The sequence below is a fragment of the Marmota monax genome, unplaced genomic scaffold, assembly GCF_021218885.2.
Source record: "Marmota monax isolate L192 unplaced genomic scaffold, Marmota_monax_Labrador192_F-V1.1 WCK01_AAM20220418_F8-fsc00017, whole genome shotgun sequence".
Classification (NCBI taxonomy): domain Eukaryota; kingdom Metazoa; phylum Chordata; class Mammalia; order Rodentia; family Sciuridae; genus Marmota; species Marmota monax.
Window position 1 is genome coordinate 22,010,357 of NW_026695241.1, and position 1,082,163 is coordinate 23,092,519.

The 1,082,163-nt window shown below is 42.9% G+C and overlaps 2 protein-coding genes and 1 non-coding gene across 13 annotated transcripts; 1 reads left to right on the plus strand and 2 right to left on the minus strand.

Annotated features, from left to right (window-relative positions):
• The first annotated feature begins 10,167 nt into the window (after window positions 1–10,167).
• Window positions 10,168–270,100, plus strand: Dpf3 (double PHD fingers 3). 3 transcript variants are annotated; one of them, XR_006851067.2, is made up of 11 exons: window positions 10,168–10,250; window positions 117,927–118,087; window positions 133,902–134,009; window positions 152,254–152,381; window positions 159,345–159,440; window positions 169,306–169,384; window positions 188,718–188,855; window positions 207,585–207,713; window positions 210,626–212,020; window positions 212,961–213,039; window positions 219,212–220,979. XR_006851067.2 is itself a non-coding variant. In XM_046440970.2 (11 exons), exons 1-11 carry the CDS (start codon window positions 10,219–10,221, stop codon window positions 260,111–260,113), a joined length of 1,137 nt encoding a protein of 378 aa, XP_046296926.1. In that variant the 5' UTR covers window positions 10,168–10,218; the 3' UTR covers window positions 260,114–270,100. The 3 variants fall into 3 exon arrangements, 1 of the variants encoding a protein (XP_046296926.1); XM_046440970.2 differs by lacking the exons at window positions 210,626–212,020; window positions 212,961–213,039; window positions 219,212–220,979 and adding exons at window positions 249,394–249,506; window positions 259,446–259,527; window positions 260,043–270,100; XR_006851066.2 differs by lacking the exon at window positions 212,961–213,039.
• Trnav-cac (transfer RNA valine (anticodon CAC)) lies at window positions 39,673–39,746 on the minus strand. Its single transcript has one exon. It is a non-coding gene; the product is annotated as a tRNA-Val (tRNA).
• A 53,792-nt stretch (window positions 270,101–323,892) lies between the features above and the next one.
• Window positions 323,893–932,468, minus strand: Rgs6 (regulator of G protein signaling 6). Of its 9 annotated transcripts, none has more exons than XM_046440972.2 (20): window positions 932,317–932,468; window positions 908,843–908,946; window positions 512,281–512,380; window positions 423,971–424,021; window positions 419,826–419,932; window positions 418,196–418,247; window positions 411,616–411,680; window positions 408,525–408,601; window positions 406,093–406,174; window positions 404,834–404,908; window positions 403,235–403,333; window positions 401,881–401,942; window positions 390,467–390,577; window positions 388,330–388,410; window positions 377,115–377,240; window positions 370,202–370,388; window positions 355,221–355,310; window positions 351,354–351,407; window positions 339,014–339,080; window positions 323,893–330,569 (listed from the first exon to the last, which is right to left on the minus strand). In XM_046440972.2, exons 2-20 carry the CDS (start codon window positions 908,924–908,926, stop codon window positions 330,397–330,399), a joined length of 1,743 nt encoding a protein of 580 aa, XP_046296928.1. In that variant the 5' UTR covers window positions 908,927–908,946; window positions 932,317–932,468; the 3' UTR covers window positions 323,893–330,396. The 9 variants fall into 9 exon arrangements, with proteins under 9 accessions (XP_046296928.1, XP_046296927.1, XP_046296929.1 ...); XM_046440971.2 differs by lacking the exon at window positions 932,317–932,468 and adding an exon at window positions 931,619–932,105; XM_046440973.2 differs by lacking the exon at window positions 932,317–932,468 and adding an exon at window positions 931,306–931,435.
• Window positions 932,469–1,082,163: the final 149,695 nt, after the last annotated feature.

Genomic DNA, 1,082,163 nt, shown 5'->3' on the forward strand with positions numbered 1-1,082,163 from the left:
CCACATGGTGTCCATGTGGATGGGCCAAGGCAAGACTTGGCCGATGCAGACTTGGCAGGTAGAGGAGGGTAAAGAGAGAGAGGTTAGCTATTTTTAAAAAATAGTCACCGTGAGAGCTCGGGAGCAAGTGGCTAGCTCTATCAGGAAGAAGAACCAAGGCCACTTGTGATAGTCTGGCCCGGCTGGCCTTTGTGAGGCAGTAAAGGGGTTGGGCCGGTCCTCAGAGGAGACAGGGATAACTTGGTGTGATTTGAGTGGAGAAAGCTCCTGGGTAAAAATATCCCATCTAATGCCTTTTCTGGTGCCTGAGATTTTAGTCAAATCACTGCTTATGTTCAAAGTGTGTGTTTGTGTGTATATCTCATGATCTCTTCCTTGGGAAAGTTTTGGGGTGTCCTAGAATCCCCTCTTAAGATACAGCTATCTAGGAGGAAGCATCACAGGCCCTTTCAGAGCATGTCTTGAGGGAAAGGGTGGGGATTAGCAGGAGGGGATTTGGAAAAGGGCTTCCATAAAAGTGGAGTCCTTCTAGAAACAGAAAGGCTGGGGGTAGAATGGAGTTCAGTTGAATCCCCACCCAGGTCACCATTGCCCCAGGGAAAGCTCCTCTCCAGCCCTCAGCCTTGGCTTTGACTTCATATTTCTTTAGTCAAGTGGAGCTAACTAATGTCCATTCCTTGAAGCATTGTCCTGGACCCTTTTAGCCCACAGCCACATGTGACCAAGTCCCACAAGTTCTACTTCCCCAGAAATCACCCCTTATGGTCACCCTCAGGCCTTAGCTTTGGTTGCTGTGGCCTCCGGGCCAGCCTCCCCCAATCCGGGATGCTGCTGCTTCTGTAATGAACTTTCAAAAAAAGCAAATCTTTTCATTTTCACACCTCGATTAAAATCTTTCAGTGTTGGCTGATTGTCTCCCAGATAAAATCCCAGATAAAATGTCTCTTAGTGTTGACATCACCTCCATGTCTCTCCAGCTTTTTCTGTCTCAGGTAACTCCTGCAATTACCTTCCCATCAGAAGGATCCCTTAAAATCACAATGTCCTTTCCCACTTCTCTGAAGGGGCTGCTATCTCTGTAGCAACAGAGGTCATTTGGGATTCAGCTCTGGGGACAACCCTGACCTTCTGGTGTGGTTGCTGCTTCACAGTGCGGAAGCTCTGCATGGTAACTGCCTGCTTACCCCTCCCTCACTTTTTGAATACAATCCCTTTAAAGGTGAGGATCATCTTAGTTCTCTTGGTGTCCTCAAGGCCCAGCAGTAGGGAATCTACAAATATTTGCTGTATGAATTAGCTGTTGCTAGGTTATCATTTTGGTCTGGAAGGCCTCTTACCCCTTGGCTTATTTCTAAGGTCTCCCCACGCAAGGCCCAAACTAAATGTGATTTTCTCCATAAAACCTTTCCTGTTCCCAGTGTTTGAACTACTCCCTCCCTCCACCGAGGTTCTTTGACATATATCACTTCTCCTTTGTTTTATTCTAATGTGTGAAAATCTCAATACCTTGAAACCTTGAGAACTCAAAGGAGTAGATGCATCCAACAAATGCTCAAGGATGTATCTGTTGGGATTGTGGGCACCAGGCTTGGCAGAAGACCTGCTGGGGGACTGTTCATTCCTTCTAAGTCTCAACAACTAATTCCTGTACTCACTTGGAGGGCTGGGCCTACTATCTTTATTCTCCCTCCAGATGGACGGAAATTGCTTTTTTGAGGGTTGTTTCCATGTCTGGTTTGTTTTTATTTCGCCACCTGTGCCTAGCACAATGCTTCCCTCCAAGAGACCCTCCAGTGGTTGAATGAATGAATGAACTGTTAGTGGGAAGCCGGGAGCATCGTTTCCATTTGATTCTCACCTGAAATAGAAGGTGTCATAGGCCTGACCCTAAGAGCATCTCCTGTACCTAGAAATTGGGGGTGGAGTGTGCTTTTGAATACTGTGAAGGGAGTGACAAACCTCTCTGCCCACATCCCCCAACGTGAGAGAAAACCAGGTTGCAGTTTGTTGTTGTTGGAGGTGCTGGAGATCAAACCCAGGGCCTGATACATGCTAAGCCAGTGTTTTACCACTGAGCTGCATCCCAAGCCTCAAGTCATGGTTTTGATGATCCATTTTCTCCTCCTCCTCCTTCTTTTTGTGGCAGGACTGGGAATTGAACCCAGTAAGGTTCTACTGCTAGGATACATCCCCATTCCTTTTATTTATTTATTTTTAAATTTTGAGACAGGGTCTCACTAAGTTGCCCAGGCTGGACTTGAACTTGTGATTCTCCTGCCTCAGCCTCCTGGGATTACGGCATGCACCACCATTTCCAGCTGATGCCTCACTTTCTTCAAAACGTTCCTTTTCAGTTTAGTACCTAGAACATAGCAGAGCTGGTTCTGGATCGTGGGGAATCAGCCGTGACCAACAAACTGCTGGCTATGCTGTGGCTGAGCAAGGGGTTAAGGGTAAGCTCGTTCTTGTTTTTAAAACCCAAAACTTTTAAAAACCTAAAACTTCTAGAGTTCCTGGAGCCCTTTAGGAAATGCATTTATTTTGGATGGCTTTTGTGGCACTCTTCCTCTTTCAGACAAACCCTTTGGCTCTCTGGGAGGCCTGTGCCTCCTTCTGTCTCTGCTTCCTCACACTTAGTTTTGCTTTTAAAAAGATGTGCTAGAGGCACTGGGGCTATATAGCTCAGTGGCAGAGCGTTTGCCTCACATGTGTGAGGCAGTGGGTTTGATCCTTAGCACCACATAAAAGTAAATAAATAAAGGCATTCTGTTCATCTACACTATAAAAAATTAAAATAAATAAATAGTAGTGGCACATGCCTGTATTCACAGACATTTGGGAGGCTGAGGCAGGAGGATTGTGAGTTCAAAACCAGTCTCAGCAAAAGTGAGGCACTAAGCAACTCAGTGAGACCCTATTTCTAAATAAAATACAAAATAGGGCTGGGGATGTGGCTCAGTGGTCCAGTGCCCATGAGTTCAATCCCCCGCAAAAAAGATGGGTACTTCCTATGGAAACACATCTTCCTTGCTCATGAGTGGGCATTTCCTCATACCTTTGACTTTGTCTATTGAAACAGCCTCTGAACAAAGTGAGTAATGAAGATGGGTCCCCCTTGTGGTTTTGATTCTTGGGTCCCTGGTCGCCCCTCAACGTTCCTTTAGATGGGTGTCATTGGGCACACTTGAGCTGGGCCAGTGAGTTTTGTTACCTGTTATCATGGCTGAATTAGAGAAAGCAACAAAGGATGAATTGATGTGATTGAGAATGGCCCTTACCCTTTTTTCCTCTGGTCACACACACTGTCTAGTGTACTGTATATAATAGAAATACAATCAGAGCCATGTGTATAATTTGAAATTTCCTAGTAGTCACAGTAAAATAAAAAAAAAAAGGATATAGGTGAAATTAGTTTTAAAAGCATTTTATTTAATCCAGTAAGTGTAAAATATCATAGTTTCAGGGACAAAAGGTAGAGTGCTTGTCTAGCATGTAGAAGGCCCTGGATTCAATCCCTAGCACTGCCAACGCCAAAAAACAAAGCAAAAAGAGGTAAAAAGACTTATTATTAAAATATGAGGGCTGGGGATGTGGCTCAAGTGGTAGCGCGCTTGCCTAGCATGCGAGCGGCCCGGGTTCGATCCTCAGCACCACATACAAACAAAGATGTTGTGTCCGCCGAAAACTTAAAAATAAATATTAAAATTCTCTCTCTCTAAAAAAAATATGACAAGGTATTTGTCTTTTTTTTTTTTTCTTGGTACTAAGCCTGTGAAATCAGGTGTGTAGTTTACACTGACAGCATCTTTCCATTAGAATTAGTCACATTTCAGTGCTCAGCAGCTACCTGTGGCTCATGGCTCCTATATTGGATAGTGAAGCTCAACACCCTTTAGGTGAGGTGGAGAAGTGATTTTTTTTTTTTTTTCCCTGGGTCCATTCTGCCCTCCAAATTAGGCTGCCTAATCAGAAAAACCAAGATGAAAGCAATGGAGTTCAATGGAGTATATTCAAACATACAAGTATCAATAGAGCTTTAGAAGATGCTTCTATTCATTCATTCATTGTGGTGCTGGGAATTGAACCCAGAACCCAGAACCTCACATAGGCTATAGGCAAGTACTCTACCACTGAGAACATCCCTAGTCCCACAAATATGATTTATGAATCTTTTTTTTTATACCAGGGATTGAACTCAGGGGCACTCAACACCGAGTCACATCTCCAGCTCTATTTTGTATTTTATTTAGAGACAGGGTCTCACTGAGTGCTTAGTGCCTCGCTTTTGCTGAGGCAGGCTTTGAACTTATAATCTTCCTGCCTCAGCCTCCCAAGCTTCTGGGATTAGAAGTGTGCACACCAACCTGGCCCATTAATATGATTTAAAAAGTGTTTTTAAAAACAATTTTTTTAGTTGTAGATGGACACACATATCTTTGTTTATTAATTTATTTTTCATGTTGTGCTGAGGATTGAAACCAGTGCCTCACACATGTGATGTAAATGCTCTACCACTGAGCTACAGCCCCATCCCTTAAAAAGTGTTTTTTAATTTTTTAAAAAAAATATTGTTAGGGCTGGGGATGTGGCTCAAGTGGTAGTGCGCTCGCCTGGCATGCGTGCGGCCCGGGTTCGATCCTCAGCACCACATACAAACAAAGATGTTGTGTCCGCTGAAAACTAAAAAATAAATATTAAAAAATTCTCTCTCTCTCTCTCTCTCTCTTAAAAAAAAAAGAGCATTTAAAAAATATTGTTTAGTTGTTAATGGACCTTTATTTTACTTATTTATATATGGTGCTGAGAATCGAACCCTGTGCCTCACACATGCCAGGCAAGCGCTCTACCACTGAGCCACAAACCCAGCCCCCAAAAGTGTTTTGATATCACAATCAGCAAGAGGAAAAATGAAACTGGGTAGATAATTTCATCTTTTGTGTGTCCTCTTTTTCAGATTCCCTACATTCTTTATGCCATCAGGAAATTAAGTTTTTCTATAAAAAATAATAATCAATTTGTATTGAGAACTTGCTACATATTGGACACTTGATGTATTACCTCACTCAATCCTGCAATAGCCCTATGAAGTAGGGTTTATTATTATTGCCCTTTTTTTTTACATTTTTAAAATTTGTTCTATTTAGTTATACATGACAGCAGAATGCATTTCAATTCATTGTACACAAATAGAGCACAACATTTCAATTCTCTGGTTGTAATGATGTAGAGTTGTACCATTTGTGCAATCATATATGTACCTAGGATACTGATGTCCATCTCATTCCACCATCTTTCCTTCCCCTTACCTTTTCCCCTCCTTCCCCTCCCCTTTGCCTAATCCAAAGTTCCTCTATTCTTTTCATGTCTCCCTGCATTATGGATCAGCATCCACAAATCAGAGAAAATATTCAGCCTTTGTTTTTTTTTTTTTTTTTTGGTTGACTTATTTCACTTAGCACGGTATTCTTCAACTCCATCCATTTACCTGCAGATGCCATAATTTTGTTCTCTTTTAATGCCGGGTAATATTCCATTGTGTATATAAACCACAGTTTCTTTATCCATTCATCTATTGAAGGGCACCTAGGTTGTTTCCACAGTTTAGCTATTGTGAATTGAGCTGCTATAAACATTGATGTGGCTGCATCACTATAGTGTGCTGATTTTAAGTCTTTTGGGTATAAACCAAGGAGTGGGGTAGCTGGGTAAAATGGTGGTTCCATTCCAAGTTTTTTTTGAGGTATCTCCTTACTGCTTTCCACAGTAGTTGCACCAATTTGCAGTACCACCAGCAATGTATTTCTTCCTTCCTTCCTTCCTTCCTTCCTTCCTTCCTTCCTTCCTTCCTTCCTTCCTTTCTTTTTCTTTTTTTTTTTACTATGGATTGTGGATTGAACTCAGGGACACTCAACCACTGAGCCATATCCCCAGCCCTATTTTGTATTTTATTTAGAGACAGGGCCTCACTGAGTTCCTTAGTGCCTCACCATTGCTGAGGCTGGCTTTCAACTCACAATTCTCCTGCCTCAGCCTCCCAAACTGCTGGGATTACAGGTGTGCTCCACTGAGCCTGGCTGCTTGTATTCTTTTTTTTTTTTTTAAGCACTCTACTGACTAAGCTATATTCTCAGCCCTGATCTGTAATCTTTTTTTAAAAAATATTTTATTTACATTTTAGTTTTCGGCAGACACAACACCTTTGTTTGTATGTGGTGCTGAGGATTGAACCCAGGCTGCACCCATGCCAGGCGAGCGCGCTACCGCTTGAGCCAGGCCCTGCTTGTATTCTTGATAGTTCCCATTCTGACTGGAGTGAGGTGAAATCTTAGAATAGTTTTGATTTGCATTTCTCTAATTACTAGAGATCTTGAACATTTTTTTCATATATTTGTTGACTGCTTTTATATCTTTTTCTGACAAGTGTCTGTTCTGTTCCTTAGCCCATTTATTGATTGGGCTGTTTGTTTTTTTCGTGTTAAGTTTCTCGAGTTCTTTATATATCCTGGAGATTACTGCTTTATCTGATATGCGTGTAGTAGAGATCTTCTCCCACTCTGTAGGCTCTCTGTTCACATCATTGATTGTTTCTTTTGCTGAGAAGAAGCTTTTCAGTTTGAATCCATCCCATTTATTGATTCTTGATTTTACTTCTTGTGCTTTAGGAGTTTTGTTAAGGAAGTTGGGGCCTAATCTGACATGATGAAGATTTGGGCCTACTTTTTCTTCTGTTGGGTCTCTAGTCTCATTCCTAAGTCCTTGATCCACTTTGACTTAAGCTTTGTGCACGGTGAGAGACAGGGGTTTAATTTCATTTAGCTGCATATGGATTTCCAGTTTTCCCAGCACAATTTGTTGAAAAAGCTATTTTTTCTCCAATGTATGTTTTTGGCATTTTGTCTAGTATGAGATAACTGTTTTTATGTGGGTTTTTCTCTGTGTCTTCTATTTTGTACCATTGGTCTACATGTCTATTTTGGTGCCAATACCATGCTGTTTTTGTAACTGTTGCTCTGTAGTATAGATTATTATCGTTTTTTAAAAATATTTTTTAAGTTGTAGATGGACACAATACTTTTATTTTATTTATTTTTATGTGGTGCTGGGGATCAAACCCAGAGCCTCATATGTGCTAGGCTAGTGCTCTCCCACTGAGCTACAACCCCGACTCCATTATTGCCATTTTTCAGAGGAGGAAATGGAGACATTCAAATTGATAAGGAAACTTGTCCCACAGTAACCCAGTTGGTAAGTGGTGGGCTCAGGCAGGTAGATACTAGAGTCCATCCTTCTACCATAGACAGCGCTGTTAAATTTTAGAATCTAATATTCTCTAAAACTCTGTTCAAAGTTCCTGTATTCTTTAAATATATTTACTCTTTTGAGCATTCTGGCAAGAAAATTTGGATCCTTTTTATCTATCACATAAAACCCAATGTTAAATAGTAACCTTTATGTCTCAGAATTGACAAAGGATGTATTTAAATGTCATTCTTATATTGACAGTTAAAATGATATTCTATCCTCAGTCCTTTTTAGGAGTAATAAGAACTAAATTGCTAAGGCTAACCTCAAATTTGCAATCCTCCTGCCTGAGCCTCTGGAGTTGTTGGGATTATAGATTCATGCCATTGCACCTGGCAAAATTTACTATCTTTAATTCATTATTTTTCAATTCATATTGAAATTATTTTACAGTTAAATGTTTTAAGTTCTACATTAACATTTCTCAAGGTGATCTTTTTTTTTTTTTTTTTTTTTTGGTTGCTGGATTGGGTGCTGGTACATACTAGGCTTGTGTTTTACCATCCACCTGTCATTTAAGTGTGCCAGGTAGTTGGGGATTATGTTAGTTTCTTCATCAGGATCTTAATACTAAAAGTTATGAACATTCTTAAAGTATGTATTTTTTGTTTAAGATGTAATATAATTTTTTTCTCTTCTCCGATTAAATTATAACCTCATTCAGTCATTCAGGGTAGCTTGTACATTTACTACTTCCTTTGTATTTAAAAAAAATTTTTGTAGTTGTAGATGGACAGCATGTCTTTATTTTATTTGTTTATTTTTATGTGGTGCTGAGGATTGAACCCAGTGCTCCACTCTGCCACTGAGCTATAGCTCCAGCCCACTTGCCCCAACCCACTTCCCTTTGTATTTTAATGTTTTTAAGACATGTACATGTTGTCATCTTCCTATCTGAGTTTCTGTGCCTTAATATCTTTCAGAAGTTGGTGGGAGTTCTGACTGATGCTTTAAACTCATATTTTCTTTTCTTTTTTTTTTTGGGTGGTGCTGGGGATTGAACCCAGGGCCTTGTGCATGCCAGGCAAGCACTCTACCAACTGAGATATATCCCCAGCCCTAGTGCTTGCTTTTTAAATTGATGTCAGGTCCTTCCCAGCCAAAGTACAGGCTTTTGAACCAATCCCTTGACAATTAATGAGGAAGGAGTTTTTCAAACCTTAATTTTAGAAAAGAAGATAACTTTCCAAACTAATCTCTGTGAAGGTATACAGAGAATTTACAAAGAAGTCTATTGAACCTGGGGCTGGGGTTGTGGCTCAGTGGTAGAGTGCTCGCCTAGCATGCATGAGGCACTGGGTTCAATCCTTAGCACCACATAAATGTAAAATAAAGATATTGTGTCCACCTAAAACTTAAAAGTAAATATTAAAAGAAAAGAAATCTGTTGAACATGGCTCTACTACTAACTAGGCAGAGAGAAAGAGTGATAAATTTCAAGTCTGTTATAAACATACTGACTCAAGTCTCATTTTGCTAATGTATCTAATGTACCTGACTCCATACATTAACCCTAATGTATGGAGTTGAAATTTGAAAGTTCTGGGATTTTTCTTTTTATTCATTGCCTTGGGAGGAACAAAAGGAAGCTAGAGTGCAGAGATGTGAAGAACTGGCAATTTGGCAACTCTTCTTTTTACCCCTCCCCCTACGATCTTAGCTGTTTGACCCAATTAAACAGCTTTGGGATGGTAGCCAGACTTCTATATGCTAAGGAGTCTCCTGCACAGTGATTTAGTGCGATTTCATCCACTTGGGGCTTCTTGGGGGCATCTTTGCCCCTGGGAGCCTGACTTCGCAGAAGTCTTCCAATTTTGTCAAGGGGTCGCCAGTGAAGAGTTGTCACTGACTTGAAGCAGACAGACTCTCTGGATGCCTGGAGTCACGTAGGATTATTCATTGGCAAATTCTTTTCACCTTCTATCTAAGTAGTGAAAGGTGACGCCAGAATCTCGAGTGCCACTCCCCGAAAGGGACTCTGGCAACACCCAGTCCAGGTTCTACAACTTCTGCCTAGTTCCTCGCTTTCTTAGTAGCACAGACCGTTTTCAGAAGTTGCCTTAAATCTTCCTTGTCCCTAAACCTAAAGGTCAGATCGCCACTTCGCAGCCAGCTCTCCAGCGGGCCGGAGTCTGATCTTTTCGGAAGTTTCTGGTGAGGCTGGGGAACTGAAGCGGAGGTAGCTGGGGACCACGCCGAGTGACCACCGTGAATTACGTAACGAAATCTCTGGCTGCGGAAGAGACAGAACCTGACACTGAGACATTCCAGGGGGAGGGGAGTTGCTGTTCTGGAGTCGCCAGGGTCAGTGGCTGCAATTCCAAGAAATCCAGAGAGGAAGGTGGCTGAGAGAAAGAAAACACTTCGGGAACAAGAATATTTAAAAACCGCTGGACCCAGAGCACTAGCAAACGGCAGGACACGTGTAGTAATTTGTCAGAGGAAACGGCAAACTTGCAACTTTTGCACTGGAACACGGGGGTTTACCCTTCGGGGGATTAAAAGTAGTGATATGCAAAGCCAAAAGCAAATGAATGGGATTCAGTGGTTTGTTAGCAATATGTAAATATTTCTATACAGGAGCGCAAACTCTCCGCAGTTATTTTAAAAAGTAGGGACTCAAACCAAGCTAGAATACTCTCCCGTGCATTTCCACTAGTCCCAATCGGAAAAGGAGCTGCTAGCGCGGTACTTCCCCTTTAAGACCTGCTAGCTCTCGGGCTCTACAAAAGGGAGTGACCTCTGGGCTTTGACAGCTCCCCTAATAACTACCACCGCGAAGGCCCCGCCCACCTGGCGACCAGCCGTGCCGATTGGCTGGCGGGCCGGTATCCCGTGCTCTGATTGGTCCGCCGCTTCCCCTGAGCGAACCTTTAGAACTCTGAGACAGACAATATTCTGTTACATTGTAGCAAAATGGCGACTGTCATTCACAACCCCCTGAAAGCGTAAGTAAGACTAAAAAATGTACATATTCCGCGTGGTTTCAATATGAAAAAAAAGGCGCCTTCTGCGTGCCGAGCGCTGCCAATGCTCGGCGCTTGCAGGCGCCTCCAGCCGCGGCGGGGCTTCTCTCTTTTCTTTCTGCTCTTACTTCTTCATCTTCTTTTTTTTTTTTTCTCCCAGAGCGCAGAAATGTCAGGAGATGCAATTAACAAAAAGAAAATTGTTACATTTGTGTTCTACTTAATTGGCGGACCAAGACTGCGAGCGAGAGAGGGGTTACCAGCAGGGGAGCCAGGCGCTCCAGCGCTTTACAGCTCAGGGGGTCTTGGGCAGCTCTGGGATTGCACGGTCCCCCGAGTCCCCTACCTCGCCGGGCGACGAGTGCCGCGCGGGCGACGGCCAAGCGGGGACCGAGCGCCGGGCAGGGGCTGCCTCGGTGCACTTGGATGAGCCCTGGCCTCCGGAGCCCGAGGCCCCCGCCCCGCTGCTCGGACTGCCGGGGCGAGCGGACAAACCGCGGCGGCTCCGGAGTTTGCAGGGCGCTCTCTGCCTTCAGATCTCTGGCGGGGAGTTTGTGCAAACCTTCCGGAGTTGGAGGACCGCGGGGGGAGCAGCGGGTCCCGGGAGCCCCGGGGCCCAGGTGGTTGCCCCGGGCTTTTCTGCCCTGGCGTCCCTGGATCGTGAAGGCGCTCCGGGCGGTCGCCGGTGTGTCTGCGTATTTGTGGACAAACTGGCTGTAGTAAATTAACGACTCGGGTTAACTTGGGGTTGATTTGGAGGCTGGGTAGCTGCAGGTCTTATGAGTGGTGTTCTTTCCTCCTCTAGGTGAAAAGCCGAGGCGGGCGGGGAGGCGGTTTGGGGCTCCCCATCCGAGCCGGCTGCGTCTGCTCGCGGCCAGAACTAGGGGCAGGTGCCTCCGGCCGCCTCGGGGAGACTTTGAGAGGACGCCCAGATCCCGGACAGAGGGAGGCGGGCTGGGCGAGGACTCGCAGGGGCCAGTCCCCGGGCCCGGTAGCCAATTCCTGCTTGCTTTCCTTCCTTCCAGTCGGGGGAACTGTTAAGCCGCCAAGTCCGCTTGCGATCGCGGAGCCGGGGGCGGCCTCGGAAAACTAGTGTCGCTGTGAAAGGGGTGCTATTGGCAGGAACGTTGGCGGAGGGTGGCTCCTACTGAAACGCGGCGCGACGTGGGCTCCGGGGTCAGCACCCCTTGGACCAGGACTTCCCCGCCGGATGAAAGCCCTCTGGCGAGGCGAGGGGGAGGTGCGGATGGGTGTTTGGTGCCGAATTCTCCCCGGTGTGTGGCGGTCGTTGACCCCGCTTCTTTTAACTCTGCACATTCGCGTCCTAAGCCCGGGCTCCTACTGGAGTTGAAAACCAGGTTCGCACCGGGGCGGCGGTAGGGGGCATTCCTAACGCGAAGGAACGCTTAGAGAGAATCGGACGTGTTTACACCAGCTTATCTCCCACTGGTGATAAGGAAGGGGGTAGGAATGTCCCAGGTTTCCGAGGAGATTGGAAGCTGAGGCTGATCAGAGGGGGTTCTGATCCTGGCTTCTGTTCTCGCTCGAAGCTCAGATACATTGCACTTGAACGCCACAGCGTTTCACCCAAGAAAGAAAATGTTTTATGGCAGAATAAATGGGCGTAACTTCGCCGCATCCTAGCTCCAGGTCGCTCGCGCCGCCTCACCGCTGATGCTGGGAGTTTCTACCGAATCCACAACTGATTTGCAATTCCCTTATTTCCAGCCGAAATCACATATTCGGGCTAGTGCCACCTGGTAAACTCAAGTTAGAAAGATCTATTTCGCATGTGCGCAGGGTTTCCTACTGGGAAAGCCATACCCTTGTTGCCGGGGAGCCGGCTTTACGCGCGGGCGGGCGCAATATCTCTACGCTCCAGTGTTCCCTTGCTCACTCCACTTTTTTTTTTTTTTTTTTTTTTAAACCACGGAAGGCTGCGTGTTTGGGGAGGATGGGGTAAGTAAGGAACAGAGAAGCGGGAAGAAGAGGGCCAAATCTTGGCTGGTTAGTGGAATTAGTTCTGAATTATACTTGCACTTTGTATAATTAGAAACAGTTGCAGTGTGATGTATTTGTAATTCTGTATTGACACACGCTAGCACACATGCAACACGCCTGCCTGCTTTTTTCCAGGTGGGAGTTGAGTGGTCATTTATAATTAGCTGTCCCTTTTTGCATCCCAAACCCTCTCCCCTGGGGGTGAGGGGTGTAAACAATACCACCCCCGCCACAGCCGAGCTTTTTGCGCCCTGATCGGTTTTTAAACTCCTTACGCAGGAGTACACACGTTGTTACTGGGAGAGCAACACCATCTGCCTTTATTTTATAGAAACAACTTGTTTAATAAAACATCTTATATATTTCATTTGTTTTTAGAAGTTGCTGATCAGGAAACAAAACACACGTGAATAAATTATGCATGGGATAAATTAGAACAAAGCGCAGAGACACATCAAGCCGAAGGGATGGATGGTGGTGCAGGGAGGAGGGGGAGCCCGGAGGATGGTTTGGAGCGCTATGTTTTTATCCTCATGTGTCCCTCCTGACAATGAAACGGAGCTCAACGACATTAGCATTTTCTCTGTGTGCGTTCTGAATCTCCCCCTCCTTTAAAAAAAAAAAAAAAAAAAAAAAAAGCCATCACCACGGTCGCCCCCTACAGAAACTGGTCGCACAAAGGTTTTCTCTAGGATTGGGATAAAGTAGCTTTAGTTACTGTGCCGCTCAGGTTTCATGCAACACCTATGTAGAGCTCTGTCTACTTTAAGTATGGACTATTTTTCATCAGACTAGCTTTTCCCATGCGGCACATTCAATAATATAATGTAGCGATTTGGGCGCAATTGGATGGCACAATTTGACCCTCTTAGCTTTAGGGGTCTTCCTTAGGGCCCCAAGCTCCCGAAGCGCTCTCTCTCTCTCTCTCTCTCTCTCTCTCTCTCTCTCTTTAGCAGTTTGGTTTTTTTCCTGGTTGTCTTTGATCTCCCCTCAACTCCCTTTCTTTTTCCTCCTTGTTGTACCCCGCACCCACTTCCTCTCTGAAGCTGACAGCCTAGCTTCTCTTTCTGTTGTGCCTTTAACATCTTATTACTGCCCAACAGGGTGTTAGAGGCAGAAAAAGGAGCTGCCTGGACTGATCAGATCACAAAGGGGACGCAGCAGGTGGCCCCATAACCAGGCAGTCACATCTGGACAAATAGAATTTAAAAGCACCAATGGACATGTATGATGTGTAAATGTGTATGATGTGTTATTTAATTTAGCAACTACATTATCTGAGCAAAGATGTGTGAGTCAACCTCATTTCTTACATACATAAGCAGGCAAGGGATATATGGAGAAATATGAATTTGACAAAGGTCTGTGTATAAATACAGGTAGGTAACATAAATATGAATTTGAGGTCTGAGTGTAAATTAGTGGCATAGCGTGTTGTATTCTGGTTGATTTCTGCATACCAAGGAACAATGCTTTCCATGTAAGTTCTAATCTTAGTATTCTAGTATAGGTAAATCATCTTCCCCCAAATCTGCAAACAACACTTTAAACAATTTACTCTATTAGTAAGTTATCAAAATTCTGGTTTGTCTGCACTTAACTGGGAATGTCTGCCACCTTCTGCCAGATTTGATTATGCACATATGTATCTATTATTATAACTGCCTGCTTAGGAAAAGAATAACTGTGATTATGATTTAATTATTCTGTATGAACCAATAGGGGTTTACTTCAAGTTAACTGTTTCTTTATAAAGAATGAGACAAATAAGCTATTTGAGCAGGTTTATAACTGTGAAATACATATACATAATTGTATCAAAACTTTCTTTTGTAAGGAGTTACCCTTGCTTGGAGGTATGTGTTGATATGCATGTTTTATTATTGAGGATACAACTTTGAGAGGTGTAAATACACTTACTTAGCCAAGGTCATGTTTCAGCTGGATCTTAACTCTTCATTTCTTTGTCCATGCTCTCATCTGGATACAGTGTATTCTAAGCTAGAGTGTTTTTTATGCCTATGAAAGTTAGAAGTCAGACCTCATTCTTGTTGTGGCAACCAGTTTAGCTGTCAGAGAGGAAGGGGTAGGGGACCACATTCCTGGTCCTAATCTCTTGGCTGTTTCTGTGGGGTGGGGATTGTGGGTAGGTACTAAATGGAGAGCAATGGGGTTAGGACTCTGTGAACTTGTAGCCTTTTATGGACAGTATTTTAGCCTTTTATGGAAAAGGACCCTCAGATATTTCAAGCCAGCAGATGCCTGAGAACCACCTTCTCCATCCGCCTCAGGTTTGATACAGTAAAAAAGCTCCAGATTCTCCAAACTTCATTAGCGCACATTATTTTCCGGTGGGATGAATGTCTTGTTTTGATGAGATGCTTGTGAAGGAGATTAATTTCTGGCAGGACACAAGTGGAGGCATTGTCATAGAGTAAACCTCTGAAAATAGCCTGGCTTGCAGACCTCCTAGGGGACATGTGAGATTGCCAGTGGAATGAATGGGAGCTGCCCAGTCCCAAAAGGTGGGCTGGAATTCAGAGGTGACTTTGTTGGACATTTCTCATCCTCCTCTGACTTTTCATGGCAAGGGGGCTAGAATTTTGGATACATCTGAGAAAGTCCATCATGTTTCCAGCTGTTTTGGAGATGTCTGCTCAGATCAATGCAAGAACTACAATGTCACCGTCAGCATGTTTTGTTTTAAGAATGGAAACTGAGGCTGATGTTCCATATTTTGAAGCGCTGTCATGCTGAATGCAGTGGCAGTGGGGGCTGGGTCATATAAAGGCTCCAGAATCCAGGTCTGTTTATTATCCCAACCTCTGCAAAGTAACTTTTGTGGTTTTTGAGTGTTTTGAAAGTCACTAGAAGACAGAAATGGAGCCAAATGTGGCAAACCTCTGGCCAAAAAAATCCCACAACCACTGAAATATTTTTTACCCAGCCGCGATTTTCCATCAGGAGTCTTATGTAAGCATGACCCTAGTTTTAAATAGTCTTTAAATATGAAGATATTTAACAAGGGAAGATAAAGAGTAGCCTGGGGGTGGGGAGGGAGAGAAGATGGATGAGTGCATAAAATCACTGTGTGGCCTGAAACTCTGAAAAGTTGATTGTTTAACTGCAGAAGAGGCTGATCCATGGCAAGTTCCAAAGTTTTCTAGTGGTCAGAGTGATTGGGGAAGGATGAGGTGTTGTAGTGTTTTTGTGATTTGTTTTTCTTAGTGGTCCAGTTCCTGGTGTTTCACAGTCTGTCAAACCATATGGATGAATGGAGCTAGCATCATAAAACTGTCACCCAGGGAAGGTTTTTGAAGCCTGTGATTTGCATTAGAGTTTGAAAAGCAGTGGTTAAGAGGTGTTGGTGGGGGAGGGGGAGGGAAAGACATCTAGAGTGTGGAGAATTTCTCGGGTGTGTGTTTGTGAATAGTGGTAGTGGCTGGTGAGTGGCAAGGGAGGAGACGGGGAGGCTTGAGGTGGCTTGGGAAGGCTAAGCTTCAGGGGCTGTGTTTGGAAGCAGGGAGGGACAAGGGGATTAGGCTCAGAGCTCCTAATAATGGGGTTCAAATAGCCCACATTGAGTCCTCTACCACCCAGGCCTTGATTCTGAGCCTGGGGAACAATAATGGCACATGTCCAATCTCCCTTTTACCCCCTCTCCTCCCTCCCTGAATCTGGGGACTGTGGTCATCTCAGGTTGCTATGAAATGATGAGTTTTTTGTTGTTATTCACCTTGAAAATCTGCTGTTTGTATTATCTGCGATTGAAAGCTCCACCAGAAAGTTTTTTCCATTCTTAAACTTTCACCTGCCACCAGCGTGTTCCAATCTCAAACCCTGTTCCCTTTGGTGTCCATTTCTCACCAGCAGCTGGTCTCTTGTAGCTTTGGTGACTCGGGGGTAATGGAGGAGAACCAATTCAGGGAGAGAAGTCCAGAGCCTCAAGATCTGCCCTATTTCCAACTTGCTCTGTGATTTTGGACAGTCTGAGCTTTGTATATTCCTTGTTTTTAAGATGAGGAGAATGAGCCAGGTACAGTAGTACACACCAGTGATCCCAGCAAATGACTCAGAAGGCTGAGGCAAGAGGATTGTAAGTTCGAGGCTAGCCTCAGCAACTTAGAGATCCTGTCTCAAAATAGAAAAGAAAAGGGTTGGGGTGTAGTTTAGTAGTAGAGTGCCTCTGGGTTTAATTCCTAGTACTATGTATGTGTATGGTGGAGTGGATAGATGAAGAGGATATACTTTGACTGTCAAAATTCCTTTCAAGTCAAAAACTTCCTGGTTCTTTTTGTGGTTGATTAGAACAGGGAGGAGAGGTAGCCGCCAGAGTTCCCATTTTTTTCTTTCTTTTTTTTTATGGTGCTGGGGATTGAATCCAGGATCTTGTGCATGCTAGGCAAGTGCTGCACCACCAAGCTGCATCTCCAGCCCCTTTATTCTTCTTATTAAAATGTGGTTTTCAAGGGAAGTTATAAGACTGGGAGACTCTTGCAGTTTCCTCTTTTTTGGCTCAGTCTTGACACAGGATTCTCCCACTTGGGGTTCTAACCTGGATGGAAATTCCTGAACCAGAGGGCAGGTTTTTAAGAATGTGGGCTTTTCTTCTGGTTCTTTCTTTCTCATTAGCACCCCAACCAGAGTCTGTTGAGAGAAGAGAGAGGAGCTGGAAGACCAGTTGGCTTATTTTGATGTTTAAAAGTGCTCAGATAGTGTTTTTAGTTGTGAAAAAGACTGGAATTACCAAGAACATTTATCTTCCTCCTCCTCTTCCTTCTTCTTCAGGCATTTGGGGAGAGAACTGGGGATGTAGCTCCCTGGTAGACCACTTGCTTAGCATGTGCGAGGCTCTGGATTTGATCACCAGCACTGAAGATTAAAAAAAAAAAAAAAAGCTTGGAGGGAGACTTGCTTCTTCATCATGGCACCTATTCTAGTTAACACAGAAAGGAAGTGCTCATTTATCTTCTGTGTGGGAAGCTGCATGATCCTGGCTGTTGAGGGAGCTGAAGTTAGTGAGCCTGTACTGATGTCTCGCTGAGTGTCCTCTAGGGTTCCTTATGTTATTGTTGAAGAAATGGAGGCACCATAACAGACACACAGGGGCTCACTAGCACTGTGTATCTGTAGTGTCTAGGTTGGAATTTACTGCCTCCCCTTCATTGACATGCCTCCAGAACATTCCCAGATTCCACTGAGGGATTATTATCAGGCTTTTCTTTGGTTGAAAACTCCCTTGGCAATTTTATGCAAGTCTAAAGAAGGAAAGCAGGGTTTGCAAAAATCCATCAGAGAATGCACAGAAGCCAGTTTGTAAATTCTGAGACTTAAACTGAGAGAAAACCCATATCGAGAGAAAAAACCCATAATGGTCACCCTGTCCTTTGGCAGAGAGAGGCATCTCCTTCATTTTAAAAAACTGTGGTAAGATATGCATAACATAGAAGGGACCATTTTAGCCATTTTAAGTGTACAGTTCAGTAGCATTAAATAAACTTGTAATGTGGTGTAACCATCACCACAATTTCTAGAACTTTTATTTATTTGTTTATTTTTTTGTGGTATTGGGGATCCAACCCAGGGCCTTGTATGTGCAGTGCAAGTGCTCTATCATTGCTACACCTCCAGTTCACCCATCTTTTTAAATGTTATTTTTGAGACAGGGTCTTCATAAGTTGCCAGGGCTGGCCTTGAACTTGAGATCCTCCTACCTCAGTCTCCCCAGCAGTCAGGATTACAGATGTGCACCCAGTTCATTTCTAAAACTTTTTCATCATTTTAAACAGGAACTCTATATATACTCATTAAATAATAACTCTCTGGGCTGAGAGTATAGTTCAGTGGAAGATGCAAGTGCTTAGCATATGTGAGGCTCTACATTTGATCCCTAGTCCCTAAAACAAGTAAGTAAACAACTAAAAGCTTCCCCATTCTCTATTTCCCACAGCCTCCTAGTAGTACACACCATTTTGCTTTCTGTCTCTGTGAATTTCCAAGTATTTCACGTTAGTGGAATCCTACAATATTTATCCTTTGGGGTCTGGCTTATTTCATTTAGCACAATATCTTCAAGAGTCATCCATGTTGTAGCACATATCAGAACTTCATTTCTTTTTAGTGTGTGTGTGCGCACATATGCTCATACCATGTTTTGTTTATCTATTAATGGACACTTGGGTCAATTCCACCTTTTTAGCTATTGTGAATTAAGTTGCTATGAATATCGACGTACAAGTATCTGAGTCTGTTTTCAATTCTTTTGGGTAGAGGTATAGGTTCATTTTTGGACTCTAAAATTAAAACACTTAAAAGAGTGCTAATAGCATTATAAAATTCAACCTTTTCACCATTCCTTCTGTTGATGTATCACTGTTTTTTGGGGATAAATACACCATGAACTGGGAACCCAGAGACTCCCTTCTTCCATTTCCAGACATGCCTTCCCCCTTGACCTGCCTTTCCATGAGGGTGAGGACTTCTTGTGGGTTCAGGGCTTGAGCTGGGGAGGTTCCAAGGACTGAGCATGGGTTGTTTACCTGGTGAGCTTGGAGTGAAGGTTCCCTGGCCAGATGGAGGTGTGTTACCTGGCAACAGGGGAGGGAGGACCACCTGGGATGTCTGGACAGCTGGAGAGTCCAGAGTGAGGGGGAATGCTTGCCCGTCTTTTGACACAGTGAGGAGAGTTGCATTGCCTTTCTTCTCCCTTGCCCTGCCCTAGCCCTGTTTACTCAAGGCCCAAATGAAATAATAAATGCAAAAGCATTTCAAAAGGAGGAAAACTACAAATATGAGGTGTTACTGGGAAAACTAAAAAAGTTTTCTGTAGCTGACTGAGACCTTTTTGGAGAGTCACTGAAACCTAATCTACTAAACATTTTAAAGATTGAAACAAAAATAAGTGAAACATTTCTGGCATCACGTAGCAGGTCCAGTCATGGTTTCTCAAGAAACACAGAACTGCTCTCCCAGCCACATGCCAGTAGCTCTGGGATTTCAGTAGGATTTTCCCACTGTCTGGGTTGGAAATAGGTGAGCAGACAAGCTCAAGGGAAAATCCCTCATTTTACTTCCCAGGTCACGCTGAGCTGAGTCCATAAGGAGAGGCTCACGCGGTAGAGAGGAACGCTTTTCTGTGAACTTGAACTTGAATCCACTGCCAGTCTCTGGCTTGTCCTTCCACCAAGATGACCAAGGTGAACTGGAGTTTGGATCTGCTAATGAATGAGGAGGGTGAACTGTTGACTACAGGAAGCTGGTGGTGGGAATGGAGTCTTTAAAGAATGTCACGGTAGGGCTCAGACCTCAGAGTTACCGGGCTATGTCTTGGTTGCCAGCTTTGTAAAAGCTTCAGATTCAATCTTGCTGCCAAGTTCCAATACTCCTTTACAGAGGCAGATGAAGCAAAAAAAAAAGCCATCTCTACTCTCTTATCCTCAACCAACAACTTCTCTCACCTCTTTATTTGCTGGCATTTGAGGCCACTTTGGAACTTCCTGCCCCTCAGAACCCAGAAGTAACCTTCCTCCCTGCATCTAGAAAGGCCACCAGTCTATTTCTCTTTTTAGACCCCTGCTCTTTGGTAGGGCAAAGCAAGTGCTTGTAAACCAGGGAGGGGGACTGCTCCCCTAGGCCTCTCCCAGGGAAACCACTGTTGGGAGGGGAGGGGAGAGGGGAGGCACTGGAGATGGGGGAGGGCAGGGTAGATGGGGCAGTGGGAGTGGAGAGAATATATTCTCTCCTGCTAATTATTTTCCCTGAGGACTTAGCCAATGCAGAACCATCTATTATCGTGGGAGCGCTCTATGGTGGTTCTGCCTGTGATGAATGCTAAGTGGAAAACAAGCAAGAAAAATTAACAGGCGGCTGCTTCTGTCCACCTAATTAAAATGCATATCCAAATGCATAATTCCTTATGTTTCCCCATGCACACACTCCCCTTCCAATCCCAATTCTATAGAGGAGGGAAAAAAAAAAAAAACACTTTCCCCCAAACATTTCTCTTGATTATGTTTTCATCAAGGAAGAACTGAGGGTTTCCCTTAGAATAGAGAAGGACCCACTCTTTGACCATTTCTAAAAAAATATTTTTTCCCTATTTTCTTAGATGGGATCCCCAAATTCTGATCTGCTTTCTCATTTAAAATAAAAATCAAAACTTTATCTGATTGTAGAAAAAAGGAGGAAACAAGAAAAAGAAAAAAAAAAAAAGTGTCCACCATTTTTGCTGACCTTTCAGTTTTGTGTTAAAAGTCTGGTGTGAATCAGTGATGAAAATGTTGAGGGTCTTCTCTGTTCCTTTCCCTGATTGGCACTGTTTTTCCCAGCTCCCTTACCCTTTTCCCCACAATAAAATGCAAGCTTTTGTAGAGAGATTTTAGAAGTCAAGGATGCATCTAGCTTTGCAGATCAGGTACAGAGGAAAAACCCAGAAGCGTCTCGTCTGGGGGTGATATCAGAGATGCCAGACATGGAGTATGTAAGGAATCAAACACGATACCTCTTCATCCTTATTCTTCCCTGCTCTTCCATCTGCCCAGCTGATCATTTTCTCCCTCTCCAAAGAACAACTTTATTCAGCAGTCATAAAATATTTAATAAAACACGAAACTTAAGTCACTGTGTTCAATTCACTGTCACAGCCATCTCTGTGGCACAACCCCCTCCCCTGGCCAGCCCACCCCCTCCCGGAGCCCCTTGCCTGCCCTCCACAGCAGCCCCAGCTGTTGATTTATCAGGGCTGGCCGCTCAGCAGTGCATGGAGATTGCTTTTAATTAACTCTCTTCATTTTTCCCAATCTTCAGGGAGCAGCAGCCATTTAATGATTTTAATATTTTATCTGGATTTATATCCGCCTTATTTGTTGTTTGACTTCCGCATTTGTTCTTCCTGAATTGCTTCCACATTGATATATTTATTTGCCCCTTTCCCTGTCCCCAAGACCTTTCCAGAGAAGGGGTGATGGATTCCAAAGAAGGCCATCTCCCCAAGCTTCCTGACCTGCCCAGTGTTGGCCTGTGTGATGGTTTGGGTTGGAAACTTTGGCATAGGAAGCCCATTCTCATCTGACTCTTGGCTGAAGGAGTTTCTGAGCTTTTCACTAAAAAAAAAAAAAAAAAAAAATTCTGAATTTTAGAAACAGGGGCCTCTTTTTGTGTTTGTAGCCTCCAAGGAAGTGAGCTGCCCTGAGAGTTGGTTAAAAACTGCTTCCTGGGGTTGTAGTTTGAGGTCTACCATTCGGCTCACCCCAGCCTTACAGAGTTGAATGGTTTTGTCTATTTATTTATTTAGTTACATATTTATTTATTGGGGTGCTGGGGATTGAATGCAGGGCCTCATGCTATCTATTTATTTATGTTATCTATCTATTAATTTGTTTATTTGATGTGCCTTGCTATGTTGCCCAAGGTGGCCTCAAACCAGCAAGGCTCAAGTGATCCTCCTTCCTCAGCCTCCTGAGTATCAGCTGGGACTATGTGCAGTACCACTATGTTAGGCATAGTGGGATTTTTGGAGCTGCTGCCAAAGGATGGCTTTCATCTTAATGCTGCTGTAAGTGCCTTTAGGTAGGACTGCGGTCTGCTCAGCAACTACTTGGAAGTGTCATTGTTGGCATGACCTGAAAGAGGAAGTGAAGAAGCTCCCTGAAGCTGCCTCCTCCTTCAGCCCTCAGCTCCCCTTCTCCTGCCTACTCCTCAGTAACGGGCATATGGCACACCTGCTCAGTTTCCCCTCCTGGCCTCCTTTGGTTTGCCAAGTCTGCTCTTTTCCCCAGCAGTTCCAGAGAGGTCCAGCAGACAGGCTTACGTGGGAGCTAGTTCTCAGAGCCAACGTGTCCACAAAATGCCCTTTTGGCATCTTGGTTTGGTGATGTGTCTTCAGGGTTACCCGTTGCTAGGCAACTGCCAACTAAAGTTTGAGCCTGATCTGGGGACTGCAGTGAATTGCCCTCAGTGACTTGTAGCCACATTTAAGAACTTCAATTTGCAGTATTGGCTCTGGGAACAGGAGGCAGGGAAGATGTTCTTCTCTGTGCCCTAGGGAGAGAGGTATTGGTCTTTAAAGTCTGGCCCAGCGCCTGGCACACAGTCAGTACACACAGATGTTTGTTGGGGTGACGAAGATGACAATCCTGAAAACCTACATGCCCTATCTTGTGTTGGTACTGAGTTATATGCAGGAGACTAGGGATTTGCAGGGGTTGGAGGAGGTGGCTTCTATAGTGCACTCCAGCGTCCAGGGTGCTATTGGATATTTCGTTTTCACCTTTCCTTAAAATCACAGACCCCTTCATGAATCCTATGAAAGTCATGGATCATCTCCCAGAACAAAAAAATGTACCTAGGGCTGGGTGCAGTGGTGCATTACTATATCCCAGTGGCTTGGGAGGCTGAGGCAGGAGGATTGTGAATTCAAAGCTAGCCTCAGCAATCTAGCAAGACCCTAAGCGACTCTGTCTCTAAATAAAATTCAAAAAAGGGATGGGGATGTGGCTCAGTGGTTAAGTGCCCCTGGGTCCAATCTCTGGTGCCAAAAACAAACAAACAACCCCCCCTCAAAACAAAACAAAACAAAACAAAAAAACAAAAACACTTAGGTACGAACCTCTACAAACCCTTAAGGAGCCCCTCTGTGGATCCAGGCAGATACACCAGCTCGAGGGCAAGCATATGAGCATGAGAGATGGGGGTGAATTTATTATTCCGACCAAAGGATGCTTTGTACCCCCCACTCAGAGATAGTCCCCTCATCCCTTCCCTGCTGTCTCACCAAAGTGCCTGTGGCTCCTATAGGCAGGCCATTTGAGTATCCTGCGGCCCCAGCCTGACCTATGGATACACAACTGCCTACTCATCTCTAGATAGTTCAAATGGTCTACTCTCCGGTGCAACCCTTGCTGACCCTCAGGTAGTACTGGTCACAGCTGCCCTCGGCCCTGCAGTCTGTGCAAACCCTTCTCTCAAGTATAGAAATGCTTGATTGTGGTTGGTTGCAGCATAAGGCTCTGGAAAGCAGGGCAGTGGCTGCCTGTGCCTTTCTCTCCCCAGGGCCTAACCTAGGAGACATTTAATAAATATGTGTGGAGTGACTGAGTGAATGAAGCCAGCAGGCAGCATGCTGTTCTGCGCACCTAAATTTGCCCTTAGGGTTGACATGTTTCTCATTCTCTCCTTTAATGGCAAGAGTTTGGAAAAAGGCAGCAAAGATTTCTCCCCAAAGATTCTTCAATTTCAGGTGTCAGGAAACTTGCCTGCATTTAGGAGGCCCAGCTGTGGGACAGGGCAATGTCACTCATTCTAACCCCTTGTTTCTTTGTCTGTTTTTTTTTTAGGTACCAGGCATTAGACCTAGGGGCGCTTAACCACTGAGCCACATCCCCAGCTCCTTTTATATTTTATTTAGAGATAGGGTCTCGCCAAGTTGCTTAGGGCCTTGCTTAGTTGCTGAGGCTGGCTCTGAGTTTTTGGTCTTCCTGCCTCAGTCTCCCAAGTTGCTGGGATTACAGGCATGCACCACTGGGCCCAGCCTAACCCCTTGTTTCTTGACCACAACATCCTTGTAGATCTGAACAGCTTGACTTTCCCCCTTTGGTCCTGAGAAGTAAAGACAAACCCTTTTTCTTTTTTTTTAAATTTTTTTTTTATATTTATTTTTTAGTTTTTGGTGGACACAACATCTTTGTTTGTATGTGGTGCTGAGGATCGAACCCGGGCCGCACGCATGCCAGGCGAGCGCGCTACCGCTTGAGCCACATCCCCAGCCCCGACAAACCCTTTTTCTTTGCTTTCTTTTAGGGAATAAGTAACCTAGGGTTTGTGAATAGCTCTCCACAAATTAACCACATTTATTTATTTTTTATAATGCTGGGGATCAAACCCAGGGCCTCATGCATGCTAGGCAAGCACTCTACTACTGAGCTTTATCCCCAGCCCTGTTTTTGGTTTTCAAGACAGAGAAGACCAGCATGTCCAATGCTGATAGCTTCATTGGACAAGGAAACCAAAAGAATGTCCTGAGGTCACAACAGTACCTTTGTTTCTCATTTTGGGAGGGACACTGGCCTGTCATTATGATCTTTTCATGTCCTCTTACTGTGCTAACACCCTCCAACCCTCTCTGTGTGATGGGCTATTTGGAAGAAAGTACCACTCTGGAAAGACCCTGCTCTGTGTCTGGAGGAAAATGAGCCCCTGAGAAGGAGATGGATTCCAGAGTCAAATTTTAGTCCAGATCTGCTAGATCTCCTTCAATGTGGAAAGCCAAAGGGAAAAAAAGAAACTGCTGATGGAGCCCCCATAGAGGCTGGAGTAGCAGAATTGTACAAAAATATCTGTCAATTCAGAAAGGTCAAGTTGCTTGAGCACCTATTCTCAGAGGTAACTCTCCCCCGGTCCCAGCACATAATCCTTTAGTGTGGAGGGTGCTCCCAGGGCTGTCCGGTTCCTGGTGCTCATTTCCTTTCTGGGCAGCCATCCCAGTATAACAGATACTTGTACATATTCTGTCCTCATTTCGTCTAATTACACACATCTCTGGGGGGATGGGAAACAGGTTTGGACCATTCGATTTTAGGTCAGTTACGCACAGGGTAGCTGAGATGAACACTGGTCTATGGAGTTCTGTGAAATTTGGGAAGTTCCCAGAGTTCCCTGGCCCAGTGCACACCAGGGGACAGGACTGGCCATCTTGGGGGCTAGAGATCCCAGACAGTGTCAGGAGAGCGATGGAACCTGGCTGGTGTGTGAGTCTGAATTTTGGAACCTTTCTGAGACCTAGCTACCCTTGAAGCAATAAGACTCTAGTTCTATTATTTTATGTTCTGCCAAACTGAGAGGACCCAATAGTATCGATCTCTCTGGACATCATTCTTTCTCACTCTTTACCTGCCTAGAATTTCTCTTTACTGAGAAATACAGAACCAAAGCAGCTCTGATTGATGGAACAATTGCCCCCAGTGCCTGTCTCTTTTGCTACGTGGATAAACTGGTATGGACAACATAAAGTTTTTCTTTCCCCCTTTTCTTTTTTTTGTGGTACTGGGGATGGAACCCAGGTGTACTCTACCACTGTGCTACATCCCCAGCCATTTTTATGTTTTCTTTTGAGACATGGTCTCACTAAGTTGCCAAGACTGACTTTGAGCTCGCAATCCTCCTGCCTTGGCCTCTCAGGTGGCTGGGATTACAGGCAGTACCATCACGTCCTGCACATTCTAGAACATCTCCCCCTCTCTCGGAGACTCTGGCCAGCAGTCTTGGGCAGCCTTGCTTGGCATCTCTCGTCTGGGCTCTACTGTAGCCTTTCAAATTCCCAAGAAGAAAAAGTCCGTGGTAACCCTTTTATTTTGCTTTTGCTTTCTGTTTCTTATTTATTCAGAGATAAGCTGCCCCAAGGCGCTCTGAGCCCTGGATAGAGGAATAATCCACTTAATGCTTCATGTTGAGGTTTACACCTCCAGCCTGGGTTGCCTTCTGACCCCTCATCCCCCTGTCCCCTTCATCTAGTTCCCATGTACGTCTTTCTTCTTTCCTCCATGGAGAGCCTATCGATCGAAAAGCACCGAAGGGACACAAAAGGACAAAAAGAGTGTTCTGCTTCCCCCCACGAAGGGCCCACTGGATCTCATAAATATGGGAGTGGGGAGGGGAGGAGGAAAAAAGAGAAAACTTACAGCATCCGTGAGAGAAGAAACAGGGTGCCTGACATTCCCCAGTGCTCCATAACTGCTCTGCATGATTGGCCCAGGCCAAGAGGGGGCCGTGTGTCAGAAGGTGGATGCAGTGGTTTCTGGGAGGAGGTGGTCTCAGGACACTGGGAACTGGGCATGTTCAGTAGAGGCGAGGCCGGGCAAGTTCACACAGGAAAGGCAAGTGAACGAACTTGGAAAGCATTTGGGTGACTCCTTAGAGAACCCCCTTCTTTACTCTGGAAAGGAAACTCAGGTGGGAAGAAGTGTGAGGAGGACAGATCGGTTTGGCTGGAAGGTCCATGAACTGTGCCCAGGGCCATGTTGCTCTGAGTGGTGCCCCAGTTTGGCAACCAATTCCTGGGAAGTACTCAGCACACCTCAGGGACCAAAAGAGCGTCTGAGGGGAGGGTGGTTTGTGGGGCTGTGGTCCTCTGTCCTCCACTAAGGAGGGTTTCCACCTTCAGTCCCTCCCCCTCACTGAGGGGCACACTGAATCCTGGTGTTTGGTTTCCATTGTCACGTGTCCTGGGTACTTTCTTAGGTACCTTACAGAGGCGGTAGGGGTGAGGGGGATAAACCATGGGGCTGGCCTTGCGTAGACCTGACATCAATCCTGTCCGGTCACCTGGGTGGCTTTGTTATGGAGGGCACACTTGTGGGGTAGAGCCATCCAGGTGGGCAGATCCCTATGTCGTCTTCCCCTTTTTCTTCAATGACAATAACAACTCAGAAGTGGTAAATATATGAATACACACAGAAATGAATACAGTATACGAATCTCACCCAGGGAGGAAGACACAAGTATTGATCTTGGCGGTTCAAAGCCTGGTGTCCCAAGGACTAGGTTCATGGTTCAAATGGGAAATAGTGGGTTTATAGGGTTCTAAGACAGTGTGTTTCCTCCCAGGGGAACTGAGGTTTATTCTGAAGGTGCTGTTTCCGACACCCACCTAGGCACACAGGTGACCTTATCACCTAGCCAGCTGTTCAGCTGCCTGCTGGCCACATCCTCCTACAGAGAGCTAGTTTTCAGAGAGAGACTGAACCCAAGTCCTTGGGTTCCTTGGAGCCTCACAGTCTTTGTAAGCTCAGATCACCCGTCCCTGGGGGGAGCAGGAGTGTGGTGAGCAGCTGCCGTGTGACCTGCAGCTTGGGTGCAGGCTCTGGAGCCGGAGAGTCTGGGCTCCAATCCAAGACCTATGACCTTGGGCAAGATTCCCAACCTCTGTGCCTCAGTTTTCTCATCCGTAAAGTTGGAATGATCGTTTTTGCCTGTATGGGTTGTTGGAAGAATTAAATAAGTTAATGTTAGTAAAGCCCTTGGGAAAGTTAGTGCCTATCACTCTCTTAGTAGATGTTTGCAGTGACCCTGTTTTTCCATCTGTAAAATGGGAAGGCATATTAGCTGACCCTCCCATGATGACATCTTAAAGAAAATGAGAAATTCTAGTTTTTGTAGAAGAAAGAAATTCAGGAAATATAATAAAAATATGGCATTATTGTTATGATGATGATGATGATGATTTTTTATATTTATTTTTTAGTTGTAGTTGGACTCAATATCTTTATTTATTTTTATGTGGTGCTGAGGATCGAACCCAGGGTCTCGCACATGCTAGGCGAGCGCGCTACCGCTTGAGCCACATCCCCAGGCCCCCATATTATTTTTAATTCTTAGAATAAATGTGTTAAAAAAGACTGAGAAAGATTTATCTATGGGATGCTTTGTCTGGGAGCAGATGATTACCTGCTGACATTAGGTCTTGCTGAAAAAGAGCAAGAATGTGTTTCTCAGGCACAAAGTGCTGCACTGAGGGAAGTGGGGCTTTGCCACAGCCGGACTCCTGGCTCATGCTTCCATGTCCTGCGGTCTGTTGCAAGGGGAAGGAGAAGCTTTCCTGCACCGCTGAGCTCTGCCCTTCCTTCCTAGAGCCAGAGAAGGGCGGGAAGGCCTTCAGACCAAGAGGAGTGTGGGCTGAGAATTGGTTGGAGTGTGTGTCTCCAAGTTGACCCACGTGCCATGGTCAGGAGGGTAGGGGACAGGCTGGGGTGCTTCACTCACCCTCAGCCCTGTGCTGGCTGGTGTGTGTGTGTGAGTTCCCAGAAAACACTTTGGGTAGGCAGGGCTCTGTGCTTGACAAGCTGGCATTCCAAACTCCAGATCTTCCAAACACCAGACCCCTGTGTTATTTTTAACTGTCCAAAGTTTTTTCCACGTGGTGTAATTGATGGGACTCAATAGCCTCGTCAGAGAATCTAAACTTCAGCTTGTTTTACATCCCTTGAATGGGCATGTGTCTGATAATCCAGCAGAAAGATACCCTGCTTTCTGAATCTACTGTTCTAAATCTTCCCGCCCACCCCACCCCCCACTCATCTCCAGGGAGAGAGGGAGCTCAGAGATAACCCCAGCTCCCTGTTTCTGCGGCTCCAGATAGTGGGAGGAAGATCATTGCTGTCTGTGACCTTCTCCTCCCTACCTCTCTCAGTCCCGATAGCGAGGGACAAAGCTGCATTTTCAGGGAGATAAAAGAAAGGCATTGAGAAGGTTGGTGTTCTCTCTCCCACTCTCCCTCTTTCCCCATGAGGGAAAGCCACTTTCTCATTGTCCTCTGGGGACAGTTCCAGAGAGATGCACTTTTGCAAGAGAGCATGAGAGATCTGGGGTGTCCAGGGACTGCCCTCCTTGTGACAATCGAGAGGATTTTCAGTTGCCCACATCCAGGAGAAAGTGTCCCATCTCTCACTGGCTGTCACGGGCATCATGAATTTCTGTAGCTTGGGTCTCACTTTTCTTTTTCCACCCACAGTGTGGAAACATAGTGCAGGAGGCCTTTTTTTCCTACATTTGTTGAGCATGTACCATGTGCCAGCTACTGGGGCTCTGTAGCACAGCCAACATGGGTCCTATCTCCATGGGACTTATGAACCCACTTGGAGAGATAGACATTAATCACATAACCACACAAACGCACAAATAAAAGTGAGATCCACATTATGTTGAAAAACTCAAGGAGAAACGAGAGAATACTGGAAGGAAACTTTTGGTCTAGTGTGTTGAGGGAACGTTTCCTTGAAGAGGAAACATTTCATGCCAGGCAGATGGAAAAGCATGTGCAGAGGGCCTGTGGTCTGTTGGAGGACCTAAGGAAGGCCACGGTGGCTGGAGTACTAGAAAGGGAGGCTAATGACATGGTAAGAGAGGACAGGAGAGGCCGGAACACTCAGGGACTTGGTGGATTGTTTTAAGGATTGTGTGCTTTATCCTCAAAGCAATAAACAGCCATGGAAAGGTTTAAGTTAGGAAGTGACTGGATCCAGTTCTTATTCCACAAATTCCACCCCTGACTATGGGGAGATTTAACAATGGGGCCTGAAAGGACAAGGTTAGTGAGTTCTGGGGAGGCCTTTCCAGGCTGTGTGGAAAATACAAATGAGACACAAACGCAAGCACAAAGGACAAAGTATTAGCTAAGAAAAGCTTCGATGCTAGAACTTTCCCCTCAACTGCTTCCTTCTTCTGGATCTTGGTGGTTGGGATAAACTGAGACCCCCTTCCCCATCTTTGGGAATTTTGGCTGCTGTGGATTGATTTATTTTCCTCCTACATGGAGTTATGCAGTTTGCCTTCCCCTACTGTCCCTATAGGTTGGGTCTCACGGGCCAACTGCCTGCTTTACCTGTTCTTTTAGGTTCCCGAGTTATGGTCTGAGGTATCTGAGATTGAAGGAAAAGTAGATTCCCTGGCTTCACCCTAGACTCCCAGAATGATGCTCTCTGGGCAGGAGGCCATGCAACCCTATTCTTATATCCTGGAAAGGTTGAGAACACAGCTCTCAGACCTGTGTATGCAACAAATATAAAGATATTTTACGTGTGTGTGTGTGTGTGTGTGTGTGTGTGTGTGTGTGTTGGTAGTAAAGGGTGCCAAGTGCTTTTGAGACCCAGGTAGTCTCTTCTGGACCATTTAGTAATACAGCTGAATAGTCTAGGGTCCTGGGAACCTGAGTGTCCCAAGTCAAAAGTGACAAAGTGTCTGAGTTTGTGGAGGAGAGAGTTCAAAGTCAGATGTCTGACTCCAAGTACAGCTTGACCTTCATCTCCAAGGTTTTGCATTCATGGATTCAACCAATTGTGGCTAGAAAATATTCAGAAGATTATTATTTATATTGAACATGTGCCGACTTTTTTCTTGCCATTATTTTCTAAACAGTTCAGCCTAAGAACTATTTACATAGCATTTACACTGTCTTTGGTATTGCAAGTAAACTAGAGATGATTTAAAGCACCTAGGAAGATGTGTGTAGGTTTGCACAAATACCATGCCATCTTATATAAGGTACTTGGCATCCATAGGTTTTGGTATCCATGAGGATCATGGAACAAATGCTCTGCAGATACTGAGGATACCCTTATTTCTTCACTTCTCTTTTCTCCCAAGTGCAAGTTAAAAAGTATTGAATTCTTACGATTTCCAGATATAGTTTTTCTTCTTTAAAAAAGATGGGTAACTTTTTGAGGGCTCATGAGACCCATCAAAAATGGGTATCCAGTTAGTACATAAAAGGGTAGAATTAGGTGAGTTTATTGTTATTATCATTGTTATAATTTTAGATTAGAGAAGACAGCCAGCCTGTATAAAAAGTAGGTGAAATATATCAAGAACTCCGCCGTATCCATCACCAACTTCAACAGCCATACTTGGGGCATCTTTTCAATGGTTTAGATTTTGCACTGTGATGCTCTTGTTATTTTTGTCTTTTGATTGAAATAGCTAAGAGGAGAGTGGGCAGAGGGCACAGGGAAGTTTCAAACTCTTCCTACCAGCTGTCGACCAGAGAGGGAGGAAATCCTCTGACACATCTGTTTCTCAAGGTAGAGTTGGGATGGTAGATCTAGGAAATGCCCTAGAGACACACCACTCTCATCTCCTCACCAACTGGACCCCACATAGGCCTGGCAAGATCTGGGATAGCCTTGGGTTGGGGATCTGGGTCCTCCATGACTTGAGACCCGACTCCCTTACCCATCCCCATCCCCGAGGTTCTGGACCTTTTGGGCTCTGGCATTTCCTAGCAAGAAGTTGAAGGAGACAGAACTATGAAAAGCTGTCTCGGGCTGTAGCAGCCAAAGTTCCAGTATTTAGTCACAAAATGAGACCTGGTGGAGTTAAAATGGGTCATGTACTTATCCCTTTTAGTTCTGCCTGCCCTGAAAGTCTAGAAGCTCCAAGGCAGCAGGTGACATAGGGCTGGTTCAGTGAATGCCATGGAATTCCAGGGGAGGAAGAGGTGGATTTCACGGGCTACCTGTCTGGGGAGGCTGGGCTGAAGGGGCCTTGACCATGGACAGGAGTTAGGGAGCATTCCCTCTGAAGGGAGGGGACCAATCTCTCAGCAGCCTACCACCCAGAAACTCCCTAGCACCTCAGCAAGTAGAAGACTCTGTCCATCACGCTGTGGGGGATGCTCAAGGGTAGAGGATACCATTTCTGTTCTCCAGGAACTTTCTTTCTGGTTGAGGGAAAAGACATACGTTGAATATTAATATAAATTGAAGACTATAAGACTAAAGATGTAAGTTCTGTGTGTGTGGCCCTATGCTGGGTTGTAATGCGTGCATCAGTACACAGCAGTCTTTTGTTTTCTTTAATTTTTGATTTGTTCTTCTTAGTTATATGTGACAGTAGAATGTATTTTGACACATTATATCTACATGGAGTATAGTTTCCCATTCTTGTGGTTGTACGTGATGTGAAGTTACCCTTGTCGCATATTCATCTGAACATTGGAAAGTGATGTCTGATTCATTCTACTGTCTTTCCCATTCCCATCCCCCCTCCCTTCCTCCCACTCCCCTCTGTCCAATCTGGTGAACTTCCACTCCCCCGCACCCCTACCATCCGCATATCAGAGAGAATATTTGCCTTTGTTTTTTTGGGGGGATTGGATTATTTCACTTAGCAAGATTGTCTCCAGTTCTATCCACTTACTGGCAAACGCCATAATTTGATTCTTCTTTATGGCTGAATGATATTCCATTGTGTATACAGACCACATTTTCTTTTTCCATTCATCTGTTGAAGGGCACCTGGGTTGATAGCTTAGCTAGTACATAGTGATCTTTTTTTTGCTGGGGGGTGGGGGCATCTGGGGATCCAGCCCAGGGCTTTGCGCATGCTAAGCAAGCACTTTACCACTGAGTCACACCCCAGCCACAACAGCCTTGTAGACGAATAATCACACTGGTTCCAGCTCTGACACCTGTACACCTATACTTTGCTCAGTGGCCCTGGGCTGTCCACTATACCCTGAACTCATTCAATCCCTAGGGAGCAATGGGATTCACTTTATCATAGATATGAAAACTCTAAGTTTAAGTCACTTGCTGGAGACCCCACAGCTGGCAGAAGTGGACCTGAGGAGGGAACCTGCCTCTCTGTTCAAGTGAGCTTAGGTTCAAAAAAGGAAGTGAGAGTACCAGCCAGTCGGGGAGTGGGAGGGAGGGAGGGGGCTGGGCAGTAGCAAAGGACCTGGTGAAAAGTCTGGCCTTGGTCCTGTAGCTGCTGGGGAGTTATTTAAGGAATGGTGGGGTGGACGTTGGGGTGATTAGTTTGCAGGATGGCTTGAGTGGGGAGACTGTTGCTGAAACATGGATGAAGTGATTGGGGTCTCTGGGAAAAGGAGGTGGGACCGAGCCTGGTCGAACCAAGTAATGAAAGCCTGCACAGCCCATCACACTTAATTAAAATCAAATAAACACTGCAACTAACCCATATCATACCAAGTAGGGATTAAGACTCCAGATCAGTACCAGGGCATCAGTGCTGGCTTCTATCTAGCTGCAGGGACAGAAGGCTTCATCAATAAGTAATATTTGTAAAATATGCATGTGCTCTGCTTTGATTGGGTCCCTACACAGGCATGGCTTTGGCCCTCAGTGTGGTACCCCATCCTCATCTCTTCTCTCCACCCCTTTATTCCTTCCCTATGGCGCAGTTGCTCCAATATTTTCCCCGAGAACTGTCTCCATCGCCCTGCTCTCAGCAGATGACTTCATCCCAGACAGCTTCAAGAAAAAATCCAAGTTGTGTTCCAGAAAAACCAGAAACTTCCTTTTCAGCCCTGTCCTCTGCCTCACTGGGGCAAAAGCCACCTCTTCAAGGGAGGTCCTCCTTGTCCACCCCATCTGATGATATTGTCCCTGCCTCATGTTCCCGTTATCCTGCCTTACGTTCTTCACACAATGTCAGAAGTCATATTTATGTGTTTGTTCATGTGTCCTTTGTCTGCCTTTCCTTTTGGAATTAAGTTCCATCAGGGTACAGACCTGGCCTGGTCCTCAGTGCATAGTAAGTGCCTGGGACATGGTAGGTGATCAGTAAGATAAATGAATGAGTGAATTCCCCTGGCTTCAGCCAGTGCCCACGAGTCCATCTTGCTCTTTTCTCCTGACTGTCCTACTGCCAGGATGTCCCTTTCCAAACTGATATCCTGAAAGCTGCTTCTTCCCCTGGGGTTCACCAAACAAAGATCTTAGGGTCATCTTTGATTCCTCTCTCCCCTCAACCCTACTTACACTTAGCCCCTAGTCCTACTGACTAAACTTTGACCATGTCTCTGGATTCTGTCCCAAACTCTGCTCTCTCATTGGGGCCATAGTGTGGTTCATGGGGACACTGCATTGTCTCTCCTCCATCAGGCCACCCCCATCCACAGGGAAAGCTTGACACCGTTCAGTTTCTGTGTACCTTTGATGGCGTCTCCTGATTATAGAATCTGTCTGTCTGTCCTTCCATCCATCTACCCACCCACCCATCTGATATTTACTGAGTGCAAACCTTGTGCAGCCATGTGCAAGGTGCTGGGGTAGAGAGAGCTGAAAGCACAATCTTTGCTCTCATATCAATTTTTAATCTTGAAGGAGGGACAGAAATAAACAACCCAAACCACTCAAGCATTACAGGTACTTTTTATTCGTTTATCCCTCAATTATTTATTGAACTCCCACTATGTGCCGAGCATCGTAGGTGCTGGGTGTAGAGCAGTCCATAAAACATCGTCCCTGCCCTGGAACTCACATTTTAGTGGGGGAGACCAACAATGGTCAAGTACACAGAATAAATGCTATGGAGAAAAATAAAGCAAGGTAAGAGGCAGGGTGTGCGTGTGTGTGTGTGTGTGTGTATCCCCTTATTGATGGAGGGTGCTCAGAGATGCTTCCCTGAGATGGCGATGATTGAACAGAGACCTGCACATGGGAGGGACTGGCGTGTCCAGATATCTGGGGAAGAAGCATTTAAAGCAGAGGGGACAACTGATGGCCTTTACCAAGACTCCTGGCTGAGAGCACAGTATGGGGTGTGTGTGCAGGGATGCAAGGAGGAGAGGGATCATTTCTACCCAGAGGGACCAGGGGACACTTCTCAGAGGAGGACACCAAACTCCCTCGCCCAACATCACAGTTCATCCTCTCAGGTCACCACCTCTCCCAGGATGCTGAACTTGAACCATGCCTGACCATGGACTTCCCGCCTTCAGACCTTTACTTCAGGACCCTGCCAGGACTTCCTCCTTGGATCCCTGCACCTCTCTCTACCTGATGAACTCTGTGTTCCTGCTCGTCCTTCAGGACCCCAGCCTTCTCCAGGCAGAACCAGCTGCCCTCTCTGCGGGTCTCGCAGGCTTAGTTCACACCAGTCCAACACTTAGCATAGTGACTTCTGGTGACCCATACCTGTACCTGTGCTGGTCACTTCCGCCTGTTGGAGCTCCTGGAGAGAAGGAATCTCCTGGTCTTGGGGCACACAGTAGGTACACATTCCTAGCAATTTCCTAGTTGACTGGAGGTGCATATCTGTGATCCCAGCAACCGGTAGCTGAGGCAGGAAAATTGCAAGTTCAAGGGCAGACTCAGCAATTTAGAGACCCTCAATAGCTTAGCAAGACCCTGTCTCAAAATAAAAAATAAAATGGGCTGGGGTGTGGCTCAGGGGTGAAGCACCCCCGGGTACAATCCTCAGGACCCCAAACAAAGCAATTTCCTCTGTTGCCAGGTCACCCCATCTAGATATGCGGGCACGTACACATGCCCTTTTCCTACATATCAGTTGATTTTTTTTTTAAAAAAAGTGCTCCAGCTCCCAGTGAAAGCCGCAGGGTCATGAAATTAATTTGTCACTCTGTTGCCAGCTTCACTTAGCTGACTCATGTCCTGAGAAGGAGTTTTTAAACATATGTTTCTCATCTATGTGCTAATTTCTCTTCCCTTTCTCAGTTCTCTTCCCCTCCAACTTGTGGGTGGTAATGGCCTTCAGGTGGTGGGCAGCACCTCCTCCTGTGTCCACTGAGCAGGTGTTTTCCAGCTCTGGGCCTGGGAGGAGGAAGGTGGAGCCTGACTCCGGATAGGCAAGAGCAAGTAAAAATGAAGTGAGAGTTCCATCCCTCTCGAAATTTATTATAGCTTACCAGTTTGTTTGAGAAAAGCCTAAGAACATACACACATTTGCTATTAACTAAATCATATATATATATTTACACACATATATACACATATATAAATTATAAATATATAATATGTGTGTATATGTGTATATATATATATATATATATGTATATGTGTGCACACACACACATTTATTTATTTTGTGGTATTGGGCATTGGTCCTAGGGATTCATTGAGCTATATCCTTATCCCTTTCTAAAACTCTTATTTTGAACCAGGCACAGTGGCACACTCCTGTAATCCCAGCAGCTTTGGAGGCTGAGGCAGGAGGATCGCAAGTTAAAAGCCAGCCTCAGCAACTTAGTGAGACCCTGAGCAACTTAGTGAGACACTGTCTCAGAATTAAAAAAATATGAAAAAGGGTTGGGGGACATGGCTTAATGAGTGAGGGCCCATGGGTTCAATTCTTGATACCAAAAAAAAATTTTTTTTTGAAATAGGATATTGCTAAATTGCTGAGTCTGGCCTCTAATTTATGATCCTTCTGCCTTGGCCTCCTGAGTAGCTAGGATTACAGGTGTGTACCACAGCAGTTGGCTCTGAATCATATATCTTTAAGAGGATTCTGCAATTTCCTTCCCAATGGGAATACAAAAATATTCCCAGAAGTCTTGAGATTAATTTAAGACACTTTGAGCACCCAGGGGTATTCTGAGTGCTGCACATAGAGCCATGAACAAAATGGTCAAGATTCTTGCCTTATTGGAGCTTACAATCTAGTGGGGCTCTCAGAAGAGAATCTAAGTAAGTAAATACTTGAGGTGGTGGAAAGATAAAGGAGGTAATTAGAGCAGGGAGTTGGGACAGGAAGTGTTAGGGAAGGACAAGTTGAAATAAGGTGGCCAGGGAGGACCCAACTGACAATGACCTTTGAGGGTCATCTGCCGGAAGAGGAGCCAAGGCAGAGGGAACAGCTGGCACAAAGGTCCTGAGGTGGAAGTATGCCTGATGTTTTGAAGAATAGCAAGGAGAGGCCAGTGTGGCTGGAAGAGAGGGAGAGAGAGGGAGAGGAGCTTGTCTTTGGAGAGGGGAAGCCCCTGGAGGGTCTTAACAGCCCTGCCAACCTGGCTGCTGAATAGAGAGTAGATGGACGAGGCAGAAAACAAAGCAGGAGGTCAGGAAGGGGATGGCGGGGAGGTCAGTGGCAGTAAAGTTCAGAGAAGTGGCTGGGTTTTGAAGGAATTGGATGAAGAGTGCAACAAGAGAAGAGGCGTCGCGATGACCCTAAAGCATTTGGCCAGAGCAAGTGGAAGACGAGCTGGTGGATTGCTGAGATGGTGAGGACCGAGGGGGCAGCAGGTGTGTGTGGGCTCAGCGTCGCACTTGGAAAGCTTGAGATGCCAGTTCCATATCTGGGTGGAAATGTCCCCTAGGCTGGTTTGTTGTCAGGCCCATCTCTCCACCTAAGGAGATTAGGGCCTTGTCTAGTGGGTCTCACCGGGACCTGCATGCAAACTGGTTGCCATAAAGGCACAGGGGACTGACTCTGGGCATGTGCCACTGAGCTGTAGTGAAACAAATTTATTAAAGCATTTGGGAATCAGGCCAAGAAATGTCTACTAGCACCAACTATGTGCATGATGAATGTATGCCAATTATATGCCAGCATGTGCCAGGTGCTGAAGAGAGATCGCAATGGCAGGGCTGAAACGGTTTGCCTTCCTGGAGCTTACAATCTACAGGCAAAAGCATGCGAAGTATATATTTGCACTGGAACAAATGATAATGCACAACTAATAGAAAACAGACCCTTTATGGATGAATAAATTAGAATATTTATTCACATATTCTATTTCCAATGTTTTAATAAAGTAAGAAAATTTGAAAAGTGTTTTTTTTTTCCCAAAGTAATTTATTTTTCTTTTGCTGAAAAATGAGATTTGGAAGCGCTGTGCACTGAGTATAGGCATTATCAAGATTCACCAAGGGCTGGGGTTGTGGCTCAGTGGTAGAGCGCTTGTGTAGCACATGTGAGGCACTGGGTTCGATCCTCAGCACCATAAAAATAAATGCATCGTGTCCATCTACAACTAAAAAAAAAAAAAAGATTTACCAAAGAAGGCTCAGTGGTTCTCCCATCATCAAGAATTCATATAGGTGACTGATTATGTCATCAAGATTGTATAAGTTTTCCCGGGTAGGGAAACTGCTATAGTCATGCATACTAGTACAAGTTTATCTAATGCATGCTCAAAGATGGGTGAGAAATATATTCTGAACATTTTGAGGGAGGATATGTACAACTAGAGCCAGGAGTTTGAATTAGTGTTGAGTACATATAATTCCAGGCAAATGAATAAGACAATTATTAATTCCAGGGAATACAAGTTAACCAGGGGAGGAAATGTAATCAGAAAATACTACACATATCAGCTCTGAGTAGTTTACATAATCACACTTACACAAACAGCAATCATTGAGAAAATAAACATATCTATTCAAAAATATACCCACGCACAGAGGTAGGGGGAGGAAGGAAGATAGACCGGGAGATGGCAGATTTCAGACAGGCAAATGGAAAAGAGGGGAACGGAGAGAAAGGAGGTGCAGGTGTGTGGCACAGACAGGTGAGGGAGAAAGCAGAGGTAAGAGAATGGTAAATCCCCCCTTTCTCCTGGGATGATAATAAAGTAGAACTGAAAAGTTAAGAAATAACAGTTAAAAACATAGTTAATGTAAATGATAAAATCACCAATTAAAATAACTAAGATTTACTTAGTTATTTTAAAGTAGGGGACCCCCACTTTGTACGACAAGCCTTTTAACACTAAATAAAAATGTTTTATTATTTCTAGGTTTTTAGTTGCAGATCGACACAAGTGATTCAAGTTTATTTATTTATTTTTATGTGGTGCTGAGGATTGAACCCAGTGCCTCACACGTGCCAGGCAAGTGCTCTGCCATTGAGCTACAGCCCCAGCCCCCACCCCCACCCCCACCAAAATGTTAATGAAAATCAAGTTAAAGCAATTGAAAAAAAAATGACAGCAAAGGCTGTAGAAAGTCTGGGGAGCCCAGCACCTGGGGGCCTGAACAGGCGAGGCCTGGGTTCCCTCTCCTCTGCCAAGTTAACTTACATGGTGGGCTTCCATCATTTTGGTCTTTGTGTCCCAGGACATGGGGAACTGGATTGGGGTGGGTAGTTGGGTGTTATTCTAACTCTTGGCATCAGATTAAGTTGTTCAGGTTAAAATTCTTTAATTTGGCCAAGATCCCAGGTGATTCAGGGGTGTCTTGGAAAACACCCCCTCCACCCTAAATCTCGAAGGGCTGGGAAGATGGCATTTACAGAATCTCCTTCTCTAGCATGAAAATTCTCAAGGTGGCAATTTTTAAATTTTTTGGGGGGTATTGGGGATTGAACTTGGGGGCACTCAACCACTGATCCACATCTCCAGCCCTATTTTGTATTTTATTTAGAGACACTGAGGTCTTATTTAGGTCTCACTGAGCAGCTTAGCGCCTCTAGGTTGCTGAGGCTGGCTTTCAATTCTTGATTCTCCTGCCTCAGCCTCCTGAGCCACTGGGATTACAGGTGTGTGTCACTGCACCTGGCTCCAAGGTGGCAATTTTGTCTTGTTCGTCTCTGGCTTCCCAGCACCTGGCTCAGTGCCTTCCACAAAGTGGGTGACTGGCAGGTAAGTTGAGGGCAAGGGTGGTGTGTTTCCCCTTCCCCCTGTCCGCCAAAAAAGTTCTGTCTCTGATGGTGGCTGACTTTGAATGAGCTGTGTGTGGGAGTATTGCTCAGGTCATCCCCCCACCCCCACACCTGCCCAGGGCATGGGTTAGGTGGAATGGGAATGGCTTGGGCACCAGAATGTACCAACAAGATGTGACATGTGATTCTAGCAGGTTTGGGGGGATGGTGTGGGTATGGGTGGAAGCCGCAGACAACAAATGCAGTTCATGATAGTCAAAGGGGAAAGGAAGCCAAAGGTCACGAGAGGCTCAGGTACAAAAGCTGCCAGCAGGGTGCTTGGCTCAGCTTTGGGAAAATATAGCTTACCAGGCGGCCCTGAAAGGGGGTCCTTTTTAAAATTTCATAGTATGATAAGTTTCAAACATATTGTATAACAGATCCTCGCATACCCATCATCCGGTTTCAACAGTTAGCAACTCATAGCCAGCCTTGCCTCATCTATAGCCTCCCCCTACCTTCCTACACTGGGATGATTTATTATTATTTATTTTATTTTATTTTAATTTTTTTGTGGTGCTGGGGATCGAACCCAGGGCCTTGTGCATGTGAGTCAAACACTCTACCAACTGAGCTATATCCACAGCCCTACACTGGGATTATTTCAAAGTAAATCTCAGGCATAATTTGGTCTGTAAATATTTCACTTTGTGTCTTCAAAAAAAAAAAAAAGGATTCTTTTAAAAAAATGTGATCATACTTTCATCTGAGTTCCTTAGTATTAGAAAATTCCTTAAAATATATATATGTGTCTGAATACATACACATGTACATACACACATACTGTTTGCAGAATATCAAAATGCCTTTGTTTTTATAGAAATGATGTGTATTTGTGACTAAGAATTTGAGCCACCCAGCAGTGAAAGGATGTCAGTGAACACATCATCCCATGTCTATCAGAGTAAGTCCACATAGAATAGATAGAAGATGAACATAAATGCTGTCAGAAATACTAATGTTCAAAAGGAATCTCCTAGTAGGATTTTAGAGTGGAGAGGGCTGAGGTCCTTTAGCTTTTGCTTCAGGCAGATAGACAGTCAACTCCTGGAGGGGAGGACTATGCCATAGGTACTTTTATTTACCTCCCACGCCACCATCGTGTCTGCCACTCTGGGGGCTGGTCAAATGGTATGGTTTGACTGGAAAGGGCCCTTAGGAAGCCAATTAATCTTAACTACTTAATCCAGGGGTACTTAACTACTAAGCCATACCCCCAGCCCTTTTTATTTTTGAGACAGAGTCTCTCTAAAAGTTGCTTAGGGTCTCACTATGTAGCTGAGGCTGGCTTCAAACTTGCAGTACTCCTGCCTTAGCCTTCCCAGTGCTGATTAAATCATCTTAAGGTTCAGGAGTTGAAATTCCTCATTGAGATCCTCCAGCTAGGCAGAGCCATCTCTCCTGAGTCTTCCTCATTTCAGTGTTCTCCCTGTAGCCCATGGGATATAGCCATGTCACAGAGTGGTGAACTGCACGAGCTTGAAGTCACACCCACCTTGGCTGGATTCTGTGACTTAGCAACTGTGTGATTTCTTTTCCCCACAGTTTACCCGCCATGAAGAGTGGATGAGATCATGCATACAGAGTTCACTGTACATTTCCTGGCATGTACCAGGTGCCCAAGAAATGTTAATTGTAGTTACTATTACTATTTGTCCTAATGACAGCAGGGGTGGTAACACTATCAGTATTTTCTTATTTTGTAGCGGTGGTCAACTAAAACACAAAGAAAGTTTAACACCCCTCCCCCACTCAAGTTCTAATTGCAGATAGCACCAAGTTTATGACTTTGACTTTTGCTTCCTTCCTGCCAAGACAAGATTATTTTATGTGGGAATCCTTTTCCTGCATTGCATCGTCTTCTGATTGGCCATTTATGTGCAGTGGTCAAGGTTCACGGATCTTCTCCCTATATGTGGTGGAGTGAAGCTGCCTGACGAGAGCTTAGCAAATAGTTATTCTAAGCTCTTCAAACAGAAACCCTGGGCAAAGGGCTGGGTGCAAGATGTCTGGCCTTCCCTGTCGCCCCTTCCATTTGCTGACTCAGCAGCTCTTCCAGGGCCCTCCTCCAGGTCCTGGGTCTGTCAGGTCACTAATGGAATCTGCTGGAAGTAAATTAACTCCTGAAAAAATGGCTCACAAATCACTCCAGTTGCTGGTGTCTTTCCCAGGATGGCTGGCACTTCCAATCCACTCTCGAGTCCTCTCCCCACGTTTCATACCTTTCCTGGGGAGACTCACTTTCTCTTGTGTGGTTACTGAGGAGCACAGAGGCCAAACTGCAATCTTAGCTCTTCCAGGGCAAAGCGGTGGCCCATGGGTGAAAAGTCCTGCTCGGTGGCCTGCTGCACCCTCCAGAGTGGGAGGCCGGGAGCCAACCTCATGCATTATTCACCTTGCTGGGTTTGGGTTGGCTTAACCACTTACTCCAAGTCAGGGCTGGGAGAGGGCGGCAGGGAGAAGAGGAAACAGCTCTGCTCTTAGCCTGGGCAAGGGCACTTCTTCCTCCCTGGTTAAAGGTGTGCTCTTTCCAAGAGACTATCTGCCGCAGTGTGGGATGTACACTCTTCCAGCTCTGTCAGGACTCCTCCTGTCTCCCTGGTTTTATTTCTTATTTTTTGGTACCAGGGATTGAACTCAGGGGCACTTGACCACTGAGCCGCATCCCCAGCCCTGTTTTGTATTTTATTTAGAGACAGGGTCTCACTGAGTTGCTTAGCGCCTCTATGTTGCTGAGGCTGGCTTTGAACTTGTGAGCCTCCTGTCTCAGCCCCCCCCCACCCCCCAGCCACTGGGATTACAGGTGTGCACTACCAGGTGTGCCTGGCCGGAAAGCAGTTTTGTTCTCTAGACCTGTGCAGGGTTTGGGGATCATCCCTGAATGATATTGGGAAATGATTTGCTTCCAGAAGTGCCAGGATTTGCCTCAGCCTTCCTCTTCCTTTTTTCCCCTGACCCCTCCTGTCTACCCCAAAAGGCGCCTCCTGTATCCCTGAGTAAATTCAGAGTGTTCTGGCTAAGGTCCTTCAGACTGCAGTAGAGGTGATCACAGAAGAGGGAGAGAAGTGATTCTGCTTCATAGGAGAGGGTCCAGGAGAAAAGATTTTGTGGGGTCAGATCCTGTGTTCCCTGGGAACCGCAGACAGCATCCTCCCTGTTTTCTAGATGAAAAAAGTCCAGAGCAGTCATGCCTTGCCCAAAGCCAGCACATGGGACAAACTCTGTGAAGGCCTGAAGTTTGGATCAGTGATGGAAGGATTTAGTGAGGCCACCTATCCCCATTAAACACTTAATTATTTTTTCTTTCCAATTCATGCAACTCTTTGGTAGCAGTAGTTGAGAAAGACTCTAGAATTTGTTTCCTGACATTCTTTGCCCAAGGGTAGAAATAACACCTGAATATAGGGATCATGACATGGGGCTCTTGCTGATCTGCAGTAAATCTCTAAAGACCCCTGAGGTATGAGGTCTCTGCTACCAGCACCCTGGTGTTATCCCTTCTCCTGTCCCAGCAAACCAGGACTGTACAATTTTTTGGGGGGCTAGATTTATATGAGTTATGTGCTGGCTCAGTAGAGCTTCTCCTCTTCCCAACCCTGACCCCCCTTGGCCAGTGAGTTTCTGAGATCGGCTTAGTTCAAAGGCTCCCTGCTAAACTAAGCTGCATAGAGGCAGGCTGGTATGAGGTCAGTGTTCTGTCTCCTACCATGTGCTGAGATTTCTAGCCACAACCCAGGGAGGTCTTCGCAGACCAACATCCTAGAATACATTGCAATGTACTAAACAGACCAACACAGCTGCCTTGTCAGATCACCACTCAGTTATTTTTTCTGTAAAATGGGGCCAATAAGAATAGTCTACTGTCCCCCCAGGGAGTCTCTTTGAAGAGAGGATAAGGGGTGGGCTGATTTCCTACCTTCCCCATTCTTATCTATTTTTTAAAAATCAGCAGGGTAAATAGACTATTCCGGATTTCATTCTGTTCTTCTCATAGATAAACGATAAGAGAGGCAAGCGGAGACCATCCCGGCTTATAAATAGGAGACATGGTCCCTGTAAGCCAGGGATGGCACTGGCAGAAGCCGGGCCCTAGGCCTCCCAGTTTGGTCTCTCCACCCCTCTTGCTTGTAATTTTTTTCATATTCCATATCAAAGTCTCAATCGTTCTTTCAAGTCCTATGTAGTCTGGGCTCTGATCATCCGGGGACTGCATGATTCTTATTAATATTAAAGGTGAGCGTTTTCTTAGCCTACTTTTTTTCGTTTCTAAATCAGTCTTGGAAAGGAGAGGGCAAAAGTAGAACCGGAAGGACATCTGTGCCCCAAAAGGAGTGCATTCTGGGTTGTTGTAAATTTGGGCTTCCCTGGTGACTTTAAGGACAGTGACTACCAGTGGGAACAGGGGCTGATCAGCTGAACAACTCCTGCAACTATTAGAAGGTTTTGATTTGGGGGTCAGGCTGAAATCGACAATTTGATCTTGCTGTCTATCTTTGCCAGGTACCAGGAATCCAAGAGACCCAATATGCACGTTTACCTTCATTTCAGATTCCAAATCACTGATTGGCTTATAATGACTCTAGCTGAGAACTAGAGTTTCTATGCAAGGGAAAAATAGTTGCTAAGTGCAAACTTTGTAAAAAATTGGATTTTCTTATTGGCCTCATCACTTCAACCTTGTTTCTACTTAATTGCCTTGCATTGATAAGGAGGTTAGGTCTCCATTTCTCAAGCTTCCAACTGAAATGTTCTGTAAATAAACACGAAAATAACCAAAGAGGTTGGTGTCTCTTGAAAAGTCTTTTTTTAAAAAATTTAAATTTATTATTTTGAGACAGGGTCTCTCTAAGTTGCTTAGGGTCTTGCTAAATTGCTGAGGCTAGCCTCAAACTTGTGATCCTCTGCCTTAGCCTCCCGAGTGATGGGGATTACAGCCATCCCTAACCAGCTCAGCCTTCTCTCTATAGGGGGGTTTGAAGATATTGTCCTTCTTAGTGTGACACATTCCAGGTGAAGCAGCCAAATGTTGATGGTATTGGGATGAAAGTTTACAGTTTATGTGTCTGTAAAAGAGCCAGGTGTCCCCAAGTATACTGGCTTATTTTGCATGGGATAGGAACACAAAAATGCCATAAGTGTTAGGAAATAAATGATCCTAGAGTTTTTTTTTTTTTCATTTTGTGATTTTAAATACTTAAAAGAGCAACACATTGTAAAAAAAATGCAGATTACAGAGGGGAATAAAACAAATGGGGAAAAAAAGGAGAAAGAAGAGACGTTCACTTTGTGCGCCCATTCTGGTCCCCACAGTTGAGGACAGTTTCTATTTATGTATGTATGTATGTATGTATGTATTTATTTATTTTTGTGTGTATCCTTCCAGATATTTTCTGTGCCTCTGCAAGAATGTGTATGTGTTTGCAAGGCTATGCCAGGATAGCTGTTGGTAATTGAAGTAAACAACAATCAGTTGTAAGGCAATTTCTCTTAGTTCTTCGACTACTGGTAAATTGAGGGAAATTCCATTCAGATCCTTTAGAAAAACCCTTCCCAATAAACGCTTCAATATCTCCAATAAGGTTACAGTGGGGCACATGGCATGGTCTCTGTGTAACGGTGCAAACAGTATCCAGCGTGTGACAAAGTTATTCTAAGTGTTAAACAAAACGCAGACTAAAAACATTCAACTCTGCAATCTGTGTAAGGGAGAAACCCTGCCTGTGTAAGCCGAGATGAGATTATGGGCTGTTTTTATAATATTTGACCAGTGGTGTACGCAACACTTTTCCAGGAATCTCAGAGCAAAATAAATGTGTAACGTGAGAATGTGTGACATTTATGGTCACACACAGTGACAGGCAGTGATCTTCCTGAGCCTGAGCTCTAGGAATCTCTGGATCAGTTCTCTTAAGATGCAAAGATTGGCCAGGCAGGGGGCACTGCCTCTGTTTACAATGGACAAATCCATCCTCTCCCCAGTTGAGGGAGGGGGTGCGTCCAGATTTCAGGGTTTCCTCCTCTCACCGACTTGGTGGTCACAGTGCTAAAGAAGGGTTTTTGAGCTCAAGCCCAGTCATTGGAACTCTTTCTCTGATTCTGGGCTTGGTGCACACAGAGCCGTGTCTTCTGACCCTGTTTTGCTCTGTGACCTCCTTGGCGCTCTAGGAAGAAGCCTTGAGGGACGCCCACACTTGCAGTGACTTCGCGGCCACCTCCTCCTTTGTACCACTTCTGTAGTTTCATTCTTCTGCAACTTGACTGTCTCCGGAGAACCAGATCTGGGGCCCCGAGCTGCTTTTATCCCCTGCTCTGTCGTCCCTTCGGCTACCTGCAACACCTCTTAGCTTCCGAGTCTCCAAAAGGGATAATGTTCTTCTTGAAAGCATCTTTTGAGGATTAATTGATGTCTGCTCTGTGCTTTGAAGAGAGAGAGAGAAAGGGAGAGAATCCTGTCAAATTGCTCTGCTGTCCTCAAAGCTTGCCCTGGTTCCAACTGGTGCCAGGCCTGGCCAATGGGGACACAGGAGAGCTGTCCTCTCCTGGCCGCCTTTCTGGGCATATCGTGTGCCTCCTCATTACCCAGTGTAGAAGGGCAACTGCCCCCAAAGGGAGGAGCAAATCCTCAGGTGGACATTTTGTACATTGTACTTTTTTTTTTTTTTTTAAACTAGGAAAAGGAGTATTTGCATCAAAATGATCCTCCCCGCCATGGGAAGTTAGTTTGTTGGCCATCTGTGACATTTTCTCATTTGGAAAATTGTTCTTTCCTTTCTCAAAGCTTTGTAGGTGGAGGGGCAAGAGTAGTTATGATCTGCCACCTCTCAAAGAAGTCCCTTTGCCAGGCCATTGATATGTTAATTTTGTGTGGTTTGGGGAGGAAAAGGATGATAACTACTTCAAGATAAACCCTTTCATCTCAATGAATTCTTTGTGAGCATTAAGAAATGGAACTGGCAACCTACTTACTGGAAAGATCCAGATAACGCAGTGTGAGTTCAGAACCTGAGGGTTCTAAGGAGAAGATGGATGAGAAAAAGAAAGGTCTATTTTGGGGACCAACCAAACAGAATTAAAAAAAAAATCGGTCAAGACATTCTGCCTTGTCATCATCGGGCGCAAGGCTGGAGTGCCAAGCCCACCAAGCACAGGGGAGTCCTCCTCCAGGGTCTTGGCTGGGCGTCAGGATGTGAGGAGAGATGGAGGGCCCAGGCTGACCTTTGCAATGGGGCAGCCTTCACTTCCTGGCATCTGATCTTCATAGAGTCTCTCAAGCATTTAGGGGCTTGTTTCCCGGCACAGGTCTTATTAATAGAGACCATGTTCCTCTCTTCTAAATTATATTCCCGGCTTCTTGAAAAATGGAAAGATTTGGCAACCCTGAATCTTCATTCCACCAAGGGGACCATCAGTGGCTACTGCCCACTTATATAGCGTGGTGGGATGGCCACTTTCTGATTCCCCAATTTGGACAAATATTGGCTTCTCACCTATCTGGGGAGGTAATGAGAAGAAAGAGTGTTGATTTTGAAGCACATGTGGGAGTCTAAGCATGAGTGAGCGGTGCCCGGATCCAGGCCCAGAGGGGATTAACCTTACAGAAAGGTCACCCCTCAGCAGGTTGAGGGTATGTAATCTGAACAACAGATTTGAGAAGAGTTAATCTGGGGGTGAGGCGAGGAGAATCAGATTATCATGGTGTGCAATAAAAGATGTTTGTGACCTGTGTGTTTAAAAAATGAAGGGCCTCTCTGGCATGCCCGTGGCTTTGGAGCTGCGATCGTGGATGAGTGTGTCACTGCGGAGAGACTGAGTGGAGGGACCAGTATTTCAGCCCCTGGGATGCCCACCACAGGGTGTGTGACATCCAGGAGCTTGATAAATATTACCTAAGAATAGCCAGCATGGACTTGCTCATGAACTTAACATTGAGATCTGGGCCAATTTCTCTCCTTCCTTTCTCAGTTTGCTTATCAGCCAAATGGAGACCATATAGGAGGTGTTGCAAACTCAAATCTCCAGAGGGTCAGGCAGGCCAGGTACATAAAGGAAAGCATGTCTGGATGGGAGGAGAAGAGGGAATGGAGGGGGCTTTGGTGGACTAGAAGTTCCTGTTGGCCCAGGGAGATGGCCAAATTCATCTCCTGTCATTTTTTCACATGGGCAGGGGGAGCTCAGTGTGGTCAGAGCTCCTGAGTTTCCAACAGAGGTTTGAAATTGGAATTTATAGATGAACTCTAGCAACTTTAAATGCAACTAATTTACTTTTCAAAAAACACAGTACAGACTAAAGAAAGCAAATCCTGGGACCATATTTGACCTAGCCCTAGGTTTGGATAAGGCTTCCCTACCTGGCCTCTGCCTCTGCTTTGGGCATGAGGACAAAGGAGCTGTTGTGACTGAAGGATGGCTCTGAGGATGAAGTCAGGGTGAAGGTGGGACGTGAAACTCGGACTACCTCGCCATGCCGAATGGGCAGGTCTAGACCCTGTGGGCTGCAGTGAGGGTAGCTGCAGGTATCGTGCATGGGGATAGGTAGGAAAGTCCAGGGAGGGGAAAGTGTGTAGGCCGTGGGTGGCAGCTGCGTGGGCAGGTTGGTGCAGAGGTCGGTGAGGCAGCAAGAACAGGCCAGGGAGCAGGAGAGGGCAAGAGCAAGCTGGCACGGACCTTGAAGTTGAGGCGTTTGCCCTCTGCCCTCATGAGCCTGTTAGATGCGCGCACCCCCTCACCAACTCTTCACAGAGGAAAAGCGCCACAGTCACCAGGAGAAGCCCTGTGCGTGGGTATCTCCTGGGATAAGTGCAAGACTTGGTCCAACCCTCCAAGGGTGCCCTGATAGCATATCAGCCTGCCACACAGGGAGAGAAGCGGAGCAGCATAGTGATTTAAGAAAAGGATAAGTTTGGGCTCAGACAGTTTTGGTGTGACTTTTAACCTTTGTCATGTACTAGCTGTGAGGCTGGGTCAACTTACTTACCTTTTTAGGAGGCCTGATTGGCTCCTTTGGGGATAATAATGCCTATCTTGTGGGGTTATGGTAAGGATTAAGTGAAAAGGAATGCCATACGGTATGGGAAGTGCTTAGTTCAGAACCTGGCACATAGAAAGTGCTCAGACTGAGCTCATATGAGACAAGCAGTGGCTTCAGTTAACGCATGGTTAAACACAAAATCCATTGTCTCTGCTGAGAGCTGACAGCAGATGCAGTTGAAGTCCCTTCCCCCAATGGCAAACACTTTCCTAAAACTTTCTGGCCCCAGTTCCTGTTTGCCAGGAGAGCAGGAGACATTGTATTCACCTGAATAAGGGTCATTTACAGAGTTTGGGTAAGTTAGTTTGTTTGGCCCAGGTTCCACCTGTATTGCATAATCACACCTTTCATTCAGCTAACAAATATTTACTGAACAACTACTATGTTCCAAGCCCTAAGAAAGGTTTTGGAGATGTGGAACACAGTAAGGTGTTGAATCAAGCATATAGGCTAAGCTGCTGTAACACAGATCCCCAGAGAGAATAGCTAAATAAGACAGGGGTTTATTTAGCTGTCAAGTTAAGCCCTAGGTCTAGTGCACCAGGTTGGTAAACAGGTTTTTTTTTTTTTCCCCTCCTTTTTTTTCTCTTTGCATCCCTAGGTCTGTGTTTCAGGATGTGAGAATTAGGAGGGAAGATGTCCAAGGCAAGAGGACATTATTAAAGAGCTCTACTCATATCCTATTGGCTAGAATTTAGACCACACCTAGCCACAGGGATTCTGGGAAATGTAGTCTGGAGCAGATGCCCATGCATTTGAAACTGGAGCTAGGAGTTATGATGAAAGGAAACAGGATTTTGAATACTGAGGCACAGTTAGCAGATTATGCTTTGGAAGATAGAGAAGCAATTCGACACTTATAATATAGCTAAGTAAATATTCCTCTCAAGAATACCAGCTGAACTGTTAAGCAGAGAAATTTGTAGTGGCTCTTATGAAAGCTTGGGCTTTGGAATCAAACTTTTGGGTTCAAATCCCAGCTCCGACATTTATGTTTGGTACCTTCCCCACAGGTTTGGCATGAGGATTAGGTGAGTTACACCTGGCTCAGAGCAAATGGTTGTGAAATGTAAGCTATTGTTACTGTTCGGGAGAGAGGGTAGGATGTGTTCAAGAAAGTGAACTGACTCAAGGAGATCTGGGGAGTCCCTCTGGGGTTACCCCAAGAGATCGTGGCTCACCACCTTCAGTTTTCAGTTTCCCACAGGCCTCTTTTCCTTGAATGCAGCAGAGGGGTGCTGGACCCTTGGCCCCTCTTATCATTGGGAAATATTAAAGAAGATGAATCAGGCCATCTGTAGGAGCTAGTGTCCTGAAAACAAAACAACAAAACAAAACAGAATCCATTTGTATTTGCTTAGATTGGAACTAGGGAAAGAATTGAGAGAGGATGTTTTAAGATCCTGCTCAGCTTTCCATAGCTTCAGTCAGAGCAAATGAATTTAGTTGGTGGTCTACAGATCTCTGTGGGAAGAGTCAGAACCTCTTTTCTTGGGTGTGTCCCCCAGATAAAGGGATCTAGAGATTATTTAAAAACTCTGCCATTTAGCTAAATATAAGGAACGGTGGGCAGTGAGGCCTCACGGGGAGCTCAGGAGAACTTCGCCCATGGGGAAAGACTCGGTTGCCTTTCTAGGGTCCCTTCAGCAAGGGGAGAAACTTGAAAAGGCTGCTCACACCGGGCGCTGTGCTGGCAGGAGTTACGGTGTCCTCTTACAGGGAGCCAGGTGTCCTGTGATATGCAGAAAGTATCACATTCTCCATCTTCTGCTGGTGTCACGTGGACAGAGAACCTTCCTTGCTTCTGAACAAGAACTTCTTTAGCTTTCCTGGGAGCTAACACAGTGGATAGGTTTTAGTAGAAAAAGAAACATATGTTGGAAATGGTTTCCACAGCTCTTGGCCCCATCTTGCTTCCTCTTAACACTTAGAATTGGACTTCATACTACTCGGGCAAATGGCATTGGGGGCTGTGTTGCAATGGGTGCCATTTTAGGCTCCCTAAGACCATCTAACATCTAATTGACTTCTAGGAAATGGGATGGACATAAAAGAAGGCAGCATGTGCTAGAAGATTTGTTGTGTTTGGGACCCTGCCCCCCACTCCATGCCTATGGAGAGGACATCAGAGATCCACCAGGCATGGGCATAGCACCTGGGGCCTGGGTAGGATGAGCTCATGGGCAAGGAGGAAGCCACTTTTGTTCTTGCCTGCCTCTTGACCTCTAGATGTCACAAAGATCCACACCCACCAGTCTGGGTCTGTTGGTGGCCATGGTCCAGGGTTGTCACCCACATCTCCAGCTCATGCACCTCATAATCTTCTATATCATAATTTCCAACTGGACCTTTATTGCCCCTTCCTTACCACTGGGCTCAATCTTTTATTCTTCCACTGAGGAAGGCATCTCATGGGAGTTTGGTGGCTGAGGGGGCTGATTATACTTAAGCTTCCCATCCAGGAAGGCATCAAATGAGATTATTTATTTATTTATTTTTGTTGGTACTGGGCATTGAATCCAGGGGAACTCTACCACTGAGCCACATCTCCAGCCCCCGCCGCCCCCCTGTTTTTTTTTTTTTTTTAAATTTTATTTTTTATTTTGAGACAGGGCCTTGTGAAGTTGCCCACACTGGCCTTGAACTTGTGATCCTCCTGCCTCAGCCACCAAATGGCTGGGATTATAGGCATGCATCACAGTACCCAGTTTTAAATGAAATTTTGACATTATCTTTGCATTATATTTTGTTGGTATTCACCAAATTGCCCGTCACAAAATGTTAAACTTATGTATAGTCAGTGACTGGACCACACCAGCTATGGGGCACACTGAATTCATATGCAACAAAAATAGATCCTCTAACTCTTTTGAGATCATAATTGCTTTTCACTGTTGTTGAGTTTGTGTGTGTGAAAAGTGTGAATTTGTTAAATGTGAACATCTCTCACCTGCTGTAAATGTTATAATCGTGTTCTGTATTACTTTATTTTTTAAAATAATTTTTTGGTGGTCAATGGACCTTTATTTTATTTATTTATATGTGATGCTGAGACTTGAACTCAAGGCCTCACACATGCTAGACAAGTGCTGTACCACTGAGCCACAACCCCAGCTCTATTACTTCATTTTTAAGTAACCAGGACACCTGGGCCTCCCTCATCCTGAGAGAGAATCTGGGTTCAAGCTTGCTGGATCTGTGGTGAACAATCTTTTTTACACAAGAGGACGATTTAGGGAAGATAAGTGCACATATTTATAGGACATCATTTCCCTCCAGTCACAATGAAGGAAGCTTTACTGAGTCTTATGACCCAGGCTGGGCAGGGTATCAAGGATGTTTGGTGTCTAATTTACCCTGTTCAGTGACTAAATGACACCGTCTTTTAGTCACTGAAAATTCAACCTGGAGTAGTTAGAGACCGTTCCCTAACTTTTCATTCTGTGATCAGACCTCTGGATGCCTGTGTGGTCCTCATCCCTACATGGACTATAACCTATGATCCACAGACGAGTGCTTTATAAATCTCTGTACCTTTTTTGTTTAACATAGTGCCTGGCACATAGCAGGGAATTAATACCTATTTATTAGGAAGCAATATGGTATAACTTGTTAAGGGTTCAGACTTTGGAGTCAGATTACTTAGTTCTTTCACTTATTAGCTGTGTGACTTTGGGTGATTTACTCTCTTTGGGCCTCAGTCCTACTATACACTAAGGATTGTATCCTTACTTCATAGATGGGGGGGTGAGCTCTTAGAGAAATTTCTCTAAGAAATGCAAACCCTACATAAGCAATAATTATTACTAAATTATTAATAAACCAAATGGAAACCCAGGTTTACCTGAGGTGCTAGAGCCTAAGAGTGATTCTTTTCCATCTCTACCTTCTATTTTGTCACCAATGGTCAGAGCTCTTCTCCAGTTTTTCTTGGTGAAAATAGATTTGATTTCCATGTAAAATAATTAGGCCTCTATTTTTCTCATTCCAAACAATTTTTAAAAAAGGGAAACAAAAGGACCCCCCCCCCAAAAAAAAAAAAAAAAACCAACTCAAACAATAACCCCGGCTGTTTGTGAACTGAACCTGGGGTCCATTTGTAATAGATAGCGGGAGGGATTAATTATCCTGCATGGAGACTGCATATCTAGATCTTGGAAACTGCTCTTTTCTAAAGTAAGTGTCGGTTTCTCTGTTCTTTTTCATTTCTTCTCACAGAATGTTCTTCCTCCATGCTCAACTAATCTCTGGATGACAAGGGAGAGCTCCCTGGAATGACATACACCAGACAAAATCTGGCCCCAAGACTTATCCACTCGATGACTTCATTCTCAATTGTGTTTGCTTATTTTTTGTTGGCTTTTAAGTTTAAAAAGTTGGAGTACATTCAGAAAAGTACACATATGTTCAGCCAATACATGTTCACAAGTTGAACAGGTTTGTGTCACCAACACTCAGGTTAAGGCACAAAACTTGCAGACTATGGAAGTCCAGCTAGGTCCCTTCCAGTTGCTCCAACACCCTCTGCCCAATCTCCAGTCCCACTCAGGGCAGCTCTCCTGCTTCTACCCCATCTGGTGGAACATTCTAGTATGTCTGGATTTCCTCTTCAATGTTGCATTTGTGAGGCTCTCCCAACATTTTGGCTATATTAGCCTTTCATTCTAGCTATTGTGTAATATTCTGTTACTATTCTATATTCTATTTTCTACTATATTCTATAGTACTCTATACTAGTCTGATATACCATGATTTGTTTGCCCATCTTACTTTTGATGGACAGGCAGTAGTTTTCGATTTGGGAAGTCTGTGAGCTGTGCTGCTTTGGATGTGCTGGTGCATGTCTCTTGGAGACCTTCAGTGTATATAGTCACAGTGAAATTGCTGGGTGCATGGAGTAGGCTTTTGTTTGGTAGATGTTGCCAAACATTTTTCCAATGTAAGAGTGTCTATCATCATCTTGATTTTAATGAAGAAAATTATTCTATATCTAGATTTCACTTGAGGTTTAAAAGAACACCAACACTAATTCTGTTGGTGTTTCCTTGTCTCAAACTCTCCTTTCATGCTTATGAGCTCCATGGTAAACAGATACATTCATTCAAATTGCTAAAATTACTTCTTTTGGGGGGGGGGCTCTTGAAAGATTTCTAGAATTATCCTTGAAATGGAAACTTTTGGATCTTCTTCTCCCACCCTGGCCAAATCCCACCCTTTCCCGCCCCAAGAATGGAAAATACAGTCGCCACACTACCTGCAAAAAGAAGAAGAAGAAAAAAAAAAAAGTCCTTGCACCCTTCCTACACACATCTTTTTCAAATGAAAGTTACAGCTTAGGGGGCTTTTGAGTGAAAATCAAACACCTGTGAGATTGCTGATTTTCTAAAATTCAATGATTGGATCATTCTGCTCACAACTTCAATTATAGTTTGCCCCTCTTTGAAACTGGATGAAGTTGGGTAAATAGAGAGTCAAAAGCTCCTCTGTCCAGCTCTTAACTTTCCCTCATAAATGACCACAGAGCAAGGTGCTTCAGAAATGCAGAGAGATGAAAGGCCTTCCCAAACTAGCCCAAGTACCTTGTAATTAGGGACCCCTGAGTCTCAGAGGGAATTTAATCCAATCTAATAGTTTTGGCCTGCTTCTCTTCTCTGATCCCCAAACAACAAGCTCAAAGTAAAACATTCTACAGAAAAACAGCAAAACTGTTATTTCAAATGCTGCTCCCTTGTAAAAATCTCTTGCCAAAGCGCTCTCGACTTCTGCAGCCTGGGGCAGTTATTATTTTATTTTACAGATGGGAAATGAAGACCTGTAGGGTTGGCTTGACCCAGGACGACCCTGTGAGAATTTAGAAGGCAGACCCGTGCCTGGGGATTGGTACCTTGAGGAGCAGAGGGTTCCTATTCTAAGGAACATTTTAAGGACTTGGGGCCATATTACCTTTTCATGAGGTCCTTTTGATAGGTGACATTTGCATCCCAGCCTTTGGCTTTTTGTCTGGCTAGGAAATGGTCTTTGATAAGGACATATTATAGAGGAATTTATTGCTTTTTTTGTTTGCAGTAGCCAAAAATTGAAACTGAATGAATCCGTAGGAGAATGTCCAATAGCTGCCGCACCTTGTTACCATGACCCCGTAAAAGAACCATTGAAAGGATTTTGGCAAAGTATAACAAAATTCAAAAAAGAAAGATGGAGAAGAGTATGTATAATATATCATTCCATTTTTGTTAAACAACAATAGCCAAGCTCAGAAAACCCCACTATTCATGTGTGTTTGTGTGTGAAATTGCATGAACATGGAGAAAAATTTGAAGGATTTGAGCTAAGATGTTTACGTGAGTGTGTTAGTAAGGTTTCCATGACTGTTACAAATACCTGAGATAAATCTACTCATAAAGAGGAAAGTTTTATTTGGCTCACAGCTTTGGAGGTTTCAGCCCATGACTGATTGGCCCTGTTGCTTTGGGCCTGTGGCTGCTGGGTGCCTCATGGTGGGAGCACTTAGTAGAGGCCGCCTGTTGACCTTGTGGTGTCTGGGAATGAAAAGAGGAAGAGGAAGGGCTGGGGTCTCAATGTCCCCTTCAAGGGCACACCTCTAGTGACCTAACTTCCTCCAACTAGGACCTGTTCTTACAAGTTTTATCACTTCTCAGTAGCACCACAGGCAGGGGACCAAGCCTTTTTAATAAATGGGCCATTGGGTGACATTGCAGATCTGAACTTGGGGAAACTTATGTGGGAGGGTGGGGTACAGGAAAATAGCATATGTGACCTAATGCCACTTGAATAAATTATATAGTTGCACATATGTAAACATGTATGCATAAAATAATACATACAACTTTAATAAGAATAAAACTCTGAGCCCCATGTGGGTCAGATAACTTGGTGAGGGCAAGTGCTCAGTGTACCCCTGAAGACTTTACTCTCCAGGTTAGTCATGTTGCCAGCAAAGGACATGGGTCAGAAGTGGGTGGCTGAGCACAGTAAACCAATAACCACAGCTACCATCTCTGAAGTGCAGACTAAAGCTGGCATTCTCATAATTTCTCAGAGTTAGATATTTTAATCTCCATTTTATGGATGGGTAAAAACAGGTGCCAGTGACTTAAAGGCCACACCGTGAGTGAGTGGTGCCAAGATTCAAGCCCATGTCTGTTGGATTGCAGAGCTTCTGCCCTTTGGGTCTGCCTTGACTGCCTGGTCACAGCTCAGAGCTGGCCTCTGGGGGGAGTGGGACTGGCCAGCTTGAGTCTGAGCTGAGACTTCTGCAGGGTGCTCACAGGTGTGAGTTTTGTTATTAAAACTAACTGAGCCACCACCCAGGGACTGTTTCCTGTGTCTACTTGCTGGCCTTGTTTTGGGTTTTGGATGGCAAAGCTTCTGACCTGTGTGAGGAGAGAGAAGCCTATTCAGTCCCCTGTGCCCAGGGGACCAGGGCTGCACAGCAAAGTAGGGCATCTTGTTGTCCTGCCTCAGGACAGGTGACAGACAGACGGCCTGTTAAAAAGGAGGACAGTTTTACTGACTCTGACATCTGGCCCCAGAGCTGTCTCATCGGCCACTTGGGGAGTAAGTTCCTGGGCTTTCTTGGGGTTCTCTATTCCTCCTCTGCTTGCAACACTCCTGGTCCCGCTAAACATAGAACAACTAATAATAGTGGCTTGTTTGGGGGACCTGGTAGTGTGACATCCACACAGATCACTGAATGCCTCTGCCGTCACCCAAAGTATTCCAAAGTGAGTAATTAATATAAAAATCACAATTCTGAAAATTGATGTGGCTTGGGACAATTCCTTCAATTTTCTTTACCTTGTTTTCCTCATTCATAAAATGGAATTTTTTTCCTTCTTGCTGCTTGAAGATATATATATATATATATCTATATCTATAGACTTGTTATATACCAGAAAGTCAAGGCCAGTTCCTCGTGTAAGATTTTGGCTGAAAACAACAGTGCTGCTATCACCAAGGGTAATCACCCTTTTTATTTAATGAATCTGGGTGTTTGCAGTGTGGCCGGACCACTCTTATAGGATTCTGTGTTTTAACAATGGCATTGATGACTTCCAGGAGCACGTCTGCTTCATAAGGGTTCCATTGACGGCAGAGGTCAGCTGGCTGCAGGGCTGGCCTTCCCTGGCTCCCCCTGCCCTCTCCGTGGCAGATGGGCCACCATTCCCTTGGTGGGGTTGTGGCAGCTGGCACTGGAGCCACCGCCGGCTGCCTTCCTGTAGAAGTCACCACAGATCCTGGGAACAGAATGAGGACAACTCGTGCAGCCAGCTGTGGTCCCCATTTGAGGATTTGTGACAATAGCCAGCACTGTTGCTCTCTGCCCACAGATTGTAGACTGAGCCTCTTGGCCATAGACACACTGCCTGGGTTCCCAGAGCCTCAGTTTACCTTGAAGTTCCTTTGGGTGACATTGTAAACCTGAACTATAGCAATGAACTACTTGGGGAAACTTATGTGGGAGGGTAGGGTATAGGAAAATAGCGTATGTGAGATATATATATTTTTTGTGCTGGGGATTGAACCCAGGGCCTTGTGCACGCTAGGCAAGCACTCTACCAACTGAGCTATATCCCCAGCCCTGTGAAGTTCTTTTTAATAAGTCAGTGTAGATGTCATGATTGTGAGCAGGGATCTTATTATTAGGTCCTTAAAGGCTGGTGCTAAGTCTTTAGTACCTGGCACAGTGCCCAGTGTGTCGGAGGACCCCAAAGAGATGCTTTGGAACCTTCTAAAGCTCTATGTCTGGATGGCATGAAAACTAGTCAGGTAGTCAGTAGGAATTATTTTCCTTTCTTCCTTTGCAGTTCTCTATGTATGATAAAGTGTGGGGTCTGTACAATTTCCCACCCCAATCCTTATTCCTCTTGGCACTTATTTTTCTTTCTTTTTTTAAAATTTTTTTTTTATTATTAGTTGTTCAAAACATTACAGAGCTCTTGACATATCATATTTCATACATTTGATTCAAGCGGATTATGAACTCCCATTTTCACCCCGTATACGGCATTTATTTTTCTTAAAAAGCGATTTCCTTCTGGCCAGGTGAGTAGAGCTGATGGGCCCTACTACACACCCCCCTCCTGGGGAAATGGGTTTTGTTTGGTTCTTCTTCAATCTAGTAGGTTGACCAGCTTTGGAGGAGAGCTTTCCTAGACATTCTGGGAGTCATTCCCGTGAGGATTGTTGAGTCTTCTGAGGTCCATGACAGTGTAGTGTACCCAGATTCAGGGACATCGAGGCCTGGAGCTCCCAGTGGACTCCTAGGCAGGGATAGGAGCATGTCCTTCAAATAAAATAAAATAAGTCCATCCAGGTGGAATGATAAAAGGAGCGAGATCACAATAGGCACAGCTATCAGGGTATCCAGAGTCTCCCCTTGAGGTGGTCAGACCCCTCAGGGAGACTACAATACTTTTTCCTTTGGGGCCAGAGCTGGGAGGCCTACAGGTATGGCGGCTCACACAATGGCCAGAGCAGGCAGGGGGCTCAGGCTTTCACTCTGACAATCTCCCCCAGCTGTGGAGTGCCACCTGGAAGCATTTGTCTCCGGTCACCTAGTATCCAGGATGGCCTGGGGAATGTGGCATGAGAGAGGGAGCAAAAAGCAGGGAGGAGATAGGAGATGGTCTTCTGGAAGTTCCACAGAATCCCTGAGCTCCGTCCTTCAGTTCCTTCTCCCCTGAGGACTCTGACCCCCTCTGATAAATGCCAGCCTCCTGTCCCACACCATCTTCTCTGGGCCTGGAGTTCTGCTGCAGATGGTGTCGAGCTTGGTGTAAACTATATAAGTTGTGCTAATTCCAAAGCCAAAGGAGACCAAAGTTTCTGAACAACTTCCTGAGGCACCTACAGGTACCTAAAGAAGCCGAGGGGAGAATGCCAACAGGGGGCAGCTGGGAATTTGTCTCAGGCAGGTGTATCTTGAACACAGTGCAGGAGTTTAGGAGTTGAAGAGTTGGATAAGGGGCATGAACTGTGGGGTTGGTGTTCTGGGACTTCCAGGTACTCTGGGCCCAGAAATCATTTCTCTTTCCTATCAGTATGGGTGATGGGGCCAGAAATCATTTCTCTTTCCTATCAGTATGGGTGATGGGGCTGGGGATATAGCTCAGTTGGTTGAGTGCTTGCCTAGCATGCACAAGGCCCTGGGTTCAATCCCCAGCACCACCCCCCCCCCCTCAAAATATGGGTGACTATGCTTGAGGCAAGCCTGGTTGCTGTCTCTTTGTGGGTTTGCTTGTCTGTCTCCCTGCCACCCTGGCATTTTGCTGTCTTAGAAGTGGGCAAATTGGCCTTAGAATGAGGAGTGGTCATGAGACTGACCATCCAGCTGCTACCCTTGGGCAGAGGCCCTCCTGCCCGCCACTGTGGTATGGGAAGACAGTTCAGGGTCTCCTGAGAAGCATGCCCTTTGGCTTCTGTATTCAGTGCACAGAGCCCCTGCTGCCAGCTGGAGAAACTGCTCCCCAGCTCCTCTTGGCCATGGATAACTCTGTCAAGTGAATTTATTTATTTTAGAGATGGCACTTTGCTATGTTGTCCAGGTTGGTCTCTAATTTTCTGGGCTCAGGGGCTCATTCCGCTTCAGCCTCCCCAGTAGCTGGGACTATCGGCATATGCCACTGCGTCTGTTTAATTTTTTTTTTTATTGAGATAATTTTCACACAACGTAAGACATACCATTTAAATGATTTTAAAGTGTAAAAGTCAGTGAGTTTTTGTATGATATTGTACAACCATCATCACCATCTAATTCCTGGACATATCCATCACCCCCCCCCCCCCCCCCCCCCCCCCCCCAAATCCCATACTCTTTAAACAGACACTCCTCATTTTCTTACCCTCAACCCCTGGCAACTACTAATTCACTTCCTGGATCTAAGGATTTTCCTTATTCTGAATATTTCAGAAGGATGGAACCATACAACATAGGTGGCCTTTTGTGTTTGACTTCTTTTTTTTTTTTTCCTGAATTTTTGCATGTCTTGTAATTTTTATTTATTTATTTTTTCCTTTTTTTTATTGGTTGTTCAAAACATTACAAAGCTCTTGACATATTATATTTCATACATTAGATTCAAGTGGGTTATGAACTCCCATTTTTACCCCAAATATAGATTGCAGAATCACATCGGTTACACATCCACATTTTAACATAATGCCATATTAGTAACTGTTGTGTGTTTGACTTCTTTAACAGCCTGACGTTTTCAATGTTCAGCTATGCGACAGCATGTGCCAGTACTCCATTCCTATTTATGGCCGAATAATATTCCACTGGGTAGATATGCTACATTTTATTTATCCATTCATTGGTTGGTGGAGACTTGGGTTATTTTTACTTGTTGGCTATTATGGATAATACTAACAACAACTTTCATGTATGCACCTTTGTGAAGACGTATGTTTACAAGTCTCTTGGGTCATACCTAGGTGTCAAATTGCTGACTCATATGATAGCTCTATATTTTATTTTTGGAGGAACTGCCAAACTATTTTCCACAGTGGCTGCACCATTTTAAAATGTGCACAAAGGTCTAATTTGTCCATACCCTTGCCGATAACTTGTGATTATTTTTTTGAAGTGGTATCTCATTGTGGTTTTGATTTGCATTTATTTAATGAGCAATAATGCAGAATATCTTTTCATGGGTCTATTGGCTATTTGTATATCTTCTTTGGATAAATGCCTATTCAAATACTTTACCCATTTTTCATTTTTTTCAATTGGGTTGTTTGCTAACACATTTTTGTTCCTTCCCCTATTCCAGCATAGCATGATGAACTTGTAGAGATGGAGGTGATTAGTGGGTGACTTAAAAGTAGGCTTAAGTCTTTGCCTTTTAGGCTGCTCCTAGTTGTTCTTGGGGGTTTCCTCTTCCTTGTCTACCCTTAAATATTTTCCTCCCAGTTTCTGTTCTTGATCCAATTCTTTTTTTATTCTCAGTTTGTCCCCAGCTAACCTCATCTGCATTCATGACAGCCATCACCAAATGTATGTTGATTATTCCTAAATACATATAACCAACTGGACTTCTCTCTGAAGCTCCATATTTATAGACCCAATTGGAACACTGACATGTTTAAAACTTAGCACATTCCTTTGCTAAGCCTTCCCTGCCTCCTGGATTTCCCATCTGGATGAGCATCAACATCCACTTGATTAGTCAAAGGAAGTCAACCTGGACTCCTTTCTCTTTCTCAGGCACATCTGCTCTCTTCCCACCAGATCCTATCCATTTGTTATTTTTCATCAGCCCTTTCTAATTTGTTTCTTCCCACTCTGACTGCCTTAGTTCAGGTCCTTGTCATTTTAACTAGACTCTTCCTGGTGTTGGGTTACTCTCATCCATTCATACTCTTGACAAAATGATCCAATGATAATGCTGCCATCTTAAAACCCTTCAGTGACTCCCTGTTGCCTGAAGAGTAAATTTCAACTATTGTGAGCCTTCAGACCCTCCTGCATTGGACCTCTACCAATCTCTTATATTTCCCTGATCTCTCTCCCCTCAGCCATCGGAATTCCCTGAGGTTTCTTGACTGGGTTGTGCTCCATCAACTGCCATATCTTAAATGCCATGCCTTGGTATAAATTTTATATACATGGCCAAGAATAGATTTCCACTGGATTATGGACCCAATAAGTACTACTGTGAATAGAGAACATGGTAAATATAAATTGGATATGGATTTTCTTTCAATAATTTGTTTATGTGAAGCAACGTCAAACTGAATAGAAATTAAGTTGCATTTTATTGCATTAACTGCCTTGCAAAAGTGATGGATTCTTTTGGAAACATTCTGACATTTTCCCCATGTATAACATGCAGTTACTTTGTTACCTTCTGAACCAATAACAGGATGTATGGTGTGACCAGCATATGTGTATTTGGGGAGCTGATGGGACAAAATATTTGAAAGCAGATTTGGATCCCAGGGTTGTCATAGCTACTGACTACTGTGAACATCAGCATCACACACTCATTTGGAATCCTACACCCTTAACCTCTAGGATATCTTATAACTTTTTATAAGGATGTTAGTCCTTAGAGAAAATAAATGAAACTAAAGAAGTGAAGTGATTCCCTTTATATATATATATATATATATAAATGTATGTATATATACAAATCCTTTAAAAATATACATGTATATTTTTAAATGTATAAATAGGTATACATATGCATACATATATGTATACATATATGTATACATATGCATATATGTATCTATATCTATCTATCTATTTTTTTAAGGATTCTTTTTTTTTTTTTTAAAAGAATCCATCCTGTGGGCTGGAGTTGTGGCCCAGTGGTAGAGCATTTGCCTAGCAGGGGTGAGGCACTGGGTTCGATCCTTAGCACCACATAAAAATAAAATAAAGTATGTTATTCATCTACATCTACAAAAAAAAAGTAAAAGAAAAAGAAAATAAAAAGAGTCCCTCCTCCATTTCCTGAAACTTAATTTTTTTTTTTTTAAGTCGTAGGTGGACATAATACCTTGGTTTTATTTATTTATTTTTATGTGGTGCTGAGGATGGAACCCAGTGCCTCACATGCGCTAGGCAAGTGCTCTGCCACTGAGCCATAACCCCAGCCCCTATATATTTTAACAAATTTAATTTGCCTCAGATTGTTATCTAGTGCTTTCTCTTTCTCCCTCAAATTTTTACTTAGAAAAATATCAGATCTTCTGAATAGTTGTGAGAATAGTGTAATGAACTCCCCGTCCACTTTGCTTAGACTCACCATTTACTAGCACTTTGCTGTGTCATTTTGATCTCTCACCCTTTATTCACACGTGCTTCTGTGTAAGTGCGTGCATGTGTGTATGTGTGTGCACACGTGTGTGCATGTGTATACTCCCTACCCCCGCAGAGCCCCCAAATGGTCTTAATGGTTCTCCTTATATTTAGGTCCTTGTATCAAATAGTCCAGAGAAGACAGGTGACATGGATGGGTCAGAGAAAGAAGTTGCTTAATTCTCCTGTGAAAGGTGATTTATTCTCTTACAGTTTCCAAATGGATGGAGAAGCCATGGGACTAGATCCGTGGCCCTTCTGAGAACTTGTTCATCCTCTCCTCTTTGGAGGCTGCCAATGTGATCACCTCTGTTTTCAGGAAGGGTGAGATTTAGTTCACAGTACATCTTCCTCTTCTTGGTATGTTTTTAATCCTCTGGCAAAACTCAGTGCCAAAACTGGAGGTTTGAGTTCTTGGCTCCGTGCTGACCTGAATGAGCACAGTTGATGATCCTGAGTAGGTTCCTCCCTCTTTCCAAGCCTCTGTTTCCCCATCTATACAGCGAGGGCTTGGACCACCTGCTCTTTAAGCCCCTCCTTATACTGAACGTCCCATAGTCCTGAGATGGCCAGAAAAACCTCAGTCCTTTGGGAAATTGTCAGAAGATACTTAATGTACTTGTGAGATGAACCCAGAAATTTATTGCCTGCTGGGCTTTGGCCAGGACTGCATCTGGTTTATAACAAGGATCGTTTTTTTTCCCTTCTATGAGCTACCAGCACTTTGTCTGCAGAGGCGGGGAGGTGGGCTTGAAACTCTGACCTGCTGGCTGCCAAGTCAACAGCACGGAGAGGCTCATGTCCCCCTCCCCCACCACGTTTCTTTGAGTCACCAGCTGGTTTGCCTGGCTCCCCCCCCCCCCCACGCCCTTTTGTGGCTACTTTTGTTCAAGGATTTTGCCACCTCCTTTTTCTGTCCCTGGCCCACCTCCAGGTTAAATATCTAGGACAGACAGCAGCAACCTGAAGATACTGAGGTCACTAGCGACTTTCATGTCTGGACTTAAGACCAGGCTACATTTTCACAGATGGGAATAAGAATTAGTCAAAGTCCAGGCAGGGACTTGGGTACTGATACTGCCTATAGGAGATTTCCACAATGTCCCACCCAGAGCACCCAGTGCAGAGGTCCTGAACTGGCCAGACTCATGTTATGGGTTTATTTTCCATGAGTATAATTTGAGAACCTTCTGGTAAAGGCGAAAAGGACTTTGGTGTATCAGGATTGAGGAAAGGAACTTTTGAGAGCAGGGTGATTGGGGATTCATTTATTCATTTAATAATTGTTTATTGAAGACCCATCACAATACGTTCAAGGTTCTTTTATCTATAAAGTCTTAAATTTGAGTAGCCGTCATTAATATGTACTGGGTGCTGTGCTGTGTGTTGTAGAAGTGGAAATGATACTAGTAGTTGGTGAACCTCCTCCAACATCACATGCCAAGCATGTTATGGCTATTCCATATTACGTTCCCAATAGGATGACGAGGCTGTGTTGTCCTCATTCTGCAGGAAAGAGAAGGGTTCCTTCGAGAAGTCACTCAACCCAATGTCAGGCAATGAGTAAAGGCAGAGATCAAGTGTGATTTCAAATCTCACATTCCGCACCTCTGGGTCTGTTGCTTCCAAAGGCTTGTCTCTGGACTGATACCAGTTGGTGATCATTTCTATTGTTTCAAAGTATAAGGGTGCTATAACTGGATATCTAATAAAGATCATTTTATTTTGTACAGTGGTCCTCAACTGGGCCAACTTTATGCCTGGAGGACATTTGGAAATATCAGGAGATATTTTTTTGGGTTATTACAAGCAATGAATGTTACTGACATATAATGACTAGTGGCTGGGAATCCTGCTAAACCTACCTCCTACAGTGCATAGGTCCCTTACCCATTTCCCCACCCAAATCCCCAGGAATGATCTGGTTCAGAAGTTGAGGAACTCTGATTTAATTTGAAAGATTACCTTTCATCTTAAAATAATATTATTCTGACTTTGAGGACATGTATTAAAAGTTCTTTTTTTTGTTAACATTTAATAGTTGTACATGTATTTATGGGGCACAGTATGATAATTTGATACATGCATATAATTTGTAATGCTCAAATCAGGGTAATTAATATGTCTACCTTCTTAAACACTTATCATTTCCTTGTATTGGGAAACCCTGAACTCTTTTCTTTCAGTGCTTTATAGGATGATAATAGAGACGCCTTCTTTTGCAATAGAACATTAGACCTATTTGTCTTAACTTAATTGTAGTACTTGATCTCACCTCCATCTGTCCTCTCTCCCCATTATCCTTCTTAATGTCTAGTGCCCACTGTTCTATGCTCAACTGTGAGTTAGACTTTTTTAGCTTTCACCTATGAGCAGGAACACATGGCATTTGTCTTTCTGTGCCTGGCTTATTTCATTTAACACATGTCCTCCAAGATCGTCCATGATGCTGCAAATGTAAATGTCCTCTTTTAAAGAAACAATGACATTAAAAAAAAAAGTTAGCAAGACTGCTGTTGATTTCTCAAATTTTTTGTTGCTATCATTAGAAATTTCTTGTATGCTGTAATCCAAACTCTAGGAATTACTTGATCTGAGAATTACATAAAAAATGCAGTTTAGTAGGAATTAAAGAAGGAAGGTCTCATGTTGCAATGACCATGGTGACCTTACTTGGTTCTCCTGGAGTCTGCGTTAATGATAATCATTGGTCACTTATTGCCTAGTACTTGTGCGTACTAGGCCAATATTGCCAGGGCTTGTTGAGAGGTCAAAAGGAATTTCCCCTGATGATATGATCTGAATGAACTCCATAGGATGAAAAGTGAATCATCATGAAGTCGGGAGCAAGGAAACCTGGTAAAAGATGGTGAAATTGTCCCATAGGGTGGTGCATACCTGTGATCTTGGCCACTTGGGAAGCTGAGGCAGGAGAATCACAAGTTGGAGGCCAACCTTGGCAGTTTAGTGAGACCCTATCTCAAAGTAAATAAAATAAAACAAAATAAAAAAAAAAAAAACAGGGGATGTAACTCAGTGGTAAAGCACCTCTGAGTTTAGTTCCCAGTACAAAAAAAAAAAAAAAAAAAGAAAAAGAAAATAAAGAAAAAGATGTTAAATTTATTCACTGGTAGATGAAAATGAGGCAAAACAAGGGGTTTCTATTGGAAAGAATTTAAGTTCTTGCCTAGAGTCTGTCATTAGGGAACTTATACGACCTTAGGTAAGGCACTTAATTTTTCTGACTTTTTCTGGATTTCCCATCTTGGACGAGGGCCCCACAAGTCCAATGAGACAGCTGTCTCTGATGCTGCCCTTTCCTCTTCCCTCCATTGGGCTACCCAGTCCTGTCGATTCAATTTTGGAAATGCTTCTGGAGTCAGCCAGTCTCTTCCCATTCCAGTGCACTCTTCACCCAGTGGCTGGAATAATCTTGCTAAAACATAAATCTGATCATGTCGCCTACTTCTGTGAAAACACCTTCAGTGGCTTCCTCATTGCCCAGAGGGTGAAGTCCGAAGGCCTTGGCAAGGCGTTCTTGGCTGGATCCTGGGGCCCTGCCTCTCTTCTCAGTCTCTGCCCTTCACCGCCACTCACCCCGTGGCTGGGACACTCGGGATGGCTCATTCTTCTCTGAGCACAAACTGCTGACCCACCTCCCTGGAATTTTCTTTCTTTCCTGTTCCACCTGGCAAAATCAAACGGATCTTTTAAGGCTTCTCTGAATCATCTCTGGAAGCTTGTCCAGGCTCTAGAGAAAGTCCACTCCCCCCTCTCTCTTCCTCACTGTTCTGTGGATCTGTTGAAGGCAGGGCCTGTGCTTGGTCTGTCTTGGAGCCCTCACACCCAGCATGGGGCTTAGCACATGGCATGAGCTCAACCGTTTTTTGTTGAGTTAAAAAAAAAGGTTGAAAGAGGGAAAATTTAAAGCAGAGGTGTTTTACTCAGCTTTTTCGCTGCGGTGACTAAAAGACCTGACCAGAATAATTTTAAGGGAGAAAAAATTTATATAGGGGCTCACAGTTTCAGAGGTCTCAGTCCATACAAGGCTGACTCCATTCCTTGGGGCTTGAGGTGAGGCAGAACATCATGGTGGAAGAGTGTGGCAGAGGGAAGCAGCTTACATGATGATCAGGAAGCAGAGACTCCACTCACCAGATACAAAAGATGTACCCCAAAGCCACGCCCCCAATGCCCCCCTCTCCAGCCACACCCTACCTACCTTCAGTTACCACTCAATCCCATCAGAGGATTAATTGAGTGATTGGGTGAAGACTCTCACAACCCAACCATTTTTCCTCTAAACCTTCTTGCATTGTTTCACACAAGAGCTTTCGGGGGACACTTCACATCCAAACCGTAACAGGAGGTAATTCTGTTCATCCTTTTTACTATCCAAGTTTGCCTGGGGCAGGAACATGAGATGTTGTTTATTGAAGAACTTTGAAAAAATGTGAGGTCCCACAGATGCAAGGTCTCCATCATTGTTTCCCAAGTAGAGGTTACTAACCTTTGAACTATGGATGAAAAATGGTAGAATCTCCTCCATTTTATCACCAGTACACACTCTATTTCTAAAAATAAGGGAAATGATTGTTGAGTACTGGGAGTACCAAGTGGAAAAGCCTAGGTGGCCAGAATTTTGCACAATTTGGCATAAACAAGACTTGTCGGTGCAGGAAGCAAACGCGAGGGAATTGCGACTCAATGGCCTCAGCCTGCCCAAGGGCCTGTAGTGAAAAGGCATCTTTTTGTTTTCCAGAAATAGGGCTGAAGGTAGAGAGAGCTGAGGCAGGAGCCTTGGGTTTCTTTATCTTGTGTGTTTCATCTTTTTGATTATTTTCTGAATATTGCCTTCCCTGATCATCCCAAATAGAACATGGTACATGAAAGACAGAAGAAATGAAATAGAAAAAGACAATGAGACTTGTGCAGTCCTTTGCAAGGACTATCTGTGTTAACATTTATGATTGGCAGCTCTGAAGGTATCTTTTCTTTGTCTTTTTTTGTGGTGTTGTGAGTTGAACCCAGACCCCCATGCTAAGTATATGCTCTACAAGTGAGTTGCGTCCCCAGTCCCTGTGTCTTACTCCCAACACCACCCCCAGGCTCTGATTCCACTGAGGGCCGGTGATTTCTCTGTAATCTTCTGCACCCTCTGAAGTGTCTGTACATAGCATGAATGTTTGTCAAATGAATGCATGAGCTCATTGCGTAAGAATGAACTTTACCTCTTGCACCAATTCCTTGGTGCGCCATGCTCTTTTCTGTCTCTCTCTTTTTCTCAAAGTCCTTCTTCCTCCTTATACCTAGATCATGGCAAAGACCATTCTTCCTGGACATTCCCTCTGGGGAACCCTCCCTATTACCCCATGGATTTCATTCTCTGGACACCTGAGGACTCAGAGGCAATGAGACTTGGGGTTAGATCCCTTTGCTTCTCAGACCTCTGAAAGTTACCCTGGCACAGAAGGGGGTGGTGGAGCAGCAGACGGCTGGGATGAAGCCTAAAGGATTAATTGGCTAAACTTTATTACAGAGGCTGGTGCTATTGTTTACAGGCCATTAAAACCCATTATCATCTTCCCAGGCTGGGCAGACGGCAGCAAGCTGCTTTGATGCATGTCTTAGATAAAGAAAATTTATCCCTTGTTTTGACTTCAGAATTTCTTCTGGGTTTATTATCTGACATGCCATTCAACTTTCTCTCCAAATGTCGCCCAATCTCAGACAACTTTTTCAAGTTCTTGGCTGGGGAGGTTCAGATTAGAATCCTACAATTTTGGAGTGGGAAGAGACCTCTGAGATAAATGACTGTCCTGCTCCTGTCCCCTTCCTCTCCTACCCCGCCGCCTCCATCTGTAGTTTTGCTTCATAACAGAGCAGTTCCTGGACACACTAGCTTCCCAAGTAATTTGCACTTATTGATCTCCTAGTAGGGGCAGACTTTTCTCACAACCTTCAGCTAATTCTCCTGCTTCCATGACCACATCTTCTACTCTGCTGAGAAGACTTCTCAGGAGCTCCCTTCACCCAACTCTAAGTTACTAGCTCTTTATTTAGTATATTCCCCAAGTACTGTGCATGTAGGATGAGAGAGTTATGTTAACCCTGCCTTCTCTGTGAGGGGATATTTCAGGCTCCCCTGCTAGGTGGGCTGGCAGAGCCCTTGGAGACCTTCACTCACACCCCAGAAAATTTGTCTCCCCCAGGCGCCTTCTTGAGGGCGTGACCCTCCATCTGGACAGGTACAGACAAAGGGGTGGAGGCTGTACCCAGTCTGCTGCGGTCATATTTTTATGTAATAGAAGTCCTTGGTTGACACTGAACTTACTTTTAGGTGAATGACTGAAGAGTTCAGAGTGTGCCGTGCAGTGAGCCAGCTTGGCAGGTATTAGGCTCTTACACATTCCATGAACAAATGAATGAATGAATGAATGGACATAGGAATCAGGAATGTCAGTCAGTAGTGTCCTCCTTGTGTATTCAACTTCTATGTTTTATTTACTGAGTGTCTGCCCTGGAGAAGAGCTGGGGTGCAGTGAGTTGTGGAATGGTGTTCGAAAGCCAGGTAAGACCTGGTTCTGCACATCTGAGAGGCGAGTGAGCCTAATTACAAGATAAGGCAGGAAGGCATAAATGGAAATAGAGACAGGAGGAACTTGTTGAAGGAGCTCAAGGAACATTGAGTGAATTCAAAATGAGGGGATCAGGAGAGCTTCATGGAGATGATTTTTGAGGATTTCAGTGAACAGGGGTCAAGGAGGGGGAGGAGAACTGTTGGTGAATAGCAAGGCCAAAAGTATTTAGACCTGAAAGAGCCCTTAGCTTGCCACAGACCAGTCCTGGCAGCCCTAGACCAAAGCCACATTGCTCTTCCAGTCTGGGTGGCTCCAAATCCATCTTAGACAACACCAAATAATCCCAGGAATTTTTTTCCAGGCGTCTGACCCTGGGGCAAGGCTTGGGGCAGACATTCTTTTCTTTCAGACTTTGCTGTTGCCCCATGTGGTGAGGGTGGATTTTGCTCTTCTTGGAGGGTACATAGGCAAATGTAGGGGTGACTTGGAGTTGGAAAGGTAGATAAGCTTCCAGCACCGGATCCCTCAGCTTCTCTAAGACATTTCTTTGTCTCTCCCTCAGCTTTCCTCATTCATTGCCAGGAGAAAGAATCCTCCTTCCTACTCACACTGCTTCCCCCCCCCCCCCCCCCCCCCCCCCCCCCCCGCCTTCTAGAAGGCCTTCCTCCCATTTTGATTATCCAAATGCATCCCTCTTCCCTCCAGTTGGAAGGAGGCTCACTGTTTTCTGAGCATCCAAAGCATGTCCCCTGCTGAGGGCACAGCTGGAGATTGGCCCTTCCTATCTCTCACAATGCATACACTGGGTGGCTGTCCCAGAACTAAAAAAGAACGAAAATTCCCTCCTCTTTGTTTTAGTACAAACAAGTATCCAGAGTCAAGGTGATTTTAAAATGTTACCTTAAAAAAAAAAATCATACCTCCCCAACCCTTGTTTTTTTCATGTTCTCAAGGTAACTGCTTAGTTACAGTCCAGGGAGTGGGAGGAAGCCAAGAAAGAGGATTCTTAATCTTGGGGAGCAGGATGGAGTGCAGAAAATGCCTTGGAAATGGAAGATTCCCCTGACTCCTCACCACAGCAGCGCTGCAGCCCATATATAACTGCGGGCGAGCTCCCCCTTGCCGCCTGGCTTATCTCTGTCTCACATTCACAGACTCACCAGCCTGGAGTCTCTCTGGATGTTGGCCAAGCCAGTTGGGAATGCAGAATAGCTGAGATAGGGGCTGGGGCTAGCCCGCCATGTCCTTGCCTGCTGCAGCCAAGGTCTGTCTCCCCCTCTTTACTTTCTCTTAACTTTTTCTCTGGCATTGGGGGGGGTGAATCTTTCTGGTTCTCACCTCCCTAATTGTTGAAAAAAGGAAGGCCCCAATTCCACATTTGCAGGTGTCTGTGCTAGTGATTATGGACACCCCTTGGGGAGCAGGAGGGAGGTTTGAGTGAGCAGGTTTAGACCAAAAGGTGTTTACCCAGCTGCCATTTTGAAAGCTCAGCTACAGGGTCTGGTGAGCTTAAAACCTTTCCTCCATGCTCTGTTTCCTCCTAGCTGACTTGGTTTTTATGACCAAGACTTTAATGTTGCTTTTTTGTCCTGGTAACAGTAAGGATGAGAAAAGGAAAGGCCTCTAGGAGGGAGCTTCTAGCCTGATGGGAGTAAGGGATTCTGGGAAATTGGGTGAGGTCTTCTGGAGATCTGGAGTCTGTGCTGGAGGAGTAGATGGAGGTGGTGTTGAATCCTTCTCTCATTGCTCTGATAGTTAGGAACGCCACAGAATCCCTAATGGTTGAGGGAAATACAGAACAGGTGTACCACAAACTAGGTGGCTTAAACAAAAGAAAAACATTGCCTCCTGATTCTGGAGGCCAGAAGTCTAAATCAAGTCTAATATTTCAGTAGGGTGGGTTTGTTTTGAGGGCAATGAGGAAGTCTGTCCAGGGCTCTCTCCCAGCTTCTAGCGGTTGCTGGCCGTCTTTGGCGTTCATTGGCTTGCAGAAGCATTGCTATAATCTTTTCTTCATCTGCACATGGTGTTTGTGTCTGTGTCCAAATTTCCCCTATTTATAAGGACACTAGACATATTGGATTGGGACTTACTCTAATGGCCTCATCTTAACTAATTACATCTACAATGATCCTATTTCTAAACAAAATCATATTATGATGTACTAGATGTTAGCATTTCAACATAAGAGTTTTTGGAGGACAAAATTCAACCTGTAATCTTTCAAAAACATGCGTGTGATTTTTTTTTTTTTTTGGTGTTGTTTTTTTTGAAAAAGAAGGTCCTGGATATGGAAAGAAATTCACACATTTAGCAAAGAGTACATTGGGAGAGAAGAGTAAATCTAAGTTCACCTCACACCTCTGTTCCCATGACCTCAGACCCTGATCTTTCAAAGCAGTGTACCGGTTTTGTTTATTCCTTGAATCTTTCTGGTGATAGTCTATGGACACAAATATGTATCTATCCTTTTATTCTTTTCTCTCTTCAAAGAGCTGCATTCCAAAGCCTTGTTCTGCACCTTGCTTTTTAAAATTTAAATATAGCTCAGAGATTATTTCATAGCAACAGGTATACATCTGTCCTATTTTTAACAGATACACAGTATCCATTGTTTGGATATGCCATGGTTTATTTAATCTCACCTCTCTTGATGTATAATTAGATAATTTCCAATTTTTGCTACAATGAAGGATTTATATTGCTGGATGTGATGGTGCATGCATGTAATCCCAGTGATTTAGGAAACTGAGGCAGGAGGAGTGCAAGTTCAAGGTTAGCTTCAGCAACAGAGAGATCCTAAGCAATTTAGTGAGACCCTGTCTCAAATAAAAAATTGGGAAAGAAAAATAAAGGGACTGGGGGTATTACTCAGTGGTTAAGTGACTTGGGTTTAATCCCTAGTATTAAAAAAATTGCATATACCTTTGTCTAGCTGTGAATATAAATCATCTAGCCATTCCACTCTTTCTTACAGTTCTTATAGCGTATATAAATTACATGCAGTAAAGAATATTTGCTAAGTTCTTACCATGGACAAATATTTGATATTTCATCATATTGATCTCTCAGTGTTTGCTCTGCTCAGTGGTTCATCCTGGATTATTTCTTATTGGTATAAACAAGTCAGTAACAAAAATTCTTGTACATTAATCTCTACTTTTGATTGTTCATCTTTGATCATTCCTTACCATAGCTTCCTAGAAATGGGTTAAATAAGGCTCTGGACCTTATTACTTAATTGTATTTCAGAAGTATATAAATTGTCAGCAGAAAGCCCACCTTTCCCTACAATGTTTAATTTCATTAAAACAAAAACACATTAAAAAAAACTGTGCTCATTTGGTATTGAAATATGGTATTTCATTGTTGTAATTTTTTTTCTTGTATAACTATTTTACTTGTTTTATTCAGCTTTTTCATCACTGTGATCCAAAGACATGACAAGAACAACATAGAGGAGGAAAAGTTTATTTGGACTCATGGTTTCAGAGGTCTCAGTCCATAGACAGCCAACTCCATTGCTTTGGGCCAGAGGGGAGGCAGAACATCAAGGCAGAGGGGGTGACAGAGAAAATAGCTCTGGATAGAGCATTTACAGAGACAGCATTTACTTATCAGGGACAAAATATAAACCCCAAAGGCACGCCCCCAAGGGACCCATCTCCTCCAACCACATTCTACCTTACCTGCCCACAGTTACCACTCAGTTAATCCATTTAAGTGAATTAATGCTCTGCTTAGATTAGGGCTGTCACAACCCCATCATTTCACCTCTGGACATTTTTGCATGGCCTCACACGTGAGCTTTTGGGGAGAGCTCATACCTAAACCCTACACTTATTTAACTCTTCTTTTTTCTTCTTTGTGGCTTGTGTGTATCCTTTGGCCATTTATTTATTAAGGTCTTATTGTTTTTTATTTAAATTTGTATAATTTGTCATATGTCTCATACATAAGGCAGACATTTTCACCAGTTTGTGTTTGACTTTAAAAAGTTCTTTCGAAACCAACTTTAATATAGTATAACATACATTCAACAGAAGACACTCATTTTAAGTACACAATTCTAAGAGTTTTGACAAATGTACACACCTATGTTACCTACATAACCACAACAGAATACTTTTGTTATCCTCAAAAGTTCCCCTGTGCCTCTTTGCAGCCAACTCCATCTGTGGCTTCAGGCAACCATTTATCTGCTTTCTGTCACCATAGATTAGTTTTGCTGGCTTGAAAATTTCATATAAACAGAACCACACAATATATACTTTTTTGAATCTAACTTATTTTACTCAACCTCTTTTCTTTTTTTTTAAAGACTTATCCTTGCTGTGTGTATTAGTAGCTTGTTCTTTTTTTATTGCTGAGAGTATTCCATTTTATGAATGAATTGCAATTTACTCTCTGTGCATCAGTTGATAGACATGTGAGTTGTTTCCAGTTTTGGAATATTATGTGTAAGGTAGTATTAGCATTTGTGTATAAGTATTTTTTTTGGGGGGAATACTTATAGGGAAATTTCTCAATGGACCTTTATTTTATTTATTTATATGCGATGCTGAGAATCAAACCCAGTGCCTCACACATGGTAGGCAAGCGCTCTACCACTGAGCCCCAGCTCCAGCCCAAGAGCATGATTCTTTATAAGCAATTGCCATACATTTTTCCAAAGTGGTTGTTCCTTTTTGTGTCCTCATCAACAATGTATGAGTGTTTTAGATGTTATACATCCTTACTAGCAGTTGGTCTTTTCAGTCTTTTTAATTTTAGCGGGTGTGAATGGTATCTCATGGCAGTTTTAATTTACATTTTGCTAATGCCTAATGATACTGAGCATATTTTGTCATGCTCATTGACGGTCTTCTTTCGTGAAGCATCTGTTCAAAGTTTTGCCCATTATTTTTTACTGTTTTTTTTTGTCTGCTTATTGTGAGTTGCTAGGGTTCTTAATATATTCTGGATGTAGGTCTTTTGTCATATATGTGGGTACAGATATGTATCACACATGTACCATATACATGTGTATGTTTATGTATTATATGTGTGTTCCATGAGTATATGTACTATGTACATAGATACACTATGAATACTTTCTCTCTTTCTGTGCTTTGCCTGTTAATCTTTACAGTTCCTTAAAAAATTATGGTTAAAAAATATATATAGTATGAAAGATGCCATTTTTGGGCTCTGATGTGGCTCAGAGGTAGACATTTACCTAGCTTTTCAGGGCACTCTATTCAATCCCCAGCACCATTTAAAAAAAGCCATTTTAACTGTTTTAATTATATAATTTAATGGCATTAACTCTGCCCACATTATTGTGCAATCATTATCCTATCTCTATCAGTATCTTTGAAGGAGCAGAAATTTCAAATTTCGGTGATGTCTGAATTTTTTTTCCTCTTTTGTGGTTCTTTATTTTTGTGTCCTGAGAATTTGTGCCTGCACCCCAGATCATCCTCCATATGCTTTCTTTTGGAAGTCTTATGATTTTAGCCCTCAGTTTAACTCCAGGATCCATTTTGAGTTGGTTTTTTGGATATGGCATGAAATAAAGGTTGAGGCTGTTTATTTTGTAATACGGATATCTGTTTAAAATAAATAAATAAATAAGTAAATAGTTAAAATACATACGTAAGCATTAACTATAGACATTATTATTATTATTATCATAATCATCCTCTGATTTATTCTCTTGTCATGTACCTTAGAAATTCCAACCCCTAATCAGCTATCAGATTAGTATTCACCTATACAATCCACTAATTTTTAAAGTTTCCAGTGTTGGGGATGGAACCAGCATGTTATGAATGCCAGGCAAGCACTCTACCACTGAGCTACACCCCCAACTCTCTCTACTAGGTTGTTTAAAAGTTTTTTTTTTTTCTTTTTAAACCTCATTTCTTTAATTCCCTTGGAATATGATTAGGTTTGTGTGAGAGTTGAGAGTATAATTTGATGCACCCCCAACCCACCAGCTCATTTAATAATGGGAAAGAAAGTTCCCAGATATAACGGGGGATAAAAGTGGGAAGAGGGTAGAACTATTAAGAAATGAGCTGCTTGGGCTTGCCTGGGGTAGGGGAGTCCTAGGAGGAGAGCTGGAGAGTCCAGCTGGGGCAGCGGTTGGAGGAGCCCAGCCTGTGTCCACTGAGGAGGTCCTGAGGATCCCATTGGAGCGGTGCTTCAGGATCATGCAGTTGCTTCTGATTGGGGAGCCACCAGAGGGCTGAGGAGTGACAGTGGGTACTGGCAATTTTGAGCTTTAAAGAGGGACTGATTGTAGAGAGACTGGAATGGGGTAGGAGTGAGGTGAGGTGGGGAGTTCACAGTTCTTGATTTCAAAAAGCTGAAAGGAGGAATTAAAGTAAAGATTGACCTTGAGTTCAGGTTGAAGTGCTGGGTAGAACATCTCTACTTTAACCAGAAAGAAAGGCAATAGGAGGTGAGACTGACTTTCAAAGAGATGAAGTTTAAAAGAAATAAAAAAGTATACACTTTTGGAGAAAATTTTTTGCCATTCCTTGAGAGTATAATCAGAGCAATTTCTCATGTTTTGGTAAAGCATTTAAAAGTTTCCAAAATGCTTATATACATACTGCTTCTTTTCTCTTTTAATTTACTGATGTGACAGGCAGGGCAGATTTTCCACACTGCCCATCTTACAGATGAGGAAGGTGAGGCACTGCTAGGGTGGGGTGGCCCGGTTCTGTTTTCTTAGTTAATAGGTACTGTGGTGTAAGGGTTGAGATGGGGGTAAGATTCTGATCTGCCCCCCTAGCCTGAGACCTCCAAGGTCAAGCCAGGGAAATCGGAGGGCTCTCATGTACTAGGAAAAACTCTGGATTTGGACTCAGAGGCCTTGGGGTTGAACACAACTTCACATGTCTTGGACCTGAGGTGAGATACTTGATTTTCTTGAATCTCAGTTTATTTTACCTTTGAAATGTCACTTTATACACCCTGGAAATATGGAACTACTTGTAAATTTCTTAAACCCAGCATGCCTCTGTGCCTTTGACCAAACTTCTGCTCCTTCAAGCAGAGGTTAAGGGAGAGAAAGACTGGAAGATGCAGCATTGCTGGCCTTTGGAGAGGGGGACCATCAACTAAGGAACGCAGGTCACCTCTAGATAAGGAAACACATTTTCTCCTCAGAAGAAACCAGACCTGCCAACACCTTGACTTTATTCCAGTGAGACTGACTGTGGACTTGTAGCCTCCAGAACTGTAAGAAAATACCGTTTGTATTGTTTTAAGCCACTCAATTTGGGGCAATTTGTTATAGCAGTAATAAGAAACTAATACAATGAAATTGCCTTTAAGATTCACCTGTATTATTGCATGTATGAATGTCTTCTGCTGTATGGATATATCACAACTTGCTTATTCATTTAGCGACTGATGAAAGTTTGGGTTGTTTCCCAGTTTTGGCCATTATGAATAAAGCTGTTATGAACATTCACATATAGGTCTTTGTGTGGACATATGTTTTCATTTCTTTGGGCAGATGCCTGGGGGTGGGATCGCTGGGTCATGAGTGCATATTTAACTTTGTAAGAAACTGTCAGATTGCTTTCCAAAGTGGCTGTCCCATTTAACATTCCTACCAGCCGTGTATGAGAGTTATAGTTACTCTATATCCTTGCCAGTGCTTGGGATTGTCAGTCTTTTTAATTTTAGCCATTATAATAGATGTTTAATGGTATTGCATTGTGATTTTAATTGCATTTCCCTAATGACTAATGATGTTGAACATTTTTTTTTCACATGCTTTTTGGCCATCTGTAGCTCTTCCTTTGTGAAATGTCTGCTTAATTCTTTTGCCCATTTAAAAAAATTGGGTCATTTGTCTTATTATTGAGTTTTTGGAGTTCTTTATATATTCTGACTAGACACCCATTATCAGTTAGATATTTTGCAAATATTTTCTTGCAGTCTGTGGCTTGTGTTTTTATTTTTGTATTAGGGCCTTTCAAAGAGCAGATGTCTTAAATATTGATGAAGCCCAACACATCAATTTCTTTTCTTTTATGATTCATGCTTTCTGGGGTCCTAGATCAGACATTTTTGCTTAACCTAAGGTCAAAAGGATTTTCTTCCAAGTTTTCTTCTAGAAGTTTTACAGTTTTAGCTCTTACGTTTAGCTCTATGGTCCATTTTGAGATAAGGGTTAAGGTTTTTAAAATGGAAAAAGCTGTTTTCTTTTTGGTAATTCCTTTAACTGGGTAATACCAGCTTCATAAAACAAATTAGCATTGTCCTAGGTAGTGTAGAAAATAGAAAGGTAAGAGCCAATCCCTGGCTGGATGCGGTGGCCCACGCCTGTTGTCCCAATGGCTTGGGAGGCTGAGGCAGGAGGATGGAGAGTTCAAAGCCAGGCTCAGCAACAGTGAGGCACTTAGCAACTCAGTGAGACCCTGTCTCTAAATAAAATACAAAATAGGGCTGGGTATGTGGCTCAGTGCCTCATTGCCCCTGAGTTCAATCCTCGGTACCAAAAAAAAAAAAAAAAAAAAAAGAAAAAGAAAGAAAGAAAGAAAAAGAAAAAAAAATCCAATCCCTGAAATTTTACATAGAAAGGTGGACACCTACTCTAAGTAAAATGGAGTCCAAATTTGATGAGGTCATGAAAGAAGTGCAGATGAACTATTGTGGGCTTCCAAAGAAGGGAGAAGCCCTGGGAAGCCTCAGAAAAGTCTAAATGAAAGAGATAACAGTAAAGGAAGGCTTTAGAGGGGCTTCAGTGCCCATTGCTGGGGATGTCATTCCTATAAGAGTCTATTGAGTGGTGCTTCCTCCAGGGCACATGAAATGAAGCATGAGTAGCGCCCACCTGGAGTGGTAAAACAAAGTGGCCCTGTAAACAAGGGTCTGTCAGCAGAGACAGTATCAGCTGGTAGAGGTGAGGGAAGTTGGGCAGGGTGGGCAGCAACCCATGTCGTGGTTAGAGGGGATTCTGTGAACCTCAGCGCTGGCTGCTGTATACAGATGCGCCCATGTCTCTCCAAATTCTTAACTAAACTCCCATGGTCTGCATCCTCCCTGAATTGATATGGTGCTGGAGAACCACAGAGAGGACAGCAGGTGGGGACCAGCCCTTGTGGAGCCCCTGTCTTTGTACCCAGGATCGGCATCCATCATCTCATTTAATCTTCCTAGCAACTCTTTATTATTTCTATCTTGGCAGATTAGAACACGAGACTCAAAAAGGATAAACACGAGTAGCCAAGTTGGGATTATCATCCGGGCCGCTGGTCCCACATGCCCATGCGCACAGAGGCAGGAGAGGGCAGTGCCAGGGGCAGGGTGAGGACTAGATATTCGTCAGTGGGTTTGTTCTGATGCAGCAGAAGCGCACTCAGCGAGGGGCCGGGAGGTGGCTGGCTGGCTGCGTGGTCAGGGTTTGCAAAGCTTCCAAAGATCCTGTCACTAGAGGGGCCTTAAAAGCTGCAAGCTCTCAGCAATTTCTATCAGTTGCCCCACCCCCTCTTCCAGATTGAATCCCGCCAGGGTTTTACAGGCTCATGTGTTCCCAGAATGACCCCGCTTCCCCCTCACCTGAGCAGCATCACTGTCACCATACTTACTGTCACCAAATGGCTCATGGAAGGAATCTTCCCCATCCTTCCTTTTGGCCTGCAGTCCCCCTCGGCCCCTCCTGCAGCCTTCCGGTCCCTAAGATGTGTGGGGTTGAGCCCATCGGGGACAAGGGAACACCAGGACCTTGTTTGATCTCGGACTGGGGCGTTGTTCCCTTCCTGGTCTCATGTTTTAAAACATTGTTCAAAGGGCCTCTGAAAAACCAGGATACTGTGGAAGGGCTCATGCTGTGAGGAGATGGAGCACGGCTGGGGAACAAGAGGGCACAAGAGTTCCCATGGTCTCCCACCCTACTCCCATCCCTCTGAGTCTCCCGACCCCTCACTCATACCCTTCTCCTTAGTCCCCTTTGAGGGACAGGGGGAGTGTTGCCTGCTCGCCTCTGGGCATTTGGCTTCTAGTCCTGCATTTGGTCACTGCGGGCCCTGCCCTGGCCAACTCATGTGAACAGAGCCAGGGCCAAGTCCTGGCAGCCCAGCCTCCCGGACAGCATTACATACTGCTCTGTGTCAGCAGAAAAACTATCCCCCACAAGTGACATTCTAGAGTGCCCTCTGCCCCCGGCCCCCGGCCCCCAGCCTGCCGGCCTCTCTGCCCTGCTGAGCCCCGTCTGCCAGGCTGAGCTTGCTCTCTGTCCACCAGCAGAGCAGCGCTTTAGGAATCCCGAAAGGCAGCGCGGGTGGCTCTCCGTGACTTCATGGGAAATGTTCTGGGTTGGTTCTCTTTGCCTCCACCTCCTTCCCAGACTTGCCAGGGATGACGCTTCCAAGCCCCTCCCAACTCCTAAAATACCAGCCCTGCCTCCCAGCCCTGCCAGAAAAATGCTTAGCACATTAGCGGGTTTAGTGGCCACAGTGGCAGGCATTTAGGAGGCTGCAGAGGCACATAGATTTCATTCTAGAATTCTTTCCAGCTCCTCACTATTTTGACAACACTGGGTAGCACTGTTACCAGGAACCTGCCCTGCATATGAGATGGGAGGGGCTGGGGACCGAGGGTGGGGGATGGGCAGAGGGCAAGGAGGGGTGCTGGGAGCAACAGCAGGTAAGGGACCTGAGAGAGGGTGGGCTGCCATGCCAGTCTCTGATTCTGCTGCAACCGTGTTCCTCTTTAGCAGACCTACCTGGCGGGCCTCCTTGGCCTTCTGGAGCTTACTTGGAACTGAACTTGGACACCAGCAACTTTTTTCCATAGTTGCCTGGGTGCAGCAGCAGCTTCGATGCTTGCAGGGAAGACAGAAGCTCTGAGATTGCCAGAGAGGCAGCGAGGCAGGCAGAAGAAAACAGCCCATCCAACAGCCCTGGACTTGGAGGACTTTGCTGTGTCACTTTGTAGCTGGAGGCCCTGGAGCAAGTCACCAACTCTCTGAAACTCAGTGTGCTCATCTGCAGGCTGGGAATAAGATTGCCTCTCCTTCATATCTTTACATCAGACCTACAAGAGATAATGCGTGTGCAAGTGTTTGGTTAAATCATAAAGTGACAAATATTAGTATACCTGTCAGCTCCCGGAGGGCGGGGACGGTCTTGTTTATCTGCAAATTCCTCTGCGATGTCTGGTTTATTGGACAGGAAAGTAAATGTGGTGACTTTCTGGAAGTTTCCATTTTGCCCCACTGGTGATCTGTGTGATGAAGTATATACTAAGGCTCTGGTGTGATAGTTTGTTAGGACTACCATGACAAAGTACCAGATTGCGTGTTTTACACAACAGAAGTATATTCAGGGGCTGGGGTTGTGGCTCAGTGGCAGAGCGCTTGCCTAGCATGTGTGAGGCACTGGGTTCGATCCTCAGTACCACGTATCAATAAATAAAATAAAGGTTCATTGGCAACTAAAAAAGAAAAAGAAAAAAGAAGTATATTCAGTCATGTTCTGTAAGCTAGGAGTCCAAGTTCAAGGTATTGGCAGTGGGGATTCCTTCTGAGGGCTGAGGGAGAACCTGCTTCATGCCTCTCTCCCAGCCTCCAGTACTTGCCGGCAATCTGCCCCTCCTTGGCTTATAGAAGCATTGCCAGGACCTCCATCTTTTTAGGTGTTCTCCCTGTGTTCATCTCTGTGTCCAAATTTCCCTTTTTTATAAGGACACCAGGTTCACCCTACTCCAGAATGACCTCATCTTTACTAAATGTATCTGCAATGATTATATTTCCAAAAATGATGGACAGGGGTCTTCTGACCTCAGGGGTCATCAGCTCTAGTGGGGGGAAGGTCAAGACAGGGAGTCAGACCTGTCTGGGGTAAGAGGGTTCTTCTGATCCAACACTGTGTTTGTTGAGGGATGGACCATATTTTCTACTCCCGTCTTTGGATTTTTTTTTTTTTTTCTTGGAGGGCCTTTCTCTTTGGAAAGTTAGTTTTATTTATTTATTTTTTCCTGAGTATTTTCCATGAGACGGAATCACTGTTTGTATTTGAGATCCCTGGATCCCAGGACATTATCTATCTTACTCTTTCCCCACTGTTACTTGCCCTCTTTTCTCTTAAGTTTTCCTTTGTAGCTCTGAAACTTGGTACCCAGTTGCTAAAGTAGGATGCCCTCTGGCACGAGTACAATGGTTGTTCTCCCTTGTGTGTATGTGTTCCCATTTGACCTGGGCCCTGGGCACATCAGTAAGCATGTTCTGGGTTGGAGGGATCCAGAGCAGGTGATTGCTGGGCCACGGCACCAGTGATGTCATGGGAGGGCATGGAAGTGCCTCTGTATTGGAGGTGTCGTCATTGTCTGTTTTCATCTTCCCATTATATGCTTCAGTTTAGTAAGGGATGGATCTGGAAGACAGCCTCTGTATGTCACCTCTGAATGATAAGAGGGGATCTACTGAATTCGTACTGTACCAGGAACAATGCTAAGTGCTTTCCATCCATTTTCTCAAAAGTCTTAAGAAGAAGGCATTTCATTATCTCGTTATCCTCATTTTATGAACAGTTGGTTTTCTTTTCTTTTTTTTGGTATCAGGGATTGAACCCAAAGGTGCTTAACCACTGAGCCACATCCCCAGCCTTTTTAAAAGTTTTTCTTTTGAGACAGGGTCTTGCTTAGTTGCTTAGGACCTCACTAAGTTGCTGAGGCTGGCTTTGACCTTGCAATCCTCCCGCCTCAGTCTCTAGAGCCAAAGAGATTATTGGCATGTGACACCATGCCCCATCGGTTGAGGTTTTCAACAGAAAGGTAAGCTGTCTGAAGTCACTCAGTTAGTGAGGGACTTAAACTTATTTCTAGAACTTTTCGTTCCCCTCCTCTATCCTCAGGGTTCCTCAAAGCATGAGCAGTGGCTCACTGGCATCGGAGTTTCCTGGAGAGCTATGTGTAAAAAGTCCGATTCCCAGGTCTCCTCCCTGATCTACTGAGTCACAAGAGTAGGGTGGGGCCCAGGAATTTATATTTTGATCCATTTGCCCAGTGACTCACACAAAAGCAGGAGAAATCACTGCCCATCTAGCCCATTACCCAGGGGATGGGCTCCTTCCAATGCCACTTTCCTTTCCAGTTCTACCCAGGTTGCTGAAAACCTGCCATTTGCTGCCGATGTGGTTCTGAAACAAAGGGCACCTGTGACTGGCTCTCCACCTTTTCCAGACCTCCCTGTGGCCCCTTTTTCTATCTGGTGTAGTGGCCCTGGGAGATCTGGTGGAGGGAGGGTGATCAGGCCCACACATGGTGGAAGAGGGTAGCATGTATGGCTGTGCTGGCCTGCTGACTGCTCACCCTTTCCCTAGAGCCCTGGCCCTTCCCTGCCCTGCTTGCCCTTAGGTCCTGGGGGAGGGACCTGGCCTGGTGCCAGTAGGCCCTGGCCAGGGCAGGGTGGGGCTGGGCGGGGCAGGTCTGACTTCCAGGTGAAGGCAAGGTGGAAGTGTCCCCGTGACTTCATGGCAGTAAGTATTCCAGAATGAAAGCTGGGTGATCCCAGCAGAAGCATGGCTCCTCCCTGAGGGCCGCCACTGGGAACCTCGCCCTCTTCCCTGCTCTGGGGGCCTCTGCCTCACCCTGCCTGCCTCTCCTTGGTTCTTTCCTGTTCCTACAGTTCCATTTTGAACCCTCTCATCTGGGAAAACACACAGACAAAGAAACAAAAACAACGCCAAACCCATACCCCAAACCAAACAAATAACCTCCCTCTTCCTAAAAACCCAGTCCATTCCGGCAAGTAAAAAACAAAACCAAAAAAGCCCAAATCAAAAGCAAAAAAACTCTGAAGGAACAAGTACTGTTGTCCTATGTCCTATTTCTTGACTGGGCAATAAGGTTACTTATTCAACCATAAGCTTTCAATTCTGCCGGACCAAGCCCCTGCCCATCTCTTTTACGAGCTCTGCGAGCGCATTCTGAGGGCCTGGTATCATGGGCTCTCAGGAGCCTTAGAACCCTGGATCTAGAATGTTAGCCTAGAGAAGGCAGAAACCTGCTTCCCCTCGGTGTCTAGAATGGTGTAGGCATGCCGTAGGTGATCAGTATCTGAAGGGCACTGCCAAGTGAGTCTTTTTTTTTTTTAATTTAAATTTATTGGTGCACTCTAATTATAAATAATAGTAGGATTCTTTGAGATATATTTATATATGCACATAACATAGCAAGTCAGTCTTGTTTGGAAGGACCAGACAGAGGCATAAAGAGGTCAGATCACTCAGTGTCTTTTGGTTCACAATACCAAAGACTGGGTAAATTATGAAGAAAAATGTTTTTTTTTTTTTCTGTTTTTTTGTTTTGGACTCATTCATGGTCTGGTCCAAGGTCAAGGGGATGGAGGCATCTATCTGGTCAAGGCTTTCTTGCTGGCAGAATCCCAAGAAGGCCCAGGGCATCACATGGCAGAAGACTAGGAGAACGTGTGTGTGTGTGTGTGTGTGTGTGTGTATTCTGTGGCCTTCCTCCCTCTTCTTATAAAGACACCGGTATTCATTCATGGAGCTCCACCCCATGACTATTCTAATCCTAATAACCTCCTAATGGCCTCACCTCTAAACACAGTCGTTGGATTAAACTTCTATCTTCTTTTAATCCTTCACAAAGGAGAGTGTACTCCAGTATGAATTTCAGAGGGGACATGCCACATTCAAACCCTAACACTGAGTTTCCCAGCAGGTAGCGGGTGTGTTTGTGGCCGGCACCCACATCAGTAGAATTATCAGACACCCACGTGTGCTAAAATCTAAGCCGAGGCTTCAGAAAATGCAGGACGACTTTTCAAGTCTGGTTTTCTGGTAGAGGAAGCTGTTCAGACTCCTCTTTTTCTGTGTCCTTGTTCTAGGTGGGTCTGGATAGAAGTCACCAGCTGTTTATTTCCCCTGAAAATACTGGCTTTGGTTTCCAGACTGACCTTCTGAACACTACCTCATCCTAAGAGTAAATGGTGAACTATTCTCACATGCTGTTAACGTTTCAACTTGGAAAACTCTGTCCTCGGAGTGCAAAATCCACAGGCGTTTTATAGCTTGTGTGATGAGCTGGAGTTTAGAACCTTCTTGCTGGTCCCATTGTGAAACCTGCTTAGAAGACTGTAGCAAGGCCTGGTGCGATTTGGTCAGAATTGTGCCTTTACCATTCAAGTTCAAAAATACCTTGTTTGTTTTAAAATACTCAGTTTTCTTCTTCCTCTTCTTTTCTCTCTCTCTCCCAGGACTTCACAGAGCATTTTGATGCTGTAGCGGGGGACGGTAGAGAAAAATTAAAATTCTTAATGTGATCATCAATCAGATAGTCCTAAATTTCACCTCCTTCTGCCACCTTCAACCCTTAGTCCATTTCCGAGCTTCCGCCTTCCGGACCTTGAATCCATCTTTGATCCTCCCCTTTCCCGATTCTTACTCCATCCCTGACCTTTACCCCTTTCCTGTCTCCCACCACATCCCTTAGCCCATCTCAGAGCTTATCTTTTTCCCTCCCTGAGGTCAGGGCAAGGGTGACCCTTAGTAAAGGAATGAAGGCATTTGCTTCTTTCATTACTTGGTGGTTTTTGAAAGCTGAACATTTCATAGTTTGTTTTCAAGGTGTTGTTAAAAGGCCCTTCTGTCAAATTAGCCAAGTCGAAGGGGCAGTGTTGAAATCGAGCTGTAGAGAATATCATGCACACTTTGTAACCTGTCATAATAATATAATAAAAAAATGATGACGTTGATGATGATGAAGAAATCATTGGGCTCTTCTACATATTGGACACAGCACTAGGCATTTTTCCTAGTGCTCATTTGTGAAACTTCGTAATAATCTCAAGAGAAAAGTATTTCAATTCTTATTTCATTGATGGGAAAATGGGGACAAATATCTGAAAGAGTTTGCCCTACGGCATCCAGTGACGAAGGCAATTGCAGAATGACTAAGTGACACAAGCTTATTTAGATTGTGTCCTGAATAGGTGAAGGGTTTGCTTTGAGGTCTCTGGACGTCCAGCCTGTGAGTCTGCTCAGATGTTTCAGTGTGGGCTGATGGTGGCCTTTGAAATGCCAAACGTCAGAGAAAGCTCACCTCCTTGACCCCAGAGTGGGTGAGCCCTTCCTCGGGCCATGGGGAAAACAAACTGGAGAACAATTTTCAGAAGGCTACTGTCCTGGGCAGAGGGAAGGGGTCAGAGATGAGGTTCCCTGGAGCAACAAGGCGTGCTGAATGCCTCCCTGATCTTTCTGCATTTCAACCAATATTTGAGCTCTGAGAAGCCTCCCAAGCTCTTTAGCAGCTCACAACTTGGGGAGACTGACAGAGTGAACCCTGTCCTATGTGGAGAAGCAAAGTTCCAAGGGAGAACCAGGCAGTGAGGGGAGAATTTAGGGAAGAGAATGACGCAAAAGCTTGTCAAATTCTAGGCGTCTTTGATCTTACTTCCGTCGGAGTTCTTCCACAATTTCAGGATAGTTCGAACGGTTGTAAGAATAGGCTCTCTTCTTCCCCACTGGAAAAAAATACTACAATGTAAAGTGTTTTCCCAAAGTGTGCAGGAATGAATCTTGTTATTACAAGAGGTAATGAGTGTGGAGGTACTATTTTTTTTTTTGGATTGAGCCCAGGGATGCTTAACCATTGAACTACATCCTTAGCCCTTTTTATGTTTTCTTTTAAGACAGGGTCTCACTGAGTTGCTTAGGGCCAAACTAATCTGCTGAGGCTGGCTTTGAACTCAGGATCCTCCTGCCTCAGCTTCCCTAGTCGCTGAGATTATAGGCGTGCTGGGCTTTGAGTCTTTAATGCCTTTAGCTGACATCAGATGGGAATTGGAGCCGTGGCAGTAGGTGTGGTAAGGAGAGAGGGGCAGGGACCAGATCTTGCTTATGGCTCAATCCCCACCAGCCAGCACTGGCTCAGGGGACTTTTGTTGAACAGAACTAAATGTGTGAGTGGTCAAGGTTTGGAAGGGCTCAAGAAGGGCCTGGAAGACTATCAGACATTGGTCGAGCCGCATGACCACCCTGAGTGGCCAATGGATTTGGCAAGAAGGAAAAAATGAGTAACCATGGCAGAGTGGCTTCCAAGGAAGGATGGTTAAGTGCTAGAGGGAAGGGGCAGAGGGGAGGGAGGATCATGTATTTGAGGAGTGTTCAGTAGTAGACGTAAGGAGTGAGTTTGGATCATCATAGACAGGTTCTCCGACAACTTAAAGGAACTGTGTTAGCATGTGGGCAGTGGGAAGGAAGCGAGGTGGGGAGTGTAGAGGTATAAGGAGGCTGGGAAGGAAGGAAGAGGCCCTGACTTGCTTCCGGAAGAGGTAGAACCCATGATTCAAGAGGAGGGAACTCTTTTCCTTAGACACTAGAGACACGTTGGCAAATATAATCCAGTGTTCACCCCTCAACATTGCCAGTTCACACAGAGACGGCCCTGTGTGTGCCTGTTGGATGTTCCTGTCCCCCTGCCCTGCCTGGGAGTTTGGGGCTTCAGTTCAGTTTTAGGAGCAGCAGGTTTTCCCTGTCCTGGGTCATGGCCTCGACAGATCCCAGGTGAGGCTGGGCTGCACCTCAAATTTAGAAGCAGCGAGTGCACACGTGCTTGTGTGTGTGTGTGTGTGTGTGTGTGTGTGTCCAGGGCTGGTGGCATCCCCTCATTTTGCCTTCAAGGAAGCTAAGGCTCAGAGAGAAAAGTGGCTGCTGCATTATTTTTCTTCGTTGCCAGCTCGGGTGCCTCTCCATGGCAGGGAGAGAGCGCACATCTCTTGAATCAATCAAGGGGACAGCTAGTTAGTGGTGGTGATACCAGCACTCAGATATTCTGATTCCTTGTCACTGTCTTTTCCGTGACACCAGCCAGACTTCTGCATATTTTATACCACAGTCCGTGGAAACTCGTTCCACTGTGTAGCGAATAGGAATCTCTATATTAAATGGGATGCATATACCCGGTGGGATCAGATTGGAGGGCTTCCTAGGTGCCATACCCTGGCCTTGCACTCCTTCTTCTCCTACTTTCTGCCTCTTATTTAAAACAAAACAAAACAAAAAAGAAAAAAAAAAAACAACAAACTCCCAACCCCTTCCCCCAATACTCCATCAATTCCAATGAAAGCTGGCCTTGTGCTTAAATAATCACGAGCAGGGGAGAAAGCCCACCCTCCTATTCATGTGGAAGGGGACTGGCTTGGGCAGCTTTCCGTCTTCATTTAAATGAGCGATTTCGTGGCTTGTTGTTGTTTTTGTTGTTGTTTTGCTGCTTGTGGGATGGTCTCAGTGTTCCGATGTTCACCAATGCCTTGACTTCGCTCTCGCTTCTCCTCTGGTAATTATAGGTTGGCATAATGTACCTATTGTTCTGCTCCACAAAGAGGCACTATCATAGAATGATGGGCAGGGGCTGAGGGGAGCGTGCAGTGAGGATCTGGAAGGGGAATCTTTGTCTCTGTGTGTCCTGGGCAGCTATGCTGCATCTGGAATTCTTTCTTGTCCCCTCTTTGCGTCCCTACCCACTCCCCCAGTTGTTTGATCCTCACTATCTTCTCGAAGTTACTGTTTTTGGCTTCTCTGTACCCTTCCTTTCCGGGGTTACCACCAAGGGCTGGGCACAGTGACTTCAACCTCAGAGGCTGAGCTAGGGTGTTGGAGGAAGTGTTTAAAATTCTTTGAGTGAAGTTATTTGCCTGGTATGACAGGCTCAAGGGCTCATGTATTGCAGATGACCTCAGAGGTCATCCAGGTCAACCCCTTTCCCTTGACATGCTGTGTTTCTTGTTGGAGTTGTTCAGAGCCCTTTGAGCTATAAAGCTCATGATAGTTTCGGGGACTGGATAACCTAGGCATGCATTCATTCATTCATTCATTCATTCACACACACATTCATTCACCATAAGCTCATTGAGTGCTCACTAGGAAACTAGATAGTGAATCAATAGTAATTAGGGGGGAAGAAAAGACAGCATTCTTGTCCTTGTGGATCTTCCACTTCAGTTATCCGCTCAGCAGGACAAAGATTTACAGGTATTAGAAGATCTACTTGTGCCTGCGGAATCCAGGGCTGGGAGACATGCTAGGCTTAGGTCTGGTAGCTAGAAATCAGAACTAGGTCTTCATGTCACGAGGCAGCATCTTTGTTTTTATTTTATTTTATTTTTTTTGTGGTGAGATTTCTTAGACTGAGATCTCTCTGGTCTCTTATTTCCCATCTTCCCAGACTCTCTGCACTGGGGCTGGTTGTCATGCTTAGAAATATTTTTGACTCCAGCCATAAGCAGCTTTTTCCCACGCAGCACCATTGGCATCTGAACGAGTTGATGCCTGTGTTACCCCTGGCCTTGGAGGCTGTGGCCTTCATTCCTCACTCTGAGGTGTTGGGTTTCATCAAAGCCAGGGGACACAAAAGCTACTCGATGGAGGCTCTATGGGACATCTTTTCAGTCCTTGGGAAGGGCCTGCCTCCTGGGCTGCAGATGTTGTACTGGAAAATCATTTGTTCCTTGGTGCTCACATTTCCCTAGGAGGCTGTGTTTGCTCTGTCTGCTTTCCTTAGTGTGGCTGGGTAGGGAGGTGTGTGGAGGGGCAGGGACCCTGCACCCGACAGGGGTGGTGATGGCGGAATGTGGTAATTAGAGTGCCGAGGTCCTGAAGTGTGGTCTGAGAAATATCCATGTCCAGGGTGTCAAACCGAGTTGGCCTAGAAGACCAGAGATCAAAAATCTCTCTCCTTTGTGATCTTTGGAGAAATCGGCACGTAGGACTCACACCCGTCTGAACTTAGGGAAGAGAATGGTCTATAGCCTTGCTGTCTGTCACCCAGTCTGTATCTGAAAATACCTTCTGTAAAATAAGCAGACGCATCCCTTTGTGTATACATTTTAAAGGAATCCAAATTCTTTCCTCCTGTTAAGTTAAAACAAATACCCAGAACAGAAAATCCATATATTCAGAGACAGAGTGTGCCTCAGGTCTGGGGCAGTCTGGGGGCATGTGCCTGAGGTGTGCACTCACTTGGGCACTTGGGGGCTCAGAATCTTCCTCCTTCGCCCAGGAGCTGACGCTGAGCATTGGATATCTGGGTGACTCCCAAGGGCACATGGGGCGAGTGCCAGGCAGAGCTCTGTAGATCAGCCAGTCTGAAAAGCAGGGATTCAGAATTTACGAGTGGTCAGGGGTCCCACTTTACGGATGAGGAAAATGGAGCCCAGGAAACTTACTGGTGGGCTTCAAAGTCCCTAAGTGACAGTAGGGCGGGACTCCAGGTTCCCTGGCTCCCAGGTTGTACCAATGACGTGCACTCATTCAATGGTCTTGCTGCCTCTCTCAAGTAGAGGCATGTTGAGGGCAAAGACCAGGAGTCCCATCTGTTCTGTGGTGTCCTGGGGACAGGTGACGACCCTACACACCCAGCTGTCCCTCCGTTGGCATTTGCGTCTGGCATTCACATGCTGCCATTTGTTGGAGCCACTCTCTTTGCTACTCAGCAGGAATTTATTTTCCACTGTTCACCCTGTGCTTGTGTTTCCTTGGCTCTGAGACTGAGTCACCCTGAAGGTGGATGCCTTGCAGGACTGGCAGCAGCCGTGAAGGATGATCAGCTAAGGAGCTGGTGGGATTGGCCCTCCACACTTGTGGGTTCCTCATCTCTGGACTCAACCAACTGTGCATGGAAAATTCTGGAAAAAAACCAAAAATGATTATATCTATATGGAACATGTACAGACATTTTGGCTTGGTATTTTCCCCCCAGCAATATAGTGGAACAGCTATTTACACAGCACTTACACTGTTTTAGGTGTTATCAGTCATTTAGAGGTGATTTACACATATTGAGAGACTCTATGCAAATACTAAGCCATTGGATATAAGGCATTTTAAATTTTGGTATCCAAAGAGGACATCCTGGAACCAGTTCCCCGTGGACACTGAGGGATGGCTGTGCTTCTCACCGCTTGGCAGAAGCACCCTTCTTTGATGTCCTTGGAAAATTTGTGTGTGCAACTTTATTTTCTCCTACTGTCACATGACTTCAGTCCCTGGCTGCAGGGAGACATGAGATGCAGATCTGGATTTGTGCCTTGGGTCCAGGGCCACATTCCCGAGCCTGTTGGGCTGTGTCCAGGCACCACTCACCATAGGGCTGCTTTCCTGATCTGTCCCCGTTAGACACCACATACCGAACAGAGAGACAGTTGAGCCCACCTGGCTGTGGTCTGGCTCCTTGGCAATCCCCAGAAGGATTCTTTCGCTCGGGATTTTGGGATGCTTCACAAAGGGAACAAGAGCAGGGGAGATGATTCATAGTGGAGAGAAGGATACACAGTTTTCTAAGCAACTGGCTGAACCAAGGGCTGACATGACCTCAGGAAGAGTTCAGCATGTTTCTGGGTGAATCACCGGTTACTCCCCAAGGCCCGTGGTGATCTGCAACCCCCCGGGGTTGAGGGGCAGGCCTCGTCTTGACGCTGACCCAGGTCTCTATTGCTGCTGTCTTTTATTTTATTTTTTTTTCTCAGTTCTTTGAGTGACTTGGTGTTTCTTACCGGCCACCTTGGACTCCTCACATCTTTGTTTTGTGGCCAGAATCTCCTGGATACCTTTGTGGCTGTCTCCTTGCAATTATTCCAAGTCTAGACAGGAACACACAGCACCTGCATCTTCTGTAGCTGGTTTTTGATTCCCGTGGCTGCCACCCAGGTCTGAGTGGATGCTGGGGAGGACAGAAGGCTGCTTTCTAGGGCCTGCTACTCATCTGAGGTAGCTCCCTGTGAATGCCCGGAACAGTTTCTCCTGTGCTGTCTCATCAGTGAGATTGAGTTAACTACCCTGGTTTGGGAGGGAAGAGAGAAGCTTGGGGGTAAGTACTACCCAGAGACTTGGCCCCATGCAGAAATAGGTCGTCTGTTGTCCTGTATTATTAAATGGTCCCCTGACTGCGGTGGTCTGAGGCTTTAATTCTTTAGACGTGTCATGCCTGTTTGTGAGTAGGCTCAACTTGCAAATACATAATCACTTGCCTCTCTGCCCATTCCATCCATCCATTAATTCGTCCATCCATCCATCCATTAGTTTATCTATCATCTATGCATCCAATAAGGAATGGTAAGCAAATATTTAAAGGGACCAGGGAGGTAAAGTGAATGAGGAAATCGAGCTTAGTAAGTACATTAGGGAGTGGTGGAGACTGGGGCAAGCTGGAGACAGCAATTCCCTGAGCTTCCAACTATAGCATTCCCTGCCCCAGTTTCCTTTCAGGTTTGATGTCTGACAGCTACGGTGAACCATCTTGTTTCAAAAGTGTTTGGGTCCAAGCAGCCTCGATGTTTTGGAGGGGTCCTCTGGGCTCTTCCTTAGCCCAGGTAGACTCTATTGGTAAAATCAAACTTTGGAATGTTCATCAATCGGGATGTTTAAGGCTGCCAATGGCAGGAGATTCAAATCGCTTCAGCACACAGAGGAATGTATGGGCTCATGTACTAAAATCTTAGGAGTGCATCCCCTTTACTCTCGACTAGGTCAAGGTTATCCTTTGACTTCATTTCCTTTATGTTGGCTTCCTCTACAGAGAGGCCTGATGTAGAGGTGCCTCCCAGCTGCTTCTAGTGTACGTTTACTCAACTTTTCTAGACCAACAGAAAGAAAGTGCCTCTTTCCTCCAGAAGTTCCAGGATTGACTCATTTGCCTGCCCTAGATCACAGGTTTACCCTTGAACTGACTGTTAAGGCCGGGGAGGTGGTTTGCTCATTGGCCAGGGCTGGTTATAAGCCTGTCTCTGAAGTTGGGGGCAGATTGGGGCCAACTTTGCATAACTGATGGTGAGGGAGAGGTGTTTCCCAGAAGAAGGTGGAGGTATTATTATTATCAATAATGGCAGCTGGGCAGGCCGACCACCCATGTGGACCTCAGGGAGGGTGGGCTCATGTGAGGACAGGGCTCTTAGAGTTGCACTGTGAAGCAAGACCCAGAACTCTGAGCAGGGCCAGAGCTGCCTATCCTTTTAGCCCCATTCCATGCCCCCAGCTTGAGTAGTGGCCTCCCTTGACATGTTCTGTCCAGCTCCATCATCTGTGGGGTGAGGAGAGCACTCTGCCTGGTGGGCCCAGCTTCTTATGCACTCTAATCACTTGGATATGTTACCTGATGGTCACTCCAGAACTGTGACTTTCAAATGCCTTGGAGTTTTTAATTTTTTAATTTTTTGCAAGAGGACAGAAATCCAATAGGGTCCTGATGTACTTGGGGAAGGCAGTGAGTTTCCAACCTGTTCTACCGTGGGGGAGTGGCCAAAATGAAGGGTTTCCTTTTAGCAATGCCTGACCTGAGCTCCCAACTCAGTTCCGCTGATCCCATGACTTGCCTGAGGCAGGAACGGAGGACGTGGAAGAGCCATACTTGGAATTTGGAGCCTCTGACTTCCCATCTGAGCAGAAGCTGCTGGAAGGGGAGAGGGACCAGGCTGCATCCTCAGCAGTCCCTGGTGCACCCTTGTGGGGACCCAGAATTCTCTGCAGGAACTCTGGTCCCAGAGAGTAAATGTGCAGTGATCAGGTCTGACCTTAGCCATTGTGTCCCCCTCAGTCCCACACGCTCTTCAGATTGAGCAACAATTTTCTATGCTATTGAGGATGATTTTACTTGCTTCCTACCTTTGTTTGCTTTTGATATTATTGTTGAAAACATGGCTACCCGGATGCAGAATACTAAAAGGAAGATAGCAAAAGGGGAAAAGTGGAGCTTAGAGGAGAATATATTATTAAAAAAATACACTAGAAACTATCTAAAAGTAAAACTCTGCTTATAGAGGATAGAATTATTGTTGGTGGAAAGCACCTATGAGTCTTCTCATCTATCTTATTTGTTACAACAACCCAGTAAGATTGAGAGAGGGAAGGGTATTTTTCTTTTAGTATTTATTTTAGAAAGGTAAAAATGGTAATTATGAGACTAGCAAAAGCAATGGAACCAACCTAGGTGTCCTTCAACAGATGAATGGATAAAGAAAATGTGTATATATATATACAATGGAATATTACTCAGACATAAAAAGAATGACTTTATGACTCTTGCCACTAAATGGATGGAACTGGAGACTATCATGCTAAGTGAAATAAGCCAATCCCCCCAAAATCAAAGGTCAAATGTTCTTTCTGATAGGTGGATGCTAACACACAATAAGGTGGTGGGGGAGAAGGAAGAATAGAAGTTTACTGGATTAGATAAAGGGGAATATAAAAGGAAGGGAGGGAGGAGGAGAATAGGAAAGACAGTAGAATGAATTGGACATAAATTTCCTAGTTTCATATATGAATAAGTGATCTTTGAAACTCCACATCATGTACAACTGAAAGAATGGGAAGATATACTCCATGTATGTATAATATGTCAAAATACACTCTACTGTCATGTACATCTAAAAAGAACAAATGAAAAAGAGAAGAAAAATTAAAAAAAAAAAGAGAGAATAGAATAGCAAGGTCTCCCAGTTAACGGGAGAGTTGAATCTAGAACTCAGATCTCTAAACAGCTAGTCAAATTTCAATGATTGCGCCTTACATCACAAATTTGCTGAAACTTTCTTTTTTACCTAATGAAACTTGGTGAGAAAGAAGGTTCACTAGGAAAAGAGAATAAAATGAGTTTTTTAAATTAGGTGTCTGGTAATTGATCTAAAATATCCTTAAACCAAAGAATCTCATTAGAACAATGCAATCTTACATAATTTCAGCTTTCTGGCCTTTACTATTCATTAGTTCAGTTTTATTGATTCATTGATTCCATAGTTTATTCATGAAACATTTATTGTGTAACTATTACATACCAGATCTTTACTGGGAGTTGAAGATATAAAGATGAAAGAGATGCTGATACCTGCTTCTTATCTGTTAGTTCTGTTTCCCCCTCCCCGCCCCTGCCCTTGTACTGGGGATTGAACCTGGGGACACTCTATTATTGAGCTACATCCCAAGCCCTTTTTAATTTTTTCATTTTGAGATAGGGTCTTGCTAAGTTGTTCAGGCCAAAACTTTTGATCCTCTGCCTCAGCCTCCCAAGAAGCTGGGATTACACTGTGTGCCACTGTTCCCAGCTGTTCCTCCTCCTCCTCCTCCTCCTCCTCCTCCTCCTCTTCCTCTTCCTCCTCCTCCTTCTTCTTTTTAAATTAGGTTTATATGACAACAGAATGCATTTTGATTCATTGTACATAATTGCAGCACAACTTTTCATTTCTCTGATTGTCCCCAATGTAGCCCCCTATGTGCAGACATACATGTACCTAGGGTAATAATGTCCATCACATTCTACTGTCTTTCTTGTCCCCATATGCCCTCCCCTTCCCCTGACTCTTTGCCTAATCAAAGTTCCTTCATTTTTCCCATGCCCTCCCCCATTATCAGCATCCACAAATCAGAGAAAACATTCGACCTTTGGTTTTTTGGGATTGACTACTTACTTTGCTTAGCATGATATTCTCCAACTCTATTCATTTACCTGCAAATGCCATAATTGTGTTCTATTTTAGCTGAGTAATATTCCATTGTGTATATATACCACAGTTTCTTTATCCATTCATCTATTGATAGGCATCTAGGTTGTTTCCACAGTTTAGCTATTGTGAATTGAGCTGCTATAAACATTGAAGTGGCTGCGTTACTGTAGTATGCTGATTTTAAGTCCTTTGGGTATAGACCAAGGAGTCGGGTAGCTGGTCAATGGTGGTTCCATTCCAAGTTTTCTAAGGAATCTCCATACTGTTTTCTATAGTGGTTGCACCAATTTGCAGTCCCACCAGCAATGTATGAGTGTACCTTTTCCCCCACATCCTTGCCAACACTTATTGTTGTTTGTATTCTTGATAACTGCCATTCTGACTGGAGTGAGATGAAATCTTAGAGAAATTTTGATTTGCATTTCTCTAATTACTAGAGATGTTGAACATTTTTTCATGTATTTGTTGATCAGTTTTATATCTTCTTCTGAGAAGTATCTCTTTAGCTCCTTAGTCCATTTATTGATTGGGTTTTTTTTTTTTTTCCTGTTTTTTGAGTTCTTCATATATCCTGGAGTTTAGTGCTCTATCTGATATGTGTGTGGCTCCCACTCTGTAGGCTCTCTCTTCACCTCATTGATTGTTTCTTTTGCTGAGAAGAAGCTTTTTAGTTTGAATCCAATCCAATTTATTAATTCTCGATTTTATTTCTTATGCTTTAGGAGTCTTGTTAAGGAAGCCGGGGCCTAATCTGACATGATGATGTTCCCAGCTTCTCTCTGTTAGTTTTACTGCTCACCCAAACACACCAAAGCGTGGTGGCTGCAGACATTTATTTTTTCTTACTCTGCTGTGGGCTAGTGATGGGATCTGGGCTATGCAGGGTGGCTCTTCTGATCTTAGCTGGGCTCACTTAGGAGTCTGCAGTCAGCTGCTGGGCAGGGTGTGGACTGGCAGGACAGCTGGCCTCTGCTCCCTGCGTCTACGCATTGTCCAGCAGGCTAGCGCACGCTTGTCCACACGCCAGACAAACAGGCGCTGGGTTCCGGGACAGCAGAGTGGAAGCTGCAGTGTCTTTGGAGGCCTGGGCTTGGAACTGGCATAACCTGATTTCTGCTCTGTTCTATTGGCCAGAGCAAGTCAGTGAGTGTATTCTGGTACTTAGTGACAGGAAGGCAGTTGTGCAGTCTCCTATCTATGTGTAGGACTTAGTCCTACCGTCTAGGACCTACTTCTCCTGTCACCTCTCCATGTCCCACCTTACCACACTGAGGAGAACTGCCTGCCCTTGCCTTCCTTTTCTCTAAACCCATGTCTCTTGTAGGTTCCACCTTTATAAAACCTTCTGAGGTGATTCCTGACTCAACTGAACTCTCAGTTCTTTTTTTCTGGTGGTAATAGTTGTCAATTGCATTTACCAGAATCAAGATACTTGAATTAGGACCTGAAGATGCAAATATTATTCCTATCCTCAAAATGACTACTTTCAAGAAAAATAGAAATAATAAACAGGGCCTACTTCATGGAGTTGTTAGAATTAAATGAATTAATACACATATAATACTTGACTTTGTGTCTGAGTCACAGTGTATACCATATAAATCCAACATGCCAAGAGTTTTATGTGGTTTAACCTATGCTATCTTCTTGAGAGGCGATTTTTTCCCATCCCTGTTTACAGATGAGAGAACCAATGTTCAGATAAGTTATGTAATTTCCTGAAGTCACTCAACTAATTAGCTGAAGGTCTGAGATCCAAATTCTAAATTACCTATTTTTTTTAAACATCCCCTGAGATACTTTGGTGATGAAATCCAATGACTCATGGTATTGTTGCAGTAAGATAAAAATCCCTGTTCCTTTGCTCCCTGCCTCAGTTTCCTTATCTACAAAATGGGAGGGCAGAAAAATTCATGAGGGGAATTGTTGACTGTAACTGTTAGCCCAAAGTTATCACAATTACATTACAACAACTTGGAATTGTTTGTAAGAGAAAGATATGCAGGGGAATGCTGTCTGAGTGTGTGGAGGGAAAGAATGCTTGGGTCTCAGTTGGTCTCCTTTCTACAGAAACTGAGATCTTAGTTTCTGGATCATATCCTGACCGGGAAATTTTGATCATTTTGCTGAATCTCTGGCTTTTCTCTGCTGGGATCCCTTAGACTTCAGGATGAAGGGGTCAATCTGCATTGGGCCAAACGGCTCCTTTGGTCCTGGGGTTTGGCAGGGTACCATGGTATTTACTGCTGACTAAGTGGTTCATATCAAGCAGGTTGATTTAGGGACTGGACCTGACAGAACAAGGTAACAGACCACAGAGCAGCGGTGGTTCACGAGGTGCCCTTTCCTAACATTTACCACGCGCCAGGCATGGAGCAAAGGGTTTTGTGTGTATTTTATTCTGTATTCTGTCTGGAACCTGCAGAGTTAGTACTTCTAGTTGGGGAAATGGATGCTTCTACAGATCCTAAGTGGTGGAGCTGAGATTGGAACCTAGAGGGGTGTGGCTTCAAAGCTCATGGGTGCTCTGAGGCACCATATGCTGTATACATTTTTGTCACAAAGTAGGTCTGCTTCCAAATCCTTGAGCTGTAGAGTGGAATCCTATTTCCCCCAACCCCTCACCCTGACTTGGACAGTGTTTACATATACTTTGCAACAGAACCCACCTTTGGTGGAGAGAAGGCACCCCCAAAGATGCCTAGATCCTCATCTTCCAAACCTATGGTATGTTACAAGATGTGGTAAAAGGGATTTTTCAGATGTGATTATGTTAGAGATTTTGAGATGGGGAGATGATCCAGGATTATGTGGGTGGCCCAATGTAATGACAAGGGTCCTTGTAAGAGGGAGGCAGGAGGTACAAGTGAGATGATGTCGGAGGCAGAGGCAGAAAGGATGCAGTGGAGGAGGCGGCCACACCAAGAAACACAGAAGTTTCTGGAAGCTGGAAAGGGCACAGGAGTGGGTTCCTCTTAGGGCTTCCAGAAGGAATGCAGCTGGGCCCAAACCTTGATTTTAGCCCTGCTAGACTCATTATGGACTTTTGACCTCCAGAACCATAAGCCAATAAATTTGTGTTGTCTTACGCTGTTATGTTGGGGGTTATTTGTTACAGCAGCTATAGGAAACCAATACACCACCTCTCCACCTACAGGTACTGTTGAGTCTTCCAGATTTTCAACTTGTAAAGACTCCTCCTTCTTTCAACAAAGGCAGCAGATGTCCTTGACTCACTGCTGGGAGGGTCTGTGTTGTGCCTTAGGTCTCTGATGGTGGGGATGCTTCACACTGAATCATCCACGCTCTCAAGGCTGTGCTTCTGACCCCTGACCATCCTGGCTAGCTAGCTGACTGGTTGACGGGGATGGTGATGGTGGGACAATCTGAACCAACATCATTGAGCTCTTCCATTTTTTAGTACGTTCTGCTCCTGCTTGTCCTTGTGGACAGAGAGGTCCCTGAAGCATACAGCACTGTCCGGGATTAACTCACCAGCTGCCATTTTCTGCCATGGCTGGCGGCTAGTAATAGCTGCTGATATTTGTTGTTCCCTCACAGTGAGATCATCTCATTTGCTCTTGTCACTGACCCTAAGAGGAGGGTTCCCTGTCACGGGGATATAAAATCATCCCCATTTTACAGATGAGAAAAGTGAGGCTCACGGAGGCCAACAGGTCAGGCAGAAAGAAAATGAGGAGTCAGGACTCTAACCTGGTTTCCCAATGCCAGCACCCCGCCCTTCCCTGAAGTGCTTTGCTGTCCTCTGCATGGGGCTGAGCAGTATGGAGTTGGCAGTCCTTAAACATTTACTAGAGAGGTGAAGAATGACTCAGAGGCCAGGCAAAGCCATATGAACCTCCATCCAGATGAGGCAGGGTGCTGAAGGGAACCCAGCTGGAGAGCAAGGCCTTGGCTCCTGTGGGTATGAGACCTGGTCCCCGCACCTGGACTCACGGGCAGGTTCAGCTACATTCCTGTTGAATTTGCCTGCGTTTTCCTTGCCACAAGTGTGTGTGCGTGTGTGCGTGTGTGTGTGTGTGCGTGCATGTGTGTGCATGCGTTGCATGCGCGCTTGTGATGAGGCTCTCTCAATGTGTCTCTTTCCTGGGGGGCTTCTCTCACTCCTCTTTGATGCTCTGAAGGGCCCAGCTGGGGACCTAGGACAGATACTAGGTGCAGGCTTGTTCATTTCCTCTCTTCCTCCCTGGGCTTCATGGGAGAGAGATTGGGGTAGAGTGTGAGGAAGGAGATAAAATTAGTGTGAAGCCGCAGGGGGAGCCCATATGGCCTTGGCCTGCCTGGAAATCACTAGTGTCCTCAATGCGCTGGCAGCTCCGGAGCGTCCTGCCCTGAGCTTTCCTTTCTGACTTGCTTTTGCAAGAGACGAGAATTTACCACCGAGGAGCCTCATGCCATATAATGAATAGAAAGCAAGTGACCTCAGCCGTCTCTCCCCTCCCTCCTCCGTCCCTCTGTCCCCAGGAGTGTCTTGTCAGCTTTAGTGATCTTCTTCACCCAGCCAGTCCATATGGGATGATGCTGCCTTATTAAATTGCCTCACGGCTGCCGTGTGACACTTTTGGTTTCCTGCCTTCTGAAATCGCCCTCAAGTTATGACTTCATTTGCAGCACCGGTCAGAGCAGGGCAATTCTATTGATTTCCCTTCTTTTGTTCTTGGTTTCTCTATAAATTAATTGGGTCTAATCATGTCCACCATCCTATATTTGGGGGAGGGGATTAAACTTTCAGTGTTTAAAGGGAGGGAAAGACGGTTTTTGGTTGGAGTGCTCAGAGACTTTGAGCTGACACCCAGGTCTGGTATTTATATAATCATATTCTAAAGAATATTCTCTGTTCTGTTTTCCCCACACTCTATACCATAGTGTGGGAGCTCTTCCCCTACAGAAGTTCCCTCGGGGATCTAAGATCTGGAGGGGCTCAGGGGTGGGAGGTTGTGGGCAGCTCTGGGGTCTGACACCATCTCCCACGGGGTCACTGGAAATGGCCTCTGCTGATTTGCCTTGTCCTTTCAGGACACAGCAGACAGGGCCGCTGGGTGGGGTGGAATGATCTGTGGGATCAGACTTTGCCGCTGCTGGGGCCTGGAAGTGCTTGGTTACCCTGGGGAACCGGAGCTAGCCAGCGGTCATGTGGGCCAAGGTCAGGAGTCTGTGCTGAGCTGGGTTCTCCAGGAGCCCACGAGAGCCAGGGCTGAAGTATGGACTATTTTGGGCTGTGTGGTGGCAATGCTATGCTGTGGGGGGGGGGGAGAGAGAGAGAGAGAGAGAGAGAGTGTGTGTGTGTGTGTACATACTCACAAGTACCTCCAAGGATCACTCTCAACACTACAAATGTCTCATTTTTGCCATTCCCTTCTAAAAAAGCAGAAGCCAAAGGTTTTGGGCCTTGACTGGTGCTAACTGAGGAAATCACTTTTGGCTTTGGGGAGGACTTGGGAAAACAGTCTGGCTCCAAGTCCTTTTGTGTCACCCTATCCCTTACCTCCCTTTCAGTTTCCCTGTGACTATCCTGGGCATGACGGAGGGGTTCATGGCTGCAGGCATGTTTTGTTGAAATGCTGGTGTGGGCCCAAGGACAAGCATGTGGCCCTGGCTGGCTCCGCAGGAAGGAGCGGTGGGGGCATACCAGCTGGTCAGCACTCCCTGTGGCCAAACAATACGTGCCCCATGGACAGTGTGACTCTCTTGGCAGCACAGAGCCCCCCACCTTCCTTTCCTCACCTTCACCCTGCTCCACCTGACTTCCTCCTGGTTGTGGGTGGTGGCATCTCGGAGGTGCCTGCCTGCATTGGGTTCCAGGCTGTGGCCTTCCAGCAGAATGAAGGGAACTGGCCACAATGCAGCATGCAATGGTGGGACATGAAGGTCTGTGGACCCAGCTGGCCTGTGTTCTAATCCCACTTCTGCTACTCTGTTGGCTTTGTGACTTTGGTAAAATTTCTTCACCTCTTTGAGCCTCGTTTCCTCGTCTGTTAAGATATGCAAATGGCGGCCCAGGATGGAAATGCCGTATGGTAGTTGCTCAACAGATGGTACTTCTATTATTGGAGTTGTGATGTTAACTTTTTGTGAGAAGCTGGTACACCCTCTGAGGGGTCCCCCAACACCCTGCATAGAAGAAGTCTGACCCCAGCATAGGAGATCCTGCATCAGACATGAAAACCTCTTCTTCCATTCGGGTCATGAGCAGATAGGTTGATATGGTCCATGCAGGCTTCCATAGAACACTCCCATAGAACCTAGGCCCTCCTTGGGGTTTGGTAGAGCATGGGCAAAGAGCAGAGGCTGCCAGGGCAAACCTTTAAGCCAGCAAATCAGCATTTATTTATGGGTTTTGGAGGGAGACGGCAGCCCCAGGCAGCAAAGAAGGACCCAATGCAGTGAGCTGCAGTGAGTAGAGGCCAGCGGTGGCAGTGGGGGGACTGGAGAGGGGAAGAGGCCTGGTGACTTTAGCATATTGGAGAGTCAGGGTGTCAGCAAAAAACGGCAGGTTCAGATGGAATGAATGGAGGAGTGTTGAATAACGGCACTATTATAACTGGGGCAGGGAAACAGACAAGTGGGCGGTGTAGAACCTGAGGGCCAGGTCAAGGGGAGTGGGAAGGTCACTACGGGCACCGCACAGGCAGCTGCACGGAGAGGGGCTGCCCAATGAATGTCAGTAGATGGGTACAGCTACCCACAGTGACCTAGCAAGGAGGGGCTGGGAATAATGCCCCATCCCCCTCTTCCTCCTCTCTGATCTGCTGCTGCCATCTGCCCTTGGCCCAGGTCGCCAGAAGCAGAGGGAAAGGCACAGGTGGCTGAACCTGCAGGCAGACTGCTGTGACGTTGCACAGGGAGAGGAATGATGGAGGACAGTCTGAAGGGACCCGGGGACGAGAGCTGGCAAAGAGGCAGGGGGAAGAGGTGAGGGGATCAGAGGGGAGAACAGAGGCTGGGGACGTTTTAGGGATTCATGGGCGAAGGGAGTTGAGTTGCGGAGAGGACCCGGCCTGAGGCAAGGAGGCAGAATCATTACTATCACGGACTTGGGAGGGAGCATGGGGGTGGGAGCTTTCTCTGTTCTGTACAGTTCTACAGAAAGCTGCAGAACCTCCTGAGCCCCAATTTCCTTGCCTACAAAATGATGAAGACAACTCTGTACCTCCTAGCAGGGTACAATGAAATCCACAACTACTCCTCAAGATTTCTGGTACACGGCGAAGGCCTAGTAAATAACTAAAGAACAGATGGGAGGGTTTACATGAAAGAAACTGTCTGAGGAGCCAGCTTGTATTGGGGAAGGCTCAGTGGGGACATCAAACAATTCATTTATCCAACTATTACTTCTCGAGGGCCTATTGTAGAGCCAGGGATTGGTTCTGGGAACACAGTTTTAGGTCCTGAGAATACAAGGTTGGACAAACTAGACTGGTCTTTTTCCCAGGAAGCTTATGTATTTATGGGGAAAGACAAATAGTAAGGAAATAGGCAAATAAAATAGTTTTTGTTAGTTGGAAGACTTCTAAAAAAACCATCAAGCAGTTTGCTGTAGGCAGAGGGTGGAGAGAGAGTGAGCAGAGCTCTAAAGAGTAGAAGCAGCCAGCCCTGTACAGATGAGAAAGAGCATGCCTGCTCCAGGGAGCTGCAGGTGCAAAGGCCCTGTGCAAGAAGGAGGCTGGTGTTTGTGGGACCAAGAAGTGGTTCAGGGGGTGCAGCACAGAGCTAATGATGTCTTCTCCCCCTGGAGTGGGTGCCATTACTAAGTGGAAAGCTGTTAACACCACAACTGGTACCTGTACCAGCCCAATGACCATTAGCTGTGGGCTATTTTGTTATTACTTTAATAAAAGTTATTGTAGCAAAAGGACCCACAGTGAGGCGACTTGAGTGGCTCATTATCTGAGACTTTACCGTGGATGTGCTCTGACACAGAGATGCCCCTGCTCCCAAGGGGCACATGGCCATGCCTGGGAGAGGTGTGTAGAGATCTCAGCATGAGAGGCATCCTCTGACTACTCCAGAGGACTGGGGTGGGATGGAGGGCACTTTGAGGAGGGACGGGGAGACAAGAAACTAAAATTAGTGCCAACCAGATCTGATGGCATTAGTTAGGCAATGCCAGCAAGAATCCAATTTGTGTGCCCCAAAGTGTTGCTTCCACCCTTCCCACACAGCCTTTGAGACAACCTGTACTTGCCCAGGCCTGTCCTCAACTTTGGGGAGGTTTTTACCTCTCAGGCCTATCCCTATAGCCACCTCCCCCCCTAACTGCTTTGTCAGCACCTGCAGAAACCTTCGCCCTGCTAGAAGTTGTCGAGACCCTTCTGCTTGCTCTGAGCCCCCTAGGTTAGAAGTCAGAGGCAGGCAGAGGGCAGGAGTCAGGGTCTGGTAGAGGAAAGGAGCCGGTTAGCTGGGGGCACAGGCAGAGGCAGAGGGCGGCGTTGATGGAATTAACTAGAACCCTGCGTGTCTGGCAACTGGCAGATTCTTCGGGTAAGATAAGTGGAACCCTCTGCAAGGTAATTATTAGAGAGCATAAATTCCCCAGATAACCTGTCCTCGGAAGGGAGATTGATGGCTGGGGCATGGGCTGGAGGCTGCTCTCCTCCACCGATATTGACTCCTGTCTCCCAGCCTCCTCCTGCCCCTCCTCTTCCTCAGCTGCCCAGCCCAGCCCTCCCTGCTGCACAGACCATGGCCTCCCCCTCACAGTAGCTCTTCTGGGGCTTTCTGTTTGCTTGTTCCATGGCGCTGACATTAATCGAGGTCCAGAACACAGTGTGGCTCTTTAGCATCCCTGTGTCCTGCAGGTTGGGTGGTAGAGGGGGAGCCCCTACGGGGAGGAGTGTCTTGAAGACAGGAGGCCTGATGGCGCTTGGCCCAAGTCCCCAGAAGGAACACTTTCCACGTGTGTGTCAGTCTGGGTCAGGCACTGTGGAGTCGGGGGTGGCCCCGCTTTCAGAGATGGAGGGAATGTAGGTCACCTGCTCAGCACGGGCAGGCAGATGGTAGGCGCCTGTTGGCACTACTTTCTCTGCTTCCAGTCCTTTCTGAAGGCTTCTCCTCTCTCCAGAGCCTCTCACCCTCCTAGGGAGCCCACACTTGTGCTGATATTCTCTAAATGTTTGGTTCCCAAGTAGAAGAAGGGTCAGAGGGCTTCATGTGGGCAAATGGAGGGCCACCATAGGCCACTTTTCCTATCTTGTCCTGAAAAATTCAATCTGGCTCTGGCTCTGCACCCCAGCTCTTGATCAAATTGGACCTGTCTTCCTTAGAAGCCCACTTATGGCCAGTCTGTGTGTCCCCTTACTGTGACCCTGAACAGCATACCAATGGTGTGACCTTATTGTTTATAAGTCAAGCAAGGGCACTTTTCAGAGGGGAAAGGTGGAATCATAATTATGTTGGCACCTATTTTTTTCATTGTGAACATGTGCTGACATTTTTTTTTTTTTTTTTGGTACTGGGGATTGAACTCAGGGGCACTTGACTGCTGAACCACACCCCCAGCCCTATTTTGTATTTGATTTAGGGACAGGGTCTCACTGATTTGCTTAATGCCTTGCTTTTTTTTGCTGAGGATGGCTTTGAACTCGTGATCCTCCTGCCTCAGCCTCCCAAGCCGCTGGGATTAGGCATGCATCACCGCGCCCGGCTATGCTGATTTTTATTCAACCAGTTTCCTATTAATGACCATTTAGATTTCTCCAGTCTTTTTTTGTTAAACACATTGTTTACCATATGTGAAAATATATTGATAGCTAAATTCCCAGAGAGGGAGCTTATTCTAAACTAACTCATTTTACCTGCTGGGTTTTATTTTTGGCACATTCTAAGCAACAAAACAACCAGGCTGTGCGGCTGCTACTTTTTTTTTTTTAATTTATCTGTTGTTTTTAAATATACATGACAGTAGAGTGTATTTTGACATATTATACATATATGGAGTATAACCCATTCCAATTTTGATCCCATTCTTGTGGTTGTACATGATGTGGAATTATATAGTTGTGTATTCATATATGAGCATAAGAAAGTTATGTCGGATTCATTCTGTCTTTCCTATTCCCATGCCCCCTCCCTTCCCTTCATTCCCCTTTGTCTAATCCAGTGAATTTCTATTCTTGCCCTCTTCACCCTCCCTTGTTGTGTGTTAGTATCCACATATCAGAGAGCACATTCAGCCTTTGGTTTTTGGAAAAAAAAATTTTCACTTAGCATGATATTCTCCAGTTCCATCCATTTACCGGCAAATGCGACAATTAATTCTTTTTTATGGCTGAACAATATTCTATTGTGTATGTATACCACATATTATTTATCCATTCATCTGTTGAAGGACAGATGGTTGGTTCCATAACTTGGCTATTGTGAATTAAGCTGCTATAAACATTGATGTGGTTGCATCACTGTAGTATGTTGATTGTAAGTCCTTTGGATATCTGCCAAGAAGTGGGATAACTGGGTCAAATGGTGGTTCCATTCCAAGTTTTCTGAGGAATCTGCTTTCCGGAGTGGTTGCACCAGTTTGCAGTCCCACCAGGCTGGCACCTTGGTATGAACCAGGATGCAAATGAATCCTGTTTATTAAAGTTCCAGCTTGAGTGATGCTGAGAGATATGAGGCTCCCCAGCTGTTTGAATTCCTGGTTCAGTGTAACTGGCCCTGGGCTGGCCTGCCCCACCCCTCGATTTGACTTTGTGAGCCTTCCTTCACTTGAAACAAGTGAGACTAAGTCTCTTCCCTTGACAGATGGGATCCCGGGGCCCAGCAGGGTTGAGAGAGTTGCTGAGGACCAGAGTGACAAAGCTCTGACTTCAACCTGGAACCCAGGTCTTTTATTTCTACCCGGCTGACGGGGGACCAGCCCCTGAGCTCCGATGCACATGGTGAAAGAATAATGAGCAGGCTGGAGCTTCTGTGGGGCCTCCTCTGCCAGGTTGTGCCCCAGGACTCTGTTTGGAGAAGTGGGGGCATGGAGGGTTTGGGCAGCACCTTGACAGAGGGCACCAGCTCTCAGAGGACACCCTGGGGAGAGGGCAGAGCACTCTATCCTCCAGCCGCCTCAGGAAGAGCCTTTAACTCAACAGGGGGAAATTAGGGCTGTGCGACTGTGGGAAGCCTCGTCTTACGCACTGGCCGACAGCATTTCCTAAATGAAAAAGGGCTTTCCGGGGAGCCTTGGAAAAAATTAATTTTCAGTGATGAGTTTTGCTTGCTGTAGTTAACAATAATTATTAAATAGGTAGGGTAAGCTCGTGCTTGTTTTCCTTATTATTCGCTGTATTTATGGGTTTTTATTAAGTTGTACCAAGCTGAGATAATTGTAAAACTATCTGCTTAAGCTGTGTGACTCTTAGGTCTCCTTTTTTTTTTTTTTCCTTTCATTCCAAAGGTGGAGTGTTTTCATTATTCAAGGCTTATGCTATTAACTGGGAGTTGGCCAACTTTTTCTGTAAAAGTCCAAATGGTGAATATTTTAAGCTTTGCAGGCCGTGTGGTCTCTGTTGGAGCTATAGTAATCCCCCCTTATTCTTGGGGTTGTATTCCAAGACCCCCCATTGGTTGCCTGAAACTATGGCTAGTACTGAACCCCACGTATGTTTGTTTCTATATGTACATACAATAAAGATTGATTTTTAAATTAGGCACAGTAAGAGATTAGGAACAGTAATTAATAATAATATAGAACAATAATAACAATATTTGGAAACTGTGCCTGTCTATCAGATATTTGAGATGGCTAGGAAGTGATGCTGGTGGCATGTACAGAGGGGATACTCTAGACAAAGGGGTGATTGGAGCAGGTCAGCCTGAGATTTCATCTTGGTGTGAAATTTAAAATATGGGCCTTGATCACTCTTGGAATTTTCATTGAATATTTTTAACCATCGTTGACCATTGAAAGCAGAACCATAGAGCAGCGGGGCTGTTGTACTCAATTTTGCCACTGAATCATGAAAGCAGCCGCAGACAAAATGTGAATCAATGGGTAGGGCTATCTTCCAATAAAACTTTATTGACAAAAATTTGTGGTGGGTCAAATTTTGGTTCAAGACCCAGTTTGCAGGTATCTGCCACACATGGTAGAGAAACCCCTGAACGAGGATCTGGACTGAGGATCTAATTCCAGCTCTGCCTTTGTGTGACTGGGGGACATCCCATCACCTCTCTGATAATTGATTTTCTTTGCAATAAAACCAGGCATCAGATTAGACAGTCGCTAAATGCTGGGACACTTCAGTCTGACTCTTCAGTGTATGACAGTCTGACATTTCTCTTCTCTCTTGAGTAGAGGTTCAGAGAGGCAGGGCCCCTCGAGCCTGATGCCCCTTGCTCACTCTTGGGATGGAACTGGTTTCTGAACTACATTTTGTGTTCCAAATACATTTTGTTTTTCTCTGATGGCATCTTCTCAGGAAGTGCCATCCTCTACCCTCTTTTTGATTTACTGAGAGGTGGTGCTGAGATTGGAAAGTTTGTCTCTGGGCTGTTTGTCAGCATGGGAAACCGAGGCCCAAAGAGGAGAAATAGCTAATATTATCCAGCGGATCTGTGATGTTTCAGAAAGAAACCTCATGCCTCCAAGAAAAGTAGTGTTGTTCAGGTTATTTTAATTCTTTTGTCTGGATTTACATCTTAACAGTGACTTGTAAATCTCTAGGCAAATCACTTGAAACTCTGGGCCTCATTTTGCAGATCTGTATAATGGTGTGGAATCGTATGAGAATAAATCAGATCATGCATGCATAGTGCTTAGAACAGAGCCTGGCAGAGTAAGTGCTAAATCAATGTTAGCTATGCCACTATTATTATCACCGCCACCTGCCTGTCATCCTTCCAAAACTGTGTTGGGTCTGTCTCTACCTCATTTTTTTTTTCCAGATTAATGTTCAGCTTTTGGATGGCGACTTGGAGTGAAGGATCCTGACCTGTATGCTAAGTGATTCTCGATAAGGTGGAAGGCTTGGGAAAGGAGATGGTGGCAGGAAAAGGCAGGGGAGGGAGTCCAGAAACTTGGGAGAATAGGTCCCTGGGGTGATAGAACCATGAGCATGCATCCCCCTTTGTCGGTCCTCACACCCCATTATTTACTGGGGAGGAAAGAGTCAGATTCTGAATTCAACTGAGCTCCCTGGTAGGTTTTGAGATTTACATGTTCATGCATCAAAAGGAGAAGGCCAGAGACATTTTTCTTAGAGGCCTTGCAGGAGAAATGTGGGGTGATGCTCAACCTAGTAGCAGGTTAAATAAGACTCTGCGCTGCTTTGTTCGGCCGGATGTCCCTGAGAAGGGTGGCCTGGAGATCAGTGGGTGTGCAGGGCATTTGCTTCTGCAGGCTGATCTTAACCAACTCTGACAGGAGGGCAGAGGCCCCCAAGCGAGGTCAGGACCACAAATCCCATCCCAGCAGGTGCCTGATGGGGAGACAGTGCCCTCCGGATGACCTTCAAGTTCCCATTGATTTCCTGTCAAGCAGCTTCCCCACCCCCAGCCTGCTGCTGCCCCTGGCACTACCCATAGGTTCAGGACTCAGAGAGAGGACACGGATCAGCTCTCTGGGAAAGAACCTGCGGAGGAGGTTAATTTGGTGAGAGGCCCTTGAAAGGGAAACGGAACGGGTCACATTGGAGACCGTCTTTCTTCTGGCACGGCTAGTTGACGGTGCCAATGTCAGGCCTAGAGTGTTCCTTTTTTTTGGGGCAGAGAAAGGAGTGACTGAGGACAGGTGTTCATTGTTTAGTCTACTTGACCTCACCTCCTTCCAGGCTTTGGGGTGCATGGGTGGCATTGTGGGGCCATGGCAAGACTCCCACATGGACTGTGGGGTGAGCCACCGACCTGCTGATCTGGGTGTGCTGGGCAGGGAGGGTCAGAAGAGAGGAGGCAGCCGTGAATTCCTCCCTTGGCTGGGGGCCTCCCAGGGGCTCTGACTTCTGGTCCTCCTGAAGGTCAGGCTCCTGCACCGTTCAAACCTTCTGTTGTGGGCAGAGCTGTCCAGACCTTTCGGATATTTTTTCAGTGATATCTGTTGAGCATTTCTTAGACAAATCTTGGGTCCAGTGGAGGGGATCTGGTGAGACAAGGACACAAATGTCATGGAGTACACAACCTCGTTGTATACAGACAATCATCAGGCAAAGAGAAAATTTTTCCTAGGGGTAAGTATTATAAAAAAATGAAATAGGATACGAGGTAGGAAGGGATAGGGCAGGAGTTGGCTCCTGGAGACTGGAATAGAAGAATTCCCTGGCATGTCAGCCAGAAGATGATCCTGGAGGCGTGTGTAGGTAGAGGAGATGGCATATGCCAAGGTCCTGTGGAGAGGTCACCTTGGGGTAGGAGAGGAATGGAAAGAAGTGCAGTGAGGATGGAACTCGGGGGACAAGATAGAGGAGGAAAGGTGTCCTTGGGCTTTCCATGGAAAGAGTTCGGGTTTTATTCTGAGAAGATATTGGAGGGATTTAAGGAAAAGAGAATGCCATGGTCCAATATTTTTGTTTTTAAAAGATCACCTGGGCTGCTGTGTAGAGAACTGACTATAGAAGAACGTGTTCTTTGTGGCTGTGTTGAATGCCAGCCCGATATTCCCTTTACAGGGAGGACAGCACAGAGGCCCATGTATTCCAGCAGCAAAGATGGGGGCTGAGGCGGTTTGTCTGAGAATCTTCTCGAATCAGTGGTCTGTTCCTATGGTGATCACACCCAGGGGACAGCATCTGGGTGCCCATGGCTCGGAATTTAGAGAGACCTGGTCTATGAACCAGGGAAACGAAAAATATTTTCTCAGTTGGTGAAGTTTCTGTGGTAGATGGGTGTTTTCCTTCTAGGTATGAGTCACCTTAGACAAAGCGGCAAGTCTAGTTTTTCTTTTGTTTTCATTTTTTGAAAGTTTGCTTCATTCTCTATATCTCCTAGCCTCCACAGGACAGATTTATTTTGTCATGCCTGGGTGCCATTGGAAAGGCAAACCTTGAATACAAGAGAAGCCGCAGTTGTGCTTCCTCCCTGGTGCATCCCCCTTTGCCGGTCCTCACACCCCATTATTTACTGGAAGGAATCACACTGCTTTTCTCCTGCCTCCAGTCGCCTGTCCTTGGCAGCCCCCTTGACTTCAACCCCGAGATGCGTATGTCATGAGAACACCCAGTGGCAGCTCGGAAATCATGACCAGGTTCCATCTAAATTCTGTCCTGCTCAGGCAGCTTTGCATAATAAGTCCCTGAAAAGTCTTCACCAGAGTAGGTGCCGGGAGAGGGATTTATTGGGTCTAGAGGGACTGAACGTCAGACCGAGTGGCATTGAAGTCATGAAGTTTCAGGGTTCAAATTCTTTGTCTGACGTGGCTTTCACAAGGGATAACCCCACGTGCCCTTCCTGGGATGTTATGAGAGTCGGAGTTACGGACAGAATGAGCACTCGAAGGATATCAGGTCCTGCTCCATACTCGGGCCTTGACCAGGCCCCTTGGACCTTTGGTTAGAGATGAGAACTTTGAATAGTCTGCTACAGGTTAGTGTTGCCCGTTGAATCCATGCCAGCTGCCTGACGGTTTTCCAACAGGAAGAGAAACAGCTGCATTAAACAAAGCCAGCTAACTGGACTTTCCAGCTCTGCCATTAAAACATGGCAGCCGCAGAGCATGGAAGGACCTCTTGCCGAGGCCCTGTTGTAGAGGTTGGGGAGTTCTCCTTGGAGCAGTGAGTCACTGAGGCCTCTCATGTCTGGATCAGATTCTCAACCTCCAGAACCCGAATCTCATAGCTGCCCAACCCCTGTTGATTTCTCTCCAAAGCCCAAGTTTGAGAGCCACTGCCTAGATCAGTCTTTGGGAGAGTGGGGTAATGGCTTTCTCGACAAACTCAGAGGAGTGTTTCCTGCATCAACAGAGGAGGAGCTGGCTCTCAGAGAAGGGGAACTGGTTGTTCTGTAACACCTTTGGGGGTGCCATGAATTTTGTAGATGGAGAAAGAAAAATTGTGAGAGCTATAGTGACATTTCAAAATTATTTTTTAAAATTTTATTTATTTTTTTGGTATCAGGAATTGAACCCAGGGGTGCTTAACCACTGAGCCACACCTCAGCACCCCTCCTGCCCCATTTCTTTCTTTTTTTTTAAAAGAGAGAGAGAGAGAGAGAGAGAGAGAATTTTTTAATATTTATTTTTCAGTTTTCAGTGGACACAACATCTTTATTTTATTTTTAGGTGGTGCTGAGGATCGAACCCAGTGCTCCGTGCATGCCAGGCGAGCGCGTTACCGCTTGAGCCACATCCCCAGCCCCTGCCCCATTTCTTTTAAGACAGGATCTCACTGAGTTGCTTAGGCCCTTGCTAACCTGCTGAGGTTGGCCCTGAACTTGTGATCCTCCAGCCTCAGCTTCCTCAGCTACTGGGATTATAGGCATGTGCCACCAGGTTCAGCTGAAGTGGCCTTTTTTAGGGAGTTGGGGAAGTTCAGTGGAATGTGATCTGTAGGGCATCTGGAGAAGCCCGATACCTTTGGACACACTGCGTGCTCTTATGGAGGAAGTTTCTCATGTGTCTCTCGACAGCGACTCTTCCGTTGGTTTGCTAGGGATGGTGTGACGTGCCAATCAGTCATGTTTATCATAGGACTCTATTCTCAGCACTGTGTGGTTGGGGAGCACGTAGGTATATAAATTTCAGTTCCTGTCTTCCAGACACTCACAATCTAACTGACTGGGGAGAGATGGGGAAGGTGGCAGAGCCTGGCAAAGCATAGGAGCTAGGAAGACAGAGAGCAGAAGACAGAGGGCAAATTCCCCTGGCAGGAAAAGTCCAGGAGGCTCTTTGGAAGAGGCAGGACTTTAGCTAGGCTTGAACCAGCTAAGATCAGCTAGGCTCAGGACAGAAGTCAGGGATTCCAGGTGGGAGGATGGACATGGGAAAGGTATTTTTTGTGGGGGGGGTCCAAGGGCAGGACCGTCTGCTTCATATATATGGGAAGTCAAATGAGAAATGATTGATTGATTCATTCGCTCACTCACCACTCAACTCAACATGGCAAGCTCTCTGCTGGATTTTGGGGTAGAGCAGCAAATGAGCCAAATGCAGTCTCTGCACTTAGGGAAGGCTTCAGGGGGACTGCTGGGGTCATCATGCACGAGCCACTGTGCTCTCTGATGCCTAAAGTTCAGCCCTGGTGACCTGGGACAGAGGTTTGAGTGAGGTTTCTGATAAGCCTTGGGTCAGAGGTTTGAGTGGGGTTTCTGCTAGCCTCAAAGTCACTGCCATGGTGAATGTTTCATGTATGTGTGTCACAGTGAGAGGACCAGCTTGCTCGGATAGAGTCATCGCTACAAGTGACAGAAAATACTGCTCTCTGTGGAAAGGAGAAAGGAATGGCTGTTGATGTAGGCATTCATGTCTGAGTGCCAGAGGTTCTATCTCATTAAATCCTTGTACAGATCTGAAGTGGAGGCGATGTTACCCAAGGACTTTGCTCAGGGTTGTGTAGTCAGACTAATAACTGGGTTTGAGGGAGATTTCTTTTTGCCAGGGTGGATAAAAGGAGAGCTACAGTGATCACCGACAAGAGATTGCTGCTGCAATGCAGGTGCTGGGTGATGAGGATTAAATGAGATTGCAGACATTCCCTGTACCCTCAACGCCCCAGAGTTGCCAGCAGACAGTCATGTGCTCTAAATCACCAATGTTCATAAGCAATGGATGCCGAAGACTGCACATGCGTGTTGTATATGCTCTATGGCTCTGGTTGAAATGCCTACCTTTTGGGGAGTGAGTTATGAGTTGCTGTCAAGTGTAATGCAACAAAACTTATTTGATATCAGCTGTGTGCTAGGCTCTGTGCTGGATGCTGGGGCGAATCAGTAAAAAGCCCAGGTATGCAGGGCTGCTGGGCTACACCACCCCAGGCAGTGCCATTCACATTGGAGTTGATGTGCGTGGCACCCCTAGAAATGTTTGGTGCCCAGCCTGAGTGGGTATGTGCAGTGGCCTAGCAGATGTGGTCTCTGCCCTCATGGGCCTTAGAGTCTAGTAAGGAAGACACATATTAACCATTGAATTGAGTTGAAATTGACATTTGTAGTAGCAGTATTGCTTTGTTGGAAGAAGATAAGATAGCAGAGGAATCTCTCACCTATCCTTCTTAGTCTTACCTGGTTGAAACATCCAGAAACACTGAGTGTGGATGCTGCAAAAAGATATCATAGTCTGGGTGGATTAAATAACATTTATTTTTCACAGTTCTGGGATCTGGGAAGTTCAAGATCAGGGTGGCAGCATGGTCATGTTCCTGGTGAGAGCTCTCTCTCTCTCTCTCTCTCTCTCAGCCAAGTGAGGGAGGGAGGAAGGGAGGGAGGGAGGGGGAGAGAGAGAGAGAGAGAGAGAGAGAGAGAGAGAGAGAGAGATTCTTATTATATGAACCCTCATCCTATCATGAGGGTACATCCTCAAACCCTCATGACCTAATTACTTCCCAAAGCCTCCATCTGCAAATAACCATCACATTGGGGGTTAGGGTTTCAACACTGTGTGTGTGCGCGTGTGCGCACGCGTGCACAATTTAGTCTATAATGAACACTAAACTTAGTTTTCTTTTCAAGGGCCACTTTAGGAACAGTGCAACTTCAAGAAAGTAAAAAGGTCCCCCCATCTTGCCATATATCTAGCTTGCCAGTTATAAAAATATAAACAAGACACAGAACCTTCCATGCCACAGTTAACAGTCAACTGTGTTTAAATGCAAATAGCAGGAAGTCAGCATCTTGGTGTAGATGAGCTTTAATGTGTGTCTGTGGGCGGCTGTGGAGTGTGGGCAGGTGGACGAGACGGCAGGAAAGCCAGGTGCCCACAGAGAAGAAGAGTCACCACCAGGGGAGGGAGGGACCAGAAATCCTGCCATGGGCCAGGGCTTCTCTTTATCTCTGCTTATCTCCGTTCATGGGCACAAATAGCAGGTCAAGGTTCTGTTTTTACAGCCAAAGGGGACTTATGACTTCCAGTGGGAATGGAGAGAAAAAAAACAATTCCCTGAGAAATGAAAGAGTTCAGTGTCAGATGGGAAGAAGTCAAAGGGAGGGTCAGGGACAGCTTGCTGGGCTGATGGGGAGCTCATTTCCCCAGGTGCTCCACCTCCACCCTAGAGGAGTAGAGTCTGGGGGGGCAGGGACAGGCTGCTGGCAGGAGATGAGGAATTTGCTATTTGAAATGTCCAGGACACCTGTCTTTGGGTCTGGACATAGAACAAAAGGGCTGTGAAAGGGAGGATCCCAGGTGTCTAGTTGGCTAGTTGGGCCTGAGAATCTCAGGGTAGTGGACTCGGAAGCTGAGCGGACAGGTGTCTCCAGGGCAGAAAGCGGGAAGAGCAGAGGGTCCTGGAGGGGATTGTGCTGGGCTCTGAAAATCATATTGGAGCCTAGTTGTCAATCATGTTGGAGAAATCTCTCTCTCTTTTTCCCACTCTGAGTCATCTCTGGCTCAGTGGAATCCATCTCCCGACAGGTATGCTCAAGGATGGTCACTGGAAATGTCTCGCAGGAACGTCCAACTCTCAGGGCTAGGATGCATCCCTCACCCCAGATGGGATTATGAAGGGACCTTCACCCCTAGCAAAGCCTGCTAGATCCAGGCAGCCGGTGCTGCTCCAACCAGCAGGCCGTGCAGTGCCTAGCAATTTGTCCCCTTGCCTTTCACATTTCTGATTGCAGCCTTGAGTAGCCTGCAGTCAGTTGTTGATGAGGACATCATTCTACCCTGCCTTGTGCCAGCTTCCTCAAGCCCAGGACATCCATCACCCCCTGGTAATCTGGCCCCCTCGATTTCATGCCGACAGGTGATGGCTGGGGTTGGTTCATGCCTGACCCAGCCTGGGGCATGCTGGCCACAACTCCACAAAATGAGTCATTTGCTGCCAGCCTGTCCCTGCTCCTTGTGCCCCTTGCAACTTTAATGCAAATGTCACCCTGGGATCCTATCCTTGTGGGATTCTTTTTTTTTTTCTCCTTAAAGAAATACCATATTAGAAAGGACATTTGTCCTCTCTCCTGTTTAAATTGCTTTCCACGGGTTCAGGAGACCTGGCCATTGATTTTCTTCTAGAGAGTGCAGTAAGCCCTGTGAAGATTTTGGCTAATTAACTTTTAGAGAAGTGCTTGGATTTATCAAGGAGGTTGAAGTCTTTTTTTTTTTTTTTTCTCCTCCCACATCTTGAAAAAGGCTTTTAACTTTTGTTTCCGAATTTCTGCCAACACTCGATCTGTTCAAAAGGGACTTCCCTGGAGACGATACAAGAGGGGCTGTTGGATGTCACCTTTTTGCAGCCTCAATCTTTAAGACAGTTGTTTCAGTGTGCAGAAAATCTTTTCTGTTTATCTAAGGGAGGAATCATTCACACAAAGATTACATTTAAACATATACATCTACCCTGGCATGCCCTGTTACTAATAATACTGCATATTATGAAAGTGGAAAGTATTTAAGATGAAATTAATTTTTGCCTCGTGTGCCACTTTGTTTGACTTTCTTGTTCCATTTGGTGTGAGGCACAAATATTGGCCAGCCTCACTTTTCCTTTTTTGCAAGTTTGCTTTCTTGTTCCTCTCATCTGGGCCAAAGCTGTTGGAAATGAGTTACTAGCATATCAGGAAAAGTCCAGCAAATGGAAACCCTTTGTTCTCCAGGAGTTTTGGTGGACAATTTCTCTCTCTCTCTCTCTCTCTCTCTCTCTCTCAGCAGACTTTCTGAGGGTAACATCTTTTTAGTGGTCTGTCCATCCGGTGCTCTCGCCAGTTCTCATCAATGTGATGTGGCTGGTGTGGCTGGCTGCAGGAGCATCCTGGAAACCCTGGATGAGCCGTGTCACTTTGCCTGGGCAGAGCTGCCTGTAAAAGTTCTGTACCATGAGCTATATCACCTTGGCAGAAGGAGGCATTCAACCTGGTGTGACATAGGCGAACACTTTGTTGAAAAGAGTTTTTCATTTTTGGTTACTCTTGTGATACTTGTTACCAATTTAGATTATACCAGTTTATGTGCCATTCCATTTTATAGCATATTTTTTTGGGGGGGGTACTGGGGATTGAATTCAGGGGCACTTAACCACTAAGCTACATCCCAAGCCCTTTTTTGGTGGGGTACCCAGAATTGAACTCAGGGGCAGTTGACCACTGAACCATAACCCCAGTCCTAATTATATTTTATTTAGAGACACGGTGTCACTGAGCTGCTTAGGGTCTTGCTAAGTTGGTGAGGCTGGCTTTGGACTTGTGATCCTCCTGACTCAGCCTCCTGAGGCTCTGGGATTATAGGCGTGTTCCACTGAGCCTGGACCGTTTTATAGCATCTTCATGGGCTTCATCTCCCCTCACCAGCTGATTTCCAGTTGTGTGACTATTATATGTTGATGATAGTTTAATTTTGTAAGGATACTTTCTGAGCATGCTCTGCTGTCCCTATGAGGGTGACCATCTTCAGAGGGTTTTTTTTTTTTAAGACGCAATAATAAATTTCCAAATCATGTCTCAGAAGTGTCCATGGTCATATTCTCCCATTATAACATATTTTCTTTGAATTCTTTGTTAGAATCTGACTCATGACTTAAAAAAAATAGTATAAAAAGGACTGTTACAAATTTTGATTTCTAAAAAGTGGTGGTGGAGATGTGCAACCAGTTGGGACTCTAGTGCCCAGTTGGTGGGATTGTAATATGGTGCTGGCCCTATGAACAACAGTACAGGTGTTCTTCAAAAACTTTAGAATAGAAATTACCCTATGACCTAGCAATTCCACTCCTGGGTCTATACCCCATAGAACCAAAAGCAGGGTCTTGAAGAGACATTTGTGCACTCAAGTTCGTTGTAATGTTATTCATGATGGTTAAAATATGGAAGCAATCCAGGGGTCCATTGACCAACGAATACACACACACACACACACACCAGACACAGGAATATTATTCAGCTTTAAGAGGAAGGAAATTCTGACATATGCTATGACATGATGAACCTTGAAGATATTACACTAAGTGAAACAAATACTGTAAACCTGTTATGTAGACGACTTCTATGAGGTACTTAGAGTAGTTAAAATCATAGAGACAGAAAGTAGGGTGGTGTCTGCTAGGGCTGAGGAAAAGGGAGGTTAAGGAAGTTATTGTTTAATGGGAATATAGTTTCAGTTCTGCAAAAAAGAAAAAAGTTCTGGCGATGGAGGGACTATGAATGTCCTTGATACCACTGAGCTGTGCACTTAAAAATGGTTAAGATGGTGAAGTTTATGTGTTTGGTGCCACAATTTAAAAAATTGGCAAAAAAACCCTTGTATTAGTCAGCATTTCATCACTGTGACAAAATACTTGGGAAAATCAACTGAGAGGAGGAAAGATTTATTTGGCTCACAGTTTCAGAGGTTTCAGTTCATGGTTGGCTGGCGGCACTGTTTCAGGGTCTGTGCTGAGGTAGTACATCATGGTGGAAGGGTGTGGCAGAGAGAAGCTGTCACCTCAAGGCCAGGAAGGAGGGAGAGGGTGGGGGAAGGGGGAGACTGAGGGATAAGATAAACCCTTCTAAGGCATCCCTAGCCTGTAACCCATTTCCTCCAACTAGGCCCCACCTCTTATTATTGCCATCAAATTATGAATCTATCAGTGGATTAGTCCACTGGTGAGGTCAGAGCTCTCATGATCCAATTTCTTCCCCAAAGCCCCACCTCTGAACATGAGTGCCTGACACATGAACCTTTTGGGGACATGACAGATCCAAACCAGCCCAACCTTCAACTTTACTTTCTTTATTTCTCTGAATATTTTGGTGAAGAAATATATTATTTTTAACTCAAAGACTTTCTCTCCAAGATTTTGGCTTCCTCAAATCTACAAACAACCACAACAAAGGGACATTCATAATGTTGCTTCCAAATGAGTTACTGGATTCTCCCTCTGCCCCTGCAATTCCTGTGACTCCTCTCCTTTCTGCCCCTCTCCCCCTCCCAGAGGCTCAAGTTGACTTGGCAGAGGTCATGTTATTACATTTGCATTTCTTTGGGACATTTATTAATTTCTACTGCATGTCTGTGTTTTATTTGTTAGGTATTTGATTTCACCGATTGTTTTACATTTGGTCAGTTATATCAGTGTTATATTTTGGGTCTTTGAAAAGGACACTATCTTTAAGTTAGCAGCATTACCATGTGTCCAAGGGTAATATTCAGGAATGTAAAATTTACTGTGCTTTATCAGATAACCACTCCTGCAAACCATAAAGGTCTTCTACTTGTGTCTCCAACTCTGGGGGTTGAATTATTTTGAGTTCAAGTACTATTTAAAATGCTTCTTTTGTTTTCTATCAGGAAAAGTGATTTAACTATGTAGTTTAAAAAGATCGGTGCTTGTCTCTTTCCACCTCCTTCTCCTTATAATAATAAATACTCCTTACTTTTACAGGCTGTTTTCTCTGTCCCTCTGGTTTTTGTTTATGTAGAGCATTTCTCTTCTATTGCAATAGGAATCTGGGTATCTTTGCTGGAGGTTTGGGTTCACCTAGAGTACCTTTGTTGGGGACTCCTGAGAACGAAATATGGCTAATGGGAGACTTTAGAGAGAAGGCTCTAGAAGCTAGAGGTCCTATAGGCCTCATACAGAAGGTAGTTCCAGAGCTACCTCCATCTGGAGCTGCATCTCATGCCTGCTACAGCAAGGGGTTTCTAAATTACCTGGTAGATTTGGGATGGGAAGTAGAACAGAGTCGATGCTGTTACCTTCTTTGCCTTGATCATCAAAACAGCAGATGCTTCCCAGAGAGGGAAGTGGGGGACACCCGTTTCCCTCGGGGTGTGTTTCTTGGCTTCACTCCTTTGTTTACTATCTCCCCACAGGCTCGGGGACCAATTCTACAAGGAAGCCATCGAGCACTGCCGGAGTTATAACTCGCGGCTGTGTGCGGAGCGCAGCGTGCGTCTCCCCTTCCTGGACTCGCAGACGGGGGTGGCCCAGAACAACTGCTACATCTGGATGGAGAAGAGGCATCGAGGCCCAGGTGAGCTGTGCCACTTCTGGGACGTGCTTGCACGTGGGTTCCCAGGCTGGAGGGAGGAAGACCAGAGCTTCTGGGAGTCCAGAGACAAGCTGCACCGGCTTTCAAGACACTCAGCGGCTTTCGTAGCTCTTGGAAGGTGTTCCAAGGAAGGGGACAAGGGTGGTGTGGGCCATGGAGGCTGGGGGGCTGGGGGGCGAAAGAAGGCAAGACTAGTACACAAGAACAGCCCTCGTCATTGAAAATCTACAGTCAGATATGGATGGGAGGCTTCGCTTGTCACCAACTCTCTGACCCTCAAGTTCCTTATCTGTAAAAGGTGGATAATGTTAATATTTACTGCTCAGGGTTTTGTCAGGATTCAATGAAAAGGTTCAAGAAAACTCATGACATGGTATGTGTTCCAGAAGTGCAGGATATTATTGTTGATATTACTGTATTATTATTACCATGACACTAGTCTTCAGGCTCCAGAGAACAGAAGAAAGACCCATTTTTGGAGATTAGGGAGGCAATACAGGAATGCAATTTTCTGGCTTTATATGGGTACATCTAAAAAAACCTTTTTATTTTGAAAAATTTTACACCCATATAAAAATGAAGGGAATGGTAAAATGGATCTCCATGTATCCCAAAGATCAACCAGTGGCCAATTTCATTTCATTTATACACACCTGCCACTTTCTTCTCCGACTTCAGATTATTTTGAAGCAAATGTAGGACATTATTATTTCATCCACAATCTTTTTTTTTTTAATGCATCTCTAAATGTTAAGGACTTAAAAACCTCAAACCAACCTACAATTGCTTTCAAATTTCAATGATACCTTAAGATCATCAATTATTTGGTCAACATTCATTTCCCTTCTCTATTTAAATCAGGATCCAAGTAGAATCCCTATGCTGCGATTGGTTGACATGTCTTTTAAATTTCTTAAAATGTGAGGGTTTCTGTTTCTGTCTCTTCTTCCTCTTTGCATGTTATTTGTTGAAGAAACTGGGTTGTTTGCACTGTAGGGTTTCCCAGAACCTGGGTTTGCTGATGGCATCCCTATGGTGTTCTTCCCATGAATTGGTAATTAGGTCCAGAGTCTTATTCAAGCTCAATTTTTTCTTCCTTTTTTTTTTTTTTTTTGGCAAGAACAATTCCTAAGTGGGTATTGTGTACTTTCATCAGGAGGCTCATATGGTCTGGTTATCTCTCTTTTCTGATGTTAGCAGCCCTCGGTGATGATTGTCTAGATTCCTTATCCCATTAAGAGTTGCAAAAAGGTGACATTTGATTCGAGGCCATTGTTATTTCTTCATTTATTAGCACTACAGCTTCTATAAAGAAAAAACATCCCCTCATTAAAATTTTTTGGCTATTAGGAAGTATAGTTGACATAAGAAAATCAGAATAACTGATTTTCCCTTTATTTACCTGTATTCAGAATAATGAGTAGGCTCCCTGGTAGTCTCCAAAGGTGATCAATAAAGTTATTTTGAGCACCTCCGAGAACTCAGACTTTCCTATATTTGATGTGCTTGAATCCACCGCTGCCTTTCTTCTGATTGATGCTTATGGTGTCCCATCTTTGCCCAATAGGGGTTTGGGCCAGTGCTGGTATTTTGACACATTCCCAGTAGTTTCTGATAGCCTCCTAGCTCCCCTAGTATCTGGACAAAATGTTTCCAGGTCACCTGTGTACTTCCTGCCACAGACCTGAATCAACAATTTCTCTAAGAAACGCCAGTTCCTTTGTGTAGGAAGTGTTATTAGAGACCAAGGACTGTGGTATTCGTTCATTGCTTCTGAGATGGTCATTGTTTCTAGGTCTTCTGAGTCAGCAGAATTAAGAAATATTTTTCTTTTCTGAAGCAGGGAAACGTGATGAAATTATACTGATATTTCCCATTCAATTCAGTTTTACACAGTTTATACTTAGCAATTTTCATTTTGGGCCTCCTTTCTCCCACATCCAAAAACTCCTGAATAGCTGGGTGTGGTGGTGCATGCATGTCATCCCAAATGACTCAGGAGGCTGAGGCAGGAGGATGGGAAGTTCAAAGCCAGTCTTAGCAATTTAGTGAGGCCCTAAAGCAGCTTAGTGAAACCGTCTCTCAAAGTATTAAAAAAAGGTGGGCTGGGAATGGGGCTCAGTGGCTAAGTACCCCCGGGTTCAATGCTTGGTACCCCCTGCCAAAAAAAAGAAAGGGTTAAGGTAACCACAGGGATTCAGGAGGTTGAACTGAGTTAGGGCAAAAAGCAGACAAATACCAAATGCAAAGGGTCACTGTGGTCAGATAAGATTATAAACCAGCTGAAGAATTTGTTGAGGGCCTAGAACTGTCAGAGCGTGGGAACTTATTCTAGGACAGGGTTGAGACAGATGGTGGTAGTTTCAGAGTGTCAGCTTGGAGTGGGCTGTACATGGTCATCATGGGTAGTTCTTCTGCCCATTGCTTAGGCTGTGCTTTGCTGAGGTTTAAGGATAGAGATTTGGAGGTTCATCCTTGTGGTGATTTTCCTTGGCGAGGCTCCTGATGACTGACCAGGTGATGGGGTCAGTGTCACCATGTTCAGTATTGGGGTGCTCCTCCTTTTATGGACCTGAGGTGAGGGATTGGCTTCATTTGGTGATCTGGGGTGTTAGATAACTCATGGGCCTAACATATTTCTGATATGAGTCTGATAAGCTCATGCAGCCATGTGCTTCTGATTCATTTGGCAAGTTCACAGGTGGTCATTTTTATTAGCACAATTAATTCATGTATCAGTTTGTGCCTTATGGTTGTGCTAGGCAGATGGTGATTGTTTACTTGTACAAAGTGTAGAGTCATTCGACCTCAGCACTTGGATTCAAAATGGAGTAAATCATGACAAACTACTGTGTTATAAAATGGAATAACCCAGAGTTAGGCATAGCCTAAAAACTACCGTTCTATTCATCATAGAGTAACTCAGAGCAGGGCACAGCCTGCTCTCCACAATTCTTCTCATTGTGTTCAATATTTCCTGGGGATTTAACTCAGCACTTGTCTACATTCTAGCCCTTTTTATTTTTATTTTGAGACAGGGCCTCACAAAATTGCTTAGACTGGCCTCAAACTTGCCATCCTCCTACCTCAGCCTCCTGAGTATCTGGCATTATAGGTATGTGCCACCTGCTTGGCTCACAAATTTGATTTTGATGTGTCTTGGCACAGATTTTTTTTGGGTTTACCCTATTTGAAATTTATTCAGCTTTGTGAACACACACACACATACACACACACACACGTACGTATATATGATATATATCTATTTGCCACATTTGGGAAATCTTTACTGAATATTTCCTTGTATATGTCTTCAAAGCTATCCTATTTTTCCTCTCCTTCTGGGACTTGAACACAACAAACGTCAGAGCTTTTATTGTATTTATTTTTTGTTACTATTTTTCAGTTCCTGAATTTCCATTTGGTTCTTCTTTCTGTCTTCTATTTCTTTTCTTTCTTTTTAATATTTTTAGTTGTAGATGGACACAATACCTTTATTTTATTTATTTATTTTTATGTGGTGCTGAGGATGGAACCCAGTGCCTTCCACGTGCTAGGTGAGCCACGACCCCAGCCTTTTGTCTGTTCTATATCTTTGTGGAGACTTTATATATTTCACTTTTGTTTCGTGTGTTCACAATCGTTTGTTGGAACATTTTTATGACGACTGTTGTAAAATTTTTAGGAGCTAGTTCTAGCATTGGCATCGTTTTGTGGTTGGTGTCTGTGTCTTTCCTCGGTCTTCATCTGATGAGTGATTTTGATTGAGTCCTGGCCGTTGTGCTGTGAGACTCTAGAAGTTCTTTAAATCTTCTGTTTTAGTCGGCCTCCTCTGATGCTGTGCTAGTGGGGGAAGAGGAGGTGCTCCTTGTTCTGTAGATGGGTGTGGAATTGCAGGTTCTTCACTGAGTCTCTGTTGACTCTCCCCCCACTGGGGCAGGAGTGACTGTCATTGCTGGTTCAGTCTTCCCTCTAGGCCCTAACGAACACCTCGGGGTGTCAGCTTCTCTCTTGGCCTTTGCTGACATTGACCCAGCAAAGGTTTGAGATCCCTGGTTATCTGGTTGACGTGGTCTCATTCCTGGGCCTTTAGTTAGAGAGAGAGAACGAGCAGGATTTTCTCGGGGCACTTTTTGGCCTGCAGTTGTGTTTCCAGGACCCAGCCCTAGATACATGATGCAAAAAGAATATTCAGGGAACCTCCCACTCTGTTGTCCCTCAGGTCCCAGGGCCCCCAGCTGGACTGCTGGTTTCCTTTACTTCAGTATTTTCTGGTGTTTGTTGTATGAATAATGTCCGGGATATTTAGCTGTACTTAGTGGGAGGGAATATGGGAAAGTTTATCTACTCTTTGTTTTCAGAAGCAAAAGTTCCTGAAATTGATTTTTTATTTAAAAAAATTATTCAAACTTTTGAGTTTCAAATTTCAGAGCCTTTTGGATTTTTGGATTAGTGATTCTCAACTGATAAAGTCCACATAAATAATAAAAGAATCTGAAAAACTCAGGCCTGAAACACCTCTGGTCCCAAGAATTTCAGACAAAGGATACTCAACCTGGATAATTATATACGATAAACAGTATGTATTTAATATGTATGGTTTGATAAGTTTTGAAATGTATATACCTGGGAAACTATCACTACAACCAAGATAATGAACATAGCCACATACCCAAGGCAGTTTCTTTTATCTCTTGCAATCATCTCCCTCTCTTACTTCTTCCCCTGAGGCAATTACTGACCTGATCTCTGTGCTGGAATCATACACTATATAGTCCTTTTTGAGGGGGCAAAAGAGCATCTGGCTTCTTTCACTTAGTCTAATTATATTGAGATTCTTCCAGGTTCTAGCATGTATCAATAATTTATTTCTTTTTACGCTGAGTGCTCTTTTACTGTACGACTGTATCTTGGCTTATCCATTCACCTGTTGATGGGCATTTAGATCGTTTCTGGGCTTTGGCTGTTGTAAATAAAGTTACTGGGCTTGTGTATAAGTCTTTTTTATGGACTTTGCTTTCATTTCTACAAGAACAACTTAGAGGAGGAAGAGTTTATTTTGGGTTCACTGTTTCAGAGGTCAGTCCATGGTTGGCTGACTCCATTGCTCTAGACCAGAGGATAGCAGAACATCATGGTGGGAGGGTGTGCTGTGTGAGGGGTGGGGGGGGTGGGGGGTGGGGGTGGAGCACACACGTGGGCACCAAGGACAAAATACAAAGATCCCAAAGCACACCCATGCTGACCACTTCCTTCAGTCACACCCCACCTGCTTACACTTATACCCAATAATCCATTCAAATTAATCCATCAAATGAGTTAACCCGCTGATTAGGTTACTACTCTCATAATCTCATCATTTTACCTCCTGCATTAATACATGACCTTTTTTTTTGGTGAACCGCATATTTAAACCAAATACCATCTATTCATATATACTCAGATAAAGGGCTCAGTTCTTTTGTCCATTTTTAAATTGAGCTGTTTCTCTTATTATTAAATTTCAGTAGTTCTTTGTATATTCTAGGTATCAGACCTTTATCTGACATATGCTTTGCAAATATTTCCCCCCAGTTTGTCTGGGTCTTATAGTTTCATTACCTTTACATTCTCTTTTAAGGAGCAGAATTTTCAATTTTGATGACATCCTATTTATTAATTTGTTATTTTATGAAGTGTGCTTTTGGTATATCTTAAAAATTACTGTCCTAACACAAGGTAAGAGTTTTCTCTTACTTTTGTTTTTCCTAGAAGTTTTATAATTTAGCCTTTATTTAGGTTTGTATTTTCAATTAATTTTTATATATGGTGTGAGGTAGGAGTTAGTTTTTTTTATTTGTTTTTACAGATGGGTATTCATAAATTGTTGAAAAGACTAGCCTTTCTCCACTGAACTTCCTTTATCAAAAATTAGATGTCCATATGTATGTAGGTCTGTTTCTGGATTCTTAGTTTTCTTTCATTGATATATTGTTCATACTTACACTCTTATCAAAGTATCTTTATTATTATAGTTTTATAATGCATCTTAAATCAGGTGATGTTATACCTCCAAATTTGTTCTTGTTCCTATAAGTTATTTTGACTATTCTAAGGCTTCACACATCTAGATGTATTTTACAAATTATTATTTCCTACAAAAAAATCTGCTGGCAGTTTGATTGGGAGTGTGTTGAATCTACAGATCCGTCTGGGGAAAATTGACAAGGGATTGAACTCAGGGCTTTGCATATGCTAGGCATGTGCTCTAGTACTGAGCTCTACCCATTACTTAATGTTTTTTAGTAAATAAATTTTACAAATTTCAATTTCTAATTTTTGTTTGCTTGTATACAGAAATGCAATTGATTTTGTATATTTATCTCATATCCTCCAACCCTGTTGATCTCTTTTAATTCTGATAGCTTTCTGTAGATTCCATAGATCAAGTGGATAAAGAAAACTTACTTATTTGTAATATGGATGGCTTTTATTTACTTTCCTTGTCTATTTCACTGTTTAGACCATCCAGTATAATACTAGGCAAAAATGGAGAGAGTGGACATCCTTATGCTGTTCCTGATCTTTAGGGGTGAAGCAGTCTTTCTTTTATTAAGTATGAGGTTATCTATAGGTTGTTTATCTATATGTTATTTTCTTATCAAATTGAGGAATATCCCTTCTATTTCTAGTTTTAGAGTTTTTATCAGGCATAGATATTAGATTTTCTATTTCTATTGAGGTGATCCTGTGGGTTTTTTGGTGGTTTGTTAATATGATGAGTTACATCGATTGGGTTTTGGATGTTAAACTAACATTGCATTCTTAGGAATAAACCCCATTTTGTCATGATGTATTATCCTTTGTCTATATTGCTGAGTTCATGTTGCCGAAGTTTTATTAGGGCCTCATGCAAACAAGTACTCCACCCCTGAACTATCGTTTTTTTTCCCCTCTAGTACTACAGATCAAACCTAGGGCCTTTTGTAGGCTGGGCAAGTGCTTTACCCCTGAATTATAACTCTCAGCCTTTTAAATTTTATTTTGAGACAGGATCTTGTTAAATTGCCCAGGCTGGCTCCTAACTTGGGGTTCTCCTGCCTCAGCCTCTTCAGTAGCTGGGATTGCAGGCATGCGCCACCATGCCTACCTGGGGGTTTGCCTTTGAAGGTTATATTTTGTCCCTTCCTCTCTTTCTTTCTGTCTGCTTTCTGCTCCACCACACACTTCCTGTCACGATGTTCTGACTCACCACAAACCCACAGTGACGGGGCTAAGCAGCTGTGAACTGGAACCAATGAAACCATGAATCACAATAGGATGCAATTTTTTTTTTTTTTTGCAGGCTATAGTTCTGCCTTGCCACTTTTTTTCCTTTCTTTCCTTCCTTTTTTTGGGGAGTGGGTGGGTAACCAGGGATTAAACCCAGGGGCACTTAATCACTGAGCTACATCCCCGACCCTTTTTATTTTTATTTTGAGACAAGGTCTTGCTAAGTTGCTTAGAGGCCTTGCTAAGTTGCCGAGGCTGGCTTTGAACTTGTGAACCTCTTGCCTCAGCTTCCTGGGTTGTTAGGATTACCAGTGTATGCCACCATGCCCAGCTGTGTCTTGCTTTTTAAATGTAATCTCACAGTCTATTTTTAATTGGTTATTTAGACCATTTACATTTAATGTAATTATTATTATAATTAGGTTTAAATCCATAATTTTTTGTTTTCTATTTATTCTATTTGTTCTCCTTTTCATGTGTTTCTGCTTTCTAGTCAGTTGAATTTATTATTCCATTTTATCTCAAGGAAACTCTCGTTTCATTATTCAAGTGATTGCTTAGTGCTTATAGGATACACCTTTAACTACTCACAGTTAACCTTTGCGTGATATTATTTTACTTCATGAACAGTATTAACAACTGTGCAATGGTATCATTGAAACTGGAGTTGAGATGAAACTCCATTCTCTACTTCTGTTGGAGGGTGGAGTCTGTGTAAACTGCAAGCTTCTGCATCTCACAAAATGGGGAAAGCCGAGTTTAGCAGCTAATCAGAGCAGGGTACTGGCCCCAGCTCTGAGGGCTGAGCAAAGCCTGATTCTTCTCCACTATCACTGAGTGGCATGTTGTAGCTCTCAGTGTTGCAGCTCTTACCGCGAGCTGTGCCCTGCAGTATTGCAATAGACTCCAGCAGCTTACTAACGACTTCTTTCCATGTTCTTGCAAATCCAAAGAATGAAATTCATAGGACAATGGAAGGCAAGAGTGAAAAGTTGTGTTTTATTCTTATGTGAAGAGTAGAAACAGAACTTTTGCAAGAGCAAGAGGGGTCCCTAATAGGAGTTGCCAAGTGAGTGTGCTAGTCTAGGGATTTATAAAGCACTTGGGTCAATGCTATTGGTCTACATTTATGCTCAGGGTTTGGAAAAGCACCAACACTATTGGTTAGCTCTGTGATCCTATTCAGTCTGTGCCACTTTAATTTTCCTGCCATGTGTGGGTCACTGGGAGGCTGAGGTCTTTAGGTCTTAAGATTGAGGATGCTCAGAGGTTCGGGTTTGCAGTGCTCAGCATCCTTGGCCCTGGCTTGCCCTGCAATAGGCCCCCACTGGCATGGCAGGCTTCACAGCTGCCGTCTGTGCTTGCCACCAGTGCTCCAACCTGCCCAGGCCACTGCTTTGCTTCTCTGGACAAGGGCTTGGCTTCATCATGTTCTCCCTTCCTGACATTTGCATTCTAATCCATATGTTACATCATATAAAAAGGAACCTTGCAGATATGATTCAATTAACAATCTCAAGATGGTGAGGTTATACTGGATTATCTAGGTGCCCCAATGTAATCACAAGGGTCCTCATAAGAGGGAGTGGGAGTGGGAAGTCAGGGTCAGACAGGATATGTAGTGATGGAAGCAGAGGTCAATGTGATACAATAGATGTAGAAGCTTTCTATGCATTAGTTTGTTTTTTGTTGCTATAATAAAATACCCAAGATTGGGTATTTATAAGCAAAAGAAGTCTATTTAGCTCACAGTTCTGGAGATTCAAGAAAATGGTGTCAGCATCTACTCAGCTCTGGTGAGGACCTTCTGGCTTCATCACAACATAGCTGAGGACATCATTGTGGGAGAGTGTGGGAGAGGAAGAGATGACATGGCAAGTCAGAAAGTGAGATTTAGAAGTGCTTTTTATAAGAACCTGTTCCTGTAGGAACTAACTGGGGTCCCATGAGAACTATGTCATATCTTTCTGAGGGTGACCCCAGTGACCTAACCACCTTCCACTAGACCCCGGCTCTTAACGGTTCTACCACTTCTCAACCTCACCTCACTGAGGACCAAGCTTCTAACACATGAAACTTTAGAGAAGACACTGACACATATCCAAATCACAGCAGCCCATAATCCAAAGAATGTAGGTGCCCACCTGAGCGCCACCTGCCTCCCTTCCTCTCCCTCCCTCCTTCCCATGGGCTTGCCTGCCTTCCTTAATCCCTCCCTCCCTCCCTTCTCTCTCTCAACAGCTTCTTAGTAGTCCATCGTGTGTATACCCTGTTGCTTATTTAATCAGCCTCCTATAGATGGATATTTGGATTGTTTCCAGTCTTTTTGGAGTATAAAATAGGCTACAGTGAATACATACTTTCATATTTTTGCATGTGAATCTGTGATAGAGATTCCCAGAAGTGGAATTGCTAGATCTAAGAGGGAAATACTTATGTAGTTTTGCTAGGTATGCCAAATTCTTCCTCATGGTACCGTGCCCTTTGCATTCCCACCAGCAGCAGATGAGACTGGTAGGCATATTTCTAACATCAGAATCTTTCAACCTCATAGTAGGCTGCTTCATGTCAAAGTGAAAACCAGGATTATTGAAACAGAAAAACCAGGTGGGGTGCACTTGCCGGGGATATTATAGAGGTGATTCTTGTATGGGGTAGGGGTCAGACCCAATAACTTTTAAGCTCATATTGTAATCCTATTATCCTTTAAAAAATTCTTCTGATGAATTTAGAAAGTGTGTCCTGGAGGTTTTCCTGCTTTTCCATACACATTATATGCCTTATTACAATGCTTCTGTATTACCAAGGTGCATTTTTCTCGGAGTAATTATAGTTGGTGAATTGGGTGATGTGATGTGATGTGTTGTGAGAGGAAAAATGAGTTCCGTGAGAAGTGGTTTGGTGGGGGTGGGTGTGTAGGTTGGAGACTTTTCCTGGTGGCTTTGGTGTGGGGAACTGTTTTCCCACAAGGGCAGGATTCTGAGTTTCAATCCTGTCATTTTTAGGCAAACAATGGGATGGGCTCAGTGAGGACTTAGGTTGGGGAGTGGATAGGTTCTGTGCATGGGCTGTGGACTAGACCCCTCTTAGGAGCTGTGTGACTTGGTCACCATTAGCTCCCCTGTTCTCAGCCTTTAAAGGTCTCGTGGGATTCCACCATGATGAGATAAGAACGAATGTGAGGTGCTAACCTTGCACAGAGTAAGAGCTCAGTAAATGTCAGCCATTGTTGCTGTGTTGGCTTTGGGTGTGATGGGACCATTGAAGGTTTGAGAACCCCTGGACCAGAAGGGGCAGAGGTCCATCTCGCCAGGGCCGTTTTGACACAAGAGACACTGGAATTGAATTGTAGAGCAAGACAGCTACTCAGGGGGAGTGGAGGGCGGGCAGGCAGGAAGGGCAGATGGGTGGAGAGCCAGACAGAGAGGCAGCTGAGTCCTGGACTGGGCTGTCATGGGTCTAGAGTTCAGTCATTCTGGGGATGGTTCTGGAAGGCTACACTGAAGAGATGGCCCTTGAAGTCAGGGCAAGTCTTAGATAAGGCAAGAGAAGGGGAGAGGACAGAGCTCCGTGGAAATGCCCCTAGTGTGAATGCTCGTGAAATAATCTTGCCCACTCTTCAAGCCCTACCTGTGACTCATCCCTTCAGCTCTGTAGAGTTGGTTCAAATTGGTGTTTTCAGTCACAGTCACCGACAGCACCTATTATGTGCTGGGCAAGCCCCGAGAATATAAATATAAGTAAGATCTGATCTGGTACAAAGTTCCCTATGTAGGCGTTTTCTCCACGACAACTGGCGTCTCTGATATTCTGGTTCAATGGTTTGAAGTTAGGTAACTACATATGCAGTTCTCATGTCCCGTCTTGGTGAAGAATCCCCAGCTTAGGTTATTATCTGTTTATAAACATGGAGGCTGTTAATGACCCATTGTGGTGACACACGGTGGGAGTGAGACACGGAGGAGGTCTTAAAATGGCACTGATGGCCTGGAGAGGAGTTTTCTATGCCACCCTATTCCTGTATGGAATGGGCTGGATTTGGGGACAGATGATGAAGGGTAGCAGCATTTGGATTCTTAATTTGGATTCTTAATTTGTCACCTGGCTCTAAGCAGGTGGAGCCACTACCTCTCTGCCCCATTCCCGTTCCTTTCTAGTTCTGAAGCTTCTTGTTTAGGCTCCTCTTCAAATTCAAGAGTGTATATATGGGATGGAGAGTTGGGGTGCTGAGGATTCCTGTGTGCTCTTGGGACACAGGGTGGACAAATTGGCCTACGTTCAGGAAGGTAGATTTTGATTCATAATGAGGGCCGAGCGAATCTCTATCATCAGTGTTGGCCAACAGGGGCACAGGCTGACCTGTGAGTACTGAGTTGTCCATTGTAGGGAAGGTTCTGTGGCGGCCGTGGACTCACCTCTCTGGGATGCTACAGGGAGAGCCCTTCCCTCGAGTGGACTTGAACTTCCACAGTCCACTCTGGTTGGGGGTAGAGGAAGCCATCTCAGGATTTTTTTTTTTTTAAACTTTACTTGCTGTTCTTCTTCCATAGATCATTCTTCCTTCTCTTTCCTTTGCCATTTCATCTTCCGAATCTTTCATGGCTCATGCTTTGCCTGTCACAGATGCTCAGAACTCAGGACCCACCTGCTGAACTTGACCAACGTGTATCACAAGATATTTGTCTGGAGTCTGCTGACCATTTAGGAATCAAGCCCAAATTTTCAAACCAAAATTTTCTGTGGAACTAGTTCTCTTAGCGGGGGTGCACATTTCTGTCCCTCTCCCCACCTCTCTGTCCCTGTCGTCCCTGTGCTTTTGCACGGGCAGTGGAGTTGCGGCTGAAGGCAACAGAAAAGCAGTTTGCTCAGTGGGGTGTGTGAAAGGAAGGGTAGCCGTGGCCTTGGTTACCAGGGAGGACTGGTCCCCCCTCTTGTCTCCTGCCTCCTGCTTCCCCTCCTCCATATCCACCCCTAGCCTCAGGCTCACTCCTCAAGGTTAATTTCCCTGACAGCAGCTGTGACTCCATCCTCCTCCTCCTCCTCCCTCCTCCATCTTCCACACACCCGGGCTTTTGAGTTATGTGCCTCCTGTTCTAATGAGATAAACAACATAAGTCTCATGAGGCTCTGCTCTTCCCTCCATAAGTGGAGCTCCAGAGCTGAATGTGTTGGCCCTAGAACGGGACCCTGGTGCCTGTCAGCTTAGTGAGGAGGGCAAGGAGGTGGGGGAGGAGCCCCGAGGGAGCTCCTGGGGGCATTTGCTTGTTGAGACAAGGTGGATTCCAAACGGACATCAAAGAGAAGCCTATTTCCACCCTCATGGCTGGAGGGACAAAGAGGGACCTGGACTGCTAAGGTGGGTGCCTTGTCATACCTTTGGCATCAGGTTCAGGACTCATCTGAGTCAGCTAACTTATAATAACCAACAACTGACGTTTGCCAAGTTGACTTAGGTACAGAGAGCTTCCTCTTGAGTACCTGTGACTCCCCAGGACAGTCCCCTAAGGTAGGTGTTATCCATGCTTTTATCTTTTGGTGAGGAGCAGGCTCAGACAGGTGTTGGGACATCTTCCGGGAGGCATGGGCCCTTCCTCTGCATCATGGGGCTTCTCCAATCTACCAGAGAAAGAATGAAGCAAAACCAGTCCCTCTTGTCGGCATTCAAACTCCTTACTAAAATTGGCTGTCCAGGAGAGGGGGCCTACGGCTACAGGCAGAGTGGCTGAGGCTGTTCCTGTGCTGTCGATCTACCTGTGCTGTCGATCTACCAGTGCAGCGACTACAGTCTCAGGAAGGCTGTAGGCCCCGGACACATGTTGGCATTTTTGAACTCTTGCCATTTAGACCTTGGGCAGACCTGGTCTGAACCCGTCTCTTCTTACTCACCTGCTTTTGGTCAGGGTGGAAATGGCAAGAAGGGTACCCTAGGCACAGAGACCACCATAGTGGGGTGGATATGGTGGGCTCTGGGCTCAGTTCCGAGTCCACCTTCTGGAGTGCCTCTTACATGGTTTATCTTGGTGAATGCATCTCTGGAACCAGGAACAGCAGCAACAATGGTCATTATCTTCTTGTATTTCTGAGTGTGGTTCAGTTCTGGATGAATATACTTGGTAACTACTCCTTGATATGCCTGCTAAGCCCTGTGTGCTAAGTGTTGGAGATACTAGAAATGGGTATGATTCCTGCCATCCTGGGTCTTATAAAGCCAGTAGGGGAGACTGTCAGGTAAGCTGGCAATTAATTAAATACCTGGGGGAAATACAAGAATCCTTGAGAGCCTACAGGAAAGGGATTAAACCAGTCTTGGCACAACAGAGAAAACATGCAGGCAGCTAACTAGATAGATATTGCCTAGACATCCAAAGGTTCTGTCAGACATCGGAGCAGTCTAAAAAGTTCTTTAAAAAATCATTTCCTAATTTCCTTGCTTACCTACATTCCGATTAGATAGGTCTGGCTTGAATTTGGGGCATTAGCATTTTGAGAGGTTCTCCAGATGTGTCTGGTTTCAACCTGGGTTAAGAATCACTAATCTGAAATGAAAGGGGAATTGGTATGACCAATTCTGGGATGTGGAATAGTCAGTACTTGGTCTTCCTTGAGATCCTGTGGGTTACCACCTTAGTGATGGCCTGAACATCTGGAAGGGACCCAGAATCAATGCATCCATTCAGGCATGATAGGATCAGAAGTGACATGGTCCTCAAGTGAGTCAGGAAACATTGAGCTATTTCTCAGTGTTCGATCATGCTTTCCCTCAAAGAGAGGTCACAGTGGGACCCTCCCCAATGGTAGGGAGAGCTTTCTTACTTTGATCTGTTTGGTCTTCTGTACAATTGACTTGAGTCTGGTGCTCATGAGCTTGTGTTCAGGGAGCTCTGAGCTGCAGGATCCTCTCTCTGTGGAGAGGCCCCTGAAGCAGGAGCCCCCTATGAGCTATCCTTAATAGCTTCAGAGAATCAAATGGGGAGGGATCAAAACCTCCAACTTTCTCACAGTCTTGCCACCTGTGGGAACTACTGTGTAATTAAAATGATCCTTTGCACATAAAGGCATGGAGCATTTTGGCTCTTTTAATACTGAGATAGTTGCCTCTGCTTTGGACCCAACCTAGTGAGTGGGTAAAGATGACTGGTCAAAATGAAAAAAAGAATGGATGGATATTTGGCAATGCAACTTTTATAGATTTTTCTCTGTAAAGGCAAAAAATGAAGGTGGTTTCCCCTCTTAACTTTCAAGGGCCCTAAAATGAAGATGGCAGATGGGAATGGGGTCCTGATGTTTTCTGAGCCCTGTGGTCCTAATTGTAGGCAGAGACAGTCTCCTGTGGGGTTGCCTGCTGCCATTGCCACATTTATCCCTAGAAGACAGAGTTGTGACTTTAAGGTGAAGCTGGGACATGTTCATTCATTCATTCATTCATTCATTCAACAAATACTTACTTGGATTTTTCTGTGTGTCAGGCACAGTTTGGTTGTCAGGGGATTCTAACAAGAGCAAGTCAGAGAAGTCCTGTCCTTACTGGGATTTTTGTGGGAGTAGGCTGCCTGGCTTGCTGGTTTGTTTGGAGGACACCAGGTGATCTTTTTAGACTGCAAAAAGCAGTCTGAATCACCCGTCTTAAGCACCTTCCTCTGCTTGCCTCCCCCTACCTTTTCTCCAGGAATAGATTTCATTGGTCTAATATGGAACATTTGTGCCCCCTAAGGCTTCTAGTTGCCACATTGTGTGCCCAGGAGTCACAGTAGTGTTATCTGACAACAAGAAGGCTCCTGATAGGGTGCTCGGCATGACAATGATTCTGGGGGTGTCAGGGATCAATATAAATGGAGGCTTCCATTGGGAGACAGTGTGGTACATGATTCTACCCATGGACTCCTGCCTGTTTCTTTCTTTAGGCCCAGGCAGGTGGGCAGGGGCATGTAGGAATGCTGCCTGTGCAGGCCATGGAGCCTGGGCTCCAGAGCAGGGTATATTCCTGTGGAGGTTGCCCAGGGCTCCCTTGGCTTCTGTGAGCCTCCATTACCTTACAGTGGGTAGGAGAAGCCAGTAAGTAGCTCTGGATCTTTTGATCCTGTTTCTTTGAAATGCTCCTCAATCCAGGCTGTTCCCAAGGGAGGCCCACTGACTCTTGCCGCTCCACTTGCTTCATCGGGACCTGGGCAGAGCAGCAGTTGCTGCAGAGCTATTGCCTTGTAAGCACTTGATGAAACTGGCTCTGGAAAGGCTCTTCTGGTGGCCGAAAGGTTCCTCTGATGTTCTCCTTGGGTCAGCAAGCAGAACTGGTTTTGGTAAAGGTGATAGCTCTTTCTGGCCTAGGCTTCCTGAACAGCGTGGTGGAGCAGATGGAGCAAAGGTCTGGGATCCTATGACCTTGATTCAGCCTTGGCTCTGGCTTCAACCTGCTGTGTGACCTTGACAAATCACTTCACCTTTCTGGGCTTGAATTTCCTCTCACTGTAAATGACAGGGCTAGTCAGGGTAATTTCCAAGGCCCCTGACAGCCTGAAGCCTTTAATCTTGACATCATCTCTGTCCACAGGCCTTGCTCCAGGCCAGCTGTACACATACCCTGCCCGCTGCTGGCGCAAAAAGAGACGATTGCACCCGCCTGAGGACCCAAAGCTGCGGCTGCTGGAAATAAAACCCGGTGAGTGCCCTCTGGAGCTCAGGTGGGCCCATCTGGGGAGAGGTGATGGTGGAAGGGATCTGGGCTGGGCCCCAGGCAAGGCTGGTTGGCTCCTTGGTCCACAGAGCTGGGTTCCCTGGGAGAGCAAAGGTGCCCATGTGGTGCTCAGAGCTGTCTCTGTGCCCGCTCTGGGTCTAAACAGACAGTGTCCTCCTGAGCTTCTGGGGCCTTGTGCCCTCTTCTTTGTCTTCATCTTGCCACCTGAAGGAAGTAAAGCAAACGGACACGGGTCCCACCCTGGGTGACCATCCTTGTGGCCTCAAGTAGAGACACCTCATTCCAGTTGCTTGTTTCTGAGACGCCCCGTGGATCCTGTCCCCTCATACCTACACAGCATCCTGGGCGTCTTACTTGGAAGGGGACGGGTCATTAAAAATAGAACATGCCTCGACACTTTGGGAGAGTTGGGGTTCAAAACTTACCCCAAGGGTTTGCAGATTGCTTTGGGCCTGCAGGAGGACTCAGTTGGGAATATCTTGATGCAATTCTTATGACGCTGCAGACCGTCTGCCATCCCCAGAGCCATGTCTGTCTGGGTCGTGCAGCAAGGGCAAGTGATTGTTGGGGCCCTTGGTGTTAAGGGGACCTCTGTTTTGGGAGGTGGGGGTGGGGATGTGACTCAGGGTGGTGGGAACAGCACTGTCCAGTGGTACAGAGTTGACAAGATGGCTTCTGCTGTCACCAAATCATTGCCAGCCACCTGGCAGCGACCATACTCCTTCCTTTCCACACTGAGCCCTTACACTGCATTTGTACTGCAAGGTCCCCGCCTATTTTTTTTTTTTGTGTGTGTGTGTTTCCACTCCTGGTTCTGTGGGTATGACAGCTGTGATTATTTGCTTTAACCCTGATTTCACTTGTGGAGCAGTTTTATTTGTGAGGGGTGGGTGGGTGAGATTCATTGTGCTCCGTCCAAATCAGATCTCCCTTACATCATTTCCAGACATTTGAAAATACTACAGGGTGATGGCTGAAGCTGTCCCAAGTGTCTCCCTCCCTTGATGCAGGCAGTAGGAGACTCAAGTTTCCTAGAGTGATAACCCCATGGAGATATAATGTTGTCATTTTGCTTTTTCTAGTAGCCACATGAAGAAAAAGGAAAAAGAAACAGGGGAAATGGATTTTAATAATATATAGCATTTAACCCAACATGTCAAAAAATTTGATAATTTCACCATGTCATCAATATAAAGATGATGAATGAGATCTTTTACATTCTTTTTTAAAAATATTTTTTTAGTTTATTTATTTCATTTATTTGTTTATTTTTGTGTGGTGCTAAGGATCGAACCCAGTGCTTTACACATGCAAGGCAAGCGCTCAACCACTGAGCTATAATCCCAGCCCCTTTTACATTCTTTTTTGATACTGTGTTTGAATTCTAGTGTGCATTTGCCACTTCTCCACATCTCATTTTGAACTAGCCACACTTTAAGTGCTCAGTGGCACATGGGCTAGGGTGCCATATTGGTCAGCATGGTTCTACGGTCAACGTGTGGTCCTGATCATCATCATCAGTAGCAGCAGCAGTAGCAACAGCAACCTGGGAGCTTGTCACAGATACAGAATCTTGGGCCTCTCAGATCTACTGAGCAGAATTTGCATCTCCTGAATGGATGCTGATGTCTGAGAAACTGTGTCAAAGACTTATAGGTAGATGGACCATAAGCCAGTAGCGTATGAGTCCATGTTGCTTTACTAGGCATAAATAATTGTTGATATAAACAGTTCCTTTTGGAGGCAAGGGCTCACTCCTTCCTTGCCGTAGCTCCATTGGTCCTGATCTTGTGGGGTGTCATGGAAGAATGGTAAAGAAACCCCTGGTTTAATCCTTACCTGGACCAATTTAATTCTATCCCTTTCATAGCTGATTTGGCTGAGACAACTATGAAGTATTATTTAGGTATCTGCCACTCGTTGGATGTGTCTCTTTGTTTGAGTGAGTAAACCTTCTGGTATACTTCTCTATCTGTAGAACAGGCCCAGCAGGACCTGATTTTCCTAGGTAGTCTTCAGGCTCACCATGGGTCAAACAAGTCATATGCAATTCTTTTCAATTAAAATTTTTTTGTTTGATTTTGAGTGGGTAAAACAGTCACATGTTTTGACATTCAAAAGATAAAAGGAGGCCAGGCTTGGTAGCACATGCCTGTAATCCCAGTGGCTGGGGAGACTGAGACAGGAGGATCATAAGTTCAAATCCAGCCTCAGCAACTTAGCAAGGCCCTAAGCAACTAAGTGAGGCCCTGTCTCTAAATAAAATATAAAAAAGGGCTGGGAATGTGTTTCAATGGTTAAGCACCCCTAGGTTCAATTCCTAGTACCACCAAAGGAAAAAAAAAAAAGATAAAAGGGTATGTTATATGGTGGAAATTAAGAGCAAGTCTCTCCAGAGACAATCAGTGGCACCAGAATTTCCTTAAAGAGATGGTCTGTCTATGCCCAGGAACTGCATTGATGTGATTTTCTCCTCCTTTTACAGAGCATAACCACCTTGGATTTTGCCATTTTCACTTAAATAAGTGCTCGAGATATCTCAACGTACAAAAAGTTTCATTTTTTAATGATTACATAATATTCCATTGATGAATATACCACAATTTATTTAAACAGGCTATTCCCAATTTTGTTTCTAACTTTTCCAATTTAGTGATTCAATGAATGTTTTGAATGTATATGAAAATATCTCTGTAATTTGCTAATTTAAATAATTTTATTAAAAATACATGATAATAATTTTAACTAATTTAAAATTATTAGTCTTGATTCTCAATATTTACACTTTATCTTTCTATCAGATAAATTGGATCTTCTTTCATACAATCAAAGAATTTAACACTGTGGTGTACCTTAGATACTATTAACTCCAAGTTCTTATTTTATTGAGGTCCAGATAGATTAAGAAACTTTTTCAAAGTCACGCAAAGTCCTGTGGATCCAGCGGAGAATCCAGGTTGTTTGAAGTTCTCTTTAAATGGTTTTCTGCTTCTTCATGCTGCTGATAGGGATACTAACTTAAAAAAAATAATTAAAAAAAAAAAACTTTAACAAGGACTTTTCCCTTAATGACTGTTTTAGGATTATAAAATTAACATATTAATTAATTATTAAAATGCAGCAAGAGATTGTTGGAATTCCTTCAGTCATAAATGCTGGAAGCTCAACTCCAACTAAGCCTAAGCAAAAGAAGGTCCAGTAACAGTCAACCCCAGGGTTCAGCTGGCTTCAGGCCCTGTCCTCCTCCTGGGGCAGGAAGAGAGGCCACTAGCAGCCTCAGACTCAACTCGACCATACCCAACAGAAAGGCGGTCCCTTTCCACAGCTTTGTGTCTGTCCCCTTCCGTGGGTTTATGTCTGCCCCACCAATCCCCATTCCCCAGGGGATAGGACACTGAATAAATCATCCTCGTCCTCAGAAGCAGTCTCTCAACAGCACACCAGTTTACAAAGCCCTTATAAAGCCTTTCCATCCATATCATTTAGTTGACTCTACTGTGGCTATGGGGACCAAAGAGGACAGGAAGGGATACAGTGTTATAAACCCATTTGATAGGTGAGAGAAATCGGGCTGTGGACAGAGCCAGGGAGAGTTTACCACGTGGCTCATGCATCTGACAATGAGCACTCCACTGCTTGGGAGGCAAGAAGCTATTTTCTGAGCATTTGGTCCTTCCAGAGCCTGCTGTGGACTTGCCCCAACCTTGGGCCTGCTGTGACATGCAAGGGCAGAGAAAAGCGGGAAGCCCAGGGCTGGTGGTTTTCTACCGCCATGTCCCCTCCAGCACACAGTGGCTGTATCGGTGATCATTTGAAATGCTCGCTCGGCCTGTGCCCCCTAGGCTCAGCTGACTGTCTCAGGTTGCAGGTGGCTCTTCCCCAGAAGAGACAAGCACCAGTCCTGAAGATGGACCCTTGGCCATATTCCCAGATGGGAAGAGCTGAGCCCCCAGGCTGGCTTATCCTCCTCACCAACACCCAGGTACACAATACACAATATACCAATAGCCCACGGCTAGGATAAGTAACTTTTCATATGACAGGGCCTCTTCTCAGAAGAACTTCTCTTTGTGTAATCAGGCTGACCACTAAGCCTACTTTTGTTTTTACAAAACCCCACAGCAGAATGCCTGTCATTTCTCCATCCTGTTCTGAATCTGCACCTCTGGGTCCAGGCCTAGCACTGAGCATGGAACCCCCACACCATCCTGCAATGGCGGGTGAACAAAGATGCCCTGGGCCCTGTGACAAGGAGGCACGACACAATACTTAGAAGCAGCCAGGGCCCATCTAGGGAATGTGAAACAGCGTGACCAAAGAAGCATACCATTCCTTTCCCAGAGGTGACAGATTTGCTTTAGGATTCTTCACACTAGCCAAAGTTTCAGGAAAACAACTTCGTCCATAGCCCCAGCTTGTCCATATGGCACCTTTGTGCAAATCAGAAGGTGGCGCCCCCTCTGGGTGGACACTTGTCAGTGAGGCCCTTCTGTTGAGTTGTGGAGCACGCAGGCTGGTGCTGGGCCCCTCTGCTGTGTCCTTGGCAGGTGGCCCCGTGAGGGTGGGTGCCACCTGCACATTTTTCAGCAGCTCTGCCTTTGTTATTCCTAAAATGCAGCTTCCACCTGAGGGAACCTCTTCCCTTTTTTGGGTTATGTCCTTCCTAGCATGGGGTTGACTTGGACGGTATTTTTAAATGACTATATCTCTTATTTTTATTCCATTTGATTTGGACTCAAGGAAGGCTCATTTTTTTTTTTTTTTTGGTTGATACTGTTGAGGGTGACTCAGGGTAGAGTCACTGCACAGTCCCTGGAGAAATTGCTGCGAGTTTCTACTAGGTGGGGGCAGTCAGTCAGGAGGCTGAGGCGGAACTTCCTCATGGGGATAGAGGAGCCATGAGGGACACTGGGAAGGAAAGCGTAGGGGTGTGTTCCCTTTTACCATGGCAATGAAACGGGCAGGAAAGCACATGACCTTTGACCTGGAAATTTATCATGTATATGATCTATAATTTTGGGGAAGTACCCAGGATTGAACTCAGGGGCACTTGACCATTGAGCCACATCCCCAGCCCTTTTTTTGGTGGGGTACCCAGGGTTGAACTCAGGGGCAGTTGACCACTGAGCCACATCCCCAGCCATGTTTTGTATTTTTTTAAAAAAATAGGATCTTACTGAGTTGCTCAGTGCCTCGATTTTGCTGAGGCTGGCTTTGAACTCACGATCCTCCTGCCGCAGCCTCCCCAGCTGCTGGGATTACAGGCGTGTGCCACTGTGCCTGTCTTTATCTATAGTTAAATATAGCTTAATACAGTTTAAATACATACATCTAAAATATAAACAAACACATTTATACATTGTGGCATTGTTTATAGTAACAACAAAGAAGGTTCATCCATGGGGAACAAGTTAAATACATAGAACATCATAAAATAAATTACTCTTTTGTCTTTTAAAAGAGTGAATAGAAAAAAAAAGTGAAAAGATGTCTAAGATATATTGCTAAGTGGGGGGGAAAAGCATATTGTACAACATTATATATAGTTCTCTTTGGATAAAACTTGCAGAAAATCAATAATCAATTTGTCTATCCTGGGATGAATCTTTAAAATTTATGGAGATTAGACAACTGAGTTCATGTTGGAAGAAAGCCAAACAAAACCCCCACCTGCCCACCCACACCTGGCACCCTCCACTACCCAGCCCCTTAGGATACCCACCTTTCTTCTAACCCTTCCCTCCCAAAATCTGGGATGAGCTCCTCTGAACTCCCTTTGACACGTTCTAGGACTCTTGAAGGCCCCCTCTGTCCACCATCAGTACTACCTGGAGATGTCCTCATCTCCCTGGGAAGAGGGCAGAGGGGTTCTAACCCTTGCCAGTGGGAGACTGGCCTGTGGGAGACTGAGTGACACCATCTGGAGCCAAGTGGCCTCAAGGTGAGAGTGTCCTGCAGATCAGGTCTTCTGTGGGTAGGAAGGAGATGCCACAGGAGTGTATCACACCAACACACAACTTGTCCTTCCTGTCTTCCTTTTCATCCCTGCTTGAGTCCGGCAGTGATGGACAGCTTCCACCGACAAAGACCAGGGTGTGGCAAGGGTTAGAATTATCCCTGGCCCTGGGCCAGCAGTGCTGTGTCAGGAAACCAGGTCAGGGCAAAGAGAGGAGGGGTTTTGCGGGACATTGGACAGAGCTGTGGAACCCTCATTTCTGGTTTAGCACCTGGAGCACAGAGCATCCCAGGGTGGAGACAGCGGAGGTGGATCTTGGTTGGCATTAAGTCTTTGGTTCCTGGGCTAAATTATATCCTGATGGAGGGACTCCCCAGTCCTGCTGTCCCCAACCCTTCTCCCTCACTGTGAATACTCCATTCCTCCTCTGTTTCTTTACTACCCGCTGGAAAGAAAAACGTGTATGCGTGGGGGGGAAAGGGCTGGGAGCTGGGGAGCGCTCTTAGGAGTCTGAAAGCATTCTCAGTGTCCCTGGACCTATGCGTTTCTCACGCCAAACATCACCCCTCCAATCAGTCTTGAATAAACATCTCACAACCTCCTACTTGCCTGGGCGTCTGAAGGACAACACATACAACATTATTTCTCTCGGCTGACTAACAATTGAGTTCAGTGTTCGCTGCAGCTTGCACTTGGCCGCAGAGGCGACGCAAGGTGTTTCACAGTGCAGATATCATGATCCCTACAATGTGAGGACCGGAGCAGGGGCCTGGGGCTAGTGAGGGGGCCACCCTGGGGACACCTCCCCGAGAATCAAGTTCTGTCCTTGAGAAGGGGAGCCAAGCTGGCAGGGGAGAAAGGTGATAGTAAATATCCACTAGAAGGCCCTGAAACAAGCAGATGTTGGGCAAAAGCAGCTGATTAAAAAAAACGGGGCTTTTACGCTTGCTTTTTTTTTTGGGAATGAAGCAAAGAAAAAGTCTGGGAACAAACTTTTGCTTATGTCCCTTTGGATTAAATGCTCAGATAATCTGCTTAGATCAATTTAGCATCTTTCAACCCCAGACCTTTGGTCCCTGTGGTCTCAGGCAGATATTGTCTTCGTTTTAGAGGTTTGGAAACTGTGTGCAGAGTAGGAAGTTAATTTCCCAGGGGTGTCAATGGTGCAGCCAAGGAAAGAACCCTAAGGGGAGCCAGTCAGAACTGGCACTGTTTGCTCCAAGCCCCAACACAGACGCCAGTCCTGGTGCTATCATATCAAAGCTATCAGACTGCAAGGGGCATGGTCCTACTTACTGAAGTCCAGGGGATGGGAGAGAAGGCACTTGGGAATAGGGTTCTGGTTCTTTCTCTTGTTTTTTCCCCCCTGTTTTGGCCGTCCTTCAATGACTGGGGATGAATGACCAGGATAACCCCTGATTCCTTGTTGGGGAAAATGACAGGAGGGCAGGGCCCCTGCAGGAGACCATAGATTGTGATGTCCCAGGGCAGAGGGGACCATAAGTCAGTCATAAGGGAGCCTCTGAGGGGTGTCTGATGAGAGGGCGGGGTGTCCGACCAGGGGCCCGTGCAGGCAGAGGGGCCTGAGTTCTGCCTGCCTCGCCGCCTAGGGTGCTGGCCCTGCTGCGGAACTGCCAGAACTCTACAGATGGGAGCAGGCCGCGGCCAACTTCCCCAGCTTTTGAAAATCCTGCATCTTAATTAGTTCCCCACTGCTTTTGTACATGGCCCACATTTTAATAGTCTCCAGGCTTCTTCCACCATTTGCTCTCTGATGTTCGGTGCGATTTCTCTTCTCCCCAAGACAGTCCCCCCGGCTCCTCCGACACCCTCCCGTCCGGGAACAACTTAAGGAACGCCGATGTGCCAAGCATGTAGCCTGAGATTGATGAGGCTGTCAGCGGGCTCTCGTGCCCCCCAGCCCTCCCCCTCTGCCATGCGCTGCTCAGATGGATGAGCCGGGCGGGGGTGGGCACGATGGGGGAGGCAAAGGCAGGGACCCGCGGAGCCTCGAGCCAGGTGTGAGCCGGTGGACAGCGTGACCTTCTGCGGGCCTGCAGAGGAGTCTGGCTGTGTCCTTCCGAGGGGGAAGGACGCTCTGGCTCCCACCCGCGTCTGTCAGTGCTTATCTGTCTCTGTGCGGGGGCTGGGGGGTGGATTGCCTGAGCTTGGTACAGCTGGGAGAATGGATGCCTTCAAGTGCATCAGGGGGAAATGACCAGTCATTTATCTCTTTCCTGCAGTGTCAGAGCCTGCAGCCATCCATCCTGGAGCCCGAGAGCCAGGGAGAGTGCGCAGGCCCCTTCCGTCAGGCTTCATGCCACAAAGGCCTGTGCTCCAGGGGCCTCTTCTTTGGTCTCCTGGAGTCTCAGGGAAGGAGCTAGGGCTGGGTGGCTGAGTCCCGGTGTCCTTGGCACTGCTGGCGACCTATAGGGCTCTGGGAGCTTGGGCTGTTGCAGTTTCCGCAGCTGCATTCTGCGGTCAGGCCTGGCATAACCATGTTTAGAGCAGGCGTTGTGAGCCTGAGGGTTCACTCAGTTATGCCCTTGGCCTTCCCCTGTGTCCCTCCCAGCTGAGGGTACAGGCTTCCAGGGCTTCTTCTCATCAGCGTTTCTAGCATGAGGCTTAGCACATGGTAGATGGACAGTAAAGATTATTATTAAAGGGATGAAGGAAAGAAATGTGTTTGATCTCAAGCTTAGAGAGTGCAACTCAGCTCACATCATTCCTGTTTTGCAGACGAGGAAGACTTGAGCCAGAGAGGAGAAGCCTCGAATAGGAGCGGGGCTTCCCATCCAGTTCCAGGCCTGGCCCATGGGACCTGAGTTCTGCCCTCTTGCTTGTCTTTGGCTGCAGAGGCCTTCCCTGTGCCAAACAGCTGCCCTCTACAGGAGAAAAGGCACCAAACAGGGATCACAAAGGCCTGGGGTCAAGTCCAGACCCTTCCACCTGTGATTTGGGGCAATTTCCTAAGGGCTCCAGTCTTGATTCTTCATTTGTAAAATGTGGATCATGGTTGTTTCAGGGGATTATTCTAAGGGCCATATGGGATGAGGGATGGGGGACTTGTGTGAGAAGGCACCATGATGCCACCTCCACATTGCACGGTAGGGTAGGCCTCGGGAGTCTCAGCGAAGGTTGCTGCAGTCCTTGTATCAGCATGGAGTGTGCTACAGACAGCTGGCTGCCCCGTGGGAAAAGTGTGCTGTCTGGCCCAGAATGGAACAGATTCTGCCTTAAGACTCTTTTGAAAGCCTCTAGATGTCCTCTGTGCTTTTACTACACCTGTTATCCTGTGGTATGTGAGGCCAGGCCCCTGGCCTGGTGTCTTTTCTCCTTTGCTTGCTGTAGGCTGGTTCTAGGAGAACAAGTCCTGCATGGATGTGCTTTGGTACAGTACATGCCTTGGCCCCCTTAGCATTGGACCCTTGGTCTTGACACCTGGTATCTACCCTGAATCCCTGGGGGTGGAAGCCCCCTGCTCAGGGACCAGAGGACTGCTCCCCCCAGTGCACACCGCTGCACTGTGTATCTGATAATGAGGATGCCACAGGGACACAGTGCTGTCCGTGTTGCGCACAGTTCCCTCCCAAGCTCCGGGTTCATTTGTGGAGCTCCATACATATTGCAATAACTTCTACCTGGTCCTCCTCTTTCTGCCCTCACCCTCCTTCAGAGTGCTCCTGTTGCTCTGTAGGCGTCATCAGGCCACTCTTGGCTCTGGTGGCTTGCCATTGCATTCAGGATGGAAGCCGGCTTTCTCCAGCTGCCTTCAGTGCTGTGCCGTCCCTGTAACTCTCTGAACCGACCTCCGGTTAGTTCCCGGCTCAGTGTGCTCCAGGGCAGACTGGCCAGCTTCAGGGCTCTTGTAAGGATGGCACCTTGCCTGGAATGTCCTCGCTTGGATATCATTGAGGTCCCCTCTTCCTCCTTTTCCAGGTTTGGGCTTTCCTGGCCACATTAAAAAAATGTAGCCACTCTCTTGTCACCCCCATATTCCAGATTCCCTGCCTCTGTGCTGTTTTTTTTTTTTTCTCCAAAGCACTGAATACCAAATGTCAGACCGTAGGTTTTTACCTGTTTATTTCCTGCATGGGTTATTTCTGATGAGCTAGAATGTAAGTTCTAGGAGGGCACCAAGGGCACAGATTTCTCTTTTGTTCACTGCGGCTTCCCTAGCGCCTAGAACAGAGCCCGCTACATAATAAGTGCTCAATAATTATTTGTTAAGGAAATAAAAAAATAAAAAAAGCAGGGCATCTTCCACTGTGGTTCTGCCATGGCTTTCAGGAGCTGTGCCCACCCTGGCATTGAAACAGGGCCAGCATCCCGGCTTCCAGCTGTGTCTCGGGCTCTGTCTCTTCTGTCTCCTTAACTGCTCCAGGTTCTGCCTTGTTGCTGCCGTTCCCCTGGGCCATGCCCATCTGGAGAAAGCTGGGCTCCCCATGTCCGGTGGCCTGAGAATGCCAGAAGGTCAGGAGTTTGGCTGAGCAGCGTAAGAAGGTGGAAAAGACGGACCTCACATTTATTGAGCACCCTGCTTGTGCCAAACATTTTATAGTCGTTGTCTCATTCGGCCTCATAACAACAGTGGGAAGTGGGTTTTGTTCTCCCAGTTTTATAGATAAGGAGGTGAAGGCCAAGTGTGTGGTTTAGGGTAGAAGAGCTGAGATTTCACCCCAGAGAAGCTTCTTATACTTTCTAGTTGTCTGTATTCCCTTGAACTACTTATTTTTATTTTTTTCTCTTGCTTTATGAAAGTATAATTGATAAAAATGACATATACATACATATGTCCCTATATATGCATATGTACATACTATGATATTGTGACATATGTATACATGGTGAAATGATTAAGTGAAGCTAACGAACACATCTATCACCTCACATACTTATCATTTTTTTTGTGTGTGCAGTGAAAACATTTAAGATCTACTCTTTCAGCAACTTTCAGGCATCCAGTACCTTGTTAATAATTGCAGCCACCACGCTGTACAGTAGATCTCCAGAATGTATTCACCCCAACTGAAACTTTGTACCCTCCACCAACACCCCCTTCCCACCTGCCTCTGTAAATATTTTATTCCTTCGGTCCATCCCCACTGTCCTCCCCTGATCTCTCCATCCTACTGAGCTAGGTTTACTTGGTCTGCGGGTCAGCCCTGTGGTGACATTTTTTTTTTGCAATGTGGGGGTTTTTCTGTGTCTTGGGGCTGGGGAACTGACTATCTGTGGTTCTGAGTTTGGATTCTGGAACCCACCCTTGCTTGGCTACTTAGTGGGGAGTGGGCAGGCACAGCACGGGCCATGTGAGGGAATGATCGCCCTCCTGTTGTGTGAATATCTGGGAATTCTCAAACAAGTGTTAGGGGCCCTACTGGGTGGTGGGTCTTCAATATGAACCTCATCTATTTTGAGTTTTATGAGTCAAAAAAAATCAGGGAGTCAACATAGCGCCCTCCTGTTGTGTGAATATCTGGGAATTCTCAAACAAGTGTTAGGGGCCCTACTGGGTGATGGGTCTTCAATATGAACCTCATCTATTTTGAGTTTTATGAGTCAAAAAAAATCAGGGAGTCAACGTAGCCAAGAAAACAGCTCCCCTAGGGAACGAACAGACGGGATTCCTGAGCCTGCCATCATGGAGGAAATCAGGTCTCTGGTCCCCGCCATTCTTTTCCCCGGTGAGGTGAGCGATAACAGTCCCCCTCCCTTCTCCCTCCATGAGTCTGAGAGTCTGATGGGGATAAATGAAATCATGATTCTTAAGCCCCTTGCTCCTCGGTGTAAGTTGATGTATAAATCCAAGGACATATGATGAGCTTATCTCCTCAAAATAATAAGCACCCAGAAGAGAAAACTGCACATTTGTATTTTTAAAGAAAAACTGGAGGCAGGTAAAAAAAAAAAATCTGAGCACTTACGATGTCGCAGGAGGATTCTTTCCATTGTGTGCCGGGCCGCTCCCTCCCATTTGGACCATAACTCTATCTCCAGGACCCTGCGTCAGAGGGAGCCCGTGATGGATGGACGGATGGATGCGCCCTGTCGGGGTGTTTCACCACAATTTCCCTTGGGGCAGGCTGCTGTTGGCAGAACCCAGCCTCCCGAAAGATGGTATCTCTTGCAAACTCGACAGCTAACAGACACCTCCTCTCTTTGTATATTTCCCCAAAGAAGAACAGTCTTAATCTCTTTTATATGGCATATTTTATTATAATCCATATATGACTTGCAGGTTCCCAGTCCTCCATCTGAGCCTAATAATGAAAGAGTAGGAGTCAGAGGCTCTGTGAGCCTGTGACATCCACGGCGTTTGCATTTTTAAATGACCTGGGATTTAATTACTCACTCTGCTCCCCTGTTACACTTTCAGACTCATCTCGTCCGCATCCTGTTAATGAGCTCGGTGGCTCCAACAGCCCAGTGGAAGCTTTTCTTTCAGTGCATTGGGTGGCAGACTTGGGGCACCTGTGTCAAAAGCTTGTGGCTTTGATCTGTACCCAAGAGGATGGCTGCCCTGTCCGGAGCCTGGGGAAAAGCCATTGCTCCTCATTGGAAAAAAATTAAAATTTTTTTTTTTTTTTTAAATTTGTGCTTTTTTTTTTTTTTTAAAGAAGACTTTCTATGCTTCAATCCTTGTTTGTCTAAGAGGTTTTTTCTTGTTTGGAGACCGATTTGCTTCGGTTTGCACAGAAGCTGTCGCTGGTGTGATGGATCGTGCTGGAACTCACCCAAGGAGTATCTCTGTTCCCAATTAGAAGTGGAGGCAGAGCTGCTTACGGGGGCCTAGGGAGGCTGCTGGCTTGGGTGACAGCTGCTGCCGCTCTGGAGAAAGTAACGATCCGTAGGTTTATATCCATGTGTATAAAATCAGGCTAATTTAAAGATGAATTATGTGTGTGTGTGTGTGTATGTGTGTGTTTTGGACCATTTTCTTTTAATGTGTAATATGTCATGGCTTCTGTCAGGTTATGTGGACTCCAAATTTGTGTGAAGTGCAAAATGAGTGTATTTTTAAAGAATTACTAAATCCTATTAAGAACCATATATATCCCGATGAGCTATATTAGAATAAAATCGAGTCGGTGACATCCCTAAGGAGAGTGTCTAGGATGTACACTGTGCAAAGGGATCTGTTCCCTTTTATCCCCCCTCACTCTGGGACCCCCTATGGTCAGGAGGTAGAGAATGGACCCTCTGCTGGATTTTTGGAAAGGGTGGTTACTCTTTCATTCTGACCTTCCAAGCCTTACCCATGGTGCTTTGCAACCAGGGTTTGCCAGAGGACATCTAGAACATTGCTCATGGAGTGGCACTCCGTGGGGTATTAAGTAGGCAACATTAAGAACCACGTTTAAATTCCTTCCATTTCTCAGAAGCAAAATCACAATAAGCATTTCTTTTAATGTTATACACCTGTATTGTTCAATGCAGCAGCCACTAGCTATATGTAGCCATGGAACTCTTGAAATATGGCTAGTCTGAATTGAGATGTGACATAAGTGTAAATAAACTACATGCCAGATGTAGAATCCTTTATTTTTTTCTATGATATTTTGCCCCACTCCCTTCTTTTTTAGTGCTGGGCCCACAGATCTCAGGGCCTCTAGAACACTAAGCATGTAATTTACCACTGAGCTACAAATTAGGCTTTTTAAAAAAAAATTTTTTTTTTTTTAGTTGTAGATGGACACAACACCTTTATTTTATTCATTCATTTTTATGTGGTGCTGAGAATCAAACCCAGTGTCTCACACATTCTAGGCAAGTGCTCTACCACTGAGCCATAACCCCAGCCCAGATTTAGAAGTCTTGATGTGAATGAATCAACTATCACATCAATGGTTTTCTTATATAAATTTCATGTTGGAATGATTATGCTTTGGAAATATTGGGGTTTGAGAAAACATAAAATAAATTGTACCTGCTTCTCTTTGCTTTTTAAAATGTGGCTACTGGAAAGTTTAAAACGTACAAGTGGCTTGCATTATATGTCTACGGGACAGTGTAGCTATGCCATGAAAATCAGAATGCTTAGAATCAATACATTAATTTAAAAAAAATCAGAATATTTTAAACTTTGGTAGCAATAACATCCAGCATTTGTAGGGCACTTCCAATATCCCAGGTTCTTTGCATGAGTGATCTGATTTTGAATCCAAGATTTGAATAGAATAAAACAAATAAAAGTTGATAAGCCTAATTTTCCTCCCCAGGTCTCGTAGGGTTTTTTTGGTGGGTCCCTTTGGAGTTTCTTCAGGCTGCATCACTCTGATTCTCACACCAACACTGTGAAGTAGACACTGTGGTCACCCCCATTTGCGTAAGGAAATAGAGGCTTAGGTGAAGTGACTAGCCCACAGCTCCCCTACTAATAAATGGCAAGGTTAGGGTCTGACTCCAGGGCTGTCTGAAAGCAGAACCTCTATGAGCCAGTTAAATATTTTGGTGATCAAGGAAGAATGCTGTCACTGTGTTTCACAGTGATCCTGGGAAAGGCTCTCTGTCTTTCTGTGCTTCACTTTCCTCCTTAAGGGACTGGACTCTGCCTGCCATTAGAGACCCCTCTGAGCTCTTTGCAGGCAGGAGAACCCACAGAAGTTTTCCTATCGTGGGATCTATTTTCCCTCCGGATTCTTACACTGTGCTTGGCTCTGGTTCAGTATCTGGTAAAGTCTGGTTCTGGGGGACTAAGAGAATAGTCTGAAATATGGCAAAGCAGGATAGAGGTATTTTCAGCAGGAGTGGAAGAAGGAGCAGGAGGAGGAAGTTCACAGCTGATGGAAAATCCTGTATAGTGTCAAGAGTGCCGTGGGAGGGGAGTACCATACAAGGATGTTCATCCAGAGTGGAGCCCAGTACCCTGCTGCAAACTACCCTCAGCTCATCATAGATGAGCCTTTTATCTTGAAATGCAAAAACTGTGGAGAGAGTTGAAGCGCGCACTGGAAATGCAAAAACTGGAAAAAGACCTTTCAAGGGTGGACCAGAGACAGTCAGGTGGAGACCTTCGGCCCAGTGAAGTGGTGGCTTCTGCAGGCAGATTGAATTGAAGGGCAGATTTTGCCCCTTACCAGTTGTGTGATATTAAGCAAGTTATAAGCGTCCCAAGCTGCACTGTCCTCATCTGTAAAATGGGATAATGACTGTGCCTCTTGGGTGTGGTGGGGATTAAGTGACACATAGCAATAACAGCTGCTGCATTGTGAAGCCTTCTTCAGGTATACAAGTGCACCAAATCCCAGTCAGGGCTCAGCTTGGCTTGGGAACTACTAATAAGATTATAATGAATGAGGGTCTTGTCGTGATCTCAAAGGTGTGTTGGGAAGATCATTCAGCTGCATTCTTGTCCTGATGTGTCGCTTTGGTAAAATTACATACTTTCTCTGAGCTTAGGGTGACTCATTTGTAAAGTATAATGATTGACTTTTATGTTCCATAAGGCCATCTCTTGTTCAAAATGCTGTGCAGTTCTGGACATTGGATTTATTTAGTGTTGGGAAGACTAGGAAATGAACTTCAAATATGTACATATGATTATTATGAATTTGAGTGATTGCGACCAGCTGTTCTTTTTTGACGGAGGACAGGACATGAGGCAACCCACTTTAATTGTTTGAGATTAGACATTTGGAAGACTTTTCTGACTTGGGAGAGAAAGAAATATGTCATCAGAGCAGGCTATGGAGCTGCATGCCCTGAAGTCATTAAAGCAGACAGTTGACTCTTTCTCTGACACTCACAGGCATTCCCTGACTCTCTGATCTGATCTCCTCCTTTATTCTTTCATGTTTCATAGTTGTTTTCCTCTATAGCACTCAGGACAGTTCATAATTGCATTTTTATTTTGTATTTAACATTTTTATGTCTGTCTCTTTAGACTATAAACCACCCAGGGGCCAGACCTAACTTGATTTGGTCAACTCCTATGTCCCTAGTCCCAGCACAGCAGTTGTCACATGGCAGGCGCTCCGTAAACAGCTGTTGGACGGATAGATTGATGGATGCAATCCAGAGGTGGCAGGTTTTGTGGTAGTGCTTGTTGATGGAGGTGGGTCCTCTATTTTTTTTTTTTTTGGTTAAAAAAAAAATCCCAGAGACCTTGCTTCTCAAGAGACTTCAGGTACCGTTCCTCCTTCCACCTTCTTTTTTCTGGGAGCTGGTCACCCATGGTGCCTTTCTTTCATGGGATTGGCCGGCCTGTGCTCTTCTGGGTGGCCGAGGAGATGGAGCAGGCAGGTAAGGTTCCATTGGGGTGGGAAGGAAGCCTGGTGGAGTAGGGCTCGATGGTGCTGCTGATCTCCATTCACCCTTCCAGATCCACTCTTTGCCCTTCACACTGCTCTGTGTCCCAGGAAGTTGACCTCGGTGGGCTGCATTGACCAGGCTCCCTGCCCTCTGGCTTCCGGTCAAGGTTGGCCAATGAGAGGGGACACGGCAGGAAGATGGAGGATGCAACAAAGCGTGCTTGGGTCATGTGTTGGTTCCCTTGTTTCCTGGCCTCTGGGATCCAGCCAGAGCTCCTGTCTGGCCCTGTCTCCAGGTTCTTGCAAACACTCCTCTGTCTCCCTAGGAGTAGCAGTGGAAATGCTCCCCTGGGGGCACCTCACCATTGATTTTTGGTTCCCTTTCTCCCATACACACCTCCTAGTACCTACACTAAACCTTCAATTCTCTGATATGAGTGGGCCATTTGTTTCCCACACATACCACTGTATTGTGTTCTTGCATCCATGAGACCTGAGAGAGTGGTAGTGTGTGTGTGTGTGTGTGTGTGTGTGTGCGCGCGCGCGTGTGTAGGTGGGGGTGGGGTATGAAGTCCAGGATCAGAGGAGGGGTTGGAGGAAAATTTTACAGTAAATCAAAATATAATCACTTGGACCTTAGGTTTCTGTTTTTACTTATTATTATTATTATTATTATTATTATTTGGATTTTAAAAATTTCTTTCATACATGACAATAGTGGAATGCATTACATTCATAATTATCCATTCACAGCACAATTTTTCATAACTCTGTATTATTTTTAAAAACCCTCTGTAAAAATGGGATTTTGAAGGGCATCTTGAGGAAGGGGTTCAGTTCCTCTCTGTTCTTTCTCAGCAGCGGGGTTGTCTCTAGCTGCCTTTTTTTTTAATTTTATTTTTATTTTTTTTTACTTAGCTAGCCCAGTGGGTTGGTTTTTCATCACTGTAACAAAATTCCTGAGATAAGTACCTTATAAAGAGAAAAGGTTTAGGGGTTCCTGTCCATGATCAGGCAGACTCGCTGTTTTGGGCTTCTGGTGATGGCCATGCAGAGAGTGGGTGGCAGAGCAAACTGTTTACCTCATGGCCAGGAAGCCAGAGAGCAAGAGGAAGAGACTGAGGTACAGTTCCCTTCAAGGGAATGCCCCTAAGGACCTCCCAGTAGTCCTCACCTCCTAAAGGTTCCGCCACCTCCTCTTAGGATTACCCTGGGGGCCGGTCTTTACCAGTGGGCCTTTGGGAGATGCTCAGCATCAGAACTCTAGCACCCAGTGACCTACCTGTCCAGCAGCTGCTCAAACTCCCCACGTCTTCAGAGCCTGTGCCCTCAGCTCCCACCCTGCTCTCTGGGGCCTGCTGGGCATCTGTCCTGGCTCCTCCTTTTCCCCTGGCTTTCAAGGCTCCGCATCCCCTACGAGCGCATGGGAACAGCCTCTCGGAGGCCGAATTAGCTTTTCATGGAGCCAAGCAGAGCTGGGCAGCCAGCCTGGCTGAGGAGAGGTCATGAGTTGCCTGACCAGAGCTGGGGTCGAGGCAGGGGACAGTCGTAGCAACTGCCAAGCCGGTGTGCTGCGTGAGAGTTTCAAAACGCTTTCCTGTAAATCAGAACTTCTCTGATCCCACCCACCCTGTGGTGTTGGACATCATTGTGCCCCTCTGTAGAAGAACAGGCTTGAGCCTCCTCCAGCGCCTTGTCCAGTCACACTACCAGAGAGAGGTGGAAGCAAGACCCAGGCCCAGGCGGAGTGGTCCCATGTCCCACCTGACACCCTTTCTGCCCGGCCTCAGCTGTCCGAGAGGGTCGTGATCTACCTCTGGAATTATGAGACAAGCTGGAAAAGCTGCCCTCAACTCCCATGTTCCTGTCCCCCCCGGAGGAGAGAGCGCCGGCCACTCTGAGTTCTACCCAGGAGCTCTGGTGGAACGTGTCCTTAGGGGCCATCCTTCCTGCCCCAGCTCTTCTGGTGGCCTGACCCGCCTTTCTGTGTGTGTTTCAGAAGTGGAGCTGCCCCTGAAGAAAGATGGCTTCACCTCGGAAAGCACCACGCTAGAAGCCTTGCTCCGCGGAGAGGGGGTGGAGAAGAAGGTGGATGCCCGGGAGGAGGAGAGCATCCAGGAGATACAGGTACTCACTCCTGGGGCTGCAGGCCCCCACCCCGCAGCACTCCGGGGCTTTTCCAATTCCCTGCACCAACCCCTCTCCCAGGTTTCTTCATTTGTTTGTTCTAAATGTATTTACGGAGCCTGTTGAGCACTGGGTTCCTGCTAGGTCCTGGGGCCATGTTAGGAAGCAAAGCAGACTGAGCCTTCCTCCCTGTGAAATAAACAGCCCACAGTCCAGGGGTGTAGACTCCTGGGTGTTGGCTTTGCCGAGCGAGTCCCTGACTCGCCCTTGCCCCCTTCCTCACCATGCAGCCTCAGCTCCTGCTCCTCAGACTTCTGGTTCTTTTCTCCCACTTCTCTGGGCCTGGGGGAGAGAGGATCTGGTGGAGTTAATGAGGATTAACTCACTCATCCTTCAAGGCCTGCCCAGTAGTCCCCTCCCTTCAGGATGGTTCATCTGTTCCCCCAGCTCCGGATTTTAATGGTGTGCACCCACCATTTCCTGTCACTTGCCTCGAATCCTGTTTATCCAGTACAATGCTCGACACAGAGTATTGTAATAATATTAACTACTGCTAATATAAATAGTGGTGTTAATAATTAAATATAATTAAATTATATTTTATTGAATTTATATCCTGTATTAAAATTTTATATTTTTGTTACCTACATTGTATATGCATAATTTTATACTCCATTCACTCACTATTTTAATTATTAATTCATTAATTTACTGAAGTGATAGTTAAAGGAATGATAATAATAATAATACCTCTCTGGTTTGTTTAATCGGTCTCACTGGCCTGTGAGTTCCATAGAGTCGGGACCCATGCTTGTTGTCACCCCTGGGTCCTCTGTACCTGGTGCATGCAGGTGCAGAGTTGGGTCTCAGTAAAGGCACTGGCCTCCTTCACGGCCACTCCTGTGCTAAGATGAACGGTCGAGTCTTTTCGACTTAGTTCCTGCTCCCCGACTTGTTTGTTCCCTCCTCTGCTTTCCACGAGCTCCAGTCCTACTGGAGATTTCCATTCACTTTAGCCTTTAGTTGTCGAATGGAACTTGGAGTCCCCTTTGTTTTTCTCTCAAGTACAACGTCCATGCATCCGGAATCCAGTTGGCTGTGCGTTCAACACAAATCCAGAGCACGGCCCTTCTCCCCGTATCCTCTGTGGCCACCCTGGTCCAGGCCACACTTATCACTTGTCTAAAGGACTGTGATGGTCTTCCCTGCTAGCACCTCAGAGGGAGTCTTTAAAAGGCCACTAAAAAATAGCAACTTTTGGTCTATAGCAAAATTGTGAGGCAGGTACAGAGATTTCCTAAATACCCTGTGCCCACGTACATGCATAGGCTCCCCCATGAGCACAGGCTCCTACCACATTGGTTACAATCAAGGCACCTACACTGATAGGCCACTATCACCCAGAGCCCATGCTTTAGTGTCCACTTTTGATGGTCTACGGACACATGGGTAATGACAGGCAACCACACTTATGGTAGTATGCACTAAAATCCTCTGTGCTTGGGCGTGACCCTCCCTCATAACCCCTGGCAACCACTGGGCTTTACTGTGTGCACAGTTTTTCCCTCTCCAGGACGTTCTTCAGTTGGGGTCCTACAGCAGCCTTTTCCGAGGGACTGCTTTCCCTTAGCAATCCACGTGTAAGCTTCCTTCATGTCTTGAGAGCTAATTTCTTTTTAGTGCTGAATAATATTCCGTTGATTGGATGGACCATAGGAGAAGGAGCTTTTTCAAGTTCAGTTGGTGCCTGTCATTCTTGAGCACAAAGCCTGCTGTGGCCACTGTTGTCTGGAGTGAAACAGGGCCCTCCCACCTCTCTGAGCAGCTCCTTCCTATTTTCCTCGCTCACTCTGTCAAGTCTTGCAGCAACCTGGTTTTGCTGCTCCTAGATCACACCAGGCCTGCTCCTCCTGCCTCGGGGCTTTTGCTCTGGCCATTTCCTCTGCCTGAGAAGTCCCAGGCTTTTGCCCCACGCCTTCTGCTCACAGTGGCGTGGCCTGACCTCTGCATTTCATACCACGTCCTGTGCCCTTCCTGCCCTGCATCTCTTGTTCCCTCACTCTGTTTTCTTCTTCTTCTCCCCTTTTCTCTAATGTAATTTGAAATCTGTTTATTTATTATGTATTGTTTATTATCTGTTTTCTCCCGATAGAGTGTAAACTCCCCAGGGTAGGAGACTTTGTTCTGCTCACGAATCCATCTCAAGTCCCCCAATAGTGCTGGGCGCGTAGGAGACCCACAGCACTTATGTGCTGAGTAGGTGCACAAGTGACCAGATTCTGATGAGTGACCCGATCCCGGTCTTTCCCCCTCCCACATGTCCTACTTTGCTAGTTACCTTTTGTCCTGAAGCACAGCTCTGTTTGTGCCACCCCGGCGTCTTGCTTAAAAAAAAAAAAATTGTGCTTCTCACTAAATAAATCCAGAGTGGTGGTGTGACCTTCCTGGGCCTCCCCTTTCTGCTCCTCAGCTAGTTTTCAGGCTTATTTTGCTGTGACTTCTTTCCTCCCTGCTCCTCAGCCTTCTTCCCTCTCTGCCTTTGGTCCTGCTGGGCCCTCTATCTGGCACATGCCTTTTCTTCCACCTCTGCAGGCACAGGTTCCATTCGGCTCTGAGGCTCAGCCTCAGTGCCACTCCCTGTCCAGCCTTTCTTGGTCTCCCCGTAGCCACAGGGCTCTCTTCTTACCTCAAGTGTCTAGGGCACCTGCTGCTTTCCTCCTTGTGAGTTTGGCCAGCCGCCTATCCCCCCCCATTGTTGGACTTTTGGATTTTGAAGGCCAGGTTTGTCACCTCTCTGTGACCCCTTAGTGTAGTGTTTGGTTACATAGTGGACTTTGACAGAATCAGCGAATGGGACAGACCCATTGCCCAGAAGCCTTGATATTGGCTTTTTTTCCTGTGTGGCCCTTTTCCTGCAGAACTGGAGGTGGGTTTGAGTTCTTCTCCTGAAACTCTGGTCTATTATAGACCAGAATATTTATATTCATAAAACTAAATGGCTGCCATGTGCAGAGCCAGGGGCTGTTCTACTGTGCTCAAAGCTGAGGCAGCATCCGGAGCCAAACAGATTCACTTGTGTTCGTTGGCTTCACGTTACCAAAATACCTAGGTAGTCAATGGTCTACAGTTTTTTTCTTTTATTTTCATTCATTTGACCAAAGTTTCATGAAGGCTTCCCTTGAGGAGGAACTGTGTCAGGTGCTGCAGAGAGGGGCCAAGGGAGACCTGCCCTCTCCACCTGTAGTCTGGTGACACACAGACAGAAAACAAGTAAGACATAAAATATTGTGTTCTTGGAAAAGTGCTATGAGATGAACACACAAGATGAAGCTTCAGTAGAAGAAGGGTCGGGGCAGATTCTAGGTAAGTGTTCTAAGGAATACAAGGGGTTTAACCTCAGTTAAAGAGCTTTCTGGGCAGAGGAACAGTGTGCTGAAGGCCCCGAGGTAGGTCAGAGCTTGTGTTGCTGGAACAGACGGAAGGCCCATGTGGCTCGAGTGTGGTGCCAGGGAGAAGAGCCCAGGGTGGAGCTGGACAGGTGGCCAGGAGCCAGACCTGTCAGCCTCAAGGGACGTGGAAGTGGCTTTCAGTTTCATGTAAAATAAAAGAGGAAGCCAATTGGAGGATTTTAATCAGGGCCGTGAATTTATATTTTATAAAGATCCCTCTGGTTCTGCATGGAGAGGAGATTGGATGTAGGGCCAACATAGTGACATTTGTTAGATTTTGTAGTATTCCTGGCTGGAGATAATGGAATCTTTGAAAAGGAATTTTTTCTTTTTTTTCCTCTTTGTTTTTTTTTTTTTTTCGATACAACCACAAACCACTATTATCATCACTGTAAAGACTGTTTAGAGTAACAGAGAGAAAAGTTATTTTAAAATGTGTTTATTTTGCAGACAATGTCCTTGGACAGGGACTGTTGGTATGTTACTGGGGATAAGCTGATTCTATAGTTGGACCACCTCTGCCCTTCACTTCTTGGACAGGACTCTCCCACTTTGCTTCCTGAGGCCTGAAATGAGCTTTGTTTTTTAGGATGTCCTGGTTCCTTCTGAGTTAAGAATCACATAGAGAGACTTCTGGTGTCAGGGCCACATTGAGAGAAATGCAGACACTGTTATGGGGCATAGCCTGGAGATTCCAGAGTCACAAGGGAGCTGGTGGGGAGAAGAGGGACAGAATCTCAGCGGGAGGAGACGTCAGTTCACTCTTGGACATTGAGGCTGCGTGACCCTCTGGGGACCAGCTCATCTGCCTCCACCCGTCTTTCACCTTCCAACCCAGAGTCTGTATTATGGACAGTAAATACCCTTATCATGAAAAATGACAGTGGAGTCAGAATTGTACTGAGATGCCAGAGGCAATGACCTTTAAATTCCAGACACTTGGAACTTACCATGATTAAATGACCTCAAGACTCAGAAGCTTTGCAAGACAGCTGTGTGATCAGCAACCGCAGTCCTAATAACTACACTGTATATTTATGCTACATCTTTTCACTGAAGACTGCACAGCATTTGTCATTGTTTTGCTTGGATTTCACTAGTGGTCCCACCTGCAGGTCAGGAAGCCAAGGGCCTGCTCCAGACCCGAGCCGACATTTCCTAGTTGTGAGCCAGAGGTCACATCCAGCAGACTCGGCTGTGTCTTTAGATGGTGAAGGCTGACCCAGAGATCCATAAGTACCATCTGCCGGTGGGTTCCTAAATAAAACCGGGAGGGAAATTGGAGAAGAATTCACTAGAACTCTTTGGAGCTCTTTGGAAGGATGGGGTTACAGGGGTATCCTGGTTGCTATGATTGCAGCAGAGCACTCTGGCAGGAAGGCAGGAGCAGAAGATCACTAGTAACCCTCTCCAGGGCTTCCTTCTTTGAGGACAGGTCAGCGGTGTGTCCGGGAGGCTATTTGAATAGCAATGGTAACATCAGATGTCCATGTGTTGTGTGCTACTTTCTAAGACTTTCCATAGTTTTTTTTATTTTTTAATTTTTGCACTATTCCCTCAAGGATTGGGATGTCATCCTATATAAGTGTGTTTCCTGCACACTTTTCTGGCTGCATCTTAGCCATCTCTCTCCTGGAGCCACCAAACTTTGGTCACACCAGCCCTTTCTGCTACTTGGACAAGCCACGGTCCTCTCCCCTTTGCTCATGCTGGTCTCCCTGCCTAGAAGCTCTTTCCTCTCTTCCTCCCTCTTCCATACCCAAGGCTAGTCTTTGCTCATTCTCCATATCTCATCTCCCTTTGTCCTCAGAAAGCCTCCCCCAACCTTCTGATGAGGTAAAATTCCCTTTTGTCATTTTGCCCTCTCATGTACCCTGAACTTGACTTTATAACAACTGGCCTTATGTGTTTATGCATGTTCTTTAAATCTGTCCTCTCTTCTCTGCAGACTGTGGGGTTGATTTGAGGCCAAGACTCCGCTATGTTGCATCTTGCCTTAGTGCAGTACCTGCCTTGGAGTCGGTACTAGATATGAATGAAGATTGAATTGATTTTTGTTTTATAAATGGGGGAACTGAGTCACACAGTGAGCCCATATAGAAGTTCCCAGGGCCCTGATATGGAGTTCAGTGAGCTCCAAGCCCCTTCCCTCTTTTCCTACTCCCATGGTGAAGGCCTGGGTCTCCTGCCATGATCTTTGAACCTTCCCTTGAACCTGGGGGTATATACTCCACTTCTTCCCTCCCCTCTTCTAAGGGGAGTGAAGTGCTCAGGTCCCTACAGGAAGAGTGCACTGTGATGAACCTGGAGTCCTCGTTCCTGAGGTCTGAGAAACCAACGGGAAGCGGAGCTCATGAACCTGACCTTATTCTACTCATGCCCTCCCTCTGTGATCTTGAACCATCAAAATGGCTTTCAGCCTCAGTTTTATTCACCTGTAAAATGGAAATTGGATTCTCTGTGACTCCCAGGGCTACCGGAGAGAGATCATTTGAATGCATGATCTTTAAACTCTATGACAAGTCATGAACTATCATGAAAATCTTTTTTTTTTTTTTTAAAGTGGATTCTTACGAGCAGCACGTTAACGTTACATTCTGGTCAGATGAGCAGGAAGTTGCTTGTTTTTTTTTTTAGGGCAGGTTTCAGAATGACAAGGAAAGGACAAACACATTTTCATGGTTCTGAGGTGGCCTTTGATAGGTACAAAAGGAAAGATTACATTAAAGAAAGTAAGTTTTGATAAAAATGACTTGGCTCCATAGAAAAGCATTTCTGCCTGTTTTAATCAGCTTTGTCATGGCTATGACTAAAAGATCTGACCAGAACAACCGTAGAGGCAGAAAAGTTTATTTGGGGGCTCATGGTTTCAGAGGTCTCAGTCCATAGATGGCCGGCTCCATTCTCTGGGGCTCCAGGTGAGGCAGGAGATCATGGTGGAAGAGTGTGGTGAAGGGAAACAGCTCACATGATCATCAGGAAGCAGAGAGAGCGTCCACTCACCAGATGCAAAATATATATCAAAGGCTCACCCCCAGGTACCCTTCTCCAGCCACACCCTACCCACCTTCAGTTACCACACAGTTAATCCCATTAGGGGATTAAGCCACTGATTGGTCTAAGACTTTCCTAACCCAATCATTTCTCCTCTAAACCTTCTTGCATTGTCTCACACATGAGCTTTTGGGGGACACCTCACATCCAAATCATAGCACTGCCAGAGTATTCTCAGAAAACTCTTCTTGGGCTCAAAGAGTGGAGAAGTTTGGTGTTCTGGGAGGTCTTGGCTGGAAGGGGCTTGGGCTTGGGCTCGGGGAGTGTCAAACTCCTGGGCAGCATCTCAGAAGCTCAACTTCCCAAGCATCAGGAACAGCAGCCTCACTTTGCAAAACAAAACGAAAGCAAAAAACAAAACAAAACAAAAAACATGGAACACCTTAAGAATGACCCTCTGGCAATTTTCTCCTTTGCATTTAATTTCTCAAATCTTCTACTGATTTTCTTGTCATTCCAGAGGGTTTTGGAAAATGATGAGAATGTAGAAGAAGGGAATGAAGAAGAGGATTTAGAAGAGGATATTCCCAAGCGAAAGAATAGGACCAGAGGACGGGTAAGTGGGGGATGCCACAAGGGAGGAAAGAGCAGAGCTGAGGTCAGGCCCAATAATCGATCCCTGGACTTATTCCAGGTCCCACTGAAGCGAGATGATCTCACACCCGTGGTCTGGCTTGGAGAATACTCAGAGAGGAACACTCCAGAGGGGCTCTGATCCGGTCAGAGCCTGGAGGAGTTCCATGCTGGCAAGAGGGATGAGAGGAGGCAGAAGGCACTCTGCGGGGGAGGAGGAGGAGGAGGAGAGGGTGTCTGTTGGGCCCATCACTCAGTCATGAAAAAAGGCTGAAAGTTTCCTGAGGTCATCCCAGAATGACAGGGTCAGGACACAAACTTTGGGGGTGCGCTTCCCTAGGCTGGGAGCAGGAGCCTGCTGGGGAAGAAGGGGGAATGCAGCTGATGGTCCCCAAGTGGGTTTGGCATGAGCTTTGGAGTCTGGATGGGGCAAGGAAGGGGTCAGAGCTGGGATGAGCAGAGGGAAACCCCTGGTAGAAGGGATGAAAACAAGGTAGTGGTTGGTCCCCGGCGGGGAGAGAGCCAAGCCAGGGTGGTGCTTTCAGGCCCCAGGTTGGTTCTCCAGAGGCCTCATGTACAAGCCCAGAGGGGCTTTCTGTGGTTAACCTTCTGTGGTCTGCAAGGGCATTGGATAGTAATGAGATGGAGAGGACCCTCCAGGGGTAAACTGAGGCTCCCCACTGGAGAATTCACTCTCTTAGGCCGGAGGGTCTGGCTCCTACAGGCTGCAGGCAGGACCCTTCCCCTCAAGATAAGAAGTTTGCCCTGTGGGTTTGGGTCCAATAATAATTCTCGCAAGCCTCCCTACTCTCACAGCCCCTATGCTTTAGTGGACAACAATATCTCTGAGAGAGCTTTTAAATGCAGATTCCTAGGGACCTGTGATCAGCAGTCCTGATTCAGCAGATCTGGGATAGGGTCTTGAACTGTATATCACTAGCAAGTTCTCAGTCGACAGTTGCTTGTAGTTTAGCACTGCCCGCACCATGGGCTCAGATGCTCGGACCTGCTGACAGGAGCAGGGATCTCTCAGTGCGGGCAGGCCAGCTGTCTGATGGTGCATTCTTATATCACTGTCACCAGCTTCATCAGTTGCCAGTGTTTTGACTGTTTTGTCTCATCTGTTCTTTTCTCCCACTTTTCATTGGTTTATCTGTTTGATTATTTCCTCATGAGCAGGAGTGGGTAGGAAGCAAATCCTAGACATTAGAGTGTATCTCTAATAGATTTCATTTTCATACTCAGTAAAAATGACTATTATTTTAATAGCTACTATCCAGCCTCTGTTCATTTCCCCTTGATTTCTCAAAAAATGTCCAGTGCTGGTTGGTTGGTTTGCAGCCTACATCTCCTTTATTCCACACATACCTCTTTCTCATGACTCTCTACCACACACATTTTTGTGTTAAACCCCTGTGCCATTGATTTGTTGAAGAACTTGGCTTATCTTGTAGAATTTCTCACATTCAGGATTTGGTGGCGTAGTGGTGCTTTTATGTCTTCCTCTTTCCATTGTATTTCCTGGAAACTGGTATAGTTGTCTTTTCTTTCTATGGTTTTGGTTTCCATGGTTTTAGTTACCTGTGGTCAACCCTGGTCTGAAAATATTGAATGGAAATTCCAGAAACTTCTGATTCATAAATTTAAGATCATGCACCATTCTGAGTAGAGTGATGAAATCTTGGGTTGTCTAGCTCTGTCATGCGAATCGCCCCTTTGATCAGCGCATCCACACTGTATATGCCACCCTCCCATTAGTCACAATAGGGTTGTCTAGGTTACCAGATAGACTGTGCCAGTTTTGTAGCACTGTGTTCAAGTAACTCTTATTTTACCTAATAGTGGCCCCACAGCACAAGAGTAGTGATGCCTGCGATTTGGATACGCCAAAGAGAAGCCATAAAGTATTCCCTTTAAATGAACAGGTGAAAGTTCTTAAAGAAAGAAAAAACATATCAGATGTTGAGGTTGCTAAGATCAACAGCGAGAATCTTTTATCTGTGACATGGTAAGGAAGAAAAAAGAAATTCCTACTACCTTTGCTGTTGCACCTCAAACTGCAGAAGTTATGGCCGTAATGCATGATAAGTGCTTAGTTAAGATGGAAAAGGCATTCAATTATAGGATTTGGTACTATCTAGGGTTCAGTGCTCCATGGGGAGTCTCGAAACATATTTCCTGTGGACAAACGAACTACTATTGTTTGATTAGAGACTTAAATAGATTGAGGTTATTTGTGTGTGTGTGTGTGTGTGTGTGTGTATCTATAAATATTTATTTTGAGGTAGGCAAGAATCTTTCCTTGGTGGTGAGATGTACCTTTTATTGGAGGCACATGGTGTCCAGTTCTTTTGCTTTTAGTGGTCTTTGAATTGGTCAGTAGATTTATTGCCAGCTTGATTCCTCCCTTATAAATTTCCTCAACAAATTTTCACCTAGTGATTTTCATAGCCACCGACGAACTTGCCTAGACTCATTACTTCATTCAGCAGGTGGGGTTGCCTACAAAATAATTGATGTCTGATTCCATCTTGGAGGAAGGCTTTGGAGCTTGAAATTCCTGTGAACCTCAAGGCCTGTGTAACTCCTGACCTGCTTCCTGTCTCCTGAACCAAACCTACTAGAGTAGACTGTAGAAAATGGTCCTCTTAACATTTTCTGCACTCTCAATATAAATCTAGAAGATTGGACTCGCAGTCAATGAATAGGAATTAGGTGTCTGCTCTGTGAGATTGTCAATAGCAATAGCAGCAGCCACAGCCATTTATACTTACAATGTACTTACTCTAAACCAGGCAATGCGACGGGCACTTTACAATGAAGTTACTATGCAGACAGTGATGACTTGTGTCAGGTGCTTTACACTACATTCTATATTTCTGACTGTCCATTGCAGAGGCTGCTGGCCACATGGAGCAACTGGTCCAAACTGAGAAGTGCTATAAATGGAAAACACACACCAGATTTCAAAGACTTAGCATGAAGACAGGAGCATAGAACATCTCGTTATCAATCTTAGTATTTATCAGATTTTGAAATTATAATATTTCGGATAGATGGGTTAAATAAATAAATTATTAAAATAAATTATGTTTTAGTAAAATTAAATGTACATTTAAAAAATTTTTTGCCTTATTTTCATTTATTTTTTTGAGTGCTAGGGATTGAATCCGGGTCTTTGAGCATGCTAAAAATGCCCTATACCACAGAGCTACACCCTAGCCCAGATCCTCTGTCTTATTTTAAATGTAGCTACTGGAAAATTTGAAATGACAAGTGTGGTTCCTGGTATATTTCTATTGATTGGAACTTTTTCCTTCGTTCCTTTAAGTTGGTATTATTACTCCCCCAAAGGTTAAATACTTGGGCAAGATCACTCAGCCTTGTCAGGAAGAAGCCAGGATTTGAAGACAGCTCTGTGCTTTTTCCATGGAGTTGTGCCTGCTCAATGCTCAGCATGTAGCCAGGACCCAGCTTGCTGAATGAATGACTGAATCATGGAAAACAGAAAGTGTTTTAGTCAGCTTTTTTTGCTGCTGTGACTAAAGGACCCAACCAGAACAACTGTAGAGGAGGAAAAGTTTATTTAGGGACTCATGGTTTCAGAGGTCTCAGTCCATACAAGGCTGACTCCATTCCTCTGGGCTCAAGGTGAGGCTGAACATCAGGGTGGAAGAAGGTGGCCGAGGGAAGCAGCTCACATGATGATCAGGAAGTAGAGAGAGACTCTACTGGCCAGATACAAATATATACCCAAAGCCACGCCCCAATTCCCACCTCCTCCAGCTACACCTACCCACCTTCAGTTACCACTCAGTTAATCCCTGTCAAGGGATTAATTCACTGATTGGGTTAAGACTCTCGCCACCCCATCATTTCTCCTCTGAATCTTTTTGCATTGTTTTACATGTGAGCTTTTGGGGGCCACCTCACATCCAAACTATGACAGAAATAATAGTTGTACCCCAACTTCAGGGGAGCCTAGAGAAGGCCTGAAACAGCAAGGATAGGGCTGAGACTAGCTTGGGGTTCAGCCAGTGCTCGCCGATTAGCAGCTACTGGTTCCATGTTGTACAATGACATTATGGACATACCATCCACGGTGGGAGCTATGGAAGAACCCAGAAAGGTATGGGTGGGCCTCTTTGTGCTTCAATAGCATGTGACACTACTTCCCCCACAGCCTCAGTTAAGCTGATGGCTACTGGTCAATAACTCCTCCCATTTCCGTGGGTAGTCTAGGCCTGGCTCCTCCATGTGTAGTCCTGGATTGTGGTTTCAGTATTACCTTGGAGCAAGCGAGCTCATTAGTAAGGCAGAAGCCCAGCCTCTGCCCTACATGGACTGGATCAGGGTCTGCAGGTTGACAAGATGTTCAGGTGCTCTGTGTACACATGAGGAAGTCAGGGCTCAGGTAGAGTTTACAAGATGGGTTCTGCCTTATTTGAACTTCAAACCCACGAGTTCAAACCCCAGCTTCATCACCTTCTACTCCTTGGATAAATTATATAAACTCTGTGACCGTGACCACATTGTAAAAGTACTCTGGGCCTCAGTTTCTTCTTCAGTAAAATGGAAATAAGAATACACAGCCAATTTTGAGTGCTTAATAAAGGCGAGGCATTAGAAGGGAGGGTACAAGCAAAGGGAATAGCTCTGGGAGTTCTGATAATGTAAGTTCCCTGAGGGGTGAGAGCAGTTCAAATCTAACAATTAACAAGTATGTTTATGATAACTTTAGCCCTAGAAATCACAGCTTGTTAAGGTTCATAAAATGATTGTTAAGTCATCCACCTGAGTATTATCAGTGAATCTATTAATCAGTATTTTTTGATGCACTATGGTGCAGTCTGGTGCTTCTCAAACTTAAGAGTGCATACGAAGCACCCAAAGGTCTTGGAAAAGTACAGATTCTGAGGCATCAGGTCTGGGATGTGTGGGCTGAGCTCCTGCCTTGTTAACAGGACCCTGGGTGCTGTTGGCCCTGCAGGTCTGAGGACCACACTTTCAGTAGCAAAGGTTTTGGGCAATGGTCCTTAATTTTCTTTTTTTCCATCTGAGCAATTCCTTACACTCTTAAAAATCACGGTGAGCCCCCTGCAAAGGTATTGTTCTGATTATAACCAGTGAGACTTATTTCACTAGTGACTTGCTACATTAGAAATTAAAACAAAAATTTTAAGCTTAAGAATACCTAAGCTCACAGTGAAAGCATCATCACGTGTCATGTAGCTTCTGGAAAACTCCATTATCCACTTTTGAGAAAATGAGAGGGAAAAAGCAAATAGTGTTTTAGTATTATTATGAAAATAGTTTTGACACGGATCCCGGGACCACTGTTTGAGAACAACTGTTATAGAAGAACTAGCCCTTGGCTTGGACCGTCTGCCCTAGTTAAGGGTCTTTTAGTTGCAGGAAACTTGATGGCTTAAGCAAAAATGGGGAGGATTTGAAAAATTGCTGGGCCATTGCCCCAAATTTGAGCAATCTTTGAAGATCCAAACCACAGGAAAGGCGGGAAAGAGACAGGGAATTTAGAACTGGGGAAGAGTAAGAAACCCGGGCCTCTTCTGGCCCTTGTGTTTTTTTTTTTTCTCTCCGCCTTATTCTTCTTGTTTTATTTATTTTTTTTAATTGCAGATGGATACAATACCTTTATTATTTATTTATTTATTTTTATGTGGTGCTGAGGATCGAACTCAGGGCCTCACAGCGCCAGGCAAGCTCTCTACCACTGAGCCACAACCCCAGACCCTTCCTTCATTCTTCCTTTCCTCTAACTTTCCTTTCCTCTCTCTGCCCCATAGCTCCAGAATTTATGGGTTCCCATAGTTCAAGTGGCTTATACTAATTGTGGGTCATTGTTTCCCCATTCCAAGTCCCTTAGAGGTAGAATCGGATTGGCCCAGCTTGGAGGTAGGCTCTGATTAGCTCCAAAATCATGTGACGAATCCTAAACCAGCCAATCAGCCGTGGCCTATGGGGCAGGGTCCTATGGTACAATCATGGCTGCCATGGCCCACCAGTATGTGAATGGGAGGTGGGGTGGGGCGGAGTGCAATGAGGTGGGCAGCTCTCAGAGAGTGTAGACAGGTTCTTTTTTGGCAAATCAATTTCAAAGGTTTCATAACAGTGTCTGAAAACCTAGGGTTCTGCTCCTTTTACTGGTCCTGTGACTGTGGACAGTCATGAACCCTCTCAGAGCCTGCTTCATCAAATGATAAATAGGAATAATACTACTCCTCGGTCTAATTCAAAGGTTATTTTAAGAATTAACTGAACTAATACACAGGAAAGAGCTCTGCATGCTGTGAGCCCCGCAGAACGCTAAGTGTTAGTGATTCATAATAAAGTACGAAGTGCCATCTCTGCCCTCAAGGACCTCAGAATCAGATTAAGGAGAAGATGCTAAAACTTAAGATGCAATGAGAACACAGCAGGTTTCTGACAGTGCATTAACCAGGGGCAAACAGAGCCAGAGGATCCGAGCAACTCTGGAGGCTAAAGTAGGAGGATCACGAGTTCAAAGCCAGCCTCAGCAACTTAGTGAGGTCCTAAGCAACTTATCGAGAACCTGTCTCAAAAGAAAAGAAAAAAGAAAAAATAAATAAAAGAAAGAAAAGGAATGGGGTTCAGTGGTTAAGTGCCACTGGGTTCAATTCCTGGTACCAAAAACAAAACAAAACAAAATAAACAAACAAACAAACAAACAACAACAACAGCAGCAATGAAAAAAGACAGAGTTCAATGTAGGTAAGGAGGGAAAAATAATTTATCAAGCACTTCCTATAGACTTAGCACTGTCCCTGTGGGGTCATATCCTTAGGTCTAACCCTCTCAACAACTTGCTCTGGAGGTGTTGCTGTTCCTGTTTTACAGAGGAGAAAACCCAAGCTTTGAGAAGTAACTAGTACAAGTCTCATGGCTGATGCTACAGTTTGATTGTCCTCCTGGCTCCGTGTGTTGGAATTTAATCCCAATTGGGTGTTCAGAGGCGAAAACTTAATCTGACTATGGAATTTGGAGCGATTAGGATTAGATAAGGTCATTAGATAAGGGTGGCACTCCCATGAATGATACATACACATGCTCCTTAACACTTGCCCTATAATGCTCTGGGGTACCTCAAGCTTGCAAGCAAGAAGACCATTGCCAGATGAGGCTCCTAGACCTTACATCTTCAGAACCATAAGTCAAAATGAACTTCTTTTCTTTATAAAGCAGCTTGCCTCAGGTATTTTGTTATAGTAACCAAAGACTGGCTAATATAGCTGGTGTTCAAATCTATGTCCACATGGCTCTTTTTACTTTTCAGTGCGGCAAGGGGAAGATTTTTGGAAGAATGGGATGATAGCAGGGCTAAAGCATAGATTGGATGTGGCTGGGTAGAGGAGAGACTAGCCATGACAGGGACCACTGAAAACAAAAACGTGGATGTAGCTGAGTTGGGGTAAACCCGATGAGATCTGCACTAGGCTGCCGTTGGATGTGTAAGCAGGTCATAGGTGGCAATGAAAGAATGTGTGAATGCATGAATGACCATGGGCTCCTGTCCCTTCTCCCTTGTGTCCACATGGTTTGGCAGTCCTGCAGGAAGGACTGGCTGAACAGCCCAGCTGGTGGGTTCTTTGAGCAGTTGAGGAGCTCCTGGTTCAGGGTGTGGAATAGAAAGGAATTGCGAAGGCTGCAACGATCTCTGAAGGAAGAATCAGTAGCGTGTGGATACAGAGAGTGAAGGAGACCACCAATAATTGACTTTCCAGCCAGATTGATGGATTCATTTTTTTTTTTTTTTGGCAAACATTTAAGGGCTGCCCTGCGCCTAGTTCTGAGAATAGTGATGGACTAGATAGACTGATCTCCACCTCATGTGGCACAGACAGAAAGTGAGCAAGTAAAGCAACACATGTACACATTATATGCCAGCCAGCGCAAGAGCTGTGAGAAAGCATGATCGGACAGAGGAAAGGCTATCCAGCGGACAGAAGGTGGTCAGGGAGGGCTTCTTAGAGGAGGTGACTTTTGAGCAGGGCAGGTAGATTCCAAGTGGCCAAGCTCGAGATCTTTCAGGGGTCTCTGGTGCTGCTGCCTTAGAAGAATACCTCACCCGTCCCCCCCAGGTGCCATGCGACCCAGATCCCCATCCTGCAGCTGGAGGAAACTGAGGCCCAGGGAGTCAGCCCTGCAGCCCTGCGAGCCTGGCTCTCTGCAGAGCTGCTCCTGGAAGCCCTGGCGCTTCCAGTTCTCTGCTGACCCCTCCTCTTCCCTGGAGGTATTTCTCCTCTCCGAGCCCCTTCCCAGCTGCTGTTCTTCGTCATTCCGCTTGACTTGCCTTCACCTGCTCTTGGCGGCTGTGACAGGGCTGTGGGCTGTACACGTCAAGCTGTCCCTGGCTTCACTGAGGTGGCGTGGGGGGGTGGGTGTGCAGGCAACGAGGGCGACCACCCTTGGCATCCTGGGCATGGGTGCCTGTCAGTGCCCTGGGGCGACTGCCAGCGCCTGGCAGCTCCCTCTTGGGGTCAACTCTGAGTAATGAGGGCGAGGGGAGGAGGGAGGCTGGCTGTCACTCGTGCAGGGCTGGGGGGTGGGGAGGCAGAGAAGAGACTGGAGGGAGGGAGGAGGAGTTTGTTTTGGAGAGAGACAAGCTGAGGAGGTGGCAGAGGCGGCAGCTTGGCTGGTGGGGTTGATCGTGCAGTGTGGGTGTTTTGTGAGTGTGCGAGGGCCCGGGGCCTGGGGTACGGGCCTCGCCACGGTGAGCCCCCAGCGCCATTTTGCAGGCCAGGCCCTGAGACGGCTGCATCTCCCCCACACCCCAGGCTGCTGTTGTGTCTCATTTCTCATCTGCTGCCCCTTCCTCTCTGTCCCCAAAGACCTCAGCCGGCCTTTTTCCTTGGCTGGGAGTTTACTGCTACTCATTACCAAAGAATGACCTGGAGGAGGTAGGGTGCTATCCACGTGACCAGTGTGGGACTTACAGAGATTTAAAAATAAACCTCCCGCATTCCTGTAGCCACTGTCCTGGACGGCAGAGCTGCCAGCGACCTCTTGGGCTGGTTTTCTCCTGAAGGTAGAGTCATCCCCCCCACTTCTCATGCGGTCCCCCCTGGGAGATGCACACAGCAGGGCCACGTCAGGAGACTGTGAGGGTCAAGGTTTAAGTCACTGGCTGGAGGCCCGAGGCAGACCACACAGGGAGACCTGACCCGAAACCATCCCAACTCAAGGTCAAGCGTCAAGGGGACAGAAGCTCCCCTGTGTCTGGGCTTGTGTCCTGGGCCTGGATACTAGGCCTGGCTGTCTCTTGGGACACTTGGGGAGTGGGCAGTGGAGTGACAACTGCAGTTGCATTTCCTCTCCTACCGGGATTTGCTCCCAATAATGCCAGTCAGATGATTAGCACAGGGATCAGGGCTGGCATCTTCCTGCTGGGTCACTGAAGCCCCAGGAGGAGGCCCTAGTGGGATGGAAGCCCCAGTACCCGGTAGGAATTCGATCGCCGTGGGCTTCTCACTCAGCCTGAGTTTGTGTCCTGGCTCTGTTCTTTTTGACCTTGGGCTCCTTGCTCTCTGCTGCCTCAGTCCTGTCATCCATTAAATGTAGATGATAGTGCTCCCTCCTTGGAGTTGCTTAAGGAGATGACCCAGGCAAGTAGCCGCGGGATTCGGGGCAAGTTCCCTGACCTCTCTGGGACTCAGTTTCCTCCCCTGTAAAACTGGGTTGGCGTTGGTGCTGCGGCGAAGGTGTGGGAGAGATGGAGGCGAGGCACGCAGGGCCTCACAGGGCGCATGCTCTTGAGCCGTGTGACCATCATAATAACGAGCATCCCCATACCCCCCCTGTCTTCCCAGGCTCGCGGCTCTGCGGGTGGCAGGAGGAGGCACGACGCTGCCTCTCAGGAAGACCACGACAAGCCTTACGTCTGTGACAGTAAGTATGGGCGCCTCGGCTCCTGCCCCAGCCCCACCCTGCCCTCTGCTTCCGTGGCAGCCAGGCCACTGCTCCTGGGCCTGCACCCTGCCTGCCCACCTGCTCCTCCACCAGTGTCCCCTCCTCCTGATGCAGCCAGGGTGTCTGCACAGGGGAGCCCGTCGGGGAGGCCTCCTGTGCCTCTCTGTCTGGCAGTGCCTTCTTGGTGGCCTTCCTCAGGCTCTCTCTCTCTCTCTCTCTCTCTCTCTCTCTCTCTCTCTCTCTCTCTCTCCCTCCACCTCTTTTAAGATTCATCCTCTATTTCTTTCTCCATTTCAGAGAGTCACAAACAAAAGCATAACTCACCCCCCAACAAAGGCGCTTGTGGCTTTTCATTTGTTTCTCTTTAATTGCCTTCTCTCTCCCTGTCCTCGGTAGGACAACCTAGGAATCTCTCTGGGACGATGACTCACTTTAATAAACACCCCTCCATCCATCTCCAGACTTTTCTTGCTGCTTCAGAAACCTCTGCTGGACAAGCGACTGCCTGGTCCTGGGTTGGGGTCTGCAGACGTGGGGCTGGGAGAGAGGGGTGGCAGGGAGCCCCTGTCACTGTGCTGTTTCTCTAGAGACCTTCAGCTTGAGGAGCGACTGTGGTCAGCAGCTTTTGTCCTTTTGCACTTTCCAGAGCAGGGGGCGGTGGGTTTAGCATCCTGCCCTGTCGTCTTCTCCCTGTATCTGCCACCATCTGTTCATTCCATGGCAAGGACAGCCCTCAAATCCACCCTCCTGAAGATCTTCCTTCCTGCCTTCTCCTCTGATCTCCCAGACCCCTGTCCTAGGGGAGAAGGGGCTTCAGGGAAGCAGCTGCGGCAGGACTGGGCATGGGGCTTCCCCGGGTGCCCCATCCGTCTTCCCCAAGGCAGGGGGTGAGCCAGGGGAAAGAGGGCCCAGGGAGGACCCTGGAGGTGGGGCCTTTTCCTTCCTCCTTCACTGGCCTCTTGTGATTTTCAAAAACTCATTCCGGGCCTGGTGGGGTGACAGCTGTTTGGAGAACATTTTGCTAGAAGAACTCAAACTCTATGACCCCCATTTGGCTGTTTAACACACCGTGCAAGGAAATTCCTGAGATGACTCCCGCAGGTGACATCCCACCCCAGGCAGTTGCCGTCCAGAATGAGGAGGAAGCAGGGCACAGCCCCGATGCCTCTGGGCAATGCCACTGGGTGCCTGCTTTGGCCTGGGTCTTGCTTCCTGGATGGGGATCAGTTTTGTTGTCCTGGGTAGACTGGTTCTGGGCTTCGGGCTGGGAAGGGTCCACAGACCCGCCACGGAGCAGGCTTTCCAGCTGTGTCTGGCTGCCGCAGACACAAGGCTGCCAATAGCTGTTGTGGACCTGGGGCATTGCCACTCATCTTCTTTTAAAAAGCTTTTTTTTTTTTTTTTCATTTTGGTGATTTTCTGCTATCATAGATCCTGGGGTTAGCTTTTCACTCACTCTAGTAGTTGGTGGAAGCCCTGCCAATAGTATTCCTGTATATTCCCGGCCACACCCTGTGCGCCCTTTCTCACGTTCCACTCACTTTCCAGTCCCCTTTCTTCGACATTTGCGCCCCCTTGTAGATATCTCCACCAAGCCTGCTGTCTCTGCACAAAGTACTAGGGTCGAACCCTCTCCTCCAAAGTGCCTGTCTTTTTTTAGGGGCTCTTAGTGCCATTTGCTGTGTTCCGGTTCCCTGTCCACAGGGTCTCTCCTTCCTGCCTACCCTGCAGTGCTTGGGGGGGACCTAAGTACAGGCTGCTGTTGCCTTTCTGGAAATCTCAGTGGCCGCTTCCTTGGCTCTTCCCAGATGTGCACAGCCTCCCTCTTCCTTCCTCAGTGGAGTGAGGTCCACTGTAGATTGCCCTTCTCTATTCTGGCTCTCCTAGGACATTGTGTGGCAGCTCCGTGATTAATAGACTTTATTTTTATCCAGTGCCCTTCAGACATGTGATCCTTTGGGATAGAAATGACCTTTGGAGAGGTCAGGAGGCCCACCCCCCCACCCCTGAACTGGGCAAGGAATGCTTTTAATAATCTCTAATGCATCCTAAGTAGAGAGGTGTCTGGTCGCCTTTCTAGAACATCCCCAGGGATGGAGTTACCATAAGCTGCCCTTTTTTTCATGATTCCCGCTGTGCTTTGAATGATCGTTTCTTCCTAAGAGGAGTGGAAAATGTTCTCTCCTACAGGCCCCTTTTGTCTTTTGTGCACCTTTGTCCGACATCTAGGCACAGTCAGCATTTCCTAACATCCTTGTAGTCTTGGTCCACCCAGGGTTCCACCTCACCATCTCTGTGCAGTCCTACTCTGAATTCCAATCCAGGTCTGCATTTAAGCACTGCATCCTCACTGGAAGTAGCATCCAGAGCAAGTGGTTCCAACAGCCACACACATTTCCTTGTTGGTTTTACACACCAGCTCCTAGCACAACTCACACCAGCAGAGAACATTCTGGTTGCCTGGTACACCATCTCAGCCACTCCCCCATCAGTGCCACCATCCTGGCTGGTGCCAGGGTCTCTCCAGGTGTGTGTACTTTTCTACTTATACATTGGATTATCTCTCCTTCCATAAATCACTCTACATTTGGCCCCATTGAGTCTCAATAAACAGATACGATAATGTGTGACTTCAATATACAAGATTCAATCAAGGCAAATTTAAAGACATTGCCCACTAGTTAAATGTCATTCTTCACAGATTTGCAGTCCCTGCCATTTTTGTATCATCTGTGGCTTGATTTGCATAATTCCCACTCCATCTTTCGAGTTATTTATGAAAATATTAGGTCACCTTGGACCCCAACCCCTCTCTCTGGGTTTCTGTGGAGTGATAATAAGCCATTTTTTTCCCAGATGCAATTGTATTTAACCCTTCCTGGGTCCAGCCATCCTGTTGTGTTGTTGGTCCAAGCGTCCCTTTCACAATGGGTGGTTGAAATATTATCTTGGCTGCTAACTTCAGGTGATAGATAGTTTGCTTCTTGCCTTTCACTTAGCCATTGAATTTATTCCATCTCAGAAATATTAAATCACCTGAATGTAATTTATTTTTTTTTACCCAATCTATGGCATGTGTATGAATACTTCATTTTTCCAGCAAGTAACCCATCTCTATTAATTATCTTGCAAGTTTCCAAGCTTGAGGATTAAAGTTCTGTTTCTTCTCTTTTGGTCTCTTGCTGAAGGAGATGCGTTTGTTGCCCACAAACAAAGCAATGGAATAGGACTTGGTGGAGAAGGCTGTTGGTGACTGTCAGAGGTGTGGACCTGGACCACCTGCCCAGAAATGACCTAGCTGCTTATCAAAATGCAGATTCCTGGGCCTCTTGCCAGAATCACAGGGGCAGTCCCACAACGTGCATTTTCTGAGTGTTTCTTAGGGGGCAGTCTTATGTCTCTTGGTGTTGGAGACTGACTGGTCCCCTTCATTCAAACTCCAAGGCTCCTGGCCTGTGGATGCCCAGCCTCTACTTTTAGTCTAAAGTTCTTCATGCTCCAAGATTCTCCAGGCAGGTGGCCACTGGCTGGCATCCGGTGGTTTAGTTGGCCTCTTAGACTCTTTCCTCTCGAGTTCTTTCAGCAGTGATAAAACTCAGCAATCTAGCACGTGATGTCAATGCACTTCCTCATCGTCTCATTAGCCCATTTTACAGGTGGGATGATAACTGGAGACAGACATGTGAAAGGAATCCTTGGGTTTGGGCTCCTGAAGTCATTTCAAGAGTTCGCCTCTCCTCTTCCTGGCTCCTCCCGGGAGGAGGAATTGTTCTGTCAGGGTCACCAGGCAGACTCCTGGTGAGAGACCCACTTTTCTGTTTTGTTTGTTCAAGGAACATGATAGAAAAGATGGTGGTGATGGGGTAGATGGGGTGATGTTCATGGAAAAATTTCTGTCTCTGAGACTTAGCCATTCAGGGAGGCGCAGAGCAAGGCCTGCACTTTCACTGGGCAGAGTGGAAGTGACTGGTGAAGCTTTATCCAGCCCTCCCCTGGTTTTTTATTTTTTTATTTTTTTAACTGTAATAGTAATTCCTGTTAATTGGTGCTCACAGCATGTATTGCACTCTGCCTAACATACAAGGACAGACGATCTCACTTTATGTGAAGAAATGGAAGATTCAGAGAGGTGAAGGGACTTGTCTAAGGTCACACAGATGGTTAATGCTAACACTGGGATACGAGCACCTCTTTCTTCAGCTCCAGAACTGACATACCCCAGAACATCTCCTGAATAAACTGCTGGTTCAATGTGCTCTGAGAGTTGAAGGAAAAAAAAAATGTGTTTTAAAAGTTAATTAATGAGCACATGTACCTAATTTATGAAGTGAAGTCCTGTCCACTATTGACAGATGACTTCTCGGTGTCAGGTTGACAAGCCGGAGTCAGGTAGTAATTATAATTGAAGTGGAATGGGAAAGATTATATGATTTTTGAGTCTTTTAAATTTAAATCTCTTAAAATCACTCCCTCCACTCCCCAAACTAGGGCATTGGGGTGGATCAGTGACCAAAGACAGACAGACGTGATGGAGGGTGTCCTAGGAGCCTGACTCACCTGTGAGTCCTGTCCAGGGTTCACACATCGGGGGGGTTGTCTGAGCCCCACCTGTTTCAGTGACATCCTTGTCTCCACCACCCTCGCCCCTTACACGTGTATTTCAGTTGTGTGGCCTGTGATCCTAGATGAGACAAGGCATCAGGCTGTTCTCCTGTCCAGAAACCCAGCAGCAAGGGCTTAACTCTGTCCAGTGGGGGGAGTGTCAGAGCAGGGTCTGGTATCCCTTCCTGCCCTGGAATCTGGCCTCCTGGTGATGTACTGGAGGAGAAGGGTGTCCAGCTAATGCAGGGTCTAGCCCCTGGTTCTGCACTCATGGGCGGTGGCACCTGCTTGTGCATTTGCCCTTGCGGAGATGGCCCCTATCTTGAGCTCTGGGCCTCCCTGTTCGGCACCTCTCCTCTGCACTTTGGGCTCCTTCCCTCCCAGGCAGCAGCTTAACAATGAGCCTTTTAACTCGGGAGACATGAAGTCTCAAGGACAGGAACCAGAAGCAGGAGCAGATCTTGAGACATCACAGAAACTGTGTCACGGGCCCAGAGGAGCCTTGGGACAAGTGGATCAGTCGACGGGGCAGACACAGCCCCCACCCACTGCAGTCCCAGGAAATCTGCTTGACCTCAACCTCCTTCAAACCGCCCTGGTTTCACCTATACCTGAGTGCAGCAAAGGCAATCAGAGGAGTATTGTGGCCTGAGTGGAAAAAAAAAATTTTTTTTTGGAGGGCATTAAGGCCCATGTTCTCTAAGGCTCTGGTGCTTTGAACTTCGAACTGCAGACAAAAAGCCAATATTGTGGCCTTCAGGCTCGCTGCCCTTGTTGCTGCAGGGAGGCCAGGCTCATCACTCAGTCCCCTCTGCTATTATCCTGCAGGTCCTTGGATGGGCTGCGGGGGGTGTGGGGAAGGCTCAGTGCCCCAGAAACTTGATTTGTGGAGCAGGGCCTGTGGCATGGGATTGATCCCCCGAGGATGAGTGCCTCTGTTCTGGCCAAGCAGAGCCCGTTTAAATGTTTAAAGGCCATTGCCCCACCCCTCTAGCGCTCTGTCTTGCTCCTTCCCCTCCAGACCTACCACCAAACGCAGCCTGGACTGTGACCCGTGCTCTCTGGAATCATTTTCTCACCCAGTTGAAGCCTTGCTCTCACTAGACGCTACTTATTGGGAACTTTGTGACACATAATTCCTATTGAGATATGGATGACCTGATGGGTGTGGTGGCACAAGCCTGTAATCCCAGTGGCTTGGGAGGCTGAGGCAGGAGGATGGCAAGTTCAAAGCCAGCCTCAACAAAAGTGAGGTGCTTAGCAACTCTGAAACCCTGTCTCTAAATAAAATACAAAATAGGGGTGGGGGATATGGCTCAGTGGTCCAGTGCCCCTGAATTCAACTCCTGTTATCCACCCCCTGCTCCCCGAAAAGACACAGATGACCCATAATGGGGTAGGTGTTAACTTTGGCAGAGGTTCTTTTTATTTTTTAAAATAACTTTTTTCCCTATGGAAATAATATTTGTTCCTGTAGAAAAAGTGTATTTTTATTTATTTATTAATATTTTTAAAGTTGTGGATGGACACAATATCATATATATATATATATATATATATATATATATATATATATATATATACACACACACACACTCATGTGGTGCTGAGGATCGAACCCAGTGCCTCACAAGTGCAAGGTAAGTGTTCTAACACTGAGCTATTGCCCCCAGCCCGAAAAAGTGCTTTTAAAATGTGTGTAAAAAGTCTAAAAAAGATAATGTTGTATAGACATACAAAGAAGGAAAAATAAAAATTACCCGTATTCTTACTCCTCAAAGATAACTTACTTTGTGCTTTTTGTATACATTTCTAGGATTCATCCCTTCCCAAGAATACATGAGGAATATCTTTCCATGTCAATAGATACATTATTATTTTTTTTTTTTGAGATGGGGTCTTGCTAGATTTAGGTTGCCCAGGCTAACCTTGAACTCATGATCCACTTGCTTCACCCTCCTGAGTCATTGGGATTACAGGTGTGCACCACCTCGCCCAGCAATAAATACATTTTTACAACATCCTTTTTAGGGCTATATAGCATTTCATCATGGGGCCATGCCACAGTTTATGGCTGTGACCCAGATTTGCAATCAGTATATTACTTGGTACATGTTTAGCCAGTTTAAAATATGTTACTATTAAAAATTCTGTTCACTATTAACAACAATATTGTAGTTATATCTTTGCATAAGGTCCTGCTATTTCCAAGAAGCAGAATTGAGAGGTCCGTGGGCCTGGCACAAGTCTGGTGAGGGGTGTAGGTCCTGGCAGGTGAGAGGGAGCTGAGGAAGAAGAATGTGCTCTGATCTGGCTAAGGTCAGATTGTGGCTCTGCTGCTTGTTATCTGGGACTTGAGGTCATTTTGCTCCTAGAGTCTCTATTTCCTGGGGTGTGCAGTTGGGACGGTGCTCGTGGGGAAGGCTAACTGTGATCATGTATATAAAACGTCTGCACGGTCTACCTGCCTGAGGAATGTTTCTCCCACCTTTACGTTTCCTTGTTTCCTCTTTCTCCAGTGTACTTGGAAAGACCAGGCTGTTGTCACCCAGGAGGTGACACACTACTGGGTGGTATTTAATTGAGTAGGCAGTGAGCTCTGTAAGGAACAGGCAGGAGTGGACTTGGGAGGCCGGCCTGTCAGATGATGCTTCTCCCGAGACCAGGGGCGACCCTCAGTGAGCACAGATTGAACTGATTGCAGTCTTCATGAATGGAGGGGTATGCATGGGGGTGGGGGAAGAGTAGTAATGGCTGAAGTTTGTCAGGTTATGTGATGGGAGTGCAATGGTTGATGGACTTCATCTGTATTAGCACTTTTAAAAAAATGTTCTTTCTAGATAGACATGACCATAGAGTGTATTGTGATATATTATACATACATGGAGTATAACTTATTCTAATGAGGATCCCATTCTTGTGGTTGTACATAATGTGGAGTTTTACTAGTTGTGTATCCATAAGGAACATAGGAAAGTTACCTGATTCATTCTACTGTCCTTTCTATTCCCGTCCCCACTCCCTTCCCTTCATTCCCCTTTGTCCAATCCAATGGACTTCTTTTCTTCCCCCACCCCCATTATTATGTGTTAGCATCCACATATCAGAGAGAACATTTAGCCTTTGTTTTGGGGGACTGGCTTATTTTACTTCGCATGACAGTCTCCAGTTCCATCCATTTACTGGCCAAATGCCATAGTTTCACTCTTCTTTATGGCTTTGTAATACTCCATTGTGTATATATATATATATATATATATATATATACACCATATTTTCTTTATCCATTCCTCTATTGAAGGGCACCTAGGTTGGTTCCGTAGCTTAGCTATTGTGAGTTGAGCTGCTGAAAACATTGATGTGGCTGTGTCACTACAATATGCTGATTTTAAGTCCTTTGGTTATAAACCCGGGAGTGGGATAACTGGGTCAAATGGTGACCCTCATGGAAGTGCCATGAGACAAATGCTGTGGTCATCTCCACCTTACAAATAAGGAGAATGGAGAGGGAAGGGGTTAATTAGCTTCCCCCAGACCACACAGTGAATGAATAGCTGGTAAAGCCAGGATTTGGTTCTATTTGTCAGTCTCTCTCCCAACCCTTGACAAACGCCACCACTCATTCCTTTCTGGACTCCGCGGGTACCTGTGTGTCTCCCTCGAGGCTCCCTCTCACACTTTGGAGACAGGGTCTCACTGAGTTGCTTAGCGCCTCACTGTTGATAACAGTTGGTCCACTTGCCTATCTTCTCAAACTGTACAGTGAGCCTTCTGAGGGCAGGACCTTGTCACAGGCCACTGGCACCCCCTCCCCAGCACAGCAGCAATCCCAAATTGTCGATGAATGTCTGGAGAGGGGGATGCGGAGTCCGTGCCGGGGCTTAAGACAGACCCCCTTGGCCAGAGTCGCGTGTCTGTGACACAAGGGTTGTGGGGATGCCAGTTGAGGTGTTCCGAGGGGGACGGTGGTCAGTGCTGAAGCCTGGCGCTCCCACAGACTTGTCTAGAAAGGTCAATCTGTACGATTAGGTGTCAGGGAAGAGTGTGAAGCCTGATGAAGGAGAGGAGCTTTCTGCAGCCAGCCAGGAGAAGACTGGAGGCCTGGAGCTTGGTGACGGCAGGAATAAAACAGACAAGGCCAATAACAAAGTCCTTGTGGAACCTGGCGGGTGACAGAGAGGAGGGTAGGGCACAGGAGACAAAAGACAGGGGGTGGCCACGGTGACTCTTGGCATCTGGGCTCTTGTAGTGAGACAGGAAGAGAGGCTTACCTGGCACATTCTGAAGGGGGAGGTGGTTTTAGGGAAGCAGTGAGGCTTTGACATGTGGAAATGACAGGACACCCAGACAGGAAAGTCTGACAGATGATAACGGGCATTTGTTTCCTTAAAGGAACCAAAGATCTCGCCCTGTCATAGGTGGAAGGGGACTGCCTCAGGTAAGGACCCATGAATCACCCAAATGACCTGGGACTCACTGATCAAGTCTGCTCTGCCTCCAAGGTCATCCAGGTCATCCGCAGCAGCAGCATTTGTGTCAGATATTCATCTAGGCCCCAGAGGTGTATCAAGATCTTGAGGGAGGGGACACCAGGAAGGTCCCCAAGCCTGTGGGGACTGCCATACCTTATGGTGACTGAGTCTGAGTTTTTATTTTCCTTTGTTTAGCTTCCTCAGAATGTTGGCAATGACATTTGTTATTCAAACATTTTTCTTGTATAATAGAAAAGAATTATATTTTACTCTTTCCACTAATTAAAGACATGCAAATGTAGGACACAGTAGAGGACAAAGTCAAAGATGCTGCCTTTGGAGGGATGGTGGTCAGAAGTACTTGGTTCTGGGGCTGGGGACATAGCTCAGTTGGTAGAGTGCTTGCCTTGCATGCACAAGACCCTGGGTTCAATCCCCAGCGCCACCAAAAAAAAAAAAAAGAAATCCAGAATAAGTTGGTTCCTGGAATCAGGAGCTCCTGGTTTGAATCTTTGTGCCATTTCCTAGCCATGACCTTGGGCACAACCTCTTTGAGCCTTTGTTTCTTTGCCAAGTGAGGACAATAATGTGAACTTTTGAGTGTTTCTAAGAGGACTAAGGGAGACAGCATGTTAGAACAATTAGTTCACTGCTTTGTTCGTAAATGTACTCAAGAACTTGCTAAGGCTGACCTTGAACTTGTGATCCTCCTGCCTCAGCCTCCTGAGTCACTGGCAGTATAAGAGTGCACCACCATGCCCCATAAATGTTCTCAACAAATATTTTCTTTGTACCAAATCAAAAAAGGGCACTTATTGAACACTTCGGCTGAATCTCAATTGTGTCCTGTGCCCTCGATGTTGGGGTTGTTGGGGTCCAGGGAAGGAGTCCTATAAAGTGAAATGAATTAGCAAAAATCGCCCGTGTTTTCTGAACTTGTGCCTTGTGCCAGGCACTCTGCAGGGATGAATTCATTCAGTTCTCACTATTCCTGTATGATGTGCCCATGATTATTACCTACACTTTATAGACAATAAAAACTAAGGCTTGGAGAGATTAAGTCATTTGCCCAAGATGACATAATTAGCTGGCCCAGGAAGGCTGACCCCAGAGTTCGCCAACAAAGTTACCCTGCTTCTTAGCAGGGTGGGAAACATCCTGCCAATGTATTTAATGCCTGGATTTGGGAGGTTTCTGCATTTTTCTGCTGGAGATACAGAAGCAGGTTCTATGATATTTTGAAAGGAAGGGCTTTTTGCACATCTCCATTATTCTTACAGGGAATTGTTAAGGGGGAGTCTCATTCACAAAGAGCAAATTTGTAAACTGAGTAGAACACTGGTCACTGGAGTCTGGCAGATCCTGATCTGGGCTCACTGCTAACACAAGGGTCAATGCTAGGCCTAAGGAATGTGGCTGTTAAAAATCAGAATGCGACACACCCCACACCTCCCCAGTCCCCGTGTTTCTATCCAAAAGAACCTAGAAAGGTATGGGAACATAAAGGGTTAACACCAGACCCAAGTCTCCCAAAGGTCACCCACCCCCTAGGCTGATGTCCAGGCTCTGAAGGCAGGGGAGGGGAAACCACCTGGCGTGAGAACCCTGGGCTTGCCTGAGAGGAGCATCTTGTCTCCCAAGAAGGAGCAGGCCTAAACACCGCAGGACCTGGGCCAATCCTTGAATCCATGACTTTTATCACTTTAACCTCTGCGGAGCCATCTTGAGAAAAGTGTGTCTGTTTAAGATGGTCTCAGGGATTCACGACCCCACCTTGAGAACACAAGTCTGGGCTGGTGGCTTTTGAAGTCTCTCTTGGGTTTGGTCCCAATGTGAGTGTGAGCCTGAGAGTCACACGGAGCTTTTCTCGCTTGGAGCTGCTCTCCTCTCGGGGGAACTGGTCATAGGCATTCCTCCTCTCCCAGATAGCTCTGCAGAGAGAAAGAGGGGTGTCAGGAAGGCGTGGAGAGCCCCGAAGGTCCACAGCCCGTGAACCAGCCTGGGGGCGTGTGATTCTGTTGGGCTCTGCAGGACCCAGGCAGGGTTCCATTCAGGAGGGTTGAATGGAAGAGAACTTGATGACAGAATGATTATGGAGGTGCAGGCAGGATAAAGGTAGGCCAAGGGCGAGCAGGATGCCCTCCCCGTCCGCACATGACTCCCAGAGCCGGGAGGAGGGGCAGCGCCTGCACCAACAGCGTCCACCAACTGGGAAGGGCAGAGTGGGCCAGGCGTGAACCTCACCTCTTCTGTCCCTCACCTCCGTTTCCCTGTTGCTGCCTCCTCCTGGCCAAACCCCACCAGAGGCAGAGAGCGAGCTCCAGCGTGGACAGGCCAAAGGGAGGCACTGAGAGGTGTGAGTGGGGGAGGTGGCAGGCAGAGACCATCCACCCCATACCTCTCTTTGTCGTGAGCTTCAAAGTCAGACAGCCTTGGGTTCCAAACTCCCTCATGCTCAGTCTCCTCATGTGCAAAATGGGGTCCTGCCTCATGAGCTGTGGTGAGATTCTGTGTAGGGGTGTCTGGCTGCCTGTCTGTCTGCAGGTGTGATGCCCCAGAGGCACCAGTCGGTGATGGGTGCTGCTGGTCCATGTCACAGACGATCGAGGGGGTGGAGCTTCAGAGAGAAGGGGGTGATGCTTGCTGTCTCTCAGGGTTGCATGGAAGTGCCACTGGGCAGAGCTGGGAATGAGATGCGGCAGGTGATCCCCAAGCCCAGGCTTTGTCTCTTGGACGCTCATTCCCTAATAGCTTTCAGTTGTTGCTTTCAGTCTCTGGGAAACCACTGGCTCAGATACCCACTGCGTGCTCCAAGTTGGGCTGATGAAAATGTGCCAGAGTCATTAAGTTATCAGTGGGGAAGGAGGCTGCTTCTCCCCGGCAGGAAGGATTCTGCTGTCTGCTGCTGCTTTGTTCACACAAACTGCCCGAGGCCCCCTCCTCCTCCTCCTCCTCCTCCTCCTCCTCCTCCTCCTCCTCCTCCTCCTCCTCCTCCTCCTCCTCTTCTTCCCCACCCCCGCCCCAGACAAGGAGTGAGCGCAGCCGGGTTAAGGGGGGCAGGGGACATGCTGTAAATATTCTGGGGCAACAGCGAAGGCATTTGTAACTCCAGCCGGGAGGTCCTGCATGGAGAATCCGGCTCTGGATGGGGATGTGGGCAAATGCTATTTCTGCAGCTTGACAGATGGATCCGCCCCAGGGGGAAGGAGAGAGAGAGGGAGGCAAGCTGGACGTCCCTTATTGTCACAGCCGTTGTTCTCCAAGCACACCGTGCCAGGAACACAAAATCCAGGTGCTCACTTGCCAAGGTGAAAGGAAGGACCTTAGGCTGTGCACAGGCAGGGCTGACTGGTCCCAGGGGTGATGGCTTCAGAGGTGTGTGATGCAAAGGAGCCAGGTCCCGGGGAAGGAGGCTGGAGTGGGAAGATGGGGGCATGGCCCTCTCTGCATGCTTCAGCAGTCTTGGGGCTCAGTCTGATTCCACATGACAGATATTTCTGACATGGTGAAAGGATAGCAGATGCTTCCAATACTTTATTTTCAGAATGCCCCCCCCCCTTTTCCTTGCTATTCTCTATCCTGGACTTCAGAGGAGAAATGACTAGATTTTTCCCCCCTTTTGGGTTTATTCTCTTTGCTGAGGCCTTTGATGGCAGTGGTGATGATGACGGCTGATGGTGGCTGTGACTCACCACGAGCCCTGTTTTCAATGCATTCTGTCATGTCACTCCCACCACCGTGAGGTAGGTGTACTGTCACCGTCAGCGCAGAGAGAACGCCTGGGCACAGAGAGGTTTAGCAAGTCACATAAGATCACACAGGGAGTCAGCAGCAGAGCAGGGATGGGACCCAGCTGTTCCAGAAGGAACCCACTACTTGCCTGCTACAGATCCTGCCTCTCTGAAGGTAGGGCTGATCAGAAGCAGGGCCAGAGCAGTAGATGGTACTGGAATCATGACTGAGTGGCTAACTCCTGCAGCCGGCCTTTCAAGTTCATCTCAGAAGGGAACTACATCACCAACTGCTAGGGACCTGGGTTTACCTTGATAGTCTCAGGCTATCAGTTGGAGCAACTTAGTTCCAGATTTCTACTCCCAGTCCCAGGAGATTTCTAGGACCAGCTATAGGATTTGTGGGGTGCAGAGAAAAAGGCAACGGAGGGGACCCCTGATCAAGGTGGTATCAATGTGAGGCTCAACAGGACATGGGAGGGTGTCTGAAAGCCCAGGCCACATGCCCGAGAAGCCAGCCCCTGGTGACTGGAGTGACAGGAAGATAGGATTAAATACAGGAGGTGAAGCTGTGCCGGTGTTTCTAGCTTTTCCAAGCCAGTTAAAGCAAGATTGCCAAAGCATTTCTTTTCATCAAAATATAGCAGTTAAAAAAAAAAAAAAAAGACAACAACATAGCAGTTTGATCCTGATGCAATTCAACCAGAATAAATCTTGGAAGTCTCGACTCTGTTTTCTTGCCCCTGTGATGAAGTCATTCCAAAACTAGGTCTTGGGGTTAGAAGGTTCATATGGGGGTTGGCATCCGCTCCATTAACTCCAGTCCTCCTAATCCTGTCTTTCCAACTGCCCTTCCTCCCCCCAGCCCCCGCCTTGCCTCCAACCTGAGAACTTGCTTGCAGATCCCCTGATAAAGCACAGGCTGTGCCCTGCCTCTGCGGTCCCTCCGTCTTCCAGCTCCCCCTCTTCTCCCACAACCAGCCATGCTGGAGGGAGTAGCCCTGGGTCTCATCACTGCTTCCTCATTTCTGGGAGAACTCTAGCCCTTTGCAGAATTGTCTTGACCTCCACGAGGTCTCAGGTCCTCTTCTTGCCAAGGTAACCTACTAACTGCTACAGGCTGTGGTCTCCCCCCCTCCCCATCCCTCTTGGCCCTACTGCCTCTGTGACTGCCAGCTCTGCTCATCCTTAAGGTGGGGATGTGGCTGCCATGAGTATGTCTCCTAGGCGCACTTGGACATGTCCTGGCACGTGGTAAAGACTCAGTAGCCGTTGGCAGGAGCTGTGACTGGTGGCATCATGGTGGCCATCTTGAAATCTACTCCCTTGGCTTATGCTGCTTTCTCTCATGTGAGTCTTTCTTCACCATTTTTTAAAAAATCCCTTTTTCTTTCTTCACTGGTCTCTTAAGATACGGACGTTTTCTTAGTTCTCTCCTATGCCACACCTCTCTCTCCTCTCTCTCCACAATCGCTCCTGGCACATCTCTCTATAACTTCCAGGCCAATTCCCAAGTCCACATCTCTTTCCCAAACTCCAGGAGAATAAAGCCAACCCCAGACTGAACTCCTTCTCTCTTTTTTTTTAATATTTATTTTTTAGTTATAGGTGGATACAACGTCTTTATTTTATTTTTATGTGGTGCTGAGGATCGAACCTAGTGCCTCACGCATGCTAGGCGAGCGCTCTACCTCTGAACCACAATCCCAGCCCCTCAACTCCTTCTCTTCGTTCCTTAAACCTTATTTTTCCCCTACATTCTTCTAGCCCGTCACCTAAGTCAGGAAGGTGGCACCGTCCTTGCTTCCCTTAGCTGACCTCAGATGCCTGTCACAAGTCAGGCCCTGTGCAGGTCCCTGGAGATACAACTTGTGCGCACACACACACACCAGGGACCTGCCGTGCCTGCCGCTGGCGGGAGAGACTCGCATACTGATGCATGATTAGTCCGAGGAAGGTAAAAAATCAGAGTCCTGATTTTGATTGGAAAGACGTCCTGGGGAAGAACATTTGAACCAAGATCTGAAGGATGATTAGATGTTTGCAGGCAAATTGCGGATGGTCACCATGCCAGGCAGAGGGAAGACCTGGCGTGCAGGATCTGTGGTGGGAGGCAAACTGTTGAAGAAATGGAAAGGCCAGGAGGGCTGAGGAGGAGCTGGCCATGGTCAGAAGAGGCCGGGCTGATGGGTGAATGCCTGGGAAGTCCATGATTAGTCTTTCTCGGTTCCTTCTTGTTTTCCTATACACACCCCTTTCCACCAGATTCTCTCGAACCTCTCTCCCCATTCTTCTTCTCCATCCCTACATCCTCATTGTTTTGCCCATGGATGAAGCCAACAGCCTCTTGCTACCTTCAAATTCATGCCTTTTAAATTTAAGCAGTATTCTAACTAACATAAGTCTGATTAAGTTAGTCCTTGGGTAAAATCCTCTCTGACTCCTCCATTGTCAAGATAAAGTCCTACCCAGGGATTTCTCTTTTTTTAGTCCACCTCCCACCCACTTCAATGCCTCTTTGCTCGGGCTTTCTCCAAATTCTCCTGTCCCCTGGGCTGCCACCTGGCTGTGTGCTGGTGCCTGGGGACCCTGACTTCCTTTGTCCACTGGTGAAGTCTTTCTCGTATCATGCACCACAGTGCAGGGGCAGTTTCTCTGTCTGGGAAGCCAGCTCCCTCATCTCAAGCCATTTGCGGACCCCTTCTTCCCCACTGTATTTCCCTCTTGGCTCAGGTGCTGCCCCCCTGTGCCCCCCACTGTTATTTACAGGCACATCTGCTCTGCTAGACTGTGAGAGAAGAATCTGGGGCTCATTTATCTGTGTTCTTCTGCGGTCACAGGGCTGGGCACATATTAGGTGCTTGATACACGTTTTGTTGAGTTGAAGGTCTAGTGAGGAAGGAATGACTTTACATCAGCAGGAGGCAAAAGATGAAGCTCCATCTAGAGGACTCTTCATAAGGGCATCTGGCTTCCAGGACCTGCCTGGGCCATCTGAGTCTGATTCTTCCATTGACCCATCACAAGTCTCAGAGCTGCGCCTCCACCTGCCACGCACACCCAGCGAGAGGACAGGTGGACACAGTGGAGACAGGCCTAGGTAGATTCACCCTTCCAGCATAGTAGTTCTCAAACTTCAGCAGACATCAGAGTCATCTGGGTTACCTGGTTAGTTAGACTTTAGTTATAAATAGTATTTGTAAAGCCCCTCACTTAGAACCCAGCGTATAATAGATGACTAATAAATAGTGAGGGTAAGTGGTACGGGCTGTTTGTCACTTTGTTTATATTATTTATGAGTGTCCACATCTGGAGTTTCTGATTCAGTAGGTTTGGGGTGGAGCCTGAGAATTTGCTTCAGTAACAAGTGCCCAGGTGATGTTGATGGTGGTAGTCTGGGGACCACACTTTGAGAATCTCCATTCTAACCAAAGGATATGCTCCAAAAATTATTGCTCTTTACAGTGCTGGGGAAGGAGATCGGGGGAGCTTTTTGCTTGGGTTTGGCTTTGTAGGCTTTAAGAACGATTAGTATGAGGTTAATGTGGATAGATGGATCAGATTCTACAAGCCTACCTCCACCCTGTCCCCGGGCTTTCCCGCAAGGTGTTTCTGCGTCCATTCATCAGCCACTCAACAAATACATTTTGTAGTAGGTGCATGGCAACAGAGTGAGGTGAAGTTGTTGATGTCAAGATGAAATCGATACAAAACTGTCCTTAAGGGAGGCCTCTGGTGCAGACATAACCATAACTCAAGGAGTCCAAAGGAGAGATGTCTGCTCCGATGGGCAGTGAGTTCCCCATCTCTAGAGCTGTCCCAGAACAGGCTTCTAGATGGTTAGTGGGAACAAAACAGTTGGATACATGGTTACCAAGTGACTGTTAAGATCTTGAAATTCTGTGATTAGGGAAAACAGTGATGATTGACATATCAAATGGGACAAATGAAACGCTGTGGGGTTTATAATGGGTTGATCTGCAGAGGCAGCTGAGGCTGCTGGTGTAAATACTGATAATATGACTACTTTTAATAGATACTTAGTCCTCATCAACATTGTGCTTGGGGTGTAAATGGATTTATATCCAATGACCTGATAATTCACTGCTTATTGACCTCATATCATTTAAAAGGTTAAATGGAGAAAGCCACAAGCAGGCCCAGAGTGTACCTCAGGGGCCTCTTTGGGCCCAGCTTCCTGAATCACATGGAATTGAGATGCATGGTGCCATTTTACTTTGTTTTGCAATATTTATGAGAGAGAGAGAGAGCGAGGGCGAGAGAGCGCAAAACTTAAATTTACAGTTTCTAGGGCACCAACTTGAATTTCAGACTCTCATCTTAACCTTATCAAGAGAATTCAACCAATTGCCAGACTGCATAGAATGAACCAAAAATCCTCTTTCGGAGGGTCTTGCGCCTAAGATGTGACAAACACAGCCAATGCCCCTTGCCCATCTCTTGCCATTTATTAAGCATCTATTACATGCTGGGTACTGAGTGAGATGCTTTGCAAATACTGCTTATAATCCCTTTAACCATCCTTCAAAGGAAGTATCATTATCCTCATTTTCTAGGAAAAGGCATAGAGAGATTTTTGTGTCTTGTCCAATTTCATAGCAAAACTCTTAGATTTATTTTGGAAGTTGACATAACCATAAAATTGAAAGCTGATAAAACAGCCCCCAAATTATAGATCTATGTCAAGTCTGAGTACAGCTGCATTATTAGCAAATTGAATGCAGCAGTATATCAATGAATAACCAACTCTGACCAGAATGCAGTGTATTCTAGGAATGCAAGAATGATTCAATAATAGGAAATATTAGGAAATCAATATAATTCACCATATCGATGAACTAAAGGAGGGCCATACACTAGTAGATGCTGAAAGGACTTTTGATAAAATTCTTCCACATTTAAAACTCTAAAACAGGAACCAGAGAAACCATGTAAATTTGATAAAGACTGAAAATCAGCTACATGTCATTCTAAACAGTGAAACATTAAATCCAATTTCATTAACCTAGGAAATACTTGATTTTGCTATTTAAAAATATTGTCTTGGTGATTATTCAAAATGAAATCAAGCCAACATAAAATGGTTTATATAAATATGGGAAAGAAGGCATGATGTTATTCAGTTTTGCCACGATTGTTGACCAAAACAAAACAGCAAAAGAATCTAGAAGGAAAAGGAACCCTAAGAGAAGTCATGAGGGTATTGGGTCCGATGGCTGGCTAACAGCCCTTCTCTGTACAGTTAGGGTCACACAGCTGCTGAACGTGGGCCACTGAAACTGGATTTGAACCAGTTGTGCTCTCCGTACCTTGGGAAGCCTTTATGCTCACTGGTATAAACCATCAGTGTCAGAACCAGTAGGAGAGAGAGGCCCTAAGAGCTTGTAACCCTCAGGCTGAACAGGGCAGTCCCATCCCCCAGAGGCTGGGACATTGGGCTGAATGTTGGGGAGTCCGAAGGTGGTGGTTTGGTCTGGGGCCATTCAGCCAGACTTCTGCTTCCCAGGCACTGAGAGCCAGCTGGTGACACCACCTCTTTTCTGCTTGGCTCTGAGAAGCCATCTTCCTGTCGCCTGCTGTCTTCATCTCAAGCTGTCCATTAGAGAGATAGTGCTTCCCAGAACACCTTCCGTGGGTGTGGGGCATCAGCAGATGCCTGGGGCATTGAGGTCCAGGCTTCGGTCACCACATCCACCAAGGAGGCTTCAGCTTCCTGGTTTTCATGGTGAAAGTGAAACATGTTTTTCTGCCCCCAAATCACAGGGTGATAGATGATGTATTAAGGTGCATTCTATTATCATGTGTCATGGATTAAAACAAATAAAAAAAATAAAAAAAATTCACAGAGTGCTGATACGTCCAATATATTGTCCCTATGCTGGCAGTGGGAGGAGCACTGTGAAGAATCCAGGAGGCCTGGGTTCTAGTGGCTTTGTCCCAACCAGCTGTGTGTTCCTAGGCAAGTCACTTGGTGTTCCTGGGCCTCACTTGCCTGATCAGTATCCTGGGATATTGGACTGGAGAGGTACCAGTTCCCTTTGAATTCAAAGTTTCGGTAACAGTCACGCTTAATGTGTGACCCCCAGTGTGCTCAGTGCTTTGAGCAGGGGTCTACCCGTCACAGCAGCCCGTGAGGTAAGTACTGCTATTATCCCCATGTTGTGTCTCTCTCTGAAGCAGCTGAGGCACAGAGTGGTTAAGTGACTTGCCCGGGCTCTCACTGCTAGGGAGTGGTGGGGCGCTCACACAGCTCTCGATCTCTCTGTTGTCCTTGGATGGTTTTTCTTCACTGACTGCCTTGTTGGAGTGGTATGGGTTCTGTCAGGAGCTGGGGAGTGACGCTGGGAACGGAGATCACTTTCTAAGGGAAGGCTGGCTCTGGGGTGGATGGCCGGTGTTGCCACCTGGGGGAAGGAGAGCAGTGGCCGCCGGAGGTGCTGATGTCACTGATGTCGCCTTTCCCCCTCTTCCTCTCTTCCTCTCTAGTCTGCGGCAAGCGCTACAAGAACCGACCGGGACTGAGCTACCACTACGCTCACACCCACCTGGCCAGTGAGGAGGGGGACGAAGCCCAAGATCAGGAGACCCGGTCCCCACCTAACCACAGAAATGAGAACCACAGACGTGAGTCCCCACTCGTGAGGTTGGGGCAGGGAGGCGTGGGGAGGGCAGGGATGGGGGACACTCCTTTCCTCCACCGCTGGCTGGCATCTTCTGGCAACACTGGTGGGTCTCAGTGTTCGTTGGGGGTGGGCTCCTTCAGCTTCCAGCCTTGAGTGACCTGGGCAGGGCCAGCACAGCCAGCTCTGGAAGGAAGGCCATTCAGCAGAAGGGGCGGGCCTTTACGAGGTCACTGCAAATGCCACTCTCCGCTCAGCGGCAGATGACCCACTCGCAGCTGTGAGACTGGGCTGGGCATAGCCCTTGGGGGTGTTAGATATCCCCACTGTCTGCTTGACCCCTAAGAATCTTTGTATTTTCTTTTTTTTTTAAAAAAAAATTTATGTTTTAGTTGTAGATGGACAGCATGCCTTTATTTCACTTATTTATTTTTATGTGGTGCTGAGGATCGAACCCAGTGCCTCAAGTATGAGAGGCAAGCACCCTACCACTTGAGTCACATCTCCAGCCCAGTCTTTGTATTTTCTTTTTAACTGACACATAATATATATGTTAATCTATTGCTGTGGCTTTGTTATAGGGAGTCATGATTACAGGGGGTAATAGGGATATGGTTGGAACTCCGTGTTACCTTGGAGCATTCAAATGGCCAATGGGATCTGGGTGGATTTGCCATTTGGGATAATCAGTCCTGAAGGCCCAGCATGACCCTGAAGATTTTGTGTTTCCATTTTCTTCCTCAATTTCTGTTTACGAATTAGGGAATCAAAAGGGATCTTAGCATCTCCCACCTGACTTCCCTCTGTGACATCCATTATGGCCTCTGGGTCTGCAGCACCTTGAAATGGGATGGGGTTGTGGAATCTCTAGAGCTTGCTTCAAAATATGGGTGGGGGAAGCTGAGATCACTTGGTGGGGAGAATTTGTGGACGTGCAATGTGTTTTTAATTTTGTTCATAAGATTTGGTGGCAGGTGCTGTTCGAGTGAACAATTGAATGCAATTAAAGGCAGCAGAACTTGAAGAATATTCAGAGTCTGGGATTTAAAGATGATGCTAGTGTGTTTTAGTCAGTCAGCGTAGTTGACTGATGTCAGCTGGGCACCTTTACTGAGTATTTGAATAATTAACACACCCGTGGCTAAGACCAGCCTTTATATTTATGTGTGGCTTCCTCTCACTCTACTCCACTTCTTAGTTCACTGGGCCACCCTAACAAAATACCACAGACGGGGGTGTTTCAACAACAGAAGCTTATTCTCTCACAGTTCTGGAGGTTAGAGGTCCAAAATCAAGGTGTTGGCAGGACTGGTCACCTCTGACGCCTCTCTCCTCGACATGCAGATGGCTACCCTCTCTCTGCACACCTGCTCTGGAGTCACCAGTCAGATTGGATTAGGGCTCATGGCCTCCTCTGACCTCCTTTGACCTCACCTTTTTACCTCTTCAACCCTGTCTCCATATATATTTACATTCTGAGGTGTCCTGGGGTGAAGCTTCCACACAAGAATTGGAGTGGGGGACCCAATTCAGCCTATAACACCTTCTTTAATTCTTACTTTCAGGGTTCAACCCTTGTTTTCTCACCCCCATTGTCATCTGTGCAGAACCTGAAGAGCAGGGCAGGAGGTCTCTGATGGCTTTGTGCCCTCTCCCTGCCCGCTCCCGAGCGGCTCCAGCCCCAAGGCCTCTGTCTTCCCTCTGGGAGAGGTCTCCTTGGTCCTGTCTTTAGGAAAGGAAAATTCCTTGACCTGTACCCAGGCAGCCGATGCTTGGTTTCCCTGTCTCTCTCTTTTCCCTTCTCTGGTCTAAGTGATCAAGAGGTCACAGGAGCTGTCACCTCCTACCAGCAAGAGGCTGAGAATAATCCACTTTGATTTGGGGTGCTATCTGGAAAGTGGTTATTAGTGATTGCTGCTCTCTCTCGAGTGTTTATTAGCGTGGTGTTATTTCTCCATCTCCCAGGGCTGGCTTATACCCTCATCTCTCCTCCGTGCTGGCCATTTTGGTGTGAAGGTGCAGTCCTCATGTTATGGGGTTTGGCCTGCTTCTGTTTTGTTTGTGTCTGTATTTCCCTAGTTCTCTGGAAGCTTCACTACCGTAGTGGTGTGCACGTCTGTGCGTGTGCACGTGTGTACTCCTGTGTTCACGCATGCACAGTCTTGGCCACAGCAGAGGAGGGCATACTGCAGACCTTAGGTGAAGGAGCCTTCCTCTCCATTGTTCCTGTGGTCCCCACCAGCTTGGCTGTTGCCTCCTGAGGCTCTGCTCTCACAGGCACATTTCACTTGGTCCCCTAGGACCTCTTCATCCTCTTTCATTGGTGGGTGTCCTCCTTGTGAGGCCCATGATCTTGCTTAGTAAGGAAGTGGTGTCTGTCTTTCTTTTTTCTACCTAGAGGTGCCTCCCTGAGAAATGTCCCTATCTCTCCATGGGCCTGTGGGTTGGCACATGCATTCCGACCTTTTCTGCTGCTTGTTGTTTTTCACCCTGTGGATGAGAAACCTGACTCTTCACAATTGATCATTTGACTGACCAAAGATTTTAAACCTCATACAAAAGAATAGCCATACCTGGGCTGATCTGGGGCCTCCTCACATGAAGAAGGTTCCAGAACCCTCACAAACATCTTTTTTGGGGGGCATTTTCTCATTTGCTCTGAGAAAATGAGAACTCTGTGATTAACCCCAATTTTAGGAAGGTGCCGCAGAAAGGTTCTTAGTGTCTGGAGAAGACGTCCTTCCCCACTGTCCCCAATTTCTTTGGACAAACCCCAAGGTGGCTGCTGTCCCTGGGTTCTGTGCCCCACACAGACCACCGATTTGCTTGCTGCTCTGAATGTGTGCTCTGTCTCCTCCCGCGTTCCCCTGGTGAGCAGCCCCCCACCATTTTCCTGTGAGTACTAATTGCCAGCATCATTAATACCCAGTCATTAGCTGCTCCCACTGTTTGGGGCTTGGGGTGGGATCCCATTCATCCTGCCCCTAAATGCCACTGGGACTGTGTGGTGAATTGAATGTGACAGCTCAGCAGCCTTCTGAGGTCTCTGCCTCACCATCCTCCCATGCAAGGCTTTGGGAGTGGGGGAGGGGGCAGGAGCACTTAATCCAGGAGGCTAATCTGGGGCTCCCCCCACCTACCCCCCGCCCCTCTGGAAGGTCTGAACACTAACGCTAGCGCAGTGGCAGTGGAAATGCTGACTTCCCCCGCTTAGCAGAGCTGCAGGGTGACCTGAGTCTGCAGGGCCGTAGGCAGCTGGTTTGTACCACCTGCAGCAGTAGAGACCTTTCGACTTTGGTCCCCCCCGCTGTCCCTTGCTCCATCCTCTCCAGCTGTGTCTTCAGAGCTCAGTGCTTGGCCCTGCTCCTACTGCTGTTGCTGCGGAAAGGGCAGAGTGACCAGCTGGAGCCAGCATTGACCTTCCTCCCCCAGCCCCCACTGCCCTGAGCTGCTAGCTCAGCAGTTGCCAGCCCCTCCCCCGCCCGCCTGCCCCTCCCAGCAGATACACTGTCACTCTCTCACCTTTGTTTCTGTCCCAGTCTCTCAGTTTCTGTGTTTCCTGTAGACTTGGCCCCTGTCCTTGGTGCTCCAGCTTCTCTGCCTCAGCCATAGGCAGCCCAGGGTGCAGACCTTCCCCTTTGGGATAGCCCTTCTGCTGTCAGCTCCCTTCCTTGGCCTGCTGTCCTTCCTCCCCTGTGCTGAGGCTGGATTCTTCTTTCTCCCTCCATTTCTCCTTCATCTACCTTCTATGAATGAAATTACCATGTGTAACCTGTACAGTTACACACACATGTAGATGTGCATATACATCAATAAAAGGAGGGAGGGCTTGGGTGGGGGTCAAGAATCGGAGAGGTGCCACTCTGAAGCATTCTGCATGACTCCCACGAAGTGTGACTAGTAAACAGGGTTAGAATTCAACACCCCAACCACACAGGCTCACTGTGTCAGAACTCTTCTTGGATTTCTTTTTACTTTCTCTGCACAGGGATCATCTATTATAGATGATGTTTTCAAGATACTTTTTGGGGTAGGACTGGGCCTTTGCTAAGTCTTAGAGTAGGATGAAACAAGTGTATAAATAAAGTCAGGGCCATCCATGCATCTATGGTTTTGCTAACCATGTATTAAATACTGACCACATATTGGACCTGGGAAGTACAACATGCATAAGACTTGGCTTCATCCCGGAGGAGCTCACACTGTCGAGTAGGGCTGTGGAGAGAGGTGTGTACAGAAGGGTGAAAGGGCCAAGGGCTCAAGGGTGCATTCTCTCTGTCTCTGGGCAGTGGTGCTGAGTGCAACCACAGCATCTCCTGGGGGAACTCACTGGACATGCAGATTCTCAGGCTCCATCAGACCCTTTGGAACAGAGACTCCAAGAGTGGGGATGAGCATGCTATGCTCCAGTGCACTGTGGTACACAGTAAAACTCAAGGACCACTGCATTGGAAGATTTGCACAGGCTTCACGGAGGAGGGGACATTCAAATTAGCTCTTGGAGATCAAGGAGGAATTTCTAGGAGGGAGGAGGTTTCCTGGATCCCAGGAGGGAGCCCTCTGTAGAAGGCGGGGAAATACAAAATTTTAGTGGAAGGATGGAAATGTAGGTGGGGGTCACAGTTAGAGTCATATTTCTTGCATATTGTGTAATCTTTACTGTAGGAAATGGAGAGACCTCATAGCCATTACTAGAAGGCAAGAACAAATGATTTATAAAGAAATTCATTTAGAGCCTTATTAAATCTTAAATGGCATATCTCTTTTATTTAATAGTGTAAATAAATAGAACATGCTTCTCAATAACATACTTGGAGCTCCTAAGAGGGAAGTGTTTTTGAAAATAGGGTTCTATGAAATTTATCTCAACCTTATTTCTCAGGTGGATGGAATTGAAATTGGGGGATTGTCCTAGGTCCCTGGAGGTTTCATTCAGTCTTATATGCAGTGGTGGTATGCCTAGCACAAAGTTAGGCTTCCTATTGCTAGAGAGAGAGAGAGAAAATTAAAAAAGGCCCAGCCCTTGGAGGGCACATGTATTCTGCAGAACTGAAAGGGGAGAACCAAATTGATTAAGGGTAATGTCTGCTGATTAGATAATCTGAAAATTAGTCTGATAATGTGAAAATTATCTAAAAGCAGCATATGATGTCATTGCCACCCTGATGGGGAAGATCTAACAGATGTTAGTCTTCTGACATCTCTTGTCCTCTAACATATGGTCCAGGGGCAGCTAGGGCACTTTTAGGAGATAGAGTGACAATTATCTTTGAAATGTGTTTAAGAAACTTAGATCACTCTTAAAAGTCATGAAGCCCACTTAACCATCTACTTACCCAGCCTTGACACCAGTAATTCAGGCTTGGTCATAGGGGAGAGAGGAAAATTCAGATTCAGGGCTCTTTTTGGAGAAGTGAGTTGCTTCTGGCCTCTCAAAAAGAAAATCTGGATACTAGCAACAGATGTTTTTTTACATGAGTTATTATTTAACTAAATAGTTTATAGATTACCAAGTAAAGAACCTGAGGGGTTGTTCTGGTCCTTGGAGGTATACAGTCCTTGGAGGTAATTTTCTTGTACCCCCTACTCCCATCATCCATGCCCTTCACTTAGAAGCTCAGAGAGTGGCTTTGGAATTGTTCAGTCCAGGGTGACACAGACCCTGCTGCCCTCCCATGTTCTGGCTGTGAAAATGTGGGTTAGTTACTTAAACATCTCTGCTCCTTAGTTGCTTCTTCTGTAAAAGGGAGATAATAATCTTACTGACCACATGAGGTTGCCCTGAGTCTTAAATGAGACAAAGGATTGGCACCATGCCTATACATTTTGAGTGTTGATACGTCATCTCTGTCCCATTTAGACTAACATACTGTGTAGGTGACCACAGATGGCTAATCTGAGTCAGGGGCTCCACCTGAGGCAACATGAAGGGATTTTTCTGTCACCCTGAAATTAACTGCACCCGAAGACTCATTGGCCTCAGTTATTAATGATCGGAGTCTGATCTGGCCCTAGCACATACTTTGTTAAATCTTAGATGTGGGACACTGATCCTTCTGTACAGGCTAACTTTGAGCATTTGTTGAGCACTTACTGTATGTATGCCTAGTGTAGGGATGAGTGTCACTGAGCCTTCAAAAAGATATAACATGTGCCCATTACCCTTGGAGGATTTCTGGGGTAATGGGGAAGTGCGATGGATACATAAAACCCAGCAAGAGAAAATCCAGCTGTGGGACAGAGTCTGGCAAGTGCAGCTGTCCCTTATTTATCACACCATTTCCCCAGTCAGAATCCATGTCTCTTGGCTTTCTCTATACCACTTTGATTTCATTTTATGACCTAGAATATTCAGGATTGACGAGTTCTGCCTACAGAGAATAATGGTGATGGCAGTAATATTCTCCAGCCTTTCTAGAATGTGTCAGCATTGCCGTGTCCCCTAGAGGAGACCAAGGTGCACAAGGATCCTGTGATGTACCATGGGCATGAGACCTGGATGCAGATGCTTAAGCTATGTGCCACTTCTTGGAAAGCTTATTGACTCAGCCCTTGACTTTTTCCTGCTGTGTCAGATGCACAAGCATTTTTCATACAGGAGAAGAAAGAGTGAAAGACATGATGGAACACCTATGGAGTGCCAGGCACTTTTCACACATCATCTTAAGTAACGTTCACGAGTCCATGAGACCTATGCTAGTATTTTCATTTTATGGATGAGGAAACTGAGGCTTAGAGAAGTTTGAGTAATTTGTCCCAAGTTGCACAGTGAGATGGGAAGCTGAGAGGTGAATGGGCTTGAGTTGGCTCTATTGGGACACTGGAATCCCAGGTGCCATCCTAGGCCTAGGTTTGGATCTTTTTCATGGTCATACTGATGTCCCTTAATTTTTGTCTGTCAGCCAATTGTCAATGCATCATATCACATAGTGACTTTTCAAAAAAAAGATGAATGCATTAACAGGCTCTTAGCTTGGGCTACTGTAACAAAATTCCAGGATGGGTGGCTTAAACAGTGGAAATTTATTTTTTATAGTTCTAGAGATGGAAGTCCAAGATCAAGGTGCCAGCGGAGTTGATGTCTAGTGAGGGCTCTACCCTTGGGTTGAAGGCAGTCACCTTATTGTGTCCTTACATGGCCTTTACTCAGTGTGTGTGGGTAGAGAAAAAGAGAACCAAGCTCTCTGGTGACTCATGAGGACACTAATCCCATCCTGGTGGCCCCACCCTTGTGATCTCACCAAACCTAATTACGTCCCAAAGGTCTCATTTCAAATAACATCACATTGGGGCTTAGGACTTCAATATATGAATTTTGGGGATGTGGGGATACACTTCAATGGATAGTGGGTACATTTACCCTTCAAAACTTGTTTTCATTGCTGTGACTAAAATACCTGACAAGAACAATTGGAGGAGGAAAAGTTTATCCGGGGGTCATGGTTTTAGAGGTTCAGTCTATAGATGGCCAACTTTATTCTTTGGGGCCTGAGGTGAGGCAGAATATCATGGTGGTAGTGTGAGCTCAGGACATGGCACCTGGAAGGAGGGTGGGAGAGGGTGGGGGGGGGGGAGAGAGAGAGAGAGAGAGAGAGAGAGAGAGAGAGAGAGAGAGAGAGTTTTTTGCTCAACAAGGACAAAATATATACCCCAAAGGCACAACCCCAATGACCCTTCTCCCCCAGCCATACCCTACCTATCTACAGTTACCTACAGTTAATCTTTATGAGGGCCTGAATGTACTGATTAGGTTAAAACCCATAATCCACATCACTTGTAAACTTTCTTGCATTGTCTTACATGAACTTTTGGGGGACACCTTCTATCTAAACAGACTTTTGTTATTTGTGATGGTTTATATGGACCATTCCCAACATTGCAAATTCTCACTGAGATTTCAATTGGCAAATCAATTTTACTATAGAAAAAAATTTCACGTTACTCTATTCAATAATTTCCCTGCATCTTTCTCTCTGTGTCCCATCTTTTCTAGCTCTCCTCTCTCCTCTCTCTTTTTTTATATATCTATATATTTTTAAAAATGCTTTTTTTATGCCTGAATTGAAAATCCTAGGGTTCATTCTTGGCTCTTTGTTTTCCTTTACCACTGCATCAGCGCTCCTTCCCAAATAGACTGCAGGTCTATCTACCTTCCTCTCTCTGCCTCCTAGTTTCTGCCTGGGTCACTACCACCTCGGATTGGCCTTCCTGCCTCTATTCTTGCCTCTTACAGTGTGTTTTCCATGGAGAGGCTGAAGTGGTCTTTTTAAAGGTCTAAAATAGGTCATAACACACCTGTATTGACAATGCTTTTATCACATGGGTACACCCCACACTTGTCACCACGAAGCCCTGCATTTTTGCTTCTCAGAGTGTGGTCATCAATATCAGCATCACCTAGGGGCCAGGTGACCAGCTTGTTCACATCTACCTAGTAGAGTGCTGAAAGTCTTGCTCCTAACAACCTCTTAGTGACAGGCAAATCTGAGTGCTTGGCTGACTTAACTGGGAGCTTATAAGACATGTGGAATCTCAAAGCCTACCTCTGATTTATTAATTTCAATCTGAATTTTAATGAGATCCATAAATGGTTTGCACAGCAAGAGTTGGGAAGCCTTGACCTGTAAGGTCCTGCATGCTTAGGCCCAGCCAGCCTCTTGGACTTGACTTTTCTCAGGTGCATGGTTGCATGTGCCCATGGTGAAGTAACATCCAGTGGGCTGGCTAAGCAGAACACTGCCCAGGTTCAGAACCAAGACCACCACTTACTAATGTTTGACCTTAGACAGATTGCTTAGCCTCCTTGTACCTAAAGTATCATCTATATACAACCAAAAGATGAATGGCATCTCTTAGGTTATGGAAAAGATTAAATTAGTTAATTTATATAAAGCACAGCACCAACAGAAAACATGTATAATATGAGGTGATTTGACAGTCACATGTCCTATTAGAGCCACGAGTTATAGTTTAGATCTAGATGTCCCCCAAAGGCCTCCATGTTGAGTCTCAGCTCATGGTACTGTTGGGATGTGGTATTACTTTAGGAGGTGGGGTCTAATGGAAGGAATTTAGGTCACTGGAGATGTGCCCCGGAGGGGGATATTGGAACCCCATCCCCTACTCTTCCTCTCTTTCATACCTGGTCAACATGAGGTGAACAGGTTTTCTCTGCTAATCTTTCCTACCATGAGATACTGTGTCATGGGGGGTCCAAAGCAATAAGGCCAGCTAATCATGGACCGGAACCTCTGAAACTGTAAGCCAATATAAACCTTTCATCTTTTTAAGTTGATTATTTGTCACAGCAATGGAAACCTGATTAACACATTTTGGTTTCAAGCTTGAGGGCACATCAGACTCTCCAGGAGGGTTTGTTATAACAGATTACTGGATCCATTCTCAGAGCTTCTGATTCTGTAGGTCTGAAATGGGCCTTGAGTTTATGTTCTTAACAAGTTCCCAGGTGAACCACTATCTTAGAGAAAGTTAGCTTTTGAAGACTGATGTAGATATATTTCTTCTTCTTCTTTTTTTCTTTTGGATATACTGAATCAGGTAACTGGCCAGGAATCAGGCTGTACTGTTAAAATATAAGGAGGCAGACTCAATTTTCACTCTTTTTTCCCCCAATGTTTTTATTTTTAGAAAATTGACACAATAATTTTACATATTTATGATGTTTTGATAATATATATACATTGCATAATATACACGTCAGGGTAGGCCTATCTATCTCCTCAAACAGTCATAATTTCTTTGTGGTGAGATCATTAAAAAGTCCTTTTTACAAGATTTTCTTGAAATACACAATACATTTGTCATCTATGGTCATGCTGCATGCAAATAATGCACTAGAACACATTTCTCCCATCTAACTATAACTTGGTACATGTTGATCAACCTCTTCCATTACCCACTCCCCAACATTTGCTAATCACCATTTTTACTCTTACCTTCTACGAGATCAACTTCTCTCAATGCTCTGTCCAATGTAGGACAGATCTCCTACTCCAAGCACCTGCCACCTGGCCTGCCCTTTGGGTGTGTCCCTCTGCCTGGGCTCTCATCCCTATCTGTGCTGCCCCTCAGCCCCATGATCTCTTGACTCTTTCCTAATCTTCAGGTGTTCAGCATGAGACTCAGCCTTTTTCTTTTCTTAAATACACTTTCAGTCTGAAGGGCCCAGAGAATATGGGACCATCTGTGGACTGAGTTTAGAGGAGGTGGTGAGGAGAGGTGAAGAGAAGCAGAGTCAGGCAAACCAGGTGGCAACTTCTGAATCTAAATCATTATGGTAGTGACATCCTGACAGCTTCAGGAGACCGAGATGACACAACAAGATGTCCTGCAATCCTTGAAGGGAAATGAGACCATTTTGTTCAGAGCCCTATTGATACAGTTATTCTCAAATTAATGTTTTCTCCTTCAATGGACTCACTGGGTGCCAATCACAAGTGGCAGCTCCAGGTCATGACCCTCATTCGTGAGCTTTTATTTGGTCTTTTCTGAGGCATCAATGAAAGACTGAGGTTGTTGCTTAAGTTTGGAGCACAAAGAACTTAATTGTAGTCTCTCTAGTCCCCAAACTGGAGACATGGTGTTCAAACTCCTGGAAAACAGTTGAAACATTTTGTCCAACTGCAAATTGGCACTCTAACCAGATACAGGCTGTGCATCCCTTACTAGAATTGCTTGGACGAGAAGTGTTTTGGATTTTGGAATATTTGCATATAGATGAAGAGATATCTTGGGAATGGGATCCAAGTCCAAACATGAAATTCATTTGTTTCTTATACACCTACCTGACAGTTACTTTAGAGACAGCATTTTAGTGGACCTATATTTTGAATGTGACCTGTCACATGAGGTCAGGTGTGGAATTTTCTACTTGTGGCATTATGTCAATGCCTAAAAACTTTTGGATTTTGGAGCAATTCAGATTTTGGATTGTTGGATGAGAGATGCTCAACCTGTGTGTCCGTTGAGATGGAGACATCAAGGTAAGTGGATGTGTGTTGCCTGTTTTTATAGCATAGTTTTTAGGAGTGAATACAAAGTTTGTATCTAGAGGTATGAGTTGTGTATTTGATAAAGGTGGAAGAAGAGAAGGCAGGCATGGGGAGTGGGGGACTGACACCATAGCAAAACACATAGCAAAATGGGACCTACCTTCTCACTGGCTATCACTGCCCCAAGACCCTGCGGCCACTGAGTCTGGGAGTCTGATTCCTTCCATTCTGGTTTTCCAAGAAATGCTTCCTTGCAGGAGACCCCAGGTCTTACACATCACTGCTTTCTTCTCTCCATTGAGCCCATTGCTTCTCCCCCTCACTGTGTCCTTCATATGAAAGGACTGGGCTCTTGTGATACAATATGGCGGAGTCACTCTGGACTCAGGGGATTTTACATTCACTCAGTTCCCAGTCTTTCCTTTGTCTGGCTATTTTTGTTTGTTTGTTTGTTTTAAATCCCTCTGTGAAAGGTTTATCCATCCTTTCATTAAATATTTATTCCTAGCTCTGTGTCAATCCATGTGCCAGTGCCAGGGACACAGAGATGAAGGACATGGCTCTTGCCCTCCAGGAGCTCATAGCTAACAGGGAAAGAGACTCCAACACAAACATAAAGCAACCATGAAAGGCTGAGTTCCTTTGGGTTTGGAAAACTTTGCTTTTCTGCTTTTTCTTTTACCCTGTTATAGTCCTCAAATAATAGACCTAAAAGGGACCTTAAGTTACCATGTTGCATATTCCTTTTTTCGGGGGGAGTGGTGGTGCCAGGGATTGAACTCAGGGACACTCGACCACTGAGCCACATCCCCAGCCCTATTTTATATTTTATTTGGAGTCAGGGTCTCACTGAGTTGCTTAGCACCTCTCTTTTGCTGAGGCTGGCTTTGAACTCTTGATCCTCTTGCCTCAGCCTCCCGAGCCACTGAGATTACAGGTGTGCTCCATTTAGCATATTCTAGCATATTCTCTTGCCTCTAGATAGACATGAACTCAAACAACCAGGCCTAGGAGACCCTTCCCTGTGTGCAGAGGGTTCCTCAGAGAAGCCCGCCCTGCAGCCAGGTCCACTTGCTCCCTTCTAGCTTTCTTGCGGCATGTGCTTCCATTTCTACTCATCTTGTCTCATGTCGTCCTTGACAATACAGAGTGTGGCAATTTATCAGGCTCATCCACAAACTTGGAAGACTTATGAAATCAGCCCTCGGCCTTCCTCAGCGACTTATCTCAGTCCCTGGAATCATTCTGCACCGGCACCCTCCCATCCTATCCCACATTCACATTGTCCTCAGTGCTGGGTGGCCCAATGACACGGGAGAAGGAGCGAGTTCTCTGCCATTGAGGATTCCCCCGATGGTCTGAAGTGGGTGGGTCCTGGTGTTCATTCTATGGGGCTCCCACCTCCCCTGCTTCTCCACATTGGGGGTGGAGTCGTCCTTCACCTTCCTCTTACAGCCCTGGGGCAGGCCCTGATCCCTAGGATAGGACCAAGAACCAGCCGGAATGGAGTCCCAGCACTTTTATTCCCTGGAGATCTGTGGGATTTATTTTTTCATCAGTTCTAGGGAAGCAGTGAAAAAAGGTGTCAGGCCTTGGGGATAATTTATATGAGTAAACACGTAAGGAGTAGGGTGAGCCAGAGCATGAGAATTAAGGCCATTTATCCAGGCTTTGATGCTGCTTGCCCTCTGGTCCAGCCTTCCCCACAGTCTCGATCACGCCACTTTTAACCCTCTGCTCCACCTCAGGCAGGCTTGGGTCCCTGCCCAGCTGCCTTCTCTTCCCCAGCCTACTGCCTGGCTCTCCGCCCCTCCCACGTCCCTCATTAAAGGCCAGGGAGAAGGTAGCAGGATGTGGCGGTGGCCTCCAGCTGAGGCCTGCTGGCTGATTCTGAAGGGAAGGCACGTGGGTTTACGCCCTCCCTCCTCACCCTCCCTGTCTCTGAAGCTGCCTTCTCCAGCCTGGTCTCTGTCCAGTGTGTCTTATATGGCCAGCCCGGGGCTGCCTTTCCATGTGGACTCTTTTCCTCTCCCCTTCTCTTTACTCCGTCTTCTAAAGATGCGCTCCGCCCAGCCAAGTGGCACCAGGCTAAGGATGCTTTACACTTGAGAGATGAAGTAATAACAGGTGGCAAGAGCAGAGACTGCTGGAGCCCAGGATTTCAGTTGCCATGGAAACGTGTCAGACCTGTGGAGGGACACAGGGACTGTCAGCCATGGAAGGTGTTGGGGGAACAATTCAGAGGGGTGAAGAGAGGCACATCTCTTTCTGGAAGGCTCTACTCATGGCCCCTGAATTCCCCAAAGGCCGCATGCCCCCCATCTAGCAGGCCCCAGAGAAATAGCTGTGGACCTGGGGCTGGCAGGCAGGCGGATGCTGAGCATGGCCGCAGGCTTGTGCACACCAGGCCCTGGCAGGCAGTCCAAGCATCTGCTCAGAATGGGAGGCCATGCCTCTGTGTGTGTGCCAAGGAGGAGCGTCGACTTCTGGCCTGCTTCCTGTTTCCCCAGGACTCCTGGGATGCAGCTCTAGTCTCCACAGAACCCAGGTGAGGGGCTGTTGCTGGTGGCCAGACTGTCCCCACCATTAATTGTTTTCATGAGTGGCAGCAGAGATTGGACTGAAAGTGGGAAAGACAGCGCTGTCTGTGTGATCATTTTATGGACAATTTGGGGACTTTTGCTATCGACACAAAGCCTATTGAACTAGAAAACCTGAGAGCGTGCACTCATGCCCTTTTAGGATGCCTGCACTCCCTTGCCTGAGCCTGGTGCAAGCTTGAGGCTTAGCTTCCCTTTCTTTTTTTTTGCATTGAGTTATGTCAATACTCCCCCATGCCTTATGTTATTTTTTTTCCTGCATTTCTTTATGAACTTTGCCCCTGATTTCCATTTTAGTTTTTTCCTTTGAGCTTCTTGAGAGTTACCACTCTCAGGTAAATTCCTAAACCTTTAAGGCCCACTTTATTTTCTCCACAGTTTGCTTGCATTTCTTCTATGATCTCAACCCATGAACATTAATCAAGAGTAAGCCAAATCCATCACTGTGGACACTGCCATCAACATCCCTCAGGTCTTTACCCTCCCTGTCATCTTATTCTATAAAGTGAGACTCAATTTCCCATCAGCAGAAGCAGAATCTCTATTTAAATCCCACTTGTAAGGTTTGGGTGAGCTTCCTATTTATAGTAAAATCCTTTTTTATAATGATCTCATATACAGTACCAGGAAATTGCTCACGGCTGGGTCAGGCCATAGGCCAATCTGGCTGTGGTGTGAGCTTGTCTTAAAAACATCCCTTCATGAGCCTCTGGAATCCTCTAGAGAAGTGTTTTCACAGAGTATATGACAATAAACAGGGTCACCCAGGATGGATTACTGTGGTAAGGACGTTAAATTTAAGTTCAAAAGGAATTTCTGCTTTTATTAGGCCAATCTCAATAATTTTTATGGCTTTGGGCTTCGTAAATAACATATGGGGTGAATCAAGTTGACACTAAAGAAATTTATGAAATACTTGATATGCAGGGTATGGCTAGGAAGTGTTTGCCTCTAGACTTCCCAGGAGGCAGGGGAGTGAGATTAGACCCAGGATCTTGGGACACAGACAAACTGGGGTTGCACCCTGCTTTTCTCTTCTTTGTAACTGGGATCTGGAGCCAGCACCTCGGTTTCTTTGGATTTCAGTTATCTCATCTGTTAAATAATCCTACTTTACAAAGACTCTGCAAGAATCAATGAAATAGTGTATGTAAAGCATCCAGTGTAAGCTCCACCTCAGTTTTGTAGTGTACTAAATTGCTTCTTTTTCTTCTCAGTAAGCAGTTGAGCAAAAGGGAGGCTGACTGGGTAGGTGTGACTTGGCATCCACTTCTCAAGGGTCAGTGAATTATGACCTTATATTTTCCTGTGTGATTGTGTACAGTGTTATTCTTCCAGCAACACAGGGCCCTTAGGGCCCTGTACTTGGGGAGCTGGCCGCCATTAGTCCAAGTCAAATGACCCACCCATCCATTTGGATGATACAGATTAGTACTTTTCTTTGAGGAGTTGGGAAATAAACCAAGGGCAGTGAGTGATATTCAGAGGGATAGATAACTCTGCCACAGGGAAAGCAAACACAGTGCTATGTCCCCATAAGGAGGAGATCCCAGGGGAATCACAGTGACACCTGTTTACATCTCTGCCATCCCCTTCTAAGCCATTCATCCCACAGATTGCTGTCAACTCTTTCTGGTGTGCAAGGCACGTAGATGCTCCAGCAATGAGTTACACATGGTCCTGGACCTGAAGGAGTAGATCATTTAGCATGAGGAGATGAGGTGGGTGTGCACATAAATCAACAGGAGAAGGGTCACAATGGTGATGCCAACAGAATGCCCTCCCCAGTGCGTGACCGGTCATTTCTAACTGGGAATTGGGAGAGCTCCATGGGAGAAGCCTCACTCTGAAACCAATCTTAAATACTAAAAAATGGAAGCAAACCAGAAGCTTAAGGTATTAGTCTGTCCCGTGCCATTTCACCATGAAGGATGCTTTGGGCTCAGTGTTGTAAGAAGAGAGTAGGAACGGAAGCAAAAGGGATTTGTTTGAAAATAAAGCATAGCTGTTCACTGTCACTTTCTATATTGGACTCATTAGAGGACCAAAAATACACACCTTATCCCTGCTGGCTTGGTATACACCGGGGCCTGGGAGTGAGATTTTAGCACCTCTCTCCCTCCCTTGAACAGGTACTTTGTATGACTAACAGATAGCACACACACATACACACATGCATACACATATGCATACACATATGCATACATAAATACATATATGGGGACTTTGCTCTGACTCCATCTCATTGGAAACTTCTCTTTAGATGAATTAAATTCAGTTCCTTTGGTCTTTTTATATAGGATTATTCCCTCCATCACTATCTGCTTTGCTCTATTAGGTCATTCTGATTTTTTTTTAAATTTCTTACAGCATTGGAGTTCTTGATTCAGTAGGGTATTCTACCAGTGATCTGTTAGTAGCAAACACTGTAAAGAATAATCTGTAAGTTCTTATACTCTATATTTTACTTCTTTATCCTCATATATCACAGGGGATACAGTGTGTTGGAGACAATCAGATTGTCTGGTTGCTTAAAGATTTTGTAAATGGGGAGGAAATCTGACATTTATGGGAAGTTCTTTTTTTTTAAACTTTTTTAAAAAATTTTTTATTGTTGGTTGTTCAAAACATTACATAGTTCTTGATATATCATATTTCACACTTTGATTCAAGTGGGTTATGAACTCCCATTTTTACCCCGTATATAGATTGCAGAATCATATCAGTTACACATCCATTGATTTACATGTTGCCATACTAGTGTCTGTTGTATTCTGCTGCCTTTCCTATCCTCTACTATCCCCCCTCCCCTCCCCTCCCCTCCCCTCTACTGTCATTCATTTCTCCCCCTTGTATTATTTTTCCCTTTCCCCTCACTTCCTCTTGTATGTAATTTTGTGTAACCCTGAGGGTCTCCTTCCATTTTATGGGAAGTTCTTAAGACTATAAGAAAGACAGATGAGGAGATTGGGCCTTTTGAGAGTTATTTTGTTTTGGGGGGGGATAATAATACATTGGATTCTTTGACTGCCTTTCTATAGGAAGTTACCTAAGTTGTGATTGGCATTTGTACATTTTGTATCCAGTTCATATCCATCATGAAACTTATCTTTGATGTACCTTTGGCCCCTACGTTTTATATGCCCTACCTCAATTTATGTTTACCACTTGATGGATTTCCATCTATTTCTTGATGAGAAAAAAAGTTGATTTGCTTTCTAGACATTCTTGGATTTTCTTAGGAGAGTTCTAAAAATGGAAAGACGGAATTGAAGGGGAATGAAGAAAGGGATGCTGGTACTTCTGGATTTGGGCCAAGCACATTTTATAGGCAGAGTAATATTTTTGCAGATGTACTGGATTTTGGAGCATATTTGCAAAACCATTCAGTATGCCATGTGGATGTCTTAGAGATCCAGTGGCTGAGGGAAAAGCCCATACTCAACAGACCACAGAGGGCAACCAACTCCTCTGCCTCCCCCAAAGGCCAACACTTTCCTAGCAGAGAATTGTCTGCCTCCCCGAAGATGGAAATCAATGACTTAGAAACTGATTAAACCATCCAAATAGCAACTGATAAATGGATTAACCCTCTGTAATATAATTCTGCTAGCTTTTGTCTTCCGCCTTCCCCAGGTAAGTTTTCTATTCCTGGAGGCAAAGCAGAGGCACGGACGAAGTGAAGGCCAGAGGGAATCATATTAAAGCGGGTGAATCCGTTTATCACTTACTGTCTGGCTGGTATTTCTGCTCACATATCTTCTTCCTTTTACTGATTTGTACCCTACGGGACCCTGATTAATGCTAGCCAGTAAATAATGAAGATAGCAGCAGGCATTGGGGATACCGAGGGGGAAGATACCCTGTGGTTAAGGCTGATCCCACAAAGAGCAAAGAGAGAGAGAGAGAGAGAGAGAGAGAGAGAGAGAGAGAGAGACTGACTTTTCTTCTTAGTTGCAAAATGGAGAGTGTGAATGTGATAAAGAAATCCCTCCAAATAGGAAGAGGGAAACAGAGGAAAATTGAAGCATTTATCTCATGTAAAAAACCTGCCGAAGACTTTTCAACCAGTTCCTAGAAATTGAGAATGATTTCTGTTCGCAAAGATGTGAGGTTCTCATGAAGTTTTGTTTTCGAGGTCATGTCCCATGATTTTTTTTTGCTTTTGTTTAAGGACTTCCAGTTACGTGTGAAGGTCTCAGGCTTAAACACATGCTCACTGAGTCACCCATTGGCCCATCCCTGGTGTGAGGTTAAGCTTAGCACCTGGTAAACTTGTGTCCAGTGTGATTCTAGGCATTTAGGGTCTGCAGATTAGCTTGTCCTGAGTGCTTCTATGATCAATGAGTCTGGGCTTCAGGGAGATGAAGCTGAAGAAGAACAGATATCTGTGTACCTGCCAAGATGTTACTCAAAGTCCCCAAGAGCATCTCTAGTTGCCTCCTGGTAATGACCAGCTGCTGATGTTTCTTTTGCAGGGACAGGAGGGATCTCTCCTAAGTAAGAACATCTTTCTCAAAAGCAAGGCCCAGGCACTGACCATTTCTCCTCCTCTAGTCATGAGTGTTTATGGTTTCCATCTGATGTTTGGGGCCTTGACTTGGAAAACTGGTCGCTCAGGGTTAAGAGAAGTTCACTTGACTAATCATCCTTCTGGATGGTTTCTTCATCCAGAGGAGCAAGGTGGTTTCTGTAGAACTGGAAACTATTGCGAAAACTTGCAGGCCTTTGTACCACTGAACCAAGAAGGATCAAAAAGAACACCTAGGGCTGGGGATGTGGCTCAAGCAGTAAGCGTGCTCGCCTGGCATGCGTGCTGCCCGGGTTCGATCCTCAGCACCACATACAAACAAAGATGTTGTGTCCGCCGAAAACTAAAAAATAAATATTAAAAAAATTCTCTCTCTCTCTCACTCTCTCTTTAAAACAACAACAACAACAAAAACCAAAACAAACAAACAAACAAACAAAAAACACCTAGCCCAGTATCACAACTGGGTTGTAACAAAACTTGACATTCCAAACTTCATATTCTTTCTGGAGTAGATTCCACCATACTGTGGGAGGAAAAGGTAGGAACACATCTCAGCCTAAAATTGGAATTTTTCAATGTTTCCACAGCCCAGAAAGGACCAGATGGGACAGTAATTCCCAACAACTACTGTGACTTCTGCTTGGGGGGTTCCAACATGAACAAGAAGAGCGGGCGGCCTGAAGAGCTGGTGTCCTGTGCAGACTGTGGACGCTCTGGTGAGTGTGGCCCCTTCCTGCATCCTGTGCCCGTAGATCAGGACTCTTCCACCTCCATTTCTCTGCCATCTTTTGGTGGTGGTGGGTGGGAGAGGGCAGCAGAGATGTGATGCTGGTGGTGATTTTGAGTCAAGGGGGGTTTTCAGGTCATTTTGAAATTTTTCTTCTTTGGGTCTTAAGAACCAAAAGTTATGTTCTGGTTCTGGGGAGAAGAGAAAGGAGGAAGTTTTGACTTGGGTCTGGCTTTTCCATGAGGAAAGGGAATGTAAACTTTCCATGACGTTATTTTGTGTCATGGATGATGGTGAGGTAGAGTGGAATACTTGGAGACACAGGCAACATGCTTTCTTGTACTGGATGATGCACATGTAATAGAGAGATGTGTTTGTTATGTGGAAATACCTGGATGACCCTGGAGAGACAGGTACATGAACCTTGGGAAAGCAGTCACTTTATGAATCGCGGGAATCAGAGATTCAAGGGCTCCTGGGTAGCTACATAAACACTTCACCTCCATTGGCCACTCATCCCATTTTCTCATATGGAATAGAAAAAATAAACCCTTATAAATCAAGGAGGCAAAAGGGCAGGCATCTTGGGGCTGATCTGGAGTTGATGTGTGTTTGTTGTTGTTATTGGTTTCTTCGTTGTTGTTGTTTTGTTTTTATCTTTAACCTAACCAAAGACTAAAATACCAGAAAGAGACTTTTGGTCTTATTCCTTCATTCTTAAAATGAGTTCAGGTTCTTTGCTCTTATTTTCAGTTCTAACCAAACCATTATTTTGGGCTGATTATGGTTGGTTGGTGCTATCTATTTTTCCTATTGTTTTATATCATAACTAGACTGATGCACAAGGTAGGGAGGAAAGAGGATCGTAGACCATCTTTAGTCTTATCAATGGCTCCCTAGCAGGTGAAGCAGTTGGGGTGGGTGGTTGGTTTCAGCATGGGAGTCATTTCTCCCTACTACCTTTCCGCCCAGTATTGTTTCCACCCCCAGTCCCAAGAGAAGGACTGAGGTGACCACATCTTAGTTTACCACTCAGTTCCTCCTTGCTGTGTCTGCAAATCTTAGCTTTAGATCTTTTATATTTTGATGTCTGGGTTGTTTAGGGCTCAAGATTGCCTTGAATGACAAATCAGTCATTGGAAAAGGACTGGTTTCTGTTGCACACAACCTTCAACATTTAACTCCCAGGGGACCTGCCAGGGTGGCCCTTTTATGCAATTCTGTCAATTCATTTATGATCCAAACGATGCCATATGTTGTATTTTTTTATTCTACTCATGCTAGCTTAGGAGACAGGGCCCTGTGATACTTTATTCTGGCTTTTAGACACTTAAAAAGAAAAAAAAAATAAAATTCAACTCTGTGGTTTTTTTTTTTTTTTTTTTTTTTGAGAGCAAGCAATCAGACAAAATCTCTACTGCCAGAAGCAAGGTCACTTGGTGGAGTAATGCTCTAAGCAGGATATTATGGACTGCTCTAGGTTTGGACAGGTTAGAGAGGGCAGCTTCAGAGCTCTCATTGCAAACTGCTATCATTTCTCCCTTTTCTTTCCTACAAAAATTGGGTTACTTGAATTGGATCCATGGGGGCATCAGAGGTGGGAAGTTGACTGTATCCACACCAAGTCCTCTCTTTCCACAACCTTCATGCAGTTTTTCGCTCCCAAGTTCTGTCTGCTACGTGACTCAGGGGACCATTTATAACAACCTAGATATTCTCATTGCAATTGCCTAGGATTAATTTTGGTGGATCATTTAGTCAAGGTCTGACTCTGATTTTCCTGAAATAGTTGATACCTTGGGAATACAAAGGCTGCGTCAGCCCATGGGATGTGCCTGTTAAGGCAGGTGGGCTGGAACTTCTCTGGAGCCTCCCCAGGGGAGGAGTATGAAGTCTGGAGGAGTTGCCTTTCCCTGCCCACCTCTCCCACTACTGTTTCCTGGGAGAAAGTGGGATGCCTGAGACTGGCACTGTAAGAGGGGCATTGCCACCATATCCGGGGCATTCCTGGGACCCAGAATAATGTGAAGAAGTTTCAAAACGAGTTTTGCAGATTTCAGGATACTGTGTTTTATTAGGCTGATTCACCCCTACTTTTCACCTTCTTAGTGTTCTGATTTAGTGCTCACAATCTGAACTTTCTGGAGCAACTAAGACCTGGGCATGTTCAGTGGCTGGAGCGTGTGGGTTTGTGTGCGCGCGCGCACGCGCTCCTATGCCTGAGTGTGGGTACGGATCCCAGGAATTTCTTCCAGGGGTTCAAGAAAACGAGAAGCTGTTTTTATTACCTACCACTTATCGGAATTTCTAACCTCTTTTCCCTTTCAGTGCAAATGAACTACATGGTGTAAGGGTAGAATTGAAAGGGTTCCGAAAGAATGGGATTAGAAGCAGGTGAAAATCAAAATAGAGTGGACAGAGGATTAACCACACTGAATGGGTTATCTGACAGTAATACCTTTGTAAAGCTGACTGTCAAAGTGACGGACAAACATTGTTCCAAGAAACATCAACCGAAAACACCAAAGAAATACCAACCAGGCTTAAAAACCACCAGGAGAAAAATCATGGTCTGGGGCAGGGTGGAGGGAGCACACGCGCGCGTGTGTGCGTGCGGGAGGGGAGAGATGGCGCTGCATCTCTCGCTGTCAGAAGCTGTGGACGTGTGTCTGATGGTAGGGACTATGCCTTTTCGGGGGAGGTGGGAATCCTCTTCCCTGGAAGCGTGTGCTTTGTCCCAGATCCCCGTCAGCAGGTGATGTACCCGGTTAATTCTTTTTTTGGTGTGACAATGGTTCACTATCTTGCTATTAAGAGTAACACGGTCATAACGTAATGAGAATATTAATAATGCTGTCTGTTGCTTAACCCATGTGCTGATATATTCATCATACGTGTCAGCTCATTTGGGAGGAGAAGGCAGGAAGGAGAAGGAGGCAGCGGCCGCAGCACGCACCACGGAGGACTTATTCGGTTCCACGTCAGAAAGTGACACCTCAACTTTCCACGGCTTTGATGAGGACGATTTGGAAGAGCCTCGCTCCTGTCGAGGACGCCGCAGTGGCCGGGGCTCGCCCACAGCAGATAAAAAGGGCAGTTGCTAAAGCCCGCGGAGCGGACTGGGCGCTTGGCCATCCCCCTCTGACTCTGGTCATTGTTCTGGTTCTGATATATATATATATATATATATTTTTAAATGAAAGACAACTTAGTTTTTTCCCTTGATCCTTTTGCTTCTTCCTCCCACCTTCCATGAGTCCTTTCCCCTCGCCATCCCTCTGTTTTTGGGTGTGTACAACAGAAGCACAAACTACTGAAAACAAAACAAAAAAGACAAGAGAGCAGAGCGAGCGTTCTTCAGAGCGATGGCACCGTGATGTGTTATTTATGTTCCCTAGAAATAGGAAGTTAGATGGTTTCTCTCTTTTTTTTTGGGGGGGGGAGGGGATCTTTTTGACATGAGCAGAGTTGATTTCCGCAGTTTTCATATTTATTGGTAAAGATGAAGAGAAGAGGAACACTAGGTTTGGAAACAAAGAGCCAATAACATTAAAATTATTATTTATATATGCTAGCTATTATTGGAGTCGGACTTTTTTATTTTTATTTTTGTTTTTGAGAGAGTGAGAAAAGGGAAATCAAAGGCATCCCAGTAATACCCTGTTTAGAAGCAAGCCGCTGGGGGGAGTTTCCTCAATGGGAGAGGATGGCACCTCCCTGTGCCCCACAGAGTCTGTGGCTCCCCATGGCAAACCCCCTCCCCATGTCTCCTCCCTTGACCTTTCCATCCTCCTCTCTGCTTGCGGGGGGGAAAATGGCAGCAGTCCCAGAGAAGGCCAGGCACCTGGCCTCCCTCCAACGTCAGCCCTGACCAGCAGCCGCCTCCTGGGCTCCTCCTTGGTTCAGCAGAGCTGCCGTTTCTGTGATGCTGGCTTTTCCTCACTTTCTTCCTGGTGAAGAGCAACTTCCAAACGCAGGAATGGAATATAAGCAAAAGTCATGGGCTCGGCAGTGACAAAGCGACCTGAGGCCACCCTCGTGGAAGAAGGACACCTCACAGTATATCTCCCTTCCCCTTCCCCCTGTTTAAAACAGTTAACTGCTCATTGGATGATCCAGTCGCCTGTATTATTTCTATTTTTTTTTTATAGTGCCTGCCGGGCACTTTGTTTTATGTTTCTAATAGCACCTCCTGAAACAAACCAAAGCAACACTTGCTCAAGGCCTGGATGGAGAAGACCCGTTCACCTCATTGGCCGTCCCAAGCATGACCAGTTACAAGGCCCTTCTCAAAAGGTACGTCTTGGCTGATCTGTCTTACCACCCGGGCAAAACCATCATAGTTTTTTTTTTTTTTTTTTTTTTTTTTTAGTTTTCTTTGTCTTTCTTTTTTCCTTTTTGTCCCCTTGGCTTGCTCTTTCGCTTTTCAGGGTTCCCCCTTCTTAGTGTGGGAGTGGCTCCTGGAGTGTCTTTCACCTGGTGGTCTGTGTGTGCATGTGGACTCTGCGGGCCTGGGTGCAGGCGTGGGGCTGAGCTTGCTTGGACTGTGTGGGAGGGGCTGTATGTGGAGAATGGGGGGGCTTCTGGCTTTAACTGCAAGAGAAGGTGGCTGGGGAAATGCTTGGCAGACTCTGCCTCTCTTGGCTGTGGTGAGAGTGGAGTTCAGGGCACTGAGGCTGGAGTTGGTGGCTGGACTTGGGTAGGAATGAAGAGTGCAGCTTCAGGGCCCTGCATGTCTGGGTGATTTTCTTAGCTCTGGGTACCAGTTTCACTGCACAGGGGATGAGTCCAAATTAAAGAAGATCCTTGATTAGGCACAACAAACAACAGGGCTGTTTGAAGATTTTTGAACTCCCACGACAGGTGTTCTCTGTGAGACATGGGCAGTGCCATTTGACTTGGGTTGGGAGATCCAAGTAGCTGCCTAGTTAAAAGGTTGCTTGTCGGTGTCTGAGGAGATCTACTTTGATGATCCAGCCTTTGCAGATCCTCCTGAATTAGACCACTCCTTAAAATAACAAATCAACCCAACAAGTGCCAGGTCAAACAGACAGACCCACAAATGGACACTTTGGTGCTTCCTTGGTAGCCTGACTCGGAGAGGGCTTCCACTTTCCTCCTGTTTCAAGTGGGTATATGCTTGCCTGGGCATTTGTTCTGTTTTGAGAGATCAAAAGTAACAACCCCACCCACTTTTGGGATGTTCTGCCTAATCTGTATGTGGTTCTGTCCCTAGGGAGCCATGGCCTAAACCTCCACGGTTGTAATATTCCTGCATGCTCACATCTGTGAATACGCCAACATAGTTGACTCTGGTAGGTTTCTGCTAAGAGGATACAGCTAGCCTTGCTGTCAGTTTCCACCTCTGTCCTTTATTCCTGTGACTCAGATGTTGGATTCATAGCCTTATGATGTGCCTGACTGATGAAATGTGAGCTTCCATGTTAATAAAAGTATATGTTCAATCCACACTCTCATTTGAGAGCTGTCTAGTTGTTCTCGGTCCTAGCATTATCAGTGGCATCTTGGCTTTGAACTTGAGATTTAAAAAAGATCCACATAATTAAAACACATTATGAACTTGTTGTTCTAATGGGGGAACCAATGGTTTAGAACTGTCTAACAAGACAAATTCCTAGGAAAATATCTGTTTGAGGATAAGTCTTATCTAATTTATTTTTACTAGTACAACTTGATTCCGATTTCTCTTAGTAGGGAATAGCAGACATCCTCGCCTTTCTTAGCCAACGTGAGCATAACAGTGTTGCTTAGCATTGCCTGAGCATCTTGTCTCACCTTGATTATAGCATCTCTCAACAGACTCAGAATTTATATTCTTAAGAAAGAAAGAAAGAAAGGAAAATGACAAGACAAGAAAAAAGAACTGGAAGAAAAGATGATCAAGTTCAAATTTTTCACTTTTTAGTTGAGAAAGTTCAAGTTAAGCTTGAGAGAGTGGAATAGATGTTGCTTTGGAGGCAAACGTCTTAAGGCAAAGCAAGGAAACTCAGAGAAAAGCCAGAGGAGTCCTGGAGGTTGCTGTTGCCCCCACCCGCTTCTCTAGATAACAAGTCTCAATGTTTATGCATTCAGTACTGTTCTGGGTGCTTTCCTTGGAATGGTTCATTTAATCCTCATAAACACCCTTTGAGATAAATGCTTATATTATCCCCATTTTATAGATGAAGACACTGAGGCTTAGTAATAAGGTTAAAAGGATATCTAAGCCCCCCCTCCCGCCACACACACAGTAAGGGGCTAGGTTCTGATTCCCAGAAACCTAGAATGTATATATTCTACCATGATCTAGCGGACACTTGGATGGTTTTTGGTTAGGGAATAGATATGTATGTGCATTCATGTAAACCTTACTCAGTTTCAGCTAAGAAAAAGAGTATTTATAATGCGTATAGCTTTAAACATCAACCTTCTTAAAAGCAATTTCAACCACCAGAGAGTAAACAAACTATTAGATCCTAGAAAAGAAAATTTTAATCAAGGTTCTATGCAGAATATTAAAGATAACTCATTTTCTTTCCTTTCTATTTTTTTTTTTTTAGTTTTAGATGAACACACTGTATCTTTATTTATTTTTATGTGATGCTAAAGATCGAACCCAGTACCTCACATATGTGAAGCAAGTGCTTTACCAATGAGCTACAGCCCCATCCCAGATACCTAATTTTCTAAACCATCATTTCTGGATATTCTCTCCCAATGCCTCTTGGGGACAAAGAGATCTCCTTTCATTGTCGCCTCAGGAATTGCAGGAGCTGTGTGACCCATGGACACACATAACTTTTTGTGGTTGCTTTTGTTAAATAAGGATCACGATTCAAATTTTAAAATAAAAAGGAAATTAGGATTATGAAGATGAAAACAATCTGACCCATTTCCTTTGTCCTTAGCTCAGTAAAGTTCCAGCATGTTTCAGAAATGTCACTAGTTTTCTGAGTCCTTGTCCAAACATAGGGGAACCAAAGGTATGGAACTTTCTAAATTTGTTACAACATTCAAATCCTCCAGGGGGAATTGTTGATGTAGAGGTGACTATTGTTGCTGTGAAAGGTGACTATCTGGTGTTTTATTTTTCAATCCAGAATAATCTAATTCTTTGTATCTGTGACTGAGACTATGTAGAGATCAGATACTATAATCACTACAACACAGGGGATGAGAAATATGCATTTAATTTTTTAAAGGTACTTTAAAGCCAGTAATCCAATTTGCTGCTGCTATTTTAGAGAGCAGGATTTAATAAAAAATATGATGTTCACATCGATAGTATCCCTTTAAGTCTTCCTGCTCTCCATGCACCTAATGGGCTGCAGCCTGATATGGCCTTTATATAGCACTTGAGGGAACACAAGATCATTACTCGGGGAAAGAACTAAAGGCTGTTTGGAGGTTCTTACTTCATGGTGGAATAAAATTAATTAATTTTATCCCAATATGCCTCCTGTTGCAACTGATGAATATGATCTTGAATATGTACTTAAAGTTTGAGCAGACTCATGAATTAGGAATTTTTCCACAGGGGATTTTGTTTACTGCTGGAAGTGGAGTTGCTTAGGTGGGTTCTTGGAGTGAGGCATTTTTGATCTGGTGAGTAGAACCTAGGGTAGAAATGAGAAGCTCCGGTGTCTAGTTTTGTTGCCATGAGGCTCTGCCTCAGTTTACCTATTTTTAGGATGTGGACATCTCTTTCCTAGTCATAGTATATAATCTTTATTATCTCATAATGAATATTAAAATAACTCTGAGGTGGGATGGATGTCATTTATTCCCACTTTACTGGTGAGGAAACCGAGGTTCAGTCAGGTTAGATGTTTGGTCCAAAGTTCCAGTGTTAGTAGTTGGCGTCTGCGTCTTCTAATTTTCTTTCCTAAGTCTATACTAATTTCCCCAAAGATCACATTTCACAGATTTCTGGAGTAAAATCAGTAAAGGGCTTTGAGTCTTTTGTTTAAGACCTTTTTGGGTCAAGAGGAGGTATTTGATTCTGTAAAACACAAACAAAAACAGAATAAAACCAACTCATTGCAGAGTATAATCCTGCAGAAACACAGCTGGGTCTGAGACTTCAGGAACTTTCTGACAGAACCAAGATTGAGCTTCCTGAAGGGCAGTGTCTTGGTGGTGAGGTGGGGGGTGGTAAGGTGGCAGGGAGTAGACACTTGGGGCCCTGTTTTGGTCACACACCCAAGTGTTTCTCACATGAAACATTGACTTATGTGACTCAAATGTGCTTAATAAAAGTGATTTCTGACCATCTACTCAAAATAACAGTATAGGAAAAACCATTCTGCTTGATTGATTTACAGAACAACTGAGATGATGGAAGGTCCCCGTCAGGACTGAATTATTAGTTATAAACATTGGCCGTAGGTTTTCAGATTATCTACACACTGGTCCTCAGCCAATATTTAAGACTTTAAACATTTTAAATTTTGAAATAAATGCATACTTACAGAATACTTACAAAAACAATAACAAAGAATTTCAGTGTATCCTTCCCCCAGATTCTCCAAATCACCACAGTACTATGATCGCAATCGGGAAATCAACATTGACACCACACTACAGTCTATAGACCTATTCAAGTTCTGCCAGTTGTTTCACTAATGTCCTTTTTCCGATCCAGGATCACATGTTGCATTTATTTGTCTTATCCTTTTAAAGTTCTTTAACTTGGAATAGTTCCCCAGTCTGTCTTTGTTTCTTGTAATCTTGATATTTTTTGAAGAATATTGGCTGATCATTTTACAGAAAGCTATTCACTTTAGGTTTGGGTGCTGTTTTCTAATGATTAAAATGAAATGGTGACTTTTGGTAAGACTATCACAGAAATGGTGTCATATCCTTCCCAATGCATTATATCAGGAGGTACATGAATGATTTACCCCATTAGTGGTGGTTCAGACGTTTAGCCTTTGAGCTGAGGTTTCAGGCTAGTGTGCTAACAGACCTGGAATGCTAATATTTTTGTTCAGATATACCTTTGTTCTTTTGGTGACCGTAGACTGAGTAATAGGAATATGCATGTGACAACTCAGTCCTGTAAAGAATACGATGCAATTAAGTATGGTCCAGTGGATTTATTGGTCAATGGATTTATTTGAAATTTCCATGGGCAGTCTAGGTATTCACTGATAGTTAATGGGTAGGTGTTGTTGTGGAGTATATGTGATTATTTTTGTGTGAATCACAGTAGTGAGGGAATTTTTTTTTTTGACGGAGTTATCCAGATAAACCAAGAGCTCTGACTGACAGTCACTGTTTAATAGACAAGAATATCTGTTGTCAGAGAGAATGGAGATAGAGTTGAACAAAAAGCAAAGCTGGAAATCACAATTTGATCCATGAAAAATGGCAAAAATCACAATATGCAGACATGCTTAAGGATTATTCTGTAGCATTTTGTTCCTGCTATTAGTCTTTCTCCTCTAATACATGAAGTGCTTCTTGAAGGCAAAGGTGATATCACTTGTGTCCCTGGGATAGTGCCCAACATCACAGTGCCAGAGTTATTGGCCGAAACAGACTGAGTCCCAAGCAATGTTTCTGAGCTAATTAGTCGAAGTATTAATGAATCTCATTTTATACCTAGTGAATAGTCAATAAAGACTGTTGACAGAGAAGTTAGAGAAGTCATCTCCTGATGCAGGTATCATCGGTCAAGTCAGAGTGGGTAGATGAGATCCAGGAGTCAGTGAAGTGATGTGAGGCTGTGAAGACAGGGGTAGGGGAGGGTGGATGGTGAGTGGATGGATGAAAAACTAAGCCTCCTTGGAGGGGACCAAGCCCAGGAGACTGAGGACGCAGCAGGACATTGCCTGTGGCCTGCAGTTGGCCAAGCCAGAGGCAATGAAAGAGAAGTGGATATTAAGAGTGCACAGTTGGCAACTAACCAAACTGTTTTCTAGGTGGCTTAACTGGGGCAAAGGAAGAAAAGTGTGTGTGTGTGCATGTGTGTGTGCTTTGGTAAGTGTGCGTGTTGGGGGAGGTCGGGTGGAAATTTTGAAAACTGAAAGGGCCTGATGGTATGGCTGTGAGAGACTCTTCAACAAAGTGGCAGGTGACATCCAACCAAAAGGGTTGGAGAACTCTGGGGAAGGCACAGAAAGGCTTGTGGCCAGGGGTGAAATCTTAAGAGGATAGTTGGCAGGCAGTCTATGGGAGGCAGAAGAAAGGCCACACTGGTTTCTCTCTCAAGTGAAGGGACGGGAGGCAGGTGACAGTGGTCAAGAGGAGTTAACAGGGGTGTGGGTGTGGGAGGAGAAACCCGTCAGGGGCACCAGAACTGCAGATCAGAGAGGTGAGATGGTGAATAGGGGCAGATGTGGAGGGAGAACGTGTGGTGGTGGAAGTGGAGTCCTTTTCAGCCTTCCTTCGAAAGCATAAGTAGATGGATGGAGTCTTGGCCTTGGAAGGGTATCTAATCTAGGCCTGTGCACCTGGCCAGGGAGCAGTATGCTGGTGGCAGGCATCTTTTGAAAATTTCAACTTGGAGGATGCTGAGCTGCTCATTGGTTTTGAACTTTATTCCCTGCTGCTTTGGCCACTTTCCATTTAGGCCCTTCCCCTATGAGCTCAGTGTGATGGGGCTCTGTGGGGGCACCCAGCTTGGCCCTCAGGAACTGCTACTGGGGTGAAATGTTAGCACCCTTTCCTTTTAATGCCCACTCCTTGTACCAACTCCTCTGTGTCAAAGACCACAGCAACTGAACAGGTTCCCTTTCAGCTAAAAGCAATCGATGCCTGGTTGGTACCTATCCGGGCTAATGGACCCACTTGGTTTGAAGAGCCACCAGCTTCTGAGGCTTGGGATCCACAGGCCAGTGGAGGACAGGAACCGACCTCTTGGCTTGGTCCTGTCTGCTAGTAATTGGGACACCCTCAGTTTACTTGGGCCAGGACTGGAGATGAGTATGTGTTTGTGTGTGTGAAGCAGTGTTCTTTTGGCCTTGGGCCAAATGGGACATCAATTGGGGTTTTTTTGTGAGTGCAGTTGGTCCTATAGCATAGAACCACGCATTTCCACGTAGGTGACTGACAGGCAGATGACATCACAATAGTCCTGTCTGGGATGTTTTAACTTTGAAAAGATTCAGTTTACTTCCAAGTAGAGGAGAACATTTTTTTGTTTTGTTTTGTTTTCTTTGTGAACACCCAGTTTCACCCTGCTCTGCTTCCATAGGAATTGAACATCCAGTTGTGTTTTCCGTCTCTTGGGTCCTGCTATACCTGCCCTGCCCTGTTCCCAGTTGATTTCATGCCACTGACATTCAAGGCACCAGAGAGCCCAGCCTGGTTTTCATTGCCCATGGTCATAGCTTCGTGAGCGTGGTTATCACTGTTGTTTCTTTGTTTTTCTTTTCAATTCATTTCATTTTTGCTGACCCCTTAATTGTCATCTTTCTTTCTTAGGTAGTCGTTCTGTGCTGTTGTTTTTTGTTTTATCTTTCATTCCCTTTCCCTCTGCAGTCAACACTCTGGCCTGGGAACTCCAGCATCCTTCAAGCAAGCCATTTCTGAAGAAGGTGAAAAGAAGCCACCACGATCATGACCTCCTCCTTCTCCTCCTCCTCTTCCTCTTCCCTTGCCCGGCCCCCTCCTGTGCGTGTGTTTCAGCCGACACCAGAGCCTGGATTGTGGAAAAATCCTCCAGCACAACTCAGCTCAGTGAAGTCTCAGCAATGGCCTAAGTTTGTGCAATAAGAAGATTTTTTTTTTCTTTTTTAAAAAATTCGTCATAACTTTTTCTTTGAGAGTCTGTGAGAAAGCACCCAGGTCAGACTGGAATTTGCTCTACAATAGAAATAACTGAACACAAACAAACTGAGAAAAAAAAAAGAGTTAACTATTTTATTTATTTCAATATTTAAAAGAAAAAAAGTGCTGACAGTGCACAGTATTTTTGTTTAAATACCTTCTACATCAAAAGTTAAAAGCAATTTTGTGAAGACACGAAATCAAAAGAGTATTTACTGTAAAATAAAGACTGCATATTAACTCTAAGGAAAATACCCCACATTTTTAATAAGAAAATAAAGATCAACTCTGCTCTCTCAGGCTTTAAAAAAAAGCCATTCATGTATGTCTTTAGGTACTTTTATTTCTGCGAGTTGGATGTGGTAAGTGAGGAGTGATCAGTTTCCACCCACTTTTTCTTCAGAAGTCTGTTGAAAGTGTTGGTGACGTTAAGTGATTTTGTGTTAAGGCTTGGCTGAAATAATTAGCCACCATTCAGCAGTTTCCCTGCCCCGCTGCCACTCACCCCAGGCCAGCCCTATTTATCTGGTCGTGGAGAAACAGCCACCCGTCTCCTGCTTATCATAGCTGACGAGGCCTGGTTCAGAAAGGGATTCCATTTAGTGATTGGATATTTTCTCTGCAAGTTCAACAGATTTGAACAGAGACAACTTGGTTTAAAATAATGCAGTGAAGAAAAAAAAACAAAACAACAGCAAAAACGAAGCATTAGCTGAGATGATATTAGTTCAGTCACAATTCCTCAAGGGGGTTGGCCGAGGGAATCTTCTACCCGGCTGGCTTCAGGGTCCTGAGATTCTAGAGTTGTCCCTAAGGGCTAGGAAGGTCGACCCAAATTGTGGAAACCTCAGTCAGTTGCTTGTGGTGGCTGAGGAGGAAGGCAAGTCTTCTAACATGTCCTTTAAGTCCTGTGTGGAAGTGAGCGATGTGGCCCATGAAGTGGAATTCGGCGTAGTGTCTGCAGCCTAGCCAAGGAGTCTGGTGGACTGGTAGGCCACTGGAGTCTACTTTAGTCTCCCCACTGGGCTGGTCTTCTACACGTTAACACTCTTGGGTTCCCCTTACTTGTAAACAGAGGCATGACACCTCCCTACAACCTAACGCTGGATATTCTCATTGGAAAGGTTCTTGGGTCACAGTGTTACTAGGATGTTCCCCAACCTGAGAATCTCTTTTATCTTTGAAAGAGGAAGGTGGGAGGGCACCGACTTCCTGCCAGTTCATTCAGGTTCCCCATCAAGGCCAATCCCTGGGGTGGGGCGGATAGCACCCAGAGCGTCTTTGTATCATTTTGGAGCCCTTTTCTGTGACATTTTCTCAGAGAAAATGTCCCTTGTCAAAATGCTACTAATCTGACCTCCAGCCAACTCCCAAAGTTACCACATGTGTAGAATTGTGATAAAGCTTTGCATAATGTAGGGTTTGTATGAAGTTTGTGTAAGTTTCTGTTAAATAAAAGTCTGTTTCCAATGCTCCTATAGCTCCTGTAAACTTTGCTTGTCCAATCTCATCCTCCAGGAGTTCCACTTCCATACCTTCCTGTGGAAGGGACCCCTGGAAGGATCCTGCTCACTTGCATGCCCAAGGTTTGTTGAGTCCTGTTGTCTTATTTAGAAGCACAATCTAGGACTGCAGTTGCCAATGGCTTGGCTGCCAGGTGGTGGCATGGAAAGTGAACCATGCCCAGGGTTGGCGCCAGCCTCCTGTCCTGGAGCCCAGAGTTGCTGTCACCCATCCGCCATCACAATTACCATCATCACCCTCTCCATGGCCACACCAGATGTACTGAAGTTCTGGTTATGTGTATAAAGTTAACATACCTGTTTCATGTTGGTGTTATACCTGTGCCAAGAATAGTTTTGCATAAAAATACAAGATTTAGCATGTGCTTAGAAAGAGAGAGGAAGTTAAGGCTTCCAAGGTGCTCCGGGTACAGCTGTAAGCTGGACTTCCTCTGGCAGGCTTTTCCTTGTATGTGAAGATGGACCCTAGTGTGATAGATCCTCTAGGTCAGATAAAACAGATCAGCATGTCAGGCCTGGTCTTTCCCTCTGAGTATGGCCAACCCCCACGGGGCCAGGCAGAGATGGAATGTGACCTTGCAATGCTGCTGCCAGTGCTCTCTGTCTTCCTTTAGAATGCATGTCATGTCAGAATGTCACTATGGACTTGATAAGTTTCCCAAGCAGTCAAAAGGTGGTTGCTTTTTTCGTCCAATATGGTGTCCTCCTTAGGGGTTTCCCCCTTTCTATGGTCATAAAATATAAATGAGATAATATTTACTGTTTTATCACTGTTTTCAGTGTACAGTTCTGTGGCAGAAGTATATTTACTTTGTTGGGTAACCATCACCCCATCCATCTCTGGAACTCTTTTCTCCTCCCCACCTGAAACTCTGAACTCATTAAACACAAACTCCATTTTCTGCACCTTCCGCACCTGGAAAATGCCATCTACTTCCCGTCCCTGTGAATCTGACCACTCTAGGTACCTTCGTGAGTGGAATCATAACAGCATTTGTCCTTTTGTCACTCACTCATTTCATCTCACATCATATCTTCAAGGTTTATCTGTGTTGTAGCTGTATCAAATTTTTCCTCCTGTTTAAGGCTGAACGATATTTCATCATATGCATAAACCATATTTTATTTATCCATTCCTCTGATGGACCCCTGGAGCAAAAGGGAAGTTTTACACATTTATTATGCACCTCCTATTTCCGACAGGGGTCTCAAAATTTGAAACTTTAGACTCAAGTCAGAGGTCACCTATCTTTTTTGGAGAGAAGTGATTTCATCTGAGATCTTCCCTCCAATCTGCATTCTAGAAGTAAACATCCTCTACCTACACCTCTTTTCTCACAACAAAAGTATTCTTTGTAGTTATTATCTTAGGGCTGCTTCTAGGATCAAGTTATGCCAAGGACTTGTTGTGTCGATGTAAGTAACCCAGAGGAGAAGAGACCCAGGATAATAAATTGTCCTCAGTGGCGGTCCATGAAGGCAGGGTGACCTTTTTCAAATGTCTGATGGTGAATTGTTGGTTAAGCATACGTGTGCTTAATGTCTGTAAATGGCCATTAGCCAAGAGGGAGAGGGAGGGGAAGAGTGTACATGTGAGCCTGGTCATGGGACGGAAAAAAAAGAAATCACTTTTCCTCCACCATCTGAACACATGAGTCACTGTAAAGGGTTAGCTCTGGGGTTGAAATTCAGATGCCTACAGCACAGGTATCTTCAGCAGGTGAGGCAGGCCAGGTGTGAGGAAAATAACCAGTGCTGGGAGAGACCTTGGTGCTCAGTCTCAGGTCTAACTCGAATGGCAGGGATTGTGTTGAGACAGGGAGCACCTGTATTCTGAACTGGGCAGCTGCTACTTAGCTCAGGGGAGCTGCCTGCAGTGACGAGGGCCCAGCGTTCTCAGGTCTTTTGGCACTTTTTTTTGGTACCAGGGATTGAACCCAGGGGTGCTCAACCACTCAGCCACATCCCCAGCCCTTTTAATTTTTATATTTTGAGACAGGGTCTTGCTAAGTTGCTGAGGACCTCAATAAGTTGCTGAGGCTGGCTTTGAACTGGTGATCTTCCTGCCTCAGCTTCCCAAGCCGCTGGCAGGCACCAATGCAGTGGGTATCTTCTGGCTTTTCAAGAGAGGCTAACCATACAAAAACTTTGATGAGATGTCCCCATTTTAAAATGTTAGCAATAAATTAAAAGCAAACACCAAAGGCCAACTCTGTGTGGACTAAGCCAAATATGACTGTATATCCGATACTTTTTGATGGATTTAGGGCAACTTCTCTGGGCAAGGTTGAAGTTTAGATTGGAATGCCTTGCCTAAGGCGTTCATAACAGCAGATCCTCATCTTAGCCCAGTGGTATCCTGACTTAGAATTGTTAGGTGGTGGAAATGGAGCACTGGGTTGGTCTCTGGATGGAGCTAAGTCAATATTCAGTGCCTATTAGAGATTCAGGATATGGTTCCAGGAGAACCCCCTCCCCCAATCCAGTCCCTTTGCTCTGCATGCACACGAAAGATCTTCACATTAAAACACTAGGTGAAGTTGTACGGTCTATAGATGTTTTTCATTTTACTGTCTTCTTATTGCTGACCAGTTACCTATTATATCATGTTCCTTCTGCCCACTTTTTCTTTTTAAAAAAAATATTTTATTAGTTGTTGGTGGCCCTTTATTTATTTTTTCATGTGGTGCTGAGAATCGAACCCAGTGCCTCACACATGCTAGGCAAGCGCTCTACCACTGAGCAGCAACCCCAGCCCCTTCTGCCCACTTTTTCTAAGAGCCCCAAATCACTCCATGTGACTAGAACTGAATTTGAATTTTATCCTATCTCCAAACCAGCAAATTAAGAACTTGCTTTGATTTCTCTCTCTCTCTCTCTCTCTCTTTCTCTCTCTCTCTCTCTCACACACACACACACACAAACACACACACACAGAGAGAGAGAGAGAGAGAGAGAGAGAGAGAGAGATTCAGACAGATCTGTATGTGAATGTCTATATAGATAGAGATTTCTCCAGGATCTTTGTTACATAAATGTGTCTTTGAACTATTTTAAATCTTATATGCATCTTATTTCAGAGGATCAGGGTGGTTGTCTTGTTCTTCTCACAGGAGGGTGGGGGGAAGGTTATTCTGATTAGCAATGCATTTTTCTTATGATTTATAAAGGGCATTGGCAAGATTTTCTGTAAAGACCCAGATGGTAAATATTTCAGTCTTTGCAGGCCAGACATCTTTTGCAACTGTCCAATTCTGGGGTTGTAGTATGGAAACAGCCATATACAATATATACATGAGTGTGGCTGTGATTCAATAAAGCTTTTTTTTTTTTTTTTTTTTTTTACAAAAATGAGTAGCAGGCTGGATTTGGTTCACAGGGCATAGTTTGGCTTATCATTGGTTTAGAGAGTATTACACTGTTAATTTGGGGGCAGTGGTGGTGCCTATTTAGGGCATTTTCTAAGCCCTAAGAGAAGAATGTGTCATGACCAGGGAAGAGCTAGAGGTGCATTTCGTCATCAGTCATGTATGCAGTTTTAAGTCCTCTACGAAAACGTTTCAGAGACCAAAAGTCCCCTCATGAGATTTCAGAAAGCTCTCGACCAGCTCTTCTGGTGCTGAGCCCAAACCACAATAGAGCAGTGTTTACCAAAGCATCTGTGAGTAATCCAGCCATACATGGCAGTGACGCCCTGGGGACATGATATTAAATGTCATTCATCTCTAGCAATTTAAGTTGTTTTTGAGTATGGTGAAAGGCAATGGCTCCTGTGGGTGAAGGTACAGTGGAACTGCATCTGCAGGAGGTGGTGGATGGTGCCCCAGAGGGGAGCCCTGGAGGTGCAGCAGTTAAGAACTCTTCCTGGTGGGCACTGGCGCCTCCATGATCATGCTTCCTGACGCCGTTAACCATGGATGCTGAGATGTGGCTGAGGTGTTTCTCCCCAAGAGCTCAGATTCTTGTGGTCATCTTCAGTCATGAAACATCTCACAATCACTTACTTCACCTCCCAAAACAGTCTGTAAGAAAAAATTTTGCTCCCTGGATGATAGAGAAGACCCCTGATATCAGACCAACTAGTGAATGGAAATAATCTTTCTAATCAAACAAGGGGTACTAGGAGGAAGCATTCATACTAAAAATTACCGAAGACATGCTTTTCAGGCACTGCTAGAAGATATCCAAATGTTTCCAGAGAATCAGTGACGTCTCAGACCTCAGGGCACCTCTTAGTGGAGTCTACTGCTAAGTTCCCCTAGTTACCTCCATGTTTTCTGAAAAGGGACAGTGAGGAGTTGGGATCAGCATTTTAAACATCTGCTCCATTTCTCCAAGCTCCACCCCCAGGAGCTCAGGAGCTCACATGTGAGGTCACCTAGAATTCAGTTTTCAGACATAGACTAGAAGGAGAAAGATTCTTGGGGTAGAGAATCTCATGTCTTGTGTTTTACACACATGTGGTGTGAGCAGCACACATCCCTTGGTTACCTGGTCTTTCCTCACACTAGGGTAGGAAGTACTTTGCTCAGAGGTGTTGACAATGGTCATTAATGGTTTAGCACTGACCAACCGATCCAGTTAAGTTGACTATGATTCGTCTTCGTCTGGCAAGGCATGATTACAGCTGAGAAGGATCTGGAAGCCCCAGGGGAAACCTAGCTTAAGGGGACACTGTGTTAGTTTTTGGTAAGCATGATACCAGGCTTGTGTTAAATTAAGAGTAATATGCAAGGACTGGGAAGTAATTCTCCAGACTTCTTTAATGATTGACACCATCGTGTTCATCTAAGGAGAAAAGCATTGCGGAAAATCCAAAAGGCGCAGAAAGACGATTAACAATACATTTGACAGAATGAACAACACACTCTTTAAGGAAAGGATTAAGGGTTTGGGATTGTTTGACTTGGAGAAGAGAATTAAGGGTCACTTAATAGCTGTTATATTAACTATTGAGAAAAAGACACCAGTTTGGTTTCCAAAGAGGACAGGGGGCTTAGAACAAATAGACATACTTCTTTTGACACTAAGAAACTTAAGACTTTTGGGATTGGGAATGAAGCTCCGTGATAGAGCATGTACATAGCGCGGATAAATCCTGGGTTCAAAGCCCAGCACACACACACACACACACAAAGGAATTTTAAGATTCCTTAGAGGAATCTGGACCTCACCAATAGCCAAACTTTTCTCCTATGTGCTGTGGAGTTATAGGAATGAGTTATATGACCTCTTGATGTCCTACCTAGTCCTGTATTGCTTTGAATTGTAGCTGGGTAACCTGAAGGCACTAATGCCTAACTCACCACCAGCAAAGGGAGACATGAGGAAAATTAGTTTCAAGAACATACCTTGTGGTCATGAAGTAAAACTAAATTTCCAGACTTGTTCTATTGATACTGACTTCCATTGTTTTTGGTAAAATGAGACGCTATTGGCAAGTGGATACAGGATCGAGAGACACTTTCTTCCAGAGAAAACACCCAGTATGTGAAAAAGGGACAGCGAGAAGCAATTGAAAAGGACCGTAAGGTCAAGAGGCCACCAGGTGAAAAGGGTTCTGCTGAAACCCATCCAAGTTCTTCCGTTCTCATCTCATTGGACACCACCACATCCAACATCATCCTTGGTGCATGGATTTCATGATTGCTCATAGGATCTGGAAATTATTATCAGCTTGATTTTACTTGAAGGATCTCGCCTATATTCAGAGTTGCCTACTAGCTTCTCCCCAACTAGTGGGAGAGAGAGGTCTTATTAAAATACAAAGTTTATTATATATACAAAATTCTGCTTGGGAAAAGAAGTCATCAGCATTCTTTCTAAATAACTTAAATAGGTTAGAGAATAATTCCTATATAAAACTTTTGGTCTGTTTGGTTTAAAGACATAGCAAGGATTGTGTTATGTTTAGTGTGTGAAGTGACTTCTCTGTGGATGCTGAATATAGCAGGTTGGGAATGGAGGTACCTGGTGTAAGAAGGTGAAAGATGAATTGCTAGCATGAACATTTATGCTGAAATTTCTGCTTGACTGAGTTATTGGTTCAGAGAAACCAGTGGCTTGTAATCCTGAAAACGTCTTTAGTTAATATAGGTTGTTTTTCCTCCATAAATATCAGTCTTATGTTCATAGTTGAAAAATAGATCAATATGTTTTGACCACATGCTGTTAACTTTATATAATGACTCTCCAGTTATTGGTTTGCTTTATGCTACTAATCAATTGATCAATAACATTGAATGCCTGCTGTGTGCAATACGGTGCTAGGTTTCAAAGGACATAAAAGAATAGCAAAGGGGGACTGGGACAAACTTTGGGGGATACTTTCTCTGTGCTAACACTAGTTACTGAGTCTCTGCTTTTTATAGACATGAGCTTGTTAAAGCCATACAACCCTCTTGCGTTAAGATTATTATTCCTATTTTATAGAAATGAAAACTGAGGCTCAGGGAGAGTAGGTGGACAAAGTTAGTAGTGACAACTGGTAAGGTCTTATTTTTTCCAACTGAGAATTTTCTCCAGTATGGAGGACATCTGTTTTGTTCTTGAAGAGGAGAGACAGGTGGTTAGCAAATTATTCAAGACAAGACCATTTATCATTAAGTGCCAACTTGGTACAAAATGTGAGGGCCGTTCAGGCTCAGCAAGGGAGCCACTGTGCAGGTTAAAGTAGCAGGGGCATCTTTGTGGAAAGACTAATGGAGTTGGAATGGAAAAGAAGGCAGGCCACTGAAAATATCAGCAAGAAAAGCCCAAGCAAAGGCTCAGAGGTGTGATACAGACTTGGAAGGTTTGGACTCAGAGCAGAGAGGACCTGAATGCAGTGGGCTGTGGTGAGGAGTCCCGGGCATGGTCTGGGGAAGCTTGATTCACAGCAAAAGAACTTTGGAAGAGTAGGATGAGCAGGCAGGTTGGATGAGACATTTAGGATGGCTTCGCATTGAGAAGTTTGGGTCTTGTCTTCCTTACCAGACTGCCTCTGTCCTGCTGTGGTTGTAAGATCCCAGTCCTTGTGGGGAAAAGCAGTGATCCGTGTCCCTTCCAGAGGACTTGTAACAGAACCCTACTGTCTCCTGTCTTCAGTGTGACACTGTCTAAGTGATAAAATGTTCCTCTTGCTGAATGTCAAACCTGGTGGTTAATGATTTTTGTGGGTATTCCCCACCAACTATTATTCTGAAACCAGGGAAATAGCAGTTACCCTACCAACTGGGTTTTAATGCACTTGGGAAGAATATAGGATTATTCAGGAGGCTCATTGGTAGGTGAGCCCCAGAGAGATTTGTATCTGAGAGGCTATTTTATTTTTTGTTCTTTTTAATTATACATGACAGTAGAATGTATTTTGACATATTATACATACATGGGGTATAACTTCCCATTTTTGTGACTGTAATGATGTGGAGTTACATGGGTCATGTATTCATTTATGAACATAGGAAAGTTATGTCCGATTCATTCTATTTTCTTTCCCATTCCCATCCCCCCTCCCTTATCCCTGCCTCCAGTCTGGTGAACCTCTACCCCCTTTCCTCCCCTTATTGTGAGTTAATATCTGCATATCAGAGAGAACATTTGGCTGAGAGGCCATTTTAAATTTGGGATTAAAATCTATGCTTGTCTTCCCTAGTCAAGTTGGTAAAAGGGCTTATTTGGAGAAGAATGCTTTAGACTGCTGGGTCACTGGATGCCATTTGAGGAAGAGAGAAAAGCCAGGGTTAGATGCCAGCTGTATGGGTGCAGATGCTCTGTGAATTCTTGGTGGGTGCAGATGCTCCGTGATGCTCCGTGAGGTCTTGTTGGTTAGGCGTCCTTGGCTGACTCGCCTCTTGGAGGAATGCAGAGTCCTGAGCTTGTGCTCTCTGGTCCTCACTTCCGTTCCTATCACCTGTTCACTTCACCTTGCTAGGAGGTTTCTCACAGGCTCCTGAGGCTGAAGGAGGCACAGCCGGGTGTGAGGAGGGTGGTTCATGAGTCCAGAGGATATGGACCAGCTTCTCTACAGTGGCCAAGAGGGGCTGACGCTTCTTGACATGCCACATAATCGCCAGTGTGCTCTCAGTGTAGTCTTCCTAGCAACCCTGTCAGAAGTCCTTATCCCATTGAGCAGGCGAATAGACCAGTACTCAAGAGGGTTAAGCAACCGCCCAGGTCATCCTTCTGTTTGGCTTAGACTAAGAGTGGCAGAGCACTGGGCTAAAAAGGTTATTTGAGGGAATAAAACTAAGACCCTATAACACAATAATACCCATTTCCCTCTAAGGAAAGGAAAAATAGTTGGATAGAGACCCTTGGATTTGCCCCTCCCCCCAACATTTATGCAGCACCTTGGCCCTGTACAGATCTCACCAAAGCCTTGCAAACTCTCTCATTTCTTCATCTGCCTTCAGACTGATGTTTATGTAGATCTGATGCAGCCTGCATTCTGGGGCCCGGTGCTAACTGCATTCAGCGCAACAGGCAATACTCTATTTACGCACCCACCTGTATCACCTACACGCTGGCTTGAAATTTCACTGTGTGCCTTGCAGAAAACTCCCCAGGCTGCCTCTGATGGCTATATTAGTTCTATAGCAGGCAGCTTCGGAGTTGCTTTGCCCTGCCGAGGTTGAGAAGATTGGCTTTCAAGGAAGTCCCTGCCTGCTGATTGGCAAAGGGAGTGAGATCTTCCCCCTGCCTGCTCCTCCTGCATTCATTTCAGGAAAGTCTCTGCAGACTGCTGCTCTCCCCACCCCCCTGGTCCTTCTGGCCGCTCTGCTGTGCTAATCACAGCCCATTTCTGCTGCATGCCTCATTTGGGGGAAGAGCACTCCAGGGCTCCCAAAATGCAAAGAGGGAAATTAAGAACGGGTGTCCAAATGAGTCAACCTACTGTCGCTGAGGAGCCCCGGGGACTCTCTCCGCCCCTGGAAAGCTTTCCCCAGAAGGCCTTTCTGCCTGGCTCCAGGGCTTGTTGGGAGAGAGTTTTCCCCTGGGCTTTGCCTTTGGACCAGGTGTTCCGTATTCTAAGGGAACCAGGCCCGCTGAATGCCAACTGTGCCCACGTTATTGCGGGCTCTTTACCCTCGTTGTCTCCTCAGCAACGCTAAAGAGGTAGAGGTTGGTCTCATTTTACAGCTGGGGAACTGATGCTAAGAAAGGTTAGTCACTTGCCTAAGACCAGAAAAGTGCACAGTCTATTTGATGTCAAAGACGCCATCTTTCTCTCGTCATCTTTTTCTGCTGCTGCGTGGGGAATGGGACCCTCTGCACCTCCCCCTTCCCCCTTCCCCCAAGGCTCTGAGCTTCTGTTCATTCTTTTTTTTTTTTTTTTTTTTTAATTTTTTATTGTGGGTTGTTCAAAACATTACAAATTTCTTGACATATCATATTCCACACTTTGATTCTAGTGGGTTATGAACTCCCACCTTCACCCCATACACAGATTGCAGATTCACATCAGTTACACACCCATTGATTTACAAATTGCCATACTAGTGTCTGTTGTGCTCCGCTGCCTTTCCCATCATCCACCCTCCCCCCTCCCCACCTCTCCCCTCCCCTCCCCTCCTCTCTCTCTACCCCCTCCACTGTATAACCCTGAGGGTCTCCTTCCATTACCGTGCAATTTACCTTCTCCCTCCCTTTCCCTCCCACCTCTCATCCCTGTTAAATGTTAATCTTCTTCTCCTGCTCTTCGTCCCTACTCTGATCTTAGTTACTCTCCTTATATCAAAGAAGACATTTGGCATTTGTTTTTTAGGGATTGGCTAGCTTCACTTAGCATAATCTGCTCTAATGCCATCCATTTCCCTGTAAATTCTATGATTTTGTCATTTTTTAATGCAGAGTAATACTCCATTGTGTATAAATGCCACATTTTTTTTATCCATTCGTCTATTGAAGGGCATCTTGTTTTCTCTCACCCACCTTCCTCTGGGGAACCTTAGCAGTCCCGTAAGAGTCCTGCTGGCCCCTGAAGAGTCCATCTAGGCTATGAGTCCTGTTGCCCATTGCTGGTCAGCCCTAGGGGTTAAGCCAGTGTGAGAATGAGCCTGGACTTCCCAGCCAGGGTCAATGGCTTATCTGCAAAGAGCCTGCTGCTCTGGCCAGGCTCCTCAGAGATGGGCAACTCTGCAGGTCCTTTTCAGGTGACTGTGAGTCTGAAACCGGGGAGCAAAGAACCCTCTCTCTCTCCCAGTCAGGATACTATAACTTTCTCCAAATTCTTTGCCTCTCATGAACATATTTTAAGTCCACAAGCCTCATTTGGTTGGTCTGCTTCAAAAGAAATTCAGTCTCCATCTTTGTAAATAATGAATCCAAACTGGATATTAGATAATCTTGAACATTCCAGGATGCCATTTTGGTAAGAATGCGATATTTAAAAAAAAAAAAAATTATGTTCTTTTTCCATATTCCCCTCTCTTCTTGCCTTACCCCCAATGCCCATTAAGAAGAGTGTTTCTTACAGGACTCCTTTCTGTAAAAGACGTTAGAGCTGTTTGTGCCTTCTGGAAAGTTCTCCATCCCTAGTGGTCAAGGAAAAGAGCCAGGTGTAGAGCAGACAGTGCCCAGGACTAGTTTGGCCCTGGGGTTTTGATGGACACTCTTCCTGCTGGAGGGCAGGGTTTGGGAAAGTTAGGCAGCTGAAGTCCCAAAGGCTCAGGTTAGCTGTGATGGCTGGATAGGGGAAGGAGCAGCCCCAGGAGCAGGATGCCAAGATTCCAGACCTATGCTCATCCCATCCAAAGCCATGCTCCCTCGGGGCCCAGTGCCACATTGTGAGAAGACTTGGCAGGCCTGTTTAGAGTCCCAGGTCTGCTGCCACCATTCCCTGTGACCATGGGCCAGGTCACTTCAACTTTGGGAGCTCACATTTCTCCTGTGCTTGAAGAAGGGGGTTGCACTCAGTGGTCTCCAAGGTTCTCTCGTGTTTCTCATCAGGTATCATGATGGTGCTCTCCTTTCCAGAAACTCGCTTTAACTGGAGATGTTGGAAAGTTTGGTTTTTAAGCTCCTGGTTCAGCTTCAGTGGTGGTGGAAGCTTCAGGTCCTGTAACAGGGTCTGTGGAAGGAAGATGGCATTTTACAACATGCCTCCTCCATCCTCTCTGTCCACCACATTTATGGCTCCCTCTGAGGTTCCCCATGGCTCCATCCACCTCTTGCCCTGATTGAGGAGTCAGGTGAAGAATCAGCATAGTTGGAATTAGATGGGGGCATCTGTGTGGGTTCAGGGCACCTGTGGGCTGCATCCCTGAAGAGACATTGGTCTCTCCAATTTCTGGCTCCAAACCCCACTGTCCTGCACTCTGGACTCATCCCAGACGAGGCAGTGTTGGCTGTGGGTGCTGCCCTAACATTGACTGTTGGGTGCAAAGAAGAAGGCTGAGGGTAGATCTGATAGAGGAGGAAATGGTTACAGGAGAGTCCTTGCCAAGATCTCAGGATTCCCCGGGGGCTGTGTAGCCCAAGTCTGTGTAGCCCAAGTCAAGTGCCTTCTTCTTAGTGGGGCCTCTTCTCCAGCCAACTTCTTTATCCAAGCTTTGCATTTCCCCTTTGTTTTAAGAAGGTACAGAACTTCTTTTCCTTTTAAGCCATTTCCATTTCCCCCTTTAACTCTGTTGGGGTGGGGTTTGGAGGTGGCCTTGACTTGTTTTTGCCTGGCGTGGCTCTGGGAGTGCCTGTAATCCGGGGAGCTAGGTTAAGCTGCAAGGGTTGTGATGAGCTGTTCTCCCTTGTCCCCGTCCTACCCCCTCAGTCCTCAGTTTTCCCTCAAAGGCGTCCTCGAGCATGGACAGGGACAACAGGCGTGGGGAGGGGCAAGCAGGATGTCCATGCAGATGAGCATCTTCTGTTTCAGCCCTCTGGCTGGTGAGGCCTCCAGATGATCAGAAGCCCAGTGTCCTCTGGAGGGCTGTTTGCAGCCCCTTGGTCTCTTGGTATTGGGGAAGGGCTTTCCCACTGTGTTTCCTGTGGCTTTGTGGTGTGATGGCTACCCATGTGCACGTTGGAATCTGGTGTGGGATTGCTTCTGCCTTCGCCAGCCCCTGGCAGGCAGCATCCTGGAGTAAGTTACTGAGACTCAGCTTCTTTGTCTATAATGTGGGGACAAGAACACCCGAGTCACAGATTGCTTCAAGAGTTAAAGGAGGAAGTGTATTCAAAGCACCTAGCACACAGGAAGCGCCTTATTAAATGGTAGCTGTTGGTATTAATGACACTAATGCCCCTCTAGGGAAGCGTCGATAGTTGAGTTGTTCTGCATCTTTTTGAGAAGTTGATCAGAATTCCTGCTGTGTCTTCTGAATGAGCGAGAACCCCAACTCTCTTTTCCTGGTTCTTATTCTTTTTCTTTTACCCTTTCCTTCCAGCCTCCTTCTTTGTTTCCCATCTTCTTTGTCTCCTTCCTTCCTCTTCTCACTTTCTCTCTCCTCTCTGCCCTCATTATTCTGGAACCTGTGATGACCTCTTTACTTATTCATGACACAAAGTGCAACCTGGCAGTTCCCAGCGCGGATGCCATCCACCACATTTTCTGCTTGCAGTGAATTCTGCCTCCTGCCTCCCGCAAGATTCCACAACCCCCCGCCCCCTCCTTGCTGGCAGGGTCCCCATCGCCCCTTGAGATGGGGATTTCCCCTCAGTGATCCTTTGACATCTTGGATCTTTCTTACTTTCTAGTGTTTGGATTCCCAAGACCATAGCAAGTAGATAGATGAGTCTAGAATCACAGAGTGGTTTGTACTGGAGTTACAAGTTCCGAAATGACACGGGTGTAGATGATGTTGAGGGAAACTGAGTTTAACCAGATAAAAAGAAGAGTTAGGAGGAAGGGGGAGGAGGAGGACCCTCCTGAGAAGGAAACTGAGAAGGGCAGCTGGGGGTGGGGTAGGAAAAGATCCAGGTGAGTGTGTGGAGGAGAGGGAAGGCAGGAAGCAGGGTGTGGGGCACACTGGCCCTTTCAAGTTATGCTCAAGGGTGAGTAAAGGAATTGGGCACTCGATGGTTTGGGGGATGCTCAGTCAGGAAGGGTCTCTAAAAGTCAGGAATTTTTGTAGAGGGTCCATTATGTATAGAGATAAATTGATGGGACAAGAGCAAGTAATAATAGGAACAAAGTTCTCAAGGTGATAAGTTGGGATCTTTGCTCAAATGGGGGATTGGTGGTGGGTAGGATCTGGAACAGTCCTGGAAATAGGAAGGAGACAAATGTAGGGGTGCAGGAGCAGCGAGCTGATGGATAGGGCTTGGAGAAGATGAGATGCTCTTATTCTGATGACCTATATATTTTCCATTTAAACAGGAAGAGTGTGAAAAAGGGATGTGAGGGATGGAGACTTAAGAGAGGATGGAGAGATGTGGGGAAATGATTTGATTGGAGAAATGGGGGGACACTGCTAATATCTTTTGTTGCCATGTAAATAGAATGGCCAGCACGGTGGTGTGCTTTTCTCTGCTTGGCACAGATGCAGGGTAGGAGGAGAGCTGGGTTTAAACACAGCTGGGGTAAGCAGGAAAGAGGGAGAGAGGGGTGAACAGAAACGCCCAGGATGTGATTTTAGGGATGAATGCGGAATCTAAGAGGGTGCAAGAGATTGATTCTGTGAGGGGTAGTGTGTGGTGGGAAGGGTTTGGTTCAGCAGATTGGAGCTCCTGGTGAGATTTAAGATCAATGACATCTATCTGACTGTCCTCAGTAAGTTAGGACCAAGCTAGCTACTACTAGAGGTCCCCTTTTGATTTGGGTCCAGGTATTTTCCTCTTAAAATGGTTGAATAGACACTAAAATAGAAAATGGAAAAAAAGCAATGTCTGTATTGGGTCTGTTTGATTCATTCATTGTTTAATGAATACCATTTAAATAGGTTGCACAGATATTCCAAGCTTCATAACAACACAACGGAAACTATTTTAAATCTCTCTTGCTTTTTTTCCCACCCCAGTTGGATCAGTTCCACAAAGACCGGAATGGGTATTTGTGTGTGTGTGTGTGTGTGTGTGTGTTTAATATTTACTTTTTAGTTGTAGTTAGACACAATACCTTTATTTTATTTATTTATTTTTATGTGGTGCTGAGGATCGAATCCAGGGCCTTGCACATGCTAGGTGAGCATTCCACCACTGAGCCACAACCCCAGACACTTTGTGTTTGTTTTTAATAATGCAAAAGAAATATTTTAAGTGCTTTGTCATCTAAAAGGCCTTGGGGAGAATCAAGGAACAGAGGAGTGGTATTATTTTTAGTACTTTCCAGTTTAACAAAGCAATAGCAATACTTTCTTGCTTTGATCCTTACGATAAAAAAATGAAGTGGGCAGGAAAGGGTTTCAAGCCCTCTCTGACCAAGGTATCCAGGATCAGAGTGGTTGGCATTGTGGCACAGATTGCTGGTCTTCATGGGCCTCTATGCTTGGAGGCAGAGGGTCTCCGAGTGTGGCCAGAGGACCATCTGCATCAGAGCCACCTCAAGGTACTAGCTACATGGGCAGATTCTCACTCATTCTGAGGCTGGTGAATCAGAAGCTTTGGGGCCAGGGTAGCTGTATATGTAAAATGTCCCTGTTGCTCATACTTAAGCACCATAAAAATTTCTGAGAGCCAGGGGTCACCAGGAAAGCCTAGTTATGGCTTGAGGGAAAGGGAAGACAAGTGTCTAACACTTCCACTCCGAGGTCCTTGGGATCCAGGGGAAAATTCTTCATCAAGGCAATGAGAATGCCAGAGATACACATGTGATGTATGTTTCAAGGAAGAAAACAGAGAAAGGTCGTTGGGGTTTCGGAGATGGAGGTACAGAGCGAGCACTAGCAATTAAGGACCTAAGCCTCATCCACAAAGCACCTGGAGGCTTGTCTTACCAGTTCCAGTTAGGAGTTCCTGCCCCTGGAAATGGCCCAGGGGTCCTATGGGAGGCCACAGCCTCCCTTCCTGATTCCATTCTTCAAGGCAATACAGTGAGGGTGTTGGGAGCACCTTTAGGTTTGGACGGAGTCAGGGGCCTGTACGGGGTAGCAGTGCAACCTCTAGCAGATTCCCATCCTCTCTGCATTTTGGTTTCTTATCTGCAGTGGAGAGCAGAAGAGGCTTCACAGAGGTGGGGCCATTTGGAGTGGACTTGAGGAATGAATAGAAGTCCTCAATACAGGCCAATGGTAGAAGCGATAGTTCATTTATCTCTCTATTTATCGATGGATTCACTTATTCAATAAAGTTTTTGGTGAAAGGATGAGGAGAGAAGTCAGGATAGAAAGAATAAGGCCTGAGTGGGTATCCCAGAAAGGGAGGGAGTGAATTTAGGGCAGTGCCTCTCAGAATTCACTATGTACTCGAAGCATCTGGGGATCTTGTTAAATTGCAGATTTAGATTCAGTGGGTCTGGGGTGGGCATTTCTAACAAGCTCCCAGACGCTGCTCCTGCTAATGGTCCAGGGACCATACTTTGTGTAGTCAGAATGTAGATAACCTGTTTGACAACTCTGGCCGGTGAGTGGGAGTTGAGGGTTAGGACAGAGAGACCTTTGTGTGCAAATGTGAAATTGCAAATGGAGCAGTACTTTTTGGGGGTGGGGAGCATAGCAAATACTTTTCTGTGCGATTATGGACTAGGATGTAGGGGTGGTTGGGGTCAGTGATGGGGAAAGGACATGGATCTATAAAAAGCAATGGTGACCAGACAGCAAAGAGGCTTGTTGTGCTAAGGAGCTTACCTATTACTTAAAGATGGGTGGGCTGATAACTCCTCACTGATGGAAAAGAAAAAAAAAAAATTGACCATTGTTTAAAAAGTTTCTTTCTAGAAAGGATCCTTTGGACTGTTTTCTGTGAAAACAAGAGGATGTGACTGTAGGAAGACGATTTGTCATACCAACCACAAAGCAAGGCCACTCTTTGGTTTGTGGAGCTGGTTATTTTGGTGAGGCCTCTGACTCCTGTAAGGGAAAACAGGAGTTATATATGTGATCAGTGACCTGCTTAAAGTTTGAATCTTTAATTCTCATATGAGGCATCTAACCTATTAATCTCAATAGCTCCTAGCTCAGAGGTAGCAAGAGGATTCTTCTTGTGTGCCAACTCAGACTGGTGATGGCTGTTTGGAGTGCTGTTATGGGGAGGGTCCCTAGGTCTTATCCACGTGGGTTGGAAGAGGATGCCAAATGGATTAATAATGTCTGCCACGAGTATGGGACAGAATGGTGGCCTATGTGTCATATATTTAGCTTTTCCTAAGAGGAAATCAGATTTCTGGTGATGTATTCCTAATTCTCTCACACATACCCCCATGTAGACCAGAGCCATTTCAAAGATAGTTGGTGCTTTTAGTTCCTTGATTACGGACTGGAGTGGATCACTACTTATCCAGAAGGGCTTTGTGAATCTTGCAGCAGCTGTGAGGCTAATGTCTACATTTGCAAAGTACCAGCAAAAGCTCTCCTTCTGCATTACTCCCATATTGATGGGTGTCTTTGTACTGAACAAACTGAGTGGACTATGTGACTGAGGGCATCATTTCTATTAAATCTGAAGACAGATGCTGGTATCTGGAAATAGCCATTGATTTGCTTTCTCTTGTGCTATCCAAACTCTATAATTTCTCTAGAGGAAAAAATAAAGCCCACGTAGAAAGTCAACTCCTCTGGCTTTCTAAGTAAACAGCAAGATCAATTCTCATTCATGAATCTGTTGGATAAATATTTGATTGTCAGGAAAAGTTGGGTTAATCTTAGATGAAAATTTGGCCAGTAGAACTGATCTATCAGTTGGACTGAGTTGTAGATGCACTCAGATACAAAGATACAGGATATGTGTGCAGATCTGGGGCTGCTGGAAAATTGGGGGTCAGAAGCTAATGCTGAGGGAATGCAAGGCCAGATGGGGCTGGGTTTCAATGTACTCCCAAGAGCCCCAAGGATGTTTCTCCTCTCAGCAGTGTTGGCTCAGCCTGATTTTGTTTTCCTCTTGTTGATGGTGTTGAAGGACATCAGGGACCTTAGGTGCTCAAGAAGTCTGGGCAAGAGATTCTAGGGGAAACTGTGTTTTGCCATAACCATCCATGTTTTCCATTCTCCTGCCATTGTAGTTGAGAAAGTGAATTGGTGACTTGGGGAAAGTGAGAGGTATAAAGTGAAATGGAAAAAGGATTAAAAAGAGCCAGTGAACTTGTTAACCTTTGTTGGGCCTTTGGGTATATGTGTGGCAGTGTGAGGTCATAGGCATCTTAACTGCAGTACAGTTTGGTGACTGCAAGGATGAGGGCCCTTACTATTGGTTCTTTTGTTTTAAGTAAGGTCAGTAAAGAATATTCTGGTCTTTTCTTTTCTTTTTTTTTTAAATTTTTTATTGTTGGCTGTTCAAAACATTACATAGTTCTTGATATATCATATTTCACAATTTGATTCAAGTGGGTTATGAGCTCCCATTTTTACCCCATATACAGATTGCAGAATCACATCAGTTACACATCCATTGATTTACATATTGCCATACTAGTGTCTGTTGTATTCTGCTGCCTTTCCTATCCTCTACTATCCCCCCTCCCCTCCCCTCCCCTCCCCTCTTCTCTCTCTGCCCCCTCTACTGACATTCGTTTGTCCCCCTTATATTATTTTTCCCCTTCCCCTCACTTCCTCTTGTATGTACTTTTGTATAACTCTGAGGGTCTCCTTCCATTTCCATGCCTTTTCCCTTCTCTCTCCCTTTCCCTCCCACCTCTCATCCCTGTTTAATGTTAATCTTCTTCTCCTGCTCTTCGTCCCTACTCTGTTCTTAGTTACTCTCCTTATATCAAAGAAGACATTTGGCATTTGTTTTTTAGGGATTGGCTAGCTTCACTTAGCATAATCTGCTCTAATGCCATCCATTTCCCTGTAAATTCTATGATTTTGTCATTTTTTAATGCAGAGTAATACTCCATTGTGTATAAATGCCACATTTTTTTTATCCATTCATCCATTGAAGGGCATCTAGGTTGGTTCCACAGTCTAGCTATTGTGAATTGTGCTGCTATGAACATCGATGTAGCAGTGTCCCTGTAGCATGCTCTTTTTAGGTCTTTAGGGAATAGACCGAGAAGGGGAATAGCTGGGTCAAATGGTGGCTCCATTCCCAGCTTTCCAAGAAATCTCCATACTGCTTTCCAAATTGGCTGCACCAATTTGCAGTCCCATCTGGTCTTTTCTTGACTAACAGTAAAGATGAGTTGTCTGGGGCTGATGTGGCATCAGCTGTGGGATGCCAGGCATCTTTTTGTGCTCTTCTTAGAGGCTTCATGGAGCTGTGATGGGCAGTCACTTACGATGGCCCCAGCAAGGTCCTGGTCAACTGGCTTCAGGTGGTCAGGCAAGACTTGGTAGGACTGAGGTGGGGAGGGGAGAATGACATCTCCCCGCGGCAGCTATTATCTGTGGACAATGGGGTGAGGACATCTCCACTGGGGTTCTCAGGAGCTGAAGCCCAGTAACACCATCATAGGCCACTGACCTACTTCCTGTAGGCTCCACAGCCCCTTTGTGTGGGCCAGACTGGCTCACTCCTGGACAGCTCTTCCCCAGGGCTTTCCAGGATTAGTCACTGCCAGATGGTGAGGACTTGATGCCCTGCCTCATCCAAGCAAGCTCTGCTTCCTGGAGGATTTCACTAGAAGCCTGGAGCCTTAAGGGCCACAAGGGCCTTAGGTGACAGCTAGTATACCCTTGTGTGATGGAATTGAAGAAACTGAGGCACAGGGAAATTCAATGACCTTTATTACTGTGCCTCAGCGAACTTCTTGTGCAGAAAAGGGGAAAACATTACTATATTTAGCGGCTTAAAATAAAGGAGCTAAATTGAGGTTGGGACACTGTATTTGGTTTGGCCATTCCAGAACACGAGGTAGTGAGAGAACAAAGGACTAGAATTATTATTATTTTTTTTAACTTTTATATTATTTATCTTTATGTGGTGCTAAGGATTAAACCCAGTGCCTCACACATGCTAGGCAAGTGCTCTACCACTGAGCCACACTCCAGCCCCAAAGGACTAGCATTTGAAGACCTGGATTGATGCTCTGGGCTACTTCTAGCCTCTGTTTCTTCATTTGTCAATCAAGAATCTCTGTCTCACCTACCTTGCAGGATTATTGTGAAGAATCAAACAAAATCAGTGAATGTAAATGTGCTTACTTGGACACATTAGAGGTAATGGCCATGAAACTGTTCAAGCACTACTTTCTTCAGGTCAAAATACTGATTGTGGGTTCTTGCTCTGATCATATCAGTTTGACCATGCTTGTAGGAAGCCCCTGGCTTTCTAATACTGGGGATTGAATGGAAGTCTTGTTGGAGGTGAGAGACAGGCTTCAAGAGGGGGAAGGAGAAAGGGTGAGACTGAGGCAGGACAGCAGAGACAAGAACAGAGCCTAAAGATGGCGGCCTCTTTGGTGGAGTGGGTCTCCTGGGGCCATACTGTGGAAAAGGGTTAGCCAGAATCTGAAGGTATATGCACCCCTATCAGGATCTGCCCCAGCTGTTGTGGGCAGAGCTCAGGCATCTTGGACTGAGCAACCTTAATCCGACCTCTGGAGGACAGAAATGGCTTCCAGTGGGACTTGATTCATCTCCTGGGGAAGAACAGAAGCTGAGGCTGGCAGGGCCTAGCTCTGGCCATGGAACCTGCATCAAAAAATGGACTTGCTATTAATGATGTAGTCAGATAACATTCCTATGACTATTTCACATGGCACTTCCAAGCTTGAGTGTGGAGGACAAAGCCTGTGGCCGGCAAAGTGTGTTCTGAGACCATCTGCATGTGGATTCTTCTCTTGACAATGTGGAAGCATCCAGCCATCCAGAGATGCATGAGAGTGCATTCCTCTTGGAACTGGCTCTAGTTGTAACCCCCAGTGGCTTGTCCAGGCCGGCTCTTATCTTACTCCATGGTTTATTTGGTGATGGTACCACCTGTCCTGTTCCTTAGGCATCATCATTTTCTTTCTCCATGTTCTCCTTTCTGAGCACATTGTCCTCATCTTTCCCAGTGGTTTTTTTTTTTTTCCCCTTGATGCCTTTTAAAGCCTTCATTTACAATGGTGACCTGCCTCCCTACTCCCAACTAAGTCCTTTCTAACTTTTGCTCTGTGGCCTCCCCCCTGAGTATCTCACCAAGTTCCAAGTCTTCCTCTGCCATCCAAACCTGATGATTTCCAAATTAATAGAATTTATGGGACCACCATCCTACATACCCTCAGTCATTGACTTAAACGTCATCATGAGGTGTATGACTATAAGCTTTCCGCCTCCACCTCAGCTAACAGGTTAACATCTACTCTGTGCCCCATCTTGGCATCATTTTTGACTCCTCTCTCCTCCTTACACCCATGTTGAGGTGGGCATCATGCCTGTTGACTACCTGTTACATTTCTACTTTTATTTTCACGATTTCCAGGCCTATCTGGCACCCATGACCCCAACAGAACATAAGCTCCACAATGGTAGGATTTTTTTGCCTCTCTTATTCATTGCTCAGCATGTATCATATGTGCTCAGTGAAAATCCGTTGAATACATTAATGCAGCTGGTGACCCTCCCCAGCCACCCCCACTTTATTTACTTGCCACTGGAGTAATTTCTCTAAAACATGAGTACAAGAAAATCAGTCCTTGCTTTAAAGCCTCCAAGGAGTCCTCAGTGTTCAGAGTCAAGTTCAGATTCCTGTGCCTACATAAGAGTCTCTTCATAATCTTTCCCTGAAACCTTTTTAACATCATTTCCTGCCCTTCCCCTTTCCCCCTGTGCTTCTTGAACTACTCCTCTTTGGCTGAGTGGACCATCACATTTCCTTGCTCTTCCATCTCCCTGTCATGCTCTTCTCTCTCTCTCTCTCTCTCTCTGTTTTATTTTTTTCACTAAGAAAACTCCTATTTATCCTTCAAGGCCCCCCTAATACGCTATCTCCTCTCAGTGACTTCCCATCTGTAACAACTTTATTCATTCTTCCATTATGTCGTTTATCACATTGTGTTAAGTCATTTAAAAAAAATTGTCTTTCCCCAAATAGTTATTGGTTGCTGCATGCAAATTACTCTAAAACCTAATAGCTTGAAACAATAAACACTCATTATCCTAGTTTTTGTGAGTTGGAAATCTAGGCATAGCTTCTCTGGATGTCTCTGACTCAAGTTGTCTCATGAGGTTGTAGTCAAGTCAGCCAGGGCTGTGGTAATACCCGAAGGCTCAACTGGGAGAGGATTTGATTCCAAGCCTACTTAAGTGGTTTTTGGCAGGATTTAGTTCTTCCTGGCAATTATTGGACCAAGACTTCTTTTCATTCATTGTCATATGGGCACCTTCCATATGAGTAAGAAAGGACGAGAGAGGGCTGGGGATATAGCTCAGTAGTAGATCATTTGCCTAGCATGTGCAAGGCCCTGGATTCAATCCTTAGCACCTCAAAATACAACACATACACAAAGTACAAGGTAGAGTGTTCAAGATCAAAACTATAGGCTTTAAAAATATAATATATATTTAGTTGTAAATGGATCTTTTATTTTATTTGTTTATTTATATGTGGTGCTGAAGCAAGTGAGCTACCGCTGAGCCACAACTCCAGCCCCGACTTTTTTTAACCTAATATCAGAAGTGACATCCTATCACTTCTGCTTACAAACCCCTGATCTTGGCTATCATATTCTGCTAGTTAGAGGTCATGAAGTACAGCCCATACTTATAATTCCACAGGGTGTGGGAAGCAGGAGGTGGGGCTATTGGTGGCCACGCTACAGGTTGCCAACCACATCTAATAAACTAGAGCTCCTCAAGGCATGACGCATATCTCATTCATCTTTGAAACATTAGCATCTAATATAGTTCCTGGCAGTTAGTAGGCACTCTGTAGACTGCAAAGTCAGAAGAAATCTCAAAATTGGATCAAAAAATGATTTTAAAAATATAACACGAATTGTCTTAGTGTTGTGAACTCTACTTCTAGGCGTTTCTAGGATTGCTGTCCATTCTCACCTAGAATAAGGCAAGAAAGCATCCATTTTCTTTTGACTTAGCACAACTCTAAGAAATTTCTTTGAAAGGAAAAAAATGGAAATACTACCTCAAAGGTCCTCAGACAACTCAAGAACTTAAACCACCTGTGGATTCATCTTCTAATTCAGGGAAGGTGGGCAGTTGGGGGATCACAGGTAATCAAGAGATAACAAATGACTGCCATTTTCTACCAGCTACACATCAATCACAGACACCACAAAACCCTGCTGGACTGACTCAGGACAAAAGGAAGCACACAGATGACAGTGTCCTCTTCTGTTCACTTTCCTGGGGAAAACCCAGAGCCCATGGCTGAATACTCCCGATGTCAGGGATTTGTATCCCAGATGGAGGTTGAGCTCTGGACAGTACTTCAGAGTGGCCTTCATACATGGCTGTGGGGCAAGCATCACTTTGGCAGATGGTAGCCAATAAGCTACAAATCCAGCTAAGAATTTAAAAGAAGAGTCAATTGAATTGCTCCTATGGATGACCCTCTTCTTCCACTCCCTGGCTGGCATTATCTTCTTGCTATAACACAACCAGTTCAACCCAGATCTAATGTTCTTCTTGGAAGGATCCTTACCCAAAGCCTCTGTCTGCCTGAAGATTCATGAAAGCTCATCTGTACGGGGCCCAACGTATGGCATGGGGATGGGTGGTGCGGCTGATGAGAGAGGTGCATTAGATTTCTAGACTTCTTTTACTTTCTGCCATGGCCATATTTTGGTGCTGATATTGGACTAGACTGGGCTGGTCAACATGGAATAATTGACATGGATTCTAGAAGGACTTATTGGCTATTTTAATGTCTTCTTTTTTTTCACTTTGAGCTTTATCTGGAAAATTTTAGAAGCCTTGTTTATTCCACCAAGTAGATAGGCTATTTGGGATTGGTAGTATCTCTAAAAATACCATTTATGGGTGGCATTGGTAGAGCCACACTTCACAAATAACATATTCTTATCCTATAATAATATCCTAAAATAATGAATAACATAGTTATTCTTATCCTAGTGCCCAGAGAGATGAAATTACTCGTCCAAAGGACTCAGATGCTACAACATATCTCAAATTGTGGCAGTTGTTCTAGGAAGACAGAGGTTTGGTTTTTCTTATTGCTATATCCCCAATACCTAGAAGAGTGCCTGCCACATGTGTTTTATTCAACAAATAGTGTCAAAGGAATGGATCAATTGCCTTTGATCCTCAGCTGCAGTGATGAGTTAGGAACTTTGGGGCCATAAATGTTACTCTTGACATCTTTCTAGTGTTGTGCTTTGGCCTCAGTATGGGATAATCAAGGAAGTCATATAAATCTAGGTCAAGGCTTCCCCATCCCATTATTTCACTTTAAGAGAACCAATCACGATGTCCTCACATTTATAGATGGGCGTAGATCCATTTCCAGAAGACTCTACTTTGGACCATATTCGACCAGTGAAAATGGGGGATTTCTAGGGCCATTTGAGAATGGCACCAGGAGCCCTTTGCTGTTTAGTCCATCAAAAGTCCCCCTGCTCTTCTTGCATAATGTGCTGTGCATGTTTATTTATAATAATGATTGGTGCAGCAACCCCTGTGGTGTGCATGCCACATGATACCTGGGTGTCGAAGAGCTTGACAGCTTGAGAGGGAGCGTAAGCAGACCTCAAAGACGTATTGAACTTGCTGCACGGTAAGGTGTTTTGCCCAAGCAAAAGGCAGCCACAGCTCACACCATCATTTATTTTTAATGTGTTTTTGTTTGTTTGGTCTCTGTCCTTTCCACTCTCTTTCTCTTCTTTGTCCTCTTTGAAGTACATAAAAAATGGTAAGAAAAAAAGGGAGCCATTCAGCTGGCTCTGGACTGCCATTGTGGTTAGGAATCTGTGGGTGTCTGCAGCATAAGAAGTAACTTCTAGACAGACAGAGGGGAGCTTGCAGACCATTGCAGAAGGTTTGAGAAGTAGAACTGAAGAAATAATACACAAGAAGCACTGTTAATATGCTAGTCAGAATATATATGTAAAGAGTTTAGATTTTTGATTGCTTAGAATTGGGGTACCTCTTTATAGATTAAGTGTAATGATGTAATGAATCAGAGGCTTCTTTCTGGGTCTCAAATGGAGGGTGTTGGGAGAGGAATGGAGAGAGAGAGAGAGAGAGAGAGAGAGAGAGAGAGAGAGAGAGAGAGAAGAGAGAAGAGAGAAGAGAGAGAAAGAAATATGAATGGAAATGGATCTGATTAAATGAGTTGTCTTCCCAAAGTGAGCTAGTAATATATTTTTTTTCTCCTCAAATTACTCTTTAGCATGATGATTCAGTTAACTGTACTTTGCAAAAATACTTTAGCTAAAGCTTCATATATATTTGCATGCAATATGTAAATATTAAAAATTTCACATGTGTATGAGTATAGAAAACTGTTAGAAATTTGCCAAATTATTTTCTAATGAATGCACATGGAAACTTTGTTTTGGTGTTATTTCAGGTTGAAATTGATGCTGTGTGTTTTGTTATAATATGATTTCTAGAGCACAATTTGAATTTTGTACTTATTTGCCTGAGACCATGGATATTTAGGTTCTCCTTTCCTGAGAAATTAGTTTTTGGAGAGATCAACATTGATAAATAAGGTGATAAAATATAATTAGATGTTTATAATTTCACAATGAATAAATAATAGACCATGCTAGTTCCACAGTTATTTGTAGCTATTTTATTTATATTTTCAGCACAAACCTAGCAAGATAATTTTTTCCCTAGACCTCTAATTTAATCAGTGGTGTGGCTGAGCCTAGTCCAAATTAAATACTGGCAATAATGAAATAAAAAACTCTTTTAATAAGGGTCATAATGTAAGAGACACATCATAGCAGTTTGTATATTAGTTTTTGCCAAGGCTTTATTGAAAATGAACTGTTTCTCTCACTGTATCGAGTATCTGTGGGGCGAGGTTGACTGGTTAGTGTGTTGTGTTAGCTGCTAAGTCACCATCATAACATGAGCTTAATCAACAAGGTGTATTTAAATATTTTCTTCCCCAAAAGGTTGAACACATCCATATTCGTGGGCAGCTGGATAGAGACATACAGGCATCTGTGAATGTAGCACTAACTCTGGTTTTGCACGAATACTTACTTCTGTGTCTTCTCCCCAGAATGCCCCAAATCCCACTTGCTGCCCCTGGAACATTCTCCACATCTGTGCACATGTGTTCTTTGAGTGGCAAGGCAGCCGTCATTGCTCCTAGAAGCCCATCTTCTTTTTATTGAGCTCAGTTGACTCTAGTGCCCTAAACATCTGGTATTCCAGCTTCACAGCCTGTCTTTATATCCCTGGAAACCTTTATATGATCTTCTGACCTCCTCCCGTGTATTCCAAGCCTGTCTTCTGTCTGAGAAGTTTCCCAAATCCTACTGTTTCCCTTTTCTTCCCATCTGCTGAAATGGTACCCTGAAGCCAAATCCCTATTACCCAAAAGCTCAGCCCAGGAGTTTGGTTTCCTGTATATAGTGGTCATAGGTGACATTTCCTGTTTCAACTCTAGGGAGAATTGAGGTCAGTTTGGGAAGGAATTAAGGCTGGATGAAGAATGCCTCCTTACACCAAGTGCATTACTGGATCAACTAAGCAAGTGGGTGGGAAATTTACTGAATTCTCCTGATAGAACAATTTTGGAGGAGCTCTGAGGAATGGAGTGTGTGTGTGTGTGTGTGTGTGTGTGTGTGTGTGTGTAATATTCTGGCTGGGATGAATCATGTACATTGCATCACTTTCTAAATTCATTTTGGTAATTGGAATCTTATAAATGTTCTGTTGAATCACTGCACCCAGAGGGACCTGGGAAGAGTTGTCTCCCTTTTCAATACATTGGACTATTTAAATAGCAAAATAGGTATTCCTTGCTTTAAGAAAACTGAAGACCTGGAAAATTGAAATTTCCAAGTAAGTACATTAGAAACTGGTGATTAACTTACAAAGAGATCAAGATAGGAATCTATAAGTGAACTGCTTTATAGCAATGCACCCTTTTTTTCTTCCAACCTTGGATTGGAAATTCTGTATCTGTTATTTCTTACCTCCAAGGGTCTCAGGAATTAGTTCAGGGCCCAAATAAAGAGTCCTAGCAGTAAAACTTAGAAATGAGCTTCACTTTCCTTAGAAGCTTTTTCTTTTGTCCAATAGTATGCATTATTAAGTCATTTCCATGGTAGATAAGAAATCTTATTCTTGTAGTTTTATATGGCAAATGAGTTTTCCACTTTCTGGATCGAGGAAACAGTCTTCTGACCTGGTATAGTGGCACTGACAGGAGGATTTAATTCTGGGCACAATATTCTCACCTGCCCACGGCTGTTTGCATGACTGCCCTGTCCTTTCCCTGGTCGAAAATTTGCAATACTCTTTCCATCCCCTTCTTTCCTCTCACACTTGAGTGATAAGTCTTGAGTTCTGAGAAGCAGGAGCTCTGCAGCCAGAGCCCATCTTGAGAAGCCTGTGGGAATTTTTCACAGACTTCCAAGGAGTTTCCAAACCTGCTTGCTACCATTCTGTCCAAATCAATCTCAGAAAATGCCTTCAGAGCACAGCACAGTCTACGAGAACTTGGACACAGAGTTGGCTCTCAACAAATATCTGTGGAGTGTTGCTGGGTGCATGAAGCCCACACACCAGGCCCGTCCCACCCACGGACCTAACTCCAGATGCACAGGTCTGCCACATTCTGGAATCACTGACCTTCCTTCCTCAGGAAGAAGGCGCTTCTGGAGAGTGCTATTATTAGTTGGGTGCGTTTGCTCTGATCTGCCAACACTCCCCCACTCAGGGTCTTAATGGAGCAACGACAAGCTCAAGAACCTGTGGCAGGAACACAGTAAGCCAAATCCTCGTTCTTGGGATCTCTTCTTTTAGCTATGATCACCCCATACTTGCCTAGGTTGCTTCTTACCTCTGACCCTCCTTCTATTTCCTTGCTGGTTCTTTCCTTTGATATTTAAATAGTTGAGTTCCCCAAAGCTCAGTCCTAGACCTTTTCCTCTCTTCTCCTTTCTTCTTTTCCTTTCTCCCTCTGTTCTCTTTTTCCTAGATGATTTCATTGATTCTTATGGTTTCAGTTACCACTTATTTAGCAAAAGCTCCTAAATGTCTACCTCTGGTCTGCGACTGTATTTTGTAATTTCCTACAAAGCTATCATTATTTCCAAGCAAATAGGTGAAAAGATCTTTTAAGGTAAGAAAACACAAATAAAAATGTAAATCTTCAGGAAGGAAAGAAGGAGAGGAGTTAGGGAGGGAGGAGGGGAAGAAAGGGAGGAAGGAGGGAAGGGAGGGAGGGACCCCTTTTTAGGTGAAAAGTGTGTTGGGAGGTGGACAGATTGCAACGAAACTTACTCAGACGAGGAAGACTATAGAAGGAACACAGAGAGAGAATTGAGGAGAAGAGTCATTCTGTTTTGAGTGGGTTCAATTTGGGAAGTCTGTGAGATTTCCAATGGAAAGGTCAAGTGTGTAGTGGAACACATAGGTTTAGAGTTCAGGAGAATTGCTACTCTGTGAGGGTCTGAAAGGAAGACATGCGCACCTCCTGCTGGGACATGGCTTGGCCCAAGGTACCTACCATATGGGATCCTGTCCTTGGAGGGCACTAGGTGGAGCTCACCCTAATTGCTGTCCCTGTCTAGAGTATCCTTTAAGGTCCAAACGCCCTCACATGAAAGAGGCAATCGGATGCACCATACAGTGGGGATGGCAGAGTTGGAAGCTCTGGAGAAGGGTGATCCCCAACCCCCCTGCCTCATTTCCTTCTGTAGTCCCTGGGACTGTTCAGGGCTTAGTCTTTTGCTAGTCCCATGGCTGTGAGCACAGACACTCTTGATAACAGTGTAATGCCACTGACTGCCTTTGAGCACCGTCCCTGGAAACCTTTATATGATCTTCTGACCTCCTCCCGTGTATTCCAAGGCAGTGTGATCAGGAAGCCCCACCTAACCAATCACGTGTTCCTTCTGCCATGACTGAAGCTGGGCCTTGGGAGATACAGCTGGTGTCTCCGGGCGCTGCCTTATGCTGTGTGTTCTGCTCTCTCCAATAACCACTTTCTGCTCTCATCAACTGAGCAGGCTTACGGGGGGCATGGTTCCTTGAGTAAGGGGGGCTGGATGGTATTTATCCCTGGTAAGGGGACTAATGCTCGTTTCTCCCTTGGGGCCTCCAACTGATGTAATGGGGAAGGGTTGGTGAGGAGAGTGGGGAGGGCCCTGTTTCCCAGCCTGTGTTACCCTGGTCTTTTTCCACACTGGGCCTAGATGTGTTTTGGGCTAGTGGTGTATGCGGGCGACAGGTCAGAACCTCTGGCCTTAATGCTGCTGCTTCTGGTTTCCTTCAGGTCACCCGACCTGCCTACAGTTCACCCTGAACATGACTGAGGCTGTCAAGACCTACAAGTGGCAGTGCATAGAATGCAAATCCTGCATCCTCTGTGGGACCTCGGAGAATGATGTGAGTTTGGGGCTTTCTCTGTTGTTGGTGGTGGGGGGTCCAAGCGGCTGGGAGTCCTTTGAAGCAAGGAGAGGAAGACAGGACTCTCAGCCCTGGGTTCCTGAGGAAAACATCAGTGGGCCTTGTTTGCCTCCACATCCCTTGGGTTCCTTGTGCTACAGGGACTGTCGGGGCTCTTTGTGCCTTTGCCAAGAGATGCAGTAGGTGGCTGGCAGTGGCTGCCTGGATGGCCATTTGCCCTTGGGAGCGACCTGGCCATGAGCCCTCCAGGGCTTAGTGTCTGACAGGGGGACCATTGCTTATAGGTGGGTTGCTGGGTTGCGCTTGGTTGTTTCCACTACATCCCACAGCGTTTGATCTCATTTAGCCTACAAAGTAAATATAATAATACAGAAATTTCCAAAAAAATTTTGTTATGAACAATTTAAAACATACAAAAGTAAAATAATGAAACTGATGTAACCCAACATCAGCTTCAACAATGGTTAGTAGATGCCCGATCTTTTAGAAATACTACTACCTTCTTAATCATAGAACTTAGTCATAGTTCTAATATCTGTTCACTTGCCAATATGTCACCTGTATCTAAAAAAGACAAGGACTTACTTTTTAACCAACCGTGCAACCAACCAGACAAACAAACAAAAAAACCCCAAAATATTAACAGAGCTAAAAAAAACAATAATTCCTTAATATAAACAAATATTCAATAAGTTGCATTACAAGTATTTTTATTTGAATTGGAATCCAAGTAAGGCCCATGCATTGTAATTAGTCGATATATATTTGAGGTTCCTTTAAAAAATAGTGAGACCTTGTCTTAAAAAATAAAAAGGGCTACAGATGTATGCAGTTCAGTGGTAAAGCACCTCTGGGTTAAATCTCCTATACTATATATATATATTTCTTTAAATAATATATACTTTCCCCCTCTGTTAGTCATATTTTTGTCACTGTGACCAAAATACCCAAGAAGAACAACTTAGAGGATAGATAATTTATTTTCGCTCATAGTTTCGGAGGTTCAGTCCATGGTGGGCCAACTCCATTGCTCTGGGTACAAGGTGAGGCGGGGCATCATGGTGGAAGGGCATGGCAGAGGAGTGCTGCTCTATTCCTGGCAACCGGGAAGCAGAGAGTAGAGTGGCAGGGATGGGAAGGGCTTTGGAGAAGATGCACCCTTCCAGGGCATGCCCCCAGTGACCTACCTCCTCTAGCCATGCTCCCCGGCCTGCTTACAGTTCCATCCAGTCAGTCTATTCAACCTAGAAGGGGCTGATTAGGTCACAGTTCTCACAGTCCAATCATCTCACCTTTGAACATTCCTGTATTAACACAGGAGCTTTGGGGGGGCACTCATATCCAAACCATATCACCCTCTACCTTGCTGTCTCTTGCCCACCTTAAATCCATTGTTGAAGAAATTATATCATTTGTTCCACAGAGTTCCCGTAACTGTATTTTACTGAATGCCTCCTGGTGGAGTTTGACATTTCCCTCTGTCTCTTGTATTTCTTGTAAATTGGTAGTTAGAGCTAGAGGCTTAATTCATGTTCTCTCTTTTTGTCTTTGTCCCTCTCTCCCCTCACCACTTCTCTCTGTGTCTGTCTCCCCGTCTCTCTCTTTTATGGCAAGACTGCTTTGTAGATGATGATGATGTGTGTTTTTATCAGGAGGTATGTAAAATAGCTTTTCTTTTTGGGAGGTGACTCTATTGATGATCCTCAATCGGATTGACCCTTTCATGAGGGGTTGCAAATAGTGAAATTTGCGTTTGATAATTTCTTCTTTGTAAATGAGCTGGAGTAGTTCTACAAAGAGAAACTAACCCAAGCTTGTAGGTATAGAATATATAGAAAAGGCAGGATAAATGCTTGCTTCTTTACCTTTACCATTTTTCAAAATAATATGGTGGTTAAAATAACAATTCATGAAACACTCCAGAAAATAGAAATTATGGGATACCTTCTTAACATGATAAAATATTTAAACTTAGAACTAAAGCCAGTATCTTATTTAATGGGGAAAACACTAGGGGCATTTCCACTAAGATTAGGAATCAGGTGAGGATGCTCATTATTCTACTAACTTCCAAATTATTCTACCTTTCAAATTATTCTAAAGGCTTAGCTAGAACAACTAGGTAGGAGAAATCAATTAGAGACATAACAATGGATAACAAAATACAAGTTGAGCCTTGCTAATTTAAAAATTAAAAATTCTCCAAATTATGAAAACTTTTAGTACCAACGTGACACAAAGTGGAAAATTCTATACCACAAAACTTTGTTTCATGCATAAAATTCTCAAAAATATTACATAAAATTACCATCAGCTTATTGTGTATAAGCTGAAACATATGAAATGTAAATGAATTTTGCCCTCAGACTTGGGTCCCATTCCCAAGGTAGCTCATTATGTACATAAAATATTCCAAAATCTGAAAAAGTCTCAAATCTGAAAAAAGTCTCAAATCTAAAACACTTCTGGTGCTGAGTATTTCAAATAAGGGATACTCAACCTTTAGTAAAACTCTACTTTCAAATGACGTGATAGTTTATCTGGAAAACGTTAGAGAATCGATGATAAAGCTAACTCAAGCACAAAAATTAACGGGATATAAATGAATATACCTAGGAATCTTCATATATACAAAAAAAAAACCAGTTAGAAAACATAATTCCAGTAATAACAGCAACAATAAGAAATACAGAGGAATGTACTTAACAATAAATATGTAAAACCTATATGAAGAGAAGATTTAACTTTTGAAAAGACACAAAAAACAAATGTCAAGATATACTGTGATCTTGGGTAGAATGACTCAGCATTCTTAAGATGGCAATTACTCCTAAGCTAATTTATGATTTTAATTTAGTTCAGGGCCAACAAGTATTTTTTTTATGGAGTTAGATAAGTTGACACTTAAATTCATATGGAAAAACAAACATAGAAATACACAGGAAAAATGTTGGTTAAACAACCTATAATGGAAGCTGGCTCTACCAGACTTGAAACCCATGAGAAAGTCTCTACCTGGAAATAGTATGATACGGATGCATGAGTAGGCAAATAGACCAGCTGGAATAGAATAGAAAGCACATAAATAGACCCACCTACGTATGGAAATGTACTATAGGATAAAGGTTGCATCTAAAATTTCCATGTCAAAGATAGACTTTTTAATGAATGGTGCTGGGACAGTGGGGTAGCCATTTGGGAAAAGACAAAATTAGGTTCATATCTCACACCAGACATAAGAGCAGTCTCCAAATAGATTGGGAATCTAAATGTAGAAAGGAAAACCATACCAGTAGTAGAAGAAAACATGAGTGATTCCTCTTTATTCCAAATATAGGGAAAGGTTTTCTAACTGTGACTTAAAATCTAGTAGCAATGAAATAAAATATTGATCAATTCAGTTCCATAAGACATTTGCAAAGTAAAAAATATGATCTAGTCAAAAGACAGCTGACAAACTATGAGGAAGTATTTGTGGTTTATGTACCAAGGATAAAGGGCAAATGTCCCTAGTAGGTAAAGAACTCTTAAAAATGAGGAACAAAAGACTAGGGACCTGATAGAAAATGAGAAAAAAAAATGTGAAGACTATTCATGAACTATATTAAAATGGACCTGAAACATGGGAAATAAATGTTCAGATGCACTCAAAGAAACTCAAATTAAAACAAAACTGAATACAACTTCTTACTCATCTAGTGGGCAAAAAAATTTTTAAAAGTATGACCCTATATTCTCTTGAAAGTATGGCAAACAGGTACCTTCATTTACTGTTGAAGGGAATACAAAGTGGGACAACCCTTCTGGAGGGAAATTTGGTAATGCTTAACAAAACCACTGGGCTCTCCACTTTTGACTCAGCAGTTCCACTCACAGGAATCTACCCCCAACAGTATGTAAAAACATATGCAAAAGGTGATTTATGGTAGCATTGTTTATAATTACAAATTTTTGGAAACAACCTCAATGTCCATGCACAGAAGAATGGTTGAATAAACCATGGACCAAGCATATGAAGCACTATACAGTTGTAAAAAAGAATAAGAAGGATGTCTATGAATTGGTATGGAATGACTTTCAGGATATATTATTAAGTAAAAAAAAATCAAAGTAAAATCCAATGTCTATCATTTCTGCCTTTATTATAAGAAAAAAAGTAGATGTAAGAAAATATACACCTATGCATTTGTGTAAAAGAAATACAGGAAGAATACAGGGGAATCCAGCAGAGAAAAAATGGTAAGATGGGAATAAGGTAGTAGGGATAAGGGAGGATCAACATTTCTTTGTGAATATATTTTTGTATAGCTCTGACTCTTAGAATCGAGATAAGGTTTTCATATATCTCCCCAAAAGATAACTACTTAGTCAACCAGGATGTGGAAAAAATGAAAATGTAATAAAAACAGTAACAAACAAATCCAACAATAATATAAATATATAACATAGCCATACTAAAGTGTGGGGAAAAGAACTACATTAAGTAATTTCTAAAAATAGTATTGTGACTCTGTATTATAAGGCTAAAAACAAAATAACTGCACACAAATATTGTACTCTAGTTAGAAGATTTGTTTTCATTGGTATATGAAATAGTAATCATAAAACTACTCTATGTTCATGCTAGGCTTGAACTAATAACAATATTGTGGCCAGTGAGAGTCAGATTTCTAAATGTCAGAGAAAGAATAACAAAGGAGGAAGGCTATATTGAACCCTGTGGCATTGGATTGGAATAGGAAGTATCAATATCAACTCATGCTTTAAAATATAATATAATATAATATAATATAATATAATATAATATAATATAATATAATATAATACACACACACACACATACATACATGCCTGTAATTATTTCCTAGAACTGTTGGAAAGGAGGACTGTACTAGCTTTATGTTACTACAAAAAATACCTGAGGCAATGAACTTGTAAAGAGCAAAGATTTATTTAGTTCATTATTCTGGAGATTCCAATCTCAGACCAGGTGGCCCCCATTTCTTTGGGCCTCTAGTAAGGTTCTGGACAGGGAGCACATTTTGGAGAAAACCATTCACATCATAAACCAGAAATTAGAGAGCTCGGAAAATAACAGGATCCTACACCAACTTTTGAAGGCATGATTCCAATGACCTAAGAACCGCCCACCTGGTTCCACCTTCTAAAGGTCAATGGCATCTCCCAGTGTCATCACCCTGGGACCAAGCCTTTAACATCTAGACCTTTGGGGAGCACTGTCCAAATTCAATTCATAGCCAGAAGCTAGAAGCAATGACAGCTCAGAAGCAATGAGAATGCATAGCACCCAGATGTTGGTTCTCAGTCCCATTCTTAGTAAAAGGAACCAGACATCCTTGGAGAAATGGCTGATGCCAGGACTGGGGAAAAGGACACAGGATGAGCCTGAAGCATCTTGTGGTGTCAGAAAGGAAGGAAGCACTCAGAAACCCATAGGACACGTCTGCAGGACACAGGAGCCAACCTGAAGGAAATCCCAATGGTCAAATATAGGAAAATGTGAGAAACTAAATGATGATGTTTTTGGATTATAACCTAAAGAATAAAATAAATATCCACACTTATGTTTAAAAAAGTTGCATAAATAAATGAGTGGAAAGAAGGTAAGCGCTTCCTTAGTGCAGAATTCTAAAGAATAAATGTAGAAGGAACAGGAAAATCATCATTAGGGAGACATCACTTTTGTGATTATTGTAAGCAATAACCATTAATTGATATAAAAATTAGTGGGCAGAAAATGAGAAATGGGATATGTACATAATCTCAAACTCTCTCTCCAACAAGATTACTTATTAATATATTATGAGGGAGGACAATAGTGGATTTACATGGAAAAAGTGGCAATGACAACCTTATGATCACAGTTAACATTCCAAGTAGCAAGACATACCAGTGTGGATGACCCCCTGACCTGATGTACTGAGAAAGGCACAGCATAACTGCAATGGTGTTTTTGTCAAAAATGCATGCCTATTTTAATCTTATGAGAAAAGATCCAGTTCAAACTGAATGACATCTACAGTCCCTGACCTGCACTCTTCAAAGTGCCAATGTCACGAAAGACACAGAAACCGAAGAACCATCACAGATTGAGGGACAAGAGGAAAACACAAATAAATGCAATGTAGGATCCTAGGTTGGATCCCAGGAAAAAGGACACAGCATAAGTGAGAAAAGTGGTAAAATTAAAATAATAGACCATGTCATACCAATGGTAATTCCTGTTGCCTGGTTCTACCGTGGTAATGTAAGATGATAACATTAGTGTGAAGTGTTTACAGAATCTTTACCATTTTTTTGCAACTTTTTCCTTAGTTTAAAATTCAAAATAACTAAATTAAAAAATTGTGATTTTTCCTAACACCTCCCAAAGGAGACTAAGTGTTTAAGAATGCTATCTTTATGAACTCAAGGATTTAAATATATTTTATTTGCTTCAATCCATTATAGTTAAAATTGCTTTACCTTTGATCAGTGTAAACACATTCAGGCTGAAAATTAAGTCCTTTGGACATGATCCTAATAACATTTGATAGCTTCCTTGCTTTCTTTTTTTTTGGAGGAGAGTGGTAGGGAGTATAAAGTATTGAATTCAGGGGACACTTGACCACTGAACCACATCCCCTATTTTGTATTTGATTTAGAGACAGGGTATCACTGAGTTGCTTAGGACCTCGCCTTTACTGAGGCTGGCTTTGAACTCATGATCCTCCTGTCTCAGCCTCCTAAGCCTCTGGGAGCTTCCTTGCTTTCTAATATGTAAAGATATTGGCACATTTCATCCCATCAGACCTGAAATCGGCTAGTTCTCCGAAGACTACTGGTCCTTTCAGTGGGCAATGGTCTATAGAGAACATAATATGTTTTTTGGAGGTGCTATTTTTTACTCTGTTTATTATTGCCTAGGGACATTCTCAATGGATGGAGCTAGAAAATATTTTTGTGGGTGTTTTAAAGATGAAATACACCATGAATTTATGTTAATATTCCAGTTCATATCTAGCACCAATTGTGGAGATTTCATTTAACCTCATTGATTTTACATTTGTATTTTTCTTCAACCATATCAAAATTCTTGCTTCTCAATGATACCAACATTATTACTCATTTGATACACATGCAAAAGTTCTAGAATATCATCACAGTATAATTGCTGCTGGGTGCCGTGGCACATGCCTATAATCCCAGTGGCTCAGGAGGCTGAAATAGGAGGTTTGTGAGTTCGAAGCTAGCCTCAGCAAAAGTGAGGTGCTAAGCAACTCAGTGAGACCCTGTTGCTAAATAAAATACAAAATAGAGCTGAGGATGTGACTCAGTGGTCAAGTGGTGACCCTGAGTTCAATCCCCAATACCTCCCCCACCAAAAAAAAAATATCCACACACACATATATGTATATATATGTAAGATATATAATTGCCAGGAAAAGTGCATATTTGCATTTATTTTTGTCTTTAACAAATATTCTACTAAGGAAGTACACTCAAATTACTTGTTTTAAAGTCACTTTGAATAGTTTTTGTGGGGTTATACCACCAGCTGGATATGTAATTATATTCATTTTGGGATTTTTTTGTTGTGTTTTGTTTGTTTTATAGGGACATATTATAATTTAAATTTTGCTTAATGACTATGTAAAATATTTACTGGCTCTAAAATCAAATCTATGAAGAAATAATATACTCATGAAAATCTAGCTTCTATCCTTACCTATTCTATGCTTTTTCCCCACTCTGCTTATGGGTGATCATTAAAAAAAAAAGTATGGCTTATCTTTTCATTTTGTTTAAGTGTAAGCATATATGCATACATATGAATCCATAAGAAGATATATGTTTTCTACACTCTGCTTTTTTTCCACTGAATATCTTGGAAATAAGTTCAGAGCAATATATAGATGTATTCTGCATTCTTATAGCTGCATAGTTCTTCATCAGTTTATTCAACCAGTCCTTTATTGACAGATATTTAGGTTGATTGTGGTCTTTGCTTTACAAACTGTTTATGTGCTTTTCTGTTGTTGTTGTTGATGTTGATGTTGACTTGGCAGAGTCTTAGGAAAGGGTTCAGGGAAGGAGTGTGGAGTCAGGAGGTTGCTTGGGCATTAGGGTCATGTACACATGACATGGTCAGGAATTTCCCTACATATCCCAGAATGAGATTCCCATTCTACTGGAAGTGTAACCATAGGTGGACCCTGGTTCTTAGACACGTGGTAGTAAGATGTCCTTAAATTGTATTTTTCATGGAAGTTAGCATGAACTGGGGGTTCTTGGTGGTTTTGATGGAGGAATTAACCTGAAAAGAAAACAGAAAGGAAGAGAAATGGTGCTAGTCAATGATCAATCTTTGAAAAATGCATTTAAACTGCCCGAGACCTGATTTTGCTCTGGGAAAGTCCAATCCAGGGTATTCTATCTTCTTGTAGTTCTCATATGATCCCTAGAGTAGGGATTATTGATGTCTTTAGGACATTAGTAATATCGTTTCTGCCAAGTCCCTTGCTATTTTTTTTTTGTCTCCATCCAAACTTATCTCCTGTTACCCCTTAAGCATATCACCATATATAGCTTTCTTCAGCTCTGATATCAGGCTACAACGTTTGGGGAGTAAACCATCATGCCTTGGTTTTCATCCTACTTCTTGGACTGTGCTTCTTAGTTTTCTTTGTTCTCTTGTCTCTTAAATTGGTGTTCCCCAATTTGTCCTTCTCAGCAACCTCTGTGGGTTAATTAATTTCAGATAATTCAATGAAAGCTATAGGTGTACTCTTTCCTTAGGAGGAAAAAAAGTACATTTCTACCTATAAACAAAATTTTGCATATCATTTCAAAGGGTTCATGGATACCTTTCTATGAGCATCAATTCAATGACATCTGCTCTCCACTCTAGGACCTTCATTTGCCACCTTTGTCCTTTATCAATGACTTCCAAGTCCATATCTCAGGTCCAGACTTCTCTACAGATCTCCAGCTGCCTCCAGGTTCATCCCTACTAGGTGATCAGGAGATTGGTAGCTGACATTCCCCTCTGCTTCCTATGGGCTCACTCTCCAGCCCATGTCTCAGTGGGTACTCTGTCATTTGGCTTGCTGACTAAGTCACAACCTGGAAGACATTCTTGATTTCTTTACTGTCACTCTCCACATCTAATTAATGACTTTTAAATGGAGCAAAACCCACTTCTTTCTTCCATGCCACAGTCTTACTTCAACCCATCATCCTCTCTCACTTTGGTGGCTAGAGCAACCTTCTAACTGGTCTCCTGGCCTCAAAAAACAAAAACACCCTCTCCCCTGATCTCACCTGAGTTCCAGCCTCCAGCCTGGGAGAAGGCTTTTGGAAGTCGAAGAAGGGTACTGCTTGCTTTTTCCTACAACCCAGAATTTTAGGTTTTGTGTTTTCACGAACCTTACCACCAAATATAGCTGTCGTCTGCTTTTCAGATGGAAAGAGTAGAGACTGGAGGACTTCAGTTAAAAATTTCAAATATTTAAAGTACTTTCTATATACGAGGCAATCATCATGGGAAATAGAAAGATGCATAAAATTAGTTTTCTGCCCTTTGGAAGCGGCGTTATTTGCTATAGGAGTTTAGAAGAATAAGGAATCTCTTTAAACTTGGATGTGAGTGGGTAGTTGAGGAAGGCTTCTTGGAGGAGGTATGAATCGAGCAGGACCCTAGGGTGGGGAGAAGATGTGTACAGCTTGGGAGTCAGAGAGGGAAATCTAGCACAAGCCATGTCCAGGGGGCAATGAGGACTCCAGAGTCACCTGGGAAGGGGAACCCAGCGAGGTTGATCTCTGGAAACATGGCTGGAGGGATGAGTGGGGGCCAGATTATTGGCCCCAAATAATCGAATCTCTCTCCTCCCTTCCGCCCGCTCTGTATCCTGCCAGGACCAGCTACTCTTCTGCGACGACTGTGACCGTGGCTATCACATGTACTGTTTAAATCCCCCAGTGGCAGAGCCCCCAGAAGGTAATGACAATGAGGCCAACAGTAACAACAACAGCTACTCCTCCTGCCACTTCTTGAGCCCTTTCTGTGGTGCAGGCCTTGAGCTAAGGGCTTTTCATGTCTTGTCTCATTTAATCATCACAACCCCACGAGGTAGGTACGACTGTGACTAGCATGTTACGCACGAGGAAACTGAGGCACACTTCAACCAGCTGAAATTCCAACTTGAGGGCCCAAGAGGTTGAGACAGGTGGTTGAGACGATGGGGAGGTGTGAGCATCCAGGAAAAATGGCCCAGGCCCAGAGATGTGGGTGAAGAGACGTGACCAAGAAGTGAGGGTCTTTATGATGGGTTAGCCGATCACCTCTGAGCACGCACTTTCTGCTGAGTGGCAGATGCCAGCTTGTTTTCAGGACGGAGACTGGGCCTCTTATGAACGTTGAGGAAAAACAGGGTTTGTAAGAAGTTAGGGCCATCGGGCTGGGCCTCCAGAGTTAGAGAGGGGATGCTACTAATGCCATCTTGTGTCTTATAGGAAGTTGGAGCTGCCACTTATGCTGGGAACTGCTCAAAGAGAAAGCCTCTGCCTTTGGCTGCCAGGCCTAGAGCCCCAGGTCACAGCATGTGACTTGCTGCTGGAGAGGTGGAGCCAGAGCCCAGTCTAAACCAGATGGAGCCCTCCTCCCATACATCCAGACAGACCAACGGAGAGGAAAATGAATAGTCACAGAAGGGCGTGGACACAGGGAACCGAGAGGACCCGGTATCTACTTACCTCCTGCCCCACAGATGGTACTTCAGCCAGCACCTCCTTGCTTCTACCAGAAGGATCTTGCACTTTTGAAGAACAAGGCCCAGCCCCAGCGCTGTGGAACCCTCTCACTTTTACCTTGGCACTGCGCCCCTCCCACGGGTTTCCAATTTAAGGGAAGCCCTTTTGTGACCACTCGTCAACCACTCATGTGACTTGATGCTTTTTATCTATGGTGTTCCAAGAGATCTGTGCACATCCTCCTCACCCCCAGCTTACACCCTTCACCCTAAATTCTCACCAGAGGAATGAAGTGCCGTGGAGAAGTTGTTGTTCATCACAAGCCTCACGGGGAAACTTCTAGACTTGGATTCTAGAAGCCATCTTGAAGATGGAGACTTGACCCCACCCCCACCTCCCTTCTTGTTCCTTGGTCTCTGTGAAGAGGAAGTGGTACTTTCTAGAACCCCAGCAGTGGTCTCCACAGTCGGGGTGGGGGTCCTTCATCCACTGTGTTATCACTTGATGGGGGGGTGGGGGTTTTGGGACCGAGAGATGGGAGGAAACATTGGGAGAATGACGCTAAGGTCCTGCTATGGCCAGTCAGTATTGGTTATCCATCAGGAGAAACTGGTTCTTTGACCTTCAGAGCCAAGGCCTTGTGAGGTGACAAGCCACAGCCCATGGACAGAGAAAAATGGTCCAGACTCTGCCTTCAAACCAAGCTGGTTAGAGGCCTAGTTTTGTTTCCCCTGGTGGGATCCAAGCACTGGGAGGTGAGCAAAGCCTACCCAGTCCAGTGTCCAAATGTTGGTTTTAAGGGACCGCAGCCTTGAGAACCCCTTCAGTATCGACGCGACACTACCAATTCCTTTGCCCAAGCAATTTCTTCCTTCCCCACGGTGTAGGTTTGCTATTGTCTATTGAGACCTGACTGGAAACTTTAGGATGGAGGAGAGAAGGTCGTTACTCCAGCAGATGATTAGGGTGATGTGATCATTTGTGATCGGGTGGCAGTGGTTCAGAACCCTCAGCCTGTGGGCTGTTCTTGTGTCCTGAGCTCCCCCATATGAGCTGGACTCTTGTTTTATAAAACAAACATGTTTCTAGAAGAAAGAGGTGGGGAGGCCTAGATTCCGAGAACTGTCGGTTGGAATACAGCCCCGTGGGCTGGAGTGGATCAGACTGTCTTTGAATTGCAGCAACAGCACAGTAACTGACACATTTCTGGAAAAATCATTTACCCAAAGGGCAGGTCTCAGTCAGTGGGACCCTCGCGCCTGCTCGGCTTCCCTGAAACCTGCTCCATCTCTGTGGTCCAGCAGCTTACAACAAAGACCCAGGTTATTTTTAGTCCTTCAGCTGCTGAAGAAGCCCCCGGAGACTCGGGCTGGCTGGGCCACTTCTACCCTGCTGCGGTGTTCACTCTGGGACCTGGCAGGGGCCTTCTTCTCCGGGGAAATTGCTCTTGGCCAGTGGATCCAGGGCAGCATGGCGCGCAGCCAGGCAGTGTGAGTCTCCCCCATTCCTTTGCAGAGGGACTTGAGGGTCACTCTCCTGCAGGCCCCTTGGCCTCAGGGTGAGTTACATGCATACATAATGATTTCATTTAAAGGGCCTCTGTCCAGATGGGATTTCCATCTTCTCCAAAGCTATTTTATTCCTCCTGCAGGCTGCTGGGCCCATCTGGGTTTGGAAGGCCCTGGGAGGATTTGAGGGTCCCATCAGAGCAGAGGGGCGCATTTCCTATTCTCACTACTCTGGATCTCTCTCCTCCCACAAACCCCAAAGCAGGGTGTCCTTAAATGGTGATTATTGGCTTTGAGATTCATTTTAAACTAGTTTTAGGAAAAAAAAAAAAAAGTTCCCCAATGTTCCCAAATGCCACAGTGACTTGAAAGTTAAAGGCGTAAATCCAAACCCAAAAGTTCTGGTTCTGCGACTCGACAGGCCCTCTTTTGGAGCATGTGTGAATCTGCTCCCCAAAGAAATGCAGATGAAGGGTGCCCTGTTCTATCTCCTACCAAGACTGCTGTGGGCACAGAAGCTGAGGGTGGACAGATCTCTCCAGCCAGGGTGAGGCACTGGAGCTTGCCTGAGGATGCTGGTCTGGTCAGGGCTCTGAGTAGTTCCCTACTGTGTTTCTTTACTCTCCTCCCAACCCAACCTCCCTCCTCTTTGGAGCCCTCATTTTCTCCATCCAGAAAGTGGGTATAGCAAAGCAGGTGGATCTGTCAGGGTACCACAGAAGTCTCCAGAGTCACCTTTACCATCTTTTGCACTGGAAAAAGGAAGGTGTTGGTAAACTTCAAATTGGTCTCATTCTTTGAGTCCCTGAGAACAAACTGGAATCCTAGGGTGCATGTGAAGGATCAGGGTTTTAGTTTTACCTCTGCCGTTAAATAGCTGTACAACCTTGGGCAAGTCACTTAATCTCTGAACTTCAGTCCCTCTCACCCCTGTAAAATTGAGGTGGTAACTCTTGCCTGCCTGTTCCACAGTGACACTGGGTGTCTTAAAAAGCATAATGTTATTTAAAAGCCACTGCAGAATTGAGCTTGTGTCTGAGAGGAACTCCAAATGCCTTCCATGTTTGTCTTGTATGACAGCCAAAGTTAGATGCCTTCTTGAATCTCCCTTTTGACCAGAGGGGATTTAGGTTTTAAGAACCAGGCTGCCTGTGGTCAGGACCACTAGGCCAGGGCTCGATCAAGGAGACTGTGGGCTGCATGGGCTCTGGTGGGAGGTAAGGATTTGCCATCGGACTCAGGACTTCAAGATCCTGTCCCTACCTCCAAGGTTAACCAGCTTGGAATAGCAAACTGGCTTTTACAGAGGGTGTCAATCATTTCAGGTCAGTATAACACTCTCTTTTACCTTGGTTTAAAGCCCAGCTCTGCTTCTTTTTAGCTGGTTAACTTTGGACAAGTGGCTTTCCTTCTCTGAACCTCATTGCCCAAGGAGTAAGGTGGGTGTAAGATGTCTATCTAGAAGCCAGGTCATTGCAGGGATTAGGATAAAGCTGGAAAAATCCTATGTGGGCCTGGTAGAATGAAGGTCCCCTCTCCATGAGAGCTACTGTCATTTGATGCTAAGGCCACAGAGTGGAGATAATGACTCTGTTGCCTCCAGCTCAAATCCCTGGAACAGAAAGGGCCCTTTTGCTCCATTTCACCCCTAGACTGTGGCTTCTGCAGACCAGAGAGGTGGGGCTACAGGATCTGAACCGGAAGAAGAAATCCTGTTCCCTTACAGACATTTTGGAAACACTGCTTTTGGGGCCTGCAGGAAATCCAGAACAGGCAACTTTGTGAGGAGATAGAATCGAGGCCCCTGCTAGATTTCCATTCCACAGACCTGCAGCCCCTGAGGCAGGACCCAGCAGGTCCCGAGGCTCCCGGCTCCGCCACTGCCCCAGGGCCAGGTAGGAAGCCCAGGCAGGCTGCAGAGAGCAGCCCTTCCTGTGGTTCAGGCTCAGACAGCTGTGGGTATGTGGGAGGCCCGAGGCCTTCCGGGCTGGGGAAGATCCGGGTTTCAAGGTGGGGAGGGCCCGGGTTTCCCAGGGGAGGCTTCATGGTGCCCAGGGGAGTAACACTCCGGGTACAGTTTTATCTTCCTGCTCTAAATGCAGCACGATTCCTTTCCAGCTTTCCCCCTAAAAAGCCCAGATATCTCAAGGAAGAAAAATGACATGGTGTTATTACGCTTCCTTCGAGGGCAAGAGACCTGTGCTCTTCTGTGTGTGGAAGGAAGATTACTGACAACCTTAGGCTCCAGGATGCAGAGAAAAGGGGCTTTTAGTCTCCTCTTTGAGCCACACGTGTGAGGGGCAAAGCTTGGCTGGTGGCCCAGGGCAGGGCCTGAGGACCTCCTTGCCTGTCCCCTAGGCTGGCTCTCAGCCTGTTCTGAAGGTGCTGAGAGGACAGTTCTCCTCCTTCCTCTGTGGATTCCCTCCCTCAACTCCTCCTTAGGGTGTTCTGAAGTCACAGTCCAGGGGAGAAGTGGGCTGACCCGGATGGATCCAGGTTCACACTCCCACTGAGATGCCACCAGTCCAGGGCTGGCTCCTTTAAGGAGCAGCAGTTGGTGTCACCTTTAGTGAGCTGGCCTCCCTGGAGAAGCTGAGGAAGTGGGGAGGGTGGGGAGGCTGGAGGAAGGAGGTGAAGAGATAAGCCTAATAAGGAAAAGGGAGGGGACAGCCCTTGGGGAGGCCATTAAGCCTGTGACAGAACAAGGTGGGCACCTGGTTTCCTTAGGGAAAAATCCTGGAGCAGATAACCAGAGAGCAAGGGGTAGGGTGACGAATTTTCATAACCCATTTTTTCTCAGGCTTGTGATCCTATACAAAAACAACCCCCCCCCACAACCCCAAACAAAACAAACAAAAAACCCAAACCTTTGCCCACAGTGGACACTGAACCAGGCCCCTGTTTCTCAAGGCCTCTGGTCTCTGGCTCCCTGTTGGATAGGGGGGCTTCTGAGGGCACAGCAGACGGGAGCAGTACCCCTCATTCACCTGGAGGTGGGAGGGACCGCCTGACAGATCCCCGGGCATTTCCCCACTCCTCTGGACAAGTGTCATTCTGACTTCCTGAGATAAGCTGCTGGAGGCCCTCGGGTCTAGATTGGCCAGATTTGGGGGACAGATGGCAGCAAAGGGTGGGCTAGATCCTGGCCTGCAGGCTTAGGGAGTGGTGGGGTTCTAGGCACTGCTACCAGAAGGCATAATACCCCAAGTCCAGGAGGCCAGCAGCTGGGCAGTGAATAGTGGCCCTGGCCAGTGTGGTCGGCATCTGGAGCTCAGCAAAGGAGAATCTGTTCCTTGCTTGTGTTACCCTTTTTGGAATTTTGCTCCCACCCCTGAAGGATGCTTCTGGTTTTCAGCTGAGCTCAGTTTTTTCTGCATGCCAGGTGAGGAACGGGGTGGGGGGGTGGTGGGAAGGAACAGACACTTCAATTTGTCTCAGGCCTGCAATCTCCCCACCCAAACCTTAACTGTCCTAATATGCAGTCAGAAGGGTGGTCCCTGTGATTGTCTTCAATTTGGGGTTCCTTCCCCATTTCTAAGCATGCCCAGGGCTTGAGATCTATTTATGGTTCGCAGCCAGAAGCCACCACCACTTGCCCTAAGTGTAGAAAATGTACAAAAGATGGGTTGGTTCAGGGCTTTGAGAGCTGGGAATCCTTTTCTAAGGAAGCTGAAGAGCCTCTGGTGGATATGAGGGACAGCTGGGGTACTTTCTCTTAGAGGGAGGAGGAGAGAGAAGGATGTGGGTGCCGCTTGCTCAGCACCCTGGACATGGGAGGGTGGACAGATGCAGACAGAGGGGGAGCTCCTATGAGCATCTCAGCAGCTGCTCGCAGGAAAGCATGGCTGCCGAGCCCCCTCTCCATACTCAGGCTGCTGGGAAGAGAGGCAGAAAGGAAGTCCCTCCAGGAAACCCAGGGGGCGGGAATGGTCCCACTTTGCCAGTCCTGCGTTCAGTGCATTCCCAGAAAGAACAGGGAGCTCCCGGTGAGGAGCAAGTGTTGGAAGTGAGTGGATTTCCCAGAGCCTCTCTCTGGGTTCCCGGTGAATCTTGCCTGCCCCTCAGGCCTGGGGGGAGGGGGGGGTGTCCCCGCCTGCCCTGAGGGATGTCACAGGGTCAGAGCAGGGGGATGCCCCTCGGTTTCAGACTCTATTCCCACTTTCTTTTGCTCCAGCCTCAGCCTCATATTGTGGGGCCAGCAGCCTTGACAGTGGGACATTCCAGGGTTTCCCCCCCTTTGGCCCCACCATGAGAAAGGAGTGTTTGTGCTGAGGGTGACATTTCCCAGGGCAAGCCAGAGGAAGCCAGGGCTGGGACTGGCAGGCAGCCAGAATCCTCTTGGACAGAGATATAATTACTAATAATGACCTCTAGCCCAGGCAGCGAGGAAGATGGCCATTCAGGTCGGCACCAACTCAGTCTGGCACATAAGCACTGCCGTGGCAGGAAAGAGGTCCCTGTGTGCAACGCAATGGGGGAAACCTGTGAGTCCCTGGGGCCTGGGTACTACCTCAGCAGCACAGCCCCATGGACCCCCAGGTTATAGTTACGCCCTCTGCATTTCATTGGCTCGCGCCTCTGCATCCCTGTAATTTGTATTATATTACTAATATTGATGAGAACGGAGATATACAGGTACACACACACACACACACACACACACACCCTGCTTGATGAATTAAAGAGAGCTCTCCGTGTTGCTCCAGGATGAGAGGGAGAGCCAGCAGCTACCAGACCAGATACATCTGCCCCGAAGGCCTTCTCCAGACAGGAATTCCAGCTCCCAGACCCTGCAGAGCCACAGAGGTCACACAGGGGACTTGGTGCTTGAAAAACCATTGGCTCCCTCCACTCTCTCCATCTCTCCCCTACTCACTTCTGCTTCTTTGGGAGAGATGTTTGGCCATCCTTGAGGACTTGGAAAAACAAAACAAAACAAAACAAAAGTCTTGATTGCATTATCAAAGGGATGCAATGACTTTATGGCTAGAATTGGGGCTGGGTTTTTATTGACTTTGCTCTTTCATATTTATTCCCTACTGAGACCTTTGCTCTCTTCTTTTCCTGCCTTCTACCTTCCCTATACCTTCCCCTCCCTTCCCTCCTGCCATGGCTAGATGCTAAAGAGTGGGGTGGTGGTGGGAAGACTCGGTGGCATAAAAGAAAAACAAAATATACCCCTGTGCGTTTTCAACATGTAGTTGAAGAGAACTAAATTAGGGACTAGAAAAAAGCAAAAGAAACATTGCTAGATAATATGTGAGTAAGAGCATGAAAATATAGAATGATAATCTCTGAGCAGAGGCGGTAGGCAGGGAGTCCTGGCTTACTAGTGCATCTGGGACAGGTGGCATTTGGGAAAGCAGGCAGACCACACATTTTCACTAAACGGCCAGGTGCTTGAGAGCGCCTGTGCTCCTCTGGCCAGAAAAGGGAGTGTGTCCATCCTACTCGTCCACTACTCATCTGCCATACTGGTCCACTCTTGGGTGTGTTTCCTCTGAGAGCAAATAAGCACATCTCTTGCCCTCAGAGAGGGATCGCTGGGCAGGCTGGTACTGGCTAGGACATTTGGCAGAGTCTTGACTGTGAGCAAAGTAATGTGCTAGGTCTTATGTGGTTGCTAGATAAATAAAACCTCACCCTGGCTCTGCCTCCAAGTTGCTTTTCAGCTATAAAACTTAGCTTTCCCAAAGAATCCTGATCACATTTGAAGTATTGTGCCAGTGAGGAAGGTTTGTGTGTATCCAGGTCTCTGGATGCCCGTTCATCTGTACAAGAGTAGCACGTGAAAACATCTAGCTATTTCCACACTAGTTGGGGAGAGGAACACAGATGATCTCAGCCTAGTCGCTTTTCTGTTTTTCCAAGTGCTGGCTGCCCTGGGAAGGTAAACATCCTTAGCATGGGAGTTCCCGAGGTCATCTTCATGCTTGGAGGGTGCCAGGCAGCCAGGGAATCTGAGGCTGGGTCTCCAGTGCTGCTTTCAAATTCCTGGGAAGAGTGGGAGGAGGTGCAATTGGCAGGTGCAATTGCAGACGTGGAAAGTGACCCACATGATGGTCAGAAAGCAGAGAGGGTAGGAAGCGGCGGGGTACAGACTGATGCCCTTATTGGGTGGTCTCCCACAGAGACCCCGTCGAGGTTGACACATCCTTGGGGAGCCCGCCTCTGGCATGGCTGGTGGGTGTGTAGATGAAGTCCAACATCAGAGATGTTTTCTGTTAACCTCCTCCCCCTGCTTTTGGCCAGGCACTCATCAGCTTCTGGCTTCCGGGTTCGTTTGACTCCCAGCTGCCTCTATCGACAACATCGGATAAACCATTTATTTCTTCTCCATTTTCTCTGCACACATTACAGCCAGGTTTCAGCTTTTAGCTGTTCCCTGAAGAAGCCACACCAGGCTCACTTGCAAGTGAAATGCCTGACTTGGGGGAGGCATGCTCCGGCCCACGTGGAGAGGTCAGCTCAGGGCTGGCCTAAAGAGGCCTGTGGCCTTTCTGTGAGGAGGCCCAGGGGAAGTACTGTTTGGGGGATCTGGACAGCACCTGGCTGTTAGCAAGGTGATTTTGGTCATTTCTATGGAGAGTCAGAGACATGGGATTTGGCTGTGAGTTCCATTCTAAAGTGCTTGAGAACCTGAAGGGAGTTCCAGGGTTTGATCTACCCATCTGTTTAAAAGCCTGTGGGCAAGGTCCTTTTGAACCTAACCTTCTTCGAATGGCCAGTCTCCCCTTATCCTTATTGCTAGCAGGAGAGGAGAGGGAACTGTCATTCAAGTTGGATCCTAACCAGGCCAGACTGGAAGTATTGCCCCTAAGCAGTGGACAACGGCCCTTGATCCCATGATTCCTCTGCTCTGTGACTTTGGTGAGGTCTGCCCCTGCTTAACGAACCCTGGGGTTCTTCTGGGTGGATATTGGCAGGAGGGTCTAGGGGTAGGAAAGTCCCATGGGGGAGAAACCTGCCCTGCTCTCCTGTGAGGAAGCTCATGTCTGCACAAGTTTCTTGGAAGGCATGGAAGTTGGTGGGCTGAGTCAGAGAGTGTGGGGCATTTGGGAAGGGGACCCTGGAAATGTTCTGATGATCTCCAATCACTGGGCCTCCACTGGTGCCTGTGTACTTGTAGATGCAATACCAACTTCCTCCAGGTGGGGGTACAAGAGATGGAAGCCATTCCAGCATCCCACCCCTAGGCTCCTACAGGCTTTCTTTTCTTTTACCCACCCACCACAGCTCCTTCTGAAACTCTTAGTCATAAAGGAATGGCCAAGAGAGTTGGCCTCCAGCCCTAGAAATGCCTGCAAATGAGAGTCTTCCTTTTATGTCCTTGGACACTCTCCCCGTTGGACCTCAGGACCTAACACCACGTTGCCTCTTGCTGACTGAGCAACCTAGACGTTTTGCCTTGAGCTACTTGCTACAGTGTGCAGGACTGAGGCTGACACAGCTTTCATGAGGTTAGAGAAAAGGGCTGCAGATCTGGGAAGTTGTGTGTAATGGTCTGGAGACGATATTTCCATTTGGCTTGCTTTGGCTTCTCTAAAAAGCAACCATAGCAACAAACAAACAGGAAGCCCCCATCCCCCACTCTGCAAGCTCTCCTCCTCTTTCAGGTGTAATGTGATTGTAGTCTCAGTCTACAGGTGTGTGTGCCACTCTGGTCCTCTGTCTTCTAGGGATGCTCCTTTCTCCTGTGTGTCAATTCCCACTCCTTTGTAGCTCCAAGTGTGAAGTGCAGTGATGTCCTGCCCTGTCTAAGGGATCTATTGAGACCTCTTGGTGTTTCAGTATTGGAGATGAGGCTGTGCCACATCTCCCACCACCCTAAGGGGATACTCTGGTTTGGTGACTTCCCAGAGAACTGGCATATGGTGAATGTCTCCAGGAGAATCTACAGGTTGGAAACAGCCCACATCTGGATTTCGGCTCGAAGAACAAGGACTTGCCTGGGGGAAGAAGCACCTGCTCTTCCTTCCTTCCCAAGGCTGGCTGGACAGGCTGCCCATGAGCCAGGACCCACCACCTGCCTGCCCTTCTTCCCGTCTTGATCTAGTTCCAGCAGTGGAGCCTTGGAGAGGTCAAGACTCAATGTGGGTGTCAAGCAGCCTCTATCTTTGGAGCCACTGGATGTCCCAGCCCTTCAGTGGACTCTTGCACGTTCATGAAGACTGAGTCACAAACGCCCTGTCTCTTTCTTACTGTGGTTAGTATCTTGTTCTGTGATTGGTTAGCAGTGTTAACTATCCATGTAGCAAATCTTTTGTCTGCAATTTAGAGAATGTGTAAACAAATAAAAGGCTTTAAAACTCTTGGGAGCTCTTAGTTATTTTCCTCCCAGTCTTTAGAACATGAATGGCAAATGTATAAATTGTGTGAGGTCCACAATGTACAAATTCCATGTTGGGGTGTACAGTGGGACTGTGTTTGGGTGTGTAGCATGGGTATCCGGTTCCAGAGAAGCACCTGGTGCTTAACGTGTTTGCAAGGAGACTCCAGGAGCAACACCTTTCAGGTCTCAGTTGCTGCTTGGTGATGGAATTCTGACCCCATCACACCACACATAAGCTCCTGGGAAGCCATGTCAGGGCGGCTTTCATGGGCACAGCAGGGGGCGTAATTTCAACCTAGAGAGCTTCATTTGCAGGAGTGTGCCCACTCCTCTGAGAAGATCACGGGGCATTCCAAAGGGAGCCCACAGAAACTTCTGGAGAGGGAGAGGCCAATGATTCAGAGATGACTAATGGCGGAGGTGGGAAACGTGGTGGGGGATGGGATGGGGGAGCGGGCTCTAGATGGGAACTTTCTAGACACCAGCTGGTTCCATCTCAGTCAGGAACGGCCTTCCATAAAAGGCAGGGAGATGACTTCACTGGGCAAGGAACAAGAGGCCTCACAGAAGGTACACCTCCACTAGGAGTCTCCAGAATCTGCTTAGCCGGCACCAAACAGGCAATATTATGGTGTATGATAGGCCAGGTCAGGGGGCCTTTGGGGGAGCAAGAAGAGCAATGGGCTTGGTGGGAATGTATTCGTGCTATTCATTAAGATGTGGGTGGGCATGGCGGGGGTGGGGAGAGCAAGTCAGTTTAGCTCTTCCCCCGAGCTGCTTGCTCCCGTGTGCTCTGCTGTTCTTCAAGAAGCCATTCACGTGCCTTCAGTCTTGCTTGTCTCAGCATCATGTAGGCCTGTTATTTTAGCAGAGGAGCCACTAATTGTTGCTGCAGATGTGGGCCACTGAGCAGGTTTTAGCCCTCCCTGCAGCCAGGGGCCAGAGGAGAAAGGCCAGGCGTTTACCCAAAGTGGCCTTATGTGACAGCTGGGTTTGCAATGTTGAACTGCTGATTCCAGCAGCAGGGGACTTAGGCTCATAAAGGCCAGACAGGAAAAGATCATGCAAATGCCCACGTACGGGCTTTCATCTGCACGGAGGGCTGGCCTTGCTTCTGCTCTAACCCCTGGGAGCCCGGGCGTTGCATCCCGGTCTGTTATGATCAAAATATTAGATCCCCCTAAATCTTTATGTTGAAAGGTCATGGTATTAGGAGGTGGGGCTTCTGGGAGGTGATTAGCAACCCTCATAACTGGTATTAATGTCCATTTAAAAGTGGGCTCTGAAGAGACCCCCAATACCCCTTTACCATGTGAAGTTAGCGTGTGATGAAGGATATGAGGATTGGGGCCCTCACCAGACACCAAATCTGTTGGCACTATGATTCTAAACTTCTTAACCTTCCAAACTGTGGGAAATAAATTTCCATTATTTATAAGGGAGGGCAAACCTGAAGCCATCCAATTAATGTTCAAGAAGACATGGAGCAGAAGGTCCTTCCTCTGTGGGGAGGGGAGGACTAAGAAGAAGGGACCAGAGATAAGAGGTTGATGTTGCTGCTCCTGGTAGGGACAGTCTAAGGATTCTGATGGGGATAGAACATGTTCCCCTCCTCCTTGGGTTAGTAGAAGAGGTACTGTGAGAGGAGTCGCAGTTCTAGGTCTTATTTTATCTAGCTGGGTGACTTTTATAGATACAGGCATGAGGTCTGACAAACCCGGCTCTAGATTCAGGTGGGTTTGGGTAAGCAGCCATGCAGATCAAGGGTACGTGCACATGAATGACCACACCTGTCCTTCAGCTCCTGGATCTCCCCAGAGGCCCTGTGGGGTACCCAACAGAACCTATCTCTACTCATCCCCTTGGTGTGGCATGGGACCCAGGGTGCCGGAGTCTCAGGTTGTTCTGAGTGATTTTCCAAGTTAATTCTGCAGAAGCCTAGGATTTGGGGATGGACTTTGGAGATGCCCAGATGCCCTGGGGATAGGGGTAGAAAGTAGTTTCCTGAGCTCCAATTTTCAGCTCAAACCATTGGCCAGCATAGCTCTGGTTTTCTCTTGTCTTTTATTGGTGGTTCTGTTGCTTTAAAAAAACAAAAACAGTCAACTCTGATTGGAAACCATCTTGGGTGCCAGAGGGTGGGAGGGGCACTAGGGATGTCCTCTGAGGCTGCAGAAGGCAGTGTGATGATAAGAAGGGCCCACGAGCCTCTGCCAGGTACAAATGGATGCAGTCCATTCCCAGCTTTCTCCAAGGCGGGGGTGGGGGGTGTTTGACTCTCCCTTTTGGGTTTCTCTTATCAGTGGAGGGACACTGATGTCCCCACCAGTCTTCCTTCATCCTCTCCTGGAGTTCCTGCAGCCCGCTGTGCTCACTAGCCTTCCACCCCCACCTCGGCCTACCCTAATGCTCAGCTGTCACAGCTTTGTCATAAGCCTGAGCCCAGCAGGGCCAGAACAAAAGTGTGTCCCCAAGGCGGGTGGGTTGAGAATGTTCTCGGGCTAAACTTTAGGTAATTAGCATTGTTAATGCTCGTTCTGTGATATTACAGCTGTGAGCCTCATTAAAGTGTTCTCCTGGGGGAAGCCAGCGCGATTCAGGTGTCAGCCCTGCTCTTCTTGTAAGCGTCTGCCTGCCATCTCCACGCCTGTGTTCAGAAGCCTGGCTCCTTCCCATTCCCTCCTCCTGCTCCCGCTCCCTGTCTGCTGGCATCTGGGCTGGGCCTGCGTCTCTCAGCTGGGACTTACTCCTTCCTACCCCCTTCTCCAGAGTGGGAAGCTGCCTCCTGCTTTCTCCTGCCCCCACCCAAAGAGAAACGTGCCCACAGCGGAGAGCACAATGGCTGCCTCTGGTCTCCAGGATTCCAGAAGCTTTGAAAGAAAGGGTTTTCTGCTGTGGCCGGGAACTGAGCCTGCTTCTGCCATATTAGGGCATTGTCTCTCGGGCTTGTACCCTCCTTCCTCCTAGAAAACCCATTTGTACACTCTCCTGACTGGATTTCCTGGGCTCGACTGGCATCTGCTGTAGTAGCCCCTCCTCAGAAAGAAACCTGAGTCCCACTGGCTTCAATTTCTGGGATTCCTGATTCCTGGGAGGGGAGGCCGGGGACTAACTATTTGCCAAACAGAGAAATATGAGACGCTCTTCAACCCCCTTGAAACCTTGAGGAAAGTAATGGCTGCCCCTCCAGGGACCAAACACAGGCTCTACCCAAAACAGAGAGGGAAAACACAATTCCAGAGCCTCCCTGGGGTGTGGAGGAGAGAGGGAGGGTCTGGCCCTCCGTTGTCTTCCCTCTCTGCTTCTCTCAAGCCCCCAGGTCCTCTGTTCAGAAAGAGGCCCAGAGGGGTCTTGCAAGCCATTTTTGATGAGCATAGCTTGATTTTCTCATAGGGCTACAGACTTGTAGGATATAAAGCTTGGTATCATTGGGACAGCACATCCACTGATGCCTTTAATTCAGGATGGAATGACAGACATGTGGTCTCACAGGTAAGCAGGAAGGAAGATCATTTCCAGAATGGCTTCATGGGGAGGTGCACTGGAACAGAGCCATGAGGGCTGTATGAGACCTTTTTGGGGGGTGAGTGATACTGGGGATTGAACTCAGGGGCACTTGATCACTGAGCCACATCCCCAGACTTAATTTGCATTTGATATAGAGGCAGGGTCTCACTGAGTTGCTCAGTGCCTTGCTGTTGCTGAGGCTGGCTTTGAACTTGCCATCCTCCTGCCTCGGCCTCCTGAGCTGCTAGGATCACGGGCCTGCACCACCATGCCTGGCTGTATGGGGTTTTGACAGCAGCGATTTGAGCTTTCCAAGTGGAGAGGGTAATGAAATCAAAGACCTTCCTTTATTCTAGGGATGCTGGTCTGGCCTGGGACCTTTGACTTGGGACCACTGAAACCCAGATTGCATCCTAGATCTAGGGAAAACTCTCCTGTGGAGCCTGGACTGTACCAAGGGCTGCTTTCTGCAGCTGAGGGTTGATGTCAAGGGCTCTCAGAGTCTTTAACCTGTGAGAAATATGCCTGAGATGTTCCGGCCACTTGCCTGCCATTTTGTTTGATTTGTGGGCTTGGATCCTGCCCAATTGGAACCTTTATTTCACCTCCCCACGCTCTATGTACCCTGAAAGATAGCCCCTGCTGACAGTCTTAGCTCCTTAACCTTCCTCTGAGTCCTTTTTAAATGGTTTCTTACAATCTTCATTTCCCCAAAATGAGCCACTCTTGCTTTCCATTTTGTCTTTTGTCCATGTGTCCGAATTGTGTTCTCCTATCTAGAATCCCCCCAGCACCCCTCCCCACCAGCTCCCCCTCCCCCAGCTCCCCCCGCCCCCCCAGCTCCTGTTATCTCACACACACACACACACAGGCTCTCTCTCCACCTACAAACAGCCTTATCTCAGCCTCTCTCCTAGGAGCCTCTCCTGACTTGTCCAAACAGCAGCTACTCTTCCCAGCACCTGGCATCCCCTGCATCATCATTCAGCTTTCTTGCTGGCCTGTCCCTCAGAATGAGCTCGTAGAGGGCAAGGACTGTGTCTGGTTCACTGTTGAATCCTGTTATCCTGGTGTATGTTCAACCAATGAATAGGTGGGTGGATACACAAATGTTTGAACAAACGATTGAGTAGGGAATGAATGAATGACAAAATCAGGGAACAAAGTGGTCAGAGAGTGGAGCACAGATGCCCCACAGACACAGGTCTTCCCGTCTCGGGCATGGCCGTGGCACAGTCTGCAGCACCTCTTCCTGGCCCCAGTAGGGGAAGGCAGCTTTGTTGTCTACAATGGACTGGGAGCTGGGGCTTCACTCCTCTTTCTCTTCTGGGTTACTACAGGCTACTTGAAACTCAAATCCTTTATGTCCCACTGCATTATTAAACAGGATCTTTTTCAAGTGGGCCACTCTGTGTTTCTCTGAAAGGAAATCCACTATGCACTTAAAGAAATAATAAATTAGCTGGGCAGGGTGGTGCACGCCTATAATCCCAGTGGCTCAGGTGGCTGAGACAGGAGGATGGTGAGTTCAAAGCCAGCCTCAGCAACTTAGTGAGGCTTTAAGCAACTTAGTGAGACCCTGTCTCCAAGTAAAATATAAAAAATGCTGGGGATGTGGCTCAATGGTTAAGCACCCCTGTGTTCAATCCCTAGTACACCCCCCACACAAAACCAACAAATAAATAAACAAAAACCAAAAACAAAGAAAGAAAAAGAAAAGAAATAATAAATTATGAAAATGATCTTCATGATTCTCTGGGGGACCAGCTTTTTCCTTAGAAAGCTCATAAAAGACTGAAAAAATACATGATTAGCTTAGTTCCTAAACAGGCATTCACAGACTATAAAGTGGGCATGAAAGTACAGGGTTTAAAACTGGTGGTTTACAACTACCCTTTGATGTAAAGGTCTAGGTAGGAATCAGGGCCTGCCCTTTCTCCAAAGGTACCCAGCTTTGGAGGGGGCAGAATGCAGTTTCTGGGGTGATCCTTTGGTTGAGTGCTTGTTGTGTCATAGAATCATTAGCTTTCCTCTAGTCGTGCCATTTAAAAATACACACTGCTCTCCTGTATGCTTTTAATTATGTCTTGAGGCCAAAATTATTGCCCTTGGGAATACATTTCCAATTACATAATGGAAGTCAGTAAGAAAATACTTTCAATTACAAAAATCATTGGACTCTAGCATTTAAGGATCCATTTGCTGAATGGAAGGCGGCACCAGCTCATCTCTGCGGCATGTGCATGACAAGGTCACCAATGGAGGGGGCTTTGGGAGAATACTTGGAGGGAAGGTTCTCCATGACACTCATGGGCTGGGATGATTGACTGGTAGTGGACATATCACTTAACCTCCTTGAGCCTCAGTTTCCTCATCTGTAGAATGGAGAGGATGACACCTACTTCCTAGCGTTTCTATAAAAACGAAATATGCTCTGAAGTGTTTCGTCCCTGGCACATTACTGTTCTGCCTCCCTTGTCCTCTGACCACCCTTGTCACCACCATTTAATGATAGATGTATCAATAGCTTGGTTTTAAGATGAAAGGTGAATAAGATCCTGCTTTCAACGTATAAATTCTCTCAATAATCTTAGGTGGAAGAATAGGGCAGAGGAAAACCTGTATGGGAATGAGGGAGATGAGGCTTTGCTTCTTTCTTACATCTTCATGGAGAGAATGACCCCGTCTCTACCCCGCATTGGTGGGAAGATGTAATGAGATAAATTAGGGAAGTAAAGCTCCTGTCTGAACCTGGCACACAAGAGACTCCCACTAAATAGCGCCATTGTCTCCTAGTGTTGAGTTTGTCCATGGAAATGGAGAAGAACGTGGCCAAGCCTACAAGAACAGCTAGACCATGCCCAGAGGGTTTGGTGGAGAGGGGGCTCCAGTGGAAAGAAAGCTAGGAAGACCAAAGGGCCCAGGTGACATTTGAGCTCCTGTGGACATTAACAGGAGGAGCAGGGACAGATTCCTCCAGGCACATATGCAGAAACAAGATGTGGCTGGTGGTCCTGGCTGGCCCACGTGCAGGAGCACTTTAGAGGATGAGGCAGGAACCTCTGGGCTTGGGGATTGACCTGGACAGCCTGGAGGGATTGGTGGCTTTGGCTGGAAGCAACGGAGAGTCACTGAATGTTCCTGATCGAGGGAGTGTTGTAGGCTGTGCTGGGTGGGCTGGATTTGAGGAGGGGTTGCAGGAGGCCCCTGGTTCTCAGGCCAAGACTCTGTCACTTGGACCCTGGCAGCTGATGATTGCAGGGGACTGCACTTACCTAGCCATGGCTGGCCAGATGCCCAGGATGTGTGGGCGAGTACACTGCAGACCATACTCTCCAGGCCAGGCTGAGCCTTCTTCAGGATAAGATGAAGGGGCTGGAGGCCACAGCCCCTTTGCTCTGCACCCTGTCTACCAAGGAACTGACTCTCTTTCCTCCTCCCATCCTTTCCTGTCCTTCTTTCCTCTTTGGTGCAGCTGAAGCAGGCTGGGGGAGGTTAGAGATGTGTGTGTGTGTGTGTGTGTGTGTGTGTGTGTGTGTTGGGGTGGACCTCAGCGGGGCTCCTCAGCCAGTAGTGGGGAGGGGAAAGGAGAGAGGCTGTGAACTTGGGGTGGTCAGTGCTGGTGGCCACTTGGCCTATCTGCACCCTCTTGTGTCTGAGGTGTCTACAGCCCAGAGCAGAAGGTGAAGCCGCTATGGTAGAGGAGCTAAGCATGGAGAAGACCCCTGCAGAGCTGTTTTCTAGTCCATAGATGGGCTTCCGGGGTCCTTGAACTCATCTGTAGAATTGCGTGTGCCCGTGAGGGGCGGGGTGCACCCCCACACGCACATGTTTCCTGGCTTCTGTCAGAAGGGCCTGTGACAGCTCAAAACCTTGAACACCCCTTGTCAGTGCAGCCCTTCATCTTTCAGAGAAAACTGAGGCCTAGAGAGGAAGAGTGGTTTGCTGGGTCCCACAACTGGTTAACTGCCGTCCCTGGCAAAGCAGAAGAGAAGGAGGGGGTCAGGAGAGCAGGGACACTGGGAGCTGGCCCAGGGCTGGAAACAGAGAGGAGAGAGGGAGGGGCAGAAGAGAGAAAGGAGAGCCCAGAATTGCCTGGGGATTAACCATCTGTGTGTGTGGTAGGGGCCAGTCCCCCCAGGATACCTGATCCCCTTCTCCAGGTATTGTGCATGTACTTTCCCAGGGACGGACTGGGCTGGACTGGGCAGTGGGTGGGGCGGGAATTGAAGGCAGTAACAAGTTGACTCTGTGTGTTGGTGTGAGAGAGAGACAGGGAAGCACGTGACAGGCAGAGTGGGAGGCTGAGGGCACACAGGTAGGGCCAGCCTTCCCTCCCTGCCCTCAGAGGGGAGCTCTTTAAGCGTGTGGAGTCTTCCTGAGGCTTTGGGGCCTGGACAGGTGTGCAGGGAGCCAAAAGCCTCCACCAGAATTTTCCTAAGGGCAGTTCCAGGAGTGTGAACTTGAGGGCTAAGTGTATGTTAACCCACAGGACTCGAAGGCTGGGCTTGGAGCTCGCCGTTAAAAATCCCATTAGCACCAAGTGCTGTGGCGCACGCCTGTAATCCCAGCGGCTCAGGTGGCTGAGGCAGGAGGATCGCAATTCAAAGCCAGCTTCAGCAACTTAGTGAGGCTCTAAGCAACTTAGTGAGACCCTGTCTCTAAATAAAATATAAAAAAGGGCTGGGGTGTGGCTCAGTGGTTAAGCACCCCTGGGTTCAATCCCCAGTACCAAAAAAAGAAAAAAAAAAATCTCATTAGTTCCCTGGCTTCTCTCAGGGGGCTTTGGAATCTCAGATTCTGGCAGCAAGAAGGGCCCTTAGGGACTAGTGACCCAGTCATTACTAAAATGTGCTCTGATGGCATCAAGGTTGCTAAGGGGTAAATGGGGGTGGAGGGACAAGGGCCTGACTGACCCCGATCCCCAGCCCAGTTTCAACCAGAACAGCATGGCTTGCATTGGTTGGTGTTCCAAGAGTTTGATGGGAAAGTGTCACTTGACTAAAGCACAAATTCGAATTCCCCTGCCCTGCTCCTGCAAATTTGACAGAAAAACTGAGGCTGAGATTTAGGGATTCCAAGGCTGAAATGGGTCTCAGTTCAGGCTTTCCAATTTCCAATTTTTTCCAATTGTCTGTTCTCTTCTTTCACCCCAGAATGGGAGGGACAGGAGAACTGAAGGCCTTGGGAATGGGCCTGGGTGGTTTGTGACGTCAGGGAGATGGGAGAGCCCCAGGGGAAGGTAGCAACTTTGCTGGCACACAGGGAGAAGTCCTCCCCATGGCCCCCTAGAGAGCCCTGGCTCTGGGGTCTGGCCTTGGGCTCCTGCCTAGCAGGGAAACTGCCCCAGGGTGGGGAGGAAGCAGGGTGGGGGTGGAGGTTGAAGCTCTTTGCTTCTCCAGCCCAGTGGATTGGGATGACTGTCCTTGTCAGCTTGGTGGGAAGCTGGGGCAAGCCTGTCTTTTTCTCTCAAGGCCGAATAGATAGATAAAAGCAGGCCCTTAGCCTGCTGAGCTGGGTGCTGTGAGCAGAAGTGGCTTCTGGACAGCTGTGGAAGGCTTCATTTGCATATATGCAAATGATGCTTGGCTCATCTCTTTCCTGCATCATCTAGGCAGATCCAGGTGCTGTTGGAAGAGTTCCAGATCCTGTACAGAAATTAGCCCCTGAATGGGTGTGTTGGTTTCCCAGTGTGAAAATTTCATCTGCACTCCTTCCAAGACCCCGGGACTCTTCCAGTCCCCAATTCCACCCCCATTTCCAGTCATCTTAGCTCTCAAATTCTTGGAATGGAGATGAAGAAACAGACTTGGAGATAGCCAGGGGTGGAGGGTGGAGTTCAACCTGGGCAGACAGAAGATTCTAGGTACTGGTCCTGGCTCTGCCATAGCTCAGTACCTGAGCAAGTCATGGGTGAAAACAGAAGCTGAAGGCCTCTTCCGGCTCCTGCAGCCTGCAAACGTTGTGAACACCTGGGCATCAGGGCTTTTGGGTTGTAAATAACAGACACTCACTCATGGCCCCTAAATTGAAACCGTGGGGTGTATCCGGAGGACACAAGGTGTCTCAAGGACACTGTTGAGTGGGACTGGGGCAGGTTCAGGAGGGGAGGGATGACTGGGAGAGCCGCCTGGTCTCTCCTTCTCTCCTCATAGCTCTCTTCTGGGTCTCTGCTTCATGTTCTCTCTCAAGACTTTTTTTTTGTTTTGTTCTGCTCTTAAGTGCGTATAGCGAGGTGAATGCTCCACAGCTCCCAAGTCCGAGACAAACGACCCACAGCGACTGGATTCAAATGTCTGGCAGCGGCCTTGAAGCCAGATTTAAAGTTAGGTAGTCAGTGTAGTTAGATAAATCGGGTCTAATGCCGAGTGAAATCTAAAATGGAGGCCATGCTGGCAATGATTCTGGGAAACGCAGGACAACTCATGGAATGTTAATGAAGTCCCAAAAAGGCCCTAGGCCAAAGTCCACCTCAAAGAAATGTTAACGAACAGCCCCCAGCAAAAAGGTGCTGACTCAGAAGTCCTTCCTGACCAGATTACTTCTTTGGCCCACCTGTGTCCCACCCCTCTGGCCTTCCCACCTACATTCCATCACTGAAAGAACTATAAAAAGGGGAAACAACCGCACTTCCACGGATTCCACCTCTTGGGTCCCCTTCTTCCTCCGGGAGAAGTCTTTTCTGCTGTCCTTTAATAAACTTCTAATTTCTACTCTGACCTTGCCTCGGTGTGCTTCTTTGGTGTTATTCTTCAACACTGGGGAAGCAAGGACTCGTCACCGGTCAACAGCGGTAACATATTGGAGGTTCCACCGAGATTCTACACCGAGGTAAGTGCACGCACCCCATGTCTGTTTGAGGTGCATCTTTCTCTTTCTTTCTGGAGGGTAAGGTGGGCACCCGACGGCTACTTAAACGCAATTAGTGCAGCCGCCACTCTTCAAGACTCGGGTGAGAGGTTTCCCGGCCTAGGCAGCTCTCAATCACCTGTTCAATACAGAGCAGGCATGTTGGGTTCTGCCAAAGCCGCTTCCAACTTTTCTGTCTGGGCCTGGAGAGCAATTGGCGTGAGTACACAGTGTCCCGAATCCCAATCTGCCTCGGATGCGTGGAGGTGGAGGAAGGAGTTTGGAACAACTGCGGAATTCCGGTCTGGGCTACACTCAGATGATTCCTAAGGTTCCTTTCTCTTGAGCCCCCTCCTGACAGCCCTCAGGGGTATCTAGGGTGATCGGTAGATGAGTGGCACTCAGGGAAAGCCCCAATCACATTTGCCTCCATATGGGCCATGCAACAGTCCCAACCTCGCATCCATTCCTCCTGGATGCTCCCCTTCCTTCGCAGGTCAGAAATGTTAGCAATTCAGGTTGTAGGACTGAGAAAGGCATGAGATAATTAGTAAAATCTGCCCAGGTTCCCTAAGATGCATAGGTAACTTTCACTAGTCTGTTTTACCGCCCCAATGTTTAAAATGTGTTGTGTTCCTTAAGCTGCTAGAGAGGCATTTTTAGAATCAACTCCTCTGGTAATCTGCTACCTTACAACCAGTAGATATCCCTCAACACTTAGGCGGCTCCTTTAGTCTACAGAGCAAAGGCAACAAAAGAGTGCACGTTTCTCTTTTGCAATGGGTTTTTTAGTGGCCGGGAGGATAAGCAGTAATGCCCTTAAGTCTGAATCCTCCCAGGGTCTCTGGCACAGGGCAAACTGAGACCCTAGCACTTTGCTAAAGGGGACCAGAAAACCCTTGGCAAAGCAAGGTGAGAGACGGGTTTTCTGGACCGTTTAGGAAGCTCAAACTTAGGGAGACGTCCCTAATGAGAACAGTTTTCTCTGGCGCAGCGTGGGCGCCTGAGTCCTGTTTTCTTCTCACTCAGACGGGAGCTTCTCTCTCTCCAATACGCCAGGTGCACCACTAGCCTGCGTATTGAAAAATTGGGATAAATTTGAACCTCAGACGCTCAAGAAAAAGTGCCTCATTTTCTTGGCCTGGCCTCAATACAAACTCTGAAGAAACCTGGCCACCAGAGGGAAATATCAATTTTAATACAATTTTACAGTTTGATAAAATTTACAAAAAAGGAAATGGTGTGAGGTGCTGTATGTTCAGATTTTTCTTTGCTCTAAGGGAAAATCCTAAATTATGCCAACAGTGTAAAGTAGACTTAGCTATGATATCTGCCATGAAGAGAAAAAATCTTTGACTCACTGAGGAAAAAGAATCAAGAGAAAAATTTGGGCTGATCAAAGTACATAACCCCTTCCCCCTTCAAGACCTAAGGCAGATAAAAACTGACTCTACTGGAAAGTTAGGAGATATGTCAGATTGCCTGGGATTGGATCTATCCAAAGGAGCTAATCCTGTAAGTAAAAGGGAAACTGAGGGACTCCCAGCAGCTGCCAAAGCCATTTTTGCTTTGGGGAATTTCCTCATTCTTCCCTGCACTGTAAGGATTGCTCCATCTCTGTCCACTTAAAAAGAAGGGACACTGAATGCAGTAAAGTCAGTCACACTGAGACCCTTGATTTTACACCTATAGTTGCCCCTCTGTGAAAACATCTGGTCCACTTATGGGGAAATCTATGGTGCCACTGATAGGAGTCATAATTAAATGGAAGTAAAAAACCTGGAGAGATTTTTCTCTTATCTGGTCTCTCTATTTTAAAGGTTATTATAGATTGTTTCTTGGGGATGATCTTGGCTAAATGTGTGTCTAAAAGATGATTTTTTATTGTAACAATCTGGTATCTAAATGAGTTTGAAGCATTGCATAATCTTGCAGTTAAAAGTTGGGGTTAGGTAATTGTTTAGTTTGTGATTTCAGATAATTCATGCTGGAGAACTTAAATACTTAGGATAGAAAATTAAAAGAATTCTACTTCCAAGTTGGCAAGTAACTCCCAATCATTTAGTTTTATTTTGAACTGGGTAGCCTGAGAAGATTTCACTAGGTGTACCAGTGCATTAACTTGGGCAAGGATAGTAAATTATGATATGGTATCTTTCCCCTCAGTGTGTAAGATTTAGGAAAAAAATGTTGGTCTGGCTTATTGAAATAACATTGAATAGCAACAGTCTTAAATTTTTAAAGCTTAATTTTGGATATACATGGTAGTGTGTGGATCTATTTTAAGATTTTTTTCAAATGATTTAATGTAACTTAATACTATAGGAACTTCAGAACAAAGGAAGTGACTTAATGATCCTAAAGAAATTTCTTCTGATGGTAGAGATCCTATTTTCAGTTTTGTGTGAGCAAGTTTTTCTAGTGTAGGAAAATGTAAAGGTATGAAATTTTGTAAATTGTATCTTAAACATGTATCATAATTTTTAACATCTAAACCTGAAAATTGTGACTTATGGTTAAAATGCCTTAGGCATGAGGTTTCTGCTCAGAATTCCAGTTTTCCCAGTTCCTTCCAGACCTCAGCCAGGACAAATAGAAGAAGCCTAGAGCACTCAGTATGAGACAGATCTGAGGCCCAAGAAAAAAAAGAGTAAAGTGTCTTTTTATGGGAACTCAAACTAGATTAAACCAAAGAGTAAGTTGTATGGCATTTACTAATTACTGGCCGGTCAATTTTTTCTAGGACTTTTGCTTTTTTCTTAGATTCTGTATTTTTTTTGAGCTCGTGATTTTGATCCTACAGACAAGTTAATGTTTTTCTGATAAGTTCTATTTTTGATCAACTGGAGTTTTTTTTTTAAACATTGCAATGAGATTTCACCTGAAAAAGCTACAAGGCCTTTACTATTGTGTTGTGTTACACTTGTGTTATGTGTTGTATGTCGGTATGTCTGTGTGTATGTCCATATATCGTGCAGTGATATGACAATTGACAGATGAGGAGTGCTCATGAAAAATTTTTAAAAAATGGATCCAAATATCTTTGATTCACGTGATTCAAATGGTTCAATTTAAATTTGGTAAACAGATGAAAGTAAAGATGTCTTTAAAATTAAGCTTATAAGTTTTTTTAGATGTTCAAAAAGGCCCTAATAAAATGTTAAATCTGCTTAAATTCAAAAATTTACAAGTATTGTTTCAAAATGTGAACAGGAGGAGGTTAACAGATGAAAAATTAGAAGTTTCTAGGTATGGATTTAATAGAGGAAAAATGTGTTTCTGGATAAGAGTCTATATGATTAAGTAATTAAGAGGGTTTAAGTAAATGATATAAAAAAAGATCTGTGTAAGTTGCTTATAAGTGTAAGTTTTTGAGCAAGTAATCTCAAAGAAATTAATCAGCTGGTCAAACAAGTGCCATTGTTTTAGAGAATTGTGCTATGTTATTTCTTTAAAAGCTAAACTTGGTTAATTTAGGATAAGAAGTTATCACCTACAGGAGAGAGAGATAGACATTAAATAAAGCCCAGTACTCTTAGTATAAGGCTCTTGAAACTTATTTGCTGGATGTTTAAGATTAAGTTTTAAAATTAAAGTTAAATTAAAAGGGCCAAGAAAACCAATATTTGGCTCTTGCCCTCTGAGTCAGTCTGAATCAGGGAATAGGGGACTTCTCCAAAGGGCTCTGCAACTCTAGGCCACATAACCTCCTGAGCAGGGAGATTAATGAGACCAGTGGAGGACAGAAAGCCAATCAGTGCATTTGCTGTGAAGAGGAGGGTCATCAGAAAAGGGAGACATCCCTGATGCTTCCAAGGGAAGCCACATGGTCAAGCAAGGCCTGGACCCATCCTAGCGCAATGGCACTAGCAGAACTGAGAAGCTGCTGTGAAGTTCCCCGAGGACTCCCAGGGAAGCTCAGCTGACTGTTAACAATAGATAAAAACAAAAGTCAGTTTGACTTGCTTCATCTTAAACACTTAGCAAAGACAGTCAAAGCCAAAACACAGCTATTCCTGGGCATTTTAAATGATAATAATAGTTAAATGTAACTTCCAAAAATAAGTAAACTGGAGGCTACAAAAGAGATTCTCAGACAGGAATGCCTGATAACTATCAAAAGGAACTGCCAGAGTAGTTTTTAGTTTAAGGCCTTTATTTCTAACCTACACAGGTAGGCTTAGTGTTTGCAAGTATGGTTATCCAGCCCTAAGTAACAGAATTAAAGATTTCTCTATTAGACACAGAAGTCATACTAGTAAAAGGATTTTGCAAGATCAGATGACATTAAATTATTAAACTATATCTTATGGGAAAGGACATCTGTAACCCTAAAAGTTAAATGTTGTGTTTACATCCCTGACATTTCTGGCAATGTGACAAATATCCTTAAAGATTTACATGCTCAGATAGAAGCCATGTCCTCAGCAACTTTGTCATGGAAACAATATCTTATCTCCTAGTTCTTGGTACTTTCCTGGTGGAAAACATTGTTAGTCTTTGTCTTTGCCATCATACTCACAGGCATATTCCTGTGCTATGGCATTTATTGCTGCATCAATATGGTTCCAGTACTAATGAATTCTTGTTTCTCTTATAGACCACCTATCCCTCGAATGGCCCTCCAGCCTAATACTTCTCAATTGGACTTTTATCATGGACCACTCGATAGACCCGATTTTAAAGGGGGACTCCAAACTGCTTGCCCCACATCGTCCCTTTTCGGCCTGAAGAAGCCAGAAAGATCTTCTTCGCCCCCCTTCCTTACAGCAGTAAGGAGTTCCCAAATTAGAGGGGGGAATGAAGCCAGATTTAAAGTTAGGTAGTCAGTGTAGTTAGATAAATCGGGTCTAATGCCGAGTGAAATCTAAAATGGAGGCCATGCTGGCAATGATTCCGGGAAACGCAGGACAACTCATGGAATGTTAATGAAGTCCCAAAAAGGCCCTAGGCCAAAGTCCACCTCAAAGAAATGTTAATGAACAGCCCCCAGCAAAAAGGTGCTGACTCAGAAGTCCTTCCTGACCAGATTACTTCTTTGGCCCACCTGTGTCCCACCCCTCAGGCCTTCCCACCTACATTCCATCACTGAAAGAACTATAAAAAGGGGAAACAACCGCACTTCCACGGATTCCACCTCTTGGGTCCCCTTCTTCCTCCGGGAGAAGTCTTTTCTGCTGTCCTTTAATAAACTTCTAATTTCTACTCTGACCTTGCCTCGGTGTGCTTCTTTGGTGTTATTCTTCAACACTGGGGAAGCAAGGACTCGTCACCGGTCAACAGCCGTAACAGCCTGATTCCAAATGGCGGGAGCTAACATCTATCAATGCAGCTGGTCAGGTGGCCACTTCTGGTCCAATCAATCATGGTCAAGAGGCCAGGGACATGTGCGTAAAGCATGACTGCCTGAGGCCCAGAGCCCTGGCTTCTGGAGGAGGCTTCCAGGTGCTGGGTAAATAGCCAAGGAGTCCACTACATCCTGCTGAGCTGAACTGTCGTGAGAGCCCTGGAACTTTTACAACAAGCAGACTCTATGATGAGCATATTTCATACAATATTCCACAAACCAATGAGTTAGATGCTATCATTGTCACAGTTAATCCTCATAACTATCCCCTGACGTGAGTTCCATTGTTCTGCCCATTTCACAGGTGGGGGAACTTGAGGATGGTGAGGTTAAGTAACCTGCCTAGATCAGGCAGAGGTGGGATTTTCATCTGTGTATATTACATTGATCTCCTCTAAAATAATAACTTTTGTTTAGCAGGACTCTTGTGAAGAGTAAGTGATATAAGAAATCACAAGTGTTTACCAGGGTGCTTGACATGTAGTAACCACATGTTTGATGAAGTGGCTCTTTAGTTTATTATTATGTTTTTAAATTTAATTTTCTTAGATGTAGTTGGACACAATACCTTTATTCTATTTATTTATTTTTTATATGGTGCTAAGAATCAAACCCAGCGCCTCACATGTGCTAGGTGAGCACTCTATTGCTGAGCCACATTTAGTCTATTCTTGAAGCCCCTCGAGAACTAGAAATACAGTTTTTGTTGTTGTTGTTGTTATTATTTTTTGTGCTAGGGATTAAGCCCAGTGACACTTAACCACGGGGCCACACCTCCAGCCCTTTTTATATTTTATTTAGAGACAGGCTCTTGCTGAATTGCTGAGGACCTCACTAAGTTCCTTAGGCTGGTTTGAAATCATAATCCTCCTGCCTCAGCCTCCAGAGTTGCTGGGATTACAGGTGTGCTCCACCAGTATTTTCAATAGCAGTCAATTCTGCCTTTAGGCAGCTCTAACTATTAAAAAGTTCTTTATTTCCTAAACTTTTGGACTGGACTGGAATTGGACACTTAGTAACCTTTTTATACCCTAAGCCCTACTTGTTAGGGGTTGTAGTCATGGCCTCTCAAAAATGTCCTCATTCTAACTCTCAATACATGTTGTGCCTCATGGAAGGGTAAATTAAAATTGCAGATGGAATCAAGGTCATTTCCAAGATGACTTTAAAATAGAGAGATGAACCTGGATTATATAGGGGGCTCCAACATAGTCCCAAAGGTCCTTAAGAGATGGAAGAGGGAAGGAAAAGAGTCAGTGTCAGAGGGATGTGCTGTGAGAAGGACTTGACTGGCCATTGCTGGCTTTGGACATGGAAGGGGCCACAAGCTATGGAATGTGGGCAGCCACCAGATGCTGGAAAAAGGTGGGAAAATGGATTCTCCCTTAGAGCCCAGAGAGAGCTTGAGAGACCCTGTGGATGCCTTTAGGAGCTCTGACCCCCAGAACTGAAAAATAATAAATGTGTGTTGTTTTAAGTCATTTTGTCATAAGATGAATACAGGGGCATTCCCAGCAAATCCGATCCCCTAAACCAGTATTCTGTTCTCATGAGCATTTTTTTCCTTTAGGCTGTGCGACCCTGGTTCCTCCAAGAGACGCTCAGATAAATGTTTTAAGGAGTTCAAGCCCTATTGGAACCAAGATGAGATCATCAAATATGTCAATCAGCAGCTCACAGGTGACTTTCAATGGTGATAAGCAATTTAGGCTGAGGCAGAGTAGAGGGAGTCTAGGCTGTGAGGGTTTGCACCTGTATGATGGCGGCAGTGGGGATCAGGTATAATTTATTAGGTTCTCTCAACACCCTGCTAAATACCAGAGTAACCTTTAAAGAAGGCAGAGGCCATCAATTAAATAAACAGATCCCTTGATGGAGAATAGTAGTGTAAACACAGACAGGGTCTTACAATTTTCTGAGGGTAGACCAGTTCAATCACTTTGTGGGCTGTTCTCTATCTGCACTAAAGAAAAAGAAGGAAATCCATCACCACAGTGTGAGGACCTTTCTAGGACCTGCTAAACATCAATTAACTGACTGAAAAAGCTTGGCATCTTTCTGAGGTTGATTTTTTTTTTTTTCTCCCAGCAAGAGGTTGCATTTGAGTGTGCCTGGAATGGTTCATCAATGCCTTTGGAGATGCAGGGGGAGGGATTAGATGACCTTCGCATAGTTCATTGGCCTTTTAATCCTGGCATACAAAAGTTCTGATTTATGTCTGCATGTTCCTATTCATGATTAAACCGAATATACAGGTTGCTTAATACAGATACAAAATTACACCGAGCCAGTGTATTTAGTTCCAGTGACCTGAGGATGTCTATGACATGCTCAACAACACTGGGCCAGGGATTAATATTGCTAAGGTCAGGGTGGTCATTCTGGGCACACAGAGGATCATCTTTCATAAGAGTTCACCATTCTTCCATATCTTAGTTCATCTATAATGGACTGGCAGAGAGAGATGGTTATTAGAAAATAAAATGCACTCAGAATTCTCCCATGAATCATTTATGGAAGATATCATGCTTAGCAAAGACTATGAGAATATGGCTGCTAAGGGCAATTCAGGCACTATTTCTGGATGGCTTTCAAGCATGACCACTGACCACAGAGGTAGGCCTGGACACACCGATAGGATTTCATCCTTCAGGATGAAAGAGACTGAACCCAAGGGGGTTGGTCTTCAGAAGTCAAGGTGTGGTGGTACCCATCCTGGGGGGGTCTCTTATCTGAGAAGGGACCTTACTTTTGGCACAGGATGACTGGTTGCCTTTGAACATTCCCACTGTGGACAGGAGAAGAGATCAGTTGAAGAGGCAATTAATTCAACAGAGCTGAGGTTGGGCATTTTACTTTTAAATATCTGAGTAGTTCAGGAGAGAGAGGAAGTGGTTTTCTCTTAGCACAGCCAGTGAAAGATGGTGTGATGTTATCAAGGGTTTTGGGTAACCAGTAGAAAGTTTTTTAATCCTCACCCTGCCCATACTCAATATCAGAGTCAGGATAGTGTGATGATAGGGGTCTCAGGAGCCCAGAGAGGAAGAGAATCGGTGCTCTCTGGGTCAACTATAAATAGAACTTGTTAAGATCCTTCTAGAAGGCTGGGGAAAGCAATTGCTCACTAAAGAATTGTGCAGGAGTTTGCCCAAGGGTGCAGTCTGACCTAGGCTTCTTATTTTTACAGTCGGTGACTAAGGGGAAATGTATTCGCTTCTCTCTGGTGTGTTTGAATCATGCTGGGGCCTGCTGGGAGAGATTCTGGGGTTGAAGAGGAAGTGGAAGACTGTGGCCAGGAGCAGAAGGACCCTGCTTTGAAACTTTGCTCTACCACCTGTGAGCTGGTGGACCCTGGGGAAGTCACTCTACCTGCTCTGAGCTCCTCTGTAAAGAGTCAAAATACTTCCCTCACAAAAATACTTACGTGTTAGGAGGAGTAGTGGGTGGTTAATAAAGCCACCCTGTCTTGTGGGCATGTGGGCACAGCACTGGTTTCCTGGGACTTAGGAGATCTTGGTTCTGGTCCCACTTTCCCCACCAGCCCAGCGTGGGGCTTTAGGAGAGCCACCTCCTCTCTGGTAAGACTTTACTTTCCTCTAACATAGAATGGGTATGGCCACATTTTGCTGATGACCAGTATCCCCTGGGCAATTTACCTTCCAGGGCTGCTTTCTTGGAAGTTCTGCCTCAGAAGGACCCGCGGGGGCTTAGGAATTTGTTTCTTATTTCTGGGATGTTTGGGAAGCCTGGGTTGGGTGACTGCCTCCTGAACTCTTCAGGTCATAAGGGTTATAAGGTGGGTGTGAAAATGTACACCTCAGGACCTCCAGCTAGGAGGCCTGGGAAGGCCTCCGGTGATTCAGATGATCAGCCATGTGCCGCAGTCCGGCTGCAGCAAAATAACCGGGGGGTGACGAACAACTTGTATACGTTGATACAGCAGGAGTAGGAGCCGTTTATTGCAGGACAGGAGCAGTATTTATACATTCCACACAGCTTATCTAATTAGCATAAACTCGATACAGCAGTCAACCAATCAGGAATCTCCACACTTAATGGCTCGTTTTTGTTACTTCTCAAACCACTCCCTCTGGCATTTTGCCAGGCGCCATCCAGACTTGTTTACAGACTCTAACATTTTCCAGGCGCCATCCTGACTTGTTTACAGACTCTAACACCATGTATGTCTGGTATGATCAGGGATGTCTGGTAAACACTAGTCTAGATGATTTTTAGGGTCAAAGAGGATGACTATTTCCATGCAGAGCTGACGTTCAGATAGGACACACAGGTCCGACCATACTGTAGTGGTGCACACCTGTAATCCCAGCTGCTCAGGAGGCTAAGGCAGGAGGATTGCATCTTTGAGGCCAGCCTGGGCAACTTAGTGAGACCCCTGTCTCAAAATAAAATTAAAAGAACTGGGGGTGTAGCTCAGTAGTAGAGTGCTTGCCCAGCAAGCATGAGGTTCAGCGTTTGATCCCCAGCACCACAGAACAAGAAAAAGGGAGGGGATCTGTCCACCCAGCTGGTAGATGGCTGCTATTCCAAACCAACCTCCTTGGTTCCCTTCTGCTATGGTTTAGATCCGGAATGTCTCCCAAAGGCCCTGTGTTAAGATGTGCTTGTCAGGCTGGCACTTTTGGGAAGGAGTGGAAGCTTTTAGAGGTGGGGCCTATTGGGAGGTCTTGGGTCACTGGAGTTGTGCTCTCAAGAGGGGTTGTGGGACCCTCATCTCTTCCTCTTTTTAGTTTCTTTTCTTTTACCCTTTGGCTTACTGTGGGTAGCTTTGCTCTACTAGGTGCTCTAGCCAGGATGCACTGCCTTACCACAGGCCTAAAAGCAACAGGCCCCCCAGCTAATATGGACTGAAACTTCTAAAACTCTGGGCCCAAACAAACCTTTTCTCTTTATAAGTTTATTTTTTTTCAGGCATTTGTTACAGTAACTAAACACCTGACTAACACACTTTCCCAGGACCTTGTCCTACTTTGGCATGACCAGGTTAACACTGGAGGGTTAACATCTGACCAGAGATCTCCAGGACCTTCTCTATTTGCTATGGCCAGGCACCTCTTCTGACTAGTATCTGTGCCATCAAATGAAAAATACTTAACTGTGGCTTCTTCTGCCCCTTATTTAAGCAAGAATCAAACCTTAGACTGATGGATCTTGTGAGCAGAAGTAGAAGTCAAGAGCAACTCATGAACTTCCTAATTGTTCCCTACGTTGCTTCAATCTTAGTAGCTAACTCCTGTTTTCCCTCAGGTGTGGAGAGGACTGCTCAGTCCTTCCTAGGATATCCATGTCAGGCCGTTGGTTGTAAGGAATGTCTCTTTGGCTCATCTCAATATAGGAGAAGATTCTGTGCTGGCAATGACATTCCTGCCAAGTATCACAACCTCTGAGATGTCCACTACCCTCTGAATAGCTCTGCCTGAGTCAGTGAGTCACCGCCTGCCAATCAATCAATCACAGCCCGGGGGATCATTCCACTAGCATACACTTGACATGACTGAAAACTGTTCTTGATATCAATATTATGGGTAAAAAAAAAAATTGTAAAGTGAATTCTTTTAGAACCATCTTTTTGTGTGGGGGTGGGTGCATATGTTTCTGATATAAAAATGCTGTCCTCTAACAAGGTATTTATTAGGATGGTCCATGGGGTTAACAGTGGCAGTGTGGCCATCCAGCTCTGGAGTTCCCAGAAGAGACTCCATGCTCAGGTTGCTGAGTTTGAATTCTCCTTACCACTTATGATCTAGAGTAAATTATTTTTAACTTTTCTAGGCCTTTCCCCTTCCTCATCTTTAAAATTTGGGTAGGGAGAGAACTGATTTCTCCCAGGGGCATTTGTGAGAGTTAAGTGGGATTTTGCAAGTATTGAGAACAGTGGCTTATAGAAAGAGCTCAGCAGTGTTACCTGATGATAAACTTATTCTGTAAAGAGTCAGATAGCAATTATTTTAGACTTTATGGGTTATGGTCTCTGTCCCAGCTCTTGGATTTGGTCATTGTAGTGCAAAGGCAGCTAAAGATAAAAAATAATGTCTTTGGATAATTTTGACCAAGATGTAATGACAATTTTATTTACAAAAACAGGCACAGGCTGGGTATGGCCCATGGGCAAGGGTTTGTGGCTTGTTTTAAAGGACGGCAGGTGTCTCCCGTCAAGGTGAGAGCAGCTGAATTGCTAGACCTCCTGGGTATTGGGTTAGAGTTGAGAGACTGGAAGTCCTGCTGGGGCTTTAGGACCTGATAGTCAACTGTCTCCAAAGTAGCCAGAAAGGTCTACTTGTTGCCGGTTCAGAGATTCAACTCCTCTGCACCCACTTCTGTTGCGTCTCCTGCCAACAGCCAACTCACTCTTTTGCAGACATCTTCTCTCCATCTCACGGCTTCTCCTGTCTCCAGGGTCTGCTTGCTTATGCACCTGACCACTGACTCTTCTGGTGTGCTTCTTTTGGTTTCTACTCCCACAACTATTTTCTACCTCTGGCCCAGCACTGGAGAGAATCCAATTGCTCTGGTTAATTCCCATTGTCCCTATTTGGGTAGAGATTTTTGTTCCCAATCCCTTTGTAGGCTTCTGGCTCATATACAGGTTGGGTGCCCTTTGGTCAATCAGCACTGTGGTGGAGGTTGAGAGCCAGGGGTCTGGGACCTGGTTCTCTTCAGCAAGGGGCTATGGGCAGGAGTCCCTGGGAAGGGAACTGTGTTCTGGGTTTGGCTGCCTAGCCCACTATCCTCACCTACTGGTTTTCTGGTGTCCCTTGTAGAACCATCCACTAAGCAACCCACAACCTGTCACACTACATTGCCCACTTAGTCACTATCTAAATATTTAGCAATACAGAGAGGCAGCCCTGTATGGTGGGAAGGGGATGGTCTCTACACGCAAACACTGACCTAAAAGCACTTAACTTTTATAAGCCCAGTGTCCCTTCTGTAAATGGATATAATGGCATTACCTTGCATGATAGTGGCAAAGATTAAATGAGACGAGGCATGCAAAAATTACTGGCACAAGGGAAAACATTCATCACCTCCATCCCCAAACCACAATTCTATCCATGATTGTTTCCTTTTGGTACAACTGGTGCAGCTGGTAGAACTTTCTGAAACTCCTGTTTTGAGATTGCAGAATCTGCATCCTGAGAATAGGAATGGCTGCTCAACTGACCTTATGCCTTTCTTTGTAGGGTTTCCTGCATTCATGATGCTTCTCGCTATCTCTGGAATATCCTTGTTTATTCCTTTGAACATTTCCATTGGCCAGACTGTGCGTCCATATAAAAGATGGAACTGAAACTTCTTTGGTTTTGGAAAGGCAATGAATCCTATAGCAGAGCAGATGGTATGGACTTTGAATAATCAAGACCTCTGAGATTCAATTATAGAGCAATACTATTTGCATTCCCATGAATTTGTGTGTTTATTTTCAAATGGATTTGTGGAGAAAGTCCCTCCCCATCCCCTGGATATAAACTCCTTTAGTTCCAGGACTTTTCTGATTGCTCTTAGATGATAAAAAGAAAGTTCTGCAGTCATTCTTAACTCACCAAACACTATCTCAATCTGGAAATTAGAATGCTTAAGCCCATGCAATATCAAAACTTCACAACCCAACAGCTAGGGATACTGTAAGCAGGAAGCCTGTGGTTGGTGAAGCGATGGGCTGGTAAGTTTCTCCTCCTCCTCCTCTTTCTTTTAATCAATTCCTCTTCCTTTGGCTCCTCAGTCAGAGTTGCGCCTTTTTGGAGTTGTATCAGGTAGGTGAGAAGAGATGAGAGAGGCAGAGAAGCTCTTACTGGGTTGACAGTCTGGGAAGATGGCCTCTAGGTTGCTGGTCCTGTTTCCTGGGCATGGCTGTAGGTCTCTGGGGACTCTCTACCTTGCCGAAGTCCTGGGCATTAATGCCGCAGTCTGGCTGGGCACAAATGCCGCAGTCTGGCTGGGCACACAATCACGAGCCACCACACAGCTTGTAGATTCAAACAGCAACTCTTTATTCCCGAACTCACACCAGCCGTCTACAATCACGTTCTGGGGAAATCCACGTTCTCTGCCCAAATCCACTATCCACTGGGCTTCTATCTCCCAAAAAATACTGTCTGAATCCCGTGAGAACTCAAGGGGAACTCAGGCAGCAGGATACGCCCTATTCCCAGCAGGAATAATCTTAAACCTGGAATGCCCTAAACCCGATTATCCTAAACCGGGAACACCCTAATCCGCCCTGGTCCTTGAGCAAGGTCACCTACATGCAATGTCACTGCAAAATGTCCTATTTCCACCGGTCCTTCCACTAAGCAACATGGGGTACACTGGCAAGGAAATTGTCATACCTACTTGGCTAATGGCTCCCAGCACTACCTGTCCTCTCCAGCGGCTCTCTCACCCTGCACAGTCACAACACTCTTTTCCCATCATGTCCACTATGTCATGGTGCCTCAAGCAGAGGTTTCAATTTAACATCTTGCTACAGTATTTCCTTGGGTTCTGATGTAGGTGGAGATAGGGACAGCCAGGCCACATTCTGAAGCTTGACATGCAGACTACTAGGCATCCATTTCTTATTTTTAATGGTCTTTTGGGAACCAGCAAATTTGGCTGGACAGTCAGAAATTCTTGTGGCTTGTTTCTCTTTTATCCAATGATGGAGAGATGGATGTGCTTGTCCAGAGGACACAGCACTGATTCTCCAGCCTTCCCATGGACGGCACTTCAGAGAGAGCTCAGGTGCCCTCCTGAAGTCAGGTGTAGCTGAATGATAAAGAACCCCAGGTGATCATTGCTATCCATCTCATCTGGGACATTTTGGAGGACTGTCACCTCCTGGGACTAGGGAAGAGGGGAACTAGCTTTGGGGGCCTCTGTTGGTGTTAGCACGGCTGAATGGGAGAGTGGGCATTGGGGAGATGGAAAGAGATGCAGGAGCTGATAGGAGAGGCGGCCAGGTAGGATTCCACCGAGGATTTCCAGGGTGGAGCTGGCCCATTCCTTCAGTCTACAAGGAGCCATTTGATGTGGCTCTGGGTGCGTCATCGATCTGTTTTCATATGTGGATGTCTTTTCTCTTCTGCAAACCAGGCTGCCATACAATAAGGTCAGATGCATCCCCCACAACTAACACCCACACTAAGTCTCTTGGGCAGGTCACTGGACACAGTAGGCCCTCGTAAGTGTTGTTTGAGTGAGTGAAGCTGAACGGGCTCATTTGGAAGCAGTGACTTGCAAACCTCATTACATTCAGTTCTGTTAAAGCCACAAGTGTACGTTGAGGGCTTTCTAGGTGCCTGGCACCATACGGAGCCATTACCTAATTATTTTGATCTGAAGCCAATAGAGAGATCAAATTTAGTTCTCCAGCCAAACCTGATTTAATGCATTCTTATTAAGGAAAAACAATAGGAAGAAAAGGGGAGATAAGATGGAAAAAAAAATCCCCCATGATTTCACCATCAAGATAATTACTGTTAATATTTTTCTTAAATCTTTCTCTTTCGTGGACGTGCTTGATTAAATTTATTTTTATATCCACTTTTGTTTCCTTCACTTCATTTTTAATTTTAAAACTTGTTCTTAAACATTGTTCTGATATTTTATATAACATTATCCCCTTATTCATAAAAATAATCTATGCTTATTGTGGGAAATTTGGAAAAATGGAAGGGTGTAAAGACGAGGCTAAATAGCATCATAAAACCTGCGCACAGACAAAACTACTGTTTTCCCTTCAGTTTTTTTTCTATAAATTTATTTTTATTTGCTCTATAATATCAGCAACCATATGCCATGCACAGTTGTTTTCAATGTATATTTTAGGTTTTTTTTTTTGGTACTGGGGATTGAACTCAGGGGCACTTGATCACTAAGCCACATCCCCAGCCCTATTTTGTATTTTATTTAGAGACAGGGTCTCACTGAATTGCTTAGTACCTCGCTGTTGCTGAGGCTGGCTTTGAACTCGCAATCCTCCTGCCTCAGCCTCCTGAGCAGCTGGGATTACAGATGTGTGCCATCGCGCCTGCTTTTTAATTTTTAGTGAAGTAATACACTGTGTGCGTGGTTAACAAAAATGCCAAGCACAGAGGACTTAGGACGAGAAGCAGTCCTGTCACCTCCCTCCTTCTGTCCCCAGTCCTGATCCTCAGAGGCATTTGTTTTCAGTGCTTCTGGTATTTTCTTTGTAAATTTATTATATATTTTTATTCATTCTTTTTAGTTATACATGACAGTACAATGTATTCTAACATATCCTACATACATGGTGTATAACTTCCCATTCTTGTAGTTGTACATGATGTGGAGTTACACTGGTCGTGTATTCATATGTGTGAATAGGAAAGTATGTCCAATGTATCTCCTGTCTTTCCCATTCCATCCCCCTCCCTTCCCCTCATTTCCCCCGCAATTCCAGTCCAGTGAACCTCCACTCCTCCCTTCCCCTCTGCTTACTGTGAATCAGCATCCACATATCAGAGAGAACTTTTGGACTTTGTTTTTTTGGGGGGATTGGCTTATTTCATTTAACATGATGGCCTCCAGTTCTATCCATTTACTGGCAAATGCCATAATTTCATTCTTCTTTATGGCTGAGTCATATTCCATTGTGTATATAAACAACATTTTCTTTATCCATTCATCTGTTGAAGGGCATCTAGGTTGGTTCCATAGCTTATGTATTGTGAATTGAGCTGCTTTGAACATTGATGTGGCTGCATCACTATAGTCTGCTGATTTTAAGTCTCTGGGTATATGCCTAGGAGTGGGATAACTGTGTCAAATGGTCCAAGTTTTCTGAGGAATCTCCATACTGCTTTCCATAGTAGTTGCACCAATTTGCAGTCCCATCAGCAATGTATGAGTGTACCTTTTCCCCACATCCTTGCCAACATTATTGTTACTTTTATTCTTGATAATTGCCATTCTGACTGGAGTGAGATGAAATTTCAGTGTAGTTTTAATTTGCATTGTCTCTAATTGCTAGTGATATTGAACATTTTTCACATATTTATTGACCATTCATATTTCTTCTTCTGTGAAGTGTCTGTTCAGTTCCTTTGCCCATTTATTGATTTTTGGGTTTTTTTTTGTTTTTCTGGTGTTAAGTTTTTTGAGTTCTTTACATATCCTGCAGATTAATACTCTGCAAGTGGTAAAGATTTTCCCCAATTCTTTAGGTTCTCTGTTTATGTTCTGATTATTTCCTAGTCTGTGAAGAAGCTTTTTAATTTGATGCCATCCCGAATGTTGATTCTTGACTTTACTTCTTGTATTTTAGAAGTCTTGTTGAGGAATTCAGTTCCTAAGCTGACATGATAGAGATTTGGGCCTACTTTTTTTTCTAGTAGGTACAGGGTCCCTGGTCTAATGCCTAGGTATTGATCCATTTTGAGTTGAGTTTTGTGCAGGGTGAGAGATAGGGATCTAGTTTCATTTTGTTACACATGGATTTCCAGTTTCCCCAGCATCACTTGTCGAAGAGACTATCTTTTCTCCAATTATATTTATGGTGCCTTTGTCTAGTATGAGATAATTGTCTCTGTATCTTCTATTCTGTACCATTGGTCTTCATATCTGTTTTTGTGCCAATATCATGCCATTTTTGTTACTGTAGCTCTTTGTTACATTTAAGGGTCAAGTGTTGTGATGTCTCCTACTTCACTTTTCTTTTAATTGATTTAAAAAAAATAAATGACAGCAGAATGCATTACAATTCTCATTACACAGATACAGCACAATTTTTCATATCTCTGGTTGTATATAAAGTATGTTGACACCAATTCATGTCTTCATACATGTACTTTAGATAATGATGTCCATCACATTCCACCATCCTTGATAACCCCCTGCCCCTCCCTTTCCCTCCCACCCCTCTGCCCTATCTAGAGTTCATCTATTCCTCCCATGTTCCCTATCCCTACCCAACTATGAATCAGCCTTCTTATTTCAGAGAAAACATAAGGCATTTGTTTTTTTGGGATTGGCTAACTTCACTTAGCATTATCTTCTCCAATGCCATTCATTTACCTGCAAATGCCATGATTTTATTATCTTTTATTGCTAAGTAAAATTCCATTGTGTATATATGCCACTTTTTAAAAAATCTATTCATCTACTGAACGGCATCTAGGTTGGTTCCATAGTTTAGCTATTATGAATTGTGCTGCTATAAACATTGATGTGGCTGTGTCCCTGTAGTATGATGTTTTTAATTCCTTTCTATATAGACTGAGGAGAGGGATAGCTGGGTCAAATAGTGGTTCCATTCCCAGATTTCCAAGGAATCTCCATACTGCATTCCAAATTGGCTGCACCAATGTGCAGTCCCACCAGCAATGTATGAGTGTACCTTTTTCCCCACATCCTCACCAACACTTATTGTTGTTTGTATTCTTAATAGCTGCCATTCTGACTGGAGTGAGATGATATCTTAGAGTAGTTTTGATTTGCATTTCTCTAATTGCTAGATATGAAGAACATTTTTTCATGTAATTGTTGATTGATTGTATATCCTCTTCTGAGAAGTGTCTGTTCAGGTCCTTGGCCCATTTATTGATTGGGTTACTTTTTTTTTCTTTTTGGTGCTTAGCTTTTTGAGTTCTTTATATACCCTAGAGATTAGTCCTCTATCTGATGTGTGAGGGGTAAAAATTTGCTCCCAGGATTCTCCTACTTCACTTTTCTTGCTGAGGATTGCTTGAGCTATTCTCTTATTTTTCCAAATGAATTTCATGATTCCTTTTTCTATTTCTACCATTGGAACCTTAATAGGAATTGCATTAAATCTGTATAATGCTCTTGGTAGTATGGACATTTTGACAATATTAATTCTGTCTTTCCAAAAACATGGGAGATCTTTCCATATTCTAAAGTCTTCTTCAATTTCTTTCTTTAATGTTCTGTAGCTTTCATTGTGAAGGTCTTTCACCTCTTCTGTTAGATTGATTCCCAAATATTTTATTTTCTTTGAGGCTATTGTGAATGGGATAGCTTTCCTAATTTCTCTTTCAGTTGATTGATCACTGATATATAGAAATGCAATTGATTTATGGGTATTAACTTTATATCCTGCTACTTTACTGATTTTATTTATGAGTTCTAGAAATTCTCTGGTGGAGTTCTTTGGGTCTTCTAAATATAGAATCATGTCATCAGCAAATAGGGATAGTTCAAGTTCTTCTTTTCTTATTTGTGTCTCTTTAATTTCTTTCTTCTGGCTAGAGTTTCCAGGACTATGTTGAGTAAAAGTGGTAAAAGAGGGCATCCCTCTCTTGTTCCAGTTTTTAGAAGGAATGCCTTCAATTTTTTCTCGATTTAGAATGACATTGGCCTTGGGTTTAGCATGGATAGCTTTTACAATGTTGAGGTATGTTTCTACTGTCCCTAGTTTTCCTAGTGTTTCTAACATGAATGAAGGTTGTATTTTGTCAAATGCTTTTTCTGCATCTATTGAGATAATCGTATGATTCTTGTCTTTAAGTCTACTGATGTGATGAATTACATTTATTGATTTCTGCATGCTGAACCAACTTTGCCTCCCTGGGATGAACCCCACTGGATCATGGTGCACTATCTTTTTAATATGTTTTTATATGCAATTTTCCAGAATTTTATTGAGAATTTTTTCTTTCATCTATGTCCATCAGGGATATTAGTCTGAAGTTTTCTTTCCTTGATGTGTCTTTGTCTGGTTTTGGTATCAGGGTGATACTAACTTCATAGAATGAGTTTGGAAGGGTTCCCTCCTTTCTATTTCATGTAAAAATTTGAGGAGGGTTTGTTCTTCTTTGAAGGTCTGGTAGAACTCAGCTGAGAATCCATCTGTTCCTGGGCTTTTCTTTTTTGGTAAGCTTTTGATGGCATATTCAATTTCATTGCTTGAAATTGATCTGTTTAAATATTCTATGTCTTCCTGATTCAATTTGGGTAGGTCATATGTCTCTAGAATTTTGTCAGTGTCTTCAAGATTTTCTATTTTATTAGAGTATAAATTTTCAAAATAGGTCCTGATTATCATCTATATTTCAGTAGTGTCCATTGTGATATTTCCTTTTTCATTGTGAATTTTAATGATTTAAGTTTTCTCTCTCTTTGTTAGTTTGCCTAAGGGCTTATCAATTTTATTGATTTCTTTCAAAGAACCAATTTTTTTGTTTTGTCAACTTTTTGGATTATTTCTTTTGTTTCAATTTCATTAATTTAAGCTCCAACTTTAATTATTTCCTATCTTCTACTGCTTTTGGTGTTGATTTGCTCTTCTTTTTCTAGGGATTTGACATGTAATGTTAGGTTATTTATTTGTTGACTTTCTATTCTTTTAATGAATGAGCTCAATGTAATGAACTTTCCTCTTAGCACTGCCTTCATAGGTCCCAGAGATTTTGATATGCTGTATCACTATTCTCATTTACCGCTAAGTAGTTTTTTTTATTTCATCCCTGATTTCTTCTGCTACCCATTCATCTTTCAATACCATATTAGTTAGTCTCCAAGTGTTATAGTAGCTTCTATTTTTTATTTTATCTTTGATTTCTAATCTTATTTCATTATGATCTGATATGATGCAAGGTATTATCTCTATTCTTTTGTTATTGCTAAGAGTTGCTTTGTGGCCTAAGATATTGTTTATTTTAGAGGAAAATCCATGTGCTGCTGAGAGGAAAGTGCATTCAGTTCTCAATGGATGAAATATGCTACTGTTAAATCTAAATTATTAATTGTATTTTTTAGTTCTGTTGCTTCTTTATTTAGTTTTTGTTTGGAGGATCTACCCAGTGATGAGAGAGGTGTGTTAAAGTCACCCAGTATTATTGTGTTGTGGAGTATTTGCTTCTTGAAATTGAGAAGGTTTTGTTTGATGTACATAGATGCTCCATTGTTTAGGGACATAAATATTTATGATTGTTATGTCTTTTTGATGTATAATTCCCTAAAGCAGTATGAAATGTCCTTTTTTGTCCCTTCTGATTAACTTTGAATTGAAGTACTGTTGAAAGCCACAGTTTAGTCGGAATGACGCCTGGCATTTTGCCAGAGGGATTGGTTGAAAGGTGACCCTGCTGGTTGAAAGCGGATCCTGCTGCCTCGGGTGCCCACTACTTTGGAGTTCCCGGTGAGTTCTCGCGGGGTTCTGGGAGAATTGGCATGCAGAGCCTGGTGGAGGGAGTGTGTTCCCGAAAAGTGTGTGTAGAGTGCTGGTGAGAGTTCGGGAATAAAGAGTTGCTGTTTGAACCTACAAGGCTTTGTGGTGGCTAGGTTATTTTGTGCCCAGCCAGACTGCGGCAAAGTACACTTTATTTGATAGGAGGATAGAAATCCCTGCTTATTTATGAGATCCATGTGAATGGTGTTTTTTCCCATACTTTGACCTTCAGTCTGTGGATGTCTTTGCCTATGAGGTGAGTCTCTTGGAGACAGCATATTGTTGGGTCTTGTTTTTAATATACTACAAAGTCTATATCTTTTGATTGCTGAGTTTAGGCCATTTGTATTTAATGTTATTATTGAGATATGATTTTATTCCCTGTCATTTTGATTTATTTCTGGTTTTAAATTTGAATTTGTTTCTCCATTGGTTCACTATTATTTTAGTGCACTTTCTCCCTTTTTTTGGTTTTTCCTTTTATTTTTCATTTCTTCTTGATGAAATAGCTTATTGAGTATGTTTTGTAGTGCAGTCTTTACAGTTGTGAATTCTTTTAACTATTTTTGTCATGGAATGTTTTTATTTTGTCATCGATTCTCAGTATTCTCTTAATTTTTCTCAGTATAGTATTTTTGACTGGCATCCATTTTCTTTAAGAGAATGGTATATATTATTCCAAGATCTCCTAGCTTTGAGGGTCTGGGTTGAATGATCAGCTGAGATCCGAATTGGTTTCCTTCTAAATGTTACCTGTCGTTTTCCTCTGGTAGCCTTTAAAATTCTTATTCTGTATGTTAGGCATTTTCATAATAATATGCTTTGGTGTGGGTCTGTTGTAGTTTTGTATATTTGGGGTCCTGTTAGTCTCCTGTATTTGATTTTCCATTTCATTGTTTAGGTTTGGAAATTTTTCTGGAATTATTTCATTGAAAAGATTGTGCATTCCTTTGGTTTGTATCTCTGAGCCTTAATCTATCCCAATAAATCTTAAATTTGTTCCTTGGAGATCTTGCTCATGGTCTCTTAACATCTTTTCTCCATGGTCAACTTTGTTTTCAAGATTATATATATATTTTTTTCATTTCCTGAAACTCTCTCTTCCAAGTGATCTAGTCTGTTGGTGATGTTTTCAATTGAATTTTTAGTTTGGTTTATTGTTTCCTTCATTTCAAGAATTTCTGATATTTTTTTTCCTCAGAATCTCTATCTCTTTTCTGAAGTGATCTTTCACTTCCTGTATTTTCTCTCTGATTTTCTTTTCTCATATTGTCCTTTACTTTGCAGATCAGTTTAACTATGTACATTCTAAACCCTTTCTCTGATGTTTTTTTTTTTTTTTTTCACTGTGGTGTTGATGGATTCTGTTATTGAAGTATCTTGGTTTGTTTGGTGTAATGGTTAATTTGAATTGTTAACTTGATTGGATTAAGAGATGCTGAGGATTAAGAGGCTTATGGGTGTGTCAATGAGGGTGTGTCTAGCAATGATGGCATGTGGGATAGCCAACTGATATGGAGACCCTTCCTAAGTCATGGACAGCACCGTCCAATAGGATGATGGCTTAGATGGAATAAAAGTTGGAAGAACAAGGAAGCAGAAGAAGATAGAAGCTCAATTTTTCTTGAACAGCTTATTGATTGCTGCTGTGATTGTCTGAGAATATTGGACTTTTGCTTCTTCATTCTTCCAAAGTGGACTCTACCAGTGATTCTCCAAAAGCCTTCAGTCTCAGACTAGGGTAGCACTGTTGATCCCTCTGGCTTCAGCCTCTTGAACTACAGAGCTACTGGTTTGTCCAGCTCTCCAGCCTGCAGATGGCCATTGTGGACTCCCCAGCTTCTGGTAGCATAAGCCAACCTAATAATTCCCCTTTTTATAATTATACTTCCTATTGATTCTGTTCTTCTAGAGAACCCTAATACATTTGGGGTGATTTTTCTCTTGATTTTCCTGTTGTTTGTATGTCTACCCATCTAAAAGTATGGATCTGAGACAGTAGAGTTTCTACCCTGTGGACTTATAGTGTCCCTGAAGGTTCCCAGTACCTCACTTGCTGAGAAGCTGCCTGTCTGCTTTCTTGGTTTCATGTCACAGAGCAGCCAGGAAAGTGACCTCCTCTAGTCTGCCATCTTGAAAACTTTTTCACTTCTGGTATTTTCTTCTGGTGGTTATGTCAGTCTCTATCTCCAAATCACCTAGGTCTACCACCATTACCTGCTTATCAATGTTAGACATTATCCACTAGACTTCCTGCTGTCATGAGGAAGCTCCTCTGTCCCCTACTTCCCTGTGGTTATAATTCCTCTGTTGGTTACTTTTTGATGTAAGTGACAACCTTTTTTCTTTTTAAAAATATTGTGCCATTAACTCTGCACAGTTATCATGACTCTTCATTTTCTACATGGAGTATATGGATACCCCCACGTCTGTTTCAACTTCCCACGTTCTCCAGGTCGATTTCTGTCAACAGTACTTTGACTTTTACAGTGTCAGCCTTTACATGATATTCTGTAACAATTAAGTTTTCCATTTTTTACACAGGTCCATGTGAAAAGTTAAATATCAATCAATAGCATTTTTGTCATTGTCCCTGTAACATGACTCAGCCAAACAGTGCTGCAAGGATGTGTGTCTTGAACAGCTCTTTATGCATTTGCCTGGGTTTTCATTGTTTAATTTTCTTTATCAAATTTTCTATTTCATCCCAACTTTTTTATCTGATCAGCTGAGGTTTTGAAGTTGTTGTTTTCCTGAGACTTTCCTTCCTCCCAGGGCCTTTGTCTACTCCAATCTAGACTTCTTGCTCCTGGTCTTACTGCATATAATTTGCCTCCTCCCTCTTTCTTTCCTTCTTTCTCTTTTTCTTTCTTGCATGGATCCCATGTTCTTCTTTTTCCAGATTTCTATTTGGTTGCAGCACATCAAGTGACTTGCAACAACTTGATGTGAAGGAGGTAAATTTTTTTTGAGTCTTTACGTATTCTTCTATAGCACTGATACTCTTGTCAGGTAAAGAATTCTAGGTTCAGGGTTATTTGCTTTCAGAACATTGAACTCATCATCACTTGTATTGCTTATGAGAAGTCAGAGGTCAACCTGATTTGGGTTCTCTTGTAGATGACTTATTTTTTCATTCACTGGAAGCTTTTTGGATTTATCTTCATCTATAGTATTCTGAAATTTTACAAATGGTGCCAAGGTCAGGTTGTTTTATTAGTCATTGGGCAAAGTCATTCATGGATCCATTTATTTGGCAGGTATTATTTCTTTGATAATTTCACAGTGTAGTGGGGCATAGGAATAGATTGCTCCACCTACATGTATTAGCAATTGATTCTGCAGTCACCTAACTCCTACCACCTCATTCCTTCCCTTGCTCACATCTGGCAATTCTGAGTCTCTAGCCTTCCTCTTATGGCCAAATACCTAGTGAATGTGCTCTTGGTTAAGAGGCCCATCACTTCACTGGGTGAGTTATTACATTTGCATCTGATTTCCAACTTGCCCACATCTTTTTAAATCCAGTCCTCCCATTCCCTTTACTATTGTTTAGTGACATCCCATGAAGAGTATACACCATTGATGTGCCATCTTTTACTGACAATCTCCGTACAATTTGTAAAACTTAAAAATTTTTTTTGAGATAAAATAAAGTTCCTTTGAATGTATAGTTCACTAGGTTTTAACGACATCACAGCCAAGACAGATAACATTTTCAGCACTCCAGAAAGTTCCTTCATACCACTTCCCAGTTCATCTTTGCTACCCTTCTTCACCCAACCCCAAGTAAGTACTATTATGGTTTGTTCCAGGATTTTATATAAGTGGACATACAGCACGTATAATTTATGTCCAGCTTCTTTTTCTTAGTGTGATATGTTTGAGATTCTTCCATGTTGTGTTGTTCCTTTTATTGTTGAGCAACAATCCGTTCTTGGTAGGAGTCTCACTTTATTTACTCATTCACCTGTTGGTGAATATTTGGGCTGCTGGCAGTTTGGGGCTACTATAAATAAAGTTGTAATGACTGTTCATATTCAAGAATATTTTTGTTGATATGTGTTTTTAAAAATTTCTTTTGGTTGAATACCTAGGAGTGGGATGAATGAGTTATGTGGTAAAAATATAATTAACTTCATAACAATCTTCCAAGCTATTCTCCAAAGTTATTGGACAATTTTAAACTCCTACCTGCAAAAAAGAGACGTCCAGTTTCTCCATATTTTGTAATATTTGGTGTTGTCCATCTTTTCATTTTCAGACATTCTAGTGGGTGTTTAGTGGCATCTCACTGATGTAATTTACATTTATCTGATGACTGTTGAGGTGAACATCTTTTTGTGTGCTTATTGGCTATGTGCATATCGTCTTTTGTGAAGTGTCTATTCAGATCTTTTGCCCATTTTTAATTGGATTATCTTTTTATTCACTTGTAAGATTGTTTTATAGTTTGGGGTCAGGTCTTTTTTTAGCTAATCCCTTTGTGTGTTTTTGAACCTCGTGTTTCCCCCACTTAATGTTGCCTTCTAAGCAATTCTTCATGTAATAACTTTAAAAACATTCAAAAGTAACATTCCATCATATTTATGAATTACTTATTCATTTTAATAATTTTCTTTGTGTTAAACAGGATTGCATCCACTTCTTTTTAAAAATTTTAAAATATGTTCTTTTTAGATATACATGACAGTAGAGGGTATTTTGACATATTTTACATCATGGAGTACAATTTATTCTAATTAGGGTCCTATTCTCGTGGTTGTACATAATGTGGAGTTACCCTGGTTGTGTATTCATATATAAGGGCAGGAACGTTATGTCTGATTCATTCTACTGTCTTTCCTATTCCCATGCTCCTTCCCTTCCCTTCATTCCCCTTCGTCTACTCCTATAGACTTAGAAGTCCATTGGATTACTTCTACTTCTGTTTTGTGATTGCTCTAATGGCAGTTCAATGCTTATCTTTTCATATAAATCTGGTTTGTTCCTTAGGATATATTCCTAAAAGCAAAGTACCAAAGTCAAGAGGCAGAACATTTTTAGGGTTTGGTGCCAAACTTCTTCCCAAGAAGTTTATAGCAATTTAAAATGTCACCAGCAGCAGGCAAAAACTCCCCTTTATACCGCCATCACCAGTTCTGATATCCTTAGTATTTTTTTTTAATGCTGATTTAATGGGTAGAAATGGTGACAAGTATTAAACTGAATTTTGTAAATTATTAGGGTAGCTGAACATCCTTCCAAATATTTAGTAGTCTTTTATTTTTCGCCTTCTATGAATTGTTTATTCGTATCTTTTGTTATAAATGGGGTTCTGAGTCACACTTCCCAACTCTGCAAAGAAGTTGCAACAGATGGAAATGTTTGGTGTTGGAATCAGGGAGGGAGAAATGTGCCGGTTGCTGGCTAGAGAGAGGATGGGCTGGGGATGCCCGGGGCCCTGCACATGACTGCCTGTCGGTCCTTGCACCACTGAACACGCCTTTTTCATCCAGGCCAACCAGTTTGTTGCTTTCTGTAAATAGCAAAGGGGCTCAAAGGAAGGGGTTTCCAAAAATTAAGAATAGAAACTTGCCTCTGAGAGTTACATGATAACTTTGTTGCCTAATGGAGCCCAACTGTGATATGCAAGGCCACCAGACAGAGTTAAAAGCACTCCCAGGCAAGTTTTGATAGTAACTTCAACAAAAGAATTGCCAGACCCAAATAATAAGCTTGTCATTCAGGAGGAGCAAAGAGGTGTGGTTCTCAGTAATCAAAATGAATGTACAAATGCATACCACACCCTGGGTTAGATCCCCAGAACTTCAAAACGAAAAATGAACCAACAAATAAAACAACAGAAACAAAAACAAGTGCCCAAAGGTCTGTGGGTAAAAGAAGTTCTCAGGTTTCAGGGGCTCTTGTCCTGAGTGATCATGCAGAAATTTAACTCCTGCAAAGGGTCCCTAAATATTTTGAGCCCAGTAGTGCCTCACATAGTCTCACAATAAATCCCCACATGTAGAGGTTCTCAGGGGTGTTTCTCATGAGCTTACGACTGACAATCCTTCCCAGGTCTTCTAGGAATCCCCAGGGTGTGTCCCATATATGCCCACAGATGAGGGCCCTTTTTGTAATATTTATGGAAGTCCCTAAGTAATCCTATACGGGATGAGCTTACTAACAAGTCTTCTAGAAACTTTCAGAGGAGTGTCTCCCTATGGCTCACAAATGAGAATCCCCCCCCCACCCCTTAGTTAAGGAGATCTTAGGTAGTGTTGACATTGGCACCTCAACATGCTCCTGTGACCAATATTCCTTGGAGTCCCCAGGGAGAGTTGCATATAAGGTCAAACATGGCCTCCTTTTTCTGGTGCAGCCACTGTTCTAGCCAGAGATTCCCCAGGTTCTAGAGCCCCCCACTAGACACCTGACCAAGGACTGCTATTTCTTACTGGTCAAAATTGTCTACTTTTCTAAGAACAGAGGCTGTATCTTGTTTTTTTTGTTTTTTGTTTTTTTTTTAAAGAGAGAGAAAGAGAGAGAGAATTTTAATATTTATTTTTTAGTTATTGGCAGACACAACATCTTTGTTGGTATGTGGTGCTGAGGATCGAACCTGGGCCACACGCATGCCTGCATCTTGTTATTTTCCATATTCATTTCTATTTTTCAGTGCCTGGTCCATCTTATGGGCTCTGTTTGCAAGGGTCTTGTTGTCTCACAAGGAATGTGGACAAGACACCAAGCAAGAGAGCTGAAGTATAAGATGTCCTGGAGCAAAGTAGGCTGGATTCTATTGAATGCATTGTTTCTGGATAGAGTGAATTGGTTCCTAAAGGTTAGAAAGGGTAGAGATTGAGGAGGCCTTTCTGACCACAAAGTCACATGTCCAAAGGACCAGGGAGCACTAAGTCACGCAAAAGGCTAAGAAGAGTCAAGGGGTGGGAACAGGGGGAACATGGGGACAGAGGAGTCATCAGGGGCCAGGTCATGAAGGATTTGAAATGCTATGATCTGAAATTCAGATTTCATCTTGAAAAGAATTCTGAAGATAACCAGTGAAGAATTTAAAACCCTAAGGGGTTCAGACTGTATATTATAAAGATAATTCTTGCAGTCATGCAGAGTATAACATAGGGAGGGCCAGGGAGAGTAGGTTGAAGACCTTGTCCAAGTGAGAAGCTTTGAGACCTGAACAAGTGTCAAGGTAGAAGAAGAGAACCGGATGGGTGGGAGGGATGTATAGAAGGTAGACACTCAGGACTTGTCTCCTCATGGGATGCTGGAGATGAGACAAAGGGAGCAGAATGTAAAGATGATCAAGTGGATGCTTTGATATGCCCCATATACTGAAGGACTCATTACTCTAGCTTCTGGGAAAACTACCCTTGGCTGAAGATAACTATCTTGTTATACTACCCCCCTGCACAGTCTGCACCCAATGACTGCCGTTATTTGGGCATAAAAGCTACATGAGACCTGTCATCCCAACCCAAACCTTCTCAGCTTTAGAGTCTCCAAAGCAGCTGGCTGAGGCTGGTTGAGACCTTTCTGTAGCTTGGCTTCTTCCTCCTTAATCTTACCTCTTAGATCTCAAGATCACTTTCTAATATCTCTCCTATGCCCATCTGCATCTCAGAGTCTGCTTCTAATGCTTGCCGTGCCCACCCTCCTGGCCTGTGAGGAGTGTAGATGGTGGTGCCATTCACTGATGTGAGGAATCCAGAAAGAGGAGCAATTATAGAGTGAATGGGGGGAAGATCATGAATTTGATTTTGGAAATTTGAGTTTGAACTTCTTGAGACATTAGAGAATTGAGACTAAAGTTTTAAAAAATGTGTAGACTATTAAGGATAGATTTAGGAGTAATTAGTAATTTTGAGCTTTGTCAAATCTCTAACTGGCCCTATCCCAACTGGAAGCTCTTATGGTTTGGATCTGGAATGCTCCCTGACAAGCTGGTGTGTTGAAAGCATGATCCCCAATGTAGCATCAAGGTTCAGAGGTGGCCTTTTGGGCAATGGTGAGAGCTATAACCTCATCAGTGTATTAATCATCAATAGCTGAATGGACTACTGGGTGGTCATTGCAGGCAGGAGCATGGCTGGAGGCTTGTAGGCCATGGAGGGAGTGACCTTGAATTGTATCTATCTCTGGCTTCTTGCACTCTCTCTGCTTCCCAGCCCAGCTGCAGGAGTTGAGATTTCTTCCACCATGTTCTTCTGCTGTGATATTCTGCCTCACTTCAGATACAATGCAATGGATTTGGCCCACCATGGACTAACACTTCTTTTGAAACTATGAGTTAAGATAAACTTTTCCTCCTGTAAGTTATTGCCAGTTTTTTTTTTTTTAACCAAGGATTGAACCCAAGGGTGCTTAACCACTAAGCCACATCCCTAGCCCCTCCCTTTTTTTCTTTTCTGTTGAGATAGGATCTCACTAAGTTCCTGAGGTTGGCTTTGAGTATGCAATCCTCCTGCCTCTGCCTCTTGAGTCACTGGGATTACAGGTGTGCACCTTCGTACCTGGCTCTTGTCAGTATTTTGGTCATAGTGGTGACAAGGTGACAAACACAGAAGCATATCCCAAATTTCTTGGAAGTGGAAATGCCATGATCTTTGATTCTCTTTGTCTTTGTCTTTACATGTAGCTCCTGACTGCATCCTGGGATCACTGGGCTATTCCAGCCTCTATCCCTGTTCACCTATACTCTGATCCTGGGTTTGGTTCAATCCCATCTTCCAGACATACCTCAGCTCCACCCTCTCCTGTGTTTGCCAGCTTCATTTTTAGCCTTGACTCAACTCCACCAAACGTGGTTCAATGTGAAGCATAGTCCTGGTGTGAATCCCTCTTAATTCTGAGTATCCCAATGGTTAACATTGTTGAGATGGTCACTCTCAATTCCTATCTTCCCTGAGCTCTGTCAGTTGTAGGTGGTGATACCTTTCAACTTTTATAGGATCACCCATTGTTGGGCACTGCTCTCCTTACTATCTTTGAGCATCAACCTGTTTTATCTCAAGGCTTTGTACTAGCTATTCTCCCAATGCCTGTATGGTTAGTTAGTTAGTTCCTCCTTATCATTAAGGTTTTCATTCACCTTTAAATGTCAGCTTTTCAGAGAAGACCTCCTTGATTACCCAACCCAAAGTAGTCACCCAATTCCTATCACATCCTTCATTTTTACTTTTCTTCATAGCACTCATTCCTATCTAGCATTTTCATATTTGTTTGTCTCTCTGCCTTTCTCCCAACTAAAAGGAATGTCTTATAAAAATTGTTCACCATTCGGCCCCCAGCACCCATAAAGGTACCTAGCACATGTTTGATGTTCAATAAATATTGAGCCATCGCTTGAATGAATCTGCTCTTTGGCTATTGTGGCCTTTATTAGATTGAGTTTATTAGACTGAACACCCCCCAGATATTGCATTAACTGGAGTCAAGTCTGAAGTTCCCATATCTTTAATCTCTGAGTTTCCAGCATGCCTGAAGTGTGACCATGTATATTATGAGAATTCAGTTGCATTCCCTGCCCCCTTGGCTACCAGTTCATTTCACCTTTTGTTTGGTGGTTCTTTCTCATTTTGTTTTCTCCTGCACCACTGGCTTGATTGGTGGTGATTAGCAGAGGGTAGTCCATTTATGCGAAACACCTGCTTTCCACCTGTGTCCCCATGAGCAGTCAGCTCTGGACCCTGTACAGGAAGCTGGCAGGTGTCCTTCATGGCTGAGTGGCCTCCCAGAGTTTTCTCCAGGAGTCAGATCCAAACTGGCACCATATGGGTGGCCACCTGTATGACACTTTGCCAGCATTGCATTGAACACATCTGCCAGCTTATGAAAGAGACCTGGGGAGGCCTGCAGGCATCGAGGACTGGCATGCAAACTGGTCCAAGAAGAAGGCTAAGCCAGAGGGAAGCAGTTTTCACTTTGCGAGTCAGTGATAATTTAATTGGCCTTTCTTTACTTCTTCATGAAACCAGAAATGTCAGCTCGGAAGATGGTGTTCTTGCATCCCTCCCATGAACCACTCTGAAGAGTCAACAAGTGTGCCAAAGGTTAATTTACCCAAAACCAGTGCTGGAAAGTGCATCCTGTCACAGCGATGTTCTTATGTGTAGATGTCAATGTTCTCCAGAGAAACAGAACCAATAGCATCTATCAATGTATGGATAGATAGACCAATGGATAGATGAAATTTATAAGGGGAATTGGTTCACACCATTATGGAGGCTGACAAGTCCTTCATATGCCACCTGCAAGCTGGAAAGTCACGGAAGTTGGTAGCAAGGTTCAATCTGATTCTGAAGACCTCAGAATTTTGGGGGTCACTGGTGCAAATACTAGAGACCAGAGGTCAGAGAACCTGGAGCTGTGATGTCTAAGGGAAGGAGAAGGGTGACCCTGCTCTAGAAGAGAGAGAGAGAAAATTAATTTGTCTTTTCTTTGCTTTTCTGTTCTACCTGGGTCTTTAGCAAGTTGGATGGTGCCTATTCATACTGGGTGAGGGTGGGTATTCCTTACCTGGTCTACTGATTCAAGTGCCAATGTCTTCAGGAAACACTCTCACAGATACACCCAGGAATGTGCTTTACCAGCTCTCTGGATATCCCTTCATCCAGTCAATTTGGTACCTAAAATTAACCATCCCACCACTGGAGAACTACACAGTGTGGAGGCTGTGATTAGAGGGGTAGTTGTTGCTTTATAGCCCAATCATTCATCCAGAACCACTCAGCCTACATACTACATGCTAATTATCAGGTATTGTTCTTTGGATGATGATGAGACTCACAGAACCAAGGGTTGACACATTTGATTGGATGGTTCTTGGTGGAATACATCAGCCAAAATTGTAGTTGAAACTCTGGGCTGAAGATATTTCATTTGAAAACATTTCTTAGTTTTGCTTATGTGATTTTCATGGATGGTTCTGCCACCTATTCTGCATTAATGATTTTGCCATTTTGATCCCCGCTTTTGCTCACCCCAAGTTATCAACCTATTGAGTGACTGATGGACCCATTATGTTACTTGTTCTTTCATGAGTTTAATTTTCGAAGTGTTCATTGTTACATATTCATTGTAAGAGACATAAGAGATGCAAAGTTGACTACAGCAGGATCAGATAATATGCTGTAATAGCTCATAACAGGGAGGGAGCTTTTTGTGTGTGGTGGGGGTGGGTACCAGGGATTGAACTCAGGGGCACTCAACCACTGAGCCACATCCCTAGCCCTATTTTGTATTTTATTAGAGTCAGGTTCTCACTGATCCTAAGCTTGGGAAAAAGAGGAAGCAGTAATTTCCTGAAGGGAAAAGGCTCCTGGATTCAAATTCTGGAGGAGGAATAGAATTTGGTCTAGCAGGGAGGAGAAGGGAGAGCTTGTCAGGCAAAGGGAGCAGCCTACTCAAGGGTGCTACTGAGAGAAAGAATTATTGGAACCCTTTGAAAATTCACTGTGGCCACAGCATAGGTTTTGGGGGGTTAGAGATCATGGGAGGCATTTGGACACCATTCTGAAGACGACAAAAGCTATGGAAGGACTGATCAGAGGCATTGTGGGATGAGACCTAAAATTTCTGGAAGATGATTCTGGTTGCAGTGTGGAAAATGGGTTGGAGAGGGGTTGGATTGTGCAGTGGGCCCTTTTTTGGGGAGTCAGAGACAAAATCAAGTGGCTACCGGGGAGGAGGAAAGAGGTCAGGTGAGATAGACATTGGGTGTGGAAGGAGATAAGAGGAAGAGTGAGGCCCAAGTCTTAGCCTCAGGGAAATGATAGACAGGTGCCGCAGTCTGGCTGGGCACAATCAGGAGCCACTTGTCAAAAGAAACTAACTTTATTTTTAGAACCACACACGCCAAACAAAACAGCCTCTCAGGAAAAACCCTCAGAGCCTCAGCTGCCACCACGGGCTTTCCACAAGCCTCTCTCTCTCCCACCAGCTTCTCTCCACCTCCCACAATCCTCCTGCTCTTGAGGCCGATTGGCTGGGTCACGTGGGCGGAGCCAAAAAAGTCCCCCAATGAGCAGCTCCGTGGTCTGAAAGGGCAGGGAAACAGCCCAATGAGCATCACCGCAGAGGAGCCAATCAGCTAGATGTTGCTGGGGCTGAGGAGCCAATCAGCTAGATGTTGCTGGGGCCGCTGTGAGCCAATCATCAGCCGGCAGCTGGAAGTTTGCTGGGGCCCCTTCGGCTGTGGCTCTCAACAGACAGGGGTACCACGAACTGAGTCAAGGACTGCCAAGAAGGAGCAGGTGGGAACACACCTTCCTCTTTCTGCAGCCTTGGAGGAAGACCTGACTCCACCAAGTGCCTAGGAAGGGCTGAGCAGGAGGCTTCCCTTTCTCCTCAAGAAGCTTCCTCCCAAAGTGAGACTGTTATTGAGTCCCCTTGGAGAGCCTGAAGGGAACAGGATGGCTATGCTGGGCACTGGGCACTGGATTCTACTCACTCTGGGATGCAGAATGAGGTCACCTCTCTGTGAACTAAAAGCAGTATTTCTGAGCCAACCAGTGACACAGGCTTCTAGGCCCTGACTCTGAATCTGGTGGCTTGTACCTGCTCACACAAGGCAGGAGCAAACAGAGAGGGCAGAGCTTTGCCTGGAAGACCCCACCCCCAGGGAGCTAGATAGTTGTGACTGTGGTTAGCTGGAGATCTGAGTCCTGTCTTGGTCATGGAGGAAGCTGAAGAGCTACTTGAAAGAGATCATACGCATAGATTATCCCAACCCAAGCTCTGCTTTTTCTGAAAAGCAATTTCAAAGCCACTTCATTCTCCACCTGCATTTGGCTAATAGCCTGATTACAGCCACAGTAATGACCTTCAGACACTCTCAGGAGCAGCTTTGGCTCTGAAAGATGCTGCCTCCCTTCCTCCTTGCCCTATTTCATGCTTCTCTGGGATGGCAATGACAACAGCTGTGAATTCCTCCCAGGGCCTGAGTTACTTGGAGGAGAGGCAGATGGTGCTGGGCTCATTCCTGAAGTACACTTCTGGGGACCATCAGCCACAGCTCCCAGGCTGACGTCCCACTCAGGGCTACAGGTCAGAGCATAAACAATTCCCCATGAATATGGATGCTGAGGACGGAGGCTGATTGCTTCTGTCCTGCAGGGCAAAGCTGCCACCTGGGTGGAGAGGACATTTTTTGCTGAAATACAAGGTCAGGGGCAAGGGTGGTCCTTTGTGTCACAAGGCAGGGCATTTTAAAATTTGGGATGCTGGCCACTTGGAGAAAGGTGTCACTGTCAGGAGAGGCAGCACAGAGAAATATCTGTGTCTATCATATAGTCCCTTTATTCAGTTCTTGCCTCTTGCCCTGACAGCACCCAATTAAGAGTTTGGATGGTCAGGGAACTGCAGGAGGATTTTTGCAGTGGTTAAGAATTTGGGTGGATGGGCATCAAAGCTTACGGTCCTAATTCATGCCTTAGCAGGTGGTATTTCCCTGGGTTGTACTTTGTTCCCCTTTTTATTGTCCAGATCCCACCCAGTATCAATGGTTCAGCTCCTGCTCCAACCCAATTTCTCCTTGAATCCACTGCTGAGGGCTCCAGCCCCACATTAATATGATCTTTACTATCTGAAGAGCTCAACTACCTCCATGACCCGCAAGTGGGCCCATTATTACAGGCTGCCAGTCTTTACTTGTTCTACCTGGGTGTCAACTTCCCAATGAGCTTGCAAACCAGGCCAGGTGCCTTTTGCTATCAGTTGCTTGTTTTGTATGTCACTTAGTGCTGGGTGGCCAGCATTGTAAGGGATGGGTCTCCACGATGCTCAGCGAAGCTGGGCATTGTCATTGGATGTTGTGATATGCTGGGTAGGACGGTGGGAAAGCCTCATCCCAAGAGAGATGCCCACTGAAGACGGGTCCATAGGCTTCCCTTTTACTGTCTCAGGGCAACAGGGCTGGACGTTTCCTCCTCTTCCTGGAGAGATGTGCTGGAAGAGGCTGCATTCTGAATTGGGCTTGTTATTCGGATGCCTGGTATAATAACCAGGATGGAGGGTGGTACTTGGGCCTCATTTTGGTGGTGTTTCACTAAAGATGGCTCTTATGGCCCATGACAGTAATGGCCAGGGGAAATGATTATCTTATGGTAGTAACAGAGGACCTGGGGCTTGCTCTTCTCAGATTTCTCTGAGAAGAGATCGTGGTCACACGAGGGTCATCTCTTCTTCAGGAGTCAGTCACAGATCAAGAACCCTGTTAGTTATATCTAAGGGACAGAAAGGGGTGGGGAGGAGAGAAGAGAGAGAGGCATAGAAGAGCAGGAGGAGAGATTTGGGGAGCTGGGTAGAGATGGAAGGGGTTCCTAGAGGTGGAGTAGGGACTTGGGCTGAAGCAGATGGTAAACACAGGTTGATATTTTTCCTTCAGGAATCCAGACCTGACTTCGCCCTGGGTCTCATTCTCTTATCCCCCAAATGCCAGAGATGACCACAAGCCATTTCCTTTCCCTTTTATTAGTACCCACTTGACCAATGGCCACTTACCCATTAAGTCTCAGCTGTGGTATCACCATCTTCTATAGTTCCCAACTGTGACCCCCTCTTTTATAGTTTTTCCTGTGACTCCATCTTCCTTCTGTGCCCAGCTCACTGTGGACTCTCCAGGGGCTCAGGCCGTGCACTCAACCTTGGCACCTCCTGAAAGAGCCCAGTGCCAGACACATTGTAGACTTGGACTGAGTGAATTCTGAGGGCACTAGAGAGACACTGAGACATTTTAACAGGAAATGTATCCATTTTGCTAGTCCTGGAGGCTTTTGACTGGAGAGAGAGAGAGATGTTACTACCGTCAGATTCAGCATCTCAGTGGAGGTGAAGGCAGTAGGAAGGGATGGAGTAAGAGCAGACTGACAGGATTTGGTACCAGTTGAGGGAGGTGAATCAGAGAAGGACTCCCAGGCTCCTGCTTTAGGAGGTGAGACCCATGGAGTACCACTGAGGGAGGCATCTCACGTAGGAATGGGACGAAGGGACATGTGTCCCAAAAGATGGTGAAATTTCTCTGAAGCCAAAGAAAGATACAAACAACATTTCTTTTCTCAAATTAGTAAAATAAGAATCTTTCAAATGAGGGAAACTAAATTCTAAGGGTAGCACAGGTAGATTGGCTAGATTCTGGGCTAAAGAGGGAAGTAGATGAGTCCTGACACAGAATTCAGGTGTAAGGGAAGATCAGCTAATATCAATCACTGACAGCAAGGGCGGGAGCATTTCAGAGGACATGGGGTCCTGGAAGAAGAGGTAAAGTCACTTATCTAGTACTATCTAGGCTGATCATGCAGCCTCCATGCCTTGTTGAAGGTGACCCCCCCAAGTCTTACATCGGACTTTTTCCTGTGTATAGCAGATGTGTTCTGGATTTTAAAGGCAATGAGTCCATCTGTTCCTGGGGCTGATGGCTCAGGTTGGATCTCTACTAATCTGGTTCTTCCTGTGTCCCTCAGATCTAGAAATAGCAGTGGTGACATGAGGAAGTGGCTTTCTCCTATGGGGGCTATGTTGGGCCCCTTCCAAAGGACACCAGGATAGCAATTCACCATCAGCCTTAAGTAGCTGGACGTGTAAGCGGGGCTTCCTGTCATGCATACGTGGAGTTCTTGTCTCTTGGTTCCGGTGTGTGTTATGAATCCACTTCTCCTAGATGCATGTTTATTACCTATGTGAGTAAACTAATCCAGCTTCCTTCAAATTAGACTCCTCTTGATGTCTCATGGTGACATTTCAGCTATTGCCAGGTCAAGATTGTCAAGAGTTGGAGCTGCTGTAAAGATGAGTGATTCTTAGAGGTGGAATAAGAAGGGGCCAACCAAAGAGGCATAAAGAGTAAGAAAGAGGTCAGAGGTCAGTGCTAAGAGGTCAGAGGTCAGTGCTAAGAGCCGGTGACGCCACAGGAACACAGAACTCCAGCTGGGTTTCAACAGAGAACTCTATTTCTTCCTTGAGTGTTTCTGCTCCAATGTCCAGAATTTAGCCACAGTGGACCATCCTTAGCAGATAACATGTCAAAGTTTCAACTTATTTGCTCAGCAAATTTTCCTATAGGTAGGAATTTCACATGGCAATAAGTATAGAATTCTGGGCAAAAGAAAATTATTGATAACATTGTATCGCTCAGGAGTCAGATGTAACAGAGAGTATTCAGGGCTCCATTGTTACTGACACATAACACACCTGCCTGTTATAGCTCGCTGTGGGGAACTTCAGTGCAGATACGCATGAAGATGACTTCAGAAGACAAGACGGGCACAGCCTCATGTGCCTGGGGCCGTCCTCCAACAGCCTCACGATTCAGATCGCATCGATGATTCCAGAAATAAATGGGAGAGGTTCTCTGAACAGAAGCAAATGCTGTCACAAAGCCTCTGTGCTCACTTCATCTAAAAGGCATGAGACATCTTGAACCTGAGCCCGGATTCGGAATTTGGTGTCAGTGAATGTTACTAACATTTCATTAATAGTTTTAATATTACCAATGTTCTGGATCTTCTTGGAAAATCATTAATTCTTCCTTAGCATAGAGGGCACCAGGTTAGGGGCACTGAAGGCTGGGAAAGGGCAGATGAAACCATCAAGCAGAGAATTCCTGACTGAGAGAAAAGAGAGACAGATTTGGGCTTCTAAAGTCTGTCTGCATCATGGGACAGCACAGCTCTAAGGACATGTATCACATGTCTGTATCACAAAGTGATATCATAACAGATACTCATTTGGATGACATTTTTGAAGATGGTTCTGTTCCAAATAGCCAAAATGAACAGACAAAAAGGTTTCTGCTTCAAGGAGCTGAAAGCATTCTGTGAGGTTACAGATGTGTCCTAATCTGCCTGCTGCCAATAGTACATTAAAGAAATGACATTATTGTGTTGGAGACCTGGGTCCTTTTGCTGCAAATTGCCATCATTTATTTCTAGTACAGATTTATTTCTATTCTGTTATTGAATGAGGATTCTGGCTGCACCATTCTTGGGGGAGAACAATAGAATCTGGTGTCATCATTGAGACCGGATTTGTAGGTTAAGTGGGCTTGTGTGTAACATGTCCATCTTTCTGTGGCCAAACAGAACTATCTGAACTGGCAGTATAGGACCTAGAGAAAATGTCCTAAATGGAAAATCCAAGAGAACAGAATTTGTGCTGCTTGTGGGGAAAAGAAAGTCAAAGATGACAGGAGAGTGTTCTTTACTTGTGTTCGCAGAGATACAAATGTAGTGTGAGGCCGTTCACCTTGAACTCCACGGAAGGATCTAATGCCCGGGAAATCAAAGGGATGGCATGATTAGGTTGTTTTGCTAGTGCAGTAGTTCTAGGAGATGGCCCTTGAGGTCAAGGATGGCCACTTCACCTCTAGCCATTCTAGGAGGGGATCCCAGAGAGGGGCAACACTGGTGGGATGCCAGACAAACACCAGTCAGAGGCAGAGGTTGAGCCACACACAACCCTGGCTTACCAATGGGACTGGCCTCTGTTTCCAGAGCTGATGGAGGTAGTGGAGAAAGATTTGTTCCATGTATGTACCCCTGAGGGCAATCTGGATGAAGCTGGAAGCAGGCTTGTCCATCTCCTCTCTGTCATGGCTGCCTGAGGCCACTGGCTTATGAACTCTGCCCAGGAGCCTGTTTCCTTCTGAAGGAGCCCTGGATGGACATTTCATCCTCTCCTCATCCTCAGCACCCTCGTCTATGGATGGTCACATCATGTCACAAAATCTCTTAGCATAAGGACTCTAGCTCCTAATGGCCAGGCTCTCCCTCGTTCCCTCTGCTGTTGTTCCAAGTGACCCCAACATTCACACAATGACCTGTGCAATTCCGAGCTTGCAAGAGCCTCACCTCCTCCTCTCCCATCTACCTGTTCCTCTCCAGTTCTGCTACCCCTGTAGCTGTAACCCTGGATGCTTCAAAGTTGCCCCACCTCTGAATACTGAATACTTCCTGCCATGATCTCAGTTTCTCTTCCTTTCTTCCCAGGTCACTTGCTTTCAGTCTCTGTCAGTTCTGCCTTTGTTCCTATTTGGACCACTCGCTCTTAGAAACGCTCATTCCACACAGCTCTAGGGACAGGCCAGGAATTATCATGCTGGGTCCTTCCCCATTTCCTCCTGGTAGCATTTGTTACTCCTTGCAATGCGCATCTTATTTGTACCAATGTCTCCCTGTGCCACGTGGGTTTATAACATATCTGTACGTTCTAGAAGGTGTGGTCTTTGAAGACAAGAACACTTTCACCCGATTCTCTAAGCCTGACCACTAGCACAATGCCTGCCACGTGGCTAACCTCAATAAATACTGTAGACTTCAGTTTCCCAGGATTTGTCTCCCACGACACCTGCCCCCTGGCTCGTTTTCAGGCCAGTCACCAAGCCCAGCCTCATGCCTATCTGTTTTTCTGGGAAGAAATGTGCTCCTGCTTCCTGCCAGCTCTCGTCTTCCTTGCAATGCCGATTGCTGGTTGGTCATTTCTAGTCTGCCATGACATAAGGCAGGGATGTGAAGGGGGTGGCAGGAGGCAGCAGGGACTAGGGAATGTCACAGAACACTGTGTTCGTGAACTGGCAGAAGGTCTGTGGGCTCGCCAGCTGGCACCATGGGGGAGAGCCAAAGGGAAAGTTCATTTTTTTTTTTTCCTGCCCAAAGCTGAGAATTCTGACTGCAGCCATGAGCCTGAGTGCTAGAGGCTGAGGAGTGAGAAGTGTCAAGGTCACCTCTGCTTTGTGCCTGACCGGAGAGAGGCACTGTGGATGCTGCCTGTATGTTCCTGTGTGGGTGTTGCAAGCCACTGGGCACGTCTAGATAGCTAATAGCATGCTTCCATGGCAGAGCAAGGGGAAGATCCACTAATCCGATTTGTAATTTATCTTTTGGTTTGATCCCAATGTTTTCCCTTTGTTTCTGACTTGATGCATTTATCTGAGGGCTCAGTGAGTTCACCTTGGCAAAGTCTTGCATGAATAGAAGCATTTAACTTTAATAGATAAGCTCAGAGTCTTGTTGATGTGTGTGTGCACACACGTATGCGTACAGCTTCCTTAACCCTTAAGTGAAGGCCTCCCTCCTAGGAGGGGAACACAGGACTGGCTGCTGCAGAACTTGGCTTTGTAAAGGTGGTAAGCAGAGAGCCAGCCTAGGGGGTTGGAGCAGCTATAGGGAAATTCTGGGTACTGCCAGACCATTCTAACTGACTGGTTCTGGGTACCCTCTGGGAGGTTGGGGGTGGGCATGTTGATCGAAGTAGAGGTGGATAAGAGGTATGTGTCTATGCTGGACTTCAATTAATCTCTGTTCCCAGAATCACTTAGTCCTCATGCTCTAAGAAAAGAGGTAGGTTCTAGTCCAGTGCTTCCTACCCATGAGCCCCCAAATCACCTAGGATCGCTTGATGAAAATGTGGATTCCTGGGGTCCTCAAACCTCGTAATTTGTAACCTTTGAAGATGGGGCAACATTTGCCTCAGGCAAGCTGTGTCACCAGCCACAACCACATGGCTAGTGGTGGCAGATCCAAGACTAGAACCCAAGTCTTCTGATTCTGCATCCAGGGCATTTCTTCTTACAGCCCAAGTGTCCCCGGGGCTTGAAGCTCTGGAAAACAAGCTTCATGTTGGATAGGAAGAGTATGTCGAGTGGGTCTCTTTTGGTGCAGACCACTAATCCATCCGATCACATTAGTTTCCTACATGGGGCGGAGCCTCAGGGCTTTTATTTTCAGAGTGGGCCCAGTCAGCTGCAATGGACCACTTGCTCTGGGATAACATGGAAGCTCCTGAGCCTGTCTTTGGCACTAGGCAGGACTGCAAAGTCCTCCGTGAGCCCTTCACTCACTCACTGCCACCAGCACCATTCTCTTGAGGATTTAGAAAAACAGACTTGGATTTCTCCCTGGTCTCTAGACACCTCCTTCCCCCCATCCCTCCCTCTTTTGTTTTTTTCTCTCCTCCTTTCCTTCCTTCTTTACTCCTTTTCTCCCTCTCTCTTTTTTTTTTATTCCCCTTTCCCCTCCCTTCCTTCCTTCCTTCCTTCCTTCCTCTTTTTTAGTTGCTTGGCTGAAATATGATTCATATATCATACAATTCATTCAAAGTTTGTGTCAGTGGTTTTAAGTCTATCCACAGAGTGGTGCAAGCATCACCACAATCACCTGTAGAACTTTTCATTACACCCCAAAGAAACTCTATATCCATTAGCAGCGACTTTTCATTTCCACTCCACAATCTCCTTAGCCCTAGGCCACAACTCATCTACTTTCTGTCTCTACAGCTTTGCCTCTTCCAGATGTTCTATGGAGGTGGCATCCTACACTGCACAGTCTTTTATGACTGACGTCTCTCATAATGCTTTCAGGGGCCATTCACGTTGTAGCACGGCTCAGTATTTTATTCCTTTTTGTTTCAAATATGTACCTTTGTGTGGAGATGCTACGTTTTGTTTGCTTGTTTATTGGTTGACAGACATTTGGGTTATTTCCATTTTTTGGTTCCTGTGAATAATGCTTCTAGGAATGCTAGTATTCAAATTTTTTGTGGACATGTGTTTTCCTTTTTCCTAGGTGTATATGTAGAGTGGCATTGCTGGGTCATATGGTAGCTCTAAGTTGAACCTTTTGAGAAAAGGTTCCCAAAGTGACTGCAGCATTTTACATTCCCACCATTTAACATTTTGGCATTCTTTATACCATACGAGAGCTCCAATTTCTCCACATCCTCATGGATACTTGCTGTCTGTTTTTTTTGTTATTCACATCTTAGCAGGTGTGAGTGAAGTGGCATCTCACTGCAGGTTTAAGTTTGTATTTCCCCAGTGGTTAATGACGTCCATTTGTATATCTTCTTTGTGGGGAATGTTTAAATCGATCCTTTGTTCATATTTTAATTTTATTATTTATATTTTTTATTATTGAGTATAGGAGTTCTAAATATATCCTAGATGTATGATTGTCAATATTTTCTCCAAATCCAGGAGTATCTTCTCATTTCCTTGATGTCCTTTGAACCACAACAGTTTTTAATTTTGATAAAGTCCAATTTATCTTTCTTTTTCTTTTGTGGTTTTTAGAAACCATTGCCTAACCCAAGATCATGAGAATTTGCTCCTGTTTTTTCTTGTGAGAGTTTTACAGAGCTTTTTGATCCACTTGAGTTATCTTTTTGCATGTGGCGTGAGGTAGGGATTCAACTTCTTTCTTCAACTTCAATTTTATTCAGGTGTCCTAGCACCACTTGTTAGAAAGACTCTTTTTTCTCCCTCCCCCCTTCTCCTGCCCAGTGAATTGTTTTGGCATTCTTGTTAAAAAATGAATTGACTGTAAATGTGTGGGTTTATTTCTAGACTTTCAATTCTACTCCATTAATTTCTATGTCTATTCTTGTACCAATACGTCACTGTCTTGATTACTGTAACTTCATCACAAGTTTTGAAATTGGGTATTTCCACTTTTCCTGTCAATCTTGCAGTACACACAGAAAAGGCTGCAATGTGGCCTGGTAGGAATGGCCTGAGGAGATGGACCGAGGCCGTGTCAGGAAACGAAGGCCCATGGAAAGCACAGAAATTGGGAATCAGGAAACTTAGTCTTTAACCCTTGCCCTGACACAGCCCTGTGTAACCTGATATATCATTTGACATTTCTAGGCTTCTGTTTCCCATTCTGTAGAGCGGAGGCTCTGAACTAGTTGGTTGTTAAAAAACATTTTCCATCCTGATATTCTGGAGGCATAGGATACTCAGTTTATAGGCCAAGTCCATCAGCATGATTTTATGGTATAGCATTCACAGACTTTCACTCACTTGGAATTTAGGGACAGGACAAGAGATGTGCACGACTATTCTGAATTATCTTGTCATGCCAGATAACAATGAAGTTATCAAAGATGATCAAGGTCATGTCTAAAGAATTCAATCTCTCACTGGCCAAAAATGGGGCACTTTAGACATCAATAAGGATAATACATGTGAGGGATTGAAATACATCAGATATATTTAAATTCATGAGTTCATAATGCTGCCTTAAAAACTCCAATTATTTGGATTTTGAGATCTCTCAGAGAACCACCCCCCAGGTTATCTCCTCACATGGCCTGGTTTTCAGGGCTGCATCTCTCTACCTGGATCTCTCTGTCCCTGGGCTCTGTTCCAACACTACGCTGTCAGTTAGCTTTCATCACATTGTTACTCTTCATCAATCTGTTTGCAGAAGGTATGGAGGAGCTCCTGTGTTATTGGTAGGAGTCCACCGACCCAGAGTTGCAACAAGTACTGCACCATTGCTTCTGGGATGATGTAACCACACCAAAAGTCAGGATGGAGAATAATTCCTTCATGTTGAAAGATTCCCCCAGGCTCCTTTATAGTTAATCCTTCCCCATCCCCATCTGATATGCATCATTGCTTCTTTTTGTTTCCAAGCAAGAGTTTTCTGTAAGACGACTAAGGCATGCGTTCTCTGCAGTGTGCATGTTCTATGATCATGTGCTTTCTCAAAGAATGGCTTACAGATTTTGGTTTTGCTGAGGTATGACCGATGGGACTGAAGGACTGTGTAGTAGCTGAGACCTGTGCTCTGAGCTTTGTTGCTCCAGACCCAAACTCTTCTGCTTTGGGCCTCAGTTTCTTTCTGCATAAAAACAAAGAATTGAGGAATGTCTTACCTATACATGCCTTGATGGGCACTGAGCTAAGTGAGAGAAGCCGGACTCAAAGGTCACCTACTCTGTGATTCCCTTTATGCAGCTTTCTAAGACAGACAGATCAATAGCTGTCAGGAGCAGAAGGGTGGGGGAAGGGATTGACCATAAAAGGGCACCAGGGAACATTTGGTGTTGTTACATCATTGGATGAGTTTGTCAAAATTGACAGCACCTTATGTATCAAGGAGGAACTTTATTATAAGTAAATTAAAGCTCAATAAACAAACAAAGTATCACTCACATACATACACTCACAGTTGGTCCAAAAAATCTGGGAATTCCTGCTCAGTGCTGATATACACTGAATCCTTCCTGAGGGTCTGACCACAAGGAAAGGCAGCAGCAGGAGAAATCTAGGGGTCTGACTCACTTTTTGACTTTTCCTTCACTAACCCTCCCAACCCTCCCCAACTGAAAACCGTCTTTCCATGATGACAGTTTTGACAAAGAGGAAAAATAGGCTTCATTTGCTTGGTTGGACATTTCAGGAAAGAGGGACCTCTTTCCGTGGAGATTCATGTGTGTCCACAGGGGTCCTGGGCATTCCCAGGACGGAGGCCTTGCCCAGCTTCTCAACCTGGTTTCTGTTCTCAGTTCCTGTCCTGAAATGGAATATTTCTGACCAAGAACTCAGAATCCAGATCCCAATGAAGTGACCACAAGCCCTGTGGGGCAAATGGGCATCCAGAGGGGGTGCGGCGAGCCCTGCTGTGCCCACTACCATAGAGGTCTGAAGGGAGACCCCCACTCCCCCATTCTATCCTTACTGAGGCCTACTGTAGGGGCATTAATCGAGGCCATCCTAGTGTCAGTGAGGGAACTGGGACCTTATTGGGAAGGGACAGCCAGGGGCTTGTCACAGGCAGGGCCTGGAGTTTGCTGCCTGCACAGGCCAAAAAAGCCCACCACTTCCGGGTTGGTGAGGAGGGCTGGCACCCAAGGGCCAGGGTGTGAGGGGAAGCTGTCTGACTGTCAGAGATTGGCTGAGGTATTCTACATTCACCAATTCCCAGTGCCTACCTCAGACCTGGCACTAGCTGATATCAGCCTCAATTCAGAAATGCCACGTGCCAGGCAGGGGTTAAGCCCTCTATATTAATTCACAGCCACTGTAAGATTTCAAAATTCTCATTACTGTTTTTACAAATGCGTAAACAAATGCCCAGAACGAGGGTGTGTGGGTCAGTCTCTGCCATTAGGGGCTGTTTCTCCGTCTTGTCATTTTGTAGGCTGAAATAAGCCAGACCTGGCCAGGGCCGCTCCAGGGTTCTGAGGTGGCTGAAGTAGCAGTGTACCAAGGAGCTCTGTTGTAAATGGAGCTCATGTTGAGCTGTACTGCTCACCCGGGCCCCTTTAAAATAAACCAGACTCTGCAGCTTCTCCTCAAGAGTGGGGACGGGAGGGGCTGCCCCTCAGGGTGTGGGGTTTGGGACATCTTGTAACCCCCACTGCAGGTGCTGGGGGGCTGGGTGAAGGGAAAGACCCCAGCAGCAGGCTTGGGGAGTTGCACTGAGGGCAGTCAGCAGTTCCTGTGGCTGCTTCTGCTGAGGAAGGCAGGCTGAGGCAGAGCTCTGTCAGTTCGGGAGGGGACCTGCCTGTCCAAGGGCCACCTGGGTTTAGAGGCTGCCACATGTCAGGAGACTCCTAGAATCAGAGGCCCAGAAGGTCCTTCAGAGGCTGAGACTCAAAGAACAATTGGAAACTGGCCCCAGGGGGAAGGACAGCCTCCTGCCTATTAGGTCAAAAGTCCCCAAGAGGGTATAGGGAGAGAGGAAGCCGTGAAGGTGGCTCCCCCACATCCTTGGGTTATTAGTGGCAGCCCCAAATGTCCTCCACTACCCTTGACATAAAAGCAGACCTCTGTCCTTGGTGGTCTGTAGGATTGTGTGCACACACAGTGACAGCTTGCTAAACAAATATTCTGGAAAGAAGCCAGATGGTCTGGCTGGGTAGGAGGGGTGGCCATGGCCGGGAGGACAGGGAAGCGTGGCTCTTTTGCGGATAGGCCAGGACCTAACGGTGGGACACACTATAGACTCCAGGCAGGTGTGACCTTGAACTTGACCTTGTAGAGCAGGAAGTTCTGCTCAAGGAGGTGTCTCGGGGTTGGGAGAGTTTGGCTCCCATCCCGATGTGACTGAAGACCCATGTCTATGCCTCTGAAATCATTTCTACCTCCAGGAGCAAAATTTCCAGCCACTGAAGCGTGCTGCTAGGTGCCAGCCTCGTCATTAATAGAGAGTCCTTTTTACTTTGTTCTCTTCCTCCTCTTGTCAGCCTGACTCTCAGTCCTGCTGCTTTGGTGTTAGCGGGAAATGAGATTGTCTGTCGCTCAGGAAACCAAGACTCCCCATAAAGAGCACCGTCTGTATGCAATGGACTTCAATCCCGAGACTTTATTTAAGGTGGTGTCAGAGTGGCCACTGGGTTTGAACCTGAGCACAGACAGTGGGACATGGAGACCACCCAGCCAAGGATACCCCGGTGGAAGTAGGGGCTTCAACCTTCTGGTGACACTGCTATCCCAACCTAGCAGAATGATCTGGCTTCTCTGAGCTGCCTAGCATCCTTGGGAGTGAGAGGGAAACAGAATGTGTGTGTGTGTGTGTGTGTGTGTGTGTTTCTGCACAGGAGCCCACACATGTGACAACGGGGCACGGTAGAGGGTGGGAGGAATGGTAGATTTTTGTTTTTCCCCTTAGAAATAAATCCTGCCCAATGAACAGCCAAACCAAGGAGTCACACAGAGTTAGCTAGATTGTAGTGGGTTCAAGTCATTTATTTTAAAACTATTACCAGCATGTTTGGTTCTGGGGTCCAATCCCCAAATTCCAGAAAAATAAACTAATGAGAACCACATGCACTATGAGGAGGCCATTCCGATGTGTCCAAGATCATGCAGTGAATGGGCATAGAATACAGGTCAGATCCTGGGGTGTGCAGGGCCTCCTCTCCCCAGACAGCTGGCAGCAGCTGGCTCTGAGCCCTTACGGGGGCTAGGGAGAGGTCTGAGCCCTAGTAATTTAGGCCCTGCCCCTTTGGGGCCCTGGACCCCTTATTGCTACATTTGCTACTTTGCTACTTTATGGCCCCTGGTCTTGCCCAGGGGATGCCTTATTACTGGGTGGCACTAATGAGTAAGTTGCTGGCGTCTGCTGTTGCCATGGTTACATGAGCACAGGCCTCCCTTCAGAGGTTCCTGTGGCGAGTTATTAGTGATTAATTTGGCCACTGTTTGACTATTTCATGGTCCTTGCTACACATTCATCTCAGCCAGATCCTTTTTAGTGATGGCACATTATTTTCCCCCAGCCCAGGGCTTCCCAGCTTCTACATTCTGTAAGACCCAAAGACCAATAGCCCTCAATTCTTTCTACCTTCTGGGAAGGCTTCCTGGTGGTGGCTTTTGAAGCCTGTGCATTTGGAACAGAACAGGAAGGATGCATTTTAGGAAAAATATCCATTTCCAAAAACTAGCAAGGGAGCCAGGTGGGAGGCAGGCTCCTGGGTCAGTGTCCTGTTGGTGAGGTAGTTTGAACATACCAAGAATCCTGATAGGGGAGAACCCCTGAGCATGTCCCTACATGTTCAGCTAGTCAGTTAGCAACCCAGAGTTGCAAGAGGCCCTTCTGAGGTGTCGGCCTGGTACTGACCACTCAGCAGTGGAGAACCTGGAACCCAGGCCCAGTCAATTGCATTGGCAGCTGGGCCTCTGGGGTATTGTAACACCTTCCCAGGAGGACAAAGTTGGGACATCACTTTCTGGGAGAGCAGGAGCCTTCCCCCAACCCAGAGAGTTCCAGCTGCTTGGGTCTGGCCATCTGGTTGCCACTGGGCGTTTATACCTGTTGTCCTCTTCCCAGGCAGGGAAGGTTAATTCATTCAGATGTTTCATCCCTGGGGCCCGTGTGTCTTGCCTGGAGGGGTTGGTGGTCACTTGCTAAGGCTGCCCTGATACTTTGGACATGGTCTGTCAAAATGATATTTACCCTGCAAACCCTCAGGGGAAAGAATCTTAGGCCCAGAGGCCATGCCCAGTCAGGGAAGCTCAGGTGGTTTTAGGGGACAGGATGGGACAGAGAATCTGCTTGGCTACAAAACTACCTTCAAACCTTTAACCTAGTCTGGAATGTTGGCTATGTCCACCAGACCGATGGGGAACTGGCCAAGACCCGATTTTCTAAATCCTTGCATTAAAAGGTCTGAGTGGTAGGCTGGCCTTGGACTGGCAAACTTGGGTGAAGCAGCCTGTCCTACTTCCTTCCTTCCCCTGTTTGATCTACTGAGGAGCACATGGTGGTGGTCACAGGACCATGACTGCCTCTGCCAAGAAAAAAAAAAGGTGAGGATTAGGGGGTTATTGCTCTGGGTTTGAATCCATCTGAGGTATCCTCACCTCTGTGGAGCCTCTGCTGTCATTGTCCTCCCCTCTGGATGTCCCCAAGGTGGTTAGAATCCTTGAGCTTGTTCCATCTCAGGGCCACAGTCCATCTGGCTCTGGATGGGCCCTTTAGGGACCTTCATGGTGAAGGTCAATTCTCAGGCCAGCATAGCTCAGGAGCAACCGTTAAGAATTGGGAGGAAGGAAGGGGCACAGAAGTCATGGCCAGGAAGCTGACCCTGCCTTGTCTACAGCCTGACTTAGGATGTCCTCTGCAGCCTGTGTGTGTGTGGGGGGGGGGGGGCAGAAGGCAGCCAGACCCCTTCCCCTGAATAACTGAAGGTACAAAGGTGCCCACTGCTTGGGAACCCTCCTTGTCCACATGCCTCCCTATCAGCACAGTTGGGACAATGTTGGGTGCAAATGAACTTGGACAATAACTTTGTTCTGAAACAGGAAGTGTGTATAAATAAAAAGGGGATTTTAAAAAAGTGGAAAGAAGCCCCTTTTTAGACTCTTGTCACTTGAGATAAGGCTTCATCACATTCATTTACTCAGGTAGTTACCAAGTATCTGCAAAGTGCAGGGCTTGGTGCTGAAAGTGTGGGTGTGCCCACCAAGAATCTGGGTCTGTCTTGCCCCTTTGAAAACTTTCTCAGGACCCCACACATGTCATCTTTCTAATTTCCTGTATCTTGAAGAGAGAAGAACTACAGCCGGGAGGGAGGATAGACATGGTGCTCAGAACCCATGAGGATACCCCATAATGGAGACTCCTAATGTTCCTGATGGCTCTACTGTGAGGGATGGGAGAGTGGGGGTCTGGGGACAGGGTTGTGTGGAAGCAGATAAAGACAGGACTCGGAGGTCGGGGGTCATAGGGAAGCACCAGAAGGCTGGATGGCGATCCAATGAGCCTTTGGTCACCAGCTGGTGCATTTTCCTGCGTGAGTAAAGAAACACCAAGGATCACTTTTTTCCTTCTATGTTTTCTGTTTATACACTCCCAAGGGAGATTTTTTTTTTCACCTGTGGCCAAAAATAGATCAAAGGAGGATCATCGTAGCAGGTAGGGGTGGTTGAGTGTCTGAATTCAGAAACAGCTTGCTCAATACAGCTCTGCCCCAGGTCTCATGGGTATCACAATAACAACAGTGACGACGATGACAGTATTAGCTACCATTTGCTAAGCACCTACTATGTGTCAGGCACCTGACTCGGTGCTCTATATACACGTCCTCACAGCCATGTTGGCGAAGTCATTTTCACACACACACATGTGTACACTCACACAAGGAACCCGGGGGATCTTTCTCAGGCTTTGCTTTCTCCTAGATGACAGGAGTGCTCTGGCTGGCCCTCAGATTGAGACTGGGAAGGGAACCACATGGCCCTGGCCTGGACCGGCCATAGCATACTCTGCCGAAGCTTCAGGAACAACTGACGCCTGACCCAGCAAGGATCTGGCTGTGCCTACCAGAATGCCACCATCTAGGGGTGTCCAGGTCTCAATCTGGCCACCTCCCGGGCCGGAGCCCTCCTAGCTTCCACCTGAGGCTGCCAGAGGGGAGAATCCCAATGGCCCCTGAAGTTCACGGCCGTGTTTATTTTAAGTAAAATGTGAGGGAACAAACCAAGGAGCAAGGGTGCAAAGACAGGAAAAATAAAATAATGATTTTCTTAAAAGATGGTCATCAGAACCTCCATGGCTGTTCATCAACACGCTCTTCCATCTGCACCAGTGCTCTCCCATCCTCCAGTGTTGGGCCCTTGAGACATCTGATGGGACCCAAGGGCTGCCACCACACCCATGGAGACCTCTTTGAAAGTTGGTCTCAAAGTGGGTGGAAAGCACGTGAGGTGAGGTCGCCTTCGCACTGAAAACATGATCTGGACATATTATGTGGGAACTGGGCCTGGTGCTGGCTGGTCATACCCAGGTGGCCACAGAGTCGGGGTGGGGGGTTGTGGGGAGGGTCACGGTGGCTGTGACGAAGGTGCACCCTGTGGGGGCACCAGAGAGGGGCGATGCATAATACTGGACGTGCCCAGGGTCCACTTGCTCCTCTTGCATTTGCTGGCGGGTGTGACTCCCCCAGGCAGCAGGAGGAGTGAGGATAATAAGAATATAATCTCAAGTGATAGTCCGACGGGAATCCCATGAGCTGCTCTCTCCTGACTCAGTTAGAAACAGGGCCTCCAAGTCGATGGAGTGTTGGCGCACAACTGTACAAGGAAGAGGGTGTAAACAGGAGCCTCTCCCTGCTGGCCCAGGTCTGTGGACGTTTCCTGGTGTCCCCGTTCACCCACCAAGTCTCCCCACCATCACCCTCCATGGCCCTCACTCTTTCTCCTTCACAGTGACCAAATCTCCCCGCAAGGAAACTCTATCCGCAGATGTGGAGCGCCGCCGCCTGCCCGTGTGCTCTGAGGGCCCGGGCCCTGGCCCTGTGGTGGGGACACTCAGGAGGACTGCATCAGGCCGGTGAGGCGCTTGCCCGCCAGCGACTTTCCCTGCAGAGAGACAGGCACAGAGGCACGCACAGGTGCACACGCACACACAGAGGGACAGAGACAGAGAGCCAGACAGGTGAATTAATTGCTGCCCAAGCCATAGAGGCCAAACAACTCACCAACCCGACTGACCAGTTTGACTGGGGTCTCTAGCATGGGAATCCTAACTGGGGATAGTGGGAAAAGTCAGGACTGCAAGGCAGGTTCAGGGAGTGAGGGTGTGTGGCTGGTACTTTTGGGAGTGTAGAAGTTTTACTTACCAAAGATCCAGGCATTTAAACCCTGGGGTAGAGCACCTCTTAATGCTGTGGGCTGCCCCTGAACTTGATTTTATTCAAGCAGAATAGGAGAAAAAGGTGGATTAGGGAATACTGAGGTCAGGAAGGGTGGGTTGATCCAAATAAATGGTGGTTATGGATCTGGGTGACTTAGAAATGAATAAATTAACTAGTCTTGGGAACACAGAATATCTATGAATCCTGCTTGAAATGTAGGATAGACACAAGCTTTGGGTCCTCTTGAGGATGGGTTCTGGGACTGTGAAAATGACAGGGACATTTGCTGAGACTCAGAACCACTGGATGTGCCAGGTCAGTGGACTCCTGCTGTCTCCTTATGGTCTCAACTCTCCACCTGTGATACCCAGAGGCTGAGTTTGCTGGCCCCATGTCAGGAAGCCTAAAGGTCTCTGCTTATAACCTATGTGGCCATTCCTCTCAAAAGCTAAGATAATACACTGGACCATGAGGCCCAGTGCCTGAGGCCTAGATGTCCCGGAGAGTCCAGCTGTCTATACGTCCTGGGGACATGCTTGAGGAGCCTCTGGTTTGGGAGGGGATTCAGGACACCAAAGGGAGGCTGAGCAGATGAACGAGGATCAGTTGCTGTTTACTTCCCTTGACAGAGTTTGCACCTGTTCCTTGGCCCACCCTCTTCAGAAATCTATATCTCATTGGGCAGAGGTCCAGAGAGTGGGGCCAGACCCAAGCAGATAGATCACGCGTCTAGGAGAATACACAAAACTCATCATAGTATTATTGACAGCGGGTCAGCGACACCATCGCCATCTGCAAAGGGTAGCAGACCATCCCCTGTCAGCAAGGGCTGTGGGGCTTGGTCGTGACATTGCAGGGGCCAGCAGTTCCTCGTGTTCATTTCCAAGCAGGGCGGGGAAGCTCATCTAGATGACTGGGCTTGGCTGCGTGTAAGCTGGATGTAATTAAAAAAAATTGATCAGGTTTGTGAAGCCTGGTAGGGTACTCGATAAACCTGCTGATTGATGAATTGATGGATAATGGGCATATCTAAAAATGAACAACACAGGCTTGGAGTTAGCTGGATGCAGGACAACATGTCATCTGGCTTAGGTCTCCACAGAGGGACACGGCCAGGCTGGCTGAGAATTTTGATGGCACAGATGGGTGCTTAGACAGAAACAGAACTGCCCTCAGGAGCTACAGGAAAACCTGCATCTCCTTCTCCTTCTTTTCTTCTTTCCCCCTCCCCCTTTCTTTCATTCCCTATTTTTGCTAGTGAGACAAAAACTTTTCATTTTTCACCCTATCTTAAGAAAAGAAAAAAATCGCCTACACTCCCCATCAACAACCTTATCTGAATCTTAAAATACACTAAACTTAGCCTGCAGCAGGGTACGTTTATACTAGGCTAAGGATTTTTTAAATCAGATTGTTAAAAAATCCTGGAGGGTTTCTGTATCAGTCTTTGAGAATCTTTAAGCAGGATGGCTACTTCTTTGTCTACAGCAGGTTAGGTACCACAATAGCTCTTAGAAGGCAGAGGCTGGCCTTGAAGGCCTCCCCTCCAGTCCCTGGAATCAATGGCACTCCTTGAGTGACCTTTCTTACATGGAGTGTGGGGTGAGGCATTTGTCATCCAGCTGGTCCACCTGGGAATGAAGGTGCTTTCTCGGTGCAGGCCCCAAGGCAGGAAGCATGGGAAGGTGTTTGGGGGTCCTCACTGGGACAGAGTGAGTTTAGGGACCTCCTGGGGTGAGCTCCTCCATCCCCTATCACTCATCCCATCCCTGCTCCTATGAAAGGGATCTAAGAATTCTGCTTTCCTCTTGGGTCCTGCTTATTGCTATACACCTAATACCAACTCCTCCTTCTTCTCCCAACTATCTTCCACCAGGACCACAAACAACACAGTGTGTACCCAAATATATATATATATGTTTTGGTTTGCTATATATGGCATTTGGGGCTCTGATTTAACTGGCAGATATGGAGGAAAAATCTCCAACTCTTCTGAATAAGTGTCTTTTGCCAATATGTATGCTCAAAGCCTAGAGACAAGGAAAATCAGGTTCACTAGTTGCCCAAACCCTCACTGCAGCTCCATCCTCATTAGTGAGGTCATTTTTGGCTGGAGAGGGGGCTGGATATTTTATTTCTGAAGGATGATGTGTCTATCTGTTCTAGGTGAATTTGGCCCCGAGGCACCCCTGACCTTAACTCCTCCCAGCTTCACAGACAGGGCTGGGCTGGGCTTGGAGTTGCTAATTAATCTTTTCCTATCATAGTCCAGGAGCTCAGCCTCACAGCTGACTCCAAAGACCTGTGGCCAGCCTGCAACTGCCTTCCCCTCCCCCCATTTCTATTTCCCAGGACTTCAGAGGTGAATGGTGCAGGTGACCAGCCCAGGGGCCACTCCTGAGATTGCTCCCAACCTCTCATCAATCCAGGTGCTGTGGCTTGGCATTTCTGTCTCCCTCTCCCCACTGTTGCACTCACGCATTTACCAAATGCCAGTTCTGCTGCTAAAGATGGAGGTCATGCGGGTTCCGGGCAGCTTGGGAAGCAGCTCAGCCCAGCTGCAATCTACTGGCTACACTGTGACCTCCTGGGTGAGTGAGGGCAGGCTCGGGCTGGGAGGCAGTTAATCATGCAGGACGCAGGCATGGCTAGATGCCTGGCCCAGGGCTTTGGGGGAAGAGATCCTGCAATCCCACTAGCTCAGCAGCAGCCTCCCTTCTGAAGAGCTGAGTCTCCCGTAGTGTTCAGGGATCAAAGGGAAATCTGAGCAGAGGCTTCCTGTGCTCAGAGATGAGCTGCCCCAGTGGATATCTCCATGGGGGCTTGCAGGCAGCTCCTGAGGCACCTGTTCTGCCCAGAGACAGGAGGGTACCGCCTGCACTCCTAGGGCTCTTTTCTCCCTTCCCCTCTCCTCCATCCCTGCCTCCAGTTTGGATGGTTCTAAAGGAACTGCTCAGGAAGGAGAGAGGTAACTCCGCCTGTGTCTGGCAATTGCACAGCTACAGAGGGAGCATTTTTTTTTTCAGGGTGTGAATGCATGATGTTCCTCAGTGTTGGTCAGTTGGGAATGGGTCATGGTGCCAGGAAACTGCAGCCAGCTCAGCCCAGGGCCTTGGCGTCGCTGAACGAAGCAGCTGAGTGTGGTGGAAAATGCTATTAGCAGGCAGCCTTTGTCCAAGTGAAAAAATATACAGTGATTAAGAACCGAGCTGCCGAAGGTACATTCCAGAGACACCAAAGCTTTGCATACAGTCAAAGTGCTTTTCACCTTGGAGACATTTGGCAAAGTGTAATCCAATAGGACTTGGGATCATTCAATTTCATGGACCACAGGGCTTAGTACTAGGTTTACAAACACCCACACGTTCAATTCCCACCCTCCACTCTGACTAATCATTTCAGCTCTGTGGCCATCTCGATGGCTAGAAGCCTGGAAGAAGGTGATCATGGAATCCTTTGTTTCTGAAAGGAAACACACAAAAGGAATTGCTCCCTTTTGTGCAGGGCTTTAAGGAAAATCAACATGCTGCTAGACATGCTGTGGCCCTGTGCATTGCGTTTTTCAGATATTAATCAACAAAGCATGCACAATCCCCATGACCAAGAACTTTCGACACTTACTTACCTGCGAGATGGGGGCTAAACTCTTGGACTGGGATAGGACTGGGCTCAGAGAATAACCCTGGGGGTCAGATGGCATACTGGGGGCAGCAGAGCCAAACACTAGGGGCTCAGAGAGAACCCTTTTCAATGGTAAGGGAATAAACATATTGGAACTGCTGATGAGATTCTCTTGCTGATTTGTTCAGATGACCCAAGACCAAAGCGACAGAACTCAAATGCATCAAGTCAAAATCTGAGCAACTCTGAGGATAGAAATCATCTGTGGTTGCTTCTGGGGAAAAGGGATGGGACTGATTGGAAGCGGGCAGGAGGGAATTTTCTAGGTTGATAGGGTGTAGATCACATGGGTGTATCCATTTGTCCAATTCAGTGAACCATATATTTTAGATCTGTGCATTTTACCGTATGTAATTACACCTCAAAAGGAGGAAAGAAAGATTGGGGCGGGGGATCCCAGCTGTCACATCTCTGCCTGGGAACTTCCCACTTCTTACTCTTTTTCAGTTGCTGAGCCCATCTTTGCCTTTGGAGAAATTCAGTGCTTTCTCCTCCAGTATGGGAGTAACCCAGATTCCTCTGCTACGGGAACTGGAACTTGCAACAAAACTAATTTGGAACACTATTTCCAGTCTCTGCTGATCCACACGGATCCCCCTGGTGTGAGGCCCAGGAATTTTCATCCTTGCTAATGAAAAAAGGTGTTTTGCTGAATAGAGCTCACCAAGTGACTTCATCAGGCAAATATTGGGAGGCTCTGGAGATGGGTTGTCCTTTCAAGGAATTTGAAGGTGACCTATGAGTAGCTAGATCATGCTCATATTCATAAAGGATATGCGTGTGTAGTAGTACCGACTTAGAAGGGCTAGCTGAGGACAGCAGTCTGGAACTCAAGAGCCAGGCAGAAAGGTAAGAGTCTTGGCTTGAGTTCAGAAGGTGAAGGGAGAAGACAAAGACCTGCCTAAATTCATCAGGTGACTCTCTGAGGGTTGGTGCTCTTGGTGACCCTTCCCCACTGAGCAAGGCAAAAGGAACAGTTTAAATGGTAAGAATGAGGCTTATGGCATCTCCTTTCTCCGCGATGCTTAAGACTGGGGAGAGAGAGGGACATCCTTTTGGGATGGTTTAGGGGTCTAAGGAACTCTGGCAGAGGGGGCAGGAAAATCCATACTTAATACAGAATTGCTCTAAAACATGTCCAACTCTCCATCTCCCATCACCCCCTACTCATTTTGTGAAGCAAGGTGGTGTGGATGAAATGGGAAAACTGGGTAATGGGACAAGTCAAACATGACACACGGCTGATCCACAGCAGAGCTCGGCCAGAGCAGCATCAGAAGGGAGAGGCGGGTGTTTCTGGCTGTCTCGCCCTTTAGCAGTGAGTCAGGGCGGAAGCCCTGTGGCAAGATTCATTCCTGGGGTCTGTATTTCTCCTGGGTCCTCACCAAGCTTTCTGATCTCTCTCAGGGGCTGAAGGGCATTTTATTTTGTTTTAAAATATTCTCTTTATTTGAGTTTTTATAAGATGTAGCACAAACATAAAACAACACCCCCTTTTTAAAAAAAATCAAGGGATGGTGAAAATTGAATTAATATCAGAAACTTCACTGGCTGAAAAAAATCACTCTATATTCACATATACTTAAACTTGAATCTGTTTTAAAAAATAAGAAAGAGGATCAGGATAAAACTCATGGGTTGTTTTTGAAACAGCCCATCATATGTAGAGGGTATAAACAACCAGGTTTTGCCATATAAATGGTAGGAATATGGAATTTGCCTGGAAGTCACATTATCTGAAAGCAATTTCCCCACAAAAATGTCACTGGGACCCTTAGCACGTTCAGATACCTTGCTCCAATACCTACCAGTGATTTTTTTATTATTATTTAAAAATTTTGAACTTAGGAAAAGCAAGTTGCCAGCCCTCCTATCTGAATTAACGTAAAAGGACCAATGTATCTCCTTATCCCCCAGGACATTTTTTTAATTTCTTCCTCTTCCCCAACTGAGTGACATTGATATCTTGTGTACCTCCCTTTGCAAGTGTTCTCTTCAAATCTTCTAGACCTTGATGACAGCAGGATGGGGATGGTCCCATCACCAGGGACACAGGTTAGCTGACAGGTGCCAGTTGACTGACCTCTGAGCAGCTATTGCGTGTCAAGCAAAAAGGCATTTGACAAACAGTTGAGCTAATGTCCACAACACCCCTGCTGCTTAAATATTCCTTTAATCCCACTAAGTGCACGAGAAACAGACTCAAATACACCTCCAGGAACTTGCCTGAGAGCAGACAGCTAGTTGTGGCCGAGCCGAGGTGGTTGGCCTTTGTGAAGTCTTTCACCTGCTTTGCATGGGCTGTGACTTCAGGGAGGAGGAAGATGGAAACACTCAGCATTTAAGATCTCTTCCTGGCCCACCTACACTGTGCCAGCTTTTGGGCAATGCAGGGTGAAAAAGAGATTTTAGCTCTTGAGCACACTTGCCCATCTCAGGCAGCTTCTGCTCTGCCTGGGGCTTCTCACCACATTTGGAAATCCTGTGACAGGGGAGGTGCCCCCTTCTGGCTATGAGTCTGGTGAAAGGAGCTTCTGGTCACAGCACTGAGCTGGGTTGCAGGTCACTGTGGCGGAGTGCACACAGATCTTTAGCAGGGACTGCTGGGCAGGTCAGGGAAAGCTGCTGTTCTTTACTGCCCTGTGTTACTAGCGCCTGCTGCCTCTGGGATCTTCCCTAGTTACCCCTCCCAGGCAGGACGGGAAGCAGGTATGACATGTACCTTTCCAAGGTGGGCCAGGCAGAGTGGCCTTATTGCAACTAGAACTAACCCAATTTCAAACCATTCTAGGTCAAGTGCCTGATTCGGGGACATGTCCTCTCTGGGTGGTGTTCCTGATCCCTGACTCCTGCCCGCATCGGCCTCACCACTCACAGGACTTTTTGCCGAGGCTAACTTCTGCCTGTAAGTTCGGGTCAATTATGATAGACCTTTCTCCTTGGTCTCTCCAGCTGTGCAGGGACAAATCTGGAACCAGGCAGGGGTGCCAGGAGTGGCAAGGGCTCAGCAGCTGAGCCCTACATTGGTGGCAGAATGCCCAGGCACAGACTCCCAGGCCTCCTTCCCAAGTTGTGCCTTTCTATGTCCCCGCTACTCTGCATCGCCTGCAGTGAAAATGCCCACTTTTCCACCCGATCTCTCTTCTCTCCTTCCACTTGTCCCAACTGCACAAACCCTGTTGCCCTTTCTACCCTCAGCTTGCAGTCAATACTTAGTGGCCTTGGGAGTGGAGGGGTGCATTCTGCTTGCAGAGCCCCTCAGTAGCATGCCTGCATGTGGCCCACACAATGCTTGCCTCTTCCTCTCTCCTCTCCAAATGTACTTTGGTATCTAAGTGCTGGTTCACTCCAAATTAGGCAAGATGAAAAGACTCAAGGAAAGAGAGACATGACTGTGTTGCTATTGGCAACAACTTGATGCTACTTTCCCCCAACTAAGTAACCCTTGACTATGACTACAGGAGAGTGTGCAGCTGAAGTTTAGTTATTTGATATTGTGGACATTACAGCTAAAGAAAGTTACTTGTTTGGCAGCCTACAATTCTCCAAGGGACCTATGAGGATTCTAACTCTGCCATATCCTGCAAACAAGTGCATTGACCCCTGGTTAAGTTAGCTAAGGCAGAGCTAGAAGGCACAGGCATTCAACTTGCTGACCCCCCTGCCCACTGCCCTCCAAAAAAGGACACTACAGTGAATGTTCAAGTTCATTAGGATGCATATGCAAAGAGCACTGGCTCATTTCCCTCTCCTTCCTACCACCAGGATGCATTCAGGAGACATGCATTTGTAACTGAAAAATATCAGGGAACAGGTTGAACAGCATTTTCGAGATGCCTGGATGGACACTTGGGTCTGAGTCATTGGGATTCCTAGCTGCAGAGAGAACTTGCTTACTTCCCTATTCCCTACAGATTCTTTCCACATGTTGCTGAGATGTTTTGGGTCCCTGTGGGACAGTGGATGGGCAGTTTCCCAGCTTTCTTCCCTGCTGGTAATCTAGTATGTAGAAATGTGAGGTTTCTTGCAGGACTTAACCCAGGGCTCTCAGAGCAAGAGGAAAGGGGAAGATTTAGCTGGGAGACAAAGCCTCAGGATGCTGCTGTTGGGTTTAAAAACATCTTGAATGGAAGTGGGCATTTCTGTCTTCTTCTGCTAGGGAATGGGAATCTGAAGACGTGATCAACAGGATCAATAACTAAGGTGCTATTTGCACGCTGTTCCTAGGACAGGCATTGTTTCTGGACCCTCCTCAGCTCCTTGTTTCTTCCAAAGGAAAAAAAATCATGAATGCAAAATTGGGCAGAAAAAATAGAGACACCAAGAAATGGGTACCGCTGACTGTCCGTGGGACCATGGGATGAGAACAGGAGCTGTGGGTAGAGCCAAGGCCACAGACAGACAGGTCATCTCTGCTGGATTTTGGAGCACCTTCTATGCAGAAGGATCCCCAAGGTTAGAGAGTGTGCGGACGCCGGGATCACTCACCCACTGCTGGAAGGAAGCCACCTCGGGGGTGAAATGCAGCGGCCATTCTGACTCTGCGCCAGCAGCACTAGGCAATTGTGTTTTGGGGAAGGGAAGTGAAGAATAACTTATCCAGCTGAAACCATGAAGACCTGTGGCTTTAGAGGAGCCCCTGCCCCGGCACACGGCTGCAGCGGCATGCAGTCCAAGCAGAGGCACATGCAGTTCTGCAGTGTATGGCGACACATCTCCCATACACTGAACACCAGGTGTGTATCAGGCAGGTGGCACATGCACCTGTGCACACACCTGTGCAGAGGTGTATACACAGGTGTACACGCTCATGTGCGTGTTCACACCATGGGTACTCACGTAAGCATCTCGTGCAAGTTGCCTAAGCAGCCACGTGATTGGCTATGGGGTTTTACATCAGCTTCTACGATCTTTGACTTCAAGTACTGCAAACTTAAAGCATTTACCTCAAAATACATATTCAAAAACTAAATTCTCCCCAGGAGAAAGCCACTCGTGTCAGTGCAAATGGCCTTTCTGCTGTTTCTGTCAGTGCTACAGGCAGTAGGAGTACACACACCAGGGGTCTGGTTTGTTGAGAGATTTCAAAGCATCCCCTGTCACTTGTTTCAGATTCCTCCAACAACCTCGCTATGTAATAAGTGGCTTAAAAAAATAGAAACCTCTGTTTATCTGGCAGAGGGAGCAACTGGACTTAGTGAGATTAGATTGCCCAGGGTGGCTCTAGGCAGGCAGACAGCTGAGAGGCGAGCGTTCCTGGGAATGGGGCTGTCATACAGAGGGCTACAGTTGGAAAACTGCATTTTATGCTGTTATCATGGATAGAACCATTCATGATCTGTGTGTGGAAGCAGAAGGCTTCACAGAGTCCTTAACCTTAGTAGGAGGCCAAATACCAATTCCTGGCAAGCAACATATGTAACATTTTACCTGTGGTTCTTCTATTTTCCAGGTTGATAGGATCTATAGCTCCCAAGGCTACCTGAGACATGCTTAGGGGTCATGAGAAATCAGTCATAGGACAGAAGCTGGCCTGCTGGGCACCAGTGTCCCCCTATTCCTGAGCAAAGCAGAGAAACTAGCTCTCGGAGTCAACCGTAAACTAGGACAGTAATAATAATAATAATGGCTCTCATATATTGAGTAGTTGCCACGTCAATCATTGTAATAAATGCACCTTGTACATATTGTCATAATGAGATACCCACTTGACCATCCTCAACTGCAAAAAATGAATACAGTGATACCCACCTCGCAGAGTGTTGTTGGAAATTAAACAAAGTGGTAAGTGAAGAGCTAAGCTTGGATTGCAAATGGCATCATAATGATGAAAATGAGACTAAGAGCCACACTTGCTGAGCACATACATTGCAAAGTCTGCTAAGCATGTTATGTAATTTTTTCCCACATCATCATTTGCTCTATGTCCCTTTTAAGGATGAGGAAACTAAGGCTTTGAGGAGCTGCTCATGTCATACAACTAAGAGGTAGAGCTGGAGTAGAACCAGCCAAGGGCTAGGGATATAGCTCAGGGACTGGGTTCGATCCCCAGTACCACCAAAAAAAAAAAAAAAGGAACCATAAGTCCAGCATGACATGGTCTAATACGGTGAGCTCCCAAAAGGTGATAGCACTGTCATGTCCTCCTTTAGTGCTGGCATTTACTCCATGTAGTAGGCGTGTGAGCGACTTGTCCCCAGGGTCTTATACCATATCAGGTGGACAAGTAGGGATTCCACTGGGGCTGCCTGTCTCTAACTTAGCTCACTTGTCTGCATTTCTATGGGCACGAAAGGGACAATGTTCTCAGGAGGCAAAGCAGCAGGGGAGGTGACTGCAGTTGGGGGGGTATATTGTAGCCACATTTTTGACTTTTGACTCGAGGTGGTTGAGGCAGCTCAGTCACAACCCAGCTCCTTTCTTTTTGGTGACCAAACTGCAGGTAACTGGCGACAGTCAGGGTAAGGAACAATCTAGGTGGCTTAGGGCAGCTACCCATGAGAGTGGCCCATTCAGGGGTGTCTCAAAACACACTCCTGCTGGAACAAGACCCTCACTGTCGGTTGCCTCTTTCATCCCTGGGGAACATGGACATGATGAGAACTCTGACACCAAACCTGGACAAAGCAGCTGGGGGGCAGATGGGGCGCTCTGGTGGCTATCACCCAACTTACACTCCTTCTTGGTGGTCTGCATGATGTCCTATAGACCTAGGAATTATTCAGGAAAGCTATGATTGAGGACTAGTAAATAATGGGGTCTAAAGCCATATCATTACCAAGGAAGCCTCCACCAACCACAGGACTGTTGGATCCTGATCCACCAAGGCTTCTGGTTGATTCCTTTCTATAATGGAGTGATGGAAGCCCTGGAAACTTCCAGCATCATCCAGGGTAAAATCCACCTACAACTTGTGCTGTAGATCACAAGGTGGGTTGAGTTTTGTATTGGATGCTTCGTCTTCATTTCTCCACTTAATCTGCTCTGATGGTAAGGCCGGGTGTCCTGTCCTTGCTTGACAGTCTGTCTGTTCCCATTAGGCATGGGGGTTCCATGCACCATGCTCTTGGTGCAAAAGAGAAAGGTCAGAGGCATGGCATACGATGCTTCTGCAGCCCTGCAGATAAGTACAGGTGTCCCCTGTATCCCCTTCTCCCCCTTTTTAGACCCAGGCACTAACTGCATCTGACAGGGCTTTAAAGGAATGTCTGAGAGAACACATTAACCATCAACTCTGACGGGGCTTTCTTTAGTTTTTAAAAATGTCTTATTAAAACTTTGCTGACTTTACCAAGATCGCCGTGTTTAATAAGAGGCCTCGACGAATTTGAGAGCAAAAGATGAAGAGAGAAAAAAGCCATACGCTGTAATCACCATAATCATACAATCCCGCTACGAGCTGAAAGCAACCCTGGTGAAGCCTGAGAGAGGCGGGAGTGTCATCTGCGATCAAGTTGGTTCCTAGGACAGCTGCAAAGAATATGACATGAAAGCCCTTACTTCCCGTCCCTGGAGTTGGGTTGAAGATGAGTCCCCAAGGCAGGGTCCGGGAGGAGCGGAGGCCAGGGAGGGCAAGTCCTCTTTTTGGCTGAGGCCTCTGGGGCAGGTTCTGTTCCTGGCCAGGCTGAGGTGGCTGACATATCAGCCTGTCTACCTGGAATCTGCAAGTGGCATGGGGTAAAAGGCAAACGACTTTGGTCATCTTTGTGCTTTCAACAGAATAACCTTCTGGATGGGAACTGAAACAGGTCAGGCGTCCTCTGACCCAGCGCCAGGGTGCCCCATGAACATGGCCACTGCAGGTCAGTCTCCCTGTGCCAATGGATGCCTGTGTCCTTTATTTGCTGACCTCCTTTTAGGCATGCAGGGCAGAGAGCCCTGGTGCCCAGGGCTCAGCTGCTGCAGCAGCAAATGGTTTTAAAAGAGAGAGAGAGAGAAAGAGAAAAAACAGGCAAGGATGACATGTGAAGGGCAGTAATTCCACTTCTTGACAGTTTCCCCTGCTTCCCGTGTGACATCATTTGGTTTTGCTCCCTGAAGGCAGAGTCTCATCTGAATCCTCTGGGTGCCCCTCCTCCAGTCTCAGCCAACTCCCTCCCTAGAATCCACTCTCCTTTTCCATACCTTCTAAACTGCTGAACACAATATTTAATGCAGCATAGAATTCCAGTCGGAAGAGATAATGGAATCCAGAGCCGAAACCCGCTTGACGCTTCTAAATGTTAGGCCGGGGCCCTTGCTGCTCCGTGGGGTGGCATAGTCCACTGCTGTGAGGGTAGCAATGGCTAGGGCAGTTGCTACCGTGAGAACATTCTTTAGTACAGTGACTTTCCTCGTATCATCTACACATTTGTTAGAATTTTGCCCCTGGAACAATCCAGAAGTGTCAGCTCACTCTGAAAGACACATGCAAATAGACCTCAGGGGGGCATTCGGCCTGCTTGGGGGGGCCAGACATCTCTGTCTCCTCCAGTCTCTCGTAACCTGGCTTCCTCGGTCCCTTTACTCACTCCAGTTATTCACTTCCGTATTTTTGCAGTTTATTAAAATCCTGGGTAAAAAGGGATGTGGGGGCTTAAACCAAGGCTCCACATAGCTTAGATTAGTGCAGAGCAGGGGAACCCTCTTCTCTTCTTCGATTATTCTGCTTTCTATATCATAAACTAAATCGCTTTTTTTTTTAAGTGGCCTCATCCTGCTTTTGCTTATATTAAGCTTGTAGTCAACTACAACACAACACCCTGATTTTTTAACTTGGATTACAATGAAGGCTTCCAAACGCCATCCTATAATTGTAAAGTTGAATTATTTCTAAGCATCAATTTCATCTGGTTAAATTTTACCTGGCTGTTTTTGACCCATCGTTCCAGCTGAAAGAGATGCTTTTCAAAAATAATCTCATTATCTACCTCATGAGCAATACCTTCGGGGCATGGATCTTGGAATAGGCTTGGTATATTTGTATTTCTATCCAAGTCATCAAAAGAGGATGTTGGAGAAGGTGGATCATGGCTGTAGGCCCCTGTGGTCCACTATCAGAGATCGCCTTCCTGGTTGACACGAATTGATTAATTCACCCTCTCCTAACCATTAGGCACTGTGAATATTCTTCTTTACCTGTATATAGGCAAAGGCAGGGTGGTAGAGGTGGGCAGCTGGTGACATTATTTTCAATCTTATTGTACTGATGATAGGTCACAAAAATGTTTTCTAGAGTAGGGATACGATTATAGGGTGACCATCCTATAGTAAGCCAAGCATGGGGGCTTTGGAGAGTTCCTGCCCAAATATGACTCCAACAAGGCCCATTTCCATTTGGCACAGAGTCCGAGTGGTTAGGGAGTGTGCAGAACCACAGCTATGTGGGCCCTGACATTGCCAGGGTAGCTGCATACCCCCACCCTCATCCCATCTTCCCATCCATTAGGAGCCACCAGCAAGCCCCCTTTCTCTCATTGGCCTTCTGGAAAGCATCTCAGAGCTGAAATCCACTGTGCCTCAGAGCAGCATCTTACAGATCATATCTACCTATGGACATGGACCCTGTCCTCCTTCTAGAATGTTGTCTTTCCTGACTCCCCTTGAACCAGGGAGACTCATTAGCTGACTTAACAAAAGGAAGCACTCTGGCTGTTTTCACTGGGGGATCATTTGGGGGAACTTCACAGGGGTCTTCGACTTCCAGGTCCTTTGACCTTGAGCTCTCTGACTTCCCTTTCAGCGCTCCAGTTTGGGCAACAGGCAGAGTTGGGTCTCCTCTTGATTTTGACATTAGCTGTGTGGTCCCCTTTCTAGGACCTGCGATTGCATAGCAGCCTGGCTCCCATCTGTGGGAGTCTTTCCCTCACGCCTCTTATTGTAGGACTGAGGTGGATTCTGTCCTCTGTCCTCTGCAGAGATGGCTGTCCTGTTTCCAAGTGGTCCGCCTTGCCTGCTGTTAATCCTGCATTCACCTTCACCCTCTGCCTTGTCCCTGGCCAGATGGGAGCCCACGCGTTCCTGTGTGACTGCCTGGGGACAGGTACCAGGGAGGCTGCGGGCTGAAATCCCACAACCCTGCTGGCCACTTCTAAAGGGAGAGCTCCTTCTAGAAGGATGTCTTTCCTGAGTGGTGTTGGGGAGGAGGCAATGGATAGCAAAGGTCTGCGGGTCACCTCCCGAAATAGATCCCCACCTGGCACGCGCACACACAGTTTGCCCCCAGCTTGCCTCGCGGGGAGACTGGCAGGATACGGGATTTGGATCTGAATCAGCGGCTGTAAACACACAGCTGTGCCCTTCTGCCTCAGAGGAGTTTGATTTTCACTTGACTGCTTGGCACATTGGGGTCCAGGGAAGGCAGGAGAGGGCCCCGGGTGGGGGACGAGGCAGGGCCAGCAGTGGGAGGCAGCGGGCAGCTGCTCCCGGCAGAGCCTGCGTGTGGAGTGGGGCTGGATCACCACTGGGTTTTTCTCTGGGTGGACTCTTGAAGGGAAGGGCATTTCTGGCTGCTTTGGGAGGACAGGCTGAGCCATCCACTGCAACAGCTGGGGGTTCCTCCTTCCAAGAGGAATGGCAGGGTCTGGAGCTGGTCTCCCCTCAATGACAACCAGACTCTGATCTTTTCTGATAAATAAAAATCTTACCCCTCCCACGCCCTGCCGTGGAGAATCACTTCACCACGGGGTCCTACCAGCCACGCCAATTCTGTCATTTTACATTTTAGAGTTCATTTATGAAAATATAGACTTCTATGTTTTCCTCTTTCAGCTACAAAACTAAAATAGTAAATATGTTGGTCCAAACCTCACCTGCAACCAGGACACAGAGAGAGGGACAGAGACCCGGGGAGCCTCCGCCGAGCACTGACCACAATGAGCACTGTCACTCATAACCTTTCCTCATCTCTAATGCAGGACAGTGACAGCTGGCCTAGGGTTCTCTGGGGGAAGCGGCAAGGTTGGTAGCAGGTAAGCAGCAGCAACACTGAGGTTCCCAAAGCTCTCATTTCATTCCTCCCCTTCCTCATAGGACCCCCAGGCCCCATGATGTGTGGGGTGATTCTGCAGAAGCCACCTTGGGGCCCGCTGACAAAAATTCCCCTCCTGCCACACAGCACTGGGCATCCAGACCACAGGGGTGGGGGCCAGAACTGGCAATTGATAGGGCAGTGTCACTTATCCTGTTCTTTGTGTCCCTCCCTGACCTCTGGCTATTTTCACCTACCAGGTGGGTCCTGTCCTGGAGGGTAGGTAGCCTGTGGCACCCGGTTCTCCTGCTCCTGCCGGTGCTTGTCTAGGGTCTGTAAATAGAACCAGTTCTCTTCTACCCATGGTTTCTTTCCCAGGCTCAAAGCCTGGCAGACATTTCCGAATCAGGTAGCTAATTGGGCAGGAAGGCAGCTTCTCTACAGTTCTTAAGGGATGATTCATTCAACTCAGAAATCCCAAGGCAGAGAGAAGCACAGACCTGCAGATCACCGCAGGAAGAAGGGACCATAGAATTTATCTAATCCACATCATTATACAGAGAAAAAAAGCACGTTTCAGAGAGGGCTAGTAATCTGCCTGAGGCTACCCAGTTAGCCAGCAGACATGCTGCCTGGGGGCTGCTTCCTGAATTTTACCACGGAGGTCCACCTCCATCTCTAGCCAGGACTAGGGCTTCATTGCGGCTGGCTGGATGGGAGAGGTTGGCATTAATATCTGAGATCCCAAAGGGGTTATTTGGCATCAAAATCAACCCTGTGTAAAAACTTTTAGCCATTTTTTCCCTTGCTGCTGAAAAAGATTTTTTTCAACTGAGGTCAAAGCCTCTGGGGGCTCCGCTGCATCTAGGTATTTGAAAACATTCCGCCAGGGCTTTCTGGCCCGTTCCCCACGACATCCTGAGGAGGAGGGGAAAACAACCCCTGGGGAAGGAGCCACAGCTGGGTTCATGGCCCTGTTGCCTGCGCCCTCCCTCCCCTGCCAGGCGCCCCAGACTTCTGCTTCTGGTCAACACCCAGCCTGGAGCTGGAAGTCTCTTCCTGCAGAGCTGCCTGGGGTGTGGGTGAGCTCTTGACCCTGGGCTCTCAGTACCTGTCCCTTGGCGTTAGGGTGGGAGGGAGGGGAGAGAGGGCGGAGAAGCAGCTGGCTCTCAGTGCTTCCTGTCGCCTCTGATTTTCCTGCTGCTCCCTTGGCAGGCAGGACAGAGATGCCACTGGTCACGTGCTGAGGCTGCCTTAGCTTCTGGCCCTGGCTGCTGCACTTCCAAGGAGCATCTTGGCAAAGATGAACCTCCATGTTCTGCCAGGAGGTGGACAAACACCTGGTTCTCATCGCCTCTCTTCTCCACGGCCCACAGTATGTGCTCAGGCACCAGCAATTCTGTTTTCCACCTTTGCATCCCCGGGCTAGAGCTGATGCCTCTCAACAGGGCAGCTGGGGTTTCAACTGAGCAACGAGGCAGAGATGTCCAGGGAGGCCTATGCTAGCTTCACTCAGGTTGCCATTTCTCCTAACTTAACTGCCATCACACTCTGGCTTCTTCCATGGGACGGTGCCCAAGCGGCAGAGGACTTTATCTAGCTTTTCGTCCCCAGCTGGGAGTCCTCCCCAGATGGCGTCAGCCATCCAAAAAGGGGAAATCACATTGCTGCTACTGTGGCATGGCGAAGGGCCCTTTGCTTCCTCTTGCCCTCCTCCCAAGCATTTCCCCTGGTCCTGTCTCCAGAGTTAGGCCCTGGGGAGGCCCCAGCCCATAGCCTGTGGTTGACCCTGTAGAATCTAGAAGCTTTTCAGTTCTGGTTTTCCATGTCCCCAATGTCATCTGTCAACCACAAACCAGGAAGACGGCAAAGACTGGCAGGCTGGTTGGTACTGACTGAGCAGCAGGGACTGGGCCTTCATTTGAAAAGTACACCCTGTCCAGTCGGTAATGCCTACTGAAGAAACTGAACTCAAGACAAAAGGTGATGTAAAGGCAGCTCACAATGGCTCGCCAGGTGTTTACTGCTGGGGTTTTCATATTTCATAGCACTGGAAAAGGAAACTTTATCCCAGTAAGCAGGATAAAGGAGAGACAGGCTCTGGTTAATGAAGAGATCCAGCTCAACCTGACTGTAGCCATCTTGGTTGTGACCACCATCTTGCATGCATGCCTGGTAAACTCTATCACACATTCTAATCCCTACAGGATAAACAAAGTTGTTAAGATAGTCAGCCAAGCATTTTGTGCTGGCCAGTGACGTTTGGACTGTTTCTTAACTGATATTTGACATGTTAATAGTTTTTGAGAAAGCCCAGGTACATTCCAGTGGATCAAAGCCACCATTGTCTAGCTTAGTATATAAACCCTTTTCTCCTGCCCTTGGGTGTGGGATGTGGGTCACCCAAGACACTGTCCATAAATACCTAATAAATCGCACTCTGTATGATCCTAGATTTATCCAACTCTTTCTTTGATCTTCTGACACCTTCTGTCTTTGGTGGCCAGTTCTCCTATTCTAGGTTTTCCCCAAAGAGGTTCAGTTGGCCTGAGGCTATGTCTGGGTGCTACCTAGAGCAGTTACTATGTGTTACAACTCTTTCTGAAATATGACAAAGGCCACCATGTACAGTGGTGTGTGTAATTCTTGTACAAGGACAGCTGAAGGTCAAGTAGGGGCTGAAACCCAGCCTGTGTTTTGCTTGGTCAGCTGGGTACCAATGGGATTGGAGTCCTGTTTTCTGTTTAAAAAGTATACTATGGGCTAGTTACGCTTTGCCATGGACTTTCAGTCATTTGATTCTGAACCTGGGCCTTCACCATCAAAAAAAAAAAGCAGGGGTTTAAGCAGGCTCTATGGTTCTAGTCTGCCAAATGACACAAATTTTGGCACAGTGTTCTCAGACATTTTCTTGGCATATTCAAGTCCTGGATGACTTAGAATGAAATTTCTATGGGAAGGAGACACTCCCATAGCACTGTCTCTACTGGGGAGGGCCAGACCCCTTCTGCATCCAAAGTAGCATAGCCCTCAAAGTTTCAATGAAACACTCAGACTACTTCTTAGGATCTCATATAATAGGGACACATCCACAGATGAACCCTCCATGTCATGGTACACTTTGAGACTTGGAAAGGACAATTTGTTCTTTCAGTTTTTCTCTTTTACCAAGAAAAGAAGGGGTATTGGTGTGTTCGGGGATGGGGGGTCATAGATCCAGATTCAGTCTTGACTGACTGACTGAGCTGTTTAACCACCTGGATCAACACCTTCCCCCCCACACCACCATTGATTAGTCCTAAATGAGTCAGCCTCGTGTCCTTGACCTGTGAGCTGCCTAGCTTCACTCTGCCTCTGTCCAATTATTATCCCTAAGATGTAGATGGTCTTCTTAAACATCTTTCCTGGCAACATGGGAATGGCATTAGCTAGCCCTTCATTTAGTTTAACAGCTTGCAGATAAAACATTTGTGCAAATTTTCTTTTAGAGAAGTTGAACACATTATATATAGCATATTCAGAGAATGCCTATCAAATTGCAAGACACCTAGTTGGTTGGTTATATTGGATTAGAACACTGGGGCAGTTGAGATCAAATTCTTAGGTTCCAGCCTTGAGTTGTATGAGAGATGACAATGTCCTACAGCCATGGTCCACATCCCCATACTTAGCTGTGTCTGTGGGGTTGCGGTGTTACCCCAAGAACACGGAAGTCCCTCTCCACCACTAGAACCCCAAAATATGAATACACCACTCATTATGGTCTCCTGTTCATAAAAGAGAAGCAGGGAATTAAGGACTATATTTTTAGAAGTTTGGGCCTTTTATCATATAAATGCCCCGAATCTCAGGAGCTTAGGGTATCTTTCTTCTCCAGCCCACCCTGACACCATCTGTGCTTCTCAGACTCTTGGAGGGAGGCTGGTGCTTTCTCGTTCTGCTTTGTTAACAGACTTTGGAGAACCACCGAGCCAACACTACCTCTGGGCTGAAGGAACATCAATAAACGCTCCTCATAGGACTTCATGGAGGCCATTCTTGCCTTTTCTGATACTCACTTCTCAGGAAAAGAAGCCTAAAGATGTTTGTGCATCTTGTCCAAGTACCAGGACTCCTCTCTTGACCTCAGCCCACACAGTCAACCTGAAGAGCACGGCTTTCCTGTCCAGAAACGTTCTGCTTTTCCTCTTCACAATGTACCTGAGAGTCCATGGTGCCCACAGTACATGCTCAGCTTGTCAACTACATCCCTGAGCATGCTCCAGACACTGCAGCCAGGCTTCAAAAGAGACAGACAGGTACCCACTACTTTCTATCAAGCCACTGTGGGGCAGAGAAGTCCCATCGACCTTGCCTTGATGGCTGTTGCACCTTCTTGGTGTGGGAGGCTGCATGGCCTTGGAAAACCATCCATGAGGACAGATAAGGGACCAGCAGACCTTGCATTCTGCATGTTCTGATTTCTCATGAGGAAAGACCACAGACAGGAAAAGAACAAAGAAGAGAAGGGATGAGCACCCATATTTTAATTACCGTCTACCAGAATTATTGTGAGTCTATATCTAGTGAATTCAAAATAAGGTTTAAATGCAGTTCAAAGGCATACAGCTATGACAGGCAAATGAGTAGGTTGCTTTCAACCTGGGATTCTTAGAATCTAAGTTAAAAGGATGAAATAAGGATACTAATCATATACAGTAGTTATGTTTTACAAGGACTTTCCTCTTAGAGGCGGGGAAACAAGACAAATTAGCTTCAGTGGGTTTGCACTCTTTGGGAAGGGAAATGTGGCTGGTCCCATGTACAGAATCCCCGCTCCCTGACTGCCATCTTGTTTTTTTTTTCTAGTTTGATGTTAATGGTGCAGTCTGGGTACCATGAACTCAGTGGCTTGTTTCTGATGAGTCAGCGAATGAGCAGGATTGAATACTTCCTGTTCACCAAGTCCTGTGCACACATCCTGCCCAACATGGAAAGGGGAGATGGGTCTGCACTGTTCAACAGACCATGGTATAGAATCCCCACCATACAACGCAGCAAGACCCCTCATCGACTCTTTTCATCTGTTACCATGGGTTCTCTGCTGGGGAGCTGTGTGGATCTCTACCTAAGCTAGATATGCATAAGGGAAGGCCACTTTTCTACAGGGCAGTGAACCTCTAGCCTGTTTTTACTTACTGTCAGAATCAGGGCCTGGGGAGCTTCACAGGGCCTTTCCCTGGAAAACTACCAGGGACAATGCAGGGACTTGGCTACTGCCCTCCTCTCCTAGTCACGCTATGCAAATGAGGTTGACAGGGGGCTGCAAGGGATACTGGAACTCATGCAGAGGCCACTAAGACACACACCAGCTAGATCACATTGCCAGAACCCATGCAGCATGGCCACTGTCTGCACACAGCGAAAGCCACCTACAACAGCAACATCAGCTTGCGACCCACACCAGCGAGACTGTCAGAGTTCACAGAGGGAAATTTGGATTTTTTTTTTAAATGTGTGATGGTTCTGAGCCAATTTGTTTCATAGAACGTTCGATGGCCTTCTCCCTGGGCTGCTGCAGAAGATGCACAAACCGCGCAGTCCCAAGAGGAGTGGGGCCCTTCCTCCTCAAAGCCCTGAACAGCAATCACACACCCAGGCTGAGGCTGGGCGGTCGGCTGTGCACCTTCTGCAGAGGGAGCTGCCTGCTCTTTCACAAATCCATCCCTGGAAGAGAAGCTGCAGACACTCGCGAAAGAAAAGGGGTGAGTTGAGGGGAAAGCATTGGAGTCCCTCCCACCCCAAAGACGACGACAACCAAGAAAAGACAAATTAAAAAAAAGTTAAAAAAAACCAAAATCAAAACCAGAACGCTGAGGGAAGAAAACCCACTCCACTTACCACACTGCGAGTGAACTTTTCTAGGGAAGTTCTACGACCTTGCTCACTTTCTGGCTTTAGGGGAGGAAAAAAAAAAAAGTAGGGAGAAAATACAGAAAAAAAAAAAAGTCTTCAGCTTTACACGTGGTTTCCAAACAGCAGCAGCCACAGCTAAAGAACAAAAACCAAAGCCAAATGGGGCGAAAAACGGGAAAAGAGAAGCAGCCAAAGCTGTTGGCAGAGTCGATGGGAGGGACAGGAAAGAAGCCTAGGAGCAACCATGCTGCCTCCTTGCAGCAGTGGGGAGAGGGGAATTTGCTTCCCCAGGGGACTGGAATCCTGCTGTGGGGCTGGGGCCAGGATCCCAGGGACCTGGAGCCCTGGCTTTGCACAGAGTGGCAGTTGCTCCTCTTGAGCCTCTTGCTCACTGCTTCCCCTGGCCACTCCCACGAGCAGGAGCCTTGGGTGCTTGTGGCCAGGAGGCTGGGGCTCGAAGTGGTGACACAGAGCAGACTAGCTCTGAGGGCTGGTGAAGTGTGTGTGTGTGGGGGTGGGGTGGGGGGTGGGGGTGTGCTGAGGGAAGGTCAAGAAGCAGGTGAAATCATCAACTCGTCTGACTCTGGGTCAGGATCGTTCTCTCTTGCGATTTTTCTGATCAAAGGAAAGTTGGCTAACTTCAGTGACATCCTAATGACCCTCCTGCTCATCCTTAGAACAGCAGGGTTTATTCATGTCCTTAGCATTTTCAAAGGGCCTGGGACCTCAGAAGACAATACCATAAGGAGTGTTCTGGACAGAAAATGCTCCTCTGTGTACCCAGGCAGACGATGCTTTCAAGGTACACTCTCCAAGTGCTACTGGAGGCAGGGACCCCCCTGGGGAACTCTTAGCTGAGGTTCCCAGGAAGGGGCAAGAGAAGCCAAAGTCTGTGAACATTCTCCCGAGCCTCGCTGCTCTCTACCACAGGAGGAGAGGTGTGGGGTGTGCCTGACTTTCTCCCCATGTTTCCTACCGGGAAGAGTAAAATTCTACCCCAGCTACCTGCTGGTTTATGCTAGAGCCCGGTTCCAGGGTCCTGAGCCCAAGGCTGGGAAATGCGGACCGTACACACTCTTCAGTGGACACGCACCTACACCCAGCACGTAACTGAAACCGGGGAGCTGAGGAAGCAGGCAGGTGCCTGTGGGTGTGCAGGATGTACTGAAAGCAGAGCGTGAGGGGCAGGCCAAGGCAGCCACCTGTCAGGGTGGATAAAGTCGGAGGGCTTCCTTGGCAGCCGTGCCCTGCCTGCTCAGCCAGTGGCTGGAAGACAGATGCGAGGTTGCAGAAAGAAAGGGAAAAAAGAAAGGAAAAAAACCCCACAAGTGACATGCCATCAGAGTTGGGCTGGGCTTTCTTCTCCTACGAGGAACTGAAGGACCCACGCCTGGCTCTGGGAACCATACCAGGACTCTACTCTGGGGATGGCAAAGCTCAGCTTTGCCACCAAGGGTAGCCCAGGTGACACACATTGAGCTCAAGTCAGCTGATCTGTATTATGTACCTATCGTTCTGTGCCCTGGCCACCGAGCTGTTACAGAGGGCAGCTGATGGCCTGACTTCCTTGGTTCCTCTGCCTTGAACAAACACCCCTGAGCTACCCTGGAACCCCATCATCATGGGTATTTGATTGTCCTGGAGTAGCCCTCAAAACCCCATTCACCTGCCCCTACCCCCACCCCTTAAGAACCTGGTTCTTCAGAGTAACCCCCCCTTTTTAATTTTTTTTTTCCAAATATCAGAAAAGAGGAAGAACTAGGGAAGAAGGATCAAGAGGCAATGCCTCCAGACTCTATCAGGGTTACTCTCAGCAGAAACAGGAGGCCAATTTGTACCCTTTCTCGTCTGGAGGTGGTGACTCTCACATACCTATCATGACCTGAAGGTTAATATCACACCGTGAGCCCACCTTTGAAACCTGAAGATCCTCTAGACCTCCTTGAAGGTGCTGAGTTACAAATCAGATCCATGTCTGGAGGCTCTCAGGAAGAAAGGGAAGGAAAGGTAGGTTTTGTCACTGCTTCAGGAAACTCTTCCTCAATTTTTGGAAGGGCATTGGCATCTGTAAGGGCTTTCTGCCTTAAGAATATCCCTTAATTCAAGGGCTGGGAGGGCAATAGTAATGAACTTCTAGTGTCCCATTTCTTGGGAAGGCTGTTAGTCCTTTCCCTACTGCTGGTGACTTCCTCGGAGTTTTCCTCGGGTAGGGAGGATCTGCAAGCTCAGGCAGATGGCTCACTTCCTGTTTTAGGCACATTCTCCCTTTGTGATTGCACCTGCAGGGAGATCGGACTGCCTCTGACTTCTCCCCTAGATGTACAGACAGACCCCACGGGTCAAACTGCTAGAGAGTTTTAGAATGTCCCCAAATTGTGATCCGTTTAGGTGACTTGGGCCTCAACAAATAAGAAAAACTTACTTTGACCTTCTCCCAGGAGATTTGGACTTGAGATACCAAAAGTCTCCATCACTGTTCTCTTTCAGTTCTTAAACAAATAGTCATGTGTGGTGTCAGCCCCCTCCAGCAGAGCCCCTTCACTGACATCCTTCAGCACGGGAGGAAGCCAAAGGCCAGGTTTTGCATTTAGTGACATGGGGTGGGGGTGGGGGGGGAGTGGGAGACAGTCGAGCTGGGTTTCTGACATTCTGGACATTCTGGAAGTCCTGTTCTCTTTCTCAGGCTATCAGGGCTCTTCGGAGAATTACGGAGGGTCAGGAGAGCTGGATATAAATGCTCCCCTAGACTCTGGAGTTATGTGGTACCAACCGGATACACAGAGAGGATCTTGGCACATGAGGTTGATGGAACACAGAGAAGGGGTGTGTGACCGAAGGCAGCCTGACAGAGTCTGTGGATGGACAGCCACACATGTGGGGACTGGGGTTGGGAGGATGGGAGGGGGCAAGACAGAGATGCATGTGCTCCTACGTGACATGGCATGGAAATTTGGGACTTGGTGCGAGTTGAGCCACACTTAACCACACATGGGCCTTAGCTCAGAGCTGGAAAGCCCAGAGGGTGGGCAGGCATTCTAGAATCATGAGCCCTGTCTCTTGCCTCCCCTTTCCCAGCCCTGTTGCCCTCCTTGCTCTTCCTTTCTTCTTCCCAGAAACCCAACTGAGTTCATCCCTGCTGTCGTCCTGACCCCCTGCAGGCTGAGGGTGCCTGGGTTGGCCCCCAGATCCATGCCTCCAAGGGCCACAGGGCGCCATGACTTCACCTAGATGGAACAGGAGGAAGGGGCTGGGATGCAGTTACTTCTTGGTTGAAAGAACAGGGAAACACTGTGGGGCAGGTGAGGGCAAAGAAGGGCGTGTAGAGGAGGCACCAATACCCAGGATGACGTCAGATGCCAGGCGGCCTCCCCTAAACTGACCAGGCAGGTCTTCTACTCATGGGGGGGCTGCCCCAATCCCTGCCTCACACTCACCTCTAGGCCAGTCAGGGAGGGACAGTCTGTGGGGAGGGAGCTGGACTTTGCAGTAAAGGGCTCTCTTTGATGTTGTAAGGGATTTTCTGGGGTCACTGTCACCCAGGCATCCCGTGCTGAGCTCCTGTGGCATTGGTATTTGGGCATACTTCCCTCCTTGTGGGCAAACCATGCAGAGAGAGAGAGATGATGGGGACAGGGAGGAGGGGTGCTACATCCTGGAGCTTGGACAAGGGCTGGGGTGGTGACGATCCTAACTGTTTTCCATTGAAGGGGAGCAGATAGAGAAGAGAAGGAAGGAAAGAAAAATAAATAAATAAAAACCCCAGGGATGATATTCTTATTTCACACCAGCAGCAAGCAGCAGGCAAGAGTTGATAGTGCTCAGGCAGGGCAAGCCTGTCCTTCCCAGAGATACCTTCTTCCTGGCCAGCAGCATGTCCTGGTAAGCATTGGACCGGAGGAAGCGGGCATAACTGTCACTTTTCATCAGCTTGTAGATATGCTCCTGGGAGAGGAGGGAGGCAGGGAGACACAAGAAAGAACTGTCAATCAACACTAAAAGCAAATTATAACCCAACTGATCACTTGTTTAGGGCAAGAAACTAAAGAACCTAGGTATGTTGGACAAACCTAAGGAAACTTTGTAACATTTCCTCCCTTTCTACACACCTACTTAAAAGCACCCAAAATAAGTAAATATAAGTAACAAATAAATTCGTGAGTTATATTTTTCTCTTAGAGCAAAAGATCCTTAAGGATCATGTCCCAAAGGATTTGTAGTGGAGTCTGGGTGTCATGTTGTGGTGTGTGATGATTAAAACCACAGGCACAGCAAGAAGAGGAAATAAACTATAGAAACACCCAACAGACTTGAAAGAACTGCAAAAGGGGTTACGATGAGTGAAAAAGCCAATCCCCAGGTTATATACTATATGACCCCAAATAGAATTTGTCTTAAAATGACAAATTATAGAAATCGAGACTAGATTAATGGTTGTAAGAGGGGAAGGGAAGAAAGAGTGGTTATATAAGGCGACAGGAGGGATCTTTGCTGTTGATGGGTGGATCTCACATCTTATACATGTGATAACATTGTGCAGAATTAAATACACACGTGGATCTATAAGTACAAGTAAAACTGGGGAATCTAAATAATGTCAGAGAATTGCAGCCAGGTCAATGTCATGGCTATGGAAGAAGTCTTCATAGGGTAACTGGATAAATGGTACATGTCTACATTGTTTCTCACAAGTGCATGTGTGTCTCTAAATAAAAGAAATAAAAGAAATAAAAATAGATAAAAAAATGTGTGTCTCTAAATTAAAAGTTTAATTAAAATAAATGCCTCCCCCAGGCAATGATGCAATTGGGTAAGTTTGTACATATTATGGCCATTCTCTTGCCCTGGAAGGGAGCTCTTGGCAACCAGAACTTGGGTCATGTGGGCTCATATTCCAGGCCTGAGGGTGGTATCCAGGAGGAGCAGGTGGGGTGGTATGGTACTTCTCCTGGGCTCCCAGAGACATCTACATTCTGGCCTTGGCAGTAAATTTGACCTGTCCTCCAACTCAATCCTATAGGTGCCTGGTTCTTGCTAGCAGATTTATTCTCGTAAAGGACAGGAAAATCCTGGCCCTTGAAAATAGAGAACTTGTTGGTAGGAAAAAAAGGATTATTTATCCATTGAAGTGGAATTTAGTTCAGCTGCACGGGAAAACTGGATTGTCCCACGAGAGGACCTGTTAGGAGGAAGGGTGGGCCTTCTCTAGGGAGGGTGCGATTGTTAGCAGTAGGCCTAGTAGAAGAAGCATCTCTCCCATGGTGCTCGCTGTTCAGCCTGGGAAGTTGGGCAAAGGCCCCGGTGCTCAGGAGGAATGCAGAACTGGTGAGTGAGGAGTGAGTACCCATCTGAGAGGCAGGACTGGTGATTAGGGACCTCTTCCTTGGCTCTTCTTCCCAGAGGAGGGTATAGAAAGAAAAGGCTAAGATCTTCCACCAGTGTTCTCAAAGGTTTGGCTGGAGGAAGCTGGAGCCATGGTCAAGGTCTCTCTTCCCCGCTCAAAAGAAAGTAAAAGGATAATAGCCAAGATATGGAGTGGACTTGGGCTGATCTATCAGGGGCTGAGTGGAGAAAGGAACTGTGGCATCTGTACAGATGTGTATTTATATTCTGTTATAAACATTTAACAGAATACTATTCAGTCTTAAAAGAGAAGGAAATCTTGTCATGCACCATAACATGAATGAACCATAGCGCAATACATTAGTGAAGGAAGCCAGGCACAGGAAGACAAATATGGCAAGAGCGCACTTATCTGTGAATCCAAAGTAATCAAAGTCACAAAGCAGATAATAGGATGGTGGTTGCCAAGGCTGATGGGGGTCATGAGGATTGGGGGAAATTTGGTCAAAGGATACAGCATTTCTGCTTGACAGGAGGAATAGGTTCAAGGTATCTAATGCACATCATGATAACTATACTTCTTAACAACATACTGTATGTTGATTTTTAAGCATTCTTAGCAAAAAAGAAAAAAGCATTTGAGGCAATACATATATTAAATAGCTTGATCTACCTGTACACACGTGTGTGTACATACATGCCCTGTCCACACCATAGATATATTGTATTTTTTTTTTTGCTACTTAAAATTTAAACTCAAAGTGAAAGCAGAAAGCAAGCAATGTCTTGGTCCCATGAGGGGCCCTTGGCACCCCATCTTTAATTGAATCCCAAAGAGTCCCATCTGGGACCAGCTTCATTGTTCTGAAGATGCTCTCATATTTTTAAAAGCAGGGTGGTGACCCTTCGAGCAGGCTGTACTCTGCTCGAAGGAGCATGAGCATCTTGGCTCCCCCATCCCTGACAGGCTCAAAGTCCTGACTGAGGGGCGTCATTGGTCTTTGCTTTCATTTGTTGTTTCTTTACATTGTTCTAACTTTTAAATCTTAGGTACAAATGTTAACCCAGAGTTAAAATGACTCATTGTCTCCTTCTTGTGTCAGGCATCGCTTCTGTCTGGCTGACAGACAGGTGGCTCCTGAGTCATCTGGAAAGGCCTGTCCTAACATTTGGACCCTCTCCAAACTCCTCTTCAGAACGATAGGTGCTTGCTCCTTGTTCTGTCCTCTCAGAGGGCTCTCAATCCCCAATACATCTCACAATACCCCTCTGACTCCCCAAGGGGAGTAAGGAAACCTCTCCTAGCCTGACCCTTCTTGCCTTGGAAACATATTTCACCCCTGACACAGCTAATTCCTATAGCCTCACTGTGGGCAGGAAGAGTCGGGTCCCCTAAAAGAAAGACCTTGTTCATTGAAATAGAGCAGGATAAAGCAAATGCCTGAACATTTAAACACAGCAACGTTCAGCAAATATTTAGTGAGCATCTACTAGGTGCCAGGCACTGAGATTACAGTCTGAACAAGACAAACAGGACTTCTGTCACATCACCACATTCTATAGGCCAAGCAGACTTGGCACAGTGGTGTACACAGCCAATTGGACCTAATGGCTGCAAAGAAGATCAAGTACAGGTTCAGGAATGGATGTAACTAGGGACCGTCAACACTGTCAGAGGCAGGGAATGGCGGTGGATCAACCAGAAAACTCCTTTTCCAGGTAGGAAGATGTGAGCACAGCAGAGCAATATGTCTCCCAATTCTCTGGGAACTGGGAGAGAAAGGTTTGGTGGTACAGCTTTACAGTTTGAGCAATCAGAGCAGGAAGGATACCGTAAGGACATAAGGAGAGAAGAGCAGTGGGGAGTGGGGTCCCCACTCCAGGGTGGGTTGGTGGAGTCCAAGGAGCAGTTTGAGTCACTGTCACCTTCTCCATGTCATATGGCTGACTCTGAAGGCAGCTACCAAGGCAAGGATGGTGTGTGGAGAAAGCAGGAAGTAAGAGCCCCATCTTTTGGAGGGTGGGTACCGTGAGTTGGTCTCATCCCACCAACCCCATTGCCAGCCCTTCAAAACCATGAGTCTCCAGTCACCCTCAAAGGAACAAAACCAAAGCAATAAGAGCAGATCCGAGTGAGGCTCAGGTCTGACAGAAGCAGAACCTGAGAAGCTCAGCAGATCTCCCATGCCCCCTGCAGGGCCTGGGCTCCAGCCTCCCTTTCCCACAGCCTAGGGATTCCTGATTCTCCTCTGTCCAGCCCCTCCTCCCCCAAGCAAAGAATCGCAGCCTTTGATGTCCCCGGTTATGGAACTGTGCTCCTTCCTCCTTGCCAGCTTTGTCTAGGAAACACAAAGACAGTAAACAAGGGGGTGGGTGAGCAGAGAGCTGAGATTTTTCTGGGAATGAGAATTAAGATCAGACTCAGGGTCTTTGGCCATTTCCCAAATGCAATGAGTCGATCACTGCCAGGGACAGCAAGTGTACAAAGCTCTTGGCAGTGACCTCTACTGATTTATGAGGGGTTCTGGTTTGTTTCCCTGTTCTGCAGACAACCAGTCTTAAGGGAAATGTATACCCAGAATCTGCAAAAGGGCATGAGAGGCACTGGCAAGACCGGCCACACCCCTGCTGCAGGGAATGCCTAAGGGGCTAGAGAAAAAGAAGTTTTCTCTTTTCTTCTTCTGTTTTTTCTTGTCTTCTTTTGCCTTCTTCTTCCCTTCCTTCTTTCCTTTCCCCACACCTTTCTCTGTCTGCCCCTACTTTGAGATGATCCAGTTTGACTATAAATAAGCAAAGGTACCAGAGGTCACGCCTGCTTCTGGACCGGTGGACAGACTGCCCCTCTAGGGAGGGGAGTGTGGTTCTCCATATGTTGAGACACCAGTGCTGTAAGGCTCTAATTCACACCAAATGCCTTAGCCACACTTCTTAGTGGCGGAAGGAAATCACACCCCTGTACCGGGTGACAGTCGCAGTTCAGGGATGCCACCCTGATGAGACACACTACCTCCATTTTCCCTTTTTGGGATGAACTGCTCCGATAATGGGGTGTTCTGTTGCCTGCGATGCTACAGCAGAGGGAAAAACCAGTGGGATCCGTAGGGTCTGGGGTGCACGTGGGAGCTGGCGTGAGCGAGGGGTACACGCTGTCTCGACACCGCACCTGCTACCAATCAATATTTTGCTGGGAGAGTCCTCATTTGGAAATCTCCTTTCTTTTTAGACAAAACACAGCGACTCTCACAAGAGGTGGGGAAGGTAACCGGACAAATGCACAGGGCCCCGGGGCCACAAGCACACGGGTGCAGCTGAGCCGGTGATAGGACCCTTAGGTCCTCCCCTCTGCAGGTTCCTAGAACAGCCAAGATCTCCTTCCTCGGCTTTAGAACACGCGCCCCCCTCCCCGCACCCCCAGCAGGGAACCACTCAGCCAGAGCAGCGCATGGCAGCTGAGAGCCCTTCTTGTGATTTTCAAGTGTCCTATTTTTCTTTTTGCAGGTGCCTGTGTCTCATGGTTGCCGTCCATCCCTAAGCTTCCCAGAATAGCATCCAGATTGGGGGCCCTCGGGTGCCTCATAGTCAGTGGGAAGGGAGCGAGGGACAGATGTGATGTGCTATGCTATGCTGTGTGGGGTGACAGGGAAGGACCCGGGCTGGAAGTCAAAGGCTTGGATTCTGGTCCCCACTTGGCCCTTTCTGGCTCTGTCAATTGTGCCTCAAGTGCAGAAATGTAAGTGGAAGCATTACGAAAACCATGATGGCTGCCAGGCCATAATAATCACCTTGTGCGTGGCTGTCCTTGTGAGAGATGGCAGGTGGCTGGTCAGAGGGGTGGAAGATGGCAGAGAAAGGGAGAAAGAGCAAGCAAAGAGATGCGGGAAGCAGAACCACATGACTCTAGCTGTCGGTGCCACTCACCCTGACGCAGGGCACAGGGTCAACAGCCCCTTTGTGCAAGAGGATGCTGAGATGTCGTGCTCACGGCAAGTACAGAGCAGCTTTTGAACCCAGAGCTCAGATTCCTTGTCCTTGACTTGGCTTCCAAAAGGAGTCAGTGTCTCCTGGCTGGGACAAACTAAGCCCTTTAGGTGTGGCTGTGGGATGCGAGTTCTAACTCTGAGTCACCCCAGTGGTAGCTGCAGCTGCTGCTCCCAAACAGCATTTAGGAACCATTCATGACCACCACTGTTATGGAGAAGACGGCAGGGATGTCCAGCTCGCTCTGGTTTCTCCTCTCACAGCGGGCCACTCACAACTTGCCCTCCACACCCAAAGGAAGCTGTGAACAGCCTTTGGAAACCAGGTGCCAACCTGGCAAAACATAGAGGACCCGTGGCCCTGAGGGAGTCACAGGGAGCAAGCCTGTGTCCTTGTCTTCAACCAGAGGTCGTTGGATCTTAGGCAGGTTTAGCTGAAGTCAGGGAAAATTAAATTCTGTTTCAACCTGGATCCGGTAGGACAGAGGACTGGTGCGGTGGGAAGAACTTGAAATGGGTCATAAATCAATACCTGCTTAATCAGTGTAGATGAGGAAACAGAAAGGACACCACAGCAACACGGGCATCTGCATAAGGTCATTGTTCCTCATGGATGTAGCTTTGGATGACCATTTTAGGATTGTGTGGATCTTAAATGAAAAGAGCCTATTTGGATTTCCTTGGTCTCCTAAGCAGGACGTGGGGGCCCCTTTTCTACGTAAGGCATCATTCAAGATCAAGAGACACTGTAAGAATAAAAGATGTTTTACCTTTACCCTGTAAAACATCCATGTAGACACCCTCAATTTAACTGGCCAAAGGGCAGACTGTATTTTCATGTTGTTCAATCCCTGCGCTCAGATAAGACTAAGTTAGAAGACAGCTTCGCGCAGTGCCTCTTACCTACCCAAATACCATGGGCTTTAACTTAGAAATTTGTTTTCTTTTTCCTTTTCAAGATCATGGGATTTGGTGCAAGAAATCTTTGCTAGAAAGTAGCAAGAAAGACCTTTTGGAGTTAAATTCTCTGATTGCTCCTCTCTAGGAACTACTACTTGCAGAAGCAGATCACAAACAACTGATTTGTTCTCTTCAAAAATGCATGGCTCCTGCTGCTATTCATCTCCCTAAAATAAAACCACCCACAGAATCAAATGAGTAACTCCTGCAGCAAGTGGGGCTGTGCGTTCTTTACTGAAGTATGTCTGCTTGGGAGTCTACCAGGAAATGCCCTCCGAGAGAGGATTAATACCAGGAAACTTGGTGCAGTCTTGTGATGCTTGCGTACAATGCTACCACCTTCTCCACCGGAGCCAAGATGAATCATCTGCCTGGCTGGGAAGACTTCTACTTCTGAGCCATCCAGGGCAAACATCAAATCCCCTGGGCTTTGGCTTTCAAACAAAGCAAATGTTAGAAATCTTTCATTTCTTAATCAAGCTGCTTTTAAACATCTAAGTTAGGTAATAATAGAAACTTTTGGCCAGAGGCTTCTTGGTGGGTGTAGATGGGATGGTGTCTTTCTCAGCTCTTTTATCACACAGATCTCATCCTGGCCTTGAGGTTTGCCATTTGATCATTCTATGAATTGATGCCGACTGCGTAGAATTCTGGAAACTTTGATTGAGGGATGATTGAGAGAAGAGACCAACCTAGGCATCTGTATATTTCCAGAGCCTAGAACATCTGGCACTTAGCAGGTATTCCTGTTATTGCTGAACTGGCATATTTAGAAATTCAATTTAACTAGCATTTATTATTCACCTACTATACGAACACCTCAGGAATCTTCAAAGTTTAAAGCTAAGGGACAAATTGCTCCTTCTCCCACCTCTCTAATTTTAAATGTTAGGCATATCTAAGAGTGTTATAATCCTAGATTGTTAAGAAATTGTTTTAAAGAGCCTCAACCTGAAATACCAGCATTACCTTAGGGTTGCAGGGACTTACAAAGGGTAAAAAGAACATGTTTTTGCTTCTATCAAATAACTTTCAAATCTTGAGGTCTTGAAGGCCCGGATACTCCAAGTAGAGAGCAGGTTAGGAAAGGAGCCAAGCTTGGACAACCAGCAAAACTAGGTTTGAACCTACAGGGACCCAAGCCAAGGGGTAGAGTTGGTCTTCCCCATTCAGTGGTCAATTCATTTGAAGGACAGGTGTCTAATACAATCTAATTTTATCGATCCAGTTTGTTTTCTTTGTAAAGAATGATATGCTCTTAGACAAGTTCTGTCCAATGGCCAAAATGATCCAAGTCTCCTGTTTCCTGTGTGATTCCTTCAGAATACAATTACATGCCCCATAGGCCAAGGTCTCCCAAATCACCTGGGAGAAAGGATGTTCATGAGATGGTTGGGTGGGCAGATGAACAAAGAATGGAAAGGACCCAGGACACAGTCTTTGGAATATCCTTGGATTCTCTGAAGCTTTTAAAATTTAAGCCAAACAGGCATGGTGCCGGCTACTTGACTCTTGCTTCCCTCTGGAGTCTGTGGAGACTTTGGAAACAGACAAATGTCCTCAGAGGAAACTCAGGTCCTCAATAATTCCTTTGGTTTCATTCTCCCCTCCAGCAAAGCTTTAGACTCTAAGGTTCAGACCTCTCCCCTGGCCCTCGCTCATTGCTCACCACCCTCTGATTCTCCCTCTGGAGACCTTCAACTCTTCCCTACTATCTTCAAGATGAGAAAATTCAAGTTCCTTAGGTGGATACTCAAATACCCACCAACATTTTTTTTTTTTCTCTGTAGGAGCAGACTTCTACTTGAGAGAATTTCTTTTTGATCTTAACATGGAAGAGAGACCCTGGGGACTACAAAAGCCATTAATTTTTTAAGTTTGCATTTACAAATATTTATTACTTTTTGCTTTTTAAAGGAACTCTCAGGGTTATTGGCTCATCTGATTTCTCCAAAATCTTAGTGTGCTGCGGAGAAGACATCTTCATTTGACAGATGAGGAAACTAAGGTACCAAAGCTTGAGATGCTTGCCCGAGACCACTTTGCAAGAAGGTGACGGTGTAGGTCCTCCAAAGACTTATGGTTGAGAATAGAGAATTAAATTCCTAGAATAAAGAACTGATTCCTTTAAAACAAAATCATGGCCCATTTTTTTCCCTTCCCCTCACAAGGCTAAATCTATGAAATTGGAACAACACAGCTAATAGCTGACGGCTCTGGTCACAGCCCACAGACCTTTATGGAAGATTTGGTCTTGGACCAAATTTTCAAAAAAGCCAAACAGATCAGCAAAACACAAGTGCAAATGCTGGGCCCATGCTGACAGGGTATATTGTGAAATATTTCCACAAGAAGCAAACACAGGCAATTAACCTTGCTATAACAATGCATGTGGTCAACTAAAAAATGAAATCCTCAGAGAGAAGCCACACCCCACCCCCAGTTCCCACTTCCGGTGAATACATAATCTCCTTGGGCCTCCTCCACCACGGCTACTGACTGCCAACATAGGGCACATGCTCTTGCTTCTGTGGGTTTTCCAACCACTGTGGAGGGCATGTGAGAACCCTCCTGGTAGGCTGAGGTAGGCATGCACAGCTCCTGATCTCAAAGGGGAAGTCAAAGGGCTTAGGTGTCACGGTTCCCTCTTAGCAGATGGGCAAACTGAAGGAAGAAAGATTAGAGGACTTAAATTAGAAACCGCATAGGGCAGAAGCAGGACCAGGGCCTATATTCTGACTCTGGGCTCTCTTCTAAGGGACACCAAGCCCTCAGCACTAACAATCTGGGGACCGTGTGATCTGAGCTATAGATTCTTGGGAGTAAGTTGGGAGACATGAGGGAAAGACCTTGTTGGTCAAGGGCTACTGTGAATTTTAACCTCCTCTCCTTAGCAGGAAACTTCTCATCTACACCTGCTCCCACCAGGCCTGGCAATCGGTGCTGACCAGGAAGGCGGTGTGGCTGGCTGACTCCTCTATACCTTTCAATCCCACGCGGAAACATCCTCGAGAACGCTATGTTTCTGTGACTGCACCCAAACCAAGGCTTCTCTGACCTCCCTCCTTGGAGAAACTTGGCAATTGACCATTCCCAGCCTGCTTTCCTGTACCTGTCTGGGTTTCTGAGAGCATTTCACTGATATTCATGATCTGTTGATGGAAATAGTTGGAAAAAAATGAAAAGAAGTTTCTTTGTTAAAAAAAAAACAGGAATGGAATTTCATTGTCCACAAATAAAGTTGTATGGGTCACACAGCCATCCTGGTTCATTTTTGTTGTTTATTTTATCACATGGTAGCTGCTTTTGTCTGGCAGGATTGAATACTGTCACATTGACCCTATGGCCCACACAGCCTAAGATTTATTCTATCTCCTTCCAGAATGTTTCATTCTCTAACTGCCCCTGGTTTAATGTAAAAGGTAGGATTACCTTATTTGCATAATTACCCTGTGATGGACTAAATATTTGTCCTTCAAAATTCATCCTGTTGAAAGCCAAATGCCCTGATCCTGTAGGTGGGGCCTTTGGAAGGTAATGAGGTTTAGATAAGGTCCTAAGTGTGCGGCCCCATGATGGGATTAGTGTTCTTGTAAAAGGAGAGAGACTAGGGTTCTTTCTCTTTACTATCATTAATAGGACACAGCAAGAAGGTGGGCTTCTGCAATGTAGGAAGAGGACCCTTATCAGGGAACAAAGCTGCTGGGAACTTCATCTTGGATTTCCCAGGCTTGAGAATAGTGATAAGTAAATGTTTCCTGTTTAAGTCACCCAGTCTGTGATATTTTTGTTATAGCAGCCTGAGCAGACTAACACAGAAAAACCGAGTAAGCAAATATAGATGGGTCTCCAACTTAGGATGGATGGTTTAATTTACAACTTGTTTACTTTGTGGTGATATGAAAACTATATGCATTTAGTACAACTGGACTTTAAACTTTGAGTTTTGATCTTTTCTCAGACTAGCTACATGTGGTATGACAGTGTTGTAATACTGGGCAGTGAAACTTAGCTCCGCATCAGCCTTGTGATCACAAACAGCTGATACTCTACAGTGTGCTGGGTTGCTAAGCTATGAGGTTTGGTAGCTGATGTGTATGAAATGCTTTTTTGGCTTGTAATATTTTTTGACTTATCACGAGTTTATCGGGATGCACCCCCATTGTAAACTGAGGAATAGCTATATACCAAAATAGGGGTTCTCTCTGGGTGCTAATGTTACCTGCAATTATTTGAATTTTTCATCAAGTATGTTATGAGTACAGTATTTTTAAAAGACTATTCATGGCAAATAAAGTAGTAAGTATTTTCCCTGTCTTACTGAGGGCTGGTTACTATTAGTAGTTGGCGAGGTCCATTTCCCCTGGTCCCCATTTCACACCTGCATAGGTTCTTCTATATCTGTCTTCTACAGGTGAGGAAAGGAAGACTCCAGGGAGTTTATGTAACCTGCCTCAGGTCACTCTGCTCCTTAAGAAATAACAGGGAACAGGCTGAAAATTAGCTGTGGAAGGGTGTTTACTTGAATTCATGGGAGATGGCTTTTCCCAGATATGGAGAAAAATAGATCCAGAGTGATAGATCTTCATATCTCGTCCACCTCACAAGATTGCTTTAGGAATAAGATAAAATGTATTTGCAAGTACCCGAAAGATTGCAGAACACTGTTGTAATGAAGGCCGGGTATTCAAAACTTTGCCAAGTCATACATAATGTGCTTGCTGACTGTCAAGTTCTCCCATGAAATCCATCTTGACTTAGAAACAATGTAAGTGTCCCAGGAAGGAGGACTGGTTGACTAAATTACAGGGTTTCCACCAATTGTTCCGCATTGGCAATGCAACTTCCAGACTCCTCTGGCTAATGTACGATACAGAAAATGGGTAATAAGCCATCATCCATGATGTCTTTGAGAATCAGATTCTCAGCATAGAGAAAGGAGGCACAAGTGTAAGAAGGTATGACGGTTTGGATATGTGATGTTCCCCCAAAACTCATGTGTGAGACACTGCAGGAATGTTCAGAGATGAAATGATTAGATTATGAGAGCTTAATCTAATCAGTGAATTAAGCCACTAATGGATTAATAATTTTAAAAACCTACTATCTTGGGGTAACTGCAGGTAGGCAGAGTGTGGCTCAAGGAAGTGGATCACGGGGGCATGCTTCTGGTTTTTTATATCTTGGCCCTGGTTTCTTATTCTCTTTCTCTGCTTCCCGGCTGCCTGAGCTGAGCAGATTCCTCTGCCACACCCTTTTGCCATAATGTTCTGCCTCACTCAAGCCCAGAGCAATGGAATCAGATGACCATGGACTGAACCTCTGAATTTGCAAGCCAAAGTAAACTTTTTTCCACTAAGTTGTTCTTGCCAGGTATTTTTGTCACAGTGACAAAAGGCTGATTAACACAGAAGAGGTTAAATAAAATGCCCTTTTGTTCTAAATTTAAATCAAAAGCATAATATGAACTCCTGATGAACTTTTGTTACAAACAATAGTAATATATTTTCTACTTAGCTCCATCCACTCAAAAAAGGCCTATTAATGATGAACAACCCAGGAACAATGAGCACTCCTGTGTCCAGATTGTGGTTCCTAAAATCATCTCCCACCAAGAGGAGTCCTTAGAGAAATGACTTCTTCCAGGTCTAGGGCAGAGTCTGGAACATCTTAGTTTCTTAGCTATTTAGATGACATCAAAGACGATGAGGGTCATATTAGCAGCAGCCAACTGGCCAGAGATGGGACAATCCAAGCATTAATAAAAAAAAAATTACAAAGAAAAGAGATGAAAACACATCCAATAGGCTTAAATTCATGATTTGCAAAGATACTAAAAGCAGAACAAAAAAATCTGATTGGTAACAAGGCAGAAGATAATACATTACTCATTGTGTTGAAAACTAGCAGATAAATGGAAAGACTCAAACATTTCTCCATCACAGAGCTCGGGGCCTGGTATAGAGAGGAGGTGCTCAAAAAATACTAACCGCAGCGCAGTGTATTATATGCATTGCACTCCTAGTTAATGAAGTAGTTGAGAAAAGTTTTTTTTTTTCCCCTGAAAGCATTTCATCTAAAAGGTGAAGAAAGAAGGATACATATGAGAACACCCCCATTTTGTAACCCCTAATTAATTAATGGATCAAAGCAATAAACATCGGTAGCTACTAAAGACACAAAAAGAGACAGCCAGACATTCTGTGCTCCTGAGGAGAGAACACAACACAATCCATAGAGTGATTTTGTCCACAAAAATCAAACCTTAATCTAATTTAATATCTAAAGCAAGCAACAGATTTATAGGAAATAACAGACGATAGAAGAACATGTTCTATAGCACCATCAGGCTGTGGTCAGAAAAATCCACACTGTGAAAATCTAGGACAAAGGGTACAATTCCTTCATAAATTCATTGCATAGCGGCAGAGGGAGGGAAAGAGATAAAGGGATCCCATAGATTAAAGAAAAATTAAATGTTGATCTACTGCAATGTATGAATTCTGATTTTAAAGAAAGACTTTTTAAAAAGGGTGTTTATGGGACTACTGTTAAGTCCAAACACTTACTTGATGTTTGGTGATATCAAGAGATTATTGCTCACTTGTTAAATTGTGATTTGGGAATTGTGATAATATTAACACCAAAGGGTCAGTGTCCAGGGGAAAAAGCAGCTAAGTGTGGCGATCAATCACATCTTGATGAGACTTGAGGCTGAATAAGGGCCCATAAAGGTTTGTGCTTCTGCTCTTTCTACTCTTCCATCTGTCTAAAAGTTTCCAAAATAAAATAAGAAAATAATAAAATTAAAAATTAAGGTAAATCCTTCCTCATGTCATGGCCAGAGTGATGACACTGGCTGGGGATATCATGGTTCTGACCAGTATCCCCCTTCCTATGATTCATGAATAATGGAGAGTTGAGCCTCGTGTTTTAGATCATCCATGTCAAGAACCCCATGGAACCTCTCCATCACCCTCCTTACTAGGCCATGACAATATGGTGCTTGGGATCATATACACGTAAGTATACAAAAATATATCAGAAATAAAAAAGAGTGCTTTTGACTCAAATATTTTGCCTCAGAGCTTCAAAGGGCACAGGGGACTCATGATTTCATAGAGACAGAGAATCACATCTGCCTGGCACAGGCATTTGTTGGTGTTCACTATAGGAGAGAACAGGGTTGGTATGATGTTCAGGTCGGCAGGTGTTTCCATCTGAAGTTCTGGGCAAATGACCAGGGACACTGGTTGTGTCTTCATGTCATTACTTGTATGGGTACAACAAGACTGAGTTTCCTAAACCAGATAACCATGTCTGCAGGAGAGCAAACCACCCCAATTCCCTCTGGGGACTCCACAGGTGAGAGAAATGAGTGGCGTCAAGGAAACAGCCAACGGTTGAGCCCTGTCTCTGGGGCAGGAAGTGAGAAACTGATCTGATAGGTATCTTTAGAAATGGCACCTCCCAGCCTTCAAGGTTAAGCCAGCTGTTAAGGTGGCTTCTGTGGTTTCTATTTCTTCCGCCAGCCCCACCAAAATCTGCGAGCAACCTAGGTGTGCCCTGCAAGCTGGGAGTCCCTCCTGTGGGCTTGCTTTAGCCCTGTTCACCCCTCTGGGCCCCTTCTTGCACAGTTCAAACTGCCTGTTTACTGGTCTTCTGCCACATTAGCCCATGATCTTGTTGAGGACAGGGGCTTTTGTCTGTTTCTCGTGTTGTCTCATCACAGAGCTCGGGGCCTGCTATAGAGAGGTGCTCAAAAAATACTAACCGCATAGTTGGAAACCACCAGGGAAGCCATGCAGCGTGGTGGTTTTGAGTGTGAACGTCACAGCTAGACAGACATGGGCCCTGTCGGCTCACGGCGCACCTTACTCATGCTGCATTATGGTTTGCAGATTCTACAACTGACCTATTCCAAGACTTCAGATCTTATAAAACACTTCGAGATTTTCCTGGAAAAGATAAACATGTACAGACAGTCCCCAACGGATGGTGTTTTGACTTGGGATTTTTTTTTTTTTTTGACTTTACAATAGTGCATAAATGATCGGCATTCAGCAGAAGCTGTACTTGGAATTTGGACCTCTTCCCAGGTTAGATATGCAGTACAATCCTCTCTGGAGACAATGGGCAGTGGCAGTGGGCCACAGCTCCCAGTCAGCCATGGGCTTAGGAGAGGAAGAAAGCCAATGCTCTATGATGTATTGTATACACTGAGCTCTGATAGGCTGTATTGAATGCAATTTTCAACTTACGATATTTTAATTTGGGAGGGGTTTACTGGATGTAACCTCACCCATTGTAAGCTGAGGAACATCTGTCACTGTATATTTCTGTCTGTGTAATAACATAATTCATCTCGGAAAACAATTTTGGAATTTTGTTGTGCACCTATCTGGAATGGTTTCTGTTGAGGGACTTACATATAACAAAACTTCCACGTTCTATCTACCCACAATGCCCTGGACTTTGTGTTCAAAGTGCCTAGTGGTGAGGTGGACCACAGAATAGAACATCTTAGAACACAACCATCGGTGTAGACTAGCAAACCTGGGCATCTTCAAAGGTGTATCTCCCTCCATCCTTGACATTTTGGCTGGTTATCTCATAGCTGTGAGAATCCAGGTTGATTGCACTGGGGGCTCCTGGAGCCAGAAACTCTTGCCAGATTTCTTCCACCCTCTTGGCCACATCCTGTAGCGGTTGTTTCTTGAGATCTTGGACAGCCAGCCAGAACCTGGAGGGAAAGCAGAAATAGTTTCATCAGGATCCTGATGGAGACAGTCTCAGAGCTGATGTTGCATGAAACTCATTCTGTTGCATCTCCCAGCCAGCCCTGATGCCACCACATGGGTCACAGGGACCATGGTTGGGTTCAACTAGAGGCATCCAAATGAGGAAAAGATCACAGGAGCAGGCAGAATCCTGAAATCATACATAATACCTGGGCTGGAGTGAGCCAGCCATTTGTGTTAGAGATGGAGAAATTAAGCAGTTCATACCAGCGTTCAATATGGTGCTTGGCATACAGTAGGTACTCAATACAGAACTTTTAGATTGAAGAGGGGCTCATCTGGAACACAGCAGAATAGGCATACATGGGCGACCTCTCTGCCAAAGATTCTCCAAGGAGTGCCAAAGAGAACACTCTCCTACTCACTTCCATTTGCCCCTCCATAATCCCTCAGCAGGGCGGGGGAGTTGCGTTGGCAGTGCTGCGGGTGAGCTCATTTCTGCTGAGAGCAGCAGCAACCAGCGCCAACTCCTGAGCAGCAGCTCCCAGGTCCCAAGGACGATTCCCAAGGCAGCCTTTCAGTGGGACCCAGTGCCGAGCAGCACACTCTTTGCTCTGCGAAGGGGACAGGCCAGTTTCCCCAGCAATGAGATAGGAGGACAGGACCCATGCTCTGCGAGTTCCGCAGTCACGGGAATATCACCCGTAATCCAGTCAATGAAAGAGGAGGACAAAAAAGCGGAGCCACCGCATGATGGAAAGTGCATTCAATCTGTCATCGAATTTCATCCAAAGTAAGATGTACTTTTTTTTTTTTTTTAAAAAAAAGGTTAAACATATTTTTCTGTTATTCAGAGAAATGGCTTAGGAGTCAAGTGTGTGGCCCAAAGGCGCCACTCAGTGGCATATTGGGGTAATGCAGCCCCATTTCCACAAGGGCAGGGGTATGTGTATGCCCTGGGAATGCTGGGCTCCAACTCTTGTCCTGATTTGCCATTTAGGATTTGAATGATCTCCTTAAAAGAAAACCCTCACAGTTCCCTCATGGATCCTGAAGATCCAGGAGAAAGTCAGGGAGGGAGATAGCCTCTCAACCAGCAAAACAAGAAACACAGTTCCGTTATTCAGGTTATACTTTTGTCTTAAATTGTTGTACCTTTCCAGGTGTCTCTTTTCTTATCTGTGAAATGGGTACAAAGTGGGTGGTAGGAAATGTGGCACAGAAAAACTTTCTAGGTAGACTTAACTGTGAAATGCTTTCAGGCTCCCCGGGGTGGGGGGCACAGGAGGGGGTGGGAGAGGCTGCCACAGGCTCAACACTGCCCCTTTTGACCCTTTGCATTTCCACTTGGGTGGCCTGCTTAGCTTTCCAGGCTGTTGTCGATGCAATCTATTGTCACCTGTCCTTCAACACCAGCTCTCCTTTCTGCCACTGGTTCTTGGTGCCACTGGTCCTCTGGCTCCCAGAGGAGAGGAGAACAATAGTTCTCTTACCCAGAGTCCAGAGGGCTTTGCAAGGAGTGTTAACCTGCCCATTGCTCAGGTGGGTCTTGGAACTCCTCCATCTCTTCCACTTCTCAGGCCCATCCTGGGGCTTCCTCAGGGCTCTCTGTCCACCTCTAAGGTCTGCCATGAGGTGAGGGACAGCCGGGATACCTGGAGGTGAATATGATCATCTGGCCACAAAAGCCCTAAGAGGTTTTCTCTGACTGGCGGGTGAGCAATGCTGGAAGCCCTGATCTAAAGAAGAAGGTCATGGTTAGCTTTTCAAAGGACTGGGAGGAGGGTCACAGGCATCTCACTGAAGACAGAGTCAGGGAGGCCTCAAGCAGACTGGAGCAGGGGAGAGCCAGTCCCCTCCCAGAGGCCCTCCAGGCTGAATCCTAGCTGCAAGCCACTCTCTGGGTTAGCGTCCCTCCCTCCCCTTCTGCTCTGCAGTTTCTCACACAAATGGATGACACAGGGTGATTTTCTGCCTCCTCCATCAATGTCATGTGGGATGTCTCCTTCTGTTACCTCTGTCCCTTGTTGCAGTCTGCTGTGAGGAAGAGCAATGGAGCCCTCCTGGGGAGGCCCCGAGGACCCCAGCAGTTTGAGTCCCACAGACTCCCTGTAGTTCCTGAGGCCTTGGGGTCCCTTTTGCAGAATTCTGTGGGAGCCACATCAATGCCATCTACTCAGCTGGGTATAAAGAAGGTCTGGAGCTGATGTCATGGCAAATGTCAGAATCAAATTTAATCAACTTTTATATATATAAAAAGAAAAAGGTTCCCTCCATCAGAGAAAACCATGAATTAAAAAAAAAAAAAAAGCACAAGAAGAAACAACAGACTGTTCAGAGGAGCGAGGGGTGGGGGAGGAGAGAGAGAGAGGAGGGGGTAAAGAGGAGGGGAGGGGTAGGGCATAGAGTGACATCCCGAGGCAGCAGTTTTCTCTGCCTGCATACACAGGGACACAGCCCAGCCTTCTGTCTGCCTTGGAGATGACCTGCCTTGTCCCTCCCAGGTGACAGAGAAAATGCTGTCACAACAGCATCCTGACATCCCGTATGTGTTTACCATCATGGCTTCGAGGAACCTCTGTGTCAATTTGAAATTCAGAACAGGCTTTGGTTTGTGTTTGCCATCTTCCCACCCCACAGCTCCCCGCTCAGGCCACACGTCCCCCCCACCTCCCGGCAGAGAGCCACAAAAGCTTCTCTCTGCACATCCACCGCGGAAGGGAGGCCCACTGAGGCTTGCGAAGCGGCGGCTCTTATCAAAAGCCTGCAGGTACCGCTCCTCCGAGGGCGCAGCAGGAAGTCCAATGCCAGCAGCAGCGTCAAATCCACCCATCCTTCACTAAGCCCCCGCGGCTGCCAGCAGAGGGGCCGTCATGACTGGCAGGCCACAAGGGCTCCAGGGTATCAGGGAGACCACCTGTCCTGCCTCGCCCCCTCGGGTCCCTGCCAGTCGCCAGAGCAGCGGGAGGCCATCCGTGTGCAGGCATTCAGTCCATGGCAATGGCTTAGAAATGAACGCAGCAGGCGGGGGGGGGGGGGGTGACAGCCTTGGGGGAGAGGCAGCCGGGCTCAGAAACCACTGGGACGAAGCCGCGCGGTGCACGGATGGGGCAGTCCAGGGGCTGCCTCAGGTGGCCTCCTTTCTCCCTAGCTGCTGGTAAGGAGCCGGATCTTCTCCCCGAGGCTGGCCGGGGCGAGAGGGACCATGAGCGGTTGATCCCTTTCCTTCCTGCCAGGCGGTCCGGCAGCCCGCTGTTTCCAGCTTCCCTATCTTTTTACAAACTAGAATTTTCCGTGTGTTGGAAAACACAGCTTGGGGTTGGTTCCCAGAGAAAAGCAAACTCCGCGGCAGATGGAAGTGTTTCTGTGCCCTCTGCTGGTCAACCAGGGACTCAGAACAATGGATTAAACTTGGGCTCAGTTCCTTGGCTGGGGTGAGATCCTGGGGTGCCCACATCGGCAACCCCATCACCAGGCTGAGCTGTGCTCACTGGGCACTGGCTGGGCTGCCACAGAGGTCATGGTGCTGTGGGAGTCATTTGGTTCTGACTTATGCATTTGGTTAGTGGGGGATCCCGCTGGCCCTAGTGAACCTTCTGAGGTCTTCCTAGGACTTGGGGTAACGGCTGCAGACGGCTCTGGAGACAAACCTGGTAGCCCCCCGTGCTCTCTTTTAATTGCTTCTCCCTTCAGCCGACACGGTGTGGAACTAGGATCATCAATCTGCAGGTTAGAAGAACAACCACGCTCTCTCAGGAGACGTTAGAGCTCATAAAAAATGTACGGGGGACGCTCTTTGCTGCAGGTTTTGATTTTTTAACTCATGCCTTGCCAAAGCAGCAAGAGGTGTCAAATCAGGGAGGACAAAGATTTGTGTCAGGGATATAGAATGTATAGAATGGGGCTGGGACAGGTGACAAGGAGCCACCCATTCTAGAATCTAGAGAAGGAGTAGGTCATCCACTCAGTGGCGCTCCCTAGCTCCCCTCTTCAGAGATTTGAGGACCTTGCCTGGTGGGTGGGAAGCGACATACAGTCCAAAGGCACTTAGGTGACAGCTGTCTCCAGGGGACCACCCTATGCAAATGGAGTTGTGTACTCGGCTCAGGGTGGGTTAGCAAAAGAGAAAAAGAGGCAGTCCCTGCCACAGATGGCCACAGCAAAATGTGCTCTAGCCATGTCCTCTCTCCTGTCATCTGGAGATGATAGCTCATCTCACAGACTTGCCCAGAAGAAAATGATCAGAGGGACTTTCCATCACATCACACCTTCCTTAAAAGATCCAGGTGACACTTTGGGGCTCCTTTGTTCCTCATTCTGAAATTCTGATACAAATTCAACACTTGGCTGCTTACTGGCCCTCCAAGTGCTGTGTCAGTGTTAGGATCTAAGTGCATCTTCTGCTGAGAGATGTAAGTGAGCCCAGAAAGATGGAGGTGGAGAGGGTACTTCGTTTGCGATGTGTCCAGCTGGGTCTGGTCAGTCCCTCTGTTTCCTTGCCTGCTCAGATGCCAGGAACCTGGCTCTTGACCAGTCCTGGGGAGAAGGGAAACCCCCAGCACAGCCCACACAAAGGATGGGCAGTATCTCCAAGTCGCGTTACCCACGCAAGGGGTAAAACATGGTCAGCTCTGAATCTTTGGGTCCTAAGTCATGGGAGGTGCTAAGACAGCATCCGTGGTTGAAGGAATGAACACAGAAGGAAGGAGAAGAAACTGCTTTGTGACAAGTGACTAAAGAGTCCTAAGGTTGTGTGATTTAAAACTGAGCTTTCCTCTCTGTATCCAATTATGCCGAATATCATAAAAAAGGAATTTGGGCCACCAGAGAGGATTTTAGAGCTCTTGGGCTATACTTTTTCTCTCTGCTGTTCTATTTTCCTTATCCTCTTTCCTGCCATGGATCAGAGGCGACCCTCTTTAAGTCTGGATTTATGCATGCATGCTGGGGGCCAGCAGAATCCCACATGCACACACACATTCTTTCACCCAAGATTAAATGTAGCCCTCCTGGCATGGAGGAGGGAGCTGGCAGAGGCACAAGTGGTGATGGCAGGAGGAAGCCATGAACACCTGCCAGGGGCACACTCCTGGTGCACACGGGGCCCTGAGTGTCCTGCATATTTGGTGAAACTCTCCTGATTTGATTCATGGCCCTGGCTATACTTTGGCTTTTCAATATGAATGCTCCACACAGGATAAGGCAGCAGCTAAGCAAGCAGATGTTCTTGGGACCCTCATGATGACCAGGATCCCTGTGGTCATTCTTCAAACTCTCTGTAAGGGTGTAGGTGGCCCTCTTGTGTCATAACCTGAAAATAAGGTACTCACCCTTCTTTGGTTCATAACAGGCATAGGGATGCCTGGAAAGACAGCAATACAGACGGCTGGGTGGCATCTGTTGACACCCCCAGGACGTCACAGTGTGGGCAATCACACTGCCACCTGTGGGTACTTACAATACCCAGTTTAATAGAATATTCTCCCTGTTTCTTCTTTGTCTGTGGATATCCTGTGTGTACTTTAAAGTCTAGCTTACAATTTGCCTCGCCTGGTCTGCATCCATTCTTCTCTCCTTACTTGCAAAATGGTTTTAGAGTTTACACTTATTCATATCCATTTAATGATTTTATCATTTCTTGTAATTTTTTTTTTAATCAAGGACCTACAAGGTTGTTGCAGGCAAAGATCACACATCTTGGCCGTCTTGCGTCCCTCCACAGGCTCTGGTGGGGCTTGTTGTGGCGTACATATGTCATAAATGTCACCTGATTGATGTAAGGGACAGAAGTGGTCTCTAACTTCAAATAAACATCATGGAGTTTGCACATTAACATTGGGCAGGACAATCTTTTGCCCACAGTATATGCTCTGAGTTTTCAAGTAAAAAAATTAAAAATTAATAAAACTCTTTTTTCAGAAAATAACACTGTAATATTAGAAATAAACCTTTAATTAAAGAGAACTTGGTATGAAGAAGAGACAGAAAAGAAAGAGGAAGAGAGAGAGAGAGAGAGATTGATTTCCATCTTATCCACTGAGAAGTCACCAGTTTGCTAAAATCACTAAGGGGTCTCAGACAAGTCACATTTCCATGAGTCTTTCTGATTGTTTTTTTTTTTTTCCTGGTGGGGCAGGTACCGGGGATTGAATTCAGGCACTCAACCCCCAAGCCACATCCCCAGCCCTATTTTGTATTTGATTTAGAGACAGGGTCTCACTGAGTTGCTTAGTGTCTCGCTTTTGCTGAGGCTGAATTTGAACTCGCCATCCTCCTTTTTGAAATTCTAAAACAAGCCCATTGACTCCTTTATTATATTTAACTTTTCAGAGTTTCAGGGCTTTAGCCTGGGATGGGAAGTTCTGGGGAAGAGGTCATCGGAGCTGCCTGTCTACTCTGAAATTCCATGATTCTGTGGTTTTCCTTAATCAATGGTGTCACCAAATCCATTTGAGGATTTGATTATTATCAAAGACAAGTTTCCAGGTAGTTGAACAAATGTCAACAAATTGAAACTAAAAAATGCTATTGTTGATAGATGCAATTATGGGTGATCACAGAGTTGCATATTTTATTTTCTCTTTTCTATTACAACCTAAGGCAGATTAGCTGAAATTTAAACATGAACCCTAATAATGTTTTAATTGAGAAAAAGAGGTGGAGAGACGGATTATGCCGATTCCTTCACACACCTTTGGCGGGATAGTTTAAACTTTTGAGAGATTTACCTGAGGTTTTCTGAACTGAATTCGGACTCCAGGAATCGAAGGAACTGGTCCCGCCCCACCTGGTCCTTCAGTATCTCATCGAAAGAGAAACCCCATCTTTTTACTCGTTGCTGGCTGGGCTCTTTGCTTTGGGTGGAAAGAGAAGGGTTAAAAAATGATCAATATGGCAAAATCCTGTACCACATTTAGTTCAACAACTTAGAATCATTTGTGCCCCCACATTGAAGGGATGTATTTAAGCAACAGATTCTATGAGACTTGAACAATTTCCAAATGTAGACTTTTGTACAACGACAGTAATCACAGTAAAAAGTTTCTTTAAAGGAGGCATGTGAAAGGGCACTGGGTAGTGAGGGTCATCAGGGTGCCCGCCAAGTGGCTGCTGTCTCCTAGAGATGTAATACCACCATTGATTGGCCCTTCCTGGACTACTCCTGTCAATCATGGGCCCAACATTTGGTTCTATCTTTTTTTTTTTTTTTTCACTTTCACTACAATCCTGGATGTTTTGTGAATCCAACCTTTCATCAAAATATTGTCCCCTATACCTCTTGCTCTTTCCTCAATCCACCAAGGAGAAATTAGCATCTGTTTAGAGTTGAGTGACACGACTGGTCAGAAATGCTTCCACTCATCCTGAATAAACCACATTCACTTGTTTGGAAGCAAGAGAGTGGTGCATTCACAGATCGGTTTAACCCTAACATGCAGTGTTTATGGGATGTTAGAAACTGTTCTAAGCATTTTACATCTGCAACTGCATTACATCTTTATTTTATATCTTACAACTTCTCTATGAAATATGTATTAGCATTATTTCCATTTTCCAGACAGAGAAACCTAGGTCCAGTGATCGTTTGCCTCAGGAGACACAGCTAAGTGTCAAGAATCAAATCTGGACAGTGTGGTTCCTGAGTGTGGCCCTAACTCTGCTCTGCTTGGTAGCTCAGCTTGGCTGTCATTCACATTCACACTAAAGGAGCAGTCTTACTCTTTTGGTGATGGGACATGAGAATATTTCCTTCAGCCTGTGTCTTGCCACACAAGGTTTATTTACTCCTGACTCTTCCTACAACAAGAGGGTTGTCATTCACAAGTCACATGCTATCACTCCCTGTGACTCAAGGTGTGGTCTACAGACCACAAAAAACAGAAACAGAATTGTATGTCCCCACCCAAACCTGCTGAATCAGAACCTACAGTTTAACAAGATCCCTAGGTGATTTCCAACCACATTAACACTTGGAAAACATTGGTCTACCAATAAATAGTTATTTTATGACCTCTAACAGTAAGTGAATAAAATCAACTTTCCTCTTACTATGGAATTGACATATTCTTAATATTTATCAAAGAGAATTTCATGTAGTAAAAAAGGAGGCAGGGAGTTTTTGTTGGAAGGCTTAGAAAAGCAAATAACTCTAGACTAGATTTGTTCCAGAGAAGTTTCTGTGATGGAAGAGAGATCTTCCATATCTGTACATTCTGATATGGTAGCCACTAGCCACAGGTGGCACTGGGTACTTGAAAAGTGGCTGGTATAATGGATGAAATAAAATTTAAGCTACATTAATGTTAAATAATTTAAATTTAAATAGCTACATGTGGCCAGTGGCTATTGTATTGGATACATTGCTCTACATCTAAGCTACCCAGACCCAACTATTTCTGTTTCAATAGATGTAACTGGCAGTAGCAGTGTCTTCTAAGGACAGTGACCAATAGATCACTGGGAATCAGCGAGGCTTTGGCTGTGAACTTGCATTTCCAGGCAGAGCTCAATAGGGTCCAGGGGGTAGACTAAGTCCATCAGGGTTGTAAACAATGGGAAATTCCATGAAAGAACCAGGCTGGGCCTTTTATAAGACTCGAGAAAAGCTTCTGGATTCTCTCAAATGCAAGCTACAGAACTAATCAAACTCAGTAACTTTCAAGGTGACCAAAATACTATTTATAGAGAAATGCCCCTGGGGTTGATGCTGAAAGCAAACTGAGGCCCCAGAAAACTGCAGGGCACCATGTCGTTCTGCCCAGGTCATGCCATGGACACAACTATCCGCTCCTCACCAGCCAGTGAGTCAGGGCTCTGCAGGACGACCCTGGTGGCAGCTGCACTTGATCAAAGGCTGTGCCCAGAGAACCAGAAGTGGAAAGTGACTCCATTTCCTCTCTCCCTCCCTCCCTTCCTCCCTTCCTTCCTCTCTTTCTCTCCTTCTCCTTCTTCTTCTTCTTTTTTTTTTTTTTGGTACTGGGGACTGAACTCAGGGACACTTGACCACTGAGCCACATCCCCAGCCCTATTTTGTATTTTATTTAGAGACAGGGTCTCACTGAATTGCTTAGCACCTCGCTTTTGCTGAGGCTGACTTTGAACTCGCCATCCTCCTGCCTTAGCCTCCTGAGCAGCTGGGATTATAGGCATGTGCCACCACACCGGGCAGTGACTCAGTTTTCATAGTGACTGTCTCATACATGCACATTTTCCACCCATGTCATCAGTTTCTGATATCAAAGCAGAGGTGTCCACACTCACCCCACCTGATTCCTGAGTGGTGGGTGGGAAAAGGGCAATTTTGGGAGCAGGCCAGAAATCTTAGACTGTCACTATAGATATAAACAGGGAGAAAGGACTAGAAACCAGAGATGTTTAGAAGGGCTCAAGGTCACTCTTCAGAGAAACCAGAGGGTCTGAGGAGACCAGATACCCTGATGTATTAGCTTCCTAGGGCTGTCAGAACAAAGGACTAACAACCTTAAAACAGCAGAAATTTATTGCCTCACAGTCCTGGAGGCTAGAAATCTAAAATCGAGGTGTTGGCAGGCTGTGCACTCTCTGAGGACTCAAGGGGAAAATCTGTTCCGTGCCTTTCCCTCCACTGCGGATGCTGCCAGCAGCCCTTGGCATTCCTTCACTTGTAGATGCCTCTTACGCCCAGGCCTCTGTCAGCACCCAGGGCCTCCCTGTGTTTCTGTGCTTGACATCTGCTCTGTGTGTGTTTGCGTCTCTGTTTTCTCTTCTTATGGAGTCGCCAATCATATTGAGTTAGGGGCCCACTCCACCCCAGCATGGCCTCATCTTCACTAATTCATCTGCAACCACCTCCTTTACAAAAAAGGTCAGAGGCTGAGGTTCTAGGAAAGACACAGAACTGGGTGATGCTGTTCAACCTAGCATACCTGAGTTCCCTCAATGACCCATTATTCTCAATCCTCTTTCTATTGTACCCTCCACATCTGCTTCTTCTTGTCCCCCCACCTCCAGTCGTATTTGACCATTGAGATTCTCTTCTATTAACCATTTTTTGGATCCAATTTCTCTATTCATATCTTTTCTTTTTTACTTGGGTATTTCTAACATCATCCACCTTAAGGCTCAAGAATAGATCTGGTGGGGCTGGGGATGCGGCTCAAGCGGTAGCGCACTTGCCTGGCATGCGCGGGGCACTGGGTTCGCGGGGCGCTGGGTTTGATCCTCAGCACCACATAAAAATAAAATAAAGATGTTGTTTCCACTGAAAACTGGAAAATAAATATTAAAAAATTCTCTCTCTCTTTCTTTAAAAAAAAAGACTAGATCTGGTACAACCAGAGAGATGAAAAATTGTGCTCTATATGTGTAAAATGAATTGTAATGCATTCTGCTATCATGTATAACAAATTAAAATTTAAAAAAAGAATAGATATGAACGCATTGCTACTATTGAATGGTCTCTTATGGTTATAATTCTAAAAGTTTAAATATCTCTTGACATCCATTCCCAGACAATATCCATTCCTGGTACAATAACTTTTACATGGACAAACTCAAGCAAGCCATCCATGACCCCACATCTGTTGTGTAGAAATGCTTCCCCTGTGACCTATTTTTTATTACAGCTTTGTATCGTCATTTAGCTTTTTAAGGGCTGTGTCATTGCCTCTCCAGCTATATTGTGAGTCCTTTGTGTCTTTGTATTCTCCCTTAGTACTTTGCATGTGGCCAGCGTTCAACGCTAAAAGGAAATCAATAAAAAAAAAATGCATATGGTGATGTGGCTGAGGTGTCCTTATCCTGACAGCATTTTTTAATCACTAGCTGGATGCCTTTTTTCTAACTTTTATTTGTCCTCGGTGAATCTCATCAAATTCCTTCTTCCTGTTGGGCATCTCAAACCAACACATGGAGAAGACAGGTGGCTCTCCAAGGGAGCCTGAATTTCCTTCCAGCTGATCTCCCGGCTAACGAGCACAGAGGAAATTTCCCAAACTGGAAATGAGAGAAGGCCAGATTCAGAGGAAGCAGCCATCTATAAAAATGCCCGTTTCTCCTGGTCTGGCATAGGGCTAGGTGTGGTGCAAGGACTTTACAGGGCCCCATTGCATCTCAGTATAAGCCAAGGAGGTAGATACATAAATGTCCAGAGTTCACGAGACATCTGATTGCCCAAGGCCACAGAGCTGTAACATTCTGGAATTGGAATGCAGGTCTGGCTGCCTCCAAAGTCTATGCTTTTTTTCTCCCCGCAACTTTACAATTTTGCCTTCTACTCTAGTCCCCTCATTTGATGTTTAAACCAAGACCTGGGGGAAAATGCAAGCTATCTTCAAAACACAAAAATGTTTGTGTTCTTCCTCAAACTCACTTGTTGGAGTCTAACCTCCCACGTGATGATCTGAGGAGGCGTGGCCTTAGAGGTGATTGGTTTATGAGCAGAATTAATGTTCTTACAAGAGACCCAGAGAGCGCCCTTACTTTTCTACTATGGAGGACAGAGCAAGAAGATGGCCCTCTATGAACCAGGAAGCGAGCCCTCGCTAGACACCGAATCTGTTGGTGCCTTGATCTTAAATTTCCTAGGTCCCAGCACTGTGAGAAATAAATGCACAGTATGTGTAGGCTGCATTTTTATTAATAGTCCTAATGGACTAAGACAGAAATTGGGGGTGGGAGTGGGAAGCTGATCCAACAAATACCTAAAAATGAGAGAGTGGCTTCAGAATGGGACGATGGAGAGAGGCTGGAAGCTTAGAGGCGTTTATTTTTTGCTGAGAATGGACCTTCCAGGTGAGTGTGGTGAATGCTCAGAAAGAAAAGAGAAGAGCTGCAGACGGAAAGCCTCCATTTCCTTCAGCAATATCTGAGTAATCCTGAAAGCGATGTAGGTAGAAAGAAGGATGGAGAGGCCATTCTGAGGACGTTTCAGATGGAAACGAGGAATGTGCCATTGGAAAGGAGATTCTTGTTATAAAGTGGCAAAGAACTTGGTGGAATTGTGTTTGTATTCTAGGGTCTCGTGGAAGGTAGAGCCTGTGAGTGATAAAACCGGATGGTTAGCAGAGGAAATGTCCAAGCCATGTGTTGAAGGCACAGCTCGGCTCCTGACTGTACAGTGTCACAAGAGAGAAATGACTTAGAGATGGCAATTGTTAAGCAGGAAGGAAATAGAACCTAAAGATTTGGAAAATTCTCAGCCTGTCAATATTGCAAATATGAGGCCATTCATGCTGTAGCCAAATGACCATTTGATAAAGAGGTTGGTGTGGATTAGCCATCTCTACAGAAGCCAGGAGCAATTATTCTTCAAGACAATGAAAGAATGACCATGAAGGCAATTCAGAGGCCATTGGGGGCTACCACTCCCACCACTGGCCCAGAGTGCCAGGGGCATGAGGTGTAGTGGGGAGGACAGTGTCAAAAAATGCAGTCACCCCCAGTTCAGATAGGCCTGGATGCCCTCGGCTCAGTGCCTCGAGGGTGGGGGGCCTTGCAGAGATTTGCATGTGGCTGTGCCTAGAACAGCCCCCAGCACAGAGTTGCTGTGGGGGCATCCCATAGAGCTATGGAGATCACACTGCCACCTAAGTAGTCCTGGATGGCAGAGTGTCAGCCAGGAAAGCCCAGGGGACACCACTCTAGCTAGGAGCACTGAGGAGGTGAGACCTGTGTCAGCGGGTCTGGATAAGTGACCCAAGAGGATTACTTCTGAGTGTTGAGGTATAATGTCGTTATATTTTGGATTTACTTGGGATCCATTACCCCTTTCTTCTTGCCTATTTCTCTCTTATTGGAATGGAAATGTCTATCATATACCTCTCCCACCACTGGAATTTGGAAGCATATCGCCTGTTGGTTTCACAGGCTCACAGCTAGAAGGGAATTTGCCTCAGGATGAATTGCATCTTGAGTCTCACCCATATCTGCTTTAGATGATATTTATATGAGACTTTGGATCTTCAATCTTAGAGTTGATATTAGAACAAGACTTTGGGGGGCTGTTGAGATGGGATAAATGTATTTTGTGTGCTGGAGTTTATCAACGGGGGGGCGGGTGGGGGTGGTCAGGAGTGTTTTAGGTTGAATTTTGTGTAACTCCAAAATTCATTTATTGAAACCCTGATCCCTAGTATGATGGTATTAAGAGGGGGAGGATTTGGGAGGTAATTAGGTCATGAGAAATGGGACAAGCATCCTTGTCAAAGAAACCACAGAGAGCTCTCTGCTATATGGAGTCCTGGTGAGAAGATTGCCATCTACAAACTCGGAAGTGGGCCCTCACCAGACACCAAACTGGCTGTTGTCTTGATGCGAGACTTCCCAGATCCCAGAACTGAGAAATACATTTCTTTTGCATATAAACTACACACATCGGTATACTTTTGATATACCAGTCTGAACGGATTAAGATAAGTTATTAGAAAAATTATGAAATAAGAAATAATTCTTCAAGAAAAAAATATACAATACCCCCATCTGAGGCCAATACTATGAAGAAACAATCACAATTTTATTAATACTCCAAGTACAACCCGAGGGGCCTGAATACTTCAATGGGGAGTGGTCCAGTTATCTATTCCTATGAAAAAAAACAAAAAACCCTATCCTGAAACCCAGAAGCTTTTAGAACAGTAATTTATGACTTGCTCTCACTATCCCAGGTTGACTGGGCTCTACGGGGAAATCCTGATTTATGGTCTTTCATATAGATGTAGTCAGAAGTTGGAAGGGGTCATCTGAAGGTTGGCCTAGGCTGGACCTCCAAAGGGCTCAACACTTGGCAGTTGATATGGGTTTCTGGTGGAGAGCTCAGCTCAGGCTGTTGAGTGGAACATCTACACATGGCCTCCCCAATGGCTTTTCATAACATGGCAGATGGGTTCCAAGAAGCAATGTCTCCAGAGCAAATATTTCACATGTCCAGAGTAGAAGTCATAAGGTTCTTAGAATGTCCCTTCTGCTGCAGTCTTGGTTGAATAAGATACCAGGATCAGTCCAGATGAAAAGAGAAGGAGGGGACCCCTTAATATAAGGGGGAGCACATGCATACAAAGAGGGAGTCACTGATGGGGCCATTTTCGGGGACTGACTACCATAGAAAGGGGCTTGACTAATATCCTGGATTAATAGTTCTGCCAAACTCATTGTGCCCGGGCAGCTTTGGGATGATCTCTGCCTCTCAGTGGGTCAGGCTGGCTGGGAGTGGAAGCCTCTGGCCAAGCTAGACAAGCCAGCTCCTTGAAGCCCTCTACTGAAGTGCTTGATGCCCAGCAGAGAGGGAGAGTGAAAACTGTCAATTGCAGAGAGCAAATTGCAAACCACAATTCTGCTGGCAACACCAGGTTTTCATTAGACCCACCATCTGGTTAATGGCACTACCCAAAACACTTCCCAGAGGCCTTCCCAGGATGCTCTTCTGGTGATGTTTAGACTGAAAAATTCTCTCCAGCTGCCATCTGCCAACTTTTGGCCTATCTTTCCTCAATGATAAGCTCTTGCTATCACTATTTTCTTTAATTAGACTTTATTTCCCAGAGTTTCCTTTGGATAGACTTAAGGTATAATTTGCTAGTGCTTTAAAATGATCTTCTTGCTGGGCATGGTGGTTGCTGCCTATAATCCCAGTAACTTGGGAGGCTGAGGCAGGAGGATTGCAAGTTTGAGGCCAGCCTCAGCAATTTAGCAAGACCCTGTCTCAAGATAAAAAATAAAAAAGGACTGGAAAGGTAGCTTAGTGGTAAAGCACTCCTAGGTTCAATCAAAGCAAAAGATAGCCTTGTATTCCCTCTGAATATCTGCTTTCTTATTCTTGGACTCTTGGATCCAATAGCCTCTCTGAGAAGGGATCCGAGAACAATGTCCTCTTATTTATATTACATCCTGCACTATTTTGTCTGTTCTTCTTTTGAACTGTGGTTTTTGTCCTTTGCTGTGCCGACTGTAAGCTTCCCTAAGCAGAGACAGTGTGTCCTTCACCTCTGTAGAATTCAGACATTGTCTTCTGTCCCAGGCCCTGGATGTTGCAGTGAGTCTATCTGGACCTTCTGCAGCTCAGGAACAGCTCAAGCCCAGCTCAGATGAACCCGGATTCCCAGTGGAGTTGTTGTCCCCCCGCTGCCTCTCCTCGTTCACACACCTGGACCCACGTCCACCAGCGCCCTTCTTCACCCACAGTGTCTGGGAGGGTGTGGGGGGGTCTTTACTGAAATTCCTGGGTCTTAAAAAGGGGCCACACATCACACTTCTGGCAGCTGACAGTTTAAAAAGTCACATACTCGACACTCCTGGTTTTGCAAAGCCCTTGGTCACTGGATGCTGGAATAGTCCTGGCCTTGCACAGAGACCTGGTTTCTATCATCATTCCGGCTTCTCCCTCCCCCAGGAACAGAAGATGCGCCTGTCTCATTTTCTCCCTTGGCACAGCACTCGGTCTCCCTTTGTTATTTGAATCGTACTCTCAGGGACGATTTCCTGCCCCCTGGTGGCTTAATGCCTTTGCCAAGCGAGGAGGAATTCTAGTGCCAGGTGGAGGAGAGCAGGTTTTATTTACCTTGCTACCTTTGTGTTCTGAACACAAAGAACACAGCACAGAGTAGGTTTCGGTACCTATGTGTTGCATTAAACTGAGAGGGAAAAAATTGCCTTTTGATGGTTTTATTAGTCATTTTCAGCTTTTCCTTCATGGGCGGGGGCCATCCTGAGGCTGAAGTGTGATGTTGGCACTGGGCCCACACTCCATCTTTCCACCAGCACCACTGCCAGCGCCCGAGTGGGGACAAGAATCAGGACTACATTTTTTGCTTGCATCTAGATTCTGCTTATAGGTGGACAGGACCTGCAGCTGTCTTAGGCTAGATATTAAATTAGAGGCTGAACACCAAGAGCAGAAGGGGCTCATAAGGGCAGGCAGCCCCCCTGGGGGTAAAGTGCCCAATAGGTTGGGATCAACCAAGTAGCCAGGTGACCATCATTGCCCTAAAGTATTGCATGCTGCTTTGCTGACTTAAGAACAAAGGAGGAAATTCATTTTATCATGGTGAATTAGCATTTAGTTCTCCTTCTTTTCTGAATACCAATGAATGACCAAAGGAAGAATCACTCACTTACCCATATCCATCCAACCTGCACTTTTAAGTGCCTACTAAGTGCCAGATAGAGGTTCAGATGCTAAATTAATTGCAAGTGGTTTTATACTTTGATGAGTTGTTGAATATTACATCCTTTCCCCATGCACCCCCCGCCAACTCACTGGGGGAATGAGCAGCCACTTTAAACTGGGCAGTCACAGAAAGTTTCCCTGAGGAAGGGACACCAATGACAAGGAGATGTGAATGAGAAGGAAAGCCAGCCCAGGGGAAGAATGGTCCAGGAGGGGAACCGTAAGACTCTGAAGTTCAATGAAGTTCAGTATTTATAAAACAAAAACAAACAAACAACCCCCCCATAGTATGTAGAAATAAATAGTTCCTATCAGCAGATGATAAGTTTGAGGAATTTCAGAAAAGGTATAAAGCAGATGGATCAAATTCATGCATGACAAAGCTGATCAAGAACAGTCTATGATGCCAGTAGAGTCATCAAAGACAGTAGCTGGGAAGGGGCTGGGGACAGAGCTCAGTGGCACAGTGCTTGCCTAGCATGTCCAAAGCCCTTCCCAAAGGAAGTCTGGGAAAATGCCAAGCTCTGGCTGCAGGACTGGAAATAGAGGCCACGGCTGGGCATTAGACAGGGGACATATGGAAGAAACTCAGCACAGAATAAGCGCCACATGGAAGAAGGGGTTTGATAAGTAAAGGGGGGTGCTTTTTGTTCAGTTTCCAACACAAGCAAGAAGACCAGGGCAGTGCCTCTGCTAACATACAGCAAGTACACAGCGAAAAATCATCTCAGCAGCGCAGAGACCTCTAAAGACACCCCAGCTTTCCTGCTACCTCTAGCTGCTTCAGCAGATCTGACTGGGCTCCCCCAGGACCCATCACAGAGGGAGAAGAGTGGACTTCTTGGCGAGCACCCGAGGATGGAGCTGAGGGGCAGTAGAACCTCCATCTGGACTTGACTCAGGGCAGAGCACTTGTTCTGCTAAAGAAGGTGGGGCTCTGTCTCCCAAGGACCCCACAGCTGGGTCTTAGAGCTCTGAGAGAGGATCCAGTCTCAGGCTGCTCTGCATTCAGAGGGGTCCCTGACAATATACCCGAGCCCTCCCACTGATACACATGGGGGTGTGGGGGCGGGGGGAGGCATCCCTATAGTGGCAGGAACTGCTCAGAGGAAAGCAGCCAGGGCCAACTCAGGGAACCACACCAGGAGTCCCCAAACCATGGTGTGTCCCAGAATCTCCTCCAGTGCTTGCCGAAGAAGCAGGTGCCAAGGGCGGGGCATGGAGCTCTGTGGTAAAGTACCTGTCTAGCCTATGAGAGGCCCTGGGTTCAATCCCCTGTACCAGAAGGGGAAAAAATTTTTAGATGTCCAGAGCCTCTCCAGGGCATTTTTTTTTTTTGCATGTGTATTTTTAATGTTCACAGTTTGAGAACCATTGACTTGCATAGTTGCTGAGTGAGCTCTCAGCACCTATTGATATTGTTTCCTAACCCAAGACTATGTTGGGGTATTAAAAGAAAAAATAAATAGCAAAGACCTTCATTTATGAAAGTGAATGGTCCCTCAAGTCACTGGGATGTGCAAGGAATCTTCTGCTCCGAGCAGTGATGGGAGCTACAAAACAATGATCCTCTGATTAGTGATGGCCAGGGACCCAGATAAGGGGGCAGAAATGGAATGGAGATATTTAAATACAAAATAAGAGAAATAAAATCTGTATCATGCTCTCCAGGGGATTCAGGGGGATAGACATGAAGAGAGCAGAGCAGGCTGCTAAGAACAAAACCCAGCCAGCACCATCAGGACGGAAAGCGTGATTGTTGCCACCCCTCCCAATTCTCAGTGGGAAAAGAAAAAACTCACCAAAGCAAAAAAATCACAGAATGGACACCACCGAAATCCACACTGGGGACTCTGAAGAGCAGCAATTCCAGAGGTTCTCTCCTTTGAGTATAAAATAAAAAGACTAAGAGATGGAAATTAAGATTGGGAAAAGATAAGAGAGATGGCAGCTCCATTCTGGAAGTCAAGGATTCCTACCAAAGGATTTCCTGAAAAGAGAGGGTAGAATGGAAAAAAAGAGAAGGTGTGATTAAACAATTAAAAAAAAAGGAGAAAGACAAAAGACCCTGAGTTCAAGAGAGCTGTAAGTTTTTGAATCAGAATGAAAGAAACTACCTGAATCATGTAGAAATATAAATAAAAAGAGATGCTCATTGACATACGATAGCAGTTCGAAAATCTATCAAGTTCATGTACATCTGGAAAAGAATGGGATGTGGAAGAGGTGAATTAAAAGTTTCTGCTTTTAATTTTACATATTTCACTCTATGTGTTTTTATTTTAGTGACATTTTTAATTAAAATATTTCAAAGTAACATTTTCTTTAATAGAGCTATAAAAAAAGTTGGCATCATGGGAGAAATAGACAAACTCTAGATAGGGCAGAGGGGTGGGAGGGGAAGGGAGGGGGCAGGGGGTAATTAATGATGCTGGAATGTGATGATCGTAACTATCCAAAGTACAGGTATGAAGAGACGAATTGGTGTGAATATACTATGTATACAACCAGAGATATGAAAAATTGTGCTCTATATGTGTACTATCAGCAGATGATAGAGTTGCTTAGTCTCTCACTTTTGCTGAGTCTGGCTTTGAACTCATGATCCTCCTGCCTCAGCCTCCCAAGTGGCTGGGATAACAGACATGCGTCACCTTGCCTGGCTATAAATAGCCAGTCACAATGTAAACCTCCTGGGAACTGCACATTTTCTCAAACTTTGGAATCAGATTGGATTCTACCACTCTCTTTTCTTCTCCCAGGTCGATTTTTATACCGCATTAACTTTTTATCCCAGAAACTGCTCTGAACAATCTAGATTTGCAAAAGGTGACATAATTGAGAAGGATGGAATACGCTCTGTGGTTGACAGGGAGCCACCCTAAGCCTGTAGCTTACACCGTCTCTGACAGCTGACAGACATTGCTCTTCCCATCAACCATTTAGTCCATGGTAGCCCTAGTTCCCCCCTGCAGCTTGGAAACTAGGGCGTCAGACTATAAACAGGGGTTCTTCCTAGAAAATGATATTGGGCGAGAGGGAGAGAGGATTTTCTTCCTTAGGCACGTATGGATTGCTTTTTAAACTTTTCATAATAAGCATTTATGACTTTTACTAATTTTTAGAAGGTTTCTCCATTTCAAGAGAAGATGCCAGAAAAAAATAAAAAAGTGAAAGAGAACGTGAGTGTGACAGAAAAATGAGAAAAGAAATGTCATCCAGTTAGGGGGCAGAGGTTGTGACGGCACAGAGCGCAGAATTGTTTATGCGCCTCCTGTAATTTTGGAAGTGGTCCAAGACCCTCTGGGCTTCCCTTGATCAGCGATTAAGTAGCTACACCTGTTCCCCTCACAGGGCAGGAGCGCCTGGGTGATGGAATTACTGCTGCCAGGATTTCTAGAAGAGCAGAGTGATGACATTCACAGCCCTGGAACCCTCTGCCTGGGTTGCAGTCCTAACTGCCACATACTAGCTGTGTGACCTTGGACAAGTTCATGAACTTTGCTGTGCCTGAGTTTCCTCATCAGTTCCATGGAAAGAATAATAATGCTTAATAATGTTTATGTGCTGAGAGAATTGAAGACATCTACTGTGTGATATGGCCAGTATAGAGCTAAGTGAGTGCCAGCGAACACTGCTACTGCCTGCTAAGAAGAAAACACAGATTTCTTTTTTTTAATAGGAAAAAGTGAGTGACTGCCCAGTTATTGCAATGCACAAAGGGTCAGAGAGAGGTCAGAGGGAAGCCACAAGGACCCACCTACAAATCAAAGCTCTAAGGAGATAGAAAGATGGAACAAGCAGAACTCAGTTGGGGATTCCTGGCAAGGTTCCTGTGTTAGCAATAAAACGCGTCAGATGAAGATAGGGAGTAATGTGATCTCATAGTTTTTTTCCCCCTGCAACCCTCCCGCTTCCAAACCTTAAAACATTTTTTACCTCATCTCTATGTCCCATAAGGCGATGTCATCACTGATCCAGGGATTAGATGGCTCTGCGGGCGTTACGAAAGGATCATATTCCACATACTGTTCCGTGTAAGCAATTAAGCTGCAGGAGGGAAGCACAGAAAGGCACTGACTTCCCGGAAAAATGGCAACTCTGTTTCCCACAAATAGGAGAGCAGTCTTCCTATGACTCTAAATTAAAAAAGAATGTTTCTACTCCCACTTCTGACCAACCAAACTGCTTTCACTAGTCCTCGTTCCCTTCCTGTTATGAACATCAGCTCTGCATCTTATGGCTGCAGTCATAGTATACAGATGAATTTTAAGACCTCCCCCGCCCCCCGTCCTGGTTTACCTGCAGCTTAGCGCACCATCTTGCTTTGCTTGTGCTAGCCTTACGGATGCATTGGTCCAAACCTGCTTGAATTGCCTTTCTGCAAAGACCACAGGTCTCAAGGCATCAGGAGATCACAGAAGACACTATGTATGGTTCTGCCAGGTGGCGGACCCAGCATTCACAAACAGGGGACTTTCTTATGGGAAAGTCTTTTAAATCCTGGCATACCGCAAGGAGTTCACATAAGCATTTTCCCAAAAAGCCATTTCATTTTTCTAGCTATAATTACAACCATATATATATATATATATATATACACACACACACACCTATATATATATATATATATATATATATATATATAATATATAATGTAAAACAATCAAGTAGTATTAAATGGTTCTCGGTATCCCCTAAAAATCAGTTATTGTTTTCTCTTATCTCTTCTTCATCTACGTTCTATCTTCTGTTCCTTCTTCTTGTCTATTTTAACATTATGTGCTTTTGTAGCTGTTCTCAATTTGTCAATTCTAGACAAGGATTTAACTTCCTACTCACTAGTCTCCCAGCCCACCACTGCCCACCCTTCAGTGTTCTTCCAAACAGACTTGTATAACTATTTTTGTTAAACCAGTGGTCAGTGTCCACATTATTAAACTGGATAAAATTGTTGCTCAGCCCAGTAGCTAACTACTGCTTTCCAAGTGTCTTGAACAAACCTGTAAAACCCTTAGCAAAAGCTTTTTCACGTTTTATACATATGAGATAATTAATCAGTTCTCTTTCTATTCCCTAGAGATCTTCTCCCCTATCTCCTGGAAGTCCTCTTCTCCACAGTCTGTAGCTCTCTTTCCCCAACATGGACTGTTGTCTCCATAGACCTGAAGCAAAATCATCATCCTGAGACTTCCATTACTTCTATTGAAACCTCATTTCTCAGATTCTGTGTCTGGATCTTGGTTTATATATCACATTTTCTTTATCCATTCATCTGCTGAAGGGCACTTATTTGGTTATATAGTTTACCTATTTTGAGTTCAGCTGCTATAGACATTGATGTGACTGTGTCACTGTAGTATTATGATTTTAAGTCCTTTGGGTAGGGTATTAAGCAAGGAGTCGGATAGCCGGATCAAATGGCGGTTCCATTCCAAGTTTTCTGAGAAATCTTATACTGCTTTCATAATGGTTGCACCACTTTGCAGACCCACCAGCAATGTACGAGTGTACCTTTCCCCCCACATCCTCACCAACATTTATTGTTGTTTGTATTCTTGATAATTGAAGATAGAACCTCTTTTATCTAATTACTTACAAGTTACGGAGGAGGCCATCCCCTGCTGGAGTACTGGTCCAGGTTGGAAGACCTTAGATTTAGTTCTTGGTTAAGACATCAAATTACTTTTATCAAGTTTACCATATATTATATAATAGCCTTGTTGACAGGTAAAAAAAAAATAGGAAAGCATTTCAAAGTAATCTTGAAGTCCTCTATAATCGTCACATATATGATTGAAAGCACCATTCCAGGAGAGGTAGATCATGTGTCCTGAAAGTCTTATATAGGCTCTTCAGTGTTTCTCATTGAATTTTAAAAGGCCAGAGAGCAACTATTGAAGTGGGAAGTGCTGCCTGGTGACTCAAACCACAGTGACACACTGGCTTCCAACCAGGTCTCTTTTGGAGAAATTTGGGAGTATCTTTAGAGAACTGGATGGAGAAGGGGTGGTGTGATGGTTAATCTGAATTGTCAACTTGATTGGATTAAGAGGCTTATGGGTGTGTCTAGCAATGATTGGCATGTGGGATAGCCAACTGAAATGGAGACCCACCCTAAGTATGGGCAGCTCCGTCCAATAGGATGATGACTTGGATGGAATAAAAGTTGGAAGAACAAAGACAGCAGCAGATGCAAGCTCAATTCTTCTTTTTTTTTGTGGTGCTGGGGATTGAACCCAGGGCCTTGTGCATGCAAGGCAAGCACTCAACCAACTGAACTATATCCCCAGCCCTTAATTCTTCTTGAATGAGTTCTTGATTGATGCTGTGATGGTCTGAGGCTATGGGACTCTGGCTTCTTCACTCTTCCAAAGTGGACTCTGCCAGTGATTCTCCAGAAGCCTTTGGTCTTGGACTAGGGTAGCACTGTTGATCCTTCTTGTTCTGGAGCTTCAGCCCCTTGGACTGTTGTGCAGCTACTGGTTGGTCCAGCTCTCCAGAGTACAGATGGCTATTGGGGACTTTCCAGCTTCTGGTTGTGTAAGCCATCCTAACAAATCCCCATTTTATAATTATACTGCCTGTTGATTCTGTTCCTCTAGAGAACCCTGACTAATACAGGTGGTGAGATTTAATGGTGATCTTGGTTCAAGAAATTGTGGTCCAAGGCAGGATGTTGGAGCCACCCACGCCAAGAAACAAGATATGGATGAGCAGGCACCAAAGGTACTTCTGGGCTTTAGCTTGGTTCTACTCATCCACTGAAAGCTGCACCATGATGTGCACACAGGGAAAATTTAGGGGCTGCCATGGACCCATTTGTAAGCTCTGCTCCTGGCCCTGGTTGATTTGCTCAGAAACAGATGCCTGCCCCAAGTGGGGTCAATGTTCTCTTTTTCCGGCTTCAGCAGTGGAAGCTATACCGTCACAAAGACAGGAGCTAGAGATGGTCACATTTCCTACCACACATCTGTAGTGAAATAGACTGAGGCTGTGTGGAAAGTGGAGAAAGAGCAGCGGTGAAGAAGGACTCTCAGAGGTGCTAAAAGCCCTGGCTCTGACTCTTTCGAGCTTTGTTGCATGGCCATCCATCCCAGAGTTCAATCTGCAGCAGTATATTCCAAGGATCTATATAGGCTTTATTTTTTTGCTGAACCAAATCAAACTGGGGTTGCTTGGCTTGAAACCTAATTAATACATTGAAAGGGGGGGTGACAGGGAGGGGAATATGAAGGCATGTTCATATTTCTTTTGTAGCACCGGCCAAGGAGGCTCCCTGTCCCCAAGAATATGTGCTTCCTGGGATGCACAGATCACAGGATGAACAAAGTCTGCTCAGGAGGCACAGAACAAAGAAAAGGCCAGGCAGGCAATGAAGGAGACGACCATGATCAATACCCGAAGTCAATACTAATGACCCCAGAAAGACTTGGGGAAGGACAGCGAAAGCATAAGGGAAAGTACAACAGAGGCAGGTAAAGGGCTTTGTGGGAGGTCCCCCACATACACGGATGCATGTGGCAGAAAAGCAGGAGGAGGAGGAGATGGAAAACAGAAAATAAACATAAGAAATCTAGAGGACGCTCATTAGGAACAATATTTCTCACTGGGCTTCTTTAAACGTTCTTGCGCCCTTGTCCCTGACGCCTTCTGATCACTCTCTGGCTTTCTTATTTTGGAGTTCTTGCATCAGTAGAAGATGCTATCTCTCAACCTTTGTCAATGTGCCACCCACCATCACTGGGGCTTTGAACTGGCCCCTGGGTGGAGATGCAGAGCTGGCTGATCTGTCCACACACTCCTGCTCCCTCTCTCTGGAGTAGCTGGCACAAGTCAGCCAGATGCTGCCATGGAGACACTCTGGTCAGTCGGCCATTTAGAAGACAGCGTTCGGCACTCCTGATGTCATTAAACAGCAAACAGGTCTCCGGGTCACGGGGAGATGCTCGCACTGAGTTAACGGCAAAGTCCGGTTTCCAACTCCATTAACCAGTCATGGGGTGCCAAATGGTTATTAATTCCAAACCTTCTTGATTTAGAATGTGATTAGGGTCTACCTTGGATAAACTTGAAGAAGAAGGAAATGATGAAAGGGAGTTTAGAAAACCTTTAGTCCAACCACTTGGAAAAATCTGGAAAAAAGTTTTGGATGTGATCCTTTCTTTCTGAACAACAGCAACAACAACAACAAAAAAATGACTTGACTTGGTTACAAATAATGTGACTTGTAAATAAAGAGACATTTGGCCGTGGAGTTGGAGGAAGAAGAGATGCGGCCCCCCAGGTGGAGTGACACTGAGGAAGGCATCCCAGGAGCTCAGTGCACGTATGTGGGGTTTGGTTTGCAGAGTGGGTAGGAGAGGAGATGAAGAGGCACCAACGTGGTTATTTTTCAAGGGAGAACAAGGCAAGGAGAGAAAGGCACTGTGGCACAGGGACCATCATTTCCACTTTAGTAGTACAGTGGAAATGTGCCAAGGCGTTCCTGACATCACAGCCTCCAAACAAGCTGGAAACCGGACACCGAGGGTGCAAGGGGCGAGGAGGAGGACGTGTGTCACCTTCCCCTTGGTGTGTGTCAGTTTCTAAACTGATACACGAAAGAGAGCTGGAACAGAAGGAGGACCTGGTGAGAGAGAAGGAAAAGCACGACAGAGAGGAAGCTGGGTTCCCATCAGTTAGTTAATTAGGGTTTTTCATGTAGGAGAAGGTGGGGAGGAGAGAGGACAGATAAAGAACTCCCTTCCTAGCACCTCGGGAGGCTGGGGCAGGAGGCTCTCGGGTTCAAAGCCAGCCTCAGCAACTTTTGAGGACTTCAGCAACTTAGTGAGACCCTGTCTCTAAATAAAATATAAAAAGGGCCTGGGGATGTGGCTCAGTGGTTAAGTGCCCCTGGGTTCAATCCCCGGTTACCCCTCACCTAATCCCCAAATTCAGACAGACAGACAGAAAGAATTCCTTAACTATTGGTTACCCAGAGGAAATCTATTCAATAGAGAAACTTGGGATGAGTGAAGGGACTTTGGGCCCCTCAGAAAGAAGAGCAAATGCCAGGAAAGGTCTCCTGGACCTTTTTTCCTTGTACGCTACAGATTCCAGGTCCTGGTCTGGATGCGGTGACCCTGGCTATAAATGTTACCTCTGATCTTTTTTTCCTGTCTCCTCAGTTGGACTGGGAGAAAGGAGAAGGACCTCATGGTTTCTGGAATCACACAAGAGCTAAGTTGTAATGAATTCTTTGGCCTCCTTTTCCCCCTTCCCTTGAATCTATCATTAGACATTAAGTTCACGGACTTCTATCACCCCAGCAGGTTTTTAATAGAGCCTTAGGGTACTCAGTCCCTTGCTATCTTATCTCATTTCATTAATTACATTTCATGATCACTGCAGGTCAGGAGGCAGAGGAGAAACCAGCACCCAATTTCAGGGAGCAGCGGCAATCTCAGAGATAGGCAAGCAGGATGATGTTAAAAAAAAAATCAATGCAGCAGTCAGCCATGACTCACACATGGCTCCCAGGAATGGGCGAGGATGAGCCAAGCGCAGACGCAGACTCAAAACGAAACAACTTGATCTCTTCATGCGCAGGCAATGTTCTGGGGTACCTGGGTGATGGTGACCCTGGCGTAGCTCAGCACCACTGCAGATGGGAAGAACCTGACAACATGATGAACAGCTTGGAACTAAAATGTACAATTCTGTATTTTTGAAGTTGGTCTGTCAAGCACTGTTAGGCTTGGGTGAGTAGAAAAGAGACTCTTTTGGGAACTCTTGCAAAGAGGAGGAAGACCTCATTTATTTGGCACCTCTGACTTTCCAGAGAACATAGACAAGTGACCAAAGGAGCCTCTTAGGGGAATCTACAGGGGAAATAAACTTCAGGCCTCAAAATTCATTGTCTATCATGAAAGATAGCACATGTCACAGAGAAGACACTTTGTTCTGGCTTTAGGATTAAGGCTAATACTTGGTTATTTGGTTTCCTAGTGTGTAAGATTCAAATTTCAAAAATGGATTCCATTGCCCTAGACCTTGAATCGAGTCTGGGCTTATGTCTTGCTTTATATGATAAAATTCTACAGAAAATGACAGAGGGCCAATTCCAAGCCTCAAGAGGTTTTGCCTGCTTCTTCTCTCTTGTAATTCCACTGTCCCTGTGTGGACAAAATCAAGCCAGCCTGCTAGAGTCCAAGTGGAGCAGAGCCCAGTTGTCCCAGTTGAGGACATTAGAAACCTGCAGAAGCCAAACACGTGAGACAGTCCAGCCAAGATCAGCAGAGTAGCCCCCGTAATCCACAGCAGCATGAACACACATGGCTGAGCCCATGCAGCCAACTGGCCCATGGACATGTGAGTAATATAAAAGGCCTATACAGGGTTGGGATTGTGGCTCAGAGGTAGAGCGCTCACCTAGCATGCATGAGGCACTGGGTTCAATCCTCAGCACCATATAAATATAAAATAAAGATACTGTGCCCAACTATAACTAAAAAAAAATACATATTAAAAAAGGCCTATACAGCAGTCCTCCCTTATGGATGGTTTTTCTTTTTTGTAGTTTTGGTTATCCATAGTCAATTGCAGCCTAGAAATATTAAATGGAAAATTCTAGGAATGAATAATTCATGTTTTAAATTGCTTGCTGGTTGGAGTAGTATAATGAAATCTTGAGCTCTTCTGCTCTACCCAGGACATGAATCATGTCTTTATCCAGTGTATCTATGCTGTATATGCTACCTGCCTGTTAGTCACTTAGTAGCCATCTGGGCTATCAGATCCACTGTCATGGCATTGCAATGCTTGTGTTTGAGTAGTCCTTGTTTTACTTAATAATGACCCCTAAAGTGCCAGAGTAGTGATGATAGTAATTCAGAGGAGCCAAAAAGAAGCCATAAAGTACTTCAAGTGAAAAGGTGAAAGTACCCAAAGTTATTTAGAGAGACCACATTCATGTAACTTTTATTATACTATATTGTTCGGATTGTTCTGTTTTATTATAGGTTATTTAAATCTTTTACTGCACATAATTTACAAGTTAAACTTTACTACAGGTATGTATGCATAGGAAAAAATAGTATAGAGAGCGCAGTACTAGCTGCAGTTTCGGGCATCCATTGGAGGTCTTAGAATGAATCCCTTGTAGATAAGGGGAGAGTACTGTAGGTTTTAAGCCACCGTATTTTGGGGTGCTTTGCTAGTTAGCCATAGCTAACTGACACAACCAGTCAGCCACAGATTGGGAAGGGATGTTGGTTAGGAAGGAAGGGCTGCTAGAGACAAGCATGTGGATAGGAAGAAGGAAACAAGCCCACACTAAAAACCTAAAAACAGGGACTCAAAGAGCAGAATGGTCTGGGGCCATTTGGGGAAGGGAAAGCAGATTGTGGAACCTCCTAAGATCCTGATCACCGACAGAACTTTACAGCACAATATAAGGACACCGGCCCACGGCATCCAGAAGTAACTGACATGTAGCATCCTTTCTTTAAGAAAGCAAGTATGCAAATGATCTTTAAGAAAGATTTTCACTTAAAATAGTTAAAATCAAAAGCTTAAGTATTCAGTGGTATCCGTCTGGAAAGCTCATTTGTGTGTGAAACGAAAACTGATACCTCAGGTGGGCTTTGGTGCTGCTTCTGGGTACAAAAGGCACCCTGGGAAATGCAGCTTGGTCACCAGGATGCTGGGATTTCAGGGGCATTTTAACATTTGTGGGGACAATGGACAGAATATTTGAAATTGGGGTGACCTGAGAAAATTGTGCAGAAGAGCCAGTCTCCGCATGCGAGGTCCCTCTCTCCCCGGAGGCTCCAGATTAGCAGTGCCATGGAAGCAGAGGAGGGAGCCACCTAAATTGTGGGCTGCAGCACCAGCCTCTGGCTGCCTGCAGGGCTTTCTGAGTGGGAGACAGAGAAGAAGAGAGGGCGGGTGGGAAGAATTGCATTATCCTGTCCTGTGTTAAAGCCTGGTGTTGTTAAAGGTTTGCATCTGAACCGTCCCCTAAAGGCTCATGTGTTGAAGGATTGCTCCAATGCAGCAATCCATGTTCAGAGGTGGGGACTTGGGGAAGTGATTGGGTCAGGAGAGCTTTAACCCATCAGTGGATTCCATCGAGGAACTAATGTTTGAAGGTCTTATTGGGAGGTGGGGAAACGGCAGGTGGTGAACCCTAGTTGGAGAAAGTAGGTCTCTGGAGGTGTGCCCTGGAAGGGTATTGTCCCTTGCCCTGCTTCTTTCCCCTCTGCTTCCTGGTTGCCATGGAGTGAGTGGCTGTCCTCTGCCATGCTCTTCCACCATGATGTTCTGCCTTTGCGTTGGACCCAGAGCAATGGAACCAGCTGACAGTAGACTAAACCCTCCGAAACCATGAGCCAAAATAAATCTTTCCTCCTCTAAGTTGAACTTCTCGGGTGTTTGTCACAGAGGTGGAAAGCCAACATACCTGTGCTCCTCTGAGCAGTGCACACTCAGTTCATTCCATCTCACACACCTGAATCCTGCTCCTTTCCAAAACACCGTTAGTCACCTTCCGGAAAATAATAACCTTCACATCCATCGTGAGGGTACTGAGGGCCAAGCACCAGACCAAGCTCTTGCCTGCCAACTAAGCACCACTACCCTCTTTCCTTTAAAGAGGTGGAAAGGAGGCACAGAGAGATGAAGCCATGGGCTTCCTCAGTTAGGAAACAGGAAATGGCTGAGGGGGGAGTCAAACCTCCACAGCTGTCCCCATCCTCTAAACGGTGGTCTATGCGGCTCCTGTAGTTTGCAAAGCTTCCTTATTCCCTCCCAATTAGGTCTGTCTGTGCTCTTAACCCCACGCTGACTCTTGTCTTTTCAGAACAGGGCCTTTGCTATCACCGGCCTGCCCAAACTCAGGGGACTCAATGGAAAAAATATGGGGAACTCTCCTCTGGGGGATGCAGTCCTGACTAATTACCACTTATCACCTGGAGCGGGCCCAGCTGTGTGGCCCACCTGCGAGAGCTCAGCTTTCCCCTCTGGCTAGCTGCCAGGGCCACCTCCTTGGCCTCACCTCCGTGGAGCCCAGCCAGCTGACAGACAGCCCAGCTCCGGGATGCTTTATCTCCTGCTAACACCCGGCTTCCTCTCCCTCCTCCTCCCTATCTGGGAGTTTCCTTGTGGCTCTAATGAAAAACCTCCTGTCATCTTGAAGAGTTGCCAGTTATTGCTGCTGGGAATAAAATCCAGCCTCTGCTGGGGTCAGGCTCCTGGAAGCTTCTAGCTGGGGAGTGAGGCTCTGCGGTTGGACTAATCCCTTGATGTGAGCAGCTCTCAAGTATAATTAGACATTCCAGGTGGGCTCCTCCCTGGGAGCCAGTAAACAAACAAACATAGGAGGCTCCAGACCCCGCCCCCTCCCCACCTGGGCTTTCTCCCTGCCCCGCCCGGCCTCAGCACACCTGGTTCAAGTGGTTCCTCCACACCCCAGAGATAAGACATAGCTGGCGACTCTCCTGACGTGAACTCTTGGGTCAGTTTGAGATTCTGAGGAGCTGCCAATGGCTTCACCAGATCCTCAGAGATCAGATGAGTGAACTTGAAGATTATCCAAAAATGTAGGTTTCTTGGGTCTACCAGTGGATCCGAATCCCTAGGGCAAAGGCTTGGGAATTTTCACTATTGAACTTGCTTAACTGCCCTTCCTCCCACCCTGCCCAACACACACACACACACACACACACACACACACACACCCTGAATCTGGGCAGCGAGGCCCAGGGGAAAGGGTCTCCTGCCTCCACTGCAAACTCTAAGGAGCCCTTCCAAGCCAGACCTTAGCCCTGCTAGCCCACAGGCCTCACAGTGTGCCAGCACATCAATTTCTGTCCCTGTTTCACAGAGAAAGAGGCATGTAGTTCCTCGAGCTCTGAAACCAGTGCAATTTCCTTCTCAGACCTTCTTTGGGGGCAAAGGCACCAGAGTGAGACATAAAAACCACTTTCAGAGTCTGACGCTCTGGCCAGAGCCTTGCACGATGAAAGGGGTGTGTGGGGTAGCTCTGTAGCCGGCAGAGTGAGCTGTGACTGTAATTCTGGAACCCGTGGCAGTTGACTGTGAGTGGGGCTCTAATCATTAGCAACCTCTGGAAGCAACTGCTTTAGGGAAAATAGGAATACTGTGATTCTCAGTGGGGATGATTTTGTACCCTCCCCCCACCTCTGGCAATGTCTAGAGACATTTTTGGTTGTCACAACAGTGGGTGCAGGAACTCCTGGCCTCTAGTAGGTAGGCATCCAGGATATTGTGAAATATCTTATCGCATATTGGACATTATAAACACAATGAGCAATTCTGGCCCAGAATGTCAACGGTGCCATTATCAAGAAACCCTGGAATAGATATAACATGCTGCCAAAGACATGAATCCAAATCCACAGATGTCCTTGGCCCTCAAAGGCAGAGTGTTAATTCAGGGTTTTGATTTGGGAATGGAATTTTCTTAGCTTCCATTTGTCATTATTTATCTAAAGGTGTGGATGGACCCAGGGGATGGCAGGGAAAGGCTTACAGGTGGATCGTACAGTCCCCTAAACAAGCCGCCAATAAACACAAAGACCCCATTTAAGCCCTTGATTCCTCCAGAAATTGGTCACTGGTTGAACGGCAGCATTTGGATGAACAAATATTCAGTTCTGGACGGCCTGATTAGATTTATTCCATACGGATTCCCCAGGTGGTCTCCCGTCTTCACCGAAGAGTTCAAAAAACACACCATTTAGTTGATAAAATTGAATCTCCCACGAGTTAACGGAGTGGAACCAGCCACTGGTGCAGATTGAAGCACAAATGCTCCCGTGAAAGCCAGGCTTGGGGGTGGCCAGATATTTTCCTAACAGTTGATTTGATGCAGTTCAGTGGTTGATGGTGTGTGGAAGCGGAACACCTCCGGAGGATCCAATCCCCTCCTGTTTACGTGGCCGGCTCCTCAAAGGGCACACAGAATTTCTTTCCCCTATAAAGTGAATCTGGGCATTTTACAGCTGGAGAGGGAGCGATTCCATTTGAATTCATCAAGAGGCAGAAGGCAAAGAAGCATGCTGGAGCTTTTAAGGACATTCTTCCCTGATTGACAAGGTCCTGGGGCCACCCCCTGAGAAGTTTTAGCCACAGGACATTTCTTGACATCCTTCAAGAGAGGCCTGTTATCTTAGCTACATTCACATGGAGTCTGCTTCTTTCTTTCTTTCTTTTTCTAATATGTCAGTTTAAGGAGTAACTACATTCTAACTCTCGAAGTTGAACGCACTTGTTAATTATAAGCCTGTAACATTTCCCCCCTATAAACTATAAGAAGAAAGCAGTAAAATTATTGAGGGAAAACATACCTTTCAGCCACTTTGGACATTTTCAAACAGTGTCTATCAATCTGTGCATTCAAAAATGTTATCTGGGGGAAAGAGAGAACAGAGATGTTGAAGACCAAAGAGAATTCTTTTCCCCCCAGTTCATTCCACTAGCCAGATCCTCCATTTCCACCAAGAGCTGAATACCTCCTCTGGCAAGACTTCTCCTGCCCTCTGGCTTTGTACGCCTCCAACCAACATCCTAGGATACTTTAGGATTCTCACTCTACAATTTAGCCTAGGGCACGTACTTGCCTGCATGTTATAATTTAAGTCTGGATTCCCAAAAGCTATTCCTAAAACTTAAAGGCAACATATATTCTACAAAGCTTAGGAACAGCACAGAGTTAAGATGTGCACCATAAAAATCTATTTTGCCTGAATTCCAGTGGCCATCCCTCTGCCCACCTTTCACACACGTATTACCCTGTGTGCTTGGCATGTTTGAATCGATCATCAAAGAGCTACATTGCAGATGTCTGTTTCTTCTTCCTGACCTAATAATAAATGTGCCAGGGGAAGATACCCAAAATTTACTCTTTAAACCCATCCCCCTTCAGAGGCTGGTAAAGCATGATACAAAGAGTAAGTCTCAAAGTTGCCTCAGTATTAGTAAATATCAGAAGGGAGTGATGTAATTAAGCATTCTCTGTTGATCTGGGCTTCTTATAATGTTAAGAAGATGACATTAAATTAAATCATGCTCAAATGGCATTGGGATAGGGCTTACTTTATTCTTTTATTTTTAAATATATTTAATGCTGAGGATTTAACTTCAGGGTGCTTTACTACTGAGCTACATCCCAGCCTTTTTTATTTTGTATTTTGAGACAGGGATCTCACTAAGTTGCTCAGGGCCTTGCTAAGTTGCTGAGGCTGGCCTTGAACTTGCAAACCTCCTGCCTCAGCCTCCTAAGTTGCTGGGTTTACAGGTGTGCACCACCACACCCGGCTATTCTTAAGCTTTCCTTCTGAACCACAGCAATAGCATTGGTGGTGCTGAGCTGGTGGGGGTCTCTGGAAGTGCAGTGTACTTTTAAGGGTCCTGGGATATGATCCCCTATCTCCCCCAGCTCCACAGCAGTGGGTGGGAACCCGGACCACAGGGCTCAGCCCCAGCATTGTGACTACTCATTTTGTGCTTCTTTAAGAACTGTTGCTGGAGACTCTTCCAGCTTCTCATGGGTTGTTCACACTGCACTCAAAGGTTCCAGTCTCCCACTGATGGATTCCACAGTGGTTTCCAAGCTCTCCTGGTCTGCAGAGGTGAAGGTTAAAGGGGATTTTAAATCAACCCTGTCCTGTCCTGGGAGGGCAGCTGTGGCGAATCATTCACCTGTTTCCGGATGTCCTCTTTTGTAGTTTTCCTGATTGGCTGACTGGGTATGTGCACAGGACTCTGAGACTGGGACTCTTCCGTCACACCGTACACGGACTAGAAGAAGCAAGAATAAGATCATGTACCTTCAGAGTTTGAGGGGTGGCGAAGGGTCAGTTAGTTTAACCTCTCATCAGATTCTTTCAGGTCCCTCTATGACATCCACACAAAAGTGACAGGCCTCTGCTTGAATTTCTCAAATGATGTGAACTCTGCCTCTTGGGGCATCTCATCTCATTTTTGAGTGACAACTGCTAGGAAATCCTTCCTTTTGTCAAGTTGAAATGGTTTCCTTGCATGTCACTGTTTTTCCAGATATGGCCCATGAGCCATCTGTGAAGAATCACCTGGGGGCACTTGGTAAAGACACATCTCACGGAGCTCCCCCCAGACCTGCTGTGGGTAGGTTGAGGATCTGCACTTTTATCAAATGTCCCAGGTGATTCTGGGGCTAAAGAAAGTTCAAGAGTAACTGCTAAAGGTTATATGCAAAAAAATCCTTTCTAAATTTTCTGCATGGCAGCAGATGACAGGCCCATCTGGTACCAAATTGAGATGCAGCATTTCAGGTTTTCTTTCTTAAGTGAAATGGATTTCTGGCCTCAGTTTCTTTGCTTGTCTAAAAGCTATGGCTCTTTTTAAAAGCGGTTCCTAGTGTTGGGAAGAGACTAAAGGCCACCTTTTGTGTTAGGAAAGAAACAAAGCCCTGAAGGACACGCAGGGTGGGGCTGAAATCTATAAAATCAAGAAGGGTTCTGATCAGGTGATAAGGTCCATGGGTCCATAAAATTCTAGATATTAGAGTTAGAATTAGGGACTTTAAAGATTAAATGAGAACATTTAAGACAAGGACTAATAATTTAAAGTATAATTCAGTAGGCATTGTTATCTCAGTGACAAACAAAATACATAGCCGATTGATAAGTTGTGTGATTGAAAAGTAGATTGAAAAATTCCACACCTGACCTCATGTGACAGGTTACAGTTAAAACACAGGCCACTAAAAAAAAAATTATATAAAACTACCTTCAAGGCTATGTGTATATGAAACATAAATAAATTTTGTGTTCAGACTTGAGTCCCATTCCCAAGATTTCTCATTATGTATATGCAAACATTCCAAACTCTGAGAAACATAATCCAAAACCAGAAACATTTCTGGTCCCAAGCATTTTGGATAGGAGACACTCAATCTCTGTGTGTGTGGGTGTGCGTGACTTCAGGATGCCCTGGGGAAACCTCAGTCTGGCTTAGCTGCCCTCCTGGGGGCTCCTGACCAGCCTGTTCTTTCCCTAAGGTGGCCCTCCTGGCCTGGTGGCTTATTGACTGGTTTCATTTCCACCCAACTGTGGGCTCTCTGAGAACCTGAAGCCCAGCAGCAAACATGGTACCCAGCACCCACCAGCCACTCAATAGATACTTCTAGAATTTACTAATAGAATGGTTTCAGAAGTTAAGATAGGGCAGATTTCCAAATAGAAAATTATTACGTGGAGAATACCAGAAATGGAAGGGCTATTGGCACCAAGAAGTTTTAATTCAGCTCAACGAGCGAACCTTTTTAACCTTTTGTGGATTCTTCAAACGCCGACATTTTCTGATGTCCATTTCTGTTGTGTTCACACAGCCTGGCTGAGAGAAGAAGATCGTATAAATTATTTAGCCCAAGTAACACCATCAGAACAAACCTCTAGCTTCCCCATTACGGATAATTCATGAAGGTTTTCATTGGGCTATAACGTAGGCTCTTATGTTCCTGTGAGAACGCCTCATTCTGACCTTCTGGTAAGGATGATATGGGGCGGGTATAGTGTACGGTTTCTAAGAGCAAACTTATTATTCAAGTGGCAAGATGGCCAGTTGCTAAAATTTATTTGTAACCTGAATCAGTATTTTCAAGGATTTAACAGATATGGATAGGATGCCAAAGATATCGAGTTGCCCCACGTGCATGAGCCCAGACCAGGTTGAATAAGGTGACATACTGCCTTCTCACTTCAGGCCTCATACGGTAAACCAGTCTGTTTAGAATTTACGGAGCACCAAGTTTTTTGCATTTCTGGCTTTTTGGTTGGTGGTTTTTCTGTTTACAATGGTTCCCAAGCAGAGTGCTAGAGTGCTGTCAGGTGATCCTAAGTGCAAAATGGCTTGGATATGCCCCAAGGAAAAAATACGAGTTAGATGAGCTTCACTCTGGAATGGGTTATGGCTGTGAGTTCAAAGTTAATGAACCAACCGTTCATGTGCTGGTTCATGTTAAGTAGGGGCATTTTTTACACTGGAACAAACATTCAGCAAATTCACATATTGATCAGTTGACAAAAATGTGACCAGAGGCTCGCAGGAACCCAGAGCTATTCTTCTCTAGAGTGGATGCTTCAGTATTCACTAATTCAGTGTTCACAGATTCCTTATAGAACATCACTACTGTCAACGGCAAGAGCTAGCTGTGTTTGAAAGACAAGAGTTTAGAGTTAAAAGACAATGGAAAATGGAAATTGTTAATTTAGGGGAATGTCAACTTCTGGGGCTCAAAGTTTTCCCGGTAGAATTCTTATCACTCCTCCATTCCATTTCCATATTTTCATGAATGGATATTTTTTTAAAAGGTGGCAACTGACATATTCTGGAATATCTGCTGAGATTTCATAAATGAACGGCCAAACCAATTTTACAAAGCATAGCACTTTTTAAAAGAAAGACACCTGATCACTAGAGACAGTCTTTTCTTTGTAGAGAAGAAAACAGGAAAATGAAAAAATACACACACACACACACACACACACTCATGGAGAACTAAAGTACGGCTTTCTTACCACTGGTCTGTGGACATCCCAAAAGGCACGTTCCTGACTATCCAAAATTTTCCGTTCCGTCTTGTCCTTTTTCCGATCTATCCTGAAAGAGAGGTAGTAAGAGCTTTTTGTCCCCACCGGGACCCTTGCCCCAGTTCTCTGCTCTCATTTCTAGAAGCTAAGCTGCACCCAAGGATGTTGGCACCTATGTGGTCCCTGCTCTCTGCAGGTGTACGGTTCCCTCCAGGAAACCAGGGCTGGATTATAGATTGCCATACAGGTGCAAGAACATGATGGACCCACGGGAAGAACAAGAATGAAGTTGTCCCCCTAAAGTGTCAAGATCTGGGTTATTGAGAACTGAATTACCCGTTGACACACCCCTTCCCTTTGAAGTGAATACTGACCCCACACATTTATAAGAAGGAATAGAACTACGGGTTTGGCAGTGTTCCATCTCAAATCTGAAAGTTTACTTTTAGATTCAGAGCCAGTAGAAATGTCTTGAAAATGCTGCAATTACGTATTTTAAAAGTCACTGAAGCCAACTGGTTTTCTAAAGGCAGATTAATGGCCCTAGCCTGTGACAAGATTTAGAAGGTAAACATAACCAGTCTCAGGTGGGGGAGACAGAAATTGCAAGAGAGAAATTACAGGTGACAAAGACAAGATTATTTATGTTCCAATCAGCAGCCTAGATAAAAGACTTTTTTTTTTTTTTTTTTTTAAGCATGTGTTACTTCATATTATCTAAGTAAAAAGCAACTTGGATTAATTGCCGTGTAACTTCTGGTTCCCGGCTCTCTTGGGAGCACTTTAGTTTACTGGACTGAAATAAACCCGTAATCACCCCATGATTTTTGTGATAATTACTGTGTACTTAAATGACCCACAATTATAATGCAATCACAGAGTTAATCAAAAAAGTTAATGGAGAAATGCCATATATGTACAAAGTGCCGATGTCGATGTCCCCTCCCTTTATAACATGTGATGCCAATTGATTCTGCAAGAGCAAATTTGTGCTCCTCCCTGCTTCCCAGTGGCTTCTGAGTAACCAGGTTCATTTACCCTGCAGCCCATACAAATCCTTCTGTTTTCCCACCCATTCTCCCAACTTTGATTTCCCCAGACAGTGCTTATTGCAGCTCAACCCCAGGGCCTTGTGCCCACCTCCTTCTGGGACTGCTGGGAGAATTAGGGTAATCAGCAGGAGGCTGGCATCCTGGGCAGGGGACAGGCAGAGACTGCAGAGGGAGGGTGACAGCAATGACCGCATATAGAGTACTGGACCAGCTGACCTTAGGTCATTTCACAACTGTGTCCACAGCTGCGATCCATCCTCACCACGCAGCCCGAGACCCAGCTCTAGGGGATGCGGGACGCCACTCACAGAGCGTGAAAGCCCACGGGGCCTGCTCACATGCAAGTGGCACCCAGAAAAGGGGGACTTGTATTCTCCCCACTCCACATTCCTGCCCCACCCCATCATAGTCACACTCTTCCTATGGACACTGCTGTCGAAAGCAGATCCCACGGGAAAGGACAGGGGAGACCCTCCCACAGCAATGCCAAGTCCCAGAATCACATGGATCTGGTTGATGGCTATGTTTGTGGCCTCGGGGACATTTATTCCTCATTCTTTATATTTCCTTTGAGAGGAAGGAATTCCTACTATATATTCAGGGAGGGAAAAATATGAAAAAAAATCCTTTCAACTTTTTTTTTCTTCTCCTATTATTATTTTTTTCTTTTTATGGAGGAAGAATGAGTTTACTTATTGGTGAATTTGAAAGAATAAATTGAGAATGCTCAGACTGATCCCTCTCTACCCCCGTCTGGGTCAGTCTGTCTGCAGGATATCCCTTCTCTGCATGCAGTAAACTTAGATGGGTCAGCTCAGCTCAGGTCTGGTAAGGAGCCCTACAGATACCTGTTTTTGCCCCGGAAGTACAGATTTAATTTGGACTTGAGGCCACAGATCCAAAGCCACACTTTATCATCTTTCAGTTAATGGACTCCAAATGTTTGACTTCTGCGTCTTATTTTACAATTGATTTTAAACTCCTACCCTTTAGAGAAAAAGAGGAGAGTGGCTACTTGTCTTCTCTAAAATTTCAGCATGTTTTCCTCTGAGAACCAAATCTCCAACCCTACTGATTAGAAATCTTGGACAAATAGCTCTACCTTATAAGCAGAGGTCTACATCTGGGAAGGTCCCCTTGCTTAGGGAGGCATGTGCTTTTGAAACTATTACAGAGCTGCATTGGTTCCAAGGATGAAATGTATCCATCCTGAGCTCACTCTGCACTCACTCTCTACTGTTCTGCCCTCCTGAGATCAAAGAGATGAATGACAGCTGGAAGCCTCCCTTCAGCAATCCCACCCTCACACCGTCTCCTGTTTCAGAGAGTCTTTTTCCCTCTGAGAGGGTCTCTGTTAGGTTCACCTACTTTACTTGCGCCTCTGCTTGCATAAAGATGAATTCCCACTTCCTTGCAAACGCCCTCTGGAGTCTTGCTAGGTTTTCCTAGGGAGAAGCAAAATCGACAAAAAGGCATTAATCATCGTAAGTGAACTCATTGACACCCACGCTTATTACAAGGTGGCCATCCATTTTGGTTACCCCCGACAAAACAGCAGGGCCCTGCATTAAGTCCGTCGGACATGAACACAGTTTGACTTTGCACCACGCTCTGCTTGTACAGAGCTGCCCTATTAATATTCATTTGTACATCCATTAAGTTTGAAGTCTCTGTGGTTCGCCGGATACCTGTCCTCTTGTGTGTTTTTATAAGAACACAACTCACCTAGCACTTGTTATAAAGGCTGCAGAACGTAATGGTGTGTGGCTGTTGGGAAAGGAATGACAGGGGCTTTGCAACCTGTTGGGTCTCTCCAAGAGCCAAATCAAAGATGGACCTCTCAAGGACAAGCCTGGGAGGTTCACAGGAGAGGAGAACCCGGAGGACTTGGCATGAGTGATTTTTAAAGTTAGGATTCCAAAGTGGACCAAAGGGGGTGTCTCTCTTTGTGATTTTCATAAAAGGAAAGCCCAAAAACAGGAGAAAGGAAGTCATCAAGGGTTGCTTTAAAAAAAAAAGTAATAAAGTAGAGAAGTATTTTCTCTAAGTCTGCAGACTTAGCTAGTGGAACATTAGGATTTGGTGAGGAGGGGAGTTTGACAGGGCCCTTAATGATCCTCCTAATTCTGATTAATGCAAGGCCAGAGCCCACATTATGCTATGTATTTTCATAGAGCTCATGCCAACACTAATTGATTACCCTCATTAGTGGATTATTAATATAAAGGGAGCTTCAACTGAAGAGCATCACACATGAACTCACAGCTATTACCAAAGCTTGGTGTGCAAGTACATCTAAAAATCTGTCCTTTTGACTTCCCACTGTTTCTAGGAAGCCAAGCTGGTGATGACTTAGTGTCAATCAGTTAAGGAGAGTTATATGAATGATGATAAAGTCACACCATGGAATACTAGGCAGCCATTAAAAATGATACTGTAGATTAGTATTACTGGTATGGAAAGTCTCCCCAGAAAGTATCGTATAGGACTGGGAGAGAAGTACCAGAGAGTAATGTTTTTGGCATAATTCTATATTTTTTTTTGTAAAGAAAAAAATGTATGCATAGAAAAATTGTGGTGGTGGGAAGTCACAGGTAACATAGGTTATTATCTCTCCTTTTTTTACTGTTTGAATTTTTGTTTTCTACAAAGGGAATATAACCAGAAAATTTTAATAAAATGACTGCATTTTGAAAACAAAATGCTTTGTTTGTTCAGAACCTACCTCCACCTGAAAAAAATCATGCCATATTCTTTACAAATGCCAGAGCAGAATACTACAGTGCAAGAGAAGAGAAAACCAAGTAAAACACACCCAGAGATGGTGCAGTTATACTTCTAACCGTGGGGTACATGGGAAGAGAATCAGGAGGGAGGGGCTACTTCCCTCGCAGTCTGGATCTTTCCTACAGGTTGTGTCAGGGAAGCCATGGTGTCGGGTTCAAGTTTCTTGCCTGGTTACATAAAGAGTAAAACAGCCTTGGGAAGAAGGGTCATGTGGCTTCTAGGGCATCAGGGAAGACAGCGGCAGGAATGACCTCCCAGAACACTCAGAGCCACCAGGCCAGATTTGCTTGGGAAGGTCCCATTGAATGTCCCCTCATAGGATCTGATAGGCAGACTTAGCCAGGTCCCAAGCCTTGGACGACCTCTTGTGCTCTCTCCTCCCATTCACAGGTCCAGATGCCAGAGAGATCAAAGAGGGCGGGGAGCCCTCGGCAGGTCCCCTCTCCACTGGCACACACGTATTTGCTTTGGGGAATGAGGGTTTGGTGGCTTGGAAAGCTGGGGCATAGGTTCCCAAGAGAGGCAAGGCCCAGCGGGGGACCTCATCATCCTCTGGGAAGACTGAGACAGTGCAACTGGAAGGTGAGAGGGTCTGAAGATGTTGTTAATGCCGGACCTTCCAAGGAAGGATTGTCCTCTGCCCTTAATGTTGCCTCTCCTCCCACGGTGGCTGGCCCCTCAGTCTTCTTGTGGCTCAGCAACACCTCTGCTGGAGATTATGGAGGGACTGGGAAGTGGAAGGTTCACAATTTTGCCAATTTTCCGGATTTTCTGCACTGCATATAGAGTTCGGTTTTGGGGGAAAGACTCTGCCACTTTTTCTTGCAGAATAGCATTTCATTGTATGGACACATCATCCTACTTTAGCCATGCACCTGTTAGAACACATTGGGTTGTTTTCAGTTTTTAGTTACCACATATAACTGGTGTGGATCTTAGTGTATAGGGTTTTGTGTGAACATAAGTTCTGATTTATCTCAGGTATGTACGTAGCAATGAGATTACTTGGCTACATGGTAAGTGTATGTTTATAAGAAACTGCAAAACCATTTTCCAGAGTGGCTGTACCATTTTGCCACCTCACCAGCAATACAGGATGGTTCCAGCTGTTCTGCATGCTCACCACCACTTAGTAGTCTCAGTATTTTTTTTTAAATATTTTTTTTTAGTTGTAGATGGACCCGATACCTTTATTTAATTAATTTATTTTTATGTGGTCCTGAAGATCGAACCCAGTGCCTCACACATGCGAGGCGAGTGCTCTACCGCTGAGCCCCAGCCCCAGCCCATCAGTATTTTTTATTCAAGTCGTTCTGACAGGTGGGTGGTGGAGTCTCACCAGGGAGTCCATCTGTTTCACAAATGGCTACTGGCATCGGGTATTTTTCAATGTGCCTCCTCACCATCTTTTTGTCCTCTTTGGTGAAATATCTGTTCAAGTCCCTTTGCCCATTTTTATGTGGAGTTGTTTATTATTCTTTTATTGCTGAGTTTGGAGAGTTATTTATATAAAAATGCAGTTTTATTGTGATGGTGAGAGAAGCTGAGAACATAGGAAATAGAAGAAACTCCCCTCCCTGTGTTAGGAAGGGCTGGAGGGGTAAGAAGGGAAAATACCACCGTGGAGCTTAGAGACCCTCCCACACCTAGCCTGGGAAACGGCCACACTTACGGCTTCATAATCAGCCAATTCCAGCCTCGCTTTATTCTGCATGGTCCTCTTGCAGAGATAGATGGCTGAGGGAGGAAGAGAAAGGGCAATATGCATCAGACCAGCAGAGCAGTGGAATCATAAACCCATGTGTCCCTCCATCTCTCCATCTCTTCATCCATCCATTTATCCATCCCTCCATCCATCCATGCAATCATGCATCCATCCCTCCATTCCTTCATCTATACATTCCTCCATCCATCTATCTATCCATCCATCCATCCATCCATCCATCCATCCATGCATCCATCCATCCCTCCATACCTCCATCTCTTTATCCCACCCATCCATCCATCCATCCATTCCTCCATCCACCCAACCATCCACTCATCCCTCCCTCCCTCCATGCCTCCATCTCTTCATCCATCCACTCATCCATCCCTTCATCCATTTCTCCATCCATCCATCCCTTCATTCCTCTATCCCTCTCTCTTCATCTATCCATTCATCCATCCATCCATCCATCCCTTCATTCCTCTATCCCTCTCTCTTCATCTATCCATTCATCCATCCATCCATCCATCCATCCCTTCATTCCTCTATCCCTCTCTCTTCATCTATCCATCCATCCATCCATCCATCCATTCTTCCATTCCTCCATCTCTTCATCCACCCACCCATCCATTCATCCATTCCTCCATCCACCTACCATCCATCCATCCCTCCATCTCTCTCTCCATCCCTCCATCCCTCCATCCCCCCATCCATCCACCCATACATCCATCATCCATCCATCCATCCATCCATCCATCCATCCATCCATCCATCCCTTCATCTCCCCATTCATCCACCATCCACCCATCATCCATCCACCCATCCACCCATCATCCATCCATCCATCCACCCATCCACCCATCGTCCTGTGCATTCAGCCCCCTGGCCCTCACTGTGCCCACTATGTCCTGTGAAGAATGTATATTCCAAGGAGAAGTCATGCCATCTGACCTCCAGGAGTCTCTCTCTAGGCCAGGATCCCCCGAGGACCCCACCTGCCAATCCTGGCCACTCCTCTCCTTCCTTTTCACGCTGCTGCACCCAGACACCCTCCACTCAGAGAATTCTCTCTTTTCCCAGCATGGCCTCGTTGCCCTGGGTCTGAGACCTGAATCTTCAGTGGCCTCAGAAGAAAGGCTTACAAGGCCACCACATTTTCAGCTACTTCCATTTCCCCTCCTCTGCACGTGTCCCCTACATGATGGCCTTTCTCTCTTCTCTCCTGTTTCCCTCTGTCTGGTGACCTCCCACTAGTCTCTGAAGACCCTGCTCAGTGTCCCGTCTGTGCATCCCCGACACATAACCTAAGTCCGTTGCCCTGAATTCCTGTGTTTACTGACCGTCCCCTGCTCTACGCCGAAGGTTCTTTAGGGACAGGACTATGTCCAATTCAGCCCTAACCCTGCCCCTAGCGCCTGGGCCTGTCCTGCCAGGTGGGAGGAGACAGCAGTGGAAAGGGAGGACGAGGTGGGGCTCTCGGCTCAGCTCTAGGAAGGGTTCTGGGCCCCCAGCCTCAGGGCCTTCCTCCCCGAGAGGTGGCCTCCATCACCTCCTCTCCCTAGCTCTGCTTCTTGGGGGTCTTCCTCCTGCTCCAGTGCCAAGTGGGAGGATCCAGGGAAATGGCAGGTGAACAGCATGAAGAACAGGACGACCAGGAGAGAAGGTCGCAGAAGAGCTGTGACCGTCCAGCTGTCGGAACTTAACTACTGCGAGAGATCTCTGGCCAGCTCCCTGCTCCCTTTGCTCTGAAGCATTTGCTGACAGCAGCCCATGGTGCCCTGGAACCCCACAGCTAGCAGCCTGCTCTCCGGGATGCCCACCCTCCTGCTTCCTATTGTCTAACCGTGTGCTGACTTGGGTCCAGTTGTCCCCAAATCTGCTTATGTCAGGTTCCCTTGTTACCGTGACGACGTAAGTTCACCAAATATGATAGAGACACACAGTCTCAGAATGTTGGTTCTACTTAATGATTTTTTTTTGACTTTACTATGATGTGAGAGCCAGATGCATCTGATAGAAAGCATACATTGAAGTTCAAACGTGGATCTCTTCCCAAGCTAGTGAGATGAAATGCAGTTTGCCACTCTGGGGACGCCAGGCGGTGGCAGGGAGCCGCAGCTCCCAGTCAGCTCTGGGCTCCAGGGTCTGAGTGTGCTCTCCTGCTGAGCTATGATGTTGGGTAGGTGACAGGTACTGAAAGCACTGTCAACTTTTGACGTTTTCAGCTTAGGTTGGGTTTCTCAGGACACTGCCCCTTCCTAAGTTGAAGGGCATCTCTACCAATGAACTTGACGTGAAAAGGGAGAGTTGTTGTTGAATGGTTACAATAACTTAGCAAAGGAGAACAGTTAAGGCAACTGCTGGTGAATTTGGCATAGGTGAGGTGGCTGGGAAAATATAGGAAAAAATATAATAAAAATCTAAGGAAAAAATAATAAAAATCTAGGTGAGGCCAGTGTTCAGGAAGCTTCAAAAGTGTCTTGCAATTCTCGATGCATTTTTAACAAGACCCAAATTGGATGATTTGAGTGCGGCTTATTTAAGAAAGGAGCTCTAATTCTGGGGTGAAAGAGAAGTAGTTGGTCCTACCTCAAAGACTGTCACATCATATTCTTTCACACATCTCACATTCATATGAAGTGCTTAAGGCCTCATTTTGAAAACGATTTGCTATTTGCCAACTTTTCCAGAGAACCCGGCAGGTCCAGCTCTGCCTAGAGTCTGGTTAAGAGACATCTGCTCTTCACAGAGCACCTCCTGCAGCCTCTTGCACCCACAGTCATTCTGGAAACTCGGGAGCAACCTCAAGCAAGAAGCTTGGCATGTCACCTGCCCTGCAGCCCTGGTCTCGGTACCTGGGAGCATCATAGGTCAGTGGAGGTAGCAATTGCTTTCACAACGCTGCCCCCATTTTGGATGGTGCTTTCTAGTGGCCACACGTCAATCTCAGGAAAGGTGCTATGGTTTAGATGTGAGGTGTTCCCAGAAAGCTCACGGGTGAGACACTGCAGGAGAGTTTAGAGGTGAATGGTCAGGTTATGAGAGCCTTAGCCTAACCAGAGCACGAATCCACTTGAATGGACTAACTGGGTGGTAACTGCAGGCAGAGAACGTGGGTCACTGGGGGTGGGCCTTTGGCGTATGTGGCACGCTCTCTCTGCTTCCTGGTGGCTATGTCCGAAGCTGCTTTCCTCCTCCACGCTGTGACATCCTGCCTCATCTCAGGCCAAGAGCAACGGAGCTGGCTGTGTATGGACTGAGCCCTCCCAAACTGTGAACTCCAAAGAAACTCTTCCTCCTCCATGTTGTTCTCGGGTGTTTTGGTCACAGCGGTGAAAAAGCTGACTCAATCAAAGGCTAACCCAGATTTGGACAATGCGCTGTGTGCAGGCAGAGTCGACCCGAGACCTTTCCAAGCCATCTGGGTCAAAATGGGCCAGTCAGGTTGTGAAGCAAAGCATCGCACAGGAACACAAAGCTGGTGCCACTCTGGTGACGGTGAGTCCGGGTCACATGTTTCTAGCCCACTTCCCTGTGGGTGGCTCAAGTCACATGTTAGGCATCTGTTGGGGAGGGAGGGTCCTTGGGGCAGACCTCCCCTGGGGCTTGGCTGCACTACCAGGGTCCTTCACCTGCAGGTTTTGTCTCCCTGCCCCCACACCTGGAGTCCCACTGGGACGAACCCACTTCTGCCTCAGGCTCACGACTCGTCACCAAGACAGAAAGGCAGTGTGCTTATAAAGGGAACAGATTCACGTGCTAGATGTTAAATTAAAATACGAAAAATACCGAACTCACTTCAATGTACTTAAACAACAGATCCCTTTGCAAACTTTCTGTCCTTATTAGTGACATCACTACTTACCTCAGTCTCCTCAACTAGAGAGATGTAAATCACTTCATTCTCTATTTTCCTCATACTCCAGTTACTTTTGGAGCAACACAATTCAAGCATTGGAAAGAACTTTGGCAGCCACCAGCCGTGGACCCCTCACTTACAGATGGGGAAAATCAAAGGGCAGGGAAGCGAAGAGATTCACCCAAAGGCTAGTGAGTGACAGAGTGGAACGAGAATCGAGGTCAAGTTCCGACTTTCCACGATGACATTCTCTGACCCATTTACTCCTTAGTTTATTCATCCATTCGCTCAGGAAAACGGTGCTGAGGCTGGGCACAGGGGCACATACGCCTGTAATCCAGAGACTCGGGAGGCTGAGGCAAGAGGATCGCAAGCTCGAGGCCAGCCTCAGCAACATAGCAAAGCCCTAAGCAATTTAGCAGGACCCTGTTGTCTCAAAATAAAAAATAAAAAGGACTGGGCATGGGGCTCAGTGGTGGAGCACCCTGGATTCAATCCCCTTTACCAAAAAAAAAAAAAAAAAAAAAAAAAGAAAAAAGAAAACTGCTCTGTCTCCTTGTGCCAGGCACTGTCTCAAAGGTGTGAGGCCACCGTGACTGAGTGCAGTGACAGTCTTGCCCAGTCCGAAGGACTTTCCAAATGTCCACTCATGAAATCCTCATGATGACGCCAAGAAGGGGTTTTCAGTTATTATCCCTATTTTACCATGAGGGGGTGTCTCAAGTCTTCCTCGTTGCTGGGGACCCACGATGGCTCCCAAAGCTTTGGGGTCCATTCTAATGATGTCTACTGTCGAGGCCTTCATATCACCCGCCCCTCCCCCACTCTGCCTCCTCCATCGGCCTCATCACCATGCAGCTTTGGAATGCTCAGGCCAGATCCTCCCCTCTCCCTTCTTCCCCTCTGTGCTGTCTCTCCCAGCCTGGCCCGCTGGGCAGGCAACACTGTGATTTGGCCAAATCTGTGACCCGGAAATTGACAGTCAGTGATCAGTCAATGTTTGTTGAGTGAATAAACGTTTCTGGGGGTTTTCATCAATCCAAATCACCGAGATTCTGAAATCCTCACCAGAGTTTCACACCCTTCCTCATGGGAGGATCATAACACCACGCAGGAGCAACCATTCCAACCAGGGCCACCACAGCAGTGACCACAGGGCAGCACTGACTTCTCCCAGGACCCTAACAAAGCAACGTTGGAAGACAGGCAATATTTTCCCTCTGATTTGGTTGTGAGGATTCTGAGGCACAGAGAGGTCAGGCCACTTCCCAGGCTCACACAGCCAACGGAGCTGGTGGATCCTGGGGCCTGTCGTACTGAATTCTGACTTGGTCAGTACTCACTGATTTTCTGGATAAATGGATTTGGAAATATTGGTGAGTCCTTTTGTCTCCCACACCTCAACTTTACCTGATTTGCTATCTATGGACGCACATGAATTCAAAATAATGTAGCTTTGGTGACAGCCTGACATAAACGGTCATTTCTATCTCTGTTCATCTCCACTTGATCACGAAATGGGGAAAATGGTACAGAAAGGGAAAGAGTGTCCTTCATAACACAGTGAAGATGGCGTGGATGTGGCCCAGGAGGCTGGTCTCGGCCTCCCCCTACCATCTCAACCGCCTCCCACCCTCCACTGCCCGGGAAAATATTGGATTCCGGTTCACAAGGGCCCAGGCTGCTGCCCGAGCTGAGCTCTAATTATTCAAATTCTGAGTCGGGCTGTTGCCAGTCTTTCAGGCCCAGAAGCGCTTGCTTTGTGATGGCCAAATGCAGCTCCTGCCCTGAGCCCGAGGCCTTGCTGGCCCCACACCTCCCAGGAACCTGTGCACGGTGCTCTCCCAGGGTCACCGAGGGGCCGGCAGACAGCCCAGCAGACAGCTGAGGGCCCTGGCCATGTCATGAGCACCCTCCAGACTAGAACAAGCGCAGCCTCACCAGGCAGTGGCTCGCCCCATGGCCTGTCCCCCTCCACACCCACGCGCTGGGCCTGCAGTGATGGTGAGGTGGGCCGCTCTCTGCCCTCTTTGGCTTAAAGCCAACGGAGACTTCAGACTAATGTGATTGTGGGGGACATGGTCTTCCTGGGCCTCCGGTTCTTTATGTTAAGTATAGGGACAGTATAATTTCTTCAGAAAATTGTTACATAGAAATATTCATTAGCCTCCACTGAGTTGGGTAGATCCCTGCCTGGATAGATATGGCTCTTTACTTCACGTAGCTTTTGACTTCACCCTCTTTTTATTTCCCTAGTCCAAGGCGACATCTGTAGACTCCCCTTTGGTCTGTCTTCCTTTTCCCCTCAATTACAACTATGAAAAACACTGATGAGCTCTTAGTAAGTTTCGACAAGTCTGTGAGAACAGGAAGGGACAGGGGAAGGTGGCTCCTTGATCCAGCCCTCCCTGAAACCCTGCTCCTGGAAGGATTGATCAAAAGTCACAGTCACATCGCACTGCCACGGGATCCTAGTTCTCTATGGTCCTGCAGAATGAACTTATTGACAACCCTTGATCTAACTTTTCTTTCCTTTTGTGTCTTTTCTCCCAAGGGACTGCATCTTTCAGTATTTTCAATGTCAACAACATCAGAAAGGGTTAAGCAGGGTCAAAACCCTTCCTTCCCAGGCACTTGTCTTCTGCCCTCTGGGGGTAACAGGAAGGTGAGTGTGGCTTCAGTTCTCACCATAGTCAGTGTTCTCAGGTTCCCAGCAGTTGGAAGGCCAGAAGTAAGGAGCCTGTAAGAGAGTACTAAGCATCAGTACCTAGAGACACCCGCCTCTCTGCACCCACCAGGGCCCTCTCCACAGCAGGCCTCTGCCCATCTCCTGGCTGACTCCACACCCAACCCTTTGACATAGCTGAGGCCAGTCAACAATTTAATCTGGGGGTTGAGAAATAAAATCCAAGGTAAGCAAAGTAAATGCAAAAGCAAGAAATTTTGTTTATGAGGCAGACAATAATCTCTTTTTAAGAGGCTTTTTATTGTTTATTGAGGCAAAGTACCCTTGCCACATAAAATACAGGCCACCTGCCTGTTTTAAACTTGAATATTATATGGGGCATCCTTATACTTAAAATATTTATTGTTTATCTGGAATTAAAATTAAACTGCATATCTGTATTTTTAATCCTCTAAATTTGGCAACCTTGGGCCAGAGGACACAATCTTTTTTTACTTATTCTATTTTATGTTATTTAACATCATGAGATGGTATGCAGAACCTGTAGCAGCAGTTATATGACTGAACAGCTCTATGTCACTAAATTAATTCCTTATTTGGCTATCAGACCTGGAGGGTTGGATGTCTCCAAAAAGGGAGAAAAATAATATAACATTTAATATCATTTTATATTTACCAATGATCTCCCACATACGGTCTTTTAAAACACACTGTTTTTAGGAGGCAGGATGAAGTCAAGAATTCTTATCTGGAAACACATGGCTTCTAATAACCAGACAGAGGCTGGCAGTCTCCCGGGTGCACAGCCTGGCTTCCTTTTTGCCCTTGAACCCACTGAAGACCTCTAATACCATCTGTGCCCCTGTTCCCTCTCAGGCAGGGTCTGGGGGAGGCAGCGTAAGTAGAAACCTCACCCCAGCATGAAGGAGGAGCATGGTCATCTAGGCCCAACGCAAAGCTGCCTCCTAGATTCACGAGGGCCACATCAATTCTCTGGGCTCCTCCAGGTTCTGGTCTGTAAAATGGGCAATATTTACCCCTCCCCAACAGTTTGTCCATCAGAATAAGTGAGAAAATACATGCAACATGTCTGCTATGGCCTGAATGTTGGTGCCCACCCTTCACCATGAATGATCCTACTCCCCAAGGCGATGGTATTGGGAGACTTTGCGAGGTGAGGAGGTCATGAGGCACTAACCTCCTGAGCAGGGTTAGTGCCCTTGTAGAAGAGGCTTGGAAGAGATCCCATGTCCCGTCCACTGTAGGAGGACACAGTTAGAAGGTGCCCTCTGTAAAACAGTGGGCCTTCTCCAGACCAAACCTGCTGCAGCCTTGATCTTGGATTTCCCAGCCCCCGGAATTATGCAAAACCAAGTTCTTGCGTTTATAAGCTACCCGGTCGACGGTATTCTGTTACAGCAACCCTAAAGGGCTTAGGCAATGCCTCTGAAGCAGTAGGCTCTCAGTGAGCGCCTTTTACGCTTATTCAGTGGGTCAACCCGTGGCCCAGACGGATGGGTTTCCCAATGCTGCTTCCTTGAACACCCTTAGATTTTCTAGGTGGTTCTGATCTGAGTTCAGATGATGATAAGTGGGAAAAGGTGCTTGAGGAGGAGGAGCCCCGGGGCCTACCTGGAAACGGTAGAAGGTACCATCATCCTTCATGGTGAGAACATGATCAGAGATTGGAAAGATGTAGCCCTGGGCGGCGATAAGGCTTCCCAAGTGTATTGCTTCAACTGCAGAGAGACAGACAGAATCAGGAAGTGGATGATTTCGTTGAAACATACAAGGGCAGAGCAGTAAGATGACTGGCTGTCAAGGGTCCTCCCCTCCAGGCGACTGTGTTTATGTCGTGATTGCATTTGCTGGTGGTGGCGTGGGAGGGGAGACGCCCACAGAGGAGGAGGATGGTCAAGGGCTGGGGGGTCCTCTGGGTCCCAGCTGTGAAAATCTGATAATTGTCAACTTCCTACCCCTACAGTCTTCCAGGAGAAAGCCAGGTCTTGCTTCATGGATGCGAACATGAGCACTGGCATAGATGAACTTGTATTTAATTAAGTGAGATATTTCACATGAAGTGCTTAGCGGTGTCTGGTACAGGGCAAATACTCAATAAGGGCTGGCAGCTTTGATTCATGGCCTCGCTTCATCTTGTTTTATCACCCTGGGCAGTGAGGACGCGGCCCCGCTGCCCACGGGGACTGTGAATTCCTGTTACAGTCCTGCAAACAACACTCTCATCAGTGGTGACAGTGTTTCCCCTTCTCTTGTGGGCATAGATTAAAAATTCACTTTCTAAGAAAATTGGAAGAAGGACAATAGTTTGGGCAGTGACCCTGGCGGGGGGGTGTCAAACTGAAGGAAATATATATTTGGTAACATCGACTTCTTGTTTAGCACCAGTCCTAAATAGATTCCTATTGATAGTTAAGAATTTATATTTTATCCTACACAGAGCTAAGAAAAAATACCTCAACCTAAATGCCCCTCCTACACATAAGAAGTGTCTACAAACCTCAGAGTACTTTCATTGGTTAAAAAGCAATATCTGGACATGGAAATGACTGACATGCTGAGGGAGTCTCTTAGCAATTATTAATTTCATAAGCTCTGGATTTTTAAAAGTGATTTGTTTTGGCTTTACCTGTGAACTCTTCAAGAGGTTGAATCTGATCCAGATGCTCTACTTATTGAGAATCATCTACTCCCCTTTGGGAGACGTGTACACTTAAAACTGGTGGGTTCGGAATGCATGGAGTCTTACTTCTTGGGATGACCAGTTTGCTTTTTAAGTTCTAAACAGCTGCCCCTCGGTAACTGTGGGTAACAGTGGGGGATTCGTTCCAGGACTCCAGCAGATACAAAAGCTGTGGGTGCTCAAGTCTCTTGTATGAAAGGGCATAATATCTGTGTATAACCTCTGCGCATTCTCCCTATACTTTAAATCATCTCTAGATTACTGATAATGCCAAATATAATGTCCACGGTATGCTACTAGTTGTCAGTCTGTGTCGTTTAGGGAATAATGGCAAAAAGTGAAGTCTGTGCGGGTTTAGTACAGGTGCTGTTTCCTTCCCCTTGACTGTTTTCCACCAGGTTGGTGGAGTCTGTGGACACAGACTTGCCGAAATGGAAGGCCCACTGTGTGCTTCAAGAATAATGGGTCCAGCAAGAAGGGACGCTTCCTCCTCAGCTGCAGCTGCTCCTTTCCCAGGGATGAAAGAAAACGATACAGGAAGAAGGTGGCCTTCATGCCACCCGTATTGGAGCTTATGCTTAATCTTTGAAAAAAGGTTTTTACTCAGAAATTTGGCAAAAGAGAAGAAACGGAGGAGCCGCAGGCAGGTGTTGGACACGCCTCGCTCCCCAGGTGCTGCTTCACCTCGTCTGCCCCCTTCTGTACCCAGCTGGCCCATCCCGAGCCGCTCAGAAGCCCAAACCAGGTCCCCTGGGCACTGGAGTCTCACAGACCTTCACAGACAGGCCCAGCACAGAGACTCCTCATGAGGCCCAGAGCATTCTCACCTCTACTACCCGGGATAGGGTTCTCAAAATAACAATAATAAGAAACAGTAAAATATGTATCAAAAATACAACGATTATTTCAGAAGAGTAAAGAAACCAGTGCTCCAATAGCGAAGCCATGGACCAAACTAGGTGCCCTTCAATAGGTGACTGGGTATAGAAAATGTGGTCCATATACACAATGAAATATTACTCAGCCATAAAGAAGAATGAAACTATGGCATTTGCTGGTAAATGGATGGAACTGGAGGCTGTCATGCTAAGTGAAATAACCCAATCCCCCCCAAAATCAAAGGCTGAATGTTCTCTCCAATATGCAGATCCTAACTCAGAATAAGGGGGTGGGGAGGGAAGAATAGGAGTTCATTAGATTAGACAAAGGGGAATGAAGGGAAGGGAGAGGGAATGGGAATAGGAAAGACAGTGGAATGAACTGGACTAACTTTCATATATGAATATATGACCAGTTTACCTACACATCATGCACAACCACAAGAATGGGAAGTTATACTCCATGTATGTATAATATGTGAACTGTCATATATGTCTAAAAAGAACAAATTAAAAAACCAAAGTGTTTTTGTTTTAAAGACTATTTGTTTTCTGCCGATTTCACTACTTTTTTTTAAAAAAATTATTTTTCTTTAGTTGTAGTTGGAAATATTTATTTTATTTATTTATTTTTATGTGGTGCTGAGGATCAAACCCAGTGCCTCACACATGCTAGGCAAGTGCTCGGCCACGGAGCCACAACCCCAGCCCATGATTTTACTGTATTTTTAATTGCTTAAAAAAAAATGAAGTCCTACCAGAGTTAAGATTTATTCAAATCTTCATTTGTTCTAAAGTCTCCTTTGATTTATAAGTTAAGTAAACAACTACTTTTACCAAACAACAACAACACAAACAAAACCAAAAGAACAACAACATAAAACCAGTGCTCTTTGAAAAGACCACCATCATCAAAAGAACCACTGATGTCAAATAAATGTAACCAAACTGGTGGTTGCTGATGGCTGCTTATCCTGTCCAGTTTCATGAATGGATAATTGGATGTCCAGGCTGCAGAGGAGAAGCACATAGGTGGGTTCTACCCTTTAAAAGAACTAGCATTTATAATTTTTCTCTGGTGCATTAAGAACTTGACCAGAATTAAGGATTTTTGCTAGTTGTAAGCGGACACTGAACAATAGTGAGAGGCCTAGGGTCACTTCCACAAATGACCCACTTTCCTGGCACTCAGATTTCCAGCAACCATATTTAACTGAACTGAAGATAAATTGTTTCATAGTCAACAGCAGATTAGGACTGTCAGGTTAAAATGCAAGAATGTCAGAGATGACATCCTGATCCCATCAAGGAACCACATCTGAAGGTCAGACACCGGGGGTGGGCACTGGGGGGGGGACACAAAGCCCTCAGAAAGCATGGTGATTGAGGGCCACTTAAACTGGGGCAAATAATTCCAATCAGTGCCAGTGTCCATCAAGAACATCAGCCTGGATTCACATCAGTGGAACTTCATAAGCATGACCTTTGGGCATCAAGAATACCCGGTTAAGCAAGACCAAGGGAGTGTAGGATCAATTCAAAAATTATTAACTAATAGCATGTGGATAATCAGCTCTACTTATGTAGAACTTTCATTTTTCTGGAGTCGTCCTCCCATTTCCTAATTAGGCTTTGAAAGTTAATTTTCCTGCTTCTTTCCTGGGTGGGGAGAGGACAGATTTGGAAACTGTCTTATTAGCCAGGGTTTTGTTGTTGTTTTGGCAGGGTTCTCCTCATTGAAATGCACAATTAGAATTAAAAAAACAAAACAAAACAACAACAACAAAAAAAACTACCATTCCTTCACTTCTTGCAAGAAGCAAAAACAAAAACAAAAACAAAAACAAAAAAAACCAGAAGGCGTCTTAGCAAATAATTAAACATCTTAATTGTGGATCAGGCAATCTAATTTTAAGAGCTGGCTCTAGAAGGCTGTTAAGTGACAGTGCTACAACTTATCTTTAATTGCTGCAGCTAACAGAGAATTCATCTCATTTCACACGCTAATGTATCGAGCTCTTTGGCATTCTAAATAGTTGCTCATTTCCTCAAAGGGTGATTTAAATTTGAAGATAGATATTCAGTGGAGAAAATATATTAATTTTATTTGTAAATAGAGTGATTTCACATCTAGCAATTCACATTGGTAAGCAGGAGAGATCCCAGTTTGCTGGTAACAGGGGTCAAGGGTCAAGTACCTGGGTCCTCGATGGAAAGGTTCTTCATGAGCCACTGCACAACGTCAGTACCTGCAACGACAAAGCAGTTTCCACTGAAGACCTCATGGGTGTTTAAGCCTGTGACAGAAGAAACGTGTGTACCTGAGAGAATCCTAATTTTAATCAGCCAACCTAAGATGCGGATTATATTGAATATTTTCCATCCTTACTCAACCCTTTTCTTCCACTGGTACATTTTCAGTTACTTTCGTTTCCAAAAAATTTCACTTTGGATGACTCAGGTTATATCCACATTTCTAGGGAGAAATTACAGAAGGCTTCCTGGGAATAAAGATGGGAGGGTGACTTCATCATGTGGGTCCCCAGAGCACTTTCTGAGGACTCTTCAGCTTCCTACCTTTACTGACAAGGGTTGCTTGACACAGGTGACCTCAGAGAGTTGTAAAACTCTCTCATCTCTTTTGGCATGGGCCCATCTTGAATCATGTGCCCCGGGGGGTCTGTGGCGGAAATTTCCATGTGTTCACCAAAACCTCTTCCTTATACCACTGGGCCTGAGCGGGACTGTATTTCCAGACTCCCCTGAAGCTGGGTGTGGATCAAGTTGTACCAAAGGAATGTGAATAAAAATGACACTTGCAGCTTCCAGACCTAGACCATAGAAATAGGTAGCCCTCCACCCCTCCACCCACTTCCCTTGGCCCACCACTGGATGGAGAGCACCTGAGAACCTGAGGGAGGCGGAGCCACAATATGGAAGGAGCTCTGGTTCCAACCATGAAAATTAATGCTCATTTGAGGCTCTTACTTGATCTAGAATTAAACTTCACTGGGTTAAGCCCCTGGAATTTGGAGGTTTAATCTGCTTTAGCATCTAGTGTTATCTTAACAAATATAAAATCCCGAGTCAGCAGGGACTTACTTGTCTGCTCTTTCACCCTGTACACGTACACAACACCTGGGATAACAGGTGCTGCAACCTGCATTTGGGAAAAAACCTAGCACCTGGGAACTCACAAATTCCCCACTAACCAGCCTGTTCCAGGCAAGGGGTCCTTGATTTCTCTGAATGGAAAGTTGCCCCCTCTCTCCCTTCCCTGCTTTGGCCTTAGTTTTACTCTCCAATGAGAGAAAATCAAACCTGACCCCAGACCTGATCACTGAGTGAGACCAGTCACTGGGATGTTGGACTGTCCTGGGGAACCCCCAAGGTCTCTCTCCAGGGGGAACCTGCCTGGATCCCTGAGGGCAGGGGCGGCCTTGCCTGACCTGGAGCTCCTCGCCATTTTGGCCACGGTCCTTTGAATATGTCCCTTTCTTTGCCTGCCTTTGGAGACGTACACTTAGAACCCACATTCTAAGAGAAACACAGCGCAGGAGAGTGGAAGATTTTCTGGAAGGTCCCATAACGATTTGTCACTCAAAGATCTCACTTTACAGTGAGAGGACCACCGAAGATGGCTTTGTCACCTCAGCATGGAATGCTTAATGGAAACAGCAGCTATCTGAGTCCTGCTAGGGTCGGGGGCCTTGGTGCGAGGGACAGGGTCTGCCAGTCGCTCTGCTGGGTCAGACTCCCTGCTGGCCCACTGGAGACCCAGCAGAGGGGCTTACCAAGCATTTCCCTTTTCCCAGAAATCAAATTTCTCTGAGATTTGACTGGTGGCCAGAAGTGAGACCGTGCAAGCTCCAGCATCTGGACCTCTGTTTCTCTCTCTGGCTCTGAGGAAGGTGGCCTAACTGCTCTGTAGAGCTGCCAGGGTCCACCCCACTCTTCCTGGGCTCTCCCCAGGTCCAGCCTCCCCTGACCAGTCCTTTCAATGTCCCTGCATTTCAACCTCAAAAGAGGGACTTCTAAGCTTCTCCCCACCCCTGCTCCCGGATGGCATCTATAAGCTAACCCTTGGACCAGAAACACGCCGATTCATTTGCATTTTGACACAAAGAGTGTGTGTGTGTGTGTGTGTGTGTGTGGGTGGGTGGGTGTGTGTACACGCATGCGTGCGTGCACGTTCATTTCCTCCAAATTACACAAGTTCAACATTTGTCCTAGGAAATGAAGAACAAAGCAGAAATCAAAGAAGGACTGTAATCCCAAGTTGGAGGTCGGGGTGAGGCTCTAACCTGTTTTTTTTTTTTTTCCTCAAAAGAAAAATAGTTCTTTTTTGTGGGTTGCCTGGAAACCGCGAGGTTGCCAGCATCACTCCGGCTCTCCCTGGGGCCAGCGGATTATCTTTCTGCTGAGCTTGCCGAACCATTATTTATCACCTGCCAAGATTGATTACTCACCCTGGGACAATGACAGCCCTTCCTTTCCCCTGTTAATTACTGTCATCATTAATATCCATGTCACTAATTAGTATTCATTCACAGTGAAACTCCTTCCTTGCTATCGCATCCGCTCCCCCGCTGCCCCAACCCCAGTCTCCGGCACCGCGGTCTGGGTTTCTACCTCCTGGCATTATGCACGGGTCCCTGGCCTATTGTCCTCTCTGTCCACCAGCGCCCAGACTGTGTTCCCAGACCTACAGGGTCCCATTGAAGCCCCCCTTTTTTTTTAGAATAAGGAAAAGACAAAAAAGCCCCTTTCCTCTTTCCCCTGTCATTGTGGGGGCCACGGAGTGGGGTGTCCTGTCCCTGGCACAGCCACCATGATAGTCAGTCTCATCCGGGGCTTGGTGTGACTGTCCTCAGGCCCAGGCAAGGGCTGAGCTGCGCCCCAGGGCTGTCGTGAGCCACCGTGCTCAACCTGCAATGTCACTAACCTCACTGCTGCCCCCTACACTCCGTGGACACTGTTGGGTAGACTTGTGGCAAACGTGATGGCCATGCCCAGGGACGTGGCACCCTTGCTTTCCTGCTGTGGGCTGTTTCAGGCTCCCTGGGACTGATCCAGGAGTGGCCAAGCCTCAGGCTTGTGGCAGGAAGGAACCATTGTGTGTTGAGGCCCAGGAACCAGTAAAGGAAGTCAATGTGTCATAATATTATGTCTTTTAAAAGCCCTGCCACCCAACACCATGGAATCCGACAAGAGCAGTCCAAGTAACCAGGAGGAAACAGCATTTTGCATTTCCTGTTCTCTCCTTCCCTCACCCCACACCAACCCCCAATGGTTCCTCCCTTCCTCTCCTAAAAAGAACTTGAAGCAGATTTTCTTTCCTGTTCTATCTAAAATGAGTTGTTGCCCTTCATCAGGACTGTTGGATTTTGGGTCTTATCTTAGCTCAGCTGCCGTGCTGAGCTCTTAAAGACAATATAACACTTAACAATGTGTTATATTGTGCGACGTGGGAGAGCTACCCCTTATTCCCAAGTCCGCAAACACTTGTCTGAAAGTTGTCTTTTTTGAGGCTAATTTATTAACTTATTCCTGGGATCTCCATGAAATACACCAGAGGGCACGCAAGCTACTTCTCCACAGCACCTGTGTTTTATTAGTATATTTACACATGTAATTACTAATGCAGCTAGGCATTGGTTTCTGTACCTGTTGTATTTCAACCATATCTTCTAAATTTTTTTTTTTAGTTGTTGATGGACCTTTATTTTATTTATATGTGGCACTGAGAATCGAACCCAGTGCCTCAACACATGCTAGGCAAGTGTTCTACCGCTGAGCCAAAACCCCAGCTCCTCAACCCTATCTTTTATATATAGTCATGTTTACTGAATGGCTGTAAACAACCTAAAAGTCCTCCAACAGGGGGTTGAATCAGTAAATTATGGCTCATTTATGTAATAAATTTTTATTGAACACCTACTATATTAAATACGAAAGCATGTTAAGAACATAATATGTTGTAAAATTACATTTTTTACAACAGAAAAATATTTCCATTTATATTCTTTTTTTGGGGAAGGGGGTGTACCAGGGATTGAACTCAGGCACTGGGCCACTGAGCCACATCTCCAGCCCCATTTTATAGTTTATTTAGAGACAGGATCTCACTGAGTTGCTTAGCGCCTTGCCTTCGCTGAGGCTGGCTTTGAACTCGTGATCATCCTTCTCAGCCCGAGCCACTGACATTACAGGCGGGCACCACCGTGCCCGGCATTCCATTTATATTCTATTAATTATGCATGTATGAATATACACAGAAATGAAGAAAAGTCTGGAAGTGTCTTTAAATTGTTAAGTTAGGGTATCTTGGGCAGCGTGAGGCATCACATTATGGGAAATATCTAGTTTTTAAAAATTTCTGTATTACTTGAAGTTTATAGAGCATTTATATGCTCTGTTATACTGACAAAAATGCTTTTTATTATAAATAGTAGAGAGAATTGGAGAGGGTATGGGAACTTTGAGCCCCCCACTCCCCCATCCCGCACTCAGGTCCTGGGTACTTTCTGCTTTCTGGGGAAAGGGCAGAGGGGAATGAGGATCTCCAAGGGTGAGAAGAGAGAGGCTCAGTGGTGATGCTGGACATGGGCTTTGAGCTGGTCCCTCTCTCTGGCCACCTGCTGCCCCTGGAAGCTCTGAGTGGACTTCTGTAGACCCTGGTGCTGCTCGCCCACTGTCCTGGACCACAGGTAACAACCCGCACCCATCCCTTGTGTTTACTTGTTTACTTGGGTAGAGTAACACGTTGTGATCTCCTCCTGCTGAGTTTTCACACTGTATTTCCTCTAGATCAATAAAACCAGATTTGAATAAGCTGGCAAGATCTTCTAATATTTTAGGGGCTTCTGTTTCTCATTTTGGTGGGGGGAGCTTATTATAAAATTCTGGATTTTGCCTCCAGGTGTTTTAAGCTTCTTCAAAGACTTGGCATTTGATGAGGATACTCATTAGTCGGAACCCAAGGAGATCCTAGTGTGAAACTTCCCTATTCTTCCCAAAGTAGTGGATCCATATGAGCCCAAATCAAATTATGCAAAGCCGACAAAAGACTGATTGCTATCATCTGCAAATTTCAAGTTACCTGGTAGATTTTATATATCATAATACTGACAGCTGGAGCAACTGATAAGCTAATTATCCACCCTTCCCATTTCCCTTGAGCAAAATGTTTCTGGAGCCCAAGGAAAGATATGAAGGCTTCTGCAGGGAGAGAGCTCATCCTACTCCTCAGTCAAGGTCATGACCACGTCTGCCTTGGGATTTTCACACACTTGGGAAGGCGTCTGCAGTTCCTCTTTGCAGAGAGGACAGCTTCATGCCACTCATCAATCACACGGTGCCAGTGTTTGTGAAGAGGGGTTGGTGACCATTCCTGGGCCCTCGACCTTGTTATCACATATCCTGTAATTACGTAAACTATGACAATAATTATGTTAAATATGATCATTATCATAACCATCTTAAAAATTAGGCTGAGACATGCAATTACATTTTAGAGCCAGGGTTGGAATCCAGTGGGCCTTTTCATGCCAAATATTATTTTCATTTTTACCATTCCACCTTCCTTATTTCCTAATGACTTTCCAAGTGGTATGTGAGAAAAATATTCATAAAACTGATATTCTGTATCAAATTATTTTCTGATGCAGAGACATTAATTTAGTGGTGATAATAATGACCACGACCGCTGGGCGCGGTGGCACATGCCTGTAATCCCAGCTGCTCAGGAGGTAAAGACAGGAGGATCCTGAGTTCAAAGCCAGCCTCAGCAAAAACAAGGCACTAAGCAACTCAGTGAGGCCCTGTCTCTAAATAAAATACAAAATAGGGCTGGGGGTGTGGCTCAGTTGTTGAGGGCCCTGGGTTCAATCACCAGTACCCACCCCCCCAAAAAAATTACCACTCTTACTAGCTATTGAATTAATAATTTATCGAGTACTTTCTGTATTCCAGGAATAATCCTACCATAACAATTTCATGCTGTAAATAGATTATTATCATCTTCATTGTGTGAATGAATGGGAGGATATTCTAAGTAGGGCAGTCTGTATTAGTTTTGGTGTTCTTTCATGACTTAGTTAAAAATAAACAATAAAAATTACAACAGTCAGCTCGCAAAGAAAGCTTAATTGAAGAGGAATGTGGAACTGAGATTTGGAGACTGGGTATTAATGAAAGCTGGCAGGAAGGAAGAAAGAGAGGCGGAAGAAATAGTGGTGTGATTCTTGAGTAGTATCGCTTGGTCAATGGGCTGGAGTTGTTCCAAAGGAAAGTTGTGACAAATTTAATGCTCATTTATAGGCACATGAAACAATGATGCACAGTGATGATTAAGCTGAGCAGACCTGAGTGCCACTTGGAGTATGTCACTTATAAACTGGGGACTCTGAGAAGGTCCCTCCACCAACATGCACTCCAATCTCCATTTCTTCTTAGGTCAACTGTAGGAAATACCTACACCTACCTGCAGGATAAAACAAGTTTATGTCCATAAAACCCTCTTCACAAAGCCTGGCTCATGATCTTGCTGCAATGGCCCATAAATTCGAAGGTATTCTATCGGCTCAGCACCTTCATTTTGTTTTTAGGAAAAAGAGGAGAGTAATAATGGGACCTGCCGCGGGGGCTGTAGGGTCACATGAACTGCTTCATGCGTGGATTTAGCACAGTGTCTCGCCCGCAGTGGGCACTAATACACATTAGCTACGGGCAGAGTCCGAGTTTCGGGACCTCATTGAAGCCCCTAGTCTAATCCGGTCATTTGCGTGGCTGGGAGTGAGTGGAATTCCTGTGTCACCTTGGCTACTTCTTCATTTAAGTCCTGGGAGAGTCTCAAAATATCTTCTGATGCTTTTAAGAAAGGTCTGTGGATACCCAGCTTCTTGGACAGAGAGGGGAAAAAAGAAAGTAATCATAGGACAGTAGTCATTGGGAGAGTGGTGAGGCCTCGTAGAATGACTGGGACCCCTGTGTGGGCCCTTGACCTTGCTGCTCCTCGCATATATTTCCTGGAAAGTCAGGGTGGGAGGAAAGTGAAGGAGGCGCCCTGGCCACAGTGTGGTTCAGTGAACGTAATGGAGTCGCCATCTTTCCTGTTTTGAGTGTGCTGGTCCCTGTCCATCCCTCCATCCTGCTTCCCAACCCCTTCTCCTCTTGAAGCCCCTGGGATGGTCCTTCCATTCCCAGAATGCACCATGCCCCATTCCCCTGCAGGGCAATGCCCCTGCCTCCTCCTTCACAGTAGAGTAGTGTCTGTCCCCTTGTCTGTGGTACTCTGCCAGGACTGCCAAAACAAGTGCCACAAACTGAGTGGCTGAGACTATGGAAATTTGCTTTCTCATAGTTCTGGAGGCTGGACGTCCAAGACCAACGTGCTGGCACAGTGCCTCTGAGGACCACTGTGATGGGTCCGCGCCCCTGGCCCAGCCGCTGACGGTCGCCTGGCACAATGTGGTGCTCTGGGCCTGGAGATGCGCTGCCCCAATTTCCACCTCCATGTTCAAATGGCTTTCCTCCAGCACACATGTCTCATTGTCCAAATTTCCCCTTTTTATAAGGACACCAGTCACACTGGATTAAGGCCTACCCTAATGACTTCAGCTTAACTAATTATATCTGCTAGGACTGTAATTCCAAATAAGGTCACATTCTGGGGTTCTGAGGAATAGGACTTCAGCTTATGAATTTTGGGGGCATGGGACAATTTAACCCAAACCCCCACTGAATAACAGCTCTGAGGGGCGGGACTCAGTCACACTGTACTATGTCTGGCATGGAACGACCACCTGTTGCCGAGTTGGGGTTTAATAAGAGTGTATTCATCAATAGTTGTATTAATATATATCATATCACACATATTCACTCATATTCACTCCATTAAAATCTTTTTTTCTCAATTTTTGTGACCCATGAAAAACTTCATTATATACCAACACCAACCAGGGAGTGGGAGGCAGGGAGAGAGAAGGGAAGGGCCGGGGAGTGACACTGGCCAAATTGCACTGTGATGTTTTGTGCGTGTATGAATATGTAACAACAGATTCCATCATCATGTACGACCATAACGCTCCAATAAAAAAATGTGGAGGAAAACATAATGAACCAATGCCAGGTCTCAATGGGCATTTTACAAACACTGCTTCAGGTGAAAATTCCTTTTTTTTTTTTTTTTAGTAAAATCACATCTTTTCTCAAAAAAGAAGTCTCAACACAAATTCTAGATAGGGCAAAGGGGTGGGAGGAGGAGGGTGGGAACATGGGGGTAGAAAAGACAGTGGAATGAGATGGACATCATCACCCTAAGTACCTGTATGAAGACACGAATGGTGTGACTGTACTTTGTGTCCAACCAGAGATATAAAAAAGTGTGCTCTATATGTGTAATAAGAATTGTAATGCATTCCGCTGTCATATATAACAAATTAGAATAAAAGATTAAGAAAAAAATAATGCAAAAAAAAAAGAATTCTCAACAAATTAATACTTAGAAAATCTTAGGTGGCAATTCCAAGTCTTCTTTTTGCTTAACAAACACTGTCTTCAACTCCACTTCTGGGCTGGAAGACAGCCCACTCCTACCACCTGGCCTGTTCCCTCTACTCTATTGGCTTCTAGACTGCAGGTTGGTGCTGTCTTCTTCTGACTTGGGTCCAGTGTGTGCTTTCCCCCTATCAGGAAGGCCTCTGAGCCACTCTGTCTTGGTTTTGAACAGATTGGAGGAATGACATTCAGACACACTGATTATGATTTTGGATCTAGTGATACCCAGGCCTCCGCCACATGCAGTGCTAAACCAGGGTCTGCCAGGGCCACCTCCCTGGAGTCCAGCAAACCGGCTTGCTGGCCTCTATAAGCATGTGACAGCTGCACCCCTTGGTGACCCACTGCTCGCAAGCAGAAAAGACAATTGGCTGCGGGGAAACTCTGGGCAGGGCTCCCCCAGCGTTACCTCCCCCGTTCAGCCTCTGAGCCTCCCCATTCTCTGAAATTTAAAGCTTCCCTGTGCATTATGAAAAATAATAGGGGCAGGAGACCAGGCGAGGTTATTACCAACTCATAAATCAAGCAGGAGGCTCTGAGGGCTGCAGGGAGGTGCCTGAGATGGGCCCCCCGGTTTGTTATCTCACCCAAGCCCCCACGATTGATTCATCACCTCATAACCCTCCCGCGCTGAATCCCAAGTCTTATATCTAATTGTCAGCAGCTGAGTACATGATTTGCAAGAGGATGCGGGCAGCGGCAGAGGTGGGGGTGGAGGAGAGATTAGTTTTGTCAATCAAAAGTATCCAGGGCGAGGCAGAGAGCAGGATTTAGCTGCAAGATCTGCTTATTAAAGGCAAGGCTGGCTCTGGCTGCATTGATTAGGCCTTGGCGCAGGGGAATGGAGGCTGGCTGCCACTGTGGGCGGACCTCCCGCTCCCTGAGGGTGGCTGGCCACTGATGACTGCCTCCTACTAAAAGGCAGAAATGAAAAACAAATAAGCAGAGCTGCTTTGGGAGACAAGGGAGTGGATGCCGGGCGTCCCCATCAGAAAGCATCATGAATGTTCTAAAGGCTCCTGAGAGGGACGACTGGAGGGACCTGGGGGCTGGGGGTGCCGCTGCCTTGCAGTGGTGTCTAATGGTCACCTCACCTGTGCAATCTGAAAAGAGGTTTTTGAACATTTTATATTTCAATTAAAGGGGGGGGGCACAGCTGAGGCTGTCTTGAGGGAAGCAGGGAAAGAGGGCCACAAGCTACCTCTTAGACCTTGGGCTGTGGACTGCAATCTCTCCGTAGGAATCTGACCTGCCCCCAGCCACACTTCTGGAGCAACGTGACAGGGCACACCCCCACTGCACACCCCAAGGCTGAGAGTCTGCAAAGCGCACTGCAGTCTGCTACAACCTGGGAAGTAGAGCCGTGTGTCCTTCATGGTGTGCAGCAAGTCCTGTTCCAGGCACAATTGTGTACAGATGGGTTCTTAGGCAAGGATTGTACTGATGCTGCACTCTGAGCCCTGGTTTACTCATCTGCAGAATGGGGCCAATTGTGGTATCCGCCTCAGATTCTGTCATAGGAGGGTTCTAATGAGATGCAGATAGACTTTTAGTGTGGTCCCTGGCACTGACAAACCCCCACTTCCCATGTTAGTCAGCTTTCCATTGCTATGAGAAAGTACCTGAGGTAAGCAACTTATAAAGTTAGTGTTGGTTCATGGTTTCAGAGGTGTCAGTAGGCGCCATTGTTTTGGGGCCTGTGGTGAGGCAGCACATCATGTTGGGAGTGCAGGATGGAGCAAAGCTGCTCACTTCATGGCAGCCAGAAAGCAAAGAGAGAGAGAGGAAGGGCTGGTGTCCCAATAGCCCCATCAAAGGCACACTCCCAATGAACTGACTTCCTCCCCTAGGCCCCATCTCCTGATGTGCCACACGGGGGAGGACATTTAAGATCCCAACCAGAAGGCCCTCCTTCCTTTTCCACCTACTACTGATACATACCCCTCAAAATGCCCAGACTGGACTCTGTCTTAGAGCTGATCTCCTGGGTAGAGATTTCAATTTATGATCCAGGCCTGGGTTGCAAGTCTCTAGACCTGGAGATTCTAAGAGTGGTCCAGCTTGGTTCTTTCAAGCTTCTCTGTTCCATTCAAATACATGAACCCACCCTTTCAAAGCCAGTTAAAGGTCTTCTCCATATGCATAGTGTCCACTCCCTGATCATTTTTAGTTCTTGAGGCAAAATATCAGAACCTCAAGATCTGTCTGTCTCCAGCCCAGCCCAGCCCAGCCCAGCCCATAGCCCCCATCTCCCACAGGAGTGGCCAGGAAGCAAGTGGCCTAGATGTAAATCCTGGTTCCCTTCCTACCAGGTCAGACTACCTACCTTCCCTGGTCCTCTCCTTCCTTCTATGAGCTCTGATTTTATTTCTTCTTTGGGCAATGAGGTAGGGATCAAGGCCTGGCTTTTCAGGACTTGAGAGAAAAGTGAAGCCATCCTCTGAGACCAAGGAAGCTTCTAGAAGCTACAAGTCAGTCCTCCATGTGGGCCGCCTATGCTTTCTGCAGGTCAGATTCTCAGACAGTAACAGGCTTCCCACAGGGAGAGCAAGGGCAGCTGAGGGGAGGGGAGGGAAGCAAGGGGTCCAGTTTCCTCCTCTTCACCCCCTCACTCCAGCCCACCCACCTCCCTGGGGGACAGCCTCCTCCCCTGTCCCCTTAACATCTGTGCACAGTGACTGCCCATCTCTTAGTAATGCAGATGCTCATGCACACACATGCACACCCACGCCCAAGTCACACACATGCACGTGCACACACACACACACACACACTCATGCTCACACACCTCACCTAATTGCTTCTGTAGTATGTCCCCACCCTTGAAATCCGGAAAAATGACAGAAAGCCATTTAGGCTAAGAACAAAGTTTGAGGAAAGAACTGTTTTCTTTCTTTCTTTCTCCCCCCCCTTCTCTCTCTCTCTCTCTTTCTTTCTTTTTCTTTTTTCTGCTGGGAAGCTAGAAGCACAGGTCACAGCTTGACATCACTCACATGCTCAGCCCTCTGCATGCAGCTGCTCCCAGTGACCCGTGCCGCCCGCCTGCAGAAACGCAGAGAAGAAAAGAGGGTCTGAACCCAGCCGGGAGGGGAGGAGAGGCAGCCATTCCAGATGCCAAGCATGTCTCCTCTTTCAAGCTTCTATGAGATTTTGGTCCTCTGTGGCTAAGGGACGGTCTTGGAGCTGAGCGGTAGAAGGCTGGGAAGGAAGAAAGAGAGGAAGCCCGCGGAGTTCACCACGGGCAGGTGCAGGTGTCCCGGAAAGCAGCCTCAGGTGATGCTGGCTAAATGCCAGGTTAGCGAGAGTGGAGGGGGCTGTGGGCGAGGCCTGGGTGGGCTGAGGGCGGGGGAGCCAGAGCTGGAGGGGTCTGTAACGTTAGGCCCAGTGGGCAGCCAGAGGGAGCAGCTGTGGGAACCCGGGGATATAGGCTCAGCAGGGGATGGTGGCCATAGCCTTCAGACCAAGGCCAACCAGGAAATAAAGAGTGTGACTTTCCTCTCCTACCCTGTGATCTGCCCGCATCACCCATCAGGTAGAAAGATGGGGAGATCCTCTGGAGGGTCGAATGGAGAGAATCCAGCAGAGACATGCAGGAGAGAAGGCATTCATTATACAGGCCAATCCCTGAAGTGTTGCTCAAGGTCTTGCTACTCAGCAAGGCTTTCCCCTGGTGTCCTTGTTACTGCAGATTGACACCTTATGAGGAGACTGAGGCCCCTAAAGGCTTCCACATGCATCATGTCTCATGTCAATGTGACCCTGTGCCTAAGACCTCAAAAGATGTTCCCATTTTACACCCATGGAAACTGAGGCTCAGGAGACTTCTGCTTTCTTTCCTCATTTATTCATTCAATAAAACATTTGTCAAGTTCTATCGTTCTTCGTGCTGCAGCGGAGAACGAGAGGGACGCAGGCTCACCCCCAAAGGAGGAGTCGATTGACAAGGAAACCCAACAAAGACGGAGCTCAAATGGGGTGACAGGGGAGAGGGTGATTGGGGGCTGCTGAGACTGAGCGGTGAGCAGATGACATTCACCCAGAGGCCTGAGTGACAGGAAGGACACAGTGTGTGCATCGATGGAGGAAGAGCATCCCCAACAGCGGGCCAGCTGCTGCTAAATCCCAAGGTGGGATCAAGCTCCATCCATCCAGAGAGCAGGGGACGGGCTGGGCGAAGAGACAGGAGACCCAGGATGGGACGGGGCGGGGAGCTGCAAGTGAGGGGCTGCACCCTGTGAGAACCTGTCGGACTTTAAGAGCAACGGGAAGTTCAGATGAAGGTGTCGAGTGGCTGTTGGACACATGAGTCTGGATTTTGGAGGAGAAGACAGCTGGGCATGTTATTTGGAAGTCACTGGCGTGTAGGAATAGACCTCAAGCAGTCAGGCAGACAAGCTGGACGAGGTCACTCTGGGAGAAAAGAAGGACAAGAAGGGTCCTTGGAGGCATGCCCTTGGCTGGTAAGCAGCACAGGTGGCCAGGGAACCTGTGCCTAGCCATTCTCAACTGGGAGCTTGCTATCATCCAGGAAGTGCCTGAGCTTCAAGCTTCTGGGTCTTAAGCTATGATCATGGATGTTCATTCCCCTCTCTAAGGACAAAGCAAGAAAAATGAGCTCACACAATAGAGCCATCTGCCAGAGCCTCCAAACCAGCCTGCTATTGCCACCCACTTTCCCTGCTCCTGTCTCCATTCAGGGGGAAATCTCTCTACCCTTACCACCGTCCACAGCACCTGAGGGCTGCACCCCACAACCATGCCAAATAGCTAAGGATTTCTGGGTTTTCTCTTTTTTAAAAAAATATTTATTTTTTAGTTGTAATAAATAAAATGAAGGTACTTTATTTATTTATTTTTATGTGGTGCTGAGGGTCGAACCCAGGGCCTCGCATGTGCTAGGTGAGCGCTCTACCACTGAGCCATCACTCCAGCCCCTTCTGGGTTCTCTTTTGATTCGTAACAAGCTTAACCATGTGTTCTGGATTTTCTATCATTAAATCTCAGCAGACTCCCTGACACATCACGTGGGATCTGGGAACATGTAGACACTGTGTTCCCAGTGGACACAGTTGGTGGCTGAAGAAATGACTTCAAGCCTGGATGCCATTGTGTTAGAAGTCACTAGTGCCAGGCAACTTCTAACATGCTATCCTCCTGTCACACCCATCAGCCACAGACCAAGAGAAACGGCTTGGCTCAGAGCACAGGCCGAGAATCCTCCAATATGAGGAAACCTTGTGACGGGCGAGGGACAGTGAACACAAAGCCCATCACAACTGTCCTCCTGTCCCTTCCTTATCATCACACTTACTCCAGGTACCAGTTACTAGATTGGGTTTGAAAGAGCAAATAATGAAAAACATTGTTAGACACCTGAAATCCCGGCTTCTTGGGTGACAGAGGCAGGAGGATCTCAAGATCAAGGCCAGCCAGAGCAATGTAGCGAGACATTCAAAACTTTAAAAATAACTTTTAGAAAAGTCTGGAGACGTAGCTCAGTGATTAAAGCACCTGCCTAGAATACACAAGGCCTTGTGTTTAGTCCCCCATACTGGAGGAAAAAAGAGAAATTGCCAAAATTGATAAAGAAAGTACAATACCGCTCAAATAACAAGAGGGAGAGAGATGTTATGAAGAGTCCCTGGTGAAGGGCAGCTGCTGTGATTACAGAATTTAGCTGGCTGTAATAAAACAAAACAACAAACACTGCTGTCCACATTTCTCAACCTGTCTTTCCACTAAAGTGATGAGGTCCTTAAGGAGAGGGGCACCTGTCTCCTGAGGCCACAGCACAGATTTTTCAATAAATGTCTGATGAACAGGTAAAGAACGTTGGCCCAAATCAGTGATTGATGTTTTGATGTTGCTAATAACTAGGCTGCTTTTTCTTAAGGACAGTGGCTTTGATGCTTTTGATTGCTTTTTAGAGCCACTCATGAATTTTGATAGACAGGCCAGATTTCCAGTGTGGAAAGTTATGCTGCTCTTGCTATTGCTGATTGTTTACAGCAATGTTAAAGAAGAAGGGGCCAAAACACAGCCCTGTTTTAAATAAGATAAGATTGTGACTCCCATCCATGTCGACCTGGCTTCTCCTGGGAGGGTGATGGTAGAATACGATGAAAGATTTCAAAGAATAAAAGCCCAGGTTAACATTGAGATTGTGCGACTCAGCTTACAGGCAGAGTTAAAGGTGGGGACTCGTGGCTTCATGTTAAACACACTGTCCGCTTTTGTAAAACACTGTCTCATTCCTTAGGCAGAGATGTAGACTGTGAGATCCAGACTTGTGGTTTATTAAGAAAAGAGTTATGTATAGTTTTGAGGAGTTTGGTTTATCATAGGAAAACAGAACAAAACAGAAACAGTAATGGCTTAAACAAGATGTGGGTGTATTTGATTGAATAAACGTGGAGGTGGTTCCATGGGGGTCATGGAGAACCATGCTTTAATGTTTCTCTTCTGCCATTCTAGAGGTTGTCTTCCACTTCTAAGGTCACCTGGTGGTTCCAAATGGCTGTGGAAGCACTAGCCATCACACCCCAGCTTTAGGAAGGAGGGAGGAAGAAAGACAGAAGGGAAAAAGCATACCTTTCCCACTTGATAGACCTCCCTTAAGCATATTTCCAGAAAGTTCTGTATTCTACTTATATATTGTGATATATATCTATATCTATATCTATATCTATATCTATAGATATAGATATATATAGTGAATAACTCCTCAAAGACACGTATGTCCTAATCTTTGGAATCATGAATATACCACTTTATATAGCAAAATGATTTTGCAGATGTGATTATGTTAAGGACTTCAAGAGGGAGAGATTATCCAAGGGGGCCCAAAGTAACTAAAGGGTCCTCATGAGAGAGAGGTGGGTGCTCAGAGAGAGAAAGGGATGCAATGGCAGAAGCAGGGAAGGCAGGAAGAGAGAGAGAGAGAGAGAGAGAGAGAGAGAGAGAGAGAGAGAGAGAGAGAGAGAGAGAGAGAGAGAGAGAAACTCCAGAGAGCTGCTGGCTTTGAAGACAGGAAAGGGCCGCGTGGCCGGGTCAGACCTCTGAGCTTTAGAAGTGTGAGATACGTTGGTACTGTCTCAAGCCACTTCACCTTGTCGCAGTCTACTGCGGCAGCCACAGGGAACTGATGCACACATCTTTGGCCAGAACTTAGTTACTTGACCACACTTAGCTACGAGGGAATCTGGGAAAGTGGTTCTGTTATTTGGGGCAACAACATGTTCAGCAGAAAAGTATTCCTCTCAAAATAGGACTGGCAGCACTTTGCATTCAAATCCATCTTGAGGAAACATACCTAAGAAGTTTGCATAAAAATCTTCATAAAGCATTGTGGCCACGGATTCGAAAAGGATCCAAACAATTCTTTTGGCAGGACATTTTCTGGACTTATTTTAGCTGAAAGTTACTCATCAGATCTACTGTGCCCGTAGGATTGGCTGAGCCCAGTTGCAAAGTTTGGAGTCTAAAATAGGGTTCTGAATTTGAGAGAAACAACTCAGTTGGACAACAGTAAAACTTTTGATCTCTGAAATATCTGGTTAAAGACAGGCTGTGGGCAACATAACTCAGAACCTACTTTCTCTCTGTGTGCTAGAGAAATAGAAAGCCGGATACAGAGTCTACCCACAGACCACTATTGTGTATTTATTTATTTTAATTTTATTTTTTTGGTATAGAGAATTGAACCCAGGGGCACTTAACCACTGAGCCACATCTCCAGCCCTTTTTAATATTTTATTTAGAGACAGGGTCTCACTGAATTGCTTAGGGCCTCACTAAATTGCTGAGGCTGACCTTGAACTCACGATCCTCCTGCCTCAGCCTCTTGAGCCGCTGGGATTCCAGGTGTGCACCACTGCACCCGGCTCAATAGATATTTATTGAGTGAGGGAAGGAGTGAAGGAGGGAACAAATAAACATGTAAATGTAATGGATTTCAGTAAGGTTTTACCCACTCCTGTGACATAGAGACCCTTCTGTGTTCTATGACTATGTTAATTGCTGAAACAAAGTCCCACATTCAAAGGACTCACAACCTGGGGGAGACAGACATAAAGCAACCTGACTTTCAGCACACTGGGCACCATAGTGGATGTTTTTGCATGGGGCTGAAGACCATGGACAGTGGCCCTACACACCTGTAGGGGTATTCCTTGAACTGAACCTTAAACAGCCAGTTGGAATTAACTTGGTAAGTAAGGTGGCATTCCAGGATGAGAACATCATCTTCAAAATCATGGGACACGTTATCAGCAAACATTTATATGGGACTTATTGTTTGCTGGGCAGGGTTCCAAGTACTCTATACATAAGAACTCATTTATATGCACAGCCACCTGACCAAGTAGGTACTGTCATTATCCCCATATTACAGATGAAGACAGTGAACTAGGTGACAAATTTGGGATTCAAACTCAAGCTCTTTGGCTTCAGAGTCAGTGCTTAGAATATGTCATTTAGCATGACTCAGAGATGGCTTGGGGAGCTGCAGAGGGTAGGATCAAGGAGATAAGCAAAGAGAGCTTGAAGACTCCAGGGGACCATGAAAGGATTTTAGGTGGGTGAGCTTCCGCTGAACCCCACCTAAGACCTTTTTTTTTGGTACCCGGGATTGAACCTAGAGGCACTTAACCACGGAGACGCATCCCCAGTCCTTTCTTAAAAAAATATTTTATTTAAAGACAGGGTTTCACTAAGTTGCTCAGGGCCTTGCTAAGTTGCTGAGGCTGGCTTCAAACTCATGATCCTCCTTGCCTCAATCTTCTGAGCCACTTAGATTACAGGCGTGTACCACTGCACCTGGAAAACAGAACTTTTTAGTTGGGCTTTACTGGAAACATGGCAGCCAGTGCCCAAGCTGCCTGGGAGAGGCAGTTTTAACCTATGATCTGTTTGGGGGCAACATCTGGGGACAGGCCAATCAAAAAACCAATTAGGCAGAGCATGGGAATTCCTTTCATGGCAGGAAATCATCCATCGCCTTTGACGCCATCTCAACTTTCCCAGACCCTTCTTCTTGTCAGTCAAGATGCATTGGGTCATCTGGCGGGCTCAGGGTGAAGAAAAGAATAACAGTCATTTCTACCCTGTGACTTCCATTCCCTGGTGAGGCGAGCCCGCTGGACTGACTGGCTCTTTAGCACACATGCTCCTCCTCAATGGATAGGTGACAGATACCCCCTCTTCTACAGAAGCTGCAGGTGGCTGCCAGATGACGCTGGGCTATGACTGTGGAGGGTGGTTAATATAGTCTTCTGTTTCAAGTGGCTACTAGAAGCAAGTTCCTGTATCACAGTTTTTAAAATTTTTTAAAAGAAACACAACCACCAAAACCCAGCCAGGGAAGCATGTAACTGTCTTCCCAGGGTCACATCTTTCACTCATCCAAGGTCCTGGGTGAAGACACTTCTGCCCCACCTGCCCAGAGGAGGTAGGGTGTAGGAACAAGGGCAAGGTGGGATTCTCAGGGATGCATCATGGGCTCACAGTTCTAAGGAAGGAACAGTGCTTTTGGACAACAAGCAAACTTTGCAAATAGATCTGGTTAAAGCAAATGTTCTGTGTCTTCTTTCCATTGTTCTTCCTGGATGTCTCATATTCCTCACTATCTTTTCTCTTCTGTACGTAGCTCTGAATTCAGTGTGGAGCTGCCCATAGCCTGGGCCTTGCCTTCAGCCCTGAAAGGTGAGCATCTAGGTTCTCTGGCTCTCTCCTTCAAATGACATAACCCACTTCCTTGGGTCATGCAGTTTTTAGTTGCCAGAAAACAGCCTGCCATGGATGAGGTCTAGAACACATATGTGGTTCAAAGCAAGAGGAAAACACCCATCAACATGTCCTGGAGGAAAATACCTCAGAGTCAAAACTGGGGGCAGAGGGGTACTTGTGATTGGCAGGGCCTGGACCATATCCTATGTCCTAGCCACACACAGAGCTGTATTCCAGCCCCTATTGCTGGGAGTGGTCTATACCCCCCCACAACACTCTAGCTGGAAATTTCATAATCGAAGCAAGATATTCAGGTCTGGGTAGGGAAAGCAAATGACAAATGTCCCCTAAGCTCTCTTTCCAAATCTGGGATGACCAAGAACAGAGAAGTCTTTAGGGAAGGAAGGCAGAAATATTTCATGGCCCATCACTATTATAAAAGGAGAAAATATGGCCCAACCTGGATGGCCATTTGGAGAACCAGGCAGAGATCTCTCCTTGTATGTATCCTTGGGAACTTGGAAGGAGGTTCAGGGACCTTAGAAAGCAGTAGAATGATATTCACAGAGCTAATATTTAGCAGGGGAGAAAGATAAGTAAGAAGCTCTCTATAGTACTGTGTAGTATATAAAAAATGTCATAATAGAAGCCCTAGACTAGAGAAGCCCTAGAAGACCAAAGAAGAGTGGAATTTCTGCTCCCCAAATATTCACAGTATTCTCAGGAAGAAATGCATAGTAATTATTATGGATTGCAGGTTTATAGCCCTTCAAATTCACTTGTTGAAACCCTGACTCTCAATATAATGGCTTTAGGAGGTAGGGCCTCTGGGATGTAATTAGGTTTTGATGAGGTCATGAGGGTGGACTAGGGTTCCTGTAAGAATGAGAAGGAGACTAGCACTCTCAGCCAGGTGAGGATACAGTGAGAAGTTGGCTGCTTCTAAGCTGGGGGCCAGGGGGGCCCCACCAGACACTAGATCTGCTGGTAGTGCTTTGATCCTGGACTGAGCAGCCTCTAAAACTAGACACAATGCTTTTTGCTTAAGCCATCCTGACTATGGTATTTTTCAGTACAGCAGCCTGAACTAAGACAAAAACTTGTGTCAAATATTTTAACACAGCAACTTGATTATCTTAAGAGCCAAATGAATTATAAAAGCTATAGGTGCCAATTTCTTAGCAAGTCATGTTCCTCCACAGCACGCCCTTGGTTCACCTCTGAAGCTTGTCCCCACTTGGGCCCAGGTGCAGACACTATGCCAGTTCATCAGTGTATCTGGGACTTCGTGCCTCCCCACTATGTGTTTTCTCAGGGGATCCCTCCATTGGAATGTTCCATGCCTGCCTCCCGTGAGGACATTATTCTCATGACAAACCTGTCCCCAAATCACCCTTCCCAAGATTGTGGACTGCTTTAGAAAGGGGACACAGACACTTCCATATGTCATTTTCGATGTTTCCTTGTAAGTATTATAACTCAACTATTAAATGCTCAATCGTGGCTAAACAGAGAGCAAGATGTTCAGCTGAGATACAAAGGCAGAAGATAGCTTTGGAATTTTGAAGGCCAAGTTCAAGAACACTTGATTTCAAGTGGAACAGATAATCTGAAACCAGAGGCAAAGGGGAAATACAGAGAACAGTGGCGAAAACCCAAGTGGAAGATGAGAGACACACCAGGTTTCAAGGGTTAAGGAGGACACAGGAAAGGGAGGCTCAGAGGAAAGCACGGAGGCTGGAGAGAATTCAGCAAAGGAGAGACGCCAGAATCCCAGTGGAGGGTGCTGGAGACAAAGCTCATAAGCACAGCAGTAGAAATTTGTTGCCGTCTGGCTGGGCAAACTAACCGGGGGGCGACAAGCAACTTGTGTAGATTGATACAGCAGGAGTGGGAGCCGTTTATTGTAGGACAGTAGGGGTATATATACATAACTGAATACACAGCTTGTTCTTAATTAACATAAACTAGGTACAGCAGTCAAGCAATAAGGAATCATCATCGTAATGATTACACACAGCTTAACTTAATTGACATAATCTAGACACAGCAGTCAGTCATTTAGGAATCTCTATCATCTTAATGGCTCACTGGCATTCGTTACTTCACAAACCACTCCCTCTGGCAAAATGCCAGGCGCCATCTTGACTTGTTTACGGACCCTAACAGAAATTTCTCCTACTTACCCTAATCTTGCACTTTCTCTCACAGGGGAGAGCAGCAAGGCCATTGGATATAAAGAGCAGAAGCAACTGGGTGCTTGTTAAGGTCACAGATATTGGTGCCCTATGTTAGTAGTTGTATGATGAGCCCTGGAATCTGCATTTCCACAATTCCCCAGGGTGGTTTTGGGACACACTAAACCCAGGGTGGTACACAGCCCAAGCTAGAGACACTGGCTGCCGCACAGAGCAGACATCTGGTCTACCGGAAAGATCCTAACACCCAGTTGCTTTCCAGATAGACCAATGTCCTAACACATATGGTCTTTGCCCTCTAATTCCTTTCTATAACCTAATAACAGTGGAAGTGCTTGATGTTTGTACATGCATGATACTTGCATATCCATTGTCCAGGTGGTCACCAGGGAGGGCTTCTGAACTCCTCCCCAGCAATCAAGTTAGAAGGAGATAACCAGCAGGGGAAGGAGAAGACTCAGGGGAGGCCTAAATAAGCAGAGCTGAACAAAGGAATGTATTCTTGATTCAACAATATTTTCTGGGCTCTGCAGACCACAGATACTAGTTGTTATAGAATCCTTCTCTCAAGCAGCCTGCCCAGGAGTAATCAGCATGTATGGGATGAGAGAAAAGAAATGATGGAGGAGATCACAAAAACGTAACTACACAACCCTGGGGTGGGGGTGGGGGAGATGGGGGGGGAGGGAGGGGAGACAGGGGGAGAGGAAGAGAAGGAGGTACTAGACAGACATTGAGGCTCTAGGAGAAAGGGGCTGTATAACCCAGAGCAGGTGGCAATTTTGCTGAGAAAGATGGAGGGTATCCCTGATGGAGACCGTGGCTGGGAGCACAAACCAAGCTGCTATGCAGCAAAGGAAAATGAGAACATGTGTTCATTTCCTGTCTTCCACTCCCCTGCCTGCTGGGGAGGGCTGGGGCCTGGCGTCTTCCATCTCTTCCCCTGACCTCCACTCTCAAAGGAAGGTCCTTCATACGCCATCACATTCTTGGGCTTTTGTGAACATGAACTGGAAAGACAGTGTGGGTGGGGGAGAATAAAGAAGGAGGCAAGGTTAAGTAATGACCAGAGGGTGTTGTGTTGCATTTTGTTTAAGGCGGAATGACAGAGAAGCTACAGTGTGTGAGTAAAGTAGATGGGAGAAGGGAGAAAAGGCTATTCTTTTTAATTTTATTTTTTCATTGGCAAACAATAGTTGCATATATTTATGGAGCATGAAGTAATACTTTGATATATGCCATGTAAAGCTCCAAACAGAGTGATCAGCATCCCTATCACCTCAAGTACGAATAGTTTCTTTGGCTATTTTGAAGAAATTGTCTGGATAAATAGATCCCCTTCGTGAAGTTTCAGAACTTTAGCATTTTGTGTTTTCTTTAGTTTGCATGGACCATTGTCTTTAACACAGATCTAAGCCTTTATATTTGTGTAGCCCATCTACGGCAGGGCCTCCCGGGGCTACTCCTGCTCTGTGTCACCTGTGCACACACCTGGAGGGCAGATGAACACATCATAACATCATCCCTAGAAACACAGATCCAAGTTCTGAGGAATGATGTGTTTTCCTCTGATTCCTTGTCTCCGCCAGTGTTTCTCTTTCAGGACCAGCTTCATCCTGCTTTCCCCAACTTCTACAGCATTCTCCTGCATGGACTCTGAGTACCTCAGCCAGCGAAGAACCTGGCCTTCCAAAGCCAACCCAAGGCTTCAGCAGAAGATTAGAACGAATTAACTGAGCACAGACTCTCTTTTGTTTCTCAAGGACACACCTGAGTCCCTCAAGGTGAAGTTAAGAATACCTAATTTCAACCTAACCACACAGGATGGAGGTGTCTCCCAAAGTGTGGTCCCAACAACGGAATTTGTTAGAAATGTGTATTCTCAGGCCTGCTCAGTCCTGCAGAATCACAAACTCTAGAGGTGAGGCCCAGCCACTTGGGCTTACAGAAGTCCTAGTCAAGTTGACAACCAATGATCAGGGGGAGAGGTTTGGAAGAGTTGGCTCCTTTTTATCAATGGCATTACAATTTGTATGTCTAAGAGGCTGAAAGTGGTCCAGGTGGTGCCCACTGAGTAGTCCCTTGCAATCAGAGGAAAGGCCTCTTTCTCTTTGCTGCAGCTGGAGTACACATCAACGGCTACATGGAGCTTAACCAGTGGCTTCAGCAGCCATCATGAGAGGGATCTAGGAATCGCCCGGCCACTGATGGAGGGAATTATGCCGTGGATGCCCCCAGGTTCAGTGGTGGATCCATCCAGAGATGACTGAGGATGTTCATGGAGCCCCTTCTTTGTCACCCACTTCTTCCAATAAGCAGGAAGGGCATAGGAATATCAAATCCTGCTAGGGTTCTTCTAGAAACACTACCACTCCTGGGTGGGACTAAATCTCCCACTTGTCTATCCACCTGTCCATCCCTCCATCCATCCATCTGTCCATCCGTCCGTACGTCCAATCATCCATCCATCCTTCTATCCATCTCTCCATCAATCTCTCTATCCATCCCTTCATCCATTCTTCCATCCCTTTCTCCCTCCATCCATCTACCAACTAACTCACAAGTGTATATTAGATTATCTATAACTTGTGCCATTAGAAATGTTGAGACCAGATAGTTCCCTATTATCCTTAGTCAGTGAGTACATCCACGTGCCTCTGGAGCCCATTACTTGCTAGTCTAATCTCTATGTGGTGCTGTTTCGGGGCACTGGGGATGGAACCCAGTTAATAATATATAATAATAATAATATAATAATAATAATATAATAATAATATTATAACATAATAATAATATTTTATTATTTCTTTTAAATTTTTGAGACAGACTTCACTAATTGGCTCTAACTGGCTTTGAACTGGTGATCCTCCTGCCTCAGCCTCCCGAGTTGCTGGCATCAGATGTGCGCCACTGTGCTGGCTCATCTCCATGCTGTCTGAACTTCCTTTCCCCTTAATCACTCCCTCCCCTCTCCCCAGGCATACGTAGGGACCATCTCTTAGTCTTCACTGGTTTCCTCCACAGTCTTTCCCAGTGCCCTTTATTTCTCCACCTTCCCCCAACCCTGCTACTTCATTTGGAAATAGGAGAAAAATTAGCATCTTTCTTACTCTCTGATGGCTTTCACAACATTGTCTCCTTTCTCTCATGTCAACATTTCTTTTTTTTTTTTTATTGGTTGTTCAAAACATTACAAAGCTCATGACATATCATCTTTCATACATTTGACTCAATTGGGTTATGAACTCCCATTTTTACCCCAAATACAAATTGCAGAATCACATCGGTTACACACTCACATTTTTACATATTGCCATATTAGTGACTGTTGTATTCTGCTACCTTTCCTATCCTCTACTATCCCCCCTCCCCTCCCCTCCCATCTTCGCTCTCTACCTCATCTGCTGTTGTTCAATTCTCTCCCTTGTTCCCCCCCTTTCCCCTCACAACCTCTTATATGTAATTTTGTGTAACATTGAGGGTCTCCTACCATTTCCATATGCTTTCCCTTCTCTCTCCCTTTCTCTCCCCCCACTCGTCTTTGTTTAATGTTAATCTTTTCCTCATGCTCTTCCTCCCTGTTTTGTTCTTAGTTGCTCTCTTTATATCAAAGAAGACATTTGGCATTTGTTTTTTAAGGATTGGCTAGCTTCGCTTAGCATAATCTGCTCTAATGCCATCCATTTCCCTGCAAATTCTATGATTTTGTCATTTTTTAGTGCTGCGTAATACTCCATTGTGTATAGATGCCACATTTTTTTTAATCCATTCATCTATTGAAGGGCATCTAGGTTGGTTCCACAGTCTAGCTATTGTGAATTGTGCTGCTATGATCATTGATGTGGCAGTATCCCTATAGTATGCTCTTTTAAGATCCTCAGGGAATACTCTGAGAAGGGCGATAGCTGGGTCAAATGGTGGATCCATTCCCAGCTTTCCCAGGAATCTCCATACTGCTTTCCAAATTGGCCTCACCAATTTTCAGACCCACCAGCAGTGTACAAGTGTACCCTTTTCCCCACATCCTCGCCAACACATATTGTTGTTTGACTTCATAATGGCTGCCAATCTTACTGGAGTGAGATGGTATCTTAGGGTGGTTTTGATTTGCATTTCTCTGACTGCTAGAGATGGTGAGCATTTTTTCATGTACTTGTTGATTGATTGTATGTCCTCCTCTGTGAAGTGTCTGTTCAGGTCCTTGGCCCATTTGTTGATTGGGTTATTTGTTATCTTATTGTTTAATTTTTTGAGTTCTTTGTATATTCTGGATATTAGGGCTCTATCTGAAGTGTGAGGGGTAAAAATTTGTTCCCAGGATGTAGGCTCCCTATTTACTTCTCTTATTGTTTCTCTTGCTGAGAAAAAACTTTTTAGTTTAAGTAAGTTCCATTTGTTTATTCTTGTTATTAACTCTTGGGCTATGGGCGTCCTATTAAGGAATTTGGAGCCCGACCCCACCGAATGTAGATCGTAGCCAACTTTTTCTTCTATCAGACGCAGTGTCTCTGATTTGATATCTAGCTCCTTGATCCATTTTGAGTTAACTTTTGTGCATGGCAAGAGAAAGGGATTCAGTTTCATTTTGTTGCATATGGATTTCCAATTTTCCCAGCACCATTTGTTGAAGATGCTATCCTTCCTCCATTGCATGTTTTTGGCCCCTTTATCAAATATAAGAAAGTTGTAATTTTGTGGATTGGTTTCTGTGTCCTCTATTCTGTACCATTGGTCCACCTGCCTGTTTTGGTACCAGTACCATGCTGTTTTTGTTAGTATTGCTCTGTAGTACAGTTTGAACTCTGGTATTGCTATACCTCCAGATTCACACTTCCTGCTTAAAATTGCTTTTGCTATTCTGGGTCTTTTGTTTTTCCATATGAATTTCATGATTGCTTTATCTATTTCTACAAGAAATGCCGTTGGGATTTTGATTGGCATTGCATTAAACCTGTAGAGAACTTTGGGTAATATCACCATTTTGATGATGTTAGTTCTGCCTATCCATGAACAGGGTACATTTTTCCATCTTCTAAGATCTTCTTCTATCTCTCTCTTTAGGGTTCTGTAGTTTTCATTGTATAAATCTTTTACCTCTTTTGTTAGGTTGATTCCCAAGTATCTTATTTTCTTTGAGGATATTGTGAATGGAGTGGTTTTCCTCATTTCCATTTCATAAGTTTTGTTGCTGATATACAGGAATGCCTTTGATTTATGCATGTTGATTTTATATCCTGCCACTTTGCTGAATTCGTTTATTAACTCTAGCAGTTTCTTTGTAGACCCTTTTGGGTCTGTTAAATATATTATCATGTCATCTGCAAACAGCGATAATTTAAGCTCTTCTTTTCCTATTTTTATGCCTTTAATTTCTTTTGTCTGTCTAATTGCTCTGGCTAGTATTTCAAGAACTAAATTGAATAGAAGTGGTGATAGAGGGCATCCCTGTCTTGTTCCAGATTTTAGAGGGAATGCCTTCAGTTTTTCTCCATTTAGGATGATGCTAGCCTGAGGTTTAGCATATATAGCTTTTACAATGTTGAGGTAAGTTCCTGTTATCCCTAATTTTTCTAGTGTTTTGAACATAAAGGGATGCTGTACTTTGTCGAATGCTTTTTCTGCATCTATCGAGATGATCATATGGTTCTTGTCTTTAAGTCTATTGATGTGGTGAATAGCATTTATTGATTTCCGTATATTGAACCAGGCTTGCATCCCAGGAATGAATCCTACTTGATCATGGTGCACAATTTTTTTGATATGCTTTTGTATTCGATTCGCCAGGATTTTATTGAGAATTTTTGCATCCAAGTTCATTAGAGATATTGGTCTGTAGTTTTCTTTCTTTGAAGTGTCTTTGTCTGGTTTTGGGATCAGGGTGATGTTGGCCTCATAGAATGAATTTGGAAGAGCTCCTTCTTTTTCTATTTCTTGAAATAGCTTGAAAAGTATTGGTATTAATTCTTCTTTGAAGGTTTTGTAAAACTCTGCTGTATACCCATCCGGTCCAGGGCTTTTTTTGGTTGGTAGTCTTTTGATGGCTTCTTCTATTTCTTCCTTTGTTATTGGTCTGTTTAAATTGTGTGTGTCTTCCTGACTCAATCTGGGCAGAAATTTATCAATATCTTCACTATATTCTATTTTATTGGAATATAGGGTTTCAAAATACTTTCTAATTATCTTCTGTATTTCTGTAGTGTCTGTTGTGATATTGCCTTTTTCATCCCGTATGTTAGTAATTTGAGTTCTCTCTCTTCTTCTCTTCGTTAGCATGGCTAAGGGCCTGTCGATCTTATTTATTTTTTCAAAGAACCAACTTTTAGTTTTATCAATTTTTTCAATGGTTTTTTTTTGTTTCAATTTCGTTGATTTCTGCTCTAATTTTAATTATTTCTTGTCTTCTACTACATTTGCTGTTGTTTTGCTCTTCCTTTTCTAGGTTTTTGAGGTGTAGTGTGAGTTCATTTATTTGTTGGTTTTTTTCTTTTTTTGAGGAAAGAACTTCAAGAAATGAATTTCCCTCTTACAACTGCTTTCATTGTGTCCCATAGATTCTGGTATGTTGTGTCTGTATTGTCATTTGTCTCTAAGAATTTTTTTTATCTCCTCCTTTATGTCTTCTGTAACCCATTGATCATTCAGTAGCATATTGTTCATTTTCCATGTGATGTAGGATTTTTCCTTCCTTCTTTTATCATTGATTTCCAATTTCATTCCATTATGATCAGATATGGTGCATGGTATTATCTCCACGCCTTTACATTTACTAAGAGTTGCCCTATGGCATAATATATGGTCTATCTTTGAGTAGGATCCATGTGCTGCTGAGAAGAACGTGTATCCACTTGATGATGGTTGATATATTCTATATATGTCGGTTAAGTCTAGGTTATTGATTGTGCTATTGAGTTCTATAGTTTCTTTATTCAGTTTTTGTCTAGAGGATCTGTCTAATGGAGAGAGCGGTGTGTTGAGGTCACCCATAATTATTGTGTTGTAGTCTATTTGACTCTTGAACTTGAGGAGAGTTTGTTTTATGAACGTTGCAGCTCCATTGTTTGGTGCATATAAATTGATAATTGTTATGTCTTGTTGGTGGATGGTTCCTTTTAACAGTATATAGTGTCCTTCTTTATCCCTTTTGACTAACTTAGGTTTGAAGTTGATTTTATTCGATATGAGTATGGCCACTCCTGCTTGCTTCCGAGGGCCATGTGAGTGGTATGATTTTTCTCAACCTTTTACCTTCAGCCTGTGTATGTCTTTTCCTATCATATGAGTCTCCTGAAGGCAGCATATTGTTGGATTTGTTTTTTTGATCCAGGTTACTAGCCTATGTCTCTTGATTGGTGAGTTTAGGCCATTAACATTTAAGGTTACAATTGAAATATGATTTGTACTTCCAGTCATGTTTATTTATTTATTTATTTTAGTTTGGCTAGTTTTTACTTTTTGGTTATTTTCCTCCCCCTTTACTGAGATACCTCCCACTTTTAGTTTTGGGCACAATTTTTCAATTCCTTTTCTTGTAGTATTTTGCTCAAAATGCTTTGCAGTGCTGGTTTTCTGGCTGCGAATTGTTTTAGCTTTTGTTTATCGTGAAAGATTTTAATTTCATTGTCAAATCTGAAGCTTAATTTTGCTGGATACAGTATTCTTGGTTGGAATCCATTATTTTTCAGTGTTTGAAATACATTGTTCCAGGATCTTCTTGCTTTCAAAGTCTGTGATGAAAAATCAGTCGTTAACCTAATTGGTTTACCCCTGAATGTAATCTGCCTCCTTTCTCTCGTAGCTTTTAGTATTCTCTCCTTGTTCTGTATGTTGGCTATCTTCATAATTATATGTCTTGGAGTTGGTCTGTTACGGTTTTGAATGTTTGGGGTCCTGTAGGCTTCCAGGATTTGGCAGTCCATTCGATCTTTCATCTCTGGGAAGTTTTCTAGAATTATTTCATTTAATATGTTGTCCATTCCTTTGGTTTGACTCTCTATGCCTTCTTCTATCCTGATGACTCTCAAATTTGGTTTTTTTATGACATCCCATATCTCTTGAATAGATTGCTCGAGGGATTTAAGCATCTTTTCTGTGTTGACTATATTCTTTTCAAGTTGATAAACTTTGTCTTCATTATCTGATGTTCTGACTTCTACTTGATCTAGTCTATTTGTAATATTCTCGTTTGAGTTTTTAATTTGGTTTATAGTTTCCTGCATTTCTAGGATTACTGTTTGATTTTTTTTTTTAAGATCTCTATCTCCTGGTAAAGCTCGTTCTTTGCCATTTGAATTTGTTTGTTTAATTCATTTTCAAAATATACTTTTATTGCTTGGACTTGCTGCCTCATGTCTTCTCTAATATTCCTTTCCATCTGAGTTAGGTATGCCTTGAGTTCTTTCCCTATCCCTGTTTCTGATGCTTCTAGGTCCTCCTGTAGAATTAAGTTGTCCTGCATTGTTTGTACTCCTTTTTCCCCTTGTTTTTTCATGATGTTCACGTTACTTTCCAGCTCTATTTGATTGCTGTGTTTCTGCTCTCTTCTATAGATTTGTTTTGGTTTTGTATATCTCTGTTGTCTCTCCTTTGTGTTGGTAGACTATGCCTGCTAATGTGTATTCCACTGGGAAGGAATTCCGATGCCCAAGCTCCAGTGACGTCACCTCTCTACTATGGCTGGCCCCAGGCTCCTTGCCAGGGTGTCCGAATGGGGGGGTGGGACTGGACTGTCTCTGGTTGGTTTCAGCTCCCGGTCGCTGGCGGGCGGGCGGTCTCCAGCCGCCCAGTCGCGCAGGCAGCGGGTGGGCTGTCGCCGGCAGGTGGGCAACCTCTAGCCACCCAGTCGTGCGGTCGGTCCCCGGCGGGCGGGCGGTCTCCAGCCACCAAGTCGCGCGGGCAGCCGGCGGGCAATGGGTCGCCGGCAGGGGGGCGGACTCCAGCCGCCCAGTCGCGAGGGCCTGGCCTCTAGTCCCCTGGTTTTTCCTGCTAGTCCTGGTTTCTCCTGCTAGACCAGATTTCCCCTGAGTGATGCCTCTCGGCAGTTCAAACTGTACTCTGGGCCTGCCATTTGTTGGGTGCGGAGGGTGTCTATTGGGAACCCCAGCACTCTATTGTTTTGATTTTTTCCGCTTGCCCCTCCCCCAGCGCTGGCTAGACAGTTTTCGTTTTCACCACTGATGGGAGGGGGAGTTGAAGGTCAGGTGTCTCTAGTTTTCCCCGCGTCTTTATGCAGGCTCGCTATGATAGTCCCTCCCCCGGAAAGCCTAGGAGAGATTTTATTCGAATTCCCCACTGTATGGGAGCTGAGCTGAGTAACACACACCTGTTTTATTGTTGCAATCTGTCGGAGAGTGGCGGTGGTTACTTCATCTCTCCAAGATGGTGGCCGCTGGTTTCCTTGGTGGAGTTTCCGTTGTGGGGGTTAGAACTGTACCGCTTCCTTCCCCGTCTGAATTCCCGAACTCAGCCCGGGGCTCAGTGGGGCTCAGCTGGCAGGATTCCACAGAATCCACAGTAACGTTTCTCCCTGCTTGCTGGTCGCTTCTCGGTGGTGCCCCACCATCTGTATCCGCCATGTCAACATTTCTGATCCTTTGAGGGTTGTGTTTCCCACCAGATTCCCTCTGTATTCCTTCAAGCCATTTATAAAAAGATAGAGGAAGATGGGTTGGATGTGAAGTGTTAGGGTCTGTAAACAAGTCAGGATGGCGCCTGGCATTTTGCCAGAGGGAGTGGTTTGTGAAGTAACGCCAGCGAGCCATTAAGTGTGCAGATTCCTTATTGGTTGACTGCTGTATCTAGTTTATGTTAATTAAGATAAGCTGTGTGTAATGTATATATACCCCTCCTGTCCTACAATAAACGGCTCCCACTCCTGCTGTATCAATCTATAAAAGTTGCTCGTCACCCCCCGGTTATTTTGCTGCAGCCGGACTGCGGCAGTGAAGGTCACTGGAGTAGAAGACTGAGAATTGAGAGGCTAATATATTAAACTCAGATCTCAGTTTTGCTCTGAAAGAATAATGTCACCTGTCCCGTTTAATTCCATAAATTATGGTGAGGTTACAATAGAGGTTAGGTTACTTGGTGAATGTAACATGCTTTGCAACATAAAATACTGTAGTATGTATTACATACATTAATTATTTATATCTATTAATCACTTAAGCAGTCGTGACTTTTTGTTTTAGAAAAAACAGTTTGAACAGAAGTAACAGTTTATTTTAATAAAAAAGTTCAGAAAATATAGCGGAACAAAAATGATGGTGTCACAAAAGACAATGGTGGTAAAGAGGAAGATTGTGATCCAGGTGCCAGAGGCTGCCATGAATGAAAAGGAATTTAAAACAGGGAGATGGCAGGAAAGACTTCCCCAGCCTTGCCGCCTAATTTGGGGTGAAGAAGGAAAACGAGTAGTGCAAACTGCCCTCCATCGACAATCATTATTTAGCATAGGAATCTGAAATTTGGGCAGAGGGGGATGGGATCAACTTGATATGTGCAATGCAGCCTCAGCTGGGGTGTCTTGATGCGGGGACAGGAGGAGCTACTTTTAAAATGAGTCACATGGCTGAGAGATCTTGTTGGTAGGGGTGAGAGGAGGGGCTTCATTCCTTTCCATGGGGTCCTTCTCATGGGCACAGAGGCTAAATTCCAACTGCATACATCCCGAGGAAGCAAGGTAGAGGTGCGGGGATGTTTTATGATTTGGTCTTGGCAGTCAGGGAGTGGTGCTATTGCTATACTCAACTGCTTCAACTTCAGGGATGGAGGAGTGACAATTCTGTAAGAGCACGTGGGACAGGAAATTTATTCTAGACACCTTTCGGAAATGCAATTTGCCACAAAAAGTTAGCCTTCAGACTCTCGGTAATCTATGTCATCCATGTGAAAAGGGCACTTAAGAAGGACTTAAATGGAGCATAAACCTTCAGGAATCCAAGGGGACAAACCGGGAGCTGTCAATGAACTTATTATACCAAACCGAAGTAGATAGAATGAGGGATTCAGACTGAAGTTGTGTTTAAATCCTAACCCCAGGACGTACTGTGTATGACCTTGTGAGTATCACTGCTGTGAGCCACAACTTCTCCATCTATAAAATGGGAATGATCAACTAAGCCTGCCTGCTGGGCACTGATCATCTAATAGGATAATCCTGCATAACTTTACCCCAAACACTAAGATGGTGGCTTTCTCTTTGCAGGCCAACAGTGGTCTAGAGCATTTGGATTTTTGTTCTAAAATAACAGACCCTCGGGGAAGAAGCACCTAACTGTGGGTATGGCACCCTGGACCTTATGGCCAATCCTGCCTTTTGTCAACAGCAAGATAGTGCACAAGTCATTATTAAACTTTAGATCTCAGTTTTGCCCTGAACGAATAATGTCACCTGTCCCATTTAATTCCATGAATTATAGTGAGAATTTATTATAGAGGTTAGATTACTTGGTGAATGTAACATGCTTTGCAACATAAAATATTGTAATATGTATTATATAGATTAATTATTTATATCTATCAATCATTTAAGCAGTCGTGACTTTTTGTTTTAGAAAAACAATTTTTTTTGTATGTACAAAAGTAACAGTTTATTTTAATAAAAAAGTTCAGAAAATGTAGCTGAACAAAAAGAACGAAAACTTACCCATAACTCCCCCCGAATTCTCTTTCTCTTCCTCCTATCTTCTTTATTTTAGAAGTTCTTGTACTGTATCATATCCATCCCTCTTTAACTGAAAAATTGATCTCCATTTTTTTTTTGCAATGATAAATGATACAGTGATAACCAGTTGCGACTTCTCACATGTTCCATGATTTCTTAAGACAGGTTTCTAAAGTTGGAGTTTCTGGGTCATTTTCCAAACGTGGGAACATACTGCTCAACTGGCCTTCAAACCATGCTGAACCACCCGCCCTCCCTCCAGAAGTGCACTCACACGCTCCTTTCCCAATGTCCTATCAAGCTTTGCACATCTGCATTCTTGTTTATTTTTGCCAATCTGATCGGGAGAAAAATGATAGCCCCCTTGGGAAAATAGCTACTTTTAAAAAAACAGTGAGATTTAAATGTGTCAAACATATTACCGACCATTTGTATTTCTCCTATTGGGGTATTCATATTTTTATATTGATTAACAGGAATTCGTTAAGTAGGAAGGACATAACACCTCATCTGAAATTTATGCTCATGAATTCCTTCTCCAATCTGCTATTTATGCTTATGGTGCCTTATATAGTTTGGATGTGGACTGGCTTCCAAAGGCCCATGTGGGCAGAGGCCAGGGTTGCCAGCCTGCTATGCTATGGGGAGAAGGTGGGGCACGGTGGGAGGAAGTTAGGTGGCCAATGGTTTCCTTGAGGGGGATATTAGGATGCCAGTCTCTTTCTCTACTTCCTGAGCAGCCTCCTTCTCCTGACTCCTGTGCTGCCACAGGCCCAAAGCCGCAGGGCCCAGTGACCGTGGACTGAAACCTCTGAAACCATGAGCCAAAAATAAAACTCTCCTCCTTTTAAATTGATTATTTCAGGTATTTGTCATAGCAACAGGAAGCTCACTAACACTGTACCTTAGGGGCAGAGTTTAAAAATGTTGAATATTCAAGTCTGTCCATCGGTCATCGGCTTCTGCTTTTGGAGTCACATTTGCAGGGTTGTCAAGGCTTGGTAAGAGACGCAATTTTATAAGTTCTTCTTGAATTTGATTATTCAATAAACCACTTACTGAATGCTTCCTACATTTCAAGCACGAGAGTCTTACCCACAGTACGAGCTGAACTCAGCCTGAAACTGACCATCCTTGAAGGGTGTGTGAATTGAATCAAGTATGAACCCCAAACACATTCCACTTGGTGGGAAGACCAGCTGGGCAGGGCTAGTTCTGGTCCTGAGCAGGGGTTACAGAGAGGCCCTTCAGAACTTAGATCCCCGGATCTCAAGGCATTTTATAAGGAGTCAAGTCTTAAATATAATGATGCCAAGAAAATAGTAATATAAAATCTGTGAGAAGGCTCATGATGGTACTAAAGAAACTGACAGCATTTTATTCCAGTTATCAGCCAAAGAGGAGCGATCATCAATGATGCAGCTTCCTTTGCATTTCATTAGGAAGCTAATGTGGATCTTATCTATTCCCTAGGACTCTTTACAACCCCTCCGAATCAAAGGAATCAAAGAACCCAGCAGAGGACGAGGATGCACCACCCTCCCTTGGAGGGTGTCCACCAAGAAAGCCTACAGATGAAGAGATAGCATCTCTGAGCTACTGACCCTGGGCTGGACACCTGTCACCTCTGTGGGGGCTGCAATGCCCTCAGTTTGCTGGCCTCAGGCCCAACAAGCCCCTGACTAGTGACTTACTATACTTTTTTGTATTCTACACTTTTTTTGAAGTGAAACATAATAAATTTCCAGAAAATTCAGTTCCAAAGTAAGTGTCCTGCAAAAATAATTGCAAGACTCTAGCCCACAGCACTTAGGTGTTCCAACAAAGACAGGAACAGGACAGCATAGCTGGCCTGCGTCTGTCCTGGGAGAGGGGACATGGGCTTCCCTAGGTACAGGCAGAGCTTCACGCCTTACTTAGGAATACCCCCAGGAGACCTTTGGCTTCTGTTACTGGAATCGACTCATGACTGAAAAGTCACCTTCATGGCTTCGTCCTCTAAGTGAACGTCCCCAAGACACTGGATGCCACAGGTGGAGAAGGGTCTACTTTGTCTTGTTGTGAACCCAGCCTAGCACTGGAAAAATGGGTGGGTGGGATTTGGTGGGGGTGGGGTAGGGATCCTGGCTTAAGACTTGTGTGTAATAAATGATTTCAGAATGAACAAATTGACACCTCATCTTGTGCCTCAGATTTTTCTAGAAACCAGCCATTTGCTTTTTGAGGAGAAAGGTAGCCATCCACCATATGTATGGGAGGGCCAGGAAAAGACCACAAGGCAGAAGATGGGTGGGCAAGAAAAGGTCATATCACGGGACACATATCTGCCCACTTCATAATTCTGTCCATCATCACCACCCCTGACACTAAGCTTCTCTAAGAGGAATCTTTCATCCCCCACATTACTCAGCATTCAAACACTACTGAAGAATCCCCTTCTGCAGGAAGCATTTTCAAAACTGTGTCTCATGGGTCTCAACCATTTGCCCTACCCACCATGAGGCCACATGCCAGGCCTTTCAGCTCTTTGTAGACTTTAAGAAAAAGAAATTTATGAGTTTAAAAAATGGAAATTTATTCTAAGTTTTAGAGGCCAGAAGTTGAAAATCAGAGTGTCACCAGAGTTCTTTCTGGAGGCCCTGAAGGAGAATTATTCCTTGTCTCTCTCTTGGTCACCAGCAATCCTGATGCTCCGTGACTTGCAGGTATGTCAGGCCAGGCTCTGCCTCTAGGTGACGCAGCCCTCCTTTCTCTGTCCCCTTCACATTCTTAATAATTGAGTGCTTTTGATGCTCCTGAAGTGTGACCCCAGCCACCCTTATGGGGACATGCACATGCTCTGGTCACCTACTCCTTGCTCCCAAACATGAACCCTAAGATATGGGGAGCTCCCAGCTCAAGGGCCAGCCTACTGACCTGGACTGAATTTTCCTGGAGGAAAAAAAGAAAAAAAGATACTTTATTCTCTTTCTTGCTTAACTCAAGGCTTAGGGCCATCATCCCACAGCTTCATGTCAGACTTCTCTTTTCTCTAGATGTGTTTCCCCTAAGAATGTAGACACCAACAAGAAATTACTAGATCATCTCATCCTTCTGTTATATATAATAAAAATATTGGACCTTTTTTCCCCCAGTAGTGGGAATTGAACACAGGGTTCTAAGCATGCTTGGCAAGTCCTCTGTCTCAAGCTCTGGGACATCTTGATATGATACGTGTTGATGTCATCATTGTATGACCTGGATGTCAACCTGCATGCTGCAGCTCAGTGATATAAGAACTTCATTCTTAGATCTCACTCACTCCATCAGAGGATCCTGTGAGTTTGGCAGGGAGGATGACGCCCACTTTTCGGATGTCCACTTTTTCTCTTTTGTAGCACACAATAAGGAAAGTCATTCATGGCCCCAGGAGGGGAAACTGGGAGCTGTACACAGGATGTAAGGATGCACTATCCTCTTCCCTTGGTGCCCCACTGATTCTGGGAATGGAACCCAGGCTTGGGATTTCGAATTCTGGCCATGTTTACCTCTCCCTCCTTGTGGGGGGCCAGGGCAGAGGTGACGTAGAGGCCTCTGGAGGGGTCATATCTCACATAGTCACAGATATCTCACAGAGAAACTTCTTTCTCAAGTGAGCACGTTGGGTCAGCAACTACCACAGGCCAGGTCAGAGCTGGGAGCGGTGCTCTTGGGTGATCCCTCTTTTACTTCTCTGTTCTGATGCAAGACATCTCAATGTCACCTTTGACTTAGTTAAAACATGCAAACTACCACGTTTCCTCTCATTTTGACAACCAGGTAAACCTTATGCTAACCTCCTCTGCTCACTCTCTTCCAGCCCACAGTGTGTGGCCCTGGTCTCTGTGCTGATCCTGCACCTCCTGCAGCTCCTGCCTCTCTCTAGCCCCATCCCTTCCATTCGCCCCCGCCCCCCCCCCACACACACACACTTTCTGACCTTGGAAATACTCCAACCAACCCATGTTGTTCACTGTCCTTCTCCTGGGTTCAGAGAATCTAAGTACACATACACACACACACATCCAACTGCATCATCTTTTTGGCAGAAACAGCCTGTTGTCATCTGGGGTTGAGCAGAGGGGTTCTTGCTTCAGGTTCTTTTGTCAAACCTTATATTCAACCGCTCTCAGGGTGCAATGCACAATATCACCACAGAGGGGCACTGTTGCTCTGGAAAGCCACACGCTTATGCAGGCTGCTGTCTCTGGTTAAACCACACTGCTGGGATCCAAGATTGTGATATTGATTTTTTTTTCTTTAAAATTAATTATCATCGATGTTCCGAACACTGCTTAATTTCTTACTTCTAGAGGTACAGATCTGAAGCCTGTTTGATGTCATTTATAGCATTTTCCAGAGGCCAATAATGAAAGCCAAGAGAAAGCTTTGGTTATAAAGTTACCTATGAAGATTTTTTTTTTCATGATTTTACAAGTGTTCCTGGATCTTCTGGTTATATGGGTTAAATTAACACATGAATTGTGGAAGTCTAAAAGATAAAAAGGAAAAAAAATCACAGGTGGGCAGGAAAGAAAAGTTTTAGATGTGTTAAAGGACAGTGGGAAGGGGAAGCTGCGTTGGCAGAGACAAGCAGGAACGGTATCACACCAGGACTCAGGAATGCCACAGCCCCGGTGCCTGTTATTAAAGAAGAGTAACTAAGCCAGTAGTTCATCAAGAGTGTCTGCAGAAAACCCTGATCTCCAAATCTTCAGCATCTCCCACTGTAAAACGCATGCTACTTCCGGCCAGCAGAGAGAGTTCATGTTTGGCCAATACTAACTTCAGGTATGTAACTCCAAATACAGTCTATATATTCAAAGACCCTCAAAGAGAATTGGTTATAGAAAAGGGAATGCTTGTCTGACATTGAGAAAGTCCTACCCATGTGCTCATGCTCGTGAGCATTGCAAAGAAAATTTGGGGCAAGCCCTGGGTTTGTGACTTGCTTCTGTCCCTACCTCACTATAGCATCGAGCAAGTCATTTATCTGCCATCTTCCTTCCTTCCATCTGTAAATCGAAGCGGTTGGCGAAGCTGCCCTCTAAATCCCTTCTGATTCTGATAAACACCTCCCCTGTCCCTGCCTGTCCCTGCCTGACCCTGCGGCCTTCCTGGTCTTGCAGTTCTCTCTCAGTCTCACACTCTTAGGTGGCCCAATTGGATCATTTACTAGAACCCGGACAGAGCCTCCCTTTCCTATCTCTGTCCACTTTTGCTCCACTTCTTTCTGCCTCAAATGTCCTCCTTCTTCCTCTATTGACTTCAAAGTTTTTATTCCCACTTCAAGTCACAGGGCAAAGACCACCTGCTCCAAGAAGCCATCCCTGACATCACAGGCAGAGTCTCCCTGGGATTAGTTTTGAAAGCCTGTCCTTTATGATTTTGTAGCCTTTCACTTATGCTTCTCATGGGCTGTGATTATCATCTGATCCCCCCACCCCGCCAGGCTCCAGCCCTGTGGCCAGCACCCAGCAGGAACCAGGAGGCGGCTGATTGAATTAACAGTCACATGTCCCCATACACACTTTATGCAGAACAGGCTTCACTGAAACAAGACACTCAGCCCACAGGATGTGACCCCTGGTGCACTCACACAGTCTGTGTCTTACAACCACAGGCTTGCACATTGGTCAGCACTCAGACTCTGGAGCAGATGACCTGAGCTCTGAGCCTGGCTGTGCCACTGACCAGCTATGGGAACTTGGGCGAATTCCTAAACTTCTCTGTGCCTCCACCTATACAATAATGACAGCATCCACTTCATATGGATGCCATGACGTATTTGTGCTTAAAAAAGTACCCAGTGCTAAGCAAGCTCTCAATAAGTGCTGGCTTCCAGTGAGTAGTATTTTTTCTATTACTCATTAAAATACAAAAGGCTCAGGATTTCTTTCCAGTTAGAAGTATCCTTCATGGTAAAAAAAAAAAAATCTCCTTGTGTCTATTGTTATGTCCATCCAATACTGGTGTCCACTGCAGGGGACTGAGATTTGTTGTCCAGGACAGCCAGCTCCCTGAGCAGGCTCCAGCACTGGGTCCTCAGAGGGACCTTTGCTTGACAAAAGCCCTAAGTGCATGGAAAACAGATTAACTTGCTATCATCGCAGCCTGCCACTGGCCATTTGCTAAATTGTACAATTCGATATGGCAAGTGTCCTCCCGCCTTCTCTTGGGCCTGCCCAGGCGCCAGCCTCGCTTCTTATCTATGTGGTGTGATGGCTGCCCTTCACCTAGCCACTTGTGACATGTACTCTCTCAGCAGATTTGTCCTTTTACCTACTGGGATACAAGGACAGAAAGAGATGAAGACCCGTGAGAAGGAACAGCTTGGCAGAGTGAGTCTATCTCAAAGCATCTTCCAGGCAGGGCATTCTCTGGCTCAGAGGTCAGTGGCAGATGTGCCTCTTTATCAGCTGGTCTGCACCATCCGCAGCCAACTGTACTATGATTTCAGAGAAAACTCATTTTCCTATTTTCCTGATCTCACTCTAATTTCCTTCTCCCCCCTCTCAGTTCCATTTCCCGTAAAGAAGTTCTTTTGAAGTTAGACACGGGCACTAAAAGACGACGTTGTCTCTGTCCCACTGACATTTCCCTGGCTCTAGTGAAATGGGACTGTGGGTTCTCTGCATGTTTGTTCTTACAGGGCTGGGGGTGGGGGACAGGCGGGAGAATGGTAGGAGCAGGGACCACCTCACCTGTTTCCCCTCCTTCATCGGCTCTTTCCTTCTCCAAGACACCCCACAATCCACTGCCACAGGCAGCTCAAAGTATAGCATTAATGCTCCTGATCAAAACCTGAGTAGAAAAGAATGCAAAATTATGCACTTCAATTGCTTCTTGTTACATATGTGAAAATAAGATTTGGAAGGGAAGAAAAGATAATAGTTAACACCCAGCTCTGATTACATGTCAGGTGCTATGCTAAGCGCCTCACACAGATGAATTCATGTCAGTCTCAGAATAATTCTACGGGCACTATTACTATTTTATGCTTTTTTTTTTGGTGAGGAAAGAGAGGCACAGGCTTGCTAAGCAACCAGTTCAAGGCTGTCCAGACAGTGAGTGGCACAACTGGAATTGGAACCTAGAGCCAGCTCCAAGCTCATTCTTTACTCTGTTATGCTGCCTCCTGGAGTGAGCTGTCGATTGTTGTCTTGTTAATATAGGGGACCAGCGGGTCTGGTCGCCAACTTCAGGCTAGGAAGAAATAATAAGCCCCCAACCTTCAGCCTGGCTTTCTACCCCTTCCCACCTGATGCCAAACCACCTTTCCAGGCTCACACGCCACCTTCTACCAAATGCTCTAGGGTCTGGCCAACTGATGGCCAAGCGACAGAAGGGCGTGAGAGAATAAATGAGGGACTGGACCCTCCCAAGCTCACCTGGGGGGTGTCGTGTCCCTGTGTACAGTCTACAATAGCCTGGGAATGTCTAACAGTGGCATAATCAATCTCTCCATGAATCTTTCCAGTTCTTTCAGAGCATGGGGTTTCCTGCACTACTCAGCTGGCGGGGAGTGAGTGTTCCCAAACCAGAACACTACTGCCCATGTCCTACTCTCCCTCTGTTGCAGGTGACATGATCAGGGAGCAGTGCTGGTTGGGTTGGGTTTCTGTGCCCCTGCATGCAGTAGCAACAGCAGAGCTACAGTCATGATAGTGGTCGTGATTCTAGCAGTTAACACTGGATGCTTACTCTAAGCCAGGGACAGTTCTCTGTGTCTGTGTTTACACCAGGTCTCCTGTCTGACCCTCACACCACCACTATGGGGTACATAGGCTATGCTTAGACCCATTTTGTAGTTGTGTAGTACAACAGAAAATCTTAACTAAGCTTCTCCAGAAATCGTCACCATAATTGATTTTAGGTCTATTAGCAAAAGAGTCTCTACAAAAGAGTTCAATTTTCTACAAAAGAGTCCTATTTTCCTGTTATTCTATGTTACTTGGCCACTGGCCTAGAAGAGATCAGCACTCCAGGTGCTCAACGCCCCTTTACTAGTTTTTCACAAACATTTATCCAGTATAGTAGCTTGTAGAAATGTGTTTGCAAATGCAAAGTGTAATTAAAAAAAAAAAAAAGATCTTTAACAAGGCCTCTGGCCTTGAGCTGGAGCTTCACAGAATTTTCTACATTTCTAAGATAAGGTAAATTACCAGTTGGGCTCCATGGTAACAGCTGGCAGGGGGACGAAAGAAAGGGGAGAAAAAGCTCTCCCTTCTCAGGTGCTGTCCTTGAAATTAACTTGCCCAGAACAGTGAAAGAAAAAGCTGCTTTTATGTGAACTTCTGCAGACTGTGAACTTCTGAGCCCCTCCCCTTACACGTTGGGTATAAAGTTCTGAAACTACCTGAACTCAGGATTCAGGGGGATTGATTGATCAGAGCGAAAGCTTTGCTCTCTGAACCTGGCTATAGCTAAATAAACCTGCTTCCTGTTCCTATTTGGTGTCTTGCCTTGTCTGTCCCCTGCAACAATTGCGTCACTGGGAAATTAAGACACTGCCCCAGAGTCTCATGGTAGTGTCATGGGTGGGATGAGGATCCATGGTCAAGTCCATCCTCTTCACCATACTCTGACACCGCCTGAGAGCTCAGAGTGAGGGGTGCTCGTTCCTTCCTGAGTCTGAATCTGGGGGATCATTTCCTTGTTTGCAGTGAGCAGTTATTGACACAGCGTCAGCACCTAAAGTCAGGTGACTGCTCCTCCTTCCTTAGAAGAGCCGAGGAGTTTGGCCAAAAGGCTTGAGTCTCTACACAGGTGACTTAAGTTTAATTTAGGGGAAGGGGTCCCCTTATAGTTTGAGGTTAACTTCATTGGCTGAAAAAACTTTGAATTACAGTTAAGACAACTTCACTTATACATTTGAGATTCTGTGAGTTTAGGCTTAATGTAAAATATACACATATTTGTCAAACTTTTCCCATTTAGAGCTGAGAACAGATAAGAAGAAGAAAACGACCCCTGCTTTAATGCTAGGTGCCAGCATTAAAGGGCTAAAATATCCAAATCAATCTTTCCCAGAATTGAAAAATGTATATAGAGCAATGTATAAATTCTCACAATGCACTAGTATTTATGCACACTATTTTAAAAATTTCAATGTTACAAACACAAAACTAGAAATGAACTTTTTTATGTCTTTAGTATATGAGTGTACGACCAAATAAGTGCACACATAAGTACCGAGACATAGATGAGTCTAAACTAAGAAGCATTAATTCTTATAATGAATGTTGTGTTGCGGACACTAAATTACTGATGTGCTTCTTACTTCACACCACGGGCGGTTGCCATTTTTGTCAGAAATAACAGTGATGTTAAATTTTTTTTTTTTAATTGGGAGGTCATTAGATTGGGGTGGCTACAGTGCTTTATGTTTCTAGAGAAGAAAATGGAAACCCAATGAAAGGAGCATAACAAAACTAGAGACTTCACTAGTTAGAAACCTCCAGCTAACCTCTTACTAGGGACTTTCTACTTGAATCAATCAAATACATTTTCTTTTTTTTTTTTTGGCGGGGGGCAGTACTGGGGATTGAACTCAGAGGCATTCAACCACTGAGCCACATCATCAGCCCTATTTTGTATTTTGAGGCAGGATCTCACTGAGTTGCTTAGCACCTCGATTTGCTGTGACTGGTTTTGAACTCACAATCCTCCTGCCTCAGCCAGCTGAGCTGCTGGGATTACAGGCGTGAGCCACTGCACCCAGCTCATTTTCTTTGTTTTACTTCCAAGTTCAGCCTATAAATCTCTGCTACCCTTGTTGCTGGGTAGAGCACTCTGAACCTCTTTTGGTTCTGACTGTTGCCTGACTCATGAATCCTCTAATGCTCAAACTTATTTAAATTCATATAAAGTTTTAACATATTAGATCATATGCTTCATTTTTTAACTTGAAAAATTTTTTTTTAACTCTGAACAAAAGAGGCCTCTCACTGGATAGTGGAAGTATTATTTTAAAAGAATGTACTAGTTTTTGTAGAACCAGTCCAAGTGTACCCTAACATACATGATTTAAGAACTTTGTTTCATCAAAGTAAGATTCCTGTCGTATTTTATCCTCTGCTTTCTGCTGTGGAATAATTCCAACCTTGTACATACCCAGATGGAACCCAGAGAAGCCACCACCTAAGTGGGTGTTGTAGGTCAGGCACCCCACGATGACTCAGTTCTCAAATCATTTTTATCCTTCCAAATTGCTGAAAAATCTCTATTTTTCAGCCTGCTACAACTTGACTTAGCAGAAATGTATCAATCACCTAAGATGCCCTTTTCTGTCCTTTATCTTTAGACTGTGACACTTGACAGAGAACATGACTCTGATGCAATATGCAATTTCCATGATGCCAAACCAACTTAATATCTACTCTAAGAAACTAAACTCCTGGTCTATAAAAAATGTCATTCAACAGCAAACTACTGTGGCAAACGAGAAGTACTGCTTTTGCACTGGGTGATAGAGTTCGACACAGTACAAAATGAGCACATGATAAATGTTGTCAATCACAAGACAGCCAGATATGCTTTGCAAACATTTAAAGATGAATGTTGTCATTTTTCATGATGTCTAGGTTACCAAAAGACTAAGAACACAGGCAGTGAAACCTTGTAGCCGTACTTAGTTGCAAAGTGGTCATCGGGGCTATATAGGTAACTATAATCAACACTGTAAAGATTATTGCAAGAGTGGAAAAATTTAACATAAAAAATGAAAACACAGAATTTAAAAAATGAGCATTTTAAAAATTGGCATCTTCAAGTCATTTGAGAACCACCAGGGATCCATTGATCTTAGTATAAATAGACTATTTGATCTAAGAGTGCTTGGTTCAAGTCAGACTTCAGAAGATATGGCTTTGCCAACTTTGCTGGAATCATAAAAAAAAATTCTTCAATGTTTCCTTTAAGTAGAAGATTAACAAGCTAAGTTGATTTAAATGCAGCTTTTTGGGGGAGTATACATTCCATATAAAGCAAGAGCCCAGGACTGCTTCTCCCCCATGTTCTCTCTATGGAGTGGAGGAGGAGGTGCCGGGAACCAGAAGTCCAAAGGAGCCTGGAGATTCCACGGCCGGCACTCCTGTTTCATGGCTAGAGCTCCTTTTGGTGCCCTGGTCCATGTCCCTATTTAACACAAACTGCTGCAAATGTTACAGTAAGAGCGAGGCACAAGTTAAAAAAGCAAGGATTGTGATGTCGCTTTTGATCTGAGAAACCCTTGATATAATCCAGCCACCAGAGAGAGCAGTGGGCTATTTCATTGAGGGAGAATTTTAACATCTTGCAATGGAAACATCATGGCATCTACGATTCCTGTAAGGTCGGATTTTAAAGAAAAGTTATGTTCCTGACCTTTAAACGGGGCTTTAAAAGCCTGTCCCAATTCACTGCCTGAAATAACACTGACCTTGTTGGAGTGAAAGGGGCAGCTTAACAGCACTGACAATAACTTGTGACCCAATATCTGGGGAGCCCAAGGTGACTGTACCTCTGGGGACATAGCCTCCAGGAATGACATGAGCCAATTCTTTAGCATAGATCATTTAGTATATGTATTTGTGTGTGTGTGTATACACACTCCTTCACACATCTTATTAGAAAGACATTAGGAACAGCGATACCACAGAAGATCCAGAAAAAAACCAGAGCTTTGCATAGACATGGATCAGTAAGGACTCCACACTGCAAGATGGTTCTCTGAACAAGTGCCTAAGCAAGATTAAGACTTAGCTATGAAAGTCATGAGGAGAAAAAAAAAAGTAGACACCCTAGTATAGGCAGTGTATGGCAATAATGCATGGGACATACAGGAGAGGAACCAGATAATTCCACAACTCTCAGTGTTTATTTCCACATGAGTTAAGAGTGGTCACCAGTGTTTATGACAGGAATACCCGAGGACTTGGTATTAGAGCCTGCAGTACAAGAAGCCACCATACAACACAAATCCATATAACTAAATCTGAACAGTATATAACAGCATTAAGGTAACTGAAGAAAATTGGATAGAGTTTTCATTATCAAATGTAGTCTTAAGTTATTCTTTATTTTTATAAAGTCTGAGGTAGGATTACACTTAGATCTCTGAAAAGCATGGACCAGCCTAACCACTGAACTCAGGACTAGACACGCACACAGTGAGCAAGACCCAGGCTACAACCATGCCTACCCTCCATCCTCCTTCCCAAACACAGTCTTTGGAGTTAGCTTCTCTCTGAGCCTATGATCTGCAACCAATAGAAGGCTTTGCATTGTCTGGCCGCAGTGGCCCACGCCTATAATTCCAGTAGCTCGGGAGGCTATGGCAGGAAGATGGCAAGTTCAAAGCCAATCTGGAAATTTAGTGAGACTGTGTCTCAAAATAAAAAAAATAAAATGGGCTGGGGATGTGACTCCGTGGTCAGGGTTCAATCCATGGTACAAAAATAAAAAAGTAAGCTTTGCATTAGAAGTCAGTTTGTGAATCTCGGCCCCCAAATACTGAGATGATGAATACGCCCATACTGTTGTACATACTTTGCAAGGAACGAACAGATGTTATCAGATAAAGACAAGATAAAATTGAACCTGAGCTTTTTCCATCTTTAGGAACAACTCGAGAGCTGGTGGAAGAAATGCACACCCCACCCCCCGGTCTCTACTCCCTCCAAAACAAGTGACAACCTTCAGGAGTCCCCACAGCTTCTTGCAGTTCCAGGCCCTGGTCACCAGCACCACACTCACACACAACTGCCCCTGCCTCTGTTTGCACACTAAGAAACTCTCTGACATGCAAATTGCTAATTTGATGTTTTTCTAAATACCAGCTTCTTATTTTCTCTTTTAGAGTTGTCAAGAGCCTTTGTCCAGCCAATTAGAAAGCTTCTTTAACATCCCTGTTTCTTCCTCCTCCCATTTATTGAGGGTGGCCCCATTTAAGCTGAGGCTGTGCGTCTGCCCCAGGTGACACTGTAACATTAGAATCTGGATTCAGACATCTTTAGTAACCCTGAAGGAGGGAGTGTGGAAAAAAGAAGGTTGTCCTGTAAAAAGACAAGAGTCCTGAGAAACCAAGATGTCTCTAATTTTTGAAAGATGAGACAGGGAAATGACCATAATTGGAAGTGAAAGCTGAGTACATTTCGGGAAATTGAATTAAACACCAATCACAAAAAGAAGTCCCTGCCTGTGATTCCGCCAGCTAATGGGCCAAGCAAGAAGACCCAATGCAAATGCTGAGGCTTGTGCTGCCCTGAAATTCTGGTCGCTGGGAGCTTATGAGAACTTGGGTGTGATGACAGGGTTTAGAGGTGGGCACTGTCTACACACAGATGCACATGTGCAGACACAAAGACTGCCTATGTCATCATGTCTAAGCTCTTGACTAACCAACTAGGTGGACAGAGTTGCTTTTACAAAGGATGAAGAAAAACCAACGCAACTGTGCCAGGTAATGCTGTTAGGAGTAAGTGCAGCCAGACTCTGAACCAGTTCTGAAAGTAAGCTAGTGACTCTTTGCTTCAGTTATGCCCTTTCACAAGTTTAAACAGCTAAATAACCATAAGGGATGATGATGATTTAGTGGTCAGTTTGCTTCCCTGCTAAGAGTAGCCTGCCCAGTCCCTAGGGAAAAGAAAAGATGGAAATTTTGCAGCAAGGTCTTCTTCCCTCTCAGTCCAATGTTATCTTCCACCTTTGCTCATGATTTCCAGGATCAAGATCAAGAGAGTTGGGAAGGCTGCAAAGACCTGGCAGGAATTCATCCTAGCCTCCTTGCCAGGTATCACTCACCCTCCCCTTACAGACTGACTACAGTCACCTGATCTCACGAAGCTGCTGACTCTATTCCAAAACATTTCTGATTGGCAAGGACTTTCCTCTTTCCCCGGATTTTAAAACCAATGTGCCTGCCACCTCCTCTTGCTTAGTTTGGCCTTCTTCAACTTGGTGTGAGTCCCTTTTAAGTTTTTCTCTTCTCCAGGTTTCCCATTTCTTTTCACTGTTTCTCATCTGGATGAATTTTCCAGACTCATCTCCTTGCTGGACACTCTCCCAGGGAGAAAATGATTTGACATTGTTCTTTTGTAATCGGTTACCTCCATGTATAGAGAGACAGCACTTCTCACGTGCTTCTGCTGTCATAATACAAGAGGACCGTCTCTTCCCTAGGTTCAGAGAGTGTCATTCTACTTGTGGCAATAAGTGACATGGCGGCCCTGGACTCTTTTGGCCTTTATTCTGGCCCATATTTAGCAATGTGGTAGATAAATTAGCTCCATAACATTCCATCACATAAAGATTCCTTTAATTTGCTCCATTAGTAGAGATCATTTTAAATTCTGTCGTTTGGTCTCTTTGTCACGCTTGCCCTGTGGGACCATACAGAGAGAGAGAGAGAGAGAGAGAGAGAGAGAGAGAGAGAGAGAGAGAGCAAGCCCTGAGCCTGCAGGGCTGCCTGAGGGTCTCTGCACTCCTGCTGACAGCCCTGAGCACATCCTAGCTGATGGCACAGGGACAGGTAAGGTTGTCCTGGAGGGCGAAGGGCCCTGCATAGGAGTTGGAACCTGAAGTTCAGAGGCAGCACTAGTCCAAGACAGAAGGACCAGCCTGCATCTGGGTCCAGACCCATCCAGAGTATTTCAGTGAAATGTCATCAAATAGGCTGCTTCTTCTCCTTCTTCCTTCTCCTCCTCCATCTCTCTTCTTCTCCTTTTCCTCCTCCTCCTCCTCCTTGTTCTTTTCCTTCTTCTCCCTTTTACTCTCTGCCTTCCCAGGAAGTCTTACTCTTTGCTTAAGCACTTGTCCGGAGAATGGTCTTGCAGTGATGAGATTCATTGGTTGGCATCTCTGGAAAGTTCTAGTCCCTCTAGATGCCCTGTGGTATTACTGTTCCTAACGTCTTTCTGGCTTGTGTGTGTGCATACACACAGCCACACAACCTCTGATGACAATGATACCTTCTGAGAACAGTGTCATCGAGGGATTTGGTCACTGTGTGTACATCTCACAGTGTACTTCAAAAAACCCAGAGGATCTCTCCTGCTACATGCCAAGGTACAGAATCTGTGTAGGTATGTGTGTGACAACCCACTGCTCCCAGGGCCTAATGAACAAAATAACACAAGATGATATCAAGCACAATGATACAATCAAGAGATGGGACAAACATGACATGTGAGGTTGCTGGCAGAGTAATATGGCATTCCCTTCTACAGTGAATGTTTTTTGTATGTATAAGTAGAAGTACACCCCAAAATAATGACAATAGTATAGGATGGTAAATACAAAAAAACACTAAGGTGGTTGTTTGTTATCAAGTATGAGCACAATACACAGTTATGGAACTGTTGGCCAGGGGTAAATCCAACCTGACTGCACGGCCAGGTTTTCTCCATCTTATTCATTACAACCTAAGTTTAAGAAGCCCCATTAAATATCCTCCTGAAATTAAGATACCCGACATCTGTAACATCTCTTTTAATTTCAGTTTCTTTATTATAGGTTATTATTGTGACCCTTTCTGGACATTGAACAAAATGTTTTCAGCACTTGGAGTTAAAATACATGCAGGACCACTGATGACGTGGTTTAAAGTAGAGGTAGTTTACTGATTTCCCCATTTTGACATTAGCCTTCAATCCTGCTGTTTTGTTTCTAGTTAGGTAATTGTCTTTGATAGGAACGTTAAAATGTGGAGTCATCACTAAATCCATCTGTTTTCTTAATGCTGATGCTTAACAAATCAATACCTTGAAGTGGTAAGCATCCCTGTCCCCCCACACCCAGTCCTTTCTCTATGGATATCTTCTATTGTCCCTACAGAAACACCCCCTTTCTCCATCCTCCCCTGAGCCAGGAGAAGCTACCCTGCATGGACTGGACCAATGGATTCCCCTGCCATCTGGCTTCTGGTTGGGTTCAGCCAGTGAGAGTCAGCACCAGGAGGTGGCAGAGCAGAAAGACAGTGGGTCGTTCGCTTTTTTGATTCAGGAGTTGGTTGGGGTCCACTGAGAGCCACTGTCCTCACTGCTTCTGTTATATGTGCCCTCCCCCCAAAATTACTCTTTCGAGGTACCAGTTTGTCCATCTCCTGTTACTTGCCCTGAACTCCACTGACGCTTTGAAAAACAGTCTTTTATGAAAATATCCTCAAATCCCTTCAGTGAGCCATCTGTTTCCTCTCAGACCTTCACGGACACATCATTGCTCTTGTCATTTCAAATCAAACTTCTTGTGGTGGTGGTGAATGGCCTCAGTATATTTCATAAGATGACAATCTTTCTCAGTCTTAACCTCTTTAAAAATTATTCTTTCAGCTTTGAATACGTCCGTTTATTTCTCCTTATCCTTTTTGCTGTATTTATGGTTTCTTTGAAAATTCCACTCTCCAAAAAGCTGCCTACATAGTTTTCTAATTTGCTTAGATAACTTTTCCTTTTCTTTCTCATTAGAAATGTTTGGAAATACCAAACTTCTATAGAAACTCATTTGGAAGGTCCTAGGAAAGTCACTCTAGTCCTAATGTTGTCATTCTGTGTCCTCTTTCATGGGCAATCCATCACATGTAGTAAATCATTTGTGAATTTTGACTCTATTTCTAGGAACAAAGTCATTGTGACATCTCATAAATGGTGGCATGTGTTTCTCATAATGAAGCTTGTGAACCACTGACCTTGACGGCGGACAAAGATTCTCTTGTTTGCTTTGAAGCTCTTTCATAGAACAAGTCAAGGCTAGGAAAACTTAAGAGATTGAGTCAAAATTATTCTTGAAGCATTATTCTTGCATCTAACAGGAAGCAAACAGAGGAAATTTAGTTGACAGAGCTTGTCCACTTCTACTCCAGGAAACACATATGCCTTGCTTTGACACCAGGAATTTCTGTTCATAACAGCATTTTGAAGAATTAGAATGTGGGTCAAGAAAGAGAGAAAAGATTGATCATTTCATCTCTCTAGTGTAATAGTTTTTGACAAAATGAACAGTGACAGCACCAAAATAGTGAAATGAGTCAAAATTTTTATCAGCAGCAAGCAATCAAACAAGAAAAGCGACAACCGAAGCCACATACTTCTGAAACCAACAGTCAAGGAAATTCTGCGGAGAAGCCATGGAGAAAGGTTTGACCTAGAACTGCCACCCCGAACCCCTCCCTATTCCTCAAAAGAAAACTGGGAGTGAACATGAGGAGAAATTTCCCCTGTGTGTCTGGAAGGGAGAGAGCTTTTCCTTCTAGAGAGGGAGAAATGGGGAAGGATGCATTAGGGAGAACCAAAGATACAAAGGTACGGGAAGGAAAGGCGGATTTTCAATGATGGAAATAAATTTATAGCATCATCTCATTTTCATAAGAGCGTGGTTACATCTCTAGTCTGCAAGACTTCTCCTTATATATATGCATGGAAAGAATTCAAGTATAGAAATAATACCGAGCAATTACAAGGCTTATGGCTAGTGAACAGAATCAGCACAAAGTCAGAAGAGTCTTTTTCTCTCTATGAAAATGTAAGGACCATTACTGGTGAGAATTTTGTGCATTCTGCCTAGAGCTTCGAGCTATCAGCCCAGCTGACACCTCCAAAGTACCTGAACAACGTAGACCCTAAATACTGACTGGCTGCATGAATGAGAATGTTCTAGAAAAATCTGGAGGTGGGAGATCCTAAAATGGGAAGAAGTATTAATATCCTCTTCTTTAACAGCAGGGAGTCAGCTGACACCATAAAAATGGAACCAAAAAATCAATGAATAAAAATATTATAATTCCAGTGAATTTTATTGTCTCCTTTGTTAGGGCATCTTTAAGGAAACACTATGTTGGATAGTAAAGAAATATTCATATGATGGTAAGAATTCCTCTAGTAATAACTTCAGTTTCTTTTACTTCTGCATGTAAATAAAACTGATCATATATATATATATATTATATATATATATTTTAAAGAGAAAGAGAGAATTTTTTAATATTTATTTTTTTGTTTTAGTTTTCAGCGGACACAACATCTTTATTTGTATGTGGTGCTGAGGATCGAACCCAGGCCACACGCATGCCAGGTGAGCGTGCTACTGCTTGAGCCACATCCCCAGCCCAAATATATATATTTTTTAAATTAAAAAAGGCATTAGGGTATGATCCTATTTTATAGTGTACCAATCCAGCCAGCTTCTTTCTCTCCCTCTCTCTCATATAGATTCAGGTATGTATTTATTTATGCATATGTATATATACACACACCTATATATTCTTTGGAAGATATGCATACATATTCTTTGGAAGAGTCTTTCGAAGAACATAATTCTGAAATGATGTTCACCTAAAGCTCAACAGTGTTATTTTTGAGATGGCGAGATTTGAAAGATGATTTTACTTTCATCCTTATGCTCTTTTGCAACTCCTGAAATCCTTAAAATGAGCATGAAGTCTGTAATTTTTCATTAATGCTCTTTTAAAATAAAGAGAAAATGAAAGTAGATTCTAGTATATCATGTTATAGCTACCGATTGAAAACATCCAATAATTTGATTTTGTTTTTTTAAAAAGAAATAAAGGTATTGAGTTAGTACTATGGTCAATTTTTGTAAATGCTCCATGTATGCATTTTCTGCGTTCTGGATAGAACGTTATTTCTATATCTCTTAGTCCAATTTTGCTAACCATGTTATTCAAGTGTTCTATATTTTGGTTCTGTTTCTGTCTGATTTATCAGAGATATGCTAAATTTTCTGTCCACAATGGTTGACTTGTCTATCTCACCACAGATCAGTTTTGTGTGTGTGTGCATGTGTGTGTGTGTTTGTGTATAGTTAGTGCATACATTCATATACAGTTAATTATTTGTAATTTGCTGAATGGACTATAATTTCCCTTTGGTCCTTTATAATGTTTCCTACCTAAGTTCTATTTTTTTCTGATATTAAAAAAATCAAAAGGAATAATGATGGAATAATGGTAGTATAAATACAGATTATAAATTCAAAGATTTCTTAATAGAACTCACACTTCTCTTTTTCCCCTCTCTCTCTCCACCTCACTCCTTTCCTCAAGCATACAGTCACAGAGGCTCCTGGCTCAAGCCTATTTTAGATTGATTATGTGACCAGCTGGTTACAATGGCTCCTTTCTTAGGAGACCTAATCATTAGCTATTAAGGCTCTTCTGTAATTTATAGGATCATTCTGAAATGCATTCTACTGAAGAATGCACGCCTACGCTCATTCATTGCGCTTTCCTTTCTCCCACATGGTCAGGGGAAACTGAAAGAATCAGACAGCCAGGAAGGGCTAGGTGGCAGGTTGCATTTGTGTGTGTACAGGCTTTACAAGTGTGGGTGAATGACCAAGCCTCAGTCTCGCTGTCTTATAAAAATAACATGTATGCTCCAAATCATCACATTCTTGGGACCCAGTCGTTTTAATTTCTGTGTCTGACTGTTTTTAACAGAGGATATAACAGTGTGCCTATTGGAGAGGAATGAGTGTAAGAGTCAAAAGACTGGGGTTCCATTCGCTGAGTGGATTGTGGGCTAGCACACCAGACTTCTTATGACCAAGTTTCATTCTCTGAAAACAAGAGAATTAGATTAGACCCCTGATTCTAGATCCTGGTTGCAACTGGGGAGCTTTACCAACCAGTGATACCTTGTTCCCACCCTAAAATTCTCTGGAGAGTGCAGACACTGGAAATACTGTGAATTTCTACATATGCCTGGATGTACAGTCAGGTTAAGGGCCATTGAGCTACTTGGTTACCAACATAACTTTATTCCTCGATTCCATTTTACGTCAGCGATTATCTCATTGCAGGCTCATTTCTGGCTCCCCACCACTCTGAGAAAAGTGGAAGCCAAAATGTGTCAGATCTTCCCATGGGTTGTGGGTGGCTTGGAGCTCTCAGGTAGGAGAAGACAGGAAAACCAGGAACAGAATGACATCATACTGTTTCCTTAGCATGCCATGTGGGTTCGGTACTATCTTCAGAAACCCGTCACTTTTGATTTGGCCAGTAGGAGAGTCTCTCTACCTCCTATTACTCTACTTGTGATGGTGAAGGCTTGCATTGCTACCAAATGGACTGTAATGTTATTAATGGTTGTTTTTCAACCTTTGGCAGATCATTTAGGAATTCTCTTTTTTCCTCCCAGGACAAATAGTGAGTAGAGTGGAGGGGCAACATACCCAGAAGGTGTAGAGGACTTGAACCCAAGAGACTAGGGTGGGAACTGCCAGGAGGAACATGAAAGCCTTTGCACATACGTTCTGCACACTACAGCAAACTCCCCAGCATGGCTTATGATGTTGACGTGGCTAGGCTGAACCACCTTCCCCAGATTCCCTTTCTGAAATGTTTCAGTCTCTTGTGGTCACTTGAACCACAAGAGACATTTGTATATTAAATTTGGAGGATGGAAGAGAAGTGGTCGCCATTTTGTAGCCCACACATGATGATGCTTATCTGCTGCTTGTTTTGTGGATGTAGCAGGGGACTACAACCGCTTCCCCTGGATTCTTAGATTTTCCTCCACGTCTTCTGACTCCTGGGCCAAGTGTGTGTTTATCCCTATAACAGTGAAAGTCAGTGTTCCCTGCAAGATAACTACACAGTCAAGGGAGGCAGTGAGAACTGGGTTCCATACTTCTGGAGTCCTGTTCATCTGTGTGGTCCTCATTTGTCATTGTTTTCCCTATTCATATCCATCTCCCTTTCCTGGCTGCCTGTTCCAGGGTCTTCAAGTTCCAATATCACATGATCAGAGGTGAAGACATCAGCCTTACAGAGCCAGGTCAACTCCCTGTGACACATGTATGTTGCCAGTGTAAAAGACAAGTTAAGGTACACTGAGTGTTAGAACAAAGTTTATTCAAACTTTGAATAAACTTATGAGGATGGCCACCTGGGGACCACATAATCTAGTTGTCCAGAATAAGTGTTTTGAAATGGCATCTGAGGGCTTTGGTTTTATATAGTAAATCAGCATACTATAGTGATGCAGCCACATCAATGTTTATAGCAGCTCAGTTCACAATAGCTAAACTGTGGAAACAACCTAGATGCCCCTCAATAGATGAATGGATAAAGAAACTGTGGTTTATACACATAATGGAATATTACTCAGCATTAAAAGACAATAAAATTATGGCATTTGCAGATAAATAGGATGGAGTTGGAGAATATCATGCTAAGCGAAGTAAGCCAATCCCCTCAAAACAAAGGCCGAATGTACTTTTTGATAAATGGATGCTGATCCATGATTGGGGGGGGAGGGGCATGGGAAGAATGGAGGAAATTTGGATTGGCAAAAAGGGGAAGAGGAGAGAGGAGAGGGCTTGGGGGTAGGAAAGATGGTGTAATGAGAAGGACATCCTTACCCTAGCTACATGCCTGCACAAATGCGACTCTACATCAAGTACAAACAGAGAAGTGAAAAGCTGTGCTCTATTTGTGTGCAATGAAACGAAATGCATTCTGCTGTCATGTATAACTAATTAGAAAACATTAAAAAGTTAATAAAAAATTGAATAGAAAAAACAAAAAAAGAGCAAGATTCAGGTTACAACAAATGAGTTGTTAAAATTGCATTGGGCAACAAGGATAGCAGATTGTTGATTGGTCATCACTCATTTTTTTGTTATACATTCCAGGTGAGAATGGTGATAGGTGGGAATAAGTTATTATCCAAATTGTTTATTACTCTAATGGTATCAGTATGTTCACAAGGAACTAAGTTGAACTAGTTCTATTAATAAGATCATGAAATTCTGGAATACAGAAGGGTACAATTGCTGTACCACAATCCATGCCCACTGGGTCTTATAGGAGTTTGTAAACCCACTTCACACACACACACACACACACACACACATACACAAATGCTATATCTGTTTTTCTGGTTAAACCTTGACTGATACAGTGACCTTTTTGAAATTCTTATCTGATCATATCATTTCCCTTAAAAACCACTGCTTTCAAGACCAAAGCTTCACACCATACCATGCCCCTCGGCCTCTTCGCTAGTCCAGGCACCAAGATCATCTTTTAGTCCCTTCTCCTATCTGCTACACTTTCTTCCACACAAGGGACTTTGTACACACTGTTCCCTCAGCCTGGATCTCTCTTTGCAGCCATCTTTACCTGGTTAACACCAGCTCATCTTTCATATCTCACCTTTGGGTCAGCTTGGCAAGTTCTCTTGGGTGAATTTTAGTATCACTTTGTACCTCTCCCCTCAATGCCATCTCACGCTGGACTGTTCATTTCTTTGTGTGAGTTCTTGTCTAATGTTTCTTTCCTCCATTGGATTCTAAGCTCTGGCAGGGAAACAAGGGCTGGACCATTTTTATTCTTCACTGTGTTTTCCCTAAACCTGTTATTTTCCTCAGCAGGCAGTTAGGTTTTCTTCCTGGCACTCAAAATATCAGTTGAATAAGTGAATAAATCAAAGATGCTAGACAGACAAAGACACGGAGGAAGAAGCAGCAGAAAATGACTGAGGGGACAGGATGTGAAGAGAATGGACGCTTGGTATCTTGCCTCCCAGAGGCCTGGAGGTCCATCAGCCACTGGGGGCCAAGTCAATCCCTACGGGACCCAGAGAGGCTCTGTCTTTCTCCTGCAAGAGATTACTAACTTTATGTACTAACTTACATAAAACCAATGCTTGCTGAGAGCTAGACAGGCTCCCCTTTTCCCAGGCCAATTATTGTTAATGACTTTTCAGTCACGACAGCAGTTATTCTTAACAGAGCCATCACAATATAGTGTTCAACTTTTTTTTTCTTGAAGTTTGAATTTCTTTAGAGTAAAAGTAGAATTTGGAAATGCAGCATTTCCTTCAGAATAAATTAGTGGGTGTCTGTGGAAGAGAAAAACAATTAACACATTCTTGAATTATGGTTCAGTTTTCACCTTTCTTTCCAAGGGTAATTTATATAAGCAAAGCTTCCTGTGCTGACGGGAGTTGATTGATCTATGTGCTCACATTTGCCAATGTGCGCCTGGATTTCACAGTCTCTACTTCCAGCCTAGGAGGATGACACCCTTTTAAGCCCTCGATATAACCCTGGAACATACAGTTTGATTAGAAGGTTCTGGATGATCCATCTTTATTTGTGGTTCCAAAAGTGAGTAGCCAGTGATCTTAAAGGGTCAGGTTGTTACATCTCAGCCCTGGAGTAAGGAGATCTGGCTTGAGCTCCAGTTTCCACCACTAACTACCCATGAGATCTTGGAGACATTGCCTAAGCAACTTCTCAGAGGCTCCATCCCCTTGCCTGTCAAATGAATCCTCTGAACCAGAGATCACAAAGGACCTTTAAACTTGTATATTGTGATTCTGAAGTTTACTCTTTCCGTAGCAGTCGTGGTTTTTATTAGACAAACACAATGACTTGGGAAGATTGGTGTCACTGCTGAATTCATGAAATCACTATATATCTCTGATTTCCTCAGGCATTGTTCCTTCCCTCTGAACATTTCCCACAAGAACATTTAAAACCCAAGTTTAATGTTTCTTTGGTGCATGAAAATTCCTATAACCTTCGTTTTACAGGACAATTAAGATTTGCATTAAAACTTTACGAAACTGTGCCAATATTCTCCTTTTCCCCACAAAACCTTCCCATTATAGCTCTACTTTGTCCTTTTACAGATACAACTACAGTTTGTATGAAAGGCTTCACTTTCCACCAAGAACACAGCTCTTTATACTCTTATGTTTTATTTGGTATTCATCTATTTTAAGAACCCATTTTTTTAAGGCTATTTTCCAGTTTTCTACACTTTGCTGTTCCTACCATCCGTTGTTGAGTCTTTAACTACACAAATCTGTTTATTCAGCATGAGTTTTCCTTGGATGCTGACTTCAAATTCTCATTTGACTTTTACCATTAATTTTGGGATGTACGACTGAATTGGAAGAATTTATGAAAATTAATCAGAGACACTCATTAATTAATGACTGCAAGATTTTTATTCACATGGGATAGACTTCAGCTTCATTAATTTACATGAAACATTTGAACTTGAATAGAAGTTGTCCAGAGTTTTGGGATGGTTTTCTCCCTTGGTCTTGAAAAACAGTTTGTGTCTGAATGACTAAGAAAAATACAAATAGCCAACCACAATTATTGTGGATCTAGGGAAGCAAATGATCATAGCACTTGGGATGCATGACGGTTTCCAAGGGTTCTCTGGACTGTGTGTCAGGCACTGGGAATATGGTGATGGATCATGGGAAATATAGGTCTCTCTTTAGGATGCTGGAGGGCATTTATAAATGGATTTTGATGAATCCATTCTGGTGATTCTCCCTCCCTACATTTCTGCCACCAGTGTGAGCCGTGCCCTTTACCCCAGGGTGATCTGTACTTACTGCCTTTGAGGACTGACCAGAAGATGTAAAAGACCAACACTCAGTCCTTAGCATTTGAGGGTCAAAGGCCATTCATTCTCTCAGAGCCTCCTGACAAAGTAGTCAAATGAGAAGGGAAAGGAAGAGACAGGGGACAGAAGGGAAAGGAAGCTGTGATGGGGGCCACCCCTGAGGGTACCTGCCCTTCGACTCATAGGACAAAGATCTGGGCAGCCAGGAAAGAGATGGGTTTTTGCCCTTCCATGTCTTAAAGAAAATGCAAGGAGCCAGAAAAGTGCCCCTTCTCTGAACAGCAGCACCACTATCTGTACTCCCAGCGTGGTGCTGGACAGAGTTAGTGAGTCCAGAATATGGCCTGGGACATGCAGCATAATGTCTCACAGGTAAGAAAAGTAAATCGAGTATTTTATGTGCTTCCCAAGAAAAGCACCAATGAGACGCATGATATAACAGTAAAAATACTACTTCTAGCGCTCATCATGGGAATCGCTTACAGATTATAGCTCGTACTATGGGGCAGATACTGCTTCACGTATTTTTACATATTAACTCGCTTGATCCTTCTAACAATAATATGAAATGTGTACTATTATTATCAGTAGCTCTAAATCATAGATAGGGATGCCTGCTTAAGAGAAATGGTCAAAGCAGACAGTAATGGGTCAGGTTCAGATTCCCACACAGAGAGTGCAGTTCCAGAATCAGAATCTGAGAGGATGCCACAATGACACACATGAAGTGGCCAGGCAGGAACGAGGCTAAGGGACACCACCCCACAGAAATGATTGCACACTCTGGCCCAGGTGCAGCAGGGCTGCCCTCCTTCCTTGCTTGAACTCACAAACACCCCCATCTCCCAAACTTAGATGCAACTCTGAGAATAGAGATACCCATAACAAAAATAAGGTGTAGTCAAAGAAGAATAAAGTGGTAATTCTTATGCAGTTGTGCCTGAGGACTGTCCTCATCAGGACATCGGTGTGGAAAGTAATAGAAGTGATAAATCATGATCAATGGGAAGCATGGTCTACTAATCTCATCAGCATGTAATTGGCTTTATAGATTATCTCTGTCTTGATTGAATATATATGTATATTTCTCCTATATGAATTCTTTAAGTTATAAAATCTACGCCCCTGGTAAAAACATCAAACAAAACCAAAGTGGGGAAATGAGTGAATAACCGAATGTCATTTCCTGTTTGTTATCGTGTGAGTTACATCCTCTCCAAATATTCATTATGCTGAAGTCCTGATCCCAGGAACCTCAGCATGTGACTGTATTTGGAGACAGGGCCTTCAAGGAAGTAATCAAGTTAAAATGAGCTCATCAGGGTGTGCCTGAATCCAACATGGCTGGTGTCCCCTAAGAACAGGTTATTTAAACACAGACACACACAGAAGGGAGATTATGTGAAAGTGTAGGGAGACAACAGCCTAGCTGCCAGTCGGGGAAAGAGGCCTCAGAAGAAACCAGCCCTGCCAACACTTTGATCCCCAACTTCCACCTACAGATGATGAGGAAATGAATTTCTCTGTTTAAGCCACCGACTCTGCAGTCCTTTGTCATTATAGCTCTAGGAGACTAATGTGCCATCTCTGACCATTCCTACTCCCCTTGGGTTTCCACTGGCCAGACATTTTTCATATTCATATTTGGGGAAGAGAAGCTAGAAGAGGATATTGTATATATATTTTCTTTAAATAATAAAAGAACACACACTTATGCATTAAGCTATTGTGCGAAGGGATGTTGAATATATTTTTCTTTAAATAATAAAAAAATAGGGGCTGGGGTTGTGGCTCAGTAATAGAGCATTTGCACAGCACACGTGAAGCACTGGGTTTGATCCTCAGCACATTAAAAAAATAAATAAATAAAATAAAGATATTGTGTCCATCTACAACTAAAAAAAATATTTTTTAAAAATAATAGAAGAACACACACATATGCATTAAGCTACTGTGTTCACTATTTTCAAGGTACAGTTTGATGAAGCTGACTGTTTACTTTGTGTAACCACCACCACAATCAAGACACAAGAGCTCTTTCAACTTAAAAAGTTGATTCTCTTCCCACTATGGTCACCTCCAACCCCCAGGCACCCACTGAACTGTCTTCTTTCACCACTGTTTTGCCTTTTTAGTAAGAATACCAGAAGCATGGGATGTCTGCTGATTTTTTTTTTTTTTTAGACTATAGTTTTAAAGACAAATGCAAGATCTCACTCTCTTTATACTGCATGATTACACTTTTACGTGTGGGGTATAAAAGTAAAATGCAAAACAGAATGGAGCGGCGAAGAGGAATGGGATCAGGATTGGACGAGCTCGTGTTCAAATTCCAGCGCTGTCACTGGGCACAGGGAGCAGGGCCTAAGACTCCTGTCTGTAAGGTGTTGCTGCCACCAGCCACCCCCAGGGAGCAGCACGACAAGACTGTGATGATGTAGGTGAAGCACCCAGCACACTTCCAGGCAGGCAACGGGGCCTGCTCTCTTTATCATCATGACATGTGAGGACTGAAAACCAGTAGTGGCAGAAAGGAGACAGCTCCCTGGTATTTACTGTTCACAAAGTCCTTGTCAAGAGTGCCAGGGAGTGTTGGAGATTAAAACATGGTGTCAAAACTTGAGGGCTGGGGTGGTGGCTCAGTGGTGGAGCGCTTGCCTGGCATGCGTGAGGACTGAGTTTGATTCTTAGCACCCCATATAAATGGATAAAAGGTCCATCAACAACAACAACAACAACAAATAAATAAAATTTTAAAAAATGGTGTCAAAACTGAAGAGCTACACGAAGGTTTAAGTTTTAAAGTCGGTCAATTTTGAAACAAAAATTAAGTTCCTTACTTTTCTCGTTATACATGTCAATGGGGAAGTGTTGGGGGTGGCAGGTGGAGAGCCCCTGGTTGCAGAAATGTTTTAGACTGGATGAGGAGTGACCCAGGAGCTGGATTCCAGGGCTGCAGGAAAACTTCTTAGGCTTCTTCCCCTGAGACGGACTGTAGAGGGGTTATTCCAGCTCCCATAAAGGAACCCCAGCTCTTCTAACAACCATGGTGGAAATGGTGACCTTGGCCTAGTAAGCAGTTCTTATTTAGTAAACACTCCATGCCAGGCTCGGTAGGCATGTCTCCTGAACTCTTCCTGGTAACTCTGTGCAGTAGGCTCCATCGCCCTTGTTTTACAGAAGGGGAGGCAGCTCCAACATCTGTCTCCATGTGAGGCAGAGTCGGGGTTGAGCCCGTCAGTACAGGCTGAGGCTGAGCTCCTGTCCCTACCAGTATGGCCTTGACCCTGTGCTCACAGACTTTGCCCACGTACGACGACTACTTCTCAATACCCTCAGAAAACTCCCCAAGCATTATTTCCTATAAAAGTAGGTTGCCATCAGCTATGGTTCTGCAAATATTTCCAGAGGGGAGGAAGTGAGACAAAATGATGAGGGATGTACTCTAAGTCAGTGCCAGCACTAGAAATAGAAGGCAGACAGCCCTCGCTGCCCACAATGCTGGTTTTCTTCCCTTGATCCACATCATGTATACGCCCGTGATTCTGAGTAAGAAAACCCCAGGGCCCGTTCTCTTATGAGGGAGACACTCATCCAAGAGCATGAAATTCCTCAAGTTGCCAAGACCCTTGGCAGGAATTTCTTCTCTTTCAGTACGTTCAAGGACAGACTCTTGGTGACAAACTGAAAGGTCAGCTTGTAACCCAAGCTCTTCTCCATCTTCATTCTATGGCTAAAAGTGTTACCAGATTGAAAATAGATTTTGGCTGTGTTTATAAATTAAAAAGCAGATCAGCAAATGGGCTATCTGACCCTGTAGGAATTCTTTATCCAGCATTATATTGAAGATCAAAGCTGAGCCTAAAACCAAGAGAAAGGAGTGGGGAGGTGTCTTCCATGGGGTCAGAATTAGTCATGCTGGACTAATATCCCAGCTCTATCATCAACCAGGCTGGTGGCCCTGGACAGGGCAAGTCACCTCCCTTAACCTCAACTTTACTTTCATAAAAAAGGTCCCCCACCTATCTATGCTTCACATCACTGGAATTTTCCAAAAGAAAACATATATTAAGCACCAATTAACCAATTAGACACTGCCCATTATATTAATTTCTCATTCCCTAATATACATTTAAGGAATCTATCCCAATTGCCTGGTTTCTTCCTCAAGAATCCTTTCCACAGGAGATTTGGCTACTGACTGCTGACGATCCCCAAATGTGCATGCTGTCTGATAAGAATTTTACAGAAGCTGTCTTCAAAAATTTTTCTGCCTTGTGTGATGCATAAAAGAAATCAGAAGAACCAGGCATCCTCTGAACATATTTTTAATAGAACATCTAAACATTTTTAAACATGTTGAAATGGCTGCAAAGGATATAATTTCAGATGTAATATATATTGTACATAAGCTTTAAATATATTTTTGACATCATCATGGAGATTTAAATCACTCGGTTTATGGAAAATGACTGCTATAGAAACTACCTGGCAAGCAAAGAAACTACATATTTTACTTAAAAATACCCAAACCATGTCCCTCAGGTTTAAAGTCCATTGCTTTGGACTCCTCCTATTCTAGATCCTGACACCTTGGGGAACTGAAAGAGAGAATTACAGGGTATAACTATGTGTTTGACACTGAGAACAGATCATTTTTAGCACCTTTTTTTTTTTTTTGAAACAGTGATTGAACTCAGGGATGGTTAACCAGTGAGCCACATCCCCAGCCCTTTTTTGTATTTTATTTAGAGACAGGGTCTCATTAAGTTGCTTAGGGCCTTGCTAAGTTGCTGAGGCTGGCTTTGAACTTGCAATCCTCCTGCCTCCAGCCTCCAGAGCCACTGGGATTATAGGCATGTGCTACTGCTCGTGGCTAACATCCTCTCTTTGTTGACAATAATCAGTGAAATTTAACAAACCTGGAACAACTGCAAACAGCACATTTTAGGCAAACACTGAATGATATCATTAAGTAACAATATTTCATTTTTGAATTAAAAAAATTTTTAAGCTTGTTTCTTTTATTTTGAAATAGGGTCTTGCCAAGTTGTCCAGCAAGCCTTGAACTCATGATCCTACTGCATCAGCTTCCTGAGTCGCTACGATTACAGGTGTGCACCCCTGTGCCCAGCTCTTTTTTTTTTTTTTTGTACTGGGGGTGGAACCCAGGGGCATTTAACCACTAGACCACATCCCCAGTCCTTTTTTATATTTTATTTGGAGACAAGGTATCACTGAGTTGTTAAATGCCTTGCTAATCTGCCAAGGCTGGTTTTGAACTTGCAATCCTCCTGCTTCAGCCTCCCCAGCTGTTGGGATTACAAGCATGTGCTACTGTGCTTAGTTTTTATTTTATTTTTTTTAACAAAAGTGATAAGAATAAATCACAATTTTAAAATATTTCTAAAATTCAGAAACCATCTCATGCATGAACTGAAATTTGTATTTATCAAACAAAAATATTATTCCTTGCAGTTTTCACTTGTTTAAATGCTTTCAATTTCAAATACAAATATGAACTCCAAGGGGTCACATGGAATGAGAGGATTGCAATAACTTACACTCTGTTCCTTCCCATTTACAACACTGCACTCAGTGCTTATTTTAACCTATTGCTTAAAAAGTACCACAGGGGTGTGAGGCATGCGCTGTGCTCAATTCCAACCTGTCAGGCACTTACTCTGGGACTGAGCAGTGTTGCTGAGTGTGTTGGGAGTCCCTGTGGAGCTATGGATTTTCTGATTCAACATCCACATAGAATGTGATATTAAGATTAAGAGAAGTAATTCAAATACGCTAATTTGAAGACTATATAGCTATTATTATAACTCAACAGTAACTGCATTAATTTAGAATCTTAGACAAAAAAAAATCTTGGAGGAAGGCGTATCTTAATACCAACATTATTTAAAATTGCATGGTGATAACAAAGTTGAATGACTTTTTATTCAGTTTTATTATTTCTAAGTTCTCTACAGATATTCTCCCCTCCCTTTTTAACACCTGCATTTGGGGTGGACATCTACCACAGTCCTGCACTTGGTTCATCCCAGAGGATCCACAACCATCCTTGAAAGAGGGTACAGCAGGATAGAGTAGGGAGAGAACTCGGTACTGAAGATGCAGTTCTCTGCTCTTGACTTTCACAGTGTTGCTTAGAACAGAACCAGTGACTTTGACCCATAAGAGAAGGTGTTAGCTCCATGCAAAAATATCACCCGCTTATGGGTATTAATAAGCAGAACAGGTGATAATTGGATGATGTCTAGAGAACAGTCAGATGGGTCTTGTGGGTTCATTCATAGAGGCTTGGCTGTGGGGTTAAAACATGCAATACACAAAATAATACAGCTTGAATGGTTTTAGATGTTCACCTGTCTACTGAAAGCAAAGAAAGTTTTCTGAGTCAAGGTATAATCCAAAATCACTGCAAAGTCAAATTCATCTTCTCAAAGGGAATATGTTCATTCATATTCCACTTACAATATACCTTTATGTTACATTCCTTTATAATATCTTTCTAGCTGGGTGTGGTGGCACACAACTGTAATCCTAGCTGCTCAGGAGGCTGAGACAGGAGGACAGTGAGTTCAAAGCCAGCCTCAGCAAAAACAAGGTGCTAAGGGACTCAGTGAGATCCTGACTCTAAGTAAAATACAAACAGGGCTGTGGATGTGGCTCAGTGGTCAAGTGGCCCCGAGTTCAATCTTTGGTACCCACCCCCTGCAAAAGAAAAAAATAAATAAATCTTTCTCCTTTTCTCGTATATACATGGGTCAATGTGCATGTATAAATAGTTTTTACATGGTTGATATTATAAAGGAGAAGTATATATATAGTTGTAAAGTCCTGAATTCTTTTCTTTGTGAAAGGTCATAAATATATATACCAAGTATAGATATGTCTTTAAAAAACAATAAAATGGTTCTCATCACCCAGTTAAGAAAACAGCATGAATACTTTCGAGATCCTCCATGTGCCTGACCCCTTTGCATTTTTTTATCTTTCTACTCCCCCATGAGACAAGCTCTCCAAGTGTTTATTTTTACTGTTTAACCAAATTGCAAGAATCCCTAGATAACACATTGCTTAATTTTGCCTGGTTTTGAACTTTCAACAACTGGGATCATGACATATTTGTAAATTGCTTATTTCCTCCCTGCATATTAAGGTATTAAATTGTAGCCTTGTCAAAGAAGGAAGCTGATTGATTTCGTAGCTGTTTCTAATTCTCCTGTCGGACTAGAACATACTTTCTCTTTGCATTCTGGAGCAAAAGGCCACACCCAGGTTATTCCAGATGTTTGCTAATATGAACAAAGCTACTAAGATGGGGACCTAGGAGCACCTGCTCAATGGCTTCTCTAGTCTATAATATATTTCTAGTAGTGGAAGAGCAAGTCATCAAATATGCACGAGTTCAACTTGAACAGGCACTGCCACATTGTTTTCCAATGTGGAAATTTATACTCCAATTTCCACTCCCCACCGGCACTAGATGAGCTTCTCCTTTGACCCATCCACTTGTGAGTACTCAGCATGGTTAGAATCTTCCATTTTCCCCCCAGTTTGGTGAGCTGAAATCATATCTCACTATAAGTTTAATTTGCATGTCTCTGATTACAAATGACATCGAGCAACTATCATAGGCTTATCTTCTATGACATGCTGTTTATTTTCAATTTTGAAAACATGTTACTCTTTTCTTTCTTTCTTGGGGTGTTGGGAATTGAACAAAGGGCCTTGCACAGCTAGGCAAGCAACCACCACTGAGCCATAATCCCCAGCCCTATTTTCTTAATTTTTAGAAGACTTTCATATATACTCATGTTCCTGCTGCTTTGTTGGAATGGAATGTATCTTTTCCCAGTTTGTGGCTTCATTTTACTTTCTTTATAGTATCCTTTGATGAACAGAAACTCTTAATTTATTAGTGAAGGTGAACTGACTTTTAATATTTTATTCAACTTACCACCAATTTTTAAAGCTCCATAGGGTTGTTGGCTACCACGTTGGACAGTGCCAGGTTAGAACTACTAAATATCTTTACCCCTTTTCCAAACACTACAGGACTTTTACACATATTAACTCACTACCCCCTATTAATTTACATGCTTTTATTTCCCAGTTTTTGGAATTCATTGTTTCTTTTTTTTTTAAAATTAACTCTTAACAAGAGGGGTTGTTTTGCTTCATATGGCCCATGACTGCATAGATTAATGCATGCTTTCTACATTCTTTATTAACTATCCTCCTGACATCTCAAAATGTCCTTCGGGATTAATTTTCCTTCTTTCTAAAATATATTCTATAAAAATTCCTTTGATAAACATAGGTTAACAATACATTCCTTTCATTTTTTTGTATGATAATTTTGCTCTGATTGTTGAAAGTTACTTTCTGAATTGTTATTTTCTTTAAAGCACTAGGAAGATTTTTTCTATTATACTATAGCTTCCATTGTTACAGAGAATCATGCCAATAATTTTTCAGATAAGCAATCTGTATTTTCTCTATAGTTATTTCAAAGATTTTTTTAAAAATATGTATTTGGTGCACTGTAATTCAACATCACTATAGCTAGACATGGATGACATTTCATCTCACTCTACTTGTTTGGCTTCTAGAATCTGAGGACTAATGCTTTTAATCAACTCTAGAAAATTATCAAGTATGTAGCTTTCAATTGAAAAGGAAATAATAGAGACAATGGGAAAGAACTGCCCTTCATATTTTGTTACTTCCTTCTCAAACATTTGACTTGAGATTAGAACTTCTCTTTTCTATAAGTCTTTTAACCTCTCTTTCATATTGTTTATATTTTGTCTTTGCCTGCTACATTCTAAGCACCTTCATCTGCACAATTTTCTAGTTTACCGATTCTCTTTTTATCTGTGTCAAGTCTGCTGTTTAATGTTTCTATTAACTTGTTAACTTCCATTACTATACTTTTAATTTTTACAGATTACACTGTTAAAATGTGTTAGCTTCTGCCAGGTACCTAAAGGCTGTACTGAAGAAACATTAAATTATTTACTTGGAGTTTTGAAGCTATGTAGGGTTTAGTGAGCCACACTATCCAGCCTAGACACAATATGGAATTAGGAACTATCAAGGGAGACTTTTTCTCCTCTTTGTTTCCTCTATTACTGGCCTAAACCAAAACAGTTATTGTCATCATTTCCCTCTCTAAAGCCCCCTACCTCATGCCACCTGCTTCACTGACTAATGGCATTGTTCCTCAGGAGTCTCTGAACTGACTGTTCCCCTATTCAATTTTTTTTCTTTACACCCGTATAAATGGGCTTCTAAAATCCAGGCCCTAGGCTACTCAGTCTAGATGGATATCCTCTGAGGAAAGGCTAATCCAATACTAACTTAGTTTTCTGGTTTCTCACTTTCCAGTCCAAGGCCCCTAAAGATTTCCCTTACTTTCTCACCAGTTCAGTGTTACACACCACAGGATGTTCTTCTGACATCTAGGTGATCCTGTGACCAGAGACAGAAGTCCTAGCCTCCTTTAGTCACTAAGGATTATATCCAGTTTATTAAACTGTCTGAAGTCATTTTTTGTAATGTAAAATGATATTACTTTTCCCTAATTATTGTCCTCAAACATGAAAAGTCAAAGCTCCCTTGTTATTATGTAACACCACCAAGGGGAAACTCTTTGGCATTCTAATGAATTGCAGTTATTCCATTTAAAATTTAAGTCCAATTTTAACTCTAATTTCTTTCCCTCCTACCAGCCCTATTCCAAGGACCCTGTCATGGGACAGGGTGGATTCTGCTCCTTCATTTCTCCTCTGTCTCTTTTCTGTCAATATGTGTGGAGATCCTTCCTTTTGCTTCCCAGGGCCACAGGGATGCTGGTGTTCAGCATTCCACATTTTCCTCCTCAGGATTATGCTGCACTATGGTCCCTATTTGTTTATTAGTGTGGGCTGCTCCATTGGCCTCCTTGCTTCAAGAAATACATTAGTCTCATTTCACATACATTCACCAAACCCAAGAGGCACCTGACAAACTTCCCAGGGACTCTTCCATGTTTTCTTTTTCGGCAACAGAAGTAGGAAAGAGCTAGGGGTTCAGTAGCTCAGCAAGATTCCAGTTAGGCTGAGGGGCCGACACCCCTAGTCATTGCCAGTGATTCTCTTGGAGACCTCCTCATTTGGTTTAATAGGAGGAAATACTTGGATTCAGGGGATGTTGTTTAAAAAAACCTAAGAACAGCAGCTGCTATGGTTTAAACGTGGTTTGTCCCTATCAAAACTCCTGAGGCTTAATTCCTCAAGGCAACAGTGTTCTGAGGTGGGGACTAATGAGAGGTGTTTGGGTGATGAGGGTGGGTCCCTCATGAAGAGATTAATGCCATTCTCATGAGAATGCTTTAGTGGTAGTGGGGAGTTGGTACCCTTCATCTTTCACACACATCTGCTTACTGTCATGAGCATCATGAGGCCCTCACCAGAAGATGAGCAGATACCAGCACCATGTGCTTGGATTTCCCAGCTTCCAGAAATAAATAAATAAAAATATATATTAAATATACATTATATATAAATATATATAATAATTTATCCAATCTTATTGTGTTGTAGTAACAGAAAATGGACTAAGACAGTAACTTTGTAGAGTGTTCATTTTTGACTACTTAATCCGTCCTCTACCGTAGACGATTGTTAGAATTAAAAGTGGCGATGTTTTACAGCATACTACAGGGACACAGCTACATCCATGTTTATAGCAGCACAATTCACAATAGCTAAACTGTGGAACCAACCTAGATGCCCTTCAGTAGAGAAATGGATAAAGAAAATGTGGAATATATACACAACCGAATATTATTCAGCATTAAAAGAGAATAAAATCATGGCATTTGCAGGTAAATGGATGGAGTTGGAGAATGTCAAGCGAAGGGAAGTAATCCAATCCAAAAAAACAAAGGCCAAATGTTTTCTCTGATAAGTGGATGCTGGTCCATAATGGGGGTGAGGGGAGCATGGGAGGAATGGAGGAACTTTGGATAGGGCAAAGGGGAGGGAGGGGAAGGAAGGGGGCATGTGGATAGGAAAGATGGTGGAATGAGATGGACATCACTACCCTAGGTACATGTATGAAGACATGAATGGTGTGACTCTACTTTGTGTACAATCAGAGAAATGAAAATTGTGCTCCATTTGGGTACTATGAATCCAAATGCATTCTGCTGTCATGTATAACAAGTTAGAACAGGTAAATAAATAAATTAAGTTTTTTAAAAGTGGCAATGTTTTAGAAAATACTGATAACCAAAAAATGTTATCTATGGTAAGTAAGCTCAACCACTGTTTCTGTTATCATTAGTTCTCAGGAAAAGTAATAATCTGGTAACATAGATTTGAAGATTATACAGAATAGAATTCTATGTAAGATCTTGAGCCAAAGAGATTGTTCTTGGATCTAGAAAATGATGTCTTAGAACCAAAAAATATACAGGATAAGTGTTGTAATATAAGTTTTATATAAAAATAACCTCAAGTGTCTGTTCAGCTCCTTAACCCATTTATTTTGGGTTGTTTGCTTTTTTGATGTTAACTCTTTTGAGTTTTTTATATATCCTGGAGATTAGTGCTCTATCTGATGTGTGTGTGGCAAAAATTTGCTCCCAAAATGTAGGCTCTCTGTTCACTTCATTGATTGTTTCTTTTGCTGAGAAGAAGCTTTTTAGTTTGAGTCCATTCCATTTATTAATTCTTGATTTTATTTCTTGTACTTTAGGAGTCTTGTTAAGGAAGTTGAGTCCTAAACTGACATGATGAAGATTGGGGCCTACTTTTTCCTCTATTAGACGCAGGGTCTCTGGTCTAATTCCTAGGTCCTTGATCCATTTTGAGTTTTGTATATGGTGAGTGATAGGCATTTATTTTCATTTTGCTGCATATGGACTTCCAGTTCTCCCAGCACCATTTATTGAAGAGGTTATATTTTCTCCATTGCATGTTTTGGGTACTTTTGTCTAGTATGAGATAAATGTATTTATGTGGGTTTGTCTTGTGTCTTCTATTCTGCACTATTGGTATACATGTCTATTTTCAACATCTCTAGTAATTAGGGAGATGCAAATCAAAATTACTGTAAGATTTCATCTCACACCAGTTAGAATGGCAGTTACCAAGAATACAGACAGCAATAATGTTGGTGAGGGTGTGGGGAAAAGGCACACTCATACATTGCTGGTGGGACTGCAAATTGGTGCAACCAATCTGGAAAGCAATATGGAAATTCCTTGGAAAACTTGGAATGGAACCACCATTTGACCCAGCTATCCCACTCCCCAGTCTATACCCAAAGGACTTAAAATCAGCATACTATAGTAACATAGCCACATCAATGGTCATAGCAGCTCAATTCACAATAGCTAAACTGTGGAACCAACCTATATGCCCTTCAATATATGAATGGATAAAAAAAGCTTTGGTATATATATACAATGGAATATTACTGAGCATTAAAAGAGAATAAAATTATGGTATTTGCAGGTAAATGGATAGAGTTGGAGAATGTCATGCTAAGGTGAAGTAAGTCAATCCCCAAAAACCAAAGGCTGAATGTTCTCTCTGATAAGTGGATGCTGATCCATAATGGGGAGGGGGAAAGCATGGGAAAAATGGAAGAAATTTGACTGGGGCAAAGAGGAGGGAGGGTTGGGAGGGTGCATGGGGATAGGAAAGATGGTAGAATGAGATGGACATCATTACCCTAGGTGCATGTATGACTGCACATGTGCTGTGATGCTACATTGTGTACAACCAAAGAAATGTAAAGTTGTGCTACAATTGTGTACAATGAATCAACCTGCATTCTGCTGTCATATATACCTAATTAAAATTAATTAATTAATTTAAAAAACCCTCAAATTTCCCATGGCTACAACTTTAATAGAATTTGGCTTTATTTGTGCAAAACATCACTTATTAATGTCAACACATTTAAAGAAAAAGGAGGGAGGGCTGTATAGAGTACACCAGGACAACTTCTAAATCTACATATTTTAAAATTTTATAGATATAATAAAATCATCATAATTCTTTTAACATGCCAGTAATATATTTTGCTTTTTCATAATGTAAAGCTTTACCTGATACCACTGGCTCCAGGAGAACAGAATGGCTGAATCAACTGCACAAGGAGCTAAGGTGAAAATTAATGGTCTCTGGGTCTGCAGTCTTTGAGTAGGTTTCCTGCCAGCACCTGACTTTGCTAAGTCCTACGACCCTGCAACCACCCAGTCATGTTAGCATACAGAATTCAGTACTACAGCAGTAAACTCAATGAAATCAATGGTCCCTTGCTGTTTATACATCACCCCTTGTTACAGGGCCTGGGGCCCATATTAGTGTCCTGATCCTTTCTTTAAAAAAGACTAAGTGGTTCTGGATCAATTACAGTAAATACGGATTTGATTGTCTTCTCAAATTTTATCTTCCTCCCAAACACATTTTGGTTTGTAGAAATGTTTAAAAATAAAATTGATAAGACAATTAGTGAGTTTTATGTGTATTTTTCACTTTTAATAAATGGACTGTCTTTTATTTCCTTCATTTCACTTCACATTTCTTCTCAGAGGGGGAAAAAATCAAACAAGGAAAAATGTGGAGAGATGAATTAATGTGACATTTAGTGTAAGAGTTTAATGACACAAAGGCCAAGATCATCCGAGGTATGCCTTTTGCTTTCACAATTATAAGCCGACAGCATTTTAGAATGCTGTTACTAAAATGAACCTCATACAGAAAAAGTAAAAATGCAAATGTTTAAAGAACTATGCTGTGGAGAGGTTTATTTGTGAGGGCAACCATAACATACCCAATGTCTAATTAAATGTCATCTTTGTCAGAGTTGTCCTGGCAGAAGCCACACCCTTCTTTCAATGGACATTGGCTGTGTTTACAAATGCTTCTGAAAGTCCTCCTTGGAAATAAACTTATGAACCGGTGTATAAGGACAACAAGAAAATTAACTTTACTTGGAGGAATCACACATTATTTAAACCCAAATTGAGCATTTCCCTGTTTAATTACAGACCCTATTCACCAAATGCATGTCAAGTTACATTTTGTGAAACAAAAGCAAAAAAATTTAAAAAGAGGCAAGTTACATTTTTGGCAAAATAATATACACACAGAAAAGTGTTTGAAAAAAACGGATACATTTTATATTATTCTTAAAAGATTGTTCTTACCATAACTGACATTTTTCTTCAAAATGTTCAACATTTCTAGCAATTAGAAAATGCAAATCAAAACTACACTGAGATTCCATCTAACTCTAGTCAGAATTGCAACTGTCAAGAATACAAGTAACAATAAATGTTGGTGAGGATGTGGGGACAAGGGTACACTCATACATTGCAAATTGATGCAACCACTCTGGAAAGCAGTATGGAGATTCCTTAGAAAACGTGGAATGGAACCACCATTTGATCCAGTTATTCCACTCCTTGGTCTATACCCAAAGGACTTAAAATTAGCATACTGAACCCAGAATCACTAAGCAGCCACATCAATGTTTATAGCAGCTCAATTTATAAGCCAAGCTATTGAACCAACCTAGTTGTCCTTCAACAGATAAATGGATAAAGAAAATCTGGTATATATTCACAATGGAATAGCACTCAGCCTTAAAGAAGAATGAAATTATGGCACTTGCTGGTAAAAGAATGGAATTGGAGACTACCATGCTAAGTGAAATAAGCCAGTCCCAAAATACTAAAGGCCAAATGTTCTCTCTGATATGTGGATGCTAACACACAACAAGGGAGGGTAGGAAGGGGAAGAATAGAAGTCCATTGGAATAGACAAAGGGAAATAAATGGAAGAGGGGGAGGGGAATAGAAAGGACTGTAGAATTAATTGGACATAACTTTCCTGTCCTTGTATTTGAATACTTTTGACCAGGGTAACTCCACATCATGTACAATCACAAGAATTAATTAGATCCTAATTAGGATAAGCTATACTCCATGTGTGTATAATATGCCAAGATACACTCAACTGTCATGTATATCTAAAAAGAATAAATAAAATAAAATTTAAATTTTTTTTCAAGATTCCATTAGTACTTTACATTCCAGTCAGAATATACTCCCTGACCCTTGGATGCCAACAATAGTTACTTTCCATCCTAAATTTGTTTAACAGAATTAAACATCATTTTTGGGCCTGACATGTTATTTGAACCTGGCTGCACCCACCACCTTTGGTCTGGTTAAGATTTCACATGTTTGTGACACAGCTTACTTGTTCCTCGTCTCACTAACCCCAAACCCAATATAATCCACCTCTGCTGACCATAAAACATAATGGTTAATACCAAAGTCAGATAAATAAGTCCCCTCCAATCCACTGACTCCTTGGGAGAAACGAAGGGGTAATTCCCACCAGCCTCAATAAGGGCATATCCCATAACCCCACAGTCCTGTCTCTTGCTCCATCTTACTTTCACCCCCCACCGATGGGCTGAGTTTTCTGCTGCCTCCAGACTTCCTGTTGGCCTCCAGTCAGGACCCTTCACCTCTGTAGAGCAACAAGTAAGACATTTCTTTTGTTTCATGCACATTGGTTTCACCTCCTCACTGTGTCTCATGTAACACACACCTGAATTCTCCTCCTGGTCAGGGCTCTCCTAGAGAGCAGTTATCTGGTTTATGCCTATTCTCAATAGAGATACCTCAAGGCAACACTAGAAAGAAACCGTAACAATAAAATCACAACACTTCCACACTTTTCCTTATCAATTTTATCATTTAGATAGCTATTCATTTCTCAATACCATTGCTTCATGGTTCCTATTCTTTGAATTTTATGGAAGTGGAATCATAGAGCGTTTATGTATCCTTTGGCTTCTGTCTTCTTTGCTCAATATATTATTTGTGGACACATCTAAGGAAAGGGTAGGCAGACTATGACTGGCTACCTGCTTTGTTATCACACATGACAGGAATACAGTCATGCCCATGTGTGTGCATATTATCTACAGCAGCTTCTGCATTAGAATTGCAGAGTTGAATAGTTCTCGAAACACTGGCCAGAGCAATTAGACAGACGAAAGAAATTAAAGGCATCAAAATAGGAAAAGAAGAACTTAAATTATCACTATTTGCAGATGACATGATTCTATACCTAGCAGACCCAAAAGGGTCTACAAAGAAACTATTAGAGCTAATAAATGAATTCAGCAAAGTGGCAGGATATAAAATCAACACGCATAAATCAAAGGCATTCCTGTATATCAGCGACAAATCCTCTGAAATGGAAATGAGGACAACCACTCCATTCACAATATCTTCAAAAAAAATAAAATACTTGGGAATCAACCTAACAAAAGAGGTGAAAGACTTATACAATGAAAACTACAGAACCCTAAAGAGAGAAATAGAAGAAGATCTTAGAAGATGGAAAAATATACCCTGTTCATGGATAGGCAGAACTAACATCATCAAAATGGCGATATTACCAAAAGTTCTCTATAGGTTTAATGCAATGCCAATCAAAATCCCAACGGCATTTCTTGTAGAAATAGAGAAAGCAATCATGAAATTCATATGGAAAAATAAAAGACCCAGAATAGCAAAAACAATGCTAAGCAGGAAGTGTGAATCAGGCGGTATAGCGATACCAGACTTCACACTATACTACAGAGCAATAGTAACAAAAACAGCATGGTACTGGTACCAAAACAGGCGGGTGGACCAATGGTACAGAATAGAGGACACAGAAACCAATCCACAAAACTACAACTATCTTATATTTGATAAAGGGGCTAAAAGCATGCAATGGAGGAAGGATAGCATCTTCAACAAATGGTGCTGGGAAAACTGGAAATCCATATGCAACAAAATGAAACTGAATCCCTTTCTCTCGCCATGCACAAAAGTGAATTCAAAATGGATCAAGGAGCTTGATATCAAATCAGAGACACGCCGTCTGATAGAAGAAAAAGTTGGCTACGATCTACATACTGTGGGGTCGGGCTCCAAATTCCTCAATAGGACACCCATAGCACAAAAGTTAATAACTAGAATCAACAAATGGGACTTACTCAAACTAAAAAGGTTTTTCTCAGCAAAAGAAACAATAAGAGAGGTAAATAGAGAGCCTACATCCTGGGAACAAATCTTTACTCCTCACACTTCAGATAGAGCCCTAATATCCAGAGTATACAAAGAACTCAAAAAATTAGACAATAAGAGAACAAACAAGCCAATCAACAAATGGGCCAAGGACCTGAACAGACACTTCTCAGAGGAGGACATACAATCAATCAACAAGTACATGAAAAAATGCTCACCATCTCTAGCAGTCAGAGAAATGCAAATCAAAACCACCCTAAGATACCATCTCACTCCAGTTAGATTGGCAGCCATTATGAAGTCAAACAACAACAAGTGCTGGCGAGGATGTGGGGAAAAGGGTACACTTGTACATTGCTGGTGGGACTGCAAATTGGTGCAGCCAATTTGGAAAGCAGTATGGAGATTCTTGGAAAGCTGGGAATGGAGCCACCATTTGACCCAGCTATTCCCCTTCTTGGTCTATTCCCTAAAGACCTAAAAAGAGCATGCTACAGGGACACTGCTACATCGATGTTCATAGCAGCACAATTCACAATAGCAAGACTGTGGAACCAACCTAGATGCCCTTCAATAGATGAATGGATAAAAAAATGTGGCATTTATACACAATGGAGTATTACTCTGCATTAAAAAATGACAAAATCATAGAATTTACAGGGAAATGGATGGCATTAGAGCAGATTATGCTAAGTGAAGCTGGCCAATCCCTAAAAAACAAATGCCAAATGTCTTCTTTGATATAAGGAGAGTAACTAAGAACAGAGTAGGGTCGAAGAGCATGAGAAGAAGATTAACATTAAACAGGGATGAGAGGTGGGAGGGAAAGGGAGAGAGAAGGGAAATTGCATGGAAATGGAAGGAGACCCTCAGAGTTATACAAAAGTACATACAAGAGGAAGTGAGGGGAAGGGGAAAAATAATACAAGGGGGACAAATGAATGTCAGTAGAGGGGGCAGAGAGAGAAGAGGGGAGGGTAGGGGAGGGGAGGGGGGATAGTAGAGGATAGGAAAGGCAGCAGAACACAACAGACACGAGTATGGCAATATGTAAATCAATGGATGTGTAACTGATGTGATTCTGCAATCTGTATATGGGGTAAAAATGGGAGTTCATAACCCACTTGAATCAAAGTGTGAAATATGATATATCAAGAACTATGTAATGTTTTGAACAGCCAACAATAAAAAATTAAAAAAAAAGAATTGCAGAGTTGAGTAATTGCAACAGAGACTGTAAGGCTTAGAAAGGCTAAAATCTTTGCCATTTGGCCCTTATTAAAAAAAAAACATTGTTGACCTCTAATGCAGATATATTACTTGATTCAATTAGCTAATATTTTACATTTATTTCCATGAGAGACACTGGATTGTAATTTTCTTTTTTAAATAATGTTTTGATTTGTTTTTATTTTCAGGGTATTCTTAGCTTCATAAAATGTGTTGGGAAGTATCACTCCCAACCCAGTGTAGAAATGATATTATTTCTTCCTTGAAATCTTTAATAGAAAACACCTAAGAAGCCAACTGGGATTATGGTTTTATTTATGAAGAGTTTTTAAACTATGAATTTAATTCCTTTAGAAAAGTATAGTTCTTCTCAGTTTTTTTTTTGTATGTAAGTTTGGGTAATTTGTTTCAAGGAATTTACCTATTTCACATAAGCTTCTACATTTATTGGCATAAAGATATTTTTGCAGTGGAAAAAATTTTAGTTTGACAATTATTTTCTTTTATTATCTTTCGGCTTCCACTGTTTCTCAAGAAAAATCAGCTGTTAGTCTTATTGTAACTTCTTATAAATTTAATTTCCTCTTGCTGCCTTTCCAATCTTCATCTTTGTCTTTGGTTTTCTGTAATTTTCTTGTGAGGCATCAAGATGTGTATATTTTTTCTGCTGGAGGATTTTGGGCTTAGTAACTTTGTAGGTTGGTATCTTTTATTAGTTTTGGAAAGAGTCTCATTAATTTCTCTTCAAACATTGCTTCTACCCAATTCCTTTTCTTGAATGAATACAACCAGGCTCCTAAACCAGACGGTCCCAGAAGGAGACCAGAAGGTTCTCACATGGGGATTAACTATGGAGATGACTGACATGTGACATAGGAGGCTATTATCAAGGTGTCTACAGGGTCCATAGAGGGGACCATGGGCTCCATTCAACATTTGTTCAATCTTTTCATATATCCTGTGTCTTTTATCCTTCTCAATTTTTCATCCTTTGACTATCTTGATTCTATATACTTTTTTTCTGAATTATCTCTTTGAAACAATTCTCTTTTTTCAACTGTAATGAATATGTTTTTAAAATCTTGCACTGAGTTCTTATTCTTGGTTATTATTCATATTTATTTCTTCAATTTCCATTAAAAGCTTTCTCTTTTTTTAATGTGTTGTAGTTCTCTGCTAAAATTTTCCCTTTTCTCCTCTATATCTTTGAACACAGCCATGACAGATATTTTAAGATGAGTGCCTGATGATTTCAATATCTGGAGCTGCATTGAGATTATGTTTGATATTTCTATTAGTTCCCATTCATGTTAACTTGTCTTTTTATGTGTCTTGCTATCTCTAATGTGGACTGAATTTATATGTGGAAATTTATTGGCAAAAATAATTTGATGAATATAACAAAGATATCTTCCTCCAGAAAGTGTTTTTGTTTCTTCCAACTGCCCAGGGGCACTAAAGATCTTGGATCACTTCTTACTAATGTCAAAAATTTAGATTTTTATAGCTTAGTTCATCTTGAATAACTAGAAGCTGGGCCTTAGTCTACATGAAAGCTGAAGAGTGTCACTTCATCTTATTCCTGGGTGACAGCCCACCTTTCAGAATCTCCATAACAAAGTATGGAATTTTTCAGGGCTTCCATCTTTATTGGTCATCAGACTCCAATTTTTGTTATCCTCACTCCATGAATGTTATTAAAAGTACTGCTGAGCTTTACTATTGCCTTTTGGTTAGCAAATGTCCTGACGGCAAAAACAGCCCCCAAAACCAGGATTGTATCTATGGATTTTCATATTATCATGAATCTTGATCAAGTCATTCTTCACTCTATTGTTAGCTCTCCAATGACACCAAGTGGGCTTTTCCCAGCTTTTATCTTGTTCTCATCCAGAAAATTGACCTGATTAGACTAGACCACTCTTCCCCCAGGCAAGAATCTACAAACCCACTTTGACTATATATGCATATATACATGTACACATGTGAATATGGATATGAATTTATGAGTTTGATTTTAGATAAGTACTAGAAGACTTAAAAATTCTTATCAGAGCTGGGCTTAGTGGTGCTTGCCTATAATCCCAGCAGCTCAAGAGGCTGAGGCAGGAGGATTGCAAGTTGAAAGCCAACCTCAGCAAAAGTGAGCTGCTAAACATCTCAGTGAGACCCTGTCTCTAAATAAAATACCAAATAGGGCTGGGATGTAGCTCAGTGGTCAAGTGTCCCTTAGTTCAATCCCTGGTACCCACCCCCCAACCTCCTCCAAAATTTTCATCAGAGAAAAATGTAGAAACATTCAAAGGAATGGAAGCATCTTGGAATAAGTATGCCATACTTCTCCAAGTTAACAAACACACACATTAAATTCTGATTGCTAATTGAAATAAATAATGGTTTATATATTGCTAATTGATTGAATTCATCACAATTATAGGAATATAATCGTATTATAGGGATAATATGATTACTTAGGCTATCTGAAAGGTATTTTAAACTACATTAAGGCCTAGACAAATGAAATTTGTGTTAAAACATTATTAAGTAATTTAAAGCTGACTACTCATTGAAAAATTATACTATATAATTTCACATCAGTGCAATTTGTTTTCAAAATCAATATTATATTTTCTAGTTTTCCACCGAAGCATTAGAAGAAAGCTATTTGTTAACTTTTGCTCGTTTCTTTTTTCAATTAATAACATTTCAATTTTCTAAAAAAATCACTCTACCCTGTTCTTCACACTATAATGTATTTAGTTCAATATGGCATGTATTAGTTTTCTGTGGCTGCTATAACAAACTGCCACAACTTCATGTGTTAGAACAACATAAATTTATTCTCTTATAATTCTAGATGCCAGAAGAACAAAGTCAGTTTCAGTGGGCCAAAATGAAGGTGCTGGCAAGGTCACATGCCCTCTGGAAGCTTCTGGTGGCTCTGTCCATTCCTTGGCTTGTGGTTACATCACTGTAACCTCTGTCTCTGAGGGTACATGGCCTTCTTCTCTTCTATTTGTATTAAATCTTCTGATTCTTTTTATAAGTATATATTTTATAAGAATATATGGATTGCATTTAGGACATACCCCATGAATCCAGGATTATCTCCCTATCTCAAGATCCTTAATCTCAACTGTAAAGACTCTTTTTCAACATATTTACAATTTTAACAATCCAGGGCTAAGTAGGAGTATCACACAAATTACCTGTATTTTGCTTTATTTTTGTAGTTCTTTTTCCTTTCAGTGGTATAAAAGAAGAAAGAGAGTAACAAGGGAGAGAACACTGACTGATCTGGGGTGATTTCCAACCTGGTTCTCTGGTTTGCTGATCTGGGAGTATCACAGCATAAGAGAAAACCAGTGGCTTACATTAACCCCGGAGTAGGTAGGTGCAGGTAGACCGTCTAGAGGAAAAGGGTAAAACGTGAACTTCAGACAGTCTTCATAATACCCTGTGAAGAGTCATGGAAGGTCAAAGCCAAAATGGAGCACAAGTAACATTTAATCCAGATGAGCAAACTGGGGCTTGAAGAAGTTGGTGACCAGCTCGAGGTCACAACGTTACTGGCTCAAATCACACAAGCAATTTTTAGCCAGACTTTTTTCTTCCAAACTGTTCTGCCAAGAATCATCATCATCAACAGAAACTTATAAAAGTCAACATCAAGTCATAAATTTGTAGGCTGTGAAAACAGATAGAAATATGTACCAAAAATGCATTGAGATAAGCAAAATATAAATGCATGTGTACACTTAGGATATTTTCTGAAAATTATTTGTACAATAAAAATTCTTAAGGAAGAGCTAGGTAGGTGTAATTTTAATCAACTTCATTCCTCCATTCTTTGATTGTGAGAAGGAGGTAGAATTCGGACTAATGAATTGAAGCAACAGGGAGGCAAGTAGGTATTCATTCATTATAAGGAAGTTTTCAAAGGTCAAAGTTGTCCAAAGATGGGATGAGAAATGACGACATTCATCATTGGAGGTTATCAAAACAGAGGCTGGAGAGCACTTAGCAGGGGTTATACTGATTGCAAATTCAGACAGGCTGTAGAGATAACCAGGGAAGAAGCTGAAAAAAGAGGTTCCTGAGTCTGGACCCATGAAGATGTCCCAGAATTTGTATTTTTAACAAGGTACACAAGTGATTCTCTTGTACAGGAGGATACATTGGACACTTTTAAAGAAGTATTGAAATTCAAGAGTATAATTTTCTGCATGAAGTAATGGAAATAGTTTGCAATGGTAGTGAGGAAACCAGATTCTAGTTTTGCTTCTGTCCTTAACAAGCTGTGTGATTTTTGAGCCCATACTATATCATGTCTAGGACTCCATTTTCCTGTTTTCAAAAGAAAGCGAGACTAGATATATTTTATGGTTCTTGTGTGCTAGGAATTTGTGTGTCTGAGGGTGGCCTGGAAGAAATTAATCTCCAAAGTCCCTGGAAAATTCTTCATGACATTTAGGTGATGGAGAATTATCTGGAATGACTGCTGTGACAGCTGGGCAAGGCTCTGCAATCTGGCTACTTTCCTGGAGTTGGCAGGCACGATGCCCAGGGTATGACTGTTGCACACAGGGAAGGCGCGGAGTGGATAGGGCCGGCGTGCTGGAGGTTGGAAAACTCAGAAACCTCATCATCTTGGCTCCAACATCATCTTTGTTACCTCCTTACTATTCATAGGCAGGATCCGCAGAGGCTAATCTGCTGGCCTATGCAGGGAGTGGTAGGATTCCCTTTCTGGGAACATCTTCCTCAGAAGTCTCAAGCCTCTCGAAGCTGAGATGGTTTGGCATGGATTTGAAGCTCTTATGAATGAGCCTCAGCTTGGATCTACTGTTGGGTTTTCCTTTCTACCCCACTTTCTTCTTCCTTCTCCAATTACCCATCTATTTCCCCTTAGCAACATCTGTTTGCCAAACTTCATTTCTTATAGCTCTTAATTTTTCACTTTTTGAGAGAGAGAGAGAGAGAGAGAGAGAGAGAGAGAGAGAGAGAGAGAGATTGACTGTGCTCTAATAGCTCTCTCTTATCTGTTATCTTCTCCTATATATGTACATCCATACCCTATATCAGCACGTTGCCTCCCTGGGCTGGATTTTTTAGCCCTAAAATGTCTAACCCACAGGTGGATCAATGGGTACCTCTTCCCTGTCTTATTGGAGCACATCTGTGAATTCACCCTGGAGTTCCTGATATGAGGAGTGAAGATTATTTCTTTTACACATAAACAAGGAATTTTCAAACTCAAAATCATAGAAGGTGGGGATGGATTAACATGTGACCTTCTAGCTTGGCAGGGGTAGACTAATACATGGCTTCAATGAAGAGGTGAAATTAATAGCACCCAGTCATGCACTGGGTCCTCTGCACTTAGGCTCTGCTGACTGCCAAGTCATACCTTTTCTAGGAAATGTTCTCTGGCACTTCAGTTCCTCACTTCCAACTGTGTCTTGGACATTGCCACCTGAATGCCCCTTCAAAATCTCAAACTCAGTACGACTTAGACTGATCTCATGTCTTCTCTCCCAAACCTGTAACTTCCTCAAGTCCTCACATTGGTAAAGGAACCTCCTTTAACTAATATAGATTAGAGCAATAGAAATTATCTTCATTTTCATTAAGCATATTTATTTACATGTATTTATTTAAAATATATATGTATTTATTTAAATGTGTTAATGTACTTATTAATAAGGATGTAATCGATAAAGTAAAATCAGGCATTTGAAGATCAGAAAGACAAAGAGAATAACATGATAGATTTTTAGGTTCAGCAGAGATAATCCAAATAGGTGCTTTCAGTTCAGGGTCTGTATGGGTCCTGCAGGAGTTCACCAGATACATGCAATTTGTAAGATGGAAGGTCACAAAATTTGGGGCATTTTGTGTCACTACCCCAACTGGTAGACACCAACACATTAGCAAGTTTGTAAATGAATGGACCACAAAGCCTGCTTAAGAGGGCCCCATCTAAAAGAAATAACAACCATTCAACTCTTTTTGTGTCTATCACTTGGTGCCATGGAACCCCTTGATGTCACTTGTAAAGACTAGGAAATTTTCTTCTTTGCTTAATACTATACTTTCTCCTCCACCCCTCCTGTCATCCCTCACAATTTCTCTTTCTATAAATCATATTCCCAGGTTTATGGGCTTTCCTTTACAATATTCCAATTTTTATTGGTTGTTGTTTTGGCAAATACAGATGCTCCTTGATTTATGATGGAGTAACATCCTGGTAAGTTTATCATAAGAGGAAAATATTGTGAGTGAAAAATGCATTGAATGCACCTAACCACTCTAACATTCTAGCTTCATGACACAATGCTGGTAGGACCTCGGTGGGCTCCCCTTGTGGTCACGTGGCTGACTGGGAACTGCAGCCCAGTGTCACAGGAGAGTAGGGTACTGCATGCTGCTCGCCTAGGAGAGGATCAAAGTTCACAAGTTGAAGCACAGTTTCTACTGAATGTGGATCACTTTCACACCATTGTCAAGTTGTGAAGTTGAAAAATTATAAATTGAACTAGCATAAGTCAGGGCCATCTGTACATTCTCATCCTGAAACTGCCTCCTTCTATTCAGAAAACCTTCAGTTCAGAGTTTCTTATTCAGATAATTTGATCCATGACAAATAAATGTAGGTACCTGCATATTTCATGCATTTATTTATTTGGTATAAGTCACTAACTCTTCCTCCTCCTCCTTCTCCTCTCCTTTTTAATTTTTTTTTAGTTATAGATGGACACAATACCTTTATTTATTTTTATGTGGTGCTGAGGATCAAACCCAGTGCCTCACACACGCAAGGTGTGTGCTCTACCACTGAGCCATAACCCCAGCCCCTCTCCTTCTTTTTTTTTTGCCTTTGGGAGGATTTGGACAAGCACTGATTTTCAGCTCAGTGTAGTAGTGTAGTAACTGGAGAACACAGAGATGGACCTTCCTGCAGGATGATCCTTCTGCATATTAACATTACTGTCACCTTTGATTTTCACTGTGCTGATGAGAAAGTGGTGATAAGCTGTTTCCTGAGGCTTCTGACAGTGGCAAGGTCTAGGACTCGCTGGGGTAGATTCACATGCTCCTCATCAACACAGCCTCTGGGAGGAAGCTTCCCCAGGGGACTCCTCATCAAGCCATTGGCCTCCACTTATTCACCTCCTTCCACTGAGTCCCCTGCTGTTTGTTCAGATGGGAGGTCACATGTAGGTGTGGAGCTGGAGGTCCAGCAAAGCAGCTGGTTAAACCAGCCTCACTGTGTCCATCATCATTTCATCTTTACTCTCATTTTCTGCTAAGGAACAGGGGTCCTTGGAGGGAAGAGAAAAAACTACTTCCCCAACTGTTGGAAGGGGAGCCCCAGGATGGGTGAGAAAAACTCCTAAGTGGTTAGAAGGTGCCTGCTGGTTTTTGGTGGGAGACTGGCTTTTCCAGTAGTGACTAGGAAAGCTAAATGGAGACTGTTATGCTGGAGGAAAGCCTGCACTGAGGGATGGGTACTGTTCTGGGCAGACACAGCCTCCATCAGTGCAATAGGAGCAGCTACATAGTCAAGGATTTCCTTGTTAGGTTTGGTACCCAAGGGTCTCGGTGAGCTGAATCTTCTGTGTGTAGCTCTCCACCCTAGTACCAGCAACTTTAGAAAGGTGAAAAGGAATAAGGATTTCCTGAAATATCATCCAGGGCTTTTCTTCAAGGATTTTAGAGGGAGTGGAAAGCTTGGGGCTGGTGCTGATGCCATTGCTCTGGCTGGGGTCTCAACATATCAGACATGGCCATCATTGTGGCCCCATCTGACAACAATGCAGCTGAATTCTGTATTTCAGCCTGTGAATGCTGACTATCCACTGACGCAGACTGAAGTTCCATGTATTGGTTGCCATTGTTGAGTGAATGTCTTGTGTTCCAATTGCTCCTGTTCCACGGCAGCTGCTGGCTGAATAGCATGCAAACATACCTTGAGCCTGCTGACCACAAGATTTATCTTCAGTCCTTTGGCCAGTCTTAGGTTCCACCTCAACACCAGCCTAAGCTCTGCTAGTAGAGTATCGACTCCATATTGCCATGCAAGAGACACTGAGTTTGATTGACATTTGCAATAGTTAAGCATGCGAGTATGTTGGCAAGATGCATCCTAACTCCATAGCACAATCTGCTTGTTTCTAGTTTCTGAGCCTTTTGAGGACTCGATCATGCAAATATAAAGTTTCCTAGCTTTCCTTGCTAACAAGGGTTGGTTAGGTTGTCTTGGACCTGTTGTTAGATACTACTTATCCATTTGCTTTCCAGATTCCTAAATTTTTAAAAAATATTTCTTAGTTGTTGATGGACCTTTATTTTATTTGTTTCTTTCTTTATTTGTATTGCAGTGCTGAGAATAGAACCCAGTACCCCACACATGCTAGGCAAGCACTCTACCACTGAGCTACAACCCCAGCCCAGATCCCTAAATTTTGTTGCTACTGTATCCTATGTTGGGAGACAATTCTCCATGAGTCGCTGATATATCTGCACATCTTGAGAATGAAGCATTGACTGTCCTATCTTGTATTGACTATCTTTTAAAAGATATTATCTTTACATCTCCTGTGACTACTATAGTGCCTGGAAAATAGAAACCATAAGTGCTTACTACCCAGGTCACATACTTACCAGCTTCTGAAACCCTTTTGCTTGCCCTTTGATATGCATAGTCAACAATAAGTAAAATCAGCTAACACTTTGTTCACCTTCCTATTCCACTCCTATGGCCCTATTTCCACGTAGACATTGTAGGTGGTGGTTATTTCCCCCTCTGCCTTACACACCCTGGGGATTGAAGGCAGTTAAGTAATCACCTTGCTTCTTGTGACTATGCCCCTTGTTAGGAAGGTCATCTATTGATCACTGGGCCTCTCATTCCATGAAAATCTTAATCAGACTCTCAACCATACTCTAGAATGTTCCCCCAGTAGTGATTTCAATATCCATATAGATCAGTCTTCCAATATCACGGCCTCTGGGTTCTTGACCTCCATTCTATCTCAGTCGGACCTTGTATGGCCATACCTTAGATCTCGTCACCACCAATAATTTCCACCTCTCCATGATCTCAGTTTCAAACATTCCACTCTCTGATCTATGGATCTATTTAATCACTACCTAAAACCTTCTGTATTTTCAACTCCCTTATTCTGGCCTTGAATTTGAAAATCCCTTGGCCACTGGAATTTCAATTTATGGTAATCACCCCTCTTCATGGTTCTTCACCCCTGTCATGTTCTCACGTCTCTTTGTTATCATTGAATGGTCATTTTCATTGTTCTCTCACTTGTCCCTTAATTCATCCTACTCTTCCACTTGCTCTAGCACTAGGTCCAACTTTCTACCTGATACATGCCCAAATTCACAGAGCTAAAGGTGACGGGAGAAATATTCTCTCTCTTTAAATTCATAAATACTAAAAATCTCCCAAGGGTCTTTAATGCTACCTAGAAATCAAAACTTTATTCCCCTAGTCTAGTCATTGTCTTGATTCTCCTAGTTGATGAATGTCTTTAAATCCTTTCTCCAACTTTCCCCATCTCCACCCCATTCGCTTCCCATGTTACTAAGAAAATAGAGATAATTAGGAGGGAACTTCTACACACACACACCCCCTCCCTTCTTTCTGCTTCTTCCTCTTTGATGAATAAAGCACATATGCTTCTAGCTAAAGTCACCCACCTATGTGCATATTAATTCAATCTCCCCCTAACCTACTCATTGATCTCGCTCCTTGAATTTTCTTTCTCCTGTACCATTTTCCCCCTGAGTCATTTCCATTATCATAAAAACATATGGTCACTTTCTTATTATTTAAAAACCCACATGTTCTGACCCAATGTACCCCTCCCTCCCTCCCTCCCTTCCTTCCTTCCTTTCTTCCTTCCTTTCTTTCTTTCTTTTAAGGAAAACTCCAAAGATTGCTATGCACTTACTCAGTTTGCTCTTCTCCCATTCTGACTTGAACCCACTCTAAGAAGGCTTTTTGTCACCATGTTTCACAGAATGTGTGTTTATCAAGGTCAGCAAGGAATTCCGTATTGCTTACATAATTATCAGCAGTATTTAATGTAGATCACACCATTTCAAACATTTCTAGAAAATTTGGTTTCCAAGAAATCCTATCTTCCTGATGTTCTTCTTTGTCTCTAGAGAATTCTTCTCAGTTGCCTTTGCTGATTTCTCCTTCTTTCCCTGACCTCTTTATATATGGGTATTCCAAGTTATAGGGCTTGGACTATGGGTTATATCTATACTCACTGCCTTGGAGAACTTATTAATCTAAGTTACGGCTCTGAATACCATTTTTATGTCCTTAACTCAGATACGCCTTTAAGATTTAAAGCTATATACCTAAATGCCTGCTGGATCTACGTACGTAAACCTCCAATTTAATGTCTAAGGCTCTCTAAAATTTGAGCTGTCTAAAAATCGATCTTTTGATTTCTTACTTTCCAGCTAAACAAATAAATAAACAAACAAACTAATCTCCTGTTCTCTTGTAGTCGTCCCTATTGAAATTAATGGCAACTCCAGTCTTCCAGTTGCTCAAGCCAAAAAGTGTATAATCACTGTTGATTCAAATTTTATCTCTCTCACATTCTGCATCTGAGCTAACCCCCTATAACCAATAACCCCCAATAACTCCCAATAACCTGCCCACTTCACACATCTCTGATATTGAGGGTCTAATCTGAGCCGCCATTTTTATGACAGACTCGACCTGGCACTTCAACCCCGCCCCATCCCTGTGTCTTCTGAACACAAGAGAGTGATCTTGTTGAAAGAGAAGTCAGGGCACATCACCCCATGCAGGTGGCATTCTGATGACCAAGAGTTTCATTTCTGGCTGTCCACTGTCACTCTGTCTTTGGCCCTGCTCTCCTTATCTGCCTTGCTCTAGCCACACTGGTTCCCTTGTCACAAGTCCTCAATATACCAGGAAGGCTCCCGTCCTGGGGACATAGGAATGACTGTCTGTAATGCTCTTTCCCTCAATATCCACATGATTCAATCTTTCATCTCCTTTCTACCTTTATTCAAGTGTGTTATATTCTTAGGGAGTTCTTCATTAACCACCTTTAACCCCCAAATTAAAATACTCTAATATTTTCTACCTTTTTCACAGGTTTAATTTTTCTCCCTGGTCTTCATCACTATGTAAAATTCTACAAATTTTCTTATTAATCTTGTCCATTTTCTCTTTTTCTAGAATATAAATTCCACAAGAATAGGAATTTGTATCTGTTTCATTTACTTATGAATCTCAACTAACAACACTTAGAAAATAGTAAACATCTATCAAGTATGTAAAGGATTAAATAAATAATAAATAAATGAACAAACATGTTGGAAAAAGAAGATGGAAATTTTAGAAATAAAAAATAATTGAAATTTAATACTTAGCTGGATAAAGAGAAACTTATTTTTTCAGAGAACAACACAATATCAATAGAAGAGATATATTTCATGGTTACTCTTAGGAAGCTGGTGTAAATTTGATTCCCAAACAGCAATGAAAGTAAGAAAAACCATAGACAATTTTTTTTCATGAAAATAGATTTAAAAATTCTAAACATATTATGTAACAAAATCCAATAAGTTAAAAAAATATACTTCAGAGCCAATATAGATAGTATAATTTATATTTAGATAAATTTTAAAATTAGAGAACACTAAAAATACAACTTCCAAATCCATATTGGTGTATGTTGAGGACTGAATGTGCCTCTCCAAATTCATGTGCTGAAATATGATCCCTAATATGATACTGAGAGGTGAGGCGTTGGGGAGGTAACTTAGGAAGGTGAGCCCTAATGAATGGAAGGAAGGGAGCTATTTAGCTGTCATGTGAGGTCACAGTAGAAGCAGGCCCTCACCAGAACCTGATGTCGGACTTTGAACTTTCATTATGAAAAATACATTTCTATTGTTTATAAACCTCCCAGACTATGGTACTTTGCTATAGCTACCCAAGATAGGTCAGTATTTAAGTTCAAACAGAAATTATATAGATAATGAGTTGGGCTACTCCTGGATACTTAAACTGAGTTTACTTTTTAAGTTACAATATAGTAATATTGATTCCAATCAATATTGTGACTGAAGTCAATCTGTGAGTGTGTGGGTGCTCTCTTATGAATGTGACCTGTATAAATTCATGTTACTCCCACCATAGTTGGGATATGGAATAGTTGTATCACCTCATAAAACTCCCTTCCGATATTACTTGTAGTCACACCCACCTCCCCAGTTTCCAGTGCCATTGATCTGTTGTCTATCCATAAAATTTTTGGATTTTTTTTTAGCAAGTCATATAAACAGAGTTGGACAGTATATAACCTTTTGAGACTGGTTTCTTGTGCTCAGGAAAATGATGTTGAGATTAATCTACGTTGTTGCATGTATCAATAGTTCACTCTTTTTTACTGCTGAGGATGGTAGACCTGAGTTTATCGCCTCATCCACTGAAGGACATCTGGTTGTTTCCAACAAGTACAGATGATATGAGTCGAGTTGTTATAACAGTTGTATATGAGTTTTTGTGTGAATATAAGTTTTTATCTCTTGGGTAAACACTGTGAAGTGGGATTGCTGGGTCATATGCTAAGCCTGTATTTTACTCTATAAGAAACTGCAAAGCTGTTTCCCGAAGTAGCTGCACCATTTTGCATTCCCACCGGCAATATATGAGAGTGCCTGCTAGTCACTCCCCGCCCTCAGCAGTACTTGGTATTGTTAGTATGTTTCACTTTACCCATGCTAACAGGTATATAGTAGAAACTAACTTTTGTTGGTTCCTGAGGTTTGGAAAGCAAATAGCCAAATTTTAAGACTAAGAGCATCATCAAAAATTTTAATTTGTTTGCTTATTCATTTTGATAGCAAGTCAAACTGTGAAGAAAAGCAATGAACTGATTAACATAAAATTTGTGGGCAGACAGGAAGATTCAATCTACTAGGTACATGAAGGGACTCTCAGATACAGATAATATGCCATTTGTAAGGGAAGGTGGGATGTACACTCTGTGTTACACTGTTCTTTAAATACATTTAATACATTTCACAATCAAAAATATTAAATGAATTGTCTGAGCACAAAAAAAATATAAGGAAATGCAAAACAATATTTTAAAACTACTTTTTCAGGAGTTCAACTCTAGTGAGTTGAAAAACTTAAAAAGCATCTTGCAGAATTTGGGCATAAAGCATTTTTAAACATAAAGCTTCCTTTAAAAACCATTTAATGTTAATTTCTTTACTGTGATTGTTTATGTCTGTGATCGTTTGTTTCTGTGATTGTTTATGTCCCATAGACCAAATTGCTAATGTGTCCAGTTATTAAGGAGCTTGTTTAATCCCGGAGGTCTCAACCTACACACAGGCTGGTCATGGACATTCTTAAAGATTGGCAAAGATAGCTCATTCCTAGAAACCAAGACCTCGATGGGACTTGAGTCAAACCCACAATAAATGCCTCATTTTTAGTATTCATAGATTCTTAGACACCCCAGGCCATCATCTGGGCACACATTCATCAGTAGCCAGTTCTGGTGGCCACCAGCACCTTGTGAGGAGTACATTACCTGTGACGACACTGGGGATTTTGGAGAGAAAGCTCTTGACTGTCCTGATGGGCACACCTCCTGTCTTGTCATCTTGCATCTTTGTGATGATGTCTTCGATCTGAAAGAGGTTAGAGGAACGTTACTTTCTCCCACACAATAGTAGTACATGGTGCCTTATAAACAGTCCAAATCTGTATAACACTAGATATCAGGAAAGGCCTACAGCTCATCAGTCAATAAATGTAGTGTCCATATCTGCTATTGACCAAGTGCTGGGTGTGGGTTCCAGAGGAAAATATAAAAGAGCATAAGGTATGTTCTACAGGAATAAGGTAAGGATGGAGAAATACATGAGGATCCTTCAGGGGACCCAACATGGAATGAAATATGTAAACAGTGCCATATTCAAATCCCTTAAAATTGCAATTCCCTGTTGTTCAACCTAAAATATTAATGTGTCTTTTAGGAAGTTCAGGAAGGGCTGCTTTGGGGACTAGAGAAGGACCCAGCCAATCACATGGGAGAAGGGACAGAGATTATAAATCAAGACCTGGAATGCCCTAATTTGGAGAAGTTGGGAAACGGGCCTTGGAAGTGGTGAGTGGTGGTGTGAGGATGGCCACCTTGAGTCAGGGAAAAGTGGGTCAAGGACAGGACCCTCTCCTTTTGAACTAAGGAAGTCCACGTTATCAGGAGAAAGCCCACTGGTGGATGGTGGTCTGTGGCCTGGAGTCAGGTGACATCTTACTGGTGACAACAGAACAGGGAATGGGGATGGACTAACCGCGATGTAGGTACCTAAACTGGTAAACCAATTGGTAGTTAAAAATTTGCCAGCCACATGTCATTTCCTGGGAAGAAATCTTCAGAATAGGATATAGAAAAATCTGTTACAAATGCCTAGATCTTTCTGTTCGAGGAAGAGAGAGCCCTGGGAAAAGGGAAGAAGATAATACCTAGCATTATCATGTATTTTGTTCCCCTGACCAACGAAACATCTTTAAGATGTCAAGATGGATTCTCTGAGGGAGCCCTGAGTAGAGTCACATATTCTTTTTTATTTTTTATTATTTATTTATTTTTTAATTGGAGGGGCACTCGACCACTGAGCCACATCCCCAGCCCTATTTTGTATTTTATTTAGAGACAGGGTCTCATTGAGTTGCTTAGCTCCTTGCTTTTGCTGAGGCTGGCTTTGAACTCACGATCCTCCTGCCTCAGCTTCCCAAGCTGCTTGGGTTACAGGCGTGTGCCACTGCCTGTAACCCCATATCTTAAAGCTAGAAATTTAAGCCATAACCCATCTAGTGAAACTTATTACTATTGAATTTTGAGGTTGATTTTTCTCAAAGTCACATGACTAATAAAGAACTAGTCTTACAGAAATAGATATCTTGATAGAGACAAAGTTACACACAGTAAAACATCATCACTGCCATCATTGCCAAATATGTTTAGAATTTATTATGTTCCTGGCACGATTCTAAGGATTACACATACCTTATACAGCTTAATCCTCATATTTACCTTTTAAAATAAATTCCACTATTATCCTCATTTTTCCAGATAAAGAAATTAAGATTTAGTGAGGTACACCAATCACGTAGAGTATGTTAAGTTGTGGAAGGAAATAGCTCCCAGAGTGTCAATGGCTTAACACCACCAAACTCATTTCTCTGTCATGCTACATGCCTCTCACAGGTCACTCAGGTAGACTCTGCTCATTGTAGTTACCCTGGGGCCTGGGCTAATGGAGCAGCCACCATCTTGAATGTTGCTGGTCACTGTGCCAGAGTGACAAGAGAGAATTCTGGACACACTCTCACTGGGCGTTAAGTGGTACAACCCAGAAGTGATCAATAACATATTGGTCACAATTCTTTGCTTGGAACTAGTCATATGTTCCCACCCAAGCACAGAGAAGCCAGGGGACTCTGGGTGCAGGAGGAGAGGCAAACTGAAAATCTGTGGCCAACACCCATGGCTGCTACAGAACCTTCACCAGTTTTACAAGGTCTCGCAGATAATGAATTGTGAAGCCAAGTTTGAACACAGTTCAGACTCCAAAGCTTGGGCTTCTAACCCCTGAGATGTTCTGTCTGCCAAAGAGAGTCCTAGGAAACTGTCACACAGGGAAACCATTCCCCTCTGGGTAGTTCTGGGTTTCCCTGAAAAGTATTGAGCATGAATATGAATCCTCTGCCCCTCAGGCAGTGCACAAGAGTCTTCTGGAAAGAAGGGTCTCCTCTGAAAACATGCACTCTGTTAAATGACAGTGCAAGAAAGATTTTAATCCTCATTCATGTCATTTCTCCTAGCGGATGCCTGCCTCTGTCTCCTAAACTCAACCCAGCAATTTAGAGGTTTGAATATGACTTATTGATAGTCAAGGAGAGCTATTTCTAGCAAAAAGGGCACATATTCAATTTAATCCATTCTTTTGATCTACTGTATTATTTGAAGCCAGAAGTATCAGTTACATTGATGGTTTCTATGAAAGGACCAGAAAACCATTGAGAATTGGAGGGAAACTGATCACTCAATTCTGTTAGACCTCTGAGTAGGCGTTAGATGTTTAGTGTCTGATGCAGTGGGCTGGATTTGAGGGATTAACTGTACAGAGGACTTTTCCATGACTCCCCTCTCCTCTGCTCAGTTTAGCTGCTTCGTCACATGACTGAATCTTAAAAGGACTTACTGACTAATGAGGAAGCCCTATCTTCTTGCATGGGTCCACAATGGACTAAGAGATGCTTGTCACTTACGGGGTTAAGGCCAGATCAAAAAGACACTCCCTCGACTGCCTAGAAAGGGGATTGCGCTCACTCCAGGAATAGTTCACAGCATCACAGGTGAGGAAGGTAGAACTACTGGTCCCCAACTCCTGACTCCCCTATTCGCATACCCTGTAACCCCTGCCCTGGTGTAAAGGTGGGCAGGGTTTGTAGCTTTGGGGCCTGGCCATATGACCTCGTGGCTCCTGGGATCCTATGAATGCAATGCGAGCTGAGGCTCTCCTGCACCTGCGTGGTTGTGCTGGACTTTTTGCTAGTCCCCTGTCTTTTGCCATGAGAAGAATGTGCCTCAGATAATCAAATGGGCCTGGACCCATTTTAAGATCAGCCCAACCTCAGATGCCGGCGGTCTCCGGAGTGAGAAGAAAGCTCATTGCTATATATCACTAAGTTTGGGGTGATTTGTTCTAAGGCAGAATTATGATAACGGGGCTCTGAAAAATGCATTTATTAAAATGGCTGTAGCCACAACAAATAATTGACAATCAGAATTAATGAATTTTAGAATTGAGGTATCTTTGCATCTAAACCTTTTTTTTTTTTTAAAGAATGTAGATATTTAATTTATACCATCCACCATCTACTTAAAAACTCTTAGGGACTATACTATTGTCAGTAGCTTATTCTATTATTGTGTCAGACACATTTTTGACAGCTATGTTTGATTCTGGAGCATGATTCACAGCAATATCAACTAATCATAGTCTCTGAAATTCCTTATTATAGTTTCTGGAAAATTTTTGCGAGTTCATAAGTAGGTTCCTTGGAGTTTATAAAAAAAAATAATGACAAGCATTTTCAAACAACTATTTAAAAATAGCTTCCTAGGTATTTTCAATAATTACCTAACTTATTTCTCAATCTCAAAAGATATTTAATAAAGATGATAAAATTGAGGCTCAGAAAGGTTAAGTGATTTATCCAAAGACACACAGGTATAAGTGTCAAAGCCAGGATTCCTACTGAAGTTGGAATATACACTGTGTGATCATATTTATCAATCTAAAGCTCATCTTCTACTTCTCTGATCTTTAGAAAAGACTAGGCTATGGCCCTTCTCTGAGTTGTGTGATTATTAGGTTCAGATCCTGAAAAGTAATTATCAGAGGCATGAACCCTTGAGTTGCCCGGATTTGACTGATCCCTCAGAATCTCACTCTCCCAGTGCCATACGCCAAGGTTAGAACTTTGCTTTCTGCGGGTCCCAGGGTATTTTCCAGCAGAGCCTGGTATTTCCCCTTACACTATGCAACTCATAAAATCCTGAGCTAAACACGGCACCCAACAAAAGCTTTTAGACTCAGCGCCACTTGATGGACTCCAAGCTTCTAAAGTGTTCAGTGGTCAAGTGCCCCTGAGTTCATTCTCTGGTACCCACCCCACCCTCCAAAAATGTTTTCACCTTGCTGGGCCCCAACTCCTGACTCCTCTATAGTATTCGCATGCCTGTTATCCCAGTTGCTCAGGAGGCTGAGGCAGGAAGATCACAAGTTCAAAGCCAGCCTCAGCAACTCAGGGAAACCCTGTCTCAAAATAAAAAATAAAAAAGGACTGGGGATATGGCTCAGTGGTTAAGTGTCCCTGGGTTCAACCCCATGCTAAAAACATTAGCTCAATAAATTCATTTAATTTTCAAGCAGATCATTATGTCCCCATTTCCTAGACAAGGGAACTGAGATTCATCCCAGCCAGAACTTGCTGACATCCAGGCACAAGATACTCAATGCCACTGTACTGACGGAAGTCCAGCTCAGTCCTCGAGGGGCAGAGGAGGAGGCTGGCGATGGGTCCAGACAGTCAGGTTCTCAGGTATCTGAGGATTGATTTGCTGCTGTCTCGCAGCTCAGGAGTCTCTCCCTGTCCCAGGGGTTAGGCTGGGTTCACCTCCCATGGGTTAGACCACAGCTCCCCGGTGGGGACGGGGACATGGGAAGGTGTATGCTGATGTTTTCTTGACTGTTCAGTTTCATCTGACTTCTGGCACCTTTTGTTCCTAGGGAAGAACAAAATCAATTCCCTGACATCCTCTAATATGAAGCTTTGTGTCATTCGGGAGCATGTTTGGACCTAAGTGCTGCTGTGCCAATCAATAAGCAGGTGGCCCTTATCTGACAGCCAAGTGAAGCAGAGAAGCACTTGGTTGGCTTGGCTGGTTCTGCCTGGATGGGCCATGATAATCAGGATGCGCCTCCGAGGCGCTCAGAGCTCAGCCCTGACACGCAGGTAGAACACTCTTCCAAACAGGAGGGAGATGGGAACCAGTACCACACAGAGCAGGGTTTCTTTTAAATGAAAAATATTACCAAAATGTATTCAAAATTCGCTGGAATCAGCTCAGGCTGTAAGAGAGGAAAGAGGAGATGCAATCCTTTCTTTAGAAATGAAAGTCTCAGTTTGACAGTAGGAAGCACACCACCCTGAGGTCCAGAGAGACCCGCTGGACTCAGCTTCACCAATGCGCTGTGTTGACTTGGATACTCTCTCTGGACTTCACTTTCCATATCTCTGCAGTAATTGGTACGTTTGCTCTACTAAGATCTCTCATTTGAAAATCTGAGAGGCTTCTCTTTTCGACAAATGCTAAATTGCTAGGAGTAAGACAAGCACCCAAGCCTCTGAGATCTTCTTCCCTATGCCCTTCCTCCCCAGGTAGATTCCTGCAGAATGCTTCACTGTGATAAAAGACATGCATGCTGGGGGAAGGGTGCTGGCCAGGTCTAAGGAGTTCCTGATGTTTCCAGAAACTGCAGTGGATAGAGGGCATCCCAAACCAGACAGAGACACCACCCAAGGGGCCCTGATGCTGCTCCTCTTAGCCAGCCCAACTCTGCTTGTGCGATGGCGTTCCTAACAGAAATGATGAAGGGCCATATTAGTTTTGTTTGCATAAATTAATGATCCAATGAACTAATTTATTTAGCTCCTTCAATGTTTCCTCAGTAGAGGATTAAAAAACTTCAAGTACAGGCAAATAATGGTATGGTTATTTAAAAATACCACACAACTTCAGTAAAGGAAGTAGTGCGCTTCGGGCACGGAAGACTTTTTATTGAGGTGTTTCATCTTGACTCTGCAATCAGTCGCCTAGGTCTAGCTACTAATGACTGTCACTTCAGCCCCTGCATCTCATTAAAGACCCCCAGAGGCAGGAATCTGAGCTGGCCAATGATAATCATATTTTTTAACCCAAAAAATATGCATGCATCACTGAGCATGTTCTGTCTCAGAACAGTCCCCAGAAGATCCAGCCATCTCTCTCTCTCTCTCTCTCTCTTAATATTTAAAAACATAACATACTTCTCAACTTTTAGCTGTATCTGGTTTCATTTAATGATTTACCGCTCATTTAAAGGCCCAGGTCCTGGGTTAGTTCCTACAGTTACAAATGCAGGTAGAAGAATCTCCTCTTCTGAATTTCTGAGTGGTTCATGGTTCTAGGCTCCTCGTGAAGGATGTGCTGGAGTCAGCAGAGCAAAGCCTGGGTCCTAGACGAGGCTGGAGGCCCAGCACGAAGGAATTCTACTTGAGAAGGGCCATGGAGTGCACTCCATCAAGACCCTCTCTCCCTTGCACTATCCTCATTCAAGACCATTGATTTCGAGGGCCTGAAGGGAACTTTGGGATTCTACACACTGACCATGATATAGTCACAATGCCTGTTAATTAGTTTTAGGCTAAACTTAATTTTGAGTCATGGTATTAGTCTAGGATGCTCTGGGTGGTATGTAACAACAACAACCCAACCTCCAGACTTTGACTTTTTCTACCTAGCAAGCGACTGGGTGGAGGTAGCTGCTAACACTGGGGGAGTGGCTCCATCTCTGAGAGCTGCCATCTTGGTCTTTCCCTCATGGGGTTAGAAGGCTGTCCCAGCTTTGAGGCTTCACTTCTCTCTTAATGGTGAGAGGAAAGGAGAAGGCTTTGGACTTGTTTCTTTCATTGGGAAAAGCATATTCCTTTCTAGAAGACTCCACCAATTTGCTGCTCAAGTCTCAGGCCAGAACAAGGTCACGTGGCTACATGAGCTGTAGAGGAGGATGGGAAGAGGGCACTTGGCTTCTCCAGCCCCTGACCTATTTTCCACATGGAAGACTACATGATGCTTCTGAAAGGGAAAATATGATCATTTGATTCTTCATCCTAAAAAAATCTGTGTGTGGTGTCCCAGAGTTTGTCCTGTGCTAAGCTCTTATAGGACCCTCTATCTTTTTTTCCACATCCATTATCACTTTGATTTGTATTTGTAACTCCCATTAGGCTCTGGCTTACTGTTGAGTCCTAATATTAGGTGCTCAGTAAATATTTATTGAATGAATAAATGAATGAATACAACAATAAATAAATGAAGGACCGGAATGCTATATATTTAAAGAACTTTATCTTGGATTCCAGCACTGATTGGGACTCAATATATTTAAGAGAATCCTGGGGGTAGTAATGTTTGCAACTTTAAGTAAATTTGGTGTTTACATTAAAGATCATCTTGTTTTAGGAGTGGGTTCCATAAACAGACACCTCAAGATTTCATGAACTTTAGCAGCAACACCCAAAGGAAAGCTACATGGGTACCCAGATGACAACAGAGCTTGGAGTCAGTTCTCCAACAAATCATGACTGACGTGAGGCCATGCCAGGGCAGATGGATGAGGCTCCATTATTTGTTTTGTTCTCTGGAAACTTAATTTTATGGTTTTAATATTGCCATGTATATAATACTTTATAACTTACTTTTATGGAAAACATTTTCTTTTCTTTTCCTTTTCCTTTTATTTATTTATTTATTTATTTATTTATTTATTTTATTTATTTTATTTTATTTTATTTTTTTTATTGTTGGTTTTTTTTTTTTTTTGGTACTAGGGATTGAACACAGGGGCGCTTAATCACCGAGCCACATCCCCAGCCCTTTTAAAATATTTTGTTTAGAGACAGGGTCTTGCTGAGTTGCTTAGGGCCTCACCAAGTTGCTGAGACTAACTTTGAACTTGTGATCCTCCTGCTTCAGCCTGGGATTATAGGTGTGTGCCACTGTGCCTGGCTTGGAAAACACTTTCTTCCATTTATTTGAAAAGGAAAGCCAGCAAGACTGACATTCTCAGGCAGTGATCAAATGGCTTATTGGTGATACTTCAGGGAAAATGCCTTCGCCCTGAGCTTGGTTGGAATAGTCTGGACTTAGATGGCCTCATCTTCCTTGTTTAAGAATCTGTTGTTGCTGTGAAAGATGAGGCAATCAGGTCCCCAGCAGGCCTTGGACTGAGGAATCTCTGGCCACAGAAGGCCAGCTGCAATGCAAACGAGGACAGCACACCCTGGCCAATGAAACATCCTAGCAACTTCAGAAGACCCAAAAGTCCTTCATTATCATCTCGAATTATCCCAATTTGAGTGTGTCAGATGCTTCTTGTTGGGAACCATCCTCCTCTTTACAGATATTTCTGGAGGGTAAATTGCTCAAGGACAAATGAGACCATTGAATAAATGAGATTACTGATAAAACGCAGGCAGTCTTGCTCCAGGGCTGGCTGCCGGGATTTTTATACCAGCTGGCCAGGGCACATGCCAGGGAGGCTGGGGTTCACCTAAGGCTTTAGCGGAAGAAGATGCAGAAAGTGGGGCCACATCAGATGCATAAAAGTTTAACATGCATCGAAGGCCGGAAAATGCCCCACCCCCCAAAAAAGATGATCACACTGTAGGAACCACTAAATATGCTCCTTACATGGCAAAAGGGGCTGTGTACAGGTGACTAAGGGAAGAACCTTGAGGTGAGAACATCGCCTAGATTTTTCAGCCTACTCACAGGAGTCCTTGAAAGGAGATTTTCCCACCTATGGTTGATTAGAGAGAGATGTGATGATGGGAAAAGAGAAGAGTGGGCTTGGTCATTTTTAAAGATGGAGGAAGGGGCCACAGGCCAAGGAGTGTTAGCAGCCTCTGGAAGGCAAGGAAATAGATCTCCCATGGAGACTCCAGAAAAAGAGCCCAACCTGCAGGCATGTCGATGCTGGTCCAGGGAGACCTAGTTCAGAGTCCCTTGGCAACTGTGAGATATACAGTTGGGATGAACTTTTATTTCAAGACACTAAACTTGTTGTTCCATCCACAACAGAAGACAAATACACATAGTGACTTCTGTGTGTGCATGCACGCACACACACAAACACACACATACACACAACACACACAAGTTAATCAATAGTCTGCATTGTTTCCAAAACACACTAGTATGTTCCCCTCCTGGGCAGAAAGTCCCACACCTCCCTCTGCTCCTTCCGAACTGTTTAATGACAAAACCAATAGTCAGCGAGGAGTTGAAGCAACCTGCCTGGGGAAGATGTTAGGGAGGAAGGACGTCAGGGAAGATGTCTGTCTACAACTTGAAGCCATCGCTCCCGTGGCATTTTCAAGGCTTCCTTTTTGGTCTACCTGGAACCAATTAGATGGGTGGCCCAGAGGTTAATTCTGGGAGCTTCTTAAGTGGGTCACCGTGGCCCATTAATTAACCCCAGCCTCACATTCTACACAGGCAAAAACAAAGATCTTTTCTTATTTCTCATTTGAATTTTACACAGCCCCATATTCCAACCCGTCACACCATAGAAAGAACTGCATATGAGATGTCACACGGTAACAGAGCCCGATCATTTGGCCAGCACCGTAAAATACTCCCTATGTAAACACAAGGTTCTTTTATATTGAGTTTCTCCAGAAATATTCAAGTCCTGACATGCATAGCATCTTCCCCTTACCACTGCAGAAAAGTCAACGTTCTTGTTTTTGAAGAAAAGTGAGTCCAACTCATGTCCTAGAATCTGACTGCAATTTCTTCTTCCTTGGGAGGAGCAAGGCACATTCACCCATGTCCTCCCCCTGGCCCCAAGGACAGAGTGGACGCTGGTACCACTCACCCCTTCCTGCTCCCTGCTGACCCTTTCTCAGCCCCTTCCCTTAACCCACACTGAACAAAAGCAACTGGAGCAAATCCAAGGGCTTGGGATAATTTATGTAAATTACCTTGTGGAACCACCTGCTGTGGCTTCCTGCAGCTACCAAATAAATGTCAGGTTCCCTCCTATGGAATTCAAGGCTCTCTATGTCTCTCATTTGGCATCCAGGTAGCTTTCCAGCATCAACCCTACACCCAACCCTGTCCCCTCCCTGCTGCTCCTCATGCAACTCAGCCACCACTGCAAATCCAGCCCTGGACGTGCTTCCAGGTCCTGCTCAAACGGCCTCCTCTAGGAAAAGTCCCGGATGTTTACGGCGCATGCGCATTATGAGCATCTATGTTTTTTATTCCCTTTTCCCGTTTGAGCCTGTGAGGCAAGAGACTGGTTTCTCCTTGGACATCTGTGGTAAGCACCCCTGTGTCTGCTGCTCCCTCTCTGAGCTGAGGTCCTGCCTTGTGTGACTCAGTCGTCCTCGTCCTCCACACCTGGCTGCCTTGAATGGACCTAGAGAACAGAGAGGGCAAGTCTCATTCCTTTCAAGATAGTTCAGGAAATGGGAGAGCCCTTCAAATCTCCAGATGGGCCAAGAAGACCTGGGGGGAAGCTCCTTCAGCATTTGGAAAAGACTTCAGAAGCTTCAAGAGTTAGAAAGGAAGGAGAGAGGTGTGTCTGGGGCCGAGCCATCCCTCGGGCCCCCCTTCTTCTCACTCCGCACCTGTCTTCCAAATGGTCCTCTGGGCTCCCTCCAGCCCACCTGCTCCCCAGAGCCTCGGCGGTCCCCTGGGCTCTGCTGCAGCAAGTGGAGCTGGGGAGAGCTGGAGGGGCTCTCTGGGCCAGAGGTCTGGTCACCACCCTCTGTCTAAAGGGCAGCTCCTGCTGGCCTCTCCACAGCACAGCTCACTTGGCTGTGGATCTGTGCATTTGGGATCCCCTGTCCCAGACCTGCTCCACGAAGCACCATGCTTTTGACCAGCCTTAACTGCGTTCTTCCCTGAACACTGCCCTCTTTTCTTCTGCCATCCTTCCTGTCTGATGTCCTAAGCTGCTGCAGTGAGCACATGAGTGTCACCCTTTGTGGTGGAGGATCCAGAATTAGGCAGGCCGGTAGGCAAGGGTCTGATCCAGAGAATGGAGGGATTGAAACGTTAATTCCTTCAGAGCCCTTCCTCCACTCTTATCAACCTGCCCCTGCTCTAACCTGTTGCTAAGGTAACCTGTCCCAGGGATTGTCCCTCCCTACAGAGAGTTGCCCCCTTCCTGCCCAGAGCATTCCACCTTGGCCCCTCCAGCCCATCTGCTTCTCATCTTTGGGCCACCCCACCGAGCATTCAGGAAGGAGAGAGATAAGGGGAAGACAGCAGGAGAACAAAGGGAGCCTAGGACATAAAAAAGGCAGAAGACCCTCACTTCAGAGGGATACCAGGATACCAGCTATGCCCCCCCCCCCCGCCCTCCAGGGAGAAGTCCATGTTACCCCTTTTAAAATCATCCCTGCTTTATATGCTTGCCTCTGTGTGCTTCTCTAATGTTAAACTTCATCATGTGGGGAAGCAGGACTGGTCACCGGTAACGGGTAACCAGTGGTATCAGTGGCTGAGACAAATTACCATGGGAGGGACCTATGGGAGGGACCCATCTCTAATTCCATAAACAAAATCAGGCGGAAATGAGCATCAAGGTCAGTCTGAAGGAAACACAGAAGAATCATCACTTATCCCAGTCAGATCTGAGCCCTGGCTGGGGGGCCAGGTGCTGGGAAAGCAGGTGGGCAGGGCTCTTTTCTTGGCACTCACCTGTGGGCAGAGAAGCCCCTCAGGAATTGGAAAAGAGCCTAAGAAGCAGGGAAGCAGTCCCCAAGGGGGCTGCCTAGAAGCAGGCACAGTGACATGGTTGCTTTAGGTAAAGCCTCCCTGAGCCACTGCCCCACAGCACCCTGAGGTCCTCCTGGACCCCTCAGGGCAGGGCCCAGGAGGACTCCCTGTCTTGTGCTGCCCCAGGAATAGCAACAAAGATTCCCTTTATGGTCTGATGGCTCGGACCTCTCGTGCTGATATTTAATGCTGCTTGTGAACCCACCAGGTCATGTGCTGCTGCTTCTAGGGACCCATCTCCAAGTGACACTGGAGTACTGTTCTGCTCTGTAACTGACTGCCCAGAGCCTGCTGACTCATGTCCCCAGTCCCAGTTCCACAGCGTCAAATGCCCTCTGCACCACACCCACCCCTGACCTGGAAGGAAGCAAGAAACTTTCTGGATGGGCTGGTCCCTCCAAGCCTGGCTCTTTGACCAAGGAATGCTGGTGCCCTTGTTCAATTGGGCTGCTATTACAAAACACCTGAGACTGGGTAACTTACAGACAACAGCAGTCCATGGCTAACATTTCTGGAGACTGGAAGTCTCAGGTGGTCACTGGCAGATGGGGCCTCCTCTGTGTCCTCACAAGCCAGCAGGACAAACAGGCTCCCTTGAGCTGCTCTCATCCTAAGAGCACCAGTTCCCCTCATGAGGCAGAGGCTCCAGGATTTACTCAGCCCCGGAGGCCCCAGCTCTTAACACCAGCACCTTGGGGTTGTTTTCAATGTACAGGAATTGAGGAAATGCAAATATTCTGATCAGATCAAATGGGTCATTTTTTCTTCCCTTCTGTATGTTTTACAATATTTCCCCAAATATCTCTACTGTCTACAAACTCCTTTTTATTGATTTTTAAAGGCTAATGGTTTGTTTCTGAAATCTCAGTGAGCATGTAAGCCAGAGCTCTTGGAGGAATGCTAATTTCCCTCTCCTTCAAATTCGGTTTTAATTTCTCCTCTCTCTGAAGCAGATGAGTAACCACAGAAGATCCGAGCGCTCCCTTCAAAGGCGTGTGGTTGGTCTTTCCTTTGCACCATTCCTGGCCGAAGCCTCAGAGGTCAATGGCTGGGACTGAAGAGTCACACTTTCCAAACAAATGCCACAAAAGTCACTTCCAACTTGACAAGCCCCACTTTGTAGGAATTTCCAGCTACACGAAGCCAGCTCTGCATTAACCCCAGGCTCCCCAGGGCAGCCTTAACATTTTTTTTTAAATTACCTGCTATGGTTTGGATGTGGTTTTTATGTGGCCCCCCAAAGGTTCAGGTGTTGGAGGCTGGTCCTCAATGCAGTCCCCAGGGAGGTGGGGCCTAAGGGAAGGTAATTAGGTCATGAAGGGCACCTGGAAAGGGTTAACATATTTCTCGTAGAGCCCCAGTTAGTTCCTGAAAAAGCGTGTTGTTATTAAAAAAAAAAAAAAAGGTAAGCCTGGTCCCTGAATCTTCTCTGGTTTCCTGTCTTACCATGTGATCCCTCTCACACATGTTCCTGCCATATGATGCCATCTGCCACAAGGCTCTTGCCAGATGCTGGCACCATATTCTTGAGCCTCGAAAACCATGATCTAAATAAAAATCTTCTCTTTATATATAACCCTGCCTCAGGTATTTTGTTATAGTAACATAACACAGACTAATACACTGCCGTATGCCCCGCGTTCCACTACATGTCAGGATAAGTAGCAGGACTTTCCTGCCCATAGGTAACACCTTGCTAAGGAGGAGGCTCATGTCTGACTTGAGGAAGGCTAAGTTTCACAAGCCCAGGAAAAGGTGTTTTTAAATGTCCCAAGTCCTTTCCTTCCTGCTCTTGAACTCATGGGCCACAAAAGAAACATTTTTTTTTTTTTTATCCCAAGAAAGTGTGTATCTGTCTGATTTAATTCTACTTTAATCTGACTAAGAAGGTGCGTGAGCAACACTGGGAGGCATCTGATGGACTGGAGACTGCACACTGGAAACCAGTGGGATAAATACCAATATCTGAAAATAAGCCCTGCATGCCCCTCGGGAGAGTGGCAGGGTCATTTGCCAATTAATTCTTTTAATCACACAGATTAAGTGGCTTTTGTAGCTCATCTCCCTGCAGCTCTTCTGCAAGAGAAAGGCAAGAGACAATGAGGGGAGGCCGCAGGCCAGCCAGGCAGACCTGGCAGAACCTCTGGGTGCCAGGTCCCACCCATGTGAAGATATCCTGGGGCCCTGGTGGGAGGCACATTCGACAAAGCACTGGATATGAAACACCACAATAGTTTGGAAGGGGGTAGGTTCTCCCACAACCTTGGGAAGCTTTCACAAGGGACCAAAACACTTGTGGGAGGAGATAAGTTGGTTGGGGACAGGGAGGGCCAACTCCAGATCTGAATCACACTAGAAAGGCCGCGTCTCACCTGTAACTTCCACAATGCCGGTTCTGCCTGCTTGCAGGAACTCCATGCTGATTGGTGATGGTCTTATTCCAATTTTGTGAATCCTCTGGGTATGGGTTGAATTGTGTCCTCCCAAACCACACATTGGGGTCCTAACTCCAATACCTTAGAACATGACCTTACTTGGAGATGGGAAGTCTTTACAGAGGTAATGATGTTAAATGAGATCACGTGCATGGACCCTAATCCAATATGACTGGTGTCTTGTAAAAGGGGAAATCTGGGAGCAGAGACAGACATGCAAGATAGGAAAGATGACAGAAAAACGAGGGAAGAGGATGGTCATCTCCAAGCCCAGCAAAAAGACTCGGAACAGATCTAAGACCAAAGAAGAACTCAGAACCCACAACCTTGGACTTCTAGCCTCCAAATCTGTCAGATAATAAGCTTCTGTCCAGGCCACTCACTCTGGCACCTTGTTAGAGCAGCCTTAGCAAAGTCACTGAAATGACTTTGTAGATTGTACAAATTAATTTTTCCAAATTGTTTCTAACACAAAATAAAAACTATTTCCTCTTATCCTCCTCTCTGCATGGCCTCTCTTTTTCCTTCCCCCACTCCCACTTTATTCTCTCTCTCTCAGGAGATGATGCTCAATTATTTCCAAATCAGACAGCATTCCCTGTGCCCAATTAACTAATTTGACTTCTTGATTACTGTCCTTTTCCCAGTGAGCCCCGCAGCCTAGCACTCTGAAGCTCTGGTTTTCTGAATGCCAACACTATGTCTCAGAGGATGGAAATGGAAGCTGGGTTCACAGACTGGATCAAAATCAGGAGGGTCAGACACTGGGCTGGAGTGAAGTCTCATCTCACAAAGTCCTCTGAGCAGCTTTCCTGCGTGTGGTTCTGACACTTGCTGGGTCACAAGAACATGACACCCCCGCTGAGGTTCTTGGTCTCTTCATGGATGAATTGGAGGAACTCCATCACAGAAAAAAAAAATTCAGAAAATGTTTAAGACAAAGACATTCCTCATTGCTCTGAAATCCAAGTGTCTCAGCGATTGCTACTGGGGTGTCTGGGTGTTTCCAGGTGAATCCTGCTCAGCACACTTCCTCCTTCCTGACAATAAGGGAGTGGGAATGATGGTTCCATGGGGGAAGGATGGAGGGAGGAAGGAGGAGGAGGAGAGCTGTGGCTTGTATGAATGTGATGAGCCTTTGCCCTTGGGTGCTACCAGGCCCATTTGGGATACAGAGATTTGATGGAAATGGAAATCTGGGGTGTGAGTGTGTGTGTGTGTGTGTGTGTGTGTGTGTGTCCTTGTGTTCAGAGTATGGCAGTTTCTGTGGCAGAGAAAGAATGTGAAGACAAAGGTGTCCACCTTCCCAAGGTGACCAGCATGATCCTCTGGTCCTCTCCTGCCTTCTGGGGCCTCTGGTGGGGCCCAGACCACAGCACTTCAGCTCCAGCTGAAGAGCAGACAGGGAGCAGCCCCTGTGTGGCAGTGAGCCACTGCAGAGTCGTGACTTAGAGCCTCCTGTAGTTGAGCATTTGCAGATGCAGGTGCGGCAATGATGTGCATGGAACCCAGGGACCCGCTAACCCAGGACCCCCAGCTCCTCCCAAGCTGCTGTCCTGCCCTGTGGCTTGGCAGGCTCTGACTGCCATCCAGACTCTGGGAAACATCCAGAATGCTCAGAGAGAAGCATCAACAAAGTATCCTTATTTGACTTGATTTCATGGTACTTAAAATTTTTTCATAAATTATCATTTGTCATGAGTGGGAGTCCAAACTTCCATATCCTCTAAGCATATCCTGCACCTGAACTGGGGGGCCTGATGAGGTGAGGTGGGAATATGGCCTCAGATCCAATGCATGGCGAGGGAGCCCCATGGATGAAGAGGCAGTCTGGCCACCACAGTGGGATTGTGGGGGTGGAAAGCCCACCATTGGTCCCTCACAAAGGCATTCATGCCATGGTGTGTGAGGGTCAGAGTTTGGAAACTGTGAAGTGCCACAAGAAAGTCAGCCCTTCCAGGTACTGTGGTGCACACCTGTAATCTCAGCTACTTGAGAGGCTGAGGTTCACAAGTTTGAGGACAGTCTGGGCACTTTGGGGAGATCCTATCTCAAGATAAAAATTTGAAAAGGGCTGGGGATGCAGCTCAGTAGTAGAGCACCCCTGGGTTCAATCCCTAGTCCCCCAAACAGAGCAAACAAACAAAAAGAACAATAAGCAGAAAGTCAGTCCCCAGTGCTTCTGTGCCTCGGTTTCCCTCTGCCAAGGAAAGGGAATCATGCCTTCTAAAATGCTCTCCCCCTCCTACAGTCTCCACGACTCCATCCTCCAAGACAACTCGCCATGTCTCCTCGGGACTGCCCGGATGTTCCTGGGTCTGGCCACAGCTCCCACTCTGCCCTCACAGGGGTGGAGAGAAGCTCACCTGAAAGGTAAGTATGGGCCTGGGAACAGCCCAGAAAACAACCCTGGCTTCCTCTCTAGAGTCCAGCCTGTTCCTAGCCTCAGAATACCAAAAACTGAGATCCTGCCCCACTGGGTGATGCTATGGCTTCCTGCTCTGGGGCTGCAAATCAGGACAGCCAGTGGCGCTGCTCCACCATGTTTTCTGATAGGCCAATGGGTAATAAAGGTGACATTCTGATTTCTATCTGCCTGACTCCTCGATCTTTCTCTATCTTGTTGGTTCCAAGTTCAGATGGGAACCAGGTGTGTTATTAAATGGACTCTCCAAATTCCCACCCATAACCCTTGAGTTCGCAGCATGGAGCCTAACCTACAGCCCAGACTGAAATGTCGCCAACTCTCTCTTCTGGCAAAGCTTCCAGAACTCTGCACACCTCCTCTCTAGTTTGTGTGCCATCTGGAGCCTGTAGGAGCTTAGTTCAAGCTGTCGTCAAGGAGACTTGGTTCTGGCAGCAGCCCATGGTGTCTGTCTGTCAGACAGTTTCCTCAGCCAGGGCAAAGCTCAGGGGCCACACAGTGCACCTCCTGAGTAACTGGAGCTGAACCATGTCTAGCCAGATGTGAGCCAAGAGCCCCTTCGGTTAAATAATTCATGGGCCGCCTCTGGGTGTGTGAACACAGCCCCATCTAATGCAGGCTGACAGGTGATTTCATGCATCATTTAACTCTTTGCAGTGCCCAGGAATGCAACAGAGATTAGATAATTGGAATAATTTCATATTTGTAAACAGCTTTTTTCTCGAAGGAAGAAAATACTGTGAACCTGAACTGCAAAAAGAAGCATTGGTCTGGTTAGCTCATGGAGAAAAACAAAACTGAGCTTTCGTTGCAATAAGGAATTAGGCACAACTTCCTCTCCTCTCCTCCACGCAGGGTGATGGCCCTAAAGAAAGATGTCCAAAGGCCAGTGGGAGGTACCACTTCAACTCTGCTCCAAGGAAAGTGTCTGCAAGCAGTGAAGGAAATGGAGGGAGGGAGGGAAGGAGTGGGGAGAGAGATGAGGGAGGGAAGGAGAGAGAGAGGGAGGAAAGGGAGAGAGAGGAGAGCGAGGGAAGAGAGAGAGAGGGAGAGAGAGAATGATGATAGTGAGAGGAAAGGAAGGTACACCTTGATTCTGGAAACTTGGTGTGAAAGAGACCCAGAAGTCCCAGGTAAGTCAGCCCCTAAACAACACCAGGTTGAAGCCCAGCTGTGGCATTGTGGATTGCCTTCCCCAATAAATGTTTCTTTGAAGTCAATCCTTTATAATAAAAAATTAGTCAGGAGATCCCATATAATAAGAAAGAAGATATAGAAACTTCTTTTTTTTTTCAGTTTTGGGGATCAACCCAGGGCTTTGCACATGTTGGGCAAATCCTCTTCCACTGAGCTCCACACCCAGCTTACCAATGAAATCTTAATGCCTGATCACTTCTTTAACAAACTACAATGCTCCATAAGGAGCAAACAGCTCAATTTTTTTTTTTAATGACAGGGTGATTTAAAGCCTGGTGACAGTTTATGGCAGGAGACCAGTGCAAGTGCTACGGGAAAAGTAAGAGATAGCATACCTCGCCTCAAGTCTTCCTGACCTCCATCTTTGATGGCACCCTTCTCTCTATATCTAGCAGAATCCTGGGTGAGTCCACACATGCCTTGATCCCATTCCTCTGCGGACTTACCCCCCAGATGGGCTCAGAGGACAGCTCTCACTGACCGGGGCCAGCAGCCCCATCTGCATTGTCAAAGATTGATGAATCAACTGGAGCAGAGGAGGCCCTGGCCCAAGACACCCAGCAGAGCTCTGAGCTCTGGAAAGAGCACAGGGGGACAGAAAGTTGCATCTTGCAAAAACTTTGAAAATGATATCTTAAAAAAAAAAAGAAGAGGCTGGGGATGTGGCTCAAGCAGTAGCGCGCTCACCTGGCATGCGTACGGCCCAGGTTCGATCCTCAGCACCACATACAAACAAAGATGTTGTGTCTGCCGAGAACTGAAAAATAAATATTAAAAAATTCTCTTTCTTTAAAAAAAAAAAAAGAAGAAGAAGAAACTCTGCAGATGTAGACAGAAGCCCGAGCACTCTGACCAGGAACCTCTAGGTCTCTGGTATGGCCTGTTGGGAGAGGGTTTGCAATTTATTCTGACAAGCATGCAATATTTAGTTTAGACATGGGCCTGTGGCAGTGAAATTAAATATCCTGTCACTAACATGGGTTCTAAAATCCCACTTAGATGAGATATATTAAAACTTAATGCCCTATAGGGGAATCAAATTCAGAAAGACATGTGGCAAGAGCCTTCATTTTTCAACCTGCCAGTGACCTCCCTGGCACATAGGAGGGGAGTATGTGCTAAGAGGATATTGGGCCTCCCACATCTCCCAGCTGATAAGTTGTTAGGGTTTAAATATGTTCCCCAATTCATGTGTTGGAAACTTAATCCTCAATACAATGTATTAGGAGGTGGAGACAAGAAGAGTTGGCTAGGTCTTGAGGGAAAGCCCTCATGAATGGATCAACATCATATTATTAACCTACTCCCACGAGGGAGTAATTGTTCTTATAAAACAAGTCCACACCTTGTGTTCCCTCTTTTGTATGCATTTGCTTGCCTTTCTCCTTTCTGCCATGTTATGATGCACATAAGGATGCTTGCCAGATGCCAATACCATGTCTTTGGATGTCTTAGCCTCCAGAATGATGAGCTAAGTAAACTCCTTTGCTTTATTAATTTCCCAGTTGGTAGTATTCTGTTATAGCAACGGAAAGCAGACTAAGACAAGTATTCAGAGTGCTGCTGATTGAAGGACTCACATAGATTCTCAAGCTCTTCTTAGTCTACTGCTTATAGCTAAGGGGTGCAGTAAGGGGTGCGCAAATTATAGATGCTCAGGAAGGATAAGGCAGGCTTAGAAGAATTTCTCCTTTGTAGAGTGTTGCTTCTTCTATGATGCCACCCTATCATCCATTGGCTTGTGTTTACACACACTTAGTGGCTTTTTTTTTTTCTTTTGGTACCAGGGCCTGAACCCAGGGGCGCTCAATCACTGAGTCACATCCCCAGCCCTTTTTATTTATTTATTTTGAAATAGGGTCTTGATAAGTTGTGTAGGGCCTCGCTAAATTGCTGAGGCTGGCTTTGAACTTCAGATCCTCCTGCCTCAGCCTCCAGATCAGTGGTTTCTTAATACCTATATTTAAGGCATTCATTGTCATGGATAAAGACTGATGACGGGAGGCAAAAATAGACTGGAAAGTTTCAAACCATCCTCCCAGGTTGGGATCCCAGTGGCAGATCCTAGTAAGGCTTCCTGCAGTAAAACCTCTTGTGTGCAGAGACTATGGAAAACATAAAAATGGGTGCCATTGGAGGGGAAGGTTGGCCATTCAGGAATCTTGAATGGCCAAGTCTACTTGGAGGCTTGACACAGTGGACTCTGACCTCAGAATTCACTGCTGGAGAAGGACAGCAAGGTTGTCCCATGTCATCCCCCAGAAAGAGTTCTTAGGGCACCATTCAGGGGACATCACCTGCCCCTATGTTTTCCATGAAATTAAAAATTATAAAAATAATAAAGGGTAATTTTTAAGCTTTTCTAATCTCAATGTATTAAAATTTATCAGATTGAGAAAAGGATGAAGTGCATACAGCAAACATACACACATACAGCAGGCAATGCTGCCTGGCCCACCTCGAGGGCCAGGGTTCCAAGAGACCTAGCACAGAAGAGTGGTTGGAGGTTTTACCTGTAATTTTTTTGGGGGGGTCCTCATTAGGATTTCACCAAATTACTATTAATGGTCAAAAGCACTACTGAGCATGTGTGTGTGTGTGCGTGCACATGCCTACTTGTGCACATCTGCAATTGTGTGAGAGAGGGATCAAATAATGAAATTTTCATTAAAACTTTCCAACTCCTAAAACAACAATTATGTATATGTGTATGTTTGCTGTATACACTTCATAGTTTTCTCAATCTGATGACTCTTTAATACATTGAGAATAGAAAAGCTTAAAATAGCCTTTATAATTTTTAATTTCTACTTCTTATATCTCACACCAATTTCCATCTTACTCCTGAGCACCCTGAGATCTTCCTGAGTACCCCATTGATGTGGAGTACTGGACCTTACAACATGGTCTTCCCTCCACCTGGGATGCTGTCTGCACTTAGTCAATGTGGCTACCAGCTCCCTGGAGATGCCTTAGGGAGGGAGAGGAAATGACTCTCTTTATTGGTCATGTCTGCCCTTCCCACTTCAGTACTACCATTCAGTGGTGCAGTACTCTGGGTATTTGAGTCAGTATTTCATCTCCCTGTTAATGTGTATGGACCTTGAAGGTAGGGATCATTTCTTGTTTCTTGCACAGAGTAGGTTTGATACTCTTCAAAAAATATTTGTTGAGTTCCCATTATGTGTTGGGTGCTTTTCTAGGCTGCCTGACTTTAAACCAGACAGTGTCTGTGATAGTTAATTTTATGTGTCAACTTGACTAGGTTATGGGAGGCCCAGATGGCTGGTAAAACGTTGTTTCTGGGTATGTCTGTGGGATGTTTCTGGGAAAGATTTGCATTTGGACCAGTTGACTAATAAAGAGATCATCATTGCCAAGGTTGGCAGGGTGCATTCAATTCACCCTTGCCAAAGATACATTCAATCCACCAAGGGCCCTGATAGAATGGAGGTGGAGAAAGTGAGCAGGGACGTCCATCATCTCCTCTCCTTGGAAATCAGAGCCCCAGTTTTCTCTGGCCCCTGACTTTGGGAGTTAACAACAATTGTGTTCCTGGTTTTCCTATCTTTGACCTTGGACTATGAACCAGCTGTCCTGGTTCTCAAACTTGAAGATGGTGTATTATGGGACTTCTTGGCCTCCATCATCCCATAATAAATCTCCATAAATATATGTAACATGTGAACAGTGGTGCATGTAACGCATATCATACTGGCTCCATTTCTCTGGAGAACCCTAACCTAGCACCTTTGCTAGTTATTCCCATTCTACAAGTAATGTTATGGAAGGAAAGAGAAACAATAATGTATCTCCAGTGGGAAATGGCTGCTAGGTGACAATCAGGAGTGACAGAACCCAGCTATCTCAAGTCCAAGGCACCAAGCTCTCTCAAGTCCAAGGCCAGTACAGAATTGTGCTTCATCAGCTTTAGTCTTTTCAATCGTACTTTAGTTGTGCCAAGAACTGGGTAGTACTTAGACTTGACTGAATCAAAAGCATTACTTTTACAATGGGGAAAAGAATTATGCCTTACTGCTGATGTACACTTCTTTCTCTTTCTCTCTCTCTCACTTAGTTATGCGTAAGGAAGCCAGATATTTAAATCATTCATGTATTGCAAAGAAAATTAAAAACACAGCAAAGCACAACTTTGCACCTTATTAAATTGTAAGAGTTAGATGCTGCTTACTTTAATTCTGGAGGAAAATGGAAGGAGTCATTTACTAAGCAATTCCATATAATGGCCAGGCACTCTTCCATGGTAGTCTTATGTAGCTCTGATCACACCCTGGGAGAGAAGATTATGACTGTCTACAGAGAAGGAAGCTGGTGTGCAGTTTACTCTAGGTCACTGTAGGATTTGGAGTCTAAAGTTTTAAGCTTTGGGCTAGGTAATACATACACAAGACACGAAATTTAACACATAGAAAAGGGAAAACATTACAAAGGACCTTGCACCACCAACTCCAGCCACTCATATCCCCTCTTGAGAGACATTCACTGTCATGAAGTCCTTAGGAATATTTTCAGTATCATTTTATTCATATGCTTTATATATAAGTATTATTATTACTATTGCCATTATTTTAACATACCCTATACTACTCTCAGCACTTTGCTTTTCTAACGATCATATACTTAATGGACATAGGGATCCTTTGCACCAGTTGACCTTTGGGGTAATGTTAATCATCATTCAGAGGCTTGTCATCTTTTGCTCTTACAGTGTAGTAAAGAAAACTCTTATACAAACGTCATTCCACAAGTGCAAGGACACACAAAAGCACACAAGTACAACGTAGGGTAAATTCCTGGAAGAGGAATTTCTGAGTTAGAAGATACCTGCAAATTACACTTTAATAAGATTGACAACATGTCCCTAATAACCATATTACCAGTTCATAATCCCACCAAAACTATTTGCAGATATCTTATTTCCCTGTACTGTCATGAACAGTGTGTGATTAAACCTTTTGATCCTTTCAATCCAAAATCCAGTAATTGTTTTTAAACCAACATCTCTCCGTAGTCTTAGTGTATATTTCTCTTATTTTGAGTGAGACTGAACATTTTCCCCCCAATGGTTGTATTATGTGTGTTCCTTTTTGAAAAGTGCCTATTTATACCCCTTTTTATTTTCACTGGGTTGTTTAAAATTTTTTCTTTTGATTTTGTTTATGATATTTCTATAATCCAGAATTTTTTTCTTCTTCATTTTTTGGTACCAGGGATTGAATCCAGGAGTGCTTTACCACATCCCCAACCCTTTGTATTAATTAATTAATTAATTAATGTATTGAGGCAGCGTCTCACTGAGTTACTTAGGGCCTTACTAAATTGCTGTGGCTGGCTTTGAACTTCTGATCCTTCTATCCTTCTACCTCAGCCTCCTGAGTCACTGGGATTATAGGCATGTGCCACCATTCTTGGCAGAAATGTTTTTCTCTAACAGTAGAAAGAAATTTATTAGTCTTTGGACTCATGGCTTTTTAATTTTGTGTCAAAAATAGAAAAGTCTTCTCCAATCAGACTAATAAAAATTTTCCAAGTGCCTTCAGGGATTTTGTTTTTGTTGGTTTTTTAAAAAATTAAATTACGGTGTCACTTGACATATATTTTGATATAAGTTTTGATGTCAGAATGCAGTTATTTATTTTTTCCAGAAAGGTTTCAGTTGTTTCAAAGCATTTTTTACTAGACTGTCTTTTTGCCATTGATGTGTAACAGTACATTCAACATATGTAGTTTTATTTATTTCTGAACGATGTCACAGAGCTTCTTGGCTTAAAATAATATTGGACCTATCTTTTCTTTTGTAGCTTAGTAGAAGTAATCTGGAAAACATTTGAGGATTGGTACTTTTTTTGGAAATAGCTTTTTCTCCATATTCTGTATTTCTGGTATGCTAATTAGTTTCCTCAGGGGTTCTCCCCATCTCTTATCTATGAGGGGTCCTGCTTAGTAATTTACATTTTCCTAGAACATTTATTTGCATCAATCTTTGTTCGTTTGCTAATAATTTATTGCTTTTTTCCTCAAGAACCAATGTTAAGGTTGATTCATTTTTTTTTTCCTAATTTATTATTGTTTTAGTCAGTTTTTTCACTTTGGTGACCAAATGACCTGACAAGAACCATTGGAGTTTGTTTTTTTTTTAACTATAATTTTTTTTGGTTGTTCAAAACATTACAAAGCTCTTGACATATCATATTTCATACATTAGATTCAAATGGGTTATGAACTCCCATTTTTACCCCAAATACAGATTGCAGAATCACATCGGTTACACATCCACGTTTTTACATATTGCCATACTAGTGACTGTTGTATTCTACTACCTTTCCTATCCTCAACTATCCCCCCCTCCCCTCCGAACCATTGGAGTTTTGAGGAAAAGTTTATTTGGGGGCCTGCAGTGTCAGAGGTCTGAGTCCATATGTGGTTGGCTCCATTCCTTGGGAGGAATGAGGGAGAATATCACTGCAGAAGAGTGTGGTGGAGGAAAGCTGGTGGGAGGTGGTACCAGGAAGTAGGGAGGTAGAGAGATAAACTCCCCTCACCACAGACAAAGTGTATGCCCCAAAGACATGCTCCCATGACCCACCTCCTTCAGCCACACCCTGCCTGCCTACAGTCACCACCCAGTTGATTAGGTTGAGGCTCTCACAACCCAACCATTTCACCTCTAAACGTTCTTGCATTGTCTCGCACATGAGCTTTTGGGGGACACCTAATATCTAAACCTTAACAATTGCTATCTGCTTTTTTCTTATGTTTTCCTGAAGTTAATTTTATTTTTCTTGTTTTAAACATCGTTGAGTGGAAGACTTGATGCACTGATTCATTTTTGTTGTTGTTTATTAATTTAGTATTCATGTCTGTAAAATTTCCTTGCAGCAAGTGCTTTTGCTCATCCCATAAGACTTGGCATGTGGTTATGATCATTTTCATTAATTCTAAATATTTTGAAATATCAGGTTGGTTCCTTTTTGACTCAGAGTGATTAAAGGACACTCACTGTCTTACCACTTTTGATTTGGGAAGCGTATTTAGGTTTTCTGTGTGGTCCATAGTGTGGTTTTAGGAGACGATTTATGGACACCTAAAAGGATGAGATATTCTTAGTTTTCAGGGATCGAGCTGGATGTAGGTAACTTTGCTAATTATGTCATTTATGCCATCTGGGGCCATTTTATCCATCAAAACTCCTATAACTAAATTATTTTCATTTTTCCTTGTGTTTCCTTCAGTTTTTTGTAATGACTTTTCAGGCCACGTTAGTTGGTGCAGAAATATTTGCAACACCTTGGTGTTCCTTGCCACTTGCCATCTTGTACCAAGTGCCTCCATTTTTGGCTTGATGCCTTTGGTTCTAAATCCAGCCTTGCTGGAGTCCAGGGGTGCTGGCCTCTGCTCCCACGCTGCCGGCACCTGAGAGCCAGCACTCCCTTGCTCATCCTGCTGTTTCCGAGTTTCTGAGTCACCTTGGTTTAGGTCTATACCTGCTGTAGAGCATGTGGTAAGTTTTACTGCACACTGTGCCTGAGAATCTTCTAAGATGTGAGTTTATGCCACTTGTATTTGTCAAGATGGCAGATGGGTTTGGTCCACAATGTTTTGTGTCACATTTTCCATGTTCATTGCTCTCTTTAATCTTTTCCCTTTTGGCCTACATTTTCTTTGTTTTTGTGAGTGTTCCTTGTATTATTGGGGCAGATCTATCTGATGATTAATTCTTCTAGTGGTCATCTTTAAAACAAAACATTATAATTATTTAAATTCTCTAGTTACTGACACTTCCCACTACAAATGACAAAAATTGTTCTTTTCCACTTTCTCTTCCATCGCCTGAATTTGGTTTAACATATATATGCTAAAATTAATATGTATAAAAATTATATATAAATCTATGTTATTTATAGAATAAATTTATATGTGATAAGTATAAATTAAATATATTTAAATTTATATTTATTAAATTTTATGTTATATTAAAATTTATGTTTTATATAATTTATATAATTTACATACCTTTATATAATTTATATAATTATATAGTTTATATAAAACTTGTATATAAATTTTAATATATATAAAATTTAATATATATATAATGTTTATATATTTATATATAACATGTATTTAGATATTATATATTATATATAATGTATATTTTAATATATAATATTACATTTAATATATAATATGTACTAAACATATAGCTTTTAACATACACATATGTTAGCTCTCATAAGTTTTACCTTTGCATGTTTAAATATATCTATATATTGGTTACTTGATGTTTGTTCAAATGAGATCCTCCAATATTCAGCTATAAATAATGGATAAATCAGCATATACCACATTTTCTTTCTCTATCCTTGATATTATATTAGTTATAATATTTATATACATCCATAGTTTATAATACATTTTTTTTCTATAACAAAAATTTCCACATTTTTTTTTTAGATTTGATCTAAAAGCTAAATACATTCAGTGCTCTCTGAAAGAGCTTTGGCTGAGTTTTCTTCATTTATCTCTTTCTTTTAGTATATTGTTTTTCCAGGAATAACTCATGAGCATTGTCTCCTCTGGGATAAGTATTATACAAGTTTTATCAACTGCCTTTGAGTGACAGTTTGTGCATACAGTTCTCGGCCACACACCTTTTCCTCTCTTCTTCAAGGGCCTGGGTCACTGTTGTCTTTGGATGTTTCTGTAAAGGCTTACGTGAGCCTGTTTTTTTTTTTTTTTTAATTTTGTCTTGATAGGTTACTTGATATTCCTGCTGCACTGACCAAATGATTCTTTTCTCTAAACTCTATTAATACTCCTAAAATATAGCATAATGTTGATGGTTCTGTAGCAAATTTTACTGGGCCATGATGGAAACCTTCAATTTATAAATTCAAATGTGTTGATTTCTGAAGACATATGGACTATTTCCTTGTTTTAATTGTCTAAGCCTCTCTTTCAGGAATATTTGATTAAGTATTTGTGGATCTTCTTTGTCACTCAGATACGCTACTTTCTTGCTAATACTTTTAAATGGTTATTCCCATTTTATTTTATTTGCTTGGACAATCCCGTCCTCCACATCCATGTTCTGTTTTGGGCAGTGTCAATTTTACTTGGTACTGATTTAAAATTATCTTCACATCTCAGGTGGACTCTGTGGGTTCAAGTTTCTTTTTTTTTTTTTCATTTTGCCATATGTCAGACTTGAACTTTGTTTTTTTTTTTTTTTTTTGGTACTGGGGATTGAATGCAGGGACACTCACCACTGAGCCACGCCCCCAGCTCCATTTTGTATTTTATTTAGAGACAGGGTCTCATTGAGTTGCTTAGCGCCTTGGTTTTGCAGAGGCTGGATTTGATCACATGATCCTCCTGCCTCAGCCTCCCGAGCCACTGGGATTACAGGTGTGTCCCTCGGCATCCCGCCATCCTTGATCTTTTAATGTGGGTTTGAGGTCTTTGGTGTTTTTTTTGAGGTCATTTGAGTTCATAGCAACATCCCCACCCCCCGCCCCCCATTAACCTGTAGGAATCACCTACAGCACATCCTGGGCACTTTCCATTACTTTTCCAGCTCTTTCCCTCATTTTTCCTGCAGTATCTAGAATCCTATGCTCTCCCCCCACAACACACACACTTTTTTCTTAATTACTCTCCATTGAATGTGGAGAATTCACTACCCAGTTTTTTGGTAGCAGTTTTTAGGGGATGGGGGTCGGAATGCTGTTGTGAGTTGGCAGAAACTTGCCCTGATTCACTATGAGATCTTACTGCCAAGGGTTGTGTGTCTATGAATTATTTTAGCCATTGTGGCCTCTCCGCCACGGGTCCACAGCACTGCCCCACCCACAGACTGCTGTGTACATATCTAGGATGACTGTTTCTTTTCCATGGCGCCAGGTGGGGGTCCAGGGAGGTGTTACTTTCCAACCTGGAATGCTCTTGTCATTTTTCAAACAAAGAAATGTTGGCTGTATGCCTTTGGGGGCATTCCTACTTTGGAGAACAAATTTGGTGGACAAGTCTACAGCTTTGCCAAAGTCAATCTTCTCTTAGCCCTTCCTGAATTCCTGCTCCACCGCCTTTGGCCAGACCCACCTCGGGTCTTGTGGCTCATGGATACAGAATTTCCCAGCTTTATTGAAAGTGGAATTTATGCTTTTTGTTCATTTTCTCCTATCTTATGATTTTCAAGAGGAAAATGAGAAGAGCTTTCTTCCTTTCTGATGACATCTTAAAATTTAAAATGCACCATGCTGGTTTCACCACACTCAAACTACTTCTTTCCCGTTCTGCATGTAGAATAGCTGTTTTGCAAACCAACACAACACAGAGGATGAAGTCAAAAGAAACCCAATTGAATATTGGACTTGGGGTCTCTAAGAACATCAGGAAGCAGTAGGCTGTATTCAGTGGGTAAAGTGACCAAGATCCCTGACAAGAAAAACAGAAAAAGTAGTCAGTCACATCCCCACCATTCCCAGGCCTCTCAGAAGTCTCTCTGGGTTGCAAAATCACTGTCCTCTCAGAGAAACTGATGTAATTCTGGAAGGATGCTGTTGTTCCTAAGTTAAAAAGGGACTATCACAGATGAAGTCAGGGGAAATTAGAACACTTTTGCTTCCGTTGCTATAGATTGCAAAAATGTCCCCTCACTCTGCAAGTCTTGAATAACTCTATTAGTAGAAGCTGTGTAACAATCACACCTCTGAGGCTTATTATGGGCCTCATGGTATATCCAGGGCCTTCCAAATCTATATGAACTAGAACTCTTGGTGACCTCCATCACACACAATGAAACCTAGACTGGGCAAGCTTAGCTAACTAGCTCAAGGACGTATAACCAATGAGTACAACAGCCAAAGTAGAATTCAGGTCTGACTGACTCTTGCATCTTTTAATTACTAAAATTGATCATAGGATGATTGATAATATTGTTATTTTCATGGGGTCACAGTTTGTTTTCAAAAGCAACCTGAATTACATTTGCCAATGATCTACACCTAGGAAGCAGCTTTTTCTTTGGATACCAGGGATTGAACCCAGGGATTCTCTGCTACTGAGCTATATTCCCAGCTCTTTTAAAATTGTACTTGGAGACAGGGTCTTGCTAAGTTGCTGAGGCTGGCCTCAAACTTGCAATCCTCCTGTTTCAGCCTCCCTCGGTCCCTGGGATCACAAGTGTGCACCACCACACCAGGTAGCAGCAGCTTATATAAATCCTAACAGAGGAACACTTAATAAATGCAGGTTTACTGATCTGGCCATCTATTTGACCACCAGGAAAAAAAAAAAAAAAGATACCAATCAGTGGCCTGAATCTAGCAAGAGATTATTATTATGTAATCAATGTTTCCACTGCTGACTAAACCCAGGCAGTCTAGGGCTAGGGCAACGCTATGAGAATGTCATCAAGAAACTAGAATTCCTTCATTTTCTTGCTTCACCTCTTACCTGTGCAGTTTCCTTCTCATGGTTGGCAGTGGCTGGAAATATCTAATTTTTATGAACCCATGGGGGAAGGATTTTATTCCTTCCTAGCTGTGGGGTCTTGGGAGGGTCACCCCACCCATCAGGGGTCTTAGTTATTCATCTGGGAAAGCAGAGCTAACAACTGTTCAGGGAGGGGTGAGAATTCAATGATCTACTACTTATAAAATCACCTGGCCTGGTGCCTGGCAGACAAACACTCGTTCTTATACATCCCTGCTAGGTTCAACCACACTCCAGGCTCTCAAAACGCTTAATTAACCCAGGACTGTCAAACACTCTTGCTAAAAATACAAGATTTCCCCTGGGGTGGTGGTGGTGGTGGTGGTGGTGGTGGTGGTGGTGATGGTGGTGAAGCAAGAGGATTTATTTTGTCAACACTGAATTACGATCCTCTCCAGGGCAGCTATTATTCGGCTCACCTCCAGATCTCATGATGTAATCAATGTTTCCACTGCCGACTAAACTCAGAGCAGGTGCTGTGCTCCCAATGTACTGCCAGGAGCATTTAAGGAAAAACACAACAATAACAAAAAAATTCCTCACACAACATTCCCCAGCTAAAAAGGAAGAGATGGTATGAACATTATTTCAAATATCTCCAACAGAAACATATTTACGTTTCCAGATTCTGTTATTTCTCTACCTTGGACTGAATTACACATCTCAGCTTCCCTGCTGTGCTAACTGCATGTGGTAATTACAGTAGTGAAATTCCATCTTGGCTTCTGCTTCTAATCTCTCCAACTGATGTTTATATATATGTGTGTGTGTGTGTGTTTTAACTCTAGTCTTGCTTCAGGAAAGTGAATTTAATAAATCACTAAGATCTTCCAAATATGACCTTCATATGTAAATAGTTACTACCAAAAAATAAATACATTGTTCTTAGGAAGAAATGCAGGGTGGGAGGAGGCGCAGCTTAGCTCTGGGAGGAAGCAAAGCACAAAGCAGGGCTTGTACAGTTTCTGCTTCTACCTAGACTCCAACTAGTCCTGTGAAACCTCAACTGCACAGAGTTTCTCCTGTGAAGAATACACTGTCTCTAAGCCACCTTATCCCTCAGTTTTATCACTTGGAGGAAGTTCCCATCTGAAGAAACTTAAGGAAAGGCCTAGTAAATTTATGCGGAGTGACTTCTGTCTGCTGGTCTTGGCAGGAAGTGGCCAACTCAGATGCTGGCAAACATATTTTTAAAAGAAGAGCAATATGGCAGAATTGCCAAATCACTAAAAGAATCAGAGGACCTGGGTTCAGGCTCTGTCCCTGCCACTTGCTACTTGTCACTGGGATATACATTGTTGTGTGTTTCACCCAAGAGGTGTCTCAGCACTCTTCTTTCACCACCCACACAAAGGCTGGAAAAGCTTAACACTTACTTTCTTGCCTTTCATCTAGTTAGGAACTTTCATAGTTCTGGGCAATAAGACATAAGCAGAAGTCCACAAGCCAGGGGATGTCTCTTAAGAAAGTTCAACTTTCCTGAGAAAAGAAAACAACATGGCTGGTACTGGTCCTTCCAGCATTTCTTCTTTTATTCATCATGGTCATGATGCCTGGAGCCAAAGCAGCCATCTTGTGACTATGAGAGAAAATCTAAGAGAACGGCAGATAGCAGTCATGGTGTCAGTGAGCTGTCCAATATCTGAGGCAGTGGTCTGCCCCCAAGTCTCTTGTCAGGAGGCCCCTCAGCCCAACCAAAGGCGAACCCTGTTGGTCAAATTTTCTGCTAGTTGGAGCCAAAATGCTCACAATGGATACAATAACTATAGAAGTTACTTTATCTCTTTCTCTGTGGAGAGAAGATATGGGTATTATGCCCAAACTCACAGCTATTGTGACGTCTGAACAAAATAACCCGTAACAAAGTTCTTTGTTAAGTAGTGTGGCCAAGAAGCTCAGAGACAAGGGGACCAAGCCCACAGAACACATTTGGTGGTTTATTTGGAAGCAATGACTAAAAGTTGTGGAAAGAAGGATACGAGGAGATTTTACAATGAATCTGCTTCTATTGTGCTTCGATACAAGGTGGCAAAATTATATCCTAGTTTTATCTGCTAATACCTTCATTAACCCTTTTCTGTTTTCTTTGCTTGGGTTTAGCTTCCTGGTTCTTTCTCACCTCCCCATTCCTCATACACACATTCTAGAACCTTCTGATGCATCCTGATGTTGGTTCTTTATTTTCTTGCATTGCCTTGCCCTCTCTCAGTCCTACCACTTGGTTCCCTGATTTCAAGGACAAAAGAGAAGAAGTGTTTAACCAATGGGAAGGAACCTTCCTGACCGGCTTTATGAGACCAAGGGCAGCAGGAGGTTTAGGAGATTGACAGTTCCAAAGAAACAGCAAGAAAAGCAAGCCGTCTTCCTGAATGACAGACAGGCTGCCCCCCACTCCCTGGGACCCCTGGCTCAGGCTTTCAGGGCAGTGAGCTGTGGATTCTCACAGGACCCTGTGCTCAGAGGGGCTTGCCGCAGTCTGGCTGGGCACAAATCACGAGCCACTCAAGCAGAAACAAACTTTATTTCTGAACTCCCCTGAACGCCACCCACCCACCCACGCAGCCCTCTCAGGGACACCACACACCAACCAGAACTCCCTCCCGAGGACCTTCACCAACCAACGCGAACTCCCCAGAAATCCCCATGAGAACTTCAAAGTAGAGAGGCGGACAGCAGGAGTCTATATATAATTGAATACACAGCTTAACTTAACCATCATCATCTCAATGGCTCGCTGGCAGTCACCTCTCAACCACTCCCTTCTGGCAAAATGCCATGCGTCATCCTGACTCGGCTGTGGCCCTCAACATCTCCCCCCTTCTGTTTAATTAAACAACAAGCATGTGGCTATGAAATGTTTTTTTTTTTCCCATTTGTATTCTCTCTAACCAGTATGTATCCACAGGTGCTGTGTATTGGTGAATAAATTTTGGAGACACTGTCACATTGTCAATTTTCACATTTCAAAACTTTCTCTTTGCTGTGGTTATTGTGGTGAGGATTAAATGTTGACCCCTTCTTAGAAGAATGGTACAATGGTCTCATTTGTAGAGCTTTTCTCCAGTGTGTTTTCTCTGATGTCTAGTAATGTATGATATATAATTTAAAATGTTTATACAGTCTCTTCATTTATGTCTTCTTTCCAGAATAAATAGCCTAGTAGTGAAAAATAATTGATTTCTTATTAAAAGCTTTGCTGCATTGTTTCCATTTGTATGGGTTCTTTTCTGTATAAATTCTGTTGTTAATAAGGTTTAGTTTTTCTTTAAAAGTATTATCACTTTATTCACATTTCATGTTCCTCAGGGTGTCTTTTGTTGTGGTGAATAAAGTTTTATTTTTTATTAAAAGTTTTGCCACATTATTCATATTTGTAGGGCTATTCTCCAGTGTGAGTTCTGCTGTGGTGAATAAGGGCTGTTTTATTGCTAAAAGTTTTGCCACGTTCCTTACACTTGTAGGGCTTCTCTTGAGTGTGAATTCTGCTGTGGCAAATAAGGGTTGATATTTGAGTAAAAACTTTGTCACATACTTTGCATTTGTGAGGCTTCTCTCAAGTGTGAATTTTGCTGTGGCAAATAAGTTGTGATTTTTGACTGAAAGCTTTGCCACATTCTTTACATTTGTAGCTTCTTCTAGTGTAGAAAAATATGTACGTCATGTGTAGTTTTATCTGCTAATCATTGCCCAAAATAAGGGCTCCTGATATGCCCTGATTAGTCCTATAAAGAATGGATCTTTTCTGTCCCAGATTAGACTTTGTATAGTGGAAAACAAAGAGAAAACAGTAGAGGAAGGAGAAATCCTACCAGCATCTTCAAGAGATACTATAGCATTAACTATATACTGACTATCGGAAAATAAATTAAATACAGAATCTTTAAACATCACAAAAGCTTGTAATACTGCATTAAGCTCTACCTTTTGAGCTGATTGTTTGGGTACTAAAAATGTAAAAGTTTGATCAGGGGTAACTACTGCTGCTGTACCATTATTTGACCCATCAGTGAATATATTTGGAGCATTCATGATAGGTGTTTTTCTTGTCATTTTTGGAAAAACTACAGGATGCGAAGACCAAAAAAGACAATAAAGGATTAGATGGTAAGTGGTTATCAAATGAAACTTTAGATTTACACATGATTATTGCCCAAGTATTTAACTCATTAGCTAACTCATCAATTTGATCCATTGTATATGGAATAATAATTTTATTGGGAGAAATTCCAAACACTCCCTTTGCTGCTTTTATTCCTTTGAGTATTAATTGTCCTACAGCCTCAGGATACCTAGTAAGAATAGTGTTAGGAGAATAAGATAAATGTATCCATAATAATGGACCTTCTTGCCAAAATACTCCTGTAGGAATATTTTTTGTTGGTAGTACAATAAATAATAAAGGCAAACTTATATCAATTCTATCCAAATGCATATTTTCCATATAAGTTTCAATGATTTTTAATGTCTTTCTTGCTTCAGGTTTTAACATGCGGGGTGAATTTGGATCTGATGGACCTTTTAGGATATCAAATAAAGGTCCCAACTCTCCTGTTGGTATGCCTAGATAAGGCCTTATCCAATTTATGTCTCCTAATAACTTTTGAAAGTCATTAAGTGATTTGAGTTGATCTACTCATATTTGAATTTTTGGTGGACGGACCATGGTTGAGGATAATAGAACTCCTAAATAATTAATTGGAAAATTTAATTGTACTTTATCTATTGCTATCTCTAGATTATAATTTTTTAATAAGTTTGTAAGTGTGGCATAACATTCTAGCAATGTATTTTTATCTTTGTGTGCTAATAATAGATCATCCATATAGTGAAATATTTGTAGTTCAGGATTTTGATTTCTAAGTGGCTGGATTGCTTTGTTAACATAAATTTGACACATAGTTGGGCTGTTAGCCATCCCTTGAGGGAGTACTTTCCATTCATATCTCTCATCAGGACCTTCATGATTCAGTGCAGGGACAGTAAATGCAAAACGTGGACTATCCTCAGGATGAATTGGAATTGAAAAAAAACGATCTTTAATATCTACAATTAAAACATACCAGGTTTTTGGCAAAGCAGACAATTGAGGAATCCCTGATTGAGCACTCCAAAGCAGCGGGTGCCCAAGGTGGACAGCAGGGGTCTATATACAATTGAATACACAGCTTAACATAACCATCATCATCTCAATGGCTCGCTGGTGTCACCTCTCAACCATTCTCTTCTGGAAAAATGCCATGCATCATCCTGACTCCACTGTGGCCCTCAACAGGGGCTCCCGGCTGGGTTACCGCCCTGCTCTTGCCATCCTGCAATCCTTCATGATGTCTGAACCAGGGGCCCTGAGTCTCCATTCTGCACCTGGCCCTGCCTAAATAAGGGAGCCTTTCCTGATGGTGGCATTTGTGTCATTTCAACACATGAACTCTCCTGGGAGGGAGATGGTTTAATGCTACCCCGGAGTGAAGAAACCGAGGCAAGAGGTACCGAGGAAGCCTTCGGGAGAGAGCACACCTGCAAAGGAAGGGGCAGAGCTACCCTGCAAACTCCGGCACTTTAGCTCCAAGGTCATTCCAATGGCAAGTTCCTTCTGTGCTAAAATGCCAGTTTCTCCCGGCTGATCTCTGAGAACCTCTAGAAAGCAGGAGTACAAGCCTCCAAAAAGGTAGGGCCTTCAAATCAAAGAATACCAGAAGGACTGGTGACTTTTGAGACTCTTTAGGATCCCCTACTTTGTCGGGGACAGGGGTGATGGAAAGGCTTGGGGGGAACACCCCTGCTGAGGGGTCTTCCAGCTGCCCTCTACTGGGGGCTACTCATGTGCCGTGAGTAGGACCTCCTTGGACCCATGAGGAAGTGCCACCTGAACACTCTTGACAACCTTCTCGCTCACATTAGTGACAGCACTTCACTCTGGCTACTCTGCTACCAGTTGGTGGGGGCAGGTATCATTAGCTCCATTTGACAGATAAAGAAATTCTTTCCCAGAAACATCCAGCCGCCTGCATGAAGGAACCCATTAAGCCAGTAGCTGAGCTAACACCAGAGCCTGGCCTTTCCATCTTAGATGGATTCTTCTCTTTCTAAAACACAAAAATACGAAAAGGCCAAACACATAAAAGCCCACAATTCATTTGGCTACTTTACGGCTTTCTTTACTAATGTTTCTTGGCAAAATGATCAATATGACTGCATGAGAGAGAATATGGTCCAGAGTGCTCAGTGGAGATCTCCATCTCTTCATCTCCAAGCTATGAAATAATATCTGCCAGGGAGAATTAGGGGTGGGTACCAAAAACAAAACAAAACAAAAACAAAAACAAAAAGTAACCAGCCAAACTAAGAAACTCTATAAAATTGTGTAGGATGTTTAATTCTGAACACCAGAGTGCACAACGCCCCTGCGGCCACTCTACACAGTGTGAACAAAGTCAGCTCAGGAACTTCAGGCTGCCAGCGCCCTTTTATGGGCATTGCATGCTACTTGAGAAGTTATTTCTCTTTCAATTACTGGAAATCCTAGGGCCAGAGCTTTCTGCTGGACCTCCTCAGCTTGCTGCCTAAAGTAAATGAAGAAATGAATCTCGACTCTTGTCATCTTTTGATTTAGCAAGGGAGAGGGGAGCAGAACTCCTTGCCATTTCCTCCTGCATCACTGAAGGTCATTCTTCCTTTGCTCATCACAAGTGACAACTCCCTGCTGTCACTACTCTAAAACCAAACCAGAATTTTGGATGCAAATTGACTTTTGCATATCAACAACTGTAATAAAGCCCAACAGTGGTCTTGAGTGACAGGGAATGGAGCTCTTTGAAGATGTGAGGTAGACCAGAAGTGCTTTTCATCATTATCACAGAAACAAGGAGGAGACAAACCCCACTAACAATACAAGGGAAACTGCCAGATCACCAGGACATGTGTATCCTGGGCTTGTGTATAATAAGTTTAATGTTAGATTCATCTGCATGGGAAAAAGAGAACAGATACAATAATATTTTCTCCCTATTGTTTTTTTTTTAAATTTTTCCAAGGGCTCTCTTGACCTTCAGTAGCAGGATTATCCCACTTTGATGTGAGTGCATTAAACATTAACAATCTTCCCATGTTAACTCTCTCAGGCCAAATCTTATTAGCATTTAGTTCTGACATTGATTCTTGCTGGTGAATTATTTAAAAAATGTAAGAGTCTGAGGTTGTGTGATAAAAATCACATAGTCACATAATGGAGGTTATTCAAGGCCTTTGAAGATTTGAGAGAGTTAGGACCAGTTGTCCACGAGGCTCTTAGTCTCTGTTTTGCTCTCATTAAAATATTTTGTAGAGCAAAGGGCTGTTCCTTTTGTGATAGGATTCAGAGCAAGCTATGAGTCCTTTGTCTCTTGCAGGAAGGAGATCAGGATTAAAAAAGACTGTCTTCCTTTCTCCCTGTGCTCCCTAGCTAGAGTGCACAAATCACTTCCTTACTTTTAGAATAACTCCCGGAACAGGGGTGCCAGGTGGCTGAGACACAGCAGGATCCCACTTCCTCCTTCTGGCAAGAAGATTGCCTACTACAGATCCTAGGAACTGTCAAGTAGGTGTCTGATTGTCTTTTTCTAACATGATCCTAGTACCCAAGAATCCTGAATCCTCAGATAGGATTTCTGAGTCAGTCTCAGTGGGGTGGACGCAGGAGGCGAGGGTCTGAATTGTTAACCTTTCCTGGGCAGCAGCCTGTGTCTTGGGAAGGCTCACGGAGCCTGGCCCTGGATGAGCTCTGTGTGTGTAAATTATGCATACAGATGTGAAGGTAGCCAGTGTCCCCATGGTGCGACGCCAGCCTTCTCTGCAGAATTCACAAGCAGAGAGTCTGTGTTCACAAAGGGCATCCCATGCAAATTATTCACCCAGTTGCATCTAGCCAAGACTTGGTTGAATAAGAAGTAGGGGAACAGAGAGAATCCCTTTCTTTTTGTCCACTGCTCATTCCTAGTAACTAAGCTAACTGCACACATGAGCCCCACTCCTCTCCACTAAACGGAAAACAAAGAAAACCAGTCTAAGGAATGGGCAGCTGGTGTGTGGGGCTAAAGGTCAAGAGTCCAGGAATCAGCTCACACCAGGAAGCCCAAACTCAGCATTTTGATACCCAGGGGGTCTCTAAAGATGAACAGTTTAACCTTTTGCCTCCTAGAGACAGAGACACAAATCCTCCCCAAAGATGGGCTATGCCGCCGCCGCTGCCGCCACTCCACCCTGGTGCCAGGCATCCTCTCTGCCAGCCTTGGAGCAGCAGTCCTGGACCCCTGCTACATTCTGCACCTGCCTCTGCTCAGTGGTGTGCAAGAGCTTAGGGACACTGGAGTGAAGAAGGTGCCAGCAAAGTGTCATCAATAACTGGATGACTAAGATGCCATGCCATGAAGACCTGGCAGAGAGGAAAGGGCTGAGAGCAGAGAAGAGCTGTTCCCCCAGGAGCTGGCACAGGGAGCTGTGCACCCACAAACTCAGGAAGAGAGAATGCGGACAGGTTGGAACAAATTATCAGCCACAGGACCCTCAATATGTCTCTACCCACAGAGATGTCCTTGGGGCTTAATACTGGTGATGCAATTTTGGTGGATCATGGGAATAACAATCCCCCTGGCCTACCCACATGTATTCTCTCCTCTTCTGGTTATGGCCAGAGATTTGAGGGGTCAGTCTGTTGCCATCATCACTGGTGATTTTTTTTTTTTTTGAGTACGAAAGAACCTCTTTGAAAGAGCATAGAGCTTAAAAAGGATTTGCTGCTGTTTTCAATGCCCGTGTTCTTTCAAATGCATGAATTCATAATAAAACCATATTTATCAAGTAAGCAAACCAAAGTTCACAAGATCGCCTGAGGGCTCGGATAAGGGAACTTTCCTAAACCCAAAGCAAATATACAAACTACCTAAGGAGGCAAGACACTTCCCTGTCCTGCACCCTAACTCTGGCCTCTGAGGATGCAGGGAGGGAGGTGGTAGCCGCTGATGACAGGTTCCCACCAGGAGCAGCACCAGTTCTGCTGTAAGCATTTGGATGCAGACTTGAAAGGGTGTATGTGAATGAATCTCTGGTGCAAAGGGGTGGGAAACCGGGGAACACAAAACACAATATATAGAGAAGCTAAAAATAGGAATTTTGTCAGGAGCCGCTCTGAACAGGAGCTATGTACACACCTTGGAGTCCTGAGTAAAGAGGCACTGAACAGATATTGCACCCTGCCATACAATTTGGACTTTATCTCCGCTTGGATAAAGAGGTGCAGTTCCGGGTGTCACCCGATGGGGTTGGATTACACCCACTTGTTTGTTGTAACCCTGACCCCTTGCCTCATTTGAATGGCTGCTCCCCAGTAAAACCCGGATTCGAGGGGTACTCCTCTTTCTTGCCTGCCTTGCCCGCCTTGTGGGAGCTGTGGCTGAGAAGCGGACACTGAACCCAAAGAAAAGCTACTCTCTGTGTCTGTGTCTATATTTAGTCAGCCCCAATTCACTAGGAGTGACCCTGATTGATTTAGTCGCGTGTCCCCGCAGAATTTAAAATCAAGAGGACCTGCCACGCTAGGTAAAGCCAATTGCACATTGGGCAGAAATCAAACTTTGATACTGAGGTCACTCACTCTATTATCCTTGTTGAGAAAGGCTTTGGAGAGAAAAAGGATCTGACGTTAAATCTAAAAGGCATGAAATGGCTTAATGATTTATATTATCTCATCTAGATTTCGAGAACTGCTCAAGGTTCACAGGTTCTGATGAGAATGGCTTTTTCCCTTTCCATCTTATTCCCTCGGCAACAAGTCAGAGGTAAATGTCACACCCTCGCTTTTTGGCTAGTGCTGAATGTGAGTCTGCAGAGGTGGGCACTTTATTGGCTTTGTATTTATTATTCATGCTAATGAGAACTTTGTATGAGAATCCGTGTTTTATTTGAGCAGATGTTTCCTTGGAGTTTATTTGGGTGGATTTGACAGATCTTCATATTAATTAATTAATTAATAGTTAAGTAGTAGCATGTTGAACATTTTCTGTGTGCCAGGCAGAATTCTGAGCATGGCTGAATGATTAGGCAAAGATCCTGCCTGCCTTCTCTGAAATTAAGAGAATTTTAAGGGACTCCTTTTTTTTTTTTTTTTTGCGGGGGGTGGGGGGGGGAATACCAGGGATTGAACTCAGGGGCACTCAATCACTGAGCCACATCCCCCGCCCTATTTTGTATTTTATTTAGAGACACAGTCTCATTGAATTGCTTAGCTCCTCGCTTTTACTAAGGCTGGCTTTGAACTTATGATCCTCCTGCCTTAGCCTCCTAAGCCGCTGGGATTATAGGTGTGTGCCACCATACCTGTCAAGAGACTCTTTGAGACAAGTATAGTTCATATAACAACTCGAAAACAGGGCAAGAAGCAGAAAGGGACATGGGAGGAACTATAAACTTCAGAAGAGGTGGAGTCAACTTTCATTGGAAGATCAGATGGAACTTTTAAAGAAAGTGGATTTGAGTTTGGGGTCTACATGACAGCTGGATTGGCCATATCCTGGTACCTGGAACACAGTAGATATTCAATTCATATTTGGTGTTGAGAAACCACAAAAGCATTCCTGCCAAAGTCAAGAATAAGATAAAGACATCCTTCATCCTTTACTTGGTGTCGCTCTGAAGGTGAACCTCAAACAATCAAGGTCTAGATAAGGACTATAACGTAGAAAATGAGAAAGCAAAATGATCATATTTAGAGACGATGATTGTACACCCAGAAAAACTACTATGAATAATAACATATTCCATTAGATGGGTAAAGGAAGCCCCTCTCTAGAAATCAGCAGTCTGCACATGTGGAAATTACAATGTTAGGAAATCTCAAGGAAGAAAAGAATACGATATCAATATGTAGGAATATATGCAATGAGATATGTGTGAAATTTGTATAGAGTGAACTTTAGAGTATCATTCAGGGTCATAAACTCTTTTAAAGAAATAAAATGTATATCACATTCTTTGGTTGGAAAGCTTCAGTATTTTAAAGATTCAATTCTCCTTAATTTATTATAAAAATTTGCAATAACCCCAAAATAGAAACAGAATTTTTTCATGGCATTGCAGATGAGATGATTCTAAAGTTCATTTGACAAGCAAAATAAGCAAGAATAAGAAAAAAAGGATACTTATTAAAATATTTTAAGTAAATCATAATTATGAGATGATTATTAGTTCTCATGTTAGTTCCTGAGAAAGAACCTGGAAAAGAATGGAGATCAAAAAAGTATCTGTTAATATTTGATAAAGATGACATCCCATGTTAGCAGAGAAAAGATGAATTATTCTCAAATAGATAATCAACTGAAAACACAAAGTTTGTGATCTTTATCTCATACCTTGTATCAGTATAAATTCCAGATGAATCAAAGATTTAAACGAAAATATTAAATCATTAAAATCCAGTCAAAAACATCAGGAGAGTTTCTTTATACAATTACAGATGAGAAAAGATCCCTCTGTACATAACTCAAAATCCAGACTCCATGAAAGAAGATAAACTTGACAGCACAAAATAAAATAAAAATCTGGGCAGCAAAACCTACTATGAATAAATGCAAATGATAAACACCAAGTTCCAACTCCATACAGCATGGAAAAAGGGCTGATTTACTTAAGATAGGAAAAGCATCCTCAAGTCAATAAGGAAAAGGCTGGAAATACAAATGACTCTTAAGCCCGTGAAAAGAGACTGATCCTACTTCTAAGAAGAATGCCAACTAGAACCATGGGGACTTGACACGTTTTTAACCTAGCTTCTTGGACAAGATCAAAAATTTGATGATCCAGGGTTGATGAGGATGTCGGGACACAGGTTGTCACACAGCCTGGGAGAGTTTAGATTGGAACATTCCATGGGCAGCAATGTGGCAATGTTTATCAAAACTTAAATAAACTCTTATGAGTTGGATCCATATTTCCAACTCATTAGAGTTTATGTCTTCAGATGGAGATTACTATTGGTCAGGAAAATGCACAAAACCAGGGTTGGGGGACTAAAGAGCGGAAGCCAAATGTCTACTAATGGGGAAGAAGGAAGATTAGTTGGTATTTGTACTATAAAATTCTGGGTAACTGTTAAAGAGAATAAGGTCTTGCTCCCTGGACTCATGTGGAATTATTCTAATTGCCTCCTATTTGCCCAGTTGGTGAAGGAAGGATCCCTTTCCCTAAATAGGAGATAGCTGGACATATGGCACTAGATAAATCAGATGGACACCATTGTATTAGTCAATATCCTTGCAGCCTGAGAAGGACTCTGGACACCATTCAGGGTCCTATGGGGGATATACTCCAGAATAGAGCAAACTATCTAGAAGCTGGGAGGCTTAGTAGCAACAAGATGGTGAGATGTCCCTGGATCCTACAGGAGGATGTGGTTGGCTTGTTTGAATGACTTCAATGGGTTGGCAGGGAGGTGGAATGTGCTAGGTCAAGGACTGGGTAGGGTCCGTCTGACAGAGAATCTATCCAAGAGATCCTTCCATACTGGGTCAGTGGGAGAAGGAGCATGCATGGCCAAAGTAGGGGGATTAACTGAGGATATAGTGGTACAGTGTTTTCCTAGCTTATGGGAAGGAACTCATGGTTGGGCCTTTGGGGCTCAAAAAAGTCAAGGTGGCACATGGAATTTTATCATACAGAAATGACTTCTTAGTAAAAGAAGAGGAGGTACAGAACACTGTACATGGTATGTTTGTTTTGGATAAAAGCAGCATACTTATGCTGCTATACCTGTATGATGCATAGAATATCTCTGGAATGAGAAACACAGATACACACACACACACACACACACACACAATCTGACCATGATGGATTTGTGTAAGAAAGGAAACTGGTGGATTGGGTAGTGGGATGGAAAGGTGCCAACTTTTGCTGGGAAATATATTGTATTATGTGCAAATACCCATGAGTAAATATGCAATTTATAGTTCTTAAAAATAAGCCTTTATTGAATTAGCTGGTGGAGTTAGAAAGTCACAGAGGGATATGATGGAAAGTGGTATTTTTAATTTACATAAATCAGGTGATTCATAACATAGGGGTATGTAACTGGAGAAAGTAGGAAGATGAGAGATTAAATTGGCCTTACAAGGCCATACCCCAGAAACTAAGGGTGGGTTGGACTAGGGTAGCACATCATGTGTGTGTGTGTGTGTGTGTGTGTGTTCAGGATCAGTTGAGGCTTGGGTTTTTCATTCTTCCAAAAGAAGAATGAGCTTTAAAAATTTGATAAACATTGGGTAGGAAAAAAGATTAGTGGTAAGAATTTGTCTTGAGTTTGCCTTTCTCCTTCTGGGGTGGCCAGGAGGAGAGCCGAGGATTGAACCCAGGGCCTCACATATACTAAGCACACATCCTATCACCAAACCACACCTCCACTCCTGAGTCCCAACTTCTCCATTGCGCTTTCTATCTTACCCCCAAGTTTTGTAACTATGTTCACTCTTTATTGCTTGGAAGCGGTGGCACTGTAGCCATTTTTCTTAGGTTCCAATCTTGGCTCTGTCACTTTGCTATCTCTGACACCCCATTCCCTGAAGCTGCTTGAACCATATTAGTCAACAGCCGAAGTTAGACCCCAGAAATCCAGAGGCATAACAAGTAGACCCCAAACTCCCTGCTTTCCCCCAGATATATTTTATCCTGTAGTGACAAGACGGAACGTTCGTGCTGTATTGGAACAAAGAGGTCTGCAGATAAACTGTGCTGTCTTCCTTCCACCTGCTGCCTGTCTGCAGATTCTTCTAGTCCAAACTGAGAGTCTACCTCACCTTCATATCTAGGTTCATTTCAGACCCCCAATCAACCTTTCTGAGCCTCGGGGTTTATTTTTTTCATCAGTACATTGAATGAAGTATATCTGCTCCCAGTTTTGTGGGAATAGAATAAAATTTATGCTAAAGTACTTTTTTAAATCAATTGATAGCATTAGAAAAAAAATAAAGAAGACAAGAATACCTGAAAAACATGATCAATGCATTGAACACTCTTTTAAGTTCACCTGGTATATTGGCTAGGATAGATTGCTAGAGAAAGCTAGCTTCTTAGAGTAGAAGATTATTGACTGAAATGATCTAATGAGCCAATTAAACTCAGAGTAAGAGAAGAAAGAAAATGGTATAGAGGAGGAATGCGGCAAATAGAAAATTTACAAGTAGAGACAAATCATTAAAATCCAGAACTGGTACTTTAAAAAGGTTGATAAAATTGATAAATTTCTATTTAGACTAATTAAGTAAAAAAGAATTACTGATACTGGGGAAGTAAGAAGGGACATTGCCATGGATTTACAGTCATTAAAAGGGTAATAAGGCTGGATAGGTGTTTCTCCAAAGAAGATATACACAATGATCAACAAACTTGGCATCACTAGCTGTCTGAGAAATGCAAATCAAAACCACTATGAGATTCTACCTCACACCTATTAAAATGATTATAATAATTAAAAAAAAGGCTAAGAAAAATTAGCAAAGGTCATACATTCCTGGTGTGAATGCAAAATGGGGCAGTTGTTTTGGAAAACAGTATAATAGTCCCTCCAAAGTTTAGGCATAGAGTTACCTTAAGTCTCAGCAATTCCATATATATATCTCCACAAGAGAAATGAAAGCAAGAACCTATTTTGAAAAACAAAACAATGACAACAAAAAACTTGTATCTGAATGTTCTCAGAAACATTTGAACCTGGAAAATATTATACCAAATGAAAGAAGCCAGTCACCAAAGACCACATATTATGTGACTTCATTTATATAAAAAAATCCAGAGGAGGCAAATCTGCAGGGAGAGAGTGAATGAGTGCTAATAATGTAGGGCTGGAGAAATGGATAAAGGGGAGGAGACAGGTACAATGGTTTCTTGTTGCAGGGATAAAAATATTCTAAGATTGTGATGATGGTTGTATAACTGAATATACCAAACAGCCACTGAATTATATAAGTTAAATGGATAAATTTTATGGTATGGGAATTATTAGCTCAATAATGATATGACCAAAAAAACATATATAAAATAGAATAAAAGGTTTTACAGAAATTTTATGAACACATTTATGTCAATGAATTAAGCAACATACACAAAATGAACAAATTCCTTCAAAGACAAAAATATCAAATTACTCCAGAGGAAGTAGAAAAATTAAATGGCCTCATATCAATGAAAACAATTGAATTAATAATTATAAACTTTCCACAAAGAATACTTTCAGAGTAGATGGGTTCACTGGCAAATTCTACTAACCTTCTAAGGAAGAAAACAGTAAAAGCCTCCATGAATTTTTCACAAACAGAGAAGGAAACATTTCTCAACTTATTTTGTAAGGCCAGTATTAGCTGGATGCCAAAATAAACAGTTATTAAAAGAACAGAACATTTATGACCAGTGGGATCCCCCATAAACACTGACCCCAAAATCAGTAGTAAAATATTAAGAAATAAAATGGATCAATACATAAAAAGAATGATATATTGTAAGCTAATGAGCTTACGAATAGAAGTTTGCTTAATATTTTATGATCAGTCAATATGATTCAACATATTAATAGAGTAAAAGAAGAAAAAATATATGGTCATCTAAAGAGATTCAGAAAAAGCAAATGAAAAATTATTCATAATGAAAAACGTTCTGTTAAGAAAAAATTCTCTCATTGTAGTACCCTATCTCGTAAATTAAAATTTTACTCCACCATATTCAGTATCTGACTAATGTCAGCTATAAAATAGTCTACAATATAGAACTGGAAAAGGTAAATATGCAATACTTTAAAGTATATTTTACAAAGCTATACACAACTAAAGATGTCAACAAACAGGAGGAAATAAGGGAAGTTATCAGAGAAATTTTTATCAAGACAATCTTGTAAAAAAGCTTCTAAAGTAAAAAAACCAAAGAAACATCAAAAAGTACTATTCATAATAGTATCCCCCAAACATTAAGTACTCAGGAATATATTTAATGAAGATGTATAAGACTTGTATTCTGAAAATATAAAACACTACAGAGAGAAGTTCAATGAGACTTTGATAAGCAGAGATATACCATGTTCAAAAACTGAAAAACTCGATATTATTAAGATATTGCTTCCTCCAAGATTTATCTAAAAACTCTATAGATCCCAATTAAAATGTCAGAAAAGGTTTTGTGGAAATTGATAAGTTGATTCTAAAATGTATACAGAATTACAAAGGACCTGAAATAGCCAAAATGTTCCAGAGATTGGAGACCAAAGTTGGAAAACTTACTCTGCTTGATTTCAAGATTACCTGTGAAGCTACAGATGTCAAGAGTGCGGTGTTTCTAAAAGGAAGGAGAAATACAATAGAAAAAAATTGAAAATTGCAAAATAGAATCACATACACATGGACAAATCAATTTCAACCATGGTGTCAAAGCAATTCCACAGAGAAAGGGAAGTCTTTTCAACAAATGGAACTAGAACAACTAGGTATCTATATGCAAAAAGAAAAGAACTTGAGTCTTGACTCATATCACATGTGAAAAATTAATTCAAGAGGAATTATAGATATAAATGTGTAAGCTAAATGTATAAAACTGTTAGAAGAAAATATGAGAACGTCTGAGACTGGGGAAAATATTCATAAATTGAACTTCAAAATCTAAAAGTGCTTATCAGATACATCCACAATAAATTAAATCACAAATTGGAAGAAATATTTGCCAGACTTAGCTTACAAAGAACTTGTGTCCAGAATATATAAGGAAATCTTAACATTTAAGAATTTGGACTTTTCACAAAATATAGACAGATGGCTATGGAGTACTTGAAAAGGTAAATATCATCAGCCATAGTGAAATGCAAATTAAAACCTCAATGAGCTGCTGGGGTTGTGGCTCAATACACTTGCCTAGCATGTGTGAGGCACTGGGTTTGCTTCTCAGCACCATGTACAAATAAATAAAATAAAGGTCAAACAACAACTAAATATATCTACACACACACACATACACACACACACACTACACACACACACACCCTTAAAAAAACCAAACTCAATAAGATAAGGACCACATACCCACTAAAATGCTTGAGATTTAAAAGGCTTATTATATCAAGTGGTGACAAGGATATGGAACAACCAGCTTGCTCATATATTGCAAGGGTATGTACACTGGATAATCATCTTGGAAAAACCTTTGATGGTTTGTTTGCTAAAGAATACATTGCCCTGATCATTCAACAAACCTATTCTTGGTATTTATCCTAAAGAAATAAATACATATGCCCACAAAAGGCCTGGAACAAGAATTTTCATGACAACATTTTCATACTAGCTAAATACTGGAAATAGTCCAGGTATCCATCAACAGGAGAATGAATAAATGGTGGCATATTTATTCATTCAGTGGAACACTATTCAGGCATGAAAAGGAACATAGTATTGAAATATGCTGCAACATGGGTGATTGTCCAAAATATTGTGCTAAGTTAAAGAAACCAGAAACAAAACATTAAACATGATATGATTACATTTATACAAGATTCTAGAATAGAATTTGTGGTTGCTTCTGGGTGGGAAGGGATTTATTGGGATGAGTCATGGAAGAATTTTCTGGGTCAACAGAAATGTAGATTTTAATAGAGCTGTGGGTTACACAAGTATGTACATTTGTGAACAACTATGAAACCATGCACTTAAAATCAATGCATTTTATAATATGTAAATACACCTCAATAGAAACAAATAACTGAAAAAACTTCTGTCAAGATCTTTAAATACATAGCTGATGTATTATTTCACTCACATGAGAACAAACACTACTGGTCTTCTTTTTATTTTTAATTACTCTCTTCCTGCTGAGGGCCATTGCTAAGTAAGAATGACGCATGGCATGACCCAGGTCATTTGCAGTGTCATTGCATGTAAGGTGACCTTGCTCCAGGTTTAGGGCGGATGGGGTTTAGGGCGTTCCTGGTTTAGGACAATCCGGGTTTAGGGCGGTTCCAGGTTTAAGGTGTACCCTGCTGGGAATAGGGCATATCCTGCTGCCTCAGGCACACCCGCTCCTTGAGTTCCCGTTGAGTTCTCGTGGGATTCAGAGAGAGTATTTGGGATTTCGCCCAGAACGTGAATTGGGCGGAGAACGTGGATTTCCCCCAGAACGTGTGTAGAGTGCTGGTGTGAGTTCGAGGATAAAGAGTTGCTGTTTGAATCTACAAGGTGTGTGGTGGCTCGTGATTTTGTGCCCAGCCAGACTGCGGCATTTGGTGGCCTGTACGCGGAACGTCTGAAACTTGGAGGTAAGTGAAATTGCTTGCCCCTGAGGGAAGGCGAGAGAATGGGTGACCATTTCAAAAAACAATGTGTTCTTGTTTTGATTTATTTTGTTTTTGTTTCAAGCTGCCTATCCCTAGAAATTTCTCAGGCAAACTGGGAAAAATGGTTGGCTAAAGGTTTGAAGTTTGTCGGCCCTAAGGAAGAGAAAATTGATACAACGATTTTGTATTCCGTTTTTTTTTCATTCAGTTTCGGTTTTGTTTTGTGTTATCTTATTGGGTTGCATTATCTTTATAGTAGATTAGAAATTAGTAAAAAACAAATGGAAAAGGTGTTAAGTAAATTGTTAGAGGTTCAGACCATGGAGAAAGACATTTTAGATCAAGCAAAAGAGAAGGTCTCTCAAGCTAGTCAGACAGGGGAAGAAAATTTAAAGGAAAAGGGGTTATTAGGAAAAAGGCCATGACAGGAGGCTGTTACTAACTCCGTTTTATCACCAGAGGGTGTAATTCAACCAACAGCCCCACCTATGGAGACAGCTGAGTGGCCCTCAAACCCTGTAGTTGATAAATGGGATCCTGAGACAGGACCTCAAAGATTAGCATGCCCTGTACTTGAACAGGTAGGAGGGCAGCTCATTCACCGTGCTTTAGATTTTAAAACAGTGAAGCAGTTAAAGGAGGCTGTAACAACCTATGGTCCCCAAGCTCCCTTCACGGTAAGCATGGTCGAGTCCATTACCAACTTGGACATGACGCCAGCAGATTGGGCTAGCATGTGTAAACCTGTGCTAAATGGAGGACAATATTTGTTATGGAAGGTTGCCAATGAGGAATTTTGTACGGAGACAGCTAGGCGAAATGCAGCAGCCGGTTACCCTCAAAGAAATCTAGATATGTTGTTAGAAAAAGGACCTTATGAGGGTCAACGGCAACAAATTGAATATGATCCTGCTATATATGCACAAATTGCTGCAGACGCAGTTAGAGCATGGAAGACTTTACAAGGACATGGAGATTTACAAGGTCAGCTATCTAAGGTAATACAGAGAACTAATGAACCTTACGCTGAATTTGTAGATAGGCTTCTTCAAACAGCTTCCAGAATTTTGGGGGATACAGAACAGGCAATGCCATTAATAAAACAACTGGCTTATGACCAAGCAAATCGTTGCTGCAGAGAGGTCATTAGACCATGGGGACATGAAGATTTAAACTCATATATTAAATTATGTAGAGACATTAATGAACAAGGGCAAGTCTTGGCAGCTGCAGTACAACAGGCTTTAGATGCCAGGCCAAAAACATGCTACAATTGTGAACAAACAGGACATTTTAAAAGGAATTGCCCCATAGGAGGAGGGTTTAACAAAAGTAGGTATCAAAGGAATAGAATACCGGGTATTTGCCCACGATGCCGTAGAGGGAGACATTGGGCTAATGAATGCTGTTCTCAAACCACCATAGAGGGTACTCCCTTATCAAAAAACGGACAAGGACCAGGTATTTACCAACGATATCGTGGAAAAAGGCATCAGGCTCCATTGCCAAAAAACGGACAGGGGGGCCCAATGCGCCGGGGCCCACAACCACAAATATACGGAGCACTGGAGGAACACAGCAACCCCATCAGGGTAGTGCCCAGGACACATTGTCCATCAGATCCCTCATCAGACAAACCCGAGGGAGCGCAGGGTTGGACATCTGCGCCTCCACCAGAGCAGTACTAACTCCAGAGATGGGAGTTCAAATCATTCCCACAGGAGTAAAAGGACCTCTTCCCCAAGGAACAGTAGGCTTATTATTGGGACGTAGTTCATCTACATTAAAAGGACTTATGATAAGTCCTCGGGTAATTGATCCCGATTATGTAGGTGAAATAAAAATTATAGCTAGTTTTCCAAGAGGTATATCAGTAATTTCACCAGGAGATAGAATAGCACAGTTGTTAATAATACCCAGCCTACATGATAAATTCTCCAGCCGTAGTGTAGAAAGAGGTTCCAGGGGATTAGGCTCCACAGGTGTAGATTGGGCTATGCTGTCTTTAAATTTAGATTCTCGCCCAATGCTAAAACTAAATATTCAAGGACATGAGTTTAATGGGCTACTGGACACAGGTGCTGACCTTAGCATCATATCTCGTCAAGAATGGCCAAAACATTGGCCATTACAACAAGCCACTCAAACGCTTTGAGGCCTAGGAGTGGCGACTAATCCCCATAGAAGTTCAATGATATTAGATTGGAAGGATCCTGAAGGATGTGAAGGAACTATACAGCCATATGTATTGGATCATCTTCCTATAAATTTATGGGGACGAGATGTCCTAGACCAATTAGGTTTGACATTAACAAATAACATCAATCCTAATGCGCCCACTACTAGGGCTAGACAAGGTTTTAGGAAAGAAAAAAGATTAGGAGAACAAGAACAAGGTATAGCAGCACCAATACAAATAGATCAAGGAACAGACAGACATGGGTTGGATTTTCAGAAAGGGCCACCGAGACAATCAAAATTACTTGGAAATCAGAAAGACCAGTGTGGGTTCCTCAGTGGCCCCTGACTAAAGAAAAGATTCAAGTAGCCCATGATCTGGTCAAACAACAATTAGCAGAGGGACATATACAACCTTCCGTATCTCCCCATAATACTCCCATTTTTGTCATCAAAAAGAAATCTGGTAAATGGAGATTATTACAAGATTTAAGAGCCATTAATAATGAGATGGTTATTATGGGACCTGCTCAATCAGGGATTCCTCAATTGTCTGCTTTGCCAAAAACCTGGTATGTTTTAGCTATAGATATTAAAGATTGTTTTTTTTCGATTCCAATTCATCCCGAGGATAGTCCACGTTTTGCATTTACTATCCCTGCATTAAATCATGAAGGTCCTGATCAGAGATATGAATGGAAAGTACTCCCTCAAGGGATGGCTAACAGTCCAACTATGTGTCAAATCTATGTTAACAAAGCAATCCAGCCACTTAGAAATCAAACTCCTGAACTACAAATATTTCACTATATGGATGATGTGTTATTAGCACATAAAGATAAAAACACATTTCTGGAATGTTATGCCACACTTCCAAACTTATTAAAAAATTATAATCTAGAGATAGCAATAGATAAAGTACAATTAAATTTTCCAATTAATTATTTAGGAGTTCTATTATCCTCAACCATGGTCTGTCCACCAAAAATTCAAATACAAGTAGATCAACTCAAATCACTTAACGACTTTCAAAAGTTATTGGGAAACATAAATTGGATAAGGCCTTATCTAGGCATACCAATAGGAGAGTTGGGACCTTTATTTGATATTCTAAAAGGTCCATCAGATCCAAATTCACCCCGCATGTTAACTCCTAAAGCAAGAAAGGCATTAAAAATTATTGAAACATATATGGAAAATATGCATTTGGATAGAATTGATATAAGTTTGCCTTTATTATTTATTGTACTACCAACAAAAAATATTCCTACAGGAGTATTTTGGCAAGAAGGTCCATTATTGTGGATACATTTATCTTATTCTCCTAACACTATTCTTACTAGGTATCCTGAGGCTGTAGGACAATTAATACTCAAAGGAATAAAAGCAGCAAAGGGAGTGTTTGGAATTTCTCCCAATAAAATTATTATTCCATATACAATGGATCAAATTGATGAGTTAGCTAATGAGTTAAATACTTGGGCAATAATCATGTGTAAATCTAATGTTACATTTGATAATCACTTACCATCTAATCCTTTGTTGTCTTTTTGGTCTAAGCATCCTGTAGTTTTTCTAAAAATGACAAGAAAAACCCCCATCATGAATGCTCCAAATATATTCACTGATGGGTCAAATAATGGTACAGCAGCAGTAGTTACCCCTGATCAAACTTTTACGTTTTTAGTACCCAAACAATCAGCTCAAAAGGTAGAGCTTAATGAAGTTTTACAAGCTTTTGTGATGTTTAAAGATTCTGTATTTAATTTATTTTCTGATAGTCAGTATATAGTTAATGCTATAGCATCCCTTGAAGATGCTGGTAGGATTTCCCCTTCCTCTACTGTTTTCTCTTTGTTTTCCACTATACAAAGTCTAATCTGGGACAGAAAAGATCCATTCTTTATAGGACATAAGGATTGCCTGGAGCCCTTAGTTTGGGCAATGATTTAGCAGATAAAACTACACATGCCATACATATTTTCTCTACACTAGAAGAAGCTACAAATTTTCATAAAAGGTTTCATGTTAATGCTAATACTTTACAAAAGCGTTTTAAAATAACTAAGGAACAAGCCAGACATATAATAAAACAATGTCAAAATTGTGTGACATTTTTACCACAAGTTAATCTTGGAGTCAATCCTAGAGGACTGATACCTAACCATATTTGGCAAATGGACGTCACACACTTGCCAGAATTTGGAAAATTAAAATATTTACATGTTACAGTTGATACTTCTTCCAGATTTTTGATGGGCTCCCTTCATGCCGGAGAAAAAACTAAAGATGTTATAGCTCATTGCTTACAAAATTTTGCCACTGTGGGCGTTCCTAAACAGTTAAAAACAGATAATGGTCCTGGTTATACCTCTACCTCTTTTAAACAGTTTTGCTCACCATTTGGTATTACTCATATAACAGGAATCCCATACAATCCACAGGGACAAGGCATAGTTGAAAGAGCTCATCAAACTATTAAAACATACTTATTAAAGCAAAAAGAGGGAATTGGAAAAGGGTATATATCCCCCAAAGATAAACTTAAAATAACGCTTTTTACTCTAAACTTTTTAAATTTGGATTCATCAGGACTTAGTGCTGCAGAAAGGCATATGTATCCAAAAAATGTACATAAGCCTAAAGTACTTTGGAAAGATATTCTAACAGGACAATGGAAAGGTCCTGACCCAGTGATTGTCTGGAGTCGGGGTTTTGTTTGTGTTTTTCCACAGGGAGAACAGCAGCCGATTTGGATTCCAGAGAGATTAACTAAAGCAATTTCTACAGACCAAAAAGAAGATGCTTTGACTCAAATCCATAACAGCTGATATCCAGGGCTCCAGCTTGGCTATTCTTACATCTGCGACAGTGATTAACCAGGGTGCTTTTTTTAATAAATATTTTATTATTGCATTTTCCCACATCATAAAGTTCTATTTTTTTTTGAGCTCATACATACCTAGGTTAATGTTTTTCTGATCAGTTTTATTTTTTGACTGTGGAGTTTTTAAACATTGCAATGGAGATTTCACCTAGGTAAAGCTACAAGGCTTTTACTATTGTCTTATGTGTTGTACATTTGTGTGCACATTTGTGTTTTGTGTTGTATGTCTGTGTGTGCGTATGTCCATAGATCTTATATGAGGAGCGCTCATGAAAAAATGGATCCGAATTATTATTTTTTTTTATTCACGTGATTTAAATGGCTTAATTTAAATTAGGTAAACAGCTGTTAAGGATTGTTTTTAAAGGTGGTTAACAGATCTATTTGTTTACTTTCACCTTTCCTTTTCATTATATTTAATAATTCTGTTCAGGATAATGTCTCTTTAGCATCATTGACAGAATTCCCATCTCCATCCCAGTGCCGGTGAAGACAGCTTCTATGATAGCTATCACAGTAAACTGTATAAACTGATGCATCAATGAATATAACTCAACAAGTAATGCTCAATCAAGGACTCAATTTACTTTGGGAGGAAATGGACATATTGATAGACTCCTCCACTTTGAACTGCTTGCAGAACTTGCCTGGACTATGTACATTGTGAACTATCGTTTGGTGCAGCGAATTGTGGTAGTGCTGGCATATCTTTGCTGATGGTGTCACCAGTGATGCAATTTTTCCAAAGGAGCCGTCAATTGGCTTGGTGTCGTGGCATTTCTGTATCCTCCTCCCTTCTGCTAGTGATGGTCTAAAATTTGGGGGCCAACAGAGGTGAGGCAAAGAACCTCACCCCCCCACTGGCACCAAGGCCAAAATTGGGGGCCAACAGAGGTGAGGCAAGAACCTCACCCCCCACTGGTGCATAGGCCTATCCACAAGTATGGCTGTATGCTGGACCGGTAGTCAGTGACGGGTATGATCCAATTGCAGTGGTATCAACCTAAGATAGGAGGCTGACGCCTAGAGGTCAGTTTTTCCCATGACGGGTAAGAACCATATGTTGAATTGGACAACCTACCAGGCACGGTCCTTAAGCCACATTGCTTGTTGTTTAATTAATCAGAAGGGGGGAGATGCTGAGGGCCATTTCTAAGTAAGAATGACGCATGGCATGACCCAGGTCATTTGCAGTGTCATTGCATGTAAGGTGACCTTGCTCCAGGTTTAGGGCGGATCGGGGTTTAGGGCGTTCCCGGTTTAGGACAATCCGGGTTTAGGGCGGTTCCAGGTTTAAGGTGTACCCTGCTGGGAATAGGGCATATCCTGCTGCCTCAGGCGCACCTGCTCCTTGAGTTCCTGTTGAGTTCTTGTGGGATTCAGAGAGAGTATTTGGGATTTCGCCCAGAACGTGAATTGGGCGGAGAACGTGGATTTCCCCCAGAACGTGTGTAGAGTGCTGGTGTGAGTTTGAGAATAAAGAGTTGCTGTTTGAATCTACAAGGTGTGTGGTGGCTCGTGATTTTGTGCCCAGCCAGACTGCGGCATCTTCCCATTGGCACCATTTTGCAAATGATGTGTAATAGTTAAATTTATGTTTCAACTTGAATGGGCTACAAGGTGCCTTCATATGTGGTCAAATATTCTAGGTGCATCTGTGAATGTGTTTCTGGGTGATATTAACATTAAACTGATGGGCTGAGCAGAACAGATTTTACTCCTGAAAGTGGGTAGAACCCATTCAATCTGTTAAAGGCTGGAATAGAATGAAAAAGCTGACCTTCCCAAGAGTAAGGGGAAATTTTTCTTTTCTTCCAACTCAAGCTGAAATTTGAGCTCTTCTTGGGTCTTGAGCCTGCTGTCATTTGGACTGGAATTGAAGTATTGGCTCTCCTTAGCCTTCAGATTCAGACTAGATCTACACCACCAGTTGTCATAAGTCTCCAGCTTGAAGACTGACATTGCAGATTTGGGGATTTGTCATAGCCTCCATAACTGCATGAGCCAGTGCTTTACAATAAATTTCTCTTTACACACACACACACACACACACGATGTGTGTGTACATACATCACATACATGATAATAAGATGTACATCTACACTCAGAAAAATGAGAAATTATATCCCATCTGATTCAAATGTATGATATGTCAAGATCATTGCACTGTCATGTGTAACTAATTAAAACAAATAAAAAAATAAGATGTACATCTATTTATATATCATACCTTATGTACAGAAGATGATTTACATATGTTTGTAAACACACACACACAGAAATTCCCCCCTTATCTATGATTTTGATTTCTGTGTTTTCAATTACTCCATGGTAAACCACAGAACAAAAATATTACAAGAAAAATTCCCCAAATAAACAATTCATAAGTTTTAGATGCATGCCATTTGAGTAATCTGGTGAAATTTTACACTTCTCTGCTCCATCCTACCGGGGATTGTGAACCATCCTTTTATTCAGTGTGTCCATGCTGTATATACTACCCACCTGTTAGTCCTCTATATCCCTCTTGGTTATAAGATCGACTGTGGTGGTATCACAATGTTTGTGTTCGTGTAACCCCTCTTTTTAATACTGGGCTCAAAGTATGAGATGCTGGCAATTCAGATTGCCAGTGATGCTATTCAGATTGACAAAGAGAAGCTGTAAAGTGCTTTCTTTGAATTAAAAGGTGAGAAAGTTCTTGGCTTAATGAGAAAGAAAAAAAAAATCATTTGCTGAGTCTGCTAATACCTGTGGTAGGAAGGAACCTTCTGTGAAATTGTGAAGAAGGAAAAAGAAATTCATTCTAGCCTTGCTGTCACACTTCAGACTGTAGAAGTTATGGCCACAGTGCAGGATAAGTGCTTTGTCATTCACCCTGCTTTGTCCCATAGCTGAGGCCTTATATCATCTAGCCTCATCATAAGAAAAAGAGGAGTGAGTATAGTACAACAGGGTATTTTGAGAGAGGGAGAGAGGGAGGGAGGGATGGGGAGGGGGAGAGAGAGTGAGTGAGAGAGAGAGAGAGAGAGGGAGAGATGACATTCACATATTTAACTTACTGTATCATATTGTTATAATTGTTCTATTTTATCATTAATTATTGATGGTAATTGCCTACTATGGGCTGGGCACAGTGGTACACACCTGTAATCCCAGCATCTGGGGAGGCTGAGGCAGGAGGATTATGAGTTCAAATTCAGCCTCAGCAACATATCGAGGCCCTAACTAACTCAGTGAGACCCAGTATCTAAATAAAATATTAAAAGGGCTGGGGATGTGGCTCAGTGGTAAAGCACCTCTGGGTTTAATCCCTTGTTGTTGTTGTTGTTGTTTTTAAAGAACCTCCTACTGGCTTCATTTGTAAATTCAACTTTATGAGACATATATGTTTAGGAAAAAAACATAGTACATATAATGTTTGGTATTATCTGTGGTTTTAGGCATCTCCTGGGGTCTTGGATAAGGGAAGCTACTATGTGTGTGTGGGATTTCTCTAGAGAACCCTAAAACATTATGAAGGTGATTTTTCTGGCCAGACACATATGAGAGCAGACGGGACTTCTGGGTGAGTTCCAAGTGCCCCTCATGGGAGGAGGGGTGGAAACGCTGAGCATGAGTCACCTTTTAGGTCCCACTTATACCCTTGGTTGGGCAGTGTCCCACAAGCCATAGCTTACATCTCTGTCCCTAGCAGCTCTGCAGTAGCTTAATGCAGGGGTTGGCAATTGTGGTTTGGATGTGAGGTATTCACCAAAACTGACGTGTGAGACAATGCAAGAGGGTTCAGAGGAGAAATGATTGGGTTGTAAGAGTCCTAACCCAATCAGTGATTAATCCCCTGATGGGATTAACTGTGTGGTAACTGAAGTGGTGGGGTGTGGCTGGAGGAGGTGGGCATTGGGACGTGGCTTTGGGTATTTATTTGTACCTGATGTGTGGAGTCTCTGCTTCCTGATCACTTGATGTGAGCTGCTTTCCTCACCACACTTTCCCACCATCATCTCGAGCCCTGAGGAACGGAGCCAGCCTTCTATGGATGGAGACTTCAGACTGTGAGCCCCTGAATAAACTTTTCCTCCTTGAAAATTGTTCTGGTCAGGTGGTTTTAGTCACAGCAACGAAAAAGCTGACTAAAATGGTGATCAAGGGCCTCGGGGACCCCGACCAGCCTGTCACCTGCTCCTCCTCTGGATAAACTGACTGGAACCCAGCTGCCCCCATTGGTTTACCAACGTCTGTGGCTTCTTTGGTGCTACAAGAGCCAAAGCGAGTAGTTGTGACAGGGACCACATGGCCCACAACGCTGGAAATAGTTACCATTGGCCTTTACAGAAAAGGTTCCCTGACCATGGCTCGCCGTGTCTAGTATGCATTTTCTTCAGGTCCATACTTCCAAATAATGAAACAAGCCATCCCTGGGTACACAACAGGCAATGCCAAGTGCTGGGAACGAAGGGGCAGTGCAGGCCACTTCTCAGCCCTGACTTATAAATGCAATGCCATGGGATCCTATTAACTCCAAGAACCCATGGGGTTCTATTTCTATTTATGAGAAAGGAGGGGGAGGAAAAGTGGGAGAAGGGGGAGCAAGGGAGAGAGAACACCAAAACAGCACTTCAACTCACCAGGAGGACCCACCAGGACCCCAGTCCCATCCCATTTGAGGAGCACGGGACACCAGGTCCTCAGTATCTGCAAATAGACCTCCTCTGCTGCTTGGCCATTTGTCTCTGCTGCCTCAGTAAATCTACATTATGCAGAGAGTCTATGACTACGCACCAGGGGTGAAAGTGAGTCTTCTTGAATTCTCATGCGATGGTGACTTATAATGAACCACGGTAGATGGATGGGGGTTTTGACTGGTAGATCCAACCAGACAATGTTTCTCTAATATAGCTGGGTACAGGTTTTTATTTAATTTATTGAAGTGGAGTAAAAGAAACTGACAAGCCCAGAGGGGTTTCTTTCTTTCTCTATCTCTCTCTCTCTCTCTCTCTCTTTTCTTTTCTCAATCCTTCCTTTCTTCCTTCCCTCCTTTTGCAGAAGAGGAGTTAAAAAGGGATAAAATTCTGACAGATGGAAGAATGTCACTGGGAAAAATTCTGTATCCTGCAAGATACAGAGAAAGAGCCCTTCACCTGAGACCCAGAGCTGTCAGCAAGGTGATGGGATTGGAAGCTGCACCCTCTCCTCACAGTCCATGTGGTTCCTGTGCCAGGGCAGTGCTGACCTTTCACCCTCGTTCAGGAGGTGGTGAGATGTGCAGTTCCTACTGGAATCTCTCAGGAGGGTGAGTCTTCCCTTCCTGAGGAATGGGCTGGCTCACTATTTATGCTCCTAATAAACCACACATAAGTAACATCTTGCTTATATAAAGAAAGCTTTGGGTTGGACCCATCCTGCAGAAAGAAAGAAAGAATGAAACAGGAGGACAAAACTGGGAAGACGCTGTAGTTTGGGAAATGGCCTGTAGATGGCACTGTTAAAACAGTCAGATAGAGCAACTGTAAGTCCTCGGAACACAGAGAATAGAAAGGGCTGCCTTATGAGCAGGACCCACTCAGCCTTCTAGTCTGTGGAGACTGGTGATTTTAAGCACATGGGCGTCCTCAGCCATTCTTAATGCCATCATTCCACCCATCTCGGCTCAGTCTTCATTCCCCCTGTCCAAACTCGCCCTTCCTTGGCAGGGGGAGATGTGGCTATCACTCCTCTCTGTGTGTGGTCAGGGAAAGTGAACTGTGGTGGCATTCTAAATACAGACTCCCACCACTGTGCCAGAAGAGAGGAGAGCGAAGCAGGCAACAGACAGAGGTGACCATACAGAAGTGTCAGGGCGTTGCTTGTGACTCCACTATACACTTTATCAATGCAATGAATGCTCCATGCCGGGGCAGAGCCAAAGTCATCACTTGATGTCAGGGAAGAGCAACGGACTGGGGATGATGGGCGACCCAGCTTTTGGTGTGAGGGTTCTCTGCCTCTGGCTTTGATTGCTGAGGCCAGTCTGAAAGGCACTGCTCAGTGGCAGTGGGTTGGACTAGTTACCTTGCTCAAGTCACTTAGGCTTGGCTTCCTCTTGAGCTTGCTGTATAACAGCAGGGTTAAACTCATTGGTGTGTGTGTGTGTGTGTGTAGAAGTTTATGTGCAATTATTTCAGGGTTAACAATGGAACCCATATCTGAATAGGTAAAAACATGGTCCCTTCTTTGAGGACTTTCTATTGTGCACAGTGCTTTGCCTTGTACACAAATGTATTCGATAGGAACTACTGATGGACTCAACAATGCTGACTGCTGGGAGCCATTAGCCAAGTAGGTATGACAATTTCCTTGCCAGCGTACCCCATGTTGCAGTGACATTGAATGTAGGTGACCTTGCTCAAGGACCAAGGCGGATTAGGGCGTTCCCGGTTTAGGTTCCAGGTTTAAGGTTTAAGATTATTCCTGCTGGGAATAGGGCGTATCCTGCTGCCTGAGTTCCCCTTGAGTTCTCACGGGATTCAGACAGTATATTTTGGAGATAGAAGCCCAGTGGAGGTGAATTTGGGAGAGAAGGTGGATTTGGGAAGAGAACGTGGATTTCCCGAGAACGTGACTGTAGACGGCTGGTGTGAGTTCGGGAATAAAGGTTGCTGTTTGAATCTACAAGCTGTGTGGTGGCTCGTGATCGTGTGCCCAGCCAGACTGCGGCAGCTGACGACTTTTTTTTTCCTTGTTCATTTTTTAACCTGATACGGTGAAGTGATGAGGATCCTAAAAGGCACCCTTCCCTTGAGCAAGATTTTAGCAAGCCTGGCCCTTCTGATCTTTAGAAAAGCTAATCTGCTTCGTCTTTTGAGCTCTATAGAGAGCTTGGCTTGCTATTCTCAATTCAACAACCACTTCCCAATGCGGGCTTTGTACAGAGAACTCTATTAGGCACTGTGAGGTTATAGAGATGAGTAAGGCTCAGACCAAGCCCCTGAAAACTTTAAATTCAGTGGGGGAGAAGAGCCATTCACACTACTCATAAAATAAAGCCGAATGAAATGCTTTATAATAGGAGTACTTTATAAAGTACAGGGATGCTGTATAATAGGAGTACTTTAGAAGTCTTAGAAAAAGAATAATGAACTCTTACCAGGGGGTGAAGGAGGTGGATTTGAATCCAGTCCTGAAGAATTAATAGAATCTCTTTAGGTGGGAGGAGAAAAAACGCAGCTTTGCTGAAATGATGGAGTGGGGCACAGGGTATGTGAGGACAGATAACTGCCCACTCTGTCATGCCAGCTGACCTCTTGGAAGGACAAGGGGGTGGAGCCTGACATAAGGATGTCATGGAGGAACCTGGATGCAGGAAGGAGCCTGACCTTGACAGTGTGGGGCATGAGGAGTTGGTAAATATGAGCTCGGGGAGCTCTGAGAAGGATCCAGCTGGAACACAGGGAGGAGAGGAGAGGGGCAAAGATGGAGGCAGAGTGGTCATCTGGAGGAACATTTACCCCAACTGCTCTTCCATCGCCCTCTTCCCTTGAGATAGAGGCCCCCTGCTCCAGCTGAAGAGTGAACAGCAGAACCTTCTTGCATTTGAAATAGTCAAGATTCAAACCTTCCTCCCCTTTCCACATGTTTGGCAGCTATAAACAATCCAACTCATCCATAAAGGTTTCACTGGTGAGCGTAGCTGCTTTTAATTAACTAGTGTGAGGATCCGCTAAGATAGGTGCAAATTGAACACTTCCTTGAACATCCCCTAATGAGGACCAATTTCTAATTAAGCATATTTTCTTCCACTGCATGCCTATTCCCCCTTGCTTCTGCAGCAACAGAAGCAACGCTGATTTATCAACAACAGGACTCTTCCCATCAACCCCCAAAGGTGTCAACTAGGAGAGGGAACCTGAGGGGTCAAGAACTTTCTAAAGTGGAGACTCGGGGAAGGAGTTTACTCATCAAGGATCAGTTTGAAAGTACAAAATCTTACACTGAAGCTGTAAGAAGCAAAGGAGCTTTTTACAGGGGATTGGGGGTTGGGCAGATGGTCGGAAGGGAAAATCACCCCCTGCTGGTTTGCAGCAAACAGGGCAAGATGGTAGAAGCCATTTGAGAAGGGGCGAACTGTCTGAAAAGTTAGTGGGCTAGTAAATTGGGAGTCAGGAAAGTGGGAATGATGGGGTCTTCCTGAAGATGGACCCAAATGGTGACTGGAGTCTCTGTAGCATATGGGGTATAACATTCAAGTTCCGAGATCAACTCAATCTCAGCCCTTATGTTGCTGCAGAATTCTTGGCAAGGTAACATCTTTTATTCCCTCATTTGGTTTGAGGAGGTGAATCTTCCTAGGATTTCCCAACTCCCTTTTTCTTATTCATGATTTCCCACACCAAAATGAACTTTCTCATTCTTTTTCGAATGCAAAGTTCTGTTTGCCTTGTTTGTGGCATGGAGATTGAACCCGGAGGTGCTCTACCATTGAGCTGCATCCCAGCCCTTTTTATTTTTGATTTTGAGACAGGGTCTCACTAAATTGCCAGATTGGCTTCAAACTTGAGATCCTCCTGCCTCAGCCTCCCGAGATTTTAGGTGTGTACCACTGTGCCTGGCTTCTGTTTGTCCTGTCACATTTGAAATGCCAATTCTCTTCCTGCTTAATTTTTTTTGTTTTGTTTTGTTTTGGTGTTATTTAATTCAGCCTGAGGAGTGACAGTAAAAACAACAGTTCTGACAAAGAGCAACCAGGAACTTTCAGCAAACGCATTCATTAGGACCATGTTTACACTTCTTGTCTCCAACTGAACATCTGCCCAAATAGGTTTTGTGAGTATATAAAGTCATAACCATCTGTCCACATGAGATAATGTACTCTGTTTAAGATTTATAAGTATGTGAGAACTGTGAGTTTTTTTTTTTTTTTCTGTCAGAAGATGGATTTGGCTGTAAGAGTAATGCTACTGTACAGTCAGAAAACCAGGGCTGAGTCTCACCTTTGACTCTTGGCAGCGGAGGGGTCTTGAGCACGCCACCTCTGTCTGACCATTTGTAAAAGACAAATAGGAACCACCTTCCAGGAAGGACAGGAGTGCACAGGAGTGCACAGCTTCTATGACATTGGGCACTGAGCCATTAAACAATAATGTCCTGAGGAACAAGGTTGCAGGTTGGGTGGGGGAGTGCCACTAAGGGTGCTGTTCAGGAAACAGGCTGTCATTCATGCTTCTGTGAAATAGGCTTTTTGTTGATAGATTGGGTTCTAGGAAAAAAAAAATCATCCCAAAAGCAAGTTTTTAAGGGGGTGGGGAGAGATAGAGAGAGAGATGGGGGAGGGAAATGGGGAGGATGCCAACCCAATAGGAAGACTATCAGAGCCAAAGAAAACAGACAGGGAGAGTATGCAGGTTAACAGATGTGAGATCTGGCCTCAGTCACCACTTGCCAGATAAAGTGGGAAAAAAGCAATCACTGGAAAGAGAAAGAGAAGGATCCACACGGGACTGAAGCAATCTCCTGAGCTGCTGATTAAAGGGCAATGCTCATTCCTTGGAAGAGAGAGTTTCAAGACTGCTGTAACTATCAAAGCCTGTTCAGTCTTTTCTGGTGTGCTGACTATGCATTGGTTATAACCTTCATTTCAAAATCAGGGTGGTTCAAAATGTCCTTTGCCATCATTACTGCCATTTCCAGGGCTCTCCCAAATATTGACATTCATAAATAGCTAGGCCAAATGGGCCTTATCCAGGTCTTAGAAGCAAGATTCAGGTAACTCAGAGTAAAACTGGGGAAACGTTTCTCCCTTTACCAATTCTTCACCCTGGTGGGGTGAAAGTCCATGGCAAAGCCGGGCACCACCTCCAAGGAGCATCGCCCTGGCTGGCATTCTTGCCCATGCTTCTTAGAACACTCAGCTTGCAGACATACCTGACCTCTCCCCAGCCTCACGCCCTCCTTCATTCTCTAAATCTCCTCCACCAGCAGCTCTCACTGTCAACCATTGATATGTACTAGACTGTCACTCAGCACACATCTTGTTTCCTTGGATTATGACCTTGACTTCCCCAGCATCTTTCTATTTTGACTTGACAGGTTCTAGCAGAACTCTTGGGTCATGCCTCTTCCATCCCAGCCTAAACAATACAATCCCTGCTACCTCTGGGGGCAACCCAGATCTAACCTGCGCTAGTATTGAAGACTATCAAGTGTAAAGTGTATTTCTAGCATTGGATTTCTTTCATTCATTAGTATAATAAAGTGAATTTCAGTATCATTTTCTTATTTTAGAAGCCAAGATACCAGAATAATAAGACTCTCAAAATTAAAAACAAAATTGAGTTTTCTAGTACCTCTTAAAAGGGATAATTCTTGACATAAAACTATGCACATATAATTCCATTGTGCTTCACGAGTGAATTCTACCTGCTGAGAACCATAGCCAAGTTGGAAATGACGCATGGCATTTTTGGGTTGAAATTGTTCAGAAAGGTGACCCTGCTCAGGGATTAGGGTGGCTCCAGGTTTAGGGTGGATCCTGCTGGATTAGGGTGGCTCCAGGTTTAGGGTGGATCCTGCTGGATTAGGGTGGCTCCAGGTTTAGGGCATATCCTGCTGCCTCAGGGGCCTGCTCCTTGAGTTCCTGTTGAGTTCTCTCGGGGTTCTGAGAGAATTGGTACGGACAGCCCGGAGAGCCCAGTGGAGGGAGTGTATTTTTTCCCAGAACGTGTGTATAGAGTGCCGGTGAGAGTTCAGGAATAAAGAGTTGCTGTTTGAATCTACAAGGCGGTGTGGTGGCTTGGTTATTTTGTGCCCAGCCAGACTGCGGCATCTACCAAACACTTAAAGAGGAATTAATGACAATCCCTCTTAAACTCTTCCAAAAAAATGAAGAGAGGGGAGCATTTCCAAATTCATTTTATAAGCAATCATTACCAAGGTCAGATACAGACACTATAAGGAAAAAAAAAACTGTAGGCCAATATCCCTGATGAACATAGTTATAAAAATTCTCAACAAAATATAAGCAAACCAAATAATAGCACATTAAAAGCACCATACACCATGACCAAGTGGGATTTATCGTGAGATACAATGATGGTTTGATGTCTGCAAATCAATTAATGCGATAAGTCATGTTAACAGAATCAAGGACAAAAATTACAAAATCATCTCAGCATGCATAAAAATCATTTGGCAAAATTCAGCATCTCTTCATGATAAAAACTCTCAAAAAACGAGGTTTAGAAGGAATTTACATTGACATCAAAAATGTCATATTTATAAAGCCTGCTGCCAATATCATAATCAATGGTCAAATGTTGAATGCTTTTCCTCCAAAATAGTGATCCAAGGCAAGGATGTCCATTCTTACCATTTTGATTCAACATGGTACTGGAGTGTTAGCCAGAATAATTAGGCAAGAAAAAGAAATAAAAGTCATTCAAATCAGAAGAGAAGTAAAATTATCTATTTGCAGATGGCATAATCTTATATATAGGAAACCCTAAAGATTCAATAACAACTAAAAGTTAGAACTCCCAAACAAACTCAGTGAAGTTGCTGGATATAAAATCAATATACCCACATCAGTTGCATTTCTGTACACTCTCAATAGGCTATCCAATTGTTAGTGTACAGACATAATTCCAATTACAATAGCATCAAAAGAATAAAATACTTAGGAATGAACTTGACCAAGGATGTAAAAGACCCAAACACTGAAAACTATAAAACTATAGAAGAAGAATTCATGGACTAGAAGAGTTAATATTGTTGAAGTATCCTTACCACTCAAAACTATCTACAGATTAAATGCTGTCCCCATCAAAATCCCAGTGGTATTTTTCACAGGAATAAAAAAGCAATCATCAAATTCATAAAAAACCACAGAAGAAAGTTAGTAACCAAAGCAGTCTTAGAAGAACAAATCTGGAGCCATAATACTACCTGATTTCAAACTATATGTTCAAGCTACAATAATGGAACTGGTATGCTACTAGCATAAAGACAGATTAGACCAGTGGAACAAAATAGATAGTTAATGAACCCATGCTCATGTGGTCAACCGATCTTCAATTAGCATGCCAAGAATACATAATGGGGAAAGGATAGCTTATTTGCCAAATGATGTTGGGAAAATTGTATATCCACATGCAAAAGAATGATCCAGCTATTCTCTATACCATACACAAAAATCAACTCAAAATGGATTAAAGATGTAAACATAAGACCTAAAACTATAAAATTCCTAGGAGAAAACATACACAAAAAGCTTTATGAGGTTGTCCTTGGCTAAATTTCTTGGCTGTGACACCAACAACATAGACAACAAAAGTAAAAACAACGTGGAAGTATATCAAACTAAAAAGCTTCCATACAACAAAGGAAAGAATCAGTGGGATGAAAATGCAGTCTACGGAATGGAAGAAAATATTTGCAAACCATATATCTGATAAGGAGTTAAAATCTAAAAATGTAAGGAGCTCCTACAACTCGACAGCAACAAATTACCCAATTTGCAAATGGGCTAATGACTTAAATAGACATTTCTCAAAAGAAGAGTACAAATGGTCAACAAGTACGTGAAAAGTATTCGGCATTACCAATCATGAGGAAAAGGAAAATTAAAACTGAAATGAGATATCACCTCACATCTGTTAGGATATTGCTATATATATACAGATGGATAAAAAATATACACACAAATAAAGATAATGTATAATATCTTGATATATATAAGTATAAAAGATACATATAAAAAGATATATATCTTTAGATAATTCACATGAATATATATACATCTAAAGATATTTATATATATTTACATAAATATATTTTTAGGATATAAAGATAAAAGATACATCCTTGGAATTCTAAGGAGGTGGACGAATTGGAATTCTTGTATGCTGTTTAGTGGGAATGTAAAATGGTATAGCTGTTCTGGAGAACAGAGTGGAATTTCCTAAACAAATTAGAAGTTGAACTGCCATTTGATCCAGACATCTCACTTCTGGGCTTTTATCCAAAAGAATTGAAATCAGGATCCAGAGAAGAGATCTGTACTGCCCAGTTCACTGCAGCATCATTCACAATCACCAAGATATGGAAACAATCTAATATGCCCATGAACAGAACATAAATAAAGAAAAATGTAGTATACATACACATGGAATATTTCTCAACTCTAAAAAAGGGAAATCCTGCCATTTGACACAATATAGATGAACCTGAAGGAATTACACTAAGTAAGATAAGATAGTCACAGGACTAGATAGGGCAGAGGGGTGGGAGGCAAAGGGAGGGGGCAGAGGATTAGCAAGGATGGTAGAAAGTGATAGACATCATTATCCAAAGTACATGTATGAAGACACAAATTGGTGTCAACATACTTTATATATAACCAGAGATATGAAAAATTATGCTGAATATGTGTAATAAGAATTGTAATGCATTCCAGTGTCATTTATTTTTAGTTTTTAAAAAGATAGTCACAGGAGGGCAAACACTACCTGATCCTACTTTCATATGAAGATTCTATAACAGTTAAAATCATAGATGCAGAGAGTGCATTGGTAGTTGCCAGCAGCTATGGGGAGGCAAAAATGGGAAGCTATTATTCATAGGTCTAAAATTTCAGTTATACAATATGAGAAAGGTGTAGAGATCTGCTGCACAATGGTGCCTTAGTTAATAAGACTGTACACTTGAAAATTTTGTTAAGAGGGCACATCTCATGTGAAGTTTTCTTATTAAAACAAAACAACAAGCAGAAATAATAAAAACACACAAGGAAATTTTTGGAGGTGATGGCTGTTTATGATCTAGTTTGTGGCTTTAGTATCACGATAGTTGCCTGTGTCCAAACTCATCAAACTTTGCATAAGTATCATTTAATGATACAGATATCATTAAAATTGTTTATTTTTTTTTTGTTATTTATCCTACTTGACAACAAGAAATTTGAGCTCATGTTTAAATCAGGGTAACCCAGGCAGGGCAAAGTATAGGTGATAGCCCAAACACCCCTATCTGTGTGTCCGTCTTGTCTTCCAACCCTCTCCTGGCATGCTCTAGACTTGGTAATTCCAATTTTGCTAGAATCAGATATTGAAGAATTTCTGACAACTAGGACATCTGAAATGGTTTTAGGATCTCTATCACCTGACAAGTGTAACACACTGATTAACTGAGGCTAATTCACCAGTATGCAGTCACCAAGAAGTGGCAAGATTCATATGAAGGACAGGTATGTTTGATGGAGAACAGTGACAAATGGGGGACCCCAGAGCCATGGCAGAATCTCTCCTGGCTGCCATGACTCGAAGGTCTGCACCGCGCCCTGCATCCTAGCCGTTCCTCTGCTGTTACTGGGGTTGCAGAAGTTCTCTCCATTTTTCTCCGTCTTGTCCACTTCCAGTCTGGCATGCATGAATGATCCAGTGCACAATAATCTTCAAAAATAATGAAGAGTCTGGAAGTGCTCCATCAGCAATGCCTTTAGAGTAGCCACAGTGTCTTCTGTTTTTAAGTACAAATGAGATCATGTCACTTTGGCTTAAAATCTTCCAGTGGCCTCCTCTGCACTTTGTACAAAGTTCACCTTCCTCACTGTGGGCTGCAAAGATCTGGCTGCTTTCTGCCTTTCCACATCCCACAGACTCGCTGGCCCCAGGCCATGCTGGTCTTCATTCTGTTCCCCAAGCTCACCATTCTCGCTCATTCTGGCTGGGCCTTTGCATCTGTGTTCCCTCTCCTAAAGCAGGCCACCTCCAGCTGCCCACACCCCTGCCTCCTTCCTGTTCCTTAATAGTGTCCTACTTACTGAGGTCTGACCTGAGCTGTCAGTCCACAGTCCTCTGCCCTCAGTCACTTAATTCCACCAACTTTTTTATATTATTTTATTATTTTACCATGCTCATCTCTCATGCAGTAGGAACTCAATATCATTTAAATCCATGGCAAGGATAATGTGGCCAGTTCTAGACGTGGCTAGTTCCCAGTGGTTACTCTTGCCCGAAGAATCTCCTTTGACTTTTTACTTTTCAGTTCACTTTAGATGTCTTACTGGTGCATTAATCACACATAACTACCACTGTGTTAATGGCAACCAACAACTTTCAGGAAATGCATTCATTAGGACCCTGTTTACACTTGTTGTCAATGAAACATCTGCCTAAATAGGTTTTCTTGGCATATAAAGTCATAACCATCTGTCCACAGGAGACAATGCACCCTATTTCAATTTTACAAGTATGTGAGAATTGCAGGCTTATATTTGCTGTTGGAAGAGAGATTTCAGGGGTCAGAAGACTTGGGGCTTGGGGTTGGTGAGCAAGTGGAAAGGTAGAAGGAGCCAGATCCTCCACAGCCTCACAGCCCACAGCGAGGAAAGGAATTTTATACAAAGTGCCAGGAAGCCATTTAGAAGGTCAAGTCTTTCCTTTGACCCTTGGTAGCCGACAGATCATGGGTAACCTCAGCACCAGCATTTGTAAAAGTGAGATAATAAAACTAACTCGCAGGTGAACATGACTATATAACCTCTCCGATCCTCGGCACTGAGAGACTAAATGATAATTTATTTATTTATTTATTTGCATTCAAGTGTCTCTTCTTACTAGGTTGTAATCTCCAAGACAGAAAGGACTTTGACCCTCTCTCTTCATTCCTGTGTTGCTACCGCGGGGAATATGGCCAGCGCCCACTACATTTGTTGAGTACCAATATTAGCTGTGGGTTTTCACAATTGTTTTGTGAGATAAATACGCCATTGCCACTTCATATGACAGCAGCCTGAGGTCACCACGAGGTGGTCAGTGTGGCACAGCTGAGACTTGACTCCCAGGTATACCCTCTTTCCTGGAGGGAATCAGGAGCAATTAAACTCTATATCCAATTTCAAGGGTCCTTCATGTCACCTCTTTGTCGAGAGTCGATTCTAAAACAAACCTTGTTAGTTGCCTTCTGTCTCTTCCCTACTATTTCAGAAACCCTTTCATCTATTCTCCTGTTTGTTGTAATGCTTCAATCCTTCGGTTCCAAATTTAGGCCTTGCCTCCGGCCTCCCATAAGAAGATTAAGATCTGTTCTTTTTTGGAAAGAAAATCCTGGTAAATATCTTTAACATTAAGGCTGCTGAACGGTGGGAACTGTGCTGACTTCGCAACCTCTTCTTCAAATAATGTAGGACAAGACTCAAGTTGATCATTTTTTATGGCCATTTAACACAGTACCCTGTGGCAACAGAAGCTCTGTGTCCCTGAATCTGTGAAGTTCCTGTGGCTAGCTCCCACGGATGCTGTCTTGTCTGAGAGTCACCTTGGGCCTCTCTAGCTTTCCCTCCGCCCCACCTTGTCATGAACACATTCCCACATTTCTGTTCTGCTTTTCTCCATCTCTCTTCTGTGCTTCTCTACTCTGACTTAACATAGACTCGTTCAAGGGCCACCCTTGATCCTTCCTTCTCAAGCCGTTAACTCTGAACCAACATCCCATCTCCAGCTCCTTCCTTTCTTTGCACCCCTGTTCTTTGTTATCAACAGAGTTCCTTTGGCCCCTTCAAGATCAGTTTCTGAGCCAGTAACTATTTGTCCAAGTACTGCTAAGGGAGCCCATCTCCCTGCACTATAGACATGGTTCCTCTTTAGAGACCATGTGGCTTTTAATATGTCAACTTGGATGGACTCAATAATATCTCTCAAAGTCCCTGCCCTGCATCTTTCTGACTAGAGTGACCACAGGAAGCCCTCATGGGGTGGGGTGGGGGTGATCTGGAGGTCATAAATGACAGCACACATTTGTAGCTTGTGCATGTTATTATTTATCTGCTGGCTTAGCATGTTGGGGGGCATCAGAAGCCAGGCCTACAACTACCCAACCTTCCCCAGACTCCCCTCCAGCATCTCTGATATCTGGGTCTGTCGTGCATTTAGTATCCTGATACGGGACATTGGTTTCGCCTATAGGACACCCATTGAGGTTAGATGCAGAAGGTACTGATACAGGTTTATGTCCATGAAATGGGTTTCAGCTTCTGCTAGAAAGTTCCAGCTTGTCCCTGTCCCCCTATTTTATATCTGCTATGGACTGAAAGTTTGTGTCCCTGCAAAATTCTTATGTTAAAGCTCTAACCCCCAATATGACTGTATCTGGAGATAGGACCTTTAATAAAAGCAGCTAAAATTAAATTGTGGGAGACCAACCTTACACGTGACTGGTCACACTCCCCAGCTGGGTGCTGAGGCGCTCAGTCACAGAAATGTGGTCGGTGTCTCATGTATGGCTGTGTCTTGCTACAGCCCCATGGGTGAGGCTACACTCACCTGTTCTTTTGTAATATAACCCTTTGCCCAGTTTAGGATAGAATCTTCCATGGAAGTGCCTTGTGTGTGTCCCCTTCTCTTACTGTGCCCTTGGGTGTGGCCTACCCAGGTGTCAGTCAACCTGCTGACAGTGGACAACATGAAGAAACTGAGCCCCCTGAAACCTCACCCCTTGCCTCATTTAAATAACTTCTCCTCAATAAAAGGGGTCAGCGCGTGCTCTCACTCTCTCTCTCTTTCTGCGGACCCTTAAGGTCAGAGGAGCCGTCACAGCAACCCCAAAGAAAAAGGTATTTGTGTCTCTTGTGTGGTTATTTCGTGCAGCCCAGTTAGCCCAGTTTAACTGGAGTGACCCCTGAGCCTTTTAGTCGCGAGAACAGAAACCCAGCATTAAATGAGCTCACAGATTGGGACCCCAATCCAATAGAATTAGTGCCCTTACTCTACACAGGCTCACAAAGAAGTGGTCACTTGGGCACACAAAGAAGTGGTCACTTGGGCACACAGTGAGAAGGGGGCTGCCAAAAAGCCAGGAAGAAGGGCCGAGCTAGGAACTGAACCCTGCTGGACCTTGATCTTGGACTTTTCAGCTTCTAGAAGTAGGAGAAAATAAATTTCTATTGTTTAAGCCACTCAGTCAGTGGTATTTTGTTATAGTAGCTGGAGCAAACTAAGACAACATCCCTCTTCCATTTCTGGCTTTTCTGCAGAATCCAGAATCAAGCACAGAGAGTGGAACTAGCTACCCCAGTTGTGCAAGGTCAAATTCTTGTGTCGATCTCCTTATTTACTTTTTTCCTTCTATGAAACATGTAAACATATATGCATGTGGGTGTACATAAGTATACACACATTTCTTAGTGAAGTTCTTTTGTAAAGATGTTGGTTCAGAGTTAAAGGCTTGAGAACGAGAACAAAGGAGCAAGGGTGGCCCTTGAGCAAGTCTCTTTTCAAAGTACATTGTCATCTGTCTTTTATTTCGATGGAGTGCACTAAAGAAGAACCTGGGTGGTATAGCTGAGATACTAGGGGTGGGGAGATTGGATAGAAGAGGCATTCAGAAAAGCAAACAATGGAAGTTTGAGGGGAGCTTGCAATGAGGATCAGAAAGAAAGAGACCTCAGATGCACCTGTCACCCTAGACTACTGTGCGCACCAGGAAGGGCCTGGATCCTTGCCACTAGAAAACCTTCAGACTCGCCAACCACAATGCCAACAGGAAATTGACTCTGGGACACTCAGAGAAGTCATCTATTCATTTGTTCTGTTTACCATACATTGATTGAATGTCTCCCAATTCCCAGGCACATTCTAGGCACTTAGAATAGAGCAAGAACAAAAGAGACAAATGTCTCCTTCTTCATAGAATTGGATTCTACTAGAGACAGACAGCCCAAAATAGTAGCAATCATTTAACTTTTACTGTAAACCATTTTTTTCAATATTATTTTCACCCTCCTAGGGAAACTTTTATGATATGTTTTGCCTCAACAGTCTTCAAATAAAAATTGAATACCACAAATATGTTACATATCAGTCTATCCATTACATGGATAGCTGGGGTTTAGACACAAAAAGAGTAGGATTTTGTTTTTTTTAATCACTTCCACCCCAGAACAAATTTTTATTACTATGGGGTTATTTGCCCCTTTGAGAATGCATGCTCTAGACGTTTCCATTTATTCAACAGAGTGAGCTGCTTGGATAGTCACAGGTGAGGAAAGACAGTTTAACCTACAGGACCAAAATATCACTGTTTGAAAATATTCATACATTATCAAATTTTGTGAAAAAAGAGATAAGGTGACCTAGGGTTTTCTATTTAAAAATAGGGGCTCCAACCAACATGCCAATGTTTATTGATAGGCAAAAATGTACCCAGAGGCCCACTTTCATTGGTGGTGAGGATACTGAAATAATGTCCAGACTTCTAATAAGTAGCAGCTGCCCAAAGCTCGACCCCCTTCCCCCTGCCTGCTGCCCTGCTGCCCAGCCCATTCCCCAGAGCAGTCAGACCTCAGAGAGCAGTGCCCCCAGTGATGGTATTGGCTTCCAAGTGGAGAAATGCCCGGTGCCCAACTGGCCACCTACTGTCAACAAACCCTTTCCTCTGAGGTGCCCTTCACAGCCACTCATGGGAAGGGGAGATTCTGCAATCTAGTATACATGTGAGTACAGTGTCCCCAAGTCTCCCTTACTCAGACAAGACATTAACTTGGGAGCTTGGGTAACCCACATATGGGCATTGGAACAAGAGAGAAGTCATGGGAGTTGGACAGGCCCTGGTGGACGGGCATTGGAACAAGAGAGAAGTCATGGGAGGTGGACAGGCCCTGGTAGCATGCCGCAGAACAGACAGGGACATGAGAGGTTTGCTTCCATGGCCACCTAAGAACATGTTGTGCCAATGGATGCCGGGGGTCAGGCAGGAATTTGGGCCCACAGAAAGAGAACAATCGAGGCTGTGACTGTACACAGTTGGGACTGTAAACATTGACTCCCTAAGCTACGTAAATTGCTAGGCTTAAGCTTTTGAAACTGTAGCCTGATTTCGGTGTAGTTAGGCATAGTTATGTCTTTCTGTCTTTACACTCAATCTTACAGCAGTGTATTTAGACCCTTTTGTTAACAAAATTGCCTCATTTGATAGTCATACATATCTGCAAATATATAAAAAGCCACTAAATTGTGCACTTTTGTTGGGTGAATTATATGGCATGGGAATTGTATCTCAATAGAACTAATAAAAAGCTTTAAAAAAGTAAATAAATAAATAAATACACTATATCATGAGCTAGCCTAAATTCTTCCAAAACAAAATAGATTTTTGAGGACTGTCAACTGAGCTAGTACGGGGTGGCCTGAGTTTGCTAGAATTATGGATGCGGAGTAGCCAAAACTACTCTTTATTTAGAGTACCTTTATAAATTACTACAAATATAGTGGATTTAAAAAAATCATCCATCTATTAGCTCTTAGATGTAACTGACTTCTCTGCTTAGGGTCTCTCAAGGTTAATGTCAAGGTGTCTGTAAGCTGGGTTCTCAGCTGGGTTTTCTGGGGAAAAGTCCTTTCCAGGCTCACTCTTGCTGAATTTGGCAGAATTTGGTTCCTTGCAGTTGTAGGACTGGGCCCACCTTTCCTCGCCGGCTGTCAGCCTTGACTACTCTGGCTCCTTCAGGCTGCCGGTATGAACCTTGACATGTGGCCTCTCCATCATTAAACTATCAGTGCCATATCAAATCCTCCTCATGCTTCAAATTCGACTTCTTCTCTTGTAACCCAACTGAGAAAGCTCTGCTTTTATAGGGCCATGTGGTGGCCAGGCCCTCCCAAACGGTCTCCTTGTGATAAGGTCTCTGCCATGTTACATGCCTAATCAGAAAAAGCAAAACCTCCTGCACTCATGGACCCAGAGTTTATCCAGGGCATGTATACCCTGGGGCCACCTCAGAATTCTGCCTACTACAGTGCTGCCACTCAACTCATCACAACCTGAAATCAATAGGCAACACTCATTCTTGTGGTTTGTTTCAGGTAAATAAGGTAATTGATTGCTTTCACTTAGAGGATCGCTCTTTTTCTACCTTCAACTTGGACAAACAACACATTCTCATCAGCAACTAGATGATACAGACTAGGGCACTGGCAATAATGAATTTCTTCATTCCTTTAAAATTTGTAATTATTGTGCCACTTAATCACGAACTTAATGTGTTCGTTAAAGACATATTTAGAAAATCAGAATAATAGAAATAGTCATCCTACCTTTCAAAGACAACCATCCCACAAGATAAACGAATAGTTTTTTAATGATAAGATGAAAGCAAATTTCATGGCCCACAAAGTGACCTGCCCAAATTTGATGCTACTTTGTGGCATTTGTTGGAACCAGGGTGGCAAACCTCTACTCTGGTGAGTGAGAGTAAGTTTTCTGGTGAAGGAAGTGAATGTATGCTTGTTAGTTAACCCATAAAGTGGTTAATCCCAAGGAAGGGAATGAAGTAGCTGTAATAGTTTCCTATTGCTGCTGTAACAAATTATCACAACGTTAGGGACTTAGAGCAATATGAACTTGTTATTTTATTGGAGGTCAGAAGTCCAAGGTCAGTATCAGGCTAAGTTCCTTCTGGAATTTCTAGGAAAGACTCAATTTCTTTGCTTTTTTGAGCTTTTAGAGGCTGTCCACACATTCTTCGGGCTTTACCTCCACATCATTCTACCCTCCCTTCTATCATTTACAACTCTTTCTCTGAATCACAACTTCCTGCCACCTTCTTATTGATTCCATTGGAATCACATTCCATTGGGATTCAGGTAATCCAGAATCATACTCTTAACTTAAATCTACATAGTTTCTTTTGCCATAGACACAGGTTCTGGGCATGGCCATCTTTGGGGGAATTATTTTGTCTTTTGTGTAAGCCTTGGGCCTAAAGGAGAGCACTGGTTCCTGTGGCAGGAGAAGAAGCCTAAGGCTTGGATGCTGCACACTGGTGGTTTCAGAGCCCATGGACCCGAGTTCCAATCCCATACAACTTAATAGGCTCAGGCAGAGCATGGCCCTGAGTCTTAGGTCAGAGGGGAAAGCTGTTTCCGTGTCAATGTACTGATGCTAGAGCCTCTCCCAATGCATTCTCTGGGCTACTGCAGTTTACCTGGAGAAAATAATTATCGTGTACAATCCTAACTGGGTGTGGCATGGAAAGGAATGACCTCCCTCAAATTTCCAGGGATAATCTGGTGTGGACCATGCTAGTCAGGTCTTAGCACTGTTTCATGGTGAGGAAATCCTGCTGTTGAGTAGCAAGTTATTTGACACTCCTGAGCAGGAAATACCTGCCCTTTTGCGGCTAGTACATTTCTGCATATGGTCCTAATGAAATTCCACTTCGATCTGCACACACCAGGGTCAAGGACATCTTTTCTACAGCCTCCTTCAATGCTATCCTTTGCAAATGGATGCAGCTCTGTGCACCAGCCATACTTAATGTTTCCAGATCTGCCTGCGGCCACTCAGCATTATCCTTTGCACAATGCAAAGGTGACATTTCCTAGGTGTTCTTTAGGGCTGCTCTGGGGGATATAGGATACCATGAGAGATTATCCCGGAGGCATTAGAAGCCATTAAGTGAAACTAATGCCTTCATAAGGCAGGAATGTTGTTTATCAGCTGCTGGTAACTGTATTTCCTCTCATCTTTTATTACTTTCCATCTTAATAGGGCCCTTGCCCTATTCAACAGCTTATCAGTGCCAGTAGCACCATGTCGTTTATTTCCTGTGTATATACCACTTGCTGTCCCCACTGTCTATACTCATGCTGTGTTAGCTGTTGACCCAATTTAATGCCTAGCTGGAAATTTTCCTCTTAGTTGTGATTAAAGGGGGCGGGGTGGAAGGAGAGAAGGAGAGGTGATTCAGTTACTTGCATACATAGAATTCTTTGATTAAAGGGAGAAAAAGGTAGTGAGGGGAGAGAGTGTCAAATGATGCACATACTTATGATTTCTTTTTAGGCTCAAGTTTCCTACCCACAATGCCAGCTTTGAAAGCCGGAATCAGCCTTCTCAAGTCACTTCAGCCAGGCTCACTTTCAATTTTATGTGACCTCATACATCTCCAAGTTGATTTTCCTAAAGACTTGTTTCAATGGCAGAACCACAATTTTATCTTTAATTCACCTAATTCCCCTGGCATTACTCTTCAGGCATAATTTCCAATTTAGGAAAAAAGACTGGGGGTGGACAATGTGCATGTACCATCATCAGGGGCAGGATAATGGGGCCAGGCCCAGGCGAGAGCTAAAAGGGACAGAGACTCCAGGTTGTTGTGTTAGACAACATTGGTACATTACTCCAACATTTTGAGGAAGGAATGACGGCACTGCATTTTTAAAAAGAGGCCAGGCTTTCTACAGATTCCGTACCTTCCCTTATAGAATGAGCCACGGAGAGCTAGAAACCGGAAGAGGTCTTGAGAACATCTAGTTCACCACGGCCATTTTGCAGAAGAGGAACTGGAAGCCCAGAGCTATTCAACAATTTGCCTGCAGATACTCAGCAGTTTATTTACTTTATAGAAAATATAATCCCAGTCTCTGGATTACCAGGCAAGTGATGGTTTTGTGTAAGATGCTGTCCATCTTTTCTCCCTGACAGGGTTAGCTCAGGGGCACCCAGGGTGGTGATAGGAGGTCCCTCTCGACCAGAGCCAGGAATCCTCTTCTCTCCTGAGCCCTGAGTGCTAATTCCTAGCCCTTATCTGATTTATTACCATCAGTGGCTTTAGAGACAGCATAGGAAGGCAGCATATATCCTGCTCTTCTCCCCAACATACCCACATCCTAACCCCCAGAACCTGCAAATAGGTCAGGTTACCTGGCAAAGGCTGTTCCTAAAAATAGGAAGATGATCCCGGATTATCCAGGTAGGCCCAATGTCCTCACTATGGTCCTTAAAAGAGGAAGACAGGGGAGGAAAATGGTCAAGATGCTATGTGAGCAGGGTTCAGCTCACTGTTGCTGGTTTTGAAGGAGGAAGATGAAGTTGAAGAAGAGCAGCAGCCCCTAGAAACTGAAGAAGGGAGTCGATTCTCCCAGGGCCTCCAGACAGGGTAAAGGCCCACCAGCACCTTTGCCTCGGTGAGACCAGTGAGACCTGTGTCAGATTTGCTCACCTACAGAACTGACACAGAAAAAATTAGTTATTATAAACTAGCTGTCTTCCCTCTTTCCTTCCTTCCTTCCTTCCTTCCTTCTTTTTCAGTACAGGGCATCAAACTGGGGCCCTGGCACATGCTAAGCCCACACTGATCCACTGAGCTACACCCCAAGCCTAGTAAGCCACTAAGTTTGTGGTGATTTGTCCCAGCCACAGCTGAAGATGAGTATGGAGTTGGAATGACTGTGTGCAAATCAGCCCATCAACGGTTAAAATGCCGCACTCTTATCTGGAAGATGTGGCGCCATTTTCTCATGGGTTCCTGGTCATGTTGGCACGGTGTGAATCCAGGGGCACAGGGACAATCATGTCTCACTCTCCCCTTCCCCTGGCCTCCAGATATATTGTCATATGGTCGCTGCTGCTGCTTCACTTGCATTGCAACAGCTGGAACAGAAGCCATGGGCTGTCCAGCCTTGATTTTTTCATGTTTTTAAACCGACTGATTAATGTTTGGCATCCAGTAAGTTGGTTAATAAATCTTTATGGAACTGAAAATCATGCCTAAGGGACCCTGTTTTATGTGCTTCCTATGGAAGTATGTACACAGAACACTCACACACACACACAGGAATGTTTCCTAATTTTCGGTGCATTTAAGAGTCTTGTGTGTGTGTGTGTGTGTTTGTTTTTTTGGTGGCAGACTGAGGGCTTGGGGTAAGGTGTAACTATGCGAAAAGGTAGAAAATTGTGTCCTTTGATGTATTTGAAAGTCATTAATGATGCTTCTTCCCCAGCTGCAAATGAACATGAACAAATAAAGATGTATTTTAGGCTGGGTGACAGCAGCATTGGAAGTCCAAACTATTGTTGCTACAGTGGAACAGCTTGTCACCACAACGTCATTTATTCTCTTTCTCTGAAAGCCTGGCACAAGATCTGCCACTGAAACTGCTTTTGTTGAAGACTCAACTGATGCCGCCAACCATGCCAAAATGTGTAGTCACCGTGCGCGTCTGGTTGCATGTTAATTGTGGCAGTGTCCTCAGGTGACATCCAGAAGGCTGGACAATCGACAATGAACAACACGTCATAGTCTTTCCCATTGTCTTCTCTCCCATCCTCGCCCTCTGGCAGCTCCTGGATTATGCCATTTCATTTCCTCTGTTTCTCTCTCTGCCCTAGAGGGTTCCATTTGTCCTGGCTGTCACCCAGTCTCATTCCTTTCCGCGGACCAACACTGTGAGCAAGAACTTCATTTTAGGTGACGGCTGAGTGCCAGAAAAGTTACACATGAGCTGAAATCTGCAAACAGGAGCATTCTGAATGAGGAGCCTGTGGCATAGAGGAATCTGACCTAAATTTTCCCCATTTATCAAGGTCTCCTCCATGAGTCCCTCCTCCAGGAAATTCTGAATTTCTGACAAATGTTTCTTCTTGCACAGTGCAAGAAGAATATCTTGAATATTTTTGGCATGTGTCATGTGCTGTGAGGAAGTCTAACTTTTTGTGTTCTCCTTCCTTCAAATTGTAAACTACCTGAGGGCAAAACATGCAAACCCTTGTATCTTCTTATCTACTAATTTCCTGTAGAATAGTTTATCCAGTAAGGACTAAGCCTGTATTTGATGCAATAAAATTAAAATAAAGCTATTCAGCACTTTATTGAGATAAAGTGTGTGTGTGTGTGTGTGTGTATGCGCACATATGTATGCATGCATGTGTGCATAAAAAGAGGGAGAATGAACACTTAAAAAGTGCCCTTCTGAAAGGAAAAATATTCTGTCCTATTATATAATATCACCTATAAAATCACTTATTGAAATACCTTTTTCAAAATCTCATACTTAAGGAGAAATTCATTCTTACTAAAATGTGTCATGACATTTGATATAAATGACTGTGATATTAAAACAGATCTATTCTGAGTCTCCCAGCCTTAAAAATCTTAAGGAGTAAGAACATAGTGATTGGAGGTTGGGGTAAGGTTTAAAACATTTCTCCAGACCTCCCATGCCTTAACCACTGTGAGGCTGTGGTTTGGGGACGTGGGATGGTATATCCTTTACCATCTTCTATACTTTTCTTTAAGCTTATGTAATAAATAAGAGTCCCTCACTACTATTCAAGAAAAGCTGAATGCAGCCTTATGAATGTGTGTTAAATGAAGGGATGAACCTTTAAAATGGTTTTTGAACTTGACACCCTACTAAAGCCCTTAGAAACCTAAGCGTTGCCACATATTTCTATTATTTCTTGACAGCCTGTAGTGTTGACCCCTGTGTTAACTTTTCTGAACAGAAGCATCTATTGATTAGAGTGATGATGGATGAACCCAGTGTGGCCACATGTGTACAGGAGTGCTGTGGCCTCTGACGCTGTCGACGGACACCGTCCTCGTAGAACTACATCATCAAACAACAGACTTTAAACTAAGTAGGAGCTCAGAGTTCAATGCAATTTGTCTTTAATTGGGCCAACAAAGCATACTGACAGACAACTGAGTTTAAGATATTACACCCAGGACTTTCAACTGCACTTAGGAAACAAATTAAGAAAAAAGAAAACTTTGTTCTGTTCTGCGGAAAGCTTAATCCATGGATATATATTCAGAAGGAGTCTGCAAAGTAAGCAGCAGGTTGTTTTATTTAACTCAATGGGCCAAATGATAGAATTGCTGATGTGGAGAGAAGAATAATGACTGCCTACCAACTTCCATATTTTACAAATAGAAAAGCTAATGACCAAAGAGGTGATCACCATAGCCCAAAGGCACATTTCTGGGAAGCTCATCCTCTGAGATTGCGCATCATGAAATCAGCATTTTTAACTATAGAATATCAATGTCCACATCAATCTCAGAAACCCGGGGCCAATTTCCTTCCTTTTCTAGGCATGCTTCAGCTATTTCCTGAAATGAGCTCTTTTCTCTTTGTGTAATTATGGGAAAATTAACCAGAAGCATGGAGCAGACCTGAAAAGGGGAGAGAGAGAGAGAGAAAGAGAGAGAGAGAGGGGGAGGGCTGGATTTCAAGTCCTAAGATTGAATAATTCATTCATTTTTCTCATTAAAGTTTATTGAGCATTTATTATGTGCTAGGCATAGTGAAAGTACCAGGGATCTGGTACTGGATGACGCAGACAGAATCACACCCTCATGGAGCTTACATTATCATAAGGGACACAGGCAATATCAGACAATGAGTGGTGCTAAGGAGAAAAATAAAGCAGGTACAGAGAGTGAGGAATGCTGGGCAGGTGGGGGAAGAGGCCTTTAAATGGAAGAGGCAGGGTGGGTTTCACTGCAAAGGCAGGAAGGCAGCGAGGGAGTAAGTCATCCAGTCTCCTGGGGCAAGAGTGTCCCAAGCGGCGAGAGTACTAAGTGCCAAGGCCCTGACTATTCAAGACCCTGCAAGGAGGCCATGTGGCTGATGCAGAGTCAGGGAAGAGAGGCCGAGGCTCAGGAGGAGACCGTGGCCTTGCCAGGGCTGCCACTTATATTTGGAATCGAGTGTGACTGCCTGGTGGGAACGGGCCTCCTGTTCCCAGAATAGGAATCTGCCTGGATACTAGGAATCCACTTTCAGGAAGAAAAGGCAGAGTTAGCGAGAATAGGCAGAAAGACGTCCCAAGGGTCCAGGGAAGAGAGGCCGATGGCTTGGAGCCGGTGGGACTGGCAGAGGTGAGAGCTTCTCAGCTTATTTGAAGCCAGCAGTTAAAAATAGGATGCAAAAAAACCACAAGAGAAATAGAACCTCGTCAACAGGCTCGATGTGAGCACTGCCATTCACTGAAATGGGGAAGGCGGAAGAAAGGTGTAGAATAGGTATAATTATCAGCTGTGTATCACTGGGCAAGTCACTTAACTTCTCTGAACCTCGCTTTCTCACTCTGTATTTGGTTATCTAATATCGATTTCTTGTGAGTTTCAACCAGGATAATGTGCCAGGTGATAGATTTCCTGGTACAATTGGTGTAACATTGCAGGTTAGTATCTTATTCCAGTTTGTACTGACATAATATAATCTATGTAACCTATACAGAAATTTACTTCCCGCCCTTCTGACGGCTGGGCAGTCCAACATCAAGGTGGTCCAACATCATGATCCTTCTGGGTGCATCGCCCCACGGCAGAAGGCGAGGACAGGAGGACAGGATGGCAGCACCAGAGAAAAGGGACCAAACACACCCTTCCTAAGAACCCATTCCTGCCACTGCAGCGCTGAGCCGTTCACTGCACCCACAGCCAGGGCCCCCTCCTTAGGCACCGGCTCCCAGCAACGTGGCATTGGGGACGAGTTTTCCAACATGTCAACCTTGGGGGCCACATTCCAGCCTTAGCCATGGTCAGGATGGGATTCTGCCCCCGCTGGCTCCCTCCCCAGGCCCCTTCCGGACCCTTCTGCCCCATGTAGAATCCGAGATGGGTCGGTGAGTCACTCTGCAGTCTATGAACCGTCAGGAGGACGCCGCGGTGACTAGTGAATGACATCCTGTGGCAGGTGAAGGAACTGAAAACTGGCTTGCTGCAGACAGAGCCGAGCATGGCACGCAGCCTCCTGCTAGGTGTCTTGTCATGGAGGGTGGCAGGAAGGAGGACCGCCACAGGGGGCACCGCTCCCTGCTCAGGGGGAGACACCACCCAGGAGGGAAAGTGTGGAGATCTAAAAAAATGACTGTGGCCGTTATACATGAGTATTATTATTATTATTATTATTTTGCATTACAATTCTTAATACACCTTTATACCACAATTTATCATATCTCTGATTGTATCATGTATGTAAGAAATAAAAAAAAAGTTAAAAAAAATTGCTGTGGAATTTACAAGGAAAAATAACAACAACAAAAAAATAGTACCGAGGAGGAAAACAGAAACCTCTTAATGCCATACCTCAGGAAAAAGTCACACTCAGGGTCCAGCTTATCTTCCTAGGTCAGTTAAGAGAGGGAACTGGCAAGGTGACCAGGGGTGTTCTGGAATCATGGGCTCACCTGGAACCTAAGTGGCGGGATGTGTCCTACATTGTGCTAGGAAGCGAGGACAGGGGTCTGCAAGCCAGGCTTAAGTGTCAGCAAGTTCCAATAAGGAAAATATAATACTTTAGAATCCATTTGTAGACTAACCGGGGCATCGGGGGCCCATGATGGCTGGAAGTGAAACCTGTTCCTTCTGGTGTATTTTAAGGCACCGCTCGTATAGGAGTGTGCATGCGCGCGTGTGTCAATGTATGAACAGGTGTCACTTTCTGTCTGGTCAGTGGCTCCGGAACAAAGATAATGACAGAAATAATCATATCCTATGCTTTGGGGAAGAAATTAATTGACTATGGGGACAAAAATACTTTTTTTTTTAATTCTTACATTAAAGAATTGCTAAGATACGGCAGGCTGAAAGAGGAATTCAACTGTGAGGAACATTCTAACGGCAAAAGTCTTTCATCCCTCTCCAAGGTCAGGTAATTAGTTTCATCTCTGGCTTTTTGTAAGCCATTTGTTCCGTGGAGTTGGAATGACAAAAAATATATTGATTCCTCATTTAGCTCCTGTGGTTTTCATCTTTACCCCCTGTTATATCAGCACCTGCTTTAGCTTTCTGTTACTATAACAAATACCCAAGATAATCAACGTATAAATAGAAAAGGTTTTTTTTTGGCTCATGATTTTGCGGTTCCAATTCATGAGTGGGAGGACCCACTGGTTTTTAGGCCTCTGGTGGGCATTCTGGGTAAGCGTGTGGCATAGCAGAACTGCTCACCTCATAGCTGAGAAACAGAGAAAGGAAAGGCTGAGGTCCCACAGTCCTGTTTGGGAACACGCGCCCCATGGCCTCCTGCTAGGCCCCACCTCTTAGAGCATCTACCACCTCCCAATGGAACCAACCTGGGGACAAGACTTTTGCTACATGGGCCTTTGAAGGACATTCCACACTTTCTCTTCTCCTCGCTGTAACCTTCAGCCTGGAGTCCAGCTTTGAAAAATGCAATCGGTCTTAGGCCAGTAAAAATCACTTGTCCATTAAGAGTGACATAGCACATATTTGGGGCTTTGCAGGACATATAATCTCTGTCACAGTCACTTAACCCTGCCCTTCAAGTGTGAGAGTAACCACAGATGATACATAAATTAGCATGACTATGTCCCAAGCAAACTTTACTCTTGGACACTAAGATTTAAATTTCATATCATTTTCATGTGCCAGGAAGTATTCTGATTTTTTTCTTGACTGCTTTAAAAAATGTAAAAATAATGTTCAGCTCACGGGCAAGTTTGGAGGCAGCCTGGATTTGCGGCCACGGGTCCCACACGTTATGCCTTGGGGGTAAAAGGGCTCTGACTCAGCCTGAGGAGGAACTGCCCCTGCCTTAGCCTTGCCAAGAATGAACCCTGGGCAGAAGGGCAGTCCTCACATCTCCCAGCCTGACGTGCCTGGGAAGAAATCCAGGATTGTCAGCTTCATTATGAGTCCTAAACTACGAGCTTAGAAGAGGTGTCCCCAAATTGTTCCTCAAAGCCAGGATGCCTCTTTCAGAAAGTGGTCAGAAGGGGACACATTCATTTCAAATCATATTTCTTGATATCTGCCCTAAATACCAAACATATGAGACATGCCAGGTTTAGAGAAGCAGAATATTAAGTAATGTCTTAGTCCCTTTTTTCTTTTCTTTTTCCTTCCTTCTGTATGTCCATCCTTCCTTCCTTCCTACTCACCCTCCTTTCTTTCTTTTGATTGAACCCAGGGGCACTTAACCACTGAGCCACATCCCCAGCCTTTTTTGCTTTAAAACAGGGTCTCACTAAGTTGCTTAGGGTCTCACTAAGTTGCTTAGGACCTCACTAAGTTGCTGAGGCTAGACTTGAACTTGTGATCCTCCTGCCTCAGCCTCCTGAGCCACTGAGATTATAGACATGCACAACCATACCTGTCTTGAACCATTTTCTGCAGCTACAATAGAATACCTGAGACTGAGTAATTTACAAAGAACATAGGTTTACTTCTTACAGTTCTGGAAGCTGAGAAGCCCAAGAGCATGGCACTGCCATCCAGCAAGTGTTTTCCTGCTGCATCATAATGTGGCAGGGTGCATCATATAACAGGGAAACTTTGAACCTGGGACAGAGAACTCACCTTTATAACAAAGCCATGTGCTGCCATGATAACTAATGCGTTCCTAAGATGGATGGCATTAATCCATTCATGAAGGTAGAGCCCTCCTGGCTTAATCACTTCTTAAAGGTTCCATCTCTTAATATTGTTACAGTGGCAATGAAATTGCAGCATGACTATTTGTTTATTTATTTAGTACTACTGGAGATTGGATCCAGGGCCTCACACATGCCAGGCAAGTGCTCTACCATTGAGCTACACCCCTGGCCTTCAGCATGAGCTTTGAGGAGGCCACTTAAACCATAGCAGATAAAAAGTAAGGCAGGTGCACTAGATTAATGGTAGTGATGAACTCTACCACATAATAAGAAGTAGGGCATAGCGTCCCTTCCCTTAAAACTAGGAGAACTAGGGAACTACTTTGACCATTGGAATCTGGCAGAGAAGAGGCTGGGTCCAGGCTTAGAAGACTGGCTGCTTCCACTTCTTTTCTCTTGAATGCTCAGTCTTGCAGAATCCTGCTGCCAAAAAAAAATGTCTGACTACTCGGAGACCACCATGTGTGGGTTCTTGGGTGGACAGCCACAATGGAGCATGCCTTCGAGCCTCCCCATCAAGGTGCATGAGTGACGCCATATTGGATCCTCCAATGGTCCATGTGCCAATTGAAACCCCAAAATGACCTTGATAGATATCATAGGAGCAAAAGAATTTTCCAGATGAGCTTCACAGGGATTCCTGATTCACAAACCCAGGAGATACAGTAAGTTAAAAGGTTTACCATTTTAAGTCACCAGCTTTTGAGGTAGCTTGTTATATAGCTTGGATGATAAATAACAGCAAATATGAAGAGATGCACATTCACCCCGCCTTCTCCCCCCCCCCACCCAAAGAAAGCAGTATGACTGCAACTCAGAGAAGAAAAAAGCCAGTAAGGGCTAGAAGAGTGGAACAGAGTTAAGGAAGGAAAAAAAAAACTGGGGGTTGGATAGAATAGAAAAGGAAGGCTCTGTCCAGGCAGCATGAAAGGGCTGGAGAGTGGATGGGAACAGAATCCAGAGCAGAAAGGGGGTGTGTGTGATGGGTGGGGAGTCAGCAAGGACGGAAAGGGAAAAATGACTCTCAGCAAGGAAAGCCACTGTAGTGACACAGGACAAGCCTGTTTAGCTCTCAGTGAATATCAAGTTCCTTTTGGTGACTCAGTAGCACCAGTAGGTAGCAGCCAATAGTGTCATACACTCTGCTACCTCCACCAACTCCATTGCCAGTAGGAGGAGATAAAATGGCCTGTCATGTAACAAGCAAGTGCGGACAGTCCTACAGCCTGTCATTACAAAGAGGTCTTCTCTGTCCTCAAGTATGCTGACCTGGCAGGGGACGCCCCATTTGAACCACCAGGTCTATGGCAGATCCAGGTGGCATGGGGACAATGGTCTCGGACACAAAATGCTACCCTGCTGATGGCGTTGCTCCGCTTGACAGTTTTCTGAAACTTCATTCACAACACTGAGTCCTGTGCCATCCCTAACCAACCCCATGTGCTGGAGGCCACGGGTTCCATCAGTTACAAGGTGTTTTCTGAACTAGGGCTTCTGATCTGCCCTTAGCGACCATGAAGTCTTCATACTGAGTATCAGCAAAGTAAATTTCCACAATTCCAATCAGACAGTTACCCTTGATTCCATGCTTTCATGCTGACAGCAGCTTATATGTAATCATCTGGATTTATCAGAAGATCCTTTAAGCTCCTCCTCCAACTCCCTCCCGGCAAGCATCAGGAAGAGGTGCATACAGTTCATTCATGACCAGAATATAGCAATGCCAGGCACCAGAATGGAGCATGGAGCAATTCTTGAAAACATGATTTGTTGAAACACATCAAAGACGCTTGGAGCTGACAGATGGGATAACTGAGATGTCGTGATGGCAAATAGTTGACATAAACTGGCAGGAACATCAGTAAAAACTAGAATTGCTTCTGCCCTCTGAATCTCCCTGGGAGAGACCAGGCATTGCAAACTTGAAAAATTCTCTTGAACTTCATAATTCCAAATGGTAAACTAACTCTAACTTATTTTTGGATGCTTGAACTACTTTCACTCCTGGTAAGTGTTTTCTAATTTCTGTGCGTAAAGAAAGAAGATTTGGAAAATCCTTTTGTGAAAACCCCACAAGAGTTGATGGAAATAGAAATTCCAGAACAAGTTTCACATTGACCTAATTTCACTGGGTAACCGTTTTTTGGTTAGAGGGCTTTCTTTTCTCTAGGACACTAGGTTGTACTTTAGAGTAATAAATAAATAAAAACTTTCAATTTCAGATATAGCGCTTTTGAACTCTTTGCCTACCAGTAATCTCTTAAAGCAAGGATCTGGCACAAAGTCTGTCCTTTATAGGTATCTACTCAAAAGGACTCAGACACATCACACTGGAAAGTGCTGCTAAATTCTTGAAGTTACAATGTTTCTAAAGTTTTACATTTTTCAGAGACCAGTCAGAGCTACTGAGATTCCAACAGGAGCATTGTTAAGAACTTACCATGTATAATCAAATAAAGATTCAGGGTACCTTTCTTCTAATCCTGAAATACAAAGAGACTTGAAAACTATTTTTTTTTGTACCATAGTACCAGGGATTGAACCCAGGAGTGCTTTACCACTGAGCTATATCCCAGACCTTTCTTTTTTTTTTTTTTAATTTTTATTTTGGGACAGAGTCTTGCTAAATTACCCAGGTTGGCTTTGAAATTATGATCCTCCTGCTTCAATTCCTGAGTTGCTGGATTACAAGTGTGTACTGCTGAGCTTGGTAGAAACAAATCCTTCTTATAATTCATTTGGTGGCAAAACCTGACCTGAATGGATGCAAGGCTACTACTGTTCATCTTCTTTATCATGTGTAGTGAGAATATTCACATCTTTCACTGCATGAAATGTTAATGAGATGAGTTTCTGGGTGCTTCCCCAGACTCTGCAGGGGTGTCAGTGTGCAACATATTCACAACATGACCTTTCCTAAATGAGAAACTGAGTTCCAGAACAAATCTGACCCTAAGGATTTCAGATAAGGGATCAGGCACCTGTGCTCACATGAGACAGGTGACACCTGGTGGTTTAATCTATTTGGGCTGCTCTAACAAAAATATCAAAGAATGGAAACACAATAGACTTTGATTTCTCAAAGCTCCGGGGCCAGGAAGTCCAAGATCAAAGTGCTGGAAGAGCAGGAGTCTGGTGAGGGCTGCTCTGTTTTGTAGATGGTTATTTTCCGTGTCCTCACATGGCAGAAGGATCTCTCTCCAGCCCCTTCGGTAGGGGCACTGAATCCCATTTGTGAGAGAACCACCCCTAGGACCTGATCACCTTCCAAAGGTGATCATCTGCTTGGAGGTTAGGATTTTAACCTGTGAACTTTGAAAGAAACCCAGACATTCTGCAGTTGTGTGACGAAGAGCAGGGAAAAGAGAGGTTGAAGAAGTGCTGAGACCAGGGCCATCAGTCCCATAGTTAGCAGGACCGGAGCCAAATTTCTGGGTGGTGATAAGTCTGTGTAATCTGAAGGGTCTTCAGAGTAACACTCGCAAAGGCTAACCAACATGGCACCATTGACTTTCAAAAAAGTTTTAATGCTCTTTAAATAGACACTCCTAAAACATGGTGCAGTGAACTAATCTGAACCTATTCTGACTATCAGTTATATGACTGCATCAGTCACAGAGTTCACGCAAGTTGTCTTACCCAGAATCCTAGAAGGGGAAGATTATGGATATGCCTTTTAGCTTCATTGGCTTGGAATCTTTTCTGAGAACTGCTTCTCTTCCAGATGCTGAGGCTGCCATCTTGTAACCACCAGAGTGGACCAATCCGGGCAATTGGAGTTGACTCTTAAGACAGAGTATCTCTTCTATAAAAGCTGCTAATGCTGAGGGCCAGGTCATACTGAAGCTGCCTCAGTTCTTCCATACTACCCCAGGGAGAATTCAGGGAGAAGCCAGAGACCCAACAACAAGGCCCCCCCTAATCCAGCTGTAGCTAATAGCTAATGCAGCTGACCCCCGGCTCTTTGGTATGTGAGAAAAAAAAATAATAATCCACGTTTGCTTTTGCCTCTCTAGTGTGATAGTTGAGTTGGGATTTAGTCCATTGAAAATTTTCATATGCATTTGCTTCTAGAAGTGTCTGAAATTTCGTGCATACACATGATTTTCAGAAATGTCAACTTTACGACGGAAAAACTTTTAAAAGACTCTTCCTTCCTTCTTGTTCATAATTTGGAGAGGATTGAATTATGTTCCTTTCCAAAATTCACATCTTGACACCCTAGCCCCCAAGGTGGCTGTATTTGCAGATAAGTCTTTCAGGGAAGTGAGATTTAAATGGGATCATGTCAGAGGGGCCGGAGTCCAACAGGGCAGGTGCTATAAGGAAGGGAAGAGACTCCAGTTGTTCTCTCCCCCTCTGTCCTGAGTTCACAGAGAAGAGGCCACATGGGAACACATAGAGGGCAGCAGGCTCCAAGCCAGGAGGACAGACCCTGAGTCCCAACCCAGATGGTACCCAATCTTAGATGACTGGCCTCCAGAACAGTGGGGGAAGATTAATTTCTGCTGTTTAAGTCACATAGTCTGTGGCATTTTGATAGGCCACCCCAGCTGGCCGACGGATGCACTGCCTGTGTAGTTTCTGAGGGAGCCAACTTGACACTATGAGGGTCACTTTCAGTCCTGTCTTCTCTACCATTTTCCCAAAGGAAAGCTCTAATGTGAATGGACAGGAAATGAGAGCTCATTCCCCAAGTGGAATTTTAGAAGGCACCAGTGACTCTCGCACAATAAAAGAAACAATCAGAGATGCTTTGGGTTAATTTCTCCATATTTTCTATGAAACACGAACTTACAGTGATTTAATAATCTCATTTGAAATCACCATGACTGAAGATTAAAATCAAAATACAGATTGTAACTATTAGGTATCCTGACTCAAAAAAAAAAAAAAAATAGATTCACCATTGACACTAATCAACCAAGAGAATTTGCTTGAATTTAATTGTAAAAGAAAATATCTTCAAGTGAAGTTTAGAAAGATGGGATTTTAATTGTTGGCCACAGACTTCCAGTTTGAACAAATCGTCCTCTAAAAACTAGCTGCATGATATACTAGATGGCAAGAGAAGAGGACTGTTCTTGTGAAAGAGTCATTAGAATTTCCTCAAATGGCACATCTCGGGGTTACCTGGGTTTGGTAACTGGTTTATCATATGGTAGGAATTTGAGGGTCATTTTTCTCTTATCCCAATCTTTGATATCTGTTGGACCTCCATTCCCTACAGCTAACCACCTCGGAGGATCCCATTGTTTTTTAATCATTTCACTTGTGAGAACGGACTTATTTGTGGAAACTCAGACTCATTTCTTAAAGGGCCAGTGATCTCCCATCAAAACGTCTATTGCCTATACAATTCAAAGCTTCTTCCCTCCCCACTTTGCATGGCTAATAGTGGAGAGGGAATCCAGGGCCTGTCCTTTTACCCTCCCCGACCTCTTCCCCCTCCATCTCCCTATTGCTGTAGCTCCTCCAGGGTCAACAGAAGGCGCAGCAACGTCAGTGGGCTAGAGGCTGGAGACATTTTTATTTTTACATCAGTTGGTATGCTTGCAAGTCTCCCTTGCCTATGTCAGGCAAGCTATCACATACGGTCTATGCCAGTCACAATCTAAGAATGGACCCTCATGGCATGCCCTTTTAGGTGTTGATTGGCTTTTGTGAGCAAACCCCTCACACCTGCATCAGCACGCACTTCACAGTTCTCACTGCCTGCATCACCTCATCCCCAAAGGCCATCTTCTGGGCCAGGAGTCAGCAATAATTTCTCAAACTCTACCTTTCCTGGTGTTGGTGTTTTCCAGAGAAAAAAAATATACATCTTTCTCTGCCAAATGGTAAAAGCTGAGCTTGCCAAGTGCACACTTTTTCCTTACCTCACTTTCATGAGCCAATTTGGCAACTTTATGTCTTTTTTAATTTATTTTTTTATTCTAATTTGTTATATATGACAGCAGAATGCATTATAATTCATATTACACATATAGAGCACAATTTTTCATATCTCTGGTTGTATACAAAGTATATTCACATCATTCATGTCTTCATACAGGTACTCAGGGTAATGATGTCCATCTCATTCCACTGCCTTTTCTACCCCCATGTCCCCTCCCTTCCCCTCCCATCCCTCTGCCCTATCTAGAGTTCATCTATTCCCTCCATGTTCCCCCTCCCAACCCCACTATGAATCAGCCTCCTTATATCAGAGAAAACATTCGGCATTTATTTTTTGGGGATTGGTTAACTTCACTTAGCATTATCTTCTCTAACTCCATGCATTTACCTGCAAATGCCATGATTTTATTCTCTTTTATTGCTGAGTAATGTTCCATTGTGTATATATCCACATTTTCTTTATCCATTCATCTACTGAAGGGCATCTAGATCGGTTCCACAATTTAACTATTGTGAATTGTGCTGCTATAAACATTGATGTGGCTGTGTCCCTGTAGTATGCTGTTTTTAAGTCCTTTGGGTATAAACCAAGGAGAGGGATAACTGGGTCAAATGGTGGTTCCATTCCCAGTTTTCCAAGGAATCTCCATACTGATTTCCATATTGGCTGCACCAATTTGCAGTTCCACCAGCAATGTATGAGTGTGCCTTTTCCCCACATCCTCACAGCTGCCATTCTGTCAGTGAGATGAAATCCTATAGTAGTTTTGATTTGCATTTCTCTAATTGCTAGAGATATTGAACATTTTTTCATATATTTGTTGATTGATTGTAATATCACCTTCTGAGAAGTGTCTGTTCAGTTCCTTGGCCCATTTAATGTGTTATTTATTTTTATTTATTTATTTATTTATTTGGTGTTTAGCTTTTTGAGTTCTTTATATACCCTAGAGATTAGTGTTCTATCTGATGTTCGAATGGTAAAAATTTGCTCCCAAGATGTAGACTTTCTATTCACCTCCCTGATTGTTTCTTTTGCTGAGGAGAGGCTTCTTAGTTTGACTCTATACCATTTATTGATGCTTGATATTAATTCTTGAGCTATAGGAGTCTTATTAAGGAAGTCGGGCCTAATCCGACATGATGGAGATTTGGGCTCACTTTTTCTTCTATTTAGGCGAATGGCTGCTGGTTTAATTCCTAAGTTCTTGATCCACTTTTAGTTGAGTTTTGTGGATGATGAGAGATAGGAGTTTAATTTCATTTTGTTGCATATGGATTTCCAGTTTTCCCAGAACCATTTGTTGAAGGACCTATCTTTTCTCCAATGTATGTTTTTGGCACCTTTGTCTAATATACGATAACTGTAATTATGTGGGTTGGTCTCTGTCCTCTATTCTGTACCATTGGTCTCCCGGTCTGTTTTGGTGCCAATACCATGGTGCTTTTGTTACTATTGCTCTCTATATCTATCTCTGTCTTGGGAGCAGACACTGTTTCCACACTCACATACCCCCAAACTCATCACTGCTCCTTGTGGATGGGCCAGGAAGCCACGCAGCTAGCATCTAAATGGGAAGTGAGAAGCTGCCCTCTTCCCAGGGCTGCATGAGCCCAATCTCCAGATTAGAGACCTTCTCTTCTGACTCCAGGCTCTTTGCCCAGATGACTGTCTGGCATCTCCTCTGAATCAATCCTCATCTTTACTGTAGGATAGAGCTATAATGGGGCTGGTAGTCACTAGGCCAATTTTGGCTTCTTTTATTACATTCCACATGTGTCCAGCAGCACATGTTAGAACATCATTTTCAACTCTGGAGTATCAATTCCTTTTGATAATTGGGAAAGTTCCATTCAACATTCTCATCATTTCAAGTTATGTTTCTGGAAACTTAGCAACTTGGGCTGAAACATGTCACCAAACTCCTTGAGTCTAGAAACCAGAGGTGGGCCTTGGCAAAACTACCAGCTTTACAGCGATTTTACTCTAACAGGAACAATTACATAATGAAGCCTACCAATCATATAGCTATGTGAATACTTAAGTAGAATATTCTTGAACTTTTATTTGATTAAAGAGCAAGTGGAGGCTGGATGTGGTGGTACACTCCTGAAATTCCAGTGGCTTAGGAGGCTGAGATAGGAGGAGTGCAAGTTTAAAGCCAGCCTCAGCAACTTAGTGAGACCCTATCTCAAAATAAAATTAAATAAAAGGGTTGGGGATATGGCTCAGTGGGTAAGCAGCCCTGGGTTCAAAATAAAATGTTGAATCAAAAAAACAAAACAAACCCCCCTAAATGCTGACATCTGTGGGATGCCAGTTTGCAACCTCTCTATGTAACAAATATTGTTAGTTTCATTATTCAAAGTCCTTTCTATGCAGACCTTAAGAACAGTTTCCTTTGGTGAATATACTAAGAAGAGAAATATTTTTCCTGAGTTCCTAATTTGTTATTGAAACTGGGATTTGCAGACACTGTGATTAGAAACAACAATCACAGCACGCCTGTGAGCCAAGCATTTTGGGAAACTATTAAGGAAGGAGGATCACAAGTTCGAGGTCAGCCTCAGTAACTTAGTGAGAACTTATCCCAAAATTAAAAAATTAAAAAATACGAAGGGCTGGGGAGGTAGCTCAGTGGTGGAGCACCCTGAGGTTCTATCCCCAGTACCTAATAAAGGTCTTCCATTTTCTTCTTGTCTGCCTGAAAGCCCGGATGCAGATTTAGAATTAGCTCCTAGCCAACATGTAGATCTGCATAGAAGGTTCAACTGCCTGGCCTCATTCCATGTTCCTTCTTGCCTACATTTAATTCATGTCATCTTGCTATGTTTTATACAAATCTACAGGTCTACTTGAAATCCTGCTTGGAGCAAAGAAGGAGGTAAATGATCTTCACAACAGTCTCTGTTCCAGTTGACAAACAAATCAATCCAGGCTCCGCAGGTTAGCTGACTTAATAACCAGTCAATGAGTGTGGAGATCTAACTTCTCTTTTCAGGCCCTAAGCCAAGAGCCCCACAGATGACTGATAAAAATGATGTGGGGACTGGAGTGCAGCTCAGAGGTAGAGGGTGTGCTTAGCATGCAGGAGCCCCGGGGGTTCAACCCCCAGCCGCCTCTTCTGTGTTAGTCAGCTTTTTCTCTGTTGTGACCAAAAGACCTGATAAGAACAATTTTAAGGAGGAAAAGTTTATTTTGTGGCTCATGGTTCAGGAGGTCTCAATTCATAGTGAGCCAACTCCATTCCTTGGGGCCTTGAAGGCAGAACATCATGGTGGAAGAATGTGGCAGAGAAAACCAGCTGGAAACCTGGCACCAGGAAACAGAGAGAAATCTCTCTCATCGAGGACAAAATATATACCGTAAAGTCATGCCCCCAGTGACCCACCTCCTCCAGCCATAGCCCACCTGCCTACCCTCAATCACTCAGTTAATCCCTATCAGGATTAATGCACTGATTAGATTAAGGTTCTCATAACCCAATCATTGCACCTCCATACTTTCTTGCATTGTTTCACACATAGGCTTTTGAGGGAGACCTCATATCTAAACCAGAACAACTTCCCAAAGCAAAACCCCCAAAACAAGATAGTTACACAGCAGAGATCTCAAACTCAGAGAAAACCAGACTTGGATACTATTGGAGCTGGAGAGGCTGTTGCCCCAACCCACTGCATTATGAAGGGGTGAAAGTCCCTAGAACACAATGCGATCATAGTACAAATGATGCCCCTCCTGAAGACATTCAAATCTACCTTGTTCCCAACCACAACAAACGAGTGGCTTAGACTTGGACCTGACACCCCAGTTTGAGAACTGGGCCATAGAATGTGGCCAAATATAATACGTGGACACACGTAAGGAGCTTGAGTCAAAGGATCCTTGGGAACATCAAGGGGAGTACCCGGTGACTTGTCTTGGAGAGGCCCTCACCCTGCTCTCTAAAATTTGGGCCATGGGGCAGCTTCGTAAGTGAGAGAGCAAAAAAAATTATCTGAATTTTTCTGTAATCAGAATCCCCAGAGAGAGTTCCAAAGTGAATCTGCTGTGCACAAAACTCTGTTCTTTGCCTAAAATTGAATTATAGTGTGGTTCCAATGTATTTGGATTAAATTATAACTGTGTAAGAGCACAGGATGTTCCCAGGTCTTAAGGAATTTGTTGTTCAAGTCCAGTATCGTTCTTAATCTTTCTCATAAATAAGGCTGGAGCCGTGGGTTTTAAGCCTGTTTGGGCAGCAGAACCCTTTTTTCTAAACATTTCATGGAACTGCAGTGCTCTGGGGCTGGATGACATGAAGTGGGGCCATGGGCTGGCCTTGGCTGGGCTGCCCTTTGACCAGAGCTGCTGTGAAGACAGCTTGACCCTGCCCCTCTCTGGATCATGGTCAACCCTCAGGGCTCCTGGGCTGTTATCTGATAATGGAGCTTTAATTGGATCCAAATGTTGAGGGGAATCTCTAAAGCAGTTTCGAAGAATCTGGGGGTTCCATAGAACACGGCTCAGAAAACAACTCCTATCCAGGACATATTGTCAATCCAGTAATTGTCTGGATGATCATCAACCGGGGACGTGACAACATCACTAGAACAAATCAAAACTATAGTGCAAGCTAATTCTGGTTCCCACAGCAACTTCCAACGTCACTGACAAAACTCCCCCTGAAGCTGAAAGCATCTTTGTGTCAAAGTGCTTTAAAGGCCCTCCTCCTGCCGGTGCTGACCATCCTGGTAATATGTTTCGGGAGGGCACACACATGTGTTTCAGGGACCCGTTATATATGCCTTGTGCCAATCCCAACACCAATAAATTGACACTTGCCTGTGTTTACTAGTTATTCAAATGAATTCTAAAACTCAATGAAAGAGTGTCATGTTTTTTAGTAAGAACAAGTGACTAATTTATTAGTTAAATTTTAAAACATTTAATATGCATCCAAAGAAGTTGCATGTTTCCCAAATCACTGCTACCATTCATATCAGATCTTCAGTCATGGAAGAACTGTGGTAGGTACAAGACCCCCGCAATTTGGTGCCCATCCTAGTTGTGCTATAATAGATAGATAGATAGATAGATTGTATGTGTGTGTGTGTGTGTGTGTGTGATCTTGACCACTGTTTTTAGGTCCTGGCTAGAGGGCAGTCAGTTCCCCTTCTTGAGTAGTCAATTAAGCTCACATTCCCAACCACTTCCCTTAACTACTCTGGACCACTGTGTGCCCACCCTGGGGCCAGGTACTGGACAACCTTGGATAGCACCTATGCCCCAGAGTCTAAATTAATTGTTCAAATCAGCCATTCCTAAACCTGCCCACCCCCGACCCCTTGCCCTTTCCTGACAAAGGTGCTTACCCACCATTTCCTCCTTCCCTCTGCTTCATCACCCACCCCAGCACCTCCCCTGAGTAGCCAAGCATGGCCTAGCATGGCCAGCTGTGTTCTCCCCAGGCAACTGTGCTATGGTTTGAATAAGTGTCACCTGAAGTCTTATAATGAGAAAGGCTTGGTCTTTTGACCATGACAATATTGCGAGGAGGTGATGGAACCTTTAAGAATTAGGATTACTTGGGTGGGGGGTCTTCCAGTCATTGGGGGCCTTTGCCCTTGAAGAGGATTTTGGGACCCCTTCCCTTTCCTTTATTTCAAGTTTGGGCCATCAGATAAATGGTTTTGGCACATGCTGCCACCTCTCTGTGCTGCTGCTTCACCAAGGCACAAAAACAAGATGGCCAGCCAGTCATGGACAAAAACCTCCAAAACTGTGAGTCAAAATAAAACCTTCCTTTATATAAGTTGATCACCTCAGATATTTGTTACAGTAATGGAAAGCTGGCTAACTCAAAATGTGAGTAACAAAACTCTAAAACTTAAGCTTCTCTCTCTTGATCTGAATCTGGTCTCACCATACTTTAGTCATATTTTCTGGGGTAATATGACTAAATCATTAGCCTATAATTTTTTTGGCAATAAAGAAGAACTCTAAGACTAACTGTATGTGATGCATGAAGAAATGTATGGGATTTTTTGTTGTTGTTGTTCAATCCTTGGTATCCAGGATTGAACCCAGGGGTGCTTAATCACTGAGCCATATCCTCAGCCCTTTTTATTTTTTGAGACATGGTCTCGCTTAATTGCTTAGAGCCTCACTAAGTTGCTGAGGCTGACTTTGAACTTGTGATCCTCCTGCCTCAGCCTCCGGAGCTGCTGGGATTATAGGCCTGCACCACCTTGCCCAGCAAGAAGGAATGTATGGAAAGCATAAGGCATTGCTAAGGCATCAAGGAGCCCAGACCAATGTGGAGCTCAGAAAATGATGCCCTAAAGTATGGCACTTTGACATGCTGAGCTGGAATAGTACTCTTAGAATCAAGGTCTCTCTGACACTGCCCTCACTCCCCATGTCTTTCATCTCTGGGTCCTGTTTCTCTCTCTTCCTTTCCAGCAGGCACAGGGAAGGACTTATTCTGACATTCTCTTATCTGCCTTAAGACTGGTCCTGCCAAAGAGAATATAATTACCTTCTGTCACCTCCCTGAAATCTCATTATCTATAGAAGAAAGGAGACTGAGGAATGTACTACACCTGCTTGGACTCTAGTCATAAGATAATGTCTGTCTCTCAGCCTCATTCAAATTCCAAAGAAAATCATTTTACAAATGCACTTCAGTCTCCCAGGGGCATTCATTCTCCCTAATAATCATTTACCATCCCTCAAAGTCGCCTACATTTCTCCATATTCCTTCCCCCAGGAGAAAAGGGTTCATAAACCTCTGAACTTCATTAGGTAACATGTGACTCTTCCCTCCACATGTTAATAAGTTTGTGTATATTTTCTTCTATTCATCTCTCTGCTGTCAGCTCATTTCAGTAAAGCTTCAGAGGAGGCAGGGGAAATTCTCCCTCCACTCCTACACCTCGGAGTGACATCTGTGCACAGGGACTGGACATTCTCTGCACAACAAAGGTATCTTACTTTGTCTTGTGGTTCCACCCAAGATTTGTAGTTTGGGACATGGAGGGGTTGCTCTTCTGATTTATTTTCTCTTGAACATAAAGGAGGGAGAAAAACTCAAATTGGACAATAACTTAAGGCTGCTGGTTGACACATTCCACAGAGAATCAATTAACCAAACCAGACCTGGGTAGGAACAGGGACTGTGGAAAGGACAGCTCTCATGCATGCACTACTGAGAAACAGATGGGGTTGTACATGTGCAAAGGGAAAAGGCAGAAGAAGCCACAAGTCCAAGACAACCATCAAACAAAAGGCATAGCCCAGCAGTGCTGAAGGCAGGCTTCTTCTATAATGTGATGACTTCGACCAATGTATATTTTCATCATCAAGCAGAAGTCCCAAACTTAACCCTTCCACCAGGGAGAATAAGATTCTCGGCAGCATGATCCGATGTGTACTTTTTCAAAGACACATCTTGTGAATCAAACTGTTAAACAGATTTTATCCACCACAAACTGAGCTCAAAGATTATCTCAGGTGATGTCAGACTTTTGAGAATATGCAGGAGCTGGCAAAGTTAAATGACCTGTTTGTGAAATAGTTGCAATCATGTTGCTTCAACAGAAAAGCCTTTCTTCACACTGACCCTACAATCAAAATGCCATCTAAATAAGTTCTATCACAATCAACAACCCAAATGTGATAAAGAAGTCATTAGCAGAATGTCACCTCAAGTACACCAGGACAGCAGGGAGCAGGGCTTCTCCAACATGCAATGTCAGATAGTAAAGACAGGCTAGATTATGCCAGGTTAGAAAATGCCCCGTCTTAGTGGTTTAAAGCAATATGGTGTATTTCTTAGTTATGCTGCACATAATCATGGGTTGGCCAATGCTCTCCAAAGACAGGCTGACAGGGTAGCCACCACTTAGAACAGTTCTTAAGATGGCTTGCATTCCACTCATCCATGCAAGTGTCACATCCAACTCACTGGCCCCATCCAACTTCAAGGAGGTACGGAAGTAAACTCCTATGGCAAGTGTGGGCAAATTATAGCCAGAGTTAGCCACCGATGTCTGTAATCAGGCTTTTGTTTTTGTAGTAGTGGGGACTGAATTTAAGGGTGCTCTACCACTGAGCTACATCCCCAGATATTTTTATTTTGTATTTGAAACAAGGTTTTGCTAAGTTGCCCAGGCTGATCTTGAACTTGAGATGCTCCTGCCTCAGTCTCCTGAGTAGCTGGGATTACAGGTATGAGCCACCATGCCCAACTGTAATCAGATATTGTTGGAGCATAGCCATTACCCATTTGTTCACATGTTTTCCATGGCTGCTTTTTGCCATGAAATTGAGTAGTTATGGCAGAGACCATCTATGGTTTATAAGCCAAAAATATTTACTATCTGGTCCTTTAGGAAAAGTTGGGGAGCTAGAGATGCAGCTCAGTAGTAGAGTGCTTATCTAGCATACTCAATGCCCTGGGTTCAATCCCCAGCCCTGAAGGAAAAAAAAAAAAGAAAGAAAATAAAAATAAAAACAAAAACACCATGTCAGATCTGGGCCTACTGTGTTAGCTGGCTTTCACTAGGTTATGCTGCAGTCATAGACAACCTCCCCTTCCCAGGGCTCATAGAAACCAAGGTTTATTTTCCATCCACATTACATGTCAGCCACGGGCAGGTCGTCTCTGCTCTTGGTCTTCCTCACCAACTGGAGGAGTATTCCCTATCATTATATGCCATCCTCAAGGCAGAGCAAAGACCACGGCCAGGTCACACAAGGGCTCTTAAAGCCTAAGCCTGGGGTGGATATCTGCACCACTTCTACTCCTATTTTGCAAGCCAAAGAAAATCACATGGCCAAGTCTGACCTCATTGGTAGAAAACTGTATTACCCCACGAGGGGGCACTGCAAGCCATGTGAGCGTGTGCTGGGTCTAGAATACTCCTAGAGAGAGCATAACTGGGAACAATGACATTCACTGAGTAGTGTGGGTGGAAGGGGCCAATGGCTGGCACACAATGAGAAATTAAGTCTGGTGTGTTCAAGTTGGCTCTGTCCTTCGCAAACCCATGCGAAAAGAGATAGGCACGGCTCTAGAACAAGTCATCGTATCTCTCCAAACATTTTAGAGCTGGTGAGGTCATTGTGTATCATTTCCAAACTTTTCATACCAATGCATTTCCACCGTCACTCCCCCCCCCCCACCCGCCCCCGCACTGGGGCTGTTGACTTACTCTGAGGAACACAGTCAGAGGACATGCATTCAGCTGAAAGCTTTATTTATCCCGGTGCAGTGGTTCATGCCTGTAATCCCAGCTAAGGCAAAAGGATCTCAAGTTCAAGGCCAGCCTCAACAACCTAGTGAGAACATGTCTTAAGACAAAAAAATAAAAAGGATGAGGCTGTAGCTCCTGGGTACAGCATTCCTGGGTTCAATTGTCAGTACAGCAAAAAAATAAAAACTAAATTAAAAAAATAAACCATTATATTTACCAACTGTAAGTCACCATTTACTATGGCTAAAGGTGATTTTGAGAAAAGTGTGAATGATAGTTCTTTTTTGCTGGGATTGTTAATTAACATTTAAGCAGATTTGTACAGGCTAACAAAGAAATAGGAGCAGACATACTGGCTTTAAGGCAGTTTTTCTAGAATTATAGATACTTAAATCCATACCACAGATAGACATAATGGGATTAGTACTAACGTCAGTACGGCAATCGCCTGTTAATCTATGTGTGTCTACCTGATTTAGGGCTGGACTGTCTCGTTTACTTCTGAATCTCAGGGACTTAATGCAGTTGATGTTCATTAATTATTTATCAACTAACTTATAAAAGGAATCCTGTATCCGCTAATGCTTTTCAGATGATTTTTTATGTTTTCTGTCAATCAAGCCCTCACATAGATTTGAAAATGAATGGTGGGCATATGCATGAGTGAATCCTATTATATGTTTAGTTTACAGATAATGCTTGGTTGTTTCTGGATTTGTATTCCTTGACACATTTCCTTGACCCTCCATGGACTTCTGGTCCATGAGTTCTGATCCCTGGACTAGGGAAACACAGGCAAATCTGTCCAATGGTACAAAGGCGGGTGCAATACATTCCTTGAGTGCAGTTCAGGGTCTTCAATTCAATGACATGGCTCAGCCAGTGAGTCAACTATATTTGAGGGTTTAACTTTCCCCTACTCCCAAGTAGGGCTGATAATCAGCCATTAGGGAAAAAAAGAATAAAGTCATAAAGTACTTAATCATACTTAATTATCAAATAGGACTTGAATTCAAATCTCCAGAAGGGCCTTAGCCTTGGTTAAGGGCAAAAAAAAAAAAAAAGAAGAATTCTTACACTTAAAAGACAATTGAGGCAGTCAGGGACCACCGTAAACACAGGGCAGTTCACCAGGGTCTTAACTCATGGCTGTGAGCTATCAAGAGCATGATGTGCCCCCCACCCCCACTCCCTCATTCCCTCTCGGTCTTCCAGGCCTCAAAAGCCAGATGTGTCATCAAAGCCAGGACACCAAATGGTGACTTTCTAAGGACAAACAAGGTGCAGGATAAAACTGTTGAGGCTTCAGAGACAGAGCACATTCCCAGGGCCGGAGTGGCCTCCTTCCCATGATGTGTTTTCTTCCTCTCTGCGCCTCTGTGGTCTCTTAGCAGCTACAGCAACTCACTCTTACCACAGGGCAAGGGAGTCTATGCAGGAGGGGAAACAATGACAGAGAGAGAACATTTGGTGCCAAAGACCAGCTGACAACCTTTCTTCAAGGCTGAAGGGAAAGACAATGAAAACCACCTAAAGCCAAGAACATTCCTAAAGTCTAACCTACCCCTACCAACCTTCCCAGAAATAAAACTCACTCTCTCCCTCGGTCCAGGGAGCCAGCCTGACACTCTCCTGGGTGCTGTCACCCTTCTCAAGTACAAGCCCTGCCTGGATCCTCTCTGAATATGCCGATGCGAACACACAATAAGTGGGTGGGGGGAGGGATAGAAGTTCATGGGATTAGAGAAAGGGGAATGAAGGGAAGGGAGAGGGGAGGGGATAGGAAAGACAGTAGAGTGACAGTAGACAGTAACTTTCCTATGTTCACATAAGAATATACACCCAAGGCAGGTGCTGTGGTGCACACCTGTAATCCCAGTGGCTGGGGAGGCTGAGACAGGAGGATCATGAGTTCAAGCCAGCCTCCACAATGGCGAGGTGCTGAGCTACTGAATGAGACCCTGTCTCTAAATAAAATACAAGGCTCAGTGGTTGAGTGCCCCTGAGTTCAAGCCTCCCCGTACCAAAAATAAATGAATGAATAAATAATAAATCAGAATATACAACCAGTGAACCAGTGTAGCTCCACTGGTTAACCACAGAATGGGATCCTAATTAGAATACGTCATTCTCCACATATGTATGTCAAAATAAGAAGCCCTGCCTGTGTAATCTGTATAACAGTCACTCTATAACATGTGATCTGTAACACTCACTCTCCTGACTCTGACCCGTCTTCATTTCTCTTGTCACCAAGTCAACGTTCTCATGTCAGCATCATTGCCTTTTTTTACTATCAGTTTACACATTTGACTATATCACCCATTCTTAATCCCTGACTGATCATCAGAACCACTTTGTGAAAACTTTAAAAATACACCCAGCGGTGCTTGACCCCTACCCGATTCTGATTCCTATGGACATTTTGTGTTTTGATCTTCCAGGTGATTGTGAGATGCATTCCAGGTTGAAACCTGGAATATATATCCATGGCATTACTTCCCCAAGGTTGAATCAATGAAATTAGCTCACGTGCGAGAACACAGAGCGCTTTCCCCTCTTTCTTAGATCCTGAAATTTCTTTCACTTTCATAGTTATTCCTGACTGACTAGATTATTATTCTTTTAAATGAAGAATTGTGTCAATATTTTTACATCTCTTGGGATTTCCGGTCACTTGATTTACAGGTAAAGCAAGGAGGTCACCCCACTGTGGGCCCTCTTCCTTATAAAGTCAGGGTAGAAGGGTTCTAGAGAATTTCCATAAGGAGACGCTGTAGGAGGAATTGTGAAAGAGTAGGACGATCAGAAACAGAAGGAATCACCAGTGTTTGGGGGCAGTTGCTTCCCTCCCTTGACTCAGAGTGTCAGCCCCACCACCTCTCTACTGCGGAGATCCTTTGAAAGGCCACTGAAAAATACAATTGCAAATGGATCCTTCACTGCATTCACATGCAGGGGGAACATGAATGGGAGACAGGTCAGTGTTTTGTCAGATTTCATTAGGAAGTTGTCTTAGTCCGTTTTTTGTTGCTATAACAGAACGCCACAGACTGGGTAGTTCAGAAAGCAAAGATAATTTATTTGGCTCATGGTTCTGGAAGATGAAGAGTCCATAATCAAGGGGCTGCATCTGGTGAGGATTTTCTTCCTCTGTCATAAGGTGACAGAAGGCATCATGTGGTGGCAGTGAGGCCATGAGCAGGCTGACCTCACTTTTACAACAATCCACTCTTGCAATGATGAACCCAGACCCACAATACCTTCCTCAGTAATGACATTCATCCATTCATGAGGCAGCGCCCTCAAGATCTAATTGATAGATAACACACAGATGTGAGCAGTGGTAACCTGAGGTTAAGGGGGTAATTCTATAAATTACTGACCCCCGCATGCTTTCTTTTAAAAAGCAACTTACCTGCAACCCTGCCTGACTTAAGTTACATTCCTCAGCAAACAACCAGTTGTCTACAGGAGAAGTACAACCCCCAAATGCTGGTAAGATGAACACAAGTTTACTTGGAGGGGGAGAACTTCTGTGAGCCTTACACAGAGCAGATTCCAGAACTCAGAGAGATAAGAATACTTCCTCTTAACCACAGAATCTGCAAGAACAAGCTTCCATTAGAACCCGTCAGCATGGGCCAAAGTGACCTAGAGTTGCCCTGGACCTTGATCATGTGCAGTGGGAACTTGGAAGTTTGAAGCAATCCTGCTGTGAGTCCAAAGTCAAGAGGTGGACTTGGAGGGACTCTTCTGGAAACTTTCCTGGGGCCTTCAATAAAAATGGGGGGAAGGAGGAGTATACCACCCTTCTCTCTGAGGGGACCTATTTTTCCCCTTGAGGGTGTCCCCTTTTTCCTATCACCTCTAATGAACTCATGCCTGCTGTGCTGAGCCACAGGTCTGAAATCTTTCTGGCATGATCACAAGAACCAGTGGGAGAGGACCACTGTGGTCACCTCATCTCCTCAGCAGGCCCTTGCCCCGAAACATAATCAACTCTTATTGGGCCCCACCGCCTGATACTGTTGCATCCACCGCCTGATACTGTTGCATTGGGAATAAGTTTGCAACACACCCATGTTGGGGGGCAGATTCAAACCATAGAAAAAATAATGAGGTTCAGGACAATACCACCCCAAAATACAACTACAGGAGACCAAAATCTACCTCCCCAAAGACGGCTCTTTGGCAAAAAGGATTATTCTGAGCTGGTTACATTTAAGTAACTGCACAAAATGGGGAAGCTCTGAAAAGTTACCCTTTGGTAACTTTTAAAGGAAATTTCCATTTCTAAAAGCATCTGTCTCTCTGAACCTGAAAAAGAAGGAGGATTACTAGAGACTCTTGACCATGCAGAAGGCCTAGGCTTAAAGCTGCTCAACACAGCTTACTTTAGTTTCAAGAACCTTCCCTGGCCTTCTGTCTTACGCCGTCTTTTCCCACACCCTTCTTTTCTTTGTTCCAGCAAACCATGGTATTTAAACCTGAAATCCAAGACAGTATTTTTGAGATGTGCACTAGACATTTACTCAGTTCTCTGAATTCTCTCCCAAGAACACAAGGGGTATCGGTATTCGTTTTTGTTTTTCTCTTGTTAATCCCTCTCTTGTCACAGGGAGTTCCGGTTAAGAATTCATGAGTGGTGGAGGAGAAAATTCTTCTTCTTCCACACCCAAAATAAGATTTTCAGGAGAAAGTGCTGAGATTTAGCTTGAAAATCTAATGAAGAGAGAATCTAAGGAAGAGAGATCAATGGATCCACGTGGCTAAGAGACTTTGGGAAGATATCTCAGCAAGGTTCAGGAAAGCACAGCTGAGCAGTGCTCCCAACTACGGAACTTCTCCTTGCAATCGCCCAAGGATCTTGTAAAATGCAACTTCTGATTCAGTGGATCTGGGGCAAGCCCTGCCAACATGGATTTTTTTTTTTTTTAACAGATGTCAATGGTTTACAGATGAAGCTTTGCATAGCAAAGCCAAAGAATTAACATAAGAACTAATTTCCTCTTTAGTTTCCATTGCATTTAAATTGATTTGACTTTGGGATAAGCAATCAAAGACCTTAAAGAACACGTTTCTTAGCTGGGCATGGTAGTGTGCCCCTACAATCCTAGCAGCTCAGGAGGCTGAGGCAAGGGGATCACAAGTTAGAGGGGAGCCTCAGCAAATTAGTGAGACTCTGTCTCAAAAAATAAGAAAAAGACTATGGATATAGCTCAGGGATAGAGCACCCCTGCATTTAATCCCTAGTACAACACCCCCCAAATTTTCTTAAAATATCTGCTTGGGCCTACCAAAGCGATTCTTAAACTTTTTGATCTTTCCATTCATATTGAGGCCCTCAAAGAGATTTTGTTTGTGTTACATCTAGTGATATTTACTGTATATGAAAATCAAAACTAGCTTAAATTTACACAATAAACTTACTACTTATTAATATAAACAGAATACGCTTATGACTTGTAATGACTTTCCTTAAACAAAAAATTCATGAAGAGGCTGGCGCTGACTGTTGGCTATACTTTGCAAATCTTTTAACTGTCTGGCTTTAATGGACCACGGCTGGATTCTCATATCTGCTTCACACTCCATCTATTATGATATTACATGTCATGCGGTAGCTGGAAAACCACAACTTATGCTTGTAAGAGGAAAGTGAAAGGCAAATGATGTCTAGATAGAGTTAGGAGAAGGATTTGAATTCACAGAAACCCTCAAAAGATGTCTTGGACACTTGGGAGCCCCTGGATCAGATTTTGAGAATTCTGGACTAAGATAAGGGATCTAAATAAAGATGGCTGTTATGATTTGGATATTAAATGCCTCCCAAAGTCTCATGCTCTGAAGACTTGGTCTCTAGCCTGTGGCACTAGTGGGAAGGGGTGGAGCCCTTTGGAGATGGGGTCAAGTGAAAGGAAGTTAGGTCATGGGGATTTGTCCTTGAAGGGGATATTGGAACTCTGGTGTGTTTGTCTCTCTTTTTCTCTCTAAATTTATTTTTTCTCAGGCAGTTTGTCATAGCTATGGAAAGCTGACTAACACAATGGCTTTCATTGACATAGATGAGAACCTGCTTATTATTTCTTCAATAAGTACTTCTTTAGTGTTGTAAAGTCACAAGTTGGGGGTAAAACTAGAAGTTAACTGCCAATGTTGATTTCCTTTCTCTTTTCTCATGTTCCTTTGGTATGAGTGTCTGAAGCAAGTTCTATTTCCTCAGATAAGTGATTGCATTTGGTCACTCAGGTCACGGCTTCAGAAAAACCTGATTTAAAAAGTGATGAGAGAAACTGCTTCTCGGTCCGGGTCCTGCTGAGGGCCGGTCAGGACTCACCCGTTGCTTTGGTTGCCCAGCAAGGGGAACGAAATGCTGCCATTCGCATAGGATACCAACATGGCAGAGATCTGATGTCATCAGAAAGCGGCGGAGGAGAGAACTTCATCAATACCAGCGGCGACAGAAACAGTTGGTCTCCTGGTAGGGGGGGTGAGGCACAGACACCCGAGTCTCTCTCGATTTGTCGTCGAGCCAGAGGGAAGGAGCCGGGCCACCACCAGCGCCCGGAGCAGGCCCAGCGGCTCGCTGGCGTGGTGACCGCGTGACCCCAATTGGAGAGGGGGCGGAGCGGAGCCACCACCCGTGCCCGCAGGGTGAGCAGACCTGTGACCAACCTGCAGATCAGGCCCAGCGGTCCGCAGGCGTGGTAGGAGGGGCAGGGCAGAGCCGCCGCCCGCGCCTGCAGGGTAGGCAGACCTGCGACAGACCGGGGGATCAGGCCTAGGAGCCTGCCGGCATGGTACACACATCACCCTAATTGGAGTAGGGGCAGAGCAGAGTCGCCGCCCGTGCCAGGAACAGGCCCAGCGATCTGCCGGCGGGGTAGTCACGACACCCCAATTGGAGTAGGGGCAGAGCAGAGCCACCACCCGTGCCCGAAAGGTGGGCAGATCTGCGACCGACCAGCGGGACAGGCCCAGTGGCCTGCCGGTACGACAGACACGTCACCCCATTTGGAGTAGGGGCAGAGTAGGGGCACAGTAGAGCCGCCGCCCGCGCCTGCAGGGTAGGCAAACCTGCAACCGACCGGCAGATCAGGCCTGGTGGCCTGCCGGCGTGGTACACTCGTCACCCCAATTGGAGTAGGGGCAGAACAGAGCCGCCGCCAGCGCCCAGAACAGGCCCAGTGGCCTGCCAGCATGGTAGTCACGACACCCCAATTGGAATAAGGAGAGAGCAGAGCCGCCGCCCGCGCCTGCAGGAAAGAAACGCAAGCAGTATGAAAAGACAAGGAAAGAAAGGACCACAAGCAATGCAGGTCAACGCAACTTTAGAAGAGGTAACAGCTGCAGCAGATGGAATGTCAGATAAAGAATTCAGGATATACATGCTTCAGATGATCTGGAGTATCAAGGAAGACATTAGACAGCAAAATCAGACAATGAAAGATCACTTCGACAATGAATTACACAAACAAATCCAGGAAGCAAAGGATCAAGTATACAGGGAGATAAAGGTTATAAAAAACAAACAAACAGAAATCCTAGAAATGCAGGAAGCAATAAACCAACTTAAAAACTCAATGGAGAATACTACCAGCAGAGTAGAACACTTAGAAGATAGAACATCAGACAATGAAGACAAAGTATTTCAACTGGAAAAGAACATAGACAGCTCAGCAAGACTGTTAAGAAACCATGAGCAGAACATCCAAGAAATATGGGATAACATTAAGAGACCAAACTTAAGAGTCATTGGGATACAGGAAGGTCCAGAGCTCCAAACCAAAGGAATGAGCAGTCTATTCAATGAAATAATACGAGAAAACTTCCCAGACTTGAAGAATGAGACAGAATCCCAAATCCCAGAAGCCTACAGGACGTCGAATGTGCAAAATCATAAGAGATCCACACCTGGACACATTATAATGAAGATGCCCAACATACAGAATAAGGAGAGAATTTTAAAAGCTACAAGGGAAAGGAAGCAGATTACATTTAGGGGTAAGCCAATCAGGATAACAGCTGATCTTTCAACACAGACTCTGAAAGCTAGAAGATCCTGGAATAACATATTTCAAACACTGAAAGAAAATGGGTTCCAACCAAGAATTGTGTATCCAGCGAAATTAAGCTTCAGGATGGAAGATGAAATTAAAACCTTCCACGATAAACAAAAGTGTAAAGAATTCGCAGCTAGAAAACCATCTCTTCAAAACATCCGCTCCAAAACATTACAGGAAGAGGAAATGGAAAATAACAATGAAAACCAATAGTGGGAGGTAGGACAGTAAAGGGGGGGGGGAATAATCAAAGAGGAAAACAAACCATGTTTAGTAAGAGAAATAAACAAATATGGCTGGAAGAACAACCCATATCTCAATAATAACCCTAAATGTTAATGGCTTAAACTCACCAATTAAGAGACACAGCCTAGTAGAATGGATCGCATTTGATAGGAAAAGACATACATAGGCTGAAGGTGAAAGGTTGGGAAAAATCATATCACTCATATGGACTTCGGAAACAAGCAGGAGTGTCCATACTCATATCAAATAAAATAGATTTCAAGCCAAAGTTAATCAAAAGGGATAAAGAGGGACACTACATACTGCTTAAGGGAACCATACACCAACAAGACATAACAATCATAAATATTTATGCCCCAAACAATGGTGCAGCTATGTTCGTCAAACAAACTCTTCTCAAGTTCAAGAGTCTAATAGACCACCATACAATAATCATGGGAGACTTCAACACACCTCTCTCGCCACTGGACAGATCTTCCAAACAAAAGTTGAATAAGGAAACTATAGAACTCAATAACACAATTAATAACCTAGACTTAATTGACATATATAGAATATACCACCCAACATCAAGCAGTTACACTTTTTTCTCAGCAGCACATGGATCCTTCTCAAAAATAGATCATATATTATGTCACAGGGCAACTCTTAGACAATATAAAGGAGTAGAGATAATACCATGCATCTTATCTGATCATAATGGAATGAAACTGAAAACCAACGATAAAAGAAGGAAGGAAAAAGCATACATCACTTGGAGAATGAACAATAGGTTACTGAATGATCAATGGGTTATAGAAGACATCAAGGAGGAAATTAAAAAATTCTTAGAGATAAATGAAAACACAGACACAACATATCGGAATCTATGGGACACATTGAAAGCAGTTCTAAGAGGAAAATTCATTGCTTGGAGTTCATTCCTTAAAAAAAGAAAAAACCAACAAATAAATGATCTCACACTTCATCTCAAAATCCTTGAAAAAGAAGAGCAAAACAACAGCAAAAGAAGTAGAAGGCAAGAAATAATTAAAATCAGAGCTGAAATTAATGAAATCGAAACAAAAGAAACAATTGAAAAAATTGACAAAACTAAAAGTTGGTTCTTTGAAAAAATAAACAAAATCGACAGACCCTTAGCCATGCTAGTGAAGAGAAGAAGAGAGAGAACTCAAATTACTAGCATACGGGATGAAAAAGGCAATATCACAACAGACACTTCAGAAATACAGAAGATAATCAAAAATTATTTTCAATCCTTATACTCCAATAAATTAGAAGATAGTGAAGGCATAGATAAATTTCTTAAGTCATATGATCTGCCCAGATTGAGTCAGGAGGATATAGACAACCTAAACAGACCAATATCAATTGAGGAAATAGAAGAAACCATCAAAAGACCACCAACTAAGAAAAGCCCAGGACCGGATGGGTATACAGCAGAGTTTTACAAAACCTTTAAAGAAGAAATAATACCAATACTTTTCAAGCTACTTCAGGAAATAGAAAAAGAGGGAGAACTTCCAAATTCATTCTATGAGGCCAACATCACCCTGATACCTAAACCAGACAAAGACACTTCAAAGAAAGAAAACTACAGACCAATATCTCTAATGAACCTAGATGCAAAAATCCTCAATAAAATTCTGGCGAATCGGATACAAAAACATACCAAAAAAATTGTGCACCATGATCAAGTAGGATTCATCCCTGGGATGCAAGGCTGGTTCAATATACGGAAATCAATAAATGTTATTCACCACATCAATAGACTTAAAAATAAGAACCATATGATCATCTCGATAGATGCGGAAAAAGCATTCGACAAAGTACAGCATCCCTTTATGTTCAAAACTCTAGAAAAACTAGGGATAACAGGAACATACCTCAATATTGTAAAAGCAATCTATGCTAAGCCTCAGGCTAGCATCATTCTGAATGGAGAAAAACTGAAGGCATTCCCTCTAAAATCTGGAACAAGACAGGGATGCCCTCTCTCTCCACTTCTGTTCAACATAGTTCTCGAAACATTGGCCAGAGCAATTAGACAGACGAAAGAAATTAAAGGCATAAAAATAGGAAAAGAAGAACTTAAATTATCACTATTTGCAGATGATATAATTCTATACCTAGCAGACCCAAAAGGCTCTACAAAGGAACTATTAGAGCTAATAAATGAATTCAGCAAAGTGGCAGGATATAAAATCAACATGCATAAATCAAAGGCATTCCTGTATATCAGCGACAAATCCTCTGAAATGGAAATGAGGACAACCACTCCATTCACAATATCTTCAAAAAAAATAAAATACTTGGGAATCAACCTAACAAAAGAGGTGAAAGACTTATACAATGAAAACTACAGAACCCTAAAGAGAGAAATAGAAGAAGATCTTAGAAGATGGAAAAATATACCCTGTTCATGGATAGGCAGAACTAACATCATCAAAATGGCGATATTACCAAAAGTTCTCTATAGGTTTAATGCAATGCCAATCAAAATCCCAACGGCATTTCTTGTAGAAATAGAGAAAGCAATCATGAAATTCATATGGAAAAATAAAAGACCCAGAATAGCAAAAACAATGCTAAGCAGGAAGTGTGAATCAGGCGGTATAGCGATACCAGACTTCAAACTATACTACAGAGCAATAGTAACAAAAACAGCATGGTACTGGTACCAAAACAGGCGGGTGGACCAATGGTACAGAATAGAGGACACAGAAACCAATCCACAAAACTACAACTATCTTATATTTGATAAAGGGGCTAAAAGCATGCAATGGAGGAAGGATAGCATCTTCAACAAATGGTGCTGGGAAAACTGGAAATCCATATGCAACAAAATGAAACTGAATCCCTTTCTCTCGCCATGCACAAAAGTGAATTCAAAATGGATCAAGGAGCTTGATATCAAATTACAGACACGCTGTCTGATAGAAGAAAAAGTTGGCTACGATCTACATTCGGTGGGGTCGGGCTCCAAATTCCTCAATAGGACACCCATAGCACAAAAGTTAATAACTAGAATCAACAAATGGGACTTACTCAAACTAAAAAGTTTTTTCTCAGCAAAAGAAACAATAAGAGAGGTAAATAGGGAGCCTACACCCTGGGAACAAATCTTTACTCCTCACACTTCAGATAGAGCCCTAATATCCAGAGTATACAAAGAACTCAAAAAATTAGACAATAAGAGAACAAACAACCCAATCAACAATTGGGCCAAGGACCTGAACAGACACTTCTCAGAGGAGGACATACAGTCAATCAACAAGTACATGAAAAAATGCTCACCATCTCTAGCTGTCAGAGAAATGCAAATCAAAACCACCCTAAGATACCATCTCACTCCAGTAAGATTGGCAGCCATTATGAAGTCAAACAACAACAAGTGCTGGCGAGGATGTGGGGAAAAGGGTACACTTGTACATTGCTGGTGGGACTGCAGATTGGTGCAGCCAATTTGGAAAGCAGTATGGAGATTTCTTGGAAAGCTGGGAATGGAGCCACCATTTGACCCAGCTATTCCCCTTCTTGGTCTATTCCCTAAAGACCTAAAAAGAGCATGCTACAGGGACACTGCTACATCGATGTTCATAGCAGCACAGTTCACAATAGCAAGACTGTGGAACCAACCTAGATGCCCTTCAATAGACGAATGGATAAAAAAAATGTGGCATTTATACACAATGGAGTATTACTCTGCATTAAAAAATGACAAAATCATAGAATTTGCAGGGAAATGGATGGCATTAGAGCAGATTATGCTAAGTGAAGCTAGCCAATCCCTAAAAAACAAATGCCAAATGTGTTCTTTGATATAAGGAGAGTAACTAAGATCAGAGTAGGGACGAAGAGCAGGAGAAGAAGATTAACATTAAACAGGGGTGAGAGGTGGGAGGGAAAGGGAGAGAGAAGGGAAATTGCTTGGAAATGGAAGGAGACCCTCAGGGTTATACAGTGGAGGGGGTAGAGAGAGAGGACAGGAGGGGAGGGGAGTGGTGGGGAGGGGGGAGGGTGGAGGATGGGAAAGGCAGCGGAGCACAACAGACACTAGTATGGCAATATGTAAATCAATGGATGTGTAACTGATGTGATTCTGCAATCTGTGTATGGGGTGAAGGTGGGAGTTCATAACCCACTTGAATCAAAGTGTGGAATATGATATGTCAAGAAATTTGTAATGTTTTGAACAACCAACAATAAAAAATTTAAAAAAAAGTGATGAGAGAGTACGAAGATTTTTAGAGGGAGAAGAACTGGTCTTGAAGGATTTGAGTTGGTTATGACAGACCATGTGTCTTAACCAGACACTTTGATTAGCTGTGTTAGGGGAACACAAAAGAGAAATTATGAGGTATAGCCCAGATTTGCAGGGAGCTCACTTTATGTCTAGAAAAAGCATCATTAGAAAGAAGTGTAAACTGGTGTACCACCACATGCTACATCACGTGGGAACTCGACATGGTGGAGGAATCCCTAGGAAGAGAAAGAAGCTGTTATTCTAAGTCTTTAGAGAGGCACAGTGACTGGGGGAGGAGAGGAGAGATCAGGGGAGATGGGGGCTCAGCAGAGCTGACACCTGGAAGGGATCATTTAAGACCCCTCCACAATTCAGCAAAATTATGTTTAGGGGGCTGGGGATATAGCTTAATTGGTAGAGTGCTTGCCTCACATGCACATGGCCCTGGATTCAATCCCCAGCCTCACACACACACAAAATTATCTTTAGTAATAATGAAGACTGAAAAATAGCAAACAAAAATTCCCTTATTAAGTTGTGTATATATGTGTTTATATAGTATATATGTGCCAGTTTAAAAAAAAATAAATTATTATAGTACAAGAAAGTGGGGGGAGCACTGGATTAATAATTTAACAACAGGGAAGTCATTTTTGTAAGGAGAAAAGTAACACACCAAAGAAACACTTCCAAAGTTAAAGACAAGCTCATGGAACCACAGCAGGCAATCTCTGCCCCTTCATCCTTGTGAACGTTATTGTTGCTTATTTTGAATCTACTCTTTACACACAGGACTTAGAAATACATTGTGGGCCAGCAGGAAACCTCGAGAGTTTACAGTCCACTGTGTAGAACTGACTCTCACGTAGGGAGCCAAAGGGCGAAACTGACGTCTTCTGAGTTGATTCACAAGGGGAGAACAATGTTTCTTAAAGGACAAATTATAAATATGCTATTTTGATGATGATGATAATGAAGAGGAGGCTCAATACTCATCACAGTGATTGTTTAGAACTCACCCAAAAATTAAAGAATTTTCTGGAGAGGAGCCTTATGTCCCTGATGATAAGGCTCAGGACACATTATCCCCACATATAGCACCATGCTATACTGAATATCTTCACTTGGTGGATTTTGTAAAGTGGCTGGAGGATTTTCTGGCCTTCCCCTAAAGCAGGTCATAAGACCCTCACATGAGAGGTGGCCCCCGGTCCCTGGAGAAACCTCACCTCCTCGCCCCGGAAGGCACGGGGATGCAAAGAGCACTCTGAACACAACAGCTTGCTGTTGCCCCTCGGTTACTACCCTTGGCTCAAAGTTTTTCTTCAATCTGTTCCATTTTCCCCACAAATCTCTACTTTTCATCAAATCTAGCAAAAAAGCATTCAGGATTTTAGCTACTTCTTCTGGTAGATTCCTCAGGAAGGTCCCTGTGTCACTCTAAAACTCATCCAATAAGTGTGTGTGCTTTTCTCTTGCTTGGCTGCCTTTTTTAGGGGCCCAGCCAAAGAACCCAAGATGCGTGGAAGGAAAAGGGGTTTTTCCTCCTCTAGGCCGGCATCACTTGGGATGGATGGAACATGGTGTTAATAAACAGGAGGCTGACTTTGAGTCTCTTTTCTGGTTATTTCCATGGACAATGCTCTCTTCTTGCCTGCACCTGGGGCCAACGGTACCCATGCCTCACCTTGGTTTATCACCACAGGCTTGGATGTGGGAGTGAGGAACCTGGGGTGAGGGGTGCGGGAGGGGGAAGCCTGCTCTAGGTCCAGCACCGCCCCCCCCCCCACCTTTCTGTTCTCCATTACTCTGTGACTAATTGGCTCCTGGTAGGGGGGAAAGAGCCAGTGCCTGAGGTCCTTCACAGTCTCCACTGAGAGGCAGAAGGACCAGGTGAAGACATCAGGTGCAGCCCGTCTCCCCTCACCTTGGAAGAGAGTGAAGGGCAGGAGTGGACCAAGTCATAAAGCCATGGTGGCATCACTGGACCGTGCAGTCAGGTGCAATCTGAAGCATAGGCCATTTGCTCAGAGGGAGGGAGGTAAGTGGGTATCTGGGGAAAGTAACAAAAGTCTGAAAGAAAACATTTCTGAATTAAAAAAAAAACAACAATAAATAAATTAGACAATGGGAAAAAAAGCATGGGACAAGGACAGGGACTTCTCCTGGAGGTCCTATGGATGACCCTTCTTGCCTGGTACCGCAGCTCCGTCCTGCTCCCTGGCCCTCAGGGTCTCCCGTCATCCAGGCTCCTCAGGAAATAAACAGAGGCTTCAGGGTCCCAGCTTGGCTCCGTGTGCTTAGCTGTTCCTAGAGCAGACTGCGAGGAATTTTCTAACTTGCTAAATATATCTGCTGTTCTATCTTCCACATATAATTAGAGTCGCTGATTCGGGCCAACAAAAATATTGAGGAATAGCATTCAAAGTTAAGCTCGAACAAACCTTTGGAAAGTAGGATTTCTGGTTCTGAAGCTCCCAGGCTGGGATTTCTCCACAGAGTGAATTGTATTCCCTTTACAGCATCCTCCTAGCTCCATCAGTTAAAAGTCACTTTGTCCCAGACTGAATAGCTGCATCAGTGACACCAGGTACCAGGGTTTTGAAGGTAGAGAAAAGAGGTGCTTTTTTTTTTTTTTTTTTTTGCAGAGAATGTAGGAAATGTTTAAATGGCCCTTTCCTCCAATTGAAAGGAGCAGGGGATTCACTGCCAACTTTGCATTTAGCCTTCATATTAAACTTGAAGGAAGCAGAGAGAGTGTATCTGGTTGAAATGGAAATATCCTCTTACCCAAGTCATTTATGCTCAGGAACTGAGACTTTCCTGAGTAATATCTATAAAGCAACTGTGTCCTAGGTGAATCTCAGAACAAGGAAGATATGTTTTCATTCCTTATGTTTATGACTGTTTATCGCCAAGAGTGCAATGAGAAATTTCATACATTTCCCATGACTACAACCTGAAATAAGAGAACGGGGTGTCGAAGGATAGGTTAAAAATTGAAATGTACAACCACCATTCACCACCCCATACTATAGTGTCCGTTTCTGCCTAATTTGTCTCCCAAAGTAGTTTCCAGTTCCAAGCAAATATATTCACATCTGTGTTAAAAATGATCCGGTGACATTTCTCTCTTTGTTCTTTTATCCTCCTGTATCATTCCTTATTGGTAATTTATCTGTTAAAAGAGGCCAAAAAAATGTCACTATTACTGGTCAACAGTAATTTAAGATGGAAAGGGTATTCATCATTGAGCACATTTATTTGTGATATTAAAAATAAAACAGAGCTGGGTGCAGTGGTGCATGTCTGTAACCCCAGTGGCTCAGGAGGCTGAGGCAGGAGGATCGCGAGTTCAAAGCCAGCCTCAGCAAAAGCGAGGTGCTAAGCAACTCAGTGAGACCCTGTCTCTAAATAAAATACAAAACGGGGCTGGGGATGTGGCTCAGTGGTTGAGTGTCCCTGAGTTCAATCCCTGGTACCCCCTCCAAAATAAAATAAAATAGTGTAGGGACCCACTCAGACTCTTTTAATTGGTATAAAGTATATTTAAAAGTGAAATATTTGGGACAAGGACTAGGACTTCTCCTGGAGGACCTATGGATGACCCTCCTTGCCTGATCCATCCTGTTCCCTTGCCCTCAGCTTTCTACAAAAGCTGTAGAAAGAAATGTCCTCTGAATTTCCCTTATAAAGGGAAACTCCTAAAGCAAAAAATCCCCCCCTCAATACAGCAGCCATTAACTCTGCTATGGTTTGAATGCCCCCCCCCCCCAATGCTCAGGTTGGAATGTAGCCACCATCATGATATAGAGAAGTGAGGCCTCTAAGAGGAACATGGGCTCTGCCCTCAAGGACGGATTAATGACATCATCCTGGGAACAGGTTAGTCATCAAGAGAGTGGGCTTCTTATAAGTTTGGCCCAGCCACGGTTTAAGCGTGTCCCCCGAGCGTTCATGTGCTAGAGGTTTGGTCCCCAGTGTGGCAGCGTTAAATAAGAGCTGGCGGAAACTTCAAGCGGGTGCCTAGTGAGAGGTAAGCAGGTGCTTTGGTCCCTGGGGGCACTGCCCTTGGAAGGGAGGCTGGTCCTGTGCAGGAATCTGGTCTTGTGAGAGTGAGTTGCTATACTGAGGCCACCCTACCTGCTTGTCTCCTTCTTCCTGTGTCTGGTTCCCTTTCTGCTTTTCTACCACATAGTGATGGAGCCAAGGGGTCCTCACTAGAGGCCAAACCAATGGAACAGCCCAATATTAGACTTTTAGCCTCTAGAACTGTGAATGAAATAAACTTTTTTCTTTATAAAGTTCTCAGCCTCAGGTGTCTTGTTATAATAGCAATTGAACTAACCACCCCACCTCCATCTCAAGAGTGCTTGTTTCCTGTTATGACACAGTGTTTAGTCCCTTCTAAATGTTGGGTTCATGTTCATGGACTTTTCAGCTTTCAGAACCATGGGTCAAATGAATTTTTACTGTTTATAAGTAACCTGTCTGTGGTTTTCTGTTATTTATTTATTATTATTATTACTGTGGTTTTTGTTTATTTGTTTACAGTACTAAGGATTAAACCCAGGACGGTTCTACCACTGAGCTACATCTCCAATCCTTTTTATTTTTTTTATTTTGACACACAGTCTTGCTAAGTTGTTCAAGCTGGCCTGTAATTCATGATCCTCCTGCCTCAGCCTCTCAAGTAGGTGGAATTACAGGCATGTGCTACCATGCACGACTACCGGATTCTGTTAAGCAGAAAAGGGACTAACAGAACCCCTGTTCTTTACCCAATTTTTCAATATGTGTAAAAAACTGTAACAATGCTCATGCCTCCAGGCATGAAAATTTCATTTCCAGGCATCGTAGAAGATAATTAGAGATGCTCTCAGTGGTGATCTAAAGAGCTACCCAACCCACTAGATTATTTACAAGAACAAAACTGCAAACAACTTAAATGTCTGATAATAAAGATCAGTTAAATAAAATGCTAAAGAGTTTCTTGAGAATTCAGCTACCGTGGAGACATGTTATCCATTATTATTAACATCCAAAAGCCCAACAGGACTTTCCTACTTTCTCACCGATGCCTGAATCGGTCCCTCTTCACCTTAGTTTAGTTTCAAAGGAACCCCTCGTTTCTGGCTACTCAGGGAGTTACTTATTCCTGTACAACTCTCCCATGTAGTGTAAATAAACTTCTTTTTCCCTGCCAATCTATTTTCAGATTCTCTACCACTGGACCCACGTTAAGAAAAGAAAAAGTTTTTCCTCCCAACAAACACAAAACGAAATAGGTCATACTCTGATATTCTAGCATATTTTATCCATCAAGTTTTTGAATTAAAAACTATAAAATTAGCAAGTGAACATTATTATCTTAATATATATATATATATATATATATATATATATATATATGAAATGGTCTGCTGCTATGAATTGGGCTCTCAGAAATGCTTTTAGTGGACTGCAAATTGGGACAATTTCCTAGAAAGCAATTTTTTAATATGTGTAAAAAAACTATGACAACCCTCATGCCTCCAGGCATGAAAATTTTATTTCCAGGCATCATAGAAGATAATTAGAGATGCTCTCAGTGGCTATCTAAAGAGCTGCCCAACCCACTAGATTATTTACAGGAACAAAAACTGCAAACAACTTAAATGTCTGATAATAAAGATCAGTTAAATAAAATGCTAAAGAGTAAAATCAAACCATGAAACTGTGAGCTCAGTTAAGTTGGATGGATATGCTTGGAAAGGATTCTAGAAGGAAATACCTTCAAATGCAAATAGTTGTTTTCTTTAAGGTAGAGAATAACGGGTATTTTTGTTTTCTTCTTAGAATAAGAGCAAAGAAAGGAAAATACCAAATCACAGGTCACAGAACTCAAATGTACCCTAATTACCTGTGGACCCAGCTAGCACATATGACCTCGAGAGCTGGATTAGGAGACAGGGGATTATTTAAAAAATGATAATATTGGAAATCTGGGAATGGAACTACCATTTGACCCAGGTATTCCTCTTCTTGGACTATACCCAAAGGACTTAAAAGCAGCATACTACAGGGACACAGCCACATCAATGTTTACAGCAGCACAATTCACAATAGCTAAACTGTGGAGCCAACCTAGATGCCCTTCAGTGGATGAATGATTAAAAAATATGGCATTTATACACAATGGAATATTACTCAGCATTAAAAAGAACAAAATCATGGCATTTGCAGGTAAATGGATGGTGTTAGAGAAGATAATGCTAAGTGAAGTCAGCCATTCCCCAAAAAACAAATGCCTGATGTTTTCTCTGATATAAGGGGGGTGACTCATAGTGGGGTAGGGAGGGAGAACATGGGAGGATTAGACGAATTCTAGATAGGGAAGAGGGGTGGGAGGGAAAGGGAGAGGGCAGGGTTAGCAAGGATGGTGGAATATGATGGTCATCATTTTACAAAGTACATGTATGAAGACTTGAATTGGGTGTCAACATACCTTACATACAAACAGAGATATGAAAAATTGTGGTATATACGTTTATTAAGAATTTTAATGCAAAAAATACATGTATAATGGCATAAATTGACCAGAAGATACTTTATATACAGAAATACAAAAAATTGTGCTCTATCTGTGAATAAGGATTATAACGCATTCCACTGTTGTCTTGTATTTTAAAAAAATAATAAAATCAATTAAAAAATGATAATAATAAAGCATGGGTCCAGGGTGGATCTTCATCAGAATGCATAGGGACTTGTTGACATCCATGTTTGACCAACATTATGCGAGCTCCACTGCATACCAGGCTTTTTCTTTTTTTTTCTATTCTATATCCTCACTAGAGCAAAGACATTATTTTAATGATTGGAATTAACCACAAGTTATCACTGAATAGGTTAAATCTTTAAATACTAAACCACATGGTTAAATATATGACAGAAATTTCTGCTGCAAATCACACAAGGGTAGCATTATAATAAGGAAAGGAAATGCAGTTGAAAGCCCAGCTCCTAAATCATCACACAACCTTTCAAACGAACAAAATGCTGGAAGTGAAACCCCCAAACTCCTAATATATTGATATGGAAATTTAAATATTTATTAATTCTAATTTTAATATACAATTTTTAAAATTCCCCGAGGCGCTAGCTACCACAATAAATTTATATCAACAAAATTAATAAGAATAGCAGAGCTCAGGAACTCATAATGAGGCTATAAACTTAATTAACAGAAATAGTCACAAAATGAGTAGTATTTTAATGGCCTGAAGTCACCTGAAAGCTGGATGCCACTACTCAGTTTCTGGTGCTGCTCATCCTGAGTGAAATGGATCTCTGTGCTAATGAAAGTCCCTTCTGATAGCCAAGATGCCTTAGACGACATTAGACTTGCAGTGGAAAATCCCCCAGGTAAACCCTTCCATGAAGCCATCTGACAACTCTCTGTTTTGCTGTCAATGAGGACAAGAGGAGAGGAGGTAGATGAAGACTTAGGATGGAGTTCTGATCACACCAAGGGCAAAGGCAGAAAATCAGGCTCATTCAAAGGGTTCTCTGAAACCAAAAAAGTCAAGATCCCCATGGAAGTGCAGATCCCCGAGGAAGTTCCAGGGATCCCAGGACTTGTGTACCTTCCTGATGTGATCTATTTTACATTGCAACACTCCAACAGGCAGGCCACCCCAATACGCACTAGTTAGTATCCTGAGAAGCAATCTGAGGATGGTGGTCTTAGTGAGCATTTGGAAGATTAAACTGGGCCAAGAGGCACACTGGGTGTAATCCCAGCTTCTTGGGAGGCTGCAAGCAGGAGGATAGAAAGTTGGAGTCCAGCCTTGGCAACTTAGCATGACCTTGTCTCAAATAAAAACTTAAAAAGGCCTCGGGATGGAGCTCAGAGGCAAAATGCTTCTGGGATTAATCCCTAGGTGTAAAGAAGGAAGGAAGACCCAATTGGAGTTCCTGTTCCTAAAGGTGGCATCATACTTCCTGTATCTGAATCTGCACCAGAAGGTTCATTAGTTGGTATAAAGGAATATTAGAAGTCATTTCTCAATGGTGAAATGAGGGATGTGAGAGACGAATCCTCAAGGATTGCATGAAAAGAGTTAGACTAACAAATTAACACTTTCAGAGGAGGGCTGAGGTCCAGAACTTCCTTCACCCTCTGTCCCACCACTTCCTGGAGGATTCTGTCCTGAATAGGAAGCTCTCTGCTTCTGCTATCAGACCAGTGTCAAAAAAGACATTCTCTGGAGTACCCAAACACAGATGGGGGCTCTCTGAGTGTGCACAATGGGTTGGATGAGTATTTCAGGTGTAGCACACGCATCTCCTTGTGAATAACTGTTTCTGTGTGTTGCAGAATCAGGAAGATGGTTTCCGTGATCACATAGAGCAGCTGGTAAAGTGATGAGAGAGAGAGACAGACAGACAGACAGACAGACAGACTCGGGGTCCTCTCGCCTGACTTCTGGAATCGGGAGTAACTCAGAGTCATTGGTTCGAATTGGCTGAAGTCACTTCTCCACACCTGCCCCCTCCACAGCCTCTCCCCCATACATACTTTTTTCTTATGCTTAAGAAAAAAGTGATGTGAAAAGGAAAAAAGTTCCTCAGTTCTGGTGAGCAAGAGCTTAAATTGTAATAGCCATTAGTTTTCTGGTTTGCCAAAGTAAAAACAGAAATACTCAAAGGCCATAACCATGGTACAGAGCCAGTGCTTAGAAGAAAGGTAGGCTGGAAAGCAGGAGTGACTTTAGTCTGGCCCCAGGAGAGCCCTCAAAAGAGCACGAGACGAGGAATCAGGAAACCTAGGTTCTAGTTTAGCTCTAGCAACGAATTAGCCAGGACCTTCACTGCTCAGCTCCCATTGTGTGGATGACCTTTGGCTCCTTACCAGGTACTTACGGAGCTCATAGGAGAACAGATGAGGAGGAAAGAGTCTGGCACACTGTAAAACCCCATATATCCTTTTTTAAGTTTTGCGCCACGGCAATAAATATTAATTGAGTACATTAATATTTCAGGGATTTCAAAAGTAAGTAGAAGGCTTACTTTTGTACAAAGTGAGCCTAGAAAGAATGTGCATAGTGGTTGTGTTCACAATAACTTCAAAATGGAAACACCCAGGTGACCACTGATAAGTGAATGGATTAAACAAAAATGGTGGTATATCCATGCAATGGAATCCCACCTGGCACACAGACCGGTGCAGATTACTCAAACAGCGCACACACTCAAGGGTGGATCTCAAGAAGATGCTAAGCGAAAGAGGCTCATGCACAATGGTAGATGCTATATGTACTTTCCCCAAATAGTGCATAATGGATGATCCTAGAACTCTACCAAGTTCTAGAATAGGTTAAATTGTTTAACGTTGAGAAGCATCAGAACACCGGCTACTTGTGTGGGTGTGGGCAGGGTGGGAAGGGACTGGAAGAGAAGTTAGCATCAGTATTCTGGGTGAAGATAAAGTCCATGGCTTGGTTGGGGATTGGGCCTTACGCAAGAGTGTGCATGGTTTAAAACTCGTTGGAAAACTTAAAATCTGTGATGTTGCTGTACATGTCTTAACCTTAAAAATATATGGAACTGTAGTTAATGATCAGCATGTTGAACTGTTTGGTGGTCAAGTGTACTGATTTTCACAATTTAATTGAAAAGCCATCAAAAGTAAGATGGAGAGAGGGTGGGATAATGGGAGGCAATAAAGCAAACAACAAAATGCTAACTGTAAAATGTAGGTGGTGGGTACAGAGGAACTCGTGGTAGGATTACTTGAGATTTCCTGTGTGTGTGTGTGTGTGAAAATGTTCTTAATAATATGTTGGGAAGGTCCCTAGCCACTGTGACTTTTATTCTGCCAGGGGATTTTATGATATTAAGAAAATGAAAGTGTGTGATAAATGCAGCTGCTCAGAAAACACATTTTTCAACACATCATGAAAATTGCATTGTCTACAAGTCCTGCATCCTCTCATTAATTATTGAAGAAGGTACAAGATTCTCCAGTAGTAAGTGTTTTCCATTTGATTTGGAACCAGATATGATTTTAATGCCTCTTAAAAAGATTCAGAGGAAATAATTCCACTTGCGAATACAATAAATACGGCATTTCTAGAATTTGTGTATCCCTATGTCAAAGGTACACCTCAATAAACAATATGAGGCACTGGAGTTGACACTCTTTGGGTTATTCACAGAATAGAGATGTAGAATTCACACCGAGGTCCACCCGTGAGCTGTTAATAGCTAGCAAATGGGGCGACTGCACTGCAGATATGTAATCAAATCCTGGGGGCTAGGGGACTGCCAAAAGGCAACCACTGAGCCAAGTTATTTTCCCTTAGATATCAAGGCATAAAAGGCAGGGGGGTGCCACCGAGTCAATGGCGTTACCTTTAGGTGTGACATTGTAAATGGATGCAGTAAAAATGATGAAGGAAAGAAAAGTGATGAAATGGAAATCGTGTCTGATTCATCTGGCTCCGAGATAGAATCTTCAAAGATGTTAAAGATGGGACAAATTGTTCATTAAGGTTTACTCCAATGATGCCAGAGACGGCCTTCCACGCTCTGGTCTCCACTTCCAGTCTCCACCAGGTCAGGCTGGTTCTTTAAGAAGATGTAGGGATGCACGGGCCCTTCTTTTCACTCTTTTAATTCCTGTGTACTATGAGTGGCGTTGTTCTACACGTGCTTCCCACCACGATGTGCTGCCTCACCATAGTCCCCAAAGCATCAGGGCCAGGGACTGAAACCTTTGAAAGCATGAGGCAAAATAAACCTTATCTCTTTTAAAGTTGATTACCTCAGGTTATTTTGTTACAGTAACAGAAAGCTGACTAACACAATCAGTGTTAGAGACCCTGCAAGGAGAGACTGAGAGAGAACTAGGCCTGGTGGTGGTTCCTTCCCATCATCACTGAGAGAGTAACCCCAATGGTATCCTGCCTCACAGTGGGCAGGTCAGTGTTGAAGCGAAGGCTCTCACAGGTCTGTGACCCTGTCAGTAAGATCCCCTACCTCATTCAGCCTGCACTACCTCATGATCCATACTACTCACATTTTCATGCCATCACTGTGGAATCCTGAGTGCGTTTTCAGTGCCAGGCTCTATGCCCTTGAGATCTGTGGAGAAGCGAGTCTGCTGTCATCGGAGGTGTCTGAGCACTATCATGGACAGTGGATGGAGGTTTGGATTTGTCCCGGGAGCTGAACCAGGTGACCTTATGATCTTAATTTAGGTTCTCATACAAACTTGCCATCAGGTTTAAAGTGCACTCATCAGAGAACATACGCATCTGGTTCACAGGACTGGATGTTCTTTCTCGCTGGCGTCCCTGTTGTGGACATCGGTCCCTTAGGAGGCAGGCTAACTCGCCTAGGTACCTGCCCATTCACATCAGGTGATTCACGTCAGAAGTTTGAATCTGACAGCTGAGATGCAGACCTTAGGTCACAGTTACCCTCCCAGGTATGGTCTAGTCACCATGGGACACCTTTGTCAAGGGGCCAGTCGGTCTTATCTGTTTGCCTTCCTCAAAGACAGACATAGGATGATTGGGGGAGACCAAGGGTCCTGTGTGCTAAGTCATTGTCAGGAGAGGAAGCACAGAGGCTCAGGAAGGGACGTAAGCCACAGGACACTCTGAGGATCGGCTCTTGCCCCTTCTGGACAGTGGACGCAACCCTGCCTCTCCGTTCCTTAACTGAGCTTAAGCGCAGCTGCAACTCTGAATTCTGGGGTTGGGGCCTCCCTGCACTGGGAATGCTTGGGAAAACGATCTTGATAATACCATTCTCATAAAAATCCAGGGTGCAGGAGCGACGGCTTCCTCCCCACGGAGCCCCACCATAGCCAATGCCCACATTGCAGGCAGAGGGGACCACTCTGGATACAGCCTTTAGCCTGCAGTCTGTCTGGCACCAGCCGTGACCTTCTCCCTTCCAGCTAACTGAGAAACCACAGAGGTGGCATCATGCTTCCCCTCCGCGTATTGGGAACATTGATTTATACCCAGCCCCGCCAATCACGTACTAAAGAGGTTGACAGTGGCATTACAAGCATCACGCTAACAGCAAGTAGACAAAGAATCAACCCAGATCCTTCGAGCCAGATTTAAATGTAAGGGACATTTCCTCTGCAGAGGCTGGGGAAGTCTCTGATCTCAATTCATTTTTAATACAGTTTCCATATTTTGAAACCATTTTTTATACCCCCATAAGCTTTGCATTCCATAGACACTTTACCCACCTGAGACATGCCCCCAGAGGTTCAAGAAGAGACATAAGCTACACGTCTGTGTGGCGATAGTGAGCAGTGAATGAGACGCTCAAGGTTAAGTGGAAAATGAAGGTCATCAAGTTCAGCCCCCCAAGATAGAACCGAGCTTCGACCCTCCGCATCTAAGCCCCTGTCCACTTCAGGGCCTGGACACTTCACTGAGAGGGAACTCCCTTCTCTACAAAAGGGCCGTGAGGCTGGCGTTGGAAACGGTGCTCCAGGTCCCCAAGCCTTTCCAGGGTACAGCCCACTCAAGGGCCAAGAATTCTAAGAGCTACAGAGGTAGGAAGCTGTCCAGCGCCTGTCACTCCTCGCACTACCTCACTTCCGTCTCTGGTGGACACCCGTGTTCCACTGGGGGCCCAGGAAGCCCACAGGCTGCGCACACCACAGCCTCAGTCTTGCACCAGCAGAACCTGCCGCCGGCACCCTGAGCTCCTCCCTGCCCCTGTTTCCTCTGAGCCTCTCATCACCTCCTCTCCCCTGGTTCTGTCCTCCTCTGTTGATGCCCTCAGACATCCCCGCCTGTGCCCACTGAAACTCTTGGTCCATGGCCAATAAAGTCCCCAGCATTCTTACACTTTCATGGGACAGTCACTTCACCTGCTGCCCTCAACCCAGATCTCTGTCTTCCCTAAAGATACCATGTCCTTTCATATGGAAGGTGCTTATGTTGCCGTGTTCCAGATGTCAGAAGGGTAGAGGTAAGAGTGTTCACTTAGTTCCTACATGTACTTCTTCCTGACCAACAGTCCCCCCAGCTGTTTAAATAGAAACCCGAGGGAGCCTGGAAGAGACCGAATCCCAGGGATATGGGGAAGAAAAAAAGTTTCAGGGAAGAAAGCAGTTTGTGCAAAGGCCCTGGGGCAGAAGTTGCAAGAACTTACCTGAGACCCACCTGAACCTACTCTTTATCTGCCTTTGACATGTCCTTCACCACCTCCTTAATCATCCCCTCTTACTCCTAAAGGTCTTGGGAACCTGGATCATAGCCCTTCTCCTCACCCATCGCCATCTTACCTCTATCTGGGACAAGTTCCATTTCAGTGTAGACAATGTCTACAACAAGCACAGAAACACTGTTCTAGGGTCAGGATGAACTTGATCCCTGCCAGCAACCCACCTCAGCAATGCATGCCCATGGACAGATCCTGGCCTGCTAATACCAACACTGCTCTCAAATCACACATTCCTTTTGTCTGGATCATGGTGACAGCTTCCTGTCTGATCTCCATCTTCCACCCCCATCCCCCTACCACCCACTCTCCACAGACTCCACAGTGACTCTTATAAAAAGTAAGCCAGATCATGTCATCGCTCTGTTCAAAATTCTCCACTGGCTTGTCACCTTATTCAACTCCAGAGAACTTACAGACACCTTCTATACCTAATTTGGTCCCTTGCCACCAACCAAGTTCATCACCCACTCCTTCCTCCATACTATGGGAGGAATGGATCCTGACCCCAGGGCCTTTGCACACACCACGTTCTTTCCTTGGAGCACTCTCTTCCTAATATCTTCATGACTTTCATTTCTTCTGGTTCCTATGTCTCTGAAAAGCTTTCCCTTATGGAACTATTATCCTGCCCCAGTTCTGCCTGGCTCCATTCTTGATGGTTTTCTTTTCTTCATAACACTTTCCCCACCTTTCCCCACTGGACCAGCTACTTGTTTTCTTTGTGGACATCAACACTGTTTGCTTATTAGCTCAGACCTCCTCCCTCCAATAAAACTGAAGCCCCAGGAGGGCAGAGACTTGTGTGTTCACCGCTGCATCCCCAGCACCTAAAACAGTGCTCAAGTCATAATCGAAGCTTAGGAAACAAGTATTGGTTAAGTAAATAAATAGACTCCAATATACTGCACTTACCTCAACCTCTGACTCCCACTAAATCTACTCTTTGACTTCATGGAAACCCTCATTTCCTTGATACTTAAAGGAAGAAACCGCAACCATGATAATTTAAAATTAATGTGGTACCTAGTTCACTGCCCAACATAAGTATCTTCTACGCATTATTCATTTTAACTTATGTGGTTGACACTCTTATTAGCACCACTTCACACTTGGGGAACTAGCTTCTCAGTCCAACTGTGAGCCCAAGGGACATTGTCTGAGCATCCTCTTAACAGCAGCTTCAACGTGTCCCCTTTAGACTCCAGCGTCCCTGCCCTGAACACCCTTCCACCTTCTGTCAACTGAGCAGTTCACCTTCTCTGCTCTTAGCCACCAGGTACTTATCCCTGCTGAGCCGAAGAGGAAGATATCACCAAATATCATGCAGAGTGGCTCCAGGGCAGTTATGGTCTCTGATGCTAAGTCAATGTGGAGAGGCTACAGTACCCAGCCGTTCAATCCAACCCTGATTTAGGGGATGCTGTGGGGGTGTTTTGTTGATGGGATTAGCAGCCACAGTCAACTGACTTTAGGTAGGAGAGATACTCTTGATAATGTAGGTGGCCTCAATCTATTGCAAGGCCTCCAGAGCCAGACAGAGGCTTTCCTAAGGAGGAAGGACTGTTGCATTGGCTCCTGCCTGAGAGTTCCCAGGCCGAGGCCTCCCTACAGATTTCAAACTTGCCAGGTGCCATCACTGGATGAGCCAGTTCCTTGAAATAAATCTCTGTATGTGCATACATAATGTGCATGCGTGTGTGTGTGCGTGTGCACATACATACGTGTATAGGTACATCATAAATGCCTCTCTGCTACTCCTTCTCCAGAGTGTCCTGTGTGACACAGTCTTTGGCCTTCCCTGGGTCCTCAATAACCCTTTGCAGTTCTTTTTCTTGTTCCTGGTCAGTTACATCTCTTACTCAGCAAATCCTCAGCTAGCTCTTCAAGCCCCCGCTCTGCCCTCCCCTCTTCTAGCAGGGTATTTGTTATTTCACATAAATACTGCAGGCTGTCAGGTCTGACCTCCTCAAACCCCAACTCCCAGTTATAAACCTCTCTAGACTTGCAGCCATTCCAGCTTTTTTTTTTTTTCTCTTAACACTGACCATAAGTCCCAGAAGGTACCCTGGGATGCTCCCCTTCTTCTCAATGCAGGAGCAGACATCAGGCTCAACGAGAACTGGAATGGACATCAGCTGTTTCGCCTAATCCAGCCCAACCTCATCCCTTCCTTTGGAAGATTCACTATTCCATTTCCATTTGGTTCCGTTAAGACTGCCAGCCTGACATGCTAACCCCAGGACCATCAAATGAGAAGTAGCTTGGGATCCACCATTCATTACACTCTCCAACTCTTCTAAACAAGTAATCGGTCATGGCATTGGCATGGGATGTAACTTAGACCAAACAGGGCCCTTCGCCAGCAGGGTTTTGCATTCATGTTGGAGAAGCAAGTCTTGTTCCTTACGTACCACTTTGAGCTGTAAGAATAACACTCGAGACCCACCCATGGCCATATAAACCACACCATGCAAAGCATATTGTTGACAAACAGGTAAAAGAAGAGAGAGAGGGAGAGGGAGAGGAGGGAGAGAGAAGGAATCCTGGTCACACTGTCTGAGTTCCAGGAATCTCTGAAGGCAAGTCTATCCCCAGAGTTCTCAGCTCATTGAGTCAGTGCTTTTGTGCTTCTCAAATTAATCTGGTTTGGGCATCTGTCACTTGCATACCAAAGTCCTAACTATTAAAGGAACACATTTCCCAGAAAAGTGGAACTGGGACCCCGAAAGACACTGTCAGTCGTCTGGGAGAGCTGGAGCCAGACCCAATCCCTGGACATGCCACATGTTTAACAATGTGAAAAAGAGCACTGCTGAGCCCAGAGTCCCTAAGGAAGACACCTGAGGGTGCTGTGGGAGGCACCAGCCTGCGGCGGGTGGCCCCAGCCTTGGAGGGGGTGGGGGAGGCCAGAGGGACACCATGTATCTATTGACTACCAGGGACGTGATTTTCCCCAATAGGGTCAAGATCTGTCTGATCAGGGGAGCATGGGGACAGGGATCAGACCTTGAGAGCCACTAGGTGTGTGTGTAAGGGTCAGCTTGTGGGGAGCTGAGGTCACAGAAATGACTGCTACAGAACTCAGCACAAAAGGAGACAGATGTTTTAACTGAAAATCGTGCATAGATTGTACACCTTCCAGAAGATGTTATCATGGGGGAAAATTGGGTTCAGAGTCTCTGTTTCTATAAGATCTTACATGAAAGAGGAACTTAAACAAGGACCGGCCACCGGAGAAGAAAAGTAGAGGAAGTAGGAAAGTGCCTCCTTTTCCATTTTAATTAAATGATGTTCAACTACCAACTTATCCTGGGCAGAATCTTCAAAGCCTCCCTTTCACCTTCCCTATTCCACTCTTCACTCCCTCCCTTGCCTTATTCGGCTTCTAGAATCTTGCCCCTACTGTGGCCATGTCAGTTCAAGCTCGTCCGTCTCTCGGGCTGTTGCAAAAAGCTCACCTGGTTCCATTTCCACTGAACGACCAGAATTACCTTCTTCAAATACTAAACTTCTGTCATCCCTCTGATTGTAATCCTCCCAGGGCTCCCTTCCTAACAAGAAGAGAGCAAATTTATGAACAGCGCCCTCTCCTTTTGCATTTTTATATCCATTCTTGCAGTTATTGACAGGTTTCCTCTCCTGGTTGCCCTGGGGAAGCGCCCACTTATCCATCAGGGTTCAGCACAAATGTCCTCTGAGGCTCTGCTTTCCTGGCTCCCTCATACAAAACAGGTCCCTCTCATATTCAGGACACTCACGTCTTCATGGTTATTGGTACATGACATTTTTTTTCGCTCTTCCCTAGTAAAGTTCCTGGCACATATGTAGGTGTTTGTGAAGACAGATGGTCCCAACTTAGGATAGTGGGACTTACTGTTTTTCAAACTCATGATGGGGCAAAAGTGATATGACTTTGAATTTTGAATTGTGATCTTTCTGTGGACTAGTGCTATTCGATATTTTACTACCTCTTGGGATGCCGGGCAGTAGCTGTCAGCCCCTGTGATCTGTGGGTAAATAATTGGTACCCTCTATGTGGTTAACTAGGAGGTTCAGCAGGTTAGGGATAGTAAGTGCATTTTCAACTCATTGTATTTTCAACTTATGACGGGTTTATCTGGACAGGACCCCGTCATAAACAGAGGAGCGTCTGTGTTCTGTTGAAGGGCTGGTGCTGGGAAGGGCTCCTAAAGCCTTCAAGATCACTATTATCCCAAACACTGCATACTAAAAAGAACAAAGGAATGAATAAAGATGCTCACTAAACACCCTACTATAGAAACAAAGTGATAACCAAGAATCACCTTGCCCATTGGATTGCACACGTACATCCAATCTTCATGTTTTAAATCACTTGACAAACACATAAATCACGGATCATCATTTCCTTAGAAATAAATGTTACTTATCTAGTGGGCAGAAGTGGATGGAGGTTATGTATATATTTGGTTGGCCTGAATTATTTGTTATCCTCAAAAACAGCGCTTCCCAAACTTTTCAAGTCTGTAAGAATCACCTGGGGATCCTTGTTAAACTGAAGATTCTGATTCAGAGGTGTGGAGCGGGACCCACGGTTCTACTTAATCTAACAAGGTCCCCAGCGATGCTGATGTCACTGGCCCACGGACCACACTCTGAGTAGCAGGCTCCCCAGACTTTGCACACAAGTAACAGCTCAGGGTCATGCAAACATGATGCTAATGCATTGCGAATAGAGTTTTCTCTTTACTCCCAGGGATCCAGCGTGCAGACATATCCAGGGTGTGCCTTAGTTTAGCTACTTGGAAGACAAAAGGAGTCACATTCTTATTCTTAGTCTGGCACACTCTGATATGACATCTAGATTCTAAAACCTTAACATCTGATAAAATATGCTTAACAAGAATATATCAATTAAAATGTTCTTTTCTTAAAAAATACTACTTTGGAAGGCCAAATTATAACTTGCCGTAGGAACTATTAAATGCCTAATTACAAATGATTTCAGTGGGTATTTTCAGTTTTGTTCCCTTTGAAATTTCAGAGATTCAGAGTCTGAGGTTGATTACCTTTGGTGGAGGAGTGGGCATTGGAGATTACAAAGTTTGAATTTATTTTTACTTTTCCAGAACAATATGAAAATGAGAATTACATTAAAACACCTTTGACACTGAAGAATTTGCTTCCCCCCCCCCATAGTGTTGAGTATTGAACCCAGAACCTTATGCAAGCTTGGCAAGTGCTCTAACATTAAGCTACACCCTCAACCCTCAGAAATTGCTTTCAACCAAGACAACTCGTCTCTAGAAAGTGCCTGTTTCTTCAGTCTTCATGATTAGCCACACAAACATCAGCAAAATTCCCAAATGTTAATAGCTATAAGCACAGGAAAAAAATGTTACAAAATCTAATTATGTAATGAACCTAAATATCCACTAATTGGCACTTTGTTAAATAAAGTGTGCAGATAAACATTACAGAGTACTAGCAGCCAGGAAACATGATAAAATTGGTGGTATTTATTGAAATAGATATTTAAGATATATTAAGAAATTAGATTTGATCACACTAAGTACAGTATGATTCTATTTTGAAAAAGAGTAAAGAATGTTTGCTAGATGAATACTCTCTAGCGTGAATATTAGATGACTTGGTAGTTCAGTTACAGGAAATGTAATTTTCCTTTTTTCCGAAGAGAAACAGATTTTTGAGGTTGGGAGAATACTGGAGATTTGACCCAGAAGGGCTCTACAACGGAGCCACGTCCCCAGTCCTTTTTGAATTTCTTATTGTTTATTTTGAGACAGGATCTTACTAAGTTGCATAGGCTGTCCTTAAACGTAAGTGAGTGGGAGTTTTCTTTTGTTGTTGCTGTTGGCTTTATGTTTTGGTTTGGTTTGGTTTCTGGTCATGGGAATTGAATCCAGGGTCACTTTACCACTGAGCTACATTCCCCAGCACTCCCCTGCCCCCAACCCTTTTTTTTGAGACAGGGTCTTGCTAAGATGCTTAGGCTGGCCTCAAACTTGTGATCCTCCTGCCTCAGCTTCCTGGGTTGCTGGGAATTACAGGCAAGGGTGACTGCATTTGGCTAAGAGAATAGTTTTTTAAAAATATAACTTATAAGGAGCCCTACCAAACCCAGGACCACTTCCATATGTCCCTATTAACTCTTAGATTGCAAAAGTCACATGCTTGAGATCACTGTCATTTACTGTGGCAAAAATAGAAATAGAGGCTCATCCTGATCCGAAGCCTCATGTCATTAGCAGGGTGTGATTCTATTGAAATTCATGAAACATGCTTTTAATTATGGTTCTTTTGCTAGAGGTGGCACCAGACCTTAGTGAGTGAAGAAAAATAACCTGGGGACTTGGTACCCTAGACAGGTGAGCTTTATTACTCTCGGGGGAAAGCAAATATTTTTGTGGAAATTCTGATGGATTTCAAGGTGTGAGCTAAGGCTAGGTGAGCCCCTGGGTTCCTCCGAGCCATGTTCTTCCATTCCCTCCCCCTCCTCCCTGGCTGCATTGCAGGGAGGGTCACTGAGTAATGGAGAAGCAGACCTGGAGGTGTAGGCTCAGATCAGAGGTCCTTCACTCAGATCACACTAAGCACAGCATGAGTCACCTGCAAGACACTGGGAAGGCCAGGTTCCTTGGGCTCTTCTATCAATGCCTACCACAGCAGGTCACAGGTCTCTAAATCCCCAGAAATTAAATGTGAAACTCCACACACTGACGCACGTGGATTTGTGGAAATCAGGATCCAGGCTGGTTATCAGATTCTCCAAAATGTAAGGTGCCCTAGAAAAAATTATGAATGTGCAGCTTTTCAGGAGTAGGAGAAATCAATGTCGGCACATCTAAGATTCTTAGATTATATTAAAAAGTACAAAACTTATTTTCTACAGTCACCTCTAATACACATAATTCAATAATAAGACCATATAAAGCAAGAAAACTCAGCCAGGCGTGGTGGCACATGCACGTAATCTCAGTGGCTTGGGAGGCTGAGGCAGGAGGTTTGTGAGTTCAAAGGCAGCCTCAGCAAAAGTGAGGCACTAAGCAACTCAATGAGACCCTGTCTCTACATAGAATATAAAATAGGGCTGGGGATGTGACTCAGTGGTGAGTGTCCCTGAATTCAACCCTCAGTACCCTTCCCCCTACACACACACACACACACACACACAAAAAAAAAAAAAAAAAAAAACCTCAAAATACCCAAATCATTCTCTTCTTACTTATTGCACACCCCCCCCCCCAATAGGTGATCTCAGCTGCTGAGGACAAAAATCCCAGCATCTTAATACTTCATTCCCAATGCTCTGATTTCTTTGGTGCACCTAATTTGCTTCTCTGCCTCTTCTCATAGGTGACTTCTGGGGTTGTTCTCAAACTTTGGTGACCACCTAGAGGAACAGAGGTGCTTATTGACCATGCAGATTCCTGGATTCTATCCCCAGAGGTCTGCAGACTGACATCTTTTGCAAGTTTCCTGGATGATTCTGAAGCAGCTGATCTGTCTGCCACTTGTTGGGTAAAGCTACCCTTTGATTGCAAACACTACCTCCTGGATCTGCTGAAGACTCACCTTTTTACCCTCGAGGAAACCCCCTGCCTTCCCATTGATGCACCCAGACTCACCTAGTCTTCTAAATTGCTCTAGAAAAAATTACCATCCTTGGCACTATCACCTGCCTTAGCTATTTCAGTCAAAATTCCCAGTCTGTGTCTTCACATATGGCTTCTAAATGGGTCACACTCCCCATGAGCCAATTCCAGTATGTGTTCTAGGCAGAGACACCTCTGCGCTCACTCATGAGGAGTCGAACATAGATTTCTTCACAACCTTATCACAGACAGGGACTAATGACTGTAGAGAATGAAAACTTTAATACAGTCTATTAGAGGTGATGATCAGAGGTGTGATCAAGACCTAGCTAATCAACTTGCTAATTGAACTTCATTGCTACATTTCTGTTGGGTTTGAAATTGTTACAAGAACCTCTTTAAGAGAGCAAGTCTCTAGCAAGTCACCAGGAAGGCCAAGTTCCTTGGGCTGTTCTGTTAAAGCCTACCACAGCAAAAAACAGGCAAGAGCAGTTCAGGTATCCCTTGCAGGACTGATGGCGGATCATTTGTTTTCCATGCTCATTGTGAAGTCTAATGAGAAAATCTCATCAACAAATCTGAACTCTTGAAGGGAAAGTCTTCACAGAATTCTAACGAATTTAAATTAGCATGCAGTTAAACCTCATTAATTGGGACTGCACAAACACAAAATTTATTATAATTAGTTCAGAAACCACAAGAAAGTTGGACTTTGTGATATGAAGAAAGGCCTTTTTAAGTAAATTAATGAGATAAATAAAAATAAGCCCCGGAAATATTTTAACTTTAACGAGTACTAAGTTTGGGAGTTGAAAGAAACTCGAAGATCATTCAGCTGAGGTGATTTGTTCCTGGCTGCACCCGTAATAAACAAAATTAGCACTGAGGTGCCTATCTTCCAACCCAGAACTCTCTTCATCCTGATTATTATTGATAAGATCTCTATCAGTCAGAAGTACATTTTATGGCACTCAATAAATATTGGCAAGTTAGCTACAGTCCCGATGTTCTGCAAGGACCCTTGCTGGTATAAGGGCTTACAGTAACGATCTGATTTTCTGTTTTGCAAACTCACCCTATGTTTCTGCAATTGGTATAATTCTAGAATATCTGTCACAGCACCCTTAACCTGAACTGGGCTGACCTGAGTGGTCCTGATCTGTAGTGGTGAGGATCCTTCATTTTGCTTCCTTGATGAAGACAGGAGCTGGCTCTCTAACTTCAGTACTCTTGAGCAGGGCAAATAACATCTCTGAAATCTTCCAATAAGAAAACTTTTGATCTGTGACAGTTTTGAGGGGTCGAGTAGGTAGAAGATAAGTGGGCTGGGTGCCAGGATGGCTCATAACGTACCATTTACCTGGAGAAGCCTCTTAGCCTTCATCCTTATAGGTTCAAAACTTAGTTTTATTATTGCAGGCAAAGAAGATCCATGTCCTGGAGTTGGGCTGGAGGGTTCACTTTAATTAGACTCAAAGATTCTGACTCATAAAATCTTTTTAGCGGGGAGGGGTACTGGGGATTGAACTCAGGGGCACTCAGTCACCGAGCCACATCTCCAGCCCTATTTATTTATTTGGTATTTTGTTAGAGTCTGTAAACAAGTCAAAATAACACCTGGCATTTTGCCAGGGGAATGTTAGAGTTCGTAACCAAGTCTGGATGGTGCCTGGCAAAATGCCAGAGGGAGTGGTTTGAGAAGTAACAAAAGCAAGCCATTAAGTGTGGAGATTCCTTATTGGTTGATTGATGTATCTAGTTTATGCTAATTAGATAAGCTGTGTGGAATGTATAAATACTGCTCCTGTCCTGCAATAAACGGCTCCTACTCCTGCTGTATCAACGTACACAAGTTATTCGTCACCCCCCTGTTATTCTGCTGCAGCCGGGCTGCGGCAGTATTTTATTTAGAGACAGGGTCTCACTGAGTTGCTTAGCACCTCACTATTGCTGAGGCTGGCTTTGAACTCGTGATCCTCCTACCTCAGCCTCCCTAGCTGCTGGGATTATAGGCATGCACAGCCACACCTGGCTGTGAAATCTTATATATAAATTCTTTAACCAACCAACAACCAGACTACAAGGCTCATATCAGTGAGATCAGTTCCTATCACTCTGTCATACTTTATATGGGAAGTCAAATCTAACTAGCAGATTGCTCAGTGACCATGATAATAGGATAAGAGCAGTTAGCAATAAATTTTAATGCCACACCTACAATAGAGCTAGATTAGATATGTTACCTACATCTTTCATAGCCAAACATTCCTTCCTTCCTTCCTTCCTTCCTTCCTTCCTTCCTTCCCTTTCTTTCTTTCTTTCCTTTGTCATGGAATTGCAAACAACTGAGTTTAATGTAATTACCCCAATTCCCAGAGTGAGCCCTGCTGTCCTGAGCCAATTAGCACACAGCATTGCTCTGGCCAAATTGACCCAATCAGTGAATTATAGAGATTTTTACCTTTCTTAGGGAAAAAATCTACACTTTCTACATCTGTGCTACACTTTGTCCCACTTCCTGTTCATGACTGTGATCTGCTGAATGTAAGAATAAATTTAGTTAAGCAATGATTTAAATAAATTAGGTTACCCTTTTTTTCCCCCATCCTCTTTTAAGTAATAAGAAAAATAGCAAGTGATCTCTGTCATTTGATCAGGGGCTTAAAAATGTCAGATCTAAGATTCTCGCCATTCTCCTGGCCGTTCCCTTGTGAGCATGAAAGGACCTCTATAGGTCCAGGAATCAGGACCTTGCCCAGATAGTAAGGAGAAAGAAAGTGAAAGAAGAGAGACCAGCACTTAGGATAATAAGACTGTTTAAAAAAGAATCAGCAGACTTACCCTAGGTTTCATGGACTATGTCACAGGGCCACCCCTTGTGGTAGGGAGTTTGAGAAATGTAGCTTTTTAGTCAAGTCATTGAAAAATATGGAGTTGTTGCTAGGAAGAAAATTAAGATGGGTAACAGATAATATGACGCAAATCTTGTAGATATATACATTGCATTTTTGTGGCATGTAAAATATTGCAGTAGAAGAAATTGCAGCAAAAGAAATTGTTTTCTTCCAAGGTATGATTTTATCATGACTCTAAGGCCCATATTGGGATTGAACTTCAAATCGACGCATGGAAGCCATGAAGGGTCACAGGAATGCAAGGCAAGGCAGCAGCATCCTCTCAGGAGCAAGGCCAAGTCTTGACAGGGCCTTCATTTATATGTGTGCCCCTCAGAGAAGGGTTGCTGCTCCTGTTGAAAAGGAAGGTGGAGTGAGATGATGGTGGTGGGGGTTGGGCTTGTGAATCATCTGAATCCTTCCAGATGGTTCCGTTCCAATTCTCAGACTCCCTTCCTTTCCCTCCCAATGCCCTACACTTTCACTTAAGGAACCTTGCAAGTCTTTGAATTCAGCCTGTATCAGAATCCAGTAAGTCACCGGATCAGAGGATGTGGCTGATGTTCAGCTTCATTAACCTGTGGGTATAGGAGATGTTATTTTAGGCCAGTAATAAACTCCCTTGTTTTCTGAATCTGCATTGAGGCAAGATTTTAGAATCTTGAGCCTATTTTAATTTTCTTCTTTAAATCCTTCTAGCCCGATTGCACGTAGCCAGTGTAGGCACATTTCTTTAAAATATTATACAGAAGTAGCCACAAGAGTTCACCAAAATGTTGCCTTCAGTAGGCACCTGACTCCAATTAACCACAGCTGACATTTAAGAAAACGTTTTGCTCCCCATGCCTTCAAACCAAACTAGATCCAATGAGTAACCCCAGATTCCCATTTCATTGACAAGTCTGTTATGTACCAACATTCCCAGCACTGAGTATGAGATGTAAAAACATTATCTACTTTAATTCGGCTAAGTAGAAAGGGATTCATAAAAGAGAGTGGGTAGCACACAGACTCTCTGGGAACCAGCCGTGGAACAAGTTCCAGGGACAATCCAGAGAGAAAAACAAAAAAAAACAAACAATACCCAGTTACATCACAGAGTGATGTTGATGCCCATTATGTGATACCAACTCTGCTTGGTGCTAGATCCTATAAAGTCTGTGGTCAACATTACAGAAGAACCATGCCAACATAGAAACGTGTCCTCCACTGTCACTGTGCATAAATGAGAAAGAATATAGCCTTCACAGCTATTGGCAAATGCCTGGTGAACGTGAGGAAAGCTGACTTTAAGTTAAAGCCGATACTGAGAAAGGCGGAGCACAAATAGAAAGAATTGAATTCTTGAAATATAATTGAGTTACTGGGTCAAATAACCATTCCAACTAGGGTTTTTCCTATTTCCAGATGAAGTATTATTTATGCCACTTGAACTTGAGTGTCTAAGGTTTGCAATGCAGAGTCCTAATTGATGGAAGAGATAGACCTACCAAGCAAACAGACATATCCTTTCTTTGAACTTGAGCATTTTCTTCCCTGCACAGTGCTTAAAAGGGCACTATCTCCTTGTGGCCCATCAGGTTTCTACTCTGTTCTAAGAGCTGCTTGTTCTCAAACACTAGCATCTGAACTACTGGGGAATGCTCACTTGGAAGAAAAAGACAGAACCCACCTCACAGCACATACACAAATGCTTTAGATGAATTCCAGATTTAAATGCAATATACACCACAATAAAATATTAGCATAAAAATTTGAGCCAGGCACTGTGGTGCATGCCTCTAATCCCAGCATTTGGGGAGGCTGAAGCAGGAGGATCATGAATTCAAAGCCAGTCTCATCAAAAGTGAGGCGCTAAGCAACTCAGCGAGATCCTATCTCTAAATAAAATACAAAATAGGGCTGGGAATGAGGCTCAGTGGTTGAGTGACCCTAAGTTCAAACCCTAGTACAAAAAAAAAATTGAAATGTATATCATCTTGGAGATATAAAAAGATGAGAATCCTTCAGTCCCCAAAGAGAGGCAGACATTTGATTATTTAAAAATATGGCAGATATCCAAATCAAAAGTCAAACAAACAGTAGAAGGGGAAAATATTTGCCACTTGAACTTGAGTGTCTAAGGTTTGCAATGCAGAGTCCTAACTGATGGAAGAGATAGACCTACCAAGCAAACAGACATATCCATATGAAAAAGGTTTGACATCCTAACACACACCAAGTTTCTACAAGCGATTGACAAAAAAATGAGCTGCTTGATGAAAGAAGGGCAAAGTATATGAAGAATTCGGTGACTTTGCAAAGAGAGCATTCCAATATGTAGTAAGTGCAAGAAAATGTGCTGGACCTCACTTGTGGTTAGCAACAAGGAAATATTCTTCACAAAAATTCACAAATAGTTAAAAAATGGTATCATTCAGTGAAGATGGAGGCTGGTGGGAAGATGGTCAGTCTTCATTATTTGCAATTCCTATATTTATTAATTTGCCTACTCACTCAAATTTATTTGTAACCCCCAAATCAATTCTGGCATTGCTTTGTGGGCATGTGTGGTCCTTCATGGAGATGCTCAGAGTGGCAAAAAGAGTTTTTGAGTCCCTCAATATGCACATCACTGAAGTAGAAGACGGTGACAGTGGACAATTCAGTGCTACATTTTCCTGTTTGTTGTTGGTAATTTCACGGTTTGAAATGGTCCCCAAGCATAGCGCTGGAGCTCTGCCTAGTAGAGTTTCAAAGCAAAAAAAGATTTTGGGATACCTTCGGAGAAAATTCATGTCTCAGATAAGCTTTGCTCAGGCATGAGATATATTATGGTCGGCTGTGAGTTTAATGATAGTGAAGCAATAATAAACTGTCTTAAAACAAGGTTTTGTGCTGATGGTTTGCTGAAAATGTAACCAGAAGCATGCTGGAGCCTAACCCTGAATCTTCCTTGGAATTCATCATGAATATATCCATACAATGTATTATTCATTAATTCAAATGATTCATTATTTGCTATTTCAGTATTCAAGGGGATTTTATAGGCTGTAACTAAGCAGGATCATGATAATTGATTCTAGTTCACCTCAGACTTTTAGGAAAGTAATACTACAAAATTAAGAAAATTTTAAGAAAACGTAACTTTTCATCCAGAAATATCACTTTTCCAATCTATTCCCCCCAATAAAGGCATTATTTGTAATGGCAATAAAATACATCACAGACCACCAGAGGAAACTGAGTGTTCACTGAGGGTGAATGCTGAAATATTTTAATATATCCATAGAAAATTTTATGACAATTTAAAAGAAACACATATACATCATTCTTCAGAGTTTTTTTTTCCTCCCAACTTTCCCTTAAGGTACTTGTTGTGTTACTATTTGGCCTTAGCTGGAGTTTGCCGTTCGTTTCCACCTACATTTCCAAAACAACTGACACAGACCTGTGTGTGTCTCTCTGTGTGTGTGTGAGCATTTGTAGGGGCACATATGTGAATTCGTACTTTCAATCACATATATATTTTTAAAACCTAGAGGATTTTTATTACAACTTGAAAAAGTAACTTTAAGCATGTTATGCATAATGATGTCAATGTATAAAAACAACAGAAGCAAACAACAAACCAAAACATCCTCCTGTTCACTGTATCTATGTTTGCACAGTGTGGACAATGGGATGGAGAGATGCTCACCAGGTGACCAGTGTCACCTTTGGGTAGAGGGAACAGAGGGGTCAGGTAGGATTTACTTTTCTTTTAATCATACTTGCATTCTTAGTTGTAATAAGTCCCTATTATTCTTATTTTTAGAAAATGAAAGAGAAACTGTAAAAATGCCGTTGATTATAGTTAAACATAATGCAGAGTATGTGGGCCTGTACTTTTAGCATTCATGGGGTGAAGCCCAGAACGGTATTTCATAAGCCCCTCAGGAACTCTCAGGCTAGTAGTGCCCCTGCCACACTGTGGAACCCAGCTCTGACTGACAGCTCTTGAACCACCTGATGAGGCTGTTACAGAGGGACACAACCATCCATTCCTACTTCCACGAGCTCTCCCTATTGTCTTGGTTGGAGTTTTGGGTGTTTCCACACATTGATTCATAATCTGTTAGTTTCTAATCCAGACAGCTGATGCCGTCCATTCTGTGGAAGTTGTACTTGATTTCGCCCTTTGGTGGCACCTTGAGTTTCTTTATCTTCCAGCTGTTAGAGGAAGAGTTCTGCTGCCAGCTCCATGCACCAACAACTTTGTCATTCTCCTTACAAAGGTTCTTCTTAAGAGACACCATCACTGCACAGTGAGACCCACAGCCCCAGGTGCCTTTCTGTCCACTGCCACAAGGTGAAAGTTCTTTCTTTTAAAGACATACATTTGTCAAGTAAATGGTTCTCTCCCCCCAAAACCACATACATCCTCCAGGGTCGTCTTATCAGATAATTGGGATCTTGTGGTCCAAAGTAAAACTTATATGTCTTATCAAAGTCATCAAAAGGCAACAAGAAAACACAGAGAGAAAGCAAGAGCGCAATTGCACACACACGCCTCGGTGCTTTTCAAGGCTGATTAGCTCTTCAATATTATTTCTACAGCCTCGTTATTTTAGCAGAACTGTTCCCAGTCAGCAAGTATCATTTTGAACTTACAGTAATTATTGTTTCCTTAGTACCTAAATGGTGAGACCTGCAATTTAATGTGCACACATTTGTATTTTCCTTTACATATTAGTGAAATGATCTTTAAATATCTTATTACATTTCACATTCAAAGAGCTTGGGAAGAAGTTTACCTTATATGGTAGGATTCTTTTGATTGATCCTTCCTTGTGTTGGGGCTATGCCTCACATCTGTCTTGCTTTCACTGCAGTAACACAGGGGAGTGAGTTAGCATAAATGGAAAGCTTGGATGAATACATCTGTGGTTCCATGACCTCTTTGCATTTATAGAAAACATAATCCTATGCAGAAATCATAGATCTGGCAAGACAGGCTAGACCAAAGGCTGTTCCTTATTCCGGGTGAGGCATGTGCCTTCCCAAGTAACCTCTCTGAAACAGAATGTTACCTCCATGGATAAACCAGATCTGGGGTCCCTGTGGTTCTCAAAAGAGAATCTGGCCCCACTAGATAAGATAAAACATAGCTCCATGAACTCCCAGGAGATCTTCTAATGATAGGAGGGACAGCTGGATGGAAAATAAGAACTATTTCAATATCTGGGATACTGTCTGCTTCCCAGAACAGCCGGAAGAGCTTCAGAAGATCTGGGAAGTTGAAGAGAGGAACCGACACAGTCCCTGTCTTTCTAGTCCCACCTCTGTCCATCAAGCAGCAGCCTGTCATACTCAGAAGTAGACACGGCCTCGGAGAGATGATGGCACCATGGAGATCATGCCTCTGGCTGGTTGATTGGTCGGGAATAGAAATGAGCTCACACACATGGGGATATGAGAGCCAGAGAATAGAAGAGGGGACAGCAGCCTCTGATGGGAGAAGCAGCACTGGGGGCAGCAACTTGCAGAGCCCGACAGTGGGGGAGAAACCCAGACCCACACTGGGACTGGGCTTTGGTCTTTGCTTCATGGATCTTAGTAGAGGGAGTGAGGCCCTCACTTCATGGTGAGACCTCTGGACCAGACAACAGAATAACTGAGTTCTGATCCTGGCTCTCCAGGTCAGGTGAATTCATGCAGATCATAATTTCTCAAATCTTATTTTTCTTCTTTATAAGTGGGAATAAATTCCTTATCACATTCTCTGGAAAGTTTCATGAGAGAATGCTTTTTCTTCTTTTTTTTTTAAATATTTTATTTTTAATTATAGGTGAACACGATATCTTAATTTTATTTTTTGTGGTGCTGAGGATCGAACCCAGTGCCTCATGCATGGTAGGCCAGCGCTCTACCTCTGAGCCACAACCTCAGCCCCAGAATGCTTTTCTTCTATCCTAACGTGCTTCTTTTTTCCTTGCCCCCTTTATGATAATGGAACATGTACACATGGTCTTCCATGTACTAGAATGTATTTATATTATTTCCATTTAATTATATTATACATATAATTAATTTTACTATCAATTGCTGTTCTGAAGGGTTATTTTTTTTTCTTGCCAACATCTGCATGTGTCAGAGGTAAAAATAAAATGGTGGTTAGATGCCTGCTTTCTATCTCAGGAGCCTTTCGGAAAATCAGCTCACATTACCTGATTCTTGTGGTTAATTTCTAAATATATATACACATGCTAAATATATAGACTCTCAGGCTGGTGGTGCCACCACCACACTGTGGAAACCCAGCTCTGGCTGACATCACCTTGAACCAGCTGATGAGGCTGTTACAGAGGGACACAACCATCTAGGATTAATTTTTAAACGTCCTCATTTTTTTTTTTCCTGCTCAAATGAAAAGTCCTCATTATAATCTATCCATATGAGCTCCATGTAACTTAAAAATGTATGAAAGAAAATAGATGTTCTATCCCAGAAGTAAATTGGTTCCTGGGTTAGTGTCAGGTCAGCCAATTTCCCACCCAGATCTGGCTTCACTCTTGACCACTATCTTTTCAAGCACAATGTGGTAGCTGACAAAGTTCAGGACAACCCTAGGTCATTGAGAAGAGGCTGTGTTCTATATACTCAGTTTTAAATAACAAATGTATTAAGTGGTGTCAAATAAAAACAAGTCTGGATGGACATGTAGGTTGGGAGAGAGTTTATTTTAAAAAGACTATTTCAAAGGGAGAGGGAAGAGTTTTTCAGTTGGAATCCTCTGACTATAAGCTCCACAAGTGCCCAGAACATCAGACAGAAAGGGCTTCTTTTCAATAGGGAAGAAGAACAAGGCTAGAGAAAGTAAGGTTTGGGAGACCATTATAGTTCAGATGATGACTGTCCCCACAAAGCCCATGTGGTCCCCAAGGTGAGGAGACTGGGAGGCTCTGGAGATGGGGCCTACTGGGAAATCACTGGGGGTGTGCCACCCGGAAGGGATTGTGAGACACTGGCCTTCCCTTCCTTCCCCTCCTCCCTCTCCCCCTCCTCCTTCCCCTCCTCCTCCTCCTCCTCCTTCTTATTCTTGTTCCTGGGCAGGAGGGGAGAGATTTTTCTCCACCATGTGCTCCTGCCATATTGTGCTGACTTGCCAGAAGCTGAAAGCAATGGGGCCAAGCCATCATACACTGCAAACTCCTAGACTATGAGCCAAAGTGAACCTTTTCTCTTTGTATTTGATTAATTCAGGTATTTTGTTGTAGTAACAGAAAGCTGACTAATACAGAGGATGAACATGTGTTGGCAGCCAACAGTTGAGAAGGAGGGTTTTTCTTTGCAGCCACTAGAGATTCTCTGGAAGGGGCACTAAGAAAAGGATGTTCTGCATTCTAGAGCTTGTTTAACCTCAGGAATGAATCAAAGTTCAAAGGCCTGTGGGGAGGAGAGAAGCTCAATTAAAGTTTGATCAAGTCAACCTAGTGGGCACTCTGCCCAGGTTGATGAGTGGGGCAAATGATATGCTAGTCATTTATGAAATAAAGAATAGGAATGTGGAGGTCCTGCCTGTGGTGAACAAGAGGGTCACCTGTCAGTCTTTTACACAGCATATGTGAATGGTGTTTCTTTGCAATGAGCTGTTTTCCAAGAGCACAGGGCTCAGGGTAGATGCAGCACTGTCAGAGGCTAAGAAAAATTCCCACCTCAACCCAAACCTGCTGATGTTTACTAATAAGCCCTTACCCACCTGGAGCTATTGGCTATCTAACTTCAGGCAACGGCAGCTGCCCATCTATCATGGCTTCGAAAATAATCTAAAAGTCTGCCCATTCATATTGTCTCTCTTGGGTGTTGTTAATGAGATTTGGTGATGAGGTAAATGACTTTTGGCTGAAGACCTGTTTTCCCATAAGCTGGTACTGTTACCTAAGGCTGTTTTATGGGCCCCGCTGACCAGCTTGGATGGATGACATAACAGAATGCAATTTGAAATGGGAAAGAAAAGAGTGACAACCTAGTCAACAGTATGGCCTTGGGACATCTCTCCTGATCCATTTTCAAAGCTCCCAGGAGGAACATCAAGGGAGCATTCACGGAAACTTTAGAGAGGTCAATCTGCCTGGTTCAGGCTTCCAGTGGGGATGATATAGGAATAATCTAAAGAATGGGAGAAAGAAGCCCAAAGATGGCCAGTAAGGATTTTTCTCTCAAGGAGAAACCTAATTAAACACCGACCTCACAGGTAAGCCCACAGGATGAACTAGAGAAAATATAAAATAACACAGAATATTTTGGAAAAACTGGGTCCTGGTATACGAGAACCAGCTGCCCAAAGCAAAAGGTACCAAGAGACTGATGGGAGAGGCAGATGAACCCAGAGCCGCACAAAGTGGACATAAGGGTAACTTAGGCAGCAGCAAGACAGCACCTCAAGACAGAAGAAGGAACTCATATGCTGAGTTAGACGAAGGTGGGCTGTGGCTGACCAGAATGTACCTGGGCTTTCTCAACTACTAACATGACAAATGTCAGTTAAGAAAACTGTCTGGGCATCAGTGGCCAGCACAAAATGGTTGGTTGACTATCTTAAAGACTTTGTTTATCCTATAGGCGTGTGAGGATCACTCAGCATGCAAGATGGCGGTCATAACCAAGATGGCTAGTTGTGTCAGGCTGGATCCTGCACTGGAGAATTCTGGACTTTCTAGCTTTGGTCTTCCCTCCATCCATTCCCATTTTCTTTCCTTACCTCATAATGGAACTAGAATATAGACCTAATAGGTGGGACTTCCAAAAGGGACCAATGGCCAGGTACCTGTGTACAGTCCTGCTTTGTGTATTGTCCCTCCTCTCAAGGTGATGTGAAAGAGCCCAGAAGATGCCCTCTTCCCCTCGTGAAGGACAGGAGACAAACTGACATCCCTTAAAACTGGGCCTACCACATCACCAGGGAACTTGAACTCTTATTCTCATATAAACCCACAAAGGAGTTATTTTGTAGATTTGTGTCCAACAAAAGGACTAGAGGATCACTCCTAGGGGTCATATACTTGTTTGGGGGCTTTTCTTGTGTCTTCCAAAATGAAGAACAGTGATAAACACATACTGGGAAACAAACCGTCGATGAAGCATAAAGGGGAAGGATGTCACAGAAAGCAAGAACACAAAACTTCAACAATTTATTAAATCTCTGATGTTTCACTGGAGAATTTCCAAATATAATATGCCTGCCAACTTAAAAAAAAATCTTCATGATATTCAGCTACCCACAGCATCTATTCACAGTTCCCACCAATATAAACACTGCCTGCATGGCCCCATAAATCACAGCACAAACTGCTTCCCACTTCCCCATTATCCTCCTCTCTGATGAAATTGTTGGTGGCTGAGACAGGCAATCCAGCAAGGTCAGCTTGGCTGAAGTGAGCCTTTGATCAGGTTAAGTTATCATATAAATACAGAACTAGACAGCCAATCATGAGTGTTTAGCATAATTAGCATTGCCATGTCCCCAAAGCATTACCCAGTGATTCACGCCTTAGAAATCTTGGCACAGAATCCTCAAAATGAACAGGAATTTGTGTGCAATTGAGGGGTCAGGAAGGGTACTGAATGCACCAGCCCCACACCAAAATCTGTGGCTCTAGGGTTGCTTCCCTAGGTAATTAATGTATTGGTTAGTTGTTGTTGTTGTTTTTTGGTGACTGTTTCAATATTTGGAAGTCCAACTTGAGATAAAATCTGACTGCTGGACCACACTACTACTCTTAGGTTATGGGAAAAACTAGATTCACCTGTAACGAATTTAGTAGCCATGTCTAGTTTTCCATTTTAATTTCACAAATCCTCACTGTCCACTCCTTTTCTTCATTTTCCAAGGCTTGATGTAACTCTGAATTCATTAGAGTCAAAATGGAGTAACCTGTGACTGAGTCCTCTTCAAACTCCAGGTGAGGCTAGCAAACCTGAATTTTCTTAAATTTAGAAGCTATCTGAAAAGAGGGTCTTTTCCAGGTGCACCTTGTACCTCAGGTCTGTTCTAAGATAACCCTTGGTAATCATGGGTCTCTGGAATATAATACCATCTCTCGTATCTTCTCTCTTGGTTACTGAATTTCTCCCTTACAGATGAATCTTTCCTACCAGCTTTATACTCATCCAGGTATCCAACCTCTAAAATAAAGTGTTTCCTCCCAGTCCTTACATCCCTGTATTCCTCCAGCTGCTCTTCCGTCACCTCACAGCTAGTTTGAAGAAAGCGTCTGTTCATCACTACATTTCCATTCCCTTACTTCCCACTCACTACTTTAAGGACCCAACAAGAATCCTAATACAATGCTTTTGGAGGTCATTACTAATCTCTAGATCTCTAAATCCAGAGTGTGTTTTCAGTCCTTTTTAATCTTGGTATTTTATTAGGACTTGATACTTTTGACCTCTTCCTTCTTGAAACACTTGCCTTGGCTTCTGTGACACCTCTAGATCCATCTTTTCCTCTTTCCGATCCTTCAAAACCTCTAAGATTTGCTTCTCAATACTTGTTATGGTTTGGATACGGGGCGTTTCCCCGAAAAGCTCATGTGTTAGTCAATGCAGGGGCGTTCAGAGTTGAAATGATTGGATTATAAGAATCATAAACTCATCAGTGGATTAATCCACTTGCTAGATTAATAATTGGAATGGATTACTGGGTGGTAATAGTAGGTGGCAGGGGGTTGGAGGAAGTAAGACATGGGAGAGGGGACAGCCCTTGGGTTTATATTTTATCCCTGGCTTCTCACTTGGGCTCTCTCGCTCTTTCTCACCCTCTGCTTGCTGGCTGCTGTGAACTGAGCAGCCTTCCTCCACCATGCCTCCCGCCATGATGTTCTGCCTCACCTCAGCCTCAGAGCAATGGAATCATATGAACATGGACTGAACCTCTGAAACTGTGAACCCAAAATAAATTTTTCCTCCTCCAAGTTTTCTTGTCAGATATTTGGGTCACAGAGAAAAAAAAAAAGAAAAAAAGAAAAGCTGATTAACACAATTTCCCTCCTGAAAAAGTTCAGGTTATGGCTCAGGTGAGTGTCAGTGTCCCCCTCGCTTCCCATAGATTTATCTGAATTTCTCTGGTATGTTTAGCATTCTCTTAGGAATTTCTGCTTCCCCAGATTTCAAATTGAAAGGTAAAACAGGGTTGTGATTTTGACAGAGGATGAAAAAATGTGACCTTGAGCATTTTTTATTGATATTTTATATTAAGTATTTTGGTTGGTAACATAGATGCATATAGATTGACACTTATTATTTATTGCTCAATGAAAGAACATTCTTTGAAAGTTGCCCTTTTATAACATGGTGTGTGTGGAGGGGAACTGTCAGAGAATTAATAGAGAGAAAGGATACTCAATAGGTTTTTTTTTTTTAATTTTTTTGTAGTTGTATATGGATAGCAGGCCTTTATTTTATTTGCTTATTTCTATGTGGTGCTGAGGATTGAACCCAGTGCCTCAGACATGCTAGGAAAGTGCTCTGCCACTGAGCTACATACAGCCCCAGCCCAATAGTCAATAGTTTTGAAAGGGTTCCTGGGAATTCAAGACCAAATAGGATGGAGAATGGGAAAAACCGAAGACTAAGCAGATCGATCCTCAAAGGGCATTTGGTGACTTAGGTTAGTCTCATTTTCTAGATTATTGAATGTAATAACTTGGAAGTGCTTCCTCCACCCCAGAAAATTCTCGCCGAGATGAAATTTTTCAGTGAAATTGAATCTGTTATCAGGACAAAGACTTGAAGTAGCAAATTCACTTCAATTTCCCAGAACTGAAGTGACTCAAAAACAAAGCACTCTTTCTTTCTTTCAAATGACATAAAAAATTACTTCCCCCAAAGATTTCCCACCTAAATGTCCTCAGAGTATGGCATCATGTCCTTCCATGATGAAACGGAGCCCCCCAAATATGAGAAAGGTCGAAGCAGCTGAACGGGGAGACCTGAGAAGCTCCCCAGTCCAACAGCAAGAGGGCACTAGAGGCCCTTGACATGTCCCCTCCCCTGAAGAGCTTACTGCTTTTGTGCTAAGGATGGCGTGCTCAGTGTGCCTCAGGTTGTCACTAACAGAGTCATCCTCAACCTGCGCACAGGCCAACCAAGTTCGTGAACACTTTATTAGATGCTTTTTGCCATCAGATTTCTAACTGCAAAAGGAAAAAAAAATGATTAAGGGATAACTCAACTTGATCTTTAGCTCATCAAGACAAGAGATCCTCCTCTCCTTTGTGGATTGAGTGGCTATTAATAGTTGGGTTAAGAGTGTGATGCTTCCTGTTACATGTGGCATTTAATCAGAAACCCAATTTCTCTTCCTCCCTTCCTGCTATGCCATCATCAAGGCCTATTCTTTGACTTGCAAGTGAGTGACATAAGGACAAAATATGAGTACCTTTAATACATCCCATAAGCAAAAGGAAATTACCAGTTCTGTTCTTCAAAAGGCAATAATCAGGATTGGGGTTGTGGCTCAGTGGTAGAGTGTTTGCCTAGCATGCATGAGGCACTGGGTTCAATCCCTGACACCACATAAAACAATAAATAAAAATAAAGGTATTAAAAATTCTTTTTAAAAAAATTTAGAATATTTTATGCATTTTCATCAATTATTCAGGACGCTTGTAAAAATTCAGAACACTTGCATGGATGAGAATATTTTTCTATTGACTTCACATGTAATGACAAACAGGTAGAAAATCCTGGTGCTGCAACCTTTTGGCCACAGGCCTGCCACTCTGAAACTGCCTCCTGATGTTAATATGGGAGGTCTAAGGATCACCTTCACATAGAATCTGTTTCTCTACTTAATTGCTTATAGTGGTCTTATAATACTATTATTCTTTAATACTTTATTAAATTTCATAGTATAAGTGTATCCTCTATTTTTAGTTGTCTAGTTTTAGATGAACTCTTTCCACTTGTAAGGTTTTCCTCCAGTTAAGAAATGAAAAATTTATTTTTCTCATATGCATATTTTTAATTTTTAAATTTTATTTATTCTAATTAGTTAGGTATCACAGCAGGATGCAAAAAATTCTTTTAAAAGGGCAATAATCATTTGAGTCTTCTGAGATGAAGATGCTCTGATCTAATACATTCTTCTTATTCAAATGAGTGAGTGGAACATCTTTGTATTCCACAGAGTTTGGGCCACAGCAGGGTGCTCTATAAATATTTAGTGAATAAATACAGCAATGATTCGTTTTGATGAACACCATTATACGGATAGCTAAATAACATAATCATATTTAATTTACTAATAGACAGTCAGACCTCCATAACTGTGGGTTCCACATCTATGGATTCCACCAATCTTGGATTGGAAATATTTGGGGGGGGGGGGAAAACTGTGACTGAACTGAATAAATACAGATTTTTTCCATGTCATTATTCCCTAAACAACACAACAAATATTTACATAGCATTTTTACTGCATTAGGTATTCTATGTAATCCAGAGATGATTTAAAGTATATGGGAGGACTTGCTGCATAGGCTATATGTACATGCTGTGCCATTTTACATAAGGGACTTGAGCATCTATGGATTTGGGTCCGGAGGCTCCTGGGACCAATACACAAAGGGTACTGAGGAATGGCTTACTTATAGATGGCTTTATAAAGAGCAATGTTATAAGGAAGGGATGGGACATTCTTATGCTCCTAAAAACACCTCAAGCCACATGAGTTGCCTATGGAAGGAGGACAGCATCATGATGTGGGTCTCACTAGGGTATGGTCCGGAGAGCAAGAAGTCAGGGAGCCAAGCACAAAAATACCTCTGGAGTAAAGAACAGTGCTTCTGGGCTGGGGCTGGGGCTCAGCGTTAGTGTGCTTGCCTAGCATGTGCAGGGCCCTGGGGTTGATCCTCAGCACCATATAAAAATAAATAAAAAATAAAGGTATTGTGTCCAAATACAACTAAAAATTTTTTTAAAAAAAAAGAAGAAGAAGAACAGTGCTTCTGTCCTGGCCATCTATCTCAAAGGCAAATGTCATCAGTGTGGGACAATAAACTGGAGTATGGAGAGCGGGAGAGATTCCTGTGACCTTGAAACTGGCCTGCATTCCTACATCTGCATCACTTCACCCTGTTAATAAGTGAGAGGTTAAAACATCACTCTCTATAATCTTGGGGACTTTGAACTTAAATATTTTACTACCAAAATGGCATATTTTAATGAAATCACTCATTCCAACAATAATGAAAATTTACTAAACCCAGCCTCTTCAACTCAAAAGATTCAAATGATTACTGCCTTTGAAAGAGTAAATTATGTGCACTTTTCATTTGCCTTTCATGTTTCTTTTTAGATGCCTAAAGGTCCAAATATTTTGTTCTTATTGCATTGATATTTTACTCACTTGGAAGCAAAGTAATAGATCTACCATGCCATACAGTAAGGGTGAAGAGCAGTTGGGTTTCAGATCAAATGACGCAACATAACGTAAAGTATTGGATACGTTACCTAGCTCCCATTAGGCACTCGATGTTAACACCTTCTTCCTTCTTGTTTTGTCTTCCTGGTAGCATCAGCAGATTGTAGCCCTGGAGAAGCAGCACTGAACAGGTTATGCTGGTTATGTGGCTATTATATGTAATCAAGGTGTCCTATGAAGTATTTTATTCCCTCAGCAAATACTTAGCACCTAACGTAATCAAGCTTTATTGCTGGGAGCTGGAGATACAAAGGTGAACTTGACCTAGGCCCTGTCTTTACAAAGTTGAAGGTTCCAAGGGGAGAAAAGACCACAGAAAGACCGTTACACTGAGTCATGATGATGTAAGCTAGATTGGGGATACATCTCTTAAAACTGTAGGTGGCAAGTGACATAAAACCCAACTCTTGGTGTTTTGAGCAAACTGGGAATATTCTGTATCAAATGACAGAGGGAGAGCTGGTCAGATGCTGCTTCATGACAGAGGTCACACACAGTGTCACCAGGACATGACCCTCCCCACTGCTTTGCCCCATTTGCTTCTGTGCTGTCCTCATGAGAAACTGAGAAACTCACACCCTCATCTCTTGCCTGCAACAGCAGCAAGCCTAACACACATTATGCCCAAGCCTAGAGAAAATGGTTTCTCTTTCTAAAATATTAAAGTCTTCAGAGTGACTCTCATAGGTTCAAATCAGGTTAAGTTCCCTTTCCAAACCAATCCGAGTCCAGGAGGATGAGATTAGTCAATCACCTTAGCAACCTCAAGAGTTGAGGGTGTAACCAATTTCAACCAAACCAAATGGGCCACGTGAAAGAGGGGTGACTCCAGGAACAGCGACTTGAGCATCAGAGCCCTACTATATACCAGGCACTCCGAACCCATTGAGATGGATTCCCTCACTTCCTCAACCATCTTAGGAGGTAGGTACTACTATTGCCCTACAAATGAGCCATGAGCCTGAGAGCTTCGTGATCTTGCCCAAGGTCTCTCACACCCGAGGTGCTATTTTATCAGGAAGAGGGAGAGTGCCTGCTGACTGGCCAACAAGAGAAGCCCAGGACCAAGGGTAAGATGCTCTGGGAATCCGAAAGAAATGAATCAGAAATGTTGTACCTGAAGCTGAAGAAGGAAGGAGAAATGAGAGTAAGTCAGAGTGAGGTGTGGATGATAGGAATGGGTGGTAAGGGTCTTCCCCAAAGGTGTGCTGGAGCATAATAAGAGACCTTAGAGTCCATCTAATTAAGTTAGAATTATACCTTCAGGGTAATGGGAAGCCATGGGAGATCTCATTACCATGGCAAGGAAGCTCATATCTAGAGCACTGACAGTGTAGATGTGGGCCACACAGGCTGGGTTCGTGGGCCCAGGTAAACAGGGTATTGCATTAAGAATTTACCTTGCCCATTTCTAAGTCCTCATTACCAGCAATCTTGAGTAACTAAACCATATATTATATCCATTAGCAATATGATAATTGGGCATCTACTGATACTACATGTTGATTGTGTAGCTCTTTAGGGAATGATCACATTTATCATTTGTTGTGACAAAAGAAGTAGCTTACAAGACAATTGGAACAATTAAATTTTTTTTTTTTTTTGGCAAAGCAATATGTAGAAAAAGAAGATTAATGGTAATTGCGTCTGGGAAGTATTACAAGTTTTTTCTTTTTGTTCCTTTTCTTAAAAATAAATATACATTACTTTTATAATAAGTTTAAAAGATAATTTTAAAATTGTTTCATAAAAACTACAAAAAAACAATATATACTAATAATATGGAATTCAAATACCAAGCCAGTATATATGGTAAAGTAGGAAGCAACCCTACCACACTCTAGCAAATTCTATTTCTTTCTCTAGAAAAAGAATAATCACTTTTAACCCTGTGATATGTATCCTTCCACACAAATCTATGTAGGTTACATGCTATACATGTATATGTATATATGCACACACAGTATGCATATGTATATATGCATACAAGTAAATAAGAATTATACTAACATGTATATAATGCATATATACATCCCATGTACATATGTTTATACATGTCTGTGTAAATATAATGTGTTTATGTGTGTTATTCATAGTGTGTGTGTGAATGTATGCGCATGTGTTTTCCCAACAGAAGGGACCACACTGAAATATTGCTTTAGGACTTGCCTCTTTCAGGTAACAAAATACTATGTCCATCTTTCCATGTGACTTTACAAAGATCTGTGATAATATCTACCCCAGAGGAGAAACACTATATAGTTGATTTACAGAGCCTGTTATATTATTTGGGTTATTTCCAACTTTTTCTTATTAAAAACAGTTCTGCAATCAAGCCCATTGTATATATGACCTTTTGTATAGGATGATACGAAAGGATATTGTGGAATGTATACCCTTTTGCACAAGAATGACTTGAAATTAATTTCTCTCCTATGACATATGGTGGTCAGGGAGTATATAAAATACAGCCTGTTTGTTTAGAAAAAATAGACTGTTAATGCATCAGTATGTTAATGAGTCATTATTGCTCTGACACAGAGTCTACCATGTATATAGGCACAAATACATATTTGAGCAAATAAGTAAGGTAATAAATGAGTTAAAAGACCTAATAAATAAGTTATTTTTTGCTGGGCAAAAGAATGCCTACATTTTCAATTCTGACAGATACTGTCAAATTGCCTCCCAAGAGACAGGTCTAATTTACAGTCTAGCAACAATCTATGACTGTTTCTCCATATTCTCATGAACTCTAGAGATTATCAGTTTAATTTCGGTCAGTGGGTAAACAGATATTATTTCATTCTACAGAGCATACTTTGGAAAAGACCACTCAGTATTTATACGTTTTTAAAGCATCATCCTGTAAACTATTTTTATTTTAAACATTTTAATATTTTTCCCCCAAAATACGTATTGCTGGAAAACTTTAAATGGAATATTAATTCACTTCTTTGGTTTCAAATGACAATAATCTGAATTAATTTTCAGCTGGTTAATTAAGGACTTGAATCGGTACCATCCTGTAGAACCACAGAAAAAAAACATGAAGAGGTAGCTGAATATATGGTGACCCAGACACACCCAGGAGCTAGTGTTTGGCATGAATCCCTGACCTGCTTAGGGTGGACCTGTGAAGGGGGACAGGAATGGAAATGCCTACTGCCATTTTGGAGACCTATACAGAATATTTTAAAAAGCAGCCCACTTGCTCATTGCATAATCCCATGCAAGCGCTCCAGAGCAGCTGTTTCTTATTCACTGCTCAGGACAGCTCAACAGCAAAGTGGGGAGAAGCATTAAAGAGATGTTTAGAATTTGCATGAGAGAGAGAGAGAATAAACCGTGATGGGAACATGAACGGCATCTTGGTCGTGAATGTGGGAGGCTGAGGGAGGTGGATGGATTCCTAGAGTTGGTACGATGAGGCTATGTTAGTGAGACACTGTCCACTGAAGGCTTCTCTGTCCTTAGAAGCAGCTCTGCTCTACATGAAAAGCATACTAGGAAGAAGACCTAGGGATCCCATTCCAGATACGCCCCTGCTCCTGTCCTCTCTGCTCCTGCTGTCAGGGTCAGATATGTGGATTGCTACAGCATCATGGAGAATCCAAGAGGCTGTGAAGGAAGATGCTGTCCAAAGTCCAAGGCAGCTGAACTTCATGGCTCCTAGCTGTGCATCTGGGGTCACGTTGACAAGCAGAGAACTTGGTGGTGCTTCCTCTGTATACGAACATAGCTCTGCGGGGTCTGTAACAGCACCTGCTGTGGTCAAATTCCAATGTTGCAATCCTACTCTCCAAGCTGGAACTTAGGAGGTGGGGCTTTGGGAAGTATTCTGATCACAGGGTCACGGGGACCATGCCCTCATCAATGGGACTAGTGCTCTTAAAGCAGGCCCGAGAGACACTTGCCCATGTAAAGATACAGCAAGAAAGAGGTATGTGAAGAAGCCAGCCCTCAAGAGACAGAGCATCTGCCTTGATCTTGAAGTTCCCAGCCTCCAGAAAACTGTTGTATGTAAGCCACTCAGTTGATGGCATTTTGATACAACAGCCCCAATAGACTAAGTCTTCCTTGTTTTAATGAGGTTAAGTTATCTGCACAAAATTACATAGCTTTATGATACAGATCCTCCAGGAAGGCCCCAAGGATCCCCACCTCCTGATATTCCTGCCCTGTGTAATCCCCTCCCCCTCATGGTGGACCGGATGTGGTGACTTTCAGAGAACAGAACACCTCATAATGGAGGTAGTCCACTTCTGAAATTAGGTTATTAAAACACCATGGCTTCAAGTTGTTGTTTGAGGTAATGAAAAAGTTTTTGAAGATATTGAAGATGGCTGTACCTCATAAATATATGTGAAGTCACTGAAATGTACACTTAAAATGGTTAAAATATCAGCAGATGAGTGGATAAAGAAAATGTGGTATATTATGCAATGAAATATTATTCAGCCTTAAAGAAGAATGAAATTATGGCATTTGTAGGTAAACAGATGGAGCTACAGAATATCATGCTAAGCGAAATAAGCCAATCCTACCCCCAAAAAACAAAGGCTGAAGATTTTCTCTGATATGAGGATGCTAATTCACAATTACAGCAGGTGGGGGTGGACTAGGGAATAATAGAGTTATTATGGATTAGGGAGAGGGGAGTAAGAGAGAGGAGAGGAATGAGGATAGGAAGGATAATAGAATGAATCTGACATTATTACCCTATGTACATATATGACTACATGACCTGTGTAACTCTACATCATGTACAACTAGATGAATGAGAAATTATACTCCATTTAAGTATGATATGTCAAAGTGCATTCTACTGTCATCTATATATTAGAACAAGTAAAAAAAATAGCAAATTTTGAGTTACATCTAAGTTACCACAGCCACATGAGTGAGCTTGGAAGCAGGCTCTCCACCAATCAAGTCTTAAAGTGACTGCAGCCTTGGGAGAGACTGATCCACAGGTACTTGGTGAAGACCTATCCAGATTCCTCACCCACAGAGACTGTGAGAAAATAACTGAAACTGCTAAATTCTGGGGCACATCATTATGCAACAATTACAAAATTTAATTCTTTCTTTGCAACTATAATGAAATACTGGAGGCTTGGTAATTTTATAAAGAAAAGAGATTTATTTTGGTTCATGGCTCTGATCCAAGGGTGAAGAACTGCATCTGGTAATGGCCTGTTTCCTCTCAGTCCCAATGGCATCACATGGTGAGAGATAAGGAGCATGTGTGTGCATGAGTGCCTGTCTGTCTGGTCTCTCTCCTTCCTTGTACAAAGCCACTAGGAGGTTCTACCTGAATGACTTTTACCCGAATGACTTTATCTAAGCCTAATCACCCCCCAAAGGCTCCAAATCTAAACACCAGTTGGATTAAGTTTCCATCCTCTTAAAACCTCACAGTGGGGATTAAATTTCAACATATGAAACTTTGTGAAACACTCAAAACTGTATCCAAGCTGTAGCAACTGGTATCTAAGCTGGAATCTAAACTCAATTTTTCCTATCACCAGAGTCTGAGGTCTTAACTCACTCATTAGTCTATTCATTCTCTCGAAGATGCATTTGTGCCTGGATGCAGGGTAGACACTCTGTCAGAGACAATAGACATAGTGTTGCATTAATGGTCTATCTTCTCTGAGCAAACAGGCTCCATTCTGTATACTCCCAGACTGTCAAATCATGGGCCAGACTTGCTGTTCTTGCAGAGGTGGATGACCGCAGCCATGCTTGCCTCCATGGTTGCCCCTGCCAACACACATGCCTTCCCCTATTCCCTTCGCTCCAAAGCTCTGCATCTCTGGTCCCCATGGAGAAATGGCCTTTCTATCTTGCAGCAACTTCAGAGGTGAAGACGCTTTGCAGGGACATCTGGGCTGTGCTTCTGTTTCCTCTTCCAAGAGGAAATGCCCTGGCGGATTCCGAGTTTAGCTACAGAATCAGGAAAGCCAGATATTTTTAAATGTTCCATCGAATATAGGGTGTGAATTGGCTGTATCGGTTCTTCCTGAAGTCCCCTGTGTAAATGGCTGTGGATGAGCAAGAACTGAGCAGCTCAGATGCAGACAGCTGCCCTGTTGCAGCAGGTCCACGTGGGAATTTGGAAGGCTGGATAAACTTCTCTGAAACACATTTCATATACTCTTGCTCTTGATGGCCACCTCTTTCCAAAGAGATTGTGTATCCTCTTCTAACTGTATAGTGGGAGCAATGGCTAGTGCTATGGTTCAGATGAGTGACCTCCAAAGATCCAGATGTAAAGGCTTGCTCCCCAGGATGGTGGAATTGGAGGTGGCTCTGGACCTTTAAGAGGAGAGGCCTAGTGGTTGGTCCTTAGTTCATTGGGGCCCTGTCCTCACATGCCCTCAAAAAGGACTGTGGGATACTGGTCTTTCCTTCTCCCTCCTCCTCCTCCTCCTCCTTCTTTCTCTCTCTCTCTTTTTCTCTCTCTCTCTCCCCCCCCAACCCTCCCTCACCCCCAGCTTAAAATGTGGTCACTGCTTCTGCCATGGTATGATGTCCTGATCAAAGACCCAAAACACCTGATGATCTTGAACTTGAAACTCTAGAACCATAAACCAAAATAATCCTGCATCTCTGGTTCCCATGGAGAAATGTCTTTTCTATCTCGCAGCAACTTCAGAGGTAAAGACGCTTTGTAGGGACATCTGGGCTGTGCTTCTGTTTACTTCATAAGATTCCTGTGTCAGGTAATTTGTTATATTGATGCAAAACTGACTAATACACCTGGTCTCAGTGATTTGGGTATTATCACTCTCCTGAGATGGCTTACTTCATAGATATTCAATTCAGATGGTCCCTAACCTAATGTTTTTGTTTTTGTTTTTGGCTTCATGATGATGTAAAAGCAATATGCATTCAGTAGAAGCTATACTTCAAATTTTGAATTTGGATCTTTTCTTGGGTTAGCAATTTGTGGTACGATCTCTCTCTCCAACAACTGGAGCTCAACAACTGAGCTTCAGCCCAGTTGTTTGTGGGACTGAGAAGAAAAAACCCATACTCTATGGTGTTCTGGATTGCTAAATATAATGTAGGTTAGATGTAGCAGATGCATGTTCTGCTTACAGTACTTCATCTTACAATGGATTTATCAGAACATAACCCCACCATTAAGTGGAAGAACATCTGTATTCTCTAACTTTTATAAATATGCACAAGTCAATAGAGACTTGAAAGCATGTGAATGCCAAACATTTCTTAGCTAGCTGACCATGTAATCCTTCATCATGGAACAGATAGATATTTGATTTTGATTGAAACCCAAGTCTGTCTAGTATTTTTAGCCAGTATTAAATTTTACCAATTATCCAGATCTTAAGATTCTTTTTTTAAAAAAAAAAAACCAGAGATGCTGAATATTATTGCTTTTGACTTTCGATAGATGTTTAGTACAGTGTAGATCAAGAACAGGCAATTTTTTTCCATGAAGGGCAAGATAGTACATATTATAGGCTTTGATAGTCTAAATGTTTCTGTCTCAACTACTCAGCTCTGGTTTGTTAGCTTGAGAGCAGCCATGGACAATATCATGTTTTACAGGGCAAAATTATGGTTTAGATATTAGGTGTCCTACAAAAGCTCATGTGCGAGACAATGCAAGAAGGTTTAGAGGAGAACTGATTGGGTTATGAGAATCTTAACTCAGTCAGTGAATTGATCCCCTGATGGGATTAACCAAGTAGTGACTGAAGGCAGGTAGGGTGGGGCTGGACCAGGCCAGTCATTGGGGGCGTGACTTTGGGTATATATTTTGTATCTGGCAAGTGGAGTCTCTCCCTCTCCTTCCTGATCATCAGTGTGAGCTGCTCCCCTCAGCACACTCTTCCGCCATGATGTTCTGCCTCACCCTGAGCCCCAGGGAATGGAGCCAACTTTCTGAGGACTGAGACCTCTGAAACTGTGAGCCTCCAAGTAAACTTTTCCTCCTCCACAATTGTTCTGGTCAGATCTTTAGTCACAAAAAGGTGACTAAACAGACAGTAAAGGTTGTATAAATAGATGGGCATGTCTGTGTCCCACAGAACTTGACTTATAAAAATAGGAGGCAGATATAATTTGACCTGCATGCTCTAGTTTGCCAGTTTCTGATCTAGACTTTTATTGTACCTCTCCAGGTTTATTTGGCAGGTGGAAATGGTGGGGGAGCATAGTAGAGAAGGGGTTTTTCAACTGAGTCATAACTTGAACATATCCAAATTCACCTCTTCAATTGAAATTCTTGTGGATTAACTTGGAGCACTCTTTCCTGACAAACCTAACGGCCAAGGCTTCAGGTAATCACTGTTGAATGTGAAGAATCAAAATTGGTGTGAACAAATGAGTGGAACACACATTAGGGGAATTTTCCCAGTTTCTCCAGCCCAGATTTCAATTATTGATAATTCTGTCATTCTTCTTAGAATGGGAGTTTCTCAAAGATGGGGGAAAACCTTAATTTCTGCTGTGATGAGTCTTCTGCTATACAATAATTGCTCAATAAATGTTAATAAAAACATGTGATGCGAGGCATGGTGACACACACCTTCAATTCTAGCTACTCAGGAGGCTGAGACAGGGGCATCACAACCTGGCAACTTAGTGAAACCCTATTCAAAATAAATAAATAAGTACAACAACACCAAAAATTTAAAAGGGCTGGGGACATAGTCCAGTGCTAACATGCTTGCCCAGCATGTGCAAAGCCCTGCTTTCAATCCTCACAAAATCACACACACACACACACACACAAATCATATGTGGCAAATTGTCTGTTGCCATAATAAGCAATTAACTTATAACCCTTCTGATATATTTGAACATGAAGAAAATGCAGGAGTCTTTTCCTTAGCTATTAAAAACGTAGGATCAATAAGTGGCATGGTGGCTACCTGCCCCTGCTTCTCTGTTGTTGGCTCCCGAGGGCCCCTTTTCCCTGGGAAAGCTCACTGTGGCTGACCTGACTTGCAGAAGATGAGCAGCGTCCACTCAAGTTGATGAAAAAGGTTCCTGGGCTTGATCTTGCTGTGGTTATTCCCAACAGAGTTCCTCCCTCCCTCCCCTTCCTTTTTAAAAGCAGAGCACGTTCAGGAGCAACTGCCTCGTTTAGGTGCTGACCTCACATCCCACCACAGCCCTGCCTTTGCCCGTCTCCAGGCAAAGGGCATTTGGCTTCCTGCCTTTTGTGTTCATCTTGGGTGATTCCATTCGTAAGTCAAATACATGGAGGATCTTTTGTTTAGAATCAGGGACCCCTTTGAACATTCGGGGCTGTTGAGGTGAGGGAAGGGACTGACCATCCCAGCATCCTCGGGATGAGGTGCACTGGATCAGGGAGAACCCTGTCCCTCCTCCCTCCTGGGCTACTCATCTCCTCCCACTGGCCCTCAGCTGCTCTTTAAGGAAAGATAAAGCTTCTTATTCCACAGTTGGGATAAAAAGATCCAAGTGTGGATACCCTTGGATGAAGAAGGAAGGGAACAAATTGAGCAAACTTGGATGAACATAAAAAAGAGCCATGAGGACCTTCCTTGACATGACTGTAGCGAAAGATGTGATGACGGAAGGAGACCCAGACAGGAGAGGCCGTGGGTGAAACAGGAGCATCTCCTTCACAGTCCAGCCTAAAGCCAGCTCTGTCCCAGGCATCCCAAATAAAACAGCATCTTGCCAGTCTCCAATTCCCAGCTGTTTTAAGAAAGTAGAAATCGATATTGAGGACAGAGTGGTTTCCTCTTAGAGAAATCCAAAGCAACAAACATCTAGAATTTCCTAATTACATAAACAGGATGGATCAATTAAATGACTTCAGAGGATCAAACAAAGTATGTATGAACTGCAAGTATAATGCAGAGAAGATTTATGTTTAGCTGGTGTGGATCAGGGGCACATCAGGTGGCAGAGACTGTCGATTTTGTGGGCCACATCTGTGGAGGTCTTTAGCACAACTATTGGACTGTATGGCAGTACCACAGACCACCTGTAAACAAGTGGGTGTGGCTAAGTTTTAATAAAACTATTTACAAAAAACAAAAACAAACAGTCTGTGGGCCAAATTCAGTCCATGGGCTACAGATTACCTACCTTTGGCTTTATCATGTTAAGATAGACCCTTCCTCCTTTCCGACCTTGTTCATCATAACATTTACAAAGAATTCAGTTCTAGAGTCAGCAAAGCAATAGTCAGAATTACCTCTTAGAGTCTTGATTGCCTGTGGGCACAGCCACCTACTGAGGGAAGAGCATCTCACATCTCCCACACCAAGTTCCTCCTAAGTAATCCACTCATGACGCATAAGAGCTCATGCTGCTTAAATCATCTCTCATGCCAATACTTTCTCATAACCGAAGTACAAGAGCTATAGGAAGTCAGTATTTACAACCACCTTGAATAATGCACAGGCTCCTTTTAAAGGAAGGATAAAATCTCCCAGACCTCCAGCGCTTTACAGATTACTTCGAGTGCAATGGTGCTCAAATACCTATAACACAACTAAATGCAAAGTGCTTTTGCTTATAGCTGTTAAAGCAATTCTGAAAGCAAAATAAACATCAAAATTAAACCAGCAACAGTTGACTGCATTAAAATAATGCAATGGGTGATGACATTTTGCTGCAATTAAATCACTGCTTGCAATATAAAAATATCCCTCGCTGCTGTTGCCCCAAACTACTGCAAAGCATCATCATGCCGATGCTGGGTCTTTGCTTCCTATAGGTACATCGTTTACAAACCAATCCCCCTTCTTTCTCCTCTTCATTGGCCGGGACAGTGTCATACACAGCAACAAAAATCCTGAAATTGAGCAGCAGGTGATGCAGAATGTGTATATATATATATATATATATATATATATATATATATATATATATATTCATCATTTTCAAAGGGAACTCGAGTTCCCTGAGAGTGTGCCTGAGCACCCCAGTTGGAGAACCACTGCTAGAGACACTGGATTACCTAATCCTAGCATGACTCCCATCCTCCTATAAACCTCGGTAGCGTTGATTGTTCCACTATCAAGGTGACACCTGGCTTTTCCATGTAGCCCAGCTTTCCTGCTCTGTTTTGCGTTCTCTATTATCAGCTGTCAATGTAGTTGGTTCTTTCCTGCGACACTGATCATTGATCTTTCAGACCAAAGAAAAAGGCAGATGGACTCTTCCCTGGAGGCTCATGTTCTAACCCGAGTTATACCTGTATAACTTTAAGAAAGCCACTTAGCTTCTTGGAGCCTAAGTTTTCCCATTTGCAAATTAGAGGATTCAACTCCGTGGTCCTGATTACCCTTTACTCTCTGTATTGCTCAAAGAAAGGGATGAAACCAAAGCAAAGTATTCCTATTCATATGCAGTAACAAATACAATATCATCCTGGTAGGAATCCATCCCATGAATACGTGTTTATTTAAAGAGAAGCTTCAGAGCAACAGACTATGACGACTAAAATGGACCCCAGAGATCATTTGGTTGACTATCCTTATTTTGTACATTAATTTATTTGAATATCTGCTTACAGGCTGGGTCTTATGCAACACACTGGAGATTAATAGCAAACACAACCAAATACTCATTCTTACAGAGACTAAATTACAGAAAAGGGGACTGTGTAAGTCAGCTTTTCTTGTTGTGCCTAAATACCTTGCAGAGGGGAAAGATCTCTTTTGGACTCTCAGTTTCCAGTCCGTGGGCAGCCAACTCCATGACTTTGGGCCTGAGGTAAGGCAGAAACAACATGATAGAGGGGCACAGCGGAAGACAACTTCTCCACTCATGGCAGCTGGGAAACAGGTGAGGGTGCAGAAAGACGAGGGACAAGATAGAGTCCTCTCGGGCATCCCCCAGTGACCTGCTTCCTCCAACCACACTCCACCTGCTTATAGTTTCCAGCACTTCCCAGCCAGTCTGTTCAGCTGTCAATAGATGATGAACCCACTAATGAGGTCACAGCCCTCGTGATTCGGTTACTTCCTCAGAGTCCCACCTCTGAACAGTGCTGCTCTGGGGACCAAGCCTTCAGCATACGAGCCTTTGGGGTAGATTTAAGATCTAAACCATGCCAGGGACTAGGGTAAGTCAGCAAGCAATTACTCTTTATTCTAAGTGTATAAAGTAATAAAATGTGCAGTGGCACATACCTTTAATCCCAGCTTCGGGAAACTGAGGAAGGAGGATCACAAATTCAAGGCAAATTAGGGAGACCCTGTCTGTAAGTAAAAACTAAAAAGGTCTGGGGATGTAGCTCAGTGGTAGAGCACCCCTGGGTTTAATCTTCAGCTGTGTTGTTGGGCACCTAACCCAGATGTGGAGGGTCAAGGAAGGCTTCGGGGGGACACGCCCCACCAATGACTCCTGAAGGACTCAGAGCCGTGGAAACAGCAAGAGGTTGTGGGGAAGGTGACCTCTGGGGAGCACATACTCTGCATTGGTGGGACACCTGTTCACTGCCAGTCAACAGCTGCCAGATGGAAACTTGGGCCCTGAGATGTCACATCTTCTGATATTTCCAGGAGAAGCCAGATAACTGGATTTTTAAATAAAAAATGACTATTTTCTAAATGTTGGCATTTCATTTTAATTTTTAAAAACACTATTGAATGGATTCCTATTCAGCCCATGTGTTGCCCTCTTGGGTCACTCTGCATTTTACCCGATGTCCACTGGGCCTTTTATTTTTATTTTTTCATTTGTTCTAATTAGTTATAGATGACAGTAGAATGCATTTTGACACATCATACATAAATGAAGTACAATTTCTCATCCTTCTGGTTGTACATGATGTAGAATCATACCGGTCATGTAGTCATGTACATAGGGTAATAATGTCTGAGTCATTCCACTGTCCTTCCTACCCCCAGACTCCTCTTCTCCCTTCACTTCCCCCACCTAATCCAAAGTAACTCTATTATTCCCTAGCTGCCCCTCCCATCAAAATTGTGAATTAGCATCCTTATATCAGAGAAAATATTCAGCCTCTGGGTTTCTGTGATTGGCTTATTGTGCTTAACATATTATCCAGCTCCATCCATTTACTGACAAATGCCATAATTTCATTCTTCTTTAGGGCTGAGTAATATTATATTACGTATATGTACTTCATTTTCTTTATCCATTCATCTGTTGAAGGATACCTAAGTTGGTTCCATAGTTTAGCTATTGTGAATTGTGCTGCTATAAACATCGATGTGGCGATATCACGATAGTATACTGATTTTAAGTCCTTTGGCTATAAATTGAGGAGTGGGATAGCTGGGTCAAACAGTGATTCCATTCCAAGTTTTCTCAGGAATCTCCATACTCCTTTCCAGAGTGGTTCCACATATTTGCCGTCCCACCAGTAATGTATGAGCGTACTCCACATCCTCTCCAAAATGAAATGAAATCCCTATCTCTCATCCTGCATGAAATTCAACTCAAAGTGGATCAAGGACTTAGGCACTAGAACAGAGACCCTGTGCCTAGCAGAGAAAAACGTAGGCCCAAATCTTCACCATGTTGGCCTAGGACCCCACTTCCTTAATGAGACTCCTAAAGCACAGGAAGTAAAATCAAGAATCAATAAATGGGATGGATTCAAGCTAAAAAGTTTCTTCTCAGCAAAGGCAACAATCAATAACATGAAGAGAGAGCCACAGAGTGGGAGAAAATCTTTACCACCGGGTCTTTTCATCTGTGTTTGCAGTGTTCTGTCCTCGCGTCAGTCACAGAATGGGGGAAAGAAGTGGACCCAGCACTCCCACCCGAGGCAGCTATTTGTACTGAAATCTGAGATAAGTGCTTTGTCCTGGGTGCCTGAACTAAATAATCAGGGAATATTTGGAATTTGGAGGGATAGAGGGGGAACTGTTATGATTTGGATTTGAAATTTCCCCTAAAAGCTCATGTGTTGGAAGCATGGTCCCCAATGAGGCAAGGTTCAGAAGTGAGGCTCTTAGACTGGATCGTGAGGGTCGGGACTCTCATCAGTGGATTAATCCATTTGATGGATCAGTAATTTGAATGGACTACTGGGTGGAAACTGTAGACAGGTGTGGCCTGGCTGGAGGAGATAGGTCACGGAGGGTATAACCTTGGGGACTATAGGGTCTCCAGCTCCTTCCCCCAGTCTGCTTCCCAGCAGCCATGAGCTAAGCAGCCTCCCTCTGTCACACACTTCTGCCATGATGTTCTGCAATGGAGTCAGGTGACATGGACTGAGACCTCTGAAACTGTGAGCCAAAATACACACCCCACCTCCTAAGTTGTCCTCACCAGGTATATTATTTATGGCAATGAAAAACTAACACAGGGACTCTTAACATTTATTCCAATTAAATATAATCTTTTATTGTTCCAAGAAGGTGTCCAAATGTACCTCCTGAATTAAAGGAACTCAGGAGAGTTGGCAGATTTCAGAAACACTGGCCAAACTCCGCTTCAAGTTTCCCCCCGACACTCAGCACTAAGCTGCTACATCATCCTTGGGAAACTTTCATTTTAGAGTAGAGCAGGCCGTTTTCAGGGAAATAGGAGCCCAGGCGGGGAGAAGCAGAACACAAATCATAGTTCCAAAGTGGAAAATTAAACTTTGATGTGTACTTGACAGATGCACGAATTGCCAAGCATTTGAAGAAGAAAGTTGCCATGGCATTTTTGCAGAACTCTGCTACTGGGAATGGTAATTCCATGGTACACATATTTCCTCCTTTCTCTGATTTCTCTTCATTGGGCAAGAACAGCTGAAGAGCACAGGAAGAGAAAAACTGACGTCAAGTAAGCTCTTCAGAACTGGGTTTCTAGGGGGAGTGGAGGGGTGTCCTCCAATGGCAGAGATTCCGAGTGCCACCTTCTTTAGGCTCCATAGTGTCTCTGGGGATGGCTCAGTTCTTCTCCTCCCACCCCACAGGGGGCAGGCAATAGCATGAATCAGCCACTGTCTAATTACCAGCTAACTAATTAGTGAGGAGGGGAGCTCCCAGGTCCTTGCTGTTCCTTAATAATTAATCCATAAACTGATTAATCTGACAGCCCCTTCTCTCCATCTCCTGATAAAAAGCCACAGTGACCTTTTCTTCCTGTTTGGGGGAAAGAAACCCGAGTTGGCGTCCATTTTTCCTCTCCTCAATCCCCACCCACCATCACTTACCAAATGCTTTTAAATCTGCCTTCTCAATGTCTCTCAGATTCATCCTCCTGCTATAGTTTGGTTCTTGAATATCCCCAAAGGTCCACAGGTTAAAGGCTTGGTTCCCAGTGTGGTGCTATTGGAAGACTGGACCTTCTGGGAGGTGGAGCTTGATGGGAGGTCCTTAGGTCATTAAGGGCATGTTCCTGCAGGGAATTTGGGGACCCTAACCTGGGGAGCCTTCCTCTTTTTCTTCCTGCCCATGAGATGAGCAGTTTTGCTTCCACACATGCCCTTCAAAATGTGCTGCCTCACCACAGACTCAAAGCAATGAGGCCAACCAATCATGGACTGGAACTTTCAAAACCATGAGTCACAAGTCATCTTTTCTCTTTACAATTTGATGACCTCAGGTGTTTTGTTATAGTGATGGAAAGCTGACCAATATACATACCTCCCATTTGCATCCTTGCCATTTCTCCTTTGCTCATGCACTAACTACGAAATGGTCTTCCTTCCTGGTCTCCCCATCTACCACATCTTCTTCCAAGTCATTCCCCCCTTCTTCTAATATCTATAAGTAACAGACTATGATATGTCACTCCCTTGCTTAAAAAGTCTTGCCTAAATCCTCATTGCCTATAAAAAGTCCAAAATTGTGTGTGTGACTTTCAATGTCTCCTACAATCTGTAGTAGGCACTGCCTCGTAGAATAATGTTTATCCTTAAGTTAACCACATCAGTGCTGGCAAACACAAAGGGTGTTTCTGTGGACACACAGGGAGAGGACACCTTTCAGCACCTCTACCCACTGAGGCAGCCAAATGCTAACAACTTCATTACTTGCCACTCTAGAGGGAGCCTGGAAAAAGGACTTCCCATTTACTCCCCTGCATCGCTCGCCATGGTGGGTGATTCTTTGGATGTAGTTGATGATGTCTTTTCTCTTCAACTCTTCTCTACTCTCATCGTTATTCACCTGCCTTCCTGGGGCAGGGGGCTTCTTTTGGGTTTCCCATGATAATTCTTCTTCTTTTCTCTCCCCTTAGAGGACCTAGCAGTCATTGGTCTTCTTTTCTCTCAAAACTCATATCCTTGGAGATCTCATCTGATCCCATGATTTTAAAGACTTTCTAGACTCTGATGGTTTGAAAATTTGTACCTGTAGACTTGGCATCTCCCTGAGATCCAGACTTGCATAGCCAATTACCTATTTGATCTTTTCACTAAGAGACGGCTCCAACTCAGTACTAAAGACAATGGCCAACTTTTTACCTCACCCTAACCTCCAACCTGCTGCTCCTTCCAGTTGGTATTTCTTTATTATTTTAGATGCCTCTAAAGGGCATCATCATCATTTCATTACTAAGGTTTCAAACCCAGGTGGTCTCTTAGAGATCCCCACCCTGACTGCCGTACTTCACATTACAACTGCTCCCTTTCCCAGCACCATTTCCCTCTAAGTTTCCACCAGAGCCTGTCTCCTCTTTTGAACATGCATACTCACTTATTTCACATTTATTTATTTATTTTGCATTTCATCTGTTCTTTCTTCTGTTAGAATGGAAGCTCCACAAGGGCAAGAATCTTGGACTGTTTTTACTCATTGCTGCATCTGAACACCAAGAACAATAGCTGGCCCATCGTAGGTGTTCAATAAGTGAACTAACAAGTGAGCTTGGCTCATCTGTTTTCTTTGTGTGTGTGGGGGGGAGGGGTGTACTGGGGATGGAACTCAGGTGCATTTGACCACTGAGCCACATCCCCAGCCCTAGTTTGTATTTTATTTAGAGACAGGGTCTCACTGAGTTGCTAAGTACCTTGCTTTTGTTAAGGCTGGCTTTGAACTCGTGATTCTCCTGCCTCAGTCTCTCGAGCTGCCCAGATTAGAGGCAGGTGCCACCGTACCCTGCTCATCTCTTTTCTTTATAGCCACATTGGGTCCAACAATTGGGAATTAGCTCTACTTTCAAAATACACAAGGGCCTGACCACTTCTCACTATTGTTACTGCTAACCCCCCCAACCCAAGTCACCCCATCTTTAACTTAGATTATTCCAGGAGTCTCTTACCTGGACTCCCTGGCACATGTCAGTCTTGGCCTTCGGGAATCTACTCTTCACTACATACAGTAGTCAGATGGTCTCTTTAAAGCATAAATCAGATCACATCCCTTTTTTCCAAATCTCTCCAATGCCTTTCCATAACATACTATGGTCTTCAGAGAGTCCTCCATGCTTTGGCCCCTGCCTGCATCCCTGCCATTCTTTCTCTCACTCCATGCTTTCTAGCTATCACGGCTTCTTGGTTGTTGTTGTTGGATAGTCAACTTTACTCTGAACTCAGTGCTTTATCCAGCCGTAACCACTGCCTGGCAAACTTTCCCTTCAGAGCTTTGTACCAAGTCTCTGTTTATAAGCATCACATTTTTGAGAGGCCTTCCTTGACCAGTGGTCTGTCACTTCCCACCGTCACCACAAGCTGTGCCTGTTCTAATTTATTTTTCTCCCTGGCGCTTCTGACTAGATGTAAAATGGTTTTGTTTGTTTGTTCATTGACTCTTTTCTTCCGAGACACTGAACCTCAGGAATCTTTGAGCCCATTTGCCTTGTATCCAAGGTCCAGAGTACGTGGCTCACAGTGGTGCTCAGTAGACATTTGTTGAATGAACGAATGGAAGGCCTTTCCTGAGGTAGCACTGAATCCTCACTGACGCCTGCACTGTCCCCAGGAGAAAGGATGGGCCCTCCTCACATTCTAGGGAGCAATGACTTCTAGTGAAACATTTCCAGGCCTGGCCCCTCACCTCTGCAGGGCCAGGCAGAAGAGCCACAGCAGACGACGGCATCTGCTGTAGCCACATGAACTGTCCAGACTGCACTTTGGGCCCCTACATTGGTAAAACTTCTGTCTGTGAAGGTCTGTCCAGTGACCAAGCCCCACAGGAGACAGTGCCTCCATCCGTGGAAGCCAGTTGACCTTGAAAGCCCATGAGAGAGCAGGTTCCAGCTAAGTGCCTCCTGGTGAGGGGTAACATAAACCTGAAAGAGTGAATGAGAGGAATAAAACTATGTGCTACATGAGATCCCTTTCATTTACTTATTTTCTTGTCTTTTAATCAAATAGCCTCTGGGAGCAGAGAGGTGAGGAGTGGATGTTTTAAGGGAGGAAGAGGAGCGGGAAGTCTAGAATTGGCCAAGAAAAAGTCCCTTTGTCATTTTGTGAGAAACTGAGAGGGGAAGTCTCCTCCAGTATCTTGTCCTGATAGAGTGAATTTGAGAAAGGAGGAGGGAATGATGCTCAGAGTTATAAACCCAGGTGTGCATTCCTGCTGTGCTTCCGACTTCCTGGGGGAGTCAGTTAAACTCCAGAAGATTCCTTTTCCCCACATGTAGAGTGAAGCCTTCATTTTTCACCTCCTTACTCCTTCCTCTAAAGGGCTTGAGACAATTATAAACAGAGATGATGATACAATTTAACCTACAATTATAAACAGAGATGATGGTACAATTTAACCTACTCATAAAGACATGAAGGAACTACAAACAGTGAGAAAGGTGATGTTGTTGTACCTACTACCAAGAAAACAGCGTCTCCAGATTCAATATCATGGGTTACACCCCAAGCACACTAGATTAAATGTCCATAAATTGTTCTGTAGTCACTGATGTGCAGGCCACTGTGAGAGTCCAGTTCTCAGCTTGTAATTGACCAGGGCAATTAGATGTTAATGGTCAAAAGAACCCACATGTATATTTGTTCGTCAAGTGCTCTGAGGGCTGGCTCTCAGTTCTAAAAGGACATTTGACAGAGAAGCCTGATCCTGCACGGGAGCTCAGGGAGGGTGACACATGGGAAGGGGCACTTGAGCAAGGATCTATCCACACTGCAGTCGCCTCTCAGCCACATGAAGACTATGGGTCAAAACCTCATTTACAAACGCAGATGTGGGCCATAGTTTGTCAATTTTATTTTTAAGAATTACACATTACTAAGATTAAGTGTGTCCCCTGAAGTTTCATGTGCTGGAAGCTTGGTCTCCAGAGTGATGGTTCTGCGGGAGTAGAACCTCAAAAGGGGTTGATCCCCTTTGTGAAAGGATCAACACAGGTCTTGGGAGACTGAACTGGTTCTCATGACAATGGTTTGTGATAAAGCACGTTTGGCTATCTCCATTTCTCTCTCTCTCTCTCCTTGTTCCCCTATGTGATCTCTCCCTCTTGCATATGCATGATATCATCTCTGACTCTGTTATGATATAGCCAGAAGCCCCTTCCCTCACCAAAGCCAAGCAGATGCCAGTAGCATGCTCTCGAACCTCCAAAACTGTGAGCTAAGTAAACCTTTTTCTTCACAAAGCACCCAGTCTCAAGTGTTTTGCTATAACAACAAAAAATAGAACAAGATTAAACATTATTTATCTTGACTACTGATTTTTTTGACACTCCCTTAAATATTATATCCTAGCTCCAGTCCTTAATCCTAACACCCTTGGGAAAATGAATGATTTTAAGCAAGGAAATCATATGGTTCATTTTCCCTTTGAAAAGATACGGAGTAATTCACTAGAAATAATATTGAAAACTTTGAAATACAGGAGTGAGGAAGACTTTCTACAGAAAATGAGCAAAGGATAACATATCCATTAAGAAAAATAAGCATTTCTATTTCTACCTGAAACTCAGTAGTGGCTTGATAAGTTCACTAGATAGGACAACACATATTTCTAATCCTGAGGACTTAAGCTTCCTGAGTCCCATCTGCCCGTTCTGTTGTAGGACTGGGATCACATTGACAGTAATAAACGATGTCTACTTTAGACATGAGGTGCCCCCCTAAAGCTCATGTGTGAGACAATGTGAGAAAGTTCAGAGGTGAAACCATTAGATTCTGAGAGCTATACCTTAATCAGTGCATTATTTCACTGATGAATTAACTGGGTGCTAACTGTAGGCAGGTAGAGTGTGGCTAGAGGAGGTAGGTCACTGGGGGTGCACCTTTGGGCTTTATATTTCATCCCCGGTGAGCAAAAGCCTCTCTCTGCCTCCTGATTGTCATGTCCCCAGCTGTTTTCCTCCGCCACACACTTACGCCATAATGTTCCGCCTCACCTTCAGCACAGAGCTATGAAGTTGGCTGTTCGAGGACTGAGACCTCTCAAACCATGACCTTCAAATAAACTTTTCCTCCTCTAAAATTGTTCTTGTCAGGTCTCTTGGTCATAAGAGCAAAAAAAAAAAAAAAAAAAAAAAAACTAACTGAAACAAACTATAATCCCAAATTCTCAGCCCTCACACTGTGTCCCCTATATTCTCCTCCACATTCTTGCCAAGGTCTGTGGACTTCGTCCATGTTTGTGACAAACGCACTTCATCCCAGGAAGCCTTATAAGGGTGCCCGGGTCTCATCTTCAAGCAATTGGGGAGGGGTCTGGGTATTATTAAGGGCTCATTCACCACCTCTGAAATACTCAATGCCAGTATTGGGCAGCTGCCAAGGGCTCTTCCTTTGCCACAGTCACTTTAGAAAGTCCTGTGAGTGGATATAAAAGCAACCTGAGCAAAAACTCCTCACACACACACATGCTACAAGATGTTGTCTCTCTCTTTATTCTCCTCTGGACTCATAGGACCAAACCAAGGAAAAACAGTCCTTTTCTTTAAAGAAATGATTGACCAAACACTGAAACTGTCAGTAGTGAATAATGAACTAGAATTTTTTTTACCAGTTTGAGAAAAAGACTGTCCATTGCAGTGAGTCTGCTGTACTCTTCTCCCTGAAGAAAGAGGCTCAATGAGGAACCACGGGGCTCTCAGGCCTGGGCAGTCCAGACAGGCCCTAGGGGATGATGGACAGAGGGGGGACTGCTCAGTGCATCCCCAGAAGAGCAGGGACACACAGGCTGGCCACAGAGGGAGGATGGGTTGTCTGACATAATTTAGGGGAAATATTGAGAGTCTGAAGAGGAAGGAGAATATTTGCAGGAGATACAAGAACAAAGAGGAACAGGTAAGGGGGTAGTAAGAAGTGTGAGTGTGCGTTTTATGCATAAGACCCTATATCCCATGTCATATTTAGATGGTTGGTCTGTAGTGGCATCCCCTCCTCCACGAAGAATCTTAATGAACTAAGTTTCTCTAGGAATCTTCACCATAATTGATTTTAAGACTATAAGTGAAAGAGTCTCTAGAAAAAAGGTCAATGTAGTTAAACCTCCTATTTTCCTGTTGCTCTATTTTACTTGGCCACTGGTCGGGAAGAAATCAGCACTCCAGGTTCTGAACGCCCCTTCATTTGTTTTTCACAAACATGCATCCAGGATAGTAGTTTGTAGAAGTGTATTTGCAAATACAAAATGTGATTTAAAAAAAAAAAAAAGACAGATCCTTTAACAAGGCCTCTGGCCTTGAGCTGGGCTTCACAGAGACGTCTACATTTTTAAGATAAGTTACCTGTTGGGCTCCATCGTAACAGCTGGCAGGGGGACAAAAGAAAGGGGAGAAGAACCGTTCCCCTTCTCAGGTGTTGTCCTTGAAGGGTTAACTTGCCCAGAACAGTGAAAGAAAAAGCTGCTTTTATGTGAACTTCTGCAGACTGTGAACTCCTGAGCCCCTCTCCTTACATGCTGGGTGTAAAATTCTAAAACTACCTGAACTCGGGTTCAGGGGATTGATTGATTACAGCAAAAGCTGTGCCTTCTGAGCCTGGCTGCAGCCAAATAAAACTGTTTCCTGCTGTCTTCTGAGCCTTGCCTCGTCTGTCCCTACAACAGGTCCTGACTTATGTTTGAGTTACCAGAAAGATACCCAAGTAAAGATAACTGAGAATCTTGTACATCTTATCCCTGCACCATTTACTCTTCCTAGAAAGCCCAAAATTACAAAATCAAAATATGAAGAAGAAGAAAGAAGAAATAGGCATAAGAAAGAGAGACCGACAGACAGCCGGAGAGACAGACAGTGGGAGCGATTGACACTAATAAATCCAGCACCAAGTTGGCAAATGTAGAGCTGGCAAGCACACTGTGAGAAAGAATATCTCATATACAAAGGACAAAACTTTAAAAATAAATACGAGTTTTGCAATAAGAAACCAGGGGACAGAGATGAGTCAACGTTGAGGGCTCGTAGCTCTGCTGAATGACCAATTGATCATTACACATCCATCCAGAGGTGGCAGTACTTGCTGGTAGGTGTGTACATCCTCAAGTTCTGTCACTAAAAGTCAATATTTCACAGGTCAAAGGTCCACAGTTTGATTGCGTTTCTGGTGGCAGCATCAAAAGTGCAGCCCTTCTCTGAACTTCATGCCAGAATCTCTCAGATAGTCTTACTATCCACTGTGGTAGTCAGTTTTTGTCACTGTGATTGAAATACCTGACATGAACCACTTGGAAGAGGAAAGATTTATTTTGGTTCACGGTTTCTGAGGTTCAGTCAGGGGTCAGCGGGCTCTAAGGCAGAAACATCATGGCGGAAGGGCAAGGAATCCACTTATGAGATCAGAGCTCATCAACCAATCACTTCCCCACATCCCACCTCTGAACACTGCATGGGACTTAATATATGAGACTTTGTGGAACATTCCAGATCTAATGCATAACACCCACTGTTCTCTTCCTTTGTGGCATTTATCAACACATGCAATTATATATTAATTTATGATATTATTTCAAAAAGATCTCTCTGTCCTTCCAGACTGTAAACTGCATAAGGCATGAGAAAATTGCTTTGCTGCTCTTGATGATATTCCTACCAACCAGTATAGGGCCTGACATACTAGAAGCTTAGTGGAGAAATTAAATAATAAACAAACTGCCTGCTTTGATGTTCAGAAAAATTCTGTTCAGAATTGTGCCTGAGCTGTAAATACATTTTATTGGAACACAGCCACATTTGTTTAACTATCCATGGCTACTTTCAGGTTTAGTGGAAGGGTTGATTCTTTTTTCTTTTTGAGTACCAGGGATTGACCCAAGAGGCACTTAACCATTGAGCCATATTCCCAGTCCTTTTCAAAAATATTTTATTTAGAGACAAGGTCTTGCTGAGTTGTTTAGGGCCTTGCTAAGTTGCTGAGGCTGGCCTCAAACTCACAATCCTCCTGTCTCAGCCTCTCAAGTCACTAAGATTATAGGCATGCACCACCAAGCCCAGCTCAGAGTTGAGTCTTCACAACAGAGATCATGTGGTCCATGGAGTCTCCTGTTTTAACTCTCTGGACCTTGATGGAAAAAGTTTTTCAACCCCTATTTTAGACTACCGTCCTCACTAAGATTAGAACCACTCTTCCCTTGTTCTCCCTCATCTCCCTGTTCCAGTGACTGGTGGCCAGAGCCCTCTCCCCTAAAACACGTGGTTTTCCAACAGAGAGAAAAATATTGAACAATAAATTTCTTTGTGAGATCAAGAATCTTCTTTTGCTCATAGCAAGTTCTTTTTCTTTCCTTCCCTTTTTTGACAATTAATTACAGAATATTAAGGTGTTACGCTTGCAAAGGCAGCTCTTAAGTCATTTCAGGGAGAATGTTTCCCTCACTTTTAGTCAATCAGACCAGAGCAACAAAAGCTGTGTCCAAACAGAGCAGTGCACGGCAGAATCCTAAGTGAAGGAATTGTTCCAGATCGTGTGCATTTTAATGTCACTTTATAAAAATTCGAGGAGCTGAAGACTGAGCGTAATCCTCAGAAATGAAGGCAGCTGTTGAGGTAAAAGAGTGGGATTATATATAATTTGTTCTTTTCCCAAGCTGTAATTTATGAAGATGACAATGGTGATGATGACAGCTAAGCACAGCAGGAGGTGCTGTGTGTTTTCTAAGCATCATCTCCTGTGGTCCTCCTGGAGCTGTAGGATCTAGGAATGGTCTGTTCCCTTTGTTTGCAGTGGTTGTGTTTCATGAAGCCTTTGGGGACACTGAATTAGCCCATACCAAAGGGTACACTGCTCCCGGGAGTTCCCACCAGTCGCTGGTCAGTACACTTTCTCAACCCATCAATGTCTAACCTTGTTCTATGTGTGTTTGCATTTAAAGGTAGTTTATTTAATACACATGCCGAATCACTCCCATTGAACCCTCGGCCAGCAGCACTGTAATTCATGCCTGAATGAAGTTGATCCAACACACGTATTTTCTCCATCAGCCACATAACGCTCACCTCGTATTTAGCACCTTGGTACCGTGCCCAGGCCATTATATGCAGTAAAATCAGCAAGAAAAAGCACAAATAAATGTAAAAAAAAAAAAGTGGTATAAAGTGGACCACAATATAGTCACTTGTTAGAGTTGACGGCTGAAACAAAGAGACTGAGTGTCACCCAGTTTGATTGACACAGGAAATATGCATGCTCTGGCTATAAATGACCACAAAGCATGACTATGGGTCTGGGGATCACCAGTGAGCTTCGGCAAGCAGTGAACTCACAAATACCAAATCTGTAAATGATGAGGACTGACTGTATGTTTCCCCATCTGACACATAGGAAATTTCTGAAGAAAGGAAAAAGAAAAAGAGAAGGGGTTGGGGGAAAGAATAGGGGGAAAAAGTTGGGAGGGGGGAAAGAGAGAGGGCCAGGGCAGTCCTCTCAGACCCCTCCCCCTTTTAATAGTAGTATTGACAGGTGTTTAGAGTCAGGAAGGTCTTCCTCATGTTGAACTTACTGTGTTGGTCAGCTTTTCATTGCTGTGACTCATATACCTGAGAAGAACAACTTAGAGGAGGAAATGTGTATCTGGGATCATGGTTTCAGTCCACAGTTGACTGACTCCTTTGCCTTGGCCCAAAGTGAGGCAGAATATCATGGCAGAAGGGTATGGCAGGACAGCCACTCAGCTCATGGTAGCCAGGAAGCAGAGAGAGAGAGAGAACAGGAAGAGGCAGGGGCCAAATATTACCCCCAGAGCATGACCTCAGTGACCTACTTCTTTCAACCACCACCACCTGCCTAGTTACCACCCAGTAATCCATTCAAATTATTAACCTATCAAATGAATTAATTCACTGATTAGGTTACAGCTCTCATAATCTGGTCACTTAACCTCTGAGCATCCCCACATTGTACGATAAGATTTACCGGTGACGTCTCACATCCAAACCATTACTCTTACATTTGACGGAAATTTCAAACCTTTTCTTGTGTCTTTGCCTACTGTCAAAACAGAAAAAATTATATATAGCTAATCTCTCTATATGAAGGCATTCAAGTTCTGCCTAGTTGGAAGGACTATAATCTAAGGAATCAAGCCATAGTAGTTAGGAGTACTAATATAAGTACTAGTTAGGACCAACTAGTACTAACAGACTTCCTGTGTGCCTGAGCTTTTTAGGGTGGTAGAGTCAACCCCAAACATGTGCAGCCACACTGTAGAGACACCTTCGAATAAAATGAATGCCATCTTTGTGTCAAGACATAATTAGCAGTGTTTATTCTCTAAGGCAGTGTTTATTTATTGAGATTCAAGTTTCTTAATGTCAATTGTGGATTTTGAAACATCAGTGCATCTATTTGCATAAGCTAGACTATTTGCTCAGGCAAACAAAAACCGTAAACCAATAATAATGACTTTCTGTTTTCCAAGCCCTTTTCCAGTGCTTTCCCGTTCCGTCTCTTTTGGATTTGCTCTGGTTACAAAACAGAAAATCCAAATAGCCATTTTTTGGACACCTCCCATTCAGAAAACCATTGACCTTCCACCTGAACTGGTGGGCACATTGCATCAGCCTTTCAGTATTTGAACAGAGTCCTTTCGAGTGCTCAAAGGAAGTTCTGTTGCCCCAGAGACAGACATTATTCCAGTGTATTTACGCAATCAGATCCCCCAACTGCTTCCACTGACTCATGGAAGTTGGGACACATGTATTTGGCATCTATTTAAATAGCACTATTGCCATAGTAGCTAGGCACTTGGACAAGCCTGTTATTTATTTATTTTGCAAAAAAAAAAAATCTTAAAGAAAGAAAGAAAAACAATGTAGATGAAATAAAAGAGGTCGGCGCGAAAGCCTGTAGTTATCGACTTCCTTGGCAGTCAAAGCAGGAGGGTTAAAATCAGGTCAAATTGTCCCCAATAAAAGGCATCAGTCATCTGGAATGTTTTTGTTATCCCAGACAAAAATAGGTCAGCTCAGAACATTCAGAGTTGGCCAATTAGACTCAAGTTCTTGTGCAGTAAGAAATGAAGGGAGTAGATACTGAGCAGAAGATCTCTCTCCTTCCAAAGGACCAAAATTCCTGGGGAAGATAAACCTATCAAATCCTTTTATGCGCAATCTACCTCCTTCTACCCAGGGCAATTTGCAGGCTCATGTTAGGGTGCATGGTGACAAATGACACAGTGCTTATGCAAACAGGGATCACCGTATTTCATCTAAGGCCCAGAGACATGCACTGAGAAAGAACACAGGTCAGGGCAATGGAGGGATTTTGCTTATGTTGAGAAGGATTCTTGGGCTCCTTTTGATTCAGGGAGAGAAAAATGGGATCAGAGAGTGAAGTGTGTTTTGTTATGTGAAAGGGCAAGACTGTGGGTGGGACATCTCCTGTCATAAGCTTTGGAGTCAAACGTCCTGGACTCAAAGAGACAATGCCTTTGTCCATTGCACCAATGTGGGAAAAGTAATCACCTTAGAGAGATTCAAATATCCCAGTGACAGAAGAGAAAGTGATGCTCACTGGTTCTTCTGATGATCAGCATTATCATTTTACAGTAGTAAACACTGATGGAGATAAATTTCTCATTGAAAGGACTTGGACATAATTATTATTCTTATCAGATATTTTCTGTGAGGTATCTTAATAGAATAATGGCCTGCCAGAAAAATAAAGCATGTAATTTCCAGAAACCGAAATATACATGCAAATATATACTTAACAGAATTTCACATTTGTGGAAGCAACAGTTTTTGCCAGTAGTATCAAAGCACCTATTTTCATGTGCTTGAGCAAATAATACATTCTGCCAAATGACAGAAAAGGAAGTTTGACATTTTTGTATCTACCCTGCAAGAGATCCTGGAATAATATATACGGGATATGCCCAAGTGCCCATGTCCTGGTTTTTGTTTCAAACAATGCATTTTAGGACCTGGAATATCTGTGATATATATAGAAATGATCATAGTTTACTCATAGCCATTACATAATAAATATAATATATATTGGGGGTAAGTATAACTTAACTATAAACTCAGGATCCCTTAACAAATATACCATTTTACTGGTGTTCCTTAAATGACTTGTTGAATTGGAATTGCACGTGCACATGTGTGTGTTTGTGTGTGTGTGTGTGTGTGTGAGAGAGAGAGAGAGAATAGGTACTTTCATTAGATGTACAGGCAATAACTAAATGTCAGTACTTTTATTGCTTTACTAAATAGCTCCAAGAAGATATTTGCAAGCCTCATAGATTCCATAAATTATGTCATTCGTTTATTCAATAAATATTTGTAGCAAGCACTGTGGAAGGTAGAAAGAGAAGTGAGGTCCCATTCCTTTTGGGAAGAAGCTCTATGAAGGAGAAATAACATCTGGAAGAAATGCTTAAAGGATGCATAAGATTGGGCTATGGAAAGAAAAGGTAAAGAACAATAAATTTGCTGTCAGTAAAATCTGATTGAAAACAATTTTAATATTGTAGAAACTACAAAACGTATAAACCAACAAGGAAGATTTTAAATGTGCAGACTGTTAGTAAACAATCCCCTAAATGGCTTATCAGATTTTTGTACATTGATCATCTAGAATGTTCACCCCAGTAGAGCCAACACAAGCGGCTACCTCTCCCAAGATGAAGAATCCTCATTCCCAGCACTTACCATCTCTCTCCTTCCCCAAGGCAACTAGGAAGCTCAGATTCACAAAAGAAGGCAAAAGAATTCTTCACATCTAATTTAAGATGTGAGCACTCTTGCTTTGATATTTCTTTTCTTTTCTTTGTTTCTCAACTTCTCCATAATCTCTGTCTCCCTCCCTGCTCTTGCATGCCCCCTCCCTGCTTGCAGGTCCAGAGTATTATTCATGTCCTTTCAACTGCACTGCCCCCCATGGTATTGTAAATTGATGTACCATTTATGTTTCAAATCAGAACTATGCATCCTGCCTTGAGTTGAAGATTAATAATTGTTCTCGGTGAATGAATGATAAAACCATTGCAGAACCAGACAGACATAAAAATGTACCTGCAATTATGCCCATATTATTATGTTAATTTATAGATCTACAATATAAGTGCTAGGCCAGACCCAGAGTCTATTAATCACACAAATTATATAAGAGGCTACCCTTGGCCTTGGATCTACAAACAGGAGAGATGCATGAACATTGCAAATGTAAAAGACAGAAGAGGGCTTTGCAGGGACAGAAGCAATTCCACGGGGTTTGAGCATTACAATGCAATTACCTAAGCCAGACTCGCTCTGTCCCAGCAGAAATGGAGAACGGCCATTGAATATGTTATATCTTGCAGTACTTAGCATGACCTCATTTTGAGGTGACAAAAAGGAAAGCTATCCTATGGACCGGAATATAAGAGGATTTTGGAACCTGTAATTAATTGTACGTCTGAAAGCCAGGAAGAATGCTTTTCAAAAATCACAGCCACGTTTGTCCTGTGGGGTCTATCATCTGTTTACGGGGACCTGCCGCAGGGCTAAAGAAGGTACTAGCTTCAGGTGGGCAATACAGAAGTGGACTGACATTACATTGCTCTTCCTGAACAAGAGAAAATGTGAAGAGGAAGAAAAGAATCATCAGTGACAACACTAAATGTTTTCCCAAATTGCTTAGAGACACATTTTGTAAAGTTCTGCCACATCTTGTCCATTGCAGCCTTTAACTAAGAAAACAGTCATTTCATGTGTCCCCACAGTGGATTTTCACTTTTCCGAACTAGAAAACTGCTGCTGACCTTATGTAATACAGCATGTGCACTTCCCTGATGTATTCCTAGCTTCTTGGAAAACATTATCCCTACTTTAATTTTCACTCACCTGGACCAAGTTTCCACTCAACTTTTAGCACAGACAGGCGTTCCCGTCAGTAGTTTTCCATAACATTCTGCCCACCACTTCCCTTTCAGTGAACTAAATAGACACAGGACTATAGGGCGGCATTCCCTGCACCACTAGCATGTCTGAATGTGTTCTGTTGGAGTTGATAAAAATGGTAAGCTGTACATTTTCTAAAGAAAACATAAAAAGCTAGAAAACCCTCACAAACTCGCTTTCATTATGGAAGGAATAATTTTCTTTTCTGAGTAGTGAAAATCCAAACTGACCATAATGCAAAACAAGGAAAGGAAAGCAACAAATCTAAGTAATTTTCCTTTCCTCTCCTTGTGGTCAGTGTGTACACACACATTCATTACGAACGGTCCTTTTTATAGCTACCATTGCATACGCGAATAATAAGGATGAATTATTGTAACCTGAAGTACTCTTACACCCTATTTTAGGTACACACAAGGTACCTGGTACTGGAAAACAAACAAAAACAAAACAAAAGTAAAGCTTTGTGTTGCCACCAGGACTGCCAAAGAAAGAGCTTACTCATATTCAAGGTTAGAGAGAACTGGATTGTTTTCCTACAACAAGATGCTTCCAAGAAAACATCTATCATCCAAATTCAGTTGAAGGTGTTTCACTGCATACAACGCAGATCAGCACATAGCACGTGACACAGAAGGAATCCCTGAGTCCTGTAAAGCTGCACTCTGTGGCGTAGGCAAGTTCCCCAAAGCCCTCCACCTGTGGTTGGAACCACCGCAGTGCCACTCAGACTTCTACTCTTCAAAGGCAGCAGACACATTTAAGTAACAAGCGATTTGCTGTCTTGCAGAGTTCTGAGAGTTGGCAAAAAAATGTGCATTCTGTCAGTGACTTGTGGTCAGGAAGGATCTAGCTTTGAACTCTGTCTGCACAGCAATTATGAGACCCTGAATCAAAATATCCATTAACAGAGCCTTGTCCCTGTGACACAATAACCACCTAGCAGTGGAGATTATTTCATCTACTGCTCACCTAGTCACAAAGGTCGAGGATGGGAAATCCCATTTCCCACACTGAACTAACTGGAAGGTCCCAACAAGAGCTTTCTATGATGTGGATTATAATTAATGGGGACAAATGAAACAAAGGACTTCAATTAAAGCTACATCATAGAGACACTGAGAGGATGTATGACACGGTCAGCTCCCATTTCCAAATTCTGCCCAGGCTTTCCAGAATTAAGAGAGCATCAAACACAAATGGAAGTAGATCGTTAAAACACAGGAGCTTTCTCACACTCCACGAATCTGGGTTATGCAAGGTACATGGGATGAATTTTCAAGTTTTGAAACTGATAATGAACCAAAATACACTTCAGATGAATGGATTTGGTGGTCTTCGTGAATTTCCCATGATAGCTTATTGAGTCAACAGTCATTTGAAAAAGGTTTTTCTTAAGGGAAGTAAGAAAGTATGCATATTATAAAGGCTAAGATGGAAGTTGCATTCATCAGTCTTTTGTAAAGTTTGGAATGAGCCCTCCTTTCCCACTCTGTTCAATTAAACAAACATTGCTCAAGCACTTCTTATAGTCAATGCAAACAAGAGCTGCTCCATGGAGAAGTGCCTTTGTCTAGCCCAATTCAAGATTTCTGGTGGTGAAGATCCCATTTCCTTAGGGACACATCTGTTACTTTAGTGGCTGAGTTGTAGGTAGAGATGGAATGCACTGAAGTTTCCACAGATTGCTGTAATATTTGGCATCCTCCCCCCCAAAAAAAAAATGACACTAAAGTTTGGATATTCAATGTTCCCCCAAAGTCCAGGTGTAAAGGATTTGTCCCCAGGAGGAGAGGTGGTAGAATATTTAGGAGGTGGGGATCTAATAAGAGGTTCTTAGCTCACTGGGGTTATGCCCTTGAAGAGGATTTGTGGAACCCTGGTCCTTTCCTCTTCCTCTTGTTTCCTGGTCATGAGGGGAGCAGTTTGCTCTGCCACATACTTGTTGCCATTGCCATCGTCATCTGGCACCCCCACCGGAAGCCCAAATCCATGGTCCTGTCTGCTCAGGGACAGGAACCTCTAAAACTGAGCCAAAATAAACTTTTTCTCTTTTTAAGTTTACTATCTCAGGTATTTTGTTATAGTGACAGAAATTTACTAATATCCTTGGCTTCTGATTCTTCCACCAGTAAACATCCAACTTCCTCCTTAAATTCTTATTAGTTTTCCACTTCTAATCCTAAAAATCCAATTAAGTATTGGTAGAAATGATCTGCAGGAGAACCACAAAGAACAAGTTGTGTTCTGATAGTGGCACTGGATTAATACTGATACTTCTATGGCTGCAGTTCTCTACCTTTAACGTGCAGTAGAATCATTTGGAAGGCTTTTAAAACACTGATTGCTGCTCCTCTCTCCAAAACTTTTGATTTAGTAGGTCTGGGGTGAAATTGAAAAATATGCATTTCTAATGTTTCCAAGTGATCTCAATCCCTCAAGTGCAGGGACCAAATTTGGAGAATCCCAGTTATGTGAGCTGACTCAAATCACAAATAATCTCAAAGACTAGTTTTTTCAAACACGGAGTTAAGAGTATGGTGGAGATGGGGGACATTTAAATCACATAAAAATTGATACTGGCAGAGGTCAATGCAAATGTTTGGTTTAGTATTCTCTACTTCTTTGGTGACTCTGTCATGCAAGGCCCATAGTAGGAACTCAGAGAAGGCCCGCCTTTCCTGTCTCTGTCTTGGGGATATATTACAGCTAATCAGCAGCACTGCTGTCAGTACCTGTTGGGAATATTTGCTAATTTAGTAAACACTGGACCTACCAAGTGGCAGGTACTATTATAAACTGATCAGTGCTTGCCAAACGAGAATGGCTGGGTAAAAACTGTTGAAACAGGAAATCTAGCCTGATAGCTGTCTTTAACCAAGTCGGCTGAATTTTAGGATTCCTGGCAGATCCCACCACACCTGGGGCTCTCACAAAATATGCAAATTAAGCACACATTTCAGCCACAGAGAAGAAGCATAGGAATAAACGAGCATAACAGAAGAAAAAGATCTTTGCTTGTAATTTTTGGAATAACTGGTTGTGGTACTAGGGCTCATTTGTCTATTTTTGTGATTCAATGTAGTTTCTTACTTTTCCAAAGAGCAGTCTTGGTCTAAATTTCTATTTTAATTTTCTGATAATGTGTTAAAAACAAGATTTTCTTCAATTCAACAGATCTGAAATACTGGATGCCACATGTTAAAATGTGGTACACAAATGCTTGAGGACTGTATTTACAGATATTAACAAACCTAAGGGAGGGACTTTGCCCAACATGAGATAATATCAAATTTTCATCCACTTAAAGGGATCTGTGGAATCACTGAGATGTTTCCTACCCAAACCCTAATCTGTTCCATATTCTACCACCCTGCAATTTAGGTAATTAGTCAGCAGGTGGCAGTAGTGCACCGGTGCCACTTCACCTGAAGGGAAACCTTTGGCAAAACTTATTTCCCACTTTATTTTTATTCAATGTGAAGGATTTTCATGATCTACTGTGTATATAGTAGCTATCAAGCTAGGAAACAAGAACAGAAAAACAAACAGATCTGCCCCTGACTCTAACACAAATATGATTCTTTATTAAGAGATAAACTTTAGCAAATAATAAATACAAGTTGCAAAGATATTTTAGTGTCTCTCTTAAAAAGAAAGAATAAACTGAAACTCAATGAGGTGTAGAGCTGCTCAGAGGCGGAGGAGATTGGGAATGACTGGCCTCTGGTAATGTGCCTTTTCTCAGGCTAGGACTGTATGAAGGGATAGGGGTACCCCTCCGCAGGAGATTGGGGTCTTTGGATAGAGGAAGCTCTCTGAGGTTCCTCAAGTGTGGCCTCCCCTCAGTTAAATGTGAATAGCAACCTCCAAAGGTACCACTTTACTTCTCTAGAGCCTGCTCCCATCTTAGCAGGAGGGCCATTTCGTAGTCCCTAATGGGCATCAGAAAGGCTGGGGCTGAACCGTTTCTCCAGCACTTGAGCTGAAAGGTGAGGAGAGAAGCAACAGGATATAAGAGTGTCCTCTGAGGGCTACTGGTTTTTTCTTGGTGATTTGGCCCAAGAAAGAAGAGTACGGTCTGTGCCACCTCTGAGTGTAGGCAGACGCTGGGTGATGTGGTCACCGACAAACGTCAGGCGGGGGATCAGGGATAGCTCTGTGTGTACCATGCTGGCTGCAGGGGCCATAACTGGAGTTAATCTGTAAGTGAGTGAATGACAATGGTCCCTTAACCAGTGTCTCTCCTGAGATCTGGTTTCCAGCAAGTGATATAGAAGAGTTTACAAACCAGTGGGTACAGTGGCTCAAGATGGGAGAATCGGGGAGGAAATAGCACCTGGGCAAAGGCTGTTAGGGTCTGTGCACTTTGGTGGAGTGTGAAAAGTGACGAGGAGGAGAACAGGCCCATCTGCTGCCCATAAAGGACCAATATACTATTTTTTATTCAATAGGAAGGATTTTCATGAACTACTGTTCTAATGAGGAAAGCCCTAGCAAAGGTATACAGTTGGCCCTGTGTCTGTGGGTTCTGCATCTGAGATTCAGCAAACCTCAGATAGAGAATAATGTTTTAAAAAATTGCATTTATACCGAACATGAGTAGGTTTTTCCCTTGCTATTGTTCTCTGAACAATATGTATAATTATTTATATAACATTTATATTGTATTGGGTATAATAGTCTAGAGATGACTTATAGTATACAAGAGGATGTGCAAAGGCTACATGCAAATCCAAGGCCATTTCAGATAAGGGATTTTGCTATCCTTAAAGGGCCCTGGCACCAATCCCCCAGGGATTCTGAAAGACAACTGTATTTTCATTTTCATATTCTCTTAACATATAGTGGTGGTTGCTAAGATAACAAAAAGAAGAAACTGTGGGCTTTTCCTAGTAATCATTATATGATTTTTCTCTTATCACTAGAATTGGTAATCCACAATTAAGTATTATCAATACAATTACAAGATGATGAAAACCCAAAGGCCATTTAGGAATTATCCCTTCCAGCCTTTTTATCTTACAAATGAAAAAAAAAAAAAAAAACAGGATCTGAGAGATCCTGTGGTTTACCCAAGGTCAATTATTTCGTACTGTGTTAGAGGACAGGAGTAGGAAGCAAGACTGAAATCTTTCACTTTCATAACCTACCCCTTTGTTCCCCTTTACTTGGGTCTTTTAAAATCATTATTTCCACAAAAGCTTCCCTGGACCTATATGTCTTAACCCCATGCTTCCTCTGGGATCTTCTCAGGATCCTCTTCTGCACAAACCATCTCTTACCCTGCTCCTAGATCACCTTTCCAACCTCCCTGTGTACTACCACAGAGCCTGTGCATGACCCCAGCCCTGGACAGAAGAATAGAACAGGTCAGGTGGAAGCTTCACACAGGCCTACTGATTCGAGAGAATCAAAAATGGGAAATAAAACCAAATTTCTATTAACAGGTGAATGGATAGACAAATTTTGTTTTATTCATACTGTGGAATTACATACAGCATTAAAAAAAGAAAAAAATCACTGATACATGCAATGACTTGAATGAATTTTATAAAAATAATGTTGAGGGGAAAAAATTCAGATACCATAAAGCGTATGTGTTGTATGACTTCATATAAATCAAGTTCAAGAACAGGCAAAGCAGGTCAATGGTGACAGAAGTCAGAGTAATGTTAATCTTGGGGCGATATGAACTAGAAAGGGGCCCAAGGAATTCCCAGGTAGTGGAATACTCTATATCTTGATTTAAATGAAGGTTATATAGGTATGTGCACGTGTGTAAAAGCAAGTGGGTGGACATGTGCATGCATGTGTGTGTATGTGTGTGGTAAAGTGGACTGAGACAGATAAAATTAGTGCACTTTATATTTGAAGCCTCTTCTGGCTTAAAATAATCTTTCTATTCAGGCAGATTCAAATATTTTCATTAACTTGTCATTGTTCATGGCCCTAAGCTTGCTCTCTCCCAGCCTCCTCCCTCCCTTCCTGCTATCTGAATTTGCAGAAACCTTCAGAATTGCTCTTTGCTCTTTTTTCGGCAGCAAAGAAAGAGCAGTTATTCTGTGGGTAAAGGCATGCAGCGGGAAACTGGAGACAGCAAAGTGGTTCCCAGCCATGTCCTTAGCGGGCTCCCCGTGTAGACTGGAATCCTGGCCCCTTGAGGGGCCATCTATTTCTGTGGTCTTGCTCCTTATTCTGAAGGCACCAGGGCAGACCTGCAGGTCCTGCTCTTGGATGACTTTTGGAGAGACCCCCAAACACATGGAGGAACATGCCTATATCACCTCTCCTGGTGGGAGGTGGGAGAAGGCACAACATATCACATGTTTGGGTTCCTTGAATACAGTTCCTCAAAATACATGTATTTTGTATTCCCAAAAGACATCCCCAAAATACAATGAAATTGCCTGAAAACAATGAATTTGTCTTGCTGATACAGGATCCCAAACAAATTCTGCCTCGGTCTAACCAAAGTGAAGTTGGAAAAATCTTCATAGGGACCTTACTACCTGGAATTTACTGTCTTTGTTTTCAAATGAGAACTCCCCTCCATAGAATACAGTCCTTCCAAAAATTCCTGGGATCGAGTGGAGAGGAGGAGAAGGAAGGACATCTCCAAGTGACACTTCATGTCATCAAGATGCAGACACATTGGCTCAAACCACCTGGGCGGACACTCCCTTCATTACCAGGCTTGAGAAGGGTGTGCCCAGCACCATCCGTCTTCCTAGGTCAGTTTCCTCAACTTCTTTTTTTTCTCTCCCCTTCCCCTGCCCTCTCCGGGTCACTGCTATGGCATTTCAGTTGATACTGAGGGAGCACACCAGCCACCAGGCCTGCACTGGCCCTGGGAATCAAGGTGCATCTGGACACGGTCTCCACCCCTGAGGAACTGCTAAGCGAGTCTCCACAACCAGTGCGTTCCTGGGCACACTGCCTGGTTTGATCTCAACCCACTGTTTCCCAGGGTGGTGTGCAGTCTCCTGGGCCAATGCCGGGTCTTCCCCAGGGTGCTCAACTTTACCTGAGGGGAAGGATGTGTTGATTTCTTCCTGACATTTCCCATAGGGCCTGCCAGGCACTCCATAAAGTTTTGTTGAACACATCAATGAATGCAGCAAGTCATTGTAGATAGAGCAGGTGACAACCATGCTTCTTTGTCTCTAGTGAAAGCAAGAGTTGATGGTTGGCATAGAAGCCATGAAACATAAGCACAACTGATTAAAATCTAAAAGTCATGGCGAGTGGAGAGAGATCCTCTCTTGCCTTACTTTGCTTCCTCATCTGTCTGCTGTAATGTTTCACCAGAACACAAGAGTTCCAAGGGCGTGTCTTGAAAATGGCAAACGGAAATATTCGGGGCTTGAGAGGATAGAAAGGATGATTTTGTGAGGAGGACCCCCGGTCAAAAGAGAAATTGCCAGGAACAAATTCAGTGATTGCTGAAGCAGAGAGGTTCTGTGTGGTGACCAGCCATTCCCTGATACTCTGCCCAGAGCCTCCACCTGCACACTGGAGCCCTGAGAGGCAGGGCACAGCAAGGCCTTCATGCATCCCCTTGGAGCACAGCTTCCCGGGGCCAACCTGACTGCTCAGCTTTCTGGGCAGCGACTGACTGCCCTGTGGCCCCTGCCGTTTCATAGGCAGAGGGAAAAATGCTTGTCTGCTCTGCACAAAGGGCCTCTGCAAGAGCTATCTGAAGCGAAAGCTGCCAGCTTCTGATAGTGCTGTGACCCTCAGACTCATGCCATGTTGTCACACAGTTGATTGGCTATGGGGGGGGGTGTGGGGAGTGGGTCACCTGAAGCCAAATCCAGGTGTCAGTCACTCCTGATCTGTGAGTGGCTGGGAGGCACTCTGACCTGCAGGATGGGTGAAGAGCAGGATGCCAGCCTTCTTGGAAAGTCCACCACTCTGACCAGGTCCACTCCCTGAAGGGTGAGGTGTTCCCAGGTAACCTCAGAGTCTAATTATATGGGACATTCTGGGCAATTTCAAAGAAAAATAATATTTTTCTGAAATCCATTCCCAAGTTTACTACTCAAACTTCTTTGAACTCTCCACCTGCGTCTGGGAGGCTCAAGAGCCAGTTTCCAAGAAATGCAGGAGACCAGGGCATTTGATTGGCATCAGACTGTGCAAAGATCTTGCCCAGGCTTGTCTCAAAGAGGCACAAAAGCACTCGGGGCTAAAGCACCTCTCCAGGGACCACACTGCCCTCTCCCTGACCCCACACACTGGGGGCAGGAAAGGGGTCTGCTAGCATGCTCTTTGCATGGCATGAGAGGCTGTGGCTCTTCAACTCTTAAATGGCATTTTCCTCTTACAGATGGCTTGAGCATCCTCTCCAATCACTCTGTGGATGGAAGATTCTGGCAGCTGAGGACCAATTGTCAAGAGGCCCCCAAAGAGAGAAATACGAAGTGTTTTTGAAAAAAAAAAAGGTAAAATTCTTTCATCTTCTTTTAGAGCCACAGCCATTAAAAGAGAGAGGAGTGAGGATGTTTTGATTTAAGTAGGCTATGGGGGGAAATGGACAGAGGGTACAATAGGTAATTTTGATTCAAAGATCTAGGAATAATTTAGTATTTTTAAATAAAATACATGAGTCAGGCCCAAAGAGTAGATAAACAGCTCCTACGGAAACATCCATCACCCATTTAGTGACAAGGTTAATGGAAGAGGGTTGAAAAAAATGTGTCATGGAAAAAAGACATCATGTCATGACAGCTCTTTCCTCAAGTACACATTTTGTCAGCGAGTTCCCTTGGCAAGACAAAACACGGAGACAGGATCTTGATCTTGCCATTATTGCTGATGCTCTGTGGAAAATATTTCTGTCATTAAAGCAGGTCATAGCATAGGCTCTCCTGGGTCAGAAAGGGGATCCCAGGGGAAAGGGGATCCCGTGCCCACTTGGAGATGTCTACTGAAGCCCCGGGCACTCTGGCTCTAGAACAGGATTTCTCCACGTTGGCACAGTTGACATGTGGGCCGGATAACTCCACTGTGGGCAGCCATCTTCAACACTATAGGAAACACACTCTTTGCACTAGATGAGAGGACCACCCTCCATCCAAGATGTGACAATCCAAAACATCTCGATATTGTGAAATTTCCAGATGTTGCAAAATTGTTTCCAGATATTGCAAACCTCACTGTGATTGAGAGGCACTGATTCAGTCTTAAGATAACAGAACAGGGAAGACAGTCCCCATTCCCTACTGAAATGTCACCATAGCTCAGCTTACTTTATTATTATTTTTTCAGGAACACTTACTGCCCTTCCTGATAGACAAGATATAGGTTGCGTATCCTAATGCAAAATTCCAAAATCCAAAATGCTGCTCAAAAAGTTTTAGATTTTGTAGCATTTCCGATTTCAGATCATTTTTGGACTAGGGCAACTGGTAACATCTACACAAATATTCCTAAATCTGAAACACTTCTTGTCCCAAGCATTGTTTTCTCACTAGCATCCCCCACCAGACAGGCAGGTCCTCAAAGTGGAGGGATTCTGTTTTAGCCACTGCTATTGTGCCAGTTCCTGGCACATCATTGGCACTGGATAAAAATCTACTGAGTGGCATGTATATGAAAGGGGACTTGAGGACACATAGCTAGATCTAATGCCAAATTGCTAACTTCTCAGATAGTTAAAAAGTTCAAGTGAAAATGAACTTTGCAATCCACAGATAGTTGCAAAATATTCGAAGGGAATCAACAAAACACCAGCTAACTGACACCCATTAATAACTGACACCCATTAATGTCGGGTGAGCCCGCAGTACCTTGCTCTATCCTGTGAGTAGGTAATGAGGTCAGCTTTGTGGGTCACAACCAGCACTCTTTTTGGAACAGAATGCAAGACACTAAAATATATTACAATACAGTAAGCGTTAAGTTCCGTTTCCTGAAATGTTTGTATATAGGTCTGTATGTGCAATAATACATAGCATATATATATATATATATATATATATATATATATATATATATATATATATAACTGTACACATACTAGTTCCCAATGGTATAAAAATAAACTCTAAAAAACACAACCTAATTTTTGCAGTCCCTCAAATGGTAACTAAAGACCACTTGCTAAGCCTCAAGAGTGTCGTGAGGAAGACTGCATTTGTAAACTACCTCAGCTTGCTTTCTCTCCTGGAAGGCATTACCAGCTTACACAAAAGAACTATGACATCATCTCAAAAGGACTGCTGAGTGAGGTTCTATGGAAATCTAAAAGAGTTCAAATGCATCTTAAATCATCATGGTTCTTGATTTTTGCAAACTAGCACAGCCCATTAGGAAGGGAATGAAATTGATTTACTTGGAAGCTCCACCCTGCCAGTGAGCCATTTTCATATCTCTAAGCAGTCTGAATCTTTATGAATCTTCCATATTTCAATGAGGAAGTCAGATCCAGAATCACAAAGCACAGCACCACCTCAGGGAATGGCCATGAAACTGCAGTGGAGCAGGGTGGTTAAGAGACCAGTTTATGGCACCAGGTGGCCTGGGTTAGAATCCTAAGAGATACTGGGAAAGTTGCTCAATATCTCTATTTCTCAGTTTTCTCCTCCTCAAAATGGTATAATAATAATACCTATCATAGAGTTGTGCAAGGATTAAATAAGAAAATGCAGGAAAAGCACTTGTTATTTATATTTTAATATGAAAAGTCAAGCTAACTGAACTCATATTTGTGGGATTTACTGTTTCCTGTCCCTGGCCATTAAAGATGATAACATTGACAGCAAGATGTGCTACCATCTGTGAAACTTTACAATAGACACCATGCAGAAGACAAGTAGGGTACCATCACCTACCTCCTTTAAAAAAGTCTGAGCTCAGATACCCCCAAGGTACTTTAGGAAGATTAGTATTTGGTAAAAACCTCTATCACAGTGGTACCTGATATTTTCAATATTTTGATGTCCCTCTGGTTGGGACACACGGTCTATTACTAGTAGATATCAACTGCAAAAGCTTCAGAGAATCCTCTTTTCTCTACCACTAGGATGGGTCTTATGAAATTATTTTACTTAAATTTTTGCAACAAATGGAAATTACCATTTCTTTGTACATGACTAGCTGGAAACAAACAGGAAAGAAGCTGATGGAATTCCTGTGTCCACGCACACTCACAGACACTTGTGTGGGTGTGTGCAGTCTTACATATGTAGACGCATAATGCACACAATCTCTTTAGCTTCTCTTCATTTTTCTTATTTTACTCCTCTTTGGCATGTTAACATGTGTGTATGTGTGTATGTGTGGTGTGTATAAGGGTCTAAGAAAAATGAGGAGGTTTAACAAATTAGTTTTTTAATAATTTAATCTATAATTTAAAACAAAAATCAAAATTTCTTTTAAAATGCCTCAATATAGGGAATTGTGATGAAGGTTTTATAACTCTGGTTCTACAGGTAAGTTGTCCATTAACAGATAAATGGATAAAGAAAACGTGGTAGTTAAAAACAATGGAGTTTAATTCAGTTATAAAGAAAAATAAAATATGTCAGTTGCAGGAACAAGGACGGAACTTGAGACCATTATTTTATGTGAAAGAAGCCTAACTCAGGTCAAAGGTTGTATGTTTCCTCTCATATGTGGAAGCTATACAGGAAAAAGGAAAAGAAAGATGGGGAGGGGAGGGGATCTAATGACAATCAAAAGGAGATCAGTAGAGGAAAGGGACTCGGAGGTGGGAAGAGGGCAGGGAGGGGGGAAGTGCTGGGGAGTGACATTGACCAAATTACATTCTTACATTTGTGTGCATGTATGAATATGTAACAACAAATCCCACCATTATGTACAACCATTATACACTAATAAAAATCATGGAAAAATCCCCTAGTTCTACTCAATTCAACACAAACAGCCATTATTGGAGACAGCATGCACAGCCAGACATCAAATACACACCCAATAAAGTCATCTACCCTGTTAATGTCTTGCAACTCTAGATCCATAGTGGGAAAATCAGCAAATCTCTTGTGAACACCTTAGAGGCTGGTCTTAAGGGCTCGCCTGTACCTATTATAGGTGCAACAGATTGCTCTTGGTTGGACTGGTCTGTGCACTAAGAATTAATGGATGAATAGATAAATATATAATCATCTCCCTGTGATAACAAAGAGGAATTTTTACCATCTTAGCTTGTATAATTAAGCTACAGAAGTTAATGTTGACCTAAATAACAGATATTTAAATGACACCTAAATAACAGATATTTAAAAAGATATTTAAATATTTAAGAAAAGGAAGTTAAGAGAGATGAAAACTTTTGCTTACCTTTGCACTTTTGATTTGGTTTTCATAGGGATTATTTGAATGAGTGACCTCTTTTCCCATTCACAGAAACAATGGCAGTTTCCCTTCTTAATCTCACTGCTATTGAGAAGTAAAGGAGGCCGTTGAAGAAGAAAAGGGTGACAAGATGGGGGGGGGGGCGGGGAAGGGAGATTTACCAAACATTCAGGGAGTGAATGCAAATTTCCCATCAACACTTGGTAATGTTTGTGATTTCTAAACACTGTTCACAAGGCTTCACTAATATCACTTATAAGGTCTACTTTGGTCTTTATTGATTTGTTTGGATATTGGGGGTACAATATGATCCTTTGGGGCAGAATCTAATGGTAAGAAAGGGATATAACACAGATGCTCAATGTCCTTCAAATACTATGTGAGTGTAGCATCCAGAGAAAGCTAACTGCTAAAACAATCCCTAAATCTCGGTAGCTTAATGCTGATTAAAAAAACATTGATTTCTTGTTTATGTATCAATCTAAGTTGGCTGTTCTTAGAGGAGCTCCCCTGGGTGGCTCTCTTCCCAGCCACAGGGCAGTGACCCACTCTCCTTCCATTTAGTAGCTCTGTCATCTCTGTTTCTCAAATGTCAATGTACATAATATCACCTGGGGGACCTGTTAAAGTACAGATTCTCATTCTTATGTTCTAGGGTGAGATCAGAGGTTCTGCATTTCTTTCTTTCTTTTCTTTTATTTATTTCTTTTATTTTATTAAGTTTTTATTTTATTCTTTCTTCATTACAATATATTTATAGAATATTTATTAATAATTATCTATTATATAATTATGTAATATTATATTTATAGAATATTTATTCTTTATTATAATACATTCACTCACTAAAACAGTATAATTTGATTTATTTCATTCCCCAGTCCTTCCTCTTTCCCTCCTGTTGTTCCCCTTCTTCTATTCTACTGATCTCCCTTCTATTTTTATTTTAATCTTTTCAAATTAGTTACACATGGCAGTGGAATGCATTTTTGACACATCTGCATTTCTAATAAGCTCCCAGGTGACATCCATGTGCCTCTGGACACTCTGCATCCCATAGGCAGAGGAAAAACAGGTGTATGGGTAGATGATTGTGGGGCCAAGAATATAGCATTTCCACCAGCATCCCATTGCCGGTCTCAGTCACATGGCCACATCTAACCACAAAGTAGCCTGGGTAATATAGGCCAGCTCAGTGTCCAGGAGGACAAAGTTTTATCAATGGTTAGCCAGTCTCTGCCACAGTAAGAAGCAATAAACCACAAAGATTCCTGACATCTAAGTCATTAATCCTCCTACTTTAAGCCTGGATCAAATTCATTCAGGAGCAAGAGGCACGGTCCCCTAATGGGCCACTGTTTTTGTTGCAACTCCAAAGCTATGTCTAAAACCGCCATTCTGTTTAAAAATTCTTAAAGATGTTATAAAGCAACATACCATAAACACAAATTTCTTAAGCAAGTCATAGGGGATTTTCTACATTTTCCTCTCTAGAGATTAAATGTCTTTTTAGAGTGCATCTGTACTGTAATTTAACCAAGCAGACACTAACCCCAATACATATAGAAAATTGTTCACCCTCTGGATCTAAAACAGTATTCCTGATCCACAGAAGATAAATGTGTACCCCAAATTGGAGGGAGAGAAGACACTCAGTGCCTTCAAGATTCGATTCTGTCTTATCCAAAGAATAACAGCTTCTCAAAAGGGAACTACTAAAACAAAGCCATTTTACTTTCTGCCTCATATATATTGATTCAAAATTGGTGACAGTGAGTAGAGGGATGCTGGGGACAGTATCTTCTTGCCTCAGGTAAAACCACAGGTGAACAAAGAAAAGAGGTATGTGGAGGTCCTTTAGCCCTGAGAAGGAAAGAGATCAAAAAAATTAGGGCCATAAAGAGAAAGCACCCTAGGGTGCAAAGGGGCCCTGCCTGCCACTCTGTGCTTTTGAGGACTCTGCTCAGGCTGGCTCCTCCTCACAGGACAAGGAGCCCAAGGCATGGGGGGACATTCCCCAGCAGAGCCATTCCACCCGCTTCTAGACCAGCCCTGCTCCGCTGAATGTTACGGGAGGGACAAATGCAAGTTTTAGATGTACAAATGCATATTAAATGAATATTAAAGTTTTCAGTAGCTATGTTAGAAAGAAAGAAATAGAGAAAATTAATTTGGTAATATACATCCTTTAACCCCATACATCAAAAATACATTCATTTCAGCACATAATTCATATAAAACTATTAATTTTTACATCTTGTGTTTTCTTATACAATGAGTCTTCAAGATCCAGTGGGCACTTGACATTTAGTGCACATCCCAGCAAGTGCTCCCCCACCAGCATGTGGCTGTTGGGCTGCACAGCAGTTCTGGACCAGGGTCTGGGATACAGGACCCTGGGATCCCTTGCCAACAGGACTCCATGTCCCCTCCAGGTACCAAGTGCAGCTTCCTGAGGGCAAACCATGCCATGCTTGGCCACCCTAGGGGGATCAAAGAAAAGTTGTTTGAGGGACATTTGGGTGGCGCCTGGACATATAGTCTGGGTCTTCAGAACAAGGGCCAGGCACTTTGTGGAAGAGCCTGGGCAGGGGCAGGAAAAGGAGAGTAGAATGCAGACTCCCTCCCACCCCATGAGCTGGAAGCATCCAAACATTCTAAGTTCAAATCAGCCTGCAGGTTACCATAAAGGCATATAGGTCAAGATTAGGGGACATAGGATACATTTATTTCATTGGCTTGATTTACATATATTTAGATATTTGGCCCTATGATATTTGGTCTTTTGTTTATGTCTTGACCCAACCCTAAAAATATTAAGGCAGAGGTTGGGGTGGGTAAAAACAATAACAGCAATGGCTTCAGCTAGCAGCAAAATCTGTAGTCTTTCTGGGCAGAGGAGAGAATATCATTCTTTTATTTCAAAATGAGTGGATAACACAGATGACTGTGATGCTCCAAGGAGCCCCCTGTGTGATGCCGGAGACCACCCTTGCATTTCCCATTATTGGTACTGTGCTTCTGTACTCAATTGTTGTAGGTACTTTAGGTAGAGACTGTCAGTTTCAGGTAAGTCCCTGTCCTTAGAAATTATGGGTTAAATAGATTATTGGACATGTTCATACCACAGAAATTAAGCATTGTAGTTCAAATTCTGCCCTTGATTGTTTTGTTCATTCCCATATGTCTAACAACTAAATTAGGAACTAGCATACAGTAGGTGCTCAATAGATATTTTTGAGCCAATCATCCTAAATGCCTCTTGCTTCTTTACATAAAAAGTCGTAAGTCACCTGTACAGCCAGTCCTTCTAATAGAGCTCAGATACCAACACAGGCAATAATGGTTGCATTTCCTTTTTGTATACTGCAAATATTACAAACTGAGTAATGGTTAATTTGAATTGTCGACTTGATTGGATTGAGAGATGCGGAAGTTTAGGAGGCTTCTGGGTGGATCAATGAGGATGTGTCTAAGAATGATTGGCATGTGGAATAGCTAACTGGAGACCCTCCCTAAGCTGGCTTTGGGGTGTATATTTGTATCTGGCCAATGGAGTTTCTCTCTCTCTCTCTCTCTCTCTCTCTCTCTCTCTCTCTCTCTCTGCTTTCTGATCACCATGTGAGCTGCTTCCCTTTGCCTCACTCTTCTGCCATGGTGTTCTGCCTCACCTGGAGCCCCGAGGAATGGAGCTGGCCTTCTATGGACTAAGACCTCGAAACAGTGAGCCCTCAAATAAAATTTTCTTTTCCTCTATACTTGTTCTGGTTGGGTCTTTTAGTCACAGCAGTGAAAAGCACTGAACAAGAATATAATAAGGGGGCTGAGGATATAGCTCGGTTGGTAGAGTTCTTGCCTTGCATGCACAAGACCCTGGGTTCAATCCCTAGCACCACACACACACACACACACACACACAAAAAAAAAAACATAATAAGTGCTAGCTGTTATTAGCTATTAATAAGAGAGAGAGACAGACTCAGGCAGTTTATAGATGAATTATTATTAAGTGATTAGAATGTGTCTTTAATGGTTGGCTGATAGTAATCTTCCAGGGTCCTCCATGATCACAACCCTGCCCTGCTGTTCAGCAGCTGGTGGGTTAACACAGGCACAGTGAGGCCTAGGCAGGGCTCCAAGGGCTCACTGATCACCACCCACACTGTTCAGGCTGCTCATTACTCCAACTCTCACCCCCAGCTAGTTAACATTAGCTATCACAGTGTGCACACTCTGGCCATTTCTCCTGGTGATAATGTTTTAGTTTACCCACAGTATACAAATGGCCCTTCTTTCATGTTGACAGTTAATTAAATTTCTGGGATAAGGATACTATTATAGCAGCAACATACCCTAAAGTTTTGATCATAATAACCACAGATGGGGTAGGAAAGTAAAAGAAGAATATCAAAAGGTATTATCTGACACACAGAGAACTTTTCTCCTTAGGATACTGCCATGTGGAAATATAGACTATATTCATATTTTACACTCCGATTGTGTGGAGGACAGAGTCCACAATATCTCCACTGATCACCATCTCCTGGTGTTCCTGCCCTGTGTAATTGTAAGGGCTCACAACTTGTTCCTAAGCAAAAGAACATGACAAATGAGTTGTGATGTCCCCTCTGGAATGACATTACAATGATTGCAACTTCCACCCAGTTAGCACACTCTCCTTACTGCCCTGATGAAGCAGGCCACCCTGAAGGAGAGTCCCATTTGGCAGGAATTGAGGGGCATCGGGAACAGTGAGTTAGGACTTGAGGCCTGCAGTCCAACAGCCCTAAGGGAACTGAGTCCTGCCAATAACTGTATAAGTGAGCTGAAACAGGTCCTTCTCAGTTGAGCTTTCAGATGGGACCTGATTGTGGGCACCTCAAGTGTGGCTTCGTAGAGACATTGAAGGAGAAGACTCAGGTAAGCCAAACCCAGATTTCTGTCCCTCAACCAATGGTGAGATAACACAGGTGCTGTTTTAAACTTCTACATTTGTGGTAACTTGCTACGCAGCAATAACAGTCAGCACAGTCAGCCAGTATGGCTTTGGTTAGAATGTAAAAATATATATGTATACTCATATTCACAGACAAATTTATGTGCAGAAAATTTTTAGACTAAGCAGGAACTTTTAACAGGTTAACACTTAACTCTTAAGAGATTTCAGATTGAGGGGAAGAGAAACAAGATTTTATGTTGCCTTTTGTGCTATTTTAGCATTGCTGTCAGGCTCATGTTTTATTTTTATAATTTAAAAAATTTGTAGTCACATGTACAATAGATTTGAGATCACTTTGTTCCATGTAACAATCTATCTGGGAAAATATTTAGATTTTTGTGGAACTACAATCTTGTCTTCCTAATGAGGAGACGATTGTTAACACAGCATGAATCTATTAACTTTGCAAGAAAGGGACCTTCCAGGTGTGCCTTGATGACTTCAAGGTGGGGATCACATGGGGGAGGGGCCAGGTGTGCCTCATCAGAGGACCCAAGTGAAGGTGGCTAGGAAGTGCTGTGGTCTACCTCTTGCTTCTTCAGATGATGCTTTGAACCCTCAGTTGGCCTCTGAACTTTTTTTCTGAGGACAGACCCAAATCTTAGATCAGGAGGGGACACCGACTCAGTACCTGTCCCTTGACCCACCTAGCTGGAAGCAGAACAGCCAGGAATAGGACTCAGGGAGAAGGGCCTTTGCTATGTTTTCTTTAGCCTGATATTTTTTAAAAATCATTTATTTGAAATACACAAGTGGACTTCAAGACATTAAAATTGGTTAAATTATTGAAAGTCGGACCACGCCCAATATATAAAACAGTTTGTGGCCAAAATACACAAAATGATAAGAAGAACAGATGAATGAATGAGAAGTCAAATATTCCAGTCACTAGTCCTTAGAAATCTCTATGGAAAATTAGGTAGAGAAAACATTCATAGTAAATTGAATATATCTGATGAGAAAGAAAATGGGCTGTGGGGAGTTGGCTGGGCACTTCTCTCCACCAGCTGTGTTAGACTTGCTGAAATCAATTGCTCTAAAGAAAAGTACATTGTTTTTCCTTACAGCACTTTCAAAATGTGAGGTGGACCTACTCCTACCAATTATTCTTTGCCCTCAAACAACCTTCTGTCCAGCACTTCCCCACTTAGATTTTACAAACCTCCGGCCATCACTGGTCTGTTCCTGAAGTCGAACACAGACCCTTGGCTCGTTAGTGTCACCATATAATGAGATCTTCTCCATCTAAAAAGTTTCCGAATTCTGGGAACTCCTGGGTATGTACGACAACATAATTCCCTATTCTCTCTGTTGTTTGAGTTTACTAGTCTGCATTCAGGATTAACTATGGAGGAGTGAATCCACAGAGAAAGGAGTACACCCTGTAACAAGAACTAGAAACCTGTTAGTGTCCACTGAACCATGTATTTTGAAAGTAAGGGACATAACAAAAAATAAAAATCAAGGCAGGAAGATAACAGAAGTAGTGGAAACGAGAGACTCATCAGATCACCAGTAAAAAGAAGGTGGAAAGGGTGTCAGTCTGTCTTTCTTTCAAAAATGGGGGGGTGAAAGGGACAGTTTGAAGGGATTTGATTGGAAAGATAAATTTTAAAAACATTTGGATAGGCATTATTGATTAACCATACGATCTTTGAGAATATGTTACGTAAGTGGTTTGAGTAAATGCAGCAATCCTGGGAGTTTATTAAAAGGGTTTTTTCTGAGGCATATGACACATTTTTATCAGTGTATTAGTATACTAAGCATAGCAGGAATTGCCCAAAAGGGTTTTCACTCACATGACACCAACATGACAACAGAGAATGGGCCCACTCGGGATGAGAGAGAGTTCTAGGGAACAGAGCAAAGTGATGAATGATTCTAAAGGAAAACACAGCCAGGAAGAGGCACTGCGGGCATCTGGCTGCCTGGTCTCTACAAACACACAGCACATCCCAATGCATTTGCTCTTTTCAGTAGAATTTTCAGAAAAACGTGATGGCATTTATAAACACGTTGCTTGGATGGAAAGATGCCCAAGCACAGAGCAAGCTGTAAAAATCCATGTGGTTGTATTTTGCCAGAATAAACCACCAGACCACAACAAATAAAAGCAGGGCCCCAAAGGAAACCCGGCAACACACTTTTGCAACAAGAGTAAGGAGGTTTGGGGCATGAAGCAGCCAATGCGTTGAAAGAACAACACTGCTCATGAAGGTCCAGTCCACCAAAAGGACTAACAAGGTGCTTCCTCTTCCCTTCACGCTGGTGCACCCACTGAGTGGCCCTGTCCCTCCTTCCCAGACTCTACTCCCTATCAGCAAGCCCACCACAGCTCATGTTTTCGAAGAGCTTTCCACGCACCTCCACCCTGGACTAAAGAAGCTGTTTGGACATTGGTATGGTGGAGACTTTGCTGTGCTCACATCCGGCTCATGTTCTAGACTTGCCACGCATCTCAAAGCAAGAGGCCTGGGATTCTTCGTCTCTCCCAAACAGGGTGCCTGGTTCCTTGCTGGAACTCACCTAGTGTTAGCTCAGTTTCCAGAGACTTAAGTGCGACTTAGAAGCAAGAGGTAGACCTATCATGAATTCCCATCTTCCTGGTCCCACCTCAGCCCTGGTTGGCTACTGAAGCCATATTTGCCAAAGAGATTTTACCCTGAATCTACGAACAGAAAATAAATGATAATAGTCACAATTGTATACCACCTTCCTTGGCTTGTGTTAGAAAAAAAAAAGGATAACAGGGCTAGGGTCGTGTCTCAGTGGTAGAACTCCCGTAGCACATGTGAGGCACTGGGTTCCATCCTTAGCACCACATAAAAATTAATAAAATAAAGGTATTAGGTCCATCTATAACTAAAAAAAATTTTTAAAAAAAGCAAAATAGAACAAAAACTTTATTTTTTGCAGTACTGGGGATTTAACCCAGGGGTACTCTACCACTGAGAGATATCCCCACCATTTAAAAAAATTTTTTTAAATTTTGAGACTGGTTCTTTCTTAGTGCTGAGGGTCTTACTAAATTGCTGCGGCTGGCTTCAAACTTGAAATCCTCCTGCCTGAGCCTCTCAACTGGGATTAGAGCTGTACTCAGCATAAAAAATAACTTTACATGTTATCTTTGTTGGAATTCTAGAATTAAATTATGGTCACAAACTTCAGTTAGTCATCTCTCCCCTAAGTTACTATAGCTCCACCAGTTAAGAGTTATCAATATCCATCTCTGGATAGACTAAAAGGAGGAAAGAGGAGGCTCAACTTGGGAAAATTTCCACTTCTGATGAGGGGACACTGGTGTTGAGTCACACAGCTGCACTCTGCCACTTTGTGGCTCTCTGAGAACTACTTGCTCAGTCATTCTGAGGTTTAGTTTCCTAATTATGAAATGGAAAATAATTCTTTCTGTATCAAAGGGTGGCACCTAGGATTCAAAGAGTCCCTTAAGGTGTCTGAGGCAGAGATCTCCAACAGTGCATCCCCACCTCTCTCTCTGCCTCCTCACCCTTCCACTGCCTCTCCGCACCCTTTCTCGTGGCTGATCAGGAAGGGCTGCACGGACATCCAGAGAGGGGTCCCGTGAAATATTCCACCTGAGTTTTACTTGATATGGGAGCAAAACGAACAACCTGCAAATCAAAGTCTTCACTTTCTTTTTACCTCCGTGGAGCAGAAGGTAGAAGAAGCCTTCCCTGCCCTGGGGGTTTCTCCTTCATTCTCCTAAGAAAATCTCTTTGCATAAAAAGAAAAAAAAATGTACAAACTAAAAGGAAAGCACAGCCAGTGGGGGAGGGGAGGTTAAATACTCCACTTGCCGGTTAGAAAATGTCAGATCCCACTCTAAAACCTTCTGTGGGACTAACCATCCACGCGTGGACTCCGTTCATCTTATTTGCCGCTGTCTTTGCACACCTTGCTCCTGCCTCTCCGCCCTGTCTAAAGATCAACAGCCCACGTCTCAGATGGCACTTGAACAGAAACATTGTCTTTCAGTATCTGCACGGTAGGGATTTCAAAGCATCCACAACTGCATTGTCTCTGGTCTCAGTTTTCCCCCAATTTTTCCAGCCTTCTAGCTCTCATTATTAATGCATTTATTTTATTTTATTTTTATTTTTTAAATTTGAGATAGGGTCTTACTAAGTTGCTTAGGACCTCGCTGACTTACTGAGGCTGCCCTTGAACTTGCAATCCTCCGGCCTCCGCCTCCTGAGTGGCTGGGAATACAGGTGTGGGCCACCATGCCTGGCTACTATTAATGCATTTATTTTCAGTGGCTGAAACCCAAACCCTCCCAAACTCACATTCCTCCATTCCAGATGTCGCATACCTCAAGCTGTCATTCTCATCAAATCTTTCCCTATTCTCTCTATTCCCAATGTCTAAAAAAAAAAATCCTATTTTATTTTGCAGAGCAGTTCAGCATTACCTGTGTTCTAATGTCTTTCAAATAAGCCAGCAAGAGGGGCAGGTCAGGGTTTACTCTTTTCAGACCCCGAAAAGCCTGTCAAAGTTACTTCCCTAAATAAAGAGTTGAAATAAATCCAACCCTTCCCTCGAACAAGAAAAAGCAGAGAAATCATTTACTCTTTTCCCATACAGCATTTCCCCCTCTGCTGTACTAGTTAGGCGTTTTATGCTGGTTAATGTAAATTAACAATGTAAAATGCATACAAGTGCAAATTACACGCTCTATCATAGTCACAGTTTTGATTCTTGGAATTTGGATAAAGAATTCACATCACTCAAATTTGAAAGCAGAATTCTGCTCTGCTATTAATCTTGCCCTTGAGTATATGACAAAAAAAAAAAAATAGTGGAAGAGATGAGAGGAAGAACAAAAGAGAGAGAATGATTTGAAGTCAAATACCCCAGATAGAATCCTTCAATTCCCATGAGTTTCCCACAGAACTTGAGAACAAAAAGAAAACAGAAGCGCCATTATACTGTAAGAAAACAGAACTCAAATTTAGTTTTTCTTATCCATTATCCAGCACTCTTCTGGGGAGATCCAGTCAAGTAGCTATATTCAAGCAAGGCTGGGCATAAACAAAATTCTCTGTGTGAGGCATTGTTAGCACCCTGGGGGTTTGACTAATGGCTGAAGTTGCAGGAGGGCCCAGCTCACAGAAACTTCATGGAATGAGCACATTCCAAGAACTATTCTAGAGCTATAGATTCTAAGCCACATCTCTGTTTCCGCTGGCCAGATGTCCTCCCCTTTCATGTTGAATCATTTCTACTTGGAGGTGAACACTGAATGCCACAGTGTAAGCCCTACTCCAATTTTCAATTGCATTTTGTTTCCTGCCAACGCATAGGTTTCAAATGGCGTTTTTTTTTCTGTAAGGAAAAGAGTTCTGTGGATGGAGACATTACTTAAATTAACACTTCCTAGATGAGAGATGAAGAGTGTGATCAGCCTAAGTTTGGGAGATCAAATAACTTTCACAAGATGAGAAGGCCAAGAAGGAACATCTTCACCTTTCTGGTCAGTCCTAATGGCTACCTGGGCATTGCACCAAGAGTCAGCCTTCTCGTCCAGACCTCCTCTGATTCCAAGTCTGTCGGTCTCTGATGGTCTCAATCTGGATGAGCTTGAAAACTCCAGTCTGTTTTCCTGAAGGCTCAGTCTTCAGCTGGAGAAGCTGACCAGAGGACAGGCTCTGGATCCAGCCTTGCTGTCCCTCTGAGTGGTGTCCCTAATGTCAACAGGCAGCAGCACTACTGGCTTCCTGTCCAGGTTTCTTACTTGACCTTTCTCTGCTGGAACTGCAGATCCCAAATAATTTTCTGGAGAGCTGTCAATCTGCCTGGTCCCTGTCATCAGTCTAGCACTGAGCAGCACATCCTCTCCCTGTCCACTCATCAACTTACCAATAAACATTTCCCCAAAGTTCCTGCGACCACCAAATTAAATATCAAGGGTGAAGACAGGAACACTTATCACCCCTCTGCTCTTAAACCTCAATGGTCACCGTTATTGGAACCATCCTCCTTCATGTCGTGGCCCTCTTGACACTGGTTTAGAAGTTCCAGCTCACATGGGAATTAGGGAGACTAGAACATTCCAGATGGCTAGGATGAATCCCAGATGGATTACATCAAAATTTCCAAGAACGGAACCCAAGTGTGGGCATTTTTAAAAGGATCTCAGGTGACTCTGATGTGCAGCTGAGTCTGTGCCCATCTTCTCTAGGCCCTTCCTCGCGTTCTCATTAGCACAGGCTGCACCTCGATAGGTAACAACCACCCCAAAGAAATCATCCTGGAGTCAGAGAATGAAGATAAAGTAACCCTCCAGACACCTTAGCAGATGCAGTGACTCGAATGGCTGATATTTGAAAGAGAAATTGCCATTTTGGGGACATTTACCACTGTGTGTGGAAAGTGGGTCAGAGCTTCATGTTACATTCAAAAAGTGCCTTGTAGTGAATCTAATTGGGAATTAAAAAAATGCACCTGAAACTTAAGGAATCCAACCCATTAATAATTATGGTTGGAAATCAGAGTATACCTTCATCAAAGCCCGGCTCACTACCTGGGCTTCACAACACCACAGAATAGGTCATTTCTCCTGAAAAGACACAATTGCATTGAATAACCACATACAGTATCACTAATCTGCAAGGTGGGTGGTTAGTTCTGGAAGGCATTTCCTGGGTGGGAAGTTGAATGAGCTGACCTTTAAGGTTTTCTTTAGTTGTGGCAAGTCTTTGATTCCAGGAGACAAGCACTCAGGGTTGAAGAGAATGGTGGAGGGAAATGAGCTGCTGTTGGCCTCGGCCAATGTGCTGACCCACAGTGTCATCCATGCCAGGGAACAGGAGGCCCTGCTGTTCGACAGTGTCACAGGATGGCTTTGGTATCGCTGCAGGACCTGAGTTAACTAGAGACAGAAAGCTGGGGGTGTGACTCAAAGTGACAGCCAGGAGGACCATGTGGGTGAGAGAGGCCCCTGCACTCTGGAGGGAAGAACACTTCCTTTTCCGCTGGCTTCCCAGAAAGTCTGCAATGAAGCCCACAGGTGAACCCTACAACGGTGGAGTTGTCTATTTCACTCTGTGTCACCTTCATAGAGAGGGCCAAATTTTCTCAGGGGTTTTATTACTGCCCACTATCAAATGAAATATCACTTCTCCCAAGTTTCAGGGCAGCTCTGAGAATTTTTTTTCTCAGCATGCTGCTTGGGAACACAGTCATGCCATTGTAACTCATCAAGGTCCCCTTATAAGAAACAGACCAACTAGGGGATGCTGCAGGGAAAAGGATATGGGATTTTCCCACTTCCTGGGGAAAGAGAAATCAGAGAAAACAAGATAAGAGTTGGAGGCAGGCATTTGCAGAAGGAAGGGGAAAAGGGGGTGGGGGGGAGGAGCAGAAGGAAAACCTAACATCATTTAACTATTTAGAAAGGAAGATTTGGAAACTTGAGTTAGCCAGGCCTAGTAGCAAATTCATTAAAACTGCTTTCATATCAATTGGCCCAAACCTGATGCCAAGACCAAAGACAGACATCTGGTGCCTGTGAAGCTTGGTTAGAACCATGTAGGGAGATCAAGCTCTGTGAATACAAACCACTCCCCTTACTCTGATTAAATGGTCCCCAAATGCCTCACTGGTGACAAGAGAAGTAGACAGGGAAAACAGTTAACTGGGCTGCCACAAAGTGGGTCAGCATGCAGATAAGGCTCTCAGTGAAAAGGAGGTAAACTGCCTTCATCTCCCACCACTCTTCACAGCCTGCTTTACCTGAGTGGCTCAGACCACCTTCTTCCTGTGCTCTGCTTGAAACTCTGGTCACCAGGGAATGCAAAGCTGGAAGCCTGTGATCCAAGCCATCCTATACCTGAGGTTTCCAAACGGGGTTCCAGAAAGACCCCTCGAAGGCTGATTCAGGGAAACCAACTGCAGGGTTTCTCAACTGAGATCTAATGGCATTTTAGGCAGGTGATTTCTCACTGCCTAGGACTGTTCCACTAAGTCACAGGACACTTGATAGCTCTAGTTCCCATCCCTGAAAGGCTAGTGGAGCTCCCCAGTCATTATGCTCCCATCTCTGGCTGTAAGGCCTAGGGTGAGGGTAACAGTCATGTCCCTTGTAGAGAATACCTGCTGTATGTCTTATTTGTATATGCTTTCTGCTAAAGATTTCTTCAAACAAGAGTTGTCTATTCAGAGAACAACTGCATGTCAGCCACTGCTCCGTGGTACCCAGAAACCCCATTTCAGAGCTGATCCCACTGGTCTCATTTGGTAGCTGCTCCTCCAGAGCCCCGTATAGCCTCAAAATATGGTGGCTACTATAATCGCTCCAGTGATTCGGAAAATACTACCCTCCAAAGCAAGTCAATGTCATGCCTGGACCATTTGTTAGAAAGTTTGTCCCCCTAGGATTTCTACCTGCCGGACTTGTCTAAAAGCCACAGAAAATACATTTACGACTTCTTCCCATAGCTTCCCTTTAACTATGAAGAAAGCTGCTTATTCTTTCCCTCAGTTTAGCAAGCAGCCTGATGCAACCCTTAGTTTAGCATTTTCAGAACACTTCACTGCGTCTCAGACACTTTACCTGTGCTATCTAAGAGGATCACAAAACCCCACCATTCGGCAGAGGACACTCAGCAATCAGCCCACATCTATGGAGGAGTAAGGGGCATGGCCCCTCTTTCTGTTTTCAAGATCCTGTTTCTTTCAATACAAACCTGAGGTTTCCACACCCAACTCCCAGAATCAGCAGGGCAGCTTTATTGTAAAACCAATTTGGTGAATCAAAACCAGATGATTCTGATAGAACAGATTCAGGGATCAGCATTTAAAAACTGCCTGCTCAGGTATATTTAATCTCTTCGACCTCCTATTTCTCTGACTGGGGGGAATCAAAATCAAAACTTTTCTAGAAAGTATGCTCCAAGTAAGGCCTGATGAGTGCACTCCAGAATGGAGTCACTCCCTCCCTTACACATGGAGCCTGACACAAGAGTGAGGCAGGCCCTGCACATGGCCACCAGCACTCTGAGGATTCAGCATGGCCACTCACCTCTGATTCTGCCCCTCTGGCTCCTTTTCTCCCTTGTACTGGTGTTCATGAAGTGCATCTCTTGAAGGCAATTAAAATTACACAGTGCCCTGATTTCAATCCTCCTGTAACCATGCTGAATATTTTCCACTTTAAAAAAAATTAAGTTTTAATTAAGTTTTTTCATCAAAACACCAGTCCTGCTGATAATGTCAGGAAGGTCTGAGAAAGTAATTACGTGCACAATCTGTTTTTGACACACTTCATTCTCCATTGGGACACTTTTTTCTGTCTCCTTTACTTCATTAAAACTCCCCTGTTGCCATAGGAAGGCTGGCTTTCTTCTCTAGTTACCATGATAGAGACAAAGAACCAGGCTCCCTCCCCCGGCACAGAGCAGCATTGAATGGTCCCTGTTAGGCACCCAGGTGACACATATGGGGCTGCCTTTTTGGATCATTGACCAGCACTGATGGAAAGCCCAATGTCAAGATTTATGAAGGCACTTTGGTGGAATCCAGCACATACTCTTCTCCTCCGATTCTAGTGTAACATGGAGAAAAGAAATCTGCTAAACTCCCTGATTCCCTGAAGGTAGACTTGACAAAGATGATACTCAATTATCTACACACACACACACACACACACACACACACAAAAATGGCTTCTGTTTGGCTTTGCAAGTAATGCCCATTGGCAAAACAACACCTGTATTTCCACATAGTTCTAACTTCTTGTATTAGTTTCTAACAGCTACCAAAACAAATCACCACAAACTAGATGGCTTAAAACAAGGGAAGATATATTCTCTCAGAGTTCTAGAGGCCAGAAATTTGAAATCAAAGCGTGGACAGGGGTGACAGCCCCTCCAAAGGCTAGGGGGAGAATCTCTCCTTGCCTAGTCCAGCTCAGACAGCTCCTGGCATCCTACGGACTATAGATGCCTAACTCCAATCTCTGCCTCTGCACCTGCACAGGGCCTTCTTCCCTCTATCTCTAGCTCTTGTCCTTTTCTTATAGCCATTCCTGTCATTGGATTTAGGGCTCACACTAAATCCAGAAAGATTTCATCTCCATATCCTTACCTAGTCATATCTGCAAAGATCCAATTTCCACATAAGATGATATTCTAAGGTTCCAGATAGACCTGAATTTGGAGAGGTCACTGTTCAGTCTACTACACGCCTGCTGAGGCTGCTGCAACTCAAGAAAACACCTCCTGATGGAATTAGGTATTTTTTTTCCAGTCCTGGGAACTGAACCCAGGGCTTTATGCATGCCAGGTAAGGACCCCAACCCTGAGCTACATCCCCAGACCCCAGGCATGCTTTTTGTTTTTTGACTCACATTTTCCATTGCCATAAGGGAAAGCACAAAACCCAACTGAAGAGATTTGCACATCAATCTTAAAACGTGTAGACACAACTTAAATTTGGAGACACATAATCCAAAATTTGTAGACTAATTCCAGAGAAGTTTTATGAATCATTTTACCATCAAATAGAATTATTTTTGACCCACGCCTGTCACGGACCTGTTACCTCTCCTTTTGCTATTTAACAAATCTTATCTTGTATTCTTTCCTGACAATTTGTTTTGGAGTTGAAACAACAGATTTCAGAAAATTATGGACTTCACCATAATTTGGTTCCCAACTTTCTGTTGACCTGTATTCCCCAGGATTCATGACCCTATACCCATCCTCCAATCCAGTCGGCAGTAACACCTCCCTTCTACTGAACTTTCTACTTTCCTCTCTCAGCTGGAATGCTCATTGTGTCCTTCTCTCCACCTCTTACTCCATGGAGTGGTTTAAAAATCACATTCTCTAATTCCTCAATCCTCTTCCCAACAAAAGGTGACCTCTAATTCCTCTCAACTTGAATCCAGTAGGCCTAGAAATGAACAGAAGTGATGTCGGATAATTTCTGAAGCTAGGTTGTAAAAGGTGACAGAGCCTCTTCCTGGCTCTCACTCTACTTCTGTGACACTCCCTTGGATCACAGTCACCAAGTTCTGAAGACGCCAAGCAGCCACATGGAAAAACACATGTGGTGCTCCAGCCAACACCCCAGCTCAGGTTCCAGCCAGCAGCCAGTATCCACAGCTGTACACCTGGGTGAGCAGGCTTTGTGGTGACTCCTGCCCTCAGCTTTGAACTACATCCCTTGACACCAAATGAAGCAGAAAGGAGCTATCTACACCTTCTCCTGCCAAAATTGCAGACTCATTAGCAAAATGAATATTTCAAATCATCATTTGGGGATTTGCTATGCAATGTGAGATACCTGGAACACTTCCATCCATCTTGACCTTCCTTAAATCCATTCATTTTTTAGTCCATGTAACAAAAGCCAACTTCATGATATCACACTACACATCAAATTCAACATGTCCTAAGTAAAACTCAGCTTTCCTCCTCAATCTTTGTTTTATCCCAACTTTCTATCTCAGTAAATGGTACCCTTCATTAGCCCCACTCAGCAAGCGAGAAACCTGGGGGTCATGCTAACATACCTCCCTCCACCATATTCAGTCAAAACCAGGTTCTATTGATTCTGCCTCTTCCCTGGCTGTAGAATCCATTCACCCCTCCTCCTCTTCATGAGGTCCACCTAAGTTACTGTCATCTTTCAACTGGAGGCAACAGTGCCCTAACTTGATCACGCTATCACTCCACTCCAGTGACATGAGAGCCATCTTTGCAAATCATAAAATATGTTCCCTGTACCTTTCCTGAATAAAACCTATACTCAATTCCCTCCATATAGGATAAAAACCCGAAATCCTTAAGGTGGTTATGGTCCTGCATGGACAGCCTCTACCTTCCCCTCCAGATCCATATTTCACCCTGTGCTCTCCCTTGTTCTCTGAGACCTAGCACCATGACCTTGGAATACTCTTTCTGTTGCTCTATGTTCTTTCTCATCACAGAGCATTGGCATGAGCTATCACCTCCACTTGCAAGACAGTCCAGCATCCTAACCCTTGACAATTAATTACTCCTCATCCTGTAACCTCTCCTTAAATATCCCTGATTCAGGGAAGCCCTTTGCCCCCTGACATATCTCATATCACTACTCCACTGGTAATTTTACACTGTTTGAGTGATCAAAAGATTCTTGAATGTCTCCTCCACTAGACTCAACTCAGGGAGGGTAGCCAGGGTGTTGTCTTCTGTTCTTTACTTTATTCTCAGTTCTTAGCCTCCTGGCACGGGTATAATAAATATTGGCTGAGCAAATAAACTATTTCTCTTCTATCTTTAAGTCTAGCACAATACCTTGCTCCAAACGATTTTCAATAAATTATTAATGGATGGAGAATACTATTTCAAATCACCCCAAAGTGTTCTTGTAGCAAAAAAGACTTAGAAGAGAAAAATTTGAACCTCAAGGCTCATAAATACAATCTTATTTCCAATGTTGATACATGAGTTCATGAAATAGAAGGTTTTCCTAGGATTATGGTTCAGTCTGCTGGGGGAAAGGGTTTTAAAAACATTAGATATAACTTTGCAAACTTTTTCTTTACAGACTAATAACTTTAGTTGAGGATTTTGCCAGTGAGGATTCCCAAACTTTGTTAAGTGGGCACTATTTGAAAATAATAGGAAGGAATGGAAAGACAGTGGCCTTATGAATCCATGCAATTCAGATAAATTTCCTATGGGTGTATTTTTTTCTCTAATTTTTTGAGAGTAATAATTTTTCAGACTAAATATACCAGGAAGCAAAAAGGCTCTGTAAACATATAATGATCACATGGGCTGGTCATGGGGCATCATTGGTTCAAAATTCAGAAATAATTTTCCCAGTCTTGTCAAAGTCTCAGGGATGAATCTGAAATTCTTCAAAATTGATTCCAGTTGTGTTTCTTCCATTTCTTTTTTTTGTCTTTTTCTCTCATTTCTATGAGTCCTATGACTGAGATGCCCCTTACTAATCTGATGCTAACTTGGCTCTAATGTGATAGTAATAAATGTTAACCTTCCATAAAGATTTTAATAAACACTATCATTTCTACATTACTTTTTGTTCTATACATTGCTGAGAGATAGATAATCTGAACAAACCATTGAGAGAATTCTAAATAATTTAGAATTTGGACTAAAATGCTATGAAGGACTAGACATTGGGCTCTCATGACAGTGGAGACAGGTCTCAGAAAGGCAGAGCAAATATTCCTGTTTGCTGTGGCTCTTAGCACCTGTTGTTCAGAAACCACATTCCAGTTTGCTGAAGCGTTGGTTTCTTTCGCCTTGACATTAATTGCTCCCTAAAAGCCATTAATCATGTTGGCAAAATGGGCCATTTTAGAAGTGATGACCCACAATGCCAATAACTTTTAATTTTTAGCTTCAACAGCAAAAGGCTGGTAATCTCTTATGGATAATTCTACATTAAATTCATGTTATTTAATCAACAACCAGTCAAATAAAAGGCAAAAGAAGGGTAGAGAGGAAGAAAGAGAACTAGAAAAAGAGTGGTCTTTAACCAGGGTTCCCCCTGTTTCTCCTCCCATACCTCCTTGAGGTCTTTGAGGGCAAGTTCCCTGCTATCCATTTCTTGCACAATGGCTGCCCATGTCCCTAGGAGCTTTGGTGTACGTCAAGTAACAGGAAAGGATTCCTAAGGATATTAAAGAATATCACCTGAGATTGTGTCTGGTACTTATTTAGAGGGCTAGACTCCAAGATTCCTCAGTTTGGGAGGCCTTTCTTGAAATATAATGAGCCCCTTAAATCCTCTACCCATCATCCGCTCATATCTGTCACTAACAAATGAAGCCTCGCCTGGGTAAATAAAGGAAGGAATGGAATCACTGTTTTACCTTGAATACCATAAACTGGTTTGAGAGAACAAAACAAGGACTGGCTTATGTTATGTGTCCAGTACTATAAAAGAGCTTCACCCCAGGCCCCCGACTGACCATCAGCAAGCTACTGAGGACTCCTCTGGAAGAAAGAATTCTTCTCCCCAAACCAGCTAAATGACACTGCCCTTGATTCCTCTGATTTGCATCAGAGAAATGCACAAGACAGATGGAAGTGATCTCAGAGACCCTGGGGACTTCCTCTGAGAGATTTTCATGCTGGCCTCGTGAAGCACTGACGCAGAGAAGGGGACAGCATCAGTATATTTATTTTAATCACTGAAAAGTTTTCATTTATAATTCATAGGTACTTAGACTATTTGGGATCCTTATTAAAAAGGATTTTTTTTACCTCTTTATGACCACAGGAAAGAGAAACCTCTTAAATGTGGTATAAGAATAAATTATTACAAAAATAGAACCTGGTGCCCATTAATTACAGTACTATCCAACTGGTGTTTATAAAATCATCCTCATCCCTGTATGAAAAGAGGAACGTGTAATTTTGCTGTAAGCTAGTACAATTAACAGATTAAAAAAAACTTAGTAATGTAAGACTAACTATCTGATAACTACTAAATATATCACTTCTTCTTTTTCAGGAAGTCTGGGATGACTGACTTCCCAAAGAAGGGAAAGAAATGGGGGATCAAGAACCAGGTAGTAGTGAATGCCTGTAATCCCAGCAGCTCTGGAGGCTGAGGCAGGAGGATCTTGAATTCAAAGCCAGCCGCAGCAAAAGGCGAGGTGCTAAGCACTCAGTGAGACCCTATCTCTAAATAAAATACAAAAAAAGGGCTAGGGATGTGGCTCAGTGTTTGAGTGCCCCTGAGTTCAATTCCAAGTATCAAAAAAAAAAAATAAAAAATAAAAAAGAAAGAAAAAAAATAGTAGGGATCAAGAAAGAGATGGATATCAGAGTAGAAAAAGTTACTTTCATATTTTTTGGATATAAACATTTATTAAGGACTCAGCCTGGCCACAGCTACTTTGGAAGATTTTCTTTTAAATGTAAAATAAATTTTGATTTAATTTAAATTTTGTATTAATTTTAAAGAGAAATTAAAAATTGTTGTAATTAATATAAAATGAAAACTCTAGGAAGTAATCTAAGGAACTATAAGCAACACAAGTACCTAATGTTATTTCCATCACAAAATTTAACATGCATTCCAAGTTTCCATGAGGGACACACAGAGATGTGTTTGGGATTGATGCTGCCATCTGGAGGATCCCACATGGAATTTTAAAGGGAACACCGGGGAAGGGCATCTTTGGGGAGTACAAGAAGTCACCTGGAGTTAGGGAATCTGGCTGACCTCCTGCCCTTCCTTGCTGTCTGACAGAGGACAGGCCCCAGGATTACAACTCTGAGGCTTACCAGAGATTTTATTTGTCTGCTCCTTAGAGTTTCAGAGATTTCCCAGAGAATCAGCTGCTAGAAGAAGTGTGGAAACCCAGAGTTGTCCCTACAGTGCCTGGTGGGGCACAGTGACTGGCCACCCTCCAAAGAAAGAGGATGGAGGACTTCAACCACAGAAGAGCCTGACAGATCTAGTGGCCCTGGTGCTGATGCAGAGAAGAGAGAGAACGTGGTGGAGTTGAGGAGCATATTCCTGAAGTGAGTCCTGGGGTGACAGAATTCCATGAAGACTGGAGTCCTTGAGTCATGGAAGAGTCAGCAAAATGGAACCTGGGGCACCAAAGACCTATGTTGACCCTGTTTAGCTGGGGGTTGTTCCCTTTCTATGTCAATGTCACTAGCTCCCAGGTAAGAGAAGGTCCCCAGAAGCCCCAGAAGGTGAAGGCTTTAATTAATAATACAGACTCAAATGTAAACTAAGTCCCTGGATGCCTACTTAAGAGGTGAATAAGAACAGCTCAGTCTTTGCTCTCACAAAACTTGGTGTCTAACTAGGAAAATATGGCACAAACCTGTAAACGGTCAAGCAATGTTCAAATATCATCTGTTATACCTTGACAAGGACTGAAAGAGTCAAATAGCCAATGTCTTCATAATCAAAAGCAGCAGCTCCAGGACCTGCTTATGAATAAATGAGGGAGACAGCCCATGGCTAAGATGCTTAAAGATCCTGCTCTGCTCAGGAGCTTAGCTAAAAGCTCTCAGGCTAAGACAACAAGTAGTACAAAGAGCCATTCTAGAAAGGTGAACAGCCAAGGTGAACTCTGATGCCGTATGGAGCTGGCTAACCCATCAGATGCTTTTCCTCAGGAATGTCTACTGAGAACCCCGCTTTATTAATGCACCTCTGTTGACATTCATAATGGTGCTTGAAGGTCATTTCTGACCTTTTTACACATAACAAGCAGTCATCAGTCTTTCCCTCCATCTTTCCTGGGTAACTAAAAATGGAGAAAGACTTGTGGCTCACCAGACTATGGAGTCAGTCCTAAGTCTTGACTCTGATTCTGCTAGCTCTCATCCAATTCTACTGCAGTGATACCTGGTTTTCTTGGAGAATGGTGACAGTAATGCCCCATTCAGGGTCTTGGTGAGGAACCACTAAATGATTATATGGCATTTTCCAACTATAAAGCTTCTATGCTAAAATAGCACCAGGGGTACCATTCCTTGTCCTCCTACATGAGACCTGGCCCAGTGCTTGAACAAAATGTGACTCTGCTTTACTTTTCAAGAAGTTGTTTATGGCTTCTGGTGGCCACAAAGCTTCTTCCTACCTTCTACAAAAACCATATGCAGTTCAGGAAGCATCTTAGCATACAGGTGAGATGGTTACTGGGAAATGACCACATGGGCCAATTTCATCAAGAAACATCAGGATCTCTTTAAGCTTGGATTTGGTGAGAGAATTTCTCATCTTTACTCTGAAATGATTTGGTGGTATTTACGACTCTAAATGGTTTCCTTAACAAGTCTCAGAGAATTGAAAGAACTGAAAGCTAAATGGTGGGTGGGGGAGAGCCTGACCATTTTTATATGATTTTAAAAATTGTTATTTAAATATGTAAATATAGGCACAGAATACCAAGTGGTGAAAAGAAATCTGCCTGAGACATGCAAAGCACTCTCATCATGAATATTAAAGATTTAAGTGGTCAGGATTCTAATGCTTTATTCAACATTTTCATCCTCCTTGATGCTTTATTTCCTCCTTCCCTAGTTCCTATTATTGAATGAATAGGCAGACAATATGAATAAGCCTTTGGTGCTTAGCTAAAACTATCTATAAACAACTTTCCTGGTATTTTAATGCTCAGTGCAAACAGCATGCTTTCTTCTTTGCTGTCTGGTTAATTAAATTCAGAAATCAAAATAATCATGCTTTCCTACATAAAGAAAGTTTTTACTATAAAAGTTAAATTAATAATGAATCATGGGGCCCTAATCATCTCTAAGCTCTCTGAGCAGAAGGTAGTTTATGCCAGGTAACTGAGCAAAGCCGCTGACTGAGTTAGAGAGATCACTGGTTGCAAGCAAGGGAAGTTCTTTCTGGCTACCTTAGGTCACTAGGACCTTGAAGGAGAATATCTAAGGATAGAGAATGGACAGAGTGTTAGAAAACCAAACAGAAACCAAGGGCAGCTGAGTAGCAGTTCTTGCCATGGGAGTCTCTAATGCACCACAGCCAGTACCAGTCACTGGCCATCAACACTAATTCCTGAAACCTTTCCCAGGGGTTGTGTGGTCTCTGCAAGACTTCTCCCAGATCCAAAAAATTCAGAGGGAGTTTGACTGGCTATGCCTAAGCAAAGTATCCTTGCTCTCAGAAGATCTCTCCCTCCAATAAACAAAGCAACAACAAAACAGGTGAAAGTCCACTGTGCTGAAGTACAAGTTTCCCTCTGAGAGGTTGCAAATACAATTCTACCTTCACCTAAGTGAGTTCAAGATACTCAGTTTTTAGAATGCTGCTAGGTAAGTTTCAACCCTCCCTATCTCTGCAGGTGTCCTGGTCAATTTTACACCTGTATGCTGGTTTTCAGTAACAAGTGACATAGATTCTATTCTCATTCACAGTATCTAGTAGGCTCTTGGCATTTGAAGATTACACATATGTGTCTTTTATTCTTAAAGTATAAACTTTATGTGTTATAATGGGAATGATATTGTGATTTTTAAAAATAAATATAAATATACATAACACATTTAAATATAAGTATATATGTGTGAATATATATGTGTGAGTGTATATGTGTATGTGTGTGTTTGTGTGTATACACACACATATCTCCAATATGCCGAGTGTCTCTTTGTACCCTAATAAGACAAATGATGGCTGGAGATAGTTGAAGGGGAAACAACCATGTCACTAGTGGGTTGGACCTTTCCTTTGGGGAGGGGAAAGGAATTGAAAGTTGAATTGTTCAGCGATGGACAATTATTTAATTGATTACATTAGCTTAATGAAGCTTCCTTAAAAATCCAAAAGGACTGGGTTCTGAGAGCTTCACAGTTTGTGAACAATAATGCATCCATGGGGCCAACAGGGGGTGGCACATCTTGATTTCATGGGGACAGAGGTCCTTTACTCAGGACCCTTCAGAACCTCTCCCTATGTGTCTCTTCATCTGGACGTTCATTGGTGTCCTCTAAAATATCTTTGGTGATGAAGGGATACTCGCAAGTCATGTTTCTTGAGTTCTGTGAGACACTCTAGCAAATTAATCAAACCCAGTGAAAGGGTCTTGGAACCCCCCCCCCATTTATGTCCAGATGATCAGAAGTACAGGAGTACAGGTTATAGTTTATAATTTGGAATTGTCATGTTAAGTGGGGGCAGTCTTGTGGGACTGAGCCCTTCAGCTGTGAGATCTGGGTCTGTCTCTAGGTAGTTACTATCAGTACTGAACTGAATTATAGGACATCCTGCTGGTGTGTGCTGGAGAACAGTGTTGATTGTGTGAAATTAGGAAAAACAATTTAGTCTTTCCTACGTCTCACAGGGTAAGTACTCTCACACCTACCATATAGGGCTGCAGAAAGGATTTTACAAAACAAGACATATAAAGTCCCCAGGGGCCAATGTGAATGTGGAAGACTGTAACCATGAAGCCATTGAGGACCCTAGCTGGACCACAATGGTTGTGCCTCAGTTTGTAGTGTTTGAGAATTTGGGGATCCCATAAAGTTTCAGGGTGCCTCACCAACATCCATGAGCTACTGCAATCCAGTGGCATTTCTTTGTTAAAAAATATGTGATGTTAGAGGTAGACAGATAAATGGATATTGAAATAAGGTTTGTATTATGGTTTGGAATGGGAGGTGTCCCCCCAAACCTCATGTGTGAGACAATGCAAGAGGGTTTAGAGGAGAAATGACAAGATTATGAGAGCCTTAACCCAACCAGTGAATTGATCCTCTGATGGGGATTAACAGAGTGGTAACTGAAGGTGGGTAGGGTATGGCGGGAGGGGATGAGAAATTGGGGGTGTGCCTTTGGGGTATGAATTTTGTATCTGGCAAGTGGAGATTCTCTGTCTGCTTCCCGATCATCATGTAAGCCACTTCCCTCCACCACACTCTTATACCATGAAGTTCTGTCTCTCTTTGAACCCTAAGAAATGGAGCTGGCTGTCTAAGGACTGAGAACTCTGAAACCGTGAGCATCCAAATACACTTTTCCTCCTCTACAATTGTTTCAGTCAGATCTTTTAGTCACAGCAATGAAAAAAGCTGACTAAAACAAACTGAATGTTAAAATTGAAGTACCATCTAAGGCATTCTCTTCCCATTTCACTTGGAGATTACACGGGGCAACATCTTTCAGAAGAGTAGGTCCTCAATTTAGCATGTAAGGAAATAGTCATATTAACATAACTAAATATTTGTATAATGATCCACTTAGTGTACAGTGTCATGGGCAGCATACTCCAGAAGACAGCGCAAAACTATTCAAAGATTTCTCCAATAAGTAAATTGTTACGTTTCTTTTATTTCCTCATTCAGTTCTCTTAGGTTAAGTTACCGAAATAACTTATTGAATACTTATCATAAACCACATCTCACTCTGTTGGAGATGTGAGGTCCTCAGACTACAGTCTCAGTTCCTTTGCAGTTATCAGTACAGTGGGTCTTCTCTGAAGATGGAGAGAATGTGAATTAGATCTACCCAGAGTGTAACATTATTCATCAGGAGAGAGGGCCTGTCAATCAACTGCATCTTTGACTTTTTCAGGTAAGGTTACTCAGGCAAGGGAGCAGGGCAGCTCCAGCAAAGCAGGCTTTAGAAAATCTTTCCCTTAAGTTTAATGATAACTGTTAGACAAAGGATGCCACAAATTTTCTTATAGTCAATTCCAAATAAAAAACACTGTCCAAGTATAAACCAGGAACAATAAGAAAACAGATCATTCAAAAATGTTCTGAGTTATTTCCTTGACTATTCCTCCTTCCCCCACTCACTTTCCTCCTCCTCCTCCTCCTCTTCCTTCCTTTTTCTATTTCAGCAGCAGGCACAAGGCTAAACACTGAAGACATTCTACTATTCAGCAAAATAGATTCGTTATTTTAATAGTACTCTGAAAATGGCACCATTTAATCGACTGCTGTTAACCTTGCAATTGTGCATTGTCTATTTCTTGAACGTCAGTATTCCCCACCAGTTCCACACACCCCTCCAAAAATGAGAGAAAGGGAGGAAAGAGAAGTTTGGTAGGAAAAGATAAAAAGGAAAAAAAAAAACTACTAGGTTATTGGGTTGATCAAATAAAATTTTGTTAAGTATTCCTTACCTCTTTCTCCTGCTATGCTAGCTTTTAAAATGCGGACAATCTTATAATATTAAACACAAAGGACAGGCTAGAAAACAGAATATACAAAGTAAGGATTCTGAGAAATTGAGAGCTGGAAGGGGACTTGGTGGTTATTTAATTCAATACTCATAGTTGATGGCTGAGAAATCTGAGTTTCCATGTCTTTACAGGAACCCTGCGGCAGCAGCCACCAAGAGCCTGACCCAGGGCCAGGGCCAAGTGAGCTTCTGTCCCACAGGCCAGGCTGAACTTCAAGATGCTAAAATACCTTGAATTTTCCCATAAAAATTCTTAAGGCCAAGGTTATTGTCATAATCTTAAGGATAAGGTTTCAGATTTTGTGTGTGAGAACCCTAAGATAATGACTCTATCAACCTTAGTCCCTGGCAAACTCCAGTGATAATAGGGGTACACCATCACCCATATACAAGGCATGTAGATATAAAATTAAGCCATTTAAAAACTTAAAGAAAGCCTATTATTATGGTTCATTTTATTTGTCAACTAGGTTAAAGGAGAGCCAGGAAACTATTAAAACATTATTTCCAATGTTACTGTGAGGGTGTTTCTGGAAGAGATCAGCCTTTGAATCGGCAGACCACCAAATAAAGAAGATCCACCTTCACCAAAGTGGGCCAGTGTCATCGGATACCTGGCCAGCCAGAAGATCGCAAAATGGTAAACACAACAAGAAGGCAGAGGAAGACAGTTTCCCTTCCAAAGCTGGGACATCCGTTTTCTTTTAGCCTTGGACAGAGATCCTAGATTCCAGGGGTTACACTGTTGAGTCCCCTGATTCTCAAGCCTTTAGACTGAATTACAATTGCCAGTTCAGCTGATTCTCTAGTGTGCTGTATGCAGATCCTGGACTTCTAGGCCTCCATAATCATGGGAACCAATTCCAACAACAAATCTCTTATAAATCTATATAAATCCTACTGGTTCTGTTTCTCTGGAGAACCCTGATGAATATACCTATTAAATGACATTTTCCTGCCCCAACTTCTGTGCCCAAAGATCTAATAAATATGTTTATGCACAGAGACCCAGAAAAATGGGAGATGCCTCTGAGGCGTTTACCTAGGCACCTTGAAAATGCTAAAGTGTTAGAATATCACACAAGGCAACTCCAGGACAGCTATATGTTGCTTGGGGAAAAGAATGATCAATGCCATTTCTAAAGGATGAGGTACTGACCACACATATGAGAAGACAGAGATAGATCCAGTGAACATGGAGGTGTGCCACAGAAACACTTATCGTTCTGAAGCTGGCCAACACATTCAGAGATAATAAGATAGAGCAGGAAGTCACCAGATAGCTTCAACTGATAGGTCTTGTGACCAAATGGGCAAAGGAAGAAAATCATGTCAACATTCACAATAGCTAAACTGTGGAGCCAACCTAGATGCCCTTCAGTGGATGAATGGATAAAAAATGTGGCATACATACACAATGGAATTTTACTCAGCAATAAAAGAGAATAAAATCATGGCATTTGCAGGTAAATGGATGACACTGGAGAAGATAATGCTCAGTGAAGTTAGCCAATCCCTAAAAAAAACAAATGCTGAATGTTTTCTCTGATATAAGGAGTCTGATTCATAGATAGGTAGGAAGGGGGAGGATAGGTGGATTAGATGAATTCTAGATAGGGCAGAAGGGTGGGAAGGAAAGGGAGAGGGCAGGGGATTAGCAAGGAAGGTGGAATGTGACGGACATCATTATCCAAAGTACATGTATGAAGACTTGAATTGGGTGTCAACCTATTTTATATATAAAGAGCTATGACAAACTGTGGTATATATGTGTAATAAGTATTGTAATGAAAAAAATACATGTATAAAGCATGAATTGGTGTGAACATATTCTATATACAAACATATGAAAAATTGTACTCTTTATGTGTAATAAGAATTGCAATGTATTCCACTGTCATGTATTTCAAAAGATAAAATCAATAAAAGAGTTGAAAAAAAAAACAGTATAAAGGTTAAAGTCAAGTGGTTGATGTAAGTGGTTAGGAAACTCATGAAGAGGCATGATCTAGCCAAGAGAAATCTAGTTGCTAGGGGTGCCAAACAGGCTTTATCATGAATGTCAATTCCAATCAACTGAAAGTAGTTGCCTAGACTTCTGTGTTGAGAAAAATGCTAAGACCAGAATATTGGGATCCACCATGGAGAAGCCACCTCCGTGAAGTCCAGATAATAACACTGGCACTGAGGACAGAAAGACTAATATGAAAGTTGCCTTCTAGAAAGTAACAATGAGTTGGCCATCAATCATGTAATATATAGCCCTGGCATTGAAAGATGAATAATCTGCTTCCCATAATAGGAAATCTTGGCTCATGGCAAGAGATACACAAATTCAAGGCCTTGCCTGATGGTAGAGGCATGGGCAGTATCAGTTATGTTCATCCAATCAGACTGGTGGTCCTCTAACATATGATACCTTCCTATTCCATGAATGGAGGGAGCACTTTGGGAAAGGTAGGGGATTTTAAGGAGAGGGAGATCATTGAAAACCAGGGGACAGAAGCCAAGACTGGGAAAGGGAGGTCTAGTAAATGCTCTAAAAAAGAAAAAAAATATGTTAATATACTTCACTGTTCAGCATGGCTAGTATTTACTGATGTTCCCGTTTAAAGCTTCAATAAGCTCATCCTAATGTCCCCTTTCTCATGTCCATCAAAGGGTGACCTAGTGGGAACCACTGTACTCTTTCAGGTTCTTAGTTCTGACAGGAGTTGAGTAAGTATAGTACATCTCAAAATCCAATAAACACAAGATTGGGGAGAAGAAAAAAATTCAAAATATTGGAAATGTGGAAGAACAAGCAAGGTAGATAAATAAAGAGTATGGGGGGGGGGAGATAAAAAAAAAACCCTCCAGAGATCTTGAAATTAAGAGATGACAAAAGAAATGCAGCTAGCATAACAGCTGAAGAAGAATCTGCCAAGAGAGAAAGTAAAGAGATAAATGGGATCTGCTACCCAACAAGAGATGAATACGGTCCTGCTTCTGCCACATCTCCGTGGTCCTGTAGGCTCCTTCTTTTAAGAGAAACGCATCCCAGGACATTTCAAGTCAGTCACATTTTAAGGAGACACCATAAAAATATGACTTTGAAAATAAACCACAGGCATATAAATGCTGAGTGGAGCACATTTCCTTTAGTCCAACGCCAAACACCTTCTGAAACTGCTCTGTGAGCAAAACATTGCCAAAGATACTAAGATCAATGAAGCCAAGTATCTTATTTTTCAAAGAGTCTGTCAGAAGCTGGTGGTGCAGGCCGTGTCTGACAGAGAAAAAGACCACAAACAAGACATACCTAGCTTTTCAACTTGGACCCAATATGTGTTAACAAGCTTAGAGAACATCTTACTATGACCATGGTCAAGAAATTCTTGATAACTTTTGCTTTCTTAATTGTCCTCAGGAGAAAGAGTGTTAAATGAAAATGTAGCTGCCAAATGATTGTCACAGACACTAATACAGAGATTATATACAAAGTAAGCCGTCATTATTCTTTGGACCATTGGGACCAAATACAGCTGTGCCTGGATATTCATGGGGACTGGTTCCAGGACCCTCCACAGATATCAAGCTTGATGGATTCTGAAGTTGCTTATTTGAAATGGCATGATGTTGGCATATGACCTGCACACATCCTCCCCTGTGCCTTTAATCATCTCTAGATTACTTATAATGCTAAGTAAATAAATGCAATTCTATATTGCTTAGAGAATGATGACAATTGAAAAGTCTGTATATATTCAGTATAGATAGTTTTTCCCCCCAAAGATCCTTTTAATTAATTTATTTAATTTTTGGTACCAGGAATTGAACTCAGGGATGCTTAACCACTGAGCCACATCCCCAGTCCTTTTAACTATTTTATTTAGAGACAGGGTCTCACTGACTTGCTTAGGGCCTTGTTAAGTTGCTGAGGCTGGCTTTCAACTCTCAATCCTCCTATCTCAGTCTCCCGAGCTGCTGGGATTACAGGCATGCACCACCCCGCCTGGCTCCCCAAACACTTTTGATGTGTACTTAGTTGAATCTTTGGATGTGAAATCCATGGAAACACAGTGCCAACTGTATAGTGTCTGGTATATATCTGATGCTTAATTAAAACGATAGGGTAGGTGAATAAAGCCAACAGATCTTATCTCCCTATTGCTGAGGTCAGATGGGTAGGACATGTTAGTAAACAATAAACATGTTACAAGATAAAGTCTGAAGAGTTGTGATATTTTTGTGTAAAAGTCCTGTGAGATACAGACAAGAGAATAACTAATCCTGAAAAAGAGTGGGTTTAAACTTCTAGGATAGTGACCTCTGGAGTGGGTCTTAAAGATTGCCTGGGATTTTACTCTGTGTGTGTGTGTGTGTGTGTGTGTGTGTGTGTGTGACTTAACTTGCTTTATAATCACAACTCAAATGTCCATGGAAGTCAGCCTAAAGCTGGGCTTCTAGTCAGCACTCAAATTAATGAATGGTCATAAATCTATAAACCAGGCTTACTCTAATGTATAGTATTAAGAAAGTATACGTAAGAATTGAAATAATGAGGGAGGGGGTGCTTCAACCCCTGACACTTGAAATTCTCTTCTCTATTTAACTCACCAAAACTGCCCCTTAAATTATTCAGTCTGTTCTAATTAACTCCCCAGAGAATTATCTTCAAGGCACAGTTGTTGGTTGTTGCCTGGGGCCAAACTCCAAGCTAGCTCTGGGATGTGGGAGGCATATAGAAGTTTCTTTGCACTTGAGGATTTCAGTTAAACAGTAACCTTGGGCGAATGAGAAGGGGAAGAAAAATATAAAGATGCCTGATGAACCGAGGGGGGATATGGAATTTCATATTATAGGATGTTGCTGGCAGCTCACGAGAAAATGTCCCTTACAAAACCAAATTCCAAATAGGGGAATACAAAGGATTGCTAAATATTTGAATGGAAACAGACAGGTTCTTCCACAAACAAAGCAATCCTTTTCTCTAGGTTATCACTGTAGACTGGGAAATCCTAAAAAGATGAGCCTCTGTCAAGAGATCCCAGAGGAACCTCCAAGCTAGTGAGATAATGATGCCCCAAATCCATAGACACTAAAATAGCTTGTTAGCAAGACCAGATTGAAAGAACATTTGAGAAACCAGTTACGATAGCTAAGTTGGGGGATAGGAATCTGGCCCAAGAGAACAATCTTTAAGCAAAGGAAAACAGGCAAACCCAGCAGGCCTGAGTGAGGGTTGGGTTAACAGGACATGAAGGAGGGGAAGGCAGAGACGGAGACAGTCACGTTTAGGCAGCAGGGAATTTGAGCTTCCCCACTGCAGGGCTGAGTCTCTGTTCTCCTGTCCTTGGGGATCAGGAAAATCACTGACAAAGGAGTTGTAAACAAGAGCCCCACACTGAGGCTCTCCCAGTATGGTCCTCCACCACCCACCTGTCCCTTCACACACACGTCTGTGAACAGACTTTTTCTTCTTCACCCATATATGTATCTGGCATGGACATGTGAGGTATGGCGTGGACTTTCCAGGAAACTGCTCTAGGGGAAACAGGAATATACCCACAGGGTCACTGTCCAAGCAAATGAGAGGAAAACAGTCCCTTTTAGAATTCTACCCATTGTGCACCAGGTAGCAAATCAACTTGTCTGCCGAGGCCTCATGTAGTAAAGATGGCCATGCATCCTTGCTCAGCATCCCTGTGGTATTTAAAAAGAAAAAAAAAAGTCTATTTTGTCTTTGTCTCCAGTTTCTGTTGCAGGCACACAGCTTCAAAAACCATTGGTAATTCCTGTATGATAGGAGTATTGTAGGGTTTTTTTTATAATGAGCCCCTTTGGGCTATTTTTTTTTTTTAGGTTATCAAGGTGAATCAAGAGAGCAATTGGCCACACATATAATTTGAAGGCTGGAACCCTCAGCTTCATCCCTAACCTCTAGGGAGAGAACTTAGATTAAGTTTATCATCAACGGTCAATGAGGTTAATCAATCATGCCTAAGCAATGACGCTTGGAGGAACACCATTGGAAAAGGAGGTTCTGGAACCTTCCTGGATGGTGTGCACACTGAGGTGCCAGAAGGGAGGAGCATCCCAGCTCCAAGGCAGACGCTCTTCTGGGACCCTTTCAGCTCTCCCACTGCATAGGATTATTTTTATATCCTTTATAGTAAACAGTATTTGTTAAGGATGGAACTTTCCTAAAGTCACCAAACCTGACGTGGCACAGGGGAACCCCCAGATTTGTAGCCAGCTGGGAAGAAGTAGGGGTAATTGGGGAATACCATATCTCACCCCATAATTGTACCATTACATAATCCTCACGCCCTGCTTTTCAGTACAAAAATTGGTCTATGACCTTTCATCGCATAATTGTCGCATGGTATAATTCTATTTGTCACACTGCTTAAAAGGTAAACACAGCAGCAACATCTTCACCAGTGGCATATGGGTGCACATTTGTCTTCTCAGGCCTGGAATTCTTAGTGCTTGGGTGATGTCTGTATATTTGAAAGCCGATTGGAGTGGTTGGTTTATAGCCTGTAGGGCTGATGGGAAACACAGGAGTAGCTCTGAGGATGGCGGAACAAATACCGAAGCCAATGACAGGAATGTAGAGTCTTTGGACAGAGAAGATTAGATTTTGTAAGTCCATACTTTGCAACATTGTTGTAAATGATCTCAAGTATAATATTTCAACTATAATGCACAAATCAATAACAACCAATAGGCTAACATTTTATTTTTCAGACTGGAAAAAATGTTTGATAATCTGTTACAAAGAAATGATGTGGGTCAGGGTGGACTATTCAATTTTGATCCATTCATGAGTATTCCATGAGCCCTAATCTTGCACTGAGGACACTTTAGTAATAAGCTATTTTAAAGTAATCCCAGCATGATTTTTTTAAAGAATGCTTCACACAATGCTTGCACCCACTTTTTTGCAATAGAAAATTTGGCATAAAATCTATGGTGACTATGAGGTAAAATATAGTCTTCTACCAGAGGCAGTCCTATGGGACTGAGCCCCAAATTCATGGAGTCTGAAGCAACTCTGGGTTATTGATGTCAGCATGGAATTAAGTTGCAGGGTATCCAGTTGGCATTGGAGAGTTATTGAAAAAACAGCCAGCCCCATCAAGAGGTGGAGTTTGTTTCCCTCTCTCTGAATCTGGCCCCCATGACTGCTTAACTAAGAGAGGAAGTAACCCAGGGACAGTCCCAGGCCTCAGCCTTTGCAAAGCCTGGAAGCTTCTACCATTTTTTAAGAGGCCTGCGCCAACAATCACATTAGAAGTTCAGCTGCTCTGCTGGACAGGGCAGAGAGAGAGGAGAGGCCCTGAAAACAGAGTGCCTTATATACCTGCGTCCAAGTGGAGCCTCCAGAAACCTAATCCCAGCTGCTGTCTGACCACAGGAGAGATGTCAGATAACCAGAAGAACTGCCCAGTGGAACCCAGAGAACCTGCGCAACTGCAGGGATGAGCCACTGAGTTTTGATAGAGTTTATTAGGCAGCCAGGGATACTCAGCATGAACACCACAGCCAGAGGTAGGTGTGGGAACAGTCTGAGAAGGCACCCTGAATAACAACATCAAAACTCATTTCAGCTTGTTATCAAAACTCATTTCAGCTTGTTTGCTTACCCATATGCTTACTTATTCATTAAACAAGCATTTATTGAATCCTTACTTTGGGCCAGACTCTAGGTACTAAGAGCTCAGATGAAAGAGAATTCTTGCTTTTAGGAACTTCCTAGCCAAGTCACCTCATTTAATTTTTTCCTTCTTTCATAAAGCTATTAACTTTTATCCTCAGTACATTTCTTCATTTCTTATTTTCCCACTTCTCAGGGCAAGCAAGATTCAGCTCAAGTTCCCTCTCTCCATGAAATTTTCTGAGACTCCTCTGGTCTCTATATTTCAGTTTCTCCTATTGCAAAATAAAGCCTAAAGGATAGGTAGCAATATTTTTAAAATATTATTATGAGGTGAAAGAAGAACATTGTTTTTTAAAACAAAAGGCTTTATACCTTCTAAGGAAATTAACTAAGTAGGTAACATTTTACTATCAGTCCTAAAATTGTGTTTATCCAGAGAAATTCTGTGAATCACATTAAAAGCTTTAACAAGTAACTATTGCTCCTGCATCTGCTGGGCAAACCAGAGGATCATTCTGCTTTTCATCCCTAACAGGGCTGATGTGGAGACCAGGCAGATGCAGTTACATACTTTGTGGGAACTCGGGGACAGCAGACAGGCCTTTTCTCCTTCCTACCAACATAACCACATGTTTCTGAGCATCCCTTAACTGACTTCCCACCATCTATTAATTAGCTATAAACTTCACCAACTGTACCCGCATTGGCACTTCTGTTCATAATCAAATGTTTATTTAATTAAGTCCTTCATCAGAGCCTCCAAGTGCCTAAGAGTAATGTTTTTTTAAAACATTCAACAATTGACTTTGGCAGCAAAAACTCAACACAATCAAATGCTGTCACATTGCCAGTTTCAACAAACACAATGAGATGTGTCAACAATGCTTAATGAAGGTTGATGTTAATAGTGCATATTGAGTGATCATTTAGATTGAGAGCAGAAATGAACTGATGGGCACAGTATGAGTATTTGTAAATTCTAATGGAAATACTGGCCAATTGTTTACTTCAATTTGATAAATACCACCAACAAACTATAGTTAGGAAATAGAGCTACTTTGAGCTAGAATGCCATAATTCAAAAATGCACTTTAATACTAAATAACTCCAAGCCTATAATCTCATATCTCATCTTAATAAGCACCTAAACATTTCTGTAATTTTGTCATTAAGAAGTTAAGGGGATTGGACAAAGGGAAATAAAGGGAAAGGAGTGGGGATAGGAATAGGAAAGATAGTACAATCAATCTAACATGACTTTCCTGTGTACATAAACCACAGTGACTGTCCACATCATGTACATTCACAAGATTGGGATCCTACTTAGAATAAGACATAATCCATATTCATATGTCAAAATAAACTCTAAAAAAAGGCCTGTTTGGTTGGTTGGTTGTTTATAATAGGCAAAACTGGAAGTAATCCAGATGTCATTCAATGGGTGAATAAATAAACTGGTACCTCCATACCATAGAATACTACTCAGCAGTAAAAAGGAACGGGCTATCGATACATGCAACAACTTGGAAGAATCTTGAGACAATTATGTTGGGGGATGGGGAGACTATCCTAAAACGCTATATACTTTATGATTCCATTGATGTTGTATTTTTAAAATGAAGTAGAGAAACAGAGAACAGATCAGTAGTTGCCAGGGGTCAAGAATTAGAAGTGGACCTAAGAAAGGGAAGCTAAAGGATTCTTGCATTAATGGAACTATTCTGTATCTTGACTTCACTTTGTCAATACGCTCGTTGTGATACTGGGCTACAGCTTTGCAAGATGGTACCATTGGGGGAACAGGACAAATGGTAATATAGGAACTCTAGTACTTCCCACAATTGCATGTGAATCTACAATTACCAAAATTATAAGTTTAATCTTAAAAAAAATGTCCTGGTTAATTCTGTTCTGTATGAGAATTCTGCTGAAAGGTTGAAGTGTATACTACTTCTACATCACTGTACACCTTAAAAGCATACTAGCAACTACGGTTATTTCTCAAAGTAATGAAACCCAGATTAAGAATTATCCCTGTTTTTAAATCACAGTTTAAGGGGAAAAAAATCAAACAATTAAATGACAAAATGTCTTTTGGCTATACTTAGGTGATATAAATCTCATAATTTAAAAATTGGAGATAAAGATTTAATATAGTAAAAAAAAATGCTCCTTTACATATTAACTGCAAAGTAAGGGTACAACTCCTACATATTTCAGTAATATTGCTATTTTTAATCCATCATTCTCAAGGTAGTTCAATAGGTCAGTGACTTTGTAGCCAAAGTCATTTTTCCCTATTTTTATCAATTTTCTTCTCACTTTAATCTTAAATCATGTTCTTAAGATTTGACTTGGGGACTTTTTTTAACAAAATCTAAAACAAAACAGAATTTTAAAAAACTTAAGTACTCTCCTTTTTCTCTCCCAAATAATACACGCATGCACCCCAGCTCCCCACCTATGGGACAGGATAAACCTGAGAGACAAGATGAGCCATGTGGAGTAAGGAGTCAGGGATGGGGGCTTAAATGGAATAGTGGTGACAAGGGACTCATCTTACACATTATTTAGCCATCTAGAAGACAAGCAAGCAAACAAAAGCTGTGTTTTCTTACAGACTCAGGTGCATAAGCCCAGCTAGGTCAAAACGTCCTCCCAGTCAAAACAGCCTCCAAGGAACTGGCTACATCCAGTCAGCCGCATCCAATGCCCTTAGTTCACATGAGCTACTTGTAAAGCCACCAACTCCAGTGTTTCCTGTTTTCTTAGTAAGAATTGCCTAAATAGCACCTACCCAAAAGGCCTTAAGGAATCAAAAGTGTCCACTGAGCATATATATGACCACAATGCCCAAAGACTGAGCAGCCCGGGGCTGAGCCATTGGTATGCCTCCTCTGTGGAAACGAGCATTGGCACCTAAATGACAGCACCATGAGCAGAGAGAACCCACGAGAAGAGGCAAGACAGTCATGACCAGAATCAGCAAATCTAATTCTATGATTTACTGAGCTCTTGAACCAGAGGCTGGGGCCAGAGGGCTTCCTGTGGAGCTGAAGTCTACACAAACCTCAAGGGGGCTTTCTCCCTCAACTAACAGAGCCGACCAGAGAGCATGGGCCCCTTCACTGCTCAGCAGTCCCTGCTAGTAGATCGGCCAACCCCAACTGGCAAGGCTTTTCTGGCAAACCTGATGTAAGTTTCTACTCACTACAGCAAATTAGCATGCAAGGAAAATGAGGACTTCCATCTCTGAAGAGCAAAACTAAGAGGAAGGAAGAGTCCCAACCAAAACTTCTCAGAAAATTGTCTGGAGAGTAGTGGTATCTGTTCACTGTGCAAGGCCACCCACCAGCACGTGCTCAGGTCAGCACCCTTGCAGGTGTGAAAATCCAAACCTGATGCCCACTGAGGAGTTATCATGGAAGCAAAAATTGCATGGTGTTTAGCTGGCCAAGGTCACTGCAGCCTGGAAAAGCCCTGTCGGCACCTGGATATGTGGTACAGTCTCCTGGGCTGCCTCTCTTTGAAACCAAATCAATGATGCAGCCTCTGGGTACCCACAAAGACATCCCTCCTGAGACACCTGGAAGAAAAGGTTGAAGCACTTTCTACTTCTATTATAAGCCTTTATAGTCTGGAGAAAGTTGGCTTTTTTTTGTGTGTGTGTGTGTGTGTGTGTGTCAGAGATTGAACCCAGGGGTGCTTAACCACTGAGCAACATCTCTAGACCTTATGCCCTTTTATTTATTTTTATTTTTTTATTTTGAGATAGGTTCTTGCTAAGTTGCTTAAGGCCTTGCTAAGTTGCGAAGGCTGGCCTTGAACTTGTGATCCTCCTGCCTCAACCTCCCTAGGTACTGGGATTATAGGTGTTTAGTACCATGCCCGGCAGAGAGTTGCCATATTTTATATTTGTTGACTGGTGGAAGAGAACCTTTAAAAAATATCTGGGTTAGGAATCTTTGAAAAATATCAACTAGCATCTCTCCATATTACAAGAGTCTCATCCTTGTCCCCAGTGCTGTCACCTCCTCTTCTCATGTCCTTTTATGACTTTTGGCCTTTATGCTGCTTAGTGTTGGAGAAGGGCACAGGGGTGGGGGGTGGGGGAGGACATAGCTTTGGTATCGATTCAGTCCCTAAGTCCCAATAACTGTGCTGGTACTGAAGGGTTCCAAACATTTACGTAAAGTGAGCAAGAAAAAAAAAAAAGAGGTCTATCTAAAGTAAAAGGTTCTAAGGAGAGAGAAAGGAAGTTGTCACCCCAAAACTATACAAAAGAAAATTATCTTTATTTTTATGTAGCTACAATAAAGTCTAGTTGCTGCAGATGCTTTTCAATTTCTATTTTAAAGAATCCACATTTTTTTTCTTTTACCAGTAATGAGTGGTTTAAAACCTAGGGTAAACTCTGCATAGATTAAATTATATTTCAAATGTCTAGGATACACTTGCTATTTGGAGGCATACTATGGTGATTTGTCTTGTAGAGGATTCTTGAGAATCCTATTGCAAAGCCCCTAATTGAAATATAGATTTTCATATAATAAGAGAGAATTACAGGCTCATGCGTTGCTATGCTTTCCTGTGTATTATGTTCATTATTAAGGGAAAAAAAAAACTTTGATTAAGTCTCTCTTTGCCTGTAGTGTTTGCTGCAAGCTATGCAGGGCAGGTTAAATTGATGCGATCCCTGGGAGCTTACGAGATGAAAAATGCAGCTGCAGACAGAGTGACATTTTTATAACTAATATCAAAAGCTCACATGGAATAAACAACATAATAAAGCAAAGGAGACTTGTATCAGCAAACTGATTAAATGGCTCTTATTATTATTATAGAGTAAGTAAGAGCACTAACTTCTGTGCTTTTGCTGCAGGAGACCACAAAACATCTGTCACCTAGCTTCTGTTTCAGAGAGTAATTAGTGCTCTCCGTTTAAAGGTAAATGCCATCTATATACTGTGATTTTGCATATCCTATCACTTGTTGATATTTTGGGGTCATTTTGGTCATTACCCAAGGCAATCATGCTCTGGCCAGTTTGGGATGAACACTTCTTGAGCAAACCACAGACAGGGAATATTTGTTATGGAGTCCATTGAAAGACATTTCCATTTGCATATTTTTTCCTGAGCCTTCTAAATGGCTCAAAGTCTTAAGGAATATTTGTTTCCCAGTAAGGATGCACCATTCTTGTTTTACACCACATGTTCATGAAAGGTTTTCTGTGGGTCAAAATTTTAAAAATCACATCCCTTAAAATAAAGAAAATGGGGCCTGTTATTTAGAAGAGCCCTTTTGATAATTTTTCAGCATTATGAATAAATAATTTTTAACTAAAATAAAACAGAAGGTGACTCCTAGTTTATCTGATTCTCTAAGTTTGATTTTCGTCACATCAGGTTTCTAAAGCACAAGTTCTGCTTTCATTATGACCCCGACATGCATGACTGTGCTCTGTGTAATGCCCTATTAAAATGGGGAAACTGAGGCAGAGACTATCTGAGAAGCTAAGCACTCATAAAAACAGCATCCTAATATACACCCAGTAGAAGTTTATGAAACAATGCTTTTTGATTTCTACTAAGTGCACTAAATCTCGCTTTTTGGCTTTAGGACGGTTCTTTCTTAAGTCCTATACTGTTGAATATTGGAGGTTTATTCTAAGAAAAATGGATAGGATAAAATATGAAAATCTCTATGATTATAAATTTAATATCTAGAAGAAAATCTTGTTTATCATTTTAAAGGATGATAGATTTATAAGTGTCTTGTCCTCAGTCACACAGTTCACTGTGATGTAACTGGAAATATTTGGCTTTTCATTTCAATTCAGATTTTTTTCCACATTGAAGTCTTCACCTTACCCAAAAGAGAGATTCTTAGTAGAGAAAAAAGCCTGAGTGCTGGCCTCATTTAGATTCAGAACAGAGAAGGTGAAATTATAGCTTATAATAAACATGGTGGTGCCTCTGCTCCTAAGCCCTGGACCACAATTCTTAAGAGAACCTGCACGAACAAAATAAATTTTACTAGGGAAAGGCAGGAACATTTAAGGAAATATAAGAAAATTAAAAAGAAAACATATATGATAAATGATGACCTCAGGGACCAGCAGACAACCTAGGTTTGAATCTGGCCCCAAGAGATACTAGCCTTCAGCAAGTAAATTTAATCTGAATTCATCTTCTAGCTTCATAAATCTCTTCTAAGCAGAGCAGGCAGTTAGATCTCCACGGTCTGTACCAAGGGCCCCTTTTACTCAGGCCACATAAGATGGGATGAGTTATCTGAGCCCAAGTCAAGGCAACATTGGCTTAAGAGATGCACTGGTTCAAACTCTACAGAAAGGTTATTCAGTTTGCTTAGTGATTACCTGACTTGGATACCATTCTCAGAGAATTATGCATGGTAACAGAAGCCAAGAGGGCCATCAGGATGGTGACCATTGGTCCCAGCCTTGAATAAGCAATAACAATAATTACATGACGTTGTTGATAATTACATGATGTATGTCCTTTTCTACCCTAAAGAATCTTCTAGATAGTGGTTTCTCAACCTTGCCATTACTGACATTTGGGATGGGTGATTCATTGTTAAGATCCACTTTTCCAGACTAAGACACTGCTGTGGGTACTAGGGACACAAAGATGATGAAGAGTCAGTTCCAGTGTTTGCAAGTTCTTAGCTAGCTGAGGGTCTGTGATGCTACAGCAGGCACAGTAGCCTGGAACTCTTCAGGAGACAGGCTGAGCACAAAGGTTCAGAAGGTTAAGAGAGTAAGATGTTCTTCAAGAGCAGTCAGCTATCCAGTGGGCTACCCGGCTGTCTGATGCTTCCACAAGACATCAGACAGTTACCAACTCTCACAACCTCCCACTTTTGCTTTGAAGGATGTCTGTAATACACAGGCCAACGAGCAGCACAGTGTGTGGCACTCAGAGTGTTATGCTCAATTGAGTTGAAGAATGTGTCCCTCTAGGTGAGTCCTCAGGCTAACTAGGTGTGCCTGGAGAGTTGGCATTTCATTAGCATAAACAGGTCTAGGATAGGAGCCACCCGCACCTTCTCCCCTGCCCCATTCCCACTGAGCAATAAGATGGTCAGGTTATGCAGGTCCATCAAGGCTATGGAGTAGAGTGCCACTTGTCAGTGTGTGTGTGTGTGGTGAGGGACAATACAGCTAAAGCATGGCATAAGAAAGGTGTGGCTGTGTTCACCAGGCCTGGTTTTGCTTCAGAAAAACAGAAAAGTTGAGTCAGAAACTCCATAGTGTCACCAAGTTCATGCTTATCAGCAACAGCTAATTGTTGAGCCACTGGTGCTGAAGGGGGTCAGGGAGGAAGTCAGCCAGGGTGTGGTGGTGAAGAGAGGGAGGGGGATAGGGTGAAAGGCACTGGATCAGGAATCCTGAGACCTCAGCTCCTTCTCATAACTGGCCATGGGAACCAGGCAAAGCTCCCTCTGAGAACCTTGAAACTCAACTTATATTCATTAAGATATCATTGACACACAATGAACACATCTCAGGTGCTTCATTTGATGAGCTTTGACAATTGAATACACAAATGTGCCTAGCTCATTAAATAAGATGTACAAGATTTGCAATACTCCAGAATGTTCCCTCAGGCTGCTCTGAGCAAGGTCTCCTCCCTGCTAACCAGGCCACCACCACTTCCTTATCCCCTTCCCGGGATGTTCATTTGATGTATTCTGGTGTATCATACAAATGGAATCTAGACTTATTCTTTGGGGGTCACGTCTCTTTCCTTATGTTTTTAAGATCCCCTATATGTACCAAATAGGTCGCTCCTTTTATTGCTGAGTATTATTCTATTATATGAATATAGCACAATGTTTATCTGTTCTTCTGTTGATTGACATTGGTATGATGTCCCATTTTCAGCTATTATGAATAAAGCTGCTAATGATATTGTTGAACTGGTCTTGTTGTAAACCTGTTTCCATCATTTTTGACATACTTCTCCTTCAAAGTTGCGGGCTATACCATGATTTTGCAGGTACTAGGGGGATTGCTACAGGAGTAAAAATAGCAAATTCAAGACTCTCCCTTTCAAGTTTTCCACCAGAACTGCTCTTCTATTTTCAGATGAAGGATGTGTATAAGGTGTCATTTGAAAGAAGGTTCCCACTGTGTTAAAAAAAAAAAATGTTTGGAATCTCTAATATTCTCATTAGCTCCAAGGATCTATTATTTCTTAAATATTTCAAGGGAACCATTTCATTGTTTAGATCTAAATTATGTCCTCTAAATTTTCCACAATCTCCTACCCAAATCCCTCTAACAGAGTCTGCCATGCACTGATAGTATAGTACAAATCTATCAGCAAGACCTTCACATTTGCTCTCAAGATTTCTGCTTTCCCTGGGCCTCTAGTCACAGTGGATCTATTGTCCTTACAAAACAAAACAAGTGACCACCAGCCTTGCACCTTAGCCCATGCTTTCTCTGCTACCAGGACATCCTTGCTTGCTTCATGGCCACATTTCTACTCTCATCTCTTAGTCTAGATTGAAACCCACACTCTAGAAACCCTTCTAAGTCCATTAGAATACTTGCGCATGTCCATCAGGACACATGATTTCCATTTCTTATATCAGAGCTGCAAATGATATACCTCAGTTCTCACTTCCAAACTGTATGGGCCCAGGACAGTCTGTGTGTGTGTGTGTGTGTGTGTCCTTTTCTCCCTTCCACTCTCCCTCCCCTCCCTCCCCCTCCTCCTCCTCCTCCTTCTTTTTTATTTTTTTTCCTATTCAACACCAAGAATATTGTTCCATAAACAATATCTTTGTTTATCAAAGGCTAACATCAATATATGGAATTTGATTTGTGAGTATATATAACCAAGTGCAAATTCAGGCTGTTCATAGAAAAAGCAAACCCTAGGGCTGGGATTGTGGCTCAGTAGAAGAGCGCTCACCTAGCACGTGTGAGGCCCTGGGTCTGATCCTCAGCATCACAGAACAATAAATAAAACAAAGGTATTGTATCCAACTACAACTAATAAATAAATAAAGCAAACCCTATAGGACACCCACAGGAAATTCATTCATATGTGTCAATAACTTTTAAATCCATGGCCAATTTTGTAAATCTTGCCTCCAACAAAACTATCAACTAGTACAAAAGGCTCATGGAAAACTACTGCTGAGTTTCTTTCACAAGTGCTGGGATATGATTTCCCATACACAATGACAGTCAACTCAAATGTCTCCTAAACCCTCACATTGGTAGATTTTGCCCCATGGTCTATGTCAACTGCTTTCTTGAACTGGGTCATAAGGCTCAGTCTGATTCCCACCGCATTATCCTCCTGTTTAAAACGTTCCTTCTGTAGATTTAGATGCTATTCTTTCCCTTCTTGTTGCAACTACTTGGGAAAAAATGAAAGAAAAGCATCTGGAATTCTCAAACTACCCTTCAAAATCAACTTCATTATAGAATTACTGTGTACCAACCACATATCCTCCAAATTGTGTGTGCCCTGGAAGCCTTACGACACAAGGCAAAAGTAGATAATATCTCTTGAGAAAACATGCACTGAAGCAAAAGGATGAACTAATGTCTTTTGGAAGATTCCACCGAAACCATGCCAAATAATAAAATTTGGGGAGACAGTAACTTTTAGAGAAATATTCTCGACAATTTTAAATGTTTTCCCAGATAAATAACTCTTTAAACATCCAAACTACTTTTTTGGCATTTTAAGTGAAATTTACCTGACAAGAATATCATTTCTATGCACTGTTAAATAGATTTTTCTTAGAAGAAATTAACACTATTTCCATGTCTTCATGATCTGCATTAGGAAATCCATTGCCATGATGGCTTATCATGGAGCAAATGCCTCAGGATGTCTTAAGTATGGTGGTATCCCAGGTGACGCCCCTGTCCTGACCTCAGAAAGATACATTTGAATTCTGGGTCAACTGTCCTACTCTCAGGCTATCAGAGACGCATCTAGCACTGCCAGTAGCAGGGTGCTTCTTTTTCCATTTGTTTCTACTCACACAACGAAGTGTACCCAGATGGATTCCAAACTGAAAGGAGCAGGGATATTTGTGCTTTTACAATTCAAATATAAGTGGGCACAGAATCACTGAAGAGTAAAACCTTGTGAAGACATGGGGAATAGATGGAAGGAAATAACCCACTCAGTGAAGGCTTTTGGATCAAAGGGACAAGAACGTTGTAGGAACATATAGGCAATAACAGGACAGAGGCTTTTTTATCTATCTATCTATCTATCTATCTATCTATCTATCGCAATTGAACTCAGGACCTTGCACATGCTAGGCAAGGCCTCTATCAGTGAGTTCCATCCCAGCCCTTTCTTATTTTATTTTGAAAACAGAGTTCTCCTGCCTCAATATCCCAAGTAGCTGGGACCTACTATCAAGCCCAGTTTTGGTTGTTTATAAGTAGAGACTCATGACTCTCCACCATTGATTGATAAGTCCTCATAGCTGGAAACAGTCAGTTGCAAGGCAGGTATCATGGATCCCTGGAGGTTACAGGACAGGGGAAGTAGAGTGCAGGACAATGAAGGAAGAAGGGGAAGGCAGAGGCTTGTCTCTCCAGCACACAGCAGCTGTCACAGACCTCTGAAAGCATAAATCAGATCCCATCACTCCCTGACCAAAAGTCTCCCATCACCTCCCAGAATCCCCAGGGCTAAATGCAGATTCCACACCATGACCCAGAACGAAGCCCCCACATCACGGCTTCCCCTCCCTACCCCATATGACCCTTTCTCTCCATCCTCCTCCATGCTCCAAGTCCCTGGCATTACTGCCATTTCAACATACCAAGTCGTTCCCATCCAGGGTCTGGCTTCTGCCTGACATATTTGCCCTAAGCTCTGTGAAGGGCTGCCCGCATGTCAAATACCAGTCCCTCACCGGGGCCTTTCTTAGACACCCTGGAAGTCACATAACCACATCATCTCAATTTTTATTCTTAATAGCACTTATTATACCTAAAAATCTCTCAGTGGTATTTATCTGTGTCCTCCCTGAGATACAGATTCAACTGGGGTTGATTTTGCCCCCCTGTGACAATTAGCAATGACTAAAGGCCTTTTTTCTTGTCTCTGGTATAGGGTTGTGGAGGTAAGGAGAGGGAGGACTACTAGAATCCAATAGGTAGAGGCCAACAAGGTGCTCAGCATCCTACAGTGCACAAGACTCACCCCACAATGAAGAATCATCCAACCGAGGTTGTTGATAGTTCCATGAATGAGATACCCTTACAGAAAGAACTGGAAAGCCCACACCCCGCTGTGTTATAATCCCTGTGCTTCTCAGGTGACCTGACACCTCATAGATGCTCAGCAACATGAGATAACTGACTGGCTTAGCCACTCTCAGTCTAAGGTTTCCCCAGTGCACTGACTGGGGACTGTCTGGTGCCATCAATCCATCATCCTATATAAATATCTGAATATTTATAACACATATATGTGGATAATATTCATGTCTGCTTATGTTTATGCATTTATACAACTATAAATGCAGCTTTTCACACTGTGTTACTAGTTAGTCATTACAAATGCAGGCATTCAGAGATTCCTATTGGATAATAAACTAGGCCTTTTCAGGGAATATAGCTCTGATGTTTGCATCTAAGAACCAAGTATCCTAGGTGGACAAATTACATAAAGATTGGTCTTCATGAAACAGTAAATCAAAAGGGGTTATTCCAGTCTGGGGGGTGGGCATGAGGGACAAATGGGCTTACTGAGACCAGGTGGATCTATTAATAACATGTCAAACTCACTCGGCTGAACTTGTGTCTCCCAGACTTCCCTCTCCTGCCCAGTTCTGGGGTGGCATGGACCCCCAAGATCTGGAAGAAGGAAGTCAAGTGGCAGTTGAAGTCTTACATCTGACAGTGCAGGGCGCCAGGCTACTGCAGCTCTGGGAAGCCATCCTTCATCTGCTGGCCACCAGCAGGTTGTCAGTGCAGTAGACAGGCATGTCCAGCCCTTTCTGGCTCTCCTCCTGGCCAGATGCACGCCCATGGTGAAGGACGTCAGCTTCTCCCGGAGGTTGTCCATCATGGACATCACTTGAAAGCAGAGAGAGACCAACGTGGTTCTAGTCCATCCTCCTGGATTCCAGGGTTTCCTCCCAGGTCCTCATTTGTCCTGGCATTCCCAGCTTCCCATCCATGTTTCCTTGCCAGTTACTGGCCCAGCTGACCCACCTGGGGCCCCAGCATAAGATACAGATGGCCACTTTCTTCCATGGATTGTTTATCAGAGCCCATATGGCAGTAAATCAAATCCAGATAACAAAACCTGTAAGATGATCTTAGTGGTTCTGTTTCCTTGATCAAACCCTGGCTAAGCCTCGAGGGTTGATGATTTGGTGGCTTTCCTTTATTCTCCCATATTCTCAGACCTGTTCTTTGCAACCCGATGGCTGCATCACTGAGACATGAAAGGCATCTTGTTAGAGGGAAATGGATTTCATCATGTAGAAACATTCAACTTTGACTCCAGATAATTAATAAATGATCCGTAAAATCTGATAAAGTGGTCATGCTTATATACTGCCTACAGTTGTGATTCTTTCCACCTTTTAAAATGTCATTGAAATGGATTTTGACTAAAGAGACTAGAGGTGTGGCTTTTCACATACCCTGATGACTTTCTTGTTTCCCTTTAGTTAAAGATTGGCCTTCATGAAATAGTGAATCAAGAGGGGTTATTCTAGTCTGGGGGGTGGGGCACAGGGACAAATGGGCTGACTGAGACCAGGTGGATCTATTAATAACATGTCAAGCTCATAATCATATGTTCCATGAGGTACTGTAACTCCCACTCAAGCATTGGTGGAAAACCCTTGGGTCACTTGGTATGTGTGACTTGCAGTGTGTAATTACTATCATCCACGTAATTAAAATTACGGGGAGAACTTCAATAAGGCAGAGACGTTCTGTCTGCCCCGTCCTCCAGAATTAATACTGGTTTGTGATTGTAACTCTGTGCATTTAAATATTTTGCATATACATTTACACACTTCTTGCTGAGTCCATTTCCATAAATATTCTGATAAGTTAACGCCTGCACTATCTTTTCACTGTTGAGATGGAGCAATGATGGCAAGTTGTGTTTGAGGATGGATTTTTTTTATTATTTGGACTTTTTTTTGTTGCCTCTTTTTAATTGCACATGACAATATAATTTATTTTGACATAGTTATTAAAAGCATGGAATATAATCTGTTCTAATTCAGTCCCCAGTACTTCCCCTTTGCTTTCCCTCTTCCCTCCCCCATTCCCTTCCCTCTACTGATCTTTCTGCTATTTACTTATAGTTATATATATATATTTTTAATTAGCATCTTGTGGATGTACATGATGGTGAGATTCACTGTGGTATATTCATATATGGACATGGGAATGTTATGCCAGATTCATTCCACTGTCTTTCCCTATCACATCTTATCCATTTAGCTTGATCCACATTACAAAGCAGACAGAATTAAATGAACTTAGCAGAATCTGACAGCTTATGAAGGCCAATTAGCCAGGCGAGGGTCATAAGGTACAAACTCCTGTAGGTTTTGGTGACTGGCCTAGCAACGGCTTTTAGCAGGTGAAGACGCAGAACTCAGACATGCAATGACCCTAGAGCACAACCAAGGAGGAGAGAAATTAGATCCTTAGACAAACCTCATGTAAATGGCAGTGATGCAGGCACAGAATAAAAGAAGAATGGAAGCTGACAAGATGGGTCGGTTGCACGTTAGTGTCACACACATCTCTTACACTCTCATACACACTCTCATACACACACATTCTCTCTTACACATATACACACATATGTAAGGGATGAAAAGATGAGAATACTGATGACAACCCACTGCCAGGCACTCACAAGCAACAGTCCTTAGCCCTGATTCCTTCTGGATACAAATCTCCTGTCCTTTACAACACCCAGTTCCTATAGGTCCTGTGGGTATATGTCACTTGAAGGTTCTTAATGTCTTTCCAAATTAAAGAGGACAATGATATTAAAATGTTTCAAGGAGATGGGGTTGGTTGCATTGTTGGTCCCCATTCATCGCACCCCTCTGCACCTGTACCCTTCTCATACCCTCATTACGAGCCACTTGACTTTGGGCTTGGCCACGTGACTCTTATTGAAAGTGACAACACACCAGTTCCAAGCATAAGTCTGAGAGCAGATGTGAAGAGCATGCCTGGACTAGCCCACTGGCCCAAGGTGGACGAGAGGCCTGTAAGGCAGAGTCACCCAGCTGCTAGCGCACAGCAGCCTGGCAGAGCCCAGACAAACCCCGCAATCCACATGGGCAAGCAAGGTTGACTGACTACGTGTGAGAATGGCTGGTACTCAGCAGTAGCAACCTGTTAGAATGCGAGACCCTTCTATAAAACAATCTCACAGTCTCAGTGCTCCTCTGAGGATCCTTTTTGAGTCTTCAGTTCCAATCTCACACGAACCCTATAAATCAATCAGATCAAAGCAGAGCTGCTCCAGTAGAAGCAGAATATGGGTCCATGAGCTCCCTTGTCCCCACTCATTATGATACTTGCGGGACACCTCTATATACCACAATTTGATAGCTAATACTCTAGCCAAAAGGGCACTAGATCAGGAAACAGAAATACTGGGTTCTTACTAGATCAGGAAACAGAAATCCAAGGTTCTCCCTTGAATCATCGTGAGACTCAGTTCCCTCCTCTATGAGGGAAAGAGACTAATAATACTTGCTCAACCTACCTCAGAGGTAGGTCAAATAAGAATATGTGTCAACACATAAGATGCATTAAATGAGGTTATGTTCCCACATCACCACCACCATAATTGTCCACGGCAGGTAGCCTTGCCAGAGCCACGACCTTCACCGCAGTCTAAGCAAGTGTGCGTGTGTGTATTTGTGTGTGTGTGTGTGTGTGTGTGTGTGAGAGAGAGAGAGAGAGAGAGAATGAGAATGCACATTTATGCATCCTGACAGAGGAGAGCAACAGTCCCTCCCAAGGTCCCCACTAAATTCAAATGAAGAGTGGGCCCATATATAAAAAAATTATTTTCTACAATTTGATTCAGGAGAATGATACATACACACATATGTAGTCAGCTTATCCTTTTGTGTGTTCATTATGCTCAAGGTAATGACAATTGATTTACAGAGTTTGGGCCAGGGTAAAGCTGGGGAGGGAAACCCATAGAAAGCAGACAAGCCCATGCTTTGGGCCTCAGACCAATTTGGGTTTGAGTTGGAGCTACTTACTAGGTTGGTGGCAAGTCATTTAGCTTCTGTGGCTCTCAATTTCTCATCTGAAAATGGTGATAATATTAACCATGCATAGAACTATTAGAAGGATTAACTGAAATAATGTCTATAAAATGATTAGCATGGCTCCTAAAGATCCAATAAACAATTGCTATCGTCATTATCATTGGGTACTCTACTATTTCATGCCCATTATTTTTCCCTAAGGAACCATGATGACTTCGAGGACGTGACAGACCTTCTAATTAGGAGCCTGAACTGTGGAACCGATGAATGAGGCTGAGAGAATCCTGCATCGCTGCCTCTGGACAGCTTTGTGACCTTGAGCTTCTTGTTGGAGCTCTTAACCCCTGGAGCAGAAACTAAGTCGCTGCCCTGGAGAACTTGACAGGCTTAGAGGGAACAAGCATCAAAGCAGATGACGGTAATGACCACCAAGGAGCAGCGTGCAAGAAATGCCGACATCAAGTGCTATGGGAACAAAGAGAGGAAGTGACGAGGTACCACCGTGTTTGTGGGAGAGGGTAGGGTGCTGCCAAGGGGAGCCTCCCAGCCCATCTGTGGCTGAGAGCAAAGCGCTCCTTGCTGATCAACATGGTAAATGCCACCATCTGCTCAATGTGACAAGAACCATCAGAATAAGTCTTATACAGTTTACAGCCCTATTTCTCTAAGACCCAGAACCCTGCCAGTGGATTCTTGCTTCTCTGGGGGATGATATAAAAGAGCCAAATGGCACGGTAGCCAAGGAGGAAAGTAAAACTGAGAAACTGGCAGAGAGAGCAAGCCAGCCAGCTTTTCCCACATTTCTAGTTAAGAAACATGCTGGCCCCGAATTAACTCCCAGATCACCAGTTGAGGTTGCCAGGTCTGCCAAGTTTTATGGGCATACGATGAATTAAGCAAATTGTCTCAGTGCACCTCTGAGGATCCCTTTTTGAGTCCTGAATGGCTATTTGATGCTTCCTCAAGCAACATTCTCCTCTGGGGATGCTGCTGGCCACACATGTGCACGTGTGGTCTGCCCCAGGCACTCTTCTCTGTAGAGGTGGTGACCTCTGAAGGAAAAGGCACTTATCAAAATCCTGTTGGGGATAGTGAGGCTAGTATAGAATGGCAATCCAGATTTTGAGGTTCTACCAAGTTCTAGAAATTTCCTAGGTCTTTTGAACAGGTACCCGTGGCTTCATTGCTCAAGTTGTATCTTGAAGACATAAATGTGGATGGAGACTATGACTCATCTGGACTTCCCAGTACTGGATTTTTAATTTGTAAGTGGATATTATATGGAAATGTAACAGCTGCCCTGGCTTAGCGTCAGCTACCACTTCCTTCCCCGTGGAATGGCTGTTCATTATTTAAATTCGTTTCTGATTGTCCTGGAAGGAAACAGCTAGAATATCCACCCATTCCCAAGATGGCACCTGTCAGCACTTTAGTGTCTTTCCTCCATATAAAGAGAGTTGGATGTAATTTAGCTTAAAAAGAATTGATTTCCTTTTACAGTAACTGTTGGAAAAGAAGCTGTTACTGGGTGAAAGCAAAAGGGGGCAGAGAGGGGCAGGGTGGAAGGAGAAGCAGGCTTACAGACCACACAAACCCAGGCCCTCCTCTCCAAGGGCGGTTCGTCAAGGTGGTCGGGAAACAGAAGGGAAGACGAGAGAGGCAACACAGGCATTTGTACTTGATTCAGGAATGATGAGAAAATACCAGTAGCTTCTGGGGAGGAAAGTAACCTGGAAAGGGTGAGTTTTAGGGCCTGTATCCGTTGGTGTGTGTGATAGATTGGGAAAGATTGAGGGTCAGGCAAGGGGACAAGTGAGGGGGCTGCTGGATATGACTAGACCCTTGAAAAAATGAAGGCCTGGTTCAGTTTCTTCATCAGCAAAAGAAGCAGTCTCCCCACTCCACCAACCCCTCCGGCCTTAATGGTGGTTGTGACAATTATCAAGGTCAGTGGCTTATCCTGTAGCCCTACACACCAAAGCAATAAGTTGTAAAGGCTTTAAGGAGAAACTATTCACTCAGAAAATGGCACAAGAGTATACCTCACACTGGCCTGAGTAAGAAAGAGAAATGATTTATACTCTGATGATCAATGAGCTAATCGCTAAGGAGGGAAGAAAATAGAGAGGAATAATGCAGGGGAACAGAAGTGGTGGCCTCTCTCCTACAAGATCCATTAGACAGTCAGGGTGCTCCTCCCGGAGTCCCCTCCATCCCCCTTCCTGCCCGTGGGTGTGTGTGTGTGTATGTGTGTGTGTGTGGTGGAGAAAAAAGGGCAATGGAGCACCCAGTCCACAGTGTCCATAGTGATGAGAAAAGTCTTATTTGCTGCCAGAACACTTTAAAAATAAAAGAAGAAAGTTTCTATTTCCACAGCTTCACGGTTTACAAGCAGGGTAATTTTGAGTAACATTTTCCACGTCGTAGTAAGTCCCCTCATGTGGAAACTAGGGATGGTAATCATACTTCACCAGGTGGCGAGGATAAAATAAGAAAGTGCGTGCAAAGCAGCCGGCAACGTCTGGAGCACGTCGAGTCCCTCGTGAATGGGACAGCTACGTAAATGAGCCTGAATGGAAGAGCTCCCCCGTGAAAGCTCACAGTGGATTTAAGAATGGGGAATTCACACTACTCTTCCAACCTGCATGCACTCCCCATCAGGAAGCTTCCTTTAACTGGCTGACAGATCCATCTTCTTGAGACTTTGTGAAGAGGTGCGTGCCATGGTGGAAGGGATCTAGGATTGGCAGTCACAGGAATTGAGGCTGGTTGACTAATTCTTAAAGTACCTGTGTGGCATTGAGAAAGTCACTTCTCTCTCATTTTTCTTTGCCACATCACAGGTTCTGTGTGTGTAAGTGTGACATACAATAGCACTGTGAGGTATGCCGGGCAGGCCAGGGTCAACTAAATACTGAGGCTTAAAACAATTATCTGTCCTGTAAGTCACTATATAAATGTCATCCCTTTCTGAAGAAAGAAAGAAACAAAGAAACTTATGCTATGCTGATTAACCTACTGATGCCCCAGATCACATTGATTTCTTCTGTATTATCCCTCTTTGGCTGTAAGGAAAAAAAAAAAAAGAATAAATTTACCCATCCTAACATCATCATCCATGACATTTTAGAACCCCAGGGCTTTCATTAGTTCTCATGATTACATTTATAGTTTTTGGTTCTAGCTCCAAAAAATACCTATGTCTCAAGTCCAAAGATTCATAATCAACCTTTCAAAAACTGAGGGATTCTGGGGAGATGGCAGATGTAGTAGCAGCACAGGTTTGGGGGGGGGGGAATTGCCCAAATCCCTACCTATAAACAGAGCAATGAAATGGGAAAACCAAAAGTTTAAGGACAACATTTACAAACGTGGTAACAAGGTTCCCCCACAAACATCAAAAGACAAGTAGGTAAGGCTAAACCCCAGACAGCTCCATGACTAGCCAGCCCCAGACCCCGGCACAAAGCATCCACAGGAGAGAAACAGTTGGGAGGAAAATCAAAACGCAGCAAAACAGGAATAACAAAGAGGAAAAAAAGAGAAAATCCAGATAACAGTGGGGCAGGGAAAGAAAACCAGGAAGTGTCTCACAGCAAGTAATTTTTTCAACACTAGATGAAAACAATCAAAAAAAGAAGAAGAAGTTTCGCAAAGTTAAAAAAAAAAAAAAAAAAAAAGCTATTTGAACCAAGCCTGCTTCAAAAACTTTAGGAAAATGAGCAACAGAAAAAGAAAAGCATGGAGATCCAATTCCATATCATATTATTTTAAAGAGGGAAAAGAAACAAAATGGCTCTTCAAACAACGAAGAGACAATAGGAAAACTGGCCCCCAAAGCAGATCACAGCTTAACATACAATTGCCAAATTTGCCAAAATAACACCAAGAAAGTTCACTAGACATGAAGGAACAACCCAAGTTCACCAGAACAAAACCAGAAACAAGGTGACAGAACTTAGGAGAGAATTATGTTTTAGAAATAAAGAACTGAAGAGTAAAAAAAAAAAACCTGAATAATCCTTCAGATGAAAAGTGTTGGGAGTCGCCCTGGCTCCAAAGACTAACTTCCCCATCCCCCGAGAAGAGCTGTCCAATGTTGAGCCCTGCTGGCTAGCATGATCCTTACCCACCAATCAGACTAGCTCTGCTGGCTCACATGATCCTTACCCACCAATCAGACTAGCCCTGCTGACTCACATGATCCTTACCCACCAATCAGAAAGCACCCCATGCCAACTGTCAAACCATTCAACCATTAAACTATCATAACTGTCGAACCACCCCGGACTCTATAAATATGCAGAGCTGTTCTTCAATAAACGGGCATTTTCTCCGATGATGAGCCTTGTTCATTCTTTCAAAAAGAAGGAAGAATTGCTTTTTTTTTTTGGTACCAGGGACTGAACTCAGGGGTGCTTTACCATTGAGCCACATCCCCAGCCCTTTTTCTTATTCTTCTTCTTATTTTTTTTGAGAAAGGATCTCTCTAACTTGCTTAGGGCCTTGCTAAGTTGCTGAGGCTGGGCTCAAACTTGCGATCCTCCTGCCTCTGCCTCCAAGCCACTGGGATTATAGGCATGCAAAAGCAAAAGAAATGAAGAAAGAAAAGTCTTCAAGTGAAAACAGAGGACAGGCAAGTCAGATGCAACATAAGGATAATCCAAGTTTCTGAAAAAGGAGAACAAAAGTAAAACAAAGGAATGCAACAAGTTCCTTAAAAAAAATACCCAAAAACTTGTTGAGTTTTTTGAAACTCAAAAACTTTCCTGAAATATGAAAAACTTAGGAACTGCATATTGACATACAGTTGAAAAAAACAGTGCCTATATGAGAATAACAAAGAACTTCTATGGGCTGGGGCTGCAGCTCAGTGGCAGAGCATTTGCCTATCATGTGTGAGGCACTGGGTTCAATCCTTAGCACCACATAAAAATAAGCAAATATAATAAAGTAAATTCTGTCCATCTATAACTACATTTTTTTTTAAAAAAAAAGATACATGCTAGTGAAATGACAAGACTTTGAAAAATATTTTTTAAAAAACCTTCAGGCATTTAGGCAAAATGAAAATGTGACTTGTAAGAAAAAGAAAACTCAATAATCATCAGAGTTTGATAATGTCTTATGCCGAAAGGACATGATCTCACATATTAAGGGTACACAAGGAAAGAAAACATAAGCCAAGAATTTCATGTCTGGCAAAACTGACTCTCTCATAGAGAGCACAGACTGTGTCCAGCAAGTGAGAACTTAGTGCTCACTGTTCCTGTGAGCCTTCCTCAGGCACCTGCTAGAGAATGAGCTTCAGACAATCAAGTGGCCAGCACATCGCTGACATAAAGACACTGATAAGCATTAAGTATATAAAACTAACTAACCATAAATGAGGGTTAAATAGGAGAAGGCAGTGTGTAATAGCCATTATCTGATAACAGAGTAGATAAGGCCATAACATATTAGGGGAAATAGACAAAGCACGTGCACAATTTTCAAAACTCATCAGAAATCGTAATTGGTGGCAGTAGCAATAATATTGTGTATGACCTGGAACATAGCAAGTAATTGTGAGGTAATCTCATCTAGCATTTTCCATGTCCTACAGAACCATGATTCTTGGTTGGAAAAAAAGGAGAAACAGATGCCTTACAGAAGAGGCAAATGCTCCGTAGTCCTAAACTGGAAATATCAGTATAAACTCATAGAGTATTTTAACTTTAAATACATAAAAAGTCATCTTACTATAAAAGCACAGAGATACATTACATCTATACATAAAGAAAAAGATAGATGGATAGAGACTTCTCCTAGCTTTGCTCATGTAAAAGACAGAAAAAAAGAACCAAGTCAATAATCATGAGTACCTCTTTGTGGTTCTGACATAACTTGTCATTAAGAGAGACAGAGGTTTCTTGGAGAAATGGCTGACTCTTGATCTCAGAAAGGCAATGACCAAGATGAGCCCAGAAGCCCCTGTGACCTCCAAAAAAAAAAAAAAAATCAAAAGGAAGGAAAAAAGGGAAGAATTCAAAAGCATGAGAGTCATATCAAAAAGAATCAAATTGAAGAGGCTCCCTCCTGCTGGCCAACAATGTGACCATCTGAACTTCAGTAAGGAGAGTATTTGTGATGGGTTGACACTTCCAATATGTTTATACAATACTTCATGATATTTTTTTTTTAAAAATGTCACCTTGTGAATATGACAGGGAAGGCAACTCAGTATCTTAAAAACTAGGTAAGTAATGCTGGGTGTGGTGGTGCACACCTGTAATCCAGCTACTCGGGGGGCTGAGGCAGGAGGATCACAATCTCCAGGTCAGCCTGGGAAATTCAGAAAGGCCCTCAGCAATTTAGCAAGAACCTACCCCAAAACTGAAAGGAAAAAGAGTTAGGGCTATAGCTCAGTGGTAGAGCACCCCTGGATTCAATCCAAATCTCTCTCATTCAGAGAGAACACTGAAGGGCAAGGTGGATATCAGTGGAGAAGTCTAAACCTTGGTCTCAAGCAACGTATTTATAGTTCAGTATCAAACTGTGAAGAAACAAGGGAATAGCTCTTCCATTCCTCATCCTCCTCTTCTCCCTCTACCCCTTTCTTCTGCTCCCCTGGTCTCCTCTATCACATCTTCTGACAGGACTTCTCTCCAGAATGTGGCTGAGACTATTAAAAAAATGCTGGCCACAAAAGTTCTCAACTAAAGAAGTGTTTCTAATTTTTCTAATATTCTCAAGACAAAAATAAAAAGCAAAAGACACCTAAGGATCAAAATGCAAAGAATAAAAATGTGGTGTGTATTCAAATACCAGAGGCTGAACTTTAGTCTTACATTTTAGGGATATTTTCTAGAAAGGAAAAAAAAAAAGCAGTAAGAGTAATAAAACAGCAAATCTAAAATCCAACAAAAAGAGCAAAATTCCTAGAATTTTAAGAAAAGTCAAAGTGTGGCTATGCAAATAGCAAAGGGCACTTACAAGATTTATCTAGCCAATAGATTCAATTCTACAAATGTTTACCTGTCTGCAGTAGGAAAAGTACTGGAATGAATAGAACATGATCCTTGCCCTCAGGACATTGGACATGGAGGGGGCGCAGGGAGCTACATACATTTTTAATTAAAGATGAGGCAAAATGTGAGTGGTGTTATAAGGAAGATATAGATAAAAAGTTTACCTGAGCATAAAGAGAGATTTGATTGATTAGAGGCAAGACACAGCTGGACTGCCCCACTGCTAAAGGACCCATCCTTGAGTTGGGTGAGGAGCGACCAGGGTGCTCTGTGCACAGGCTGCACATACATCTTTGTTCTTAGCATCAGGGTTTGATCCACACAGGGCCAACATGATACTCTAAGAGCTGCCTTTTAAAATGTTTCCGTTGATAATCCTTCAACTGGGGACCAGCCAGTGACATACCCATAGACATAATGATTTTCTGCTCCTTTTACTTATGCTTTTATTAGTGCATTATAGTTATACATGCTATTGGGGTTCGTTTGCACATAATTATACAAGCACAGAATATGATTTGCTTCACTTTAGTTCCAGTACTTCTTTCCTTCCCCCTCCCTCCTCCTTTCCCCCTTCCTCTGCTCCACTGGTCTTCCTTCTATTTATTTAGCTTTTTTTTTTTTTACTTAGTGCTTTATAGATATACATAAGGTAAAATTCACAGTGGTGTAGTCATATATTCTACGGACTCTTAAATGTTTCCATGTTTCATTTAAATAATAATCTTTAAAAGACAGAAGCATCATCGGATCCCAGTACTCAAAGGACCATCCTGCACCAACAACCCAGGCATAACCCGGGAGCAGTTGTAAAGGTGAACTCTTGGGCCCCACCCCAGCTTTCCACAGTGAGCATTTCATCCAGGGCCGAGGGCTTCATCTGCACGTGAAACTTTGAAAAGCACTAAATTAGCCGTCTCTTAGCAAGTACTGCAGGTGACTCTAGTGCTCCCCTTGTATCTGTTATTTGGCTGACAGCAAGTGACATTAAAGTAGAATAGAAGAAATTTTTAAAAATAGGTAAAAAATGAAGCAGAAAGGAAGGACAAGGAAATAAAATTTGAATTCAGAAGTTCTGCCTACTTTTCCAGGTCTGTCATTCCCCAAGCTAGTCTGTCTTCCAGGTCAGGTACCCCCAAATTCTACATCTACCTTTGTTCTGTTAATTATCAACCCCCTCCAAAAAATGGACAAAGTAAAGAGAAAGAGGATACCTTGAGGAACCTATAATGTTGAGGACTTTTCAGCACCATCTGCTGAGCAGATAATGAAGACCACGTCGGCCGAAGGATACAGAAATTGATCAGATCACCAGAAACTGCCTGGAGATCACCAGACTGGTGTCATTACTACATACTTTCCCATACCCACCCGTCACCAAATTTCCTTTAAAAGAAGAGCCAGGAACCCCCAAAATGCATCTCTCACCCTCAATGGCTCATATTCTCCCTTGAATGTGTTTTCCTTGCTTTACTCCAAAAAGCATCTCTCTCTTGAGACTGCCCCCATTCTCCCTTGAATGTGTATCTGTTTCCCTAAATAAACCTCTGTCTATGTCTGGCATGTGCTGAAATTCTTTTCTGTCACATAAGTCAAGAATCTGCTGGTCCCGAGGTCCCTCTTCTCTCTGGGAACTCCTTGGACCCTTCTTGGGAGACACCTCTTCTCCCATGAAGCACCATGTTAATTATTGTCGGTGGAAGAGAAAGGGGCAGAGATGGCTTTGATATCTAAATGACACTGTCATGCTAAAGGCAGGTGAAGAATGTTGGTGCACACTGGGCAACCAAAGGGTTTGCCATCACCCAGAGAAAGCTGTGGGAGAACCAAAGGTCATGGTGGTCTTGAGCCTGGATGAATTTTTAGTCAAAAAAAAGAAATGTCACCTGTCATGTTAGTTGAGTGCTGCTATTTTGAAATTCTGAAATTATCCTGTAATTCCTAAATCTGCTCTGTTCAAGTTCCATTTTCATCATTTTAAATTTATCGCAGCCAAAAAGCTACGAAGCAAGCATAGTTAGTTTCTACACAGCTTTATGTTTGTACCTGTTGAAGTAAGATTATAATAAAAATATAAATCAACATCCAAACTCATACGACTGCTTCCCTTTAAAAGGAAAATGTCAACCAAACTTGGGCAATGGTACCCTGGTAAAAATCAAGGATCAGGACTCCTTTTGACAGAAAGGAAAGGGCAAGCAGGAACATTCCAGACAGCTGGGAATCCTCTGCAGTACCTCCTAGTAGAGGGAGAGCAAATGGGGACCCACCTGTGGGAGAAAATGAAACAGCTCTGCTACCCCAAGCCTCACCTGGGATGGCAGAGGATATCAGCCTGGAGAGTCAAGCCTGAAAAGACAATGCTCCTGCAACATTATTTCAAAAACAAAAGAATAGATTAAGAGATATTTGATAAGTTCCCTGCAGAAAATGCCTAGAAAACAACAACAACAACAAAAATAAGCAATTGCTCTGCACTAGGTATTCTAAGCACTTTATCTAAGTTAACATGTTTAACTCAATTAATAACCTATTACTGAGTCACTCCCTTGGTATAAAAATATAGCCAAAAGCCTTTTCCCCTTGGTGGCATCTGTTTCTCCACCATTTGCACCTGGGCCCGCCTTAATGACTTGCTTTGGCCAATGGCCTATGGCAGACGGAATGATTTGTCATTACTGAGTCTGGGCTGCAAATGGCCTTACATGCCTAAAGCATACTCCCAGGTACCCCATCTCCATGGTAACATGGTAACAAGCCTGGGCCTCCCCATTTCAACCTGGGGGAAAAAATCATCCACAATTTCATTTTCTCACCTTGATGGGCACATTATAGGTAGAATTTTCTGTGATTGTTCTTTACAGAGGAGAAAAGTCTTCTCCCCCTATGTTTTCCTCTAAATTTTTGCATGTACAAAAATACACAAGTTCAAGAGAACAAGAAAATGGTAGAAGTGGGCTTGATGACATGTTTTAGTGACAATATACAGTATTATTGAAAGATGAAAAGAGTGGATGTTAAATGCTTTCAAGAAAATGATAACTATGAGAGGTAATAAATCTGTGAATTGGCTAGAGTTAACCATTTCACAATGTACATGTACTTCAAAACATCATGTAGTTCATGATGGACACCTATCATTTTATCGAACAAATAAAACCAAATAATAAATTTTTAGGGGCTGGAGTTGTGGCTCAGTGGTAGAGCGCTCATCTAGCATGTGCGAGACCCTGGGTTCCACCCTCGGCACCATGTAAAAATATATAAATAAAACAAGAGTATTGTGTACAACTACAACTAAAAAATTAATATTTTAAAACACACCTTTATGTTTAAATAAATAAATATTTTTTAAATGGAAAAAAAATGAAGTTGGCTCGATTTTTGATGTTATCGGGAGAAAAGGAGACAATGGGAAACGGTTGTTTTCTTCCTGTGCTTTTGAGAACTTGGATCAAATTGCACAAAAGATATTAAGTTGCATAGATAAGAAAGGAATTTTCCAGCAGAACATTAATTTAAAAATCACTTCAAAGTGCTGAGATTTTTGCTTTTCTCCCTAAGTGAGGCCTTAATAGAGTGCACACCACATTTGATGCTCAGATATCCACAGACTGTATTTTGGAGACTTTGCATCCAACCTATGGGAGTTCTGGTACAAATGTGAAGGGCTCTTTGGGCCACTCTTACCAGTTCAGAAGGCCTAGCTCACCAGGGCAGGGAATACTGTACAAAAGCAAAGAAAGTTCTCTCCCCTTAGTTTTAAATAACAGAGCTATCAAATTTCTCCTGAGATAGTTTTGAACGCAGTATTCAACTCTGAGCAGCAAGCCAAGTCTTTGGTTCTTCTTCTTGGCCTCATAACAATCTTGTAATCTGAATATTCTGGAACATTTCCAGCCTTATACATTCTGTACCACTGTCAAATCACAAACCCTGAGTCAGACTTTGTGATTTCATGAACAAGGAGGCTTTTAGGAAAGAAAGAATAATAATGACGGGGAATCTGACATCTGCTTGCCAACTTTTTGCCAAGAAAAATATTTGAAAGTAATGAACATGTTTTTTTAAAGTTAATTGCATTTTGCTTCATGAAAACTCTTCTACACTGTGTTCATTTTCTTGTTGTAGTGTGTATCCATGAGACTTCATCAGGAATTGGCACTGGTTTTTGGACCAAGATTAAGTGCTTTATAGTCAGGCACTAAATTCTGGGCTCGGCTGTGTAATAGCTACATGACCTTGAGCTTCAGAGCCCAAGTTTTCTAATTTTTAAAATGGGAGTGATAATATTTACCGTAATAAAGTTCCAGAATGAAAAGAAAGTACTCAGAACCTTTAGCCTGGTGAATAGCACATGCTAGAACTCCAAGAAATAGGGGTGGAAGAACCCTTCCACTCTATCAGTCTTGGAATTTGGAGCTTCCTCTTCAATTCTTAGGCTTCTTAAAATTCAGTTATTTATTCATATTTCCTGTGCACATACTCAAACTGTTTATGTAAACATGTTTTGGTAAAGCAGCAAAAGAAAAAGAAAAATGGAAATTCAAACTTAATTAGAAAAACAGTAGCAGCCACTGAGTTAGGAATGAGGATCTTTTCCAACTTACAAAGGAATCATCCATAGAAGCAGAACATCATCTGTGAACAGGCACTCCAGAAAGAGAGAGAGACGCCATGCACATGCTCACAGACAGGCACACAGGCTTGCTGTTATGTAGGCCTGTCTTTTCCAAAGCCTAATAGAAGGAACTATTCAAGCAGCAAAAATTGATGACCATTCCTTATGAAAATCCCTTTTCAGCCGATCTTGTCTTCAACATGATAAGGTTTGTCAACAGCAAGAGGTCCGTATGGCTATGCCGCTGGAGGACAGGTAATTGGGGCAGGGAGGGAAATAACAGTTTCAGGGCACCAGAGAATGTGCTAGTCTACTGCAATAGCCCTAACAAAATATCACAGATGGGGTGGCCTTAACAACAGAACTATATTCTCATAGTGCTAGAAGTTGTAAGTCTAAGATCAGAGTGTCGTAACAGGTTCTGGTGAGTTCTCTCTTCCCCCCCTCACAGATGACCACCATTTCATAGTTTCTTCATGTGGGTGAGGGGTGAGATGGGGAGGGGGTGAGAGGAGATGGAAAGGGGGAGGAGACTATATGTGTTTTGATGTCTCTTCTTTTTTTTTTTTCTACTTTATAATTTGATGTTGTGCCAGGGATTTTAATTCCTTTTAACTACTTAAATTTCTCATTTTCTTTTTTATTGGTGCATTGTAATTATGGCTTTGTTTTAGATATTCATACATGCACATAACATGGTTTGCTCCATTTCATTCCCCAATATCTCTCATTCCCCCCCACCACCATTCCCCTTCCTCTACTCTAGGGTCTTCCTTCTATTTTCATAAGATCTTCTCTGCCACACCTGCTTTTTTTTCCTCTCTAGTTTCCATACAAATGAAAGAATACACATGACCTTTGACTTTCTGAGTCTGACTTATTTTTCTTAACACAATACTCTGGAGTTCCATCCATTTTCCTGAAAATGGTATAATTTTCTTCTTCTTTACAGCTGAATAAAACTCCATTGTATGTATATGCAATATTTTCTTTATCCATTCATCTATTAATAGACACTTAGGCTGGCTCCATAATTTGTCTATGTGGATTATAAACATGGGCATTTATGTATCACTGTAGTATATGACTTTAATTCTCTAGGTCAAATTCTCTAGGAGTGGCATAGCTGGGTCATATGGTGGTCTTTGAGGAGCCTCCATACTGATTTCCATAGTGGTTGTATTAATTTAGTCCCACCAACAGTGTATACGTGTTCCTTTTCCCTCACAGTCTTGCCAACCTGTGTTGCTATTTGTATTCTTAGTGACTGCCATTCTAACTGGAGTGAGTTGACACTCATCATCAAAATCAAAAGTTTGGATTGGCTTTTGCCTCATTGCTGAAGATGTAGAAAACTTTCTCATACATTTGTTGGCCATTTGTATTTCTTCTTTTGAGAAGTGTCTGTTTCTTCCTCTTCAGAGCACTAAGTTCATCACGAGTGTCTTATCCTCATTGAAACCTAATGATCTCCCAAAGCCCCACTTCCAAACAATATCACACTGGAGGTCAGGACTTCAACACAGGAATTCTGAGGAAACACAATTCAGTCCACAGCACAGAGGGTGCTTGGGAATAAGAAAGATGCACAAAAAGCATCTAAGTGTTACAATTAGATTTGAACACTTGGCAAATTTTGATTTCACATTCCAAAGGGCACCCCTTTCCCAGGCAGCAAGCTCTACTCTGTTTTAGGGAAACACAAATTCAGAGGCCTCAGAAGCAGGACATCTCCTGTTGTAGACACTGCTAGTAGTATGGCTACTAGAGCACAGGATTCTTTAAATGTTTAAAGTCTTAAAACTTTAAGTCTTAAAATCCATTTATTTCTATAAGTGTTTATTGAGCACCTACTCTATTCCAGATACTACTCTGGCACTGGGAATACAGAGGTGACGCAGTCAAGGTTTACTTTGAAATGGCATCGAGCCCAAATCATGGTGGATGCTCAAAAATGGAATTGGTGAGGAAAAGAACCTCTCAGTAGACCTTCTCATCTACTGTTGCATTAAAATTGAAGCAGAGGCTGTCAGACCTGGCCACATATTGAAATCATCTGTGGACACCAATGAACAAATGTCAGTGCCTAGATCCCATCTCCCAGAGACTTTGATTTAATTGGTTGGGGGTGAAATCCTGACATTGAGATATATGGCAGGAACAAATATTACTTGAGTTGTTTACATTTAGGATCATTTGATGAATAAATATTTAATGAGTAACTATGGAATTCATTTAGGGAGCAAATATTTACTGTAACATCAGACAGGCACTTCAAACTTAAGCTCAGAACTGAAGTCATGATTCCTCATGTCCCTTTCCCCATGATCCTTTTTTTTTTTTTTTTTTTTTTTGGTGGTGGTGCTGGGGATTGAACCCAGGGCCTTGTGCATGCTAGGTAAGCACTCTACTGAGCTATGTCCCCAACCCCCATGATCCACTTTTATATCCTTATTCAATCAGCTTTCAAACTAAAAACAGTAGAAATTTATCCCCTTCTTCCACCAGCCCTTGACATTTCAAACTCTGAAGCCCTCTCCAATCTGCCCTCTCAGCATCTCTTTAGTTCAAACCCCTAGAACCTGGCTCTACATAATATTCTCCAACCTCCCTGCCTCTTGATGCTGCTCCCTTGGCCCTGCCTCTGCTTGGCTGTAGAAGCCAAATCAATGAAACACCAACCTGACTACAGTGTTTCTGTGTCCAAGACCTTTTCAGAAGTCCCCATCACCAACAGGGTCATATTCAGTTTTCCGCATACTCTGCATCAATGCCTCTGAGACAAGACGCTAAGTTCCTGCCCTGCCAGGAGCACCCCACAGTCTAAAAGGAGCACCTAACAGACCAGAAATGAAGAGAGAGACCCCAAGGACAGGTCAGGCTGACATATATTATTTAGTACTAAGAGTTTTAGTCTCAAACATGACATTCATCCCTGGTGAGTTGAGCTGATAGCTGGAAGATTCCATTTAAACCGAGCTCCCAGGAATACAGCAAAGAACCTTGTTTCCAAACTTGCTCAGAGAAATACTCTGCCACTTATTAGTTATATAATGTAGAGTAAATTACTTCACTACCTTAGCCTCCAAGTGTTCATTTATACAGTAGGGAGAGTAATAACATCTCCTTCCTTAAGTTTGAAAGTACTTAATATGTCACCTGACACTTTAAGTACTCAACAAAGTGAAGTATGACTACTTCTATGATACCCACTGCAGTCGTTTTCATAAAAAGGACTAAGTCCAAAGACAACCCTTGCCAAAGCCATTGTCAAGAATGAAGGAGAAACTGGGTGCTTTGGTGCAGCCTGTAATCACAGCAGCTTGGGAAGCTGAAGCAGGAAGATCGTGAGTTCAAAGCCAGCCTCAGCAAAAGCGAAGCGCTAAGCAACTTGGTGAGACCCTATCTCTAAATAAAATACAAAATAGAGCTGGAGATATGGCTCATCGGTCAAGTGCCCCTGAATTCAATCCCTGGTACCCTCCCTCAAAAAAAAAATAATAATGACGGAGAGCTTCTCATAAGACCAATGGCCAATGGTAGAGTTCTCTTAATATACCCATCTCAACCTTTTTCTAGGGCATGAACATCTCCTAAGAACAACTCTGGACCTACTAAGTCAATCAAGTAAAAGAAAGTCCCTTCAAAGAAAGCTTTGCATCTGCCTCTGTCATACACTATACCACAGTGCTATTTTTAGATATTTAATTGATATCATTTTCATAGTTAAAATAATCAAAAATCCATCATATAAGCAAGCTTAGTATAACAAAATAATCATTTTGTACCCAAAATCCCACATCTAACATAATAACCATGAACACCTACCTGTATTTCCTCCCCATCTTTTCTTTCTATATATGTTTATATAGTTTTGATAATAAAATGTAATCATCCTACTTTTTGATTATTTGAGCATTTTTAGATTTACTCTACAACATCATTTAAATGTTGTATAACATTATACTAAAGAAATATTTTTAGTTTACTGAGGCCTACCCTACTATGGTTATGCACAGCATTCTCTATTTTTTCTCTATTTTTGACTGGCAGGAATTATACTACAGTGAATAATTTCCAAGCATATGCATTGTGATGATTTGAATATGGTTTGTGTCCCCCAAGGATTCATGTCTTGGGATCTTGGTCCTCTGTGTGTGATGTTGGGAGGTAGAACCTATAGATCTGGGACCTAGTGGGAGGTCCTTAGGTCACTAGGGTACACCTACAGAAGGGGTTGTAGGATCCTAGCCTCTCGGCTTCCCACATAGGCTTCCACCATGATTCCATGAGGTCCCCAACAAAGCTGAGCCAATGCCAGCACCCTCAGAACTATAAGCTAAATAAACCTCTTCATGAATTGCCGACCTCCGGTATTTTTGCTACAGTAATAAAAATCAGACTAGTGCATGGATTTGTCCACAGTTTGAATTCTTTCTTAAAATTAGATTCCTAGAGGTTGTATTACTGGATCAAAAGGAACAGGTAGTTGGAAGGCTTTGGATATAGATTATTAAATCACTTCATAAATATCATCAACTCATTTTATTAAAAGAATATAGTGTTCCTTGGGTGTAAATATCCATGCTCCTCAGTAAATTTCCAAGTAACTCTATCTGCTCTGTTAAGGACTCTGTCACCCCATGCCATCTACTACTGCTTCCTTGTCTCTAGTACTGCTGTAGGAAACCTACTCTGTAGGAATATGGCTTGTCCACGGACAACCGACACACTTTACATTGGCCCAGGAGTCTCTATAAAAGTTGTCCCTTGGTGTATTCTGGGACCCCGCACTTCCTCTTCAGGGAACTCTCCCATGGATGGGCTATTAAAATATGTCTATGACCCAATGGGTTAATCTATTTAAGTGAGAAAAATACTTGAAGCCCATGACATTTTGATTTATATTCTTGATAATATAAAAGTTGTATAGGTTTTTATTTCAAAAAATATTTTCTGATACCAGTAATATGATGAACCATTTCATTATAGTTTTTCCAGTGCTGGTAACCAAGTTTTCTACTTGTGTTTGTTTTTGAACATGTAGCCAGTAAAACATGATGCACTACAACATGAAGTTCTTTTTTTAATGAAAAAAAATTTTTTCTAAACTGGTCTACTTGCCCCTACTAGACCAACTCCTCTGAGACTAGAAATGCTCATATTTTTCTCTGTAGCATCAGCACTCAATAAAAATTTGGAAGAAATGAAGAGCAAGGTAGGGGTTAGGAAGAGAGAAGAAAAGCAAAGAAAGTAGGGAGAAGCTGGAGGAGAAGCAAGGGGAAGATAATCAAGTAGTTAGGGACTTGGCACTAAAAATGGGTGGCCTCCGGGAGAACATGGCTGGGATTAAGGCTATAATTCAACCTCTCACTGTACAAGTATTTTGCTAAACTCTCTTTCATATTCATGAAAAAATAAAAGATTGCACTTCTGAAGACAATGTAACTACTTTAAAAACCAGCCCCCCACCTCACCCCACCCCAACTTTAGCTTCCTTCAGACCAGATTGCTAAACAACAAAAACAGCATGGTTATCTATATGTTCTCCTACTTAGGTCATGGGTTAGCTAGCTCTGTGGATAAATAACAGTAAACAGTAAGTACTCAATAAAAAGAAACTATTAGGGTCATTGCCAGAAGTAGGTATTTATGTTGGGGAGATCCTTAAATGTCTACTAGAGCCATTTAAAGAAAATTACCTTATCTGGGAAATAAAATCTTAAAGATGTATCATTCCCTTCACCTGTACCTGAGTTCAAAGCTTTACTAGACCACATCCTGGCTGTCTGACTTCTGTAAAATGGGGATTACAAAAGCTCCTATCTATCTCGTGGAGCTGCTGTGAGATTAATGAGTTAATATATACATAGAGCAGTTGCTAGTAAACAGTAAGTGCTCAATAAAAAGGAGCTATTATGGTCATTGTTGAAGAAACCAAATGATGAAAAAAAAAATCCATGCATTTCTAAGCAATGCACAGAGATTCTGATACCAATTAAAATGTGTACAGTAAGAAAGGAAGCCACAGAAAGCTGTTCACATGTCAGTTTGCTTCTGGCAGCCCCATGTGAACTTGAATTCTATTCACTTAGCAACCCAACAGCATGTAAAATTTCCTAGAATGGTTTATCCAGGAACCAAGCAAGTAACACTATGGAAGAATAGAATGTGGGATGCAGTTTTATCAGGGATGAGGAAAGGGGGCTGCTGAGAGCCATAGCCAAGTAGGAATGATGCATGGCATTTTTGGTTGAAAGGTGACACCAGCCAGCCATTGAGATGATATGATTATGTTAAGACCTGCATTCTAAATGGATATTAGACCCCTGCTGTCCCCCTCGGCCTGCTACTTTGGAGCTCTAGTGGGACTCCCGGAGAGTTCCCATTGGTTGGGGAAGTGCAGTAGGAGGGATTTCCGGAGGAGGGATTTGTCTGTTGGGGTAGTGTGGCCCGGGAGAACTCCGAGTGTGTAGTTCGGCATATTTCCCAGGAGCGTAGGGGGCATTGGCGGGAGTTTCAGAAATAAAGTTTGTTCCTGCTTGAGTGGCTCGTGATTTTGTGCCCAGCCAGACCGTGGCAGGGGGCTTCATCTTCTGTCTGAAAGGAACAGTCACTTCTTGGTTAAAAGCAATGATTGCTAACTGGGAACTGATGCTCAGTTTTGTTGACACGTCCAAAATTTTTAAAGAAACTAGAACTCTGGGTTTTTAGGTACAGCCTCCTTATTGTTAAATGTTGGCAACTCTTTCTATTGTTTTTAAAAACGCTGTCAATCAAAATATGTTTGTGAGACAACTTTGGTCCAAACTCTGACACTTTGTCCTCTTTAAGCTAAAGAAAAACAACACTCCTAACCTCTCTTTGATTCACAGCATCAAAAGAATGAATTCCCACCATGCCACAGTACAAATGCACAAAGAACATTAGTGTAGCAAATACCTATACTCTGCGTTGTGTTTCCCGGGCCCAGGTTCTAGGCAGGATAACTGTAGTGAACACCTGCCACACATTGAGGCTACTTTGCCCTTTTCAGGGGACAGAGAAAAGTCAAGACAGGAGATTACAGTCTTAGCCAAGAGGCCAGACAGATGCAAATGGAAGGAGAACAAATGTTAAGTTGTAACATCAAGATGCCAGAGGATTTGGGGGAAGGGGAAACTCTGGGGTTCAGGGAGTTCAAAGAGGACTTTGGGGAGGACAGGAGTCCTGAACCAGCAGGTGAGGATGGAGGAGCTCTGGGAGGAGACAAGGGGGCTCACTCCAGGTAAGAGGCAAAATGAGCAGCAGCCCAACTGTGGCAGGATATGATAATAGCTCTTTTATCCCTGGCTTTGGAAGTATGCATGGTTGAGATTGTTGTTTTGAGAGTTCTGTTTGGGTCAGGGAGAAGCGCAAACCACCTAACACAATTGCCACCAAACATCAAAATGACCCAGATGATGGTGCGGTTGACTGTGCAGTCCTGCTTCCAAGCCTTTACCCAGCCTCTGTTTGCTTTGGCACCAGGGAAGCAGCTTGTCTCTGATCCTAGGGAGCCACAATCCAGAGAAGGAAACAGACAATGCAAATAAGGTGACAGGCACAAGAACTGTGGGTGTGGAGGACAAGAAGGTCACCCTGTCCAACAGATGCGGAGGTCTTCATACAGAAGCCACCAGCTGGCCCGCATCTGGGGGTGAGTGGGAGTCTGCCAGGCAGAGAAGGGGGAGGGAGGGTGTTCCAAAGCCACAGCAACACAGGCCAGGGCGTCGATTGGTGAAAACTAGTAGTTTACAGCAACAAGACACCCGCCCTCTTTTCCTCCTCTTCATTCTGGGTCTGTTTGCTAATTGTGGCCTTCCCGAATCTCAGCAAGACAGGAATCTCTGGAGATCCCCAACTATGCTTACTTAAATCCTGCTCTACTGCCATTCATTCACAGGGAACGGCAACAGTGATGAAAACCACCAAAGCCCAATACAGAGAGAATGATTTAATGCACTGAGGCTACGTGGATGTGCTTTAGCTGTCCCTGTGTCCTTGGCACAAAGAAAGATGATGCTGGAATCAAATCAGTTCTGATCCTCAGCCTCTAACACAAGAAAAGGCATCCACGAATAAAGAAGAGAGATTGCACAGCACAGCTCAGGGTGGTTTGATTTGAGCTTAAGGCTGATGCATATTTTGTTTTTTTGTTTGCAACTATGAACATTAAAAGGAATTTTTTAAAGTGTTAATGTTTACTTCTTTCTCTTTCTGACAAGGACAATAAAAGAGGTAGAAACCAGAAGATATCAACTAGCAACTTCCACAGTCATGCTTTAAATGGCAGGAAAAAGGCTCTTCTTCTAACAATTGCCACCAGGGGGGCAATTCTTAGCATCCCAGGTTTCTTTCCTGCTCTGAGCAGTGGCCATCCACACTCTCTCTGCTTCTCTTTTTGACCAGCTAGTGATGGTCCTTCCAATCCCCAAAGGAAGAGAAGGAAGGGCACGGTGGCAGATTGTCTCCAAAGATGGTACCTAAGCCGTCTCTGTCATGTCTTTCTGTATCTGCCCCTTTATCTGGGCTGTCCTGAACAACCCCAGAAGGCAGCTGCTGGATGACTTGCAAAAGAAGCTTTGCCACATCCCCCCTTAATCTCTTGGAACCTTCTGCTCCAGAACAGAGCCACCAGACTGTGAGAAGCCCAAGCCATATGCAGAGGCCCTGTGTAGGAACCTCAGCCACCACATGAGAGCAGGCGCACAAGAGACCCTGGTGAGAAGCACCAGCCAAGCTCAGTCGACACACAAAGCTGCCGTTTACTCCACAGAAAGACATAAGCAGAAGAGGGATGTCGGGGGAGGAAAAGGAAAACTGAAATCAAGGAAGAGGGTTTTCTACCTATGGCAACATGATAAAATAATATAGAAATTTGCAGCCAGGATGAGATTGTGTTTTGTTTTTTAGTTGCAGTTGTTAATTATCAGTAGGCCCTCATTCCTAGGGATCTCCCAAAGATAATCAAGGCACAAAAGTATGCATTTTTATGTGAATATCTACAGGATTAATAAGCCCTATTTGATAAGTCTCTGTGCTTTCCTTAATTATGTTCAAGGTTCAGTTTTTCGCTGGGAAAAAAACAGAAGCAAATGCTAAAACAATGCAAGATTAGCCAGCCTCCTCGGACATCCCTTTAGCTGGAAGATCCACGACCAAAACATTGACATGGACAGTGCGCCGGCCCTGCCAACCTTTGCATTTTAACTTCAGAAGCGGCATGACATAAAGATTGGGATGGTTTCCCATTTTCATGGTGATGGCATTTATTTTTATATTTGATGTGTGACAGCAAACTCGCATGCACAATATATAACAGGCTGATGATTGGCAGTTATTTGCCCTGTCAGCATTTACTCCTTCCCTGTTCCTTGTGAAAACCTTTCACTTTGTTTGAAATCTTTATGTGTCGGCTAAACACCCAGCTTTCTGAGCCTTCCTTAAAAGGAGCACAGCCATGTGACAGGGCTACAGCCATTTAGAATGAAGACAGCAACCAGGGGAATTCTGATGATATTTTTGCTACAATGACAAAGAGGGAGAGCTATGGCCAGCGCCACTTCAGTCCTCCCTCCCAGAAAATCTATAGTCGCAATAGCCACTTGGAATCAGAAGGCAATAAGAACAAGGATGAATGCTAAAACATTCGGGAAAGTAGTGGTGAATTAGCTTTCCATCACTGTGACAAAATACCTGAGAGAATCAACTTGTAAGTCAGAATGGTTTATTTTAACCCATGTATTCAGAGGTTTCAGTCATGGTTGCTTGAACCTTTTGCTTTGGGGCTATGGTAAAGCAAAACATCATGGTGGGGAAATGTGGTGGAATAAGATGTTCATGTCATGGTGAATAGGAAGCAAAAGAGAGAGAGAGGAAGAGGCTAGGGTTCCAATATCCCCTCTGAAGGCATGCCTCTAGTGGCTTAACTTCCTCCCAGTAGGCTCCACCTTTTAAAGGTCTCACTACCTTTTAGCAGCACCACCCACCGGTGACCAAACCTTTAATACAAGAGTCTTTGGGAGACAATCAAAATCCAAACCATAGCTAGTGGAACAAAAGATGGGTCTCTGATGGCACTGCCAGCAGCCGATCCAAGCCTGGAGATTGCCCATCTCTACACTTGTCATGTGAGATACTTGTTAACATCACTATTGATTCCGCTTCCTATTACCTGCAGTCAAATGCATTTGTGCTTGATAGTGCTAAATTATTTGTTAAAAATCCAATAAGCTCTTATAATGTTGAGTTCAATTACAGCGGCTCAAATGCCATTTTTCTTCAGACCATGGTTCACATGGTGGATGATGAAACGCATTTCTGCCCACTTCAGCTGCTCATTTAGATAAACGACATATTCACACGGAGAACCTGTCTTTTAAATAGCATTCCGCCAAGGGAGAGCCATCTACTCAGACTGACAGCAAAGGAAAACATCAGATGAAAGAGCACGGTGCTTTCAAAAGCATGGTAGTTAAGAAAAATATCAAAGTGATTTGTGGGAGGCTTTTTCCCCTTTCTGGCTTGTTGTGTGACAGCAAAAATATTCCTGCCTTTGGAATATACTCGCGGAAACAACTGCTGTGGTTATCAAACTTCTCAGCTTTGCTTGAGCATTTAATCACCCACAAAACCCCCTTTATTGCCTCTCCGACTCCTCCGTGGTTATCAGAATCCCATAATTAAAACATAATGAAAGTAAACAATGTCACAGAAAACTAGATGTCTTTAAAAGGAGAGTAGTTAAGGAAAGACAAATGTTCCTAAAGATAGCAAGCAGCCATTGGAATTGCTGAGGATTTCTGTTTGTGTGTTGGTGGTAGTGATTAAAAAGAGGAATCATCAACTTAAGTATTTAGAGGACAAATTAACTCTTTGATGAATAATAAATTAACTTGGAGAATTTATATCGAGATCAAGCAAGCATACTTATACACAAGACACCCCACCAATACCCCCAAAAGTAAGGAAAAGGAAGACCTTTGAAAAGCTCAAGTTGGGGTGACTAACAGCTTACCAAATCTTGTCTTTTCACCAAGATTTATCACTCAGTTACTTTCAAAGGGATTGCATATGCAAAACAAGGTATATAAAAATATAAGAAGAATATGTTTTAGTTAAAGAACCAAAATATAAATATACTAAATATAGTTGGGATGTTCCAGGCTCTGCAGCTGGGCATGATTTTTACATGCAGGGTTTCTAGTAGCTAAGGCAAAAACAGAAACACTGCCTGTCTGCTCAGCACTCTTTGCAATGACCCTGGTGATAAAAAAAAGGAAAACACCTGTTGTCTGTCAACAAGTGAGTGAATTAATACAATGAAATCTGATTTAGACATTCAAATAAACTGGAGCAACATACATTAAAAATGTTATGTGATAAAAAGCCTACTACAGAGCATTGCTTACAGGATATTATTCATATTTTAAAATATGCAAAGCAATACTATATATGGGTCATTTCCACGCATGCATAGAATGAAAACAGCAAATTCGAGATATTGGTTGTTTTGGGAGAAGAAAAGAGAATGAGATTGAGAGTGGTACGCGCGGGACTTCAATCACACCCAAAAAGTTCTGTTTCTGAAGCTGAAGGGTGGTTATATCGGTTGGTTGTTCAGGTGTGCGTGCACACATACACGCTTTTTGTATGCCTGGAGTGCTTCATATTATAAAACAAGGAAAGTCTGAGAAATTGCCACAGAGGAACTTAAGGAGAAGTGGGGACATGGTGACTGAATGCAATATGGCATCATGGATGGAATCCTGAAATTTAAAAAAAAAAAAAAAAAAGGACATTAGTTAAAAGCTAAGGAAATATGACCCTGTGGACTCAAATTGATAATAATGTATCAATATCAGTATATTATTGTAGCAATGTTTTATTCTAAGATGATAATAATTGGAGAAACTGGACACAGGGTACCTGGAAATTCTTTTTACCATTCTTGCAGTTTTTTCTTTAAATCAAAAACCATTCTAAAATAATGAGTCAATTTCATGAGAGTAAGAAGTTCTGGCATGCTACTGCACAGTAGAGTGACTATAAATAAAAATGATGTACTATGTATCTCAAAAAGCCAGAAGAAAAGATTCTGAATATTTTCACCATAAAGAAATGATAAAGGTAAAGACGGATATGCTTAACCTGCTTTAAATATCATGCAATGTATACATGTATCAAAACATCACATGGTACCCCGTTAATATCTGCAGTTTCAGGTTTTATAGATGCATTTAAAAAATAAAATAAGTCAATTTTAAAAATAAATGGCATAAAATATTCTTTAAGCAGACCTATCTCACGATCCTTCAAAAAAAAAAAAAAAGTGGAAGCCATAATAAATTACTAAACTTAGTAAAGCTTCCTTCCAGAAGCTAAAATCATATGGCCCAAGTGTCCTGGTTTTCAATGATTTGACTTATTCTAGAAACGAATTTAGAGAACAGCAATCCCCTAGATTGCTACATTCCTTTCGAATATCAGATGGTTCCAGCTATCTCACTGGAAGAGCTGAATAGCAGTCAAATATGGTCCCATCCCAGTCCCCTCTGAGCACAGGGGCCTCTAGCAAGCTGTGAATGGGCTCAGCCTCCTTCCGCTCCCTGACTACTCCCCTCACAACTTCACTGCCCTGCTCCTTTAGGCCTTCTTCATAGTGGAAGCTAGCCAAACTATCGACCTTCTCTTTAAAGTAAAATAGAGCAAAAATAGATTCCACAGCAGATATGGCTGCACCACATGGATTGCAATATATAAAAGGGGTCATAGGATGGGAACATAGCTCAGTGGTAGAGTGCTTCCTGGCATGTGTGAGACCCTGGGCTCTATCCCCAGAACTGCATGAATGAATGAATGAATGAATGAATGAAAATTGTAAATCCCAAAGTCAATCTCGAATGAGACGAAAGTCACAAATGAAATCACATGTAGAGTCAGAAAGCAGCTTGGAGCTTAGCTCACAGGGCTGAGTTAAGCATGGTGGGAAGTGCATTGATCTGTTTCAGGTCACTCCCTCCTAAGTGCCTCTTCAAAGCTAAGGACATCTAATGCCCTCCTGATATGAGAAAGGGAAAAGTGACCTCAGTTATGACCAGGGCTCCTGTCATGGAAGGGATCCCCTCAGCCCAGACACTCACAGCATTGGTTCCAGTGATGGGGAGGGCAATGCAGCATGGAGAACAACCCAGGGGCCCAGCAGGAGGGCAGGCAAGAGGGATGGAGAGAGGGCAGGGAGGAGCTGTGGGAAGCAACCAGTGCCAGGTCTCCTCCTTTGGGCAGTGTGTTAGTCAACTCACTTGCTGCTGTGATCAAAAGACCTGATCAAAAGAACAATGTTAAAGAAATAAAACTTATTTGGGGGCTTACAAATTTTAAAGTCTCAGTCCACAGATGGTCGGCTCCATTGCTCTGGGCCCAAGACAAGGCAGAACATCATGGTGGAAGACTGTGGTGAAGGAAAGTGGCTCAGGATATCACACTATACAGAGATAAAATGTAAATCCCAAAGGCACACCCCCAGGACCCACCTCCTCCAGCCACACCCCTACCTGTCTACAGTCACCACCCAGTTAATCCCTATCAGGGGATCCCTGTACTGATTAGGTCAAGGCTCTCATAACCCAGTCATTTCACCTCTAAACTTTCTTACACTGTCTCTCACATGAACTTTTGGGGGACACCTCACATCTAAACCACAATAGGCAGGATAACTGCTGGGGTGTTAAAACCAACATTAACTTTCTACTCCACCATGCTCTCAAAGGGTCTGTGGGGGCGGGGATTATATAGCAGAGAGTGGGAAGAGAAATGGCTCACCAGAAGCAGGATTTCTGTGCCCAAATGCCCAGGAGAAAGTTAAGCCCCTGGAAATGAGAGTATTGGGAACAGGGAGGACTTCCACAAGGTGTGGCAGTAGAGGCAGGAGGCCACCTAAAGTAGATTTCAAGGATGCTCAGAGAGTCATTGGTGGGGCCAAGCTGGGTTCAGATCCATCTCACCAAGTAACTAGCCTGACACTCACCCAAAGGGAGTTCCATGGGACCAACTTACCTTCCCTTCAGCCCTCTCTAGGGACCCCTTTTGCTGGTCCATGTTTGGCTCTGACCAATTAAAGGAGAGCTGCCTATAAATAGCAAACTATTAACTTGGCCTACTATGGATCTGCACTATAAAGGAACTCTGCAGGCACTTTTGGAAATCTGAAGGGGTTCAGGTTTCACGTGTAGTCAAGATTGCAGGCTTTTAAGGAATTTTTATTACCAGTAAATGTTGAGGTGCTCTATTTACCTAAATCTCACAACATGTCTCCTAAAATGCACCATAAAGCTGTGTCCACTCTCCTTTCTCATCAGTTCACTTGGGAGCCAACGCTCTAGTACGGTATAGCATTGGGGGAAGGGAGAAGGGAGGTCTGTCCCCCAGAAGCCCCAGGGAGCATGCATCTAAGCTAAACTGGGAAATGCTTGCTGATGAGCAGGAAGGGCCATTTCTGGCCAGGGGAAGAGCTTAGAAGAAGGAATGAGAACTTTCTCTTTTTTTCTACTTTATTCTGTGGAACTCTCCCTCAGAGGAACTAGAAAGCATCCTCATATAAAAACACAACATTTTAATTAGCTGATTCTAGTAGATATTTTTTTTTCCCATTAAAACATTCTTATCAAAAGGAAAGCAAAGTGCAGTCTGGCAAACTGCTTTTTAAACTCAAGCATAATTTCTCATCTAAGAAAACCAAATTGGATGGAGTAGGCGATCTTCATATCCCTAACAGGAAACATAAATCATCGACAAGTTAACCCAGTTTTGATCATAAGGAAACTAATAAACGACGTGTAGGAATACAAACAGGGAACATCTGAGGCTGGCCTACTTCTTTTGGCAATATTTATTTAAATGTACGTTAGTGGGTCATAGCATTTATTAACTGCCATCCCAGCTGCATGCACTTATTCTCCATCCATTATAATATTATTCCAGAAAAAGGTTTCCCATGTGCTCCCTGGAAGCCATTAATTTGGCTATGTGCATGAAGGACATATATGCAAGGAAATGAGCTTCAATCTTCAATTGTGCTTTCATTTCCCAAATGCTCTCTACGTGCCAGGCGGTGTTCTGGGCACCAGGAATTCAGTGGTGAGCCGCCAAGCAAAACTCGTAATCGTAGAGGTTTGTTTTGGTCTCAGGGTTACCATAAAGAAGGCACATACATAGAGGATTTTAAAGCAGGAGAGCAATCTAGCCTAATTTAAACCTCTGGCAGATCAGTCCAGCAGAGGACAATGTTCTGGAACCGTGTGGGGTGGGGCATGAGGCTTCAGAGTTGTCCAGATAAGAGATGATGGTTCCCTTCCTATCTCTGTAGCACATCATGTCAAATGAAGTCCCCCTTCTATTGAGCCAAGAAGAGCAGAAGCCTTAATAGAAATGTAGTGATGAGTGGTGAATGTTGAGCTGAGATAATCTCCCAGCCAGCCACTGAAGTGGGCCGGAGAGCCTACCGAATCAAGGAGCCAGTCATTTGGAAACACATTTCGGTGGTAATAGGAAGAGAAGTGCATGGCAGAGGACCGTTTCAGCTTTAATTCAAATGAGTGGCACCCACACATATTTCTTATAAACACAACTTGCCCTGAAGGTTACTGGTGAGCTCCATATATCCTTTCATCAAAATGAGGCCCCCGAGGGTAGGTAGCCTGGTTTGCTGGCAACACAGAGTGCGAGGCAACTACCGTTGTTTTGAAGATTGTCTTATCACCACTGCAGAGGAGAGGACTGAAAGGGACTTTCTTCTCTTTGCTCAGCCCAAGGCAAACTCCTCCACACAGCTCCCTGTCTGACTGTCCATTCCCACCCGCAATTAGAAGCTAGAGGCCTGTTTGCTCCTCAAGGTTCATAGCAGGAAATCCAAAGATCAAACAGGAGCTGCAGAAACATTCAAGATCCCAAATTTGGATGACATGAGCTCAACCATGTGACTTACTTCGAGGGATCTTGGATGACGATAGTTGATGGATCATAATTAGCAGAAACTATCTCATCATTGGTCCGTAAATGAGCCTTTAATTTTTTTAAGTCAGTTTTAATATTATAATAGAGAGCATAAACCAAAGGCAAAACATTACTAATGTTATGTGCTCACCTCACACCCCGTCATAAACACTATACTGTGTTTTGTATTTGTTTCTTTCTTTTTTAAATTTTTTTTGTAGTTGTAGATGGATTGCATGACTTTATTTGATTTGTTTCATTTTTATGTGGTGCTAAGGATCGAACGCAGTGTCTCACACATGCTAGGCAAGTGCTCTGCCATTGAGCTACAGCCCTAGCCCTTGTTTCTTTCTTTGGGGAAAAAAAATAGCATATCATTGAAGTTTACATGTTTTCAAATTTTATGAAAGGAGTATGACACTCATTGTATTCTTCTGGAACCTCCTTTTCTCAGTCCCAGTCATGTTGTATCTATAGTTTATTATTTGTGGTTCACTACTTCATAATGTTCTACTGCTTCACATTTTTTAAAAAACATGTATTTCATCTTACCTGATGAAGGGAGCCAAAATACTCAGAGAAAAAAAAATTCTGAGTCAATATTTTACTATTATGATTCTAGGAACTCCTGGGAATAAACACTTTAGGGGAAAAATATGGAGTCTAAATATTTAATAGTCAGGACAATTAACTGGGGAATCTTAGCTACAACTATTCAGACACCATTTACCTGACTGGTTAGAAGTTGAATCAAGAGAAAAATGTCTTTTTTTTTTTTTTAACTTCTAGTTAGAATCTTACTATTTCATTATTTTAAGAACCAGTTCCAGGGCTGTGTCTCAAGGGTAGAGTGCTTGCCTAACATGCATGAGACCCTGGGGTTTGATCCCCAGCGCTGCAAAAATACTTAATTAATTAATAATAAAATGATAAAGAGCAGTTCTAGTTCATATGTCACCCCCCCCCCACTCCCCACCCCTGCCATTTAATTACTAAGAAACTAGTCAGCTTTCCATGTGTCAGAGTATACTTTCAAACAAACCCCATAAATCTCCTGGTCATCATTTTAGGGGTGAGGACATAGGAAGAGAATGTATGGTTACAACAAGGAAATGGAAAGTTCCAGAACATAGGCACCCCATTAGAAAAAATAAAACAAAACAGTTACAAAATTCCTCTGGACAGGACTCAGAGAAGATTTGCAGATATCCTGATACATTGTAAGGTGGTAAAAAAGAAGATTCAGGGGCAAAGGGAAGGGAGAGGGGGCCTTATTAAAAATCAAATTATCACTGGGGCTGCTGTCAAGGTTACGCAGGAGAAATGCCCAGCCCAGAGGGCCATGTCTGTTCCCCTTCTCCTGGAAGTCCGGAGTGAGAAATGAATGCAAAGGAGAATTCCAGCCACCAGGCTGTCATAAACCAAAATAACAAAGCCAAACACCAGGAGACCAAAATTCTGAACCTTGAGACCAAGGGAGGGCAGGTGTGCCTTAGCAAAGGTCTTTTAAACCCACAATACTTGGGGACAACTGCTTCCTCTCCCATCGCCTCTCATCAGAAGGGCATGGGAGGTGGAATTTAGTCAGCACTGGAGCCTTTCTGCATGCGCACACGGCTTAATTGGAGTCTTTTCTGACAGTAATCATTTAGTGCATTTACTCCCGACATTTTTTAAATCGACTGACTTTAGTACGTCTCTAAGGGAAAGAGCAGAAATAAACACCACAGCCTTAGCAGCCATCCTCAGCCAAGAAAGGGAGGGAGAAAAAAAGATGAATTTGAGGGAGTCCAGAGAAAGCAAACTTCCCTTGTTAATGAGATGATATGAGATGAGGCAAGAACTCTCTCCCTCAGGAGTGAATCTTAACCCTTCTGATGCTTATTCTCTGCTGGTTAAACCCAGCCCTAATTTTGACCTTCTCAGGAATAGTCTATGTTTGCTAAAGAAATGATGGTCCATATTCTGGCTCAGGTGGTCAGTGCTTTTAGGCAGAGGCCAAACCTGGTGGAGCTGGAGTGCCCTGGGATGACATCTTTGCTTTGCTAATTAGCACTGAGGGATGCTGGGCAAGTTACTTAAATCTCTCTGAACAACGATTTCTTCACATATAAATAAACCAAGGCATTAAAGATGACCTAATGTGATTACAATTAAATATCTCAGTGGCTGGCATACAGAAGGCAACCAATAAATGTTAATACCTATCCCTTTTGCTTTCTTGATACCCTACTTTCATGCCCTACCATTGCTTTCTCCTGGAAACATGACTAAATACCATGAGCACAAACAAATTATCCTCCTAGAAAGGCTTTCCACCTGGTCAGATATTTTAAAGATTATACAGTTTAGTTTATTATTCTAGAACATCTTGGGCTTCAGGGAGATGAGCAGCCACAATACTATATATACCAAGCTGGTGAAAATTAATTTTGGTCTCTTCATTTATATATATATATATATATATATATATATATATATATATATGCAAGTTTCAACAGAAAAAAAAAATCAATCAATGAGATTTGACCTGCTATATGCAGGCCTGAGAGACTGCACCTGATGCACTTTCCATTGATTGCTGAAAACAGTCGAAGCGTGAGCAAATGCTAACTGTAGCCACCATCAAAATCATGTGTTCTCTTGGAAATTGAGAAAGAGATCTATTTTTTATCTGAGGTGAGGGGAACTGTAGGACCTGTGAGGTTTTATGATTCAATCTCCTCAGTTTATAGATGGACTACCTAAAGCTGAAAATAGTCAAACAACTTCTCATAAGCGATGGCATGTGGCCTTGCAGAAGACCCTTAACTGCTCAATTCAGAATGTTCTAGGATATTATGAACATCAAAAACAACTGTATTTTTAGCTGGAAAGAAATGCAAAGACCCTCATCTTACATCATACCCAAAGATCAACGACAAGCAGATTAAAGGCTTAACTGTGAGATTTGAAACTGTAAAACTACTAGAAATAAACATGGAGGGAAAGATCCATAACATTGGTCTGGGCAATTTTTTTTTTTGGATGTGACCCCAAAAGCACAGGCAACAAAAGCAAAAAGAGACAAATGGGATTTTATCCAACGAAATAGCTTCTGCACAGCAAAAGAGGCAATCAACAGAATGCAGTGACAACTTACAGAATGGGAGAATGTATTTGCAAATCATATATCTGATGAGAAGTTAATACACAAAATATATAATTTGATAATAGATATTCCAACAGACGTGAATTGATACCTCACTGCAGTTGTAACTTTCATTTCCCTGATAATGAGTGATGTTGAATATTTCTTCATATACCTGTCGGTCATTTGTATGTCTTCTTTGGAGGAATGGTCCCATGAGTTTTAATAGGGTTGTTTGTTTTCTTTTAAGGAGTTCCTAGTACAATAAATATAAGAGGATAGAGAAGAAATAACACCAACAATACAGAGTGAAACCATAATAGGAAGGTGAAGTTGGAAATGTGGATTCAGAAGACTAACGAAAGAAAGTCTCGCTGTAACATCAGGCTGGGACATCTTGGGCCTGGAAAGCCAACGGTAAGCTGTAGGGGGAGAAATCTGGTAGAGAAAGAGCTGAGAATTTTGATACCACCCTTGATAATCTGAAAGAAATTCAGGGATAAAGGCAGACAATGTCTATGCCCAGGCTGAGACGGAATGCCTTAACACTACAAAGATGTCGATTCTGCCCTGAACTTGTGAACAATATAATGTGATATCCAAAGGTTCCCCTGGGATCTTTCTTGAAACTTTACACAATGCTTAATATTTATTGGAAAGAACAAATTATTTAATAAGAGGCTGATTTTTTTTCAAAAAAAAATGAAGATAATAGATATTTGTTCTGTTAGATACAATATGCATCTAGTATCATTCAAGACAGCAGGGAACAGGCATAGGAGAAGATTGGTTGATTAAAGAAACAGAATTAGAACACTTCAAAACAGAACCAATAATGCAAGAACATTTAGTACATATTCAAAGTGACATTTCAACACCTTTTTCTAATCATTTGGTAACTTTGGGGTGGAAAGAGGCTTTGAATAAATGCCATTAATCCCAGAAATAATATAGAGGAAAAAACTAATATGATTACATAATTAACATTTGTGAAGGAAGAAAACAAAAACTAAGGTCAAAAGACTAATGGGAAACTAGGATTAATATTTGCAATGTTACTGTAAAATAGGCAAAAATTAGTGACCTTCCCGTATACAGAACTAGAAAACCATTTAGTGGAAAAGTCATCAAAATTATGAAGAGGAAATTCATATCCAGAGGTCCAATAAAGATATAAAAAGATATTCAACTTTCCCACTAAATAATTACAGGTCAATAGGAAGCTTTCATTTATCTTAATTACAAAGTCTGAAAGGATTGTAAACAACCAGTGTTGTGAGGTTCTGGGAAAAAGAAATTCTGATGCCCCCTTGAAGGAATATAAAATTGGTACAACTCTTCAAAAGGATAATTGGGGGCTGGGGATGTGGCTCAAGCGGTAGTGCGCTCACCTGGCATGCGCGGGGCGCTGGGTTCGATCCTCAGCACCACATAAAAAATAATAAAATAAAGATGTTGTGTCCACCAAAAACTAAAAAATAAATATTAAAAAATTCTCTCTCTCTCTCTCTCTCTCTCTCTCTCTCTCTCTCTCTCTTAAAAAAAAAAAACAGGATAATTGGACTATACAGTCATCCCTCAGTATCAGGGAAATGGCTCCGTACTTGCTGAAGATACCAAAAATTCCCTTATAAAAAAAATGCCATAGTATTTGCATATAACCTATACACATCTTCCTGTATGTGTTAAATCATTACATATGATACCTAATACGATGTAAATACTATGTCAATAGTTATACTGTATTACCTAGGGAATAATGATGAGAAAAAAGTCTGTATATGCTTACAGATATAATTTTGTTTTTCAAATATTTTCCATCCATAGTTGAATGAAGGGCCAACTCTCTCTCTCTCTCTCTCTCTCTCTCTCTATATATATATATATATATATATATACACACACACACACACACATACACACACGCGCGCGCACATATATACATATACATATATATATACACACACATATATGAGTATATATATATATATATATATATACACACACACACACACACATATACACATATATGTGGTGTATACAGTTTAGAGGTTCAGATATAATACCAGGTGGCCCAATACATATATACACATATATGTGTATATATACACACACATATATGTGTATATATATATGTGTGTGTGTGTATTTATATGTATATATTTTTTATAAACTTGGCAATGTATATGTGATGCACATATCTATCTATATCTATATACAAGCATCTTTTAAGCCAGAAATCTCTCTTCTAGAAATAAATCTCTGTTATGGTGGGAAGCACGATCTCTAGTCTACCTACAAGCTGCCAATCATTCCTCTGCAAATACCTTGATTTAACTTCTGTAGTCTTTTGTAAATAAAGACTTTAAATGCTTCCAATAGGTACTTCCTAAATTCTGTAGGTGATCAGAACTAACTTTTCAATAAAATCAAAGGACAAAAAACTAAACCAAGACAACCAATGCTGGGTTGGTACTATGCCACACTTGGCCAGATTTAAACCCTAGTCTTCAGAAATGCTTTTGAGACATGAGAACATCCAATAATAGTAATTTTTAAATCAGTAGTATATTTAAAGTTGCTAACAATAAATGTTTACTTCGTGTCTGTGTTGTAAGTTAAATTTCTGTTACTATGACAAAATACTCAAGGCAATTAGCCTATAAAAAGAAAAGGTTTATTTAGTTCACAGTTTGGAGGTTCAGATCTAATACCAGGTGGCCCTATTGGCTTGGCAACAGATGGCAATGGTAGGAGCCCAGGTCAGAGAAAGTGGTCACATCATGAGCCAGGAAGCAGAGAGAGAATGGGCCAGGTTCTCACAATACCCCTAATGATCTAAAACACCCAATAGCCGTCCATTTGTAAGACCTCAGTGCCTCCTGGGAACCTTTATATATATATATATATATATATATATATATATATATATATATATCTTTCTCTGGGGGAGACTCAGATGAAATCGCAGCAGCCAGTCTCTATTCTATAGATAGTACTTTTACCATTTATCCCCATATTAAAAAATTTGAGCTATGCCAGCATTAAGAAACTTGCCTAACTTAAACTCACCAATTAAGAGACACAGGCTAGTAGAATGGATCACAAAACAAGACCCAACAATATGCTGCCTACAGGAGACGCATTTGATAGGAAAAGACATACATAGGCTGAAGGTGAAAGGTTGGGAAAAATCATATCACTCATATGGACTTCGGAAACAAGCAGGAGTGTCCATACTCATATCAAATATAATAGATTTCAAGCCAAAGTTAATCAAAAGGGATAAAGAGGGACACTACATACTGCTTAAGGGACCCATACACCAACAAGACATAACAATCATAAATATTTATGCCCCAAACAATGGTGCAGCTATGTTCATCAAACAAACTCTTCTCAAGTTCAAGAGTCTAATAGACCACCATACAATAATCATGGGAGACTTCAACACACCTCTCTCGCCACTGGACAGATCTTCCAAACAAAAGTTGAATAAGGAAACTATGGAACTCAATAACACAATTAATAACCTAGACTTAATTGACATATATAGAATATACCACCCAACATCAAGCAGTTACACTTTTTTCTCAGCAGCACATGGATCCTTCTCAAAAATAGATCATATATTGTGTCACAGGGCAACTCTTAGACAATATAAAGGAGTAGAGATAATACCATGCATCTTATCTGATCATAATGGAATGAAACTGAAAATCAACTATAAAAGAAGGAAGGAAAAAGCATACATCACTTGGAGAATGAACAATAGGTTACTGAATGATTAATGGGTTATAGAAGACATCAAGGAGGAAATTAAAAAATTCTTAGAGATAAATGAAAACACAGACACACATATCGGAATCTATGGGACACATTGAAAGCAGTTCTAAGAGGAAAATTCATTGCTTGGAGTTCATTCCTTAAAAAAAGAAAAAAACAACAAATAAATGATCTCATACTTCATCTCAAAATCCTAGAAAAAGAAGAGCAAAACAACAGCAAAAGAAGAAGGCAAGAAATAATTAAAATCAGAGCTGAAATTAATGAAATCGAAACAAAAGAAACAATTGAAAAAATTGACAAAACTAAAAGTTGGTTCTTTGAAAAAATAAACAAAATTGACAGACCCTTAGCCATGCTAGCGAAGAGAAGAAGAGAGAGAACTCAAATTACTAACATACGGGATGAAAAAGGCAATATCACAACAGACACTTCAGAAATACAGAAGATAATCAAAAACTATTTTGAATCCTTATACTCCAATAAATTAGAAGATAGTGAAGGCATAGATAAATTTCTTAAGTCATATGATCTGCCCAGATTGAGTCAGGAGGATATAGACAACCTAAACAGACCAATATCAATTGAGGAAATAGAAGAAACCATCAAAAGACTACCAACTAAGAAAAGCCCAGGACCGGATGGGTATACAGCAGAGTTTTACAAAACCTTTAAAGAAGAACTAATACCAATACTTTTCAAGCTACTTCAGAAAATAGAAAAAGAGGGAGAACTTCCAAATTCATTCTATGAGGCCAACATCACCCTGATACCTAAACCAGACAAAGACACTTCAAAGAAAGAAAACTACAGACCAATATCTCTAATGAACCTAGATGCAAAAATCCTCAATAAAATTCTGGCGAATCGGACACAAAAACATATCAAAAAAATTGTGCACCATGATCAAGTAGGATTCATCCCTGGGATGCAAGGCTGGTTCAATATACGGAAATCAATAAATGTTATTCACCACATCAATAGACTTAAAAATAAGATCCATATGATCATCTCGATAGATGCGGAAAAAGCATTCGACAAAGTACAGCATCCCTTTATGTTCAAAACTCTACAAAAACTAGGGATAACAGGAACATACCTCAATATTGTAAAAGCAATCTATGCTAAGCCTCAGGCTAGCATCATTCTGAATGGAGAAAATCTGAAGGCATTCCCTCTAAAATCTGGAACAAGACAGGGATGCCCTCTCTCTCCACTTCTGTTCAACATAGTTCTCGAAACACTGGCCAGAGCAATTAGACAGACGAAAGAAATTAAAGGCATCAAAATAGGAAAAGAAGAACTTAAATTATCACTATTTGCTGATGACATGATTCTATACCTAGCAGACCCAAAAGGGTCTACAAAGAAACTATTAGAGCTAATAAATGAATTCAGCAAAGTGGCAGGATATAAAATCAACACGCATAAATCAAAGGCATTCCTGTATATCAGCGACAAATCCTCTGAAATGGAAATGAGGACAACCACTCCATTCACAATATCTTCAAAAAAAATAAAATACTTGGGAATCAACCTAACAAAAGAGGTGAAAGACTTATACAATGAAAACTACAGAACCCTAAAGAGAGAAATAGAAGAAGATCTTAGAAGATGGAAAAATATACCCTGTTCATGGATAGGCAGAACTAACATCATCAAAATGGCGATATTACCAAAAGTTCTCTATAGGTTTAATGCAATGCCAATCAAAATCCCAATGGCATTTCTTGTAGAAATAGAGAAAGCAATCATGAAATTCATATGGAAAAATAAAAGACCCAGAATAGCAAAAACAATGCTAAGCAGGAAGTGTGAATCAGGCGGTATAGCGATACCAGACTTCAAACTATACTACAGAGCAATAGTAACAAAAACAGCATGGTACTGGTACCAAAACAGGCGGGTGGACCAATGGTACAGAATAGAGGACACAGAAACCAATCCACAAAACTACAACTATCTTATATTTGATAAAGGGGCTAAAAGCATGCAATGGAGGAAGGATAGCATCTTCAACAAATGGTGTTGGGAAAACTGGAAATCCATATGCAACAAAATGAAACTGAATCCCTTTCTCTCGCCATGCACAAAAGTGAATTCAAAATGGATCAAAGAGCTTGATATCAAATCAGAGACACGCTGTCTGATAGAAGAAAAAGTTGGCTACGATCTACATTCGGTGGGGTCGGGCTCCAAATTCCTCAATAGGACACCCATAGCACAAAAGTTAATAACTAGAATCAACAAATGGGACTTACTCAAACTAAAAAGTTTTTTTCTCAGCAAAAGAAACAATAAGAGAGGTAAATAGGGAGCCTACACCCTGGGAACAAATCTTTACTCCTCACACTTCACATAGAGCCCTAATATCCAGAATATACAAAGAACTCAAAAAATTAGACAATAATATAACAAACAACCCAATCAACAAATGGGCCAAGGACCTGAACAGACACTTCTCAGAGGAGGACATACAGTCAATCAACAAGTACATGAAAAAATGCTCACCATCTCTAGCTGTCAGAGAAATGCAAATCAAAACCACCCTAAGATACCATCTCACTCCAGTAAGATTGGCAGCCATTATGAAGTCAAACAACAACAAGTGCTGGTGAGGATGTGGGGAAAAGGGTACACCTGTACATTGCTTTTGGACTGCAGATTGGTGCAGCCAATTTGGAAAGCAGTATGGAGATTTCTTGGAAAGCTGGGAATGGAGCCACCATTTGACCCAGCTATTCCCCTTCTCGGTCTATTCCCTAAAGACCTAAAAAGAGCATGCTACAGGGACACTGCTACATCGATGTTCATAGCAGCACAATTCACAATAGCAAGACTGTGGAACCAACCTAGATGCCCTTCAATAGACGAATGGATAAAAAAAAATGTGGCATTTATACACAATGGAGTATTACTCTGCATTAAAAAATGACAAAATCATAGAATTTGCAGGGAAATGGATGGCATTAGAGCAGATTATGCTAAGTGAAGCTAGCCAATCCCTAAAAAACAAATGCCAAATGTCTTCTTTGATATAAGGAGAGTAACTAAGAACAGAGTAGGGACGAAGAGCAGGAGAAGAAGATTAACATTTAACAGGGATGAGAGGTGGGAGGGAAGGGGAGAGAGAAGGGAAATTGCATGGAAATGGAAGGAGACCCTCAGGGTTATACAGTGGAGGGGGTAGAGAGAGAGGAGGGGAGGGGAGGGGAGAGGAGGGGAGGGGGGATGGTGGAGGATGGGAAAGGCAGCGGAGCACAACAGACACTAGTATGGCAACATGTAAATCAATGGATGTGTAACTGATATGATTCTGCAATCTGTGTATGGGGTGAAGGTGGGAGTTCATAACCCACTTGAATCAAAGTGTGGAATATGATATGTCAAGAAATTTGTAATGTTTTGAACAACCAACAATAAAAAATTAAAAAAAAAAAAGGGCTGGGGATGTGGCTCAGTGGTTAAGTATCTCTGGGTTTAATCCCTGGTTAACCCCCTCACCCCGCCCAAACCAAACCAAACAAAAAACAACCCCTAAAATGTTCAACAATAAAGAATTGAGTGTGTAAAAAAAAAAAAGAAACTTGCCTAAGGTATCACACCTAGTGAGTGGCAGAAGCAAGATCTGAACCCAATTGATCTGAAGGTAGCATTTGTTTAAACTACTATCAAGGAATCTTCAGCCTCAGCTACACATTAGAATCTCTTGGGGAGTGTTCAGACTCCCAGTGCTCCAGACCACACCAACAATACAGAGTGAAACCATAATCTGAATTCACAGGGATGATACCCAAGCAGCAGTGTTTTCTACAGCTCCCCAGGTGGTACAACCTGCCACCATATCTGAGAATCACAGCATGGTGCCATGTTGCTCTGAAGATCATGAGGCTGAGTTTGGCTCTAATGTGATACTGTTTCATATATTTTGACATAAAGATCAACATCAATTTGGAACTAAACATATCAAGTTGCTAGTTGAGAGGAAGACTGGTGACTACCTGAAAACCTGTGATAATAAGTAAGACACCACCACCTCACATCAGAGCTTCTGTTTCCCATAAATGCTATCTGCCTACTGGTTTAGAACACATACAAGCTTCTCAGACCTACATCCACTTCCCCAAGAGTTCTGTACGCTAAAGGAAGAAAAGGTCCACTGAGAAGAAGACAGTGAGACCCTCATGACTCCACTCCTGAGTTCGCTCCTCAGGAATAGAGGATTTCTAATGGCACCCGTCCCAAAGGCTATAGAAGATTGAACAGGATAATAGGTCGAATGCATTTAACACAGTGCCCGCCTCATAGAAAGCTGCAAAAGAACCTTCTATTGTTATTATTTTTATAAGTAATCTGGAATTTGTAAAAAACATTACACCCTATTGTTAGAGGAATTTAAAGGAATTTAGAGGAGGAATTTAAATATGGCATGAAGAACAATAAATAGGCAATTCCTTTAAAAGCTATTAAAAAGCAATTGATGTGGCCGATGAGAGATTTCTGTGAAACATGAAGGACAGTATAAAGCATTTTGAAAGTAGAGCTGGCCCTCCATGTGCATGGGTTCCACATCTGAGGATTAAACCCTCTGAGGAACAAAAATATTCAGGAAAAAGAGTTGTGGCTGTACTCACACATCTATAGATTTTTCATGTCCTTATTGCCTAACCAATACAGTGTAAGAACTACTTCTATAACATTTCATTGTGTGGGTTTTATAAGTAATCTGGAGGTGATTTAGAGTATACAAGAGGATGTGCCTAGGTTATATACCAATACTGCACCTTTTTATAAAAGGGACTAGAGCATCCTTGGATTTTAGTATCCACTGGGGTTCCTGGACCCAATTCCAAGTGAATGCTGAAAGGTGACTCCACTTAATTCTGTATGTGCAATTCACATTTATGTGAATGTAACAATCATCACTACTTTCAAAAGCAACAGGACAAAGAGGGCAGTGTACATTCTGCCATGGTTAGTTTCTGAGTCTGTTATAGATTTATGTGTCTGTATGATAAGAGAAACCAATACGAATATGTATTTTTATATAGCTATTTGGATTTTCACAAACGAGTTATAAGAACTGAAATAAGAATCTACTAAGTCCACCCACCTAGTAGGCAAGAATTGAGAAAGCTGACAATGTCAAGGGCTGGTGAGGACACAGAGCAACAAAACTTCTCTAAGAGAAGTAGAATGTTAAACATCCTTGGAAAACCATTAGTAAGTTTGAGCATGGGCTTACCCAATGAGCCAGCAGTACTACCCCAGGCACATATTCTAGAGAAAATCCTGGACATACGTACCAGCAAACATGAAAACCTAGAAATAATACACAAAACCTAGAAATAATACAACAGTGGAATTTGAATAAACAAATTGTGATGGATAGTTAAACAAATTCATATAATGACATATAGTAAACTTGAGTGAACAACTACATATGGAAATGCTGAGAAAAACCAAGTTGCAGAAAATTTATGCAAAGTTTCAGTTCACATAATGTTTTCAAAATTCAAAAACTAAATAATATGGTTAGAGATAATATACTGTTGAGAGCCACAGCCCAGTCGGAATGGCCCCTGGCATTTTGCCAGAAGTAATGGTTGAGAGACGAGCCATTAAGATGATGCTGGATTGATTCAATTGTATATTAGACCTTTACTGTCCGCTGCCTGGGCGCCCGCTACTTTGGAGTTCTGGTTGAGGTCTCATGGTTCCGAGAGTGAGTGCACGCAGCCCTGGGGAGGGAGTTCTGGTTGGTGTGTGGTGTGTTCCTGAAGGAGCCGCGTGGGTGGCGTTTGGGAGAGTTCCTGGAATGCTGTTGGAGTTCAGGCAATAAAGTTTCCTGTTTGTAGATACAAGTGCTTTGTGGCGGCTCGGTGATTTGTGCCCAGCTAGACTGCGGCAATATACATGGATGAGAAAACTAAAGAAAAGCAAAGAAGACTGGTCTAGCCAGTTCAGTATGCATGGTGACCTACCCTGACTACATTCCTGCTAAAAACCATGAAAGCTATTGAATGAAGTATATTAAGTATCTTATTTCAGTGCATCAAAGAGCTAACAAGACAGTAATTAATAGTCAATCATGAAAATACAGGTACTCAAAACATACACACATACACGACACAAACACACACGTGTGTGACACACATACATTCATAGGATTTCTGTGAAATAAGTCAAGCACTGAAGTTGGCTTTTGCCTTAAGACCACCTCTCTAATTCCATGTACTAGAGATTGCCTTAAGGCCTAGAAGGTAGAACCAGGTAGGGACCTTGATGGAATCCAGTCTGTGTTTCCTTTTACCACTTCTGTCTAGAGTGGAACTTTTCAATTCCCACCACCAACCCAAGTGAGCTGGTAGAAACACTGTCCAAACAACTCAGGGGCCTCAAACAAAGGCCTCGACCTGACCAAGACAGGATGGCCAAGAGGCTCTCTTCCTCAGCCACAGGAAAACTAAGCCATATTCCCAGAGGAGGGCAAGGAGCTTGCTTGTCTCAGATCTTGGCCATAGATAGAAGAAGAAGAAAATAAAATCAACACTAAGAATTTATTACAACCAACCGAAACTCCTAAGTTTGTGGCGCAAATTCATAAAACTGGTAGTCCCCCAAACCTGAAGCAAAATAATTAATGTTAGGGGTCATAGTTGATAATAACCCAGGCATACAGAAGAAACAACTTTAATTACTTTCTGGAAGAACTCTTCTATAACTCAGACCTGGAAGAATCTTCACAAAGTTATAAGAAAAATAAGTAGCCCACAGTTAAAAATTTAATCAACTAATTAGTTAATACACACAGACACACACACACACACACGAAACAAAGTACAGTGTTATAGCCAGGAGAATCAGACACAAAAAAACTGCAAATAGAGGAAATACTTCAAATACTAGTAATAAAATGAAATTAAAATAAAAAACAAAATGGATAGATTTAACACATGTTAGAATAAGGAAAAAATATAGACATTTGCAGATAAAAACCAAGAGAGTTTGTCACCAAGAGATCCTTGCTTCAAGAATATCTAAGGAATTCATTGTGGGGAAAAAAATAGCCTCAGATAGAAGGTCTAAACTGCAAAATGAGCGGTAAGCAAAGAATGTGATAATGTGTGAATAAGTGTAAATAAATCCCACTAAAATAATGACAATACCTTATATAACCAATTATTGTTCAAAACAGACAAAATACACCATAACAATGGCATATGGCACAAGAGATGGTAGTGGGAGTTAAAATGTTCTGAGCGATCGTTTGGGAAGTGGAAAAGAGATTGATTAAATTTAGACATTTATAAATAAAGTATGCATACTAAAATTTCTGGGATTACTGCTAAAACATAGAAATAGAATATATGGCCAACTACTAGAAAGAGGAATGGGATGAAAAGAAATTATCAATCCAAAAGATTGCAAGAAAGAAAAAAGTGAAGAGTCAATCCAAATATATCCAAAAATGTAAATAAAGAATTAAATGATCCACGTAAAATCAAACACTCTCTAATTAAAAAAAAAAGAAGAAGAAGAAGGAAGAGAGAGAGGGAGGATAAAGGAAGGAAGATAGGAAGGTAGGAAACTTTGAAATAAAAATCCATGACAGGGTTGGCTGAGTGTGGGTGGCAGACAAGGGGATACCAGCCAGAAATCTTCATTCTCCAAGGGTTTGAATAACTAAGTATTCCTAAATTAGCCTTTGCCCTCCAGAAATTGGAATCTAAATTAAATTCAATTCCTATGGTTTGAATATGGCCCCCTCCCCCCAAATTCATGTGTCGGAAACTTAATCCCCAAATTTCTATGTTAATGATATTTGGAGGTAGGATCTTTGGGAGCTAATTAGGATTAGACAAGTCATGAGGATGGGACCCTCCATGTGGACATCAGTGGCTTTATAAGAAGTAGAAGAGACCCAAGCTAACACACATTCTGTCTCTCTAGATGATGCCCTCTGCTAAGCAATAAGACCTGATGACCAGATGCCAATGCCAAGCTCTTGGATTTCTCAGTCTCTGAAGAAACAAATGTCCATTCTATATAAATCACCCTGTCTATGATATTTTGTTATAGCACAGAAAATAGACAAAGACACCATATAATGCTACAGCAGTACTTCCCAACCTCAGTTGTACACATGAATCACTTGGAGATTTTATTAAAATGCAGATTCTGAGTCAGCCAGTCAGGACAGCGCCTCTGACCCTGCTTTGCTAACAAGCTCCCAGGTGATGTTGACCTTACTGGTCTCTGAACTACCCTTTTGGTAGCAGAGTATGAGAGTACGTGATAAAGGAAATAGAATACAGAGAAAGACAGGGACAGGCCCACGATCTAAACCCAAGTCCAAAATTCAACGTTTTGAAAACATAGGTGTTTGGTTGGTTTTTAAAGGTCTTTTTTTTTTTTTTTAAGTCAGTGCCAAGACTCTACAGAAGGCAAAACCTTAAGTGATGTGAGGTGACTTATCGTCTATCTCAGTGTGAATACTCATGTTTCGCTGCAGAAATACCAATGTTTGATTTAAAAGTGCGACATTAGACCCTGTTAAAGTCCAAATGCATTATTTTTCTAAAATCCAAAGAATCTTGAATTGCAAAACACCCCCATCCCAGAGGTTTTAGATAAGGGACCCTAAACCCATAGTGTATTTCTTTGATCCTTTGACTAATCAGAGCTTTTATGATCTTTTAAAACACATTTGTCTCTGAAGTATAAGAACACCGAGAGTGGAGAAAAACATAATTATTCAGTAGTATAATCATTATTCAGTCTCTAAAACTGTTTTTTTTTTATTCTTTTGGAAATTAAGTACTTAAGTGAAATCCCAAGTCTTTACTCACTTGGGATTGTATTTTTGTTACCTCAAGACAAAATAACACTGACCTAATTTCAGTTTTTAAGTGGACAGCAGGCTGTATGCAGAGCTCTTCCTTGGAGACACTGATGCCACTCTTTGCAAAGACAAATGCCAAATAGGTTGAAAAGCAACTAAAAAAATTTGAACATGATTAAATAAAATATATCCGTATAAAATGTAATTCCCATTAAAATGCTATTATCTTGTGTATTTAAAGGAAATAGAATTTCTATGAAACAAAAGCGTGGTTGCTATATGTAGAAACATACAGAGCTACAGAGACAGATTTAAAAAAAAAAAGAAACATCTTTGGACTCATACAGGATTCTCCAAACTGTTATCTGTGATTCTCAAAGTATAGAACCTGGAGAGATAGCAAAGTCCAGATCGCCAGTGACCTGTTCCCTCCCCCAGTCAATCCACTCAGCTTTGGAGATTAAAAGCACTTCCAGGACAGTGATGAAGGGGTCACATGAGGTGTCGCTACATTAGCTCCTTCTGAGAACCCATCCCAATGTATGGAGGAGTCACCTGCACAGAGAGAGAAAATCCCAAATATTTGCAGTAGCCACTTTGATCCTAGTCCATAAAGTTAAGAGTCAGCTATCATACTCATTGACATTATACAATTTAATGTATATTAAATTATACAATTTAATAATGAGGACCACTTTCAAAAGCCAAGTCTGCCCGCCCCCCCACCTCACTCCTTTGAAAATGGTGAATTCAAAAACCATCCCTGTTGGAGACAGGCCTTGTCAAAGTCTGAAAATAAATAGCCTGTTGACTCCAATGACTTCTGAGTGTTTGTTGTCGTTGTTCTGATAAGAAGAACAATGTGACAGAGAGCAGATTGTACAGGAGACATTTTATTGGATAGACCAGGATGGAAAAATTAAAGAACAAGTGAACCTCACTCTAACTCTGTGTGATTAAACCAACTGTCATGGTGAGACTTGAGGAATTGTACATCAGTATCCCTGAGCTGTCCGTGAATGTAGGAACCAACCTAAAATTATTTCAAGAATCAGTTTCTGCCAATAGTTCTGATATAAAGCCCCTGATAGATCCGTGAATCTTGACCTGTAAACCACTTGATTTAAAAAAAAAAGTAATGTAGGAAAAAAGTCAAATATGTAAGCCTGATCCCTACCCCTTCAAAAATATAGAATAAATAAGAAGAGAGAAGCTAGAAATCAAAATAAAACCAACACTAGATGCCAAGATAACATTTCCAAAATGTGCCAGCTGGATATTTAATAAAAGTGGTAATTATCATATTTTAGTTTCAATTCATATGGCTCGGCTTCCAGACAACATATGTTAATCATTGGTAAAATTTCTCCTAAAAATACGATGTATGTGAAAATAGAGTAGGTTTTCAATAAGTATGAAATGAATTTAACTAGTAAAATAGTTTGGGCTAGTAATACCCAAGAGATTATAAAGCATAATGACAAGATTTGCCTGTGATATGAAATGTACTTCATGTATAAACACAATTTACCACTGCCATATCATTAGGCATTTTTTATATTCTCAAAGCAAGACTTCTTCCATTCACTGATGCTTCTCAAGATAAATGTACATGATGAATCTATAATAGGGAGATTTCTTTGTGTGTTGCTATTTCTGTCATACCAGGGTTGGAATTCAGGGTCTGACACATACTAAGCAAGTGCTCTACCACTGAACTACTCCCCCCAGCCCTGTGTGTTATTATTTAACAACCAAATAGATGAACATCTATCCAATGGTCACTCCCGTGATGTGTCAAAGCTTCTTTTATTGTGTGAACCAAGACCTTATCTTTCCTATCATCTCCTTGCATGAGGTTTGGTGGCCCAGCTGAAATGACAGTCCTGCAATTCTTGTCTGCCAATTAAACTTCAGAAAAGCAATGAAAAAAAAAAAGATGTTTCTAAAGTTTTTTTTTTTTTTATCTCTCTCTATAATCTAATGATCACTAAGGATTCAGTTCTGCTTCCTCGCTCATCTGCCTTTATGGTTAGAGACACAGAAACAGTTGACTACGTGTCATGACTTTACCCAGGAATATCAGCGAATATCCTGGTACAAACCCAGTTGAACTCATACTTGAGAAATTCATTTTTCCCCAGCCATGCAGCAAAAGCAAGTAACTTTTAAATGTCTTTTGAAATTAAGCTTGAGAAACACTGCCAACTTTTCATTTCAAAGGTATTTCCAGCTCATTCCCTCTAGTGCCCTAACTTCAATGACTTAACTCCTATGATCTCTGAATCTATTTGACTATCTCTTTATGGACCATCCCTTTATCTTTCCATCTCCCTCTTTATCCAGCCTGGTCTACATTGCTGTACGATAATCTGCCTCTGGGATCTGTCCCCAGTCCATCTCTGCCCATCTCTATTTCTACATTATTCAGCTGGCAAAACTACAATCATGATTTAATTTAATTCTCCTTGGATTCTCTCCCCAACCAACGTAGTAAAAAATAAATAACTATATTGGCTGGTTCTGCTTTAAAGGTAGGACACTAATCTCAAAAGGGCTTTAGCTCTGCTCAGCAATCTTATTACACTTCTTTGACCAGCTTACACAACTTCTGCTAAAAAATATTTTAGACTTCTTCCTCACACTCATCTGATGACCTTGATTCTCATTTTTCTCAGAAGACAGAAGCAAACAGAAGATCATCATAGCATCATTCCACAACCATGTACCCTCACCCGTATCTGCACAAATCCAGAACATGCAATGCCTGAGCTCCAGGGTGGCCAGCTCACCACTTGATGCCCTGGATCCCATCCCCTCTTCTCTGCATAAGGAGATCCCCCGTCGATCCTTTATCTCTATTAAATAATTTCCATCAGTTTTCAAGTACACTCAAATAACGACCATCTTTTAAAAAAAGAAAAACTTAAATTTTTGACCTCACGTCCTGTATAGCTGAGATGCCCCACCTCCCACCCCATAGGAGAAAACCTCCCAGGAACCACGTCTTCTTTTCCTATTCCCTCATCTTGCGTTCTCACTTGAACCAATTCTGATCAGCATTTGCCCTCCCAACCCACCACTGATGCTCACTGCTGGTGTCACCTTGATACTACACGGCCATGGCCATGTCCAAGTCTCCAAGTCCTCAGCCTCCCTGTTGCCTCTTACAGCTAATCATTCCTTCCTCTTTCTTTGCACGCTTTTCTGGAGCTTTGGGACACTTCACTTTTCTGATGTCCCTCCTATTCTCAGTGACCACCCTTTTCAGTGTCCTTCCCCTGTTCTTCTTAGCTCCTCTATCTGTAAATGCTGGGAGCACCCCAGGAGTCTGTCCTCGGATATCCTTTATTCTCCCACGACATTCACTCCCTTGGGGATCTCATTCAATCTCCTGGATTTAAATCCATCCATCCATTGAATGCCCCACCTTATTTCTCCAGGTTTAACCTTTCCTATAAACTCTAGGAGCATATATGCAATGGCTACTTCCTTTGATATAGGTAACAACATCTTAAATTACTTTCTTTGTCTAAGAAACTAACATCATCAACCAACCAGATGCTCTGACCAAAGTTCATATCAAATCAGCAAATCCTAACAGCAATACTTAAAAAATATATTGTGAATCAACCATTCCTCACAATACCCATTTCCCAACTGCATCCAAGACCCCTTGCCTCCTACCAGGATTCCCGCACAAGCCCCCCTATCTAATTTCCCTGTTTGCTCTTGTACCTCCTACAGATGACTCCGTGGCCGTGTGTTAAAATACAAAGCAGATCATGACTCTCCCACATCAGAACTCAGGATCGAGTGGGGTAGGCCCCCAAGGCCTGGGATATAGGGCTCCTGCCCATCTCTCAGGCTCCTTCTGCTACCTGTTCCTTCCCTCCCTCTCCAGCCACACTGGCCTCTGGGCTGTTCTCCAAATACCCTACAACCTCAAGGGCTTTGCAATTACTATTTCTGTCACCTAAAGTGCAGTCATTCTTCCATATCTGTGGGGGTTGATTCCAGAACCCCTCACATATATCAAAATCTGAAATGCTGAAGTCCCTAAAATAAAGTGGTAATGTATTTACATAAAATTTGTGTGCAAATTAGGGATTGAACCCAGGAGTGCTTTACTACCAAGCTACATCCCTGGTCCTTCGCATTTTTATTTTGAGACCAAGTCTTGCTAAGTTGCTGAGGGTCTCACTGAGTTGCTGAGCCTGACCTTGAATCTGCCAATCCTCCTGCCTCCGCCTCCTGACTCACTGGGATCACAGGTGTGCACCACCACACCTGACTCCTCCCATATACTTTAAATCACCTCTAGATTACTTATAACACTTAATACAATGTAAATGCTCTGTAAATAGTTGCTAGAATGTATTATTTAGGGAATGCCAACAAGGAAAAAAAATCGGCACATTTCTGGTACAGATGCATTTTTTTCCCAGATATTTTTGATCTGAGGTTTGCTGAGTTCCCAGATGTGAGACCTATAGAAACAGAGGGCCAACTATATTCTTCCCCAGGGTATTCACACAGCCTTTCCCCATCACCTCCTTTAATTTCTTATTCACATGTCACCTTCTCAAAGAGACATTTCCTGACACCACTCTAAAATCATGTACCCTGACAGTCTAATCTCATTTCCCTACTTTATTGTTTTCCTAGCACTCATCACTTTGTTTACCTGTGTGTAATTCAACTCCCTCATTGAAATGTAAAATTCATGAAGTCAAAACTGTCTTCTTCCTTCCTCTACCTGCAACATCTGGAGCTGTGCCTGGTTTATACCAGATGTCCAATAAATATTTGGAATAAGGAATGAATGAATTATCAACTTAACCATTAGCCTTAGTCAGGCAGGCTGCCTATCATCTGAAAAAGATAAAGAATCATTGTGATGAGTCAATGCCATCACAGTGATCTCCACTCCATTTGCTATGTAGACTATAACACAGAAAAAACAATAAAGACGTAATTCATACTGAGTTCTAGGGAGTCTTCTTATCCCCAATTCCAGATTAATACCTACTGGCTAAGTAACTGAGCAACTAAAAATCCCTTGCACAGGTGTTTTGATAAATTGTGATCTGAAAAATCCCAGGGGAAAAAAATGAAAACATCATTTTTCCCAGTTGAAACTAGAGTCTCAGGGATACACTTAAAAGCTCAATCGTATGATAAAATCAGTTTCTTTTGTGACAGTAACAAATGTGTCTAAATAGAGATATAGTGAAGTAACTGATTCTTTATTACACAAATGCAGCTTCTCTACCCTATTAAATAACAAGCTTCTGGAGTGTAAAGATACTTCTCTGATACCCAGAAATTAGAATAGGATAGGTTACACTGGGTATACCAAATGACAACCTTCTATTGCAACAAAATCCCAACCAAAGTATATTAGCTGGGCTGGGTGTGATGGCACACGCCTGTAATCCCAACAGTTCAGGAGGCTGAGGCAAGAGGATTGCAAATTCAAATATCAGCCTCAGCAACTTAGTGAGGCCCTAAGCAACTTAGCAAGACCCTGTCTCTGAATAAAATGCAAAAAGGTATGGGGATGTGGCTCCATGGTTAAGCAACCCAGGGTTCAATCCCCAATGTGGTGGGGAAAAAATATCACTTAAGATCCACAGGTGCACCACAATCTGGCTTATCATGGTCATGAAGAATCCAGAAAACAGAGGTCCATCTCAACACTCGCTTTCACAATCACTATGGCAAAGGGACAGAACATGGCAGATCAGGCACTGGCTCTGCAAGCTTTCGTTTCCATTTGCTCACAGTTCATAAGGCAAAGCTTCTTGAAAGGAGGAGAGGTGTCTAGTCCTATGGTGCTGTCAGAATATCTGCAGCCCTTGTGACATTCAGAGTTTTGAGTGACAACTCTGACATGATAGCAGGGGAACATATTCTGGTTTATCTCAGGGAAGACCTTCATGTTTGCCACTATTTACCCATTCATATGTTTGAACACACAGATAACCACCAATGGATAGGCCCAAAATCCCTGGAAAGAAGAAAGAAAGGGAAGAATTTATGTTAAAAATTAAAGACAAGCCAGGCACGGTAGTGCACACCTGTAATCCCAGCGGCTTGGGGGGGTGCTGAGACGGAAAGATCACAAGTTCAAAGTCAGCCTCAGCGAAAGCAAGGTGCTGAGCAACTCAGTGAGACCCTGTCTCTAAATAAAATACAAAATAGGGCTGGGGATGTGGCTCAGTGGCCAAGTGCCCCTGAGTTCAATCCTCAGTGCATCCAAAAAAAAAAAAATTCAAGACAAAATTAAACAATACAACAATTCCTAAGAGTTCCACCAGTGGCCACCCAAAGCTCCCAGCACCAATGCATAAAATTTGAGAATAAAATTCCGGTAAATGAATCGCTCTGCTGATGCCTTGTTGGCAATGCTTCTAATGTTGTGGACACTTGATGTGAGATCTTCCTTGGCCGAAATTCAGGTTTAACTCCACCCAACCTACTTGGATAAAAACAAGCCATGACCTCAAATGATTTCAACTTCAGCTAAAGGACCCAAAAGCTAAAAGAACAAGATAAGATTAATGAATCAAAAATAAGATTAATAAATAAGATTAATAGTCAAAAAAGAGAGAGAGAGAGAGAAAAGATGGTGTTTATTTAGAGATTTGTACATGATAAATTAAGTACACCTCACAAGAAAATGACAGGGCAGATAGGACAAATGTAAGGGATATCATAGTATTCCAGTCTTTCACAGGTTTTATAAAAGCATGTGGGTGATGGTAAAATAATAATAATAATAATAATAATAATAATAATAATAATAATGTGGGTATCTCTAGGGGACAAGGATATTTTAAAAAGATCATAATCAATTATAGAAATGAAAAGTAAATGAATGAATGAATACATACAGGGAAATTACAGACCATTCAAAACAACATCATTCAGCTTTCACATTCTACATAGACCTGTAGATATCAGCACTCTCCTGACTCCTGACTCATTCAGAAGGAGTCTTATAGTTACCAAGACCTTTTGGAAAGGCTTTGGATGACTGCTCTGGCTTGAGTTCTGGCCCAATGTTCCTTCACAGCATAGGACCTCATACAGGAAAGAGAGGGTCCGCAGTGCAAGTGAACAGTCCTGTCTCCTTCATGGAGATACACAGAAAGTACATAATTCAGTCAAACAAGGAGGCTGACAGCTAACCACACATACTCCAACAGAGACGGCTTGTCCATTCCAGCTGCCCCTAACAAAATGCCGCAGACAGAGTGCCTTAACACAACAGACATTTATTTTCACATAGTTCTGGAGTCTGTAAAGTCCAAGATCAAAACCTGGCAGCATTTGGTGTCTAGTGAGGCCTCCCTTGCTGGATCATAGAGAGCTGCCTTCTGACTGGGTCCTCACACAGCCTTTCCTCCATGGTCTGAGAGACAGAGAGAGAGAGAAATTTCTTTCTTCCTCTTGTTAGAAGGCCACAAATCCTATCTCCAAACACCATCACATTAGGATTAGGTCTTCAACACAGGTACTGGGGCATAATGCATTCAGTCTATAACAAGAGGCAACATGTGCCTTGACTGGGTGGTAATGAAGCACATGTCCAAAACAGAACTACCAAGTTTAAAGCACAACATGGCACCTGTTTTAAGTACCAGGGTGTTTCACAGTGAAGCAACAGTGCAGAAGTGAGGGGGGAACTATCTTATTCAGATTTAAAGGGAATCAGTGCATGACAAATTAGCACCACACTCTCTCCCAAAGAGTGTCCCTGCTCCTCTTCCAAGTTAAATCCTTCTAAGTTGCATTCAGATAACTTTAAATGATGGAGCAAAAACATACATGGGAGGATTCCAAACAAAGGCATTCTAAAAGCCAAAAAAATCCTGCCATCCTGCTATGGTTTCCAAGGTCCCTGAGGAAAAAGCATTGAGAACAAATGCAGATGTGAACAGGCCAACATGAATTAACTATTTGCTAGTAGGCATTGGATTCAGAAGTTTTTATTTTTTTTAAAGATACATTCTAATAAAGTATTCACGATAATCCATTATACAAATAAAGAAATTGAGGTCCAGAAATGTTTGATAATGGGCACAACATCACATAGTCTGAAGTATGAGTCAGGTCTCAGACTGTGATGTGTGTTTAACCTGCAACCATTGGTGGACAGGGAGATAATTTGTTGGGCTATTAGTAAGCTATGGAACCATAAGAAAGTGACATAGTCTCTCTGAAATTCAGTTTCTTCATCTATAGAGTGAAAGAATTAGACTAGATGATCATTAGTTACATTTTCCTTTCTCAAGTTTATAACGCTCTCAAATAACACTTAGTTTTGTAAGGGCCCAGCTAACACTGGAGGAAGAGACCACCAAGAGACTGACTTTATGCAATAAGCAGGAGGGGGTTTATTGAGATTCCAGCATGCTGGGGCTCCATGCCCACTCGAGAAGGGAGAGCAGCCCAGAGCCCAGAGCCCGGGTTGAACAATGCTTAAGTACACCTTTTTTGGGGGAGGGCGGGGACTTTACATACATCACAGTCTCCTTTAACAAATCACCATACACCACGGGAAAGTCAAACAACAATTCTTAGACTTGATTGGTACATACATTGGCGGGAACAGGGCAGGCTGGAGTGATAGGTCATTCCTAAGGAGGGGGTTACATTCGAACTGATTGGTTCGGGCCCTGTATGCCTAAGTGACAAGCTGCACAGGGCCCTAGGCTATTAATCAACTAAATGGCCAGTAGGGCGTTGTCTTAACTGCCTCAGGAATTTCAGGTTCTGGATGTAGCAGAGGAACTTAACAATTCCTGGTCCTTCACTTTTTAACTCAGGCCTTGCAGCTTAGAAACTTTATCCTTTCAGTTTAAAAAAAAAAAAAAACTTTTGTTCCCAAGCTATAGCTGCTGTTTTATAAATAAATGAGTCAATAGTCAGACATGTTTTAATGATGATGGATAATCATGTGATTTTAGAATTTTGTCATCATCATTTCATACCTAAAAAAGGAACCCTCAACTCAATCCAGCCCTCTGAAAACACTGAACAGCAGAGGATGTGGATTCTCCCCTTAAGAGAAAAGCACCTCAAAATACATGTTCAACTGGCAGCTACTTCACTGTATCGACTTACAGAAAATTTGATGTAGTCACATATTCTAGTATAAGTTTTTATGACTTTTGTTGAAGCCTTAGCACATCTGGACAAACTGGATTGATTACAGCCACACTTGTTACAAGCCAATGCCTTTGCACTAGAAATGAAAACCAGTGTCACATATGATAAACGGATAGAACAAATCCCCATCCACTGACTTAACAGCAGTCACTTATGCATGTCATCCTCATGTCATGGCATGCAAGGATAGTGTAATCCTGAAGCAAAACACAACTGAGAGACTAGCACATCCTTCAAGAGCTTTGGAGAGTGTGTATGGCAATAATCCATCATTAATCGCTGAGCCAGATGGAAGTTCTGGAAACAGTGAAATTTTAACTTTCTGAACTTTCTTAGGACTAAGAACTCAGATAAGAATTGAGCAAGAGAGCAGCTGCAGACCCTGGAACCCTCTTCCTGTAGCAGTACAGATATGAACTGGAACACACCCTTGATAACACCACATGGCACAGACAGGTGCCTACAGAAATAAACATCTTTAAGAGAACTGTATTTACATCCTGTGTTAGTCAGCTTTCCTCTGCTGTGACAAACTACTGTAGATGAACAACTTAAAAAAGAGAAAAGGTTTATTTTGGCTTATGGTTTCAGTCCATGATCACTTGGACCTGTGGTTTTGGAGTGGTGAGTCAGCATATGTAGTAGAGGAAAACTGCCTATTTCACGGCATCTAGGACACAAGAAGGAGAGAGAGGAAGGGTCCAAGTTTCCAATATCCTCAAGGGCATGCCCCCAAGGACCTCAGGCCCTGCATCCTAAAGGTCCTACCACCTCCCACTAGAGCCACACTCTGGTGACCCAGCCCTCAGCATGTGGACCTTTGGGACACATTTAAGATCCACACTACACAGATATGAAGGATAAATGTCACAATGCCAGTGCCTACAACAACACTGCTTTTACTACCAGAAACATGGGAGGGGTAATTATTGACAGTGATTTTGAGGTTTTTAAGGCAAAATATAGATCTAAACATCATCTGCAGTTTCCCTGACAGGCTACCACCTGCTCACAAATGCAAATAAAACTTAAACACATATTGTGTTTCATGTAGATTTGCACAGCTGTATTACAGATGGTTGCAGATGTAGGAGAACATGAGCATGATTAAAAACACACAAGCCAAAGGCCAAGATTTCATGGTGAAGTCCTAATTTGCAGGCGTGGGGGGAATCCACTGAATATGTTTTTTAAATGTGTGCAGAAATGTTTCCGTCCACTTGTGTATGAGTTCTGAAATAATTCTTAAAGCTGCATGGAAGCTATGCCATTGTTTTAAGACCAAATAAGAGGTGACATCAGACATGCTTGACTTTTTATTTTGCAAGCTCAGTTTTCAGTAAGAAATTCTCTAGGTACAGTTTTCTCAAAAAAAATATTGATCCATCTTAAAAACGAAATTAAGAATACCAAGACAGTGACAGAAAAGTCAACATATTAAAGCTTATTTTTTTGTTATCTTTGAGGACAGGTATAACCAAGAAAGTTACTCAGACATTAGTACATTTCTACACTTTAATCATACAAAATCCAAATACACGAAGTGACTATGTCCCTCCAAAATGGGACACACTGACTTAGACTTCTATTTTTCTGGCTGCTTAGCCGTCCCCTACCCCTTCACTGATTCTTTCACATCCCATTCTTCTTTACAAGAAAACTGCTCCTTTCTCCCTTAGTGCTGAGAGCCACAGCCGAGTTGGAATGGCCCCTGGCATTTTGCCAGAAGTAATGGTTGAGAGGCAAGCCATTAAGATGATGCTGGATTGATTCAACTGTATATTAGACCTTTACACCAGTGATAGGGCTGCTCTTGCTGCCTCAGGCCAGGCCGCTACTTTGGAGTTCCCGTTGAGTTCTTTTTTTTTTTTAATTTTTTATTGTGGGTTGTTCAAAACATTACAAATTTCTTGACATATCATATTCCACACTTTGATTCTAGTGGGTTATGAACTCCCACCTTCACCCCATACACAGATTGCAGAATCACATCAGTTACACATCCATTGATTTACAAATTGCCATACTAGTGTCTGTTGTGCTCCGCTGCCTTTCCCATCCTCCACCCTCCCCCCTCCCCACCTCTCCCCTCCCCTCCCCTCCTCTCTCTCTACCCCCTCCACTGTATAACCCTGAGGGTCTCCTTCCATTACCCTGCAATTTACCTTCTCTCTCCCTTTCCCTCCCACCTCTCATCCCTGTTTAATGTTAATCTTCTTCTCCTGCTCTTCGTCCCTACTCTGTTCTTAGTTACTTTCCTTATATCAAAGAAGACATTTGGCATTTGTTTTTTAGGGATTGTCTAGCTTCACTTAGCATAATCTGCTCTAATGCCATCCATTTCCCTGCAAATTCTATGATTTTGTCATTTTTTAATGCAGAGTAATACTCCATTGTGTATAAATGCCACATTTTTTTTTATCCATTCGTCTATTGAAGGGCATCTAGGTTGGTTCCACAGTCTTGCTATTGTGAACTGTGCTGCTATGAACATCGATGTAGCAGTGTTCCTGTAGCATGCTCTTTTTAGGTCTTTAGGGAATAGACCAAGAAGGGGAATAGCTGGGTCAAATGGTGGCTCCATTCCCAGCTTTCCAAGAAATCTCCATACTGCTTTCCAAATTGGCTGCACCAATCTGCAGTCCCACCAGCAATGTACAAGTGTACCCTTTTCCCCACATCCTCGCCAGCACTTGTTGTTGTTTGACTTCATAATGGCTGCCAATCTTACTGGAGTGAGATGGTATCTTAGGGTGGTTTTGATTTGCATTTCTCTGACAGCTAGAGATGTTGAGCATTTTTTCATGTACTTGTTGATTGACTGTATGTCCTCCTCTGTGAAGTGTCTGTTCAGGTCCTTGGCCCATTTGTTGATTGGGTTGTTTGTTCTCTTATTGTCTAATTTTTTGAGTTCTTTGTATACTCTGGATATTAGGGCTCTATCTGAAGTGTGAGGAGTAAAGATTTGTTCCCAGGATGTAGGCTCCCTATTTACCTCTCTTATTGTTTCTTTTGCTGAGAAAAAACTTCTTAGTTTGAGTAAGTCCCATTTGTTGATTCTAGTTATTAACTTTTGTGCTATGGGTGTCCTATTGAGGAATTTGGAGCCCAACCCCACCGACTGTAGATCGTAGCCAACTTTTTCTTCTATCAGACGGCGCGTCTCTGATTTGATATCAAGTTCCTTGATCCATTTTGAATTCACTTTTGTGCATGGCGAGAGAAAGGGATTCAGTTTCATTTTGTTGCATATGGATTTCCAGTTTTCCCAGCACCATTTGTTGAAGATGCTATCCTTCCTCCATTGCATGCTTTTAGCCCCTTTATCAAATATAAGATAGTTGTAGTTTTGTGGATTGGTTTCTGTGTCCTCTATTCTGTACCATTGGTCCACACGCCTGTTTTGGTACCAGTACCATGCTGTTTTTGTTACTATTGCTCTGTAGTATAGTTTGAAGTCTGGTATCGCTATACCGCCTGATTCACACTTCTTGCTTAGCATTGTTTTTGCTATTCTGGGTCTTTTATTTTTCCATATGAATTTCATGATTGCTTTCTCTATTTCTACAAGAAATGCCATTGGGATTTTGATTGGCATTGCATTAAACCTATAGAGAACTTTTGGTAATATCGCCATTTTGATGATGTTAGTTCTGCCTATCCATGAACAGGGTATATTTTTCCATCTTCTAAGATCTTCTTCTATTTCTCTCTTTAGGGTTCTGTAGTTTTCATTGTATAAGTCTTTCACCTCTTTTGTTAGGTTGATTCCCAAGTATTTTATTTTTTTTGAAGATATTTTGAATGGAGTGGTTGTCCTCATTTCCATTTCAGAGGTTTTGTCGCTGATATACAGGAATGCCTTTGATTTATGCGTGTTGATTTTAAATCCTGCCACTTTGCTGAATTCATTTATTAGCTCTAATAGTTTCTTTGTAGAGCCTTTTGGGTCTGCTAGATATAGAATCATATCATCTGCAAATAGTGATAATTTAATTTCTTCTTTTCCTATTTTTATGCCTTTAATTTCTTTCGTCTGTCTAATTGCTCTGGCCAGTGTTTCGAGAACTATGTTGAAGAGAAGTGGAGAGAGAGGGCATCCCTGTCTTGTTCCAGATTTTAGAGGGAATGCCTTCAGTTTTTCTCCATTCAGAATGATGCTAGCCTGAGGCTTAGCATAGATTGCTTTTACAATATTGAGGTATGTTCCTGTTATCCCTAGTTTTTCTAGAGTTTTGAACAAAAAGGGATGCTGTACATTGTCGAATGCTTTTTCCGCATCTATCGAGATGATCATATGGTTCTTATTTTTAAGTCTATTGATGTGGTGAATAACATTTATTGATTTCCGTATATTGAACCAGCCTTGCATCCCAGGGATGAATCCTACTTGATCATGGTGTACAATTTTTTTTATATGTTTTTGTATCCGATTCGCCAGAATTTTATTGAGGATTTTTGCATCTAGGTTCATTAGAGATATTGGTCTGTAGTTTTCTTTCTTTGAAGTGTCTTTGTCTGGTTTAGGTATCAGGGTGATGTTGGCCTCATAGAATGAATTTGGAAGTTCTCCCTCCTTTTCTATTTCCTGAAGAATGAGACAGAATCCCAAATCCTAGAAGCCTACAGGACGCCGAATGTCCCGTTGAGTTCTTGTGGGGTTCCCAGAGTGAATGTTCCCCCAGCCTGGTGGAGGGAGTTCCGGTTGGTGTGTGGTGTTCCTGGGGCCCACGTGGGTGGTGTTGGGGAGAATTCCCGGGAAGTGTGTGTAGAGTGCCAGTGAGAGTTCGGGAATAAAGAGTTGCTGTTTGAACCTACAAGGCTTTGTGGCCGCTCGGTTATTTTGTGCCCAGCCAGACTGCGGCACCTTAGCACACAGCCAACAAGCATAGCAGCCCACCTCTGTCCACAGTTAACTGACCTGAGTCAGCATGTAACCAAAAACCAAGCCAGAGCCTTCCCAGGGTCATGCACTCCTTAGCTGGGACAGGCGATGCTCTCACCTTCCAAGGGTGGAGCTATGTGAAGGACAGGACAGTCCTCCTGCCAAAGCCACATCTGCCACCAAGCAGGACAAGGCAGCCAGAGGAATACAGCATGCAGACAGGAGTAGAGGCTCAGGGTCCTGAATGTTAAATGGTCCCTGAGCCCCAGATGCACCCTGCCCTGCTCTGTTACATAATCCAACAGGCTGCCTTTGCCTGCCTGGGTTGTTGTTCCCTCCCTGACAACCCAGAGATTCTCAAATAATCAAAACCCAGGGGTAAATGAAACTTGCACTTGCAAGTCTAAAAGAATACACCTACTTTTCCTTAAAAATCTACGGAATGAGACGCACTGTTTGAAACGCCAGGTAGCCCCGGACCATTTTTGTAGTATAGCCCACCTGAAGACCCGCAGGAGTGGCGTGGATTTTGAAAGGAGATTAAAGTTCTCCTTTATTTATTTATTTATTTTTTTGGAAGGGAGAGAAAGTCATTCCAGATTAGGAAAGAATACAGGTATAGAGAAGATAACATGTTTCAAACTCTGGCAGGCAGTCCCAAGTTCCAGGAAATTTCTGGAGGCACACTATAAGCAGGACTGAGAATAAACAGAGCAAAGGCTTGAGCCCCAGGGAGCTGTGTGACTTCATGCAGGTTTCTTGAATTCTCTGAGCTTCACTCCCTAATCTGTAAATGAGAATACTACCAACATTATAGGATTATTAGGAGGCTGTATTCTCCAGAAGTGAGCCTACAACTTTCTACATCCTAATCACCTTGTAAGCATTCAGATTCCTGGGCTCATGCCCAGACCTTTTGAATCCAAGTCTGTATTACAAACAAAACATTTCTCAAGTGTTCTCATGTACATTGAAGTCTGAGACCTACAGATGGGAGGATAAAATAAGTGCCAAACCCAGCTGTTAGCTGTACTGCCTTTCATTGAATGGCTATATACTTCTACCACCAGAAACAAAACAAAAACCCTCAAAGATTGATGAACTTGAAATTAAAGGCAAAATAATTCATTGAAGCAACCCAAACTTTATACTGTGGAAAGACTATATTATATAATACTGAGAAAAAGAATAATTATCAGTATCAGGCTACTCTAAGCTTATGCTTGATTATCAAGATTTTGATAATTTATTAAAGCAGTGATTCTCAGCCTTGACTGCACTTTAGAATCACCTGGGAAGCTTTTTAAAATCCCTATGTTCAAGCTGTGCCCCAGACAAATAAATTGGAGTCTCTGGAGGTGGATGCAGACATTCTTATTCTAAAAAATTTCCCAAGTGATTCATTGTGCAGGCAAGGTTTTAAATTTCTAACAAGTATGGAAAAAGAATGTCAACTACATGCAGCAAGATAACCGGGGAGAAAACTTGGGGCGCTGTTAAAGTAAGCAGGCATGATAATTTAATTGCTTTCTAGCCTCTATGTATGAAGGGAATCAAATCTTACTTCCTTTTTTCCTAAGAGATAGATAAAATCCTCTAAACATCTATCAGAAGATTTACACCTGCAAAACTGGCAAAAACCAATGTCTGTAAATACGGTGTCAGTGCAGATGTGGAATAATGGAATCTTTCCTGCACTGCTGGTGGTGGGTCAAGTGATAGGACCATTCTGCAAAGCATTTTCACATTGTCTTGTAAGGTAAACAATCTCATGCTGCAGCACAGCAGCCCATACTGATGTACCCTTCAACAGGTACACATCAGACACTTGGCTACTTAAAAGCAGCTCTTGGGGCTGGGGTTGTATAGCTCAGTTGTACAATGCTTGCCTAGCATGTGTAAGGCACTGGGTTCAATTCTCAGCACCATGTAAAAATAAATAAATAAAGGTATTGTGTCCACCTACAACTAAAAAAAAAAAAAAAAGCCAGCTCTGACTATAGAGGCAAAAATTAGAAATACCCTAAATGCATAATAACAAGCATAGGGATAAATTATAATATAAATTATATACCATTTATGGATAAACTGCAACATAATCACAAATCAAAATATTACACAGCAGTGGCAGCCTGGATACATCTTAAAGTAACATAAGGCTAAGTGAAATCGCAAATATCAAGAAACTGCAGAAGAGTCCCCCTCCTTATCCATAGTTTTGCTTTTTATGGTCTCAGTTACCAATGGTCAACTGTGATCTGAAAACATGAGGTGTAAGTTTCAAAAACAAAATTCATAGGTTTAAAGTAATTTTTATTACAGTGTATTATTATAAATATTTGATTACTAGTTATTGTGACTCTCTTATTGTGCCTAAGTCATAAATTAAACTTTATTGTATGTGTATAAATGTAGAGGAGAAAACAGTATTTATAGAGTTCAGCCTTCTATGTAGCTTCAGGCATCTCAGGAATATGTCAGAAGGTATCCCCTGGAGACACTACTATGTAAGCCAAGCGTTAAACTTCTTCATGAAGTTCAAAGCCGTGCAAAATGAAACACAGTTAAGCATATTTGTAGATAACAAGGGGTAAAGCAAAAGCAGGTTAAATAACGTTCAGAACAGTGGTTACCTCTGGTGGCAGAAGGACCGGGAAGCAAACGAATAAGGAGAACCACAGAGCTAAGACGATAAAAATAAACAATATTCTGATTCTTAGAAATGAGGTAAAGTGTCCATAGGTCTTTATGTAAATATAAGTAAAATACAAGAACCCAAGAATTGTGATGACTCCAATTCCGTACACTGGAGTTGCAAAGATAGAAGAAAAAGAAAATTCTGTTGGTAAACACAACAGAACTCAATGGCAATAAGAAAATGCAAGGGACTTTCAGTGATTCTATCTGAAGTTAAATGCTTCAGTTGCCAGAATCGTTCCATTGTCCAAGTTCCATCCCACTTCAGCCAAGGACCTCAAAATGGTCAGGACAAGAGATCTGTCAAGACGGAGCATGGCGGCTGTTTGACCTTGCCAACCAAGAGTGGCTCTGGTGCAGCTAATTAATGGCAAAAAGGTCATAAGAGAAGGGGGGAAAAAAACCTCCCAAATAATAGCCCCCCAAATCCAATTTCTATCTTGACAATTCCCAATTTCTTGAAGGCTATATTCTATTTCTACAAGAAATTAATGTATAATCTCTGACATGGCGGGAATCATCTGGTAGGAGGGCTGTATCATCTGCATGTTGGTTGGAGAGGGAAGGGTTATTTACTTGCTCAAAAGATAATTGACAAAGAGTTTATGAAAATTTTTATTCTCTTCTTCTCATCTCTACTTTTGTGATGTGAAATTTATCTGAATCATTTTGTCTTATCTCAATTTCTTTCTTTTAAAACCCAAGTGACAGGCTTAGTTCTTTTCCATTAGAAACTTTTGAAAATATGCTTTGACTTTCAGGAAGCATTTGAATATACAAGCGTAAGGTCAGCAATTCTGACAGGCAGCAGCCAGAGAGGGAACAGATTTGTTTAGCATTTGACTCAGCAGGTCTTTTTAAGATCAATTTCATAGAGGAATTCTGAAGAGACGATTTCTCTTACACAACCAGGCTCTTATTAATTTGAAGAAAGTGTTTGGCTTTACCAAAAATAAGTTCTTAAACGCCTACTTTGTATGATGCAAAATGAAAACAGAAAAACAGGTTTGTCTATGGAAACCTAAGGGCCATGAGCAGTGGTTCCTGGGTACAGGGGACTAGCCCACCCCTGCCCCCTGAGCCTGCTAAATAAAAGGCAGATTCCTGAGGCTACCCCAGGCCCATCATTTAGAAACTGGAGGGTAGGAGCAGGAAGCCCGTTCTTTACAAGCAGTTCAGGCTATTCTGATACAAGAGATCTCTGAACAATACTTGGCAGAAAACACGGTCATACAGTTTTAATCAGCTTTTTCACTGCTAGGACCAGAATACCTGACAAGAACAATTTTAGAGGAGGAAAGTTTATTTGGGGCTCACAGTTTCAGAGGTCTCAATGCACAGAAGGCTGCCTCCATTCCTCAGGGCTCAAGGGGAAGCAGAACATCATGGCAGAAGAAAGTGGTGGAGGAAAGCAGCTCAGGACATGATGATCAGGAAGCAGAGAGCTCTTCTCAACAAGGACAAAAAATATACCCCAAAGGCACGACCCTCCCCCCACAAGGACACACCTCCTCCAGCCACACCCCATCCGTCTACAGTCACCACCCAGGTAATCTCTATCAGGGAATCAATTCACTGATTAGCTTCAGTTTTTTATAACCCAGTCATTTCAACTCTGAACTATCTTGCATTGCCTCCCACATGAGCTTTTGGGGGAGACCTAACATACAGCTTCCAGTGGAAATCTGAATAAACATCTGCTCCTACTGCAAGAACCTTTGGAGGTCTGAAACTCAACTCTATCAATAGTGTAAGAAAATTGCCTTTAAAAAAAAAATCTCCTGATTTGAATTAAAGTAAACCATTGCCAAATAGTTAGCATTTTTTTTTAAATCTAGTAAGAAAAATCCCCTGTGCTGGTTGAAATCTTACTAGATGAGAAAACCTGAACAGGCAAGAATCTAGCCATTGGTTTCAGTCCATGGGTTAAAATAAGCCTTGTCTACTATCTGGTATCAAGAACCACCCAGGACAAGGCTTTTTATCACAGCATCAGGAGATCAGGGAGAAATTACTCTACTCACCAAGTTAATTTGTCTGTATGGATTTCACAAACATTTCCAACCCATACATTGGGAAAAGTAGAACCAGGGAGGAAAATCTAGAACTGCTACCTCTTATGTTCATTCTAGCCACCCTTTAACAAGCTCCTGCACAGATTTTGGATAAAGCAGCCCATGAATATGTTCTATGGTTAAGTATCACATGTACTAACCCATTTATTATCCATAGATTACAATAAAATCAAGGTGCTACTTGTTAAAAAGGTATATGCTAGGAGATTTTTAAAAGAACAAGCACTCTCTGGCTTAGATGTAGATTTCTCTTTCAAGTCCTGAGTGCTAGAAAAGGTCATCCTGGTGCTCAAAGCATATCTTTGTCCATCTCCTGCCTGCCTCCCTCCTTACCGACCTGCCACCTGACATTTGCATGGGTACCTAACAGACCTCCTTTTGTCCCCAACCTTAGAGGAAGCAAGTCATCCCACTAATGGGACAGACTATAATCTCTAGAGGCAGGAAGGGTTGCATGGAGAAAAAGAGTCAATAGAATAGTTTTTGGTCAGACCACTCTTTCGTACTGAGTTGGAAAAATCAGCTGTCTTAGTTCTCAGTGACTTAGTGATAAGAACAGAATTTATAGCTCACCTACTAAACATCATGACAGTATCTCCCGATAATACCTTTATCTCCAAGTTTTCAATTTTATGGGATTTTACCGTGAGAAAATGTCACAGAAATAAAATTTTTCCTTCCTTCTACGAGGCAGTGACTGCAGCCCTGTGATTAAGATGAACTGTTCCCCTCCACCTCCAATAACACCCAAGAGCCCTGTTTTTCAAGTTTCCTTCATAAACGTAGACTTTTTAAAGAATATTTTATTTTTGAACATTAAATGAATCTATTTGTTATTCTAATTTTCCATGTACTAACATTTTCTTATCTCATTCTTTAATCCTTTTATCTCGCAACAGTTTTTGCTTAAGCAATTTTCATTGCTGCTTTTCCATGTGTAAAGATCCATGCATAGTCATTTATTTCCTGATGGATTGGACCTTTCCCCATTAGGAAATGTTTCCCCTAGTCTACCTCATGCTTTTTGCCTTAAAGTGCCTCATAATAATTTTACCAGCCCTATTTTCTTTTTGCTGCTCTTGCTTAGAATTTACGTTCTCTTTTTATTGTCAAATTCAGTGCCATTTTCTTCAGGTACTCTTTCTGAAAACAACATGGAGACAGAGTTTTTTTGTTGTTGTTTTCTTTCCTGCATTTGAGATTGTGGCTTCTAATAGCAAGGGTTCACAAAGTTTTACTAGTGCAATTGCTTATCACAGTTTCTTGTTGATCATAGGTTCACCTTTGCTGTTTATATTCAGTTTCAAAGCATGCACCTTGATAGCTTTTTAAAAAGAAAAAAAATTAAGCAAGGGCATAGAATGAAAAGTAGGAGCTTACCTTCTCCAAAAATGTCTCTGTGAACTTAAATCTATATTAACGTGGTGCTGTGAAAGAAAAACATGTTGGGATAACTGTCTTCTGACCCTATTGTATATAACCATTTATTTGTTAGCTTGACCATGTAATTATATTCCTAAACCTCCATTTCTCTCTTTATCAAGGTTAAAGAATACCATTCAACTATCCATCCTGAAATGAGAGCTACATGCCCTTATGCCACACTTTAGCTTCTAGCCCATTCTCTCTCTCTTACATTTTATCACCTACACCATTATTCTGCAACATCAAGTCTTAGAGCAATTCCATTTTCCCTCTATACTTTGCTTATTTATTAATTATGAAAACTAATAAAATATTTGTAATAATACAATTATGTAAACATTTATATTTATATTAATGAAGATTTAATTATTAAATGCAGATCCAGCTACTGAAGCGAGATCAGTTAGAGGTGGCATATTCCTACACAAGTTCTAAGTATCAAGTTTCACTGTTTTTTAATCATATACCATTACTCAGAATTATGTCACCTTTTTGTTTTCTTCTTATTAAATTCTAATTTCCTTTGCAAATTTTTGTTTTCCCAAGAATTTCCAGTTGCTTTTCTTTTTTCTTATTGATCAAAGAAACATGCCTTTCCTGCCTCGAGACTATCCCACAGGTCAGTTTTGAACAGATCTGTGATGCTGTATGTTTTCATTTTTACTGTCACTCCTTGGTTTTGGTCCTTACATTTTCTATCTTCTAAAATTGCTTTTTTTGATACAGCAAATATTTTTTAAAAGGCAGAGCCCACACATGGTAGATAAAATTTCTAGTCCTTTCCTGTCTTAAAAGATGAGGCACCAAAGTTTTCCCATTCACAGTTTCAAGATCAGAAACCAATGAGAAAATGTGTCAGATGACTTCAAGAGGGCCTCAGATGCAAAGCTCCAACTATTTTGAACCCCAAGGGGATCCTTGGGGCAAATGCTACAGTCAGCCACTCTCTGTGGGCTGTTAGAGATGACATGCTCCAACCCATTTGTTAGTTCTGGCTGACTGCTCTCCTGACTCACCTACTCCTTCACTTTCTACTGGGAGGATCTTAGTGCATCTGCAGAAGAGTCAATCTATTCTCATCACAGGGAGGCAGTAAGCTTAAAGGTCGATATTATAAGGGACTTACATTATTTTGCTAAGCTTCATAAGTACCTGACCTGTGGCTTGAAGCCTTTTCTTCATTTTGAATCTAATGCCCATGTCAGGGGCAAGTAAATCTGGGACCAGTGCCATAAGTAGCTCTATATTCCAAAGGATGGCAGTTTCCAAATTAAAATCATCTCACCATTTCCCACGTCTTCATTCATCCTGCTAAGTTTTTGCTGGGAAAACTATTCTATTAATTTTTTTAAATGAAGAATGAAAGCAGAGCCTAAAGATCTTTCTCTGTCTTGAAATTAGAACCACCCAACACAAATACACATTCGATAAACTTTTGTCTCTGTTACATCTTTCTCTCTCCAACTGAAAAAATAAAATTCTGACTCTCTATCATAGCTATCATTTTACATCTCTGTGAATTAATGCTGGGTGATTATTAACAAGCCTCATAATAAAAGTCACATTAGTCTCTCAATTTTTAATGAATAGGCAGCATGAAATGCAATAGCTGCATAAAACTTGTGTGATCCGCGTGGTTGGAACTTAGTTTGGGGTGGCGGGATTATAGAGAGTCTTATTGTTTTTTAATTACTGCAATTGCCAAGTATTGTTGGTGAAATTAAAGTTTAACCATTTCAAAAGGAACAACTATGGCTTGGTGTATATTTTAGAGACTGTGGAAACAATTTCATATCTCTATATCCTTTGATTAAGAAGAAAAACTCTGCAGAAAAGAAAAGTATCCCTGCAACCAAGGGCAGTCTGTACTGAAAGAAGCCTAACCCAGGATTTCCCAAAGCCTATGAGAACCACAGACAAAAGCACTGATTGCCTGGAAATTTCTAAATACCTGGTGAGAAGCTGGTCTGACCATAAATCTCTACTCTGATTCAAAAAGAAAATCAGCCCACAAAACACCCTCATTTTATACTGAGGCATGATTTGTCTCTCTTTCTGTTAAGTTGCAAAGAGAGACAGGAGGCAACAGGGGACAGGAAAATAGGTACTTTCCACCCAAAGGATGGAAAGACTCTTAAATTAAAAAAAGAAAGAAAGAAAGAAAAAGAGTCTTTTGGAATCTGGAGAAGTGAGTTAAGGGCCTCACTGGAATAATCCTAGAAAAATCCTAAGAACAAAATCTGGGGTTCTGATGTCTTGACAGAAATTCAGGGTTTAAAGCACCATTTGGTAATTCTGTTAAAGGGAAAGCATTTAAAACATTCACCTGAGGACACACATGACTCCCTGTTCAGAAGTACAACAACATAGGAAAAATCTGAAACACCGTTGCGCCTGGCACAGTTCACTTTGCCCAGGGGAATCCTAGCTTGGTAGAACCTCAGATCCACATTCAGGTGCCACGTGACAGCCTACCTTGGTAGTGGGCATTATACACAGAATGTCCCATTTGAGTTTGCCAGAGGTCAAATATTGCATTTGAAAAAGCCTGGCCATCACGGTCACGGCCACATTGTTAGCACTGTCTCAGATAGCTTCAGGTTCAAACTCCTATGAGAAGTGAACTTTCTCTGCTCTATGCCGATCATGACTCACCTCTCCTTTGTCCCATTCCCTCCGCTGTCTCCTGACTGGCTAACTCATCTGAGAAAACATGTCTTAACGATGGAGATAATGAGTGTGGCTAGAAGAGATCACAATTCCCAGCTACACTTCTTGACTGTTTGACCTTCAGTATCTTCCTGTGTAAGGGATTGAGGGGTGGAATACCTCCCAGGTTTGTTGTGAGGATGAAACAAAGTAACATACAGATAGCCTTCAGTGCAGGGCTGCTATGAAGCACTCAGTGAATGACAGCCATTTCTAGTACCCTAGCATTCTTTCCAGAAACAACATAGTTTAATTGTGGGTTTCTTTGGTTTATCAACCCAAAGCAGCTAGGAGGAACTTTCGGATACTAGGATATGGGCCAGAGCAGAAAACTACCTGGAGCAGTTACAGTTCTGGGTGTACATGATGTCATTATTTCACATAAACAGCAGCCTTTTCCTATGACTGCCTGAGCTGGCATTCAGGGGAGAAAGCACCTACTATAAAGAGAATGGAGATTTAGCAGTGGTGTGTGCAATAGTCATGGTGCATTTCATAGCCACTGGATCATCTAATGAAATGAGAGGCCCATAAAGCTAGGAAAATAAAAATGATATGATGTGGAGCTGGTTTTTACTATTTGTCAATACTGGGAAACAATGAGTTGCTTGGTACAGTGGAAAATGTACCAATGACTTCAACAGAAGGCGGTGAATTTCTTGCCATGTCTGGATTTAAAGAGCTACATCCTATATGATTTTACCCTAGAATCTCCCCATTTTTAGCTAGGAAACGCTGAAGTGATAATGACATCAAGTAGAGCCATTAAGGGACATTTCTAATGCCAAAAAGCCTTTTTAGTGGGGAGGGGGGAGGAAGAAGAAGAGGATGAGGGGGAGCTATCCATTCACATGAAAGTGTGCCCACAGAACCACACCCTGGAACCTGCCAATCTCCTCTTCCTATACTGACCCCAATAGCCTTCTCACTCTTGAAAAAAGCCAAAAACCCTGATCTGGATCGTAGACAGACTCAGCCTAACTTATAGCATCGCAAGCCATGTGGATGCCGTGTAATCAGAGAATTAATTTCAGAAATAAAATGATTCAGGTTGTCAAGCAGCAGATTAAAAATAGACACTGGACATGGAAAATTTAAAAAGCAATGAAATTAAAAGAACACAAGAGGTATGTTATGCCTAACAGTCTAAAGCTCAAATTTTAACATTAAACCATGATTAAGTAAAAATCAAGGCGTAAATCTCTGACAAATTGCAATAGCTGGCAATTTGGGGCTGGGATAGAATGGCGAACAAGAGACTTCTTGGTGAACAAATGCTGACTTCTATACTTCGACCTCTCTAATCATGACTGGATGATGTCAGGAAGCATCTGGATCACAAGACTTGACTCTGAAAGTGTTAGGAATCTGAATTCCTCAAACCCTTCTCTCTACCCCACACCCTCCACATACAACAGATGTACATAAGCTCACAAAGGCAAGCAGACCATGCTTTCTAGGACATGCCCTAGAACCAGGGCCACCATGGACTAGGACAGCAGCATGTGCTTTTAGCTTGTTAAGAGCAGCAAGATGTCAGAGAACACATTAAGGGCCTACTTAACTGTAGAAGCCTCCTCTGCCAACACAACACCAAACAGAAAAAGAAACACCCCCCACCTCCCCCCCCCCACACACACACACACAGAATCAGAATCCAAGGTAGGGAGTCCAGGTCTGGAGGCAGATGAGAAAGTAAAAACAGGATGCATTAGAGCCACCATGAGCAGGGCCCCTTGGAGCTGTGCAACATGTCAGCCTTGACTGAAGGAAGAATAGACTCTCAGTGAGTGTTAAAGGGAAAGCATGGAAGTCCAGAGAGATAAGGCATTGTGAGGAGACCAAACTTCCCAGAGAGAGTGCTGGATGTATATCAGCTCATCCTTGTTAGCAGGAAGCTGAGTTCCAGCCTGAACAGTGTGATCTGGGCCCTCCTGTCCCCTCCCCTGTTCTGCTCGCAACAGTCTCCCACCATGCGGGTGGTGCATGTCCATATCTTTTGGCAGGCGTCACCCTCCATTTAGAAAGCATTTCCTATGATGGGATCCCAGGCTTCTTTTAATTCAGTTCTTTTTTTTCCCCTTTCTTTAAAAAAAAATTCAATTATTTATTTTATTTTGAGACAGTGCCTCACTAAGTTGCTGAGGCTGACCTTGAACTTGGGATCCTCCTGCCTTGGCCTCTCAACCAGCAGAGATTATAGGTATGTGCCACCACATCCACACAATTATTTTCAAAAAATATAGAATTTTTAAAATTTTTTATTGGTTCTTTTTAGTTATACATGACAGTAGAGTCCATTTTGATAAAATTATATATGAATGGAATACATCTTATTCTACATAGGTTCTTGAGTTCCTCCAGGAATACCTTCCTAAGCTCCTTCACCCACATCACCCTGACTATGCTATTCTTTGGGTCCTTATGGTACACACTCCCATGACAGCATCTAGTATGCACGTGTTTGTCTGTTTTTATATCCTAAATTATGGACTGTCTGGTGGTCTGTGTTCATCTCTGTCTTCCACAGGCCCAGAACAAAATAACTGGCAGTTGACCCATTGTTGAGACCTGCAGTGTTCTACCACTGGTCTAGCCCTGAAGTGTGAATAAGATAAAGTCCGTGCCTCATGAGACGATGAATGCTATAAAATAATATCAGGTAGTGATAAATATCATGAAGAAATAATAAGCCAAATCAGGAGGGATTGAGAGTAATAGGGGAGGGGAAAGAGGAAGGAAGGTGCGGGACAGGATGGTCAGAAAGGCGTCCCTTCGAAGATAACCTTTGAACATTCACTTAAAAAACAAGGAAGACAGGTTCAGGAAAGAATTATGTAAAAAAATGTTAACCCCAGAATTTCTTCTCAGGGAGGGAGATTCATTGTGTCTGTTTAGAAGAAATATCTTGGTAAGCCAATGTGGGGTAGATGGTGGACCTCCAAAGGCCTAATTCTAAATGATGGAGAAGAATTGGTTTGTTTCTGGAACAAAATGGGAAGAAGATCATCAAGGGAAGGGGACCAGGGAGTTAAAGGAAAAGAAGGGAAGCCCAGCAGCTGGGGATAGGACCCTCTCTGTGAATCCTGCCCCAGTTGTCAGTGACGTTTCTGAACCATGAAATTTCTGGTGGGTACACAGAATCACAAAGAGCACACAACGCTGTAGCAGCCCAAGAGTCAGGCAGAGTTGGCTACACTCTGCACAGGCAGGTGGAGCACAGATGACATAAGGTGGGCTGGAGAGACTCTTTATGGGACGCTGGGAGAGGACAACCCAGAATCCTGTCTAGATGAAAAGAAAGACCAGAGAGTAGCAGTGGAAGGTGACAGAAGGGTCACTGGAAAGTCAGCCTGGCTGGGCAACTCCTCCAAGGAACATAACTAAATTTAAATGGAACCGTTACATCTGCTTAATTGTGACCCCGAGAACAGAGCCCTAAGCTGTCCTTCAGGAGAAATGATTCAACTGTACATAATTTGTGCCAGAATCTGAAGTCTTCTCATGATGTAAAATTCAACTTTGACTACGAATAATAAGCTACATTCATTTGTATTTCCAAAGCACTTGACATATATCACCTCTAGTCCACAAAAGATATTTACAAGGTTTTAAGAAAAATGGGACTCTGATAGGTTAAGTCAGTTCTCTAAGATCTCAAAGGATTCAAATGCAGAATTTTCTGAATCTAAAGCCATGATCTTTCTTCAGTCACTGCCCAAAGCAAGTCTTCTGATCCAAAATTTGGTTGACCAATTTTTATAGACAAGGGCCAAAAGAGCCCCCGAGAAACTAAAGAATAAGAATAATCAGGTTTTTGGGTGAGAATGGTAATATCTAGAGAGGAATGAAGTTAGGTTGGTTGGTATTCCATGACAACACTCTACCGACTTTCTACCATACCAGGGTCCAGCTCCGTCTCTATTTTCCTTTCCTCCATTCAAATGGTTTAATCACTATCCTCCAGCTGGCCCTGTTCTGGCCTTCTTTCTGTCTCTCCAACATGTCAAATTCTTTCCTTCTGCTATATCTTCTGCTGGGAACAGTCTTCCCAATGATCTTTAGAGTCGCCTCCTTTGCATTATCCAAGTGACTCAAAAGACAACCTTCAGGGAGACCTTCCCAGTGTCCATGGATTCAGCAGGACCAATTCCAAGTCATTCTGGACTCCATTGTCCTTTTTATATTCTGCTTACCTCTTATCAAAATTGTCTAATTATTCATTTCTTCCTACAACCTCTGCACCTCCAGACACAAACTAGAATATATGCTGCCAGACACACACGTCTCACTTTCTCCTCTCTCTCCACTGGCTGGCACAATGCTAGGCACGGAATAGATACTCAACAACTATTAGAAGTTAGACCTCCTGAGAAGTGGGATAAATATGTGAGATTTGCAATAAATTCCGTTGGCAAAGAACTTTTCTCCAAAAATTCTATTTTCTGCTAAATTTATATTTTGAAAGGCAATAGAACACCCAGTGCCCAGATCTTGGTTTGGTTCTATTATTGTTCTCCAATAAAAGGGAGCCAGGGTTCCTTGGAGAAATGGTAGATTTTAGGGCTTGGCAGGAAATAGACAAGCTAATCCTGGAATATCTTATAATGCAGGAAAGTAAAGAAGTATTCAACAAACAAACCCAATGATAGAGGTTAAGTCAAAGGAACATGGGCACCAACTGAAAGTATTCCCAATGGCCAAAGCTGGAGCAATTGGAGCAAAAATATAAAGTGACATTGCATTATACCCTAAAACATGAAATAAATATCCATGAATCCAAACTGACATAAATAAACATTTTGGATAAATAAATGAGGAAGAGACCAATCTCCTGTGCAGAAGATTTCCAAATAATTTATGTAATTCTGACTATAAGAAAGTAGAACATAATCCCATCCTCTTTAAGTGTGGGCTTCACATAGAGACTTCCTTCCAAAGGATATAGCAACAGAAAGCGGGTATGAAGACAACCTGAAAAACGCTACTTTTGCTAATTGAAGGAGGTCAACATTAACAGGGATAAGTCATGTTGAAAGTATGTATACTTCTGGTAAGGGCTGAGGCTTTATACCACTATGGTCCTTCCTACCAAAAATTTGTCTCTCCAATCCAATCAAGGGAAAAACACCAAAAAAAAAAAAAGAAAAAGAAAAAAAAACTTTGGGAGAAATTCCACACCTGAACAGCATTCCTCAAAACTACCAAGGTCATCAAACCAAGGAAAGTCTAAGAAACTACTGTAGTTAGAGGAACACAGAGAAATGATGACTGAATATAATACTATTATGCTGGATAGGATCTAGGGATAGAAAAAGAGCATTGGAAAAAGTTAAATAAATCTGAGTGAAGTGTGGGCTCATATTGGTGCACTAATTATACCACTACTGTAAAATATCAATAATAAGAGAAATTGGGTATATGGGGATTCTTTGTGCCTCAAAACTTTTTCTGCAAATCCAAAAATGTAGTTTATATGAAAAAAAACTTTATATTTTTTCAAAAGCAATAGAAAGTTTTAGAACTTGAATAATATTATGACAATCATTCACATGTTATGTTATAGGCGTAATATAGTTCTGACCAAAATCCCAGTGGGATTGCTTTGGGGAGATTCAGGTTAGAGGAGATAACAAAAAATGACCACTTTTATCTGGATTAATATTTAGTGGAGAATGAAAGATTTACAGGAAGAACTCCCAAGGGAATATATGTTCTGCCTCATGATGAAATATATTGTGAAGAATAAAAAATTAAAATGGTATGACTTCGGGGCAAGGAAAAAAAAAAGACTGAACCCAGAACAAGTTAGTACTGAAAAATGCTGAGACAAATGAAAGAAAATGTATGTGTGTTTAATGTGATAAAGGAAGCATCATATATCACAGAGAAAGAGATGGATTGTTTAATTAGTAATTTCTGAGTCAATTCAAAATATTTCTTATTGAACAGCATTGAATACTTTGTGAAACTCAAAGGGAAAAAAAAACAAACCTAAAACACAAAAAAGACTTTCAGTTTCAGCCCTGACATGGAAAGAGTTTAAAAGTCACCTTTTCCATTCTTACATCAAGAAGTTTCCAGTGACTTTCTTGGACCCACAGGAGAACTGAGGTTTCAGGGCAAATTGCCACTCCAAAATCTGGACAGGCAGGCAAATCCAGTGAGTCATAAATGAGATCTGCTTCCCGGAGCAGAAGCTGCTACAGCCATAAGCTGACAAGAACTTTTGAAGAGGAATTTTTCCCAAACAATGGAGGTAGTGTACACTAGCTTGGGCATGAGAATTTCTTGAGGGCTTTAGTCTTAGGGAGACCCTCACACTTGGAGGTTCTTACCTCCAAGAACCTCACAGATCCCCTCATGGCTCTAACCCAGTGGAAGAGTCAGCTCAGGCTGCAATAACAAAACACCACAGACTGGGTGGCTTAAGCAACAGAAAGTTGTTTTCTCACAGTCCTGAAAGCTGGAAGTCCAAGGTCAGGGTGCCAGCATGGTCAGATTCTGAGGAGGGCCCTCCGCTTGACATGCAGAAAGCTATCTTACCATGGGCCCATAAGACTTTTCTTGTGTGTGCATACATGGAAATGGTGTGGTAGGGGTGAGGGGACATGCCCATGCATACAAACCCTCTGGAGTCTCTTCTTACAAGGGCATTAATCCCATTAGATTGGGGCCCCACCCAAATGACCTCATGTAACATTAATTACCCTTGCAAAGGCCCCATTTTCAAGTATCATAAGGGCTTCACTGGATGAATTCTAGGGGACATAAATAGTTAGTCCATAATGGTAGCCACTGTGAAATCCCAAAGGAATCTCAATAATAAAGGTGTACTTTCCAGAGGAGAATACAGACTTTATCCGAGTCTTATTATATTTGAGGGAAAGACATTTCTCCTATTCTAACCTTCCTGGCTCATCTAAGGGAATTAAAAAATAAGGATAAGAAACCCTTGTGAAGATGGTAGGGCCAATAAAAGACTTCTATTTAATCCTAAGATTATAGAACGCTTCTCCTTCTCAACAACTAAGCACCACACCATGTCAGTATTATGTAAATAGGTTAAGTAAATTATAGGTGAAAGAGCTGTAAGACTCTACCTATGGAGTTCTTAGAGAATCCCCCAAATAACAGGAGACTCAAAGACAATAAAGGAATTTAAAGCTTCTGACACCGGCAGCTACAGCAAACATTAAGCACAGGCCACCTCTAGTCTATGACTAATCTACTCTAGATTAACATAAATCCTCAAACTGAAGATCTATTATCTAACCCATTTTTGTTCAGCTTTCAATAAAAGTTACGAGGCAAGAAAAACACAGTTTGAGACGAAGCAATCATCCACATCAGGCAGAGGTTGGAACTATTAGGAAATTTAAAATAACTATGATTAATATGTGTATTAGTCAGGTTTCTCTGGAGAAACAGAACCAATAGCATATGTAAGATAGACAGATAGAAGGGATTCATTACAGTAGCCTGCTGTGAATATGGAGGCTGAGAAGTCCCACAATATGACATCTGCAAACTGGAGAATGAAGGAGACATGGAATACGGCTTAGTCCAAGTCCAAAGGCTTGAGAAGAAAGGACACAGACAGTGTAACTCTCAGTGTGAGCCCACAGCCCCAAAAAACTGAGGGAGAAAGGGCTGCTGGTACAAAATCCAAAGCCCATCAAATCTAAATTTTTTATTTCCATGGTAAGAAGATGGGCATTCCAGCCACAGGAGAGAGACAGAGTACATGAATTTGCCTTTCCTCTCCCTTTTTGTTCTATCTGGACCCTCATCTGAATGAATACAACCTCATTCACACTGAATGAGGGTGAATCTTCCTTACTCCATCAATCAACTTAAAAGTCAGTCTCTTCTGGCAACAGCCTAATATAAAGATCCAGAAATAACCCTTTACAGTTATCTGGGTGTCCCTTAACCCAGTTCAATTCACACCAAAAATTAACCATTACAATGTGCTAAGAGCACTGGTAGGAAAAGTAGAACATGTGCAAGAAAAGATGGGCGATATCAGAAGACTGATGGACACTCCAAGAAAGAACCTAAGGAAATGCCAGAAACAAAACACATTGAAACAGAATAAGGAATGTCTTTAATGAGTTCAAGACTAGCCATGGCTGAGGGATGAGTCCGCCATCTTGAAAATAAAACAGACTCTTCTCAAATGGAAATGCAAAGGAGAGGGAAAGGGAATGGGCAGGGGTAGAAGAAGGATAAAAAAATAAAAGAAGAGCAGCAAGAAGAGGAGAGAAGGAGAAAAAGAAGAGGAGGAGGAAGGAGAAGGAGGAGAAGGAGGAAGAAGAAGAACCATCTAAGAACCATGAAATAATTTCAAAGCTACAAGATACTTGTAATTGAACACCAGAAGAGGAAAAAAATGAAGCAAAAGCAATAATGACCAAGAGTTTTCCAAATAAATAACAGGCACCAAAACACTACTTTAAGAAGCTTAAAGAATACCACCAAACAGGATAAATGAAGGGAAAAAAAATAATCTGCACCGAGGTTATCATATTCTAATTGCTGAAAATCAAAGTCAAACAGAAAAATATTGAAAGAAGCCATAAAGAAGCATCCAACCTGAGGAGGAACAAGAATAAAACTATACTAGACTGCTTATCAAGAGCCCCTGCAAGAAGAGAGTGGAGTGAACTATTTAAAGTTTGGGGGTGGTGGGTGGATTCTCCCAACCTAAAATTCTAGAATCAGTAAAATTGTCCTTCAAAAGTAAAGAGAAGCTAAAACTAAGGGAACTCATTGCCATCAGATTTATCCTCCAAAAATGTTCTTGAAAGTGCTCCAGGGAGTCCTGGAATCCAAGCAGCTTGGAGGCTGAGGCAGGAGGATCAGGAGTTCAAAGAGAGGCTCAGCAAATCAGCAAAGCTAAGCAACTCAGGGAGACCCTGTCTCTAATTAAATTACATAAAAATATGATTGGGGATGTGGCTCAATAGTTAAGCACCCTGGGTTCAATCTCTGGTACCAAAAAAAAAGGGAAGAGAAGAAGGATGGGAAAAGAAAAGACAGTGGAATGAATCTGACATAACCATCTGAAGTACACATGTGAATATACCACAGTGAATCTCACCATTGTGTACATCCTCAAGAAACCAAAAAAAAAAAAAAAAAAAAAAAAAAAACCTATGGGTAAATGGTAGAAAGATTATTAGAGGGAAGGCAGCAGGGGATGGGAGAGAGGGAAAGAGAGGTACTGGGGACTGAATTAGAATAAGATATGTTCCATTCTTTAATAATTACATAAAAATGGATTCTACTGTCATGTTTAACTAAAAAGAACCAATGATTGATAGATAGATAGATAGATAGATAGATAGATAGATAGATAGATAGAAAGAGTGCACGCCTGAATTCCCAGCCACAAGGAAGCATCCACCTCTACCAAGAAAAGACAGAGCTACTTCCCCTCTTTACTAGCCACTTCTCCCCCTCATTTCCTTCACCCCACATCTATAACCTCCCAACCCCCAGGGGGACAGGAAATTGATGTGTGAGTTTATCCCCCACTTTGGTTCTTGGCCCATAAGAAACGTCTCCCTACTGCTCAGTGTTGTTATTAGTTCCATGATTCTAGGATGGAAAGAGGACCCCGCCTTGGGAGTCAAAACTTGGTAATACCATGTGTAATAAAAATTGGAACTAATCTAAATGTTCAGGAATTGGAAAACCAAATAGCCCTCCATCCTTTACTTTTCTGTTTTGTTCCCTTTCTCCTCCTGCGTGGTTCCCATAGCACATCCCAGAACCAGGCAGGCCAGGCTCCAAGACCTAGTTCTGACCCATTGGAGTGGACCTGCCCCCTTCCTCTAGGAGCTCCTGCTGTGAGAGGGAAAAACATATGGCTAGTGACATCTTTTGCTGTGTGGTTCCAGACACACATGTCCTATGGTATCCCTAGGCTGAGGAAGCCTGGGTGCCAATAAATTCCTTCTGTAGTGAAAAAAAAAAAATCTTCAGGGAGAAGGAAAATGGTATAGGTTAAAAACCAAGAAAGTTAAAAGAAAATCTAGCTGGAAAATATCTTATATCTGATAGAACATAATAACTACAGGTATAATAACAAAGGGGAGAAATTACAAAATAAAAATGCAAATTTGACAAAATAAAAAGTTTGGTGTCCCAGATTTTATCTTTAGAAAGACAAAACTTAATATCATATATACACCATAAATCAGGGGAAATTATTTCCTAAAAAGCTAAAAAAAGTATTAATACCTTTAATAAACAGTAAAAACAAAACAAATTGAAAGAAAAATTTTCAATACTCCAACATGAAGAAGGACGAAGTAGATAAGAATAAGCAAACCACAAATGCAGAACAATTAACATAAAAATTAAATATTGCTCAGCCCTGGTAATAATTAAAAATATATATATAATAAAATGCAATATAGTCTTTACCTGTCAAGTTGATGAAAAACAATTTAAAGATAATACTCATAAGTAACAAAAGCAATGTAACAAATATCATCACATATTGTTCAAAAGCACTTTGTAAAGGACAAAAAATTTCTAGAATCATTCGTGTCCATACCTTCTGTGACCTATAAATTCCATTTCCAGCAATATATTTGAAGGAAATAGCACATTTTAAAAGGATATAACATTTCTACAAATATATTCATAGTCCCACATTTATAATAACTTTCTCAAATAGAAATGTAGGATATGCTTACATGGTTAAATAAGGTATGGCATAGCCATATGTTAGGACAATATGTACCTGTTGAAATATCACTAACTGCTTCACATGGAATAAAAAATTCATTATATATAACTGGGTGATCACAGAATAAACATACTGTGTACAGAGGATATTTAAGGATATATAAATTTGAACACATTATACAGATACATACAAAAACTGAAGGAAATGTTCCAACATGTTAAGTCATTAAATAGGTTGAACACATTAGCATTAGTCTACATTTACATTCTGCATTATTGTGTTGTGTTGAGGATTGCAAAACTGTCAAAAGAAATTTCCTTATTGTTAAATCTCTGAGAGTAGGAAGAGGAGAAAGAATAAATTACTTGAGATTTTATTGCTGAAAAATATGCTACTATAATCTCTACTCTAGTATCATTTTAATTTTTTTATAATATAGCAGTAGTGCTACCATTATTCATAAAAAAAAAGATGGGGAGTCTTTATCTACTGTCCCTCAATACAAAGGCCTTTCCACTGCCATACACTGATAGATATATTTTTTAAGCAAGATGGCAGAACAGAAAACCTCAAATCTCATTCTTCCACAAAGACACTGAATTACCAACAATACACAGTCCAAAAAGTCTTTATGAGACCTTAAGGAACCAGGAAAGAAGATACATTACCCCCAGGCAAGCATAATAAAGCCAACAACAGTGGAATTTGAACAGGTAAGAAGAGTCATTGTATTTCATTCTATTTAGCCTTTCCTATCACTAGCACAGCTCAGTGAAATTGGGAGAAAATGTCCTAGTCAGGCTTCTCCCTTAGCGGTTAAAGAGAGAACTGGAAAATTTATCCAATATTCTAGATTTTCAGGAGGATACATAAGCGAATGATTTCTCTCTTGTCCCACCCAGAATTATGATGGGGGAACTGATATACTTTGGATGCCTGGAGGCCACAGACAACAAAGGTTTAGTTGGTAGCTTGTGGCTTTAGCAGAGAACTCAGTACTGAAGACCAATACTAGAGGGAAAATAGGGTTACAAGCTTGAAAATTTGGCAAGCCTCACTAATTGAGAAATTACACTTACAAGACAACACCTCTCCAGGAAAGGAAAGAACCTCAGAATCTCTGGCCAGGCTAACTAGTAAAGGTATTACCTTATACAAAGCCAGCCCATAAAGACTGGGAGAACTGGGCTTGTTTGTTTGTTTGTTTTATTTTGTTTGTTTTAATGCCCAAATTAAAGTAAAAAAAATCACAAAGCAAATGAAGAAACAAGGAAACATGGCTCAATAAGAAAACTAAAATAAATTTCCAAAACTAACCAGAGAAACAGAAATATAATATATGAAATAAGTGATAAAAAAGTTAAAAACAGCCATCTTAAACTCAATAAGATATAAGAGTACACAGACAATTAAACAGGATCAGAAAATTGAAGAAAGAACAAAATGAGGACATCAACAAAAAGAAATAAGAAAAAAGGACAAACTCAAAATCTGGATCTGAAGAATACAATAACTAAATTGAAAAAATACATAAGAGGAGCTCAGTAGCAGACTACATCAAGAGCAATAAGTAATCAGTGAATCTGAACACAGGTGTTTTGAAAGTTTCCAGTCAGAGAAGCAAAATGATTAAAACACCCAGCACACCAATGTATGCATTATGAGAGTCCTACAAAGAGAATACAATGAGAAATCAGCAGAGAACTTATCTGAAAAAAATTAAGTCTTTATGAGACCTTAAGGAACCAGGAAAGAAGATACATTATCCCCAGGCAAGCATGAATAAAGCCAACAACAGTGGAATTTGAACTGGTAAGAAGAGTCATTGTATTTCATTCTAGTTAGTCTTATAGACTAAGAACTTCCTAAATGTAGAGAAGAAATGGGACATCCAAGTTCAAAAAGCTCAACAAACTCCAAGTAGGATAAATCCAAAGAGCCTATACTGAGGCATGTTATTTTCAAACTATCAGCATCAAAGACAAAGTGCAAATCTTGAAAATAGCAAGGAAAAGTGACTCATCTTGTATAAGGAGGCTCCCATAAGATTATCAGAAAATTTCCGATAAGAAACCTTATAGGCCAGGAGGAAGTAGGATAATACACTCAAACTGCTAAAAGAAAATTTGCTAACCAAGAATACTATGTCCAAAATGACTGTCCTTCGATAATGAAGAAAAAATACTTTTTCAAATAAACAAAAGAGTTCATCACCACCAGACCTTCCAGCCCTGTAAGAAATGCCAAAAGGAGTCCTTTAAATGAAAGGATGCTAGACATCAACTTAAAACAAGTAAAAATATAAAGCTCTACAGTAAAGGCAAATAGATAGATTTATTTAAATCCTATAAATGCTGTGTTGGTGGCACATAAATAACCTTTAATTTCAATATAGTTTTTTAAGGATAAAAATTTAAGAAAACCATAAAATTATGTAATAGATACATAATACAAAAAACACAATTTGTGGAGTTGATAACATTAAGTAGGGCAAGGATGTAAGAGGACAGATATTTTGTATGTATTAAAGTTAAGCTGTTATCAATTTAAAATAGATTGATTATAACTATAAGATGTTTTATGTCATCCCATGGCAACTACAAAGAAAATGACTATAAAAGATGTACAAAAGAAAGGGAAAAAGGAATCAAAGCATGTCACTGTCTAAAAACCTAACCAAACATGAAAGAAGGCAATAAGAAAGGAAAATAGGGACAAAATAGCTATAATACATACAGAAAGCAAGTAACAGAATGGCAATATTAAGTCCTTCCCTATCATTTATTACTGATAATGAATTAGATTCCCCAACAAAAAGACATAGAGTAGCTGGATGAATTTTAAAAAATAAAAAAGAAAGACCTCACATGGTGGTCTAAATAGATTAAAAAAATAATACATGATAAAAATAATACATGATAAAAACAAACAACACACTATAAATGGGAAGAAATAACCTCAACATGTAAGAAAATATGTAAGAAAAGCCCATGGTTAATGTCATACTCAGTGGTGAAAAACTGAAATCTTTTCCTCTAAGTCAGGAATGAAACAAGAATGTATAGACTTTCCACTTATAGTCAACATTGTATTGGAAGTTGTGGCTACAGCGATTAGACAAGAAAAGGAATAATATCAGTGCCCCCTTATTCTCAGATCCCCGGTAAATGCCTGCAACTGCGGATAGTAATAAAACAAATATATACTGCTTGATTCTATGTAAACATACCTAAGACAGAGTTTAATTTATAAATTGGGCATCGAAATATATTAATAATAATAATAGAAAAATTATAACAATATACTATGAGGAAATTTACGTGAATGCATGTATATGCATGCTCACATTTGTTTTCATGTTCTCCTCTCCTCTCCTCCCCTTCCCTCCCCCACTTCTCGATCCAAATTTATTCCTGAATCTGTGTAGTCACTCCTTACTTATAGTAAATGGCTTGTTGCCACTCATTTCAGGGGATCCTTGCTGAAGTCTTTGTATAGGTTCAATGCTTTCTGGCATAACCTTGCCATCAATCAGAACACATTTTCTGCTCATGTCTTCCACATTCAAATTTAATGCTTTTTCCATCTTAACTAAGCATTTATTATGCACTGTGACTCTAACACTTTCAGTTTGAGGTGTTATAGCAAAAACAGACTTACTTTTTTTTTCTTTACAATTTCACAGAAGATTCATTCTTACCATAGATCTTAGCAACTTCAGCATATTTTTTTTTCCTTATTAAGTCAAGACTTTCATTTTCTTCACTTAAAGGAATCATTATGACTTCTCTTTGGTTTATCCTAAGCATTACTCTTATTCTTTGGGTCCATTACAAATTAAAATATAATTTTCTTGAACACAAGTACCATGACACCACAGTAGTTGATCTGATAACCAAGACAACTACTAATTGACTAGCATGACAATACTAAATAAAAGAACGATTCATGACTCAGGTGGGACAAAGCACAGAAGACATTAGATTTCATCACACTACTTAAAACAACATGAAATATAAAGCTTAGGAATTATTTATTTCTGGGATTTTTCATTTAATATTTTCAGACCACAGTTGACCATGGGTAACTAAAACCTCAGAAAATGAGACCACAGGATAATGAGGACTACTATAAATGGCATCCAAACTGGAGCGAAAGCAAAATTATCTCCCTTCACAATAACATGATCTTATACATAGCAAAATCTAAAGAACACACACACACACACAACTATTAGAATTAATTAATTCAACAAAATAGCAGGGCACAAAGCCAAGATGAAAAAATTAGTTGTGTTTCTACGTGCTAACAATAAACATTCTAAAAATAAAATTAAGAAAACATTCCAAAAATAAAATTAAGAAAACCATCTTATTTACAATAGCATCCAAAACAGAAAAAAAAATTAGGAATAAACATAACCAAGGAAGCAAAGACTTGTGCAATAAAAGTGCAAAACATTGCTGAAAGAATTTAAGGAAGGCACAAATAAATTGAAAGAAATATTCATAGATCAGAAGACTTTGCATTAATAAAATATCCATGCTACTCAAAATAACCTACAGATTTGATGCAATCTCTACCAAAAATAAATTAGTCCTTTTAGAAGAAAAAAAATCTTACAATTGATATGGAACTTCAAAGCACCTAGGATAGCAAAAACTTTCTTGAAAAAGAAAAACAGAGCTAGAGCCCTCACATTTCCTATTTCCAAAATATATTACAAAGCTACATCAATTAACATTGTAGAGTAGTGGCATAAAGACAGATATATAGATCAATGGAACCGAATAGGGAGCCCAGAATTCAAAGATCAGGTATACAGTGAAATTATCTTCAATAAGGGTGTCCCTGCCCAAAGGGAAAAGGTTTGTCTCTTTAACAAATAATGTTGGAAAAACTGGATATCCACATGCAAAAGATGAAGCTGGGATTCTTACCTTGTACCACATACAATAGTTAACTCAAAATGGTCTAAAGATCTAAATATAAGACCTGAAATTATAAAACTCATAGAAGAAAACATAGCTAAAAGTTTCATGACATTGAATTTTCAATGACTGCTTAGATATGACACAAAAAGCACAGACAATAAAAGCTAAAATTGACAAAGAAGACTACCTCAAACTTAAAAATTTCTGCACATGTCCACTCATGGTGGTACAACCTGTAATCATGGGCTGAGGCAGGAGGATCCCAGTTCAAGGCAACTTGGTGAAACCCTGCCTCAAAATAAAATTTTAAAAAGGGGTGGGGATATAGCTCAGTGGTAGAGCACTTGTCCAGCCTATATAAGACCCTGTGATTAGTTGAAATCAAGTGAGGAGCAAGTGGAAGGGAGGAGGAATAGAGAAGGAAAAGAAAAACAGAAGAAACCATCAGCAGATAAAAATGTAATTTACAAAATAGGATAAAATATTTGCAAACCATGTATCTGGTAAAGGGTTAGTATTCATTATATATAAAGAACTCCTGATTAAAATTCAACAACAAACAAACAAACAAACAAAACACTTGAAAATAGGCAAAGGATTTGAATAGCTATTACTTCAAAGAAGATAAATAAATGGCTAACAAATTGTATGAAAAGATGCTCAGAATTTCTCATTGTCAAGAAAATGCAAATCAATACCATAATGAGATATTATATCCTACTTGGCTAGGAAGTCACTATGAAGAAGGAAGAGAGGGGAGGGAGAGGGGGAGGAGAAAATAACAATTATCAGTGAAGATATAGAAACTAGACCATGTGAACTATTGGTATAATTGTGTACCTGCTATGGAAAACAGTAGAGTTTCTTCAAAAAATTAAAAATAGAATTCTCACAATCCAACAATCCCATAGTGAGTGTGTTTCCTAAAGAATTGAAAACAGGAGCCTGAAGAGATATTTGCACATTCATGTTCATTACAGGATTGTTCATACTAGCTAAGAGGTGGAAGAAAACTAAAGTCAACTGAATGAATGGATAAAGAAAATGCATCATATACATACAACCAAGTATTATTCAGCATTAAAAAGAAAGCAATACTGTCACAGGCTACAATATAGGTGACCCTGGAAGATATTATGCTAAGTGAAAGACAAATCCTGTATAATTCCAGTCATACAAGGTATCTTAAGCAGTCAAATGTTTAGGATGCATAATGTGTGTGCCAAGCACAGTGGTAGTGGGGGGATGGAAGTCAAGCTGCTGTTTGATGGTTACAAAGTTTCAATTTTGCAAAATTGAAAATCACTAAAGATTATTGCAAATGATGTAAATATAGCTAATACTATTGTACTACACACTTAAAACTTAAGATGGCAAATGTTACATTTTTTTAACCACCCACCGCAGGGCCAAAATGTATTTTAAAATACTCAATTTTACTGATAATTTACTACACACTTAAAACTTAAGATGGCAAATGTTACATTTTTTTAACCACCCACCACAGGGCCAAAATGTATTTTAAAATACTCAATTTTACTGATAATCAGACATGCAATTACAGGGCTGAAAATACTGAACTAGTATTTATTTTGCTGTTCTATTTAGAAAAAATAATCAATGGTGGCAATGGGTGGTGAAATGATTAACCATTGTTGATTGGCATGTGCATTACTATAATTCTTTTGGAAAACAACTTGTCGGTATGCATTTAAAAACCTCTAACAATAGTTTTACCATTTGCCTCTGAAAGAGCCCTTTCCCCTTTCCCGGTTTGTTTCTTCATTATTATAAACTTAACTTCTGTTACATTACATTTAGAGAGCACAGCACTGAATAAAGAGGCGTGGTATCCATGTAGAACTTACACTGTGAAGGCTTAAATTAAGTACTACAAAGCAGATGCATAGTGGGCCATTCATGTAGTTTGGAATCTAAAAGGATTAACTCAAGTACTTAAAAAAAGCAACAGCATGGAGGGATGGTAACCACATCAAAATGTCCATTCCCACTCTACTTTTAAATATTGGAGCTGAACCAGGCATGGTGGCTCACCTGTAATCCCATTGGCTTAGGAGGCTAAGGCTGAGGATCAAGAGTTCAAAGCCAGCCTCAGCAACTGTGAGGCACTAAGCAACTCAGTGAGACCCTGTCTCTAAATAAAATACAAAATAGGGCTGGAGATGTGACTCAGTGATTGAGTGCCCCTGAATTCAATTCCTGGTACCGCCCCTCCCCCAAAAAATTTTTTTTGGAACTGAAATATAAATATGTGCTAACTCTGTAAACTAATATTCAGAATATTACTCATTTCAAAATGTGTTTTCAGTGGCAATCTCAGAATGTCCCTGGAACTATTGCCAAATATTCCAGTCCTCCTCCTTCTGGCCCTAGGTAGGATTGCATTTGCCCACTTCCTTTGCTGTTAACATGATCATGTGACTTGCTTTGACCAATGAGATATAAGCAAGTGATTTTCCTGCTAGAATGAAGACTAACCGCTAGTACTAGAATGATTGTATTTTGCTTTGATGAGTGTGAAGGCTTGCCTATGAATGGAACATCTGACAGTGTCAGCGTGAGTCCCTGAATTTGAATGAGCAGTTTTCCTGTTGATCCGTGCTATACAGGTAACATGAGCAAGAAACAAATGTGTATTGTTTAAAATCTCTAAGATTGGGGGAGTTAACTTACAGTATCTAAATAGATGATGTCTCTACTGTATGGGGAAATGCAAATTAAGTTGTTTTAAAAAACAATAAAAATCATACACTCTAAGAATATACTTATATTTTATAAGCATTTTATTCATAGGAAAAAGCCTATAGGTACACAGATCCTTTAATATTAAAATATTATCTGTCAACAGATAGGTTGGAAATTTTTCCTACATATCCACTCATAAGTGAGCATTCATAGATTATCTCAATTGGGTAAATTAACATTCCTTAAAGAAAATGAAAGTCACCACAAAAAAAATTCCAGACATAAACTCTATCATTTAATATTTATCAAAAACAAACAAACAAACAAGTTTCCCAGAAAGAAGAGACTACCCCACTGCATGAACATTCTCTTCTGAGAAATGGGGTCTATTTGATCAATGTTTTGATCTATTAAGCATATATGTATATTTACAACCTAAAACTGTGAGTCTTATAGTCTGTGTTAACTAATCACAAACCCTAGAAATTTTTTGTTACTAAAGATCTTTTTTCTTTTCCTCTCTAGATTTTCAGTTCAATACCTAAGTGCTACTCAGGCCCTCAGATCCATATCAGATGCAAATGAATCAAGTTAAATCTTTTATTCAAAGAATATCTTTAACCTGTTTTACTTAGAAATAAAACAAATCGGTGACAGAAGAAAAATGACTCTACTTTTGATTTCCATTCTCCCCACCCCTTTCAACTTTAAGATGACATATTGGTAATACGAGATGTTTAAAATTAGAGTAAAATAGCTTGAACAAAGTATGTATGTTCCACTTATCCTAAATAATGGTATATTATTTACATCATGGTTGAAAGGCCCCTGGAGATGCCATAAAAAGTCCACATCACTATCAAACAGAAAAATAATTCAGAACCAATCATGAAATCTTTCCAGTAATTATATGGTTATTTAATTTTTTCTAATTATAAGAACTCTGATTGAGAATACATATAACATTTAAAAAAATACCATAATCATCCATGTCTATGACATGACCAATGTTGATGTCAATCAAGCTACATCTGCTTTCCTTTGGTATCTGCATGACATATTTTTCCAGCCTGTTATTTTTCAAACTTCTATTTTATTGTCTTTTAAATGTCTCCTGAAGATTTTTAATCCCTCTGTCTTTTAATTGCAATGATCAGCCCATTTAAATGTAATTACATCTGTAACTCATATATGTAATTTCCTAATATCATATGAAATATTTGTGTGTATGTCTAACATTGTGTGCAGTGATTTTATTCCAATGTCCTATTTTTTTTGCCTTTGTTGCTATTGTTTGGCTAATTTTTAATTATCTTGTGCTTAAACTGTTAACATTTAAGCTATGCAGTCTTTTACTATTCTTTTAGGGGTTATTCTAACAATTAGAACATGTGTCATTAATTTATTAAAAATTAATATTAATTGGTACTTCTACTTCTTCCAAAACAATGCAAGGAATTTAGAATCTTTTGTTTCTAAACCCCTCTAGAATGAAGAGGGAGTGGTAGGATAAGAATCAAAGAAAGAGAAGAGGCTGAATATTTTGCATGGAGCTCAAACTCCCATTCTATCAATGAGAAGAGACAGCTGGCCTCCTCAAGGAAGAAATGCAAATCCCATCACTACTTCCACCTCAACGCAAGCCCCTGGTTTAACTGTGGTACCCATTATTCTCTTTCAGCTCTGTAATGACTTGGTTCTCCTCATGGAAAGAAAAAGCACTTGACCTTCCTTTCTCTGTCTTGAGAACAAAGAACATTGTTCTTTTCTTACCCCAAACTCTTTTGTCTATTCTAAGGAAAGGGTAAAGAGTGTCTTTTATCCCACTCAGGAACAGGACACTCCACCAGGGATTATTTTAAGGCTAAGGTATCACATCAGGTCATATTCATACCTCATACTAGGAAGTCAGCAGGAATCAGCAAACATTCCCACTATGCCACTGCCTGGCTCAGATCCTGTTCTTACAGTGGAGAGAGCCCTACAGACCCTGGAGACAGATGGTGCAAGAGGCAGAGCCTCTGTGAAGATTTCCAACCTCAAAAACCAACAGAATAAGCCAGGGAACTTTCAGAGCCAATCACATCACTGAGCATCAGGAGGTTCCAATGCCTTCAAGAAACTGAGCATCTAAGGCACATTCAGAGGACACTGAGTCTGATCTATCAAAATACGGTTATGGTTAGGGTTTTTTTTTTTAATGTGGCAAAGTTACAAAAGAAATTGATATCAATACTTAGCTGGGCACTTGTGCAATTCCAGCAACATCTTGGTCTTTGGGTGACAAGGATGAGGCAGTTGCTATTACATTTGAAACTCTTCTATAGGCCTCCGAGATAGATCCTATAGCAGTCATTCCAAGAGGGACAACGGAAAACTGGCTGCTGCCACAGATGGCACTCAGTCTGTTCTCAAGTGCACTGTCTCTTATAAGCAATGTCCATGTTCAACCCATGTTCTCCATCCACTGTTGACTCTTCCTGATGTAAGGAAATTTCTAACAAAATACAACCCTGCCTAACTCATCAGCAAAACCCAAGCAACAAGAGTTGTATTAGAAACCAGATAATTTAATTTGAAAAAAAAAAAAAATATATATATATATATATATATATATATATATATATATATATATATATATATATATATATATATATATATTGGTACCAGGGGTGCTTAACCACTGAGCAACATCCCTAGCCCCTTTTAAATTTTTGTTTATTTTGAGACAGGGTCCCTCTAAGTTGGTTAGGGCCTTGCCAAGTTGCTGAGGCTGGCTTTGAACTTGCAATCCTCCTGCCTCAGCCTCCCAAGCCACTTGACTCTATATTCTCTTTATAATTCTTTTCATGTTACATTTCAATTACAATTTGACCTATAGATGATGTACTGTCGGAAAGACTTCAAGAAGACTACCTTAATTTTTCACTCTTTAGATGACCCAAAGGAGCAGAGAGCCAACCCATGATGATTTTCCAACTTGAGAGATTTTCACCGAAGCCTAACAAGCACTAAAATTTTCTCTAGCTACTTCAACTACCCACCTGAGATTTTCATACCCAACAAGGGAGCAAAGACAGAGCCTTAGAAAGAGTCTTTCTGTACAAAAAAAAAGCACGTTCGTAATATGCTCCAGGATACATGTCCTTTGAAATGGCATTATGGGATATTTTACTTAAAGGTTATTTATTATACTATGAAGAGTAATATTATCATGCTATTATCATAAAAGTCACTATCTACAGGGTTAGTATGTTTAAGTAAGTTTTCCTTTCAGAGAAGATTATAAGATGTATTAGATGATAGGAAAGAGTAATCAAGGACTACCTTCTGAGTTCCACTAGTTCCTTGCTTATCTTTTTAAAATTAATATATAAAAAGTATCATGTGGGGTAACATGTGATGTTATATATACATTGTATAATGTTCAAATATGGGTAAATACAACTATTTCCTCAAATATTTATCATTGCTTTATGGTGAAAACATTAAAAATAGGTACAGTGAATTATCTATAGTCACCCTACTGTGCAATAGAACACCAGGACTTATTATCATATTAAACTATAACTCAGTACCCATTAATCAACCCATACCTTCCTCCCCCTATGCTCCTCAGCCTCTATTAACTACTATTTTGCTTTCAACTTTCATGAGATCAACATTATTAAATTCTACCTGCCGCAGTCTGGCTGGGCGAAATAACCGGGGGGCGAGTGAAAAGGAACTTGTGAAGGTTGATAGAGTGGGAGCCGCTTTATTACAGGACAGAGAAGTATATATACCCAACTAATAACACACAGCTTAACTTAATTAATATAAACTACATACAGCAGTCAACCAATAAGGAATCCTCATCATCTTAATGATTACACACAGCTTAACTTAATTGACATAATCTAGACACAGCAGTCAGTCATTAAGGAATCTCTATCATCTTAATGGCTCGCTGATGGTTACTTCTCAAACCACAACCTCTGGCAAAGTGCCAGGCACCCTCTTGACTTGTTTACAGACCCTAACACTACCTATGAGTGAGATCATTTGGTGCTGGTCTTGCTGTGCCTGGCTTATTTCATATAACATAATAAACTCCAGTTTTGTCCATGTTATCACAAATGATAGGACTTCATCCTTTTGTATGGCTGCGTAGTGTTCTGTTTTATACATGTACCACATTTTCTTATCACTTGTCATTTGGTAGATGCTTAGCTTGTTTCAATTTCTTGAATCTTGTTAATAATGCTGCAAAATAAACATGAATATACAAATGTCTCTTAAACATACTGATTTCATTTCCTTTGAATATAGACCCAATAGAGACACTGTGGTATTATATGCTAGTACCATTTTTAATTTTTTAAGGAATCTCCATATTGCTTCCCATAATGTCTGTACTAATTTACCTTTCCATCATCAGATTATAAGGATTCCCTTTTCTCCATACCCAGTACTGGTCTTTTGTCTTTTTTTATAATAGGCTTACTTACTGAAGTGAGGTTAGATTTACATTACCCTCATGTTTAGTGATGTTAAGCATTTTTTTCACATACAGTTGGCCATTTGTTTGTCTTCTTTAAAAAAAAAAATGTCTATTTAGGCCTATTTCCATGTTTAATCATTAATTTGGTTTTTGTTTTCTTGTTTTGCTATCAAGTTGAGTTCCTTTTATGTTCTGAATATTAGCCTCTTATTAGATTTATACTTTGCAAATATTTGTCCCCAGTCCGTGGCCCGTCTCTTCACTCTGTTGTTTCCTTTGCTGTGCAGAAGTTTTTTGGTTTGATATGATCCCATTTGTCCATTTTTGCTTTTGTGTCCTACACTTTTGAAGTCTTATCCAAAAAAAAAGAAACTTGTCCATTTCAATATCCTGAAGCACTTCACCAATGTTTCCTTCTTATAGTTTCATAGATGTGGATCTTCCATTTAAGTCTTTAATCCATCTTGAGTTGATTTTTTTTATATGGTGACAGAGAGGGGTCTGCTTTCATTCTTCTGCATGGGACTGTACAGTTTTCTCAGCACCATTTATTAAGAGGCTGTCCTTTCCCCCAATGCAGGCTCCCAGCACCTTTGTCAAATCACTCGGTTGTAGCCATGGGTTTCCTTCTAGGCTCTCTATTCTGTTCCGCAGGTCTGTGTCTGTTTCTAGCTTGGCACCACACCATCTAGATCCTTGACCACTACAACTTTGTATTATAATTTGAAGGCAGGCAGTGATATGCCTCCTACTTGGTTCATTTTTGCTCAAGATGACTTTGGCGATTTACAGTTCTTTTGTGTCTCCATAGAAATGTTCACATCTTTTTTTCTAGTACTGTAAAGAATTTCACTTGTATTTTGATAGAGATGGCATTGGATTTGCAGATCTCCTTGGGCAGTGTGGACATTTTAACAACGTTGATTCTTCTGATCTATGAACACAGGATATCTTTCCATATTTGTGTGTCCTTTTCAACTCCTTTCATCAATGTTTTATACCTTTTATTGTAGAGATCTTTCATCTCTTTGGTTAAACTATTCATGGGTATTTCATCTTTTTGGAAACCATTATACATGGTTTGCTTTCTCGATTTCCATTTCAGATAATTTGCTATGGGCATATAGCAGCACTGCTGGGTTTTGTATCCTGCAACTTTGATGAATTCATTTACTACTTACAATAGTCTTTTGGCGGCATCTTTGGGGTTTTCTATATTGAGACTCATGCCATCTGCAGACAGGGACAACCTGACTTTCTCTTTTCCATTCTGGATGTCCTTTATTTCTTTCTCTTGCCTGATGGCTCTAACTAGGTTTCTAGTATTATGTTGGATAAAAGTGGGGAAGTGGGCATCCTTGTCTTGCTCCAGATCTTAGAAAGCTTTCGGCTTTTCCCATTTGGCATGATGCTAGCCATAAGCCTTTCTTATATTGAAGCATATTCCTTTTGTGCCTCTTGCTTATCTTTTTATTTCCTACTACTCAGTGTAACTGGTACTCAGTAATTCTGCAATTAGCTACCAACACAGGGAGGGTTTGTCTGTAAAGCAGGCTGGGATTCAAATGTGAACAAGCAAAGCACTTGCCTGCAGTCTCCAAGGCGGTCTGGAGGCGTGGCTGAAGAAAGAGGTTTAGTAATTGGGAGTGATGAAAAAGAGATTTGTAGCCTGATATGAGTTAGTGCTTCCATAAAAGCTAAGCAGCCAGGGATTAAAGAGAAGCCTACACACCCACACAGAATGAAGCTGGCCTTGTCATCTCACAGCTTAAATTCAATGTCAATGTCAGCAAGAGCCAGCAGCATAAACATACAGTCACTCAGTCCCCAAAGAAAACCATGAGCATGCATGACATTCGTCTCCTAAAGCAATTTAAATCATGCTCCAAGAATCAACTAACTTGTAAATCAGTATGGAGGTAGGCTCCCTGAAAGACTAGGCATGGAACTATCATATAACCCAGCTATACAACCCAGCTACACCACTCCTCAGCATTTATCCTAAAGAGTGATACATGCATGTCCAGGTTTACAGCAGCACAATTCACAATTCCCAAACTATGGAACCAGTTTAGGTGTCCATCAACAGATGAATAAATAAAGAAAATGTGGAGATATATTCACAATGGAGTTTTATTCAGCCATAAAGAAAAATGAAAGTATGGCATTTGCAGGGAAATGGATGGAACTAGAGACCACGTAAGTGAATAAAGTCAAATTCAGAAGGTCAAGGGTCATATGCTTTTCTCTCATATACAGAAGCTAGAGAGAAAAAAGGAAAAGAAAGGTGGGGGTGGATGTCCTAAAAATCAAAGCGAGATCAGTAGAGGAAAGGGACCAAGGGTTGGGAAAGGGGGACGGAGGGGGGGAAGTGCTAGGGAGTAATGTTGGCCAAATTATTGTGTTATATTATGCTCTTGTACCAATATGTGCAACTGTAGTGCACCGATAAAAATATGAAAAAATTAACAAACAAAAGCAATCCCAACAGAAGACATTCAGGTGATCTCGCTGAAGAAACTACTATAAAATGAACAAAGTGAAGCATTTCACCCTTTTAACTGGTATCTGTCCCCATCAGAAAGGAAGGAAGGAAGTCATGATTGGGGAATGCAGACATGTAGCTCTCCATGGACTGGCCAAGAAAAACAGCTGGGTGTCTATTTTTAAGAGTAGACCAACCCCTGCTCCAACTGGGGCTGGCATTCGCACTAGTTTGGGGCCCTACTCCAGCCCCAGACTATATACCTTCCCATACTCTATACCTGGAATGACAACAGCTTTACCATGCAGTGACCAACCTCTCCAGAAATACACCCTTTAAGTCACTGATCACTTGTCCCTGGGCTACCTCAGTGGTAGTAAAATCGCCTCCTCCTGGGATCCCCAGTGGGAAAGTGAGCAAGTTCAGCTGCACAATGCAGGAGGTGCTGACTCACATTTTCAATGACATAAACACCTTTAGAGATTAGAATCTTTTAACCTAATTGCATATCTAGCATGAGTACATAAACATGCACAATTTACCCAGTAAGACATGAAATAAAAGACTTGAAGAGGCATTCTTGACCCTACACTCCCCTGACCCCTTTCCTTTTCTCCAAAACACACGTACCTGCGTGCACTCATGCGATAATTCTTAAAGTGGAGGACATGGTCCTTCCCTGAGTGTTTTCCTGCCTTCTCATGACACAAGGAGCAAAAATCCCAAATCCTGACCATGCCATAGCCCACAAGGGCCTGGAGGATCAGACTCTGCCCATTTCCTCTCCAGCTTCATCTTCTTCTCCTTCCCAAATACACAGATATCCTCTCCTTTCTGGAGACTTTCTCCTTCTGAAATCTCTGAGTCTAGATAGTTCCATGACGATCTGAACCCTTCTCAAATCATGCAAGTCTCTCCACATTTTTTATGCCACCAATAAAGTGCTCCTGAACTTCCCACCTAAAGCAATCCCCACCACCACCACTTGCCCTGCTCTATCCTCTCACCTGGGATAGTTTCTCTGTAGCCTTACACTACCTGACATGTGTATACCTGTTTGCCACTTGGCTACAAAACAACCACAAGGCTGAATGGGATGCTCACATAGTGAGAGAAAACAGTGCTGACCAAAGACTCCCTCCAAATGGAACGGGTGGTTCATCCACCCTCCGTGTCTTGGAAAGTTCAGAGGTCTTCATAGACTGACATCAGGTGGGTGCTCAGGTAAGTCTGCTGCTGTGGGGTTGGTACTCAGAGGCCCATGGGCTGGAGAGTGTCCATCCCTGACTGGCAGCCTTTCTTGAAGTAAGGATCTGCTCCTGGTCTGTTCAATCAGTTTGAAAACCAACTTGCATTCAATCAAATTTTTGACCAAATAAGCAGGTTCAAAATTGGTTCCGATGGCTTCTTGTAACCATGACTGCAAAACACCAGGTTGCTCCTAAGTAGACCGGAACTTCTTATTCTGTTATTCTCTGAAGGTAAACTTCATGTAATCAGGTTCATTTGTTTTATTCACCCTATAACCGTTGTGCCTTCTACAGTACCTGGATTACTCACTGTTGAATGAATAAATGATTCTTCGCTGTATCACTGACAGTGAGAACTTTTATTTTAAGGTTTGCTATGCTATTCTCATGGAAAAATACAATGGTTAAGGGATTGGCTTTGTTATCATACAGTCCTGGCTCTGCATTGTAGCTTCGTCATTAACTAGTTTATGGTCTCCCTGAACCTCCATTTCCTGTTCAAATATATTCATCACATGTTTAGCTACTGTGAAAATTTCTGAAAGGCCCAAAGAACCACAAAAACAGGAGATGATCAGGCCCAGCTTTATGGAAAAACATAGAGCAACATCTAAAACAGAGGCACTCCTGCCCAAATCCCCTGCCCCTTTCCTCCAATCCTCCCTAAGCCCAGCTCCCATCACCATCCGGACTTCTACTCCCTTCACCCTCCCAGCAGGTCAAGCATGGCTGACAGCCCACCATCAAAAATCCCCCATGCCTGGAGATACATTAAATTAGCTAGATCATTTTCTCCCCAAGGAAACACCATTTACTAAGTACATATGTTGCTCTGTTGATCTGATTAACCCTGAACATTTCATTGTGACCTACCCAATAGTAGAAACCTAAAACATGAGACAGATAAATTTTGAAAGAGAGGTCAGACACTGATTTGTCCCTATTAGGGGAGCGCTCTGTGGGCTTAGAGGGTCATTGTAAAGTTCATCTACTCGGTTGTTTTTGCCTGAGTCTAGTCCTGGCCGGGGTGGGGGGGGAGCACTTTCCAGATTTATGTAGGATTTAACTCATTTCCTCCCAAACCACACACACTCCATATCTCTGGTCCAAATAAACAGAATATGAGGCCACTTACAGTCTCACCCAGCATCTGCCTCCAGCTCAGGACAATCAGAATCTCTACTCTCCTTAATTAGGTCTGTGGGCACAAAGAAGCCTCAGGCTGAGTATTTATTCCTTTATAACTGTCTGCAACCTGCCAAGAGCTCCGTGTACCTACTCACACAGTGAAACTCAATTTTACCTGAATTTTGTTGCATTATTGTCTCTGGATCTCATTAATATGGACACATTAAGCCACACTGTGCATAAACTAATAGAGATTACAGCATGACCTGTGGGCAGATGGCTCTACGTTTGAGTCCTCCTCCCTCCCTCCCACCCCACCCCTCTGCCACTCATCTATCTGTGCTTTACTCTGGGAAAGTTGCTTGTGTTAGTCAACTTTTTGTCATTGCGACCAAAATACCTAACAAGAAAAACTTACAGGAGAAAAAGTTTATTTTGTCTCATGGTTTCAGAGGTTCAGTCCCTGCTGGGTTGACTCCACTGCTGTGGGCCTGAGTGAGGTGGAACATCATGGTGGAAGGGCGTGGTGAAAGGGTGTTGCTCCACTCCTGTCAGGAAGCAGAGAGGTGGGGGAGGGGCCACAGGGAAGATGCACCTTTCGGGGCACAACCCCCAGTGACCCACCTCCTCCAGCCACATGCCACCTACCTACCATTACCAACCAGTAAGTCCATTCAAACTAGATGCACTGATTAGAACATAGCTTTCATAATTAATTTTTTTCACCCCAGAATATTCCTGCATTACACAGGCTTTGTGGGACACCTCATATCCAAACTGTCACACTGCCTGAGCCTGCCAAGCTGGTTTTCTTATTTATGCCCATCTTGTGGAAAATTCCTAAGAATTTCAACAAAGAAACCACAAAGAATAGGTGTTCATCAGGTAGCAGCTTAAAATACACAGAGGTACCCAGTACTGCAACCCATCAGCTTCAGAAGAAGCTGGGTGTGAAAGGATTTCAAAAAAATAAGGAACCAATGGGAGAATGTGTGCTCTTGAAGGACACAGGAGAAGCTGGAATGCTAGGAACCCACTTGACACAGTGCAGACCTTAGCTAGAAGTGGTTTCAAATCCCAGAGTTTAGCCAAAAATGAAAACTTTCCGGAAAGAATTCCATGGACCCTCCTGGGAACTTGACCTAAGAAAACCAGTGCTAGTCATGTATCTGAATTCCGTATGCACAGTCCAAATTAGGAACAAGAAACTGTGATGACCTGCAGGAGGGCATGCGTAAGTGGGGTGGCGGCAGGGGGAGTCTGATACCCTAGGGCCTCTTTCAGTTCTTCACCACTAGAAGATCTCATTTGCTCCTGCTCTAGGAGGGCACCACCTAGTGGTCACTACCAGAAATGGCAGAACGGAAATGACAAAGCCTTAGCCTCTCCTGGCAATCCATGAGTTCCTACTGTGTGCCAAAAAATAGTGCTAAATGCTAGGTGTACAGAGTAGAGTAAAACTCAGGGGTGGCTTTCAATGAACTCACTGTCGGCAGACCTTTTTTTAATATTTTTTTTTAATTGTCAATGGACCTTTATTATTTATTTATTTATATGTGGTGCTGAGAATCGAACCCAGTGCCTCACCCATGCTAGGCAAGCGCTCTGCCACTAAGCGACAACCCCAGCCTTTGACAGAACTTTCGAATAAAGAGGATGAAGAAAGAATAAAAAAGTCCCAGTTAGCGATCTAACTTGGACCCCACTCAGCCCTTCAACCTCCCTCTCTGTGACATCTCTCCCTTACCTGGGGAGAATTGCTTGCAAATAAATGGCCTTCCTTTCCACCCTATTTCTCCTGCCTCCATCATCCATCTTTCCAAATGAAGCCAGCCAGGTCTCATTCTATTTTAAAAATGAAATGTCCTGCTCAGTCTTCCCCCAAGGAAACCTTAAATTAGGGAGAGGATGCCATTAATTTTCTTTTCTGGAGGCTTTATAACTGCCTCTGAATGTTTCTCCTTTCATTCTGGGCTTCATTCTTCCCTACCCTTCAACTAAGACGCAGAGGGGTGAAGGACACTGGGGTAGAGATAAAGACAGTGTTCAGGCCCCACTGGGCTCCTAGTTTCAACCCTGGACATTCGTCACATTTTCAGAATTTCCTATGGCACATTCCAGTGAATACCTAGTTTTAATCCCTTGAGGACGGATGTGACATGGAGAAATAGTCAAATTTTAAATGGAGTCCCTACAGATGGCTCAGATGGGCAACTGGACTGGGTTCATGCCATCCTGAATCCAAAAATGAGCTGCAGCTATTAAAAAAGGAAATTGACTTTCTTGGGGAGCTGAAAGGCAATTTAGAAACAGGAGCTCCAGCAAAGGTGTTTTGAGCCCTGGCAAGCTCCGGTGAAATAAGAATATATCTCCCGAGACCCACTGCTTAGAAAACTTGTGCTCATTTGGACGTGTAAGTTTTCTCCCTAGTTAAGATCACATGTGAAAACGTCCTAAGGAAATCGGTGGGAATGGTAAGTTGGTGATCAGGACCAGAAGAATGACCAATGATCCAAGGATGGCCAAGTACATCCTTTGAGATCAATTTGGCCTCGAACACCTCTTCTAATGGAGAGTGGAGGCTGGATGGACAGATGGACAGAGAGGAAGTTAAGAGGTAGAGTCTGAGCTGGGGCATAAAGCAGGACTGAGTTTAAGGACAGGGAATAAAGAATGATCACCATGAGATCAGAGGTGTAGCTATCTACCTACGGGGTTCATTTGAGAGTGGCCAAAGGTTATGTCAGGGGAAAGTTGGAAGACAGGCAAGTGTGGCCCAAGTATAAAAGATCTTGTCTATGACTCAGAAATGTGTGGACTTTCTCCCCACAGATGATAGGAAGCATGAATGAATTCTGAGCACAGGAGTGAGAGATCAAAGCAGGGTCTGGATCACACTAAACAGCAAAGTAGAACCCACCTGAGCCAGGGACTAGCAGGAGTCTATGGATTTCTCTGTGCCTCAATTTAAATCCTGACTTAGCCGTAAGTGACCTTGACAAAGTTTGTTTCCTCCTCTGTAAAATACCAATGGTCATTGTCACAGCATCATGAAGCTCTTTGGAGGATCCAGTGCATGGCACAAAGTATTCTCTGTGTCCTAGCGTTTTGGTGGCAACGGATCATGGAGAGGAGAGCATCCAGAGCCAAGGAGGCAGCTTCTGGAATTCAGGAGCTGGTGGCAAAGTGCTCAGCCAGGCAGCAGTTCCCTCTCCAAGAAGGCAGCAGAAAGGAAGGGTTGACAGAAATATCTCAAAGAAAAGTCAAAGAGGTTTGACAATTAGATAAGGAAAAAGGAGGGAATGGTCAGGGTGTGGGCCTGGAGCCAGGTCTGAGAGAAAAAGCCCCATGAGCAGAGGGCTAGGGTGGGAAGAGCTGCACAGGAAGCCTCCCTCTGTGACAGCACCCCTCTCATTCCTTCACTTCCCTGGGGACTCTTCCTTTCCCAGGCTCCCCTCACCAGACAGGCCTTCCCTGGTCAGCCTCTGCCCAACTCCATTTCTCCTCCACAACATGTTCTAACTTGGATTTTGAACATACCCCAAAGGCTCACGTGTTGTCAACTTGGTCTCCAATGTGACAATGTCCAAAGGGCTATTGGGAAGTGACTACATCAGGGAGACTCTGATCTCACCAGTGGATTAATCCACCAATGGATTCATAATCTGAAGATATTATTGGGAAGCGGTGGAAACTGTAGGTGGGAACTAGGTGAAGACAGTGAGTTCTCAGGGGTATGCCTTTGAAGACTATCTTGTCCCCAGCCCTTCCGCCCACCTGCTTTCTGGCCATCATGATGTGAGTAACTTTGCTCTACCACACCTTTCCACCAGGATGCTTTTCCTCACCCCATGCCCAGAAACAATGAGCCAGCCAACCGTGGACTGAAATTTCTGAAACTGAACCCAAAATAAATCTTTCTTCCTCTAAGCTGTTATTCTCAGGTATTTTGTCACAGCAACAGAAAGCTGACTAACAGAGTCCATGTCAGAGTACTCCAAGGTGAGGTAACAAAGGAGTTGCTGAGATGTCCTTTGTCTGGCTGCTTCTGGCACATTCCTCATGACGCCACACAGTAGGTGCTTTAAACATATCAGTTATTGCTATTAAAATGCATTAAATAGGTTCTGGCACATGGAACATGGTCAATCAATATTTGCAGGTTTTGTATTTCTTTACCAGTTTAAAAACTAGTAAAGAGATAAAGACAACTGAGAAGTACCAAATCCTAGAGAACTGTCACACGGACTCACCAGAAAGAAGAGGAAGAGTTAACAGAGCAGCTGGAGTTAGAAAGATTAGAAGATGGTGGCCTCCTTCTGGGCAGACAAGAGAAGTGAGACCCACCGACTGGAGAGGCCACACCTCAGACCGTGAGCTGTAGGCTTGTCCAAGTGCTAAGACAGAAACCAGAAAAGGGGTACAGGCTAGCAGTCATAAAGGGGAAGAACAGCATTTTCTGGTTATAGGAAAGAAAGGTACTTGGGCTAAGCAAGTTTCCCACTAAAAGAAAATTGACCTGAAATGCTTTCTTTGACCCAATCCTTCCCCATCCTCTTGTTAGACTGTTTGGAAAACCAGATTCTGGCAGAATTTATAAGAGCTCGCTTCACTGGGAGACCAAACATCAAGCTAATTAGCAGATTCATAATTGACTGCTCTAGATAGACTGGGATTGCAAGATCAGTTCCTCTAGCAAATGTGCCTACTGTGCATTGAGGAGATTCTTGGCAAAGTCATTAACAAAGCCTCATAGTGACACAGGTCTACGTAGCTGATAGACGGAAGTTCTGTCACTTCTCAGTCTCCTGCAGATAGGTCAGGGCTCAAAGAAACCACAACTGGTCCAAGCACCCTCTCTCAGGTACCATTGGGTAACAAAAGGCATTCCAGAACACTCTTACAAGCACTGAGCACAAATTCCCAAGGCTGTCTTCCAATTCAAATTAAGACGCTGCTAAATTAGATTGTGAACAAGGGTGAGCTGTGGTGAAGTCCCCTAGAGTTTATCTTCAACCATTAACTGAGATTAAAATGTCAGCCACTTCAGCCCTAATCAAAAAATATCATGACCACCGAGTCCATCTTTACAGAAGGTCTGCCTTGATTTCAGAGAATGAGCAAATAAACCAAGAGAAGATAGAAAAAATCGCCTCTCTGTAGCCCTCCACAAACCACACATATGATAATATGTCCTTAAAACATGTCCTAGTAGACCTGAGAGTAAGATATATTACTCTAATATCTTGCCAACAGAGAACAATGTGACCCTATTTGTTCCCTGCAGATCACAAAGAACTTCTAGTAGTATACCTTCTGCTTCTTTTTCAAGCATAGGACACTCCTAAATCACTGCTTTTCAATTTTTTCTTGAATTTAAATTCATGCAAAATTGCAAATTCTCACAGATAAGCACAATCATTATCCTCTCTTAGAATTACCAGGTAAGACAAATGGGTTTCTGTTTTGAATCTTGAAATTACATTTAGAGGGTAGCCTCTCATTCCAGCAAGACAATGAACTATGAAGACATCATGCACACACCTGCTGCAAGCACCTGGAAAGATCACGTAGTTTTCTTTTTTTTTTCCAAATTCATAGCTGAATTTGCAAGAAAGAAGAAGAAATTATCACATGCCAGAAATAAAGCAACAACTGAAAAACAGAAGTAAGCACAGGAATCAACCCAGGATGTCTGTTCTCAGGGAGGGAAAAATCAGGAGGAGGGGAAAGAGGAGGAATAAATACAGGTCCAGGGGAAGGAAAATTTGCCTGGTGCAGGTAGGGAAGAGAGGCAAAGCCTGCAGGGCCTGCCCAAGGCTGAAGGCTGCTACCCCAAAATGAGGTCCCTCCAAGAGCATCCATGGCGACGTTGAGAGACAGCCTCCCAAGCTCAGGTTGCTAGCCTGTCTGTCTTCAGAGAAGGAAAACAGAAGACTTACTCACAAAATTTAAATCCCAGACCTCTGCCCCTGGAACATTTGGAAGATCGAAATTAGGCTTCCTCCACAATACAGATATGCCCCCAACCCTGGACCAGTGATGGATGTGGGAATTGTCTGCAGCATGGCTTAGGGGAGATCTGCTCCAGCTTTTGCCACAGGAGAATCAAACCCACTCAGCTCACACATGATAAAAGAACGCTAACAGGAGGAGGACTCTAGCCCCAAGAACTGGAAATAATACAACAAGTTAAAAGAGAATATAATTAAGCATGCTCAAAAGGAGAGGAAAGCCAATTTCAGTTGCCAAGACTGCATTTGCAAAAAAAAAAAAAAAAAAAAAAAATCAACATTCATTATTTTTTAAAAATAACAAATAAGAAAACACTTTTTATAAATCTAGGAATAAAAGGCCTTTTTTTGAGTTCCTGTGAAGCCAGCCTGCATTCCTGCTCCTGTCCCCAGATCCTCTTGACACCATGACTTCCTTATCATACTCTCGACAGGTCCTTCCTGTGCTAGCTTGAGTTGTCTCTGTTTCTTATAATGGAGGAGCTGAAGAGATAAAACTGAGTGAAAACAGTTTGCTCAAATGTCAAATTCATTCGGGAATTTAACATTTTTTAAAATTAATTTTCGGGGAGAGGAAGATGGCGGCGAGGGGAGTGCATTGCCCCCGTGTGCTGCTTCACTGTGTGGGAGTATGACAAGTCAGGACTGCTAAAGGATATCTTGTTAGGAATTTCCAGCAATAGTGGGGTGCTCCGGAACCTGGAGGAAGGATTTCCATCGCACGAGGATCGGCTACGGGGACTCAAACGCGAGAGGTTTGTCGCACGGAGGGTAACACTGCTTATTCAGCAAATCGCCCCGCGGCTAGAGTCTGCAGCGCGCGCAGGGAAACGAGGAGATAGCGACGCAGGGATACAGCGCTGCAGTTTCTGCCAGCTGTGCAAGCACCGTACTCAGGGCTGAATTCTGGGTTCGAGACGGGGGAAGGAAGCGGTCCATCTCGGTTCTCCACACCGGTCAGACCACAGAGGAGGCCAGCAGCCACCATGTTGGAAAGCTGATGTCACCATCCCTGTTTTCGACTAACCGCAGCTCATTCAGCCATAGAACAGGTAATTTCAGGTTGCCATTCGCCTGCGGCTTGCAGACAGATTGCTAGGGTTCAGTGCCTGGGGGCTTCTTAGAACCTGATCTTATTGGAGCGAACACCGAGCGCGGGGCGGCCGAGTTCCGGCTCCCGGAACCGCCTGGGCCCAGGGCTGGGGAGCCTGCGGAGGCTGCTTCTTGGACCCTGCTCCTACCAGAGCATACACCAAGCACTAAGCGGCTGAATTCCGGCTCCCGGAACTGAGCCCGCGGGGACTGTTTCTTGGAGCCTACTCTTATCGGAGCTTACACCGAGCACGGAGCGGCCGAGTTCCGGCTCCCGGAACTTCCCTGGCCCGGGGCTAGGAGCCCGCGGAAACTGCTTCTCGGTCCGGGTCCTGCTGAGGGCCGGTCAGGACTCACCCTTTGCTTTGGTTGCCCGGCAAGGGGAACGAAATGCTGCCATTCGCATAGGATACCAACATGGCAGAGATCTGATGTCATCAGAAAGTGGCGGAGGAGAGAACTTCATCAATACCAGCGGTGACAGAAACAGTTGGTCTCCTGGTAGGGGGAGTGAGGCACAGACACCCGAGTCTCCTCAATTTGTCGTCGAGCCAGAGGGGAGGAGCCGGGCCGCCGCAAGTGCCCGGAGCAGGCCCAGCGGCTCGCCAGTGTGGTGACCGCGTGACTCCAATTGGAGAGGGGGCGGAGCGGAGCCGCCACCTGCACCCGCAAGGTGGGCAGACCCGCGACCCAGTGGTACATGGGCGTGGTAGGAGGGGCAGGGCAGAGCCGCCGCCCGCGCTTGCAAGGTAAACAGACCTGTCACAGACTGGCGGGTCAGGCCCAGTTGTCTGCAGTGTGGTACACACGTCACTCCAACTGGAGTAGGGGCAGAGCAGATCCTTCTCCCACGCCCGGATCAGGCCCTGCCGGTGTGGTGGCCACGTGACCCCAATTGGAGTGGGGGCGGAGGGGAACCGCCACCCGTGCCCGCAGGGTGAGCAGACCTGTGACCAACCTGCAGATCAGGCCCAGGGGTCCGCAGGCGTGGTAGGAGGGGCAGGGCAGATCCGCCGCCCACGCCTCCAAGGTAGGCAGACCTGCGACAGACCAGTGGATCAGGCCCAGGAGCCTGCCGGCGTGGTACACACACCACCCTAATTGGAGTAGGGGCAGAGCAGAGTCGCCGCCCGTGCCAGGAACAGGCCCAGCGACCTGCAGGCGGGGTAGTCACGACACCCCAATTGGAGTAGGGGCAGAGCAGAGCCGCCACCCGTGCCGAAAAGGTGGGCAGATCTGCAACCGACCAGCGGGACAGGCCCAGTGGCCTGCCGGTACGACAGACACGTCACCCCATTTGGAGTAGGGGCAGAGTAGAGCCGCCGCCCGCGCCTGCAGGGTAGGCAAACCTGCAACCGACCGGCAGATCATGCCCGGTGGCCTGCCGGCCTTGGTACACTCGTCACCCCAATTGGAGTAGGGGCAGAACAGAGCCGCCGCCAGCGCCCAGAACAGGCCCAGTGACCTGCCGGCGTGGTAGCCACGGCACCCCAATTGGAATAAGGAGAGAGCAGAGCCGCCGCCCGCGCCTGCAGGAAAGATACGCAAGCAGTATGAAAAGACAAGGAAAGAAAGGACCACAAGCAATGCAGGTCAACGCAACTTTAGAAGAGGTAACAGCTGAAGCAGATGGAATGTCAGATAAGGAATTCAGGATATACATGCTTCAGATGATCTGGAGTATCAAGGAAGACATTAGACAGCAAAATCAGACAATGAAAGATCACTTCGACAATGAATTACGCAAACAAATCCAGGAAGCAAAGGATCAACTATACAGGGAGATAGAGGTTATAAAAAACAAACAAACAGAAATCCTAGAAATGCAGGAAGCAATAAACCAACTTAAAAACTCAATGGAGAATACTACCAGCAGAGTAGAACACTTAGAAGATAGAACATCAGACAATGAAGACAAAGTATTTCAACTGGAAAAGAACATAGACAGCTCAGCAAGACTGTTAAGAAACCATGAGCAGAACATCCAAGAAATATGGGATAACATTAAGAGACCAAACTTAAGAGTCATTGGGATACAGGAAGGTACAGAGCTCCAAACCAAAGGAATGAGCAGTCTATTCAATGAAATAATACGAGAAAACTTCCCAGACTTGAAGAATGAGACAGAATCCCAAAACCTAGAAGCCTACAGGACGCCGAATGTGCAAAATCATAAGAGATCCACACCTAGACACACTATAATGAACATGCCCAACATACAGAATAAGGAGAGAATTTTAAAAGCTACAAGAGAAAGGAAGCAGATTACATTTAGGGGTAAGCCAATCAGGATAACAGCTGATCTTTCAACACAGACTCTGAAAGCTAGAAGATCCTGGAATAACATATTTCAAACACTGAAAGAAAATGGGTTCCAACCAAGAATTGTGTATCCAGCGAAATTAAGCTTCAGGATGGAAGATGAAATTAAAACCTTCCACGATAAACAAAAGTGTAAAGAATTCGCAGCTAGAAAACCATCTCTTCAAAACATCCGCTCCAAAACATTACAGGAAGAGGAAATGGAAAATAACAATGAAAACCAACAGTGGGAGGTAGGACAGTAAAGGGGGGGAAAATAATCAAAGAGGAAAACAAACAATGTTTAGTAACAGAAATAAACAAATATGGCTGGAAGAACAACCCATATCTCAATAATAACCCTAAATGTTAATGGCTTACACTCACCAATTAAGAGACACAGGCTAGTAGAATGGATCACAAAACAAGACCCAACAATATGCTGCCTACAGGAGACGCATTTGATAGGAAAAGACATACATAGGCTGAAGGTGAAAGGTTGGGAAAAATCATATCACTCATATGGACTTCGGAAACAAGCAGGAGTGTCCATACTCATATCAAATAAAATAGATTTCAAGCCAAAGTTAATCAAAAGGGATAAAGAGGGACACTACATACTGCTTAAGGGAACCATACACCAACAAGACATAACAATCATAAATATTTATGCCCCAAACAATGGTGCAGCTATGTTTGTCAAACAAACTCTTCTCAAGTTCAAGAGTCTAATAGACCACCATACCATAATCATGGGAGACTTCAACACACCTCTCTCGCCACTGGACAGATCTTCCAAACAAAAGTTGAATAAGAAAACTATAGAACTCAATAACACAATTAATAACCTAGACTTAATTGACATATATAGAGTATACCACCCAACATCAAGCAGTTATACTTTTTTCTCAGCAGCACATGGATCCTTCTCAAAAATAGATCATATATTATGTCACAGGGCAACTCTTAGACAATATAAAGGAGTAGAGATAATACCATGCATCTTATCTGATCATAATGGAATGAAACTGAAAATCAACGATAAAAGAAGGAAGGAAAAAGAATACATCACTTGGAGAATGAACAATAGGTTACTGAATGATCAATGGGTTATAGAAGACATCAAGGAGGAAATTAAAAAATTCTTAGAGATAAATGAAAACACAGACACAACATATCGGAATCTATGGGACACATTGAAAGCAGTTCTAAGAGGAAAATTCATTGCTTGGAGTTCATTCCTTAAAAAAAGAAAAAACCAACAAATAAATGATCTCATACTTCATCTCAAAATCCTTGAAAAAGAAGAGCAAAACAACAGCAAAAGAAGTAGAAGGCAAGAAATAATTAAAATCAGAGCTGAAATTAATGAAATCGAAACAAAAGAAACAATTGAAAAAATTGACAAAACTAAAAGTTGGTTCTTTGAAAAAATAAACAAAATCGACAGACCCTTAGCCATGCTAGCGAAGAGAAGAAGAGAGAGAACTCAAATTACTAGCATATGGGATGAAAAAGGCAATATCACAACAGACACTTCAGAAATACAGAAGATAATCAAAAACTATTTTGAATCCTTATACTCCAATAAATTAGAAGATAGTGAAGGCATAGATAAATTTCTTAAGTCATATGATCTGCCCAGATTGAGTCAGGAGGATATAGACAACCTAAACAGACCAATATCAATTGAGGAAATAGAAGAAACCATAAAAAGACTACCAACTAAGAAAAGCCCAGGACCGGATGGGTATACAGCAGAATTTTACAAAACCTTTAAAGAAGAACTAATACCAATACTTTTCAAGCTACTTCAGGAAATAGAAAAAGAGGGAGAACTTCCAAATTCATTCTATGAGGCCAACATCACCCTGATACCTAAACCAGACAAAGACACTTCAAAGAAAGAAAACTACAGACCAATATCTCTAATGAACCTAGATGCAAAAATCCTCAATAAAATTCTGGCGAATCGGATACAAAAACATATCAAAAAAATTGTGCACCATGATCAAGTAGGATTCATCCCTGGGATGCAAGGCTGGTTCAATATACGGAAATCAATAAATGTTATTCACCACATCAATAGACTTAAAAATAAGAACCATATGATCATCTCGATAGATGCAGAAAAAGCATTCGACAAAGTACAGCATCCCTTTATGTTCAAAACTCTAGAAAAACTAGGGATAACAGGAACAGACCTCAATATTGTAAAAGCAATCTATGCTAAGCCTCAGGCTAGCATCATTCTGAATGGAGAAAAACTGAAGGCATTCCCTCTAAAATCTGGAACAAGACAGGGATGCCCTCTCTCTCCACTTCTCTTCAACATAGTTCTCGAAACACTGGCCAGAGCAATTAGACAGACAAAAGAAATTAAAGGCATAAAAATAGGAAAAGAAGAACTTAAATATCACTATTTGCAGATGATATGATTCTATACCTAGCAGACCCAAAAGGCTCTACAAAGAAACTATTAGAGCTAATAAATGAATTCAGCAAAGTGGCAGGATATAAAATCAACACGCATAAATCAAAGGCATTCCTGCATATCAGCGACAAATCCTCTGAAATGGAAATGAGGACAACCACTCCATTCACAATATCTTCAAAAAAATAAAATACTTGGGAATCAACCTAACAAAAGAGGTAAAAGACTTATACAATGAAAACTACAGAACCCTAAAGAGAGAAATAGAAGAAGATCTTAGAAGATGGAAAAATATACCCTGTTCATGGATAGGCAGAACTAACATCATCAAAATGGCGATATTACCAAAAGTTCTCTATAGGTTTAATGCAATGCCAATCAAAATCCCAACGGCATTTCTTGTAGAAATAGAGAAAGCAATCATGAAATTCATATGGAAAAATAAAAGACCCAGAATAGCAAAAACAATGCTAAGCAGGAAGTGTGAATCAGGCGGTATAGCGATACCAGACTTCAAACTATACTACAGAGCAATAGTAACAAAAACAGCATGGTACTGGTACCAAAACAGGCGGGTGGACCAATGGTACAGAATAGAGGACACAGAAACCAATCCACAAAACTACAACTATCTTATATTTGATAAAGGCGAATGCATGCAATGGAGGAAGGATAGCATCCTCAACAAATGGTGCTGGGAAAACTGGAAATCCATATGCAACAAAATGAAACTGAATCCCTTTCTCTCGCCATGCACAAAAGTGAATTCAAAATGGATCAAGGAGCTTGATATCAAATCAGAGACACGCCGTCTGATAGAAGAAAAAGTTGGCTAAGATCTACATTTGGTGGGGTCGGGCTCCAAATTCCTCAATAGGACACCCATAGCACAAAAGTTAATAACTAGAATCAACAAATGGGACTTACTCAAACTAAAAAGTTTTTTCTCAGCAAAAGAAACAATAAGAGAGGTAAATAGGGAGCCTACACCCTGGGAACAAATCTTTACTCCTCACACTTCACATAGAGCCCTAATATCCAGAGTATACAAAGAACTCAAAAAATTAGACAATAAGAGAACAAACAACCCAATCAACAAATGGGCCAAGGACCTGAACAGACACTTCTCAGAGGAGAATATACAGTCAATCAACAAGTACATGAAAAAATGCTCACCATCTCTAGCAGTCAGAGAAATGCAAATCAAAACCACCCTAAGATACCATCTCACTCCAGTAAGATTGGCAGCCATTATGAAGTCAAACAACAACAAGTGCTGGCGAGGATGTGGGGAAAAGGGTACACTTGTACATTGCTGGTGGGACTGCAGATTGGTGCAGCCAATTTGGAAAGCAGTATGGAGATTTCTTGGAAAGCTGGGAATGGAGCCACCATTTGACCCAGCTATTCCCCTTCTTGGTCTATTCCCTAAAGACCTGAAAAGAGCATGCTACAGGGACACTGCTACATCGATGTTCATAGCAGCACAATTCACAATAGCAAGACTGTAGAACCAACCTAGATGCCCTTCAATAGACGAATGGATAAAAAAAATGTGGCATTTATACACAATGGAGTATTACTCTGCATTAAAAAATGACAAAATCATAGAATTTGCAGGGAAATGGATGGCATTAGAGCAGATTATGCTAAGTGAAGCTAGCCAATCCCTAAAAAACAAATGCCAAATGTCTTCTTTGATATAAGGAGAGTAACTAAGATCAGAGTAGGGACGAAGAGCAGGAGAAGAAGATTAACATTTAACAGGGATGAGAGGTGGAAGGGAAAGGGAGAGAGAAGGGAAATTGCATGGAAATGGAAGGAGACCCTCAGGGTTATACAGTGGAGGGGGTAGAGAGAGAGGAGGGGAGGGGAGGGGAGAGGTGGGGAGGGGGGAGGGGGGAGGATGGGAAAGGCAGCGGAGCACAACAGACACTAGTATGGCAATATGTAAATCAATGGATGTGTAACTGATGTGATTCTGCAATCTGTGTATGGGGTGAAGGTGGGAGTTCATAACCCACTTGAATCAAAGTGTGGAATATGATATGTCAAGAAATTTGTAATGTTTTGAACAACCAACAATAAAAAATTAAAAAAAAAAAAGGCCTTTTTTTTTTTAACCCAACAAAGGACACATACCAACAAACTATAGGAGCATGATTCTTGCAGGTGCCCTAGTCTAAGTTCTCCTTTTAAAGACAGGAATGAGAAAGGAAAGTTTACTAACACTGACTCTGCTCAACAGTTTTTTGGGGAGCTGGAGGTCAACAAGCCTATTTTTTTTTTCACAGTGGTGTATAACAAACACAGGACCTCACACGTGTGAAGCAAGCACTTTACCACCAAGCTACATCTCCAGTCCATCCACAAACTGTTGGCAAAGGCCCAGTAGCAAATACTTTAGGCTTTGCGGAGGAGGCAGCCTCCACTATTGACTCTGCCATTGTAATACAAAAGGAGCCATAGATAATATGGATGTGGTTGTGTTTCAATAAATCTGTATTTGCAAAAACAAATGGTTAGTATATTAATATAAAAAAAGTAAAAGTCACATGATTTAAGATCTCTCATTATTAAAATATTACATTTCTGTCTACATTACTTGTATCTACAAACAAACCATAGAAATCAATGAGCATTCAACAAGATATACAAAAACAACATTTCTATACACCAATATCCAGAAAAGATAAAATAAAAATGTGCTATTAGCCAGATAAAAGGATATGGGATACTTAGGAATACATTTAACAAAGATTTGAATGAAAAAGTATAGCAAATACTATGACATTCTATTGAAAGGCTTAAAGAAAGAGCTAAACAAACATTATACTGTGGCTGGACCTGAGAAGCCAAATTCTCACAATTTACCTGTGAAACATTTGAGTAATCCCAATAAAAGATCCATAGGGTTTCCACATTCCTAAAATGTATTTGAAAATATTAAGAGCCTAAAGTTGCCACCAGGAATCAGGAGAAAAATAATGTAAAACCTAAGTCTATAAGCCTAAGGCAATTAAAAGGGGAAGCAACTAAACATACCATCAACAAAACCAGAAACGAAACACCCACATATGTAGGAATGTGGCATTTGTGGAGAAGAAATCTGCTATATGTGTAACTGAGACAACTGTACCTTTATGTGGAAAAAGGATAAAAGTAGATGTCCATGTCACATATATACAAAAATCTATTCTGAGAACTGCAAAACATTACATTTCAAAACTTTTTGAAGAAGGTATAGGGAACTATTTTTAGGACATTGAGGTAGAGTAGGATTTCTTACACAACACACCCAAAGTCCACAGCAGAAAGGACAAATATGATAAATATGAGTACACAGAAATCTGTACTTCTGTTCAATAAGTGACATCATACAAAAGTGAAAACATAAGCCACAGACTAGGAGAAGGTATTTGTGGTCCATCAAACTGACAAAGAATTAATATCTGGAATATAAATGATTCTTACAAATCATTAATAAAAAGAGCGGTGACCACAGAAAAACTGGCATGGGATATGAATGGGTAATTCACAAAAGGGGGAACTCAGATGGCCATTGAGTATAGAAGAGAGATGCTCAATCACACTAGTAAACTAAGAAATGCAAATTAAGACAGTAAGATGTAATTCCATGCCAATCAGATTGGCAAAAATTAAAAACCAAATAAACCCAAAAGGATATGGGGAAATAGTAATGGAAGTTTAATTACAAGTGCTTTAGAGTGCAGCTTAGGAGGAGACTCCATTGAAGACATGCAGAGTCCAAGAACCTAGCTATTTCTCCTCCAGGTACTGGCTCTAGGCAATCTTTGTACAGGTTTCTAAACAGATATGCACATATATGTATTGCATCATTATTTGTAATAGCAAAGAAGTGGAGCCATCTGAACTGTCTCTCAGGTGAATAGATGAATAAACTGACTTATGCATATACTCCAATACTATAGAGCAGTAAAAACAAGTAAATAAGGATAAATCTCAAAAACAATGTAGAAAGGGTGCTTACAACACCCTTATGTTTATTTTAAACACCCCCACCAAAAAGGTTTGAACATACCTGGGAATGAAAGCATAGCAACTTTGGCCAACATATAACTACAGGAGGAAGTGGATGAAAGAGACGGACGTGGGCAGAGTGGGGTTTTAGGAATATCTAACACCTTTCCTTTCCAAGAAAGAACAAAGGGAAAGAGAAAGCTGAAAGAACATGCACAAACAATACAGTAAAATGAAAGCATCTGCCTATGTTGCTTCTAGAACCTGCCTCTCTGTCATATAACATTCAACAGTGTTCTGCAAGCTTGAAATATGTCATCATTTGAACCATTATTTTGAAAAGAGATCACATTTGGAACAAATGTATAAGTCTCATGTGACCTAATTAAAAGACCCTTGGATACTGGGTCGAACAAAACCAGGGCCCCCTGCCCCTATCACCCATCTGAGCTGCTGAACTTGATGCCAGAGATTCTTCACGCTTTCCAAAAACTAAAGTCCTCTACCCAGAATCAGCCTTTGTCGGCCTGGAGAACATTCACAAGAATCTGCCACACACTCTGAGGGCAACTGAAAAAGAATTCAGGAAATATTTGGAGCAATAGCAACATCAATAGTAGCATCAAAGAATTACATCAATCCCAAGGTCACCACTTTGAAGAGAGCAAAATCCATTTATTGTAAGTCTGATTTTATTTTTTTTTTATTCAACAGCAGCAACTAAAGTCATTCTTTCCTTGACTGTCAATGTTATCCAATATTGGAGTCCAGGCACTGCACTGAGAATACTCTCCGACTGGATGTTGATGCCAGTATCATAAATTACACCACATCCTTACAAAGAGTGTGTCATTCTGACAGGGAGGTTGTAAATTACTGCAGATCCTCATATCAGCCATGGGGGATTTACCTAGGTATTTTGCTCAGAAAATGGGAAACTTGTTAATCAAACACTAAACCCCATGGGTCAGCAGAAAGGAAACACTTTTCACAGCAAGATCAGCAGATCCAGCAGCTACAATAAGGACAGAACTTACACATGGGAGCGGCAGAGGAATTAAAGGACATGACCGGCATCGAGTGAAGGATTTGCTTTGAGCACGCCCTACTACCTTATTTCTGAATCTGTTCCCCCTCCAATGCAACGTAATCAGGAGAAAGCCTAAAACACCCAGCTTTGCAGACAGGAATTTTATTGTCAATTGTCAGCCCTGCAAACAACACTTTCATTGTCTTTACAACATACATTGCAATACCTTCAACAAAGCACAGACACCCTTGCTCACCAACATTTTATTTGTTTCACGATTGTTTACCGAGTGCCTGCTATGGCCAAAAGCTGGACCAGTGCGCAAATCGTGAGTTCACCAAGTCTGTGGTAGATGAACTACATTGATCACAAAATAAATGGCAACATCTTTATAACAAGACTTTTAATTCTCCCAGATTTGTCAATATATGATTCTTCCTATCAAATGGCTCCTATTTACCTTTTAAATCTTCAAGTTTTTCCCATTATCTCTGTACATCCCCACCCACTGAGATTGTTGTGTTCATGCTTCCTGGCTATCAGAACTGGTAAAATGGAGTCTATATAAAATATAGTTCAGTTGGTAGAGTGCTTGTCTCACATGCACAAGGCCCTGGGTTCAATTCCCAGCACCAAAAAAAAGGAGTTTTTCATATGTCATTCACCTTACTAAAGAACATAATATGCTTTATTTTACAGAAACTGTTTTAATTTTAATTCTAATTATTAGTGTATATTAATTGTACAAAATAATGGGAATCATTGTGACAATTTCATAGGTGTATATAACATACTTCAATCATATCATCTCTCCCTATTTCCCTTCCTCCACCATCTCTAACCCCCTTTCTTAATAGTGCCCTTTACTTTTATGTTTTTCTAGATTCCATATAAGGGGAGACATTCCATATTTGTCTTTCTGAATTTGGCTTGTTTTGCTTAATATGATGTTTTCCAGAAAATGATATGATTCCTTTCTTCTTTATGGCAAATAATACTCCAATGTGTCTATACCACAATTTCCTTATTCATTGCCTCTTACTCTATCATGTGATTACCTTATTCACTGTTGTCCATGTAGGCTGATTCTGCAACTTGATTATTGCGAACTGTGCCATGATAAACATGGGTATATAGGTATTTCCATTATATGCTGACTTTGGTTTATTTGGCTATATACACAGAAGTAGTGTAGTTGGGTCATATGGTATTCTATTTTAGTCTTTTGGGAAAACTCCATCCTGTTTTCTGTAGTGGCTGTAATAGTTTATATTCCCACCAACAGCGTTTAAGCGTTCCTTTTTCCCAGCATCCTCACCAGCATTTGTTATATTGTCTTCTTGATAACAGTATTCTAACAGGTGAGATGGAATCACAATGCAGTTTTCATTTGCATTTCCCTGATGGACAAAGATGTTGAGTTTTCTAAAGTATATTTTTGGACACTTGTACTTCTTCTTTTGAAATGTGTCTATTGGGCTCTTTTGCCCATTTATTAATTGGATTACTTGGGGACTTTTTTATTGTTGCTATTTTGGGGTTCTTTATACATTCTGAATATTAGTCTTCTGTCAGATGAATAACTGGCAAAGATCTTCTCCCATTCTGCAGACCATTCTCTTCACTGTGTTGGTTGTTGTTGTTTGTTTGTTTTGTCTTTTTGCAGGAGCTACTTAATGATTAATATTTCTTACTAGACAAAGGAACAATCCTAGAAAAAGTTGCTAAAAATATTTGTTTATTTATACAAAAGCATTCACTTTTAATTTCTTTCCACTTATTAAGTCATTTAATTATCTTAACAACCCAGCAATATGGTTATTTTTACCCCCAATTTACAAATGAGGGGAAATGAAGCATAGGAAGGTCACAACTTGCTCAAAGTCACAATTCAAACTCTGGTGCGAGCTCTTCACTGTCACACAAAATTCCCATAAAGACTGCTATAGTTTGGCTCTTGACGGTTCCCCCAAGTCCCATGTATTAAAGTCATGGTACTTGGCCTGTAGTGCTAATGGAAGGTGGCGAAATCTTCAGGAGATGGGGAATGGAAGGAAGTTAGGTCACTGGGGCATGCATGCCCTTGGAGGGGATATTGGGGCCCTGGCCTCTCCTCTTCCTCTCCCTATTTTCCAGCTGCCATGAGGTAAATAGTCTTCTTCCACCATAACATACTTCCTGCCATAACACACTGTGCTATCACAGGCTCTAAGCAAAAGGGCAAGGTGACCATGGACGGACACCTCTGAAACTGTGAGTAAATCAAGAGAAACCTTTCTTCCTTGTAAGTTGATTATCTCAGATATTTTTGTCATGGTGATGGGAAGCTGCCTAATTCAGAAGTTGGAGGTAACACCTTAATTCCCAAAGGAAGACATCATTTTTAGGAGTCTCTTCTAAGAAAATATCATGGATACATAAAATATGACTAGTAACATATGTTCAAAAGAACTGTTTATAATAGAAGAAAGAGAAAACCCAAAAAGCCTAAAAATCCAACATCAGACAAATTAAGTATCTAAACAAATTTTTTTTATGTCTTCATATGATAAAGTCATTAGAACATGGGGAAAATATTTGTTATCAAAAGAAATGTTCACAATATTTTTTTAAAGTGGAATGAGCAATGTACAAAAGTTAGACAAATTAAAAATATAGCATCATCTTTCCTTTTTAAAAAGAAAACCATGCTTGTATATCTAGAAAACTAGCTGGAAGGGAATTACAAAATATTGATAACCGTTATTTCTGAGTGCTCATATCACTGTGATTTTAATTTATTAACTTTTACTTATCTAAATTTTAAGAATGTTCTCTCCAAATCAAAAGCCCAATTAAATGAAAAGTGTCACTTCAATTACATATTTAAAATTAATATTGAATTGTAAAATGCCCAGTGATGCACAATTGTTATTGGTCTCCAGATCATTCAGGTTGTGTTCCTCACTCAAAAATTGGAGCATGCACTTCTGATACATGAATATTTACTTATTTCAGAGTCACATATATTCTAACTTTATAAATATGACTATGTAACTTTGTTAAAAATTCTTTATATACATTCTTAAATTTCATAAGAATAGCATCAGTCAAAGTTCAACTATTTTCAAATCCCAGTGGATTTTCATCCCCAAACCCTGAGTCACAATAAGCATAAACACTGCCCTGTGTCATCAGAGCACTGAAGACACAGCAGAAAGGAAGAGGGTCATCCCTGGGAGGGATGAGACCACGGGGAAGCCTGCAGAGTGGGGGAGGCTCAAGGTGAGAGAGTGTGACAGATGCCCACACACCTGTTTCTTAACACTCCTGGGTTTTGTTTCACGTTCAGTCTGTAGAATTGCCTTCAAAGCTGTATTCCACTCGCGGAATCTAATTCAAGGAGGCACCATGAGCAAAATGGAAGCAGGAAAGGAAGGGGACAAAGCTTACCTTCCCTCAGGAAATAGTCCTGGGGAGTTTGCAGATGATGCCCCAGTGGGCAAGGATTTCACTTTGGAAAGATCCATCAAGCCCATGGTATATGTGTTGGAAAACAGGCCTAGAAAAGGTAGAGAAGGCACCCCTGGAAAGGACAGGTGATTCTCTGACCCCAGGGGAAAAGCAAATTTAAAAAAAAAAAAAAAAAACTTAGATAGAAAGGAGATACATGAGGGATCCTGGGAACTAAGAATCAAGGTTGTGTGCAAAGACAGAGGAGATTTAAAAGGAGGTAAAAGGTTCCAATAACTACCAAGAGGTGTGTCATGGGAATCAGTGAAGGGTATGTGTGTGTGCATATGTGTGTGTGTATGTGTGCATGCACAACCACACACTTCTACGCACATCTTTTAATGAAATTACTTTTTAAAAAGAAAAAATTGTAAATTATTCAAAAAAGTCTACTCCTAGAATATACTTTGGGTTTTCCCACATTAAAGTCATCAGCCTGACTGGTTGCTTTTATTTGTATAAAAGTCTATTTCAAGACAAATTGAGGAAGTAAGGGATGTCGGGCTCAATGTATAATGAAAAGTTCATTCATCTGAACTTTTCTCAGGGTAATCACATGATAGAGTAAGAGGCAATACTCAGTGAGGAAATATAAATATCTTATAAAGCCCTGAAACACTTGGTAATTAATTTTTCAGCAGGAAGAACTTTGTATCTCAAAGGTAAGAATAGCTAGCATCACCATGGTATAGAAGAGAGAGAGGGAAAACACACACACACACACACACAACATACAAGAAGATAGTAACTGAGAAAAGCCATAGTCACACATTATTTCTTATACCCGTGGATCTTATTCAAATAGGAATGAACCCAAAAACTCTTAGGCAGATCATAAAATTCTTCAAAAGCAGAAACATCATCAATTCATTCAACAAATAAATTTCTTTAACACCTATCTTCACCCATTTTGTGTTGATATCTTATCAAGAAAAGACATTCATTTGGTTCATGATTCTGGTGGCCTGAAGGTTCAAACAGCATGGTGTCAGCACTGACAAAGAGACTCATAACACGGCAGGGAAGTGGGAAGGGGACAAGCATATGAAGTGGCCTCAAGTTACACCAACTGGCTCTTAAGAGAATTCATTCCTGTAAGATCCAACCCACTCCAGAGAGCTGCATTAATCCATTCCTGAGGTCCCATGACCCAATGTCCTTCTAGTAGGCCCCACCTCTGAAAGGTTCTGTCCCCTCAAGGTGGCCACACTGGAGTCAAGCTTCCAGCACATGAGCCTCTGGAGGACACACTCAGCTCATATCCTAGCCATAGAGCACCTGTGTTCCAGACACCAAGCTAGATGCTGGGGAGAGAGAAATGACTGGCTTCCTAGATTAGTTACTTATTGCAAACTATTCCAGAACTCAGTGGCTTTAAATAACACACATTTATTTTCCCAATTTCTGAAAGTCCAGAATCTGGGAGGATCTAGGTGCTTCAGGCTGAGGGTCTCTGTGGGGTGGGGGTGGTCCTCAAGCCCACTCTCAGATTCAGGTATGGCTAGGAGGATTCACAGGATTCACACAGTTTTACTCAGGGCCATGATTCATTACAGCAAAACAAACGGCTATTAAACCAAATCAGAACCTTGGCTCTTTGCTGAGTAGGAAACCAGCTACAAGCTCCCAAGGGTCCTCTTTCCATGGAATCTCACAGGATGGGTTTAATTCCTGCAGCAACACATTGTGACGACATATAGCAAGTGTTGTCTACTAAGATGCTCATTACAGAGTCAGTGCCCAAGATCTATGCTGGGGGCAGCCTCAGATATACTTCTTCTGCCTCAAACATATCCAGATTCCAGATTTCCAGATGGATAGCAGGTATCCAGCATAAATAATTTTTTTTCTGTCAAAGCACACAGAGCCACTTACCTAACCTCTAGGGAATTACGGGGATCCTCCCGTCTAAATCCAAATTCCCAGGTCCCAACCAAGAGCCAATATTGCCAGCAGGCCTTTCTAAGGATGGTAGTCTCAGGCCTCCAATAGCAGTTCTGTTTCTACTCAGCATCTCTTGAGCTTGCAGACCAACAGTAGGTCCAGCTGCATTTTCTGAAGGCTTGACTGGAACTGGAAGTATACTTATGAGAAAGTTCGCTTGCATGGCTACTGGCTGGAAGTTCTGCACCATATGGGCCTCTACAAAGCTGCCCCAGTGTCCTTCACTTGTGACAGCTGGCTTTCCCCACAATGAGTGATCCAAGAAGTAAAAGACCATGTCTAAAACAAAAGCTGCAGTCTTTTATTAATCCTGAGAGTGACGTGCTCCCACTCACTTCCACCTTACGCTATTGCACATGGACCAACCCTGGTATAACTTAGAGGGGGAGGGGATCAGCCACTCTGAAGCCCTGGAGTCAGGGGTGGGGCTTGGAGGCTGCCCTCCACAGCTCACCTTCTTGCTCCCAAGGATTCAAATCCCTCCTATGTGCAACACACACTAACCCCGTCCATAGTCCCCCAAATTCTCGTCCCTTTACAGCATCAGCCTCAAGTTTAGACTCTGTTCTTTTAAGTCAGGTCTAGGATCAGATGAGGCTTGTCAGGGGTAGTCTCTGACATCTTCTCAAGGATGGTTCCTCCTGACCTTTAGGCACCTGCAGCTAAAAAGACAAATGTCTCGTCCCAATACCAACACACAACATATGATGGTGGGACAGGCACAAGATAAACACTGTAAACACTCTCACTCATGAAGGAGTGATGTGGGACAGCAGTTCTGAAAAAGGTTCTTGGTTAGGTCTCTCATGGAAGCCAAGGAATAATTCTCTTAGCCACATTCTCTGGACTCTTGGTTCTACCTTCTCGGTCATCTCTCCTTTGCACGAAAGGTAACTGGGCTTTCAGCTGAGTGGCTTTCTCCGCCTGCTTCCTCTTGGCTGACACTCCGTGTTCCAAAGGAGCTTCCTCTTATTCTCTCCAGAGCCCTTTCGCTTTGAGCTAATGGGTTTTCTTCAAGTTTAACTCTTTAAACTTGGTAGGACTTCTGTGAGTCCTTTTAGGGTTCATTTTACTAGACAAAGGCCACAGTCACAAATCTCTTTGTAATAGGGCCTTCTTTATGTTGGACTTCTACTGAGATATAGTGTCCTTAACTTCCTAGAAGTGTATTGTTGGGCAGAGGATTGGAAAGCAAACAATCCCTTGCGGGGGCTTTTGGTCTGACTGAGTAGTAGTCTAAGACACCATCTTTGATTTTTTTTTTTTTTTTAAGATCTGAAGAAAAGATTTTACAATCACATCCTTGGCTTCGTGTTTGGAACTTATTATCCTTTAAGTGTCCTGAATTTGATCTTTGCTCAGAAGCTATTTCTTAATTTTAACATCAGGTGCCACATGGAGCGGCTGGGAACCTTCAAAACCAGCAAGTCCTGACTCTTTTTTTTTTCCTCAGCATCTCTCTCTTCTTGTAATTTTACTAAAAGCAACAGCAAAAAATCCAAAAGCACTCTCAACAGCCCGGCTAGAAATCTCCTTAACAGTGTCATCAGTTCTTTAGCCACATTTTCTACTTCCCACATACTGCAGGTGATGGGATTGCTAAGTTTATTTTTATTTTTGTTATTTTATTTTTTGCCACTACATAACAAGGATTCTCCTTTTTCTGATTTCCTATAGGATTTTTCTCATTTTCCTTTAACTTTTCACTGGCAGCCTTCTCAAAGTCCAAACTCCAATGAACAGTGTATTCCAGCCTTTACCTGAATGCTCCTCAATCTTTACTGTTTCCCCACTGCCCACGGCTGTTCAATGACCCCAGCACATTTCAGGGTTTATTTTTTTTTTTCTTTTTCTCCATCAGCATCCCACATCTAGTGCCAAAATCTGAATTTGTTACATACTGACATGTGAAAAATTACTCCAAACCTCAGAACTTAAAACAACAAATGTGTATTGTCTCCCATAGATTCCGAGGGTCAGGAATCGGGAGCCGGTTGGGTGGGTGACTGACTCCAGGTGTCTCAGGAGGCTGTAATCGGCTGACAGCAGGGCCTGTAACATCTGAAGACTCAAAGAGCAGAAGACCTGCAGATCTGCACCAGGCTCACATGCATGTTTATTGCCGGCTTCTGTTTCTTACTGACTGTAGCTACAGGGGCCTCTCTACCTAAACTGGCTGATTGCTCTCACAGTGTGGCAGCTGGCTTTCCCCAGAGTGGGCCAAGAGGAAGCACCCAAGATGAAAACCTTAGTCTTTTATAACCTAATCTTGTAAATGGCCCATGATCACCTCTGCTGTCATCTTTTGGTCAAGGGCATGAATTCCAGGAGGTGGGGTTCCTTGGGGGACATGTTGGTAGCTATTCGGAGGCCTTACAGGAAGATAGACATCAACAACTAATTATAATAAAATGTAACTGGAACCATAATAACTTGTGGAAAAGTCAGCACCAGTTCTCCCTGGGAGAGTCGGGATGGGCGGGCACCTCAGAGGAAGTCCAATTTAGGGCCCCAAGGGATAAATGAGACTTGTCAGACCCACAAAGAGCTTCCAACTGTGGAAGTGTTACCATGCATTTTCCTCCATGCATATCCTACCCACCTGGTAAATTCTACAGCCTCAAAGTCTTCCCAGGTACACAGACGGAACGATTTAATTTAATATCAACATTTTTGGAGGATCCATTACCATTCGATAGATGAATCAAAAAGCCATAATGGTAGATGCTGGGTGCCATGCTTAGAAAGACCTCATCTAAAGGTTAAGCTTTACTTAAGAAAAATAACAATGATGACTAAAGCAAAAAAAAAAATGAACAGTTGAGTAATAAATGGGAGAAAGGAATATTTGCTCCTAGTTGGTAAAGCATACAACAATTAACACACAATCATGATTATTTAAATAAGAACAGGAAGAAAGACTCAGAGAAAGAATCACTAGCCAAAGGATCCTTCACGTGAAATAGATGAGAGAGTGGATGGAAAACTAGTCAGGCAAGCACACCGATACACAAAAAAGCTATTTTTTTATTTCTTATAAGAGTGATACAATCTCATTATAAAAATTATTGAAGTAAAAATAAGCATAAGAAAGAAAATAAAATCACTCATGATCTCACATTCCAGGAATAACCATTCTTTGGTTTACAGACTTTTTCTTTTAAGCTGCTGGATGGATTTGGGGGGAGGGGATATAGATATATAAGTAATTTTGGAAATATATACCATTAAAAATAGTTCTATGCTTTTTATAAATATTAAATTACAAGATATGGGATAGAAAATAAAATACATCTGTAGTCTTTTACTCTGGGGGGGAGAAACAGTTTACTATTAACATGGTATTTTTCTTACTGGATGTTTTTCCCCCAATATTGGGGATTGAAGCTAGGCACACTCTACCACTGAACTATATCACCAGTTCTTTTACTTTTTAAATTTTTTTTTTCCTTGAGAGAAGTTCCAAATTGCCAAGGCTGGCCTTGAATTTGTGATCCTCCTGCATCAGCCTCCTGAGCAGTTGGGATTACAGATGGGCATCACCACCAGCCCAGCTCTTACAGCAAGTGTTTTTAACTGCATCTCTGATTTTATCTTCAAGACTGAAAGCAGCTGTCCCCAATCTGCATTGACCAGACCACTAGAACTTCTTACCCCCCCATCACCCAGTTCTTATCCCAGACCAGTGAATTCAGACTCATGTTTTCAAGGATGCAAAGATGATTCCAGTAGGCAGCAAAGCTTAAGGAACTGCTGAGTAAGCATTTGCGCTCCTGGCTTTGAATGCTGCTGACTCACACCCCTCAGCTGTCAAGGTTCTCTTGCTCTCGGTTGAGGAGATAACCTAGCCCAAGCACCTGCCCCATCCTGAGGGCAGCCTGCTACATCCTATGACTGGATGATACGGAAACAAAGACCCATCTCGTTGCCCCACATCTTACTCCATTTCCTACTGCTATCACAAATTACCACAGACTGGGTAATAAAGTAACAGTAGAAGTTTGTTTGGCTCATGGTTCCAAAAGGTGGGAAATACAAGATCCTGGGGCCAGCATCTGGCAAGGGCTGCAACATAACATGGCAGAAGGGCACGTGAGTATCTGTGCGAAAGAAAGAAGGAGGGGCAAACATATCCTTTCATCAGGAGCTCACTCCCATCAGAACTCGCTCACTCCCAAGATTACAGTATTTACCCATTCATGAGAACAGAGCCCTCGTGATCTAACTATCACTTAGAGATACCACTGGTTAATACCATCCAAGTGGCAATAACATTGCAACATGAGTTTTGGAGGAGACATTCAAATCATAGTACCTCGACTCAAGAATCCCAGGTTCAGAACTATTGATCCTGTGACTATGACCCTGCACAGCCTCTCCTACCCAACCCTGCCTCCTTCCCCTCCCCAACAGTGTCGACCCTGACAGAGATCCTAATAAAGTCTGCAGGGTTATTCACTGAGACTGCTTCCTGAGGGAACCAGATTGGTGTCACATACTGTGTAGAGCATCTCTAAAAGAATAAACTTCCCCTAAAAGAACAGATCATGAAAACTTTGAGTAGGCCCAGGTCTACCTGGCCACTGGCAAACACCCACAGGAGCTCAGGCTTTCTCACAGGACCAGCAAGTCACCGCAGGAACTCAGGCCTAGCCCAGATTCACCCACACTGACATAGGCCCAGGGTGGGTCCAAGTTTGCCACCCGACCCCCACCTGGGAGCTCAAACCTAACGCACTTCCATCTTAGGACACTACAGACATCGCCATAGCCTTCCCCATGCAATAGCCCCTAACTTTTGAGGACAAGGCCTAGAAGCAGCTGCACCTCAGAGCAGGCATCCCAAAGGAAGTGTGAGGCCCATCCTTTCAGCCTCATCTCTGTAAGACATTGCATCCATCTTGGGGCACCTCCACTACTATCCTGAGTTACCTTGGCTATTGCCGCCACCACCTTTAGTTGCAGTAGCATACATTGAGGGACTCCAGCAGGGTCTGGAAGCCCAACATCAAGGTGAGGTACAGACAATCAGCATGGGTACTACAAGAATATAGGGTAGAAACTGTAATGTCTCAGATCCACACTGCAAGAAAGGAAGACACACAGACAACATGAAAAAACAAGGGAGGAAAGTACCCCCAAACAAACCAGGATACTACAATAACAGAACCCACGGACAGCACAGTTGATGAAATGTCAGAGAGGGAGTTCAGAAGGTTCATAATTAAAATGATTTGTGAATTAAAGAATGACCTAACTGAGCAAATACAGGTAAAAATTGATCTCTCCAACAAAGAGATAAGAGAGCAAATACATAGCAAAAAATTACTTCAAGAAAGAGATAGAGACTCTGAAAAGAAAAAAAACCATTCAGAAATCCTTGAAATGAAGGATACAATAAGTCAAATTAAAAAACTCAATAGAAATCATAACCAACAAACAAGATCACTTGGAAGAAAGAAGGTCAGATAATGAAGACAAAGTATACAACCTGGAAAATAAAAACATGGTGAAGATAGTAAAAAACCATGAACAGAACATCCAAGAATTATGGGACAGCATCAAAAGTCCAAATCTAAGCATTATTGGGATAGATGAAGGCAAAGAGTTTCAAACCAAAGGAATGCACAATTTCTGCAATGAGATAATATCAGAAAATTTCCCAAGCATAAAGAAAGAATTGGAAAACCGAATACAAGAAGCTTACAGGATACCAAATGTACAAAATTACAACAGATCTACACCAAGGCACATTATAATGAAAATGCCTAGCATACAGAATAAGGAGAGAATTTTAAAAGCCGCAAGAGAGAGGAATCAGATCACATATAGGGGGAGACCAAATTGTATCTCAGCAGATTTTTCAACCCAGACTCTCCAAGCCAGGAGATCATGAAACAACATATACCAAACTCTGAAAAAAAATGGATTCCAACCAAGAATCTTATATCCAGCAAAATTAAGCTTTAGATTTGATGATGAAATAAAAACCTTCCATGATAAACAGAAGTTAAAAGAATTTACAAGTAGAAAGCCTACAGAACATCCTCAGCAAAATATTCCAAGAAGAGGAAATGAAAAATGTGATGAAAATCAGCAGAGAGAGGTGTTATACTAAAGGAAAAACTAATCAGAGGAGAAACCTAGTCAAGTTAAACACCAAAATAAATAAAAATGGCTGGGAATACAAATCATGTCTCAATAATAACCCTAAATGTTAATGGCCTAAAGTCACCAGTTAAAGACATAGATTGAATAAAAAAAATCCAACAATATGCTGCCTCCAAGAGACTCATCTCATAGGAAAAGACATCCACAGACTGAAGGTTAAAGGTTGGGAAAAATCATACCACTCACATGACTGCAGAAGTGAGCAGGGGTTTCCATCCTCATATCAAATAAAGTAGATTTCAAGCTAAAGTTAATCAAAAAGCATAAAGAAGGACACTACATACTGCTCAAGGGAACCATACACCAACAAGACATAACAATTATAAATATATACAATGGAGCATGTACATTCATCAAACAAACTCTTCTCAAGTTCAAGAGTCAAATAGACCACAACACAATAATTTTGGGTGACTTTAATACACCTCTTTCATCACTATATAGATCTTCCAAACAAAACCTGAACAAAGAACTACAGAACTCAATAATACAATCAATAACTTAGACTTAACTGACATATATTGAATATTTCATCAACGAATGAATACACTTTCTTCTCAGCATCACATGGATCCTTCTCTAAAATAGACCATATACTATGCCACAAAGCAACTCTTAGCAAATATAAAAGAGTAGAGATACTACCCTGCACTCTATCAGATCATAATGGAATGAAATTAGAAATCAATGATAAAATAATACATAAAAGGCACTCCAACACCTGAAGACTAACTAATATGCTACTGAATGAACAATATGTTGCAGAAGACATCAAGGAGAAGATTAAAAAAATTTAGAGGTGAATGAGAATACATATACAACTTATACAACTTATCAAAATCTCCAGGACACTATGAAGGCAGTTCTAAGAGGAAAGTTCATTGCATGGAGTTAATTTCTTAAAAGAAGAAAAAATCAGCAAATAAATGACTTAACATTACATCTCAAAGTCCTAGAAAAAGAAGAATAAATCTGCACCAAAAGCAGTAGAAGAAAGGAAATAAATAAATTAATTAAAATCAGAGCTGAAATCAATGAAATTGAAACAAAAGAAACAATTGGAAAAATTGACAAAACAAAAGTTGGTTCTTTGAAAAAAATAAATAAAATTGACAGACACTTAGCCATGCTAATGAAGAGAGGGAGAGAGAAAACTCAAGTTACTAATATAAGCGATAAAAAAGAAAATATCACAAAAGACCCTACAGATATACAGATGATAATTAGAAATTATTTTGAAAACTTGTACTCCAATAAAATAGAAAAATAGCGAAGGCATTGACAAATTTCTAGAGTCATGATTTGCTCAAATTGAATCAAGATGATATACACAATTTAAACAGATCAATTTCAAGTGACGAAATAGAAGACACCACCAGAAGCCTAACAACCAAGAAAAGCCCAGGACCAGATGGATACACAGCTGAGTTCTACAAGACCTTTAAAGAAGAACTAATAACAATACTCTTCAATTTATTTCAGGAAATAGAAAAAGAGGGAGCACATCAAAACTCATTCTATGAGGCCAGTATCACCTATCACCCTGATTCCAAAACCAGGCAAAGGAACATCAAAAAAAAAAAAAAACAACAAACGAACGAACGAAAGAAAGAAAGGAAGGAAGGAAGGAAGGGAGGGAGGGAGGGAGGGAAAAGAAAAGAAAGAAAGAAATAGAAAAGAAAGAAAACTTCAAACCAATATCTCCAATGAACATAAATGCAAAATTTCTCAATAAAATTCTGGCAGATTGAATACAGAAACATATCAAAAAGATAGTACACCACGATCAAGTGGGGTTCATTCCAGGGATGCAAGGTTGGTTCAACATACAGAAATCAATAAATGTAATTCATGTAATCAATAGACTTCAAGATAAGAAACAAATGATTATCTCAATAGATGTAGAAAAAGCATTTGACAAAATACAGTACCACTTCATGTTGAAAACATTAGAAAAACTAGGGATGACAGGAACATATCTCAACATCATAAAGTCTATCTATGCTAAGCCCCAGGCCAATATCATTCTAAATGGAGAAAAATTGAAAGCATTCCCTCTAAAAACTGGAACAAGACAGGGATGCCCTCTTTAACCATTTCTATTTAACATGGTTATTGAAACACTGGCCAGAGCAATTAGACAGTCAAAAGAAATTAAAGGGATACGGATAGGTAAAGAAGAACTCAAATTAGCACTATTTGCCGACAATATGATTGTATACCTAGAAGACCCAAAAAGTTCCACCAGAAAACTTCTAGAACTAGTAAATGAATTTAGCAAAGTAGCAGGATACAAAATGAACACCCATAAATCAAAGGCATTTCTATATAACACTGACAAATCCTCTGAAAGGGAAATGAGAAAAACTACCCCATTTACAATAGCATAAAAAAATAACATAAATAAATAAAATTAAAAATAACATAAAAAAATAACAAAAGAGGTGAAAGACCTCTAAGTAAAAACTACAGAACACTAAAGAAAGGAATTAAAGAAGACCTTAAAGATGGAAAGATTTCCCTTGTTCTTAGATAGGCAGAATTAATATTGTCAAAATGACCATACTACCAAAAGCACTATACAGATTTAATGCAATTCCAAATCAAAATCCCAATGATATTCCTTTCATAGAAATAGAAAAAGCAATCATTAAATTCATCTGGAAAAATAAGAGACCCAGAATAGCTAAAACATTCCTTAGCAAAAAGAGTGAAGCAGGTGGCATCACTACACCAGACCTTAAACTAGAGTACAGAGGAATAGTAACAAAAACAGCATGCTATTGGTACCAAAATAGACTGGAAGACCAATGGTAAAGAATAGAGGACACAAAGACCAACCCACATAATTATAGTTATCTTATATTAGACAAAGGCACTAAAAATGTACATTGGAGAAAAGATGGCCTCTTCAACAAATGGTGCTGGCAAAATTGGAAATCCATATGCAACCAAATGAAATTAAACCCCTATTTCTCACCATGCACAAAACTCAACTCAAAGTAGATCAAGGACCTAGGAATTAAACCAGAGACACTGTGACTATTAGAAGAAAAAGTAGGCCAAAATATCCATCATGTCAGATTAGGCCCCAACTTCCTTAATAAGATTCCTACAGTGCAAGAATTCATCTCAAGAATCAATAAATGGGATGGATTTAAACTAAAAAGCTTCTTCTCAGCAAAAGAAACAATCAGTGAGGTGAAGAGAGAGCCTTCTAATTGGGAACAAATTCTTACCACACGCACGTCAGAGCACTAATCTCTAGAATATATAAAGAACTCAAAAATCTTAACACCAAAAAAATAAATAAATAACCCAATCAATAAATGAGCCAAAGAACTGAACAGACAGACATTTCTCAGAAGATATACAATCAATCAACACATATATGAAAAAATGTTCAACATCTCTAGCAATTAGAGAAATGCAAATCAAAACTACTCTAAGATTTCATCTCATTCCAGTCAGAATGGCAGCTATTATGAATACAAACAACAATAAGTCTTGGTGAGGATGTGGGGAAAAGGCACACTCATACATTGCTGGTGGGACTGCAAATTGGTGCAGCCAATCTGGAAAGCAATATGGAGATTCTTTGGAAAACTGGGAATGGAATCACCATTTGACCCAGCTATTCCTCTCCTCAGTCTATACCCAAAGGACTTAAGAACAGCATACTCAGGGACACAGCCACATCAATGTTTAAAGCAGCACAATTCATAATAGCCAAACTGGGGAACCAACCTAGATGCCCTTCAGTAGATGAATGGATAAAAAAAGAAAGTGGCATATATACACAATTGAGTATTACTCAGCAGTAAAAGAGAACAAAATCATGGCATTTTCAAGTAAACGGATGGAGCTGGAAAGAATATAATGCTAAGTGAAATTAGCCAATCCCTAAAAAACAAATGCTGAATGATTTCCCTGATTTAAGGATGCTGATTCATAATATCCTGTGGGGGGAGGGGTGATGGGAGGATTAAATGAACTCTATATAGGGCAAAGGGGAAAAAGGGTAGGAGGGGAAGGGTGGGGCCACAGGGATAGGAAAAAACGGTGGAATGCAATGTTCATCATTACCCTAAGTACATGTATGAAGACACAAAGGATGTGACTCTACTTTGTGTACAACCAGAGATATAAAAAACTGTGCTCTATATGTGTAATATGAATTGTAATGCATTCTGTTGTCATATATAACAAATTAAATTTAAAAAAAAAAAGAAAAGAAAACTCTTCCTCAAAGACCTTATACCTGAAGGAGGGGAATGGGCTGTATGTTTCTGAAAGTGATGATCAAAGTATATTAAAAAGCCCTTTCATGAGGATTTACTCTTCCGTTTGGGAACTATTAAAAGTTTTGGAGATAGTTGTGACAGTCACCAAAAATTGTGAATGCAATGAACCCCATTTTTTTATACATAAAAAATCATCCAAGTGGCAACTTTAATCTTACACATATTACAATGGTTTTATAAAACATTAACATACAAAAAAACATTGAATAATATAGTTTACATGGGTAAACTGAATGGTATGTGCATTGTATCTCAATGAAGTGTTTTTAAAACAAATCCTTCAGTGCAGTGTCATGACACATGGCCCTGTTAATCCACAGAATGATGATAACATTCCTAGGTCCTCATTGAGGGGCTCTCTCACTCATTGTCTCATTCCCTAAAATACAGAAACACAAATGCTTATTGATTTGCACTTTATGTATCTTCTGTCAGCAAGAATTCAAGATTTATATAATGCGTGGTACAGGGAATAAATAAGCAATTTCTTGGATCAGCTCCCAGGGTTAAGAATATTTAAGGACTACTTTAGGGCCAAGATATTGGCAACATCACCAAGCCCAGCTCTGCAATAATACAAGTGTTCCCTTTACCTGACGTGCAAGCTCACACATATAGAAAACCACCACAGAACTAGAGAACAGACTGATTTCTTATTAGGGAACAAACAAACTCGTTTATATAAACTAGTACCAGCGTCCCTCAAGATCCACAAGAGAACTGTTCCAGGACCTCCAGAAAGATGAAAATCTGTGGCTGTTCAGGTCCCTTTGATAAAATGGCAGAGCATTTATATATAACTTACCCACATCCTCCCAAATACATTAAAGCATCTCTGGATTACCTACAAAACCTAACACAATAGAAATGCTATGGAAATAGTTGTTGTAAATAGTTGGTATTAGGAAACAACAATAAGAAAGAAATCTTGTGGATTTCAATAGAGATGCAAATTTTTTCCTAAGATTTTTCTTCTGAGTTTGGTTGTAAATGCAGATGGCAAATCTGCCGGCATGGAGGGCCGACTCTCCACACCAAAGCCAGCAGTGTCCAGAGGGTCACAGACGTGGAAACCCATCTCCCCATAAACAATCCACGCACCTCCTCCAACATTTATAAAGTACTTCCCATTTGCAAATCCCTCCATAATCATCTCTGGCCATCCTCAGGAGGCCAGGACTTCCCACTTTCTGAATTACTCACAAGCCTCTGGCCTCAGTGTAGATCTTCCCTTAACAAGAGACCTCTATTCAATAAAGGCCAAACCTCCAAGAAGGGTAAACTGTCCTTTAAGGTCTGCGGTTTCTGCTTCCGAACCCTCCACAATCAATGCACTTCCAGAAACCAACTTGATGTTACATGAAGCTTAGACATTGAAGTACTGAAGAATGAAAGAAAACACTAATGTCAAAAATGCCACCCAAAGGCAAGTGGTAAAAATAGACTTGGAGCTGAAAAGTGTGACCTTCACTCCTAAATCTGCCTCTAATGAGCTGTGTGACCCTGGACTAATCAATTAACCACTTTGAATCTCGGTTCCTCTAACTGCAATATGGACTTAATGATAACACTTGGACTGCCTCGCTCATAGATTGATGTGAGGTCAAATGAGATTCATAAATGTCTAACTGCTTCAAAGACCAAAGTTGTGACAAATGTGAAGGAGTACTGTAGCTCTTCCAGTCTCTGAAGTTTAGGGCCATTTAGGTGCAAAATAACTGTTGAAATATAAGAGTAAGGGAGGAATTCCACTGGAAAGGGGAGGGGTTTTCCTTCATGGAACCCCTTCTTGCAACTGTCTCATCCCCCATTTTAAACCAAAATGATTCTGTGTTAAAGCCACAAATCAAGGTGTGAAAGAAAACAGGAGTTAGAATATATCCTTAGCTTAGACTGATACAATCTTTTCTATCTGACCCTCTTGAGTTTGTTTGGTTGGTTGTATTGTCAGGGTTTGCATTTGTTTTGGTGGGACACATGTTTGTGTCCTATTCTATTTATGATGTCAAAAAGCACTGGTGTAAACTAATCAGTTTCTTTTGGAGCCCAGACACGTGTGCTTTTTTTTTTTTTTTTCTTTTCTAGAAAAGGCCCTGGAGAGAACTAAATCTTTACAGTGCCACACAGCAATGTTCCAGTGGATTTAAAAAAAAAAAATCTATGACGTCAGATTGCAATCACCGACACACCGATTTCATACTCCACAAATGGGCAGCCTCTGAAATTTCAAAATCAACAGGGACTTATTTTTTTATCCCCCCCACTGAATGAAGACTAGATTGGGACTCATAAAGTGTTCCCAATTTAGCAGGGCACAGCGGCTAAAGGCAGCTGCTTAACAACTGCACGGCCTGGTGCACACCAGTTTCCAGGAGAGGCCACTAGCAGAACCAAAATCAGGATCACATCGAACACAAAGGACTGATCAAAACAATGAATCCTGAACCCCAGAGAGAACTAAATGATGTTTCTCTTTTGACTTGCTTTTCCTTTAAGAAAGCTTTGGGGAGAAATCAGGATTTCTAAGTCCAAGTCACCAGAGGTATTTAGGCACCGAAACATTAATCAACTTTACAACAGATGCACATTTAAACCTCTCCTCTCCTCTCTTTCTTCCTTCCAACCTCAAAATCCTTGGGAGCCCACACACCACAAACAGCTCTCAGGGGTCACCCACAGAGGTCATCATGATCACCAAGTCCAGGGGCATTGCATGAATGCAGACATCCCTCTGTACCCATGGGTTCCACATCCACAGATCCAACCAACCATGGATGAAAGAAAAGAAGGAAGGAAGGAAAAAAGAAAGAATAAAAATCTGTACTGAATGTATACAGAGTTTGCTGTTTATATCGCATTTACATTGTACTAGGCATGATGAGGAATCTAGAGATTTTTTTAAAGTATACAGGAGGATGTCATAGATCATATGCAAATACTATGCCATTTTATATAAGGGACTTGAACATCTGTGAAATTTGGGATCCACGGGGTCCTGGGACCAACTGCCCATGGGTACTAGTGATTGTCTTTCTTGATCTCCCTCCTGGCCATTCCTTTACCTGGAAACAGGTGACTCCTCTAACACACTATTCCATCCTGGCTCTCCACATACTCCCCGCCACTCCACTTTCCTATCTCTTGCTCTTCTCATGGTCCTTGATTACCTAAGTCCCATGGGTCCTCCTTTGGGTATCCTCTGCTATCCATACTCCCCTGAGCTCTCATGTGGCTCTCTGTCCACCTGTGAAATGATGGCTCTCAACCAACTCCAACTTGAAGCTCAAACCACATATCCAACTGCCTCCCCATTTTTACGTTTCTCCTCCTTAGCACCTTATATCCAAGATGGAACACATCTCCTTTCCCACACACACACAAAAATAAGCTCCCATTCCCAGCTTTCCAAGTCTTTTTATCCATCTCATCTTCTCCTATCAAAGTCATCTTTCTAGTCCACCTATATCTGCATCATTATGCAAAGATCCTGTAATAACTTCCCAAGTAAATTCCTGTTGGCCCTAACTTCTGACTCAGCATTCTGTATGGCAATACCAGATAAGTCTTACTGAAGTAATGTGTGTGTCACAATCCTATTCAAACGATGTTGATGTTCCTCCTCATCAAGCCTCGATTCCTTATCCTAACATCTAAGGGTCTCCATAATCTAGTCTTCACTAACACCCTAAAGGTCACAGTGCTCAGAAGAGTTGGCATCTTAAACTTACCTTGAGGTTTCTCGCTTCACCTAAAAGGCTGTTTTGACCCCTCTCCTACCCATCACCACCTGCTAGAATTACATCTTCAACAATCAGCTCAAACTACTTCCACAGTGAAACTTTCCCCGATTTCTTCTGTCCAAAATGCCTCGTACTCAAAAGCATTTTCATCACTCCGAGCATCTACCACGTTCTGCAACAATGAAGCTCTCATTTTATCTCCTCCTTAGATCACAAACCTTGTAAGGGGAGGGGTCAGGCTTCATGGTTTGCTGAAAAGCATGTGAACTTTGAAACCAAAATAACCAGGCTGTGTTTTTCTTTGCACTGGCTAAATAAGGGACTTTTCTGGTTTTAATTCCCTCATCTGTAAAAAGGTCCTATAGAATGGACTTGCTTACCTCAGGGGTTAGCATCCTATGGCCCACAGGCCCGATCAGGACCATGCTCTCTTTTTATCATTGAAGTCTTTCTGAAACAACCACGCTCACTCGCTCATGTGCTGTGTATGGTGCTCTCAAGCAACAACGGGAAAGCTGGGGAGCTACAACAGAAACCGCATGGCTCCCTAAAACTGAAGTTCAGCTGTCCCTTGCTATCCATGAGGGACTGATTCCAAGACCCACTTCAGACACCAAAATCCACAGCTGCTCAAGTCCCTTATATAAAATGGCATGGTTTTACAGATAAAGTAGGCCCATCCTCTCATATGCATTAAATCATCTCTAGATAACTCAGGATACCTAATACAATGCAAATGCTCTATAAATAGTAGTCACACTGTGTTGTGTAAGGAATGCAAAGAAAAGAAGTCTGTACGTGTTCAGTATAGATGCAACCCTCATGGGTCAACCTACATTTTCAATCCACAGTTGGGTCATTCTGTGGACACAGAACTTGTGGGTACAGAAGTCCAGCTAATTATCATCTGGCCCCTTCCTAAACAAAGAGACCCTTCCATTTTACTCTCCATAGGTGGAGAGGTGGTCTAGTTAAAGATATTTTCCAGACTTCTCAGTAACTAGGGATCCAGGAGAGAAATGGGTTCCATTTATTGGAGGTGCACACCAAGGAGCTCCAGAAGGAGGAGGTGAGATGGGGCCATCTTCTGGCCCCTTCTTGACTGTTCACTGCTGTGGAGGAAGGGCAGAGAGCAGGGGTCTTCTCAAAGCAGCACTACCCAGTGTCCTTTCTGTGGTTCCATGACAGTAGAGAAGCAACTGCAGCGGTGTCAGCAGCAACAGTGGCTTTCCAATCCAGGCTCCCCGATGCCAAGATGGCAGCCCAGGGTGCACGCTGACCTTGGTTACATTGTTCTAGAAATCTTTCCCTGGGGCTTGCCCTTCCAGTGGTTTGTAAACACGTTCAGTCCCTGTATAAGATCCCTTCTTTAATTTATAGCCAAGTTTTTTGAGTCTTGTACTGAACCCTACCTGACACAGAGCCAAATTATAAATATCTAATTGAGTTACTGAGAGGGGAAATGTCAACGCACGTGAAAGCACTTAATCAATGGTAGAGCTATTGTTACCTGTAAATCTTTTATCTCATTCCCTGTTTTCTGAGCCCAACTTCTGACTTGGCGCAGTCCCCGTTAGTCAGCTTTTCATTGCTATGACTAACATACCTCACAAGAACAAATTCAAAGAGGAAAGATTTATTTTGGCTCACAGTTCTTGTCCATGGTCAGCTGTTCCATTGCTCTGGACTTGAGGTGAGGCAGAATGTCATGGGGGGAGGGTGTGACAGAGGAAAGCTGCTCTACGCATGGCATCCAAGAGGCAGAGGGACAAAGAAGAAGGGGCCAGGGAGAAGAAAAACTCTTCCAGGGTTTCCCTTGACCTACTTCTTCCAACCAGGTCCTACCTCCCAGTAGTCCATTCAACCACTAATGGATTAGTCTATCAAGTGGATTAATCCACTTAATCCCATAGAATCATCATTGCCTAAAATGTCCACCTCTGAATCTTGCTACACTAAGGACCAGGCTTTAACACAAGACTTTGAGGGACATTCCAGATCCAAACCAAAATCGTGCCCCCCATCCCTGAAATGCAAATGCTCCCCACAGCACAGCCCTCAGCCCTATTCCCTTCTTGTTCTACTTGAGAAATCTCATCTCTCCTTGTAGCTTCAATCCTCATATCCACCAAGGGTTAACCCATCGAGGACACGGACAGGTTGAGAAGTTGACACAGGATAACTCTGCAGAACAATGCCGTTACAGGGTTAACACAATCTCTGAAGTTCATGAGACTTGTGAATCTTATCCATGGACTTTCTTGGTTATAAAATCCTGGTTTTGCAGGGCAATGAGCATCCACACCTCTCTCTCAAACCAAGTCACTCTTGTGAGGCGAAGGCGGATGTGTGCACTGGCCCTTGTACAGGCAACTCAGCCTCAGTGTGTCCCCATGGGAATTTAACCTTCCACTGCTCATTTTCCTATTTATCATGTAAGTGCATGGTCCTCCCATCCCCCAGAGGCCTGGGCATCATTCAGACATCTCCTCTTCCTTCCCTGTGAACAGTTAATTGCCAGGTCTACATCCTTAGTTGCTTTTGAATCTATTCACTTCCCTGTCTCAGGGGTCAGCAATTTGTCCAGCCACCACCACCTCTCATTACTATTGCTGCAGGAGCCACCAAATGGCATCTCTTCCTCTACTCCGTCATGCTCTCTTGTCTATTTCCTGTACCTCAGAACATACATATCAAATCTAATCATGTCTTTCTTCTGTAGCATCCAGCCCTCCCCAGGTCCCTGCCCTGGAAAGGCCCCACCCAACCCCACCCCAGGAGCTACAGTCTTTGTCACTCCCCAAGAAGTGCAGGCGGTTTCCTCCCCTCTGTCCTTCCTTCATCACCACTTTGTGTCTCCCCCTCCCCCCACTCTCCTCCTCACTGACTCCTCCCTCAGCTCTTGGCTTAGGTGACACTTAATTCCCAACTCACCAATGCCTAGGCATAGAGCAGTGTAGTCATAAACCCTGTCCTGACAGAGCATAGTCTTACAGGGACAATCAGTAATGACAAACATGGCCAGCCCCCAGTCCTAACCCCAGGTTGGGTCAGGATCCCCCTGCTGGGGTCCCTTAACCAACACCTCCCACCTTTCCATTCTGCCCCCTGTTGGCTCAGAGGCCTCTCCCAAGGCCGAGGCAGGATGCTCCTCGCAGGAGGCCTGTGCCTCACCTCTCATTCCATTTATCACTTTTACCTTGTAATGGATCTGGCACCCAGATATGCTTAATAAATTCCTACTGATTCATGAAACTTGAGTCAACAAACAGCTGAATGAGTCAGCGCTGCTTAGCAGTGACCTTAGAAGGGGATGACAACCCGAGGAAGCCATGGTGGTGGCGGGGAGGTCCTCCCTGTTTGCTTGCCCCGACTCTGCCAGCAAATCACAGGTAACAAGCTTTTAACTGACACCTGACTTGCTGCCTGGGTTTCCTGTTCAGCAGCTAATCCCAGCAGCCTTTCTTGCCTGCGGGATAAATACCTGCATGCTCGACAGTATAACTAATTAGAGAGACCCCCCCAGGGCAACTCAGAAGGCCCCCCGGGAGGCCAGTTACCAAGCTGTGCCCTTGGTCACTGGAACCTAAACAACATAGAAGGCAGGGAAGCACAGGGGACTTTGCAGCCAGGCGAGGCTCAGGAGCTCAGCCAAGTTAGATCCCAAGAGCTTTGCTCCAGATTCCCTGCTAGGCCAGCCCTGACTGTGTGTGTGTGGAAACTCCACCACATTTCTCAGTGTTGTGTGAAACTGCTGGGGGATGGGAAGAAGCAAAGAAAAACTGAGCAGTAAACAGGCCCTTCTTGATGAAAAATAATAAGGCAGACTGGATAAACAGTGGCAAGATTTCCTTGAATAGATAGTAACACAGGTGAACGTTTACGCGGCACTTGCCATGTATCAGGTTCTAATCTCCTGACGTGCAAGAAATCATTTAATTCTCTCAGTGCCCTCTGAGGTGAGCACTACATTATCTCCATTTATAGATTAGGAAACAGAGGCTCAGGGAGACTAAGGAGCTTCCCCATGGCTGCACTCCAGCCAGTCAGTGACACAGCAGATGCCACCCCCGCAGTGGGCCTCAGAGCCTCTGATCTATGGCTCTCCACTTACATCACCACGAGGGAGGGGCAGCGCTCACACTTCCGCCCTGTCACGGGCCCAGTGTCCACTGCCCATGAGGCCTGGGCATGTGACATCCAACAGGCTTGAGTTCTTTGTGGTAGGGGCAGCCCCCACTCTCTGACCACTACTGCTTAGCAGTCCCCAGAGCCTCGTGTTGCCAGATCTTCCTTATCTTCCAAAAGAAGGTAGAAATCCAGAGTGTTTTCTTTTTCTTTTTTTTTTAATTAGGGATAAAAACAGGGAGCAATCACTGAGGGACCTGGTAATAATAGCTGGGATGGGCTTAGGAGACGGGAGAGGGACTGTGTTTGGTTGAAAGAGCAGAGAGTGTCTAGTGCTGCAGTTGCCCAGAGCACCACAGGGAACCTTGGCTGGAGCCCACCACTGGAAGGACAGATTACAGGGAAGGCTCTTGGGTGTCTTGGATACTGGGCCATCCCACTTACACCCCTAGTCCCACAGGATCATCCAAAACACCGCATCTTGTTGGTCCCGAGGATGGTGGCAGCAGCACTCTCATCTGTTTCCTGGCTGCCACAACAAAGTAGCACAAATTGAGTGGCTTAAATGATAAAAATGTATTATCTCACAGTCTTGGAGGCTAAAAGTCTGAGATCAAGGTACTGGCAAGACCACAGTCCCTCAGAAGGCTCCCGGAAAGGATGTGGTCCAGGGCTCATCCTAGTGGTAGCAGCATAACTCAAATTCCAAATGGTGTTCCTCCTATGTGCATATCTGTGCCCCAATTTTCTTGTTCATAAGGACACCAGGTATACTGAATCCGGGGTCTCCAGTATGACCTCATCCTACCTAAGAACACCTCAAAAAAACATATTTCCAAATAAGATCACACTCTGAGGTCCTGGAATGGTAGGATGTCAAAATGTAGATTGGCAGGGAAGAAGACATGTTCAGTCCATAATGAGACTCTAAGCCGTGGTTTCATTTCTCCAGAGCCAGGATCCCCATGAACAGAATCAAGGGACTGCTATGGTTTAGATATGAGGTGGCCTTCAAAAGGTCATGTGTGAGACCACGTAAGAAGGTTCAGAAGCAAAATGATTGGGTCACAAGAGCTTTGACCTAATCAGTGTATTGCTCCACTGATAGGGATTAACTGGGTGGTAAACAGGAAGGTAGAGCGTGGCTGCAGGAGGTGGGTCGCTGGGGGCATGCTTTTGTCCATGGTGAGAGGAGCATGCCTTCCCCTTCCTCCTGCCTTCTGGTGCCAAGTCCTGAACAGCTTCCCTCCACCACAGTCTCCTGCCATGATGTTCTGCCTCAGCCTAGGCCCCTGAGCATGGGAATGGCTGTCTGTGGACTGAGGCCTCTGAAACCATGAGCCCCAAATAAACTTTTCCTCCTCTAACATTGTTCTTGTCAGGTGTTTTGGTTTCAGCAGTGACAAAGTCAACTAAAACGGCACACCGTTATTTACTTTTGGAAAATTACTATCTTCAAGGAATCATGAAAATCCTGTAGGGAATCTAAACATGAACTAGATCCCAATCCCAAGAGTCTTCCAGTAGCAACTGGAGTGAAAAGGTCTCTACACAGAAAACTATTCTACAAATATGCAGGTTGTAACTCACTTGAGAACACTATCAGTGACCATCAGGGTAAATCAGGAGGAGAGAAGCCACCTTTGTCTGTAACAGACAGGAATTGATCTGTAGGTAGTATTTGACCACAGTATTAATTTGGGAATTCTGATGTGTGGGGTCTTGGGGTAAGGCAGAGAAATGGAAGACATTCCAAGCAGATAGAACAAGTTGAACAGGGAGAGACAAGGAACAGCACAAGTGCATTTGGTACTGTCTCTTTGCCCAGAGAATTGTGTGTGGAATAGTCACATAAGGGAAGACTCAAGTGTAGTTTGGGGTCAGTTTGTAGACCCCTTAACTGTCTGGCCAGGAGTTTGAATGTAAACCATTGGGCAACTGGGAGAAATTTAGATAGCCAATAAAAGTAGTCCTTTCTATGTTAGTGTGCTGGGTACCTTACAAGTCCACCTTTTCTACAGCAGAGGCCTTCTTTCAATTTGTTCTCAAGAGGAATTCAAAATAGGATACATTGGGGCAGTTACCCCATCAGCCTCATAACACTGGTCTTTATGAACATGAGTAATGAAATCCTGGGTCAGACTCACTGTGTCCCAGTGAATCCCAGTGCTGTCTTGCATTTAGTGGTGTGGACACTAGCTTTGACATTCAAGATTACCACCCATCCCTCCACCATTGAATTACACATATACTCCAAAGTCCACTCTACAATAAGCCTGTGACTCGGACAGTAGAAAATCAAGATCAAGGTCAAGCTGTATGGCCCAAGGCAAGAAACAACTTTTTGGTGTTTCAGCTTCTTCATGTATACAATAGAGATAATACTAATATCTAAAACACAGGATCACTGTGAAGACCAGATGAGGTCATATGAAAATACACAGCACTATAGCTAGAATACAGTACGTGATCAGTAAATAGTAACTGTTAATTTCACTATTGTTATTACTGTTTTTAATATTAAATTATGGGTCTCCCATCCATTAATTCATCTAAACTCCCCATGAATACATTGGATAATAAATTTCATCTGAAAGCCACTCCCTAAAAAAAAATATTTTGTCAAGTTGCATGTTGCTCATGGCAGCTAAGATATGTTGCCATGGCCACAGAAAAGCAAGAGTTCCAATTAAAGAATACAACTTCTAGTGACTTAAGAGAGAAAAAGTAAAGGGCTAAGTTCCATAACAGAATAAGTTATCTCTTTCAGTTGGGGATTTTTTTCCCCCTTTAGTTTCAGAAGTCTAACAAGCGCTGTTAAAACCAAATACTTTCCTGTTTAATTCTCTATAATTATAAAGACAACATCTCTTTAAAGGGTCATTTTCCTAATAAGCAACATAACATTAACTTAAACACCACAGAAGTCCCTTATACGAAGAAGGGCTCCAACAAATCAAGAGAAAATACAAACATTCTTATAGGAACATGGGGAATGAACATGAATTAGAAATTCACCTAAGAAGAAATATTGATGAGAGAAATGCATAAGATAAATGTTCATCTGCATTTATAATTTTTAATGTCATTTTTTAAATAATGATGTTCATCTCAACTATTAAATTAGCAAAGGTTAAAAAGTCTTCACTGTGCATAAGGTTGTAGGAACACAACCCTGTTATAAATCGCCTGAGAAACAGGATTGAAATACACCTGGCAATATAACATATATCAAAACCTTAAAATGTATTTGGTGGACTAATTCTAGGAATTGGTCCTCAGGAAATAATCACTGATGTGCACAGTTAAGGGTGTGGCTTCTAAAACGCAAATTTAAATTTTTACTTACTAGCCAACTTAGGCAAATTATCTGCCTATTCTTGATCTGAGTTTCTCCGTCTGTAAGAAAGAAATAATGACACCTACACCTTGGTATTGTGGGCAGGAATAGTAAGAAAGTTAATAGAATAAACTAGGCTCTGTAGCAAGCACAGAGTAAAGGCCTGACCATTAGCTATTACTCTAATCAAATCTTGCTATCCAGATACAGTAGAATAATATTTAGCCATTAAATAGGATATTCTAGAGAAACCAGACTACCACCCAGCTTATGGGCCAAAGTTGGCTTGCCATCTGTTTTTATAGATAAAGTTTTATTGGAACCTAGTCATGCCCATTCATTTCCATACTGTCTGTGGCTATTGTTGAATTATAGTGATAGAGTTGAACAGCTGAAACAGAAACAGTATGTTTCACAAAGTTTAAAATTGGTACTGTTTGGCCCTTCACAGAAAAAAAAAAAAAAAAAAATTCCAGTCCCTATCTAGAGGAATGTTGATTATCATGGAAAAAAAATACCTCTCAACATATTGAGCAAAGTTTTCTAACATTAAGAAAAATAAGTATTTTTGTTGAGTTATATACATCAAAAAAAAAGTATGGAAGCAGATTCTTCAAAAGTTAACGTAAGTCTGATTAAGGGGGATTACACATTTTATTTCCTTCTTGGTGCTTCTCTTTAATTTCTGAACTGTAAAAAATATTAATGAGGAATCATTTCTATCATAAGAGAAAAGTTTAAGAAAGAAACTAAGAAGGAAAGCAGACACTGAGATGCAGGAGACAACACACTTACTCATTTAAAAAAATGAAAATTTTAATAGGTGAGAGAAACATAGGTTAGTATTTCTGCTTTGTTCTTTCTCATCCCCCCTCACAAAGAATGTGAATGATAGGGAAAGGGAAGGAAGAAACCAAGGGAACATGATAGCAAGAAGTTCCATGTAGATTGCCCCTAGATGGCATATGGGAGAGAACAGGGCCAAGGGTTCACGGGGGCTGAGGGCCCTACTCCCTGTGAAGACTGAGAAGCCATGTGTCAAGACTACAGCAAAACCAAGACAGATGGCAATTAAATGAGCCCAAGAATGATCTTCTCCAGTATTGAAAATTCACTTTAAGTGAGCTGTGTCAATAAACACCCTGTGCAACTATCTGTAGCAGTCCTGATTAATGACAGATTCCTGTACCCCAAAGAATGCACACTTCCTTGGAGGATATATTTCCCTGCAAATGTTCAGTCTTTTTCTGAATAAAATACATGCCTTCTGCTCTTCCTCAGTTGGAGCCACACAGTCAGAGGTGGGAGAACCATGAATGGGAATGTGGTTTTTGGCTTCATTTCATTTTGTTTGGTTTGGAGCTAAACAACAGTTTGGGTATGGAAGAGACCAGGCATGCTGGATGCAGCAGTCTGCTCCATTTGATATAGTCACAGTTTTAAAGGAATGTCCAAAATGCCTGATCTGGAATTTGGAAGTGACCCCCTTTGAGGAGGAACTTAATCACCATAATTCCTGGATTGCAGCATGGTCCTCTGCTAAGATAGGCTTCAGTGATATGCCTGGCCCTGCTTCCTGCAGAAGTCATGAGAAGTAGTATACAGAACTCCAAACCACTGGCTCTGCAGCTTAAAGTTGAATGACCCCAGCCAAGTCACTTTATCTGCCTGAGCCTCTTTCATTTATAAAGCAGAAATAGATAATCTCTCCCTTTTGTAATTCATAAGATTTTATGAACATAATAGTTATCCCTTGGTACCCACAGGGTTGTTTGTAGGACTCCCTTATATATCAAAATGTTGGCTACTCAAGTCCCTTATAAAAAATGGCACAGTATTTGCATATAACCTACACATATCCTCCTTTATACTTCAAATCATCTCTAGATTACTTATAATATCTAAAATAATGTACATGCTAGGTAAAGAGTTGTTACAGGATATTGTTTAGGGAATAATGATCAAGGAAAAAGTCTGTCCATATTCAGTTGCGGATGTAATTTTTTTTTCTGAATATGTTTGATTGGAGATTGGTTGAATCCTGAGGTGGACCCCCCCACACACACACACAGAGAGCCCACTCCAAAATGGAGAGCATTCTTGAGGGAAATAGGAGTCAGTGTTACCACAGAACACTAGCACGGGTGGTTATGAAGCCTTGACAGCCCTGCTAGCCTAAAGACCAGAAGCAAGTAGCTCCCCAGCTAGAGTCTCTTCTTCCTTCAAGCCTGGTGGAAAGAACCCGGTCTGAGAAGAAGAGACAGACTGAGCAGAGACTCTGGTTTCCCACTTGCTGCGGAGCCCCAGGCACAGTTTACCCACCGTAAGCCCCTTTCCTTGTACACTGAGTGGGAGGAATCTGGCAGCAGTGCCCACACCCGAAGCACTGGCCCAACGCCTGGCGCAACGTGCATCCTGCCGAGACGAGAGCCGCTTGGACACTGCCTGCGAAAGGGAGGTCGCCAGCCAGCAGGTGGCATATCCTCCTGGGATATTTCAGAACACACAGCTCAACACTTCCAGCAGCTCAAGATGCTCTTTTTAAAAAAAAAAAAATATATATTATTATTTAAGAAGCAAACAAACAAAAGTCTCATCAATAATGTACCAATATGTATTATGTGACCCCTCAGGGAAACATATTATTCAAGGGGTGAATGGCAGAATTTTAGATTATTTATAGCACACAAATGTGCAGTGCTTTCTAAATCATCTTGTATGCCCATTCCCCAGTGAGGCCCTCCCTGGGTTGCTGGCACCGAGTCAGCACTACACGGAATCACTGGGTCTAGGTTCCTATGGAAATATTGTCCCAACAAGAACATTTGCAGATGCTTTTTCAATCTCTTCCAAATCTCCTAAAACAGAGGCTGCAAACTTCTCTGTAAAAAGCCGGTTAGTAAATATTTTAGGCTTTGCTGATTATACGGACAATCTCTGTCACAACCATTCAACTCCTTCTTGGTAGCTCAAAAAAAAAAAAATCATAAACGAATGGTGTGGCTGTGTTTCAACTTGATATATGAACACTGAAATTTGAATTTCACATGATTTTCACATGTCATGAAAGATTGCTTTCTTTTTATTTTTTCCCAACAAGTTCAATATATAAAAAATCACTCTGAGCTTGAAGGTTATAAAGCTGGCATGGGGACAGATGACGAGCTGACAGGTGTCCTGTAGTTATAACAGGTCCTCAGCCACAGTAGATTTCTCTTCATTTACTCACCTCTCTTTCTCAGCAATGCAGTGAAGTTAATGATATTAATAACTTGCTTAATGGGAAAAGAAGCTCACTCCCCAATCTCTGCCCAACAGTTAGGTTTCATCGTTTGTTTCCTTGACTAACTCCTTGAAGGGGCTCATCTGTTCCAAGTCATGCTAGTACCAAGGTCATACTCTCCCCCTGGGCAGTTTTATTGTCATCTGTGCACCTTGCATTGGCCCTTATCTGCCTCACAACTTCTCACCAGAACAATAAAAAATGGTGGAAAGAGAAGTCTCCTTGGGGTCCATAAGTAGACAGACATGCACCTTACTTTCACTGAATCTCTCTTCTTTTCTGCCTTCCAATGGACTTTGGATAATCCCAATCGATGCATCAGCCAGAGTTCAGTTTACCACATATCTACCATAGTAAATACAGAAAGGAACCCCAAAATGATAGCATACCTACCCTGTTTATAAAACATAAAAAGAGGTAAAACTTCAAAATGATTTTCCTTTCCTTTGCTAAGACAGACAGTGCAGTGTGGTAGGTAGAATAATGCCCTCAAAAATCTCCACATCCTCATCCTCCAAACCTGTCAATATGTTACCTTATACGGTAAAGGAGTTTGTAGGTGTGGTTAAGGACTCTGAGAGAAATGCAAATCAAAACTACTCTAAGATTTCAGCTCACTCCAGTCAGAATGGCAGCTATTATGAAGATAAACAACAATAAGTGTTGGCGAGGATGTGCGGGAAAAGGCACACTCATACGTTACTGGTGGAACTGCAAATTGGTGCAGCCAATCTGGAAAGCAATATGCAGATTCCTTGGAAAACTGGGAATGGAACCACCATTTGACCCAGCTATCCCTGTCCTCGGTCTATATCCAAAAGGACTTAAAAACAACATACTACAGGGACACATCCACATCAATGTTTATAGCAGCAAAATTCACAATAGCTAAACTATGGAACCAACCTAGATGCCCTTCAGTAGATAAATGGATTTAAAAAATGTGGTATACATACACAATGGATTATTACTCAGCAATAAAAGAGAATAAAATCATGGCATTTGCCGGTAAATAGATGCAGCTGGAGAAGATAATGCTAAGTGAAGTTAGTCAATCCCAAAAAGCAAAAGGTTTTCTCTGATATAAAGTGACTGACTCATAGTGGGATAGGGAAGGTGAGTATGGGAGGAATTGATGAACTCTAGATAGGGCAGAGGGGTGGAGGGGAAGTGAGGGGACAGGGAGTCAGCAACGATGGTGGAATGTGATGGACATCATTATCTATAGTACACGTATAAAGACATAAACTGGTGTGAACATACTGTATATACAAAGATATGAAAAATTGTGTTCTATATGTGTAATAAGAATTATGATGCATTCCTCTGTCATGTATTTAAAAAATAAAAATAAAAAGACTCTGAGATGGGGAGGTTACCCTGGATTTTTCTATGTGGGCTCCATGAAGGCACAAGATTTCTGTAAGAGAGAGGCAGGAGGGTTGTAGACAGGGAAGATGGGGAGATGGATGCAGAGGTTGGAAAGATAATGGGCCATGAGTTGGGGAAGGCAGGCTGACTCCGGAAGCTGGAAAATGGAAGGAACTGGATTTGCCCCTCTAGTCTCCAGTGGGCTCACCACGCTGCTAAATCACTGTAGACTTCTGATCCACAGAAGCGCAAGGGGAAAAGCGTGCTTTGTGTTAAGGTACCCAGTTTGTGGCAATTTGTTACAGCAGCAATAGGAACCTTGCACGTTGCAGCTTCTGAAAATGTTACAGATAAAGAGGCTGCACAGGTTTTAATAAGTCAGTCACCCGATCTCACCACACCTAACCCTGAAAAGCGCGAGAAAAGTCTACTCCTCTGTCATGCCGGGTCCCTAAACTCCCAAACTACGGAACATTGAAATAAAACTGAGGTATAAAAGGGAAGGTTGAAAGGGGTGAGTGGGCAGTTAGAGAACACTGCAGTCATATACAAAAAGCATTACCCGAGAGGACTGCAGAGGATGAGATAGAAATGGAATGTGACTGTATTTATAGCAAAGCCTGCCTCCCCTCTCAAGTATGTGACAGAAGAGCTGTTTCAAAGTTTTATTCTTCAAACTTGGCTGCAGAACTTGGCTGCTTCTCAGAACTGTGCTTTTGTATTTAGCTTTAAAATATAAGAAGCAACCCATGGTTAAATTGTAGGCAGAGGTGGTACCGGCAGGAAAAATGCTGTGGGGAGTGGAAAGAGGTTGAAATGTTATTCTTATTTAGTTAGCTGCTTATGAAAAACAAATCGAGGATAAAATAACAAATGGCTTGGAAAAATTCCAAGTTGAAAATTTCTGAGTACCCTGACATCAAGGGTGGTGTTGCCACAACGCTATCAGACACTAGGATGGAGGTATAGTGAAGAGGCAGAGAGTAAAGAAAACACTAGCCCTGGCTGTCAGGAATCCCCTCACTCATGTACTGTAGCTCAGTGGCACCAGACATTTTTGAAAAGCCCAGGGTAGTCCAGTCTGACCTTCTAGAAAGCACTATAAACTAAGAGTCATGATCTAAGTCATGAGTTTTGATCTAAGCATTCTAAGTTTTGCTATTAATGCCAACCAAGAAACTACATAATCAAATCATGGTAGGTTATCCACATAGAATACTACACAACCTTCAAAATTGACAATGATGACATCATATTATGGCACAGATTAATGCTAAGACACAGGACATAGGGAAGCATAAAATAGGATGCATGCCATGATTACCCACGAGGTGAACATATTATATACTTCTGATACAAATTAGAAGACTGGAAGAAAACAGGCCCAAATGCTAATTTTAATCATATAGGCATCATAGGAATATATGAGATTTTTTTTCTCTCCACTTGGCGCTAGGAGTCTTTTGAAAATGAATTACTACTTTTAAAATGGAAAAAAACAACTATTTTTTCAAATGAAAGGAAGAAAGAAAATTGGTTGGCAGGAAGCTCAGTTTTACCAATATCTTACCATATGAGTTTGAGAACTAAAAATGTTTATGTTTTCTCGCTTCAGAGTCCTCATGTGAAGAATGAGGCTATAATTACACCATATACATCTTCTATATGTAGGACAGACAGCCCCCGCTCCAGGATGACTTGACTTATGAGTTTTCAACTTTGGGACAATGTAAAAGACACATGCATTCCATCGAAAGCATCCTTTGAATTTTGAACTGGGCTCTTTTCCCAGGCTAGCAGCAAGTGGCACAAGTCCCCTGTGAGGTGGGGCAGCAGCAGCAAGTCTCAGCACCCAGTCAGCCACCCTGCAAGGGGAAACAGCTGGGACCCTGCAGTGTGCTGCTTTGCCACGGTAGGGTGCAGGCATTAAACGTATCTTTATTTAGCATATTTTCAATTTATAATAGTGTTATTGGAACAGAATCCCATCATAACTTTATGAGCACCTGCATTATAAAATAAACTATATTATAAACATATGGCTCCTCTCCTCACATAGCATCCATTACCTGGAATGATTTCTTGGCTCGTTTCCACTGGGCCAAAGCCATCCCTTTCTAAAAGACGCAATTCACATCTTCAAATCTCTTCCTCCTTTGTAAGCTGCACTGTCCACATCAATTCTCTTAGAATTATTTACAAACAGCTTTGATATTATTTTACATAACCTGATTTCTTCCAAAAAGCTGCAGGCTTTCAAACAAAGTAAACATAGATTTAAATACCGATACCAGCACTTGATGCCAGTATTTACTCCTTGCAATTCTGTTTCCCTGTCTATAATATATGGGGAACACCACCTACCTAACAAGCTATTCTGGTGATTAAGTGATTCAATATGTGTACAGTACACACCACAGTATCTGGTACATTTATTATGGCCCATAAATGCTTATTTTCTTCCTTAATCCTGCAGCACTCTTGGTCTCCCCAATTACATTGAAGCCTGCCTAGATAGAAACTGTGTACTATGCTATTTTTTATTCCCCATGCAGTGTTTTTTTCAGAAGCAAATGTTCAATAAATATACTATCTCTTGATTTGATTTTTGCAAAAAGCACTGAGATTCAGGCAGAGACAGACTAGAAATTGTTATTTGATTCAATCATTCCCCCCAAAAAAGATATGCTTCCTAACCCCTGTACTTATGTGCATGACCTTATTTGGAAATGGGGTTTTTGTGGATATAATTAATTAAGATGAGGCTGTACTGGATTTGGGGGTGGTGGGGATCAACTCCAATGACTATTGTCCATGTGCAAACATGGAGGTAGGTACACAGGGAAGAAGGCAAATATTAGAACAAGGAAAGAACCTATAAGTCAAGGAACACAAGGATCTCCAACAACCACAAAGAGGTAGGAAGGGGCGGGGAAGGGTTCCTACCTAGAGCTTCAGAAAGAAAACGGCCCTGCCACACTTTGACTTCACACTGTGAGAATCAATTCCTGTTGTTTTGAACCATAGTTTCTGGTTCAAATATAATTTATTGTAGTAACCTAGGAAACTAACACGGAAATGTTCAGAAATGTTGTACTGACAGATAGATACAAGCTACTTCCTGTTTTCCAGACCAAAAAGCTTCCTGGAGCCAGGTAAGATTTTTTTTTTTTCTAGGTAAAGCATTTGTTCAGGTCCATTTCATATTAGAGTTGTTTTCCTGGATATATTCCCTCTTTGTAGACTCCTGTAGAACGAGGTTAGGTGAATAAATGTCATTTGGTTACTGTGGTGACATTAGGCCCAGTGTTATCCTCCTCTTGCTATTTTCCCAAATGATGTCACCATCAGCCAACCAGGCCCAAATCCTGAGCATAATCCTTGAATCCTTCTCTCTCTTCCTCAACCTAAAATTAATCACATGCCAATTCAATTATTTTCTAAATGTGCTTAAAGTTTCTCTCACTCTTCTTCATCTCTAAAGCCACCACCTTAAATCAATAATGTTCAGGAGATGTCTCTTAAAAACACTTTAATAGCAAACTGAGGCTCTAAGAAACATATCTGTCTTACTTCAAGTCAGTATTCTTGGATTCCACTTCTGGTAACAGCTAACTAGATACTTCAGAATGACCTTCTTCCTCAGAGCAATCAGGAAGGCTGAGAGCTATTCTGTTACATATGTTTGAAGGCATCCAAGAGCAACCAAGGGAGTACGAATGTGTGAGGATATGATCTGAAAGAAGAAGAAAGCTAGAAAGGTGAGCCTGATGATTTGAACTGCTTTTTCCTCTCAAAGGAATCACCCATTTCTTAAGCAAAAAGCGTAACCGAGAAGTGGAACAGAGAGACTCTAGCAGCCCCATGGTGCTAAAAAATTAGAGGTCAGAGGGCTCTAACGAGAGAAGCCTGAATGAACACCCAGGTTTTAATTGGAAACAGAGGACTTCCTACAAAGAAGAAAGGTGATATGGAAATATACTAGTCCTAATAAGAACTAAAGATCAGCTACAAATAATACCTGGCTAGATTAAGGTAACCTGTCCTCATTTTAACTGACTGATATATTTTGAAAAAACTAAATCCTTTCAGGAGTAAGATAACATTCACTTAGAGCTTTGAATTCTCTCTCCAGTGTTAGTTGTATAAACAATGCCCAGAACGTCAAAAAAAAAAAAAAAAGTAACTAGAAATATGGAATAAGAGAGGGATAATTTTAACAGTCTAGCAAGTAACAAAGATTTTTGAAGTATCAGACATAGACTTTAAAATAACTATGATTTTTTTATGTTTTAGGAATTAAGTGACAAAATAGAGAATTTTGGCAGGAAAGTGGCAGCTATAATAAAAGAATTAAATGGAAATCTTAGAACTTAAAAAAAGCAATAACTAAGGTTATGAATTCAATGGGATGGATTTAACCACAGATTACCTAATCAGCTGAAGATAGAATTAGTGAAGTGGAGGACGAGTCCCTGGAAAATATACATATTGAAATACAAAACAACAAATGAACTGAAAATACAGAAAGAACATGAGGAGCATCTGAAACTCAGAGGGGAAAAGTGATAACATATACACCGAGTTCCAAGAAGAGAGGGGAAAAAAAAAAAACTAGGCAAAGACAATATTAAAATTTTAAAGTCAGTGGCTGAGAAATTTTCAAGCACCAAATTAAAAAAGTAATAAGGAGAACAAATAAAAGAAAGAAAATCACAATTCAGTAAAATTGTTGAAAACAAGGTAAAAAAACCTAAAAATCTGTAGAAGGGAAAAATAGATTACATTCAAAAAAGCAACAGTAAAACTTCCAGTTAACCTCCCGACAGAAACAACAGATGACAAGAACAATGACAGGTATCAAAGTATGGAAAGAAATAACTGACAGTCGGTAATTCTGTATCTAGAAAAAAAAAAACATTTCAGAAACTGAAGATGAAACACAGACATTTTTAGCCAAAAACTGAGCAAATTTATCTTCATCAGATCTGCCCTAAAGAATATTCTAAAGGTGGTTCTTTAGACACAAGAAAAATGACCCCGGATATGAGCACCAAGGTATAGAAAAGAATCAATAGAAAAGATTGCTCCTGGGCAAATCTATATAACCATCATATTTAACAGATAAAATTAATTTTTTATTTTTAATAAAAAATAAAAAATGACAAACTCTTGAAAGTTAAAACACACACACACACACACACACACACACTTTTTTCACCCTGACCCTATCACACAATACCAGTAGACATCCTCCTTTTCAAGACAATCATTAGATCTATCAAAACAGTGATCCAATAAACTGTGGCATCATTCCAAACAGGAGTCCTACCCACTCTAATGACTTAACTAGCTGTCTTTCAATGGATATTTCTTTCTAGTCTTTTGATATTATTGGCCACAGGGCTATCGATATTCTTTTGGAGGGGGTACTTGTCTAGATCTCTCTCTTTGCATATACTTTCCATCCCCTCGATAGAATACATTTTTAGACTTGAGAAGGCCGACCCAAAAGATTGTTCATTTCCTCTTTTCATTTGTATTGGCAAACTAACAGAATCTTTAAAAATAACCCTCCTAACTCCCATGATTTTAAAGCTTACTTTTATTTTTTTCCATTCACAGCCATCTATTGGCTTTTAATTTTTTTTCGAAATTGTGCCAATAGGGAACTTCTTCTTTGGTCATTCAAGTTCTCCACTGCAAAGGAGTGTCAACAGCAAGATAAACTGCCAATATTAGCAAAATCCTGCCCTCTTTGAAATGAAAAGAGGAAAAAAAAATGGGAAGATGAAATGAAGCCTTCAACAGACCAAAGGCTTTTCAAATTAGAAAGTTATACTCACGGAAACACATCATATTAAACTATACTGAGCAAGTCCCCACTGTAAAAATACCCTCCCTTTCACCTGTGGACACTGATACCATAGCCTGGGACTTGCCTGCCTGCCTGCCTGTCTCCTGCCAACCAAGATAATATGATGGGAAGGTTTTCTTCCAGCAAGTCTAATCCTGGGAGAAAAGGAAAACAGAACAGTTTCTTTCCTAAGGCAAAAATTTAAAAAAAAAAAATGAATGAAAGGAATCTTAAAATGCAGTCTGAACAATTGAGTGAGTTACCCCAAACACCCTCTGAAGTTAGTCCTTGGGAATTTTATTTAATGTTAAAAAAAGAAAAGAGTGAAAGAAAGCAAGCCATAAATATTCAGGACCAAAACAAGCATTTGTTTTAAGCATTCAGACTTACCTGTTTTTATGGTTTTTGTCTGGGTTAACATTGTCAAGGAAATTAAAAGAATAACAAAAGAGGTTAAGAAAGAATAGATAGTAGTGTAGATTTCTTTATTCTTTATTAGGAAAGCCCTAGAAGGTTATAACTGAAGAATATTTTAGAGATCACCAGCCTAAATAACCCTTCACTTTGCAAAAGACAGAGTTGGACTTAACAGGAAGTAGAATCAACGGCAGAGCCAAACATGAGCTGGTACAAATTCAGTCAGAATACATACCCTGCTATCTTGGTGCAGCTACATACTCTTAGCACAACACTCTTCCTGTATATACATACGGGGAGAAGGGGGATAGACAATCCAGTTCTAAAGGCTTGTGGTTCAAAACTTTGTCCCAGGAGACTGAGAACTCTCAGGAATAACATAGTGAAGACCCCTTGTCTTTCTTCCTCATTACCTCAAATCCTCCCTTCAGCTTATCAGTCACCAAGTCCTATTGATTCTGCCTCCAACACAACCGTCAAATGTACCCCCTCATCTATATTACCACTCCCACAGACAATGGATGTCATTTGTCCTTACCTGAATTCCTGGGCATTCTTGAAACTGCTCTCCTGACTATACTCCCACCATTTCTCTCACCCTCTTTCCACCCTGAACTCCCTCCACACTGACCACCCCATAAACCTCCACCATGAACCTACCATGGACTTCCCTAGTTCAAATGCCATTCTTCACGTTGAACATATAACTTCTCTGCCTCCAATCCTTCCATGGAGAATTTTCCTAATGAAGTAAAAAAGGGCCTCACGGGTTTCCCCTGGCTTGTGGGATAATCCTGCATGAGTCAGAATCTTATCAGCAAACAGATGGTAGATAGATAACAGCACAATTCAAGAGAGATTTACCTCCAAAAGCACCAAGTATAAAGAAGGAACAGGGTAGAGAGGAACCATAAACAAAACAAACAATCAGAAAACCTTGTCTAGTGGAAGTAGAGCCATATATTGTGGAAGCTTCCACAATGGTTCACAATGATTTCCTTGATTCCAGTGCAACCTATCAAAGTTAGCTCTCACCTAGGGCTGGACCCAGTGACTTGTTTCTAATATAAAAAAGAGATGGGACATCTTGTCCAAAATTGCATATCAAAGACTAGGCCTACTATCACCCACACCCCTTCTCTGCCTCTTCTCTCTTGTTCACTGTTGAAACAAGTTGCCACAGTGTGAGCTGCTCTATGGACAGGACATGTGACAAGGAACTGAGAGTGACTGCTAGCCAAAAGCCAGTGTGGAACTGGTGTCATCACTCCAACAGCTTTTGAGGAACTGAACCCAGCCAAGGACCTCAGGAGAGAGCTTAGAAGTAGACTTTTCCCCAGTTAAAACTTTAGATGAAACTGAGATTCCAGCCAACATTTTGACTGTAGTCTTTTGAGAGATGATGAGCCATAGGAACCTGTCTGAACCCATGTCACTAACCCACAGCAACTGTCATAACAGATCTTTTGTCTAAATCACTGAATTTGAGATGTATAATAAAAACTAGAGCTACCTGAGGGCCCAAAGGATAAGTAGAGGAAAAGGAAAGCTGTCAGGAGCCAGAAGAGAACACTCTGCCCCAAGAGCATCAGTGACCTTCAGTCAATGGATACAGCCAGTGCCAAGACCTTGCAGAGAGAGCACCAAGGCAGGAAATATCCTCTGGTTTCTCTCCAGGCTTCTACTGACCATACTCAACTGGAAACCCAAGGTCACAGGAGCCCTGCAAATGTAGTCCACATGGCTCAGTTTTCTGGAGCAAATGAGAGCATGTAGAGAGGTAGAATGTGGGTGTAAAGGGTGCACAAAGGGAAGACATCTATGCAGCATCGAAACTCCCTGACATGAAGCATGGGGTCTTTCATGCCTGGCCCTAATCTACCTATCCAGCTTTATTTCTCAACCCTTTGTCATGGAAATCAAGGTCCATGGAAAGAACCACGTGAAGTTTACAGAACTCAGTATAAAACATCACAGCTCTGCCCCTTTGCATGTGCCAGTCTTTAAGTCCCCTAGACATTTTTCCCTTCTCCACCATGTCAATCCTGTTCATCTTTTAAGAATGAAGGCAACTGCCAAATCCTCCAATGTCTTCTACAACCTAATCACCCCCTTCTGGTGTGGCGTCCAGGACCCTTCTATCTCCTCCCAGACTCCTTGGCTTGCCTCTACCAACACGGAAATTGTCAATCACCCATCTTCCCCCTATTGGCTTGTGGGCTCATTCAAGACTCCGCCCTTAAGTTGCATTCCTGACATCTAGCAGGGTGATGACATCAATATACATTTGCTGGTTAAATGGTTTCCAATCCTTGTCCTGCCTTGATCACCAGGATTTGCAGGTTCCCAGACTTAGTTCTGTCATTGCCCTGTATGAATTTGAAGATGTCCTTATATCTAACTTTTTCTGTGGACCCCACCTCTTCAGGCTCATTTCCCGCTCCTTGCTGTATACCTCTGCCTCTGAAACTAAAACAGCATTATGTTTACTTTCTGGAAGTATGTCTACACTAGCTTCTTCCCAGGACTTTGAGAGTTCTCAAATATGAGGGAAAGAGACCTTGGGATATCAGAGTAAAACAAAGGTTAGACTCAAATTCCTATAGAAAAGGAATCAATACCTAGAAATTAACAGGTAAAGGAAGCCATCAGTGACAAAGCTGTGGAACCATCCCATGACATATAAGAACATCAATTTTTTCTCCTTCTTTTCAGTCCCCTAATTCACCCATGACACTAGGTTACTGACAATGTACAGTGTTGCTACTTAAATAATTGTTGCTGCTATCTATATAACATAAAATTACTACTGCATAATAATTGTTCAAATGTCATAAATGTTATTAACAAGTCAAAGAAACAAGTTGCCACCAAGGAGACAGCTTGGTTAACTTTCACTGTTGAATGTTAAATCATCACAATTAAATTGTTTTTTTTTTCTTCTAATGCCTGACTAAATTTGGTTGAGCCTTAGTGCAATTTAGGTTATCTTAGATAGATTGTCTAAAATATTTCCAAAAAATGTTCAAAAGATCTTTAGAATGTATGTCATCTCACAGCATTGTTTTGATATCAGCCATTAATTTCTGAGAAGACTAAAAGTTTACAGAACGCAACTTTGAAAGCATTGCAGAAAGGTATTTGCACATTATTTAGATGAATTCCCTCACATTACAAAAGATAACGTGAAGCTGAAATAATATTTTATTTATTAGGTCAGGGTTGGTTCGTGAAGTTCATATTTTATTCTTCTTTCTACCGTACATGGACACTGAATGTATTCTTTTTGTGAAAGTATTTCATAATCGGTAAGGAAGGAGGAAAAGAATACACAAGAGAGAAAGACAAAACAAGAAACAGAGATAGGAAGTTCAAGTTCACCCTCAGAGAGCCAAAGCAGTAGGAACTAATGCTGGGATCTACCACCCAGAGCCCCTAGCTCCCTGTTCAGCATTTTCCATCACAGAGTACTGCCTCCTGACCCGGAACCAGGTCAAGGTAAGCTAAAATGTTCTCTTCCATTCACCATCTAAGAGCCCCGAGTTCTACTAAATCAAATTACCAGTCTAGTTTGGAAATTTGTTTAGAGACATTGTTAACAATACTCAGAGGAAAAAAAATCAAACAAAATCAGAAAGCAATCTACTCTTATTCAAAAAGAAAAAAATTCCTAGTCATAAAAGGGAGTAAACAGTTCAGAAAATCTTTACCCAAGAAACAAGACATCCAGTACGTGGAATACAATGTTAGCATGACAAATAAGAGAAGTGAACCTAGGTCACATCCCTGAGGGTAAGCATCAAAGCCAAAGATCTGCCGCACATATTTTCATTTATTTGACTCAGCCAATGGCTGCTGAGCTCCAACAATGTGGTCATGGCACTTTGTGGCTGATAAGAAAGTGACTTCATCAGATGCTACCAAGAACTCTGACCTGTACGATCAGGCTCCTTGGACCGTCAGAGCCTCGCTAGGCAATTGCTGGGGAGCCTTAAGCAAGTTATTTCGGCCTCTCCATACTTTCAGTTTTTTCACATGTAAAACAAGGGTGTTAACTAGAAAATCTATAAGAAAAAACTACCAAAAAATCTTTTGCTTCTAGCACTATGACAAGAGCTCTGTTCTTCCATACCCTAAGAGGTCTATGAATCATTATGAAATAAAATATCCAGTTAAAAACACCTATTTCACCATGACTTGGCAACACCTATGGTACCTAGAGACTAACAAAAACTAAGTAAGTGCCTTTCAAACTTAGTTCGGCACCAGATTCTCCTAGGATTTCTTTAAAGTTCAATTTCTATGACCCAGCCCAGACCTATTAAATAAAAATATCTTGAGGAGGGGGTCTTTTGAGGATTAGTGCTTCTCTAAAAGACCCCTAAATGATCATTTCAGATATTGTCACCACACTGGGCAATTCAATGACCCAGGATACTTAGGATCTGGGAATATGAAAAAGGCTGACGGGTCTGGGTGTCTTAATGAATAATTAAAGTTTCTTTTAAATAGATCTTGAATGTGACCAATACATTTTTTATACACACCTCCAATCCAAAATGTGAATATGAAGGATGAAAAACTAAATGAGAAAATCTGCTCAAGTCAATAAATAAATCATGCCTTGGGAAAAGTACAACTTCTCAGTTAATGACATGAAAACATGAAAAGAAAATGAAGAATGTTCTCAAGATTGTGGGCCTACAGATCCCACCCATCATTACTCATGTGTCAGAAGGTTGCCATCCTAAATGGTGTTTGAAAGTGACAACAACCTGGTTGACAAGAACATCTTATGTATGTCAAAAGAGCTGGAAGAGAGGTTTTTAAATGTTTTACCACAAAGGAATGATAAATGTTTGAGATAAAGGATATGCTAATTACTGTGATTTGAGCATTTCATAAACTATACATATAGCAAAACATCACATTGTATCCCACACATTTGTGCAATTATTATGTCAATTAAAAATAATAAAAATCAAACATCATGAACATGATCCTCCCACTTATTATTCAGATGCTCTACTTCTCTAATTTGGCTTTTTTTCTGAATCAAAACAACTCAGCCCAAGCAAAACTTTCACACTGAAAACGTCTGAGACAAGAGAAGGAAGCAACAAGCAAGAGAAAGAAAACAAGAATGAAAGTGAAATTTTCAAAAAGGTAAATTTTAGTTGCAGTTACCTAAGAAAGGGTTTGGTTTTATGGGCCTCAAATTTGAAAAAAAGAGATCACAGGGACAAACTATCGTTTCCATAGAAAATGCTTTGAACTGATCTTGCTTTCGAGATTGAACCTGAATGACACCTCAAGGTTAACTTCCTTCTGTGGGTGTAAGCTTTGGGTTACAGCCAAAGGCCTGGAAGCACTAGAAGTAGAAAACCATGTGACTCTCTCCCATATTTCAGGTATACCTCTGTAAGTCCAGTGAGACAGATTCACCAGGTTAGAAATGGTTCAGGGGCCTGGACACTGTACAACTTTTCTTTCAGATAAATGGAACAGATTCAGTGAATTGCTTTTAGAGAGGAATTAATCTAGCAAGGAACACAAACACATACATACCCCTGCAAAAAGTGTGTCACAAGGAAGCAAGATACATTCCCATCCCTAGTGGCCATATCTCTAAAGAGCCACAATGATTGATAAGTTTGTTTCTCAATTTAAAAAGCAAAAAACTAGTAACACCCTAAGAGTAGAACTCAAGTTCTCATGAAACTATAAGAATATCTTTCCTTTCAACATAATACCAAACACTCTAGCAGAAAGGAGTTTGGATCATATGACCTTTATATTTCCTATTAACCTTTAATAATACACAGATTTGTGATTCCCTAAATAATATAAAATATTTGTATTGTTTGCTTGTGTCTTAAAAAGGCAACTTACTATATATAAATTTACTTCAGTCAACTATTAACAATATCGATACTTATACATTCTATAATTTATCTTCTCTCCAAGGATCACTGTCTCTATAAGACTCACAGATAAAAAGAAATATTCATTACATACCACATTATGTCCAAGTAGCATTAAGGTAACCCATTCCCACATCTATAGAGTGAATAACCTCCCAATAACCTTCATCCCCCTTTTTCCCTTTTATAGGATCAAAAAAGTTAAATAAATTACTTAAGGTCACAATGCTAGAAAGTGATAATGTTGGAATTTTAACCCAGGCCTAACTCCAAAGCCCACGCTGCTACTAGCCTAGCACAGGGCCTCCTAGTTTAGGGAGGAGAAGGAAACAATAAATAAATGTCTTCCTATTATTCTGTATGTTTCACTAATTTCTCAGCTCCGTTAATCTATAATAAGTTTTTCCTTACTATACTTTAATAAGCATACTTCTTAGAGATGGATTCTCTCAGCATTCAAATTAAGCAAAAAAAAAAGCAAAGCAAAAAAGTACAGAATTTTATACCCAGAGCAAGGATAACATGAGAGTTCAATTTTCACAAAGAAAAGAGAAAAATTACCTGTGTTGATCATCCAGGTATATCAAGTTCAACATCGTCCATATGATTAACGTAAATTCAACAGAGTTGCCAAAGGAACCAAACCCAGCTGGCGACTCGGATGTTTAATGAAGTGAATCAACATTAACCCATTTCCCTTATTAATATGTAATACATTTTCGCACACATGTAGAAGGAATGATTTCCTTAAGTATATTGTTTGCAAAAAATAACTTCATGTGCCTTATTTCCTACTTTTAAAACATCTTCTTCTGAATTCCCTATTTAAATTCACAGCATCAATGTCTATCACCCAAGGTCAAAAACATAGTCATTTTGACTGTCTACTTGCCGCCTAATTCCATATTCATTCAGTTTCAAGTTATTTTTAATTCAGACTCTTCACTCCCTCTGATCAGTCCCTCTCGATTCTGAAGGGAATTGCCCCGCTAGATTAGTGTCTTCCTTGCCCTTTTCACAGACACAGAAACATCCTTCCCAGAGCCTGCACCCTGTCTTGACAACAATCCATTTGGCACACAGAGGGCAGGACTTTCAATCCCAGAGACATATGGATTTTACAACTCTCAGCACACAAGTGTTTTATGATTAAACTGCTCATAACTCTACAATCTGGCTTTGTCCAGCCTCTCTCTGCAAAACTTTACCTCTGTTTACTCCTTGTTTTTATCCCTATGCCCAAACTAATCATTTCTGCTGGCTGTTTACTTCCCATAACTCTGTGCCTTTGCTGAACAGAGAAAATCCCCTGCAATGTGCTTCCCCCGCCCCTGGGCTTTCCCTATTCAGCAACCCTATACCTCTTTTAATCCCAAGTCCAAAGACCACTTCGCCATAAGCCCATCCTGACCTGGGAAGCTGGGAGAATTCTCCTCTTATTCTGAGATAATGTAACACTCTAATCAGAAGACCTCTGTTTTGGAAAATTAATGCTTAGACTCTATTATGGTTATGTGTATACGTCTTCTGTCTCCTGCCAACTGGAAGCATTTAATGCAGGCATACAGTCCATATCTTGTACATACTATGAGAACAAAGAACTTTCAGTGGATGTATCATACATTACACTGTAAAGGCCTTTATGCTGAAGGAGAATACATCTCCACTGGCATTGTTTAGACAACCTTCAGGCTTAAACAAAACTAAATAGAATAATATTTTTTCAAGTATTGAATACTGAGTTTTTAAGTATGATCAAACCTAATTTCCTTGAATTTGAGAATTAGATCATCAGAGGATATGAGAAGAAAATACTTATTTATCATTTAATGCAGTTTGGGAAGAAGACCATTTATCTTGCTGTCAATCACCCGTCAACCCTTACAGAGAACAGACACACAGAGCTGGCCTGCAGAGTGTTGAAGAGGCCGTCCGTCTTACTTTGCAGTAGACTATCATGTTGGGAGAACTCTCCTCTGGATCAGCAATCCCCACTGCTCTTTGATCCCCGGATCCCTGAGCCATCCTGAGTGTCTTCTCTCACACTGTGAAAATAAATGGATACACCAGTAAGCCATGAAAGAATTTTTTTAAATAAATTTTTTGAAATGCAAAAGAACTAAGTATCTTTTGGCAGTTGCCATGAAAACAAAACATAATTTTTATTTTTCTGATTAATTTACAAGATATTTCTTTAAAAGTTAGGGTATGTTCTAATCCCAAATATTCTTCATTTTCAGCCCAGAGTCCTATACCTAGGGGCAGATATATGCCATCTTAAGCTCCTGAAGACAAATGAAGACAATCATTTTGATGTTGATTTCTGTCTTACCAAAGCCAAATTTCTGATTAATTCCATGCATTAAAATGTGAATCTTTAATTATGGAAATGCAAATCAAGATCCCAAGGAGATACTACTCCATTTTAACATGGTTATAATAATAAAAAAACAAAAATTCAAAAACATAAGTCTTGTCAAGGAATGGGGGAAATGAGAATCCTCATTTGTTGCTGGTAGGAATAGAAAGTGGTACAGTCACAGTGAAAAATGGTTTAATGGTTCCTCAAAAAGTTAAACAGAGAATTACCATGTAATCTAGAAACTCCACTTCTAAGTATATAGTCCCAAAACCTGAAAACAAATATTCAAATACTTGCTCTTGAAGGTTCATAGCAGCACTGTTCATAAGAGCCAAAGAGTGGAAGCAACCCAGATATCAATCAGTGGACAAACGGATACACAAAACATGTATGTATATCTGATGGAAGATTATCCCACCATAAAAAGGCATGATGTTCTGATACACTTCACAATGTGGGCGGATTTTGAAAACATTATGCTAAGCGAAAGAAGGCAGACAGAAAAGGTGAGATATTGTAAGAGTCCATTTATGTGGATTATCCAGAATAGGCAAACCCAAAGAGACAGAAGACTGATGGTTGTCAGCAGCTGGGGAGAGGGCAAGAGGGAAGGGGGTCACTGCTCAAAGAATATGGAGTCTCCTCTGGATGATGAACTAGAAAGAGGTGATGGGTCATAGCATTCTCTGAATATACTAAACACCAGTGAATTATATGTTTGAAGATGAAGCAAGTTCAATTCTTGGTGTGACATTATACCTGCTGCATGACCTTAGGCAAGTTAAATAACCCACGGGTACTCTTTGTTAATTTCCTACCCTGAATGTATCAGATACCTGCTGTATGCTCAGAACCATGACAACACCATCCTTTTACATTGACTCTCATCAGTGAAATGTGAATTCCACAGTGACCTTGTAGGTAAGGGTCAAAAAAAAAAAAAAACAACTGAGGGATGAAGGACAGCTTAAAGCCATAAGAGTCCTTTACAAATGTTATCACTAATCCAAGAGCCTGCCTGAATTATTTGCACAAAATTCATAGGCTTTTCATCAAAGAAACTTTTATAAATACCATACCTAACCAAAAAAAAAAAAAAAAGGCTATCCACTCAAAGTAAAAAACTCAGGAAATATTCTATTATGAAATAAATTGGTACCAAAGGTCATTCCATAAAAATAAATTTGGATGGAAGTTGGAGAGACAGGAATTTGTAATTTACACAAAGAATTTAATTGCCCAACATATCCCATTTGAATGATGTTGCCGGCTTTCTTCATTATTTGTGAATTAGAATGTATTTTAAAATTAGATTATATGAAAAAATAAAGAGCATCATTGTATTACCTCCACTCTCTGTTATATCAGTATTTCCATGAATAGAGTACTACATGGAAACACTGATTATTATTCTAATCAGTGGCTTTTAAAGTTAAATGAACAGCACACTGTTTCATTTTTAAACAACTACTTAGTTGCCTCCTCCTTTGCCCTAATACAGAATATAACAGAGCATGAAAAACAAAAACCGAATCCATTTATGTATGCTCATTTATCTATGTAACAGAGCCCTTTCGGGTCTCCATTGCTTTATTTTAAAATGAACACTTTCTCTTTAATAAGCCTATTCTTTTCCACCTAGAAAACTGTGCAATAATAGCAAGGTTGGAAATGACCTAGAAACAAATATCTCAGCCCTCCTTCGCCTTTCCCCAGCCAACCCCTCCCACCAACAGAAGCATTTCTGTTGTTCAAACAGACTGATGTTCCAGGACCTGGTCTGTAAACTGCTCAGTGAATGCAAAGAGTCTATGTTAGGAAATTTAGTGAATCTAGTATTCACTAGAAAAGATTCTATTTTTGGTTTCTCTATCAACTTGTTTTGAAACTCAGACAAGCTGCTTAATTCTTCTGTGTCTAGAAAGAATCTTTTCTAAAATAGGAATATAGCTACCTTCTAGTCCATATGTCAACAAATGGAGAGAAGTGGACGTGAAACCTATGTAGGTAAGAATTTTAGAATTCCATTCACTGGCTGTAACGCTGAGGCTCCTAAAATTAGAGAATCAGGTTTTCATTCATTACAATATGCTGTAAAATATTTCTTTTAAATAAAGTGCAGCAGAAATAAGTAGGAATGTTTTAAATTTAATGTAGTAAAAAAAAAAGACCTTCTCCATTTTCTGTATGTATATTACACTTGTATACTCACAGTTGATAATCCAGGGACTTTCATTACACTATTCAAAGAATGTAATAATTTTTCTGGAAACACATAATAATAGAAAAAATAGAAAGAACACATGTTAATCATATTAATTTCCTATAATGACTCACAGCTAACAAAAGAGGAAAATTGAAAATGTGCTCAGACCATGCGTGGTACAAACTTCGAGAAGATACACCTTAGTGGTTACAAGTTGGCCTCTGTCATTGGATCTGACCCCTGGCCTCCTTGCTCACTAGCTGTGTGATCTGGACTACATTACTTCACCTCTTTGTGCCTTTTTTCCCTTGATCTGTCACAAACCACAGTCCCAGCATAATTTTTAATATTTAATATATCTCCACCTCCAGGTCTGGTCTGCAACTAACTAGCTGTCAAAACCAGGTCAAGCTGCAGCTTCCCCAGACCTCAGATGGACATAAGCTATGCAAACCAGCATCCTTAGAGCTCCCACCTCAGAACTTCAAAATTTCTGACTTACTTAGCAACGACATGCTAGAATGTTCCATGCCATCTCCCTTCTGTCTGCCTACATCCTAGCCCATCTCCTCTACTTGTGACAGCCCTTGTGCCGAACTCAAAGAATCACCCAAATACTGGGATAGAGATTCTCGGTCCCACTCATCCTCCCTCCTCATAAAGCATTTCCTGCCATACCACTGCTCATCTCTAGGTTCCAGGGACTGTACATGTAATCTTTGGGCAAATTATTGAGCTCTCCTTTCTCAAGGCTCCCTGCTGGGTCCTGGGGAAACACAGGCAAAGACTCACAGAGGTGTTCCTTAAGATGTTCAGAGCCCAGCAAGGGTGACAGGTGCAATGGATACTGCAATGAGCATGTGCTCAATTCTGATGGCTCAGAGCAGGAGGAGGTGACAACTGAGATGGGAGTGGAAGGATGACCATGAGCACCTGAGGTTGGCAGGGTTTGCCATTCCATCTATACGACAGTAACCAGGCTTAGACATCGGAAGCCCCAGAAGTAGCTCAGCACTGTGCTAGGCACTGGAGAGAAAAAAAAAATGAAGACGACCCGATCTCAATGAGATTAAATGAGAGACAGCCCCAAGCGCAGAGAGTGAGAGAACAGGGATTCACACCCATCTGCATTCAGGGTACTTGGTGTCCTTGTGTATCAGGGATTTCCTCTACCAGAAAGTCAGACCTGCATGGGCAGGTGCTCTATCAGTGGGGTTCATCCCTCTCTCTGGACACCTAGAAAGTGATCTAGCACAGAGCAGGCACCCAAATATTCTGAATGAATGAACATTCATCTGGATAATATGTCAGAAAAACTGCCCACAGACCCAAGACCCACGCGTGCAATCACACGTGAGGATTTTCCCCAGGGCTTATGGACATGAGCCAGCTCCAGACTCAGGAATCCACTTCTGGAACACAAGCAATTTGGATAAAAGGGACTATGTGGGAAGGGTGGTGAGTATAGCAAAGGGGGCGACCACTTAAGCATCTAGGACACAACTGATGAGCAAATATTTTGAAAGTCAGGACGGTGCCTGCGATTTATGCATTTGTAACTCACAGTTACAAAAATGCTTGCTATTTTCTTTTTTTTTAATATTTATTTTTTAGTTGTAGGTAGACACAGTATCTTTATTTTACTCTTATGTGGTGCTGAGGTTTGAACCCAGTGCCTCACACATGCCAGGCAAGCGCTCTACCTCTGAGCCACAACCCCAGCCCCCTCTTTTCTTGATAATAGCAGCCACTCTAGAGCAAAGTCCAAGGTCCAGCAGAAAACAGTGCTGAATAGAGTGGGAAGGAAGGACCTCAATGACATAGAAAGACAAAGGGACTTGCTTGGAAGCTGTCTTGGCCCTGGTCTCACTGAGCCACCTAGGAGACCTTAGTGAGTGATTTCCCCAGCCCACACTTCCAGCTCTTCACCTAGAAGATGAGAACGCTCTACTAGCCAAGGTTGTTTCTGAAGAGGGAATAGGGTAATGCACATGATGACTGTGGCAAATGACTGTTGGTTTAGGCCAGTGTTGGGGTGAATGAATTTCCCTGGCCACCTGTGTCAGAATCCTGGAGAAGTCCACCCCCACCCTCAGACAGTCCAACCCTGGGCATCTGAGGCTGAGCCTTCAGCAATACCACAACCTCCTCAGGGGATCCTGATGAAGCCCTAAGAGGAGGACAACTCCAGTTACATGACAATGTCACAAAAATCATTGTGGCATACCGCTAAAAGCCTTAAACATCAGGTCTGCCACTTTTTGTGCCCAGTCCTCAAAACCTTATTCAGAGAAATGTCATGTAGGAGACATCACCAAACCCTGTCATATAGTCTGAATATTGATGGTGCAAAATAAAAATTCCTGTGGATTTTATTTCCTGTCCTCCATATTCTTTCAAGTTCACAGCCTATTTAAAAACCAATGGATTTTTTTTTTATCAGCAATGTTAAGCACTCAAGAAAAAAAAATTACATGATGTGTGCTAGCTCAGTAGTACAAGCTTGTTTATATAGCTCTAATCTGATTGAGTAGGCAGGAACCTCCAGGGGAAAGAAGCAAGAACAACAGCTCTAAAGAACAAACAACTCTCTCTGTTGCAGCAGAGTCTGCCAACTTGACATTTCCTATACACTCAAAGTTCAAATGCTCAATGACAGATCGAGTGTGTTTCCAGTAGTACACCAGTAGGGCTGAAGGCCAATTTTGGTGGCATTGCCGGTCACCCAGTGTTAGACTGGGATAGAACTACGTGATCATTTCAGGACTTCAGACCTGAAAAATTCAATGGTTCCCAAAAGTAGGTTAGCCTCAAGAATAACCTGGGAGAGAATTTAACATGCAAATTCCTGGTTTCCATGTTCTAGAAACTCTGATCCAGTAGGCCTAAGGGAGTCCCTGGAGATTTAGAGCCCTAATGCTCCCCAGGTGATTTGGAGGCATAGCCAGGTTTGGAAACCACTGACCTGGATTCCATTCACCTGATACCTTCATCTCATCCCCACATCGCCTCACGTTGGGCAGACATGCATGCTAAGGGCAGCTCCTTTCAGCTTCCCTTGTATTAAGGTCCAATGTAATGAATAAAGCAAGGGTCCCTAGAGTCAAAGAACTGGCTCTCGATCCTAGCCACATCACTTGTGTACTGCGTGATCATGAGCAGCAGAGGCAGCCTCTGAGTCTCTGTCTGCTCTTCTGTAAAATGGAACAAATGCTAATCGCCCTATAGCAGAGGTTCTCAGCCTTGCCTGCTTATTAGAATCACTTGGGCAGCTCAGTCAGAAACTGCAATAGGTGGATGGTATTACTCCTCCTCTGCAGATGAGAAAATAATGGAGACTTGAGACCATAGAGTGACTTGCCCAAAGTTGCACAGCTTAGCCAAGGAACTAAAAATTCCACCCCAGACTTAAACCTGGATTTTTTTTTTATCAGCAATCTGTCAGTCTCAGTCTCCAGTGAAACCACCTACAGCAAGTATTTAACACAAAAGCTGGTACACAGTAGGTCCTCCACTCATCTGAGTTTCCTTCATTCTACTTTCTAGAGTGTCAGAAGGTGACTTCTCCATGCTAATCCAATCTGAAGACATAAATAAATATCATCTTACCCAATTGCTGCAGCTCTCTAACAGCCTGAACAAATTAGTCTACTGAAGCCACATATAAAGAAAAAAAAACTTGATTTTGTATTCCCTATGTTAAACAAAGGTCCTAAAATGTAAGCTAGGAGGGAGAAGTGAAAAGTTCACCACTTAACAGAACCTACATGGCCCTGGGAGTTGCTCATGGTCCTGCGCTCACGGTCACTGCAATTTGCTGATGAAGGTCAAATTCATCCAGGCATCTTCTCATACCAAGGCTCTGAACCCCACACTGCTCAGAACACCCCCAGCCCCACTGATTCCCTGTAGACTCTTCCTGCCCTTTAAAGTCTTCTGTAAATAATATGCCCCTCTGTCCCTCCACCCCATCTCTGAATTTTGACCTTTGGTGACCTTAGTGGAAACCTGCCTTCCCCCTGAGGACATTCATCTCCTGCAGCTTGGTATCCACAACCCAAATATCTCAAGACCAGGAAGCATGAAAGGCATTCCCTTGGCTCTCCACTGCTGCCTTAAAAGATTTCCCTCCCTTTCTTCTAGACAAATTCCAACACATGCACCGCCACTCTGCCCACCTTCCCTCCTGCCAGCTCATTTACCCAACACTCACTGCAAACAGTCTTCAAACTTACTTAGACACTAACCTACAGAAACTATAGGTTATTTTAATTTCCGTGGCTACTTTTCCCTCTGCCTTCACTTTCTTCTCTCAATGGCTCCAATGTGATAATCACCCATAATTACTCTTATGCAAATATCCTCCATCCCCACACCTATCTCTTTCTGTCTCATTCTGTCCTGGCAAACCTCCAACCCTAACCCTAACTCTAACCCTCCCTCCCCTTTGCCCTATCCAAAGTTCCTCCATTCCTTCCCATTATGGATCATCATCCACATATCAGACAAAACATTCCACATTTGATTTTTTGGGGATTGGCTTACTTTTGGGGGGGATTTCTTTTTTTAGTATTCTGTAGTTTTCATTGCAGAGGTCTTTCACCTCTTTCATTAACTTGATTCCCAAGTATTTTTTTAGACTATTATAAATGGGATGGTTTTCCTATTAGTTCTAGAAGTTTTCTGGTGGAATTTTTTAGATCCTTTAGGTATAGAATCATGTCATAGTGATAGTTTAAGTTCTTCTTTTCCTGTCTGTATCCCTTTAATTTCTTTCATTTGTCTAATTGCTCTGGCTAGAGTTTCAAGAACTATGTTAAATACAAGTGGTGAAAGAGGGCATCCCTGTCTTGTTTCAGTTTTTAGAGGGAATGCTTTCAATTTTTCTCCATTTAGAATGATGTTGGCCTGGGGATTGGCATCAACCAGCTCATCTTAAATTCACGACCACAAACATTTTAGATGAGTAGTTGACACTGTCCATCAAACCTATGATATTTTCCTACCAAGTTTCTTTCTGACTTTCTGAACTATCTCATCTTCTTCTTGCCCAACTTAACACATAGTCTCAGCTGACAGACTTGCTTCAAATTCACTGTGGAACTGGAAGCCAGCAGAAGGTAAGTCCCTGGTCTTCAGACACCCTCATCTGAGCCACCATGTTCTCTCTGTCTTGACTTCTCATATCGGGGAAAGTACTGCTGAGAAATTCTTCCATTTCTACTCTTAAGCATGGTTCTAGTACATTCCCACAGATACCTTACCACCACAGCAGCAGGACTCCAGTTGAACAGATTGTACAGCTAAAAGACCTCTAAGACATGAGCTCCCTAAGAAGTACCTAGAGAAACCTGAAGTCCAAAGAAGAGGCAAAAAGAAAAACAACAGCAGACTTCAAAGCCTCTGGTACCTACAACTTCCAGCTCCAAAAACATTAAACACAGCCCGACTCCTCACCAGGCTAAATAAAATCCCACATGAAAGGTCTGATTTACCTCAGTTTCTCTTTCTTAATAAATCATGGGTGACTATCAAGAAAAACTTACATGCATGTTAAAAGGCAAAGAAAACCACAACCTAAATAGACAAGTCTTCACCAGAATCAGACTCAGACATCACAGATGTTAGAATTACCCGTGTCATTAACTGAGAGAAAAATTCAGTATGATTTAAAATGTCAAGGGCTCTAATAGAAAATATAAATGGTAATGAAAGCAGAGAGATAGGAAATAGGAACTCTTCTTTGAAAACTACTCTAAAAAGGAAATGCTAAAAATAAAAAACACTGTAACAAATGAAGAATGTTTTCTGTGTTCTCATTGGCACACTCAAAATGGCCAAGAAAAAAAACAAGTGAGCTTGAAGGTCAACAAAAAATTCCTGAACTGAGAGAGAGACGGTGGGGGGGGGGGGGAGAAGAACCATGAAATAGTATCAAAAGGTGCAACATAAGTGTAATCAGAATTTTAGGTAAAGAAAGAGAAGTCGTAGAAGAAATATTCAAAGGAATAATGACTGAAAAAGTTACAAAGGAATGACATACAGCAAACCACAGATCTGGGAAGATTTAAAACACCAAGTAGGTTAAATACCCAATATATACAAACCACAGAAAACCAAAGACAAAGTGGAAGTCTTGAAAGAAGCCAGAGCCTTTACCTACAGAAGAACAAGGATATAAACTATAGAAGACTTCTCATCAGACCCCGTGCAAATTGAAATATTTCAAATGTCAAAAGAAAAAAAAAAACTCCCACTGAAAATGCTTCATCTAGTGAATTTATCCTTCTAATGTGGAGGGAAAATAGGACTTTCTCAGACAAGCAAAAACTGAGGAAATTCATCACCAGCAGGATTACCATGCAAGAAACGCTACAAGAAGTCCTTCAGTCGGGGGGAAATTATATAAGTCAGAAATCTGAATCTACACAAAGAAAGAGCAACATCAGAGAAGGAACAGAGGTGAAATCAAAATCTTTTATTTTTTTTATTCTTCACTGATTAAAAAAAATAGATTCTTTTGAACTATGTTCATGGAACAGAAGGAAAAAAAATTTAAAAACTAGCATACTAATGCCTAACAGAGTTCTGGAGTAGCCCTTGACATTCATGGAACACAAGGGTCAGTAAACCAGAGCCCCTGGGATGAATGTAGCCCTGCTGACTGTTTTTTCTAAGCTCTGGATGCAAGAAATGGTCTCTTGGTCTGAATGCAGGAAATTTTATTTTTTAGGAGGATTGAAAAAAGTTGAAAGAATGATAAGATTCTGTGACACATGAAAATTATATGAATTTGCATTTGTAATCATAAATCAAGTTTTGTAAATAAAGGCCCATTTCTCGGGGCTGAGGTTGTAGCTCAGTGGTAGAGCGCTCGCCTAGCATGCATGAGGCAGTGGGTTTGACCCTCAGCACCACATAAAAATAAAATAAAGATACTGTGTCCACCTAAAACTAAAAAGTAAATAGTTAAATTAAAAAAAAAATAAAGACCCATTTCTTTACTCGTTACCTATGATGAATTTTCCATTGCAATGACATAATTCAGGAAACTGTACAGCCCACAAAGCTCAAAATATTTACTATTTAGTCTTTCACATTAAAAAAAAAAATTTCTGTCTGGGGGGAAAAAGCCCAAAAACTTTATTTTTCAGAGGATGACACTAGGTTCTGGGGAGGTCAAGTGGAATTCTAATATCACCCTGTTGGTTAATAACAGAAACAGCATTAGAACTTGGGTCTTGAGACAGCTAATGCTTCTCCTCTTAAATTTTGTAAGTATGGGTTCTAAGATCAGAGTTTCTAATACTACTGACTACAGACACTGCAGAAGTAACATTTTATTTTTCTCATTTCATATGAAAGATAGTATGACTGCTAGAGAAGAAGTAGGAGTGACAGAGAAGCTTTGCCAATTTTTATACACAAAAAGGGGATGACTAAGAAATGAAGAGGATGACATGTTCCCAGGGGACCCAAGCTGAAAAGCACTCCTATTGGCTTTTTTTTTTTTTTTAAAGAATGTCAGCTTTATTTCTTGGGATCTCATTGTTTTCTTTCCTTTTTAAAAGAACAGGTAAAAATCAGTCTGATTAGCTCTTAAAACTAAGCATTTAAATGTAATACAGAGGACATCTCTTCTAGGACCCTATAATGCACACCCTTGGAGCAGCGCAAAACTTAACAAAAGAAAAATCTCTTCATAAAGCTCACCAGCCACAAGCAATACAAGTCAAAGAAATAACAACTGAATAGGTTCCTAGGGGGTTGTTTTACAGTTTTACTCATACCGTGTAGATGGAAGACAAAAATAGTACAATTAGAATGTACCACTTCCTACAATGGGGAGCTACCTTGTAATAGTCTATCCCTCAAGAACCATTTGAAAAACTGGAAAGAATATAGAAGTTCCCAGTGCAGTGGGATATGCGGGATCAAGATCCAAAAGAAAAGGGAAGCACAGAGGTGAGACTGACATTCCACGTAGCAATTGCTTCAAGGTATTTAGCCGAATTCAACATTGATTCATGAAAATATTCTCAGAGAATTTTGAGTGTTCAGGAACTTACTTAATCTGACAGAGGACATTTGCAAAACACCTACAGCAACCATAATACCTAAGAGTCAAATTGTAAAATTTTCCCATAGAGATCAGAAATAAAATGAGGATACCCACTCTCACTTCTATTATATTAAAGGTTTTGGGCAATTCAACAGGCAAGAAAAAGAAATCAAAGTCACACTAATTAGAAAGGGAAAAATGTAAATTGTTTTGCAAGTTAATTCAATTGTGGGCATAAAACACGAATAAAAATCTTCACAGAACTACTAGAATTAAGAACTGAATTTAGCAAAGTCACTGTATACAAGGTAAACATCTGAAACTCGGTTGTACTTCTATATGTCAGCAACAAATGCTCCAAATGCTCAGAAAATGATAGCTTTGTAAAGATATTTATAAATGCAAAAATAAATTTCAAACACTAGGAGTATATCATTTTAAAAGATGCCCAATACCTTTACAACATAGAGGGATATGAAAATACTAACAGAAAGGAAAGATCTAAATGAATGAAGCGATAAATCATATTAACAGACTGAAATGGCAAACAAGGTAATGGTGTTAATTTACTTTAAATTTGGGCTGGAGATTTAATGCAATCTCAATCAAAATCCTATCAAAAGACAATTATAGCTGGGCACAGTGGCACACACCTGTAATCCCAGAGGCTATGGCAGAGGATCATGAGTTCAAAGCCAGCCTCAGCAAAAGCAAAGCGCTAAGCATCTCAGTGAGATCCTGTCTCTAAACAAAATACAGAATAGGGGTGGGGATGTGGGTCGGTGGTCAAGTGCCCCTGAGTTCAATCCCTGGGACCCCAAAAAAAGACAATTATAAAATGTATACAGTAATGAAAATGACCAAGAATAAGCTATTCTTCAATAAGAACAGGGTGGGAAGACATACGCTACTGGATATCAAGACTCCTTATAATTAAGGCAGTGTGGTATCAGCACTAGGATAGATCAAGAGAAAATAGGAAGCACAAAGAGAGACCTATTTAAATGTGGTCACCTGATTGATAACAAAGGTGACATTTCAGAGCAGTAGAAAAAGGAGAGATTTTTAAATACGTGGCACTGGGTTAACTGGAAATTCAAAACCAAAATAAATATGCATGTCTTTCCCACATCTTAGACCAAAATCAAGCCCAGGTGGAATTTTTGACACTAAAAGGCAAAACAATAGATCATCTATAAATTAAAATAGAGTGGCTCTCTGACCTTATCTAATGAAGGCCAAGAAAATAATAAGCAATACAGGAAGAGACTGATAAATTGAGTTGTATTTATAGTAAGATCTCCTACTCATCAAAATAGAGTGAAAAGTGAACCATGGAGATAGGAAAAGGTATCTTAAATACAAATGATGAGTAAAAATATTTTTATTAGAAATATTATTTTTTAACAAAAGAAGAATCCTGGGATAGCATTTAATTCAGGGTTAGAGCACCTGCATAGCATGAACAGAGCCCTGGGTCCTATCCCTGACACTGCAAAAGAAAGAAAAAAGAAAACTACAACTCCACCGAATAGACAATTAATAGAAAACTAGGCAATCAACTTAACAGGCATTACAAAAGACAAATAAATGGAGGAGGGTGTCTACAATCAGCCAGTGGTGGTACATAGTGTAATCCCAGCCATCTTGCAGGCTAAGGCAGTAGGTTGGCAAACACAAGGCTAACCTCGGCAACTTAGTAAGACATTATTAAAAATGACCAAAAAAATATTTAAAAGGCACATCATTAGTCATCAGAGAAATGCAAATTAAAACCATGAGATACCACCAGATACACACCAGAATATCTAAGATTCAAAAGTTTGACAATCCCAGTCTTTGATATGGAGAAACAGAATACTCATCAATTGATGATAGGAGCATAAACTGGTACAACCACTTAGGAAAACTCTTTGTAAGGACCCACTAAATCTGAACATGAGCATGTTCTATGACCCAGCAGTTCACTCTCAGAGGTACATCAAACAGAAATGCATTACTAATATACCATAAAACTATATGCAAAAATGAATGTTGTAGCACTATTCATAATATGCCTAAACTAAAAATATCCCTTATAAATAACTATATTCAGAATATCACAAAGTAGAATGCTGGGCAGCAATAAAAATGAATAAATTACTGATTGATAACAAAGGTGACATTTCAGAGCAGTAGAAAAAGTAGAGATGAATGAATCTCTTAAACATTGTACACAAGAAGCCAGAAAAAAAAAAAGAGTACATAAATATCAATATTTCATATACTTCAAAAACAAGAAAGCTGATGTGTTAGAAATCAGATTAATGATTACCATTGGAGAAATAGGGTATATGTTTATGGGTAGGTTTGGTGGGGAGAAATGATAATATTCTATTTCATGATCTGGGAGAAATATCATGGATGTGTTTTTATTGTTTGAAAATTCATGAGGTGGTGATTTGTGTGCTCTTCTATAAATGTTATACTTTAATAGACTTGTCTGATTAAAATCAAAGAAGGTAAATAAATGCAGATCTAAATAAATGGAAGAAGGGTGCAATGTCTTTTTCTCAGGGTGGCACTTGCGCTATCCCATGGAGAGCAATGCAAAAAGTGGTATCAAAACAGGGTTGAGGTTAGAGAGGTGGTGAGGGAGCAGAGGTGGTGTCCATCACCACTGGCTACATCTTCAGTAGGTATAGACTCGACCCTCACTGAATGAGAGCAGAAGTGAAATGGAGAACAACGATTAAAGAAAGGCTTTGCAACGTCTCCCAAGAATTAACTTATACTAGTGCTCCCACAGTGGCTGAAATTCTCTGCATCTATTCTTACTTTTTTACTGCCCTGCAATAAAAATTTTAGAAGATTGAGGCAGTTTCCATTTCTGGTTGTCCATTCTATTTCACAGAAAATTTGCTGCTTCTAGAAAAGAAGGACAAGGTTGTGACCTGACCTGGCCAGAATGTGCTTGATCTTTGGACACACAGACTGGACCAACCTAGCCATGTGACTAATTAGGACCAAAGCCCTTCCCTGAGACTGAGACAAGGACACTGGAAGAAGGAAGATCCCTTCCCTAAGAAGTGAGCCATGGTATGAGTATAAGGACATTATTGACCATTTTCTATTTCTTTAGTGTCACAGAAGGAGGAAGTCAAGAAGACCAAGCATCAAGTAAGAGTGCCGGTGGGATCATTTAAACCCTGAATGCAGCCATACCTGAATTCTCAGGTATATGGCCAGATAAACCTATTTTTGAGATGTATAAATTTTCAGTTGGGGTATTATTGGGGTTTTGTTTGGTGGGAAGGTCCTGCATCCAAGAAAGCTCTGAATTGCCGTCATCACCACCCTTATCATACGTCTGTGGCATGCATATCCCTCCTTAGACTGGTCTTCAATTTGCATTTCTAGTCTTATCGATCACTTTTCATCTTCACATATCCAACAAAATGGCTAACCTCAACCACAGAGAACTTTCCCCAGCCAAGAACACCCAATAAGCAAAATTCAACTTAAACCAGTCTCTTTTCAAATACATTATTGAAGAGCCAACTGGTCATCCCTGTTAAGGGGTATTAGAAAATAAAGGAAACTGGGGATCAGAAACAGATTCCTTTGAAGTGGGAGAGGGGGCTTGTATGGCAGATGGCAGGCAGGGGAAGTGGCTTTTACAGAGAAGTTTTTGAAAGCTAAAGGAAGCCAAAAAAAATTACAAACCTGAAATTGACAGCATATGCTTTGGCATGATGCTAAATACCCTATGCATTGGGGTGAGATTTCTGAGGACTTCCCAACCAGTCATGCCAAGTAAGTTAAATCAAGCTCATCCAACAAGTCATCTATTTTACCCTTGAGCCACAGAGAGACCTAGGCATCAGCAGTCAACCCTTCCATGTCTGAAGGTCTGAAAGGCAGTGAACCTTGGCCAGAGCCTAACGTGGTGGCGGGGGGGGGGGGGCATGCATATGTACTGGGAATTGTGCCTTGGCTGTAAACAAAACCACCAGCAAGCAATTTCATGCATGGGAGTGGGATCCAGGAAACAAGAAGCCACGAGATTCACTGTGGCATATCCCACCAATCCAGGGGAGGAAGTGCCACTCATCATCTACCTTTGTTTTCTCATTCTTACTTTCAGGAAACAACAAGTACTTATTAGACACTTTTGCCTTCAACCAAGACTTCCCCTATCCCTGTTTTTACTCAAGTTTTAAGTTCCTCAGTGCAGACTTCTGCCAGAAAGGTTTTTAAGGCTCTGACCCTCTGCAGGGTGTACCAAGTATTCTCTGCACACTGCTTGTACGTTATCACTCCTATCCTTTTATTTGCACTGAAATGCCTCAAGTGCACTCCTGCCACCCCAGTCCCTGACCCCATCCCCGTAGGCCCCACACCTGACAGTCCTCCAAGGTCCAGATCATTCACTCAACACCTCTGGAGAAAGTTCTCAGTGGGAAGGAATCTTCCTCATTCCATTTACATGTGCCTTCCTTACCAGGCTGTTTCCCTTTTATCTCCCACAAAACTGCAAGCTTCCAGAACACAAGAGCCCTATCTGATTAACCATCATCTAGAAAAGGGTCTTTGGTTGTGAGACTTTATGATCTGATGTGGACAAGCAGGACAAGGAGCAGAGAAAAACAGCACAGATCATAGGCTAACTGTGACCTGGGATGGGGAACTTCCCCACGCCCGTGAAGAGCCGACCATGCATTCCAGAGACTGTCTTCAGATATACTCTTTCAGTAGTGCCCCCAGAGCAACCAAATTTCTCAGCACTATTCTATTCTGCATCTGGGAAGAATGCAGATCAATACTGCTAATCTACTTTTTTCTCATGTCACGTACCCCTGGCTATGGGCAAACGCCAGCAGGTAAGTCCCTACACTACCTGTTGTACTGAAAATTAAAGTACCTTCCCCTTAAAAAAAAAATAAAATATAATCAATACACTTATTCTTTGTGAAGGCGTCCTTTCTATTTTGACCAGCTGCTGAATCAGTCTTTGTATTAGGATGTATGGTCAGCAGAATGAGGGCGTCTTCCTGCTTGGTTTGGAATCTGAATGTGGTAGCACTTACGTAGCGGTTTAGGAGAGAAATACATTGGATTTTTTTTTTTTTAATTGTGGCCTATTTTTCTAGAGAGGTCACACAGATAAAATGCAGTCAGCTCAAGTGTTTCTCTTGGATTGGTCAGTGCAGATCAACATTATGTTTTTCTAATTAGAATTAATTAATGATTAAAAATGGATTTAGATATGACAATAACAAGCCTTTCTGAGCAGCCCTGTTTCTGTCATAATTTTATCACTGTCTCCAATACGAGGCCACATACTCAGTCCTCACCCATCCCTAATGCCCTCCCAGACCTGGGGTCCAGCCGCAGTTGCCATTCATCATCACACATGGGTAATTGTTAGGAAAAAAGGAAGTGTTATTGGACACCCATGTCTCTTTAGAACAGGTGTCAGAGGGCCCATGTTTCAAGAAAAAAAAAATGGGTATAAATGTTTTTCTTTCTGAGAATAAAACTTTCTACATATTTAACACAAAGGATGTTAAAAGAAAATTACAACATAAGTTACTCTTGTGACAGAAACTACACTTGTTTCTCCCATTTGCTTCACCTAACTGGTCCTATTAAGGACTTGAGATTGTAATTCATCTCCTAATGCTTTTTTCTTCCTTCCTTGACTCCACAAATCATTCTCAATTACTTAAAACCAGAATCTGCAACAGATGCTGAAGTTATAGGAGGGAATAAAACAGAATACCTGCTCTGCTGGAATGTGCATACTAGGAAGGAGACAGACGATATGTAAATGAAGATGATAATACAAAGTCCTGGTGGTGAAGTTCTGCAGAGAAAGAGCTGGGAGAGACAGAGCAATGAACAGGGGCAGGAGGTTAGAGTCATCTGGGATGACTTTGAACGTTGCATTTGGGGTTTTTTGTTTGTTTGTCTGTTTGGTTGTTATTGTTGTTAATGCTGGAAATTGATCCCAGGGTCAGTCCTCTGTATTCTAGGCAAGTGCTACCACGAAGCTACATCCCCAGCCCATTAAGTCAATTCTTACTCTGGAAGTAAACAATTGGCTTAATAACCAATTATTATTAACACTTCTCACCTAAAAAAATAATGATGATCTTGGCATTCTCTCTCTCTCTCTCTCTCTCTCTCTCTTTCTCTCTCTCTCCCTCCCCCTCCCCCCCCCCCCCCCCCCCCCCCCCCCCCCCCTCTCTCTTCCTATTTCCTAAAGCTTTTCTCTTCCAGATCTGACATATTCTCTCTCTGAATGGAAAGGTACCCTCCTGGCCTTATCGTTTATTTGCTCCATGCATTTTTTCCCAATCACTTACCAGCCTTTCTTGTTGATTTTATATTCATTTCTATCATCTCTCCAAGACGATGGAAGCTGTCTCTCTTTATTCCCTACCTTGTGATATTTCAGAGAGACACAGGACTTTGGGATCAGATAAGATCCAAGTTTAAATGCTGGTTTCTTCATTTGGTAACTATCTAACCTGCAGCAAATGGCCAAACCTCTTTCTCACATTCAGTTTTCTCACCTGTAAAATGGGGAAAATGCTCCCTAACTCCTGTGAAAGGCTTTGATCTACAAAAGCTGTACAGAAGCCGGTTGTTGTTTTGTAAGATCGGTCCACCACTATATGACAGATCCACTGCTTTGTAGGCTGTGCAGCTTTTGCATAAGTAACTAATTTTTAATCAAGCATTTAGTATGTGTGTAGCCTTGTACTGGAGATGGTGATCAAATTAGGACCAAAAAAAAAAAAAAGCAGACAAATAGACCACAGCCCAGTGAGGGAGGCACAATTTGTGAATAATTACAAACGAGAATGAGGATCTCACTATATCATGGACCCGGATCTAGCCAGGTAAAATCAAGCAAGAAATGACTTTTAACCATTCATACTCTGCATCCATGACCAAGCCCTTTGCTGCATGCTTAACCCATACTGGTCTTATTCCACACCAACACTAACCCCTCCTTCCTCCCATTTCTTCCCCCACCTCCACTCTGAACATCAATAACTCAGTCAACATTTACCAAACTCCTACTACCCGCCAAGCATCATAAGAAATGCCAAGGATATAGAGAAAAGGAAAAAAAGAACATGGACTTGCTCCAGGTGTGGTCATAATCTGGCTCAAGAAGTATCAAGGTAGCAGAGTCTCCTTGTTGTCTCTTCTCTTCCTTCTGATTAATGACCCTCAGGCTTATGTAGCATCTTTGCCTATTGCAAAGGAGACCTGCCCTATTTGGCCCTCTCCTTTTAAATGTCTAGGCCACTTGCTTCCTACAAGCCTCCTCAAAACCCAGTTTTAAAACCGTGGAGCAGGATTCTCTCAGAGGGACTTGGAGTTCTTCAAATGCTAGACTGACAGCAAGTCCTCACAGTCACACCTACTCAAGAGGCAGAGTTTTTAATCTTACTTTACAGATGAGAAAGTTGATGTCAGAAACATGATGAATAGGATTTTTAGATGCCTGTGGTGCTTCTTTAAGAGCAAATGATAGTGGTACTGTCTGAGCTCTGGGCTACAGGGTCAGAGGTGTCCCAGGTATTTCCAAAGGAGGCCTCCACTAGCTGACATCCTCATAGAACACCTCATCTCAGCAGAGTCTGTATAATGAGCACTTCCACTTGGGCAAGAAAACAGTCTTTGCAGGAGGGAGATACTAGTAAGTAACAAAACTCAACTATGGACAAACGTGAAAGTGGCTTTTCCTTTGAAGGTTTTACCAAAGTATTTATAGAAGCCAAGACAGTCCCTATAACTCATTTTAATAGCAATGGTTAAAGGAGCATCTAATTTGTCCATAGTCAAGTATTTGCATTTTTTAAATTTCCATGCATACAAGTGAATATTTTCCCTACCCTATGAATCTAAGAAATAAATACAAACCCCCCCCCAAAAAGAAATAAGTACAAAAAAAGATTAATTTTTTTATTCAAAATGTATCCCCACAAGATGATCAAAAATTCTGAGGCATTTTGGCCAGCTGAGATCTCCTAGCTATCAAATGCTTGCTCAATGTCAGTAGAGGGACATGGTAAAGAAAGCCCCCTACCCCCATTTCTGATCTGGAAGGCCTGGTTCTGATTTCTCATGCTGCCACTTACTAGCCTGGTGTATTTACGAAGGTTAATTTGTTTCTCTGTGTCTTAGTTTACTCAATCTTACAGAATGGCCATGGAGCTCTAATAACTATTGTTTTGCCTTTTTTTGGGTGGGATGACAGCAGGGGTATCATTGCTTGCTTTACTGACTGTTTCAGTAGTTAGGGTCATTATCAGGGTACTTCCCCTGCTACAGCCACCCTTTGGTAAGCGAATCTGTGGGGAATGAGTTCTAGGATCCCCAAGATATCAAAATCCTGGATGCTCACATCCCTTATACAAAATGGTATACTTGCATCTAACCAACACGCATTCTTTCCTACACTCCAAATCATCTCTATGATAGTGGTACTGATACAAATGTTATATACATAGTAGTTATATTATATTGTTTAGGGAATAATGATAAAAGAAAAAGGTGGTACATGTTTAATACAAATTCAATTTTTTTCTGAATATTTTTGATTTGCAGTTGGTTGAATGGACAGATGCAAAACCCATGTATGGAAGGCCAACTCTATGTGGCAAAAAATGAATTGCCTCTCATAGGTCTCAGAGAGGCAACTGAGAAGCATTTGGTGTGCTTTGTGGTTTGTGACAACTCAAGCAGGTACTCCTAGTTATTTAACCTAACTCAATAGGTTTAATGTCCATTTTAACTGTCTACTTGTAAGCATTTTTGCTCTCCATGTAGTTTAAAGAACTGGGTTTCATGACTGATAATTACTCTTGTTATACAGACATTATGGTCCCAAATTCTGGATGATTATTCTCTTGACTAGTTCAAAAAGTTTTCCCCATGGGGGGAAAAAAATTGATACTGATTCAATAAATGTTTCCTGAATACCTATTGGCAGGTGCATTGCTGGGCATGTGATAGATGGATGCAAAAATAAAAAATAAAAAAACAAGTGAAACAGGATTTTTAGCTCCAAGGAATTTCTTCTCTAGTTCTATGTGGTACCCAGGTCAGCAGGATCAGCATCATCTGCAGACTGGTTAGAAATGTAAACTCTTGGGCCCCACTCCAGGTCAATTGTCTGTCTGAATAAGCCCTCTGCAAAGATCACCCTCATCAAATGTCAAAGCAACACATCTATCATGAGCTTATGGAGCCAAATCATGAAGTATCTTTGTCCTTTTGAGGAAACAGGGGTCTCAGGGCCACATGAGAAACTGATGACAAAATTGCAATCAAAACTCAGGTCTCCCACCCAAATGGCAACTGCTCTTTCTACTTCTTTTCTGATGCTTCACTGTGTAAATCTGATGGGGAGCCCCATGTATGAACTAGCCCCAAAAAGGCAAACACTGATTTTCAAAGAGTAGAGAAAGAGAATTAGTACTCTTTGAAATAGGGCCACTAATAAAAATTAAAAGGTGATCTATCAAAATCATCCAGTAAACTAGAAGTAATTTCCCAAACCTTTAATATATATCCAAGTTCTATTTATAAGATTTGAAGATTCTGTAGGGGAAGGGTAGAAATACAATGAAGATGTGACTAATATCTAAAAGAATGTACAATTCAAAGAAATGTTAGTGATGGTTCATCATCTGTGGGAATTACAGATAATCTTTCTCTTTTTTTTTTCCTTTGTATTTTCCTGAATTTTTCCCAATACCAAGATACTACTTTTATATTCAGGAAAATAAAAAGAAGGAAAAATGCTTTTGGAAATGTTATAGCCATATCACTCAATATGCAGATTTATTTTGTATTTCTGTTTCTTTCCATACAGCAGGATAATGTGTATGTAGTAATTATTTATATCATGCCATACGTTACAGTGAAGATGAAATTCAGTAAATAGATTCCTTCCAGCTAGCCCTCAAAATAAAGAGGTTAAATGCATTTCTAGGTTCAAAGCACTAAGAATTAAGACAAACTAACTGAAGCTAAAGGAAAAAAAAATAATCCCAGTACTGAGATCTCAGAGCACATCCCTTTTCAAAAGCGTTTATGTGACACATGGCTCCTTATTCATATCTCTCTGATGCTTAACCCCTGGCACAAAATGAAATGTTCAACAATTCCTGGCAAAGTCTTCAGAGTTCAGGGGATAAAATGCATGGGAGAAGATCGGAGAGATAAGAAACAAAATGATCCTACTTTCACATAAAATTCAGTCCCTGGGGGACAATAAGACATTCAAAATTTCTGGCAAATTCCAACATCCAAAATATCTTTTATGTTTTTCCATTTCAAGAAATGTTTGCTCACTTAAAATATATTTAGTTGGCTATTTCATCCACAAATCACAGATAAATAAGTTGGACTCAGCTGAAGAAACATTTCTTTCACAAAAGCATTTTCATTTTTGGAATTTTTCACTGGATAAGATAAATTGATTGCCTCAAAAAAAAAGACTAACATTGTTTTACTGAAACTCTCAGCAGTACAAATACAGTGAATGTTAATTGAAATTTCTAAAAGGAAACAGGAAGTAAAGTTAAGAGCCAATGGAATGAATATAGGAAAGGAAACACCAGTAGCCATCTCCTTCATCAAAATACCCTGCAATTGTTGACATTTCTAGAATTTGCAGACTCTTTCAGGAAAGGACGAGTTATTGAGGGTAAACTCTCTCCAGATAGTTTATAGTCCATGAGGTCACCATATTTACACAACAATTAACCTTAAGAATAACAGAGAACTCAAAAAGAATGTGTGTTCCTGGTTTTGCTGGTTCAGCAAACAAGCTTTGGTTTACAAAGGTGTCTCTCTAAAAATAAATCTCTGAATTCCCTCAATCCTCTACTTTCTTTTGCAGGGTAGTCCTTCGCATTGCAAAAATTTAAAAATGAAGAATGAGAATAAAGACTGTACAACTTGGAAGGTTTCCCACCAACAGCCCAGTTCCCATTCCATATGAAAATTATTCTAGAAAAGTCATCTTGTCAACATACGGAGCTAAACCTTAACTATTTCATTTCAGTCTAACAATTTTTGACAGATCATGCACAAACTTGTAGCCCATTCTCTAATGCCATTCTGATACAAGCTCATTCATCTATTTCTCATTCTCTCTGGAGAGAGAAGGTCCACTGTTGGGTTTTACCTCATCCTGATGATTTTTACAGTTTTACTTTGGAGCTGCTAAAAGGTATTGATCAGAACTTACCTGAAGATCCTATTCCTAAGCATTGATAAACGCTGAGGGAACAATTCCAAGCCAACACCAAGATTCAAAATATCTTCAATTTGTAGTATAGAAATGCCACTCGTCTCAATGAAAGAAAATAATGTTCCTGCTCCATCAAATTAAAACCCAAAATACAGCAGCTTTCATTCTGAACAAAATTCAGTTTTCTGGGTCACTTTCCCCATCTCACTGGGCCACTTTTTATGCAGCCTAACAATGACTGTAAACCGGGTCTCTACACATAATCAATTTACTTGACATCCTCTCAGAGAGAATACCTACCTTTTCCTTTCCTAAGGCAGGTCCCAAATAACAGAACTCACCACCCGCCCCTGCCTTCCACACCTCACCACCGAGACTCGCCGCCTTCTCTTCCAAATCACAAAGGGGCGAGCTTAGTCAGAGAAAAAGTTAATGAAGGTCCGCTTTTGAGGCAAATTGCCCTGCCTGGGATGACAAAATCGAACGACTTGGAAGAACCTATAAGCACCTTCGCTCTGCACCCTCGTCCTGGTCGGTGAGCGCTTCACACCCAGAAACCCAGGAACATGATTTATATGCAGACCTGCACCCATCCCACACAAGTCCGCTCGCCAGCTTGTCTAACCACTTATGTAAGCTCGTCTTCCACAGTCCCAAACTGCAGACACACACCGGCACCTGTCACGCATCTGAAATGGACAAGCACCCACACCCAGGAGATGAAATCAACACATATGAATGGGTGTGTGTGTGTGTGTGTGGAGGGGTGCTGTTTCAAACCATCTTTTCCCCCATTTGTTTCCAGTCACAACTACAATTACCTTAGCAACCAAAGAATTGCCTTGACTCTCTTCGCTTCTCAATTTCTCTTAAAGCCAAGCTTGCGCCAGGGTCATGATAAAGCTAGAGAAGCCCAGGGAACCGGGAACCCGCAACCTCCTGGGGGCGGAGGGGAAGTCTAGTCCGTCTGCGCGCTGCCCTCCAATGTCTCGCCTCCTCTTTTCGACTTTCCGTGGTGGCGAGTGCAGGGGCTCAGCGAGCGGACAGCGAAGCCCCGGGCCCGCGAGGAGGCGCGGCGGGTCGCATGGTGCCAGGGCGCGGGGCGCTCGGGGTGTCTCCAGCGCGCTCCGGGCGGGCCTGGCTCTCCGCGCTCTCCCGCACTCGCGCTTCGCCTGCCTCTGCCCGCCCGGGGCCGGCGGGCTGCGCGGAGGTGGGTCCGCCCCCTCGGCGCCCGCCGGCTCCCGCAGCTGTGGGAACCCGGCGCCCGGGCGGAGCTCTGGCCGCGGAGCAGGGCCGAGCGCGAGGAGCTGCCCCAACTCGCGAAGCCGCTCCGCTCTGCCGCCGGCGAGCTGCTGCAGCGGCGCCCGCTGTCGGGTGCCGAGCGGAGCTGCAGCCCCGCGCCCTGCGCACCTGGGCGCCGGCACCTGGGTTCCGGTCCGCACCGTGCACGGAAGGGCGGGCGGCTGGGGCGGGGCCGAGGCACCTGAGCGCGTCCCAAGGGCGCCGCCGCTCGGCTCACCTGTTTCCAGAGCCGCGGAAGGTGCGGACCGGAGTTCACCAGAGGAAAAGCAAATCTGGAGATTCCTGGCACTAAGAAAACTGAGAGACTGATTCAACCAGGCGAAGATCCCTTTCGTCAGTTTTAGCTGTCCTGGTAGGGAAAGTTTAGTGGCGTCAAGGTGATCTTAGGGATTTCTGGCCGGGGTGTTGTGCCGGGGTAGCATTTGAATCCCTCACTGACGTGTAGCTGGCGCCCTCTAAATTAAAATGGGCCACAGTGATCATCACTGATATTGTTACTAACCTCGTCATTTTTATTTATTCAACATTTACACCACACGCTGTCTTTGGAGTGTTTTTGTGTTTGTCCTTATCTTAAAATACTGCAAAAGGGCTTCTGAGAATGCATATACAGCTATTTTGGGAAATAAGACAAAAAGTTGAAGACAAAGTGAGGAAGGATAACTTGAGTTGACCATTTTCTTCAATGTGGGAGTTTTGGAATATGATGTTTGAAGATGTAGGAAGCTGTGGATGGAGGTGCGACAAGATTATTGGTACCAAATGGTAACCGGGGGATCTGGGTGCAACATCAATGTTATCAGTATCAAGAATTTTTTTAAGTTGTATTATGTGTGGGGTGGGGAGACCTAACTGCCTTTAAGAATGGGTGAACTGGATTTTCTTCATTCATAAGTTTGCAGAGGTTGAAAGTTTCCTTTTCACCATGCATCTTTGGTCACTGCTTCTTATGCATAAATATGAGTCATGAGAAAACATCAGACAAATGCAAATAGAGAGAAAGTCAGGTAAGTGGCCTGTCCTCTTTTAAAAATGTCAAGACCAGGAAAGTAAAGGTTGTTCTGTGAGTAACGCAACAAGGCAACTAAATGCAGCTGGTGATCTTGAATGGGATCCAAGACCTGTTGATGACATTAATGGCATACTCAGCGCAGTTTCAATAGAGTCTCTAAGTAAGAAGGATTAAATTAGACCCATGTTACTTTTCTGATGTAGAGATCGTTCTCTAGTCATTCAGGAGAGTGTCCTTGCTTTCAGGAAGCACACTCTAAAGTATGAAGGGGTCAAAGAGTGCCATCATTTGGATCTGGAATGTGTCCATAGGCCCTTGTATTGGAAATTTGTTCTCCATTCCCTGGCACTATTGGGAGGTGTGGGCCCTTGAGAAGATGGGACCTAGTGGAAAGAAATTAGGTCACTGGGGCATTCCCTTGAATGCCAGACCTGGCCCCTTTCTGTGTTCCTGATGATGAAGTAAATACTCCTCCTCTGTCCTGGGGTTCCTGCCATGATGTACAGGCCCAAAGCAATAGGCGAACCAACTATGGACTGAGACCATGAACCAAAATCATTCTTTCCTTCCCTTTAAGTTGTTTATCTCCAGTATTTTGTCACAGTAAGGGAAAACTGACAAACACAAGGACACCACCTTTTCAGCTTACTCTCTGTGAGCTCAGGAATGTTGACACTTAAATGGAGACATAAAGGAGCTCTTTGAGCTACTTTTGCAAGATTTTTGTAATCTAACATTATTTCAAAATAAAAGGTTAATAAAGATACATTATGGTAGAATTGTTCTCCTTACTAAAATAAAAGAAAATAGAAAAACTCATCTTCACTTTTCAAAAGTGTTCACTATGGGTTTCCTTTAACAATCAACTCACTGTTAGCTGTACTGAAAATATGATTTGATCTGAAAGTAGTAATTTGCGAATATATACAATAATTCAATTCAATTCAACTTTTCATCCATCCACCCAGCAATTATTAATGGCAAGCCACTTGCAAAAGAATCTTTTCTGAAATTCATCTGAAGTATAAAATGAAATACATTTTTAAGTAAGTCCTGAATCTTTTGCCTGCTTCATTATCAGACAAGGAGCTATAAGAAAGTGTGTGATAGAATTGATTGTGGTGGACCTCTTAGACTGGGTGACAAATTGAACAAAAAAACGAAAATGAGTGGTAGTGTAGTTTTAATAACTGCATTGACAGGCGAAGGAGAAAAAGATTGCTAGTGTCAGTGCCTTTGATGCATATACATGGCAGTTTATTGGGGGAAGATAATGAGCTTGGGTACCAGGTGGCCCATTTCCCAGGACTGTGCACTTGTGACATTTACAGCTGATGCTCCTTTTTCCTCAAACCTCCATATTTTCTCTTCCTCCCATGTTACTGCAGTCTTTTTCTGATAGCTAAGTACTGTGTTCTTTGCATGTTGGCGATAAAAGAAGAGCAGATTCTGGATCCGTTTTGTATCATCTTAGATTGTGAAAGAAAATAAATATCCTGATAGGTACTTTAGATAAGTGTCTTCTCAAAGGGGGATTCAAAGGCCAGCATCAGTGTTCCTGGGGAACTAAACTAAAATTGGCAATAATGGTGCTCCAACCTAGAATTATGAAGTCCAAATTTCTAGTGATGAGACCTGGAAATCCACTTTTGAACCAGATTTGTGAACCACAGCTTGTGGGGTGCTAGCCCAGCATTCCTATTACCACTAATTGCATAATCTCCTTTTCAGGCAGGCTGATTACAGTTGAAGTGGATTTCTTCCCTTTCCAGCATTAGCACCTGATCTGCAGTTTTGAAAACCAAGTGACTGGGGAATGGATGTGTTTATATCATGATGCTGGGAAGATTATGTTTTGAGACTCTAAAGTCACATCAGAGTAGAATGCATATTCACAATGTTAATAATCAGGAAATGTATATGTAATAGTGTGAATGCTATGGGAGAGAGTCGACATTAACAATAACAAAGCTTTTTAAAACCTACATCAGGCCCAAAATAAGCATAGAATGCTGTTCACACCAAAGGTTTGAACCAAGCCTCTTCACCTAGGCACCTCCCTAGACACTGTTTCAATAACTGCCCTCGTACAGTCAGAATTGTCACAAAATAGGCAACTGTTTGTGAGATGTGACTTGGAGGGTTAATCAGAACCCCTTAAATCAAAAATATCTGTTCCTCATTCCCACTTTTGTCTTCCTCCTGCTAGGTACTGGGTTTCCCACAATCAATCACAGTTGGTTCCAGGTGTGTTTTGTTGGAACCATGGTAATTAGGCAGAGAATGTACTTCAACAAGAAGGCTCCTTTACTGAGTCAAAATATGCCAGTTACGGGTAAAACACTTGCCTGGCATGTGTGAGACACAGAGTTCAATTCTCAGTACTGCATATAAATAAATAAAGATCCATTGACAAGTAAAAATATGTACATTAAAAAAATGTCAGTTACAAACTTTAATCAAAAGTCTCAGTTACATAAGACCACAGGTAGCCCCCAAAACTAAGGACACTAAAATTGGATGCATAGCATGCATGTAAAACACAATGACACTCTCTTCTTCAAGAGAACCATTTTATTTAAATATTCATTTTGTAGTTGTAATTGGACACAATACGTTCATTTTAATGTGGTGCTGAGGATGGAACCCAGGGCCTCACATGTGCTAGACAAGCGCTCTACCTCTAAGCCACAACCCCAGCCCCAGGAAAATCATATTTTAATTCATTTAAGTCCTTTCGTGGGTTTTCAAAGAACCAGTCCTCAGCTCAGAGGGTACTCTTAGCCGTCTTTCGAATTCTGTGTTTGCTCACTCCACGTTGATATTTGAAGAACATAAAAATGAAATTTGTAATATAATTTGAAATCAGGAAGAGTAATGCTTCAAACTTTGTTTTTCTTTCTTAAGATTGTGCATTGACTATTCAGGATCTTCTGTGTTCTGTATAAATTTTAAAATCTTTTTTTTTTCCTATGAGAAAAATGACACTTGCTTTTTTGATAGTGATTGCATTAAATCTGCAAATTGCTTTGAGTAGCATGGACATTTTAACATGATTCATTTTTCCAGTCCATGAATATGAGATATCGTTCCATTTATTTGTGCCTTCTTCAATTTCTATCATCAGGGTTCTATAATTTTTGGTGTACAGTAACCTTCTTGGTTAGATTTATTTCTAAGTATATTATTATTTTTGACACTATCATAAGTCAGATTGTCTTGTTGGTTTATTTTTCAAATAGATTGTCATGGGTGTAAAGAAATGCAATTAATTTTTGTTGTTGAGTTTTTGAGTTCTAGTATCAAAACAGTAGAGTACTGGCATAAAAACTGACATATGGACTAATGGAAGAAAACAGAAAGACCAGATAATCTATAGTCAACTAATTTTTGATAAGGGCACCAAGAAAGCACAATGGGAAATTGAGAGTATCTTAAATAAGTGGTGTTGGGAAAACTGAATATCCACATGCAAAAGAATGAAATTGAATCCTTTTCTTACAACAGACACAAAAATCAACTCAAAATGAACTAATAACTTAAACATGAGACCTAAAATCATAAAACTCCTAGAGGAAAAGGTAGAGGCTTCTTGACATTGGTCTAAGCAATGATTTTTTTAGATCTCATATCAAAAGTAAGACTACAAAAGTAAAATTAAATAAGTGTGGACTATATCAAACTTAAAAGCCCCTGCACAGCAAAAGAATCAATAGAGTAAATGTATGATCTTTGGTATAAGAGAAAATATTGGTAAATCATATATCTGATAAGGAGCTTATGTTCAAATAGAGAAGTAACTCAATATAGCAAGAAAACAACCCAACTTAAAAGCAGACAAAGTGTCAGAGTGAAACCCATTAGTTTGTACAATTAATATTTATTGATAGGAAAGTATATTGGGTTGTTTACAGTTTGAGGGTACTTATGAACAAAACTACTATATATATTTGCGTACCCCAAAACAAAGGGTAATCAAAGGTTCTAAATAGATATTTTTCAAGTGTATTATGTTCAATAGCATTAATTATCAGGGCAATGCAAGTTAAAATCACAATGAGTTATCACCTCACTCCCCTCAGAATGGCTATTGTCCAAACAACAAAAGAGTATAAAAATTGGTCAGAATGTGGAGAAAAGGGAGTTTTTGTACACTGACAGTGAGTATGTAAACTGTGGAAACCAGTATGGTGATCACTCAACACTAAAAATAAAACTACTCTATGATCAAGTAATTGCTTTTCTGGGTATACCCAAAGGGAATGAACTCAGTGTGTCTAACAGGTGGTATCTGTGCTCCAATGCTTGTTGCAGTATTATCCATAATAGACTAATAGAAAATAGTTTAAATGTCCACCTAGGGAGGAATGGATAAAGAAATTGTGACACCCAATGGAAGATTATTTAGCTTTTAAAAAGGAGATTCTTTAGAAGCTTATTGGATTAGACAAGGGGGAATGAAGGGAAGGGGGGATGGGAAAAGGAAAGGCAATAGAATGAATCGGATATAACTTTCCTATATTTGTATATGAATACACAACCAGTGTAACTCCACATCATGTACAACCACAAGAATGGGCTGTTATACTCCATGTATGTATGATATGTCAAATTACATTCTACTATCATGAATAACTAAAAAGAATAAGTAAATAAATGGAAAAAAAAGAATCTTGGAGGTTCTGACAAGCGTTAAAATTATGAAAAACAGGATAATAAGATGTATACTTTCTCCACTAATGAGTAGAGAAAGCTCTCCTTTGACATAGACTAAGACTCCAGGGAATGAGCAGGACTCTCATAGTCATGAATGACAGAAATACCTGACCAAAATGAATATGGAAGAGAAATATGCAAATATATAGATTGTTACAAAATTATGCAATTAAATAAAGGGCAGTTAAAAGCAAAAAAAAAAAAAAAAAAGAAGACCGACCTGACCAAAAACTGTCTCAAAAGGAAATTGATCGGCTTATATAGCTGAAAAGCCCCATTATAGGTGCAGACTTTGAGAACAGCTGGATTCAAGATTAACAACTCTACAGCAGTTGAGTTGCTCTCCACCTGTTAACTCTGCCTTTTGTCTGGTTTCAGTACCAGGCTCCACGAGGTGAGGCCCCAATCCTTCCCACTCTTAAGCTCAAGACCAACAAGCAAAAACGCCAACCACTGTGGCTAAGGCCATGCAATGTTCTGTCTGGCTAGGGCTTAAGGAACATGTTTCACTGAGTGGGGATAGAGGTGTAGTCTTTCTCAGTCACATGGACTGAGAGCCAGGGAGAAGAGGGCAGTAGTCAAACTCAGTATGTGAATTGGGAGATGTTGCTGGAAGATGGAGAATTGGATGGTGTCTTAGTCTGTTTTCTGCTGTTAAAGTTGAATACCAAAGACTAAGTCATTTATAAACAGTGGAAGTTTATTGACTCACGGGGGCTGAGAAGTCCAAGAGTGTGGCGCCAGCATGTGGGAAAGGTGCATTATAACGTAGCAGAAGGCATCACAGAGTGTGAGGATAGCAGGGTACAGACTCTGGACTCTCTTTCTTTCCTAAAAAAGCCACTAATCCTATCATAGTATTGGCAGGGGCATCCTCATGACCTCATCTATCTCTAATTTTCTCCCAAAGTTCCCACTTTTACTCCCATCAGTTTATGAATTTGGGAATTAAGTTTTAATCCAAACAATCATATTTTGGAAATATTTCTGATATGCTATGGAAGCCATGTCCCATTTGAAGTTTACCTATATGCAGAATAAATAGATGCTGTAACAGCCCCTGCCAAACTCTCTCTCTACCCCATTCCCACCAGAGTGATAGTGTTGAGGTGGCGGAGCCTTTAAGAAGTGGGACGTGCTGGGAGGTAATTAAGTGTCCAATTCTCCCCTCAAGAATGGATTAACGCTGGTTTTGTAGACAGGGTTTAATCTTGCAGGAATGACTTAGTTCTCAGGAGAGAGGGTTGTTAGGAAGTGAGGTCACCCCTTTTGCTTGATCTCTTCTGCAATTAGTGGTTTCCTCCTACTTTTCCACCATGTTATGATACAGCCAAGGGGACCCTCAAAAAGTGCCATGATGTTTGGTCAGTCCAGCTACCAGAACCATAAGCCAAACATATGTGTATGCATATGTACCGCCCACATTCCACATTTTGACATGTTCAAAGAAGGGCAGAACACACAGCAGAAAAAGTAGAGGAGAGAAGGTCAGAGACATATCTGGGATGAGGACCCACAAGGCATCTTGGGCCATGATAAAGACTTTGGATATTAAGTATGATAGAAAGCTGTTGGAGGGTCTCGAAGCAGGATATTAACACAATCATTTATTATTTCCATTCTAGCTGCTGTGGTTAGAATACATCGGGGAGAGAGCAAGGACTGTGGCTATGAGAGTAATCTGTGGCAAGAGAGGGTGGTATTTTGTTTTGTATTACAGTGATAGAGGTGAAAGTAATGAGAAACAGTGGAGTACAGGGTAAAGTCTGGTTGATGAAACTTGTTGATGGAATGGATAAAGACTGTGAGAGGAAGGATTCAGGGATGATTCCAACCTTAGAAATATGGGCAGATAATAGTGCCATTGTCAAGGTGGGGAACAAGGAGATGGAGCAGGTTAACGGAGAACAGTACCTGGGGCCTTCTTGGATCTGGCATGTCTAACAGGAAGTCAGACATTCGTTCCAGCACTTTGAGAGAGATGGGGGCCAGAGATATAAAATAAATGGGATTTAAAGCCATTGAGCTTAGAGAATTTTCTATGGCAGTGACTTTGTCTTCCCCTCCCTCTAAAAATCACTGTTCTAGTCTCACCTAGGAGGATGGAGCTGAAACATCAGGAACTGATGCTTTTAAAAAATGTTTTATATGTTGCTTAACTAGAATTTCATACCTGTCGACCAGTACCTCCTATCCCTCTGCCCCTCAGCCTCTGATAGCCACCAGCTGACTCCCTGCTTCTGTAGTTTGACATTTTCAGGTTTCGTGTATAAGTGAGATCCTACAGTATTTGGATTTCTATGTCTGGTTTATTTTATTAAGTATTAATGTCCACCAGGTTCATCTATGCTTTCATAAATAACAGAATCTCCTTTTTAAGGATATTTCATTGTACATGTATGTATACACATGTGTATGCATACACACTGCCCACATTCCACATTTTCTTTATACATATCCATTAATGGGTACTTAAGAAATGAATGTTCGAACACAGGTATCTCTTCAACATCTGATCTCATATCCTTTGGGCATATATCCAGAGGGGGATGACTGGGTCATTTAGCAGTTCTACTTTTGATATTTCTATGAACCACTATGCTGTCCTTTATGATTATACCAACTTACATTACCGCCGACAGCATACAAATGCTCACTTTTCTCTACATCCTTGCCAACACTTGTTATCTTCTGTTGTTTTGACAAGAGCAGTTCCCACTGAAGTGAGGTGATATTTCACCATAGCTTTAACTTACATTTCCCTGATAATTAGTGATGTTGAACATTTTTTCATACACCTGTTGGCCATTTGTAAACCTTTTTTGTTTTGTTTTGTTTTCTTTGCTTGCAGTGCTGGGGGGTGGGGACCTAGAGCCTCCCATATTCTAGGTAAGTGCATCCACCATTGAATCCCATCACCTGTTTATCCATTTTTAAGCTGTATTATTTGTTTTTGTTTTGCTATGGAGATCCTTAGGTATTTTGATATTGTCCTCTTATCAGATATATGGCTTGCAAGTATTTTCTTCCAAAATATTCCGAGAGGTGTCTCCTACTCCATTGACTTTCTTCTGCTGTGCTCAAGCTTTTTAGTTCAGTGCAAACCCATTTGTCTGTTTTTGCCTGTGCTTTTGAGGGCATAGCCAAAGAAATCATTGCCTAAGAACTGACGCATTTTAACCTGAATTCCAGCAAGTTATAAGTGTTTCCATTAGGTTTAATATACACATGAGCAGGCAGTTAGCATTTAAAATACCCTACACAGAAATGCTTATTCTAAGGTTGGTTGCCCCAAGTAGATTTTCTTTTTTGCAAGAAAGAATTATAAGAGTGGTTTAGTTCTTTTCAATTAACACAAAATGCTTCTGTATTTCTATTTCTCTCCATCCTGACCTCTTTTTCAAATAAAGTCTTTCTTTCCTGCCTCTTTCTCTTCAGCTGATCTCAGCTCCATCCTACACTGAACCCTCAGCCCTCCTCATAGCCCCACTCCCTCGCCTGAGCAGTTTGGGGGGTTTTCTTCAATCTTGACTCTCCCTACACAGTTTGACACTACAATTCTCCTCTTCTATAAGAAATGTGGATTATTTGAAAACAAATTGGGAACACAATAGCATACAAAAGTGGATCCTTGAGCAGAGTCTTTGGTCTGTATGATAATGTATCTGAGCTCCTTGGGCATGTTCAAGACTAGCTCAGATTCAACAGTACTCAAGCTCATCTTCTCCTCAATCCTGTGGCCGAGAATCTCAATGACCTGCAGCTGAATTAACAAGTGTTATGGATTTCCCTGAGCCTACAGTAGGATGATGGGTTTATATAAGGTTGGACAGTCTGTGGGATACTTCCCATCTGCCTGCACATCTTGAACCCCACTCATTTTACCAATGAAAAATGATTTCTAATGTGTATCTTATGGTAGTTAGCGCATCCTCTGATGTTGATGGGAGAGATAGTTGAAGCTGCATACAGTAATTCTTCCCACTCTTAAAATACCTACGTGGGCTTTAGATAGGAGCCTCTAGAGAGTCCCAAATTATTCCTGGGATAGGCATTCCAGATATTAACTACATACTCATCTGTCCATTAAGCTTAACACACACACACACACACACACACACACACACACACACCCCTACATCTTGTTGACACAAAAGTTTAAATACAGCTTTTTCATTCCCCAAAAAGATCTGCTGAATTGGAAACTCTGGAAACAGGAGCTAAAAATCAGCACTCTAATAAACCCTGATGGTAATTCGGGTCATTCTGATATCCCCCAGAGTGTGAGGACTCCTGCTGGAGATGGCCAGGTGGGAGAACCTGCCCTGACCCCCACGGGCACTTACTCTGGAAATACAGACAAGCCAGGGAAGAACTGTATTTGTCTTCCCGTCCCAGGTTGAGTCTGCATCAGAAGCTGCGGTGAGGTTGGGAGCTGCAGGTGACAGAATCCACTCCTCATCTGGAGTCCCTGAGCCCTTGCAGGCACATGGACATGAAGGAAGTGGCCCCTGCCTCTTTTCTACTTATCCAGGAGACTCTGGGTGGCTCTGTTGGAAACATTGCTCTCTTGGGAAAAAGAATATTTATTCTCTAACCACAGAGAAAAGAATTTGAATACTTTAAATGCACCTGCCTAGAAACCGCAGCTGTTTTGTACTATCAGATATGTTTCAAACAACCCTTTATCATAGTAACTCAACTTCATGTTTACCATTATTACATTTGTTTTCTTTTAAATGTATATTTTAGGCCACAACAAAATCATTTTATCCCTAAAGAACAGGATAACAGACTAAAAGGAAGGTTATAAACTTAATCTCCACAGAAGTTACTCGATTGGTTAAGTTTGAAGACGATAGATTGTTTAAACAGGATTGCATTCCCAGAATGAAAACTATTCCATGTAATGGGAAAAGATCAAGGTTTAAGAAAATATACACACATAAATATTTGTACTAAGGGAGTATTTTAAGTGGAGAGTTTAAAAAAAAAAAAACTACTGTATCCACTCAAATGAGAACACAAAATTATTTGGGGTAAACTAAATCTCTGTTTGCATCTCTTTCCTCTCAAGTAATGAAGTAAAAAAAAAAATCCAGCCATAAAACTTCAATTCCAATAAACTATTTGTTTTCATTCTCTTGGAACAGATCTCTAAAACCAGGAATCTACTGAGGAATCCTTTTATAGGATCAGGGTTTAGCAACTCATTTAATGTAGCAAGTGGAAACAAACCTGTGAAAGGCGAGTGTAGCCCTCAATTTCACTAAATGGTACATAGGAGAAGCATTTTCCAAATGTGATTCACTGAAACTGAAAAACCTAAGTGTCATCATCATAAAAACATACAACAATTAAATGGCTTTTTCTAAGTTAGCTTTGTATTACAGATGCTTAAACTGACAAGAAAAACACCAACACTAAATTAGAAGTCCTAGATGTTAACATGTGCATTAAGTCCCTGCTGCCTGTTTTATAGATGAGGAAATAGACCCAGAGATCATCATGAAGTGACCCGAGGTTGCACTGTGGAAAAAAGACAGCCGAACAGAATTCAGCTCTCCCAGTTCCAGCTAATGGCAGTTTTCAACATTTCTACTGGCATTTAACATGTTGCTTTTTTAAAGTGAAGAACGCTCAGGACTGAAAGAACATTAGGAGAAGCAGGTGGGACACCAGAGGACCTGCAGCACAGCCTATGACACTTAACACTGAGGGCTCGCAGGGTCAGGGAGAAAGCCAGGTGCTTCCCATCTCCCTAAACTCACCTCTTGCCTGACCTGGCAGAAGTCTGATAAGTCAGTATTCCAGGCTTCATCGGTAAACAGTAGTGGCAAAAATATTTTTCCTGCTCAACTGCTCTGTGTATACTTTGACAAGAAGCGACAGAAGAAAATGGTATGTGACATCAACTGGGTGCTGTCCATGAAGAGATGAGTCACATGGTCCATGGTACCCTAACACGGGCCTAGGGAGCTCTGACACTATTAGCGCCCCACATCTCCATACCATCAAAGCTGGCAGGACAAGCTAGTGGATTAGGAGAAGCGTCCAAGGTCACTGGCAATAGCGAAGGCGATCCTAATACCACAAATGTTGATGATTAAACTCTTTTGAGATCCATCCTGACCCAGGATCTTTAACCAGCTTGACCCATGAGTGTAGGCTCAAAGAGATGGCCTCTGGCTTCCTGTTTCTGAATCGGAAGGAATCTGGACCTGGGGCTGACCAGCCGCCTGTTTTCAGTCTTCTCCTACCTGGCTGGGAATTAATTTACTTATCTTAACCTTCTGCACACTTTGAAGTACACATTCTCTCAAACACACCTTAGACTCAGCTGGGACCCTTCTTGAAACACTTGTCCCCAGGCTGTGCACCCAGAGATTCTTAGCAATTTGGCCCATGTCCTGGGAATGTCTGTTTTAGCAAATCCCACTGTCCTTCCACCCCTCCCTCTGCACAACTGACCCAGGCACAGAAAAGCCCTGTCCCTGGGCCTACTGATACCTCCACCCGCCACTCTGTGCACTTCCCCCAGTCGCGGTTGCCTCAGCCCTCCAATCTTTTTATGCACCTGCTTGCCCAGTTCCCCCAGAAACCCCCGTCTCAGTAAAGCTGTCTCCAAGTGGACATGGGGAGCCTCCAGAGAATCCTTAAAGCATTGCTCTCTCTCAGGGTTGCAGCTCCACAGTGCAAATCCACATTTGAAATCAGGCTAATTTTCTTTCCAACCCTAAAAACACAAAGGATTCATCTCCTTTCCTTTCTTGGGCCGTAAAATGCATCTGCCTTGAGGAACACAGACTTATAAAACACATAGGTCTATTTACTAAAATTTCTTGAGGACAGCTTCTTCCTCAGCCCATGAACACAGAGCAAAGCCATCCCATCAGTTGGGGCCTTTAAGTTGCTGCTAATGGAAACTCAATCAGCAATAAAGAGATTTCTTGGCCCATATAACTGGAAGGGCCAATGCCAGGCCAGGCCTCAGGCCTGGCTTGATTTAGCTCCTCTCCATCTAGTTTTTTTTGTTTTGTTTTCAAGCTCTCTCCTTTGCCTTTCATAGCAAAAAACAGCACCCAGCTTCACATCCACATACCACAAAAGGAAAGAAAACAGGCCTGCCATAGCACTAAAGAAGAATCTTGAGAGTCTGCCTGCTTACACCATTTCAGCTACATGCTGTATTAGTCAACTGGTGCTGCTAAAACAAAACACCACAGACGGGTGGTTTAAATGACAGATGTTTATTTCTAAAGGTCGTAATTCCAAAAATCAAGGTTTAGTAGATTGGTTTTCTCCTCAGGCCTCTCTGCCTGGCTTGTCAATGGACACTTTTCCCTTGTGTCCTCACATGATCTTTACTTACTCTGTGCTGGCACAATCCCTGATGTCTCTCTGTGTGTCCAAATGTCTTTTCTCTTAGAAGGATACCAGCAAGATTAGATTAGGGCTGCCCTAACAGCTGTGTCTTTAAAAGCCCTGTCTCCAAACACAGTCACATTCTGAGGTATCTGGTCCCAAGGTTTCAGCAGATGAGGCTGGGCAGAATGACTGAACTCCACACTGGAGCTGGGAGGGGCGGATGAGCTTCCTCCATTAACAGAAGCTATTTCTGTTTGGAAGGACACTTGCCTCTTATTCCTGTTATGATGGGGAAAGAGAGAGGGGGATGCTGGGTGCCCAACAATAGTTGCTCAAGGAGCTGTTGCTGGCTCCCAGTTCACCCCGGGAACTCACAGGCCTCCTATGAGAAAACAGCAGAAACAAAGTCTGAATCGAATCCAATTCATACGGACACAGGGGAAGGGGCCAGAAGGGATCATGGAAAGGATGGTGCTTCCATCAAGTGAGGAGACAGCTACCTGACAAGTTCCTCTCCTCTCCTTTCTCCTCCAAATTAAATCTTAAAGCCTGTTCCAGACAAAAAGTCACTTCACATTTAATTGCTTTACTCCTTTAGTAAATGAGTATCAGCTTAAAAATCTACAGACATCACTTGCTGTGGCTTGAATGTCCTCTCCAGAGCTCATGTTGAAATTTAATTGCCATTGCAAAGCTGTGAAGAGGTAGAACCTTCAAGAGGTGATTAATCATCAGGGCTGGGAATGGATTCATGCTGGGGGTTAGGAAGAATAGAAGTTCATTGGATCAGACAAATGGGGAATAAAGGGAAGGGAGGAGGAATAGAAAGACAGTAGAATGAGTCGGACATCACTTCCCTTTGTTCATATAGGAATATGCGACCAGTGAAATTCCACATCATGCACAACCACAGGAATGGGAAGTTATACTCCATGTGTGTGTGATATGTCAAAATATACTCCACTGTCATGTATATTTAAAAAGAATTTTAAAAATTTTTTAAAAGAATGGAATGCTGTGATCTGAGGTGGATTATCACAGAAATGGGCTCCTGATTTAAAAAAAAAAAAAGTTTGGCCTCATCTCTCTCTCTCTCTCTCTCTCTCTCTCTCTCACACACACACACACACACACACACACACACTCACTTTCCCATCTGCTGTTATGACACAGTGTGGCGGCCCTCCTCAGATGCTGGCACCATGTGTTATGGCTTCTCCGCCCTGAGAACCATGAGACTTCTATTGTTTATAAATTACCCAGTCTGTGAAATTCTGCTACAACCACAGAAAATACACGGAGACACTACTCTTAAAGGAGTGGTGCCTGTTTACTTTCAGAGCATAAAAATATGCTCAAGCAGAATAAATAGAAGTAAAATTGTTTTAACAAGAAAAACAATGAGATGTGTGTCTAGGTTTTTTTCTTTTCTTTTTTTTGTTTCTTTGACTGTTAAGAAGTGGTACCACTTTTTGTTTTTAAGAAAACACTTTTTTATATTGGATGGGGGAGTGGCTAAGTACCCAGAAACCAAAAGTCCTGATTCTTTGACCAACTGGTGAGATGAAAACCCATTCACATTGAGGAGGAGGAGGGAGGGAGGGACAGGGGTTGAGGGTGGTAGAAAGAACAGTTGAATGATTCTGATGGAATTTTCCTGTGTACAGACATGAATCCAGCTCAGTGAATCCGAACATCAAGTATATCCACAGGACACTAATTTATGAAAAAAAACCCACAAAACTATATATAAATTACAAAAATATCAGCAAAGTGGAAGGAGGGGAACAGAGAGAGGGAGAGGGGACATGCTGGGGACTGAATCAGAGTAAATTATGTTCCATGCTTTTGTGATTATGACAAAATTTATCCTAATATTATATATAATACTAAAAAGAATTATTTTTTTTTTAAAAGCAGCTCATCAGCTAGAAGAGACCTGAGTGAGTTAAGACTTACAACCAAGCTAGAGGGGCAACAATGAAGTTCACTTAGAGCTCAAGGAGCATCTGAATAGAAAACAAGCTCACCAGGGTCCATGAAAGATCTTCGGGAAAAGGAAAGATGAGAAAGTCAAACTTGGGGGCTGGGGATGTGGCTCAAGCGGTAGCGCGCTCGCCTGGCATGCGTGCGGCCCGGGTTCGATACTCAGCACCACATACCAACAAAGATGTTGTGTCCGCCGAGAACTAAAAATAAATAAATTTAAAAAAAAAAAAAAAAAGAAAGTCAAACTTGGAAGTGGGTTGGCGTGAGTTCCCCTGGATCCATTCTACCCCAAAGATAGCCCACGACAATCACAGCGAGTTTATTCCCATTGCCAGGGATTGATTTAGGAGAGACCACAGAAATGAACCATAACCAAAACAAACCCCCACAAAAGTGACTTTCCCCTCCTCTCTGAAGAGCCACAGGAGTGGACAGGGCCTCTTCTTCCACTGAGCCTTGTCTTGTGGGGATGTAAAGCCTAGAACTTAGTGGTCATTTGGCCTGAGGACTAAAAGCACCCCAGGAGAGAACAGAAAGTGGCATGTCAGAGAGGCAATGCCTCAGCACTCGGGCCACCAGAACCTGCCCTAACACTGTCCTCCCTGCTCCATAGGTAACAGACCTCCTTATGTGGAGCCAGCTGATGGCAGGACACGACATCCATTGCATTAGAAAGCTTCGTACAGATATGCTGAGGTTTTGATAACCATGAGTCTTAAGAGTTGAGTTCTAGCAATTAAGTCAGATAATCTATTTTAATATTGGTTAGGAAGCTTTTGACTGCAAATTGCAGAATACACTACCAAGAGGCTTTTAAACAATAAGGATATTTCTTTATCTGGCTAAACAAGAAGTAGGGCGGTAGGGACTTCTGGCCTGTCCACCCAATTAAGACTCCCAAATCTCTAATCCTCAGATGACAATGTCAAAAAGCAGGAAGAGATGTGGGGAGTTTGTCCATGGATGCGTCTCCCTTTCTAAGCAATGAAAATCGAACCCAGAAGCCCCACAGCTCGCTGTCCCCTGGTCATCCTCCTTCAAGCAAGCCCCTGGCTTTCTAGCTGCTTTTGTGGAACTGACTGCCAGGCCAGAGCCTGGGGTGAAACAGGAGTGCTGGACAGGAGACCCCTCACTCAGCCAAGGCCCCTGCCCAATTTCTTCCAACACAAGGTATGACCATATCTCTGAAGGATATTGTGCAAGTTTCCTAGCAAAAAAAAAAAAATGTGTGACAAGGAATAAGTTCCAAATAGGCTTAATGAATATTCATATATCAAATTCTCAGAAGCACCCACAGGCTTCTCATATAATACACTAACACCAGAGGGAGCAGGCCCTGGAGGAAGCCTGTTTTGCCAGGAGATCATCACCAAGCTGTCTGGTTGGGCCGAAAGTTAGTGGAGGATGAGTGTGCCCTCCTATAGAGAAACCGAACATGGTCAAAATCATCACTTGTCAAATGGGTCAATAGGCAAAAATTTAACCTTTGAACTATGTCTGGATTGTTTTGTATCTTTGGAATTTCTTATGTTGTCCTGTTTTCTCTCCTAATACTTGAGTGCATTTTCAAAAATAGAAATAATGTTTCTAGCTTCTGGTCCAGACATTTCTCTACCAATGGATTTTTTATGGAAATGGGAAACAGACAGGAAGTAGCCTCTACTAAGCATCCCTTATCTGCCAGATGCCACAAGTGGTACTTGTCATATTTGATTTTATTCAAGGAATAGGGGAGGTGATCCAGTGATAGGATAAAGGTCACCTGTGTGTTCACCCACAGGATCCCCTAACTTGATCAAGGTTACACAACAAGTCAAGGACAGAAATGGAATTGAATTCAGCTCTATATAATTCCACTCCTGAGCTTTTTTTCCTCATTTTCAGTTTAAATATAAAATATTGTGTAATTTTCCCAATCATATTTTTTTTCATCTAACAACTGTTAATAAGTGCCTGTATCTATACAAAGCACCATGGAAACATTTGCAGGATCTATAAAAGAAAGAAAAAGAAAAAAAAGCCGCAATGCTTTAAGTCTGCCCTCATGGGGCTATCATCTCTGTTTTCATTCACTATCACTTTTTGAAAATAAGTGCTTTTTCTTTAAATCAACTTGTTTTTTTTTTTGCAGAATAAGCACTATCTTAAATACAAAGTCATTATGGTTCACCAAAGATGATAGTCATAATAAAAAATAAACATGCAGCTATTAAAAACCAAAGAATTTTCATATGTTTACCTCCAACAATCATCTCACGGGCCAACAGTGGTAGACGTACTCCATTCTAGAATCACAGCTCTAAGATGCGAGTGTGAGTTACCATCTAAGTACACCAGCTATAAATAATTACAGTAAGTGTGGTTGCCCCAAGTTAATCTTTTTTCAATTTGCAAGAACAAATTATAAGAACAGTTTTTAAAGTCTTTTCTTCTGACTTAAATATGCTTTCATCTTCCTGTTTCTCCATTCTGGTCTCTTTTTCAGATAGAGTCTTTCTTGCCTACCTCTTCCTCTTTGGTTGACCTCAGCTCCATCATACACTCAACCATCAGCCCTCCTCTCAGCCCCACTCCCTTACCTGATCAGTTTTGGGGTTCTCTTTCATCTTGACTCTCCCCACACTGTTGATACTATAGCTCTCCTCTTTTTCAAGAAATGTGATTACTCTGTAGCAAATTGAGACCACAACAGCAACCAAAACAGATCTTTCAGTAGGTCCTTGGGTCTGGAAGATTATGTAGCTAAGCTGCCTTGGGTGTGTTTGCCATTAGTACATGTTGTGGTTTAGATCTGGAATATCTTCCTCGAAGTTTGTGTGTTAAATGCATGTCCCTAATGCAGCAAGGTTCAGAGGTGGGGGCTTTTAGGTAGTGATAGGATCATCAGGGCTCTGCCTTCATCAGTGGATTAATCCATTGTTAGTGGAATGGACTAGTGGAAGGTGGGTCCTAGTTGGAGGTAGGATGTCACTGGAGCATACCCTGGAAGGGTTTATCTTCTCCCCAGCACTCCCCATCCCCACCTTTCTCTGTGCTTCCTAGCTGCCATAAGCTGAGAAACTTTCTTCTGCACACCCTTCCGCCACGATGCTTCTGCCTTAGAACCTGATGACCATGAACCGAGACTTTGGAACCATGAAGCCAAAATAAGCTTTCCTCCTCATTAATCAGACCCCACATTCATCTTCTTCTCAATTCTATGGGCAATAAATTTCAAAGACTTTCAAAGGACTGTATCTGCATTAATAGATGTTAGGGATTTGCATTAGTGTTTGCCAACCTAGGGTAGGACAATTAGTATGCCATTTTTGCAAGAGTGGGCTATTATGTGATATTTCTAACCTAACTACACATCTTGAACCCCACTCATTTCACCAATGACAAACAGAATACTTGTATGATCAAATGGGAATCCCAATTTTGAAAGAAGATGGTGTCTTGCTATCCTGGCAAGTAATCATAAAGAAGATTTAATAAAGTCTGGAAAAAATATGAAAGTGTGATATTTCTTGAAGTAGGGTGTTAAGTAGCAAAGTACTACGGTACTCTTTGGTACCTTAGGAATTAAGCTATCCTGGTCAGAAGATAAGCACTCATACTGGCATTTTGCAGGAGGGATCTCTACTATATGCTCTGTCACGGTGCAAAGCAGCCACATACTCTGCCTATTTATAAGCTAAATGTGCTGATGACTCTGTTTTTTACACCTTGCTCTTCCCTGAAGACATAAATATTTACATCTGTGAAGACATTTACTAAGCGCTTTCATAGATCTCTTTGAGACTGGAAATCAAGCCAAGGCAGGCCATATATCTTATGGACAGAGACAAAACTGAGCAAAATTGTAAAGCTGAACAAGGTCACACCAACAGAGCCGCAAAAAGAACTCAGGCATCATTGCTCTATATCCAGACACTGCACAGTGAAGGCCCCAAGGAACACAATTCCTTCCTCCTGGGTTCCCACTCTGAGATCAGCACCATTATCCAGTCACACAAACTGAACATCTTAGCATCTTCCTAAACATCTTCCACTCATTCCCCTCATTCATCCCTCATCATCACATCCTTCTTAATACCCCTTAACTCCACACACACACACACACACACACACATACATACATACACACACTGCCACAGCCCTCAGCATCTCTCATCTGGACCCTCATCAGGAAGCAAATAAAATGTGTCATAAGTTTGTAGTTGGGACAGAGTCCCTTCATGAGAAGGGAAGAAAAAGCAAGTTTATTAACATATGCCATGCACCTTGATGGGGAGAACCTCCAGGGGGGTTAACTCAAAGCAATGGCTTAGGGCTGGACCTGTAGCTCAGTGGTAGAGCCCTTGCTTAGCACGTGTGAGGCACTGGGTTCAGTCCTCAGCACCACATAAAAATAAATAAATGAAGTAAAGGCATTACATCTATCTGCATCTAAAACTATTTTTTTTTTTAAAAAAGCAGTGGCTTAGAACTCCTGGCTTTGTGTAATATCTTCAACCAAAAACAATGAATTTGTAGAAAAAGAATAAGACAAAGGAAAGGGGGAAACTTTGGGAAGGTAAATAAATGGGTAGAAAACCCAAATGTTATCTGCAGTTTCCTTGGGTAGAGCTTCAAGGTTGACCAGAGCTGTCTCCAGTAAAGGAGAATTCATAGTTTCTTTTTAGGCAGACGAGGGGGTCTAAAGAAAGCACTTCCTCCGTGTGCTGTGTATTAAGTGCCTCTAGCTCAAAAATATTTATGTCAAAGAGGCCTATTTGGAGGTGACATATTCAGGTTTCCCTCACCCCTATAAAGTATTTTTAGTTGGTCTGACTGTCTGTAATGTGGGATCCCCTCCCAACCCAATAAGCCTTTGCTAGCTGCCTGAGTCAGTTTTCAGTACGCAGCTCAGAATGTACAAGCCTTGCTTGACAGCGTTCAATAGTTCCTTCTTCATTGAAACTGAAGTCCAGTCTCTCTCTCTCTCTCTATCTCTCTCTGTCTCTCTCTCTCTCTCCCTCTCTCCCTCCCTCCCTCTTTCTCTCTCTCCACACAAATGGAGCCAAGCCTATGTTTCATCCCTACCAAGTTGCACCCTCTTTACTCTCCATAGAAGGGCATTCCCTTTTCCACTGCCCATGCACCCAGCTAGCTGGCTTACAAGTCAAGCTTCAGCTTGAGAGTTACATCCCCTAGAAAGTTTGCCTGACCCTCCAATAGAACCAGTGCTCCTCTTGTGTCCACAAGGTGTCCTGAACTTCTGCTATAGGATTGGTGATTTGGGTGTGGGGGATGGGGTGGGGGAAGACTGGTGATATTTTTTTTTTTCCTTTCCCATCTACTGCAAAATTTTAGTTCTGGAAGGCAGAGAAGATACCTTGATTGTCTTTTTATCTCCTGTGACTAGCATGCAATAAATACATCATACATTGTAAATAAGGGAATTTCTGTGCAATTAATGGTTAATCACCAATAACTTTTAAACCAGATTCCTTCTCTGTGAGGGGGTGTAGAACCCCAGGGAGCACCTAGGAATTTTCCTAGTAAACAGGCAGAATGACCCTCTCTTTTAAGGAAAAAAATAGTCCACATGATGTCAACTCCTCAGCTCTTTAACTCTGACCTTTACCCACAGCTGCCAGTTCTAAGGATTTTCTTGGCCTATTGGTCAAAGGTGGCTTGTCCACCCATTTATGAGCTTTCCTTCTCTCATTAAATTATTGACTCTGGATGGTAGAAACAGTACGCTTACCATCTACAGGAGCAAAAAAGACACTGAGGTTTTAGTTTTGGGTTTTAAGAAGCCATGGGAAATGAGCCTGGGAAGGTACAGCAGATGTGAACAATAAGATGTTGGTCTTGGGAAAGAGCTGAGAAATCTGCTCACCAGAGTTTCCCAAAGTGAACTCCATATACCTCCACAGTGGTATGCCACATGATTCTACTATATACACAAGAAACATTTGTGTTTAATTGTGTGCTGATTTATGTGTATTAGGAAAAAGTGATTAGGACATCAATACATCCCATCACATGGTAAAACTTATTATAGCAAAAAAAAAAAAAAAACTTAGATAAACAAATGAGTTAATTTAAAGGGAAAAGATGTTAAGAAAGTAATAATGTAAATGACAGGGACAATATTGCAAGAGTGATACCAGAACTAAAGAAGCTGGAGAATGGTTGAGCTCATCCAGCTCTTCTTTTACATTACAGGACAGAGAACCTAGACCTTTCAAAGCAAGATGGTGAGCCCTGGGTCAAGCCCATAGAGGGCCAGCAAGAAGATCAGCTCAGGGATCCACCCTGCAGTCTATGATATTCTATATGATTTTCCAATTCTGTATGAACTTATTAAATTGAAAAATGGCTTTGTTGTTTTGAAAAGAAAATATTTAAAATGAATTGTAACCCCAAGGACCACACAAGGGCAGAAAGAAGAGGTAGGCAAAAAAGAGGAGAAAACTCAACGTACTTCAGGATGCCATATCCCCCAGGGAGCCACTTGCAACTTCTCCTGCTTCAGAGACAATGGAAAACTCCACCCCTGGAAGCTCTCCCTAGAAGACACTCTGAAACGATCAGTCATTCCGAGCTGTCCTCACTGTTCCACTTCATCACACTTGAAGTTTTGCCGGCTGGGATTTTTGCTGCCTTGGCAAACAGGACGATGGTGTCAAATCTAATGTTTCCTAAATTTTTTGTAGAAGGGCTGAGAAGACTTCCACAGTGGGGTGGAGGGGGGGTGTCTGTTGTCAATTTTCTGGGAAAAGAGAAGTTTGCAGACATTAGAAAGGAGAACTGTTTAAGGTTAGGCTCTGGATTTTAATGAGAAGGATTCGAATTAGAATGTTGGCTATTTCCTTGAGCTTGCTAAAAATAACCCCCGGGCGCCTGCTTCCTTCCCTCCAGCTTCATTTTCAGTGCCTGCTCATGCTGAAGATGCAGGAGGGCTGGGAAATGCTCTTTGGGATGCGACATCCCGAGCTGTTTATTCAGATAAATGTAACTTTGCTTTCATCCCCTCCCTCATGCACCAACGGACTTGCCACCTTCAGGATCCCGTCAGATTTACACTTGAGGAAGCTTGAAGGTGATAAGGTGCAAACATCAAGCCCTGTTGATTTCACCTCTTCAATCTCTCTTCCCATCACTGCCACCAACCTAGCCCAAGTCTCCATCATTTCTCTTACCTGGAACACGGAAAAACAAAACAAAACAAACCGGTCTGTCTTTCTACCTTGAATCTGCCTTCCTACCCACCCCCAGTCATGCTGTAGCCAGAACAATCTTTTCCATCACAAATCTTAGCATGTCCTCCACCATTGCTGTCACCACAACCACCAACTGAAACTGTTCAGTGGCTTGGATGATGAAGACTGAAATAATTGGCAGGGTCTACAGGGAAGGACCTCCCTGATGGGTGCCCTAAAGCCTTTCCAGCCTTTCCCCACATTGAGTTTCCCCTGCTCCAATGCAATTCCTGACTCCAGTGTCTTCTGCCCACCATGCCCCAGGCCTCTGCAAGGGTCTCAGTGCAAGCTTTTCCCTCCTATTTTAGTCAGTTTTTGTGTTGCTGTGACCAAAATACCTGACAAGAACAATTATTGGAGGGAAAAGTTTATTTTGGTTCAGTTTCAGAGGTTCAGTCCATGGTTGGCTGATTCCCTAACTCTGGGCTCAAGATGAGGTAGAACATCATAGCGGAAGGGTGGTGGGAGAAAGCAGCTAAGGACATGGTGGTGGCCAGGAAGCAGGGAGAGCTCCACTCCTCAGGGACAAAATATATACCCCGAAGTCATGCCCCGAGTGAACTACTTCTTCCAGCCACATCCTACCTTCCTATGATTACCATCCAATTAATCCCTATCAGAGGACCAGTGCACTGATTAGGTGATACCTCTCACAATCTGATCATTTCATGCATTATCTCAAACATGAGCTTTTGGGAGACACCTTGTATGGAAACTATAACACCTCCCTTCTTTCTCTACCTAATTCTTATTCATCATTCATATCTCAATCTAGCCATCTCTTTTTCAAGAATGTTTTTCCTGATGCCTTAGACAAGACCAAATCCTCTCTCATATTGGCTCCCACATCCCCCCCCCCATAGACCTCTCCTTGCAGCATGAATCTCAGCTGCATTTGCATATTTATTTAATGATTAATTGATGAATAGGATTACCCGTCCAGATGGTGGCTCCATGAGAGCAGGGACCACATCTGTTTTCTCAGCACTGCTTCCTCAGCATCTAATACCGTGCCTGGCACACATGAAGCATGCAATATTTGTGGAAGGGTATAACGTTAATCTCCTAGTTTGGTCCTTTTAAAAAGAAAGGAAAAGTTTATCTCCTTTACCAAACTTCACCTTGCAGAAAGGATCTAAGTACAGCCTTTCCTCTACTCCAACCAGGCCCATCAACTCCCTGGTTTCCCACTCTGCACTAGCCTGGTCTTAGTTCTATTGAAGGGGAATGTCTGTGTACAATAAGACTGGGGAAGTTTTCCTGAAATTCTGGGAATTCATTGGTGTGGGGCTTTTCAGCATAAACTGGTCTGACTTCTGCCTGATCACCTGAGACCAGGTCACCTAAATGAATTCCACGTTGCCTCTCTCGATTTCTTGATTCAAATGGAAGACCCCGTCTCTCATTTTCCTCGTTAAGTTAAATCATTTTAACATCCCCATCCCCATCAGCTGAAGCCTTAGGCGGACTCTTGTATCATGAAGGAAGCGGGAGGGGAGAACTAATGGTGTCGAGAGAAGCTTTAAGAAATCTAGGGCAGAAGGGCAGGGCAGGACAGCAACAGGACTTCTGAAGCAAAGGAGGTCACGGAAAGGTGTTGAGGAAGGTGAGAAGACCTTCCTCACCTGCTCTTCCTACACCCATGTGGACAAGTCCTTTGGTTTGGAGTGAGGTAAACCTGAGCCCCACCTGTGCAGACAGCACTCCATCCCCCACTTCCTAGAGGAGCAGCGTTCAGCACCTGGGGCTTTGGACATCCAGCCCCACCTGTGATGGATGAGCTATGATTGGCACATTCTTGAGCTTTGTGGAGGGTTTTAAAGTAACCATACTGTAAGGATACACAGAGGTCCAAGAGAAGCCTATAAACACTGGGGAAGTTATTTATCTGCCTGCTCTGTGTCAGCGGGTCCAACTCCCACATGCCAGATATCTTGGGGCAGGGTGAGATCAAGGCTTCAGACGGTCATCAGCAGGGAGCTACTATTTTGGGGGCACAGGTCATGGGAAAGGCTTACAGCGCAAACTTGGCTTCTGTGCTTAGCCCATAACTTCTCCTTCAGCCTCCTGTATCACCATCATCAACAATCCTGAAAATTTGAGGAAATCCTTTAAAATCTTTGTTTAAAGACCAGGATATGGTGCTGCCGTACAAGCCCCACAAGATAAATGGGTTCACCTTACAGAAGAGAGGAGAAGCAGGATCAAGCCTTTTCCACCTCTCTCTCAAAAGAGGGAGAAAAAGACAGAAAACATTCATAGATCTGTGATGTTCTATTCAAGAATATGTTTCTTTTTTTATTTGGGATGGGTTTTAGTAATTCTATGTCCCTTTGAAACACTGCAACTCAAAAAAAAAGAAAGAAAGAAAAATACAGAAAATTACATGTCAACCAGCTTACTGAAAAAGATATAAGTTCAACTTGTAAAGGGCAAAGAGATGAGTTTTGAGATGGTTCATCTGGGAAATTTTTCCTTGCTAAACGAATGGATGGGGAAGCTCAGGGTCATGTGGCCATCAGAAAGTTTATGTAGCTCAATGGTTTCCCATTCATCTTCTATCCACAGGAGGAAAAAGAAACTGATCAAGGACAGAGAGTAATCTGTCTTTTAGGAGACAGTAGAAATACTCACAGATAAGGGTCTAGTGCTAGACGCTGATTTTCAAACTTGAGTGCTTAACAAAATTTGAGAAAATATGGTTTTCATGGCTTCTTCCGGCCCAGGAATTTACATTTCAAATGAGCATTTCATGTGCTTCCAAAGTAGCCTGGGGAAAAACTATGATAGGAGAGCTAAAGATCCACTAGAACACATTGATCAAGGAGTCCAGCATGCATTATCATTGTTAAAATTCCTGGGGTAAAAGATAAATATCAGGTAAAGTATATATCCAAGAGAAATTCTGACTACTAGAAAATTGAGTGCCATTCATACGTCTGACAAGTCCCTGTTAGTTTAGCAGTAAATAGAGATAACTGACAAGAAGCAAAAGGGGTACCAAATTTTGGTTGCAAAGTGAAAAGAAATATACTCTACACTGCTCAAGCAAAAATTATCCAGAATTTCTTTGTCCATGGAAGATAAAGTGGTAGATCTGATCTCCAAGATATTCAGGGGCTCAACGAGCATCACTTAAACTCAAATCTGTCTTTGCTTTTTCAGATTATAATTCCTTTGTTTTGGTTCTTTTCACAGGCTCTCCCCTTGGGGAAAAGATGCTTTCTGAAGTTCCAGTCTTTCCTATTTGAGTCCAAGTCTATATAAATGATAAGTCCTTTCTCCTGGCTATTCCAAGAAAGAAAAATCCCAGGATTACCTTTGATCAGACTAGCTTGGGTCCCATCATCACTTCTGAAATAGTCTCTGTGTTGCAGGATCTAAATGCCATATTGCCGAGATCTGGTTCATTTTCCTACCTTTAGCTCTTTGAGGGTAAAGGTGGGGGAAAAAAAAAAACTTTTATGTAAAGTATAGGGGGCAGAGGGAGATACTATCCTAAGAATGTCCTTCCAGAAAAAGAAGAAACAGATGCTGGCTAGGAAAAGCCACAATTGTTCAATAGAATGGCAAAGAAATATTTCTGTAGATTTAATTATATATGAATGTTACTATCAGTTAAAATTCATGTAGTTTAATGACTGTGGAGTTCTATATCTATTTATGGATATTATGTTATTGAAATGTCCTGTCTTATTCTTAACATTCCCCTGTGGATGATAGCCCGCCTGGGGGCAGGAACTGTGTTTATCTTATTTATCTGTGTGCAGTCAGTCAGTCTACAAAGTGGGATGTGTAAAAAAGTAAGACACATGAGGACGATAGAATTTCTATTTATTTCCCTTACCTAAATTTTTAGGCGGATTAAAAGAAGCTTTATCAAAATTTATCATATAAGCATGAGGATTGGCAATGCCACCCTCACTGTGTTCAGAAGTTATATCATCACAGTGATGGTAACAAGGGGTCCCAAGAGAGTGGTATGAATTCCATCTGTTCATTTGTTCTTCCAGCTCCTGGCCTCCCTGCCTCTGCTGTCCCTTCCTCCCTCTCAGCACCATTCAGACTCACTATCAAATGGTACGATTTGTCTTACTAATGTAGAGACTGCTCTCTAAGGAGCATCCCTCATCCAAGTGGGAAACTCACCTTCTTTCTGACCCCTGCAAGTTAGATGTCAGACACTAGTAGTGTATACAGAGCTCCATGGCCTTTATTTAGATCTTCACTAGAAGGAACCCAACTTTTCAAAATGTGGAGTGGATGCCAGCCGACTAGGCTTTATCAAACACTTGTTATGTGCACAGCACTACACCAGGAACACTGAAATAAGGAGATTCGTAAGAGAAGGACCTTGTCCTTGAGGAGCCTACCCCACCGGAAGGGGACCGCGGAAGCAGAAAGATGGCTGCTATGTGGAGAGGAGGATGGCCATAACACACTTGCTTCGAGAGGCAATGCCCTCTACAGTTTTCAAGGGAGCTCTGCAGTTAGACAGACAGGGCCTGCTCTTCCTGTACCACAGATTCCTGGAGTTTCTTTCAACATAGCATTGGGCTTAACCGTGCCATTTCTAGACAGTGCCATTATGTCTTCTGTAGGCAGAAACAAAGGGGCATGGAAATGTACCTGGTTTATCCAGTGAGTCGGGAAATTACCCTGTCAACAAAAACCAAGAAGTGAGGCGGGATAGTTTAGGGACCCTTGTCCCAGATACCACCCGACCTTGATTAGCAGAGCAGACGTGAGCCTAAGGACTTCCCTTTCATCCTGCCCCACTGTGTTGTCAGCAGAGCTAACTTCCTAGAAGTATAAACAGCAAGATCCTGTTCTTCAAAAAATTGCCCAAGGAACAGAGACCCTAATATACTTGACCTAAAGTAACCTACTAAGGGAAAGGCCTTGTTTAATACTCCATACATATTTCTGGAATCTTATACATCAAATGTAAAACCCAGGAACGAGCATTTGTTTCATGCACAATAAGCATTATGGGTAAGGTATGAGATCTGTCAATCACCCCTTGCTTAGCATAAACCATTCCTAGCATAAAGCCCACCAAAGGTGAACAAAGAACTCAGAAGCCCAGATCCTGCTCCCTGAGTCTTTGAGCAAATGTCTTTTGACATGTCCCCATTGCAAGGGTATAGCATATCTTCCTCCAATTAACTCTGTTAACTGCTTCTCTTTGTCTTAATGAATTCTTCTCATGGTCCATGCACTGGCCATCACCCACGTCACATGAAAGAAGTAAAGATTTGATTCCTAGATTAGGAATCAGATATATCACCTGCCCAGTGCTCATTTCAGTAATGTAAACAGATTAGCTATATTATTTGCCCATCTACAGTTTCTGCCGGCAGTAATGCCAATGCCCAATTTCGTGTCTTATTAAGATTTCAATTTAACCCTCTCTTTCACTTTGGGAAAGAGATTAATATGCATTTAAATAAATAGAACACAACCTTTTCCTTTCAAAAGACAAGTAATTTTATATGTTTATTTCCTTTGTCACAATATGACCCAGAAAATGCAAACTGCATCTATTCTATTTCTCTTACTCTATCAAATTTGCCTGCAGCTGGAATTCTAAGAGTTTTCTCCTCCAACTGTCCATAACAAAAAAATATTTTTTTTTCCTTCAAGTTTTATGTTTCCAGATTTTTTTATTTCTCTGAGGAACACACCTAAAAAAAAAGAAAGAAAAAGGGAAAAAAGAAAAACTAACTGTATGACTATGTCATTCCTCAAACTTTTCAAAAACTGTACTGATGAAATCAAATGTCCTGAGACAGACAAGGACCTCTTTGGGGTCTCCCAGTCTTCACATCTAACAAAAGGATTTGCTTTTTCTATAAGCCTGGTAAGATTTGATGCCGTCATAACAACAGTAATTTAACAGAAGAATCTTTGGTAATTTCTGTCTGTAAGATGCATGGAGCAATTTCTGTTTTTCCACAGCTTGCCAAGTCCCACGGTTGAATCATTTAGTTGTTTTTTTAATGCATATAACAGCAAACTCAGTTATTAAACAACAAAGGGATTTGATCTACCACAGAACAGGAAGTCCTGAAGCAGGTTGGTCTCTCCACTTATCCCCAATGTGATGGAGAACCTAGTTCTTGCTCCCGGCTCTTTTCTCTTGATGATGTTGACTTTCAATTTGGACTTCACACATTACTGTGGAAAGGTGGCTACAGCAACCTCAGCATCACAGTCTCATATGTCAACATCCAAAGACTGGAAGGCTGAATGTTCCATCTTTATTTGCCTGATAGGAAAAACACTTTCTTTTCCAGAAGCCCTACAAAGACTTTTTTCACATTTCATTGGCCAGATTTATATCCTACCCCTATTTCTAAACCAATCACTGGCATAGAAATTGGAATTAATCAAGAATCAATCCTCTAAAGCACCCCCACGACTAATAACTATACAAAATTAGATTTCTATTAGTAAGGAGAAACAACCAGGAGGAATCAACAGCTTCTGTGAACAAAACAAACCAATCAACATGGAGATGGGGGTGGGAATGGGTATTAACCAAAGGAAGTGACTTTGAGGGAGTCACGTGACTTTTACCTTCTGATTGGTCTGGAATTTCAACAATGGGAGCCACTTCTTTGACATCTGAACAGACTATATTGTCTCTGAAGGGTCTTGGTTAAAAAGCACATGTTAATTGGGAAGAAGAAAGACTAATAGGTAGTCTTGTCCATTGGCATTGGACAAGGGTTTATTGGTCAGATTGATGGTAAAAGATGTCACACTGAAAATTACAATGTTAATAACTGTGTTAGTCACTTATCACATGCTTATTCCATGCCAGTGTTGTATAAAATTACAGAATTTACAGATCACAGAGATAAAAACTGAAGCTAACAGGAATCAAGTAACTGCCAATATTTATGCAACTAGTTTGTGGCAGAGCCAAGACTTGAATTCAAAGCAATCTTACTCTAAAGTTCATGTTCTTGATGTAGGTTGGTAATCCCTGCATTGACTGGGGAAGCCATGAATTTAGAAGTGTAGGGACTGTAGGGCAGACTCAATCAACTTCTTATGTTTTATGCACTGTGAAAAAGAGGTATTGTGCCTTTTACAGATGGACAGAGAACCACTGAAGAGCTCAGATTTCTGAGGGAGTGTGGATTGTGGAGTATGGCCAAAGGAGAACCCAGGGGACTTTGGTAATCAAGAACCAGGTTGGGGACCAGGGATGGGATAGTGGAGAAGGAGAGATACGTGGAGCTCCAGGATTAGACATCTATTACAGGTGTCTGGGAAGAATGTTTCCAGAAAAAGGTATGTCCAGGAACAATGCATGCCACAGGGAGGTCAAGAAGTACAGTCATCCCCGGGTATACACAGGGAATTGGGTTCCAGGACCTCTGTAGACACCAAAATCTGAGGATGCTCCAGTCCCTTATATGTAATGGGTTACTGTTTGCATATAATTATGCATATCCTCCCACATACTGTAAGTCATCTCTAGATTGCTTATAATACCTAACACAATACTATGTAAATGTGATATAAGTATCTAAATTCTATGTAAATAGTTTTTGCTCTGTATTGTTTAACTGATAATGACAAGAGGGAAAAGTCCATATGTGTTTTGAACAAGTGCAATTTTTTTCCAAATATTTTCAATCTGCAGATGTTTGAATACATGAATACAGAACACATGGATAGAGGGGGCTGGTTATAGTGGTTACTCGTGGTGGTAGAGGTAAAAGTCAATGCTGGGGAGACTACCACAGGTCTCTTATTCTATTTTCCTAGAGTGGGAAAAAAATTTCCATATTTTTTACGGGTGCACTATAACTATACATAATGATGGGATGAATTGTTAAATATTTGTACATGCACTCAATGTAACAACATCATTTAACCAGTATCATCCCCCAGTATTTGCTCTTTCCCTTCCCTCCTCCCTCCCCCTGATCCCAGAAAGTGGGAAATTTTGCAAAAGGGATTCAGTTTACAAAAATATTCACTGAAGCAATGAAATCCTGAAGATAGAAAAGAAAGTAGCTCTCATAAAAAAAATTCTTTTCTTTCCTAAAGCTACACAACAGAAGGCAACTACAAGTTAGCTTTGGAACATCTGGATTATGGGCGGATTTTTCTTTTTTTTTTTTTTTTTTAACTTATTTGTGTTTCTTATTTTTTCTATAAACAGTTTTAAAGGCCACTTTAAAAAAAAAAAAAGCCTGGGGTGGGAAGTGTGTGTGCTTTATTGACAAGGACATGAAAGGCCAGCTGAGAGTATGTCACCAGCATATGGACTTCCTGACACCAGCAGCATTTAAAGGGCACTGGATTAAAAAAATAATATTGGAGTCATTCTTAGCTTTAGAAGAGAATTCATCACAGGATAAATGCAAAGCATTTTAAGCATGTCCTAAGTTAGAAAAGTGCTCCTGTATAGTTGCCCACAGCCCAATACCAATTCTGTAGGATACCCTGTCCTACGAATAAATGTTAAGAGCTTCAGATTAGGCTGAACATGTTTCCACCATATTTCACTAGACACCAGGGATAGATGATCATTTAAAAGAGTGATTTCTATAAACCCTCAAAAAGAGTAGCATGCTGGTGTGGAAGGTGGGCTCTGTCTTACTCTGAGTTACTCTGTGGTGTATAGAACAGCAGCTTTCAGGCTGTAACTAGGCCTCAGCTTACCCCGAGCTACTCCAGTTTGAGTGCCAGTGCTAAGGCAGAATGACTTGGTAACTTTATGGGCAAGGAGATATCCAGATGGTAGACATTCAGAACTTGTTGGAAAGAATAACCCCCAGCTGCACGGCACAATCCTAAGGCACAAAGTGAAAAAAAAAAAATAATCGTACTAATAAAATAGGACCCTCCATGAACTTACGGAATTAAATCAGAAGTACATGGATGCATGGGTGTATCAAACCCATAACAGAGAAACCCAGCCTGCGGGCTTACCAAACCATCAAATGATACAATACTCTCACCTGAAACACATAAAAAGATGAGAACTTCAATGCTGGACATAGCCACATGCACCAACCCATCCAGTGAATGTGTCACATAATCAAGGAACTCCTGAATCTATCCTTGGATTCAGTTCAATTTGATTTTTCTGCTTGTTGCAGCCCACTTGGGAACTGTATTACCTTGAACGAGTTCTGTGCCCTGGACAGTTCCATTAGCTGATTGGTGGACCTTATCTAAGCACCCGCATCTGTACCAGTTCTCTGCCTTTGGTTTCAGACTGCCTCCGTAACCCTGTGGCCACTGTTATCCCTTCCTTAACCATTCTGCAACCTATATATTATTGGGTGAAGTGTAACATGTGACTTCAGTGTTATGGGTATTAGGAAACTAAGATTGGAATGGAATAAAACAACTTAAGATTTACCTGTTCATGGCTGTTAAGTGAACCATGAGTTTTTGGTGAATTAAAGCCCATGAAAGTGATATAGCTTGTGAATTTATTGTTATCCAGTAAATTAAAAATTCTGACATTGTGGAAAGACACCAACATGTCCAGTCTGTTTAAGGCATAGCTCACTCAGGACAGGTGATTACCAGGAGCAGGAAGTGGGGGGCAGGGAATGAGGAAATACTGGTCAAAGGGTACAAAGTTGCTGTTAGATAGAAATATTAAGTTCTGGAGATGTATTTATAGCATGATGATTATAATTAATAATGATGTATCACATACTTGAAAATTGCTAAGAGAGTGGATCTTGAAGACTCTCATCACAGAAAGTTAACTATATGAGGTGATGAATGTTGATTAGCTGGATTTAATCATTTCACAATATTTACATATATCAAAACACTACATTGTACCAGAGAAGGAGGAGGAGGGGGAAGAAACGAAGAAGAGACTTATTCAATGACAAAGAAGAGAAATAAATAAGCTTTAAAAGTTAAAGCCTTTATATTATATACTCAGCCCATGGTTCCTTCAAGAAAAAAAAAAACTTTTTTTTAAAATGATAATTGGTCATTTGAAAGAAGTTCCTGCTTGCTGTAAATACTCTCTCACTAAACACAGCACTAGGTGGATGGAACCCACAGTAGGAGTCCCTGTTCCCCAGCTGTCTTTCTTTATGCTCCCAGCCTTCTAGGCATTAAACTTAGAGGAGTCAGTGAGTAAATTTTATAATCCCATATCACAAAGAAGGAAATTGAAGCTTTAGGAGATTAGGCAATTTTCCGAGGCCACATGTCTTCTAAGTAGAGCCAAGATTCAAACCTAATTCTTTCTCACTCCAGTACCCATATTTCACTAATGCTGCCTTGCCTGCAGTCCCAGAGTGTTCATTCATTCATTCGACAAATAATCATTGAGCACCTACTGCATGCCGGGCTTTGTGCCAGACAGTGTGTAGTGAGGGAAGTCCCTTGAACCTCATGAGTTGTGATCACTAGATAGAAGTCAATAAACATAAGCATGTGGATATGAATGCTCTAAGTGGGACCAGGGAGAAGGGCAGGGAGCTGAGTACAGAGATGGTAGTGTATACACCTGAACCAATCTAACCCTGCACAGGGATGCAGGATTAAGGAGATAACCTCCTCCTGATAGCCAGTACCACTGAAAGGTGGATGAACAGTAATCCTCCTACCAGCTGGTGATTTATAACGAAAATAAATCAGACCAATTTCTCCTGTACATACTGAGAAAGAAAATGCTCCTGAGCCGAGACAGAACTCTGGTCTGATAGAATCAGCTGCTCCTTTGGAGAGGTACTTACCATTCCTGATAAATTGCATAAGAGATTTTCTGGTGGACTTCAATGAGCTCAACAGTTCACTGTAGGACATTTCCTGTGCTAGATCTTCTGCTAGCCCCTCCAGCGCTACTGCCTGCCCTTCTCCGTCCTCCAACCCCACCCCCCATCCCTGGAAATTACCTGTAAGAGCTACATCCATGCTCTCCCTGGCCTCCTAGCTTAAGTCGGATTTGGCCAATGAAAGGCAAGAAAGAGGAGGCTTGAGGGCAAAAAGCAGGAGAGTGGGTTGGGGAACTATCCCCTGGCTGCTTCGGGCAGAGCTGCTGCAGTTGGTTATGCCCTTCTCCCACAGACCTAGTAGAGAGCTCCTTCCTGGTGGGTCCCTTCTTTGGGTCCCAGCACCAACTCCCTTTCCTTTCCCCTTCAGGCCTAGGAGTAGGAATAGGTGCACTACCCCTGTTACTAATCCAGCCTCTGCACACATCCTAACAAACAGTCCTTCTTTCAGTTGTCTTCACATTCCCCATTTAGAGTGAGACATTTGCCACCAAGGCCACCAAGGCCTTGACTCACACTGCCACCAGCTGACTGTCAACCTTGCAAATTGCTTATTAGTCTTTGACCAGTTTCTCTGGGTGTCTAATGATCTTTATCTAAAAAGTGCCGTCTAAAAGTAATTTATCTAAATACCTTTTCTTTTTCCTAAAAAAAAAAAAAAAAAATCTATACCAAGTAAGAAACATGAGTTTGTTTGGTCATAAGCCTCTTCCCTTGGCAGCAAGTTTGAAAAAATACCTTTGATACATGCTACCAATTAATTTACCTAGGAAGTGGCTCTCATGATATAAACACTAAAAGAGTCAAACATCCTATTCTGTAAGTTCAATGAAGTATCAATTTTCCGTCTTTTTTAGGTACTGGCAGAGAATCTCTCATGAAAAGTTTACTCAGAACAAATGTAATATTCTAGCAACACAATTCAGTTGCCAAGCCAAAGCAGGGCTACAGAAATCCTGCAATCAACATGTAAGCAAAGGCAAATCTGGAATAAAAATCCTAAAGAGAGAAGGCATTGACCCCACTGGATCCCTACAGTCAGCCCTCCATATCCACAGGTTCTGTATCCATGGATTCAACCAACTACAGATTGAAAATATCCAGAGAATAAATTGTTTCTGTACTGAACATGTATAGGCTTTCTTCTTTGGGTTACTCCCTAAAAAAAATATAAAATGTAACAACCATTGACACAGAATTTATATTATATTAAATATTACATTATATTAAATATTACAAGTAATCTAGAGAGGACTTAAAAGCATACCTACATGGGGCTGGAGTTGTGACTCATTGGTAGAACGCTCGCCTAGCAAGTGCGAGGCCCTGGGTTTGATTCTCAGCACCACATAAAAAAATAAAGGTATTGACAACTACAACTAAAAAATAAATATTTTTTTAAAAGTATACCTACATGATTAAGATATTAACTGATGAAGATGTTAACTGCTAAATATTTCTTTAGATTTTCAAAACCCAGGACATCTGGTGATAACAACAGATGTGGAACACCCCTTCTTTTTCCATCAACTAGCCAAAAGCATGTTAATTGCTGTGAGGTTTCATTTGCAGAAAAATAATGTTGGTCTAAAAAATTATAGGAAAAGCCCAGGAAGTCCAGGTCAACTGTGATGTTCTGACAAGATGGGAAAAAAAAAAGGAAACACACATACTGGATGGCAGAGACCCCACCAAGCATTTAGTCTTCCTGTCCCTTGCTCTCTGCACTTCTTTCCCTACCTATAAAAGCCTTTTGGTGTACAGGTAGGGATGGTTTTTTTGGGGGGGTGAGTACAATAGCTCCCCACCCTCCACCATCATCTCAGGATTCATGTCCATGAATAAGCCTGATATCCTTCCCACTATCTCTCATTTCCCAAGTATTGGCTTTAAGGAAGGGAGCAGACAGACTTAGTTCTGGTAATAAACAATATTTCTAGCAGATCCACACATTTGAAGACCTTTGTTTAATCAGTCAAAAATTCTATCTAATGTTCACTATATTAATCAAGTCCTTGAGGGTAGATCAGAGCTAAGGAATGATGAAGTCTTGCTACTGGTAGCTGTTTTTGGAGTATAGACTTTATTTGGAACTTTCAGATGCTAACTAACAATCTCTTTGGTGCATAATCTCTGATTATAGTACTTCAAATATTAGCTAACTGCCCCTAAAGTGTATATTAAAACCCCTAATACAGATTTTACAATATCTATATGGAAGAATTTTCAAAGTAAATTACAGACATTTAAACAGATAAATCTCCTTAAGCAGAACACAGCTATCTTGTGAGGCTGGCTCTGGCCATTTATTTGTTTAAACTTATCTGTTTAAATGTCTGTAATTTACTATCTGTATAAAAAGAATATTATTGTCTTGTTATACTGTTCCCATAAGACAAAACTACATATCAAACATTAAGTCATTGTGAAATGCCATTGTATTATCAAAACCATTTTACGTTTGCAAATCCTGAATAATCCATTGTTTTTTATGAACTTCATTTAATTTCTAAGAAAGAATTCATAGTTTATTGAATAACCCTATCATCATCTCAGTGACATGATATCCCTTCTAAATTTACCATTTCTGTTTGCTGGGATAGTCATTTAAGGAGAGTGCAAACCTATGCCCGTGGTGTTGGAAGTGGTCACAATAAAACGCTCAGGTTTGCATTTTATCCCCAGGACCCATCTTCAGAACTGCCTGACACAGGAGAAGAAACCACTCTGGCATCTTGACTCAGTTGGGGAAATAGGTGGGACCCATTCTGTCAATCTTAGTGCCCTCATTTTTAAGCAACTCATATGAGCCTAACTCCAAGAATGACCTGAGAAGCCTGGAAAGGAAAATGAAAGGTGGTTTAGGGAAGGCTATACTCATCTAGCTGGAGGTTATTGGCAATTCTCTCTTGGAGTTTTTAAATCAAAAATATATTTTTATTAGGTCTCCCTATTGGTGGCCCATATCTTGAAAATGTTAGGCCAAATGTAATTTCTCAGTCATTGAACTAGCTACCAACCAGATTTCCTTTTCGAAGGGAAACCCCTTCCATTATAATTGTTTCCAAAGGCTGTCCAGGGTATTTTTTGTGGAGGAACTTCACTGTATTGTTTGAAAGAGACAGGCAGTTTGAAAGCCAGAGACTCTTCCCTAAAATTATGTGTATTATAGTGGGTGGGGCTGCAGCTCAGCGGCAGAGCACTCACCTAGCATGTGCAAAGCGCTGCATCCTCAGCATCACATAAAATAAATAAATAAAATAAAGGTGTTAAAAAAATAAATTATGTGTATTATAGAATTCACATGTAATGATATAGTCATGTGAAAGATATTTAAAAGAATCAACTATTATATTCACATCCCTACTTCCTAAGAAATATAAAAATAAAATGTTATGATAGAAATTCTACATGCAAGTTAGGAATCTATTAACTTGTTCAAACCAAAGCAGCTAGAAATATTTAAAAGTGGGAAAGAGAAACTTATTGTGATCTGTCCAAGTAGTTAGAAAGAAAAGACAGGGAGGTGCTGGGGAAAAAGCCAGAGAAGACAGTCTACCAAGTGGCTATGCAGAGGCTAATAGAGTTGGATGTGACCTTGATTCCCCAGAGAAGTGTCCAGAGAGACCTTAAGGCTGTTTAGGACTGTAGCGGTTTAGGGTTTTTTTTTGTTTGTTTGTTTGTTTTTAATGGCTGCATGTTATCTGATACCCCCCCCGCCCCCCCCCCCAGTGTGGGGTCTCTGCCTCCTCCCCTTGACTGTGATGGCACTGTGACTGGTTCAAACAATGCCATCATTGTCTCTAAGTCACTTCTGAAGCTCGACTAGAAAAATCCACATAGCTTCCACCTGGCTTTGTTGGGATGGCTGCTCAGGGGCAGCTAGTTGCCATGTGAAAGATCAGATGACTTTAAGACCACCCTGCTTGGGAAGTTGGCCTCCCAAGCAGAATGAGTGCACTATGGTCCATAGACCCAGCTGAGCTCCTGGCCAGCAGCCTACATCAACCAGCCAGTCCAGGGGAACCTTCAGATGACTTAGCCCCAGCAGATATCTGACTGCAATGATGTCAGAGAACTCTAGTGAGAACTACCCAGCCGAGCAGTTCTGGAATTTCTGCCTGATGTCTTTTTGCTTTTGGGGTTTTTTGCTTTTTTTTTTTTTTTTGGTCTTACATCTATGGTGGCCAGAACAAGGCCTGATGCATTGACCTATAGAAGATCTAGGTCAGAATTTTACAAATGTCAATATTCTGTGAACTCCATGAAGCAAGCTTAAAAAAACCTAGAGTGTGAACCTAGCAGGTTCTAGTAAACTGTCTTAATCACTCTGGAGACTTCTTTCCAGAGCTAAAACAGTACCCTTAAACTGAACTAAGCCACCCCTTATCTCTGGAATCAGCTTTCTCGTATCTTATTTTACCAGGAGTCCCGAGTACTGTTTTCTAAAAACATAAAGCTTTGAGATATAAAGAAAAAATTTTACCTAAGAAAGTATTTTTGAAGTTTTTAATTGCAAGCTGAATTGAATCCTCCTTAATTGTTCCTGAGCTAAATCTTTTCCACTAATAACAGTTTTACTCTTAAAGGTTTCACTAGCTTTGAATCAAATTCTGTTGTGACTCATGCAGTGTGTGGGTAGCAGCTAACGACTTTCTAGAAGGGTAAGTTACTACAGGGGAAACATCCCCAATGATTTTGAAAAATATGCTGTAACAGTGATAACACATCCACGCCACGATCTGCAGGAAGCCCTGGAACTAACCATGCTGTGGATTAGCCGCAGGTACATGATTAGAAATGCAATAAACTGGAAAATAACCTTTTTGAAGAATGGGTTAGAAAATAACCCTTGAAGAATGGGTTAGAACAAAGGTCTATGTTCATCAGGATCATCTGATGATTGGCCTAACAGGAAGAGGGATTAGAAGGAGAGCTGAGGCACAGGAGGGGTCCAGTTCAGCCTCTAGCCAAGGGGTGGGTATGCGTCTCTGTCACCATCTCTCTCTCTCTCTCTCTCTCTCTCTCTCTCTCATGCTCATGGCACATTATCTTAGAGCCACAAGATCACACTAACACTACAGGCCGTAGTTGTTCATGGCAAACCTCTCTGCTTTGGCCTTTCATGCAGCATCAAAATGTAACATGAAAAAGGCTGACCAAATCTTTGCTCCAGGCAGAAACCTGGCAAAACTACAACAATAGAAAATTTATCATTAACTCTCTTCTTTTCTTTCTGCACCTGATGTCCCCTGATGTGCACTGCCCCAAGAACTCCCCCACTTAGCTATCCCCTTTAAGTGACCAGGTTGGTGTGGGTGTCCATCCTAAGGGATAGTCTCTCTCTTTTTTTTTTTTTTCCATTTATTCCATCTATTTTATTTAAAGTAGATTTTTAAATTAATTTATTTTTTATTCCAGTTCGTTATATATGACAGTAGAATTCATCACAATTCATAGTACACATATAGAGCACAATTTTTCATATCTCTGGTTGTACACAAAGTAGAGTCACACCATTCGTGTCTTCATCCATGTACTTAGGGTGATGATGTCCATCTCATTCCACCATCTCCCTCCCTTGGGACAGCTTCTATTCCGTAAATTTTCCCAAATCCCCTGCTCTCCTTTCCCATTCTGAGTACTAAAAGTCCCTCCAGTGATTCTCCATGATCTTTAGGGGGAAAACATCCACAATTCAAGATCAAATCTTTTTATTATTTTAGTTTTAATTAACATAATAATCATACGTGTGGCTGGCATACAGTATTTTTCCATACATGTATATAATGTGTAATGGTCAAATCAGGGTAATTACTTCCATCATTCATTGATCATTTCTTTGTGATGGGAAACTTCAAACTCTGTTCTCCCAGTTCTTTATAAAATATATAATAAAGTGTTGTGAGCTGTAGTCACCCTGCTGTGCTGTAGAACACTAGAACTTATTCCTCTTGCATGTAGGTACCAATTATCTGACTCCCTCTCTCCCTCTCTTCCTAACCTTTCGGGACTCACTGTTCCACTCCACTTCTATGAGATCATCTGTTTTAGCTTGCACACCTGAATAACAACATGCCATATTTGTCTTTTTATGCCTGTCTCATTTCACTTAATACAGTGTCCTCCTGTTCCATTCACATTGTCACAAATGACAGAATTTTCATTGACTGTTGTGGCTGATTAATATTCCACTGTGTATATGTATCATACTTTCCCTAATCCATTCATCCCTCAAGGAGCCCCTAGATAGATTCCATATTTTAGCTACCGTTGAATGGTGCTTTAATAAACCTGAGAATACAGGTATCTCCTTGAAATGCTGGTCTCACCTCCTCTGGGGATATACCCAGTAGTGGGATTGCTAGACCATGTAGTAATTCCATTTTCAGTTTTCTAGGAACCTCCATACTCTTCTCCATAATGACTATACCAAGTTACCTTTCCCCCAGCAACACAGAAGGGCTGGGGATATAGCTCAGTGGGTAGAGTGCTTGCCTAGCATGTACAAGGCCCTGGGTTCAATCCCCAGCACCTCCAAAAAAAAAAAAACCAACAATGTAGAAGAGTTCCCCTTTCTCTACATCCTCCCCATCATTTTTTATTTTTTGTCTTTTTGATTATAACTGGTGATACCTCACTGTGGTTTGGATCTGTACTTCCCTGAGGATGAGTGGTATTGAGCATTTTTTCATATCCTTAGTGGCCATTTGTAGTCAATTCAGATTATTTGCTCATATTTTATTGTTTTTTTTTTCCTTTTTGTTTTCCTGTTTTTTTGAGTTCCTTAAATACTCTAAATATTAGTCTCTCATTAGATGTATAGTTTGCAGATATTTTTTCCATCCCATAGGTTGTCCCTTCCTAATTGATTTCTAATTGATTCTTTTGTGGTTGAGATGCCATTTTGATACAATACCGCGTACCCATTTTTTTTTTTTTTGCTGTTTATGCCTGTGCTTTTGGGGGTCAAATCCAGAAAGTCATTGCCTATACAAATTTCTTGAAGTGCTCCCCCATATTTTCTTTGATTAGTTTAATATTTTCAGACCTGAAATTTACATCTTGGATCCATTCTTAGTTTTATGTAGGATGAGGGTAGGATTCTCATTTCAATCTTCTGCATGTGGAGATCCAGTTTTGTCAGCACCATTTATTGAAGTCTATCCTTTCTCAGTGAATGTTTTGGCACCTTTGTTGAGGATGTTGGCTATGAATGCATGGGTTTATTTTTTGGTTTTCTCTATTCTTTTCCATTGGTCTGTGTGTCAGTTTTTATGCCTGTGCCATGCTGTTTTGGATACTATAGTTTTGTAACATGTTTTGAGGCTACTCTTATGATGCCTCTTGCTTTGTTCTTCTTACTCAAGTTTGCCTTGGCTATTCACTATCTTTTGTGGTTCCCACATGAAGTTCAGGATTATTTTTCTATTGCTGTGAAGAATGTGCCAAGTGAAACCTGGAATGAGGGAGAATTTGCTTCCTGAGGGGTTGTATCAGGCAGGGTTCTCTAGAGGAATGGAACCAACAGGAGGTATGATTATAAAAAGGAGATTTATTAGATTGGCCTGCACAGCCAGAAGCTGGAGAATCCACCATGGTCATCTACAGGCTGGAAAGCTAGAGAAATCAGTCCAAGATGCTGAACACAAGAGATTAAGGCTGCTACGCCAATACCTGACCAAAGGCCTGGAAACTCCCCGGATGAGTCTGCTTTGGAAGAGTGAAGGAGCGAGAGTCGAGTATCCTCAGAGCATTGCACCAGCGATCAAGAACACATTCAGGAAGAATGGAGCTTGCATCTGCTGCTGCTTCTTTGTTCCTCTGACTTTTATTCCATCAAAGCCTCCAACTTTTTGAACAGTGCTACCCATGCTTAGGGAGGGTCTCCACTTCAGTTCCCTATCCCACATGCCAGTCACTCTTAGACACACCCTCATCGACACACTCAGAAGCCTTTTAATCTTTGGCATCTCTTCATCCAATCAAGCTGACAATTCAACGTGACCATGACAGGGGTGGAACTTAATCAGGGACAATGGGAAGGATCCAGACAAACCAATTCTCCCTTTTCATTTCCATCTCTTATTTATTCCAGGGAGTGGTTTCTCCTCCTTGCAGTCCCTCTGGGGGAAGTTCCTGAACACTGCATGAACACACGCTCTGCATCTTTGTCTCTGGGTGGCTGGTGGTCAACAGCACCGGGATAGCACACCCTCCCCTGCCTAGCCCGGCTTCCCTTCTTCCTCGGGTTGCTTCTCTTTTTCTTTTACGTTCCCTCAGTTATGCTTGTGCCTCCCCCCCCCCCAAAAAGATCAGTACTTTCATCCTTGCCTCAGGCTCTATTTAAAACAGTCCCCTTTACTAGTTATCACATTTTATTATTGAGAGTGACGTTCAAATTCACAGAATGACGTATAACTTGCACTCGTATAAACACTACTAGTATCTCTAAGTTCACTTCTTGAGCTCTCATCTGCCCCCTTTATAGATGTCTGCCTTCTTTTGTACAGTGTTTTCCTCGAGGCCTTATTCACGTACAAAGAGCTAGACCTGAGCATTCTGTCACCACTAATGGAATCAGGCAAACTTTTGACACTGGAAGACTCCATAAGCAGTGTCAGAAATTATTGCCGTCTGCCAGATCCACTCTGGCCTTCTTAAATAGTAACACAGTTGTAGCGGGCACGCGACTGCCTAGTTAGGCTGCATTTCCCAGCATCCCTTGCATCTAGGTATCCACGTGACTAGATTCTGGTCAATGGGGTATGAGTAGAAGTGGGGTGTGTGTGTGTGTGTGTGTGTGTGTACACACCACTTCCAGTCATTACCTTTAAAAGAATCAGTCCAGACATATCCGGTCCTTTACTCCTTTGTCATGGCTGACAGATGGGAAAAAATTGGAGCAGCATCTGTGTCCCAAGATGGGTACCACAAGTCAGGAAAGACAGAGCCACGCCAGAAACCCTAGCCACCTTGCCTCTGGAATAGGAAAAATGTAAATTTCCATCTTGTTCAAGCCCCTTTAACTGGGGATCTCTTATTCTAACAGCATAATCTGTTTAAAATACCACACACTCAGTCCTGGTAGCTCTGGAACCCTGCTGTCACCAAAATCACACGTCCCTCTGAGGCCATGTAGCTGCTTTTGCTGCTGGTGCTGGACTTCTTGTTACCACCTGCTGAAACTCCAGCCTTCTGAAGCTGTGTCCCCCTTTGTGACTCGCAGAGTTCTTGTTTCCAGTCACGAAGCAGAAGTCAGGCCAGCTCAGTCAATCTGGACAAGTCTAGGAGGGAAGAGGGCCTCTGGGGAGGACACTGCCAGCTATTGAGTGTCTACCCAACCTGCACTCCCTTATCCTCCCCCTTGTTCTTACAAACGGAAACTCGGTGTTGTAAAGGGGTAGCATTATCTATTATCTCCCACCTCAGTAGAACTTTTGCTCCAGGTTTAAAAAAAAAAAAAAGTTACATGCCCCCAGCCTCCTTGCATCTGAGGGTAAACATGGTGACTTCCAGGAAGAGTTGATTTTCTGCCTGTTATTTCCTTCTTCTTAAGAGAATGGAACGTGAATATGGAGACCTGAAGCAGATCATTTTGCAGCCATAAGTCCTGGTATGGCAGAGCAGGAGGATAGAAAGATCCAGAAGCACTGTTACCATCAGGGACCACAGCAGTAGCCGTAGAATCCTCACTGACCTCCTTGTTATATGAGGAAAAGTAAATCCCAGTGTGGTTTAAGCTTTCACAGTCAGGATTCTAATATTTGCTGGGAAAGCAATCTCTGATTGACATGCCCCTCTAAATGCACAGGGATTTTTTTGTTTTGTTTTTTCAAAAGCTTGTCAAGGTTTACCCAGCAGCCTTCAAACCATACCTCAGTTCTTTTCCTCCTAATCCAATGAACACAATTAAAGAACTACCTTTCAAACACGTAGCACATGGAAATTATTTGTTTATTGTGTGCTTTTCTTACTAGACTCTAAGCTCCATGAATTCAGGGGTCAGATGGGTCTGTTCCTTGGGTCCTTGCCTTATCCCCAGCTCCTGGCATGCATCTCCACATGTATCTTGGATGGAGGACTACTAAACCAGATACCTCACACACACTATTATCTTCTTGCCCAGATTACTCATTATTGGAGCACAACTCATTCAGACATTCACACATTCAACTGTATTGATTGGTTGCCTGCTATACAATGTATACAGTGATACTAACTAAAGATGCTGCCATAAGACAAAGCTGCTGCCCTCAAGGAGCTTATATCATCCAGTTAGAGACACAATCAACTCCCAAACAGAGGAATAAGTTTCTAAGAGACGGAGCAAGATATGTGGATTGTCCAGGAGTCAGAATTTGAGCGTGATTTGCTGCCATCATATCTACGTGATTTCAACCTTAATCACGTCTATCAAGTCCTGAGAAATCGTTGTGGCTTTTTTTCTGTTTTGTTTTGGATGACTGACAAGGGATGACATTGCCAGTTTCTTTTAGTTGGATTTAGGATCACATACGCTTCTGAATAAAAGAAGAAAGGGAGGGAGGAAGGAATTTTCCCCCATTATTAAACAGCTTTCCTCTTCCATGGCCAAAGAGGAACACAATGTGTGTTAAGGAGGAGGCCGAAGGTCATCGTCTTCTCTAAAAGTAGACAGTACTAGACAGAACTGCTTAATATCCCTCAAGAACAGTCTTTCAATTCTCTCATGTGCTGTCTTATCAATTTTGCAGATCCTGTTTATGTTTCAAACTCTCCGACAGCCTCCATCACCATTATTCCTCAAATCTCTTTGGGGTTCTTTGATGTGATTGCTGAGCTGAGCCTTCTGAAATCCTAGGAGAACCCCCAAGATTCCTCTGTGTTCTGCCTTCTCTCCACCACTAGAGGTTCAATATTCAAACAAGCTGCTCCCTTCAGAATTGGCTCTCATAAGAACCAAAGGGAAGAACACTTTTAATTTCCAGCCTCATAATACCCAAATCATAGGAAGTGGTGGATCACAGTCCTGCTCTCCACCTGGTCTTGACTTGGAGAATTCAGGTCTGAGTCCACTCCCATTCTTGCAGCTAGAACTCAATCCCTCAGGGCCAGAACCAGGAACTAGGGTGCAGCAAGTGAGGTGCTCACTCCCCACGTGGTTCAAGGGCAGGACAATTTTAAAATCCAGAGATGGCTGTAGTGCCACCTAGCTCAGGCATTCTAGAAATTAACACATGACTTTAGCTCCAGAGTTGGTTTAACAACTTTAGGAAGGAAACAAAAAGATGAAACTTGATTCTGTTAGTGGAAATGTTTGATTTTTTTGTTTGTTGGTTGAAAAACAATTTGTTTACAGTTTAAATACACTATTTCTTTCTATAGGTGAGTGAGAAGAATGGGCAGGGCTGAGAGCACCAAAGCAGGGATGGGTGGAAGCTGAGCCCAGGTGACCATGGTATTGAGGGAAGGCGATGTACTGGAGAGGAAGGGTTTTTGTTGTTGTTATTGTTGTTGTTTGGTACTGGGGATTAAACTCAGGAGCACTTAACCCCTGAGCCACAGGGTCTCACTGAGTTTCTTAGCACCTCACTGTTGCTGAGGCTGGACAGGAATAGCAGAGCTGGCAGTTTCACCAGATGGAGATAGCCAGGGCCAGGACCAGGGTGAGGCAAGAGAGGGACTAGGGCCCAAGAGGAAAGGAGGTGCCCAGGTGCCAGCCCTGCACTTGAACCACGTGGGGAGTGAGCACCTCACCTGCTGCACCCTAGTTCCTGGTTCTGGCCCTGAGGGATTGAGTTCTAGCTGCAAGAATGGGAGTGGACTCAGACCTGAATTCTCTAAGTCAAGACCAGGTGGAGAACAGGACTGTGATCCACCACTTTCTATGATTTGGAAACATGATCTCCACGGTAACAATGTTCAGAGCGAGATGCAATAGATTAGGAGAGCTATAACATGATCAGTGGATTAATCCATTTGGTGGATTAATAATTTGAATGGACTATGGGGTGGCAACTATAGGCAGATGGGGCCTGGCTGGAAGAAGTGGGTCACTGGGGGTGTGCCCTTGGGGATCATATCTTGTGCCTGGCTCTTTGCTCTCCCCACCCCAGACTTCCTGGATGCTATCAGTTGAGCTGCTTTTCTCTACCACATGTTTCCACCGTGTTCTGCCTCTCCTTGGGCCCAGAGCAACAGAGTTGGCCAACCATGGACTGAACCTCTGAAACTATGAGCCCAAAATAAAATTTTCTTCTTCCAAATTGTTTTTGTCAGGTATTTTGATCATAGCAACCACAAGCTGACTAACGCACCACTCTAAAGAAGTAGACCTTGTTCTCTGCTGAGGTGTGTCTTGGCTTAGCAGAGATAGGCAAGAAGAAGCACTGGTTATAAAAAACCCAGCCCGTGCCCCTCTCTCCTCTCCTGTTGCCCATGCTCTTCTCTGCCCCACACCCTACCTACCACCAAACTAATAATAAACAGAAGAACTGGGGATGTAGCTCAGAGGTAGAGTGCTTCCTTAGCATGCTCAGGGCTCTGGGTTTTATCCCCTGCACTGCAAAAATAGTAGAACTAATGATAATCAGGTATGAGTCATTAAATGGACTAGGAAAAATAGGTCTGAAGGTTAAGGAGAGGTCAAGATTCTCCATGAATTAAGACTCCAATCAAGGAGTCAAGATTCTTGACCAAAAAGTTGAGCAGGAGGCTAGAAAAGCCTTATGCACCCCCAAATCAGTTCTCCCAGGTGGTCTCCCTCCTTGGACCCCACCCACAAGCTTGGAGATTTCAGACACTTTGCGTTTCTCGCTTGGCCTCTTAGTGTAAGGATTTCTGTTTTCCCTGATGGCCTGTCAACTCAAGGGCAGAGGCCATGTCTCTTTAGCCCACCTTCTATCACACATAGTAGGTACTGACACTGAGTAGGTAGGTGCTGTCACATAAGATCTAAGGATTCTTTGGAAGGGGAACACAATGCAGCCTTGAAACTTGGATAGATGGACTCTACACAGCAGGGCCACTGCGGGGTTGGGCCCAGGGACAGGTTAATATCCTACTGGGGCTACAGGGGCAGATGTAGGTCAGTTGGGGTGGGGTCACAAGGTTCTATGACTCTCCGTGGACTGGCTAATTTGAATAATCTGCCAGGATCCAAAACTCAGAGGCTGTCCTCAATAGTCTGGTGTCTGTCCCCAGGAGGATTAGGATCCGTGCAGTGGCCTGGAGTCTGAGAGTGAGAGGAGGGACATGTTGGTGGTGTGGACTTAATCAACTGCTCAATAAGGGGAATCAGTGGTCCTCTAATTGAGCCTTAAAACTGAATCAAGACAGCGCTTAGAACAAAACCAAGAAAACAGCTAGGCAGAATGGTGCACGCCTGTAATCCCAGAGGCTCAGGAGGCTGAGGCAGGAGGATGGTGAATTCAAAGCCAGCCTCAGCAAAAAGTGAGGCACCAAGCAATTCAGTGAGACCCTGTCTCTAATGCAAAATAGGGCTGGGGATGTGGCTCAGTGGTCCTGATTTCAATCCCCCATACCCAAAAAACAACAACAACAACAAAAACCAAGAAACTGCATTGCAGGGGCTTAATTAAATTAACGTCTGCCGAGTTACCACAACAATTCGCAAAACACGAAATTCCTTTACTGGCGCTTACTTAGGTTATGGTGAGGAGGCTTGGTGTGCAGATGCCCTAGAGAAGGAAGGGTGCATCACCAGCACCCAAACAGGGGTCCTGTGTGGTTTTATGCAGGACTGTCTTGGCCAAAGGAAGGGCAGTTGAGAAGAAATGGCAGGTGAAATGAGAGCAAGTCCACAAAACAAAGACTGTTTGGACTCTTTGGGAAGCTGGAGGAACCAAGAAGAAAAACTCATCCTTATTATTAAACCTTTTTCTCTTTCTTTTACTGGCTCTGTTAAACCCGTTAAAATACCCGACAAGGCATTAACTATAACCTTGAGTTCACTTTATTTTCCCCTGAGCAGAAATCAATGACTTCACTGTTGGAAACACTCATTTGTAACACCATCAGTTTTCTACACTGAAACTCTACGTTTGTTGGTTATAAAATAACTAAATCAATCAAAAAAAAAAAAAAGGAACTCAAAGCTTAACATCTCTAGGAAATCAGATCATCCCTGCACAGGGTGAATCTGTTCAATTAAACAGTATCCAGGTAAAAGGATATCTAGTAATCCTTTTTTGCCTAATTCTAAGTTTTGAAATTTTTTTCCTAACAAGGCACATCTCTTAAAATGCTGTCCAGAAAGCGGGGACTCAAACCCACATTTGTATACCCAAATTCAAGGTAGCATGGTTCACAATTGCCAGGAGGTAGAAGCACCAAAATGTCCCCGTCGACAGATGAATAGAAAAACAAAATGTGACACATACATCCAATGGAATATTATTCAGTCATTCTGACACATTATAAAAAAGAGGAAACCTGGGAATATTAGTTAACTAAGATAAGCCTGACACAAAAGGACAAATGTCACATTATTCCACTTACATGAGGGACACAGAATAAGCAAACTTATAACAGGAAGAAGAAGAGGAATTATCAGAGGCTGGGGGAGGCCAGGGTGAGAAAGTTATCATTTCATGGGTATGAAGTTTCCATTTGGGATGACAAAAAAAGAGTCCAGAGATCATGGTGTGATGGTTTTACAGTGGGGTGAATGCATTTTATGTAGCTGAACAGTAACTTAAAAATGGCTAAGATGATAGATTTTGTTATGTGCAATTGACTTCAAGAAAAGGAAAGGAAGGAGCCGGGCACAGTGGCACCTGACTGCAGTCCCAGCAGCTCAGGAGGCTGAGGAAGGAGGATCTTGAGTTCACAGCCAGTCTCAGCAAAAGCGAGGTGCTAAGCAACTCAGTGAGACCCTGACTCTAAATAAAATATGAAAAAGGGCTGGGGATGTGACTCAGTGGTTAGGCACCCCTGGATTTAATCCCCGGTACCCGCCCCTACAAAAAAATGAAATAAAAAGGAAAGGAAGGAGAAGGAAAGAATACAGGAAAGAAAGGATGAGGGAGGGGAAGGGAAGGAAAATAAGGGAAGATGGAGGGAGAGAAAGAAAGAAGGGGGAGGGAAAGGGGGAGGGAAGGAATGGTCCAACTGTCAGATCCACATTTAGTTTTCTGATTTTGTCTGCTATTACGCATCAGGCTCTGTGCTAAAGCCTCTGTTATTTAATATTCACAACCCTGTGAAGAGTTATTCTGTGTCTCTTTAAAATGAGAATACAGAAGTTCAGAGTGGTTAAGTCAATTCCCTTAAGACACACGGCAGAGCCAGTTCTATCTTTGTCCAAAGCCTATGCTCTTAACCACTCCTCTAAATTGCCTCCTCTTCAGTCCAGCCAAATCTGACATTTTTGAATAAAGTGAATTTCAGAATAACCTGCTCTGTCTTCCAGATCCTTCAAAGAGGGTGAATAAAAATGATTTTCCCTCATCAATCCACACTGAGGTTTTCCCCCTGTGAAGGCTTACAGATTAGAGGGTACAATCTTAGTGAGTTTTTCCTCTGTTTTCATAATAAACCTGTGGTTCAGCAGATTGCAGGACCGGGGACCTAGACCAGGATCATGTGTGGAATGAAAGAAAGTGGGCTGAAGTGCACACAAAGACACCTGGAATATGTCTGATCAAATGGTGCAGAGCCAGACGCGGCAGGACACTAAGATTAGTTCCACACCAGCATCCCTAGAGAAGGGGCACGCTGGCCGGGACCACGCCGACTGCAGAATTCTTTAAAAGCTCCTTTACATCAGGTCTGGGGACGTGTTTTCTGTATTTACTCATACCCTCGCTTCAACATTGCTTGGTTCTATCCAACTGTAGTACTAGCTTTCTAACCTCCCTTTAACACCAGAGAGCCCTGGGGCTTCCACACAAAGGACTGGTCAGAGACCCTGGTGACCACAGCAGCTCTGAGCAGCCCTCAAGCCCGGTAGGCGAGCTCAGAGGGGAGAGAAGGACACAGGGCGCTGAGCTTCTCCCCCTCCATCCTGAGCAGAGGACCCACCAGGTGCACAGGGCAAACCTAATCCCAGGAAATGCACACCGTGGGCAAGAGGCTGGGACCATCAGCAGGAGAAGGAAGCCCTGAGTCACTCAATTGATTCTTCTTTTATCCCATCTTGTGGGCGGAAGTGTGGGGAACTGCTCATCTTTCAGCTTCTCCTAGTGAGAGTTGCAGGAGTTAGTGGCTAAGGAGTGGGAGTAGCATTGTGTTCACTGGTAATTAGAACCGAATAAACCTCAGGGTAAACCAGCCCGGGCCTGCGGGGCGGCTGCCCACAGCCTGCACTGGCAGAGCCATCAGGGAGGGCAAGCAGCCTGGCTCCTCTCCTGCCCCTCTCCCCTTCGCCCCCTTCCGCCCCCAGGCAGGTGGAGCTCTGGTTTGGTGCACCAGGAAATGGATGTGGGAGGTTTGGATGTAAGTGGGCGACAGGACGCCTTGAGAGATGCTCAAGGAAGACTCATCCGACAGTAACTTGTGGAATAATCCGGAGAGAGAAAGAATTCATCAGCTAGGTCCCCTGATACAGCAGCTCGGCTGTGAGGGGATGAAGACTGCTATGGTTTAAATGTGTCCCCACAAAGGCAGGTGTTGGAAACTTAATCCCCAAGCAACAGTGTGAGGAGGCGGGGCCTAATGGGAGGCGGGGCCTAATGGGAGGTGTTTAGGTCACCAGACTGCCAATTATGAAAGGCCTGAGGCTGCAAGTTAAACTTGTTTTAATATCTCTCTCTCTCTCTCTCTCTCTCTCTCTCATCATATGATGCTTTCCACCAGGTTATGATACAGCAAGAAGACTCTCACTAGATGCAGCCCTTCAAAGGCCTCCGTCAGGGTGAGAGAGATGGGAACAGCAGAAAACGGAAGGGAAGAAGGAAGTCTCCTGAACTTGCAGGTGAAGGAGTGGAGGTCCTCAAGAACATCAAGGAGTTATCCGTTACGCCCAGGAATCAGGAGCAGTTATGTGAGAAAAGCCAAGAGTGGAGCAGTCCTCCAAGGTCACATTTGAGGAGTGGGCTTTTGGGGGATTAGCTTTCAAAAGAAAAGAAAAAAAAATCAGAGAAAAGAGCTAAAGACCAAACCCTGGGAATCCACAGTGTACAGCCTGGAGAGGGAGAAGGGTCATCAGAGACAAGAAGAAAGAACATGGAGGTCACTAGGGGACCAGCAATGAGATTTTGGGGGGAGGCAAATCAGCTTCTGTCAACCACAGGGCTGCAGATGGCCTCCCTCCAGATGTTCTGTCCCGGGGCCTTCAAGGGCACTGCCAGAACCCAGCGGTGACAGGTGACAGCAGTTGAGCACCACAAGCCTTTGGAGAAACAGTTCTTTGGGAACTTTTCACATCTTGGCATGCTTCTTGGGACATGCAGCCAGTGTCACCCATGATAGTGCCTCACTCCCGACTCACAGAACAGGACCAAGACTACCAAGGCTCCCTTCACTCAGGCTGCAACTCAGACCCCGGCTTCCTGAGCCACAGCTTTTCAGTGACCAGGGGCCAAGCACACATAGCCCTCGACCTCCCCACACCAGTGACATTAGATATGTCACAGGGAGGCAGCAATGTACCTCGCTGAGCCACATATATATACTGATCCCTACTGAGTCCAAAGACTCTTCTATTCTATCTTCCTCCTACATTCTAGGTGAATCCCCTTCAGATAAATCATTATCCTGACCCAGATGCCTGTGGTCTAGTTGCAAAGAGCCTAGTGGTTGAAGGAAAAGAGAGAAAAAAAAAGAGAGAGGGAGAAAGCTTAATTGTGATGGTTTTGTTTTTTTGGTCATACAGAATTGATCATTGTGTAGTTTCAAAGGGAATTAACAGCATGACACCAGAAGATACTGACCTGGAACTTAGCAGCTTGTTCCTTTGGTAAACTATGATTTTAGTACATTTTGAGTTTCTATAACAACATACCAGAGACTGGTAATTTATAATAAACAAAAATTTATTGGTTCATCAGGATGAAGGCTGAGAAGTCCATTATCAAGGAGCTGGAAATGGGCAAGGGCCTTATTTCTGCATCATCACGTGGCAGAAAGAGAGCAAGAGGGACTCCCCTCTCCCTTTTATAATGGCTCCAATCCTGTCCATGAGTGTGGAGCCATCATGACCCAATCACATCTCAAAGGTCCCTTAATACTGTTACCATAGCAATCAGATTCCACATGAGTTATGAAGGGGACAATTATTCAAATCCTAGCAACTATGTTGTGTCAAGTTTTATACACCCATCTCGAAGTTTAAGGGATTTTATTCAAAGGTATTCTATCTTTTTTTTTTTTTTTGGACAGGTATTGGATAGCTAGAATAGGTTTCTGTCTTTCAAAACAGATATTTTAAATTAAATTTAGCCCATTGAAGGATAAGTCATTTTCCTTTGTTGGGAAAGCTTGTTAGGTTCGGTTTTTGTCTCAGCAGTGACTATAGCAACAACGTCTTGTCTTGAGAGTAATTTTGTTTCCCCAATTGCCGTCATTTCAACATAATTCCCTTTGCAAAGCAAAGGACAGTCTCCCCTCTTCCACCTGGGAGAGGACGCCCAGAATCACAGCTCTGGTAGTCACAATGGGGTTGGGGTCTGAGAGAATTTCTAATTCCACTTTCTCCTGACAGTGGGCACTTGTAGGTGCACCTCGGGTAAGAAACCCACTTGCTGGCCTCTAGCTGCCGGGGATCTTCAGCATTCACATTCCCAACATTCAGGCTGATTTTCAAAGCAAATTTGCAATGCAATTCTTTAAAAAATGCAAGGCAGGTTTTTATAACTGTCCCAGCCTGAATTCCCAGAAGCAGACCCTGAGGCAAAGGCTCATGTCTTACTCCTGATTGAGGAGTTCAATCCCAGGGAAGTGAGAGTGGGGGAATGGGGGTGAGGCAGACAAGCAGGGAGTGTTGGTGTCAAGCATGGCTGATGGCCCAGTCTCAAAGGCTGACCGTCTATGAGGTGCTGGAGGAGGCTGTCCACCCTGCAGGAAAGGGGATGCATGGATATGCAGGCTCTCCCTCCACTGCTGGAAGGTTCACCCCACAGGCCATGCGTCCTCCATATGTTGGAGTTGTGTTGGGCACTAGAGAGACCTCACAGCAGAGGAATCAGTGGACAATGAGTAGGCCGAGAAGCCCAGGGGCTGTAGTCCTTGAGAATTATTTGCTGGAGTAGATCAAGGGGTCGAAGCTTCTGGGGACCAGTGAGAGGAACAGAACTTGAATGGTCCCTGAAAGGTATCTAACACCATAAAACTGGCTTTCTGGAACTTTCTTTCATACCTGAGCTATGTGACTGCCTCTTTGCAATGTCTTGTCAAGCCTTCAGGAGAGCAAAAATTTTTTCTTGTTTGTTTTTGGTGTGAAATAGTATGGTCACCTGGACAACTTTTTATTTATTCGTTTATTTTTTTAAGGAATAGAATTGGTTTAACAAAGAGAAATCCCACATAAGAATGTAACCATAAAAGGATTCATATCCCGGGACCTTTTCTCTACCAGGCTCTACTGAATTCTCTTCCCACTGCAAGAGTGAGCCTCCGTAATGATATGACCCACAGCTCATCAACCACTTGTAGTTTTCAAGTTCATCTCCATTTAGACCTTTTTAAAATTTAGTCTTCTTTATCTGAAATTTGCAATTGCACATTCAATGCAAATCTCCACACCCTGCCCGCTTCCCATCGAGCCCAGGCTAGGCTGGAGTGTCATGGGAGCATGACACATCTCCTCCTTTCCTGTGTTCTTGTCTCTGATGTTGTCCTGGGAGGAGGAAGCAAGAAAATGGTGCTGGCTTTGTAAATTCTAGTGGACACACGATCCTTTCCTCGGTGTCTGTTAACCACTTCTCCGGCTCAGAAGGTGTGCACATGGATGGGTGATGGTCTTGACAAGCCTCATAGACGTGTGACTCGCTTTCAAACAAGACTCTGTGGTCTCTTCAAAGGAGCAATCATCTCCTAAGCAGGGCCACCCAGGGCAGCCTGAACTGTACACTGGGGAGGCCTTGGCTCTCTGCTCCCTGGCACTGGTCCTCAGGGAACCCATGTGTCCCTCCCCATCAGCCCTGGGAGGCCCACAATCCTGAAATCTGCTGGCCCAAGTGGAGTCTGCTTTCTGTACCTCTAGGAATGGAAAATTGAAACAAATGGTCCTTGCTCCCTACTTGCCTGGTCATCTCTCTCCATCGTCTCCCCCAGGGTTCTTTATAAGTCTGAACCAGAAGTGGAGATGTGAACCTCCTCCCTTGAAGACATTCCCGATTGTGGGAATGAGTCTTCCCAGGCCTGGCTCTCTCTACTTGCCTTGTCACTCACTCCCCACCTCCAAGAGGACAGAAGGAAAGGTGAGACATAGCCACTTTCTCATTCCACTCTCCAGTTAAAGGACCGTTCCTGTCCCTCCCAGTCCTCTACTGGATGGGCAATGGGGTGGGAGCCAGAGGGTGTTGGGAGTGGGTGACAGTGGCAGTGTGGGACCTGCAGCAGTTCTGCCTCTCAGCATGTGTTTTTGGAATGTCACATCCCCGACTGGTGGCCGTTCCTGAACTTTCCCTGTGACCTCTGGCTTTGTCTTCAGCAGTGAGGAGCATCATCAGCTCCAACCAGTATAAAAAAAGAAATGCCCACTTGCACCTCTCTTCCTCCTGTCACAGAAATATCATCAATTATTTTCTTTTTTCCTAAGATTTTGGAGTGTTTTTAGAGCTTCTATGAGGTTTCTGCTGTTTTCTTGTTTTAGCTGTGGGGTAGGGGAGGGCGGGGGGCTTGCTGCTTGTTCCTTTTTCATTTAGTTCATTTTCAGCCACTTATCCCAGGCCTTCCCTGTTGGAGTCTCAGCTACCAGATCCCAGTTCTAGGCAGCAGGACTGAAAATGGGATGAGCCCCACACCACCCCTTTTCAGGAGCTGCTCCGAAAGGTCCATGTAACCCCTTTCCTGAGGTCAGAACCCACATCCAAAGCTACAGGGCAGGTGGGAAGAGATGGCCTCTGGCTATCCCACTGCTGCCTCCAAGAGCAAGATGGTGACGTGGGCAGCCGGAGGTCCCCAGCCCAACCCAAAGCATGAAATTTCCGGACCTTTCTCTTTTAGACTTAATCATACCATGGAAGTTTCCCAATGTATTCTTAATTAAAAAGCAATAGAAATAGAAGTTCAGTGGAGTAGATAAGGGAGAGAGGGTAGGAAAAGGAAAAACGGTGGAATGAATCGACATAACTTTTCTGTATACACACACACACACACACAAATTCACCACTGTGAATCTCACCATCGTATATATCCACAAGAAAGCTATTTAAAACATCTATGGGTGAGGCAGACCGCGCGACCCGGAGAAGGGGCTCAGCGGCCCGCCTGCGCAGTAGACAGACCTCCCCAGTTGGAGGAGCCCAGGCTCCTGCCGGCGGGGTAGACAGACCACTCCAACTGGACAAGGGGCCCTGCCGCCGGCCCGTGCGGTCACCTGACCGAGCTCTTGACAAACATAAGGTTTCCCCAACACCCCCACCTCATCAAACACCTTATGAGAAAAACTGATGGAACTCATCTTGGAAAATCCCACCAACCCTTAAAACCCACCAACCGGTTGGCATGGCTACCAGTGCGGTTCTGCAGCGGATCAGGCACCTGGTTTACATCTCAGAGAATAAGAGTAGAGAGGCCACAGGTGGAAGCTCAAGTCCTCTCACACTGACTACCACCACCATCCTGAACCCAGAGACTCAAGCTAGGAATAGACAATGCCACCAACTGGAAGAAATGAAAACAGAGTTCTGAGAGACATTTTTTCTTTCTTTCTTTTTCTCTCTTCTTTCTCTTCAGCCATTCACCCAGTCCCCTCTACCCTTCCCCCTAAGGTCCTCGCAACCTCAACATATGTGAAACCAAAAATTGTGCACAAAAAAAGGTCTTTAACAACTGAATCACCAGAATAATATACTATAGAGGAATTGCATATGCCCCACCTCCCTCCCCTTTTTATTTCTTTTCTTTTTTCTCATTTTTTCTTTTTCCCACTCTCTTTTTTCTCTTCCTTTCCTTGTTATTTGTTTTCCTCCCTCTTACTCCCTCTATCCCACTTGCAACCCCCTAAATTTTACTATTCAGAAGTAGGGTAATCTTATAAATACAGATAGGTATTTGAATCTATACATTCCTCCATCAATTACCCATCTATTGGTTAGAGCTTTCCAAAGTTACTAAGTTAGATTAACCCCATAACCTCACTCCTTTCCCCATAAACATAACATCCTACACCTGAAATTCAGTTTTCTTCAAGCTACCAGAAATGGTATGCCTTTCATGAAATTAATGACTATATTTGTAAACAATAATCAAAACCAACATTTGTAGACATAGAGTCTAGCTATAAATGTAGTAATAAGGAAAACGTGTGCTTAGATGATGTACCATTGATATTGAGAACTGTTAACATTGTCTTTCTCCACAAAAGGGAGACTTTGCAACTATACAAGAGCAATATAAATATATAGGGGGAAAATTCAATAACACAACAGTTTCACCAAGCAGAAAGAAATGTGAACAGTATGAAAAGACAAGGAAAGAAAGGACCACAAGCTATGCAGGTCAACTCAAATTTAGAAGAGGTAATATCTGCAGCAGATGGAATGTCAGATACAGAATTCAGGATATACATGCTTCAGATGATCTGGAGTCTCAAGGAAGACATTAGACAGCAAAATCAGACAATGAAAGATCACTTTGATAATGAATTACATAAACAAATCCAAGAAGCAAAAGATCAACTATACAGGGAGATAGAGGTTATAAAAAACAAACAAACAGAAATCCTAGAAATGCAGGAAGCAATAAACCAAATTAAAAACTCAAATGAGAGTACTACCAGCAGAGTAGAACACTTAGAAGATAGAACATCAGACAATGAAGACAAAGTATTTCAACTTGAAAAGAACATAGACAGCTCAGTGAGAATGTTAAGAAACCATGAGCAGAACATCCAAGAAATATGGGATAACATAAAGAGACCAAACTTAAGAGTTATTGGGATACAGGAAGGTATAGAGGTCCAAACCAAAGGAATGAGCAATCTGTTCAACAAAATAATACGAGAAAACTTCCCAGACTTGAAGAATGAAACAGAATCCCAAATCCTAGAAGCCTACAGGACACCGAATGTGCAAAATCATAAGAGATCCACACCTAGACACATTATAATGAAGATGCCCAACATACAGAATAAGGAGACAATTTTAAAAGCTACAAGAGAAAGGAAGCAGATTACATTTAGAGGTAAACCAATCAGGATAACAGCTGATCTTTCAACACAGACACTGAAAGCTAGAAGATCCTGGAACAACATATTTCAAACACTGAAAGAAAATGGGTTCCAACCAAGAATTGTGTATCCAGCGAAATTAAGCTTCAGGATGGAAGATGAAATTAAAACCTTCCATGATAAACAAAAGTTAAAAGAATTTGCAGCTAGAAAACCATCTCTTCAAAACATCCTTGGCAAAACATTACAGGAAGAGGAAATGGAAAATAACAGTGAAAACCAACAGCGGGAGGTAGTACTGTAAAGGAAAAAAATAATCAAAGAGGAAAAATAAACCATGTTATGTAACATAAATAAACAAATATGGCTGGAAGAACAACCCATATCTCAATAATAACCCTAAATGTTAATGGCTTAAACTCACCAATCAAGAGACACAGGCTAGTAGATTGGATCAAAAAAAAAAAAGATTCAACAATATGCTGCCTACAGGAGACGCATTTGATAGGAAAAGACATACATAGACTGAAGGTGAAAGGTTGGGAAAAATCATATCACTCATATGGACTTCGGAAACAAGCAGGAGTGTCCATACTCATATCAAATAAAATAGATTTCAAGCCAAAATTAATCAAAAGGGATAAAGAGGGACACTACATACTGCTCAAGGGAACCATACACCAACAAGACATAACAATCATAAATATATATGCCCCAAACAATGGTGCAGCTATGTCCATCAAACAAACTCTTCTCAAGCTCAAGAGTCTAATAGACCACAACACAATAATTATGGGTGACTTCAACACACCTCTCTCACCACTGGACAGATCTTCCAAACAAAAGTTGAATAAAGAAACTATAGAACTCAATAATACAATTAATAACCTAGACTTAATTGACATATATAGAATATACCACCCAACATCAAGCAGTTACACTTTTTTCTCAGCAGCATATGGATCCTTCTCAAAAATAGATCATATATTATGTCACAGGGCAACTCTTAGAAATTATAAAGGAGTAGAGATAATACCATGCATCCTATCTGATCATAATGGAATGAAACTGGAAGTCAACGATAAAAGAAGGAAGGAAAAATCATGCATCACTCGGAGAATGAACAATAGGTTACTGAATGATCAATGGGTTAAAGAAGACATCAATGAGGAAATTAAAAAATTCTTAGAGATAAATGAAAACACAGATACAACATATCGGAATCCATGGGACACAATGAAAACAGTTCTAAGAGGAAAATTCATTGCTTGGAGTTCATTCCTTAAAAAAAGAAAAAAACAACAAATAAATGATCTCACACTTCATCTCAAAACCCTAGAAAAAGAAGAGCAAAACAACAGCAAAAGTAGTAGAAGGCAAGAAATAATTAAAATCAGAGCTGAAATCAATGAAATTGAAACAAAAGAAACAATTGAAAAAATTGACAAAACTAAAAGTTGGTTCTTTGAAAAATTAAATAAGATCGACAGACCCTTAGCCATGCTAATAAAGAGAAGAAGAGAGAGAACTCAAATTACTAGCATACGGGATGAAAAAGGCAATATCACAATAGACACTTCAGAAATACAGAAGATAATTAGAAATTATTTTGAATCCTTATACTCCAATAAAATAGAAGATAGTGAAGGCATCGATAAATTTCTTAAGTCATATGATCTGCCCAGATTGAGTCAGGAGGATATACCCAACCTAAACAGACCAATATCAATTGAGGAAATAGAAGAAGCCATCAAAAGACTACCAACTAAGAAAAGCCCAGGACTGGATGGGTATACAGCAGAGTTTTACAAAACCTTTAAAGAAGAACTAATACCAATAATTTTCAAGCTATTTCAGGAAATAGAAAAAGAGGGAGAACTTCCAAATTCATTGTATGAGGCCAACATCATCCTGATTCCTAAACCAGACAAAGACACTTCAAAGAAAGAAAACTACAGACCAATATCTCTAATGAACATAGATGCAAAAATCCTCAATAAAATTCTGGCAAATTGGATACAGAAACATATCAAAAAGATCGTGCATCATGATCAAGTAGGATTCATCCCTGGGGTGCAAGGCTGGTTCAATATACAGAAATCAATAAATGTTATTCACCACATCAATAGACTTAAAAATAAGAACCATATGATCATCTCGATAGATGCAGAAAAAGCATTCGACAAAGTACAGCATCCCTTTATGTTCAAAACTCTAGAAAAACTAGGGATAACAGGAACAGACCTCAATATTGTAAAAGCAATCTATGCTAAGCCTCAGGTTAGCATCATTCTGAATGGAGAAAAATTGAAGGCATTCCCTCTAAAATCTGGAACAAGACAGGGATGCCCTCTCTCACCACTTCTGTTCAACATAGTTCTCGAAACACTGGCCAGAGCAATTAGACAGACAAAAGAAATTAAAGGCACAAAAATAGGAAAAGAAGAACTTAAATTATCACTATTTGCTGATGACATGATTCTATACCTAGCAGATCCAAAAGGGTCTACAAAGAAACTACTAGAGCTAATAAATGAATTCAGCAAAGTGGCAGGATATAAAATCAACATGCATAAATCAAAGGCATTCCTGTATATCGGCGACAAAACTTCTGAAATGGAAATGAGGACAACCACTCCATTCACAATATCCTCAAAACAAATAAGAATTTGCAGCTAGAAAATTCAGCTCTGATTTTAATTATTTCTTGCCTTCTACTACTTTTGCTGTTGTTTTGCTCTTCTTTTTCTAGGGTTTTGAGATGAAGTGTGAGATCATTTATTTGTTGTTTTTTTCTTTTTTTCTTGGGAATCAACTTAACAAAAGAGGTGAAAGACTTATACAATGAAAACTACAGAACCCTAAAGAGAGAAATAGAAGAAGATCTTAGAAGATGGAAAAATATACCCTGTTCATGGATAGGCAGAACTAACATCATCAAAATGGCGATATTACCAAAAGTTCTCTATAGGTTTAATGCAATGCCGATCAAAATCCCAACGGCATTTCTAGTAGAAATAGATAAAGCAATCATGAAATTCATATGGAAAAATAAAAGACCCAGAATAGCAAAAACAATTCTAAGCAGGAAGTATGAATCAGGCGGTATAGCGATATCAGATTTCAAACTGTACTACAGAACAATAGTAACAAAAACAGCATGGTACTGGTACCAAAACAGGCGGGTGGACCAATGGTACAGAATAGAGGACACAGAGACTAATCCACAAAATTACAACTATCTTATATTTGATAAAGGGGCTAAAAGCATGCAATGGAGGAAGGATAGCATCTTCAACAAATGGTGCTGGGAAAACTGGAAATCCATATGCAACAAAATGAAACTGAATCCCTTTCTCTCACCGTGCACAAAAGTTAACTCAAAATGGATCAAGGAGCTTGATATCAAATCAGAGACTTTATGTCTGATAGAAGAAAAAGTTGGCTACGATCTACATATTGTGGGGTCGGGCTCCAAATTCCTTAATAGGACACCCATAGCACAAGAGTTAATAAATAGAATCAACAAATGGGACTTACTCAAACTAAAAAGTTTTTTCTCAGCAAGAGAAACAATAAGAGAGGTAAATAGGGAGCCTACATCATGGGAACAAATTTTCACTCCTCACACTTCAGATAGAGCCCTAATATCAAGAGTATACAAAGAACTCAAAAAATTAAACAATAAGAAAACAAATAACCCAATCAACAAATGGGCCAAGGACCTGAACAGACACTTCTCAGAGGAGGACATACAATCAATCAACAAGTACATGAAAAAATGCTCACCATCTCTAGCAGTCAGAGAAATGCAAATCAAAACCACCCTAAGATACCATCTCACTCCAGTAAGATTGGCAGCCATTATGAAGTCAAACAACAACAAGTGCTGGTAAGGATGTGGGGAAAAGGGTACACTTGTACATTGCTGGTGGGACTGCAAATTGGTGCAGCCAATTTGGAAAGCAGTATGGAGATTTCTTGGAAAGCTGGGAATGGAACCACCATTTGACCCAGCTATCCCCCTTCTCGGTCTATTCCCTAAAGACCTAAAAAGAGCATACTACAGGGACACTGCTACATCGATGTTCATAGCAGCACAATTCACAATAGCTAGACTGTGGAACCAACCTAGATGCCCTTCAATAGATAAATGGATAAAAAAAATGTGGCATTTATACACAATGGAGTATTACTCTGTAGTAAAAAATGACAAAATCATGGAATTTGCAGGGAAATGGATGGCATTGGAGCAGATTATGCTAAGTGAAGCTAGCCAATCCCTAAAACACAAATGCCAAATGTCTTCTTTGATATAAGGAGAGCAACTAAGAACAGAGTAGGGAGGAAGAACATGAGAAGAAGATTAACATTAAACAGGGATGAGAGGGGGGAGGGAAAGGGAGAGAGAAGGGTAATTGCATGGAAATAGAAGGAGACCCTCATTGTTATACAAAATTACATTCAAGAGGAAGTGAGGGGAAAGGGGAAAAAAAACAAGGGGGAGAAATGAATTACAGTAGATGGGGTAGAGAGAGAAGATGGGAGGGGAGGGGAGGGGGATAGTAGAGGATAGGAAAGGCAGCAGAACACAACAGACACTAGTATGGCAATATGTAAAAAAGTGGATGTGTAATCGATGTGATTATGCAATCTGTATACGGGGTAAAAATGGGAGTTCATAACCCACTTGAATCAAACTTGTGAAATATGATATGTCAAGAGCTTTGTAATGTTTTGAACAACCAACAATAAAAATTAACAAAAAAAAAAAAAAACATCTATGGGTAAATGGCAGAAAGACCACTAGAAGGGAAGGGAACAGTGGGTAGGGGGAGAGAGGGAAAGGAGAGGTACTGGAGACTTAATTGGAACAAGATATGTTCCATGCTTTTATAATGATGTCAAAATGGATTCTACTGTCATGTAAAACTAAAAGCAACCAATGTTTTTAAAAAGCAATATATATTTGTTTAAAGAGATAAATAGACAAACAAAAGCAAACACAAAGAACTCCCAGAGGACACCCGTCTGAGAGAATCATAAAGGTACACATTATCCGGATTATTTTCTTTGTGTGTATATGTGTCTTTTCTGTAAGAATGGGTTACACACCCGTAACCCTTAGCTCTGAGTTCTGATGAATACTAATTCGTAAAGTTAACTGAGGATTTTCACACTTCTGTGAAATGTACTATAATTAAAGCAATCTGTCTATTGCTGGACATGGAGTTATTTCAACTAATTCTATTTTGCTAAGCATTTAAAAATGTTTCCAATATTTCATTATCATACCAAGTGCAGAGCTGGAATCCTAGCTTGAAAATTAATTTCAAATTTAAATTTTAAAAGAATAAGGAGGGGGGGAGCAAAACTCACTGCACTTTAAAAAGGCAGGACAGACAAAAAGGTACCAAATAAATACAGTAAGTGTTGCAAAACCTCCCTGACCGCCTGCCAAAATGATCAACAAATGGAAAATCGATGGCTGAGAAGCATTCATTTTTGACCAAAATTCTTATTGGCCAACTATGTTTGTACAGATTGCTTTTGCTCAAATTGTTTTCAGGCAAATCACCTGGAGCTGAGTTAAATAATTAAATTCTCTTGGAACGCATTTCGGGTGACCCATCTTGCATCCATTTCTGTAGAGAAGTGTTAGGGTAAAGCTGCTAGAATGTACTGTCGCTCTTTCAATCAGAAAAGAAAAGGTACATATTTAAGGCCCGTCTTTTCATTTCTTCATGCCTCAGGTTTTGCTCAAACAGGATTCTAAAAAGTTTGGAGCAAATCTTCACAGTATTCAATAGAGACTTTCAGCCTTTCCTCAGATGTAAAGAGAAGGCCTAGGAGACCCTGCCCTGAGTTATTGGGAGGAGGCAGCTCTCAGGAGTCACACCTTCTGATTCCTAGGCCAGAGAGAGAGAGAGAATAGGCTGATGAGAGAGAGAGAGAGAGAGAGAGAGAGAGAGAGAGAGAGAGAGAGAGAGAGAATGAGAATGGGCTGCTGCCGGTTTTGCTCAGCTTTACTCAGGGTTTCTCTGAAGCTAAAATAAGTGTGACCTCTTGTGCTCATGTGCACAGATTCATTTCTCCAAGGGTCTCTTTCCTTGCAAAGCACTAAAATAACATCTGAAGGCAACAGCCTGGCTCCTTTTAATGCCTTAATCTCATTAACTCTAGGACTAGGGCCCTCTCCGGAGATAAGCAGAAGTCAATACTAGGGAGAAAAGAACCGCCTGAGTGGCACCCCTGAGCTTGCGGGAACCTTGGGCTCTTCTAAGCCAAGCCCATCTATCCAGGTTTTCCCTTTGGATCTAGGTTCTGCAGCCCAGCTGTGCACAGCGGACAGGGCACCCTTTTAAGCACCAAGATTTTTGTTGCAGTCCGTGGAGATGGTAATCTTTGCCAAAATACATTTCCTATTTTCTGGGGTTTGCACAGAATATAACTAAGCCTTTTCTTCATTGGGAACATCTACAGAACCCATTTTAAGCATTTCTTGAGAACCAGTTTTTCCTCCAGGAACTATGCTAAGGGGTTGCTATGCTAAAGGGAACAAGAAAAAGCCCAAGACAAAGAATTGAGAGCCTGGTGTGGGGACAGAGAACTAGTCAACTAGTTACACAGCATCCTGATAACAAAACTAATCATGAGAAGGATGGTTCCGGAACACAGAAAGCAACACCTGATTCTCTGGGACTTTCCAAAAGGGAAGTCCTTGGAGAGAAATCAATGTCGAGGATTAAGAACAGTTAAACCTGGTGAGGATGGTGGGAGACCATTCCAGGCCAGAGAAATACCCATAGAACTCAGGTTATTGAGGACATGCTTAGGGGAACTTACAATCATCTGGGACAGCCAGGTGGTAGTGTGCACTGGTGAATGGCAGGAATCTGGACCAAGTCTCAGAGAGGTTGGTGTGTCAGGCTGAAGGGTCTGAATATGACTCCAAAGTCCTTTCACAGAGAAATCATAAGTCATGCCTGTGATACTCTCTGGGGATTTAAATATCTAATGTCATTTAAATATTGCATATAATAAAGTTTGAGTTAAAAATGTTTTTAGATTGGTATGTTACAGATTATATTACAAGTTTGAGTTTATAATACAATCTTTGGTAATATTTATTTTAAAACACAATTCTTGTTCCCTTTAATAAGCAGCATATGCACCTCGATCTACCTTAATTAGTTATGTAAGGGAAAGCATGGTTTCTCAACCAGTGCATTTAACATTAACATCTTGTATTGTGGGTGTGTTTTGAGATTGAACACACCTAATATAGAATGATTTTTGACTACATTTTACAGTCGCAAAAATAGATTAAAACTGTTTTCCTGACCTAATGTTGGAATGCTTGCCTTTGCCATTAAAAGAAAATAACCAACGGGTTTATTTTTGACATATTCATGTTTATTTCTAGATGATGAATTTAGAAAAGGCTTCTGGGCTCCTTTTTTCCCCAGCTTTTCCCAGCAAGAATACATTACAGGTGTCGATGGTCTTTAGACCCAATAAACCAGACACACAATTGTGTGTGGTGATCACTGTTTGTTGAAGTATCGGTTATCTTGGGTGCTACATAATTGTAATTTCTAGATCTGAAGAAATTGTCTTGAAAAGAATTCAGAGGAAGTTCTTTCTTATGTTTTTCATTAGCTTGTTGTATTTAAACACAGAAATCTTAGTGTGTCTCATCTTCAGCCATGGATTCATTCTGGATGTAAGTTTTCAAGTGCATGACCAACATCAGAACAACTTAAAATAGTCTAACAGCTAAAACCCCCACAGCGCCTATCAGGGGTTCCCAGATATCCCGCCTGCGTAAAAGCTGCAAGAGAGCACCTCTCCTTCTGATCTCAATTACCACAGTGCACACCTTCTCCAGGGGGATTGAATGCTTCTGCTTTAACAGGTAGGAAGATTAAAGTAATTCCAACATTCAGATTTCAAATTTAGAAAAATAGAAACTAAAACAGAAAGTAGAGGGGCGGGGGGAATCTTTAAGGCATTGGAGCTCTCTGGAACATCTGGGACATTCCTTGTTTAGGAAATGCTGCTACCGAAAGATTTTAAGCATAATTTAGTTAGCATTTTAAAGTGATCTTTCTGGCAGCAACAGTGAGGATAAAAGGAGAAAGATGAGCCTGAAGCCAAAGAGACCAGGGAGAAGGTGATTGCAATGATCCCGGCAAGAATAAAAGCAGCCTGGATCTTAGCAACAGCAAGGGGCAATGAAGTGCTATGCACGGCCAAGAGCAAGGATTTAGAAATGGGAAAGTTTCATCTATAATTCTATAGACACTGACTGGGAGCCATCTGATGAGTGTTGAGCCATTGGCGCTACATGACATAGCCCCATATTGCTGTGTGATTATCAATAGTCATGACAACTTCCTTCTCTATCGTATTTTTGCTCTTTCCTTGAGTTCACTTTTTAGTACTTTCTATGCCTTTCTGTAGCAGAAAGCCACTCTCTTTTGTTAAAAAGTTTAGACAAGCCCAATGCAGTGGTGCATGCCTATAATCCCAGCAGATCAGGAGGCTGAGGCAGGAGGATCGCGTGTCCAAAGCCAGCCTCAGCCAAAGTGATGCACTAAGCAACTCAGTGAGACCCTGTCTCTAAATAAAATTCATGATTCTTGAAGTTCCATTTCTGAAGGTGGGAAGTGGCCTTTAGTCTAATCACTGATTCTCAGGGTTTGCAGAAATTACTTCAGAAAAATAAGTATCTATTATTATTAAGATTCAAATGTGTACATTTCTATGAACCTTTAGCACATGTCTAGATTTCTGTAACTGCTAACCAGTCAGGATACAAGATTATTCTATCATCCAAAAATGCCTCCTGTTCTCTTTGTAATCACATTTACAATTCACATCTGCTCTCTCACTGAACTTCTATCTTTTAAAAAATGTCATTTAAGTGGGCAGTATATAATTTTTTTAGAGCAGCCTAGAAGAATCAGTTAGTTTATGGAATTTATCCAGTAATTCAGTCCTTTCTATTACTGAACAAAACCCCATGGTATGAACATCCTTTGAGAGACATTTGGGTTGTTTTCATTTTGGAGAGATTTTGAATAAAGTTGCTATGAACCAAAGTTTTTATTTCTCTAGGTAACTACCTAGGAGTGGGACTACTGGATTAGGGGTAAGTGTGTGTTTAACTTTACCAAAGAAAATGCCAAATCACTTTCTAGAATGGTTGTGAAACATTTTGCACATCTACCAGAAAGGTGTGGAAGTTCCAGTTGTTCCATAACTTTGTCAACACTTGACATTGTCAGTGTTTTTCATTTTAGCCATTTAGTAAGTGTGCACTGATGTCATATCATGATTTTAATTTGCATTTCCTACTGGCTGAAGATAGACATTTTTTCATGTACCTATTTGCCTTTTGTTATGCCCATTTGGAGAAGTATTTGTTCAAATTATTTGTTCATTTTTTAATTGTATTATTTTATTCCTCTTAAGTATTGAATGTTCTTTATATACTCTGCATTCTTTTGTTATGTAATTTTAAAATATTTTCTCACAAGGTATAATATATACTTTCATTCTCTTAACAATATCTTTATTAGAGCAAAAGTATTAAATTCATTAGTCTAATTTAGTAATATTTTCTATTGTGGATTATGGTGTTGGTGTCATATCTAAAAGTTCACCTAACCCCAGGTCATTAAGATTTCACTTTTTTTTTCTTTAAAACTTTTACAACTTTATGCTTTGCCATTTGAGTATGATTTTTATTAAATGATAAGATTAAAGTGTTGTTGTTGTTTTCTTTCTTTTTTTTTTTTTTTTTTTTTTTTTGGTGAATGGACATCATTCACAAAATGATGGACATTATTTGTGGAAAAGATTCCTTCTCCACTGAATTGCCTTTGAATATCTGCCCAAAATCAATCGTCTATATTTGCATAGGTCTATTTATTGGCTCCCTATTTTGGTCCATTGTTGTATTTTCTATTGTCTTAATTTCTGTAGTTTCATAGTAAGTCTTAAAATTGTTTGGTATGATTCCTCAGACTTTCTTTTTGTAAACTTATTTTGGTTATATTAGTTTCTTTGTTATCCCATGTAAGTTTCAGAATAATCTTATTCACATCTATGAAACTTTCTGGGATTTTTATTGGAATTACTTTAAATCTGTACATATATTTGGAGGAAAATTTACATTTTGTTGAGACTTCCAATCTATGTACATGGTCTCTTTGGAGTGGGTGGCACTGGTTTCTTTTATAAAAGTTTTATAGTTTTCAAGATACAGAATCGTACATGTTTTATTGGATTTATAATTCTCTCTTTCTCTCATAAATTGTGTTAAGTTTTGGGTTTCAATTATTGATTGTTAGTATAAAAATATGACTGATATTGTGAATTGATATTGCATCCCACAAGGAATCTACAAAAAAAAAACTCCTAGAATTAAGTGAGCTCAGTTTTATCAGAGAGAAAGCATGCACAAGAGCAAGAGTGCTAGGTTGAATTTGCTAATCTCTTGTTCAATTTTTTGCATGTATATTAATGGGAAATATTGGTCTGTGCTTATCTTATTGGGTTTTGGTATCAGAGTAATTCATAATTCATACAATGAGTTGGGAAGTGTTTCTTCCTATTCTATCTTCTGGAAGAGATTATGTAAAGTTGGTGTTATTTCTTCTTAAAATGATTGTTAGAATTTGCCAGTGAAACCCATCAAGACCTAGAGATTTCTTTTTCAGAAATTTGGTAACTATGAATTCACTTTCCTTTGTATTTATGGGACTACTTAGGTTATCTATTTCATCTTAGGTGAGCTTTGATAATTTGTAGTTTTCAAGAATTGGTTCATTCTATCAAAGTTGTTGAATATGTGTGTGTGTGTGTATGTGTGTGTGTGTGTGTGTGTGTGTAGAGTTCTTTGTAGTATATCCTTTTATCCTACCTGTTGTCAGGACATGAGGATTTCATGGAATGTGAGACTCTCGATGTTAAAACTGGAAAGTCCCGGGCAAACCAGGACAAGTTGGTTACTTCTCTCTTTCCCTTCTTCTTCTTCTTTCTTCCTTCCTTCCTCCTTCCCTCTCAGTCTTGCTATAGGTTGATCAATATTATTGAGGTTTTTCAAGAACTAGCTTTTTATTTTCTTTTTCTGTATTTTTTTCAATTTTATCGATTTTAGTTTTTATCCTTATTATCTTTAAATATCTTTATTTTATTTTTATGTGGTACTGTGGATCAAACCCAGTACCTCATGCATGCTAGAAGAGTGCGCTACCACTTGAGCCATATCCTCAGCCCTAACCTTATTATCTTTATTCTGCTTTTATCTTCCCTATAATTGCTTTGGGTTTATTTTGCTATATTTTTAAGTTGCAGTTGATTTATTGATTTGAAATATTTCATCTTTTCTAGTAAAATTATTTAATGCCATAAATTTTCCTCTAAGCCCAGCAATCCAAAAATCTTAATATATAATATTTTTATTTTTAATCAGTTTAAAATATTATATAATTTTCTTTAAGACTTCCTCTTTGGTGGTTGTATTATTGTAAAATGTATTGTTTAATTTTGCAAGTGTTGGAGATTTTCTTAGTATCTTTCTGCTACTGGTTTCTCCTTTACTTCCATTATGATTAAAGAACATATGTGTATGATTTTAATTCTTTTATTCTTGCTAATTTCAACATTTAAAAGATGTGACAAGGCTTCATTTGTGATCCAGGATATCATGGTGAATACTCCAGTGCTCTTTAAAGATACCCAAGCTCCAGTGCCTAATCTAGCACAGACTGAACAATAGGTTCTCTGGGAGAACATGCCATCTCATGTGCTCCCCCATTTCTATGCCCATAAGTTAAGGAAAGTGAATTAGATAATCTCTATAAATTCTCTTTTGTCTTTAACATCACCTTCCTTGTATGAATAAACAAAATGAGGCCACTTCCCACCTCTCTATGTGACACCATCACAAAGCAATTTTGTCTGCTCCTGGGTGCATGGACAAAGAGGGTGCCAGAAACCTGTCTATAGTTAACTTGGAGGCCATGGGGATTTGGGGAAGGGGCTGCTTACCAAAGATAGATTCCTTCCTACAAGGCAGTCTCCATGACCTAATGTTAAGAAAGCAGAATGTGGATCCATGCACTTTGTCTGAACTTAAAAAGATACCACCCCTCTCCAGTCTCTTGCTAACCTCCCATAGTGGTACAATTTCCATTCAGATCTGGGATGGCAGAGTGATTCCATAATCCTCTTGACAACATGCCAATACTCTAAGCTTCTGCTGGATGGAAAGGCTAGTGTGGTTTCTTGGGCCATGGAGACTGTTGCTGGCACCTCCAGAAACCAGCCTAGTGTGTTGCATCTGGCAGTCCCCTGGGGTTAGGGGACTGGCGACATCTTGCCAACCAAGTCAACACTCTGGCAACCTGCACTCAGCCCCACATCTCCCCATGGTCCTTCTCAAATAGTCATTCTCTTCAAACACTTCACTGGCTTCACGCTCATAAGACACGAAAGATGAAATAAAAACAGAAAGACTGGGATTTCAGAAATATATCCCAGAACGTGTCCATGAACAGAGAACTGAAGAAATCAGAAAGCTGAGCATCAAAGGAGGGGTGGAGCATCAGATGGGAGGGAGTGAATTTCATGAATCCTCATTCCCACAAGATGAACTTCAAAGGCAGGGACGTTTGTGCCTCCTGCATCCTTCCATGTCCCTGGTGCTTTTAAAAAGAACACACTAGGAATTTTTGGAATAGAAGGGACATTCCTGTATTAAACACCACTTCAATTCAAGAGACCGATCTTTCCCTCAGAGCCTTCAGTGGTGGGTGCTCCTAGCCAGGACTCAACAGTGGAACACTTAGTCTCAGGGGCACAGTGGGGCAGGCACCAGCAGGTGGCAGCAGCGCAGCAGGATCTTGGAGGTGGGCCTGGGATAGATGGATGTGGCCACTGGAAACTGCCATCAGCAAAACCACTGTGTGCTGTGCTCTTCCAAAGGCTTAATTAGTAGCTGAAAGTCACATGACAATCAAGATTGGAAATTTGTTAACGTTCAAATTTCTTTTAACTTGTTACAATTTCACACACATACAGAGAAAAGTATAGAAACCCATCTATTCGTTCCCCTGATCCATCATTTGTTAATGTTCTGCCACGTTCCTTTGCCTAGGTTGTTAGAGTTGGATGTGAGGTATCCCCCAAAAGCTCACAAGTGAGACAATGCAAGGTTTGGAGGAGAAATGATTGGGTTCTAGACTTAACCTCATCAGTGAGATAAACCCTGATGGAAGTAACTGGTAACTGGAGGCAGACGGGATGTGGCTGGAGGAGGTGGGCATTGGGGGTGTGGCTTTGGGGTATATATTTGTATCTGGCAAGTGGAGTCTCTCTCTGCTTCCTGAACATCCTGTGAGCCGCTTTCCTCTGCCACACTCTTCCGCCTTGATGTTCTGCCTCTCCTCAAGCTAGGAGGAATGGAGCCAGCTGTCCATGGACTAACACCTCTGAAACTGTGAGCCCTCAAGTAAACCATTCCTCCTCTACAGTTGTTCTGCTCTGGTTGGTCCTTTAGTCACAGCATTGAAAAAACTCACTGAAACATACACCTATTTTCTTTCTTCCTCTCTAATATGAGAAATCAGCCAGGTGTGGTGGTACATGCCTTTATCCTAGTGGTCTGAGAGGCTGAGACAGGAGGATCACAGGTTCAGGGCCAGCCTCAGCAACTTAGCAAAGCCCTAAGCAACTGAGACCTTTCCTCAAAATAAAAAATAAAAAGATCCAAGAATGTAGTTCAGCATCCCTGGGTTCAATCCCTAGTATAAAAAAAAAGGAAAAAGAAAGAAAGAGATACCAATCAAAGTTTGTATTCTTTAAAGGTGAGATTCAGTGGGAAATTTGGTTCCAGTATAGTCCCACACTGCTACCCCAGACTTCCTCTCCTTCTATCTTTCAACTCTAATACCCTTAGGCTGTAGGTTAATCCTCATGGAGACAGTATGGTTACTGAACCTCTAGGAATCACAACAACATCCAGGAAGGAGAAGGAAGATTCCAAGTTCGAGGGCACCTGCTACAAAGCTAGTTTCAACATGAGAAATAAAGATAGGGTGCTGAGGAAATAGTTAAATTTGTTATCTACCATTGGGCAATCTTAATTCAGCACCACCGTGAAGAACTGAGGAAGGATTAGAGTAACAAGCCATCTAAGGGGAGAACCCTAGGAAGTTCAACTTGGAAAAAAATGCTACCAAAACATTCTTATCACTTCTTACAGCTCCCAAGGAGACCAAGGCTATGACCTTATGACATCACAGCAACCCAGCTGAGCAGGTTAAATAATTTTACAGATGACAAAAAGAGACCTCAGGAGACCTGGTAGTTTCCTCAAGGACACAGAACTGGCAGATGGGTCCAAAGACATCCCCTGGTCATTGTCCTCATTTCCTTCCCATTGATCCTCTCAGGGATGCATTTCCTCATTACTGTTGCTCACTTAAAAATTCATAATTCTGAGGGCACAAGGAGCACATTCTTCTTGTGCCCAAAGCAGAACACTGCCCACCTGGCTGCCGGTCTGTTTGTACCGTCACCACAGGGGGCCTTCTAGGGAGGGTCTGGGCTGTCTCTGAACAGAGGGCCCCAGCCCCAGACTCAAGGCGCATCTACTTAAAGAAGTGGAGTAAAACCTTCATGAAGCCATTGTTTTTCAAAGACTATATGTCAATCCCCTGGGATCAATGTGCCTTTTCACTGGCCTATCTCAGAACTCAAAACCCCCGACCTAGAACTCAGTATTGATGGCTGAGTGATAGCAGCTCACAATGATTGAGCAATTGCTATAGGCCAGGCTCCAACCAAATATTTTACATGCAGCATCTCATTTAATCCCCACACAGACTGGGGGATGGAGGGATAGGGTGTTCTCATGTTTCAGGTGAAGAAACAGAGGTTTAGAGGCTCCTTTCCTGCCCACGTTTACAGGATTAGTTAAACCCACTCCATCCACTTTGAAAACTGAAAGGACGGCTATGGAGAACCAGGCAAATCCTGTTTACCCTGAGCCCATTTGGGACAGAGACATTGTCTCTATAAAAAAGAGATACCAATAGGACTGAGCTAAAAATCTGAAATGGTCTTAGTGTTTAAATCCAAAGGTGCCAGGTTAATTGAATGTATATATGAAAATTCACTTTCTTTTTTTAAAAATATATCTATATATACACATATAGATATATTTTATTTTCAAATTGTTGATGGACTTTTATTTTATTTATTTACTTATATGTGGTGCTGAGGATCGAACCCAGTGCCTCACACATGCCAGGCAAGTGCTCTACCACCATGCTACAGCCCCATCCCCTGAAAATTCACTTTCTTTGTAATAAATATTACCCAATAATAATGGGCCCAGTCACTCTTTTCTGGAGCCCAAAGCAGGACCTGTTCTTAAGAGAATGGCATGATCAGACTAAACCACCCAGGGGGGGCTGGGGATGTGGCTCAAGCGGTAGCACGCTCGCCTGGCATGCGTGCGGCCTGGGGTTTGATCCTCAGCACCACATACAAACAAAGATGTTGTGTCTGCCGAGAACTGAAAAATAAATATTAAAAAAAATTCTCTCTCTCTCTCTCTCTCTCTCTCTCTCTCTCTCTCTCTCTCTCTCTCTCCTCTTTCTTTAAAAAAAAAAAATCCTTAAAAAAAAACACCCAGGGCACCTTTTCCCTAGAAGCCCTTTCTCCCTCAGCATTCCATAATAGAGCACACTATTCAGCCCTAAGTCACTGCAGGCACTTGATAACAGATAACCTACACGGCAGAATTCAACAGATGGAATCTGCTGCCCTTGGGGAAACTTCATCTATCTACTCCATTTCCTGGCCCCAAGATTCCTTGCCAACAGAGCAAGGGGTGGTTTCCAGTTTGGCCCTTGTTATCATTCTGTCGAAAGTCAGAAGGTATTGCAGTGGCTTAGCCAGTGTTTCATGGATGAGTAATACTTCTCAGAATAAAATGTGGTATATCCTGTGTTCTAATATAGTGAGGAAGAGAAATTGAGAGACAGAAAGTATGAGAGAGAAGTGACAGAGAACAGTGGAAAAAAAAAAAATGCATGCAAGACAGATAACATTCTGCCACCAAATCAAAGCAAGCCCAGAAGCGGCGCCGAGCACAACTGTGAGAAAGAAAACCCTTTTATTATGATCCTAGAATGCATGTTGATTTCCTGTACTTGCTAAGAATTCTATATAGGAAAGAAAGCTGGATGTCCATTTAACTCTTTGGTCATATTGAGGGTCATCATTGAGGGGATTTCAGTGAAAAAAAAAATAGTTATTCCTGTTTTTAATTTGGAAAATACTCTTAACATCTCATCTTAAAATTTCCCTTTGAACAGAGCATTCCCCTGGCTTTGTGGAGAATTCTGTTCTGTGACTCTAAATGTTAATCTCAAGTCAGAAATCCAAGCTTAGTAATCTTTTGTAGAAGCTTCCTTATGATGAAATTTGACTGCAACCAGTCCATTCTCTAGGGGTTCATAGAGGATATATGTATAATTACCTAATTTTATAGTTTAAAAAGGGATCCCTTGAATTCCGCTTTCAGACTAGATAAAGTCACAGGAGCTGGATTAACCCTCCAGCCTGAAGCAACCAAAACAGTAGACGAAGCATGAAGAAATGATATTCAAGGCATCAAACATCAGAAAATGAAAGACCATGAGGCCTACAACTTCCCCAGCTTACCGTCCTGAGAGAATTTTAAAGCCCTAATGCAGGGAGGGAGAAACAAAAGCAGAATCTAGCCAACTCCTGATTTGCAGAGTTTGAGCTGAGGGTTTGGTGCAGACCAAGGCAATTAAAGTTGGCAGGACAGAAAGGAGAAAATGGCACAGAGAGAACCCGGCAGGTGAGTAAAGCACAGACCATGAGAATTCAGCAATGTGAGGGAACTATCCAAGGCCAGTGAAAGGACCACTCTATGGGAATAGGAAAGACGTAGAATGAATCAGACATAACTTTCCCATGTCCATATATAAATAATGACCAGTGAAACTCTATGTCATGTACAATTGCAAGAATGGGATCCTAATTAGGATAAGTTATACTCTGTGTGTATAATATCTCTAAATACACTCTACTGTCACATATACTACAAAGAATTAAAAAAAAAAAAAAGAAAAATAACCACTCTAAAGGATTACATGGAAGAGAGGAAACCTCAGAATTGATGGGGCATTGGAGAGGTGACAAAAGGTCCCACCTAAAGACAGTTTTAGGCAAGCTGAAAGGATCAAACTGTTTCCAAGTAATTTAATTATGTCTCCAAACTAAGCTTAGCCATATTTTTAGGAAGACATGAATACCCCAGCAATATAAAATTTACAATGCCTTCCATTAATTCAAAAGTTACCAGGCATCCATGGAAGCAGGAAAACATGATCCATAATCAATTGATCAAAATTGACACAGATATTAGAATTAGTCCATAAGTGTGGAGAGCGGTGACATGGATCATGGTCTCTGATTGCCTCAGGGCTGTGTTTGCACTGGGAACTTACTGTGCAAAGGTATAGTAAGTGTTCCCTTGCTTAGAGGGGAAAATGACACCCAGACGAAGGACTGTCAGCTGCAAGCTTGTCTGATCCCAACTCCAGCACTTGAAGTAGACATACACCAATTACATTTAAAAAATTAAGTGGGGAGCATTGACTTGGATCATAGTCCCTGCCTCATGGCTGTGTTTTTACTGGGAACTTCCTGTGCAAAGGTGTAGATCAAGATTGCCCAGTTGTATGGCAATGCCCAGCCTGGAGAAATTCTGTGCAAATGCATGAAGTTATATCAGGCACCAGCTCCCAGGGATAGAGAATTCTGAGCATAACAGGATAACCCTAATGTCTCACAAGTTCTGTGTCCTTCAGATTTCCTGCTTTGCAGAAACTTACCGACACATAACCTTTTGATGATAAAAACCTATATAATAAATGTGCTGATCCAGCTCTGGGTCACTGTTCTTCCATCAGAGGATGGTGTCCCACCTGTTCCATGTTGAATCTAATTGAATACTTACACTATATATAAAAATTAACTAAAACTAGATCATAGACCTAAATACAAAAACCAAATCTACAATTTTAGAAGAAAATCTTTGTGATGTTCAGTTAAATAAAGATTTTTTAGCCATGATACCAAAAGTCCATAAAAGAAAGTGTTGATAAATTACACTGTGTCAAAGTTAAAAACTTCTGCTTTTTGAAAGAAATTACTAAGAAAACAAAAAAATACTAAGAGGCTGAGAAAAAGTATTTGTAAGACTTAAATTTGATAAAGAACTTATTATCTGGGATAATTGAAGAACTCTTAACACCCAAAAATAAGGAAACAGTCCAGTCTTCTTAAAATGGACAAAGAATCTGAAAAGAACTTCATCAAAGATGGTATATGGAAGGCAATTAAGCCCAGGAAAAGATGCTCAGCATCAACAGTGACTGGGGAAATGCAAAATAAAACTAAAAGGAGATGTCACTATGCACTTGATAGAATGAACAAAATTTATCAGTGTGACCATACCATGTGGTAACTAGAATAGAGAAATTGGAGCTCTCAGATACTCCTTGTTGGAGTATAAAATGGTACAATCACCTTGAAAAAGTTTGACAAATTCTGAAAAAGAAAAACACCATATGACCTAGCCTTTCCAGTCTTCTGTGCTTACCCAAGAAAACTAAAAGCACATGTCCTCCCAGAGATTTATACATGAACATTCTTAGTAAACTTATTTGCAATAGCCCCAAACTGGAAATAATCCAAATGTTCACGAACAGATAACCAAATAATTAAAGTTTAGCATAGCCACACAATGGAATAGTACACAGCAAAAAAAAAAAAAGAGAGAGAGAGAGAAAAAGTGAACTACTAACACATGTAACATGGAAAATATCACAAAATAATTGTACTAAGTGAAAGAAATATGCACAGTATAATTTCATTTACATAAAATTCAAGGAAATTAAAAATAATAGTGACAGAAAGATGAGAAGTCTCCTGGAGGAAGAAGTTGTGAAGGGGCAGGTGGTAGAATTGACAAGAAGGCGGGAAGAAATACATGGGAGCTGTCGATGTTTATTTACTTGATGGTAGTGATAATTTCATAGACACGCATCTTATTTAGTTAAACATTTTAAAGCTGTGTAGTTTATTGCATATAAAATATACCTCAATAAAGCAGTTTTTTGAAAGAAGAATCACTTACTGCAAATGTATAAAGAAAGGTAGGCTAGTGAAATGTGAGGTCATGAAGCAAAGTTGAATGAAAAAGACAGATCTGTCCCAGGCAACACCAGAACAAGTTAGTTTCTGTATGAAGCTTTCCTCTGTCTACACAGGACCCATCTTCCTCCTGTGCTGGAAGGATGCTTTCAGCTCATCTTTTCACAAGGGGTTCTCCATCCTATTCCCAATAAGGTCATCTTAACAGAGCATTCCGAGGTGAAATGGTTGGGTTATGAGAGCTTTGACCCAATGAGTTCTTTAATCCACGGATAGGGATTAACTTGGTGGTACCTAGGCAAGCAGGACGTGGCTGGAGGAGGTGGGTCCCTGGGGATGTGCCTTCGGGATATGTATTTGTCTCCAGAGGACATTTCTCTGCTTCCTGGTTCCATGTCCTGAACTGTATTCCTCTACCACACCCTTCCACCATATTGTTCTGCCTCACCTTGGGCCCAGAGCAATGGCATTGGCTGTCTATGGACCGAGACATCTAAAACCATGATCCCTAAAATAAGTTTTCCTCCTCTAATTTTCTTGTCAGGTCTTTTGGTCACAGCAGGAAAAAAAAAAAAAACTAAGAGCAAATAAGAGATGATTTGCTAATTCACACAAAATTGAAACAAGCTACAAGTCAATGAACATTAAGAGCAGCTCATCATGTGTTCTTTATCACTGCCCCCAACATCAGTGAAATTTAAAAGAGGCTACTGCTTTTATCCAAAAGAAACAGATATGACCAGTGGAATTTTAGGCCACATTAAGGACTTCACTAGAGCTGTCTTTTGAATATTGCAAATGCATAAAGGTAGGATCCAAGTATGTGAGATTCTTAAGCAAAACTGAAGGAAAAAGATAAAATATATATACCCACTGGGGCATAGGGGATTTGTTGGCTTCCATTTAATACTTTAAATCAACCTTTGTTTAAATAATATTTAACGTCAAGAGGCTAAGGCAAGTGCAAGGCCAGCCTGGGCAACTAGCAAGACCCTGTCTCAAAATAATATTAAAAAAAAAAAAGAGCTGGGGATATAACTCAGTAGTAGGGCACTTGCTTAACATGCACAAGGCCCTGAGTTCAATCTTCAGTATCTCAATCAGTCCATCAATCAATATTCCCTGTGCTCTCTTCCCATGGGTTCAAGCAAGCTTATATATAATCTGGAGGGGGAATTATTTAACAGCTTTGGTCACTTTTTTCCTTCATAAATATACATGATTTTGCATTTTTAGTTCCCGATGGGACTGCAATCTATGAGGTCAAAATACCAGAAGAAATGCTTCTCTAGTTTTTATGAAGCAAAAATTCCCAGAAATCTCATCTCCTGAGGGTTGATCCCAGGGGAATGCTAACCTAGTTTCCAGATAGTGAATTAAGTCACGGGTATGAGTCCTATAAAGTGCCCACAGTACTTATAAGACACACAAAATCTCACAGGCCACAGCCCTGGAAAGAGAAAAATAGCTCAGAGATATCGGTTTTGCCTCTAGAACTCAAACAGTTAAAATGTATGTTGTCATAGGGTTGTTGTATGCCAAGCCCTTTGGTTTAGCAATGGGGACACAGCTGTGATGGAGACCATCACCATCCCTGGCTGTAATGAGTTTAAAATCTAGAAAAGGAGACACAAGTCCAACAAGCACTTCCAGGGTGGTATGGTTAGAAGTGGCTCTGAACAGGTGGGACTGTAGGGCAGAGCATCAGAGAGAGCAACCTGGGCAGAGGAGAAGGGGAAGAGCATTTTAGGCTTAGGGGTGCGGTGTCTGTCATGTCCTTGGAGGGCAAACCATATTATATTTGAAAATCTTAGAGATGAATAACATGAATGAGGTAAACCAAGGGAGAATGTAATTCAAAATGAGAATGGGGAGATGACCAGGAGCTGTTTTAGAGGATGAATAGAGAACTTTGGTCTTTATCCTGAGAACCATAACAAGATAGGGAGATGATCTGAACAGTAAAGTACCATGACCAGGTGTGCATTTCAGATTTAGAATTCAGTAGCTGGCTGCAGCTCTTCACCTCCCCATATACCCAGAATGCTTCAGGGCTGGCCCCTGGGCTCTGCCACCTCCATTCACACTCTGTGTCCCTCTCCTGTACTCTCTCTGCAAGGGATTCAACCTCTGAGTCTCCGTTTCTTATCCATAGAGAATGATGATGGTACCCTCCTCATAGTGCTGTTATAAGCATTAAATCTGTAAGCACATGCAAAGAATTTGGAATTGTGCTTGTCATTTAGAAAAGGCTGGAAAAATTATCTCCATTTGTGCTTATATGGTTCTTAAGACTCAAATATAACATGTCTACAGCTGAGTTCTGATTCATTCTCCTGAATTTTCTTCCTCTCTCAGCTCTCTCCATCTCCAAAAAACAAAAACAAAAACAAAAATCAAGGCAAATACCATTCTTAGAGCCAGAATCCCAAACAACCACATCATTAGTTTTAGAGTGAACCACCTCCGAGCCCCTCATAATCAGAAGACCATATGGAAAATCAGCTGTCTTGAACCTAGGAACCAAATAGAGGGGAGAAAAATCACAAGGGTATGACCAGAGATAAAGAGGAACATTCATAAAAGAGTTCACTAAGAAGACATAATAATCTTAAATTTTTATGTACCCCATAGTAGAGTTTTAAAATACAGAAAAAAATTTGACAGAACTCAAAGAAGGAAGCAAATTCATAATCATAGTTAGAAATTTTAAACTCCTCTTTCAATGATCAAGTAGATTTTTCAAAATCAGAATACAGAAGATATGAATTATCTAAGTATAGGATCGTATCACCTACAAACAGTGATAATTTCACTTCTTCCTTTCCTATTTGACCACTTTTATTTCCTTCTCTTACATAAATGCTCTGGCTAGAACTTCTAGAACTATATTGGACAGGAGTGGTGTGACTGGACATCCTTGTCTTGTTCCAGATTTTAAAAGAAATGTTTTCGGTTTTCCCTACTCACTGTGATGCTGGCTTTGGGTTTATCATATACAGTCTTTATGATGTTGAGGTAAGTTTCTATCCCTAGTTTCTTCAGTATTTTTACCATGAATTGGTATTGAATTTTGTCAAAGGTCCTTTCTGCATCTAATGATATGACTAAGTGAACTCAGTTCTATTTATGTGATGAATTACATTTGCTGATGTGTATATGTTAAACCATCCTTGCACGTCTGGGATAAAACCAACTTGGTCATGATGTATAATCTTCTTAATATGTTGTTGAATATGATTTGCTAAAGTTTTAAGGATTTTTGCATCTCAGTCTATCAGGAATATTGGTTTATATTTTTCTTTCCTTGATGTTTCCTTATCTGGTTTTGGTATAGTGTGATACTGGCTTCATAGAGTAAATTTGTGTTTTATGTTTTATCCCTTCTATTTCATGGAACAATTTGAGAAACATTGGCATTAGTTCTTCTTTAAGGGTCTGGTAGAGTTCAGTTGAAAATTTACCTGGTCCTAGGCGTTTCTTTGTTAGAAGGCTTTTTATTACCACTTTTATTTCATTTCTAGTTCTTGCTCTGTTTAGGCTTTTTGTGCCTTCTTGACTCAATTTCAGCAGGTTGTGTCTAGAAATGTATCAATTTCTTCTAGATTTTCCAATTTATTGGAGTGTAAGTAAGTTTTTAAAATAATCCCTAATGATACTCTGTATATCTGTGATGTCTGTGGCGATTTCTTTTTTTTTTTTTTTCTCTTTAATTTTATTAATTTGGGTCTTCTCTCTTTTTCTTTTGGTTAATTTGGCTAAGAACTATGAATCTTTATCTTTTCAAAGAACCAGCTCTGTATTTCACCAATCCTTTATATTTTTTCTTTTCTATCTCATTGATTTCAGCTCTGACCTTAATTATTTCCTTCCTTCTTCTGGTTTTGGAATTGGTTTGTTTTTATTTTTCAAGGGCCTTAAGATTCATCATTAGGTTATTTGGAATCTTTCTGATTTTTCTCATGTAGGCACTCACAGATATAAACTTTCCTCTTAGAACTTCCTTCATAGTGTCCCAGAGGTTCTGGTATGTTGTATCACTTTGCATCACTATTCCCATTTGATTCTAAGAATTTTTAAAATTTCTCCTCTGATTTCCTCTGTTACCAATTCATCATTCAAATGTGTGTTATTGCTCAGTGCTTATGTAGTTTCTATAGGTTTTTTTTGAAATTTTCATTTCATTATGATCTGATAAGATGCAAGGAATTATATCAATTTTTTTTTGCATTTGCTAAGAGTTGTTTTGTGGCCTAAATTATGGTCTATTTTGAGGAAAGTTCCATGAGACACTGAGAAGAAAATAAATTGGACTGTTATTGGATGAAATATTCTATAAATGTCCGTTGTGTCCATTTGATTTTGTAATATTTTCAGTCCAAAGAGCCTTTACTGACTTTATGTCTGGATGACCTATCTATTGGTAAGAGAGGTGTGTTGAAATGTCACCCATCATCACTGCACTGTGGTCTGTCTGAGTCTCTGATTCAAGTCGTATCTGTTGTATGTAATTAGGTGCACCAACATTTGGGGCTTAAATATTCACTCTATATTTTCTTGTCAGATCATTCCCTACCTGTATGAATTAAGCTATCTCTATTTAAAGACAATGTTATTCTTCATGAGTTAAATCCTAATAATCTACCCAAAAGCATTCTAGAATGAATAGGTAAATTTAGCCAGCTTACAAAATAATGGCACTCAAGGTCAATATATAAAAGTCAATTGTATTTCTATTTGTTAGCAATAAACAATTGAACAATGAAAACTGAAACACTGCTAAGAGAAAGAAGGCAAATGAGTAAATATATAATATGTCTATAGATTGGAAGGTTCAATATGATTATGTCTGTTTTCTCTAAATTGTCTTACAGATTCAAGCAAACCCACTGAAAATCACCAAGGACTTTTTATGTAGAAACTGATGAGATGATTACAATATTAACATGAAAAATGCAAGGGTCTGCAAGAGTCAAAACAATGTTGAAAAAGAGAAAAGTTGGAAGATTTATATCATTTTCTTTCAGTACTTTACTGTAAACTATAGTAGTTAGAAGAGCTCAGTATTGGCACAAGGATAGACATCTATCACAGTGGATAAAATGGTGCTGCAACAACTGGGTAAACATGCAAACAATAAACTCAACTACTAAGTCACACCATTCACAAAAATTAACCCAACATCGGAGCGTAGATTGTTCATAGAGAAGGGCACATCACTTCTATGACATTCTTTTTAAAATGCTTGACCTCAATTGAATCATGAGAGAAAAATCAGTCCTACACTGAAGTACATTCTACAAAGTGACTGCTTAAGTTCTTTGAAAACGTTTGGATTATGAAAGACTGGAAGAGACTAAGGTGACATTATAACTAAATTCAATGTGAGGTCCTAAGTTTGATCCTGGAGTAGAGAAAGGGCATTATTAAAATAAATGATGATATTCAAATAGTCTGCAGTTTAGTTTTTAAAAAAAGCCCAATAGGCTTAAAGATTAAAATCATTTTTTTAATATTTTTCTAGTTGTAGATGGTCACAATACCTTTATTTTGTTTATTTATTTTTATGTGGTCCTGAGGATTGAACCTCACATGTGCGAGGAAAGTGTTCTACTGCTGAGCCACAAACCCAACCCCAAAGATTAAAATTATTAAGCTTCTGAAAGAAATAGGCAAATAGTTTAATGTCCTTGGGTCAGGCAAAAATTTCCTAAGGCAAACAAAAAAGGCACAGACCATAAAAAAAAAAATCATGAATTGGATGTCATCAAATACCCTTAAATGACAAAATTCAAAAAATAAAATGGCAATCCCACATACTGGTTGACAATATTTATAAAACATATATCAGATGAATTACTTCAACTCAATATTTTTAAAAAAAAAACCAAAGACTTGAACACTTCACAAAAGAAGATATTCAATAGCCAATGAGTGTGTGAAAAATATACATAACATCATTAATTATTAGGGAAATATAAATTTAGATCACTGTTATCAACCACTAACCACATGCCTATTACAATGGCTAAAATTGATAAGACTGCAATAGCAAGTGTTGACAGAGATGTGAAACAACTAGAACACTCATACATTTTTGGTAGGTTTCAAAATGGTATAACCACTCTGGAAAATAGTTTGGCATTTCTTGTAAAGTTAAATGAATACTTTCATAACACCCAGAAATTCTCATTCTACATATTTACTCAAGAGAAATAAAAGCATGCCTACAATTCTTATTGTCAAATAAGAATTTTTATAGCACTTCAAAACAATGGGCAATGATGCAAAGATCTACAAAAAATAATAATAGGTAAAGGAAATTCTTCTTGAAGATTAAAATCAAATAATACCAAAACATGCAAAAGCATCGATAAACCTCAAAAATATTATGCTGAACAAAAGAAACCAGGCATAAAAGACTACATGTTTTATGATTCAATTTATATGAAGCTCAAAATAAGCACTACTAATTTATAGTACTAGAAATCCATGGTCTCCTCATAAGGGTGGCAAGGGATGATTAAATGAAGGGGAAATAATTTTATTTAATAGAAATGCTCTTTCTCTTGATTGAGGTATTGGTTATACAGGTGTATGCATCTCTCAAAACTTACATAAAATTTGTACAACTCAGGCTGATTATTGTAGTTCAGTGGTAAAGCATTTGCCTACCATTCGTGAAGCCCTGGGTTCAATCCCTAGTACCATGGGGTGGTACAGGGGGTGGGGTTGTGAGACTGGTACATCTCACATAATGTAATATTTACTTCCTAGAGAAAGAATTGTCTAAAAGACAAAGAAACATAAACAATTTCAAAAAATAAAAAGAAACAAAATTCAAACTATAAACTAATTACAAAAGATACTAAAATATAAAAAAAATTTAAAAAGGATGGAAGTAAAAGATTGGAAAATGATGTAATATTCTACCCAAAATACAAAGTGATGTCGGTGTCCCAGCAGATGCCCTTTATAAAGATAGCATACCTGCTAACAATTCATAGCTTCCACCTTTGCTTTTGGCCAAACAGTAACTTCTTTGGCCCATAGGCTATGCATCCCAGCCAGGTGGTATCAACTCTTTCAACTCAAGTTCCTGAGCATTCCTGTGGGAACACGCTGAAGTTGTGCTCCAGCCCAGACATTCTAGCTCCCCCCTCTCCCCTGTCCTGCTTCTCTCACTTGCTTTCTCCCACGAGCACGACTTCTACACATCCTGTGTATAGAATCCCTGTCTCTGCTCTCAGGAAACCCAACCTAACACAAACTGTAATATCCCATTAATGGACTTTTAGGCCAAAAAAAAAAAAAAAATGCTTACTTCTTATAAAGAGGGACACTCCATAATTTTTTAATAAAGGTTCAATTTACCAGGAAGCTTTAAAAATATTAAATTTGTATGCATCCAATAATATAGTCTCAAAATATTTAAGGAAAATATTATCAGGGCTATAAGGAGGCATATCAACCCATCTATCTCAATAATTGATAAAATGAGCAGAACAAAAAAATCAATAAAGTTATAGAAGATTTAAACGACATATTAAGATGGTCTTTTAGTTTATATTCTTTCTTCACTCCAGACATTCTGAGCACTAACTTTGTTTCAGACAGACTGGAGTCCTACAAAACATGTTTCACATCTTCTTTTGTCGGTTAGTTTTGTATATGTTCTGCCAATAAGAGGTTCTGACTAGAGATTATAAAGCAGAAGAAAGAAGCCCTTTTCTTCCCCCTACCCTCTGCCCTAACCTCTGTTTCTGATGGCAAATTCAGCAACCATTCCCCTGGGTTCCTGGTTCCTCCTGAGGCAGTGAGGTTGGGGGTAGTGTTGTAGAGGTATTTCTACTCTGGCAGCCTCAGGTGACTGTTCTCGTAGGTCTGGCTCCAACAACTGCAGTGAATGCACCAGTAGCCTCAGTGGCACAGTTCTGAGCTCTGGCTCTAGAATGGCAGCAACATAATTGGTCGACTTCAGGTTGCTGAGCCCCCACAATATGTGTCATTGTGCAGGGAACTGGTTTGAGCAAGACAGCAGTAATGGTTCTCATGGCAGCAGAAGATGCTTTAGCATCCTCACCTATACAGGAATCCTGAGGTCTGAGTAAAGCCAGTTTAGCTTTTTCTCTGGAAGGGGATGCTAATTACTTCCTACAATTACTAAGCTCCTTTTGCTCTTCTAGCATTTCTAATAAATTTAAACCAATCTCCTATATTAAATTCCATCTGTTTGAAATACCTTGAATGGTTCTCATTTTCTTGGAGCTATGTACTTGCCTGGGTGTCCACTTTCCTACTTGAGATGCCTTCAGTAGTTCACGTTGGGAATAACAGAGAGAAAAAACTCATTGCTGCTTTGGCGATACTTTGAATTCTAGTTTTCTTCTCCAATCAGCCCTGCTTTCATTTACGTTTTAGAGTTCTAACATATCAGTTCCACGTATTCTGTCCAGATTTCACAGCTGTGTCCAGTGGAATGGACAAGAGACAGTGTCCCCTCCATCTTACCTGAAATTAGAACTCTGGCTCCTTCCACCTTACTGTTCCCCATCTTCAATGGTGCAAATAATCGCCAACATTCCGTTTGTATGTCTATAATCCATCCAGCAAGAAGGAGAAAGAGACAAGGAAGTCACCCTTTCACTTTGAGGTAGTTCATAGAAATCTCACATAACCCATATCTATTATCTTATCAGATAAATTTACCTCAACAAACTTCAGAGGAGGTTTTATTCTATCTGACACTTACCTATTTAAAAGGCGATTTACTAATAAGGAAGAAAAACTTAGCATGTGGGAATAGGTAGAAACCTCTCTCATAAAATTGCTAGTTTTCACTCTTTGCAGTTTCTTGCTGTAATTCTCACCTCTTAAAAATATCCATAGAGTTGGGGATGTAGCCCAGTGGTGGAACATCTGCCTAACATGATGCAGCCCCGGGAACAACCCCCAGCCAAACACACACACACACACACGCAAAATCCAAGATGTGTCTAGAACTGAAATCAGCCAGTTTAAATATGTTATAGAATATAGGAGATTACTGTAGAATAATCCTGGCTGCTCTGCATTTTCTACTTGTGACGGACCTGAGGGCAGCTGAGCTATGTGTATCAGACTAGGGCTATTTTTGCCACTCTCCCACTGATCTGCATAGGCCTCGCTCCACCTGTAGAGCTCTGGATTCCACCTGGGACTGATGGGAAGAGCATGGCAGGGCCTGGGCCTTTACTCTTTCACTTATGTCTCCCTGAAGTCTTGAGCTCTGATTTTCTGCCTTTTGAGTAATTGGCCAGCTTTTTGGCCATCTGCTGGCTCTGAGGAGACTTGGGAAGAATATGGCAATACTCTAATTTTTTTCTAATGATAGGAAGAAATAGTTTATAAAAGAAGAATGATTTAAAACCAAAGGCAAAAAAGGAGATCGTCATGAGAAAGATTAACCTACTGATTTGGACATAATTGCACCTAAAAGATTTATATTTTTACCTTTGGCATTCACTTGGGGTGTGTGTGTGTGTGTGTGTGTGTGTGTGTGTGTTTCCCTCTTTTTTCTCTCCAATACACATCTACTCCTTCAGGAAAATCAGAAATGACTCAGTCTGTAGACCGTTAATATATATTATAGTTAGAAGTGTAATTTCTTAAAGTTAGGTCCTGGGCTAGTTTTGCCCTCTTTCAATGAGATATTTTAGAGTAAACCCTGCTAACTCTACCTGACTAGTTGCCTCTGACACACTCATCCTCACACTTTCCTCCACTTCCCATAAACTGGAGCTGTTCTGTAAGTTCTATGTTATTCTTTACATTGCATTTATGTCAACCTTCCCTCCTAGACTTAGCTGGAATCTTTTTGAGGACAGGGAGCTTGCATATCCTTGCTCAAAGATGAGACAACTTCATCCTAGAGGGTAAAGCTTCCCCAGAGATATCCAGGAAGGAGAACCACCTCTCCTATGTAGGTAGATTTGGCCCAATGGCCCAACCTAGAATTTCTGGAATTCAGTTTTAAAAATCCCTAGAGCAACATTTCACAGCCATGGTGGTGCCTGTGGCTGATATTGTTATATCAGGAACTTTGCGGGTGGGATGCAGGCATTAGTGATTTTTAAAGTTTCTGGGCAGTACTGGGGGGTTGGTAGAAAACCCTCTAGTAGAATTAGAAAATCTGTATGTTTGCATATACATAAGTTTTTTTTTAAGAACTTAAACTTTATTTTTGTTTGTTTGTTTTAATGTGGTACTGGGGATCGAATCCAGTGCCTCACCCATGTTAGGCAAGCACTCTACCACTAAGCTACAACCCCAGCCCTACATAAGTTTTGTTTTATAAATCTTAATGATGTAAAGGATTTGTGTGCATGATTTTTTTAAGAGAGAGAGAGAGAGAGAGAGAGAATTTTTTAATATTTATTTTTTAGTTTTTGGCGGACACAACATCTTTATTTTATTTTTATGTGGTGCTGAGGATCGAACCCAGCGCCCCGTGCATGCCAGGCGAGCTCATTACCTCTTGAGCCACATCCCCAGCCCTTGTGTGCATGATTTACTATAAAAATAAAATCATACTATAAATCTCAGATAGTCAGTTGTTTGCTAAATGCTTTTATTGCATTTTACTGAATTCATATCTGTAGTTAACATTTGATTGCAATTATAGTTTAGTTATTAATGTGAGTTGATGTTTTTGTATTTGTGTTAATGAAGAAATAAAAGTAAAAGTCACAAAAGCATCTCAGAAGTTTACTTGATTGTCAATAACAGGAGTAACTCTCTGCTGAACCAGATAATAATTTTGAATACTGGAAGACATTTTCTCATCATTTTGTGCTTCACAATGTGATGGTACAGAAAAGACATATTTTTAAGTTTAATCTGTGTTATTAACATTTTCCCCATAACTTTCTTAAGTCTAAATATGAACAAGATGATAAGCTAAGCTTTAGTGGTGGTCCTTGCCAATTTCCATGGTATAAATATTCCTATCATGGTAAATTTTTATTGAACAATGTGACATCGCTGAGCACAGAAACTGAGAAGAGATGAACATTTTTTTGCCATTATATAGTACTGTTCATAGACAGATAGTTATCATACCATAATTGGTAATTATCTCTCTCTCTCATATATATATATATATATGTGTGTGTGTGTGTGTGTGTGTGTGTGTGTGTGTGTGTGTATCTCCATCCATTGTGTGGACTGCTCACTCAGTCTCAAAGAGGCTGTGCTTCATGATCTTTCTATAGAATGGGGTGAGACCTGTTCTGTCTGTTTCTCAGGGTTGCAGAAAGCCTCCACATAAATAGTCCATTTGCAAATGATCAATGATTTGGTTCACAGCTTTATATCTTTAAGGCTCCATGACTACTTGTGGGTCTCTGCAACATTATTCAGGGGGTAGAATCATTCCATAATTAAATGTGGGCTTTGTAAATTTCTTCCCATTTTATCTTTTGCCATGACATACTTAATAGGTCCCAAATTGAAGGTGATTTGTGTTGTTTCTAATCTTTTGCTCTTAAAAGCAACACTGAAGTGTCTTCAGAGATAGAGCTTTGTTTATATGCCAGTGTATGTGTATGTATACATGTCTGTATGTCTGTATGCACCTGAGAGAGAAAATCCTAGAGCAGAATTCCTGGGCAAAACATAATGCACATTTAAACTTCCCATAGATATTGCTGAGCTGTCCTTCAAAGAGGCTGCCCTTGTTTACATGTCCCCAGTGACTGTATTACTCATTCTCTGCATTCCTCTTATTGTAACATCTGTAAAATTTTACAACCCATTCATACCCTTTTAAATTCACTTGCATTAATTTTTTGGCAACCTGCCTGTTCATACCCTTTGCCTATTACTCCTTTGCCTTATTGGAATTTTTTTCACAGGTTTGTAATAGCATTTTAGCTTTGGTCAAAGTTGGCCTTTGATTAATAAAGGGAAAAAATGTGCTCTGTGGAGTCAGACAAGGGTTCAAATCTGAAATCTTTCAATTATTAACACTTAAAAAATAATAAGCATTGGTTAAGGGAATATAGCTACATTCTTTTGAGCAAATTATACAAAGTCTCAGAGGTTCAGTTGCCTCTTTTGTAAAATGGGGATGATTAAAACTGTCAAGATTTTTGTGAGCATTAAATAATATCTAAATGACTTAATAGATATTGAGCAACTGTAACGAGTATCCTCGCTACCTCTCCAAGCCTCCCTCAGGCCAGTCTACAGCGAGTTTCCAGCGCCAGCCACTGTTTCCATAGCAGCTTCCCCCAGGACCAGAAACAAACCAGACCTTTTGCTTCTGACTTGTCGCCTGGGGATCAGAGCGGCCACAGGCCTCGGTCCTCCTCCAGGGCTGCCTGGGGAATTTCTGGCCCCAGATGAATGTTCTCTGGCCGGTCCATCTCCCTGCAGCCTTGAGACACGCTTCAACAACCCATTTCCTTATAATGTTTTACTTGCAAATGCAAGAGGGTTCTGCTTGTTAATTGCTGAGGCTCTTTGGTTTAAATTAATCTAGTTAATAACTGAGACCACAGTTCGCTTCCTCAATCTTGTTTATGCTGTGGCTGTAAGTGCATGTGTATTTAAAATGTCAGGCTTCCTTTGGTTTACAGCCACTGTTTTTCTTCCTTGACCCCTAAAGTTCCTTTGGCTTGGAGGGGGGTGTTTTCTGCATATTTGCTCTGGTTATGTGCTGCCCCTCCTCACTCTCACAGTAACTGCCAGCCAGAGCACGTAAAAGACCTGGCATTTCCCTCAACTCAAGATTGCAGTGGAATCTCCCTCACCCACTACTGGGGGTTAATGGACTGTATAGGAATCCCGCAAGGGTGACAGCCTCATCCACTCTGAGGCCTGGCCTTAGAGATCATTTCCTTTCTTGCAGTCAGTCTGCCCTCTGTGACCTCAGCCTAGGAGTCCCAGTTTTTCCCAGAGTTTTCCCACAGTAACAACAACACCTCTTACAAAACGGTATTTCCCAACAATTTCTAATAAAAAGAACTGCCTGCAATATTTTATTTTATTTTAATTTTTAATTTTTTATTGTGGGTTGTTCAAAACATTACAAATTTCTTGACATATCATATTCCACACTTTGATTCAAGTGGGTTATGAACTCCCACCTTCACCCCATACACAGATTGCAGAATCACATCAGTTACACATCCATTGATTTACATATTGCCATACTAGTGTCTGTTGTGCTCCGCTGCCTTTCCCATCCTCCACCCTCCCCCCTCCCCACCTCTCCCCTCCCCTCCCCTCCTCTCTCTCTACCCCCTCCACTGTATAACCCTGAGGGTCTCCTTCCATTACCATGCAATTTCCCTTCTCTCTCCCTTTCCCTCCCACCTCTCATCCCTGTTAAATGTTAATCTTCTTCTCCTGCTCTTCGTCCCTACTCTGATCTTAGTTACTCTCCTTATATCAAAGAAGACATTTGGCATTTGTTTTTAGGGATTGGCTAGCTTCACTTAGCATAATCTGCTCTAATGCCATCCATTTCCCTGTAAATTCCATGATTTTGTCATTTTTTAATGCAGAGTAATACTCCATTGTGTATAAATGCCACATTTTTTTTATCCATTCGTCTATTGAAGGGCATCTAGGTTGGTTCCACAGTCTTGCTATTGTGAACTGTGCTGCTATGAACATCGATGTAGCAGTGTCCCTGTAGCATGCTCTTTTCAGGTCTTTAGGGAATAGACCAAGAAGGGGAATAGCTGGGTCAAATGGTAGCTCCATTCCCAGCTTTCCAAGAAATCTCCATACTGCTTTCCAAATTGGCTGCACCAATCTGCAGTCCCACCAGCAATGTACAAGTGTACCCTTTTCCCCACATCCTCGCCAGCACTTGTTGTTGTTTGACTTCATAATGGCTGCCAATCTTACTGCAGTGAGATGGTATCTTAGGGTGGTTTTGATTTGCATTTCTCTGACTGCTAGAGATGGTGAGCATTTTTTCATGTACTTGTTGATTGACTGTATGTCCTCCTCTGAGAAGTGTCTGTTCAGGTCCTTGGCCCATTTGTTGATTGGGTTGTTTGTTCTCTTATTGTCTAATTTTTTGAGTTCTTTGTATACTCTGGATATTAGGGCTCTATCTGAAGTGTGAGGAGTAAAGATTTGTTCCCAGGGTGTAGGCTCCCTATTTACCTCTCTTATTGTTTCTTTTGCTGAGAAAAAACTTTTTAGTTTGAGTAAGTCCCATTTGTTGATTCTAGTTATTAACTTTTGTGCTATGGGTGTCCTATTGAGGAATTTGGAGCCCGACCCCACCGACTGTAGATCGTAGCCAACTTTTTCTTCTATCAGACAGTGCGTCTCTGATTTGATATCAAGCTCCTTGATCCATTTTGAATTCACTTTTGTGCATGCCTGCAGTATTTTAAAAAAGCTAAGTTTGTTTTAAAAAATAAAGTGTGTGTGTGTATATACATGTATATATACACATGTATATGTATATATACATACATGCATATATGTATATATACACAAGAATATATATACGAGAATCATCTGAAATATATATTTATAAATATATATGATATATAAATATATTTTATATAAATATTATATATCAGAATCATCTGATATATAAATATAATATATATATGATTCTGAAATATATTATATATATCAGATGATTCTTGTGGTAAATGAAAACACTTTTCTATTAAACTACCCATATTTGAAAGCTGTTAATCCTACTTTAAACTTTGTTTTTTTCCACAATTAGATATTCCTTGTTTCTATAATTAACTCTTCTAAAACATGGCATCCAGACCTTCCAACCTGATAGTTCTCCAATGCAATCAGACCCCATGGAGTTTGTTATTGAAATATGACACTCATATGTGAAAACCGCCTTCACTATTTATTCATTAAGGTCTTCATCCTTTTATCAAATGGCCGATGAGTACATATTATTGACACTGTGTAAGGTGTTAAAATAAACAAGGAACAAGACAATCACGATTCAGGCACCGTACTCAGAGAGAGAAGAGGGGGAAAGGAAAGAAGGCAAAGGGAAGGAGAAAGAAGGAGAGGAAAGAAGGAAAAAAAGGAAAGATGAAGAGAGGGAAGGAAGGAAAAAGAAAAAAACCCAGCATGCATTAAGTGCTATGAAAAAAGCAAGCAAAGACCGGAACAGGCTGGTCAAAAAAGACCTATCTGAAAATGTGCTATTTAAGCTCAGAGCTAAAGGATGGGAAGGAACTAATATTTTATGCTGGGGATAAGGGAGAGGGCAAATGAAGTATTTGAAGGACAGAGATTTAAGTAGACAAGAAACTGGCATTTCCCAAGAACCCCAAGAATGTCAATGTAGCTGGAGCTTGGAGCGCATGACAGAGACCTAAGCAGAGACTGGCAAGATAAACAGAAACTAGGTCATCACATGAGACACAGTCACTCTAAAAATTAACTTTGAGCTGGGTGTGATGTCACACACCTGTAATTCCAGCAGCTCAAGAGGCTGAGGCAGGAGGATCGCAAGTTTCAAAGCCAGCCTCAGCAACTTAGCAAGGCCCTAAGCAACTAAGTGAGCCCCTGTCTCAAAATAAAAAAGAAAAAGGGCTGGAATGTGGCTCAGTGGCTAAGCATTTCTAGGTTTAATCCCCAGTACCAAAAAAAAAAAAAAAAAGAATTTTGATTTTATTCAATATGAAGTATAAAGCCTCTAGAGTTTCAAGAGCCATGCGTGAGCTACGTGTGGACTACACCAGCACTGTGGCCTTTGAATAATAACATCTGCTGTTTGGGAACTTCCCATGATAGTCCCACAGGGTAAAAATCACCCAAACACATGTGAATTTCTATTCAGCTCTGCCTTGTCCCAGACAGCACCGGAGATGGGGTGACCTGCTATAGCTGTACAACCTCTCAGAGATGGGTGTGACCTGCCAGATGCCAATCAACCTGCTGACCGCAAGACATCACAAGCAAGACTCCACCCCTGAAACCTTATCCCTGCCTTTCCTGTACCCCCTTAAATAAACCACGGGAGCCAATTTTTATTCCTGTGTGGGCTGGGCCTATCAGGCACTCTCCTTTAAAACTTCAATTCTGATTCTTTGTCTTTGGTTCTTCACTAATTATTTGACTTATTTTCTCTGGTGGCTTACACCCTCCTGGGCAGGAAGAATGCCCCCCTGGGGAGGCACAGGCAGCCTCCAGGTACCAGAGGATTTCCAGGTGGGCATTGCAAGATCTGGTTTATTTTAAGGTCAGTTTTCAGAACTTCTGATATAAGCACGGTTATGCAAATCAGTCTTTTCTCTTCTCCTGGGTATTACACAGAAGCAATAAAGAGAATTGGGGATGGGGACACAAACTCGATTTTTGCTCTACTGGGAGATAAATAGAATTCTCAGTCTTCAAAATATGCTAAAAGATGCCCCCAAAGCAGTTGACATAGGGCAGAAAGTAAAGACAAGAAATATAGAGAATTTTACAAGAGTTCAGAGGTGTCAGATCTAAGAAAGTGGCACAAGGTAGTCCTGCAAGTGAAGGGCTCCCCAAAGTATGAAACTTTATCACTTACTTATATCACAAATATGGAAATGGGGAAAGGGAGGGCTAATGACAGATGACCTCCAGGATCTGGCTTGGGCCAGAGAAATAGTGAAAATAGAAGACACTAAAAATCCCCCATTCTAGGCCTATTTTCAGAAAGCAATCTGCCTGTGAGGCTGCTGATCCTAAAGAGCACTTGGATTTTATTTTATTTTATTTTATTTTTATTCACTGTCTTATTGAAATTTTTTTTATTGGTTGTTCAAAACATTACAAAGCTCATGACATATCATCTTTCATACATTTGATTCAAGTGAGTTATGAATTCCCATTTTTACCCCAAATACAAATTGCAGAATCACATCAGTTACACATTCACAATTTTTACATAATGCCATATTAGTGACTGTTGTATTCTGCTACCTTTCCTATCCCGTACTATCCCCCCTCCCCTCCCCTCTCATCTTCCCTCTCTACCTCATCTGCTGTTGTTTAATTCTCTCCCTTGTTCCCCCCCCTTTCCCCTCACATCCTCTTCTACGTAATTTTGTGTAACATTGAGGGTCTCCTACCATTTCCATATGCTTTCCCTTCTCTCTCCCTTTCTCTCCCCCCACTCGTCTCTGTTTAATGTTAATCTTTTCCTCATGCTCTTCCTCCCTGTTCTGTTCTTAGTTGCTCTCTTTATATCAAAGAAGACATTTGGCATTTGTTTTTTAAGGATTGGCTAGCTTCGCTTAGCATAATCTGTTCTAATGCCATCCATTTCCCTGCAAACTCTATGATTTTGTCATTTTTAGTGCTGCGTAATACTCCATTGTGTATAGATGCCACATTTTTTTTTATCCATTCGTCTATTGAAGGGCATCTAGGTTGGTTCCACAGTCTAGCTATTGTGAATTAGCACTTGGATTTTAATGACTAGAAAGTTCCTTGCTGTTCCTCTTCCAAAGAATCACTCTGAAACAGTTTCCACGAAAAACGCATCTCAATCGACAATGAGTAATAATAAGGAAATGGATATGATATGGATATAAAAATACCATAAGAAAAAAAACAGTAAAAAAAAAACAGTAAAATCAACAGATAAAATCACTACCAGAAAAAATGTTGTAACATCAAACAGATAGAAATCATGAACAACATTCTTGCTAAATTTTAAAAATGAGATAAGATAGAAAAGATGGTGTTGTAGTTTGACTCCAGAATGTCCTCTCAAAGCTCATGTGTTACATCATGGTCCCCAATGCCCCAAATGCCAGAGCTGGGATTTGTAAACTCATTGGATCATGAGGGCTCAAACTCCACAAGTGGATTAATCCACCAGGCAGTCCATTCAGCCATCAATCAATGCACTCACTGATAACCAAATGGACTACTGGGGGGGAGGACCTAGTAGGAGGAAGTAGGTCATGAGGCGGGCCCCGGGAGGGTTTACCTTTTACCTGGTCCTCTTTTTCTGCTCCTTGGCTGCCATGAGCTGAAATGCTCTCCTCTGCCATTCCCTTCCTCCATGATGTTTCTGCCTTGGGGCCAGCTGACCATGGACAGAACCTCTGAAAGCATGAGCCAAAATAAAACTCTCCCTCTTGAAGTTGTTATTGTAAGATATTTTTGATCATAGAAAAAGCTGACTGACCCAATAAGTAAAAAAGGAGACAAAAGGGGAAAAAATTAAGAGATTACAGCTTTAAATCTGAAAGCCCCACGATCAGAGTATTTGCACCTTTAAGCTCTGCCCTGTCCTTCTTTCTGGCCAATCATTCCCAAATTCTTAGAAATTGTGAAGTCCTTTAGTTAGTATAAGTTCACTCACCAGTGAAAATTGCCTTATTTTGATTAAAGCTTAAGTGCACTGATACCCTATATAATGTATTGTCAGAGTAGATAAAGCAAAGGGAGATACGGTTTTTAAAAATTCATAATATAGGCACATTTTGTGAAGAGCTTTATAATGTTTTGAACAACCAATAAAAAAAAATTAAAAAAAAAAATAAATAAATAAAAAAAAATAAAAAAAAAAAAAAAAAGAGACAAAGTCGACCTGAAGATCCTAGAGGAAGACCAGACCACCATCAATGTCGCCATCCCTAATCAAAGAACTGAGTTTACCAGGCCCCAGGTCCTTCCCACAGAAGGCCAGTCCCCTCCCCTCACAAAGTCTCCTTTGAAAGAAAGACCGAGACCCTGAAGCAATTCCTGCCCTTGAGACTCCACATTCTGCTCTGAGAATGTGCATCTTTCACTTTCTAATAAAGCTCTTCACTTTGCTAAAACCTGATGCACCCCTAAATTCTTTTCTGGGGATGCATCAAGAGCCTGGACGTTCCAAGTTCAGGTTTTCTCTGCCTCAGGGGAGACCTCCTCAGACCCCCTCACCATGACAAAATGACCCCATGAGGTACTCGCTCCTACAAAGCAAAAGCCACAGAGCAAAATTACAAAACCATCCAGGAAGGAATGGCAAGGCTTCAGGAAGAGGCAAAATCTGAACTGGTAAAACTCAGGAAAACACCAGAAGGAAAACTCTGGAAGTAATGCAGGGAACACAGGCATTTCAGAAAAACAGAGGACACCAAAGACAGAAATTAAGAAAATAAAAATTAAAAAAAAATAAAACCAAACAGAAACAAAGGAATAAAAAGGATTAGAGAAAATGGTGATAGAGAACAGAGGAAGGGAACTCAAACACTTTCCATTGGAAGAACGAAGAAAACCAAGATGGAAAACAGAAGAACATTCAAAGATAAAATTGAAGAAGTTGTTCCTGAATTATCTTAAATTTATGTATTGACACGACATACCTCATGTCTGGGAAAGTGCTATGAGAGGGAATATTAAATGTATGTTCCCAGTGATGTACAAAGAATGGGAGAGAGAGGGGACAGGTGATGGGAAGCAGATTAAGTTCTCAGTTGGCCTTAAGTGTAAAAGTGAGAGCTGAATGTATTATTTGTTTGTTTGTTTGTTTAATTTTTGGTACAGGGAATTGAACTCAGGGATGCTTTACCACAGAGCTACATTTCTAGCACTTTTTATTTTTTATTTTGAGGCACAGTCTCACTAAGTTGCTTAGGGCCTCACTAAATCATTGAGGGTGACCTTGAACTTGCAGTCCTCCTGCCTCAGCCTCTCAAGAAATATCAGTATAAGCATATATAACAGTTAAAAACAGATATAAGATATTGACAAAAGTCAAGTGATGGGAAACAAGGGAAGAGGTAGTAAAAGGAAGCCGCATTTAAAAAAATGAACAGATATTTTAAAATGAAGGAGTAAGGACATTAAATGGAATTACAATTATAAATTACTTTTAGATTTTTTTTTTCTAAATATCATGAGTACTGCAGAGAGGACCATGGCAAAGACAAAAGGCCATATCGTAAAAAAGACTCCTTTACAGGAAACAACATAGATCAAAATAACAAAACTGAAGCCAAATGAATCTGTCAGATCAGTAATATAAATGACTTAATTTCCTTATTAAAATAAAAATGATTTTCCATTTGGAACACAAAGCAAAACCTACCTCTATGCAGCACACAAAATATGCAACTGAAAGGTAAAATTTACACAGCAAAGTTGGCCGTGGAAGTTTGTGCTGAGGTACTACGCTGTGCAAACAAAGCAGAGGTTAAAGTCATCTTAAACACAAGGTAAGCTAGAATTTAGGCCAAAAAGCATTAAGTGAAGTAAAGAATAAATAAGATATGGCATACTTAAATATTTAATAAGGTGCATCTGAATTGAGATACATCAAGCTGCATACCCTAAAAATTAAAAACGTGTCTTCCTTCCAAGGACCTAAGGGACTGTCACCATATATTAAGTCCACAAAGAAAACACCAACAAAGTCCAAAAAGGAGAAATGGTACAGACAACATTTTCTATTCAAAGTCAATAAAATTAGAAATTAAAAACAATGGGATTTCCATAGAAAAATTCTCTCAAATCATCAAAGAACAGAATTCTTTATTCTTTTTTATAGAAGGATTATAGTTGTGCATAATGAGGGAATTGGTTGTTACAGAATTTGTTGTTAAAGAATGAACAGATATTTAAAAGTGAACGAGTGAGGACATTAAATGGAATTAATTCGTACGTAAGCACAATATAATATAATTTGGTCACTGTCACTCCACTTTCCCCCTCCCTGCTCCCGTCCCTTTTCTCTACTCTACTGATCTCCCTTTGATTTTCATAAGACCCTCTCCAACACCTTTCTTTTCTGTAGCTTCTGCATATGAGAGAAAACATATGACCTTTGACCTTCTGAGTTTGACTTGTTTTGCTTAACATGATGGTCTCTACTTTCATCCATTTTTTCTGCAAATGATTTCATTTTTCTTTATGGCTGAAAAAACTCTATTGTGTACATATACCATATTTTTTTTAATTCATTCATCTGTTGATGGACACTTAGGCTAGTTCCGGAGTTTGGCTATTGTGAATTGTGCTGCTATAAAGATGGGGATGCATGTATTCCCCTAGTATGCTGACTTTAATCCTTTAGAGTAAATGCCAAGGAGTGGTATAGCTGGGTCATATGGTGGTGCCATGCCTAGTCTTTTGAGGAACCTCCATACTGATCTCCATGGTGGTTGTATTAATTTACAGTCCCACCAATGGTGTAAAAGTAAAGATCATAATTCTAATGCAAACTGTTTCAGAGCATGGGAAAAAAAGGAGGAGAATGTTCAAATTCTTCTTATGAAACTAGTATAACAACGATCACGAAATCTATCAAAGCTTGTATTAAGCCAACTATAGATCAATAGAATATATAATTATCAACTTTAAACTCAACAGCCTAGTTAACACTAAAGCATCATGACCAAGTACAGTTTATTCCTTGACTGCCCAGGTGATTTCCACCCACATTAGGAAAACAATATAATTTATCATAGTGATAGCTCTAAAAAAAAGAAAATCACATAATCATGCTCATAGGTGCTGAAGTGTCATTTGACACAAATCAATAAACTAATCTTTATACAAAACAGTAAAGTAGGAACCAGTGGATACTTCTCAACATTACGTATCTGTTTTATTCCTGAAATAAAGTTAAATAGGGCACCCTAGGAGACAGTATCACTGAAGTTGAGAAAAAGTAAGTATACTATCACTGCTATGATTCAATAGTATCCTGGAGTTACTAGCCAAGACAGGAGAGAGGGAGAAACTTTATAAAAGATTAAAGTGGAGAAGCTAAAACTATATTTATTTGAAAATATTACTCTATATCTGTAAAAAACCAAGGAAAATCAATAGAAAATTCGCTGTTAACAAGAAGAATCCAGTACCTGAGTTGAATACAGCATTATTACCCAAAATCCATAGTTTCCACATATATAAACAACAATATAGTGGAATTTTTAACAATTTAAGTAGCAACAAACAAAAAAAAGGATAAAATATCTAGCAGCAATCTGAGTGAAAAGTGTGTAAGGATATACGAAGAAAACATTTAAACCCTGCTGAGTGATCCAGAGAAGACTTGAAACAATCGAGTCTGTGGGCAGCTCCTACTGCAGGCCAGGTGATGGGCGCTCATCACCACTAGCGTTAGGGCCTTCTCTTCCCATGATCCGCACCCGCCTCTGTCACACCTTGTTTAGTGACCTCTTCGGGGATTGCTCAGGGTGCTTCAGTGGTCAAGTGGAGAAGGGAGATTCCCTTTTCTAGACAGGCTGTGACTGAAGACTCCAAAGCAGAGGGCTGAGCTGGGGCTTCATCAGCCCTACCCAACAGAGGAGAATAATCAGGGAGGAACCCGTCACCTGTGCCAGGCTTCCACAAGGAAGGCAAGAGAAGAAGGGGAACCCAGGGAGGACCACCAAGATGGAGGCCAGGCCAGGCTGGATTCAGGAGCCACTCTGGGCCTCCCTGTGGGCTCTGAGCAATGGGAATAATAAGAGTGCCTCCACGTGGGACTGTTGGGGGCACTCAGAAGCACAAGCATCAAAGTGCTCAGAGCAGTACCCGGGTCAGGTAGGCACTGGGAGGTCTTGACAGATACTCCTGGACTCACATGCAGCCACCTCCCAGTCAACCCGTCAGGAACTGAAAATATCTATCTACGCCTCTCCTGCTGAACGTCAGTTGAGCAACACAGCACACCCAGGGCATCCGGGTTTCCCCTTGTGATCTGGGAGCTGTGCTCGTCCCACAGATCGTTAGTTCAGGAAAAGGTCCAAACTCAAAATTCAAAGTACAGTTTCTACTGAATGCATAGCACATTCACACCATTGTGAGGTCAAAACATTAGGGCGTCTGTAGCTCAGAAAAAGCCAGGCGCTCCCATCCCACCTCACCTCACCTCAGGCACAGGTAGATGAGCTGGAACCAGCTGGTTCTGGTCTCTTCCACTCAGCATGGGCCCCAAGAATACACATTCAGTTTCTCTGGCATGTGAGAGGCACCCAAATCCCCAGTGTTCCTCATATGGCCGCAGGAGAAAACCTCAGGACAAAGGACATGGCTCATGTCCAGGGTTCCGGAAGGCAGCCCCAAAGCCAGCTGGAAGAGATGATAATCCACTGATGACCCATGAGATCCCTTGTGCATTCCACCCCAACTGCCTACACCTGCAGTTTAGAATAACAGTGGCCCCAACTTGGAACTTGGGTTTTCTCTTGTTTTTTTTGGTGCTGAGAATTGAACCCAGGGCTTTCACCACTGAGCCATACCCCACACGTCATCCACTCTCCGACATGGTCACTGGAATTCACCTGATAGGCATCTCAAAAACAAAGCAGCCAAAACAGAACCTTCATCTGCATCCTTCCCACACCTCTTTCTACCACGGCATTCCCCTGTGCGGTAAATGGTGTTCTTTTATTGTTGTTTTTGTTTTTTGGTACCAGGGATTAAACCCAGGGGCACTTGGCCACTGAGCTGCATCCCTAGCCCTATTTTATATTTTAGAGACAGGGTATCCCTGAGTTGCTTAGCGCCTCGCTTTTACTGAGGCTGACTTTGAACTTGCGACCCTCCTACCTCAGCCTCCAAAGTCACTGGGATTATGGGTGTGCATCACCATGCCTGGCATAAATGGTGTTCATTTCACCAAAAAACTTGGGAATCATCTCCAAATCTCTGTCCTCCTTTCACTCCCCATAGCCTATCTGTTGGCAAAAGCCCATTGGTTACACCTTCAAATTGTATCCTGAACTCAACTTTCTCACATTCATCCTACCTCTATCCAAGCCACCAGGGTTTGAACCCAGAGGCACTTAACCAATGAGCCACATTCCCAACCCTTTTTTGTATTTTATTAGATTATCACAAAATCCTTTAACTAGTCTACCTCCCTCTCCTCTTGTCCTGACTCCTTCTATCAGCTGGTGTGATCCAAGAAGACAGACACTTTATCTATCTTGCTCAGTTTATAGCCACATCACCCACAATAGAACCTGGCACATTAAAACTTAATAAATATAGAATTTATTGAATAAATGCAAGCTCAACTTCTCTGTTTAAAAACTGTGGTTGATATGGTCCTATAGTCAACAGACTAAAACAGAGCTGAGGAGTCTTTTGTATCCAGGATGGAAATAATTTCTAGATGTCATCCAACCTGTTGTAAAGTGTTTGAAATCCAATATAAACAGGTCATTTGACTGTTTTTCTTTGTTACCCATTTTTGCCTACAATTGTTCAATCATATCATGACTTTAAACATTTTTAGAGAAAGGCACAGATCTTATTTTTTTCACCATTGGCCACTAATCACAAGATTATTAAATTACACACCCTGGAGTTGAATTTAATAGCACTTGATGATGAGGAAGGCAGGGGTACTATGGGGAAGGAGCCTGTGTGACCCAATCAGGCTGGCCTGGTTTGACACATGCCCACCCACTTATTTATTTATTTATTTATTTTGGTACTAGGGGATGCACTGAGGGACATTTTGCCATGAGCTACATACCCAGCTCTTTATTTCATTTCATGTCATTTTTGAATCAGGTTCTAAGTTGCTGAGGCTGGCCTCACACTTGAGATTCTCCTGCCTCAGCCTCCTATGCACACGCCCACAGCCCTTCAGTGTGCTCAAGTGCACAGCTGCCAAAGCTTTGGACATAGTGTGAAGCCCGTGTCCACCATATAGCTGTCAAATGACCTTGGGCAAGTCACTTGGCCTCTGAATATCAGCATCCTTGTGTTTAAAATGGGGAAATGGGGCTGGGGGTGTAGTACAGTGATAGAGCACATGCTCCCCATGCACAAGGCCTGTGGGAACAATATAATCTGCCTCGTAGAGTTGCTGTGCCATCAAATGAGATCATGTACACAAATCACTAGCAAAATATCTGGTCCCTAGGTGAAAGACTTTCAATCAGTATTGACTATTATTACAATCGTGGGCATAGGCATTCGTGAGGGTTAAATATAACAACATGCAAAGTCTAGAATGCATGAATAATAAATGTCCTCAGCATTCACTCCACCGCCCACAGAGGGAGGGGAAAATCAGGATATCAGCTGCATAGATATTTAATGTTAGAAAAGGGGAATTTGACACCAGTAGAGACTAATCAGGGAAAAATGTAAAGGAAGAGACACAAGATTTAAAAAATACAGAAGAAAGCCTCCAGGAAGCCCAGGGACCTTTTAAATGTCCACTTATTGGAAACCCAGGGAAAAGTGTACCAAAGACTTTCCACAGCAGCCCAGTCAGAGGGAGTGCCCCAACAAGAAGAGGGCCTTTGAAAGCTGGACCCACGCCCAAGTGCCCAGAATGGACAGGCCACAATGCAGCAGCTGAATAACACTGGACAGTGAGCACTTAGATAGCCACCCTGTAAGCGGCCGTAGGGCCCACTGAGCACCAAGGACACTTGGCAAAGCACTCCCAGGTGAGTGAGAACTCGCCAGCTGGCGAGGAGGAGTGATCCAAGTGTGACCTGCTCACTCAAGTTGGAAGAGCACAGGAAGCAATGGGGACACAATGGACAGAGCTTGGAGGTACAGAAGCCAGTTGGGCATGAAGGGGACACAGGAGAGCATTTCCACCATTGAGGCGCTGCTGGGGATTGAAGTTGTTTTTCCTCCTTGTATCACAACACACATGAACACAGATTTACATAAATCTAATGGCTGCAACTCTTTGTTCAATGGCCTAATCAGGGTCACAGGAAGTACTTAGAAGAGATGTCAGAATTATCCCAAAAAGATAGGATTGCACGATGTTTGCAAGCTGCTAAATCTCAATCCACATAAACTCAATAAATGTGTCTTTGTTACGAGGTCAAGTTGCTCAGGCCACATAATATGAAAATTTGGGGCTCTTGTACTGTCTCAGAGAACATTCCCTGAATGTCTTTCCCATGATAAAAGATGACTAGAAATGTTCTTCATTTGTCATCAATGCTGGAATTTTGTTTGCAACTAAAGAGAAATGACTCAGTCCCCAGAATCCACTCTAGCCAACTCTCAAACTTCTTTTGACTTCTAATCAAGTCACATACAATGAAAAATATTTCCTTTTGCTTCTCGTTGAATAAGGGTGTCCAGTCTTGAACAGAATACCGTGTTATAAAAAGACACATAGTTGCTCATTATTGTCAAGGTCAACAATGAAATTCACGCCTTCACCTTTTGCCACCAGGTTTTACCTTTTCTCACCAAAGACAATCAGCAGTTTAATTCTTTACCTGAAATTCTTAAGAGGGCTTTCTTCACCTGACACAGCTCACAGGTATGTGCTAGCACAAGATTTCAACTTTCTCTAAGGTTAGTATTCAAACCTGGTCTTGACATAGGTTCTGTGTTGTTCTCACCTTTGAGCAAGCTGAGAACACTCGAGCTCACTGCAAGATAAAGACTCAGACCGTCTGAGGATAGGTGATCGCCATAATTATGGTGACAACAGATGTGTGGCCATAGCAGTTGCTTTGGTGTGAGCTGTCTCTCCTGAGATCCACCCACATGTGTCCATGAGCATGTGCTTAATTGAATGCATGCTCATTATCACTTCGGTACCTATTATAAAAGAGAAGACTGGCTTTGCAGAAGCATAATATGGAGTTAGCAGTAAGGGACTCAGAGCAATTTAAAAAGTGTAGGATATACACTTATTGAAAGCCTGGGTTTTATTATTGTGGTGATGCAAATGAGCCTCAACTTTTAAGCCTGTGCGATAAAGCTGATCCTTGAACAGTCATTAATGCAGTGATATTTACAAATCGATTATGTAAGTTTTGAATGGCTCTCAGATATTCTTATGGCTGAAAAAGAAAAAAAAAGATGTGTGGAATAGAAATGATACAATAAAAAGCAAACAAAACTTGCCTGAAGCACCTTCCAAAGATTGTTTAAGGGTCACTTAATGACAGTGAGATGGCTACACACATGTGATCCCAGCCACTCAGGAAGCTGAGCGGGAGGATCAAAAATTCAAAGCCAGTCTCAGCAACTTCATGAGACTTTGTCTCAACATAAGAAACAAAAAGGGCTGTAGATGTAGCTCAGTGATAACGCACCCCAGGTTTAATCCCCAATACTAGAGAGGGAGAGAGAGAAGAGAGGAAAAGAAAAAAATCACTTCATAGGGTAAAACGTGGTTGAGACCTAAGCTGTGGATCTGACTTAATATGCTGAGATACAAGAGAAAAAAGCAACACTGAAATGATACATTTTTATATGTTCCAAAGACACTTGAACTCTGAGAGACTAAAGTCTACCCCATTTTTACCTTCCCATTAGATGAAAGCCATTAATGAATTTGATATTTTATTATCTTGGATGGTTTCATTTTAAACGATTGTGGGTGAAAAGGTGTTGATTTGAAACCGCTTTTGGTGGAGCTAAAGAAAGTTCCAATCCGACTTAGCTATGGACTTGGCTTGGTTATCCATTACAGAGACTGATTATGAAACCTTAAGACACAGCAAGCCTGCTGCAATCAGTATTTACTTCAATTTGTTCTGAATGTCCCTCATTGTCTTGTGGACATTAACATTTACACTTTGATTTTCAATCATCTCTCCTGGCTCCCAGTTGAAAAATTTAAATTTTAAATCATCCCACTTAAATAAAGAGAATGACATTAAGAGTTCTCCCTTCCCCTCCAATTATCCCCTTTTTTCTCCACTCCCCCCGCCCTCCACCCCACACACAATTTTGCAGACCTTTATATTGTCCAGAAACACACAAGGTATGTTTTTCCCTATAGGTTAATTAGGAAGAAACTTCTTCCATTTGGGTTTGTGGGACACCAAAACTGAATTAGATCAGAAGGTTTTCTAATCATAATCACAATCGTAATCATCATAATCCACAACTGCATTTTCTTTTCATAAACAGTTACCCCTCTGCTGCTCCCATGGACCACAGCAAAGGAAAATCTCCATCACCATCCTATTGAGAAAAAAAAGGTCAAAGTTTGCAAGATACGGGAATATGAGGTTGGAATTCCTTCATTGTGTAGGAAAAATATGAAGGTCTCCAAGAATGTAAGACAACCAGAGAGGCAGGACTATGGGGTCAGGGAGTGGAAAGTCAAAGTGAGGGAGGAAAGCTGGGGGGAGTCAGGCCCTCTGGAAGCCTGAGAAGCAAGCCCCTGTTCTTCTCCAGTAGAAAGAAGAAAGCAATTAAACTAAAGGAAGAACAACTCCTAGATCTCTAGGAGGCCTAGACTTCTAGACTGCCAGTTCTTTGGGGTGTTTCTTTGAATCTTCAGAGAGGGCAGCTTAAACATTCATCTAACTCAGCACATGTTCTCCCTGGAAGGAGGGATAACCTGGTTTTCAGAAAGCTACAACTGCTCCCTGAGCCGCCGGGCTTTCCCTAGGGCACCAGAGGGTCCTCAAATAACTCCCCAGCCTGAGTCCCCATGGCCAGGTGCCTGCAGCAATTGCTCACGGGGGCCTTGCCTCACTGTTTACAAGTTGGTTGCTACAGCAAGAGAACAGGATTGGGTACATATCCCTGAAGCCCTCACCACCCCCATGTGTAGCCCCCTCCCAACAGTCTCCTTAAGACTATGGCCAAAACACATTGTTGCTGTTTTCCAAGCGCTTCAACAAATATTATTCTGACATTTGCAACGATCATGTAAGGCAAGTATTTGTACTGTACTTCTGGGCTCTAGTTGAAGGGACTAAGGTTCAGAGGGTGAGGTCAAGTAGGGAGCCCAGGCCTTTGACTCCAGATTTAGTACTTCTCATATAGTGTCATTCTTGAGAAATTGCCAACACTAGACTTTTTTTTTTTTTAAATGGTAATACTGGGCAATTGAGCACAGAAAGTGACTCGGGCTAGGTAAGCACTCTACCACTGAGCCACATCCCCAGCCCTTTTTACTTTGAGCCAGGGTCATGCTAAGTTACCCAGGCTGACTTCTAACTTGCTGATCCTCCTGCCTCAGTTTCCCAAGTGGCTGGGATCACAGGTGTGCACCACCACACCTGGCCTCAGACACTCGACTTTTCCAGGCATAAATTAGATTGCTGAATGTATGGTTGCCATTCTCTTTCTTCCTCTCCTCCTGCTTCATGCCTCAAAAGCATTCTCTGAAATGTAGCAGAAAAGATACTACAGTAGCTTCCAGCGGGTAGAACATGGATTAAAGAAAATTCAGGGAACTTTTTCCAAACAAGGCTCTTTCAATCTTGTAATATTTGACCCCTTCCCCAGCCTTTTGCATATTGAAAAGAACTGGAGTGTACTGTTTACCAACTGAATCACAATAGTCCTTTGTTGTCAGGTATTTTTTTTTTTAACCATTGCTTGCAGAATCACACTAAGGCCCTGTGAAGAGAATGCAAATGGTACAAATAGATTTTCTTTGCTTCTATTTCACTGTAACTCTGTTTTGTTAACTGAAAATGCCCTGCATGAAAACATAATGGAGACATGCCCTCAGGAACACTTGTTTCTTGTACTGTGTTTGCAGAGGTCTTCCCTCGCTAATGAAAACAGTTCTTTTATCATATTAAAGGTATATGGGAAGTCTCACATCTTTTTCAAGGACACCCAAGTTTAAGGTCTAAGGGAAGTTTTGCTGTTGAATAAATACAATGAAGTATAATGTGGGCGATTTTGTAACAGAATTAAGAGTTTAAGAGGAGATTAGGTTTCCTCCACCCTTATGAATGGATTAAGGCCATTGTTCCAGGGATGGGTCAGTTATGGCAAGAACAGGCTCCTGGTAAAAGGGTAAGTTCAGCACAATTTTTTCTCTCTGTCCTGGGTGTGTGTGTGTGCTCACTTGCCATTCTGTTATGTTATAGCAGCAGAAAACAGACTAAAACAAGATGCATCTGATTATTTCACTTAACCTTATTACAGCTGCACAGCTTCACAGCTGGCACAACGGCATGCTAAATTAAACTCAAAGCAGCCATTGTGAAATTAGAAATCCAAATTCCTGCTGACAGTCCCCAACTACATGATGCATTTTGCCTAGAGACTATGCTTAATATGCAAAATATGAAATAAATGCAAAACTTTGTGTGGACCTCATAAGAGAGGGATTTGTTGGTAAAATGCCAAAGAACCTTATTACACAGTATTAGATGCTAAAATGACACTGGGTTAAGTTTTGGATCAGCCACAAGAACAAGAGTTAGCAAATACTGCAATGGGCTTGCTCAACCGTTTGTTAAAAATCAGTTTTGCACTTATGGGATACAGCTAAGCAGTTCTTTGGGGAATTTCATAACTATAAACACATTTAAAAAGAAGGAAAAAATAAGTATGTATAAGTCTATCTTATGTAAATAAATTATTGAATAAATCAATAAGTAACAAATTCCCTATGTAAAAAACCCTTACAAATAAATGATGTAGATGTTCCACACTGAAAGAGGTGGAGCTCACCTCCCCAATTAAGTTAAGGGCTGCACATAATGATTTCCTTCCAAAGACTATGAATGGAAAGTGGGTTTTAAGAAAAGAAACATTACAGGGGAGAAATCTAACAAACACTGCCTTAACTAGTGATCAAGGGCAATATTAAGAGTCATAAATCATGTTGACAGTATGTACTCTTGATGGGATGATGTGATAAAAATGACATTTCCATAAATTTCCTCCTTAAAACCAAGAGCCCTAATGTAATCATGAGAAAAATATCAGGCAAGTTTCAGTATGGGATCATGACAAAGTCTGAGATATTGTCATAGCCAAAGAGACAGGACAAATAATTACAATGCTGTATCTAGTTGGGGTCCTCGTACTTAATAAGAAAGACATTAGGCAAAAATAAGACCATCTTAGTAAACTATGTGCTTTAGTCAATAAAATGAATTGACATCAGGTCATTGATTATCATAAAATGTACCCTACTAATGTAAGATGTAACATCTTACTCACAACAGTGAAAATTTAAGTTCAGGTTGTTTGGAAACCTTCTGTGCTCTCTGCTTAATTTTTCTGTAAATCCAAATCTGTTCTAAAATATGAAGTCTATCCATTAAAAAAAGTATGTGGTAACTTAGGTAAATATAAGAGTTCTAAAAGTAAAATTTACTTAAAAAAAAAAACTCAAGTCAATAATCTAATCTCCCACGTTAAGACAATTAGAAAAAAAGGGGAAAAACAAAACAAGCAGAAGGATGGATATAGAAGAAATTAGAGCAAAAAATAAATGAAATAGAGAATGAAAAAGCTATAAAGAAAATCAAGCCCAAAAGTTAATTCTTTGAAAAGATCAGTAAAGTTGCAAACTCTTTTTTTTTTTTTTTTTGGGGGGGGGGGTCCCAGGGATTGAATTCAGGGACACTGGACCACTGAGCCACATCCTCATTCCTATTTTGTAGTTTATTTAGAGACAGGGTTTCACTGAGTTGCTTAGCACCTTGCCTTTGCTAAGGCTGGCTTTGAACTCACAATTCTCCTGCCTCAGCCTCCTGAGCCACTGGGATTACAGATGTGTACCACCATGCCCTGCCAAGTTCCAAACTCTTAACTTGACCAGCAGAGAACAAAGAAGACTGAATTACTAAAATCAGGAATAAAGAGAGGACATTACTATCAATCTCACAGAAATTTTTTAAAAATTATAAGGGAACACTATAAGTAATTGTATGCCAACAAATTACATAAAATTGTTGAAATTTTAAAATCTAGAAAGATACAACTACCAAAATTGACTCAAGAAGAAATAGAAAATATGAATAGACCCATAATAAATGAGGAGGTTGAGTTAGTAATTACTAAAACAAAAACAAACAAACAAAAACTTCCCACAAAGAAAAAAACAGACCCTATGTATTCACTGCTGAATTCTTCCAAACATTTAAAGAAAAAAATAATAAAAATGCACTTTAAACTCTTCCAAAATATAAAAGAGGAACTAATTCCTAACCCATGCCATAAGGCCAGTACTATCCAGATATCAAAACCAGATAAACATAATGCAAGAAAATTGCAGACCAATATCACTTGCACTTGTGGACACAAAATTTTTCAATAATATACTTCCAAACCAACCCAGCATCATATAAAAGAGATTATATACCATGGCCAAGTGAGATTTATCCCAGGAATTCAAGGTTGGTTCAAAAAAATCTATTAATGTAATATAGCACATCAATAGAATAAGAACAAAACTCAACATAGTCATTTCAGTAGATGCAAAATAAAAATTTGAAAAAATTCAAACCTTCTCAAGATGACACACTCAACAAACTGGTCCTTAACCTTAAAAATGGTACCAGTTTTAAAAAAAAAAACTGCTGGTCTGGGGTTGTGGCTCAGTGGTAGAGCACTTGCCTCCCATGCATGAGGCACTGGGTTTGATCCCTAGCACCACATAAAGAAACTAAATAAACAAAATAAAGGTATTGTGTTCATCTACAACTAAAAATATTTTTTAAAAAAACCCAACTGCTAACATCTTACTTAAGGCTGAAAGACTGACTGCTTTTGATATTTTCTCTTGACATTTCTATTCAACATTGTGCCAGAGATTCTATCCAGGGAAATTAGGTAAGAAAAAAAGGAATAATCGGCATCCACACTGGAGAGAAGGAGTAAAACTACCTCTATTTGCAGATGACATGATCTTGTATATATAAAACACTAAAAGAATCCACTAAAAACAATTCAAACTAATAAATGAGTTCAGTAAAATTGTAACACAAGATCAAAATACACAAAGATCAATTAAATTTCTAAACACTTGCATTGAATAGTCCAAATACAAATCAAAATACAATTCCATTTTATAACAACAACAAAAGATAGAATACTTGGGGATAAATTTCACAGAAGTTGTACAAAACCTATACTCTAAAAATATTGTAGAAATTAAAAGAAGACTTAAATAAATAAGAAGACAGCCATGTTCATGGATAAAAAGATCCAATATTGTTAATATGAAAATACTCTTTAAATTTATACACAGATTAAATGTAATCCCCATCAAAATTCCAGACACCATCAAGAAAGAAAAATTATAACCTGCAGAAATGGGAGAAAAGTTTCAGAAATTATATGTCCGATATGGGACTTGTATTCAGAATATAGCAAGAACTCTGACAAGTCAGTAATAACTCAACTTTAAAATGGGCAAAAGATCTGACTAGAAACATCTCCAAGATATACAAATGTTAAATAAGTACATGAAATAATATTCAACATCATTAGCTACCAGGGAAATGCTTATCAAAGCAAAATGAGAAAACATTTCACAGTTACTAGGATGGCTATAATCAAAATATACTGGCCCGGCGCCAGCCAAGCCAGACCAGAGGAGGAAGCCGCCCAGCGCCAAGCCAGACCGGAGGAGGAAGTCCGGCCCTGCCCTGTGTGCTAGTCCGGAGGAAGCCCATCAACCCTTAAAACCCATCAAAGGGGGTGTGGCTACCAGCACGGTTCTGCGGCTGATCCAGGTACCCAGTTTCCAACTCCCCCACCTTTTCTGCGATAACTCAAAATATTTCCCACAAGCTTTTGGGGGTTGTAGCTATCAACGCAAAACAACAACTGTACAGGCACCTGGTTTCTACCTCAGAGACTAGAGTAGGGAAGATATAGGTGGAAGCTCATTTCCTTTCACACTGGCTGTACCCACCACCCTGAATACAGAGGCTCAAGCAAGGAATAGACAACGCCACCTAATGGAAGCAAGGAAAACAGAGTTCTGAGAGACTTTTTTTCCTTTTTTTTTCCTTTTTTTTTTCTCTTTCTTTCTCTCTTTTCTTCTCTCTCTTCCACAACTTCAACATATGTGAAACCAAGAACTGTGCATGAACAACCGAATTACCAAAGTAATATAATATAGAGGAATTGCATATACCCCACCTTCCCCCCATTTTTTTTCTTTATTTCCATCTTACTTTCCTTTTCCTTCTCTCTTATTTCTCTTTTCTTCCTTGTTATTTTTTTTTCTTTATTTTTTCATTCGTATTCTCTCTATCCCACTTTCAATCTCCTAACTTTTGCTATCTATACATAGGGTAACTATCTAAATAAAGATAGGAGTCTATACATTATTCCATATATTACCAGTCTATTGGTTAGAGTTCTCCAAAGGTGCTAAGTTAGTATAACCTCATACCCTCACTCCTTTCCCTCTAAGTATAACATCCTTCGTCTGAAATTAAGTTTTCTATATGCCACCAGATATGGTATGCCTTTTATGAAACTAATGAATATATTCTTAAGTAATAATTAAAACCAATATCTATAGACTTAGAATCTAACTATAAATGTATTAATAATGAAAACTTGTGCTTAGATAATGTACTGTTGATATTGGAAACTGTTAACATTGTCTTTCTCCGCAAAAGAGGGATTTTGGAGCTATACAAGAACAATACAAATATATAAGGGGAAAAACATTAATACAACAGTTTCACAAAGCTAGAAAGACTCATGAGCAGTATGAAAAGACAAGGAAAGAAAGGACCACAAACAATACAGGTCAATTCAACATTAGATGAGGTAATATCTGCAGCTGATGGAATGTCAGACAAAGAGTTCAGGATATACATGCTTCAGATGATCTGGAGTCTCAAGGAAGACATTATACAGCAAATTCAGACAATGAAAGATCACTTTGACAATGAATTACATAAACAAATACAAGAAGCAAAAGATCGACTCTATAGGGAGATAGAGGATATAAAAAACAAACAAACAGAAATCCTGGAAATTCAGGAAGCAATAAACCAAATTAAAAACTCAAATGAGAGTATTACCAGCAGAGTAGAACACTTAGAAGATAGAACTTCAGACAATGAAGACAAAGTTTTTCAACTTGAAAAGAACATAGACAGCTCAGCGAGAATGTTAAGAAATCATGAGCAGAACATCCAAGAATTATGGGATAACATAAAGAGACCAAACCTAAGAGTTATTGGGATACAAGAGGGTATAGAGGTCCAAACCAAGGGAATGAGCAATCTATTCAATGAAATAATACTAGAAAACTTCCCAGACTTAAAGAATGAAAAAGAAATCCAAATACTAGAAGCCTACAGGACACCGAATGTACAAAATCATAAGAGATCCACACCAAGACACATAATAATGAAGATGCCCAACATACAGAATAAGGAGAGAATCTTAAAAGCCACAAGAGAGAGGAAGCAGATTACATTTAGGGGTAAGCCAATCAGGATAACTGCTGATCTTTCAACACAGACTCTGAAAGCTAGAAGATCCTGGAACAACATACTTCAAACGCTGAAAGAAAAAGGGTTCCAACCAAGAATCATGTATCCAGCGAAATTAAGCTTCAGGATTGAAGATGAAATAAAAATCTTCCATGATAGACAAAAGTTAAAAGAATTTGCAGCTAGAAAACCATCTCTTCAAAACATCCTTGGCAAAACATTACAGGAAGAGGAAATGAAATTTAACAATGAAAACCAACAGCGGGAGGTAATACAGTAAAGGAAAAACTAATCATAGAGGAAAAACAAATCATGTTAAGTAACATACATAATCAAATATGGCTGGAAATACAAACCATATCTCAATAGTAACCCTAAATGTTAATGGCTTAAATGCACCAATCAAAAGACATAGGCTAGTAGAATGGATTAAAAAAAAGATCCAACAATATGCTGCCTACAGGAGACTCATCTGATAGGAAACGACATACACAGACTGAAGGTGAAAGGTTGGGAAAAATCATACCACTCATACGGACCCCGGAAGCAAGCAGGGGTGTCCATACTTGTATCAAATGAAATAGACTTCAAGCCAAAGTTAATCAAAAGGGATAAACAAGGACACTGCATAATGCTCAAGGGAACCATACACCAACAAGACTTTACAATCATTAATATATATGCCCCAAACAATGGTGCAGCTACATTCATCAAACAAACTCTTCTCAAGTTCAAGAATCAAATAGACCACAACACAATAATCATGGGAGATTTTAACACTCCTCTCTCACAACTGGACAGATCTTCCAAAAAAAAGTTGAATAAAGAAACCATAGAGCTCAATAATACAATTAATAATTTAGACTTAATTGATATATACAGAATATACCACCCAACATCAAGTGGATACACTTTCTTCTCAGCAGCACATGGATCCTTCTCAAAAATAGACCATATATTATGTCACAGGGCAAATCTTAGCAATTACAAAGGAGTAGAGATACTACCATGCATTTTATCTGATCATAATGGAATGAAATTGGAAATCAATAATAAAATCAAAATATACTTACAATTATTGGGGAATATGCAAAGAAATTAGAACCTTCCTAAACTATTGGTTTGAATGTTAAATAGTGCATCCTTATGGAAAATAGTTTGGTAGTCCTTCAAAAACTTAAACATGGAATTACCATATGATCAGCAATTCCACTCATAAGCATATACCCAAGAAAACTAAAATATACATACTTATACACAGATGTTAACAGCAGTATTATTTGTAATAGTCAAAAGATAAAACAATCCAAATAAATGTCTACCAACTGATAAGTGGGTAAATAAAATATAGTTTACCCATAAAATAAAATAATCAGTTAGCCATCAAAAAGAAATTAAACATTGATACAAGCTACCACATGAATGAATTTTTAAAATATTATGCCAAGTGAAAGAAACAAAAAGACCACATGCAATGAAATCAATAGATGATTCAATTAATACGAAATGTCCAGATAGATAACTCCATAGAGACAAAAATAGTTTAGTGATTTCCAGGAGATGGAGATAGGGGGAATAGGAATGGCTGCTAATGGGTATAAAATTTCCTTATGGGATAACAAAAACATTCTGAAATTAGGTAGGGGAATGGTTGCACAACTTGGTGAATATTATAAAAACTGTGAATTGTATACTTTATGAGGGTAAGTGTGTTGATATGTGAATTATAGCTTGATAATAAGCAAATAATGCTGTAACAATTGGATATCCACATGCAAAGGAATGAAGTTGAACCCCTTCCTCACACCATATATAAAAATTAGCTCAAAATGAAGGAAACACCTAAGTGTAAGCACCAAAACTCTAAAATTCCTAGGAAAAAATAAGAGGAGGAAATCTTTTTTACCTTACCAACAAGTGCAACGAACAAAAGAAAAAGAAATACATAAATTGGATGCCCTTCAAATTCAAAACTTTTGTGAATCAAAGGAAACACTCAAGAAAATAAAAAGCCACAGGCTGGGAGATATCATTTGCAAATATCAGATAGGGACTTTGATCTAGAAAGGACTCTTAAAAACACAATTGTAAATACAGAAATAACCTCATAAAATATGACCAAAGAACATGAATAGGCATATTTATTTCCCCATAAAATAAAATGGGAATTGGCAATAAAAGGAAATGAGGCGCTGATTCAGGTCACAACATGGATGAAACTTGAAACCATTATGCCAAGTGTAACAAGTGAGTCCTAAGACCTCATTGTAAGGTTCCATTCACAGGAAGTGTCCTGAATGGGGAAATCCATAGAGACAAGAAGACAAACTAGTGCTTATCTAGAGATGAGGAATGTGAGTGACAACTAAGCCAGAGCTGGGGTTAGGGTGGGAGGCCGACAAGCACGTGACCCTGTCTGTCTCCCTGTCTGATTGGTGCGGCATCGTGGATCACTCTGTGATCTGATTGCCTAGGTAACCCAGATGATTGCCCCCATCTTTAGGGTCCAGCGACTGTGTCCTCGTACATGGGCGTGCCTTCCTACAGCCCCATGGGTGGAGCTATGCTCTCCTGTTCTTTGTAATATAACCCCTTGCCCTGTTTAGGATAGAATCTTCCATGGAAGTGCCTTATATGTGTCCCCTTCTCTTATATGTGTCCCCTTGGGTGTGATCTACCCAGATGTCAGTCAACCTGCTGACAGTAGACATCATGAAGATAGCCTCAGCCCCCTGAAACCTGACCCCTTGCCTCAGTTAAATGGCTTCTCCTCAATAAAAGGGGTCAGCGCGTGCTCTCTCTGCGCCCCCCTTTCTGCAGACCCTTAAGGTCAGAGGAGCCGTCACAGGACCCCCAAATAAAAAGGTATTTCTGTCTCTTGTATGGTTATTTCGCGCAGCTCAGTTCCCCTGGAGTGACCCCTGAATGTTTTAGTTGCGTGCAACCCAGCAAATGGCATCCCTGGGTGGGCAAAAGGTCTGAGTGTTTAAGTCACCAGGAACTCGACAGGTTAGGGTAAAAGAATGAGGCCCTTATTGGAGGTAGGACACAAAAAAAGCTCAATAATCAAGATAAATGACATTGATAAAATACTTTTTTTTTAATTAAGACATCCATGAATGTACAAAGTATCAACCTTTTAAAAAAAGTGCTATGCCAAGCCATTTTGGCACCTGAGGCAAGAGGAAAGATGTGTCCTCCCATGCATTATTTAATGTATATTTTAGTGGTTAATTTTGTTCCAGAACATTAACACAGTTGAAAAAAAAGGAAAAATTGAAAAGCATATTGAAGCCACTTTAAATTTAAATATTTTATTTATACCCCAAACAGATTTATTATCATTTTAATTGCCTGACTTTAAGGGAACACAAACTCATCAATAACATTTTCAAAACCAACTTCTTTGCCTGTCTCATTTTCAACAGAGAGAACTGCTGTGTCTGACAATTTCTCTTGACGAAGTGACAATCTGAAAGTATTCTTTTCATTAATTTAAACTTATCCTGTGTAAAACGTTGACATTTTGTTTACTGTGGGGCTTTGCATTCATTGTATTTCTTTAAATTTTTGCATTAAGCTATTCTTTATTTCGATTACCAATTGTGGGAGCTCCTTAAATTTTATGTCCTAATCTCAGCCCTGGTGTCAGCTATATCCATACCTGGTAGGTAAGACCTCTCCTGACATCTTACCTCTCCTTCCTCCTCCCTGCTTTATCTGAAATGATCAGAAATTTTGATTAGCTAACTGAGGAAGGAGGGGAGAGAGCATTGGTTTAAGGGCTAAGCTGGGAAATTGTAAAGACTCCAACCAGGCCCTGTATGGTATTAGGCAGGGTTCTCAAAGAAATAGAACCAATAGAAGTTCCAGATAAAAGGCTGGGCATGGTGGCACATGCCTGTAATCCCAGTGACCGGGGAGGCTGAGGCAGGAGGATCATAAGTTCAAGACCAGCCTCAGCAACCAAGTGAGGCCCTAAGCAATTTAGTGAAACCCTGCCTCAAAATAAAAATAATAATAATAATAAAAGGACTGGGAATGTGGCTCAGTGATAGAGTGCTTCTAGGTTCAATCCCCAGTACCAAAAAAAAAGAAGTAGATTTTTTTTTTAAATGGGACCTCTCTCAGCCTCTGTAATTGAGCAGGTCAGTCCCCCACAATCTTAAAAAGATTGGCTCACACAATTATAGAGGCTGAGGAGTCCTACAATCTGCCATCACAAGCTAAAGGCTGAGTAAACATGAAGGTAGAGTTCCAGTCCTAACCCAAAAGCCAAGAACCAGGAGCACCCGTATCCAAGGGCAAGAGAAGAGAGATGTCCCAGCCCAACAAGACAGAGCAACTGAGCCCTTCCTCCTCCTTTATGTTCTACTTGGGCCCTCAGCAGATTGGCTGCTGCCCACTGGGATTGAGAGTGATCTTCTCAGTCTGCCGATTCCAATGCTAGCCTCTTACAGAAATAGCCTCACTGATGAGAAAGACTGTTTTACCAGCTACCTGGGCATCCCTTGGCCCAGCCAAGGGAACATCATAGGCCTACTTTTCTTGGGGCAGGTATGAGCTCAGAGAGGAGAAAAGTTCTTCTTCTAAATGTAGTTGCAGTTTCCACTGTTACGTGAAGCTTTGCATCCAAATTACTGACATTGACTGATTTTGTCACTTGATATGAACAGAAGATTTTTCCTTATCTGGGACTTGCCCTGGATCTCATTCATGAGTCAGGAAAAGCAGCTTCCCAGAGAAAAGTTGAGTCAGGGCCTGGGGTGGGGTCACCAGTATGCTTGCATTTGGCCACATCTTAGAAGTCAATTCATCTTCTTTATCTCATTGGTTATGTAAGATCACCACACCATTAAGCAGTCCTCTACAAACTAAGGACATGATTACAGTGACTGCTGTGGTTGGGACTGTGCCCCAAAGGTTCATTCCTAGTATAGTAGTATCCAGAGATGGTGGGACCTTCACAGGTTGGGCCTAATAGAAAATCCACAGGTCATTGGTGATAGAGTCTCAGAGGGGATAGTGAGACCCCAGTCTCTCTGGCTTCCTGTTTGACAATGTGATCTCTTGCTGTCACATACTCCTGCCATCTGCTATGAGGTCTCCACCACAGCTGAGCCTGTGTCATGCCCTTGAATCTCCAGAACTGTGAGTTACAAAAGCCTCTTTTTCTTTACAAAGTTAGCCTACCTCAGTTATTTCATTATAGTAATGAAAAAAATGAATGAATGCAACAACTCCCTAGAGTTTTATATTTTCATGCTTCTAAGACCCTGAATTTAGGTAGATTAGATTCATTACCTGAGAGATGTGGCTCTTTTTCAGCACTATTTCCACAAATGCAAGAAACATTTACTTTTTTTTTCCCCTTTAAAAGGAGTGATCTATAATGCTGTTTCTGCCCATACTGAAGTTTGTTTGAGCCGTTCACTTCTTTTTCTGACCTTTGAGTCAAAAGCTGAGAGCAAGACCTTTTCTAAACTGACAATGTCCCTTTAATAGAATGAATTTTAAAAATCAAGAAATCCCTGAAACTACTTTCTTTTCCCCAATTATAGTGGTTCCTTTTCAATCGCATTCAACATTATCTTGGTTTAAATGTCTTCCCTTTCAACTAGATTCCCCAGTAATTTCCTAAGGGAATTCTGAGTCTTCTCTGTTCATATATCTATTAGCTTTTAAGTCTCCCTCCACCAGGAATGCTTCTCCTGCAATAACTCAATTATTTCAAGGGAGATTGGAAAAGGAAGAGCTACCAGCAAAGACAATTGTGTCCGTCTGAAGTGGAGTTAGTGCAACTGGTTTCAAACTTTTGCGAGAAAGGAGAGTTGACTCTAGGGAGAACAAGAAACGGAGAATAAACCGGGGGCTGCTGAATATGGAGAGTGCACCTACCTTCCACACCATGAGTATGGCAGCAGATTACAGCAAATTGTCAATTATTATTCTCGGGAAGCCCGTTTGCCCAGGGGTTCCACACATCCATGCTAACAGGGTCCCCAGAGGCCTCGTCAGTGTCTCGGGCTGGCTGGGCCTGAGAGAACTCTGTAGGTTAGAATTAGAGGAAGTAGCCTTTCTCTTCACAAAGGAATACGTGCTTTCATTTCTGGAAACCCATAGTCCCTCTGGGGTCCTACGTGGCCGGAACTTATGCTGCTTCCTCTTAATGCGACTCGAAGAAACAGGGTGATGATGAAGAGCAACTGTCACTTGATAACAGCTTAAAAAAAAAAAGAGAATGGGGAATGTGAAGCCCCATCTAGTGGGGACATTGCCACCCAGCTCCCACATTGTCACCATGTTGGAGCACTGGCTGGTATAGCCAGGTACTGCCACTGAGGAGATCCAGGTACTTGTGAGCTCCATCTTGCTCCTAAATGTTGGTTCTTTTTCTTTTTTTGTGGGGGGAGAGGTTGCTGGGGATCGAACCCAGGGCTGCACTCATGCTAGGTAAGTGCTCTAATACTGAGCTACAACCCCAGCCATATATATATATATATAGAGAGAGAGAGAGAGGAAGAGTCTTACTTAAATTGCTGAGGCTGGCCCCGACCTTGCAATCCTCCTGCCTCAGCCTCCCAAATTGTTGGAATTACGGGTGCATGCCACCGTGCCCAGAATTTTGACCTTTTTAACACTGTATAGACCCAGACTGAAAGGCTAGGTTAACCCCATCTTGGATTTGACCAGAGTAGCAAAAGTTTGCAGCAGCTGCTACACATACTCAGATTTTTTTTTCACACTCACTGAATATTAGTATAAATAAATAAAGCAGCTAAGGATCATTTGTTTCATTCTCTTTTAGTTTATATAATCATGACACTAGCATAAAGGAAGGCGATCAGGGGGAGGGAAGAAGGGAGGAAGGGGGAAGGTACTAGGGATTGAGAAAGAGCAAGTTTTGTTATACGCATTTGAATGTCTAAATGAACCTCACTGTTGAGTACAACCTTTCTCTGTTCACAGATTCCTAGTGTCACATACTGCTGGAGATGCCACTGGGCTTCCTGTTGGATCTGCTGCTTCTCTGACGGGTGATTCTAATCTCTTTGAGGTACGAGAACTTCAAAGGTAAAACGACTCTTTATAATGTCAAATTTAGGCACACTTTTATTTAAGACCACCCAAATAGCCCCCCCCCATACTTTATATTTACATGAAGTGTTAAATACTCCAGAAATCTAGCTGGGCATGGTGGTGCATGCCTATAATCCCAGTGGCTTGGGAAGCTGAGGCAGGAGGATTTTGAGTTCAAAGCCAGCCTCAGCAATTTAACAAAGCCCTAAGCAACTTAGTAAGATCCTGACTCAAAATAAAAAAATAAAAACGACTGGGGATGTGGTGCAGTAATTAAGTCCACCTGGGTTCAATTCCCAGTACCAAAAAAGAATAGATTTGGGAATATTGGGGCAATCTACATATATTTGGTACTAACAGTGTCTACAACATTGAAGAGTTTTTAGTACTCAGGTTAGAGAATAACATATTAATCTAAGACTTTTCCTCATTTTTAAAATAAAGATAGCCTGGCTGGGACCTAATGCCCCTTGCACATCTTAACATTCCAGCCTTCTAAGACCCTTTGTCCCATTTGCCATCTGTTCTGACATCCTGCAGATTTGACAGGTTGCTCAAAAAGGCTGCCCCACCTTGATAAGAGTCCTGTTTGTCTATTCTCCAGGGACTCGTTTAGTTTATGGCTTTTGATAGCATCCTACTTACTTGTTTAAGCTTTAAGAAAATGCTTCCTTCCCCAAACCCAGCTAGGACAATAGAATGAACAGGGATAGTGTTATGATCTATAAAACATTTTAAACCCTTCTTAACACCATAAAATTCAAGAACTTCTTGGACAGGACTTGGGGATCCAAAAGTCAATTGTTTATTCCACCTGGTTCCCATAGTATCAAAACACCTGGTCAAGACAGTCACTCCATTCCCCAATCAGAAACTGAATGAGTTGAACAGTTAGACAAGACTCTTACTACCTCCTCGGTGAAGCAACCAGGTGCTTGCTTTGGGGTCGGTTATTAGCTGAGCCAACTCTTCCAGTGGGTCGGATCCACAACAAGCAAAATCTTTGTGTTGGAGGGTGTGTTCCACTGCCCAACTCCATGATCTGTCTGCAAGGTCAGTGTCCTCTAGGGATGGACAGTGACTTTCTGTGTAACTTCAAACAAGCTATTGACTTTTTTGAGCTCTGGTGTCTTCCAAAAAGGGGTCATAAAATCTACTTCATGTGATAACTTTGATAATGTCTATAAAGAACTCAGCATGGATTAAGCATTCAATAAGTGGCATCTCACTGCTAACTCTTAAATTTGAAAGACCATCAACACATATGTGCAATTTCCATCAAAAACCAGTCACATGCCACCCACCAAATCCACTCCAAAGATGGCGTGTGTGTAAGGAGCTGAGTCAATGGTAGCTAATAAGATGCTGAGAGTCACATATTGGACCCCTGGTACCTCCCTGGAGAGTAGACTGGAAATTATGTGATCTCGAAAAGAAAATGATATAATTACATAAGATGTTTTGCATCAACTCTGGTATGTTGAAAGAACTTGATAAATATCAGCAATGACTGAAACATAAGCTCCTTCAGTTCTGCTCATTTTTTAATGCCTTCCCAATGTCCAGCTTGGTGCTGGTTCAAGGTAGATGCTCAATAAACACAGGCTGAATGAGTATTATTATCATTTTTCCTTTTGGAAACTTAATCAATTTCCAATGGAGAATACTGTGTACCTTCGTGGACAATATGTTCATAAATCCTTCGGAAAAAAAAAAAAAAACAGGGGATTTGTAATATCTACCCGGAGACTAAAAAACACAGACCCAGAAGATGTATTTGCCTTAATTGGCAAACACTATGTTGCAAATGAAGAAAGTGTGCTAGCAGGGGTTGGGTGTTTTCAATGAAACCTAAGAAGTTGGAAGCAGAGGACCTTTCCTGTCAGGTGTGCCTACAGCACGGAAACAGGTACCTCAGCCTTTCACAGTTTGATGACATTAACCATTGAGGTCAACCAGTGACCTCCCCTTATCCTGAAATTGGCTCTCGAAGCAGCCTTCTGGATATATTTTAATTAGCAATTGCAAGTAAGAAGTATGCAGGCATATTTGGTTTGCATGATGATTTTTTAAAACTTTTCAAAATTGGTTGCTAATATCATCAGTATATCACACATACATCACATAACAAGATCATATTGTTGTGCAAATGTTGTACTTACCCAGACTGAGATGGCTGTGAAGTCACTAGGCGATGTAATCTTAGGAGACCACCAATTTATCTTACACTCTTGACCAAGATGTCATTATGCAGCACCTGGCTTTCTTTATGAATCAGAATCTCTCTCCTGTAAATCCGAATCTCCAACTTATGAAAAATCAGAAGTTTAGGACACTCTAAGCCCTGAACAGCAATAATTAGGTGGAGATCACATGGGCTGAACATTTTAGAAAGGGAGTCGTGGGGATTGTGCTTTTGACTTACACCTGGTCAATTCGTTCCTTTACCTATCTGGCTTCATGGGCATTAGAATAGTCCACCTCTCCAGAGACTCGTGCCTACTGTCTGTCTCTTACGGGTTTGTTAGTGTGTCAGTCCCTTGGGCCACCTCACCTCTCAACACACAAACCAATCAAATGTTCAGACGGGGGCTCAGCTCTGCCTGAGTTGCCAGAGGTCCTGCCTCTGCCGACGCCAACGTCCTCTGATTATCTTCATGGATTCCTCAAAGCCCAGTGAGCAAAGTGCCAAATGATTTCTGAAGGGCAGGGACATCATTCACCAGCTGAGTGGCAAATGAGACAATGACCCAGTTAATCTATGAACCTACTGCAGATGCTTGAAAACAGCTCCGCTTGTTTATGATCGTCCTTGAAGAACTCAGCCTTAAATGTCACCTAATCATCCTGCGCCTGACAAAGGCCAATGGGAAATTGCTATTGACAGACTCATTCCTGCCATGGCTCCCCCCGCCATCTCCTTGTGGTTTCCTTCATTAGCTCTTCCTCCCTCTCAGAAGCCTGTGACCTTGGAGGCTGTGGCACTTCCCTTCTTGCCCCTGTAATGGAAGGAAGGTGTCTCTCTGCTACCCTGGGAGCTGTGGCCAAAGGAAAACCACAGATGCCCTCCCAGCGGGTGGCTGTCCTTCTCACTTCATCTCCGCAGGAAAGGGGCTTTGCAATCCACATTTTTTTTTCTTCTCTTCTCACATCAGAGCAAAAGCAAACAATAATTTAAATAGCATCTTTTTATAATAAGAAAAACCTTCTGCTTTCAACACGACCAGAGAGGAAGCCATTTGTTGCTCCCTAGAATGAGCTGTCAGCATGTACTCCACATTACTTCCCCACTGGGGGTGAGAGATGTGCAGGAGCCATCTGTACTCTTCAACCGATGTTGGCATTTGCAGGTCACACAGGAGGATAATTTGTGATCAGACCCTGAGTCCACAGGTTTAAGGGTGGTCTAAACCCTCAGTTTCACTTCTGTGACTCCAACTATGATAACAGCCATCCTGGACATCCCAAGGGGACCTTCCCAGACGAAATATCTCAGCCACTTCTCTTTATTATTTAAGTAGACAAATAAAAATTGAAAAATACTGGGGATGTGTAGAAAACCTTGTTTGTGTTCTACACGCAGAGGGCAGGAATGTCGACTGTGTCTACTGCTATGTTAGTGGATTCTTCTAGAATGTCAGGTCTATAAAGGCCTGGTCTATAAAACTGCTTACTGCTCATCTTTCTCCTAGAGAAAACCTAAGAATAAAAAGGGGCTTGGAGAAAGCAGCTCCTGGCAGCCTCAGTTCCTGAATCTGTTAAATTTCTGAGGCTCACATTCTGAGTTTCCTGTGTGTGGAGTTCTTATTTCTCAGAAATTCTTGGTTCAGAATCATCCCCGAGTTTGCTCAAAAGGCTCAGGACCAAGAAAAATAATACTGAGACTAGGGACTTAGAGTTAAAAGGAAGCCAGAACTTTTCTCTGAACCCTTCTGACCTTGACATCCACGAAGAAGTTCAATGTCCACTTGCCTGAAAGATAAGAGTCTAAATGCCTTTGACTTCTGAAAATGAGGATGCTCCTTCCTGTCTTCAGTAACTCCCTGGCTGTAGAAAACTCTGGAGAGAAGTGCTATGTGTTTCAACTCTCTTCACAATGTTCACACAAAGATTCTTCCTGTCGATGGTCTGAGACTCCTAAACCTGGTCCATTCCTGCTGAAAGTGATCTTTGAATTGACCAGGTGTAAGTCAATTCAAAGCAGGAAGGGGGATGGGGTGCAGCTCACGGGCAGAAAGCTTGCGTAGCGTGTGTGAAGCCCTGGACTCAACCCCCAGCACCACAAAAGAGAGAGCAGAGACAGAGAGAAGATCAGGGCAGGGCAGGGCATTCAGACCTGGTCCCTACCCCACTTGCCACAATGAGATAGGCAGCACCCCTTAAATCTAGAAAGAGCTGGTTCTGCAGAAAAATAAGAGTTAAATTCTAGAAATACAGTAGGTACTGAAAATAATGGAAATGAATAAATGATGGAAATAAAAACCAAGCTAACAAACAGACTTATGGAATCCCTGATCCCAGGAGGAACGGTAGGTTGAGAGCTGCAAATCCCAAACGGTTTTCACCTTTTGTCCTCCTCAGGCAAAAGTCACCAGACTCCTGCATGATGAACCTCAGGCACCTTACCATTCCTGTTTCTGTTCCCTTTCTCTCCAACACAAGCAAGCTTACTAACCCAGAGCCTTCTCAGGTACCTTGGGCAGTTCGACTGGCTGCCCTCACCGCTGTGTGTTCAGGGGCATGTGGGGCTGGCCACCATCTCCGGCTTCCTACCTCCACCTGCACATCGGTGAGACCTCAGAGTACCAGATGGGTAGTGAGGCACATGTCCCCTCTTCCCCTGTGTCTCCCAGACTCAGCTCCTAAAGAGGTGGGGAGGGAGGAGAGCACAGAGCCTGCCAGACCTGGCTCTCGCCTTCCTCATTAGTTCCCAGCCAACAGACTGTCAATCAAGCTCAGGGCAGGAGAACTGGCAGTCACTGGCATCAGACTTACTTCCAGGCCTGTTGTGTAGGGCACAAACTTTGGCTTATGAGTCAGTTTTTTTTCCCCAATTGGAAATGTAGAGGTCCTCTTGGACATACCCCGGACTCCCAAATCATGTAGGTATTTACTGTGCCCTCTGCTCTCCACACTGACACTCTCCCCTGAGAACATCCAATTGATGGTGACATCCTTGGAAGGCACAAAGATTTCCTGGGAATGAAAAGCATAGTGGTGGACATCAAAATAACATCCCGCTGCACTGCTTGTCAAAGAAGCTTCTGGAAATTAAAAACAAAAACAAACTTGCCCTTCCTAAGGGGCCTCTCCAAGACTCTTTGATTGGCCCTGGGATGTTGTCCCCTGTTGCTAGCTGGCTGTCCCAGCTCAAGCCCCTGCCTCCTCTGCTTCAGTTTTTGCATCTGTCTCTGAGACACCCCAATAAGGTACAGGGCTGTTGTTCTCTGGGGTGCTGGTTCTGTGCTCAAAGCTGGCCCCATTTGAGCGGTCCTCCTCTCCTGTTCCCAAACCAAGCTCCATCCCTCGTGTACCTTTCTCTCCACCTCTTCTCCTTGGTCTCCTGTGCCCTGAGTCCCAGCCCTGGGCAGCCTCAGGTAGAGGGAAGGTAATCGACAGCCACGTCGCCTAGCCCATCTCCCTCTAGTCACCATTGAACCTCCTCCCTGACAGCGAACTGGGGATGGAGATCAGACTCCAACTTCCTCTCCAGGGGAACATCAGATTCCTTTCCCTCCTGGGCTGAGGAACCCTGGCTCTCACCTTCCTCACCAATCATCAGGAGACTTAGGACATGAATGGGAAGAAATTTGAAGACATTCAGTTTGACTGCAAGGCTACTGCATGGCCCCAGTTTTTTCTTAGGTAGAAAAGAGAGTTGGTATCTTTAATGGGGTTTAGTCCTTCAAGGCTCACGCTTTATACTCAGGACTTAGCTTATTCCATTATGACCCAAGTTGTCAATTCTACTAATATTTCAGCAAAATTGACACAGGTGCATTAAAATATGTTGGAAACCATAACCTAGAGCTGATATAGACTGTAGTAATGAATAGTAAAATTATCATACTACAATTCTATTTTGTTATATAATTATATACTACACAATCATATTGTATGTCATATTTAAGTTTTTACAGGTGTTCCACATCTGGTATGATGGGACAAGACGGGTTGATGATGTGATCCTGGAGGGTAACAGTTGTAATATCTAAGCTTGGTCTATAAAGAATCTGCCATGGTTTCTGTTATGATTCTTTGCATTTTTCATTATTTCCTCTGAAATAAGATTTGAGCAAAGGTGAATAAGGATAAACATTGATGATTACATAACCAAATGTCCCACTCCATAGGCTCAAGACAGCACATAATATTACTTGTAATAGAAGCTATTATTCTCACTGTCAAATAAATGAGTCGGAGGAACCACTTTCTAATTTATCTGTTGTGACTTTTCTTTTTTCCTCCAAATGAAACCTCAAGGATTTTGGCCTCTTGAAACAAAAATTTCCCTGCTCTGGAGGACACCGTAGATAGGGACTGGATTTCCCAGCAGATATCACTGCCTTCCCTAGTTCTCTTTAAAGAAACTGTCATTGGAGTTCTCCAGGCCTCCAGTTACCAGAGATAAGGTTTGGTCTGGGTTTGTTTTGTGCAACTAAGTGATTAATACCAATTTACTCTCTCCTGACACCAGGAAAATTATGCCCAACAGGCAAAAGTGAAACAGCCCTGGGTCCTCTAGCCCACAGTGTTCATGTGTCTCTTGAATTACAGGTAAGAACCAGCCCATCTAAACGGTAAGGGTGTGTGTGTGTGTGTGTGTGTGTGTGTCCCACAACTATAAATCAGTAGCAGGTAAGAAATGAATTTACCAGTGACTAAACAGTGAGGGGAAGGACAAGCTGATCTTTATGGATGGGGTGTTTTAGTCAGCCTTTTTCTGCTGACTAAAAGACCCGACCAGCACAATTGTAGAGGAGGAAAAATTTATTTAAGGGCTCACAGTCTTAGAGGTCTTAGTCCGTAAAAGGCCAGCTTCATTCTTTGGGGCTCAAGGTGACACAGAAGAGTGTGGCAGAGGGAAGCAGCTCACATGGTGATCAGGAAGTAAAAAGAGAGGTCTCCACTTGCCAGATACAAACATATACCCCAAAGCCCCGCCCCCAATGCCCACCTCCTCCAGCCACACCCTACCACTTCACTTACCACCAAGTTAATCCCTATCATGGATTAATTCACTGATTGGGTTGAGACTCTCACAACCCAATCATTTCTCCTTGGTACCTTCTTGCTTTGTCTCACATATGGGCTTTTTTTGGGACACCTCACTTCCGAACCACAACACCGGGGCAGGAAATGTGATCCACGAATCTGGGGACAGAGTTAGATCGATGGGAAATTCTTCCCTCTGTCTGCCAGGGATGGCACAGGTTCACTATTAGGGAGAAGGTATGAGGAATTAATCCAAAGGTAGATCTCAGGTAAGGAATGCCAGGGAAAGGGAGCTTTAAAATTGGGAGAGAAGTAACCGAAAGACAAACCAGTTCCAGGTGTGGCATTTGGGAGGAAAAAAAAAAACAGACATGTTCAAGCCAAGTTCAAGGAGGGAGGGCAACCAGAAGGAACTTTGTTTTCTTCCAGAACGGGGGTCAGCAAGAGAGAAGCGCAGTTGGCCATGCTTCCTACAGTGCAGGAAGGAGTTAAGGGCAGAAGAGGGGCTCTTCTGTGAGGCGTCTCTACTGCAGATCTGCATGGTCCCTGCTCCTGAAGAACAAAGGATTTAGCTGTTAGCAGGGGTTTCACTATTGGAATGAGATCAGAAGGAAGAGAGCAGGGAATCATGGCAGAGTGGCTTAGAAAGAGGAGAGCAGTAACCTGACACAGGTTTTGCCCCAGTTCTGCCATTTGTAGCAGAGGACCTGGGCCTGGGGACTCACTTCACTCATCCACAGAGGACCATCCTGTCCACTGCCAGCCATGCCACACGCACACACTGAGGCCATATTTCCAAGAGCTTCCCAAAGAGGCCCACATGGATGTTCCAGTCCGGGGTGCAACTGGGCCATTTCTAAGTTTCCCTCCAGCTCTCTAAAATTTAGCCTGCTCTGGAGAAAAGGGCTCAGGCTTGGGCTTCATTTCTTTGAGACAAACCCAGTTGGATTCCCAACTCTGGCAGATACTAATGGTGAATTCGGGCAAGTAACCCTCCCCATGGTTCAGGGAAGTCTCTAAAAGAGGCAGGATAATGAGCCCCCTGTCAGTCATCAAAAGAAAGAAAGAAGGCAACTAGACCCCAGCCCCCGAAGCTGTGTCTGGCCAGGTTCTTGCTCACTGAGTGAAGCACCGATGACAAGAATCACCTCCAGCCAAGCTTTACAAGAAGCTTCCTGGTGCTTTTTCTACTTGGCAATGTGAGACGGGGAGGGGATGGCTTAGCGAACACGGCCCATTTATTTCTCTGTGTGAACTCTGTCACCAGCCAGTTCCCCACAAAACCCTGTTAATATTTCTTTATTAACCAGGATTATGGCATAAACTATCTTAAGTAAAACTGGCATGAACTGCAGGTATGAAGACACAAATTGGTGTGAATATATGGCATATACAACCAGAGAGATGAAAAATGGTGCTCTGTATGTGTAATAAGAATTGTAATGCATTCTGCTGTCATATATAAATAAAAATAAATAAATAATTTAAAAAAAAAAAAACTAGCATCTTTAACATTTGAATTCTACATCTTTCCTATTTGTTCACATCTTTTGTGTGATCCTGAAGGGAAATTTTAAAGCTTTTTAAGTTCATTCCTGTGCAGTTTATCTGCTTTGTTCTAATATAATGGAGAGCTTTTCACCAAGGAATCAAGCCTGTCCTCCCTATCAGAATAAACTAATCTGGGTTTCCTCAGTCTCCTTTGCCCTGCAGGACTTTGCCACCCGGGCTTTCTGCCTTTCACCCAGCGTGGCTGCTCAGCGACAGTTGAGATGGACTTGCTTCTTGGTGTCCACTGGCTAAGCATTCTGGTCCCATGCGTGGGGCTGATGTTCACTGGTTCTTTCTTGGGTCAGCAAGGGTGTTATGACCTGCCTAAATGGAAAGCCAACCAGCAGTGGCTTAAGCACCTAGGTTGGTTGGTGGTTTGTTGATCTCCCTCAGTAAGTTCAGGTGTGTGATTGCCAATGTTAGTTGAGTTGCCAACCTCAGTTGAGAGACTCTGGGCTGTTAGGATTCAGGTCCCCTCTATTCACTTGGCCTTTACCTTTGGGTCCCAAGGCAGCCTTTCAGCTAAAGCCTGTAGGCAGGGATCAGGATTGGGTAAGAGAGGACTATTCCTCTGTTCTAGGGTCAGTATTGAGACTGGTACAGCACCTTGGGACCCTCATAAGTCCCTGACCCAAGCTCAGACTCAGGCCCACGCAGGAAGAAAGACCCCAAAGGTCACAGCAGTCTAGACTTCACAAATCTGCCTGTCTCTCTTTGTCACAGGCTGGGATTCGGTGGCCAGTCTTTGGGCTTCCTTGGTAGCTGCCCTTTGGATCAACACCCATACTGCTTCACCACAGTTGAGTCCTTAGGCCTGCGCCTCTCTTTTCTCACCATCCCCTGTGTCCCTCTGTCCTTATTCTGGCCCCATCTCCATGTTTGCCTTGAAGCCAGGCACATACCAACTAGAATCATTATCCCCGTCTCCTGATGCATCCCCACTCCACCCCTGGTCCTCACATGGGATGAGGTTGGCAATTCCTCTCCTGGAAGTCTCTGTGTGGACTAGGAGTCAAGGGCATATTGCCAGGAGCTCCTCTCGATGCTCAGGATTGTCACGTAACAGTAATGCAATGTCTACCCACCTCACGTGGCCACAGCACCAGCACATTCCATATTCTATTCAAGGTCTCAGAGAGGTCTCCTTTAGGCCAGTGGGTCAGGAGCGCCCTGACACCCAATTCAAGACCTGTGTGGGTTCTCGACCCTCCATTTAGCAACAGGGATCTAGCATCCACTTCCCACCCCATCGTCTGTCACTGGCTCCACTTAAATCCCCTAAGAAGCCCTCCATGTGCTGTGAGTGGGCCCCTCTCAGGGCTCCCCTGCTGTGGGTGGTAATGATGCAACTCAATGCACACTTCTACCTGCTGTTGATTCTCCACAAAATGATTCCAGTTGCCAGATCGCGTGTCCATAGATTTCAGATCACAAGTGTGGAAAACGATTCTGTCACCCTGATGGTGGCCTAAGAAAGCCATTTTTGTCACTTCCTTCTGGTCTTTTGACCGTGAAAGAATTTTCAAAAAAGAAAAAGAGTAGATGTCTTCCACACATCACCCTTAGCTTAGAGTCACTACTCCACAGCTCCTGCAGTCCATGGGCACAAGTCTCATGACCACTTGGTGACTGACAGGCCCTACTCAGCCAGGTGTCTGCCATCGCCCCCAGCAGCTCTGTCCCCCACACTCAGGATGACTGAGCTGAGCCCTGTTTCTGAAGGACACTAATCAGAACAGTTGTGTGTGCTCCAACCTGGGCACCACCGTGCAATGTGGGGGAAAGGACATCCTACGAGTGACATGAGGTAGATGCAAAGCAGACTTTTAGGGTAAATTTATGGAACAGAAAGTCATTAAGAGAAGATCTGAGCCCCACCCCCCACCCTCTCATCATCCCAGAGGCCAAGCGGCAGGGCTCAGCTATTCTACCTGGAACTTCTCTTGTTGCTTGGCTACGGGACAAGGAGAGCAGGCTCAGGGGAGAAAATAGCTAAAGACCAGCTGTCCAGGGGGAGGGCAGGCCGATGCTGATGGTACCTGGTGTAAAGTCAAGACTGTGTGCAGTCCTTCACACTGGGGGAGGGACAGCCACTGGTCCCAGATGGCTTGTTGCCAGGCAACCTGCAGAGAGTGCCTGGGGTCATCCCGTGGACAATCTTGTTTGTTTCTTCGTAGGAGGGGATGCTGCACACCGACAGCATCCTGTGTTTGGGGACTGGGATACAGACCTACGGCTATTGTGATACGGATTTTTATGATTAATCTTTTTTAAAAAAATAGTAGTTAACTAAAGGTAGCGCAAATGTTTAGTTTGAATTTACAAATAGAGATGTGTGCGATTTCTGTATATTCTTACCATTAAATAGCCTTCCCATCGCATGGCTTTTTGGATGCAAAATTTTCCTAGAGGGCCAGGGTGTCTCTCAGTGGTTGAGTGCTTGCCTAACATGTAAGAGGTCCTCGATTTGACCCCTAGCACCATAAAAAAAGGGAAAAAATCCTCTTTTTTTAGAATACTACTTGTTTATTTTTAAACTCTGTATTATGAAAATAATCAAATATATTAAAAGTACAAGGAAAAGTATAGTGAGTCCCCATTACCAATCACTGAGCTTCACCAATTATCAAAATATCTGCAGCCCTCTCTATCCGCAGGCTCCACATCTGAGGATCAAAAATGCTCAAAAAGGAAGAATGTTGCCTGTGTACTAAACCTTTATAGAATTTTAAACTCACCATTCCCTAAACAATACTGCATAATAACTATGGACACAGCACTTACATTGCCTTGGGTGTTATAAGTAACCTACAAACGATTTAAGCTATACCGGAGGATGTAAATAGTACATGCATTATCATACACAAATACTACACCATTTTATATAAGGGATGCAAGAATCCACCAATTTGGGTATCTGAGGAAGATATCCTGATGCCACTTCCCTGAAAACACTAAGGGACAGCTGTACTGTCAATCTTGGTTTATCCAAACTATTACTGTCCTTTTCCTGCTGGGCTTTTTAAAAACTGTTCTGTTGCAATACAATTTACATGCACTTAAATTCATGCAGTATAAGTGCAGAGGCCAATGCCTCTAGGTAAATTTATATACCTCTGTAACCATCACAAAAAGCCATTTTTAGCAACACATTTTTCAACATCATGACACATTCAGTGGTTCTGCTTATAGTACATACCTGCTCCTCCCTCGAGCCCCAGCAAACTCTGACCTGCTTCCTTTCTCTACAAATTTGCCTTATAAGCATTGAAACCGTAGATCAAGTTGGGGAGTATTTCAATCTTAAAATATTAAACATTATCCATAAACATGGAATGTTTTTCTATCAATTTAGTTCTTTTCAGTTGTTCCACATTTTGTAGTTTTTTTAAGAGTATAAGTTTTATACTCCTTGGTATTATTGTTATTAAATTTATTAATAATACATTTACACAGTTGGGATTATAAATTAGTACTACTATGGGAATCAGTATAGAAATTCCTTCCTCAAAGGACTAAGCATGGAATTATGCTACAATTGGTATTTATTCCAAAGAATTAAAGTCATCTTACTGCGATGATGCATGCATATCCGAGTTTATAACAGCACAATTCACAGTAGCCAAACTATGGAACCAGTCTAGGATTTATCAATGGATGAATAAAAAGATGGGTTCTATGCACAATAGAGTTTATTTAGTCATAAGTGAAATTATGACATTTTCAGAAAAATGGATGGAACTTTAGAAATAAGCCAAACACAGAAGACCAAGTGTCATGGGCTCTCTCTCATATGTGGAAGCTAGAAAGAAAAAGCAAGGTGGGGGGAGGTCTCATGATGAAAAAGGGAGATCAGTAGAGTATAGGAAAGATACCAGCAAGAGGGAGGAGGGAAGAGAAAGGAGAAATTCTGGGAAATGATATTGGCCAAATTATGCTGTTATATTATGTGCTTTATGAATAACAACAAACATCACCATTATGCACAGCTATAGTTCATCAGTAAAAATATAGAAAAAATAATACAATTATTAGATTTATTATTAAAATGATTCCTTAGTATTTCATTCTTTTGATGCATTGTAAATAAAATTGTATTCTTAAATTTTACTTTTGAAATACTCAATTTCAAAATGTGTATATAGAAATATATTGATTTTTTACACACTGATCTTGTGTCCTACAACTTTAGGGAACTTCTTAATGGATTCTAGTAGTTTCATCTAAAATTCTTCAGGGTTTTCTACATACAAGATTATATCATCTGAAAATAGTTTGTTTTACTTCTCTCTTTCCAGCCTGGATGACTTTTGCTTCCTTTTGTTGCCCAACTGCCCTGACTGAATGGAACCTTGGGGACAAGTGACAAGCTTTGTTTAGTTGCACCTCTTTGTGCGTGACCTGAGCTGTTGGGCTTGCCCAGCTCCTCCCTCTAACTTGCTCAAAGTCCCATTTCTAACAATTGGCTGTTCTAGGGCTTGTAAGAATATTAGGATCCACTTGTCGATTTCTGCAGAAAGGGTAACAGGAATTGTGATGGGGATTGTGTTGAATCTGTAGATCAATGAGGGGAGTGCTGTCATCTTAACAACATTCGGTCTTCTGATCCATGAACCTGGTGGCTTTCCTAATGTGGACATCTATCCATTTTCTCAGGTGTGAACCTCCAGAGAGCCTCCAACTCCTTATGCCATAAATGATATGCTAAAAAACTTCCTAGCAATAATTATATCTCCTTATGAACCCACGTGAGGAATTCTTCTGGAAAATACAACCAGGACTAGAATGGCCATATGTATGGTATGAATTATTTAATTTAACCAGACAGTCCTAAATGGCTCTACTATGACAATCTGCCCTCTCACTGGCAGTTCATAAAGGTTTCTATACTCCCAAAATCTATATCAATCTTTTGTATGACTAAGTTATCCAATTTTTGACACTCTTTTGTCTGTGACACGTTATATCTTGTAATTATTTAAACTTATATTTATCTGATAACAAGTTTGAGCATCCTTTCATATATTTGATGACCTTCTGAGTTTCTTGTCTGTAACTCCCATGTTTGTCCATTTTCTATTGGAATTTCTGCCATTTTCTTAATGTGTGGGGGAATTCCTTATATACTCTAGGTCCTTTCCATTCAACTAGGAGCTGGTCATCAATGTAGAATCGAGGGCTCCACTCCAGACTTAACTGAACCAGAACCTGCAGTAGAGCAAGATCCCAAGGTGTGCCTATCAAAGTTCAAGGACTGCTGTCCTAGCAGTCAATCCCTTTTCAGTTTTGAACATTATAAATATCTTCTCTTGTCATATAAAAAGATTGGAATGTTTATTGGAAAAATATTTCATTTGGATTGAAACAGATGTGATTTATCTCTTAAGGATGGTCCTCTTCATTAAAAACAACATGATAGGAGATACTCAACATGGCACATTAGAGATGGTTGCTTTCCTGGTTGCTCTGTGGCATAAAGCCTAGAATTCAGACAGGGTCTGGGAATTGACTCTGGACATTCAAAGCAGACCAGGAACTCAGGTGGTTGGATTGGATGAAATGAAGAACAAAATCCCCAGCGCTGCTGCCCCTGGCAGTGGCACAGCAGGTGCGATCACTCCTGCACTAAAATAGTAGAGCAATGCATCAATTACAGAAACCCCTGATTTTAGGAGGTCTAAGGTGTGTGTGGATACAGAGAGACCAGAGATCAAAGACACTGCCGAACTAAAGGTGTCTTGCACAACAATATTGTATAGGAAATAAAAAGAAGCCGAATTTCTCCCGGCTTCTAGGGAAATCAGAGGAAGGAAATATTTTGCTGCTCCAGTGGGGGCGGGGGGGGGGGGAATGGCAGCTGGGGGACCCAAGTCCAGGCAACTGTGACTAACCTGAAAAACGGGTTTGGCAAACTTACAACACAAGGCATAGCGTGTGTCTCAGAGTCCAGGGGAAGGGGTTTTGAAGATGGTAGAATAGCAAAGGTCACTTTCCTGGCTGCTTGGTGACATGAAGCCAAGAGAGAAGATGGGCCACTTCTCAGCAAGGTGGGGGGACAAAAAACGGGGAGGGGGTGGGTACTGGAATTTAATGCTGGACATTTGAAGCAGATCAGGGACTCAGGTTGGATATAATAAAATAACGAAGGAAACCTCAGCATCATAGCTGCTACTATGGCAGAGGGCACCAGCCAGAGAGGTCAGTTCCATGAGCAAAGTAGAGGGACAAGGGAATTAAAGGAATCCAATTTTTAGGAGGCCTGAGGCATGTCTGGGTACTGAGAGTTAAGAGTGCAAAGACACTGCCGGAATAACAGAAAGGCACACTGCACAATATCCTAGGGCAGGAAAGAAGTTCCATCTCTCCCAGCTACATGCAGGAGACAGAGGAAGGAAGAATTTTGCAGCCAGGGTACAGGGGCCCAGGAGCTGAGGGAGCTGATTTCTGGCAAACCTGAGTTTGGCCCAGAATACAGGCCTGGCAAACCCACACTGCAGGACACAGAGTGTGCTTCAATGACCAGGAGAAAATCAAATGTGGAGAGGGATTTACACAGTGAAGCACTGATTGTGAAAACCCATCCAACTCCAGTCCAGCTGCTTGCAGGACCAGCTGGGAGACACACAACTGGCTGGGAATTTGAAACGGTGGGAGCGGGAGAAATTGAATTTGGAGACTGAACCCGAGATGGGGAAACTGTGGACTAAGAATTGGCTTCTCCACCACATAAGTGGAACCCAGGGGACATCCCTGGGGTGTGATCTTCCAGTGTGAATCAGCAATTGCTGGTGCACTGATTTAAAATCTCCAGGCCAATTAGCATTCAGCAAAGAACCTGGCGCATACCTACGCCTAAACCCCACCTCCAGGAGTTCTGCCTACAGGATTAACCTCTCTCACTTCAACAACCCCACCCTGAGGGTGAAGCAAGCATCAAACTCCAGATGACCCAACCTAATGCTGCTGAGAAGGGAAGCCTAGAATCTTCTGATATCCAATGGAAACAATTTTTAACTTTTTATTGATATTTATTTTTCTTTTTTTCTTTTCTCTAATTGTGACCTTCATAGTTATGGACATTTATATAGATTCATATTTGTGTTTTTCCCCCTCTCATTTCTAGCATTTTTGAAGCCAGTTATTTTTCATGGATCAGTATTTGGAGAATACTTTCCCTTTTTTGTGTATTCTTTTAGATTTATTTGTATTTTTAATTTTTAAAATTTTTACTTTGTATTTTTTTCTCTCACTTATTTGTTTCCCTTGATTCTCTTTGTCTCTTCTTCTGCTAAGAGCCAGTCTCTATTATACTCTCTTTCACTCTTCCTTTAATTTTTTACTTCTATCTTCTCTCCTCTTCCCATAAAATCATCACCCATTACATCACTTCTGTTCTCTCCCTGTCCAGCATTTGAAATTATAATCCCTTTTGCTAACTTACTGTTTTAACTGTGGGCATTAACTGATCATATCATCTCTGTTTTTTGTGACAATTAACATAGTAGATACCAAAGCAGGAACTATTTGGTTGGATGCTATAAATTGGTTGTATATGTTGTTTTTATTATATGTCTCCTGCTAAACTGTGAGGCACTGGAAACCTTCAGAGTGACTATGAATCCACATGGTAGAAACTCTACTGCCTCAAAACCATAATGTCAAATAAGTAAACACAAAAACAATGTAAAAAAGCAAGGGAACAAATTGCCTCAAACCAACCAATGTAATTCAATAACAGAATCCATTGACCACAGTGAAATAAATTTTGGAAAAGGACTTTAGAATATTCATAGTTAAATTGATCTGTGAGGTAAAAGACTATGTAAGGGGGAAATTAAAGCAAGCAAAAGATCACTTCAATAAAGAGAGATTCTGAAAAAAATTTTAAAAATCAGACCTCAAAATGAAGGAATCAATAAACCAAATTAAAAATTCATTAGAAGGCATTACCAGCAGACTAGACAACTTGGAAGACAGAATTTCAGGCAATGAAGACAAAACATGTAATCTTGAAAATAAAGTTGACCATGGAGAAGAGATGTTAAGAGACCATGAACAAAACTTCCAAGAAATATGGGATAATATGAAAAGACCAAACTTAAAATTTATCAGGATAGACATAGGCTCAGAGGTACAAACCAAAGGAATCAAAATCTTTTCAATGAAATAATATCAGCAAATTTCCTAAACCCAAAGAATAAAATGGAAAATCAAATACAGGAGGTTTATGGAAACCCAAATATACAAAGTTACGACAGACACACAGTAAGGCACATTACTATGAAAATGCCCAACATAGGCATATGGATAGAATTTTAAAAGCAGCCAGAGAAAACTGACAGGTCACACTTAAAAACCTTCCATGATATACAAAAATTAAAAGAATTCACAACTAGAAAGCGTGCACTACAAAACATTCTCAACAAAATATTTCATGAAGAAGAAATAAAACTGAAAACCAGCAAAGGGAGGAACTACACTAGAAGAATAGTCAATCAAAAGAGAAACTAACTCAAAATAATAATTCAAAATGACATAAGGGGGGATAGGAAAGGCAGCAGAATAGAATAGACATTATGATTGCTGTATGTATATAGGTGACTCTATGACCAGTGTGATTCTGCAATCTGTACAATCAGAAAAATGAGAAATTATACCCCAAATTGATTCAAATGTATGAATTGCCAAGATCATTGTAATGTCATGTGTTGCTAATAAAAAAAATTAAAATAAAAAAAAGAAATCAGTTAGTATTTGCCAAATGAATGAGCTGAAGAAAAAAAAATGACAGGGAATCATTTCTCAATAATAACATTAAATATAAATGGTCTAAGTTCCAATCAAAAGACACAGACTGGCAGATTGGATTAAAAAACAAGACCTAACAACATGCTATCTCCAAGAGACTCACCTCATTGCAATGACATCAGCAGACTGAAAGTAAAAGGATGGGAAAAAAAAAAACATCATACTCATGGATCTTATAAACAAGCAGGAGATTCTATCCTCCTATTGGATAAAGCTGACTTCAATCCAAAGTTAGTCAGAAGGGACAAGGAAGGACATTTCATACCAATCAAGGGAACTATACATCAATGAGGCATACCAATATTACATATTATGCCCCAAACAATGGAGCATCTACACACATCAAACAAACCCTTCACAATTTCAAGAATCAAATAGATAACAACACAATAATAACTGGGTGACATTAACATGCCTCTCTCACAACTTGTAGATCTTCCAAACAAAAACTAAATAAAGAAGATATAGAACTTAAAAATACAATTAATAATTTAGACTTACAGATATATAGAGAATATTTCATTCATTAATGACTGATACATATTCTTCTCAGAAGCAAATGGATCCTTCTGTAAAATATACCATATCTTAGGCCACAAAACAACTCTTAGCACATATTTTAAACAATTAGAGATAATAACTTGCATTTTATCAGATCATAAAGGAATTAAATTAGAAATCAATGATAAAGTTAAAAAAATAGAAGCTACTCTACCACCTGGAGACTAAATAATATGCTTAAATAACCAATGGATAGCAGAGGAAATCAGAAATGAAATAAAAATATATTTAGAGGTAAATGAGAACAGTGATACAACATATCAAAGTCTCTGGGCCACTCTGAAGGCAGTGTTAAGAGGAAGGTTCATTGCATCGAGCTCATTCATTAGAAGTCTAGAAAGTCAACAAATAAATAACCTAACTTTCATCTCAAAGCTCTAAAAAAGGAGAACAAATCAACACAAAAAATCAGTAGAAGATGGAGAATAATTAAAATTAGAGCCAAAATTAATAAAATTGAAACAAAAAAAGTTCAAAAAATTGATGAAACAAAAAATTGGTTCTTTGAAAAAATAAATAAAATTGACAAACTGTGGGATTAGGCCCTAACTTCCTTAATAAGACTCCTATAGTGCAAGAATCAAAACCAAGAATCAATAAATGGGATGGAATCAAACGAAAAAGTTTCTTCTCAGAAAAGAAACAATCAGTGAGGTGAATAGAGAGCCTACCTCCTGGGAGCAAATTTTTACCCCTCACACATCAGATAGAGCACGATTCTCTAGGGTATATACAGAACTCAAAAAGCTAAGCACCAAAAAAAAAAACAAATAACCCAATCAACAAATGTGCCAAGGATGAATGGATTAAAAAATGTGGCATATATACACACAATGGAATATTACTCAGCAATAAAAGAGAATAAAATCATAGCATTTGCAGGTAAATGGATGGATTTAGAGAAGATAATACTAAGTGAGGTTAGCCAATCCCCAAAAAACAAATGCCTAATGTTTTCTCTGATATAAGAAGGCTGACTCATAGTGTGGTAGAAAGGGGGAGCATGGGAGGATTAGATGAATTCTAGACAGGGAAGAGGGGTGGGAGGGAAAGGGAAGGGTCAGGGGATTAGCAATAATGGTGGAATGTGATGGACATGATTATCCAAAGTACATGTATGAAGACACAAATTGGGTGTCAACATCCTTTATATACAAACAGAGATATGAAAAAAATGTGCTATATATGTGTAATATGAATTGTATTGCAAAGATAAAAAACAAAGTACATGTATAAAGGCATGAATTGGTGTGAACATACTCTATATACAAAGATATGAAAAATTGTACTCCATATGTGTAATAAGAATTGTAATGCATTCTGCTGTCATGTTTTTAAAAAATAAATTTTAAAAAAATCTTCCAATTAAGAAAAGCCTAGGACCAAACAGATTCTCAGCTGAGTTCTACAAGACCTTCAAAGAAGAATTAACATCAATACTTCTTAAAGTATTCCATGAAAAAGACAAGGAGGGAACCCTTCCAAACTCATTCTATGAAGCTAGTATCACCCTGATACCAAAACCAGACAAAGAGACATCAAGAAAAGAAAACTTCAGGCAATATCCCTAATGAGCATAAATGCAAAAATTCTTAATAAAATACTGGCAAATCACATACAAAAACATATTAAGAAGATAGTGCACCATGATCAAGTGAGGTTCATCCAGGGATGCCAGGTGGGTTCAACATATGGAAATCGATAGGCTTAATTCATCACATCAATAGACTTACAGAGAAGAATCATATGATTATCTCAATAGATGCAGAAAAAGCATTTGACAAAATTCATCATCCATTCATGCTCAAAACACTAGAAAAACCAGGGACAGTAGAAACATACTTCAGCATTGTAAAAGCTATCTATGCTAAACCCAAGGCCAACATCATTCTAAATGGAGAAAAATTGAAAATATTCCCTCTAAAAAACTTGAACAAGACATCGATGTCCTCTTCTACAACTTCTATTCAATATAGTCCTTGAAACTTTAGCCAGAGCAATTAGAAGAAAAAAATTAAAGGATACAAATAGGAAAAAAAAAGAGTTCAAATATCCCTATTTGCCAATGACATGATCCTATATTTAGAAGACCCAAAAAACTCCACAGAAAGCTTCTAGAACTCATAAAATGAATTCAGCAGTGTAGCAGGATATAAAATTAACACCCATAAATCAATTGCATTCCTATACACCAATCACAAATCAGCTGAAAGAGAAATCAGGAAAACTATCCCATTCACAATAGCCTGAAAATAAAAATTCTTGGGACTCAATCTGACAAAAGAGGTGAAAGACCATTGTAGAGGTCTCTATAGTGAAAACTACAGAACATTAAAGAAAGAAATTGAAGAAGATCTTAGAAGATGGAAAGATTTCCCATGTTCTTGGATAGGCAGAATAATTATTGTCAAAATGGCCATATTACCAAAAGTGCTATATGGATTTAATGCAATTCCTATTAAAATTCCAATGATGTTCTTTATAGAAATAGAAAAAGCAGTCACGAAATTCATTTGGAAAAATAAGAGGCCCAGAATAGCCAACTCAATCCTTAGCAAGAAAATTGACACAGTAGGCATCACAATGCGACCTTAAATTATACAATGGAGATAAAGTAACAAAAATGGCACATAAACATACACGAAGACCAGTGGTACAGAATAGAGGACACAGAGACAAACCCTCATATATACAGTTATCTCATACTAGACAAAGGCGCCAAAAACATACATTGGAGAAAAGATAGCCTCTTCAACAAATGGTGCTGGGAAAACTGGAAATATATATATAATAGATGAAATTAAATCCCTATCTCTCACCCTGCACAAAACTCAAAGCAGATCAAGCACCCAGGCATTAGACCGGAGACTCTGTACCTACTAAAAGATATGATTCCATCATAGCAGCTCAGGAACCAACTTCCTCAATGAGACTCCTAAAGCATAAGAAATAAAATCAAGAATCAATAAATGGGATGGTATAAAACTAAAAAGCTTCTTCACAGCAGAGGAAACAATCAAGAACATGAAGAGAGAGCCTACAGCATGGGAGAAAATCTTTGCCACTTGCTCCTCAGTTACAACATTAATCCCCTGGATATATAAAGAACTCAAAAAAAAAAAAAACTTAACACCAAAGAAACAAGTAACCCAATCAATAAATGGGCAAAGGAACTGAAGAAAAGAACAGAAGAAATACAAATGGTCAAAAAACATGTGAAAAGATGTTCAACACCTAAACTATACTGAGATTTCATCTCACTCCAGTCAGAATGACAATTATCAAGAATACAAGTAATGATAAATGTTGACCAGGATATTGGGGAAAATGTTGCTGGTGGGACTGCAAATTGGTACAACCACTCTGGGAAGCAGTATGGAGATTCCTTAGAAAATTTGGAATGGAACCACCATTTGACCCAGTTATCCCACTCCTCAGGTTATACCTAAAGGACTTAAAAACAGCATACTACAGTGATGCAGCCACATCAATGTTTATAGCAGCTCAATTCACAGTAGCCAAGCTATGGAACCAACCTAGATGCCCTTCAACAGATAAATGGATAAAGAAAAGGTGGCATATATACACAATAGAATATTACTCAGCCATAAAGAAGCAGGAAATTATGGTATTTGCAGGTAAATGGATGGAACTGGGAAATATCATGCTAAGTGAAATAAGTCCCCCAAATAAGTCCCCCAAATCCAAAGGCCGAATATTCTCTGGATGTATGGATGCTAACCCACAACAAGCATGCTTAGGGAGAGGAAGATTAGAAGTTGGTTGGATTAGACAACGGGAAATGAAGGGAAGGGAGGGAATGGGAATAGGAAAGACAGTAGAATGAGTCGGACATAACTTTCCCATGTTCATTTATGAATACATGACCAGTGTAACTCCACGTCATGTACAAACACAAGAGTGGGATCCTAATTAGAATAAGTTCTACTCCATGTAAGTATACTATGTCAAAATACACTCTACTGTCATGTATAACTAAAAAGAAGAAATAAAAGTAAAAACGACATTATCTCCATTTCATTCTGCAATATGGCTTAATCTCATGGAGTGAGTCCTCCCTCCATCTTGAGGCTATCTTTCGTGTGGTGTTAGGAGGCATCCAGTTCTTGCCATTTAGTGGTCACTTTCCCAAGAACCTTTATCTGACAAGCCACACAGTCCATTAGTCTCTCTGACAGTAACTTCTCATACACATTTGAATCCTTCTGAGCTTCCTCCTCTGTTCCTTCAGTCCATCTGATAGTTCTTATGCCAAGGTCACCTGTTTTTGTTTTATTTTGTCTTTATCATAAATCTGAACTGTACTTTATATTTGATGGGGCAAGTGCCCCTCTATATGTTTTTTAAAAATAGTCTTAGCTATCTACAAACATTGACTTTTAAAAAAATGTGATATAAAGCTTAAGAAATCCTCAAAAGGTTCAAATCAATTCTTCATTGTGATGATATTATTTAGATAATTGGAGGGGAAAGGAACCATGTGTTTAAAATACATGTTGTTCCATCCTGGACTGTGGATCTTTAGATCTATTAGATCTCTTACATCTTTTATAGAGCACTTGACGTTCTGGGTTAATTCTTAGATTGTGTGTGTGTGTGTGTGTGTGTGGAGGGGGGAGTGCTGGGGATCCAATCCAGGGTCTTGCTGAACTACTGAGCTATACCCCCAGCCCACCACTTTATTTTTTGATGCTGTTGAGAATAGTGTGTTGTTTTTATATTTCCTAGTTATTTATTGCTGAAATAAAGTAATGGTTTTCTCTTTGATTTTTAATCCAGCAATATTGCCATGGTAGCTTTAAAGTACGTGTGTATCTTCCTTGTTCCTCCTTTCAAGTGGTACAGCCTGTTCTCCTCCCTTAAGTGTGTATTCACTTCTGACAAGTAGGATATGGTGATGGTGTGTGTTTTAGAGAATAAGTTGTACAACGTACCAGTTTCCTCTCATCTTCTCTGGGGTCACTCACTCTAAGGGAGTGGAGCTTTCTGATGCATGGTGAACACGCAGGAGCAACCGCATGGAGGGATCCGCATGGTGAGCACTGAGGTCTTCTACCAAGGAAGGGACACCTCCAGCCCCAGTCAAGTTTCGGGTGACTGTAATTTGACAGACAACTCCCTGAGGGCAACATCACGAGAGACCCTCCGTCAGAACCACCCAAGCTATCAGTAACCACACACCCTGATTCCATTCATTTGAAATGCTCAGAATAGGAAAGTCCATAGAAACAGGAAGATTAATGGTTGCTTAGGACGGGGTAGAGATGAGAGATGGGGGGAGGCAGCTGCAGACTTGGGAACAGAGGTGTGAAAGTGTTCTGAAGTTGACTGTGGCCACGCTGCACATATCTCTGAATACCTAAAATCCACTGATTGAACACTTTCAATGGATGAATTGGGCAGGATGTGAATTACAGCTCAACAAAGCTCTGTAGACGGAAAGGGAGAGGGGGCGGGCAGGAGGGAGGGACCCGGCAATCACAGGAATCACCGTCAGTTCATTTGTAAGGAACTCTGTCTACCATGGGATAAAGTGACTTTTAGAAAAAAAGATCCTTTGAAAAATGTAAGAGTCTAGAATCTAGTCTAGAATCACCAATTCTAGGCTAAAGTAGCTAATCTTCTTTACATTTACCTAGTTAAGACGGACTAGCAAGGCATGGAGGTGCATGCCTGTAATCCTAGTCACTTGGGAGGCTGAGACAGGAGGATTACAAATTTCAGGCCAGCTTTGGAAACTGAGCGAGACCCCCAGCATTTTAGTACGAGACCCTGTCTTACAATATAAAGGTGTGTGTGTGTGGGGGGGGTGATGGCTCAGTGGTAAAAAAAAAATGCTATTGATAGGCACTGCCTTTGGGTGGATCTTTCCCAAACCACATATAATCCAACTGAGGAGTGGTCTCAGTATCTGTACATATGTAATGTGCCAAAACGGTCTAAGGGATTCCAAATCTAATAATTAATTTCCCAAGCAATTAGTAACAATGCCATTAAAATTGTGTTCCTTTACAAAATAAAACCAAATTCCTTTTGTGTCCAACTCCCCAGAGTCCTCCAACTCCTCAACCAGCCTTGCACATCCCTGCCTCCACCTGCGGAGGCTGAGGGCTCAGCTCACTGCCTCGCTACATGGTTGTGCTGAATTTAAGCTGTTTAAAGCACACTGGTTTTATCAGAGCCACTGCTACAGGTGAGCTCACCAAGAAATGACACAGTCAGATGCTTCTATGAGTGGCTTTGCGAGCTGTCCCCCACCCCACCCAGGCATGTTACCTCTTTACAAAATCACACTTCCTGCAGAGCCAGGATCCTCACCCTCTCCTGTGTCCCTCCCCGCATCTCCCGCCTGTCCCCACCACCTGCAAAGGGCCAGGTATGGGAGTTACTCTTGTTTAACACATAGTTATGGCAGCCCCAGCCACTGGTTCCTGGCCAACACAAGACTGGAAGTAGCCAACTGGATGTTGGAGATAAGCCCTCGTCACAGGCAATGAGTGTCAGGTAGCAGGAAAGCAGGAGAGGGACTTGGACATCACAGCAATGGCTTAATGCTGCAAGGACACTTCTATCTCAATGGAATCTGGGGGTTGACTGTTCCTTAGACACAGAATTCCTGTCCTAAATCACGGTTCTAAGACTTCAAAAGATCACACTATACTCAAGATATACTATTTCAAAGGTTATTTACACACACACACACACACACACACATAACTTTATTGGGCCTGGGGTCTGACTTGGTGATACGGCACTTACCTAGCATGCACAAGGCCCTGGGTTCAATTCTCAGCACCACACACACACACACACACACACAAATATATATATATATATATAAAATAACATATGATTTTAAAAATAAAATTCATATAAAAACACATACAATAAAATTAGTGCTTACATTTGAATGGAAATGTTTCATTCAGAAAAGGAAAATTTAAAAAAAAATTGAAGAAAAGGTTGTTATGTAAGGGTTAAGTCTTATTAATTGATTGATTTTGTGTGGTGCTGGGGATTGAACCCAGGTCCTTGGGTATGCAGGACAAGCACACCACCAATTGAGCTATATCCCCAGCCTCAGGATCATGTTTTTTTAAGAGCCCATTCCTAGGTGCTCTAGGTGAACCTGGTCTAGAAAACAGCGGTCGAGGACAGAATTATTTGCCAACATCAGCTGATTCTTGCACAGTGGAGTCTGTAAAATTCCAGAGTCTCTGCCTTAAACAAACATTGCACACACAGGGTGTGCCAGATGCTGTGTTTGGTGACATGAAACAAAAATAAATCAGGCAGGGCACTTGTCCTCGAGAGCCAGGCCCTGGTGGGTGAGACTTGGAGATTAGGAAATAATTGCCACAGGATACGGAGCTATATGACAAAGTGCTTCAGAGTCACAAAGAGAAAGCAGTTGATCCTTGGAAGGGATGAGAAAGGCTTCAGAGAAGATGAAACGTTCGAGATGTGTCTTATTGGAGCTCCAGCGTGATGTGCTTCTCTGTAACCAGCTTTGTGTCAGCCTGTTCAGGCCACCATGAAGCTTGCTGTTTGCTGCACTGGAGGCTGGGAAGTCCAACATGTAGGTGCCAGCAGATTCCGTGTGTGGTGAGGGCCTGTGCCTCAGAGAGGAGGCCTTCGGTGTGTCCTCTCATGGCAGAGGGCAAGAGGGCTCCTGCTGCTTCTTTTATAAGGGCACTAATCCCATTGCTGGGGGTGCAGCCCTCGTGACCTAATCACCCCCACAGGCCTCACCCCTTAGGACAGCCAGAGGGTTCCTGAGAAAACCAGTTGTGCAGGGTGGACTCAGCCAGTGGCAGGCAGGACGGCGGACTGCCTCACACAGACAGAGCCAGTGACAGGACAGAAAAGAAGGTCAGACATGGGAGACATTTTCACACATGAGCTTTACCTACAGAGATGCAGAGGCCATGTGCTTTGGGGGCCAGGGGTGCAACAAATATCAGGAGAACCCTTAGGTGTCCTGTGGTATTGGACAAGCCAAGTGGGGATTTTAGGAGTCTCACACACGTGGGTAGGCTGGGTATCATGGTGCACACCTGTGAGCCCAGTGGCTCAGGAGGCTGAGACAGGAGGATCGCAAGTTCCAAGCCAGCCTCAGCAACTTGATGAGGCCCTAAGCAAACTAGGGAGACCCTGTCTCAAAATAAAAAGGTCTGGGAGTGTGGCTCAATGGTTAAGTGCCTCTGGGTTGAATCTCAGATACAAAAAAAAAAAAAAAAAATGTGGCTAGTCTCTGCCCACAAATACTTTCTGAATTCTGAAATTGGGATCTAAAGAGGTGGCAAGTTGAAAGGGTCACTTAGGAATTCTGAGAGCTGTTACAGCCTAGGAACCCAGGATTCCCCTACACCTGCTGCTGGAGAGAGGCTGGCGCTTAGGAGAGACGCAAGCAGGATTAGAAGGGCCTCTGGGGCCAAAATTCAAATCTGTGTGAGGTGAGAAGCTAAAATCCTAACCTGAAGACCACCAGATCAGAACAGAATCTCTTACAATCTTTCAGGGCCAAGGAACGAACACCTGTTTGGTTCTCACCTAGAAACCCTGGAGGGGCACATCCTAAGAACATGTATATTTTTAAAATTAGAGAAAAAGGTAGACGAATAGATACAAGAATAGAGAATGTCACCAGACATTTGGAGTAGATTTTTATAAAAAGATGAATCAGCCAGGCATGATGGCATCTCCCTGTAAGCCCAGCTACTCAGGCAGGATCGCAAGTTCAAGGCCACCCTGGGCAATTTGGTAACACCCAATTTCCAAATCAAACTAAAAAAAATAAATAGGACTGGGGTGTAGCTCTGTGGTAGAGCATTTGCTTAGAATGTGCAAGGCCCTGGATTTGATCCGTAGTACCTGGAGTAAGAGGAGGAGAAGGAGGAGGAAGAGGCGGAAGGGAGGGGAAGAGGAGGGAAGGGAGGAGGTGAGGGGAGGAGGCGAGGGGAGGAGGAGAGGGAAGAAGGATGAAGAACAAATATCAAATAGACATTCTAGAACTAAAAATCACCATAACTGAAAGTAAGAACTCAATGAATGGATTTAATGGCAGATTCTGGATCGAGTTTACTAAGAAACCAGGTCATCAGAAACCAGGAAGACAAATCAGGCAGCGGGGGCGGTAGGGGGGTCCTTTGTCATCCACCCAGCTTCTCGCCTTTTGGTCAGTGGAGGCTCAGCCTTCTGTGGCCTGGCATAGTCTATCCAGAAGCTAAACTCAGCTCCACAACTTGGGCTGGGCCCTGGCTAACCTCCGGCCCACCTTGTCTCCCACACAACGGACACACACACTCCGCTCTGTTCCTTCACTACAGCTTTCTTCATTAAACTCTTTGCCCCTGTGAATACTGATGGTGAGCCCTGGTCATCAAGTGTTTGCCACACCCCTCAGAGTAGCTGTCTCCCAGGAATCTGTGCCCCAGTGGGGGTCAGCCATTCCAGAGCTGATCCCTGTGTCTGGCTGCACAGCCATGGGATTGGAAAGCCTCTGACGTCTCCAACACTCCAGGTTCACTCTAAAGGGAGACGTTCAGCTTTAGAAATGGGATAAAAGACCCTGTGTGGTGGCACACGCCTATAATCCCAGCCACTTGGGAGGCTGAGGCAGGAGGATTGCTAGATCGAGGCCCGCGTGGGCAATTGAGACAGAACTTATCTCAAAATAAGATATAAAAAGGGCTGAGGGTGTAGCTCAGTGGTAGAGCTCTTCTCTCGCATGCGAGAAAACCTGGTTCAATCCTTAGTACTGTGGAAATGGTGGGCTGGGGGCAGGGCTGTTAAGAAACGATTAAACCAAAGATTGCCTTGAAAATATTTAAGCAAAGAGTCATAGTTCCAATTTTGACCTTCCTATGTCTCAGAAGAATGAAAAAAGTAAAAAAAAAAAAATTAAAAATCTAAATTTCTGCATTTTTAAAAAGAAAACCAAGAGACCTGTAACCAGGCTCACGGTTTCACCTGGTGACATCCAGGAGTAGCTTCCATCTATCCTGCAGGGCGAAGGAGGGCCAGGTGAGGCACCCCCGACTGAATGGCAGGAGGTGTTGGCTTGCAGGGTCAGCCTTTGTGCTCCCAGAGAGTGAATGTCACCCCAGGTGCCTCCCTCTGGTCCCCGTGCCTGCCTGTCCCCATGGGTACAGAGGGGCCTGGAGAAGTAACTTAAGTTCCTAAGAGCAGAAGCCAACCAGCAGCCTGTCACCCCGACACTTGCCTCCCAGGTCACCACAGCAGGTACAACAGTTCAGATGAGCTCATTCTGGAAACTCTCGCTGCTTTCTTTAGCAGCTGTTTCAATGGAGCGTTTATAGTAATTAAAAACAGCTTCATTATCTAGGGGGAAAAGCAAATGTGTGCCACTTCACCGTGTTCCACGTCCTCACACAGCTCAACCGTGCCTCAGCCAGGCAAGCCGTTGCTAGGAGACCAGCGGCCAACCTCAAGAGGTGGGGGTTTCCTCCTCCTCTCTCTCAAGTTCTCTGCCCAAGCCTGGCCCGGGCCAGCCTGCCACCCATCGAGGAGAAGGAAAATGGAAAGTACCCCCCCTCCACTCTGCAACTTCAAAGGAGCCTTGGTAGGTGTTATTCAAGAAATAGCAGAACTGTTTTTGAACCCATAATAACATCTGGTTCCCCACATTTTAACTGGCTTCTTCAGCATGCCAGCCTCGAGGGACTGGCATGGAAACCCCTGTGAAGTTGTGAGGGCTTTTTTTTTTCTTTTTCTTTTCATGTTCCTTCTCCCAGAAATGTGCAGGTGATGGGTTTGGACCCCAGACAGAAACCTGAGAAACCAAAGAACCAGGAAATTCTTCTATACTGAATGGACAAGGTAAAGACTTGGTCAACGAGCATGGATCTCTGAGAAGACACAGGGATCCAATCCAGTGATAAAAGTCCTAAACTCTTCCCAAAGGAGAGACGTAACAGAGACGCCATGTCAAAAAACTTCTCGTTTTTTTTCTGCTAGTTCAACAGTTATATAATTTCCATCTAGTGGCAGGAGGTTGAGAAGCTGAAATCAGTCTGGGTCCACAGAGGCCCCTTGGCAAGGCAGGAGCCTGCCCGCTTCCTGGGCTGGGATCCTGTGATCTCTTTTGGCATTTCCTGGAGTTTCCTGCCTGGGACATGCCAACCCTGGTATGATCCTAGGACCTTCATGCTTGAATCAGCTGGTAGGGTTGGTGGCCTAAAAAAGACTGAAATATTTCCTATCTAACCATTTTCATGGAAAAAAAAATCTTGAAATCAGTTTCTGAAATTGAGATTTTTTTTTAAAGTACTTAAAACAAGAATAGTATTGTTCACAATATTGGTAAAACCAGCTGAAACATTAATTTCAACTTCTTGGTTTTTTTCTGCTAGTTCAACAGTTATATATAGTAAGTATTAGGTTTTCAGTAAGAGTCTTGTCCCTAGTGTGATCCGGTTGATTTGCGTATATGCATTATTCATTTTCTCATGGTATTACTCATAAGCTAACAATTTTGAGTTTTCCATTATAGAGAAGGATTATTTCTTCAGTTTTTATCCAGATGATGTACTTTAACCACCTGGCATCAAATTTCAAAATCTCTTCTAATAAACTTTAAAATGATCCATTGTTTTCTGTAAATACTGTGCCATTCTTACCATCAAAAACAACCTCACAACTGGCTAAATAGTAACACATGTTATTATTTCAGATCTTCTCATCTATTTCCTCATCTTTATTGGACACCCTGCCTATGGGCTGTTTGTGTCTCCCTTTGCCACTTTAGTAGCAGCATGAGTGCTTAATTTTGGGGAGGTAGCATACTGGGGATGGAATCCAAGGGTGCTTAACTGTTGATCCACATCTTGCAGTTTTTATTTTAAGCAGGGTCTTGCTAAATTACCTAGGGCCTTACTAAGTTGCTGAGGCTGGCCTCAGACTTGAGATCCTCCTGCCTCGGTCTCCTAAGTGGCTAGGATCACAGTTATACCCCACCATGCCCAGCATGAGTGTTTTTTCATACGCAAACCCACATGCTTTTAGTGTGTCCACTATTAAAAACATATGCAGTTCATTTCTCCGAAGATTTTTTCTTTCTCTTTTCAGCCTTTTTTTTTCCTTGTTGGGGGTCCAATGCTCTGGTTTCTATTTTTATCATCATCTTGAATTATTCTCATATGATCAAGGACCTAATAATAAATAAATATAATTGTATGCCAAGTGCAAACTTTAATACTTATCAAAAATATAAATTGGTAAAATGTATAAATTAAAATATTGAAATAGATCATGTTTTCAAAAGTTATTTTTGTCTACAATAGCCACTATTTTTAAAATTTTTTTTGTAGTTGTAGATGGACAGAATGCCTTTATTTTATTTGTTTATTTTTGAGTGTTGCTGAGGAGCTAACCCACTGCCTTATGCATGCTAGACAAGTGCTCTGCCACTGAGCTACAGCCCCAGCCCAACATTATTCATATTATTTCTTTTTTTTTTAATTTTTATTGTTGGTTGTTCAAAACATTACATAGTTCTTGATATATCATATTTCACACTTTGATTCAAGTGGGTCATATTATTTCTTTAAGTTAAGAGATAAAATTTGCCAGGTGTGGTCATGCACACCTATAATCCTAGCAGCTGGGGAGCTGAAGTAGGAGGAGCACAAGTTCAAGGTCAGCCTCTGTAACTTAGAAAGGCCTCAGGTAACTCAGCAAGACCCTGTCTCACAATGAAAAATAAAAAGGGGTAGGGATGTGGCTCAGTGGTTAAGTGCCTTGAGTTCAATCCCCACTACAAAAAAGAAAGAAATTTTAAATATAATAAGTAAATTACAACTTGTGTGTGTGTGTGTGTGTGTGTGTGTGTGTGTGTGTGTGTGTGTGAGAGAGAGAGAGAGAGAGAGAGAGAGAGAGAGAGAGAGAGAGATGCTGGGTATTGAACCCAAGGTCTCATGCAGCTACGCAAGAGTTTACTACAGAGCCACATCCTAGCTCTATAACTATTTTTTAAAAGCTGATCTTTCTAAAGTTTTAAATTTTGATCCAATTTTTAAAAACATTTTTATACATAGTATTAAAATTCTTAGGTTATTTACTATATATTTGCCAATGTAATGAAGCAATATCTCATGTTGATACCTGTAGAGCTTTATCTACACATATTTAATATGAATTGTTTAACACTGCAAAATGTTCCTGTTTTTAGCCAACTTTTTTTGCTGCCATGACTGAAAGACCTGACCAGAAAAATTTTAGAGAAGAAAGAATTTACTTGGGCCTGGTGCAGTGGCACATGCCTGTAATCCCAGTGGCTTGGGAGGCTGAGGCAGGAGGATCATGAGTTCAAAGCCAGCCTCAGCAATAGTGAGGCATTAAGCAACGCAGTGAGACCCTGTCTCTAAATAAAATACAAAATAGGGCTGGGGAAGTGGTTCAGTGGTTGAGTGCCTCTGAGTTCAATCCCTGTTGCCTTCCACAAAAAAAAAAAAAAAAAGTCTCTTTGGGGGGCTCACAGTTTCGGAGGTCTCAGTCCATGGGCAGCTGGCTCCATTCCTTGGGGCTGGAGGTGAGGCCGAACATCATGGTGGAAGAGTGTGCTGGAGGGAAGTGGCTCATGTGATGATCAAGCCACAGAGAGAAACTCCACTTGCCAGATACAAATATATACCCCAAAGCCACACCCCCAAAGACCCACCTCCTCCAGCCACATCCACCTGCTTTCAGCCACACTCAATTAATCCCATCTGATGATTAATTCACTGATTAGGTTAAGACTTTATAACCCAATCATTTTCCTCCAAACCTTCTTGCATCGTCTCACACTTGAACATTTGGGGGACACCTCACATCCAAACCGTAACAGTCCCTCAGCCACCACCCAGCACCTGTGGTATATCAAAGAACTGACACCTGGGGTCAGAAAGAAGGAAGCTCAGCACCACTGGGAAGCAGCCCTTGTTATGCACAAACCATCGCTTTGATGCTAAGAGGCGCATTTAACAATTTGCCTTTCCTCCTTTGAGCTGGAGGATCCTTGGTACATCTCAGAACTGTCCCTTAACACCTCTGAGAAGCCACTGTCCCTGTTGCCTTGT

What these genes read in the sequence shown, in the direction of transcription:
- Rgs6 (XM_046440972.2), bottom strand. Translation starts at nt 908,926, where the DNA reads ATGGCTCAGGGATCCGGGGATCAAAGAGCAGTGGGGATTGCTGATCCA. An exon ending in AATTGGCTGATTATGAAGCC is followed by an intron (nt 408,602 to 411,615) that starts GTAAGTGTGGCC and finishes GCTTCTCCCTAG; the next exon opens with GAAAACCTAGCAAGACTCCA. An exon ending in GGGATGTCCACAGACCAGTG is followed by an intron (nt 404,909 to 406,092) that starts GTAAGAAAGCCG and finishes TTCTTCTCTCAG; the next exon opens with CCAGGCTGTGTGAACACAAC.
- Dpf3 (XM_046440970.2), top strand. Translation starts at nt 10,219, where the DNA reads ATGGCGACTGTCATTCACAACCCCCTGAAAGC. An exon ending in AGAGCATCCAGGAGATACAG is followed by an intron (nt 152,382 to 159,344) that starts GTACTCACTCCT and finishes TTGTCATTCCAG; the next exon opens with AGGGTTTTGGAAAATGATGA. An exon ending in CAGAAATGAGAACCACAGAC is followed by an intron (nt 188,856 to 207,584) that starts GTGAGTCCCCAC and finishes ATGTTTCCACAG; the next exon opens with CCCAGAAAGGACCAGATGGG.